At 44.8% G+C, this 901,431-nt stretch overlaps 2 protein-coding genes across 10 annotated transcripts; one reads left to right on the top strand and one right to left on the bottom strand.

The window, feature by feature from the left end:
• Nucleotides 1-1,287: 1,287 nt before the first annotated feature.
• Slit3 (slit guidance ligand 3) lies at nucleotides 1,288-580,785 on the bottom strand. 3 transcript variants are annotated; one of them, XR_007109040.1, is made up of 37 exons: nucleotides 580,155-580,785; nucleotides 534,396-534,467; nucleotides 528,700-528,771; nucleotides 470,353-470,424; nucleotides 192,083-192,154; nucleotides 156,971-157,042; nucleotides 137,562-137,633; nucleotides 131,903-132,066; nucleotides 122,851-122,992; nucleotides 113,245-113,316; nucleotides 108,155-108,226; nucleotides 104,737-104,808; nucleotides 93,564-93,707; nucleotides 92,182-92,345; nucleotides 82,641-82,791; nucleotides 81,461-81,535; nucleotides 74,898-75,041; nucleotides 74,170-74,313; nucleotides 72,454-72,617; nucleotides 71,346-71,478; nucleotides 62,655-62,723; nucleotides 61,858-61,929; nucleotides 60,862-60,933; nucleotides 52,230-52,301; nucleotides 50,511-50,674; nucleotides 47,857-47,981; nucleotides 40,445-40,542; nucleotides 37,036-37,175; nucleotides 34,071-34,164; nucleotides 29,610-29,747; nucleotides 28,017-28,257; nucleotides 26,418-26,548; nucleotides 17,416-17,570; nucleotides 15,912-16,197; nucleotides 14,115-14,323; nucleotides 5,251-5,718; nucleotides 1,288-5,153 (listed from the first exon to the last, which is right to left on the bottom strand). XR_007109040.1 is itself a non-coding variant. In XM_047554975.1 (36 exons), exons 1-36 carry the CDS (start codon nucleotides 580,775-580,777, stop codon nucleotides 5,149-5,151), a joined length of 4,767 nt encoding a protein of 1,588 aa, XP_047410931.1. In that variant the 5' UTR covers nucleotides 580,778-580,785; the 3' UTR covers nucleotides 1,288-5,148. The 3 variants fall into 3 exon arrangements, 2 of the variants coding, with proteins under 2 accessions (XP_047410931.1, XP_047410929.1); XM_047554975.1 differs by lacking the exon at nucleotides 5,251-5,718; XM_047554973.1 differs by lacking the exon at nucleotides 1,288-5,153 and having other exon boundaries at nucleotides 5,169-5,718.
• A 282,093-nt stretch (nucleotides 580,786-862,878) lies between these two features.
• Nucleotides 862,879-889,853, top strand: Spdl1 (spindle apparatus coiled-coil protein 1). Of its 7 annotated transcripts, XM_047554824.1 has the most exons (14): nucleotides 863,263-863,510; nucleotides 867,637-867,707; nucleotides 867,843-868,021; nucleotides 870,729-870,905; nucleotides 872,742-872,936; nucleotides 873,511-873,660; nucleotides 873,754-873,852; nucleotides 873,939-874,049; nucleotides 875,320-875,460; nucleotides 878,418-878,521; nucleotides 879,044-879,231; nucleotides 886,253-886,408; nucleotides 886,495-886,589; nucleotides 888,947-889,084. In XM_047554824.1, the coding sequence occupies exons 3-13, from the start codon at nucleotides 867,866-867,868 to the stop codon at nucleotides 886,539-886,541; spliced, it is 1,524 nt and encodes a 507-aa protein (XP_047410780.1). In that variant the 5' UTR covers nucleotides 863,263-863,510; nucleotides 867,637-867,707; nucleotides 867,843-867,865; the 3' UTR covers nucleotides 886,542-886,589; nucleotides 888,947-889,084. The 7 variants fall into 7 exon arrangements, with proteins under 7 accessions (XP_047410776.1, XP_047410780.1, XP_047410779.1 ...); XM_047554823.1 differs by having other exon boundaries at nucleotides 886,253-886,589; nucleotides 888,947-889,853; XM_047554820.1 differs by lacking the exon at nucleotides 863,263-863,510 and adding an exon at nucleotides 862,879-863,008 and having other exon boundaries at nucleotides 886,253-889,081.
• Nucleotides 889,854-901,431: the final 11,578 nt, after the last annotated feature.

A 901,431-nucleotide genomic window follows, 5' to 3' on the forward strand; every position in this document is an offset into this window, starting at 1 on the left:
ACACATGCGAGGCAAGTGCTCTGCCGCTGAGCTACCCCAGCCCTGAGGGTAATTTTATACACTGTTTTAAAGTTGGCGGATTTTCCACGCGGGCACCATGCCAGTGCTCACAGTGCTTCAGATTTTGAAGCATTCCAGATTTTGGATTTTCAGATTAGGGAATCTCAACCTGTACCTTTAGATCCAGGCCTGGGAGGAGGGGCTCCTGGCCTGAACATGGAAAATGGAGGCTGTGGGTTCCTGGGCCACAGTGTCCCTGCAAGGACACCCAGGTGTCTGAAAGAGTCTGTTCAATCTCTACCCCATCCCGGGTCAGATTTGCTCGCATTGGAAAATGTGAAACTAATGTCAAGTGGTCCTTGATGGCTGCTCAGGTCCCCTGGGCAATGTGACCCTGTCTAGGTCAGGGAGCACCAAGAAAAGGAGGAGCCACAGGCCTGGGGCCACCATGCGTGGCCCCCTTGCCCATGCTCAGCGCACCTGCTGCCTGCCAGTGTCGGTCCTCCTGGGGTCTCCACAGAGGGAGGTGAGCTTCGGCAGCCTCCACACCCAGGACCAGCCTCACCCTGCGCGTGCACAGCCTTTCGAGGGGCCCCAGGCTGAGGGGCTGAGAGCTGAGCTCCCGGCCCATGTCACCATCCTTGACCTCCCTGGGAACATGCCCACATGGCGGTGTGGGCCAGCACTGCGTGGTCAGCCTTCCTCCTTTCACTTCTTATACTTTCCCTCACCCCACATCCCGTTCTCCAGGGGCCCTGACCTGGGTGGGTGAAGCAGCCACCCCGCCGTCGTGCGCGTCTTCTCTACTCTGGTCTCAGGGAACTCGACCGCTGCTGTTGTCCCTGTCATTCATTTGTTGATTGGCCCACGCCCGCTCAGGAGAAGGAGGACTTGGTCTTGATCACCCAGGAGTCCTCAGTACCTGCAGCGACACCTGGGCCCACTTTTGCTCAGTAACTGTTTGTTGAGAGAGTAACTCGGGCAGGGGGCGAACCCCAGGTCAAAGCCTCCCTCACTCTGACACTCTCTCCCCTCTGACCTGGGGTGGCCTCCTCCTGTGCCCCTGGGACCTGGTCTGTGGCTATACACACCATCCCCTGCGGACCCCAAGCTGGATGTTGGGTCTCCATGTCTCTGGGGAACTCTGGATCCACTTTTCTCACTTTGTGGTCCATGAAATGGACTGTCAGCTAATCCCGCGTGAGGCTGGCCCGACCTCCAGGAACCAGTAATCCTGGGCCCCTGGGCACGGACGGGGCAAAAAGAAGGCACACATCGTGGAGCAGGCTGAGTTGGGGGTTCACGAGAGCATCTGGTAGCTTCTCTGTGACTCATCCATTTATTTCAATGACATCAGAAAATGACAGTCTGTGGGGAAAAGGAAAGCATGTTATTTACCCCACACAGGGGAACCACGCTGTGACATCATTTTTTAAAAGTGTTAAAACTTTTTCTATTAGAACCCGTGGCGAGCTGGAGAAATCTGCTTGGCCAAACGCCCACTTTTCCTGCTCCTGCTAGACCTTCTGGGGTGCTGCCTTTGGCACTGTTTAAGCCACACTAGAAGACGTGCCACCAAAGCGGACTGTGCCCAGCTTCCTGACCATCTGGGAGTGCACCAGGAGGTGGCATCAGGGAAGGCGCCGGACGCCGCTGTGCTACCGGATCTGTCCTAGGCTTCCCTCTGCCTGGACCTCCACTCTGCTGTGACAGAGAGAACCGTGCCCGGGTGACACCTGGCTCTCTTTCTGACTCTGGTGTTCATTAGTCATATGACCTTGGTCTGCCCTGCGGTCTCTACTCCTTTCATTTCTCTGATCCTTAGTCTTCCCTCTCCCAGCAAACCCAAGGGTCCAGCTCTGGTACTGGGGTCCCGTGAGTCTTTAGGGGGGCAGGTCACTTGCTGCCATGGGCTTCTGCTTCCTGCAGAGGCAGTGGCTGACTGCTTGGCCTTAGGTTCAGTCTGGTGAGAGTTTCATCTCAGGTGAAGGGCCAGTTTGGCTCCATGCCAGTCCTGACCATTCCTGGGTTCTGGGTGTCACCTGAAGGCTCCTGCCCTCTCTTTCTCTGGTTCTGGGAAATCTCCTTTCTTTTTCGCCCCTCTCTTCCTCTTTCTGAAACACCACGCTCCCTCCAGAGCTGAGCTTCTGAGCTACCATACGGATTTCTGGGCTCCATCTTGAAATTAGTGCTTTCTAGTCACAAAGTGAGGTTGAAAGGCCACGTTATCTTCTACAAAGGCCTTTTGGCACGTCAGTAACAACAACAACAGTAATAATAACAACATCTTACATTTAAGGTTTTAAGTTTATATTTTACAGAGCTTTCAAATACATCATTTCATCAGCCATTTCAGGGCCCCTTGGGTAAGTCCAGAAGGACCCTCTCCTCCCCTTTCCTGAGCTGAGTGGTCCCTTCTGTGCACGTGTGGCCCCACACAAACATTAGAGAGCACTTTCAGGTGCAAATTAACTGACCAAACTCTCCCTGTCTCATGCGACTTTCTGCTCCTAGAATTTGGCTGTTCAAGGGGAGAGTGAGTTTTAAATTTCATTTGTTAGAGAAACTTCATTTAAGAAGGATTTTTTTTCAGTCCTTGCATTTGGTATTTCTTAAAGTCAGGGCTTCCAAAACTAAGGGGGAGGATCAAAACTCCACCCCTTCCCACCAACACCACCCTGAGAGACGGACCTGGCTCTTTTGTTGAGCGGAGGGGCTGATAGGAAGAGGGAGGCCTGGAATCCTTGGGGAAGCAGAGGGAAAGCCAGTAGCCTGGTGAGTCCTTCCAGAAGACCAGGGGCCCTGGGTGGGGCTCTTGAGTGGCAGGCTGAGTGGACTTCCTGCTGGGTGGGGAGAGGCTAGCTAGGGGTGTCCTGGAGTGAAGGACGGGTCCACCTGCAGGTTGGGGGTGTCCAGAGGGGCTTGGGGGATGGGATAGTGTGGGCAGATCCCAGGACACCTCTTCTAGGACTGAGCTTCTGTGCTACCTAAAGACTTCTGGGCTCCTTTTTGAAATTAATGTTTTCTACCTTGAAGTGAACAACTAGGTCCCCTGAGGCCATTTTGGTGATAGAGGCCTTTCTCTGCTTTGCCACCAGCTCTGTCCCTAAGTCAGACCTTGTTTCGCCGTTCCCTTGCCCAGGCAACCCTCTAGCTCTCTGTGGCCTGGCACATGCGCTCCTTGTGGTTGAACCCCTGACTACCTCCAGCCGTCTCTCTGCTCCCCTCTGCTCCCGAATGCGCCAGGACTTCCCACATTCCCCTGCTGTTGGATAAACCATTGCCAGGCAAGTTTAACTCCCTTTCCTGACCCTGGTTCCTCCAAGACCCAGGATTGGAAATTCCCTGTCCTGGACAGCCACCTCTCTTCTTTATACTGCCATTAGGGAACCGTTACATATAATAAGGGAATTGCTTCTGTCCCCGACCAGAGGCTCCTTAAGGGTAGAACACACTCTTTCCCACAAGAAGTGTCATGCTTAGGTGGGTGTGTTCTGCGGTCTAACAACCTGGGTTCAAATCCTGGCTGTGCAATTCATTAACCATCTTCTCTTGGACAAGTTCCTTAACTTCTCTGTCTCAGTTTATTCAACTGGTAGGTGGGTTAATAACATTTTTATTAAAGGGTCGTTTAGAGAATTAGATGAATATATGTATAAATATATAGCAACTAGAATGATATCTGGTGTATAACACTGTGAGCACTAAGTAAATCTAACTGTGAGCTATGAGCATGGGAAGCAAGCCCAGCCCGAGGCAGCACCCGGGACACAGTGCCTGTGCACACTTTGAGAAAGTGCCTCCATCTCTCCCTGGCTCATCCTGTCTTCCACATGCCTCGTCCCTCCATCTTCCTTGCCTCCCTCCCTTCTTATTCCTTCAGTCTCTGACTGACCACGCATCCTCACAGAGCCACGTGGCTCCACTGGGGACCTCGAGCTGGAAGGTCCCAAGTTCTGCTTCCTGAAGCTCCAGCAGTGGAGGCTCCTAGGCCAGGAGCCAGGGGTTGGTGGGAACAGTGGGGATCCAGGGGATGTGCACTGGATGCGGGGCAGGGGAGGGCGGGTGCGGGAAGGCCCTGTAGGAACAGTCAGGCCCAACGAGCTCCCTTTGCTCATGTTTCCTGAATACACAAGACTCTGTCTCTACAGTTCTTCTGGATAAAAGGAAAACAGACTCAGGAATGAACAAGGCAGAACAAGGGCCGGAAAGAAAAAGCAGGGAAAAGCATTCACTTTCCTTTCCGGATGAACTCTGCCTGAATCTCCTATTTACCTGCTCCGGAGAAGAGTCTAGAGCTTCCAGGCTGCACTCCAGCTCTGGATCCCCACTTGCCAGATGGTTGACTGACGGCAACTTACAGAGCCTGGGTGGGACGAGGGTCCCGTCTACGAAATGTGCTCACTGCTCTTCCCGCCCTGGAGAGCGGGGTTGGTAGATGAAGTTGTTTGGATATGCTCTGGAAAGTGCAGCAGCTAGACAGTGAGTCTTTGTCACCATGACAGGACCAGGAGGACCAGGCATCAGAGGCCTGTCGGCTGGACATCTGTGGGCTCTGGGCAGCCTGGCTGTGGCCTTCCTTGTGCCAGAAGCCCTCACTCTCTCCTCTCCTGGGTGGAACTGGCTGGGGTGGAGGATGGGCGCTCTCTGAGTGCCTGGTACCTGGGAGACTGCCAGGCCCTCTTCCCTGGCCTCACCCCGGAGGACCCAGGAGGGGCAGGAGAAGAGCAGCTGTTTCAAAATTTGGAAAACAGACCCAGATTAAGTGCTGGGCAAAGTTCAGAGGGCCAGTCCCCTCAGGGAAACCAGGGCCATCCAGGAAGGAGAAAAGAGGTCTCCTGTGGGCTCAGACCCTGCAGGGCCCCAGGGCAGATGGGCAGCAATGGTTTTGAGCTTCAGCAAGCCTCGAGAAGCTTTCTCTGGAAGAGATGGGCATCCTGGGCAGAGACAGCTGGGGCCCTTAAAAGCTGCGTGCGTTTAGGGAAGAGAGAAGAAGGAGTTAAAAACAAGAGACAAAGAACAAGCGGTCTCCCTCTCTTCCTCTGGCAGTTCCTGAGCACCGAAGCAGGGCCGGTTCTGCGGGCAGGGGCGCTTGGCAAACAAGGGCTTCCTCCTCTTCCTCGCTGGGCAGGTTCTCCGTCTTTATTCTTATCCTTTAGTTTGAAACATTTTTATTAGCCTTTTTTTTTTGTCTTAAAATTTTAAACAGATGTTTATAAAAACACAACAAATACACAACACAAAACAAACCTCGGTGAAAATAACTCACGACGATATAGTCCATGGACTCAGACGGTGCGATATATTTATATAATAAAAGATGAAAATAGTCACTTTCCATAATAAAAATAAGTTCTATTTTTTTTTGTTTATTTTACAATATACTTAATACTCTCTTCTTCTTTTGCTTCCTTCCTGTCCTCCGTTCCCATCTCGGCCCGGCGGTCCCCACCCCGCGGAGCTGGAGTCCCAGGCGGCGGGCTCAGGAGCACGCGTGGCAGCCGCACTCCAGGTGTCTCTCCACCTCCTCCACGAACGAGGAGCCGTCCGCGCACTGGAAGACGTATTTCCGCCGCTTGCTGCGCGTGGGCCGGCAGCACTGCGCCCCGCAGCCCCCGCGACACTCCATGACCGGCACCTTGGAGGCCGTGGCACAGGACGCGTAGCCTTTCTGGCGGCGGATGGCCTCTCGCACCACCTCCCCCCGGCATGGGCTCTCTGCAGGGGCAGAAGAGGAGGGTCAGGACGCAGGTGGCTGGCAGGACCCGGAGTTCCCAGCCGGGCAGTTCTGGAACACTGGGGCCTGAAGACCACGTGTGCTTTCTCTTTCACTTGTCCATCTGCTGTGGCGGCCGCCTGTCCACCCACCCACCCACTCCCCAGCCTCCATCCGCCCGGCTACTCCACACATAGTAAGGGCCCTCACTGGGCCAGGCTCCATGGGAGGCCAGCAAGGAAGCCTCCAGCCTAGGACGGTGGCCAGCAGCTTGGTCTCTTCCTTCAAGGAACTTCAAGTCCAAACCAGATGAGGGAAACTGGTGGACTGTGGCCTAATCCTGTCCCCAACCCATTTCATGGGCCCGACACATGCTTGCCCACTAAACTAAATCCACATTCAAAGAGCCAGGAGATTCCGCTTAAGACTTGGAATTTCTGGCTTGTTTGGAAACCAGAAAGTGGTGAGGCGGGCTGCCTCCCTGTCCCGTAGTGATGGGTTGGGGCTGAGTCTCCAGGGGGCCAGGAGAGAGAGCTCCAGGTTGCCCTGCCCTTGGTCTGGAGTCCAGAGCTATTTATAGGACCACTTGAGTGGCTGTATTTGTAATGAGAATCTGAGGTGGGACATGTTTATATGAGAGCAAAGGGCAAAGGACCCTGCCCTGACCTGGGGGCTTCTCTGGGAAGTGACCATAGAGTTGAGATCTGAACATGAGGAGCAAGAATTAAAAAGGAAGCAACTTCCCCAAAGCCCTGGGACTGATGGGAGGGCGGGGCAGGGGACCCCGGGCCTGGCTGAATCTTCAGCCCTGAACCGGCTCTTCATCTTCAGCCCTCTCCTGTCCTCAGGACACTGGGCAGCGTCTGGAGCAGGTGCTGAGGAAGGAGGTAATGGACTTGGAACCTGGTCCCTCGCCCCTACAGCCTGGTCATCCCTGAGCCAGGTTCCTGGTCTGGAAGATGGTGACATGTTTGCTGGTCCTTCCTGCTAACTCACAGCTCTTGTGAGCATCGGAGGAGACTGAAGGAGAAAGGGCCCTCTGCCTTTTAAAGCTTGAATAGGGTAACGGGATCTGCATTAAGTACATATAATTCTTTAAAATTATGAGGTGGTTAAAAGACTCAGAAAGAGTCAGTGACAGTGTGTGTGTGTGTGTGTGTGTGTGTGTGTGTGTGAGAGCAGCCTGGGCGGAGGAGGGAGAGACGTGTGTCAACATGCTGACGGCTGGGCTGAGGGACCATGGCCGCTGTGTACACACCCCTGATGACTTTTCTGTGAGTATTTGAAAATAGTTAAAAAGTTTCTTAAATGAGCAGTTTGCTAAAGAATAGCTTTCATCTGAGTTTGACACGTGAGTGTCCTCTAGTGACAGGGTGGCCTGCCTGGGATGCTGGTGGCAGGGAAGAGGACTTCTCAGTGTCCATGTGGGAGGAGGACTTCCAAGGGGCGACAGCCACTTCAATTTTAACAGAAGCTGTGTGATTTAATTGGCCTTGTGGAGCTCACCAGAGCCGGGGCCACTAACTGGCATGACTAACGGGTGTTCATGGGGACAGTCAGACCCAGCCACAGCACCGGGACTGGACGAGCCCACAGAGGCATGGCGAGGCCTCGCAAGGACCAACACTTGGAAAAGAAAAGGGAGACAAGACCCAGGACAAGGGAAAGGGCTTCCCACCCTGGGAGAAGTCCAGCGTGAGCCCCATCTACTGTGCTTGTCCCGGTTTTATCCTTCACTGAATAAGTCACTTATCACTCACTATGATAGGTCAGCAGTTCACACTTTAAGAATCTTGCATGAATTTTTTTTAACTTTTAAAAAAGTGTTGGTGTGTAACACTTGTGTATATTTACAGCGCACCACGTGAGGAATGGATCTATGTGTACGTCAAGTGTGATGAGCCAGTCAGGGTGATTAGCATATCCATCACCACAAGCATTCATTTTTTTGTGGTAAGAACATTCAAAATCTTCTGTTTTTTGAAATATACGCTATTGTTAACTAGTTACAGTCACCCCCCTGTGTGACAGATTACTGGGACTCAGATCTCCTATCTATGTTCCATTTTGTGTGTGTTGACCAGTCTCTCCCTTCTCCTCCCTTCCCTAGCACTGGTAAACTCTGTTCTACCTTCTAGTTCTAGGAGATCAACTCTTCTAAATTCCACATATGGGTGAGATGGGGTGGTACTGGCCTTTTGTGTCCAGATTACTTCATTTAACATAGTGTCCTTTAGGTTCAGCCACATTGTCACAAAAGGCAGAATTTCATCCTTTGTATGGCTGAGTACTATTCCATGTGTGTGCATATCACGTTTTCTGTATTTATTCATCTGTGGATGGGCACGGGCTGATTCTGTATGGGAGTACAGATGTCTCTTCAACATGCTGATTCATTTCCTTTGGGCAAATACATAGTAGTGAGGTTGGATCAGATGGTAGTTCTACTTTTAATTATTTGAGGACTCTCCTTATTGATTTCCAAAATGGCTGTACTCATTCACATTCTCATCAACATTGTGTGAGGGTTCCCTTTTCTCTACGTCCTTCCCAGTACTTTTTATCTTTTGTCTTTTCAGGAATAGCCATTTTTACTGGAGGGAGGCGATACCTCATTTGGTTGTGATTTGCATTTCCTCATGAGTAGAGGATATTGAGCAATTTTCCACATGCCCATTGGCCACATGTGTGAATTTGAGAAATCTTTATTCAGGTCTTTTTCCCATTTTCAAATGTGATTTTTTGTTGTCGTTGGGTTGTTTGAGTTCCTTATACATTCTGGATATTGCATCATTCCAGACCCCCAGTGTGCAAATATCATCTTTCATTCTGTAGACTGTCTCTCTACTTTGTTGATAGATTGCAGTACAGAAGATTTTGGGTTGGTGTTAATTCCATTTTTCCTTTTCTTCCTTCATGTTTTTGCTGTCTATGCTTTTGAGGCTTATCCAACAAAAGAAAAAATTCTTGCTCTGTACAGTATCATGAAGTGTTTCTGTGATATTTTCTTCTATTAGTTTCATAGCTTCAAGGTCTGATATTTGAGCTTTTGATCCATATGCTCTAGTTTGATTTTGCTGTGTGTGGATGTTCAGCTTTTCAACATGATGTAAGACTGTCTTCTCTCTAATGTGTGTTCTTGGCTCCTCTGCCCATCAGTTGGCTGTAGATTCATGGATTAGTTTTTGGGCTCCTAATCTGTTTCACTGGTTTGTGTATCTGTTTTTAGTGGCACCATGCTGTTTGTTACTATTGCTTTGTACTATGTTTTGAAGTCCACCCAGCTATACCTAATTTTTTGAAAGTTTATATAATAAAGGTCGTTGAATTTTGTCATGCTTTTTTCCTGCATCTATTAACATGAGTGTGTACTTTATCCTTCTTTCTGTTAATATCATATATCACATTTTTTGGATTTGCCTATGTTGAACCATCCTTGTATACCTGCCATGAATCCCACTTGATCATATTGAATGATCTTTTTCATCTGCTGTTGAATTTGGTCTGCTGTTATTCTGTTGGTGTTTTTGCAATTGTGTTCATCAGGAATGCTGGCCTCAAGCTTCCTTTTGTTATTGTTGTGGTGGTTGTCCCTTGTCTGGATCTCAGGGTAGTGCTGTTCTGGTGGAATGAGTGGGAAGAATTCTGATCTCCTGAATTTTCTGGAACAGTTTGAGAATAACTGTAATTAGTTCTTCTTTAATGTTTTATAGAATATAGCAGTGAAGTCATGAGGTTTTCCTTTGATGGAATGGGTTTTCATTACTGGCTCAATTTCCTTACTTGTTTTGGTCTGTTTGGGTGATCTGTTTTTTTCATAATTCAATCTTGGTGGGTTGTATGTATCCAGAAATGTATCCATTTCTTCTAGGTTGTCTATGTGTAGTCATTCATAATAGTCTCTTATGACCCTTAGTGGTTCTGTAGTATCAGTTGTAATGCCTCTTATTTCATCTCTGATTTTGAATTTTCTTTTTTTCTTAGTCTAGCTGAAGGCTTGTCAATTGTGGTAATATTTTCAAAGAACCAGTTTTTCATTTTGTTGGTCTCTGTATTTGCTTGTGTAGTCTCTATTTCTATCCTACTAGCTTTGAGTTTAGTTTGTTCTTGTTTTTCTAACTCCTTGAGGTATAATTTTCATTTATTTGAGGACTTTCTTATTTTGGGATGTAAACACTTATTGCTATACACTTCCCTTTTAGAAAAGCTTTTCCTGTGTCCCTTAGGTTTGGGTGTAATGTGTTTCCATTTTCATTTGTCTCAAGGAAATTTAAAGTTTCCCTTTTAATTTCTTCATTGACCAATTGGTTGCTCAGGACCATGTTGTTTAATTTCCATGTATTTATACAGTTTCCAGGGTTGATGTAGTTATTTTAGTTTTGTACTATTATGGTCTGGAAAGATACTTGATATCATATCTGTCTTCTTGAACTTGTTAAGACTTGTTATGTGACATTACATGCTCTGCTGTGGATAATGTCCATGTACAGATGAGAATGCATATTCTACTGCTGTTGGATAAAATGCCCTGTGAGTATCTGTTGGTTTCACTTGGTCTGTACTATAATTTAATTCTAGTCTGCCCTTGTTGATTTTCTGTCTGGAAGATTGGTCTGCTGATGAGAGTGATGTCCCCTACTACCCTGTATTACAGTTTATTGCTCCATTTCATCTATTAATATTTGCTTTATATATGCTCTGGTGTTGAGTGCATATATATTTACAGTTATTATAGCCTCTTGCTTAATTGACTCTTTTGTCATTGTGTAATGGCCTTGTCTCATTTAATAACTATTGATTTAAAGTTTTTTCCCATTGGATATAAATATAGCTACTCCTGCTTGCTTCTGGCTTCCTTTTGCATGGAATGTCTTCCCCATTCCTTGACAATCTGTCCTTACAGGGAAGTGAGCCTCTGGTAGGCAGCATATAGTGGGGTCTTGTGTTTTAAATCTATTCAGCCACTCTGCCCCTTTTGTTTTTATTTTTGCAATGCTTGGGATCAAACCCACAACCTCATGCATGCTAGGCAAGTGCTCTGCCACTGAGCTGAAGGCTTGTCAATTGTGGTAATATTTTCAAAGAACCAGTTTTTCATTTTGTTGGTCTCTGTATTTGCTCCAACCCATCTGTATGTTCTAATTGGTAAATTTAATGCATTTACCTTCAAGATTATTGATAGGTAAGGGCTTACTTTCGCCTTTTGTTAATTGCTTTCTGGTCATTTGTAGATCTTTTCTTATTTTTGTCCTTCTTTTGGTTTACTTTTGTAGTTTTCTGTATTGCTAAGTTTTGCTTCCTTTCATTTTTTTGTTTGTGTATCAATTATAATTTGTGTATGTGTGTGTGTGGGGGGGTTACCATGATGTAAACATAAAGACTCTTGTAGTAATAGTAGTGGAAGTTGATAAGAACTCTGATTACATATAAATACTCTATTCTTTTACCTTGCTCCCTCAAAATTTATGTCTTTTTTTTAAATCTACATTTATATATTGTGTCTTCCATAACAACTTATTTTAGCGACAGTTATCTTTGACCATTTTGACTCTAAACCTTTATACTAGGAATTTGAAAGATTTATATACTACCATTACAATAATGGATGATTTTGAATTTGATAATAAATTTATCTCTACCACTAAATTTTATACTTTCATATTTCATGATAGTAATTACTGCCCTTCCACTTCCAGTGTAAGCACTCCCTTAAAGCATTTATTATGTGATGAGGTAAGGAATGACCTCAGTTTTGCTTGTCTGGGAATGACTTACTTCTTTTTCATTTCTGAAGGATAGGTTTGCTGGGTATAGTATTCTTGGCTGGCAGATTTTTCTTTCAGCACTTGAACATATCCTCCCATTTTTCCCCTGAACCCAAAGTCTTCTGCTGATAAATCTGCTGATAGTCTAAGGGAGAATCTTTTACATGACTTGACACATTTCTCTTGCTGCTTCTAGAATTCTCTCTTTGATTTGTAACTACATAATTACAATGTGGTTGGAGAGGAAATTTTGGGGTTGAATCTGTTTGTGGATCTTGAGCTTCCCGAATCAGTATATCCAAGTCTCTTCCAAGACTTGGGAAATCTTCAGCTATTATTTCATCAAATAAGTGTTTTGTGCCTTTCTCTGTCTTTCCTCCCTCTTTTACTACCATAAATGTGGTAATTTGTTACTTAATGATGTCCCATAAGTTGAGGATGCTTTCTTCCTCTTCTTCTCCTCCTTGTCTTCCTCCTTCTCTCTGATTTGTTTCAAAGTATGCATCTTTAAATTTAGAATTTTTCTTCCACTTGATCTAGTATATTGTTGAAACTCTACACTGTATTTTTAATTTCATTCAATTGTTCAGTTCTAAGATTTCTGTTTGATTTTTTATTTCCATATCTTTTTATATCTATTTTTATATCAAAGCATGAATTGTTTTTCTGGTTACATTATCCCTCTGTATTACCCTATATCTCACCAAATTTCCTTAGGCTCATTATTTCATATTCTTTCTCATACATTCCATGTTTTATTTTCTTTGTGGTCGGTTATGGAAGAATTATTCTGCTCCTTTTGTGGTGTCATGTTTCCTTGCTTTTTCATGTTTCTTGTGTTCCTATGCTGATATCTGTGTGTTAGCTAGAATAGTCACCTCTTCCAATTTCGTGGAGTAGAGGAAGACTTTCCCCCATGGATGAGCCCTGGGGTGTAAATTGGGCGGGTGTCTTGACTTTGGTTCTAGACTGGTGTCACAGTCTGGTCTTTATGCAGTTTCTTCTATGTCAGTGTTGGTGATGCCTGAGAGTGCTTCTGGACCCACTGCAGGAATTTGTGATGGCAAACGTGTGATTTCACTGAGTGAACGATGGGCTGCATCTCCAGCTGAGGAGCCGTGTGTGGCAAGGCATCACGATCAGGCCCAGCCTCCCTGCCATGAAGAGTGCATTGTGGACTCAGGTGCTATGTTCACCACTGCCACACCGTTCGTGGATCTGAGCAGCTGGTGTCCTAGTGCTGCCATCATTCATGTGAGTGTGGAGAAATGATGAAGGATGAAGATGTGATGCCTAACCATCCTGGATAGTGGTGGCTCAGGTTGTAGGTGTCAGTGGGGGCCTCCTGGTTCTCTGCTAGTAGGAGTCGTGTCTCTGAGCCAACCTGGAAAGTGGGGTGGCTGAGACAGGGTGCTGCACCCCACTCTGTGTGCTGCTGGAGTTTCTCTGGTCACCAGGCCCTCCCCAACTCCCTCACTGTGCTCCAGAACTCTCCATTAGACATTCTAGTCAACACGTAGTTGTTTTTTCATTCATCATTTAGGTTCTTTTATGTGTTGGAAGAGACATCTGTTAGATAGCTCCAGCCAGTCAGCTTGCTGATGTCACTCAGAAGTCTTAACTTTTGATCCTTCATGCACTGTGTTCTCACTTAATCCTCACAGTAAACCTAGGCAGTGGGCACTGAGTTATCTGTGCTTTTAAATGAGGAATTAAGACCCAGTGAGTTAAAGCTCAAAGTGCTAAGTGCTCAAAGTTCTGCTCAAAGTTCTAAGTGACAGAGCTTGGCCATCTTCCTCATGACAACAATGGTGCTTCCAACTGTTAAGACTCTTAACCTAGACTTTTCATGTAACTGGTTTATGTAGTTCAGCTTCCAAATTCTTAGCACTGTGCTGGGTACCACACACTTTATCTCATGTATTCCAACAACCACACAAGGTCGTATGGTAACCAACCCCTAAAATGGTTCCCAATGACCAGCACATCCTGGTATCCACGTTCTCTATGTTGTTCCCTTCCTCAGTGGATGCCCTTGACCCATGTCACCAATATGATATAGAAATGATAGTGTGAGTTACTTCCAAGGTGAGATATGAGTCACTGTGGCTTTGTGGCTTACTTCTGGTGCTCCTAAGTTTTCCCTCTGCAAGAAGCCAGCTTCCCTGTTGTGAGAACCCCCAGATATACCAGGTAGAGAAGTCACATAGGGAGAAACTGAGGCCTCCTGCCAATGACCAGCACAATGGGACTGCACCAAAGTGGAAGCAGATCTGGCCTCCTTGGGTTAGCCTCTGGAAAACCAGGCCCTTGGCTGTGCTAAATTCAGCCTTGGCCGATTCCAGTTAAACTGTTTTTGAGTTTCTGATCCACCCAAACTATATGGGATAAAAACAAATACTTTGATTATAGCTGCTGTTTTGGGGCCAATTTGTTATGTGGCAGTAGGTATATGATACAGGAAGCTATCGTATTGCCCCCATTTTCAAGCTGAGGGACTTGCGGCTTAGAATGTGACTGATCCAAGGGCACATGTTACCTCTGTGGCACAGCCTGAGGTGTTCTGGATGTGGAGTGGCACTCTGACCCTGCATCCCTGCCTGTGCTCCCTCCCATGAGCACGGCAGACTCACCTTGCTCACAGTGCTCCCCACTGAAGCCCGGCTGGCACAGGCAGCGGGGCTGCCCTTGGTCTGAGATGTGGCACTGCCCGTGGTGGCACTTGAAGGCTGAGCAGGCATTGGCGGAGTCGTTCTTGTGGTCACACAGAGCCCCTCCATAGCCCTCGGCACACTTGCACACGTACGAGCTTCCAGTCGCCACACATTTTCCATGGTTGCAGCTGGAAGCAGAGAGGAGGAGGAGGAGGGAACCAGAGTTGGTACTGCCAGATGCTTCTCTGTCCTGCCCAGCCAGAAACCAGGGGACCCAGCACTGTGGGACCTCAAGCTGATTGCAGCCTGAGAGCTTTGGCCCTGGGGTCTGCCTCTTTCAGCCCAGTGGCTGAGCATCTCTCTTTTCTTAAACACTCTGTCTCAGTGGCCAATCAGCTGCAAGCTCCTCCAATGTCCATTACCAGCTGTGATGACAGAGGCTCACAGGCTAACAGTTTTACACACACACACACACACACACACACACACACTGTGCCTGGAAGAAAGTCAGCTTTCTGCAAACATTTCAATGGCTCTATTATCTTAAATGATAATGCTATTACTACTACTATACAAGTTGAGCATACTTAATTTGAAAATCTGAAATCCCACATGCTTCAAAGTCCAAAATTTTTTAGCACCATCATGGTAGCACAAGAGGAAAACTGCACATCTGGCCTCATGTGGTGGGTCACAGTTAAAATGCAGGTGTTCTAAAAATACTGACTAAAGTTACCTTAGGGTTGTGTGGATGAGCTTCATAGGAAAAAATGAATTTCTTCTCCAGACTCAGGTCCCATCCCAAGATCTCTGCCCCACCTTGTATACATGCATAAATATTCCAAAGTCTGAGAACATCCAAAATCCAAAACACCTCTGGGCCCAGGCTTTTCGGCCAAGAGACATATTAACCTGAGCAGGTTCCTCTTGCTATGTGGCAGGTTCCATGGGAAACTCTTTTTTTACCCAGCATCACCTATTGTCACAACTGCCACACCTCTGCATCCACCTCTCCTAGGTGGGAAGACTGGTGGGGAGGCCTCTATTTTTAACCACAATGTCTCATTGTCCCTAATGGGATGACATTCAGAGCCAGGATTCATGCTAATTTCAGAGTCATATATACACACTCAAGAGTAACACAGGGAGCTGAAACCCTTTACAGCTGTCTGCCCTTTCTGACCCAAAATATTGTTTCCCAACTTGTTTAGCCAAACAAATGACCAGTCTTGGCTCTGGAGGTGTTTTTGGCTGAGTCAGATTCCACAACACTGGGAACACCAGGTCTCTTGTATTCAGCATACGGTCTGGCACATAGTAGGCCTTCCATAAGTATTTGCTGGAGGAGTAACGGAAGATGAACCCATCACGTTACTCTGCCGAGTGTGGTCCAGCAGACCTGGCGCCCTGCCCGGGGCACTGGCTGAGGGGCAGCCACACGGGGCTGATTCTCCCTTGTTCTGCCTGCCGGCTCCATTGCCCGAGGCTGTTCTCCCCGACAGGGGTGCCTTTTCTAGCACAGGAGGCAACATGGAAGCTGGGGGCAGCTCTGGGCAGGTCAAAGGCGGCTTGCAGAGGCAGGTGTTTGGGCGAGGCTCTCCTGCGGATGTCTCTGAGCCAGACCTGCAGCTTGGATGCCCAAGCTCAGCCTCTTGACTCTGGGCAGTCACGGGCACTACCCGCCGCATGACCACTGCTCCTCCGTCAGTGCCCCCTTCTTGGGTGGGCACAGGGCCAGCGTGCATACTGGGAGCCTGGAGCTGTTAAGACACTGACCTGTGGCCGAGGCAGGGGTCCCGGGCTTCCTGGTCGCACAGCGGGCCGGTCCAGCCCGGGTGGCACTCACACACCATGCTGTCCTTCTCCACGGAGCGGCACAGGCCGTGCCGGCACACGGTGCAGGACTTGCAGCCTGGCGAGACCCCTGGGGACTGTGGCGGGAGGGCCTTGAAGTCCTGCAGCTCGTTGTTGATGCGCACCTCGTGGATGCAGCCGTGGAAGCCACCCAGCGGTCGGTCTGCGCCCTGGCGCAAGGCCGAGAGGCCGCTGGAGGTGGGGATGCCTGTGGGAGGGAGCGGGCAGCCTGAAGCGCCTCCCTCCCGCCCAGCTCGCCGGGGCCGGTCTGAACGAGAAGGTGTTCTTCACCGTTCTTAGTTAAGGGCTCTGGGCCTCCGCTCTTCAAACTGATGGTGGCCTAAACCTGGGCTGCATCCCAGGAAGGACCTGAGTTCTTGGTCCTGCACTTGAATTTAGGGGGCACAGTGGTGCCTACACATCCCAGGGGCTCGGGAGGCTGAGGCAGGAGGATCACAAGTTCAAAGTCAGCCTCAGCAACTTAGTGAGCCCCTAGGCAACTTAGGGAGACCCTAAAAGAAACAAGGAGTGGGATGCGGCTCAGTGGTTAAGTGCCCCTTATTTGGGGTTCAATCCCCAATTACCACCCCCCAAAAAAAAACCCAGGGGGGAAAAAAACACAAAAAACACTTGAATTCATTGTCAATGCTTAAATATAGAAAATATCCCACAAAAATCCTGTATTTTGAGCTTCCTTAGAAAAACTGAGGGGAACAGATCACCATTGTCACGTGGCACTGCCAGCTTAAACAGGGAGGGTGGTGCCGAGTCACCCGAGGACCGCCAGACCCTGCAGGAGAACCCAGGGCAGACCGGCTGGCGTGTGGGAAGGGAGCCTGGAGGAGCAACCTATCCAGGGGAGCGCTGGGCTCCGCGTTTTCTGACCTCACACCCTGTGGATTGTTCCCCTCTTGTCAGGGTCCAGAGACACTGTGGGTAAAGGCCTGGCTTGCCTCTCACCAGGTCTGCTTTGTGTCCCCTTTCCTGTCCCATGCCACTGCCTGCCCACCCCTGCACTGGGGGCCGAGCCAGCCTGGAGCTTAAGTGCTGCTGTGGCTACAGCTGGAGCAGGTGAGGGGCAGGAGCGGCTGCCTTCCTCTGGGGAAGCTGTGTCCCTGTGTCCCTTCTGGGCTGGCTCTGGGTCAAGTGCACTCCCTGGACCCCTGCGTCTGGCTGGCTTGTTCTCAGTGAACACTGTGGACCTGGCCAGCCCTCTGAGGTGTCTTGGGTGGAGTCTCGGGGATCTCTGTGTTGAACAAGCTGCTCTAGTGGCTTTTTTAATCTTAGCCGCCATTGCCTCCTTCAGGAAGTCCCCCCGGATTGGCTTTGTAGTGGGTGCTGAGATGGGAGCAGGGGAGCCCCTGCCGGTAGGTCTGGGTCTAGGTGCTGAAGCAGAGGGCCAAGGCGGGTGGGGAGGGAGCGTTACCTCCAAGGTAGAGGGGGCTGTTGATGCCCACGGCGGGCTGCTTCTGGAGCTTCCCCAGGCTCTTCGGGGCTCCTTTGTCTACCACCAGGTTCAAGGTCTGGTTTAGCATCACCAGCTCCACGCTGTGAAACTGCCCATCATTCACAGTCTCCACACTGGGCAGGGGGAGAGGGAGAGAGAGAAGGTTCACTGAGGGTCTTCCTGCGCCGGCCCTGGCTGCACACTTGACCGGCAGGACTTGCATCTTGCTCTACTTTTTATCTGGAAATAGCTTCAAGATTACATAAGTCCAAAGTAAAAACTGCACAGAAAATACGGATTACCCCGGTTCTCCTGTTATCCCCGTTTGCGGAACCATTTCTCCCTCTCCACACACAGGCACAGCTCTTGCGCATCATTGAAAGGGAAGACACACACGACACAGCCCCTTAACCCCAGACGGCTCAGTTTGCACTTCCTAGGGACAGGAATGTTTTCTTACGTGAGCAAGCACGGCATAGTCGCCAACTGCACACCACCCTCAAGGTCTCTCCTAGTGTAATTTTCCTCTGTGGCATTTTCCCTTGCAGTACAAGATCTGGTGTAGGGGCAGGAAGTACATCTGGTGATCACCCATGTTTTCTCTGTCATTCACTGAGTTAGGCAGCTCCGTCCTCAGGCCGCCTGCATACCACCTGGGAATTATTTCCTTAACAAATTTTGTTTCCAATGGCCCCATCTCCCCCTCAAATACCAGTAAGCCTGTCATGTTTGCACTGTTCTAAGAAATGTCCGAGAAAAGAAAGCTTGGGTGTGATTTAAACTTTTTCCCAGTATATGAAACGCATTCTCTTACAGTTAACATTTCACCTAAATTCACCTCATGGGCCACCAGGGGTATGCATCGCACAGTTGGGGAAGTAAAGTGTCCCAACACCCCTGCCAACTAATTTTTTTTTTTTTTTTTTTTGTCCCCAGTACAGAGAGGAGAAGATGGAAGCGCATGGAAATTAGTTAACTGAAGACCCTACACTTAGCAGGGTTCAGCAGGGACTTGGACGAAAGTACCCCTGCTCCTATGCTGTCTCTGCTGGTGCCCCCGGGCACTCACAGAGGGCTGACGGGCATGGCCAGGCCTGATCCTAAGTGGCTCACTCCCATTTTGTGAACGTTGGGACAAGACTATGAAGTGGACACTAGATATCCTCTTGCACAGAAAAAGACACTGAAGCCCAGAGGGGTGAGGTGATTTGTCAGAGGTCACCCAGCTGATACAGACCAGAATCCGTATTCGGAGGCAAGTTTCTGACTCGAGTTTTGCTGGGAGTTCCAGGGGCTGGGGAGGAGCAGGGATGGCAGGAGGCAAGACTCTGGAGATGTGCCACCTCCTTGTTCCCTGAAGAAAAGGACTCTCCGGGGTTACACTCTCCTGCTCGCTCAGGGGTGGGGTATAGGCAGACTTCCTCTCTCCTTGAAATCTCCTAGGGGCATCCTGCTGGCTCCAATGAGAGGGTCCAAGCAGCGGGTGGCACTGATTTCTCAGGAGGGCAGCTTCAGTGACTGACCCAGGGTTAGGAATTTCAGCTGAAGAGTGTGCGAGGGGGAGGGGGATGTGCTCAGGGGAAGACAGGCTGGGCTGGGTTGGTCCCTACTGCTGGACGGGACCACGGCCAGTCAAGCAGTCATGGAAACAGACCACCCTGATCTCAGTTCCCTCATCTGCAAACCTCTGGAAATTCTTGTGATGATCAAGTCTGAGGAGTACGCCCAAGTGCTCTGCAGTCTGTAAGTTCCTGGGACGATGTGAGCGGTTATTAGTGTTGTTTAGAATATTTATACCAAGAACCTATTGTTGCCTGCAAACATAGGGATCCGATTTCAGGGCTGACCCTTGGAAGGGAGCGGTGGCAGAGGAACAGGCAGGACCCCAGGACCCACCCAGTCCAGTGGGCAGTCCCTTCTCGCATCTATTCTTCCTCCCCCCGTTTACCTGCCCATGCTGCCCCCCTCCATCCGCCTCCCTTTTCCCCCTGGTTCTCCCATCTGCTGGGTCACATCCACCCTCCATCTATCCATCCGACACCCACCCCAGTGAGCAGTGGCCATGCTATCCTAGGTGCAGGACCAACGGGGACACCTGCTCCACCTGCCTCAGCCTTTCCTCTTAATCAAGTGGCCAGCTTCTCTGTGGACAGCCGAGACACAGGGGAGCAGCGGGAAGAGTGGCGACCCAGAGACCAGTAGGTTTCTGCCTGGTTCCGACAGGGAGCTGGGCAGTTGCCTGGAGGTGGAGATGCCTGATTCCAGAAGCCTCTCTAGCTGCTCCAAGCTGTGAGCCCAGGACAAGGCCGTGATCCTGCAGAGGAGTCAGTGGAGGTGTGTGTGGGGGGCTGGTGTGCAGGGACCACAACCCTCACAGTCTGTAGCCACATGTGCCAAAATATGCAGATACACACTGAGCCGACATCTCAGTGACATTGTCCTGAACGCACGCCGGCTCCTGTGTGAGCCTTCAGTCACTGTGACGAACACCTGAGACAATCAGTGGGTGAAGGGAAGGAGAGGTGCATTTTGGCTCACGTTTCCACAGGTTTCAGTCCGTGGCCGGTCGGTTGGCCCTGCTGCCGTAGACCTCTGCACGGTACATCATGGCGGGAGTGTGTGGCAAAGGAGGCCTGCTCACTGCACTGCTCAGGAAACCAAGAGCAAGAAAGGACAGCCGTGCGTGTCCCAGTGTCCCCTTCAAGGACACGCCCCCAGTGATCTCACGTCCTCCCACTAGGCCCCGCCTCCTAGAGTTCTGCCCCTCCCCATAGTGCCACAGACTGGGGACAGAGTCATTAACAGGTGGAGGTGTCTGAGTAGATGCCTGGCAGTCACCTGTCATGGGGGCTCTGGGCGGGTGGTCTTGGCATTTCCGTCCAGCGTCGAAGTCCAGGGAGGGGCAGTTCTTTTCCTGTTCTGGACACGCACAGGCATGCTGAGCACACACCGGCTCCTTCCTGGCTGCTGGCTCCAAGCCTTCTCCCTTCTCCGCTTTCGGAGGTCCCCAGCCAGCCCAGGCCCTGGTGCATGGCCTCGAGGCCACCATCCTGGAGACAGTGGCTTGGCAGTTGCTGCAGCAGCGAGAGCGGTGGCTGCCAGCTCCTGCCCCAGACAAAGCGCTGGGCTCTGCAGTGCCCAGGAGCCTGGCTCTCCAGAGGAGTTGCCGACAGCCCTTCCTCCAGGTGAACCTCCTGCCAGTTCGTGCTTGGCGTGAGGATCTATCACGCTGGGTCCTCCCACTTCTGTAAGCCCAGTTTCTGCTTGATTATAATGAGGGTTGTACTCGTTTTATGCTGGGCTTTAGAGGGTAGTGCATGACCCCTAGCAAGCTCTCAGGAACAGGTGGAGATGGTGACTTCCTCCTCTGTGATTCTGGGCTTGGAGGAGCTGGGCGTGGCAGAGACTGGAGATGCAGGTTACTAGTCTGCTGGTTTCTCAACTTCACGACCTTGGTGGCTTTGAGGATCTGTGTCATTCTGCTGGCTTATGGCCACTTCTGAGGAGGGTACTCTTGTGGGCTCCTTATTACCTAGGGAAGGAACCTAAAGACTGAAGCCACAATGCTTGGAAGTGATGGAACTGAGGTTCAAGGTCAGGACTGATTCCAAGCCCAAAACTCTCAAGGCCTTGTTCCTGTGAATCAATGCTTGTGGGTTGATGGGTCTCCTTCTTCTGGTACATCTGAACCAGGGGTTCTGGAATCATGCCCAAAGCCAGTGCTTTTCAAGCTGTGGGGTCCCAGAGGCCTGGAAGCTCCGATTCTTTACCACCACCCCCAAACAGGATGGTTCCATTTTTACCTGTCTTTTTTAAAAACATGTAATTCTTGGCCTTTAAGATAAAATATCAATGGGAAGAAAGGCTTTGCTGCTATCAAAGAAAAGAAAATGAAAAAACAATAAAAACCTGGTGTTTGGTCTAAAAGAAATGGTTACACTGGGTTGCCAAGCCCCGGTAATCAGTCTCCTAGAGACACATGTAGGGACTTCAGAAGAAGACAGGGCCCTGAGAGTCTTCCTCATCATCTACTGGGAGATGGAGAGGCCCGGAGGTGGCAGAGGTGGCTGGAAGGCTTTTGCGGGGGCAGGCGTGAGCACACCCGTTGGCCAGAGTGGCCTGGAGTTCTCTTCTGCCTTGACAACAGTGGTGGGCGGGCCCGTGTGGCGTGCTTGGTCAGGTCAGGGTGGCGGGGCCAGCAGCTGTGCGCTCTGCAAAACCAGGACTTAATTCTCTCACTTAGCACTCTCAGAAGGTGGGGCCACGCTTCTTTCTCCATCTGGAAACGGGAGACTTCAGGCCCAGAGAGACATACGGTGCTCCGGTGCTCTGCTCTCACAGTGGAAAAGCAGAGGCTGTACTTAAATCTGCTGTGTGAGGGAGGGGCTTATGAGGGTGGTCAGTCCTCCAGGTGCTGGTGGCGCTTACCTGTGTGCTGACTGTGGCCAGTAGGTGGCGACAGAGCCACACAAGAAAAGAGTCCCTGGGAATTAGGACTGAGACCCTAGGCCCCACTGCAGCAAGCCCCATGCTGTACCCTAGGGACATGCCACACTTTCTTCTGGCCCTGGGCCCAGCACAGTAGGAGAGCAGGTTTGGGTGGACACCTGTCCTGGGTTTAACCCCAACTCTGCCGCTTACTGGCCTCATCTGACCAGTTGGCTTCTCATCCCTCAGACAGGAGTGATGCCAAGTGCCTGAGGCCTGTGCCGAGGACCACGGAGACAGCGGCCTTGAGAGTGGATGGACTGTGGTAATCAAGACTCCAGGAGCATGTGCGGCACGGACAGAGCTTCCCTGTGTAGACTGTTTTCAAAAGTTGAACATTTAAAGATGAGGTATTTCACACAAATCTCGAATTTCCAGCCCCTCCTGATAATCGGACTCCCTGAGGTAGCTCATGCTGGAGCCGAGGTCATCGGCCCTCTCGTGAGGCTTGTCCCTTCCAGGCTGCTGCAGGTCCCCCAGCACCCTAGCCTGCTCCCCTCTACGTTCCCACAGCGGCTCCCTGTTGGGCCCCCTGGCCTCGCAGGCAGGTGCGCTTGCTTCTGACTGGTCTGACCCCGAGTGTCAGAGAAGTCTGTCCCCTTCTGTGGCAGGGAGGGGCTTGAGCAGCCTTTCCTGTGTCTGTCCTGGGGTCTTGTGCCTTCACCACCTCCTGTGACCACAGCTGAGCAGGGGAACAGACCAGGCGTGGGCAGGAAGGAGGCCCTGGAAGCCAGCTGCTCCAGGCCTGTGAATCCTGCGGCACCCTGGCCGCTCACCCTGGCCCTGAGCTGGTCCATGGGCGTCTCTGTGGGTAGAAATCTGCAGCTGCCAACTCGCCCTGGCGGATGAGCTTGGCATGGCTCCCTGGCTCTCACCCCAAGGCTGACGTGGCCTCCTGGTGCCACAAGATCACTGTAGTCACTCTGAGGAGGTCCATTTTTATTGGTTGGAATGGACTCCTGAGCTCCTCCACAGCTGTCACCTCAGCCCGTGCCCTTGGTCCCTGATGGCATCCCCTTCCCAGGGCTCCTCCTCCCGGTCTGTGGAAATGCTCCTCAGCGTGGAGGAGCCTCTGGGACACACCTCCTCCCCAGGGACCCTCCTGTCCAGGCGCAGTATCTGCTCCTTCTCCACAAGTGTCCCCACCAATGCCGCTGTGTCTCCAGGGACACCTGTTGACGCTCCCAGGGAACTAGTGCTCGTTTAACCCCTCACGTCCCTCGTCTGCAACACCTAAACAATTTAAACTGAGCAACAAGTACACAACTTACGGCACCTTTGAAACAAATATTTGTGTTTGTAGAGTTCTAATATTTTGAGAAGAGTAATAGGTAAATGATTTGTGATGATATTCATAAAAATTATTGATATCACTAATATTAGTAATGATATTATCCCAATAAACTCTAGAGTATTACTTCCAATGTACATTAATGCACCTTTGTGGATTCCGTTGAAATAGTCACAGACCTGAAGACTTGGGGATGCAATGGGATAAGCTGTGTCTTTCTCTCTGGCTGATGTGTGCCTACTCCCACGTCTCTGATACCAGGCCCACGTCTGGCCCGAACAGGGTACCTGGTTGTGTTTTCTAAGTCAATGTATAAGCGGAGGAGAATATTGTAGGTTGAGCTTCCCTAATCCCAAAATCCAGAACTCAAAAATCCTCCAAAACCTGAAAATTTGTGAGCACCAACGGATGTCACAAATGACAAATTCCACACCTGACCTTATTTGAGGCGCCACAGTCAAAATACAGGTACAATAAAAAGATCATATAAAATCACCTTTGGTTAGCAAGGGCCTAAGCAACTTAGCAAGACCCTGTCTCAAAATAAAAAATAAAAAGGGTCAGGATGTGGCTCAGCGGTTAAGTGCTCCTGGGTTCAACTCCCAGTACCAGAAAACAAACAAACAAACAAAAACAATTGCCTTTGGGCTACATTGTTTATGAAATATAAGTGAGTTTGGGGTTTAGACTTGAGACCCACGCCCAAGATATCTCATAAAGTATATAAGCCAATATTTCACAACGGAAAAAAAAATCCAAAATCTGAAACATCTGTTCTAACCACTTGGATAAGGGATATTTAATCTGGACTGGGACAAAAACAGGGATGGATGCCTCAGAGAAAAGGATTTGGAAACAAAACCACATTTAAGGTGGGATTTCTGGAGTCTGGGCCCAGGCTGCTGAAGAGCAGTAATGAGGGTCCCCAGGCTTGGCACGGCTCCAGCCAGGATCGCCTGGATGTGCGTCGCTGGGACCTTCCCACGGAGAGGCCAGGCATTTCCCCAGTGCCACTGTGAACTCCTCTGGCTCTCTGGTAGCAGCTAGCTGCACTGCCACAGGCCACCTATGAGCCGGCCCTTCTCTAAGCCATCGCCACCGTCGGCCAGCGTCAGCAAGGGGAAGGGGCTCCACTCAGGAGCCCAGGCTCCGCACGGGCCTGGCTGCCCCGGAAGCTGGCCTGCCTCCTCAACAGGTCAGTGCCCAGGCTCAGTATGCCAAGCACCCTCCCGACTCTCAGCAACACCCAGGAGGGGCTCCTGTGGTGTCACAGTGCAGAGTCACTTGCCCACACCCAGGTCTGTGTGGACCCAAATGCCTTTGGCCAGGCACACGGTTGTTGGCTGCCTGAGGCCCTGCCTCCCTGGTTTTCTGTCCTCCCGCTTGGTCCAGGGCCACTGGTTCCAGGAACAGGCGTTAGGAGACCCAGGCTCCAGGGAGCACTGAGGCCACTGGGCGATTGTTCCTCCATGTCCACTGAACCCGGTTTTCCCTAAGCAGGCTGGCTTTGGTGCGTCCACCCTCCACTGTGAGTCTTCTGGTCTGGCTGATGCCCCTGCCCCTTCTCTCGTCTTCGCTGCTGTCCTAGCCTGCTTGCTGCCTTTTCTCTGCTCACACTAGTTCCTCACCTGCATCAAGATGGAACTCAATGGGCTGCTTCTCCAGGGAGTTCCCGTGTGAACTGGTGGTCCTCGGACCTACGCATCGGAATCACTTGGAAGGGTCCTTAAAACATGGATATGCTGGGGCAAGCCCCGCCACCCCCAGCCCAGGTGTTGGATTCAGAAGTGCAGGACTGGACTCTCTGTGTGCATTTCTACGGCTTCCCGTGTGGCTGGTGCTGCTGGCCCATGCTCAGAACCACTGTTCTGTCGTTGTTGTTAGTTTTGTTTTGGGTGCTGGGATGCAACCCAGGGTCCTGTGCTTGCTAGGCAAATACTCCACCACCAAGCCATGTCCCCAGCCTGAACCACTGGCTTTAACCAGTGGTTTTCAAACTAGGTTGGTTGGGGGAGAGCTGGGGGCCTCCATGTGCAGAGGGGGAACATGGCTTCTCCCCGCAGGGAGGATGCATTTAGTGCTCTTGAGTTCAGTATGAAGTTTCAGCTGAAGAAAAGATGCAGTTGTGGGGGAAGAAAAAGTCCACACGTTTCTTCCTTTCACCAACCCCAGTGAAATATGCCCTTGTTTCCCGGGGAGGAGGCTGGCCTCTATTCTGTACTGTGCCTTCCCCAAGGTCTGTTCCTCTTTGGTTAGTGGTTTTCATGATATGGGGGTAACAGACAGACATCTAAAAATTCTAGTGGTTATTTTTAAAAAGTATTATAAAAATGTTTAATCATTTTATATTTTGATAATTACTTAGTACCGGTTTCAGATTTGGTACTTTTTTACATTTGGGACTATTTGCAGACTTTACCTGTTGAGCATCACTTATCCAAAATGCTCTGAACATTTTTTGAGTGGCATGTTGGAGATCAGGAAGTTTCAGGTTTTGGAGAATTTCAGATTTTGGATTTTCCCATCATGGGGGACGTGCCCTTGAAGGGGATATTGGGACCCCAGCCCCTTCCTCTCATTCTCCCTCTGCTTCCTGGCCACCAGGAGGCCCGCTGCTTGCTCCACATGCTTCCTGCCTGGTGTGTGGCTCATTCATAGGCCCAAAGTGACGCAGCCAAGTAAACAGGGACTGAAACCTCTACAACTGTCAGCTAAAATAAACCGTTCCTCTTTATAAGTTGATTTTCTCAGGTAATTTGTTGCAGCAGGGGAAAGCTGACTAGCACACAGGGTGACTGTCCTGAAGTTGTCCTTCAGGGCAGTTTGGAAGTCACTGGAGCAGTCGTCCTGCTGCCCAGTGCTCTTGAATGTCTTTCCTTGGCATTGCATGCTAATTGCCCCGTGTTCTTTCTTAAACTAATAAAAGATTAGGATGACATTTTGAAAAGGGCGTCTCATTAAGCAGCCCCGTTCCCATTGGAGCACCTGGCTCCATGCACAGTAGCCAGCTGGCCATTCATCTTGTGGTAATGAGGTGTCATCTTCCCGCACGTCCTGGCCTGCCTCTGCCTCGGGTGCTGCCTTGCACCCTCCCCGCTGCCACTCTGTGCAGGAAGTGTCTGTGTATGGGGTGGGGCACCAGCACCACCCTGGCTTCTTTACCCGTGGAGGTGCGTGCGGCGGCTGGGGGTGTGGTCCTCACCTGTACACCGTGGTGGGCGGGGAGCTCAGGCTGTCATACACCAGCCTCACGTGGCCCTGGTACAGCTCCAGCGCCAGGGGATCGTTGTCTCCCTTGTAGAGAAGGATGCCGTTGTCCTTGTCCGTGGCCACCTGGAGAGAGTGCCAGGGCACACGGGTCAGGGGTTACCTGAGGTTGGCCTCTCCCGCTCCTCTTCCAGGTGGCTGCTGCTGGTGGGAATTTTAAGACACACCAGCACCTGGGCTTCACCAGAGTGAGCTCCCACGAACCTCTCAGAAGTGGGGCATAGGCAGATAATTTAAAAGTTCTCTGGGGATTCTGAGATATTGCCAAGGCTGAGAGCCACAGGCTTCAGACGCTGCCACCCAGAGTGTGTCACCTGCCTGCCACCTGCACTCATTGCCCGGCTCCTGTCTGGCTGTGGATGGGATGTGCGGCAGGTAAGTCTGACAGGACACCTGCATGTCTGGCTGGGTGGGACCCGACAGTGGGGTCTCTGGGTGGAACTAGGGTCCAGGGGCGATGGCAAGTGAGCTTCCTTCCCGTCTGAGCACCAGTTCTGTCAGGGGCCCGTCACGAGGCTGCCAGCTCCGCAGGTGTGAACGTTCTGTGCGTCTCTGCGACCCCTGCACCTGGAGTAGTGCCGGGATGGACGGCACTAGGTGGATCTTTGTTGAGCAGAATTTCCCAGAAACTCCAGATTTAACCTGGGCTAATTTGGCCATCACCAGAAGGGGGCAGAGCCCCGGTTAGTGCCCCCAGCACCCAACCCCAGTGGCAGGGTGATCACCATCCCGGTGTCTCTGGGTCTCCTCCTCCGTGACCGGCCTACAGGCAGGGGCCTGTTCTTTGCCTATCACCCACCTGCCCTGCTCACACCCACCCCTAGAACAGCACTTAGGTGGGTCAAAAATCCAGTCTGGAATAAACGGGCTCAGGCACCTGAACGAAGCCACTGGGAAAAGAACTTGTTCACACGGAGTGGGTTTCCACTCCCTAGCATGTTCCGTGTGTTTGTCCTCTGGGCCTCTGCCCTTGCTGAGCTTTCTGCTGATCCTCTCCAGCCTCCGTTAACCCTGTTCTCTCGTTCCCCCACTCTTCTACCTTTTGTCAGGAAACCCCCACTCATCCTTCGCCTCTCAGCCTGGTGTCACCGCCTCTGAGAAGCCCTCCCTGACTTCTCCCCACAGAATGGGGTTGCTGCCCCTCCTGCACGTTCGGGCCCCAACCTGTGGGCCGCCACCTCTCTCCTCACCCTCATGGATGGACAAGGTGCTTTTTCTGTCTTGTGTACCATCAAAATCCCACTTCCCAACACGGTACCTGTCACATAATGATTGAACAAATATTTTCTAGAGGAATGCGTGCATAAGACTAGAAATGGGAGCTGCTGTTTGCAGTGAGGGCTGGTCAGGAGCATCCATAGAGCTCTCTGGACACAGCTGGCCCGGCTTCCCCAAAGCTGAATATTCTCCTTGATAATTTTTTTTGGGAAGAAGCAGGACTGCTATGATATAGGGCATCCCTGAGGTTCTCTGAACATTCAGGGTTTGGGGACAAACTGGGGTCCTTCCAAGGGCAGGGTGGGGCAAGGCGCACCTGCAGGGAGATGTTGGCCTGGGGCCGGACCTTGGCGGAGGCCAGTTCCACATAGGAGTCTTTGCCCACGAAGTTCACGGTGATGAGCTTCTCGCATCTGGGGCCAGCAAAGCCTGGGGGACAGCGGCAGGTGGGCTCCTGCTGCACCACAATGCACTGGGCTCCGTTCTGGCACTCGTACTGGTCACAGGGGCTGGTCTGCAGCAGAACCATGGGCGGGGGGTGCTCGCAGAAGAGCCCACTGGTAGGAGGGAGAAAAGCAAGGGGGATGGGCACAGGGTAGAGGGTGAAGAGGAGACAGTCAGTTACTTACAAGGAGCCTCTAACAGAGAGCCTGGGATGGAGAAGGAGATGAGTTCCAGGGTCGAGTTCCAACCCTGCCACTAACTGGGGCAAGTCCTTTTTTTCTTTAAGTCCAAGTTTCCCCATTTTGAAAATAACTGAGTCAGACAGGTCCCCAAATTTCAGTGTCATCAGAACGCCCAGGGTGAAGTTGTTAAAGTACAGCTTCCCATCCATGGATGGATGAATGAATAAACAAAATACACGCAGCCCGCAGTGAGATGCTGCTCGGCCTTCGGGAACAAGGAAATCCTGACACAAGCTCCAGCGTGGATGGGCCTTGAGAAGAGGATGCTGAGGGAAATAGCCAATCGTGAAGGGTAACAGGGTCCTATGCAAATGAGCTCCCCGGAGTGGTCCAATCCAGAGACAGAAGGTAGAACAGAAGTTACCAGGGGCGACAGGGAGGAACGCAGGGCTGTTATTTAATGGAACAGAGTTTCGGTTTTGCAAGATGCAAAAGTTCTGGAGATGGATGCTGGTGATGGTCACATGATGGGGTGAATGTGCTTAATACCACTGAACTCTATCCTTCAAAATATGTAAGATGGTAAATTTTGTTATGTATGTTTTATCATGGTTTTTAAAAAAGTGCAGACTCTCCAGCCCCTTTTTTTCCATCCCTAAATTTTAATTCTGTAGCTCTGTTGTGGGGCAAGGAATCAATATTTTCATGAGCCTCTCAGGTAGAGGGTCTCAATCCAGCTTTAACAAACTGACCGAGAACGCCATGGCTCCTTCCAGGCTCAGGATCTGGGAGTCTACGTGCAAAGCTTATTTGCATATTTTACATTTATGTCACCTGGTGAGAATTGATATGAATGAACTGTCCCCAGTCTGACCCCCACTTGACCCTTGCCTCCCCTGCCCTGTTAGTCAGTGTAGGACCTAGACCTGGAACCCAGGCTTCTCCTTCCACATCCCCCACCGACATCCAACCACCTACCCAGTGCCTCTCACATCCCCTTTCTTCTGGCTTCCATCGATTCCAGAGATTGTTCCAAGCACTTCCACTGACCTCCATTTTTCTGCCATTGTGATACTATAATGTTTTTGCTCTCCAGCCATGTGGGCAGGTGGCTACACCACCCTGCACTCTGGGCTCCAAGATGGCGGTCTGACATGGGCTGGGACCTAAGTCCATTCTACAAGAAGTTGCTTTGGGTAGCTGCAGGGTTGCCTGGGTTTGGGACTCCAGCTCCTGCAAGCTGACCCAGGGTATCACCTTCCTGAGGAGCCTTTTTGCCATACCTGAAGCCCTGGGGGCAGATGCAGGTGTAGCCATTGACTGCATCCACACACTGGGCCCCGTGGCGGCACTTGTGAGCTGCGCAGTCGTCATTGTCTGTCTCACAGAGCTTCCCGCTGTAGCCAGGGACGCATTCGCATCTGGAACACAGGCAGAGTGAAGCTGCTCCTTAGGCCTGGGCAGCTTCCAGGTCTGGCTCCTGCACCTCCCTCTCTAGGTGGCCTCTCCCTCCCTATCTACTCAAGGTCCTTAAAGTTCTGCCTGCCCTGGCTCTACTCTGGTATCCCTGTGGTCACAGCCTCTGTTCCATGAAGTTGAGGTCTGCCTGCTCATGCAGGGAGTGAGTGTGTCCAGGAGCAAGGCTGAGGGGCACAGGGTGGAACCACACAGCTGTTGGCTTGGATCTTCCCCCTTCTACCTAGAATTGACATTCAGTTGTGTCAGGAACTATGCTAAGCACCTTTCAGAGTGTCTCCCTGAGTCTCCCAGGACACTGCAAAGGCAGATCTACATCAGGAAGAAAGCAGGGCTCAGAGAGCTGAAGTCACTTCCATGCCTCGCGTGGCGTGATGGTGTACACTGTGACAGATGCTGTGCTACACACATCAGCCATTCATGCCTGTGTTTTAGTTTCTTCATCTTTAAATACAGTTGATGATAAATAACTGCCTCTTATGGCTGTTTTAAAAATTAGACGGTACTCTGTAGAGTGCACCAAACGCTGAATTGATAAGTGTCTGAGGAAGTAATGAAGGAGGAAACGATGCTGTTTGCACCACCCTTGATTTTGCTTTATTGCTTGTTCATTCCCTCCCCCCGTCCAAGATTTGAACTAAGAAGGGAAAAGTCTCTTATCCCTTAATAAAATGGCTCATTCTTATTTCCCAGGAGAGAGGATAGGAGCCGCTGCCCCATGCCAGGCTCCACACATGGACCCAGCCCTTCCCTAAAGAGCAACGTGTCAGTAGCTCCATTCCCAACTCTGCCTCCCCAGGTGTAGAACCCAGCTGCTCAGAGAAAGCCACTCTGGCTGGAACCTGGCCTCCCTGAGTGGGAGACGTGCATCTGCAGGCTCCTCCATCCGGGGCAACCCTGAATCAAAATCCCAGCATAGAAACAGGCCTAGGGCTCCGAGGGGTCTCACCCATGGGGACTCAGGTGTACCCCAGGCATGAGTGAGCACAGTGCTTCCTGGCTCTTCTGTCTCCTGCAAAGCCTGTGCACCTCTCTGGGCCTACCAGCTGAATTCCACGGGGGAGAGTGAAAATATGAACCACTGCCAGTCCACGTCAGAGGAGCAGCTGGCAGGAGCAAGCTGGGGAAGAGAGGAGGCAAGGGCTGGGCCTCCCCTCCTCCCCTCAGTCCTCCCCCTGAGTGCACGGCGGGGGATGGAACCCACAAATGCATCTTGGCATTGCCGCGGGTGGCAGAGCATGGTACAGGCTGCGGATCCGTGGCTGGTAAGACACTGAGGGGTGGGGTGTCCCTGAGGGGAACAGCTCCCCCAAGCTGAGGGTTGACTGGGCCTGTGTTCGGGGGCAGTGAAATCTGCCAGGATCTGATCACCTTTTTGTGCTTGGCTGGCAGATTTGACGTACGTAAGGTACTGCTGCTCTAGAAGTTGCAAACCCACACATCACAGACCACCTTCAGCCGGCAGCTTTTAACAGAACAAACTGGAAATGCCTTTGAGGGGGGCAGGTACTCAACACTCTGGGCCCGCACTCTGCTACCATGGGAAACCTGGCCCTGGAGACTTTGTATTCATGTCTCCTGAATTCAAAAGAGGCCTGGAGGGAAGCGCAAGCCCTCTGACCATGTCCAAGACTGGGGCAGCTGCCCAGCGCTTAACAGGACCAAACCCAGCCTTTTAAGTGCTATTGATGAGGTCTTTATCAGCCATCAGGGAAGTTACTCACACTTCCAAACTAAGCAGTGGGGTTCGGAGGCCAATGTGTTTACATTCTCCTCCACCTCCTCCTCTTCCTTCCCTTCCTCCTCCTCCTCCTCCTCCTCCTCCTTCTTTAAATGCTACAGCCCTCTCCACACTAGCGCTGTCAAGGTTTTAATTTATTTTTTACTACTGGGGACCGAATCCAGGGGTGCTCTACCACTGGGCTACACTCTCAGCACTTCTTTTTATTTTTTGTTTTGAGACAGGGTCTCATTAAGTTGGCCAGGCTGGCCTCAGATTTGTCATTCTCCTGCCTCAGCCTCCCAGGTTGCTGAGATTACAGGTGACACAATGCCTGGCCACATCTCAAACTTTATCAAACTTATAAAATAGTAGGGATCTTGCTAAAGTGCAGTTTCCGATTCAGGGAGTCTGGGCGGGATTGGGGAATTGGGATTCCCAACAAGCTTCCGTGTGTGGCTGCTGCTGCTGGTTTGTGGACTTCACTCCCAGCAGCCAGGATTGAAACAACATTTCTTTGTCACCTAAAAGAAGCAGCTGGTGACATCCCTGCATTTCCTACTGCTTTCAAATGTTTTGCCTTTATCTTTCTTTGAGTTGAAGTGTAAGGTTTATGTGGCTTTAACATGTGTTGGATCTATTGGTGGTGGACCAGGGGGAGAAACCAGTGACCTTCTTGTTTACAGGACATCTGGATTCTGGATTTAACTGAGAAATTGGCCAGGCCTGGGTGGGCCTGCAGTCCACACCTTTCTATGCCTATTTGCAGGAGGCTTGCTTTACCCGGCTGTGCCTCTTGGAAGGTGGGCAATGGTTCTACATTCTAAGGTTGTGGGTGTTCCATGAGAACGTACCCTGCCTGGCTCAGAGCAAGTTCTCAGTGTGTGCCAATCATTGTGAGCTTTGTGTGTTTGAGGTTTTCAGTGTTTATGGACAGGTAGGTCCTGTCTGCCCTCTGCCAAGACCTCATTAGAAGAGCATACAAGGAGATCTCCAAGGATAAACCTCTTCACACTTAGGCAAAGGTTGCGCTGACCGCATCTCTCTTGCTAACACCCCTTTAGGCCGCCATGGAAGGTGAGTTGTTTGCTGATGGGAGGGGAGGGCAGGGGGACAAGAAGATACAATGCTGTACTGGAGAAAGGGTTATTGATCTAAATGCATCTGAATAAAAAATTAACATTATCGAGCTGGCGTAGACCTTCTCAAGATAGTGTCTCCTAGGAGACATTGTGTATAAAATATCCAAGATATGAAAGCTTGACTGGTTTTCTTCATTTCCACATTGTCCTAGAACTCAAGGATTCTTGGTTACAATACAGAGTGAGATTTCGAGAAACAAGTCCAGAGGACCATGATAACCCCTAACTCCCGAGTATTTCCTACCCTAAGCCAAAGACATAGGGTCTGGGAACTCGCTGCCTGTAACTGAGAGCTCGACAGGCTCAGGGTAAGGGTAGTTCCTACCCCGTCCAGACCTGCAGGGTGAACTTCCACCCCGCAGGCTGGAGACAACACTGGACAGAAGACTGGCCAGCATCCTCCTTAGAGGCTGGGCAGCACAGCCCTGAGTTCCAGAGTCAGCTTCCTCGTCCTAGGGGAGTTCAATGTAAATGCTTCTGCTGTCAGCTGAGGGCGCATCCTGGGATTCCCAACTGCCCTGGTCTCTGCCTGCTCCCCTGCACCATGACCCTGGGTGATAGAGCTTCCTTCGGCTCTCGGACAGAGTCTGCTGGGGAGGAGAGGGAGTAACTGCGTGTGGAAAGCAGCTCCGGGGACAGGGAGAGCATTCATGGCTGCAGGATTCTGCCATCCTATCGATGTCAGAGCATCCCAGGTGTCGAGGTCTTAGGATCTTCTCCAGAAGAAGCAGTGGCACCAGTTTTCATGGTGGAGGGTGGAGGGAGAAGGTGGGAAGAGAGCCTAGGAGGAATTCCCAGGAGTGCTGTTGGATTCTCAGACTCGGGAACTCTCCCGAGTCAGCCTCTCCATCCGTGAGCTCCGCTGACACCTATTGGCTCTGCTGCTCCCTATGGAGACACCTCCACCAATGGCTGTGGCTGCTGAACCCAGTGGAGCTCCTGGTCCCCCACAACCCTCCCACAGATGTGCAAGCTGGCAGACCTTCTGTAGCCACAGGTAAGATGGCTGGGAAGCCTGTGCCCTGGGAAGGTCACCAAACACCCTTTGCACTCTGTGTCCTCTGAGCAACTTTCTTTTAAAGCTCTGGAAGGGACAGGTGTGCTAAGAGAGAGAGAAGGAGAGGCAAGAGAAGAGAGGAGAAAGGGGAAGGAAGGGAAAGAGAATATATCTCTCTACCTCTCTACTGGCAGAGACTTAGAGAAAGAGAGATAAGAGACATAAGAGACAGAGGCACACACATAGGGAAACAGATTGAGAGAACTGGATACCATGGCTGAGTCAGAGAGAGAGAGAGAGAGAGAGAGAGAGAGAGAGAGAGACCCCACCCACCTGCCACACAGTGACCCAGAGCCTCAAACCCAGACAGTTGGAGGCCAAGTGCTGGCGGGCAGGACTGCAGTCCTACCTGAATCCTTTGTCCAGGGAGACGCACTTGGCCTCGTGCTGACAGAGGTTCATCTCAGGCACACAATGGTCAATCACCTCATCACACAGCTCACCTGGTGGGAGAGGGACAAGAACTCAGGAATCAGGACACCCAGGTTGGAAGGTCAGACATCCCACGTTTGTCAGAAGGTCACAGGAGCCAGGTCCTCGCGCTCTCCTCTTGGTGTATTGTTTTTCCTGACCCCTGCCTCAGTTTCCTTCCCAGGGGAAGACCCCAGCAGCCCTCGTGGGTGTAGCACCCCCACTTGGGTGTTTCCCACAGTCACTCAGGGGTGGCTGCATCTGAAACCGCAGGCCGGGCCCCATCTCGGGCTGTGCTGTTCACCCGCTGTTTTCATTCCACACCTCTTCACGGAGCTGCTCCTGTGCGGGAGGTACCATGCCAGGTGCTGGGGCACAACAGTGACCCGCTCCTGTCCTCTTCCGTGGTTTAGTGGTGGGGGATCTACAGACAGGCAGGCCATTGCAATCCAGGCATGAGGCCGCCATCGAGGTAAGCTGCAGAGCCTCACCGGGAGGCCGGAGGGAGCTTCTTGGAACGGCCGAAAGGCTTAGCTGCATAGTTGTCCCGCTGCAGATCGAGAAGCCTCTTGGGAGTTTCAAGGGGAGGAAATATGAGAGGAGTTTGAAGTTCTGTTCTCTGGATAACTAACCTGGATGTCTATAGTGCTGCCAAATGCCTAGTGGGTCATAAATACCCGGGATGCCCTTGCACATGGGCTCAGATAAGCTCAACCACCTCAAAGAGTGCTTCAGGAATGCAGGGAGGGCATCTCCCAAGCAGGGTGGGTTTTAGGGTCTGACTTCTGGATTTTCTCAAAGTCACCCCATCAAACCAGGTGGAGATCTAAGGGAGGGAAACTTCTAACCACAGAAGTTCTCCTTGGGGCCGGGGATGGGAGAGCTGTGGCCGGAGCAGGCTGCCTGGGCTGCTGCCCCCAGGGGCCAGGGCAGGAGGTCCTGAGGGTGAACGAGATGTCCGGAGCCTGTTCTCTTCTGGGGTGGGGATGAGCCTATCTTTGCCATTCCAGAGGGGGAGCTTTTCAAGGCCACAGCAGCCACTGTGTTCCTTATAGGTCTCCTCCTCTCCCTCGTCCTCTGAGGAGGCCCAGAGAAGCAGCCAAGTGCCTGTGTAAGACTTGGATATTTTGGGGGACAGAGGAGCCACAATGCTCTGCCCTCAGGAACAGAGTGCAACAAATCTGGAACCAATCTGGTCCTTGCAGACAGGGGCAGGGTTCCACTGAGGCGGGAGACAGGTCTCCTTGGTGCCCTGCCACTGCCGGTCTGTTGAGTGAGGACTCCGGGACAGCCCCTCCTCTGCCACAGAACTGCCACTGACTGTGGCTTTGAGCACCTTGGCCCTCTCCCGAGCTGCTGGGATTTTGAGGAGCAGCGTCTTCTGGGCCAACGATTCAACTCTCTCGTGCTGCTTCTCGTCCGGGGAGCCCCTGTGGGCTGGGCATGCCTTGGGCTTCTGATGTCTCCAGTGCCCAATTCGCTGCTCTGCATGAGAAGAGTCACCTGCCGCTAATGCAGCTCTTGGTTACAGCCCTGCCCTCGGGAGACGGGAGCGAGGGAATGCGCCTGCAGGTTCTCTCCACACAAGGGCTCGTCTGGGCCCAGGAGGCAGGTGGTTTCTCAGCTGCCTTGGTGCCTTCCAGCGGCCCACGGCCAGGCTGGGCGTCCTGGAGAGTGGGCTGCAGGCTGCGCAGGACACAGGGGCTGCTCCACTTCCTCCTCTGCCATCCCTAGGGCTGCTTCTCTCGGCACCACCCCCTGCTTCACTGCTGACAGAAGAGCCCCTTCGGGTGGGCTCCGGCCCATTTCCTCCGGCCTTAGGCCTGCAGGTCCAGAATCGTAAACTGACAACACAATACCTCGGGTTGGCAGTAGTGTCTCGGGGTGGGATAAGAGGGAAGCCCAAATATGTTTGGAAAACTGCTGGGTTAAACAAACACAGCTTTCTCTAGGGCAGGATTTTCAGAACCTCTGCTAATTTGTGTCAGCAGCTCCGATAAAAAGGTCGTAACTGCAAGCAGGACTCCCCAGTCGCTTCTCTGTCTGGGCTGTGCCGCTTCAGGTCACTCTCATATCAGTCAGTTGTGTTTGTACCAAGTGGTATTGTTTTCCTTCAAAATCTAATAGTATATTTGGTGGTTAATGTGGGCGATACAGGTGTTGGGTCTTGGGCTGGTGGGTGGAAAGCCATCCCCAGGAGCGATCCCTCTGTGGGGCCTTCCTGCATTCTCCAGCAGAGCAGGTTCCCCGGTGGTCCTGTGACCTCCCGGGCTTACATGGCTGTGTTCTCATTCTGTGGACCCCCACCCTCCAGCCCCCACCACTGGGTCTCTCTCTCCTTGACCAGGAGCTTCTGTGAGAAGCTTTGCTCATTTTTGCATCCTCAGCTCCTAGCAGAGTGTCTGGAGAAACAGATTTCCAGAGACAGCTGACCACGCCTGAGCAAAGCTGTCCACAGCTCCGGGGCCTCTGCCAGCCTCACACACGCTGGTCACCAAGCTTCCCAAAGGAGGGCACGGCCATCAGTTCAATCAGTGGACAGCCAGGAGAGCCCTGGCGACCTGCTTCTTAGTGGGAAGGAGTGAGTGACTTGCTGGGGTGGGACTGGAGGGGATGGACACGCCAGTGGACAGGGTGCTGGGCAGCCCTTCCTGGCAGGGCAAGGCCTTGGATCTTGGTCTCTGTCCACAGGGAGATAGGAGGTGGGGTCCCTCTGCCTTTAAGAATGTCATTAAGGAGACACTGTCCACTCCGTGCCATGGACCCTGCAGGGGGGTCTGGGCCCTCACCTGTGAAGCTGGGGGGTCCTGGCCCTCACCTGTGAAGTTGGGGGGGGTCCTGGCCTTCACCTGTGAAGTTGGGGGGGTCTGGGCCTCACCTGTGAAGTTGGGGGGTCCGCTCACCTGTGAAGTTGGGGGGGCACACGCAGGCGTAGTTGTTGACCCCGTCCACGCAGGTGGCGTTGTTCTCGCAGTCGTTGTCCTCGCAGTCGTCGGGGTTGACCTCGCAGCGCTGCCCCTCGAAGCCCAGAGGGCAGGAGCAGCTTTGGGGACGTGAGTGGGCGGAGAGACAGGGGCCAGGAGCGGGGCGGGTTGGAGGGGAGAAGGAAGGTGGAGACACAGTCAGGTCCCTCCTCTGGACGGGGTCCAGGGCAGCACCTGGGACCCGGGCGGTCTCGGGCCTGGGCAGGAAGACCCCTGGGAACCTGCAGGATGGTGGTGACTGGCTCCCTGGCCCTTGCCGGCCTTCCTACCAGCACTGCCCCCACCGTCCCTAGCTGGGGGTGGTCTCCTGGGCGGCTTCAGTTCCTGTGCCGTCCTCTAAAACACCCGCCCTTTCCTCCGTGGCACAGACCAAGGAGGCAGAACACCCCATCCAAGTGACGGTTCAGTGTGTGGAGGGGGAGCTGGGCCTCCCAGCTGAGGCCACGGCTCTGCAGCCAGGGTTCCTGGGTGTGAGTTCCGGTCTGCCACCTCCTGGCTGGCTGACCTCGGTGCTCGTGGAATTAAATGAGATAACACAAGTGAGACACTGGGAGGGGACACGGTGCCCAGGACGCTCTGAGCATGTGACCTGGCATTAGTTCTCGGGAGCCACGACGCCTCCTCAACCTTCCCCAGGGAGGCCCTCTCTCTGTGCCGTGTACTCCTGCCACTTCTGAGCCCCTAGCTTCTGGGAGGTGGGAAGACCCCTCTCCTGCCAAGGCCTCCCGGTGAGCTCGGCTTGAACACAATGAACCACAGGACACATTTCCTTTGTCTGTCCCTGGGGCATTAAATCTTTTAGAGAAAATCCTCAAAGCCCTGTCCTCTGCCTGACCTTGGTCACACCCCGGGAATGGGCAGAAGCAAAGAGGCAAGGGGCTGGGAGGTGCCTGTGGGTGGGTAGGAAGTGAGCCTCTGATTAAACCAGTGCTGCAGGGAACCTTCCCCTTCCATGGCCAAGTTCATAACCAGGGATTTATGCTGCAGAAATGTCCAGCTTCAGACCCTGGAAGTCTAGGCCTCTGTTTCAGAGACTGCTCTGATTTGGGGTCTCACTGAAAAGGTAAACTAAACTAGTAGGGAGTGAATTCTGTGGTCCTAGAATCAATCCTACCTCACCTGATTCTCTGCAAACTGAAAACCATACCACATTTCCCACAAAAGGCTAAGGACTGAGCTCTCGGGGTAGTAGAGAAAAATGACTCACTTTTTTTTGTGTGTGTTAGGAACCCTGGGCATTCGCAAAAAGGACTACTTCTTCAGGATCAGAGCGGGTAGGAGTTCACGGATCTTAAACCAAGTGTGACTGCAGGTTTTCTTGAAGCTCTACATCCTGGGTTTGCCCCAGAATGTTAGGATCGCGCAGCAGCGGGCAATGATATGGTGGCTCAGAGGTGGGGAGGGGCCCACGTCTTCCCTGTCCTCACTGGGAAACCTTGGAGGAGTTGTCAAGAGGCTCCAGGAGCAGTTAGTCAGCCTTGGGGATGCTGAGGGCAGGTCATGTCCCTTCCTGGTCTCCTGGTGGCCTTTGCTCCCTGTGAGCTCACAGTGCGGCAAGATTAGAGAAGCCTCTGCATGAAGGGGAAAGATGCTTCTGGAATTCCGACTCCTAAGAGGAGCTGTGGGTTGGACTGTGTTCTCCAGAAAAGACAGGTGAGGTCCTCGCCCAGGACCTCGGATGTGACTCTATTAGTGTCCTTGCAGAGCAATAAGATAAGGACACACTGGCTGGGTGGATTCCTAACCCATCATGGTTCCTCATAAGAAGACAAAGGTGTGAGGACAGAGGCGAGAGGAGAAGGTCCTGAGACAGGGAAGGTGGAGACCAGAGAGCTGGGCTGACAGTCAAGGAAGGCAGCAGACTCGGGAAGCTAGGAAGAGGCGAGGAGGACCTTGCCTGCTGGTGTAGACAGAGCCTTTCCCTGTAGACACTTGGATTTGGGGCTTCCCGGTCCAAATGCGTTTCTGTTGTCATGAGCCATACAGTCTGGCAGCCCTAGGAAATGACTCCGGGAGGGAAGGGGCAGCACTTCCTGACCAGGGCCTGCCCGTAGCGGTTGGCCCTGTGGGGACCTGTTGTGGAAGCACCCACATCCCAGAGTTTGCCTCACCCCCCTCCTCCTGTGGATCGGGGTCTTTTTCCTTTCAAATTTAGCTTTAGAGACATTTCCAGCTCCTCTGAAACCCCTCAGGACGGAAGATGGCAGGGGAGACACAGGAGACACAGAGTCGCCTGCGGGGGCCGCCCCTCTCCCCGGGCCCGGTTCTCTCCTTCTGGCCGGGGCAGAGCACCCTCTGGGCCTGCAGGTGAGCTTCTTGGCCACCTCTGGGAGATTCCGTGTGTGTCTCTCCTTTTGCTCTGAGAGAGCTGGTGGCAGTGGGGGGTTTGGGCCATTCCAGGCAGGAACAGGAACTCAGCCTGGAGTTTCACTGGTCAAGAGTCAGGCAGGGTTGGAGGGGGCTGGCCTGGCAGGACACGTGGGTGGGTTGGGCTCCCTGGGGAGGAGCAGGAGCCCAGAACTCCATTTCTTCCACAGACCACGAAGTAGCCCCTGACCAGAGTGCTTTTGGACACTGCAGCCCAAGCTCTTAGATGTCCGTTAGAACTTGGCACCGTTAGAGCTTGGCACCAGGGTCTCGCCTTTATGCCCAGAGGCTGCTGCCTGGTCCACTGTGCCAGGAGCTGCAGCCTGAAAGCTGCTGGTTAGGCAGGAAGCATTAGGGGCCTGATATCTGGGCAGAGGCCAAATCTCACACCTCACGGCATCTGTGCCTCTTTCTTCCTGAGACCTTACCACCAGCAGGGAAAGAGGACTGAGGTGGGGATGAGAGAGCCAGAGAGACACGTATCCCAGTGTCGGGATACGTGACCCAGAGCAAATCGACCCCTGTGCCTCAGTTTCCTCATCTGTTCAATGGGGTTAGTACCTGCTTCCTGGATAGAGTCGTGAGAAGATCTAAGTGGGACGATTCCTGACTAGTCAGGCTGGCTCACAGGGAGCATGTCATTGCTATCAATTATTCACAACCCAGAAAAGAGCGGTGGGGTTGCCAGGCTGCCTCTGCCCTTCTCTGACTTAGTTGGCAACTGCGGCTCCTTTGCAGACTTCCTAGCTTGGCAGCAGAGGTTGGCACCTGGGTCCAAATCCAAGACCCAGGGCTTCCTATGTAACTCCAGGCAAAGGGCTTGTCCCTTGGATGCCTCCGCTCCTTATCTGTACAGTAGGGATAATCGTGTTCCCTGGGGGTGGGAAGAGTCTTGACACCATTCTCACAGAGGAATCTGCCCTTGAACCCCGAGGGCAGGGGGGCCTGTGGTGAGCTGTACCTGAATCCCTCCTTGTGGCTCTCGCTCAGGTGGCAGGTGCCTCCGTGCTGGCAGGGGTTCTGGATGCAGGTGTTGATGGGCACCGTGCAGTCCTTGCCCTGAGGAGAAGAGAGAGAGGCGCCGTGAGGGAGGCTCGGATGGCTGTGGTGACCTGGAGGCCCTGGGAGTTCCCAGCCTCCCTGGGTACAGCTGAGGAGGCCCTGGACAGGCTTGCCCTGTGACTCAGAGCAAGCCGAAGGACACCCTCGCCTCTGGTCACACTGCAGTGACGAGGAAGAAACCCAGAGAACCCAGGAGCCTGGGCTCCAGCTCCTTCCCTTCTGGAATTCGCAGCATCCTGTCCTCGACGACAGGGCTCAGTATGGGCTCTGGACACCACCAACCCGATCCACATCCCAGCCCCACGTCTTCCTGGCTGGCCGCCCTGGAACTTGCAAAAGCCTCGAAGCTCTGATAGGGCTGTTCTGAGAATGAAGCCAGAGCTTCCGTGTGAGGAAGTGCTGCCTGTCAGGTGGCGCCTGCACACAGTAGGCCTACTTCACAACTTGACCCAGGTGGACTGAGGCTGATGTGTGGCCAATAGACTGTGTCTCCTGTGAGATGCCACCCCCGGGTTTCATCCTCGATGGGTCTGGATGTTTGCTCGGAGTTCAGCAGGGGAGCCCGGCGTTAGGCGAGGCTGAAACCCCGCCCTAGGTTGGAGTGAGGGGGTTCCTCTGGACCAGGCTCCTCCCGCTTCCAGGCTCCTCTGAAGGGGATGTTCAAGCTGTCAGGGGCCAACCAGGCGGCAGGTGGGGAGGACCATGCCAGGAGAAGGAGCAGTCAGGACAAAGGTGCTGAGGAGGGCGGCCTCAGGGCGGAAGCTGGAATTAGACCCACCATCCCGGGATGCAGCCGGCTCTTCTCAGGCCTCTGGCTCCTGCTTCTCCCTTGAGACTAGGGGACTGAGTTGTACCAAGTATTGGCAGCAGTGCTGTACAGGACCCGGTAGCATGGGCCAGGGGTCTGTTGCCTCTGGTTCTGGGTCCCGGTTCCGCGGCCTGGGCATATGCCAGGTGGGGGCGATCACGGGGGCCCTCCCACCGCCGTGCCACCTGCTCGCCATCTGCCAGAGAAAACCCTCTTTCCTTGCTGCTGCTGCCAGTGCCTGTCATGGAATGGGACTGGGGCTTCCTGGTGTGTGGTCACTGCCAGCCGAGCCTGCCCAGTGCAGCTTCCGTGTGGACGCTCAGCATCGTCTTATTCTCTCCACGCTGCTGCCAATTCAGAGGCTGGGGCATGGCCACCGCTGTCTGGTTCTTAGAGCAAGTTCGTGCCCTGTCACAACGAGAGGGCTGGCCACTCTCTGAGGGGAAGGCCAGTGCAGCCTGGGGGTGATCTGGGTCGATCCGACACTGAGCAGCACAGGCCCCTCAGTCAGTGTGGGGACGGAAACTGTAACGCCGATTCTCACATTATTGAGCACACTTTCCATTCCAGGCCTCATGCTAAGTGTTTTATATTCATGATCGCACAAAGTGTCCCCAAGAACCCTACAAGATCGGCATCATGGTTATTACACTCATCTTCAGACAGGGAAGGCAGATTTGGGACGTGAGGTAATAGGTTCAAGACTGCACAGCAGGAAGAAGAACTGCAACTGCACCGACAGCTGAGTCCAAAGCCAGCGCTGGGCCTCTGTGCTTGACCACGGATCCTGGCCCTCTTCAAACCCAGGTTCTGGATGCAGTGGATCAGAGCAGAGTTCAGGTTGGCTGCCGTGCGCCCAGAGGAAATGATAGTTCTCCCCAAGACTTGTTTCATTTTCCGTGAAATGGGAATAATAGTACTGTTAAGTATCCTGCATCCAAACATCCCAAATCCAAAATGATCCAAAATCTGAAACTTTTAAGGACTGACATGATACCGCAAGTGAAAATTTCCACACCTGATCTCACAAGAGGGGTCACAGTCAAAATGCAGGCACAGGAAAAAAACTGAATAAAATGACGCTGCGTGTGTAAGGTGAGTGTGAAACACAAACGGACCTCACCTTGGACCCAGGATGGCTCATCACGGAGATGCAGATACTCCAAGACTGGAACAAGTCTGAAATCTGAGGCACTTTGGTCCTACGCATGTCAGAAGGGACACAGCCTCTCCCTACCCAAGGGGAGTAACTTATGGTAAGAAATCACGTACCCGTGAGGGACGAGCATGTGACAGCAGCTCATAGTAATGGTGGCGATGACAAAGACTGGGTTTTGGGTGATAAAATACCTTCTTGGGTCTCTGACTGGTGCTAAAGAGCTCAGGGGTGTGTGCAGGAGTGGCAGTGGGTAGATGGACTGCAGGGCAGGGCAGGAGAACCTTGAGACGCTTTGGGCAGGGCCTCCTGAGCCCCTGCCTGGGCCACCATGCAAGTAGCATCTACTCCAGGTCAAATATTCCCCTGCTGTGGGGTGGGGTGAGGGTTGGAATGCCAGTCTTCTGCAGCCCTCGATGCCGAGCATGGAAATCTAGGAGGCAGATCCTAGTTCTCAACAACATGGTAATTGGGCCTGGAGGTGGGATTTTAGTCACTTGTGTGTCCTTGAGGAATAATCACCATTGCCAAGGTCTGGCTAATTAGCCTGATTTAATTCTCCTCAGCTGCATTTTGCTCATATCTTCCAGATAGTGAAGCTCCTTGGTTCTCCTCCGATTTCTACTCTCCACCGTGTGTGTGTGTGTGTGTGTGTGTGTGTGTGAAGGGCATGACTCAGGACGCTGGCTTCCTTTTGAAGAGATTGGAAACAGCTATCCTTACTGGAAACCTCTTTCTGAGATGGGGCTGGGAGGGCTGCTGAAACCTTGCTACTCAAAGTGTGGTCCTCGGACTAGTAGCACTGGCATTCCAAGGAGCTTGGTGAAAATGCAGTCTCAGGCCCAACTTTATGTCTCCTGAAGCAAAGCCTGCAGTTTAACAAAATCTCCAGGTGATTCTTGAGCGTAATGAAGTTTGAGAAGCACCACTCTGAGACACCGAATGAAGCTGAATGACTGAGAAAGACATTTTATTTTCCAAACCCTAAAATAATGGCAAGATGGTTACCCTTTGGGAAAAGTCTCCTGAATGCTCTCACTGAGGTAGGCATGTGCAAACATGACCCTTTTCTACCCTGACAACAGCTGGTGAGCATGGTTATTCCCATTTACAGGTGGGAAAGTGAGGCTTGGTGAGAATCAGTGGCTGGTGATGTGGTCAAAGATGTAGACTTTCTTGCAAGAGGTAGCTGGTCCTGGTTTTAGCTTATGTGCTTCCCAGGGGTGGGGGCTTGGATAAGTTCCGAGGTCTTTACAAACCATAGTTTCTACACCTATCAAAAGAGGATAATAAACTTATTTCACAGGCCGATTAAGAGCAGTACGTGAGGTAACATGCCGTGACCACTTCACAAAGGCCTGGTGTTCTTTTAGGTTAGCACAGCTGCCAGCAGATGTTAAACAGTGCCTGCTATGCTTTTAAAATTATTTTTAAAGTACTGGGGATTGAATCCATGGGTGCTCCATCACTGGGCTACATCCCCAGCCCTTATTATTTTTAAATTTTTGAGACGGGGTCTTGCTGGTTGCTGAGGCTGCCCTAAAACTTGGGATCCTCTTGCCTCAGCCTCCTAAGCCACTGGATTATAGGCATATGCTACTGCACTGGGCTTGCTGTGCTTTTTTTGTCATATTGTGGCTTCCCAAAGTCATGCAGCTAGTCAAATGAAAAACTGAGATGTCAGGAAATCCCTTGGTAAAGGTCTTGGCCTTGACCTTGATTTTGTGGGTGACAGGGACTATGGTCAGCTTGGTGACTTATCCAGAACTACTCTCTCAGTTGCTCCCCTTGAGTGGGCTCCGACCCCAGCAAAGCAGGTAAGACGAACTCAGCCAGGGAGTCAGATGCAATACCTAATTAAATGGCTTCTTTGGTTCAAATGGCTCCACTTTACATTCGAGGAAACTGAGGTGAGCACAGCAGGAGTGCCCAAGGTCCTGTAGCCAGAGGACACGGGCTCAGGGGTTCCCTCCACATGGGGTTCTTTCCATTGCCACATCCCGTGTTCTGTTCCTCTTACCCTGGAGAGTCAGACAGGTCCTACGTGACCAGGGACTGTCACCCTAGCCTTGCAATTGCTGAACCTACTGGTGGGCAGTGAATGGAGTGGCCTGGAGCACGGGTCCTAGAATCACCTGGCTCTGAGCTTGAATCCCAAGTCCCTCACCTACTGCGCTCAGTTTCGTCAACTGTAAGGGTTATTTTAGGAACGGTGTCCTAAGGCTTTGAGGAAAGGTACGCAAGGTGGTATAGCTTGCTTAGGGCACTGTCAGTACGAAGTAGACCCGCCATAGTGGTGGCTGCTGAGTGTCATAGCTGGTGGCTGTTGTTGTCATAGCCATCGTTTTTGTCACCCCCATGTACATCACCATGATCATCCCTATCATCATCGCTATCACCATTATGATCAGCATTACTGTCTTCACTCTCACCAACTCCTTTATCACTACCACCATCACCACCATCATCCGCATCTTATCACCTTCACCATCAAACCATCACCATCACCATCAACATCATAATTATTACCATCATTGTGACTGTCATTATTATCCCCATCATTATTGTCACCATCACATTATCATCACCATCACCATCACTATAACCATTACCATTACCACATTATCACCTTCGCCATGATAATCTTCGTCATCACTATCAGCATAACCAACACCATCATGATCATCACCACCATCATCAACATCATCCCATCTTATCACCTTCACCATCACCATCACCACCATCACTATTACCATTATTTTCACCATTGCCATTACCATCACCATCATAACCATCACCATCACATCACCATCATAATCATCACTATCACCATTATTGTGATCGTCAATATTATCCCCATCATTATTGTCACATCACCGTTATCATCACCATCACCATCACCATAACCATTACCATAACTATCACCTTCACCATGATAATCTTCATCATCACTATCAGCATATCCAACACCATCATCAAGATCATCATGACCATCATCAACATCATCACTATCAATTATCATCAGCACCATCATCACCACCACCACCATTACCATCGCTACCACCATTACCCACAGCATCAAACCATCCCACCATGTACCTCAGACCTGCCTGAGCTGTAAGGTTCCTAAAGGTCAAAATTCCTGTTCAAATTGTTTTGAAATCTCTAAGGTGGCCAGAGTCTTGTGAACAAAGTTAAAACAATTGGCATTATCCTGATGTGGCCCTGAAGGTGAACTCTTTTCTCTGATGTGAATGGTCAGACTATGGTCAGGGGTAAAGTGGTCAAGTATAGTCTGGACTTTCAGACTCAGGCCAAGTTCAAAGAGAAGGAAGCAAGCTCAGCATGTGTGTTTAAAATAGGGATGATAACATCCAACAGTGAAGGTGATTATAGAAATTAGAGGAGGGGATAAATGCTTAAAGTCTAGTTGTGTGCCTGGTCTTTAGTCAATAATGAGAGAACTGCCCAGGGACTGGGAATGTAGCTCAGTACTAGAGTGCTCCCTAGCAGGTCTGAGGCCCTGGGTTCCATACCCAGCATCACAACAGCAAACAAAGGGACAACTAGACATGCATAGACCTGGGAAGATCATCAGTGCACGTCTCCATTCTAGGAGAACCATCACCATCATCATGAATAGTCCTTGACTATTCAGGGCCACAGACTGATCATCTGATGAACCAGCAACCTACCACCTGTTACAAATGGCCCATCTCGCCTAGCAGGGTTAGGGTTAGGGTTAGGGTTAGGGTTAGGAGGAACCTGTGTGCAAGAGTAGAAGTGAAAGGCAGTGCTGACTGAAGGCCAGGTCCCGTCAGGGGTTCACTGCACACCTTATTGTGCATTTCACTCTCACGTGGTGAGCTGGTCCTAGTGGACAGATGGGAAGGCTGAGGCGAAGTCACTGGCCATTACTGCATAGCTAGTAAATGACAGAATCTGGAACCCACACATGCTCTGCAGTGTAATTCCACAGCTTGGGTTTTCTCCACTGAACCCATACGAGGAAGGTCGGAGAAGCATGGCTCCTGCGTACGCCGCCTCTCCATCTCTGTTCTCCCCTGCTGGGAACTGTGTGGGTGTAGGATGGACAGGCCTGGGACTCTGGGGCCTTTGAGGCCTTGGGGACCTATGGCTTCAAAGAGAATCTTGGGCTCTCTGGTGCCAGCCCCATAGGTGGCACTCTGACACTGTCTGCTGGAAGCATGGCTTCAGCCGAGAAAGCGACCAGGCAGTTCTGTTCCCTAGCTGCAGTCTGCCTCTGAGACTGTCACTACACATGCACAATCCCTCTGGTGATGGAGACGCAGCTATGTCAGTCACCCATCACTCCGCCTATGCCAGACGGACTGCGGGTCTGTCTTGGACTCTTGGTGTGTCCAGAGCATTTGGATGGGGCCTTGAAGGCTGGAATCTGGGAAGGTCTGCAGAGGAGGCTGGAGCCACAGCTCTGCTGACCCCTCTGAGACATGGCGAAGGACTCAGCTCTCAGGACACCCTCTTGGGGAGAAGATTTTGACTTCAGAACCATGAAGACCTGGGTCTTAATCCCATCACTTCCAAGTTTTGGGAAGTTGGGTCAATCCCTGTCTACAGTCTGAGGCCTAGTTTCCACATCTAGAAAATGGGAATTAGTGAGAATTTTTCATAGGTTCACTGCGAGTGTTTAAAAAGAAAAGAAGAGGGTAAAATGCCAAGCAGAGAGCTTGGCACAGTCTGTACTCTACAGATGTTAGTAGGTGGGCAGGGTAACTTCTCCTGGGGGTACTAGGTGAGAAGGAGGGAGGAAAGGACTGTCTTGGAATTAGCCTAGATTTCTGGGGAGGACAGAAGGGAGAACCGAGGGTCACTCTTGTCAACCACCCAGGGCCTGCCAGCAGTGTGGGTAGACTTGGCAGCCCCCAGCCTTTTAACCCCTATCTCTGTATCCTCGTCAAACTGAAATCAGCACTTTCAGGGCAGGACGTAGGGTTGGTGAGAAGGTTCTGGAAATCCCTTGGAAAGGGAGTTGGTGGGTTTCAGGGAGGCCTGTACTGGGAAGCACTTGAACTCTCTGAGCTGTCATTTCCCCATGTTTCACAAAGAAAATTCCAACACAACAGCTCCCCATGTCTGAGTCTCCCTCTCGAGACTACAGGGGTCCTCTTTGATTGGCATGGGTGTGACAAGACCAGGCAGCTTCTGCCAGCTCTGAGAAGAGGAATGTCCCTGGAAAGGCCACTTTGGGGTGACCTGTGAAGGCTCTCCTGGATAGGGTCAGCAGGCAGGTGTACCACCCTGGCTCCAGGAAGGAGGAGGAGCCTGGGGTGTGGGTGATGGACGGGGGCGGGGGCACCTGCCATACCTTGTAGCTGTAGGGGCAGGTGCAGCGGTACTGCTCCACAGGGTCCTGACTGCACGTGCCATTGTTCTTGCACGGGCTGGAGAGGCAGGCGTTGCACTTGGCCGCGATGTTGATATCCACTGGACCTGGGCAGCAAAACCAGGGTTGGTGGCAGCTCTCTGAGTGGGCTTTCCCTGGGCTCCTGCTCCTCCCCGTCTCCATGCCGGGGGGGCAGCTGGCTCTCTGTAGCCCGCACATCCATCCTGGCTAGAGTCCCGTTAATTTAACCATTGTCCAGTGAGTAAAAATCACAGCGGGGCATGATACAGAAGCATTTCTGCAGTCAAGTCAATTACCGTAATTAGCTGGATCCGATTTGGGTGCTAATCTGCAAACAATGCACTGTAATTAGAAGTCCCCTGTGTATCTTCATATTCCAGAAGCCCTGGACCCAGGCTCTGTTTGGACTTCCCACTTCTTCACCCTCAAACACTCTTCCCACAGAACAGTCCATGCAGGCTCAGGAGGGAGGCCTACACCAAGGCACACATAGGAAGTCCTCCTGGCAAAACCCTAGAGGTAAGAAACAGATGGCCCCACAGGGCACAGCCATGTGCTGGCACTGTGCTCAGGGACACTTTGCATCCGTGACAGTTTCAACAATCTCCTGCTTTCTTTAGCCATAGAGGCTGGAAAGAGGGCACAGTCCTCATACGGAGCTTTGCAAAGGGGATAGTGTCTTGCTGCTGCAGCTGACTTTGGACATGAGCCCTGGGTACATAGGACCTACTACGATAGCACTGTGAATGATCCCAGAGCCAACAGTCCTCAACCTGGACATGGCTGGAGACTGGCTTCAGGAAGCGGCCCTTTGTGGTGGATGAACAGAAGGGGTCTGACTGAGAACCTTCTGTTCTTAAAGTTCCTCAGGTGATTCCGACCTGGGCAGCCAAGATGGAGAAGGCTATTTTAGGGCTATTTGGGTCTTTTGTATCAGATCAGATGTCTGGGAAGCTGGAGGTGGAGAATTAAAATTAGCTTTAAGTCAACATTTTTTTTCTGCTTTTATCATAAGTTTGGGACACAGTGAAATTTTAGAGGGCAATGAAGTATAACTGTAAATAAAAATAAACATTACGATTCTAAGAGATGAGCAAAGGACATGAACAGACAAATGTGGAATGTAAATGGAAAGTAAATTTTTGAGACAAAATGCAGAATCTGCAGTAACTAAAATAAAAGGAGATATGATTGTTTTTTAATTTTATATTAGCTCTGACTACAAAATTAGATAAAATAATGAGAGCATCTAATGCAACAGGCCCTCAGAGAGTGCTGTTGGGAGTATAAGTTGGTTATAACCCTTTCTGGAATTAATTGGGCAATATGTGTGAAGATCATGTACTTTGACTCAGTAATTTCCATTCTGTGAATGTCACCTAAGAACGTAATTTCATGGAGAGAAAGACTTTTATGCATCCATGGTAAGGAAAACAAAACAAAACAAAACAAAACTGGAAACACTCTAAAGATTTCAAACTAAGTAGTAGTGGAATTATATACCACATGGTCATCAAAGCATGCATTCTGGAAACAGAAGGACCTAGAATCCTGTGTGTTCTTTAGAGATCATTGGGGCTGGGATGCAGCTCAGTGGTGGAGCACTTGCCTAGTATGCCTGAGGCCCTGGGTTCAGTCAAAGCAATGTATTTGAGTCTTAGTTTTCTCATTTTTTTTAAAATGAGGGTAATATTAATATTTGCCTCAAGAAGTTTTGCAGAATTACTTAACTTGATACATGAAAAATGAGAATTAGGATAATATGCTAAAAGTGCTTAACATAGCATTAGTCACAGAATAAGAACTCAGTAGTTTGTTAGGATAATGATACAATCAGTAAAAATCACATGTGCACAAAGTTTGCCGCAGTAAAGTGGGAAATGCTAATAATGGTGGGTGAGCAAGGCAGGAGATACTTGGGATAAAGATGTTCTCAGCTTTGGAAAAATATGTGCAGGAAGAAGTCAGTGAGAACAGTGCGGGGAGTCGGCACTCCGTGTCCATACCTCACATCCTGCGTCCCTATTAAACCACCACAGATAGAAAACGTTCAGAAAAGAACTGTGTCTATACTAAGCACGTATAGACTTTTGGGGGGGTCATTATTCCCTAAACAATGTAGTGGAGCTGCTTTCTACATAGCATTTTTGTGTAGTGGGTATCCTAAGAAACCTAGGGAGGATTTGAAGAACACGGCATGTGTGTGTATAGGCAGAGAGGACACTGTTTTGACAAGAGACTCCAGCGTCCTTGCATTTTGGTATCTGTGGGGGACCTGGAACCAAGCCCCAGGAATGCTGAGGGCTGAGGGCTGTAAACATGGCAGCAGAGGCTGGGAGCAGGGGTGACAGTGGGTGCTGAGCGTACCTGATGCCCTGGGTTCCCTCGCCCACATGGGCGGGGTGGTGGGAAGGTAGCAGAAGGCTTCGGGGGAGAGTGACAAAATGAGATGAAGTTCCACATTAATGTTAGCATCTGAGTCTCTGTTTGGCACATGGGAGTGAGAGGGTAATGATTTTAGAAGTCCCATCGGTTGAGATGCCCAGCTCTGCCGGGCTGTTGGAGGAGACAGCCCACCTCACAGAGGGTAGTGTGGGCAGGTGGGCAGCACCTACCTTTGCACTGGAACCGGTGGGTGGGGGTGGTGAGCAAGAGTCTGTCAGCCATGGACTCGGGGCTGCTGCAGCGGGCGATGCCGGGTTCCTTGTACCCGGCCTTCACCCACTCTGACAACCAACGGAGATTGCAGTCACAGTGCAGCGGGTTGGTTCCCAGTGCCCTGGGAGGCAGAACAGGAAGTTAGGGCCCCTGTCCAGCCTGGTCCATAGGTTCCATATCCTTGGCTGCCTGGAAAAGCAGGATTTTCTGACTTTGGTAGATGGGGGGTATCTGACATGGAGACAGGTGGAGAGTGATCTCTATGGGAGCAAAGTCGGTATCTTGAGTGTATTTCCAATCCTGCACGTGAGCCAATCCCCAACCTACTCCCCTCCCACTTTCAAGGCGTGGCTCTCACCACCCTGGCAAAATGCTATCCTCAACTCAACTCCGACCCTGGCTCCCCTAGAAGCTTTCTGGAACTCTGGCCATGTCATTATCTGGCTCCCGTCCCGTCCACTGCTTGGAGATGTAGTCTTCAGAGAAGGTCTGAGACCCAGAACTTTGGAAGCAGCTTGAAGATGTAGGAAGGAGGGCATAGTTCAGTGTGGACATCTCCAAAGTGGTTCCCAGAAGAAAATACTAGAACTTAAAAAAAATCCCACCCTTCACCATTTCTATTTCAAATGTTTTAAAATATGCATGCATAATACATCAGTATTGCAGTGTATGCACACGAGATATGAAAATGATTGCATACACATATAGAAGGACTACAAACTCAAACATTTTCATGGACAGAGGAATGTAGTAAGAAAACAAACACCAACGAAACAGGAGGTCCCTGATCTAAGAAAGAGAGGTCTGGCCTGGAATTTAGGGAACTTGAATTCTAGTCCAAAGTCTCACTGAATTGCTAGGTGACTCTCAGCGAGCCACTTTGTGTTTATGGACCTGTTTTCTTGAGTAAAACAAGACAGGAAAACCTGATTCAGAATGTGGGATGGTTGCAGTCAAAGTAATCCTTGAGCTGAGTTGAGCCTCTGCTGCTTATTGGCCATGTCGCTCTTGGACAAATTCTTTAAACCCTCTAAGTTTCAATTTTATCATGTATCAAGGGACAAAATTGCCTCAATACTGTAAGAAATAAGTTAGATAATTCATCTAAAGTGTTTAGCATATAGTAAACATTTTCTGGCAGTTCTTCTTACATTGTTTACAGAATTGATGATGCCTTTTTGAAGGCACTGGCAGCAGAGAACAAGACAACGTAGACGTATGGATACACTGCTGTAAAATAACCTAGTCAGCCTTTGATTCCTCAGTTCCACATCTGCAGATTCAACCAAGTGTGGATCAAAAATAATTGAAAGCAAACACATCCTGCTTTCCTGTCATTATTCCCTCACCAATACAGAACAACAAGCAGTCACATAGCATTTATATTGTATTAGGGATTATAAGCAATCCAGAGACGTGTTAAAATGTGCAGGAGGATGTGAGTGGGTTCTTTGCAAATGCTATGCCATTTCCTATAAGGGACCTGAGCATCTTCAGATTTTGGTCTCTGCAGTGGCTCCTGAAAATAGTCCTTTGCAGATATGGATGGATGACTGTTGGTGTGTATGGAACGGATGTGTTCCAGAATGCTAACCCAGGTGACATTGCGATGACGTGGCACCATTATGAACTTGCATTTTGAGGGAATGCACGCTGGGGAGAAAGAGGTTACTTACAGGTGGGAAAGGGATGTCAGGTCATTGAAGGAGCCTTCGGGAACAGTGGAGATGTCGTTGCCATGGAGGGTTCTGAGAAGGAAGGGACAGGTGAGAAGGTTAGACTCAGGGACAGTCTGAACCCAGCCACCCTTCAGTAGTTCCCAGAGCACCACTGCTGGCAGCGGCAGCTGGTGCTCTGGCTGCAGGTGCGTGGTTGCTCCTCTGCCCAGCTCAGCAGCGGGGCTGGAGGGCAGAGTATTTGAGGAGGAAGAGTATGCACTTCAATTGGAGGGAATCAGAAATCAGTCCCTTTCGGAGGTGGAACACTGAGTCAATGACTTCTCTGGGTCTCCGTTTTCAGCCCTGAACAGTGGAGAGGCATGTCTTCCCCCCGGAGTCCCCGGGATTTCACAGATGATGTTCTTAACTGTGCTTAAGACCATAAGTTCTGGAGCTAGGTTGCTTGCCTTCAGAACCCGACTCTACCGCTTTCCAGCTGGGTGACTGTGGGCAAAGCAGTCACCTTCTCTGAGTCTCCCTTTCCTATTGTAAAACGGGAATGAAGAGAGTGAGATTTGCCATGGAGGTTGCCATGCAGGTGTTAGTCCACCTAGAGAAAGCCTAGCACTCCAGAGGCATAGCCGAGAGCATCCTCCAACAGCTAGTCCAGGGGGCTGGCAACCCGCTGGGTATCCTCAGTCACTCTCTTGGGTGTGGGCAGCTGTGGGCTATTCTCCTTTGCAAAGTGGAGGATACTGAGCCTCTGCCAGTGCCTGAAGGACAGGTTCGTGAAAACATGGATTGAAACTGTTCTGTGCTCCAGGTAAAAGGGCCGATCTACAATCCAGGGACTGTACGCTCCACTGAAGGATTTGCCATCAACAGCATAAAAACAAACAAACAAACAAAAACCCTATTTTTAAAAAACACACACCCTAACTGGATGACTCACTTTGGGTCTGGTCTGTGAAATGCAAGGTGGGTAAGTCCTAGAGACTCAGAGGCTTCTTCAGTGACTGATGGGCCCCATCGAGTGTGCTGGTGATAAAGCACCATTAAGGGTAAGGACTAACAACTTTAGCGCAGGCCGGAGTCCTAGCGAAAGAGACAGGGTTAGCATAGGCAGCGCAGTGTAAGCAGAATGGTAACTAATGAACCTCTTTTGTTTTGCTTTCCACTGAAGTTAGCCTGCTCTGTGTCTTCAGCTGAAACAAAGATGGGTGCTTATTTGTGTTTAATATAGAACAGGGGTTCTCATATTGAGTGAGCATGGACCTTATACCGCATGAGCATTAATGCTAGAAAACACACAGATCTCTGAGTCTCATTGCCAGAATACAGATTCTGTGGGTCTGGGTGGACCTGAGATTCTACATTTCCGACAAATTCCCTGGTGTGCAGATGCTGCTGGTCCAGGGACCCTTTCGGGGACAAAGGTTCAGAGAGCTTCTCCCTTTTGTATCCAGGCAAGGGCTGCATTTCCCGCCTCTTCCTCCCACATCTCCTCTCATTTTCTTTTGGCCCTGGAAATCGAACCCAGGCCGTGCACACACTAAGCACGAGCTGGAGCCACGTCCCCAGCCCCTGCTCCCCTCTTCCTCATGGTCAAGCTGGATTGCCATCCTCCTCACCACCAGCTCCTTCTCCCCGCCGCAGTCCCCGGGTCACATGCTTTGGGGTGGGATGGAGTGGGTGGGGAAGTAGTCCCAGACTCTTGGGAGCAGGACAGTCAGAAGAGGGCTCCTGCGGCCTCCATGGGTGAGAAGAAGCCCGGCACTTCCTAACACACCCATGGCGTCATTTCCTCTCTAATCTGTAAGCTTATTTATGAAGCCCAGCCCCCACCAGCATCGTTAGTGCAACGAGAGGATTTAAGCACCCCGGTAAGCGCTGGGCTGCTGGACCCTTGCTCTCCGGATGCCTGGATGCTCACAGTTTGTCTGATGGTGGCAGGGACTGTCCTAGTCCTAAATGTGGGCTGGAGTCAGTGGGTTCTCTTCTGGGCAGGTGAGGCCGCTTCCAGGAGACCTGGGGTGAAGAGCTAAGGCTCCGAATCCTGGGTTTGAGGCCGCCTCTCATTCTCTCCGGCTTCACAAGTTGAGACTTCATCTTTTGGGGCTGTTTTCTCATCTCTAAAATCTCTGGGCAGTCTTGGAATCTACCTGTAATGGTGGACGTCCTTGCAGGGTGTGGGGTGCTCAGCACCGACCCCATCTTTTCTGAAGAAGTTCCTCTCCTGTCCATCGGGAATGTCCCTCCTCATTTCAAGAGCTTGGTGCTCCTGGGGGAGCCAGCACTGGGTCTGGTCAGTCAGCGTCGCAGTGAGTAAGTTGAGCAAGACCTCAGCGGGACGCAGGGGCCCAGAAAAGGACACCCCAAAGTATGGTGCTCTGTCACACTGCACTAGAGGAGCAGCCTCAAGCTCTCCCTGAACTCCCGCTGGTCACCACCCCACTTTCTTGTGATCCTTTCTTTCCTGAAGCACAGGAAGGGATTTTCCCTGAGATTCCTTTGTTGATCTAAAGACGACCTCCAGCAAACAGAAGCAAAATCATCTTCGTATTCTGACGTTTCATCTGCGCTGAAAGACCAAAGTTACATCACAGAGAGGGGACTGAAAATCTATCACCATTCCAAAGTTATGGGCCAAACTACACGTGCCTTCACCAGATGAACCCATCTTACCCTGAGACTCCACTTCATATAAGAAATGTTTCTCCCTGTGAAAACCCGCCTCTGTAACCCATCTCCTGCTTAGCACACCCTGCTTAGGAATGGAAAATGTCTCTGTTATTCTTATACAATGTACTATTATGTTCTCTTTCTCTCTCTCTTTTAGGAAGCTGGGCTTTATTCTGCAACACAGAGGGAACACGCTTTGCCACCTACCCCAGACATAAATTGTTATGACTCAGGTACTGACCAGCAATGTGCGTGTGGACCCCGTGCAGGGTTCTAAAGACAAACCAGAGCCCCCAAATTCTGAGCTTTCTTCTCATAAACATACCCATATCATTATTTACAGATTTCAATTTTGTTCTGGTATCAAAAATAATACTAAAAATCTATCACTAAACTAACTTTATTGTATTTTTTCCCTCTTAAATTTCTTTGCTAAATATTAGTTTCCATTTTTCTTGGGTAGTCTAGTGGACCCTGAACTGGGTCATTCTGACCCACTTACTATGTTGTTATGGTGTGGACTTACTGGCAGCTTTTGGGTTCTGGCTATAGAAGAGATACCCTACCTTCTGCAAGTCTGTTGAGGTGTCCAGAGACAACTTGGTTGATGCTCCTTGACCCACTGGCAAATAAAACTTCTGTCATATCTTGCTTCAAGACTGCCCCGGGGATTTATTTCAAAGGCACCACAATACCAAGACCTGGGAGGAACTTTGCCCCAAGCCATTGTCTATTCTCTGGCTCTCTCTCTCCCTTAAAAATCACTTACTGTCCCCCCAAAACTGAGCACATCCCCCACTTCCTCTCCCCTAGGAGGAGGGCATTCACGCCTGGCCCATCTGTCCTCCTGGATCCTATACACGCACGTGTGGTAACACACTTGTGCCTTTTCTCCTGTTCATCTGTCTTCTCTTGGTTCAGTTCAGATTTAAATGGACCCTTCAGAGAGAAACTGACACCACCCTGGAGGGCCAAGGACAGAGACTGCCGGGCCGTCCCTGGACCTGAAGAGTCAGCCCAGGTCCTTCTGTGGGTCTGCTAAGCTGCTGGCTGGTAAACAGCCCTTCAGTACACCTGCCTCAAAAGGAGAAAGGCCCCCTGCGTGCGACATCGACTCAGGAAAGGGGAAAGAGGCTGCGAGGTGGACAGCCACAGCTGAGAGCCAGCTGGGAGCCCAGTACCCACAACTGAATTTTCCAGGTACCTGCGGCGGTAAATTCTCTTTCTACCCCTCAGGTGGTCTGAGCTGACCTCCTTCCGGTCAGATGGGGCCAAACAGCCCACCTCCTTATCCAGGAGGAGGAGCCAGAGATGGGACGCTGGAGCTTCCGCCAGCAGGACGCCTGCCTGAGAAGCAAGCGCTCGGTCCCGTGGGTGTGGCTGCTGCCGCCAAGGTCGAGGCCTCTCCTCCCGGTTCTCAGATGGATGGATTTTGGGAGCCGGTCCTCTCAGTTATCCACATGGAGAAGGAGCCTGAAACTGTGCATCCTGCTCCTGCGGAAGGCAGTGGTGTGTCCCGTGACTTGGTTCTGCACTGGGAGGGAACCCCACATTTGGCAGAGTGGCCCTGGGCCTATACCACGTTTTGCATACCTCTCTGATGTTCAAGAAAGGTCTGAAATGGCAGGGATAAGGACAGACAGATGTAGTTCAGCGCTGGAGTGCTTGCCCAGCACGTGAGAGGCCCAAGTGCTGCCCCAGAGCTGCCAAAAAATCAAAAAATCAAAATAGATAAATAACCCATGTGTGGTGGGGACGGAGGTGGCTTGTGGTGGCTGGGAGCAGAGACAAGCAGCATGACGTCCAGACAGGCTCTGCCCTGACCCCATGAGGACAGGCAGCTCCCGTCCAAGGCACTTGCCCTTCTTGGCTGTGGGGCCTCTGTCCAGGGCATCACACTCCCCTGCGTAGGGTGCGCTTCACCCCGTCCCTCCGTAGGTGACCCTCTCTGGCTTCTTGGTCTCAACCTTGGAAGTGGAGAGACGCTGAGAGCAGTCTTCTTGGGCTGGAAGCCCAGCTCTAGCATCTACAGGCTTGTCACTGTAGAGAAGGTGCTCAGTTGCACTTGGCCTTGGTTTATTGATCTGTGAAGTGGGGGGAGGAGTGGGAAGTCCTTCCTGGGGTGGAGAGTCATGCTTTACAGAATGTCAGTGACACTCACCAAGGTTTTTACTTTCACAAAGCCTTTCTGATGACCACCGTTGGGTCATGCGTCAATGTGACTCTGCTCCTGTCCCCTGGGCTCCTCTCTCAGATGTCACCTTGTACTGCAGATGCTGGCTGACTTGGCTGCTTCTCCTCCTGGACCAAGAGCTCTCCATGGTCAGCAATTGTGTCTCCTCCTCCTCCTCCTCTTCCTCCTCCACCTCCTCTTCCTCCTCTACCTCCTTCTTCTTCTTCGTCTTCATCTCCTCCCCCTCTTTCCTTCTTCTACTTCTTCTTTGTCTCCATCTCTTCCTCCACCTCCTTCTTCTTCTTCGTCTTCATCTCCTCCTCCTCCTCCTCCTCCTCCTCCTCCTTCTTTCCCACCAGTGTTCAGTGCAGCAGTAATTCACAGTGGCATTGAGAACGGCATGAGGAAGAGGATGGCCTGGAGCGTGTCCTTTCTAAAGGGGTCTCTTCATCTGATAAATGATAGGATTGGACAGTGAAATTTCTAAGACTTCCTCTTCATTTCCAAGATTCTGTAGTTAAATGTGTATTTATTTTTAGTTTGGAAGTATCCTGGACCATGATTTGAACATCACAGGGGTCACTTTTGGCTCACCAGAATTTCCTGATGCTCCACAGCTGGTCAAAAGTGAAATGTGGTTGCCTGGTAAGGGGGTGAGCACTTTGTCGGAAGGCAATCAAGCAAAAAGCCAGTGGAGCCCTTTCCAGGGCTGCTGTGGGGGTCCTGCAGTCCACAGAGCGGCATGGGTGTGAATAGCACGGTCCCCCTCGAGGGACCAGGAGATAAATCTGGGCTGATGGATGACTCCCACGGGTGCCCTCCTGAGCGTGCGCTGTAGCAGCCTCTGTGTGCTGATTGACTCCAGGTGGCTCTGCTGCAGCTGAGGCTGGGGACCAACACTAGGGACCACACACAAGGCATGTGACTCAGCGAGGGGCAAAGATCCCCCAAGAAGAACCAGGACGTCCACAACCAGAAGAATGAGAAGTCACGCTCCATATATGCATAAGTGTCAAAATACATCCTATTGTCATGTGTAACTAGTAGGAACAACAACAACAGCAGAATGTCCTCTTCTAGCTATCTTCAGCTTCGGAGTGAAGTGGAAGAGGCGTGTTTCTTACTTAGGGCTCCTGCCGCCTTCCTGGTGCGCTCTCTGAAGCGCGTTCGCCCTGCAGCCCACCCAGGCATCTAACTGCTCTCTTGGCCTTTGATGTTTATCCTCTGCCAGACACCAAGCAACCCTGGGACTCTATTAACTTTTGACAGTTTAATCAAAATAATGAGAGTCCTCAAAAATACGAAGAGAATATGAGGTGCTTCAGCGTAGTTGTAGATAATGCGATTCCAGACTTTGAAAACCCTCTTTTCCCAAACTCCCTAAATTGTAACTATGTTACTGACTTCATTCATTTTTAACTTTGCCTCACTTCTTACAGAAATGACTTTATACTACCACCTAGTAATCAGTCTTTAAAAAATGGTTTCCCTTCAGTCTTTCTTCACAGACATCAATGTTTACAAGTTAAAATTAGGTCAGGGTTATTTTTCCGTGTACGTGCCATGCTAAACCCTTTCACACTGCAAGCTGATCTCCTTTCTACCTCTTTAATTAACTGTACTTCACTGGCTGGTTGTATCACGGTTTCTTTAAACGTTTCCCCACTGTGGCCCCTATGGGTAATATTTAAAATTTAGTTTAAAAATAACAGTGCAACCAAGATCATAATGCATAGAACTTTTCCCTCATGTTGGATTATTCTTTAACATAAATTCCTATGTGTGCCATTACAGGGGAAAAGGATACCAATAGAAAAAAATATCGCCTGTAAACAGTTTTATTTTCCCTGAATTGGTCCTTATGCAGAAAATGGTTGCTCCCCACTGAGGTAGATGGTTGGATTGAGGGGCTCTCAGATCCCTTTTTATTCCTGAGATCTCACAATTCTAAAATGATGATGCTAAACACCTACTAAATCTTAATTCAAGATGCAAGCACCGCGTGGGGCGTGTTGAAGGGATTTCTGATGAACTAATGAGAGTAGCCCTGCTGGGTAGGAGGGAAGACCCTGGGCAGGCTGGCATGCTCACTGCTCCCCCCTGACAGACAGATGGACAGGCAAATGCTGTGTTTCCTCCCGCTCTTACGCTGAGTTGTCCCAACCAGAACTATCCCTTTAAAACAGGCAGATCTCACCCGCTGGCAGCAAAGCCAAGCACAGAACTGTTGGATGGGCATGGCAGACGATGGGCTGGGATGGCAGGGGACCAGAGAGGTGGCCGGTGGAGCTTCAGTCCTGGTCAGGGGGACACTCAAGTCCTGTCCTGTCCAGCCGGGAGGAGGGAAAGGGCTTGCTCCGCGGATGTTTCCATTCCCCAGCTCCCCAGAGGTGGCAGGTGATGAGTAAGTGACAATAACAGATTGTGCACTGTCAGAGCTGGTGCTTCCTTGTCCCCGGGGAATTGACTCTTAATAACAGTGCAGATGACACGTGGAGGGGGTTGTCGCTGACATGGGTGTTTTGTGGGCCTCGATAAATCACATCGGCCTGAGCCACTGGGATGGGCCAGCTTGTTAGGTGCTGTTCATGGGCCCCATGGAGAGGCCGGGGACTCCCAGTGAGGAGGCTGGACTCTGCAAACTCCTCAGTGCTGGGCTTTGGCCAGTGACCTCCCTGATCAGGGCCTCAGTTTCCCCATCTATGATATGGGCACCATCTTCTCAAGCTCAGCCCTCGTGAGGACACAATTCAAGGGGGACACTCAAAGGATCGATTTGCAGCGAGCATCTGCCTTTCCCAGTAAACAAGTGCAGGATGGAAAGAGGCACAAACCAGGTGGCAGTGGGCCTCCGTTGTGGGTAGCACAAGGTGCCGCCTGCCTCCTCCAGCCAGCAGCTCTGGGGGAACAGTGGTAACAAATGAATATTTATGAGGCGTTTCCAGAGGCCAGGGCTGTGCGAAGTGCATGCGGTATCCCATTTAACCCCACAAGACCCCGGAGCAGGTCCCACAATCATCTCATTCCATAGAATAGAAAACACAGCAATGGCTGGAGAGCCGAGCCTGGGACGCAGGTGGGCTCGGGGGCCGCCCAGCCTTTGTGGGGAGCTCATCTGCCTGGGGGGGGGCAGCCCTCTCCCTGCAGGGCCAGGCGGGTGGCAGGCGAGGAGCGGGCGTGGAGGCTGCGGACTGCCCAGCCCTGTCCAAAGCGGGAGGGCTGCTGGGCCAGGCAGGAAAGCAGAGGCCGGCCCCGGAATGACCAGGACTCTTAATTTTACAAGAGAATGTGGAAGTTAGAGTTCGTGTGAGGAAACCTGTATTGAAAATTTGGTAGTTTTTCCAAACTTTGTTTTAGGAAAAAAGACACTGGGAGAGCCAGCTGTCTGCAGGGAAGCAGGCCCCTGGTGTGGGCTTTGTTTCCTGCAGAGGGAGACGGTTCTGAAGGCAGAAGAGCACCTGCAACAGGCTGGGCGTCACAGTGGGGCTCAGGTCAACGCCCTGCTCCGGGCAGGAGGGCGGGGTTCAGCGGCACAGCAGAGTTCTGCCACGCGGGTCATTGATCCCATTTTACATGCGAGGAGGTGGAGACTCAAAGAGGTCACGTGATCTGCTCAAGGTCCACACGTGCCAGTGGGCTTGGGCCCCAGGAATGGGCGACTCTCGCTTTCTCTACCCCACTCAGCGAACAGGGGTCCTGGGTGGGCTGTGGCCTTGGAGCAGGGAGACGGGGGCAGGGAGTGGGGTGTGCCTCCCGCAGTTCCCAGCACGAAGTCAGCGCCAGACCCGCACTCACAGCACGCGGAGAGATCTCAGCCCGACGAAGGCATGGACAGGGATGCACCTCAGCCGGTTGTAACTCAGGATCCTGCGGGAAGGGAGACAGGGGCTGTGGCCGGTCCTACTCTCCGCTACGGGCAAGGGAATGTTACACTGCGCATCAGTCAAAGCAAACGGTTGCTCCAATTTCTCAGTTTGGATATATTGACAAAAACATCCTAACAGAAAAGAGTAGGGAAGCCCCTCCTGCTGCCCCAGGAAGCATCTTGGTTTTGGCTTTCCAGTCTCCTGCCAATGACTTCTTCAGAACCCTAACCCTAACTATAGCCCTCACCCTCACCCTCACCCTCACCCTCATCCTAACCCTCACCCTAATCCTAACCCTCACCCTAACCCTAACCCTCACCCTAACCATAACCCTAACCCTCACCCTCACCCTCACCCTCACCCTCATCCTAACCCTCACCCTAATCCTAACCCTCACCCTAACCCTCACCCTAACCCTAACCCTCACCCTAACCATAACCCTCACCCTTATCCTCACCCTCACCCTCACCCTCACCCTCACCCTCACCCTCATCCTAACCCTCACCCTCATCCTAACCCTCACCCTAATCCTAACCCTCACCCTAACCCTAACCCTCACCCTAACCATAACCCTAACCCTCACCCTCACCCTCACCCTCACCCTCATCCTAACCCTCACCCTAACCCTCACCCTCACCCTAACCTTCACCCTCACCCTCACCCTCACCCTCACCCTCACCCTCATCCTCACCGTAACCCTAGCCCAACTTCTTCGGGAGTCATTAGGCTGCAGTTCCTCTGCCTGCCCAGACAGAAGGTTCCAACCTACATTAATTTCCTGTCATTGACTAAGGTCCACCTTTCACGGGGCTGCAGGAGCCCTGAGGATCAGAAGAGCAGAGAGCCTGGGCCCCCGAGGAGAGGAGAAAGGTGGCCACTCACTGCAGGGCCGGGAGCTGGTGAGCGCGGGGGTGACGGTACTCACAGAGTAGAGAGGTGGGACATGTTACTGAAGGTGAAATTGGTCAGCATGCCGATGCTGTTGTTGCTCAGGTCACTAGGAAGAGTCGAACGGAAGGGTCATGTCTTACTGCTGGTTGCTCCTGACGGAGGCCGTCCCAAGTGTCACGCATGCATTCCACCCATCCATCCATCATCCACCCATCCCTCCACCTACCCTCCACGCACTCACTCACCGGTCATCTACCCATTAGTTATCCACCTACCTGCTCGCCTACCCACTTACCATGCACCTCTCCATGCACCCGCCCACCCTCACTCACCCACCATTCACTCCTCCCTCCCTCCCGCCCTCCACCCACCCATCCATCCTCCCTCCACCTCATTCATTCACTCACCTCTATCCACCTACCCACTTCCTATTTACCACTCACCCACCATCCATCCCGTCATTCATCTCACAAAGGTTCATTTTCTAGTCAAGTAGTTGTCCTCCCTCCCTCCTTCCCTCCCTCTCTTCTTTCTTCCTTTCCTTTCCTTTCTTTTCTTCCCTCCCTCCCTCCCTCCCTCCCTCCCTCCAGCTATTCAATCATTCAATTACTCATCCATTTCGTTCTACCAACAAAACCCAACACACTTGGTCACTTCTCATCTGGAACAGTTTTTCTGAATGTCTCTGCCACACCTCCCTGGGCTGGTCTTGGTGCCTCAGGCTGCTCCCCGCAGGGAGGAAGGCTGGGAAATGCTGTCAACCTGCCACGCCCTTCTCCCACCCTCCCTGTCAGCTCCCGGCCACCCGAGCCCCCCAAGGTGGCTCCTTACATGAGCGTCAGGTGTCGGAGGGCAGACAGCTCCCTGGGCACAGCTGTCAAGTGGTTTCCTTCCAGGTACCTGAAAGAGAGGTACAGAGTGACAGTCCCTGGGAAGGGACACCCCACGAGTGTCACTCTCTCAGAGACGCCTCCCGGACTTCCCAGGCTGTGCCGAGTTGCTTTTCTCTCTCTTCACTCCTCCCACCCCCTCGAGCACACACTACACTTGTCCTTTGATGTCCACTTGTGAGACTGGTCAGTCAATGATGTTTTCCTTCACTACTGGCAGGCTTCATGAAGGCAGAGGTCCTGGCCCACACTGCCCAGCACTGGCTCCCGCAAGGCTCTTTACACGATGGATACGTAATAGGCTCAGCCCTCACAGTATCCTGCTTGGCAGGAATTCACAGTTGAGAAAGAAGTCCAGAGATGTTAAAATACTTGTTCAAGGTCACAGAGCAAGCAAGCAGTTGAGGTAGGATTTGAACCCAGGTTTCTCTGACTATACAGTCTTACCACAATTCTGCAGCCTTCTGGAGTGTGGAGGGAGAACTGAGCCATGATTTGTCTTAAACATTCTCATTTGAGGTTGAGTATTTGTTTGGAAACTGAGGAGTCGGGGGTGGGGCACATGCTGGTGTGGCTCCCAGCAGGCGGACCACATGGCAGGAGGAGGATGCACCCAACATCTGGGATGTCCCCAGATAAGCAAAGGCTGTGCCTTGCCCCACCGGGACTCCAGGGCCCTGCACCGACTTGCTCCATCAGGACAAGGCCACCTCTGGGGGCTTGCACACAGCATAAGACGAAATTTGCAACGATGTGGATGTGATTGTGAATACAAAGGCGACTGCTACCCGCTGAGGTTATTCCTACCCTCAAGAGGGCGCGGACCAGATCATTCACTGTTGCTCCTACTTCCCAGACTTCAGACGACATCACAAAGCCACTGCGAGGGCCTACCAGACCTGCTCTGATCTCATGGGTGGATTTCCCAGGATCCCCTTCGCAATTGCCAACCCGCAGTCACTCTGTCCGTCTGCTCAGCACCTGCCCTGAGCTCCAGGAGGGCAGACCCAAGCGGTCTTTTGCAAGCCCAGCACGTCTCACAGTTTAACGCTGCGATGTCAGTCACCTGGGATCTTGCTGGGAAAGCCGATTCTGATGCAGCAGGTCTGGGGTAAGTTTGGAAAATCCTCATTTCTAACAAGCTCCCTGGTAGTAGGGGAACTGCAGACCCCGATTTGGGTGATAAGGTGCTACCGTTGCCTGGTGTCCAGTAGATCCACCATGGAATGATCAACTGGGGTAGGAATGGGTAACTCAGGATATGGGCAAGTTTGTCAATGGCCATCCAGGCCGGGGTTTTGGACAAGCTGGGACTTGTATATCCACGGTTAAGACCAAGCGCCTCTTCGTAAAGCTGGCCCTAGCGACCTGATAAGGTCTTAGGTTGCCACGGATATTGGATGATGACCCTCTGTCCTTGGTCTTTTGCTGGGTACCTGTTATGTGCCGAGGGTTACGAGATGCGGGGAGACAGCCTTCCCTCTTGTGCCGTGGGGGAGCCGGGCAGCCACCTGCACTCAGGTGGAGCCCCTCGGCAGCAGAGCAGAGGGAAGTGCGGTCGCGCGTGCTCATTTATCAGGCCCATGTACCTGCCGAGCAACCGCAGGGTGCCAGGTGCCGTGTACACAGGTGAACGAGACAGCCAGGACCGCTGCTCGCGGGCTGTTAAACCCAGCGGCAGGGCGGAAGGAGCGCGGGGCGGGGCTCAGGCACGCAGAGACGTGTGACATCACCTGTGATTTGTGTGCTGGAGGAGGGGCAAGGGGCCCTGGTGGAGAATCCACAGGGCTCCAGCAGGAAGGCGGCCGGCCGTGAGGAGGGATTGGAGGTGAGAAGTGACAGGGGAGGAAAGAGCAGGGAAGGAGGGGTCAGCCAGTGTGGCTTGAGGCAGCCCAAGTTCCAGTGTGGAGGCAGGAAAAGGAGGCGGGGCCGAGGACTCCTGGGAGGGTGGGGGGTTGAGGCAGATCACCCCTCGAAGGTCATTTCCATTTGCAACACAGGTACGGTGCTGGTGTGGCCGGTCACCTGTGCTGCACCTTCTGTGCACGCCTGAATGGGACAGGGCCAGGGGCTGGGCTGCGGGTGGGGCAGCAGTTGGGAATCCCCGGTGTTCTCCTTTGGGCAGGAGGCTCTTGGGGTGGCAGGACTGCAGGGTCCATGAAGATGAAGCAGGAGCATCAGGCCGGCGGCCACCTCGCACACCCACAGGGAGTGGGACTTGGAGGCAGGAGCCAGCTGGATTAGTAGGACTGCAGCGGCGCCGTCCAGGGAGTCTCTCTCTCTTAAAGGACCATTCAAATCTTTATTAAGATGGATTGATGCCACAGAGATGATTTTCAAAGTAACAGAAAAGACTTTATCTCTTCCAAATAGTCCGTGTGCGGGTACCTATCCTCCTCAAAGCTCCACCTGATCTCTGATAGAGCAGGCGCTGTGGCGTGGCGTCTTCTCTGATCACTAGCAGGCTTTGTTGTTGCTATTACTCTTGTGGCCATCGATCCTGCTTTTGTTAGAATGTCTCCCAAGGCCACTCACGTTATCTGCCTGAGACATCTCCCACTCCGTTGTTTTGACTCTACACTTAGTGTCTCGAATTTGTCCTAAGGTGCACTATTTGGGGATGGATGTGGAGATGGAGGAGGGAGTAACCGGTCCCAGTTCCCGTCACTTGCCAGGATGCAGGTCCTGGAGTTTGGATCAGGTTATTCATTTTGATTTCAGCTATGCTGTGATAGCTCAAGCTCGAACTGTGGGGCAGAATTACCTAGACTGCTGAGAGTTGCCCTCGATGGCTACATGACTTTGGGCTAGTTACTTACCCTCTCTACACATCAGGTTCCTCAGCACTATTGTGGGGAATAATAAAGAGCTCTCAGTGTAACTGTGAGGATTAAAATAAGTTTATATTGAAAGGATTGAGAGTAGGGCCAGGACATAGGAAGTGCAATGTCCAAATCAGGGAGTCTCTCTTTGAGGGAGACTAATGAACCCCAGGGAGCTGTGTGGGAGTCCGGCAGACAGAGGGCTCTGGCTGGCCACCCTGTCCTGCGCTCCTGACTCTGCTCACTGTCTGTGCCCCCTGGTTTGCTACGACCACTGCGTACAACCTGGAGGCTTAACATAGAAATCCGGATAAAATGCCCAGACTGAGCTCTGGGTATTTACGGAAGGCCCATGACAAGCACATCTGAAGGTGGCCCTCAGGTGGCCTGCCGTGTCCCTCGAGGCAGGCAGCTTCACCTCACAGACACGGGGCTAAGGAAACCCACAGCCCAGACCAAACTCACCAGTGGTCCCCAAGGTAGCGACAGACTCCTCCATCGCCTCAGTGAACCCTCTGGGCTGGGGTGGAGGGTGTTTTGCTGACTCAGAAGAAAACAGCACTCCAGGGGAAGACCCCCTGCTGGCCGGTGCCTGAGACGTCACCCTCGGCAGTGGCACCACTCGCTCTGAGCCCCTTGTTTTCACCTTTACCCATCACAGTTTTGAGAGGGGATGGAGTCATCCCTCCAAATCCACGGGCATCAGTTCCAGGATCCTGCTGATGGCCAACTGAGATGTCCCAGCCCCCCGTGTAAAATGGCCTCGTGTCTGCGTGGAACTGAGGCAATCCTCCTGTGTACTTTATGTCCTCTCTGCAGGCAACGTAAATGCCGTGTAGACAGTCATTATTCTGTATTGTTCCGGGGACAATGACTAGAAAAAGACCCATACCTGCTCAGCACAGATGCAACTTCTTTTGTTGAAATATTTTTAATCAGCAGGAGGTGGAATCCGAGGACGCAGAGCCCAGGGCTGTGGGGGATGACGACTCTGCTACCTTGTCTCTCAGCCCTGCTGGGCGGTAAGCTCCGTGCCGTGGAGAGTGTCCTCCAGCGGGGCGGTTTTGTCTCTTGCTGTATCCTCTAGTGCACAGTGTACTGCTCAGCTCATAAAAGGGGCTCACCCACTTGCTGAATCCACACATGTGTAGAAGGGTGTTTGGATTAAAAAACAAAACCCATCATGGTCTCAAGGGAAGCCTTGGGCCCGGCCCGGATACACGTGCAGGATGGGCCATGCTCTGCTGGTGCTTCCATTTTCTGAAGAGCTGAATGAACGGGCACGTGGCCCAAGGGATTCTGGGAGGTTGACATCATCTTTTAGGAAACGAGGAGGTTCAGGACTCTGGAGGCCAGTAAGGAGACAGAGCTGCCTCTGGAGCCGTGGGGGCCTCTCTCTGGTGCCGTGCCAGTGTAGCCTCCTTCCCTGCCTGGAACCCTTGGAGGTTCCTGCTGTGTGTTAGACAAGGGCCGGCCGACTCCTGTCCAAATCTGACTGGAAAGACCTTTGTGGTCTTTCCAGTATTAGTCAGGGTTCTCCAGATAAATGGAGCCACATGGAGAGCTCTATGTTTAAGCTCATGGTTTTGGACTGGGCTCTGGTGCGAGACTCCAACACGCAGACCAAGAACCAAAGTGGAATCACCTGTGCTAAAGTGCCCCAGCACCAAACCCAAACCAAGCTGTCTATCTGCCCTTCTAAGACACCAGGACAAGTGAGAGGTAGCGGCCAACCTTCCCCAACAGGCCACTTTGAACAGGCACAATCCGGAAGGTCCCTCTGCTCTAATCCCCATGCAAAAGCAGTGACCTGAGGTAACCTGATGTCAACCCACGTGCAGTTACTTTTCTATTCTTCTGTCTCCCTGTCCCCGCCTTATAAGGAAAATAACTTTGACACCTCAATCCTTTATTTTTTCTTTGAAATTTTTTGAGGTGGGTCAGGGGTCTCACTAAGGTTACCCAGGCTGGTCTTGAACTCTGGCTCCTGTGATCCTCCCACCCCAGCCTCCAAGTGCTGGGGTTTCCGGCCATGACCAGAGCTCATCTAGTTCTTAGTTTCTGTATTTTTCAGCCCTTCTCTGTCTATAAAACCAACCTTTCCACACAACCTACTGGGACACGCATTCTATTTTATGGACTGAAGTGTGGCCCAGTTTAGGACCACAAAGTAAAGCCAATTAAGATCTTCACACTAAATTTGTTGTGACTGTCCTTTGACTATTTCCTATCTATGGGGGTGGGGAGAATGTGAGGGTATTTGAAGGAATTGGTTCATGATACTGTGGGCTAGCAGGCTGCTGGTAGACTGGACACTCAAACAGGGTTTCTGTGGTTCTTAGAAATTCTGAAGCAAAATTCCTTTTCTCCGGGAGACCTCAGGGATTTTGTTGCTAACATCCTCAACTGGTTAGGCGAGACCCACCCTCACATTTGGGACTCTAATCCCCACTACCGAAGAAGCCTACTGATCGTGGGTGTTAACTGCATCTGCAGAAAACATTCATGGCAACACCTAGACTAAGCGCTTGACTACAGCCTTGCTAAGTCCACACAAGAAATAACCATCAGGGCCAGCTTATCTCAGGTTCCTCTCCGTTAAACTCTCCCCTGCCTTCTGGTTCCAATCCGCGGTCTTGCCCTTCCTGGACACGGGAGCCCCTTTGGTGGGGGTCACGTCATGCCTACGTCAGCCCCTCCTCTCCCTCTTTGCCCCTCCTCCTACGACGCTGGGCTCTCAGCTCCCCCTGTGGTGACAGTCCAGGGCCCAAAGCTTTGGGTGTGTTTTCTTCACGGCGCTTAACCCCACGGTGACACCTCCCGTGTGATTCTGTGCCCAGCGTTGGCAGAACGCGTCCGTGTTGCCCCGCCCCGCATCCCACACACTGCCTGGCGACAGGAGGACGTGGAGACCCCCGAGTTCCCGGTGGAGCTGAGCAGGGGCTGCTCTCAGCAGAGTCCCCGGCGGGCCTGGCCCTGGTGTCCTGGCTCAGAAGAATCAAAGGCTCCGCTCAGAAGCACAGATGCCGCGTGTCTGTCGCCCGCTCTCTTTGTAGGCGGCGCTGGGTGGCGACTGGAACTCCAGCCCAGGCCCCAGGGTTCAGAGCAGTGCCCCCCCAGCCTTAGAACTGTGAGTGTTTCTGGAGGGTCAAGCTGTGCACTGACCTGCATTTAAATGCTCGGTCTCAGCCCCCGAGCAAGCCCAAGAGGCATCTGCCTCCCCTGAAAACCCACGCGGGTCTGTGCAGGAACGCTGCCCCGCTGTGCCCAGCTTGCCAGGCATGCAGGAAGGACGCAGGACCAGGGTGGTGGCAGGGACCAGGGACACCTCCTTCCCGGAGACCCCACTGCAGGCCTGATTTCCACCAGACGCCCAGGGCCGTGCAGAGCAGCTTGGGAGTCAGGCACCTGGCTCTGTAAGAGCTGTGTGGCCTTGGGCAAGGTGCTTGACCTCCCTGAACTTGCACTTCCCAGCTGTAAAATGGGGCTTATATCATCACTAACTTGATGTGATTATAAAGATTAAGTGGACAGATCTTAGAGCAGCCTGAGAGTTGAAACTGGGACCATACATGCGTACACGTACACACGCACGCGCGCACACACACACACACCCAACAATAGGATGATCAGGAGGACCCGACCCCTGGCTGTGCGTCCTCTGCTTTTCCCAGTCCTGCTCAGCACCCTTCCCTGACCCCTGCGTTTCCCTGGGGCTGCATGGCTGGCCTTCACCGTGGCTCCAGCGTCCCGCACACCGGGTCTCTTTCCTCCTGCAGTGGCCGCAGTGCGTGGCCCTCGGGTTTCTGGAGGGTAAGATCTTTGCCCCCTGAGGGTCTTCCCAGGCACTTCCTCCCCCTTCCCCCTTCTATTTTCCTGGGGCTGCTACTCCACTGCCCTTCCCAGACCCCTAGTCTCTGGCGAGCTGCCGCCTTCGTGGACACCAGGACACTCCCTGACGTGGTCACAAAGCCACCGCAGCTCAGCCCCCGCACTCCCTGCCCCTCCTGCTCTCCTCCCCGCCCCCCACTGATCCCTTTTTATTTTTTAAATCAGTGTCCTGTGGACACTCCTGATGCCAAGACCACCAGGCCACGTCCTGCAGGCGCTTAGGGATGTTTGGTTGGGACCTTTCCACTGTCCCTCCCTTCTCCTGCCCCTCCTTCCTCCCCAATCCCCTTCATCCACTCTGCTGATCTTTCCTCTGCTTTGGTGAAATCCCCCTCCCTTCCCTCTTCCTCCCTCCCTCTCTCCCTCCTTCTCTCCTTCCTCCCTCCCTCCTTCCTCCCTCCCTCTCTCCCTCCCTCTCTCCCTCCTTCTCTCCTTCCTTCCTCCCTCCCTCCTTCCTCCCTCCCTCTCTCCCTCCTTCTCTCCTTCCTTCCTCCCTCCTTCCTCCCTCCCTCTTTCCCTCCCTCTCTCCCTCCTTCTCTCCTTCCTCCCTCTCTTCCTCCCTCCCTTGTAACTGGTTAGCCTTCTTATTGCCACCCCCCACTCTGGTTTCTGAGGTGGGGACTCCTGTCACTCAGTGGCTGAGCCCCAGCTCCCAGGCGTGATAAGCCCCTAAGCACTTGAATGGGTGGGTGGGTGGGGGACTCTCAGCTCCCAGCCTGTGCTCGGCCTCCCACAGCCCCTCCTGAGGTCCGGTGTCACGGAGGAGCGTCCTCTACTGATGCCATCTGCTGAGGTCCCCTCTGTAGCAGGGCCTGTGCCAGGGCTCCTCAGCGCTGCTGTGCCCGGAGCTGGTCCCCTCTCCAAAGATGGGGTCAAGCCATCCAGCTGGCTTGAGGCACAGTCTCTCTCCCGGGCCAGAGAAGGGCAAGGACACCGTGCGGGGTGGGTGACTCTCTTCAGAGCTCCGGGGAGCTGCAGACCCTGGGCACGGCAGACCCTTTTTGGAGAGGAGCTGGCACGGCTGGAGAAGGCCCAGCTGTTGGAGAGGACACAGCCAGGACCCAATGGCACCTTCGCCATGGTGCCAAGCATCCCAGGCTGGGCCCTCTCTGCTTCGTGGCAGGCAGCCGTTCAGAGAGGATGCATAGTGTCACCTGCAATCCCCAACAGGCCAGGGCTCCAGGTAGCCCTCAAAGCACCTGGGCCTTGCCCCGGAGGCGGTGGGGTAGTGACTGGTGTCGGTCCGACAGACCCGGGCTGCAGTCTGCGCCCTGCTGCTCAGAGCTGGTGTGATCTTAAGTGACTCGACCAGCACAGAAGCACAAATACTGCGTGTCTCCTGATGTGGACCCTGGAGGGCACAGCCCTGCCCAAGGCCAGGACTGACCTGGGCTCTGCCCGTCACGCCCCTTCCTCCGCTTGGGCTGGCAGCCTGGTTCCAGCCTGCCCGAGCACCAGGGAACGCCACGAGCCAGGATCTGTTGCTCCCCCAGGGGCCTGGTGCGCTCAGGTCCCACGCAGGAACCCGCGAGGCAGAGGGACGCTCCCTGGAGGAGCCGGCTGGTACAGGCTAAGCTGCCCGGGAGGGGCATCAGAGTGCCAGACCGCGTGGCTGCGGGGCGCTCCGGGGCTCCACATCCCCGCCCTGTTTCTACGTCCCCCAACACAGGCTCTTATGACCCCCCCTTTGTGTCGGGGCATCTCTGGGGAGAGTGGGGTCCCATACTCCTCTCCGGCCAGGCAGACACCGGGGCAGCCGGCTTCCTGTTCCCCGGCAAAGCCCGCACCTGCCACCTTGGCCCGGCTTCTGCCACCTTGCTGGGATGCGTTCAAGAGGGCCCGGCTGGCGTCGGGCCGGAGATGCTGGGGTGCAGTGTGGAAGGTGCCGGTGTGGGCCCCGGGGCGCGGCGGGTACTCACAGCTCAGTCGTGTCCTTGGGCACGCCTTTGGGGAGGGCGCGGAGGCCCTTGTTGCTGCACCGCACCACCGTCTCCAGGCAGGTGCACTGCTCTGGGCAGCGCGGGCTCAGCAGGCAGCTGCTCTCTTCGTTGCCTGTGGAGAGCCCCAGGGTGAGCGTGGCAGACGTGGAGCCCACCAGGGGGCGCAGGTGAGCAAGGCTGGGGCGGGGGTCACCCTGCTGTTGGCAAAGGCCAGCAACTGAGCCAGAGCCAGGCTGGAGGGAGCTGCGGGTCTGGCCACGGTTGGAGGGGAAGGGCACACACCAGGGCACGGAGGGGTCCTGCCTTTGGCTGAATGTGGCTTAAAGATTATCAAGGAGGCTCAGGGAGATGACCGTGAGGGGAACAGAAAGAGGCCCCTGTGAGCCGATCAGGAGTCAGCCAAGCGGCCGATGGGGTGGGCAGGGCGGTGGGCAGAGCCCGGTCTCCTCCTCCCTCTCTGCTTTCTCCCCTCCCCACTACACAATCCCTCTGGGGTGGCGAGTGTGTCCCCAGTCCCCTTCGTTCTTTAACCTTAGTCGATCTGCAATCCAGTTAATCTGTCCTTTGATAATTGGTCAAGCAAAGGACAGGGCTGGCTTGAATTTATGCAAACAAACATGCCCTCTGGGATCCTGAGACCCAGAGCCTGAATCTTTCTGTGCCCCCTTGTCAGCGACAGGACTTTTCTTGAAATCTGTTTCTCCTGAGCACATACCCTGCGCCTCACCATGACACAGACAGGAAAAGCAAGGCCCAAGGCCGCCCTGTACAGTTGTGTAGGTTCTGTACAGCACAAGGGGTCACAGCATCCAAGGGCCCGCCCTTGCTGCGGACAGGGCAGATGAGTGTGTTTTGAACACCAGTGCTGCAGTGACCGGGGCTCATGCCTGATGGATTTCTGACGATGGAAGGACATGACTTCAGAGAGGGGCACCTCATAGTTTGCAGGGGGAGCCACTGGGTTAGCTGCAGAGCCCCTCAGAGCTCCAGCCATGCCCAGGGGCGGAGTGGCAGCAGGTCCCGGGGATGCTGCCCTGCACTGCCAGCTGCACCTGTGCTGTCCTGTCCCCCTGCTCAGCCCTCTCACCGTCACAGGTGAAGTCCTGGATGGCCACGTCCTGGATGGGGATCTCCTTGAGGAAGAAGGGCTTCTGGCACCTGGGGTTCCCGCTGACCACCCGCCTCTTCCTCAGCCACCTGCCGAGCCAGGCCAGGTGGCAGTTGCAGTTGAAGGGGTTGGACAGGAGGTTTCTGAGGAGAGAGGGCGCGCTGAGGCCAGCCCCGCCCGCTGCCCCCGCGCAGCCCTGGGACCCCGCGCACAGCTCTGCATGTGGCCGGAGAGGCCAGGCAAGGGCTCCCAGCTGTCCCGCGGTGGGGCTGCTCCTGTGGTGAGGGGACGGGCCGCGGGGACTTCTCCCAGCCCGTCTGAAGCCAGCTTCTGCCTGGTCCTGATCCTCTGCCCTGTTTCACGTCTGCCTGACCCTGGGACCCCAGGGTCCTGAGGGTGGGGCCCAGCCTTGTGGCCTCTGTGTCCAGAAACGAGCCCCACATCCTTCAGGCACCTCATCCACCTGTGTGGGTGACGGGCTGGACTGCAGGAGGGACAGGGACAGCAGCCTGTGTCCCCGAGTCTGCTGCGGGAGGGGGCCACCCAAGCACGTCACAGGTCTGCGTCTCACGCTGGCCACAGTGGCTCTGGGAAGGAGGGGCCTTCATTCTCATCTCACGGACGAGGGAAGGATGGCCCAGGGAGGCCCCTGAGGAGGGCCAGGGAGCCCTGGAGTGGCTGCCGGGGGTCACAGTCACCCAGAGCCTGGGCGTCAGCTGTCCGGGGCAGCCCTTCTCTGAGCGCGGCAGCTGTGGGAAGTTGGGCCAGTTCCTCCACGTGGGGCTGGTGCCCTGGGGTCTGGACTCGGCCCTCTTAGCATTTTAGTCCCTGGGAGGGGCGGGACATGGGCTGCAGTGGACCAGTCCACCGTGTTAGGTCCCGGCCGGCCACCTCTCCTGTGGACGTCCCTTGTTCGTCCCCTTTGCTCCCGTGTTCAGCACTGTGGACTGGGCATCTGTGTGATCACAGGCTGGCATCTACTCAGGCTGCCCACAGGTCCAAGCCTCGAGCACACAGCAGGGAGGGGACAGCGTGTGTCCCGTCCTTCCAGAACTTATGTGACAGGAAGCAGGTGGCACGCAACTGACAGGTGGAGCAACATGGGGCACATCTTAGGAGATGGTCAGCGTTAGGAGAGGGTTGGGAGAGCAGGGCTCGAGGGACAGATGACAGCAGAGGGGCACCGGGCAGGGCAGGTGGCACCCGGCAGAGAACGAGGCGGAGGCAGGAGGAGGGGCGCCGGGTGGAGCCAAGGCCAGCGGAACGCCAGGGAGGGAGTGGGCTGGGTGGGGCAGGACGGAGGAGGTCAGCAGAGCCTTGCCTCCTACCAAGCCTCTCAGCTCAGTGCTACAGCCATGCTGGGCTTTGCTCAGCTCCATGTACTGTCTATGCTCCAACGGACCACAGGGCCTTTGCACATTTCTTCCTGCTGAAGGATATGCACTTCCCACTCTCTTTAACAAGCCCACGTTTCAGAACACAGCACCAGTATTTCTCAACAAAGCCTGTGTGGGGTTTCCACAGCACTGTGGACCTCCCTCCTGCTGTGAGCTCCTGTAGGGGTGCTGGTCCATATTTCCTCAGTACCTTCATGGTGCCCCAAGCGCACCAAGTGTTTATTAAGTAGACAGATGGCCAACGCCAGCAGGCGGCTGGGGCATGGCACCCGCAGAGGAGGAGCCCAGGCAGACTTACATGGTGGACAGGGAGACCAGTGTGGTGAAGGCCCCGGGGGTGATGGTGGTGATCCGGTTGTCATAGAGGGACAGCAGCCGCACAGAACTCAGGCCTGCGAAGGTGTCGTTGCCCACGCAGCTGATCAGGTTGCTCCTCAGCATCCTGCGGGGCGGGTGGGAAGCGCGGGCACAGGCGTCATGCCCTCCTCCTGCGCAGGCACCTGGCCGGGCTGTGACTGGTGGGACCATAGGACACCCGCAAGCCGGGCCGCCGGGTGCCACCTGCGAGAAGCCGGCCTGGACCCCCGCGGCCAAGTGTAAACGCGTGTGCCGTTGCTGGTGCGCACCCCTCACTGTGGCGGCGCCAGGCACGCGCGAGTCCGTGTGCACGGCCCGGGGTTCCGGGAGGAGGCGGGAGAGCCGAGCGGGCACCGTGCGCCGCCTCTTGTGCGCACCTGCGTGTCCCTGCGCGGCTGCGGGGCTGGCGGCCCGGGCAGTCTGCCACGCTGGCTGCACAAACTCGTGGCCGTGCGCGTGCCCCTAGGGAAGCGCGTGCCCTGGGCCTGCCTCGGGGTTTGGCCGGACGTGCTTGTGGGGGGCAGCAGGGAGCGACTTGGGGGCGGTCGGGTGCCCCTGCGCCTCTTCCCCTCACAGACGGGAGGTGTCCCTGGCTCTGGCTCCAGGGGAAGGGGTCCCACCGGCCGGAGGTGCCCGGGCCTCCCCCCGGCCTCCCGGCCCGGCACTCACAGGGTCTTGAGGCCGCTGAGGCCGCGGAACATGCGCCCGTGCGCGGCCTCCAGCTGGTTCCCCGTCAGCATCAGCTCCTGCACGCCGGCCGCCCCATCGAAGGCGCCCTCTCGAACCTCCTTGATCTTGTTGTTGCTCAGGTTTCTAGAGGAGGAGACAGATGGGGGACCAGGGGACAGAAGGTCAGGATGCCAGGGAGTCACGGCCCTGCAGGCCTGCAGCCGGGGAGACTGGGGTGTGGGAGCTGCCCTGGGCCCCCTGACATGGGGTCCTCAGTCCAAGACACGGGAGCGAGGACCCGGAGGCACCCAGCGGACTGGCTGGGAGTGAGGTGTGTCAGAGTAATCCTCTTTCCAAAGCCCTGGGGGACTGGCGGACTTAAAATAGGGTTCTCAGCTTCCTTTGGGCCCCAGCTTTTCTCACGAAGCAGTGGTCCTCTAGAGAAGAGGGTGGGAAAAAACAAAATGTCTCCTCGCAGCGGTTCTCACCAGAACCGACACTAACAGACACTTCTGGTTGTATTCACTGAGTACTTGTCATGTTCCACGGCAGGAGAGAACCAGCCTTCACAACCACACCACGCCTGAACCACCACCAGACACTGCCTGAGTCCCATTTACAGACGAGGAGACCAAGGTTCAGAGAGGTTAAGTAGCTTGCCCACAGCCACGCAGTGGAGAGAGCTGGGATTTGAAGCGGGGTCTTCCTGCAGGTAAAACGAGCTGCACTGAACTGTCGCTTTCACAAGGGCCTCACTCCCTGATGTCACTTGCCTGCAGAATCAGGTTGGGGATGAGGTGTCATCTTAAAGCGTGCCTGGGTCCTCTGAGCCCTCGGTGTTGCCATTTCTGGTTCTGCCCCAAACTCTCTGAGTGCAGGTCCCTCCCTCCCCTTGCCCACACCCTGCGCAGGCCACAGAAGAGGTGGAACAGCAGGCAGATCCCGGGGGCCATGACACAGGCCTCCTGAGTTCCCCTTGGCAGGCAGGAGGAGGGGCCTCCAAGGACCACCCAGATGTCCAGGCCTGAGGCACCCCTGGCTAGTGGACGGACCCAGCTGGGGGAAGGGGCCGTGTTCAGGGACATCTGCAAACAGGAACCCCCACAGCCGAGACCGCCTGCCAGCTCACCGAGCACAGGGAGGCCCCTGAGCTGGTGGGCTCGCAGAGGAACACAGGTGGCCTGGTTGTGGCTGGGACTGAGGCCTGGAGGGGAGGGCCTGATCCAGGTCCCAGAGGGCACCCAGAAGGGAACACCCCAGTCCCTCTCCAAGAAGAGCTCTGGGCAGCAACCTCAGGGGTGGAGCCTCCCCTGGGGACGGACGTGGAGCTAGTGGTGGATCCAGGGTGCCCCAGGCGCCGCGCAAGCCACCCTCCCTTTCCCCGAGAGGCTAGCAGGTCACTAGAGAGTCACGGTGCGTGCCTGTGGGCTGGTGTGGAGGCGCCAGTCCCTCTTTGGGATCGTCTGCTCCTTGCCACGACTTCGGTCTCCTCCTCCCCTTCCTGACAGCAGGAGGCCACGCTCCCAGGCCCCTCCCCAGGCCTGAGAGTTGGGGTGGGGTCACTCCCTGGGATCACCTGAAGCACAACTGCTTTTCCCATCAATCCTGGTCACCTGTCCCCGGATGACCCAGGAATGGAGGTAATGTGAGGGGGGCCTGCAGATCACCCCCAGATGGGACGTGGGAGGAGAGATGAAGGTCCTCCCGGCAGCCATCACTCAGCGGGCTGCAGGAGAGGTTGGCTGGAGCGCCTGCCTGCCGTGGGGACTGGGGGAAGCCGGGAAGTGCAGACGAGCCAGGGCGGCTCTGACGTGGAGGCCGCTTCCTCGCGTCTGTTCTTTAAACCAGCAGCATTAACATCACACTGCTGGAAGGTTTGTGGATTTCCTCCGGTGGGAGAGTGAACAGAAGGGAGGCAAAAGGAGGGACAGAATCCTCCCGAAGCTGTGGCTCTCTCCATCCGTCAAAGCCCCGCTCACCGCTGCAGGCTGTGGAGGGCTGAGGACAGGGCGTGAGGTTTGGGCCAGCGCTCCAGAAACGGCTCGGGGACATCCAGGGTAGCGAGAGCCCTGACAGTCCCACGGCAGGGTCTTCCCGAAGGGGCTCCCTTCCAGGTAACCCCACAGTGCACATCCAGGGCCACCCACGGGCCCCTCTGTCTCTGTAACCTCCGTGAAGGAAAACTGCTTCCTCGGGCTTTGCTTGAGGAGGACGGGCACTCACACCCGAGAGGGCCCAGCCTTGGCAACCCACCCTGGGGACGGTGACACAGAGGGTCTCAGCCCCACTGCCTTGGCACTCTGCTGCCAGTACCCTTCAGACCCCATTCTCTTTCTCCCCCAGACACACAGAGGTCTTGGAGCTGGAGGATTCGTCGGGCTGCTTTGGAAAGCCAGGACCTAATGGGGCAAGGCTTCAGGGTTGTAGCCAGCCCCTAAATTCTGACTACAGCACCCGTTTAAAGCCTGGTCCCACTTGGAAATGCCATGGGAAAGTTACCTGGAACTTTCTGTAAAAGGTGAACTCTTGGTCATGATATAACACATGCTCTGTTATGCTGTCAGGACAAGTGGTCCCCTTCACCCCTTATGAGTCCACCCCTTGCTCCGAGGTGGAAATTCTCTTTTAAGCCAGGGCTGCAAGCTCGAGTGTCCACAGGGTCCAGGCAGGTACCTTAATGGGGACTGGGAGCAGGCCCAGGAGGGGTGGGTGCAGGTGGTCAGGAGCCACATGCCCCAGTTAAGGGGGCAGCTGCTTCTCAGTTCACCTCAACTGGGGATGTGGATGCTCCAAAAGGTGCCAGAAATCCGTACTTTTTGGTTTCTGTGAAAACCCCTGGTTTTTAAGTTGAGCTTATTATGCTAATGTGTTTTAAATAGCCAGGTAACATTCATTAACTTTTTATTACAGTTTGTCCAGAAGTTATTGTGAGTGGTGTATCTAAGATGTGTACCAGTCACTGTGGTGTTCTGGAATGTTGGATTTCTCTAGAAGTAATAGCGCTCCCGTGCCAAAATAAAACAACACAAAACAGAAAAGAAAGTGAGCAGCAAATTCTGCCACCACTGGCTGATCCCACCATGTGCTCCTGACTCTGGCTGGAGGACCAGCAGCCTCTGGTTGAGAAGCTCCTTCAGCAGTGGAAATGCACCAGTTCCCACGGCAGCGAGGCCCTGCGCCACCCACCCAGTAAGGGACGCTCTCATCTGCATCCTGGGCACAGGTGATACTCAAGAGCAGCCCGAGGAGGAGGGCTAGCTTCAGGATCCCACATGGCGGGTAGGGGCCAGAGGCTCAGCAAACACACTCAGGAGTGAGTCTGACCACCTGGCTCCGTGCTCACTCTCCTTTGCCCGAGTGCCCTGTAAGGCAGACTCAGGAAAGGGAAGTAGAGGACCCTGCTCCCAGAGTCCTGGCAGGCCTGGCTAGCACTAGCTACACTGCTGGGCAGAAATCCAGACGGACCTACCACCTCCATGGAGGGGCAGGGCTGGGGATGTGTCTCTCTCTCTTTTTCTTATGTCAGTGGTGGCAGCTGGTGGCCTTTGGGATCAGCCTTGCCCCTTGGGTCACTGGCTGGCTGGCTGATACTCAAATACATGCAGGGATTTACGCATACCAAGCCGCACGCTGTCTGCCGCCCTCAAGGGACACAGCTCCCCGCTAACCTGCACTGTTACCACTTTCAGCTCCTGGCTCTGCCACTTGCTTTTTGACCTTGGACGAATTGCTTCCTGTTCTGTTTCAGCTTCTTCATTTGTGGAATGAGGTGCTATTCAGGCTGTTCTCGGGAGAGGTAAATGAGGTAGGATCAGCAGCGTCTAGCATGAGCAAAGCGCCCAGGAAGAGCTGGCTGCTAGCCGCCATTATCACGCTGATCATCACCATGGCCTTGGGTCCAGCTGTGGCCCCTGAAAGTGTCTGGGTGTCAGGTTTTAGTTTGTAAATTAATTTATTTTTATTTTTTAAATGAGTGCATTATGATTATATGTAGCAGTGGGGTCTGCTGTCACAGATTTGTACATATTTGTTCACACACACAATACGCCAATGTGACTTGGTCAGCATCATTCCCCAGTATCTCTCTGTTTTGAATGTCTGCCCAGCCACCTGGGGTCCCTCAGCCCAGGTGCCGTGCCTCATCTTCTGCGCCCTGTCTCACTGTCCCGCTGAGCTGCACACCCAGCCCCATACCCACTTCTGATCCTCCTCATAACTTACAAGGAGGCAAACTTATTTCTACTGTAGCAAAGATAAAACTAAGGCCTACACAGGCCAAGGACACTCTTGTGGTCACACAGCTGGAGAAGGTCCAGGCTGAAGCTGAAGTGAAGGCTGGTCCACCTGCCAGTTCTCCCCAGTGTCTGAATTTCTGGATGCTCTCGAGAAGTGGGGACACTGGGCAGGCCTGACCTTTCCAGTGAGGCAAATATGGCATCACCCCTTTGGCTGAGACCTGGGCCTACGTTTTGCCAGTCCCCACTGCTCCCTTTCACTGCTTGGTCGCTGAGGCTGGAGTCCGCAGCCCCTCCTGGGTTTGTGTGGCTGTTTCCTGTGGTGTAAAAGCCAGTTCTCTACGCTCTGTCCCTAGCATCTGGAAGACAGGCACAAAGAAGGTGCGTTACCCCTAAACTGGGAGAGTGCGTGTTTCTCTGCAGAAGCGAAGGCTGTGCTGCCATTCACTGGGCACTGGGCCATCCTGACTCTCCTAACAGCAGCTTCAAATCCATACCCGGGGAAGCTTCTGCCTTGAGGTCAAAAACAAAGCACGCATTTCCCTGGTACGTTGGAAAGGACATCTCCTGGCAGGTGATGGGTGGTATGTGTGCTTGGTCCCTGAAATTAGTGGAGTGCTGGACCAGTCCTCTCCAGCTGTCCCCTCAGAGTGCTCTGCACTGCCTACAGGTGCAGGCCAGTCCCTGGTGCTGTGGTCAAGGTGGTACTGTGGGCAGGGAGGGCAGGGGCCAGAACAGCACCACTGAGGCGTGATGCCAGCCAGGGCCTATCCTCCCTGGCTGCAGGGTGCCGACGGGTGGGGTACGGAGAAGAGGAAAACAAGTAGGAGTTATAGCTAATTCCCACTGTGCTTGGCAGTTATAGTCTGCAGAGTCACCAGGTACCCTGCGTTAGCCAGCACGGCCGCGACTCCTAGGGAAACACAGGTCAGTCTCTCATGGACTCGTCCATAGGGAACTGGCTTCAGGAGTGTTTCTGCTTAAAGACACCTTGTTTAATACGTTGTTGATGCATTCACATTGAACTTGCAGCCTGCAGCTCCGGAACTCCTGCCCGAATGAAAGACGCCCCCCGCCAACACACATTTCCTCTACAGACAGGGCTCAGCCTTCTCAGGCTGACACAGACTCACAGTCTGTGGCCCTGAATAACCACAAAGGACACTTGTTTACCACAGGAGGGCTGAATCCCAGCTGGAGCATAGCGGGAACGTGTGTGGGTGACTGTCTTCTCTTGCACCCTGTGCATGTCCCAGAGTGGCCTTGAAAGCAGAAACAGTCTTGATTTGGGAGCTACACAAATTCTAGCCAGTGGGTGAATTTCCAAATATATAATCTGTCAATAATGAGGACTGATGATGTTTCCCTGGCTTAAGAAGCAGACCCAAATTCTGGGGCCAGGGGAGATGGAGCAGGGGATAGGGGAAGGGGGTCAAAGAGAAGAGAGCCCTGGGAAGGGGACGGCAGAACCTGTCTCTGTGCTGGTCACCTCTACTGAGGCACCGGGGAAGGGAAGAGGAGGGAAGGAAGCCCAAACTCGCACTAGTGTGACTGCAGGTGGATCCACATTTAAGCACCAGGCCTGATATTTATTTGCTGGGTGGTCTTAGAGAAGTCACTGAACCTCTCTGAACTCCAGTTCCATGACTTATATAAAGGGGACTGTGAAGCCCGTACAAGATGGATGAGTAAGAACCAAATGAACCAATGCATGTCAGAAAGGGGACATGGCCCCTGGCTCAGGACAGGTACCTTAACAGCACAGCAGTATTACTTTTGTTACCTTATGACTTGGCCTCAACTGGGCAGGGAGAGGCTGAGGACAGTGAACAGTCCCGTGGCCGAGAAGCCAGTAAGACATGTGTCCTCTGGCTGAGCCCAGGCTCTGGCCAGACCCAGGGGCTCCGGATGGAAAGCCAATGTGGGAACAGCTGACACCCTCACCACCACATGTAGGGACGCAGACACCTCGGCTCCGCCTGGGAGCAGGAGCCACAGTGGACTCATCAGAATGGCCGAGAGATGGGTGCCGGACGCCACTGCTGGTCCTTACCTGAGTCCCCGCTTGGGTAGTGGTGTGGGGTGGGCCAGGGCTGAGCGCAGGGGCGGGGTGGGGCAGGAGTGCTGTGGGCAGGCTCACCACAGTGACCATCGGGCACAGTCTCGTTTCCTTTTGGCTGTCTCTGTGTCCGCAGCCCAGCGCTGGGCTCAGCAGGAGGCCGGGAGGGGCCCAGCCGGGCGAGGGGCAGCAGCGCCCTGGCTTCAGCCGTCTGAACCCAGAGCCCGCCCGGGAGCACAAGCGGCCGCCCTGCCCTGAAGTCCACTCACATTTTCCGCAGGTTGGGCAGCTTCTTGAAGATCCCCGTGGCCTCCAGCACCGAAATCTCATTGTCGTTCAGTCGCCTATGCGGGAAGCAAGAAGGCCAGGGTGGGTGAGGGGTGAGGCGCCTCCTTCGTGCCCTCTGCTCGGCTCCCTGCCTGGCTTTACTGAGTGACCCGACCGCACAATCGGCGAGGTGCCCAGAGCCACGGGAGGTGGAGGCGGCTGCCGGGGCAGCCTGAGCGCAGGGCGGAAAGGGAGCCCGTCAGCCGGGGAGGGCCTTCTGGAAAACTCTCACGGGCATCCACATTTTCGTGCCCAGTCAACTGCCAAGTCCCTGCCCTCATTTTGTGGGCACCGAGGGCAAGCTCGAACCCTCAGAGGCTCTTACGGCCTCCGCGTCCTCCAGGCCACCCAGCTCCTGCCTGAGCTCTCCCTGAACCGGGCGGCTCAGCAGCGCCATGTCCCCCATTCCTCCCGACTCAGGAAAGTGGGTGAGCGGCAAGGCCCGACCTTCCACGCCCGGTGGGGATTCGAGAAGTCAGAGAATGACATGAGCCAATCTCCGCCCCATCCGTCCGGGGCCTGCCCTGTCTGCGCTCGTCTCAATCTTCCACGCCCTCGTCTACGGCTGGGGAACGGCCTTGGACCTGAGGGGCAGTGTGGCCAGTTTCAGGAGCAGGAGGGAGCAGGTGTCAGGCCAGGTCTCAACCCCAAGCGAGGCGCCGTGTCCCCAGTAAGCTGTGCACTTTGAGCTCTTTTTTGGATAATTCGACACATTCCCTTAGTAGCATGGCCAATAGGAAGGTCGGATATACTTAATAACCTGGTTGTCTTCTTGGTTTGTCACGATTTTCAATCTGATCCCCACCTTCCTGGTGAACTCTCAGCTCCACAGGGCCAGCCAGGCCTGCGGCGTTCGCATCTACAGATGGGCCGACTCATCGGAGATGAGCCAACTCGGTGCCAGGCTCCCGAAGGTGCTCAGATACACTTATAGGATGAATGAACGGATCTTCCTTAGGGCAAGCCCCCTGTCCCTGCCCGGGGCCAGGGGTCTGCCTCGGCCTCCTGCGCAGAGGACGCCGAGGAGCCGCCCTGAGCGGAAGGGGGCCACCCTCAGGGGACTGCCCTGGCTGGCGTGGGTGGCGGGGTGCTGGGGGGCGGTGCTGGCCCAGGTGGACTTACAGGTCGGTGGTGTGCTCGGGCAGGTGGCTCGGGATGCGGGCCAGCTTCTGGCTGGAACAGTCCACGATGGTCCCCTCACAGCGGCACCTCTCCGGGCACGCGAGGTCCATGAAGCACTCGCTGCTCAACCTGCTGCGGTAATCCTCGGAGCCTGGGCGGGCCAGAGAGGGCATCGTGTCACCGGGCTCCTGCAGAGCGCCCCTGGTCGCCCGCAGGGGGAGGGGGCCCCGGCCCGCAGGGTGCCTGTAAGGGTCACTTGGTAGACGCACATGGCCACCCCTGGTGGTGTTCACAGGGCGCCTGAGCTCGCAGGCCCCTCCCTGCTTTTCACATGATCTCTGTCCCTCATCCTTTTTCCTCAGGGAAACCAGCTCACACTCTGGGGTTCCTACGCTTTTGTGGGTCAGAGCTGGAGGACACTGTGGACGTCCTGCTCAGACACACTGCAGTGCCGGGGCACAGAGGCCAGCCTCCAGATCCAGGGAGCTCCCTGCTCCACGAAGCCCCCCCTCCATGGAGCCTCTAACCATTCATGATGACCCCAGCAGAAGAGTGTCCCATGGGCTTCTGCGGGGCTCTTCCAGGGATAGGAATGAGCGTGGGGACAGGTGCAAACTGTTGTCTTTTGGGTCTCGCTGGTAATGCAACGAACTAAGGAAGAGAAACCTGGGGTCAGAAGTGACCACTGACATAGGGCCTCCGTCTAGGCAAGATAGTGACGAGGACTGGGCAGGTGGGGATTTGGAGCCCACGACGCTCATGATTGGGAATTTGGCTCTGAGTTGCTGATATTTCTTTTCCTTTATTTTTTTTTTTCTCAAGAGAAGCTGGGTATTTAAGGGATATTGATATTGGATTCGGGTGTGAAAGACTGTGAAGGTGCACAGCACGAGCTGAGGGCCGGATCTGACCTCCATCTTAGAGAGGAAGTTCTATTTAACTACGGGGCAAGGGCAGTCCCCGTGAGTTGAAAGTGGGAGCTAAGATTTATTTTTTCCAAATTGCATTTCTCTCAAGGTCACAGCAGCGCGAGAGACGGACAGTGTGACGTGTTTGAGGTGCCCTGGGGAGCAGCTGGCAGGCCTCTCTCCGTGAGCACATGAATCGTGCTGGCGGTCAGGGGCGAACCCGTTCTCTTGTCAGGCCTGAGTCCCTTGCTGGGCCAGGTCTTTTTCATTCTCTCACCCCACAAGCTACCTGAGCACAAAGCTAGGCAAAGCAGGAGCTCCGTCCACGTTGGGCTACGCACGTGGGATGCCTTTGGTACTCGAGCGTCCTGTGTGCATTTCTGAAGTGGCTCAGAGTGCTGCACGTGGCTCGGTGGGGGAGCCAGCTGGGTGATACTTGGGATCTTATCTGGGGTCTTATGGGGTGCTAGTAGTCTACAGGCTTCAGCAGCGGTGGGCAGTGGCTTGGCCAGGCCTTGCTATGAGTTAGCCTGAGTCTCTCGACAGGGGAAGTGCTCCTGCCTCGCCTGGGTTGGTATGAAGCTGAGCGCAAGGTCCGGGAAGTGGGGTCTCTCCAGGAAGGGCAGGTGGGGGTGGGTGCTTGTGATTCTACTTCAGCTCCCTCCTCTGCCACCCGCACGTCGGAGGCTACTAAAACATGGGTGGAGCTGATGGCACTAGCTGCCCCTTGACAAAAGCCAGGCAGTCTCCTTAGAGCTTGGGCGATTCCCTGGAAGCCCTGCAATGCCCTGAGGGCATCCATTTTATGGGCAAGGAGACTGAGGCCTACCGGGCGCTATGTGCATGGCAAAGGGGTGATACCAGGGAGGCAGCTGCCAGGGGCACGTAACTAGCACAGTGCGTTACCAGAGAAGTGTTTAGACCCAGACTTCATCCTGGGCCTCTGGGAACGATCACGCGGTCCGACGCGGCGGAGGGATTTCTCCGGCGGGCTACCGTCAGGCAGAAAGCAGCGGTCTCCCTCCCTCGGGGTTCCCGCCCTGTGCTAACTGCTGATGGGGAATGGGCGTGGGGGGTCTGCTTCTGAAGTGGCACTACCTCCCAAGCCAGGGAGTCGGGAAGCTGGCCACGTCCTCCTTTCCCTCTCCGCTTTCTCCCCACCCCGGGCTCCTGTGAATAGAATCCAGGCACGCAGCCTTACTGTTTGGGTGGCTTCCTGGCCCCATGTCTCACCCACATCTCCTGCCCCGGGCTTGCTGGCATTGGCCCCCTGAACACCCCCACCTGGACCATTTTCACCCCGACACATTGGTGTGCTGGGTTGGGTGAGTTCCATTTTGCAAACCCTGCCAGGTGACTTCCCGCTCTTGTTCCCTGCCGGTGGATCCGTGTGGCAATGGTGTGCAGGGGCGTTCTGCACACGTGCGTCTGTTTTCCCATCACAACGTGTCTGCAATGGGATCCTAGCAGAGCAGAGGATCCCTGCCTGCTGATCACAGGCAGAAAGACAGGAGGGGACGCAGTTTGCTCCTCAACACAGAGAGCCTGAAGACATGAATGGCTGGGGACAGCCGCCCGTTAAGTGCATTTTCGTTTTAATCAAGGTGCGAGCCGGCCGTGGTTAGCAGGAATCGCTCTCAGCGGTACAGTTAGATTATAACTGGCGGACCTCTGCAATGGAGCCGCTGACCCATTTTAATGAAATGATTTTGCAATTAGATTCGATGGACTAATGTGTTCTTTCCAGCATCCCCCCTGCTGTTTTTGTTATTGCCCTGGTTTGCAATAAGGAGGGGGTCAGAGAGCCATATTTTATGGGGGTGGGAGCCAGAAATGCTCATAAGGGCGTATGTAGATAACCGGGAAAGTTGGTTCCCCAGTCAGAGCCAGTCCGAAAGGCCACCTCCGTCCCTTCGTATTTCATCACCGAAACTACCCAGGGTTTCTCAGAGCCATTTGTTATGCCTAATGCTCATAACTACCCAAAAGTATTTTTAACTTTTCCAGAGCTTTAAAAGTCAATTTCAATCTCAATGCATATTTTTCACTGCCAGAAATACTTCGTAGGAGGGAACCAACGGAATCAGGCGGCTGCTTCTCATCTTTGGGGCGAGTTCAGGCAGGAGGGATCTCGGAGGACTGGGGCAGGGCCACACAACCCAACCCTGGCTGAAGTGCGCCTGGGGATGGCTGATGTCCCCTGCATTCTCCTGCTCCTGCTCCTCCCCTTAGGTGGGCAGCTCAAGACAAGACACTTGGTGGTGATCACAGAGAAGCTTTAATAGACGGGGTGGGGGGAGGCGGACGTTCACAGCAGGAGACTTTACTAGGAACCCCCGCCCGGCCACCTCCTGGGAGGAACCCATGTGACAGGTGAAGGGCCTGAGGACTGAGCAGTGACAGCTCCTGTGCTTTGGATGGGTTGGGCTGGGAGGGGGTCAGGGGCCAACACCAGACCCAGGTGGCTCTGCCATCAGCAGGCTACACCCTGTGTCGACCTTCAGGTTTGCTGATGGGAAGTCACCAGTACATCATTATCTGATCAGCAGGGATCTGCCAACTCCCGTGGCCAGAGCTCTCCTCTGTCTCCAGTGGCCCTAAGATCAGGGGGATGAGGAAAAGGGCAGGAAGAGGAAGTGGGCAGAGTGGACAGCCTGTCGGTAGCTGGGAGAGAAAGTGGCATGGACAGTGAAGGGCTGCGAGTGCCAATGGAGTGGGAGGAGCATCGCCAGGCACGCAGACGTCCACGCACAGCAGGGTCAGGGGACCCGACGCCCGTGGCCGGAAGACGCCACCTGGCTTAGCAGGAGTGTGGCCTGCAGCTGGGCAGTGAGTGTCCTAGCTGTCCCCGGGGGAGTCTAACAGGAGTGTACCCATGGGTGGAAGCAGAGAGAGATGCCATCGTGGGGAGCTCGGTGAGGGCACCATACGGACCCACCACAGAAGCCTGGCTCCTGGCATGGTGGGGCAGTGGCGGGGGACTCAGAATGGCCCCTCTGTAAGGGGGACAGGTGTCCCAGGCTTGAGGGTTTGCTGCATGCCCAGGGAGATCCCGGCGTGCTCCTGCGGGAAAGGGAGGGCCGTTCGATCCCTCCTTACTCAAGTGAGCGCTGAGAGCAGACGCGAGCTGGGCAGGGAAGTCTGCGAGGTCTCGACTCCCTAGAGTGGAGCCAGGGTCGCAGACGTTTTCCGATTCAAGGGAACGGGGATGTGCTCAGCCGGGAAGGCTGAGTGGCAAGGGGTAGAGCCCGGCCAGAGGGAGGCAGGTGCCCAGGGCCAGGCAGCCAGCTTCTCTGAGCAGCCTCACCTGAACAATGGACGTGAGGATGTAAACATTACAGGGCCTGGCCTACAGCAAGCTCTCGGTAGGTGTTAAGAATTCAGAGAGCTGGGCAGGACACCCCACTCCTCATCCACGGTTGGAACTGCTCTGGAGGGCAACCCGAGGGAGAGTAGAGGAGAGTGGCAGACCCTGAGGGGAGCTCAGAGCCCAGCTCCCGAACCTCAGCCAGGGTGAGGGTCCCCCCTTCGCTCCCTCTCATGGGAGCCAACACGGACTTGTGCAGGAACCAGCAACACACTCTTGTGTCACACGGGGTCAAGCGTGTGTCACGAAGACCCTGCTCTTCAGGCTCAGATTCAGCAGGTATCTGCACAGCTCACCTGGCCCCGAGGGAGTAGCAGGCGAGGACCCCAACATATGGGCATTAACTGTGCTTGAAGCTCAAGGAAACAGACAGGACTTGAGGTCTAATGGGGATCAGGGCCAAATTATTCATTAGGAGCCGAGTTAGGTTTAGAAAGAGCCATGGTGAAGTTCAAGGTCTCAGACTCATGCCAGCTGCACCCACTCAAAAGCTCACACTCATCTCATAGGAAGAAGATTCCAAGGGAGGTGGTGGTGAGGGTCACGGCAGGATGGCCTCCCCTTTGGGTCAGCTGCCACATGGGGAAATGACCCTGGGCTGGGACTCTCCCATGAACTACAGCTCAAACCTAGCTACTCCTCCTCAGCTGGCATCCACACTAGATTTGGGGGATGGTGACTTCATTGGGTAGAGGTATGGATGCAGATTGTGGTTTGGCCCTGTGGGCTTCTCCAGAACCATTTCACCCTGCATCCAAATCCTTGGGGTCTCCCACCCCCTCCCTTTTGAGTCAAGATGGGGACAGAGGGGTCTGGCAGGTGGTGGGCTGTGGAGTCCAGAGCAGAGGAGTGTCCGGCGGCGGTGGTGGCGGGCCATGCTGCAGGAGAGCGCGGTGCTTTCCGCGGTGCTTGACAGAACCATGTTCCGTTTCCATCGTTCCACCACATGGTTAGATCAAGCACAAAGGAAAGCCCCACGGCCACTGGTCAGAGTCAAGGTCAGGAAGCAGCACCAGAGAGAGACAGGAGCGCTCAGAGGAAGCAGCGTGGAGAAGCGGAAGCCAGAGCAGGCCCCCACCATGGTTAGTACCAGGAGCGGAGTTGACCGGAGCGCTTCCGAAGGCCCACTGCCCTCGCGCCCGCCCCAGGGGACACGCAGCCGGAAGGAGTCAACAGGTGGGAAGCCATCAGACACCTACTCAGAGGCATCGGGGCAGAAGGGACCTCTCCCCAGGGGCCTGGAGAACATCCGGATGGCTGTGGTCACACTGTGGGCCTGAGCGGAGCCCCTGGACTTGATTCCGCATCTCACTGTTTGATCCGATAAGAATCAAACTTCGGAGAGCTTGGCAACTCAGGGCCAATCCCGCCGGCTGAGCGGTTGCCATCCGCCTGTCTATCCCCTTAAACAGGGAGACATCCACAGGTCCTGAGGGCCTAGCAAAGGGGATGCTCTTCTGTAGGAAGAAGCTCCATGGCATTCCAAAACTCAGGAGTCTCCTCAACATTCCTCAGGGTCCCCAGAAGCCCTGGGGCTGACAGCTGTCCATTCCACACCACCGGAGGTTTGGCAGGGGAGGTACATGCTATCAAAGCAGACACATCCTCCTACCCAGAGAGGAAGGCGGGGAAGCCGAGGGGGCCTTGGATTTGGGACCAAGAAAACTACAATCACCATCGTCTCAGGCGCCAACTGTCACAGAGAGAGTGGCTGGTAAGTGGAGGGTGGCTCCCGACAAAGGGGCGTCTCAGGAAGGACGGGGAACCAGTCACCCAGCTGGAGGGCGAGGCACCTTATTCTAGGGTCCTGTTAGACTCCCTGATCTCCTCCTTGGCTAGGAGTCATGGGGGTGCTGAGGAGGACTCACTGCAATGATCCTGGATGCCAAGGATCCGGGCCAGGGTGCCCAGTCTACATATCCCCACCTGTGACAGATCAGGGGACCTTCTCATAAGCCTGCTGACTCGGGACTTCCCCACTGGACTGGAGGTGTGTGAACACGGGTGAGACAGTGCCCCACCCTGCCTGACCTCGGGCAGGAGGAAGAGGTCACTGTGCCTCCACAGTGTTTCTGGGACTGGGTTTATCGGCAGGCTATTCTCAGCACCTTGATGGTGCATAGGTTGTCTGCGACGGCGGGCCAGTTAGAAAGAGGCCACCCAGTCGCAGCCAGCCCCCGCCTTCTGAGCCCTTGCGTCTGTGGTCTGGACTCACTCCACGCTGACACCCACAGCGTAGGCTTCATGGACACTCTGCTTCCCAGGTTTTGTCTTGGAGTTTGTTCAGCACCCAACCAGGGAAATCCTTCCCTTTCATGCAACCCAGCCCTAAGATCTCCCTTTCTTTGTCTTTTACTTCCTCCTCCAAAAGGATACAAAGGGACCTGGATACGAAGGGACCTGGATACGAAGGGACCTGGAAGTCCACTATCAAGAGTCTCCATAGCATATTAGAGTCCTGGGTTTCAGACCTTGCCCTGAAGATAATACCCTTGACAGGGCTTTTATGCTGTGTGGGCCCCAATTTCTTCACCTTTAGAACAGACTGGATGTTCCCTGAGGTCTCTAAGATGTCTTGCTCTTTACCTCTCTGGGACACAAACCCCACGCTCTGTGCTTTCTCTCTCTGCCTCTCGGAGCTGGAGATGGAACCCAGGGCCTCACATCAAGGCAAGCACTCCGCGGGAGCCACACCCCTGCCTGCACTTTCCATCCCGAGAGCCTCTTCTCACACAAGGTGGGAGGAAGACAGACAGCTCCTTCAGTGAGCGAGCGCTCCCAGGATGGGCCGGGGTCCTGCCGCCAGATGGTGCCTGTGCCGGAGGACTTAATCTGACAGTCCCATCGTCCCAGCGCCAGCACCCACCCCTCAGCTGATCTACTGCCCAGGGCGAAGGATGCAGCTGATAGAGAGGCAGAGCCAAGCAGCTGGGAAACCAGACGCCCTGCTAAGGAGGGCTTCACGTGCAGCAGGAGCAGCCCTCAAATTGGCTGCTAATCACATCAGCTGTCTTTCCAAGGGGGTGCTTTTAGGGAAAAGTAAAATGCAGAGTTATTATCTGTCAACTCCACTATGTGTCACCTGCCCCCCTTCCTTCTGCTGGAGCTTCCTGGAAACACAGAGCTTTAGGTCCATGGTTTCTGCATCCCCCAGGGCCAGGCAGGTCTGGGTCCTGGTGTTTCTCAAAGCCAAGGCCCTTGGAGCTCAGTAGCAGCTCTCGCTACCTCCTCTCTGCAGCTACATAACATGAAAGCACACAGAATGCCAGACATCTAGCTCATGACAGCTACAAACATCTCTACCTGCATAGTATTGTTTGTTTTTTAAAATAATAATATATTAGTCAAGATCAACCAAGAACCCTGCCCCTTCTCCCTGTCTGTGTCTGCTTTGTTTAGCCACCCCCACCCCACACAGGAAAGGAGCCAGGACCCTGCAAAGCATAGGCAGGAAGGCAGAAGGTGGGTGGACACAGAGCTGGGGTGAGCCTCATTGTGTCTACGTCTCCTTTCTTCCTCCCTGGTTCTTTCTGTACCTGCCACCCCTACCCGACCATCCCTGATCCCAGCCCACAGCCACTCCCGGGCCATTCTCAAGGTTGTGGAAGGGACCATCCTCAGACCCTGGGCTGACTCAGCCCTGCCACCCAGGGCTTGACGTCAGTCTGAGGGCTCTGACATGGACAGGACCCTCATGAGACCGAGGTTGGCAGGTGGTACCCTGCCTGCTCCTGACTCTTCAGGTCTCTTTTCTTGGCTACTAATAATTGGCCAAGCCAGTTAACTAGGCCCTGGGAAGGTGGGGACAGGAATAGAAGGAGGAAGTATGGCAAAGGTCATGGGAAGGGACCAGCTGACCGCTCTGTGCTCAGAAGTTTCCTTCCCAGGGATGCTGCTGGGCCCAGAAAAGAACCTAAGAATAGTGTTCAGAACCTAAGAACCTAAGAATGTTCCTTCTGTCTCAGACGCTGCAGGCCAAGGAAGAGCCAGCAGATCTTGGGTACATACACTGCTACCTCCATGGTGGCCGACTGTGACTTGCCCTGGGGTCCCTTCACTCTGAGCCCTTGATACCTCTTGTCCTGGAACAGGGCGCTGCCTGCTGCTTGGCAGAGGCAAATCCAACATGGCGTTCCTCAGCGATGGAAGGTCCATCTAGTAGCTTACGCCATTATTCTGAGGAAGGCACACTGGCCAACGCTTCACACTGCCACCCAGTCCCTGTGGTCTCCAGACCCTCTCGAGGCATTTACTTCTAAGAAAAGTAAAATCAAAAAGCTCAAGTTCACTACCCTGCAGACTGGGATTATGGAATTTGACTCTAAGAACCAGAGCGTGGCGCAGGAAGCAGCTGGCCTGCCGGTCGTCTCCGCTGATGGTTCCCACACAGGCACCTCCCTGGGAAAACTCACACGCAGAAGGTGCTGGGCAGGGGGAGAAGCAGGGCTCTTGCCGAGGCCCCGCGTGCGCACCAGCCTGACTCAGCACCTCGAGCTGTCAGTCTCTCACCCCGGGAGCACAAGGCCGGGCGGCGATGTTTTCTCGTTGAAAAGAACATCAGCGCTAGGCATTGTTAACCGCCTGCCCACTTAATTCTCAAGGAGAGCTACATCTCTTTCCAAGATGGGCTAAGGAGGCCCTGTCATTGGTCCCTGTCCTTCCTGGGTGCAGAGGGGAGGAGATTTCGAGAATGCTTGGCCTGAGGGAGCAGGCGGTGCTTCTTCCCAGACTCTGCTGTCCTTTCCATCAGCAGGGCCAGCTGTCTGGTTGCAATAGACAGCAAAACTGGTTCTGAAACCTGAAATGTGCTGCGGTCGAAGGGCTGTACCCAAGCCCGTCTTCCAGGGGACTTGGATCACGAGACAGCCTGCGGCCTGGCCTGGGCTACATCCATTTTGCCGTCTGCCATTTGGGGAGCACGCTTTGGGGACTGAAAACGAACGTTAGCCTCCTTTCAAGGACACATGTGCCAAGGCCATCCTGTCCCCTGGCTTTGCCTAGCTCTGAGGCTGTGAGGTGGCCTGGGTTCTGTCTCCCCTGAAGCTGCCTCTCCCTCCCCGTGCTTCGATTGTGTGTGTGTGTTTTATTTTAAATCCATAAGGTAATTGGTTTTCAGCAGGCTAACTGAATTTCCCCAATTTAATTTGCAAAGATGCTCCCCAGGAGCCATTACCGCGCTCGCTGTCCTCCAGATTGGATTACTGGCCTCTCAGGGGCTGCTGCATTCGGAGTCAGAAAGCGGGGCCCAGCCCCGTAACCTGATTACCTGAGCAGCGGAACTTCTTGCTCTTGGTCTGGCCGATGCGCTTGTTGGCCAGCCGGCGCGGGCTGCTGCAGCGGGCCCCGCTCGTCTCGATGGGGTTGTCCTGGAGGTACTCGGCCAGCCACTTCAAGTGGCAGTCGCACACAAACGGGTTTTGGGCTAAGTGGCTGCAACAGGGACGGGGCTGTTAATCGAGAGTGGCCTGTGGCGCCTCTCTGCCCCACCACCCTGCCTGGCACTGGGCTCTGGCAACCCGTGCGGGCCCGTCCGTCATGGCCCCAGGAGGCCTGGGGTGCTGCTTTCAGACAGACTCAGAGAGCGGACCTGAGGCCGGCTGTCTGCCAAAGCCAGGCGCAGATGCAGCTGGCATCTGGTCTGGGGACTCAACCCCCAGCTCTCCCCGCTTGGGGGCAGGACCTGCCACCGCGCCTCTCGGCTCTCGCCCACGCCGATTCAGGCGGGAAGCAAGTCGCAAGCTTTAGACTTTACGCCTGGGCAGAATGCGTTTTATTTCTCCAAGCTTGGTGATACCAGGCTCGTAAAGCAGCTGGCGTGGCGACTGGCATATGGTGGTTGTTCCAGATATAGCAGCGGGTATTGTTATTATCCTTATCATCACGGGAGTACCGGGGGCCTTGCCTCCCTGGCTCAGGGGGAGAAACTCTGCAGAGTGCTGAACAGAGCTTGGCACCTGGTTGGTATTCAGCAGACAGCAGCTGCTTTGCCCTAGATGGGTTCTGTCTCTAACTATGGGGTAAAGTGTGCCAGGAAACTTACAGGGTCTTCAGGAGCCCCGGGCTGGAGCTGGGGTCCAAGCCCGAAGCTGCAGCCCTTAAAAACATGGACTGAGATCTGGACTCCGTGTGATCTCACTTGCAATATTTATATATGTCTGTGTGCTTAGGAATGAGGATGTACTTCCCAGTGGGGGAGAAGTGTTCCCAGAGTCTGTATGAGACACTTGGCTTGGTAGGTTTTTGTTGGTGGGCGGAAATGAGTCATCAGCAGGGATGACACCTGCTCAGAACACAGCAGCTGTGCTCAGGAGCTTCTCTGCCTGGATTCAAATTCTGCCTCCAAACTAGCTGTGTGACCTTGAGCAAATTACTTAACATCTCTGTGCCTTCATTTTCTCACAGATAAACGGAGGATAATAAAAGCTTCCGCACCCCAGGGTTGCTGTGAGGCAGGAATGTCTTTAAACAGGGCAGGTGTCAGGGTGGTGATGAGCCCTGCCTAAGTGCTCAGCATGGCAGCTCCTTGTTCTCATGGGTCCACTCTCACTGCGAGGGTTGGCGATCCCCCTGCACGTGCTGCTTGCCTTCGCTTGGGTGTTCTCTGCCACTGGGCGTCTGGGTGGCCAGCTGCCTGGGCAGCATACTCACAGTGTCTGGATGGACTGCAGAGGCGCGAAGAGCCCCTTGCTGATGGTCTGCAGCTTGTTGTCGTAGAGGGAGAGCAGGTTTAGGTTCTGCAGGTCCTGGAAGGTGTTCACCCGCAGGCAGTTGATCTTGTTGGCATTGAGGAGGCTGCAAGCAGGAGAGGCTGGTGAGTCGCCAACCTGTGATTATCAGCAGCGCACAGCTGCGCCTGCAGGGGATGGGCTGCAGAGTGGCCGCCGCTCACCCTGCAGCCTTGGGCTCCCGCCGCGGCGCAGGGCCAGTGGGGAAGGGCTGCACCCCGGCCACCCTCCTCTGAGCACGGCTGGGCACTTGCACAGCCCCCCCGGAACCTGTGTCACACACTGCTGCCACCTGGCACCGTCCCTTTACTGCAGCGTTGCAGGGAGATCTGAAACACACCCCTGCCTTGAACTTCCTGCTTTACAATCCAAAGCTTCCAGGAATTGGACAAGAAGAAAAAAACCATAACCATTTGGCATTCCTGCTTGAAAACCTGAGCTGCCAGAGAACTCCTCGGAGTTCTTTTGGAGCATTGATCCACTGGAAATCTGATGAGAGTCACGGGTCATCCCACCAGAAAACTGCAGCCACGTGCAGCCACAGGCACACCCACGCTTCTCTCTCGCACACGGAGGACGGGCGGAAGCAGCCTGCCTGGTTGGACCCCCACCCTCACAGCACACCCTCCCGCTCACCTCCCCTCGGTTCCACTGCCTGCTTCCTTCCTGTTCCTGGGACACCATGAGGGTCCTTCCACCCTCTTCCAGCGAGCCTGACTTCTCTTCCGCCTTTTGCATCTCAGTTCAAATGTCCCCTCCTCAGAGAGGCTGGGCCGACCGTCTCATCCTCACGGGCCCGGGACCCCGGGGGCTGCCTCTCATAGCCCCTTGGCACACGTCTCGACTTGTGATTTTAGGATAATTTGTTTTCTTGCTTATTATTTGCCTCCAGCATAAGACCGTCTGCCCCACCATGGCAGTGAACATCTATTTTAATTTTCCCTTTATTATTAGTGTTTATTCTTTACTAAGGACACACCCAACTCCAGTGCAACTTTGGGGGGTGTCCCTCCTCTATAGTGGCACCGGTTCCCCTGGGACCAGCTTTCCCTGCACTGGGGACCCACGGTGCTTTCAGCTCTTCAGATCCTTCCCTCCATGCCCCCAAGTCTCATGGGAAGCCTCCTTCTGGGTGAGACCCTGGTCCTGCAGGTGCCATAGGGGAGATCCAGGTGCACCTGGTGAGCCAAATGAATTGGAGTGCTAAACGTCCCTCCGATCCTAGACTGCCTGCGCTGCCCTTGAAGCCAGTGTCGGATCGTCTCTCTCTCCCTTCTGAATGACAGTGGCATGGAGGGAGAAGGAAGCCAACCCAAGAGCAAAAGCGGTGAATTTTTAAAATTTCGATGTTCAGGGTTGGCTCAGAGCCTTCCTAGTGGGGAGGGACCCTGTGATTCCTAATGGGCCAGCTTGCCTCAGGAGTCCCTGGCCACCAGAACCCAGGGGACGTGCCCTGGCAAGGGTGGGGCTGCCCTGGGAGCTAAGCCATCCGTGCCACGGCTCCCAGGGGCTCCTGTGCAGGAAGCAGGCAGCTGCCATGGGGACAAGTGGAAGAACTGCCTGTTTAATCTGGCTAATAATGGGCAAAGTCCCTGGGGTCCGCACAGATGTCCTCCTGCCTTGCAGGGGAAAAAGCTCACATTTCCAGAACAGTCTGTCGTCCCCTTACCCTAACGTTCTCCCAGTAACCTGGGCAGATGGGTAGAACTACCCTGGCAAGTTCCAGGTGAGGAAACTGGAGCTGAGAGGCTGCCCGGGTCGTTCAAGGTCGCGGTGCTTCGGACAGCCTGCTGGCGGCGGTGATGATAACGCAGGTCTCCGGAGGGTTCTCTCTTTTTCCTACAATGCCTCATCCACCCGGCCCATCTGTCTCCCCCTTTGCAGCATCTTCCCCAAGAATGTGCTGTGCTTTGTGTATTGAATTGTAGTCAAGGTCATTCCATCTTGGGGGCGTTTGAAGGAGGATGCTGGGGAGCAGAGACACAGGGAAGGAGGCAGAAGACCCACCGGGCCCAGCGCCCGTCAGGAGAGTGCCCTTCACACACACAATTTTTGGTTTCGTTTGTTTAGGGAAAAAAAAGTAGGTGGTAAACGATTTGTTCCAAATCTGAACACTAAGGGCCTTCCTTCTACGTGCAGCACCTTGCCAGGAGGTGTTGAACCGCTGAGTAAGGAGACCAGGCTAGCTCCTCCGGTGGCCTGGGATAGCCCTCCTTGCACCATATGCAACATATGCAAATCTATTTAGAACTTGGCCTTTCCTGGGTTTTAAAAGTTGGAAAATTTCATGCAAAACACACTCACAGACACACACCCCAGATTTCTATTTTCTCTTGAAAACATTTTCCAGAAGCTCCTGCAATGTGTCCACTGGGGCAGGTGTGCATGGCCGCCCCCGTGGAAGGGACACAGGCCCTGCCTGCCCAGTCCACACTACTGCCTGCCGAGACCCTCACTAGTTTACTTCACCTTCTGGCCTGAATAGGCATCAAGATTTGCGCCTCAGTACAGATTCATGAGCCCACGGCAGTACCTGGTCCCAGGGGGTGTTGAACCACAGGGCAGAGAAGTGACAAGGCTGGACTGCCCTGAATGTCTGTCCAAACTGAATTCTGCCCTGCAAGCTCCTCAGCCCTCAGGTCTGTCCAGGCTTCCCAATCTCGTCCCTGTGCTGCTTCGTTCCCTTCCGCTCCCAGGTCTCCAGCCATGGGACGTTACTTCAAAGATGCAAGACATCAAAAGAACCCGGGCTGGAAGAATTTCTAGGCAAAGAAAGGACAAGGTGCAGAGCTCACAAAGCAGAGAGCAAACGAAGACAGAAAAGGGCACCGTCTCCTGGTCACTCATTCTCTCCCAGGCTGCCTGGCTCCCTCGGGTGAGACGCGTGGGTGTAGGCAGAGATAAAATTAAGCTGCTTATCGGGAATTAGATGCTGAGGACAGCCTCGCTGATCCCCAGCATCAGCAAGATCTAACAGCCTGTCCCTCTGCCCTCTCTGGTGTGAGAAAGCTGGCAGCCACTCAACTCGGGCCACCCTCCGTGCAGGCTGAGCTATGGTACATGGACGAGAGCCGGGGTGGGGGCATTTATGAAGCTCTGAGCTATGGAGCAAATAGAAGCACACAGACTGTGTAGCCCTTGTCCAGAATGCTTGGGGCCAGAAGTGTTCAGAGTCTGAGAGGTTTTTCTCCAGATTTTGGAATATTTGCATAAATCATAAGAGAGATCTTGGGGTCTAAAGTCGAGCACAAAACTCACTGACGTTTCACGGGTGCCCTTTGCAGAGAGCCTGAAGGTAACTTTGTGTGGTATTTTTAGTGCTCCACTGGATCGACTTGAGGTCTGGTGTGGAATTTTCCACTTGTGGTGTCATGTCAGGGATCCAAAGGTTCTGATTTTGGAGCATTTTGGCTTTTGGAATTGGGACGTTCAATCTGCATTTGGAACGTGTATTCCCTTGGCAGGAAATGTCGAACCGTTCGGCAGTTCTTCAGGTCCTCCCTCTTTGTCTGGGGGATGGGTTCTTCTTTGGAACAGGATGCTTGGGACACTCAGGATGCCCTGGGATGCTCTATCTGTCCTGGCTCTCCCCTGTGCGGAGCAGAGCTGGAATGTGGAATGATGATAATGATGCAGAGTAATCTCTAGAGTCCACATCCAGTCCACAGTCCTGCATTTTCCAAAGCACTCTCTGTGAACCATTTTATTGAACCCTCATGACAGCACTATGATTATCTTCATTTTTCTGATGAGGATGCTGGGGGTCAGAGTGGCGACAGACTCCATCAAGGTCACCCCGCAGTAAGTGAAGCTCCAGCCTGGTGCACGTGGAAGCTCATCTCTAATCCACCACCTGACAGTCCCATGTTCTCCTTTCCATGTTCTCTGTCCCTGGGGGCGTCTGCTTTGCTGGTCTTGAGATGCACCTGGCATGATTCAGGAGGATGAAGGTCTGTCAGGTCTGGAAGATTCTGCCTCTTGGGAATACAAAGGCATCAGAAGTCTGGCTGACTCTCAGGAAGGAGTCTCAGCTTGGGCTGGTCACCAAGCTGCCATTGACACAAGGAGCAGGTTCTTTGTCGAGTGTCTTACATTCTTGAGGCAGGGCTTCTACTTTCGGGATCGCTAAGTGCCATCGTGGGAACAGGTCTGCTCGGCTCTGTCTCCCCATACCCTGGATTTTTACTGTACTCTGGGCAAGCCAGGAGACCAGAATGAGGCACAGACAGCAGCACCCTTCACCCAGGAGGGCACAGTCCCGCTGGCCTCGTCCCAGAGGCTGCCTGGTGTCCAAATGGGGAACATCAACACCCGTAGGTATCAGCCTGATCTGCCGGAGTCCATTGAGTTTCTGTGGGGTGTATCGTGCTTACAGACAACTCTCTAGAAGCAGAGTTAACTGTCTTTTGGGGCCATCTGTTCCCAGACCTATCTCCCAAAGGAACCTTAGAGGTCATATAAATAAAAAGAGGGAGAGGCTGAGATGATCAGGCGGGGTGAACAGCAGAGGCACCTGACCTGAAAGCTAACACGGTTAAGCACTTGGAAGGTCAGGCACTGCCCTGTATGAATCCCGTGAAGCCCCCACAGCCCTAGGTGGTGAATGCTACCTCCATTTGACAGATGACACTTCTAGGACTCAGAGAGCCTAAATAAGTGCAGGGTCCCATATCTGCACGTGGTGAGTTAACACCCACGCTGTTTCACGCCAACCACTGTGAAACCCTATCCCAGCCCCTCCCTCTCAGGACGGGACTGTGGGAGCCACCTCATGTTATGGGTGGAGGTGAGGCAACGTCTTTGTGGCTCCTCCCATCAACTCAGAGAACAAGAAGGGCCAAGCTCGCAACAGGAAGTGAAGGAGGGCGGTGTTGAGAGTCGGAGGAGGATGCCTCCCTTCTGGGTGCATTTCTGGGTCAGCTCTGAGCCCGTGGCCACCCCTCTTCCCAGAGCACTTTCGGCTTCCACGTAAATGCTCCGTGTCAGGAGCTGTCGGCACATGGCCCCTTGACCAGCCACCCAGCCGAGCTGCGAGAGCACGGCCTTAGCAGGGAAGAGCAGGGCAGGGCAGCCCCGGAGATGCGCAAAGCGGGAGATGGAGAGGGCCGAGGAAATGCCCGGAGGCTGGGCTGGGCAGGGCGCTGGTGACTCCAGTCCTGCTCGGGGAGTGACTGAGCTGGTCAGAAAAAGCTGATTACTAGTCACAGCCTTCAGCTTCCCACTCAGGGCCCAGGAGGAGATGGACGGTAGGGGGAAGGAGCCATTCGGATCTGTAAAACGTGTGCGTTGGGACCGGGCTCTTCTCAGAGACTGAAGGGCAGAGTGTGGCTCGCTCCCAGCCCAGCCTCAGTAAAGACGCCTCTGTGCTCACAGGCCTTCGCTGCAGGGTTTGAAAAGTACAACATCTGGAGTCAGGTCGAATGAGGGGTGGCGTTAAGTCACCCGGCAGCTACAGCCATCCACGTGTGGAATGGTGGCCCAAAGCTATCGTTCCGGGCGGTGTTCACATTCTCCACACCTGCTGTGGGTCTGTGGCACTCGCTGCTGATGTTACTCTCCCTCTTCATACAGCGTTTGTCTGAAGATGCCAAGAGCTTATTCCAAACTCTGCAGTGCAAGGTCTTCTCAGGAAATCGGTGCCAAGAAAGAGTGCATAGACCCCTTCCAGGGAGGGGCTGAGGCTATTCCAGCAGAGCTCCTGGAAGGCAGGCCCGGGCTCCTGCCAAGGGAAAGCTTTGTGGACCTACTTGTCTGAAACGAGGCTGGGCGTGGGGTTCCGTTTCTTAGACGCTGGGATGCAGGTATGTGGGGAACGTGGAGCACACCGCCTTCTGGCCTCTGCCTTTCTCTGGCTCCTCCGGTGGGAGAGTCATGTTTAAAGACTAGGTTAAGTCTTTCCTTATTAAGAAAAAAGTTCTCTGGGTGTCTCTTACACCAGCTCACGTGGTGTGAAGTATCGGTGCTGACGCTGGCTCCTCTGGCCTCCTGACCATGTGGCAGGGGTGGAGCCGGCCCTTCTTAGGGATGAGCTGTCCCTCCTGCGTTTTCTCTAGAACTAGCCCTCTGCCATCCCACATTTCTTTATCCTTTAAATGTACTAAGGACCACCGGCTGACCTTAGAACATTGTTCTTGTCCTTCTACGAAATATGGGGATTTGTTTCCACCTTCAGCGACTCACTGGGCATGGGGAGGGACTCGGTGATGCCCGGAGTTCTCATGTCTACTGCTCTGACCCTGACCAGAACCTTCTCTTGCTGTGAAGGGGTGGGTGCTCTGGACCACTCATGAGAGGCAACAGGAGGAGCTCTCCAAATCCCGATAAGGGGTTGACATGACTCCTCCCTTCTGTCTTGATGATGACTGCACTCTATTATGGGCTGTGGGTTGTCATGGTGATTCCTGATGCGATGGAGACAGCAAAGCCATTGGATGGCCTGTCTGAAGAACAGGACTTCCTTCTATTTCAGGGACAGAGGAGGGCACTAGGAGCAGGGACCCAGCAATGGAGTTTTCCTGAGGGAAACAGGAGGGCTGGGATTCCAAGAGCTCAGAAAGGGAGAGCTGCCAACTAACCATCTGGAGCCCAAGTGGCCTTGCCCGTTGTGGCTGGGTTGGTTCCCCTGATCCACAATAGCCATGAGGGTGGTCACCTCCCTGATTGCCACTTGCTTCCTAATGAGTCCTTTAAGGGGGCAAGCCATTCACTCGATGACCACGCATGGAACCATAACAGAAGTTAGGTCTTCCTGGGCATTTCCTCAGAAAACACCAGGCTCACAAGAGAGGAGAAGCCCTTTCTCAGGGACACGTCACCAGTGGGTCTGTTTCCACTGCAGGAGGAACCCTCAGTTTCCCCATCTGTAAAATGGGGCTTTTGTTAATGCCTTCCTCTTAGCATTGTTGTAAAGATTAAATAAGGTAATGGGTTTGAAATTGTTTAGCACAGGTCCTGGAGCATACCAGGAATTCAATGACTGCTTGCTCCTACGATTGGGAGCAGGAGTAAGTAGTTCATGTGAAACAGCTGGTGAGGAAAAATGAGCTATATGGAGTGAAGTTGTGCTCACTGCTCTGGAATTGGCACGTTGCTTGGCAAACTCCAAGAGCCTCAAACAGTTTTGTTTTGTCTGCCTTCCAAGAAAATTGAACAACAGGTGCCTGGTTGCCTTAACTTATTCCAGCCTAAAGACAGCCTGGCTCAGTTTAAAACCTCCTGGGGAGGTGGGAAGCTTCCACCTCAGTGGCTGCCCTCCCTACTTGGTCACTGCCCTGTGCACACCGTGCAATCAGTGAGCACTAAACGAACACTCTGTATTCCCTGGGGGAAGCCGTGACAGCACATAGGAGGAAATGATGGCTCAGTGACGTGCTGACCACTTTTCCTGCTTTGGGCCTGGTTCTGGCCTCTGACCTGTGAGGTCAGGGACCTGAGGACATGCCAGCTTGCCGCCCACCCAAGGTCACCATCTCCACAGATGTCCCAGGAGCCCAGGGGCCTGGGTGGGAAGGGAACAGAGGGGATGGGGTTGGGAGTGACTGCCCCTTGAGTCATTCTGTTCTAAACATGGGTTAACATATTCATGTGGGACGTTTCTGTTCTAAACATTCTTCCTATTGTCCAAATGGACACCTAACTCACTTCTAGCAGCCTGTTTCAGGGAGGAAGATGATAAATTATCTTGCACCCCCCAAAATCAATGAATGTTGCTAGTAATAAACAACAGATATTTGTTTATACAGTGAATAGCTGCAGGAACCAAACATGTTTAGGATTAACTACAGGGAGACATCAGAGCTGTTTCCAAACATCTGAAGCCAATGGCGACAGACAGAATTTCTGAGTTTCCCAGGAGCTAGGACAAAGGTTTAGTGTACGAAAGCACTTTCTAACTTCTAAATATGCAGTGAGCACTTATCACAGAAACCATCTGCACAGGAGTGACAGGAGGATTTGTCAGAGGAGGCAGGCGGGGGGACTCTGTACCAGCCAGCAGGGAGGCTGTGCTTGGAGTCCTGAGGTTGCTCTGAACTCTAAGACCTTGGGACTAAACCAAAGGAGGCAACCCTGAGTCTCCAGACAGGGTATCATGTTTAGAGGGCATCTATCTCCTGGGTCTCCTGGATGGCAGAAGCTTGTCTGCATAGACGCTTTGCTTCAGCCACTGAGAAAGTCTGGGATATTCTACTATTAGTGTTGGCCCTGCACACGAGAACAGGCCAAGAAAACCACCCAAGGGGGCTGCCTGGGTACATAACAGACTGGGCACGTTTGGAGGAATGGCTGAAAGTCCTGCAAAACGGGCAAGGAAGGAGGGGCAGGATAACCAGTTCCAAAGTACCTACTTGTTACTGTTAGCGTCACAATGGGGGCCAGAAAGGAAACATTCAGGACCACTTCCGTGGCAGAGACAGCTCAGCTTTGTGATGCACCAACCATTTGAGAGATTGGGGGGGGGGGAGGGGAGCAAAAGGACAAACCTCTGACAAAAAGCCTTCAAGTCAAAGGAGAGGGAATTATTGAGCCTTATCAGAGCATCTCTGCTCCACCAGAGAGAAATCCAATCACAGCCGCCTGAACGCTAAGTTAGATCTAATCAGGACCTGCTCTCCAGCTGCTCAACAGCAGGTCAAAGCCAACGGCTGCTGGTTCTTTCTGGAAAGAAAGCCCACCTGAGTTGTGTCAACTCTTGGTCTCCTTGGAGGGGGACGCTTCATTCTTACCCCCAGCTAGTTAATTGCATCTGCTCAAAATGGTGCCACACAGCTGGAGCCAAACGCCCGGCCCAGGTGAAGTCCTGCTGGTTCTAGAAACCTACTGACTATTAGCTTGGAGTAGAGACACATTTACTTTCTTTTAAAACGTGCCTCCAGGGAATCCGTGACTCATGTCATTCACTGTGCTGCCATTCCACGCCTCCTAGTGGGTGCAGGGCAGTGTCCTTCCACACACAAATGCACTCCTGGCTAAAGGGATCACAGCAGCCCGGGATACAACAGCCCACGGCCACCCCAGGAGGATGCTGTTCTCGCTCCTCTTCCGGGGGATCGGTAGCTGCAGTTAGCCAGCCTTGTGGTGGCAGTTTGAACTCATAGTTTCTTTGCTGTGAGCAGAGAACACCATCTGTGGGACACCCAGCCCCCTGCAGAGCCCCAGCCTGCCCTTCTAAAAGATAGCCTTGAAGACCCACTGCAGGCGGGGACCTTGGAATGAGAACATGCCCACACAGAGACACAAGGAATGAGAGGGAGATGCAGGCAGGGGGCGAGACTTTCCTCTCTGGCTTTCAGCTTTGCCAAACAAGCTGACTGCCGCTCTGATGGATCTGCTGCCCACAGACTGGCAGGGCATCTCATCCCAACAGGACTCACATCATTGTGTTGTCCTAGGAGAATCTGTTCAGGGCTGAGTCTTGAAGGACATGGGAAGGGTAAGTAGGACAGTAGGGGACGGGAAAGGCTGGAGGAAAAGCCTCATTTTCTCTTTTTAGAGGAAAAACCACATGGGCTGAGTGTCCACCTCCCTCCTGGTCTTTGCTCCTTTGCCTCTGGCCTATCCAGAGGTCCAGCTTGACTCCTGGCCTGCAAACACAAACTGTAGCCCCTCTTAATTGCACATGGGAGGCAGAGAAGGCTTGAACCTCTTCCTCACTACCTGCAACTTGGAGGTGATTATAAAAAGGAAGACATATTTACACACACCTAACTATCCACACCCCTTGCAAACACGTCATGTGCTATTAGGAGGGCTGAGTGCCTTCTGAGCCAGGTGGCTGTGCAGAGTCTATTTTACTTTTCCATGTCTATTTTGCTGTGTGACTGAAGGTGAGCCATTTCCTCTCTGAGACTTGGTATTCTCCATTGCTCACAGCATACTCGAGATCAGTTCCTAACACCAGTAGGAATTATGACGGTCACAGAGCACACACGCGCGTATGCACACCCCATATGGTCCCATACCCATAGTACTACATGTAAAGGCAATGGCTACCTAATTACAAGCCAGAAGTAACTCTCCCTTTTCATAAAATCTTAAAATATAAGCTGGATTCCTTTCCTTCCTTCCCATATCAGAGTTCAATTATTTTCTTCAAACACTTAAGCTCAGCTGACCGGCATGAAATAAATGCAAATAAATAATCCCTCAAAGCTTAACGTTCAAGGCAACAAATCTTCCTTTAAATTAAATAAACACTTCCCCCTCCGCCACAGCTGACTCAGACAGTCACACCGGTGACTGAATATGCTCTTCTCTCGTTATTTCAGCCCACACCCATCCTCCTCCAAGGCTACAAGTCTACAGCAGCTTTGCTTTGGCTTCCATATTAGAAATTGGCCTGTGACTGTCTTAGTTCTCTAGAGTCTCAGCCTGCCTCTTCAAGATACTTCCTCTGCTTGGACCCAACTCTTTTACTTTCTAGCTCCAAACTTGTGGTTTGGGACTTGTGCCTGAGCCAGTCTTGTGCACATTGACCTTGGTATCCTTCCGTCAACTCCCTGACTCTATTCACAAAAGGGAGGCAATGGAGGTGAGGGATGGGCAGCTCAGGAGTCTTTTCCCTTATGGTGCACAAAGGCAAAGGAAGTCCCCAGAGTGTGTGTTATAGTTTGGATGTGAAATGTCCCCCAAAAGATCACGTGTGAGACAATGTAAGAGGTTTAGAGGAGAAATGATTGGATTTCGAGAGTCTTAACCCAATCAGTGAATTAATCCCTGATGGGATTAACTGAGTGGTAACCAGGTAGGGTGTGGCTGGAGGGGGTGGGAATGAGGGCGTGATTTTGGGGTATATATTTGTATCTGGTGAGTGGAGTCTCTCTCTCCTTCCTGATCACCGAGATGTGAGCTGCTTCCTTCCACCATACTCTCCTGCCATGATGTTCAGCTTCACCTCGAGCCCTGAGGAATGGAGCTGACCTTCTGTGGACTAAGACCTCTGAAACTGTGAGCCCTCAAACAAACCTTTCCTCCTCTACAGTTGTGCTGGTCAGATCATTTAGTCACAGCAGTGAAAAAGCTGACTAAAACAGCGTGGCTCACCATTTTTAGGCAAGGGCCTACAAACAGATGCAAACAGTGACAGAGTTCCTACTCACAGCAGCTGTAAGGACACCAGTCCATCGAACAGTCCCTTGGCAATCTCAGTGATCTTGTTCCCGTATAGTACCCTGCAAGAGAGCAGATGGCAGCTGTCACCATGATGTGAGGCCACCAGAACCCACTCTGTGGCCCTGTCATTGGCGGGGCCGATTCTGGTCACCCCCTTCCCTGGCCCATGGCATCTCTTCTCTGCTTCAGCTGGACAGAAGCAGGTAAGCCCAGCCCAGGAGGCCAGGAGAGATGGGATCCATCCTACTTCACTCCTGGGCAGCAACAGGAGAAGCAGCCCATTGATGTGCCTCCCCGAGCTGCAGACAGAACCCCCACCCCCGGCAGTGGACAAGCAGCGAGGAGGTGGCCAGACCTGCCTCCGGGAGTGCTGTCAGGCTGAGCCCAGCCTACAGACTGCTCCCTCGGGATCTTCCACTGCATCCTGGGAATTCCTGAGCAGAGTCCTTTCCTCATCCTTCCAGACAGGGCTTTGGGAATTTGGGGGCATCTCCAGATGGTACATGGACTGCTGGGCCCAGGACTGGCCAGCAGGAAAAGCTGAGGAACTGGGTCGTCTCAGAGAGATGGCAGCTTCTTCCATGCCTAACCCAGTCTGTGAGGTCCAGGAACCTGGGAGCTCAGAACTTTTTGCTTCTCTCTCTGACAGGCCCACGATGCCTTGTGAGACTTCGGGAAGGAACCTGCCCAACCCAGTGGGGGTCTGGGCCGGGACCATGCTGCTCCCCAGCACAGGTGCCTGGGAGACCCTCCTGGTTCCCTACCTCCCTCATCACAGACTTTGCTGTCTCCTGGTCCAGACTGCTCTCTGTCACTCTCCAAGCAACTCAGCTGGGAATGTTTGGTTTGTTTGCTTTGAAAAAGGCCCCCTCTGGGGCCCCGAGAGCACAGAATGGAGGAAGCACTCGATTCCCACTCCAATCACAAATCCAGGCCCTGATACTCATTGAGGAGGCAAAATATTAGGGCGAGGAAATGGTAAATGGAAGTGATAAAGCAACCCCCCCATTTCTAGCCGCCACCGGGAGTGAAGAGTGAGCGTCCCCAGCAGCCTGCGGGTGTGTTTCATTAATGTTTCAACAAATTAATGACTAAATAGAAGTCAGCATGATGGCTCAGACTCACATTTGTAATTCATATTAATGTCCCACCGCTCACTGTGCCAAATGTAGTAATGTCACTCTCTGCTCGTCTCGGCGGATGTCAGAACTTCTAATGGAGCAAAAGCTGGTGGGTGGTGTGTCTGGGGGCTTGCGGGTGGGGGTCCTCCTGCTGCCCCTCGTGCCTCAGGATGGAACACCTGGCCAGCCTGAGTGCCCACCTCAGGGGCACCTGTGTGCACACCTGTCTGGCTTCCCAGGTCTGAGCTCAAACCTCTCTATCTGGGGCCTTCTAAATATTTCATTTTTTTTTTTTTAACACAACCTGTTGCCCTATTTTATTTCTTCACAGCACTTATCTTTATGCCATGCTATATTATTTAAATATCTATCTTTATTTTTTTTATTTTTTTACCTCCCTCAACTGTTTCCCATGAACGTAAGATTCATGGGTGCAGTGGCATTACAGGGCTTGCTCATGGTGGGTCCCTAGGGCTGAGACTAGGACAGGGAGTGGCTTTAGTAATGCCTGCTGAAGGAATGGGTGAGCAGGATGGGATGGAAGCCCCCTGGCCCTTTGCAGTGGCCGTTCCTGAGCTGGGCACGGACATGTTTATGTTCAACTATCAGCTCCACGAGGCCAGGGTCTTATCTTTCCAGGTCTGTGCCTTAGTCTCAGGGCCTGCACCACTGCTCAGTGCTCGGCGGGCACGTGCTGGATGAATGAGTGGATAAATTGGAGGTGAGATCCCCTTGGCTTCAACCACGCCCAGGACAGACTGTCACACTGGCTTAGTGGTGTGCCATTTCATGTCCGGCAACCAGATTTCGAATTTTGTTTTTCCTGCAAGACAGGCAGCATCTCTGCTTTCAGATGGTTCCCAAGTCGCGGCTGAGGAAACCAGACAAGGGAACGGGAGGTGGAGGCAGAAGTGGGAGCTTGGTGGCAGGCCCCTCTCCCCCTTCTCCTCTGTGATCTTCGGCACGATAAGGAGGCTCTACTCCCAACACAGTCCTGCTCTGAAATCCCAGACAGATGTTCTGTTCTACAAATGAAGCTAATTTACTCTGCAGGCAGCAACAGTCACATCCGAGATGACCCTGTCCTCAGCCCACACTAAGGATGGGGCCGGGGGGCAATGTGAGCTGGTCACCTGCCCACTCATAAATCAGGCAAACAGCTGCCTGCAGAGCCAGAACAGGGCTGGCTCACTTCTGAGGGTCCTCCTGTGGCCCTGGGCTTGGGGAGGCAGGGGAACAGGCACCAGATGATATAAACAGGTCCCTGAGGAAGCCACTGTCCTATCATGTTAAACTCTCCCCCTTATGTCCAGGGTCTCCAAGCATGGACATCCAGGCTCCAGGCCCACTGGTCGCTGTGGACTTTGGAGAAATTACAGTCATTTATTCCACAAGATGATGATGATGATGAATACGTAAGACCCTGGTACAGTCTGAGGGGCCAGGAGACACCCCCTCACCAGGCAGACAAGAGCTGAGTTACTCAACTTCCTTAGCCAGCCACGGGAGAACGGGGTCCTACACTGCATGCTGCCGTGAGGACTGACCCACAGACTCCAGGAACAGCACCTGGTACACGGCGGTTGCTCAGTAAGAGCTGCCAGTTCCTGTAATACTGTCAGCATGACCATCAGGGAGCGTGTTAGGGGGAGGTGTCCCTGTCCCCATCTGCCTGTGAGGACACGTGCCTGGAAAGCCCAAGTGCTGTCTCTGTGCCACGGGGTGGGACACCCCTGAGGGAACCACCTGGCTGCGCCCGTGGGTCTCGAGGCCCTGCTGGTGAGGCTCTGGCTCCAAAATCAGACAGAGCAAGGGCAATGGGGTAGCGTGGACACCATCTCAGGACAGTGGCCATCAGGTTGGTTCAGAGAAGAAGCCCCAAATTAGCAGAAGGAGACAAGTCTGTCCTTCAGCAGGGCCACAGGATGGGGAGCGGCCGGGAGGCCAGGGTCTCTTGGTAACAGACACCAACCCATCCTCTCCTGCTGTCCCCAGAGACAGCGCTCTGCAGCGTGTCGGTGGGCGGGGGAGCGAGGACAGGGGCGAAGATGCATTCGAATTAGAAGCCAATAACTGGGAAAGCCGCCGGGCACTTAATCAATAAAAATAATGCATTTGAGTTGTAGAAATATTCCCCAAGATCAATTTCTCTCAAAGAAATATTTGTTTCTTTTGCCAGGCTGCCACAAGTGTGTAGGGGAACAGAAAGCCTTGGAAATCACCTCCTGGAAAAGACCACCCTCCGCCCCCACCCGGCCCCTGCCCCTGCCTCTGCCCCACTTACAGCGATGTGAGCGACTTCAGGCCCTGGAAGGCGTCTGGAGCGATGTCTGATATCTGATTCTTGCTGATGTCTCTGAAAACGTTAATGGGAAAGTCTGAGAACAGGCTCGCAGGTGTGAGAACGGCCGCCCCAAGAGCAGACTGAGCAGCTCGGGCATTCAAAAGGTAAGGATTAATCGGTCCATCAAGCGCTCCGTTCATTCACAGTGCGGGGAACGTTTGTCCCCCTGCCTCGGGGAGGGCACTGCCCTTGTACCACTGTCCCTTTTCAGAGAACACCTCGGCATCACTGCGGCAACTCGTGACTGGGCACCATGGGGCCTCACATTGTCGATGCAAAACCACATCGAGTAGCTTTGGCTTAGGTCCTTTTATGAAGCAATTAATGACAAATGAAAGAGGAACCCACCTCGCCCAACCACAGACACCCCCTTCCTGCCTCACACCTGGGCATGTGCTCCCTGATTTCCCAGTGACTTTTCCTCCCTGACCGAGGGAGGCTTTGCACAGGGACCTAAGCCTCTTCCACACGTCCTCCAGGCCCTGAGATGTAAGCACACCCTGGGATCCTCACTGGAAGCCTTTGAGAAGGGGTTTGTCGCTGGTTGGCAGTGCTCGGGAGAAAACCCGAGGAGGTGATCCAGTCCAGAGCTGGTGGGTGGCTGTACTGGAAGCCGTCTCCAAACACTGGGCCACCAAGGCTATGCTGGCCTCTCAGGTACAGGGGAACCTCCCTGCCCTCCGGCCCCCACCTCCTCCTCACCGACCCCGAGCTGCCTGCTTTAAGTAGCCCAGGGACTTCTGAGCTCCTGGTCACTGGTCCTTGCTAATGGCCCTTCACCGAGGGGAATTCTCTCCCTCAGAGTCATTAGCTCAGGGCTGGCCTTTGGACTCCTGTCACTGAAGGAGAGATGCTCCAATTTCCTGCGACAACAAACCTCTCTGGTTCTTTTTCTTTAACAAAATAAATCAATGGCACCTTGCTTTTGTGCAGGAGAGGGAGAGCTGGGGTCCTGGCGGGTCAACAAGGCGGAGACAAGTGGATATGCGGAAGATAGCGCACCCGAGCAGATTCTAAGCGATTGCCCCCGGCAAGGCCAGCCTCTGGCCTCTGAGGCACAGGCTGGGAGCTTCCTCAGCTGTTCCCCTCCTTGGTGGAACAGCCTTGGAAAGGCCTGCGGGACACCTCTGCCTAGACCTCTGCTCCCTGCCTCCCCACTGCCAAAGCTGTAAGTTGGAAGGTGCTCCACAGGTCACGGCTCTGGCAGAGCCCAGTTTATCCCTTTAGCCGGGAGATCGTCTCTAACAAATCCGCAGATCGTGCCGGACGCCTCAGCTTACGCTGGGCTTTTCTTCAGCGCTCCGTTTTGCTATAAGGGTCTTAAGCAAATTCCCTAGATTATCCTAATCTTGCTCGCCCTCAGTGTGGCTGCCTAGCAAAGCATTTCAAGCAGGGTTTGTTCACACCAGACAAGGAACAGGGCCTGTTCCGACTCTTTTCCTGACCATGGATGTCCCTTCAAGGCACTCAGACCTTCCACAGGCAAGAGGAAGTCCCGTGGCCCGTGGGGAGCCTCTGCTTTAGCTCTGTGATGGCAAATTGTTTTCAGCCCATAATTAGACTTTTGGCCCCAGGCCTTTGGCAGCATGGCTCAGATGCCCTGTGGAGATGCTAGAGAATGGGAATGGAAAATGGAAATGGAAATGGATACAGTTTAGTTGGGAACCGACTCTAGTGGTCACTTTGTCATTTTCCCCTCAATTTTAAAAATTAAAAAAAAAAGTGTGTATTTACATGTAGAACATGTTTTGAAAGATGTATTCACTGTGGCATGGCTAAATCGAGCTATCGCACTATGCATCACCTTACGCACCCCTTACTTGTGATAAAATCTCCCAGTAATTCTCCAGTACATGGTTATTAACTATCATCTCCCTGTTTTACAACAGAGCTCTTGAACTTCCTCCTCCTGACTCAAATTGTGCATCCTCTGAACAATATTTTCCCTGCACCCCCACCGCATCTCTACCAAGGCCTCTGGTACGCAACCAGCCTACTCTCTGTTCCTGTGAGTTGGATTTAGGATTCCATGTGTCAGAGCACTGTACCCTACACTGTCTTAACTCTTCATTCTGCAGGAAGGAAACGGCAGCCCCGAGAGGTCAAGGGCCTGGAGCCACAAGTGACTTGACGGTCATTAGGGTATGGAGGGGGCCCCTCCTGATATCTCCCTATGATCGAAGCAGAATGCATGGTTGGGGACAGGAAGGCAGACTGAGGAAGGCTCCAGCCGCCCGCTGACTGCCAGCCTTGGTCTCTCCCAGTCCACAGTGAGGTGCCTTAGAACTGATTGTGCACTGTGGTCACTTTTGCCCAGTGGTTCTCAGACCCCACTAGGATGTTAGTCAAAGGCACCAACAGAGAGTCTGATGTGGCAGGCTGAGGCTGGGGGATGGGAGTTTGCTTATCCAACAAATCTCTGCAGACAGCTGTGCAAGTGGTCCCCCAGTCATATTTTAGGGCACCGTGTTTTAGAATCTGGTCAGTCTCAGACCCACCTTAATCCCCAGGGGCTTATAAACTGGATGGCCAAGAGGGACCAGACTGTTTGGAACAGAGAGGGTAAATTCAAGTGCATGAAAGGTGGAAGCCAGGAACTGACCTGTGGACACTAGAAGTTCTGAAGCCCACGGAGGACCCCAGAGCATGTAGCCGAGAACTCGCAACATAGCAGTCAGGCTACACAGCACAGGCTGGGTCCCAGGTGGCGGGGCTCACGGGGCACTGGCTCTAGAAACCTCCATTGCCTTCTTCTCTGCCTACAGATGGCTTCTCTACCTTGATACTATTTTTCCTGGAAGTGTTTTTTAATACCCAGGTGACCATCGCAAATAGGTAGGAACACAGTCATTTGTGGTTAATCTGTTGTTAGCAGATAAGAGCTGGACTCAGTTCATTGAAAGTTGAGGAGGAAGCTTCTCTCTGGTAAATGTTGGGGGTAAATTGGTTGTGGACACGTAGGGGGAATGCACACTTAGGGACTTGAAATTCATTGTCACCTGGGACCTGGCTTCTCCTAAGACATTGAACTTCAGTCTGGATTTCTAAAGTTCTATTAGTCAAAAATGTTTTAGTGGGCTCTGTCCCTACCGCCATTCCCTTGGGGGGCAGGGAGGGCATCATAATAAATATCAGCAGTACCAGAAGTGATCAAAAATTAAAATCACTTTCCAGGTCATGACTGAGAAGGTCTCATGAATTTTGAATGCACTGATCATGGCAACTCCAATAGGACAGAGAAAGGACGGTAAAACACAGCCAAGCTCTAAATTACCTGGACTTCACAAAAAATTAGAGCAGTGACTTAAATCATGCAAGAGATATAGGTTGGGGCAGTGATGAACTTGTCATTTTTCACTGAAATTACTATCTGGCTGCATAATCAAGCTTGGCTTTAAAAATGGATTGGGGAGTGCAGGGAGAGTGTGCCGGGGTGCAGGGATACCAAGAGATTAATGGCCACGGGTTTTAAATATTAAGGCTGATATTTATCCAGCTCTTCCCGCAGGAATGCTACCCTGAGGGAGAAGCCGCCCTCAGATCCGGCTCATTCTGCCGGTTTCCACTCTTGGAGCTGAACCAGGAGAAAATCTTGTTTGCTTTGGATTTCCAGGGAGATGGGAAGTTGGCTTCCTGAGATCCGGGGGTAAAGCTACTAATGCCACTATTCCACGGGGATGTTTATTTTTAACGTAAAAGGAATCAGCAGAGATCCTTCATGTGTACACTCCCACTCCAGGGAAACCAGTGAATTAGTCTGGCATGGAAGGAAAATCAGGGTCGAGTCTGTGTGCAGGCCTACCTGCCCCCTCCCGTCCTGAGTGTGTGGGGGGCGGGGCAGAGAGAGCAGGAGGTGGAATGGAAGCCCCACTGTGATTGGGCCGGAGGAAATGATTTCTCAGCCTGCAAAATGGAACGGGCCTCCCTCCAGGATCTTAATATCTATGATGGCGATGGTTGGCCATTTCTGAATCCCACCACCTCCCTTCAGAGTGTCCAGTGCTGAGCAACTCACAGAGCTGTGTCCAGGTGGGTGCATGAGGGGAAGAATGACAACATTGTCACTTTGGTGGGGACGAGGATGGTGACACAATGGTGCTGCCAGGCTGCTGTGGTGAGGAGGGCACAGTCGTGCTGGGGTCTCTGGGGCTGGTGCAACGCAGCCGGGAGGTGAGATTGGCCAGTGTTGTGGGTGTTGGGTTTGACTTTGGTCAAGTCCTATGGCCGTGCATTGGCCACATCACTGAGGCTTCTGATTTCACTCACAGTCCTGTCTGTGGCCTGCTGGGCTCACATGATGGAGCCCTTACCTGCTGCTCCACCAGTCCCCGACTCAGCTGGCGTGCCTTTCCCTGGCCTGCACTACCGTAGGAGGGTCCCCCTGAAAGCCACCGCTCACCTCCACAGAGGCCTCTGCCATCAACCTTGCTCTCCTGTTTCTCTTCGTTCCTTTCTAGAACCTCTCGGTTTCTGATTTTGCTTATTTTCTGTGCTCTCCACTTAAGCGGAGGCTCCCTGTGGACAGACTTAGCGCTGTCCGCAGCTCTCTCCAGGCCGGGAGTGCAGGAGACCTTCTTCGAGTGCTGGTGATGTGAATGCATGTGTGTGGGGATGTTGGTGACAGTGGGACAGTCAGCTGCAGGCCATTCTCATGTCTCATCGAAACCCCTACTTTAAGAGCTGGGGATATAGCTCAGTGGTTGAATGCTTGCTTAGCAAGCTTGAGGCCCTGGGTTCCACGTCACCAAACCAAGGACATTAGAGATGGCAGTATGGATTTTAGGGAATCCTTCTCCCACACAGATAATATTCTACTTTGCTCTGCTGGGAGAGGCTCTGAGCGGTACTTGTCCAAGCTCCTGTGCCTCCCAATCTGCATGTGACACTTTCCAGTCTCACCTTCCTCCCTTAGGAGAGCAGCCAGGTCTGAAGCTGACTGCCCAACAGGGAGTGACCGGTTCCGGCAGGTTGCCTTCTACACAGTGCAAATTACCCCATGACTGGGCCCGATGCTCCCCAGGGACACTCACATTCGCTTCAGCTTCTTGTACTGGGTGAAGGCTCCTGCAGGGATGGATCTGATGGAATTCTGTTCTAGACGTCTGGAAAAAAGAGCAGAGGAGTCCATTAACCACGCTCCTGCCAGCAAGGGGTCCCTGAGGGTCAGTGTGTTCTCCGGCCTTGAGGACCGGGTGGTGTCTCTCACCACAGGCTGGTTGTGGGAGACAGGCCAACACTGTGGTGGGCAGAGAGCTGTGTCCGGCAGACGGAGCAACATTCAGGGCCTAGGGGTCTTCTGGGAAGCTGGAGAGCATGGCTGTCCTTGAGGAGTTTTGACTAGTATGAGAAGCTGCTTTGGGGGCAGCTGTCTTCAGAGAGAGCTGGAGGAAGTAACCAAGCAGAGTGCTGAGGAAGTCACAGGGAGAGAGGGGGAAGATGAAAAGGAGACGGAGCGTGAGGCAGCATGGCTTTCTGACGTTCTGGGGGTAGCAGGCCGGCCCTCGCCTCTGGGCTGCTGCTGGAATCTGTGTGGACTTCCTGACGTGCTTCTGCTCCTTTTACTCTGGGAAGAATGAGATGGTGCAGGCCCATGGCCCAGAACTTCCTGGGAAGAGAAGGGCCGTGGGAGCAAGGGAGTCTTCCCATTCTTTATTCTTTCATTTCTCAACTGAATTTCCATCACCAAGAACAGGTGTGGTGGGAAGAGTCCTGAGCGGGAGGCGGGCGCTCTATTATGGATGATGAATGACAGCTGGCCCAGGCTGAGGAGTCAGCATCTCACCCCCATCCATCTCCCTTCTCCCCAAGGTTCAGATCTTTTCATCACCTCCTAATTTAGCACGGATGCTCCCCAAGCCCTCAGCTGGGACGACACAGAAAAAGGTGTGTGTGAGGGGACGTGTCGGGAGCGCCAGGGAGACGGGAGGAACTGCTCCCTCGGAGGCTACCTCCATGGATGTGCATTTCTGGCTGGGCCAAACCCATTCATCTTGAAGAGTAATCCCTGCTGCAGAGTGGGGAGACAGTCGTATTAATTTGTGCCTCTGCGATCTCATCTTCATTGGGGAACAGAGTATTTGTTACTGGAACTGCTAATGGAGCAGTTTGCCAGCAATTTTCCCATTTCAAACAACATCTCAGCTGCTAATGTGGAATGTTTGTCAGGCCTCCCCATAACACAGACAAATCGCTCTCCAGGCAAAGGGAAGGGGGCCGGTGGGGGCAGAAAGCGAGGGGCGGGCGAGGGGAGAGCACGGGCGTCAGGACAGATCGTTCTTGGCTCCAGATGAATAGAGTCTACAAATGAGACCACCACGCTCTGTCAACGTGCCTTTGTGCCCTGCTGGAGGGGGCGGGGCCATGCCTGCTGGGAACGCAGTCACAGGCCGGCTGGACAGGGGCCTGGCTGGCTGACTTGTGGCGGCCAAGGCTGGCCATGTGGCCTCAGGGAGTGTGGCCTATGGCTACTGCCTTGACGGAAGTGCCAAGAACACGCCCATTTCCAGCTGAGCAAAGGGTTCAGCAAGGGTTTCTCAGTCAAAGCAGCAGCTCCTGGGGTCCCTGGGGACGCCAGTCAGGCGGCACCTTCCCTCAAGGAGACCTGGAATTCACCTGCCACTTTGGCAAGGGGTTTCAGCTGGATGGTGCCTCTGGAGAGAAGCACCTGGGTAACAATGGTAACCCCTCTGCTCTTGCAGGTGGATCCACAGCTCCCTGTGGGTGGGTGTGACGGCTGCTGGTTCTCCCTGTGGGTCGCCCACTTATTTCCATTACAGCGACCAGAAGCACTAAGGGGAGGGAGGAAGGAGAGAAGGAGCAGGATGTGACACTGGCCCCGAGGTTCTTAGTAATCTGTGGGTGCAGACTAGCCCATAATGGTCCACCTCAGAACCAAATTTTATTGTTACCGTGGCAAATAATAAGAGGTGCCATTTATGGAATCTAGTTGATTCAGGTCTGTTCTTTCTTTTAATCTGTACAAGTATGAGACCAACAGTATTGGCCGCATTTTGGGGATGAGGAAAAGAAAACTTAGAGTCAAATCATTTGTCCAAAGTCACAGAGCTAGAATCGATGTCTTTCTTTGGGCATCCATCGGTGCCTCTTCATATTTGTGAACTGGGAAAGCCGAGATTAAAGGGCTTCCTCAGTCACAGACAGGGGTGGGGAATTAAGGCCTCAGTGCCCACGCTGTGGAAGTAGGCACCCAGCGAAAAACCTGGAGGAGCTCGGGAAAGGGCTATACCACCGAGCGCAGGGTCGGCCCTCTGCACCGGTCCCTATCTGCAGATCAACCACTGTCCAAAGATATTCAGACAAACACTGCCTTTGTGCATGTTCATGTGTGAACATGGTCAGACTTTTTTCCTTGTCATTACTTCCTGAACAATGGAGTCTTACAACTACCTACATAGTATTTACACTGCATTAGATATTGTAAGTCACCCGGAGATGACTGGAAGTATATGGGAAGATGTACATAGGTCAGATGCAAATACTATGTCGCTTTGTTGAAGGCACTTGAGCATCTGAGGTTTTGGGTGTTTGATGGGGTCCTGGAAGCAATCCCCCAAGGACATGGAGGGATACCTATATACATAAAATAAGCACAGACAGTACAAAAGTGTGGTTTTGGACAAAAAAAAAAAAAAAAAGAACGCCAAGACTATCCTTTTCACCCCAGCAAAGACATGGCCCTGTGTCCTTCACTTCACACCCCGGACTTCCTAGGGGTGGCTTTGTTCTGGTCTCCCAGCTTCTCAAGCTGCTTTGGTACTGACTAAACCTCTGACCCTTACGGATTGCCAAAGCCATGACACCATGTGGATCGGCTTTGCCCCAAGTGGCGTGGGGGCTGGTCTGGGTGGTTAGTTGTAACAGTCTGGGCACCTTAAACATACAGACAAGAGGAGGGACACAGCAATCTGAAGAGTCAGTGCGCACAAGCTGCTGAGATGCAGGGATGTGGCAGTTCACTGGGCCAAGTTTCTCAGGGCATGTCTGACTTATATTTACACCCTGAGAGGCAGATGTTTTCAGTTACTATTACCTCCATGTGATGCATGAGAAAACTGAGGCTCAGAGAGGTAAAGTCACTCGTCCAACTTCACAAAGCCAGGAAGAGCTAGAGTTGGGACTCCAACCCAAGTTCTTCCCTTTCCAAAGTCCATCTCTTTTCTGATCCATCACTGTTTCTGTCCTTGCCAGCTTATCTGTGGGGAAAAGGGCCCCTCTGCCAAGGGAGCGAGGCAGGAGCAAGCTCCAACCCTTTACTGTGGAGAGACCCTGGCAGGGTTCCCTCATGCCCACTCTTGCAGGCCAGAACAAGCAGACAGCGATCTAGACTCCCGGTGAAAAAACTTCAAAAAGAACTCAGCATTAGCAAAAACTGTCACATTTTGGGATGTGTCTGAAGCCAACAGCTGTTTGAGGACTCTCTTAACTGGCACACGTGTCTGTCTTTGTTTGGTGAACATTCTTCAGGCTGCAAACTCACTTAATAGAACTAGCATAAAAACAAACACACACACTAAACATCTGAGCCTTTCCTGCACCAGCAAAAAGCAACGGGAACATCTGACGGGGACCTCAGCCATTTGCACTCTGTGTTGATTTGGCCTAATTCCTCGGGTGCCTCTGTAATGATCTGTCATTTGTGGACATGCCACCCAACACCATGTATTTCTCACAATCCGTAAATCAACATGGTGCCAGAGAGACTGGCAGGGGCACGCCTAGTATGGGGCACATCTGCAAATCACCTGATAAAGAGGAGCTGTGTTGAGAAGGTCGTGGTGCTGGCAGGGACCATGATGTGATGCACATCTACCATTACTGAGACTTTTTTGTGTCACATACTGGCTCACATCATTCCTTTCAACAGTACTGTAAAGCAAGTAGTGGCTATATGCCCATTTCATGGATGACCAGATCAATGTGCCCAAGGTCAGCTAGTGCAGGGCACAGCCTGGACTTGAACCCAGGCTGACTCGAGTGCCTGACTCTCAACCCCTAGGCTGTACTGCTCCTCCCCAGAGGCACCTTCATGGTTTCTTAAATCTTTCCCATCCCTCCTAGTTTTCTCTCAACTTGGGATCTCACAGTAGATCCTGCTGAAAGAAGGAAATCTGTTATCCTCCCACCAAGTCCTCTTGGACCACACGGTTGGAGACCAGATGAACAGCTCAGAGCCCACAGGCTTGGTCCCTGCTGCTTCACTATGCCTGGAACAGAGTTAAGGAAGAAGGTCTCTTTCCAGGTTGTTCTCTGCGCCCGATTTCTGCAGCCTTTCCTAGACCCTCTGTTCTCTGCTACTGCTTCTTGTATTGAGCCCTAGACTCTCCCACTGAGCTTCTGTTTTTGGTCTGCAGCAAAGAGGAGGGTTGAGGGCAGATCTGGCACAAGCCATCCCCAACTGCTGTCTGCAGGACACCTGGCATCACCTACAGGAAACAGGTGCAGAAAGAACCAGACTTGCCCTCCTTATTATGTCATGTGCCCAGATGTCTGCAGAGGAACTTTCTGTGTGTTTGTGTGTGAGGGGCTGGGGATGGAACCCAGGGCCCCACACAGGCTCGGCAAGCTCTCCAATCCTGGAAAAATAAATCTAATCTTAGTAAAAAACGAAAGTACAAGAACTTGAGACTAAATCATTCTAGTCTCATGCGTAGTTTTTGCTTTTTCGATTCCGTTTTTCAGTAGCTTCCAAACCTTATGCTAACTTTCCGCATATTATGCTATTTAAACCCTATGAAAAATCTCTCGATAGGCATGATGACCCCTATTTTGCAAAGGGAAAAACTAAGTGAAGCAGAAGATATTAAGAAATGTGTCTGAAATCAGACGTAGCACCAGGATTTGAATGCAGGACTTTGGGCCCTGGGGCTCTGCTGGGAACCATTCCGCCACCTGATTGGCTCCTCCTTTTAAGCACCTGCACCCAGATCCCCAGATTCCTGCCTTCCCTGGGTGTCACTCAGAAACCTGGCACTCTCTGGACACTTGGGTCATGGAGGTCTGTGGCTTGCAGAGCGTCCAACTCTGGTTCTGTTGGATATGTGCAGCTGTCCTCAGTCCCTCTGGTGACCAGTGTAATGGGGGGATTTTGCTATTGCTAAGTTGCTGTCTCCTCATCTGCAGATTAACAGTGGAGACCTGGCCTAGCTGCTCCTAGCTGCTTCAGCTTGCAACTTGACGCTGAAACCTACCTACAGCCTTTCTCCATCAAATAAATTTACCTTCCACAACAGAAGATATGAGCCTGGAGGACACCATGTGGGGATTCAGAGCAGACATGGAAGAAGATGCAGCAGAGATTAGGATGAGGCTGTAAGTACAGATGGGCCCTCCTGAGCTTTCGAAAGCCCCAGAGGGCGTCCAAAGACCGCAGAACGCAGGCACGTGCGGTCTCTGGCTCTTCCCCGAATTGCTCCTGGCTGGAGGCTGGAGCCAGGGCAGAGAAGCATCAGGGAGCAGCGTGAACGGTGCCCTTGAGGAGACATGAGCTTTCGAGGAAAATCTGCAGCGAAGCGTCTCGCTGTGGCTTCTCTGGAAGAAAGCTATTTTTAGAGGAATTGGCTCTGGTACGCGAGGACACCAGCACACGCTCCTCTGAGCTGCTTTGGCTTTGGAAAAAATCGAAGAGAGTCTGCCAGGTTGCTTTGCATGAGAGACACCCCTTCCAAAGTTGTGCAGGGCAGGACCTCTCCAAGCAAAGGGACTTGAAAAGGATCTTGAATAGTTAAGGATTGAGAAGCGGAGAGGAGAGCCTGCCAGGTGCCTAGCCTCCTGAAGGGAGAACACATCTGGAGTCTATAGATGGACAAGGGCAAGAGCTGGAGTTCTTGACAGTAAACAGAAAGGTCAAGTTCGGCTGTGTTTGGGTCAGGGATGACGAACCAGATGCTTCCTATTCCTCCTGGGCTGCATCCTGCTGTCTGCGCTCCCTTCTCTCTCATCTCTCCAACCACCCGCTGGTGCCTTGCTGCTAAGAGGATGCATACTAGCTTCTTCAGAGACTTCCAGGCTGACAGAGTCCCCAGGCCAGGCTCTGTGGCCGTTAGGAGCAGGCGGGTCCCTTCCCTCCCTCAGGTTCTCTCTAGGGTGTCACCACTGCCTGTGCCCTCCCCAACCATAGAGACGCTCCTCGTCTGCTTGAACTTCTCAGCCTCGCTTCATCACAGAGGAGACGGAGGCAGGCGCAGCAAAGGGAGCCGCGCACCATCTGCCTGGTGGACCGTGGGTGCTGAGCAGGGCAGCCTCACGCCAGTCTGCCTTCCTCTGCACGCAGAGGCCACTGCTCCCAGGTCACACGCGTGCAGCTGGCCTCTGTCTGGAGCCTGGCCTCCCAACCACACCTTTAAAGGTCTGGCCTGTGTTTATGGGGGATGCCCTGCGGTAGGCAGCTCCAGCTCCTCCCGCGTGGCTTCTAACCTGGCGCCACCCCATAAAGGAGGGCACTCGGGGAGTCGCTGTGGTCGCAGCGTGGCAGCAGTCACGGCTACCGGAGTGCGCTGCCGGCAGGACACAGTGCTGCTAGGCCTCTGCCAGCCGTGTCCACGAAACTTGCAGACGGACCATTAAAGGCACCACTAGCCTCTGGGTTCTTCGGGTGAGGAAACCAAGGCTTGGAAGTGACTTGGCCCTGGCTACAGGACAGGGCCAGAGCTGGACGGCAGGTCTGCCAGAGTCCGTGTCTACACTCCTCACCACTGGTTGTTGCTTTATCCTCAGAAACACTCTAGCTACGTTGCTGAGGACCAGACTTCTCATTTTATGGGCTATGTGCTTAGGGGTCCTTTTTATTTGGCCAATTAAGGCATTCCCTTTATCTCTCTGTTTTTTAATACATATTTATGTAATATATGCACATTTATAATTATATCATGATTACATGCACGCATACTCTGTTTTCAAGAGTAATCATTTTGTAAAATGAAGTAATTTTTAAGAGCAATGAGAGTGGAATGGAAGTCCAGGAACATAAACAAGGACGCCTTCAATCGGAGTGCTTGTCATCAGTGGAAGACATCACATTGTCACTTTCTCACTACCTCAGGTTGGGACAAGCAGTAATAATCAAGCAGCCTTTCAGCAATTACTACTCCAGCTTGTCAATGTCTCTTGAAATTCAACACCCAGATGTGGGCCCGACGCGCCAGGTGTGGCCTGACCTGCACTCCTAGGGTGCAAATCTGCCATTTCTCTCTCCTGGAGACCTGAGCTGTGTACACGAGGTCCACGTGGGCACAGAGACAAGAAGCAGGACAGAGGGTGGGCATGTCCAGGGGTGGGATGGGTGTCATGGCCACGGCCTGATGACCTAGGCTGGCCTCTTTCAACAGACTGTGGTTTTGGAACTGGCCAAGGGAAGGTCCGTGGCAGCCAAAGACAAAGAGGAAACCTGGTGACAGCAGGAGAAAGGAGCAGGGTGGGAAGAGAAGGGGACCCGCCCGCCGGGATCGTTCCTGGGCTCGGGCTGGCAGGAAGCCAGGGTCCCTGCTGGTTGATGGAGAGGGAAAGGGGAGGGTCCTCCAAGGGAGGCCCTGGGCCAACAGGCAGGGGGGTGGGATGGCAGTGGAAAGATGGTGACCGAAAGGGAGAGAAAGGGAAAGTGGATCACTGGATGGAGAAAATGGTGGAGGGAAGTTGGTGCAGGAAGAGAAGACAGCAGGAACCGGAAAAGGAGAAATGACGGAAGCAGAAGGCAAGCGATGAGCAGGAGAGTCAGCAGAGAGCTTGGAGTCTTCCAGGGAGAGGGGCTCCTGAGCCAGAGCGACACTGAGGACTGAGGGGGGCCCCGTGAGCAGCGAGGGGAGCGATGGGGAAGGGAGCCTAGGGGCTGAGAGAAGACCGTGAAGGACACAGCTGCTGTACATGGCAGCCAGAAGGACTCTCGCCCAGGGGGAAAGGTGCGGAGCCATAACTGTGCCCTTGGAGATACGGAAGACGGCTTTGAAGGGAGCCAGAAAGAGCTGGTGAAGAAGAGGAAGAAAGAAGGAGGACTCCACTGCTGTAGGCCCTGTGTTTCTTCCCCTCTCATTCACAGTAAAACCAAAGTCCTTAAAATGCTGTAGGATCTGACCCCTCATCACCCTTCTGAACCCAATCCCTGCCAACGTGAATTTCTGTTACTCTGCCTCAGTCACACTGACCTCTGGCCTGCCTCAGGGCCTTTGCACATGCTATTCTCTCTACCTAATTACACTCTTCCTCCAGAAATCTACTTGTTTTATCTCTCACTTATTTGAAGTCCTTTCCTTGCTTCATTTTCTCCATAGGACCTGCCTCCTCCTAACAATGTGTCATTTACTTTACTTTGTTTCTTGTATATTGCCCCCCACCCCAATGCAAGCATCATTAGGGCCGAGATTTTGTCTACTTTGTTCATTGCTGTCTCTCCGAGCACAGAACAAAGACTGGAGCACAGAACAAAGACTGGAGCACAGAACAAAGACTGGAGCACAGAACAAAGACGACTGGAGCACAGAACAAAGACTGGAGCACAGAACAAAGACTGGAGCACAGAACAAAGACTGTAACACAGTGAGCTCACAGCGGAGATTTGCCGAATGAATACGCGAGCGAAGGGAAGAGTCAAGGAGCCATCGCCATTGGGCTGGAACAGAAGGGCATGCCTGGGCGGGGGAGAAAAGGAGGAGGAGGGGAGAGGGAGAGCAGGAGGTGGTGAAGGGGCAGCCAGGTGAGGGAAGTGCATCTCTTATTTGGAAGGATTTTATCTAATGAGTTTTCAGCAGAAGGGTTCCAGGTAATGATGTTTTCAATGAAGCCATCCAAGGTGAAGACAGAAAATGAAAACAACTGCTGTCATTTAAAGAGGGATCTTGAGGTCACTGTTGACCGACACTCCACTCATTCCAGAATGAGACGCAGGCTGTTCCCTAACCTGGAGGGTGAACCAATCTGTGCTCTGTGGACAAATTCTCTGAAAATTTTGATGTCTGTACACCCACACATGTGCAAAGTCTTGTCTCTTTACAGGAAGATCTAATCCAGGGGACAAAAACCTGATTGGAAGTGATTCAGAGCCAGTCCCCTCTTAGCACCCTGGCAGTCAGCTCGTGGGGTACCTTCCTCCATCGCACACCATGCTATAAAGCAGCGGCCGGAGCATTAAGTGCATCGCCTGCAGAATTTCAATTCATTTTCACGATGACCCATTGGGGTTTAATACTGTAATTATCACATTATTATAGGTGAGAAAACTAAAGATGGAAGGGCAATTGTTTTACCTCAAGTCACACAGATAGTAAATGGGAAAGCTGGGACATAAAAACACAGCGTGATTCTGGGCAGAGATGGATGACTTAATGCGAAGGACCAGACAGCATGTGTTGCAGGCTTTGTGGGCCACGTGGTCCTCTGTCACGACACTGCGGCGTGAGAACAGCCACATAAACACATGGGCATGCATGTGTTCCAATAAAGCTTTATTTGCAGTAATGGGTGGTAGAGAGGGTTGGCCCGGGGGTTCTGAAGTCTATGTCCTTAACCACTGAGCTAGCGTGCCGGGAAGGCCTGGAGGGCCTGGAAGATGGCGGAGGGTTTTAACAGTCAGCCCTAACAGCGACCTGGAGAGGGGCCGACTGGGCCAGAGGGAGGCAACGGGCACTTACATCTCCACGATGCCCTCGGGCAGGTTGGCGGGGATCTCCGTCAGGCCTTTCCCCCGGCAGTCCACGATGTTGTTGCTGCAGGTGCAGGAGGGAGGGCAGGAGAGGGAGTTGGCAGTGCAGGAGGGCGCCTCCGAGTGGGAACCTGTTGGCCAGGAACACAGGTCAACTCCTGTCCGTGGATGTCCGAGTCCCTTCACCAGCTTCCCAAGGATGTGGCCTAACCTCAAAGCTATCTGACAAATCAGGGCCAAGTGACAGGGGAGACCCAGCAGAGAGTTCGACCTTGACCTCACTGTTTCTGGGTTGTTCTGCCTGCTTACCCCACCATCCTGGTCTCTCATGGAAGGAGAAGCCAAGCCCTAGAATCAGTCACTCCTGAAGATATGCACTGATCCCAGGGCAGCCGCTGGGACCACTTTGCAGGGTGCCCAACATCTGCATGGCACCCTGGGGTTTTATCTCTATCTGATGATTGAATGCTGAGTGTAGACAAAACTTTAGTCCTTTCTCTAGTGGCTGGAAGTCACTGGAGGTATCAAACCCAAGTGGGAGGAGGAGGTGGAAGTATGGGAAAGATGGTGGACTGAGACAGACCTCATTACTCTATGTACATGTATGATCACACGAATGGTGTGAATCTTTATCATGCACAACCATAGAAACGAAAAGATGTACCCCATTTGGGTACAGTGAATCAAAATGCAGTCTGTAAAAAAAAAATTTAAAAAAAGAGCATATTGCTCCAAAGATAGGATTTCAGCATGGGTGCCCTGGCTTGGCTGCTGCCAAGCTGGGAGGGCTGAGTCTTCTTGAGTCCCGGTCCCTGTGTCTGGTCAGTCCCTCAGATCTCCAGCCACCAGCTCTCCCCTAGTTCTCACTCCCAAATGAACTTCCAATTAAATATGAAAAAAACAAAAACAAAAACACAACAGGTGGGAGGGAAAAGGGGGCAGAATTTCCTCATTTGGGGTAATGATGTTGTTAAAATATCAATACATTCATCAGCAGTGACAGCCAAGTATGACTCTTAGGTCCAAGGAAAATGCAAATAAAACTCACCTTGCTAGAAAAGAGGTCAATAAGTTGCTACATATTTTGAAATATTAGCCCTTCACTTTGTATGAGGTGAGAACCATAGTGAATTTAAAATCAAGTGGTAAGAACCCCAAGAAAATGGCACCCCAGGAACTTATTTAGAAAGCCAAATGGACAGGAAAACCCATTATTGACTCAGGATTCTGAGTCACTGAGATTATTAATGACATTCTCTGGTGTTCATATCAAATCCCAAATACAAAAAAAATATGAATATTTCAAAGATGTTATAAACATTCCTGTCCTTTGGTTGCAACCTCACAGTGAGGTCAGAATCTCAGACATATGCTGCATTTTTCAAATGCAGATGTTATGGTCCAAAAGAAAAACCCCATGCAGGGGCCTCCCAGGACCTCCCAGCCAGCAGAGGTCATCTCAGTGTCTTCCCAGATCTCTCTCGGAGCAAAGAGCCCCGCTGTACCAAGCTCAGAACAACTGCACAGTTCTCCTTACCTCTGGCTGGGGGTCCTGGATGCAGATTGAACATGAAAGACAGAAAATGACTTTTGTTTTGGCCCCCATTCAGAGGAGAAATGAAACCCAAAGGGAGACATTCAAGATGGTGGACTCAGGCCAACAACCGGGTCCCAGGCAAGTCCTCATCTGGAAGCCGAGGCTCCAGGGGGAGGGTCCCCCTCTCCATAACCCAAAGGCTGATCTTTCTGTCAGAGCTCAAGTTGATGCCTTGAGCTTAATTTGAAATGTTTCTGTCCTCAGAAAGTGCCAACCGAAGGACCAGAGATTCTTACTGTCCACCTCAGAAGTACACACGAAATAAATATTTAAAAACATTCTCTCAGCTGGGATGTTTGAGAGAATATTCCTGATACCCGTCCAGTATACAAGGACTTCAAAGTCACCAGTGCCGCATGAGGGATCCAATGAAGACCACGGAAAGTGCCCAAGGACTGATGGCTTACACTAACACCCACACCAGAATATTCTCCCAGAGACAGGGGTACGCTGGCTTTGTTCCAACCTGGGAGCTTTGACATATCTGAGAACGTGGCAACAGAGAGAGCCAGCTGTAGGAGCCTCAAACCAGAAACAAGAATGTCCTGGCTGAGCGTGGGGACTCTGGAGTCCCACAACTTCAGCTTCAGTCTTAGTTCTATCCTGTGATTCTTACTACCCGGTGCCTCAGTTTCCCCCATCTGTAAAATGGGGAAATCACAATACTTATTTGATAGCTGGTTTAGTTGGGAAGGTGAAGGAAGTTGACATAGTTCTTAGAAGAATGACTGGCACAGAGTAAGACTTGGTAAGTAATATCAGCTATTATTGTCATTGAGTATTGCTCTGCCACTGACTGAAGACCTCTTTGAGTGTTTTTGTTGCCAACTCAGTGAGTCAGGCATTTGGGTGGCAGTTTTGACACTCCTTCCTGGGTCTTAGATGGACTGCTCCTGTTCTCTGGAAGGGTGGGACAGCGGGCAGCTCCTCCCCTCTGCGCCTCCCTGCAGGCATCCAGAGGAGCCACAGTGTGAAGGACTCCGGTCCTTTCAGTCGTGTGTGAGGGAGGCTGGGAGCGGGTGGCTTCAGATGGCAGGGTTTCTGAAGTACAGATGGTATTCCCCAAAGACAGCGGCCATGTCTGCCCTTCCACATCAAGGGTCAGGGGGACGTGCCTGGCCACACCAGGGAGAAGGGCCACACCCGGGACCCTTCCTGATGGGAAGTGTGGGGGGCTGGACTCTGAGTCCCTGCACTTCCATCCATCCAGGCAGGGGACTGGGTGGTAGTCCTTCTTTGAATCTGTTGAAATATATGGATGGTGTGTGTTGCGAAGGGGAAGAACTGTACTCAGGGCTCCTCTTGGTGACAGGAAGTTCTAGCCTGGAGTGATTTTCAAAGGTTCCCCCCACCCCGATTTCTACGCAGAAATCAGTCCTGTTCTAAACCAGACCCAGGTGGCATCCTGAGTCCCCAGGGAGTTATGGGTCTTTGAGACAGTGGCTCTGATTCTGTTGCAGTGTGCACTACATTTCAAGGGATGTTGTCACAGCCAAAAAGCCTTTGAAAAAGATTCCTTAACCAGGTCACTAACAACACCTTTAATTACAGAGTGAGAAACAACGGTAATTACAGCCTCGTCAGCACCCGGCTGGCAGCACCCCAGGAAGACAGGCATTCCCGCAGGTGAGGACGGACCTTCTTATTTAAACTACACGCTCCAGGTTTCAAATGAGGGTGAAAGACAGGGTCCCTTTCTCTGGAAGCGTTTCTCCATGTCCCTGTAGGTCTCCGAGTAGTGAGTGATGGCCCACGTCCCTCCCCCAGCTTCTGGAAAGACCGAGACTGGAATGCAAGTTCTATAAGGAGAGCGACTGTTTTTGTCTTGATCACTGTTGTACTTTCGGTGCCTAAGACGGGGCTGGACCCAGAACACGTGTTCAGTTTTCACACGTGGAGGGGTGGGACGGTGAACACGCGAAGCCGGGCAAGACTACTGTCCTGCAGAAGGTCATCAGGTAGCGGGGTGAACGCTCCTAGAAGGGGTCCGAGGGGAGACTCCTGCAAGACAGGACCAGCCACCGAGGGGGGGGATGGAAAACCGCGCCTGAAGTTCCCTCCTCCCACCACGGCTCCCAGTGCTGGCCAAGTCCCCTGGGGCTCTGTGGGCCTCGGTGGGCCTCGGTGGGCCTCTCCCGCGGCAGGGCTGAGGTGTCCAGGCACTCCGCTGTGCAATGTCACGTCACCAAGTCCTCGCCGGGGGAGCCGGCACAGAGTGTTTCCAAGTAGGCCAGTCAGGAAACCCACCTCTCCACCCAGCACACTGTCATGATAAGCTGGCATGTGTAGAGGGATGGGATGGGGACAGTGTCTTTTGGGATAGAAGGAATATCTAGACAAGCCCTCTCTGTGGGCACCTTGGGCTCCTCACGTGAAACGTGTTCTTATGGGGACCCCAGGAATCCACGTCGTCCTGAGTGAGCCTGTCCACCGGCAGAGAAAGCGGCCTTAAATCAAGCATATTAACAGACCAGCCCACAACACCCGAGCCCCCTTTCTAAGATGGTCTCCTACTGATTAAGAAGTGCTTGGGGGCTTGTTCTTCACTGCTTCCATTTTAAGTAAGGCCCAAGCCACCTGTTCTCGAGGTCTTCCAGTGGGACCCGAAGGCTGCCCCAAGAGGCGGGAGGGCATTCTCAACCAGGAGAGGGAGGTGGGGATGTGGACCCAGTGTGTGTCCCTTCCAGGCCCGTCTTTATCACCACATTAGTTCTGGAATTCCAATCCAAAGCCACAGCCACCTCTGCTGAACAAGGTGCCCTGTCTTTGATGTCCCCTCAGACTCCGGGACCATGCCTGCTACTGACACCAAGAGCTTTGGGGAATGGAGGCGCTAGCTCTTCCCGCTGACACTCAGCAAGGCCTGGGAGACTCGGGGCACTTAGGGAGTGGCAGGAATGAGCTCCAGCTAAGCCTCTTCCAGGGAAGGTGCCGGCAGCCGCAGGCATGGACCCTGGGAGCTATCCTAACCTGCTGACTTCTCCCTGACGAGAAAGATGCATCTACGCCCGTAGCTGGCTCCCGCCCAGCCTCCAGCTCACCCCTGCTCTTCGCCTAATGGGTAAAATGAGGGCGATCATCATGCTGAAAGTACAAGGCCCTGCCCTGTCTGTCCAGATGACAGGACAAAGGTCACCAAACTTCAGACCTCGACGGGTCCACAGAGACCACAAGGAAACAGAGCCAGAGACAGGGGTTACTCGCCAAGGACACTGTCTTGGCCAAACAAGAACCACCACATTCTCGTAGTGGCTAGCGTTCACTGAGTGTTCACTGCATGCCAGATGCGGCACTAAAGGCCCTATCGTGTTGTCTCACTCGATCCTCCAGAACCCATGTCCAAATTCCAGAATTATCACTCCCCTCACACTGAGGAGGAGACTAAGAACAGGAAGGTTAAGTCAGCTGCCCAAGATCATAGAGCCTGAACAACAAAGTTCCAACATTCAGTCTAGCTCTCCTGCCCCCTCAGCCAAAGGACACCCCAAATGCCTCTCATGAAATTGAAACCCACAGTGCCTCAGAGTCTTGGGAGGGTGGAAGCGCGGGCTCAGGGGCCGAGGCTGGCTCTTGTAAGCTACACTACAAGATGCTTGGAGGCTCTTCTGTTTATTTCCTTCTGTCTTTTAAAAAAAAACACCCAGTAGAGAGCACAGAATAAAATAATCCAGTGGCCTTGTGAGTATGTAGAAATAAATTAATTCCAGTATTCAAATTAAGCCTCCCTCCTGGCCTCTGGCCTTTCAAAAGCCAACACCAGACTACAACGACATTGCAGCTGGAGCAGTCATAATGGGAATGGAAATGAACGTGATTTAAATACCAGAGGCATGAGGATTTTGGAAATGGCTAAATAAACCTAATAATCTCATTCCTGCAATGTTCAATTATGGTGTTTTAATTAAAAGCTCCTAAGGAGATGGGTGGCTGGTCATGGCTTACCTTAATTATCTTTGTACTTAGTAACTAGTCCCAAATTAAAAAAACAAAAAGAGAAAAAAAGACAAAGAAGAAGAAGGGGAAATTTTCCAGTTTGCAGGGAGATAAGTGTACTTCATTTTGAATAATAAATGAGGAAGTGCTTATGGAGAGGCCAGGGGGTCAAACGTTGTTCTAGGCACACGGCACCCCAAGGAATATGAGATGTGGGTCCTTCTGACCACAAGACGAGACTAATGTCCTTATGAGAAGATATCATATATTCAAGGCCCTGGGCAGATGAATGGGAAGTGGGCAGACAAACCGGTGGGCTTGAAAACATTCGAAGGAAAGAGGTAATAGATTTGGGAGGGCAAATATTTAATGACTGTAGATTATAAATTAGTACAGGTAGAAACTCTCTCAGATTAAGGAAGCATATGGAAAGTAAATCCTAGAATTTCAAACCCAAAATAAACTCTCAAGATGAAAAAGAAAGCAACAACAAACAAACAAACCCCAAACCTTGCAACTATCATACACGATCTTTTCCTCGGGTCTACGTATGTGAACTTCGGTAAGGGTCCAGCCTGAAAGCAACAGAAGGAAGCGTGGTCCATGGACTCTTCCAGCCCTTGGCCCGGCCTTCCCCTCAAAACCAGAGCGGTTAACAGAGAGGCTTTTGTAGCAGAGACTGAAGGAAGACAGGTGGTCAAATTGCATAATATAGAAAATACGTTAATAAAAACTAAACTAAACACATATCCCCGACCCTGTTGAAAAATTCCCAGCTGTCTCCCCAGAGGAAAAAAAATGAATGTCTCTGGGAGGGAACGGCTGACAGGGAGATGAATTTTGCCCAAGTGAGCTGTAGCAAATTTCTGGGTAAGCTGGAGTGATAAGGAGCCCATTTCCAGGGCTTCTGGGGAGAAGGGCCGGGCTGAGACGGCTGGATTTAATTCAAGGGAGATATCAGGGACTTGGGCAGGCAGGGCCCTCCCAGGCTGAGTGAGATAAAGCTCCTTCCGTCTCTGGAGCCATGCGTTTGGTGAATTTTCCAATACCACTTAAAAGGCCTAGGAAGCTCTTCTTCTGCTGCTTGACAGAGACAGCTGAGAGGAAGCCACATGCAGGATGGCTTAATTGGAGCTCATGCCTCTCCTTCTCCCCAGAGGATGACCTCTATTTTTAAAGAGAAGTTCTTGTCCCTCCATTTTGACTGAAATCCCCCTCTGGTGAGTTGTTAGGGGGGGACCTGGAATGGGGAGCATTTTGCATCTTAAAACCTGTCGTCAGGTCCACACCAAACACCTCATTCAGAGGCCCAGCTGGTGCTGGCACTGGGGTGCTCGGTGCAAGACTGCAGCCCTTCTCCCCAGCCTCTAGGGCCTTAGCTGCACACCACGGACGGAGCCTTGATCACAGTCTCACAGTTACCTCGGTAAGTGTGACGGAGGCAGCTCTTTGGGGATATGCTCCTCCTGCACCTCGCTGTTGATGGGGGATTCATTCATCACTTCCCCAAGACCATTGCGACCGACTCTGACCTCTTTAAAAGTAACCCCTACAGTCTTCTAGCTTTTTAACCCACAAGTGCCTGTTCAAGCATTTAGAGAACCTTTCATGCGTACGGGTCCCATGAGTCACTCCTCTAAAGTCATACTCCAGGTGAGAAGGTGGAGAGTCAGAGCATATTGACGTCTGAAATCTGGTCTAGGTTCTCATGTCCTCGAGAAGCAATTTGCTTCATGTTAGAAGCTCCAGAGACCATCATAAGTGATGAACTTGACCACTATCAGCGAAGGTGGTGAGGAAGGTGGTGAGGAAGCTGCTCGATTGAACCCTCTTGGAGTAGGGAGATCAGGGCATTGGGATATCTGGGACCTAGGAGGGCTTGCCTTACTCCCATGGGTCCTGGATCCTGGCTGTTATCTGGTAAGCAAGCCCTGCCAGTCTTGGCGGGAAGGTGCTTTCATGACAAAGTGGCATTCATGGCCGTGCACTGCATTAAACTTGGCCCCCACCTGTAATGATGTGTTTTAACATTCTCTCTAATTAGTTTTCCTCACCAGCTCTTGGGTGACTCCTGCACTCTATAATTATTTCTTTCACTGGCACTTATGCCAATATTGCACCTTTTGCCTAATAATTACTGTAATTATAGTCACTATATTTGAATTTGGTGCCTGTGTGATAAACGGTTTTATTATACGTGTTTCATGGGAAGTGATTTCTAAGTGGGCGTCCATAGGAAGTTATTGAGTTATTGCTCAGAGACAAGTGTTTTTAGAGAATAAATAACACAATGAAGAAATAACGTGACGGGAGGAAGCAGCAGAGAGGGAGAGGAAGTGGAATCAGGGGAATTCTTGCATGGTGCCAATGCAGTGGAGGAGCAGGGGACCTGCACCACTGGCCATCCTGGGGCCTGGTGGCACAAACTGGGCTCAGTAAGCCATAGGTCCTGGAAGGGAGCGAGAGTTTGGAAAGGTGGGGAGAGATATCAGCTCAGTTCCCTGGGGGCCTTGCTCCCTCCTGTGCCTACTTCCTGAGCTCAGCCTCTCCAGGCCTCAGGGTTCCAGTTCCTGATCTACGCTTCTGGAAATCCATACACCTCTTGGGGAAACCCTTCCACTGAATATTTTCTTTTATCCTTTTCTTTAAAGAAAATCAAGGGATTGGCTCTACTTCTTTGCCACCAGGAAAAGAGAAAGTTAGTGGAAGCAGAGAATGTCAAGAAAAAGTAAAAGCACACAAGCTAAACTTAGGACCTGGTTTAAGAACCACATCCTTGGGGTAGATCTCATGTCACTCGCCACCACCCATCCCAGAGATCTGAGCCCCTCAGCCACGTGCCGGCGCGCTCCACTCTTGTGAGCTGAGATGGCAATCTGTGCTCCATTTTCACTTCGGTTACTCACAGATCAAACTCTTCTGTTTGCTCAGCACATTTTGTGGGCCCACTAAACTATCATAATTAAGCTCCACTTACAGGCTCTTACCAAGTGCCGCGCATTACACTAAGCGTTTGATCTGCATTATTTCACTTAATCCTCCTATCACACTCTGAGTTATGTGCTATTATTATTTTCATTTTGTAGTCGAGAGGTAACTTTCCAAAGTCACATACTAGCAAGGGGCAGAGCTAGGATTTCCAGCCAGGCAGGGAGAGTCCATGGCCTACACTATCCTGTTTCCAAATTCCTGCAAGCATTTGGAAGACAGCAATGTGTGCAGCGAGTGCTAATACACCTCCATCACACCTACGTCTGTGTCACGCCCATATGACATGTGGCTCAACAGATGTTAGGTTTCCTAGCATCACCCGACTATGGGCCTTGGTAGAAAGTGATTCGTGAGTTCCCTCAGCTTTTTCCGTTACCAGGTGTCAAGCGCTTCTCTCTTTGAACTCCAGAGCTCTTGGCGTCACTACTGCGTATGTGGAGCAACCCATGGGACTCCTTCCATGCTGTGCTCTGGGCTGTGGTGCGTGCTCAAGGCCACGGTCAGGGTGGGAAGAGCTCACCTGAACACACGTACTCCTTTTTCTGCACGTCTGCCACGTTGAAGCCCCTCAGGTGCACAGGAGCCATGCAGAGGGTGAACTGGCCAATTGTCCGCCGCTGGCGCAGCCAATCCGAGAGCCAGGCCAGGTGGCAGTCGCAGTACAGGTGGTTGGAGTGAAGACGCCTGGGAGAAGGAGAGACAGAGGGAAGGTGCCGTCACACAGTGCTGAGCAGAGTGGACCAGACCTCTGCTGCCCCTTTCCCCAGGGGGCCGCTTTCCTGTGGGGAAGCCTTTTCCCCTGTGCTTTTGAAAAGCAGAAGCCTCAGCCCTTTTATGGCTAAACCACAAATTATCCTCACGGGTAGGGCACATCCAATGAGTGTCTTCAGGGTTCTGGGCAATTTCCATTTCTTAATAGTAATTTCACCCTTTTCTTTCTCACACAAGGCAATCCTTAGCTCATAGAAGAGGGAGTGTGACATTATTATGGTGACAATACTGATTCATGTCAAACTTACAAAGGGGTGACTCTGGCAAATTTCAGTACTCGAGCCAGCAGGGGTACAGCTGGCTTAACGTGCTTCTCTATCTCAATGCCCATCTGAGGTGCCACTGTGGCTGAGACTGGTCATTGCCTCTACCTGGCTGTCCTTCATCTCCTCCCTAAGTAGCCTTCAGCAGTCTGTAACACCAAGACCTGTGCACATCTGACAGGGAGAGCAGGGTACAGAGACAAGGTACTTTCTGAAGGGTAGAACGTCTCTGCTTCCTATTCAAACGAAGTGTTCATGCCCCATAGCAGCGAGCCACAGTGATCTCCGAGTTCCCTCCCTCTCTTGCCAAGTTCCATTCCAGCTGGTATATTTGCTATACTGACTGATTTAGGTGCCTCTGAAAAGATTTCTTAACCAGTTTCAGGACTCTGGCTTTTCTCCTCTGGGAGTTGGGAGTCCAGATCAATTTCTTGCCCTTGAGTAAGATTCCCTGGAGGGATCTGCCTGTTGCACTGCCAGGGAATCCCAGCTGGTTGAACGGGTTGACGTTCCTGTGCACAGGTTGAGAGGCAAACTCAGGACCTCCAGGGGCTTCTGAAGGTTCTTCTTCAAGGTCTCTCTATCAGGGGTCTCCAACTTCCATATTTCCTAAGCCCCTCAGTCATTAGAAATAATGGTGGGTGAGTTTAGCAGCATTAGACTTGGATTTCTGATACAAATGTCAAATGCCTGATCCTGGACATGCTAATCAGCCAGCAGTTATCTTGACTTTCAAGTGCTCTGTGTCAAGTCTGTTAATACTGAGTGGCAGCCCAAAGGAGTGGCGCATGCCATCACTATGCCTACCGTGGGAGGGCTGAAGGGCTCTTGACCACGTTCCACTCAGTGTAAGGCCGATGTTGCCAAACACTGGCCAACTAACAGGCTGATGCTGGCAGGCCTCCTGCCACTGCATGGCCACAAGTCCCTGGCAGGCTGGAACCACGGGGTGGGGCCTCATTTCAGACTAAATGAACCCAGATCCCACTGGAAATGCAATTATTTTTCTGCTAAAATCTATGTGAAGCTTTTTATGATTTTTTAAAAATGATTAATTGTGATATTATTATCTTTTGTAAGTTGAGCGCACTGTCAGAAGCTTCCAGGTCCTAGATCTGGTGAATTTTTGGGATCTCAGCCACTTTCCCCTTTGAGTTTCAAAGTCAGATCCCCTGAACTAAAGTAAGCATGGCTCCCTCTTAGCCTGGACTCTGGACACAGGTGTAGCAGTCAGGAAGTAGGTGGGAGACCAAGTTCTAAGCTGACGGGAGGACCTCAGCACCAGGAGGAAAAACAGACCTCTGTCTAACTGTGAGCGTGATTCTCTGTGCCAAGAGCGAGGGAAGGTGTGGTGGGGCACTTGCAGCTGGCAACTACTTCCTCAAAGGCAGGACAGAGAGGGGGGATCCCAAGGCTAGTAAGCTCCCCACAGGTATCAGTGCTGCTCAGGGAATTGGTAGCCATGGGACAAGGTGGGACACAGGGCAGGCTGCGGCGTACCTGTTGACTCAGAACCATTTCATTAGCTTGGTAATCGTGTGGAAAGGCAGTTGCCCTATTTGGCAGCGAGGTATGGATGCTAGGGCTGCGAGATTCACTGTGAGGCGGTGAGCACGGGGCCCTGAGGTGGATCAATGTGAACAAGTTCCCGTCAAGTCCAATTGAGGATAAGAGATCAACAGAACAACAAAAATGAGGTTTGGGCAAGTCAGCTCCGTACTTAGCTGATTAACTTCTGCAACAACCAAAATGTCAGTGTTTCCCTTTTGACAGTTTATACTGGGTTGTTTTTTCTCAATCCTGGCTGACCAGAAGTAAGCTTCCCCTCTCCTTGACCTTGCTACAGGTGTTCCAAGCCCTTTGTCCATCTCCCTAGGAATTTGCCCCTCCCAATCTCATCTCTAGGGAATTCTGTACTGAAGTCTCTGAGCTGATGTGGAGGCTGTGCAAAGCCTCTTGTCAAAGGCCAGGGCAGGGGACAGGCTCAGTCCCCTCCCAGGGGAATGGTGCCCACTGGAAATGCCAGAAGAGTCAAGCTGATGGATCCCTCCAGCCACCTTCATGTCATGTTTGGGAGATCAAACTGAGCAATACCACCCAAATACTACTATGAAAAGAAAGATGGTTATGACAGTCATGACACTTGAGCTTGGACATGGCCAGGAGTAGTTCTAGTCCTCTTAAGTGAGAAGGGGAATCATTTCAATTATTCCAACAGTTCGGGTGGGTTGTGATGGTGATGGCCTGGGGGATGGTGGCCTCCATGCGCCTGGGGCCCTGTGGATGCTCTGGTCTCCTCCTCTGCTCGCCTGTTCTGCTTTTGTTCCTGCTGACTGGTAAGAGCTCAGGCTCTGAGGTCAGATTGCCCAAGTCAGATATTTGCTCTGTGCCTTCAAACTCTGGGCAGTGATTTAACTTTGGACCTCAGTGATATCATCTATAAGGTGGTGGAGTTAATGGTGCCTCCTTCCTAGGGTACCTGTGAGGATGGAAATGGGAAGGGCTTAGAACCGGGCCAGCACACAGTTAACCACCAGGGGATGGTTGCTATTATTGAGATTCCAGGGGGACTAGCTCTAGACTTCAGACCCTTCCCAGCCTGTGGCCCTAGAGTTTCTTCTCTAGATGCCAAGGCATCAAGGTGGTTAGGTGCTTCCTGCACACGATTCTGCAGTTTTTTTTTTTTTACCAATGGACACGTCATATTCCCTGTTGATGAGACCACCTTTGCAGAACATAAGGTGAATGAATACAAATGCCAATTTACAAAAGGTGCCTTTTAGCCACAGACACTAAATTAAATTTCCAGCAAATCCTTTTAGAGAGGGTCAGTGTTCTTTTTCTATAAAATGTGGCTTTCTGAATTCAATATAAAAGCTTTCCTTTGGAAATCCCATTTATGACTTCCTTCCTCTCTCCTCCTCCCTGCTCCTCCACCACCAGTGCCCCCCCAACACTTTAATTACAGTGAAGGGGGATTAGTCAGCTCATCTCCAGGGAGTTCTATACAGAGCCATCTCTGAAATTAAACTAAAGAGAAAATGGCAGCCGGCAGGAAGCAAAGAGAACAGACAAGATTGATTGATTGATCTGAACTTAGAGATGAATGTCCAGGACCCTGGAGAAGAATGGCAACAGAAACACGGAGATAAAGCCATTCCTCCTCTATCTCCTCCCTAGTGCACCCCAAACAAAGTACCCAAGGTCCAGGTCTAGCCACCTGCCCCAACTCCCATGGAACCAGCAAGCTCCATTATTGCAGCTCCTCAACTGAAAGTAACAGAGAAGGAAAGTATAAATCACAGAGGGAAGACTCCCCAGGAGCGGGGCTGCTGCTTTCTGCAGGTGAGAGTCATTTTTCTTCCATGCGCCCACTTGTCTGAGGTGACACAGGCCCAGCATCCTGAGACTTGCTTTTGGCTTCTTGCCTGGGAGCCCTGGGCTACACATTTCCCCAGCTCAATTGTGGTTTGCTGGGGACTTTGAAAAGACCTTTGAAGACCAACTGGCTTCTCCTTAAAATTCTACGAATGCAGCATCCCACTCTAAGGGGTTGGGAAAAGGACAAATTTTCCTGGCTGAGTTATGCTATTGTGTAAGTGATCACAGGAAGAATATGGAGAGAAAAGATGGAAGCTGACCTCAAATTGTTGTTGCTCTTTACAATAACTGTATTTGTTGTGTGCACACGAGGCACTTCATATGTTCAAGTGCTTTTCATTTTCATAATGACAATGAGGTAAGCATTTATTAACCCATTTCCTTGAAGCACAGAGAGGAAGAAATGTGCTCAAAGTGGCAGAGCTTGATTTCCACCCAGGTCAGCCTGACTGCAAGTATGCTCCCCTCCTGAGAGGGCTCTGCACGCTTCCTTGTGAGGTGCCCACTGGCCTTTGCTTCACCCTCACCTGAGAAAAGATCACGTTCTCTCATGCAATGAGCTCTCATCTCTCGTGCAATGGCTCTCACAATACAGGAGCATTAAAATCTCTTGGGGGGCTTGCTAAAAACACACTGCTGGATCTTTCCCCAGGTCTGGGGTGGGGCCCGGAGGTCTGCTTCTGTAACAAGCTCCAGGTTGCCGATGCTGCTAGTCCAAGGGACCCCACTCTATGGATTTTGGAATCTCACGTATTCTATGGTGGTTGGGGTCACAGGTAAGCTGGTTGTTCGGGATGTTTGGTCTAGGTTTCTGGATAAACAGTGTGATGCTAATGCTATCATTTATATCGTTTACTCTCTAGCATGTGCCAGGTGTGGTACATATGTAACTTCATCCAGCCTCATGTTGCCGCCGTTTGTAGAAGAGGAATGCCAGCTCTTTGCCTTGGCCCCAGATGCACTGGCTGGAAGCTCCCAGGAGCTGGCTGTTCCCTGCTGCTGCCATGCAAGCGCCATTGAGGCTCCACCAACACCGAGCTGGCGTCAAGCATGAAGCTCGTTGGAAAGGGCAACAGAGTCCATCTGCAGGGAAACCTGCAAAGGCATTCTGGCTGAGAGCTGAGGGGAGCTTCCACATAACTCGGGCTCTAGAACTGCTCTCGGCTCTGGGCATCGTGGAGGAGACCTGCCTTGCACACACACCCAGAAGTCTTGACCCTGTCCAAGGTCTTAAAGAATCGTCAGTGCATTCTAATAGCAGATTATCATCCAGGGAGCAGGTGAGCAGGGGGATGCGGTGGGTGGGGTCTTTGGTGGGGCAGAGAGAAGGGACAAAGACCCCTTCCCTTCCACCATTCCCAGAGGAAAGCAATCACAGCCACTGGCGATACAACAGAACTGTCCATGGCACATGACATTAACCAAGCCATGTGAATCATTACGTCACTGTTCTGCGTGTTCTATGACAACGTCTGATTGACAACTTTTTCTATCAAGGTGAGAAAACTCAACAAGCACAGTACAGGGAGAATCCCAGAGGCTCAGGGTCACAGAAATGAGTGTGCAGAACCGTGGTTCAGAGTCAAGCGGTGACACTGTGATCCGTCTCTGTATCCGCGCTCGCACTCCAACTCACCCATGAGTTAATAGCAGGAGATTTGGAATCCAGGGACCGTCTGCCCAGGCGAGCTGGTAGGTTTTATCAGCATACTTTGGGCAGTAGGTAGGGAATGGGCAGGGGAAGAAGCAGGGACCTGTACTCACAGAGTCCGGATCTTCGGCATGTGGTTGAAGCTCGTGACCAGGATGCGGCTGATGTTGTTGTTATTGAGGGTGCTGTGGAGACAGAGGGAAAGGACAAGGTCAGTGAGGTGCAAGGCGGGAGCACTGAGATGTTTCCAGAAGGTGGGGGCAGGGAGGGTCGTGGCTGCCAAAGGGACAGAGAGCCAACAGCCACGGACCCATCAGCAGAGCAGCTGGAGGCAAGAGACAGGTCTCTGGCTGATGAGACTCAGACCAACTTCTTTATTCACAAGGGTCCTCCTCCTGGTTCCGCCCTCTCATATGGGCTTATCCATCCTGAGTAATTTCCTGATCCTACTATGTGCTGAGCGCTTCATTAGAACAACCCTAATTCTTCTAAGGACCCAGCCAGTTACAGTTACCGTCCTCTTTTAGACAGAAGGAAACAGATGCATGGCATTTTGCCTTGTAACGCACAGACCCACAAAGCTGGTGCCATAGGCAGAGGCACCGCGAGCCACGGTCACTCCGGCAACTTTACCAGAGCGGCTAGGCACTGCAGACGGTGGAGCCCCCCCTTCTCCTGCTTTCCTTTGCCTGGTACACATTCTATCTGCCTCACACATGATGCCACGTGAACGGGCTTTCCTTATTTTCCAGGCCCCCACGAGCACATCTTATCTCAAGTGAGTCGGTGGGTTCCACAAGGAAATCCATCTTGCTCACGTCCATGACCACAGGCGGGCTCCTACAGCGACCAGTACTTTTGCACAAGGGAAGGTGTGAGAAGGGACAGAAGGAAGACTGCAGAAGAATGGATTTAGGGGACAGGCGATGAGTACTGCCAGGCTCACCCTCCTGGAGGGACCCGTGATGGAAGCTGGAGGGAAGCAGGCAGCCAAGGGGGCCATGCAGAGGCCTGCGGTGCTTGGCAGCAGGGGCCGTTTCAGGTCAGTGAACTCAGGGACTCCTTAATAGGGAGGCAACAGTCCGTGGACCCACACCTGCCTCACTGCACCCCAGAGAACAAAAGCTGGCCATAGCCCTTGCTACCAGCATGGTGGCCCCTTGCTCCTGTGGCCTCCCTTTCTCTTCCTCTTCAGGGTCACATCAGACTTCTTTTCTCATCAGCCCAACTCCTCTCATCCTCTCTTGGCCTTGCACTGGTCCCCGCTGGTCCAGGAAGGAGCCTTCCTTTGGAAGCTTGGCTGGTTATGTGCACTTCTGCACTGGTCACTTAGTGGACATAACATCTTCCTCCTAAGTGCCTGCTACACCATAAGCTCTCCAAAGATGGCACATTTTCTATGTTGTGTGTGACTACAGCCCCAAGGCTTAGTCCAGACCTGGTTCAAGTTGAGTCTGACTGCTCCTTAGTAGTGCAGTCCTGGGCAAGTTAGCAACATCACTTATCCTAGATTATTTGTCTGTAGAAGACAGCAGGTACTTATAGACTGGGAAAGGTTTGGCATATAGTATGTGCTCAGTAAACAGGTCACTGTTACTAACAGTGGTGGGAAGAACCCAGTCCTGTCCTGGTCATTGCTATCCCCTACCCCCACCTCTACAGAAGTAGAAACAGCGACACTGAGCACATAGTAGCTCCTGGGCTCACCCCAGCCACCAGGGGGCCCTGCACAGAGTCCTTCTTTAGCCCCTTGTGACTCTGGTCTAGAGTGGGATTCTAGTTCTCATACCCCCCACCCCAGATGGTTCCTCTAACCACCCTGGTCTACTTGTCATTTGCTTGGCCAATAAGACCTGGAGGGGCTATTTACCCAGAGCCACAGCACCTGATTCCTGTCCCTCCCTCAGTGTTCACTGTGCACCTATCATATCTGTCCCTGTGTTGGGATGCAGGATGGTAAGAAGAACACACAGACCTAGTTTACGTGGCTTGCTTCTGCCCACTCTGTGACTGTGCTACTCTGTCTCTGAAGAGAGTTGGCTTTTTATGAAGTTGAACTTACTTAGCTGTTTCGTGTGTGTGTGTCGGGGGTGTCTCTCCTGTCTCTGTGCACCCAGGAAGCCTTATCTCATCAGACAGAACAGAGATATGTATCACTCTGCTCAGACCAGACTCCTGCGTAGGATTAGGAAAGCCTCCAGGACAGAACTGAGGCTTTCTTTTCTTCTAGCCTCCACGCCTGGGGGCATTTAGGTAGGTTTGTCGACTGACTACCAGACAAACATCGGAGCATCTCCTTGTCTCTCAAAGACAAAGAGCCAGAAGCCTTTGCTGAGGAGGGACTTTTTTTGGACCACGCTGCTCACCATCAGGGGGAGTTCGCGGCCCAGCCCTAATTAGCTGAATATACGGTACAGTTATCCACGGGCTTCAACTGGAACTGCGTCTGGCAGTCGTTGGGCAGTGATGACTTATTAATGTATTACTACACTGATATTTAAATGTGAGCCATAATGAGAGCTATAAAACATTTACGATAATAGCAATTATTCCAGAACCAAAATGACTAAACACAGTATTCAGACTTTCATGATTTGCGGCTCGGGGCTGGCCAACCCAGAGGTGTCAGAGGGTGGCTAACCTCATAGACACCGGTCTCTCTTGCAGCTACAGCTTCTGTTTCCCTAAGAAATGGATTTATTTTCTTTCTAGCCCTGGAAGATTTGCCATAAAGAGAGCATTGTGCTCTCTCTGGTTTGGGGCCTAAGCGGCTGGCATTCAGCAGAAGAACTGCCATGTCCCCGGTGCAGAGCTGCTGAGCATGGGTCCTGGTTTAGAGTCCAACTCGGCCCCTGTCAGCCTGTGTCATCATGGGTCACTCTTCACCTACGTTTCTTCCTCTGTAACAGGAGATGCTAGTAACCCTGACCCCATAGAGATTCAGTGGAGATGAAATGAGATGAGATGATACTAATAGTTACCAACATTAACTGAGAGCTTCCTGTGTGACAGTCTCTGGCTAAAAGGGCTCCATGTCCCATCTCATTCGATTCCTCTGGTCACCTCGCCAGGAGGAACTTCTGTTGTCCCCATTCCAAGGATGAAGCAAGTCATGGGGTTGAGATTTGAATTCAAGCCAGCCTGACTGCAGGACGGAGACCTGTGCCTGTCCCCTCTTGCTGCTGCCATAGAGGACCATGAACTTAGTTGCTTAAGTTTGCTCTCTTACAGCCTGGAGGTCATAAGTCCCAAGTGGGTCCCTGGGGCGTCAGAAGGAAGACTTTGTTTCCTTGCCTTCTGCAGCTTGTAGAGGTCACTCACATCCTGGTCCATGGCCCTTCCTGGGTCACTCCATCTCCTGTGAGCTCATTGTGATCTCCTGCCTCATCTTACGAAGACCCTGCTAATTGCATTTAGAGCCTCCCAGATAATCTACCCTCTCGGGATCCTTGATTTAGTCACATCTACAAGGTCCCTTTCACCATTGAACATAACATTCACAGGTCTCAGGAAGGAGAACATGAACATCTTTGGGACCCATTACCCACCGACCACCAAACCCTTGAAAAAGACACATAAAGCACTTATGTGCAGCAGTGCTCGCGGACAACGCGCCACGACCATGAACTAGGGTTCTGGAGGCTCCTGCTGGTTCAGGCTGTGGTTTACATAGCCTCACCTTGGTCTATTGGTACTTGGAGCAGGCTGATGTAGGGTGACCTTCCCCATTTAAAGATGAGCGATTTGCGGCTAAGATTCCTGCCCAGGGTGGAGCCTGAGCTCCTGGTTACTCTTTCTCTACACATTCCCCCTGATGTACCCACTGTCTCCTGCTTCCAGAGCTTTCCTGTCGTAGCCGCCCGGGCACACAGGGCTAGCAACGCCTGCACAAGCCTCTGTTGCCTCTTGTTCTGTAAACCTCGCTGGGAATTTACCAATGTTTGTTCCCACAGTGAGACCATTCCCGCCACCCCATCGGATCGCTGGTCCACGCGAAGCTCCGGTCACTTCATCAACCTCATCTAATTTACCTCCATCCTCCGGAGCAGCTTTTCCAGTCTCAGTGTCTATAAAAAAAAATATGCTCCCCTCCCAAATTATCCAGGCAGTAGTCAGAAGGTTTTCCCTAAGAAAATACCCTTCCTTCAGCATTTTCCACCAGCTTTCAAGCTCAAGTTCAGGATCAGATTAATTCTGTAAATTTCAGGACTGTCCAGCCTCCTTTTTGTCTCTTTGAAAGGTATTGAATGGGCATTTCAGCATTAACTAGAAATAAAGTTAATTCTCCTCCCTGTGCGCTTCGAAAGAGAGCATACCTACCTCCCGCTTCTCTCTTATAAATTTCTTGCTGTTTAGAAATACTGTACTTATATTGAGGCTAAATTTGACCTGTGTATTTTCTAGTTGCCCTTTGCTTTATCATGATTGCAACATAAATGCCTAAGGAAGTGATTGTTTCCCATGTTAAAATGATCCATTAGGACAATGCCACTCCTACCAATGGATCCATTCTTTCTTGATGGTAGGACTAGGGAGGGTGGGCCAACTTTTTTCCAGGCCCCTAAGGATTAGTGTACTTATCATGGCTCCCGTAGTGCACAAGTTGAACCCTTGTTCAACCCTTGTCCTGGAAGAGCTGGCACTTGTTCAGGCTGCTCCGCTGCACACCTGGGTGCCATGGCAGGACAGGGGATTGCAGGCATGGTGAGTGCATGAGGAAGTGGTGCAGATAACGGTCAGCTCCGGGGACTGGCCAAGTGCTGCCCACAGGCTAGACCCCAGTCCATATAGCCTGTTCTTGTCAATAAAGTTTCACCCATTCATTTCCATACTCTGTCTTAGCTCCTCTGAGCAGTTATTACAGAGACCATACAGCCAGCAAAGCCTAACACATTTACTATTTGACTTTTTATAGAAAATGTTGGTCAGCCTCGGCTGCTCTAGAACTGGGCTATTCAAGTTCTGCCTTTGCCAGGGAGTAAGCGTAACATGCTGGCCAGTTGTAACTGTTCTGAGAGATAAGTGGACGCCATCAGAGTCTTTCAGAACTTAAAAATAACAAGCAAAAAACCCCCTGAAACCATTTTTAGGCAAGTAGCAAAGCTGGGTTTCAAATACAAACTGTCAGACTCTAAAATCCACAGCTGGGCCACCACACCAGGCTCCCACCTTGGGAGACAGGTCCCACTGTGTCCACAACCTGCAAGACCAGGACAGAATCAGACTGGTACAGGAGCTAGGGCCTGTGAATCATGCTGGGTCTGGTGTGGAGTGGACTTGGGCAGTGGGCCTCCAAGCAGGGTCCCCAGACCTGCAGCTTCACCTGGAAATTAGAGCTGCATGTGTTCAGCCCCCACCCCCACCAGACCCCTGTGCCAGAGCACCCCAACCTGTGTGTTTTAATGGCCACCCAGAGGACACTCATGCAAGCTCAGGTTTAAAAACCATGGAACTAGGAAAAAGCTGAGAAAAGAATCTCTGCACAAGTGTGGAAGAGATCAAGAGGATGCCCCTCTGCATGTGGAACCCATATGTTGTGGGTGGCAGGCACAGTGTCTTCCTGCTCAGGAGGGGTGTCAAGCTCTGAGGTGGCAGGCAGTTCTCAAAGGAGGAGGCTGAACCACCCCTGCAGAGCTCCAACATGGCTTCTGCCCCGTCTCCTCTGCTCCCGCTGAGTGCCAAGGTGTGGTTCTCTCTTGCATCTCTCAAGACAGCCATCTTTGATCTGGAGGGGCTACGACCAGCTACAGCCACGCCACCCTGGCAACCTTAATGAGGCTGACATTTCCCTCTGTCTCCTCCGATTAGGCCATTGCTTTATCACTGTGCTTTCTTGGCTCTGGGTGTAATCTGCGTGTTGTGTGTCCATAACACCATGTAATTGGCTCTAATGCAACAATATTATCTGTGAGCATGTATCATATAATTGCAAAAGCGGGCATCTGCAATGGGTGCCATGGCAGCCTGCCAGTGTGCCAACCCTCCCAGGTACTCTTGGGACCCTGCCTCTTCCCCCACACAGGTGAGGACCCAGACTCCTCAGGTGAGATAGACTCTTTTGGCAGGCGAGCCCATTCATTCTCTGTCTCAGGCAGGATGAGTTCTCCCTACGGATAGAAAGGCAAGATGGCTACCTCCTTGATGGTCCCCAGGAAGACTCTCAGTGAGTCATCGGTGGCAGTGGCAATAGGATATTTTTCTGAAGTGAGCCTGGACATGTTCTGACTTGTCATTACGCCTGTGAGTGTCCAAGACCAACCCTCAACCCCGAAAGACAGAATCACCTCCAAGAACTCCTATGTTGGATTCCGAGGACAGGACACAACTCAAGTAGGCAGAGTCATTCCCGAAGAGCAGCTGAGGGTAAACGGGCCAGCCTGGTGGCAGTATCCAACTGCTGGCATGGGGGATGAAAGCACAGGGGACCAGCAGTGTAGGAACCTAAACGGGAGGAGGGGGCTCCCTGCTGCCCCTAAGCTTGGCCCAACAGGGCAAGAGAAATGAAATTGAGGACATTTTTGATCCTCGTGGCCATCCTTAGGTGCCAGCACAGCTGGGCACTTTCCACATATTATCTCATTTAATTCTCCCTACAACCTTGAGATTCTATCATAATTTCCTTTTGGAAGCCCAGCAAGATCAATAAACTCTGCTCGGCTTACTTACACTGCTATGGAGGTGTGAGATGCTATTCAAACCAGGGAGGTGAGATAACAGGACTTACATTTGTAAGCATTACACAAAACTGCCTCATCCAGCCAGGCACCGGGGCACATACCTGTAATCCCAGTGACTCAGGGGACCAAGGCCGGAGCATTATGAGTTCAAAGCCAGCCTCAGCAACTTAGGGAGGCCCTAAGCAACTCAGTGAGACCCTGTCTCTACATAAAACATAAAAAAGGCCTGGGGATATGCCTCAGTGGTTAAGTGGCCCTGGCTTCAATCCCTAGCACCAAAAAACAACAACAAAAACAAACAAAACCCCCCAAAAAGAAAACCAAAAAACCCCCAAAACAGCAACAACAAAAACGACCTCTTATGGAACTGCCTTCAGCCAGACCTCGCCACCCAGTCTCAGGTCTTCCCAAGATGGAGTGAACCTCGTGGGAGTGTGGGGGATGCAGCCTCCACTGTCCCTGATGCTCAGAGGCAATGGCATCACACAGGCCCACCCTGCGCCAGGAGCAGGAAGCCTCAGCTCAGGCCGCGAGGATGGCGGTAGAGGTCATCCAGAAGAAAGGACAACTGTGTTGCAAAGCCTTCCACGGTCGGGGTTTGCCCATCGGGTCAGTGTTTCTGAAGCCCTCACGGCCCTGGCTGTTGGATGGGTTGTTGGGATTTTTAAGAACATGCTGAGGAACCTAGAGTACTTGGCAGAGTCTGTCTTTGGCTGTTTGGAGTGGGCAAAATGGGCCTCCGGGGACAGGCGGGCAGGAGGAACGGGAGAGAGGCAGGAGAAATGAGTGTGGCAAGCCGCCTCTCCTCTGTCCGTCGCCTGCTCCCCACAAGGGTCCGGGTGCTGCGCGTTGCTGAGTTCCTTGATCTCCCCGTGGGCCATTTAAATTAAAGCTCTTAACCACTGTGCGCGCCCATAATGAAAACAACCAATGCCGCACTGATAGCCCATCACTCTCCACCGCTAGGAAAGAGAGCGAACCCACGAGGGGCCTTATCACTGACGGATAGCAGTCGGGCTCTTGTGTGACACCTCAAATTAGCAGCCAAAGCAATAACAGCTGGGGTTTTTGTCTCAATATTTGTTCCCGACTCTAAAGTGATTTGGCACCGGGTGAGCGTTATTTTTAAACACACAGCTCTCACGGCCAAGTAACGTTTAAAACGGCCTCCAGGTGTCATGTAAAATCTACAGAAATAAATAAAAACAATCAGCTGCTGATGTGGGCCTTTGATGATACGGATTCCTTAACAAAAGGACTTGTCTTCCACTCTTCCTTCATTCTGCATTCACATTATGAGAGGCCAGATCTGTCTCCACCCACTGAGCATAGCCTTGGTGTTTAGAGAGAGAGAGGATGCTTCTAAAAAGTGTATCAAGTGGAAGATCAAAAGAGGAAGATGAGCCCTCAAATCCCACCATGGCTCAGACCTCTGCATAAACGTTCACCACGAGCTGGTGTCTCTGGTGCCCCGACAGGGAGAAGTCCTTATCCACTGAGATGGTCACACAGAGTGCCTAGTGGTGACTCCGAGGTTCAAGTGCCATCCAGGGGCTAATGCTCCTTAAGTGCCATCTGAACAAGAGGGTCTCCATCCTCTGATTCTCTTTTGCTGTCTACGGGATGGGACTCTGGGCAAGCTCGTCTACTACGCTATTAGAAACTAGGTGGCTGCCAGGGCGCCAAGGTACCTGCAGTGGGCCAAGGAGGAAAAGGCGGCCTCCCGCTGTGTAACTGGACAGGCGCGTTTGCAGATACGAAGGGAAGAAATGGACAGGCTCCCCTCACTCCACGGAGGCCTTGCCTGGCACGAGAGGAAGGAGGCCGATGCGTTTGAACTCTCTGACGTGCATGCCAAGGGCCCACCAGTGTAGTGCCGTCTGGAGGGCAGAAAGTCTGATTTGTGCTTTCTTTAGGCACAGCCTAGCTCAATGTCTGCCAGGTAGGAAGACTTGATAAATATTTACTGAATTGGTTTGGTGAGTTTCAAAATATGAAGGGTCATGTTTTTGGCATCTTTTGAGAAAAATAAATTTCCACTCAGTACAGCCTTCTGGGCTGATCCAGGGGCATGGACTCAATTGCCTATGAAGCGAGTCTTGTCCCATAAGTGGACTGTGCAGGGACCTAGTAAACAGCCTTCCGAAACGGGCTAGTCATTTCTCATTCCCAGAAATTGTGCTAAGCTGGAACATGGGTGCAGAGTGGCCAGCTCTTCCTTTTATTTCCCCCTAAGGAGAAAGTGAGACATCTAGAATTTTCATAGGCAGTCTCCCAGTTTTTTAATATTGGAAACTAAATCACCTTACGAAACAAAAACCACAGATGAAACACCTGGAGGCTGGGTTTGGCTTGGCCATACATTTCTGGGGTCTGAACCAAAAGAATTAACAATTTGAATCAGAAAGTTAAATATACTAAGACAATCAAGGCATTTTAGCAGCGTTCTGATAACATGTGGTTAGAACCTGCCTTTGGCACTGCCTGTCCTGAAGGGCAGCTGCCAGCAGAGGTGGGCTGCAGGAACCTACTACTCAAAGCAGCTGTGTTTAAGCAATGAAAAACCATTCCACAGCTTTCCCCTGTACCATCATTCCTTGGTGACAAAGGGCTCTGAGGAAGTGTCGGTGTGGGAGAGAAGACTGTCCCTCTGGGCAGTGTGCTTGTCCAGCTTCTGCATGCCGCTCATCAGTGCTGCGACCACACCTTTAAGTGCATGGTTTGGACCAGAGCCCCCTCAGAACTGCTAGCAGAAAACCTGCACGGGGCACCTGCTTCTGCTGCTCTTGGGCTGAGATGCCAGAAAGGTCTTGCTTTTACCCTCTGACATTTGCAAGGGAGGGAAACTCACAGGGAGCTGGGTGCAATCTGAACCTTGGCCTAGCGGGGCTCATCAACAGGCGGGGGCCCTCAGGGCTTACTAACTGGGTCTCTAGGATTCCAAGCCAAACACTGGTGGCTTGGAATCAATGGTGTGGTATTCCTTCTCTGAGTTCATCCTCTGACAGGAGTAACCTGTTAGGGCACTGGGTGGTCATCTCCCAAGTAGGGCCATGTGCCTGGAAGGCCATATAAATGGAGGGTGTTGTCCTCAGTTTGAAGCAAAATGTTCCCTTTGGCAAAACACTGGGGATTAAAGGCTGATGGCACAGACAGGACATAAAGGCTGGCCTCACTAATTTTTGTTTCCCGTCTGCTAATACAGAGGAAAGTCAGGGGGCAGTAAATAGTATTAGATAAAGAACCAAAAGACCTGATTTCTGGGCTGGTTCTTCCGTGAAATTTTCCTATAGTTACAGGCATGTCACAACCTTTCTGGAGAGTGTCTTTGTTTTAAAATGAAGTGGTGGAATCACCTGGCCTCCAGGTCTTTCCAGTTCACAGTTCCACTCTCCGACCCCAGCAGGGTTGGTGCTGACTACAACGGCATTGCTGGATTGGGAGCAGTTTTCCAAAGGCCAGTGAAAGTGGTCATGGATGCCCGGATTCACCCAGCTCTGCACAAAGGAAGGACAGCTGGCCAAACTCTCCAAGTCGCCACCAGTCCCCACTGCACAGCACGTGAAAGTAGTTCTGCATGGGCGGCACCTTTTCTCTCTCTCTGTGCGGCTACCTGGCTCCGCTTGCGGGCGTCAGAGGGCTGGCTTCCTTGACTGTCAGCCAGATGAGTCCAGCCACCGAGCCACGCTCCCACCCAGTTGACTTTGTGGAAGTCATTTGCAAGGCTGAGTGGAGTGAATCATGGAGATCAGGAAACTAACTCATGTAGAAAGGACTTGGCTTCGGTGGGAATGGTTTTAATAATCACAATCTGGGTTTTATTAAAAATGAGCCTTTTGTGGGTAAATCTAGATGTATAAATTAACATAGAGGAAGGCACAGAGAGGAGGATGAGTAGAGTGGCAGATATTTCAATGCATTTACTTTTAGAAAGTGTTCTGTTTAAACTTCCTGCTTCTTACTAGATGCCTAATGGCTGGAGAGGCGTGGAGCAGGGCGCATGGAGAAGCGGGCTTGGAGAGAGCTGTGGAGATTTGCAGAGCGCATGCCCTGTCCAAAGGGTACACTGGCCGCTACTCAGTCCTAAGCCTGTATTGTCCAGTGAGGTAGCTGTGAGCTAAACGGGGCAATTTAAATTTAGGTGAATTAAAATTAGATGAGATTTAAAAATTCAATCTCTCAGTTGCTTGTGCCCCACCTCAAGTGCTCCAGTCATGTGTGGCTGGCAGCTACCATACTAGACAGCACAGGTACACAGCTCCTCATCACAGAAAGTTCTGCTGGACAGTCCTGCTGGACAGACAGGCCAGGGTTGTCACAGCTTCTAGATATTCAATGGAAGTTGAACTTCTGCTTTTGTATAAAATCACCTGTGTTTTTAATGTTGACAACAGTTTCAATATTTTTAAAACATGTAGGACCAAAAAATGAAGGTAAAACCCGGTATCTGCAGGTTTTATTCACTCAAACATGGGTTGGGGATCTTCTGATTTAATTACAAGTCAAAAGAAAATGGACTCTAGAGCTTTTCTATGATAAGTGTGAAGAGTTCAAATACGACCAAGGAGAAGTGGCTCGCTTCCCTTTGTCCTGTCTCCTCCCCTCCTGTACTCCTACCTCACTTCAAAGTTAGGAAATGGAAAATCAGGAAAAAGTAGGAATGCCGCTCCAATTCTCCCCAGCTCCAGATCTCCACCATTTGTCTCCCGCCATCCTTCCTTCCATAAAGCCAATTGAAAGAAGGAAGCCAAGATCCTGCTTGAGTTCCAAGACCTTGCCTTTCAGGACCCACGTCTACAGAGGAAGGGATTCTTGGCCACAGGGAGGTTGAGCCCTCTGATCTTGAGCTTCCTGGGTGGAGATGGCAGTAGCCACAGTGAGCAGGTTTGGCTGTTCAAGGGAACATGGCTCCCAGGCTTGGAGAACGCTCAGAGTCAAGAGATGAGAGCTGAGCCTGGCGAGGCACTCAGTGAACACGCGCAGACTCTAGTCTCCAGAGCCACTGCTGGTCACTGAGGGCACGGAGAAAGAGCAGAGGCTGACACGGGGCAGAGCCCTTTCCTGACGGTCTAGTGGCACCTCTCCCAGGGAACGGGCATCTCCCCACTGCCTTCTCAGCTCAACCCTGACAGAAAACTCTTGGGAATCTTTTTTCAAAGATATAGAGCAATTTTTCCAGTTTTAAACCAAAATGCTGCTCCCAAACCAAGTTTGTCAAGTCAGAATTTCAGTCCAGAGACGGGGACCTGAGGTCTACAGTCCCTGGGGACAGCAAGACCCCCACAACCCGACTCTTCTAAGTACCACACAAAGGAGAAATCAGCTGATTCTAGACCCTTCATTGCTGAAGAACAATTCAGTGATCTTTGCCACACCCTCTCTCCCAGGAAAATGTACCCCAGTACATTTTCAACCTCAGAGACTAAACCAGCTTTTGGTTAACAGGGGCGTGAAATCACAAGGTAACCTTGGATTGCAGGTACTTTAGAGGTTACAGTTCTGCTTCTTTAAATGGAAAAAATGGTTTTAGATTTCAGAGTAACTTTTACTTTTTCCTTAAGCTGCTCTTCTCAAAACTCAGCTAGTCATTTTAGGAGCATAACCATTACCAAACCCAGGAGTGGGTGACTTAGGTGTGCAGTGTAGCATGAGCTAGGACAGGAACTACTAGCTCTCTGGGGCTGAATGGAAGGTGTTTTCCACAAGGTGCAATTTAATCCCGATTGTTTGAACAAATCACAATTTGCAGCGAAGTATCACCACCAACAAAAAAAAATTGTATTCAGGGATATTTAAGACTTTCATTAAGCAATGACAGTTCTAAATTCAAAACTATTTCATGACTAAACACCCTGATTCTGAAGACTGTTGAAACCAATAAAATGTTTGCAGCTCCCAGAGAAAACCAGGTGAATGAAACATTTGGTAAATAAATGAAAATGAATCTGGTCTGTTAGAATACACTAATTTTCACTGTCTCTCTGATTTCATTCATTATTAAAAGGAAAAGAAAACATGTAGCCGGAGAAATACAAAATGAAAGATAATGTGAAGGATTCTCTGTGGCAGGGCCACACTGCATTGTTCAACACTTAGCCCTGGGAGGACCATCACCTTAATTTTGTTCAGGACCGAGACTTGACAGAAGCTCTAGAGGGATTGGGGCAGGCAGACTTCCATGTGGTCAATTACTTTCATCTTGAGCTGGTGCTGAGTGCTTTAACTGATCACCCTACTATGTGCCAGGCTTTGTGAGATGCTGGAGATGGAAGCAACACAGTGCAGTGTATTTACCAACTTTAAACCCCATGGGTGCCCTGAGTGGGCATTGGCTGTGGGCGTGGGCCAATGGCATCTCCTTTAATCCATACACCTGACCTGAGGGTGGGGGTGTCTCCATGTTTCAATAAGGAAATGAGCCCTGAACACCAAGTCTGCTGGTGTTGGATTGGCTGCCACTTTTGTGGGCGCACCCTAACATCCCAAGTTCAACTTGGTTGTACCTCTGCCTGCCAGTGGGGCAGGTTTGTGGAACGGCCTATAATGCTAGTAAGCTGAATTTTGAGCTTAGATTCCAGCAGCCTATTGATTACTTTCCAACAAGAAGAACCAGGGGCCCTGAATTATTCAGGGTGTTCACTACAGCCAGCGACCTCACAAATACATACACTTACTGGGACGGCCTGCGTGTTCTGGTGTATCTACTTCATTTTTTTGGAGCAGCGTAGTTAAGTGTAAGAGCTCAGATTTCAGGTAGAACTGAATTTGAGTACCTGAAGAAGAGTCCCTACAACCTGCAAGTGTCACTCTGGGCAAGCTATTCAACTTCTCTACGCTTCAGTCTCCTCACTGGTAAAGTGAGATTAATAGAATCTCCCTTGTGACATTATGATGAGGCTTGAGATAAGATGCTGCCCTCTAAAGTCTTATCACAGTGTCTGGAGGATGCTCAGACATGGAGGTAGGTGCTCAAAAGTAGAGGAGGCTCGTCCGTGGAGGTGGGAATGCTATCGATAACTATACCAGCAGTGACTGCGTCACTTCATTGTGATGTATTATCATCATGTCACCATTATTTTTTGTTAATCAGAGGATCTGGTTCCACACCCAGAAGGTGGTTGGCTGAAGTAGAAGACAGATCACCATTTGCATTACACCCTGGACTGACAGAGCCCCTGAATGTCCTAACACCTGGTGCCTAGCATGGCTCATCCAGGACACCCCCTCCATACCACTGAGCCCCCTTGTCTGGGCAGAAGTACTGCTGTCCATTTATTTTTACTGCCATTTTCTCATATCAGAAAAGGGCTTTCTTCTCTACTCGCTCTTCCGTGTCTCCCTGTGGTGCTCAGGGTTGGGCAGCGTCATGCACCCACCTGGGCATGGTTGAATTACAACTATCCTTCAAGTCTGGTTAATTCCACCACTGCTTTAACTAGGGGAGGTCTCCTCTTAGGTGGGCTGAGCGGGTAATGCTCACTGTACCCAGCAATGCAGGGGTCTGTTGCAGAGCAAAGGGACAGTTCTTGTGATAAAGATTTGGAATAGGTTCATTTCCTACATGTTGTCTTCCTGTGCATAAACCTAATTGCAATCATTTTAAAATCAAAGGGAATCTGGAGGCTACTTTAGCTTTTGAGAAGAACTTTCCAGAAGATGAGACAAGACACATTCCTTTTTGCCTCTGGGGTATCCTCCCTCAGTTCTGGGAGTCTTGGACTCGGTTGCTCAGCTCTCTGTGAGCAGTCACTCAACAATTCTGGAAAGTGCTGGCCCAGAAGCTTCATTGACCACTCTGCTCTATGCACAGCATGTCCTTGCTTCTTGGATGGGTTCAAGCAGGGTTCCCTGGACTGGCAGTGAATTTCAATGAGAAGGGGTCGGAGGCAAAGAGTAGTCACACACCCCACCTCAGGAGGGCAGGTGTTCCCCAGCCATGGCTGACTGCTTCAATGTGGAACTGGGGTCCCAGGGTTGCCAGTGCTCTGGGGTTTTAGAGAGAAACTGGGAATCTGAATTTTTATGTAAGTGATCCCAAGTTTTAAATATAAAATGCTAATTTCAATTTTTAAAAAACACTCTATAGGACAAGAAAAAAACATCTCATCTGTGGGCACAGTATAGTCTGTGGTCTGGTTTGCAGCCTCTGGTGTTGAGAGAAGACAGCTGGATCGACCCCTGATCCTGTCATGCACAAATGTTTGCTCTCCCTCAACCTGCTGAACAATATCAAAAACTTAACCATGGGTGGGTTCTGAAAGGACAAACTACGCTTGGGATCCCCAGTCTCACAGCAAGTCCCTTCTGGACCGCAGGATTGCATGGAGACACCCTCCATGGGCAAAGACACGAATCAGGAATCTGGTGTCCCAGATTCTTGTCTCTGCTGCAATCAACTTGCTGTTGACCTTGGGCAAGTCTAACCAGGGCCAGTCAGACTGGGTGAGCCCAGTGAGGCACTCAGGGTACAGAACGTTAGGAAGGATGTGTCTCCCTCCAGTCCTGGCCCTTCTCTCTGTGCCTTATCTGAACAATAAAACAGGTCATTCTGGAGACACCAAAGGCCCTTCCAGAATCAAGCTATTATGATGTCTGAATTTCCAAAATTGGTAAGTGACATAAATGGGGGCGAAACCTTCCAAAGAGTGGTCATCAAGAGACCTGTTGTGTCTACATGCAATTTAGCTGGTCCCAGTGATTTGCTAAGGGCAGGAGCTGGGAGCATTTTTAGGAGGTGCTCCTGACATCCTGGGTCTGGCATTTTTGACAACCTATCTTCTGAAGTTCGATTTTCTACATTTAGTTGGGAGACAATGTCTGAAAATACTTTTTCTTCTCCTGCAATGCTATTGAAAAAATTAATTACATATTTCATTAACTAGGGTTTCTCATTTTTGTTTCATTTGTCCAGTGCTTGCTTTCTCTCTTTTTTTTTTCCATGTATTTTTTTCCCTCCATGCTGGTGGACTGGACCTGGTGTAACTGTCAGAATACCTGGCTATTCCTAGCCTAGTGGGCAGGGGCTAGAAACCCCCAGCTCAGAGCACCAGCATTGTGATTCCTGACCATGCGAAGCTGGGAAGAAAGTCTTGGCATATGCAATGGAGCATAAGCATGATTTGGAGAAAACCTAGCATGTGAATCACAAAGTGCATAGAACAGGTGGAAACGAAAGGGCAATAATTTGGGTGACATAAGGTAGTCTGACTCAGAAGCCTGGGTCCCTCAATTAAGAATCATAAATGCTGCAATATCAAGGCTGTATTTTGGGGATTCTGAAAAGCAGAATTCCCCCACTATTAAGTGTCAAAACCAAATGGCAATGACAAGAAGTGACTAAATCATCTCTGCAACCATCATGTAGAACAGTGACAAAGCAGGATTCTCTCCTTTCCCTGAAAGTCTGGTTTACCTTCCGTGTTGTGGGGACCTGCTTGCTATGTAAAGGGAACAGTAAAGGCAATTTTGCAGGCTCGTGGGAGGTCCCAACACAGGGCACGGACAGCTTGCCTAGCTCAGTTCTTGGAGGCCAGTTCACATCATCATCCTGTATCCAGCACACTCTGACCACGATGGCTTTGGCAAAATGGACCAAAGAGGCATCTTGCTACCGTGGTTAACCACACAGGCTGTGCCGCCTAGTAGGTGAGCAATTGCTGCTTCTCTTAGATGAGCTCCTTCTGTACGAGGACGGGTGGCACAGCAGCTCCATGGGGTTGTGAGGCTGCAGAGCGGTGGCGCATGCGCGAGCTCTGGCCATGGAGCTGGGCGCTAGCAGCCGCTCACTGTTCGTTTTCCTTGTCCTTTCTCTCTTGCAAAGGCATGGAAGCCTTGTGCTTTCCTCTTTTTCCTTTCCTGGTTGCCTGGGAAGGGAGGTGGTAGCTCTGACACTGTCCTCTACGCTCTGAGCTGAGCGCTAGCACTGGGTGAGATATGCAACCTACGGTCCTCCCAACCTTGCACCAGTTCATTCCACTTCCGGTCCTTCCCAGGGAGCGGTTCCCTCCCAGACTCACTACCTAAGTTCTAGCTCAACTTAACCGGTGAAACCGACCTCAGCTGTAATGGAAGCATGTTTTCTGATTTCCAGCCACAGGAAGGACAAAATAATGGGGTTATCATGTGAGGAATAATTTCCAATAGTAGTTAACATCTGCAAACTTTCCTTTAGTTAATTTTGAGAGCATTCCATGTCTAACCATGAGTAAGCACACCTGAACCGTTACAGTTTGTCTTCTTAATTTGCCAACTTTTCAACTTCAGATACTTAAAAACGACCTTTCTGTGAATAGGGTAATTTGAATATCTTCTGTCTCTGAAAAATTTAAGCTAATGTGTGATGCCCTCCCTTAGTTCCTATTTATTATTTCATTGCTACGACTCTTTACGGTGCCTAAATTGTGATTACAGAGAAGCATTATAAAATGTCGATGTGCAGATGAGACTCGGAAGGTCTGGGGCCGGCAGAGCAGGGGGAGCTCTTTAAATAGAGATGTCAGCCCCAGCCGATTTCAGAATGGCTCGCCATTAAGACGGATGGTTTCAAAGCAGTGTGTCTCTGCTGGAAATTAAAAACCCATGGAATAACTGATTATGATTAATTTTAAGTACTTAGCCATGAGAAGCCAAATGCGAGCGTCTTTAAAACAAAGCTATTGATCTGGCTTTGTTTGGAATTGAAAAGATAAACCAATCAGATCCTGTGGGCTGTTTTGCAATGATGGGGAATGAGAACTTTTATGATTATTTTGGTCATGGGTTTCTAAGCTTTAGCCTGGAAACACCTGGTGTATCTGGGTACAATTTTTTTTTTTTCTTCTGGCAAATATCTGAGTAGAGAGGAAGTATTCAGTTTTGTCCTGGGCAGGGGTTTGTGCGGGTGAGGGCAGGATAGGGAGAAAGTTCGGGAAGCAGGAGGGACATTTAGGGAGTCCCTTCTATGAAGTGCTTAAGTCATTGCTCCTCAAAGTTGAGGAATAAGAGTCAGAGAGGTTAAGAAGCTTGACCCAAGTTACACGGTTTCCGGGATTCCCCACCCAGCGGGGCCTGCGTGAAGCCCTCCTTATCATCCCCCCACAGCTGTCCTCCGGGCAACACCTCCAACCGCAGAGAACCCTCCTGGGGCTGACAGGTCCTCACAGCTGTTTGTGGAAGCTGGTAACTTCCATTTCCTGGTCTTGTCCCAAGGAATTTTCTCATCTTTCTCATTCTCTCTGGCAAGGGAGGGGAAAGGTGATATGTTCCTAGTGGCCCTTTGGACAAAGGCTTTCTTTTTTTTTTTTTTTTTTTTTTTGCAGGCAGGGAAAATCACGCCTACCCTTCTCAGCCTCCACCTCCTGAGAAGTCCAAGGTTACTAAATTTGGGCTGGCACACACTCCCTCGCAGACATGCATTTGTTGCTGGTTCCAGGGTCAGAGTTTGGGTGAGGAGAGACCATCCATCTTAGGAATGACAACCGACTCCCCCGGCTGTGGGTCCTGCCTGTTCTGAACCAGGAATTCTCGGCTCTCCTCCGGTTTCCCGTAGCTTGCAGCATCAGCATGCCCCTTCCCCGTGATTCCTCTTGGAATCACCTTCCTCTCAGGCAGGGTGGAGGGGCTCTTTCTAACCCATTGCTAGCGTCTTCTAGGCCAGGTGAATGGGAAGGTGAAGGGAGCACCTATACGCTTTCCTTTATGTACAAAGGGACATTTAAATATATTCATTCATGTACTGATTCAGCTTTCATTCATTTTGCTGGAATCAGACACAGGTAACCTGTGACTATGTAATTTTTTTTTTTTTATTTTCAAAGGAGGCTCAACAAATCCTCATCTCTTATCATTCACTGGCTGGAATTGCAGCATTGCAATTATTTTTGCAGAATTTGGAAAGGGAAGTCACTCCAAGATGGAGCAACCAACCGCTGCATTGTACAAATGAGAAAACTGAGGATCCAAGAGCCAAAGAGACTTGCCCAAGGTCACACGGCTAATTAGTGGCAGAACTGGGACTGAATCACACGTCTCCTGACACAAGTTCTACTCTGCTTTATTGCTCCTCTCCAGGCTCCCAAGTCAGGGACAGCTGGAAGTGTAGACATGGGCGAGAACAATCAAAATGTTTTCTTACACAATCCAACTTTAGTTTGAATGACCGGGAGATGACTCCTTGCTGACTTTCCCCCCAGAAATCAGATTTCCTTAGTTGAACCACTTGAAAATCCAGTTCAGAAAGACAGCTATACATTTTTCTAGATAAGAAGCCTAGGGAGGGGTGGTTGGGGACACTCTTCTCATCTTTTCCCCTACTGCTTTAAGGTTACTGATTAAAGTTTGAATTTGAACCCAAGATGAGATCCCAGGAGTGATGGACTTTACCAGGTGTTTGGTGTCCCCCTGTCCTGTGCTACGGTCCCTTTCTGATTCTGGGCAATTCCAGCTGACCCTCTGGTGCTAACCCCTCTCTCATTGGCCCCAGAGCTGTAACCTGTCTCCTCGTATGCCCACACTCAGACAGACTCTCCCTGAACGCGCTGGTAGGTGCTGGGGGGTGACTCCATCCAGCCCATCGGTCTCACCCAGCCACGAGTACTGTGGGAGCATCGGGGGTGCAACGACTCAATTGAGACTTAATTAGCAGGAACCCCAGTTTGTGGGAGGTGAGAAATCACACTCTGCTGCCTGCAAACACTTTGGCCAAGGTGAGCCGGAGGGATCTCCCGGTTCCCAATTTTAATAGCACTGCAGCAGAAGATCCAGACAAGCCTCCGCACGGAGCCCCCTGCACACGCTCCCCCTCTCCTCCCCGCACCGGCACACACCACACGCACGCACACAAGGCAGCGATCGCAGAATCGACTCACAGGATCTCCAGGTCGCGCAGCGCTCGGAAGGCTCCATCTTCAATGCAGCTGATGCGATTGTTATCCAGTTGCCTGTGGGAAAGCAAGGGAGAGCGTGAAGGCTGAGCGGGGGCAGCGCAAGGGCCACCGAGCGCCTGTCCCTCCACCCCCTTGCAGGCTCTGCTCGTCCCCGCCAGGAGCTCGTGCAGAGCCAGCCTGTCTGCCACGCTGCTCCGTCTCTCCTCTCTGACTGTCTGAGAGAACTACACAGACGAGCGCACCAAAGGCTGTCAGGTCTCAGTAAATATTAATTGCGCATTTTTTTTTTTTAGGCAGAAGGGAGTAATTTCATTACATTAGGGCATCCAATCCATTACGAGCTCTTACCGTCATGTCACTGAAACAATTTCATTAAGCTAAAGGCCTGTAAATCATTGGAGGTCACTGCTCTGCCCTCCGCGACCTCCCAGAATGCTTTTTCCCCTCTCCCTCGTCTCCCTTTTACTGGAAGTTGCAGTCTTTCTGCTCTGACACAGCGCTAAATCTCAAGGCTTTATCTGCCCAAGAGCGGCAAGGGTGCATGGGGAATATACCAATTCCAAATTAGACTCAACTAATCTAATTTTATAGTCTTTTTATTATTCTAAGCACCAAATGTCTGTGGTGGTTTGATGTCTCCGTGCATTGTTATAGGGCCCATCTGGTAGGTCATTCTATTGAAGCATTTTCTGACTAAATACAGATTCCCTCAAACTGCATCACCCATCATCAACATTAAAGAAATTCATTGATGGAAACATTCATGATGGGAGAAGAAAAGGAATATGGTTATTGCCTTAAAGATGTACTGCTTGCGTTTAAATTGGGGAGAATTAAATGCACCTCTTCCAGGATTCCTTTCTTTATTTCCCTTTCCATCCTATGTGCATGAAAATAATGTGTTTTTAAAAGATGTCTTGACTAATATGCATTCTAGTTGGGGACTGAGGGATTTTTAGTGGAAGGGTAACAAATAGATGACATTTTCTCTAAATCAAAAAATGTATATCTGATGATAAAGTCAGGATATTTTCCATGACCACACCCAATTTCAATATCATATGTATATCTCTAACTCATTTAATTCCCTTCCCAAGCAACAAATAGATGTTATATGGAAAATGATTATTAATACCAGATTATCTATTATTCTTTGCAGAGTACACCATGGTGTTCAGGTGGGAGAGGCTGACAAAACTACCACTATGCTAAAAAACTCTTGATGGACGTTCATTTTTTTCTTTTGTCTCAGAAAAAGTGAGCCCTTCTCAAGTGAAGGGTTTTCCTGCGGCTAGTGTTTTCATCTGTAATTTGCACTCCCAAGACAACTCTCGCAGAAGATATCTCAAAGCTACATTTGATAACCCTCAAGGAGGGCCTTATGTTTTACTGGAGGAAGAAAGAATTAAAACTAAACTCTTATCATTGAAAAAGTACACAGATGTACAGTTGTGCAAATGCACACTCGTGAAACACACCCCATCAGAATGACGTCGCATGTTTTAGATAGGTTCTGCCACAATATCGTGGAAGACTCAGGCGTTTAGAATTAAAAAATGCACAGGAGACAGGTCTCCAGGAAGCAGAAGCAGGCTTCTGGTCGACCAGTTCTCTACCTAGTGTTCCAGGTTCTCGCTGATGCCCACGCACGCGGAATCTGAGAGCTCCCTGCTTCTGATTCTTCCTGAGTCGTTCTCCGAATGGATTTGCGGAGTGTCCTTTCCGTGGATTTCCCGTGGCAACAGAGGGGCCGATTCCCTGCAGAGGTTCTACTAGGGCAGCGCAGTGCTGCGGCCCAGCTTCTACATCTATCATCAGTTTAAAGGCGATGAATCAACACCCCCATCCCGCGCCAAGGCCACCAAACCTTACCAAGCAGAAATGCAGTGAAGTTGGCTTTTGGATCCCAGAAATTGTTCAATGAACATGCTGAATTCGGCAAAAATGGCACCGTCCGCCTAAGTGGAAAAGCATCTAAATCATCACATTGGGAAGCCTGGGGTGTGGGGAGGTGGCAATTTGAGGTGCATCTGTTTTTGTGCTAATATTTCAGAGAGGTCCTTGCTATCAGTACATTATTTATTTGCTGGATATGGGATATGTTTTCCATTCTTTTTCTTGAGAGCATCGGAAACCCAACATGAAAAATATACAGAATTTTTCATGGAAAAAAATGAAATCTCTGGGAGAAAAGAGAAAGCCAGGGAATGAAGAGAAAAAACAAAGTGGTAGAAAGAGAATGAGCAGGGAAAGAGGAACAGAGTTCTAAAAATCCGCTAGTCAATGTGCCATCAATCCTGCTGCCCGGGGGGTGTGGACGAAGAGTCTGAGACAGGACCTGATCATTTAAGGCTGAGAACAGAGATGTCGAATACACTATTAAATATGCAATGTTTAAATATTTTCAGCAACACACCTGGTTGTTTATTGGTAATGGGGAAAACTGAGCTGTAATGTAACCAACTCTGTGGGTGTATTTCATAGTTAGTTTTAATACATATGAGATGTATTAAAATTTAAAATCTTTGAGCTGAAGTGTGCTTTATTGGAGATGTTTATTTTAACTGAGGTTGTCTTTTTTCATTCTTAATCAGACAAAGATAAATCGGATAGGAACTGTGTTCCAGTCTCAAGAGTCAAAAAGCTACCCTCGAGATACACCGTTTGTTATGAGAACCCAGAGGGACGCACTGCCGTGGGGCTCGTCAAACAAATGAATGCCACACGGTCCCACCAGTCCCCATGACTGAATCTCTGTAGCATCGAACATTGGAGTATTCACCAAAAGCCCAACTGATAGCCTATAATCATGCCCGATATTTCACACAGATAAATTAAGTCCCTAAAACAGTAAATGCACACTTGCTCAGATGGGTTTCTTTTTCTTTCATAAATGACAGCTCAGAGACATGAAAGTCCTAAAGCATAGGAGAGGGGAGGCGAAATAAAGGCAAGTCTAGCATTTCTTTGAGGGTGATGCAGTGGAGTGCTCCTGAACCCAGAGAACCTTCTGGAGCTGAGGCCGGAGCATCTGACTTAGTATTTTGCTTCTGTATTCTAAGCTCTTGGGTCAAAGTCCACGCCATGCCTTCGAAAGGACTCGTGCAAAGGACCCTCTCAGAAAGAAATCAAAAAGCCCCGGCACACCTGGCACCAAGCACAGAGTCACTCAGGAGGTGTGGGCAAAAAAGGATTCTGCAAAAGTGAGCAGAAAGAACTCAGCATGCTGAGGGTGCCCGGCACCAGGTCTTCTGTTTTCCCTCAGCAACAACACGTATATTTCTCACTGCTGTTGAACTTCTCCTTACTACATGAATAGGTACCCCCGCGCCTAGCACAGCACTGGGCGGTTCACAGATGGCCACGAAGGGTTGTGCAGTGAGTCCTGCTACTGAAGATATGTCAGGGTTGCAACGCAGCTATGCAGAAGCAAGCCCCAGGCCATGAACTACGCAGCCCCGCACAGCCGTGGGGCCCTCTAACCCCATGAGGATGATGGAGGATCCCCTCTGAGCCCATGCTGGGCTCCACACCCTCCAGGCTCCTGCCTGCCTGAGGCACAGACCTTGGAAGAGCCCGAGAAGTTCTCCTGGAATCGAGTGAGATTTCCAGAGTCCCAGGTTGAAGCCGAGGGGCAGGAAGGCCGGGTGGAGAAGGCAAAGCAGGTTCTATTTTGGAGGCCACTTTCACTGTCCTCCACTTTACACAGGATCCTCAATTTGATTTATACCCCTGTTTCTCTGAATAAGCCAAGAAGCCCCGAAACGTTTCATGATATTAAATTAACCGCTCTAATGTCCCGGGGAAGCTCAGGTTTCAGGGAACAATAGGAGTGCTAAGATGACACCCGAGCCCCTTTAGGAGGGAACCCTCAGACCAGAACTGAACACAGACTCCCCGAGAGCAGCGTTCTGACTGCTGCATTTTTATATTCAGAGAATATAAATAAGTCAGAAAGGAAAGCCAGCGTGAGTGAGGACTTAAAATAATCTCCACAGATGACAAACAGGGAGACGGCACTTTTGTAAAAATCCCTGCTCCTCAGCACAGTGTTCTCCTGTCTTCACAGTTCATCTCCTTTGGTTACGATTTCCTATTTCATAATTGAAGTGGATTAGAAATATTTTTGTGGTCCAAAAATTTAAAGAAACACATCTAAATCTTTTTTTCCAAAAAGGGTTAAAAAACCTGACTACAATATTAAGAGCAATTTATCTCCCAACAACCACCGAGATAGATAAACAGAGAGGGGGAGGGAGGAAGACAGGGAGACAGAGGAAGAGTAAGAAAATTTCAGAATCTCGATGCCTCTAAAACCCCATGAGAAATACCTGGAAAATAGAAATCTCCAGAAACAGGCTCTGGATATCAGGAAGGATTGAGTTCCCTACCAGCACTGCATGCACGGCCTCTGCATTGGGGCACACCCACCCAGTTGTTCCTGTTTCATCCAGATGTTGGGGGGTACCTCCTGGGTGAAGGGTTAAACTTAGCTTGGGGGCACTGTCATGGGGGTGGCACTGCAGAGTCACTGCAGTCCTTGTGCTAAACGGGAGAAGCTGAGGCTCAGCACCCTCTGGAGTTAAACCGTTTGCTAATTTGCACACAGTACAACTATCTACACAAAATGGGAGAAACCTGTATGAAATTCACAGGGGAAACCTGAGCAGAAATCCCACACAAGTCTGTCTACGGTTATGGACAACAATGATTAATTAATCTGGAGGAATAACAGAGTAGTACTTGAAATTGGCACTGTACTAGGTACCCAGGACATAGAATGCAGTGTAAGTCGTCCTTTGAAAACATTTGGAAGCAGCTCGCCCAATCTGTGGTTTTACATGTGAATAGTCTTTAAGGTATAAGAGAATGCTAAAAACTGAACTAATTTGAACTTGTCATTGAGGAGATCTGTATGTTGGCACACATGTATATTCTAGGTGTATCTTTTGTAGACTGGGGAGAAATAGACTCTTGCAACTCTAGAGAAAACCAGGGGAAACCTGCTTTCATAGGACATGGCAGAGGAGAAGACCCGAGGGAGCCTGGCATGCTCTCGCTTCTGCCCTGTTATCTAGTTGTCCTCTGAGCCAAAAACAAAAAATCTGGTAGTGCTTCTGAAGGTTGTTTTTTTATGACATTTTAACACTCTAAAAAAGTCATTATTGGAGAACAAATCGTAGATGCTCTGTCTGAGGCTGGCTAGGGTCTTTCACAAAATAATAAAGCTCAAGGTTATTTTTACTGGCAGAAGGAAAAAAAATATGTTCAAAAGAAATGCATACACTTTATATAATTGAGTACCGGTCACACTTTGTAGGCAAATCAACACTTGATCTAAGAGACAATCTGCTAATGAATTGTCACGACTTCTCATCATTAAGGAGCTACTGTAATTCCATATTAAAACAACATCTCAAATGAGCAAAAGGAGGTGAATCTATTATTTTGCACATTTAGTTCATTTGTCCACCAGACCCAAGAACAGATGCATATAGAAATGTTTACTGATCCATGAATTATTTAAGTATCTGCAAAGATCTCTGTCTACAGAACTGACAACTTTATGCCTGCTTTTCCTACATACGTGTAAGCTCCTCCCATTGCATGCTTGTAAATACAAATGCGTCTTCTAAAACAGGCAAAGCAATTGCAGACCTCTGACATTCAATATGAACATATATACAGAGATAGATAATAGATTGTTAGCATTCCAAAGATTTCGATGAAGCAAACCTGCTTTGTAAAGGACAGAGTCCTAGCTTTATTAAGCTCTCTGAACAGAATAGCCTGCATAGAACTTATTTGAAAATTGAACAGAAGTCTGTTTTAACAAGTGTCATTATGTGTACTTTGCCACACAGCTAGTGTAATACCTCTTATTTAGTATATAACGCATTGCCATTCGACATATACAAATTCCCACCAGGACAGTAAATGCATCCGCTACAGCAGATGCTCCTGGAAGCCAGCTCTACCATAATGCAAGCACTGATGATGGATTAGCAACAAAGAGACGCACCAGGCCTTGGAGAATAAAGGGGTTTCACACGTCGCTGGGAAATATCAATAACTCCACTTCTGTGTTTACATACTTTCCTCTACATCGGGCATTTGGCAAATGAATTTGTGCTGCCAAATGCAAGTGGAGAATCCCTGTGAATTGATTTTGCGTTAAGGATCTGCATGGGGAAGAAGTGGAGTTTCCATTTAATTTGGGCAAGCTTAAATTTGAAACTTTCTGGCACTTCTTGATAAATAAAAAACAACTACAACAAAACAGAAAGTGACTCTAACTAAAACACCCCCTATTCACTATGAGAGAACTTCATCTGATTTCCAGCAACTAGTAGGCCCGGGGACCAAGAAAAACATGGTTACTATTCACAAATGCATGTTCAGGTTTTAAGACTGACTCCAATCCTGTGGTCACCTCCCATCAGGTTTAATGGGTTTCACACCTAGGTTGACCAACCTGCCTGGAACTTTGCCTGTGTTAGCACTGAAACTTGGATGTCCCATCCCCTGATTTCCTTGGGGCTGAGTCAGTTGGAAACACCTGCAGTGAGGCTGGTAGGAACCCTAGAAGTAGCAATTGTTCTGTGTACTCTCGACCTTCCTTGCTGGGAATTGGAATGTCTTTGTAAGAAGTATCTGTGGTTCATTTGCTGGACTTGCTGATGTCATGAATAGTCAGTGGCTGGACAAATCAATGGCTGTCTCCATAGCAATCGGGGCAGGTCTAGGTTTCCCTAGCTACGCTGTGGAGTGATAACCATCTGTAGCTCCTCCTCAGCACAGGCACAGGAGGGAGGGGAGAGTGAGAAACCAGGAAGGTGAAATGTGCTCTTGTTAAGGGGCATGGGAAGTCATCTCCTGCATCTCTGCTTTTCACTCCTTTTTCTAAATCAACCAGTAGAAACAGGAGTGAGACAGTGAGAGATTTTTATTTCACCTCCATGGAGGTTTTGGAAGTTTTCCCATTGTAGATGAACTAGTCCAACTGTGAATATGACCAGTAAGCAGAAGCCAGAGCAGAGGTTTTTCTTGCTAGATACCAGGTGGCACCCAGGTGGGATGCTGGTTTTTGTTTGCATACAGGATTGTCAGCATCATGACTGTGCGGTGAAGTCACCGATCAACCCAGCCAGGGATGGTTCCCTGACTGCACTGAGGCTGCACAGCCCCACTTAGACCTCCGCAGACAGATCTTTGTTTCTCTTTAAGAGAATCACACTGATCTCTCATCTAGAAGTGTGGCTATTACTTCCCTGAATTTATTCACACTTCCAACCCAGACTAATGAATCCTTTGGAGGCTTTCAGTATTTGTTACCCATGTTTTATAAAACAGAAGGCTGGGGATTATAGAATTTCAAGTGAGCCAAGTAAGTCATTTCCACCCATTCACCGTCTCAGTTTCTTCATCTGTAAAATGGAGATAGTAGTACTCAGCACCAAAGACAGTCTTAAATATGAATGAGGTGCATGTACTTTGAAAACGTATTTCTGGCATTAATTTATTTGCTTTAAAACTAATAACACTAAATAAAGGAATGCATTGTTACACAATCTCTAAAGTGTCTTTCAGCTCTGAAGTTATTTGACCTGAGATTGATTTCTTATGAGATTTTTTTTTCTTATGAGATTCTTAAGGAAAAGTTCCTGTTCATTTTTCTCCAAACCCTTCCATGATTTGAGCTTATCCCCTACCCCTTCTTTTTCTATTCTAGACCAAAGAATCTATTGTTTGAGATATTCAATATATTCGAGGACAGCGGCTCAGGCCCACATGCCTTTCTTGCTTCTCCAGCTGCTGGAAAATTGAAATATGAGAAGCCACTGAAAATCTACAGCAAAGGAAACACAGATTTTTTTTTTTTTGCTTACCAGAAGAATGATGCCAATACAGTGGCATGTTCACCATCCCCACAGGGAAGAACCACAAGAGAGAAACTGCAAAGTTTAACCTCATTGCTTGATGGTTGTTTCCAATTAATTGCCATCAAGTAACCGAGTGAGCGCCTAAAACAGTCAAATGCCACACCACCTCCCGTGTTTAACTTCCTCAGTCTGGCACAAACCTGCAGTGACTCCCTGTGGCTGCACTATAAGTCATAACAACAACGCCACTACTATTCCCACAACGTTATGGCACGTAGCTTGTATTTGCCATTTATTGAGTTGAACATCTTTTAAATATCATATGTTGGTCTGGTCTCTTAACATCTCTACAGAAGAGGAAAGTGGCCATTGGGGTGACATCTTTGAAACTGGTCTTGAATTCAGGTCTGCTCCTAATGGCTCTAAGTGCTGTCACCAGCTTGGCACCATCCCCAGCATGCACTTTCGACTTTCCTTGCCTAACTTACGCTGGCCCTTGCCTCCTCCTCTTTGGGGAAGTCCCCCCATCCTTCAAGGCCCCCCTCAAAGGACACACCCTCTACGAAAACTTCTCGTGTAAACTAGGCAAAATGAACCCCTCTCTCCTGACTCCATGAACCTTTGGTTGTCCCTCCACTCAAACATTTATTCCACAGCAGTTGAACTGTGTGGGAACACACAGGGAAACTGAGGCTCAGAGAGGTTATGCAGCATCCTCCAGGGAGTTCACCCTGCCTTCCTGACCCAGGAAGCTCGGGCTCACCCACGACACCATTCCGCCTCTCTCTGGCTTCCCAAGGGCAAAACACAGGGAGGTTCTAATGTGGCTACATGGGTTTAACTCAAGTTACTACAGACTGAAAGAGGGTGGCGAGGAAAGCAGGGATCTGCTCTTGGCATCTGTCACTTCCATTGGCCTGCAAGCCTCTTTTCCAGAGATGGTAAGGAGAAGGCATCACCCTCAACAGTGTCCCCTTGTGTCCTTCAGTTAGATGCCCCAGGTGTCCAGGTCCATTTGACTTTCAGGTTCACTGAGGGGAGCAGAATGGGTTTGGTAACCACGGACAGGTGCCTGTACCCTGAGGAGATGCTGCAGTTCCAGGTCACCTGTTGGGACCCTTGGGCAGCAGCTTTCCCCAGACTAGGACAGCTTAGTGCTTCCCTGATTGGGAGTACACCACACCCAGAGAAGTGGTCCTCTGTGCTCCCGACAAGTTGTCAATGGCAGACTTTAATCATGCGATCACACTTTGGGGCATACCCTCCCCCACAGGCGAGACAGGTTTGTCTTCCAAAGGTACACAAGCTGCAGGTGTGGAAATAACTGGGCAGCTCTAACCGCATCGTGTAGTGGGATGTTGGGGGTCAGTGGCCATTAGCGAGGCATCACTCAAAGGTATCTTTGTGGCAGCAGAAGCCAATTAAAGTGTGTCTTGTAAGCTCAGTGTAAGGGGGATATCAAGGCTCCTGTAATTAACTGCTGAAAAAAAGGGCGTTGAAACTCAGCAACATGGACAGTGCTGATAACTACATTCAATCGAGCTAATGTGCAGAATTGAAATGCCCTAGGAAAGGCCAGCTTGGTTTTTTTTTTTCTTTACTATTACTTTTAAGGAATAATGAATGCCCAGACTCACCAGCAACAGGAGAGCAGCTGCCTTATCCTTCTCATCTGCCTCACAGTGCCTGGCACACCGGTGGTGCTTGGTACAAAATCCTGGGGGTCACAGAGATACTGCTTCCCACCCAGTAGGCTGTCACCAAAGCATGGGAAGCCGTGGGAACTTGGTGAGGATGGGGGCCATTGGAACCCTCCTGCTCTGCTGGTGGGAATGGAAAATGGTGCAGCTGCTGTGGAGAGCTCTTGGGGGCTCCCCAAAAAGTTAAACACAGATTTACCATATGACCCAGCAATTTCCTCCCTCGCCAGAAGAATGGAAACAGGTGTTTGGATAAAAACTTGTGCACAAATACTCATGGTGGCACTATTCTCAAAGGCCAAAGGGCAGAACAAACCAAATGTCCATCAGCGAATGAATGGATAAACAAGTTGCACACACGCACAGCAGGGAGTATCAATCAGCCATTTCTAAAAGAAGAAATGGAGTGCTGATACATGCTGCAACGTTATAGGAAATGCATAAAAGGGACAAAACCCCCCATTTTATATAACTCCATTAACATGAAATGTTTAAAATAGGTAAATGCAAAGACACAGAGAGCAGATGAGCAATTACCAGAGGGGATGTGGAGGGAGGGCTTGATGGTACTGAGTTCCTTTTGGAGTGATGAAAATATTTTGGAAGTAAAAGGAGTAAAGTTCGCATACTGTGGATGTACCAAGTGACAATGAATCATAAATTTAAAATGCTTAATTCAGAGTCTAATTCTCCCATGCCTTAGCCATGTAAGAAATTTTGTGTGTCCTTTTTTAAAAGTGGGTTAATTGTATGTTATATGAATTTTGCTCCCAGGGTGGGAGTAAAGAATGGAAGAGAGAAAGAGAGTTTCTGTATCAGGGAGGAGGCTTGTGAGGACACCACATTGTGAGGGTAATTTCCCTGCCAAACGTCACAGGGAAAAGAAGGGAAGCCTGGAACAGGTTACTCTGGACAGGATGAGAGGGCGGACCTGATTCTGTCCGGATGCGAAAAGGAATATCTTGGCATCCACAGAGCAAAGAGAATGAAGGACAGAGCCTCGGGTAATTTAATCTACCTACTTTGGGGGTTATTTATAGCAAATATAAAAAATACATTCTTCCTAGCTTGCTTTGGGGACACTGCCAGTCACTCTGTCTGCAAGAAAAAACAGTGTCAGTTTACACAAAGAGAATGGGAAGAGTGAGCTGGGTGGGAGGGAAATCCCAAGTCAAGTATAAATATGGCGGATCAGCCATAGTGGACACAGATAGTTCAGCAGAGGATATCTCCATTTCAGAAGTGAAGTTCCTGATTTTCTCTTTGCCCTCACTCAGGCTGGTTCTTTGCCTTCCTTCTCAGGGAAGGTTACCCCCGAGGCCTGGCTGTGGTGCTGGGCAGAGAGAGAAGCATATTTGACTAGAAATCCCGCACCAGGCTCCGGAGGCCTGTGTGGGAAACAGAGGAGAAAGGCCTGCAGGCCAGAGCAGCCCCATGAATGCTTCCCATGGGCGCCAGACCTGCCTGAGTGCAGGCCAGTTCTCCAGCTTTCGTGACCAGGGTGTCCATCGCACCAGCTGCGCTTCAATCAGCCACATCAGCCTGAAGAAGGGTCTACTTCTCCTGATTCCAGAAGAGGGAACTAAGGCCTTGTGGCCCTCAGTGAGGCCCGCTGCTCCAGAGGGTGCCATGCCAGCAGGAGGGGTTTTATCCAAGATGACACGCTTTAGGGGGGAAGCAGACCCACAGCAGTGAGCTTGAGAACCAGAGGGCAAGGGTCTTTGATCTTGCAGGTTGGGGCCTAACTTTTCTGGGCTAAAATGTCCTTCTCAGTGAAACGGCACTGACACCAAGGGCCCTGGGCCTCCAGAGCTGATGTTCAGGGCTGCTCGGCTTTTGCCCAGGCCCTGCGTGCGCACGTCTCAACCTCTCCATTTTGCTGTAACAGATTCTCTCTGAGGAGATTGTTTTTAATGCTGTGTTGAGAATGTAAGTGAGACTTCCCTTCTGTTTGGAACAGCTAAGTGGAGGGCGCTCTGGTGGACTGGAGGTCTGCACCGTAGGTTGGAAGAGAACACAGAGTGAACGGACGTGGTATGAATGTCTGCCACAGAAAAGTACCTGGCTCGGCGCCCTCCACGGTGCTCAGGTGGAGATTCCCACGGGAGCCCTGAGAGAGGATGCTGCCCGCTCCCACACGTCTGCATGGCCAGGGGATTCCAAATGTGGGCCAGGCGCACGGCTTCTTCAGCCCCCTTCCTTGAAGTCTCCCCTTCCTGCTCGGCTCCCCCAAGTCTTAGATGTAGCATATTTCTCTCTCCCACGAGTCACAAGACAACTTTTAAAGAGCATCCCATAATGTTTATAGCATTCAATACTTTTTCACCTTTAAGAAAGTCCAGTTGAACTCTCACATCCAACAGGATACTGGGAAAATGAGATCTAGAAATGAGGGACGTAGGCTCTGATGGCAGAAGGAGAGGGAGCCACCCCTGGGTGACACGCTCAATCTATGTGATGCAGAGGCCTTTCTGAGATGCCCGGGGGGACTTCCCCTGAGATTCCCACCACGGTGCAAGGGAAATGGGTTCTCCCCACTCAGGAAGGGATCTTTGGACCCACACTGCTTTTCCTGGCAAGTTCGTCCTATGTTTACGTCCTCATTAAGGGCTAGCTCTCTAACTGTGGCTTTGATGTGATAAGAGCCAGGTCCTTTCAAATAGGACCTGAGGTGGAAAAAAAAAAATCCTCATTTCAGGAACAAAAGTGCTGTTTCTCCACTGCACAGACTCTGCTTGTTCAGTGTCCTGGGCTTTGTCCTGCTGGGCCCCTGAACCAGCTTCCTTAGTTGATGGGCACCCAGCTGCTTCTTAGCACCCTTAGCTGTTCCTGGCCTTGGACTCCGGGGCAGATGGTGACCTGTAGATGAGCCTTCTTCTTATACTTCCTCAAGCTCCCAAAGTCTATTGGATTTTTTGGTAACAACTTCTTTTCAAGTTTGTCACCCAAGGTTTCCATTTCCATCCCAGGTCACTCGCTTGCTGTCCTGGGCATGCACATCCCGGGACTAGTCTCAGCACAGGTCACACCCATCTCCATCCCCTGGAATGCGGTTCCCGCACCCCAGTTGAGAGTCGGATGTGAGATGTGGAAGGGTTGATTGCTGATGTGAATCTTCTATAGACGGAGAGTACACAAGGCTCAGGGTGGTGAGCTCAGTAGCCCTGCTCCAGCAAGGGATGCCTTCTCCGGAACTTCCAGACTGAAAGTTCTGAGTGCATCCAACGCAAGGAAAGGGTTGAATAATCAGAGCTAACATTTCCTTTGCCAATGATGGATGGCCACATTGGAGATGTTTCCCATCTGCTTTTTCCTTGGGTCAGCACTGTGGTGGAAGCAGGGGGTGGAGGGACGGGGTCTATTTCAGTCACGATGTTCTATACTAACCCCTCCAAGAAGAGAGCGGCCCCAGAATTGTCTCTGTACAAAAGGTTTGCATTAACTGTAATGAAGCAAATGACAAAATCAATAAAGCAGGAATTGCGCGGCTGTCATAAAGATGATGTAAATCCAGGGTTCGCGATGGTTATGAAGCTATTTAGAATTGTAATTAAAACCAGCACCATTTTTTTCAAGATAAAAGCCCCTTTGACAACCATAAATGCAAGCTACAGGAAATTTTCAACAAATATATTCAAAATTAATGTATGGCACCAAAGTGGCATAAATTAACGGAGGATAATCCATAAGCCCAGTCTTCAGAATGTAAGAGCACCGGGTAAAGAGATTTCGATTTCACGTTTGGTTTTCAAGCAATGTGGTTTTCAATTTTAATCAAGTTAAAGCTTGACAGAGCACTTAGAGCCCCTGAGTGAATGGCAGGTTTCTGACAACCCCTCTTCAGTGGGGCTGAAAATGCTGTCTCTGTATTTGCCAACTAGAGATCTGAAGGGACTGGTTATTTTATGCATCTCATATATTCCAGAGAAGAACCCAGGGTTGTGTGTGTGTAAGAGAAGACAATCTCTTTGTTTTATTTGGGAGATGGTGTAGGAAGGGAAGGAGGGATGTAACTCGAAGTCTTCTTCTGTGGACTTATTTTCTGAGCCCAGATTCCAACTGAAACACCGAGAGCTCTTGGGAAACGACCACCCACCTACCCACCTACCCACCCGCTTAAATCAGAGCACCCCCATCTACCTTTATGTCATTAACAATGCTGTGATTGGGATGTAGAATATCTCCCAAGGGTCTGTGCTTTAAAGGCTTGGTCCCCAGAGTGTCACTGCTGGAAGTTGGTGGAACCTTTAGGAGACAGACTAGGTCCTTAGAACACAGGGGGCATGTCCTTAAAGGGGACTGTGGCACCCCAATCTCTTCTATAGCTGCTTCACTTCCCTGAACATAAGGAAAGCAGTCGGCTCTGCCATATGTTCTCAGCATGATGTGTTGCTCTCCCCAGAGGCCCAAAGCAATGGGTCATTAGATCTTGGATCAGAACCCCTAGAATTGTGAGCCAAAGTAAACCTGTTCTCTTCAGAAGTTAATTGCCTCAGGTATTTCATTATAGTGATGGAAAGCTAACTGGCATAAACAATTTATCTTCAGCTTGTATGGACTGTAACTTTTCTGAAGAAGATTCCAGGCCTCTGGGATGATTGTAACTATAAACTCAGAATATTGGTGTTGAAAGTGATTTTAGAGATTGTTGGGTCCAAGTTCATTATTTCCAGCAGAAGAGGATTAGAGAGAGGATGAATTAGTTAGAATCATAAGATAGCATTTGACAAAGAAGTCAAAGCTTGATTATTGACACCACATTGTTTGGGGGAGCAAGAATGACACATGAAACAACGGTGGAAAAAGTAGGACCATAAATGATGATTGAATTGTGTCTTCAGGCCTGAAATGCTATAGAATTCAGGGATGCTTGCTCTCTCAATCTGATTTGGGCTTCAATGTGGCGAGGAGGTGGGTGCTCAATGGATAGGAATTGAGGAGTTCCAGGGATTTACAGGTATATTCATGTTTTTTGTTTTCTGTATTTTATGGTGGTTTGACTTCATGCAATGGGGAGGCTGCACGGGGGGAAGAACTTGCCCCTTCCAGAGCTAGCTAATTCCTAGGGATATTGAACAACTGTCAGTGAGTCCACATTGCACACATAAAACCAACCCGACCTGGGCCCAAGACCTGAACCATCTCCTTCATCTCACACAAGCCAATATTTTCCCTGCCCTAAATCAACCAGAAGCCAGGTACTGAACAATTAGGGGCAGCTTCCATTCCTCAAGACCCGCTGGAACTATTCTAACTAGCTAGACCTAAGTTGTTTCCCCTGCCTGCATTTCCACAGAAACCCCAGCAAAGGCCAAGGTTCCGATTTCCCCTGGCACCTGCTTCTGCCTGTTGACCCATTCTGGTGGCTCCCTGCAACCCTGCATGGCATGCCACATCTGTCATTTCTGAGGGAACTGTGAGTAGCATAAACTTTCCTTTCAATGGCATTGACTTCTCTGTGTCATTCAGTGCCCCAACATGGACAAAGGACCCCAGGTTCTACAGACAGTTCTTACCGACTTCTCAAGTGATCCTGGGCAAATTTAGTCTACAGTTTTTAAAAGGAGTATAGATTGTGCGATTTATTTCTTAAAACCCTTTCTAGCTTGTAGAACGAAGTGAACCCCAAGTCCCCCATTCAGCAGGCAGAGAGCCAGCTGCTGTGGAGAAACTGTGTGCTCGCCAAACCACTTCTCACAAAAGCACCTCTCAGACCTGCTGCCGAAGCAAAATGGGTAAAGGAAGAAAATCATTTTTGGAAATCTAATTGCATCAAGTAGTGATTCCAGAAAAAGCTCTTGGACTGATAGTTTACCAAGAACATTCATCTTCTGTGACAACGAATGACCAGCCAAGAAAGTCTGCACATCCACATCTCAATTGTACTGGTTGACAGCCGGCTCCCCAAAACTGTACAGGGCCCTCTTAACTGCTGGCAAGATGCTAACATTGCGAGACATGTTCACGGGGACCCAAATGAAGTTCAGAGCCATCCCTTGATTTAGGGTGACCTGAGATATATAAAGAGGGTCTGAGAATGTTTGATAGAAGCCTTTTGATCTCTAAGGGGCACAATGAAGCAGCCCTTCAGGTGCCTGGCTTGGAAACCTTGGTATTTCAGGGGGCAGGGCAAAGATGAACCCTTTTTAACATCAGCAGCAGAGCATCATTAAAGGGCTGTGGGAGATGGAACTGGAGAGACCAGCATTCCCTTTAGAGAGAAGCAGAACCATTTCCCTTTAGAGCAAAGCAGAGCTTCAGTTGTGAATCTTGATCTGGGGTCTATTCATTTTTCACAGATCTAGAAGACATGTCTCAAGCTGACACAGGGTCAAAGGAACACTTTGGGACATTTAAAATAGGGTGGGGGTGGGGGGTGCAAGAAGAACGGAGGAACTTTAGATTTTGTAGAGGGAAATGAGAGGGAGGAGGGGGTGGGGGTATGAAAGATGGTGGAATGAGACCGACATCATCACCCTATGTACGTGTATGATTATACGAATGGTATGAACCTATATCGTGTTCAACCATAGAAATGAAAAGTTGTACCCCAATTGTGTACAATGAATCAAAATGCAGTCTGTAAAAATAAAACAATATATATAATAAAAAATAAAATAAAGCATAGAAGAGAAAAGTCACATAAGGGAAAGGGGACAGGAACATTTGGGTAAGGAGAATTTTGGAAAATTACTTTAGTTTCAACTCTGTGGCATGTCTTAAATCTTGAGTATAGAAAACTCCAAAACTGACGACACCTAATCAAAGCTTAGCCCGGTACTGTCTTCCTTACTTCTAGTGCTTTGGGCTAAAGCCCATCACTCAGCCATCCCCTCTCCCTACCCATTTCTCTTGTCTTTGACTCCTAAAGAGCACCTAAGGGAAAGCTGGGTCTCATCTTCTTGGTGGTCTGGACGTCTTAACAGCGTGGGCTGGGAGTGAAGAGAAGAGATACTGTGAGCCCAGCCGCCGGAAGACCCACATCAACAACGGCTGCTCACAGCGCCACCAAGGTGAATTGCCCCAGGACTCAATATTTGTAGTTTCCCAATGAATCTGGATTTTTTCAGTGACCACACACAACCAGGATTCCACATGGAACTTGGGTGTGGTGGTGTCTTTTTTAGAAAAAAGCAAGCAAGCGTTTACGGGTTTGTGAACTGATTATGCTTAAGTAGACAAAAGCGATATTCAACCAGTGATCTAATTGACATTTTACTTGGGCAAGAGAACGGGGACGGCCCTTCAGCGGGCAAATTCATTTTCCAAAGGTCATGGGGTTGACTGCTGGTGATTTGTTGTTGAAAGATATTTCAGGGCTGGTCAAGGCCACAATCAGAGACGTCCATGGAATACAAATAACTCCCCTCACTTGAACCTGGCCGCCACAGCCGTGGGTCAGCATGGTTGTACTTTCCCAAGCGGCAGTGATGGTAGTTTCCAGTTACAGAAGGTCAACTGGGCCAGGGACAGAGGGGGCACAGGTCTGGCCAGCTCAGAGTCCTTCTAGCTCTTGCTGGGGAAAGTACCTTCTTGGCATGAAACCAGAGAAGTGAGAGAAACAAGAGTGCACCCATTCTCTGTGCTGAGGTCAGATGGTCTTGAACACAAATAATTTTTAATACATAAATACATATGCATGATAAAATGAAGTTCAAAGAGTACAGGAGAGGGGAAAGCAACCTCACTCTGGCCTTGTTCTGGAGTTTGCCTTCCCAGAAGCAAATGCAGTCAGTTTTCCAGGAATGTGTCTCTAAGTATCTCACATTTACGAAAGCATCTAGGAACACACGGAAGTACAGCTGTCCCTCGGTATATGTGGGGGACTGGTTCCAGGACCTCCTCAGGACACCGAACCTGCAGACGCCACGACCTTACGTGCCATGGGTTGGTGATGGCACGGAGCCGGTGCCTGTGCTCTTGCACACTTTAGATCATCTCAGATTCCTCACAATACCTAGTGTGGCACAAGAGCTGCACAGATCGTCCTTAGACTTCATTGTTTAGGGAATAATGACAAGAAAAAAGCCTGCCTGGCTTTAGTACAGACACAGGCTTTCCCCAATATTTTTGATCTGTGATTATGGAATTGGTGGATGCAGAACCTGGATACAGAGGCTGAGAGTACATTGTTTTAAAAACACAAATGTTAAAAAAGTGTCCAGACCACTCTGCACCTTGTTTCTCATGCACAAATTCCTGTTTTGTATCACATGCAAAGATCAATCTCATTCCTCCTAACTTCGCTATAAGACCATACCAGGGTCTTCTACCTAGTGTCCCACTGATGGGCATTTGGGTGGCTCCTCTGACATGTTGTACAAATGACATTTACCTATATATCTTTGGGACCTTGAAGGAGTTTATCTCTTCCTAAAAGTTGAATGGATAGACTGAAGAGCACGTGTGTTTCAGTCTGTGCTATTGTCAGGTCACCTGTGAAGGCGTCACACCAACTGTTGATCCCACTGTCAAGGTCAGAGGCTGCCCAGCCCTTGCCAAATCTGTGTCCTGTGAATTCTAACCAGGCGCTCAAAAACAGTCACCTCTTTAATCACATCTGAATTTCCTGGGAAGGAGCTGGATGAGCTTTGTGGAATCAAGACGGCCGAGACCAACAGGCACTGGTGAAGCCTTTCTGGGCTAACTTACCTTCTTAGCTCCTACCACACTGGACATGGCATGGGCACCCTCCCCACTCTTTGCTATCATCATTGCTAAGTAGTATATATTTTTATAGAAATATTAAAAAGCAGATAAAGTGAAAAGTAAAATAAAATCCCTCTTTATTTACCCTAGAGACATGAAAACACAGCACACAAACCTTTGTATAATTGAACAGTTGGAACCCAGAAGCCCATCAGTGAGGGCAGGGGTGAGGGTTGGAGTACACCCATTAGAGTGGCTTTCCACTCCAACCACACGACATGAGTGCAAGAACCTGTCCACGCAAGGCGACTTCCTCCGTGATTTATTCACGTGAAGTAGTTCTAAGGCAAAACCGTCATGACAGAAAGCAGATTGGCGGTTGGCAGGGTCCATGCGTGGCAGTGTGTGTGTGTACTGTACGGAGGTGTGGAGGACCTTTTGGGTGAGGTGTCATGAGTATTCACTTGTCAAAATCCGTTGAACACTATGGTTGGGAGCATTTTATAATAGGTAGATTATACAGCAAAGATAAAATCAGATAAATTTCTATCACGTATAGGTAACTTTTGCTAGCATTTCAGTGTATGTCCTTCAGACTTTTTTTCATGTAGATATACACACATGTTAAACTATATTCAAACTCAATGTACCTTTCATTTTATTTTATTGTTTTCATTAAATGGGAACATGTGTTTTGGTAATTGCTTTTTTTAACTAAAATATTTAAAATGTATTGGTTACCTTGTTCGTGGTTTAATTCCTGCCTCGAGCTGTTTTCTTGCTCCGAATGGAAGCTGTCAGCAGCTTCACCTTCCCACCCATCCCGATCTTGGAGAGCATCCTCCCAGGAGAGGGGGGCTTGGGAAAGCTCTGTGCGTCTTCCTTGGCATCTCTTTCCCATGCCCCTCTCCGTCTCTCTACAAGGTGTGGGGATGAGATGGCCGCAGCAGAGGCAGCAGCTCACAGCCTAGCCAGGGCTATTTATCTGAGGTGCAGTTGGGCCAGACTCCAGCCACCACTTGTGGGGCGCTCACAGGGAGAAACCCCAAAAGGCTGTCAGGAAACCACAGCTCCTCCACCCTGCACTGTTTTGGGAAAGCAAACCTTCCAAGTCACTGAAAGGGAGGCTTTGTTCTGGCTTTGCTCCTCTGAGACCCTCCCAAGTCCTGAATCCATTGTCATCATGTGGGACCTCCTCCTTGACAACATTCCAAGGGACTGACAAATTAACAGCCACAAAGGCTAGGGTCTGAGGCACAGAGGAGTCAGTGTGGGCCACCTCCACTGTCCCTCTCTTCCCCAGTCCTGGGCAGGTGCCAAACAGCCCACCCGGAAAGTCCGCCTGCTCAGCAGAGACTGCCCCGTCTGCCTGGAGTGCTCCCTTTCCGTCCTCCAGGCCGCTGCACTGTTTTAACCCTCGATCGACCCCCCACTGTTTCAAGAATCTCTAATAACCCGAGTCAGAGTAACGCAGGTTCGTATTTTGACTCTTCTGAGTGACTTGGACAAAACACCCCTCTGGCAGATTTTAAGTTCTTTCATCTTTAAGAAGGGTGCCATCCCACCATTCTAACTGGACTGTTAAAGTACTTACACGAGATAATCATAATGAACATTCAAAATGCTTACGATGGAACACTGCTAACTGCCTTCTAAACAGTGTCTGATTTAGGTACAACTGTTCGTCTCCATGAAGAAATTAGGGGGAGAGGAGTCAGCAAGTTGCTCAAGACCCAGGGAGAGGCTGGACCTCAAACCACTTCTCTCCCCATTTCTGGGCCAGGTCCTAGTTCAGCGTGCGGGCTGTGCTCCACCATTAGAGTCAGCAGAGGAGATGAAAAGGGCAGACTGCTGGCCTTGACCAGGAATTAGGATTTAGAGCTCAAGAATCTGCATTCTTAGTAAGGTGCAGGAGATTGTGGACCAAGCCGTTCTCAAAGTACTGCACATGACTATAACGAAACAACGCAATGATTACAATTATTACAGTTTGTGCAACCCTAGTCCAGAATCCTAAATTCTCCAAAATCTAGCTTTTTAAAATGCCAACATGACACTGCAAGTAGAAAATTCCACACCATGAAACTGTTTCATCCTCAGAATTATTAAAAATACTGGTGAGAATAATTTTCAGGCTATGTATATAAGGTGTATCTGAAACATAAATCAATATTCTGTTTAGGTTTGGGTCCTGTCCCCAGGATATCTCACGATGCGTATGCAAGTATTCCAAAATCTGAAAACATCTGAACTCTAGTTGCAAGCATTTCAGATAAAGGATGTTAAATCTGTTCTTAAAAATGCAAATGCTGAGAAATTCTAGGGTAGGCCAGGAATAAAGGAAGGAAGTTATAGGAATTTCTGAGTCCTCAACTCTGCTCTGTTTGCAAAGAACAGGCAGTCAGTGATAGATTGAGATGACGCTGGTGACAGGAGAGTCACACAGATGTGCATGTATTGGGCAAAAATCTGTCTAAATAAATAATGATGAAGCAAAGTAAAGAAAGCATCAATTCCTCAGGGGTTGGAGGGTGTGGGATGCTTCAGTGAAAATAACCACTGGTATTCAACTTAGAAAATAGCAGGTTCCCATGAATGTATGAGTTTTTCAGGATGAACCCAACTACTGCATAAAACTATAAAGCTCTAATAATATATAAATAAATAAAAATAGTGCAGAGTCACTCACATCAGGAGTGGGCTAGGTTCATCCCCGGATGTTGCTAACCCCATTCCTGGCAGAGTGTTTGACCTCGAACATTCTAAGTCAGAGGTCCAAGGTCAAATCTGCCCCCCTGGGTGATTTGATTTGACCGGCATGGTGTGGACACTCCCTATTTAGATGTTCTTTTCTTTTTTCTTTTCCTTTCCTTCCCTTTCCCTCTCTGCACTGCTAAGATCAGACCCAGGGATTTGTGCATGCCAGGCTCTACCACTGATCTGTCTATGTTGCCAGCCCAATGCTCAGTACGTAAAAAGATTTTGTATTAAGTGCCAATATCTCAAAATCAAATGTTTGCGTATAGTAGCTTAATGTTTTTGGTTCTTTCAGAAAAATATAAGTTGTTAAGACTGGGCCCTAAAGCACCTGCTAGAACAGACTGGAGTGATGGTTAGACAGAGCACACTTCACAGTTACTCCTGAAACAGCACCCAGGCTGCATCCAACTGTCACTTGTCAGCTTGCGATATCTGAGTTTATAATCCCTCGTTGAAGGGTTCAACTTTGACACATCAGATCAGAGACAATTCCCAAGACCACCAATCCAAACTCTCCCTTTCCTCCAGTCCCAATATCTCCACGGTGAGGTAGCCCCTCTTTGCATCAATGAAAGTGGAAGGATATGTGAGTGTGGGGTGCAGAAGGGTAATATTTATTGAACATCTACTTTGTGCCAAGCTCTGTGCTATGTTCTTCCCACATGTCATCTCATTTAACTTTTACTTTTAAAATTATGGCTCAGGTAAGGGTTAACCCAGAACTGGGTCTGGTACCTTGTCAGGGCTTTATAAGTACTGATTCTCTGGTTTTTCCAGGAAGGAAAAACAAGGGAGAGAAAGCAGAGAGCCCAAGATTCACCAATTAGTGAAGCACAAAGAGGAAACCCCCAATTATTCCATCAAAGACTGGAGTCTTTCTAAGGTGAATTGTGGGCTGGTAACTCCTCCTTTAAATAAGTGTACCTGATAATGAGACTCTCTAGAAGCTTGTAGGACAAGAGAAACAGCACTGCATGGGACAGAAAATACCTTATGTCAAAGAGCGAAGCTGCAACTCAGTCTTGACCTGCTGTTTCCATGCTGGGCAAGGGATCCGGTGCTAACACACTGGATTTTTCCAGAGAGACTGGAAGTCCATATTCTGGGCAAAATTCACTTCTTTCCCCTCCTTTCCCTTCCCTCTTTACCTATCTTTCTTTCTCTTGTGAATTTAAACTGTTCTCTCAAATGGTGCGTAGCACAATGGTTCAGGTGACAGATTCTAGACTTTGGCTCTCTGAGTTCAAATCCCAGCTCTGCCACTTCTGAGCTTTCTGTGGAAATCACTTCACTTTTATGTGTCTCTGTTTTATCACCTGTGAACTATTAATAATCACAATGTTTTTGTGAGGAGATAATAGAAATTTCTAAGAATTGAGTCTGGTACCTAGTCAGGGCTCTGTTAAGGACTTACACCTAGTAGCAGAGTGCTTCTGTTTGGGGAAGCTACTCATTTCTTGAGGCAGCCTCTGTTCATTCTGAGTGGGGGTCTGGGAGGACATATGGGCACTCAAATTATGGGCTTTCATAGAAATCCCAGACATATACATTATCCCGAGGTTAACAAATGCCTCTACAAGCCGAGAAAGGAGTGCCACTCTCATGACAGAATGCTAAATAGCTGCAAAATCTTGGGCCTGCTGCTAGACCCTGCATGGGTATACCGAACCTCAGCCACTGGTTACTTATTTGTCTGCCTAGCTAGTTTTCCTGACAGTTCAGTATCCGAGAACTGATCACCGGCATTTAGAAGTGATTCAATTTTGTGCACTTGTGCCTGGGACTGGTTATAGAGACAGTCTTTAAAAAAAATGTTACAACAGCAAATAATAGCTGCAGGTGCAAATGGACACATTGTAACACACCCATTTATAGAGCTGAGCACTTGTGGCAGTCAGGGAAACACTTTGCTCTGGCTATGGCCTGGGCGGTGCAGGTGGATGTCACTTCTGATACAACCAGGCTGCTCTGAAATACTGGCTCTGTAAAATACCTGCACGCACCCGGGCATTGTCAGGGCCCAGAACGTGGGCTCTGAGCACAGCTCACGCCCTGTACAAACAGCTTCTTTATTCACCCGACAAATATTTTCTGATCCCTGGGTGAGCAAGCTTTGTGCACCCCGGCCTTGGAAACTCTCCTTCCAGTCATTTCCTTCAGAGGCAGAGCAGTTTAGCCAGGGCTAAAGCAGGAAGAGGGGGTGAGTAGGAACACTGGAGCAGAATCCTGAACCAATCCCCAGGAGGCTGAAGCCCTCAGCCTGTTCCAGAAGATCACCTCTCAGGTAACATCTGACTTTGCCCTGCTCCTTTCCACCAAGGGTGGAGCGAGCCCAGCCCAGCCCAGTCCCTCAACCTGCTACAAGTCCAGCTTGGCTTCCTGTTTGGCATTATCCCGATACTCTGTTCTGCAGCCCCTGCCTGCTGCCGGCTTTGTGATGCTGCCGTTGAGTTTATCTCACTGACCAGGCCTAGCTCCTCTCTGTTCCTGCCTCCTGGAAGACAGTCTCAAAGAATCATCAAACTTTACCATCTGAACAGACCGGGAAGATTATCTATCTAGTCTAGTGATTTTCAAGCCTTTTATTTTTTTCCTCACTAAGCTCTTTGTCGCACAAAATCTCATGTTGAACGCTAATGTCTAAAGAGATGATTTAAATTTGTATCATTATTGAAAAGTGACTTCTTATTTGTAGATTCTTGAAATGGCAGAGTTTCTCAGAGTGCAATTTGAAATCTGCTGATCATATGCCAATGATTTATTTTAATAGATGAGGAAACTGAGACCCAGAGGTTAAGTAACAGCTGAGGCGGCACTAGTATTGGTTTCCTACGGTGCTATAACCAATTACCAGAAACGTAGTGGCTTAAAGCAACATGAATTTATTTTCTTAGAGACCTGGAGGATGGACGTCCTGGATGGGTTTCCGTGGGCTAATGTCAAGGTGTGGGCTAGATCTTGTTCCTTCTGGAAGCCCCAGGGAAGAATCTGTCTCTTTGCAGATTAGGGGCCATCCAGGTTGGGCTGTTATGCCCTGTATCACATGATCTTCTCTCTGCTTGCAGAACATGGTTTTTTTTTTTTTTTTTTTCCTTATAAAGACCCTTCTTATTACACTGTGTTCATCTGAATAGCCCAGGATGATCTAGCCATTTCAAGATCCTTAATCTAATTATATCTGCAAAGTCCCTTTTGCTGCAGAGGATACAGAATCAAAGATCCCAGGGATTAGGATGTGGACATCCTAGGATGTGGGGGTGATTATTCAGCCTACCACAGGAAGGTAGCAGTTAATGGCAGAGCTGTCTCTGAACAGCACTCCTGGGCTTTTTATTAGTACATTCTATGTCTTGGAGGGGACAGGGCGAGGGGACCGAGTGGGTGGAAGATATACCTCCACTTTTCCTCTGATTTACTGTATGCTTGGTTCCTTATAACCCATAAGCCAGAACGGGCTGTCCTCACTGAAGGACGTAAGAGAAGGATAGATGACACCCCCACACACACATTTTAAAATTAGGGTTATCTTAGAGCAGGACCCTGTTAACATAAGCTTTTCTTTGTATCTGTCAAGGAAGCGAAAATTTAGTCTGTTAGATGGGACAACCTGAGCTGATTTAATGCTCTGATGGAATAAAAGTTGCGATGATAAAGAGTATTCTTAATGGCATCAGGAGAAGGGTAATAGTATTTCTACTTAACATATGGGGAAACAGAGGCCAGGAGAGCTGCGACTCTGCTTAAGGTCACATAGCGGGAGGGGCAGGATTTGACTCTGGAGGCTGGTGCTCAGTCCTGATCCAGCTGCCTCCCCACCGCACGGAGAGCAGGACCAGGCCTGGGCAGGCCCTCTGGACTACAAGTCTGCAAGACAGAGGCTAATGCTCGCACCTCACACAGGGCTGGGCACCTGGGGCTGGTCCTGCTGACTCGCTCGCTCTACGGCCCTTACACTTGGGGTGTTGTTTATCATCTCCCAAAGAAGTAAAAAGAAAACTTTGTTTTGTTGGAACCCAGGGTCTACACAAGTTGGGGGTCATACCCCCAACCCCTAAGACTAGGTGCTTAACCGCTGGGCTACCCTTATTATTAATTTTTATTTTGAGCCAGGGTCTCACTAACCAGGTTTTTTTTTTTTTTTTTTTTTTTTTTTTTTTTGGTACTGGGGATTTGGGAATTGAACTCAGGGCTCTCAACCGCTGAGCCACATTGCCAGCCCTATTTTGTATTTTATTTAGAAACAGGGTCTCACTGAGTTGCTGGCTTTGAACGTGTGATCCTCCTGCCTCAGCCTCCTGAGCTGCTGGAATTACAAGCATGTGCCACCATGCCTGGCCCTCACTAGTTTTTATTTTTTAATATGTTTTTGTTGTAGGTGGACACAATATCTTCACATTTTTTATTTATTTTTATGTGGTGCTGAGAATCGGACCCAGGGCCTGACGTGTTAGGCAAGTGCTCTAGCCCTGAGCCACAACCCCAGCCCCCTCACTAGTTTTTAATATTCTGAAAAACTGAATAAATGTGAGCTCTTGTGGAAAGATGAAGAGCTTTTTCTGTACATTTGAAAGCTCATAGTTTTGGGCTCAAAAATGGAGGAAGCATAAATAGGAGGGCAGGGGAGTTTCCGGGCAGTAAGACTGCTCTGTAACGTGTCATTGTACCTTTACCAAAGCCCACAGAACATGCGACACGAAGAGTAAGCCTTAATGGGCGCCAGTTAATGACCCCATCGTGACACCACACTCACACGAGGGGCTCCTAGTGGGAGAGGATGTGTGGGCCCCGTGCTGTGGGGGGTGCGGGCTCTGGGGACGCCCTGTTCTCTCCTCTGTTCTTGTGTGAAGCTGAAGAAGCTCTAGAGAAGAGTCTGCTAATTAGAAGCTGAACAAGGAGGCTCACTTTTGGACAATCTCTATGGTCTCAGAAATCCTCTTGGGTTGTGACCGCCACAGCCCGCCTGCTCTTGCCTGGGGTCTTAGCTGGAGCTGGAAGGCAAGACAGCTTTCCAACGTTCCCCACTGAGCTGGGTCTGCTGCTTCCTTCAAACTGTGCTCCGGCTTCCCGAATCTCAGGGACTTCCTGGCTAATCACTAAGAAAAGCACCAACTGAGAGTCAGGACGGAGGGATCCTGAGAGTGTCCCACTCCCTCTTTTTGAGACAGTTCCTGAATTTCCTTGGACCTCAATTTCCCCCTTTACGTCTAGAAGAAAATAAGCTTCTCCCTAATGATCTGGCAAAGCTGCTGTGGTAATTAAATATGTATGAAGGCTTTTTGAAAATCATAGAGCATTGTTCAAATGTAGATAGAGCTCATGGTTTCTCTGAGTCCTTCCAAGTATTTCCCCATCTTATTGATTAAGAGGCTCAGAGTAGTTAGGAAACTTGCCCAAAGTCACACAGGTAGTCAGAAGCAAAGCTTGAATTAAAAAACAAAAACCCAGGCCTGATATAAAACTCCTACTTTAAATCTTTATCCTCAGTTGACCCCAATAAGATAAAGAATGAGGACATCGGCAGTTACTGGAGTCTCCCGGTGTGAGCTGCACAGTAACACTCATTTCCTTTCTTCTAAAGCCACTTTCATTTCTCTTTGGAGCTGAAAATCTCAGATAAAATCCCAGACAATTGCAAATATCCCATAATCTCCCTGTGTCCTAATCTAAGGGTCCCAGAGCCACTGTGCCTTCCGCCTGAGATACTTGCCTTAACAACATTACTTGCAATGGATTTTGTGCTCAGAGGGGTTAAATACCTGTGATGAGTTTTTAAAAAATTGGTCCACAAATAAAATTGTCCCAGATAATAAATTTTAATGCTGGATCAAGAATAACAGCCTCCATTATCCTGGAAAACACAAAGCCTTCCCTGGGCTTATTCTTGCTGCCTTGATTTCATTCTTGGTTCCTGTGATATAATCATCCTCCTCATTCAGGGCTTTGGTGTCCTCTAAATGTGGGTGCCTCTTTCTTGGGAAAGGTGTTTGTTCATCCATTTGTCACTTGTTATTCTTGAGTACCTACCATCCGCCAGGCACAGGCCTGCCTCCCCCTATGCAGGTAACTGAAGAGACAGCTCTGACATAGGATGGGGTGTTGGAGGAAGTACGCGAAGCCCAACGGAGGACCATCAGTACCGTCTATGAAACCGTGTAATCGTGACCTGGAAGGAATTCTTGTCACCCAGGCAATTTCCAAACCCAGGCACAGTTTCTGGGATGCGGCAGGTACCACAGCCTCTCCTGGCCTTTGGACAATGCTGTGCCTCATCTCTGACAGACTGATGGAGTCTAATTTACCTGTTGATTCTCTTTTTCTCATTTCAGGGGACATCAACAGTTACTAGAGTCTCCGAGTGTGATCTCCACAGTGAGACTCATCTCCTCTCATCTTAAGCCCTTTTCATTTCTCTTTGGAGCTAAAAATCTCAGACAAAAACCCAGTCAATGGCAAATATCTCATAAGCCTCCTGTGTCCAGATCTTTACAAATCAACTGGTATTTATTGAGCACTTAGACCACTGGCCACAGGGCAGACAGAGAAGAGCCCTCTAGGGGCGTGCAGATCGAGTGCTCCTCTGCATCTATCTGTTCCTTTCCCTCTTAGACACGCGCGTGCGTGCACACACACACACACACACACACACACACAATCTCAAGAGCATGGGCTGTATCTTAATCATTTATTTTATTTCCAGGACTAGCTTTGGGCCTGGCCGGGGTAAGAGTTCAAGAGTTTTGTGGAAGAAAGAAGGAAAAAAAGGAAGAATGGAAGGAAGGAAGGTGGGAGGGAGGGAGAGAGGAAGAAAGGCATCTGGATCTCGTCCTTTAGATGGCTTCTCAGCCAACTGGAGTCCAGTCCAGCTTCCTCTAGCAACAGTTCTGAACTGAAGGCTCAGCCAGGATTGCAGAGCAGAAAGGCCGGAGCAACCCGCAGCGCTGGGAAGGTGGGAGGTCAGCGTTCGCCCTGTCCTCCAGACGGAGGCCCATCCCCCTTTAAGCTGCAGCCTCCTTTCGTGAGGAGAGCCAGGCACTGATCCCGTGCCACTCAGTCCACAGAGGTGACTTGCACAGCAGTCCCCCTCTGCCTCTGCCTGATGAGCCTGGCCACAGGCATGCAGTTCACCCACCGGTTAGCCTCGTGCCTCTGCATTTGGACGCTGCCTCTTAGGTCTGCTTTCTCTGCCTGATCCAGGCCCCCAGGATTCCTGAGCTGCTGAGCAGTCCCCTCACCCCGGCCCTGACTTCACTCCCTCCCCGGGCAATACCCCTCCCCGCTGTTGCTGGAGCCCTCTGTCTTAGATGGTGATCCAATCGTGTCCCAGATCCTCCGCGCTCTCTAGATCGCGGTCTTCAAGGTCCTCTCCTGAGCTCCCGCCCCAAGCCTTGTCTCTCTTTCCTGTCTCTTGCTGGGTGTGCTTCCGCACCAAGCTCTGAGAAACATCAACTCTTCTACACACCTCTGTCCCTTTGCAAATACTGGTGAATTTTCGCAAGCTTTTCTTCTGCTGGGAATGCCCTTTGCCTACATGAACTCCTACTCATCCTGAAAAACCCATTTTCATTTTCTACGTGAAGCCAGAATCAAATGTGTCTCCCTGGGCTTCTCCACGTCCTTGTCCTAACCTCCAGTGGAGCCCTGGTGCATGTCCTGCAACTGCTGGTTTATCAGTCTGCCTTCTCGCCAGACTATAGGGGCTTACCCTTCCCAGAATATCACTGTCATATGAGACGTGTTAACAACTACACTTGCAGTTGTGTAACAGGCTACACTTGTACACTTGTGTAACAGGCCTTCAGCAAGCGCTGCTGGAGTGCAGGAACAGATGCACTTCCTTGATGTGGCTTCAGTCAACCTTCCTCTCGGCCATGAACAGTTTGGGCATTGCAGACATCACCCAGGGCCCAGACAGGCAAAATCTCGGTAAGTACATGTTTGTTATGTGTGGCATACGGAGATGAGTTGATAAATAAAGGAACAAGGAAATTTCAGAGAATGATGAGTGCTCTGAAGAAGTATAACTAGGTAAGGGGGTAGGGAAGGGCAGTGGAGGTGGAGCTGCTTTAGATGTGGCAGGGAAGGCGACTCTGAGCTGAGGCCCAAAGGATCAGAAAGAGCCAGCTGTGCGGAGGACTGAAATTGTGTAGCATCCTGGGCAAAGTGACCCACAAGTGCAAAGGTCCTGAGGCAGGAGGAGTTTGGGGCATTCAGGGAATGAAAGTGTACCTAGGAAGCCTGAGATGAGCCAGGCAGGACGCAGATCATGTAGCACTGGTGGGGCCCCAGGAGGTGTGGACACCATGCCAGACTGAGGACTGCTGAGATTAGCAGACGGAGATGCGACCAGTGAATGGGTGCTTGGGTTCCTCCCCTCACACAAGATGACCGCCTGCTCACTGGGGCGGAGACAGCCCTCATTAATCTCAGGAAGCGGGAGGGCAGACGCGGGCAGTGCGCAGCCCAGGCTAACCAGAGAACACAAAGGCCGCCCGCCTGGCTTTGTTTGCAACCGTCAATTCCAAATTCTGCTAGCTGGCAGAGACAGGGGTTATTGATTTTCCCTTCTGGAATGCATGTCCTACAGAGTCCTCGCAAATAGAAACTGAAAAACAGAGGGAAACATAACTGCTCAGGAAGACAGGACAAGGGGACTTTTTTTTTTTTTTTAAAAACAATTTATACTGGTTTTTGTCTTTTTCTTATTATGCTCTGTTGGATGGTGGCTTGTCCTCTCTCCACCCACCCCCAATTCCTTTCTTTCTGTCCTATCTCTGTGTCTTTCTGGTTGTGGTTTCTCTTTTTCCTGTGTCTCTCAGTACTAGCAAGGCATTTGCATATAGTAGGCACTTAATACCGGCATTGTGCATGCGGGTCCGCAGGTCAGTCCCTCTGTGGGTCTTCCTCCAGATCAATTTGTTCATATAACTGCCTGTCTCTTTTTAAATATAGCACCTCTTGTCCTTCCAGACAGGCAGCAGAGAATGGGACCAGCCCATAAATCCAGCTCTCAGTAAATGCGTGGAGTGGTATCCCCAGCTAATTACTCTTTCTTCTCTCTGGAGAAGCAGGAAGCAATTAGGGGCTTCCTTCCACCGCCTGGGAGGGGGGCAGGGCGCCAAGTCCCTTGAGCAGCAGCAGCAGCAACTGATGGTTCCCACATCTGTGGGGTTCAGGCACCCTGGTAAGTCGCAGGCCTGGCCGCTTGCTCGGGTGAGTGGCCCCCACTCTCCAGCAGCATTCCTGGTGTGCCTGCGTGGGGAGCAGTCTGAGTAGACAGAAGTACCTGGCTAGAGTCCAAAAGATGCCAGATGTGTTACCAATGGCTGGCTGGGTGGGAAGCTGAGGAACCTCGATTTTATCATCTGGAAAATGGGGGTATTACAGTCCCTTTCTTCTTAAAGGGAAATGTCAGGGTAAGCAAAGACAATTCATGTCAACATTACATTTTGAAGTATTTTTCAAAAATAGACAATCCTTAATTTTCTCCTTATCATAAAGCATATGGTGTCGTGAATAGGCCTAATCAGCTGTCATTTCACATATCATTTAGTTTGACGCCTGATAATGTACTCCAGTGATTTATCTTCCGCTCCAACTTTACTTAAGGTAATAGAAGAGCAGTGTTTTAGTCCCTGAGCTCACACAATGTGGTGGAGAAGGCTGGGGCTGGGTTTCCAGATAAGGACAAGGATGTGCACCCCTGAGAGTTAAAGCTTGCTGTTCACTACTCGCAAGGTAGACACCCTCCACGTGGGTGACTGACACCTGTTTCTTTAACAGGTTTTATGCTAACTTAATTTCTACAAAGCACCTCCTATTTTGCATAAGCGAGGTGCTGGGAGTGGAACCCAGGACCTTGGGCATGCTGATCACAACTCTCTACCACTGAGCTTTGCCCCCAGCCCCCAGGTACATTTAAATGTAGAATTCATCATCACTTCTGCTGGGTGCTAATCCTCCACGGATTTACTTTCGGCTCCCATCCTACATCTCCAATCACCCTCATGACATTTTCTCTTAGGGCAATAGGGTCACTTAGTCTAACTCCCTCATGTTTAATAAAACCAGGAAAACTGAGGCACAGAGTCATAGGGTGGCTAGCATGTTCCTTCAACTAGCAAGAACAACAGAGGACAGGCAGATTCACCAATGTCCTAAGGCACAGAAGGTGCTCTGTCCACACGGCCCTGAAGATTGGACATCACTCACACCCAGCACCATTACCACCTGACTCCTGATCCTCCACACCTGGCCCTCCCCCAGGCTTTCAGCCTCCATGAAGTGGCGGCTCCAAGAAGACAGGGCTCAGACATCTACATGGTCACCCTCTGCCATTTTCCCGACAAATGGCACTCGGCAGGTGCCCCAACAATCTTTTGATGGGTGTGTGGTCGAATATCTCTGAGACTTGCCATCATGCCCTGATTCTCGGAGCTTGGAACTCTTGTATGACACTTCTTTTGCCCCTGCTACTAAAAACCCTTTTGTCACCAAGGGTTCTTGGTGGCTTGGTCCCCACAGGCAGCTTACTGTGGACGCCTCCTTTCTTGACTTCTGGCTGCTCCCTCCTAGCTCTCCACAGCCGGTCCTCCTGCCCCTGCTCTTCTTTCCCCAGCTCCTCCTGTCCATGGTTCCTCTTTCAGGTTGGTCTCCATCATGACCTGTCCTGGGTTGGAAGCCAGCCATTTTTGGTAACTGCACTCCTTGCAGGCAAAGTGCCACTGTCTGGCCACCACCCCTCATCACCTACTCTTCTGCCTCACAATCCCCCAAAGCCATGAGGTGCCCCCGTGTGTGCCCCGTGACACACACACCTCTTGAGACCTACATGCACCATCTGCCTCACTTGCTCAGCATTCTAATATTGTTCAGGCCCAGCTAAAATCTTTACTGTTAGGACAGCAACAAAGGAAGACAGCAGCAATAATAGCTAGAACTTTCTAAATACCTTCATGATTTGTTCTTATTTCATTAACCTTCACAAAAATCTCGGGAGGTGGGTCCAATTCTTGTCCTTCTGTTATAGTGGTTGAAACATATGCTCAGAATGTCGAGTCATGTGCACCCAAAATAGGCATAATTCATACAGAAGCCAAAACCACGTTCCCCACCTCGAGGCCACGGTGCTGAAAGCTAGTTTTCCTCTCTGGCCGCCCCTGGCTGTGGCAGGTATTCATTGGCAGCTTTCACGTTGACTGGTATTTGACTGAACATTCTCTTGGATGGACGTGTTTCTTGTCCCCAGTGACCCTTTTTGCCCTTGAAGAACAGGAATTATGCTTCGGGGGCCTGGTAGGTTCTGCCCCACAAGCGCATTGCTGGCTGACTGATTAGGACAGTGCTCAGCAGCCCTTAGTAGGTGCAGTGGATTCTTCCTCCGGGGCCTCAGGTTTACTATGCTCCTTCTTCCCCAGGACCACATGCTGGTTCTGGGTATGAACAAAACAGAAGCCAACTCCTGCTGAGCTTGGGCTCCTCAGAAACAAATGCAGGTTGAGCAGTCCTAAGTCAAAAACGCAACTTTTTGAGCACCAAGTAGGCACCACAAAGGAAAAGTCCCCACCAGGAAACTGTTTCATGCTCAGAATTATTAAAAACATGGTATAAAAACACCTTCAGGCTATGTGTATGAAACAAAAAAGAATTTTGTGTTAGAACTTGGGTCCCATCCCCCCAATATCTCATTATGTATATGCAAATACTCTACATTTCTGGTCCAGGCATTTCAGATAAGGGGTACTCAAACTGCATTTGCATGCACTTTTTCTAGAAGGTGGGCCTGACAGCTACTTGCTAGAGTAACTTAGGCATTTTGAACCTTTCACTTCTAAGGCCTTTGCCTATCTCTTTGTTAGAGATACTACAAGTTAAAGCAACTTGTAATCTACCCGTGAGCAAACAACAATAACAAGAACACAAAGCCCAAGAAACATGAACAACTATTAATAACCACTGTGGGATTTAATCATTTTCTTGAGAATAAAAAATGCAATTGGTAATTACACATCCACATTTCTACATCATTACATCATGTCTGTTTGTTAACCGATCCATTTAAAACTAGTGCCGCAGACTGGCGATGTAGCTCGGGGGCAGAATACTGGCCTGGTGGGTACCAGGCCCTGGGCTCCATCTCCAGCCTGGGAGCTTAGCCTTACGAGAGCTGACAGACTCATCTCTTTATATACATAATACACTCATTTGGGGCCCAATCATGAGGAAGCTGGGTGACGGTTGACCTTGATTTAGTCACTGGCCCTCCTTGGGCTCTCTGTTTTCTCTTGCCCTGTCGTTCTGGGATGCTAATTAACACAATCTTTATTGATTTTGATTCATGTGTACAGTCTTAAATTCCTAAAATCCAGAGACTGAAATGCTGGAAAAGTGCTTTGAAATGTGCTTTCTTGCCTCTGGCTGAGAAAGTGTCCATCATTATTTATCTAATAGGTTTGGTTTGTACTTCTTTCCATGAGGAGGTGTGAGGAAGTTAAGAAGTTCCTTCCTCCCTTCCCTTCTTTCTCCCCTTGTTTTGCAGTGCCCAGGATTGAGTCCAGGGCCTCAAGCATGGCAGGCAAGCCCTCTACACGGAGCCACACCTGTAGCCCAGAAGTTATTTCTGAATGAGGTCTACACCTGTCCTGCAGAGGGGCTCATAGCAGAGTGGCTATGCCTACTCCACCCTCTCCTGCTCTTGAGCAAACACTTCCAGTGGACACAGTAGGCAGCCTTCTGTCCCAGAGTCCCCTGCAAAGTCCTCGCTGCCTCCCTGCCCCTCCGCTCCCACACATGCCTCTGCCCTATATGTGCTTTGCACGGTAAACACCAAAAGCTTTCCGCTAAAGCCCCAGTCACGGGGGAGGCAGATAACATGCGTCTGGAAGCCATCGTCAACTTCCCTGGGGTGTGCCAGGAAGCCTGAGTCCTCCATTTGTTATAGGGAAAAGTGACAGTTAAAGTAGGTTCTTTCTTTCCTTCCTTCCTTCCTTCCTTCCTTCCTTCCTTCCCTCCATCCCTCCCTCCCTCCTTCCAAATCTCCTTCAAGCCTTCTCAAATTGAATTTGAGGCTGTGGAGGAGGTTGGTGGCCAGACATACTTGCTCAGCCAAAGCAGACTGTCTTCTGTGGCCCATTCCAAAAACATGTCCCCATCCCGTGGGCAGAACTGTGTGCAGAGTTCAGAAAGCACAAACCATATGAAGGTAAGGGCCTGGGAGTTGCTGATTAGGAGCAAAGCCTGGGGTCAGGTAGAAAGGATCAGGATTATGTGGTGAATTCAGAGATGAACAGTCCCGCCTCTTGACCTTGGTGACGGCAGCACGACTCCACCTGCGGTCAAAAACGGCACAGAGCGAACCACACTCACGCTCACACATGTGCACATAGATAAGCACGCGTGTGAGCTTCAGTGTGGGTGCCTGGGAAGTCTGACGGTGAGTCTGTGGATGGCACCAATGCCAATTTCTGGTGTTGCTGTTGGTCCCTGGTTATACAAGGTGTCACCACTGGGGAACTAGCACATGGACCTGGGTCCTATTTTTTTTTTTTAAAGTCCTGTCAATCAATGATGATTTTAAAATAAAAAGTCTAAAGCAAGCAAAAATCTAGTGTGATGAAAATGGATTTGGCTACATCTCCCCAAGGTCCTGGATGAAAGTCCCAGGGCTCTCTTGAGGCTGATGATGAGACTATTAATAAGAGAGCTTCATCGTCATCATCATCACCATCAAAGCTCCAGTTTACTCAATACTTACTGGGAATGAGGCATTCACTTTTTTTTTTTTTAATTTTAACATTTACTTAGTGCGTACAACATCCCCACCACGCTATGGTCCCCATTTATAGAAGATGATGATGACATTCGGAAAGAGCTGACTTGCATCTAACTTGGGTGACATGAGGCTCTGACCCAGGTGTGGGATTCCAATGCTTGTGGAATGGCCAGGAAGAGCAGGGCTTTGCGGAGCTGTCCTGGCAAACACTTACACAGGGCCCTCAGTCTCTGAAGGTGTCCAGATCACCCTCCTGTCCCTTCCCTCTCACCCATCCTGACCAGGGAGCCCGCGTGAGCCACATCTACAGCAAAGCAACAAAAATAGCACTTACAGATTCTTCACGTCGGCGATGCCGCGGAACGCCTTCCTCGGGACCCCCTGGATCTGGTTTTCACTCAGATCTCTAAACAAGAAGAGAAGAGGCAAACCCGTTAGAGCGCCAGGCTGGCTTTCTCTGCATCTCATTACGATAACAAAAACTCTCAGAGGCTGCCTCTGGGGTCACCAGAAGTGTTTGGGGGACTGTGTAGTCTCAGGCCCAGGGCTGCTACAAGCATTCGCATTGTGTGCGAGCGATGGCCTTTGCTGAAATGGTTACCAGGCGGAGACGCTCGCCTCCAGGGCGGGCGCTGTGGGTGGTCTCGCACCTCCAGGCCACGAGCCAAGATTCTGGGCTATTTGTTGCCTGCTCCACACCCAATGCTCTGTTTTGCCACCTCCCAGAGAAGACCCCTTTGCCCCCCTTCCCCCAAAGCATCCCACCCCCTCTGCGGGGTCAGCACTACTCAATCTCCCGTCTCTCAGGCTGTCCTTTGATGCCCAGGCTCTGCTTTTGTCATCTGGGATGGGAACAGAGTCCGGCCATCTGATTTTCTGATGGGAATGACCACTTCAGCTTATTCTAGAGTCCCAGAGATCCCCAGAGTCCTCTTGGCTCCTCTTAGTGATAAGTGTGATGAACTAAAATTCATTTCTACAAACCCATCCAAAATAGGGGTCCCACCAGCCCCTCGATGAGCATTAAGCAGCACCAACATACTGCTTTGAGGAAGGCAAGGGATAGGGTGAGGGTCCTGCAGCTGGCTCAAAGCCAAGTCTTGTCTGGGGGTTTACGCAACCCCAAAGTCTGAGGTTCCTTTCCAAACAACAGATGCTGTGGGCTGTTTGGTTTTGCTTTCCGGTTTTATTATTTTGCTCGACCAAACACGTGCACTTGCTTTCATTCAGATCTCAAGCCCACTTGGATCTCAGCAAGTAATCAATCTGTAAAGACCCATCGGGCCTCCAGGGTGCACGAGCGACTGCAGAACACTTGAGCTGTGCGTCAAGCCAGGCTCTTCTGCACCACCATGGCTGCAGAAGCATCTCCAAAGAGACGGTGTGGAAGGGGGCATGCGTGGAGACCGTGCTGAGGACGCGATCAGCTCTGTGTGTGCTCTCCAGACAAAAAGGTGTGTGTGTGTGTGTGTGTGTGTGTGTGTGCGCGCGCGCGAGCACACATCTGAATACGTATACATAGCTTTAGTTTGAAAAGAACACACAGAAAACCCCTCGAATATTATTAAGGCCAAAAAATTAACCACTCAGACATAACCACTGCTACCAATTAGGAGTAATATGGATGAATTTCACCTCATAGTATACAGCCTATTACAAACTATTTTTTACTTACTATATTGAGACCATCTGTCTCAATACATCAATGCCAACATTTTTAAAGTTTATATAACATCCGATTGTATGGATGGCTATATGATCCCAAATTGTTGGGCTGGCATTGATTGATTTACTTGCCATTTAGAGGAACACTGGGATAAATTTCTCTGCCCATACACTTGGGGACACTGTGTCCAGCCATCCCTTGGCGCACAGGGTACAGACATCCTTGTCTGAATTGCCCAGTAGACAGATTGTACAGACAGATGCTCACACACTGATTTTTTAAGGGTGCCCAGTCAAAAGCTGTGAACTGCTCCCTATATATTTGGAAGGAGAGGTCAGACAACCAACCTCCACTAAAACATGGGCTGTCTGTCTGAACAGTGTGCAAGAGGGAGGAGGGAAAACAGAAAGGAGAAGACAGGCTTCCACTTACTGCTCTCGCCTGCTGAGAAAGCTGACCAACAGCTACAACTCAGGATGCTAGGGACTGGGACTGTCTGGCACTCCCCTCAAAGCAAGGCTCAGAGCTGGGGCAGCTGCAGGTGTCAGGTTGCAGCGTGAGTCCTACAGGCTTCCAGGGCTGCATAACAGGCTTCCAGGGCTGCATAAGGTGCCCCACATCCCAAATCCAGTTTCCTCTGTCTGTCACTGATGTAAGTAAATTTAGATGCACAAGGAGCCCCCTCGCTGGCTCCCCCAGCCAGGCCTGATTCAATGAGCAGGGCTCCAGCCTGGAGTCAGGGCACTGAACAAAGCCCATGATGACAGTGGAGGTCAGGCAGTGTCACCCAGGCCACTCGGCTGCTCTCCATCAGCTTCTGGAGAAGGGGCCCAGGTCCCGTCATCGGGCTAATGCAATTTCTACCAGGCATCTGGGCTGCATGGGAGGCTCCAGCAGCCACAAAGGGCCCAGTCTTTCCTGCCAAGGAAAGGCTGGTTTACAGGCCACTAAGCCCCTGCCTGCCACCCTCCCATGCTTGGCTGCTGTCTTTGGTGTTTCTGGGAGATGAGCTCTGCCTACACATCTGATAAATGGCTGATGAGGGACATCAGGGGCAAGGGAAGCCAACGGGAGGAAGGTTTAGAACTGTCAGCCTTGACCGAGGCTGGCAGCTGCAATAAGGGGCATGTATCCCAGGAAGGCATTAAACCGTTTTGAGTAGACTGCATCCCATCTTGAAACACACTGGAAGGAGGGGCAGCTGTACAAAGTTCTGGTTTGCAATATGGCAGGATGAAGACAGGAGAGTCATATTTAATCAGAAAAATGTGGCGCATTCATGGGAGAGATCCTACACAGTCATTCAGGCAAAATCCTGTGCTTGGGTGGGGCAGCTGCTTTCGTTTTTGGTCGCTGTGTTCTTTCTGCAAATGTCCCCAGCCTTGCTCTGACTTAAGGAGCCTGGTGTAAGGCATGGTTTGCTTTCTTTCTCTTTACTGTTGCTTTTCTCCTGCCCTGACTGAGTAAAACAGTATATTGTAGGGAATTTATCTGTTCCTCATGACAATCTGCTTGTAAATTTCATTAAGTTTATTTTCCATTGAGTTTCTCTTCTCCAGCTAACAATCCTGCTGCCATGCATCTGCAGGGTTGTATATTGATTTCATAAATACCTCCAGTGGGCTGACAAACTGACAACTTTAATGGTGTTACTGATGGGGCGTGGAGGAGGGTTCAGGGCTGGGTGCTTCATTTTCGGGTAACTATCCCTTCACAATTATCGCAGGGCCTTTGTGAGGGTTCCTAATAGCGTGTTTATCTCAGCATGATGCCACAGCTTAGAGCTTTTGTTAAGTACGATCCTTGAGAGACACGAGAACCACCATTCTCGGCTGACACTTAAATAAAAACAACTAAATCTATCCATAATGCCTAAGAGCCTACTTCCGGCTTGATTGTTTGGAAGCACCCTTCACCTCAGAAGCAACTCGCAGAGATGCTTGGAAGTGACGGGGGGGGGGGATTTTTTTTTAATCTTTATTTTTTTTTACATTGGAAGAAAGGTACAAGGTTGGAATAGGGCAGGGGGAGGGAGGCAAAGTGTGCTGGGTTTTTCTGGGGACATAAAGAAAGATGGCAGTTGGGGAAAGCTTTCTTGGTTGGTAAGTGGCACCACGAACCCAGATGCCTTTTTAAATAATTAGGGCTGTGAAAGGAAAGGACTGCATTAGCTAAAGTGCATTTCCCAGCTTCCGGAAAATGATTAACCGACTGATTATTCCATCCAAAAACACAAGACCAAAGAGGACTTATTAAGGAGACAGGAAGTCAAACCGGAGTTGGCAAGGACTGATACATCCCGCTTCCAGGCAGCCCTCCCTCCCCCCACCTTTTTAATTTACTAAAATGCTTTGGACACAGATTAACTTTCTTCACAAATTTATTATTGCTTCATCTACCTTGAAATGGGAAGTGCAGACACTTTGATAAATGGATTGAAAGGTCGTAGAGTTCCAGTGGCGCTTTTGCAAGGCTTCTTGGGCCTCCCTGCAATGTCAGGGCAGAACCCCTAGCCCTGCAGGATGAGAAGCAGGAAATGCTCTCTTCTTTGCTCCAATCCCCATAAAGTACCAGCTCTGGTCACACTCATACCACCAGGAAGGCTCATGTGCATTAAATGGCAGTTTACGTGGGGGTTTTGCTCTTCAGCGTTGATCCCAAATTGTTTACCAAGCTACAAAATAGGACTGGAAGCTCCCAGAAATTTGGGGGGATTCTTGTTGCTGAAGTGTACGGAGTTACTTATGAGTTGCATGCTCACACAACTTGCTCGAATACTGCATGACTCAGTTTCCCCATATTTACAAGGGGATATTAATTTTACCAGCTTCATCAATTAATTGTCAGAACCAAATGCATCCACAGGTGTAAAGCACATAGCACGGCACCTGGAACACAGAAAGCATTCCAGGAAATGGCTGTGTGCACTTCTCAGAATTTCCCCCGTGAGCCCTGGGTTTACATTGCTGGAAATGTCCTTTTTCAACCACCCCGGGGCATACGTTACTAAACAGTAAGGCACATAAATGTTGTCAGTACTATTTCCATAAAATCTCAGGGAGGGAGTAAAGCTTCCCTCATGTACCATCCAGAAAGCAGTAACCACATTCGATTCTAGATTCTTTACAATGAAATAAGAGAGATGGATTCAGTAAAAAGGTGGTCTTATGCTGGGCTCTCTCAGAAGCACACTGAGCCTAAGACTCATTAAATGACTGATTAATGAAGGCCTCTCAGGAGAGACCAGGCTAAAGAAAGGGAGTAAAACACAACAGGTGAGTTCTCAGACTTAGTCTGAGGTTTAGAGTTCTGTCTATGAGCAAGGAAGCTGGGCCACTGAGCCCTGCTCAGTCAGTGTGTGACTGGGGACTCCCCAAAAGAAATGCATGCCACTATAATGCTGAGCGAGGTAATGTCAACAACCCAGGAACAGATTGAAGGGGTCCCCAGCTATGAGACTTTAGCAGTGAAACCCACAGATGCAGGAGATAGAAGCCAGTACCAGCAGAGGACCAAAGCATCCTATCCAGAACATTCAGAAGATGGCTCCAAGGAAGTTCTCCTGAAGTAGGAAGCTGTCAGCAGATTAAAGCACTACTCTCAAAAGATGGTCCATCCAAAGACAAGGGACAGAGGCCACACAGGAGCTAACCTTCCAAAGAAATTGGAACAACTCTATGGGGTTTTGATGAGTTCTATACCCCCTCCTTCTCTCCCTGAACCCTTTGCACTGAGACAAATCAATGGTGCCTTTTTTGTAACATTAGAAAAATCCACCAACTCTTGATTAGCCAAACAAAAATAGGGGATGATAAACAAAGCTTTGATATTTGGAAGCATTTTGGATTGGGGATGAGGGTGGTGAATTACCATTGTGATTCTCTTAGGCCTGAGTATACTTTCAAATTTTCTGTCTAGTCAGAGGAAATCTGCCCACCGTGCACTCATAATAACCAAAACTCACTTAGAAATTTTAAAATCTCTGACAGTAATCCCCACATCTAAAATTTCTTGTGATCTCAACACTATCCCCTACATAAAGCTGAATCCTTTGCACCTCAACTCCTGAACCCCAACTCCTAATGTATCATCCCCTGTGACACATCACTCCGCTTTAAGAATTAAAGGCAAAAATACTGTTTTACCTACATGATTTTATACAGCAGAAGGGACAGACACAGAAGCAAGATTATTCCCTAGGGATTTTACAATACGGACTTCAGGGAGGATTTATCTTACTAGGTAAACCTTGTCTACAGGCAATTTATCTTAATAAGCAAGATGATATGTTTGCAGTTGGGTTACTGTCAAAATCAAATGAGCTGCAAGTATATGTCCCAGCAATGAAGCCCTGGTCCTTCCAGCTGGGTGTCTAGTCAATGGCATCCTTTTGTCCAAGGGAGATGACAATGGCGTAAATGGGATCATTTCTGAAAGAACTGCAACCTATGTCAGGGAGTCAGAGAATTGAAGTATCAATGGGGACACAAACAAAAAGCAAAACCCAATGATTTCGCACCGTTCCGGTTGCTTCTGAATCTTTCATTGCAGCAGCTTCCACTGAAGTTACTGAACGGAAGCCATCAACAAGAGCTCTTCTATTCTGTCTCCTCTGGAAAGCTCATTAGAAATGTCCTTGCTGTAGATTGGCATGTTTGGTGGATCAGCTCTTAGTTCACATTCTTACTTTTCTCAACAGAGATGATCTGAGTACCTACTATGTGTCGTGCTGCATTATGCATTAAGATAGAGAAGTGAGTAGAACCAAGTATCCGTCCTCCTGTGGCTCACCCTTGGTGACTCCAGTTGCAGAGAAACAGTCTACCCCACACTGACAGAAACAAAATAACACCAGGCACCTCTGGAAGCAGCAGCAACATTTTCACTGCTTTTTGTCTTTTCAACAAGAAGAAAGCCTGTAGCTGAATACACATGGCTTCTTCAGTTTTGTTCTACAGGACCCCAAGTCTTTCTTGTTTTTCTAGAGAGAAAGGGAAAGATGTCCATCTGAATCACTAGGACTGGAGGGTACATGTTTATTTTGTTGAGTACTTTGTATTTGTCTTTCCAGGAGGACAGTTTGAGAAAATCAGGGTGGCATGAAGATATATTAAGAACTGGGTCAGAAGCAGTGGTACACACTTGTAATCCCAGTAACTTGGGAGGCTGAGGCAGGAGGATTGCAAGTTCAAGGCCAGCCTCAGCAACTTAGTGAGACCCTGTCTCAAAATAAAACAACAAAAAGGGTAGCTAAGTGGTTCAATTCCCAGTACCAAATTAAAAAAAAAGAACTGGTATGGTTCAGGGAGGTCCTTCCCACAATAAGTTCACGGCCCATCTGACCCACCTGATTGGAATTTATAGATGGTGCTTCAAAAACATATAGGTTCCTGTTACTTTTTTAACTTAGGTATGAGAACGGCATTGTGGTTATGCTTCCACTCTCTTCTATCTATCTTTGAGAAAGAAATACTGAGATAATTAAGGGTAAAATGATGATGTCTAGGTTTTGCTTCAAAATAGAGTAGAAGAGGGGAAGTGGGTAAAGGTCTAGAGAAAATGAAACGGTCATGGGTTGATACTTTTTGGAGCTGAGTGTTGGTTAAATGAAGGTTCCTTTATCATCTGTGCCTTACTTTAAATATATGTGAAATTTTATATTAAAGCACTGTCACAGATTCCTGGGACCCATCCCAGACCCATGGACTCTGATCCCTGAGGATGTGCTCTGGAGTATAAAATCTGAACAAGTTTGAGAACTGTGGGTAGAATGGTTAGTGTCTTGGGTAGTGCTAAGTTAACACCCCGACACTGCTATTTAACAGGTTGGGTGCCTTTGAGACTATCAGTTCAGTTCTCTGAACTGCAACTTATATTTCTTAGACAGGCATCACAGAGAAGGCACAAGCAAGTGCTTTCTAGAACCTAATGCATGTGCAGGCCATATGGCGTACCTCGTAGAACCTAATGCAATCTATAAATGCAAATCACTAACTACATGTGAGTAGCATGAAGTTAACAAATGCATACCTTATTGCCTTAAATGTTTAGGTTGGATTTTCCGGAAAACCTTAGGTTCAAGGTGCAAAGGCCTCCCATGTCTGGGTGAGGCTGCTGGTGCTGGATAAGAGGACTACAAGATGGGTAGAGTCTCAGTGGAGGTCTGAAGTGAAGAGCCACATTGAACCTGTATTTTACAAAGTCACTCAGGGACCCAGTCTGAAGACTGAGCTAGAAGGGGTGAGATGTCATGGATGGCTGCAGCCTCCCCTGGGGTCCCAGAGGCATAGCTGAAGAAAGCCAAGTCCCGCAGGGAGTGATTCCAGTTTTCCTGGAGGGGCTATTCTGGGGAACAGGTGAGAGCAGGACTGAGCAGCCAGACTGAGAGACAGATCAGGAGCTGGGATATGAGATGCACACCAGAGCTAAGGGGCTTGCGCCCAGGAAGCTTTCTGGTCAAAGGGAAGAAGGCAAGAGCCAGACAGGCAGCAAGCAGGGGCAGAAAGCTGTGCATGGAATTAGGGTAATTGGTTTGCTCTCATTATTACCAGCATGAGTGCCCTTTGTATCTTGATGGGAAGATATTCTAAAGTTCTCAAATCCTTCAGAGGCACACAGAAAAAGTAAATGAGTAAACTGGGCTGCGTGTGGGCAATCAGGAGTAGTCAGGGCAGAGCTGGCCCTAACCACTGGCCAGCTATCTATATGGTAATATTTTGGATATAATGATTATATCTACATCTATATTTATTTATAACCATATCATATTCATATCTATATTTATTTCCAAAATACTGAAATCAAATAATTCCTTATCTGGTTAACAGGACATGTCAGCCCTAGGTTGAAATTAATCTGTAAACTCAGATTTGTGCCCAGTAAGGGGATGGAGGCTGTTACCCCTCTGGGGGAGATCTGCTCATTCTAAGACTGTACAGTCCCATAGAGAGATGACATGGGCCACAAATGCAATATACAATTTTCCACTAGCCATCTTACAAACAGCAAAAAGAAACAGTTGAAATTAATTTTAATGTTTTTAAATCATTATATCCCAAATATTACCATTTTGATATATAATCAATATACATTTATTGAGACATATTACATTTTTTTGTCATATTGAGACTCTGAAATCTGATGTGCATTTTACATACATCTCAGTTAGGACTGGGCTGTAGGCTGCTCAATTTGGTCTACAGCCACATGTGGCCAGTGCATGCTAGAGCCATAGTTCAGTACTAGAATACAGGCCAGCTCTGTGGCCTCTCAATGGCAAGGGAAGGGAAGGTCTCTGGGTGTTGCGGCTAATCTATGGGAGCCAAAGTAGCTTGGGGTTCTAGATGTACCAAGAGGTAGAGGAGATCCAGACAGGGTTGAAGGCTTCGACTTCAGGGAAACAAGCCATAGCTTGGACTAGTCCAGTCAGTTAGCCATCCTTCCTCCCTTGAGCAGAGAATCTCCCTCCAACCACAGGATTTAATCTTTCCAAACCACCACTGTGCCAGGGCTGGCAGGGTTAACCAATGCTTCCAGGCCAAACGGAAACTTTCTTCATTTAATTATCCCACATAACTCCAACTAATGCTCTTTGTGTTCATGAGATAGCATTATAATTGACTGATCATCTCCAGCAAAGGGTACAGAGGCTGAGCTTCTCCACAGCTCACTAATCCCTGGGATTATCACAATTTAGCGACAAGGCAGCTGCATTAGATGGGATTGGGGAGCTGTCATTAGCAGCCCAATTATGCCTTCTGTTCTGGTCCAGGCTTCCCTGTGTCACCCAGTGGTTCAGGAAACATGAGAAAGATTCCAACGACAGCATCTGCTTCCAGAGTTCACTCTGTGCCTGTGACTGCATACCTATCTATCAAGGACGCAACCATGATTTTGGTGTCTTTATACTGCGTGGAGAAATCTGATGCTGAAAAATCTGATCATGAGGCTACAATTATGTGTCTGAGATAGTGCCATGCTAAATTTTAGGCCCGATGGGATCTTTTGGTTTACTGTATCAACCTTGGAGGTAGAGAGGCAGTTAAACTGGTTCCAAAGAATGCAGACCCATGTTTTGTTTTTGTTCTTTGTTCCAAGTGATGTGTCTGCCCAATGGCACTGGGGAGAGGGAGCTCCAGCCCACTCTCCCCTCCTCCTTTTCTCTTGCAGCCATCTGAGGCTTTCATCCTAATTTGATTGTCGTAGCTGACACTGTCAATCTGAAATCCAGTAGCATATCTAATGCTGGCTGGACAAGGGGAAGGCAGGGGAGGAGGGGGAGGAGAGGGGGCTGCAAATTCATCTGGAGAAGTAGCTTTATGTAAATCGATCCTTTGGCCTGAAAGCTGGAGCCGGGCATTTGCTGATTAATTGGAGAAGCGTCCTTGTTCCCGTGTCTTCTTTGGAGAGATGGCCCAAATTGAGTCCTCTCTTCTTCCCAGAGACATTCCCATGCCAAAAAGCTTTTGCAATTAGGAGATGAAACCTTGTGAGCGAGGGGGAGGTAGCGGGGGTGAGGGAGCATTTATGGAATTGCTCTCAAGTGAAGTGTGTGCCTTTGGCCTGCTTTCTGACTAATGGCTCCCTGGGCCCCCTGGTCTGCCTCTATCTGTGGACCCACAGCCTAGGTTCAGAGGCACAGTATCCCAGAGGGGAAGGTCTACTCTGGCAATAATTAGCAAAAAATGAGAAGATGGGGACTGTGTTTCTAATTTTTTTTTTTTTTTTTTGGTAAATTTATAGTTCCAGTTACCATGTGGGCCCATTTCTGTAAGCAGCACGGAGCGGAGTTGAGAAAGAACCTTTAAGTAAAATGAGATAAAATGTGGTCCTTTTAATTCAATAATAGGGCCAAGTTTGTTGAATTTGACGTCACCTAAGAGCTAAAGGCCAGCTCAACACCGAGCACTGGACACGTGAGTCTGGAGCTGGGGAGGTTGCTCTGGTTGAGCTGTGTGCTCGCTGGAGGTCAGCCTTGGAGTTGGGTGGTCTTTTCTGCTGGCTTTCTCATTAAACAGTGACTTCATGTGGGTAAGGGGTTCTGCTGAGCGTGAGTCTTGACATATGGCTTAAAATATATATCCCGAATAGATAAAAAAATAAGTGAACATGATTTCATGCCCTTGCCTAGTTCGCAGATGATCGAGAGTGACTCTCAAGCTCTGGAATCATTTCTCTTCCTCATGTCCAGTTTGTCCCTTGGGATCATAGGACTCTTCCTGTCCTCCTTTACCTTCCATCTCTGCCTGGGGTGCCATACTTGAGAAGTGATGCCACTAGAACAGGCTTGCATTCTAAGGAGACACAGAAAACACTTCCACTGAGAGGGGTAGTTATCCAAGCCGAAGTGGTAATGAGCAGGCGCACTGGGAAGGTAGGTTAGGAGACAGGTGGTCAGGACTTCCTGAAGGCGGTGGAGGCCTGGTGGAAACCTGGTCTGAAGGGTGCAGCAGATTTGGAAAATGAATTCAATGCAGAAAAGGGACATGAGCCTGGCAATGTTTCACTTGCAAGAATGAGTCCCCCTCGCCCCTTTCTGAGTCCTGGCGCCTGTGAGATCAAGGGGCTATGGATAAGGAAACTCCAGGCACGGAAGAGATGCTTCCACCGTGGACCCTGGGGGAGGCTAGAGGGGATGATAGGTGCGTAGAACATTCTGATCATCTTTGGGATAATCGACACCAATCTGACTTCTTCCTGCCAAGTTGTCTAAAAGACCTGGAGCCTTCCCAAGGATGGGCAGAAATAAAACTGGAGAGAAGTGGGAGGCGGAGAGCAGGTCAGGAGGGAGAAGCTGGAGACACTTCCTCTGTTCCAGCAGCCTCACAGGTTCCCGTCTGATCAAGAGGAAAGGTTTCCTTGAACACTCTTTGGGTCCCCTGCGTGCCTTGCCCTAAACCCAGTCATGCTGAGGGCTTGGTGACCCCTCCCTCCCCCTCAGGGAGAGAGCACTAGGCCACTGAACTGTGGTCTCTTCTGTTTTACTGGAGACAAGCACACCCGCTGGGACTGGGTGGGGAGGGCTACACCTCCAGCTGTCGCTGCCCAGAGGCCAGGATTTGGAATGCAGGGCCGTAGCTCCAGAAGGGTGGCCTGTACATGCCTGTTCTTTCTTGTAACTTTTCAGAACCCCATTAAACAAGCGAAACCTCAGTGGTGAAGGTGAGATGCTATCCTGGGGCCATCTGCCGATAAAATCAATGCAGCTTTAGAAAGGCTCAAAATTATCTTCTACCTAAACAGGAAAGCAATTCAGCAAGAGCTCAGCACCCTGAGTGACAAGGCTGCTTCCCAAAGCCCAGCGTGGGATGAAGTATCTGGTGGCTTAACCCATGAAGCTACGCTAACACTATGGAAGGACATTTCTCATCATGACCTCTTGTTCTATTTATTGTTCCATTCAAAGCAATTACAGTTATTGCTAATAACTCACCCCTGTGGAGGTCCTGTATCGACGGAAGGAGAATAGATGCTGTTCTCTGGTTTATTTATGTAAAAGCAGATGCAGTTCAATAGATTTACACCAAGTTTGAAGTTAACACTAATATTTAATCTCAGACCCACTGCTGGTCACTTAGCTGGAAAGGCACTAGAGAAGGGACGGGAGAGTTAGGAGAACCCAGCGAACTGCAAAGATGAAATTAATTAGTAAAGGACGGGAGACGGCTGCCACTGGTCTCGTGCCAAATACAGCATACTCCCTTGTCCCCGGCAAAGAGAAAATGACCTCCCTCATGGGAGGCAGAGGAACAGAGAGAGGGATGAAAGGGGCACTTTCTCAGAAATGCCTCCCTGAGACTGTTCGCTGACCACGCCTGACCCACATTCCCTGATAACTCCCTCCCTGGCTCCAGAAGTCCTACACCTGGCCAAGACCTTGGGAAGCAGGGAGGCACCAGCTCAGTAGCTGGAAGATCCTGGGGAGAACCCCAGCTCTGTCATTTGCCACCTGTGTGACTTTTTATAAGTAGATGACAGTGTTCATACCTTAGCGTCCTCATCTATAAAATGGGGACTGTGAAGTTACTTACATCAGGGAATGACTATGAAATTGCTAAGGTACCTGGCTCATAACAAGCACTTAATAAACACTAGTTATGAGTACTTGTACATGTCTGAGTTAGCACTTAAACACTAAGTGGAAGACAAGAAAATTCCTGTCTCCTTCCTCAGAGAATATTCCACAGTGCTATGACGTGGATCATAACCCAAGGCCATGGGTTAAAGGCTTGGTCTCCAGGGTGGTGCTCTTGGGAGGTGGTGGAACCTTTGAGAGATACCGTCAAATGAGAAGTCTTTAGGTCACTCGGGATGTGCCATTGAAGGATATAGTAGGACCCAGCCCCTTCCTCTTCCTCTTTTTTCTTCCTGGCCAGGAGTTGAATGTCTTGGCTCCACCATGTCTTCCTGCCATGATGTGCTCCCTCACCCCAGGCCCAAACACATCGGGCCAACAGCTCATACACTGGGACTTCCCAAACGGTGATCAAAAAGAAATCCTTTCTCTTTATGAGCGGACCCTCTCATGAATTTTGCTGTAGTGAGGGACAGATAACTAATGTACATGGGAACTCTAAAACTGGAAAGCAGCCAGCCCAGGCCAATTTCAGTTTGGAAGAAAGCAACGATTGGGTTCCACTCAGTATGTTGTACCTCAAAGCTTCTCTGGGTCCGGCGGGGAGACTCTTCCTTATGGAGCTGACCAATGTCCCTGGGATAGAAGGGGACACAGGTTAAAGCTGCTCTGTTCCTAGTCATCCCTGGGAAACGAGTGACTCTGCAGAGATTGCTCTGCAGAGAAGCTGGTGGGAGACTCCACAAGGAGAAGGGAAAGGACAGGGAGCCTGGGGCAGCTGGAAGGACAGCGCTGAGACCACAGTTGGGCAGGGAAGACCAGGAAGTAGCCTTGATCCAAACACATATACTAGGCTGAAAGCAAAATATGAGTTCAGCCACCTCTGTGTGACTCAGGGCGAGTCAAGGCATCCGTCAAGGGGCCCAGAGTCACGCAGGAAACAACCCAGAGCGGAAGGGCGAGACCATGGAGGCAGGAAGGCACGGGGAGTCCGTCGCTACTAACAGACTCCTTGACTGCCATTCCTCTCTCTGGAGAAGGGAATCCTCACAACCCCATTAAAACTGTCTGTGCTTATATTTCAATGAACGACCATCATTTCTGGGGAGACCGCAGTGGACCTAGGGAATTAGGCACTGTGGGTCAAAGCTACACAGGTGAGGAGACACAGTGCAAGAGGGGACAAAGGACAGCAGGTATGATGTCACCTCTGCAAACAGGTCGTGTGTTAGAGGCAGACACAGTGCTCTCTGTCCTCTTTCCTTCTCCAAACCCAGAGGGGGAAGCAGCTCCAGGAGTGAGGGGAGGGGCCTCTCAGTTCTGGCGTAGAGGCCAAGTCTGGGGACAAGTGGTCCCTTTAAGCCTCGATAGACAAAGATGCATCTAACGTGACAGAACTTAGGATGCAGCCACATCATAATAATACTACATTTTTTCATTGGATTAAACTAGAATTAAAAAAAAAAAGATGAGAGAAGAAGAGAGGGACAGGGAGAGACGGAAAGGCAGAGACAAAGACAGATGAAGAAGGAGAGAGACTGACATTGAGACCGAGACAATAAAACCAGAGGAAACCAAGGGTGGGGAGTCAAGGACCGAAACACAGACACAGAGGAAGTCATTTCAGAGAAGAGACCCTGAAAGGCAGCGATAGGAGAGAAAGGATGGGGACAGGTACAGTCACCTGGAAGACACACACGGGCACCCAGAGTTTCTTCCCAAAGAGCCCAGTGTCCGGGCTTTCTCAGGAGGAGGGGTCCCAAAACTGGAGGGGAGTCCACAGATCTTTATGCTCTGGGGACAAGGGAATGCTGTCCTCCTGTATGAACCCTGCACTGGGCGCAGGCCTCTGTCCCCCAGCCAGGCCTTGTCCTCCAAGATGAAGCCCTGCCCTAGGAGGGGAGCTTCCCAGGGCAGAGAAGCCTTGCTGGGGCTTCCCACACGCCTGTCTCCCGCAACTCCATCCTTTCTGTCTCCTTCAGCTCCCGAAGCCAGAGACAAGGTTTTGGCTGAGGTAACTTGTGCAGGCTTCAAACTTTTCACATTACAAAGCGAGTTTTTAAAAGCTCCATAAAATTTCAAGGCACATACTTAATGTTCAAATGGTTGACTCTATCGATTCCTGCCCATCGTCTAGTATCTTAAGTTTACCCAGAGGACCGTTTTATTTAATTAACTCAGTGCTTTATTAATATAAATATTCTCCTATTGATCATAAGAGCGCCTGACAGGCACTCAGGCTGGGTGTACATCACCTTCCCTCTGTGCAGCGCCACTTAGAGGAGTAGCTGGCTGGGAGTCAGGAGAGTGGCAGGAAGTGGTCCCTTGGGATGGCAGGCGCAGATGAATCTATAGCATTTTTATGGAGGGAGAGTTTTTTCTTTTTAAGATCCAGCTTCTTGTGTCTCTTAAAGCCGAAAGCATATGGAAATGAGACCCGAAAATGGTCTTGGCTTACACGTATCAATTAAGCATGTCAATACCTTAATTAAATTGCTCGACTAATGAGATTTATCTCAATGAATATGTTTTATAGTTATAATAGCTTTTTTGGCCACTGTTCAAAATGTCAAATAAATTGTGAAAAGGGAATTAAAACGAGACAAATTGACGTTCTGAACTGCAGCCAGTGTCCCCCTTCCTTTCTTTCCCTGCATTCATGTGATTTTGGAGAATGTATATGAAGTAATGGGCCCTATAATGCCTTGGCTTCTCAAGAGTCTTTTAATCCTTCAATTCTAATCCTTCTTATCACTTTTCTAAGACTCACACCATTGAACCTGCAAATGCCCTCACTTTCTTCTGGTCCCTGGAGCTTGCTCTTTGATAATCTGAACCCGAAATCCCAGTTGCACCCACAGAAGGAAAAGCAGACCCTTTGCCCTGGTCAACGCAACCCCAAACAAAACAAGGCCTGAGGCTAAAAGGCAGCTTGCGAGAGAACTATTAGCACGACTTGGAAGTACCTGGGTAGGTCTGTGGCACGGTGCGTGGCAGAGCACCTGCCTGGCACTCAAAGGCCCTGGGTTTGATCCTCAGCACCACAGGTAAAAGAAAAATCTTCTGGGTAGAAGTATTCTTAATCTCTTAGTAAATGCCTGGCTAAGAGCTACTTTTTTCTAACTAAATGATGTGCAATAAAGTAAAGATCCTTGCTTCTCTTTCTACTCTTTTTCTGAGCCTGTTTCTTAGTTTATTTCTGTAGGCAATCATAGTCTATCTCTCTAAGGACAAAACAAAACAGGGAGAACCTTAGACAGGTCTGAACTTAAAAATGCGAAAAGTGAAGATGAAGTCGTTAAGTGACGCTGGGCGTTTGCACCACATGAGTTAGAGACAGGATGAGCGAAGCGAGGGCAGCTCCACGGGTCCAGGGCTGTGATCGGAAACAGATGCAAAAGAGAAAAGAGGGAGAAGAGTACACACTCCCCCAGGGCGCTCATGCAAAACAGCTGCATTTCAAGACGTGGGCCCTCTCCAGGTGGCAGCTCAGCCAGGCCACTGGGTGGAATGCTGCCCCACAGCAGGTGACCAGAGCAAGAAGGAGGGCACACCTCTTGGACGTCTGTGCTCCGTGACGCTCTCTGAGAATCTGAGTCCAGCCCATGCTGTGGCCTCTCACCCTCCCCAGTCAGCCCCATCCTGGTTCCTGAGGAAGCCTGGCTACCAACAGAGGCCCCAGAGAGGAGCAGCACCTCCAGCCCCAGCCCCGGAGCTCTGCTACTCCTCCCTTGCTCACAGGATCTGGCCAAGATCAGGGGACAGGATGAAGCACCCAGTCAGTACTGGACCTATTTAAAATCACACATCTTCACTCAGAACCCTTGATGCTCAACAAACTTGAGAATTAAAAGATGGGAAAACAGACCCCAAAAGAGAAAGAACATGCTGGGTCTCACAGCTTGGGGTAAGAGCACAGGTCCCTGACTCTGTGAAGTCTCCCATCTCCCGGTGTGTGAAGGAATGTGAGGTGGCCAGGGTGCACCTGGCTGATCTGGTTAACTGGACAGGTGCCCTCCCTCCTTGGCTCTTTTTGTAATATGCCCTGCGCCAGGTGAATGGACAGTCCTTCTGAATCTCCACCCACATTTAAAATGGATCATTATTTCTTCTCCTCTTCTCCACCTTAATTATCTCTTAAGTTGACACATAATAATTGTTCCTATTTATGGAATATAATGTAATATTTTGATACATGTATATGCTGTGTAATGATCAAATCCAGGCAATTGGAAAATTCACCACCTCAAACATTTATCATTTCTTTGTGTTAGGAACATTTAGAATCCATTCTTCTAGCTATTTTGAAACACCCAAGAAATTACTGTCAAACTTAGTCACCTAAATGTTTTCAGGATGAATGAATGGATCTAACACAAATTTCTTAAACACCTAGTCTACGCCAGACATGTGGTAGGCACAGAGGACAGGAGGGGAACGTTATAGCTCTTTGTTCACAGAGTTCATACACTTGTGGGGAAGTTGGACACAAGCAAATAGTTGTGCAAATGAGCATTTATATTTTTGTTAGGTGCTATAAAGAAGCTCAAGATGAGAAATGATAGGAACATATATCAATGGAAAAGCTCAATCCCTGCTCTGCAGCCAAAGTGGAAGTCTAATGGAGACAAAGGAGGAGCAGGAATGTGCCAGGGAATTTCATGCAAGTGGGGGAACATTGTCCCAGTGGTTCTCCAAGTATGGTCTCTGCGGCAGCAGCATGAGGGTCATATGAGAACTTGAAAAACCAGGAAAGCTCAGATCTAATCCCAGACCTTCTGCATTAGAAGCTCTAGGGTTCACTGTTGGTTGGTCACCCCACCTCCCCAGGTGCTGGGAATTGAACCCAGGACCTCGCACATGCTAGGCAAGTACTCTGCCACTGAGCTACAGCCCCAGCACCCAGATTAGGAGCTCTGGGGGTGGGGGAACAGCCACCTGAGTTTTAAATACAACCTTCCAGTGCTGTTTACGCACATTGAAGTTTGAGATGGTGTAGCACAGGTGGCGCAGAGGAGACGGAGTGAGGAGGACTCTGCATGACTGACAAGGTGGCACGTGTCCATCTGAGAAGCAGACGAAGGCCAGTGTGGTTAGCTTGGGGCAAGGGGAGGCTGAGGGCAGAGCCAGGGTGGGGCTGAGCTGCCACAGGCCGGGAAGAAGGGGTGCTGGGAGGACGCCGTTAGTCTGGGTACGATCCAAGGACAACGAGGAGCCATGGGAGGGTTCGGGCAGGAGAGAGTGCATCCTTCATTGGATGTTGATGACAATCACTTCACTAAACCAGCAGACCAACAGGCACAGGTCTTCCTCATGCTGATTTGGAAAGCCAATTAAAGACTAACTGATGCTTTAATGCACATTTGCATGTAAATTTTCATTTAAAAAGCCACAGACCATCACCCTCTCGCCATATGCCTCTTCCTCATTCCGCTCTCGGCAGTGAGGCATAAGCCCCGGGTCTCCGCACACATGTAGGGCAGGAGCCGCACAGACATGCATTCAGAAGCAGCTGGGGTTCCTGGCAGGTGCAAAGCTGGTGCCCCTGGAACTCTGAAGTTCCTGCTTCAGCACATCTCCCTGTCTGGGTCCCCCCAATTCGGGCTTCTGATGGCTTACACACCTGTCAGTGCCTCAGTGCTTCATAGGAGGAGGCAGCTGGGTCCCATTCTCCAGATCAGAAGGTAAAGCTTTGCCCTAATCCCAAGACCCCAGAAAGCCAGGGCAGGATCCTAGAATTCTGTGCTCTTTGTTCCAGCTGCCGAGGCAAAAAGAGGGCACTGTGGGTGTGTGGAGTGAATGATGGGGGCAGCAGGCTATTTGGGAAGGGTCCCTCTGCCCGCGTGGATGGCAGGAGCCTGCTGCTTCCCTCAGTCCCCACCCATCTTGGTCTTCTCTTCTGCTGTCACTGCACCGATCCAGCTGTCCTTAACTCCCCTTATTCTCCACAATCATCAGAGAATCCTGGCGGGTCCTTCCTGCATGTGGCTCAGAGGTCCTTGTACTAGTAGATGCAGCGTTGTTTGGTTGCGTTCCGTTTTCAGGGACCCCTGATGTACAGGGCAGATTGAAGTGGGCATACCAGTGGGGCGGTAGTGGAGCCTAGTTTGACGAAACCCCCAATAACCTGGGCAACGGACACATTTGAACATACCAATCCCTTCCACTTACTAAGCAGGCTGCACATGTCCTGTCTGCAGCCCTAGCCCAGCAGCACCTGGAACCATAGGGAGGCCCACTCTCGTGCTCCCTCCATGCCCTGGAGTTTAGCAAGGCTCGGAGCAGGGGAGACCCTACTCCATGAAGACCCCAGTTCTGCGTCATTGGTACTTGCTCACAGCAGTCACTTGGGGACAAGAAGAAACACATTCTGTTTCCCTCCTGGTCTTTCTGACTAAGATATTTGGAGTAGAAGATGACTGAGAAAGAGAATAGTATGGAAAAAGACCCCAAAAGACCACTTCTCCACTCCTGATAATCAGTCTTTGGCTATTTACAGGAGAGATCAGGGTCCCTCCAAGAGGAAGTTATGAGATTCCAAAGGTTTGTCTCTGAGGTCCTCTGTGGGGCTAATCGGGTAAACCTCACTTCAGGAGTAATGATAATGACCCTGGTACATCCTTAACCAGCCCTGCTCACGTGCTCACGTGCTTCTAAGCATCTGGCCTTGGCTTCAATCGCTCTTTCCTGAAACAAAAAGAACGTACCACAAACTGTCAATTCCAGCTCTGGGAGCAGGAAGAGTGGCCCACAACGGAAGGGACCAGACCACGGGTATCTGAGACGGGGCAGTTACTCAGTGCACAGCTCTGGCTGCACAAGGGTGCCCTCGGGTGGCACTCAGGTTCTGAACTGTCCTGGGCCCCTCAAGGTTGCAGTCTCACTGCTTACTTAAAAGTGGGGATTTCCAAACACTGCTCACCCGCAGGGGCCTATCCACGAAACACCTGGCCGTACCAAGAGCTCGAGTGTGGCCTGCACTTGGAGATGAACCCTGGGTGGGCACCTGTGCTATGCTGGGTGTTGTGTGTCCCCTGACAGGCTGTGTTAAAGGCTTGTCCCCAGGGTGGTGCTCCCAGAGGTAGAACCTTTGGTGGGTGGGACGTACTGGGAAGTCCTTAGGCCAGTGGAGTGCTCTGGAAGGTGATGGCGGGATCCCAGCCCCTTCCTTTCTCTCTCTTGCTTCCTGGCTCACGATGTAATTGGTGTTGCTCCGTATTCCCTGCCTATGCCATCTGGCTTCCCCACCAGAGGCCCAAAGCATGGGGGGTGGGCGGGGACTCCAGCATGGACTGCAACCTCTAAAATTGTGAACCAAAAATAAACCTTTTCTCTTTATAAGTTAATTATCTCAGGTATGTCATTATAGTGATGGAAGGCTGACACACCTACTACCTACCCATTTCAACTTCAGAACATTATAAGGTGGCACAAATTCTGATTTCACATATGAAGATGCTACAGTTTAAATGCTAGGGAGCATGCCCACAAGATGGCACAGAAGCTTGGACTGAACATGCCTTTCTGCCTCCAGGACCTTGTCCTCCCCTTGCTACACCATGTTCACAGAGGAGCCTGCTTTTCCATGCCCATCCTGCATCCCAATCCTCTCCACCATGACCCAGTTAGAAAGAAGGAAGATTCCTGAGGATGCAGAAAGTAGAGGATGGAAAGAAAAGATGGTGTCTGCCTGGTTTAATCAAATACCATTTTATTAAATGGTATTTTATAATAAATGAAATTTTATTTCATTTATTGGGGTCATATTAAAGCTTTAGCAGTAGTGAGATTCGAGGGGTTCCAAAGAAGGGGAAGAGGTGGTACCTTTGGAGAGATTTTACCTGCTGTCTCATGGTAACAGCACAAGCGTGGGCAGGGAAGTTCGTTTCTTACACCTCATATTCTTTACACGCTGCAGAAAAGGGTTGCCGGTAGTTTTCTCATAAGGAAAATATGATACCTGCCCCTACCATCCCCCCGTGTCTTAATGTTCAAGAAAGGAAAGGAAATGGAAAAAAATACATAATGTGGCATGCCAGGCTATTACACTTAAACATGAAGGAAAAATGAAAGCCAATGACGTGTTTAGTATGACCCTCCATTGCTTTGGCATTGCCCATTGTCTCCAGCAATAAGGAAACATCAGAGGCAATTTATTGGGAGTTATTCTCAAATGAATTGCATTTGCTGAGAAGAGCACATTTAGCATTTGGTGATTCATATACAGTAAACATCATTGCTCTGGAAAAGAGTTTAGAATAAGTGAGATTTAGAGCCCAGGGGATGAAAAACATGAGAGTTTAAGTTTAATTAAAAAAAAAAGGATCCATTCATTATATGTTTGTACAAAGTTATGGATTTGGATGCAAGTGCTTCAGAAAAGTTCTGTCTCGATCCCGGATGGCTACGGTATTACGTCTCCATGGAGGAGGGGGCTTGAGAGAAGAGGGTTTGGGGGAATCTTCTACATTATTATTTTTAAATAGAGGGAAATACATAACCCTCAAACATATACTTTATAACTCTAGATAGTCTGTATTTTAAATCATTTTATGATAAAATATTCATAGGTTATTTGTGCATACTTGATGCTAAAATCGCAGGGGTCACTGTTGGATCCCTTCATCCCTGGGAACAGAGGCTGATGGCAGGCTTCCTGCTGGACCACGCCCTGTGCCTGTGGAGAACTGCAGCTGAGTCCCCTGGGAGCGGTGGCCCCTGGGATCCTGAGACCCTGAGAGCACCATTCCCCTTTACTCTTCCCTCTGCTGTGTTATTGGTTGGTCAGGAGCAGAGCAGATGCACCTACCATCCGTTTCCGACTTCCTTTAACTCTTGCCTGCTTGCTAATGCAAGTTTCTGCCTTTGAAAGTTCTTTTTCCATGATAAAGCTGTCCTTCAGTTTTTGTTAATCGGAAGGCCCGTGTTCAAGGGTTGTGAGAGTCTGGTCATGCACAAAGCAGGCACAAATCTTAAGTCCCACTAGGGCTGAACTCTGGGTTTGGGAGAAAATGAGGGACTTTTCTTGTCTTCCTTTTGCCTTAGTGACTTCAATTATGGTGTTTTATTTGTACAATAAATTTATTATTATTTCCTGAAAGCAGTACAAGTATTATAAAGACATTTCACAAAACATAGAAAGGTAAAAGAATCACTCATAAATTTTCAATTTAAAATAACCTCTGTAAACATTGTACTTATTTCTTTCAGTCTTAACTCCATGGATAAGTTGTGGGCCCAGATATGTGTTAACACGTGAGGAGGAGGGTTGTTTTACATTCTTTGTTTTTCACCTAACATCACATCACAAACTGGGTGGCTGCACAGGAGTCGCAAGGAGGATTTTCACTGTATGACCTCTTGTACCTTTTGAATCTTGAATCATTTCAATATATTGCCTATTTTAAAAATAGACTAAAACATAAAACCCCATTAGAGTAAGCATTTCCCATGCTACTGCATTTTGATGGCACTCGTCTTTTTAAACGGCTGTATTATATTCCCTGTAAACATTCCGCAAGTGACATTGACCTCGTCAGAGTCATGCCAGAGGTAAACAGGTCACCCAGGGCATCCTGACCTTCTCACTCCCTTGCCCAATCATTCCTAATCTGTCCAGATTGCATGCCGTCCACGGTGCAGTCTGCAGAGGACTGAGGGCAAGTTTCCAGCCGAGATGATGTCACCCTATGGGACGAATCTTGATGTCAAGAAGGATGAGCAGAGGAGGAGGACACAGGGCTCTAAAGAGACTAAATTAATAGTGTCTCCAATTCCCAGACCTTTCACAGACTGCACTGCTGAAGTGAGAAGGGACACTCTTCTGGATTGATTGCTGCTAAGGTGGCTCCAGGGACTTTTCCTTGCTCTTATAACAAGGGACTTTGAAACACCTATAATCAAGGTAACTGTGCAAGGAAACACAGCGAGAAAGGAATTCTAAGGAGCAGTAAACATAGCCTTTTACAGATCTTTCTCGTCTTAAAATAAAAAAGCAAACGAGATAATAAAGTACACTGCAATTTCTCCAGCCTTGATTACTTGCATCACGGGTTAAGAAGGATAAAGATGTTCTACCTCTATTTCCACTGGAAATGCTCCCCACGTGAGACCTGCAGAGAAATGGCAGACATTTCTCTTCAAAGATGCTGGAAACACTATCCATCTTACTCTGACCTGTGACCTCCCTTCGGTTGTGATGGTGACATGTAAGTTACATCGGGGGTGCACCCAGGCCACTTGCATCTTCTCCCCAAACAGCAAGGGTTTTTCTATGCAAGTCCACGTCAGACACATGAGCATGTGTCCTGTGGTCAGAAGTCTACTCATCATGCCTGTGTGGACCTGTGAATCCACAGCAGGTAAGACGGCCGGGGCTCTGCCCTGAGCCTCTTCAATAGACCATCAAGATTTTGGATGGAGCCTTGCTTCTTGTGGATTCTCCCTTCATCTACAGCACGGTAGCAGACGGGCATTTAATTTGCCTTCCTCAATCTTTAAAAAAAAATCTGAGCTAATATTTTAGAGTCAGGACCTTGGGCCTCTCTTGAAGATTCAGAATATGCATCAACGTAGGCTCTCTCTTCCAAGCCATGTGGCTCAGTGGCAGCCCTCTGCAGAAGACGCAGGCAATTTTGTTTTGAGCTCGGCATCATCCCCGGAAGTCCCTGTTGCCTCCTAACACTAAGGCTGTGTCCACTGCCATCTGTCATTCAGCTCGCATTGCCATTTTTTGTCTTATAGAAAAGTAATTTTATTATGCCTGCCCACTTCACCCAATTACTTTACTTGAAGGCATTTGAGTTGTAATCCCCAGCCTAGAGTTTCGAGAAGCTAGCCTGAAGATTTATTTAGGTGCTGTAAGAAGTAAAAGACACAAAGAACAAAACGCTGCCTCCTACTTTCCGCTATGCAGATTCCCCACACTCAGCTCCTTCTCCCAGCAGAGCTGGGTTTCTGGTCTGGGTTTGAGCAGGGCGAAGGGTCCAGAGAGCTGAGATCTCTCGCCCTGTCTACTTACACTGAGCTATGCTTCCAGCCGTCTCCCCAGAGAAACTCCCCTTCCTTTTTGCATGATCTGCTTTAAGCCCATTAAACAAATCTGTTACAAATGTGCATTGTTCCGCTTCTTGTTAAACATGGACAGATAGGTACATGATTTCAAAACCAAAAGAAGTGCATAATCATGTTTGTGTGCAGAACCAAACCATCTGGGCTCAAGGAATCCTCGTCTCCCCTTGGTGATGACTGTGAGAGAGTATACAGCTCTAGCTGTGCAGGCAAGGACTGCTTATTGCCATGATAAGGCAGCTGAAAGCTCACTGCCACTTACCTGCTTGTCACAGGGCAATCATCCTCAAGGCTCAAGTATCTGAATGAGCACAGTTTCCACTACACAAGCTAGCTCCCGGTGTGGAGAGAAATATTTTTAGCTATAAACATACATTCATTTGTATAATTGTGCACAACTGTATGTTTACACAGTCACACACACACGTACATCTATTATAGACACCTACACTCATCTGTATACACTCACACATTGGCACACACTTGGCCAGGCATCAGTGATGGACTCAACAACCACACAACACTTGCCGAGTTGGAGGGTCAAGACAAGCATGACCTCTGCACACTGACCACTTTTCAAACATGGTTTATACCTAAGGAGCATACCTGGAGCCGTCCCTACAGACTGGGAAGGAAGTCGCAGTCCCTGCCCTTCCTTATTAATGAAAACACCAACGAAACTCCTAGACCCTGGAAACGGGGAGTGGAGCCCGATGCATGATGCCAGGCACAGAAACAGAAGCAGAGAAATCTGTGTTTAAAATGACACAGCCTCGTTTCACTAGCCCAGACTCATCTCAGTCAGTGTACTCTCGACTTCAGGGACAAATGGTAGTTAAATACCAAGTAATGACCCAAAACTCTTGCGAACCCATCATTACTGGGTAGGTAACGGATATATGTATGGTAGGCCATAGTGAGCACGTTTTGCATAATTTGTGGGTCCTGGGTGCTGTAGTACCTGTACTATTAGTGTTCCCCTTTTTTGTGCAGTCTCCGAGGCCTTCTTGGGACACATGGGAGAGCAGCAGTATTGTAGATTTAAACTGATTTCCTCTGACTTATCATTAGCTGCTAGTGAGTATGTTTTAATGAGGAATCTCTGATTAAAACCAGGGTTTTGCAGAATCTAAATGAAATGCATAGCTCAGGACAGATTTTCTTGAAGCCGTCTCACTGCTGGTGAGTCCCGTTGCCTGTTGAAAGTGTGCTCTTACTCTACTGCATTAAGAAGTGGGCACCATTTAACCAGCCTCCAGGTATTGTTCTGGATTTCAGCCTCTGATTTCAGAGGAAAGGAGGAAAAGATGGCATATTAGGTGTCAGGGTTAGAGCAAGGAAAGCCAGCAGTTCAGAGCAGGCGGATGAGGTTTGAGTCGGAGTTACAGCACTCTCTAGGGGAGCCTTTCCTCACCGTGTCTTCTCTGGCCTGTCTGACTTAGTCTTGGATTTGATAGATGCGTGTTTTAAAACTGCCTGACACCTTCACTGCAGAGATATGTTGGCTGTGCTGGATCATCTTCAACTTCTTAATTTTAATTTTTTTACTGATATATAGTATTTGTACTTATTTCTGAGGCAGCATATTGTAATTTGGTACATGTATACAACGTGTAATGAACAAATCAGGGCAATCAGCATTTCCAGCCCCTTAAATATTGTCATTTCTGTGTGTTGGAAACCTTCAAACTCCTCTCTACTTATTTCGAGATGCATGATTATTGGATGCAGATGGTAGCTGCCGATGACAGCTGTCCTACTTTTTGAATTGACTTTCCCTTGTACAAGAACTCAGGCCATGTATGAAATACTTAGTCTGTGCCAATTTTTTTTTCACCTTCTCCCCACTTAAAATAAAACCAAGGATTTAAGGGGTCAGGAAAGCCTTGTGTCACACGGCTGGGAAGCGGAGGATCAAGAGTTAGACTAACTTGGAAGACAGGGCTGTTGGCCACAGATGCGGACACAGGTCCTCTCTCCTCTTCCTTGGAGCCAGCAGGGTGGGGTGTGTGTTACAAACACCCCCTTTTCATCCTCATAATGTCTGTATGATGTTTTAACCATTTTACAGAAGAGGAAACTAGACTTTGCCCCGTGTCTGCAGCCAGTGGCCAACCTGTGCGATAGCCCCATCTCCTCCCTGGAACTTTCCGCACGTTCCTCTTACACCAGGCTCTTCTTCAGGCTCACTCTGGTCCTGCCGGTCCCTTGTGCCCCAGCTGTTCTCCCTTCCCTTTATGTCTACCCAGCCTGGATTCTTCACTTCAGTTCATTTGGCTTAGGTATCCCACTCCTACCTGACCAGTCTCTTGATAGGGACTCTCTTTTGTATTCCAAAGCATGCAGTGTCCAGAAGCCAGGATCGGCATGCAATTCCAGACTGCCTGCTGTTGTTCTGAGTCATTTCAGGTGTATTGCTTTTTTCTCCATAACTTGACTGCAAGTTCCTTATTGCCTGCCTGCATCTTGCACTGCACTCGGCTAAGAGTTTGGGAGATATCCAGAGTAACACACTGGCAATACTAGTTTGAGAAGCACTGTTAATGCTGTGTTGTCCGGTAAACAGAAGAGATTTTTTAAAATGCATAATTCATTCTCCTAATCCAACGGCTTTATTTGAACACTCAAATTTTTTACAAATTTATTAACAAAATTAACAGATATCCATGATTTTATTTTTTTAAGGAACGCTTAAAGATAGATACAAAATGAAGAGTAAAACCAGGAGCCAGTAACTTTCTCTTCACTCTGATCTCTGCTCTCTTCCTCTAAAGATCTCAATATTTCCTTAAAAATGTTTATATATATGTGTCTATATATGTGTATGTGTGTGTGTGTGTGTATAACATATAATTTAAAATAGGCAGATAAAATAATATACACAGTGCTCTGGATTATCTTTTGTAACTTAACTGTACATCTTCTAAATCAGATCTTCCATGTCTGCACATATAGCGCTACCCAACTCTTTTGAAGCTCTTTTTGTACCCTATTGAAGATTGCATCCAGCTTTCTGTGAGAGCAATGAATTTCAAGATACACAGATCTTGGAATGTTCTGTGCATATATATATATATTAGAAAAACTCCCAAGAGTGGAGTTGCTACTCAAAAGGGTAAATGTACTTAATTTTTTGATAAATGTTTCCCTAGGGGTCTCAAAGTGGTTGCACTAATCCTATTAATCTGGAGTAGTTGACATTACTCTGTTGACCATAGTCCCAAAGGAGGGCCTGGGAGTAGAGCTAATGTTGTGGGCAGCATCTGCTCAGGGTTTGGGAAAGCCTAACAGTGGCCAGAGACAGTGACAGTGACCGCGGCATTAAACTTTCATCTGCACATGGAAAGTGCAGCTCATAAGCAAGATGGCGCCTTCCGGGAGCTGCTGCTGCCACCTGGGCTTTCTGGGAACAACCCTTGTGACTCAGGATGAGAACACTGGTCTCCCTGAGAGGAGGAAACCTGGATTCCAGTCCCTACTCTGCCACTCATTTTGCTATTCCACCCTCAGTTCCTTTTCTGTCTGCACTTTCAATCCCTGTTTATGACACAAGTGGCTAGACTTGGGGTCACAAACCTCAATACTCACAGGCACTCAGTGACTGGGTGGGGACAGCCACAAGAGGAGGGCACCTGCCTTAAGGATGGAGCCAAAGCTCCACTCCACAGAGTTCTGGGGTTAAAAACGTGGGCCCACTTCTGTGAGAGCTCCAGTTTTCTGTGGGAATCCAGAAATATGGGTTTTAAGCAAAAGTCTTAGCTTCTTTTTTTTTCTGGATTTTTAAATACTATATTAAAAATGTTTATTTGATATTTAATATATACAAATTTCTGAGTTCCTAATACTCAAAAAGAAAGAAAAACTTCATTTGTTAAAGAGAGCTGTTATTACAACCTGTTATTCTAAAATTTGACAACTGAAGGGAATACATCAAGGAATTATCTAATCTTTCCTGTAGAAACAATATTCAGGGTAACTAAATAGTCCAATGTTCTGAGTTTTTCTTTACATATGAAATCTAACTAATACATCTAAGTAGAATAATACAAAAAAGTCATTTTACAAACTCCAGTTAAATAACTGATTCAGATGACGACAACAGTCAAAACCACTGAAGTTAAGGGCTGGTTCTTGGATTGTCAAATTATTAGTCACAGATTATGGCTGATTTTGAGGGTAGAAAGTCAGTTGCACAACAGAGGAAGTGGTCAGGCTTAGCGCAAGGACACAGAACCAACTGTGTTAGGTGCATTCTGAGACAGTTCCCTCTAAATACGGAGCATTTGAGCATTCTCGTTAAAACATTAGAACCTGAATCTAAGCAAGCCTTTATCTAAATGACCAGCTGATGAAAATAAGGGGGACCAAGGAACACAGCACTAAACTATGTCATGGAGATGTCATCTGAAAAATCCAGAATGGGGTAATACTTCAGGCAGCTGATCTGGCATGGGAAAAAAAAGAGAGGAAGAAGCTGTTTGAGATCAAAAAGAGGAGAGCAAAGTTTCAGACCAGCACTATTCAACAGAAATATAGCATGAGCCCCCTATAGAAATTTAAGTTTTCTGGAACCCACATTAAAAAAGTAATAATGCATTTTATTATACCTAACGTGTTCAAAATATTGGAATTTCAACCTAAAATCGATGTAAAATAATCAACAAGCTATCATACCTTTCTTTTTTAATGTTGTTATTCAAGTCCAGCATCATGCATTTTACAGTTACAGTGTGTTTTAATTTGGAAATGCCACCTGCAATGCTGCTGCATTGCTCTAGACTAACAGAGGCATGACCAGTAAAATGCAAAGCGTGAGCCATGCTTAAATTGCAATCTGAACAAGTCAATTGTCGAAACAGAATTTTAGGACAATTGGGGGGTTTGTAATAGGGACTGGATATTGCATGATACTCAGGAATTATTATTCATTGTGTTAGGTGTGACGATCATGTCATAGTTCTGTAGAACAGAACTATGTTCTACTATGTTCTGTACAACAGGTTTTTACTTTTAAGCAAGGCATATTGAAATATTTAGGGGTGAATGACACAGTGTGTGTCATTTAAAATACTCATACAACACAACTACCACCCCCCACACAGCAAAATATTCATAATTGCTAAATCTAAGTAAGTGATGGGTCTATGGGGAATGCCGATTTAAGTGATTTTTAAGGTCCCTTCCAGATGATATTTTGCTTGTGAACTTCATTGCTCTGGGAAGGGAAATGCACACTTAGCTGGCGATGACTCTCACTCCTTCAGGCTCATCTCCTCGGGAGAGCCCATGGCTATGGTAGCTCTTTGCCTTGCAAGATTGAGCTGGGCCGGCCAAAGCATCAGGACCCAGGGAAGGCAGGTCCCAGCTTAGTGGGGGACAGAGGGATGGCGCCCTCACTACGCCAAGTGCATCACTTACAGGACTTCAGGCTGGGCCCATCCTGCACTGTCCTTCGTTAGCACTAATGGAATTTCAAGGTCAATGACCAGTCTTCAACATTAGCCTTAAATTAAGTGTATCTGAGGCTCCTTGCCTAGAGGATTGTTTTCTTTTTTCTTAAAAGCCAAGTTGCTTGGGAGATAGGAGAGTGTCAAAAATACAGTTAACCTTTCAAGATGGAAACGCTATCAATTCTATTGATTTAGATCATAACTTGCTTCCATTTAACTCAACAAAAAGGATTGCCAATTTTAACCATAATGGGCTTCTCAATCTCATAGCGTCTTTTCATTTATTTATTTCCTCCCTCCTGCTTTCTTTCCCTCCCTTCCTTTCTCCTTTTCTCCCCTTCTCTTTCCCCAGGAAGCTCCGCTCAGCTCCACTGGGGACACCTCCCACGGGACACGGCTGGGGTCTGGCTAGATTGCTGACAACAACCAAACTGCTGTGCGCGCCTCACCCGTGGCGCTTTGTATTATTGATAGCGGCTTCTCTGCCTGTCATTTCACCCCTCTCCTGCTGAACAGCTGGGAATATCCCTGCAATCCTTGTCATACAACATGACTAATATGTTCAGCTTCAGAGGTACAAAGCAGACGGAAATAAATGAAGGGATCGCTAAATAGGAATTTTTCTATTCCTTCGCTGGGATGATGAATAACTAGGAACAGATAGCCATGAGCATCATTGCATAATAATCATCCAGTTTAGGGTCTGAGAGACTCAAAAAGGATCTGAAACTAACACCATACTGAAGGTCAAGGAGACAGAGAGATTAGATTCCAGGGCCAAGGTCAACAGCAATTCTCAGCTCAGCCCCAGTCTGATCATACCTTGAGGAACTTGGAGAACGGATCATAAGCTCTCTGTCCCTCCTGCTGTGCTTGCCTTGGGCTCCATGCTCTGACCCCACTGTTCTCCTTGCCTGCTACCAGATCTGGGTGGCACTGCAGGAAAGAGCTAATGCCCTGACATAAACCCCAGTCAAAGTCCCATATTTGTTTTTTATTGATACTTTGTACTAAAGAATCCAAACCAGAACTCCAAACAAGGCACATCTTCTTGGTGCAGACAGTTAATGACAATTTTTTACGAGACTGTCTGTATTGAAGGTGACCACAGCCCTCCCTCCACTCCTGGGGCTCGCCTGGGATCTGTCGTAACGTTTTCTGTTTCCCATCAGAAAAGAAAAAAAATCAGTATTGCTTTTATGTTTGTATTATCTCTGGAAGCATAGCCTACAATCTGGAAGGTTTTGGCATGTTCAAGCCGAATTCCTCTTTGGAGAAGCCAAGGAAACCTTGTGTAATTCTTTTTCCCTCCAGGCTGAAAGGGTTAGCTTTATCAAGCTAATACAATCTTCTCTCCCAGGACAGACCAATACTGACTTTAAACAATCTGTGAATAAATAGCTCAGCCTTCCCCCAAGTCTTTTTCCCTTCATCTCCACCAAAGAATGAGGGAATATGGATTATCATTTTGATTACAAATATATTTCTATCTAGAGAAAGATCTACAAAGGGCTAAAGTCACCTCTATAAATTTAAACAGTCTCCAGTCGCCCTGGAGAGTTAAATCCCCTCTCTTTCTGTTTTTTTAAAACATCCTGGTGCTTCAAAGATGTTATATTAGACAGATGTCAAGTTGATATAATAAACAGCAATGCCAAATCTAATGAATTAAGGGAAAAGAGAAGCACATGCTGAGATTTTCAGATGAAATCAGGTAATGACAGGGAAGAAAAATGAAGCTGCACTTAAAAATGGCTCAAGAGTCCCAAATTCAAGGTGTGGAGAGATTCGTAGCAGGAGAAATTTCAACTGAGTTCTGCATTCATGCATATGTATTCTGCCTGATGTTCTGAAAAATTAAGAGAAATTTAAAGGGTCCCTGGGGCTGGTAATGCTTTGGTTGGGAAAGTTGGCATAAGGGTCGTCACTGAGGACCCCAGTCCCACGGTCAGTGACCTCACAGGGGAGGGTGTAGGTATGTCAGGAGAGGCCTAGAATCCATCTGTGTTTCCAAACCTCCCTTGTCCTTACTGTGACTGAGCTCAGGAGGAAGAAAACAGCTCTCAGAGCTGTGGATCCCTGGACAGACATGGGCTGCAGCCACCCTAAGCAGCAGTGTGACAGATGGCACTCAGAGCCTGGACAGGGATGGCTCTTCTTTAGAAAAGGAGTTGTGACAACTTTAGGTCACACAATGATAAAGTTCTACTTTTTGTCTAGCTCAAGAAACTCTAGCTTGAATTTGTGCCTGTTTCATTTTTTCTTAACAAAATCTTCTGCAGACATATCAACATCTTACTTAAGACAAAAGTGACCCTCACTAGGACCACTTAGCAACACCAAACCAAACATAAGACCTTCATACTCTTTGCCCCAGGTACACTTCTTCTGGGGATTTTCAACCATGGAAATACTCACGGTAATGTGCAAAGGCATATACTTAAAGATATTTATTGCAGTCTTGTTTTTGGAATATGAGAAATGATTTTAATCTTTATTAATGATTACCTGGTTAATATTAAGCTAAATTCTAGTATATTTAGATACTATGCAGTGTAGTACAAAAGAATCATATGCTGACATGGAAATGAAGCTGTGTTAAGTAAAACAGGAAACTTTAAAATGGGTGCACTTGATTATGCCTGGGAAGTTCCCGGAAAAGAGACTGAATTACCTCTATATGGAGCTATGGGGAAGAGATAAGGACTTCTAATATGGCAAAATTAGGTAAAGTGTGAGTTTTAAAAAATATGATAAATTTTACAGCTAAAAACTAAAAACAATTCCCCTTGCTTACAGAGAGGAAATTGCACTTTTAGACTTTTCTTTCCAGATCAAACACCACCGAGGTTGTTACCTTTTCTCCCTTATTCTAGTAGTAGTAGTAGTAGTAGTAGTAAAGAATGCTTTCAGGTTAACACATCCATCATTTAAAATCACTGCATAGATTAAAAAGAAGGAACATACAAGAAGAGATCGTTCTTCCATGCCAAATTTGGTGTTTTTCACTCAATTTGATGTTATTCAATGTCTCCTTGCACTCAAGAACTTTGCAGTGAGAAGAGTGAATGCCCGTATTTCGGTACATATGAGATATTTAGAGAGGTTCAAATGGGAATCTTGGTTCCTACTCCATAGAAGGGCTATTTATTTGTTTACTTATTATTCTTATTTTATTTTTATTTTTAAGCAGGGCTCTCTGGGACCTGAGCTGCCTGGATTCCGACTCTCTGCAGCAATGACCTTGATTCTGGAGACACAGGTTTTGTGGCTGGCTATCTGGTTTCCACGTGGGCAGAATCCTAGCACAGGACAGTGAAAGACTGCGAGGTAAGGCCACCAGTCCTGCCTCTGGGTAGAGCTGCAAGTGGCCCAAGCCACGTGGTTTTTCCTCTTCTGTGCGGCCCTTTAGGCTCTCTGCACAGCCCCCCATCTGGATTCTCAAGTCTCTGGCTTCACCAGGCGGCTACCCCCCAACCAGGATGCCTCACACAAGCAATCGCCACAGCCTCGCCAACGCAGGCGGATTTTGCAGGGAGGGCAGGAACAACGACTTAACTAGAGGCAGGGAGGAGAATCTCAGGATGTTAGTCACCAGCCAGACAAGGCAGGGGGCTGGGGGAACACAGTTTCCAGGCATCCTCCAGCTCCCCAATCTAGGGGCTCCCGCTGTCATTCCCAAACTGCCTCCTTGGCTCCATCTTCTAGTTGAAGTTACCTTCTCTGAGTCTGGGAGAATGTCTCATTCCACCTCTCTTTTCATTTTCTTTTTAAACTGGCTTAAACTAAGAATTCCCTTCCCAATGTTTTTAAAAAGAAGAAACAGAAATTCCATCCACTAACCCTTCTGTGCTGTACACACTGGTGTATGAGATATAAACCACTGAGTAGACACCCACAATGCATTGCTCATTCATTCATTCACATCTTACCAAATAACTATATGCAACTGCACCATCAAGACAGGTTGCTTGTGGGGTGCGGTGGTGCAGCCTGCAATCCCAGCTACTTGGAAGGCTAAAGCAGAAGGAAAGAGGATTGCATTTGAGGACAGTTTGTGGACAATTTAGCACGACACTGTGTCATAAGATAATAAAATCAAAAGGGCTAGGGATGAAGTCCGATGCCTGCCTATCATGGTCAAAGCCCTGGGTTCAATCCCCAGTATTGGGGAGAAAAGAAAAATCTTCTTTAGTGGGGTAGTAGCTCAGCATCATGGCTAAAAGCAGAGGCTCTGGAGTTAGATTGCTTGAGTTTAAATCCCATGTTCCTGATTTAAAACTCTGATATTTTTCCTTTAAAAAATCAGTATATTTAGACATCATTTGTCCCCTGACATGTGATGGAAGGAAAAGTGAGAGAGGATGTGTATCCAGGATGCTGTTTCTCTGCACGTAATCACAGACAGAACACAGCGCTCCTTTTCTTTGCTCCACTCTCCCCAACCTTCTCGAAGACGCTCACAGTCTCATACTCTTGACATTCCCAAAAATCCTGCTTCCTCCAGGGCTTCCTTCAGAGACGTGTACCGGGACTCATCCATTCACCTCACGTGCAAGATGAAGAGGGCAATTTTATGTAGTAAAGATATATGGGACAAGTCAACCTCAAGTTCACATCCGTTAAAGCATTTCTCTGTTGGCAACATTTTTACAAGCCTCTCACAGCTATATGCTTAATTAAAATAAAAGGGTGATATACATCATTGCGCCAAGTCCTTGCTGATGTAGAGGAAGGAAGGGGGGAGAATGAGCGCATTTGTTCTCCTTTATTAAAAGAGTTATTTCAGTTATGACATCTCAAATAAAGACTAGCCATTAGCAAAATTAAAAATGAGATGAAGTTGATTTTGGGAAATGCAGTTAGTGTCCTCTGCCTCTGGCTGTGTCTCCCCCTGTCCCAGGTCCAAGAGGCCTACCTCCCTGGTAGCGTTCTTGATCTTCAAGCTCCCAAACCCAATGATCACAATGAAGGAGAAGCAGAGGGAGAACAGTTTGTTCATAAGTTCTTTCTGATAGCTCTTCAAATTGATAAGAAAAGACGGTAACCTTAACTGAGCATGTACTATCTATCACATGTCAGGCCCGGCTCTAAGCACCTTACACATAAGAGGTAGTTTAATATTTAAATCCCCTTTAGGGAGAGTGGGTAAGGGAAGCAATAGTTATAGAACATCTGCACATTCTAGATGCATTATGGGAGTTTCTCTGCTAATCCTCATACCAACCCTGTAAGGTTGTGTTTTACACAATGAGCAGACGGGTGTTCCAGAAAGTTAAGAAATCGGCCCCGTGCTGCAGGGTTAGGAAGGTAAGAAGCAAGGTTTCAAACTGAGGTCTCTCTCTTTGCAAACAAGGTCAATTCTGTACAGAACACAATTAATGGAGAGTGGAAACTGATGTGAATAAATACCTGCAGAGGTGGGTGAATGGACCAATTGAAGGAAAGAGACTGGTGGAGATCAACGGGTCCTGAAAGGGGATCTAGAGGGGTTGGGCAGGAGAGAAGAGAGAGAAGGGTCATGGGGAGAGGGTGGGTGCAACCGCAGATGCTGGGGTGGTGGCACAGACCATGAGCTTCAGTTTGGGGCAGTGGCCATCACCAGAGGTTTGTCGGCAGGCCCACAAGAACAGCGTTTGTGAAGTCTGGTCAGGAAGTGATGCATAAGCCAATTACATAAGGGAGGTCAGAACACTGGCCAGGGGCCTGAGCCTGAGATGAAGAGGCCTGGCTAGGCAGGGGACGGGATGGAACCGTGGGACCTGTTCGCTAAGGGGACTCTCTGTCATGCTCAGGATCTTCACCTGAACACACGCAGCCAAAGTCTCTGGGAGCTGCATCGACGTGGACGCAAGGACACTGGTATCGAGGGATGCCGAGTCGCACAGTCACCTGGTCTGGTGCTCAGCCAGGTGGGAGTGTGGACTCACAGGTGAAGAGGGATTCGGGATGACTCCAGCTGGAGCCTTTATGGCTGGGACAATGACTGTGAACCCAGACAGGAAAGAGAGATGCCTCCGTGGGAAGGCCCTGGGTGATGGTTCACTTTAAAGTCATTGAATGGAACAAAACCAAGGCGACCCAGCCGGCCCCAGAGCCCTCACAAGCCAGGTCCTGGGTCAGTCTTGAGGCTCCCTTTTCTTCAACCTTACGCAAGACCAATCACCACGTTCTAGGTTTTTGACTCCCAAATATCCGCCAAATCCACTTCTCTCCAGCTCCCTGGGCTACAGCCTCACCCCAGACACCCCTGCCTCTTCTGGGTTGCTCAGATCCCTCTGTCCCCTTTCATCAACCTCCACCTGAAGTCAGAGGGCTCTTTTGCAAACATAAATATGATTAGGTGGCCTTCCTAAATGTTTTTTGAAGGCTTCTCAGTCTCCTTAGACCAGGCCAGGCTTTGGCCAGCGAGGGCCTGTGGGCCCATCCAGCCCGCTGGCCGCCTGAAAGGAAGTTTACTGGAACGCAGCCATCCTTGCTCATTTATGTGCTGTCTCTGGCTACTTTTGCACTGCAATAGCAAAATAGGGCAATTGCAAGATGCTGTCTGGCCTGTAAAGCCTAAAATATTTATCTGGCTCTTTATAAAGCTTTCCAGTCACCAGACCAGACAAAAGTCCTTGCCATGGTACATAAGGCCCTGCAAGATCTGATCCCTGCCTACTTCTCCCATCTCTCTCCAAGCCACTGACCTCCTTACCCTCGTCACCTCAGTCATATTAACCAACTGCTGGCTGCCCTCCGGGGCCATGGAAATGGGGCCAAGTATCACGGGTTGGCAGAGACCAAACATCCCAATTCCATGTGCTTCTGTGGTACAGACTTAGCTCCAGGGCACTCTGGCCTCCAGTCACTGCCTGCCTTCCCTTCCAGTGTCTATTGCTCTCTCTCCTGTAAGCTGGGGTTCAGCATCCTCCTTCTGTCTTACTCACGTCCCCCTCAAATCCTCCTTTCAGGAAAGTGACCCATGCCAACCTCTTGCCCCTCAGTCCAACTCAAGTTGGCATAATGAATAAGGATCATTTGAGCCTTAAGCCTTATTTGTAATTAAGAAAGTTTTCAACACTTTTGAAACCTTCCAGAGATCAAGGAGCATGGGGGAAGGCCTTGCAGGATGGAAGAAGAAAGCCATGAGGTCCCAGCATGGAGGTAAGCAGTAGCCTCCTTCAGCAAGGTGAAGTTCAGACTCACAATCAACCAGTACTTATGCAGCACCTTCTCGCACCAGGAACTGTGCTAAAAAATGTTGGCTGGGTGTGTTGTATTGGCTTCCTAAACCCTATAAACCAGGCTGGATTGGGTTTCTGGTAACAGGAGCCATTTTAGATAGTTCAAACAGAAAGTCCAACAGTTTGGTAAGCATCCATCAGTTTTGCAGCAAAAGGAACTAAAAGTTTACCAACTTGTTGGAGGAGCTGCAGGGGTATTTTCCAGAGCATGCCTCTGGAGTAACTGGCAGGAGCCATACTGCAGAACTGACCCACCAAGGGGCGCCGACGGCACACAAGCTGGGGAAACAGGAAGCCGGGGGAACCGTTGCTGCCTCCAGAATCAGACCATCCGAGCTGCCACGTGCAGATTCAAACGCCACACGCGGAACTGCTGGTTGCAGAACCACACCACGTCTACGTGTTCTGCAGCAGCAAGTCGGTCCCTGGCACCTCACCCTGTTCTGGATTCCAGTGTTGAACAAGAGCACCCGAGGGCAGGACTAAATCCCACTCTGAGCCCTGGTGGCAGGGGGCCTGGGGTTGGTCAGTTTTTAGCTTTTCTGTCTCTGCAGGGCAGGAAGGTAGATGAGGAAGATGCTAGAGCAGATGTCGAATGGGGCAATCTATAGCTTTGTTAAAAACAAACAACCAACCAAACAAACTTAGGAGCCATTTCCTTGATTTTACAGAAGTGGAAGCACACGTCTCAGGGTAAAGTGCTCAATCCCAAAGTCAAGTCCAGGTTTGCTCACGCTAAGCTCCATTGCCTTTTCAAATAGAAGGACAGGGAGACTGTCATTCGTTACATCCAGAGGCAGTAACAAGTTAGGTGTTGGTCTCTTTACTGCTAAAATGATACATTTCCCAGGCCAGCCTGCGGCTAGGAACTGGTTAAGAATCAGTTGGCTTGGGTCAGCCCGTGAGCTCTGCTGGGCAGAACCCTGGGATCTCCACTAGGCTTTCCAGAATCTCAGCATTCAGAAGGTCATCCACAGAGGACAGGTTTTCATCCAACACGGTCCTCAGTGACATCAGTGTTTTTCGCTGGGGAGCCGGGACTCAGAAATCAGGACACCCATAAAACTTCAAGCAGAAGTTCCCCTGAAGCAGGAAGTCTGAGTCTATTCACCCAGCTGTGGGGGAGGTTTGGATATGAGATCCTTTCAAGGAGGCCCTTCCTCTGGGGAGAACATGCATCTCTGATTACAGGGACTGCAGATTGCAGGAGTGAACAGAGAGTAGTCATTAACCCCTCAATCCTCGCCCCTGTCTTGGCCCCAGCCTTTGACATTTTTCAGCTGGACCACTGCAAGGCCAGCTCCTAGGGACTCTGCTGGGTGTTTCCTTCACTGGCTTCATCTTTCCTACTGCCAGATCTCTATTTCTATAGTCTGGATCTAACTTGTTAAGGTCCCCCTTAAAAATCATTCAGCTTGTCATTAGTTAAAAGATAATGCCCAGCTGATGTGGTGGCACACATCTGTGAGCCCAGCTACACAGGAGGCTGAGGCAGGAGGATCATAAGTTCAAACTCAGCCTCAGCAACTTCAGCAAAACCCTGTCTTAAAATAAAAAAGATTGGGGACCTAAGGATGTCTTTCAGTGGTAAAGTATCCCTGGGTTCAGTTCCCAGTACCCCCAATTTTTTTTTTAATTAAGAAAAAGACAAAGTCCACCCAACAATCACAGTAACAACAAAACCTACTAAGAGCTGGGCAAAGGATTTGAACAAATTTTTCTCCAAAGATGATATACGAAGGTAAAAAAGCATATGAGAGATGCTCAATCACTAATCACGAGAGAAATAACAAGTCAAAACCACAATGAGATATCATTTCATACCCCACAAGATGGCTATTACGGGAAAAAAATGGGAAATATGTATGGCAAGGATTGGAGAAATCAGAACATTTGTATAACACTGGAGGAAGGAAAGATGGTGAGCTGCTACTGAAGATGGTGGAGAGGTTCCTCCAAAACTAAAAATAGAATTAACATATGATCCAGTCATTCCACTGCTGGGTACACACCTCAAAGAATTTAAAGCTGGGTATTGAAGAGATATTTATACACCCATAGCAGTATTATTTAACAGCAGCCAAAAGGTGAAAGCAACCTAAACGCTCATTGATGGGTAAATACATAAACAAAATGTGGGACACACCCAGTGGAATATTATTCAACCTTGAAAAGGAAGGAAATTGTGATACATGCTGCAACACACATAGCACCTTAAGGACATGATGGTAGAGAAATAAGACATCACAAAAGGAAAAATCCTGCACACTTCCACTTATCTAAGCTCCCTAGAATAGTCAAATTCACAGAATCAGAACAAAGAATGATGTCCACCAGGGTATGAGGGTGAGAGGGATAGGGAGCTGTTTAATGGTCACAGTGTTTCAGTTTTGCGAGATGAAAAGAATTCTGGCGACTGCCTGTGCGACAGTGGGAGGATTTGTGCTACTACTCAACTGTGCACTTGAAGACGATTCAAATGCTAAATTTTAGGTTATGTATTTTTTGCCAGAGTTTAAAAAAATAAAATCCATGGTACCTGGTGTGGCATTCAATGCCGTGGGCACTTTACTGCCTCCTTTCTCTGTGATGATCTATGCCAGCCATTCCTGAAGCTCATGGGCCCTTTTGAGCCTCAGGGCCTATCCCTTAGGCTACCCTGCCAAGGCAGGTCCCATCCTTACTCCATGGCTCGTTCCATCCATGATGCTTTCCACCACTTGCAGCTGCATCACGTATTTCTGTGACCAGTAAGGCTTTGCCGACCTTGCCTGCAAGAATGCAAGCTTCATGATGCAGAGACCCAGAAAGTCATTGAATCCTGCAGGACCGAGGGCCCACTCTTAACTAGATGGCTGAGGCTGTCCAGGACTCTGTGCAAACGTCATCTCTCTCCCAAGCCTGTCTCCGCTGCCCTAGCAGAAATGATCCCTCCTCGCACAGCCTTTTGAAGGGCCAGCATGTCGCCTACCCTGCTGCATCACGTTTAGTGTGGACATGGCTGTTTCTCACGCCCCCATGGAGACCTCCATACCAGGAACTGCACATTCTCAGTTGCAATCTCCCTGCCTCCAGCAGAGTGCTTGGCAAATGGCAGGTGCTCAGTAGAAGTTCGTTTATTGTGGCATTTACCAAACTTTTGGCATTTCCCCACCTTTAAGATTTTTGTCCTAGTTACTTAATAGATTTCCCTTTAAAAGGGCTCACATTCAGAAAATGATTTAAAGAACAAAGATAATATCAGTAAAATCAAGTTTAATGTGTCAATCATATTTTCTCTATTACATACTAAAATTAATGAATGATAATTAAATGTTAAAGGTTCTTCCATATACCCCTGAAATTATGACAATCATTCTTCAGAAAGCATTGGTTTAAAAAATGACCACCTTGATCCCAGGCTTCTTGGAGTCCCCCAAGAATCTCAGGCAAGGACTAGACTTGGGACCAAGCTCCCAATCAGGCAATGAAGGCTGCTGTGTCCACAGGTTGAAATGTGTCCCTTATCTGAAATGCTTTCTAAGTATTTCAGGGTTTGGATATTTTTCTGATTATGAATATTTGCAAAAGCATAATGATCTTGGGGATGGGATCCAAGTCTAAACCAAAATTCATTAATGTTTCATATGTACCTTATGCACATAGCCTGAAGGTAGTTTTATACAATATTTTAAATACTTTTGTGTATAAAACAAAGCTGCACAATTTGTAATTTTCCACCTGTGGTCTTATGTTGCCACTCAGGAAGTTTGGGATTTTGAAGCATTTTGGGTTAGGGATACTCAGCCCATCTTTCCTCCTTCTGCTTGGAAAACTGCTTCAGTGGCCACTGCTTGCACGCTTAAGGAAGCTCAAGTCTTTCTAGAAGGAAGAAATGCCAAACACATTTTTAATGTTTCCAGTGCTTGATATTCTATATTCTTCTCCTTTGGAGGATTTTTAAAATATTTTTTCAAGGCATTTAAAAAGCCAGGAAAGTCTCTAATTAATGTTGTAGGTTGCTATTTTACTTAACATTGTGCTTTTAGAGCCAAAGCATTTTGCACCTGTCCTCCCGTTTCCTCTTTATGGTGTCTCTGGAAGGAAGCTGGGAACTGGGCAGAATTCTATAGACGAGAAAGCAGCCCAAGGAGAGAGATCACGTAAGCACCGCTGCCCAGGCCCTGGGCTCGTAGTGGGCACACGCTGCCACCTGAACACAGGTCTCTTTCTGTTGGGTTGTACATGATGGGTCCAGGTCTAATCATCAATAACAGGTTATGCATTAAAGTATTAAGTAATAATGATGTGACCCAGTAGCCAATACTTGGGAGCACTTACTCCTAGGCTGATCTAAGATCTTATTTAACCTTCCTGGGTTAGGTACTCAGCCTATTTCGTGGATGAGGAATCCGGTAAAGGTGGGATCGCCTGGTCAAGGTCACACCAGCAAGCGCTCTCCAACCCACCCGACGTTCTGCAGTAAGAATATTAAAGACTGTACTCTCGCTGCTCTTACAATGGCAACTGTGAATATTTACCGAGGGCATAGTACATGCCAACGTGGAGTTAAATGTTTTATTTTATGTGATTGAAATCCTCTAATTATCAAGGCAATTCCATGAGTGAGCACTTCCATGGCCGTCATTTTACATATGAGGAAACTGAGAAGCAGAGGGTTTCACCAAACTGTTCAAAGCTCTGTTGTCAAGTACACACAGGCAGAGGCAGGAATGCTCTGGAATCTGGGTCAGCATGGGCCAGAGGAGAGCAGGAGAGGGTAAATTTGGCACAACTGTAAATGAGACTTCATGGGATTAAATCTTTCCCCAGTTAATCTGGAGGGATGGCTGTCTATCTTGACTGGCAGGTTATTTATCTGAAGCCTACCTGAGAAGTCCATTTGTACTGAACAGACAAATAAAACCTAGCATCCGTGGGGAAACTGGACAGGAAGTTCATCCAAAAAGTTCATCCTGGCTCTTGGGCAGTAGCTGAGACAAGTTGCTGTAGCACATACAGACACACGCAGACACCCCCCCCCCCCCCACACACTCACACACACACACACACTCACACACACACTCACACACGCACACACGCACACGCTCACACTCACACACGCACACACTCACACTCACACACACACGCACACACACTCACATGCACACACACCCCCACTCGCACACACTCACACGCGCACACATGCACACACACACTCACACACACACACACTCTCACACACACACTCTCACACACATACACACTCACAAACTGGGAGGTGGCCTGGTTTGACCTCACTGCAGGGGAGGCAGATGCTTTTCAAAGTCAGGTTTTGGCCTGGCTTATTTAACGAGGTGTCCTTCCTCCAGGGCCACATTCCCCTTTGGCCTTGCCAACACTGAAGGCAAGAAGGCTCGGAGCAGCCTCGGTGAGCCAGGGTCCTGCGGTACTCGTCTCTCCTTGAGACAGAAACGAAGCCCCAGGCAGCGTGCTATACAAGCAGGGAGGGACACTGCCTGCTATGTTAGGGAGAAGGGAAAGTCAGACTCTTGGGCCTCGTCCCAGGCCAACAGCGCTCTGGGAAGGAGAACTGGGAATTTCATGCCCTCAGATGATTCTGATCGCTTCAAGTAGTTTGAGAATACATGACCTAAAGAAAAGATGGCTGGAAAGTGGGGCGACCCTGCCAATGGAGGTCCCAGCATGGAGGGCCACCAGTGTGGAGGAGATCAAACCCTTATGCTCTCTGCACAGGCATGCCAGGGGAAATGTGCACATTTAAGCACACAGTAAAACAGTCCTGGAGGCCAGATGGTCTATTGTTTGAAGCTCTGAGGTCACACACCCTGGTTTCCAGTCTAGACTCTGCCACTCCCAGTTGTGTGACTTTGAACACTTATCCAAAGTTCTCCGAGCCTGTTCCCACTGTGCCAGAGGTGAGGAGTCTCGGGAGATGCAGCACCGTGAGGACCGAGCCTCACATCTGACACATAGCAGGTCCCAATAAGCATAAACCCTGAGTACTGTAGTGCTGCTACTACGATCAGTGAGGAAGTTGGGCACTGTGCTCTTCCCCTGATACCTAGACTCAGAAACTTGGAGACTGATCCCTGCAGCTCAGTCCTCAGAAGAACCTAAGCTCCAGTTCTGGGAGTTCTCCGCCAGGTGTCCCCAGAGGCCTTACCCACCCAGGATACAGCCTCTGAAGTCTTGTTTCATGGGGTCACATGCCAAGAGTTGTATGCCTCCTGGACAATAACTGTGGGTTCTTGGGCACTTCCAAGATGAGGCATCCTATTTCAGAGAATAAATGCTGTAAATCCAGAGAGCTTGCCAGTTCCCTGGAATCTCACGGGTCTGACCATGCCCCTGCATCCCTTGCCAAATATTTTCCCCTGCCCTGACTGCTGACAACCTGCCAGGCCTGAGGCCCTCCATGCTTCTGTCAGGGAAACCCTCTCTGATTGCCTTACAGGTATTGCCTATGATCTGGTAGGAAGGATATAAAGGTCTAGATGGGACTCCTCAGGAAAAGGCAGGGTTGCCACCACTAAGGCACCCCCAACACCTAAGGAGAGAGATACTTTTAATTCCATTTTCCCCTTTCTCTTATGTTAGAATCCTCTGATGGCCTCTATCCTGGCAATGATTTAGGAAAAAAATCTACAGGATGGAGTAGAAATAAAAGATGATTAATTGGTTGGTTGATCATCCGTTCATCCACTTATTTACGTATCCATCCATCCATCCACTCATTTATCCATCCATCCATCCATCCATTCACTCATCCATCCATTTATCCATCCATCCACCTATTCATCCATCCATCCTCCACCCATCCATCCATCCATCCATCCATCCACTTATTCATCCATCCATCCATCCACTTATCCATCCATCCATCCATTCATCCAATGTTATTGTACACCTTTCTGTGACATAGACATTGTATCAGGATCTGGGGACACGAGGTAAACAAAATGAAGGCGCAGGCCCTGGCATCACTGAGCCTAAATGGGAGAGAGATCTTTGTTCCACTTGCCCCTCCACAAAATCCCAAGTCATGAGTTGAGAGTCCTGATAAAAGTTCTCTCAGAGAAGAAAAAGCACGTCTCAAAAGCACACCAGGGCAGGTGACCTGGCTGGGAGCGATGGGTGCCACTGGGTGTCAGCCACCTCATGGCGGCAGTCCCAGCCTGCTGTAGCTCTGTCCCCATGCTGCACAAAGCAGTGATTTATGGCAGGTGGGTTTAAAACAAGGGTGTTGGTCAGCTTTCACAGGGGAGTGTGGAGGCCTCCCTAGCCTGAGATGACCCCTGGAGTCCCTGCGTCACCTGCTTTCGTAGGTCTCAAGATGCTTTCGCCACGTACCCCAGAGCTGAGTGGGACTTTAGAGATGTGCCTGGACACGTCCACTCCGAGCTATGGAAGTGCCGGGAGGGAACACAGTCCTCGCCATGGCGTCTCCTGCACCACCGCCGTGTTCCGGAGGGATGGTAGCTCACACGTGGTAGGATCAGGACCATGCACCCCACTAACTGCAGGCTCTTGAGGGAGGGGGCTGCCTGCTGCAGGCAGCATGGCTGCCGTTGCCCGGAGCTCTCTGAGAGTGGCAGGGCTGATCTGGACCGTTTCTCCCATTGCAGCCCCAACGCCCTACTCCAGGGCTGACACTGTTCTTTCTGGTAAAGGGCACTGTATATTTCCAAGTCATTCTTTTAGACAAGGAGGACTAAAGCAGGGAGAGGAAAAGAGAGCAAACGAGCGAGAGAAAACACTTACCCATGAGTTTCTTCTCTAAGTTCTCTCTTCCTGGCCCCTACCTTGTAAGGAGGCAGGAGGAGCAGGGGAACAGTGGTCCCTGGTTCCTTGGTTGGTAAAACTTCTCACACATAGTCAGGCCCCAGTGAACGCATCCCTGTTGAGTTGATGCATCAACTCAACGTGTGCCAGGTAGATAAGAATCTGTGCAGGGACACCCCTGGGGGTAGCTTAGTGAGTGGCCTATGAATCTGGAGGGAGCACATGAAGTGAGAAGCCAGCACCTCCACATCCCAGCTGTGTGACAAGGGGTTCATTCATTCATCGGTACCAGGGATTGAACCCAGGGGTGCTTAACCACTGAGCCACATCCCCAATCCTTTTTATTTTGAGACTGGGTCTGGGACCTCACTACATTTCTGAGACTGGCTTTGAACTTGCAATCCTCCTGCCTCAGTCTCCCGAGTCACTGGGATTACAGGTGTGCCACCACACCCAACTACTGTGGGTCAGTTCTTACCCTCTCGCATTTTATAGGTTCCCTCAGCTACAAAATGGGATGCACACCCCGAAGGGCCGTTCTGAGAACTCAGTGCGGGCGTGCTGATCTAAATTGCCCCTGCATGCCGAGACTCAGCAACAAGGCTATCTTGCAGTGGAGCCCCGGAGAGCTGAGCGCTGCGCGTCATGCGTCATGCAGTGTACTGAGTTCGTGCAGTCACGCCATTGTTGTAAGATGCAGTCCTTGTCTCTGGAAGCGCACACTGAAATGCAGCCTCCCACCTGAACACTACCAACAGGAAAGCTGGCAAAGAGAGGGAACTGCCAGCTGATGGAGGTGAACACTATTCACTACAAATGGATAACAAGAACCTGGAGGGACAGGAGAGAACCCAGTGTAAACAAAAGTGCAAGGTACAGATGTGTGAGGAGCGCTTGGGGAGGAGCCCAGGCTCAGGCATCCGATGATCACAAGCATATCAGAGAGGACTGGCCAGCCTGCGAGGGGTCCTCACCAGCGTCTCTGCTAAGTCTTGACATCTAGAGGAGGTTAAGTATCATGATCATCTTTTTAGGGAAGACGAAATTGAGGATCCCAAGAGCTGAGTACCTTTCCTGAAAGGCATCGGAAGTGCTGGCACTGGAGCTGACGTCCAGGGTCTCCTGTTTCAGAGCATCACAGAGAGGAAACAACAATGATAATCTGGGGCCGGACCTTGACATCATCATAGGCCAAACTGTAGAGTTAGAATTTTCTTGAAGGAGCTATAGTGGGAAGGAAGACCTTTCAGCAGAAGAGTGACATGCAAACAGGTGAATTCAGAGGAGCCTGGTGAGGGTGGCTGAATGGCACGTGGCATGGGGTTGGGCTACAGGGCTGCTCCTTCACTGCTCATTCTCCAGTATCGTGGGGCAGGGCTCCAGGCTGGGGCTGCTGGCACAGCCCTTCTCTGCCTAGGAGCACACGAGCGCTCTGGAGCCCCAACAGGTACGCAGACTGCAACGCTCCTCGGGGGATGGCTTGATTTGACTTCTGGACTTCAGCCCACCAGGACTTCAGCTTCATTGCCCTCTGAAGAGATGCATTGGTCAAAGTGGCCAAGCTCTCCTGGCAGATGGGACAGCTACATCCACACAGCCAACCTACTGGAAACTTCTACTCGAGTGAAGAGCCTGGAAAGCTGAATAGACTGATGATTTTGAGCCACCCAACCCTGTGGCCCCTTCCTATGGGTTGGGAGTCCAGCCAGTTGTTAAGTGACCCTCCCCATGATTCACATTCTCCCTGCAGGGAGTGTAAGTAGAGGAGAGAAATGGCTCATTCATTCATTCATTCATTCATTCATTCAGTGGATAATGATTGGCCTTATTGTGGGAAGCAAGGAGGTCAACCCTCCAGCATCTGCCTCCCAGAGATGACAGGCTGCAGGACAGGCGGATCCCCGTGGAGATGACAGGGAGGCGGCGTGAGTCCTGGGAGCAGGGGCAGCTTCCTCCTGGGAGTGATATTCAAGTTCAGTCCTGGAAGAAGAACGGGCCAGTCTTTGAGAGGGGGAAGTGCTTAGGCGGGCAGAGAGCCTGTGCGGAGGTCCTCAGACGGGCTGGGAGGGAGCTAAAACAGTCACAGTGACAAATAATCACTGACTGCTGTGAGCATATTCCATGGGCAGGCTCTGTCTCCAGGGCTGTGTGTCCTCTCTCTCTCTCTCTCTCTCTCTCATATCTTTAAGAGCAAAGCCACCAAAAGGCATAGGCTGAGTAAGTAGGCTTTACCCTTGTTTTGCAAACGAGAGGTTGAGATTCAGAGAGGGTAACTAACTCTTCCCAGGTCACACGCACAGCTGGGATTCATCCTTTAGGCCATCACCCTGCTGGTCCTGGAATCTCCACACTGGGTGTGGACAGCCTCTCTGGACACACTGCCTCTAGGATCCTCACTGAGTCCACCAAGTGGTCAGGAAGATCAGCTTCCTCCCTGGTTCGCTCCGGGTTTCGCGTTATCTCTACAACTTGAGGTCTCCTTCTTCCAGGTCGGGGGACTGCACGCACACACCGTGGTTTCAACGTGCTTGCTGGTTCCCTCGTTTGAATTCTCCTGCGGCACCTCAACTAGTGTTTGTTGGTTGACTCTTCTTATGTCACAGTGTCATGCTGATGAAAAGATCATTTTAAGTGGAAAAGACTGTTGGGTCTGCCCTTGCCTTCAACGCCTGGCCAAGGAGGAAGTGGGGCTGACTTCCAGCCTCCATGTGTCTTCACAGGGAGGGACACAGGACTGCAAAGAGCAGGAGAGGCGCTTCCATCTGGGCTCCCAGGCCCCCGGAGGAACACACAGTCCACCCCAGCACACGGAGAACCGGAGAACCGTGGCGCAGCTTCTTGGAGGAGCATCCTTTGTGTTTGTGTCTGATTTTTGTTTAAAGAATGTTCTTTCCAAGATGGCAAACTCTAAAGCAGCAAATCTGTTTGTGTTTATCTGGCAACTAAAAAGTGCATCCCCCTGGAAGCAAACTCCAGACGATGAAATGATCCTGGCCCACAAATAAAGGCTCCGGAATCCCACAGCTCTTGTTAGTGTTCTCTACACAATTAGGGATGCTTGCCTGGGGGAGCGCAGGGAGGCAAAGTCAGCAAAACGGAGCAAAAGGATTCTTACCAAAGCTGTCTCCTGGGTCTAAGTAACCCTGGGTGAGAAATCAGCAACCATTAGGCCAGCACCAAACACCAACACAGGCCTACCTGGGCCACTCCAAGCAAGGGATCACTGAAAGACCTCCCAAGCCACCAGGTCCCCTTAGAAAGAATGTCCCCAGAAGGGATGAAATTAACTCTAGGAGTAGCTAACCCAGTAGCTTTCCATATCCTGTGACTTCCTGGAATGCTGGGTGACATGCTGACATGATCCTCAATGGACACAGGGAAGTGTTCAGCGAAGAGAGGTGGCATTGGAATTCCTGTGTCATTTGATCAATCAGTGTCTATTGAGTAGTTATGAGGTGCTAGTCCTGTGCTAGGAACTGGGGCTACAATGGTAAAAGCTGAAATTTAATCCTGCTCTCCTGCAGCTCCCAGTACCTGGAGATTAACTACCTACATAGGTGTTGAAACTACTGGCCTTAGTGGGAGGGAAGCAAGTTTATCACACCTGTGGGTGCATGTGGGGTTACGAGTGCAATCAGGAAGGCTTCTTGGAAGAAGTGATGCCCAAGATGGGGTTTGAAGAATGAACAGAACTCAACCAGAGAGAGGGGCTCAGATGAGGCCGTGGGGCGCAAGGGGATCTGGCATCCTGGTGCAGAGGTTGTCAGTGTGTCCAGAGTGCAGGCCAAGGGGCAAGTGAGTGAGGACACGGGGTCAGGTGATAGAGGCTCTGTGGGTGGATTTTCATTTCTACCCGAAGAGAAAGGAAACCCCATCAGGGTGCTTCAGGCAGGAGAGAGACAACCACCCGGTGGAGGGGAAGTTGGACCAGGTGAAGCTGCTTGAACAGGGGCCGATGAGCAGCCCAGCAGAAGGTGTTGCAGCCAGGCCTCGGAGGACGGCAGAGGGAAGACCAAGTGCGCCCCGCATGCATTAGGAGGAAAGTCGATGGATAGCTCAGATATGCGTCGGGAAGGGGGAGCTGGGCTCCAGACGGCCTGGGCCTCCTAAAGCTGAAGGGCAGGTGTGGTGTTCCCTGAGCCTGGGACCCTGTGGGCCACTGGCACTGGGGAAGAAGAGCCCAGACCTGGGTGAGGGTCCTACACCAGCCGCACGCGGCTGCCCGACCCTGGAGGAAAGAGGTAGCACAGCGCTTGAGTGTGACTGGAATGTAGCAGCAGCGGCAGCAGCAGCATTAATTTGCAAACCAAACCCTCAGATTCACACTAAAGCTTCTGAGCAGAAATTCCACCCTAAGAATTTCTGTATATTCAAGTGTACAATGAAGTTATAAATCTAGAGGCCTCCATCCACGTGGCCCATACTCTGTATATGTATTATATTCTCCCCCACAATATAGCAATAAATTCTTATTCTAACATATTAATAATTCAGAACAATTTTCTGACAGGTGGGAGTAGATTCCTTAGAGGAAAGGTGAACTTCTAGTACATAAAATTTACAGTCATCTGTCCATGATGAGCAAACAAAAGGTGAGGAATGCTTTCTGCCTAAACACAGGCTGAGCATTCTTAATCTGAAAATACAAAATTTGAAATACTCCCAAATCTGAAGCCTTTTGAGAAACCACATGACATCACAAGTGCAAAGTTCCATGCCTGACCTCGTGTGACAGGTCTTAGTCCTAACGCAGGTGCACTAAGAATACTGTATAAAAGTGCCTTCAGGCTACGTGAGTAAGGTAAATACGAAACATACATGAATTTGTGTTCCGGCTTGGGTCCTATCCCCAAGATACCTAATTATATATGCATGCGAATACTCCAAAATCTGAACTCCAAAATCCAAAACACTCCTGGCCCCAAGCATTTCAGACAGGAAACGCTCAGCCTGTCCTACGCAAGAAGTACTCACTCCTCCCCTAAAAAACATCCCGTCAGTATTTAACTGCTAGTAGGAATAGATCTTAACAGTATGGATAGATCTCTAACTTTCATAGTAAGTGTTTGATGCTAGTACTGAATGTTAGTGTTTGAGAGAAAGGCACATTTAATAGGAACTAGTTGAGAAATGATATGAACTGCTTAGCACAGGGCCTGGTAAGTGACAAACACATGGTTGAATGATTGCTGCTGTTGACAATGATATTGCTGTGTTCTAGAATACACCCCGCAGCATGGCTACTGCATTTTGTCAGAACACTCAGGGCCTTTAGCCACTGTGATTTGACTATGAATCCCCCTTCTGCTTTATTCCTTTCACTTTACAATAATTGTAGCAGAAATCAACCTGACTCAATTTGGAGGATGGGGCACCTGTTCAAAATAGAAGACATCACATGCACAACAGATCCATGGAAAGACAATGACATGGATGACATATTAAGTCCTGTGGTTTACACAGGAATGGGCGGGAGGGAGGAAGTGTGCCAGGAACCTGGAGTACAAAACCAAGGAGGACCCCAGGCAGACCAAGCGAGAGCAGGCCAGGTCTAGCCACCAGGACGGCAAACCCAGCAGGTGAGGGCTGTGATTGACAGAGAGGCTTCAGGTACTGCTACTGTGCTTGGGCACATTTCACCATGAGAAGCCAGCATCAGCTGGCTCCTAACTTACAAGATTAAAACAGGTAACAACTTTAAAGAAGAATGAAATTATGGCATTTGCAGGTAAATGGATGGAGCTGAGAATATCATGCTTAGCAAAATAAGCCAAACCCAAAAAACCAAAGCCAAATGTTTTCTCTGATAAGCAGATGCTGATCCATAGTGGTGGTGGGGGCGGGGGGGTTGAAAGGACTTTGGATTGTGCAGAGAGGGGTGAGGGCAGGGGTTGGGACGTGGGGATGGGAAGGACGATGGAATGAGACGAACATCATCACCCTATATACATGTATGAATATACTACTGTGTGACTCTGCACCATGTTCAGCCAGAGGAAGGAGAAATTGTGCTCCCTTTGTGTACAATGTGTCAAAATGCATTCTACTCTCAGGTATAACTAATTAGAACAGATTTTAAGAATTTAAAGAAATAGGTAACAGGGTGGAGTACAAAAGTGGACCTGGAACACAAATTCCAGCTAGATTCACTGCGGTGAGTAAACTACAGCCCAAGAACACGGTAAGACATGAGGATTCTCACACTGGGGAAATTCAGAACCTTCACTAATCCAGAAATGTTTAAACTGCTGTCCACCCCTTCCAGGAAGGAAGTCTCTCAGTTTAACAACTGACTCATTCAGACGAGATGGAGGAGACGGGTTGCTAGAAAAACCACGCCTAGAAGCACACCCGACTTTCAGGGTTCTTTTATCAAATAGGCTTCCTTAAGTATCTCATTGCTTTCAGACATATATAATTTAAAAATGCAATTAAATGGACCTTTTTCCATAAATGCTCTATAATCAAGACTTCTCACAGATGCATGTCATCTACTTTTATGGAAGGCACTTTGGTATACAAAATGGAAAATAACATTAATGACCATGGTTTACACCACCTGTATCATTATCCTTGTCTTAATCACAGAAAACAGCTACCATTTATTGACCACTTTCCCTGTGCTTGGCACTGCGTTAAAGATTTTTCATACATTACTTAATTTAAACCTTTTATTCCTATTTTTATCCCTGTCTTCGAAATGAGCTGAGAGGTTAATTTATACAGCTGTGGTCACCAAGGCAGGAAGTGGCAGGGATGGGATTTGAACTAGACTGGGACAACCGTAGGGTTGGCTCTCAGCAGATGGTGATCCAATGGGGAGGATAAAATAGAAGATAAATAAAACTGTCAGGCAATAAATGATAAGTGTCAAATGAGATGCGGGTGATAAAATGCTAACAGAGTAATAGCCCTCGGTAAGTGCCATAGGCTGGTTGGGTAATAACAGGTTTTCTCTGTTCAAGTCTTCATATTGAAGAAGTATGATAGCAGCTTAGGGCTTAGGAACAAGATGGCTTAAATGATGGACTGCTCCTGGCTGGTGCCTCTACAGGTTTGTCATAGTGAGTGCCAGATGTCACCAGTTCTTGGTGCAGAGTAGTGATTCCAGAGAAAGCAGGTGATTTCTCACTGCTACAAATCAACAGTTAAGAAGGGTCACACTTTAAATATATTTCTATGCGAACAACATCACTGAGACTGATGAAAGAAAAAAGAAGGAAAAACCTAGAATCTCCTAGACACATAAAGTTATAAAGTATTTTTTATCATCTCTGTTTAAAAAAAAAAAAAAAATTGGAAGCGACTAGAGTCTTCAGATTCTTTTATAGCCTGGCCTATTTTGCAAACACCAACCATCGTATTAAGAGTATCAACTAGACGCGGGTGATTTAGTCCCAACTTGGAGATGTGAAATAAACTACCAGGCAGGTTGCATTAAATCAATCCTGAAATGAATCTTCCAGATATCAAATCTGGGCTCTTCAGGACAGTTTTATTTGCTAATAAGCCTAATAAATTGAAAGCTGCCAGTGTTGTCATGAGATGTGTACCTTGCAAAGCATAAACGATGTGAAAATGCCAATCTGCAGCAACCGGACGTGGCAGAGGATGGGGCTGCGAGAGGGAGGGTGTGTGGAGAGGAAGTGATCTCAGGCCGGCCACCATCCCACCTGGAACCACTCAGGATCCCCCAGGGCTGTTGTCATTCCTGAGTGAGTTACAGGAGCCAGTGAGAGGCAAGGTCCTCATATGAAGGCAAGCTAGTCCACAGGGCTTGGACAATTAAATCCTAGTCAATTTTAACATTTGGGGATTCTGGAAAGGTGATATTCTGCTTTACCCTTAGTTGGCTTGCTCACTTGTTTCTTATTACTTTGGTGTCAGTTCCCTTGAATCACCAGGAATTTGTCTAAAATCTAATTTTCTTCCACTTCTGGGTTTCCCCAGAGTTCGGGATTGATGCCTTTCTTGTCTCCCCTCTCTACCCAGTTTGCTGATGAAATGTCATGTCAGTGGCTGGCATGAGGCTCATGCATCTCTCGGTAGGCAGAATAGCTGAGTGGCAATCAGAGCTGGCATCAAACTCTGACTCCACATGCTCTCTGGAGTAGATCATTTCATCCTCCCTAGACATTTTTGCTCAGTGATCTAATAGGGATGAGCTATTTCATAGGCTGCTTTTAGTATTCAATGGGACATTCTTTGTTTAGTGCTTACCAAAGTACCTGGCACATAATAAGTGTTCAACAAACTATAGCTGGTATTATTTCTAAGCTGTACTGAGGAACAGTACAGCAAATGGTTTGATGACTTGTTTCTAAAGGAGAAACTGGCTTATTTCTGATAATTAAGTAAGGAACTTAAATTTTCATGTTAACATCCACACCAATCCTAAAAAATGCTCATGGAAGGATTCAAAATTTAGTCAGACAAATCAAAGGTCAAGAGGCAGGTCTATTTCAGTGAATTACAGAGGCCCCCCCCGAACATAAAGTTTGTATGTTGAGAGTAAAAATACCTACCTTTGGCATTTGTCAGGGTCAAATAAGATTAGTAACACAAAAGGAGTCTGCAAATTATTAAGATCTGAGCCCAGTTGTAAAGTCTCCTTTTGGCGTCTAGTGCTGGGTTGGGGACATAGCAAGCAGGCAACTGAGAGGCCGTCACCTTCCCTTCAGGCCACATTACCCGTATCATTTGTAGTGTAAGTGGTTTGGGGGTAGGAAGGGGATGGTGGGGTGGGGTCAGGATTGTCCCAGGGAAATCATATGACCCAGGCCTGGCCAATCTCAATAGCGCATGCCCAGTAGCAGTTATTGGTTCATGCGTGGGCACACGGTCAAGGTGAACCCAATGAGAATAAATTCCTTATCTTTTATAGAAATTATTAGGAAAATAAACTCTTTTTTCCTGCCATACATACCCTATGCTGAAGAGATAAGTTTGGAAATACTGGGACCAGAATGCAGAAAAAGTCCCAATGATATTATTGAGCCACTAGATCCAGCCCAATCTAAAGACCTTAACATTTTAGCTTCATGAGCCAATAAATTTCCTTTCTTTTTGTTTAAAAAGGTCATTTTGAGAAGGGATATCTCATTTGCAAATGAGCATCCTGACTGTACTTCAGGAGTCTGATTTGGTTTTAAACTTGGTCTATAAACTAGGTGTGCTTTAGGGAGTAACCGTGTGTATAAAGGGGTGTATCCATATGTGGTTCATTTTAGGGAGTTGCAGGTAGATAGGATCACTGGTCCCCAGAGATCTAGATTCTTGCTAACTACAAGCCTCCTTTCTTTTCGGGCTGTTTGACTTCTGCCCTAATCTTTCCTTTAATTGTACTTCGAATATTTTCGTACTCAACCAAATGCCGTTTTTGTCATTCCACATTCCCCTTGACCGTCACTAAATGGGAACCGTAAAATGGCTTTCGACAAAATGCCACAAGCTGGTTGGCTTCTGCAGGCCTCTAGAGTTCGTCGGGTCACCAGGGTCTGGGATCAGGATAGAGGTACATAGGTGGCAGCTTACTAGCCAATGCCTGACTCCCGGGAGAGGGCTTGGAGGTCAGTCTTGAGGTTTTGGGAAGTTGAAGTCCAGACTGCGTAGAATAGGGTGTGCTGATCCTGCAGCAAGGCAGCAGCAGTTTTGGAGGAGGAAGCAGTTTCGTTGCTGGTTCTAACTGACACCGAGGGCTCAGATTTATCTACTTTGAGTTTTAGATCTTACTTGTCCACCCAGGGGGAGTTTGGGACCCAAGAAATGAAGTCAATCTAAGTGAAATAAGTGATTGATCAGTAATTTACATCTTCCCACGACCCTGATATCTACATCCCTCATTCCAGGATATCAAGAGGAGCTCAGCATTTATTCTAGAAAGCTGGAATGATCATCTATTTCCCTATAGCAGGACAAACTCTAGTGTAGATACGGAAGGAGGGTTTTTAGAGAAGGACCACACAGCTTTATGACTTTTCTTACTTGAAAAAAATCTTTCTGAGCTCAAGAAGCTAAAGAGAGAAGTCTTTAGCAGCTAAATTAGTTGTTCAGAACAGTATCTGATGAAATCCTCATGGCAAATCCAGGAGTAAAATGGATCTTAACCACTGCGGGCAATCCACAGTCAAAGGCCAGGAGTTGAACACATTCTGAGTTTGTGTGTCTGAGGATGCAAGGCTGTGAAGAGCAGATCTGAGTAGTCACTCAGTGCAGGGACTGTCTAGCTGGGTGACCATGGATTAACCTCCCAGAATCTCAGTTTCATTTTCTATAAAATCATTTTAACAATGTCTATTTATCTCAGAGCATTGCCACGTGGGGCGAACGAGAATGTGAAAGTGCTTTGTGAAGCTAGGCGGCATTATGCAAATGCGAGGTGTCCAATGGGTGCTGCTCTCTGTGTGCCCACACACCGCTTATGAATAATGGATGAACTCTGTGTGTCTCCGATTCATTTTGATCAATAATCTCACCTCCACGCTCACAAAGAACATTAGGGACAAGCATCTTGGATTAGCGCTTTGACAATAACTACAATGGCATTGAAGAACAGTGTTGAAAAAAAGGCAAACAAACAGGAAACTGCTGACAGTCGCTGTAAGCCACAAACTCTATCTGAACAAAACTCCTTGGCGAATCCCTTAGCAGTCATTCAATAAACAAAGCCATTCATTTTGCTCCCCCCAAAGTCCTTGGTGGCCCGGCAGTGCACAATCTGAAGGTTCACTTTGTTATGCACAGTCCCCATGCTAGGACTAATCTTTTTATAATGAACTTAATCCAGTTAGAACTCCCTAGAACGGCCACATGTCAAGGTAACTGGATAATGGCCTGAGATTTTGTAATTATTTCTACTCCTCAAGCAGAGCTGGTTAGAATCCGCCCACCCCCTCCCGTCACTGACAACCCTTCCCAGTGACGAAGCAGATGCCTAGGGGAGAGAGTCAGGTGAGCTCTGTCTTGTGGGGCAGGGATGTTAGCAGAGAGAACTGAGCCATGGAAGGGAAGAGGGCTGGGCGGGAGCCGGCGGCTCCTGGTGGACAATCTGTCTCTCTTAATAGGCTGCTCCTTGCAATAAAGAGATGGAGGCTTCTGATGGCGTAGGTGTCTCTGCGCCATGGGGAAGGACAATTAACCCAGTTGAGAAAATGGTTTTGAACAATTCTGCAGCTGCTCGGCACTGCTTCCCTCCTCATTTTCCAATTTACCTCTCCCCCATTGAAGCGTGGCACGCGCGCCCCTGTTCTCCCTGTCCCCCTGAAGCCCGCAAAGCACAAGGTCCCACACGCACTCCAGAAGAGGTACAGGGAGACTCAGTGGATACTGAATTATGAAGCCCAAGTTGTTCCCTAAAAACCCGAAATTCAAATGCACAAGGAAACCCAAAGGGCGCCTGTCACCTCCCAGTTTATTGATCATTGTCAGCAAATCTGGGCTTCATTCACCAAGCTGTTTTGTAAGGGGACTTAATGGCTAAGTCATAATGGGCCTCTCACCCGAACCCCTAGCTTACTCTGAGCTGAGAGTGGTGACCTCACTGGATAAAGTCATTTCAACATTGAGAAAGCCTGCACCGCCCAGTCACCTGCAGGCTGTTAACGAAACAGAGATGGAGCATCAGAGTCACAACTGGACTGACCTGTGAGACTAGAGGGGAGGAGGAGCGGGGAGAAGGGAGGCCCCAGCAGCACCTCTCCAGGTAGGCAATGGAACCCTGGAAAAACTAACTCAGGCCACCCAAAGTCACACCACATTGATTCTGAGGGAGTTGTTTGAATAGACAATGCGAAATCTCATTCCAGGGAAGAAAACCAAAGGAAGGAGAAAGTTCCTGGGCTGGAAAGGCTGAGGAGAGGCTGACACATCCTGGGTTGGCTCACTTCAGACGGCCTGTGCTTCTCGGTCACCAACCCTGCGTGACCCGCGCACTCCCCCTGCGCTTTAAGTCTGTTTTGAGTTATTCCACTTGTATCAACACAGACAGAAAAATCCCTCACTGCTTTAGGCGAAGTTTGAGTGCTTCCACCAACATACGGATCCAACACACGCATGTGTGGTTCTGAAGAGGCAGCCAGCGTCTCAGGGAAATCCCAAACCACATTAAAGGGAACGAGGGCACTGGTTCCACTGGCCTGGGCCCAGTGTCTCTTGATTCGTTCTAATCTCTGGACTTGAGCTTGTTTTCATGATTGGGTTAGAAATAAGATTTTTCTCCCAGGCTCTGAACCTGGAAGCTTCTCTGCATACGGTTTTTCTAACTACCTTATTAAAATAAAGCTGTCCGTAGTGTTAGGTTTTGCACGCAGCTTTCTCACTGAATTCTTGCAACAGTGCTAGAGGGAGTCACATGCAGTGTAGGTGGCGAACCAGTGCTCCAGGATGAGAAACAATTTCTCGTGTACGTGAGCCTGGGATTTGGATTTGTGACGACATTCAACACCATATACATTTTGGTCTTTTAACTTTCTCCCGCTGCCAACTGTCCAAGGGTCTGGGAGCCAGTAGGGAGGGGACTCCAGCTTCTTTGTACTAGAGAACCAGGCCTGCCCTAGGACCAGCAGGAGCAGAGACTTGGTGTCTGTCACCTGCTGACGCAATCACCCGTCAGCTCTGTTTTGCTGGGACATCGAGTCCCACACACCTGCAGAAAGGCCTGCCCCTGCCTTCTCCTACTGGTCCTTCTCCATTCCTAAGGGGCGGCCACTTCTAGGGAGGGTTTGTCATGGTCCCAGAAGTCCTCCCCAGCACTGCTCACACAGCACAACAGTGACATCCAGGGGAGAGGCTGGGCGATGGCAGGGACTGCCTGGCTCCAGCATCTCCCACGGCTCTCGGGGCCGATTTATAAAGCACACGGACCCTGACTCACCAGGGGGTGGGCATCTGGGGGCTTGCTGGCCTGGGTCTGTCTACACTGGTCACTTGCTCACCCTGCGGCCCAGCCCTCACCCCCACCCTCCGGCTCAGTCCCTCAGGGCTGAGGGTGGTGTCTCCTACTGAACGACCCTCCCGATACCTCCGTTCATGGAACCTTTGGCCAGCACCACCTGATGATGAAGAACACATTCCTGAATCCCAAGTTAACTTTTCAAAGAGAAAAGGTGTCACAAGCAATGGCAAAAGTCTGGGGAGGGAGATTGTTCTCGTTGCTATTCTGTGTTTCTGGCATTTTATAACCTACAGGCACTGCGCTCTTCCATTTGGCTTGATCTGCACTGTGAAGAGTTAGGGTTGTCCACGAAAGCAAAGGACATCTGCCACACATAGCTAATTAGACCCCAAACACACACGTGTGTGCACACACAGAGAAATACGAAACAAGGGGCAAGATAAATTGAAAGGTTAAGAGAAATACAAGAGAGAAAACAGATCCTTGCCTCTGCCGGAGCCATTTTCTGGGGAAGCATTCGGGCCAATGCTGCCCGTTAGGTATCTGTCCAGGTCTTTGGTGTTGTCTCCGCAGACTGTGCTCCAGGGTGCTCTGTGGGTCCCTCAGGAGCGGTGGGCAGAGCTGCTGCCAGCAGCTTGGGTGCCGGGACTCCACTCCCAGAGGCCCTTGCTTGCTACTCTTTCTGGCCAGTGGGTGGCAGTGCAGAGATGCTGCAGAAGACCGGCCCAAAGAGGACGGAAAGGAAACTTGGCTGGGTCCCTGGTGATGCCTGCCCTGCAGCCCTGCCCAGGTCAGGAGTGGGCCTCCTCTGTCCTAGTGGACAGAAGCTCCAGGGCTTCCCGCATTCCCAGCCAGGGTCCAGTTCCTCTGCACACTTTGAGCTGGTTGGTGGAATCTTCTCATCGGAGGCTTGTGACTGGATGAGGATCTGGAGGGCTGGGCGTCGGGAAGGAGCCCACATGGTAGATCCTGTCTCCTGGGAGAGAAGCAGGAGGCAAAATGTTCTGAAAGCCACTGCCCACAGAAAGGGTGGGGAGAGACCCCATGTCTCCCTTTCTCTTCTCTTCCAGTCTGGAAGTGTCACCTGCACATCACACCTGCCTTGGTCAGGGCCTGATTCTGTGTCTGGCACACTGCGGGTGTCAACCAGTATTTGATTCGTAGCCATGACGACAGGAGTTCATTGGAGTAGTGGAAATGAGCTCTGGTTCTCTGGGTCTTAGGAGAGTGAGAGAAGGAAGGGGCTCAATGTGGAATAGGCACCCCGAGGTGAAATGGAATTCAGGTGCAAATGGAGTCAGCAGGGGTCACAGAGGGATGTAAGGCTATGTCACAGGGTCCTTCACCTGAAGCCCGGGTCAGAGCACTTTGCAGGTGCTTCTGAGGGAGGGTTAGAAGTTGGAATCCTCCCTCTTTGTAGATTTTTAAGCAAAGAAGAGTCTGGTGGAAAAGGTTTGGTGGGCTGATTTACTGCAAGATGCAGCAGGCTGAGAATTTCAATTTTTCCCCTATTAGCAGATTTTTCTCTCAGAGTTCTTGAACTAAGAAAATGTCTAACACAAGCCTAACACATCAAATGAACCCCAGGACGTACTCTGGTGGAATATGGAGAAGGCCTGAGCTCTGTGATTCAGGTCTCTCCCAGGCTGTCATTCTGTCCCCAGGGGAGACTCAAAGGTATCTTCAAACACCCCAGGGCTCTGCCAAAGTGGGTTTGAAAACCCCTGGAGGGACTGACTGTGAAGACCTGGGATGTGGTTCTGCTGGGTCAGTTCTGGATTCATCTCTGGGGCTGGCTGTCAAGGGAGATGTGTGGACTGGATCAGCAGTTCCCTGGCTACTCTCCGGATTCCTCTGTGGAGCCTCTTGAAAATGCAGACACCTATACCCCTCTGCACTCCAGGGTTAGAATCACCCAGGCTAGTACCGGAGCATCTGTATTTCTAATTAGCATTTTTGAGGACTCTGATGGACAGGGTCGGGAGCCTCTGAAGGGCCGACCTGTGGAAATGCTCCAGGGTGCAGCGTCCTGCTCGTTTTACCCCTGGGCCAACCTAACTGGGCAGCTAATCTAAGGTTCTCTCCCAATAATGTGTCCCCAGAAGGCAGGCTACAAAGTCCTGTCCCAGGGACTGTCAGCATCCATGGATCTGTCAAGAGGAAGATCAGAAACTAAGAAATGAGGGTCTCCATGCCGTTTTGCACCTGTGGTATGTCAGACACGTGGCTCCGTGTACCCCAGTTTCTGGGACACATTGCAGAGAGGTTCTCACTCTTGCTAGAGCCAGTCCACAGTCTGGAGGAAGATTCTTTCAGAGTCTTTCAAAAACACATGCCGTGCTGTCTTTACGTTAGGCCAAAAGTGACTGACCAGATTGGGTGAAAAGTGAAAAACACAAGACAATCCAGTGTGCGCAGTGGGGTGAGGCTTGGTCAGCTAGACTTAGGTTCAGAAGTTGGCGGGTAAGGCAAAGTCACAGCTGGTTAAAATTATCCTTGAAAGTCCCTCAAGCCACTGGCAAAATACAGCCTAGGACGGCTCTGAGTGCACAGTTCTGTGGTGGCCTGGCCCTCTGCGTGCTCCCAAGTCCATGTGTGGAGACCCTAACCCCAAGGTGATGGCAGGAAGAGCCGGGCCTCTGGGAGGTGACTGGGTCATGGGGCTGGGGCCCTTGTGAGTATGATGAGTGCCCTTATAAAAGGGACCTCAGGGAGCTCCTTGTAAGAACATAGCTAGCAGGGGTCATCTATGAACCAGGAAATGGGACCTCACCAGACATCAAATCTGCCAGAGCACTGGTCTCAGACTTGCCAGCCTCTACAGGGAGCTGTAGGAAATGAATTTCTGTTGTTGTAAGTCACACCGTCTGTGACTTTTTGTTATAGTAGCCCCAGTGCACTAGGACAAGCTCTATACGGCCATGTGTGCATGTTCATAAAGCAGAGGTACAACTTTTCCTTAAAAGACCAGATGGCAGTGTTTTACTTTGTGGGCTCCACAGTCTGTTGCTATCACTCCATTCTGCTATTGAAGCATGCTCATGAATGAGCATGACTGCATTCTAATAAAACTTTATTTACAAAGACAAGCAGTGGGCCAGACTGACCTAGCAGGGCCTGTTTTCCAGGTCATAGTTTGCTGATCTCTGTTATAAAACATAATAAAGAGGGAAAGCCTCACTTTACAAAAAATACCTGTCTCAAAACATTTCCAGATGAGGATGGGGTGTCAGGTGAGTAACAGGTTCACATTTTTCATCTCAGGCATACTGGTTGACAGAATGGCAGGTGAAACTGCCTGATACATTAATGATTTACCTGCCTCTTGCTGCTTGGCACACAGAGTTCAATTCCATACATTGATTATCACCCTTCCAATCCAGTGTACAAATATAAAAACAGAACCCAAATTAGGTTGCTTATTTTTTCTGATGTCAATGACTTATGATATGTCATATCTAAATCATAGGTGGCCAAAGGGGACATGTGGCAACAAATTAGGTCCCGTTGTTTTAGAAGATAACAGTCACAAAGAAAACTGGGCCCCAGGGTAGAGGATTAGGTCAGGACAGCCAGCAGGGAGGGAAGAGTTCAGGATATTTCACCACCCACCACCACATTCTGCAAGAGAATAGCACCACTGTTTTCTTTATCATGGTCAAAGCACAGAAGTTCTTGTGAAATCTTTACAAATACTTGGCCTCATATTTAAGGCCAAGTCAACTCTGGTTAAAGGAACAACCAATTGCCAGCTGTTACTTCTTGTTAGTAATAAAAATATGTGGGGCTGGATTGTAGCTCCATGGTAGAGCATTGCCTCACATGCATGAGGCACGGGTTCGATCCTCAGCACCACATAAATAAATAGAAGAAAGGTATTGTGTCATCTACAACTAAAAACAAAAATTAAAAAAAAAAAGAATTTTTCTTTAAAAAATGAAAAGAAAAGAGAAATATGCTTCAGGTCACCACACAGGAAGGAGCTGTAGCACCTGTCAGGAAAATCCTGAAGTGGGCTCTGGCCTACTCCCTACAGAGGAGAGTCTTGTGTATGAGAAGGTGGTTCCCACTGTCCCAGGGGTGACCCAGGCCTAGCCTGATCTGCCGCTCTGCCTACTCTTACGGAGGTGTCTCTGGAATTGAGTCCTCGGCCAAAGATGAAAGCATATCCGTGAGAAAGGACCCACATCTTCAGATCTTCCCTGCACAGGGCTGTCAGCAGACCACGCAGGTCTCCCTCACCTCCAGCACCCAGGCTAACACCCAGAAGATGCACCTTGTCCTCTGTGCAAACCCATCTTGAATCTTCTGGCATCTCTTGGAGAAGTAGGAAGCAGCTCCAAAGAGTTGAGAAATAGATATAATGGGAAATATTCCCCCAAAGTTCCCACGTGCTGTGGGTTATAAATGAAGCCATGAATCATGGGGCTGCTTGTAATATTTTATAAGTGGTCTTAGAAAACAGCCTCTAATAAACTTGAGGGAAGATGGATCACCTTTCTGAAACAGCAGAAAAGGATGTTGGAGGCATAAAAACTCGCAGAGACCAGATCTGGATCCGCTGCTGGTGGAGAAGCCAAGCCGTCCCCTCCTCCAGCTCGCCCCAGGCACCAGCTGTAAGCGCTTTGTCACCCAGCTCGGGGTTTCCATTCCCCGCTCACTGTTGGCATCACCACATCTGGTACTACTTCCCCCGAGCTGCTGCATTCCACGCCCAACTCCATCACCCCAGAAGTTCCCTCCGACATTTCCCCTACAGTCTCACACGCCTGGTGTCTGTCTTTGTGGGAGAAGAGGAAATGCTTAAAAGGGGAGGGGAGAAAGGAATGGACAAAATCAAAACCAGGGAACTAAAGGAAAAGGGAAAGACTATGAAGAAGGACGGAAGGCAAGGGAAAGGGGAGCAAGAAAAATGAGGGAAGCAAAGAGAAAATCCACAGAGGGCTTTCCCACTGGAGGACTGATGAGCTCTGCTTCCTTCTCCTGAGATGTTGGTAGTGTGGCAGTGAGCAGTGGTCACGGTGCTGCTGAGGAACAGCAGGGCAGATTCTGTTGAGCGCCATTCTGGTGGGTATAGGGACTGCTACACTGGGGTTTCACAGCAGGGGAGAGCGACCGGGCTCAATCTGGATATCAAGAAAAAGTTGACTATAAACATATAGTTAACTAGGAGCAGGGTAGGATGAAACATCAGAGTAAAGAAGACTCTGGCTAAACTGACCTAGTGGGATTATTGCTGAAGTTAGGCTAGGGTGATCAGACCTCACTTAAGGGATGGTGAGGACAAAGAACATTAAGGATGATCAGATGCTGTGGGCAGGAGATTCTGGACAATCCAGCTTAGCAAACTGGCTGCTACTGGGCAAGGCAGAGACAAACATGGAAGTCTGAACGCTGAGACCTGGTGGGAAGAGGATTCCGAGGAATCTGATTAAAGTTTGTGCAAGGGGAGAGACTCTCGGTCAGGTCAGTGAAACCCAAAGAGGATGTTCCTCCTCTCTCCCCTGTGGTGGTCTCTCATTCACTTAGCAGGTGTTTGCAAGGAATCCATCCTGCCCTGGTCGTGGGGGTCTTTGTGACGATCCAAAGGAACAGCAAGGAAGTGCTTAGCAAAGAGCGTTCCCTAGGAAGTCCCCCAGAACCTCTTAGCAACCATTAACATCCAGCGACTGCTCCATGTGCCCACAGTTTAGTGAGGGAAGAGGGAAAGTGAGGATATTAGAAAAATCAAGAATATTATCTTTTCTTTCTTGGTCTGTGTCTACACACAGCAGGCCAGCCAGGACAGGAACTCAACTGGTTCTCATCAGTAAAAAAATAAAACTAATGACGACTATTTCACGGGGCTGTGGCAATTAAGTGAGATAATTAGTGCAAAGCACTGGGGTCTCAGGCGCACGGAAGCACTTCACAGGCCAGCACTGATGCAGCGCTCAGGCCCTGGCGCATACGTAGTAGGTGCTCCATGCAGCCTGCTGGGTGAACACAGGTGCTCGGTGCTCAGTGTACGTTCCCACCCTCACTCTTTTGGGCTCCATAATTTACTCTCAGCCCAGGGAATTGGGGCAACAGAATCAAACATTTACTGTGCATAAAGAGCCCTCATACATAAATATTTATTTGCCCTTCAAAATGTTTTCCTTGCTGCTGGCGGCTAAGAACTGAAGAAATACTATATTTAAGCATCAGGAGCTGATGGTTTCTAGAATACAGCCATAATGGGCCCCCAAATAGGTTTTTCCTGCAGAGCTAGGAGCTGAGAAAATTTTACTTCAAAGGTGTTATTTCTGCTCCAGGGAAACAGGTGTTACTCCAAAGTCCAACAATTCACTGAAAATTGTTTTATTTGCTTCAATCAAGTGCAGGAAGGAAGGAGGTGATGAAAGGCAGAAGAATGTTCTAGAATGTTCTGTTGCTGGTTTCTCCAAAGGAATTAATCTGGGGCAGGTAATTAATTTAACCTCCTGAGACCTAACTGCTCATCAATAAACTGGAAATAACCCCAACTTTGTCAGGCTGGGAGGAGAGGAACACAGATAATGGGACAAAGTTGGGGAAGCATATCTGGCCCATACAAGGCTCTTTGAAAATGTTAGTCAATATTATCCTTAGTCATTTATTTAAAATATGGGCTTAGTTTTGCAGGGAATTGGGGAGTAAACCCACCAGCAATCTCTGAGAGTAAAGGAAGAAGAATTTATTTTTAGCATCTGTAAGATTCCTGGCTCATAGCAATATGCTAGTCAGGACTCTGTAAAGAAGGTTCCTGGAGATAATTAGTGTACCAGGTAGCCACCATTGTACTTCAAGGTGGCATCACCACCTCCATTTTACAGACAAGCAAACCAGTGCTTGAAGACAGGATGAAACCTGTCCAAGGTCATTTAAAGCCAGGTTCTTGTCAAAGTTTCAGACCTCAGTCCAGACTCACACAGCCACCGGGGCCAGGCAGGTGGAGTGGAGGAGAGAAAAGATCAGGAGTGGAGCATGGGTTGGATGCACTAGAGAGCTGTCAGTCACTAGGGACAGCTGTGACTGACAGCCGACATGGAAGCATGCAGGTCATGGTGGCCAGATCTTTTTTTTTTTAACTTTTATTTTTTTAATTTTTTAACAGACTGCATTTTGATTCATTAAACACAAAGGGGCACAACTTTTTGTTTCTATGGTTGTGCACAATGTAGATTCACACCATTCATTTAATCTACATGTACATACGATAATGATCTTTTGATTTTATAAGCAAAACAAACATTCTGGGTTTTTAATGGTGACAACTTTTTAAAAAAAGTCCCTGTGTGAGATTTGAGGTAAAGTCCAAAGCCATCCAGGTCTGGTCTCTTCCCCTGCCCTTTTCTTCCAAAGGCTTCCAAATGTCTTTGGGTGATCTGGAGGAAGGCCTGTTCCCCAGCGACCCACCTCAGGCCCCCTCTGCCCAGGTGGGAGGCCAGCTTACCAGGTGTTTCCTATTTAATTTTGATGTGCAGATTTTAACAAGAGCAATTTATAGGTTTGACATTGACAATGGTGGTCTGATGGCTTCTCAGACTAATACAGAGGCTGCCAGAACCCATTAGCAAATCAATTGGGTAGTGTGGTATTTCTGAAAAGAAAATTATTTTTCTATTTTTGCAGGTTAGACAGCAATGCTTCCTGGAGGCTCTCCCCTGGGGAACTCTGTGTGGCAGTTTTCTCTAAGTGGCAAACAGGTTTGACTAAACTGCTCCCCCTCCCTCCCTGTCTCTCCCCTTCCCCTCCTCAACCATGCGGGCTCATGCCTATTCACTCATTCAAGTGGCTCGTGTTCACTGAGCTCCTTCTTTGGGTCAGGCCTGTCCAAACCTGAGGCCTAAGCCATGGGGGAGGCCGGAACTTTAACGCCATGTGCCCTGACTGCACCCTGGTGGCCAAGCTCCGCCACCCAGCACAAGGGCAGGGAACTGGTATCTGCAAGGGTCGGGCTTGGGAAACGTGTCACCAGTGGGTCAATTTCCAGACTTCTCTTGGGTCCAGAAACATCCAAGCTTTTCAAACAAATTTCAAACTTCTCTTGGGCCCATTGACTTGGGGCCACTGCTGTGTGGTTCACAGTAAGAGCTAAGGTTTGAAAGACGTGTGCTGAGGTGAGGAGGAGAGAAGAGGCCTCTAAAAGTGAGTCTCTTTCAGTTTTGCTTGGTGACATGTGACTGAACCTACCTTCCTGCCTTCTCTAACCTTCCTGATAAGTCTCAGCAGAATGTCTGTGTTGTTGCTGTGGTCTCAGGTGTGGTCTCAGGTGTGGTCTCAGGTAGGGGCTTGAACCTGGTCTCACGGTGCTCCAGGATCAAAAGCAGAGGTGAGTCCACATCCCTTTGGGGTCTATCCATGCCAGTAAAACCAAGGGCAGGGATCTGCTGCCTGGCACGAAGTAAACTCTGGTGCAGCCACACCAGGCATAGGGAAACACATCTTAGGTTTTAAAGGTGGAAAAAAAAAAAATAGACAAATGGTAGCCGTGAAACTAGAAAAGGAACAGTAAACTTTTCTGGAGAGAAATCAAGTTCCTTACACTCCAAATGTGAGGGTTGTTTGTTACTCACTCCACATACATTGGAACAAAACTCTCTTTCAAAAGCAATTCATTTTTCTAAACAGCACTCAAAGTCATTCAGGTCTCTGGGAAAACAGTTCAAGAAAGGTTAAGGAAAGATGGTCTCTGGATGCGAGACAGGACGACCTGGGAAGACCTGTCCATGCTCACGTAGGTAAGACAGAGGGAAAGTGCGTTCAAAGAAATGCTAAGGTTCATTTTAAAAAAAATCAAATCACCTTTGCTTACAATGACAAGACTCAATCAGCTGCTCCATGAAGCGTCACGAGGGTCGTGTCTTTAGGTGACTGGTTGCTGAGCTACCCCCAGGTCAAAGGTCTAATTTTACTTCATCCAGGTTCTGCATATTCTTCAGCTTCAGGCCTCTGTTCTGGTTGACGTTGGTCCTTTGTGGAGTGACTGATGTTGGAATTGGCTGTGAAGGACTTTGTCCATGTCTTGGAAATCCAAGCACATGGGACTTTAACAGCATGCATGTTGCCCAGGGATCTTGTGATCAAGCAGATCCTATAAAGAGGTCTGGGGAGGAACCAGGAGCTGTATTTCTAATAAGCTCCAGGTGATACCTGTGCTTTTGGCCCCCAGGTCCATTTCCAGTGGCCAAACCTAGCTGTGCATCAGCCTGTGGAGCTGGCTGTGGCACACAGGTTCCCAGAGTCCTAACTACAAGGTACTAAGGTGTGTGGCTTCAACAAGCTCCTTCCGTGACAGCATAGCAGTGGAGAGGGCCAAGGGGCCTTGGCTCCTAGCCCGGTTTGCTACTTAGTTCCTATGGGACCTTATCAAATGGCTTAACCACTCTGCGTCTCAAGTCGTTCAACTCAGGCGTGGGGTGGGGAGCCACAGAAGTAGCCTAGTTTGGTTAACTGAACACTGTTGCTTTAATAAACATGTGAAACAGGAATGGTCACCAAGCCCCGCTCCTGACAGCCTTTGTCACACCTTTTCAAGGGGCTGCTGAGAAGAGCCGCCTTTGGACCAGTCACTTGGACAACTCTGGGATGTTGAGACCGCGTGTTCTGACAAAGGAAGCCTTCGATGAACACGGCCAGTCAGCCCACGTGCCGCTCATTCATCACGTGTTTCAAGGAAGCAGCGTGTAATAAAATTCATTTAGCACAAAAGGGTATTTTTAAAAAACTGTTGATTTAGAAGACCTTCTAGTAGAGTCAGGCTCTGAGGTTCATTATGCACGAACATCAGTTATCCATGAAGATAACTGGAAGAATGATGGCTTACCGGTTCAAGTTCGAGGGAAATTGCCTGGCACTTTACTATGTCTGGCTGCCTGTTTATTTATTTATTTATTTTGTGGGGGGGATGTTTTTTATATGTCATGTCCGTCCTTGGGGCTTCACATGCATTGTCTTTTTAAATTTTATTTATTCATTTTTGGGATGCTGGGGATTGAACTCAGGCTTCATGCATGCTAGGCAAGTGCCCTGCCACTGAGCCACATCCCCAACTCTGCATTGCTATTTTTTTTCCCCTCAGAATACTTTTTTAAATTTTTTATTTGTTTTAATTAGTTATACATGACAGTAGAATGCACTTTGATATGTCATATATAATGGAGTATAATTTCTCATTCTTCTGGTTATACATGATGTAGAATCCCACTGGTCGTATAGTTATATATGTACATGGGGTAATAATGTCTGATTCATTCTACTATCCTTCCTCTCTCCAAACCCCCACCTTCCCTTCAATCCCCCCTGCCTAATCTAAAGTAACTCTATTCTTTGCTACCTGCCACCCCACCCCCTCACATTGTGAATTAGCATATCAGAGAAAACATTTGACTTTTGGTTTTTTGGGATTGGTTTATTTCTCTTAGCATGATATTATCCAGTTCCATCCATTTACCAGTAAATGCCATAATTTCATTCTTCAAGGTTAATATTCCATTGTATGTATATATATATATATATATATATATACACACATACACACACAATGTATATATCCCACATTTTTTTAATCCACTCATCTATTGAAGGGTACCTGGGTCAGTTCCAGAGTTTATCTATTGTGAATTGAGCTGCTATAAACATTGATGTGACTGCATCACTGTAATATACTGATTTTAAGTCCTTTGGGTATCTGCATTGTCTTTTTAATCACCTCAAAACCCTGTGAGAAGGTATTATCATCCCCACTTTACAGATGAGGAAACTGAGCACTAAAGAAACTAAACAATTTGTTCAACCTAAGTTGATGTATCAAGTGAAGCCTGGGATCCGAACCCAAAACTCCATGTGCTTAGCCATGTGCTACAATCCCCCCTTTCTCATCTACCACCCAGGACAACTCCTGACCAAGATGGGAAAAACTTTATCCCACGAGGGAGGAAAGGAGGGGCTGGGAGCAGGGAGACCAGAAGGCTGCCCACAAGGGCGATTTGATGATGGTGGAGCAGCAGCGTGCCCTGGCATCCTCTCCCCTGGAAACACACCCTCCCCAGTACACCCTGACACCTGAGCACCGTGAGCTCCTTCTCTTCCAAGGCTTATGATGGCGTCCCCTGAGCCCTGCCTCTCTAGACCAACACAAAGCCTGGATAACGGGTTCGTGAGAGCCCCGAACCCACTCCCTGTGCCGTGGTGCGCAGTGCTGATCAGCCACAGCTGTCTCCTCGTGAGGCTGTACGGGCCTCACCCGTTCAGTTTATAGCAGTTGAGCTGCTATAAACACTGATGTGACTGCATCACTGTAATATACTGATTTTAAGTCCTTTGGGCATCTGCATTGTCTTTTTAATCACCTCAAAACCCTGTGAGAAGGTATTATCATCCCCACTTTACAGATGAGGAAACTGAGCACTAAAGAAACTAAATAATTTGTTCAACCTAAGTTGATGTATCAAGTGAAGCACTCCAACTGCCGGGTGGACTCCAGGCAGGCGCAGCCCAGGGACTGGGGTGAGACTTACAGGAAAGTGGCTGCCTTTCCGTTTCCCACCCATGGGCCCGTGGCCAGGGACAAACAGCATGCGTCTGGGATTCAGGAAACACGGGTTTTAACCCCGGCTCTGGCACCTAGTGCTTGTGACCTCACACAAGGTAAGTCTTGCCCCAGCCTCAGTTTGCCCCTCTTGTAAATGAGGGGTTGGCCTGTGCCCTAGAGAACGAAGCAGTTCTCCCAGACAAACGCCCAGGTTCTAACAGGTATCTGGAGCTAGGGGAAGCTTCTCAAGGGGAAGAAAGGCCCTGCCTGGTGCCAGCAGGACTGTGTGGCCCTATGTGGGTAAGAAAATGCCCCCTACCCATGAGGAAACCGCCCGCGGAGCCACTACCGGACAGAGCCTTTACAGGACAGAGAAGTGGAAGGGAAAGCCAATGGGGTATTGTTTGTTCAATTAAGAGACGACACAGCAGAGGCCCCAGCTCCTGGCTGTGTGCAGCCAGAGGTCTGCCTGGATCAGACCCAGTGAGGGGCCAAGATGCTGTCCTGGGTGGTGTGGGCAGGGGTTGGAGCCTGTGGGCATGGCCTCCAGGCCCTCAGCTCTTCGTCTTCTCTGTGCTTGGGGTCAGCTTGGAGCTGCGTGTTGCGCTCAGCTAGGCAGGACCCTGGCTGCTACCAGGTGACATCCTTGTAGCGCAGAGTCAGAATTTAATCCCAGGAACTCAGACTCCAGAACCATTGATTTTAGGCATATGTTAGGTAGTTTCCCAACATGGCTGGTGGTTCCAGAGACTCTCGGGGACTGCGCTGTAGACTTTCTACGGGTTGTTTCAATGCCTGCCTTCCCTGCTGGATCGTAACCTCCGGGAGGGCAGGGGCCAGGTCTGCCCTGTTCACCACTGTCCTACAGCAACAGGCACGTGGCACGAGAGCCAGAGCAGGTGCCCGGTGGGTCTCTGACTGACGTAAGCACTAACCGTGAGAGTAAAGGGCCAACATTCCCTCTCAGATTACAAACTTTCTGAAAGTTTTAGGTTTGGAAGAAATAGGTTAAACACGAAGGCATGCATCACATAACAAAGTTGTTTTGGTCAACCATGAAGCACAGAAAGGACAGGTGTGCCAGCTGATGACAGGGCCTAGCAAAGGCTGCAGGTCTCATTGTGAGAGCACATTCCTTGACGTTCTCACAGGGATAACAGCATCTCCCTGAGGGCGACCCTGTGGCTGAGGGAGACTTACTGAATCCCCACCCTAAGTCAGGTATCATGCCAAGTGTTTTACATGATTGGGTTCTTTAATCTTCCCAATAACCAAATGAGAAACACATTCAAACACATTACGTATGGAGGAAACGTAAGCTCTGGGAATGTAAATAAATTGCCCACGACCTCAGAGGTTTAAGTGGCGGAGCTAATTCAAAGGAAGGCCAATCTGACTTCAGAGCACCATGATCAACTCATGATCTTACTAGTGTGAGAAACCAGTCCTGCTCAAAGAGACCTTCTGGTCTTGGATAGTATGTTTTGGGAGAAAATAGAAAGCACAAGATAGCAAAGAGCAGACTGTTGTTTTAGTCCGCTTTTTTGCTACTGTGACCAAAAGACTGATCACAACAATGTAGAGGAGGAAAAGTTCATTTGGCACTCACAGATTCAGAGGTCTCAGTCTATAGATGGCTGACTCTGTTGCTCTGGGCCCAACGTGATGCAGAACATCATGACGGAAGGGTATGGTGGATGAAAGCAGTTCAGGGCATGGCAGTCAGAAAGCAGAGAGAGACTCAGATGGGCTCCCCAGGACAAATCATATACCCTAGAGGCAGGTCCCCAGTGACTGACCTCCTCTAGCCACACCCTACCTGCCTACAGGTACCACCCAGCTAATCCATTCAACTGGATCCGTGCACTGATTAGATTAATGCTCTCATAAACTAGTCATTTCACCTTTAACTTTCTTGCACTGTCTCACACATGTGTTTTGGGGGGCACCTCACATCTACACCACAACAATAATACGTTCCAGACTTCACACCTGTGCTCCATACTGAGATGAAACCAGGCTTTTTGTGTGTCCGAATTTCAGCAAAGATTCTGAGCTTTGAGATGAGTGGGTTACCTTGAACCTGGTCACCCTACTTGGCTTTGATGGAATCCCAGTGTGTGGACTGTCCTAAACCTGGACTATCCAAAACAATTGTGTTGGCCATATGTATAGAATTCTCCTGATTAGTTAGACCAGTTTGAGGAGGGACATGTGGCTGGGGATGGGTCCCATCCTACACACATGGCTGCTGGTCCATGGGAGAGGGTGGAACTGATGTTGGAGGCACTGCCTCATTGTCCTCCGGTGGGCACATGCTTTTCAACTCACTGTGGCCCTCACCATTCCTCGCTATTTGCCACCTGGCTGATTTTAGCCATGGTTGCTAGTGTGAGACAATGAATCTAATTCAAACCTCCCCCCATTAAATGAAAAAAACATGTAGGCACCTAGCAACACACAGAAGCCACCTGGAAAGTCAAGATCATTTTGCAGGTGGGAAGTTTACACCAAGAGACCCAGGACATGTTCAAGGTCACAGGAGAGCCAAGGAGAGTTAGCTCCTTGAGCCAATGAAGGGCCCAGGGAATCTCAACTGGCCCACAAGCTGGGTGTGGACCTCATGGACTTAGGATACACTTGGATGGGATAAATCCAACTCCAGGTTTAACTCTTAGTTTATGCACTGATGGAAAGTGAGGAAGAAATTAAGCCAGTTCCGTTCTGATAAGCAGAGGCAGCCGTGAACACATGCAGGGCTGGGGTAATCCCTGCTTTAAAAGTAAAATCTAGTCCTTTTTCTGCCAAGAACTGACTGAATGCATACACCTTGGGAAGAAAGTTCCCACAAAGGTTTGCCAAGACCTACTGCTAAGCAGCTCCGAGTCCAGCCAGGAGGTGGTTGTTAGCTGTACTGTGTACAAAGCCATGAACACAACCAGGTGTCGGTCTGTTTGCCAGCGGAGTCTGCAAGATCACAAATAGTGTGTCATGGACCTAGGACGAGGGGTTCTGAGGACCAAAATAGATCAGGAAAGGTGAGTATGAGGGATGTCCCCCAGAGATGCTGGGCACCGCTGGGGTAGACAGGGACTCTGGACCTGGTCAGGGGTGATCAGTGAGGGTGGAGAAGTATCCAGTGCAAGACGGGGAAGGGGCTGGGGCCGCATTAGTTTGCTGAGGGCTTACCTTGCTTTCAGAAAGCATGTACTCAGGAAAGATCCCGAACTGACACTAGAGACCAGGCAGAGAGCTGTATGGAAAGAACCTGTACCCTAAGGACTGAACTTGTACTGTAAAGACCAACGGTGACCTCGCAGGCCAGGGACCCTGAAAAACTTCATCGCCTCACCTGTGCAATGACGTGTGCATGGGTGCTCAACCACCAAGCCACGTCCCCAGCCCTTTATTTTTTATTTTGAAACGGTGTCTCACTAAGTTGCTTAGGGCCTCTCTAGTTGCTGGGACTGGTCTACAACGCGCAGTCCTCCTGCCTCAGCCTTCTCAGTCGCTGGGACTACAAGCGTGCACCACCACGCCGGCTCCGACTAGCATTGTTTACTCCCCGTTGTCCTTCACTGTCAGGGGAGCGCGCCTCTTAGATGGCATAAAAGCCCTGATTGAACAGCCAACTTCATTCCGAACGCTCAGGCAAGTGGACATAGCCAGCGAACTCACTCATTCATTATAAAAAGCAAAACGTGTGTACTTAGTTTAAACCATGGACCACAACTTTGCAGTGCGACAATGAAAAACCACAAGAAAAACAAAATTACCAAAACCAAAAGCTACACCCAGATCTTCCTCTGTTTCTCGCTCCCAGACAAAGGAGGTGGTGGGAGGGAGAACCAATGCTAATCAAAGTTTAATCAACATTAATCAAACTGTACCAGCACATAAAAAGTTACAATAGCAATAAGTTCTTTTGAAAGAGAAATACAGAGTGTGACGGGAGTTTAGAGAAACTTGACTTAATGAGGAGGCCAGATGTTCAGGCTGAGAGGAAGGTGAAGAGGTACTAGGGAATGGAGTTTTCCATGCAGAGGGAATAGCAGTTCAAAGGCACTGTGGCCAGAGAAAGCAGGATGGGTTGGTGGGATTGGTAACAAGTTCAGCGTGTTTGGAGTAAAGTGTAAGATGAGTTTAGAGATGAAAGGACCAAGGGGCTCACTAGGTGTTATGTACCCTGCTAGGAACTTGGCTCTTCAGAGCAGTAGTGGACCACTGAAAGCACACGCATGTGCAAGTGTAAATGTGAGGAAAGATAGACAGGCAGAGGCAGAGCTGGCCAGAGCTGTGCTGTGGAAGGGCCACTCAGACTGTGTGGAGAACAGACAGGGGCAGCTCAGGGACACCCGGTGTTCAGGACTGCGTTGTTCAGATTCCTGCTGGGCAGAGTGGTGGTGGGTGCAACGTCCCCAGGCCTCAGGGCACCTCTCCCACAGCTGGTCACACTGGATGTGCAGCTTCCAGATGTAGAGAGCAGTCTTCTGCTCTCTATACAGGACCAGACAGGGAAGTTCCCGAAATCAAACAACACATGCACACACGCATGATGCACACGTGTGTACAACGGTACCCACATAGCTGCTGAGACCTTTTCCCAGAACACACGGTGATTTATGGAAGGCTATGGCTTCCCGCCTCTCTCTCGCTCTATTTTGGGAGAATACACCCAGTCCATGTGTTTTGGCTCAGCCTAATACATTCCAAACAAGCTTTCCATACTCCATGTGCAGGGGAAAGGTCTTTGCTTAAGGAAGCAGAAGGAATGTGAGCTCAAGCCCACCTCCTCTGTTCCCAAGAGTCCTCCCGCACAGCCAGAGCAGCCACTTGCATGGCAGATCTGGTGGATGCTGACAGCCTGGCCGCGATTCACAGGAGCACCCCACTTCATGCACAAAGAGAGCTGGGAGGGATGACAGGTGGCCCCAGCGTTTTCACTGAGCTCCTTACATTCATCAAATACTTGCCCTCCTTGGGGCCTCTGACCTTCAGTTCTCAGTGCCTGAAACCCATCTTTGCATGGCTGATGGCTCACCTCCTTCAGGACCCAGCTTCAGTCACATCTCTACACAGCCTTTCCCTCCCAGATCACCAAGCAAGCCTCCCTTGAGCCTGTCTCTGCCCTCCAGGTGTTTCTTCCATGGCTATGATCACTGTTGCATTTAGTGCCTCATCTATGTCTGATTCTTTCTTTCATTTGTCGAGAGGTCAGCAAACTAGGACTCACAAGGGCAAATCTGACTCACTGCTTGTTTTTACAAATAAAGTTTTATTGGCACACCATAACTCACGCTCATTTCTTTATAGGCCATCTACAGATAACTTGCAGATACCTCACCATGCAGGGCTAACTGAATTGTTGAGACTGAGATCTTATGGCTTTCCAATCATAAAATATTTAGTCTCTGGTCAATTGTGGGAAAAAAAGAAGTTTAGTGACCCCTGAGTTAGACTGTCAGTTCCACAAGGACAGAGACTGTTTGTCTTGTTCGTCTGCAGAATGCTGGTGCCTAACCCAGAGTCTGGTCATAATGAGCCCTTGATAAGCATCTTGAAAGACAGATCCTTGCAAACGCTCTGTCAGGATTGCAGAGTCAATGACTGAGAGGATGAGCTTCACCTTCACTCTTCAGCCTGTGTTCTTTGCTTACAGCTTGCCTCATAGTTTGGAGTTAAAAAACAAGAGAAGAAATTTTACTTTCATAACATGATGCCTTATAAAAAATGGTAACAAAAGGCAAAGTTTTAAGTGGGGGCCTCAAACTGGATTTTAAAAGGCCAACAAAGCAATAAATAGCAGTGATTGTGATTTATGGGGCCGCGTGGAGTTGTCTGTAGTTCTAATAGTGAGCTGGCTGCAAGCAGGCAGCCCAAATGGAGAGAATGCAGGGGGCTGTTCAGATGCAGTAAGTAAATAAATAAATAAAATTCATTAGCTTGATTTTCCTCCAAGTGGGCAGACCCTTCCCTGCTGATAAATGGTGAGCATTTGTGCAAATCTTAATAAAGCATTTGGGAAAACACTTTTGTAGCACAATCAAAAATTTCAAAGTCACGGGAAAAGATTAGGAACAATTTAACTGGACTCAGTGATGGAATACTTTGGAAATTATAATTTGATCAGAGACATACAATGTGGATTTATGTGAGGGAGAGTTTAATACCTAACCTGTTGGAAATAAGTTTCCTAGATAAATGACTACCGTGGGAGATAAGAGAGAGGCAGATATTTACATGCACTTCTAGAAAGCCTGGGGCACACTTTTACATATTATTGGCCAACAAGATGTATGAGGGGAGATTAGGAGCCAGATGAATACACAGTGCCAAAGACAAACTCATTTCATTTCTCAAGCTGGACAAAAGGTAAGAAGCCTGGTGGATCAAGTGAACTCTACTGTATATAAATAAAACACAAACTGAGAAAATGTAAAATAATCCAGTTGAACACAGCCAACCTTTGAGCCTTCTGGCCACTTCATGGTTTGTTTCACATCTTTTGGCCCAAATATTTTAAAGAAGACAAAGATAAAATATAAAGTGAGAAAGACAGAAAGAAATAGCAGTCACTCTGTGTTGGTAGTAGTCAAGCACCAGAGGTCGGCAAAGAGAGACCCTTTACCATGAGGCTGGTCTGCTCTAATCACCTGCACACACTGCAAAGTACATTTCCCTCATAAGTTTCCAGTGGAGACGGCTGGAAAAGCTCTTGTTGATGTGCCTAAGACAACAGAAGGAACACAGGAGAGGACAAGCAGGACCAGGGCCCTGGTCAGACCTGGCAGGCACCTGGGTGCACCCTCTAGGGAGGCATACATTCACAGGTGCCCAGCCTGTGCTTCCCCATCCCCAAGAGTGAGCGCCTCCTTAAATGAACACCCATCTCTCCCTTGCCTGGGTTCTATCTGGAGCATTTTGTTCTTCTCAGAACAACTGAGCTTCCTGGGTCTTGCTCAAAGGGGAGATGTGATTTCCTTCATTTGCAGTATGGTGAAGGAGAAAACGTGTAAGATTAGAACTGTCTATTGGAAGACAAACTAGTGAGAGCAAAATGAAGGCATACGTCTATGCAGGTAGCATTTAGCAGATAAATAAATGAGCAGGTTAATTAGGTGTGAGGATCTGCTTGCTTTCACCAGGAAAGGTACTAAACCATTTTAAGTGGTGCTAAAACAGCAAGCTCAATTTTGAGATCATAATAGCTAAGAAGTAAAGTTACAGGCATAGATGGGAGGTTTTTTTCTCTTATTTTCCTCTAATAGGAACTTGAGATAGCTCTAAAATATTAAATTACTTTGCCTATAGGGTCCCCAAATACATAATTGTGACTTTCATTGCAGTTTGACCAACTTAGTTCAGGAAAATAAGATGAGTTCTGCCTAATTGAAATATGGATCCCTTAAGATGTATCTCTTGGTGGCCATTCAAAATGAACTTCCAGCCAGGAGCGCTTTGACACTCTGGTGTTGCAAACTGATATGACATGCTATTTCAGTACAGATGGAATTCTTCTCTCTCACTTATCAGCAATGACACCTTGGAGTTCACCATCTCTCTGAGGGCCAACTTCCATGGATTCTGAGTGGAGATCTGGGTTCCTAGGTAAGCAGCTCAGGAATGCCAGCTGGAACACACAGTTCCCACCTCCCCAGTGTGAACTCTGCCCAAGCCTCTCCCTCCACCTCACCCTACCCTGTTTAGTTGGGGAAACAAGAGCTGCTTTCTAAGTCACCCCAAGGCAAGAGCTCACAGCTGAGCATCTCCAGGAGCGAAGCTAACAATAGCATCTGGTTCCCTCATCTGAGGCAGGCAGGAGCTTAGGTACTCCTCATGTGCAAAAATGCCTGAAGAGATGCTATATTGATTATGAGATACAATTGTGAATTTTATTACCTTCTGGGAAAAAATAGGAAACATAAAAGCAAGAGGTTTGTGCCAGATGTAAGAACTAAACAGCTCTGGTTATCTGATTAGCATCACAGACATGTGCTTTGAATGTGAAAGGCATGTAAGTCTCCCCAGGTGAGCTCTCCATCTTATCTGTGCCATTTATGTCAGACGTTTATGTGCCTGCTATTCTCAAATGGGACCCAGACCAAGTGCAATCTTTTGCTTAGAGGAGTCTGAGGAGTTCACTGGATTTCTTTATTTAGAAGCCAGGGTGATTTTTCTAAATGAAAGGCAGAACTTTGGGACCTGGCCTGGAGTCAGAGGGGCAGTCTGGGTTAGGTGCCAGGCATGATGAGACCCAAGAGGAGCGCAGGAGCCACACGGGGCTTCCTGTTGTGCTCCACATGGGATGCTCGGCTTGTCTCCCCCGCTCCCAGTGGCCACTCCTCTTGTCAGTTCTGATGGCAGCTTTCCCTTAGAACCTCCACTCACTACCCTCACATTTAAATGTTTTCCCCTATATGTTGCTCGATTCCACAAACCCTGTCTCTGGGGCCCTGATAGCCCAGTGCCAAGCCTTTTCTGCCTGAAGGAAGCTGTGGAGGTCAGGTGGAGGTGCTCCCTCCAGACTCCCGAACCTGAACAGAACTAACAATTTTTAAAGGATGGTACCCTGTGAAGGGGAGCAGGGGAGAGAAAGCTGCTCTCACATGTTTCTGGAAGGAGTTACACGGGCAATGCCTTTCAGTAGGGCCATTTGGCACTGACGCTCAAAAACTCAGTGAGTACTTTGCCTTGGATTTGGCAACTTGCGTGTGAGGAAATAGACGGACAAAGGCGCAGAAGATACGTGTACCAGGATGTTCCCTGGAGCACTCTGGATGATGGGAAAACACTGGAAACCCCCTAAACTTCCCAAGTGCAGGAGCTGGTCGTCACGGCCCACCACCGCCCAGGAAGAGCAGCAGCAGCTCGGAAGCTGCTGCCCACAAACCCAGCCCAGCATTCTGCGCGCTCTGGGGAGGAAAGGGTAGGTTTCCCAAGGGCCTGCGTAGCGTAGTGGAGCCAGCGCTGTCAACGTACGGCGTGTGGGCGGGTGTGAGCCAGACTGTCCCGGGAAACCCGCACCAAAATATCACCATGGCTATTTCTAGGTGAAGGGTTGTAAGTGAACCAGAATAATCATTCTTGTGTCTTAGCTTCTTGTTTTCTAGTGACTATGTGACGTATGACAACCTTAAAAACGACGCTCCCATTCCTCCAGCTCCCTCGTTTCCCGTCTGCGAGGGGCTGTGGCGACCTTCACAGCGCCCGTCCCTTCCATGACTCTACAAGGACCACATGTGGTGTGGTCAGCCTTGCCGGCAGGATGAAGAAGGCTTGTTGGCAAGGCTGGCTGGAAAGAGGAGGCCGGTACCCGGAGGGCGGGGCAGACTCTGGTGCCTCCTGCCCGTGCCAGGCCTCTTCCCAGCTTTGCTCGCCCGCTCTGGCTGGCACGCAGATTCCTCCCCCTGCGCCCCGGGCCTTGGAAGACAGAGCGGGTTTTTAAGATTCCTTTCCACCTTCCTCCCTGCACATAAAGATAAGGCATTATTTATCTCTCCCCTCCCATTAAATACGTCTGCCCTTCACACAGAGTCTGTCTCCTGTGCTTCCAAGGTGGCAGAGCAAGGAATGCTGCCCAGCAGCATCCTGGTCAGCAGGACTCCTGGCCCTTGCCCTGGCTGACCCCTGGCCCTTCCTGCCTCTACCAACACAACACATGAGTCATTTTATTTGCCTCTCCCTGGTCTCCTGGAATTTCAAGTTCACTCTCTTCCCAAATGTGGCAGGGAAGGGAGCTCTGGGGTCCACACGTGGACAGCAGAGAGAGGATCCTGGCGTGCCACCACCTGGGTAGGTGCCATCCTGCACGGCCATCCTTGTCAACAGCCTGGCTGCCAATGCTGGAAGGCGTCTTTGTAGTCTGCCCTGTTGTGTGCACCGCGTGGATCTTTCGCAAGCACCTGTCTTCAGGGAGCATGAGCTGTCCCTGGAGATGGACACCAAACAGCTTGCTCCTCTAGGAGAGACCTGCTTCCATCTCTCCAGCAACAGCACTCTTCTGCCTGACTATCCTTGCTCACTAAATCTACATCCTACATCAGAGGCTTGCTGCACACCTCTGTAGGTTTCTACCCCATTGACTATCAGCTGCTCCATTAAACTTAAAGGCTTTGACTCAGGCTGACTCAGATGAGTCCTAGCTCCAGTTCTTCCTAGAGCTGTGTGACCCTGGGCAAGTCACTCTACTTCTCTGATCTTCATCTGTAAGATGATGATAATGACTACTGTGTACTAATGCTTTCGGAAGCAGAAGAAAACCCAGGTAGAGTCTATGACAGGGGCTGTGTTGCTCTGGTCTGGAGGACTTTTCCTTTTTTTTTTTTTCTTTTCTCTAAGAGACACCAAACTTGAAATAATAATGATAATTAATCATTCTGCAGAGTCATTCCCGCCTTAGCCAGCAGAGAGGAACAAAGTCATCTGAATGAGAGCCATTGGAGTTGCTGCGTTTGGGTTTATCTTACCCCCAGCCGCTCCCCCACTTTCCCTTTAAAGAGACACAGTGGAGGCAGTTAAATGAGCCGCAACCTGAATGCAGACAGGCAGGGAGTCAATTTTAGGTTGTGATGAATAAATTGCACAGAGGGTTTTGGCTTTAATTTGGTCCCTCCAGCTTCTCCAGCCAGGAGTTGCATTCAACCGGGTGAACACAGACAACGCAGGCCCCGGAGATCCTGGCCGGCCATGGGTGGTCCTGTGGCTGCCCCTCTGTGACTGGAAGCTGCAGGCCTTGGTTTGATTTTGCGTTTCTCCCGCTCAGGAAAAGAGCAGCAGGAAGAGAAGCTCTCTCCCTCGCAGGTCATCCCGAGCACAGCCATAAAGCCACCAGCAAAATAAGCTGATGGGCTGCTCTGCTCGATCTGGCTGATAAACTCAAACATGTCTCGTGGTTTCTGACAGGTTAGGAGCTGACAGCTTGATAAATGGGAACGAGACACCCTGAATTTGTCTGTGACAGGTGCAGTTTCCATGAACTTGCTCTCTTCCCCTGTAGCAGCCGCAGCTCCTGGAGGGGGGAAGGGAATGCTTAGCTCAGGTTCCCTTTAGGGCCCGAGCCCAGCGTTTCTCATAGTGATGTTGGAGTAATTAACACCTCAATTCTTCCGCAGCATCCTTTCCTTAGAACAACAACAACAAATAACAAACAAGAAACAAAAAACTCTTCAGAGTTGAGACAGTACCAGAAAACCCCAAAGCAGAATCCTGAAGGAAGTCAGGCACCGGGCTGCTTTCTGTTCACAAGTTACATGGCTTAAAGCTGTCACAGCAAGTCCCAGCATTTGGGGTGGCTCGTCTCAAAGGCACCGCTGCCCCCACACTTACTCTGTTCTAGGCAGTCTCTTATTCCCACCCTTAACTCAGAAGGATCTTCTTTTCTGAAAATCATTAAGAGCCTGAAATGTTACCACTTCCTTGCAATGTGACCTTCGGTGGAGTGTATGACCTCTCTGGACCCCAGTTTCATCATCTGTGAGATGGGGAGTCCTTTCCTCAACGAATATTTATTGGGAGCTCATTTTAGGCCCAGCATTTTCTAGGCCCGAGGTCACTGGGGTGAACCAGTCCAGCGAGCCCATGCATAAAGGGCTGCATGACCGTGGGTGTTGCAGGACCCGAGGCCACTGTCCCGGTGTAGAGAGTATCCCAGGGTTTTCATGCCCAGGCCTGCATGGGCTTTGGAAGGAGGTGGAGAAGCTAGGCTGAGGGTAACCTGGCCAGGGGATGCAGGGGCCTGGAGTCTCCCTTAAGCCCTCTGCAGAAGCCAGAGAACCATTGCCTCCATTTCCCTTCTTCCTGCATGGCTGCACCTAGTGTCAGCAGGTTAGGTCTGCTTTTCCTTGACAGTCTGTCCCTTCCTGCCTTCGACTCAGGAACGTAGACTTCCTAACCACGCCTCGTGCTCAGATTTAAACTTTGGCATTCATATTTCCTGGTTCCCAGGATATCTGTTTTCATTCACTGATAGATTTTATTTCTAATAAAAAGTGGTCAATAAGTGTGGGCAGAAAAGAATGAGTAGGAGAGGTTTTCAGAAGCTCACAGCAAGCAAGTAGGAAAGCAGGGTGGCCCAGGCCTCGGCTCTCCAGCAAGGTCTGCTCTGGAGTGCTCTTCTCTGTTGGGACATCTCCTCCACCTCCCTTCCACCCTGCCTCCTGCGAGCAACTTCCACGAGCAAGCCCCATGTCGTGGGCCACCTTGGGGAATGAGAGCGGTCAGTCCCTGGCCTCCTCCAGGATTATGTTACGGTTAGGAAGACACAGAATTCATGGTAAGACTACGTGTAATGGACGTCACTATGGAGATTCCTCAAAAGACTAGGCGTGGAACCACCATGTGACCCAGCTCTGCCACTCCTCGGTATTTATCCTAAGGAATTAAAGTCAGTATACTGTGGCGATATAGGCACACTGGTGTTTATGGTGGCCCGATTCACAACAGCCTCAGGAGGGAACCAGTCTAGGTGTCCACAGCAGGTGAATGATAAAGAAAATGTACCAAAACACAAGAGAGTTTTATTCAGTCATAAAGAAAAATGAAATTGTGTCATGCACAGGAAAATGGATGGAACTTGAGAGTATTAGGTTAAGCAAAATAGGCCAAACTCAGAAAGTTAAAGGTCACATGCCTTCTCACAGGTAGAAGTTGGCAATGAAAAAGGAAAAAAAAAAAAAAAAAAAGGCGGGGCAGTCCTCATGAAAATAGAAGGGAAACCAGAGGAGCAGAAGGAGACGGGGAAGGGAGGGGACAGAAAGGAAAGGCGCTGGGAATGAGATGACCCAGTTGTTACGTGCATGTACGAATATGTCATAATGCATTTCACTATTATGTAGGTTTATAAGGTACCAATTAAAATCGATTTTAAAAAGACTACATGTGAATTATATGCAAAAAAAATTCCAAAAAGCTAAGTTACGTAGGAAATAGCCATGGTGACTGGATGCACATAGCCAGAGGAGGCCATCTTGGAAGGGCTGCGGGAAGGACCCGGCAGTGAGGAGACCTGGCCAGGCACTGCAGGAGGAAGGCTCGGCCAACACAGTTAGCCTTCCAGTGGACTGGGAGAAGAGGGGGCACTGGGCAGAGAACGGCGCCGCGTGGGGTTGGACATGGCCAGGCTATGCCTGGCGTGGAGGGTCCAGCTGTCCAACCTGGCCTGCTGATGGACTGGATGGGAAGCGAGATGAGTGTGAGTTGGTGGTAGGAGGAGGAATCAGGGAAGGAAGGAGTTCCAGGATTTGGGCTGGATGGAATATCTGGATCACGTGGACCCTTTTCTCAGATTTGCTTTAGGGCCACAGTACTGAGGATGCCCTAGACCTTTTACCTGTCTCAGGTCCCTCTCTTGCCACTGAGTACCTTGTGCAAAGCTGCATCATGTCTCTGAGCCTGGGTTCCCTGATCTGTGAAAGTGGTACGGTACCTTCAGGGACATTGCAGGGATCACAGGAGAGGGCCTGTGGGAAGCCCCAGGGCCCTGTGAAACTCCTGATGAGGGACCCAGGCCTGCTGCTCCCTCTGCCTCTCCCAGGCTGTCTTCTGTAGACTCATGCTGACTGCCTGTTTGAACTCGGGTTGTCTGTGCCCCACGTAGGGTGTGAGCAGCATGTGACATCTCATCCACACTTCAGGACGGCTGTTGTCACTCTGCTCTCACCTCCCATCCCGGGGTCAAATGCATTCTTTTCTAAGTCCTTCCTTCCCCTCATGCCGTGCCACAAATAGCCCCCACATGGATGTTTAGGCGCCCTTCTCCTCTCTAGGTGTAATTTCCTGGTAAAAGCAGAGATTAAGAAGTGTTTGGCTCAGCTGAAATGCGGAGTGAGACCGGGGCACGCTTTCCTTGGGTGACCTTTGGAATTCTTTCCAACTTCAGGATGCCCAGCTTGAGCTTCGCATTGATCGATACTGTCCTTGCAGAGCCCCAGGGCAATGACAGGACACACACAGGCCCCTGCTGTCTTGTTTTCATAACTTTCATGAATCTACCTGCATTTTTTCACTGTTGACTTCACTTTTGCTCAGAACCAAAATCATCTAGAAATTATTTTTCCCTCCTTTTCATTGAAATTTTAAAAACAGCTCATTGAGATGTAATTCACACACCTTACAATTCATCATCTCAAGTGTACAATTCAGTGGTTTCAGTATATTCACAGAAGTGCCTGACCCTCACGTGTCTGGAGTTCCCAGGAGAACCGTGGAGTATGTGGTCTGTGGTATTTGGAACTGGCTTCTTTCACTCAGCCTGATGTTTTCGAGGTCTACCCATGTGGTAGCCAATACTTCTTTCCTTTTTAGGCTGAATTCCACTGTACGGACAAATCTTTTTGTGTTTATCTGTTCCTATATTGGTAGACTTCGGGGTTGTTTCCATCTTCTGGCTGTTGTAGGATTGCTATCGACATTGGTGCACACACTTAGTGTGGGCATGTGCTTTCGTTTCTCTTTAGAAATAGCTTTTAAACATTGATGTGGCTTTATCACTGTAGGGTGTCAATTTTAAGACCTTTGGGTATAAATCAAGGAGCGGGATAACTGGATCAAATGGTGGTACTCCCAACAGCTAAACTATGGAACCAACTAGATTCCCTTCAACAGATGAAGGAATAAAGAATATATATATGATGGAATATAACTCAACTTTAAAGAAGAATAAAATTATGGCATTTGCTGGTAAATGGATGGAGTTAGAGATTATCATGCTTAGTGAAATAAGCCAAACCCAAAAAACCACAGGGCAAATGTTTTCTCTGATATGTGGAAGTTGATTCATAATAAGGGAAGGGGGGGATAAGGAAGAACAGAGTTACTTTATATTAGGCAGAGGGGAGTGCAGGGAGGGGAGGGGATGTGATGGAAGCATGGATGGCAGAGTGAAACAGACATTACCTCATGTACATATGTGACTGCATGACTGATGTGATCTTACAATATGTATAATCAGAAAAATCAGGGATTACATTCCATTCATATATGATCTATCAAAATGTATAAGGCATTCTAGTGTCACATACAACTAGTTAGAACAAATTAAAAAATCAGTGCTTAAAAAAAGAAATAGCCTTTAAACATTTCTCTTGAGTAAGTTTCCCACTGATAGGATGGTAATACATCCATTATCATAACAACTAATCTATATCTGTCACTTGGCCTGGGGAATCAGGCTAAATCTGTCTCAGTGAATGCTCCTAACCCTGGCCTGAGAAGGCTACTGCTGCTACCCCTCCTTTACAGGGCTTATGGAATCTAAGTAAAGTAAGGAGAAGGAGATTATTTAGGTTCATTTCTTAGAATAACCAAATAAGAAAGGCATAAAGTTACAGTCCCTGCTTTCAAGGAGTCACATCCCCTGTGACATGGATACCTTTGCCAAATTTTATATTCATTCATTTAATTAAAAGAAGTGATGTTCACCTTCATAGTTTGCATCCCCAAACACCTCCCTGTCCCCTAATGACCTGCCTTCAATACAGAAAACAATGCACTAAGAGATAGAGACTTTACAATTTGTCCCATTACTGGTAAAACCAAGGTCCCTGTGACCCAGTGCCTGCTTGGAGTTACAGGTAAAGAAGCAACCACATATGGTTAGAAAGAACCTCCATCTGTACTTGAGTCTTCTGAGTGACACCTGTCTAGAGGAAGCCTTTGTCTGACCTGACCATGTGATGGACCTCTGTGCCTTCCTCCTGGTCAGCACAGCCCAGCTCCAAGCAACCCTGCTTCTTCCTACATCTCGGTCCTTCTCTCTACCTGTTCACAGATTTTATATCACAAGGCGTGCACGTTGGCAAACTAGGCTGGAAAGGCAGAATTTCCTTTGGCGGGATGGAGCCAGGGCGGCAACAGGGAACAGCGGAGCAGTGGAAAGCGGGATGGGAGGCCACTCTATCACAGCTCAGCCTCGCCTAGAACGCGGATGCCTTCTGAGAATGTGTCCTTAGGTGACGTTTTCATTGTCAACCGTTATAGCGCGCACTCACACAAACCTAGAAGGTATACGCGCACGCGCGCACACACGTATGTATGTATACCCTCTAGACTGTTCTCCTAGGGCCATGATGAGCAAAACAGCAGGAGATGAAATCAAGCACAAGAAAAGGGATGGGTTCAAGAGATGCCATAGGAGATGCCAGAGGCTGCTGCCAAGCAAACTTGGCACTCCACTTTATACTTACCATTATTTTTTTTTTGCAAGTAAAAGGAATACACTCTAAAACAATGACAAAAAGCATAGTACAGTAAATATATAAAACAATGACATCATTCATTTCCATTATCAATGATTGCACACTGTTACAGAATTGCACTGGTGTGCTTTTACACGACTGGCCTTGTGGTAGGTTTGTTTACACCAGCCTCACAAGCACGAAAGTGAAATGATATGCTATGGTGCAATGACAGCTCCCTCGTCACTAAGAGAGAGGAATTTGCCAGCTCATTATAATCTTATGGGACCACCATCCTATATGTAGTCCATCATTGACCAAAATAGGGTTACACAGCACCTGGCTGTAATAACATTTCCTTCTTACAACATATTTATATTTCACTTTTTCTTAATAGCAATAGGAAAATTCTGACTTGTTCAAGAGGTCCCACTGGATCATCTGACCAATAGATTACCAGGAAAGGCAAACAGATACGTAAGTCTGGGCACAAGAAGAGCAGAATGGTAGTGTGAATGAGTTCCCTAGTTAGGATTAGAAGGCAAGTGACTGGAATTGCAGATAGAGTGGTCCCTCATTATTCCCAGACTTCAAGTTTGCAAATTCACCTACTGGCTAATATTTTCCAGTAATACTCCCAGCACTTACTGATAATTGACAGACAAGCACAGGTTAGCAAAAAATTTGAGAGACCAGACAGAGCTGGTCCCCGCTAAGGTCAAACATGGTAATGCACTCTGTTGTCATTGCAGATTTGACAAAGGTGACCAGAGAGAGGGGAGGACGGGGACAGTGAGCAAAGTGCAAGAAGCTCTGGCTCTGTGGCCACAGATGAGCTCTGGATCCCTCCCTGGCTCCTGGGGGTGGGCAGCCTCAGGCAAGCCACTCCCCAGTTCTGAACCTCACTTTCTTGTGAAATAAAGTAAGCAGACTCCAGCAGGACATCGCCCTCAGGACTGATGATAATCTATGTGAGATACGTGCCTTTCTGTCCCTGTGTCCACATTTCCACCAAGCAGCAATGATTCAGAGGGCACTAATTCAGTGTTCATGTGACTTTATAGGATGCAATTGTGTGAATGTGAATTAACGCTATTGATCTTCTGGTCCAGGTGATAGAAGGAATGGTCATCTACTTCTGAAAACTAGCAGAGAGCAGGGGAATCTGTTTAGGACTCATCTGCCCGTTTCTATGCTCAGACTTCTGCTTATTCTCTGAGTTTCACAAAGACTTAGACATGGTAGACCTTAGACTTTAAAGATCACCCGTCTCTTTTCTTTCTGTTCCCCCACCCCATCATGGACTTTTTCTTTAAATGAAATCTGACATGAAAATCTTAATATATAAATCAGATAAAAGAAGAGCCGTATCCTTGACAGAAGGGGCCCAGGGGAACCTGGAGTCTTGACAGCTGGGATTTTCCTTAGTTCTTTCCACCCCCACCCTGAAAGGGCCCCTTGGGTGCTTGAGAGAACTTGAAAGAATTTGAAGACTACTGATTTAGCCCAGCATCCTCATGGGCCATGAACTGCAGACTCGGAGAGGTAAATTCCCTCAGGATGAAATTAACAAAGTCCTAAATACAGAAACCCCCAATTCCTGGGAGATAACTGGTCCCCATCAAGTTGCCTACATGAGGTACCTAATGGCCAACCATAGCTTGCCTCAAATCTACCTTCTTTATTCCCAACACACAGCATCTCAGACAGAGTAAGGAAGGAATCTTCTTCTTTGTTGACAAGGAAGACATCACAAATATTTGCTGATTTCAATCCTAAAATAGGAAACATTTAATGCTTTACTTTGTATAGCAATTCTGGCCATTTGTAATCCAATTCCACAATATCAAGGGGGAACTCTTGGATTTCAAGCTCATAGATCTCTCATGAAAAACAAAGATAACTATAAAGCTGTGTTATAAAGCATCCCATTCTCCCCTTGTTTTGAAATTTTAAATTATAGCTCTTTTTGTCTGTGTGTGCAACTCAGTGGTACAGTGTGTGCTTAGCACAAGCAAGGCCCTGGGGTCTATCCCCAGCACCAAAGATAAATACAGCCCCTCTGTCTTTCTCTCTCTATGCCTGGCTATTATCCATCCATCCATCCATTCATCTATATATCTATCTATCTTTATCACCATCATCATCATCATGTATCTTCAGAGTGTACCCTAAAGCTTGGAAAATTGGTGTCCAGAAAGGGAGGTGTCTTGTGGAGGTCACACGGTGACTGTGCAGTGGAGCTGGACTGCCAGCTGGGATCTTTTGCCTCTTGGTTTTCTGTCTTGTCCACTCTTCACACTATTTACCAAGGTCCCTTCACTGGGGGCATCTTGTCGACCCCTCATCTGTCCAGTTCAAACCCATCTTGGCCTCTGCCACTCCAGGGACCGCAGGATCCCCAAAGAAAACAGACAATGACAAAGTCAGTTCCTGTTTGGCTTCTGAGTTTCAAAGAGTCCAGGTTCTGGAGATTTAAGGCATTTTGAAGGGCACATCTGATAGTACAGATTTCTGCATCGCTGTTGGCTGTGGAGTCAAAGGCTGCATGACACAACGTTGTCTCCCTCCAAAACACCTGACTGAGAAGAGCCTGTGGGCTCTGGAGTCATCTCCACAAGGAGGGCAGGGTCACCTCCGTCCTTAGGGAGGGGCTCCCGCCCACCTCCTCCCTGCCCTGGCGCCCTGCCCACAGGCTGTGGCTCAGATAGGCCATCTCTCCTCCTCCTCCTCCAGTGCACTCCAGCGTCCATCCTCTGCCCCCCGCAGCTCCTGTGAGGGGCTCAGGAAAGCCCCAGAGGAGACACACACACACAAACGCAAGGGGACACGCAGACACACACTGGGACACACTATACACGCACATAAACACACTAACCCACATAAGGAGACACATGTGGACTTATCCACACATAAACAGATACACACTGACACACACAGGTACACAGACACACACAGAAACACGAGGAGACACACATAGACACACACCCACATGCTGACACTCACAGACATACATACGCACCCACAGACACACCTTCAGACACACTCCCATATGTATATATAGACACACATAGATCGAGACAGGCACACAGACTCCCCACAGACAGACAGCATTTGTGCAGGATGCAGACTAATGTGAAGGTTATGAAGAAGGAGGGAGGTTTAAGAATGAAGGCTAAGCATCTCTGTTCTTAAGACAGTCACCATTCATTGGTGGTGCACATCTGTGATCACAGGCACCTGGGAGGCTGAGGCAGGAGGATGGCAAGTTTGAGGCCAGCCTGGGCAACTTAGGGAGGCCCTCTCTCAAAATTAGTTTTTACAAAGGGGCTGCTGCCGATGTAGAGTCCTTGAATAGCACAAGGGGCCCTGGGTTCAGCCATGGGTTCAATCCCCAGTACCAAAGGATGAAACAAAACCCAGCCACAGGCTCCACCTGTTGCATTCCTTCTTGATTCCTCCTTGCTTCCCTCCTGAGAAGTCCTCTAGAAATATGTTCCTCACCCACGGTCTTCCATTTTTATTAGGCAGAACAATTTAACTCTGCATAATGCCACCTCCAGACTTCCTGCTTTTATGATGTGTCCAGATCTCCGGTGGGCACCTGCTCGGGCCTCATTCATTCCCTCCCACCCGTCCTCTGCGAGCAGGAGGGAACAGTATAGAGATTAAGTTCTACAACTGATTCTACCCCCTTAAGAGCCAAAGCAGCTAGGGTGAATTTTAATTTTTAACCGCCATCAATACCGCTCCATAAACCACAGCTTCAGCCTCAGCCTGGCCCCATATCTCCAGGACACCTGGGAGAACAAAGTCCGATGCTGCTGGACAGCAGGTGCCCATCTGACCCTCGGCATGCTCATTTATCATGGTGCTCATCCTCAAGTGCCCCCCAGGCAGGTGCTGCGATGGCCTGCTCTCCTTCGGGGAGGTAACCGAGGCTCAGAGACCAGCCAACTTGCTCCAGGCCCTGCCGCAGGGGCTCTCCCTCACTTTGGCTTCTGGCCTCCTCTGTGATGCTCTGCTGGTAACTCCAGGTCACTGATTCATCGCCCTCAACGTGGCTGCAGAACCATCCTTGGAAACTGAGCACCTCAATTTTCAGGTGGGTGGGGAGGAGGTAATGGGGCACAAACACTGTGCATGCCATGGCCTCGTCACCACTAGAGAGCCCTTCCAGCCTCAGAGACTGTGGCATTCCATGCTAACCAATCATCTGAAATTCCTGCAATAAATGAAAAAATAAACACAGAGCCGGGGATATAATTCAGCTTAACCTCGCTCCCAAATGAGGCCGATTCCAGATAGAAAGCAGATTTTCATATTTACTGTATGTGACAGCTGTAGGAATTAAATGAATCATCTGTCTCTCTCTATCGCCTTGTTCCTCCTGTGCTGAATGTATCTATCCCTGGGGTTGTCTGTCTTCCCATTCCAGGAAGACAGATCAGCGTAATTTCAATTATTAATTCCATGTTTGGATCACAGTAACACCAGTTCCAGTTCAGTGACCTGCAGTTCCTATTGATTTAAGTGATGAATTATCTACACTGCAATGTATTATTAACTTTATTTTGTCTCTTATTTCTTCCGCATTCATGCATCAAAATAATAAAGCACCATTCATGGTCTAAAAGACCCATTCCCTCCTCACATTTCCCATAAGAGCGGAGCCAACACACGCTGGGGAGGTAATTATGTAGAGCTGGGTGGGGGCTGGGTATTTATTTTACCTATGAATTCTTCATCTCAGTTGTGAATTGGGGGGAGGGGTTGAGATGGATCTGAGTGGGGAACAAAGGGACCCGAGGGAAGTTTGTGAAGATGAGTGAGGATTTGAACTTGGGAGACTCAACAGAAACGAAATCGCTTCAGTCTCAAAGTTCAACTTCCAGGAGTCAGTCTGTCCATTTGCCCATTCTGAAAGCCACAGACGAATGAGCCTGGCACAGAGTGAAGGGAAGGAGGTGGGAGGAGAGCAGCACAGGCCTCTCCTGAGATCTCTTTTGCAATCTTTCGCTTGCTGCCACAGCAAGAGCCACCCAGCAAGGTCAGATTCTAGAGAGGCTCAGATTCATGGCGGCCTGGCAGAAATGTGCTGGCCTTTGGCTGGCTGCCCACATCACCTCCTTCTTCGGACATCAGCCTTCCGTTATCTCTCGAGGAGCTGCCTTTCCCTGGATACAGTCTGGCAGGACCATTTGTCAAGATGCCCTACATTGCCCTGGCCAAACTCATGACCCATGTTCGCCAATGTGACTCTGCCACTGTGGCATCTGAACTAAAGCAAAGGGAGGAAAAGACTCAGCAGAGCTGACATCTATTCTTTCGCATTGGTGCCTGGGTAGGGTTTTTGAATGATCACTGCTTTCTCAGTACCCTCTGAAGATGATTGGCATCTACCTTAGTGAGTCTTGCTTTTGACCTTCCCTTGGACTCCAGATGCCCCACCCCCTGTTCTTTCAGTTAACAAGACTTGGACGTGTTTTGTCGCTTTCAACTTGATAACTCTGTCCAAGTAGTCAAAGCACATGGCTTTATCCTAAGTTTCACCTATGCACTGGGAGATGAAGAGAGGGAAGGAGATAGTGCAGACCTGCCCACACCTCTTGTACCAATCAAGCAACGCTGGCCTAAGCAGAGGGATGGAAGAGGGATGATTCTGTGTTCACTTGCTCCCATTTCTAGTTAGAACTGAACCCACCCACCCAGCATTCAGGATTCCTGTTGGGGCAACTCTCAAAGTCAGAGGGCCCAAAGTGACACCGCTACACAAAAGGAAGACCTCAGAGCAAGTCAGCTGGGGTCAGACATCCCATCTGTGATAGAGGAAGGAGAAGTGCCCAGAGACCTCCCAGCTTGGCAGCAAAGGGGAGGGCGCTGAATGTGTGGAAGTTTCCATGTGTGGACAAGTGAGGACCACCTGGTCTTCCCAGCCCTCTTAGCCTCAGAGGCTGCCTCGCCTAAGATGGCTCTCATTTGGTGACTCAGCTCGCTCTGCCACCTCGGTATGAAGCAGGTATCACAGTGGCTTATTATAGTTCCTACGGGCCACCCTCCATTCACCTGACTCAGACCAAAGGGCCTTTTGCCTCGCTCTTCCTTCTTTCTCTTTCGCCTGCTACCGGCCTGATTTTCAGGGCCTAGACCTGAGCATCTAACAGGTAGACAGAGTCTGCCCCTTACAAGAAATGGAGAATGGCCCAGCAATGGTGGAGAAAGGGATTCTTTTTGTTTCTCGAACTTCACCAAATAAGGAGAGGAGGACCAGAAAGCCACTGTGATTAGATTATATGGAAGAGGGTCAAAGATTAAAAATCCACTGCCGCTCATTATTAGAAGAGGGATGACAGATTCAGACCAGAGCACAAAAGAAAATACATTATTTCAAAACAGGATATGAAACCCAGTCCCAGGCGATTAGTCTCTGTTAAGTAAATTTACTATCTAATCTTTTAACTGTCTCCCGAAATTGCCAGTCCAAGATTCCCTCCCTCGGTTGGAAGCTTAACCTCGGGGGTGCTCTCATCTGCCCTGAGCTCCACCAGCCCATTAATGGAACCAGGACTCATCCATCTCATGGGGGGCTGGGGTGGCTGGAGTGATGGGGTCTGCAAGCAAAATGCACCTCGTAATAAAAACAGGATGTGTGCACCACAGAGCAACGCAACGGGAAGAAGGGCAGGCCTGGGGACGGGGGAACTCCTGGCTTTGGTTTCAGAGCCAGGCCATCAACAAGAGGAAACACTCTTCCACATCACTCTGGGCTCATCGTAGGGAAGCTGGACTCTCCTCTTTCTGCTGGGCCTCAAGGGGCTCACATGCCAAGAATCCCAAGTTCTGGGTTTGTTCTCAGAACCTTTGGTGCTTTGATTTTAAATGAACGCTGCTTTGCAAGCCAAATACCACAGGCCTGCGCTGGGGCCCCAAGAAGACAAGATGTGCACTTGGAGGCAAGACAAGCCCCCAGCACCACCCAAACGGCAGGGACACAACAATGCAGAGCAAACAGGGAAGAAGGGGAATGGGTCAGGGTCTTCCTTGGCTGGGGCAGCACTGCCAAGAACCAAGTGGCAGAGGGAACCAAACCCACACCAATGACTCCTTGCCTTGTCCACGAAGCAGAGAGAACTCTTTTTTTTTTTTTTTTCTCCTTCACTATTTTCTCTTTGTCTGTTTAGTCTAAACGGCTGAACTGTTGCACAAAGAAAGTTCTCTCCAAGAATGAGTTTTCCAGAGAAAGCATTTTAGACAAGGGGAGCGTGAGCCACGCTCCTGCAACCTGCAGAATGGGCCGTGTGTTTAACCGAGGGGCTGGGGCGCACCCGACTCCCTGAAGGAGGCCCAAGGTGCTCTGTTTGTGTGATTTATCCCTTCTGGAAAATCCAAACATACAAATGTGCTTGCGGCAAAAGCACGGGTAGACTTGGGCACTCAGCTCTCACGCGGGGCTCAACATATACCTCGTCTCCCCTGAAGATTTGCTCAATTTTAACCCTTTTAGGTTTCAGCCAAACAGATCATACCAGGTGTAAGCAGTTCTCCTGGGGTTTGGGAGGACGCATGTCTCTCCTCAGCTCTCTGCCTGCTTCACAAAGAGCTCTGGGGGAGAGGGAAGAGGGTGCAAAGAGGTTTCTCCAGCTTCGGGGATTTCAGAACTGGGCATCACCATCAGAAAAACACAACTCTGAGGCCCCACAAAATCGACACAACCCTCAGAAGACTCAAATCCCACATGCTTTTGATCTAGGAACCATTTGTTAATGGAGGTTTTATTCCCAGATCCAGCACCAAAAATCTAGGCCAGTTCTGCATGCCTTGGAAATTCCAGCCCCTACGCTCTCTCCCTGCCTGAAATGTGCTGTGGAGCTGCGCCCGCTCCGAGGCTTGGGTCAGAGCCGATGGTGGCAGACAGTGAAATGAGTTAAATGCCCATGCACATTCCAAAATAGCCGAGGGGAAGTCTGCTCCCTAGGCCAAGTGAGGTGCTAAGGGCCTGACTTTACTTCACCCCAAAACAGTCCTGCAAGTGAAAGCTTTTGCTTGCAAGGCTGTGATATCAAGGAAACAGACTCGGAGCGGCAGGGCTTGGTAAACCTGTCTCCCTCCGCAGCCCAAGCTCCTCCCACCTCCCCACACCACTTTTTGACTTGGGCAATGGGGCAAGTTTCAGGAAGACTCCAGAAAATCCCATGGCTTTTGATCCAGTACAAGTATGGACTTAGCCTAAGAAAATAATCACCCAGGTGGACAGAGGGATGTTGGTGAGGATGTACAGTAACACTATTGAGCATGGCAGACATTTCAGAAAAAAAAAATTCATTATACAGTACTGATAAAATGTAGTATCATGTCCATACAAGAGACTACCATGCAGTCATTAAAAACGCTAGGGTAGGAGGATATTTAAAGACATGGGAAAATACATACAATGTTATGTTAAGTGAAAAAATGAATATGTAACCAAATATCCACTAAAAGTAAAGGTTACATTCGCTTGGGCATATCTGCACAATGGGATCTGATGGAGCTATGGAAAATAATGATTTAGTTCTATATGAATACCAACTTAGAAGGACTTTTTCTAGCTACTTTGTGTTTTTCCTAAAATGATATATTTTTCTAAATAAAAAAAAGATCAAAAAGAAATTTTCAACAATTGTGTATAGGGTACTCACTATTTACGAACCGTCTAGTATGCAATCTTGTCAATATGTGAATGATGCTGATGAGCCAAGTTGCTAAAGCTCATCAATATACATGCGATCTGAACCACACTCTGGTTTGTTTGTTCATGTGCTGTTCGTTCACTGTGCAGAGATCTGACTACACAACAGGTCAGATTTTGGTAACCTGGGAGGTCCAAGGGAAGCAAGGATAAGATTCAAATAGAGACAGGTGGTGGAGAAAACAGATTTTCTAGACTGTACTGAGGTTTGCGGGCCTCAGGAAGAGCAAGAGGTTTGTTCCTTCCTCATAAACAGCAATGCCAATGCATGTGACCGGAGATGCACACATAGATCCTTCCTCCCATCAAAATAAAATCAAACCGATAACTCCTCAGCCAGAGGAGCTGAGAGCAGACCTGAGCAGCAGGCACTGCTATCGCCAACATCCCTGGCTTTAATTATTATAGATCAAGTTGAACTGGTTACCCAGGACCCCAGGCACTGCGGCCCCCACCCCTCCTGCCCTTCACTATAATAAGTCTTAATTTCTCTTTCGATCAATAACTCCATGCCTGAATTCTAAAATACATCATCTGCTCTCCAATTCCTTTGATAAATGGCTTGAATCAATGTCAGACACATTATTCTTATAGCTCTGGCTTATTGTATCAAAGACATCTGGTTTTCCAAGAAGTTTCTAGAACACTGGCTATTTAAGGACTCTGAAGGCTGAAGCTAAGACAGTTTTGTTAACTCCTAGGTGGTCACTGCTAGTCCATGAACTATAGGTTACTGGTTGCTGAAGACATAAATACCGAAGTTGAGAATAAGTGATCTAGAAACTTCCATTGTAATTTGACATCGCTACATTCCTGTACGTGGTATTAATCACCCAAACACATTTTTCTATGATGCACATGCATGGTTTTATAATTCATTTCCTTTTTTTCTCATGATGTGCATTCCAATTATATTCTTTGAAATATAATTGTATTTGTGTTTAATATAATAATTAAATATTTGAGTTTCTATTATTCATGTCTTTCATTTTTCTAAGAAGTCATTTTTACTATATTTTACAAATGTGATTTTAGGGTGACTATAGATGATGATAATGTACTGTATATTAAAAAAAAAAGCCAGAATAAACAGATTTGAATGTTTTCACCATGAAGAAATGATAAATGTTTGAGGAGACGATATATTTAGCTTGAATTTGAATATCACACAATGCACGCGTGTATTGATACATCACATTACCCCATTCACATGTACAATTTTTACATGTGAAAAAATTCCTTCTGCATGGATGCTCCGAGAAGCACTAGGAAGGCTGAGCCATGGGCTTAGTTCTCTCTTTTTTTATTACTGGACATAATTAAGAGTTGAATAGAGCTGGCCTTGGGCACAGCTCTGTCCTTGAGCCAAAGCCCCAGCTGAGTGGTGCTTCGAAGGATCATCAGGGCCTTCTAAGAAAGCCTCTGGACTATGCTGATGGAAGGTCAATGGATTGAGAGAATTCTGGGGCATAATCTCATTATTTTGTGCTGAGGGACTCCTGGTTATTCTACTGGCTTTAATATCCTCATTTCAAACACAATTACTATCCTGTGTACCCCACACTACCTTGTAATTCCACACAAACTTTTTGGTCTACATTACTGTGCCCAATAACATTAAGATTTTATTTCAAACAACCTCATCTATAAGAAAATTTATAGAAAAATGGGTGAGGGGCAGAGAGTAAGATATTGCTGTCCATGGCTTTAGTTTCTTTTGAGAAAAGACAATCATGCATTTTAAGCCATGCCCTCTAAGTCACAGAATAAAAAGAACTGAAAGGCAAGAAGTTGCTAGAGACCTGGGCCAATGAATGCTCCTGTCCCCAGCCACGGTGGCTGTCATTTGCATTGGAGATAGATCTGAACATCAAAAGGCCAAGTCGGCCCTCCTGATATCTCCTGGCTCCAGAGAACTTAGTGATCAGAACATTGCTCTCTGTCCAATAAAATGCTCCTTACTTTGCAGAGATTGCACAGCCTTATCCTCCGGTAAACTCTCCAAGATTACCCAAAGCCAGGGATTTCCCTGTCTGGTGCCAATTTATCTTTTCCCATAAATCAATAGCAGGTTAGCGCTACAGTTTTCTTCACCTAAGCCCTGCAATCTCTTCCCCTGAGGATGGGAGAAAATATCTTCTTCGACGGAAATATGGCAAATCCTAAATGAGACTTTGATGCCATCCTTTTTCGCTTCAGCTAAGATCCTTTTTGGGAGGGGCACCGGGTGGTGGAGAAGTCAGAGGCTGAGGCCCACTCCCTGCCAGACCACCTTTTTGCTGTGGCTGAGCAAACTCATTGAGACCCTGTACCTCGGTTTCCCTATCTGCAAGTTGGAGGAACCTAACTTCCAACATTATGGTAAAAATAGAATTATAAAGTGCTTAAATGCTGGGCACATAATAAATATCAGTTGCTATAATATTTTACTTATTTAAAGGGATATAAGCTATTTCCAAAAGTTTTTTTTTTTTTAATGTACATTTTTTGATGTGGGCAGAAGAACCATAGCAAATTTTTCCTTTCTCAAAAGAACCAACAGCCCCAAATTTGAGACTTGGGTTGAAACTACATTAGGATATCATTACTACATTAAAAGGGGGCCAAGAAAGAAAGGAAAAGGAAAGTCAAGAATGAGAAATGAAGAATCTGATTGGAAAAATAATGGCTTCGAGAAGGACAAGCATTGTAATATGTGCTTGTAATGAACCAGAGTATCACTTGACTTTGAAACGAAGTATCATAAAATTGAAAACCACAATAACAGAACTTTAAAAAAAAGTCCCAAAGGAGAAGGGAAATTGGTGACTCTCAAGTGAACGGAGAGTGCCAGGGAACAGGAGCAGGAGGAAGGCAGAGCTGGACTGGTGTGTGGGCCGCAGTGCTGAGCTCCTCAAATTGCATGGCTCTCCTTAACGAGGAATCCGGTTATTCAATCTGCATTTCCTAAATGAGGACCAGCTACACCTCTGAATTGCCCCGATTCCATTAAGTCACCTGGCACACTTCCTGTGGATGCTCAGGCTGGCTTGTCTTTCAACCATTATTGCACTGGTCATCAGGGAGTTTGGGGTGGCTGAGCTGGCTGTAACAGGCCAACAGCAGCGGAAAGCTTTTCCCAGCCCCACAAGACACCGAGATGGGACTGTAGGGGACCTAATTCCTTCTGTAGCAGTGGTCTGAGCAGAGCCACAAACATACCATGCTGGCTTCTGTGGCTACTCTACCCATTTCCCTGGACTTTGTTAGGCTTTTGGTGGTAAAAAAAAAGATTGACTTTCAGCAATCTCTGAATTCACTGTGTTCATCAGAAAGTCCTCAGGGGCTTTGTTTATGGCAGGGGCAGTCTGTGTCCTGGTGATCAGAAGCACGAGAAGAGTGCTTTTGGTGGGCACGATTGGCTACTGGTGGATTCTTGGCCTCTTCAGTGTTTCTTCCCCTGGTTTTTATTGAAATCGGAGACTATCATGCTAAGTGAGATAAGCCAATCTCGAAAAACCAAAGGACAAATGATCTCGCTGATAAGTGGATGATGACACATAATGGGGGTGGGAGGTAGGCAAGAATGGAGGAAGGAGGGACTGTATAAAGGGAAAAGAGGGGTGGGAGGGGTGGGGGGAAGGAAAAAATAACAGAATGAATCAAACACAATTACCCTATGTAAATGTATGATTACACAAATGGTATGCCTCTACTTCATGTACAAACAGAGAAACAAGATGTACCCCATTTGTTTACAATAAAAAAAAAAGCATCCCCTCTCCCATCTTTGTTTGCAGACTCCATCCTCCTCAATTTCAGCTCTGTGCTCGGGTGGGCAGAGCACATGGTCCTGGGCTCAGTCAATCAGAGCTTCCTACCCTCCGTCCCATGACTCTGCAGGAGCCAGTGGGAAGGAGGTTGTTTGCAAGATGTTGGAACAAAGCCAGTCAACTGGTACTCGGAGGGTGTGAGGCCTGGGTCATCATGCCAGGGAGGGGAGAGCCCGTGAGCACAGGGAGCCAGCACAGAGAAAGCTAAGGAGTAGGGAAAGGGAGAGAAAGTGGGGTGCCGTGATTGTTTTTGACCTCTTATGAACCATGCTTACAATCTCCCTCACTCCTGGGCTTTTCAGTCCTCTGAGTCCATTGTCTCTTTTCAAAGCCCAGTTGGGTTTGTTCTTTTCTAAACCTTTGTAACTGAAAGACACCTGACCATGCACAGCAGTTCCCCCTCATTCATGGGGGATCTGTTCCAAGACCCCCAGTGGATGACCAAAACCAGGGATAGTACTGAGCCTCCCAGAGGTTTTGTCCTATACATACATACATACTTATGATGGGTTCATTTGTAAGTTAGGCACAGTAATAGATGAACAACAAGTAACAATAAGAACATTTTAAACAATATATCGTAATGAAAGTTTCGTGATTGTGTTTGTTCTCTCTCAGAATACTCATTGTATGTGTTCAGCTTTGCCTCCTCATTGACAGCGGGTACTGAAGCCCTGTGAGGCAAACCATGGATAGGGGAGGACAGTGTGACGAGGAGGGAGAGAGGGAGAACCACTGGGTGAGGCATTCAGAGAAAACAGCAAGCCTCACAAAGAACACTGCTTTCCCAGTTCTCTTATAAGATGTGGCCACGGAGTCCTCTCAAAAGGCGTGTGCATTCAGCTGAGGACCTCAGAACCCGTGAGAAACCCCGGCCTTGTCACGGTTCCCCTGTGTCTCCTCTTACTTTGGTTCTCCCAAGTTACCCCCTGACAATGCTCGATGCTAAGCTGCTAAATTCCGTGGCAGAGGACAAAATGATGGAGCCCGTGTGACGGATGGGGAAACGGAGGCACACCGAGGGCATCGGCCTGCCTGAGGCGGCTCCACCAGTGAAGGGCATAAGGAAACGCAGCTGGCCGCCTGTGGCCTTCTCTTGGGCTCACTGCCCTCCTCTCTCTTTGGCAGCAGGAAAGCAGCTCTCAACCGTATGGGAGCTGGAGGGAATGACCTTCCACACGGTCATCAACCAGGCCCTGGTCTCAAGTCCTAGATCCTCCACACGGCCCAGTGGTCAAGCCAGCCACTCCAGCTCCCACATCCTAGCTCTTCCTTGTGTCGCCTTCATAAAGTAACTTCATCTCTCAGTCTCGGTTTTCTCTTCTGTAAAATGTTGACAGTATTAATATCGACCTCTCAGGGCCGTTGGCAACATGTCAGGAGCAGTTAAAGGTGCTAAGTAGTCTGTTAATCAGCTCCACAGAGCAAAGCCCTACCCTTCCTGATGTAATTAGTCTTAGCTGCGCAGCTCAGCTCCCGTGGGCACCTTTGGAGGTGAATTGATTGAACCCGGAGGCATTTTCCCCTCTGGGGTTTCCTGCACTTTCCCACATTCCCGCCCATCGCCACAAGGTGGCAGTCTTTCCATTACAGAGGAAGCTTCTACTTCCAGACAAGGAGACTGAAATGATTTTTTATGGCATCTGTAGATGGCTTAGTTTTGATTTTCCCTTTTGGTGGTGGTGGGGTGAGGGGCTAAAAGTTCTCTCAGGCTCCTGACTCCGTTTCTGTGAGTTCACCGTCTGCACACATTTTGCTAAAGCAGATTAAACAAGCCAACTGAACTTCAGGGTGTCTTTTGAGATCTGCCAGGGAGTGCGGCTGCCGCTTCTCGCCTCCCCGCCTGGTCAGTCAGTCAGACCCTGCTAGAAAGCCCACTGTCTCTAGCACCCCCTTTGGCACTTATGCTGTGGTGTCTAGGAGGCCCGTGTACCTACGGTGACCATTTTGCCTGAGACTTTCCAGTTCTTAGGATGTGAGGCCCTGGAGGGGCTTCAGTCTTAGCATGTAGCGCGGCGGCCAGCTGAGGGCATCTCTGCCACACTCCTACTGCAACTCAGCAGGCGTGGCTCTCCTGTCCTTCCCAGTGACACTGGCACACAATTGGTCAAACCCCCCGGAGTTCTATAATTTCATATTTGAAAAGAACCTAGACCACACTCAGGTTCCCCAGGGTGAGAAGGACAGAATGGGCTTGCCCAGGCCATAGGCTGGGCTGGCAGAGAAAGACCCAGAATTTTGGGTTTTGTCCTTAGCATTTTCTAAGGGCTCCCTCTCCACTTGGAGCCTCAGGGTCCAGGAGAGGTTTATCCAGCATTCTGGACATTCCCTCAAAACAGTTTCCAGAACACAGCATCCCAGGGCAGGGCAGGGGATAAGAAGGTCTCTTAAAGCAAATTTCCAAACAAACACTAGGGACACAATTAAAATGCTTCACATCGTGCACATGTTACGTATGGGGCTAGGGGTGGGATTAAATAAAACCTTGATGAAAACCTTCACAGGTGTCATTTTGGCAAGCTGGAAGAGGATCAACTGGGAGGTTCCCCCAGGGCCAGCCAGGCCAGAACTGCGCCCGAGTCTTCGCGGAGTTTGCCTCCGAGGAAAGAATGCAGCAGCTTTCCCCAGGAATCTTCTTGGCAAGCTCTGCGTCTCGGCCGTGCCAGCTGTTCACCCTCACTGTTCGCTTCAGAAAGCAGAGTTTTCTGGATTTATTTTCATTAACAAATCTTGCTCTCAATGCTATTGGACATTTACGTCTGCCCGGCAATGGCTGGGTTTGCCACAGAGACACGCCACTGCATTCATGTGTTTCTTTAGAGAGCTGGGCCGAGTGCCGGAGGCTTTGCAAATAGAGAGGAGGCATCTTTCACAAAGCCAGGAAAGCAGGCAAACCCATTCATGACTGAATGTGCTATCAAGACATCGTTAAGATGTGATGTTTTCTGTTTATTTTTAATTAAAAATTCTCACAAAACAGCATTCTTATTGGTAGAAAAAAACCTTTAAATTTTGAGTTTCCAAAACAAACTCTACAAGGGCTCCACATCTAATGTCTGCATGAGGAGCAAACCCAAGTGATTCTTCTGAAAGAGAGGATGGAGTGCAAACTCAAAAGTGGCCAACTAAAAGGAATCTTCTAGAAACCCAGTGGCAAATCTCTAGCAAGAGATTAATTTGACTCCCTCCTCAGGGGCAGTAAGAAGAGACCAACCAAGGAAAGGGTGTGGGGTGGCAGGTGACCTCTGTGTGTCTAAGGCAATTATGAAAGTTCCATGACTGAGCTGGCTGCAGTCTGAAAGAGCCGGGCAAATCCAAGTTGCAACTGTCACACCCACAGGAACAGAAAAAGCAGATTCCAACTTCAGGTCGAGTATCCCTAAACTCCAAACCCCAAATCTAAAATTCTCCACAACTGGAAACTTTCTGAGCACTGACATGACAAGTGGAATATTCCACACCTGTGCTCATGTGACAGGTTGCCATCAAAATGCAGATACTCCACAAATACCATATAAAATCACCTTCAGCCTATGTGTGTAGGTGGAGCAAAAACATAAATGAACTACATGTTCAGATATGAATCCTGCCCTAAGATATCTCACATGCATGCAAATGATTCAAAGTGTAAACATCCAAATCTGAAACACTTCTGATCCCAAGCATTTCAGATAAGGGATATTCAGCCTCAGTGCAAAATGGTGTGAGCAAAAGGTCCAGAAAGGTCAGCAACAGCCACTGTCCCTATACTACAGTGAAATCAGAGAACCAGAGAGAATGAACTAAGAAACAAAGATAATCAGCAAGGAGATGTGGACTCTCCTCCCAAGGATGCCAGAAGCCAGAAGGGACTTTGAACAAGTCATTCCCCAGCCTCAGGTTCAAGTTTCTTTTTTCTTATGAACTGATGGGATCTGGTTGAATGTCCTCTAAGGTCCCTTTTATCTCTAACAGTTCTGCGAAAAAATATGTAGCTGATGTGTTATAGTCAAGAGGTTAAGCTGAGCAGACAGGAAAGCCCAGGTCCACACCATAAAAAGCCCAAAGCCACCTCTCCCACTGTTAATGGAGACCCAGACCCAGCCTGCAGATCCGTAGCTCCTTTCCATGAAAATGGGAGCGGGAACGGGGCTGGCTACAGTCTGAGTTGGGGTTTCTCTTTAGGGACCGTCAGGAGTCCACCTTGTGCCCTTGGCAGCTGCAGTCTTGGCATACATCTCAGTCCCAGTCCCCACCCTGCCACCCCCACTCAGAGAGCAAAGGGGTGGGGTGGGTGGGAAACTCCAGCCCCAGCTCCAAAAGGTTTATAGAGTCTTTGGTTTAATGCTGGACACTTTCTGAGTTGCTTCAAATGACCCAACTCATCCAAAACCCTCTCCATACTCTGTTCAAACGGGGTCTTCATCCTTCGCCCACCTGCCTCCGCCTGCAGCCTTCGAGGCAGAGCTTTATTGCATGGGATGAGAACTGAAACTTTACAAGCCAATGTCCCTGCCCCAGCGGAGAGTCTCAACAGCATCACCCAAAAAGACCGCCAAGGGGACTCTCTGTAGAGTTGGTCAGCACTGAGGTCCATCCGCCAACCGCTGAGCTGGTCTAGTGCACACACTCTCTAAAGGGGCTTTAGAGAAGAACAAACCCCAATGACCCAAGTTTTCCCTGGAGAATGCCCAGGAGTGCCGCCATTAATGATGTCTGCTGTTAACGGCTGTTTGCTAAGCACGGATTTGGATTATCTCCTTCCATTTGTCACTGTTGCCTTGTGAGATGAAATCACCGTCATTTGTATTCTGTGAAAGGGGAAATGAAGGGTGGGGAGGTGACTTTGTCCGACAACACAGTTAGTGACTGGCACAGACAAGATGTGCTTTTACCAGACTCCTTTGGAGGGCGTCTTTCCAACAAAAATATCTACTAAACTAATACTTTTGTGAGGGGTTACTGTGTGCCCAGGACAGAGCCAGGGGTTCATAAAGACTGCTGTTGGTCTGGATCTGCAATGTTCCCCAAAGGCTCACGTGTTAACGTCTGGTCCCAGAACAGCCATGTTCAGAGGCAGGCTCTTAGCAAGTGATTGACTCATGGGTGGAGTCATGGGCTTCAATGGGCAGTTGGACCAAGTGGGTTATGGGGTGTGCCCCAGAAGGGTACGTCTCGTCCCTGAACCCGTCCTTGCTCTCTCTCTGCTTCCTGACCACCACAAGGTGAGCAGTTTTCCTCACCATACCCTTCCATGACGATGCTGTGCCTCACCTAGGACCTGGAAGCCGTGAAGCCAGCTGACCATGGACTGAAACCTCTGAAACCATGAATTGAAATAAATCTTTCCTTTTTAAGTTGATTTCTGTCACGTATTTTGTCACAGCAAGGAAAAGTTGACTCACACAACTATCTTCTCTTGTCCCTCCAAAGCCCTATGAACCGATTCTATTCATATTCCCACTTCAGAGCTAGGACGCAGAGGCTCTGAGGGCTCAAAGGGGCAGGACCAGGGTTCACTGGACTCCTTCTGAGGCTCCTGCTCTCACCAGCATGTGCAGAGTCCCAGGTGTGCACTGTGCTGCTCCGAGCCCTTGAGCAGCCATGGCTGGGACACGGCCTTCTTGGCCAGGCTTCAACCTTCCTTTCCCAGCAGCGAAGCTGTAGCCAGGCCTGCAGAAGTGCTGGCCCAGGAAAACACAGTTGTGGCCTGTGAGGAAGAACCAGGAAGAGGCCTGCTCTCCTCACAGGGTTTGCTGGGTGCTCCTCTGGAAATCCTTTCCAGTTTTTTCTGGAATTGTTTTCAAGGGCCTGCCCCAGAGACCTACAGGAGAAAGCGCCACCCTTGCTTGCTCCTTACCAGAGGAAAATAGCTCCCCTATATCCCCCACCCCCCGACTGCCAAGTTGCAATTCCCATCCCTGCTGACCTGGAGTCTGGGGGTGGAGTGGGGGTGACCCCCTGCACATGCTTCAGGGCCTGAGAGGCACCCTGGCTAGCAGGCACTCATTTTTTTTGAAAGCAAAGCAAACAGCAATATAAGAGGGCCCATGTAAGAACTCAGTGTGTGAGTAGGGCCTGCCTCAGGCAAATTTTTGTAATTTTCCTGAAAACATGCATTTTTACCCTTTGACCCAAAGTCATTGCCTTTGCCATTGGACCGTCCCCTGCCCCACCCCCTCTCCTGGGCCACTGCTCCCGGGTTAAGAAGTTGTTCTTGCAGAAAAGAGAATGCCCCCTCGATGCTATCCTGACACTTCCCAGGGCTGGTGAAAGCTTTCTGTGTCTCCTCATGCCCCCACCAATGAGTCTGTGGGTTACTGGCACACAGGTAAGGTGACATTAAGGATCAGGAGTGGAGGATCTGGTGACGGATGCAAAGACCCTCAAGTAATCCAAAGGGGGAAAATTATTATGAGGGGATCCTGTGGAATTCTCCTGAGGTTTATTTTTACTTAATGCAAGTGCTCATTAGCTGGATGGGTAAATGTGTTTTTATTTTTTTTCCTGTAAATATAATTACAGCCTGACTCCTGTGGATAAAGTCTCTAAATCAGTCAGTGGCTTTTGACCTCTTTTTGAAAGCTATGGGGACTTCTGTTAAGTGGAGTAGTATGCAGAACCCCAACACAGAGCAGAAAGCAAGAGCAGAGGGACATGGGAAAGGAAGAGGGTTGCCCTCCCGCTGGGTCCTGTGTCCCCACGGCATCTAGCTCCCCTGTCCCCTGCTCAGCCCCGGTGTGCTCTGCAGAACCTTGGATTCTAAGGGACTTGGTTTAGAAAATGCTGCTCTCAGTGAATGAGCACTAGGAGCCGATCTTCTACTGAACACAGCAGGGGCTCTGTGCTCTCATATTCCAGGGGCAGGAGCACGTCCATTGCCAGGGTGGGGATTGGAGGACTCAGTGGTATCAGCCAGGGCCCTTTACATGCAGAACAAGGACTCCCGAGCTAGGAAGGAGCTTCAAAGCACTCTCTATTGAAAGGGTGACACAGTGCAGGACTGACCCTGAACCTCTCCAGGAGGACCAGCTTTGGGGCTGAGTAGGTGGGTGTCGGGGAGCTTGGGTCAGCTCTTTCAGCCTCTGGATGAAAACAGTCCTTGTGTGCTCATTCCAAGCCTGGGTCTGGCAGAGATTTCTCTTGCTCCTCAAAGTGAAAATTCACGTTTCCTCTCCATCTCCTGTGGGGCTGAGGAAACCCGAGATACCAGCCAAGTGTAGAGTGGCCAGGTTTTTGGGGAGACACTGACAGTTGACATGTCAGAGCTGAAACCAGGGCTCTTCCCAGGGTCCTGAGCTGGGGAAAGGAGCGCTATAAGTTCACCCTAATGAACACTGGCCCTGGGCAGGGTGCCCATCCATGAGGATCTCACCCTGGCTTTGCAGAGCCTCCTCCCATGACGCAAACCCACTCCACAGATGTGGAGACCAAGGCCGGCCCATGAAGTCCCCGCTGGCCAGACTCTCCCCTCCAGCTCCGTGTGCTCCAATTTCCACTCAGGAGGTGCCTTAGCCTTTGAGGATTTTCCATCTTATGTGACCACAGCTGTTTCTACAGCCTCATCAGGATTTATGGAAAAGCTTTTGTTTTCCCAGATACTTTCTAAGAAGCCAGTTTAAAAATTCCTAAATGATGAAAGGCAGAAAATAATAAACGAAACAACAACAACAACAAAAGAGAGTAAGGACTGGCATAGAAATCTACCACGTTCCTCTGGGCAGGGGTCACTTTCTTTCCTGAGTGAAGAACAGGGCCACAGGAGCAAATTAACCTCCTTTTCTCCCAACTTTGGCCAAGACCTTGACCTTCCCTTGTTGTTGTAACATTGATAAATCACAGAACACAAAAAGAGTATAGAATGTCAGTTTCCAGCACAGCTGACCCATGGCTCTTAGAGCCAGGGGAATTCTGGGATACGGAGGCAGGCTGGGGAGGGTGCAGAGGAGAGACTGGGAGTCAGGGTTCTAGCCATGACTCGCCCCTGCCAGCCTAGCTGTGCAGCTGTAGGAAACACAGTGGAAAGGCCCTTACCAGGACACCCGCAGACACCCTTGTCCCAGAGGCCCTGGAGTGGGAAGGCTGGGTGACTTCATGGAAGACTCAGGAAGTCCAGGGCTTGTGAGACTCAGGACCCAGAAGAGCCAACAGGGTAAATGCGACCCTGGTGCTGGAACCCTACGACTGCGATAGCTGATAGACTCTCTCTAAGTGCTTTCTGGACTATCCTCAGACCCAAAGGCATCCTCGAGAGTCCTACAGAAAAAGAACCTATGTCTTACATGGTCCTACCTTTAATTTTCTACACTTTTCCACCAGGAACTTGCTTATATCCCAATAAGGATAAAAGGCACCATCCTAGGATTCAGTTTTCTGTATATCTAAATCCCCTCCCAATTTGAGTAACTTGTTTAATTAAATACCCACCAAGGCCATGGCCCCTCCATGCCCTAGTCAAATGAAGAACAGAATTCGGTCATCCCTCTGTATCAGTGGTTCTGCATCAGTGGATTCAACTAACTGCGGTTAGAAACTACTTGAAAAAAAATTGTACCTGAATTTGCTTGGACTTTCCCCCCTTGTCATTAGTTCCTTAAAACATACAGTATAGCAGCGACTTACTTAACATTTACATTGTATTAGGTATTTTAAATCATCTAGAGATGATTAAAGGATAAGAAGAGTATTGACAGGACCCATGCAGACACCATGCCATTTCATAGAAGGGACTTACACCTGTGGATTTTGGTATCCATGAGGGGTCCCGAAACCCAACCCAGTCACCAAAGGGTGACTACGATGATGCCTAGAACTATTTAAGCCCCAAAATATAGGGTGTTCCACTTTCCATTTTCAGTAGCCCCTCCTTACCCAAGGTGTCACTTTCCAAAGTATCAGTTACCTATACTCAGTCATCATTTGAAAATATTAAATGGAAAATTCAAGAAATAAACAATTAAAATAAGTCTAAAATCTCAGGCTGTTCTGACTAGTAAAATGAAATCACAAGCCCTCCTGCTCTGTCCCGCCCAGCTGTGAATCACCCTTCTGTCCAGTGTATCCACACTGTATATGCTGCCCAGGGGTCACTTAGTGACCTGCTGGGTCATCAGATTCACAGTCACAGTGCTGTGTTTAAGTAGTCTTACATTCAGGTTAATGTTGGCCCTGCTTCATTTCTCTCACTTCATCTCATTTTGCAGGCACTGTGCCATCTCCCATCAGTTTAAGAAGAAAGGTGGGTACAATAAGATCTTGAGAGACAGAGATAGAGAGAGATCATATTGATGGTTGATGTGACTTTTATTATAATATATTGTTACAATTATTCTATTTTGTTAGTATAGTTGTTAATCTCTTACTGTGCCTGATTTATAATATCTTTTTTATTTTAATTTTTTATTTGTTCTAATTAGTTATACATGACAATAGGATGCATTTATGCATTTTGATAAATCATTCATAAATGGAGAATAATTTTTCATTTTTTTGATTATACATGTTGTAGGATCACATGGGTAATGAAGTCATATAATATCTTGATTTTAATTTTTTTTTCATGATTCTGGGAATTGAACCCAGGACCTCTAGACTGCTGAGCTACACCCCCAGCCCTGTGCCTAATTTATAAATTCATAGGTATGTACATTTAGGAAAAAATAGCTCAGTGCCATCTGCCAATCCAGGCACCCATCCATCCATCCATCTTGAAACACCCTCTGCAGGGGAGGGGAGACCACGGTGTTGTTTTACTTAATGTTTATAACAAGCCGGTGAGGTTAGGAGCTGTTGGTGTGCTCATATCACCCCCGTGCACACAGCACGTACGCTATGCCTCTGGGTCTTCACAGTGCACCAGGCCATGGACACAGGGAGAGAGCAAACAGACTCCTACAGTAACAACAGAAACAAGCTTACAAAGCCAGCTACAAAGAGTGTGTGTGTATGAGAGAGAGAGGGGTGGGTGGGGAGGGACTGACTCCAAGCAAAAATCAGCCTCTTAGATCATCTAACAAAACAGACACTCTAGAAATCACTGGGATTCTGCCATTAAATTAATTACATGATTTTAACATACATTTACATTTCCTATCTATTTCTAATTGTGATACCTTAGCCATGGATTGCACAAGTGAATACTGAGCCTACTTTGTCTTCCCTAGGTACTCCATGATTAAATGATGAAAGAAAATAATTTGAACTGTGTTAGTTGATAGTGGGGAAAAAAATGTGGCTAATCTACTGTCAGAAAATTGAGAGTCATCACTGTCAAGAAGGCTCTTCTCCTGAGAGGCTCCATTTGACACATTTGCAAAATAAATGATGCTCATTAGTCAGATGAAAGTGGTCCCAGCGGCACGGGAACTTGTGGTCTCCAGGGGTGGCATCCCTTGCTCCCTTCTCCAATCCCTTTGGTGGTATGATTGCTCACTTGGCTAACCGTCCCCAAGCTGGTACCTCACCTCTGCTCCAGGGCAGCAAGGCCCACAGCTCACTGGTATCTATGCCTCCGTTCTCACCCAGGCTTGAGAACCATGGCAATTCTCGGGGTAAGTTGCTACTGAAGTCAGTTTCTGCAATACTGGTAGTTTTTCTGGCTCCTCTTGATTGACCTTGAGTCACCCCATCACTCTCTTGTCCCCAAAGTTTAGCTAATGACTGTCAATAGACATTCAACACTGACACGATTAATGTACACAGCAACAGGCTTAGCAAGACTCCACAAACCCCCAGAGTCCCAGTGTGGCTGGTGGCAGCTGGGGTAGAGGAAGGTGTGACTAGGGCAGTCTCCACCCTGGAAGGAAGGTCTTTGCACTTTCAGAGGGAGGAAGGACAAACACGGAGGCAGTAGGTCTTTCAGCACAGCCCTTCCAGAGCGCGACCTGAGGACCGGAGCTCCTCTCCTGAGAGACACGTGATGTCGCTGGGCTGAAGTCAACAAGGTGACAGTTGAGCTACAAATATCCTTTCCCATTCCACACCAGGGTGACACAAAACAGTCCAGTTTTCAGTGGATGGGGGAAGAGAAGAGAGACAAAGAGAGATCAAGTTTCATTTTAAATGAACATCAGTAAAATACCTAAAGCTATGCAAGAGAAATGCTCTTTGAATCCCAGTGACCTCAGTCTTGCTTAGATATTTGGGGTCTTGGCTACACAATATGGCTACACCACCACGGTTTGACTCTTTCTCTAAAATGCAGAGTTCTGAAACCATAAGGAGCTCAGTCCATTCTGACCCTAGCAACTCTTATATTGTAGGAATTTTCCAGATAAATGTTACAGCAGCAGGTTTCCTAATGCCCATGATATGGACGTGCCCCTCTGGAATGGCCTAATGCCCCCAGGGGGTGATAGGGATGGGAGCCTGATGATGAGGGCCCAGCTACCATTATTTTATTGACTCTGTCCTGCCTCACGAGGTGGGCGCCCTGAGCCGAGAGGAAGTGATGTACTGGAGACTCTGGCTCCTGGTCTGCCGGGGTTTAGAGCCCTTTGAGTTTCTGCAGGACCATGGGGGCTGCGGTGGCTTTGTCCTATGAGGAGGCATTCTTACAGTTGCCAAGGGGGTACAGGACCCTCAGGGAATCTTGGTGGAAGGAGGAACTACCTGCCCACCTCATGACAAAGAGTGCTGTGTCTGTGCCTGCGTTTCCTAGCTCTGTCCCAGTGGCTCACAGCGTTATGCCCACTGTCCTAGGAAGATGTGATAGGTTGCCAGTCCCTTCCCTAGGAGTGACCCCTGCACTCTCCCAGACATGGTGCCCGGAGGGCCTGTTCCTCTGAGACTTCACACCATGCTCTGGGAAGAGCTGGGCTTGGAGGCCCCCTGGGGTGAGGGGCTGGGGAGGGGAGCACCCAGCCTCCACAACCCTGCTCTCATCTACGGTGAGCCACACAGTTTCAGTGTCATATTTCAGTTCTGTTGTTTTTCTCACCCTCCCCCAACTTCAGAAGAATAGAGTACATTTATTTTTCTCTCTCTGGAAAGAGAGTTTGGGGCTCTGCGTCTAGTGGACACCAGGTCCTATTGTGAAAGAATAGGACTTGAAGGAGGCAAAGAATAGCCTGGAAATTGGTTGGGAGGGATTTCTTTCCCCCAACTAGAAGGCAGTGGGGGAAGGGGATCCTCATGGGGCCTAAGATCTGGGAGAGGCTCTGCCCGCTGCTGTGCTCAAGGGAGGGGGAAAGACCCCAACAGTTCACATCTCTGTGGCTTTCTAGAAGACTTCCCCAGATTCCCTTTCCCAGAAAAGCTCAGAAAAAGTCGAGTTCCCAGAGGCCTCAGGGAGCCTGGGCGAGGAGTGACCAGCGGGGCCATCCCTTGTTTCTGGGCACCATCCTAATCTGCAGGAAGGAATGCCAGAAGGCAAAGGAGAAGACCCTGGGAACGAGTGGCTTGGAATCTGCGACCAGCCTGTGAGATGGGGTCAAAACCAGGTTCATGGGACTGGTATTTCTGGCACATTGGAATTTATCTTCAGAACCTCACACCTTCTTTGGCCTCCTCTCTAGTATCTGTAAGGAGACCAGAGGCTCTATTCTTAACACACTAACCTTACCCAGAGTGAGGCTGATCTCACCGCCCCCTTCATATTTAAAAGCAGATTTGAGCTCTCGTTAATAATCTATGAAAACCATTCAGGACACATGGGTGGCTTCTGGTCTCACAAAGGTATAAGAAGGAAAGTCATCCAGAGTGGCTCTAAACTAAGGAAGTGTTCAAAGAATAAAAGTCTTTGTCGTGGCTTCAAGTGACACATCATTTGACCTCTCTCTAATTCTTGTCAGCCTTAGGAAGGACAGCAACACCTCGTACCTTCAAAATTCTTGCAAAAGGATCTCTTGCATGCAAGGTTTTAAGTGTTTTAGTTAAAACTTCGAACATGCTTACTTTAAGCTAGTTTGAATGTTTTGCATCAAAATTGGAGAGCACTCTTACATAATAGCAAACACTGTGGGTTGGGACTAAGAAGTGGCTGCGGGACAGGATGAGGTCAGGTGCAGAGCTGTGTTCTCAAAATGTGGTCCCTGGGCCGGCAGAGTCAGCATCACCCAGGAACCTTTAGAAATGCATATTCTCCGGTCCCCTCCAGACAATCGGAATCAGACCCTCTGGGAGGGAGCGCAGGAATCTGTATTTTAATGCTCCCTCCAGATGATCCTGGGTGAACTTTCAAATACAGTGAGGCAGGGAAGCCCCCTGGCTCTGGGGTCAGGCACACCTGGGTGTGTATCCTGATCTGCATCCTGACGCTCTTCACCTTGTGCGACCTTTTCTTAGGCTATCTTTCTGACCTGATGAGTAATAATAACCCCATTTCAAAATGTTGGTGGATCAAATAGGGCAACACGGCCACAGAGAACTGGTGAGGGTCCTTTGGGGGCTGCTGTGTGATAACTAATGATATACCCATCCACACCGTTCCAGGCACAGGTGAGTCAGGCGGATGGGGAACAGTGTTGGCCAGCCAGAACTTGATGGTGCTGCCTCCCAAGACTTTGGACAAGGTCCCAGATGGATATGTGAGGCTATGTAGAGGAAGCACAGAACCCGAGTCCCTGCCAAAAAGTGTGAAAGCCCAGGAGTGTGGACAGAGGGTGCATGTTTACCAGTGGCTCTCCACCTGGGAACCAGCTGATCCTGAGCTGGATGTCCCCGTAGCTCACGGCCTCAAGTAGGGAGAAGTGAGTTAAGGGGTGTGCAGGACAGCCCAAGGGTCCCTCGTGATTTTTCCTGGGGCCTGGGTATCCCCACCCCTTTATCACAGTAGTGTTAAGCCATTTCCCATCACTTGAAAAAAAAAACAGTGCTCAGTTAATCAGTCAGCAGTAAAAGCTGTGATCACTGAGTTATAAGATACGTATGATTACACAAATGGTATGCCTTGACTCTATGTACAAATAGAGAAACAACATGTATCCCATTTGTATACAATAAAAAAATATATATATATACAATGAAAACATAAAAAAAAAAAAGATACTTCTAAATTGTTCAATAGAAAAAATAAAAGGTAGCACTGAGTGCCTCCCAGCAGGTAGGACTAGCAACAGCTTAATGTTTTAGATGTCAGGGCACGAGATTAATGAGAGGACCTGGAGTTGACAGGCCTGGCGTGCACCAAGCTCGCTAGAGACTGACCAGAAATTACCTGACCACAAACAACCACCGGAAGAAGACACACACGTGCCAGCTGAACAACAGGAGCACGCAGCAAGCATCTGGGAAATACCGATGGGCAGCTGCTCAGCAGTCAGGTCCTAAGAAGTTGCTCTTGAAGTAGTTCCTGATTTTATCCTAGATGCTCTTTATTGGAGTATTTGGTTCTCAAACCACTCCTGAATGACTTTTCCTGCCCATCCATCATTCGGGTTGTTTCAGAAAACTTTTGAGTGAGTGACAGACCAAGGGTGCCCAGAAAGAGGTTTATTACTTTCTCATCTTATCTGTTGGGAAGGTTGTCACCTATCAGAGGGATGTGAAGAATCCCATTCAGTTGAAAGAACGCTTTTCTGCAAGAACTTAGAAATTTTCACGTTTGAAAATACTTCCACGTTCATCTAAACGCTTTGCTGGTTTCTGCAGGAATGTCTGATGAGGGTGAAATGAAAAACCATCTCCGGTGGCCTTCTCAAAAGGAACCTCACACCCACGTCCCTCCACCGTATGCCTGTTGAACCCGGATCCCCTTTGCTTTAACCCGAGAGAATATAACGTTCTCAAACCACCCCACTTATTAATCTGTGTTCACCTTCCCCTACAAGGTTACTTCAAATTCACTTTTTTGCTTGAAATGAAAAGAGAATTCTCCATCGTTCAAGTTTGAACTTAATAGGAAGACTTGGATAAAAATGTCAAATACTGACAAGAGGCACACACACTCTGCTCTCGTTTCAGTTTTCTTTTCTCCTTATAAGTTTACAATGGAGCATTTCAACTTGTTTTAAGAGTGGGAATGCAAAAGTGGAACAGACTAGACAGGCCAATTTGGTGTTTCTGTCAGCATCTCGTGACAGGCCAGAGATAAACCTCATAAACTGTGAAAAATGAACAATTCTTGGTTTTGATAACCTACATTGGGGCGAAGACTGAGTTAATATCTCTGGAGCCCAGGAATTTATCTCACTTGCTTTTCAATGATTAATCCCAAACTTATCTTATTTTGTCAACAATTTCAAAAAGCCAAAAGGGAAGTTGCAGACTGAGGCCTTGGCTTACTGGTGCCAAATGACCTGGCAATTACCCAAAAGTCCCTGCTCCTCCATTTCTTCCCCTAACATGCAGAATTGTAAGAATGCAGACATAGGTGGGAACTGCAAACAGTGACTTTCAGGCTGGTGGGGGATGGGTGTTCAGGAGAGGAATAGGGAACGCAAGGTGTGGAGATGATTACTTGGCAAAGCAACGGGGCAGAAATGAATATGGAATCCAGGGAGTTAGGGAGACTGTTGTAAGGAATGGCCTTGCAAGAGAAGAGTTTCAGAGTTAGGAAGTAGTTAAGGTAATATCAGGTGGAAGGATGGGCTTGAAAACCCAGGTAGGAGTGTGGATATGGTATGGTGGCCACAGGGAGCTACTGTGTGTTCCAGAGCAGGAGAGGCCCCTGATCTGAGTGGGCATTAAGAAAGGTGAGAGTGTACAGTCAGTTGGTGGAAGAGACTAGAATCAAGTGATATAATTTAGAAACATCTCAATAATCGGGATGAGAGGTTGATGAGGCTTGATGCTGTCTTTCTTGCCATTAGCAGATTTTGCCATAGATATGGCGAACTTGTACGACTACCTGTTCTATCCTTACCCACAAATAAGTTGACTCAGGTTTCCTTAGGTGTCTGTGCCAGCCTGGCCTCTATCTGCAGTATCTGTGAAATCAGAGACTCAACTTATTAGTTATATGTTCCAACCACATGGAAACAAGTGCAGCATTAGTAAGTAAGACATTTGCGGAGTCTCCCTTAAAGGCCCTCAGATCACCAGTCCGGGGGAGGGATGTGCGTTGGGGGAGAAGGCCCTGTTCACAGTCTCTGCAGCTCATAGGCGTCAAAGACCCCATTGCTCACCTACTAAAACCTACAGACCCCTTTTCCAGAAAGTTCAGCCTGTGCCTGTGCACGTACACAACTTCGCATGTCATTTTAAGTTGTCAGAGTCCCTCGGATTAAAACCTTCTTGACTGATCTGAAGGTGGTAGAAGATATGCCCTACCTTCTAGGCAGGCAGGCAGGGTCACTTGGCAAATCTCTCTGAATCTCCCTATGGCTTTATAGAAATCCTAATGGGAACCTGCAATGCCCTTAGGGGACGTCTGACCCACTCAGCTTCTGGAATGCTCTGTGGTGAGAGCCATTCCTAATGGCTCCCAGACACCCTTGCTATTTTTGAAGTCTCCTGCCCGAGTGGCCTTCAGAAAACTTTCTACAGGGCTGGTGTGCACAGACTCCAGTGGGGGAGGCAGGTGCCAGGCAGGCTCAGGGCAGGCCTGGAACAGGGAGCTGTGTGGACCCCTCTGCTGTCCCTGCCTGCTGCTGAAAGAAGAGTTTGGTCTCCCCACAGCCTGTGACTGCTCTGTCAAATCAATTCAAGGGACTATAAAGATATAAGGGCTGAACAGCACCATCACGGGACTTTTTATTTATTTTTTTTTAAATTTGAAGGCTCCTTGCCAGATAAAACAAGAATAAATATGAAATGGGCTCATATTCCAAGCATGAACTAATGTTGGGGCTGGGGCTGATAAGTAAAGAACAGCTAAACAGGCTTTGACACAGTGGCTCTGGAGAGGGTTGCGTTCTCACTGGAAGTGGGGTGTGGGGATTTATGGGGGCTGTTGTGGATGGAACTGTCTGGAAGAGGTTCCTCCCTCATAAAAAACCTGGGCCCCTGCTGACTGATTCTCACGTTAGGAAAACATTGGTAAATCATCAGCGCAACCCAGGATTCGTCCCCTCCCCTGCTCCAAGCACTGGGCCCATCTTTTCTTCTCTGTTTCTAATTTTCTTCATGGGTGCTGTTCCTAGTCCATTAATTGAAAGGATTTTTGGCTAGAATCCCATGACCCGCCTGGAAAAAAAACAAACCCCCAAGGGCTGAGAGTCCTCATGGCAGAGAAGTAAAAGTGGAAGGCATAGCTCCTGCCTGGATCGCTGCAGGGGTCTATGGGCCCTGCCCTGAGGCACAAGTAGGGAGAACTGGCTGCCTGGACATCCCCCCCTCCCCCAGGGAGCCAGCCAGGGTGACTCCCCTTCAGAGTGTCCTCTAGAGAAAAGGAGGTCATGACAAGGCCTTTGAGATCAACCATAATAGACTCCCTGCAATTTGTTTTTCTTTAGCTGCTATTAGCAACCCCTCTGGGCCTCTCTTCAACCCTGGATCTGATGTGCTCTGCAGGATGTAGGTAAGAGAGGGACCCTGACTGCGGTTCAGTGGGTCTGAGTCCAGTGCCACCTTCCTAGCTACATAGCCTTGGACATGCAGGTTAGCTGCTATGGACTTAATGTTTGTGTCTGCAGAAATCATAAGTGGAAACACTAACCTCCAACAGGGTGGTGTTTACAGAAGTGCCCTTAGCAATCAGGTTGTGAGGGGGGGTCCACAGGATGGACTGATGACCTTATAAGGAGAACAGAGTGCTTACTTTCTCTCTTGGTCATGTGGACATAGCAAGAGAACAGCCACCTACAAGCCAGGAGGAGGGCCCTCGCCAGGACCTGACCATGTTGGCACCCTGATCTCAGACTTCCCAGGCACTAGGCCTGTAAGAAGCAAGGGTCTGCTACTGACAACGCCCAGTCTTTGGTAGTCTGTAAGGGCACCCTGAGCCAAGAGAGCTTCTGAGCTTCTTTTTCTATGTGACAGAATGCTCTGAGGGTCAGTGGGGTGACACATGGAAGATGTGTGGGAGAGCTCCTAGCACGTGGTAAGCATTAAGGGTGGGCACTGAAACCAGGGTTGCCACCACCAGGGTTGCCACCACCATCACCGCCACCACCATCACCGCCATCACCATCACCGCCATCACCATCACCGCCATCACTGATACCATCATCGTTACTTCCCCCAGTGACCTGAACCAGAGTGGAATGAGACAGAGACATCACTTCCAACTCAACTCAATGCCACTTATAATGGACTTTCAAATAACACCCAGGATGTCACCTGGGATATACCCTAGTCCCTTTTTCAGCTAGACAATTAGACAGAAGAAAAGACAGCTGTAACATTCATTCATTTCTTCAAAAATATTTACTATCTACTAAGTTTTAGGCATTTATCTACAACTGTAGATCAGCTGCCAGGCGGGCAGGCCTGATCCTTGTCACAGCCACCTTTGCCATTAGGGCTACTGGGGCGGGCTAAAACACAGTTGGCACAGTGCAAAATTGCCTTGCAGGCAGCCTGAGCTTGAGTTTAATGTTGTGACCAAATGGCAAGCCACAGAAGTCGTCATGGCCACAGGAACTCATGGACCCAACTGCGCTGAAATGCCCACAGAAAACCCCACAGATGATTACTGATGTCTCCTTAGTCTCAGGCACTGTGCTAGGCCCAGGAATGCCATGGTAGACAAGGAGACCCAGTCCCTGCCTCCCAAGGACTCATAGTGGACATGGAGTGGGAAGACTGTCAATCAATTGTCCTTCCAGGGGATGGTGCCTGATCCCCATGGCTTCTCCTGTATCTCTGTATTTCAGGGTCTTACTCTACCATCAACCATCAGCCAAGTCATCTGTTAAAACTGCGCATGGAGTAAACCTTAATACAAACTGGCAGTTCTCTTCTATTGCATTTATAAGATAATTGTAAAACTAAGAAAAGCAGATTCACTTCTCCATTGAGGAGATAGACAACTAGAAACTTAGACCTGAATCGTACTTGGCCGCTCATGTGGCTGCTTCCTGACAATGTGACTCTCCAGGGAACCATTAGGAAGCCGCCTCTCCCCGCCTCCTTTCTTCACTGTCCCCCAACCTCCCACATTAGCAAATAAGTTGTGGTCTGGGACTGAGAGCGCTGTGTTTTTTAAACAGTTAAATCTTTCATTGTAGGCCAATTAAAATTTAAAGTCTTCTCTCTCTCTTTCTTTCGTCCCCCCTTTCTCTCTCTCTCACACACACACACACACTCGCACACACACACACACTCTCACACACACACACATTCCTGCCTCTCTAAGCACAAAGAGCGGATGACAGCTGGTGTTTATTGTTAGGAACAGGAAAACCTCCTTCCTCACCTCCACTTGGTTTTTCTTCCCCGAAGTTCCCTCCACAAGAGCTTTCTCCCCCAGAACCCTGGGTGCCACACACCTGAGCAGTTCTGTTGCTGGAGGCTAGAGTCAGTCCCTCGGCCTCAGTGCCGTTCCCTGGTAGAGTGTGTGGACATGTGTGGTGTGTCATGCCACTCCTGCCACCCAGCTCTGCCCACCCCACCCCCAACTGCCACCTGTTTACCCACCAGGTCTTAGAACTTTAGACTTTCCCTGTTCTGTCCTCAAGGCTGGTAGGCAATTCTGAGGCTCTGCCTTGATCATGAAAGATGCAGGTGTGGGATAGCAGAATACCAGTCTTTGGCCCCCAAATCATAGACTTTAAAATGACATTGGGGAGCGCCTAGGAGACTCTGGATGGGTGTGTAACAGTGCTTACATGATGCCCACGTGCAAGTGTGAATTTTGGAGTGTCTGTCCTGTGCATGCTGGCCTGCATACACTGCAGCCTGTTGGCTTAGCTGGATGTTCACTGACCTGCTTTGCTACAATTTTAAGGACCTTTCTCAAAGTCCAAAGCTCCTCTTCCCGAGATCTGTCAGAACTGAAGGCAGCCCCTCCCAACATGGTTATGTTGTACACACATGAACAGGCATGTATGTGCACGTGCGCACACACATTTGCACACCTCTTGCCTTTAGAAATGCTATGAGGAGGAGGAGCACGTATAGTGGGGCCTCATTCCATGGGCCACACAGAGGAAGGAGCCTGGGAAACCCACAGTGCACCTGGGCAGGTGGGCCAGGGACTGGACCGTGTTCTGACCAGGGCTCCCTCCCCATTAGAAGAGGCTCTCAGCAAAGCTACCATTGTGCCTCACAAAGCTGGACAAGCCACTTAGTCTTTCTGTGTCTCGCCATCCTCTTTCTCAAGAGGGAAATATGCTACCCTTCTTTGGCCAGACGGGTGTACTCTTCCAAACATCATATCAGCAAACACTCACCACATCCTAATGACACGCAGGCCTTGCATGGACACAGGAGTCCAGTTTGACCTGTAACTCCCAGGGCCACTGTGGGAACAGATGACCGCTGTTACTGTTTGCATGGAACTGAGGAGGAGACTGGTGGGAGGTCATGCAGCTGGTGAGGGTTTGGACAGTGGCAGTTGACCTTTCTGCACCCAAGGAAGTGTGGCAAGGTGAACACACGACTGCCCTTTCTGAGACAACCCAGGAAAGGTTAATTAGAAGCGATCCCCCGGCACCGCAGCAGGTGCGAGGGCGCCTGGAAAGGCAGTGAGCCAGAAGATGCTGGCCTCCTCTCACAGCTATCCTCCGGCCAGGCTCTCCCGCACCTTCGGAGACCAACAACCTGCTAACTCACTTTCCAGATCCCACGTAGCCGTGTCTCTGGGTGATCGTAACTTGGTTGAGTCAGCAGACAAGCTCCGCAAGGCTCTCGGAAAGATGTTAGCTGGAAATGATGCCAAATGTCAGGGGGGAGTCTGTTGACAAACCCTCTTTCCTGCTGGCCAAAGAGCAAGCGCTCCGGGTAGCCACCAGAGCCTCTCCAGGTGGCCTTTCGCTGCAGAGTTCTGGAGCCCTCCCCGCTCTCTACACCTATGGAATGCAGGCTCGGAGTGAAGCTGGGAGGAAGGATTGGTTTGCTGTTGTCACTGAGGGCAGACACATTTCCTGAGAGATGTTAGGATACAGAGAGTGGCAATCTTGCAGGCAACTGATGCGCCATCCCAACATCAAACTAAAGTAGCTCCAAGTCACTAACACGAGTTCAACAAACATGTATGGAGCACTTACTTCAGGTATGATATCAGGCATGATAAAGAATGTATTTCTCCCAAATTTATCAAAATAGGGCAGAAAAAGACCAAAAAAGAAATATTGCCATGTAGAATGTAATTAAATACTTGCTAAATGAGCATGATTTTAGTAATGGTGGGAATATATTTTGAACTATTAATTTGTATCTATTTTTATCATTTTTAATCTGTTTTTCCTTCCTGTTCTCTTTCCTTAAGCAAGTAGCCGATCAACCTTGCCTGTACCTTGCCTCAGGGCAAGAAAGAAGTCTGCAAGACACCTTGGCTTTGGGAATCCAAAAGCTAATGACGGAGTTGAACCAATAGGGTTTATGGAAAAGGAAGAAGGCAACGGGTTTGTGGGAAGACGCAAAGTGCAGTGGGGAAAGCCAGTGGAGAGAGGCCCTCTCCCAGCAGGGCAGGAAACACCTCTGCACCAGAGCAGGTAAGGGAGGGATAGGGAGGGGGCCAGCCTTTGCAATGGAGACCTAACCTCACGATGCTTACCCAAGCAAGACCCCCAAAGAATGGCTGTGTGGTATGTCTGGGCAAACACAGAACAGGAGGTGATTTTCAAAAACTTCTTATGTCCCCAGTGGGACCACAGAAAGCTGCCGGCCTTACGAACACTGTATAGACAGGGCAAAGAGCATGCTCCAGGTAATTGACGGTGGCTGCTTTACCTTGATGCTTCCTGAGTCTAGAACAGGGGTGCAGACTGAGGGTAGAATCCAAACTATTTCTATTCTATCCTATCCCTGGACGGATAGGATAAAGTTGCCAGATATGACACAGGATGCCCCTGGCTAAATCTGGCAGCCCTAGCTAGGGTTTGAAATAGAAATTAAGTTGACACTATGATGTGGATGGAAATTCATACCTGAGTCTGTAACACTGAATTTGTGAACCGAGATTCATCTTCATTACAAAATAATGCCTTTTATTTTTAGAGCACCTTGCAATGTAGGAAGTGCCTTCCCATAGACCGTGTCATTTGATTCTCCCAATAACCTGCTAAGATGAGGAATGAGAGTCTAATTATTTCCAGAGAAAGAAGCAGGCTCAGTCCCTGTGGGTCAAAGCTGTAAGCAAAGCCATGTAGGCCTCCAGTGTGGCTCTGCTCTGGGACCCTGACTTGCTTCTGAGTTCCAGCCTGGCCTCGGCTCCAGATTCCCAGAATGACATCACCCAGTGCAGTTCAAAATGCTTCTAACAAACTTTTGGGAATCATGAAGTTTTAAGTGTGTCTGATTCCAGATTGCCTCTCTCGGCTCTGCTGAGGAGTTGATCTACGAAATGATTTTGTTGGGTCAGGTGACTACAGTAAAGTCTCCATTACTTGTGACTTCTAGGGAGCCTTGGAATGGGTCTAGCTACTACTTCCTTGGTTCATTGTTCTCCAGGACAGGTGACACCCTCCTACAAACAGAAGGGAAGCTTGATTCCTCTGGATCTCAGCCAGGACAGTGAGGAAGGCAATTTCTGGAGAGGAGAGTCATGCAAAGCACAGGATCAGACCTGGGGATCCCCTGGAGACCCCTGAGGCAGCCGGGCTGTGGAATGCACTGTCCGGCATATTCAAGACTCTGCCTGGGGACCAGGGTCCACTCTGCAAGATCTCAAGGTTTTACACATCCTAAAATCTTTACTTATGGACATGGGGTCAAAGGCATGGAAAACCCCAAGCACACTTGCAAAGTTACCTGGACTGGTTGTCAGCAAACAAGCTGCAGCTGTTTCTGCCATTACAGAGAGGTTGCTTTGCTTTTTTTTTTTTTTTTTTTTTTCTTTCTTTTTTCTTTTTCTTTTCTTTTTTTTTTTTTGTAGGTTGTAGGAAATAAAGAGCAAGCCCCATGGATACTGCTGCCCATTTTGATAAAAGTTTCGTTTGTTTCACTCTACATAGGGGTTTCAAAGGCAGAGTAATATCTTTCCTTTTTTTAAAACTAGGTGTTGGAAGATAGAAACCAGTTTTATTGTCATTTTGTATTTTTAATACCTTGATATGTTCTAAATGTTATTTATCATCTACTGAGTGTCCGACACCCAGTAGAAGAACTCCTCACTGCTGCCAGAAGGCAGCCCCATCCACTGTGTGCAAGAAGGCATCTGCTCAGTGGAAATGAGGCAGGATTCTGAGGATCACCAAGAGGACTTCATTTTGCGTGATCCTGAAGCCAAATGACAGGAAGCTCTGTTGATTATGTGTCTTGAGTACTTCCTGCCAGGACCTCATTGACTGGAGGCCACCAACCTCAGGCCTGTCCTGGGAAGGATGGTATCTCTAGGGAGAAGGGGCTGACCTCGGGCTGGTATCAGGATTCTCGGCTGCTTTGTCTGGGCTGGAGGGTCCTACTCAGAGTGACGGGCTCATCCTCCAAGCCTGGCTCCTCTGAACTGGATGAAATGTTGGCAGCACTAAGATCAGCACCAGGATTCCAAGATCCTTCCTCTGGCCCAGGTCCAGGGAGTTGTAAATGAGGAGGCTGTGCTGAACACTGTGACTTCACCAAGGGGCTTGGTAGTATTTACAGGAGTCAAGTAAAAGGAGACCCAGGCTGGGGAATCACTCCACCCATCTCTCCCTCTTGCTGCGTCTCACCCCCATGCCTACCACGCATTCCTCCACGAAACTGCCAATAACGGCTGACCCTAGAAAGTTGCCTATATCTGATGACTTCAGAAATCACTGGGTCATATCCTCAACAGTGTATGTTCCTCTTTTACTTGTCTTAACGTGGCAGGTTAGGAGCAATGAAGCCCAGTTGCAAGGGACACAGACTCTGACACCAGAACTGGGGTGAATCCTGGCCATTGCCTGTTAACCAGACTTTTCCAAGTCTCTGTTTCCATAAGTGGTGATAATAATACTGGCTTAGCATCCCTAATCTGAAAATCTGAAATCTTAAATACTCCAATACCTGAGCCATTTTGACCACCCACATGAAAGCTACAAGTAGAAAATTCCACATCTGATGCTATGTGATAGGTCACAGTCAAAACACAGGTGCACTAAAAATATTGTTCAAAATTACCTTCTGGCTATGTGTAGACAGTACGTATGGAACAAGAATGAATTTTGGGTTTAGGCCTGGGTCTTGTCCTTAAGACATCTCATTATGGATATGCAAATGCTCCAAAATTTGAACAAATTTCAAACCTGAAACACTTCTAGACCCAAACACTTCATATAAGGGACATTCAACCTGTACTGCCCATTGAATGAACTGCTGAATTAAGGAAATAATGCACGCCAACAGCTTACGCAAGTGTCTAGCGCACAGTGAGTATCAAAAATGTGAGCTGTTAGAAGAGGGTCCTCTGTTGGTACTGTCCACACGCTCATTGTATGGCTCTATGTTATGTGTGACAGAGCTTTGGCCAGATAATGCGGGAATGAGGGAGAGGAAAGACCTGCCTCCAAAGGCTCCTGGCCTTGAAAGGTGTCCCATACTTCTGTGATGTCATAATTGGAGCTGCAGCCCACAGATATGAACTCCAGTGACCCCTGGACCAGGCCCGGCCCGCCACACACTTGGTCGCCCACTGCACACTAACTCCATCTGGGGCGTCTGCTTCCATCTGACCACTTCCGGGCCTGTCCAACTGAAGCTCCATGCTCAGCACTGACTCCAGGCAGTTAGGACCTGCGTGAGGTAAGCACATCCTGCCTCCAAGATTTTGGTAAAATGGGATCCAGGCAGGGACACCTCTTTGGTTCATAATTAAAACTGAAACCTGAGACTCTTGTGCTCCCAGGGAGCCCACCACAGGTTTCGGTTTTCAAAGGGTCACCTGGATCCTTATTGAAGGCTGACTTGTGGCCACGATTGGGTTACTGCACTCTCAGCAGCTGCTTGACCTCTGCCTCTTAGGCCCATTCCGAGGCAAAGACTCACACGGAATCCAACTCCACTAATAGGCGGCTAGGGCAGCCAGGGCCCCAGGCGGTTCCTCGATGGACAAATTCATTTTGAGTAAGGCTGCTTTTTCCTTTGTTCAGGACTCTGCCCGAGTGATCACCCTCAGAAAGCCCTTCCTGGATTCCTACACTGACATGGCTTTTCCTCACTGCTCACCTCCTTTTCTGTTTTCTCACGCTGCTATCTCAAAGCATCTCCTGTACATATTTGTTTACGTGCTTCTGCTTGCTGCCTCCTGGACCTCCAGGTCGCTGAGGAGAGTGGCTCTGTATTATTGGAGCTGTAGCCTGGGCCTGTAACAGCTGGCACACCCCGTCAGTGAGGGAAAAGAAGGAAAGATTCATAGAACGCCACACGAAGCAGCTGCCCGCTAGCCGGGCTTCGGTGACAGAGAGCATTCTGCCCAGGAAGGCAGACAGGGAGAAGGGAGGGCAGGCAGGGAAAGAGGGAAGGAAGCGGGAGGAAGGGGAAGGAGAGAGGATGGAAGGGACACAGTCATGCTTTTCTTCTTGATATCCAGGCTTTATGGCACATTCGTGGAGTGGCCATGTCTTTATGACATGATATGCAAGGACTGGGTGACTCAAGAAGATAATAACTTCATCTGACGTTTTTACCTCCGTTATACAATGTACATATATATTCATTTTCTTCCTGCTTGCTTGTGCGCGCTCTCTCTCCTGCTAGATCCAGCAAATTTTATGAACCAAAATTGACCAGAGCCTGGACCAAGGTTCATGGAGTGGAAAGTCAGTATAAATTTGATGAGCGTCAAGAAACCCAAAACCTTGGTTGGTGGTGGGGGTGGGGGCAGGGGGGGCAGGAATCAAAGAGGAAAAGCAATGGCAAGAGTCCAAGCCTTCCTTTGACTGAATCTCCTCTGGACTAAGAGGTGACAGGTCAGAATGCATGGGAAGCAGCGACCTGGACAGACCTTCAGGCTTTCCTTTGCTCCTCTGACCTGCAACATAGTGTTGTCCACCCACAGAGCTGAGGGAAGGAAAAGCAGCAGGGCAGAGAGGGTGGGGACCCTGCCTGCAGGTGCACGAAGAGGCAGCCTCCAAGGTTGCAAGGGCTTTGCTGGCTACCGGACCTAAGTTCCCCAGGGAGCGAGAAGAAAACCCGGTGGTGAATGAGCTGCCCTGCTCCCTGCCCCCATCCGTACAGGGAGGAATTACAAAGCAACTGACTGAGCAGAGAGCAGAGCATCTAGGAGTAGACGCATTTGGCCCAGTGAGGTTTCCGTTTTTAGGAATAAACAAAGCAAGAGCAGGCCTGGCCTGCAGAACTATTGTCCCCACCCCCACCCCCAACTGCTGGAGCTGTTTTTATGCTCAGGACACAAAAATTCCTGGAGGGCAGGTTCAGGGCCATCTTCCTGGGGCCTGCATCCTGCAGGAGCTCCTGCAGGTGCGTGTGGATGGCTGCAGCGCCTCTGCCCAGGGAGGCTGGAATTCAGAGTTCCTGGGGTCAGTCGGCAATGGAGTTTCACAAACCAGAGTGTGTGCCAGTGTGCATGGGTTCAGGCGCAGTCGGAGGAAAGCTCCTGCTCCGCTGGCCCCAAAGGGAAACCTAACGCAGGGCTGTGTCACTTAGTCCAACAAACTTCTCTGGAACTTTCTAACCTGTCCATAAAATGAAGACATTGGTAACAATACTCTCCAAGGATCTTAACATTTCAAGATTCGATATTTCCATGAAAAAAACAACCCTCCTTCCTTGCATCCTCTCCCCTGCTCTCTCTGCCTCCCCTCTGCCTTGCTTCCATCCTCTATCTTTGCCAAGTCTCCTTTGTTGGCCTCACAAGGACCAGAGAGGCTGCTTCAGACCAGGGAAGACTGCTGCCAGGAGACGTCCTCAGGGTGTGCGGTAGCGGTAGTGATATCCCACAGTTATCCCTCCTTATGAAGCTCTAAAGACAAATCCCCGAGTCTCCCATTGAGTGCTGAATAAGAAAAGCCAGGATGTCAGCAAGCAGGGCTGTCCTGGTCAAGCCCTGGGGAACAGCAATAAATATAGCCCCTGTGCTAAGAAGGGGGTTAATATGGAGGCACACATGCACCACTTTGCTACAGAAGCCAAGAAGAAGCTAATAGGTGGAATGGCTAGCACCTAAGGTACCAGGTTGATTACTGGGGAAGTAGATATTATAGATCTAGAAAATCTTTTTAGGAGAAGGGGATATGATGTGCAAGCTGAGCAAAACTGGTAATTGGTACCATCGTTCTTCATTGTGTCTGTTCCTATGAATTGAGAAGTCACTCCATTTGGGATAGGCCTGACCATTACACACACACACACACACACACACACACACACACACACACATACACATATATATATATGGTACCTGTACTTATAACTGAGCACTATACTAAGTTCCTCCTAGACATATCTCATTTAATCCTTACCAAAAAACAAGTGATTGATGTTAGCAGTGTTGTGGGCCTGGTAACGGTCACACACATTCTGCCTTCTCTGTGCTCCAGTTCCTTCATCTGTGAAATGGAACACATCAAAGTACATACCTCATAGGCTTGGTGTGATTTTTTTCTTTTTTTGTACCAAGATTGAACCCAGGGGTGAGCCACATCCCCAATCCTTTCTCTACTTTATTTAGAGACAGGGTCTTGCTAAGTTGCTTAGTGCCTCACTAAGTTGTAATTTTTTTTTTCTCAGTTAAAAATCATGCAAAGCACTTAATACAATATTAAGAACATAATGCTCCATGAATATTATTTATTTGTGTATCATTTTCTGCCCAGCACTACTTTAAAGCCTAGAGAGTGGTAGCTGACTGGTCCAAGGTAATAAATCTAGTGTGGGGTTTGACTCCAGCCCCATCCTCTAAGCTCCACACTGTGCTGTATCTTATGATGTGAATTACCACTGCAGAACCCAAGAAGTCTTGATGGCAACTCTTTAAATATTCAAATAAGGCTGGGGGTGAAGCTCTGCGGTAGAGGACTTGCCCAGCGGGTGTGAGATCTTGGGTTCCATCCCCAGCATTACAAAATAATCATAATTCAAGTGAACTTAGCTTCTTCTGTGTGACTTGCTCCTTCTGTGTGACTTGTCTACTTTTAAAAGTCATTGTGGATCTGTGGTTTGAATCATCTTTCCCTGGAGAGCTGTCAGGCAGATTTATGGCTCAGACAGGTTGACCTTAGTTAGAGACTCTACAGTTGTTACTCTGAGATAGGTAGATCAGACTGTTTGCTCTATTATCTGTGATTCCAGAAACTTGACCTTCTCATCTAACCCCTCTTCTGGACTTTCCCAGAACATTCCCTTCCTTCTGTTCCTCCCAAATGACTCAGCTGACATTCAGCACTGGGGGAATAGCCAAAGCAATGAATAGCATGGAATTGGGAAGGAAAGACACAGGTCTGAGATGCTGTCTGCTCTCACCAAAGGAAGCATTTCAGGCAAGGAAACAGCCACGCTGGCAGCTTGGGGAAAATTCATAGCACCCATGCCAGCCATCACTTGCAGCGGGGTTAGAAAGAGCAAGACAAATCGCAGACCATCTGCAGAGGTACCTAAGGTCATGGGACACAAGTCCCTTGCTCCTCTGTGTGGCAACAGGACCAATGTACTCCAGGAATAGATGGCCCTAATGCTGTGTGCCATAGGGAGAACCGGGGAAAGGCGGCAAGAGCGGCATGAATAAGTGGACCTAGGAGGAAGTTTGTCTCCAAGTGTAGCAGTAAGATAATTTTGTCTACAAGAAAAAATAAAAGCCTACAGAATGCATTCAGGCATCTCTGAAGTTTTATTTTGTTTGTTTGCTTTTATGAAGAAGAGTCAAAGAAGTCATCCTGAGCTGCTGATTCTCAAAGAAAGGGAAATGGGCTTTTGTAGGAGGAAAATTTCAGTCAGACAAAGAAAGTACTTTATGAACACAGGCTAAGACTGCTGGATTCCACTGCAGCTTGAGGTTATGGCTATACCCATAAATCTTCAAGAAGCAATTTCAAAACAAAACCCATCTCCCCCTGCCCCCTGAATCCTGTGTGCTTCCTATTCACACTGCGGCTCTGGAGTTACATGCATCATTTATACTGTCTGCATCAGAAGCAGCTGGAAGCTTATGGAAATGCAAGTTCTCAGGTCCCACCTGACTACCAAGTCAGAACCTCTGGGAGAGAGGGTGACCATAATCCACATTTCTAACAGGCTTACATGATTGTTAGATCACTGAAGTCATTGAGCAGCCTCCATCTGCATCTGGGAGTGAGCCCAAGCCTAGCCAAGCCCCTTTCAGCTCTGGTTTGCTGACTGTATACATCTTCCCGAATGCACAGAGGGCTTCTAGAAACAACACTAAAATAAAACCAAAGCTGCCTTTTGCAGGGAGATGAGTTGCTCCGCTGCCAAGCACCACACTGGGCACTGCCCAGCCACAGAGCTGCACAGAAGGTTCAGCTCTCACAGTTCCTTTCCACGGGCAGAGGTGGGGAAGAGGGTGCTGCAATGCCGCAGCACAGAGATGCACTTGAGAAGGGACAGGTCTGTTCTGGTGGGGGCACTTTCCATGCCCAGAAACCGCCCTGAGCACAGGACTCGCAGCCTCCCAGCAGAAGGAAGCTTTAGGTCAGGTCCTCCGCTCCTGCTTATCTGAGCAGGGTGGTGAACTGTGGAAACAAACTTATTGATTGGTCTTCACTCTTCAGGGCTTTGCAATCTCCTTGCTCAGGGAATTTCAAAATATCACCCCAATTCTGACAGAGGAGATTGGCTATTTCTAGGAGCAAGCAGGGGTCTTGAAGTGGATTTCTTTTTCCTTCTGTTTCTACTTCGTCTTTGGATCACGAACACACGGGCTGGCATATGGGACTGCCTTACCCAGGCACCCCTGCAGGGACTTTCTCAAGGTCACTCGGAGTGTGTTTGCTTCTCCCTGATGGGGTGCCCTCAGCACCCCGCATTGGCAGCTAGCCATTCCCTCCCTCCTTGGCCAACTGGCCTCCTCTCAGGCAGGGTTGCTGGGCAACACGAGGGGACCTGGTGGACAGGGCTGAATGTTCCAGACTGCAAAGGGGGAACTGTTAGCTGACTCCTGAGGAGGGGAGGCAAGGTGATATAGCGCTGGGAATCAGACTCTCCAGCTGTGTCAACTCATTCCATAGACTGTGAATCTCTCTTGCTGGCACAAACACTGTCCCTTCTCAGACCTGGTGTCAACATTTCTCGGAGGAGGGAAGTAGGTGTTGGAATGCCTGAAAGAAGCCCAAGTACCTGCTGGGACAAGCTTGGTTTGCTGTTTTAACTCTCTAACATTGATTCACACTAGTTGTGAGTGAGGCCACAGCACAATTCACTACTCAATGAGTTCCGAGTTAATTTCTTTTGAAAAAAATACCCATAAGATCGCTCCTACCCCTGAGACTTTTAATAGCTTCCTGGGAAGAGAAAGAAAAGTTGGCTTACCTACTTCGTGGCTCTGTGCACACTGTGTCTTATTTCCTATGTACTCCATAGCCTCATGGCTAGGCACACTCACAGGAACCAGGAATACTCTTGTCCTAGCTGTGTTTAGCAAACAGATACTCACTACCACTACCACTTGCTTACATCTAGCTAAGCAAGATTTAAGTGGATAATGCAGATTCATGGGCCCTGATCCAAAGGTACTGAGGGTAGAATCCCCAAATCTACATGTTTCATAAATGTCCTTCTTGTAGCTATTGTTCCTTTCCTTGGAAGCATAGCTGAAAACATTTTTCTTCTATAAAGGATAAATTAAATGTGCTCCCTGGCCCCTTGTATGGTCCCTTAACCCATTGTCTTTCACTGCCTTCAGCACCAGAGAAGAAAACATTCTCTTTTCAGTTCTATGCAAATAGTCAGAAATATTCTTGTTCTGTGTTTTTCTTGGAACTAAGTGTCTTACCTGGGCTGGAACAGAGCCTACTAAATCAGGCCACTGTCTGCTTTTGTAATAAAGTTTTATTGTCACAGTCCTGAAATTTTGTTAACATACAGTTTATGGCTATACTGCTAGTATAGTAGTAGAGGGGAGTGATTGAGACAGAGACCGTGTGTCCTGCAAAGCTTAAAATATTTATTTTACTATCTTTACTCTTATAGAAAATGTCTGCCAAATGTTGGTTTGGAAGGGTGGTAGAGTCTGGCTAACTGTTCTACAAAGTCATGTCCTCTTCCTGGTTCCATCTTTAGACTACATTTCCCAGCCTCCTTTGGGATAAGGCATGATTATGTAGCTGTTTTCCAACCAAGAAGATGTGAGAGGAAATTACGAAAGTCTATCCTGGCCTGTAAAACCTCCCTCAACTATTCTCTGGGCTGCAGACAGGCCCAGCCTTGAACCTTGGAGCCTCCTGCAGAGGTGGCAGAGCTCTTAATCATCATTGGGAAAAGGAGTTTGGTCTTTTACTTGTTAACTTGGAGGTAAACCACGCACCCATTAGGAAAGCCATTTTGATGTATATATGAGAGAGAAATAAGCCTCACTTTGAGTCATGCATTCTTATTATATTCATTTGTTACAGCAGCCTGAATTCATTTAACTTCAACAAGAGGCTCCTCCCTCAGGCAAGAAGTTAGAGTTGGGAGTGAGGTCTTTTCCTTATTCAGAACTCTCTTAGCATCTCCAAAAGCAGCAACCAGGAATGCAGGGACTGTGGCTTTAGTACAGGAGAAAGAGGAGGATGGAGAAGACCCAGAGAGGGTAGTGGTTATGGAAACTATTTTTTCCGGAGGACACTACTCACATCCTATCAAGGCCAGCAGAATATTTGTCCTCCCCCTTGCTAAAGGGCTTCACTGCCACACACGTGGCTAGAACAGGAGGTGAGTGGCTTACTCCAGGAACTAATTATTTTCAGGGGAGATGTAAAAGTCTAGCGTCAGGGTTAGAACTCCAGGGAAGATGATAAAGTAGAGGAGAAGGAGTTCTGGACAGACCCACCTCGAAGTTGCCCTGCAGCAGAGTGTGTAGTTTAGCCAGGGGACACACCTCTGAAGTCGTATTTCCTCACCAACAGAAGTCTGCATCTTAGCATGTCAGAACCAGACTGGTTTCTAGGTAGAACTAGTTCAGTAGTTTCCAAAGAAGTTCCAGGATACCTGTGATTCTTCAGAGGTGCCTCAGTAGCTTCTGCAAAGTTCATGGAAGAGGCGACAGAATGGGTGGGTTCTGGGCTGCTCACTGGTTCAACTGGCAAGCGGCACTTTCTGTGTCCTTATGGTGGGTACTGGTTCAAAGTAACGACTGATATGTTCACGATGCCCCCTCCAAAACAGGCACCCAGGATGTATTCCGTCATTGCCTCAGGGATGTATTATCCTAGCTCAGCATAGAGAACAAAGACACTAAGTCTTGGTTTTTCACTTTCAAAACCCCGGATCTGTATTGTCCAACAAGGCAGCCTCTGGGGCATGTTACTTTTTAAGTTTAGGTGAATTAAAATGAAACATTTCCCAGCATCTTGATCACACCAGACATATGTGGCTGGGTTACCATGAGGGAAAGTGACACAGGGACCATGTCCACTGGTGCAGAAAAGTTCTATTGGCCAGTGCTGTTCTAGACCCTGTGCTGGATTCATCAGAATTAGAAGGCCCCATCATTCCCAAGATTTTTCCATTTGGGGAAAATATTAATGGGGGGAGTAAAGGAACCTGAGACACAATGGACACCTGAGAAGAGACCCTTTCCTTGACCTCCCCGTACCAAGCCCAAGGATGAGTCAGACTCAGAGAAATGACAGAAACTGGATCTGAGCTATGTCCAACCATGTCCATCTCCAGGAGGAGTCAACTGAGGCAGCAAAGCGCCTCAGGAGCTCAGTTCTCTCCACTGGAGGGAGATGGAGTCAGGGTGGCAGTCAGCAGCCTGGCTTGAACAACAAACAGCTTACTAGAGTTTCCTGGCACCTCTGAGAAGCAAGGAAGTAAGAAGAAGATTGATCGTGCCCTCAAATCATGGGCAAGAAGCTCACTCAGTGAGAAGGCCTGCAGACCCAGGCAAACCGCGAACTAGATGCTGTGAGTCGGGAACCGCGAACTAGATGCCCATTGCTCCTCCCTTATTCTGGGCACCTCTTAAGCACCCTGAAGCACCCTGAAGCACAGTCCTGGGAAGGAGGCAGAGGGACCTGGAAGTGCCTGTGATTTCGTTTTTGTGGAAAGTGGACATGAGGGAGAAGTTTTGATGAACAAAGTGACTTTTCTTAGGTACTGATTCTTGCAGACTGAATTTATACCCACTCTATCTTTCTTCTGTGTACCTTGTACAGAAATGATTCTGTTGCTGAAAACAATGAAAGGATGAAAACCCAATGAAACGCAATCCCTATTTCTTCCATCTACAATCGTCTTATTGGATTTAATGGGCTTGGGTCACCGGCTCATGTGGGAAGAGGCTTCAGGTCCTCTGAACTTTTAGAAGAAACTCTGGGTGTGGAGAGGTGGCAGAACTCTCCAGCATGTGCCTGTCCTGTTTGTGCTTCTAGGGTGGCCCACTCTAGTGCAAGTTCCATGTGTTTATGAAGGTGCTCAAGGAAAAGAGAGCTCTGGCTTCCTCTACCCAAGCATGCTTGCTTTCTGTGTGTCCCCGCACAATCTCATATTATTCAAGTACTTTATTGTTACACCAGCCACACTTCATCATGGGACGCCATTTTTCTGGTGAAAGGTGTGGACACCCACTGAAGACCTGAGCCCCTGGGGCTTTGGGGCAAGCTGCTCTGGAGCCCCAAGTGCTGGTGTGCGGGGAGAGAGCTCCATCGCAGGGGTGGGTACAGGGGCTCGTTTCTTTCATTGCTATGAAAAGTAGTTGGTTGGTAAAAAATGGCTTGTGTTCCTTTAGGGCTCTATTCACAGAAAGGAGGGCTGCAATTTTCCTTTAAAGAAGAATGGCTGTGCCCTCGTCATCAGCTTTAGGGACAGGTCTAGGCTTTTGGGATGGAGCTGTGGACACTGAGAAGGGACCTACAGAACGCTTTCCTGGGCTTCTCTGAACCTAGGAGACCCCTAGGCTCACGGGGCGGCCCTCCTTTCTCTCCTCCTCCCCTCATTTCTACCCCCTATTCTCCTTCCTTCTCATCCTCAGTTACCTTCTCTCATTCTTCTCTGCTCCTCACCCTGCCTCCTTATTTGACCTAAATTCTTCTGCCAGCTCTACCCCCATGAGATGAAGGGCCTAATTGTGAGGTGCAAGCAGAAGTGTCCATCTGGGGTGGGGTGAATGAGGGTGTTCTAACTGTCCAGTTCTCAGGAGGGTGAGCTGGTAACAAGGTCAGATGCCTTTTTGGAGGAGGCTGAGGGATTGGGTCAAGGGGGAAGGGCAAGAACTGTTTTCCCTTCCCAGTAGAAACATCTGCATCCTACAGTTGGAGACTGTGATTCTGCCAGCAGGTCATGGGGGGTGTCCTGAGCTATGGCCCTCGTGGATGCTATTTTAGTTATCCTCTAAAACCAACTTTGAGGTAGGCACAAGAGCTCTTCTTTCATGGATAGCCAATAGGAGGATCAGAAAGGTGAAGAACACACAGTCACCCAGCTGGAAAGTCTCTGAGTCAGGAAAGTAGCCCCAGCATTAGCATAAATGGGAACAGAGCACAGGGGTTTAGCAATGGGGAGATGTCAGGATGACCAGTCTACCCAGGAGGAAGTGGAGTGGGATCTGGAAGGAACATGGTAACTGCTCGTACTCCTGAGCACCATGCGTGACTAATCTAGTGAGCCATGGAGCTGGATTTGGCTGAGATTTGAGTCTCCATCTAATATGCTGTGCAGCGCCCACCTTAGCTGTGGGCACATACAAATCCTCTACCGTCAGGAGCAATCCACTGGAGAGAGAGCTGCCTGCCACCGACCTCTCACCTGGCAGTGAGAGTGGATGTACTTTTTCTTGCCCGAAGTTGCCAAACAGCTGTGAGATGTTCAGGGTTGATGCGGCCATGGTCCTCTTCCAGATCCTGCTGCCTCCTTGGTTTCCAGAGCAACAGTGCAGGACTGGGAGAACAGACGCGTTATCAGATTTGGACAGGGAGGCGAGCAGCAGTGTTTGTCGGCAGGAACAGAGTGTGACACAAACAGCCTGGGCTCCGTGCCTTGCCCAAGCTGTCGCAGGCACCACATCCTCCAGAAGCAAACTGAGAACAACCAGACTCAACCAACCTCTTGCTTGTCTTTAAAGAAGAGTAGCAGAGTGATGGGGGAGCAAGTCAGAGTACTTGGAGATGAGACCGGGTCTCCCTCGATGCAGCTCCTACCAGGTGTTTGAAATCCACACAGGGCTGCAGGATCAGAGAAGGCCTGCGATTCCACAAGTCTCCAGGCACGTCCAAGCCTCCCAATTCAGAAAATGATTTCTAAAACTAAGGTAGTACTCATCAAACACCCTGCATTATTTTGAGGTCTGAATGGAAGTGTGGGTCAGGGTAAAATGTTGGCAGTTTCAGGAAGCAGTCTATTCTCTTTTGCTATTAAGGTGGACCAGAATCAGAGAGGGATGCTTGGAAGGAATTCTTCTGGATGTGGTTCAGGAATCAGTTGCAGAGTTAAGAGAGGAACTTTTAAAAAAAAATCTTGACTCTGTCTATAATCTTAAAAAACTATTACTCAAAAGAGGGAAGAGAGGACCGGGGCCGTGGTGCATACCTATAATCCCAGCAGTTTGGGAGGCTGAGGCAGGAGGATCTTGAGTTCAAAGACAGCCTCAGCAATTTAGTAAGACCCTATGCAACTCAGCAAGACCCTCTCTCTAAATAAAATATTAGAAAGCATTGGGGATGTAGCTCAGTGGGTTAAGTGCCCCTGGGTTCAGTCCCTGGTACCAAAAAAAATAAAAAAGAGGGAACAGAGGGTTGGGGATGTGACTGTGGCCCAGTGGTAGAGTGCTTGCTTCACACATGAGCGAGGTCCTGTGTTCCATCCTAAGTACTGAAAAAAAAGGAGGTGGGAGGGGCGAATTCAGAAGTGATTCCTCCCGTCCCATAATAGCCATAACAAAAAGCAACATGGACTCCTGAGTTCCTGGCTCCTTCCAGAAGGTCATATTTAGTGAAAGCCTCTTTCCAATATCTCCATCCTGTGGGGGATTTTGGAGATGTGATGTGTAAGAGACCAAATCAATTGGGTCCAGAGAAAAGGGAGAGAAGCTCAAAACCATTTCCCTGGAACAGATGGTAAATTCTTTGTACTCTTTCTTTTCTTTGGTCTCAGTCTCTCATGAGTTCCTCTTGTGGGGTGGACTGTGGGAACTTCAGGAGCCTCATTCCAGATCTGGTGGAGACCAGGCATATAGGGAACCTGGGCAGTTCTGTTGTGAGAAATCCCAGAGGGGACCGGGATCAACTCTTTTCTTGACAGAGGGAGAAGCACACAGCTCAGGGACCTCCTAGAGTCACAGTATGCAAATAATTAAACAAATGGTTCAACAGCAATGTTGTCAGAAAAAGAATTTCCAATTCCATCACCATGGTGATAGCTCATCAAAAAAAAAAAAAAAAAAACAAACAAAAAAAAAAACAACTAATCTACACCTAAAAATTGCCTTCATTTGGCTGATGGAAAATAATAAGTAGGGATCCTGGGGCCTATGCTTTGTATTATCCATCATAACCAGCCTGGACGCTCCCCCAGTTCCACCTGTATACCTGGCATGCTACTAGCCGAGCTGTAGCCATCTGTGACTCCCCAGGATACGCTTGAGTCCATGAGCTAAAAAGGAGAGTGGGTTTCCTCCATCCCCCAAACCACCAGCCTGCCTCTTCTCCCCAGGCCCTTGCTGGCGTTCATTAACCTCTGACCCCAGGCTTACTAGCTGTCCATAGCAATTTCATAGTCAGGGAATTTATGGAAATGACTCTGAACTCCTGGAGTGGTGACTCCCTGGGAGAGTGTGTGAACAGGGAGGAGACAAGACTATTCTGATGAGCTGAATCAGAAATGAGCATGTGTGACTCCCTTCTGTTCTAAGGCAGAGGCCACAGCCTAATTTTTACATTAAAACTGAAATACATAAATCTCCAAGGCATCCCAAAATAAGTCAAGAATGTGTTTTGCCACTTCTAGGAGCATTGCCATCTGACCAAATGTTGTGGGTGTGAAGTTTCCAAGAAGTTGGGTCAAGAACAGGGACTGAAAGACAAGCATCAAGTTGTAAGTATAGAAATATTTGCTGCATCTTTGTAGCAACAAGAAAATATCAGGGACCACCCAAGTCTGTCAACTGGGGATTAAGAGAATGACGAGACAACATACAGTGGACACTCCCCAGGAGTACCATGCGCACATTGCTGCAGAATAACAGTCACCGACCCAGACAGGTGCCCCCTCTATACTACCAGGAAAAGTTAGGCTACAAAACAATAGCTAGAGCACAGAGTAGGTCTGCGTGTGTGTGCCTGTGAGGAACAGAAAGAAGGTCAGATACTTCGATGTTAATAATTCTTGCCTCTGGTGATTTCTTCTTCCTACCTGCATATGATTTTGGTGCATAAACCTGTATTTCGTACAATGAGCTGCTATGGACGCTGTGACTGGAAAAAAAAAAATCACACTCTAATGCTACTTTTAGATCTGAGGCCCTGGTTTCAGTGCCCAGTGCCCCCAAAACAAAAGCAAAAGAACAAAGACTAGAGATCAAGCCTGGCGTGTACAGGATGCAGTGGTGTGAAGCAAGATGAGAGGACCCGTGTTCCCTGCTTCAAGGGGCTTGAAGTAGAGACAGGGGAAGCCTGTGTGCACCAAATGACCAAGTCCCAGACCTTTAGGAGTCAATGAGCTAAACTTTAGATGGCAGTGGATCACGTCCACATGGGTGGACAGACAGGACGGTGGTTAAGAGGAGGAAATAACTGAGGTTCCCATTTCACACTGGTGTGACATCCACCAAGCTCCCATCTGCCCTGAGCTTCATTCTCCCATCGGACAGTCAGGTTCATAAGGATAGGAGAGGTAAAGTCACAGCACTGCGCGCACACGGGGACATTCAGGAAATGCCCGCTATTCTTATTCCTTCACTATCACTCCCACCTGGAGCTCCATGAGAGCAGGCGTGAACAGTTTTAGACAGAAAAAAGGCTGGCTCTTGGTGTGACTTTCTGGATGCTCACGGTCATCTGCTTTCTGCAAAGACCCTTCCTAATTTAGCTTACATATTTACGTAAGTATTTAAATTAAATGGCACTCATTTTCCGGGGGCCATGCAGAGTCAGGCCTGCTCTTCCCAGCACAGTGCGGTTGTCACTGAGGTGCGCGATCTGTTCGTGAAGCCCGTCAAGCCTTCCCCTCTCAGCAGTGACTTTGCTCCGACCCCGGGCACCTCTAATCTGATTCCTTCTCACTCTGCTCCCCACCATGACCCCCGTGCCGTTCCACTCCTCCTTCCCCCTCTGACTGTAATCAGCCTGGTCCAATTTGCTTATATAAACAGGAGGCCAGGGCAGGCCTCCTCGCTGGGCCAGGGCGGTCCTGCTTTTTATACATTGCCTCTGCCTTGTTTCCTGAGACCTTTCAGTAGAGCCAGACTTGGAGGAGAGTTATATTAAACAGTTTGACTCCAAACCTAAACAGCCCCTGAAGCATTAGTGGTTCAAAGATCTCCCGGTACATTTATGCAAAGCCATCGGTCTGGGGAGAGGTGTTGGAGGACTTGCGATGCGCCGAGAAGCTCCTCTGCTGGCAGGAGGCAGAGTGGTTTTCATTAAGGAGCTGCCCTTGATCTGGTCGCAATACTGACCTGCCAAGGCCCAGTTGGGCTACTGCCCCTTGCCTTCAAGGGAAGCTGTCTCTGGTCAGAAACTATGATAGGAGAGGGTTCATTTGAAGACACAACAAGGAGAAGGGTGGCTCTGTGGTGGCGTGATTTTCTCAGTTTGATCCTCCTGAATACTTTAAATTCTAAATTTTGTGGCCACCTCTGAGACAGACAAGCTTTGAGAACACATGGGTTATTTCTCCAATGTTGGGTTGTTAGTAGTTGAGGGAAAAGTAATCTGTGAATTCTAGACTTCAGGGGAACTTGAACCAGAACATGGTCCACTCATAACTCAGGGTCACGTGTGCCCGAGAGATAATTCATCTGCTTCAGGACTGTGCAGGCTGCTTCCAATTCTACTGACCAGCTGGGTGGACTGAGATGAGTTCTTTCCTCTGTCTCTGTCATGGCTTTCCCATCTTGAAACTGGGAATTTCAATCTGATAACTCTAACAGAGCTGTTGCAAGCATTAACTAGGGTAACATACCTAACGTGCTTTCTGCAGTGCCTGGCATGTGGTTGGCACTTGATAAATGCCAGCTATTGTTATTGCTCATTATGACGACATTATTATCTATGCAGTCTAAAAGTTGTAAGCAACATTTTGCATTCAGGGCACATGTGCATTTTTCTGGGAATGAACACATACCTTTTATTTGCATTTTTCCCAAAAGGGGAATAACCACTAAGCTAGCTGGACTCTCTTCTTTAATTGATGAGTAAAATCCTACCCAGAGGTGGAAGTATTTTGTTGTTGTTGCTGTTATTTTCAGAATTATATGGTAAGTCAGAGGCAAGGCTGGAACTAAAAGCCAAAATCTCTTTACTCATTGTCCAGTGCTTTGCAAAGTTTGGAAACATTAGCAAAATCAGTCCAGGCCTTACCCAGCCTTGCACAGAGGTGATTTGTAAATGAAAGTGGAGCAGTTTTAGATACCTACTGGTAGACTCAAGACAAAGAAAACTGTCAGACGTCTGGAGGTTTGATGGTTGTGAAGTTATGCAAATTACTTGATGATAATAATCAATAGACAATGAAAGGGGTACAAACCAGAAAGAAGAAGGAATGTGAGATCTTCCAGTAAAATCCACCCCAGTTCCAAACTCCTTTGCATTTCCTATGCTATAGCAAAGTCTGTTGATCCCATAAGCCATCTGCATGCTTTATAAAATCCAAGATAATATATGCATAGTTGACTTAGGAAATAAATAATTTTTCAGTTCTGAGTGATTAAACCTCATTCTCCAAGGAGAACAGCCATAGGACATTGAGGTTTTCTCTCTCTTTCCTATAACTAGCTTCTTTAAAATACTCGAATATTTTCCTAGTTCAGTGCTTCTCAAAGTGGGCCCTGTGGCTGGCCCTGGGACCCTAAGCATCGACTTTACTGTTGCTCATTAGACATGCAAATTTGGGGACCCCCTCCTGAGACCCACACTGAGGAGACTCTGGGGTGGGCCCAGCAATCTGACTTAACAGGGTCTCCTGGTGATTCTGACCCACAATCAACTCTGAGAACCACTAATTTAAGTCACTGGTGTGGTAGAGAAACCAAGCAAGGAATGAGGGTTTAGAAAAGTCTTTCAGAAACCTGAATCCCTAGAATACATTTTTTTTTTTAATAAGCTGAAATTAGATTAGTAACCTAGATCCTCCTGTATTTTGCAAACAAGAGATCTTGGAAGGAAGTGGAAAATAAATTTCAAAGCCTTTCATCTCAGTTACAATGACACATTCATTTTAGCATTGTGTGGGAAGGAAGGGAGGGAGTGAAGGAGGGCGGTGGTTGGGTTCGTGGAGGAGAATACATAATTCCAATGGAATCCACTGTAATTTAGGGACAATTAGTGTCTGCGCATTCTCCATCCACCAGGCTCCATCAATCCAGTTAATCTTTATATTTTAATCAAAAGTCAATATCCTTGTAACACATTCTGCCCACCTGGATGCTGCTTTCTACTCTGTAACCCAGAGCTTTGAGGAACTCCTGGAAGAGGCGGAACAACCCACCTCCAACTTGGCTGGTTCTGGCAGCCCCTTTGGAAACCGGCTTGTACCTGGGCTTCACCCTGGTCTGCAGCTGCAGGTCTCTGACTAGACATGCCCTTGCCCACCATCATTCCAGTCCTTCTCCATACTTCCTGGCTATTCTGGGCAGCCTTCCCTGACACGGGCCCTTGGTTGGATAGCCCAGGGCTTGAATAAGACAAATGCCTTGCATAGCTAAGTCGCTTTCCTCTTTCCAAAGGCCTTTCATAGCCCACTTTTCACTTGATCTTCCAAACTATCATTACCATTTCTTCACTTGCCACCTCCTCCCACCTCCTGCAATTTACAAACAGGACCACGGAGACAAGGAGGGGTCCCAGGACCTACCAAAGTGCACCGATAGTACATGGCTGCCAAGGTGGATCCAAATCCGTCTCTGATCCACAGGTGGAGATCTCTTAAGAAACCCTGTTCCTGATCACCCTCCTAAATCCCGAGCGCCAATGAATAATACATTTATTCCTTCATATGTCTTTGGAACATCTTTGTATCTATGGAAATCAGGACACTATCTCTCACTTAAATGTCCTTAAGGAGAAGAAATCACATCGGTGTAAGGCAGACTCAAATAATAATGTGAAGTGTTTCTACCTATTCAAAATATTTTCATTTTTATCTTACTTTATCTACAAAACAATCCAATGAGTTTAGTATGACATGGAATATTACACCCATTCTAAAATGGTGAGGGAATGCATTTGGCCAATAAAAACAACTTAATGGCTCAGAAGTAGAAAGCAGCATTGCTGGAAACAGAACACAGATTTTTAATACCTGGTGCTGTATTTATCTACCAGATATGTGGTTTTAAAATTGCAAACCCAGGGTTCCTGTACACCACCTCAGAAACTTTTGGGGAGCCAGTTAAACATCTGGTTTAACTAGATGTGCCACCCTCTTAAAGAGCAGTGGAAGCCATTGACAGGTTCACGTTTGCTTTCTTCAGCATCCAGCCTAGTAGTGATATTAACAGCACTGGTCAGATGGAGGCCCTGAGTTCAGGATAACAGAGCTACAGGAGGCTCTGGTAGACCTTGAAGTTCTGGGCAGCACTTGACACCTCCTCACTTGCAATCAGTGTAGCAGTAAAAACTGCACCCTGTCTTCAGGGAGAATAAGCCACCACTCCACCTATTCATACTCTGATCATTAATTCCACAAGTACTTGTTGAGCAATTACTATGTGCTAAGCTCTGTGCTAGGGTCTGGGACTAGAATGTCAGAAAAAAAATATGAAGGTGCTTCCACCTCTGCGCTCATACAGCATACTTTCTGGTAGCCCTGCAACAGATTATCGCAGCAATAAAAATTCCACATCAAAGCAAGAGCTATGAAGGAAAGATCTGCCAGTTACATGAAAGAGTAATGAGGAGGGTCTCATCCAATGAGGTGGCCAGGGAACTGCACTCTGTAGAGGAAACATTGAAGCCAGGTTTTCTTGGCAGAAAAGAGAGGAAGCACACTTTGGTTGCAGGGAACAGATTCTCAGAGGTATGAAGCGACAAGGCTGGCCTGGCTGTGAAAAGTGGAGGAGATGCAGCTGGTTGGAGCAAGGACAGAGCAGCAGGGATGGAGACAGCTAGGCAGGGCAGGGTTGTGGATTTACCTGAAGCAAGATGTGCAGCCATTGCAAGGGGTTAGGTAAGGAGTGTCAGGATTGATTGACATGCAAAGTGACCTGGGATGCTGCCTGCAGGAAAAATTGGTCAAAAAAAAAAAAAAAGTTGGTCAAAAATGTAAAGGAAGAGACCTGTGAGGAGGTTATTAGGTGATTTTCCTTTGTCACACAGTTACAGGTGCCCTTGAGGGATTTCATAATTTAATGTGGAAGAGAAAGCAGGCAGCATGGACAACTTTGCAAGTGTGGGAGAAAATAGAACGTGCCACCATGACACAGGCATGTCTCATGGGACAGGTCACTTAACTGGCCCCTCTGGGTCTCAGTTTCCCCATTTGTGACAAGGGGCTAATAATCCAGGCCCAGTGGAAGCCCAATTAAAGAAGGTAAGTGAAAGCACTTTGCCAATGGCTCAAGCGCCACAGAAGTGCTGCCGTCATTAACCACGTCAACAGACGCACGGCAACTGTCGTCACAGTGCTGAGTGCACATGCAGTGACGTTTTTATCTCTGCTGAAAAAGTTACTGGAGACCCAGGTTCTCATGTTTCTAGATCCCTTAGAATTTTCATTGCACTTCGTAAATCTACCTTTGTTTTTTTAAAATGCTGAAACTTTTACAATTGGTGACTGAAACTTATTCTCTAAAATGATCATGAATTCTCAGAACATTTATAGACATTTTTGATTCATACCACATTTTTCAAGCCTCAGTCAGTTATGTGCCTACCATAAATGTGGAAATATTAACTTGACATTTTATTTACATTTAATTTAAATACACTCCCTTCCTTGGCTATTTTAAAAGAAATTTCCACCTTAATAATATCACCTGTGAAATCAGAGCTGATATGCTGGTTATATCGTTTTCTAATAAACATTAAAATAGTTGCAAGATTATTAACATATAAATAATCTAAGCTGTGTAATATGATCTCCCACAACAGCAGTGGTAAACACTGTAGCTGGGAAACAATAGCTTATCACATTCATATTTTAGGCCTTTTTTCAATATCAAAATTAAAGGGCCTTCAACCAGCCTGGTGGCTCTTAATGTTGAAATCACCTGGCGAACTTTTAAAACTCTAGATTCCTGGCTGGATTCTGTATAAAATTAAATCAAAATCTCTGTCCGTGGGGCCCGAGCAACAGTATTATATAAATTTCCTTGAGATGATTTTTTTTTTTTTTCTTTTTAGTGCTGAGGATTGAACCCAGGGCCACTTTACCACTGAGCCACATCCCCAGTCCTTCTTATTGTTTATTTTGAGGCAGATTCTTGCTAAGTTGCGTAGCGCCTTGCTAAGTTGCTGAGGTTGGCCTCAAACTTGTGATCCTCCTACTTCAGCCTCCCGAGATGCTGGAAGTACATGAATGCACCCGTGCACCTGACCTGAGATGAGTCTTATGTGAATCAAGTTTGAAACACTGACTGAGATCCTTGGGTGCTTTCTAGAACTGTGGAGGACTTTTAGGAACCTGAGAGTAGTGGAGTCAATCACTGTTTTTGTCTTATTCAGAAGGGGACAGCCATCTTGATGAGTAACAGCAACAATAACAATAGTAGTACTATAACTAACAAACAACATTAGTTGAAGGCTAACCTTGTATCAATTATTCTGCTAAGTGCTTTATAAGAATTATGTCATTTAATTTTCACAGCAACCCTACAAAATGAGTGCCACAATTATGTATTTCCAAGATGAGATTTCAGAGGCCCAGAGAGGTGTAGTAATTTGCCCATGATCACACAGTACTAAGTGATAGAGAAAGAATAGGAGGCTCCTTGAAAGGAACCCTCAATTTTTCTCTTTTCTCTCTCCATTTTGAGATAAGGGTCACTACATTGCCCAGACTGGTCTTGAACTCCCAAGCACAAGCTGTCCTCCTGCCTCGATTGACCTCTCTAGCAGCTGGTACTACAGGCGATGACGCCAGGCTTTATTCAACCCTTTTTGATGACTTTCTAGTTTTTTCTACTTAAAACATACCTTAGGGTCTCAACTCCTGTTATATAAACTCTGGGATCTCTTTTCTCTGTGCCTTTTTTTTTTTTTTTTTTTTTTGGGTCTTTTTTCACCATGCCCAGTTTTACAGAGAAGCAGATTTTTTCAATGTGAGAATGGAAAATGAAGACCTATAGCGGCTGTGCTATCCCAGGTCCTAAACGGACTCCATGTGTGGTCCCGTGAAAGTGCCCTAACTTTTCTTGGATATGGTTTTTCTCATTTGAGTTGCAAAAATAAACCCATCTGCCTTGAGCTATTAACGCTGGAAGAAGAGGCATCCAGAGGGTTGGGTCCCCATTGCTCTTGCCCTGGAGAAAGGGAGGGAAGGGGCTTCCAGCAGCCCAGAAGTCTCTCCTCCTTTGTAGGATCCAGTTACTCCCCACACTCTCCAGTCTGAATAAACAAGAGTAGATGAGCACACCTAGGGGACCTCTGGCCAGCCGGGTTTCAGCACACAGTTCCAGGGAGGGGAGACCAACTTCAGGCCTGTTTTCTAAGAGAGATGCAAAACCCACCCTCTGATGATGCAGTGGATTCTGCTTCACAGTTGGATAAGGGGCGTGAAATCGGATGTTTTCCAAGCTCAAAATAAAGCCATGGAAAACCTCCCTCCTTTCCCCTTCCATACAGAACATCGAAACACAGAGCGTTTCATTTCCGAACGGGGCAATGTTCTTTTTAAGGGAAATGTTAAGCAGGGATTAGGGACACGATGGGCTGTAACTCTATCCTCAGCCCTTTCATTGTTAATAGTGTTGTTTTTGGCAGTGTCTGTGCAGAGATGTGGGAAAAACCAAAGTCTTATGTAAATGAGAATCGACACTCACTGATAAACCAAGCGCCAGACCTGAGGTCTTAATTACACAGGAGTCTAGATGTCAAAATGAATGCGGCTTATTGACGCGCGAGATTTCACTCAGTATTAAGTTGGACGCCCTTCTTCCGGGAGCAGAGAGCAGAGCACAGGTTTCTCATTTCTCGAGCCACGCTCATAAATGTCAGAGGGCTTCGGTCATGCCTAGACGCTTTTCCGGGTGGAATGTATCTTTGAGCCCCAATGCTCATGCCTTCTCATGGGAGGCCAAGCAAAACAAGGTGTGCGGCCAACTGCCGAAATGGACCAAGGGCTCTGACAGCAGAGCTCTCCCAGTGCACCATCTCCCCACCCGCTCCTGTTCTGCCCATCTCTGCAGCATCAGTCACTGCAACAGAACCAGGTCCCGGGTACATCCCATCTGAGCAGCCCATAACCTTGTGAGACACCTAAAACCATTAATAACACTTTTCTAATGCTGAGTGATCTGCGAAGATGACAGTGAAGACACATTTACCTTGCTGAAGATGAGGGCACTCAGGGCTTGGCCAGCTCAGGCAAGTTGTTCCCTGGGGATTAGAGTTTAATAGGGCTTTGTACCTCCTGGCCCAGGGCTCCTTTCATTAGTCAACACTGCAGCCATTATCCTAGGGGGTGCAGGCTGGGTTTTTAAAAGCAGAGAAGGCTACTTTCAGGTTTGGGTATAACCAAACAGTTCTCAGTGGGAGTTAGAGCCTTTGCCTTGAAATAGAAAAATAATATACCCTTTCCCTCCACCCCCACTAATTAAAGTGTCAGGAGGGAGCCCCAACACTGATTTGACACATGACATGACGTCCCGTGTAATCTGACATGTTTTACGCTAACATCAAAGCCCGGCGAGGATAACGGAGCGGGATATTTAGTGCCCGCCTGTTGCAGTCTGACATGTAACTCCATCCAGCTTCATTCACAGGCCCTCGCTCACCAGGAGATTAACCCGTCAGGCTGCCGCATGAGAAGGGACAGAGCAGGCCCTGACAAGAGGCCCAAGATGCAGGGGAAATCAAAACAAATCCACCTGCTTAAGGAAGACTCTGCGGAGGACTGCAGCATGGTGACCCCCTCCTCCTGGGGGCATCTGTGGCAAGTGCTGTCGCGGCCACTGATCAGACACTGGGCCGTCTATGACTGCCTGATGACAATATTTTTCACGATTGTGTTTGCACTGTTGTTCAGCAACTTTGTGTAACCATCTTGTCTTTCTCTGAATAAAGCTTAGCACCTGGAAGCTCAGGAGTGGCTCCGATGTGTGTCTGTCCTGGCGGGCTTCCCAGATCATCTGTGCAGGGCCGGGTTGCAGTCTTCTGGGGTTCTGATCTTCAGTTCCAATCTATCATACCTCAATATGTGGAGTGGAATATAATAAAGATGAAGTGTTGGAAATACGAACGTGGTCTTATCATGTCAAATTATTCTCTGTGTCTGAATGCTTACTCTCAACAGCTGTACCTATCACAGAACAGTGATGTAATGAACAGTGTGCCAACAGGCGGCTGTCTGTGGACTGCAGTTAGAGTAGCCCTGGGCCAGAACTCGACCTGGAAAAACATGGAACACAGGGTATCTCCTCTGTTACCACTGACAGAATATGCGTGTGCATGTGTATCTGACATGCAGTACGCATCCATATGCAGGTGATCTGTTCATACCAAACACAGCTATGGACACATATGTTCAAACTAAACTTTACTTTATACTGTACGTGTAAATAAAAGGGTGGGGGTTAAAAGTTTCTTTCCTAGGCATGGCGTTTCCTCTACCTCGGGAAGAACAGCACTCTAATTAGCAGGCTGGCGCCAAGACTCGCTATGTGAAAGAGCCCACGTGGAAAGGGAGCAGGAGTTGGGGTGCCCACAGGGGGCTCCACGCCGTAACCCATAGCTTCTGTGGGGTCAGATTCCATCCTCTTTTTCCCCCCATGGGCAGTGAAGCTCCCTGAGGTTCATGGCCACGGTTAGGGCCCTGGGATTCAAATCCAGGGTTGTTTGACTTCACAGTCGGCGATCTTTCTACTGCTACATGTGAGTTCAATGGCATTCCACCTTGTCATACTACAGGGTCACAGAGGGGATGGATATGTCCCTACCACGGCCTCCAAGCAAGGGTGGCTGCAGAGTCTTCCCACAGGCTGTGTTGGGAGATGACATCTTGGATGTCAGGCCCCGCAGGAGGATGGTGTCAGTGCACAGAGAGGGCAGGGCACTGGGAGACCCCACAGCAGTAGAACAGTACCCCCGACATCTTGCCCCTGGCATTTCCCTACCTAGACCCTGACCTCGTGACAGTGCTGAAACTCGTAAACTAGTGCCGATGGGGGTGCTGTGCTACTTGCAGTCAAAGGCACCCACCTCCCCTAACACACTGCCGCAATGTGCCACTGACCTCCCTGTGCCTTTGAACAAAAGCCAACGTTGGGTGGCACTACTGGGCCAGAACCCCCAAGAAGGCTATCATCCAAGGAGTGGCAGCAACAGACATTTTTCAAGTCACCCTTTAAAATAAAACTTACATGCTAGGGGCCATTCAGAGGGGACCATAAACAGCTTAACATGGAAATTTTTAAAAAAGAAAAGGTAAGAGAAGCCACATGTCATGTGATTCCTGCTGACTACACTCAACTTCTGGGATGCAGCCCATCAAGGTAAGTGGGATCAGAGCTCCAGCAGCTCTGCCTAGGAATTCCCCAGCTCCTTCCCACCGGTTTACACAGCTCAATTCTCTTCTGCATTGCTTTAACAAAGCATGCTTCTACTGGGATGGCCTTGCTCATCTGTACTTATCCCACAGTGAGGAGGCTCAGTGATCTTAACAGTCCATGTTGGTAACTGTAAGGCTGATAAATTGTATATAAACAGCTTAAGTATTTCTCAGGAAATAATACTGGAAAGAAGCAGCTTTGGCTGCAACCATCCACAATGGCCCTGTGTATTCTGAGATTAAGGCTAAGGTGAGGGTTTCTTCTTCCATCTAAACCCTCATCCCCCTGTCCTTGACAACTTAATTTCCTGTCCTCTTCGGGAGACGGACGAATGGATATTTAGTGTAGAATAGGATTGTGATTAAGCTTCCAAACGTGTCTTCATCTGGCTTCCAGCTGGTGTGGCATCGCAAGCCCCCTCCGCCCCCTGTGGAGCCTCTTAGGGATGGAGCGAGTTTTTCATGGCAGCCCTGGATTAAAATCTCCCGGGACACTCTGATCTTCTAACCTCAACCAATTATCCCTTAATGAAGGGAAAGATGGTCTGTGCATCCATATCATGACCTAAAGAATCCCGCCAAGAGACATCAGGCCCCTAGAGCATAATGAGCTCATACAGAACATCCTCAAAGAAGCGTTGGAGGGGCAGTTACCAAGCTATACCTAACCAGTTTAAGATGACAGTTTAAGTATGCTCATGTATTCCATTTCCTTTATACATTAGCATTATGGATTTATAATTTTTCTACCATTAAATAAAGTCCTGAAGAATCTCCAGCAAACAGTGGAGTCACTAACTCATCAGATATAGTCATGATCTGTGGATATTTTGTAGTTCAAAGTTTTCTAACAATTTAAATTGTTATGTGTCTCAGCCAGCCCTGATTAATGAGGCTTCAGAGTATGGCCGTCCAGTTCGATTTCTAAGAACAGTGGAGTGTAAATCATACTGGACTTGGACTTGGAATTCCAGCTTTGCACTGCTTGTACAACCTCCAGCAAGTCAGTTTTTGCCTGGTATAAATGAGATTCTGGTATGTAGGTTACAGGGCTGTTGAGAGAAGTAAGTGAGATTACTTATGTAAAGTGTCAGTGCAGGGACAATCCCATGAATAGCAGGCATTCAACAGAGGGAAATCATTAGGAGGGACCACTTGATGTATCATTCTTGAAATAATAATCTTATTCCAGAAATGTTGCAAGTAAATACCTTTTATTTTCACTTTGTGGATAATGAAACATTTTAACTAGATTAGGGAACCGATTTTCCTGGAACCCTGTGATGAATCCTTTTTTGCAAAGGGATCAATCCCTTCTATTTTTATCTGGTTCTTGCATATCTTTTTTTTGAATAGCAAGATTTCTTGAAATGGGACACACCTGTTTATGCTCTGGAGTGCCCCCTGCTTCCCTCTGTTGAAAATGGCACAGTTTGATTTTCTGATTGGCAAATGATATACTAGCCAACAATCAACAACAATTAAACCCCTCTTGGGGAACCTGGGGCCCCTGAGTCAAGAAGATACTAATTCCTAGAGAAAAGACTGATTTCACTAATCTTTGTTCTTCATTGGCCTTGGAAGGGAAATTTCACACAAAAAATTTAAGTTAAAATAAAAGCAAAGTGCTCAAGCCATAACAAGGATCTCAATTATAACCCTGGGAGAGCAGATGGGCACCAGAGTTGATAGGGAGACCCTTTAGCACATCTGTCTTTGATAACTTCTAATGCAAAGAGTGGAGCCTTTGAAATTAATTGGCCGGTGCAAAGCACTGTTTTTAATAATGCAAAGGAGAACTTTTTGTCATGTAGAATAGTCCTTGCTGGTGCTGACTTTGAGGATTGAATTAATTTTTCATGAGATCCTGGTGCTCTAAGCTTACCATGCCAGCCTCTTCCAGTTTCTTAGGGTTCTTTCTTTTTCTTTCTCTTTCTTTCTTTCTTTCTTTCTTTCTTTCTTTCTTTCTTTCTTTCTTTCTTTCTTTCTTTCTTTCTTTTTTAACAAATGGGGTAATTTGTTTGAGTTCTTCTGTATGAAGAAGGTATTGAGGGACTCTATTTTGTCCTTGGTCACAAACTAGAGGAGGAAGTCTGGGGACTTTGAGAATTCTCCAGAAGGCCCTGATGAGTAGACTCTCCTAAGTTGCTTGAATATTCCTTCCTACCTCCCATTCCCTGGCATGAATCTGCCCTGTGTAGCAGCAGCAGCAATACACACACACACACACACACACACACACACACACAAACACACACTCATCAAACCAGGACCGCAGGTCTTGGGGCACTCTGCTGCTCACTTGGGCTCCCAGGAGGATCTACCTTCATGAGTCTGCTGGGGACAAGTGTCTTGTCTAAGAGAAGCAAGAGGACTGATTTCGCTGTGAGCGGAGCGGGCCTTCTCATCTTCTGGACATCACCCCACTACTCCACACCACAGACTGCTTCCATCCTCCACACTCCTGACTCAGCATCAGCAAGAAAAAGGCAGAAGACAGATTTAAGCTGCCTTTCCTTCCCAACATCTCACTATGTGTTAGGTGCAAGAAGTAAAGAATGCCTGGCATTTACTTCTATGACCACATTAGGAAAGGATGAAGGGGAGGGAGAGAGGGAGGGAGGGAAAGGAAGGAAGAGGCTGTGACTGCTCTGTAGCTCAGAAGACTTGGACTAAGAGACCACTGCTCTGAAAAGCCTTCCCTGTGCCTCCCCTGAGTCTAAGGTAAATGCTCCTCCTGGTGCCCACGTGGCATCTGGAACTTGGCTCCATTGAGTAATGATCACACCCAGTTATGATTGCCTGTATGTGCGTCTGTCACCCTGCTAGACTGAGTTTCATAAGAATGAGAATTGGTCTGTCTTGCTGGTAAATTTATTTCCAGTGCTAATCATATAGCCCGAGTGTCCGGGAAACATCTGTTGAATGAATGATTGAGCGAATGAATGAAAGAGTCATTTACATCAGTTGGGGCATCTTCTCAAAATAAATGATACTGAAATATAATAGGAGACTATCCCAACTATTCATCACTCATCTGGAGAATGAAACTACTTCGATGACTTACTAGAGTTTGAGCTCATAACACCAAGAATTGTGGGAAGGTTGTCACGTAGGGAATACGGATCCAGTAAAGAAATCACGACCAAACCAACATCTCTGCAGCCTCCTGCATGTTGCAGACAGCGTGCTTACCTGTCACCTCCTCCACTGGAGTATGTCAGCCTCACATTAATGCATGGATCCGTCTCTGCAGAGGTGAGGGGCAGAAAGGAGCCAGGTATGAGGAAGATTTCAGTTCTTTGGGGCAGCTTGAACCATAGGCCTCCATGTAACTGTGTGCTGATTTAAATTTCTTCCAAGCTAGAGGACTTTGTATATTCATCGACTCCTTGGATTAGACACAAAGAAGCAAGGGACGGCATAGACTTCTACTCTCCTGGCTGCCTGGACAGGTAGGGCGGTTGGTCTAAGAGGGAGCAGTTGTCAATGATCTGCCAAATTGAGGCCCTGCAGTTAGCACACACAGCTTAACAAATCTCAGCCAGGAGCTTCAGGTTGGGATGGCAGCCATTCCAGTCAAGTCAGCATTAAGAAGGATGTACTGTGTAGGCACAGAGTACTAGAACTTTCTCCATCCCAGGAAAACTCAGATCGATGTCCCCTATCGTAAAAGGGGTGGGAAGGCCTTTGAGGCCAGATCAATGATAGATAAGAAAGGCACACTCTCCCCCACCGGGAGGACTCCTCCAAAAATAAGACTGGGGAAACTGGAACCCTCAGGAGTCCGTGGTGTGACAACAAAGGAGGTAGCCACTGCGGCAAATAGTCTGTCCTTCAAAAAGTTAAAATTATGACGTGATTCAGTCACCCCTTTCCCAGGTGTATCCCCAAGACACTGGAAACACATATCCACACAAAAACTGATCCACAAAGGTGCATAGAAACATTCCTGACAGCCCAAAGGGAGAAGTAGCCCAGGGACCATCAACTGATGAATAGGCTCATAAAATATGGCCCATACGATGGAATAAAAAGGACTGAAGTACTGTACCTGCTGGAGCAGAGGAACCTTGACAACTTTTCACTTGCGCATGTGAAAGAAGTTAAGACACAAAAGGCCACAGACTGCATGGTGCCATTTATATGAAATGCCCAGAACAGGGAGCAAAAAGTAGATTACTTTTTTGTCCCCAGGACTGGGGAAAGGGGAGAAACTGCTAATGAAGAGCAGGTTTCTTCTTGGGATGATGGAACATTCTGGAATTAGACAGTGGTGATGGTTGCACATCATGGTGACTACATAAAAATGTGATGAATTAATGTTATTTGAATTATATCTCAAAGGAAAAAAAAAAAAAAAAAAAAAACCACAGGAAAGGGCAACGGGTTTGCTGGGAGGAGAACAGCACCACACCGGCGCGCTTTCCCATCTTCTACTCCAACCTGGCCAGGAATGCAGCTCCACGTTCTGGTCCTAGACACAGATGCTGCCCACTGCTGCCCAATGAGTTCCTCTCTACTCCAGCTAGGGTGGAGGCCTTCTGTCCATCACAGGATGGAGACAGCTCTGCTCCTTGGGGACAAGGCAGCCCCAGAGATGCAGGGTCATGCAGTTTTCAGTGGCGGCTGTGGCCTAGTCTCCTTCTCCCTCTGTGGCTTTGTGTGATGGGTCAGAAACAGCTGCAGCTGGACGGGTGAAGGAGAGGGCCAGGGTCTCCGAGGAAGAGATGTGGGATTAGTGAATTTCACTTATAAGAACTTGGAGCAGCCCTGGTGGTGGTTCAATTGATGGCAATACATTCCCTGTGCCTCGCCATGCCAAGAAAGCCTTAATTTGAGATGATGGGGGTGCAGGGCACCCGGGTGTAGGGGGAGGGTGACCCCTGGAACCTGAGATGAGAGCCTGAACCTCAGCTGGGTCCAGCTTCCCTCACACCTTCCTCTGTGCCTGGGTTTCCCTTCACCCTGGAAAGTCCTCTTACCTGCTGCTTCCCCAGGCAGCAAAATAGATATCTTAACATGCGGACGCCCTCTTGGTATAGTCCAGGCAGAAGAGAAGGAGTTGAGAGGAATATAATTAACTTCCTAGAAATACGGATCATTCAAGATTTGTGTGCACCTTGCCACAACTTCAAGAGAATTACTAAGTCCTTCATTGAGATTTACTGAAAAAAGGAGTGAATGCTTATTGAGCATTTACTATGTGCTGGGTACCTCACTAAGTTTTAAGTTCACTATCATGTTTTGAAGACACATAGTTGTAGACTGCCTTGTCCAAAGTAGTACACGTTACAAATAGCAGATCCAGGACCCCAACCCTAGGAAGCTCTTACATCCTACAGGAAGCATTCTCTGTCAACCAGAGTGAGTTAGGGCCTCTACTCTTGTCCCATAATACCTCAAACTTGCCCTGTCTTAGCATCCACCATACCAAATTGTTACATTTTATGCTCAGTTTTTATTCCTTTCACCTACCATGCTTAGCAACCCCCTGGATGCAACAGCTGGCTGCTTTCTGTTCACTGTTGTATCCCCAGGGATACAACACAGCACAAACACAGTGTCCCTCAGTACAAACGTATTGAATTAATGGCCAAGTGGAAGACTTGTTGAGTAGGGAGTAGGTGGATGGAATGGAGAAGGCAGTTTGAGGGGCAAACCTGCAGAGGAGCAAGAGGTGTGTTTGGAGGGCTCCCCTTCTCTAGCCCCCCAAGGCCTCTATTTGAGTGTTTAGTTACAGGTAAAGGGGTGGTATTGCCGGGAGGGACAAAACTAGGCAGGGATGGCAAAGCAAATTAGGGGCCACCAGGGTCTGGGGTGGAACATCTGTACAGCACATTTTGAGTGGCAGATGAAAGGCACGCAGAGGAAAGCAAAGATCACAGCACCGATTCTGCAGAATGAAACATTCCTAAATTAATACAAGGAGGGAGGTGAGCTCCCAGGATCGGACATGCCAGGGAAGGTCCCGGCTCCCTTTGTCACCACTTTAAAAGCAAGTCAGTAGGTAAGTCAGTAAAAATAAAGCCCCTGCGAAATCAACCACCTCCTCTGTGTCTTTGAAACTTCTTCAGATTCACCATCTCAATCCTACTCCCTGAGCAGATCAGAATAGAGAGGTGGATCGTACATTTAGGAAGGAAGAAAGTCTCGCGAGAGCAGGAATCACTTTCTCCTGGTCCTTCCCCATTAATAGTCTACGCAACACCAGAATCGGTTGGGTAGAAAACAGCGCCCCTCACTTCCCGCAGAGGAAGGCTCGCTCTTATCTCGCCGTCTCTCTCCATTGCTGAGCCCTGTTCTTGCAAGGATGATGAGCCCCATGTGTGTAAAATTAAAAACAAAAGTGATTTCTTCTTAGAGATAATTCTCTTGCCCTCCCCCTTTCCTTCACCCTCCCCAGCACCTTCTGCTCTGGGGCCCTCTCTCCAGGCGTCAGCTCCTACTGAGCAGCTGGGTGCTGTTCCAGACTGCCAAGAACACCATTTGTTTTCCATATTCTGGGTTCTTGCCATAGGGGATCTACTCTGGCCACAGTTAAGACACACAAATGCTGATATTTTTACTGGCAACTTCGCTTCTTTAAGGAGGATTCAAGTTCTATTCGCAGAAAGGAGAAACAGAAAAACAAAAATTACAACAGTGCAAAGTTGAAAAAATAGACTTCCCCACCTGGACACCCGCAGGCTCCTCCTGCGCCACACGTCCAGCTGACGCCTGCCTGACCAGCTTCTCAAAGCCACCTCTTCATCCTCCTGAACCCACTCTTCTGCTGGCAAGCGACTCGTCCCATCCACCTTGTGACTTTAGCTGAAAATCTCAGATTCATTTCCCTCCCTTGCTCACCACCCCCCGCCTCAAATCTGCCTCCGAGTCCTGGTTTTACAATCCATGTGTCTTCAGAATTCAGTGTTTTCCCTTCTGCTAACCAGCATCCCAACACGGGTCCCTAGCCCCATCTCTATCGGGCTCTCTGCCCACAGTGGCTCCCAAAGGTCTTCCCAGCATGACTTGATTACCTTGCCATTTAGTCTACGTCCATCACCTCCCATGATGACTCCTTAGGCCCAGTTGGACTGATGAGACACCCCTTGATTATGTCATCCCTCCCTAAACAGGCTATGTGCTCTCCCTGTGGGGGCCAATATACACCGCGCTGTCTTTTTCCTGGGGTACTTGCTACCCCCTCTTCCCCATCAGCTCTCTCTCTCTCCTCTGTGCTCCTGCAGCCAGGACAGTGCCCTATGGGGCACTCAGCCTGCAAGGGTGCACTGCCACACCCTCTTCTTGGTGATGGGCAAATGGAGAGCAGGGACCAGGTGATAGTCCTCCCTCCCTCACAGCAGCCTAGCTTGGGGCCTGATAAATGTTTGCAGAAGGAAGAGAGTAGGAGAGAGGAGGAAAGGAGGAAACGAAATGGAAGAAAGGACGTCCAATGACTCCATCCATGCTCTCAAGGTCCACTTCTTACCCCCAAGCCTCATTTAGTTTGTTTCTGATGCCCATGGAATGAAATTCAAGCTTCAGAGGAGAAACTGATGAAGCTCCAAGCAGACTCAGCAGCAGACAAGCAAGGTTTGAATGCTCGATCTGTCCACGGGTGTTGGTGGATGGCTGACCTCCTCTCTCCGAGCCTCATTTTCCCCATCCTTACACAGAAAATCCTAAGCTCATCTTTACAGGGCCACCTTAATGTCTGACCAATGGGACAAAATGTAGACATTCCACAACAAAACCAGGCATTCAGTATGCATTCCACAAGTATTAACTTGGGTCATTTTGCTGAACGGAGTCCTCAAACTCTGAGTCAATTTCTGCCCTGGTGAAACTGGTAACTAGTTAGGGTGACAGGTGTGACAGTTATCTGGTGTGACAATGAGGACAGCGATTCTCCTAAACACACCAGAATTTAGGCATCACCATTGCCATGTTTGTTCACATGGTCGTTACTGGTTGGCCTACAGGTTCCTCCAGCATTGCTGCAAAGTGCTTGAAACAGTTTGGACACCTCCTCTCTGAATACAGAAAGCAACTTCAGACACCTGCTCCAGTACGGTCACCATGGAATGCCAGTGTTTTTGCCTCCGATAATAAATGTAAAGTTGTTATAGAGGCTGCCTGAACCTGACGGCTGGAGGTGACCTGAGAGGACACTGGATGAAATCACAATTTGTAAAGGGAACCCAGTTCCCTTGCCCCGCTGGGTCAGGTGTTCAGAAAAACTCCCAGTTACTCAGGCATTCTTCTTAAAACATGGAGTGTCAGCTTCGGTCTGGCGAGAAGAGGCCGGAGCCTGGGAGGGCCCTGGGAGGCTCGTGGCTCCATGACTAGAACAGTGCTGGACACCGAGGGCAAGACTGAAGATTCCCACTGCTGGCTGAATAGAGGACACAGTCGATGTTCTCAGGAAAGCCAACAGCCCATGAGGGGCCATTTCCTGTGTTAGTCCAGGCCTACAGGTCACATGAGCACTTTGAAGGCACCCAGAAATGTTGGGAAAAATAGGTCGGCCTCAATGTACAAAAGTATCAAGGCCCAATGCCAAAAGCAAAACTATAAAAACTTTCAATTTTTTCATAAGTTTATTATATCTAAAATGTGTCCTTTGTATAGTTTCCTATTTGATATGGCGAGGGATAGGATGACTCCAAAAGTAAGAGTACTTAAAACTTTTATAGATCCTACGATGACCAGAGCAGGTGGACAGGCGTCAACCTACATATTACCTAGAATCAAATATTACTCCACTTAACTTTTATTCTCCTCAGTTATTAACTCCTCCCTTGCCCAGCCCCCAGCTCCAGCCCAGGAAAGTGATAGAATCCAGAAAAACCAATTGGCAACAGAAGCAGAGAAGGGAGAGGATAATCCAAAGAGCAGAGAGCCCTGCCGTGTTTCCAGGGCCAGGAATGGCAGCGTTACAGCTTCTCTAGTTTCTTTCCACAGAGTCCAGTCCAGGGCCCCAGACTCCCTGCAGGATGCTGGGAGCTTTCTAATTGTCTGAAGATTTATTGTAGTGGTAAGAGGAAGTGACACTGAGACATATAAACTGGCATTTGGGGTTGACAAATGATAGGTAACACACTTGAATCTGTTAGACATAAACCTAAATTCGGAAATGGTGAAAGAGAAACACAATAAACGTGTTGTGTAGCTCCCAGGGTGGGTTTGTGGTATTGTTCTTTTCTGTTGTTGTTGGCTCTACTTTGGCCAAGAAATGCAGCCACAAGTATTTGCTCTCTACCAGGGAGGGGCTGCCCTACAACGTCAGGCGTGGACACTGCTCCCTAGTCTAGTTGGGCTATTTCTTCCTGGCGGTTCCTCTCCTCCCCTACTCAAGATGGCTTCACAAAGAGATGACAAAGAGCAGTGTGGGGGGCAACTTCTACAGTGGTGAGGAAGTGGCATTCACCCCTCAGCAGGCCTGTGTCTGTGGGGCAACTGCTCAATGTCAAGGTCCTCTCACAAGTCCTCTCACCTTCAGCCCAACCCCACTTCATGGAGAGTCATGCGACAGTTAAGAACTCAGGCTGACCACCTCTCTTGTGTTCCAATACCCCAAATCTATAAGCTCTTTCTTGAGAGCGAAATCTGAGCTTTATTTGCCCATTATCTGTTTTGTCTTTCTAAAACAAAATCTCATCTCTCTTCCCCTTATTTTATCTTATCCACTCCACTCACCCACCCACCCATTCGTCCATCTATCCATCCATCCATCTCACAGTTAATCTGACCAGATCATCAAACAAAGTTGCCTCATGTTTCTTCACCATTAGGGGATCTGTGTCTACAGAGTTGGTCTATTCAACAAACGCTGGCTCAGAATCCGTGACATGCCAAGCACTGTGCTAGGCTATCGGAATGTGGCAATCAGCAAAGCCAACGTTGAGTCTGCCCTCATGAAATTTATAGTCAAATAAATGCCAATTAATGTTAGGATTTGTCTAACCACTGCCCCCTTTGAACTGGATACTACATAGCCTATAATAGTGCCTTTTCCCCTTTGGCAACCACACAACACTGTTTATATCCAGCTTGCTGCCAATTGTAACACTGGATTTCCTCTCTAACTAGGAGCGATATGGAAGGGGGGAAGAGGATGCCATAGGTGTCACAGTCAGATCACGTCCATCCCTTCTGGAAGCTTCCACATACCTGGCACACTCCAGGCATAGAGCCGGAGGAGTCTGGCTTTGTTTCTTTATGTCTCACGTTCACGTTCAGCATCAGTCCAGCTCTCTGCTGTTTAGGAATTGGGTTTGGCATCTGACAGAACTTCTCTCAACTTGCTTTGTTTTATCTGAAAGTACCCCTAGCAAACCATCTAGGTGTACATTTAAACCATAAAAAAAGAATAAGAAGAAAATTGAAGGTTGACTATACCCAGAAGTTCTTGTCCACTTCTCAGCTTGTCAGAAGTAATAAAAAGTAGACCTGTGGTCCTTTCAGAACCAGAAAGGGAAAGGAAAGGAAATCAAACATTCAAGGGATCAACTTAGATTCACAAAATATCAAAAAGAAGAAAAACGGAAGTCAACAGAATTAACACTTGTTTGGTTAAAAAATAAATGGCCACTTTTTAAGTTTCTAGTGTTTCCCTGCATCAGACACTGAGGGACTGTGTATAAGAGCAAAGCAGCGCTCTGGGGGCTGAATCACCATCCTCTGTTTAAGTTTCCTCCTGCCCAGGAGTGACTCCAAGAAGGGAATGAATTCTCAGTGGGGGACCCTGAAGTTGATTAGCTTTTACCTTCCAGAGGGGTGTCAATCATGTTAATTGGAATCAATAGACAGCTGTTCAGGGACCCAGGATAATTAAGCAAGTCATAAAGGGTAGAATTAGAGCTCCCTTTAAAAATTAAAAGGGATCCCACTGTTTGCTGACTTTTTAAGCCACTTTGGCTACCTAAGACCTATTCTGATCCAAACTCACTGATCAAAGAGCAGCAAACTATTGTGCCAGGGAAGGCAATCTCTGCTTATCCCCTGGGAAAGTCGGAAAGCCACCCTTGAGAGAGGAACTGCCATGCATTCCAAAGAGACTCTAAATATAGGGGTACCAGAGGTAGGAGCCAAGTTGTTCTACAGAACTTGGGAGAGACGAGAGAGAGCGAGAGAGAGTGAGACAGAGAGAGAGAGAGAGAGAGAGAGAGAGAGAGAGAGAGAGAGGTGAAGGAGCAGGGGTGAACTCCAGGCTCTGATCCATTTCAAACCTGCAAACCCAGGTTTCTCCTAAACCTGTAGAATCCACAATCTGTGACCCCAGTGTTCCCAGAGGGAGCCCAGAGAAGACTTCACAGGATTGGAGGAAAGAAGACACACTGACGGCCAGTTACAATAACCGGATCTCCCAGGCCCCCTTCAAGAAGATGCCCCCCACCAGCCACTTCACAGAAATGCATGTGCATTTTTATGTCCCCTTTAAAACTTGAAAGGGAGCCCATGCACCCCGCCCTCTGCTTGCCTCCAGACTGAGAAGTCTCCTTCACCCACATGGCAACATGAAAAGAAAATGAAATTCTGTCCCAAGGCTCCTGATTTTTTTTTTTCCTTCCTTTTCCTGAGTCAATGAATGCCAGATGTTTTCACAAAACGTCTTCATATCTTGAGGACAGGCTGCGAGAATACTATTTATTATTTCTCGGAGGTCAAGAGGCCACAACAGATTTATAAGGCGGCTGTGGTCCCTCTTCGCGTCTCCTGTACTTGGGAAATATATGTGGCCCGAGTCAGAGGCGGCTCTTCTCTGCAGAATCTCCTTCCCTGGGGTCAATTAGCTAGGTCAGTGAAAAGCAGAGGTGGTTCCCCTCGGGCCTCGCAAGGCCTGACTAGGCCACCAAAGGTACACCCGACTTTTCCAACCATCAGAAGGACGGAGGGAGGGAAAATGGCAAAAGGAATAAGAGCGTGATTGCCCATAAGCTGTCAGTCAACCACCACTTGGAGGCCACCTCCTGGGCCTTGTCCTGCTGGGTGCCCCGCCCCGCCAAGTCATCCACTGCTGGGCGCTACGGAGGCCGAGCTGGTTCCCGGTGGAAGGGAGCTGGGCTCCACCCGCGCCCCAGACTCCCTCTCCCCACGGCTGAGCGTGTCATCCGCCTGTCGGGTGCCGGCACATTCAGCCACCTTTTCATGGGCTGTGGCCCCCGCCTTCTCTGTTTCAAAGGACAGGCAGAAGCAGGGAGCACTGCCACCTCCAGGTACTCACGCTGGAAGGCGGGGCCCGCGTTTGGTGGGGACATCACAGCGGCTCAGCAACAAGCAGGGAGGAGCTGCGTCAGAACAAGACCCCAGAAGAGGGGGTGGTCCCCCAACCTGTTTCCTGTGCATGTCAGTCACCTTCTGAAATGAGCTGCGCTGCAGAGTCGGCTGCCCAGTTCCAAAGGTCTCCGACCAAACAGGACACTATTTATTTCAACCCGGGTCCTGGATGGATACAGGGTCAGTAGATAGACTGGGGAGCAGGTCTCCCCGCTGGCCCCTGAATGGATGCAGGGTCAGTAGATAGACTGGGGAACAGGTCTCCCCCACTTCCTCCACGTGGGAAAACCAGCTGAGTCTGAGCCCCTCGCTCCTCCAAGATCCATTGAATTCAGTCTCTTGATTTTCACTTTGGCTTCCCGCCTGAATTTCGAGGAACCTAGGGTTCCCTCCTATTTCAGTTCTCAAGAAGTAACCCTCCTCTGCCATTTCTCCCTCCCCAGAGAGCCCTGGGCTCCGCCATAGCTGTGGGTGATGTGCTGAACGTAGAAAACGGTGCCTGAGAGCAGGGACCCCTTATTTTAATGAGTGACCCCGACCTTCACCCCTCCCTCCTTCAGACTTTCACATCTGCTTAGCTTCTAAGAGTTTAAAACTTCACTTCTAGTCAACTCTGGAATTTCCCCCTATTTTCCATTCACTGAATTGCCTCTCCCCAAAAGAAGTGTTGAAGGTCCCCATCTGCAAACCCATCCTATGTTGAAAAGGGACCTTTGCAGATGTGATCACATGGAGGTTATCAGTGTGGCCTTAATCTAACAGGGCCCTTGTCTACTCAGAGGAGGAGAACAATGCCACACAAAGACAGATACCAAGGAGAAGAGGAAATGAGAAGACGGAGGCAGGGACTCAAGGTGTGCAGGCCACAAGTCCGGGAATGCTGAGGGCCACCAGGCTGGAAGAGGCAGGAAGGATCCTGCCCTAGAGGAATTGGAGGGAGCAGAGCCCTGCCCACACCTGGCTTTGGGACTTCTGTCCTCCAGAACTGTGAGAGACTATGCATCTGTTGTTTTAAATCACCCCGTTTGTGGTAATTTGTTATTGTAGCCCTAGAAAATTATTACATGTCTCTAGTCCTGACCAACAGGGTCTCTTTCTCAAGACCAGCATTACTCCTAGATAGTCTCCATCTCTTTTCTTTTCTCCTCTGATATGTGCTCTCCACAACAGCCAGAGTGATCTCCCTCAAACGCAAGCCAAAGTCGTTTGCAGTACCGCTCTGCTTTATATTGCTGTGACCCAATACCTGAGATAAACAACTTAAGAGGAGAAAAGATTTATTTTGGCCCTCAGTGGCAGAAGGTTCAGTCCCTGTTGCTTGACCCTGTTGCTTTGGGCCTGTGGAGAGGCAGGACATCGTGGCAGGGAGCAAAGATGTTCACCTCACAGCAGCCAGAGAGACACAAAGGGGCTGGGTCCCAGTACCCGCTTCAAGGTCAAGCCCCCGTGACCTACTTCCTCCCACCAGGCACCACCTCCTACAGGTTCCATCACCTCCCAGTGGTGCCACAGACTGGTGACGAAACCTTCAACAGCCTTGGGGGACGTTCCAGATTCAAACTCTGGTACTGCCCTTCTTAAGAGTTTATACTTGATTTATTATAAGGTCTAAGCTCCTTCAGATGATGACGATCCTTCCCAATCTAGCCCCTCTCTGCCTCTCTGGTTCCTACTTCTTTCCCGGGATCATTTACTGTAGCCTTGTGGGATAATGTCCACCAGGCACTTGGGTTTCTTGATAGGTGCTTCTCTTGGGTTTAGAATGCTTTTTGTTCAGCTCCTTGTTTGCCTAACTCCCAAACATCCTCCAAGACTCGGCTTAGTGTTTATCTCCTCTTCAAAGTCTTCCCTGACCTACAGTCCCATTTTCTGTGGATGTGATGCACACCTTTGTTATATGTCTTCCCATGGCTAACAGGTATCATGGAACTTTCCAGATCTTGAATTCCAAGCCTTGAGATTCAAGGCTGTTCTCTGGTCCCTTTCCCTGACATGAGGGCTGGAAAATAGTAGGAAATTAGTGACTGCTCATTGAACAAATATGGATGGTTGGATCTCTGATAAATTTCAGTACGTTTGTTGCTGTGTTTGTCAACTTTCCATCACACTAACAAAACACCTGAGATAATAAACTTATAAAGAGGAAAATTTTATTTAAACCCCACTTCAGAAGGATTCAGTCCATGATTTAATGACCCCATTGTGTGGGACAGTGGCAAGGCACTGGTTCGAACTCTCCTCATCGGGGGAGTGTGTGATGGAGAAAAGCTGCTCAACTCATGGCTGGGAAGTCCTAAAGACCTGTCACTTAGGCCCTGCTCTAAAGTTTCACCTCCCAATACTACCACAGGTTGGGGACCAAGATTTTAACACATGATCCTTTGGGAGAGATTTAAGACTCAAACCATAGCACTGCTCAATTGGTAAAAGAAATAGTCAATTATGGAAAAAGAATCAGTCCAGTCAATCAACAAGTTTCACAAGGATGCCAATCAGGAGCCAAGAAGCACTCTAGGTACTGTGGATACAACTGTGAGTAAGAGAAATTACCTGCCTTCCAGAACCTTCCATCATAAATAGGAGGGATGGATAAATCCAGTAAATAAGACCTTTCAGGTAGAGATAAACAAAGGGAAATAGAGTGACAGGAAAGGCCCCTCCTCGGAGGTAACCTTGAGAGTCGACTTGAATGACTGCAAAGTCAAAAGAAGGATCTATGGTACAGAATAGAGGACACGGACACAAACCCAAATAAATACAATTTTCTCATACTAGACAAAGGGGCCAAAAATATGCAATGGAGAAAAGATAGCCTCTTCAACAAATGGTGCTGGGAGAATTGGAAATCCATATGCAACAGAATGAAACTAAACCCATATCTCTCACCATGCACGAAACTAAACTCAAAATGGATTAAGGATCTCGGAATCAGACCAGAGACCTTGCATCTTATAGAAGAAAAAGTAGGTCCAGAGCTTCAACATGTCGGCTTAGGACCAGACTTCCTCAACAGGACTCCCATAGCACAAGAAATAAAAGCAAGAATTAATAACTGGGATAGATTCAAACTAAAAAGCTTTCTCTCAGCAAAGGAAACTATCAGCAATGCAAAGAAAGAGCCTACAGAGTGGGAGAAAATCTTTGCCAATCATACTTCAGATAGAGCGCTAATCTCCAGAATCTATAAAGAACTCAAAAAACTCTACACCAAGAATGCAAGTAATCCAACTGACAAATGGGCTAAGGAAATGAATAGACACTTCACAGAAGAAGATATACAAGCAATCAACAAACATATGGAAAAATGTTCAACATCTCTAGTAATAAGAGAAATGCAAATCAAAACCACCCTAAGATTCCATCTCACCCCAATTAGAATGGCAATTATCAAGAATACAAGCAACAACAGGTGTTGGCGAGGATGTGGGAGGAAAGGTACACTCTTACATTGCTGGTGGGGCTGCAAATTAGTGCAGCCACTCTGGAAAGCAGTGTGGAGATTCCTTAGAAAACTTGGAATGGAAACACCATTTGACCCAGCTATCCCACTCCTTGGCCTATACCCAAAGGACTTAAAATCAGCATATTACAGAGATACAGCCACATCAATGTTCATAGCTGCTCAGTTCACAATAGCCAGATTGTGGAACCAACCTAGATGTCCTTCAATTGATGAATGGATAAAGAAAATGTGGTATATATATACAATGGAATATTACTCAGCCATAAAGAATGATAAAATTATGGCATTTGCAGGTAAATGGAGGAAACTGGAGAATATCATGCTAAGTGAGATAAGCCAATCTCAAAAAACCAAAGGAAGAATGATATCGCTAATAAGTGGATGATGACACATAATGGGGGGTGGGAAGGGTTAGTGTTGGGGTTTGAGTTGGGTTTAGGGAGGGGGGCAGGAATGGAGGAAGGAAGGACTGTATAGATGGAGGGGAAGGGTGGGAGGGGAGGGGGGGAAGGGAAAAAATGGCAGAATGAATCAAACAACATTACCCTATGTAAATTTATGATTACACAAATGGTATGCCTTTACGCCATGTACAGACAGAGAAAAAACATGTATCCCATTTGTTTACAATAAAAAAAAAATGCTAGAAATGAGAAAAAAAAAAAAAAAAGAAGGACATTCAGGCAGAGACTGAGTAAGGGACTTCTGGACTACTTCAAGTGAGACCAAGCCAGCCACGAGAGGAGGCTGCAGCCTAGGGAGAGAACTGGACAAAGGTAAGAGAGGAAGTCAGAGTAGTATGCAGTGACCATGTGTGTCGGCTCGGTACCAAGCGCGGGTTTTAGTCTAGGCACCATGGAAACCGGTGGGGCCAGGCTTGAGCAGAGAGGCCTGGCATGGTCTGGCCGATCCTTGGAAATGGTAGGCAGCCTTCATGGAAGTCCAGGTAGGAGCAGCCGGGCCTTGGAGAGGGGATGGCGTGGGATGCACAGTCTTTCTTCCCAGGTAAATAGCATTATGCAGAAGGCAGTCTGAGTAACTTCCAGAGCCCTCGCCATGAGCCACAGGGGTCTAGCTTTTTCATATGCTCAGTGGATGGGGGCTCAGACTCCATTCAGGGTCTTTGTGGATTCTTGGCTGGGCAGGTTTCCCAGCAAAGCAAAGGGCAGAGTCTAAAAGATTCTTCAGTTATGGTGCTAGCTTCTGCTCCTTCTGTACTCCATTAAATATATGTGTTTATACATACTTACATCTCCATGTGCTGCCTTCCCCACCCACCGGGAGGGGCCCAAACAGAACTGATTTGTCTTTTCGACGTGTGTTGTTGAATTGAGTGATTTTGACATCATATGGTCATCAATAGAGAGGTTTAACTTGCAAATTATTTAGTGCTTACAATGGATCATTGGCCACCTCCCAGACATTCAGAGCTGGCAATCTCTTAAAAAAAAAAAAAGATTAAATGAGACTCACAGTGACTTCAGCACTAACTGCTGGCTTCCAGGATCTGTGCCTATTTGAGGCAGAATTCCTGCCGTTCCTGCAGCTGCAGATTTCATGGTTTCTACTTTATAATCACTTTAAGAGACAAGGGAGCAGATTGGCAGAGCTGATGGTGCCCCGCGGCTGACTTCACACTCCTGGGGAGAAGAGGGTGCCCTAGCAGGGGAGGTGGCCCAGTGCCACAGTAGGAGTGTGCTACCTGGAGTCAGCACACTCACGTGCCCTTCCTGGCTGTGCCTCCCCCACAAGCTGTGTGACCTTGGCAAGTCTCCTAACCTCTCTGAGCCTCCTTCACTCAGCTTGTAAAATAAGAAAATGCACTCTGCCTTACCTGTTGAGTTTAAGTGTGTTGTAAGTAAAATGGTGTCAATATTTTAAAAATATTTTCTGATATGGAATTTCCCTCTCCTCTAGTTTACATGTTATTTTAACATGCTTGACAATTAGAAAAAATTAAATTTGTATTTACAAAGCAAAAAAAAAAAAAAAAAATTCCGATATATTTCCTTTGTTCTGATAAGCAAGATGGTCTCTCCATATCCTGTCTTCCATGAAGACCACATCAGGGTTTGGGGTTCCAGGAAAGAGAAGAACAGCTGCCACACGCAGCTCAGGGAAGGCGAGGAACAGGGATGCGTGGTGGAGGGTTCCTTCAACCAGGAAAGGGCAGGCAGGTTTTCTGGACAATAGCAGAGACATTAGGGGCGTCAGGCCTTGGGAAGGGGAGGGGAAGACGGCCAGTCTTCCCTGGTCCTGGGCTGAGGTCTGAGGGCTGGGTGCACTAGGAAGAGGTAGGCAAGTCAGGGCCTCTCCCCTCCCCGCTTTCCCTTCCCGAGGAGGAGACCACTTTGCCAACTACCCTGGCACCCACGTGGGGCAGCTAGAGAGCAGACATGCTGGCAGGATGGCTTAGGTAGTGAGAATCCGGAAATAGAGCTTCCAGAGATGAAAGGCAGCCTGTGAAATTGCTGGTGAGTTTCCAGCGGGGGACGTGGAGAGTGCTGAGTCGGGGTCAGAGGCCCACCGTGGGTCTCCAGGCAAGGGTGAGAAGACCCTTAGCGGAGCAGAGGGAGGGATGTGCCAGGGCCAGGAGGAAAATGTTTCAGACCTGGAACCTGCAGAAGGTAGGTGCAGCCGGCGGGGGAGGGAGAGTGGGGAGGGCCATGGGGGCTCCCACGGAACCAAGAGCAGAGCTGTGACTCGCCCAGGGGATGCCACGTGACGAGAAGGGCGGGGGCCAGCACGGGAGCTGGGGCCTGTCTCTCCAACCTGGCCACGGGGGCTGGATGCGTTTCCCTCTGTAGGAAAACAAGGAGTTACACGGGATACTGAGCATTTACTCCAAAGAGACTATTTAATCATAAACAGATTAAAGAAAAAGAGATGACTCCTTTTCACTGGGAAGATTCGAAGGTTCTCTCCTTCGTTTTCATCAGTGAGAGACTGAAGATCCAGATGAGATCGGCTATAGAAAATGCCATGTGACCCTGGTGGCTCACCTGGGAGTGCAGAGAATTGAATGATGGGTCCAGTTTCCAAGTAGAAAGCACAGAACTTCCTACAGCGGCCAGCGAGACAAGCTCCATGGCCGATGCAGGGACGGCTGTGCTCCTCACACTACTTCTCAAATACCCTGCCTGTCAAAAGAGCTTCCCATCAAATGGCATCTCCCTGTGCCTTGTGACACCCAGTGTATTAATGTGACGGGCCGAATTCCTGGTGCACATGTGTGCAGCCTGGTCAGCACTGCGACACAGACTGTGCTGCCCGCTGGCTGTCCTGGTGCTGCTTGGGCGTCTGGGAGAGGCACGAGCCGGGATAATCAGGAAGACGAGCATGATTCCAACTGGAAAGATGGAGTTAGGAAGAAACCAGCTCTGAAAGGTAAGGATGCGCGTCAAAGAGGAAGAAGCAGCTTGGGATACACCCGGAGGGATATTTGGGAGAAGCAGAGGAGCAGGCGAGGGCTACCTGACACTGGAAATAAGGAGAGAACTCGGAGACATTAGTTGTGTTATAAATGAAATCCTGCACTGCGAGTTTCGAGACACTGTGTGAAAGTCAGAGCAGGCCTGGCGTATGGTTCTGTCTGAATGCTTTGCGGTGCTGGAATAGGCTGCAGAGTGGTTTGGCTTTCTTTGAACTGAGTTAGTTTCTAACTCTGCTTCCTTTCTAGATATGCAACACCTCCGTGAGAGCCCCTGCTGGCTCTTGCTCTTTTTATGGGATTCAGACAATAGGCTGGACCAAAGGAGAAGTGAGATGTCTCAGGGTTGGAGAATACACCTCCCTAGGGAAAAGACTTTCTACTGCTCCAGAAGGTAGGAAAGAAGAGCTGCCAGAATCGTCCAGGTCATGAAATCACTGTCTCGGACCAGACACAGTGAGGATGTCACAATGTTGAAAGCAAGGGACATGACTGGAGAGGGCACCGAGGGAGCGGAGGAGTACCCAGGAGTAAGGGGGTTTAGAGTGAAGCCTGCATTCCCAGAACCAAGTTGTCACCTGTGAGCTGGTGCTGAAGGAGCTGAAGCTCCTGGTACCCCTGACCTTCTTGGTAGGGAATCACTGTCAGAATCTTCCTGGCAAATACGAAGTTACACTTTCTCCAATACCAGAGATTCTATGGAGGAGAACATTTGATAAAGGATCCCTCCCTCTTACAGGAGCAAAGCCAGGGGGCAGGCAGCTCAGGCCTCTCATGTGCTTGAGAACAGGGGACACGCAGAGTCACGGTCTTTACCCATGTAACACTTGCCCTAAGCTCTGTGGGCAGCATCCTGCATTCCACCCGACAGCGAGCCTGCAAAGTGCATTGGGCTCCCTATGTCATTGAGATGCCAAGCACGTACCTAAAGTGTACAGTCAAGAAGTTCAAAAGCAGGGATTCGAATCCAGGGCAGCCTATGCCAAAGCCCTTGCTTCAGCAACACTAGACTGCAGAAGTCTGCGATGTGCTTCCTTGAGTCTGCAGATGTAATTAGTATGCCCAGCCCATAAAACAAACATTTTTAAAAGAATTTGTTGCCAACATTCTAAAGATATGAGACTCTCAAAACTCTAACTTTCTGGCTTGACTTAAAACAAGCTGAAGAGAATGTGCCAGCCCCACGTCACCATGGGCTTGTCACACTGACACTGAGGAGCAGCTGTCCTTGGGGAGGGGCAGACTCTCCATTTGGCAAGTACTGTGGTCTGCACATCTGTGTCGCCCTCCCCCATATCCATAGATTGAAATTCTCATGCCCAAGATGGTGGCATTAGGAGGTGGGGTCTTGGGGTGACTAGATCATGAGGGTAGAGTCCTCAGTAATGGGAATAGAACCCCTGTAAAAAGCCCTGGAGCGCCCACCCTCCTTCCACCAAGGGAGGACAAATGACAAGTCCACAGTCTGCCACCTGGAAGAGTGGTCCTCACCAGAACCTGACCACACTGGCACACAGGTCTGGGACTTCCAGTCTCCAGAACCATGAGAAATACAGTTCTGCTGTGGATGAACCACCCAGCCCGTGGCATTTTGTTAGGGTGGCCTGAGCAGACTAAGACCTCTGGCTTGGGTCACTCAAATAGCCTGCTGGGCCTCCCAGGAGGTGAGTCCTCTAGTTCTCTGTGTGGTGTAGGTGCCTCTTCCCTGGAGAGATGCTACAGTACAGAGTGGACATCGTCAGCTGGGGGTCTGTATCAGGACTCCATGTGTCTCTTCTCTATTGCAGACAAAGCCTTGGTCCCTGCTTCTCAGTGAGAGTCCGTCCCAAGTCTGCCCAGGAGCACAGATAGAGGCAGAGAAGGGCTACACACAACAGGCTAAGGGCAGTGCCCACCGGGCTGGGCAAGGCAGTGACCACACTGAGTCAGAGTCCACTCAGAGTTGGGATTTGAAAAATGAACACATATCTGAGTGCCCCTTAACAGGAACAAATCTCAGCCCCTTTAACTGTTGGCTTATGTTGAATCTCCCACCCATCCTACATGGGAACTGCAGTGCTCACAGGGACTCTGTGTCACAAACATTGGGGCTCAAGTCGCTTCCTAAGGGATGTTGACCTGGGGAAGCCTTGGTCAAGAGTCCAGGTCTCTTACCCCTCTGGTCTGAATTCTTCATAATTCTCCCCTTACCCATAATTATAAATGCCACTGTTCTTAGAGGCTCCCCGGCCTGCAAATCTGCCCCTTCCTAACCACCCGGTAGTTCTGATGGCAGAGAGCATTCTGTTAACCAAACAGGTGAGGACAGTGGGCAGACACTCCTAACTGCATTTCCCTGTTCTGTCTCTAGCTGACCTTATTCCACCCAGGATGCTGAGGAGGCCAAGGCTGGATTTGTTTCTTCCAGTAAGCTATTCACATGCACCCAAGGATCCATGAGTAATTAGACTAGGAAGACTCTGAGGCTGGCATCAGTGAGACACTTCTGGTCCTTTCTGGGAAAATGCTCCCTCTTCAGTCATTAAAGGTCATGATGTCTGCTCTAAGAACCACCCCTCATCCCCTTGAGTCGAGCAGCGTGAGTTCCGTGGTGAGATAAGGATCAAGAGGAGTCATTCCCCCCTACCCTGCACCTTCTGGGGCCAGAGGCGCCCAGACAGATGGAGTCTGTCCCTCTGCTTTGGGTGGTTTGACTGCATCCTGCCAGAAGAACTCCATGGAGCTAACCCGACACGCGTCCACCAGTCGCCCTGCCGTGCACAATCTTGGCTGGTGTGAGAGGAGCTCATGTGTGTACAGTGCTCAGAAGGCTCACATGACAGGTAGGACCAGACCTGGTAATAAGCGCTGGGTCCTCACGACCTTCGTGGGGTAGTCAAGGACTCACCATCTTTCGAGTTCCTGCCCTGATCCCAAAAGATAGGCCTCTGCCTCCCTCTTTTTGATTTTATCTGCCTCTCCATTATCTGCCTGCACCTTATCTGATACCGCCCCCCCACTGTCCTCTAGCACTCTGACCTCCTTTCTGACCCTTGGACTAGCCAATCCTGTCCCTGTCTTCTCACCCCAGCCACCCATCACTAGTATATCATTCTCCTGCATTCTCCCTCATCTCGCTTTTTGAAAGGGTTTCATTACTCATGGTTTTGATTTGTGTGGTCTCTCTTCGCAAGATACTGTCAGTCCCTTAAGAGCAGAGACTGAGGCTTCTTCCCCCATGACTCTCCCTGGAACACAGAGGGACCCTATACGTTGCCACTGGTTTGTCCCATGAGTGTTCCCTGCCTACCTTTTCCCATACAGGGAACTTCTCAGTGAGGCCAGGGAGGAGAAAGGCCTTTGCCCTCCCATGAAAGACACCACAGGACAGTCAGTGCCCACCCAGGAGGCTGTGGGGGGCGGTGTACGTGCACACATGCGTCTCCGCAGATGTGTGTAGAAACTTGTTCAAATTAAAGCCTCCTCTAAGCTGTTTCTTAGATTCTGGAATAGAAATGTGTTTGACTGTTTTAAAAATGTACCTGTTGAGCATTTGGTACAGTTGTTGGCCTGCCAAGCTTAAATGTGAAACTTGGACAAATTAGTACTTTGGCTGCTGCCAATACCCAGAGGGAACGTAATAATCCTAAATGTCAGCCCAGTCCCAGCACCAGCTGTGAGTGCAGCTAGGACTAGCCACAGCTCCAGAGGTGGGACCTGACAGTCACTTCCGTGTTCTCCAAGGTGATTTGATTTGATCATCTTACAGGCTTGCTCTTCTGCATCCCACTGAGTTCTTCTCTGGAAGGAGGAATGCAGATTTCTTTCCCACTGGGAGCCGATGATCTCTTTCAGCAATTCCTGCCTTAGATGGCTTTGCTTCTTCAATCCTTCCCATGTTCCCTTGATTCTTTCATGGCTGACGGAAAGGACAGGGACAGATTTCTTGGAAATGAGGTGTCCAAACACTGCCACATTCCAAAGGGCTTTGTGGATGGATGCTCTCCTCTGCTCTTTATGCCCCACAGGGGACCCCTTGCTCCACAATCCATTCCACCTGCGGCCACAACTGACTTCCTCCCCTGAGTGCAGGCGTGTATGGGAAATGGAGAGCCAGGTGAAAGTTCTATGTGTACAATGTGAACATCATAAATCAGGACCCTGGCAGTACTTAAATCTGTGAAATGCGAAGGGAATTTAAATAACAAGTCAGCCTCACAGGCAGGTGGCCCCTGAAGCTTCAGAATGTGCATCTCACCCTAACAGCTTGCACATTTATATTATGGTACTAGAAGCCGTGAGCAGAAGGAGTGGAAGGTGTTAACAACTACTGAAAATATTTCTTTAAGGATACATTTCCTCCATTTCCTTTCAACATAAATTCTGACAACACAAATGCAGTATTTATCCATGAAATCATGTATCTGGGAGGACTGCTTTTAATTTATGGAATAATTTGGAAAAGCAGTCCTTTAATCTATACCGGAAGTAGTTGGTTAATGTGATGTAATTAGCAGAGTAAATTATTTTCATAAGGAAAGGACTCAAGGAACGAAACTGGCCCGTTACAAAAGACACATTTTCATTCTGTCTGGTGTCAGGAAATTGTGTATTCTTTAAACAGATAAACACATACACCTTGGATTATTCAAAGTCAAGCCCAACCCTGCGACTCACCTTTGGCCTCCTGGAAGGACGCTAACTGAAGTGGGAATAGAAGCTGGGACAACGGAATGAGTAACCTTTGCCTGCATGAATATTTCTCAATTCTGGAGCTCTGTCCCTTGCTCTCTGGGGGACTGAGATGGAAGCTTATGTTCTGCAAGTTAGTCCAATGAAAGCAGTGGCAGTACCATTGGTGAGTGCCCACCATGCATGGGGCCCTAGGGTTGGCAGGTATTTTTAGACATAGGACCTTATATTCTATTCACCAGACCCAGTGCATTATTATTATTATTATTTTACAGAGATGGAAACTGAGTCCAGGGAGGTAAAAGAACTTCATTCAAGTTAAGAAAGTGACTGAGCCAAAATTTGAGTCTATGTCTTTTACTGCCAAATTTAATGTATTTTGATGTGATGGCCACCTGCACGCTTAGCATGACTGCTTCTCATGCCCGACCACAGCCACAAGAAAGGCCAAGCCATGCTTCTGTGCACATCCACCCACCCTGTGGACCCTGGTTTCTTTCAAAATTCATTCAATTCTAGGAGCACTGTCTATTTTCTAGAGATGTGATGAATCCTTTTGAACGTCTCACATAGACTTCCGGAGTGTGATAGCTATAGGGATGGAAGAGATTTTCCAGTCAAACCTCTTCATTTCAACAAAAGGGAAATAGGAGCTTTAGAGGGCTTTTCCCTGGCAGTTTTGAAGCCAGAAGCCAGCCTAACTGCTGACTTTGACATGATGAGCATTCACCTTTTATTCCTATTACTTAATTTTATCCTCAACACTTTTGCTTTGAGGGAGGTGTGGAAACTATTACTATGATCCCTGAAGAAACAGAAGCCCAGAGGAGCAAAGTTCACATTGTTAAACAGTTGTATGTAATTCTTTTTTTTTTTTTTTTTTTTTTTTTTTTTTTTTTGGTACCAGGGATTTAACTCAGGGGTGCTTAACCACTGAGCCGTATCCCCAATCCTTTTCTTTTTTAATTTTTAAATTTTGATACCTGGTCTTGCTATGTTGCTTAGGGCTTCAAGAAGTTGCTGAGGCTGGCCTTGAACTTGCCATCCTCCTGCCTCAGCCTCCAGAGCTGCTGGGATTACATGTGTGTGCCACAACGCCTGGCAGTCATATGTGCTGGGAAGGTTCAACGCCAGGCCTGTAGTTGTGTCTAGAATGCTCAAGGAGGATTTCTCACAGAGTCTTCAAAGTTTCTAAGAAGTAAGATGAATGCCTATCTCAAGCACACGCCACACAGGGCCACATCCCCTCTTCAACAGCCAGGCCAGCTCTGAGCATCCACCCTCCCAGCAGCTGCTCTCTAGTTCCCAGGGTGCCCGGTCAAATGCAATAGAAGACACGCTTCCTCCTCGATGCCCAGCAAATAAAGTGGGAGCCGTCCCCAGAGCAGGGTCAACGTACACGTGAGAGTCCTGTAAATCCATTGCCCTCCTCCCAGGAAGCCCCTCTGAAGCATTTAGCGCTCAACCAGCATCCTGGTGTCCCCAGAAGTTCTAAGTCTGGGTCTCCTAGGAACGAATGGGAGGGGTCTGACCACTAGAATGACCCTCTTTTTAATGTAACCCTTGTCTTAGCCTTCACCTTGACCCCTCAGGCTCCCTGTCCACTGCTGGGGAATACAGAGGCCAGGCCATCTCCCCAGCATCCTCAGACCCTGGGAGTCATCCTACTTCCATGGCCATGGGCCAGGATGAAAGGGAACTCTCTGGATCCCCTGAGGGTCCACTCCACAGGGCTGGAAGACTTCTTCCTAACACACCATGCACCTCTTCCCCTACCCTGTCAGCCAAGAGAGAGGGACGAAGGGTAAGAAAGACTCCAATGCCTACATCGAGTCTACTAAAAAATGATATGACTGAGAAGAAACCTAGGCATACTCTGCACAGTCTCTTAAGGGATGATAATGGCGCCCTTCAGTGACTTTCATCTTTGTGCAAGGCACTGTGTTTTATAAGCTTTCCAACACTTGTCACTAGAGAAGACTGTGAGATGGTGGTTATTATGCCATTTGACAGATGAGGAAACTGAAGCTCGGAGAGGCGTGTTAGTAAATGGCAGACCCAGGGCTCAAACATGCTCCAGCAACACAAATAAAACCAGAGCTGATTATAATGTGCCATGGTATCCCCCAATCTCACACCCAGACCCTGTCTTTCTCTTTAGCTTAAAGTGACATAGTCATGGGGAAAAATAATTTCTGGTAAGGCAAGGGCTATCTCAGCACTTCAAAAGATAATCACACCAACATTAACATCATAAAATATGGAAACATCAAGTAAAGGCAATTTGTGAAATAAGAAATTTGAATGACCAACGTGTGCATGAAGCAATGTTCAACCAGACTCATATGACCACACACACAAAAAAAAGTACAAATTGAATCACCTGCCATTACCTGTGCCTCGAAACCTAACCCTAACCCTAACCCTAAACAAAAATGGTAATTCCCAGTGCTGGGAAAGAGTAATCAACCCTCATATACTCAAAACTGTCAGTGGAAATAATTTGACAGGACACAGCAAAGCATTAGCTCCCACACCCTTTGACCAGCGTCTAACATTTTCACCCACAGAGATAATCATGGCATGCTGCAATATTTTTTGAATAGGAAATTAATTGAAGTGTTGCTTATAGTAAAAGTTTTAACATCATCTAAATGTCTAGTGGAAGGCAAAGATTAATAAATTATGGTGTATTTATGTAATGACATCGTTGGCAGACCTTAAAAATGTTTCTGTAGAAGATGATTTAATGACATGGGTAAATGTTCATGATACATTGCTATGGCGACAACACGATGCCACTTCTGAAAAAAAAAGAAAAAGAGAACGTGCCCAGAAAAGGACAAGAACAACAAAAATGAGATGTCGATAGCAAAGCTAATGTGGCTGTTATTCTTTTCCTTTTTGGACATTTTCAAAAATGTACTTCTTCCCCTGTATCCATTCAGCAAACACAAACACGCAAACACACACACGATAAAGAACAAAGAGTAATTGCCCCACGTTAGTCAGCACTGGGCTCTTGGGCCAGTCCTGCCCCTTCTGCTCCTCTATGCCTCTAAGGCAAAAGACCTGGGAGGTAGACAGGAGGATGCTGCAAATTTTAATTCTCAGTCCGGTGGCCGAAGGCAAAGCTGCTGTGCCTTTGATTTGTCCATTCGCCAGCTCAAACCTCTAGTTAGTCGGGCTTCCCAACTTACATCCCAACTGGTGACTGAATATACTTAGGGAAATATTGTAATAGGTTGAAGCTTTCCAGAAACCTCTGACATCAGAGAGATGAAGTGGAGGGTGATTTGAGCAGCACCATAGGGGATCCGACACCATGCGCTCTGAGCGCTGTGGGCTCCCGGCCTCCGGCGCAAACCAGCGGCTCTGCTGTGCACTGTGGAGAAGAGGCGGCTCGGGCCAGTGCTCAGGGCAACACACTGAGCTGCAGCACTGGAGGGAATTATTTAGTTATGATCATTATTAGCTGCTTTTAATCACAATAATGAACTAATACAGCAGTACTTATGCTTGGGAAAGTCAAAGAGTATCCATTAAAAATCTAATTAAAAGCCAGTCCTTAAGAAGAATCATGGCTTATTTATCTCTCTATTAGGTAATATAAACTAGTGAACTGTGCAGCTTGGACATTTTCCACCAGTCAAGCTGGTAAGCAGTATTCCCTTCTTGGTTGTAAAAGTACAATAAATCCTGCTTTAAGGGAACTCTCACTATGTTTTAAGCAGACAGACAATGAGGGAGGAGAAAATGGGAAGAGAAAGGGAAAAAGAAACGTGAAGAATAACATTTACATACCGCCATTTTGTAAGGAAGTTACATCAATGGATTTCTACCAAAAAGAAGATGAGTAGTAGTCTGTTGGTAATATCTGTTGCCTCCCTATAATGAGGGGGGAGGAGTGACCTGTGTTTGGTGAAAAATGTGGAGGAGGAGTTCCCAGGGCCCAGGTGGACTTCCACAGAGGCCACGAGATGCTCAGTCAGATCCACTGCTTTCAGCAGAAAGCATTGAAGCCACAAGGTGCACTCAGGCCCAGTGTTCTGGGCTGGGAGCACTACCATATGCCAGGCACTGGAGAGAGTGTCTCCGGCCTCGGTGCCTTGGAGAGGGTCTCCTGGAGGCAGGCCCTGGGAGCCTGGAAGGAAGAAGGCTGACTCCTGTTGAGAGAGTAGCATAGCCACTGTGCCACAAGGTTGCTACAGACAGAGGCACAGACTGTGCAAGACCACAGGGCCTAGTACACCAAGGCGTTGTTGGTAAGAGTCGGGGAGACTGGCAGTCAGACAGAGGACAGAGTGAAGATGAAATATGTAGAGTGTGGGGAGCCCCAGGGATCAGCCAGACTGCAGAGAAGGTGAGAGTTTGGGCTTTCATGGGAAGGTATGGGGAACCCACAGAAAGATTTCACACAGGGTTAAGACAAGGTTGGATGAAGGTTCTGGAAGGGCTGCTCCCTCTGCAGTGTGGAGGACACATAGAAAGGTGAGACACAGACACAAAGACCCTAACAGTTCAGGAAATGGGAGGGGAAGTGATTGAGGGGACTGGACAGAGCAGAAAAGAAAGGGGAAAGAAGATATTGGCAAAGGAGGATTCTGATTAGATTCTGGCCAGGATGGAGGCTACTGGATGGTGATGGGTACGGAAGGAGGGGCTGGGGGATCAGCAGCCCAACACTGTGGGCTTTGCAGTATATTCAGGAAGAACTTCCTGGACCTGTGCTCCAACTGTGGGTATCTGACCAGTTCCCGCAGAGGCGAAGAGCAACTTTTTGATCTCGGCCCACCCTGTACCAGATATGATCTCAAGTTGTCTCCTGTCACTGAACATATGCTGTAAAGAGGATAAAAATTGGCGGTTTCGGCTAAAACGCTCGCCAGGGAAAGCAAAAGGCAAACTTGAACTAATTGCTCTGCCAGCTGAGATGACCTTTAGAAACAAGCTTGAACTTTTGTCAGCGAGCTATCGGTATTTCCATCAGGAAGTATTTCAACCAGCTAATGTTTGCCAACTGGGAGGACTAAGTGCTCCGTCCAGCATCAGGGTTTCTGTGCTAATCTGACCTTCCAAGGTATTTAAAGATGCAAAGGCCAGGCTCATCACTTGAGTTCCCAAATCCACCGGTTGAATGCCACAGTCCTGTCTACCAACGTTGGCCTCGACTTCCTCACCACGTCTTCCTCCCCACAAAGAAGCCCAAAGCCTAACTTTTAGACTGACCTTAAAACTTCTTAGATTCACATGTTGTTTTAACCATCATGAACTTTTATCCTTAAGAGGACTCCTCTCCAGCAGCGGACACTTGGCCTTGGTAGATGAAGCACTGGATGTGAATTTGGCTTCCCTTTTGCCTACCCAGGTGACTTTGGGCAAGGTCCTCAGACCTCTGCATGCCTCAGTTTTCGCATCTGTAGCAATCTGTGAGAGGCCCTATCTCCCAGGTGGCATCACTGAGACCAGCTGCCATGGGTCCTGGAGCTGCTCCTGGCAGGCTGGCCCAGGGCTGACTGGGCTCCCTGGTTGGTTTGAGGAGAGCCTTCACTATACTGAATCCCACGTGAGGTGCTGTGAACTTCAGAATCGAGCGCGGCCTGTGTGCAACAGTCCCAAGGCCAAGGGCCCAAGGGCTGTGCTTGATATTCTTTATAAACAGAAACAACAGATAAAGTCATTTCTACACAACGCAATACCTCCAAAGACATTTCACTGCTCTAAAAAGCAGCAGCGGGAAAAAATCTATAGTTTAATTAAATTCTTATTTTGGTAAAATAAAGGAGAAGAAAAAGGCTTTGGGAAAGGTAGTTCAGAAAACAAGGATCACCGCAGTCAAGGGCACACAGAGTGACGCACGGCGACTATAGGAAAAGCATGTCGCGGAAGGCTTTTTCTCACCCTCGATCCTCTTCCTCGGTCATAGCCCCTCTAATGAAGCCACGTGCTTCAGCGTCCTCTGTGCTCTGCAATCCCCGCCCCCAACACCAGCCTCCACTTTGGGAACTTTTCTTCTGGTAGCCCTTTAGCATGGGTGTGGGTAAGCCCAGAATCTAGGGTCACCGATGGAACTGAACTGCCTCCTGGTCTCTCTCCACCATGAGGCCTGGTGTTCCGAGTCACCCACGACTCACCTGGCTTCCTGTTTGGGAAATTGCTACTCTTGCCTGCTCAACCCTTCATGTGAGTAAGGACCGGGGCCATCACGGCTAAATAGGAAGGGGAGAAACGCCAGGCGCCAGGCCCTCCGAGGAGCAGAGCGAGACCCTAGAAGGCTACAGAAGCCCTGTTAGATGCTGCTTGGCTCCCAGTTGACTTGAGTGGTACTAGAACAATAGGTCAGTTTTGATACTCCAACAGCCAGAGACCAGAAACCACATCCAGAGTCCAGAAACCAGGCAGGTGGCAAGGAAGATGCCCCCAAGGGAAGCATTGTGCCAAGACAGAGGGGGCCAGCTCCTGTAGTGAGGGTGGCATGGTGGGAGTGGGGGACGTCCGGGAGCCCGCCTGGAGAAGCAGAGAGTAACGACGGCCTGAAATGGGGTAACACGGAGAGATGTCACACACCCTGCCCGGAGCCAAGCATTCCGGGCTCACGTGGACCCTCCTGGCAGTGGTCCAGCCTCAGACCGTCCAGCTCTGTGCTCTCCGGCCTCCCTCTCTGATGAGTCTCCAGTGTGGAGGCAAAGTCCCAGCAGCGACAACTGCAGTGCACTGCACTGGGGGCAGGAGGCCTGACACGAGCCTTCTACCTACTCCCGCGTGACCTTGGGGAAGCCACACAAGCTTCTTGAATCCCAGACGCCTCATCTATCAAATGAGGTCGGGGGGGGTATCTGCTGGCCCTTCCCCACAGGGTTAAGAGGAGGGAGGACTTCAGGCCTGTGTGACTCTGTACAAAGTCACCCCGTCATTATTCACGGCGGCCCCCTCCAGCTCCAAAGCCACTGTGATGAAAGGTGAGTGCAGATGGAGATGTAACTTATTATTCAAGGCCGAGGAGTCTCAGATGGATCAAGCAGCGCCCGGGCAAGCGCCCGTCTCGCCTGTCTGGAGAGTTATCATCTTGGCATAACCTCCCACCGAGAGGGTTAGGGATGTTGCTAGACTCCAGCTGGGCAGGGGTCAGCTGGGAGCAGTGGGGGCCTGGCCATGGAGGATAAAACTCATGCCAGATCATCCACTCACACGGCTGGGTCACGGGCAGGAGGAATCCCTGGGCACCTGATGCCGGATCCTGGTCTGAGCATCGGGATGTTCTTCCTACTGCCTCCAGCTGTCCTCAGATTCCAGCGCGCTCCCTTTACTAAGTTGCATTTCCCTCTGCAGGAGCCCACACTGTCTCAGTAAAGGTTGCCTGTCACTTGCTTAAATGCTGCCAGCCTCCACAGCAGATCCCAGGCTGCCTCAAACCTACAGGTAGCTTGGAGTGCCCGGAGGGCTGGCCCGGCCATTACTGCACGTTCAATTAGTGCCGTTGGTAAATACTCATACGGTGTGGGGAGCGTGGAAATCATGGAAGACGCATCCCTCAGAACTGCCCTTGACATCTTTCCATCCTCCTTTCCCTCACTGCCGCCTCTTCCTAGCTTCTCCTGGGGTGCGTGGGGGACCTCCCTCCCCTTATCCCCTGTCCTTGCAGCAGCATCAAAACATTAGAAGAGGGCTCTCCCAAGCCCAGGAGAATGAGCAACTGATGTCCCACCAGTCTCCAGCAGTGCTACAGGCCAGCTTGAGCCTTGGACACATAATTGCCACCACACACACCTCGCACATACATCCAGCCCCACCACAGAATCCGCTTTTCCTTGTCATTCCTTCTCACTTTTGGACATTACACCTCCTTCTGCCAATGTTTGGAGAAGAGAATTGTAGAACCAGGCAATACCAGATAACCACTTTCTCAGACTCCTACGGTAACGATAAGAACACACCGTGGCCCTGCCAATCAGGGCAGTTCCACAGGTGAATGAAGAGTGAATTCCTCAGAGAAATGGGAATTTGGAAGAATCCTCTCTAGAGGTGGCAGCTGCGGGAGCAGGGGTGATGCAGCCCCAGGCTGGTGATGTCTAACGCACCCCGTAATCTCTGGAACTGGCTGAGGGTGGCCGTGCCGCCCCTACAGGACAAGTCCTCTGGGTGATTCTGGCTGCTGTTGCTAGCTGGGTGGTCCCCGGGTTTCATTTTCTGGCTCTCTGAGCAATTCTGTGAGACACAGTATCATTTTTAATGCACTTCTTTTCTGCTTAAATCAGCTGCATCTGATTCTGTGGCTGGAAACTAGGAATCCAGAGTGATGCACCTCAGGTATAAATGACACTAGTAACAGTAACAGCAGCTGACATCTCTTGAGAGCTTCCATGTTCCAGGCAGTCCCCCAATGTTTCATACAATAACTCATGTGCTTCTGAAACGCACCCCATGAAGTAAGTACTGTCAGCAATTTTACAGAGGAGAACACAGGAGTGCCCAGGCCCTTTCTGGGGGTCTCTCATGTTTCCCCCACTGCCTCTACCAACGCCTAAGAAGTAGGCTTAATGGAATTGAAAAATCAAAGCCACACCAGAGGCTCCTTCCTCTGTGTTTGTACCTGGGGTGGTTTTCTCTAAGGGAGAACGTTTATGCTGTTCCAGTATTTTCTGTTGTGGGGCTGAAATTTATCCCAGTGAAACCAAATGCTAGCTTTTTTTCTTGATCAACCTCACCATAAACAAGAGGAACAAGAACCCAAAGTGGGAAGAGATCACCGCTGACCTCTTCAATTCCAGGGCCACCACAGGGTTGTGCAGCCTTGGGACACAGCTGCCGGGAAGACAGAAGGTGCTCTTTGGAAATGTTGCCGTTGACCTCTTAATTGCCATTCTGTGATTGAATTAATTAGACTGTGAGCTGCTCTCACATCTGGAGAAGTTTTATAAAGCAGGAAACTCATTGCAGAAGGCCAACTGTCAAGGAGGAGAGGCAGATATAAACAAAATTCATCACTGAGAGGCTCCGCTCGCGGCTGGGTCAGGATTTGAACCTGGGCGTGATTGATGCTCTTCTCCTTGTTCTCATTTGGGACCAGACACTTTGGGATGGTGGCTGGGTTTGTCGTTTTAGTCCCCTTTTCTCATTCCACAAGGAAGTGTGAAGCAATTGTGACTATGGTTGGAGGGGGTTATTTCTCTTGACCCAATGACAGTGAAGCATGGATTTGGACTGATCAGTCTGTCCGCACCAGGGGTGAGTGAGAAGCCAGAACTTTCCCTGTGGGCATGTTATGGAGCTGCTGGTGCGTGTACATCCCAGTGCTAGGAAGTAATAAAAGCTGTGTCCTAACATATTGTGAAGTTGAAGGCATTTTAAGAAACACTGCCTTCCAAACCCCCAGCATCTGTATTTTAGTTCTACCAGAGCAGGCTGTACAAAAGGATTCCCTGCAGAAAATCTGCAAGGGGTTGACTGAGGCTGGTTCATTGAAGGCACAAGCACAGGGGAGACTCAGCTTCTTACATGCAAACAGAAGAATAGAATAAACATGACAAATGTCAGCGCTGTCTTCAGAGAGTCACTGCCAATCATGCAGATCTCTAGGTGGTGGCAGTGGGAGGACAGGAGGCTCCTCTGCATGGTCACAAAGGGCCAGGGCCAGGACCCGTCAGCCAGGTGCCTGACACTTACAGGAAAACAATTTTCTGGAGTTGAACCCTGCCTCTTGCTGAGGGTCCCCCTAGACGGGGCAATGACTTTCTCTTTCATTAAATGGGGGTAGGGGGTACACAGCAGGCAGGAAGGAGCGGTGGGGGGGAAAGGAAGAGCGTTTTGTGCAGTGTAGGCAGGGGGCTCGTTGGGCAATTGAACCAGAGAGACTTCGGGTTCATAACTCATCCTAATGAAGGGCTTCAGTAAACCGCCATGCCCTGGGGTGTCAGCAAGAAGCTCCCAGCCATTTTTCCAACAAGGGTCCCTAAATGTGCAGGTGCTAATGGGGCTCTTTCCTCCTGGGGCTTTTTATGGCGTGTTCTGCATCAGCTGGAAGCTCAGGACCTTCTTCATCAGGAGAAGGAGACGCTGATCTACGGACTTGACCTGGGAAGGCCCCAGAGGCCACTCAAAGCTCTTGCAGACACAGCACCCATGGCTTCAGCAGAGAGACGAGAAAGTAGGACTAGAGTCTTGGTGGTGGTAGAATACAGGATGGAACAACCGAAGTCAAAGCAGGCAAACCCCACATTCGTTTAAAAAAGAAGAAGAAGAAAGAAAGAAAAATTCTGGGCCAGATTCTGTGCTTTGCTTTTTTATAAACACTGTCTCACTCCCTCCAATAACACTCAGATGCTATTATCAACCCAGGTTTTCATTTGAGAAAACCAAAGCTCAGAGGGCCTCCGCGATCTGCCCAGGGTCACACAGCAGGACAGCTTGCTGAGCCAGCAATTGAACGCAGGTCAGTCTGACTCCAGAGCCCCTGATGCCAGAAAGTCTAGTGAGTCCTGTACAAGGAAGTATATCCTCATTATCCCTTTTAACCTAAACTACACTCTGAAGTCCTTATTAACACATTCTGTAGATGAGCAAAGCAGAGTTCAGAGTCATGTAGATATGCACAGGGTGACCTGGTGAGTGACCTGTCACCAGGTCAGCAAAACGATTCCAGGCAAAGGTCAGGCCGAGCAACCACTGCTTTTTAGTTAGTTAAAGTCTTCCATTTTCCTAGTTTTTCCTTATCTCCCTCATGCTTCTGTGAGGAAGCTCACAGAAGATGCCGAGTTCCTACTACATACTCGACTTTTTAAAAACCTACAACTTCCAGCTTAAATTTTTGGTGGATGACCCAGCTAAGATGATACTGGAGTGCTTATTATTTTGAATATTATAGGCCTCACCTACTTCCAGAAGAAGACTGAGACAGTTCATTAAAAAGTAACATACACCCCTCCTCCGCTGACTGACCTGATCTCTGGCTTGGCTTGGTCTCTTTACTCTCTGAACCTGCTCTTCCTGCCCCAGCGTCCAGGGTTTTGGAAAAGTGTCTGTCTGTCCCTCTGTCTGTCTGCACATCTATCATCTGCTTATGTAAAATGCAGTAGGGTGAGAGGCAAGGCAGCACCGGTAAGGAAAGTCTGAGAGTCACTACTACCTGCCCTTCAACTGGTTCCACATACGCTGGCCACCATCACAAAACCTGGGAAGATGACAGAGCGAGGCTGGGAGTGGTGGCACACACCGTAATCCCAGCTGCTCAGACGGAGGCAGGAAGAGCACAAGTTCAGAGTCAGTCTGGACAACGTAGTGAGACCCTGTCTCAAAGTAAAAAAGAACAAAAGGCTGGGGCTCAGCTCAGTGGTAGAGCACCCCTGGGTTCCATCCCACTACCCCCCATACACAAAGGGTATGGTGGTGTTTAGTGCTTTTGTGTGATAGCCACTGTTTCTCTTTTGGCCATGACTGGTACCTTACATCAACAACTGTGTGCAACGTGTACTCCTTTTGGTTAAATCCACCTCTGCTTGCTCCCTGCCTTGATCCATCCAGTCATGTGATCGTTGACAAACACATTCCCGCAGTTCAATAGAGGGCCAATCCACAATTTGAACTTCTAAATTTTCCTTACAGCTCTGAAGCAAACAAAATCAGATATGTTGATCTTTATTAATTTCTTCCCATCTGAAACAAATAATCAAAATAAGAGTGTGGTCCCCGGGGTTGCTGGTGAGCAGAAGCATTGTCTTAGTACAATTTGGGAGCTAGCCGGTCACCCCATTAGAGGCACACAAAGGTTCTAAACAGAACAACCTCACTCTTGGCTCTTTGTCAATACGTAAATACAGTCCTTTCTTGGAATCCATGGGGGATTGGTTCCAGAACCCTGATGGATACCAAAAGTTTAGGATGCCCAAGTCTCTCATATAAAATGGTGTAGCATTGGCGTCTAACCTATTCGCATCCTCCTGTGTACTTTAATCCACTTCCAGATCACTTATGCTGCCTAACACAATATAAATACTATGCAAATAGTTGTCATACTGTGTTGTCGAAGCAATGATGATAAGGAAAAATCTGTACATGTTCAGTACGGATGTGAGTTTTTTCCAGATATTTTTGATCTGTGGTTGGCTGAACCCAAGGGTAGGAAAGGCCAGCTATGTGTAATTTGCTGTCCCCTGTCAAACACATCTGGTAATCTGGATACAGATGTAAACATATATCTGGGCAGAAGAATGTACACCTCTTCTCTTTATAGAATAGAGCCATACAAACAGACTCTGGGGTCATGGGGACTGAGAGTCTTCCTGGCCCAACAACCCCTCCCCCTCCAAAGCACACACACCTGAAACCACAGAGGAAGGAAAGGAGAGCACCTCCAATTTAGGCTGAGAGCTTTAGCAAAAGGCTGTGGGTGTTGAGTGCCATCAACAAGTCTTAGTTAAACTTAACACGATCCCAGAGGGAAGAGATCTGGGGCTGCAAACTGGCAAACAGGAAATTGTCCCTGTGATCTCCTGCTCTTCAAAGGGACCCTCTGCAGCCTGTGTGTTTGTGGTGAGGAGTTTAATTAGCCATCTACATGCACTCCACTGGGCTCAGCAGGGAAGCCCCAGGACTGCAGGCTGAGAGCTGTCACCCAGGGAGGGGACTCCCCAGTCACCCTCTGACTAACACCCTAAGGGGAGACTGACCTAAAATTCTTCCTCTCTGGCGATTAGCCAGAGGGAAAGCCCACTGGGGGCTGTTTGGAGCAAGTGACCCTCCTGGTTAGTTCTGCTTTCTTCCCTCTTTTTTCTTGCAGGGGGAGTGGTTACAGGGGATTGAACTCAGGGTCACTCAACCACTGAGCCACATCCCCAGCCTATTTTGTATTTTATTTAGAGATAGGGTCTCACTGAATTTCGCTGAGTTGCTTAGTACCTCACTGTTGCTGAGGCTGGCTTTGAACCCACAATCCTCCTGCCTCAGCCTCCCCAGCTACTGGGATTACAGGTGTGCACCACCGCGCCTGGCTGCTTGCTTCCCTCTTAAACCACCCTCCTGAGAGCCCCAGGGCTCCCTTCCCGGGGATTTTACTCTCTTTAGCAGTCTCCACCTTAGCAATCTGAATAAGATTCTGCTTGAATATGCTCTTCTCTGAAAGCAAGCTCACTTGATTCTTAAAAATCAAAGAATCCCAGAACCTGCAGCTCCTTTGTTTCAATAGCGCGTGCGTGTGTGCATGTGTGCTGGGTAGGGGCTGGGGTGGGATTTCAGTAACTTCTTTGCAATAGAGCACCGGAGTCTGCAAGCTTGCAGCCCAAACCATCCCTCACAGATCCCTCATGGGCTGACTCTGACAATATTTAGGGGAGACAAAAAATTGAAACTTGGTTTCTATTTTTAAAGGGGAATATTTCTCTGTCTCTCTGTCTCCGTCTGTCTCTGTCTCTCCTCTCTCTCTCTCTCTCTCTCTCTCTCTCTCTCTCTCTCTCTCTCTTTTCTCTCTCTCTCACACACACACACACACACACACACTTTTTGTTTCTTTTAAAACAGACAGCAGAAGTTGTGGCTTGCTGGGTCCACACCCCTGCCCACCGCTTTATCCTGAGCTGCACAGGACCCCCTCTTAGGTGGTGGGACATGTTGGCGTCCACTGGGGGAAAGGGGACTCTTCCCTAATCCACACACAGCTCCCTATGGGCCCGCAGATCCTGGATTCCTCCACTGGCCCCGACCAACCTCGCCCATTTGTGTGACCTGCCTCTCCTACTACCGACAAGGACCTCCAGCTATAAATCTTACAAGTCCCCAGCACCAAATCAGATGAGATTCCCTCCAGGCTTTAAAGACTGTTCTGGCTGGGTCGCCAGTCACAACCAACTCTCCCTGGATCCCAGGTTCCTCAGTTTCTTAAACTCAGTCCTCCAACTTTGGCTTAGGCTTGCTAGCTTCCTGGGGTCCTGGGAAAACCCCAGCTCTCACTCTGGGAGCCAGAGGGGGTTGGCTGGAAACACACGTGGCTTCTTACACACCAAGTGATAAGGAATGGGAGCGGCTGGAAAGGCTGGCACTGTTTCTTTGTGGAGCAGCCCACTGTCTCTGAGACTGTTGGCGACCTTGGGCTTCTGCTTTATGACATCTTCTGACTCAAGGAGCAGACTTGGGCCATAAAATGCAAATTCCAGCAGTCGATTAATCCCACTGAAATCTGCTTCAATTAACACAGCAATAAAAGAGGGGGGAAAATGGTTGCTCTCTCTGGTCTTGGTCTGCTCAAAGATAACCTGCAAAACTGAAAGAACTTTTAATTGTCCAGATCTACCCCAGCTGCCCAAATCGATGCCACATGCATGGTCGTTTAAGCCTAAATGAAAATTAATGAAATAAAAATAAGAAGGAGGTTTCTGTTGGGACTCAGAGTTGCCTAGTGTCAATAAGCAAACCCAACACAGCCTTCCCCTGCTCAGCAAGACATATCACAGTCTCAGGGACCAGAAAGTGGTAGGTAACCCCAGCCTCTATTGGTAATACCAATATGGAACTGCCCTCTCCTTGGTTTCTGTAGTAATGAATGGTCTGTGAATTCATGAAAATTCCTCCTCCAATTTTCATGGCTAGGCAGAAACAGCGTGGGTATTGCCAGGCAGCTGTGTCTTGTCCTCTCTCAAAGCTGGTCCAAGGCCGGCATCTTGACTTCTAGTCCACTCGGCCAGAGGGCACCAGCCTGAAGCCCCAAGAATCAGCACCACCTTGACTTCATAGCCTTCCTTGCTCAAAGGACTTCATTCCCTATAGGTGGCCTCCTCAACACAAGTGCCATCCCTCCTCCAAAGCCAAGGGCTTTGGAGGGCTGTTTCCTCACAGCCAGGAGGCATCCTTCATAAGTTCCAGCTTCCTATGCAATCAGTTTTTATCCTCCAATGAAAATGGTCAAGGTCATGAAGCACAAAGCTTAGAGGTTACACAGACCAACCACCCGTTTCACACCTGAACAACATAAATGAGCTGCGGGAGAGCAGGCAGCGAGGATCGGGCCCAGGAATCAGCAGTCACTATTTTCAGTTTTCAAAGTACATTGGGGAATCCATTTTTTGGATCTTAGAATAACTTTTAGGAAAGTTTCCAACAAGTATTAGCCAGACTCCCAGCTCACAGGTACCTGCCTAGCTAAGGCCTGTGTTCTGGAATATAACACAAATGGGACACATTTTCTTCTGTACCTAATTGTTGGTTGAACCATTGAGCTTGAAATTTCATTTGCAAAATAAAGATATGAAAAATATTCAGCCTGATTAGAAACCAAAGAAATGAAAATTAGGACCATACAGAGATAGTTTTTTGTTTGTTTGTTTTTGTGTTTTTTGGTTTTTGCTACCCATAGAGCAAGAATGAGAAAAAAAATCAAAACTGATATTGATACTAGTAAAGGTTCAGTAAAGTTGGACCTCTTAATTTCTGCTGGTGAGAATAAAAATTGGTATACAGAAAAGAAGGTGGTAATCTGCATCAAGAATGTCCATGCCATTGGACCTTAATTTGTCCCCTCAAAATCTGTCTTGATCAGAAATATGGACAATGATTAAGGCCCAAATGTTCATTTTACCACTACTAGTAAGGTTTAGCCCCCTTACCTGAAATGCTGGGGCCCAGAGTGAGACAGATCTTGTAGGTTTTGTTTATTTTATTTTATTTTTTTTCATTTTGGAGTATTTGAAAAGACTTTATTAACCACATGAGCATCCTCCATCTGCAAATCTGGAAATGTTCCCAAATTCAAAACTTTCTGTGCATTGTGTTGTTGCTCAAAAAATTTCAGATTTTGGAGCATTTCAGATTTGAGATTTTTTTTGAGATTAGGGGTGCTCAACCTGTAAAGCACCCCTCACTGCCTTCAAATGATGGAATGTCCGTGGGAGAAGTCTGTTGGACAGGATGGTGGTGTAAGAATGCAAGTTTGGAGAAGATGAGAGAGGGAGGGACTGCTGAGCATAGGGGGACATGCTGTTCTCAGCACTATTCAAATGTGCTCTGTGGGCTAGTGAGGATCTCGGAATTCCTTGTTTCCAGGCAACAATGAAAGTTCGCAGTAGAGAAATTAAGTTATGTGTAGAAGTTTGACATTTTTGTGCCCTCTAAGCACGTTATTTTGCCTTTTGCAAAACAAAATGCCTTGGCCTTCCTCCCATAGAGAGACACGCTGTTAGGAAGGAGACCTAGGCAGGCTGGCACAGGGGAAGGGAGGATGTTATGGTTTGGATGTGAAGTGACCCCAAAAGTTCATGTGTGAGACAATGTAAGGTTTAGAGGAGAAATGATTGGGTTAAGAGAGCCTCTTTCCAATCAGCGAATTAATCCCCTGATGGGACTAACTGAGTGGAAACTGAAGGCGGGTAGGGTGTGACTGGAGGAGGTGGGTCATTGGGGGTCTGCCTTTGGGGTATATAGTTTGTATCTGGAGAGTGGAGTCTTTCTCTTTCTCTCTCTCTGCTGCCTGATCATCACATGGACTGCTTCCCTCCATCGCATTCTTCCTCCATGATGTTCTGCCTCACCTGGAGCCCTGACAAATGGAGTCTGCTGCCTATGGACTGAGACCTCCGAAACTTCAACCCCTAAATACACTTTCCTCCTCTACAATTGTTCTGGTCAGGTCTTTTAGTCACAGCAGCAAAAAAGCTAACTAAAACAGAGGATCAGAGTCAGAAGGAGGTGATCTGGCGGACCAACACAACTGAGAAAGAGAGGGCAGGGATGCTTAGGGGAGACTTTTCAGCATGTCATGAGCTTCGTCATTTGGCCAGTACTGCAGCCGTCTCCACAACAGGTGGGCCCAGGGATTCCTAGGGAAATATCTATTGCATGCCCTAAATTTCTGGAACTGGGCTCAACTGTGATGGATGTGAGGCAAAGAAGTAAGGTCAGGACCGGGCCTCCTCCCAGGGCCTCTGAGCTTCTGGGGAACTTTTATTTTAATGTACAATTAGGTGCTTGGAGCCTGCCCAGCAGGATGGATGGGACAGTTAGGTGAACCTGCCCTGGGGAATATTACCTGATTATCTAAAATATTTCCAAAAAGCTTTTAATACCATGATACAGTGTGCCTGGTATAATTTTTGTTAAACAAAATCAGAAAACCAGCAAAGGTACAATTATAACCAATGACTGAAAGGAAATAGGCCAAAATGCTGATAGTGATTGATGACATTGATTTTTTTCCAACTTTTTACCCTCTCTGTATTTTCTATGGCTTTCACAGGGAGGAATGTGTGCCTCTGACAATCAATCAGAAATCAATCTTGATGAAAGTAAAGGAACTGCCTCTCTAGACCAGCACGCTGCGTTCTCTCTGACTTGGCATCCCACCCTCCTTCCCGTTCTCTTTCTCCAATGTTCTGTTCTTCCTGGACCACCTGGATCCCAGGCCTTCCCTTGCTTCTGGAGGCAGTAGGGCTGGGTGCACCTATATCCCAATATCTCATGTCTCTGCACTTGGAGAAGTTCCCTATTGCTATTTAGATTCTCTAAAGTCAGAAGACAGGAGAAAGTGGGAACCAAGTCGCTCTACCTCCCAGCTGTGTGGGGCTGGCACCCATGAGTAAGAAGAGCCCACTCTCCTCCTAGGTAGTTCTGAGCCAGTGCACATGGGCTGTAGGAGTTTCAGAAGACACATGTGTGTGACAAAGAACCCACCAGGGCATTTATAAAAACCTGAGATCCGTATTGCCCTCTCTGCCCTGGGCAGTTTTTTCTTAGAAGAAGCAATTCTTTGCCACAACAACTACAATAAAAACAAAAAGCAAAGCCAGAGGAAAAACACAGAATAGAACTCTTGCATGTCAACAGCATTTCTGAACCAGGGATTTGCAGCTAGCCCAGGAGTGAGCTAGCCCTGGCAGAGGAAAGCAGTAGGAGGGACCAATAATCACACCCAAAATAAGAGCTGGGAGAGTGCCTTTCAAAGAACTGGGCTGTCAGCACCAGCTGCTTCGCCAGGCAGTGCTTCAAAATCTCCAGATACCACTAAGAAACACAGGTTCAGAAAGGCTGCCCGCGTCTCCGGGGCGGGGCCAGGAAATCTGTTTGGAACTCATGTGTCCAGGGTCTGATGTGGCTGGTCCTCAACTCCTGACTTGATCACAAGGGTTAAGGTATGTAGGACCCTTTCCCAGTCAGAATCTTCATCTTACACTCTGGCTGTTCATCACTGGGTTCAAGGGACCCTTTGGGGGAGTGGGGCTGAAAGATCCTCTGTGCTGGGAACTTCCAGAGACTTCTTTCTGGCATCTGAGTCCTGAGGTTCTCACGCAGCCTCTGTGCCCGCTATGTGCTGCCTCGTGACTTGAGAAGAACACGGGCAGCCCACACCACAGAGGGCTGTGGGTTAGTACTCTCTGTCCCTGATCCCCTGTGGTCCAGTTAAGGCCTGCCTCAGGCAAGCACCTGCTCACCCACTATATTCCCTACCACCCGGGAACATGATACCACTCGACCCAAGTCCCACACTGCCTGCCTACACTTCCTGTCTGCTGGTGAGTGTGTCACTCTGCTATGGGTGCTCCAGGGACACTGAACTCCAGACTTGAGAGACCCAGTCTGAGTCAGGACTTCTGCAGATGCTGCACCACCTCTGGAATGCCCGAGTGGGACAGCCTACCTCTCAAGCTCTCTCCTCAAACGTGACACCCTCAGGGTGTTCTAGCGATACTCCATCCTGGACTGGATAGCCATCACTGCCTTTTTCTAAAGCCACCCTTTCCCCTCACGTGCTCACCATCGCTTGTCATCCTCCTTCACCTAAGTGAGGAGTTGTTCAGTGTCTGTCTTTTCCATTCTGCTGAGGTTCCAAGGCAGGTCTGTCTGTCTGTGCTTCACCCTCCAACCGCTGGTACAATCTCTTCAAGACTATTCACCCTTCCAATCTGAGCTTGAACTAGGCATCATCCAGGTTCCTGCCAGCAAATTCTATCCACTTCAAGTATTTCGGGAATTTAAGGCAGGAGAATTGGCTATGCTGCTGATGGAGATCCTGGGAGCCCGACAGGATGCTGACATAGCCCATTGACTTGCAGCGGCAGGACACTGTTTCTACTCCAGGCTGGAGGGACAAAGGGAATGGGTGATGCTGGAGAGCCCAAAGACCTAACTGGCAGGAGGTGGAACTTCAAAGAAGCGGAGAGACCACCAGAGAGAACACTGGGGTGAAGAAGGAAGAGAAGAAACACACAGGCCGTTCCCTCCTAGTGACCAGCCTTGCAATCTCGCGTGACTGGCGCCCCTGGCGGCACTCACAGCAGCCTACTGACAGGGGAGGCTGGGAACAGAGGCCTGCAGGGCTCCCCACCGCAGATGAGCAGGCGATGATGAAATCATGGGTCTGAAGGGAGCAGGGTCCAGGATCAGTAGTCAGTTCCTCCAGGAAGTCTTTCTGCCCCTTCTGCAGGCTAGATTAGGGCCTTGATAGGCTGAAAATGGTCCTCCAAAGATACAGTCACTTCCTGATCCCCAGAACCCCTGAACATTACTCTCTGCGACCAAAGAGCAAAGATGATTTCATGTCCTAACAGATGTGGTTAGGTTAAGGAGCTTGAGAGGAAGGGCCTCTCCTGGGTTTTCTGGGTGGGCTCTAAATGCCTCACATGTGTCCTTGCAGGAGAGAGACAGAGGGAGACAGACACACAGAAGAAAATACAGGGGGAAGGCAAGGTGGGGACAGGGGCTGAAGCTGAGCAGCTGCAAGCTCAGGGAGGCCAAGGCCACCAGACCCTGGAGAGGCAAGGGGGAGAGGTGGGGGAAGAGGGGAGGGGAGTTCTCTCCAGAGCTGCAGAGGCAGTGAGGCCCCGCCCACACCTGAGGACAGCCTCCTGGCCTCCAGAGCATGGACACGTCTGCCACTTCAAGCTTAGAGCATGTGGGAAGCTCATGGCAGCCCCTGCCTGGGTCCCACCACAGCACCCCTGCTCACCCTGGGTCACTTGCTATCAAAGGAGACCACGGCACCGTCTGACTTGTCCCCTGGGCAGGGTCCCCATCTCTCAGCAGTGGGACTGGCACATAAAGAATAACAAATATTATTAAGTTGAATTTAGGTTTTAAGCCACACTTGATCTGATCTCTTATTTCAGATGATATTGCCCCAGTGAAGAAGTTAGGGAGTTCTAAGATTTCTAGTCACTTAGCCAGACGCTGCATCGCAGTTCTCTCTCCCTGCAAAGCAGCCCCTACCGCCGGAGGCCCTGTGAAGGGGACACACACACTCTGCTTTAGGAGGTAGAAAATGGAGTCTCCCACTCCTCCTATTCATTTAATCAACAACCCCCAAGAGTGAGGTTGAGCCAAGGAAAAGGAAAGGGCCTCTTCCATCCAGCTTGTCTCTTGAGTCAGGCGATTCCCAGCCAAGGGTCAGGTCAGAGTTCCTCTGGAATCCCCTGTGTTAACAAGCTGGAAGCTGAACAGCCTAGTGTCCTACTGCATTTTTCTGAGCAGTTAATTAGCAAGGGGACAAGCTACCTTGACAATCACCAAGCAGCAGCCTTGCTGTGCAGTCGTCAAGAGGGATGGGACTAGTTTCCAGGGAGACCACAGGGAGATGGAGAAGAGGGCGGACCCCATGGTCCCATGGCTCCCTCAGTGCTGTGCCTTGCCCAGTTCTCCTGTCCCCACAGCGCAGAGCAGAGGTGTGCAGAGCCCGCGGCAAGGCTGATAGTTATCACTCAGTCCTCGGGTTGCACTTAAAGGCTGCTCACAGATGGCATGGGCCTTCTGGAAATCACACTGCCCAAGGCTGACAGCCTGGGTTGGTAACGTGTTCCAACAAAATCACTGTGGTCCAGAAGGGTGACTCAGAGCTGGGCGGGGCTGGTCAAGTCACAGAGCTATGGCAGTTGAGTAAAATGGCAGCATCTCTGGCAAAGATCAGATGGACCACAGTGGATGTGTGTCACGCCAAGCTTTCTGTCCTCTTCTATTTTTATCTTTTGCTATCAAGGTTCGGTAAGAGTTACAGACTTTCCCTCTACTCTAGAAGCCAAGGCCAGACCCTCACGTTCCCAGCCTCCTTTGCAGCTAGGGTAGTCATGTGACCCAGGCTCAGCCAATCAGACATATGAGCCTTAGTATACTATCATTGGGCATGGGGAGTTCTTGCAGAGTTGGTGGCATACTCCATTTCTGGGACAGCAGTACCAGGGAGGTTTTCCATGTCTAGGGTCTATGTTCATTGCTGGTAGTGGCCTCTCTACCCTGACCTTTTGAGGTTCTATTATGCCAACTCCCCTTATTCCTATCCCTGCCTTTGAGTCCAAACCTTCAGAACTCTACCCATTTTTACGAATCAATTTGCCACCTACATCAGTCAGAATGGGCTCATATGCCTTGGAACTATTCACTTGACCTGATCCTGGGTGTGTGCTGGCTTATTTCTAAGTGTATGGAGGAATGGGGAAAAGTTTGCTTTGTTTTATCTGGAGAAGACTTCTGGAAATGCCAGAGGAAGAATTTTAGTCTGGTATATTTGTGTCCTGTATTCCTTTTGTTAATCTAATTTAATCTCATATTTGAAAGAGCTCAATAAGGTAAGTATAAGTCCTCATTTACAGGAGAAGGTGCTGAAGTTTGTCAAGTTGAATCATTTATCCAAGGTCACAGAGCTGGTAAGGACGTTAGGCCAGAGTTCAAACCCAAACTGGTTTACAGGGTGAGTGTCCTGAACACTATACCATCTCCGAACAAACTGCAAGTTCCTAGAACAGAAAAGACTACTGACATACCAAAGTGTGCAGAATCTTTGCTTAAGGACAGAGATTGGCACACTATGGCCTATGGCCCAAAGTCAGACTGCCAGTGCTTTGTAAATATAGTTTTAACAGAACACAGTCATTGTCATTCAGGTACACAGGGCTGTCTAGGAAACCGGTCTGTAGACTCTCAAGTCCCCGATATAAAATGGTGTAGCACTTTCATCTAACCCCACACCCAAACCCACACTTTAAATCACTTCTGGATGACTTTTTGTCACAGATGATGCATTGTAAATGCTGTGCAAATAGTGATCATACTGTGTTGTTTAGCAAATAATGGTCAGAAAACGTCTGCAGTTCAATATGGACGCAGCCATGGTTGGCCTCACCACACAGTTCCTGCAGGAGATGTTAGGTGAACAACACTTACCAGAAGCACTGGAGAGAGGCAGAGGGTCTGAGACATGGGGGAGGGCTCTAGCAGAGCAGCCTATTGTGGCTTCATTCATGCAAATTTAGCATGGTGCTCAGCACACAAGTTCACGTATTGCATTTTGAAACACTGGGCAATTTCTTAACATATTCAGTCCACAGTTGGGTGAACCAGGGAAGTAAAACCCAGGGACATGGAGGGCTGACAGTCCTGCCCTCAGCTGTGTCTGCATCACAACAGCAGAACGGAAAAGTTGTGTTCTGCAAATCCTTAAGTATTTACTAGCTGTCCCTTTTGAGAAGCAGCTTGGTGGCAGACCCCTGCCTGGGTGGGAGGGAGACGGGGATGGCTCACTGGTGTCACAGGGCCACCCTGAGGCAGAGCAGAAGAGCAAAGAATGACTATTTCCTCCATTCCTAATCACAGAGACAAAGTGTGACAAAAATAATCTGTGTAGCCTTGGAATTTCCTTTCTCTGCCCAACTCCTGTTTCTGCCAAGCGTCCAGCCCCAGGGCACACAGATTCCAAGGGCCCACGGTCTGGCATGTGCATTTTCCTCATGTCATTGTGTAACTACCAATCATCCTGGGAGGCACATTTTACTTCTCCTTCCAACCGGGTTGATTTCCTAATATTAAAATTATGAGTGTAAAGTAATTTTACTCCAATCCACAGCTGACTGGCACTTTTGCATGTTAATGGCAACAATTTGAGAAACAGGCATTTTTTTTTGACTCTAATGCTAGAAAACCAAATCCAATTGTCCACTTTGTTCTGGAAGGCCTGAGAAGCACAGATCTTCTGGTGCCCTTCTACTAGGACATCATCCAAAGAAATTAAAAAATTAAAGGGTCAGGTAAGAATGAGACCCTGCCTCCCCACACCAAGCCTGGAAGGCCAGATGGACTCCAGGGCCCTACCCAGCCTCCTCCTAAGTATCCATGGACTTCCTAACCTGCTGCCTCTCTTGGAAAGGGCCCATTTGGTGTAGATGTAAAACTGAGTTCCTCATCGTGCCCTCCACTCTGAAGAATGGCTTCCCCCCACCCCCTCTGCCTTCTTGGGGCCACATCGGTCAGTGTCCTCACTGTCCACATCACTTCCTTCCAGCCCCGTCATCTTGCTTGCTGCTTCCCCTGACTGGTAGTATGTTCCTTCCCTGTCATTCCACCTGTTTCCTGTCTCTGAATGACACCCATCCTTCAAGGCTCTGCTCAAGTGCCTTACATTCTGTATACAATTCTAATGACACAAAAAATATATGAGTGCATTCTGTGAAAGCTTCACAGATAGGACTGAAGTCCCTATGGTGAAAACCTCTAAGCTTCGCTCCTCCAAGGCAAGCACTATTATTTGCTTGTTGAATACTTTCTTCCCGAGTCCTTGCCATGCACGCACATATTGACATATGACCTGGAAGAATATACAATACATCGTGCATGGTTTACATGAATGGAGACATCCTTGTTCGTCCCCCTCAACAATGCCCAGGGGAGACTTTTCCACGTTGCTCACATGCCCCTTGCTACACGCTCCCCTGCATCATCCTGTTTAGTCCATTCAGCACTCCAATGAAGTAGAATTGATATGTCTATGTGTCAATTGAAGCTCAGTGATACCAAATACATTAAGGTTACACAACGGGTGATGGGTGGAGCTGGGATTCTCATCCAGGTGGCAGGACTCTAAGCTGGTGCTCTTAACTACTGTCCTGCAGAGCGCTCCCTCTACTATGGGGAGAAGGGGAGAGTTCAAATGGTTGCAAACAGAGCTAGTCCATCAATTACATCCCTACAGTGCTAAGAACTAAGAACCCTAGGCTTCCGGTGGACTTCTCCCTAGGGACATGCAAAGATAGAGGGTGCCTACAGCTTCAGGGTCACAGGGCTCCTGAGTGCCACACTGAACCTCAGGACATGAGACTGTCAAAGAGGACTCAAGGTGGCTGGGGACTACCTAGTGTTGAAACACCACCACCACTGACTTTCTCTGTCCAAAGCCCACACTGGGTCTCGTCCACCAGGCTGAGAAACCCCACCCTGTCTCAAGAGCTTCACTTTTGTCCCCCATCACATTGAGATAAGGTGTTAAAGTTCCCTCGTTTCACCCACTGAAGGATGAGAGGATGGGTGGATGGAGAGAGGATTGACAGAGGGTGGGCAAAGGCAGGAGAAGGAGCAGAGGGGAAGAGGGAGGCATGGAGGGGGAAGGAAGGAGGGAAGGAAGAAGGGAAGGAAGAGAGAAAGGGCAGAGGAAAAAATCCCCTCATTGTTGAATGCGTGTGCACTTTTTAAATCGCATTTATTCAAAGCACTTTCACTTTCAGGGGGGCAGTATGGAGACCTGTTGAGATGTAGAGGGCAGAATACCAGAACCATGTTTATTCTGCAAGAAAGGCAGTTGGGCTTAATGGGTAACGTGAGCTCAGCTGCTGTGGACATTTGGCCATAGGGGGTGATAGGGCATGTGGCAGTAGTGTATGGGGGGGCTATCAGTTTGACACTGGCATTTTATACCTTGCACTGGGCTCCCAACGTCTCCACGTTGGGACTCCTCCCCCGCCCTTGGTTAAGTCCAGCCCTGCTCCCCTGGCCCAGCCTGGACGCCCAGTGCATTTCCTCTCTGCTTCATGCCAGTCTGAAAGCAGAGGCCTGCCAAGGCCCAAGCTTTTAAAAATATAAGTGTGGAGCCCCGAGGGGCCTGAACCAGAGGCCATTCAAAATGCTCTTTAAAAATTTAAAAAAAATATATATACTTGATAAGTACTTTCTCCTCATTTGGGAAAACGCTGTCAGAAGGGATGCCCAGAGCGAAAGGAAGCTGCCTCTGGCAGCTGCCCATGCCTTCCTGATGGCTGTCTCAGGGCCTGGCTTGGTTTTATTTGTCTTGGAGACCCAGTTCCTTCTCACACATGGTGTCTCCTGCCATGGGGTTCATTACTCCGTCGCCAATTACTCTAGGAAGAACTTCTCTTTCTGTGGAGCCAAGTGATCCGTGATCTTTCTTTCTACAAAAAACCCTTACCTTTTTAAACATGGGCACCCCTGTCCAGACCATGCACAAGTGTGTGCACACTGTAGACACTGGGCAGACACTAAGCACCATCTTGGGCATATTTTGGCCTACCATGAATCCATCCCTAGTAGATGCAGAAGGCTTATGTTCCATGTAGATGCCTAGAGTTTTCATTCCAATCAGATGTAGGTTTTTGTTCCCAAGTCTACAGGCTCAGAGGAGAATTTTTAAATGTTTTATGGCATTAAACAGGAATCTGAATAAATGCCGGTTTGCACAGAGGACTCTGTTTCATCACTGGGTTCTCTACTATTCCGTACATCACATCACCCTCGTTGGCTATTTACAGACCTGACAGTTCTGGAAAGGGAGATGTCGGCATAGTTTGGTAGCTGTGACATAGCTCAGCAAATGCGTATAATAGCAACAGTGATGAAGTGGGTGACGTTGACATGCCACCTACAAATGTGCCAAGGGTAGAAGGGCCAGGCATGGATGGCTTCTGACAGGCCTGTTATTTGATCACTCCTCTCCTTTGCTGGACATGCTCATTACAAAGGGACGATTGTCCAGGCACAAGCAGCCGGATTCACATTTTTACAACTTGTTTGTACTTAGCTGTCCATAGGGGCATTTCTCCAAAAGCCAGAGGAATTTGCTGATTGTATCTCCAGCGCAGCCACATTCCAGGGGGCGGGAGGGTCCCACACCTGGGCAGGCAGGGAAGGCCGAAGCGCTGAGCTCTAAGGTCAGATCTCAGATACTGCCCGGTTCTGGCAGCACGGAAGCTCAGCGCCAGCTCCTGGTTCCCTGGTGAACGATTCACAAATCCACCCCCTCTGCTTGACCTTCTAGAGAGTGCCTTGAGAATTTAAGTAAGCATCTTCCCCACCTAACATCTTCTCCCCAGTTTTTCTGCCATTTCATTTTCTTCTGACCTACCATCCTTGTTTAGGGAGGGACAGAACAATCCCAGGAAATTCTCATTCAGCATGGACTACCGCTCTCAGGTGATGGTTCGAGCGTGTGCAAAACAGGTGACTTACAGGCACGGCAGTCCCCAGAGACAGTGGCCTCGTGATACCAACTTCTGGGAAGGACTCCGGATTTGACTGGGGGCTGTTCTTGGTCTCAAGGTCATCCATCCGCTCGCTCACCTTTCCTCTGGGTTCTGCCCTCCCTCCGTCACCCCTTCTCATGGGCACTGACCTGTGCTGGGCACCCACTCTGTGCCCTCTACAGTGCCGAATGTCTTCCAGATTCTGTGCTTCCAGCCTCATGATAACCTTTGGATTAGAGATGATCGTGGCCCTATTTTACAGATGGGGACACTGAGCCTCCAGATGCTCACATAGCTCTTCCTTGCTGAAGCTTGGGTTTATTTATTTATTTTATTTTGGGGGGCACTGGGGATTGAAACATTCTGCCACTGAGCTACAGTTCAATTTTAACTTTTAATTTTTTATTTTGAAAAACCATGAACCAAATGTGCCAACCTCCTGCCTCAGCCTCTTGTGTAGCTGGGACTACAGGTGTGTGCCACAGTGCCAGGTTGGAACTAGTGTTTAACCCCAGGCATTGTGACTTCACAGCCCATCCTCATCTCAACCACGACTGTGCCCTGCCATGAAACGTGGGTTCTGACTCCAGTGAGCCCCTGTGTAGTGGAAAGGTGGCCAGTGAGGGGCTTGAGACACAGTGTGGCAACCATACCAGAGGCAAGGAAGTGGGGAATGTTGCAAGGAGGAGGTGACATCCAAGGTGAGTCCTGAAGACAAGCAAGGATTTGGGCCAGCTGGGAGAGGAAGGTCCAGACCTGCTTTCTGGGCTTTTTACAAGCAGTTCCTTCTTGGGGAGCAAATGCCAGACAGAGGACTGGCCTTCAGTTTGGAACCCCTTGCTCTGCCCCAGGTATCTTATCAGCCTGCCAAGCCCTCCTCCGGCCCCAGGATGCTCAGGATTCAGGGACAGAACAGCAGAGCATGCTGGCCACACCAACAGACAGGCCCAAGCTAGAGCAGACCCAGGCAGAATACTGGGCACAGTGGAAAGAAAGAATGGCGAGCGTGGCTCCCCTGGGCCCGAGGAGATGGTGATCCAATGCCATGAGTGCACAGGGAGGGAGGGAAGCAGGAAGTCTTGAACTTCATAATTGGGCTTCATCCTGGCACAGGATTAGTTAACTTAGTTCAGGTTCTTCAAACTAGATGCCATGGTTTGAAAGGGTCCCCTGAAAGTTCAGGCACTGGAAAGTTAATAAACAGATCCATATGTTAATATTTTGAGGTGAGGTCATGGGAGTAAATTAGGGTTAGACAAAGGCATGGGGATAGGGCCCCCATGATGGCGTTGGTGGCTTTTATAGGGAGAGGAAGACAGGCCCAAGCTAGTCTGCTTGCCTGTCTCCTGGGTGCTTCCTCTGCCATGTTTTAATGCAGCAGGAGGTCCCACCCAATGCCAGAGCCATGCTTTCCAGAACCATGAACCAAATGAACCTCTGTTCTTCGTAAGTACCATCTGTGGTGCTCAGTTATGACAACAGAAAACAGATGAAGACTCTAGACCAAACTCAGTGTACCTATTAATCACACGGGGAAATGATGCCCTTGTCCCTAGGTTGTCACAGGCGCAGAGGGAAGTGGTGAGCAGGGGCTCTGCAACAACAGCAGCAAGGAACTGTAGGAAGAGGAGAGCTGGGAATGAAGTCCACCTCTGACCTTGGCATAGAAGAAGGATTGGTGGCTCAGCAAGTGAAAATGGTGTGTGTGGCCCCTTCCTGTGTGAAGTCCTCCCTGCAGACCCCGGACACACGATCCACCACCTGCATCAGGACCATGTGCCCCGGAGCCTCCATCACCAAGCCTGTGGCGGTGGGTGCAGGGTGGGGGGATGCTGAGTAGACACTGAGTCATTCCTCCCATCCTCCAGTGCTCCCGTGACAATTCCAGAAATCTCCATCCTCACCACAGACCAGGGATGCTGGAAGAAGAGGATCACTGGTCAGGGTCTCCATGCTCAGCGGGAGACCATGAGCTGACAGGGGAATCCCATCGTCATCAAATCCTGCTGGCAAGAAAATGCCAATTGCTGCCTCTTCAAATGCACCCTTGTGTTCTCAAGTAGCCCAGCTTGGAAGCCGGGCGGAAGTCATCCACAGGACTCCTCCTCTCTGGGGCTCGTCACAGCTAACTCATTTTGAGCTTCACTGGTTTTGACAAAGGAAAAGTTAATATTGAGAATTCAGTCTCATCCTGAGTCCCAAGGATGTCTGAAATTAGTGCTTTCACTTTGATGGTTTTGGGAATAAAGAAAAATGGGTGGCCAGCTTCCAGGAAGAAGGCCATAGATATGGGTGTGAGGGGCCTTTGGCTTGCTGCACAATGGTTAATCCAGAAGAAGGGCCTACGAATGTCACAACCCCAGTCATTACTGACCCTGGAATGGTCTCTCTTCACAGGATGAATCTCAGGCAAAGTCATGAGGTAGGTGAGGTAAGGTTTCAATATCCAGGTACCCTACATCTCCCACCATGGACACCTGCTCTTGGGAAGGTCCCCAGACCTGCTGACATAGACATTAAATTCTTACCCAACCCACAGTGAACTGGGGTCCTAGCTCTAACTACTTAGGGTGGAAACAGGAGACTTCCTGGCACCCACTGGCTAGCCACCTCAGCCTCCCTTCCTGTACCTGCCCTCTCAGTTCATTCTCTGTAATGCAGCCAGAGAGCATCCTAAAGTGCAAATATACTGGTCACTTCTCTGCCAAAACTCCCTCAATTATCTTGAATCATTGTTTTAAAAATAATTCTTGCTGACCCTGCCATCCCTACCTGCCTGGCTCTAACACCAGACTGCCACCAGGGGCTCTGGCCATGGTGAACGGTTCTCTGAACCCTCTCTACATGCTATTCCTTGGCTTTTTTCTTCTCCCCTCTCTATCCTGTTCTGTAACCTTTAGGACTCAGCTCAAGGGTTCCCCACTTTTCAGTAGTGCTCTGAACACCCCCTGGACTCTGGACTGGCCAGCCTCAGAGAGCCTCCCTTTCCTCTGTCCCAGCACTGACCACTCAGTTATATGTTTTTTCTCTTCCTCGTTTGTCTTCCCCAACAGACTGCGAACTTCTCGGGCCTCACTCACTTCCTTCTGTCACTGCCTTCTGTCAGTGGATAGTAACTAGGTGGATAAAGCAACTTACCCAGGACTCTTCCAAAAGGTTCACCACAGCCTATGTGGAGCTGGGAACCACATGCCCTGCCTACAGGGGCAGGTGAAATCACTGCTGGCCAACTGGAGGCCACCAACATTAGATGTGATTTTCAAAGAATTTGGACATTTTGATTATCTATATATCTATATTCACACACACACACACACACACAGAGCAAGCACTTTATCATATAAAATTGGTTTACATGATTTTGGAGACTAGAAAAATTCCAAATCTGCAGATGTGCTGTCTCAGTTCCCACCTGAAGCCCGGGGAATGCTTCCGAACCAAGAAGAGCTGATGCCACAGTTCAGTGACCACTAGGCAGGAGTATGTGCCCTTCCTTGGGTTGTATTTGGGTCTTCAACTGATTGGATCCCACCCACCCACATTAGGGACAGGGATCTGCTTTACTCAGTCATTTATTTTTAATGTTAATCTCAGTCCAAAACACCTTGTCAGATGTATTTGGAATAATATTTGATCAACTATCTGGGCACCCTTTGTTCCAGGCAAGCTGACACATGACTCCATTCCAAATCAATGGATTTTAAACTTCTTTGGTCCTTCAGGAGCACATCCCCCACCTTTCCCTTCAAACTGATCTTCCCCCCTATCTAATGATAACACTAACAAACAATGGTCACACTCCGGGTCGTGATGATGTCCAGGCCCCACTCACAGCCTTTTATATGCATCGACTCATTTAATCTGCGTAGTATCATAGGAGATACAGACTATTCTTATTTCTACTTTACCAAGGTGGGAATGGGCACTGAGAAGGGTTAGACAATATATTCAGAATGAAACAGCTTGGGAACAATGTAGGCTGCATTTTAACCAGAGGGTGGGGTTTTTATTAACCTCCATGCTGTGTTAACCAGACAATCCAGCCTGTTATTACTCTGGGGGTGGAGCTTCAGGCCCCTTCCTTCAAACAGTGGCTGAAATTATAGCCTCTGAGAGCAGATTTCTGAAGCCCAGGCCTAAAGGATCCTCAGAGTCTATGCGAAATACAAGATGAGGATACCAAGTCTGGTAGTCTCCAGGGCAATGCAGTCAACTCTGCGTGGCAAGTGGCCCTCAGGACCAGGAGTCATCTCCGGGACCAGGGCCTTCTCCTCTCTAGGCAGTTCCTTTTCCCTTTACAAAATGCAGGGATCAAATGACATATCTCCAAGCTCTTCCCTTAGGTGGGCAGGCTGTGACTGGGGGATGTGAGGGCAGGCTCCATTTTCAAGCACAGAATGGTGTCACTGTGACCAGCAGATAGGTGCTATCTCCAAGTATGACCTGGCACCCTCTTCCACCCATGCCCATCCCTCCAACAGGGGCCTGGCCCAGAGGTTCCAGCACCCAGCTTCGTCTCACCCCTGGGAAAGGCAGAGAGACCAGGAATGAAAGGAGTCCCTACTGACCCTGGATTCCACCCCTGCCATCAGAGGGGACCTGTGCTTTTTTTCTCTGTGCTGGTTTCCTCAAGACAGGTCTGTGAACTCTGGAGACATTCATTACCTGGGCTGGCTGCAACTGTCAGGGATCCTGTTACTCCTGAATCCAGTTCCAAAAACAATACCAGGTTTGATATATTAGCCCTGATTAAATTGGCCCACAACATGCTTCTCACTTAATTCACCTATTTTTCTTCTTGCCTCCCCTGAAAGCTCAATGGAAATGCGCCCGCATTTGATCTGAATGTGGGTCCCCTACCAAGAGGCGCACCCAGGAAGCTGAGCCAGCAAGGACCCAGCACCTATGAATTCACCTCTTGGATTCAAACCCTTGTGCACTTGCACCTTGAAGGCTGAGCGAGGGGCAAACAGAGAGAGCGAGCAGGCCCTTGTGGAACTCAGGGCGGGGGAGGCCCTCGCTTGGCTCAATCATATTTTCCAATTTCCTTTGGTATATTTTTCCTGACATCTCTGCATAGGGTAATTCTGATGAGGTTTTCACCTGTCAAAATGAAAAGGCTTTGAAAACGAACAGCCGATTTCACACAGGGGCCTATTTAATCTCAACTCAAAGAACCATTGAGGGCGCTGATGAACTTCAGATCCACAAATGGAGTGGTGGCTGGCCCTGTCCTCGGGAACTGAGTGAGCGCATTCATCCCACTTGGGCCGGGCCTCCAGCCTTATCGCCTTCGCCTGGTCACGAGCTTTGCGGAGGTTTTCTCCTATTTTGGAGGGGGGCACTTTGTGGATCCATCCATCCCTCCCTCATCTGGTCTCCTGGCAACCAAAGAGCCATCTGGAAGGCAGACAAGATTGTCATACCCCAGTCAAAAATCAGCTGCTCGAAAGAAAACTCACAGGAGGTGAAAAGGAAGAAAACCACAGAGGCTTCTCGGTTTTGAGGAGCTGGGGTAACCTCCTCTGCATTCTGCGCCTGCCTTTTTAATCATGTGCCCTTCCTTACAGGGTGCGACATTTTGAAAGAAACGTGTACAACATTTGAATGTCAAGAGAAGAATTAGTGTCTCAGAAAAACCTCAAGTATGATCACATGTAATTGTTTTATGGATGCTGGCACAGTTTCAGGGGAGAATGGGTTTTTAATACCAAATCTTTCCATTTCTCTTTGTTTTCCTGTGATTTGTGGGCTCCGTGAATGGCAGGTTTCTGGCAGATCCGCAATTCTGATTTCCCCTTTGTTTTCTCACGCTTGTGGAGTTCAGGGTTTCTTTTATTTTTTTCCATGAGTCACAAATACTGTTTAATGGGAGTGGGAGACGGCAGCCCCAGCCCCCACCCCCAGAGACACATCGTTTGGTTAAACCACACATAAATTTAACCTCTCTCCAAAGAACCATTAATGATTCTAATGCACAGATATGTGTGTGCTCGTGCTGATTGGGAAGGTTTTTTCTTTTCCTTCAAGCCAAGGAAATACCCAAGGTACCACTTCTTGCCCCATCTTCATGGGAAAGGCAGTTTTCAGGCACAGGAAGTCATATGGACCATTCTAGATTGTGTTGAGAACACATTGGTCCAAAGCATGAAGAATGTTTCAGTACGGGGGTGCCTGCTGAATAGAGGGAAGCTTCTGGTGGTGATAAGGTTCGGGTATGGTTCAAGTGTGTCCCCCAAAGGTTCATGTGTTGGCAGCCTGGGCCCCAGTGTGACAGTGTGGCACTGCTGGGAACTTGTGAGAGAGGGAACCCAGCGGGAGAGCCTTAAGTCAATGGTGCAGGCCCATCTTAAGACCCCAGTGCTTCTCTGTGATCTCTTCCTCCCACACATGCTCCATCCATTACCATCGCCCTGAGGTCACCCAGCCAACAGGATCCTTGTCAGCATCTGCAAAATGCTGTTTGGACTTTCAGCCTCCAAAACTATGAGCTAAGTCAACATTTTCTTTATAAAGCTAGGCTGCCTCGAGTATTTCATGATAGTAATGAAACAGTAACACAGGGGCATCAGGCCGGTGGCGATGAAACTCACCCACCAGATAATGTCCTCCAAGGTCAATCTTGGATAAGCCAAAAAGAAAGTAGAAGGATTTAGAGATCAGGGTTAGCAGCCTTGGTTTTGTATCAGAATGCAGAAGCCAAGAGTCTTCTTTTGAATGGGTTTGTTATACAAAAATCCCTCAGGCTACAGTACGGAGGGCAGACCACAGGAAGAGAAATGATGGACTTCATAGAATTCTGCCCAACTGATCCTTAGTTGCAAAATGGGTTATTTTGATGCAGTCGCCTTGACACGGTCATTGCAATGTTGACATGCAACGTAGGCCAACATGCAAAATGTTGTTTTACAAAGGACCAGTGTTGAGTCTAACCATCATCTTACACCAGACCCTTTAACATCTCTGACCTTCTCCTCATTCTGTCTCTGGTCCTGAGCTTCCCCCATCCCTGATGCTACTGTACATCCTGCCACCGTCTTGACCCCCTGCAGCATGCTAAGGTACCCCCTCCTGCTGGGCATCACATGGGCATGGCCATGGCCTCTTTCTTTCTTTTTTTCATTTCTTTCTTTCTTTCTTTCTTTCTTTCTTTCTTTCTTTCTTTCTTTCTTTCTTTCTTTCTTTCTTTCTTTCCTTCCTTCCTTCCTTCCTTCCTTCTTTCCTTCCTTTCTTCCCTCCCTCCCTCCCTCCCTTCCTTCCTTCCTTCCTTTCTTCCTTCCTTCCTTCCTTTCTTTCTTCCCTCCCTTCCTTCCTTCCTTCCTCCCTCCCTCCCTTCCTTCCTTCCTCCCTTCCTTCCTTCCTTCCTTCCTTTCTTCCTTACTTTCTTTTCAGTACTAGGGATGGAACCCAGGGGTCCTCATTTACTGAGCTATATCCCCAGCAGCCCCCCACCTTTTTATTTTGAGACAAGTCTCCCTAAGTGGCTGAGACTGGGCCTGAACTTTGGATTTTCCTGCACCAGTCTCCTGAGTCACTGGGATTATAGGCAAACGCCACTGTGCCCAAATAACGCTGGCAATGTACTGATCTCATTTCTCGGTCATGTCAAACCAGTTAGGCCAAAACATCACCAATCCCCGTGCTGAACTTCAAAGGTAGTGAATGGCCTTTGCTGTCGCGGATGAACCAGAGAACTGGGGAGACAGGCATTCCCTGTAGAATCTTCAGCCAAACCAATGTCCCTGAACATTTCCAAGGTCACCTGTATCTAGGGACAAGCCACAGGAGCAGGCGAGGTGCTGCCAAAAGTGTCAGAGGAGGCAGCACCTGTCAGCTCCTAATCCAGGGCTGCCAGCCCTGTGCAGGAAGTGGTCCCTGCTGAGCGTCCCTGCAGCCACTTCAGCCGGCCTTCATTGGCTTCTAATTAGTGCGGAGCAAGCTCCACAGTCCCTGCCTCCTCACGGCTGCCCATATGGCCGCACCCTGCTCCTCACGGCTAGCAGGAAGATGAGTGAGCCTGTCTTCTCCCTTCTCTTCCTCACAGATCAACCGTGCCGCTCACACTCCTCCTACTCGGGCCTGCGCAGCCGGTCCTCGGCATCGGTGGTTCTGCACATAGCTGTAACGAAGCCCGGATTGGAAATACTCAGAGAAAAACACATGTCGACCGAACATACCGAGATTCCTAAACAATATCCCCTGAATGATGCAGCGTGGCTGTTTACGTGGCAGTTACATTGCATGAGCTTTTAAAAGTCCTCTAGAGATGATTTAAAGTATATGGGGGAGATGATGCGGAGGTTATCTGCAAATACTGTGCCATTTTATATAAGGGGCCTGAGTGTCCTTGGACTTTGACATCCACCAGGGGTCCTGGAACCAGTCTTCCATGGATACTAAGCCATGGTTACTCCCAAACCCAAATGGGTTGGGGGAGGATGGGTAGAGAACCCAGCTTCCCCTCACACTCTGCAGACCTAAATGCACTTCTTGCTTTATTTAGTTTCCTAAAAGCTGTGTCCTGCATATTTCCCTGTTGCTAAGGGCTGGAACACTGGGCTTTCATTCCAAGTAGATGCGGGTTTGACATTTCTGAAGGTTTGGGAAAAGTTGTTATTATTTTAAGCTGTTGGCCTTGAACATGGTGGGGGCACTGGTGGGATTGCTGTGTGGTGATAACCTCTCCCATGGGGTGAAGCCCCGGGAGGAGCATGGCAGGGCTCTTCAGAATGATAAATGGGAGGCCCGGCCAAGGCGGGACCACAGAGAGCCTGGGAACGCAGCAGGCTCAGGGCCTTTCTCTCCCCCCATTTGGGTCTGGTTGCCCGATGCAGATTCCCTAAGAACAACCACCTGGCTGGCTCTCAACTCCAGCCCAGGAGCTTTCTTCAGTTCCTTCCCATTTCATGGCCTTTGTTCATGCAGGGCCCTCTGCTTGGAACCTGTTCTCCCTGCCTCCCCACATGCTGACTTTCCTTTTCTTCCTGATGTCAGCTCAAGAGCTCCTGCTTCAGGGAAGCCTCCCGGACCACAATGACCAGCTCAAATGGAGCCCCTGGGTTCCTCGGTCATCATGTGTAGCTCATTCTTAATGTGTGTTCAGCTATAGTCTCCATTTATCCTGTGGTACCTTGCCTCATACCTGTCCCCCACCAGCTTGCAAAGGATGGGAACTCAGCTTCTTTCCACCCCAGTATACCTGATATGGAGTCTAGTACCAAGAAAACCCTCAGTCAACACTTGTAGCATAAGTGCAAAATCCAAAGTTCTCCAGAGGGTGGCAAGGAACAGAGACCCTCAGTTAAAAGCACAAGGGTGAGTGAAGAAAAGAGCCTTCAGAGACAGGTCCCAGCTCTGACATTTGGATGCTGAAGTCACCACATTTGAGAACAGATTTTTGGCACACTGAGACAGCTGGCTTATCATGCTCCAAGGGTCGAACACACCACAGAACAAGGGAAGGAATCCTACTACTGGTGTGAAGTCTAAAGAACTTTATCAGAGATGTTCCTTCCCAGCTATGGAAGTAGCTTCAACTGTGAGAGATGATTGAAGGCATCTATAACCCTGAGGTCTCTGAGGGATGGCAAATTATTACGTTTTTCTTTACTGTAATGAAACACTTGGGGCAGGCTAATTTTATAAAGAAAAAAGGTTTATCTTGGTTCACAGTTCTAGAGGTGCAAAGCCTACGGGTTCATCTAGTGATCTCTGTCTTGCTGGTAGAGTGCCAGGAAACACAGGACATGGCAAGACACATGGAGTCTGCATCTACATGTCTGGTCCCTGTTCCTGTTCTTGTAAAGTCAGCAGGATTCAATGATGGTGCTTCACCCTGGTGACACTGTCATAATCACTTCCTGAAGGACTATGTGAAACACATAGTCAGATCAGGTTTTCTGCCCTCTTAATACCATTTACATATGGCTCTGGGATTGAGCTTCTACATGACTTCAGGGGTGCAGACCATACTGAAATGACAGTAAGCGTCTAAGGCAATGGCTTGGTCGAAGACCCTCCTAATGCTCTGTGAGGTGGGCAGGCCTCTGCCCTTCAGGCTCTTGGAGGGAAGAGATCCCAAGGCCACCTGTAAAAGAGGACTCCCCTCTCTCCACACACTCTAGCTGCTCTGGAAGGGGGATGCTCTGTGAGGCTAATGCTCTTCCACCTTGCTCTCCCTCTGTTCCCAGCACTAAGCACCTGGGCCCAGAGTGGGAGCTCCGAAAGTCCTCGCCATGCAGAGGAAGAAGCGGTCAGTACCCTGAGGCACAGGTTTCTCAGGAGGCCCCTGACAATCTGCCTCCTTGCACCCACAGCTTGCTGTGATCCTCTCCCCTTGAGCCAGGGCAGGACTGCGACTTCCCGAATGTGGCAAAGGTGTGAGATGCAGCTCCCTAGATGAGGTTGGGTTATAGCTAAAGGTGGCATCTTGTCAACCCTGAGAGTGTTACAGGGCAGAATGATGGAATGTCACCTAGGTTGTATAATATTAACCTTTAGTGGACTGAAGGGTGTCCTTCTGTAGTGATGAAACAAGGCATATTGAAAAAGGCCACCTGGCAAGGAACACAAGAGGCCACCGGGACACAAGGGTGGTGTCTAGGCAACAGTCAGTAAAAAGTGGAACTCAGTCGAGCAGCCACAGAGCAAGAAGGGGGTCCTCCCCGGTGGAGCCTCCAGAGGAGAATACAGTCCAGCCAATACCTTGGGGGCAGCCTGGTGGGATCCCAAGCAGAGAATCCCTCTTGCACTAAAAGTCTTCAGGCCTCAAATGGTGCTGTTCCCTGTAAGGGACTCTCCTGAGACTAAGATAAGGTGCCACTTCCTCCAAGAAGCCTTCCTCACACTTCACTCTGTTCCCAGCTTAGGACTCCTCACCTGTGCTCCTGAAAAGCACTCTGTTATGGTTTGGATGTGAGGTGTCCCCCAAAAGCTCATGGGTGAGACAATGCAGGAAGGTTCCAAGGAGAAATGATGGGCTTGTAAGAGTCTCAACCCCATCAGTGATTTAATCCCCTGCTAGGGATTAACTGGGTGGTAACTGAAGCGCTGGGGTGTGGCTGGAGGAGGTGGCCATTGAGTGTGGCTCTGGGCATGTATTTGGATCTGGCAAGTGGACTCGCCCCTCTGCTTCCTGATCACCACGTAAGCCGATTCCCTGGTCACACTCTTCCTCCACGATGTCCTGCCTCACCTCGAGCCCCTAGGAATGGAGCCGGCCTTCTGTGGACTAGGACCTCTGAAACCGTGAGCCCTCAAATAAACCCTTCTTCCTTACAGTTGTTCTGGTCGGATCTTTTTAGTCACAGTAGCAAAAAGCTGATGAAAACACGCCCTGCTCGCCTGCCAGCACTCTTGACACCAGGGTTCTTTTCTGTTTCCTCTCTGATGTCACCTTTGGCCCTGAGCTCTTCAAGGACAGGGGTCCTGACGGCCTGTCTGTTTTCGTTCCTCGTGGTGCCCTCCCATTGGCAGGTGGTTCTGAGGGCTTGGGCTGTGCCAGGCTGAGTGCTAGGTGCCGGGACATGAAGCAGAATAAAGATCCTGCTCTAATCCGTGCGGAACAGCTGATCTGATGACAGCAATCCCAGCGCACATCTGGAGCATTATGGCTGTGGAGAAATGCCAGGAAGGTACAGGAAGCTCCCTGAGAAAGGAACACATAATGGCATTTTAAGGAGGAGGCGGGCTTTAACGGGCAGGGCCAGGTAAGGACTCTCTAGGCAGAGGGGCCGCCTCCGGGAAGGCACAGAGCGTCTGGGGAAGGACCTGCAGCCAGTTTGAAGAACTGAAAGGGTGGTGGTGTTTCAGTCAGTTTTGCATCACTGTGAGCAAAATATCTGACAAGAACAACTTAGAGGAGGAAAAGTTTGTTTTGGTTCATGGTATCAGGGGTCTCGGTCCATAGACGGCCAAGGCCTTGCTCTGGTGAGGAAGAACATCGTGGGGGAAGGGCCCAGAGGAGGAAGGCTGCTCAGCTCATAACAGGGTCAGGAAACAGGGGGAGAGGAAGGGGCCTCAGGAGGAACAACCCTTCCAGGCCCACCCCCAGGGCCCCTTCCCTGGCCTCCTGTACTTACTACCAAGTCATTCAAATAGATAGACTGATCAGGTTACAGCTCTCACAGCCCAATCACCAAACGGCTGAACATTTCTGAATGAATACAGGAGTTCTGGGGACACCTCGTATCCAAACCATAACAGATGCTGAGACTGCAATGGAGAGACAGCAGAGGCATGTGGGGGAAGAGGAGGTCGTAAGGCCGGTAGGGACAGTTCAGCGGGCACTGTTAAGAGTCTGGCCTCACCCACCGGATATGCATTGGATGGTTGCAAACAGGACAGTGACACAATCCAACATGAACTCTGAAATGATCATTCTGCGAGGAGGCCAGTGGGTTGCAGAATAAGGACTTTAAGGTGGGGGAGGGGTGTTGTTCCAAAATGGGAGAGCGGCCAGGAAGCTGCTGCAGCAGGTGGGAAGTGATATAGCTCGGGGTTACAGGTGGAATTGTGTCTCCCCCAAAGACGCTGCGTTCCTGACCCCCACCACCTGTGAATGTGCAGGCAGTCTTTGATCAAGTTAAGATGGGGTCATTACGAGGGTCCCTAATTCAATGACCATGTCCTTATAAGAAGGGGAGATCTGGACACAATGGCAGACACACACAAGGACATGTTGCAGGCACAGAGGGAGCACCTTCGATAAGCCAACGGACCCTGAGGCCACTGGGGACAGCCTAGAACCAATTTTCCCTGCAAACCCTCAACAGGAACAAACCCCGCCTGGACCCTGACTTTGAACTTGTAGCTCCAGAACCGATTCTGTTGTATAATGACACCCAGTTTGTGGAACTCTGTGACAGAAGCCTTAGCAAATGAATACACTTGGCTTAGGTCAGGGTCTGCAGATTTTTTTCTGCAAAGGGCCAGAGAGTAAATATTTTTGCCTCAGGGGCTCCCCTGTTCTGGTTGCCACTACTCAACAAAGCTGTTGCCATGGAAGCAGTGAGAGCCGTGCTGACCAGGAGCCATTCAGACCATTACTATTTGCAGGCTGAGGCTGGTCTGCCCCCGGGTCTGGGTGGTCGCAGTGCAGATGGGCAGAGGTGATGGCACGTGCAGTATCCAGGGAGACTCTGCGCCTGTCTGGTCAGAGCCGGTGCTAGCCAGGCCTAGGAGGTCGGCCCTCTTTGGCGGAACTCACCCTGGCCTCGCAGGTCATGTTGGCCTAGGCAAAGTGAGGGGTGCGAGAGATGGGTTCACGTCCCTTTCTCTAAAGTCTGGTGACTGCTGACAGGGGTGGATGGACAGTGTTTTGTGCCCATGTTTTTGGGACTTTTTCCGAAAAGGTGCCCCAGTCTGGAGGCTCAGTGGGGTGGGGGAGGTGCTGGCCTGTGCACAGGAGATCTCTTTGTCCCAACACAGCACAAAGCGGCCCTTGCTCCGTGACCGCCTCCGATGCTGGTGATAGTGGTGGTGACAGTGGGGACTTTCAGCCTGGAGGTCACGCAGTTGGTGGAGAGAGCACGGCTTTGGCGTCTGAGATCCTGGATCCGCCGCCTTCAGCTGCCCAACCTTGGCAAGTGGCTTCATCACACTCTCTGGGTCTCTTTCCTCGTTCACCAGGGGAAGGAAGAAGCACAGTGCCAGGCATATTGTGGTCCTCGGGATATTTCAGTTTCTCCCTTTTCCCTCCAGAGGCTGTGGGGTTAGCCATCGCATGCTCAAAGCCATCCCAGGTCACTGTGTGACCTTGGGTGGGTTACTGTACCTTGTTTCCCCTCAGGTTCCTGGTCTGTAGTGGGGAGAAGGCAGCTATTTGCTGGACATCTCCCTGGCCTGCTCTCCGCCCTGTCCTTCCCTGAGAAGGAGGCTGACTTGCAGAGACTACATCGCCAGCCTCCTGGGACCTCTAGTTTCCTGCTGGTTATGGCCACTCGGGGTCAAGGGCAGGAGGTCAGATGCCAGGTTGCTCCTCCCATGGTCTCCTCTCTGCTGAGCTGTGGGTAGGAAGTGCTGAGTTCCTGCACCCAAAGCCACACCTCCTGCTGAGTGGCCCTTCTCCATGGCCGCCACTCACACCACGTTCTGCCAAGCTCTCCTTCTACTCACCCTTCAGGCCCGGGGTGGATGCAGCTTCCCATGGCCACCCCTTCCTGTGCTTAACCGTGACTCATGGGCACCTATAACCTGTCTATTCCTTTGTACATATGCCTTCCTTAAGTCCTTTCTTAAAGCACTTTAAATTGTGGTAACACACACAGAGTGCTTAATTACCATTTTAACCACTTCTAAGCCTTCAGTCTAGTGGCCTTCAGGGCATTCATGTGGTTGGGCAACTGTCTCCCCCGTCACCATCTCCAGAACACTTTTCATCTCACAAGACTAAAACTCTACACCCATGAGCCAAGAATCCCTCACTCCTCCTTCCCCAGCCTCTGGCAGCCACTGTTCCACGTTCCACCTCTGTGCATTTTCTTCTTCAAGTACCTCACAGAAGTGGAATCATACAGCATTTCCCTCCCTGTGATTGGCTTATTTCATGTAGCACCATGATCCCTCAAGATCCCACCCACGTTGTAGCCTGCGTCAGAACTCACTTCTGTCTTAAGATTGAATAGGCATCTTCTGTGCCTATGCCACATCTGGCTTATCCATTTGTCCATCCATCAACACTTAGGTTTCTTGTACCTGCTATGAACATGGCTGACCAATACCCTAAGCCCTCTTGTATGTTTCCATGAGTGTTCCACTGTGGTTCCTACCAGGGCCCTCACCGATGGGTTAAGTATCCCCAGCATCACTGTCATTTTGAGTAACTGAGTTAATGGACTTGTGTGGCAGAGCCTGACACTTGCTGAGTGCAACATACATGGGAGCTGTCATTTTTATTAGGAAGCTTTCTGTGTGACAGAGACTGAGTAGCAATCCCTCTTTATCTTAAGCACCTGCTAAACTACCTTCCTCATCCACTTATTCTGGGACCAACTGACCACATTCTCAAGTGTGAACTGCAGAGGAAGTGGGTTACACCCTATTCAACCTGAGCAGATAACTGGTCCACACTTTCCTTTATGCCTTCTCCTGCACTGTGAATACCTGGCAGGAAGATTCTGGATGTCATGGCTGAAGACAGCAGGGCCTTCGTCAGCCCAGATCCTTCCGTGTGGAGCAGAGGTAGGTGCTAGTGCATCATCCCATTTTACAGATGATGAAATTAGGACAGTTGCTAACTTGACCTGCAGGACACAGAACCTATATCTGAACCCTAGCAAGCAGACTGGCCCAAAAGTCTGTCTCCTAAACACTACTCTTTCTGTCTCTCAGATTTAGGAATAAGCCACGCAGTTCAATGTTCTTTCTGAAAAAAAAAATCCTGCAGGCCCTGTCCAAGTTCAGGATCGCTGCAGTGCCCGTTCATGGAGTAACCACTGTGCCGTAGAGACAAGCTGTCATCGGCGACATTCCAAACCACTGCACCTCATTCCCCAGTGGCACAGGGGAGAGGAAGCAGTCCCTCTGGTGCTCTCCGCAGTTCCCTGGCCACCTCCATCCTGCTCTGTGAGCTCTTTCCTCTTAAGCTGATGGCCTGCTCCAGTCCCCTGGGTAGGAGACTGGAGAGAGACGGGTGCTCCCTGGCTCCATGGCAGCAGGGCTGGGATCACCCACTGACATTGCAGCTGGCAGCCCCTGGCTGCTGGCACCCTTTAAAAGAACTTGATGGCAATTTTCCAGCTAAATTCTCCCAATTAGGCAGTTAGAGAAACATTATCCACCCTGGGATTAGGCTGATGAAATGGAGGGGTGGCGCATGGGGAGGAGGCTGATCTGTCGGCATTGTGTCCCTCTGCCAAGGGAACATATGCATTTCCAAGGGGCTCCATGTTCAAGGAGCAGCATCTACAGGGGTCTGATGAGCTACCTGGGGACAAACAAGTGATCCAGTTCACCTTGCTCGACCACTTGAAAGGATCTGTTGTTGTAAGCTGGAAAGATGAACCAACCATTCTCTGAAACCCCAAAGCTTTACCATCTCTGGTCTGCACTGAGTGGGTCAAGGGAGGCATATAGGCAGAATTACATCAAGTTAGAGACACAAGGAAGTTTCTCTTTCCCACCCCAACTAGACCCAACATGGGGATTGGTGAAATCAAGGCTGCCAAGAAAATTTCTGACCTTAAGCCCACAGTAATTCCCAAAATTCCATAGATTTCCCCTTTATTGAGCCATGATTCCAAAGTGTGGGCATTTTACATTCATCATCACATTTAAATTTATAATACTGGGAAGTAGATATTGCTGGTCTCCCCAGATTTCACAAGAGAAAACTGAGACTGAGTCAAATTTATGAAAGCCAGACCAGGGAGAGATTCCACAGAGAGACCATGCCAAATGTCCAGTCCCTCAGAAAAGCCCTGGATCCTATTACCAGAATTCCTACTCTTCAACACACATCTATTTAATGACAGTGATAATGATAATAATACACTAAGCACTATGCCAATTGCCTAACCCAGAATACCTATTTTAATCCTTACAACGATTTCTGCAAAATAAAAGCCATCACTCCTCATGTTGCCAATAAGGGAACTTTGGACCAGAGAGAGGAAGGGACTTGCTATGGATGTACACTGCAGTGGGATTCAATCCCTCCTCCTGGGCCAGTGCTCCTGACCACCAGGGAAGGCTACTTCTGCTTTGAACAAGGTCCGCCCAGCAGGCCAGGCCCAGTGGGCCCTGCAAAGAGGTTGAGGACAGTCTTGCCCTTAGAGAATATATTCTATAAAGCACACAAGCCAGTCAGATATTCAAATGCAATAGCAAAGAAGAAGTTTCCAGCCTGTGCATGCTAAAAAGCTGAGAGAGAGAGAGAGAGAGAGATTCCCTAACGGTTTACCCAAGGGGGTCAGGATATGAATGGATCATCATCGCAGGGCCATCCAGTCAAGGGTGGACACTGTGACAGAGATAGGTATGGGAGGGTGGGTATCTGAGGGACTAAGGGCTCTCTCTCTGGATCCCCCAGATGAAGAAGAGGCCGTAAGGCCATAAACAAGGGTGGAATTCGCCACTTGTATGGATTTGGTTGCCAGTATACAAACTTATGACTTTACTATCGGAAAATAGGGAGCTTTTGAATATTTCGGGTCAAGGTGACAAGATATACCTCCGAGAAGAGTGATCTGGTTACCCTGTTCAGGATGGATTTGAGTTTGTTGTTCACAGAATGAAGGGAACATTCTGAAGGCCATGCTGGCTGAACCTGGTGGCTGTCTAGAGAAAGGAGGGCAGCAGGTCTCTTATCAGCATGAGAACATGAGAGAGCGCCTGCGCAGATCTTTCTGCTAATTACATTTCCCTAGGCCACAGCAGGGTGAGGCCGAGGGGAGCCAGGCCCAGCAAAGCGGCATCACGCGAGCAGCCACCCCATCTGCTCGGCACCAGCACTGGGGCAAAGTCCTCAAGCGCAAAGCGGCCTCCAGTCCATTCCCTCTGCAGTCGTGGCCTGGCGAACGGGGCGTCTAATGAAAAGCAAGGGCCAGCTGAGTTGTTGAGGTTTGCAGGGCCAGCCTCCAGGTCCAGGGAGACTTCAGATCTGCTTAGCCCTTGAGGGAGGGCTTCGTTCCCGCTCCTCATTCATTCCACAACATTCCACAACATCTGGGAAGGGTTGGGGGCCTGGAGGGGCTGGCTCAACCAGGGGCACGCAGCAAATCAGAGGTTGTGCTGTTCAGAAGGAACATGGTTCCTAGGAAAGGGTAGGGGCTGGGACGGGGCAGCAGTCCTCAATTAATCACAAGCACCATGGAAGAGGAAGGCACCAACAAACCTGTGTGTGCTTGCACTGTCCTTGGGCACCAATAAAAGTAAAGAAAACACTACTTTACAAACTGCCAGGATACATAACTCCACAATGGACTTACAGTCTATAAAAAGCACGGCTCTGTGCCCAGCCTGTGGGAGCTGGGAGAGCAGAACCGGAAGTAGGGGAGCAGAGATCGTGTGAAATGACTTCCTCAGTGCAGGTCCACATCACTGGGCCTCACCCGCGATTACTGTGGACCTTTCTCCCTAGTCCCCCCTCCCACCTCCAAGTACACCTCTTGCCAGCCCAAATTTCTCTGTTATTTTGAAAAACCCTGGATAGATTTCATTGGGAATTGGCTCAGGTCTGCCAGGAAAAGCAAATTCAGGACAGAAATAGTGGAATTTGGACATGATGGCAGAATCAGGCTGCTGCCAACCGCAACGTCACCCCAAGTTCAATGTGAGGAGGAGGAATGGAGGATTTCTGAGGAGTGATGGAAGGCGTTGGACAGAATTTTGTTTGTTTAAAAAGTTTTACCAACCTGCAGCCCAGGGTTCCCATTCCATGGAGAGACCTTGACAAATTCTCTTCCCTGCCCCCAGGGATCTCTATTCTCACAGGAAGAGAACTCTCTTGTTCTCCACGTAAGGTGAGCTCTGAATTTTGCCAGTGAAGTCAGAAGTAGATTGACTAGTTTGAGTTGAAGCTCTGAGTTCTCTCCGTGGCCTTCTCTGGGACACTTGAGGACACTCCCCAGGGCTTCCCAGGCATGAGCTGGCACGGAAAAGAAAAGAAGCCCTCACGTGGAACGCACGCAGGGCAGAGCAGTGGGCCTTGGACTCTAGGTGTCTGCTTCCCCCTTCAGTATTTTTGCACTTATACATTTTCAGTGTGCATTGTGAGAGCGTCTTTACGTCCTCACATTTTGTGTTAGACAGGTTTGTGTTACATTCAGTGAAGGTTTCAATGGAGGATGCATGTGTGCTGGGTGCTAAACCCTTGCATTGGTGCTCCTCTTGAACTTGTCTCTTCTGTGACAGTGGCTGGAGGTACCTTTTTAGTCATTGAGGGCTCTTTGACTTTTGGAAGGCTTGTGAGACCAAGAGGGGGAAGGAAAAGTTATTGGTTTCAGCTTGCTGCTCTTGAGGTCCTAAGTAGGCATAGGTAATGACCAGGTGTGACTCAGCCAAGTGGGATCAAGGAGCAGAACTAAGTCCAGGCCTCATGCAAAAGGGCAAGATCATTCCTCAGGAGGTGTGCTGTTCCCTGGACAAGAGATGGCCCAGGCATTTGGACTTCGTGCACAGACAGGGATTTAGGACTTCAGCCATCACTTGGGATGAAACTATAACTGTTGTTGAATGGGGTGGTATGTCATTTGGAATTTGCAGGAACCTGATATGTGTAAACCTGTCACTCGGTCAATGACTCACTTTGAGAGCAGAAACTTTCTAGCCATCTTTTCTCCCAGAATGGCATTGATGGCATTCTTCAGTTTGTTTTTTCTTTGGGGTTACACCCTTCCTGCTAAAGCCCCAGAAAATAGTCTGGAGTCACATGAAATTTAAAAAAAAAAAAAAAAAAAAAAAAAAAAAAAAAACACTTTCAGTGGTGTTCTCATTTTTCAAATGACCATTTAAGACCACTTCCTGGCACAATGTACCAGGAACTGTGCTAACATGCTCTATATAGGTTATTGAATCTATTCCTAGAAGGGTTAAATTTGTCCCTAGGTCCCATGAGCAGTCTAGAAACTTATTCTTAAACCCAAGTCTTCCTGGATCCAAAACCTAATATTTGGGCCATCTCCACTCCACAGCTCTGAGAAGCATCAAAGCTGGTACAAATGGAAGTCAAGATACCAGCTGCTTCTGAGCAGAGGTCTGAGAGTCCACCAAAGCAGATGTCTTAGACCTGCCCTTGCATATGATCCCTGGAACTCCTCCAAAACTAAGTGACCCAGAGGAACCCTCCCCCAGAATGGGCACTGTGGCTGTCCAGGGAAACAGCACCCACTGTAGAACAAGGCTCAGATCTTCATGTAGGTCTGATAAAGGAACCTATATAGGCACAAAAACTATTCTGTTGCAAATAACCAGAAACTGTTATCATCCTGATTAAAGCTGTCATTGGACAAGATTAACCCAGCGGAACCCACCAAATGCAATGAAATCATGAATACTCATTCTGGAAGGAATCCAGTTCATTTCACAAGAACTGGAGGGAACCAAAGACACCGAGTTTTCTTTACCCTTTCTGTCTACCAGGCAGTAGAAAATTTCATCCGTATCTGATTTCAGGTGTCCAGTCAGGAAATACTCACACAGGGGCAGGAGAAAAGGGACAGGGAAATTGTCTTGGGCTGAGTACCCAACTGCTCTGCCACCTCTGGGGTCTCCTGCCTTTCCTCCCATCTTAATATCCTTCTCAAGAGCAAGTGCTCACCTGAGTTACTAATTTCCTTGTTCCTCTGACTTGGATGGTTTCCCCACAGCACTGCCAAGTGGAAATGTCTCTTAATTATGTCAGTTCATGAAACCACACCAAAGACAATCATATCAGAACACACATTTGTCATATTATTTAAAGAAGGAAAAAAAAAGTCAACCAAACAACAGGAGACCAATAAAAGCCCCATTTGTTCTGAACCTCTCAGAGCCTGCTCCTCAGCCTTCAAAGCCAGCCTGGGATCTGGCCACTTAAATCCCTGCTCTGAGGGCAGGAAGGGAACAGAACCAAGAAGGACAGCTTCTTAAGCAGGAAGGTAAGGATAGTTCTGCCTCTCTTCCCATGTGAAACTAGACTTATTTTGATCTTTCAAAAAGCACAGTTGATCTTCATAAAGTCAGAGTGCTCGGTTTTGGGTTAGTGGCACAAACTAGAGAAGCAACAGGGACCTGATGTTCTAGCCATTTCCATCTCCTTATAAAGCACCTGCTTTGGAGAAATCCGAGAGCAGGGATGGGAGTTTTGTCCGGTGCTGCTCACTAGAGCTCATCTCGGCCCAGGAGGAAAGAGGAGATGTTAGGACACAAGCAGAGAAGGAACTTGAAGGTGCTGCCTGGCACTCAGAAGGTGTTGGGAACCAAGGAATGCAGCAGCCTCTATAGCTGGAAGAGGCCAGGAAACAGATCCCGCTGGAGTCTTTATGGGGGGCTTGGCCCTGCCAACAGATTGGTTTCAGCCACTGAACTCCCTTTCAGACTGCCAACACCAAAACTGCCACATTAGGAGTCTGCATTGCCACTGAATCTGACTTGTCAGAGCAGCAGTAAGAAACCAACAGAGCACGTGATCCTGGACGCCCACCTGGTGCACATACCTGCTCTGAGCCCACCTCAGAGCTGCCCCTGTCTGTGCTCAGCCTCCCTAGAGGAGGTCTTCTCTTCTCTGGTTTGGCTATGGCTGGCCACCTCTGGGACCCCTGCTCCGCCTGTTCCCTGGCTTTGTGCTGCTAGGTCTGAGCCAGTGCTTTGTGCTCGAGGCTTGTGTAGGCCCTCTGCCATAACTCTAGTCCCATTTCTTAGGAATTTCCCATGGGATCTCTTTTACTTCCCAGAACTACTCATTGTATAGAATACATCACATTCCCTCATTGAGCAATAAGTACGTTAAAGATGGCGAGGCATTAAGATGCCCAGGCTGATACGGCTGTACAGAAGTGCAGTCTGATGACGTTCCTGCTCTGAAAACTCCCAGGTCATGTTCATCATGTCATCTTGAAAGACCCCTGGAGACCCCGGGGGCTGTGACCCAGAGCCTAACCACCTAACCCCAGCGATTCATAATGAACATTAGGAGCTCCACAGCCTGAAACCTTTCTGATGAGAGTTGGAACCAACTTAGTCTTTACTCGATTTCATTCAAGAGAGAGCAGATGAAAGCCAAGTTCGGGAGGGGCATACGCCACACGACTTTAGGCTCATCAACCACGGTGAGGGAAACAACAGGGGACAGCTGGACTCTCGCACAGGAAGATTCTCCCCTGGCCTTGATGGCCCGTCCTCCCCAGCCACTGCCTGTTGCTGAAGCCACCCTGTCCATGTCGGAGCACAAAGGTTTCGCTTCGTGTCACGGGATCCTGGTCTCCACATTCCTTGTCACTCTGAGCTTACTTTGGAATAAAAAACCCAATAGGCACTTCTTTCTGCTTTGAAAACTTCTCCCTGGGAATGAAATTTTGCAAGGCAGCTGCTAGTGGCTCTGCTCATGAGGCCATAGGGTGTAAGGCAGGAAGGGCTCCGTCCCTGGCCGTGAACTGGAGGACATGGCATCCAACTCCACGAGCCCACCCAGGAGCTGCCTGGTTCCCAGTGTTGGTCCTTTCTAATTCACACAGTGACACTGGATTTGCTCATAGCAGTCCCGTGTGTGTGTGTGTGTGTGTGTGTGTGTGTGTGTGAGTGTGTGTGTGTGGGTGTGGGTGTGGGTATGGGTGTGGGTATGGGTGCGCGCACGCACATGCGCACGTGTGTTGCCACTGACACTTTGGCTGGACTGAGTTCTGGAGCTGCCCTATGACCCTTGGATACTAGCTCTACTTACCTGATGATGGCCTCCTCCACTGTCCCCCAAATGTGAGGGGCTTTCCACTGAACAGAGAGTGGGAGTTGACCAGCTTGGCCCCAGACTGCCCTGCAGCCAACTGAGCTTCTGATTCCACCTCCCCAGGCCCTGGGGAGGTGCTTCCACAGAAGAGGGCGTTCTGAAACAGAGTTCAAGGTGAGGCTGTCTCGGGACCACAGGGAGCACAATCAGATGTCAGTACACGAGCCAAGGTCTCGGACCACACTCTCAAGAGGAGAACCCAGAATAACTGGTTGTTCATAAAATTGTCATTATTCAAACCCTGGAATTCAAACAAGGCCACCTCTGTCTCTGGGGTCAGGGAGGCTATTTCAGGACCATGCCTGCCTTTCACATGAGCATCAAAGCCTGGCTCAGACCTGGCATCCTCCTGGCTCATCACAACTTTTCTCTGACTTGAGGAAAGAACTCTGGGATCCACTCGGTGGGTGGCTGGCCATTTGGTTCCAGGCATCTCATGCTTCTGGTATATTCAATTTTCCCCAAAGAACAAAGGGATACAGATTCAAAAAATGATGAAAGAATTTGACCCTCTTGCTTCTCTGAAAATAGCCAAGTGGTACCTTTATTCTAGAACTGTGGTGACACTAACTCCATTTCCTGGAACAGGGAAAACTACCTGCATCCCACTGACACCAGGGGTTTACCTGGGTTTCTCAAGTCAGTGTCTATACTGATATTTCAGTTGGGTATCCTTACTTTGCCTAAAACCTATTCCCATTTCTAGGAAATATGGTCTTGAGTAGGGTCATGGGAAGACCCAAAGAAGTTTTGCCTTTTGAGCAATCTCTGAACTTTACCTTGTCCTACAGAAGGCCATTTCAAAAACATATGAACCTAAATGTAAAGAATCTTGACACATTTATACTGATAAATAATTCCTCTTTGTAATATAAGATGAGTTATATGAGATGGCTAACACATGTGCATGAGCGTACGCGTTCCCACACACACACACACACGCGCGCGCACACACACACACACACACACACACACACACACACACACACGGGGCTGCTATGAGCAAATCCAGTGTCACTGTGCGAATTAGAAAAAGATATCCCTTCTGGGAAAATGGAAAAAAAATAGTCTCCCATTCTTTTGAGAAGATAAGGCCCCATAGCAGGGACAACCTAACAAGTGATCAAGAGATGCACTTCAGATCCCCACTCTAAAGTAGGAGATAGTGCAGTGCACAACCCATGCCACTGCACAGAGTTACCCTGGAGAGAAATAATAGCTGTATTTATAGCTATTATGTATTGCTAGAACTAGAGTGATTTTAAGTAACCCAGAAAAAAGTTAAATCTTTCCTTATTTTTTTTAAGAAAAAAAAAATTGGAAAACAGAAAACCTGCAAACCTCAAACAAAATACAATCACCAGTAATATAAACCTGAGAAATGATCACTGTTTAAATCTTGGTTGTCCTGCTTTCCATTCTTCTTTTTAAAATGCACACACACACGGGAGAGAGAGAACACCAATACAGCTGTTCTAAACCTACTGTTTCAGGTACTTTCCTTTGACCTATCACATCCTGCCCTCTGAGCACGTGAGGACACATACGTCCCCAGCCTCAGCTGCCTCAGCACCTGCCCATCCCGAGGTTGGACTGACCCAACTGCTTGCCATGAAAAGCCTGCTGGCTGGAAACAGAAGCAAAGGCATCTTCCAGCCTCGAAGTTAGGAGAGAGCGCCCCAAGGGACAGCTCCTCGGAGCCCCCACCCGTGGAGCTGCTCCTGACGAGCAGCGAAGTTCCCGTATCCCACTGCTCACTCTGCCTTCACCCCGAGGTGCACCCCTGGCTCCCAGATGCCACTGCTGGAATCTGCTGAAGAGTGGCAGTGGGCACAAGCTCAGAGGGCTTGCTCTGCACCCCTCCCCACAGAACATCCCCCACCTACCACATTCCCTCAAAGCAGAGGGGGCTGGGGAGAACAGGACTTCCATTTGTGCCTGGGCACTATCTAATTCCTGCCAGCAGATGCATTCCTTCCATACCTGTCCATCAGCGTGCGAGGAGCGGGGCCTGGGATCGGGGCTCACATTTCCTGAGCAAAGTCCTTTATCTTTCCTCAGGTAGAGAGGAAACCAGCTGCCAAGAGATGGAACATGCTCCACATGTTGGCAGGAAGAGCCTTCCACGGACATCCCAGGGCTCGCGCTCCATGGGGACTTCGCTTTGGGAAACTGCTTTTTCAGCTCATCTCATGATGACACATTTGCGTTGGGAACCACAGAGAGAAGGGGCCCCGTGCAACTATAGCAAGAGACAGTCCCTGTGCCTTAGCAGTCTGGCCTTGTCGGCTTCCAGCCCTCCAGGGCCATACTCTTTGACCTTCAGGGACCTCTGATAAACTTCTACTTTAAAAGTCACACACTTTGGACATTTATGCTCTGAAGTGACAAGCACTCTGAAAATTTTGAAAAGGAAATACATACAGATAGAGAAGAGAGAGAGAGAGAAAGGAGGAGAGGGAAGAGGGAGAAGAGGGAAGAGGGAGGAGAGGGAAGAGGGAGGAGAGGGAAGAGGGAGGAGGGGTGGGAGGAGGGAGAGAGGTGGAGGACGGCGAGACCTCGCCAGGGAATACCACAGCGTTGTTAAAGGGGAACTGTTCTGTCATCCTCGGAGCCTCTTCACTCTCTTTCTATAGCTCAACACAAACAGCACAAGAGACACATCTCTGACTCAGAGCCAAGCAACTTCGGTGGTGACATCATGAAAGGCACAGCAAGGGTGGCTGACCTCTCAAGTGACATCATGGTTGACACAGAGCACCAGCTTTCATGAGCACTCCATCATCAGCTCTGCTCACAGACGTAGGCTCTGCCCCCTGACATGACACTGTCAACCCACTCGAGGCGACAGGGTGCAAGGGGCAAGGCTGGAGAGGTGTGAGCCCGCCAGACTGTCTGGAGCTTTCTTCTGGTCAGGCTGGAGAGGCAGACCCTGATGAGTCACCGCCCCTAGAGACAGGAGCAGACAGCATCTGCCAGAGCTTGGCCACAGATGGGGCTCATCCCACATCTTGTCCTCGGTGACCGAGATTCCCCCCAGTTTAACCAAACAGCTCCACGCCGCATTAGTCACTCCTGACTGAGGTCTGTTGGGACTCATCAGGTCCTGCTGAACCACAGAGCTACAGTGAGGAGCCTGTACTGACTTCAGGACTTCAAGTGAGGTAGACACTTAGAAAATCATGGCTAAATCATCTGTGAGCTAGTCTGAGATTAACTCGTGTCAACCTCAGTAACAGCTGGTTCAGAAGCAGGCAATGTGCTCCTCCTGACCTGGTAGGAAGCCATTCCACCACTCATACCCATGCTCCATCACGGAAAGGAAAAGCAAAATGGAAACCCTTTCTATGAGGTGAGGAGGACCAGCAAGGATGATCAGAAGGGAGGAGTTATAAAACCAAGGACTTCACCCTCCACTGCAGAGAAGAATTGCATCAGTCTGGTTTCCACTATTGAAACAAAATACCTGAGGATGGGTACTTCATAAAGAAATGAGGCTTATTTTGCTCACGGTTGTAGAGGCTGAAAGTTCAACATTGGGCAGTCCCATTGATTCAGCCTGTAGGGAGGACCTCTGTGGCTGGGTTATGTCACAGCTATAGCTGTGGTACAAGTAAGAGGGAGAGATCACGTGATGAGGCAGAAAGTCAGAGAGAGACACCAGGAACCAACTGGGGTCCCAGGAGAGCTATACGGTCCCTTCTAAGGACACACCTGCAATGACTTAAGGAGCTCCCACTATCCCACCACTTAGAGGTCCTATCCCTCTTATCATCACCACACTGGAAACTGAGCTTCAACACCTGAACCTTGGGGACAACATATCCAAACCACACAACAGTTAAACAGGGCAGTGCCACTGAGGAAGCCTCTGGACAGCACTTCCAATCGTTATCAGAAATCCTAGTGCTTTTCAACTATTTCGTGGAGGCAGAAGCAACAAGGCCCTCAGCATCAGCATGGTTTCCCTGTGCACAGAAAAAATGCTCTCATCTTGTCTCCTGGATTCCCAGTGAATGACCCTCAAATGGAATGTGGAGTAGCCATCTCTCTTTAAAATCAGAACAAGTTACTTAGAAAAACATAACTGGAAGGAGTCAGGCCACACTGAACATCAGGCCTCAGGTAAAAACGCAGATGCTTTCACAGAGGTTCACTGGCTCTCTCCGAGGAAATCAAGGTTGTCCTAAGTCCGATGCTACTTGGACTTGAGAGCAGGGCTCTGGTGCTCAGCATCTTATCCTCAGCATCTGGCAGAGGGCCCGACACCCAGGCAATGTGAATGGATGGATGCACAAATGAATGAATGAAGGCAGGAGAGGCCCAAAACCCAGACCATATGAATGGATGAATGGATGGATGGATGAATGGATGGATAGATGGATGGATGGATGGATGGATAGATGGATGGATGAATGGATGGATAGATGGATGGATGGATGGATGGATAGATGGATGGATGGATGGATGGATGGACAAATGATTGAAGAAAGGAAGGAGAGGTCATATGAATGGATGGATGGCTGAATGGCTGAATGAACGAAGGAATGAAATAGAGCTTTAGTTACTGCAGTCAAGTCAAAGTTCATTTAAATTTGGAAAATAAGCAGTAATACAGGAGAAATCAGAAAATTTAAATTATTTATAATAAGATAGGTTTTCCTTTGAACCCAAGATGCATCAAAATCCTTAACAGTGTTTATAATCTTTGGCCCAATAATCCATTTTAGGACTGTATCTTACTGAAAAAAAAATGTAATAATATTGAGGGAAGCATTCCATTTTTTTTTTCCATTTTTAAAAATATTTCTTACACCACCAAAAATTTACCTAAACTACCATAGAATGAATGAAGTTAACTAAAAATTATTTAAACAAAAACTATTGCATACTTGTTCAAATTTTTTCAAAGGAAATTGGAAAGAGGCTTTTGTTGGTATTGGATGAAAGGATATTAAAAGGGATGTTTTATAACAGGTTCAAAAAGTATATATATATATATATAATAGAAAAAAGCAAGCTATCAACAATAATTGCCTTTGGGAAGTGGGTCAGGAATATTTATTTTTATATGCTATTTTCTGAAAGTTCTGCAGTGAGGTTTTATTGAGGAATGGAGGGTGGAAGTGTATGTGTGTGTCAAAGCAGGTGACTGGTTAGTAGGCTCTAAGAATGAATCCTTCCTGGGTTCTTCTACGCCATCTTGGATATAATACGTCTTTTAAGTGATCTGGATATTGTTCCAAAGATTTCTCAAGCCCCTCCATTTTGCAAGCCAAAATGGACAGTGGGGTTCACAAATGCCATTATTAAGCTCTCTCTGGTGACAGCAACACAGGAACCAGGAGGCAGTGGCTTACTCTGATCTATGAGTTAAGGGTGGCTTGAATGTAGAATCATCAGAATTAAGAACTAACTTTTAAAAGATACACATCTCCATAAAATCAAACTGTGGCTCCAAGGGACTTAGATTTGGAAGTTCCTGGGGAGGGGTTATAAATAGTTCCTTGATAAGCAACACCCACAGTGTACCATATTCAGCAAGCACCTGGCCACTTTGCCTCACTCCCGTGCGTCCTCCGCTGCGTACCTGTGACTTTACACCAAGCAAGCATCCGAGCAGCAGTACTAACAAGATGCCCCCTTCCAATGGACAAAAATGGCAACCAAATCCTAACTCTCCAATGCAATGGTCATATCTCTAAATTCTTGACACTCTCTCACTGGACATTTGGAATACACTAACTAAATCAGTACCACTTGAGAGTCAAGGTCAAGGTCAAGAGAGAGAGAGACTGGAAATTCACAGAGCAGAGGAGACTGAGGAGACATGGCAGTTAAATGCAATATGGTACCCTGGACTAGAACCTGGAACAGAGAGGACATGAATGGAAAAACAGGTGACAAGGAAATAACATCTGGAATTTAATAAATACTAATATACAGATGTGAGTATCTTAGTTTTGATAAGTGCACCAGAGCAATAAAAGAGGTAAATGAAGGGGAAAACTGATCTAAAGGTACATGTGTACTCTTTACTAACTTCAAAACATTTCTGTAATTCTAAAATTGCTCCAAAGTAAAAAGGGTATTAAAGTCAAGTTTCCCCAAGAGAATGAAGAAGCTGAGGAATGGTAATCATCATCAGACTCACGAGAAATCCTGGTGCAATGGCAGAAAGCAAGAAGGAGTCAGAGTGAGATGACTTGATTCAAAGCCTTGGGAAACCCCCAGTTAAGTCACTTAAATTCACAGAATTTCAGTTCACTCATCTGTAAAATGTGGTTTGCTATCCCAAACCATTCTACCTTCTGGGGAGAAACATTACAAGTATCATAGACAGGCATGGTGAGGGTAGGGAGGTTCCTGGCTCAATGCCATGTCCCCCATACCTAAAACACGCCTGGCTCCAAGTAGGTGGCAAATGTTCCATGAGTGGACACATGAAGAGAGTTCAATAGGGCACACATTTCAATGTGTTGCTGCTACTAACAACAACAGGAAAACCTTACTCATTCTATTGAAGGTAACTTGAACACGGAGTGGGGTGATAAACGCATTATGGCACACAAATACAGAATATCACCAAGCATGTGAACAAACTAGCCTGACATGCATTGGTGTGATTAGAGCTCAACACGATCTCCAATGAAAAATGCAAGTTGTATAAGGATATGAGCATCTGATACCACCAGTGTAAAACGTTTACCAGTATACAAAGCTTTGCCATGTATTCTTTACAGAAACTAATTTATGTGGTGAAAATAACCGAGAAACAGGATTCACTAAATGCACAGTACAGGTTTATTATCCTATCTGAAATGGGTGGACCCATTGCATTTTGGATTTCAAATTTTGTTTTTATTTTGGAATATCTGCATATGCACAATGAGATGTCTTGGGGATAGGACCCAACTAAGTCTCAACATGAAATTCATTTATTTTTTATTTATTTATTTATTTTTGGAGTACCAGGGATTGAAATCAGAAGCACTCAACCACTGAGCCACATTCCCAGCCCATTTTGTATTTTATTTAGAAACAGGGTCTTACTGAGTTGTTTAGCACCTCGCCATTGCTGAGGAACTTGCAGTCTTCCTGACTCAGCCTCCTAAACCACTGAGATTATAGGCATGTGCCACCCGACCTGGTTCATTTATGTTTTAGATGCAACCTATGAACATAGCCTGAAGGTAAGCATATGATGTTTTAAATAATTTTGTGCATGGAACGAAGTTATATGGTGTAGCATTTTTCACTTGGGATGTCATGTCTGTGATCAAGAAGTTTCAGATCTGGATCATTCAGGAACTCTGACTTTTGGATTAGGGATGCAGAACTGGTGGTAATCTAATCAGGGGAAGGGTCCAGCAGTTGAGGACACAACACGGTCCATCTCTTTTGAGACATGGCCAGGTTCTAGGAATAAAGAGCCCCTTGGTCTCCAAACAACTGGTCATGGACAATTCTAAGACTGATTTTAGCTCACCCATTCACTGCATTAATTATCTGCTACTATATTATTTAGGTGTTAAAGAACACAAAGAAACACAAAATTTAAATGGCATAATTTAGGAAAATCCATTATGAGATTACCAGTTGTAAATTGCAAGTTTGAAACTGATTAGCATGGTGGTTCTCCAAGGGGCAGACTCTGGACCAATAACATCAATATCATCTCAGGCCCAAATGCACATTCTCAGGCCCCAGCCCAGACCTGTTGAACTGAGGGACCCAAGCATGGGTATTCTATTCTGCAAGTGACCCTTCCACTTACTCCAGATGAGAACCACAGGGTTAGCCAAACAGAATTCTTCTTACTAAGATCTAACTCAATCTGTTTTGTCTCTGAGTTCGTTTTCCTCATCTCTTAAAATATGGATCTTGTCCAGATTCTTTCCCAATTCTGCAAGTTTATGACCACTCACTGACTTAGAAAGTTGTTAATTTTTCATACACACTTTTTCAACTTGGAGAAAGTAAGGCCAGAGATCATTATCTGTACCTCTTACTATGCCTCTCCTTGGCTGACACTGAGGCTTAGCTAACCCAAACCATTCTTAACTTGGGTCTCCCTCACCTTCCTCTGCTATTGAGGCTGTAAATCTAAAATATGCTCTCTCTCCACTTCCTGGTAGCTAGGCACACACATGGGAAACAATTCTAGGCAAGCTGAGTGAAAGGATTCAGCTGCCTAAATATACAACACAGTCTAGAAAGAGGGCTTTCCCTCACAGCATCATTTCTGCGTAGCAGTCTTCCTGCAAACATGAAGGTGAGAGCCACTTGGTAAGGAGGGGCTCAGGAAGACAGACCCAGGTTAGACTTCACTATCATCCTGGAAGAACTGCATCAGCTGTATCATGCCTCTTTGCAGACTCACCAGCCCTGTGTCTGTAGCCCCTGCAGTTAGCTTTTCTGCTACCACAGCTAAGCACATTCCTGTTGGATGCAGCCCTAATGCTAGCCCAAATTAGGCAATATGCGATGCCTGAGGATGCTTTCCAGGAGATGGAAGAGGAGGAAGAGGAGGAAGCCGCAGAGAAGTGGTACAACCAGGGTTAAAATAGAACTAAATAAGATTCCTGAGGGTGCCTAAAAGTTGTAAGTTGTGAACAAGTTTGTAAAGGGAGCAGAGTCCTGGAAGAGAGGGAAAGCAGGCCTGCCAAGCCTGTATTTACACAAGACACTTTGATATATCCACTGAAACACAGGTTTGAGGCACTGGTTAGACATATTTAATGCATGTTAAAATAAATATGTGATGATTAATTTTTTAATGGTCCGTTAAATGCCACCAAAAAATCATCTTGTGAACAAACAGAGGCTTTACTGCTCCTCGTGAGGAATGCCGACAGATGCAAATTCCTGGCCAGAGGGTTCGCAGCTTTGGTAGGTCTGAAACAGCAAAACTTACTGCAAGATTCAAATCTAAGGTTTCTTGAACCAACCAAGCAGGAACCTGAACTTCTCAAAGAGCACATTGTGGACCAAGCTTAAGGTTCTTGTGTCTCTTTTCTTTATTTCCCTAAGGTGCACCGAATTTCTTGGCTAACCTCAAATACACCAGGAGGTATAAAGAACACGAAGGAGGGAGGATGGCTCTTGCTCTAGCCAGGAAGGCTTTCTCCATTGCTAATCCCTCAGGACCTTTATTTTGCATTCATAGTGGGCAGTGTGGTATTTCTGCGCATTTGCTCTGCTTTGTGATGCCTATCTTCCTGTAGCAGGCACTCGTTTGACAAAATGTGTTTTGGTGTTCTGGTAGCTTTCATTGACTTTCCAACCATTTCCTCTGCTCCTGTTCTACTTTCAGAACTTTCTCTTTTCAATGACCTCCCTCCAGCACATGACATAGACAAGCCTTTCCTTTTTGTGAAGCGCCTGTTACAGATGTTCCGTCAAGGGGCAGGGCTAGCTCAGGTGACTGAGCTTCAGGATCTGCTCTTTACCCTCTTAGGCCAGAGTTGGTAAGAGTTCAGCTGAGGCAGGAGCTGGGTGTCTCTCCCACCCACTTCTCCCACCCCTCTCCCTGAGGCCCGTCTCTGTGGCATGACCCAGGCACCCAACCTTGTGGCATTATAGTGTTTGCCAGTGTGCCTTGTGAAGGGCACACCACAGCCTTTGTACAACTTTTTGGAATCTTGAGCAGTGAGGCCACCTCTCTATGAAGGCAAAGCCTGGAGCCTGCCAGCCTGTCACCCGCAGATGCTGTTCTATGCCGGTTATGCACAAAGCCTGGGAGCCAGCTTGCCAACAGTCTCCATGGAGAAGGGCAGAGGTCACAGGAGAAGCCACCAAGAGACATGTGTGGATCAGAGAATGGAGAAAGAGTCACTTTTCTCCTCAAAGTGGGAGAAAAATAGTACTTTTATAGTAGGAGCCAGATAGAGGGAGAGGGAGAGGTGTGATGGGGGGGGCCAGGATGACATCCACATCAACTGTTTATTTTGGTGATTGTCTGGGATTTGCAGGTAACATGGCTGAGCAAAGCTGTCATGGAAACACGACTCTGTCGCAGATGACAAGTTGGCATTAAGACAATGTAGGTGAAGAGAAGGTACGGGAAACAAAACTACCTGTCAGCAGGCGCAGGGAGGAAGAAAACCTACCCTCACATACTCTCCTGTAATTAAATGTCAGATGTACACAATGCTGTAAAATAATTAGCATGGCATAATTACTGTCCTGATGGAGTCCTGAGTATATGCCAAACAAATTGCTCTACTAGAGCACAAGCTGTTAAAACAAATTGAGTTACTTAATTTTTACATGTAACAGCCTGTTTTATCATTTCCTAAGATGCAAATGTTTCATTAATAATGCAGTCGTTCTGAATGTGCGAAGCTCCGGGCCATGGCCAAGACAGATCCAGCAGCCTCCCTCTGGACACTGAGGACCAAAATCTATTGACCTCCCCCACCCTGGACTTGGCCCTTCCCATCTTTTCTCCACACAGTAGCCCAGGGCATGTTTTAATTTTTAAGCTTATCTTAAGATTATTTTAAGTTTATTTTGATTGTTCACAATGAAGATTATTTCGTACCTCCTTTTGTTCTTTTTTCCAATGTTTTGCCTATTTCATTCAGTTTTTTTAAAATGTTATTGCTATTTTTAAAAAATTGACATGGAAAATTTTACATATTTATGGGGTACCACATGATGTTTCAATATATGCATGAACTGTCTAATGGTCTAATCAGGGTGAGCATATCTATTTCCTACAACATTTATCATTTATGGAGAAAATATCAAAATCATTCTCCCTAGCATTTTGGAGTACACAGTGCATTATTACCATCCACCATCAGCCTACTTTGCAACAGTGTGCCAGAACTCAGAACTTGCTTTGGCGAGGTACAACTTAGTACCCTTTGACCAACACCACCCTCCCAGGCTCTGGCCACCCCATCCTACGCTCCACATGTGTGAGGTCAGCTTGGATTCCACATATGAGTGAGATCATGTGGCATTTGTCTTTCTGTGACCACAGGAATATTTTTAAGGCCATAAATTAGATCACATGACATGCTTGCTTTGAGACTTCTCAATGGTGACACTCTGACCACAATACAGTCCAACAAACCCTAAAAGGAGAGGGCTTCTATGTCTCTGCAACCATCTAGTGACTCCCCAGCCCTAGGACATGCTGGCTGCCTGGCTTTCTCTGTTCAAGTTCAGTTTTCTTTGACCTGAGGTCTTCATACCTGGCCTACCCCTTACTGAAGACACTCCTCCCCACCCTGTGCCTCCTGCCCTCCCTGTCACCTCCCCCCTGCAGTTGCCTCATTCTCTCCATAGCACCTGGCCTCACCCTGGCATCCCGGAGACCTCTCTCCTGACCGCTTTCTGAGGAGCAGCCCACTGCCCTGCCCAGCTGGTGCTACTAGAGCTCTCAGCTGGCTTCCTCTGTTCCTCCGTAACCATGGTGGCCTTTTGTACGGAAACTGTATATGTAAGTTGACTTGTTGAATATCCGCCCCCAAACACCTTAGAGAAAGAGAGCACACCTTCTTGCTTATAGCTATATATCATGTGTCCGGGCAATTGCTGGCATATAGTAGATATGAAATAAATATATATGGATTCTGTGTTGTGCCCCTAAGAAAGCAATTTCTCTTCACTGTACATCTGGTTTCTCCTCTATGAAATGAGATCATAGACTCCATCAGTGTTTTATAACCTGTGGGTTGTTTCCTATTCCTGGGTTCATGAGACTCATTTGGTGATTGTCAAGACTTTAAGACATGAAATAGCATAGGAACTACCCACAACATAAAATGGTATTTACTCTCCTAATTGGTAAGAGATTTATCACTGGTGGCAAGGGTAAATAATATTTCATGACACTGTTCACTACTTATTTACATGCATCTGCTTATTTGGTCATCATGTAAAGAATATATATAAAGATAGATAGATACACACACTTATTCTTTATATCTGTATGTACATGCACACATATATGTGTGTATATAAGTCTATACAGATATACTTATACAAATGTATATACAAATGTCAGAGAGCTTTAAAACTACTGGAATCAGAAATGAGTGGAACAGGCAACCTCTGAGGCCGCAGCGTGCGCCAGCCCTGGCCCTCTGGGGCTCCTCTCCCCTCACTCCTTCAGCATCCAGGTGATTGGAGGGTTGCTCTGCATGAACGCTCCCTGCTGCCTGGAATAAGAGGCTCAGGAGAAGCTCTCGTCCACAGGAAGGGGTCAGTGTTCTGTCCTGCCTTGAGCACTGTACTTAACACAGCAGTGTTCTGGGTCCCAAACAGGAAAAGACAACCCTCCTCCCTCCAGGGACCGTCCTCTGAACCTCAGGAAATGGGTCAGAACACCAGAGGGGAGAACTAGAAATAAAGTTGCCCCTCGCTTGTCCCATCACATGGGACAGTAAGGCTGGACATCACAGTCAGAGCCAGTCCCAGGTTGGGGAGCCACTTCCCCAGAGTGGGCCTTTGGTCACAGACTCAGTGGCTCGCAGTGATTAGGAAACACGGGAAATGCAGGATGAAACATGGGGCAGTGCTGAACCCAGCGCCTCCAACAGCAGGGAGTCGGAGGCCATGGCCTTCTGTAAGTCTGGCCCGCTATTCACGGAAGAGAGAGCAGGGTTTGCCCCATCAAGCTTAGACTAGGCCATTCCTGCCACCAGATGTGGCTCGCTGCCTGCTGCCCCGACCCTGCCATCTGCCCTGCTTGCTCACTTTCCTGAAGCTTTCCTCTTAGAGCACTTCTTCATCAGGTCACCTGCACAAGAATTCTTGGCCTGGGCTCTGCTTCCCGGGAGAGCGACCCAGGTCACCTGTCTCGCAGAACTGCCGAGAAATGAGCTAAGATAATGCAGGGGCAGCGCTCCCTCAGAGGCTGGTGGCAGGCTCCCGGTGTGACTGCTCTGGCTCCCTACGAGGAGAGGGAGCGTGCCCAGGTGCACAGCTGGCCAGCAAGAGCAGGGTCCATTCCAGGCTGGCTGATCCTCGTTCCACCTTCTCAGATACTAAGCTCTATTCCTAGCACTAGCCCAACCCCAGGGGCTTCCAGCCGTGTTGGTGAAACAAACATGGGAGTAAGGAACAGAATTTTAGGAGGACTGGAATAAGTAAAATACTCTAGGAAATAGTGACGGGGACAATGTGAGGCACTGACAACATCAAACAGTGTCAAAATGTGAGACTGAGGCTCTTCTGGGAAAAATAGGGGCTCCTTTTCCATGCCTCCTTTCGGCAGCTCGTAACCTTCCATTCCTGCCAGAATAATGAGGAATTCGAAAGAGAAGGCACTCTATCTGCCAGTGTCCCAGGGACCTGCTTGGTGGCAGAGACCCTCCCGAGCAAATGTGATGTATTAACCGCAGCTCAACACTGTGAGTGCGGCAGACGTGCCTCAGCTGGGACGTGCTGGCTGGCCCCCTGCCACCTCTCCCCAGTCAGAAATGGGCTGTGCTTCCTGGTGGAGGAAACTCCACAGGGCCCTTGCACCAAGGCTGGCTGGGGGCCCTGAGTCCAAGAGACACTGAAAAAAACTCCCCATGATGGTCAAGTGGCATGGGTGGGCGGGGATGGAGTCAGGATCTGTTTGTAAGGGCTGCAGACTTCATGCTGTGCAGACTGGGCCAGCAGGAGGGGCCTGGGGAACGAGGAACTCAGGGGACACGATAATGACGCTGTTGGTCTGAACGGAGCCCGGCATTGTATTCTGCTCAGTTAGAGATGATGGGGTCCTTGTTTACATTTATAGAAAAATAAAAATCAGAATCCTGCTTCACCTCCGTCCTCATTATTTCCTCTACCACTAAGGTACAGAGTCTCATTCAGTCAGCAGATGCCAGAGCCAGAAGGGGCCCACGACCATTTCATTCAACCCCCCATTTTAATGATGAGGAGCCCAAAGCTCAGGGCGGTGAACTCACTGATCTGAGGTCCCACTTCACACCTGACAAGCCCAGCGGAGGACCCTGGCTTCCTTCCCCTGCAGTGTTGACCTCGCCCCTGCACCTCGCCCTGCCCTCCAATTCCACAGCCAGCTTCGGGCAGCTTTGAGCGGTAGGGACAGGGAGATAAGGAAGAGGGCCGGCAGCTCCGGTGGGCATGCCGGGGCCTCTGACCTGCTGGGCAGCCTAGTGTGAACAGTCAGGCTCGCCCAGCTGGCCAGAGGACTGCTGTCAGACAGGTGACAGTCAGAGGAGCCCACTGAGACCGACAGTTGCTGCCTGCAGCACGGCGTCAAAAGATGATTCCAGGACATCTCTGGCTCTGTGGAACAGCATTCTGAGGTTGATCCGTGATGCCGGCCATGGCACAAGGAGAGGAGTCAACAAACCTGCCTATTCCTCGCAGCGATGGTGTCGAGGCTGTTCATCTTTCTGACCCAGGTAGCCTTTCTAGGTCCCTCCAAGGAGCAAATGGCACATTGTGTGCATAATGTCAAACCCATAACATGGGTTAATAAATACATTTATTGGAAGAAAGAAATGAAGAAAGGAGGGATACAGGCAGTATTCCTGGCAGAGTCTCACTGCCTTAAGACTTCACCCTCAGTCTTAAAGTTCCCTTCTCAGCAAGGCTGCTACAGAAAGACTCTAAGAACTGCTCATCTGCTAGGGGTCAAAGTTTACTTAGAAGCCACCAGAACGAGTGGTGGGCCTTGGGTGAGAAGTTCAGAGCATTCTTACCTTGACCTTGACCTTGACCCAGCAGAAATTGCACTTAGGCCTCCTACCACCCTGCCCCAGGGTTTCAGCAACCACAAAGACCCGGAGGACGAGGAAAGAAGGCCAGGGGAGGGCCAGACAGGAGAGTGGAGGGGAGTGTTTCTCCAGGGACAGGGGAGATGCCGGTCAGAGGAGGGAAGAGTCATTTCTGGGGGTCAGCACAGCTGGATGAAGGTATCAAGGATTCCAATAGTCACAGGTAAGTTGAAGTTCAATTCAAAACATCGCCACTGTCCCCACTGTTCCCCACTGTCCCCTAGATCAGTGTAAGACCCTTCGGATCTGACTACCACCTGGCCCTCCCCTGAATCCCACCGCCTGTGCCACCTCTGCTTCCTGAGCAAACTGGTCCTCTTGCAGTACTGGAAACAGCTTGCCCTCCTTCTTGGATCTGACTGCTGTTTTCTCCTTCCCTTTGCTTCTGTGTGGGTCGGAATCTGCCCCATCCTTCAAGCCTCCACCCACGAAGCCTCACTGTTCCCTTGACTTAGGACCTCTCTCTCATTCAAATAGAAGTAGACCTAGGGCCACTGCAATTTCACCTCAGAAACATGGAACGAACACAAGGACAGACTCACTGCTATACTGCTTCCATAAAAACAAATAGGAACAGCAGTTAAAAGAAAAAATCACTGCATTGGAGCTGATTTTAGGATGTTATTTAGGCCTCTCCCTTACCACCCTCTTTGGAAAAGTTTGGAGGCCTCAGAGACCACTAAGAATTTCTTTTCTCTTAATAAAGTCAGGACACAAGTGTGCATGATTCTGGGGTAAGTTCCCACCCACTGCATATTCACTATGAATACAAACTAAAATTTAACCAGTTAACTTTATTTATACCCTGCATGGAGCCTTCTCCTCTAATAAAACAGAATCCGTTAAGGATTATAAACAAACAGTGTTTTATGAACTAAAACTGCAGCGCACTAGTCACTCAAGGGCAAAAACTGGGCTCTGGGAGGCTCAGCCGGCTATAAATAAAGATAAGGCCCTGCCAGGCAGGGGCTCGGGCAGAGTGATCGCTGACTCCATAATCAGTTTCTCCCCTCCTCCTGCGGGCCCACAAATCACTGGAGCCTTGGGTCACTGCCCACTGGATTCAGCCCAGAGACAGAGAAAGAGAAAAGCAGTTCATTAGCTCCAAGACTGAGTGTGAGCTGGGATTCCTGGAACGGGCAGGCTCCAAGTCAAGCTCTGGCATGCACCAAGCCCACGGTGTGTGTCTCCTGATAGGGGATGTCGGGTCCCCACACCGGCAGCCTGGGCCCAGGCTGCACCCGAGACATGAGCCCTAGTGAGGAAAGCTGCCTACTGGCCACATCTTTGCTGCCCTTCCATCTCATGGAGAGCCGGTTCCTACCCCCAACACCACCTCAAGGCCTACAGTGCAGTGGGGTTGACTGGTCCTTTTGACACAAATCCCAGGGCCACAGTAATTGGTCTACATTACTGTGCCCCAAGCAGAGTCACTGAGAGGGCACAGTGGAGGCCAGTTACATTGGAGCTGGAGAACGTCCCTTTCCAGGTCATCAGAGGATGGGACCACAAGTCTTTGGAGCTGCCCTGGCACCTTTCGTGCTATGTGAAGCAAGTCCATTTGCCCCAGCAAGGGTTTGGCCAGATACAGAGCATAGCGGGGAGCGGGGAGGAAGGGCCCTAACAGCCAGTATGTTCTTGTTTGGGGGTAACTGTGCCTCTGCCCCTTTACCCCCCAAAGTCCTTACTCATACCAACAGGAGCTGCAGAGCAGATCACAAAATGTCTAGTAGCACCAATCCCACTCACTGAGCACCGACTACAGGCCAGGTGTGACGCTCTACCATGAGGGGTAATAATGTGATCCTTAAGATGGCACTTCGTGGTGGATTCGCTGCTTGCTAGGGGTTCTCTAGGGCTCTGCTTGTCTAATCCTGATGATGCCAACAAGGTCAGGGAGCCCACCTTCCTTTTGGCGTCGAAACCGAGGCTCAGAGGTGTAGCAAGATTATGTGGGGAGTGACCGTATAGGCAGGACGTGAACCCAGCCTCGTGCCGAAGCCCGGGGAAGCCCACGCCGGGGGCGGGATCCCACGGTTGTGCAGACGCCACGTGTGCGGGTGTTCTGCGTGTGTGAGAGCTCATGACAGGGAAGCTCACGTGGCATAAAACAGGGAAAGGAGACAGAAACGGCGAAGCCGAAGGTCCTACTGTCTCACACTGCCAGCCTGAAGTCGTGTCCCTGGCCGAGGACGGTGACCCGCCTTGTGCCGCCGCATGAGGAATGCCAGGAACGTGGAGACGCGGGCCACGTGCGCACGGAAAACGGCGGCACAGCCGCGCTCACGTCTGACCTCGCCCTCCCTTCTGGTGTGAGCGGGAGGAGGAATTAGCACTTTTATGCTCCCGATGGTAAAATGAGGCCTAACGATGCTCCGCTCAGGACTGCTACCTTTAGCCCGCGGCGCTGCCCCTCCGCTCTGTGACCTGCTTTTCCTGCTCTTTGAAGGTGCCACTCCTGCCTTTGTACATGTTCTTCCTGAGACTGGAGCACTTCTTCCCTCCCACACTGACCTGCTAACTGAGCTCCGATTCCTCTGATCTCAGCTCAAAGGCCCCTCTTGGGACCATCTTCCTTGACCACTTTGATGGCCCCATTTTATGGTCCCGTGTCCCTTCAGCTTTTTCTTCTGGCATGTTTTGCCAATTCCAATGATGCTTTGGGTCCTTGGTCCATGAGCATCCAGCTCTCCCACCTGACTGTAAACTCCTAAAAGTGCAGAACATGGTGTTTCCTTCAGTTTCCTTGCCAAGAGTCCAGCACAGAGTCCAGAACATTCTCACCAAACATCTAGGAGATGACCAGTGACTAGAAGAAGAATGATGAACAGAAAGCTTCCCTACGTGTGGGCTGCTGAGGAGGGGTCTGGGGTCTCTGGGGAGCCATGTCTACCACCTAGGTCCCAGGCCACTGAGCTTGAGCCTGGCCCCCCAACCAAGACCTCAGGACCAAGGGACTAAAATGATGCAAAGTCCCACAACCTGGGAAGAAAAGGTGGGCTTTCCCCACACCCTAGCCTGCAATAGCAGAGACAGATGTAAATTAAGACAAGCACCAGAAGGAAACCGTTGCCTGCCTGGGACATGAGCCCTTCTCCCCTCCGTGCATCCCCACGGAGCCCCTTCTGCAGCCCTTCTCCCCTCCGTGCATCCCCACGGAGCCCCTTCTGCAGTCAGCTGCCTGTTTAACCACAGGTTTTTGTCCTCACCTTACAATTACTACCTTTTAAAACCAAGCACAAAATTAATTGTCCCTTAATGAATCAGGGTAGCAATTAAGGGCAGTGAACCCCACGAGGATGGAGAAACACACCTTTGTCTGGGATGCATCGTCAGGAGCCTGGCTTTGGAGGCATTGTTCCTCTCGGTTATAATTATTTTCCAGAGCTGTGTGACACCTCTTTAGACCCGTTTGGAACTGCCAGGCTCTGGAGAAACCCATTGCTTCCTAAGAGTTAATTGGAGTCCAATTTGGAGCTTCCTGTCTCCTGGACTAGAGAGGAAACACAATTTATTGTTATTGCTCTGTGCCCACCAGGTCTGCTAAGGACAAGGGGTATTTCCAGTCAAGCCATGGCAAGGCACGCCAGCTTCTCCCTGGGTCAAAACTCTTCCTTACGGTACAGATGTGCAGATGTGAGAGAAGCCCAAGCCTGCAAGCATGGCCCCAGGGCCCCCGCTTAATGAGGTTCCTTGTGTTAAAGGAAGCACACCTAGGTTATGAGCCTTCTAGTAAAACAGTTGCAATTTAGTTCCTCACAGCCAAGTGGCCTGGCCATATTCATTTACCACATTGTCACTCTTTAGCTGAGCTAATGACCCCAGAAGACTGGAACACAAAGGAAGACATGCTGTGTGGCTGAACCTGCATACTCTTGGATAACCTATTCTTGCCAGCTTCTGGGTTCTGGAATAATGCTCCCATCTCAAAGCCTAAAATGACAACAGAACAACAATAATGATAGCGATCACATGGGAGGACTTCATACTTACAAAAACCTCACAAAGAATACCTTGCTCCATTTTATATCACAGAAGAAACTGAGGCACGGAGAAGGAGAATCGTTACTCCAGGGACACACAGATATCAAGTGGCAGAATCAGAACAAAAGTACGAGCAGTCTGGCTGTGTGGTGTCTGCTCCTGAGCACAGCATACGTTCTGTCTCAAGCCTATGCAGGTGTCGCAACACGCCAAGGACTCACTGGTCAGGCCACAATCCTACTGACTAGTGACCGTTTTCCCCTGTAGAACAGGGGCTCTGCTGCCCCAGTGGAGCCTGATGTCCTTCAGGATTCTGCCACTGGCAGGGCTTCACTCTTCCTTTCCCTGATCTTGGCATAATGACAATGGCTTGACGTTCGAGCTCCTTCCCCAGCCAGCTGGTCCCAGCCATCCCTCCTCCCTCCAGATACCCTCTCTGGCTGTCCACCTTCCTGGATCACCTGGTTGCTCAGCTTCACTGCCACCTGGTGCACATCTTTCACCACCTGGGATGCTGTCCCTGCCTCTCTCCACGTTCTCCAGTTCTTCCGGACCAGATGGCACAACCCTGTCTTGTGATACCATTACCAACATTCAGTTCAGAGACCCTTCCTCCTCGAAACCTCTATAATGCTTAGTTTTGTCAAGGCTTCTGTGGCACAGAATTTTGCCAAGTTGGAATTTACATACATATTTTAATGCACAGTACTGGAACATTATCTTTTTATATAACAGAACCCTAGAGCTGTGTGACCTTGGGCAAGTTACTCACTTCTTTGTGCCTTACTTTCATTATCTGTAAAGTGGAGATAGTGATTGTGTCTACCTTATGGAGCCATTTGCAGTTGACATAGGAAAACTACTTAGTCTAGTACCTAGTTCATAGAATGTGCTCAGAAAATGTCAGCTGATGTCATTTCTGGCACACTGGATGACAGCTCCTTGGAGCAGCCTCATCTGATACTTCTGTACAGCTCCACACCAGGCCTAGCACCTGAGGGTAGGTGTGCCTTCCACTGAGTTTGTTTCTGCCACCAATCACAAAAGAACAGCAGAGAACCTGACACTTTGCAGGTTTCTGAAAAACATTTACATAAATGGTATTTTGTACCTTACGCAGTCGGATAGTTTCTTAATTTTTAGCATTATTAACATCAGCTTACAAGTATGTATTTTGTGGTGGCCTGGTCTGAGTGTACCTAGCTTCCATACCTTTCTTCTCACCTGGCATTGGAGGTACCAACTCATGGAGAGGCCGTGAGCCTCCTGCATTTCAGAAGAGGGTGTTTGGTCCTGCCTGCCCTGAGAGTCCGATTTCTAGAGTCTTCCTGATGTAAATCACAACACCACCTACAGCTATGCAAGCAGAGAGCAGTGTCTCTTTCCCTCTTCTCCATCTCCCCACTGCCCTGCACGAGGCCAGTGCCCTGCATTCATGAAGCCCCTGTGCTTCTTGAAGACAGATGCTAAGCCAATACATTCCTGCCTATATTTGCAGGGCAGGGGAATACTGGAAGAGGTTTGCAGTAGTAGCTCTGGAAACTACCATGTCTCCTTGCACCCAGGTTCCAGTCTACCTCTCTTCTTCCCCATAGTGCCAAGCAACAGGACCTTCCAGAATCACCCAGGCCTTGTTCACTACAAGATCTGCTTACATTCAGGGTCAGAACTGTTCAGATTTGTTTGGATGCTGCTGTAAAACCCCAGTGGATTGTGAAAGATGGAGACTGTCCCAGCAGCCAGTGGTCTCGGCCCGTATTTAACCAATTTAACTTTGCAAAATGCTCCAACTGCACACATGCTTGGGCTGCTGCTCAGCGCCTCTTTTTAACAGGCCAGAGAGGAAATAAAAATGAATGATGACAAAATGTCCACATGGGTAGAAAAACAGAATAGCCTGAGAGCTCCGGGGCAGGAACTGACACAATTTAATTAACTATTTGGAATAAACATGTTAAGTGCCGCCAGCAGGACTGCTTATTTGCTTTCACAAAATAATACCCTTAATAAGTCTGAGATTAAGCCTTCTAGAGATTAATTAAATGCAACACCTTGATTTGAAATGGTAGGAATGGCCAAGCAAGCAAACGATTTTCTCTGTGCATTGTTCAGTGGCTGTTGTCTCACAGATACTTCTTGACCTCAGAAAATTGTTACTAATTGTGATTTGACATTGGTAACCTCTTTAAAACACATATATCTCAAATAGTCTAATAAATGTTTAATAAGGAATTGGGGTGGATAAAATTTAGTTCGTGACAGTAGTAGAAATGATGTATTTATTTATAAGTTGGATGCTGGAAGTGCCAGGACCAATGTTTGTGACCCGTGTCATTTTAAAAAATCATAATAATCCAAAACCTGACATTTATTGAACTATTCTATTCCAGACTTGATGCTCACTATCATCTACTGTTCACAGAAGTTCTTTAAAGGAGTATCAGTGTCCCCGTATTATAGAGGAAAAGCTGAGGGTCAGCAAGGTGACCTGCCAAAAGCTGTAGGGCTGGTAAGTGGAAGGAGCTGTGATTTGAAGCCAGAGCTCTGTCACTCTAAAGTTCATGACCACCAGCTGCCCAGTCTCCTCCAACAGAAGAGATCCAGCCTGGGAATTAGAATCCCCCACTAATTGCATGACAAATTAAGAGGAAATGATACTAACAGATTTTATTTGATGGCTTATAGAAAGGCATTTTGTAGTCAGTGATTAGGGAAAAATAATTGTAAATGGTCTTGTTAGAAAAAAACCATACAGCCTAACCTTACAGGAGAATACAACATGGGCATTTTTCATCCTGTGACAAGTCTCCCTGATTAATTCCAGCTCGAAAATTCTGTTCTTGTCATCTGCACTGCAGTGGGGCTGTCCACCTCTGAGGGTTTGTAATTACTGACTTTGGACTGCTTAAATCTGTCAGCAAGAGATCCAGACCCCAGAGACCCTGGTGCACCCTCTAGTGGCTACCAGCACAATTCATGGGATCAAATGGGGCACTGAAAGGGGTCACCACCTAACTTCTCTGTGTGCCAGTGAAAGCCAAGAGAGGGGAACTGTCTGATGTACAATGAAGGCTCCAGGGCAGGCGTAGTGTAAAACAATTTCTTCAACCTGGTTATTCAGTGGTGTCTTGAATAGGAAGCTCTTGAGGTCTACCCTTAACAATCAAATTCCAACCAATTCTCTCTGGAGTGAGGAGTGACCGGTATTATGTGGCTCAACTTCAACAGAAATCAGCTGTGAACAATAACGGGCACAACTGGGCATTAGACTGCCACAGCAGGACACAGAGGAGAACCCTGCTTGTCGATCCCCCATCTGTACACCAGAGACTGTGCCAAGCACCTGGCCATGCGCGTTATGTTATCCCTCCTATTTCACTGAGGAAGAAACTGAGGTTTCAGCACATAGAGTGCCTGAGGTCATGCAGCCCATGTGTGAGATTCCAATATGGACAGTCAGATGCCCAAATCAGACTCTTCACTATTGCATTTTGTTGTGCAATTGGATGTTATAAATATTCCTATAGGAGCAACAAATAAACAAATTATTGGTTTCTGTTTCATGAAAACTTCTGCAAATTAGCCAGGGCTTTTCTGATTCTCATCCCCGCCCCACCCCATATCCTGTTGTGTTCAAGACCTCCAAGCTAATTACCGTACCAGACACTCCAGCGGAGATAAACATCAGTCCCAGGCTTGTGGACCTGCATTATGATCCAGCCCAGGCGAGGCCCACAATGGCTAATGAGGTTAAATATAAAATAAGATAAAGATAAAGCTGTGAGGCTGTGCAGGTTCCCTGGGACAAGCAGATGACACTTGGGTCTAAACAAAGGTCTAAATAAGGAAAAGAAAATGGTCTCTGACCCAGAATGGGATCAAGGAAAAATTTTTCATCTTGCCTCTCTCTCTCTCTCTCTTTCACGCACACACACACACACACACACAACTCTCACATACACATGCCTTCCCTGTCTCTTTCTCTCACACGTACGCACACAAACACACCTATCGCACACAGGGATGTAAGGACTTCCAGCTCAGTGGGATGTCTTCACAGATCGCTCAGAAGCCCTTTTGCCTTATTGAGCCACCAGGATACAAAGAGTAAAAGGCCTGTCATAGAAATCAGGCAACCTGGCTCCTGTTCTGAGTCAACACTAAAGCTCTGTGACCTTGAACATGATCTTGAATGAGCTTCCATTTATCTGTCTCCAAAGGATTTGGGGATAAGGACAGTATCTACTTATTGCCAGGAAACGCCTACCTGCCATTCTTATAGGACCACCTTGCCCATGGCTTTGGAAATCATGAATTAAACTTACGCCACTTATGCCACTTATGCCAGGGGTGCTGGACACATCCACTGAAGTTAATTCCTTGGTAATTTGGATAGAGCAAAACTCAACCATTTTCTGTCCCCAAGAGAGGGTCCTAGGCTCTCTGCAGCTGGACTTTCAGAGGAGAGAGCTCCAGAAGGAGGAAAACAAAACAAAACAAAAAAGCCTCTAACACTACAACACAGGCCTGGGGAGCCAGGTGGCAGGTCTGGAAGAGGGGCTAAGAGCAAGGGAGAGAAGGATAAAGGATGCCAGATCAACATTTCATATGGAAGTGGCGATCGCCCCTGCTTCCCACTGAGCAGGTGACTCCTTGCTCCAGCTTGCCATCGCTCTCAGAGCAGGGAGTTTAGGACCCCGTGTCATTTGCATTACTGCCTGGGGGTGCACTTCCCTCCAACCTGTGTGGTCCTGCCTCCTCTTTTGTTGGGATCAAATTTCCTACTCTCACTTCTGAGCCTTTGCTGAGCTCCATCCACAGCACCATTGGGACCAGGTTCTAATGGCCCATCACGCAACAGGTGTGGTTCTCTAAAGGGCTGACTCACTAACAGCCAGCTTGGAATAACAGCTTTGGTGGGAGGAAACTCAATCCTGGGATTACTCTCCTGTCAAGGACCCAAAGCCACTTTGAGAATGGTGTGTAGAGTCTGAGCGCCTGCCAGTGCTGGCCGCGTGTACCCTGGGCCTCGGTACCATCTGTCCTGGGAAGTTCATTTAGTTAAGGGCATGGTCACGCAATACTGGCTTCCCAGGCTCACCATCAGAGCAGCAGGGGAGCTGAGGGCAAGTCCCTAGGTCCACTCCTCGTCCCCACGGGGCTCCGCTTCCCCACAGGGTGAGTGGGCACATGGCTAAGAGGTCAGGGGACGTCTGAGGTGAGGAAAGTGGGAAGGGCGGACACCGGAGAAGCCTGTCCGGCTTCAGTCCTGCCATGGGCTCTTACAGGCTGAGTGACGTGCTCAACTTTTCTGTGCCTTGGTTTCTACATGAAACAGGGTTCGTCTGAGGACCTGCCTCAGGTGTTCTTGAAGATCAAGGGACACAAAACATGTGCCACACTTAGCACAAAAGGGTCCCCACCCTTGCCACTGTCATCAACTTTACCACTGTTAGTAGTGGTATTACTCAAAGATGGTGGCTCCCTTGGCTGGGCGACATTGGGCCATGTGATTAAGGAGTAAAGAGGCCCAGGTTCGAAGTCGGGGCCTTGGACCAAGTGCCTGCTCTGTAACTCACAGTGTGATCACAGTGTGATCACAGCGCACGCACAGTTGAGTTGGGTGGAGTCAATGACATGCATTTGTCACAAAGAAGAACAAAACTTCACAGCTGAGTAATGAGCTGCCATAGGACTCAGAGGGCGAATGCACCCGAGTGTGGAAGGGACGAGCACACCTCGCTTCCTCCCTGCACGGTGGGTGTCCTAGCATTGGTTCCACAGAGCGGGTGGCGTGAGGAGAGCCTCTGCCTGCACATCCTGTTGCCTGGCACAGAGGGGCACTTCGCCCAGGCCCAGCTCAGAAGCCGAGGGGTCCTCCTCCCACCTAGGTATCTACCTGGTGATCTCAGCCCCGCCCGGCCTCCTGGCCCCTGGGAGAGTGGTGCTTTGCCTTTCGTAGGTAGAAAGTGTTCTAAAAGTGCCTCCAGAGCCACACCGTCCCTGCTGGCTCCAATCCCACTGCCTTGGACAAGAGTATGTCTTCACTCTCGCTGATGGGGGCCAGGTTCAAAACTCACAGTGAAGATGGCAAATTACTATCAATCAAGTTCTGTCGCCCACCCTCACTTCATTTGGGCCAGGAGAAGGGCAGAGGAGCCCTCTACACCCTCCCTTACTGCTTTGACTCAGAACACGTTTCTAGTATTTGACGAATGGACCAAGATTTTCTATCCCAGAACAATCCCTGATGTCCCAAACCCACACATCCAACGTTCAGATTTTACAAAGCAGAAGAAATTATATTGGGCAGTTTACAGGGTCTTTGTAGAATTCCCATTCTCTGGACACATATTACATCCTGTAATTTGGCAAGAGACAGTGTTTTATTTGAGTGAGTGGCTAGGTGGTACTACAAAACCCACGCCTGCTGTTTTTCTACCTTCAGTAACAGACTGTCAAACACTATTCAGATACTTGGCATTTGGGGGTTATTTTTTTAAATACCCAGGCCTCGATTTTCTCTTTGGCCCCAGGACAGGCTGGGTGTCAGGCACAGGGCACCTGCAATTTACCTGGGAGCTCGTTCATCAGCACTTGGGCTGAGAGGATCTTGGGGTTTCTGCCTTACTGTCAGACCCCCATCATCCATGTTGATGCTGGTTCCAATCCCCTCCTTTTATCTCAACTGCTGCCTTCAGCACCCATCTCCCCTGAAGGCCGTTTCTGAGTCCTTTTGCCCAGCTCCATCAAGCTGAACTCCTTGGTGCCTTATCCCTTATGCACGGGGATCTGGCTCTGGGCTCTGTCTACCCAGCTGCAACCTCAGAGGGTCCCCGCATTTGCCAGCCTTCCTAGATCTCAGGGCAGTACAAACGCTGACCTTCCCATTACTTCCTGCTGCTTCTGTTACTCCTAATTATACTTCCCTCTGCTGACAGCTCCTGAGTTCTGCCTGTTGCCAACCTGCACACGATTCAGCCCCTTCTGCCTGTTCCCAGGGCACAGGGTTCAGCTTCTGCCAACTGACTCCTCTCATTGCTGGGAATGGGGCCATGCCCAGATGTGTCAGAAAAAAAGAGACCACTGAGTTACAAACGTAGTCTCTGGATCAGACTGCTGGTTTCAAATCCCAAACCTGGAGCTTCGCTGGCTGTGCAATCTTGAACATGTCCCTCAGTCACTCTGTGCTTCATTGGCAAAGTAAAGAGAGCCTCAGGGAGTTGCCGAGGGGATGAATCTGGCTGTGATCGCAAAGGATAGCACAATTGTCAGTATCTTAAGTGCATAATAAATGTTGGCTATTGTAGTGATTGTGTGGTACGGCTCTCTGGGAATCCTAAAGTCTAGTTTAAAATCTGTAGTAAATGGAACCAGAGCAGAGAACGTAAGCCTGCCTGATCAGAACGTTCTTCTTAAACATTCTATGCTCACCAAGACGTCTCCAAATCAACCTTCAAAGCAGTCTCAGATCAAGCCACCTCTTGAGCACATCTCATGGTAAAAAGAGTATCTTCCTTAGGAACAGCCAAAGAGGAAAGCCTCTAAAGATTAGTTCTAAGAATCAAGTGAGATGACAACATTAAATGCAGTCACTTTGTCCCACCAGAGTCACCAAGACCTGGTTGAAGTAATGACAGTGTGCACAAGCATTGCAGTTTTGAGTGAACTAGCATCAGCAGCTAGTATTTGAGCTGATCATCACTGTGTCTTTGAGTCAGATAACAGCCAATTTGCCAACTGCAGCCACATATTTGCTTTGACAAAAGCATAATGCACTGAAGTCTTCCCTGTCAGCACAGTTAGCTTTCAGAGGTGGCATTCCTTCGCAGACACAGCAAGGTCGATCCAACCACTGTCAACACCATGGTGTCTGCAACTGATAGGGATCAGCCTTCCTCCCAGCCCAAGTCACGTTTACACAATGCAATGTTGCCAACAATTTGGATCTGAAATTAATTGAATGAAAAACCTGATACCCCCTCAAGCTGCTACATGTACAGCCTTTCTGTCCTAGGTAAAATCAAATGCGTGAAGCAAATGGTCCCCAACTGAGACGAGATCACACATCTACACGTGGGGCTGGGACCCAGAGAAAGGAGTGAGTCTTCCATCGCTGGAATGAGTCTGGGCCTCTGGTAAGTAGGGCAATTTGGCTTTTTTGAGGAAAACCAAGGCAGTATCTTGGGGTTTTCCCTTCCCTTTACATTTGGGCTTGTAGGACATGAATGACTAATGGCTGTCTATTCTCCAAGAGACAGATGGAAATAGACTCTGCCTTTTTGGAAGGCACAGGAGTAGATACAGATGGGAACGGAACTTGTCCGGCCACCTTGGTGACATGGACCCTCAGTACTCCTTCTCTTCAGTTATGAAATGTTCCTCCTCATCTGCAGCAGTGTTTCCACCCTGATGTCTCTTCAGTACATCAGACAAGAGCAACAATACTACCTACAAAAATGGGCCCTTGCCCAGGTGAATGTGAGAGGAACATTGCCGATTTACATGGCTGACAATACATTGAAGGTTCTTAGGAGCTCCCACAATCAAGTTGTTTGATTCATTTAAAGGTAGTGCTTTTTAAATGTTTTTAACCACTGAGCCTTATTAATATATTAGCCTATGGCAGGAAACTCTGGGGAATGTCAGGCTCACTATCCTAAGCTGCCCCATTCATTCTCCTGACTGCTAAAGGGAAAAACCAATGGCTCTCCTTCCATCTCATTCCCTCTGGCAAAGACTAAGAAATCAATATAGCCATAAAGGGAAGCTCCTGGAAACATGTTTCCCTCGGAGGCATCTCACAGTGGGTGTGAGCACACACATACACACAGGGCTAGGCCACGCCCTTCAAGGCCCTTATGACTCCAACTGAGGATTCCCTGATTGATCCCCACCCCAATGGCCAAGAATCCAAAAGGTGACCTCTCAGTCTGTCAACAGTCTCTGCTCCAGCACTGTGGTCCTGGAGCTGCAGGAAGAGGGAACACCCTGGCCAGGGAGGTACACAGGACACCCATGCCTACTTCTCATCCTGGACCATCTGCCCCCCTTGGGAACAACTTTCCTCAGGGTTGGTGGAGGGCATAGTGCTGATGGGTACAACCCATCACTAAAACACTAAGGGATTTGCAGGTAAATTTCTACATAAGCATGTACCTGATGCCATGCTTAAAAAGCAACCTTGGAGGACTTCTATTTCTTGATATATGGTATATTCTTCCCCCTACATTCTATTTAAAGTCCTAGACATCATAATAATCAGAGGACTCTAAATGTGAGCGAGAAAACAGGCTGATAAGGGACTTAGAACTGAGGAATGATCTGGTTGATGGTGAGTTCCCTGGGTTTGCTTTTTGTCTTACATATCTCAGACCTGGTGTTATAAAGCCAGCAATCCCAAAATGTCAATGGGCACAGATAAAATAAAAGCCAGTCCAAGAAACTCTAATATTTCTAGTCAAAGACTCAGAAAAATAGTAGCCCAGTAAAGAAAAACCTTTTAGACAATAGACACTCAACTCCAACTCAAAGCATCTCCATTCCCAATTTCACCAGCACTGGTTGATTCGAAGTCAGACTTCAACCCCCACCAACTTGCAACATGACAACCCCAAATTCTCACTAGGGTGATATCAGGGAAGGCCAAGCAAGGAGTTGGGACTCAGTCCTGCTGAGCAGTAATGAAATCCCTCCAGAGTCAGAGAAACCATGTGGGCAGCTCAGCTTCCTACACCCAACTGGTAGAAGAAAAGAAAGTGTCCTCTCTGATGTCATCACTTCTGGGTTGGTGTCAGAGGAGTCCTGGGAACATCAGGACTTCACCAGCACTAAGTGGTAAGAAGGCCAGCCTTCACCATGGTGTTGGTGAGACCATCTGGGGAGCAGTATAAGGCATCCTTGAGCTTCCAGTCAGGCAGTAACCAGTGACACACAATGGAGAGCTAAACTCCTCACTGTTACTCAGCAGTGACAAGGAGTCCCTCTCCCCAGCTGTCAAAGGACACTGAATGGAGAACCTAGACTCCTGCCACTACCTAGCATAACAAGGTGGTAACTCTCCCTCCCCATGCCAGAGCAGAGTAAGAAGCCAGCAAGACCAGGAGATATAAATAATATCCAGTCTCATAATACCCCAAATGTCAAGTTTTAATAGAAAAATAAGTCATCAAACTCTGAACAAAGAAAATCACAATAAAAATGAGGAGAGACTCAAAAGGTGCCAACACATTGATTTAAAGCAGGTTTCTCAAAAAGGCTTCCATAAACAATGAAGAAAGTATCTAATGCAAATTGAAACATAGAGGTCCCCAGCAAAGAAACAGAAGAAAAAAGAAAAAACAAATGGAAATTTCAGAACTGGAAAATACCATAATGAAAATTAAAAATCCAATCAATGGGCTCTACAATGGAATTGAAATAGAAATCAGTGAACCTAAACGACAAAGAGAAAGTAGAATGAAAAGAAAGAAACAGAGCCTCAGGAATCTAACGAACACCTATGTCATCAGATAACAAGAAGAGGAGCAGAAAGAAGATGGGACTGAAAAAGCACTTCAAAAGAATACTTGAAAATTTCTCAAATTTGAAAAAAAAAAAAAACATAAAACTACAGATTCAAAAAGATAGCAGATCTCTAATCAGATGAATCCAAAGAAATCCAGGTCAAGACACAGCATCATCAAACTTCAGAAAACTAAAAACTAAAAACAAAACAAAAAATAAAAAAAAAAAAAAACAACTTGAAAGCAATGAGAGAAACAATACCTTACCTACTTACCTACAGAGAGAAAATAATTCGAATGACTGCAGATTTCTCATCAGAAACTATGAAAGAAATGACACCATTTTTTTTCAAAGGCTGAGAGAAAATAACTGTCAACTTGGAACATCCAGCCAAAAATATCCCTTAGAATAAAGGGGATCAAGAAATTCTCAGGTGAAAGTACACTAAGATAATTTGTCATAAGTAGGTATACCCTAAAGGAAAGACTAAAAGAAGTTCTCTAAACAGAGAACATCAGAACATTAGAATATTGGAGGAAATAAAAATGAATAAAAAGATGAATAAACCTATTTCCTTATTATATTTTCTAAAATATGTTTGGTGCTTAAAGTAAAAATTATGACATTGTGTGTGGTTCTCAGTGTATGTAGAGGAAATATTTAAGAAAATTATACTACAAATGGGGGAGGGTAAAAGGGAAGTTGGGTTTCAACCTTTTTTTTTAACTGGCCAATTATTAATACCAATAGAATAATGTATATAAAATGTGATAACTACAGGAACCACTAATAATGCTGTGCAAAAAGAAATATTCAAAAATAGTATAAATGAATTTAAATGGAATTCTAAAAAATGTTTATGTAACCTATAAGAGGACAAGAAAAGAATGATGAGAAAAAAAAGAGAAAAAATGACATATCAATAATACATTAAATGTAAATGATCTAAATATACCAATTAAATGACAGAGATTAGTGGATAAAAAAAGAAGCACAAAGTATATGCTGATGTGAAGTAGGCACAGAAGTGTTGTGTTTAAGGCTAACTCAAAAGGCAATTGGCACAGGACCATTCCCCTTCTTGATTTTTCTTGAATTCTATCTTTTGGAAAATGTATGTCACTGTTGCTGCTCCAACTTGGAGAAAAGACCATAATAGCAAAGCAACATTAGAACAAAAAGCAAAGTTGACTTGGGTTTCTGAGCAGTTGATAGAGCAGTACTACCACATTAACTCTGGAATTCCTGTCTGAAGACCCTTAGTTCACAGAAAGTAACTCTGTGGTTTTCCATTCTTTGCAGTTGAACCTAATCCTCACTGATCCCAAAGGATGCCTCTTCCTGAGCATTAACATGTGTCTATCAATGTGTCAAGCCCTTTGCAGGAATTATTTTAATGATTTGATGCAAAAAATATTACTATTACCCTCGTGATATAATTACAGAAAAATCACTGCTCAGAGAAGTTAAGTGACTTGTCCAAGGTCACACATCTCCTCTGCCCAGTGCATGCCAGATTCATCTAACTCTAAGACCTAGGCTGTTAACCTCAGAGTGGACTGTGAAATCAGTAAAATGAAGAAGACCTGTCCCATTCCTGGTGGTCTGACTGAAGATTTCCTTACTCAGTCATGTGGAACCATGATGAACTTGGAGAGATACTTATTTATCAGGTATTTCTAAAGGTTAGTTGAGATTCCTTTTTTAATGTCTCATCATATAATTAACGAATAGTCTATCATTCTGTTATTCATTTTACAAATATTTATAAAGACTTCATGGTGCTGGGCCTTGACATAAAGTGGAGGAATGAATCAAACGACACTACCCTGTACCTCCGGAGGTCCTAGTAGGGCTGGGAACCAGCACTATATGCTCATTTACTTTCAGTATTGGTATTTTCCACATTCATTACTCAGTTACAAGCCCAAGATACCAGACAAGTAAACCATAGGGACCCACAGGTGACATCCGTCTCCCAGGAGCCCCACTGCTTCGGCCACCTACACTTTGAGGAATCCAGGTCAATATTCCCCTCTGGGTCTTTTACATGGCAACGGGAGACTCTGATGTCTCACCTCGCAGAGAGAAGAAAGGGCCGAAATGCTCCTGAGATAGTGGTCATAAAGCCTTGAGATCACGCCAAACCTCCCAGTGTGGGTTGGTTTTTCCTCTACATTTGCTGGAACACAAAGTGGATTTTCTAGCTCCCCTCTGACTCCCACGTCCCCACCCAGCCCTCGGCTCCTGGCAGTACCAGCACTCACGTCCAGGGATCGCAGTCAAAATCGCCTCCTACTTCTCTGACAGTAGAATAAGGCAAACCATTTGGCATCCGGGCGGCGCCCCAGTCTCCTGACCCCTGGCAGGATCCCAGGGGATTTGTGGTCGGCAGCTAATCAGAGCCCTGGCCATAGCCATTTCCCATGACATAGCTGGAATTCTCCCACTGCCTGCCCTCTCGGCTTCAGTTACTCGGCCAGGCTGAAACTATTTGCTCCCCTCCCACCCTGTCCATCAGTGTCCTTCCTCCACTGAGCCTCTGCCCCCGCCCACCAGGCAGACTCCTGAGGCCCTGCGCAGGGGAGCTGCAAACTCTCTCCACTTTCATTACTGACCCGCAGCCCGCCTCCTCCACCCTCTCAGCCCGCAGGTCTCTTTCAAGCACCCTCCTCTTAAGCAATGATGAACCTCAGTGCCAGAGGAGTGGAAAGAGAAACAGCTACTCCCCACCAGACCAACCATATTGGTATCAGAAGGGAGGCCAAGCGTGGGATCTGCAAGCAGCGGTCGCAAAGCAGTCATGTCTGTCATTTATGTTTAATCTGCTTGTGAACTAGAAAAAGAGTCTCTTCGCCCCCTAGTAGGACCCATTCTTAACTTACCTGGGAATGAGAAGATTTGCTAATGACAACCAGGCAGTGAGCACTGAGCAACAGTTGGAGTTGGAAACAGACTCGGGAGCCAGGTTGCCTAAGCCATTGTCCCCTGAATGCACTTACTGGCAGGTGACCTCGGGCAAATCAGGGAACCCACAGGAGCTTTGCTTTCCTTCTGTACAATGAGGAATACAGAAGAACTACCACAAAACTTGTTATGGGAATTAAAAGCATTCATATTCATATAGGGTGCCTGAAATGCCTGGTGGACAGAGGCACCGGGTCTCTGTGTGGCGAAGAACCTTGCGAGTGTGTGTGTGTGATGCTCGGCACGTGTGTGTAAACGTGACATCTGGTTGGTTTTTGCACCTTGATGGCGCCATTCTGCTTCCTTTACTGAGTCCTTGAGAGTTCCAGGAGGAACTTGACGGGTGGTCAGATGGGTAGCTGCAGAGAGGGATTTGGAAGTGGGGTTGTTTCTCAAAGCAGAGCCCCAGAACAATTGGGAACTTGATAGAAATGCAAATTTTGCGGCCCCACCCAGGCCTCCTGACTCAGGAATTCTGGGGGTGGGTCCAGCCATTGCTTGGACAAGCCCTGCAGGCGAGGCTGCTATCATGGGCCCCCCCTCCCAGGAGAGGCCCTTCCTTTCCTTGCCATGTCAAGTCTTTACAGAAAGGGAGCAAGGCTGCAGACAGCACTGGGTCGGTCGGGCAGGAGGCCAAGCGCTGAGCAGGGTGCCATGGGTGAGCTTCTGCCTGCAGAGCTTCTTCCCTCATCATCCAGGGGAGACGAGCCTGGGCACACAGTTCTCCAAGAGCACATTAGGAGTCGAAGCTTCAGCGTGCAGAGTTCTGGGGTCGAACGGGTCCCAGAGCAAAGGGGAACTATGGCAGCATCAGAACCCCAGTTGTCCTCAGTTGCTTTTCCCAGCTAGAGTTACATTTTAGATGTCCCTGTGTCTGGGGCAAAGATGGGTCTTGAAAAGAAATTGACAACGATTGACGTTCTCATGCTCCCATAGTCCCCTTTGTTCTGGAACCTCATCAGATTGACTAAACGTCACATTGATTATCAGCCCAGAACTAGGGCAAAAAACCTGGATACCTCACTTTACCTGTGCCCAGGGCACATCAGGAAATACTATCTGGGCCTCATCCTCCTGGACCTCCGGAGGAAGGGTGGGTGCCAGGACGGCTCCTCCCTCCTTCCATCTTTCCACTTCAAGCCTAGCTTTCCTGTGAAATTCACAGAGGCCGATTTCTCAGACACTGGCCCCTGTTGGTTCCTTCTGGGCCTGGCAGAGGTGATGCTTTGTGCCCAGCTGAGGGCAGGCGGGAGGGCAGAGAACCAGGGCCCATCTCACAGTGAGCTCTGACAGCGCCAGCCCCACCCTCAACCCCATGATTTATGTTCGGGAAGAATTTTAGCAAATCAAGATGTTTTGGCTGCTTCTTTTCAAAGCCCGGGAAGAGCGACCTAACACATCTAAACACCACTGCATATTTGAAAGTCTAGCCTATTGTTTTATAATTTCCGTTAGGCTCCTTAAGTACCACCCTCAGACTCCCCACCAAGACCAGTAACTATAAGTCCATGGGAGGGAAAATGGGATCTTAAATATTTCTGGGGAATTGAATTCCCTGGGAGGACACTTCCCTCCCAGAGATCCCCTCCAGGAGGTGCCTGGGGGCAGCCAGCTCTGTGCAGCATCTTCTGAAGGAGCAGCAGAGTCTAGCTCCATTTTACTGGATCATTCGAAGGGGAAATTACCCTTTGCGACCTCAGGGTGCACTTCCACCCTGGGTGGGATGGGCGAGGGAGCCATGTGTCCACCACATTCCTCAGCCCCAAAGTATACACAGCCACCAGGCGAATGAACTTGGCTTTGGTGCTTTCCCATCCTCTCTGGGCTGGGCTGTCACCCCTGTGACTCAGCCATGTCCCAGCCCTCCTGCCATCCCAGCCAGCCCTCCAGGCCCTGGCTGTGCAGGATGAAGGACAGTTGTTTGGGTTGAGGGCAACGACAGGGTCTTTCCTGTGGAATGCGAGTCTATTGTTCTCTGGGTCCTTCACTGCTTTTATCTCCACCATTCCTACCATCAGGATTAACAGATCAGCCCTGTCTCCAGGGGTTGTTTTCCACTTCACTTCAGATCAACCTCAAGCCAACCTCGGGCTCTGGCCCCAGGCTTCCTGTGTGGAGCTAGCTGTCCCCTGGAAGCAGCAGCCCAACATGGGGACGAAGACGGAGCAGGCTCTCTGTGCAGCCAGAGAAGACAGGGTGCCACGGGATGCCTGGTGTTCAGTACAGCAGGCCGAGTCACATGTTGGCTTTCCCATCTTCCAAAAGGCAATGATGATGGATCGTGCGTGTCCTTCTAGACTGGGAGGGTCAGCGAGGCGACCTGTGTAACACAACCAGCAGAGTGCCTGCCATGTAGCGGTCGCTGAGGAAATGCTCCACTCTTTTGCTCTCCTAGCGGAGGCAGGTAGCTGGGAGGCCTCTGGGGTGCCTACCCCTGGGGGCTATTGGGAGGACTAGACAATGCTCAACACCAGAGCACTGACGGCCTCTGCAGGGATGAGCGTACAAGGGAACGTCACAGCACCCTCATCTGTGTGACGAGTCCTAACCCATGCCACAGCCTCGAGAGAAGTCCTATCATATGTTCTACGCCACGGACATCCAAGAGGTTTCTATGTCATGCCTTCTGTGTATCAGGAAAATGTCTTTTCAGAAAGCCAGAAGTAGAGGGTGTCAGCAGTTCATGACTTCACCTACCAAATATAAGAAGAGCTGAACTGGCTGAGCATGTGCTGTGTGCCGAGCAGTCTTTTAAGCGCTTTACGTTTACTGATCACATTCCGTTCTTTCATTGACTCATTCATTCACCATGGCGCTTTCCCTTGATATCCCCATGGATGCTTTTCTGGCCTTCAAGTCATTGCTCAATGCCATCCCCTTAGGCAGCCTTCCACGGCTGCCATATCTGAAATTCACCCTTCACTCCCCAACCCCAACAACCCTCCGCCCTGTGCTGTTTCTCTCCTTAGCACCTTTCACTATTCAACACGTGAAAACAGCTTTATTTGTTTACTTTGTCAATCCCACGCATTCCGCATTAGGGGACAAGCCCTACAAGAACATGAGCTCTGTTTCCTTCTCAGACATGGCCTCCGAACCTAACGTGGACTACGTCTGTGCATTGGTGCCAGCTGAGAGTTGGTGTTCCACAGACACTTTAAGCCACAGAAGCCTATGATGCACTGTCAATATCATCAGCCTGCCTTACCCATCTGCACCTGAGGCCGGTACAAAGCGCTTCCACAACTTGCTCAAAAGCACACAGCAAGGGTCACAGCTAAGATTTGGCTTCATCCGCCAAGCCCTCTATTTTGCAGCCTTTGGAGTTAGGATTTGTGTCTGCACTCGCGTGACTGTCTCCTCCTTTTGGTCCTCCTCCTCCTCCTCCTTCTCTTTTGGGGTCAATGCTTTTGCTTCCTAGCATTCTTTGCCATGGAGACTAAGGACTCCCCCAAAGGACTCACTCATGCCAAGACAGAGGATCTTTTGCCGACACACGTCCTTGTTGGGGAAACTGCTGCCTGGAGAATAATTCACTCGGTGTGGCCACGCTCAACGCCTCACCTAGCAGCGGACACATCAAGGCGAAGGAGAGCTGGGCTTTGGCCACAGGGTGGAGGAAATCATCTGGAGCCACAGGGCGGTGGTGTGAGGTGGTGGGAAGAGCATGGGTCCCAGAGCCACACGCGTGATCTAAGTCCTAGTGAGTCCTGTCTTGTACATGAGACTTGCTGGCCATGTCGGTTCACCTTTCCTGGCAACCGTCACAGAGACAGCTTATTGAGTTGTGTTAGCCTAGTCCAGCAGGTTCTTCACAGACAGCCGGGAGCACGGCTGCTGTCCCAGAGGTGCTATTTCCATGCCTTCCTCTGCCTCCCCCCAACACATGACCCACCCAACACTAGTACCTCCTTCTCAGTTTCTGGTTTATTTCAGTAAGTGCACTGAAAGTACACATGAAGGATCCCAGGAATGGAAGAAATGAGAAGACAATGCTTCTTATCCAGAAAGGTCTGCGCATGCTCCCATATCACTTAGAAAGTCTGAGATAGTCTCCAGTGGGACTTTCCCATGTCCCCTCCCCCATCCCTGTGTTGAGAAGCAGGGTACTGGCCAACATGACTGGAATGTTCTCTTGGTTCCAGGACCCCTCTAAGCACTGATATGCAATATCCTATCATCTTTGCGGAATCATGTGTTAGATATCAGACCCATTTCACCGATGACATCTAGACCCTGAGAAGTTAAGAAATCAGCCCTGGTTAGCACCTAAGGATTCAAACCCAGTCAGACTAGCTTCTGATAGTGCCCTTCTTCCCATCCCTCTTGCCTCCAAGCACTGGCTTATGATCCTGCAGGCAACCTAGCCTTCCTGCTCCGTGACCTTCTTGCTACACAACCTGAGACAAGTGGTGCTACACAACCTGAGAATTCACTCACCTTTCCCCACCAAGGAACTGAAATCTAATGTTCTCTTGAGGTTTCTGGCAACAAAGACAGACATTAACAAGGGAATTTCCTGTGGGAGAGTCTTTCCTCTTCAAGCATTTCTCCTAAGCTGCAGGAGAACCCAAATTCCTCACATCCTCCTGGGCTATTCTTTCTGAGTACCGGTCAGCCCTTTACTACGAGCTCATAGTAATGAACAGTTTCCAGAAACAGGCTACATGCCTTACAAAATGGTGATTTAGTACTTATTTCCAAAACTGCACACTCAAATCATTTTTAATAAGGTGAAAAATAACATCTTAGAAAATAATAAATATTCTACAATCTTATTTTCTATTGTTCCTAGGCTGCAGAGTACCAGCACACAGGAGCTGCTCAATTTGGCTTTAAATTTCTCTGCCTTGGAGCCTTCTGACAGGGGAAAATGTTCTCCACCAACCAGATGATAAAAATAGCAAACATTTACCAAGACAGTGTTAATTAAATGCTGTGCACTGTGCTAGGAGCTTTACGTGCATCATCTCATTTAATTTTTACAACAGCTCAGTGAGGTAGGTGTTATCATTACTATTTCAAAACAAAACAAAACACATAAAATCAAGTATCCGAGAAATCATGCATCTTAAGCAAGGACCCCAAGGGCAAGGTCAGTATTTAAACCCGTCTGTCTGGTTTTCATGCTTGCTATGGTTTGAAAGTGTCACCTCGAAGTTCCTAGGCTAAAACTTAATCCCCAAATTCATGCACGGGTGATATTTGAAGGTGGAACCTTTGAGGAGGTAATCAGGATTAGAAGAGGTCATTGGGGTGAGGCCCCATGATGTTATTAGTGGCTTTATAAGAGGAAGAGAGGCCCAAGCTAGCACACTTGTTCTGTCTCCTATGTGATGCCCTCTGCCCTTTTGGGATGCAGGAAGATGGCCCCATCAGATGCTGATGCCATGGTCTTGGACTTCCCAGCCTCCACAACGTGAGCTAAATCCCTTTGTTCCTTACAAAGTACTTGATCTCTGGTATTTTGTTATAGCAACAGAAAACTAATGAAGAGAATACTCCCAAACCATGCAGCTATACATTATCCCCTTCAAGTCTTTATCTTTAAGGAATGCTCCTAACAACTGATGGGGGAGACCTGGCCTACCTGCATCCTTCAGGAGGAACGATGAGAAATGGTGGCTGGAGGCAAACTGCCAAGAAGCTCCTTGATCCCTGGTGTGAGGCCACTGGTCAGAGACCCTTCTGGAACACAGCGTCAAAGCCACTGGCTCTCTGCCTCCCTTCCTTCCACCATGGCGGTGGGGAACCTGCTTAGGAGTCATTCCCTCGAGATTCATCCCAAACTCTGTGACCCCAGAGCAGTGTCATCGCAGAGGGGAGGACTTTTCCTGACTCACTGCAAGATGGAGGTGCAATAAAGGCTAATAGCACCCACATTGCCACAAATCTCTGGATGGGGCCTCCTAATCTGTAAAATGAAGAGCACGAATTTCACCAGGGGTGACAGTACCTAGCAAATGTGTTGCTGCTTCCCATCCTGGGTCCATGGCAACCAGTCGTAATGTCCCCAGCTTGCAGTGACCTTGGAATCCTTTTCAGCATTATTACCCTGAACACCATTTATCCAGTCCAAATTGGCATTCAAGATGTGACCTATTCACCATGCATAAACTAGAAGATCTCAAAGGACTCCTTCAAATTAGCATATCATTTTATGGTATGTCTATATATTAAGTGTATGAAAACACACATTTTTCTGAAATAAATAATGGAAATGAGCTTTTGATGATATAACTCAAGAAAATAAATTAGTGGGTTTCTCTGAACCTTTCCATGAGAAAAGGTCCTGAGCCCAGGGGCCCTTGAGATGTCAAATTAAAGAGAGTTGTAGAAGTTTTCACGGTTCAGAAAATTAGAGAGGGGATCCCTGGCAAGGGAAGTCTCCTTACCACAAATTGGTCCCTATCAGAGAATTGCTTCTTGGTTCAGATAGCAATTAGCACACCCCAAATCACTTGCCAGCAACAATATAACTAAGAGTGGAGACAGAGGAGCCCAAACTTGAGAGAAGCTGCATCACCACAAAAACAGGCCCTTGACCAAGGAGATGAAATGAAGTAACTGTTTCAATTAAAAACAGACCTACTCACTTCTCAAAACCTCCTATTTGCAAAGCCCCACCAGACCGAGGACTGCAAGGCCCGATCTTGACTGAGTAATGCCTGAGGCTGCAGGACTAGCCACAGGGCCGGTCCAGCCCTCTTCTCAGCTGGAAGGCCTGTGCTGTGGGGCAATGCCCTTCCTCAGAGAGCAGAAGATCCATGCAGGCGAAGGGCTTCCTGGAGGCAGGACAGCAGGGAAACATCTCCAAGTTCACTGGACTGTACCCAGAAGAGGGGTCTGGCCTTGCTGAACTATACACAGCAAAAGGTTGTGAAGGTTCACATATCACCTGAACACCCACATCTGGATGGCTTCTGTCACCTCCCCATCCACTGGCTTCCAGAGTCCTGATAAAAACATCTGAGCATCTTGACATTGCTGGGCACCCGACTCTATGGAAGGGAGACGTTGGTGTCTGTTCTGCCTACTTCTCAGGTAAAAGGACTACAGAAACTGTCCTATCGGCCAATCAGTCAATAACACTAAAAGTTCCAGTAGATTCTTAAGCAATGCCTAAAGCCAGCAAAAGAAAGGGCAGCCCTGCCAGGGTCTTGCTCTTCACCTGACCAGCCAGGGCCCAGCCCCAGGGCCTCAACATCTTCCATGAAGTGCTGCTGGGATGAATAAAGAACTACCCAAGCTGTGGAAGTAAAAGTGCAGGGGCCGTGTGGGGCAGTGAGCATGACAGGAATTGAAGCCATGGAGAGAAAGCAGACCCCTATCAAAGGGAACCCTGGCCTTAGCTCTGTGGATGGCCACTGTGAGGGACTCAAAGCCCCACGTTTGCCTCCAGAGCTCACAGTGTGGAGGAGGAGCAGTAAGTCTGGATTTTTATATGAAATTGCTCAATTTTTAAACATAGTTATCTCACTTTTTAAAAACTGTGCAGGGCATGCACAATATATCAGTAGGCAGGATTCTACCCACAGGACTGCCAACTATCTCTTTAAAAGAAAGGACAACGGAGAAGAGGAAGAACAAATGTGGTTGTTCAAATCCTTGACTCCACCTAATCGGGCAGCTCAATTAAACAGAGAAGTCAATTAACCAGCTCTTCTGTGCAAAAGCTGCTATCCTGGACATCATGGTGACCAACCATATTGCCGGAGAGAAAAGGCGGGAATGGACGGACCATCTTGTTTAAAAACACCAAAGATGGACAGCTTGTCCACTGAAGCAGTGCTCAACTCATCATGCGAGGTGTGGTCACTGCGGTTCTGAGGACCACATGGGAATTCCAGGAAGGATAGATAAGTGGAAAGACCTTGGGGAGGTGGATGGCTGCGTGGTCCTCATCCCTGGGGAGGGTTCAGACCTTGAGGTAGAGAAGAGCAGGTAATGTGTATTGAACCCCAGGCACTGTGCTGAAAGTTCTACAAGGATTTTTTCATTTCATATTTGCTAGACGCTCTAACTTAGAACACAAGCACTGTCCTGGAGTTGGCAGGGCTTTGGAGAGAAGGCAGGCCATCCCAGGCAGGGAGAATGGTCTGGAGCAGATACATGGGCCGAATACGTGTCCAACACCAGGATTCCAGAGGACACAGCAGCCAGGCTAGGAGAGCACTCCCTTGATCTGAAGTTATGGGAAGGCCATGCCAGCTAGCAAAAGGGCCTCCCTCAGGGCACCAGAACAGCTCCCAGCCCCCAGAGACGGACAGCCTAGCAGGAAAGGGACCCATCCAGGATGGAAGGCAGCCCTCCCTGTGAGCACATGGGGAGTTGCAGCTATGGGGACACAGCTGAACTTCTGAAGACACCTATCCACGGGAGTCACCTGGGAAGAACTCCCTCCACCCCTGAAGGGAAGCAGGCGGGGGGGCACTGAGTTCAGATGGGAGTCTGGGTTCTGACAACCCACCCAGGATGCCTAAGGTGGCTGGGACTACTCTCTGCCTTTGGGGCAAGAGGACTGCCCTGGAGATGGAGACCAAGGAGAAGTGATAAGGGTGGACAGGGAGAGGAAGAGAAAAAACCCATGAGCACAGAGGGGAAATGCCACTTTTGAAAAAAGGGTAACATGCTAAGAAAGCCTCTGAAACCTTCCCAAGACAAGCAGAAAAGGACAGTACAGCACCACATAAGGTCCAAGAATAAGAAGGCTCGTGAGGGCCAACTTGAGACTGCAATTAAATAAATGGGCCTCAGAATCCCCAACCTTTGGACCACTCTGCTCACTGCTGGGTGTCCAGGGGACATACTGGATTGTCCTCAGGTATTTATTTCAGGGTCTTTTTATGGCCCTTTTACCTATGAGTTAACCTTATTTCAAAAGGTTCTAACTTCCCCTTTTCTAATACCAGTCCTATAAAACTCAAGTCCCAACAACTCAAGTTCTACCATGAACACAGATTTCACTGCAAAAAAAGTGTGTAAGAGCTAACTGCATATTTACTCTAATCTTTTGGAGATTCACACTGCATAATAAGATGGTAAAGGCACTGAGAAGTCCTACAAGTAAGAAAACTTGCATACTTCCTTCAGTACAATATTTTCCAAATGTATTTAACCAGGATACATTTTTGCTGAACACTTAATAGGATGGGACACATTTGGAAAATACACATCTCCACATTTGGGAAGCTGGTGTTTGTATCCTCCATTTTGAATGCCTCTAAGTCAGGTAATGAATTCCATAAGATCAACATCTGCTCTTATAGCACTACTTCCCATTCATTTATTTAGGGCTGGAGTTGTTCTTCAGTGGCAGAGCACTTGCCTGGCATGTGTGAGGCCCTGGGTTCGATACTCAGCACCACATATAAATAAATAAAATCAAAAAACAAAAGATCCACTAACAACTATTTTTTTTCTTTTAAAACTATTTTAGCATTGTACTCAGTCCTGCTAATTAAAAATCAAAATGCAATTCTGATCATAAGTCGTGCCTTGTCTGTTGGGAAAGACAGGCAAAGCAGCAGGCTCAGAGCTGGTGTGAGACTGATGCTCAGATAATAGCCACCCCGGAGGCTGGAGCTGGAGGAACTCTTTCCAGTAGATAGGCCAGCGTGGCCAGGGAGGGAGGGCTTCCCGGAGGAAGAGGGATGAGTTGTAAAGAGTTAGTTGGATGAAAGATGCAGAGGAAATAAAACCTGCTGAGCCCACACTGCTGCAGCAGGACAGAAAGGAGTGCGGAGCATAAGCTGGAGGAGGCAGAGGGGGAGCCAGACCCTGTCAAGCCTCCAATCTCCAAAACCCCACCAGGCCCCAAGGACGCTGTCCCGCAGACCTGGGAGCAAGGCGCACCCTTCCTTGGTCCGCACCCCGCTCCACATCCGTTGCCAGGCTTACACCTTGGCGTGTCCTGTGTTGCCCAGTTCCCCCCGGGGCAGCTTGCTGTCTTCTCCAGGGTGTCCACTGCCCCTGTCTCTCTTGCTCAGGTCATGCTGAGAACAGCTGCAGGTGGGAGGACTCCGGGAGGAAGTTGTAAGGCGCTCTAAGCATGCTTTGGGCGTAAAGAAGCCCAGGGTTCCAGGAACAGGCTGACTGTGACCTCGAGCACAGATCCCCGTCAGAGCCCTCCTGCCTGAGGCATGTTCCTCCAGTCTGGGTGCCCACAGCACCGTCTCCTTCCTCTGGTAACTAAAGGTGGCAGGTGGCACAGACTGGGCTCATGGTAGGCCCCAGACTCTGGTTGCAATGCCAGGTGCAGAGAAGAGCACACAGCTCAAGGTGGGTCCCACAGGAGTCCTGCTCTGAGGATTTACCAGTATGAACGGTCGAAGGCCCCCTCTCTGATCACAAAGCTATAAGGATACGGTGAGTCTGCAAAGTTTCATCACAAGGGGACGCGTGAGAGAGTGGATACTGCAGAGACAAGATCTGGAGAGAGACCGAGCAGGCCCTGAATCTGGGTCCTGTGGTCTCGTGGGCATCCCACAGCCTGGCTTTGCATGGTCCTGTTGTTTCCTGTAGGGTCATTCTTCCTTTGTCATTGGCCATCTTCAGGGACCCACCAAGCCCAGTTCCTCTGGACTGGAAGAAGTCGGACCCAGCGAGGCCACGCATGGCCCCTGGGGTGACTTCCAGCTTCTAAACAGGCAGCAGGGCTGTGGTCAGAAAGGTGGAAGAGGCGAAGGGACACTGCTCCTTGCAGGGTGATGACGCAGGGTCTGAGATGCATGATGAGGCTCTGGTTTGCCTGCTTCTTCCCTCTACGACCAGAAGTTCTTTAAGCACTTCCCCTGAGGTCAAGTGGGAGAGGAGACGAGTACGTCCCCACATAAGATTGGGAGAAGAAATTGAGGCTGCTGTAGAAAAAATGTGCCCTGCACATAGTACAACACAAAACTATTAATTTTCTTATATTTTAAGTTCTTTTATCGAAGACCAACTCATCAGCACATCAATCCACACAAGCTCCAGGAGAGAAGTTTAAACCAAGAGCCTCCCAGTTTGATCAAAAGAAATGACAGCCCCCCCACACACACCCCCACCGTCCCACCTGCCAATTTCCAAATCTCTCTCTGTGGTTTATCCCATAGACCTGAAGTGCCACCAAAATAAATGAATTTAAAAATTTCCTTTGAAAAAGCAGCTCCCTTGAAACCCATGTTGTGCAAATGCCACTGGCTCCATTCGTGCTTGGCTGGGTGCCCCCTGCCCCTGGCTGCATGGTCCATAAACCTGCATGGAGACAGTAAATGCCTAATGGGCAGGGGTGCGGGGGTGTGTCCCACGTCCTGCAAGCTCAGCCAAGTACCAGGACAAAGAGGGCAGCAAGGGAAAGGCTTGGCTCCGTCCTGCTGGTAGTAGCAAGAAGGAAGAGAGCAGAGGGGAGCCTTCAGGGCTCCTACTGTGAACCGGCCCACAGACCTGCTTCGTGTGCCACGGCCTTTGATCGCCTCCCCAGCTCAGGCTGCTGCATACCCATTACGTGAAGGATTCAGAGGCTCAGGAAGGCCAAACAGTGAGCCCACATATCCCGGCTGGGACAGGACACTTGGGCTGCATGTCCGCAGCTCTCGCCAGCTCCCACCTCCACTGCATGGGATGGCAGAGATGAGGTCCTCAGCCCCATGCACCATTTCCACGTTAGCATGAGCCAACTAATGATCATCTCAGGGCCTCCTTTCCTTTACGATGAAGTAAAACAGCAATAGGCACCACCCAGGATGGTTCTGAAGATTGAAGGAGGTTCTGAAGATTATGGAATAAAGAGTAATTCTAGTGCTTTGTAAGCAATCAGCAAGGGAAGGTTCTGCCCCACGGTTGTTTGTTTTGGTTATTTCCATGACATCCTCTTGTCCTCCTGGGCTCTGAGCCCAATGACTCTTCTGCAAGAGGCACCTCTGAGTCCTGTCCTTAGCCCAAGATGCCCACAGGCCCATAGAGTTGCCACCAGTCCCACACCATGTGGGAAGTTCAGGAATCTGCTTTGGCTCCCATCTACTTCAAAGCCTGAGAGCTGCTTCTACAGAACCCAAGAGCCAAGGCTGTCTTTCTCCACTGGTTATGCAGAGTTGGTGCTTTGCCCCCCGAGAAGGAACCCAGCTGGGCAGTGCTCTCTCTCCACCAAAGGCCCTGCACAGGCGACAGGCCATGGGACAATCCTTTACCACCCAGGCCTTCTCCTTTCTGTCTTTCTCTTGTTGCGTGACTGACATTCATGAAGGTTCCCTCCACGATCAAGTACTCTTAGGACTGTTCCACTCTCTACCCCACACGTGGGGACCAAGTAAATCGGGACCCCTTTTTTGTCCCTCTGCTCTGTTGCTCATGGGCCCCCTTCAGCAGCTCTTCTGCAGAGGCAGGCAAGACCTGGTTAAGTCCTCCTCTCTGGGGACTACCTCCTTCTTTTCCCAGGAAGCAGTGAGCTTTGACTAAAAACAGACAGATTCTGGAGCCAGATGGGCAAGGTGGGAATCCTGGTTCTGAATGAGTCTCCTCACTGAATGAGCTTGGGCAAAGCACTTCACTTTCCAGAGTCTCAGTTTTTTCTTCTATCAAGTGGGTTTGTAATAACTACTAAGCCACCAGATGGCAGGGACAGGTCAGGAGTAGACAGAGTGAGTGAGAACTACCCTACTTCCCTATCCACTTCCTCACCACTGGATGGAACTGTCTGAAAAAAACATTACAGAAGTGACCCCAATGAATCCCTCCATCTCCATGGAGGATATCTATTGCCAGTTTTTTGACTAGTAGAGCAAAGACGGGTAAGTTTTTCCTGTAAAGGGCTAGATTGTGAACCTTCTCATTTTTGGTCTTAGGGCCCACACGATCTCTGTCACAACAACGCTACCTTTACAGCACAGACAGGGCCTTAGCTAACATGTCAATGATGGATCTTGCAGTCTTTCAATAAAACTTTATTTATAATAGCAGGTGGCAGAGGGCTGCCAGGCCCACAAACTGTAGTTTACTAACCCTGGCTTTGGGAGGGTACAAAGCTACTATAGGGCACGTTCCTTTTGCCAAGCAAAGCAGGGGGTTATTTCTCTCTTGAAAATCCAACCCTCTAGAGAGTCAGAGTCTATGCAAGCTGCCCAAATTCCCTCTCAGCCTTTGAGAACCAGAGATTTAGATTTATGGGCATGACAATTTGTTTCACATAATTCTGTCAGTAATTACACCGACTTCTACCAGCAGCCATTAGGTAAATGATTTGGCCCTTTCCCCTGAGTAATCTTTCCCCCACTGAAATAAATGGAGGGTGCCTTTCTCTCCCATAAGTTAAGCATATTATTTGCCTCATCACACAAAGCAAATGCGGTAGCTCTCAGCTATTAGTGTATCACTGCAGCAATCAGATGGCCAGGAGCCAGAAGTAATTTACAACAGGGAAGTAAACAGGACCCCAGATAAATAAATAAGAGGCCAGGGCTGGTCTGGGGCCTGAAAAGATTAAGTAATGAGAGTATCTAGCAAGAGATTTAGTGCTAAGTGAGCTAGGACCGAAGCAGCCTCCCATGGAGGAATCAAATTATATCATTGGAAAGAGATATTATTGAAGTCCCTCATGCTGAGCCTGGAAATCACACTTCTTGGGGAGGGAGGGCTACACATTAGCATAGCAATTTGGGACTCCACTGAAGTCGGGCTAATTAGTTTCAGGTAAATGGGTTATATACGGCAGGTAAGCAGGGTGCAGTGGCCCTGCCCACCCTGGGAGCCCGGTCAGTACCTCAGTGGCTGTGGGCTTATGAATACTACACTGGGCTCTTTTTTTCTTAAATGCACAGATTCCTTGTAAAAGTGACTGGCTGGATAGGAAAGAAACTGTTGCCTCTGCTGATTCAAAGCTGACTCTAGCTTTAGGACCTCGGAAATCCCCAGGGGTCGAAACTGACACGTAAGAACATGTCATCCCCTGAAGGTGGCATTCCTGGGCAGCAGTCTCTGCCACCCCACCCCAGGAGGACTTTGCCTCCTGCCGCTTCCTTCAGTGGGCACCAGCACTCTGCCAGCACCGAGACGGGAGCCTTACAGAGCCAGCATCTCCTTGCTTTTGGTGTCTGCTCTCAGAATTTCTTCCTTGGAATGGCTCTCCTGTGAAGCTTATCCTTCCAGTTCCCTTTTTCAGGTGCACCGTGACAGTGACCACGTGGAGGTGGCCACGGTGCTCTAGCAGAACCACCGCCAGCCCTTTTCTAGGTAAGAATGGCTGTTCCTTAGCTTCCCCAGCAAACTCTTTCAAACTCAGATTGAGTGATTTATAAAGAACACAAACATTTCTCACAGGTATGGAGGCTGAGCCGTACAACGTTAAGGTGCTGGAAGATTCAGTGTCTCGGTCCACATCTTCCTTCCTTCCTTCTGTCCTTCTTTTCTTTCTTCTTTGTTTTTGTGATGCTGGGGATTGCACCCAGGGCTGCCCTACCCCTAAGTGGCACTCCCAGCCATTTTTATTTCATTTTCAGATAGGGTCCTGCTCAGGTGGCCAGGCTGGTCCTAAATGTACAATCCTCCTGCCTCAGTTTCCAGGGTCACTGGGATTACAGGTGTGTGCCACTATACCAGCCCCCGATCTCTTTTCTTGTAAGACAACTGCCATCCCAGCCACCCCACCAGGCAAGCAACAGTTGCCAGCTCATCTGCAAATGGCTTCCTGATCACTTAATGAAAACTCCTGGCCACCAAGGGCAGGCATCTTTGGGCTATGCCTACAGCTTCGGGCCAGTAATCTGGGGGCTGAAGATGAGGGGTCTCCTACTGCTCTGTGCCTCACTTTCTCCCCCTGTAAAATGAGAGCATTGGCTTAGACATTCCAGAAGGTGTCATTGAGCTTCCGTCTTCTATGAAGATGGCTTCTTATCCCCTCAGGGGCTGTGGTGAAGATGAGAGGTTGGCACAGAATGGAGAGCCATGTGCCTGATCAGGTCTTTAACTGGTCTTGGGAGGAGCCAGCAAAGACAAAGCCACACAGAGGTGTATCCCCCAAGAGACCTGTTTTCTCTCCTGCCTCTTCCTCCTCTTTTGCTCTGTCTCTGGCTTAGACTCCTGCTCGATGCTCACGTCTTTGTTACTATGCGTCCTTCCTTCCTTCCTTCCTCCCCCTTTTCGTACTCCAGGTTTTCTTTTTTCCATTCTGTCACCATTTATTTTCCCATTCCTTTAATGAATATATTTTCAATGAAAAGATGCCTCCTCTCTTCCTCATGGCATGGATTAGGATGGTGAGGGGGTTGGGTGGTTTATAACAGCAGCATCTTATGAACATGGGATCAATTAGGAGGGTCTCAAGAGCACTCGTTCCACAGTCCAGCATGGGCCCAGGCCATTGCGAACACTGTAGGTTTCTAGGAAAAAGAAATAACAGATGTGGAGGGCAGGGGCAAAGAGTAGGTTGGTGCTGCAGCGTTTTGAAGCACCAAGCCAGAGACTCCAAGCAAGTTCATTTGGAAAACATTAATATTTTGATGACCCAGTGTGGTTCTGGTTCCTTTCAGGTTTGGACTAATTCACCAGATGTCTTTCAAACAACCTCTGGTTTAGATCTCAGATCAGGAAAAAAATAATTTGGAGGTTTAAGTCGATGTTAAGTAAATTAATGTAATCTACCTCTTTTTTCTTTTTTCAGAATAAGATTTGGTTTTAGTTTGAGTCCCTACTGGTCTTTTTTGTTTGTTTTGTTTTTATAAAACCTTCACTGAGCTGAGGCTTTCAAGAGCTAGACAATTCCTTTCAATGCCCATTAGAAGTCAAAAATCAATGAGGCCTGGAAATGAAGCCAACACAGTTTATCTTTTTATTTCATTGTATCACAGAATATTATTCCCAGATCTTTGAAATAAGCATCAAAAACAACACTCCTCTTCTCTGAGTTTTCAGTGCTGGACACATCTCACATCTGATGGAAGAGGATTCTAGCAGGGTGCTTCCCTCTCTGTGGAGACCCTCAATGGGCGTGTGACACCCTGCCCTGCTGTGTGAGCTTTATTTTATCCTTTCTTGTGCATGTGCTCGTGTGAGTGTGCACGGGTGTGCGTGTGTGTGTGTGCATGTGTGTGTGTATAATATGCGTGCACACCATTAACGAGTCATTTGAGGCTTTTGCAGGCAATGAGGAGAGAGCTCGGGCTTGCAACAGAAGGTGCCTTTGACCACACAGTGAGAGGAAAAGGCAGATTTTAGAGAGAGCAGATTTCTTCTCTCATTCACTCATTTCCAGAGCATTCATCGAGGACCCACCACATGCTGGACGCAGAGGCAGCTGACTGCAGTCAACAAGCCAGCAGCCACCATGACTATTTTAAGAAGGATCGGGCCATGCTGACAGCTGGCATCAGCATGTTCTGGGCAGAAGGAACAGCAAGGCCAAGTAGAGACTGGAGTTGTTGGAGCAACAGGAAGAAGGCCCCTGAGGGGGCATGTGGTGGAGAGTGTCCTGGGATGGCACCAGGAAGAGGCCAGGGCCAGATGATGTAATGCAGAGCTTGGGGTTTCTTCTTAGGACTATGCAAAATCACCAGAAGGCGCCGGACAAATTGATGAAGGCAGTGATGACAAAGTCCACCCATCCCTATACCACTCATGTTGCTGACCATCCACTCCGGAGAAAAAGGGAAAGGAGCACTCCCTGGCAACTCCCTGACTCTCCCTGCCGCGGCTTTTCCAGGCTCATTAGACCTAATGATCCCCATCCTTCCCTCTCATTTAGATAAAGGAAGTGCCTCACACAGGGAAGGGGGTCTGCAGTGAACGCCATCAGCCAAGTAAGCCATAATGATCATTTCCTGAGGTAATTTTGTTCAGTGGTTGAGCCCTTAGGATCTGGTGGTAGATGACACTCTGTCCTGAGTTCTAAAATAGAATGAAAGTCCCTGAAGGTCTTGGGTAGAAGCCTGACCCATGTGCATCTCCTCCAGGGAAGAGGCTCTCTTCAGAGACTAGAAAACATTTGCAGTAACAATTTACTCTCTGACACAAATCTGCCACTACCATCTATATGTACCAAAAACACCAATTATGAGCCAAAGGAAAAAAGGCTCCCCAGCACCCCCACTCCACTGCCTTCCAAACCCCAACGACTCGTGGTCACATGGCTCAATAACTGAGCTAATGTAACAGTAGGCATCCTACACTAAAGTGTAACTATATCTGTGCTTCAGCTCAGAGCCTGGGGGAACTTCACTTTATTTGTCTGCAATTCTCCAATAGAGACAAGGTTTCTTGTGTGTGGATGTGCTACAGTATGAGATGTGGATGCAAATGGTATGGGAGGTTGTGTGCATGATATAGTATAATGCATATATGTGCATGGTGTAGCATGCTGTGTATATAGGTGTGGCGTGCTATGTTGTATGTGTGTGGTCTGGTATGTTGTGGGTATGTGCATGGTGTGTGTATGTGTGTGGTATGGTATGGTATATGCATGCGTGTGTGTGGTTAAAGGGAGGAGCAGGAGACATAGAGACACAGGAAGATGATCGCCCAGTAGCAACAATGAAATCCATAAGCCAGCATTTCTTTCTAATTGGGTAACACTGATCTTCATCTTAAAAAAAAAAAAAAAAAAAAATTTGAAGTTAGGTTTCTCTGAGCACCTGGATCCACAGCCTTCAGTTTCAAAAATGCCTGATTAAATGGGATTGAGGTGGAGGGAGCAGTCCTAGGTTGTCCTTCTCCCAGTTTTCTCCCTCAGCAGCTACACAGTCCTCACAAAGTCAAGATGCTCCCTCTGCTTGGAGAAGTGCTGGTGTGATTCTGTGCCTATTTCAATCAAAAGCTGACTCACTGATGGAAAATTCATGTCCGGGGCTGTAGACACACTAGAGAGGCCAAGACATCAGCTCAATGGCAGGATAGTCCACTTAGCCAACATTGGGAAAGTTTTGGGCTATGCAATGGGCACTGCCAACCAAGAGGAGGCCACACTGCCAAGCTGGCTTCCTCACTCTGAGCAGGTGAGGAGGACTAGGAAAGAACTGATGGGAAGAGATACAGCATGAAGAAAACACTAGAATGTTATTCTAAACCATGAATCAAAAACTCTGGTCCAGCAGACTCAATTCAGGCAAGAAGCACGAGATTTGCTTAAGTTTCTCTATTTCTGTTTGGTGTGGACAGTCCCATGTTGTCATAGTTTTGCTGTTGTTAATGTTGTGTTGACACTTCCATTACGGGCCTCGATTTCCAGAACTTGTAAATGAACTGTAACCCTTACCAACAGAATTCAGTGTTCAAATCCAGGATACAGCACCTACAGGAAAGACACAGTTACGGACTTTTTGTGTGTGTTTAATTTGAAATCATGCTAGAATTTGGCACATCTTATTAAAACTCTGTTTGTTCCCTGGAGAGTTTCCCAAATGTTGGTTGAAAATGGGAGATGATTAGGCTCTTTACAAATGTTTCTGTTGATGCTAAATGTAGTTCAAGAACAAATATTTCAAGATTATTAGATGTGGGTACATTTGCATCATTCAGATAATTAAAGAACGTGTGTTTGGAGTCTGCCCACCTCAAAGACTATTTTTCTATACACGATGTGGTGTTTCCCTGGTGCTTAATTCCCTGGGCAGCTTCTACCTCCACGTACGGGAATGAGGATGCCAAGGTGTGTGAAGGTTGGCTCCTGGTCCCCCTACTTAAAACGCAGCACACCCCTTATCTGAGTGCCCTTGGTGCTGCCACAAAACCCCGCCCAGGTTGGCTGCCTCTGCCACACGCCGTGGGGTGCTGAGAGCAGCCTGGTATTGTGCAGAAAGGGTTCTGCTGTCGAGGAGCCAACTCCCCAGGTGGGGCCCAGCCAAGGAAGTCTGAGAAGGAGCCAGGTGGCAGGAAGCCCACACTCACACCCTCTGGGCTCTGATTAGACATTTCTGGGTTCCATGCTCAGCATCCCAATAGCCAGCACATTGGAGTGACATGCACACACAGTAGGTGTCCAACAGTATTTCAGTTGTCCCTGGTCACGCAGTTCTCTTATGGGCAACTGGGAAGGAAAGTCACCAACAGGGGACTGAGAGAGTTCCAGGTGTCAGCTGACGTTTGTTCTGTTTCTGTGTTTTCCCAGGCACTGATGTACGAAGGCTTCTGTGGTATGTGCGAGGGCGTGAGCTCACCTTCCACCATCACCAGCTGAGGTTCAGGAGGTCTTCTGAAGCCCTACACACATTACCCTTTTTGCCCAATTCTTCCCTTTTCTACAGCAATTCACTTGGTTCCAGGGTTTCCTGATCACAGGTATGACCACTGATCCAGTGGTACTGTGATACTCTTCAAAGATCGGTCAGGTTTCTCTGGAGGGCGGCTTTTCTCACCCTGGCTTGTGGTACAACTTGAGAATGGCACACACATCTTCAGAAAACCATCTTGGAACCCCCACCAAGTAAACTAGCAAAAACCCTTACCTTCAAACCAAAGAAAATACTAAATCCATGAAATCACTTAAGCTACCCTTCCAAAGAGAGGGAGACTCAAAATGTTTTATGCAGCAACCTATAAGAAACTCATTTTGTGGGATGTTTCACATTCCAACCCATGGTTTATTCCCCCATATATCCCCGTCAGTAATATCAACCAGATGTGGCAAAGAAGTCTGTGCAGAATTGTAAAAATTACAAGCATATTCTGTAATTCCAAAGCATTGTAAAGTCACAGCTTGGTTTTCTTTCCTTCTTAAAAAAAAAAAAAGATTCAAACAATTTCCAAGTTGGCAGAATGTTCTCAGTGTGCCTGATAACTTTAGAAAACTCTTCTGTTGGCCCAAAGGGCTAAAGAGATTAAAAATGTAAAACACAACTCTACCTGTGATAAACTGTAGGGAATTCAGCAAGGTCTACTTGCTATCATGCATTTGAGTCTATAAATTTTTCTCTTTCAATGTTTCAAGTCTTAATATCTGAAATCTCAGATAGCTTGTGCTCATGGTTCATATGAGTGTCTAGGTCCAAAATAGGGAGTCAGGAAATCTTCATAAATCTATGGATTGTTCTCTATCTTCTCTCTCTGTCTTCTATCTTTAAGGTGGGTTTCAGCACAGGAGGCACATGGTAAAGTAGAGAAATAGAATATAGAGTTGGGGGTTGGGGTGACCTAGGTTTCTTCCTGGTGCCTGAGCTCCTCAAACTTTAGTTTCACCATCTGTGTGGTGGGTTCAGAAATATTTACATTGCAACATTCTCAGGAGGACAGAAGAAGCTGGCATATGAATAAGATATCCAGCACATAGTAGGTTCTCAACAGATACTTGGTTCCTCTCTCCTCCAAAACCCATATAATAATAGGGGCTACACTAGATTGGTGTTCCTTATGTATGCCCTATGGGTGACAGACACCAAAGTCACTTGGAATGCCTATTTGCAAATTCATATCCCCAGTCCACTCCAGATCTAGAGAGCCAGACTTCCTGTGCAGGTGGCCTGGAGATCAGCATTAAAGTGCGATTTTTCCCTATACACTAAGCTTGAGAGTCAACTGTCTCCTGGACCCTGGCTTTGCACAGTGTGGTCCCAGGCTGGCAACATCACTTGGTGGTTTGTTAGAAATGCAGATTCTTAGACCCCACTCAGGATTGATGCAACCAGAAGTTGCATTTAAACAAGATCCCCAAGTGTTCAGAGCCCAGTAAAGTTTGAAAATCACTGGTGTAGATAACTTTTATCCAACTCTAAAACTGCATGGCATATAGGTTATAAGACTATTCGAAACATTAACTTTGTAATCAATGCAATAGGTAAGTCCACAACTGGGTCTATCCTTGGGGAGGAGAAAAGAGAGGACATTTTCCATGCCTTTTCTTACGGCTTGGGCTCAGGGTACTACAGAGTGCAGCTCTCCCAAAACAGAATTGGCAAGAGTGACAGGGCATAACTGCAATCCATGTGCTGTCCACACACAGATTAAAATGAAACCTGTCCCCCAGCACTTGAAGACTTGGAGTTGATGAGCAAACCATGAAGCGGGTAGAGAGCTACTTTACTGCAGCATCCAGGGCTTGGAGGACAGAGAGAAAGGGGAGGAAACAGAGATGTGGTTTGCAGAGACATTTTCTATGAGCTGTGAGGGGCTATGCACCTGGAAAAAATGACCCCATGCCTTAATGGTGAGGTTGGCCTTGTCTGTCACCAGCCTCAATGGCCTTTGGTCATGTAACAGACCAACTTCCATCTTGTCCTCCTTAGATTAGATGAGATGACTGAAGCCCAGCAAGGCAAAGAAGCATGTCCAGGACCACACAGGCTTCTGGGATCCAGCTCCAGGCTGGCCTTCTTGGAGGCCCCAGCATCCTATGGACTGGTTTTCCCATCAGCCTATTATCATTTCACCACATCAGATAACAACTCCGCTGGAAAATTGGCTAGTATGGTTTTTGTTTTCTCCACTGGTTTTTCACATTTATAGCACTGTTTCACATCAGTGCAGAGTTTTATAGAGACACATATTGCATGTAGTTATGTTTTAAAGTTGAGTGCAAAACTGGAAGACTGAGGCAGCTGTAAGGGACCTCTGCCTGGCAGCCCGCACTGGCCAGAAGAGCGAGGCTCCAGTCACTCAGCAAAGCTGTGCCCAGTTAGGGCTTCAGAGGCACACGGAGACCAGCACTCCTACCAGGCACCTGGCACTTTAATACCTTCTCATGACTGTGATGTACAAATTGAAGTTAGGACGTGCACTGAGTCAGGCAAGTTTGGGTTTGAACTTTGGCTTGGCCAGTTACTGACTCTGGAACTCTGGGCAAACTATCTAAATCTCTAGGACACTGTTTCTGTATCACTAAAGTGGAGATAACAGCGTATCTACCTCCTAAAAGATACAATGAGACAGTAGATGTGAAACACTTTGCCAAATACCTGACCCAAAGTAAATATGTAATACTCCCTGGAACTGATAAGAACTGAATGTGGCCCCACACCCAAGTTCATACATTGAAGCCCCGAGCCTCAGGACCTCAGGATATAAGTGTATTTGAGAATGTAAGCGTATTTGGACATTAAGTCTTAAACTAAAATGAGACCATTAGGGTGAAGCCATAATCCAGTATGTCTGGTGTCATTATGAGAACAGGAAGACACACCAGGGGCATGCATATCCCGTGAAGGGCAGCAAGACAGTCATCCACGAATAAGGACAGAGACACCAGAAGAAGCCAAGCAGGCCAGTACCTTGATTATGGCCTTCTAACCTCCAGTCCTGTGAAAAAAGACACCCAGCCTCTGGATATGTTATGGCAGCCCTGGGAAACGAACATGGCAGCTATAATTACTGCCCCTGTGCTAAAGCTAGCATCAGATGGAGAAAGTTGAGGTCATTTGCTCAGGGTGATCAGAAAGAGGCATCCAAACCCATATCTGGGGGGGCTCTAAAGCCCTTGTTCTCATATTGAGCTACCTAAAGAGAAGGTACTTTCCTAAACGCAGCTTCTCATTTGTTAGGGGGTCCAAGCAGGCAGGCACAACCCTGGTTGTGGAGAGCAGGCGCTGCCCTGCTCTGAGTTACTCTTCAAGGTGGAGAACAGCAGGTTTCGGCTGTGCCAGAACCTGAGTCCAGTTTGTGAGCAGTCATTTGCCATGAGCTACTCCTTGCTGAGTGTGGTGCCGAGAGGGGCTGAGTCTACACCTTAATTGTGCAAGTAAACCACCACCGTCTGCCCAGTGCCACCACCAGGCACAGACTGAGGAAGAACTTTCACATGATAACTTACCAAACTAAATCAAGGAGCACTTGGAAGCAGGGACATCCCAGATCACGTCAGGAACCCCAGACACAGGAGCTCATCAACCCCACGAGCCCCATGAGAAGAGGATCCCCCAACCCCTAGTCAGACCACAGTGGCACCTTGACCCGTCACCTGGTCACTCATCACAGGCCTTGCCCGGGAAATTGGCCACAGCAACAAGCCTCTGATTTCCTGTCCCCACAGGGCTTTGACCACGTGTGGCTTCTCCTGCCTGTGATGACCAGGCGCGGCCTGCTGCAGGCGGACACCTGGGCTGACTCTGTCACTGACGCTGCCATCCTCTGTCCGGCGCCTCTGCTGTGACGACTCTGCAGAACTGGTCTGTTAAAATCCTATCTGACCCTCCAGTGACCCTGACTCTGTGTCTCCCTGTGTCTGTGCCCCTGGCACAGCATCCTGTGACCCCGAGGCGGCTGCAACCCTTCCTTAGTCTCTCGGTGACCTGTTTAAACGTCACTGTGTGAAGTACGTGCAACTGGAGCGTTACAGGCATCAGACATTAAGATTGGAATGAGGAGCCTGTGTTTGCCCAGCGTCTGACCACTAGGTGACCCACACGTATTCAGTGACCTGCCCTGAGGGCGGTGGGGCAGCCTGTGAATCGATTATTTAATAAATTCTGACATTGTAAAAAGACACAAACGTGCTTGGTCTACGTCAGTGACACAGCACACTCATGATGCTGGCGGTAAAAGGAAACATTAAACACACAGGCAAGGTACCAAAGAGCAGTAATGAGCATTCAGAGGAGGGCTCGTTGGTGGGAAGCAAGTCTCTGGGAAGCTGAAGTCTGGTGGCCTCTTCTGCTCCGGGCCAGGGATGCTGTTCCACCATGATAACGGCCAGTGACTTGGAGCTGAATTTGTTGGCCGAATTTCATATTGTTTTCTGCTGCTGGGGGATTAACTTCCCAAGTCTCTCACAACTCTACTGCCCCAAGGGAGTGACAGCAGGTTTAACCCCAGCAGCATGTTTTTGAAGCTGTCAAATACCTCATGGAACCAAGTGAAGAGTAATTAGAGACTTGGTCCAGCCGCTAGCATAACTGCCTCTGCGGCTAGAGATTTTAAACCGTTACCAAATACTGAACAGACGCTTTGGACCTGAATCTGGGACAGGTGGGCCAACAGGACCCCAGTGGTCTGTACATCCTTCTATGGCAAGGTCAAATTCAAATGCAGTTGTATCCCTCAGCCCCTCCAAAGCTTCTAATCCAGGCAACAGCAGAGGGTTTTTAATCGCTGTTTTTAACTTCCCTTCTGCTCCTTCTAAAGAATTTCTGGCAACATTATCGCTAGGATTTAATAACCAGAAATCCTTCACTGCCTCTCCCACGTGTAGGTGAAAGAAAAAGCTGGAAGTGCATGCAAAAAGGAGAGATTAGCAGTCTCTAGGTCATGTAACAGACCCGCTCGCCATCCTTTCCTTTCTAGATGAGACCACTGAAGCCCAGGGACAAGGTAAAGGTCTAGCACCACACAGCTTGTGAGCAGCAGAGCCAGGGTGAGGAGCTGGTCTCCCCACCAGCTCACAATGCTCATCCAACTCTCATCAACTCTGGGGCCTGGACTCTTTCCCGGGTGCTGAAATGTTTGCGCCACAGACCCCACGGCCCCAGCACATGCGCGGCTCCCATCAGTCAGTCGACAAACTTAACGGCAGCCATCTTTCATCGGGCACTGATTTTGTGAGGTACTCAGTACTGCACCATGTCTGGATGGTTTCCAGTTGTTCTCACGACACCGTAGATGTAAGCTGTGTTGTTTTACTGATGATGAACCTGAGACCTAGAGGGGTTAAGTAGCTTGCCCTAGGGCTCATGGCACATGACTGGCAGCCCTTTGCCTCTTCCCTTCCTCAGCTCGGGGTGAGATTCCAGGGAGGATGGAAAGAGCAGAAGCAATTCCCTACGCTTTTTGACAAACGTCTGTGAGGATGGGGGTGAGCTCATATTTATTGAGTGTTCCAGACATGATAGAGGTCTTGTTGACATCTGTGGATCGTTGTGATATTTAAAGCTCAGAGTGCGTCCTAGTTCTAGGATCTCATGGTCTACGCTCTATGTGCCTGAGAGCAGAGCAAGAGGACAGAGGTGCCACCAATGCACCCGTGAATCAGGTGGTGCTGGATCTGAGGGGGTGGAGTGGGGCATCCAGTAAAGGCCTGGGAGAAGCAGTGGCATGTCAGCAGACCACTGTCAGTCCTTCAGGGAGGCCTTCAGCTCTCTGCTAAGTTCACACAGCAGTGTGGGACAGGAGGAAGTGTAAGGACTTCACAGAGACGCAAATGTGCACTGAGGCCCAGCTGCACTGTCTCCTGGCTACACAACTATGGATAAGTTAGACAATGCTTCTGCTATAGACTGGATCTTGAATGCCCCAAACGAGAGTGGAAGGCGCTCAATCAGTTGGAGGACCCCATCCTATTGGCAACAGCAACTTGCTTGGACACGAGCAGGTGACTCAGCTGCATAATCAGAGCCTACCCTCAGGTCTCTTCCACTGGATGATGACAAAGGCACTCTCCTCTGGGCTTGTAAAATTAGCATGTGGTAAGTCCATTTTGTCTTGCTTCACATCCTCTGCTCCAAGGAATGGAGGGAGATCATCAAACCCCTGGATTCAGTTGTTCCAGAGGCCATAACTACCCCTAGACTTCTCAGTTACATGCAGTGATAGACTTTCTCTCTGGGTAAATTTACTTTATTCCTGGCACTTGCTGGTTAGTAGAGTTACTACCATACACAGGTTCTCAATAAATATTGCTTCTCTTTCCCATCACTATTCCAAACATGTCGTCTTATACCACTATCACCTTTCCAAAAGGCATTCTTTGAATAAATGTTGAAAATTAAGCAGCTTTTGTCTGTAAGTCTAAGAATAAGAGAAAAGTAGTGCTCATAATGGCTGCTTGCACCACACAGCACTCTACAGAAGAGTCAGCTGCACAGAAGCCACGTGGAGGTTTCCTGGGGAATGCTCGCTGCGTCTGCTGAGATGCAGTGCTCTTTTAAAACAGAGCCAGTGGCATATGTACACACACTCATGATTGCACATTTATTGATTTCTAATTTGTACCCTGCTTACTTCCAAAAAGGCCCTGGAGTGGCTGACAAAATAAGACAAAGACATAATGGGGCCATTAAGAAAAATCAAAGATCAAGCCCAAAGAGAAAAAGCAATTGCTGATTATAGCTCAAACCTGGGTTAATATAGTTGCTTCAATAAAAAAAAAAAAATTATATTTAGCTCTTGGCTTTTTGGCAGCCATACAGAATGTGTCATGACAGGGCACATGGAGAGCTAGACAGCCTTCGTGTACACAGCTCTGTACCCAGCACAGAAGCTGGGCTGTAACAGGCACCCAGGGAAATGCGTACTGAACACAGAAATGAATGAGTGAACGACCGAATGAACGAATGATGGGTAAAAGAATGAAAGCTCTCTGAGACACTTATCCATGGACTTAGGTCACTCATATATTCACCTACCATCCACTTATCATTGCCTGAGTGCCTTATGTGTGTCAGTCTCTGTGCCAGGCCAGGAACAGTTACAAAAATGTGTTAAATGTCCTTCCTGTCTTCCCAGCTGCAGGTCTCTGGCTGGAAACAAAAGATCAGAGTAATTTATCTCAATGATCATTGCAACTCCTAGTTTCTTCATGCCTCCCAGGGAAAAGAGACAGGAAACAGGCTGCAAAGACAGGAACTGAAGAGTAACAGCAGTTATCTTGGCTCTCCACTTCACGACGCTTTAAGCCCTAGAAAACAAGCAGGCACCACCACCTCCCTTACAGCTCCTCTGCAAGGTAGGGAGAAAGGAGGTGGTATCTCTCTTTTACTAATGGAGAGATTTAGGCACAGAAGGGAAAGTGACTCTCCCAAGCTCTCTCAGTTAGAAAGTGCAATTCAGATAGAGCCCTGGGTTTCTGTGCTTGGTCTCAGCACCCCAGACCTGTTATCACCCCCTCCTCTGTCTGAATCAAGACTAGCCCTGTGGAAACTGGGTGTTGCCTGATGGCCACAGGGAGACTTGGCCTCAGGTGGCAGTTGAAAGACTTAGCCCCCACCCCCTCACAGCCTTAGAGCAGCCCTAGCGCCCCACTCCCACCCCCAGGCACTTTTCCTCTTTCCAGAACTGGTGTTGAGATTCCAGATGAACAGGAGATAGCCTGCGGCACTTGGTAAGTGCAAGTTTAAAAGGCCACCAGGCAATGCTGGGTGGAGAGCTGGCTGTTTCATGAGCATTTAGGGAAGAGCTGCATTGTGGGTCCTCTGTGTTTGCAGGTTCTGCATCCACGGATTCAGCCACCCACGAATTGGGAATATTCAGAAAAACAGTAACTGTTCTGAACGTGGCCAGACTTTTTTCTCTCCATTATCCTTAATCAACACAGTCTAACACCTATTCACACAGCCCTGCATTATATTAGGTAGGATAAGCCAGTTAGAGCTGATCGGAAGAAGGATGTGCATAGGTTATATGCAAATACCACATCATTTCATAACTTAAACATCTGGGAATTCTGGTGTCCATGGGGGTCTGGGTATCAAACCCCTGTGGATAAAAACAGATGACCTTACAGGGAAGGAGAAGTTAACTCAGGATGGCTTCTGGTACATACGCTAGGCATGCTTACCCAGCTCTGCTAGACACTCAGGCTGCTGGACTGTGCTCGCTCCAGGGGGAAGCACCAGAGGGCTGGAAAGGGGTCAGGCCCTTTCCTATTTTTAGCAAACTCAGCAAGGTGGGCCCTGACAGAGAAACAGTGTGCACAGCAAGAAGACCTTGACAAAGTGCAGGTGTGTCCTAGAGAAGGCAGGACACTGCTCCACCAGAACACCCACCAGCCCCCGCCTGTTCTCCTTCCAAAGAAGTTTCCTTTGAAAATACATTTATGCGCATAGTCTGTGTATAGACATCTAAATACATACTTCTAATTCAGAGCTCGCTCCTTAGTGTACACATTGACATGTGTTTCCTATTTTCCAGCTTATCCCAGAGCCTTATGCGCTTTGTGTGACTGCATAAGTAGGCATTGCACGCAGCCATCAGGAAAGAGAATGGTGGTCACAACACTAGAGCCCCCATCCCAGCCAGGCTGCCACTCTCCGCGCCTGAGTGCTAAGCAAGCAGACAGAGTCATTACTCCTTGCCCACAGTTGGGCCTGGGGCTACCCAGTTCACCCCAGCATCTACACTGGTCACAGTCATGGAGTTGTTCAGTGTCACTGGATACCCATAACACACAACTCGTAGGCTCTGCCACACCATGCATCTCCAGCTCCCAAGCTTCCAAACCCTCAAAATGAATAAATGCACAGGACATCTCCAACCCTTCCCCCTACATTGTATTCTGGACCATTCTAAAAGATAAAACAACATTTAAGGTGTTTCTTTCTTTTCCCACCAAACCATAGATCTCAAGACCCCTCAAGTTCCAGGACTGGAAATGCTACGTAGCAAGCAATGGGCAGGAGCTCCTCTAGCCAGTAAGGCAGGGAGGTTGAAAAGCTTAGCCTAACCAGTTTTGTCTGAGACCACCGGCAACCTCAGGTGAATCAACTCACCCAAAACCCCCCTCAGAATTTCCCTACAGTAAGTTCAGACCCATGTGAAATGGAAGGTTCCCCCCTCCTTGCAATGGGAGGGTCCACTACCACTCATCACTAGACCTCACTGGCCACACAAACCACTGAGCTCTAAAAGCAAGACAAGAAGCCAGGCCTGGAGGCGTGGGGGTGGGGCCCCCATTCCAAGCCCTGCTCCAGTCTCCACACCAGGGCGGAGTCACCAGACCCCCACGGCAGGGGGAGCCACACATGAAGGTACACAACCTGCCCACCACTAAAGCCAGGGAAGGCGCACATGGAAAACACAAGTCAACGCTACTCACAGTCTGGTGAGCTTCGGTGTGCTCTGGAAAAGCAATTCTGGAAGGACCTGGAGCTTATTCTTATTGAGACGCCTACAGGGGAAAAGAAGAATGAAAAGATGTCAAGGGCATATTAAATCGGATCAAGAGTATTTGCAGATACTGCTTCAATCAATCTATCCATCCATCAACAGGTATTAAGGGCCCCTGTAGATCTTTCAATATGGGATGTTCAACATGTGTAAGGCATACGCCATGCTGACCAGGCTTATAGTCCACCAAGATGCAAGGCCAAGGTCAGTAGTAAGCATAAACTCAGCACACATGTTGTGCTCCCCTCATTCGTCATGAGTCTGGGACAGATACCATTAATTGATCACACCACTCTTTCCCAGGGACATTTGGTCTTTTCTCACCATGAGCTCTGGGTAGTTATTGCCAAGTGATAGAACTGACATGTGAAATGGACTCCAGAGACATAAATTAAATGCCAGAGAAAGCTTTCCAAGTTCTAAGTGGGTGGCAGTTGCTATAAGAACACAGGAGAGGTCAAGGCAGATCACTCTGGGTTGAGAGACCAAGTAGAATTCCTGCCAGGCTGGCTCATTGGACTATCGCAGGGTGGCACAATGAATCTCCTGGCTCTTGGCCCTTCTGCATTTGAAGGATGCTTTCTTCATAAGAAACTTTTACATATTATATTTTACAACTGTGTTGGTATAAAAACAAATATATTTATGTTTCGTAATATTTATTTCAATCTGAAAGCTCACTTCTATTTGAATTTTAAAAGAAAATAAAACATTTTCATGGACCTTTCCAGCATTGTGGGTCCTTGGCACTGCCCCCAACAAGCCTAATGCAGAAATCAGCCTGGGCCAGGGACAACATTGGAGCATGAGGTGTGGCTTGATATAAAACTCAGCCTGTGGAGATGGCAGTGTTGGATGATGGCCAACAGAACCAGGGCAGGTTTCTGCTGAGCATGACCAACGCTAACTAGTCACAGAAAAGAAGGCCACCAGAGCTTCCAGGGAACACAGCCTTCATGTAATCTCTGTGAAAGTTGTTTTCATGGGGGAGTTAGGCCAAGAGGGAGACCCTGTTCCTTGCTTGTTCCATGTTCTTCTGCCCTAGCATTTGTTCAAACCTTATTCAGGGGAAGCAGTTCTCTCTTTACAGATGAACTCCAAACCACTTCTTAAGCATATACTTCACAGTCCCCATTAACTTCCCAGGTCCAAGAACAGTTCAGAACCAAGAACTTTTCCAGCTGGAGTGAATGAACCATGTCTGGTTAGCTGAGATAACTATCTTACCCTCACCTTAGAACTAAACAAACTGAGGTTGAAGGAAAGGTGAATGTTACCACGTCTTCTGGCCCCAAAGCCCACACTCCCTCCTTCTCCCACACGATTCCCATTTGGGATTTTGCTCCCATTTCCCCTTCTCGCAGGCTGTGGCAATCCATGCTCTGCTTTCTATCTCTGTGAATTTACTTTCTGTTCTTCCCACCACCCCTGGTATCCTCTCTTGGTGTGTTCCTACCACAAAAGTGAAAGGATGAGGTATGTTCCAGTTCTTTGTTTAGAACAGTTCCCAGAGAGTCCAGGCTGATTCCCTCTAGAACAGGTGGAGGTCAGCAGCCCTGGAGAAGGCATGGTGTTAGGACTTTGGAGTTCACCAGGGCCTGGTTTTATCATGTTCTCACTGTAGAACTGGGTCAAGTCACTTAGCCACTGAAGCCTCAGTTTCTGTCTGTAAAATAAACCTACTTCTTTGGCTTACAGTGAGTCTTAAATGACCCTGTGCATGTGTCAGTGCTTAGCATTGCCATGAGGTGGCAAAAATCATCAAAGTAGTGTTGATTGAGTCCTACCTGTGTGTCACAGACTGTGCTACGTGCTGCACCACCTGGACCCCAACTGCAGCAAAGCTTGGGGCAGGCCTTGTTGGTATCTCTATCTCTTACATAAGAATTCAGAACCTGGAGAGGCCCAGTACCATCCGGAGGCCACAGGGGCAGAGCTTGGGTGTAGTCAGCCTGACTCCAGAGTCCTGGTTCTGAACCACCATGTTACTCAAAGTCTTCAATAAATGACAGCTTCCCGCCCCTTTTGCTTTCATTTTTCTCTGCTTTTCATCTGGGTTACTAGCTCCTCCACCCCAACCCAGACAATGATCCACTCTGGGCACAACACCCTCCCTGGAAAGGACTTTCTTGGAGGTCCCCAAGGCAAAAAATGGGTCTCTATGTGGATCCGTCTGGAACCACCCTCTATTGTCAGAGTGTACAAAGCCTGGTAAGAGTTACATTTAGACACCCAAGACTCCAGTCTAGGCAAAAATCCTAAACTCTGGTGGCCACTGCCTGAAGTGGGTAGGGTGTTTAGTGTGCTCAAAGCCCTAAACCAGAATTGGAACTAAAAATAAAACCAGCTTGGCTCTGAGGCTCCCGGAAGGGAAGGAATCATTTTTATTCTTTGCCAGTATTTGTGGCTGGACAAAAATAAAAATGCAACCAAATTTAGCCAATGGAGTTCTGCCTGCTGCTTCCTAAGCCCTGCATGGGGATCCTGGGGCAGCCAGGCTGGGCTCGGGTCCCAAACCAGGGGCCATTCCACTTCAGCTTGGGCAGGTCACATGCTGAGTCTTCCTATCAGGAGCTTGATTCTATATTTCCAGGTTATTCCAGAACTTACTCATGCTCCCTAGAGAACAGGCTGACCTGAAAGGTCTTCCTTGAAGAGCCAACAAAGGCTCCAAGCTGCATACAGGGCACTTCTCATGTGCTGCTAGGAAAGCAGGCCATGAGCAGGAAAATAAGTGGGATGACATGTGCTGTTTTTAGGAAGAAACGGATAGATGCTGGGTTGCAGACAGAGGCTATTGGGCACAGTGCACCTCTGCCATCTGCTGCTGTTACTCTTGGTCCCCAGAGGTGGGTATGTCCAACCTGAACTGAAAGTGAATCTGTGACTCCCAGAGGCTGAGCAGAATTGAATGGAACTCATATGAGGATGGAACTATGGTCAGCAAACAGCACGTGGGTCAGGTTCATGACAAGAGAAAGCCCATCCAGGTGTCCTCTTTCTCTAAGACCAAGAATACTTCCCTACTGGGAAAATGGGGAACATCCAGATTAAAGCCCCACTGGCTGCTGGGTTACAAAGTCATATTTCCTTTCAACCTGAGCCACAAAGCTCATAGCCTTGACTCTGTGGAGTCACTGAAGGCCTTCCTGAATATATCTAGGTATGTAAAGCACATTTAGACATTCTTGCCACTTTGTGAATTCATCCATTTATCCAACCATCTACCATCCATCCATTACACCAGTTATTCATTTATACATCCATTTATACAAATACCATCCTTCTACCCTTCAATTCTTCCTTCCTTCCATCTTTCCAGTTCTTTTTGAATATGAATCTGCAAGAAGGAGTAGGATGCAATCCCTTCCTTTAAGAATGTCACATGCTAGTGGAGGCGACAGATGTGAAACAAAAGTTGAACCATGGCCTTATATACAAAGGTGTTGTGGGAACACAGAGGAGGAGTAGCGGACCCAGTCTATTTACAGGAAGGCTTCCCTGCAAAGAGAGGATGAATGTGACTCTTCAGAAAACATGGACAGAAAGTTGAAGACTGGAGTATGTACATTTATGTGGAGACTCAGGAGACTAAAGGACATTTGGGGAGCAGGCTTACATAGTGAAGCATGGGGTGACTTGAGAACATGAGCAATGGCATTGTATAAGTAGGCAGAGGTTGTATCACGAGGGGCCTTATGGATCGTGGTAAAGGATTTGGGCCTGGCTTTTTATGAAGAGTAATAAGGAGCTATAGAAAGGGCTTGAGCAAGAGAGGAACCATCTGGTTTGGATTTTAGAAAGCTCTTTCCAGTAACAGTAAACTTGGTTTGGAAAAGGGTGAAACCAGAAGCAAGAAGACCAGTTAACAGGGCTCCTGAGCATCCAATAGGGCTCTGTAAGACCCAGTTAAGGCTGACTCTGGTGATGGACGAAGAAGATAGCTGGGAGGTATAGTCAGTAGGGTCTGTGACTGAATGCATGCGAGAGAGACAGGAACAGAGGTATTAAAATTGCCCCCCCCCACCAGGATTCAGCTTGGGAAATTGATCAGTCAAAATAACCAATCACCTATGAAAAAAATAAAGAAGGGAGGAAAACCATGCAGAAGGTGATATTTTAGATTCAAAATTTCTGAACCACTGAGATCTTTCAATTATGTTTTGACAAACAATACCCAGGAATGACACTACAGCCATGAGCCAAAGCATTGAACAAAGCATTTTGCAGGCACTATCTTACTGAAACCCCACAGAAATGCCTGGAGCCAGTCCAATTAGTATCCTGATTTAAGGATACAGAGATCTGAGAAGAATAAAGCACTTGCCCAAAATCAAGTCCACCAAAACATGAGGGTGATGGGATTTGAAGCCAGATGCCTGTGTTCTTAACGACTGTATAAAATGATGATGTTTAACTTAGCTCTTCTTTATAAAGACTGTCTTGATTCATCACCTAAAGTCTACTGCTCGTCTTCCCCTTAATCTCCAAGGCTCCTTCAGAGTGGAAACTACATCTTACACATCCTTTGTTTCCCAGTGGCAGCCAACACAGTGCCAGGTTCACAGGAACCTTCAGAAAGCGCTCATGTTCAAGTTCATGAATAAATCAGAAGGCAGGAATGGCCAACTTAGGGAGCCTAAGGGGTCAACTATACCCTGGGCTAGATGAAGGAAGCCACCCTCTGTGGAGGAAGACAGGATGCCCAGAGACTTGGCTTCCAAATTCATCTGCTTCAAGACCAGCAAGGTAAGAAGATGGGCTCACTGCTTCCTCTGGATATGGAAAGGACAGGGCGAGGGGTTCTATGGCCATGCTTAGCATGGCACATACCTCCCTTTTCTAGAGGTGTGGAATGTCCAGCTGCTGGGCCAGGGCCTGAGGGAGGGAGAATTTCAAAGGGTTCTTATCCCCCAAGGTCACCAACACTGCTTGCTTTGGTACTAAACCCAGTTACTTCCCTCCCCTAGGCCCATTTACTGGTACTTCCAGAAACACCCACATTTACACAGCAAGGACCAAAGAGGCTTTGTTACTCAGAGCAGAAGCTTCAAGCCACCTGCAGTAGAGAGATGATGGAGAGGCTCCTGGCCAGGAAGTCACAGGGATGACAGCAAGTTCCAGGGCAAAGGGAGTATCAAACTACAAAGGTCTTGAACTTCAGCTCAGAGTTGGCACCATCATCCACAAAGACGCACAGATATCACTGTAAATTAGAGGCCAAAATCTTTAACTTTAGGGAGCCCTGATCTGGGCTGTGTCCATTAGCCATTTGCCAATGGCTTCACACTTGCTTTGTTTCCTCGCCTGTCAAACAAAACAAATTTTTTCTGCTATGCAAATTTTCACAGCATAAACGGAATGTGATCTGACGGATTCAGAAAGCAACCCAATCTGTGGTGGCTGTTGGTTGATACCCCTCATCATCAGGAACAACTCCCACACGTGTGGTAAGAAAGCCTACTGGCCAACAACCCAACACCCCAGCCATGTTGGTCAAGTGATTGCTGTTCTTGCCTTGGGGCTTCCTTTTCCTGGTAGGGGGAGGGGTAACACAGGACAACTTTACTGATAGATAATGGGGCTTCCTTTTAACATTAGTTACAGACCAATCCCAAATTTACTTCCATGTTCAGAAGCAAGTGGACTGAGTTTTGGCTTTGCAGCATTGGGCATGTGCTCAATGACATCTAGGTTGGCTTATGCATTTTGAAAACTGATTCTTTTTAGTTTGTAACTTCTAAGCGTCCCGATAGCAATTTGACATTTCCGAGGGAAACTAACTTTGTTTGTCATAGTCTAAAATTCTTGCCCCAAAGCAGTCTTTTTTTCTTTGAAGTTGTTTATGAGAACCCCTTTTAAAAGTAACTTATGGCTTATTTTAGGAACAAAATTATTATATAATAGCAAAAAATGTTCCTTACAGAATACCTGGGAGGGCTGAATGGCTTAACATCTGCAAAGAGCTTGGCAGGGCTTCTCAAGGGCTCAATAAATGTAGTGGTGGCAGCTACTGTTAACATTGTCATTCTCCGGAGGTGCCCCAGGAGTTCAGAAATACAGGTATCTCTCCTTTACAGAAGACTATATTGGTCAGCAAGGCAGTAAAAAGTGAACTCCAAAGCTCACTGGTTAACACAGAGTAAACGCTTCCTCTGCACTCACAGGAAGGCTTGTTCCATCTTACGTGATGCTGTGGAGAACGTGCCCTCCCAGGGTTCAGTGCCAGAGGAGGAGAGAAGGATGCACCACGGCTCTTAACCCCTTTGGTCCAGGAATGAGGCAGATCACTCGTGTTCTCAGCCTGTTGGCCCGAACAAGTCACATGGCACAAACTTAATTGCAAAGGGCCCTGGGAAATCTACAGGCACCCTTGAATATCTGGTGAAGGCTATTACAACATCCAGTGTGTCTGAGGCACTGAGCACCAGCAATGGTCTCTCTGTCCTTGTCCTTGCTCCCGCCCTTCCTCTTTTCTGCTAATGTTGGTACTTACTATGTACAAAGGGCTGTTAAGTGTTTTATACGCATTGTCTCCTTTCACCGTTAAAGTCACTTTTCTTTCTTACAGTACTGGGGATTGAACCCAGAGGTGCTCTACCACTGTGCTACATCCCCGGTCCTTTCTATTTATTTTCTTTAATATTTTGAGACAGTCTCTCCAAGTTGCCAAGGTTGTCCTTGAACTTGTAATCCTCCTGTCTCAGCTTCCCAAGTAGCTGGGATTATAAGCATGCACCATCATGCCCAGCTTAAAGCAATTCTTAAAGTATAAATTGTTATGCTTATTATTTTAAAGGAGTAAACTGAGACACAGAGAGGTTCCAAAATTTATCAAAAGTCACACAGCATATAAGGCTTGAACACTGAAACCTGTGATTTGAGTCCCTCTATCCTTCTGCTTTCTTAAATCTTTGGTACTTGGTTGACCAGGAAGCTGCTCAACAATCCCAGAATGGAGACCAAAAACAAGGACTATTTTTATCTATGCTAGAGTTGGGAAAACTGTGCCCAAGCAGACTAGAATCCTGTATCCGCTTGGCCTTACCATCTAAGACCTGCTCCTTGGCTCTCACCCACTGGTTTCAGAAGGTAGCTCTAAGGGCCCCAGAAAAACCACTGCCTTGGGCTGGTGTGGAACCCTGAGCCATCAATCAGAGCACCTCTCTGCTTCTCTCAGACCTAACAGACCTGTCCGTTCAAACCTCCCTGGAAGTGTTCTCGGCCTGTGTACTCTTGTGGGTGGTTCCAGGTGCCCCACATAGGTGGCCTATACATGCACTTCTAGAGAATGCTGGGGCTGTCCCAGAATCTCGCCTTACTGAGACCAGTTCAGGATCTCAGCTGGAAAGAAAATAAGCACAAAGCCCCCCAAGCCCCCTTTTGAACTCTCCCACTCCTCACATTGGACCGATTTCCCTCCAATTACACAGCTGTTAGGGAAATGCTGCGCACAGCGACACTGGAGCCTGCCTCGCCCCAGCTGCTGCCATATGCCCAGATACCCCTGCATCCAGAAGCTGGGGACCCAGGAGGAGAGGAGAAGGGAAGAAAGGAAGGGCATGCGACTGCAGGGGGAACTACTGGCTCTGTGAGGAGCAGCTGAAGGCTCACACATCCTCTGCTCTGGTTCCAGGGTTGCTAATCCACAAGGCCTAAGTCTTTTCTGCCTAGAACAATACAGAGTAACCCCAGAGACTGTGGCCAACAGCTGCTTTACATGGGACCAAAGTCAAGAGCATGGGTCTCTAAGATCCCCTAGGGGACTGAACAGGGAACTATGTCAATGTACTAAGGGGTCACACTCCAGAAAAACACTTGTAAGTTGAGAGAAAGCACACAGTTATGCATGCTTGGGAATGCGCACACATGAGCACACAATGCAGACATAATGCACAAGTGACTTAACAGGGTCACACACAGCCTTGGAGCTGGCCAGATCCATACTAGGCAGTCAGATCACCTGGCCACAGAGAAAGTCCATATCCCCATAGTGACCTCTTCACCCCACAGCTTATAAAAGGCCCAACAGGCAAGCAGTTCCCCAGCTAAAAATCATGCTTGGATTCCTCCTGAGGTACTTGAGTCTTGCCTCAGGGTTTCTGCACATGCTGTTCCCTTCTCTGGGAGAGTTCTTAACCCTGCTCCTAGAGTGGCAGCTGTGAAGGTAGTAAGACGTACTCAAATTCTGGAAATCATCTGCAGGAACAGGAGACAGGATCTGCTGATGGATTAGAAGTGAGGCATGAGAGAAGAGGCGTCAAGGATAAAGCTGAGGCTTTGGCCACAGCATAGAAAACTTTGGAACTTCTATCACGCATGATGGGGAAAGAGTAGGGTTGGGGGACAGGAACATATTTGGAGGTAAAATTTTATATGCACATATATATCAAAGTACAGATGCCTAGAAGACCATTGGATATATAAATCCGGGCTTTGGGAATAAGACCAATAAGATGCAGATGGTTTTTAAAGACTTGAATCTGATATGGTCATCATGGGAGACAAAGTCAAAGGCAAGAGGGGTGAAGACGGAGTCCTAGACTACCCTTGTCCTTGTCCATTCACTATGGAGAGAAGAAACCACCATCACATTAGGAGGAGATGCCTGAGAATCAAGCTGTGGAGGTCACATGAAGAAAAGGTTCCAAAGAGGGAGGACAGCCAAGGAGGGAGGGATATGGCTATCATTTGCTGTTGAAAAGATAAGGAGGACATTGGATTTAGTGTATCAGGAGTTATTTACTGAAGTGGTTCAAGAAAGAACAGGAGGAGCAAACAAGGAAAAGCAATGATTTTGAAATATTTGGCTGTGAAAGGAGGATGGAAAATGAACTGGTAGACAGGAGGGCACATGGGCACAAGGGAGGTTTTACTGCTTGTATTTTTTTGAGACAGAGAAAATCGTGACATGTTTATATGCTAATGAGAATGATGCAGAAGAGAGGTCAAGCTGACGTTACAGGGGTAGGAGACACTTTAAGAGTGAGGCTTCTTAATAGATCACTGGGGCCAGATTCCAGGGCATGAGGGATGGAATGGCCACTGACAGGGCCCAGGGCAGGTTACCTGTGGCCAGAACAATAGGGTATGGCAGAGCTGGTAGAGGGAGCCTGTGGAGGTCGACTCCGACAATTCTAGTTCTCAGTGAGTAAAGGAAGCCAGACTCTGCAGAGCCCTGAGCACGGGAGGAGGCACTTGATGACGGGGATGTAATGAGCGGCTGCCTCAGGAAGGACTGGCATGTCAGCCAGCACCCTCTGGAGGTTAGTGATCCTGAGACTGAGCAAGGGTAGTCCAAGCGTGTGGTTCTTTTCAGTCACATGCAGTTTCCCTGGGAGGGAGGGGACATAAAATCGCAGGCTGACTCTAGCAAGGTTTGGGTTTTCCCAGGTAACTATGATGGAGGAAGAGGGGAGGGGTGAAGGAATGTGCTCACAGCAATCATGGGCCATGAAACGCATGCAGGGTGAGGAAGAAGGGAAGGTCCTTAGGCAGTGAGGCACAATGACAAGGAAACAGAGTGTGAATGGTAGGTCCCTGCAGGGTCAGAGAACTCTTAAACAGAGCGCAAGGTTGGGAGTTAAGAAAGCTGTAGCATATCATCCTACCTGTGCCACACAGCTGTGTGACTGTGTAAACCACAGCACCTCTCTGAGCCTTGGTTTCCTCCATCAACAGAATTGGTGATCTGGATGACATAATTTCTAAGATTGCCTATTCTTATTCTGAGAGCTGGGCAGGACCCCTACTTTGGATTCTAAGCCCCACTCTCAGTGAGCTGTTTTTAGGATTTTACCTCCCTATGTCTTAGTTCATTCATGTGAAAAATGGAAATCACAGCCTGGTGTGATGTCACACGCCTGTAATCCAGTGGCTTGGGAGGCTGAGGCAGGAGGATCGCAAATTCAAAGCCACTCTCGGCAACTTAGTAGGGACCTAAGCAACTTAAGGAGACCTTGTCTCTAGATAAAATATAAAAAAAGGTTGGGGATATGGCTCAGTGGCCAAGCATTACTGGGTTCAATAAAAAAAAATTCATAATACCTACCTAGACTGTCCATTTAAATGTAGTGCCATGAAAGGAATTGTGGTCCATTTTGTTCAGTGTAGCAGAAAGCTTAAAACAGTTTCTAACAACTAGCAGGCACTCAACAAATATTTGCTGGTTGGTTGATTGAATGAATGAATGAATGAGTGAGTGAGTGAACGCCTACTTCACCTATCTCACGGAATTACTAAGGGCAAATGAGATGTGGACGCGAGCTCTGTGAACAGCTCAGAGTGCTATAGGCCACGTGTAGCTGCCAAGCTCCCCTGTGCTGCCTTTTTCACATCTGGCTGTGAAAATCAGAGCACTTCATTAGGAACCTTTGGGACCACTGTAACCAAGTTGCCAGAGGGTCACAATGACAAGAAGACAGATGAAGCACTTGCCCACATGCTTGCAAGGGCATCCTGAGAGTTCAGGCCCAAGGCCCACACCATCTGACTTGCAGAGAGGGGTGAGGTGGAAGATGGGCAGGATGGGGGGACTGTGGAACAGAGAGATGCCAGAGCCAGGGTGAGGATTCCTGCAACAGGTGGGGCATCAGGAAAGGTTCTATTCCAGCAGAGCAAGAGTGCTGGAGGAAAATACAGAAGACCCCGAAGGTTAACTCCTGCTTCTCTGTGCTGCCTAGGAATAAATACAGAACAGCACTGTTGAGGGCTGGGAAGGGAGATGGAGAATTCCTTGGACCTGAGCTTCACTCTGTAAAAGCACACTCCATCAAGACATTAAATATACATGTATAGCCTATGGTTAACGTTGAGTCATTTCCACTAGAAATTAAGAGAAAAATACTTTAAGCAGCTATTAGGATATTTTTAAACACTTCAAATCCCCAAAACAATGCAGCAAAGCTGGTTCAAAATAGGACGCATGAGTACAGCCCGTCAGACTCGCCACGTCTTCTCTGGGTTATTCCAGGCCCCTCATCAGGGTCTCCAAACCCTTCGACCCGCACAGGTAGGAAACTGACAGATGCAAATTGAAAGAGAAATACTCTAGCTAGTGAATGTCAGGGAGGGCAGGTGCGACTCAGCACAAATTTTCTGGAAGGTACTGTTTAAAATGATCCTGCCTGAACCCATCGACCTTTTTCTTTGTTCTGAATAAGTTTAAAGTGAGAAGGGGAAAAAAAAATGTCCTGACAGCCGAAGATACAAACATTCCTGGCTTGTGAATGACAAATTTCTCTTTCATTTTGTTTTAAACACTCGTATCCCTCAAGATTTGTTAACGGTGGTGTGCTTCTCTGTGTTTATCTAGGCATTTAGATATATATCTACATATCTAGCAAGAAAAAAAGAAAAAGATCTTTTAAGCCCTCTCAGGCATGAGCCAAGGAATGTAGAGTAATTATCTGTGACCAATTCTCATCTATAACTAATTAGGATTTTACTTTCTGATAGCATTTCCTTCCTGGTTCAAGTCCAAGGAGCTTTTTTTTTCCCTTAGAAGAGGAAAATACCTGGATATTATTAGAACTCTAGGATGGAAAGGGAACAGGGGAAAAGGGGGAAAGGGGGACTTTCCAGCATGCATTACTGCTTTGATCTGATTGAACCTTCCTTAGCTGGGTCCCTCTTTGTGAATGCTTTTCCAGCATGAGAAGGAGCACTCAGCCCTCTGGCTATTGCATGGGAGCTGAAGTCTGCAGAACAGTTTAAGAGCCTGCTCACCTCGCTCAGCCCCACCTCAGGCGAGCAGTTCCACATCCCAACCACAGCTTCGAGATCCCATCCAAACTTGTTGGCGTCTCAAACTGAATCCCAGATGTTCACTTAGTGAGAAATAAATGAATGACCCAAGCTGTGGACTGAACCAGTGATCCCCACAAATAGTTCCAGGTGTGCTGGCCTCTGGACCACTGTCTCTCCCTATTTCTTTATGTTACACACACACACACACACACACACACACACACACAATACCAGTTCTACCCTGAAAAGAATTTGACACCACCGCCAAATGTAAAACTAGTGTAGAGTGGGCAGAGCTGGCAGGAGCTTCATCTTTTCTCTTTTGGCTCAAGGCGAAGGGCTGCAAGTACACACTCCTTCACCTTCAAAGATCAAACTATGATGCTTTTGGTGTTCAAAATTACTTAGATCTGAAAGAGCTAAAAACAAGCCTGAAATTGCTAGCCCATCTGAATTTGCAGCATTTATTGTTGGTCTTATTTGTCTCCTGTGTTTTCTATGTGCTAGGATCTGAATGTTTGCATCCCCCTAAAATCATATATTGAAATTCTAACTTCCAAGGGGGAGAGTAGAAGGTGAGATCTTTCAGAAGTGATAGATGATAGGTACTCATGAATGGGACAAGTACCCTAATGAAAAAGATCACAGAAAGTGACCCTGTGCTTCCACCATGTTTCAACCAGCTAGAAGTCACCATCAAAAAACCAGAAAGCAGGTCCTCACCAGACACCCAATGTGCTGGTTCCCTGATCTTGAACTTCCCAGACATTACAAATGTGAGAACTAAATTTGTTAATAAGCCACCCAGTCTATGGGATTCTGTCACAGTAGTCCAAGGGATTAAAACATTATGCAACTCATCTTACTGCAAATTTGTCAAGCACCTGCTCTTTACTGATCTGGGAGCAAACACTGTAGGGAAGAAGAAAGAGACGATCTCAAAGAATACACATAGTCTCAATGAAACAACAAAATTCCAGCCACTCAACTACATATTAATTAAAGAACTCAGTGTTTACTAAGTACCTAGTCTGTATCATGCTCTGAGACCCAAAACTCAACAAGACCTCCCCTAAATGGAATTCACAATCTACTGGAAGAAGGTAAATCCCCCTAATGGCCACCGGAACATGTGTCAGAAAAGAAGGAAGTCTTTGTGCCTCATGGAAGAGGGAATATTTAATTAACATGTTGAAATAGAAGGATGAATGAGCCAAGAATTGGAAACTGGAGAAAGGACAGAGAATTCCTAACCAAGGGCCGAGATGGAATGCCACCCAAACGACACAGGTCTCAACTAGCAGAGCAAAGGGTGAAGAACACTAGGGCTTGACCGTAAGGAGCTTAGTGGCGCTGGTCATGTGAGGCTTGGAGCATTTGTGACCCAAGCTGGTAAGATCCACATATGTGAAATGAGTCCAGGTTGGAGGATCAGGTGAGGGCATGGGCCAAGCAGAAAGACGGTCAATGAGGGGTCAAGAGACTTTGGAAGGAGGAAGTCTTTTTTTTTTTTTCTTTTTAAAACTGTATTTTTTAAAAAATTTATTTATTTATTTATTTATTGTTATTTTTACAGACTGCATTTTGATTCATTATACACAAATGGGGTACAACTTTTCATTTCTATGGTTGTACACAATGCAGATTCACACCATAGGGTAATGTAATAATGTCTGTCTCAGTCCACTGTCATTTCTTCTCCTACATTTCCTGCCCCATTTCCCTCTACACAATCCAAAGTTCCAAGGAGAAGGTCTTGAAGGACATGCGGAGAGAAAAGGGTGGGGTCTTCCAGGGCAAAATTATGATTCCCCACAAGTGCATGTACAGGGGCCTATCATGATCCAGGCGATGGAGAAAGATGGAGATGAGAGGGACAGAGATGAGGGGCACAGACAGGTGGGAGGAAGGTAAGAGCCTGCCGGAGGACAGGAGGACCCAAAATGCTGTTGTCACACGTCAAGATTTTAGAAGGCAAAAAGCAATGTGTAAGTCCTTTCACTTGAATCATGTTTCTCATGTTCTTATAAATGTACAACTTCCTCATGGTCAATGTTACTGAAGGAAAGGCTAAGAAAGGACGTTCACTTCAAGTCAAACTAAAGAAAATAAGTGAAAACAGTACAGTTGTCACACAGATCGACAAAGCCCATGAAAAGGGTTCGGAAAGTACTGGCATTTAGAAACACTGTTGTTCCTGAAGTTTCCTGAGCAAGGCTGGCATGAAGAAAGCCATACAGCAGGAATAGAACTCAGCAATCTAGATGTGTGGGGGGGGGGCGGTGAGAAAAAGGAATTGATGGGGGTCAAAAAGGAAGCAGACCATTGTGTGAGTCAGTGTGCGAGTCAAGGTGGACCAGAATTGGAAATGGATGGAAGAAAAAACTTGAGGAAGATAACTAGAACAAAGGGAGCCGGGGGTATTTGGTTTCCAGTTCCCAAACCTTCCCTACACCCCTGATACAAAACCATATGCCTGGGGTTCTGGCCATGCATCTCTGCGGTATCTCTTATTAAGTTGGGCCGTGTATACTCACAAGCCCCAGTGACGTTGACTTGGCCATGTACCTTGATTTAGCCAATAGATTAGTGGATGTGATGTGAGCAGAGGTTTTCAAAGTGTTTGTATGACTTGGCTTGATCTCATCTCTTCTTCCATTTGCCATCAGAAAAATATACCTTGGACAACCCTGATCCCAAGGAGAACTCCATGAGTCACAAGGAAGATCCCAAACCCAATGTACAGCCTGAATCCAAGTGCATCTGAGTGAAGCTGAAATCAGCCAAACCCAGCCAACCCATGACCCAAATGGGAGGAATACATATAATTTTCTAAACCACTGAGATTTGGAGGTTGTTTGGCAAGAAGGGAAAACTGACTCACTAATAGAGGAGAGGAACTGCGGAGGATTTGCAGGTGTCGTCACTGGCCTCCCTGCTTCCACTCTTACCCCTTACATCTTATTTTTTACTAGAGGCTGGAGTGACTGTTCCCTGCCATGTGAATCACCAAGCTACTCGGTAGCTTGAAACCCTCCGCTGACTGACTCCTGGCTCACTCAGAATGAGAGTCAAAGTCCTTACAATGTGCCACACATCCCTACTTGATCCATCCACATCCCTGTCCCCAGACCCTTAAAATCCACCCCCTAAACTCCCATTTTCTCACTCTGCTCCAGCCCTGGCTGCTCTGCTTCTCCTGAAACATACTGGGCTGCACTCTCACTTGGTTCTCTTTCTTGCCTTCCTCTTCTAAGAAAATACATCCCTCAGTGCTAGCTAACATTTTCACCTTTTTCATTCATTGCCTTAAATATCACCCCTGATCCATTCCAGGGTATTTTCCTTGACAGCCCTACCAAAATTGCAGTTCCATTCCTATCCCCCCATTTATTATTTTTTCAAAGCATTGATTTCACCTACTATGCATTTAATAGGTCACTTAATTTTTTTGTTTACTTTCTATCTTCTGCTCCTAGAATATGAGTTTAAAGGATGTGAAGATTTGTTCCATACTTATAAATGTCTGCACCAAGAACAATGCCTGGCACACTGACAATCATTTCTGTCAAATAAATGAATCAAAGATACATCACGGTCTCTATCTGGGGACACTGGGTATAATAAGAAGTTACCAAGATGGCACATACTTGGGAAAGATCTAGGACACAGGGCATTACCCCCTTGGCATTTAGAACAAAATCACCAACACTGAGAGTCTCAGGCTTCTCATTTGTTAAATGGGAATAATACAGACCCCACCCTCCTGAGAGAGTTAGAAGGATTAATGGAGATAACGTAGAGTGTCCGGTGCCCTATCTGGATACAAAATAAGTGTCTATACATGACGCCAAGTAAGATAGCCATCCCCCACCTCAAAGTGAACATCAAGGGCAGAAGATGCTGTAAGTGAGTTTTGCCCTCAGCATGAGACAGCAGGCAGTAGGTGCCCAGTGACCTGTCTCAGGGCAGATACCCTGGGAGGTAGTGGTACACAAGGCTTCCACAAGCCCTGAGAGGGGATTTGAGGCTGGAAAGCACTGAAGAAGTGGAACAATCCACGGGAAGGAGGCCAGTGTTCCTGGAGGAGTCCTGTGCAGAGTCATGATGAAGGTCAATTTGTGTGTGGATGGGGTGAAGGAGGGTGGGAGGACCAGAGAGTGGACTCCTTTCACCAGTGTCCTAAGGCTGGGAATCACCTTACATTTAACAGGAAATCCCCATCATCTCAGAGCAGTGAAATGAATGGTCGGTATAGGTCTAAAAAGAATCTAACCTGACACCCCTTGTAGATGACTCCTTAGCAAGTCCACCATGGACAGATCTGCTCTTCTCCAGTGGTCCCCACTTCAGGGAATGGCTCCCCTTTTGTGCTCCACTCATTTCTAATTGACATTCCCCTTGTGCCATCTATCACCATGTGCTGGGAGCTTTGTCCCTTCACAAGTCTCCGAAGCAGTCCCTTCTCAAACCCCACTGCCACTCCCCTCATTTGGCTACCATGGTCTCCCTCTGCATTACTGAACTGGGCTCTCCCTGGTCTCCTGGACTCCTCACCCTGTCTCTCAACTCTTAGTTCCATCCTTTGGATAGCACGTGGAAGAATCTCTCTATAAAACAAACCTGTGTTTCCCTGCTGAAAATCCTTCCGGAGCTCCCCACTGCTCTCAAAAAACTCTCAGAACTTCTTAAAACAACTTGCAAAGCCAGTGTCATCTGTCTTTTGCCCTCCAGTCAGGACAAATTTCAACTCTTGAACGTACTTTTTACTCCCTTGCTCCTGGACCTTCGCAAGTGTTGCCCCATGTATCTGGACTATTTCTCCCTTCTCCCTTATTTCATTAAGTGCTCAGGTCTCAGCTGAGATGATGTCTCTTCTAGGAAAGCTATCGGACCCTCCTCTACTCTGAGGAAATTGCAGCATTGTAAAATAATGACAGAGGACACTATTTATTTGTGTCTTTTATCAGAAAGTGCAGGGCATCAAACGTTTTCTGTAAAGAGCACAACAGTAATTACTTTAGGCTTTGTAGTCCCTATGTGGTCTGTCAAAACTATTCAATGTTCTGCTGATGTAGCACAAAAGCAGCCATGAACAGTACATAAATGGATGAGTATGGCTGAGTTCCAATAAAACTTTATTCACAATAACAGGCAGTGGGTGTATTTGTCCCTCAGGCTGCAGTTTACTAGCTCCTACTTTAGATTGCCACTGGTCCTCAGGCCTAGACAAGTGACTTGCACATCAGAGGGACTCAGTAAAGACTTCTTGAATAAAGAAAGACAAATTGAAAGAATATATGAATAAGTGAATGGTACACTTCAAGGCCAAACTACTCTTGTTCAACAACTTCTTTCTTAGAATCAAATTCATGTTTTAGGAACTGTCTTTTCTTGTTTCCTTGTGTCTAATAGCAATAATAGTATTCATTAAGTATTGCCCTTTTAAAATTTTTTTTAAATTTTATTTGTTCTAATTAGTCATACGTGACAGTAGAATGCATTTATACATTTTGATAGGTCATACATAGAGTGTAATCTCTCATTTTTCTGATTATACATATTACCCTTTTAAATGCTTCATGATGATACTCTATTTCATCCTTACAATAATCTTATGAGTTATGAATTATTATTATCCCCAATTGTTGTGGTTTGGGTCTGGAATGTACCACAAAGGCCCTCAAGTTAAAGGTTTGGTCCCCAATGCAACAAATGTAGAATGCGGGGCTCTTGGGAAATAACTGGATGATCAGGGCTCTGACTTCATCAGTGGATCGATCCATCCATGGACTTACAATGTGACGGCATTATTGGGAGGTGATGGAAACTACCGAAGGTGGGGCCTAGTTTTAGGAAGTAAACCACTGGGGAATGTGCCCTGGAAGGGTGTCTTGTCTCAGCCCAGCCTCTTCCTCCCATTCTCATCTCTCTCTCCTTCCCAGCCGCCATGAGGCAAGCAGCTTGGCCCACCATGCTTCCACCACGTGTTTGTGCCATGGACTCAGTCAGCCATGGACTGAAACCTCTGAAACCAAGAGCCAAAATAAACCTTTCCTTCTCCAAGTTGATTTTCTCAGGTATTTGAAAGCTAACACACCAACTTACATAGGGGAAACCTCAGAGAACTCTCTTGAAGACAGGTCTCTTGCCAAGAGACCCTGTTGGTTCCTGGAATCCAGTCCCTTGGTTGGCTTGTTCCCCAGAATATCTGTGGTCAGGCTGAGCCCACACCTCTCCTTGGCCTACTCATCCCACCTGCCCAGGCCACCTATAGGACTGGGCACCTATTGCAGATCTTCTGCTTGCCCAACCCTCTAACTCCCTCATCCATAATCTCCAGGTCTGAGCTGTGTTTCTCTGTTCAACGGGTTTATTTCTGCTCTGGGCCCCACTAACCCTTTGAGCTCCAAACACTTTCCTTCTCTCACCTTTTTTCTGCCATCCAAGGGAAGTTCTGATGCCAGCATGCCATGTTTCAAAGTCCAATGTACAATGGATCACATCCAGAATTTGAAAAGTGTGAAAAAAAAATCCAAAAGATGAGAAATGCTCTGATGGAAGCAGTAGCAAACTCCGCGGTCTTCCTACGGAGATTCAGCCAATTACCGAAAACACTTCCTTTGGCTGTAAAGCTCACCATTGAATCTGACTTGGGGAAGAGCATGCTGTAATGTTAAACCCCCAAGGGCCGCTCTTTGCTCTGAGGCCCTGATTTCATCTGTAATTCTTCGATGGTTATCTGAAGTACACTACCCGGGGCATGGAAGGGCTCCCAACAAAAGCAGCGCCCTCGCTGCAGAGCTGGAGGCGGCACCTTCAGTCTGACTTGCCTTTCCCCGTTTCCAGACAAGGGTCTTTGCCTCTCACCCTGAACTCTGGCCCATGCAGCCCGCAGCCCTGGTTTGAATCTGACTTATGAGCCGATCGGTATCGACTTGGCGTTTGCGTGGCTTGGATGCTAATTGCTCATTAGCCATCTGTGCCTGTTACGCTTCAGTTAAAAGACAAGACAAAGAATGTGAGCCGCCTCTTACCTGGGAGTCTGGCTACCGACACACGTGGAAACCATCCGAGGAGACCTCAGGTTCAATCCGCAGTTTGGCCACATATTTATTTCTCACTAAAATAACATCTGGCTTTCATTTTTTGGTGACAACTCGTTTGGACAAGACCTTGAGTAGGTTAAAAAAAGAAAAAAATAGACTTCCCACCCTTCCCCCAGCCTTGGGGATCTAAACTTTGTTTAAGCTCCTTTGTGAGCCATGGGTGTGAATAAGGGATCAGTGTGGGGGCCACAAGCTGGGTATAAACAAGGAGTTATTTGTTTCTTCTTATTAAAAGACATGACTCTCTGAGGAATTCACACACTCCCCACTTGTAAGCAGGACAGAGTTCCTGGAGAGAATGCACAGCAAATGATGTGTAGGTCCCAGGAGCTCCGCAGCAGCAGCCCTTGGCAATCCCGAAGCTAACTCCGTGGCAGAGCGATTGGGAGCTCAGCGTAGGATGCTTGGGTGGAGGAGCTTGTCTGAATTCTGCAGTGATCCAGGAGAACTGGACACCATTGCCACCAACACTGAGCAGGTCTGAGAAAGAGCCAGTGGCCCTGGCTGCTGCAGCCTGCAGCATGGGGAACCCACCCACAGGTTCCAGGAAGTCAGGGCATTTCTTCTTTTGCTCTCCACTGTGGCCTCAACCATGCAGGCTGTCGGCATGCAGGGGGTACTCACAGGTTTGATAGGCACAGGAGTACACAAATGCAATGCACTGGCTGTACTGGGTCTAGCACCTCCAGGTGGTCCCATCTTTCCCAAAGCACACTCAGAATGTTCCCTGGGATGGGGAATGTAAGCAACCATGTATCAAAAAAGGGTCCTTAAGACAAAAAGACAAGACTCCTTACTGGCTGGAACAGAGCAGAGATGGAACTGGATGCGTTTGGCTCTCCCAATGGGACATTTCTGAGGAAGAAATGGGCAAAGTTGCCAGGAAGTGAGACCTTTATGTGGTGTCTCACAGCCAAACTTGAAATTTAATTCAGCACCAGACAGGTGCAGAGCAAGGTGCAAAATTTTTTGGAAATGTCAAAGACTAGGAAAGGGAAGTGAAGGAAGTGGGGCTTGCTCTCAGGTTTTCTTGGAATCTCAAAGGTCATGCTCCTTCTACCACAGACCTTTTGCACGTGCCGCTTGCTCTCCATATGCCCTTCACCCTTCCTCACTTCTTTCTAATAGCCCCAGATCTTTGCTCCACCGTTACTGCCTCAAGCAAGCTTTCTCTGACAGTGCTCCTACCAGATTAGGTCAAATGGCTCCAGATGACTTTACATGACCATGCACATCTACACGGTACTTACTACGACTATAATTTTCCATTAACTTTTTGTGATTCTTTAACAATGGTCTTCCACTACCTGCAAGGTCCACCAGCATTTCCACTAGCCACGTGTAGCTATCTCAATTTAAATGGATTGAAACGAAATGAGATTTAAAGTCCAGTCCTTTAATCTACATGAAGCTCCATTTTACACACTCAGTAGCCACATGTGGCTAGTGGCTGCTCCTCCTGGACGCGGCTGTACTCTGAAGACAGGCAGCATGACAGATATTGCCTCCAGTATGTGCCCACCACATGGCGCATGCTCATGAAATAGTTGCCAAAAGCACAATTAGGAACCTTATCACTGAGTGATGGAGACAGAATTGTAAACTAGAACAACTAAGCAAAGTGATTCAGTTTTACATGGGAGCCCAGAGGACAGAAGTATCCGGTCAAGTCATAATGGAAAAGGCAACAGTTAGGTTGTAGGTTTTTTTGTTTTGTTTTAATTTTTATCTGTTCTTTTTAGTTATACATGATAGTAGAACCTATTTTGATAGATTTATACCATCATAGGATGTCTTATTCTAATTTGGATCCAGTCTTGTGATGCACATGACTTTGAGATTCACTGTGGTGTATTCATGTATGCACATAGGAAAGTTATGTCAGATTCACCCCACTGTCTTTCCTATGGATAGGAGTTTGATGGTAGACAAATAGGGTATCATAAATAGTGTCAGAAAAGAGCACTTGAGTAGTGCTATGGAATCCGGCAAGAGTATGTCATACATGAAAAACAACAATAATTCATTCTGAGTGGCACATGAGTGTTTGGAATGAGGCCCTTAAATGGCATGCTAAGAAATCTCCTTTACTTCACATGCAGTTCCAAGTAAGATCCATCAGTGCTCAGTGCTATAATCTTTTGATATTTGCAGTAGGTCCTACAGTAATCCCCACTAATAGATGAGAAAACTGAGGTGTATATGTGTATTAGTCAGCTGCTTCTCTGCCGTGACTAAAAGATCTGACCAGAACAATTATAGAGGAGGAAAAGTTTATTTGCAAGCTCAGGGTTTCAGAGGTATTAATCCATAGACAGCCGCCTCCATTCCTCAGGGTTCGAGGTAAGGCTGAACATCATGGCGGAAGAGTGTGGCAGAGGGAAGCAGTTGACATCATCAAGAAGCAGAGAGAGACAGTCCACTCAGCAGATTCAAATATATACCCCAAAGCCATGCCTCAATCCCCACCCCCTCCAGCCACACCCTAACACTTCAGTTATCACTCAGTTAATCCCTACTAGGGGATTAACTGACTGATGAGGTTAGGACTCTTACAACACAATAATTTCTCCTCTGAACCTTCTCTCATTGTCTCACATGTAAGCTTCTGGGGGATACCTCACATGCAAACCATAATAGTGTGGGTATGTGGTGTTAGGTAAGTTAAAGAGGCTGATAAAGTCACATGTCAAGGGGATCTAGGCTGGGCCACAATCTAGCTATTGTGAATTGAGCTGCTATAAACATTGATGTGACTGTGTTACTATAGTATGCTAATTTTAAGTCCTTTGGGTATAAACCAAGGAGTCAGATAACTGTGTCAAAAGGTGGGTCCATTTCAAGTTTTCTGAGGATTCTCCACATTGCTTTCCAGAGTGGCTGCACCAATTTGCAACTCCCTCAGCAATGTAAAAATGTGACTTTTTCCCCACATCCACACCAACATCTATTATTATTTGTGTTCTTGATAATAGCCATTCTAAATGGAGTAACTTGCAATCTTAGAGTTGTTTTAATTTGTATTTCTCTAATTACTAGAGATGTTGAACATTTTTCATATATTTATTAATCACCTGTATATCTTCTTCTGTAAAGTGTCTGTCCAGTTCCTTGACCCATTTATTGATTGGGTTCTTTGTATTTTTGGTGTAAATCCCAAAAAACCAAAGGCCAAATGTTTTCCTGATAAGTAAATGATGATATGTAATGGGGTGGGGGGGTAGCGGTGAGAGAAGAATGGAGGAACTTTAGATTACATACAGGGAAATGAGGGGGGTATGAAAAATGGTGGAATGAGACAGACACCATTACCCTATGTACACGCATGATTACATGAATGGTGTGAATCTACATTGTGCACAACCATAGAAACGAAATGATGTACCTCATTTGTGTATGATGAATCAAAATGCAGTCTGTAAAAAATAAAATTTTATAAGTCACATGTCAGAGAAGTAGTGATAATGTGAGTTACATTATCACTAAATAAATGAAATGCCATGAAGGTATAGCATGAATATTCACCAGATCACCAACACCTACCATGGTACTGAAATAAACTAGAAGCTATTGATAGCTATCGAGTGAATAGTGACTCCACATTTGCTTCATGGAGATGCTTATGGAGGGAGTGAAAGATGGAGAGAGGAAAGAGGGAGTATCCCAGAGGGGTAGGCTCTGGGTTCTGATGTGGAGCCAGCACTTACTTTCTGGTAAGTGTTAAGCAAGTCTTTTGATCCTGTGTGCACCATGTGAACAATAGCAAGAATAAGTGCACCTTTGCTGGAGAAGGGTAAGAGCTCAATGAAGTAGGTAATTCATGTATCAGATATCAAGTAATAATAGTCTATGCTATTAAGAAGTGATCAGCGCCTGTCCCTTTCCCTGGGTTTTGGAGGGAAGAGAGGAAATAGATGTTATGCAAGGCTGAATCCATTTGAGACTTGACAGAAAAAGGAAAACTAGGGCTAAGTGTCTTGGAAAGACTGGAGCCTCCGGGGAATGGAAGGGTAAAGAATACCATGGTCAGAGGTGGGGAACGCAGAAGAGGTTCGGGCACCCAGTTAAAGTCAAGGTGACTTCTCTTAGATCGCAAAGGCAGAAGCCCAGCTGAGACCAGAAAGACCAAGAAAAGAGACCCAGTCACAACTGCAGAAAATTCCTCCCAAATGAATAAGATGAAACACAGAATGGAGGGGGCTACTCCACCTAAATTCCCAAAGTAGAGCCGCCGCCTCATAAAGCCTTTTGGCCATGCTCCCCACTTGCAGAGAGCCCCATGTGACATCATCTCTGTCATGAGTTGGCAAGTAGATGCTAGGCAACTGTGTATGAGATCACACCTTTGACCCACAAAACAGGCAAACAGATAACAAACCCAGCCAGACCTATTCGGCTTCCTGGTTTACAGCCTTGTCACTCAATGTGTGGTCCAAGGGCCAGCAGCAGGGACAAGCTGGAAGCTTGTGAGAAGTGCAGCGTCCCAGGCCCTTTCCCACATGTGCTGAACCTCGGTGTGACCGTGAGTCACCTCTCTGGGTGATCACGTGAGCATTAAGGTTGGAGAGTTTAGGAGCACTGCAGACAGATGGCCTGAGTTCTGGTTCTGAACTTACTAGCTCTCTGACCTTGGGCAGGTGATTTATCACCCCTGAACCTCCATTTCTTCATCTACACAAATGGGAAAGCCATCGAGCTAACTCATCGGTTAGTTCTGAGCTCACCTACGCATATGGAAGTGGTTAACAGAGAGCTTGCGGCTGGTAAGGGCTGAATCAATGCTAGCCGTGTTATTAAACACTCAGCGTCGCAGGCAGCAGGCAGAGTGATGGTCCAGTGGCCCACTCTAGGTAACAAGCTGTTCGTGAGGGGGTGAAATGGGCAAAACTCAGAGGAGGATACCTCCAACCCGGGCGCCTCCCCATGCAGAGATTTATCACTCCAAATGCTTGGGAGAATCCAACCCTGCAGAGTACTTGAACCAGATCTGGCCCATCCTCTCGGACTTACAGTTCAAGACAGACAAGATTAGGCCCAGAGCCAATGTAAATAGTGAAATCGGTCCCGAATCACTCTCCTGATTAAATCAGCAAACATACCCAGGCTGCAGCCTTAGGACACGTTCCCCAAGGACAGAGGCAGACAGGAAGCAGGCCAACCTCAAGTCCTGCTGAGCAGTGGTTTATAACCAGGAGGAACAGAGAAGACCACCCGAGAGGACGGACGCTCCTGCGGCAATGATCAGCTCTGGCTGACATCAGAGGTAAGGTAAGTTTCTAGAATGATGGCAGCAGCAGTTCCTAGCCTGTCCCTGCTGTGTCCTAGGAGCTTAATAGTTTTTAACCACTTAATCCTCCCAACAACGCTTCGGCACACAGACCATTATTAATCTCATCATTTGGCAGATAAGAAAACTGTGAGACCTGAGTTTGTTTCGTGCACAGGTTCCTCCTGCTTGCCACACAACGGAAGCCAACTAGTGAAGGGACAAAGTGGTGGTAGAGAAAGACCGTTATTACAAGAAGTTAGCTAATCACAGGAGGGCAGCCTGAAAGGCCACCTTCCCTGGAGATGGAGATCACAGACTGGTGGGCACCTTCACACAGGTGGAGGTTTGTGACTGACATCTCTCATTCCAATCACTTAGTCTCAAAATGTTTCCGAGTTCTGCAAATCTCAAGAATAAAGGTCATTATTTCCTTGGGCTGTTCTTGTCACTGATCAGTGTGCCCCTGCTCAGTGTCTGACATATCACACAATGAATAGGCTAGATGGAGTAGCTGCCCCAAGGCCCCCTTGATGATCACCAAACTCAAGGTAGTAAAAGGAAACACACTTCACCCAAGACTTGTGGAAGAAAAGGGTCAGGTGAAGTTCAATAAGCCGTTGGGTTTGGGATCTGGTCTCAAAGTTCAGCTTCCAAGTTACGTGCCATGAAGTCATCACCCCACTAGTAAGTGGTCTAACTGGGACTTCTGTCAAGAGCTGAGAGTACCTCTCACCTCATCTGTGCCTTACTGACTGTGGCTGTCCTATTGTCTGCCCACTCTGCATGTGTGGTGGGCTATCTAAACTGTCCAGAGGAGGTAGGTAGGGGCTTGGCTGGGGCATGTAGCAAGGAGCCTGCCCACCATGGGAGGGGAGCAGCGGCCTGAGGGAGGGCTTCTCACTCGGCCACAGCTAGAAGCCAGAGGAGACACTTTCTGGGATGCCTATTCCTGCTGAGACACAGCAAATGGGAATTCACAATATGAAATCAAAGAAGCAGCTTATCACCATAAATACAAAGACAGGCATCTGTCAACAAAGGCACACCATTATAGCTGTGGGGCTTTTCCTTCATCATTCTTAAAGCTTCTGAGATCTCAAGAAGTCTCTAACCACAAAGCATTAATGTTCTGTGTGTGTTGACAGAGATGCAGAATCAAACATGTACACCAGGACTGCTCCAGCCTGAACCTTCAACCCATCCACTCACACATTTGCTGGCCAGTACTAAGGAGGTGGGGGCCTGATACGGACCCCAAGTGTCCAGTAGTGCCTCCTCGCAGGCCTCCGCAGACATAGCCATTCAGCCCCTGGCCTGTCCTCAGAACCCCACATTGCTGTGGATACTACAATGCCCTACGTGGTCAATGGCCCCAGGGGAGCTCTCCCCACCGCAGGCAGCACTAAGATACTAAAATTTACCCACTTGCAAACAAGCCCTCTTTATTGCAAACTGGCAGATGGATCCTAAACAAATGCAAGAAAAGTCTTAATTTGGAGGTTTAAAAAAATCCATGTAAAGAATAATTCTCAAATTGTTAAGAAAAAAAAAAATTCTGGATCCATAGCAAGCATTGGAGATATGTGGCTTTTGGCCACATATCTTTCTTCAACCCCAGCAAATGAAGGGTTATCTTCTGCACCTATGGATACAGCCAGTTCTGGCTGGTGATGATCTCCCCTGCCCCCATAAGTTTGTATAAGAATAATTGCTGGAAGTATACAAGAGAAAGGAGACAATTACTACATTTGGGAAGGGGACCCAGGACTCAGGTAAGGCAGGGGTAAGTACACACATTTTGCTTACTTTTAATGCTTGCTAGGTTTGTGGCATGAATATATAGAACCTTCTCCTTTCAATTTCAAAAGGAGTCAATAGAGGAAATTAAAAATATGTGTACTTGGTAAGAGAAAGACGATCACATCACATGCCCACTCCAAATTGGTTCATCAGTGGACCTACTCCCTAGAGCATGGTCTACGGGCCAACCTGTAAGTCACATGCTTTCAGGACAAACACAGAGTGCTTGCCCCAGTCCTGCTACCCCAACCTCACCCCTCTCTCGCAGCCCCTTCTGGCACCTGACCCTTCCCTTGGTTCCTATTTGCTGCTCCTGTCTTTGATTAATCATTCTGGGTCTGGGGGACAGTACACTTTGCCCCCTCATGCACACTCGGGCTTTTCTCAGAGTGGGACACTCTGAGATCCCAAGTCACAGGTGCCACCCCAGTCACTCAAAGGGGCTGGGATTCCACTTTTGCTGCCAGGCAAAGGTCCCCGTGCTCATTGCTGACTTCTTTGTGTAATCAAACTGAAGCTCTTATAAAACTCCAAGCGCAAAAGCGCATCGGGGCTCAAGATCCTGGCTCACGCTGACCAGAGAAAATCTCCTGACTCAGAGCAAATATGGCTCAGAAAATGAGTGTTTCCCCTCCAGCTCGGCTGTTTTGTTTACGCACTACTTCTTCCCATTCAACAGGCTGTCATTATGTGAGCACCAATAAACCGGGCAGGACCGTGGACACAATATATCACTGTTCAGCGCTGCCAGAAATGGAACATAAAGACCACTTAACGCAGAACAAAATCAGGGAGCCCACAAATTAGTCACCACAGAGATGCCAAGACGAGGTCCGTCTATTCACTGCACTCAACAGTATTACACATCTGAATGGGTTTAAGGCTCCTTGGAGGGTGCGTGCTGGGATTTTTTCAGGCTTCTGTTCCAAGGGTGGGGCAGTCACCAGCAGAGCTCCTCTCGGCTGTGGCACATCAGACCAGAAGCCCCCTTTTCGGCTCCATCCTTCTCTTGACCTCTAACCCGGGACTCCTGGTGCTGTCTGCCTCTTGCCACATTTCTGGTGTCCCCTTTTGAATGCTGGTGCACAGAGTGACATGTGCTGAGTTTCACAGGAAGCTATTTCTCCCCACCATGTCTCCTCTGCATCCAGAATCAAGGTTGCAGGGAGTGCTTTACATCTTAATGTGACTGTTGTGTGGACAACAAGAAGTACACAGGGACACATGTGAGAGCAATTTCATTAAAAGTCCATTATGGCGTGGCTGTGTGGTGAGCCATGCAAGCTGATGACTGGGTATTGTCAACTGCTCAAAGGCCCCTGGGCTTCCTCCCTGAATAATCAACTCGCTCGCTGCTGGGGAATGCATGTTTAAGCACTCTTGGGATGGCAGAGATGTTTACTTGTCAATGTACTACTTCGTTATCATTTCTAGGTATCACCTATACCATTATTTAGTATAGTTCTATAAATTCACTTCCATTTTTTATTTTGACTTAAACATCTGCTCTATTCTTATCCTAAACAAAAAGATCTTTCAGGTCATGCTTCTGAAGAGCTGTTTGCTGACACACATTACCAGAAAATCCATGAAAATGAAAATACTATGCCTGCCACACCTTGGAGAACTTGGAAGGAAAGTAATCGCTCAAAGTCAATAGACCACTGTGTCTTTTCCTTTCCCACCTTTGCTAGCGAGGAATTTCACACCAAGTAAATGCTCAATATCAATTTACTGATTATTGATTTGATCTTGGATGCCAGTTCCAGGTGATAATTACTTGCCAGGATTGTGATGAAAGAAAAAAGATGCTCCAGGATGCAAGCCAATGATTTTCCTGGTTTCTAGGATTAGAGACATGGAAGTTACCATTTTAACTCTGAACTTCTTGATTCCAGTACAAGGGTGTAGGAAACAAAATTATCTCATAACTTATTATTATCACAAGAAAGCTCAGGAAAGCAGAGCTTGCAAAGAGTGGTGAAGAATCTTTGTTTCATGGGTCTGTAGGTGGAGTTGCCATACCCAGACCTTCCAAGCAGAGCTGGAATATGCATGGCAATGCATATGGAGGCCTTAGCTCTTCAACCACTGTCATGCAGAGAGAAGCACCGAGAGCCATGGGGAGATCACCCAGTATACCCTGATCAAAGTGGCTGCTTAACCAAAGTGGCCAGAGCATGGAAGTTCACTCAAGGAAGAGATGAACAAATCAAATGGGAAAGTCTGTTTCTCACAAGGAAACTACACAGTACATGGAAAATTCCATGCCACAGTTCAAAGGGGCATTGTGACCTAATAAATTTATCTGCATGGGTTATTAAAGGCAACTGTAAATTCAGCCTGTGCAATTCTCATAGCTGAAACACATGTTAAATCAGAGAGAGTTCCCAGGAAAGCCCAGTGCCTGTTTTGATTGCATCCAACAGGACAAATGCCAAAATGAAGGATGCCTTTGTAAGTGAATTTTTGCCAAAGTTGAGACCCCAGGAACAGAAGCGTGGAATCTTCTGCAGAAAGCCTTGGAATGGGGCTTCTTCACTCTCCACGTAAAGAGGACCAACAGTAATTGATTCTGCAGCCAGTAGAAGTTAGGGATGGTTCCTTTCATTGGCTGGATCTAACACCTAATCTCACCAAAAAGCCCTGTTAGTGAATAATTCCTGTGCTCTTGCTCTCTGGGGCTTAGCAGGATGGGTGTCCTGACAAGTCAAACAAAAGTGATAGAGATGTGGCATTAGGGATTAGTGCAAATCGGACTCCTACGTAATGGGATTTAGCTCTGTTCAGGCCACAGTTCTGCAACCTGTGTGATCTCAGGGTTGGGAAATAAAGTGAAAAGGCAGAGCTCAGGGGTTAGAAAGCCTCACATTAGTAGTCACACACATAGGCTTTCTTTTATTTCTCCTTGGGTTTTTAAAGAGAGACCTTTGGAGATAAAAAGGGTTTTGAAATTCCAAAAATGATGTACAAAATGGGTCCTTGTCAAATAAATCAACCAAGAAAAACAAAACCAGCGAAGAGGTTGCTTTTTTCCCCAAGGGCTGACTCAGAGATCTGTTTTTGTAGAAAGCCTGCAAATCTGTCTTCTGGTCCATCTGCAGGGATGTCATGGGGAGAAGGAGGAGGTGAGGAGAATGGGAGGGCGGAGAAATGGAACCTGCATCTTGGGATCTGCCTTCAGAGCCTGTCCACAAGGCACATGGGACAGCACGTTTTTGGCTTTGTAATCATGCCTCATCGGTTACCAATTATGTCCTAAGAAGATGCATAGGATTAGGAAAGGGCAAGATCATTGCTTTGGAGGTAAGGAGAGCTGCTTTCCCTTCTTGCCTTCACTTTTCCCAGCAATAAAACTTGGGTCTCATTTAACCTCTTTGGACTTGTTTCCTTACTGGTACAATGGGAAGATATTAATATGCACCCCACAGAGTTACAGCAAGGATTAAAAAAGGAAATGCATGCATGCCAGGCCCATCATGGGACATTACTGCAGAGATTAGATGGTATAAACAAAGCTACTGTGACAGGAGAGGGCCCAGCCTACCAACACACTATATTTACCACCTGCCTCCAAATAGTTTACTCCTTAAAATAAATGCTTACTCTTAAAAGTAATATAACACTTGAAATCTATATATTTGGCATACATTACACCTCACTAAAATATTTTTTGTTACAAATAAGAATGTCCAAAGTAATATGCAGCAAATGTCCTCAGATACCTACTAGTGACAGGTCTTAAATCACAGCCTGGGAGAGGTTCCTCACGGGGATAGGGCAATGGTCTCACAGGCAACCACTCAAGGAATTCTAGGTGCTTGTCTCTCTTTCTAGGGTGGGTGGGAAGGGAAAGGTCTGAAGAATCACCCAGTAAAACTGATCTAACGCAGATGAGAGAGCAATGGTGTGGAGTAACAGCAGGGCTTGGGAGGTCTGACCAGCACTGCCAATGACCTCACTGGGACTGCAGAGCAGGACACAGTTCATGCCCAGCCTCCAGGCAGCACAGTGTTGGAGCAAATGTGGATTTCCTCCTAGAGTCTGATGGGGGGATATATACCCCTTCAACATCATTAACAAAGGCACGGATATCAACTGAGCAGGACCAAGGATCACAGTCCTATATGAATGTGGGAGACAGCATTACCCAGAGAGGAGGGAAAGCAGAGAGAGAGGAAGAGTGATTCTGGAAAGGAAGGCAAGCGCCAGACCCCACAAGGGAAGCCGAGGTTGGGTTTCAAGCACCATCTGTTTTTGAGCTGCTCTCTCTTGTTGCTCTGGTATGGACAATATTGTCCATGGTCCAGAGTGGGAGCAGAGAGGTAGGGAAGATGTCTGCTGTCCTTTGAGCAAAAAAAGATGACAGCACAGACAAGCAGCAGAGGGGACAAAGACAAGGAGGTGCAGGAGAGTCCACAGTGAGAAGGCAGCCCCCACCCATCGCCCTGTCCAGTCTCTGCTACCTCCTGAGCACAGCCACATGGAGCCCCCACACTCGTGCTGTGCACAGGGGCCACAGGAGCACCAGAGTGTGGAGCTGTGTAAAGCAGAGCTCTCGGGGCCCGGGGAGAGCAGAGCTAAATGGCTCAACTTCTGTACGGGAGGGTCCTGCTCAGAATGCCAGCATAAGGGAGGCAGCATGGACCCTCTCTCAGCTTCTTTCCTTCCCCCCATGCATTCCCACTTTGGGAATGGAACAGGAAATGCCCTTAAAACTAGTCCTCCCAAAAGGTACACTCATACATTGCTGGTAGGATTGCAAACTGGTGCAACTACTATGGAAAACAGTATGGAGATTCCTCAGAAAACTTGGAATGGAACCACCGTTTAAACTGCTCCTTGGTATATACCCAAAGAACTTAAAATCAGCATATTATAGTGACATAGCCACAGCAAAATTTATAGCAGCTCAATTCACAATAGCTAAGCTATGGAACCAATCTAGGTGCTCTTCAACAGATGAATGGAGAAAGAAACTGCGGTATATGTACACAATGGAATATTACTCAACCATTAAAATGAAGGACTTTATGACTTTTGTCAGTAAATGGATGGATCTAGAGATTATCATACTAAGTGAAATAAGTCAGTCCCCAAAAACCAAAGGTTGAATGTTCTCTCAGATATGCAGATGCTAGAACACAACAAGTGGGGGAGGGAAGAATAGAAGTTCAGTGGAGTAGACAAAGGGCAATGAAGGGAAGGGAGGTGGGATGGGAATAAGAAAGACAGTGGAATGAACTGGACAAAACTATGTCATATGTTCATATATGAATACTGGACCAGTGTAACTCCACATCATGTACAACCACAAGAATCCTAATTAGAATACGTTATGGTCCATGTATGTATGATATGTCAAAATACACTCTGCTGTCATGTATATCCAAAAGGACAAATAAAAAAGAAAACAGTACCCCCTACTGAGGTCACTCCTAGGACCAGGCTGCTACTAATCCCTGCCTTGGGCATGGCTCAGAGAATGAACAGGCAGTACACACTCTGCACAGGCAGAGTCTGACAGAGGAGGCACCTTATAATGCTAGTGGTATTCGATCTATCTGAGGGGAAGGGGAAGGTCAAAATTAGAAATACCATCCTGTGTTACCCTCAGTCCATTCTCCAGCATTGTCACCATCTGTAGAGGTATAATGGTGAATCATGTGAATCACCTTTATTTTTTTGCTAAGATTTAGGCCTAGATTCTCTTGGCATAAAGTGTGGAAGGCTGGGGGGGGGGCCTTTTGACATTCAGATATGGGCGCTAACTTCATTAAATGCATGGACAACTCCCTGCAGCCAAAGGTAACACATCTGCAGATTCAACCAAATTCAAAAGATTTGAGAAAAAGTTGTGTCTGTATTAAACATGTACAGACTTTTTTTGGTCATTATTCTATAAACAAGACAGAATGAAAATTATTTACAGATCATTAGCATTTCATTAGGTATTAAAAGTAATCCAGGAGATCCAAGATGGCAAACTAGAGGGAGGCTGCGTTCCTTGTCGCTCCGTAACTCCGGTTTCAAGCAGAGGATATCTGTTTCTTGATTGCTCACTGTCAGGCGCCTACCATCCGCCATTTGCCTGCCTCTCGCCTGTCCATCGCCTGCCTTACACGTATCCATCACCCAACGCACGAGGTTCACCTCCTGATCATCCGACAACAGTCAGCAAACTGATCACCGACCACCAGTGGAGCACCGGCTGCCTGCTCTTGCCTGGAAGTTCACTGTCACAGTACCTGTAGGTTTGATTACACGTGGTTGCCGCCATTTTGAGACAACACCCAGGCCCCATAGGACCCCTGGCCGCCCTGACTGAGCCCCATCTCCAGGATCCTTCAGCCCGACCAATCACTCCCTGCCTCTGGGACCTTCACATCGACTGACTGCTCCCTGCCGCCAGGACCCCCAGACCACCTGACTGCGCCCTATCACCAGGACCCCAGACCGACTGATTGCAACCAGCCTCCAGGATCCCACAACCACACCAAACACACCCGACCTCCAGGACCCCTGCCTGACCAATCGCATCCTGCCTCCAGGACCTCCTGCTGACCATGGCCACACCCTGAGCTGCAGCTCCCCATTTGCCAACACATTTCGAAGCCAGAGCGGCCATCTTGGATAATCCTGGAAGCCAGAGCTCAGATCTTTAGGTGGGGCAAATCCCATCCTGAGACGCCTGCTGGGGCTAGAAGTTCATTGTCAGGTACCTCTCATGCATCAGGCTACTGAACTCTGGGAGGTTTCATTACTATATGACTGTTATACTGTAGATTTTCTTTTTTCTCCTTATTGAAAAAGTTTAAGTTTTTATTTCTTTACTTTTCTTGTTCTCTTTTCCTTTTGTTTACCTGTTCCCTTAGAGTCTCTTTCTCCCTTTTTTGCATGCTAACATCCAATTTCTTTTGATTACACTCTCACCCTTTCTATTATCTAGAACTTCTGTATATTCTTTTCTTATCCCATTAACAGCCACATTCTACATCCCTCTGCATCCTCTTTGTCCTCCATTTGAAACTGCAGACCTTATTGCAAATCTGCTCATTTTACTGAAGATAATATTTGAACACATTCTGTTTATTATGACAGTTTTGTTATTGTCCTCATAGGGGCCATTTGGTCTAGTGTCTGAATTGGGCACTGCTAACACTGATCTCTCCTTAAAGAAAGGGTTTTGGAAACCTATAGGGCCACTATAAGCCTATAGGGGGAAATCTGAAATACCCCAGATCTGCACTGCTAGAGGGGAAGATACATGAACAACATGAAAAAACAAGGGAAGAAATGATCCAAACAAATCTAGATTCTATATTGACAGAATCCAATGACAGTGTGGTAGAAGGAATGTCAGAAAAGGACTTCAGATTATACATGATTAAGATGATTCGCGAAGCAAAGGATGAGATAAGAGAGCAAATGCAGGCAATGAATGATAATACCAATAAGCTGAAAGAGCAAGTGCAGGAAGCAAAAGATCATTTCAACAAAGAGAGTTTCTCAAAAAAAAAAAAAAAAAAAAAAAAAAAACGGAAATCCTTGAAATGAAGGAAACAATAAACCAAATAAAAAACTCAGTGGAAAGCATCACCAAAAGACTAGACCACTTAGAAGACAGAACCTCAGATAATGAAGACAAAATATTTAATCTTGAAAATAAAGTTGCCCAAACAGAGAAGATGGTAAGAAATCATGAACAGAATCTCCAAGAACTATGGGACATCATGAAAAGACCAAATTTAAGAATTATTGGGATTGAGGAAAGCACAGAGATACAAACCAAAGGAACGAACAACCTATTTAATGAAATAATATCAGAAAATTTCCCAAACCTGAAGAATGAAATGGAAAATCAAATACAAGAGGCTTACAAAACACCAAATGCACAAAATCACAACAGGTCCACACCAAGGCACATTATAATGAAAATGCCTAAGATTCAAAATAAAGATAGGATTTTGAAGGCCGCGAGAGAAAAGCATCAGATTACATATAGGGGAAGTTGGATAGCAGCCAACTTCCAAACCCAGACTCTAAAAGCTAGAAGGGCCTGGAACAACGTATTTCAAACTCTGAAGGAACATGCTTGCCAACCAAGAATCCTAAATCCAGAAAAACTTACCTTCAGATTTGAAGATGAAACAAAATCCTTCCATGATAAACAAAAGTTAAAAGAATTTACAAATAGAAAGCCTGCGCTACAGAATGTTCTCAACAAAATATTCCATGAGGAGGAAATGAAAAAGAACAATGGAGGTCAGCAAAGGGAGGAACTACCTTAGAGAAAAACCACTCAAAGGAGAAACCAAGCCAACTTAAAAACCAAAAATAAGCCAAATGACTGGGAATACAAATCGTACCTCAATAATAACCCTGAACATTAATGGCCTAAACTCATCAATCAAAAGACATAGACTGGCAGAATGGATTAAAAAGAAAGACCCAGCAATATGCTGCCTGCAAGAGACTCATCTCATAGAAAAAGACATCCACAGACTAAAGGTGAAAGGATGGGAAAAAAAAAAAAACTACCATGCACATGGACTGAGTAAAAGAGTGGGGTTTCCATCCTTATATCAGATAAAGTGGACTTCAAGCCAAAGTTAATCAGAAGGGATAAAGAAGAACATTTCATACAGCTTAAGGGTACCATAAATCAGGAAGACATAACGATAGTAAATATTTATGCCCCAAACAATGGTGCATCCCTGTACATCAAACAAATTCTTCTCAATTTCAGAAATCACATAGACCACAACACAATAATTCTGGGTGACTTTAACGCACCGCTGTCACCACTAGATAGATCTTCCAAACAAAAACCATCCAAAGAAACCATAGAACTCAATAACACAATCAATAACCTAGACTTAATAGACATATATAGAATATTCCATCCATCAACGAGCGGATTCACTTTCTTCTCAGCAGCACATGGAACTTTCTCGAAAATAGACCATATGTTATGCCACAAAGCAGCCCTTAGGAAATGCAAAAAAATAGAGATACTGCTTTGTGTTCTATCAGATCGTAATGGACTGAGAATAGAATCAATGACAAAATAAAAAACAGAAATTACTCCAACACCTGAAGACTAAATAATATGCTATTGAATGAAGCATGGATAACAAAAAACATCAGGGAGGAGATAAAAAAATTCTTAGAGGTCAATGAGAACAACAATACAACATATCAAAATCTCTGGGACACTATGAAAGCGGTACTAAGAGGAAAATTCATTGCATGGAGCACATTCCAGAAAAGAATGAAAAGTCAATAACTAAATGACCTAACATTACAGCTCAAAGCCCTTGAAAAAGAAGAACAGAATAACAGCAAAAGTAGTAGAAGACACGAAATAATTAAAATTAGAGCTGAAATCAATGAAATTGAAACAAAAGAAACAATTCAAAAAATTGACAAAACAAAAAGTTGGTTCTTTGAGAAAGTAAAGAAAATAGACAAACCCTTAGCCACACTAACAAAGAGAAGGAGAGAGAAAACTCAAATTACTAAAATTTGTGGTGAAAAAGGAAATATCATGACAGACACCACAGAGATACAGAACATAATGAGAAGCTACTTTGAAAATCTGTATTCCAACAAAATAGAAACTACCGAGGACATTGACAAATTTCTAGAGACATATGCTCCTCCCAAACTGAAACAGGAGGACATACACAATATAAACAGATCAATATCAAGCAATGAAATAGAAGAAGCCATTAAAAAGCTACCATCCAAGAAAAGCCCAGGACCAGATGGATTCTTAGTCGAGTTCTACAAGACCTTCAAAGAAGAAAATATTCCAATACTTCTCAAAGTATTCCAGGAATTAGAAAAGGAGGGTACCCTACCAAACTCATTCTATGAAGCTAATATCACCCTCATACCCAAACCAGGAAAAGACACATCAAGGAAAGAAAATTTTAGACCAATATCCTTGATGAATATAGATGCAAAAATCCTTAACAAAATATTGGCAAACCGTATCCAAAAACATATTAAGAAAATCGTGCACCAGGATCAAGTGGGGTTCATCCCTGGAATGCAAGGATGGTTTAACATCCGTAAATCAATAAACGTAATCCATCATGTCAATAGACTTAAGGATAAGAATCATATGGTTATTTCAATTGACGCAGAAAAAGCGTTCAACAAAATACAACACCATTTCATGCTCAAAACACTAGAAAAAATAGGGATAGTAGGAACATACCTGAACAATGTAAAGGCTATTTATGCTAAGCCCATGGCCAACATCATTCTTAATGGAGAAAAACTGAAACCATTCCCTTTAAAAACAGGAACAAGACAGGGATGTCCTCTTTCACCACTTCTATTCAACATTGTGCTCGAAACTCTAGCCAGAGCAATTAGGCAGACCAAAGAAATTAAAGGGATATGAATAGGAAAAGAGGAACTTAAGCTGTCACTATTTGCTGATGACATGATTCTATATTTAGAGAATCCAAAAACCTCCTCCAGAAAACTTCTAGACCTCATCAATGAATTCAGCAAAATAGCAGGCTATAAAATCAACACGCATAAATCTAAAGCATTTTTATACGCAAGCGACAAAACAGCTGAAAGGGAAATGAGGAAAACAACTCCATTTGCAATAGCCTCAAAAAAATAAAATACTTGGGAATCAATCTAACCAAAGAGGTAAAAGATCTCTACAATGAAAACTACGAAACATTGAAGAAAGAAATTAAGGAAGACCTTAGAAGATGGAAAGATCTCCCACATTCTTGGATACACAGAATTAATATTGTCAAAATGGCCATACTACCAAAAGTGCTATATAGATTCAATGCAATTCCAATTAAAATTCCAATGGCATACTTTACAGAAATAGAGCACACAATCATGAAATTCATCTGGAAGAATAAGAAACCCAGAATAGCTAAAGCAATCATTAGCAGGAAGAATGAAACAGGGGGTATCGCAATACCAGACCTTCAACTATACTACAAAGCAATAATAACAAAAACAGCATGGTATTGGCACCAAAATAGACAGGTAGATCAATGGTACAGAATAGAGGACACAGACACAAACCCTAATAAATACAATTTTCTCATACTAGACAAAAGTGCCAAAAATATACAATGGAGAAAAGATAGCCTCTTCAACAAATGGTGCTTGGAAAACTGGAAATCCATATGCAACAGAATGAAACTAAACCCCTATCTCTCACCCAGCACAAAAATCAACTCACAATGGATCAAGATCCTTGAAATCAGACCAGAGACCCTGAATCTTATAGAAGAAAAAGTAGGTCCAAATCTTCAACTTGTTGGCTTGGGATTAGACTTCCTTAACAGGACTCCCATAGCACAAGAAATAAAAGCAAGAATCAATAACTGGGATAGATTCAAACTAAATAGCTTTCTCTCAGCAAAGGAAACTATCAGCAATGTAAGAGAGAGCCTACAGAGTAGGATAAAATCTTTGCCACTCATACTTCAGATAGAGCACTAATTTCCAGAATATATAAAGAACTCAAAAAAACTCTACACCAAGAATACAAATAACCCAATCAACAAATGGGCTAAGGATATGAACAGACGCTTCACAGAAGAAGATCTACAAGCAATCAACAAACATATGAAAAAATGTTCACCATCTTTAGTAATAAGAGAAATGCAAATCAAAACTACCCTAAGATTCCATCTCACCCCAATTAGAATGGCGATTATCAAGAATACAAGCAACGATACATGTTGGAGAGGATGTGGGGAAAAAGGTACACTCATACATTGCTGGTGGGGCTGCAAATTAGTGCAGTCACTCTGGAAAGCAGTGTGGAGATTCCTTAGAAAACTTGGAATGGACCCACCATTTGACCCAGCTATCCCACTCCTCGGCCTATACCCAAAGGACTTAAAATCAGCATACTGCAGAGATACAGCCACATCAATGTTCATAGTTGCTCAGTTCACAATAGCCAGATTGTGGAACCAACCTAGATGTCCTTCAATTGATGAATGGATAAAGAAACTGTGGTATATATATACAATGGAATATTACTCAGACATAAAGAATAATAAAATTATGGCATGTGCACGTAAATGGATGAAATTGGAGAACATCATGCTAAGTGAGATAAGCCAATCTCAAAAATCCAAAGGACGAATGATCTCACTGATAAGCGAATGATGACACATAATGGGGGGGTGGGAGGGGTGCAAAAATGGAGGAAGGAGGGACTGTATAGTGGGAAAAGAGGGGTGGGAGGGTTGGGGGAAAGGAAAAATAACAGAATGAATCAAACATCATTACCCTATGTAAATGTATGATTAAGCAAATGGTATGCCGTTACTCCATGTACAAACAGAAACATGTATCCCATTTGTTTACAATAGAAATAAATTTAATAAAAAGTAATGCAGAGATAACTTAAAATACACAGGAAGATGTATGCAAACCTATGAACGAACTACTACACCAATCCATACCTCGGACCCGAGCATCTGCAGGTTGGAGCATATGTGGGGAAGACCCTAGAGTCAATCGTCCACAGATACCCAGGAACAACCAAGACCGACTGGCAGGGACTTTTTCTGAACTCCCCACGTCCCTCAGCTATGCAACTTTAGTCCTGTCACTGAAGTCCCTACCCTGCAGGAGGAGGGAACTAGCTTGGGAAAGGTGTGGCCCAGGCAACAGCTTGTCTGCAGGATCGAGAGCAAGCAGGAGACAAAGTGGCCACAGGGGAGAAGGGTTCTGGCCCAAGGGACCAGGGTGACTGTCCCTGGAAGCACACTGGCACATATCTGAGCACTCATGACCTCGAGGATAACTGAGAAGTTTATTCTCAAAGTCATACTTGTTTACATTTTGGAAAAAAAATTTATATATTCAATTATGTCACTTAAATCTCATAATTAGAATAATGATATAATTAACAATTGATGCCTATTACGAGCACCAACTTTATGTGCATTATCTCATTGGACTCCCTCCTGTACTCTGGAGCAGGTGAGTCTATTGCCACCCACCAACCTTTGCAGATGAGCAGATGAAGGGTTGGAGGCACTTGCCTAAGGCTGCCCAGCTGGCCAGTGGAGGAGCGGAGATTCAGTCACAAGTTGCCTGAGGTCTCAGCCAGTGTGCCAAGTCACCAAACTCATCTCCAACAAAAATCAGCATTTTGGCAATACAAGTGGGTAGCACTCTAGGATATTCTACAGAGGGTGTCAGTTCCAACTTTGTCTTGTTCTACCCGACAGAGACACTTCTGAGTAAGTGCCCAAGTTCCCAGTGGAGGGCCTGACAGCACGTTTTCTCTAGCAATGACCACAGTTGCCCTACTTAATCAATTATAAATGGTACATTTGTACACTGAGCAGTATAAAGTTCTCTAGTGTGTACATATATCAAATAAATAGAGCAGTACAAGGACCAATCACATCAGTTTAATTACATTTTATTTATCTAGGATCTCCTGGGAGACAATCCTGGCAGTGCTGGGAGAGGTTGAGGAACTCTGAGGAAATTGCTAGAAGAATCTAGCACAGGGAGTCTGAGGCTAAGAGTCAGGAAGACCTCCCCCAGAGAGGGGCCTCGATATTTAAGAGAGATTTCTAAAATCCCACAGGCAGGAGCACACATTCTCAAAACAGGAACACTGCCAGGGAGTGGGGCTACAGGGAGCCAAGAGGACACCGCAGAGGACACCATGGGGCTGGTGTGTGGCTCAGAGGCAGAGCACGGCGTAGCAGGTGGGAGGCACTGGGCCTGATCCCCAGCACAGAAAGAAGAGGGAGAAGAGGGTGGGGCGAGGGAGGGAGGGAGGCCGGAGGGAGGAGACGGACTCTCCTCTCTGAAGACCGCAAAGCGAGAGCCCAGAGCCGTCCTGGGCTCACTTTAAGGCATTTCTTTGACTGTCAATCTTCCTGCAGCGCTCACATGTCAGGCACAAATTGTTTGACAACATACATTCATGTGTGCTTGGTTTGTGCTGTGTGGTCTCTGGGCCCAAAAGCAAAGTAGAACACTTAAAACATAAATGGAATTTTAAAAAGAAAATTAAAGCATTCTGGAATAAGACTTGCTTCATTTTCCTGCTCTGCAAGCTTCTAGGTACTTCCTAATTAGAGCCTCAATTATGGAAATTCTCATTTGTATTATGTGATTTATTTAAAGCTCTGTCTTTCCAAGAGAATGGAATCCAGGTTTTGAAGCACCTCTCAAAACAATTTATTCTTCTCCACTGACTAACTGCTTTGGCCAGCAATTGTAATTTACTGTACATTATGCCAAAGCAAAACACTCTAATAACTTAATCAAACATTTAAAATCCAGCTCACAGCCATATAATATACAGAAGCGGTTCTCTCAGTTCTCTTGTTAAAGGTCAATTACCATTTTTATTTTAAGCCCTCACATCTTAGAGAACACACACACACACACACACACACACAAGCTTTTGTGGATATAAACCTTGACTGACACATACCAAAGCCTAGAACAATCCCTGTTACACTTTGAAATATGAAGATTGGTCTTTCAGCTATTTTTACAAATTCTAGCAAAAGAAAAATAGGATATAAAGAAAATAATAGAATCAGTGGCACTAAAAATTATTACAATATTTTATCGAAGGTCTTTTGGGGAAAGAGCTGGGCCCAACTCTACACAGGCCACGTGGCCTTGCCCGCCAGGAACAATAATAGAGAAATAACATGGAGGATGTGCATCGTTGTGTGTTTGCTTTTTAGAGTACTTTAACAGACGCATACTTTCTGACCACACCCTCACTCTCGTCAGACAGAAAGAACTATTAAACTTGTTTTTCAGATGAGAAGAACATGCTTCAGCGACTTCGATGGGAAAATAAGGAAATGATGCCAACTTCGAGTGCATTTGGCATGGGGTGTTTGGCCAAGAGAGGGAAAAATATCAGTGAGTAAAATGGAGTCATTTGGTTCTCTTAGTCAAATAAATTCCTCTCTCTCCCTATTCGTCACTCTTGGCTGTGATGAGGATGGGGAGGGGGCTAAATTCCAGTCATGGTTGTGCCAATCTGTGGGCACCTCACACGGATAATCTCACAAGAGCCTCAGGAAGTGGTTAATGAAGTCACAACATGTGCTCGTTTAACTGGTAAGTGAAACCAAGTATCGGAACTCAGCAAAGATTATAGGCAGCGGGGAGCAAGAGGCAAAAAATCAAAGGTAGTGAAGGTGCTATAGCCATTCTCTTCCATGAACCGGTGCCCAGAAATGACCCTGAGACCCTGAGATGAGGGACTGCATCTTTGTTCCCTCTTTGGTCCTCATGGCTGCTCACACAGTGAGCATTTTATCAAATGGTTTTCCGATGGTCGGTGGTACTTTTCAGTGTAAAATGGTCCCTGCATGTCTTGTCTATGGAAGATGTAACTGTCAATCATTTTCAATATTTTCCATATTTATCTTCCACGTTCACTTTAGAAACAAGGCTCTGTTTAAATGGCGATTCCATTCAACAATGACTACCCCATCCAACAAGTAATACTCGGGGCTATAAAGAACCTTGCCTGAGCTCTCATGGCTGGAAAATGAAAGTGAGATTTATCCTGGTCCAAATCTCGGTGTCTTTTAAAGCCCATACTCTTCATTTATAAATAGTGAGGTAGTGCCCACCACTCACTCACTTTAACTAAATTAGCCTATATAAGGCTGATAGAAACCCTTGGAGAACAGCACTTGCTGTTCTTGCCCCTCCCTTTTCTGAAGGACCCCAGATGCATCATTCTTTGCCAAAGTGGCAGTTGTGTTGTGTACTCCCATTTGACCTTGAAGACTCAGTTCCATGATTCCTCCAAGGTAAAGCCTTCCCTATCCTCCTGGTGGTGGAAGGCAATCAGCTCCTCTGCTCTCTCAGGGGCTGAGTGCCTGCCATGTTTAAAGGCACATGCTTGCACACTTGCCATCCTAGCAGACCGTAAACTTCCTTAGGGCAATGTTCCAATAGAATTCTTCTAAAAATCTCCATTACTAACACAGCACCTAGCACACCACAGATGCTCAATTAGTAAAATGAAATTGAACTTTCTAATACAATGGAAAGTTTCTGAAGTCCCTCTCTGGAGGTATAGGTGCTGCTGTGGGTTTGAGGTGGGAGAGAAAGTTGTTGGGAATAATGTTTGAAGAAGACTGTCTTAAAGATTTCCCAGGAACTTAGAATCAGTTATTCTCTTCCAGTCCTGCCTTAGAGGCTTAGTGAAATGCTTGTAAGCATTGCTTATTGGCCAGACACCATCCTAAATGCTTTTCATAGGTGCTATCAAGATCTTGTAGCAACTCTATGATGTACATATATGGAGGTTTTATAGATATGCAACCGAGGCTCAGAAAGATTCATTAATTTGCCTAAGGTCAAACAGCTAGTAAGTGTGCACCAGGACTCCAGAACCCATGCTTTTTATTGCCCTGCTGTTCATACTTTCTCCTCATCTGCTGAAACTCTTGGTACTTCTAAGTCCTCATCTCTGTAGCACTCCAGGGAGCCAGCTTCTAGGTGACACCTGAAGGTCTCAGGCTTAGGTTTTCCATTAGCCTCCTCATCTGCCTCTGCCCTCTCCATGCACCCAGGGCAGGAAGAAGGCACTCCATGGGAGGAAACCAGCAGACTGGCCCAAGCCAGAGACCTCCCACCTGCCAGGACCAAGGGCTTTGAGCATCCTCTCCAGCTTTTGTGTATTTTGAGTGTCCATATACCTATTACTTAGATTCAGAAATTGTTCTCGTTTTGCTGTATTCATTTTCTCTTCTTCATTGCAACATTTCAAAGAAAATTAGAGGCATCAAGACACTTGATCCCTAATTACTGCAGCCTCCCTCTACAAACACTAGGGAAATTCTCCCACAAAACAATAGTACCATTATCATCTTAAAATTAATATTTATGTTCATATTTCCCCAGTTTTATGGTTTCCCTTCAGTCTGAGTTACAATTTTTAGGGGACCAAGGGCGAATACATTCCAAAATAGATTTTTAAAAAAATAAGAAATATTAAAATAAACCAATTGAAAATCCTCTGTCAACAGTCGTGTGTCTGGTGTTGACAGTTTCTACCTACACGCTAACTGGATTGTTTTCCATGGACTTAGGGTCATTTAAGGGTAGACACCACAGGCATTAAATCTGACAAGGAAAAGTCTATCTAATTCTGAATCAATAACAATGGTCAGACTCTGACGTTGATAATGAAGGAGACCAAAGGAAGAAAAGGCCATATTCATGGGCTGTTGGGGACCGGGCCTCTACATGATCAGTGTGGGGAACAGCACACACCAGCTTAGTTGGCCCGCAGGGATGGCTGCGCTGGGGAGAAAAGAGCCCCCACAGTCGTGTAAAAGAATGAGTTTGCCACAAACGTGCATTTAACACATCATCTAACCATCTGTTTCACACCTAACTAAAGAGTAAACTTGAACTCTGCGCTGGGGAAAAGAGCACCGTGGCTGTTCTGCTCTTTGGAAAAACAGCAGATGCCAAGGCAGCTCAAGCACCATGCACGCCCAAAGCTTCAAGCGAGTCGAACTCCTCTCCAGCCCATTTCTCTTGCTGTAAAATGAAGGCCCTGGACAGCACAAGGTCCCAGTCTCCTTCCAGCTCCCAAGGGCTGATTTCTTATCCCAGGCCCTGGATTCAGAATAGGCCTGGATTCAAATCTCGGCAAGGCAAGTTACTTTAGCTTTCTGAATTCCATGTTTGTTTCCTCTGTGAAAAGAACATTACAGTTTTAGCAACATTTAAAACATGACTTTAAAATTTTTTTCGTGAAAATTTGAAACATACAGAAAAGGTAAAATGTGTTTTGAATATTTATATATCTGCCACTGAGATTCAACATAATTATTTTGCTACATTTGTTGTGTTGTTTTTTTCTTCTTTTTTCTTTTTTTTTTTTTCTTTTACTGAACCATTTTAACACAAATTATAGACTTCAGGACAGTTGATCCCTAAATACTATAGCATTCATCTCAAAAAATTAAGGAGGCTCTCCAACCTATCTAGAATACTGTTAGCACACTTAAAATTAATCCTAATTCCCTGACATTATCTGATACCCAGACCACATTTGAATTTCTCCATTTGTCCCAAAATTGTTTTTTATACATTCTTTTCCTCAAACACTAGGTTCCAATTAAGAACTGTGCATTGAATTTCATCGTTCAATCCATCTCTTAAGTATCTTTTCAAAATAAACATTTTTTTAAAAAAAAACACATAGTCAGGAAAATGCACCAATTAAAATTGTATAGCTTGAAGTATTTTCACCTAGTGACAGATCCACAAAACCTCCAGCTCTGTGAACAGATGATGATACACCCCGGAAACCTCTAATGCCCGCTTCCACTCTCTACCCTCGGAACAACCCTGGCTTTCAACACTGTAGGTTAGTTTTGCTTGTTTTTGAAGCTCATGTAAGTGAAATCAGGTTCTATATAAACTTCCATGCCTGGCTTTTGTCAGTCATTGTGTTTCTGAGGGGAGTCACGTGATTACAGTCCATTCCACTGGATACGTGTACCACAACCTATTTACTCATTCTGCAGTTGATGAGTGTTTGGCTTGTTTCCAGTTTGGGAATATTCCAAATAGTGCTGATATGAACATCCTGGTGTGTCTTTTTGTGGGGAGCATACCTAGGAGTGGAATTTCTGGGTCTTGCAGTAGGTGACTATTCAAACCTTATTGGCACTGCCAGTGTTCCAGAGCAATCCTGTCAACGACTCCCACAGAAGTATAAAATAAACACCATTATTTAATATCCTCACCACCCCCTGATACTGCAAGTTTAGGCATTCTGATGGGTGTGTGATGTATGACAGTGGTTTTATTCCACATTTCCCTAAAGACTAATGACACACCAAGGAAGTTTTCTTATGATCACTGGAGAGCCTCACGTGAAGTGTCTGTTCAAAATTCCTAACCATTTTCCTACTGGGTCGCTTGTCTCTTTATTATTGATTTGTAGGAGTTCTTATACATTCTCACTAGAAGTCCTCAGTTGGTTGTATCCTTGCCAATATCTTCCCCCATTCTGTGATGTGGTTTTTCTTGACTGACTTTATAATTTATTTTGATGGACAAAACTAATTTATTTTTGTGTAGTCCAAATTATCTATTTTTTCCATTAAGTTTAGTGACATACCCTGCTTAGCAAATATCAACTTCCCAAGGCCATGAAGATATTCTACTTTATTTTCTAGAAGTGTTATTATTTTATCTTTCATACTTAAATCTACAGTCCACTTATAACTAATTTTGTGAATGGCATGAGGTAGGGGTCAAGATAATAAGTTTCCCATACGGATATCTAATTACTGTAACACAATTTATTAAATAGTCCATTCCAAGGTCCTTCACAGAGTCACCTTTGTTGCAGATCAAGTGTCCTTCTACAGCTGGGTCTTCAAGACTGTCTTAACTTTTTTTGGTTGTTTGCATTTCCATATAAATTTTAGAAAAATTTTGTAAAGTTCCTGCAATAACCTGCAGTTTAATTATGACTGCAGTAAATGCATGTATCAGTTTAAAGAGAGTTGTCATCTTCTCCACTGAGGTTTCCAACCCGTGAGCATAAAGTACCTCTCCATATGTTGGAGTCCTCCTTAATTTCTCTCAGTAATGTGTTCAGGTATTGCCACGTCTTTCATTAGATTTATTCCTGAGCAGTTAATATTTTGGGTGTTCCTGCAAACATCATTAAAAAATGACTAATTTTTTCTGGCATACAGACTTTTGATATATTGGCTTTGTGTTTAATGACCTTAGGAATTCATTCAGAAATTCTGATACTTTATTTGTCATACTTTATTTTATATTGTCCATGTCTCAATCATATTATTCTCAAATAATGCTATTTATACGCCTTCTATTTCAGTTCTGTATCTATTCTTTCCCCTTCCTTCCTCCCTCCTTTCTTCTCTTCCTCCTTCTCCTCCTACTTCTTTTAATCACTGCCAACAGCAGGATTTCCAACACAATGTAGACCTGCAGTCATGTTCATGTCTGGTTCTCTTAGGAGGAAAGTTTTTCATATTTTACCATTAACTATTGTGTTTGTTGTAGATTTTTGTTGTTAAAAAATTCCATTTATTTTCAATATGTCAAATGCTTTTAAGTCATGAATTAGTGTTGACTTTTATTGAGATTGTTTTCTGAGTCTATTGAGATGAAATGACTTTTCTCATTTATTCTGTTAATGTGATGAATCGCACTGTTATTTTTGAAACAAAGTTTGTTTGTTTCTTGTTCATGTCACAGCCAGATGTGTATTAGCAGGAACCCAGACTTTTCCCATTTTGTGTTTCTGCATCCTTTAGGATCCTAAAGTGCTGTTAATTTTGCCAATGTTATAGTTTGGATATTGAATGTCCCCTAAAGGCTTGGTCCCTACTATTGGGAGGTGGTGGAATCTTTTAGAGATGGGGCCTAGTAGGAGGTGTTCAGGTAACTGGGGGTGTACCCTTGAAGGGCTTGGTGAGACCCTGCTGTTCTCATCTCTTCCCTTGTATTTCCCTGGCTATCAGGGGAAAGCTCACCTACTAATCTGCCGTGAAGTGCTGCCTAACCACAGGCCCAAAAGCAACAAGGTCAACCAGTCATGGACTGAAACCTCCAAAATTGTGAGCCAAACTAAAACTTTTCTCAGTTCTTTATCTCAGGAATTTTGTTACAGTGAAAGCTGACTAACACAGCCAGCACAGAAAACGATTGCAAGCGCAGAGGGTCATGGAGATCCACTCTCATTCCACGGAATTCCAAACCCACCATGTGACCCCAAGTCATTTCCAGAGAATGTTTACATGTAGACTATCCCTGTCCTCACGCACATGTCTCTCCAGGGCTTTGGTTATAAGAAACATTTTCCTCTGGAAGGGTCTTTAGGAAGACCACCATGGAAACCATGATGCCTGAGTTCCTGAACATTCACCATAGTCTGCTGTCATTGTTCTTGAATGTCAGTATGGCTGAATGTGCAATCTGTGCTTCACATTTTATTTTCTTACAGAGTTATTCAATTGTATTCTGGCAAAAAGTTCTGGCATCAAAGAGTATGCTGGAAATTTAATTTTCTTTCCGTTATGAGTCATTAATTGATTGAACGTTTAAGAATTATTTTTTCCTTGAAAATTCAATAGCTTTATTAAAATATGTTTGGTTTTGACCTTTCAGGTTCTGTTTTTCCAGGCATTCAGTGTCCTTTCAAGATAAACTTTCAATTGGGCATGGTGGAGCACACCTATAATCCCAGTTACTGAGGAGTCTGAAGCAGGAGGATCGCAAGTTCAAGGCCAGCTTGGGCAACTTAGCAAGAGCCTGTCTTAAAATAAAATTTAAAAAGGGCTGGGGTATAACACTTGCCTAGCATGTGCAAGGCCTTTAGTTCCATCCCCAATATCACAAGTAAAAGAAATGTATTTTCAAATCATCTTTCATGAAAGGAAAATTTCTTGGACAAGAGTAATTATCCATATTGTTAAGTTTTGCTTTGTCTAACTGCTTTAGTTTTCTTCCTCAGAGTTTCTCAGAAGTGTGTTAGAACTTCTTTGCTTGCCTTGCACACCTATCACTTTTTAAAAATCCTATTTTATTACTTGTATAGTGATTTGTTATTTGATTTTTTAAAAAATACTCCTTTCCATTTTCCATTGCTCTTAAAGATTATTCAGTGCAATTACTCATTCTTGAATTCCATCTAGATTAGTGTGTGTGCTATATATATACACACATATATATATGTTATATATATATGTTTTATATATATATGTACTTTTCATGTTCAAAACAGTTATTTTTCTCATAAATCTGTAATTTGAAGTTGGGTAGGCTCAGTTTTGTAAAATAAACTTTTCATATTAGAATGAATGTAGATTAGCATAAAAGTTGGGAAGATGGCACAGATAGTTCCCATATATCCCACACCAAATTTTCCCTCTTATTAACATCTTTCATTATCATAGTCCATTTATCATAGTAGATAAAGCACTATTGATACACAAGTAACTAAAGTCAAACTGATTTTACTTATGTCCTTTTATTTGTTTTAGGATCCTATCCAAGCTGCCACATTAAAGTGTCATGTCTCTATAGATTACTGTAGGCTATGACAGTTTCTCTGACTTCCTTTCCTTTTGATGATTTTAAGAGTTTTGAGGAAAAATGTATTAATCAGCTATCATCACAACAAAATACCTGAGATGATTGATTTATGAAGAGAAAAGGGTTATTTTGGCTCATGGGTCTGGAGTTTACAGTTTAAAATCTAGTGGCCCCATTGCTATGGGCCTCTGACAAGGGCTAAATGTCCTGGTGGATAAAACCATGTACCTCTTAAAACAAGAATAAGGAGAAAAAGGAAGAGCACTGGGTTCAATTATGGCCTTGATGGGCTCGCCCTCAGGGACCTGGGAACCTCCCAAAAGTTACGCCACCTCCCAACAGTGCCACCCTGCAGACCATGCTTTTAGCACCTGGGCCTTTGGGGGACACAGGCAAACTGTAGCGAGGTCTATTCAGGTGTGTTTTTAGAATGCCTCTATTGGCATTTGTTTGATATTTTTCTCATTATTAGCCTGGGATTATCAGTTTTTAGGAGAAAGGTCACAGAAATAAAGTGTCATTTGCATGACATCTTATTGAAAGGCCATACCATCAAGGTGATTTATCATTTTTGATGTGAGTCTTCATCATGTGGCTGAGGAAGGGTGACCAGATTTCCTCTGTGTAAGGTTATTGTCCCCACCACCTTTCATATACTGCTTTTTTACAGGAAGTGTCCACATGGAGTCCACATTTAAGAATGAAGAGTTGTATGTGACCTCCTAGCGGGTAGTGAATATACACAACAAATTATTCAGACTTCTTCTCCATGGGAGATTTCTCTTCCACCATTTATTGAGTCAGTCATTTATTTATGTCTGATAGACTCATGGAATTTTTGCTTTACACTTGCATTATTATTCAGCACTAATTTCTTTGTTTTGTTGCTTCAATTGTTCCAGTTCTGACCATCCAGAGCTCTTTCAGCTTGCTCCTATGCCCTTTTGACATACTCCCCAAATTGTAGGGTTTCCTTTTTTAAAAAGATATATTTTGTTTTTAATTGGCATATAGGAATTACTCATACTTATGGGAGTACTGTGTGATATTTCAATACTTGTATACAATGAATAAGGATCAGAAGAGGATAATAGGCCCATCACCTCGAACATTTATCACTCCTTTGTATTGGGAACAATGTCCTCTCTACTTGATATTTTGAAATCTTCAACCAATCATCCTCCACAGTTTTGTTCTGGTCACTTCCTTTGGTGCAAACATATTTCATGCTCCAGTCCTAGAATCAAACCTTTCTCCAAGATGTGTTGACTCCTTCTTATTAGAGAATAGCATGAGAAACCAAGATCAGTAGCTGGGGGTATTCGTTGCTACCACGGTGCTGCCTCTAGGCTCTCTTGTTGACAGAGCAAGGACATGTAATATATTAATCTACGCACATACACATACTGATGAATATCTCTACATGTATATCCATCTGTGTGAAACGGAGTATCTACGTTAGGTTAAACATGCTCACACTGATATCTGTGACTGATCCATTAGCACGCGGATCACTCTCGCCTTCTCCCCTGCTTGTTTCTAACTGCCCGTTTCAACAGGGGAAGGCTGTCTGTCCCCAGTGTCCTCCATCCATCCTTCAGTTCCAGTATGCACCTGTGGTGGTTTGTGAACGGTTAGCCCGGATTCCTGTGAGAAACACATTTATCAGCTGAAGCACAGTTCTGCGTGGCTCCTCTTGCCTTTACTCTTACAGATGTCATTCATTCGCAGAGCCACCAAGGTCACCATCTTCCCCAACATCTTCAGTGTAGTTGACTCATACCTTCCTCACAGTCTGCGTTCCCTTGATTTCTTCAATGATTTTAAAAAATTCACACACATTAAGTTTCACGCATGGTGTAAAATCCTACGGATCTTGATAAAGGCCTAGTGTCCCTTTTTCCTACTGCAGGATCACACAGCAATGTCACCACCCTCCCCCACACCCTCACTGTGCTTCACCTAAGAAACCTCCACCCCCTCTTCTTCCTCGAGCCCCTAGCAACTGCTGATCTAGAGTGCATAAGAGGATGTTCATCTCTGGAAGGAAATGCTGAACTGTTTTTCAAACTACGGTGTATTGCTACAGCGACGAACATGAGATCCGATTGCTCACCCCACAGCAATCAGTATCGTCAACTTTCTGTATTTTGTTCATTCTAGTAGGTGCAGTGACGATTCGTTGTTGTTTAATTTGCATTTCCCTAATGAAAGAATGATACTTGGTATGTTTTTTATTCATCTTCTTTAACGAAGTACTTATTAATATCCTTTGCCTGCTTCTTTCTGTTTTGGTAGGGAAAGAAGACAGTTGTCTTCTTACTGTTGGGTATTTTAAATTCTTTTTGTATTTTGTATACAGATCTTTAACAGATATGTTCTGAAATTATTTTGTCCCTGTCTGTGGATTATCTTTTTATTTTCTTAATGGTGCCCTTTATTAAATTTTAATAAAGTCCAATTCATCAAATTATTTTTTCCTTTCATGGATCATGCTTTAGGGTTATGACAATAATGTTCATCTCCAAATCCAAGGTCATGTATACTCATCACTATTTTATCCTCTAGATACATCTCACACGTGGCCTGTGATCCATTTGGGTTTAATTCTGCATAAGACATTAAGTTGGAGTCCAGGCTCATTTTTCTGCACACACTTAACTGTCCCAGTACCATTTGTTCAAAAGACTATATTCTTTGTCTACTGACTTCTCCTTGCATGTTCATCAAAATTCAGTTGCTTCTATTTGCCTGGGTCTATTCTGGCCCATTCCATGCTATTGATTTCTGTGTATATTATTTCACCAAAACCATGTTGTCCTGATTACTGTAGCTTTACAGTAAATCTTGAAACTGGATAGCATAATTCCTAAGTCTGTTCTTCTTCAGTATTGTATTGGCAATATTTATTTTGAAATGACTTCTTTAATTTCAAAATGCCTGCTTGGGTTCTTTGCCCCTCTTTCAAATTCTATTTTTCTCTAATCATCTAATTTCTGATTATTTAAAAATTCAGATTTATGTTGTTCCTTTATAATTTATAAGAATCTGATTCTTACAGCTAGTTTTGAATAGCAAAGCTATTATAGCTGTCATCTGTTTTTGTGGGGATCTAGTTCTGCATGTTTTCCTTGTTTCTAGGGGGTTATTATGTTTCATTTTCTTTTTTATTTTTCTAATAACAACTTTGCATGAGCTTCATATAATCTTGGTTACTTATTACTGAAGTGACATAACTTTCCCTGTAGTTCAAAAGGAACAGGAGAGAAAGGATACATTTTATCTTCGAGACTTCAAGCCCACTCTGGTTTGTTTTTGCAAAACAATGAAAAACTTGACCTGTATTTTCTTTTTTTTTTTTTTTTTTTTTTTTTTTTTTTGGGTGCTGAGGATCGAACCCAGGGCCTTGTGCTTACAAGGCAAGCACTCTACCAACTGAGCTATCTCCCCAGCCCCTGACCTGTATTTTCTAAGGTCTGATTCTTCTGGTGACTTCGCACACTATGAATCCTGTTCTAATCGATCACTTCAAGCAGTTTTGTATCAGTGCTGGGGCTTTCTTTGAAATGCAGCCTTGATTTTGACAGTTTGAAAAGTTGGTAGGAACCGGAACTACCAAATCCTATGCATCGTCATGTAGTGGCTCCTTTGTACCTGTGAATTGGATCTAGCAGAACTTCCATTTCAGGCAACTTTTCTTAGATTTGCCATCACTACCCATGAGTGCAGAGTAGTCATTAAAGGGCCCTCTGACCTCAGGCCATTAGAAGTTTGTTACCCTCTCTCTGCTCTGTCTGGCTTCAATAGCCCTGTTCCTATTGTTTGGTTGTCCCCACCTGCTCATATTAAAAGTTACTGAAACACTTTGTCAACTAGTTTTATTTTTTAAGTTCTGTCTTGAAGTGCTGGGGATGGGACTCAGGGCCGCGGGCATGAGAGGCAAAGGCCCTGCCACCGCGCCACCCCTCAGCCTGTCAACTGGTTTATTGCCGTTGTTGTCTATGTGACTTTGGTTTTGCTGTCCTAATCATTCAGCACTTTTTATTTGGTTGGGAGGAGAGATTTTCAAATATCAAACCAACCTCAACTTCCTCAAATAAGCCAAACTTGGTTGTAGTATACTATTCTCTTCACATATCACTGAATTTGTTTTGCTAATATTTTGTCAGGAAATTGGTATAAATTTTCATAAAATATGTTGGTTTATTTATTTTTTCATGAAATACCCATGTTGAGTTTTGTTATCAAGTTTATACTGGGCAAATGCCAAAAGTTCATTGTTTTTATAAAATGAGTTTATGTTAAATTGATTTTATTTATTCCTTAAAGATTTGGTAGAATTCACCAGTGAAGCCATCTGAGCCTTTCCATAGATGAAATATTGCAATTAAAGATTTTATTTCTTAAGAATATAGAGAGCAGATTTTTCTACCCCTTCATTTAATCTTTAAATCATTGTCATTTAATCTTTAAAATCATTGGAATACAGCTGTTCAAAATCTGTTCTTATGATTTTAATGTTCAAAATTGCCATGCTATGTCTCCGTTTTCATTCTTCATATTGGCAATCCAGTCATCTTTCTTTTTTGTGTGTTGATATGTTTTGCCAGTTTATGATTTTATTGTTTTAAGAATGAAATGTTGGTCTTTTATAGTTTTTCTATTACATATTCATTTCTACTTCACATACTTCTGCTCTCAGTGATTTACTTCCTTCTATTTTGTTGTTCTTCCCTTATCATCTTACAATGATTGCTGTTATAAAGATGGACTTCTTTAAAAATAAATACTGTACATTATAAAACCCATAAATTGAATAATATAGCTTAAACGCTATTCATTTTCCTCTGAGCATGGCTTTGGCTATAGTCCATGCACTGTGATATATTGTATGTTTGGTAACGTCCAAGAAAATAAATGTTCCAATTTTCGCTGGGATATGTTCTTTGACTCAGAGGTTATTTATATTACTCAATTTCCAAATATTTTGAAGTGTTCTACTTACCATTTTCTTATTTGCATCTCAATGATTTCTGCTGTCAAAGAACCTTCATATGATTGCAATCCTTTGGTAACTGTTGAAGATTTCCTTTCTAAACCAGTGTAATAGTTTCATGCTCACTTGAAAAGAATGTTTATTCAATGGTGTTGTCTGCAGCATTCTCTCCATGTCCATTCAGCCAGGTTTATAGTGTTGTTAAACTGTTCTACCTGTCACTAATAATTGTTGGCCTGATCAATCAATTACTGAGAAAGATAACTGTGGTCACGAGTTTGTGTATTTATTGTTTCAGTTCTGTCGATATTTGCCCTATATATTTTCAGGCAATGTTTTAGACCTCTCAAACACAGATCTGCTCTATCTTTCTGATACATTGTCATGATGAAAGGTCCCCCTTAATATTCAATAATGTTTCTCTTTTCAAAGACTGTTTTACCCACTATTAATAGAGCTGCATCAACCTTTTGTTTAGTGTTTTCATGATATCATTATCTATTCTTTAATTTTCAACTCTATCTTCATATTTAACATTTGTTTTTATAAGAAGCATGTAACAATGCTATTTTAAAGTCCACTCTGAAACTCTGTTTTTTAATTGAAGGATTAGTTCGCTTACAAATAAACTAATTATATTTGTATATATGTATTGTTTTACTATGTTTTCTATTTGTCTCATTTACTCTGTATTATTTTCTTTCCTTTTATCCCTCATGTGAATTAACCACATATTTTGAACCATACGTGTCCCTTCTTCCTCTATTTGGGTTTTATAATTTTATTTTTTTTTACTATTCTTTTTACAAGCTATCACATTGATCAGAACATGCAACCTTGATTTAATAAGGTAATAATTATTTAGCACTGTTATCACTTCTTAGATAATTCAAGGCTCTTTGAATACTTTAATTCCAGTGACTTTCCTAATTTTTGTGTGGCTATGCCTATCCTAAGCTTTGTTCAATCTGTAAGTCAACTTCCACTCCCTCATGGCACTAACATTTTAGTGGTCAGGGTGCTGTAACCCAGGGCCTCACATAGGCCAGGCAAGTCTACTATGGAGCTACACTCCCACCCTGCTCTTGACTTTTTAAGACCAGGGTGGTTACCTCACAGAATGACCTGCCTCTTTGATTTGTTTGCTCTTGGTTTTAACTTTGTCTTCTTTCTCATTCACTTTCTGGAAACCAGTAGTGAAAACTAGCTGAAGTAGATTTAGGGTAAATACCTTTGGATTTTATATTTTGTCACATCAGGCACATGATAAATCAAACCTCATAATAAAGTGTCCAGCACATTCTCTAATACTTAAAAGATAAACAGCAGAGTTTCTCAACTTTGAAATTAGTGACATTTTGAGGTGGATAATTCTGGTTTTTTTTTTTTTTTTTTTTTTTTTTTTTTTTTTGCGGTGCTGGGTTTTGAGGTGGATAATTCTGTTTTTTTTTTTTGCGGTGCTGGGGATTGAACCCAGGGCCTTGTGCTTATGAGGCAAGCACGCTACCAACTGAGCTGTATCCCCAGCCCGATCATTCTGTTTTTGTGGGGCTGTCCTGGGCATTTTAGGGTACTTAGAGATAGGGTACTTAGGCCTCCACCGATTTGATTGTCATGAACAATCAAAAACGTCTCCAGACATTGCCAAGTGTTCCTCGGGGGGCAAAATGTGTCCCAGCTCAGAACCACTGGTATGGAACAAAAACTCAAGTATTTTTTGATAAATAAATATTCCCCTAAGCACTTACTAGCAGGACTTATTCAAAGATTTTAGAATAACAGCTAAATAGGACATGATCCCTGACTTTAACATCTCAGTTTTGAGAAAAAACAATCTGAAAAATAGGAAATTGAAATATGGCATCAAAAGTTTTGTGACAGGAATAATCATGTTATTATGAGAGGAAGACACATTGGTTTGGATGTGGCTTGGCTGTGCTGCGTCTCTCAGAGAATCACATGTTGAAAGCCTACTCCTCAACGTAGTGGTATTTAGAGGTGGAGCCTGGTAGGAAGTGACTGGGTCATTGGAGCATCACAATCCTAAGGGACTGAGACCTGTCTCGCAGAGTGGGTTAGTTGTTCTCCTGAGAGCAAGTTGTTATAAAACAGCATGACTGGACCCCCTGCTCTCTGGCTTCCTATCTCCCTATGAGGTCCTTCTGTCTCACATGTATTCCCACCAGAATGCCATCACCATGATGTGACATAGCCAGAGGAGCCCTCACTAGCAGCCAAATTGATGGGTCCACCTGATCTTTGGCTACCAGGCTGCACAACTGTTCATTAAGCAAGTCTCTTTTCTTTATAAAGTAAGAAGCTTCAGGTATTTTGGTATAGCAACAGGAAATGGACTAATGCAGAGAAATGCTTAACTCAGTCTGGAGCAAATGTTCTTTCATGGAGGAACAGCGAATTCTTGGTTGAAACCAGGAGGACAGACTTTTCTTCCCTTTCCCAGAAAGTTCCAAAAGTACAAACTACTAATATACAGATTGGAAATAAACCTTCCATAAATGAATTATCAAAACACACATAATTTCTAGGCTGTGTTTCAGGATATGATCAATGAAAATAATCAACTAAAATACAGGAATATAAGTAAGATGACCCAGGGGTGAGAACTAGAGATGGCACTTCTTCAGTAGTTAATAGCAAATAGATAGTATTTGCCCGTTCTACGTATCACTTAGTCTGATTGGGGAAGACTACATGATGGAAAGCAAGTTCACACCAGTCAGGACTCATGCCACACACATCCCCTTCTTGTTGACACTGAAAGGCTTTGCCCTAAATGAGAGTACCCAGCTGTGCACACTGGTCCAGCAACCTACACTTCCAAACTTCTTCCTGACCAAGTGTTTCTCCAGCTCACTTGCAACCGAAGTCAGAGGCTGGCCGATCATTGCACTGGGCCTGTTTCCTCTACCTGCTGGGCACGCAGCTCTATGAGCCTTCCCAACTCCTCTGAATTTTGCTCTGGTCACGTGATTAAGTTCTAGCTCAGAGTATGCCGGAGTGGAAACACTTCTTCCAGCTCTGGGCCCTGGAAAGTTCCATGGGTAGTTCCTTGCACTGTGTTCCCTCCTGCTGGCTTGATGAAGACAAACTTTGGGACATTGGAAGCCACCATTTAAAAATGGTAGTCAAGGAGTGGAAGGAGCCAGTGCCTCTGAGTCACCACTGGGAGAGGAGAAGCCTTATCAGGAATGCCCACACTGGGTTTCACATGAACAGGAGGTAAACTTCCACTGTGCTAAGTCACTAGGCCTCATGGCTCATCTAGGAGAGCAGGCAGCCTTTCCCACCTAACACACCAAAGCAGAGAAAAAGCCAGGTTCTGCTGTGGCCGTCACCTCAGTTGCTCAGACGTGCATGGTATGTCAGCACGATTCAGCAAACCAAAGAACAGAGCCTTCTGCCAGAACAGTTCACTGATATTCCCTGGAGTCAATGGGTACGTGGGAGGCTATTTGCAAGGCCACTGCTAAAGATCACACTTCATTGAGTGTCTGCAGCACAGGAATATGAAAGAGTGCAGGCTTTGATGTCAGGCAGATGTGGCTTTGTATGTTGACACCCCACCCTGATAATTCCTTGTCTTACTTTCCCTGGGCCTTTGTTTCTTCATCTACAAAATGAGAGCAATAACACCTCACAGGAAGTTTGTGGGGATCAAAGAACTGATAGTATATAATACACTGGCATAGCTCCTGGAGTGTCCAAAGTACTCAATTAATTCTTCCCAACAACCATGAAATTAACAAATTAGGAATGTATTTACCCTTCTAATTAGAAGACTAAGCAAGAGGTGGCCTTTCCACTAGGGATGTGTACTTATCTTTCTGTGCAAATGTTGATTATTTCATAGAAAGGAACCAGCTTCAACAAACACTTTTATGTTTTCTTTGGTCTAAATAAGGAGGAGAATTTAAGTTTTCAGAAAGTTCAAAATCAAAGTGTAAACAAAGGTAGCATTCATTAATTTTATAACTTTTCCCTTATGTGAAATAAATGTCATATTTTCAAAGCAATAACAGCAGAACATATGCTGGGATTTGACCCAGAAGGAGAACAATAAATGAGACAGTCCACACAACAGAGGGTAGTGAAGTGTTTTTCTGAGTAAGATTAATTGACAGGAGAGGAGGTCCTTCCCTATTCCCATGTGGCCTCAGATGGAATGACTTCATGGACAAAAGGTGACCCATCACCAAGGTAATAAGGTGGCAGCAGGCAGTTCCCTTCACCCAAGCCTCTCTCTGTAAACAAGCTTTGGCCACAGACAGGTAAACAGAATTCTTCCAGGTATGCTGGTGGAGCTGGGAGCTGTCGCAGCCATAGTCTCCCATCTGCAGGAGAGGGAGGCTGAAATGTCAGGGCGACCAGCGTGCAGAGGAAAGCATGATGAGAGCCGCCCACCACCATGACTAAGTGCTCTTGGGGACAATCCCTGCTCAGAGGGCAGAAAGCAAATATCCAGATGTTATGAGCTGCCAGATGTGATTAACTGAGGGAAGGTGAAGCTGCCCACTTAACCATCTGAGCAGCCCTCCTCATCAAAGTGACCCCAGAGTTTTCTGCAAAAGCATTCATCAACGAAATAAATGGAGGCTCCATCCGTCTCCCATCCCCATCTCTTTTCTCCCTCCCTCTGATCAAGTCAGAACAGTGGCCTATTTTTAAACCACTGGCAATGTGTTCTCTCGTGGAAATGTGTGGGCTTCCTGAGACAGGCTGATGCTCCCTCCGAGGAGAAACAGGCACGCTGAAGGCTGCGCCCACTCTCCCATCCTTCCTCTCCCCGGGGAGTGTGGCCGAGGAGTCGGGAAGAGCAGGCTTGAGGAGGGAGCTTGCTCCCCATGCAGAGGAGTAGGGAGGATCTGACGTTGACTTCCATGACAGGGGACGCTGCAGGCTGCTCTCCTCCATGGAAGGAAGGGAAGGTCAGGGCTTAGGTATAAACCCACCCCATGTAAAGAAACGGAGAGAGGGAGATCAAGCCGGGGAAGAAGCAAACAGACCCCAGATGCAGATTCCAACGTCTTTTCAAGAAAGGGAGTTTAAGCAGATCTCAGTGTCTCTGTAACATGCATCTAAGGGGCTTTTGATACAATAGAAACATTTCATTCAACATCGGAGACTTGTTTTAAACAAGGTCACAAGACCGATTTACAAAAACAAAACAAAACAGCTCCAAAACACTCTTAAGCCAGGAGGCTGTCCTTCACTTACAATCGCTCCAGCTGCTTCAGATCCTGGAAGGCGCCTCTCTCGATGATGCTGACCTGGTTGTCTTCCAGATGCCTAGAACCAAAGAGGCAATGAGGGTCAAGGACAAAGCTGGGCTGGGGGTCCTCATGTGAAGCCTCGGGCCATGTGACCAAGGCTGCTCGGGACCCTTTGGGCCCCTCCACTGGGATCAGTCTGGTGGGACAAGATAACACATTCCAGTTTGGTGTCAGGGCAACCAGGGTGTCACCGCCTGTACACTTCTACCTGACAGATTGGTTTCCATGCCTCTATTTTAAGAATGTTCTCAGCAAATGTCCCCCCAAGCATTGCAGGATGTTGCACAGAACAGAAAGAGGTAGAAGGTGCTGCTTATAGAAACCACACATCTCTCTCTCAGAGCTCCCTCCTCCAAGGATTCAAAAATACTTCATTGAAAAGGGCCTTCCCGGCTTACCCTAGGAGAAGAGGTGAAGCTACTGTGAGAAGCTGGCTGTGACTAAGAAAATCAGCCTGGTCCCAGGAACTTCTCCAGCCCAGGGTCTGGCTGAGCTCAAGCTCAGGATGATGATCACAAAGTGCTGTCTTCCTCCACCCAGCCCCGGACCTTGCTCGCCCCTTAAGTCTCCCAGGTGATTAAAAATCCTGAACACCCTACTTAAGTGAGTTTGATTTGTGCATGTGGCACATCCTAAGAACTGAGCACACAATGAAACATTTGTTTCTCTACCTTAAAAAAAAAAAAAAAAAGTAGCAGCTTAAAATGGATTAGCTGAACAGTAGGGAAGGGAAGCCTGAAGCTGCACGTGGGTGGGGCCGACCCTGGGCAGGAAAGGACGCAGATGCACTGGGTGGCTGAATGGGATCAGGGGAGCCGCTGTGGCTGCAGGATGTTCTTGGAGAGCAGAGTCTAGGAAGGGCCCTGGATTCCTCTAGATTGGGCAGAAGGAGTGGTGCCTGGAGACCGGAGGAATAGCAGGAGAGGAAACCCAGCCTCAGAAGAGCGCCCCTTCAGTGCAGATGAACCTCCCGGGACGTCCCCACTCTGAGATGCGTCATGACCTTGGAGCGTCTCAGGGTTAACACTTGAGCCTTTGTGTTTAATTTCAGTCTCTTTCCCCTACTGTGACTAAGGAAAAGAAGGCAGAACTCCTCTGTCATCTGACTCCCAGTCTAACACAGGGAGCTACCTAGCCCAGCAGTCACCTCGGAACTGCTATGGAAGGAATGAAGAACTAAAGATGACCCTGCGCCCCAGCAGAGCCTGCCTTGATATCAAGGAGAAGGACAGTCTGGGACTCGTGAGGTGCCTGGCAGGGCAGGCAGAGGCACTTCGTTAGGCTCAACGGTATTTTACATTCGTGTTTCCAGCTCTGAATGGGCCAGAATTGACGCTTGGTCAGGCAGGTCACCCAGTATGCTGCAGTCCTCGTCCACTCTGACCTCACACTTTTTCACCTCTGGTCCCTTACAGGTCCCTCACCTCACAGATACAGTACTGTTTGAACGGAGAGGCTGAGAGCCAAGGAGAAATGGCGTGCCCATGGTCTCACAGCTGGCGAGGCTGGGAGCCTTGACTCCTGAGCTTCCCCGTCCAGCTTGGAAGCCCTGGCTACTTCGTATCTGCTGGTGCTGCTCTATTAAGTTAGCTAGTCGAACTCTCTGAGACTCAGTCTCCTACTTTGTAAAAGAGAAAATAAAACATCACACAAGTTCTTAGAATAAAAATGGAATAAATAAACCATCAAGTCCAGGATCAGAAGTAAAATTAAAGGCTTAGTAAATGTTCCTTCCTGTCTCTCTTCTTTTCTTTTCCCCTCTGTCATATGACAAGGAACTTAGAAAGCTAACAGGCTCACATTAGCACGTCTTCAAAATGGGGAGCCAGTTCAGGACTAGGGCTTGCTCACTAGGCTTTACTCCCCATCAACCACAGAGCTTGCTGAATTATTTCTTAATTAGAATAAGAACTAACTCCAGGGAGCCTGAGTGTCACATTCCACCTGCGTTTGGGAAGGAGCCTCCCAGAGTGCATCTCTTAGTTCTGTATTCATTAATCGGACACTCTTGGCTTCTTTCAGAAAGAGAAGTACCCAGACGCAAGTGAGATTTTTGCCCCTTCTCCGTCTTTTTCAGGTCTGGGGAGGTGGACCTTTAGTTGCTTCCTCAAGAGGTTTCGTGACCTCTGGCTTCCTGTTGGCTTTGCCCTGTGGGAGTTTCCCCCGCGGGAGACACAGTGGGTGAACAGTGAAGTGGGGGACATATTCCCTTCCCTCCTGTCATAACTTCAGGTTGACTGTGACCCTGTCCCCAAGACCACAGTGCTGTCAGACAGTCCCACCTTGGCTGGGCCCTGGAGACCACCCTTCCCACTGCTCCTCGAAGCTCAGGGCCGCAGCAGCTCCCTGGTGCCACCAGTCTGGGGAACTGCGCCTCCTCTTCTTGGATTCTCACACCTTTGCAAATGATACTTTATTTAGCTCTCTGCATTTACCCTACACCAGTGGCACCTGTTGAAAGTTATCTGCGCCCCTTTGAGACCTACTTCCTAAATCTATCAGAGTCCAGCTAGTGTCTGGCACTTAAAGCCTCCATAAACTGTCAGCATTTGATGAATAAAACTATTGATGAATGAATAAGCCACGAAACTCCCATGGAGACCTCTGAGCTGAGAACGGAGAAAAGCAGGCATGAAAGCCGCTCCGATAACCCTGTTCCCCTGGTCCCACGCAGGAGGACAGGGGCTCCAGGAGGAGCTGGGTTCCCAGAAGGGCTGCCCGTGACTGGAGTCTGGTCTGAGTTAGAGGGATACAGACTGTGTTCATTTTCAGCCTTTTGGCATTGTTATTTTTTCAGTTTTAGCACTGGATCAGAATTGGATATGGCCCTCATGTGATGATGGTTAGGGTGGAGTTTAACTCTTTTATTAACCCCATTTGGGATAGATAAAGCTGGCTCCCATACTGTGAGCACAGAGAGCCCTTACATAGAGCACTAAGAAAGGGATATAATTGATACCACCAGAAGAGACCTTTTCCTACTCCCGCCCCATGGGAGAAATAACTGTCACTGGCAACTCTTACATCTCTTCCTTGAATACCTTTCACTTAGGGAAGATTACCCTGGAATGAGACGAAAATTTGCCAATCTCTGTTTTATCTGTTTTCACCCATTCATCTGCACTGAATTAATAGTTCAGGATGGAAATGGGTGGCAAACTCAAATTATTCAAGACCATTGAGTCTTTTCTGGCTTCACTATAAATTGTAAATAAGGAACAGATATGGGAAATGTGCCAAGACGTGATGAAAGCTTTAAAGAAAAAAAAGAGAGAGTTATCTAGGTTACTCAGCTAAAAAGAAGATTGAGGGGGAATATATTAAAAAGTTTAGATATTTTATTGGTGTTAGAAAGCATTTCAGCTATTCTACCTAACAGATTCCTTTGCAGTAATAAAGTACCACTTGAATGGGATTGTCTTTGAATTGATAAGGAAGATAATGAAACAGAGTATATTAATAGTATCTATAAAGTAGGGGTAAAAGGTTTTTTGGCATTGCTTATCAAAATAAGAGGGATGTACCAATTAACTGTAAAGATAAACTGTAGTCAAAGGAATGTTGTAGACCCATCCAGAGGATATTAATATGATCTTTGTGATTATTTTAAACTTTCTATTTGCAGAGCGCAGATATGAAAATTGGAATTTTTATTAGTCTTTCTGATGTAACAGTAAGAAATATCAAAGGGTTATTTTTGACTTAGAAAATGAAGCATTGTAATTTCCAATTTGTATGAAGGGAAATCTCTGACAGATGCAGAGGGAAGAAAAGGAAAATATAGGCTAAAAAATGTGTTTTTTAACCAGGCGAATCACCTTGAATCAGGAGACTCCTGCTTATCCCTCACTCAGCTGTGGGATCCCCTCATCCTTATCTCAACTTCAATTCTGATCCAGGCACACCTTGTCAGAGCTGCCAGTCAATTAACAGAAACATAGCTGCTCAGGGCAAAAGAAAGGCTTGGCACAGGGTGGATCCTCCCTCTGAGGATGATGACAGTAGAATGTTCAAGACCAAAGACAGGCAAAGATGTCAGTGCCAGGAAGGGTCTGGTAGCATCTGGTAGCTGGAGACCCAGCAGTCAGATCCTGCATCCCTATACACTGGTGCTCAGGGAAACTCAGGTAAGCCCCTGCACATCAGAGCTGCATTTCCTTTCTTTTTCTTTCCCCTTCCCCACCCCACCTCCCTCCCTTCTTCCTTCCTTCCTTTCTTCCTGCTGGAATTGAACCCAGGGCCTCGTGCATGCTCGGCATGTGCTCTAGCCCTGTTGCATTTTCAAAATGGGTAGACTGTTACTGCCTTGGTTTCCTGAGCTTTCTAGAATGTAAATACACAGCAACATGGAATTCAGGTTCAAAGACACAAAGTTGGGCTCCAATCCCAACTTTCAGTCACCTGCTATGCAAAGCTGGGATGATTTAATCTACCTGTGCTGTTTCCTCTGCATAATGATGCTGACCTCACATGTTAGCACTACTTAAACCCATGTTTGATCTATGGAAAGTTTCACGTACTTGTTGGTTACCATCATCATTGTTATTACTAATACATCTTAATTGGGAAAACAATGCTGTAAGAGTGATAATGAGAATAATCTTCAACTGTTCGTGAAAATGTTAAAGCCATAAAGCATTCTATGTGTAATTGTGAAGGGTAAGGACATGTAATTATTCATTTCCTATATTTCAGATGAGAAAACCAAGGCCCAAAAATGTACAGAGATTTGCCCAAGTTACAAGGGCAATTAATTCTAAGTCCATGAGTTCTGTGTACAAATTCACCCTGTTATACAGGTTATTAGGGAAAAGGAGATGGCTTTCAGTTACTAACACTTAAGCCATCACTTCTAGTGGAAAGCAAATTGCCAGCTGAGATTCTGTGGCATCAATAACAGCAAGGTTGTGGCCACATTGCCCAGATTGCACCTCAGGTGTAGAGCCAGACTGACAGACCAAAATCAACCACTGAGTAGAGAGGGGAAAAGGATCCAATTGCTCCTAGGGAGGCGAATTCCTTTGCACCTCTGGATGTCTTAGACTTTTCAGTGAACAAGCATTTGGGAAGCTCCTTGCCACTTGTGGACTTCAGGATGTGTAAAAGTGTTCAATATGCAGTTATGAAACTGAATATTCCTCGCTCCCCATTCCATCAATGCCCATCTCAAATTTTGCTACCTATCTGCACAGCTGTGAACATTCAGCAAGGGCTCTGACCCTGTCTGACCCTCTCCCTCCTTCCTCTCCATTAAGTAACAAGATAAATAACATTTTTCCTGATTGCTATTTTAATGCACAGACTGGAGAAAAAATTATAATCTCTGTGGAGGGAAGCATGGTTAGTCAACCTGACACTGCTGTCATTCTGGAGGCTGGGCATGTTGATTTATTCATTTATAGCTCTGTTTTCCCTGTCCCTGGAACTGAGTCCTTCCATCTATCTTGTCCAGCCAGCAGCATCCAGACATGGAAGGAGATATCAGTGAGCACTTGGGTACAGTAATGAAGGGTTTTCTGTTGCAGGATGGTGGATTCCTATTGCCCAGTTCTTGGGAGTGTGAGGTCATGGCAGAGGAACATTTTCACAAGGTTAGAAAGCTGAAAATGAAAATGCACTGGAGAACCATCTGCTACTTACAATACTCGGAGGTTCTTTAGCCCAGCAAAGTCCATCTTGGTGATCCTGGTGATATTATTTCTGTCCAGGTCACTGCAATGAAAAGCAAACTCAGGTCAGAATTTTGCTCGTTACTTCTGTTCTCTTCACCCCAGACTGGCTTGGACAGGGAGGCTGCTGTCTGTCAAGGATAAGGCATTTCCAATGATTAATGATATCCCTTGAGCATGCCCAACTAGCCTGATGGATGCTGTTTGGAATAAGCCATTCAATATTATGTAGAAGAGCTCTGTTATACTTAACTGCCTGGTTTCTGTCCCTTCTTTAACTAACAAACTTTTCTTTGGATATCCCTCCTTTCCTGGCTTTCAGGACGTGTCATACAAGAGGGACTGACTCCTCATCCAGATTCTAGGGATCCCAGAAATGGGCACCTGATCCAGAACAGGCATATAAGTATCTTCAGTTCATCTGATCAGAACAATTGGTTGAGAAATGCATACATGACTCGCACTAACAATAATACTCTATCCACTGGGATTACTGAACTTCAGGGTTGCCAGAAATCATCTTTGTCACCATTAAAAGACAGCGTCCCAGAACCAGATAATGAAAAAGAGACATTCTTTGTTCAATTGTGTGAGTGTCTGGACCTACTCATACCATCAGTCACATGCCTCTGTATTCTGACATGACATGAGTCCATCAATACCATCACCTTCATATTTTGGCTTAAACCAGTTTGAACTGAATATTCCATCACTTGAAACCAAAAGAGATACAATGGAATATTACTCAGTTTTAAAGAAGAATGAAATTTTGGCATTTGCTGGTAAATGGATGGAGTTAAAGAATATCATGCTAAGAGAAATAAGTCGAACCCCAAAAAACGAAGGCCAAATGAATGTTTTCTCTGATATGTGGATACAATTCACAATAAGGGGGTGGGGGATAGGGAAGAATAGAGTTACTTTATATTAGGTAGAGGGGAGTGAAGGAAGGGGAAGAGGTATGGGGGTAGGAATGATAGTAGAGTGAAACAGACATTATGACCTCATGTACATATGTGATCCTACAACATGTACAATCAAAAAAATGAGAGATTACACTCCATTTATGTATTATATCAAAATGTATAAATGCATGCTACTATCATGTTCAACTAATTAGAACAAATAAAAAAAATTTTTAAAAAGAATCTTTACTGACTTTGGTACATAACTAGATATCAATAGACAAGTGTGTCCAACAGACAAACAAACAAACACAACATCTATTTTCCAACTACTTTGCATCCTCCCTGAAGGGAAAGACCATCTCTCACTTAATGTCACAGCCCAACATATAGGGTATGCCCCTGGCACATGGTAGAGTATGCCCCTGGCAAGAATACTCCTGCCTCCACTTGTAAGCTTATGGGCCTAAAAATGGCCCTGAAGAGGACAACTCTCCATCAAAGCACTGAAAGCCTTCTGGTGATAATATGGGAGTCAAGGATGAAGGGGGCAACATGAGTGGGAAAACCAGGAAGAAGGGAAAACTTAACAGCAAGAATGAAATTGCCATATAAATATAAATGTCCTGTGTTCACTAACTTCATCTAAGACTATGGATGCTAGAGAAAAAAAACCAAGAATAAAATGTTACAATTCTTAATAATGGATGATGAACTTAACCCCTACACATTATGCCTTCCACATGAGAAATGTTTCAGCGATTTGTTAACCCTTGGATCTGTAAATTGGCTTTCTCTCCTCCAGAACATGTATATTCTGTTGAACATCACTTAATGATCAGACCTATGGAGAGCAGCGACAGAGGATGGATGAGTAGTGACTGAGATCGGGGGTCTCTGATGACCTCATGGCTGTGGCATGCTGGGTGCCTGGGAATGTTTCTGTGCAAGGGCACAGGATGCTTAGCTGCTGTGGCAATGCCCTGCATGCTCTGTGTATAAGTTCTATCAGCTCTGACCTTCAGGCACACAGCTCCCGGGAAGGAAGGAATTCTTATGCTAGACAACCACAATGTTTCACCAGCTCCATGGCTGCCTGCTTACAGTAACTTTTAACAAAGGACTTTCTTGAGAGCTACACAAATCTCCTAACATTGCACTTTGCAACTGCAGATTGCAAGTATGGAAAAGCTACATAGGATGTCCTAGTTTCTGTAACCTTCCTGAATACAAAGAATAATGGTTGCATAGTCTTTAACCTGATAATGAGACATATATAAAAAAAGATTGCTGTGATAACTCTTTAGATCTGCATCTCCATCGGAGAGCAGAGCTCCACCTGATCCCAGCTTAATCTTCGAGATCTGTGTCTGTGAATCTTTATTTTCCAATCCCCCTGCGCCCCCCCTGGCCAGACCTGAGAATTTGATTGTGCTGGTCATGGCACAGACCTGTCTGAAAAAATGTGTCACTGAGTGATTTCTTCACTGTGCAAACATTGTAGAGTGTACTTACACAAACAAGAAAGCTGCGACGCCCGAGACAATATCATCTTAAGGGAGCACTGTGGGACATGTGGTCTGTTGTTAGCACATGGGCCCCATGAGGCATCTTACCAGTGAAGAACTGCTCTTAGGTCACTGCTCTTAGGGAAGAGATTCTAACTCAGGACTGCTTGGCTGTGGAGCTCAGGCTCCCAAACGCTGACTCTGCCAGGAGAGCCCATAGCACATCCGGGGAGTCATCATTTCTCTGGTTTTCCTGGTTGGGTTCTAAAGTTCCCATCATGCAACAATGCCCCAGAGAGACTTAGGAATAATATATTGACATAAACGTTTTTGGATTCCAGCAGTTTGTCTGAAAAATAATCAGGCTTGAGGAGGGATTAGCCTCCTAAAATCAGAAATAAAAGTCAAGTGAGTCCTTGTGTCACCTCACCTGGGTACCACCTCCCTTCCTCATCCAGTGTCCCATCATCTACAGCTGCCATCCAAGGTGCTTCCTAGCTAGCCTGGAGTGGGGAAGCAGCATGAGCCTTCTCAGACCACAGAGCGTGCTGCCAAGAAAGTGCAAGAGGTGCAGAGGGAAGAGAAGGACCATGGACGGAGGGGCCACAACCACAGCCAGGTATTCATGTGATCCCCCAGCCATTGCGCACCTTCTCCTCACCTCCTGACTTCACTGGGATGGCTGCTGGGGACCCCAACTGCAAATATGACATTGCAACCAAGGGTTTAATTATCAAGATGCAGCATGGAAAGCAGCAGCTTGTGCTGGTGGCTGTGGCACCGATATTTTCAATTAATATGATTATGCAAAGGGGCACAGAGTGTGCTGCTGAAATGTGGAGGACAGGCAGGTGGGTGTGCGGTGGGCTCTCCTGGCAGAGTCAGTGTTTGCTCCAGAGCGGAGCGGTCCCGAGTTTGAGTCCCTGCCCAGCCACCTGGGTGAACCAAGAGCACTTCACCTTACTTCGAGGCTCTGTTCTCCACCGGCAACACAAGGATGGTGGCCTTTGCCTCAAGAGCTTCTAGGAGGGTTAAATGAGATGATGAATACACTGGGTTTATCCACACTACATCCTGGCCACTAGGATTATTGCGCTTAGTGGACGTGCAAGCTCGCAGCTCTACTCTGGGATTTCAGTTCACCCAGAGAAGCTGACCACCCTATACCGCAAACTCTGTGACTACAAATATATCTCCCCAAGAGTCCCTTGTTGGCCATCTTCCCATGGGTGACCCGGATGTATTTCTTGACTGATAGAGTGCCAGCACCACAAGGCTGCCTCAACATCGCAGCATTCCTGACACCCTTTCCATGGCTCCTGGATGCAGAGTGGTGCAGGGGGCCAGAGAGGAGGAGGGCTCTCCCCCCGGCTGAGCTCTGTCCACCTCACCGGAGAGAAGCCAGGGAGCACGTGGGCTTTGATGGGAAACAGGTTAAAGGTTCAAATCTCTGTCCCACCCTCTGCCCCCAGCCCCAGCTTTGAGTTTGACTAACTCACCTAATTTCTCTGAGTTTCCATGGTTACTGTTACCATCTCCTACCTGTAGACCATAGGATGGTAAAGAACCAAGCCTGGCCTTCAAACAAGCTTGGCTCGAGACGCAAATTAATTAAATGACACTAAGGAGGGGCTGTCCATCCCACCCCAGGCCCCATTGCCCAGTCTGGGCCTCTCTAGATGTTCAGCAAAACTTCTTGATCCTTGCTGGCCTCTGAGGGAATCAGTATGTGTCGGTCTAGGGTGAGCAGTGGTCTCACGAGGGGCAACCCCAGATGGGGGCGTGAGGATGGCGTAGACGTGGGGCAGGGAAGCATGCTGGCTGTAAACTGTGTCTATAACGTTTTGCCTGACACTCATAGGTAGAGCCTATGCACATTTTCCTTGAACCCAAGCAGGCCCGTGAAGACTTATGGGACAAACAAGATTGCAGCAGAAGGGATTCTGCTGGATTCTGAGGCTAGAAGGGGCAACAGGTGGCCGCCTGGTGCTGTGGGACACTCGCTCTCTCTTGGCACCTGCATCGGAGCCTGGAGCTGCCAAGAAAGAGCAGAAGGTCTGGAGTCCCCAGTTACGGAGTCCAGGAGAGGGAATCAGAGGAACAGGAGCTCAAGGAGCCGGCCTGGCTGTTGGAGTCTTTCCAGTCAAGAGGGCAGGCAGGCAGGTGAGCACAGCTTCGAGGTTCCAGTCAGTCACCAGCCACTACAACTTATGAGAAACTCAGAGCCCAAACCATCGAGCTGAACCCCTCTTGGTTTCCTGACCCACAGAAATGGTGGGTAAAGCAAATGCTGTGTTTTAAGTCATTAAGATTTGGGGTGATTCATTTTGTAACAAGAGAGGTAGAACAGAAAGGAAGAGAAGGCCACCTTCTGAGCATTTAGAAGCTCCATTCACATAACTCTCCATGCAAAGTCAAGACCCACCTGCTGACTTTGTGGTCCTTAGTCCACTGCAGTCAAGGATGGGTCACAGGGTTGACGGCACACACGTCACTCTGAGGATGAGAAGTGGCCCTCTCTTGGGCTCAGGGAAGTAAAGACTGCATAATTAGGGATGCCATCCCTCCAAGTGAAGCAGAGGATATCACGAGGAATCACTACAATGTTCCATTACTCATCATGATAATAATTATCATGACCAAATACTGTGGCAGACTGCAGAGCTGTCCACCAAACCATTTGGTGTACACATATAGACTACATTTCCCAGCTTCCCTTGCACATATCCCATGACTGAGCTCTCAGCACTAGTATGTAGGCTAAGTACCATATGCTGCTTTCAGGCTTAAAGCCATGAAACTTCCTGCCATACTTTCTCTTTCCACATACTGTGCTGGGTTCATTAGGAACAGCAGAGGACTCCCAAGATGGCAGAACCATGGATGAGTTCATGAACAGAGACTTCTCCTCCTTGGCCTCCCCATGTACACACCTTAGACTCAGGCATGCTTGGAAAGAACTGCTAAGGCCCTGAAATGCGAGAACCATCTGTAATAGCATTCAACACTGGTAAAGACAATACCTTACATTTCCATCCTTGCTTCCGTCTTGTCTTTGCAACAGTTCTATTTCCCTTCAACAGATTAAAACCACCATGGATCAGCCTTCCTAAGGGCTGGCATGTGCTGAGCCTGCACTATGCACCTAGCACTGTGCTAAACACCTCGGGTCCACTTCTCTAATTCAGACAGCAATCATCTGTGGTAGGTACAATGATCTCATTTTCACACAAGGAGGCTAAAGTTTAGTTTCTCCTAACCCTGATCCTTAGAAAAGTTACCCACAAGATCAGATAACAGTAAGTAGCAAGACTGAGATTTGAACCTGGACTCTGAATACAGAAGCCAAGTTTTTAGCCATCACATCACATGTCCATCTACCACTAGAGTCTGAGGATTTTCTATGTTTCAAGTTATCTACTGAATGAACAGAGAAAGAGGATGCATAAATAAACAGAATAAGACAGAACGGAATTTCTCACCCCTGTGCATTGAAAGAAACAAAGGCATGCTCCTAGTGGACGGCTCCAGTCAGACAGCATGTTTCCAAACCCGTCTCAGTGAAGCTGGGGCCAGTGGGAATGCTGAGTCCCTCTGCAAAGCCGCAAAGGAAGAGCTTCCCTGTGGCCTCTGCTGGCATTTGGTGTCTGCCATGTTGCTCATCATCTGCCATGTTGCTCCATAAACAGGCATCACCATGGTGACCTCCACATTATTTTTCCCCATCCCCGTAAGAGAATCATAAACCAACGCTGAGCCTTAGAACTCTGTGGTATTTTCACATCTGTTTGACACCTTGAGTGAATGGGAAGAAAAAGGAATTCAGAGCAACGTTGAAAAAAATGAAACAAAATATGAAACAGAAATTACATTTTTAGGGCTTGCACTATCCCTGTCTTGGCACAAGTGTATTCATACCTTTCTTTTTCTTCATTCTGCAACATTCCTGCAGAACTTTCTTTATGCCATGGCACATCTGCAAAGAGGGAGGAGGAGGAAAATTGTACCCTCAGAGAAACAATGCAGTGCAGAGAAAGAGGCTTCAGTGGAGAACCCAGGAGCTGTGGATTTGAATCCAACTTCCTCACTTCTTAGCTGTGTGGCCTTGGGAAGGACTCAACTTCACTGAGTCTCAGAAATTACTATTGCTGTTGTGAGTTTTATAAATTATGACCCCAAATATCAGCTCTGCAGGATAATCCTGAGATGCAAAAGACCATGAGCAAGGAAGCAGATTCTAGACAGTGCTCAGAGCAGTGCATTTGCACCCACAGCCAACAGCTGGTCAGGAGAGGATGGAGGCCAAGGCACAGGTCAAGATGGGCTTCAAAAAGAACATTTGTCTGTGACGATGGAACATATAGATGCTGACTTATGATGACTCAACTTGAGTTTTCTAACTTAACAATGTTGCACAAGCATTCTCAATCATTGTTTTTTAATACATTGTATGAAATATTCAACACTTTGTTTAAAACTAGGGTTGCGTTAGATGATTTTGCCAACTCCAGGCTAACCTAAGTGTCCTGAGCATGTTTACAGCAACTTAGGCTAAGCTATGACAAGCAGCAGGTGAGGCTTATTACATGCATTTTGACTTAGGATATTTTCAAGTTACAATGGATTTATTGGGTTATAACACTACCATAAATAAAGGGCACCTGTACAGAGAACATCTTTGGTCCAGATCAGACTTTTAAAACCAGACCCTCATCCCCTGCAACATTTGAATACAGAATGTCACCTTCCTGGTGGAAGGAAAGATAACAGGCTGTCATCAAAAGGTGAATGTGCATGGTTGCCGCATACTGTCACTGTACCCATTTTAAGTGTGCACCAGTAGAGATTATAGGGAACCCACGCAGGGTGTGATGTCTATAGTTTACTTGCAATGCCTAGGAGGCTGGACAACATGACTTATGAAGGCCTGTCAATTTAAAGGTCTGTCATTCTCATGTCTTAGGAACTGTAACCAAGTTGATTTTAAAAAAACTAAAAGAATATAGCTTGATCCTTACCCTCAGGGATCTTGGAGTCTAGTTGAGCAGATGGATAAAGACTCATGAGATACTTAAAGAATAATGTAAGAATTTGCAAAACTAATTGCTAAGAGATGTGGTCTAAATTCCATGGAGAGTGGATGACCAGACATGAGAGGATGCTAACAGCAGGAACTTGGAAGAAGACCTCCTAGAGGAGTCAGGGAGACAGACACTGCGGTAGGATGGTGGGAATCACACAGAAACCAAGGAACTGAGGACATGGCAGGAAGCTCTGAGGAAGGCTTCAGATGTGGTACTGATGTCCCACCATCAAGACCCCGGAGCATGATTCAGAGACTCATGCTCAGGAAAAGGTCAAGAGGGCCCAGAACCAAGACACCCCAGAGCTCTAATGTCCCACCAGCAAAGAGAGGGGATCCTGTCAAACCAGAACAAACTGGCAAGGGGGCTTCAGCCTCAGTGTCAGTTATCTGATCTCCACCCTGGGAGGCTGAATGGACCCAAGGCAGGGCTGGCTCCTGGGCCCTTTCACCTCCCTGTGAGGTGGGCAGGTGACAGGAAGGAGAAACAGGGTGAGGACAAGGAATGCAGTCTCCTGGTTCCTTCCTGAGAGCCCATCCAGGTTAGCTGGTTTTGCCAGCAGAGGTCACAACTCCTCTTCAGGATTCTACCAGTTTTCTGGTTCACGAACACTTTTCATCTCTTCTGGCTTAGTGGTGGGAGCTACTCCCCTTCTTTAATCCCGTGGTTCCCCAAACCACACCCACACCTCTGAAATAGTCCCTATGCAAACCAAACTTCCTTGGGCAATTCTGATTCAAGTTTTCCACCTACTTTTTGTTTCTTCTGATCTATCATGTACTTAACAAATGTGCCTTGGCCATTAACTCTCAGGGGTTATAATAAATGCTAGGACACAGATGTAAATAATACTGGCATGGTTCCTGCCCAAGGAACTAAGAGTTTAATGAGGAAAAAATAAATAAAGGAGCAATTAGCAAGGACGGTGAAAAAGTCTATATCACAAGTTGACAAATGTTCTTAAAAAGTCCATGCAGTAAATAATTTGGATTCTGTGAGCCATGTTTTCTATCACAACATTCAACTTTCTCTGTAGTGTGAGTGTAGCCATAGACTGTATGTAACAAATGGGAATGGCTTTACTCCCAATAAAACTTTATTCATAAAAATAGACTGGAGAAGGTTGGATTTGGACCAAGGACTGCAGTACACTCCTGCTCCATGCTATGCCACAGGCAAAACCAAAAACTTATAGAGAATATAAAGGAATGAGCAGGGAATTATAAGGGTCAGGGAGGCTTCTAGAAAAAGGTGGCCTTTTCACTAAGACCTGAGAATGAGCATAGCTAGGTCAACCTGAAAACACACAATTGTCACCAGGGGAAAGGGGGTAGATTGCTTTTCCCCAAACCAGTGACCATACTCTTTTCCCATAAGAGGGCTTCCAATCAAAAATGCTTACCCAAACTGTCTATAAGGGAGACTTACATAAGACACTAGCCATGCTCTCTGTTTCCTAGAAGTAAGGAAGTTTCCCAGCTGCCTATTAAGCCCCTGGGAATAGCCCAGATCAAACCAGACCAGGCCAGCTGCAGTAGCAATGGAGCCATGCTCACCTGTCATTTGCCTTTAGGCTCATTATCATAGCATCCTACTGCGTTTCCCTGGTAAAATTCCTGCCCTTTTGTGCCATAATAGCTGACAATTACCATAATGATGACCATAAGAGGCCATAAAAGGAGCAAAAAAGGCAGTACCTGAATTCTTAGAAAATCTCCACCCTCCCCAGAAACCTCATAAATACCCGTGTTGGCAGTACCTTCCCTCCCTATAGCCTCAACGCTCAGCCTCCTGTGGAGGACTGATCTGAGAGCCATACCTCCCTGCTTCTCCTATTTTTTTGACCAAGGACAAAATTTTCATTGTTGCTTACCCAGTACGTTGTTCATTTATTGGAGAGGATCAGCTCAGGTGGAAATTGGTAACAAGAGGGAAAGAAATCATTTGGATAAAAGAAACCACAAGTATAAAAGACCAGAGGCATTGCCTTAGGATAACTGCAAGCTGACCTGTTCAGTTATTCAAGCACGTTGCAAGGAAAAGGGGGCCCTTCCTCCCTTCATTCCTGTCTTTCCTGTCCCTTCCTCCCTTCCATCCTTTTTTTCTTCCCAAGACAAATTTTCATTATGCACCTGCTCTGAGCATGGCCTTACCTTATGCTCATGACCAAAAAGAAGTGGAACAACAAAGAATCTCCCTTCAAGGAACTCTTGTTCTCTTGGTGAGTGTGGCAGAGAGGTTTCAAGGTGGTCCCTAAGGCCACCACTATCCCTTCTAGAGTCTGGGAAGAGAAACAGGAGGAGGGCCTCTTTGGGTCAGTTTCATGTGATTTTAATGCTCATCTCTCTAGGGGACTCTTCCCTTCCTAACTGTGTGCTGAGGACAGCCTGTAGGAAGGTGAAGCCCTCTGTCCACAAGGCCCTGAATTCTGCCAACAACCTGGACAGCTCCAAAGCTGATCCTCCCTAGTCTAACCTTGGGATAAGACACCATCTCAGCCAAGTGCCCGGTGCAGCCTGCTGAGACCTGAAGCAGAGGCCCTGCAGACCATGGGGAAGGAATGTGTGTTGTTTTAAGCTGCTGGGCTTGTGGTCAGATTGTTAGGCAGCAAGAGAAAAGGACCATGTGGGAGTCAGGCAACCACCAACAAACAGTGGACCACAGATCACAAAAAGGAAATCAGGAGAGGTGAAGAGAATGCAGACGGGCCAGGGGAGGGGAGGCCCGCCTTGCTGGCAGTCAGGACCCCTCTCTTGGAGAGGGATCCCGAGTCTGAGGGGGGAAGAAAAGGAGCCACCTGAGGCGAGAGGCTAAAGGAGAAGGTTCCAGGTGGAGGAACAGAAACAAAAGGCCTGAGGGCAGAAGGCATTTGAATTGCTGTAACCACAAAAAGAAACCCCAGGTCACCGCCCTGGAAGACTCCAGATAGGCTCACAGAGGCAAGGGGCAAACGGGCTGCTGCACCCCTGGGGTTCACAACATGACTCCAGCAATAGGCACCAGAGAAGGGGTCCAGCAGGGAAATAACTGGCAACAGGCTTAGCCTCTTTCCCCTGGAACTGACTAATTCCCTTCAATGCCAGCTCCATTCCACAGCTCAGCAGCCCTGAGGCCAGGTGTGCCCCATTTAATTCTTCCTGCTACAGCCATGGTCATTCATGGAGCACCTAAAAGATCCAGGACCAGTACTAGGCACTTTGTCAATGCATATGCTTCTATATTTGCCGACTTTGAAGGCCTTCTGTGTCCTCTCTCCACCCAACCTATTGCTATTATCCTTTGAATTGGGTCCCCAAAGGATGTTAAAGTCCTTGCCCTTATTAATGTGAATGATGCCTTATTTGGAAATAAGGTCTTTACAGATGTAATTCGGTTAAAATGAGGTCATTAGGGTGAACCCTAATCCAATATGATTAGTGTTCCTAAAGGAAAAAGAGACAGAGACACAAGGAGATTAAGGCACCTGTAAGTCAAAGAGCACCAAGATTGCTGGCCATCCCCAGGAGCTGGACAGAAGTAAGAAAGGATTGTCATGCACAGACCCAGGAAACAGAAACGTCCCATTTTTAGGCTTTGTCACAGCCCAGTGTATCCCTGCAGCCTTGCCCAGCTGGTCTGTCCCACACAGGGGTCTCCCTTCCAGGAGCTCCTGGATCCTGGGCCTCTGCACCATTCCCTTGATCTCCTGTCACTTTCCACCTCATATGTTGTACCTGCTTCATGTGTTTGTGACTCATCCCCCAGAGAACTATTGCCACTCCCATACTTCTCCCAGACCCGGTGGTGGCACTTGGAAAATCATATATTTGCTGGTCATGTCAGGGAGGTGAGGCAAGAGGGGTTTGTTGTTGTTTTGGTTTTGGTGATGGTGGTTGTTTTTTTAACATTCAGATTTTGCTAACCAATATAGTCCATGTTTCCTAAGGTAAATATGTACTATTCACATACTTCTTACCCCACCACCATCACCACATATGTGGTGATGTAGATGGAAGTGTAGACTGAAGTAGTTCAGGTGACCTGAGACTCTCCCCATCGCTGCAGTGACAAGGGAGAGTAAAGTCATTTGAGATTCTGGAGATTCGGCCAGCCAGTTAAAGATGATCCCTGTGGGCCCATAATAGGTGTCTTTCTGTCTGTCTCTCTTCTTCCCAGTCCAAAGGATCTAATGCCACCCTCTTCTGACCCTAATGGAAGAGAGAGCAGCATGTGTTCCAGAACCATGCAATTCTAGTGCCACTGGTCACAGGCAGCTGGGTGTCCCTGCAGATCACCCTCACAGGGCTCCATCTCACCCACCAGGAGGGATTATTCAAGTATTCTCTGATGTTTGCACTGCAGTCTCATCAGTTACATAACCACATACAAGTTTAAAAACATATATACGCATTCGAGAAAGAAACGACTGAATTTGATTTTAAAAACTGGCTTCGCACTACCACAGTTGTTTGGGAATTAAGCCTCCCTGGGCTAAGTTTTTGGCTTGGCAATGGTCTTGCATATGTAATTTTACACCTGCACATGTTTGCAGCCAGCCCTGTGCAGACAGTTACCTGCAGGGAGAAGAAGGGTCAGGCAGAGGGGCAGCCTGGATGGATGGCTGAGGCCATGGTAAAGGCTCTGCCAGGAGGGATGGGCGTGGTGGCTCTGTTTTCTTCCCTTGCAGCAGAAGGGATCCCTGTCACTGTCTTGCTCAGGTCAACTTCAAGCTCCAACACAAAAGGACCCATGTGGAACAGGACAAGCCCTTTGCTGCAGAGTAGAACCTGCAAACTGGTAGCCCCTGGGTGAATTCTGGTCCAGAGATATGTTTAGTCTGGTTCTCACTGTGATTTTCACATGTGCAAATTAATTGCTGATTTTGGTGTATTTCATTTACAAATCTGGAATTCTAGCCTGAATCCAAAAATCAGATGATCAGATAACTCTAGGCCTTCGTGACCACCAATATGCTGGGGCCAAGAGGCAACTGCACACACTGGATGAGGCATGTGCCCTGTAATTCACCAGTCGTTGATCTGCTGCCATCTCTCAGGTTATGTGCTTAGTTCTTATAAGCATTTGAATTTGAGATCCCTGCTGTACAGGGCGTTAGCAGGTGGGCCCTGTGATCAGATCAGAGAGTGGTGTGGTTCCAGGCAAGTTAATTAGCTACCCCTAAGATTCTGTTTCCTCGTCTTTAAAATGGGCATAGTAACAATACCTTTAGGCTATCATGAAGATTAAATGAGTTGATATATAGAGTGATTCAAGCTTTTGCCCAGTTGCAGAGCAAGTACTCATATACTATTACCACCAGTTTGCAGATTGTTTGGGCAAAATGTGAGCACAGGTAAGAAGAAGAAGGTATTGCCCCATTAACATTGAGGGGCCGCTTGGTCCAATCCACAGCCCTCCCTTCTGAGCTCTCTCATCCCTCCAGGCACGTCCTGCAGAGAGTTCTCCCTTATAACATTCCCAGGACATCCCAGTCCTCACTCTCAGAAAAGCTAAATAAATGGGTAAAAAGTCCCCCCTAAAGTCTTCATGTGATGACATAAGACAACGTTTTTTTCTAAGTCATAGCCCCCAGGTGATGGCCATCAATCCAAAGGGTTCACCCTTGATGGCCCTCTTTACCATGTCCAGCAACCTCAAACCCTTCCAGAGTCTTCTCAGAAGACCTTTTTGCCAAACCTATTCCCACACTGCCTAGGAGAGCACATGATGAAGTGGCTCCTCAAATAATGTGAGTCACAAACAGAAATCTAAGAAGAGACTGGGGTCAACCTTCGGAAAAGGGCAAGAAACGTAGGGAGGGTGGTAGCACAGGACGACACTAAGTGTTCACCAAAATGTTTCATTCTCCTCTGGGACAAACAACAAAATTAAATTTCTCACATTTGCCTATAAGTAGGACCATGTCACTGATTTCTGATTAAAATAATGTAGATGGAAACAACAGAAGCCATCTCCAGGCAACACCATAAAACACCCTGCACAGCACTGTCCTCTCTCCTGGCATGTGGAAGTCATGTGTCAAAAATGGTGGTGATCCAAAGGGGAAGGAGCCTGGGTTTCTGAGTGGTGTGTGGAGTATGAGCTGCCTCCAAAACCCAGACCAACCGGACTGGACTTCAGTATCAGGAAGAAGACACAGTACGTTCAGTTGTGTTTTGCCATTGACATATCTGAGTTTATTTTCTCTTGCAGCACAGCCTTATCTACACTGACCATGACACCTGGCAAAATACCATAGTGGGAAAGATTGTCCCAGAAATAAGGCATTTGTGATCTTTCTCCCTGCTCTCTAATTCAGAGCACAACTTTGGAAAGTTACTTCCCCCTCTTTAAGGAGGACAATATACTAGTTGACCCCTTAGGGTCAAATCTATAATTCTCATTGACTTTGGACTCCACCAACACACATTATCTTAAACAAGATTTTTTTTTTAAAGTAGGTCTCTGAACACTAGTCACTAGAGGTATAAATGCTGCAGCCAGCTCCATTAGGGCTTACGTAAGTTTCTGCTGAATGAGACAGAACTTTGCAGGAGCCTGTGTGTACTGTCTGTCTCACACATGCCAAGCACTGTGCTAAGTGCTTCACATTCAGAGCTTCCTTTAATCCTCGTCTCCAGTTTATGAGGTCAATGCTATCAGTTATCCCATTTTATGAATGAACAATGGTGGTACAGGGAGATTAAGGCACTTGTCTAGGGCCACAAGCTGGTGAATGTCAAATGAGCACCTATTTCCAGGTGGTCAGGTGTCAGTGTCAGGAAGCTTAGCAACCAGAAATGAACCCAGTCCTGAAGGAGAAAAGACAAATTGAAATGACTGGGTCAGAGAATTTTAGTAATTTACCAAAAATTTGGCCAAACTAGTAAACTCCAACTTTGTGGGACCCAAAGCTGTATCTTATTTGTTTGCATCCCCAAGAGCACAGAACAATGCCTGGCACATAAAAGGCTGCATGACTGCATGATCTGAACCTGTGCTCTTTGTCAACTGCTATAACTGAGTTACATGAGTTACATTTGCCTTTCACTGATAATGATTTGAGATCCAAAGCCAATGTGGGTATTTTATTTATACCAGTAAGTCTGGGTATCAGAACTAGAGTGACCATACGATTTGTTATCCAAACTTGAATACTTTGGGAAACAAAGATGACGCTAATAATTATATCAGGAAAACAAGGTAGAAATTGGGATTGTCTAGGTAAATCAATACCAATGGTCATCTTAGCCAGAGCCACAGAATACCATGACAGAATTACTGATACAGGAATTCCCAGAAAGCCTGGTGACCCACCATGTCTTTGTTCTTAAGAAGCCCTCCTTCCTGTCTACTGAGGCTTCCAGCCATTTCCACATCTACAGCTATTTGCAGGACACATCATGGTTGCACCTCTAAACGGTGCATACCTCCAGGTCCAGCCTTAGAGCACACATGCTATCAACTTGTAATGTAGGTGCTGTAATTGCTTGAAGGAAACAGGAAGGAGCAGCCAGAGGAATGCAATGATTGCTGCAGGAATATAAACATGGATCGCACTGGAACCAACTACATGCTTTGTATAAACACTAATAAAGTGAGTTCAGGCTGAGCTGTGACTTTAAAGGAAATTCTTCCCCCATAAACATGTCCTGCCATGCCCTAATAACTCTTTAATTTGATGCACATTTGGGAAGGATGATGCAAAGTAATCACAGAATAATGTGAAGGTCTGCGAAGGAGTGGGGAGGGGGGGATGTGATGCAACTTGGAGCTAACACCATCCACTAGCGAGTTGGCCTCACTGCTCATTTCACACATGGAGGGAATTTGCTGAGGGACATGCAGGAAGTCAGAGACAGGTCTTTGCAGGTTCCGCATGAGGAAATTCTGGGTGTCATCTGATGGTGCCACGTAAGACTTCTGGTGGGTCCATTTCTAGGCCACCTTCCCTTGTTGGGGATGGCGGAAGTGGTTCCCATTGCATGCGCTTTCTCCACTTCGAGGACCAAGGCTCTTCCTGCTTCTGTGATCCCCTAAGCTTGTTGAGAGCAGAGAACGCTTGCTACATATCTAGGCATCATCTATGGGGCTGATGCAGCCCTGGGCCCTGCGAGAAGGCAGGCTGGCACAGAGTCCATGATAACTGGGTAGGGGCTGTAGCACCAGGGCTCACGTCCCAGTGTCATAACTTGCTAAGTGTGTGGTTTGGGCAAGCCACCCTTCTCATCTGCAATATGGCTCAATGGTCCTGGCTGAAACTCAGAGGACTTCGAGACAATCAGATGAGATAATGTAAGAGAAAGGATTTTATAAATTTGAAAAGAGTTGTACAAATATGAAAATCAGTACTGCTGAGAAAGAATACAAATAATGATGAACAATAGTTCTGCCATGTGCTGAGTTCTTTCAACTCAAGAGTTCAGGCACTACTCATCTCCTCTGAGTCCTCCCAGCAGTCCTCTGCAGAGGAGATACCATGGTTACCATGTATGGGGAACTAAGGTCCAGGAAGGCTAAGTAACTTGCCCCAGGGCACATCTCCTAAGTATGAGCCACAGGGCAGTGATCCTCAGGGAAGATCTGGATGATCTGGACCCCCACTCTTTGCTCCTAGGTTCTTGAGAAATTAAAGGCACCGGTTTTCTCTTTGCTCAGCTTGTGAGCAATGAAGGCAAGGGCTGAGTGAGCAGCATCCCTTCCAAGTCTCCAGGACCCGGTGAAGGATTAGAGAGCTAAACATGTTGACTCCCACGTCTGCAGTCCCTCCATCCCTAATCACTTTTACTTGTGGACCAACTCCTGTCATCCACGCACAGCGGCACTTGGCCGAACCCAGCTGGTGCTGACTTCCATCCAAGTGCACAGCACTGGGCTCCTCCAGTCTCCGTGGCTCTCCACCTTCGCCAAGAGGAGCGGCGTCAGGCCAGTGCTCAGGCTGCCTGGAAATGAGGCCTCACGGTTCATCCGCAGGCAGGTCCTCGGCACCCACCAGGTTCCTTTCAAAGCCCAGGCCTTTGCCCAGGCAAGCCTCCCATTCACAATGCCCTCTCCCGCGGATCAAAATGAACTGCAGCTGTCAGGAAGCCTGGCCGAGGAATCAGGACCTACTTCAGTAAAGAACTGGAAAGGATAGGAATGTCCTTACAGTGCCACAGTGGGACTGGGTAGGCCCACAGACCCTGTTCAGGCGGGAGCCACTCTCCACCATCTGGCACTGATAAAATGCCAAGGGATGGGAATCAGGTTGGGAGGGAGAAGGGCCCACGATTCTCCAACCCAGGCTTCATGTCCAGCCCCGATGAAGGCCAGTCTCCTTTCATCATCCCTGAAACCATATCTTGCTTATTATGACAATTTTAAAAACTTCTCTGATTATTCCTTAGAGAATCCAATTTGTTTCCTTTGTAAAGAGGAAACAATTCTCTCCTCAGTTTGGGAGGTGGGGACATTCCATTTATCTTGAGGGGGGAAATCTGTTTCCCATTATGAATCACGTTCTATCCGTAGGTCTATTTGTAAAAAATAAATCTCTACACTTGACGTAGGAAAAAAAGTCCTCCCTTCACTCTCCCGCAAACATCAGAAAGGCTCACAAGAGGGAGGCTCCTGCTCTTTTCTCAGCCATTGTGACGGGACTGGATTTCCATCTCTTGCTTTGAAGAGGGAAACTCATTCTCTAAAAATCAGCATTCCCCTGACATACCTGACAGAACCTACCATGTAGTAAACTATCCAGTCAGGGCTTTGGGTTGGGGACCTAGTACCAGCATACAGACAGATTGAAATACACACACAACCCTCCAGACCCGGGTCCCAGGGGTAGGGGCCAGCAAATTACAACCACAGATCACAAATTGAGCCCACTGCCTGTTTCTGCATGGACTGTTAGCTCAGAACAGTTTTTATATTTTTAAATGGTTAGAAAAAAATCAAAGGATAATATTTCGTGACACATAAAAATTACATGAAATTCAAATTTCAGTATCTATAAATACAGTTTTCTTGGAATACAGTCACACTGGTTCATTTCTATAGTGCCTATGGTGTGTTTTACTCTATGTGGACATAGTGGAGTAGTTGCTACTGATGTTGTTTGGTCACCAGAGTCTAAATCATTATGTGTGGACCTTTACACAAAATGTTGCTGACCGCTGATCTAGGAGCTTTGATAGTAAGAGCAGGGTCAAACACAAGGGAATGGCAGTCACCACAATGGCAAGAGGAGGGGCTGCCACCACCTCAGCACGGGAGGCTAAACAGAATGGCTGCAAGTGTGGGCACCAGGTACAGACTACTTCATTCTGCCCTTGGTGGACGAAGTAGCCAAATGACTCAGGAAGTTATTTAACCTCTGTGCCTCCCATTTCCTTATCTGAAAAATGGGGATAATCTGTAATGCAGGCCTCTTCCCCCTGGGTTTGTGTGGAGAATGAAGCAAGCTCATGCCTGTCAGGTGGCTAGGACAATACCTCATTCACCTGTGCTCACTCTTTGTCCTCATCACTGATAGCACAACCGCAGGAGTGCAGTTCAATAGTACACATGATGGAGAACATCATGCTAAGTGCAATAAGCCAATCCCAAAACCAAAGGCCGAATGTTCTCTCTAATATGCAGATGCTGACGTACATTGGGGGGGGGTTGGGAAGAAGAGAAGTTCATTGGATTAGACAGAGGGGCATGAAGGGAAGGGAGGGGGCTGGGAACAGGAAAGACAGCAGAATGAATTGGACACCAATTTCCTATGCTAAAGTGTGAATACACGACCAGGGAAACTCCACATCCTGTACAAACACAAGAATGGAAAGTCATACTCCAGGTATGCGTGATGTCAAAATACATCTGTCAGGTATAACTAAAACGAACAAATAAAAAAATTTTAAAAATAGTACATGTGAGAAATAGCAGCTCTGGCAGGGGCATGTTGTATGCAGGTGACCCAGGAGCTCAACAGCATAGTGGCCCTGCATGGAGTTTTGAAGAAACACGGGAAGTGGACAGGCACTCCAGACACGCAGCGCGCGCCGGGGGTGGGGGGGCTTGTATATTTTGATCATTATACCTTTCACTCTTCCATTATGAAAGAGATTCCAGAGGACAATTTCAAAGGAGCTACTGGAGGGGGATGGTCCAGCTTGGACCCCCAATCCCTACCCCTGCCTTTCTCCCAGATCATGGTGCCAGCTTGGCCTTTCTGGGACAGGTCTCCAGCTCCTGCGATTGCACCTTGCTCTTGGTCCCTTAAGCCCTTAGACTGTGAGCTATTTTAAGCCCAAATTAAAGACTTCTGTCCCCAGAATGGCTGCAGTTCCAGTCTGCGGTTTGTTTACTTTGGCGTGGCCTGGGGCCAGGGTGCTGGTGTGGGGGGCACTGCATGGGATGAGATTGTCCTAGGAAGGAGGCGAGGAGCTCTGTAAGAACCATTTCACAGCGGCACACTCTCTGTGGAAAACATAAGCACATGGATACACAGAGAGACAAATAAAACAGCAGGAGAGTCCTAGATATCTGGAGATGGATGCCAAAAACAGCATCACATCAGAAACAAGGAAGCCCTGGGAGCTATGCAGGACTTCAAAGCCACTGTTCTCCATGCACCCACATCTGCTGTGCTGCCTCTTCTGCCTCTTGGAGCAAGGAGCCTTGGCTGACCCAGGCTTCTGGAAGCCAGGATCCATGCCATTGGTCCTGCCATCACAGGCAGAGCTCAGGGGCTGAGACCACAGGCAAGGACTGCAGTGTCTCCCGCCTTCTGGGAAGAACTGGGCCCATGGGTGGGTGATGGAGCACAGCACTGGTGACAGCAGGCAGGTGAGAACAGAGGGAGACTGAGGAAACTGGGTGGGCGCAGGGTAGAAGCCCGCCAGGCTCTGAGCATCAATGCTCTCTGCCTGGGCAGTGCCTGAACTACAGGAAGTGAGGGCAGGGAGGCCCAGGGTCCCTCTGGCCCTTCTCTCTGACCCTCTCTTCTCTTGTTCCCAAATGGGATAAAAAGGGAGAGGTGAGGCTTCAGGTCATATATGAATGTCAGTTACTGCAATTTCTTCCCTTTCATTTGCACCCAGACCACATATCTCCACCCTGACCCTGCAGCCCAGGTTAATTCCCACACTACCTAGTTCATTCTGCAGACTTTCTCAGTTGCTTGCTTAGTGTCAGCTCCTTAGGCAGCCATTGTGGGGAGCTGGCTCCAGAAGAGAAAATCTCCAAGATCATGAGTCCATTCGGAAGGTTGTATTTGCAGACCCCCACATAGACTTGAAGGAACCTGTGGCCCCACAATTGCAAATTCACCGCCCAGAACTGAGCTTTAGGTTGGCTCTCCATTGTTCAGTCCCACCATATGGACTCTTGTTGCTTGGTTGGCAATTTTTTTAATGCCTCTATTAGTCCATTTTCTATTGCTGTAATAAAATGCCTGCGGCTCGGAACTTTATTTTAAAAAGGTTTATGTAGCTCATAGTTTGGAGGCTGAAATTTTAAGATGGGAGGTTCCATCTGGTCTGCCTCTGGTGAGTTCCTTGTGGTAGATGGTATCATGGTGGGAGCACAGGAACAGAGCTCACATGACCAGGGAGAGGCAGATTCAGAGCTCAAACTTGCTCTTTTATAACAACCCACTCTCATGGAAACTAACCAGGGTCCTGCAAGAACTACATTAATCTCTTCTGAGGGTGGTGCCCCCATGACTTAATTACCTTGTGCCTCCACCTCTTAAAGGTTCTACCACCAGCATACCAATGAGCCAGGCCTCCAGCACAGGGACCTCTGGGGGACTTCATAGCAATGCCTTTGGCTGGGCATAGGTTGCCCAGTTCCCTATAGACTTATCCCTCCTATGACTTAACAGGTAGCCCAAGTCACTCATTTATATCAACCTCTATGGCACAAGTAGGTAATTGGTTTGATGCCAGGCTTTATAATTATGGGATGTCTCCCCAGTTAGCTGAAAGTTCTGTTAGGAAGAAAGCTAAGTCTAAGAATCAGCCCTTGCTCTGGTACTCAGCACAGGGCCTTACTTGGGGCTGCTGCTTGAACAACAGTGGGTGAATTGACTGTAATGACCAGATTGTGTTTCTCACCACCAGCTCCCAATGTGACAAGAGAAGAGAGACAAGAAGGTAGGGAGTGAGTACTACTCACCCAATCATCTCTCTGGGAGACTCGATCCTGCAGGCTACTGAAGTAGAGCCAGCTCCCAGGGACCCAGTGATGGAAATGGCCATAGGTAAGCCAAACCTTGGCTCCAGTAAAATTGAGAGCAGCTGGCACTTCTGAATACCCCAGGCCCCCGGGACCTGAGCTGAGTGCACACGGGTGAGCACAGTCCTTTCCCCTTGTTCTTCTTGTCATGCTTAATTACACCAGGATTGTGCTGAGTCAAGCAACCTGCTGGGGTGGAGGCCCAGACTCGACCTTTCCCACTGCTCTCAGTCAGCTCATGGGTCTCAAGTAGCCGTTTGTGTTTCCACCGAGAAACCCAAGAATAAACTCAGCGCCAGTGCACATGGTGCCAAATGCTAGGCCCCTTGCCCTGGTCCCTGGGAGAACCCTGGGCCCCTTCTGAACTGAGAGAACAAAAAGGCCTTGCAACAGCCAGACCACCTGCATGTGGCCCCACCTCCTGCCTTCTGCCTGAACAGAGCTCCTCACCATGAGATGTGACAATTAGCAGTGAGCCAAAGGTGGCCACAGGAGAGGGCAGGCATCCTTGCTCTCAAGTACCAGCTGGCTTTGCCAAGTTTTCACCTGACGCTTGACTTCCAAACCCTGATCCCTCATCTCAGGGTCTGAGAGAGACACTTGCTCTATACTTCTCAAGAGAAGTGCATAGCACCCTGCGTCTCTGCACATGTGCATGCACACTCACATAAGTGCACAGTTCCATATAAATGCACACAAGAAAATCACTCAGGCCAATGCTATGGGACCAGTGGCTCCCAATCGTGCTGCCCTGCCTGCAGGTTAGAATCACCCAGGGAGCTTTAGAAATCTTGCTGCCTGGGTCACACTACACACTAAGTACGCCAGAATTCCTGGGGAGAGAGAGCAGGCATCAGATTATTTTCAAGTCCCTATGGGATTTTGATGTGCAAAATCATTGCTGGAGGTGAACTCAAGTCTGGAAAATTCCATCTGCTAACCTGTGCTTTGAGGCTGAGCTCCCAAGCTGGAATCATGCTGTTGGCCATGAAGCTGCAGTGCTGTTTGTCACTCAATGAACACTACTGAGCAGCCAGTGGACACCAGGACCTCTTCTAGAAAATTCAGAGATTGTCTTGAGAGCCATGCCCCTCCTACATTTCATCCAGCTAGCGTTTGGGGTCTTAGTGTTCAGATTAGTTCAGCTTAGTCTCTGAATCAGCCAACCAACCTGCTAATATTTATAAAACACCCTGCGTGTGCAAGGCTTGCACAAGGTGCTAAGAAGTGTAGTGTGACCCCATGGTGCGTAAGCCCTAAATGGCAAAGCCCAAGAATTAACACACTGAGATAAGAAATGCAATATGGTCCATAAGGATAAACGAATGTGCAGCTGAATGATTCAAAATAACTAATGTATAGTTATTATAGCAAGCAAACACTTTGTTATCAGGTATTCTGTAATTCTAGGGGAACGACAAAACAGGATTCTATCTTCAATGAACTCAGACTAGAGCAGTAATCCCCAAAGTGGGGTCCCCAGAACAGCGGCATCTGCATCACCTGAAAACCTGACAAAAGTGCACAACACTGTCAGGCCTCATCCCAACCCCCCAAATCAGAACCTCGGGGTGGACCCACCAATCTGGGTCTTAACAAACCCTCCAGGTGGTTCTAGCGCATGCTCAAGCTGGAACCAGGGGTCTGAGACCAGTGCTTCTGGAAGAGTAAAGAGGAAGGCATCCCCTTGGGCTGATGAAATCCTTGACACCTACATTTTGAGGGGAGCTAACTAAGGCAACTACTTTAACCTCCTTATGCATCTACTTATTCAAGTGAAAAATAGTAACAAGCAGTGAGAGGCAAGGAGGCCTGCCACACAGAGCACTTAGGAAAATGTGTGAATTCCCTTGTGAACTGCTGGGCCCAGTCAGCACTGGATAACCATCCCAGCACCCGCAGAACTGGTGCACGGGAGGTGCTCAGCAAGTTAACGTGCACAGGACAGTGAAGGAAAGCAGGAACCATCAGTGCAGGTTCCACCGGACACTTGACGCAGCAAGCCTGGAAGCACCACCTCCTGGAGGTCCCTGGATTCCCGGGAAGATGTTCACCACAGGACAAGGGCTCTGAGGATCCACAGGTCTGAACACAGATCTCCGATCTCAAGCCTGCCATCTTCTTGGCCCTGTGTTCAAGTTGACCCGAGAACAGTGGTTATGCACCTGGGCTCTGGAGTCAGACTGTCTGGGTTCAAATACTTCCCATCAATTGACCTTAGATGAGCCATTTAATCCCACTAAGCCTCAGTTTTTATTTTCTCCTGGAAAATGGGCACAGTAACATCAACGTCATAGGGTTTTTGTGAAAATTAAACATGATAATGTATGCAAACCACTTAGCTTGAAGTTATAAATTAAGGGGGTGCTCTATAAATGCCACCTCCGCGTATTATGGCACGCAGCTGAGTGCTGCCTCTATCTGTGCTAAATTATGCCTGGCTGGGATTTTTCAAGCTGCCCAGTGCCAGTGCACTTGAATGCCAGATCCAATTAACACAGAATGGTTGTTCGGTGTCTTCCTAAGAGCAGTGAGTCGGGAGCACTGGGCAACAGCTTCGTGCAGCTGGCTGTCAGCACTTCCCCTGTACAGGTGTACACACAGGCCCTGGAACGCAGGCATCATCATCCCCATTCGACAGATGAGGCAACTGAGGTTTAGCAGCTCTCCTGCTATACAACTCCCAGGTGTCAAAAGCAGACTCAAATGCAGTCCTAATTCTAAAGTCCATAGTCTTTATACTGCCATAAAATGGCACAGCCTTCCCTCAGAGGATGCCCAAAGACTTTTCCAAAAGGGGGACACCCAGCCACATGCACCAGGGCCAGGTTCCTCCACAGTGTCACTGTGTCACATTGAGCACTGGAAGGGGAAGTAGCTCAGAATTAAGTCTGGGAGAGGGTGGGGATGGGACGGGAGGCCCTGAAGGTTCTTGGATTCTAAAACTGCCCCCCTTGCCAACAAGGGAGGGTGTCTCTGTGCACTCCTGAGGGTGCCCATGTCAGGGACCAGGTGGGCAAAGTCTTTTCTTCCCAACCCAAAAGGGCGGCCGGAGCCTAAGCACAGAGAGGGGACTATCAAAGGCAGCACAAAATTCACAGCAGTTTTTAGAAACCATTTTCTTCTAAAAGACACGTTCTGCCTATGAAACAGCACAGCAAGACGAGGCCCTTCCATCTCCTCCCGGGTCTATTTCCTTAAAGGCCAGATTGTGGTCTTCCTCTCCCTCCCAGAGGCCAGCTATGACTCTGGGAATGGCCCAGGAGATCTGCAGACCCACGATGCTCTTCCTGAGGATCGGCACTGTGTTGAGAGGTCAGAAGTGTGGTTGGCCTCCCGGCTTTCCTTGAGGGTTTTTAACAAAGGTGCGTGGAGTCCATTACCAACTTGGACTTCATCTCCTACTCCCTTTGGTTCAATTGGTCCAAAGAGCTGCCTGGATGACCTCAACTGGGACAAAGAGGGACACATGGGAGCTGGAATTCTGAGTTTCTGTGAGAACTGTTAACATTCCGTCTCCTTCCCATCCTGCATTTACCTGCAAAGAGACGTGTTACCTCCAGCTGACCCCTGCCTGCCAAAAATACTCCTGCATCTTCATTTTTATCATCTTTGTGTTCCACAGTTGCCATGGTAGTAAGATTTACACTCAACAGCCTCGCTGCCATTTTCAACTACAAATAGAATTATTGTGTTCCCAGTTTGGCTCAGCAAAAAAAAGAAATGTGCATCTACTATAGGCCAAGCCCCATTTAGGCAGAAGGCCTGAGTGCTGGGCTAAAAGAAAGGGATTTCTACAGAGTTTTCCTCCTTCACAAAGCAGACCTTTGTTTCTCTTATAATGGGATTTTTTGAAATTATGGTAAAGTATATAGAACATAAAAATTGCCATTTTAACTATTTTAAGTGTACCATTCAGTGGCATTAAGCACATTCACAAGGCTGTGCAGCCGGTCCTGCCATTCAGCCCCAAATCTTTCTCATCCACCAAATGGAAACTCTGTACCCATTAAGCACTAACTTCCCTGGTTCCTACACCCTCTAACCTACTTGTAGGAATTTATTATGAATGTTTCATAATGATATGTGGAATAATGTAACATTTTTTTTGTTTGACCCTTTTCACTTTATATAATGCTTTCAATGTTCATCTATGTTGTAACATATGGCAAACCTCTGCTCCTTTTGAAGGTTGAATAATATTCCATTGTATGGACATACCACATCCTGTTTATCATTTGTCTGTTGAGGATACTTGGGTTGTTTCCACCTTTGACTATTGTAAGTAATAATGTTGCAATGAACAACTGGCATACAACTGTCTGTCTGAGTCCCTACTTTCAATTCTTTGGAGCACATGCTTGAGAGTGGACTCAAGGGATCATGTGGTAATTCTGTTCACCTTCTGGAGGCTCTGCCACACCGCTTCCCACAGCAGCTGCACTCTTTTCCAATCCTACCAGCAATGCACATGAGTTCCAATGTCTCCACATCCTCACACAACACTTATCATTTTCTAGGGTTTGTTTTGTTTTTGTTTGTTTTGCTTTGATTTTTATTATAGTCAGCATATCAGGTGAGATGAGGTTATTTTTCCTAAGAGCAAACTGGTAAGGACACAGGGGTGCCTAGGTGCATTGAATACAGCTTCATCCAATGAATGACCGGGTGGACGGGCTCTCCTCTTTATGATATTACATTACTTCCTTGATTTGATGTCCAGCCCAGCATTTCCCTGACTCTCTTGCTGATGGAATTTGGAACTTGCACAAGGAAGCTCAGCTCCACAAGGGACCCAGGTGGCAACTGAGATCACTAATCTCAAGGGAGGAGGGCTTTCACTCAGGAAGCATTGGCACCATCTGTCCGCGTTGCTTGCACACTTGGAAATCAGCAAGACCTGCTGCTGTAGCATCCAGAGAGCTTACTTGGTAGCACCTCAAAACTGTAGAGGGTCAGGGTTAAAAGACCAAGGCGGTGGATTAAGCAGACGGGCTTGGGTTTCAACTTGAAGCCTCGCCATGTATGTGTCCTATTTATCTCTCTGTGCCTCTACTTGGAACTAATCCTATTCTTGCAAGCATTCAAATGGAACAATAAAAACACTTAGCATGGTGCCTGGCACAATGTAAGGTCTCAATAAAAGTTAGCTCTGATTGTTACTAGGGAGGTTCAGTGTTAACACACAGACCCAAACAAAACCACTCCTTCAGCTAATTCTCCTGACCTCAGGACCCCTGGAAATGGAAGGGTTCCAGGATAAGGGCAGGATCATTGTTTAGCTTTGCTAATTATCCTACAGGAGGAATTGGGAACAACCATCCAGATGCACAGCCAGCATTTGTGATGAGAGACACTTAGCCTGTTTCTTCTCCTTTCGAGCAGCCAATCTGCTGAGCTCATTCTGGCCTGGGATCGGGGAGAGAGCAGAACTAACCCCACAGGGCCGACTTGCAAAGCCCCAGAACCCACCCTCCAAGTGGTCAGAGAGAACTTTCATTGCACCAAAACCCACAGATGGGACTGCAGTTGGACAGAGTTTGCAAAGAGAAGACTGGTGAATAGTCCAAGATCCCAGTAAGAACAGCAGAGCCCTGCCCCCTGAGGACCCAGAGAAAATGCACCAGGAAGGAACTCTGAAGTGGGGCAGGTGGCATCCCACGCCGGCAGCCCTGCTGTTCTCATGTATGTGGAAGGCAGCAGCCTTCACCTTGGTCTGTCAGGATGCTTTGGATTAGACTGAAGCATATTGAAAATATCAAAGTCTCCTGGAATAAAAAATAGCTCCCGGGCCCAAGACTACACCTGGATGTAACTGGAAAGTTTTATTGGAGTTGGAGAGTCTCAAACCAAAAGCCAAGCTGGGGCATTAAATGAAGGAGTATCACGCAGCTGGCCTCTGCAGGTGTGTGGGGCGCTGGGCTGTGACTGAGTAAGACAGCCTCTTTCCTGAGCCCTGAGCCAGGTGCCTTGCCCACATGCTGTCTCATTGGTGTGGCATGGCAGCAGGCACGTCGGGCAGTGTTTGCCCCAGTTGACAGAGGAGGAAACTGAGGTTCAGAGTTAGAAATGGGCTGAGTTTTATATATATGTAAAGGTAAGAGAAAGAAATTTCTGTGGTTCATGTAGCGTGCACAGGTTGAGTATCCCTTATCCAAAATGGTTGGGACCCAGAATAGGTAGACTTTCATAACTTTTTCAAATGTTGTACTAGTTGTATGTACATCATGAGATATCCTGGGGATGGGACCCAAGTCCAAACACGAAATTCATATAAGTTTCATATGCACTTATGCACAGGGCCTGAAGATAATTTTACATGAGACTTTCTGTGCACCTGTATTTTGACTGTGACCTTGACAATGAGGTCTGGTGTGGAATTTTCCACTTGGGGCATCATGTCAGTGCTCAAAACATTTCAGATTTTGAAACATTCTGGGTTTTGGATTTTCAACTCAGGGAGCCTAAACTGCACTATGATGAACTCCACGAAAATCACTACTGCTCAACCTGATCTACTGACAAAAATACTAATTTCTTAGGGTTCAACCTAATAGAACACATTATATAAATTACCTCATACTGAATAAATTACACATAAATTGGAACACATAAGTGCCATATTTTATGCATCGATTATATAATGTTATCTGTAAATTATGTAACACAAATAAGAGCCAGAACACCTCGAGGTCGAGAACATGGACTCTCGAGTCAGGCTGCATGGACCAAGTGGTGCTGCCACTTAGGAGCTCTGGAATACTGAATTAATAATGCCTGCTCTCAGTGCTTTTGCTCCTCATCTGTAAAATTAGCTAATAATAGTACCACCCTCCTAGGACGGTTGTAAGAATTAAGAAAGTACAAATGAGGTTCTAGAAGAGTGGCTGACGAGTATTACTTATTAGCAGTCATCAGGCACGCTTTTGTTCAGCAACTCCTTCCAGCCATCCCCGGCAGCCGGCAGCGCTACCTTCCTTCCACAGGGAGAAGCCCAGGAGAGACTCAGAGATCTGCCCAGGGTATTCATCTAGCCACACATCGACACTCGATACTCAGTCTTTCTCAATCCTAAATCCTCCTGTTCCTCCCCCCAGAGGTCTCACTGGGTCTTCCTTTGTCATTCAACAAAAGAGGCTGGTTCAGAAGGTTTCATGGGTCCTTCCAGCATTATTGTGCGAGAGGATGCTGGACCAAGGGAATGGCATCAGAAATACCAGGATGGAATGTTTTCTGTCCCATGGAGCAGTCTCCTCAGCCACGTGGCCAGAAGCATTCTGTATTTAGGGTTCCAATGTTTTTCATTTCTGCTATTTCTTTCCAGAGTCCTCAGTACATTTCCTAATTAATCACTCCCACTTAATTTCCTAAAGCAATCACATCCTCCCGACAGGCAAGCGGACTCATCTTAGGCAGAAGCACACACACCAGCTGGCCCCTCGGCTACGTGGGAGTGTGTGAGCAGCCCTTGGATGCAGCCCAAAAGCAGCACAGACACAGAAAATGCGGAGTGGGGAGCTACGCTCAGAAGATACTCTTCCCATCCTGGTGACATGTGGGTTTCCTGGTGAGCAAAAGGGACACTGTGATTTGATTCTCCAAGGAAACCCTAGGATGCTAGGGATCCAGCTAAAGCATCTCCTGATGCAGAAAGACGACCTTCCCACCAGCAACTCTGCTGCCAGGCAGGCTGGAGGTCAAGGTAGGAAGCTGGGTTCCACTCCCAACTTTGCCCATGATTTGCTGTGTGACTTTGGCCTGGGTTTTCCTTTTCATAAGCCTTAGGTTTCTCATCTTTAAAATGAGAACAGTACCATATGCTACACAGTGTGTTGTAAGGCCAAAGCCACAAATACAACAGCTTATAGGAGTCAGACGGAGGATATAAATGAGTAAAGCTGGGCTGAACAACAAAAAAAATCACAGTGTCAAATGGAAGCCCACACAGTCTAGAGTTGGAAGTACCGCAGGGAACAGTGGGGACTGTGGTAAAATGCAGCCATGCCTCACATAAAATTCAGTCAATTATTGCCATGGAGCCAAGTGACCTCCTGTAGCCACACTTTCCAACTTAAAAAAAAAAAAAAGCTAGAAATAGATTTACATATGTATTCACCCGATCTTAAAATGTGGGCATGAAATTAACATTTTTTAAAAAAAAGTATGTGAGCCTATGCCATGTGAGCCAAGCACAACACTTCACAGGGCTGGATTTGGCCAACTGGCCACTGATTTTCTAACTCTGTCAATGTAAGTATCACCTGAGACAATGTAATATATAAAGCACTTAGCTGTGTGCATAACACATAATAAACACTCAATAAATGGTAGCTGTGGTTGTTCTTATTATTATTACCATCAACTTCTCTGTAATTCAGAAACCCCTGCTCTAACAATGAATGGAAGGGTAATCAATAGCTGTTTGGTTTGTGGATCTCCGTGGAAATCTCTGAGGGCACTGCAGAGAGTAACCACTGTGCACACACAAGGTTATGGTGCTCTCTTAATGCCAACACCCCTCACTGAGATTGAGGAAGAGAGTGGTTTCCAACTGAAGGCGATTTTGTCCCCCAGGGGAGATATGGCAACATCTAGAAACATTAGATAGTTGTCACAAAGTAGGGGTTCTACTGGAATCTACCGGGTAGAGGTTAGAGATGCTAAGTAATTTATGAAAAGGATACTCCCCAACAACAACACATCCAACCCCAAATGACTATGACACCAAGGCAGAGAAACCCCAGGCTTGTGTCCTCTATGGAAAGGACTTGATGGAGATGGAGGACTGGTTAGGCTTCCCAGCATTGGGAGAAGCCACAGGTGGAAGAACCGGTATCTTAGTTCTCTCCTCTGTGAGGCTCTGCTTCCATCCTGCCTCCTGAGCAGCTTTTCATGATTGTCTCAACAACTGCCACATCAATATACTTCCTTAAAGAACCCATTAGGTGTCCACAGATTAGAAAATGGGCTCTGGGGAAACCATGAACTTGAGAGATAAACTGCTGGAGCCACGGTCACTACGCAAGCTGCAGGCAGACGAGGGAGAGAATCTTCCTGGGTCCTGGTCCTTGTCCCTTCCATTTTGCTGTTGCCATGGTAATTATAAATCAATTTTGTCTATCCATTACAGCAGTTACTCCATAGAATGTTCTCAACAGGCATTGTTGAACTCGCCCTAGTTATTCCATGGATGTGAAAGTAATCACATTTTTGTATGTTCTATAATTCCGTCTACATTTGTGATTGGCCTTCACCTCAAATAGGATAAATAAGCAAGGGTGTATTGTACAGTGGTTTTCATGCATTGCTATGACTACTCCAAACAAAGAAAACTGTGCTAGCAGCAAAAGCAAGTGATTGTTGTTTACCTTAAGGAAGGAAAAAAAGTGATATTTATCAATTCTTATGTTTGGCTATTTTACATATCTTTTCTCATTTATTCCTCCCTATAATTTGAAGAATTTCTTTAGGTCAATTTTCCCAAACAATGCACATGCCAGAAATATCCGTGAACTTTATAAAATCCTAATGTGCAAAAAAGCACCCCAGAATTGTTACATCAGCATCCCTTGGCATTGGTGATTTTATTTCTCCCTAGGTGATTCCAATGTGCAGGCAAGTCTAAGAACCAGAGTTCAAGGACTCATCACTCTTACGACATTGACATCCAACGGGAAGATGAACCCCCTAGGGCAGCCAGCTGGAGAATGGCAAACCTACGACTCAAGCCGGGTCTGTTTCCTCCAGTACCATCCGTCATCTCTCAGTGTGCCACTCTCCCCTAGTAGCATGTTACCCATGGCTTTCTCACATAGGGTCATTTGGTTACATTCTTGTGAACCTGAGTCAAAAGAAATTATCTTGAAGGCTGTCAGAGATGTTTGGACTTCATGGAAACCTTTAGAATGAGTCTGGGGAACAGGAAAGCAGGCCCCATCTGGTGCTTGTGCGAGTGCACAGGTGAAATGGAAAGCCACTGTGTCCCATCCCTTTGTTCTGCTGGTCGAGATTCCAGCTTAGAATGGAAGCATCCGATTGACCTGATATGGGTCATGAGCTAACCTGTAATTAGGAAGGAGTAAGACTTCAGATCACAGATCGTACAGAATGCATCCCACGGGCACAGAAGACGGCATTCCCATCCTAGAAGGACAGCAGCTAGGAAGAGAGAAGGAAAGAATCCTGGGCAGCACGTTTCTTCTACAGGGAAAGACAGAGGAACTTAAAAGGCAAGAAGACTGAGAGAAGTTTCACAGGCATGTGATGACCCCAAGAAGAATTCACAAAACCCAGAAGCCCATGCAATCAAATCACTGAGACAGATAGGGTCACTCAGTGGAAATACGTCACCTGGGGAGGTGGCCACGAATGGCCTCAAAGTCACTTGCAAAGTAATGTGCTTGTGCATTTTTCTAAAGACAAGGTCAAAATCTTTTATCAGATTACCTAGATTCAAGAAAAAGCAAAGAAGGTTCAGACAAGCTGGGACAGTTTGCCAGATGTGAGGCAAGGAAATAATGCAAAAAAAAAAAAAAAAAAAAAAGTCACCATCAAAAACAGACCCAAAGTAGGAGCTGCCACGCTTTCCCTCATGAGGACAGGACACGTTTAGAAAAGAGATGTGTGCATCTCTGACCAAGATGGGCAGGTAATACCAGCAGAAGCCAGGGGATCTCTGGGGTCAAGAGTCAACAAGAACAATTAAAATTCATTTGCAAGTGTGTTAAAATACAGCACTGTCCCTCATAACTTGGGACTCTGCCCTCCCTTACAAGGCGCTATTCTCTGCCCCACAAGAGGTCTTCCTGATCTGGACATCCACAGTTCCCGTCCTGAGCAATGGGACCACTGTGAGTTATTAGCTTTAAATGAATATTTTTTCAAAGCATAAATCCATGGACAAATCAAAATACAAACTAAAGAACAACTATTAACTGTAGCTACTCAATTTACAGGTAGTAAGTTCCTCTAAGTCAAGTTCTGAGCTAGGAGACTTACATGACGGATTCCTCATGTTCACAATAACCCTGAGAGGTACTTACTTTGATATCCATTTTATAGTTGAGGATGTCAAAACTCAAAGATAGGAGGGGACCTATCCAGTGCCACACTGGAAGCAATGGCAGATGAGATCAGATTTTTCTGACTTAAGCATCTGCACTTGCTACAACGCCACAGGCTTCCAGTATCCCAAATTTAGTTAAAGCATCAACTGTGTATTGAGTATTTTGCATATATTATCCTTAATTCTTTTACTAGGTATTACTGTCTCCAGAAACATTTTTTTTTAGATGAGAAAAACAAGTGATTTGCTGAATGACACGTTTTTCAATTCAGATTTTTGAATCCAGATCTCTTTGGTGCTAAAAGTTAGGGTCTTTCCATCAAACCTGTTGCCTGAGAGACACAGTTTTTTTTTTTTTTTTTTTTTAAATGTACTGACTTCATCTTAGGTTCACCATCATTGTGCAAAGCTAGAAATACACAGCTCATGCTCTCAAGAAACTTTTAATCTAGTTAAGAGATTAGATTCTAAGACATAGAAAATAACACTGACAACTGTGTGCTTTAGTTTTAAAACACATGGCTGGGCTCCTCTTGAATCTATCTTCTCAGGCTGGTTTATAAAAAGCCAGGAAAACCATGAGTTGTCCTGAGTCATCACGGCACGTGGGTTAGGGTCCGGAGCCTCCATGTGAGCAGTGAGACTGCTTGGAACCGCCAAGCTGTGAGGAAGCTCAAGCCTCCCAGACGGGTCACCTGCACGGGTACTCTGGTCAACGCCCCCATCCGTCTTAGCCTTCCAGCCACTGCAGCTCGAAGTCATCCATGTTGTATGAATGACAGAACCCAGGCTTCAGGTCTCCCGGGTCACTTCAGAACCTCAGCTGATACCTCAGCTATCATGAAGCAGAGATGAGCCAGCCCTACAGAGCCACAGCCACCACCCCAACTCAGAGAATCACTGAGTGTAACGAAATGGGCATTGCTTTCCAACACTAAATTTTGAGGTGATTTGTAAGCAGCACAAGGTGAATTAATGGCTTTGAAGGGTTATCTCATGCCAGGCCTGGTCCTCTCAGCCAGACATTAGTGTCTCATCTGATCCTCCAGCAATCTCAGGAGCAGGTCGCTGTGGAGCTGCACATCAGGATTAGTTGGCTACCAGCAGCACCCAAACCAGGCCACTCCAACTCCAAGCCAACACTCTCCCCTGTGCTACAGAGGAAAGGAAATTATGCCTTTGTGTAAAATCTACAAACCCCAAACCAATCAGTTTCAAGAAACACTGACTGCTATTTTTGAAACTAAACATCTTTTTCTTTCTTAATTTCAGAAGGCTTACTGTGGAGCTGAGCTAATTATTTGAGCCTTAATCAAGGACCAGCCACTCCCTGAAGCAGCTGTCCTGGCCTCTCTCTTGCCTCTAGGAAGTCCCTTGGGTTGACTGGATGTTGGCTCAGGTCTAAACCCCAAACCCCAGTCCCCAGAAGCGAAGATGCATAGGGCTGAAAGGGTCCTTGGACATCATCCAGCTGACTCCCATCGTCACTTTTAAAAGATGAGGAAACTGAGGCCCAGAGAGGTCAAGTGACTTACCCAAGGTCACCCAGTGTGTCAGAGGCACAGGCAGGTCTCCAAACTTCCAGGCAAGCATTCTTTCCACTCCACTATGCTGCAGTTGCTAAAAATTCCCAGAGCCACCTCCCTCAGCCCTCCTCTTGACAAAGCTGCTTCCCCCCACACAACCACACACACTCACATCTGGCAAGAGGTGCTATCAGCCCCGTTCTGCTTGTGAAAGGCTGTTTTGCAATGGAGGACTCTTTGTTCATTAGCAACACACAAAGAAAACCGTAGCTAGGTCCTCTTGGAAGATGTTTCTTGTTTAAAGATGGGAGGAAAGCTTCCTGGCTGAATGTGACTCCATCAGCATGCAGCTTGAGTCAGGAAAAACCCAGAGATTTAGGTCTCTGCAGCGTTTCTAGAATGTACAAGGAGGGCACATGGCAGGGGGAGCTTATGGGAAACGTTTCAGAAAGTATTAAAATGTACGCCTCAACCAAGTAAACAGAGCAGATTGGCTACCATCTTGTGGTATGAAGTAATTAGGAGGGGGTGGAATGGGGAGCTAGGATCCATAAAAGCTCCCATGAAGCAACTGGCCTCCTGTCTGGATTCCTGCTCCAGTCCTGGTCCCCACTGCTTCTCACTTTGTTCCTCATCAGGGATCATCCTTCTCTGGACCCTAAAGGAGATATAGCTTTGGTGCTGAGAGCCCTCAGGACATGATCTGAGGCCCCAAATCACCCATCTGATGCTTCTCCCCCTGTTTCTGCATTACTACCTCTTTTCGGTACTAGACTTGGTCCTTCTTCTGTCTCCCTGGCTTCCCAAATGAGTTGAGGCCAGGAAGCCAGAAAGCTTCTCATGAAAGCAGATCTCAGGAGATAGGGGAGCTGAGGATCCTCCTATCACATCCCCAGGACATGTCTCCTTCAAGGTGGGCTAAGGTTAGTAGGCAGGGGTTGACCAGATGATCGCAGGGTTACCCAAAGACCTGGAAATATTTTGGTGAGGGAAGGAGACAAGACAGGGAGGAGCAGACCCAGTTCCGTAGCAGAAATTTAGAACTCGTAAACTGGCAACAGATGGCAAGGGAGGTGCCAGCTTTAGCAGGAAGAGATGGAGTGGACATGTTTACCATGGCTATTATAAGCCACCAGTCTTCCGCCTTCCAGGACCAGGTGCCTAAGAACCACCATCTGACCGGCTCACATGCTAGGTCTCTGGGCACAAGTTGAGATCTCCTAAAAGAAATTCCCTGGGCCTGTGAAGGTTCTCCAACCCTCATGCTGGAGCCAACTCTTCCCTGGCCTCCCAGGCTCTTAGGCAAAACTGCCCAAAGAACAAATTTCATCCCAAAGCCCATTTCCTCATTTCCTCAGGGAAAATTCCTTCCTGCTTAATTCAACCCAAGAGAGGAGCCTAAGGGAATCAGCAGGCCCAGAAAACGAGGTCCAGCTCTGGCCCAGGAGGGGAGGGCAGGCTGATTCCCAAAGGAGGCCCGTGTCTCCTTGTGGCCTCAGATGGGGCTGCGCCCTGTGTCAGTGTTTATGAAATGCCTCTCAAATAAGGTCAGTGTTCTACGCAGTTAGGACTCTAATAAAATGCAGAACGCGCGCTGTTTGCCAGCAAGCTGCGGAGGCATTCCTGAGAGCTTTCTTGGATACAATTGTTCTCGGATTAATATTTTCCCCATGAGTTTTTTCTAATTCCACTTGTGCTGTTTTTTATGATGTGTGACTTTTTCTACATATTTGTCCACACCAAGAGGGATGCGTGCAGCTTGCATTCGCCAGCGACTCCTGAGGACTCAGAGCTCATCCTTCAGGGTCCCAGCACCTCCCCGTCCCATCAGCCTCCCCACCCAGCCTAGCCTGGAAGCTTGCTCTGGCAGCCGTTGGATGGAAAGGGACAGTTCAGACTGACTTGGGTATTATTTTGAGCTCTTCTAGTCATGAGGACACTTCATGGGCTGTTCATCGTGGTAGACCATCAGAGGCTACATAAATGGCTTCATTCTTTGTGTACCCCCTGTTTGATCCTTTAAGCTTGTCCACTTTATTAATCACCCAGTAAGGCAAACAGTCCTCTGTGTCCTACCTGCTTGGATGGCTAGATGGCTGCTAAGAGGCTTCAGTTGCATTTGTAAAAGAGACATTTGGTGAAGTGAAAAAAGTCAACCGAGATAGGAGTTGAAAGACATGGGTAATAAGAGGAAGGTTTTTAAACTCCCTAAGTTCCTTCCTCTGTAAATGAAAGACTCTAAAATATACCTTGATCATCCTCTAGGCACAGGATTCAGTGGTTCAGATGAGATACAGTGGGTGTGCATATTCACATAGCACTGAATTTAAGAGATGCTCGAGGATATCTGATCTCAGTTCGACCTTGCATCGACCTCATGAGATAAGTGTTATTCCTCCCATTCCAAAGGTTACAGATACAAAAAGGTACATATGGGTCCTGCAGCTAGAAAATGATGGACACCAAGATTCAGCCTGGGCGTTTCCACTCATTTAATGCTGCATCTTCAATTGTACTCCCCACAGGCTTCTCACTAATGTTGCCTGGAAAAACCACAGGATGGAAAGGAGAAAAAAGAATGTTAGAAACTTATGCAACAAATTTCTGAGTAGGACCGCTCTTCAGTGAAACACTCATTGCTATGCTTTTCTGTAACAGAATGATCTGCTCTATTCTTGGTTCGATAAAGAGTTGAGGAGAATGTCTAAGGAATTCATCATTTAGAGATTCAAATGCTGCAGCACCCCAATATACCTTCTGAACATGATCAAAGGTTTTGGGTGGCCACGAAGATGAAGTCTAAGGGAGTTTTCAGGACAGATTCATGAGTTAGTTGTATGTCATCAGTTTCTAGTGAAGGTCCAAGCCATGAAGATCCTCCTGGAATCTGATCTCAGGACCTGGAGCTCCGATGTCAATAGTTCATATTTGGTACCCGTTCCAGGGGGAACTAGATGGAGACAGGAGAGGGCAGAAGCCAGGACAGAAGGGCTAAGGAAGGAAGCAGGAGCTGTTCAGATTTAGAGAGAAGTGCACACATATACAAATCCATGGGCAAGTCAAAAACTTCAGATGGGCAGAGGACCATGGACTCTAGACTATGCAGAAAGGACTGGGTTAGAGAATGCAGTCATTCTAAAGGGCAAGGGAGCCAAGAGCAGGGACACATGGAAGCAGACTAGAACTGGGGGCGAGCAAAACAACTCAAGAGGAGACAAGGTGGGTGGTGAAACATGCTGACAGACTTTAAGGAACCACAACACACACTGCTGCCAAAGTGGAGAATGAATCCGGGGTCAGGAACCCAGTCTGGTATTTCAGGCAAGAGAAGAGACTGAGCCCACACAAGCAGTGATAAGGCCACAAGTGAGGTCACACTCTGCTCCTGCCAGGACACATCTTATATTCATTCTGTTCTAACAGGACCTGACACCAGACTGGAGAAACCAGAGATCATGGCTAAGAGAAAGTAAGTGGTATGTTTATCTAGAAAGGAAGACTATGTCCGTCAAAACCTGAGGAGATGCTTGAAGGGGAAAATACCAGTCAAAAAGGTCCATCAGAATCTTTGATTTGGGGGGGTAGCCCTTGCTATGGATTGGATATGGTTTGAGTGTGTCCCCCAATGGAAGCCTGTTCCCCAACATAGCAATGCTGGGTGGGAGGAGAACTTTTAGGAGTTGGGGTTTAGTGCAAGGAGGTCCTTGGATACTGCCCTCGGAAGGCATGAATCGAGTACTCAGGAGGCCCAGGTAGTGCCTATGAGAGTAAGTTATTATGAAAGAGCAAGACAGCCCTCCACTCTACCAAGGGTTCTGTTCCCTCTTACGTGTGCTCTGCCCCCATGATGTCAACCACCAGGATGTGATGCAGCCAACTGGACCCTGACCAGAGCCATGAGCCAAATGAACCTCTCTTTTTCTTATATTACCAGCCTCAGGTATTTGTTATAGCACTGGAAAACAGGCTACTTACTCTTTGGATCCAATACAACAAAATAATGATAACAATATAATAATAATAACATACCTTCTTCCCCACTCACTGTGGTCTTTATAGTTGTGGTAGTGCATACCAAGGTGATATTTTTCCTAAGACTTGACCTAGTGGATTCTGTTCTTAAAACCCTTATTAGAGAAAATTTCCAGATGTAGCTCCTATCATTCTAAACTGGGCTCAGGTCTATCTAACCATGAACTTCTGTAAACCTGTACCACTTTCCCATCTGTTCTACCTATGGACACCCAATTAATCTTTCAAGTTCCAACTCAAATGCCACCAACTCCCACAAACTGAAGGCTCTGGCTCTTTTTCACCATGTTCCAGATCACACATTGACGTCATCTCATGATCTCGTGATGCCATGCATCAAACTGGTTCTTAGATACTCACGTTGGACTTAATTTTTTCTTCTTATAGTTATTCTTTGTGAACTAAGGATGGAAGACAGACAAGGGGTCAACTCAAAAGATCTGGAGACGAGTGACATGGAGTGGTTGCCGTGCAGCTACTCTCACTTCTACCTGGGGACATCACTTCACCTCTCTGATGAAGTCTTACAGAGGACAATGACAATCCCTACCTGTAATAATTGTTGGAATATCAAGAAGGCCTTGAATGTGAATTGTGAGAGCCCTGCTATTGGGAGAAGGGGCTGGTTCCTCATGCTGGCCAGAAGAGGTGAGCGCACACAGCTACACACATGCCCTCCACATCCCAGGCCTGGGACTTCTAGGACCAGTCATGGACCACGATGAAGCCAATGTCGTGATGGAATGTTCCATAAGAAACCAAGAGTTTAGAGAAAATTCACCAAATTGCAGAATGAAGCATTAATTGGAAAATACTCCAAAGAAAATGTGAACAGCAGAACTCCAGGGAAAGAAAATGCTAATAAGTCCTCAAGATTCTTACCCACCCCAGTCAGAAGGGGTGGGACAAGATATGTATGTAATCCAATATCCTGAACCTAAGAAAGTCTTTGAAAAAAAAAAAAAAAAAAACACAGAGAGGACTCTGTTAATTATACTGGCAACTTGAAGAAAGACCCATAGAGCAAGCTCACTAAAATGGCAGAGGAAATAAATAGTGGAAAACAGGGAAAGAAGTGGATCATTTGCTAAAGGAAGAAATTGAAATAGGAAATGTCCCTGAAAAACTGATGAAATGAAATGATTTTCCAGAGTTAAGTAGGATAAATACAAAGTGTTACACTTAGCTTCAAAAAGTTAACTGCACAGGTGTAGGGGGCAGGAAGATAAGAGCAGGGCAGACTGGGGAGATGCTGAGGAGGCAGGAAATGGGCCTGGTCAGAATGAGCCAGCCCAGGACCAGGGCTGTCCAGAGTGAAAAGGCCACTCAATGCACTAAGAGGAGTCAAATAAGATGTTCAGGGTACAGAAGGTCTCCTGTAACTAATTAATCCCGAGCATCCATAATCTGAAAATTCAAAATCTGAAATGCTTCACAATCTGAAACATGTTGAGCAGGACATGATGCCACAAGTGGAAAATCCCACACAGTGAAACTTTGTTTCATGCACAGATACACTGCATAAAATTACCTCAGGCCATGTGTATAAGGTGAATGTGAAACATGAATGGATTCTATGTTTAGACTTGGGGCCCATTCCCAAGATATTTCACTGTGTTATGCAAATATCCCCAAATCCAAAAATCATCTGAAATCAGAAATACTTCTGCTTCTGGGTATTTTGGATAAAGGACACTCAACTTGCATAATCAAAGAAGACTGGAGAACTGGAAATATAGCTCAGTGGCAAAGTACTTGCCTAGCATGAGCAAGGCCCTGAGTTCCACACCCAGCACCACAAAAAAAACAAAACAAAAACGGAACCTGTTTCGAGGAAAAGAACTAGGATTCTGGGGGACAGGGTCTGTCCCCAAAAACTCTAACATATATGAAATAGCTGAAGTAATTATAAAAGTTGATGGAAGAAGAGAAAAGACTCAAGTGGGTGGAGAGAAACACACCAGCAGCAATAAGAATTCTGAAAACCTGTCATTTGGAAAATGATGATATTTGCTCTGTGTAGCAACAATCAATGGGAGAGAAATTCAGCCCCACACCAAGAAAATTTTCTTACAAGGACTATTTTTACAAATGAAATAAATTGCTATTGGAAGAACTGAGTTCTTCATCACTAGGCATAATTGAGCAAGGAACTCTGGCCAGTTTCCCCTTTAATGCGCTGATGGAAAACCAATCTTTACGTGGTTGGAACTTGGACAGAAGGACCCCTTGTGAATCTGGCAATCAATATTTTTCCAAATCAGGCTTCACACTGAGCATGTTCTGGAAGGAGAAGTACAGTCCGTGAGAATTATGATAATGATAGGAAAATTCATGGCAGATGCACCCTACCCCAGGAAGTCTACAGGAGTCAATCCAATACAGCATCTTATGAAGGGGTTATTATTATTATTCCCACTTTACAAATTAGGAAGCTGAAGTTACCCAGCTTGCAGGTGGCAGAATGAGGATTTGAGCCTTGTTCACTTTCATCCCCATAGATCATTCCTCTTTCCACCGCCTGTCTGGTTGATATTAAGGACCTATGATTATACTTCTTGGCCAGTTTTTCCTAGGGATCACTGTACCAAACATGGTACTTCTGACACTGAAGTCCTCATGAGCAGGGGCAATACTGTGACCTGATGGTAACCCAGCAGTAACTAAGCACGGTCCAGGTCTGCAGAACAGCACAGGGTTCCTACTACACGCTTCCCACCTGGGCAGAGCTGATTTAAACTTAAGGATGGGGTGCAATGAGCGAGGGAGAGTCCTGGAAGACCAGCATCGTGTGCCACGGCAGGGGCACCCTCTGCATCCATCCATTCAGGGTCACCGGTGGTCCGGGAGTGCTCTCTGGAACTGCCTCTGGCCCCCACCTTTTGTTTTTCTTTCTTTTCAGCAGTTCTAAAAAGGGTTAAGACCACTTACATAATAAGGGTGGAGCATGCTAGTAAATACAGCTGTTTCAAGTAAAAGCAGTAAGGGAGGCAGACATAGGAAATCAGTAAAAGGAGGTATTTTGGGAAAGATAGAAGGAATGAGCATTGAAAGAAAAGTCGGGGCCAAAAATTCCCCATGAAAATTCACCACCCCAAAATAAGTAAATAAAATGCATTCCTTATTTAAATAGACCACAAAGCAGCACACCCATGGAAAAGATATAAACCACTTCGACCGTAATCCCCTTTTTATGGAACAGAGGCCAACCTGGGCTTAGCTGCAGAGCAGGCCTGAGAGGAGAGAGGGAGAGGGAGAAGGAGACCGGGCAAGAGGGTGCCCGGAACAGCCGACATGCAGGCGAGGAACCGGCCTCCACAGGATTTGGAGCAAAATTTAGAGTGGACATCTCAAACCATCCTGCTGGACAGGGCCTGAGAGAAACAAACAGAAAGAATGGCCATGGTGACTACTGCTAGTAGTTTGTGCATGCTGCTATGGGCCAGGCACTGTGTTAGGTGCTCCCTACACACAATTCCATTTAGTGCTCCCAAACAGAGGTGTTCGTGGTACACACTTCAGAGATGGATAAGCAATCACAGTGACCATGACGGGGGACAGTGTGGGAGGCCTCGTGCAGAGGGCACTGCTTGGATTGCCTCAGGCTCCATCCACAACATCCCTGCACTGATCTGCCCTGCATTACAGGTGTGGAGCTGAGGCACTAAGGGATTAAATGGCCTGCAATCCAGAGCAATGCGGTAACACACCCGCACTGTGCCAACAGAGCTGGAATTCAAACCCAAAGCAGGCTGCCTCCGGAGACCCGGCCCAGACTACAAACACAGGGCTTTGAAAGCTGGCCCTTCTGAGACTCCAGGCAAAAGATTCCACAGACCTGAGTCTCCTTCATTTTCACTTTCCAGGGGGAAGAGAACTCAGTGACAATAAACAGAACTGGAGAAAAACAAAATAACAATGGAAATGAAATGGAAAAAAAAAAAAAAAGCAGTAATAGAAAACCCAGATGATCTGCAAAAGCAAAACTCAATAATGATCCTACAAATACACATCAATTCATACAAAAGCATCAATAGAAACCCAAGGAGAGCATAGGGCGATGCTAATGGAACCCTGATTAGAAAGTCCCCCGGTTTCAGTGTTCAGGATGGCCTACACTTTTCATGGGCATGTACACAGTAGGAGTTTTGCAAGGTTGCTAAGCAATGCCTGGCAACCAGACTGCAGAGTGCATCACTCAGTAGAAGTCTTTGGTCATGCTAGTAAAGCAATGATTTTAGTTCATGAAATCCAAATTTTAGGTATCCTTACTATCTCATGTAAGAGGTTACTAGTAAGTTACCCTTAACCATTCATCAAAATGCAAATCTGTAACTACCCACTTCTCCCTTGAAAACCTATAAAAATATTTTTATTTTTGAGGCTTATAAGCCTTTTATTCAACACATATTTGTTAAAAACTTACTAAATGCCAGATCCTGTCCTAGGCACTGAGGAAGAAGATTCTGACAGCTCACTGGTGAACTGTGGATTACATATAAAAAATAGCTATGATTAAGAATTCTACTTTCAGGAAAATGAAGCCCAGAGAGGTGCAGCAATCTGTTCAGAGTCGCACAGCACCATGGGGACAGGTGCATGCTGCTGCTCAGTAAGCCATCCAGGAGAACACTGTGCTTCCCTGAAAGTCCACATCACAGTTGGCCCAGAGAGGCCCCATGTCTCACCAGCTTGTCCCTGGTCCCCTTAGCTGGCCCTGAGGCTGTAACTATCAGAACACAGGGTTTGGCTGTTGAGCATCTTGGAAAGTCTCCCACTTGACCTTGGGACCTCTGTGGTCAAGTGAGGGAAAGCCTATGACACGGTGTCGGTTTTTATTGGACCCAACCACCAGCAAAGTTCCCCGTCATCTGGAGTGATGGAGAAAATTAAGTTACCACATTCTCACGTTTCAGCCTCTCGCCCGTTCTCCTTCGCAAACAGGAAATGTTTATTTAAATACAGCAGTCTCCAGCATGTTCTGGAGCCAAGTGAAAAACCAAAGATGTCCACTCTTGCCCCCGCTCCACTGCTGAGGCCACCACCTCGCTGTGGGTGAGAAGCGGGCCTCTGCCCAGAGGCAGGACGGAGGGAAGAGCCCGCATGAGAGCTGAGAGCTCATTTTCATGTGCGGCCTCCTTTCCAGCTGACGCTGTGGCTGGAGAAGGATTACATCTGTAGGCTCCGTTTGTACTCAGAAGGGTGAACGCAACATCTGTTTGCTCTGTGCTCCATGGTAAATGTTTTGTTTCAGGCACCACCATGGACTCTCCCTCTCCTCTCAGAGCCTCTGTCTTTGCTGCACAGATAACAAATGACACTGAATTCTCCACTCCATTTACTTAGGTGTTTTGTGGATGTCACCTCCTCACTGAGGAGGAAAAGTAAAATCATCAGTAGTCTCTAAGGAATCAGTTCCTTTTTCCATGGGATCTGCTAACATTATGGGGAGAACTTGGAACACAGATCCCCAACACAGATACCAGCTGAACTGGGAACCATTCAGGCGCCCTTCCAGGCAGAAGCTAAGCCCAAGTGGAGACCACATTATCCCCGCTCAGGTTTTCCCGAATGCCATGCCACCAGGTTTCTGAAGTCAAAAGAATCCAGGGAAACAACCACACACATACCCCTTCATAAGAAGCTCTCTGGGAGGCAGGAGAGCAGGAATGGAGAAAGAGAAAATGCCTCTTCTTTGTTTGAAAGCACAATTTCAACATTCGCGATCAGAAGGCTGGATTTTTAGAAAGTCTAGAGCATCCAGGGGCTGTGCGGTTGGTACCCCTGACAAAATGAGCCCTGGGAAATGTAAAGGCTCATCTGAGGAAGTTTCCTTCCTCCACCCATGGCTTACATTCTTTAAGCTGCAGGGCTGGCTTCCTTCTGTATCTGCAGTGGTTTCCTATAGTTACTGGAATGCAGGAGAAGCTCAAGTCAGGCTTGGTGAATGAATGAAGGGAAGAATGAATGAGAAATTCCTCTCTGAAGAAGTCCTCAGCACAGCACAGAAATGTCAGACAGCCCTCAAGAGCGTGCAGAATGGAAACGCTGAGTCTGAGCTCACTGAGAGAGGGTTGGGGGCGAAGGGCTGTGGATGGCTGACCCTGAGTCAGCTTGATCCTAAAGGCTGCCTCCCAATTCCAAGAAGGAAAAAGACCAGATGACAGGCCAGCCTTGGCAGCCCCATTACCCCCTTGTACAGTAGCCAGTGTCACCAGTGACCAGAACTGAGCCAGATGAGATGCAGATATCTCAAAGCAAATCCTTTCGGCCAGTGCCTGTCAATGACCAACCGTGGCAGCAGCCCCTGGAAATGCCCAGATTCTGTCTCCACCCAGTTTCTCCAGTTGTGCAGCAGATGGGCTGCTCTGAGCTGCCTGTGTCTCCTGGCAAAGGTGGCTGGGTGGCACTCTAGCTGTGGTGCTGCGCCTGCAGCTTCTGAAAACCTCCTACACACCAGAAGGAGAGGGGCCCACTCTCCTCAGTTTGCCAAACACGCCTCATGATTGTGAAGATGGGGGAGGAGCAGTCTCAAGAACCCAAGTGGGAGAGCCAGTGTCAGGATGAGCTGAGAGTTTTCAGGGTACACCTGAAGCAGCAGCCACAGCAGCCTCTTCTCAGCTGCAAGCCCAGCCGAGACCCTCCCAGGACTGTGTGTGTACAGATAGATCTTGGCCCAAAGTGAGCAGGGTTCGGAGGAGTCAGCGGACTGGTAAGGGCTGTGGGCTCAGGAGCCAGACGGGCCTGGACTCAAACACTTTATCTACGTGACCTGGAATAACTGACAAGATGGCTTAACCGTAAAATGGAGTAGCAAGCACTACCTCTGTAACTAAGAAGACTGTCAGGAATTCAAGGACATAACGCACATACACAAACAGGCAGAAGTGCTCGCTGAACGTGAACTACAGTTACTACTTCACTAACTCATGACATAAAAATACCACTATAATGAGTTTTTCGTTGATAAGGTCTATTACAACATCTGAAAGAAGGGGCAGAGACTTGGTTTCTGGCCCTCTATGGCCACCAACTTGCTGCGTTTCCTTGGACAAGTTGTTTCACATTTCCAGGCCTGATTTTGTGCATGTTAATGAAAAACCAGCTCTAGCCCTCTAGGATTGAATGTTCCAACCCAACAGAACAATCCTTGCACTTGAAAGATAATATTTCAAGCCAAAGGAAAGCACTAGGAATAAAAAAGTCATTTCTATCGAGTTTCTGCCCAGAGTGACACAAAGAGTAAGTGGAAGAGAGGAGGAGGTGGGGCAGTAGGGGGTGACCAACAGGAGCAAACGTCCTGGGGCGTTCATCCCATCTCCAGTCTCTTCCAGCCAAGTCAAGAGGCAGAAGGGAAGATCCACAGGCCCATCCCGAAAACGTGGGGCAGAGGAGAGGAAGAGCAAGACATCCAGGGAGTCCACCATTGGAGGGCAAACCCTCACCACTCATCCCGCTGGGTTCCCGGGCAGACTCCCACTCCCTCCACCATTTCTCCCTCCTTCCCCACCCCACCCCCCAACTTGGACTAAGAGGAGCCCACCCTGGAGTCCAAGTTTTGAATTTGGTCTGAGGATCAAAATGATAAATGTTTCCAAAACGTTGACATATGAAAAGTAAATATTTGGTTGCACAATTGGGGTTAAAACGAGGGTCAATCCACCCCCCTCTCCAAGCGCCTCTCCACTCGCTGCCAAGCCCAGGATCCGAAGCTGAGTGCGGTTTGTAAGATTATAGCGCTCGGTCTCATTTAAAGGGCTGTCAGCATTTCCACTCTCCGGCCCGTTTGGGGAGGCATTTATAACCCAGCCATAAAAAATTCACCCGGGCTGCAACTTGGCATCTCTGAGGCTGCGCTCCAACAGGGCGGGTTTTGCGATCACCCACTCTGAATCCGTCCAGTTCTTCAGAAGTTAGACCTTCATACACACTCTCAACTTTCCTTGCAAGGGCAGCCAGAGAGCAGCTGGCCCAATGTGGTCTCCAAGCCGGTCACAGTCTTGGGGCCCTCTCCACCGTCTCGGCGTCCTGACACCCCATCATTCTACAGCTTTCGCCTTCGCCCTGCTCTGTAAGGAGCGGCGGAGCTCTCACCCCACCCCAAGATCTCCAGACTGCAGGGTTCTCTCCTTCCCTCGCCTTGTGCCAGTGTCCTTCTCGCAAGCTGTCAGCGGGCCCTGCCTCTGGGGCCTCACCCCCAGAGATGCACTGCTCTCTGCCCATCTCGAGGGCTTTGAGACTTATCTCTCCACACCTGCCCAGAGTCACAGCCCCCCAACTATGAGAACGAGGCATCTGATTGAGGAGTCAGGGAGAACAGACTTGCATACAGCGCGGCAGAGGGGAAAAGGAAGGACGGGGCGCCCAAGGGCCCCTCTGTGCAACCCAGGTGGGTGGCCCGCGCGGGGCGGGGCGGGGTACTCACAGGCGCTCGGCGTTGCGGGGGATGCCCCGGGGAACCGCTCGTAGGCCCAGACCGTGGCAGTCCACGCTGGCGGCGGAGCAGGTACACTTGGTGGGGCAGGCGACGGCAGGGGGCCAGCTCAGGACGCTCGCCAGCGCCAAGGCCAGCGCCAGGCGGGCGCGCACAGCGGCGCCGGCCCCTGAGCGCCCGGGGGCCATGGTGCGCAGGGGCCCGCGCCCAAAGGAGGCTGCCTCGGCGGGGCAGGACGCGGGGAGCGCGAGCAGGCGCGCGGGGAGCGCGGGCGGCCTGGGAGCGGGCGGCGGAGTTGGCGCGGAGGAGGGGCGAGCGCGGCGCTCAGGCGCACGGGGCGCGGGCGGAGCAGGGCGCGCCGGGCGGCGGCGGCAGCAGCTCCATCGGCGGGGCCAGCGGTGCCCCGCCGCGCATCGCTCCAAGTGCCCAGGTGCCGGGCGTCCCTTGGCCCGCGTGCGGGCCGCTCGGGCTGCGCGCCGGGTCGGGGAGCTGGGGCGAGCGCGGTGGGGCACGGCGCCCGGGGAGGTCGGGCTCCGGGCTGGGCTCTGGCGTGCGGCGGCGGCGGCCGGGGTACGGGGCGGCCAGGCGAGCTGGCCGGCGTTCGCTCTCTCCATTCACTGAGCAGGGCAGACACCGGAGACGCGGGGCCCACCCTCCCGCCCCCCCAAAAACGCCAGCTCCGCCTCCCATTGGCTGCGCCGCGCGTCATGTCGACTAAGTTGGGAACTTTGCTGGAGCGACCGAGAGCCAGGAGGGAGGAGGCAGCAGAGGAGCCTGAGAGAAGGAACCCGGGAAGGAAAGGGGCTCGGCCCCGGGAAAGAAACAGTGAAACTCATTCCTTTTTAGAGCCAAGGACTGATAAGGCTTGTGGCACTTTTTTGTTGTTGTTGTTCAGGCACCGAGCTGGACACTAAATCCCAACACAGTCTCGAAAGGGGGCGTCTTAGTACCCTTGTCTTACCAATAAAAATTCAAAGCTCAGAGAAGTGTTTTCCCTGAGGTCACACCGCTAGAGTAGCCAAAATCCTGGCACCTCACCCACGAAAGCTTCCTCCCTACCTCATCCAGTACTCTTGGCAAAGATTCAACTGCTACCTATAGGATTTATTGACACTCATGCACTCCACAATCACATGAATTACTAAAAATGGTGGTCCATGTTGTCGAGGTCGCTGCTGGAAAATCCCACGCCGAAGAGGCCTGTTCTGCCTTGCCCAGACCCAACTGATCCCTGGCATGCTGCTGAGAGTTGTGAGGGCGGGGACTTGGACCCCTGAAGTGACAATAGCAGGTTCAGAGTCCTTGTAGCATCCGCCTCCTTTTGGGTGACTCTGGGCCAATCCTGTCACCTGTGACCCTTTGTTTCCTCAAATCTGGTGACCAAACGCAGTCTGGACCCAGCTCCGCGTTGCCTAGAGCATCAAAGAAGGGAAAGTGTTTTTGCAAAACAGTCGTTTGCATGCTGGACATCCATCTCGGCTCCCCTCATGCCTTGCCTTCATTCTTCCTGTGCCCGCTCTAAATTGGCGCGGTCTGAGCTTTTCCAGATGCCGCTGGGGAGGGGCGCGTCAGAGGCTCCATAAATACTTGCAGGAATGATTTTGTTTGTTTGTTTGAAGGGAAAGGGCAGGAACTTGAGGAAGTATTGCCCAGACTTCCTTGAGGTCCACTCACACTGGAAAAGTCTAAATGAGCCCTGAGTACACAGTCACACACACACACAGTCACCCTGTCAAACTACCCACCCACATTCACAACACATATACACATGTGCACTTGTGTGTTCACACATACACTCACACACACAAGGACAGCAACTGTGCTCCTGAGAGCCCCTCCTTTTCTTTCCTATGAACGCTATTCTGATTCTTTCTTCCTCATTTTCCTTTAAGGAAACTTTCAACTACTTGACTACATCCTGTAAATATAGAGTAGAGGTGCAGATTTTATTTTATTATACTTAGCAGATTTTCAGAGTCTTAGCTCCAGGCACCCAAATGTACATACACACATGTGCACACACTCATATAGGGGCTCCAGTCCCTGCGTTATTCATTAACATATTAGGTACAGTTTAACTGCTATTATTCTTGGGAACAGTTTCTTTCTGCCCACATGCTGTTGTCATCGCCCTCTGGTGGCCAGAGAGGGTCCAGGCTCTGGTCCTGGGGTGACTTCAGCCTTCAGGAACTCTAAACATCCTTTTCCCCTTTCCTCTGAAGCTTTCCTCCAAACCTTGAACCAATTTAGTACCAGGACTGAGGCAGATGAGAGATCCGGGCAAGGGCCCAAGGGCACAAAAGCATCTCAGACTGTCTGGAGCAGAAAAGGGTAGGGTTTTCTTTGTTTTCACAAATGCATGCAGGCTAGAACATGTTTGTCAACCCCCTTCAGGCTGGGCCTGGGTCTCTGCTCCCAGCACAGTGGGGGGCTGTTTTCTATTTAAGCTGCTGGAGGGTTTCATGAGCCTGACTAGATCTTTAAGTGATTTCATAGGCATTCGAATGTGCTGTTTCCTGGGAGCAGCTCAGAACAAATCACAGGGGTCCTTCAGAGTCAGTCATCTTTAAAGAAGGGCCAAGTGGGAAAGACAGGAGATGCACAGAGCACCTGGCTACACAGAATCATGGATTATTTGGGCTGAAATGGCCACCCAGCATCATGGGGGCCGGGGTGGGTGGAGTTTCCCTGGGCAAAGATAAAAGTCCCTCTCTTGGAGATTTGCATCACAGATGAGTATGTTTAAGACCCTGAGAAGTCCTGAAGTAAGGTTGTTAAGGCCAATTTTTCAATATATCTACCCCCGTTTCATGTTAATGTAAAATTCTCTTGGAATATACTTTAAGAATCCCAAATATAATTCAACCATCAGAAAACCGAATTTCAGGGAGAGGTGGGCATTTTTGAAAGGACACCCAGCTAAGTAACAAGAGAGCTATAGCCAGGACTCAGGGTTCCCAGTGCTGAGAATGGGGCTCTGTCAACTCCCCAGCCTAATTCTCCTCCTAGTGGAGGAGTTGGCTTTCCTGGAGAAGTTTGAGTAAATGCTAAAGAGGTCAGGCTCTTGGGCAGAACGTTCTATGTCCAACTGCCAAAGATAACTTCATACTTTGTGGTGTGATTTTCAGAGTCCCATGAAGGGCTTCTCAGCCAACTTTTGGATTTTCCCTTTTATTTTCCACAGGCTGCTGAACAGCAAACTATCCACCCATTTCCCCAAGAAAATCCATCCCCCCATTCTCTCCTCCACCTGTTTTCTGTCTGTGTAAGATACCACCATGCACATGGCCACCATTAGCAATTGAGGTTTTCTGGTTTCAAGCAATAGAAGAGAACTGCAGCTCATTGAAGCCACACACACACACACACACACACACACACAAAAGGACTTTTGAATAAGGCCTTAGGTTGCATACAGAATCTAAGGTAAAAACTGAAGGAGACTTCAAATGACTAGACTTAAAGAAGGATTGAGATGTGAGTCACAGATTTCCAAATGCCCAGGAAGAAGCTACCTACCCACTGGCCTGGCTTGGGTCACACCATCAGTTTTGGCCAGACAAGACAAGAATTGGTGGGTGACATTTCTGTGGACACTGCATTCAGTTGTGCAGGTAGGGGTACTGCTGTCAAAGAAAAATGGGGTTCTGTTACCTGAAAAAACGGGTGGGGTGTGGAGAAGGCAGACAGCTAGAGAGCTTCCCCCTCTCTACAGTCATTCAGGTCCAGCGCCCTGTGGTTCCTTCCCCTGGGCCCTCTCTTGAATAGGGCCCCTCTTTGTCTTTGGTCCTCCTGCTGTCATGCAGATCCCCACTTTAGGCATGGCTCTTGCTCATCTTGGCCTCCACATGTATTTCTCTGACTTCATTTCTGAATGTTTTAGCTCTGTCAAGCTAACATTTGCCCTGATGATCCAGGAATCTTTCTAGAATGCAGATCTGACAATGCAACCTTGAACTTTAGATTCCTGCCTCTTCCAGTTCATCTCTCTGTGCTCTTACACCCACTCAACACCTCTCCTAGAAGGTGCTTTTCCACTCTCCAACCTTCTGACTCTTACCCATGTTCATTTCTGCAGTCAATTCCTCCAGAAATCCTTACTGGTCCAGACAATTAGATTCTTAAGGACAGTGACCCTGTATGATCCATTTCCCCAACATCTTATTACAAAAACTTTCAAATGTCTAGAATCCATTTTTTTTCATGCTTGATGCCTAGAGGTGCAAATAAACCTTTGATGATTGAGGAATGCATAAATGTACAAATGATCTTCCCAGTCAGCTAGCTTGACATTCTCCTGTTGCAGGTTTATTTACTGTGATTAGTGCTACTTAATCTTTGGGGGCAGAGGGGAGAGCTATATTCTTCCCAAATGTTCGTGCAAACTCTACACATCCTCCTCATCCTCCATTTCTGATACATCTTCTTCTACCTCATCGAGACTAGTCATTTGTGCTTCTCATTCTCTGAACGCTTCTCCAGATCCACCCTCTACCCACTGTCAGATGCAGTTCTATTCCCCAGGAAGCTGACCTCATACAGACCAGGTATCTGGCAAGTGGATTCTGCTTTCTGATGATCATGTGAGTCGCTTCCCTCTATCACACTCTTCTGTTCTAATTTTCTACCTCACCTTGAGCCCCAAGGAATGGAACCAGCTATCTATGGACTGAGACCTCTGAAACTATGAGCCCCCAAATAAACTTTTCCTCCTTTAAAATTGTTCTTGTCAGGTCTTTTAGGCACAGCAGTGAAAAAGCTGACTACAACAAGGCAGGAGTGGCCATGTTTTCAGTGATGTAGCCCAAGGTGGTATAAGAAATTGCACTGGACCCATTTTCCTGAGGTCTGAGTGGCAGTCAGCTTAATAGAGCAATGAAACAAGCATTCATTGAGAATTGCACAGAGTCCCAGGAGAGACACAGACACAGCTGCCAAAAACTCACTGGGAAGACAAAGCAAGATACATGCAAGAAGAGGAAAGATGTGTATATAATCAAATGCTAATTGATGTAGGTCATATAAGTAAGTGCTACAGACACCTGGAGAGAAACCACTTGGAGCTGGATTGAAAGGGCTGAGGAGTGCAGTCTGGCTTTTGAAGATGCTGGGGTTTGATTAAGTCAGAGAGAGAGAGAGAGAGAGAGAGAGAGAGAGAGAGAGAGAGAGAGAGAGAGAGAGAGAGAGAAAGAGAAGGGTCTTGGCATCCAGGGAAACAAAGGCAAGGATATAGGAACAGAAGCATGTATGAGGTGAGAGAGGGCTTTGGGGAAGAAGGGACAGAAGAGAGTTTGGGGTTCATTTCTGTTGGCCTCATCAGTCAATCTGAAAAACACGGTTTCACCCCCTGATTTGTCATTGATTTGTCATTGTGGCTTGGCCACCTTGCTTTAGAAACTGGAGGCTGTGTGCAAAGCCTGACCTTGCGAGGTCATACAGGTTGGAATTATCAGAAGGAACTAGAAGTGTGTTCCCAGATCAACTTTGCCCTGGTCTGAGAGGGGGCTGCATGATCTAGGGAGCTCTTATTTTCCTAAACTGGCAGCAAAAAGCAACTCAGCCAGGTCTGGGGTCAGATTCCAGGTCCTCAGGGTTATTGTGCTGACTTGAGAGGTTTGGCAGACAGATGAGCATCGTCACAGACCTCTCCAAACTGTACCATGTAGATTTGTCTTATACCTGGACAAAGCAAAAACTGTCACTGGGGAAATGGCTCTCCAATTTGAGGAGTATTAATCACCTAATTAACCAGAACACCTGCTCATAAAACTTCTCCCACCCAGGGAACCAAATTAAACAAAGCATGAGGGTGTGCCACACAGACTCGGCAGTGACATCTGCATCCTTGGGTAGCCTCCTTGGGTGCTGGGGCTCACAATACTCTCCAGCCAGCTGTTGGGCTTGACAGAGGCTGCAGAACACCCGCTTTGTTCAGCAAACAGCCATTGGGGCAAATGCAGAGAAACGCCTCTTGCAGCTCACCTGGAAAGGCAGATGCACCTGAATGTGCTAGGCGTGGTTCTGAGTTTTGCATACATTAACTCTCTTATCCTCACAACAACCAAATGAGATCCCCTGTTGTGGCTGAGCCTTACTTGATGCTCACGGATTCAGTTTCTTCTTAGGATACACAGGAAAACTACATTTCCCATCCCCCTTTGCAGTTAGTTTGGGCCACATCCCTCATTCTGACCAATGGGGTGTTGCCGAAGTTATGTATACCACAGTTGGTCTTGAAATCTCTTCTGTAATCACCAAGCCTTCTCTCTGCCTACTGACTGGACACAGTGAAAGGACTGGATTCCTGATATCTTGAGAGGATGGGTGGAGACATGGAATCCCTGAATCACTGTGCAGAAGCCAAGTGACTGAAAGTCTGTAATATGAGAAAAAAACTGAACCTCCCACTGAGATTTTGGGGTTGTTTATTATACACCAATTATCATGATTACCCAGGTCAATACACCGATGAAATCTTGGCAGTTATGATCCTCCACATCACATGGGACAAACCTTTGTTTTATTTTGCTTTTGTGTTTTTGTTTTGTTTTGTGTTTGTTTGTTTATTTGAGGTGGGCCTGGCTGTGTTGCCCAGGCTTGTCTCAAACTCCTAAGCTCAAGTGATCCTCTGCCTCAACATCCTGAGGACCAGGATTATAGACCTGCCCCACTGCACCTGGCTTGGGACCAGTCTTAAGGAAAACTGCTAACTATGTAGTATTTTTTAAAACAACAGGAAATTCCCTCACTTCAAAATAACACCTCCTATTGATTACTCATGAAAAAAAAAATATTTGGTACCATGGATTAAACACAGGGATGCTTAACCACTGAGCAACATCCTCAGCCCATTTTATTTTTATTTTTTTTTTTTTATAAGTTCTTGCTAAGTTACTCAGGGCCTTGCTAAGGTGCTTAGGTTGGCTTTGAACTCATGATCCTCCTACTTCAGCCTCCTGAGTAGCTGAGATTACAGACATGTGCCACCATGCCTGACAGTCTTGAAATACTTTTAAGTAGTAACCTTCATCTGCCCTTTACTTACCTCTTATCCATTCAGCATCTATTTATTGAGTACCTTCTAGGCTCAAGTAGTACTATAAGTGTTATGGTGAAGACAAAGTAACTGTGATTGCTATTCTCTCGAACTCTTGTGTGGGTAACTTAAAAAAATCAATCAGGAAAATCAACACATAAGTTATAAAATGTTGGGAAGGTATGCTAGTCAGATTTCCATTGCTGTAACAAGTACCTGAGACAATCAGCTGATAAAGAGAAAAGATTTATTTGTGGTCATGCTTTTGGAGTTTCCAGTCCATGATTGGTTGACCTCATTGTCTGGGCCTATGATCATGCATTATGGCAGGGAGCTCGTGGTGAAGCAAATCTGTTTACCAACTAGAGTCTGGGAAGTAAAGAAAGGCAAAAAAAGACTGGGCCCCCATAGTCCCCGTCAGGGTCATACTTCCAATGGGCTTAAAACTTACCACTAGGCCCCACCTGTTATAGGTTCCACCAGCTCCCAATAGCATCAAGCTAGGGCCCAATCCTATGGACACACGGGTTTATTGGGGAATGTTTCAGATCTAGATTTTAGCATAAGGGGATAGAGTAATGTGATAAAAACAAAAAGAGACTGGCAAAGATGTTAGAAAGTAGTTAGGGAAGCTGATCCAAAGAAAGAAAGGAGCATAACTATGATATCATAAGGTATAGAGTAAACTAGGTCACGATTCTAGAGAGAAAACAGCCCATGGAAAGACCTTACGGTCAAACTGCGATAGTTGGGGGAAAGTGAAAAAAAAAGATAAGACACTGTGGCCAACTCCTAAGAGAGGCAAGGAGACCTGCTTTGGGAATGTCAGAGTAATTTATGCCTCCCTGTTGCGATGAGCCTGATATAGGAGAAGTCCAACCATGAGTGACATCCCTCTTCCATTCATGTGTGGGAGGAGAAGCCAACCTTCTTGCTTCACTCTGACTGGACATGGAGCCTACTGTAGTTCCAGGAGTATTTGATTACAGGAGGCTGATAAAAGGAATAAGGTTGGGGCTTTGTATCATAGCTATCATGTATAGGCAACAGCGTATGTCTTTCTACTGCTTTTGTTTTCCGATGTAGCTAGGGATAGGGAGTGGAGTTGATAAAGACTATGAGGGTAGGAGGCTAAAGAACCTGTAGTCTAGCCCCTGGAGCCATGCCCTCTTGAAAGCATGCAGATTTCTAGAATGTATTTTATTATATAAATTTCTATTCTTCCATCATCTACTGAGAAGGCCAGGTCAGAAACCTGAATGTCATTTTTAGCTACTCCCTTTGGTTCCTCTTAACCCACCTCATCCATCAATTCACCAAGACCTTTTGATTCCTTTGACTTAAAACTTTGTAGGAACCCCCTCCACACACACACCACACACACACACACACACACACACACACACACACACTCAACTCCTCAGCCTCCACCTTATCAGCCTCTACCATTTAACTAGCTTTTCTGCCCAACCCCTATCCAGAGTCTAAGGGGTGTTTCCATTACTTAAAGGATAAAATCTGAAGAGCATACATGGAAGGAAGGGTATGTTCCAACTGTTTTGTCCCTGTCTTTCTCTCCTGCATGGTTTCTTCACTAATTCCCATGCTCACCTTGGTCAGAGCTATGAAGACTTATTTACAGCTTCCTGAAAGTGCTGAGGGTTTGCATCTGTGTGTGAACTCATTCATTCTCTTTCTGCAAACCCCTTGCCCACCTCCTCCTCCAGTACCTCCCTAGTCCTTCACCCTGCAGCTCCAGCCTTGCTGCCTCTGTGAAGCATTTCGTGTTTCCCCCGTACTAGAGAGTTCTCCACTGGACCTGTAACTATAGAAACCTCTGTTACTGCACTCCTTGTGCCAAGGTAATTATCTACTTATACATCTCCGTCTTTCCCCAGCTGCCTCGGGAGTCCCTTGAGAAATGAAATGCCATTTGCTGAACTCCTTGAGGGAGTTGTCCGTTCTCTTTCCAGTTTCTCTCTTATTCTTTCTTGAACCCTGCCTCCCACAATTTCTCCCTAATGCACTGGAAAATATTTTTTCTCAATGACCTCCCATCCTTTTAGTTACTTGGGCCAAAATTCTTAGTCATCCTTTATCCTCCCTTCTTTTCTTACTCAACATCCAAACATTCAGCAAATCCCATTTATCTTCCCCTCAAGTCCAGAGTCCCATCATTTCCCTTCATGTCTATCATCACCACAGGTGATCCTGTCTTGAATCATAGTGGTTGGCTCCTAACTCCTTGCCTCCATCAACGCTCACCTCCTAGTCAACTTTCAGCCCAGCAGTCAGGGCTTGTCATTCTTCTCAGCCAGAGCTTCCAGTGGAGACTGCTGTTTCTGGCTGTAATGGAGTAACAGGAACTGGATTCACTCTCCCATCATAAACAAGTAGTAAAATTGAACAAACTTTATGAAAAAAAAGTGATTTTCAAACATTGAAAAATTGGAAGTACATTGCTGTGCCCCTTCCACAACAAATGAATGAGGCGAGCGGTGTGATTATGCCAGGTAACTGCCCGTAAAACATTTCCAGGATGTGGCACAGGGAGGAGCTTTAGTGTCCTCCCTTAGCTGACAGAGACCAGAGAAGCTAGTGTGTCTAGAACTGCACTACTACACACCTGAGAAGTGGAAGCTGAACAATCAGTTCCCGAGATCTACAGAGAGGTTCCCATGTGTCTGTACTGAGTTTGTGAGAGAAAACGATTCAAGGATGGAGACAGACCACCTAAGCTCAGTCGGATAATAATCCCCAGTACTCCCAAGACTGAACATAGTGTTGTCCCCAGCCACAGTGAAAAGCACTCATAATACATAAGGCATTGGGTAGAGACCTCAGAAGAATATTGCCCTTTAGTGGAGCTAAGAATATCTTGGACTCATGCTAAAGAGCTTAAAAATAAGACTTGAAAGGATCAACTGTTTCCATATAACTTAACTATGCCCCGTGCTCTTTAAAGAAATATTGCAAGATCGCTTACCAGTGTAATTTTCACCATGACTGACATAAAAAATTATCAGTACTACAAAGAAGCCTAAAAACATGATTTATGAAAACCAGAAACAGTACAGATAACATCATTTACAGACAAGGATGTTACAGCAGCTATTATAATACATTTCACATTTAGGAGGTAAGAAAGATGTGGAAGATATTTAAAAAAAAGAACCAAATAAATCCTATCTTGTACTACAACATGGATGACCCTGGAGGACACTGTGCTTCGTGAAATAAGTCAGACACAGAAGGACAAATGCTGCTTGACTGCATTCATACAGGAACCTAAAGTAGTCAAGCTCGTGGAGCCAGAGAGTAGAATGGCGGCTGTCAGGGTGAGTGATAGGGGAACCCGGGCACAGCATTTCTGTCCTGCAAGGTGAGGAAGTCCTAGAGATCTACTGTGCAGCATCAGGCATACAGTTAACAATACTATACTGCACACTTAAAATTTTGAGGGTAGATTTCATGCCATGGGTTTTTATACAACAATTAAAAAAATAACCAAATAGAACTTCTAGAGATATATAATATAATATATAAATTAAAATTATACTGGATAGGATTAACAACAGGTAAAGGTAAGATCCAGAAAAAGGTTTTGTGTTCAGGATTTATTTTAAAAAGAAAAAAAAAACTCTTACAACTCAATTGTAGAAAAACCCACAGTCAAATTAAGGATTGGTAAAAGCCTTTAAGAGATATCTTATTAAGAAGATTTATGAAGAGATACAAGTAACAACTGAACACAGGGAAAGATACTAAAAAGTATTACTCATGATGGAAATACAAATTAAAAATCACAATGAGAGATACTATCACTCAGTCCTTAGAATGGGCAACATCAAAAAGAGTGAATTTATCAAGTTTTGGTAAAGATATAGAGAACCTGGACCACCACCCTTCACTGATAATAGGAATGAAAATGTACAACCACTTTAGGAAAAACAACTTGGCAAGGTATACATATATATACCATAGGACTCAGCAATCTCTAAAATGCCTTACCAAGACAAACTGGGAAACACATATCTACCCTAAGATTTGTCTGTGAATAAATATAAGAGCATTATTCATAGTAGCCAAGAAATGTCTGTTTACTAAAACTCATCAGACTAGACTTAAAATGGGTGATTTTTTGTTGTATGTAAATTTTATCTCAATAAAGCTGCTTAAAAAGATAATTGTTTAAAGTAAAATAATAATGTTCCAAGCATTTATAACAGAAATCAAGTAAATGAAAACAATAGCACAAGGCATAGAAGGAAGTTAGTGAAAGTATTCTCTGTAAGGTAAAGTGGCTGATATTGTTTGAAAGTAGGCTATGATAAATTAAAGGCACACTTTATAAGTCCCAGGTTAGCCACCAAAAAGTAAAACAAAGACATATAACCAAAAGTCAATCACAATAATAAAATTAAATAATTAAAAATGTGATGGGCTGACTGATTTGTCTCTGTGGGAATGTTATAGGCCAGACTATGGGGGAAATGACTGGACAGACTCCATTTTGCTTTGAGACTCAATGTTATGTAGGAAATAAGTTTCTCCCGTGGGAACACCCTACCTCTGTGCCCATCGTCAGTTGCTTAGTGTGACATGTTTAGCAATACAAAATGACAATTCTCATGTAATGACAAATTACTCTCTTTTGATTCCTATTGCTCCTAAACAATGTATCATTATGAACAGTGATTGTGTGGATGTTAGTAACCATTCTTTAGTTTGTATCTAGAGGTAAGCATCATTTTGACCCACTTCCCCTCTGTTGATGATCTCATGACATTAGTTTGTAATTTTGAATCATAGCAACACATGATTGATGTGATTCTTGGTATAAGAACCCCATAACCCTATGGTTAGGGCTGTTCTCCCAATGGCTATTTTTGGAGCATTGTGTGAGACAGTCGGCTAGCCAGCTTAATAAAGACTCTCAAATTTGGACTTCTCAGTGGTGATTGGTCTGTTCTTAAGTTGTGCCCCATAACAAAAACAACTCAATACATCTAAGGCAAGAAAATAGGGAAACAGTAGAAAAAGAACAGTTGGTACAAATAAAAAACAAATAGCCTGACCGTAGATTTAAACCTATTCAACAATAATTACATTAAAGATAAAGAGTCTGAACAATCCAATCTTTAGCCAGCGATTTGGCATTTTGTATAAAGAAGCAAGAATAAACTGGAGGTTATCTATATGAAATCCACTTGAAAAATAAAAACACATGTAGGTTAAAAGCAAAAAGATAGAAACTAGTACAACATGCAAATAGTAGTAAAAAAAAAAAAACAGAGTAGCTATATTAATATTAGATGAAGCAGATTTTAAAATAAGCTTTACCTCCAAAAATCAAGTGGCACATTTCATGGCAAAGGGATCAGTTCACCAAGACAATATAACAACCTTCAATGGATATGCACCCAATAACAGAGCTTCAAAATACAGAAAACAAAAACGATTAAAAGTAAAAGCAGAAATAGATGAACCCACTATTATAGTGGGAGGTATTAACACTTCTACCTATCTCAGTAATTGCTGAAATGAGTAGATAAGAAGTAAGAATCTTTATGAGACACTTGAAAAACATCAGCAATCAAGTAAGCCAATTGACATTTAGAGAACTTTCTACCCAACAATAGCAGAATATACTTTATTTTCAAATCAACCTGGAACATTCACAGAGATAAATAATAGTTGTACCCACAAGGCAAGTTTCAATACTTTAAATTAATTTAATGGTATAAAAACATTCTCTGACCACAACAGAATTAAACTAGAAATCAAAATCACAGAGATTATGTGGAAAATCACACAAAAATTTGAAAATGAAATCGAGTTCTTATATATAAACCATTGTCAAAGAAGAAATCATAAGAGAAATGTGAAAATATTTTAATGGAATAAGAAAACATAATATATGAACTTTATGGAACCAAGCTAAAGCAGTGTCTACAGGGAAATTTAAGGCAATAAATGCTTTTATTAGAAAAGATTAAAAGGTTTAAAATTGATAAGCTAAACTTCTACCTTAAGAAGCCAGATAAAGAATAGCATGTTAAATCCAAAGCAGACAAAGGAAAGAAATACTAAGGAGCAGATCACTAAAACTGAAACAGAAAAACAATGAAGATGCGCTGTGGCATCCCAGTGGCTCTGGAGGCTGAAGCAGAGGATTCCAAGTTCAAAGCCAGCCTCAGCAACAGTGAGGTACTAAGCAACTCAGTGACCCTGTCTCTAAATAAAATACAAAATAGGACTGGGGATGTGGCTCAGTGGTTGAGTGCCCCTGAATTCATTCTCCAGTATCCCCCAACCAAAAAAAAGTAATGAAATCAAAGTTGATTTTTTTTGAAAAAATGAATAAAAATTTTAAAACTCTATCCAGAATAATCATGAAAAAAGGAGAGAATTATCAATATCAGAAATGATTATACATATCACATGCAGGATCACATCGGTCATGCAGTCCTACATGTACATGAGGTAATAATGTCCGTTTCACTCTAATATCATTCCTTCCATAAAGAATGTTTCTATAAGGTCAATCAACCTAAAAGGAATAAGGGAATATGATGAAAGTCTTTATGACAAACATTTGATGATTTAGATGGTGCAGAAAAAATCCTTGGAAGACACAAACTACAAAAACTCAAGAAAAGATAAGTAGCCTAAACTAATCCCACATCCACTAAAGTAACTTCAGTCAGTTTAACAGTCTTCCCACAAAGACAGTAACACACTAGGTGGCTCCATTAGCAAAGAGGATCAACAAACTCCTCCAGAGAACAGAAGAGGAGAGAACACTTTCCATTTTATTTGCCCTGATGACCAAACCAGACAGGGACATAGGAGAAAATAAAAATGTCAATGTCCCTCATAAAAATTAACTCAATAATATTAATGAAATATTAGAAAGTGGAATTCAGTAATAAATAAAAAGCATCCTATAAGAAGACCAAGTGCAGTTGACCTAAGATATGAAACGTTAGTTCAGCACTGGAAAATTATTCTATCATTCACTATATTAATTGCAAAAGAAAAACATGATCATCTCTTTAGCAGCAGAAAGAGTAATTGACAAAATTCCATAGCTATTCATGGTTAAAATTCTCAGAAAGTGAGAGGAAAAAGGAAACATCCTTAACCTGCACAAAGGATATCTACAAAAAACTGTACAGCTGGTATACATAAGAATGAGAGAATGAATGTTTCTCTCCTAAAATCAGGGAAAAGGTAAGGTGTCTGATCTTGCCACTCACTCTTAACACCACACAGAAGGCCCTATCTAGTGAGATAATGTGAGAAGTATAGAAGCATGCAGATTTGAAAGGAAAATACAAATCTCAGTCTACAGACAATGTTATTATCTACATAGAAAAGTCAAAAGAATCTACCAATAAATGAGTTTGGTAAAGTTGCAAGATTTAAGACTATAGAGTCAATGTGTAAAAATAAATTTTCTTCTGAGATATCATCAACTGGAAATTGAAATTACAAAATAGCTCCATTTATAATAGCATAAAAATTTTAAAAAGCTTAGGGACAAAAACTAAGCAAATATATGCAAAAGTCAAATGCTAAATATGACAAAATTTTGATGAGAGACACCAACTTGTAAGGGACAGATATAACTCTGCTTATGGATTGGAAGATTCAAGATTATTGATGTCCATTTTCCTAAAACTGATCTGTATAGTAGATGCAAACACAATCAAAATCTCAGACAATTTTTTTTAAGAAGTAACAGGATAATCTAAAATTTGTAGAGGAAAACTAAGGGCCTAAAGAAGCTGTAATAGGTAACTTTGAACAATAATGAAGTTTGAGAATTCAATTATCTGGATTTAGGACTTACACACTAGGATCTAAACTAACTACCACAATTTTGAATAAGAAAAAACAAAGCTGAAAGATTCACATTCCCCAAGTTAAATACCTACCAAAGGTTATAAGAATCAAGGTAGTGTGGGATTGGCTAAAAGAAGGATTGCATAGATCACGAAAATAGAATCAAGGAAACAGCAACCTACAGATTGGGAAAAATGTTTTCAATCTATGTATCCGATAGGAGCTTAATATAAAAAATGTGTAATGAACACATATAGTTTAATAGTAGAAAACCAAATAACCCATTTAAAAATGGGTAAAGGACCTGACTAGATGTTTTTCTAGAGATGATATAAAAATGGACAAAAGGTACATGAAAAAATGCTCAACATTTTAAATCATGCAAATCAAAGAAAAATGCAAATCAAAACTACTATGGGATGCAACCTCACACCCACTCAGATGACTATTATGAAAATCGAAAGATAAATACTGATGAGGGTGTGGGGAAAAGGGAACTTGTACCCTCATGGGAATGTAAACTGCTGCAACCATTATGGGAAACAGTAAGGAGGTTACTAAAGAAGTTGAAAATACAGCTAGCATCTGACAAAGCACACCTCCTCTGGACATACCCCCAAAGGAAAATCACCGTCTGATGAAGGAAGATGTCTGCCCTCCCCTGTGTACTGCACTGTACTCCTATAGCCAGGACGCCAAAATAATCTAAGTGTCTAATGATGGACTAGTGGATGAAGAAGCCCGTGTGTGTGTGTGTGTGTGTGTGTGTGTGTGTGTGTGTATACATATATAGTGTGGAATATTAGTTGGTCTGAAAAAGGAGATCCTGCCATTTACTATAGGACGGATGGACTTGAAAGACATGCTAAGAGAAATCAGAAGACACAGAAAGAAACCTACTCCATGATTCCTAATTAATTAATTTTATGTGTGATCTTTTTAGAAAAGTCAACTATAAAGAGAGTATAAAATAGTGGGCATATATACATACATATTGAATAACATTTATCATTTTGTCAGCAATAGGTGCTGGAACAATTGACTACCTACAGGCTAAAGACATAAATAACCTTGACCTCTTTGCCCTGTAGCACATAAAAATTCCCCCTGAAATGCCCTATATATAAGTATAAGGGCTAACTGTATAAAAATTCTAGAAGAAGATATAGGAAAAAAATGTTTTAAAGCCTGAGTTAGGCAAAGATTTCTTAGATGAGATACAGAGTGCACAGATTATAACAGCCAAGAAATGACAAATTGAATTTAATCAAAACTGAAAACATCTGCACATTAAGACTAGCAAACCCCTTTTTAAAATGTATGAAAGCTTGAATAGACATTTTATCATAGAAGAGATATAGATGGAAAATAAACACATGAAAAGAAACTAAATAAAGTCATTAGGGAAATGCAAATTAAAACCACATACATTACAGTCACTAATATCCATTAGAATGTCAAAAATTAAAAAGTCTGTTTAGGGTGGAGGGCAGCTGGGAGCCTTTTACAGATCACCTATGGGAATGCAAAATGGCAGCATCTTTGGCACTTCCCAGCAGTTAGGCTTTCACTGATTAGTGACCCAGAAGCCCCTCCTATATTTTAAGCAAGAAAAGTGAAATCCAATGTCCACAGAAGATCTTCATACAGATGTGTATAGAAGTTTTATAATTAGCAGATTGCAGAAATGGATATCCATCAAATGGTAAATGAACAGTTTGTGGTATATTAATGCAACGTAATACAACTTAGCAATTAAGACAATGAAGCATTGATTCAGGCAACACAGTGGATGGGTCTCACAAGCACTATGCTAGTGCAAAATGACAGGAAACTTACACCCTCTGATGACATTCACATGACACTCTGAAAGACTGCCAGCTGATCAGAAACCATAGCACTGAGTGCCAGGGATTGGAGGGGAAAGGAGCTAAGTGACTAGGGAAAGAAAAAAACAGGAAGAAACGTCGTGCAGGAATGAAAATGTCCCACAGCTTAGCAGTGAATTTAGTCACACGACTTAGTACATTTGTCAAAACTGACCATGGTATAGTCTTCAAAAGGATAGATTTTGCCATTTGTAAATACTTCAAAATTTTTGAGTAAACAAACCAAACCCCACCTCACCTAAGCCTCAGTTTTCTTATCTTTAAAATCATAGTTATTATGAACTCCTTTTTCCATTGAAATATTATCCTGGCCGTGATTCCTCGGTCATTGTTTTGATTATCATTTCCCTTCGTATATCATTGATAAAGAGAGATAAAACACATTATGACAAGCGTTCATTATTATGCTCTGTACATTCTGGCAACTTGCACGGCACTTAAACGAGTATGACACTTAATAAAAGAGGCACGGAAAGAGTCAATAATCTTTTCAGAATCCAAGCAGTCGCCAGACTCCAGACCATGGTGAGCACAATTACCTCTCTGAATTCATGCCCTGCCCTCTTTTCTTAGTTTGCAATGGGATGTTTGTTGACTGGGTTGAAAGAAGAACTCCCAAACATGTTTCTATTTCTTCCTCACAGTTTAGAAACTATCAGGGTCCTGACATATTGCAGTGTGCCTTGCAAGCACATATTCAGAGTTGGCATGAGTACACTGAGTATGGAGTCTGTTTTGTGATCACTTCCTTTCTATTTTCCTCTGGAGGTGGGGTTACTCCCTCATTTGGCCTCAGAAGCCAACCTGTCTTTACCTCCTATTTCAATTCTAACAGTAATTCTCACTGCCTACCCTCAGCATCTAAAACCCTCACAAATTTCATCCTGTGTACCCAAATTTCCAGTCATTTATTTCAATTGGAGACAAATTCCTTAAACCTACCCAAATGTGAATCTGAATCAGATATATTTGCAAACTCTTCCACTAAGATGATCAAAATGCTTTTTTAATAGTAATTATGATAATAACAAAAATAATGATGATAATATAGCAGCCCTACCATTAATTGACAGCTTGGCTCAGGGCAATGCTAAATTCAACTATCCCTTGTGATGACCATGTGATATGGGTTCAATCTCCATTTTCACAACAAGGACTTGAGACAGTGTCTCAGTGGCTTTGCCCACACCATAGATCCTGTGAAGGGCAGGCCTGGGTTCCAGCTCATGTTCTTTCCCTGGCTGAGAAAAATCAAGAGTTCACCCTGCCTATCAGCAAGGACATATTGACCCAGAAATTAATATAGGAAAAGCTTTGGGAAAGAGATAAAGAAATGAGACTTAAAATTCCTTTTTGCAAAACTTTATTCTCAAGCAAGCCACTGACGAACTGTCTATCTCCTCTTCAATTACAAGTTCCACTCTCCAGACAACTGCTTTTTCTTGATGATTGGGGGTGGGGCAAATCTGGCCAGTGAGGATTATACAACTGTGTGACCCTGATCCATATACAATCACGGCAGACACGAGAAACCAATCACTGCCATCTCCGCCACAGGGTTCCTTGATGGCTTCCCAGTCACTCCCAACGTGTGTCCAGTAATTGATTACCACTGAAAGATCTGAAAAACTCACTTAGCATCCCGTCCTAGCTGCCATGTTTGGCTTGTATTTTGATTCTTCCCTTCTCAAGGCAGAAGGAAAGACAAAAGTGATGGGTGTGGTGGAGGGGTGTCATCCAGTGACTACTCTGAAATTTCTCTTCTGGAAGACCCCATCATAGCTGCTCTCAGGGTCTGTCAGTCCCTAGAACACTGAGGTAGTATCCTCCACAACCTGGTTTTTATATATCTATTTTCACATCTGCAAGAACTCAACCATATCCCAAAGGTAAACTCTAGAATTGTAGTTTTCATCCCTGGTTACAGACCACAATTCCTAGGGGAAGGCTTTAAATTGTACAGACTCCTAAATGCCATGCTAGACAAATGACACATACTAAGGAACTAGGCAAGCTCCCATACGCACACGTGGGCACAAAGGTACCCGTGGAAAGGTGCTGACTGTACCAGTGCTTACAAAGGCAGACTGCTGGGAAGCCCAAATGTCCATCAAAACACCACATAAATGAATTGTACTGTTTAAAGTAATAGGCACATCATGTCATCAACATAAGTATACTTTAAAAACACAAAGTGAAGAATGAAGTCAAAAACTCTGTACAGTCCTATGTCATTTATATAAATCTGGAAACAAGCAGATTGAGTAACTTTTGTTCTTTATTAACACATTCATACGAAGAAAATAATTAGAAACTTGATAGAAATGTGAATTCTAAGTTCTGGATTGTAGTCACCTATTGGGACGAGGGAAGGCAATGGGGCAAGGCGCTTCAATTTCATCAACAAAGTTTTATTTCTCAAAGAAGTTCTCAAACAAATAGGACTAAATTTTAAAACTTAACAAAACGATCAGTCAACTCATGAGTGTTTCATAGTCTTAAAATTCTACATGTTCCAGATACTGCAACATAAAAATTACTTTTTGTGCCATTAAGAACATTAAATGAGATGTACAAAAGATCATTAGCTCATTGCTCCATACGGGTAGTCAATAATTGGCCATTAAATGGTAGATAGCTTTGCTATGAGCTCATCAATTATGCTTAAATATGCTCAAAGACAATCATCATCATGTAGTTTATAAAGCATATTTGGAGAAATGTAAATGTCTAATAATAAACTGTTGTGCAGAATATAGTACATTTATTCATGTGAATGGACACATGAAAAAATTATGAAAAGATGATTTTGAAGAATAGCATTTTGGAAAGTGCTTAATATATAACATTAAAGAAAAGAAACAATATTTAATATTGGATGCATGTGTGATATCTGATTATGAGGAAACAGACAAAAAAACAAACAAACCTCAAAACACTAGGAAAGGTAATAGAATTATAGACAATTTGTCTTCTCTTCTCTTCTTGCAATTTTTGTTCTAATTTATTATGACTTAAAAATTTAAGGAATCTAATGGAATTTATATTTTTCTAGGTAGCATCCAAATAAAACAATACTATGTGAGAACCAAGAACCCGAGAGACAGAAGATAGACATATGAGTTTCCAGGAGGAGAATGGTCACATAAGAACCTGCACATTGGATTCGGTGATGCCAACCCTTACAAAATCTGTACAGTTATGAATTCCTGACCCTAATATAACTGCGGCTCAAAGGATGTATGTGACTTACACTTTCTTTTTCTCCTCAAATGCCCAAAAGAGCCCTTCTTCCTCCCCTCCTCCATCTCTAAACTTGATTCCTACATCACTGAGAAAACTGAAGCAATCACAGGAAACTTCTACTGCCAGAGGCTCCCACCAGCACTTTGAGCTACTTTCTAGGATTTCCACCCCCAGACTGTGGCTTCTCGCTCTGTGCGAGCTAGCTTTGTTCCCATCGCAAGCTACGCGGGTTCTATCTCCTCCTTTCCATTATCACTCTGGCAAGTCTCTGCTCACTCACAGTACATTTTGTTGCACCACATCCTAGGGGTTTTCATTCTTCTTTGCTTAATGCCCTTGCTTCAGTGTCTCTTTCTGGTGCTTCTTCCTAATTTCTTATTCTTTGAGTGCTTTGGGGTGCAGTCCTTGAACCTCTTCTTGTCTTTACCTTTACTAATTCCTCCAGTGATCTCATCAGGTCTTGAGACTTTGAATACCATCTATGTAGACTCTCAAATTTATGTCTTTATCTCAAACTTCTGCCCCAGATGCCAGAATTCTATATCCAACTGTTTACTTGACATTTCCACTTGGATATCTAATAGAAATTTCAGATTGAGCAAATTTAAAACTAACTTCTTGTACTCCCCTCTAAAACTTCTTGTAGACTCAACTGATGGCAACTCTATCCTTCCTGTTTTTCAACTCCAAAACTTCAGAATCATCCCTGATTTTACCTTTCTCTCTCCTTACCTCCGCCTCTAATATATCAGGAAGTCCTGTCAGTTCCATTTAAAAATGCATTCAAATTCTGGCCACTTGTCACCACTTCCATGACCCTTCTCCAGGCCACAGTCACATTTTGCTTTGGTTTCTATAGTAGTCCCCTGGATGGCCTGCTTCTGTTCTTGCTGCCCATGGTGCATGTACATGCATTCACATTTTCTTATGGTACTCAGATGGAACCCAGGGCCTTGGGCATACTGAGCTAGTACTTTGCCATTGAGCTAGCTACATCCCCTCCTGTTGCTACCAACAGTGAATCCCAAGACTCCTATCTCACTCAAAGCCCAAGGCCTCACCCTGTCTGTCTTAATCCACTTGGGCTTTCTTAACGAAATAGCATATTGAAAGATTTAGCATGAATTTATTTTCTCATAGTCCCAGAGACTAAAAGTTGAGATCAAGGTGCCTGCGTGGCAGGTTTCTGGGGACACCACTTTTCCTGGCCCGTAGGTGGCTGCCATCTCACTAATGCCTGTGTGACCTTTTCTTTGCGCATGTACAGTGAGAGAGGTCTCTTCAGAGTCTCTTCTTATAAGGACACTAACACTATTGAATCACAACCTCACACTTATGACTTGATTTAACTAAAATCACTTCCTTTGAGGCTGCATCTCCAAATATAATCATTCTGAGAATTATAGCTTCCGGTGTGGGGTGGGATGACCCAGGTTGTTCTGTCCATAACACACCCTTTTACATCTGTGACCTTCTTCCTTTTTCTTACCCTCATTCACTCCACTCCAGCCCCACAGGCCTCTATCTGTTCACTGACTATACCAGGCACCCTCCTGCTCTGTCTGCTCCAGATTTTCCCCAGAGAAAACGTTCCCTTGACATCCAGTTGTCCCACCTTCTCACTGCCTTCAGGTATTTGCTCATATTTGACTATTCAATGACTGTTCAAAAGTCATCAGTGACTACTAGCTGATCACATTACATCGCATAACCATTTCTGCCTCCTCTTTTACCTATTTCTCCTAACTCCTCCTTACCCTGATTTACTTTTTCTTTTTGACAGTCCTTAGTATTTTTGCACTACATATGACCTTTATTTTTCATGTTTATTATTTATTGACTACCTCTTCTGTTAATAAAGAAGCTTCCATATGTGCCCTTGCTTTTGACTAGTGATGTAGTGCCTGATAGACACTAAGTATTCAAACCAGTGTCACTGAGTAATTGAATAATAAGCAGATTGCCTAAGTTCACATGGTAGGTGACAGAGGTGGGTCTACCTGACTCCAGAACTCAAGCTTTTCCACTAAGCCCACAATAAGGCAAGTTATTCATATGCTCAGAGGACATCACCCACTGAAATACATTTTAAAGAAAGTATAATAGGCATTTTATATTTCAAAGGACCATTGGAAACCTCCGTTCTCTTTTCAAATGTGTCTTAGAAAATTCTCTTCATGCCTTTGTCTCTGGATTTAGGCATCATAATTCTGAAGTAGGTGTTTGCAACTATACCATGTATGTAGAGTAACATATAATGTCACTCTTGCCCACTACCCTTTGATCATAGGTATCTGAGCATAGTTGACCATGAAATAGGATTTAAGCCAAAAGATGTTTCATGGTGACCAGAATGACAGAAATGAGAGGAGCTGAAAGAATCTATTTTAAAGATTAAATAGACATGCTGAGATGATGAAGTGACAGACACAATATTCTAAAGATGTCAGTTCTTCCCAAAGTTGACATAGAAATTTAACATAATCTCAATCAATACTCTGGTACCAATGAAAAATGTGTATTTTATATGTGAAGGCAAAGGAATTAGAATAGTCAAAATAGGAAAAGCAAGAATAAAGTTTCAGAATAATTCACAAAGATTCTACCTGATTTTAAGACTTGAGACCAGATGGTATTGTTAAAAAAGAAGGCACATAGACCAGTGACATATAATTGAGAGTCCAGACAAACACACATATGGTTGAGTGATTTCAACAAAGATGTAAAGTTAATTAAATAGAGAAGGATAATCTTTTCAATTTTGTGGTGGAACAATTTTATATTCATATGAAAGAAAAAAATCAAAAGCCAAAACCCTTCACCTAAACCCTGCTCCACAGATAACCATGAACTCAAGGTGACAAACTCTTAGATATAAGTCCTAAAGCCTTAAAATTGCTAGAAGAAAACATAGCAGACAATCTTCATGGTCTCAGATTAGGCAAAAATTCCTTAGCTACAAAACCAAGAGCATCATACATAAAAAAATGATAAATTAGGTTTTGTCTAAATTAAAAAACTTCTTCAAAATATGGTCGAAACAATCAAAAGAGAAACAGCTCAACTAAAATAGGAAAAGATTTGAATAATACTTAACCAATGAAGTATTCCAATGGCAAACAAGCACATAAATATGCAAATTACAACTGCAATGAACTATCACCACACACATACTGGGTTGGAAGGAGCAGAGGATGATACTAAGTGCTGGCAAAGGTGTGGAAGGACTAGAATCTTCACGTTACTAGTAAGAATACAAAGTGGTATAGACACTTTAGAAAAAAATTAGCTTCCCATAAAGCTAAATATATACAATCTTGTACCATTTAATAGTGTTTTGATCCACAACAGGCTGCATATACATTAATGGTTTCATGAAATTATATCACAGAATCTATCCCCTTCATTAAGTAACACATGACCGAATTTGCCGTAAGACCCAGCAATCCCATTCCTCTGTTATTTACCCAAAAGAAATGAAAATATGTTCACACAAAACCCTGTGGCAGATGTTTATAGCAACTCTTCACAAATACCCAATACTGGAAACAATTCAAATGCTTTCTCACTGGTGAATAGCTATAAAAATTGTATTATACCTATTCAAAGGAATATTAGTCAGCAATAAAAATTAACTACAAATATACACCATAGCATAGATAATCTCCAATGCATTATTTTAAACAAACCCGTCTGAAAAGGCTATATTCTGTATGATTCCATTTCTGTGATGTTATGGGAAATGAAAATTACAGGGACAGAAAACAGATTAGTGGTTGTCATGAACTAGGGTGGGAGGAAGAGCTGACTGACCACAATGTGGCCTGAGGAAATACTTTGTGTGTAATGGAATTATTCTATTTATTTATGTATTTATTTATTTTGGTACTGGGAATTGAATCCATAGAAGCTTTCACACTGGGTTACATACATCCAGGCCTTTTTATTTGTACTTTTTTGAGGCAGGGTATCAGTAAGTTGCAGAGAATCTCATCAATTGCCCAGGCAAACCTCCAACTTGTGATCTTCCTGCCTAAGCCTCCTGAGTTGCTGGGATTACATGCATGTGCCAACGTGCCCAGTGGAACTATTCTATATCTTGACTTTAGAAGAGATTGCACAGCTGTATCCATTTGTTAAACCTCATAAAACCATACACTAAAGAGAGCATTTTACCCTACCTTATGGAAAGTACACCTCAACACATCTGAGTAAAATTTAAATTCTGCCTAGGTTGTTGACTGCTTGCTACGTTTCTTCCTTAACACTTAGAAAATACTATTCCACTGCCTTACATCTACTCTTGTCAATGATTATGGTTTAACTACAATATAGTAAGGTATTGATTTATTTTTATTTTTATTTGTTCTGCTTTGTAAATCGGAGGAGTCATTTTTAATTAGGACAGGAAAATTTTCAGCCTGTTGTCTGTGTATTAGTTTCCCATCACTACTTTTAAATACTGGAGGTGATTAACTTGTAAAGAGAAAAGTTCATTGTGAATCATGGCTCTGGAGGCTCCACTCCAAGGTCAGGTTGGCCCATTGCTTTGGGCCTCTACTGTGGGGGGAGAGGTGGAGCAAGCCACTTCGATCATGAGCCAGAAAACAAGAGATGAAGGACAGGACAGGCTCCCTTGATGCCCTTGGCAGGCTTGCTCCCAGGGTGTAAGGACCGCTCATAAGGCCCAACCTCTGGACAGCACCACCCTGGGGACCAAGCCTTTAACACATGGACCTCTGTGGACATTCAACATCCAAACATAGCATTTTGAATGTTTTGTCTCATGTTCTTTCAATTCTCTGTTTATGGAGCATCTATTATAGGTGAAATTGGTCCTTCTTATTTTAAAATTCCTTTCATATTTTCTATCTTTTTATCTTCTAGTTGTAGTCTGGAGAATTTCTTCAGATCCATTTCTCAGTTTTCAATTTGCACCTCAGTTGTGTCTGATCTGTTTTTAAACCAATCCATTGCCTTTTCTAAGTTAAAGTTATATTCACATACAGCGTACGCACAATATACATGAATCATGAATGTCAACTCAAATAATTCTCACAAACCACACTGTGACCAGGACCTAGATCATAAAACTGAATATTGCTGGCACCCTGTAGATCCCCTTTGCACCTGTCAGTAACTAGACCCCCTGCCAAGGCAACAATTCTGATTCTAACACCACAGATTAGTTTTACTGTCTTTGAATGTAATGTAAATGGAATTTTCAATCTGGACTCTTGCTGCCTTCTACTCTACCTTATATTTGTGAGAGCCATCAAATTGTGTATAACATCCATCTCTCATTGTGGTTTAATAATCCATTATATTAAGATGCTACAAATTACCTATTGTACATGTATGGAATCTGGTAGGTTCCAAATTGAGGCAATTATGAATAAGACTGTATGCACATTCTTGTCTTAGTGCATCTATCTCTTGCCTTTCTGCTGAACATGTATCTGAGAGTTGAATGCCTGGGTCATAGGATAGAATAGTTTATCATTACTGCTGTTCATCCACAAAGTTCAGCCACAAATTCAGTGACTTCAAACACAAATTTAACATCTTAAAGTTGTGTGCACCAGAAGTCCAAGATGACTCTCATGGACTAAGATCAGGACTGTATTCCTCTCTGGAGACTGAAGCCTCCTTCCCTCCTGCAGCTTGTAATTACACTGGGTCCACCCAGATCTTTCCAGGACAATCTCCCTAGTTGATGGTCAGGTGATTGGCAACCTTTATTCCATCTGCAACCTTTCTTTGTCTTTGCCCTGTCACCTAACACACAATTGCTGATTCTGGCATTAGGACAACCTTCAGGAGCCTTTATTCCTCTACCACTTGGGGTATCACCTGTTCGACTTTATTGGCTTTATTGCATTGCACAATAGTTTTCCAATTGATGGTACTTACACTCCTGCACCAGAACAGGAGAGTTCCAATTGCTGAGGTCTCTGCTAACTCTTGTTTACCTTTTCTTATTCATTTTGGTGACATCATACTGGTATTTTATCAAAGTTTTAATTCCTATCTCCCTAATGACTAATGATGTTGAACATCTTTTTAAATGCTTACTGTGTTTGAAAATCTTATTTTGTGAAGTGCCTGTGTGAGTCTTTTGCCCATTTTTTCTATTAGGTCTTACATCTTTGTTATTAATCTATATGAGTTACTTAGGGTGTACAGATACTAATCCTTTGTCAAATTCAACTATTGTAAATATCTTCTCCCGCTCTATGACTTGTCTTTTCATTCTTGTAGTGTCTTTTGACAAATAGAAATTCTTATTTTTTTTAGAAATTCTTAATTTTAATACAGTCCAACTTTTGTTTATTTTTAGTTTTTATGATTATTACATCTGAGAAGTCTTTACTTAAAGATATTCTTACATGTTTTACTTTAGAAACTTTATATAAGGCCTATTAAGTTGTATTTTTTGTATAATTTTAAGTACAAATCAAAATTCAGTTTCTTTATATGGGTAAACAATGAATGAAAAATTAATTTTTTGAAAATATCTTTTAACCACTAGATTCCATTTTTACCTTTTTCGTAAAAGGTAAAACATGCATGTGTGTGTTTCACTAACTTTTCAATTTGAAATGTAATATTTTCATTTTAAGTGATCTATTAATTTGTTTTTTAAATAGTATTTTTGTAATAGTACCCTGTGTTTCTGCAAATGGTACCTTAAATATGGAAAATGTACTTTAAAATATAGTCTCTGCCGTAAAGTTCTACTTTTTCATGCTCCTGAGCCACTAATTCTCAGCTTACTGCTGCCCTTATGGTGGATTTACACCCCGTGTGGTTTTACTTCTTTTATGTATGCATATTTCCAATGAGCAGTATGTGTGTGTGTGCGTGTGTGTGTGTGTGTGTGTGTGTGTTTGTGTCTAGGAGTCACACACAACATACATTTTGGTTTAACACATGGAAGTTTATTTTTCTCTTGTGCACAGTCTGCAGCTTTCTTCCAAGCAATGATTCAAAAATCCAGATGTTTCCATCTAGTGGTTAAACTATCTCAAGATACAACTGCCAACTGTCACTGATGAATGAAAAGGGAAAGTAGGAGATTTCATGCCATCATTGTCAGCCTAGAAGTGACTATTTCTGGGCAATGACCTTGTGTCCCTCTCAGTCATTGCCCAGATAGTCACATGATCCTAGCTAATTGCACATGACCAGATATGTGGGGAAACACATGGATATTTGGTGAGAAGGAAGCATCCCTGCTCTTCTAGTTACCAAGTATTCTTTTGTCTCTTTCTTCCCAGTTGTAGACCATATTCAAGCCTCCCCTTCTCTCAAGGAAAGCAACCTGAAAGCCCCATCTGTCATTTTGCCCAATTCAAATTCCATCAGATCTAGACATGGCTCCTCTTTGCCTTGAGGCCTATGAACCAAAAAGACAATATATTTGCCCCTCCATGCAAACACAGATGTCCTCCCCTCTCCTCAACAGGGTGGCAAAACTGATATGCATGATCATATCAGTGCACACATTCCTTCAGAAGAGGGAAAAGGAAGACATACCACCATTGTTGGTCCTTAGCAATTCTGAAGTGACACTGGACAGGGAGAACTCCTACAATGGAATTATATAGTTTATTTAATAATGTTCTACAATATTAAGTTCTTGGAAAGTCAATTCCCCAGTTAGTGGTGTGTACTGACTCTCATTCATGATGGATTACTTTCTCATGTGCTCCATAAGTTTTGTTTGTGAGCTAATCATCACTAGGGATTTACTGTGCAAGTGTGCCAGTTAGTCACATGTACCCCAAGTAGTGAAAGTGTTTCTGTTAAGTGCTTCAGGGGGTTCATCAGCCCAGGACTGTTTGCTTTTAAAATGTCAATTTCTCAATTGGAGCGCTCTATACCATGTTAAGTGATATAAGACTTACACCAACCTAAGCTTGAGTTGGAGCTTTGATTTCTCATTAAAATCTTCTGACTTCTCTGAGCCACAGGGAATTCAGTTAAAAACTCTTTTGTGTTCTTAACGATCTTATTTCTGAAACTTCTTCTCTGGAATTAACAGATTCTGAAGACGGCCTGTATCCCTGTGATATGTATAGGGAAGTAAAATACTTTTACTATTTATTTATCCATCTTCAAAAATCAAATGTAATAGTTATCTATAGTTTAAAATTTATATCAATGGCAAAATGTTATGGTTACTTTCTATAACATTTTTCCCTTGTAAACATAGTTTCAAGATTAAATATACTAATATGTATAAACGCAGCTCATTCATTTTAATTGCTATATAATATTCCCCTTAAAAAACTTTACTTTTTTCCATTTCCTATTAAGGAAAATTCAAATTGCTTCCATTTTCATAATCACACATACTGCTGCATGGAGATTCTTTGCACACATTTGTGGAAGTATAGTTGAACTGCATTTTTCATTATGCAATTACTGTATCATAGGATATGGGCATTTCTACTAAGTATTGACAAATTGTTGTCCTAAATGGTTGTAACAATTTATAGGTGTAAGTGATTTGATAGAGAATGTGATGCTGTCTCTTTAATATTCATACCACGACTTTGTCTTATTAGACTTTCCAATTTTTTGACAGTTAAGATAGTTATAAATATTATTTCATTATTATTTTAATTTTCAGTTATAAGGTTAAGCTTTTTTCATGATTATTGGATTTTCATGTTTCTTCAGTACATTACCCATTTTCCTGGTCTTTGCATTATTGATTTATAAGGAAGTTTAGTATCTATCTGAATGTAGTCTGTAGACAGTTCTGTGTATTTTGAGTAATTTTCCCCCAAATTTTCTCTTGAATCACATCTTTGGGGGCCTAGGAACACCTTACTTGGTTAAGATATTTTAAGTCTGTTTGCTAATAAATTAAATGCTCATTGTTTTTCCACTTCGTTACAGTGTGGTACAGATGCCATAGGACTAAGTGCCGCTTCCATGTTCTTCTGGGACCTGTGCAGATCATGCACTTGTAGCTGGATGGTGCTCCTCATTAACTTGTGTCTCTGGGACTCCCATTTGCTAGCAGGATCCATCATGCACTAGCCCCCTAGATTTTCTGGAGCCACTTCACTTGATGCCTCAGAGTAAGAGCTAAAACTGCTGGAGGCCTAACAAATCACAGTATGAACAACAGCTCTCTGACATCCTGGAGAGAGACTTCCTGTAATCTGTCTTATACCAGAAATGGTGTAGGGAGCACTGGAGAAAATGTATTTTATATAACTTACCAACCATAAAAACCATCGTGCTAGGTTTCTATCACAAGTGTATAAGATTAAATTCTGGGCTGGGGATACAGCTCAATTGGTAGAATGCTTGCCTCACAAGCATAAGGCCCTGGGTTCAAATCCCCAGCACAGCAAAAAGAAAAAAAAAAAAAAGATTAAATTCTGAGGGAATGTCATGGAAACAATTTCTATTAGAGCTACTGAGCATGTGAGCTATCTCTTGGTCTCCTGATGGTTACTTAACGGGCACTGGAGAGTCACAGGAAAGCACTCTCGCATCCACAGGCCAGGGCCCTTTTCTCTTACAACCTCATTCTCTCTATAGACAAAATCAGGGGACAGGCTTTGAAATCTAATATTTAACCATTCTCTTATCTTCTGATACCAAATTAGTCTCTGTTGGTCCCACAATTTCTACTGCTAGGAACGCTTCTCTGGTTTATCTGTAGCTTCAAACTTAGATCCGTGAGTACCACAATGGAAGGTTTCCATCACACCTGGAGGCAGAACTCTAAACATCCTACAGAAATGCAAAATATTTGTTAATTCTCCTCCTTTATCTTAAATTTTCAGGTGAACTTTACAGTCTACTCCATGTTGTATCTAGATTGATTTTCATGAAAGAATGACATACTTGAACTTTAATTTTCAAGTAAGTTGAAGAGGTAGCACATGCACCTGTGACTTTGAGGAGCTTCTAGTTTGTGTGTAGTAGCAGCCACAGGGCTATGTTTCTGGAGCAACGACTTCTTTCAGCTGTCATGGAGCATTATGATCCTAACACAGGCGCAACACTTCAGTCATATGGTCTACTTGGTGTCCTTTGAACTTGCTATGCCATTGCACACCTAAAGAGCTTTCTCGATGCCATTTTCAAATCTGGAATACTTATCCGCCCCTCTTAATTTGCCTGAGACCTTGAAGAAGACCTTGCTTTTCTGCTAAGATTCTCAAGCTTATGGAGTTCATTCCTTCTCTGCTCCCAGAATTCTGTGCTCCTTTGGCTGGGGTTCTGGAACTTACTGACTCAGAGTGCTGGTTCCTGTGTCGTACACTTTGATCACTCACTGGAACATGAGCTCCCCAAGGTCATGCTCATGCCTCTTCGTCTCTGTTGGACTTAATTAGGACCATTTTTTTTTTAGTAGAAAGCATCTACTTTTTCAGTACTCTGTATTTGTGTACAAGTGAAAATACCCATAGTAAGAAAGAAAAGAGTAAGAAAAAAGCTGACATGGATGGAGTACAAACTTTGTGTAGGGCACTGTGCAAACAGCAGTAATACACTACACACGTCACACTGGTCTTCATGACAGACCTAAGAAGTCAGTATTGCTGTTGTTCATGTTTTATCTGCAGGAGCACTGAGGCCCTGAGTGGTTAAGTAACTACCTCACTGATTACATTCTGTGACAGCTATAACAACAGCTTTTTATTCCCTGATTCAGGGTCTGGGTTTTGTTTTGGTTTTTGTAATTTCTTTCTTTCTTTTTTTTTTTGACACCAGGTATTGAACCCAGGAGTGTTTTACCACTGAGTCATATCCAAACCCTTTTTATTTTTTATTTTGAGACAGGGTCTTGCTAAGTTGCTGAGGCTGGCCTTAAACGTGTGATCCTCCTGCCTCAGCCTCCTGAGTTACTGGGATTCCAGGTGTGCACCACCAGGCCCAGCTGCAGTCCTAAGTTCTTAACAATGAAGGAGAAAGAGAGATGGCAGAATACCACAGGCCAGTTTAAACCAGGTGAGAGGCTTGGTGGAAGCAGCCGCACAGGTACTGTCAGTGGAAAGGGATGGGAGAGTGTTCTTTCTAGTAGAAAGAACTTTTACTTTCTATTTTAAAAGTAGGTACTTTGTCCAGGAAAAGATTGTCCTAATTAGTCATGAGAGACAAAGAGGTCTGAGACATGATCCTGATTTGAGGGGCATGTGGTTCAGTGAGTGATGTGGTACAATACCCAAACCAGCACTATAAGGCTTGGTTCCAGGCTGCAGTGGTCATCACTGAGTAGCAGGAAAGCCCAGGGCCTGGGGAGAGGGCAGAGGAAAGGGCACTGTGCTCTGATGTGCCATTTATCATTTGGCCTCTGTCCATTTTGAGTATGTGAGTTTTCTTTCTCATGCGACTCTTCCACAGAGAACATGAATATTTCCCCATAACCCACTTTTTTCTTGCAACTGACCTCTTAAGAACCCAAACCCTCTCCCAGCCTGTCAGTCTTATAACACTCCTGGCCGCAGCAATTGAGCGCCCTCAGCATTCCCACAGATGGGTATCATTTTCCAGAATGGAGTGCAGAAAATAATATTTTTCTTCTGCCATGATAACATCCCCAAAATTAGGAGGGAGAAAGAGCTAGAAACTGCTATTTTACAAGGTCATGCTTCATTTCCTCCAGCTTGATGCAGACCAGGGCTGAAGGTTTGTTTTCTAAGAAGGCAGTGGGATGCTGGGAGCTGAGTGTCTGGTGGGGTCTCTGTCGTGGGAGTCTGGCTACTCTTGCAGAGTCTCCCTAAGTGGGAGAAAATAAAGTTGTGCAAGAAGTGGTATAACATCCTGCTGGTCAGTGAGGATTTGTCAGATCACCAAAGGACAATTCCGAGTGTTCCCTGCTGGCTTTCTGATGCTCTGAGACATTCAGCTGAATTACCTGCTAAGAATATTTCCCTTCATCATTTGTGTTAGATTATCGGCCACAAACTACTTATTGTTGCCTGTCCACCACAAATATAAATTGATCATTTTCAATGCAGCAGCTGTTGGTCTGGCTTCTTCAAGATGCTCTGCCCAGGGTCTTAGGTTCTACTGTTTTTTTCCTTCAACAAGTGCATTTCTGATTGTTTTTCTGCTCCACTGCATACCACACACATGGTCATGGTGGTGGTAGGAGTATAAATTTTCCTTGCAGAGCTTTGTTTGGATACAGGATTTCTAAAAATATCCAAAAGGAATGGAAAGTACAGGGGGCAAATGAAGTTGTATGACAGCTGAAGACTTGAGCCCTCATCACAGGCTCTGTGTTTTTAAGAAAACCTTGGAAACACCACTCCATTTCCTGACCTCCAGCAATAAAATATGGGATTGTGAATTATATTTATTGAAAATATATTCATATATTTTATTAAGATGCATGTATATATCTTCACAGATTTATTGAAAATATATGGTTGTAGATTATATGTATTGAAAATTTTAGATTATATTTATTACTCAAAAATTCTTTGTTGAGGGCCTACAGGGTATTAGGGCAGCAGCTAGATATAGGGGTTAAAAAAGTGAAACTGAACTGACTTGGTATGCGCTCCTGTCTCCAGAGACAGACTGATCAGTACAGATGGTCCCCAACTTATGATGGTTCAACTTACAATTTTTCAACTTTACCATGGTACAAAAATGATACCTATTGAATTAAATTGTACTTCTGATTTATTCTTTTATTTATTTTTAAATTTTTACAGACTGCATTTTGATTCTTTTGTACACAAATGGGGTACATCATTTCATTTCTATGGTTGTGCATGACATAGATTCATACCATTTGTGTAATCATACATGTACATAGGGTAATGATGTCTGTCTCATTCCACCATTTTTCATACCCTCCTCCCTCTCATTTCCTTTTACATAATCCAAAGTTCCTCCATTCTTCTCTCACTCCCGACAACCCCCACCCCATTTTATATCATTCTCCACTTGTCAGGGAAAACATTCAGCCTTTGGTTTTTTGAGATTGGCTTATTTCACTTAGCATGATATTCTATCCATTTATTTGCAAATGCCATAATATTATTCTTCTTTATGGCTGTACTTCTGATTTTGAACTTCAATTTTTTCTTGGGCTAGTGATATAGGACAAACATTCTGTTTTTCACTTTTAATATGGTATTGAATAAATTCCATGAGGTCATCGACACTTTATTATAAAATAGACTTTGTTGGGTGAGGTTGCCCAACTATAGGCTCATGTAGGTGTTCTGAGCATATTTAAGATAGATTAGGCTAAGCAATAATTTTGAGTAGTCCAGGTGGATTAAATGCACTTTTGACAACAAAATTTTCAACTTACAATGATTTACCTCTGAATAAACCCATGTCAACATGTGTTAAGAAGCATCTGTAATTACATAAATTGTGATATGGGATATGAAGGAAAATTTAAGGAATGAATACAATGCCCAATTTAATAATACATGGTGATTTTCCCAAGAAAAATTTGGGGTAAGACACCAAGGGTCAATGGCGCTTTTCCCCCAAGGGAGTAAGGGGGAATGAGGAGGAAGTTTCCAGGAAGGCATGAAGGCGCACACCAAGGCCTGGGGATAGGATGAGCGTGGTGCACTGTGAGAGTGGACGAAAGGCCAGGCTGCCTGATGCAGAAACAGAGACAGAAACAGCACAGGGGAAGCTGGGAGGTGGGCAGCCTCTAGATCTGGCAGGACTTTGGGGGTCATGTGAAGAGGAGATTGGGCTCCACCCTGAGAACGATTGGAAGCCACTGAGGCTGTAGCAGTGAAGACCTCAGAGGGAAATGGCTGGTTTCCTTGAACTGGACTTGAGTGAAATGTTTCGGATAATCTAAAGAAGGAATTCTTTTCATGAGAGTGGGAGGAGCTGAAGGAAAAAGGAAGGCTGCTGAGGCACCCAAGCAAAGCAACAGCGTGAAGCCATTACCACTTCTAGGTCTGAAGAAGCAAGGGGGCAGGCTGGGGACAGAAAGATCTGGAGTAATACAGTGGGGGCCCTGGAGGAGCTGTGGTCATGGAGAGTCAAGCTGATGACAGAACTGCAGGATTCAAGTGAGAATCAATAGTCCATACTCTTTTGACTTTTGCCCTCCACTTTCCTGCAGGATCTTTTGATTGAATAAATCCAAACAGAAGCCAGAAAGTCAGAGGCATCCATTGAGATCATCAAGTTCTCCTCAACCAAGGAATGAAGCAGTGAAGAGCAGGATGGAGAGTGGCACTGGAGAGGCAGATGGAGAAGCAGCAGTAGAGAAGGTTTCTTAGGTGAGCACCATGATCAGATTTGTGTTACAGAGCAGATCACTCTCAGAGCTCCACAGAGAGCTAATGAGCGAAGATAAGAGCAGGGGCATTTGTGAAGTCACGTACAGTGGCTACCGGAGCAATAATGAATGGTAACCTACGCCATGGTGGTGACCAAATGGATGGGGTAAAAGAGGACTGATTTAGGGATTTCTAATATGGTGCAGTTTGGCCAAGATGGAAAGGAACTTGATAGCCTTAAAATCACACCCAACTAATGCTGTGATATAACCAAGGTTCAGAGAAGATAAGGGACTTGCACCAGAAGCAGAGTTCTTCCACCTTATCTGCCTCTGCCAACATGTTCTTCCTGAATTAGATCCTGCTCCTTTGTCTCTATTCACCAGGACAGATTTCTTCCTTCTCTGAGCCCTGTGTCATCCTGGCAATCACCACTCTGAGAACCTTGGCTTACCTTCTTGACTGTAGTTTTTGGACTTCATGGTCTCCTTTTTGGTAGACCTAAATATTAACTGTCTTGTGAGCTTACCTCAACAGTGGCTCAGGATAAACAAAAGCTGCTGGAGAAGCAATGTACAGCCTCTTTCCATCTTTATTTCTATGAGTAAATAATTATTGAGTGCTTATTTTTCTCCAGGCAGTGTTTAAATTCTACAACCATGCATGGAGGTGTGTGTGTGTGTGTGTGTGTGTGTGTGTATGTGTGTGTGTGTATTACCATCCTTTTATAAAGGAATAAACTTAGGCTAAGATAAGTTAAGCAACTTGCCCAAGGTTCACAGCAGGAAAGTGGAAAAGTCCAGACAAAGTCAAATCTTTCTGCCTCCAAATGTTCATTTTTTTTATTGTTTGTTCTATTGATTTTGGGGTATTGGCTTATTTCACTTAGTATGATATTCTTAACCAGAGCACTAAACTGTCTCCCAGCTACTTAGGAAAGCACTGTGCTAGGCTTTCTTGTTCAGAGTAGTGAGGTTAGAAACAGAGGACATCCAAAAGCAGGAAGTGGCGGTAGTCAAAAATGGCAGCCATTGGTTTCTGCTCTCTCTGTATGTCCATATTGCTCCTTGTGTCAAGAGGACGGATAATTTTCTTGCCCTTGAGTCTGGATTGGCTTCATGAATTTTGTTTTACCCAATCACAATCTGGGATTCTTTCCTTTCTTCCCCACAGTACTAGGGAGTGAGCCCAGGTGTGCTCTCCCCCTGAGCTACATCCCTACATTTTTTAAAAACTTTTTGTTTTAAGACAGGGTCTTGCTAAATTGCCCAAGCTGGACTCAAATTTGCAATCTTCCTGCCTCAGCCTCCTAAACTTTATTATAGGATATATCACTGGGCCTAACTGGAATTTTTCTACAGGTTTTTTTTTTTGGTTTTTTTTTTTGTTGTTGTTGTTTTGTGTGATTGTGGGGATTAAACCCAGGGCCTCACATATGCTCGACAAATACTCTACCACTGAGCTACAACCCTACCCCAAAGTCTGGGATTTCTGAGGCTGTGCTACAAAAAGCTCCTCTATCTTGCTATAAAAAGCCCAAGCCAAGTGGAGAGGCCACATGCAGATGTTCTGGATGAGAGCTTCAGCTGAGCCCCATGCTAGCAGGCAATAACAACTGCAACCCATTGTGGTATCCAGGCCACGGAGCCAGAGGTACCAGCAGCCCTGGCCACTATCTGAGAACAACCACAGTAAGAGGTCCAAGTAAGCACCCCCAGATGAGCCCACCCAACTCAAGAACTAACAATTTTGTTTTAAGACCTTTAATCTGTGTGGGGTTTTACACATTAATGTAGAATTTAGAACATAGAGGAGGGTCTCTAACCACCTGGAAGCAATATTTAGACAAATGGAGCATAACCATACCACATACATTCCGACTCCCAAGCAAATGTTAATAAGGAACTGCTTTCCTGGAAACTTTTTTGCATAAATCTGTCTTCTACCTATTCTTTTTAATTTTGGGAGGTCGGGTACCAGGGATTGAACTCAGGGATACTCAAACACTGAGCCACATCCCCAGCCCTATTTTGTATTTTATTTAGAGACAGAGTCTCACTGAGTGAGACCTCACTGTTGCTGAGGCTGGTTTTGAATCTGCAATCCTCCTGCCTCAGCCTCCTGAGCTGCTAGGATTCCAGGTGTGTGCCACCACACCCAGCTCCTACCTATTCTTGAGCCCAATTTTTTAATTTAATCTTCAGGGGTTTTCCTTCCTTTGAAGGCCTCATTGTGTAATTCAGAGACACAGCCAGGGAAAATGGGAGCTTCCTGGTCCACATCTGCTCTGCTTCCCTTCCTTCTCAACAGGTGTGGATTTCAACTACAGCTCTTTTTGGTCTTCCCTGGTGCAAGGATCCATACAGGGCCCCTCATCAGTCAGACTCCTATTCCCAACCTTCCTTTAGCATTTGAGTCCTTTGGAGGCATTTTCTGGATATCTTCTGATGTTGTAAACTGTGTCCATTGCAAACCCAGGCTAAGGGTAACACAGACTAGATTAATGGGTAAGCCAATAGGCAGCTGTCTAGAGCACCAAGCTATAGAGGTAACTAAAATGTCACTGGAATGAAACTAGAGCAGGGAGACAGTTAACTCAGGTCTAGGCATGCTAAAAAAAAAAACTGGTGAAACCTAAATTGGTTTGATTGCAATCAAACACTCTCTACTGCTGCCAGCCTATCTCTGATGGTATTTCTGTGTTAAGTTCATGCAATTCACATGGTGCCTTATGAGGCCTCCCTACTAACTTGCCGACTGACCCTCTGAGAGTTCTTTGTAACCGTCCAGCTTGTTGAAATTCTGAAACTGAAAAATTCATGATGCTGTCTGTGCTCTTTACTGGGAATGATTTATTAGAATGTCTGCATTCAAATAGTTTAATATGCCTCTCAAGAAATTGTCTCGTTCAGAAAATCACATGTAGTATGTACATGGAAAATAAATCTTTATTCTACACATAAAATATACTTTTATTATTTTTTTCCATTCCTACTAAATGTTGAGCAGACATGTAAAGAGTAATAGTGTAAAAATGTCCCCGGTTTATCACTTGACAGGTATGTGTCTCTGTCTGGCCTGGGTGCATGGGGAGTTTTGATGGGGGACAGAGGGCAGAAACTCAGAAATTTCACTGGAGATCTTTTCTTTCTACTCCTATTTATTCCCATGTAAAATCAGATCAAAGTGAATCTTTAATTCACTTAATGTGGAAATGAAGTAAAACAACACAAGAAACAGTCTGAAATATAAGTCAGGAAGTGCGAGCCAGCAGATCACCTATTTGGCCTTGGGGTTTGGAGAGACTAGGTGTTAATGGCATGTGTAAGAACCTCAGATTCATTTCAGCTCCATTAGAAAGATCCAGTTCCTCTTGCTCCAATTAATGCCTTCTTGATTCACTGGCCAACCACACTCTCCCTCCACACTATAGAGGGAGCCCTTGATGATTGTTGGAGTTGGAGACGTCTCACTCCTGCATGTTCCCTACATGCAATTTCAAATGTTACTCCTGGTACCCCAAGAAGCAGAGACCAAAATAGGGTCAGGCAAACAAGAGAGGTATGGAACAAATGCCTGTCCAGGGAGCTGGAGGAGGAATTGGAGGGGACAGGGAGAGCTGTCAGACTGCAATGCGGGGTCTGACTCTGGGAAGCAGAGAGGGGAGGGGGGCATTGGATAGGCAGAGACTTAGACTTCAGCACAGTGCCAAGTCAGTTTTAGTCAGGTTGATGGAAGGTTCTAGGGCCGACTTATTAAGCACCTTGCAAGAATGGGTCTGCCTTAGCATCCCTCATGGTTGAAGAAGAGCACAAGGGAGGCAAGCCTTCAGCAGGAATGCCACAAAGGACTTGGAGCATGACAGCTGGCGCACTCTGTCAGCTACAGTCTCTATAGTGCAGCAGGGAATCCAGGTGGTGCATTTTCATGACCACCATAGCTATAAAAGCCTCAGTGTCACAGAAACCCATGGATGAACAGGACTGGGGAAGAGGGAAGAGAGAGATCGGCAGGGAAAGGGTAACCAAGGACCTATTTGACACAATGTTGTCCAGGGCCCAAATTGCATTTTGAATGAAGAATGCAGCTATTTTCTAACTTCTGACTTCTGCGTATGCCTACATCCCAGAGCAGCACTGGTATTTGCTTGATCAACTATTGCAGCTAGCCTGGAAAGTGAGCATCGTGTATGACCTAAAAGAAAATGCAATGCTGGTTCCAAACAGCAGGTTTTCAACTGGGCATCGGGGTGCAGGCATGGGAACACAGGAAATCGACAAGAGCGAGGTACTTGAGCTCTCGCGGTACAGTCATCAACAGAGAAAACCAGAGAGTGGGATAAGTTGTCTTCCTCTACACAACTGATACCTGGACGTGGTGGGTAAGATGCAATTAATTCTTTTCAGAAATGCCTGTTGTGTGGCTTATGTGTTGTGGGGAATTATCCAGGATGCAAAAACAATGGGTAGATTTATTTGGGGCTATTCGAGAATGAAGAACTAAGAATGTGTGGGGAAGAGTCATAGAAAGATAGACTTTGATTTGAAATAAAGAATTTCTTAAACATTTTTAAGGATTCTGTCCTCAGACTGAGCACATCACCTTCTGTTTTGTTTCTCAGTCCTTTCCAAATAATTGTTGTTCCTGAATCACACTGTATTTCAATTAGTTATTTAAGGATTTATTTCCCTTGATAGTTTGCAAAATTCCCCAAGCACTAGGAACATATGTATTAATTAACTAAATAATTAATTCATCACTCATATATTTATTCAATGAAAGCTTTCCAAGTGTTTTGTCTTTGCACACTGTCGATATCTGGGGAGACCAAGATAAATAAGATACAAAACCTGTCCTCCAAGAGCTCCCAGTAAATTGGGGAGAAAGACAAGCAGACATCAGTACAATCCTAAATTGTGTGCTTATCTACTGGGGAAAACAAGAACATGAAGGAGGGAATAACAAGCATTGCTCAGGAGATGACAATGAAGGGATTCGAGGAAGGGATGGCCCTGAGCTGTGCTGTAAAGAAGAGGATTCTGTCCCTGGTTTCTAGTGCAAAGTTTATCCTCAATTCACCTCTACCAAATGGATGAAGGAGTGAAAATGAATAAATAGAGCAAAACCGAGAGTAGTTTTCCTGATCAGCATTTATTTCTAGTAACAGCACCTCACCCCTGGCTGCAGAATTGGACCCATGATCCAGGTCTTGTGAGACAGACACCTGAACAGTCCTGGACAGATGTGAAGGCATTCATCCAGGGACTTTGTTGAGAGGCAGTCTCATATCCAACTGGACCTGGAGCTATAAGGAGGTAGCGTCGGGTATATGGAAGCCATAGGACCTGGACCTGGAGAAAATCTGCCTTGGGACAGAGTGACACAGAAGAAGTGAGACTGAGAACTGAAGAGGAAAATAAATTGGGTCCTAATGACATTGTATGTGATCATTAAATTACCTGTGGGGGAAGGAGCAGTGTTTAAGCCATTTGGAGGTGGTTTTTCTATTATTTGCAACCAAAAGTGTCTTGACTATAAGATGAGATGCTTCACAAAATATTAAGTTCTCCATTTCCAGAATGAGTCACACAGCATCACAAGTCCATCAGGGAAGAAAAAGCTGTCTTAATGGGGAACCCGAAGTTCTTTTAGCCTTACTGATTGAGGCTGGACATATGGCTTATTACCTGCAGCAGAGTGTGCACATGAAGAAAGAAGAAAGGTGGGCCTGAGGGAGGGCCTCTGAACTGTAACATCCTACAGTCTGCCCCACGGGCTTTACTAAGCTTGAGATGTTCAGCCTGCAGTACCACTTTAGAATGCATTTAGCTGAGAAAAGATTGGCCCAAACCAGAGATATCTCTGTCTCAGTCTCTGTCTCTCTGTCTTTCTCTGTCTCTCTCTCTCACACACACACATACACAGACACACAGTATTAAAGAGAATCAACAAGTGTACAGGTTTGTTGAGAGAAATGCAGCTGCCAAGATGTAGCAGCTGAGAAAGCTATTTTCCCCTTTCCTCCTTTTCTTAAGCACACCATTTAGGGAGGAGTGACTGCCAAAATTCAAAGTCCTCCCAACTTCTTGATAAGCATTCAAACATCCTTCCCACAGTGCCAACCTTGGCAGGGATCGGAGGAGAAAGTGCCCAATGTCCCCACCCTTAAGATTTGAGTCAGGAGGCCAGGAAATGTGTACAATATATCTGAGGTGGACAAACCCCAAACTGGGGAAGATGCATCACATGAAATGGAGACACAAATAGATAACTCTTGCCAGAAGACACAGTGTCTTCAGGCTGTTTAGAAACCACTGGACTCTGGTTCTATTTATAAAGACAACATGTCCTGCAAAATCAGTGTTCCCTGTTCCTAATGGAGGCCAAATCACCAAGATATTCCAGCACATATGGAGAGGGATTGAGACGTTAGTCCAAGGCTCTGGCCTCTCTAGTGAATTCATTCTGGCTGTGGGTTGGCATGCACAGGGCATGTACGCAGTGCTTTTGTTTTTAACTGGAGGAGACATGGATGCTCAGCCTTTCTTTGGGTTTCTAGTCTTTCTCACCTTCCTGTCTGTGTCTTCTTCCTTCTGCCTGCCTGCCTCCTACCCCTTTTTTCATCCCCTCTTAGCAGAAAGAACTATTAAAATATTTTTCTTTTTGATTAACATGTATCCATGCTACATACCTCTGGGATTCAGTGTGATATTTCCACATATGCATACAGCATGTGCTGACCAAATCCAAACTCTCTTCATCCACCCCACCTCCCCCACCTTTTCCAACCTCTGTTAACTATTCTATATTCAGATCAACTTTAGACTCTTGGCTAGTCAAGACAGATTCTGGTTCAAGCTTTACCAATAACTTATTGTTCAACATTAGGCAGGTTATTTCATCTCTCTGGACCTCAATTTCTTTTTTGTTAAAAATGGATTTTGATAATGTTATTTGCTCAATTTATGTTCCCAAAATCAGAACTGGAGCACATATATAGATATGAAAGACCTTAAAGACATTGCAGTGAAGAAGCATATATAACTTTGCTTTATTAAGCATGGCTCAAATTCATTTGAGAACAATAATTCTTTTTTTAAAAACATGACATCTAGTCCTATCTCACTATTCCACAGTACACAGGCTGAGAAATGCTGTTTGTGGCAGATATTGAATTGGTTCAGAGAGGTTGGAGGGAAAACTTCATTTTCAGATATTCTTATAGCCAGGGTTCTCCATTTGGATTACATTCCACCAGTTAGAAGTAATCAGGTGAGATGGGGGAAAGGTTTTTATTTCCTGCTCAATCCTGATGGATACACTGGTCTCAATCTCTCAAGCCTAGTTCAACTCTATAGGACAACTAGGTTTTCTCTGTTGGTCACATCTTCTCTTAGGAAACACATTAATTACACAAATTGTCATAAATCCCAAGAAATAGATAAATCAGGAAAGAGCTAGTTGGTATTCATCTTTCTCTGAAGCCCTCATTGTCTTTTAAAGTTCATTTTTGATTCAGTAGGACATGGTTCATCTTCCTGGAATCTTACAACAATTGCAAAGAGAGACTTACAAAGGAATTGAAACTGACCATTACACCCCGTATTCCTTTCTGGCAGCCATTATGGGACTAAATTGAGCTGGGCATGCAGCTGGGCATGCAGAAATTCCCTCCTCAGAATCCCCATCATTAATTTTAGAGGGGTGATTGTAGTTCTCATCACATGCCAAGGTCATCTTAAGTGGTACTGCAGTTAGAGAGGATGGCTTTTCAAGGGGAGGGACCTACTTCTGAGTTCCCAGCGACTCAGCAAGCAACTTTGGTCAGAACCAAAAACCACTCTGTCCCTCCTACTCACTGGGTTTAAAACAGACAAAGCCCATTTTCCTAAGCCAACATATAGGATACTCACAGTGATATGAGTTTTAAATGAAGCTCCTAAAGTGTGTTCCAGATATTACCATGGAAAATCTGTACTTTGACTACACAATAACATTAGAAGTTCAACTCTCCAAAACGTCAGATGAAGGGAACCTCTGGATGATCTATTCCTTTGGCAAAATTTTAAGGTAGATAATATTTTTATTTCCTTTGTGATGGGAAAAACTTTATTTTCCAGTTTTCAGCACCAAAAACCTTTCCTCATTCTCCGCCTGATCCCTGGTATTGTGCAGTTTTCAGCTCTGTTCTCTGTGGCTCATTTGTCCGGAGGCTGTGCTTTCTATACTGGCTGCTCATCAGCCCTGGAGAACTGTAGAGAGCACAGATGCCAGGGCCTCACACCTAGAAACCCTACTCATTTGGTCTTGGACAGGAGCCAGGTAGACAAACTATTTAAAAGTTCCCACAGATTGAGAACCACCAGAGTACTGTTACCTACAAATACCTTTTCAAATAAGACCATGGAAGGGGTTCCAAGGATGAACTCATCTTGCCCCACTCCTACTCAAGATTTCTATAAAACAGGTTACTGCCTTTCACTTTCAAGGTAGCCAAGCGTCAAGGTAGCCAAATTCAGAGTGCAGCTCTTACCGTAAACAAGAAGCTTATAAAAATCTGTAATAATGCCAACGTTAATTCAATATGGTGCTTCTGTCTCTTCTCTGGAGCCCTGTTCCTGACATTGCATGCCCATTCTGACTCCTTGCTTAATCCTGTTCAGTTATCTCACATTTGAAAACCCCCAGAATCTGGTTTTCATCCCCTGCCTAATGTTCTGTTCCTCATCTAACCCTTAGTACTAACCTGAAAGCACTGGATAATGACAAACACATGGCCTTTCAGTTAGACCTTATTCAAGTATTGACCCCATCATTCAGAGTTTTGATTTCTTTATCTGTAGGGTAGGAACTCTAACACCTTTTCCATTCTGTTTGGGGATTTATCCATGGTAAATACTCAATGAATGTTAGGTTCCCCTCCCCCAACCTCATTGTTGACCTTGTACTTATTTCCACCTACTGTCTATGTCTCCGAGACATCAAGAATTTGATGAGTGACCCAAAGATTTTTAACATAGGTTTTGGGGTGTCAGTAGGAAGATATTCTGGGGACAGCAAGACCCTTTTGTTGCAACTGAAGTTATACCCTTTGATTTGCACTAACTCCATCTCAATTCCTACCATAAGAAATCTGACTATGGCATTTAGGACACTGATGGGATGGGGTGGGGAAGTGGAAAAATGGGAGTGGTAGGAGGACTGAATGAAAGAAACCCTCAAATAGTCACTTGGAAGACCTGGAAAAGATAGGCCACCAAATGTCTAACCAGGAAGCAAAAATCCTAGCTGGATTCCGCTACAAACCACAAGATCTGAATTTTTGGAAGAAAACATAAAACAAACAAACAAACAAACAAAAAAAACCAATAAACTACCCCAAATGACAAATTTAGGATTTAACAATCTCTAACTGTAACAACTTGGGCACTTGTAAAAAAGAAATATTCCAGATGGCAAAGAAGAGGGATGAATTGTAGAGGAGGAAGTGGCCAAAATACTTTGCAAGACTTTGAAGAGATGCAAAGAAAGATCTTGGCCTGAAAAAGAGGTTGGGAAGCCTGTTTCTAAGAGAGAGAAATGGGGAGTCATTTGATCAGGATTAGCTAGCCCTCTGGGCCAGCCTCAGGTGCTTGGGGATAGGGCAGATTTTAAGTTGCTTTCTGTCTTCCAAGAGTTTCTGGAGGAAACAGCTAAGGTGGCTGGTTTCAGGAAGAATCTGAAGTGATTGCTTCGAACTTCCAGGACTGGTCTGAGGTTATCTAGTTGGCCTCACTGCTTTGTTCAGAATTCCATGGTCTATGTATGATTTCTACTGGTTCCTGATCCCTTTCATCCTCTACCTCAGTTCATATAAGTTCACTATAGCCCTGGAATCAGAGGAACTGGATCTGGACGGATAAAACCCAGGCAGTACCAGGATATTGGCAGCATCCTGATCAAAAGGGATTTGATTTCTGGCATCTCAAAATAAGGTCCTCAGACTAATAGCCTCATAAGCATCTGGGAGATGACTAAAAGCACAGCACCCGTTTTTTTAGATTAGAATCTTCATTTTCACATGAGGGTGTTCTGTATGTGTGTTTGAGAAGGTTTGAGAAGCAATGTTCTAGCAGATTTTATAGGCAAAAAAGGGATATAGGCTCACAGAGATCCCTGTATCCATTAGGAAGTTCATTGACCACTGAAGTTATCTAAGCTTTCAACAATTCTGCACCCCAAGGAGTCTACAAGTGTTCTAATAGCATTGCCATGATTTTGACAATAGTACTACTAAGAAATGCCTTTCAACCTGAAGTTCAGTCCATAAACAAAAGGTGACTCAGTATCAATCTCAGCCTCATTTACTCCGCTTTAGGGTTTCCCCTTCTCTTATGGGGCCATCTGTTCCAACTGAAGGAAAGCTATGGGATGAACAAAAGTTGCACAATGTGGCCAGAAAGTCATTCATGATCTGGCACCCAAGTGCACCCTACATTCTATTTCTTGCCTTATCTCATTTCATCATGGCCACTGTGACCTTCTTACTTCCTTGAACACACCAAGTGATGAATGTTCTAAGTCCAGAGAATTTCTAGTCATTGTTTCCTGCATGAATGGCTCTTTCTTTCCTCATATTTTATTGAAGACTCCTTATCATGAAGGTTTCATTCCACCTCATCCATTGGTACCACATCATCCTCTGATCTCATTGCAGTTAACATTACTTGGTATCCTGTATTTTACACTTACTGATTTATTTTCTCCTCCCCTGCTATGTAAGACAGAAGTTTTATAAAACTTAAAAGTTTTATAAAACTTTTAAGCAGAACTTAAAAGCAGAAAATTTTTCTCTTACTGATTGCTTATCCCAAGTCCCTGAAATAGTGCTTGATGGAGTAGTTATTCAATGAATGTTTACAGAATTTGAATGAATGACAAGTTGGGGTGAAACTATTGATGTTTGAAATATCTGTGCATCCCTCTGTCATCTGCTACAGAAGGGCTTCCATGGCAGAGCCTGAGTTAAAGATGCCTTAGGTCAGACTTACAAGACTGGGATAGACCACAATGTAGTTACCTTTGTTCAGGATATCTCTGTAAACTCTAATTGACTGACTGTCCATATATAAGATTCTGTGAAATAGAGGGAAGAATGCTACAAGCTCCTGACCTACCGGGCAGTCAGGCAGATAGCTCCATCATTGCTCCTCACTGTGAAAAGAAGTTCAAGCTGTAGATGTAGAAAGGAAGGGCACAAGCTTAACTCCAAATGGAGAAGACCACAGATACTTTCCCCACAGTAGTGTAGTCTGTTCTGGGTTTTAAAGCACAAATAGAAGTTGACCAGAGGCACATAAAGGTTTATCAGGGAGATTAAAATCATGTACAAAGTACAGAAGCAAGAAAGAGCCAGAGGGAACTGTAAATAGTTTAGTAATGTCAGAATGCAAAATGCCACAGTTTGGGCTGGCAGAAGGAAAAACCTGGAGAAGGAACTAAGGGGCGTGTAATAATACATCTCCTTGAAGTCTAGACCCACTTTGTATTTGAGGTGAGATGCGAATATCTCAAATTCTTTTCAGTGCAAAAAAGCCAGCAGTGAGGTTAGCTGAGAGCATGTTGCAATCTCCAACCCTCCCCTGTGTTCCCCTTGGGCGTCATGAGCACCAGGCCCAGATATCTCAGAAGCCCCCACATGCTGTACCCATTAGGCATTGCATGCTCCACTGTCTGAGTCATCCCCCACCCCCTACCCTGCACCAGTGGTGCCTGAAACAGAGGAGCTCTCAACTAATTGAATCCTAGATGACTCATTGTTAACCAGATACTTGAATTTTGAAAGCCTTAGCAAGGACACTTTTGCTGTAAGATTCCAGGTTCAAATTGTCCAGTTCGTTGTCTGGGGAGACAGTAGCAGGTGAGAGGATGGAATGAGCACTGTCTGTGGGGGAGGGAGTTTAGAGGCAAGGACTTTGGGTTTTCCCAGAGTGTAAGAAAGAGTAACAACAGCCACTGCATGGCATCGCTTGCTTGGGCTCCAGCTGGTAGCCAAGAGCCAAAAAGTGGGACAATTAAACATGTTTTGCTTGGTTCACCCAGTTTTGTTTTATAATACTTGATGCAATATTTAAAACATAAGGTACTTTTGCATTAAATTCTAGATCTGTGGATTCTGGTAGAGATTGTAAAGACCTGGTAATAACCCCTCACAAGTGCCCCTAATGCAGGCTGTGCTGCCAAGGTTCCCAAAGTCCTCACCCCAAATTTAACATTCTGTTGTCTCCGATATCTAGAATGTTTTACTGGCTTACTGAGCCTTCTTGGTCCCTGTAGGCATTTGAGTTTACAATATGTATTCTGGAACCATCACTGAGGGGACAAGTTCTGATTGCATTTTCAGTAACAGAAGGATGGACCTCAAAATATTACCTCTCGTGGATTTCATCTGTTTGATGCTCAGGGATTCTTTACAAAATAATGTAATAAAAGGGCATGAAGATCACCAATCTCTACCCTCTTCACACACACACACACACACACACACACACACACACAATTTTGTTTTATTTTTTCCTCCTGGTAAAGTGGTAGAGTTAGTTGAGGCTGGAGTTATAGTTATTGTTTTATCTTTTATTTCCCATGGTATAATTGCATCATGATGTCTATTTAACAGATAATGAATGCATAAGAAGGGTAAGGCAGTAGGATCATTGAGCCAGCCTGAGCAACATAGCAACACTCTACCTCTAAAAGAAAAAAATAAGGTCTTTGTATATGATCAAGTTAAGATGAGAATATTAGGGTAGGGTCTACTGCATAAGACTTATGCTATTATAGAAAGGGAAACTTTGGGCTCAGACAGATTTATGCAGAGGGAATAGATATAAAGATGCAGGAGATGCCTGCTACAAGCCAGGAAGACCTGAGGCCACCAGCAAGTGGAAAAGAGCATGAAACACACTTCCTCAGAAGAATCCAGCCCTGCTGACACCTGGTTCTTGGATTTCCAGCCTCCAGAAGTGTGAGACAATGGATTTCTGTTGTTTAAGCCACCCAGTTTGTGGTACCTTGTTTTGGCAACCCTGGGAAACTAACATAGGCTGTTACCTGAAAAAACTTGTGTCAATAGTAGACTTTCTTTATCCAAAATCTGCCCTTCTCTTTTATCTGCAGTTCTTTTTCATCAAAATCACTAATAGTTTATTTGTATGTGGAATCCTTCTGGGGGGGCCCAGCACCAGTCACTTCCACTCGGAGCTTCCACTCCATTCATTAATGTTTCATAAATTGTTGCTCCCCAAGGTCAATACTCTGCCCCAAAGTTGTCCCTTCTTCCTCAGCTCTTCAGGGATAGGTGATTGTTCTAGAAGGGATTTAATGTCCCCACCAGCTATAAGACATAATGATCCTAGGATCACATTCTTGTTATTCAATCTCTGCTCATGGCCCCCATTTCCTCTACAGTCCCTTTCTTTTCTATCTTCCAAGATTTTCTCATTTTATACCTGCCTTTGAGGAGTTCCTAGATATGGGAGCAAGATTGAAATTCAAATTTCATGCAGTGTCCAATGCGGAAGAATAGAATATAGTCATGCATTGGTAAGTGACAGGGATATATTCTAAGAAATACATCCTCAGGCAATTTCATCATTGTGTGAAAATCATAGAGTGTACTGGCACAATCTAAGATAGCTACCAAGAAAATATAATCCATGGGACCACCATTGTACATGCAACCTGTCATTGACAGAAATGTTATGTGGTATGAGACTGTACTAATAATTATGATTAGAATCTTCATTTAGTGAGAGTTCAGTGTGTACCTGAATTAATGTTATTTTATAAGCACTTTGTCTTCATCCTGCACTACAAGCCTATCAAGCAGGTATGAATGAATATGAGCCCACATTTACAATTAAGGCTGAGACTCACTTTGATTAAGAAGCCTTGAAGACTGAGACCCATGTAGATTAAGACACTTTCTTAAAGGCAAATAGGAAGAAGGCAAACTGGGAATCAAAGCTAGATAGAGGTGAGGAGCTAGAGTCTGAATCACTCTGCTATACTGACTTCCTGGGTTTGCTAATAGTTTCAGGGCAATCTTCTACCTGAACCTTGAATCATTTCTGAAAATTAGGGGGAATTTATGCAGTTTTAACACTGGATGTCACCTGAGAGGTTTTCTTATCTTTGTTCCACTTTGATAAATAAAATATCTTGAGGACTTTGGGGAAAAAAACAACCTAAGGATATTCACCTACAGACAAAGCTTTTCGCTACATTCAGATCTCTAGGTTCCTAAGCCATGGAGCAAGGAAGAATAGAAACATGTTCCATTCCTTGTGTCCCCGGTTCTCAAATGGGAGTAAGCATTAGAATTGCAGTGGAAGGCTGCTAACACCCAGATGACTAGGCCCCATCCCAGGGTTTCAGAAGGACCAAAGGTTTGTTTTGAGGCCTGAGAACTTTCATTTTTTAAGTTCTCATGCTATGCTTCTGAGGACCAACTTCTGAAAGGCATTGTCTTTACCTGTCACACAGCAAGTGCTGCAATACCAGGTGAGCAGATTCCTGATGCTGCTCACTGAGAACTGACTGCACTTTAATACAATGGCTCTTATCTGTGGCTGCACATTGCAGACACCCAGGGAGAGTTAAAAATGTACCACTGAGTCTGATTTAATTGGTCTGAGGGACAGGCTGCACATAGTGTTTCTCACAGGCTCCAGAAGTGATCTTAACATGCTATCAGAGTTGGAAACCACTTTCTCCACATTCCTGACTCTCTATGTGTACATTATGTAAACATGGTCTTCAGTTTTCTCCTCTATATAATAAGACAATCATGATGATTATGGTTTGGGAGAGTATCAAGTTAATAAATGTAAAAACATTTAGCAATGTGCCAAGCATCTAGTAAATGTTGTTGGCTGTGTGGTCATGATTGCCATTGTAGTTAGTGTCTTTCCTCTTTCCATTTTTTTCTGTGTGTTCTCACATCATTGACTCTTAAATATAGACAAGATTTTAGGTCTTTTCTACAATGGACTATATTAAAACTTCCCTGATCGAATAGTGCCATCTGTCCCCTTCAGCCCCATCTATCACATATTCCTCTCCCTGCGACCCAAAAGAGGCTGCTGTCTTCCTTAGTCAATGCTTTGTGTAAAGAGCACTGTCCTGGAGTCAGAGATGTGGAATCTTCTTTAGAATCTAAATTCTAAAGCACCCTTGTTAAAAATCAATTGACCATAAATGTGACGGTTTTATTTTGGGACTCTCAATCCTATTCCTTTAAGTTATATATCTATTCTTATGTTGGTGCCACACTTTCTTGAGTAATGTAGGCTTAGAGTAAGTTACAAAATAAAAAGTGTGAGTCCTCCAACATTCTTTTTCAAGATTGTTTTGGCTAGTCTAGTTCCTTTATACTTCCATATAATTTTTAGAATCAGCGTGTCAAGTGCTGGAAAGATGCATCCTTGGATTTTGACAGTGATTGCAGTGAATCTGTGGATCAGTTTGGGAAATTGGTAAATATACTTCCCTAATCATCTCATGGTTTTCATGAAGAGCTGTCTCAAAGACTATCAGGGAGTATGGAATTTCTCTTTTTCATCTTTCTCCCCAGTCCTGCCCCCATCCTCTTAACTTAGCTTTTTCATAGCCAATTTTGGTTGCCCCACACTACCTAACTTTGTATTTTCACAGTGGAAAAAGTTATATATTCTGCAAGGATGTTTCAATCTCAAAGTACTTGGATATTATCTGATTGGTTCAGTGTGGTCCAATTAACTATGTCCATTAAGAGAATATGGTGGGTCACACAGCACCAACATGTCCACCTCTGGATCAAATAAAGAGAGTTCTTAGAGAACTGGGTTGGTTAGATAGATGCAACAAAATATTAGCTATAGTATCTGAACCATCATGCCAATCATGGTTTTAAACTCTCATTTTTATGCAGTGAAGAATTAACTCCCCCACCTCTCAAATGAGTTTTACACTCATATAAGACTGCCAATTGGTGCCTTTAGAAGTCCTAGATTTCAGCACATCAAAGGCTGAACTCATCATCTTACCTCCCAAACCCATCCTCCCTTTTTATGCCCTACCACAGTGAAAGTAAACTTAATCATGCAGTGAACCGAATGAAAAATGTGAGAATTGCCTTAGACTCCTCCCTCCACCGAAATTGCTTTCTTCCCATCACATCCCTTTTGTCACGAAGACCACTTATTTGACCACCTTTAGTATTGTTTGCCTTTGTCCCCTCTGCTCCATTTCCACTAACGACCACTACTTTGGACAGTATCCACCCCTTCCAGACTTCAACTGCCACAGCCTCCTAACTGCTCTCTCTAGGTTTCAGAATGCTTTTGTAATTTATCCTCCGCACCTCTCATAAGAGCCCTCTTTCTAAAATACTGTTATAATCATTTCACTTGGTTGATTAAAATCTTTCAATGGGTCACTGTAGCTTTCAGGATAGGAGTTCAGACTCCCTATCCTAGTAACTGTGGTTCTTCGCCATCTGGCTGCTGCCCACCTCTCCAGCTTAGCCCCATCTCTCTCTCACAGTCAGCAAATTATCTGGTCATCCAGTAGCACTTGCAGTTTCCAAAATTTGACAAGTTATTTCATGCTTCTCTGCCTCCTTTCCCTCTGCTCTTTCCACTATCTGGCATGCTTTATTTCCCCTTGCCAGTCTTTTTCTTCCAACCAATATCTAGTGCTATTTCAAAACTCTACTCAACACCACCTTCTGTAAAACATTTCCTAGGAACATGTTGAGCTTCCCTTTGTAGCTCCAGAGCCTGGTGTTCAATACATTCTTGTAACACACATAAATTGAAGAACCAGTTAAGTCTTGGGGCCAAAGTGACTGGGCTTATTGCAGCTGAAATTTGTAGACATACTAGGCAATGCAACCCATCTGCTCCTCAGTCATTGAAGGACTCCTCACAGTCTTCCCTGAGGGTTTCTCTTAGCTCATTGTGTGTCAGTGCACTGGCCACAAGCTGGGAAGAGTCAACAGATAGCCCAAGGGTCACCTCGGCTATTGGGCACCATTGCAGACAGGGGAGAGTGGGCAGGCATGGGAGAGGGAAGATGGACCCCCAGGAGCATGGTGCCTCCTTGCTAGAGTATGGAAATTTCACAGTCAGAAACTTGATCTCCTGGGGTTTGGAGTTAACAGTCCTTATCTTGGGAACTTCACACACTGACCACATTTGTGTCTGCCATTCATTTTAATACCTGACTATACTTTATATAGTTGTCTAGTTATTGTCTACTTTCTCTTAGTCTCATGAAAGCATTTTATAGATTAAAAAAAAAATGCCACCTTTCTTGATGGAGGAAGTGCCAGAAACCCAGGAAAGGATAATACTCTTTTTTCTAAGAAAAATAAAAGACGCTTCCAGATACAAACTTATCATGCTTAAAGTTTAAAACTAGCCAACAGATTGAAAGGTGACTTGTTAAATGTATGAAAAAAAGGTGAATTTGTAGTTACTAAGAGGCCAGTGGGTTCACTGAGGACAAATCACACACATAATGAACCTAATTTCCTTTTTCAGTAGAACTTCTAAGGGTAAACTAAATCATAATAACAGTTCATATCAATCCAAGTTTCTATGATACAAAGCGATTTTCACATACATTATCTCAGCAAGGTAATCTGTGCTTCAGTCTAGTTGCTGAAATACAACAATGTCTGTATCTATTATAATTATTATCATTCTTAATCTTCTCAGTGAATGAGGAGAAATGTACTAGAGTTGTCTTTTTTGAACTCGAGTAGTTTTCCACAAAGCATATAGCAAGTTCGTTGAAGAATAGAGGTTTGAATCCCTGTTCTTTGCTATATTCTTTCGCCTGAGTTGTGGCAGAATGAGATCACCTCCTCATTTCCTGGTTGTTCAAGCGGTGAGTATGTGAGATTGTAAAGACCGTGAGCTGGATGGTATTTCAGTGTGGAGTTTGCAGCCATATGACCAGACCCCCATAATATTGGTCAAAATCCACCTGGATTTCACCCCATGAAGCTCTGCATGGTCCATTTTCTTCAATAAGTTATTTAATGTGAATTAATAAGTTAATCTCTGTGAGCACAGATAGTAACAGGTAGATCATATGCTGGATATCAAAATATAAATTTAGTTTTAAAGGAAACAGACAAAAATGGGTCAAAATTAATAAGAATGATTTTCATCAGAGGAAAAGAAAAAAAATATAATGTACAACACAGTGACTGTAGTTAACAACAGCGTACTACCAACTTCATGTTTGTGAAAGCAGTGCACCTTAAGTATTCTTAGTGCGCACACACAGGCAAAGGCAACCATGTAAGATGATAGATGTTAATTAGCTTGATTGTGATGATCAGTCCATAATGTGTGTGCATATCAAAACACCATGTTGTATATTTTGAATGTATACAATTTTATTTGTCATTTATACTTCAATAAAGCTGCAAGTTTTAAAAAAGGGAAAAAAAAGTCCTATGCACATGATTAAAAACAAATCTCATGAGTCTGGAGTCGGGGAGACATGGCTTAACAGCAGTAAATGTGGAAACCACTGCAGGATTTGAGGTGATTACAGGCGCGATATGAATGAACAACATGGCAACAGCTTGATCTTTGGCTGCTTTCAAAAGGGCTCAGTGTCACATACAATGAGGGTGATAGTCTCAAAGCACTCTGCAGATCAATTTTCACATGGAGTTGCAAATTTAAATATGATCACCATGTTTTGAAAGGAACATTGAGAACCTGAAGACCAGTGAGGGAGCATTCCCAGTATGGGAAAATGTCTTCAAAGCCTCACGTGAGAAATGCCTTGGATATAGGGGCAGGTCCACACCAAAGGAGGGAAGACCTACAGGAGATGTTGCAATGAAGGATCTACCTGAAAGAAAGGTTTGACTTTGTAGATCTAAAAGTACACAAAATTCTTTGCAAGGGAGGCATCCAACAAAGTCTACCATTTACCCAGCTCAGGCATAGAGCCCAGCTCTGAGCTCATATGTATCTTATATATTTTATTCTTGCAACAACCTTTTAAGGAGCAACCACCACCCACTCAATAATGTAGGCATTATTTCATTTCCAAAATAGCCTGAAGCTACCAAATTTGCTAAAGGTGAAAGGAGACTCCATGGTAGAATTGACTTAATAAGCACTAAGTTTGTGCTAGTACATGGACAATACATTTCAAAAGCATACATGTCTTTTAATACAGTAATTATTTGTGATGGGTTTAATTATTCCTTTCATATGAATTAAAAAAAAACTGAGACAGAGCTAGATAAAGCAACAAACTCAAGATCATACATATAGTAAGTGACTGAGGTAAGACTAAAACCCAGGACTGTGTGGCTTAACCACTGTGCTATGCTATCTGTTTCAGAGAAGTGGAAAGAATTTTGTACCAACAAAAGTTCTTTAAAAGTGCCTCAGGAGGTGTCAACTCTTCCTCACTGTAGTGATCCAAGCAGAGGCTGGAAGTTCTTACATGAGGATACAATTGTAAACTGAGATGCTTGAAAATTCTAAGCCTTTATGATTTTGTCAATTATCTTTTCAGAATTCATTCAACACAGGTGTGCTAAGCACCAAGTAGATGCTTAGGGAGTAGCTGTTGACTGAATGGAGAAGTCCACGTTCTAGAAGGAGATCAACTCTGTGCCCTGCTGTGGGAGTGTGGGCTTTGCAAGTGAGCTTTCTAGCTATTTGTGTCGAAGCTGAATTAGAGGGAGGAGAGCAGCTCAGCAAAACTAGCAATTAAAGTCCAACCCACAAATTCACACACCAGTCTGGCTTCTGGTGTGGGAAGGACAGAGAAGGAGGTGCCCTCAAGGGGCAGTGAAATAAAGTAAGGCCAGCCATGGGCAGCAGCGGTGGGAGCAGTGTCCACAAGAACAGCCTCAGTCTTGATTTGGATTATGATGTTTATTCTGCTCTGCCTCCCAGGCCTCTCCCTTCCTGCCCTAAGGGCTATCCACTCAAGTGACTGGGAAGGTGATTAACTGGATACAGACTCTCAAACTCAGCCCACGAATAATTTTTGGGCTGAGATTCATACTGGGGGTTAGAGGTGCCCTCCCCGCTGTGCTATATAGAGATTCCCCCCTGCAAGTGCCCATTTCTATAGTTCAAAGTTCACGATGCATGAAATCATCTGACTCAAATGCACACGGCACTGAGCTGATGCCTGAGCACAGAATGAACGGAGGCAGGGAAAATGGTGACACAGAGAGGCTACATAACTCAATTCTTGACTGCGGCTTCCTGGAAGCAAATGTGCTCAGAGAAGCAGGCATAGGTTGTTCATTCACATTTTGGAGGGAGCATATAAAGTCCTCTTGGTCAATCCCACCCTACTGGTTTATAAAAAACACCCAAATAATCACCTCCTCCAATCAAGGCAGTGGTTTCAAACATTTGGGCCTCAAATCCCCTTTATAATTTTAAGAATAATCAAAGACCCCAAAGAGCCTTTGTGTATGTAACTTACATCTCTCAATATTTGCCATCTTTAAAATTAAGACTGAAAACATTTAAATATAATAATTTACTAATTCCTTTAAATAATTCACCATTATATGGAAACATAGGTTTTTTTTTTTTTTCAGAAAAATAAACATTTTCAAAAAATATTTGGTGAGAAGACTGGCATTGTTTTACATCTTTGAAAAGCTCTTTAATGTCTGTTTTAATAAAAAGCAGCTGGATTCTAGCATCTGCCTCTGCTTTCAATCTGTTGAGATATGTTGTTTGGGTTGAAGGTGATGAAGAAAATCCAGCCTCACACAGGATGTAATTGGAAGAGAGAGGAGAGCTCCACTAGCCTTTTAAGATAACTGGGGAGGCTCTTTTATATTTTTCCTTTTTAACAACACTGAAGCAGATTAGGTGAGCTGTGGAATCTGCACCCACATCTGTGAACTTTTCATACTCTATTTCTTTAAAATCCATTTAATAGTCTTGAATTTTGAATGGATCTTTTTATCCATGCATGATTTTCTGACATCACTTGATCATTTGGAAAATATGATTTATGCAGATCTTCTGAATGTTGACATAATTTATCATACAAAATAAAAATTATTACATCCATTGATATTACCACGGATCCTATCAGAAAATATCTTCAAGTATTGGAAACCTACCAAGCTTACAGTGGCAGATACAAATTTTTCAATATTCTAATTTTTAGTCTAATGTTCAGATTTTATCATTGACATCAAGTTCTGTCAGTTGTTTTCCTTGAAGTGACAGGCTCACTTTGTTCATTTTTTTTTTAAGAAAATGTCTGCCAAGTCTGAATAACCGGTTTGTCTGTCAGTCACTTTTTTCAAGAGAAAAAAAATGTGTTCCATGACAAAAGTAGTTGGTTCAACTACAGCTCAAGCAATTTCACAAATGCCTTTCCTGGGAGAAATCAATATGCTGCTGAAGTGTTTTATGTGTGCTTCCCATTTCTTTACCAAAAATATTTTAAAAGTCTGTGCACTCAGGGGTCAAAATTCAAAAAAATTAAACACTACTTACTGCTTTTTCACAAATAATCTGAAGAAAACCTCCCCATGAGTGCAGTGTTGAAGTATGTAGTCACAGTGGAGTACCATTGCCTTAATTTATTCTAAAGTGCCAGCAGTTAGATCCACCTTTGCTTTCGCAGCATCAGTGCAAATGCTAACTTAGTGAAAATGGCAAATTATATCCTAGTATTATTATGACGATAGTTTTGACTTTGAAGACCTTCTGAAAGGTTCCTAGGGCCCCAGAGATCCATGGACTACACTTGGAGAACCATTGAGCTAAAGTGTTGAAGGATCTTATTAAAATGCAAATGTCATCTGGGAGGGATGAGTAAAAAAATATAAGTTCCTGGCAGTCGTCATTGGCGTTTTGAGAAGCAGGAGGGCTCAGCACTGTGACCCTCACCATTAGAAATAAGATAAATCTGGGATGAAATTCCAGATTCTGCACTGAACTAGCTCTGTCAGTCATGTTATTCTTTAGGTCTTGTTTCTTTTCAGCTGTAAATGAAAACTTTAAATTTTCTACAAGGATTTAATATAAGTAAGTACCTAATGGATCATATATACTAAAAAATTAACTGGTTTTATAATATAGTAAGAGCGAAATGAAAGTTGGCTAAATTTGTATGGGTTTGGGACCTTAAAAGTTACCTGGAGGCCACAGAGTAGGTGAGTTATTTCCTGAGTATCAACCAATACTAGTCATCTTGGGGGTATATAAAAAAGCAGATTAAAAAGGGACTAGAGATAGCTTTCACTTTTTCAATCATTCATTCAAAAACCATTTGATTATCACCTATTGCCTGTCAGACCCCAACTTTGTACTAAGAAAGCCACAAGGCAATGACAGTATCTGGTACCACAGACAGGATGTGGGATTCTAATTAGGGCATCTAGATTTTGGTTCCAATTTTGTTTTGACTGTGTCACCTGGGACATACCCTTTAAATTTTCTGAAGTTTGGTTTCCTTGTTTGCAAAATGGGAAAGATAGTAAATACTTTACTGTGATATTTCAAAAACAAAATGTAAAAATTTGGTTGAAGTAGTATTTAATTATTTTGGTACCTGTGGTCCTTGAAATGACTCCTTTCTAATGTCTTAGAAAGTGACATTACATGGCGGAAGGAATTCCTTCTGACCCTTGGTCTCTTGGACTCTAAATTAGAATTATACCTGCCTTTGGAGTTTCAGGATGTTTTGTATCACTAAAGTTAGTAATCAACACAGTAGGTGTTCAGCAAAGACAGCTATGCTTTTGGATTTTGTTGTGGAGTGGATACTTCCCACGACAGCTGGATGAACTCCACGTCATGTGCTGGGGAAGTGAAAGGGAGGGAAGGTCTTTCAGCACGCCAGAAGCTCACAGCTACACCCCAGGCCTGCTGGAGGAGCCACAGCTGGTGAGCAAGCAGAGAGGGCCTCTACACTCTGCTCAGGGCAGAAGAGGGAGAAGATGGAAATGCTACCAGACTTGAAGAGTCGACACCTCCTGGCTTCCTCATGGGAGCATGATGGACTGGCACATGATTCATTTAGTTGTCGACTTTATTTAATGACATTTTAAAACAAATATTCATACAGTATTTGTTAAATTTCAGGAGATACTTAATTCCCTTATACATTAATGCCCTTAATCCCCTAACAACTCTATGACATGAAAGGTGTACCCATTTAATAGATAGAAAAACTAACCCAAATAACTGATCAAAGTCATTTCATTCATAAGGGGTAGAGATTTTCTGGAGCCAGGAAATCAATCTCCTGCATTCAAATGCCAGATCATATGGTTCTACCATCATAAAAGGACAAATTACTTTGATGCTGGTAACTGTGATTGGTGATGACGTGTTGATGCTAAGAGGAGGATGGTGCCATTGTCAAGGCACTCTCACAAGGTAGGACTTATAGACTGGAAACACGACTGCTGTTCCCAGTCTTCAAATTGAAAGGAGTGCATTTCAACTCTGTTTCATGTGCTGAGGGACAAGGGGCCACTCATGAAGTAAGAAAGTAAGAGCGCTTCTCCTATTCAGTTCTTATCCTTAACTCCTCATTCCCCCCGAAATCCCTGTAGGACTTAATGAGGCTTACAAAGTTGCTGCCAAATAAGCCTCTAGGACTGGATGAGGTCTCAACCCTCAGGAACCTATAATGTCCTATTAAAGAAGAAATTACTGAGGATTGGAGAATGAGATCTGTGGGCTGTGTTTACCTGGGAGCTGCTCAGCACAAAATGAATTCTTGGAATAGATCTGAAACTATCATTCACATGATCCAGTGCAATCCAATAGCCTCCAGAAAATCTTCCTTAGTGTGCCTGCCTCTCAAAATAGTCTCTCATCCAAGTGACCACTTAGATTCCAGTCAGCCAGCATTGAAACTTTTGCTCACATGACCTGGGGCTTAAGGAGAGAGAAAAAGCCCAAGAGAATCCCCTATACCTGAGCCAGCACATCTTTCCAATCCTGGGAAAAGAGAATCACTTGGAACATATGTTTAAAAAAATACACACCAATACAACTAGAGCTGATTTTACCACAGTCCAATTCAATGAGACTCCCTAGTGGTAGGGTCTCACAAGAATTCTTTTCTAAAAATTCTCCATGTGATTATTTTTTGATGCCCCAGTCAAGAGTCACTGCTACACAAGTTCAAAAATTCTCCTACATGGCCAGGATATTCTTGTAGTTTTCAGATTCCTGAAAGCTTCCCAGTGGAAGAGGATATGTCACCTCATAGTAGCATGAAAAAAGCCAGGCTTTGGAGTTCTGAATTCAAGTTATCATTCAAATAGTTCCTGACAATGTGTTATTTAAGGTAGTATGTTTGTCAGATACTGAGAAACAGGCAGCCATAAATCCAACATGGAGTCTGCCTTGAAGTGAAGGAGGTTGTGGTGAAGCCCAGGTTCCATCAGTCACTAGTTGAGTGATCTCACATCTGTATCTTTGCATCTGCAGAATGGATATATTACTGCCTCCTGCACAGGAGGGTGTGGTTTGAAATGATAAAGCCTATCATTAAACCACATAGAACAGGGTTGGGCACATTATTACTATAAGAACCTTAGGATCTCTTACATATTCTCCCCACCACAGCCTGATTATACCAATAGCAAGCCAAACCACCTGTGAGGGCTGCAGTTTTGTAGAGGTTGGGCAAGGCAAGGGTTAGATGTGAGATAGATTGAGTAGATCACTGGAATTACTGTGAACACAATGCTAATTTATGCAAATGGATAATAGTCCAATTCATCCTTCAGAAAGACCACTGAGGCAGCTGTGTGAAGAGCAGGCTGGAGATGAAAAGGGTGGGAGCCAGGAGCCTTTTCAGAAAGCCATCATACTAGTGCTGATGAAAGATGACAAGGATAAGAGGACAGCAGGGGCAGGACTGGAGAGTGACCCAGAAAACAAAACTTAGATTCTCCTACTATGCTCTGCAACACAGACACTTCTGTGACCCCAAACTTTGTGGGGATTTCTTGCCTCCAACAAATAAGTAATGTATTCTGCATGGCACTCCAGGTGGGCATTCTTTAATAGAGTCAATTCTGATACCTATCTGGAAATAATATCAGATTCCACTGGTTGAGGGCTCAGTCCCATAAGGATGAGCCTCAGGGTTGATGCCACTCACAAGCCACAGGTTGTTTTACCTGTGCTTTTGATTGACAGGCTATGAAATCAGGGTTCTTCACCCCCTTCCTCAGGTTGAATTAATTTGTTGGAGTGGTTCACAGAACTCAGAGGAATATTTACTGATTGTTTTTCTGGTTTATTATAAAAGACATTAATAAAGATATGGATGAAGATCAGGTGAAAAACTGCACAGGGCAATGTATGGGGAATGATGTGGAACTTCTATGCCTACTCTAGGTGAGTCATCCTCCAGGAGCCTCCATGTGAATCGTTATCTAGAAATTCTCAGACTCCTCTTAATTTACTTTTCTTGATGGACACTTCATTACATAGACATGGTGGAGTAAATTATTGGCCTCTGTGATCAGCTGAAACTTCAGACCCTTTCCCCTTCCTGGGAGTTGGAGGATTGGGTTACAAGTCCCAACCTTAAAGTCCTATCTTGGACTTTCCAGCAATCAACCCTCAACCTAAAGCTACCTGGGAACTGCCAGATATCAGTCAACTCATTTCTTACACAAAGATACTTATTGCTTTAAAGATTTCAAGGATTTTAGGAGTAGTAGTATAGGAAATGGGGGTGGGGCTGAAGGGGTTGGGGTCAAGGTCAAATACATATTTCAAAATATCACAGAGACATAATTCAATGAAATTATCTCTGAAAGTAGCTTGGGGAGAGCTTGTGGATTCATTGTAGATGAGAAGGAAAAAGGAGTTCAGTATCCCAGGTTTCTGATTTGGATTCCCAGGTAAATGGAATATGGGCCCATTTACTAAGATTGGAGAAAGATTTGAGAGAACAATTGAGAGTTGAAGTTTGGACATGGGAACATGGTGATTCATGTGAATCATTTAAATTGAGAAAACATTATAGACAGTTAGGCATATAGGTGTGAAACTCTGAAGAGAGGGACTGGACAGGTGATAGATATTTGCGAATCATATTCATAGAAGTAGTGTGAATCCATGAGAGTAGCCAGGTTCACATATGTGAGAATGTGAATGGAAAGTAGAAGGAGAGTATCTGGAAAGTAGAAGGGATGTATCTGTGCACAACGCTAAAGGATGTTCCCTACCAGCATGTCATTTTCCCATGGGCAAGGACTATGTCTTACTTACTCCAGGGTTCTTCATGCCTGACACACAGTAGGCATTTGCTAGATGTTGAATGAATTAATCAGTTAATGTAGCAATGAAGCAGGTGGAACTCCCAAGTATCTCTGATTCAGATAACCTATGCTATGAGTGTGTATGTGTGTGTTTGTGCTTTAGGTGACATGGGAGTAGAGTGTTGGTAGGAAGACTCAGCCCTTGGGGAAATATGAGGACTCTCAGTCAGTCAGAGAATTCTATGACTGTAGCTCCCCTGCTCTTGCTATCTTTTGCCTAAGGAAGTTATTTGATGGTCAGACCTCTGCACAAATAGGTATTTAAGGCACTAAGAAGAACAAAAATGGTTTAGCTTAATTATATGCTTTCAACCATTGGTTCTATTTCATGAGGTTCATCTCCTAAGATGCTTTAATCAAGATGCAAAATTATCCTGTTTGAAAAGGACTGACATTTCTACACAGACCAAGATGGAAGCCAGTTCATTTAACTGTGACCTCCTATATCTCCCTGGTAACCTCTACATGTCCTCTCTAAGCCATGGCCTCTCTCCTCTTTAAAATTCAGTGAACTCTGCCATTACTTCTTATACAGCCCTGGCTCCCACAAGGGAAAAACGAAGAAGCAATTCCCCTCCCATATGCTCTTTAAAAATTGACCAGCCACCTGGTTTTGATTTGCCAATAATGGTATGTTAGAGACCCCAAAGGAGGCTGTCAGGCACCCTGCAAAAAATAAAAATTATAAGGAAGAATGTTCCAGCTGGTTTCTTTTCTCATGCCTCTCTGGGTGGGATGGGTGGAAGGATATTGCAGTGATTAAGCCACTGTCTTCCAAATCAGACTGGGTTGACTCTATGATCTCTTGTTTCTTAGATATGGTACCTTGAGCACATTGCTTCATCTTCCTATATCCCAGTTTCTTCATCTATAAAATGAGGAGAATAAGGTGACCTCTAACTTTAGGCTTTAGGGAAGAGGAAATGAGATAATGCACATAATGTATTTAATATAGTACTTGGCCTTAAATGAGTACTTAGAAAATATACACTAAAGTGACTGAAAGTATCTCAGGTTCCTTCATCCTTTAAGCCATCAGTTTTGAATACAAAATCAACTTAGCATTCTAGGTATCTCCAAAGTTGTTTATAGACGTGGTGACCAGAGGACCCATACTAGGCTTTGACCAACTGGTTAGTATCACTCTAGATCTCTCTGATTGCTTTCCTATGCTTTTAAAAGTCCAACACACATTTGATATCCATAAGCAATCAAGCATATATTAAAAAGAATGCATTTGACATTAATAGAACTCACCTCAGCTACATGCAGATTAAAAAAAAAAAAACACGTTCATCACTCAGAATGGGAATCATGCACCCAAGGTGTCTGCATCCTGTCCCTGTTGCAGAATATTTGTAACAACTAAGATGTATCCTGTTGCATACATATTAAATTAAACCTCTAGCTGCCTGAAACACCTTGAGGAAGAAGAAATTCCAGACACCACATTACTAATGTCTGGCATTTGTATTACATGCAGGCTTCTATTTGGGCACCATTTTGAAACTCTATTAGGTACATTTTACATTACTAAAGTTGTTTTCTCAGCTCTCACTATATTCCTTCTGGGAGATCTAAGCCAAGAGAGATATTAGCAACAATTAAAAAATGACATATTTAATAAGGATATCCAGAGGAAAGAAGAGTTGAAATCACATTATAAGTATGTGGCAGGGGGCCTGTTAGAAAGATAATTTTGTTGTTTAGGAAAATATTTTGATAAATAGTTTTTCCATGGAAGAAAAGACCCTGTGAGCATGGCTTTGCAGAAAAGAAATCTGTGCCAAGGTATTTGAATGTCATTAGAGAAAAAGAGTAGGAAGTAGGTAGATCAATGAAGAGAGAGAACATGTTAGAAGACATCATCTAAAGAGAAAGATGACAACGAATTCCTGGTTGCAGAATGGATAAGGGATTTGATGAACTGTAGAGTTAAGTATTTTATTTTCAAATTGTTTATAAATGGCAGGAGAAATTGCCTCTGTTACCACCATTGTTAAATTCTGCCATGTACCCAAATGTTATGTGCATGTGGTTTAGAGGATTTGAGGCAATGAGTACTACATCAAGACAGTCATGTGAAGAGTCAAGAAGATCCAAGGCAAAAAAGCATGTGTGCAGCAGAGTTCTGCAGAATTAGGAACCCAAAGCCAAAGGTTACCTTAAAACATAAATCCCCAGGAATTCACAGAAACCTTGGGTTGGGCTTTGGATTTCCCACAGGATGTGGGATAAGAGGCTCTAGCCAATTTTATTTAAATCTCAAAGAGCAGAGTGTCCTCAGCTGACATCTGGTTTATATGAGGAATAATACAAGTTGCTGAGCATATCTGGCCTGAAAAGGAAGGTGCTAAGTGGAGCTTTGAGTTGTAGTGCAATATCTGAAGGACAATTCAGGAAGGAAGGAAAGAAGGAAAGAAAAGGAAAAAAGGAAGGAAGGAAGGATGGAAGGAAGGAAGGAAGGAAGGAAGGAAGGAAGGAAGGAAGGAAGTTTATTTTATATACTTCCAGCAGACAAAATCAGAGGTAATACCCTCAACTTAACAGATCATTTGCATGAATATAAAGGATGATTTTTCTAAGATTAGAATTCTTTTTTTGGAGGGAGTAGTGGGAGTTAAACTCAGGGGCACTCAACCACTGAGCCACATCCCCAGCCCTATTTTGTATTTTATTTAGAGACAGGGTCTCACTGAGTTTCTTAGCTGAGGCTGGCTTTGAACTCAAAATCCTCCTGCCTCAGCCTCTCCAGCTGCTGGGGTTACAGACATGTGCCACTGCGCCCAGCTAAGATTAGAATTCTTTATCCATAGAATGGGTTGCTGCTATGGTGTGGATCTGCAATGTTCCCCAAAGGCTCATGTGTTGAAAGCATGGTCCCCAATGCAGCAAGATACAGAGTTGGGGCTTTTAGACAAAGATTAATGAGTGATCTTCATCAGTGGATTACTCCCAATGGACTCCCAGTGGAGGTGGGACCTGGTTGAAAGAAGTTCGTCACCGGAAGTTTACTTCTCCCCAGTTCTTTCTTGCCCCACTCTGCTTCCCGGCTGCCATGTACTGAACAACTTTCCTCTGCCATGTGAAGCCTTCCACCATTATGTTTCTGCTTTAGAGCCAGCCAACCTGGACTGAGTCCTCTGAAACCATGAACCAAAATAATTCATTCCTCCGATAAGTCATTCTTGTCAGGGATTTTGGTCACAGTGACGGAAAATTGACTAACATAATAGCTTTATGAAAATGATGTACTAGTTGTCCTCCCTCTTCAGAGATTCTCTGAAAGAGGATTCCTTCACTAAATCAGTTTGCGTTTGGGCTCTTCTAAGGTCCTTATTTTACTCTAAGATTTAGATGATTATATTTTGTCAACAATTTATTGGGCACCAATACTTTATCTAGCATTGTGCTAGGCACTGAGATACTACAATCATCAAGATAACCCACTTAAAGAAGAAACATTCTAGTGGACTCTACAATTCTGTGACATGTCTGATGCTGTAGGCAACCCAAAATACTGAATGCCAATTACATGCCAGGCATATTATATAATTACCTTATCCAATCATCTCATCAAAGCTAATCACTATTTACCATTTTACAGGTGGAAAATATAAATTTAGAATGGTTAGTGAGAACTTACTAAATGTGTGAATTTGGATAATTGATTAAAATTTTGTTGCATTCATTTCTTCATGGGTATAATCATAATTATCAAAGTCTAGATCTTTAAAATGATGATCACATTGAGTTAAAATATGCAATGTGCTTAGTCACTGATGCCAGTGATTATAATAATGATTTTATTACTTTCATTATTGCACAGCTTTCAGTATAGGATCTGTAAGTGGAAAACAAGTCTGCTCCTTTCATAATGTCTTGGCTCACTCTTTATGTGGCAGAATTACACTGAAGAGAGCATGGTGCCCTTTATTTCTCTTGAACAGGAAAGCAAAAACCATTAGAGATATTGGTTATGGGAGGAGAGGTATCTAAATCTCCAAACTGATATAGTCTCATTTCAAGTGTCACTAAACTTGGCAGTCACTCCTGCCAGTAGGGAACTCTCAACAGAAAGACAGAAGAGGAAATTAAAGTACTCCATGGACTACATGACCTTTTGTTCATTCCATATTTTAGGAAATTAATGCACTACGTTGCCTCTCCTATAGGCCATATAATCTGGGAAAATGTTAAGTAGATGGAGATTAGAAAGGACAATGGTATTTATTTTCCAGCAAGACATAGAAGTTAAAATACAAACATGATTTAAAAAAATAGATATCCATCCATCCCTTTCATAATTAATGAATAATTGGCTGAATCTTCTAAGAAGAGTTCTAACCATTCTTTGTGCACCCATCCCTTTCCGATTGTTTTAGTCACAGAAGTAAAAATGTTTTCTTTCCACTTATATACCTTGAAGTTCTCAATGAGGTGCTAATTATATAATTAGCCAGAGAGATTTAATAGTTCCTGCACAGATAATTGGTAAGACATAGTCCTTCCTAATAAAATAATAATAATAACAATTGCTCTTTTTAGTTCAGAGTTCACTATGCACTATGCACTTTTGTTTATATATTTGGGTCTCACAACAAACAAGATAATTTTTTATGGATGCTATTTTACCAGTGAAGAAAGCAAGACTTGGATGATAGATTAGGTGATCTTCCTGTTGAGAATCAAAGGTAGAAAAACTATCCTGATTCATTCTCCTTTCCCAAAGTTCAGTTAATGGGTATGATGGTGTACACATGTAATCCTAGTAGCTTGGGAGTCTAAGGCAGGAGTATCACAAGTTCAAGGCCAGCATCAGCAACTTAGCAAGACCCTAACCAGCTTAGCAAGACCCTGTCTCAAAATAAGAAATAAAAAGGGCTGGGGATGTGACTCAATGGTTCAGTGCCCCTGGGTTCAATCCCTGGTACCAAATGATACCCCCCACCCCCCCCAAAAAAAAGGAAAAAGAAAAAAGTGAGAAAGTTCAATTATACTTATTTAACAATTCTGGAAGAACTATGTAAAGCATTACCATCTGAAAGCATCAAAGAGCAATCAAGTTAAAATGGAGTTATTAGGCAAATAACTAAGAGAAAAGTGACATCCAGAAAAGTGAGTATACATATGGATATATGGATATTTACTAATGCAATAGAATGGGCCAAGAAGTTGAGCAGAACTTTATACATCAAATAGGTTTGGAAAGACAAGGTTAAAGTCTAAGACTTGCCTAAGTTAGGGTTCTAATAAAATATACTACACTGGTGTTGGGGTGGAGGCTCAGTCTCAGGAAACAGATTCAGAATCCCAGCCACTAAAGAAAGATGCAAAACACAGTTGAGATAATAGACATTCTTTATTAAGAGGCAGCAGCATCCCTTACCCTCCAGTTCCAACCCCATCTTTACCCCAGTCAGTTCCATGTAGCCCACAACCAGTTTCATTTAGCCCTTGAGTCATTTTAATAAGCTTTTTTTATGTGCAGGCCAGACAAAGAAGGCACAGTGCCAACAGGTTGCATAAGTGGGCACATACTCACTCACAAATGTTTATGACCTTGAGTACACATGCTGAATCAGAGTGTTCATGATCTCGGTTACATACTGAAAATAACCTGCCAGAAACTGCAATGAGAGAGCCTAAATACAGCCATCTTGGGCCTGCTCTACAACTAGACATTGGCACCTGGAAAGACTAGATCCTAGAATTCACATGCTAAAATCAGGTGCAGAAGGAATGAAGTTTGGCTTTAAGTCCACTGAATGACCTCGAAAATCTCCAGTCCTAAAGTTAGATTCAGACAATCTTACATTGCTAGTACCCCTAGACACCTGAAAAGGGCAATTGAGAATCTTTTCGGGATAAAAATAAAAGCATGATAGTCATTCAATTATTTTTACAAATTAATTCCCACATACAAAACCAACACACAATCACTAATAACTAAATGAAGGTGAGATTTAAGACAACATAAGAGAAAACCAGGACACAAAACAGATCACAAATACTTTGAATAGTGCAATTTCCAGGCAAAGAACTAAGAATTAAAAGTGCTGGCTTCGCAGATTTGGAAAATAATTAGAAATCATGGAATTTTCAATAAGTATGAATTAGTTGGATTCAATGGTTCATTAAGTACAGCTGGAGAGAGAAAAGTAAAAAGGAAAGGGATTTGAAGAAACTATTCAGAAAATAGCACAAGGACAAAGACATATAAGTGAAAGAAAAGTAGGTAGGATCCCAGAGGATACAGTAAGGAGGTCCAATATACTGAAACTGAAGACCCAGAGGGATTTCAAAGGAGAAAAGAGAGAAAATGGGAGGAAGAGAGCATGGCTGAGCATAGTCCAAAAGGGATGATTTACAGGCTTTAGATATCCCAACAGATTTTAAGTATAATATAATAATCAGTTAACACCAAATCACATCATATTAAACTTTTTAAAAAGGAAATGTTCTTTGAAGTGGCCAAAAGAATATGCAGATAATCTTAAAGAATAGCAATAAGAATGACAGGTAATTTTCATCAGTGATAATGGTAGGTAGCAATGAGTAGAATGACAGGCCATTATTTGCTTTAAGAAAACAATTCTTCAAAGAATAAATATCCAGCACAAATATTTTTCAAGAATAAAGATCAGAGAGGAATTCTGGAAAGACAGCTGTAGTGGTGGCAATGGGTGCTTTTGTCTTTGAATCATCTTGTACAAAAACACAAAGCAAGACTGCAAAATTAACAGACCAAGAACAATACCTAAAACATAAATTAAGAATAAGATATCTCCATCTACCCAAACCATAATTGCTTTCAATAAGTGGTTCCTAGACCTATAAAGTGCCGCACACGTGTGAGAAAAAGCAGAGGGAAAGCAACAGGGTATTGGGTAGTCCCTAAAAGATAGACACGGGCTGCACAGACTCCACACTGGGATCCTCGTCTAGGAACACAGCTGTCCACCATCACTGAGCTGCCTGAAGCACTGCTCAGCAGTTGCCTCCATCTTGGGACTCTGTAGCTGCTGCCATAGCGATCTTGACCAGGCAGCTCCGTCTTGGAGCACTGTCCAGGGCCTAGAAGCCCAACATCAAGATTACTCACTGATTACTGCCCAACTGCCTGCCCATTGCCTGCGGATGTTCACCTGCCTATTGTAGGCTGACCACCCCTTGCCCACTGCCGCTTGGAAGTCCTATGTCAGGGTACCCACAGGTGTGGTTACATGTGGCCACTGCCATCTTGGGACACCAGGGCCAAGGGGCATGAAGGTTTGCCACCACTACCATCACCATCTCTGGATGCAACCATCTCAGTCTGGGGACACCTGCCAGACCCTGGAGATCTATCGTTGGTGTATCTGCAGGTCTGGTGGCACTTGAGGTCTTCCTGCTGGGTGTACTAGTGGCTGTCACCTGGCTGCCTCTGCAGGGTTCATCCTTTTTTTTTAAATTTTAATTTATTTTTATTGTAAACAAATGGGATACATGTTGTTTCTGTTTCTACATGGAGCATACCATTTGTGTAACTATACATTCACATAGGGTAATGAGGTTTGATTCATTCTGTTATTTTTTCCTTCCCCCACCCCTCCCACCCCTCTTTTCCCTCTATACAGTCTCTCCTTCCTCCATTCTTGCACCCCTCCCACCCCCCATTATGTGTCATCATCCACTTATCAGCGAGATCATTTGTCCTTTGGTTTTTAGAGACTGGCTTATCTCACTTAGCATGATATTCTCCAGTTTCCTCCATTTGCCTGCAAATGCCATAATGTTATTATTCTTTATAGCTGAGTAATATTCCATTGTATATATATACCACAGTTTCTTTATCCATTCATCAATTGAAGGACATCTAGGTTGGTTCCACAATCTGGCTATTGTGAATTGAGCAGCTATGAACATTGATGTGGTTGTATCTCTGAAGTATGCTGATTTTAAGTCCTTTGGGTATAGGCCGAGGAATGGGATAGCTGGGTCAAATGGTGGGTCCATTCCAAGTTTTCTAAGGAATCTCCACACTGCTTTCCAGAGTGGCTGCACTAATTTGCAGCCCCATCAGCAATGTATGAGTGTACCTTTTTCCCCACATCCTCTCCAACACCTACTGTTGCTTGTATTCTTGATAATCACCATTCTAATTGGGGTGAGATGGAATCTTAGTGTAGTTTTGATTTGTATTTCTTTTATTACTAAAGATGGTGAACATTTTTTCATGTTTGTTGATTGCTTGTAGATCTTCTTCTGTGACGTATCCGTTCATATCCTTAGCCCATTTGTTGATTGGGTTATTTGTATTCTTCATGTAGAGTTTTTTGAGTTCTTCATATATTCTGGAAATTAGTGCTCTATCTGAAGTATGAGTGGCAAAGATTTTATCCCACTCTGTAGGCTCTCTCTTCACATTGCTGATAGTTTCCTTTGCTGAGAGAAAGCTATTTAGTTTGAATCTATCCCAGTAATTGATTCTTGCTTTTATTTCTTGTGCTATGGGAGTCCTGTTAAGGAAGTCTGATCCCAAGCCACCAAGTTGAAGATTTGGACCTACTTTTTCTTCTATAAGATGCAGGGTCTCTGGTCTGATATCAAGGTCCTTGATCCATTGTGAGTTGATTTTTGTGCTGGGTGAGAGATAGGGGTTTAGTTTCATTCTGTTGCATATGGATTTCCAGTTTTCCCAGCACCATTTGTTGAAGAGGCTATCTTTTCTCCATTGCATATATTTGGTACCTTTGTCTAGTATGAGAAAATTGTATTTATTAGGGTTTGTGTCTGTGTCCTCTATTCTGTATCATTGGTCTACCTGTCTATTTTGGTGCCAATACCATGCCATATTTGTTACTATTGCTTTGTAGTATAGTTGAAGTTCTGGTATTGTGGTACCCCCTGTTTCATTCTTCCTGCTAAGGATTGCTTTAGCTATTCTGGGTTTCTTATTCTTCCAGATGAATTTCATGATTACTTGCTCTATTTCTGTAAGGTACGTCATTGGGATTTTAATTGGAATTGCATTGAATCTGTATAACACTTTTGGTAATATGGCCATTTTGACAATATTAATTCTGCCTATCCAAGAACGTGGGTGATCTTTCCATCTTCTAAGGTCTTCCTCAATTTCTTTCTTCAATGTTTTGTAGTTTTCATTGTAGAAATCTTTTACCTCTTTGGTTAGATTGATTCCCAAGTATTTTATTTTTTTGAGTCTATTGCAAATGTAATTGTTTTCCTCATTTCCCTTTCAGCTGTTTTGTCGCTTGCATATAAAAATGCTTTCGATTTATGCGTGTTGATTTTATAGCCTTCTATTTTGCTGAATTCATTGATGAGGTCTAGAGTTTTCTGGAGGAGGTTTTTGGATCCTCTAAATATAGAATCATGTCATCAGCAAATAGTGACAGGTTAAGTTCCTCTTTTCCTATTTGTATCCCTTTAATTTCTTTAGACTGCCTAATTGCATCCCTGTCTTGTTTCCGTTTTTAAAGGGAATGGTTTCAGTTTTTCTCCATTAAGAATGATGTTGGCCATGGACTTAGCATAAATAGCCTTTACAATGTTAAAGGTATGTTCCTACTATCCCTATTTTTTCTAGTGTTTTGAGCATGAAATGGTATTGTATTTTGTCGAATGCTTTTTCTGTGTCAATTGAAATAATATATGATTCTTATCCTTAAGTCTATTGACATGATGGATTATGTTTATTGATTTACGGATGTTAAACCATCCTTGAATTCCAAGGATGAACCCCACTTGATCGTGGTACACGATTTTCTTAATATGTTATTGGATATGGTTTGCCGATATTTTGTTAAGGATCTTTGCCTGTATATTCATCAAGGATATGGGTCTAAAATTTTCTTTCCTTGATGTGTCTTTTCCTGGTTTGGGTATAAGGGTGATATTAGCTTCATAGAATGAGTTCGGTAGGGTACCCTCCTTTTCTATTTCCTGGAATACTTTGAGAAGTATTGGAATGAGTTCTTCTTTGAAGGTCTTGTAGAACTCGGCTGAGAATCCATCTGGTCCTGGGCTTTTCCTGGTTGGTAGGTTTTTAATGGCTTCTTCTATTTCATTGCTTGATATTGATCTGTTTAAATCATATATGTCCTCCTGTTTCAGTTTGGGAGGAGCATATGTCTCTAGAAATTTGTCAATGTCTTCAGTAGTTTCTATTTTGTTGGAATACAGATTTTCAAAGTAGCTTCTCTTTATGTTCTCAGTGGTGTCTGTAATGATATTTCCTTTTTCATCATGAATTTTAGTAATTTGAGTTTTCTCTCTCCTTCTCTTTGTTAGTGTGGCTAAGGGTTTGTCTATTTTCTTTACTTTCTCAAAGAACCGACTTTTTGTTTTGCCAATTTTTTGAATTGTTTCTTTTGTTTCATTTTCATTGATTTCAGCTCTGATTTTAATTATTTCCTGTCTTCTACTACTTTTGCTGTTATTCTGTTCTTCTTTTCTAGGGCTTTGAGCTGTAATGTTAGGTCATTTAGTTGTTGACTTTTCATTCTTTTCTGGAATGCGTTCCATGCAATGAATTTTCCTCTTAGTACCGCTTTCATAGTGTCCCAGAGATTTTGATATGTTGTATCGTCATTCTCATTGACCTCTAAGAATTTTTTTTATCTCCTCCCTGATGTTTTTTGTTATCATGTTTCATTCAGTAGCATATTATTTAGTCTCCAGGTATTGGAGTTATTTCTGTTTTTTATTTTGTCATTGATTTCTACTCTCAGTCCATTATGATCTGATAGAACACAAGGCAGTATCTCTATTTTTTGCATTTCCTAAGGGCTGCTTTGTGGCATAACATATGGTCTATTTTTGAGAAGGTTCCACATGCTGCTGAGAAGAAAGTGAATCCACTCGTTGATGGATGGAATATTCTATACATGTCTATTAAGTCTAGGTTATTGATTGTGTTATTGAGTTCTATGGTTTCTTTGTTTGGTTTTTGTTTGGAAGATCTATCTAGTGGTGACAGCGGTGCGTTAAAGTCACCCAGAATTATTGTGTTGTGGTCTATTTGATTCCTGAAATTGAGAAGAATTTGTTTGATGCACAGGGATGCACCATTGTTTGGGGCATAAATATTTACTATTGTTATGTCTTCCTGATTTATGGTTCCCTTAAGCAGTATGAAATGTCCTTCTTTATCCCTTCTGACTAACTTTGGCTTGAAGTCCACTTTATCTGATATAAGAATGGAAACCCCCGCTTTTTTACTGAGTCCATGTGCGTTGTAGGTTTTTCCCATCCTTTCACCTTTAGTCTGTGGATGTCTTTTTCTATGAGATGAGTCTCTTGCAGGCAGCATATTGTTGGGTCTTTCTTTTTAATCCATTCTGCCAGTCTATGTCTTTTAATTGATGAGTTTAGGCCATTCACATTCAGGGTTATTATTGAGATATGATTTGTATTCCCAGTCAGTTGGCTTATTTTTGGTTTTTAATTTGGCTTGGTTTCTCCTTGGAGTAGTTTTTCTCTAAAGTAGTTCCTCCCTTTGCTGACCTACATTGTTGTTTTTCATTTCCTCCTCATGGAATATTTTGTTGAGAACATTCTGTAGTGCAGGCTTTCTATTTGTAAATTCTTTTAACTTTTGTTTATCATGGAAGGATTTTATTTCATCTTCCAATCTGAAGGTTAGTTTTGCTGGGTATAGGATTCTTGGTTGGCAACCATGTTCTTTCAGAGCTTGAAATATATTGTTCCAGGCCCTTCTATCTTTTAGAGTCTGGGTTGAGAAGTCGACTGCTATCCATATTGGTCTCCCCCTATATGTAATCTGATGCTTTTCTCTTGCAGCCTTCAAAATCCTATCTTTATTTTGAATCTTAGGCATTTTCATTATAATGTGCCTTGGTGTGGATCTGTTGTGATTTTGTGCATTTGGTGTTCTGTAAACATCTTGTATTTGATTTTCCATTTCATTCTTCAGGTTTGGGAAATTTTCTGATATTATTTCATTGAATAGGTTGCTCATTCCTTTGGTTTGTAACTCTGTGCCTTCCTCAATCCCAATAATTCTTAAATTTGGTCTTTTCATGATGTCCCATAGTTCTTGGAGATTCTGTTCATGCTTTCTTACCATCTTCTCTGTTTGGGCAACTTTATTTTCAAGATTAAATATTTTGTCTTCATGTCTGAGGTTCTGTCTTCCAAGTGGTCTAGTCTTTTGGTGATGCTTTCCATTGAGTTTTTTATTTGGTTTATTGTTTCCTTCATTTCAAGGATTTCCATTTGGTTTTTTTTTTTTTTTTTTTTTTTGAGAATCTCTATCTCTTTGTTGAAATCATCTTTTGCTTCCTGCAGGTGCTCTTTCAGTTTATTGGTATTATCATTTATTGCCTGCATTTGCTCTCTTATCTCAACCTTAGCTTCGCAAATCATCTTAATCATGTATAATCTGAAGTCCTTTTCTGACATTTCTTCTACCATACTGTCATTGGATTCTGGCAATATAGAATCTAGATTTGTTTGGATCATTTTCTTCCCTTGTTTTCTCATGTTGTTCATGTATCTTCCCCTCTAGCAGTGCAGATCTGGGGTATTTCAGATTTCCCCCTATAGGCTTATAGTGGCCCTATAGGTTTCCAAAACCTTTTCTTTAAGGGGAGATCAATATTAGCAGTGCCCAAATCAGACACTATGCAATCCTAGACCAAAAGCCCCTTATGGGGACAATAACTATATTGTCATAATAAACAGAATGAGTTCAAATATTATCTTCAGTAAAACAAAATGATTTGCAATAAGGTCTGCAGTTTCTAATGGAGGACAAAGAGGATGCAGAGGGATGTAGAATGTAGCTGTTAATGGGATAAGAAATGAATGTACAGAAGTTCTATGTAATAGAAAGGGTGAGAGTATAATCAAAAGAAATTGGATGTTAGCATGTAAAAAAGGGAGAAAGAGACTCTGAGGGAACAGGTAAACAAAGGAAAAGAGAGCAAGAAAAGTAAAGAAATAAAAACTTAAATTTTTTCAATAAGGAGAAAAAAGAAAATCTACAGTACAACAGTCATATAGTAATGAAACCCCCCAGTGTTCAGTAGTGTGATGCATGAGAGGTACCTGACAATGAGCTTCAAGTCTCCAGCAGGCATCTCAGGATGGGATTTGCCCCACCTAATGATCAGAGCTGTGGCTTCCAGGATTATCCAAGATGGCCGCTCTGGCTTTGAAATGTGTTGGCAAATGGGGAGCTGCAGCTCAGGGTGTGGATGTGGTCAGCTGGAAGTCCTGGAAGTCGGGTGTGTTTGGTGTGGTTGTGGGATCCTGGAGGTCTAGTGCCATCAGTCAATCTGGGGTCCCCGTGATAGGTTGCAGTCAGTTGGTCTGGGGTCCTGGTGGCAGGGAGCAGTCAGTCAATGTGAGGGCCCCAGAGGCAGGGAGTAATCGGTCAGGCTGAGGGATCCTGGAGATGGGGCTCAGTCAATCTGGCAAGGGGTCCTATAGGGCCTGGCTATTGTCTCAAAATGGCAGCAGCCACGTGTAACCAAACCTGCAGGTACTGTAACAGAGAACTTCCAGGTAACAGCAGGCTCTGGCGCTCCACTGGCGGTCAGCGATCAGTTTGCTGACTGTTGTCATACAATCAGGAGGTGAACCTCGTGTGTTGGGTGATGGATAGGTGTAAGGCAGGCGATGGACAGGCGAGAGGCAGGCAAATGGCGGATGATAGGCGCCTGACAGTAAGCAATGTGCACTCAAAAAAGGCATCGATATGCTGGCAGACTGCAGGTGATCACAGCAGACAAATGGGGTAAACAGCAGGGGATCGATAAGCAGCAAAAACTGCCTCACCAAGAAACAGATGTCCTCTGCTTGAAACCGGAGTTATGGAGCAACAAGGAACACAGCCTCCCTCTAGTCCATCATCTTGGATCTGATCGGGTTGTTCCTTTGTGTGAGGTACATTCCTGGTGGTCTCTTTGCAACTGAATCAGCATTGATATCTTGGGACTGCAGTAAGTAAGGCAGATCCTGGGGAATTTGAAGCCGGATCTGTCAGATTGCAGCTGGGTCTGCATGGGCCAGACTGAGCCTGGCAGGCCTTTGGAAAGCCAGAGACTGGGGGCATTTCCCCAGAGAGGGAACAGGTTGGAGAAACTGGAAAGAACCAGGCTATTTCCAGTACAGTGAGTCCTGAAGTGCTTGGGAATGGAAAGGACTAGCTACAACAGGTAGGAAGACTGGAAGTGGGTGTGAGGACATCTTACTGTTAGTTTGCCCAGCTAACAGGTCCAGCACCTACCAAACTGTAGCTACCATCAAATAAAAATTCTGAAAAGTAAAGAAAACAACTGAATTTTCTATTGAGACTTTCCTTTTTTTTTTTTTTTGCCCCCTCTCTCACTCACATCTCTATCATCTTTGCATCCAAATATTTTTTCATGCATCAATTTATTGAAGAATGGGATGTCTGAATAATATATTAATTTTGTGGTATATTCTTATGTTTTTACTTTTTTAAAAAAAATCTGTATATATTGTTTCTCTCACTTATCTGTCTCCCTGGATTCTCTTTCTCACTTCTCTCATGCTAATAGTCAACCTCTATTAATTCCTCCTTCACTCTTACTAGAAATTTTTACCTCTATCTTTTCTCCATCTCCCTCATAAACAGCACATCCTACATACTTCTGTTCCCTTTTTGTCCATCATTTGAAATGGTAAATCTTTTTAGAAAACTTAATGTTTATGCTGTGGACAATAATTGAACACATCATTTCTGTTTATTGTAACAAAACTGTAGACACCTTAATAGGAGTTATTTAGTTTGATGCTGTATATTGTTTATATTGGGTGCTGTTAATGTTGGTGTCCCCCTTAAAGGTGAGGTACTGGAAGCCATCAGGGATACTACAAGACGACAGGGTAGAATCTGTACTATATTGATAGATGGGAAGACACACAAACAACATGAAAAAACAAGAGAACAAAGCACCTCAAACAAACCAAGATGTTTCAACAAAAGAATCCATAGAAAACACACTCGAAGAAATGTCAAGGAAGGAGTTTAGAAGGTACATAGTTAGACTGATCACTGAAATAAAGGATGATATCAGAGAGAAAATGAAGGAAGTGAAAGATCACTTCAATAAAGAGGCAGAGATTATAAAAAGGAATCAAGCAGAAATTCTCAAAATGAAGGAAACAATAAACCAAATTAAAAATTCAATGGAAAGTATCACTAACAGACTAGACCACTTGGAAGACAGAACCTCAGGTAATGAAGACAAAATGTATATACTCTTGAAAATAAAGTTGACTGTACAGAGAAAATAGTAAGAAACCATGAACAGAACTTCCATGAATTATGGGATAACATGAAAACCAAATTTAAAATTTATTAGGATAAATGAAGGTGTGGAGATACAAACCAAAGGAATGCACAATCTTTTCAATGAAATAATATCAGAAGATTTCCCAAATTTAAAGACTGAAATGTAAAATCAACTACAAGAGGCTTACAGGACCCCAAATGTACAAAATTACAGCAGACCCACACAAAGGCACATTATAATGAGAAGGACAAACATACAGAATAAGAATAAAATTTTAAAGACTTCAAGGGAATACATCAAATTGCATATAGGGGGAAACCAATTCAAATCTCAGCTAATTTCACAACCCAGACCCTCAACAGCAGGTGATCCTGGAATAATATATACCAAACTCTGAAAGAAAATACATGCCAACAAAGAATTTTATATTCTTTGTAAAATGAAGCTTCAGATTTGAAAACAAAATAAAAACTTCCATGATAAACAAAAGTTAAAAGAATTCACAATTTGAAAGGCTGCACTACAGATCATTCTCAACAAAATATTCCATCAGGAGGAAATTAAAAAAAAAAAAAAAAGAAAAGAAAACCAGTAAAGGGAGGAACTACACACTAAAGGAAAAGTCAATCAAAAGAAACTAAGTGAACTTAAAAATCAAAAATAAACCAAAATGATGGGGAATACAAATCATATCTCAATAATAACCCTGAATTTTAATGGCCTAAATTCATCAAGCAAAAGACATACTGGCATATTGAATTTTTAAAAAGATCCAACAATATGCTGTCTTTAAGAGACTCGCCTCCTAGAAAAAGACATCCAGAGACTGAAGGTTAGGAAAAAGCATGTCACTCACATAGACTGTATACATAAGCAGGGGTTTCCATCCTCATATCTGATAAAGAGGACTTCAAGCCAAAGTTAGTCATAAGGGATAAAGAAGGACACTTCCTACTGCTTAAGGGAATCATACACGAACAAGACATAATAATTGCATATATATATATATATTTTATACATATATATCTCAAACAATGGAGCATCTACATTCGTCAAACAAACATTCTCAATTTTAAGAAGCAAGTAGACCACAACACAATAATACTGGGTGACTTTAACACACCTCTCTCACAACTGGATAGATCTTTCAAACAAAAACTACACAAAGAAATTAGAGAACTAAATAATACAATCATTAATTTAGACTTAACAGACATGTATAGAGTATTTCATACATCAATGAGCAAACTACTGTCTTCTCAGCAGCACATGGATCTTTCTCTAAAATAGACCATATGTTATGCCACATAGCAAAGCTTAGCAAATACAAAAAAATAGAAATACTACCTTGCATTCTATCAGATTATAAAGGAATGAAACTAGAAATCAAGGATAAAATAAAAAATAGAAGATACTCCACCACCTGGAAACTAAATATCATGCTATTGAATGACAAATGGATAGTAGAATAAATCAGGGAGGAAATAAGAAAATACTTAGAGGTAAATGAGAACACTAATACAACATATCAAAATCTCTGGGAGACAATGAAGGCAGTGCTAAGAGGGAAGTTCATTGCATTGAGCTCATTCACTAAAAGAATAAAAAGTCAACAAATGAATTACCTAAAATTACATATCAAAGCCCTAGAAAAAGAAGAACAAACCAACACCAAAAGCAGAAGACAAAAAATAATTAAAATCAGAGCTGAAACCCACTTGATCATGGTGCACTATCTTTTTAATATGTTTTTGTATGCGATTTGCTAAAATTTTGTTCAGAATGTTTGCGTCGATGTTCATTAAGGATATTGGTCTGAAATTTTCTTTCCTCAATGTGTCTCTGTCTGGTTTAGGTATCAGGGTAATATTGGCTTCATAGAATGAGTTTGGGAGGGTTCCCTCCTCTTCTATTTTATGGAATACTTTGAGAAGTATTGGAATGAGCTCTTCTTTAAAGGTTTTGTAGAACTCGGCTGAGAACCCATCTGGTCCTGGACTTTTCTTTGTTGGTAGGCTTTTGATGACTTCTTCTATTTCATTACTTGAAATTGGTCTATTTAAATTGTGTATGTCCTCCTCGTTCAGTTTAGGCAATTCATATGTCTCTAGAAACCTGTTGATGTCTTCAAAATTTTCTATTTTGTTGGAGTATAGATTTTCAAAATAGCTTCTAATTATGTTTTGTATTTCAGTCGTGTCTGTTGTGATATTTCCTTGTTCATTCCGAATTTTGGTGATTTGGGTTTTCTCTCGTCTTCTCTTTGTTAGTGTGGCTAGAGGTTTATCAATTTTATTTATTTTTTCGAAGAACCAACTATTTATTTTGTCAATGTTTTATATTGTTTCTTTTGTTTCAATTTCGTTGATTTCAGCTCTGAGTTTAACTATTTCCTGTCTTCTACTACTTTTGGTGTTGGTCTGTTCTTCTTTTTCTAGGGCTTTGAGCTGTAGTGTTAGGTCGTTTATTTTTTGAGTTTTACTTCTTTTATTAAATGCGCTCCATGAAATAAATTTTCCTCTAAGTACTGCTTTCATAGTGTCCCAGAGATTTTGATATGATGTTTCTTTGTTCTCATTTATCTCTAAGAATTTTAAAATTTCCTTCCTAATATCTTCTGTTATCCATTCATCATATAATAGCATATTGTTTAATCTCCAGGTGTTGGAGTAGTTTCTGTTTTTTACTCTTTCATTTATTTCTAACTTCAATCCATTATGATCTGATAGAATACAGGGTAGTGTCTCTATCTTCTTGTATTTGCTGACATTAGCTTTGTGGCATAATATATGGTCTATTTTAGAGAAGGATCCATGTGCTGCTGAGAAGAAAGTGTATTCGCTCTTGGTTGGATGGTATATTCTATAAATGTCTGTTAAGTCTAACCATGATCAAGTGGGTTTCATCCCAGGGATGCAAGGTTGGTTCAACATCAGGAAATCAATAAATGTAATTCACCATATCAATAGACTTAAAGTCAAGAATCACATGATTATTTCAATAGATGCAGAGAAAGCATTTGATAAAATACAGCACCCCTTCATGCACAAAACACTAGAAAAAATAGGGATAGTGGGAACATTCCTTAACATTGTAAAGGCCATCTACGCTAAGCCCATGGCTAATATCATTCTAAATGGTGAAAAACTGAAAGCATCCCCCTAAAAACTGGAACAAGGCGGGGATGCCCTCTTTCACCACTTCTTTTCAATATCGTCCTTGAAACTCTAGCCAGAGCAATTAGACAGACCAAAGAAATTAAAGGGATATGAATAGGAAAAGAAGAACTCAAACTATCCCTATTTGCTGATGATATGATTGCATACTTAGAGGAACCAGGAAATTCCACCAGAAAACTTTTAGATCTCATTAGTGAATTCAGTAAAGTAGCGGGATATAAGATCAATGCACATAAATCTAAGGCCTTTTTATACATAAGCGTTGAATCTTCAGAAAGAGAAATTAGGAAAACTACCCCATTCACAATAGCTTCGAAAAAAATAAAATACTTGGGAATCAATCTCACAAAAGTGGTGAAAGACCTCTACAATGAGAACTACAGAACACTAAAGAAAGAAATTAAAGAAAACCTTAGAAGATGGAAAGATCTCCCATGTTCTTAGATAGGAAGAATTAATATTGTCAAAATGGCCATACTACCAAAAGTGCTATACAGATTCAATGCAATTCCAATTAAAATCCCAATGATGTACCTTACAGAAATAGAGCGAGAAATTATGAAATTCATCTGGAAGAATAAAAAACCCAGAATAGCTAAAGCAATCCTTGGCAGAAAGAGTGAAGCAGGGTGTATCGCAATACCAGATCTTCAACTCTACTACAAAGCAATAGTAACAAAAACGGCATGGTATTGGTACCAAAATAGAAAGGTGGATCAATGGTACAGAATAGAGGACACGGATACAAACCCAAATAAATACAATTTTCTCATACTAGACAAAGGGGCCAAAAATATGCAATGGAGAAAAGATAGCCTCTTCAACAAATGGTGCTGGGAGAATTGGAAATCCATATGCAACAGAATGAAACTAAACCCATATCTCTCACCATGCACGAAACTAAACTCAAAATGGATTAAGGATCTCGGAATCAGACCAGAGACCCTGCATCTTATAGAAGAAAAAGTAGGTCCAGAGCTTCAACATGTTGGCTTAGGACCAGACTTCCTCAACAGAACTCCCATAGCACAAGAAATAAAAGCAAGAATTAATAACTGGGATAGATTCAAACTAAAAAGCTTTCTCTCAGCAAAGGAAACTATCAGCAATGGGAAGAAAGAGCCTACAGAGTGGGAGAAAATCTTTGCCAATCATACTTCAGATAGAGCAATAATCTCCAGAATCTATAAAGAACTCAAAAAACTCTATACCAAGAATGCAAATAATCCAATCGACAAATGGGCTAAGGAAATGAACAGACACTTTACAGAAGAAAATCTACAAGCAATCAACAAACATATGGAAAAATGTTCAACATCTCTAGTAATAAGAGAAATGCAAATCAAAACCACCCTAAGATTCCATCTCACCCCAATTAGAATGGTGATTATCAAGAATACAAGCAACAACAGGTGTTGGCGAGGATGTGGGGAGAAAGGTACACTCATACATTGCTGGTGGGGCTGCAAATTAGTGCAGCCACTCTGGAAAGCAGTGTGGAGACTCCTTAGAAAACTTGGAATGGAACCACCATTTGACCCAGCTATCCCACTCCTTGGCCTATACCCAAAGGACTTAAAATCAGCATATTACAGAGATACAGCCACATCAATGTTCATAGCTGCTCAGTTCACAATAGCCAGATTGTGGAACCAACCTAGATGTCCTTCAATTGATGAATGGATAAAGAAACTGTGGTATATATATATACAATGGAATATTACTCAGCCATAAAGAATGATAAAATTATGGCATTTGCAGGCAAACAGATGAAACTGGAGAATATCATGCTAAGTGAGATAAGCCAATCTCAAAAAACCAAAGGACGAATGATATCGCTAATAAGTGGATGATAACACATAATGGGGGGTGGGAGGGGTTAGTATTAGGGTTAGAGTTAGGGTTAGGGAGGGGGGTAAGAATGGAGGAAGGAAGGACTGTATAGAGGGAAAAGAGGGGTGGGAGGTGTGGGGGGGAGGGAAAAATAACAAAATGAATCAAACAACATTACCCTATGTAAATTTGATTACACAAATGGTATGCCTTTACGCCATGTACAAACAGAGAAACAACATGTATCCCATTTGTTTACAATAATAAAAAAAAAATCAGAGCTGAAGTCAATGAAATTGAAGCAAAAGAAACAATTCAAAAAATTGACAAAACAAAAAACTGATTCTTTGAAAAAAGTAAAATCAATAAACCCTTAGCTACATTAACAAGGAGAAAGAGAGAGAAAACTTAAATTACTAAAATTTGTGAGGAAAAAGGAAGTATCACAATGGACACAACTGAAATACAGAGGATAATTAGAAAGTATTTTGAACACTTATATCCAATAAAATAGCAAATCTCAAAGACATCAACTAATTTCTAGAGACCACCCAAACTGAATCAGGAGGACATACACAATTTAACAAATCAATTTCAAGGAATCAGAATGCATAATTGCATTCTACTCTCATGTATAACTAATTAGAAAAAATTTTCAAAATTTTAAAAAATTGAAAATGCTTCTATAATGGAGAAAAAATAAATCCAAAAACACAAAAAATAATAGTGTACCACAATCAAATTGGGTTCATCCCAGGGATGCAAAGTTTGTTCAACATACAGAAATCAATAAATGTAATTTATTATATCAATAGACATGAAAACAAGAATCATATGATCATTTCAAGAGAGCCAGAAAAAGCATTTGGCAAAATATAGCACCTCCTCATGTTCAAAACACCACAAAAACTAGGGATAGGAGGAACATACCTCAACATTCTAAAAGTGATCTATGCTAAACTCAAGGACAACATCATTCTAAACAGAGACAAATTGAAAGTATTCCATCTAAAAACTGGAACAAGACAGGAATGCCCTCTTAAATCACTTCTATTCAACATATTCCTTGAAACTCTAGCCAGAGCAGTTAGATAGGGGAAAGAAATTAAAGGGATACAAACGAGAAAAGAAGAACTCAAACTATCATTATTTGCCAACAGCATGATTCTATATTTAGAAGACTCATAAAACTCCACTAGAAAATTCTAGAACTCATAAATGAATTCAGCAAAATAGCAGGATATAAAATTAACATCCATAAATCAAATACATTTTTATACATCAGTGATGAATCCACTGCAAGAGAAATTAGGAAAAATATTCCATCCACAATAGTTTTAAAACAATAAAATAAAATACTTTGGAATCAATCTAACAAAAGAAATGAAAGACCCCTTTGGATATAAATGAGGAGTGGGATAAATAGGTCAACTGGTGGTTCCATTTCAAGTTTTTGTAGGAATCTCATACTGCTTTCCAGAGTGGTTGCACCAATTTGCAGTCCCACCAGCAATGTATGAATGTACCTTTTTCCCAACATCCTCGCCAACACTTATTGTTGTTTGTATTCTTGAAGATTGCCATTCTGACTGGAGATAAAATCTTAGAGTAGTTCTGATTTGCATTCCTCTAATTGCTACAGATGATGAACATTTTTTCATACATTTGTTGATTGATTGTATTTCTTCTTCTGTGAAGGGTCTGTTCAGTTCCTTAGACCATTTATTAATATGTTTATCACCTTTAGCAATTAGTGAAATGCAAGAGATGAAAACTAAAGAAAGAAATTGAAGAAACCTTAGAAAATGGAACGATCTCCCATGCTCCTGGATAGGCAGAATTAATTTTGTCAGAATGTTCATACGACAAAAAGTATTATACAGACTTAATGCAATTCCAATTAAAATCCTAATGACATTCTTCAGAGAAGTAGAAAAAGCAATCATGAAATTCATTTGGAAAATTAAGAGACTCAGAATAGCCAAAGCAATCCTTAGCAAGAAGAGTGAAGCGGGAGGCATCACAATACCAGAACTTAAACTATATTACACAGCAATGGTAACAAAAATGGCATGGTATTGGTACAAAAACAGAAATGTAGACCAATGGTGCAGAATAGAAGATGCAAAGACACACCCACATAAATACAGTTATCTCATACTAGACAAAGGCACCAAAAACATACACTGGAGAAAAGAGTCTATTCAACAAACAGTGCTGGGAAAACTGGAAATTCATATGTAGCAAAATGAAATTAAACCTCTATCTCTCACCCTGCACAAAAATGAACTCAAAGTGGATTGAATACTTGGGCATTAAAACAAGAGACTTTCTTTCTAATAGAAAAAAAGTAGACCCAAATATGCATCATGTTGGCTTAGGACCTGACTTCCTTAACAAGACTCCTGAAGTACAAGAAGTAAAATCAAGAATCAATAAATGGAATGGATTCAAACTAAAAAGCTTCCTCTCAACAAAGGAAACAATAATGTGAAGAGAGAGCCAATGGAATGGGAGAAAATCTTTAATACATGCACCTCAGATAAAGAACTAATCTCCAGAATATATAAATGACTCCAAAGAAACAAAGAACACAATCAATACAAGGGCTAAGGAACTGAACAGATACTTCACAGAAGAAACACAATCAATCAACAAACATGAAAAAATGTTCATCATCTGTAGCAATTAGAGAAATGCAAGTCAAAACTCCTCTAATATTTCATCTCACTCCAGTCAGAATGGCAATCATCAAGAATATAAGCAACAATAAATATTGGCGAAGATGTGGGGAAACAGGTACGCACATTCATACATTGCTGGTGGAACTGCGGATTGGTGCAACCACTCTGGAAAGCAGTATGGAGATTCCTACAAAAACTTGGAATGTAAATACCATTTGATCCAGTTATTCCACTCCTCACTTTGTACCCAAAGGACATAAAAACAGCATACTACAGTGATACAGTCACATCAATGTTTAGCAACTCAATTTGCATTAGGTAAAGTATGGAACTAAACTAGATGTCATTCAGCAAATGAATGGATAATGAAACTGTGGTGTATATACACAATGGAATATTATTCAGCATTAAAGAAAAATGAAATTATGGCAATTTCAGATAAATGGATGGAGCTGGAGAATATCATGCTAAATGAAATAAGCCAGTCCCCAAAAAACCAAAGATCAAATGTTTTCTCTGATAAGTGGATGCTGATCCATAATGGGGGGAATAGGGAAGAAAGAAGGAACTTTGGATTGGGCAGAGGGGAGTGAGGGGAGGGGAGAGGATGTAGTAGTGGGAAGGATGGTGAATGAGACAGACATTATTACCCCATATACATGTATGACTACAATACTGGAGTGACTCTGCATCATGTACAGCCAGAGGAATGTTGTTCTCCATTTGTATACAATGTGTCAAAATGCACTCTACTGTCCTGTATAACTAATTCAAACAAATTTTAAAATTTTTAAAAAGATAGACACAAAATCTCCAATAGTTAATCTCTGAAAAATATTAAAGTCTAATTTGAAAATTAGGACCTTCACCTAGGCGGGATTTCTCACAAGATTATTAACTGTTGAGGGCAAAGAATCTGTGGTAAGATTTGATTGGCTGGAGGAGTATGGGCCCGGAGAGCTTGAGCCCTACAGATTCTCAGAACTAAGCAACTCAACTTTCCTTCCAGGATGAAACTCCACAGTGGAGAGGAACTGCTACAAATATAATTCAAATTGAGTAGAACGGGGTCCATAGGGGTAGAGGAAAGAGAAGAACCAGATACAAGTGGGGAAGAGAGGAAGTCCTATAAGTTCTCAGAAAAATGAAGCAATATTTTTTAATGCTTTACAAAAACAGAAGGAGGAGTGCATGAGAAGCAAAGGTAGAAAAACTAGACTGATTGACTCTTTTTAAAAGTTTAATCAACTGCTATAAACATTGATGTGGCTGTGTTACTGTAGTATGCTAATTTTAAGTCCTTTGGGTATAAACCAAGGAGTGGGATAGCTGGGTCAAAAGGTGGGTCCATTCCAGTGTTCTGAGGATTCTCCACACTGCTTTCCAGAGTGACTGCACCCATTTGGAACTCCACCAGCAATGTAAAAGTGTGCCTTTTTCCCTACATCCACGCCAACATCTATTATTGTTTGTGTTCTTGATAATAGTCATTCTTTGGAGTAAGATGCAATCTTAGAGTTGTTTTAATTTGCATTTCTCTAATTACTAGAGAGGTTGAACACTTTTTCATATATTTATTAATTGCCTGTATATCTTCTGTAAAGTGTCTAGTTCCTTGGTCCTTTCATTGATTGGGTTATTTGTATTTTTGTTGTAAAGTTTTATAAGTTATTTATACATTTTGGAGATTAGTACTCTATCTAAGGTGCATGTGGAAAAGATTTTCTCCCCTCTGTAGGCTCTTTTCACATTATTGATTGTATCCTTTGCTGCTCAATTCACCATACCTAGATTGTGGAACTAACCTAGATGCCCTTCAACAGATAAATGGATAAAGAAACTGTAGTATACATACACAATGGAATATTATTCAGCCATAAAAAAGAATAATACTATAGCATTTGCAGATAAATGGATGGAATTGGAGAATATCATGCTAACTGAAATAAGCCAATCCCAAAAAACCAAAGGCCGAATGTTTTCCCTGCTAATTGGAGGATGATATATAATGGGGGTGGGACTGAGAGAAGAATGGAGGAACATTAGGTTACTCAGAGGGAAATGAGAGGGAGCAAGGGGGGTATGAAAAATTATGGAATGAGACAGACATCATTACCCTACGTACATATATGATTGCATTAATGGTATGAATCTACATCGTGCACAACCATAGAAACAAAAAGTTGTACCCCATTTGTGTACAATGAATCAAAATGCAGTTCAAAAAATTTTAAAAAATACTTTAAAAAAGTTTAATCAGATTAATTTAATAAAAAAAGAAAAGAGACCTTGACCACTATCCATATAAGGTTATAACTTATCAAAAAGAAACAAAGGACAGAGAGCATTCCTCCATATACTGAAGTTTTACCAGAAAGATATGGTCACACACAGAGATTATAACCTAATATATCAAAACAAACTAAAAGGTCTTTCTTGAAAAGACATAAAAGAATAGCTTACATAAGACACTGAAAAATTCAGAAATAAGTGATATAGTTCAAAAAAGAAAATAAAAACATAAGTATTTCAGAAATTAAAATTAAACTAAGAAGAATGGAAGAGTAGGGGTTGGGGTTGGGGCTCAATGGTAGAGCACTTGCCTAGCACATGGGAGACACTAGGTTCACTTCTCAGTATTACATATAAAAAATATTTAAATAAAAGTCCATCAACAAGTAAAAAAAAAATAAAAAGATAAAGGTATGTGTCCATCTACAACTAAAAAAAGTAAAAAGAAGAATGAAAGAGTAAACAAAATAGATAAAGCCTTATAAAAGCTAGAATGAGAAGAGGAAAAAAAATAGAAATCAAACTGAGATGAAAAGACTAAAATATTTGAGAGAAAATGAAAGATAGAAAAGGTAGGTAAGGAACCATGAATGTATATTAAGAGTCTCTAAAAAAATGGAAATCCAAGAAATGGACAAAACAAATATTAAACAATACTTAGCTGGAATAATCAACCTGGAACAACCAATAACAAACATACTCTAGAGAAACAATAGAAATTTATAAGTAGCAAAATTCCTTTGAACATCCAGAAAAAATTACCAAGTCACTTATAAAGAAAAAATTATATAGTTACCTGGCTTTTAAATAACTGTGCTTTATGCCAGAAGATAATGATGTAACATATCAAATATTTCCAGGGAGGAAAATATGAGCTGATTACTTATTCAGTCAAACTATCTTTCAAGGATAAAGGCTGGAAACAAATCATAAACGTGTAAGACTATTATTTTTCTCATCACTTCTTGAAGAAAGTACTAGATGAAAAGCTTCAGACAACCAAATTGAATAGAGAGCAATTTATATGAAAAGGATAAAGTTGATTATCAATAACTGTTATCATAGGAAAAAAGAGGCAGTCAGATATTATGTGCCTTCTTATGGGAGAACTCAGTATCACATCCGAATCCTTTTACCAAATAAATGAATCTCCATCCAATAAATCCTTCAACTACCAATTAGTGGAAAATACAGAGAAGAGAGAAACACTTTAAAGGATGCTGTAGAGATGACATCAGCAAAACTAATATATATATATATATATATATATATAATTAAGAAAAAGAAGAAACGAGGAGAAAGTTATAGGTTAAGAAAGTTAAAAGTCTTATCAAGAATTTGCTATGGGTAGACTTTATCAGGATCCTGATTCAATCAAATGAATTGGAAAAAGTGAAGACAAAACACAGACATTGTCATACCAACAAAAGCCAAGAGAATTGCTGCCATTGGAGTCATACTAAATGAAATGCAAAATGAAAAGACAAACAATAAAAATGGTTAATATGTAAGATTGCCTAAATGTAATAACTAAACAAAATAAAAGTAAAAAATGTCAATATTGGAGACTGCGACTGCCCCCCCCCACCCTTGCTGCAGGTGAACCTCAGCACTGGAACTCTATTGCCTGCCTCGGTTTGGACTCAGCGTGCTTACTCTGTGGCTCCCCAGCTTCTTTGGAGGTTGGTGCAGGCATTTTAATTACTCCTGAGGGTGTGGCCACCATCATTGGAGGGACAGCTCCCTTCCTGAGACCCTACAGGAGACTGGGGGCCCTTTGACAGGTTCCACACTCGCGTGGAGATACTGAGGACTGGGAGGTTTGAGTGGTGGATGACTGTGAACCATAGATTTATTTTGTTTTTAATTTTTAATTTTTAATTTCTTCTTTATTTATTCCTCTCACTCTATTTTCCTTTTATTTACCTATTCCCTTGGAGTCTCTTTCTCCCTTTTCTCATGCTATAAACCAACTTCTTTTGATCCTGCTCTCACACTTCCCTTGATCACTACCTCTATTTACTAACTTCTTTTCCCATTAACAGTTACATCCTACACACCTCCCCATCCTCTTTGTCCACCACTAGGAATACTGTAGATAATAATCAAACTTATCTTGTTTATTAAAATACTGTTGAAGTCTTTACAGGGGCTCTCTGGTTTAGGGCTGCATATTGTTTGTATTGGGTACGGCTAATATTGATCTCCCCCTCAAAGGAGAGGTACTGGAAACCTGCAAGGTCAAATTAAGACTGCAGGGGGGAAACTGCAGTACCTCAGATCTTCACTGCTAAAGGGAATATACAGAAACAATATGAAAAAACAGGGGAAGAAAGTGTCCCTAACAAACCAAGATGGTATTTTGATGGAATCCAATGACAGCATGGCAGTAGAAATGACATAGAAAAAAAGTTTAGAATCTGCATAATTAAAATGATCTGTGAAGCAAAAAATGAGATAAGAGAGCAAACATAGGCAATGCATGATCATTCCAATAAAGAGTTAAAAGAGCAAATGCAGGAAGCAAAAGAGCCCTTCAATAAAGAAATAGCAATTCTGAAAAAAAAAAAAAAAAACAGGAATACTTAAAATGAAAGAAACAATAAACCAAATTAAAAACTCAATAGAAAGCATCACCAACAGAACAGACCTCATGGAAGGCAGAATCTCAGACAATGAAGACAAAATATTTAATATTGAAAATAAAGTTGACCAAACTGAGAAGGTGGTAAGTGGTAAGAAATCATAAATGGATTATGGGATATCATGAAAAGCCCAAATTTAAGAATTATTGGGATTGAGGAAGGCAAACCAAAGGAATGAACAACCTGTTCAATAAAATAATATCAGAAAATTTCCCAAACCTGAAAAATGAAACGGAAAATCAAATACAAGAGACTTACAGAACACCAAATGCACAAGATTACAACAGACCCACACCAAGTCACATTATAATAAAAATACCTCACATACAAAATAAAGATAGGATTTTAAAGGTTGTGAGAGAAAAGTGTCAGATTACTTAAAAGGGGAAACCAATATAGATATCAGTAGATTTCTCAGCCCAGATCCTAAAAGCAAGAAGGGCCTGGAACAATATATTTCAAGCTCTGAAAGAATATGAATGCCAACCAAGAATCCCATCCCAGCAAAACTAAACTTCAGATTTGAAGATGAAATAAAATCTTTCCATGATAAACAAAAGTTAAAAGAATTTACAAATAGAAAGCCTGCACTACAGAACATTCTCAGCAAAATATTCCATGAGAAGGAAGTGAAAAACAAGTCAGCAAAGGGAGGAACTACCCTAAAGGAAAAGCCAATCAAAGGTGAAACTAAGCCAAATTAAAAACCAAAAATAAGCCAAAACGACCAGAAGTACAAATCATATTACAATAATAACCCTGAAGGTTAATGGCCTAAACTCATTAATCAAAAGACATAAACTGGCAGATTGGATTATAAAGAAAGACCCAACAATATGTTGCCTTCAAGAGACTCATCTCACAGGAAAAGACGTCCACAGACTAAAGGTGAAAGGATGGGGAAAACATACCACGCACATGAACTCAGTAATAAACAGGGGTCTACATCCTCATATCAGATAAAGTGGACTTCAAACCTAAGTTAGTCATAAAGGATAAAGAAGGACATTTCATAGTGATCCAAGGAACCATAAGCAGCAAGACATAACAATTTTAAATATTTATGCCCCAAACAATGGGGCATCTATGTACATCAAACAAACCCTTCTCAATTTTAAGAATCGAATAAAACAAAACACAATAATAGTGGGGGACTTTAACACACCACTCTTACCACTGGATAGATCCTCCAAACAAAAACTAAACAAAGAAGCTATGGAACTAAATAATACAATCAATGATATAGACTTAACAGACATATACAAAGTATTTCATCCATCATCAAACAAATATACTTTCTTGACCGTTCTCCAAAATAGACCATATGCTATGCCACAAAAAGTAATTAGTAAAAACAAAAGAATAGAGATAGTACCTTGTATTCTCTCAGACCATAATGGAATGCAATTAGAAATCAATGATAAAATAAAAACAGAAACTACTCCTACACCTGAAGACTAAATAATATGCAGATGAATGATGCAATGATAACAGAAGACATCAAAGAGGAAATAAAAAAAATTTCTTAGAGGTAAATGAGAACAATGACACAACATGTCAAAATTCTGGGACACTCTGAAAGCAGTACTAAGAGGAAAGTTCATTGCACTGAGCTCATACATTAAAAAAATAAAAAGTCAGCAACTAAATGACTTAACATTACATCTCAAAGCCCTAGAAAATGAAGAAGAGATCAACACCAAAATAGTAGAAGTCAGGAAATAATTAAAATCAGAGCTGAAATCAATGAAATTGAAACAAGAGAAACAATTCAAATTGACAAAACAAAAAGTTGGTTCTTTGAAAAAGTAAACAAAAGTGATAAATCCTTAGCCATACTACCAAAGAGAAGGAGAAAGAAAACTCAAATTACTAGAATTCATGAAGAAAAAGGAAGGACCATGACAAACACCACTGAAATACATAAAATAATTAGAAGCTACTTTAAAAATCTATACTCCAACAAATAGAAAATATTGAAGACATTGACAAATTTTTAGAGACATACGATCCTCCCAAACTGAATCAGGAAGACATACACAATTTAAACATCAATTTCAAGCACTGAAATAGAAGATGCCATCAAAAGCTTGCCAATCAAGAAAAGCCTAGGACCAGATGGATTCTCGGCTGAATTCTACAAGACCTTTAAAGAAGAACTAATACCAATACTCCTCAAAGTATTCCAGGAAATAGAAAAGGAAGAAACCCTTCCAAACTCATTCTAAGAAGCTAGTATCACTCTGACACCAAAACTAGGCAAAGATGCATCAAGGAAAGAAAACTTTAGACTAATATCCCTGATGAACATAGATACAAAAATCCTTAACAAAATTCTGGCAAATTGCATACAAAAACATATTAAAAAGATAGTGCACCATGATCAAGTGGGGTTTATCCCAGGGATGCAAGGTTGGTTCAACATCCAGAAATCAATAAATGTAATTCATCACATCAATAAACTTAAAAGTTAAGAATCAAATGATTATTTCAATAGATACTAAGAAAGTATTTGATAAAATACACACCCTTTCATGCTTAAAACTCTATAAAAAATAGGGATGTAGGAACATACCTCAACATTGTAAAGGTTATCTATGCTAAGCCCATGGCCAACATCACTCTAAATGGAGAAAAACTGAAAGCATTTCCTCTGCAAACTGGAATAAGACAGGGATGCCCTCTTTCACCACTTCTATTCAACATCGTCCTTGAAACACTCGCCAGAGTCTAGTGTTAGACACTAGCCACTGTCTAATTACACAGACAACAAAATTAAAGGTATACAAATAGGAAAAGAATTCAAGCTGTCACTATTTGCCAATGATATGATTCTATATTTAGAGGATCCAAAAAACTCCACTAAAAAACTTCTAGGACTAATAAATGAATTCAGCAAAGTAGCAGGATATAAAATCAATACACATAAAAGTAATGCATTTCTATTCATAAGTGATGAATCCTCTGAAAGAGAAATTAGGAAAACCACTCCATTCACAGTAGCCTCAAAAATATATAATACTTGGGAATCAATCTAACAAAAGAGGTGAAAGCACTCTACAATGAAAACTACAGAAACTAAAGAAAGAAATTAAAGAAAACCTTAGAAGATGGAAAGATCTCCCGTGTTCTTGGATAGACAGAATTAATATTGTCAAAATGGTCATTCTACCAAAGGCACTATACAGATTCAATGCAATTCCAATTAAAATTCCAATGACATTCCTCATAGAAATAGAGAAAGCAATCATGAACTTCATCTGGAAGAATAAGAGACCTTGAATAGCCAAAGTAATCCTGAGCATAAAGAGTGAAGCAGGAGGTAACATAAAACCAGACCTTAAACTATACTACAGAGCAATAGTAACAAAAATGGCACAGTATTGGCACCAAAATAGACAGCCAGACCAATGGTACAAAATAGAAGACACAGAGAAAAACCCACATAAATACAGTTACCTCATACTAGACAAAGGTGCCAAAAACATACAATGGGGAAAAGAGAGACTGTTCAACAAATGGAGCTGGGAAAACTGGAAACCATCTGCAGTAAAATGAAATTAAACCTCTATCTCTCACCCTGAACAAAACTCAACTCAAAATGGATCAAGGACTTAGGAATTAGACCAGAGATCCTGCACCAAATAGAAGACAAAGTAGGCCCAAATATTCATCATGTGGGTTTAGGAACAGACTTCCTTAACAAGACTCCCAAAGCACAAGAAATCAAAGCAAGAATCAATAAATGGGTTGGATTCAAACTAAAAAGCTTTTTCTCAGCAAAGGATACAATCAATAATGGGAAAAGAGAGCCTACAGAGTGTGAGAAAATCTTTTCCACACACACTTCAGATAAAGCACTAATCTTCAAAATGTATAAAGAACTTATAAAACTTTACAACAAAAATACAAAGAACCCAATCAATGAAAGGACCAAGGAACTGGACACTTTACAGAAGATATACAGGCAATTAATAAATATATGAAAAAGTGTTCAACCTCTCTAGTAATTAGAGAAATGCAAATTAAAACAACTCTAAGATTGCATCTTACTCCAAAGAATGGCTATTATCAAGAACACAAGCAATAATAGATGTTGGCGTGGGCGTGGGGAAAAAGGCACACTTTTACATTGCTGGTGGAGTTGCAAATGGGTGCAGCCACTCTGGAAAGCAGTGTGGGGAATCCTCAGAAAACTGGAATGGACCCACCTTCTGACCCAGTTATCCCACTCCTTGGTTCATACCCAAAGGACTTAAAATTAGCATACTACAGTAACACAACCACATCAATGTTTATAGCAGCTCAATTCACAATAGCTAGATTGTGGAACCAGCCTAGATGCCCTTGAACAGATGAATGGATAAAGAAACTGTGGTATATATACACAATGGAATATTATTCATCCATAAAGAAGAATATTATGGCATTTGCAGATAAGTGGATGGAATTGGAGAATATCATGCTAAATGAAATAAATAAATCCCCAAAAACCAAAGGTCAAATGTTTTTCCTGGTAAGTGGAGGATGATATATAATGGGGATGGGGAGTGAGAGAAGAATGGAGGAACTTTAGATTAGTAGAGGGAAATGAGAGAGGGAAGGGGGTGGGGGTGTGAAAAATGATGGAAGGAGACAGACATCATTACCCTATGTACATGCATGATTACATGAATGGTATGAATCTACATACGCAACCATACAAACAAAAAGATGTACCCCATTTGTACAATGAATCAAAATGCAGTCTGTAAAAATAAAAAAATAAAAAAATAAATCAATTGCATTTCTAATTAAAGTGGCATTTTGAAAATGAATTTTATAATAGGATACCATTCACAATAGATTAAAAAATATCAAGTTTCCAAAAATGAATCTAACAAAACCTGTGCAAAACCCACTCACACAAAATTTTAAAATATAATGAGAGAAAATTTTAAAGTTCTAAATAAAGGTATATGCCTTGGTAATAAATTAGAAGACTCATTACTGCAAAAGTAGTTAATTCTTCCCATATTGATTTTGCTTTAAAATAAATCCCCAAAATGTTTTCTGTAGGAATTTTCAATGTGACTTTAAATCAAAAATAGATATTCAAAGAGATATGAAAAACAAATACCACTTAAAGAAAAAACAAGGTGAGCACACTTTTTATTGGACATCAAAATTTATTTAAAGGCATGGTTATTAAAATGAAATTTTATTAGCACTAGTTTAGACAAATAGACCAATGACTCATAACAGAAATAGATCTACACAATGTAGGGACATTTGATTCATGCTCAGTATTGTTACAGAGCAGTCGGTAAAGGATGGCCTCTTCATTAAGTAGTGTTGTTATAATCAGCACATCTGATTATAACAAAAATGAATTTGACTCCTATCTTAACTCTGTAAACACACACACACACACACACACACACACACACACACACAATTCTAGGTGGATCATGTACCTAAATATGAAAAGAAAGTAATAACATTTCAGAACAAAATAGAAGAGATAATGACTTTGGCTTAAGACAAAATTTTGTAAACATGACAATAAAAAGCACTAGGCTGATAAATCTGACCACATTAAGAACTTCATTTCCTCAATATGTACCATTAAGCAAATGAAAAGGCATGCAACAGAGTGTGAATAGATATTAACAAAAACATAACTCACGAAGGGCTCATATCCAGAACATATAAAGAATTCTCACAAATCAATACAAATAAGACAGATAATTCAGCAGAAAAAGAGACATGGAAACAAAACTAAATTAGAAAAGAAAAATGCAGAAGAGACTTTAACAGTTTCTCTGCAAAAGGAAGGCCCAAGTAATATGTAAACATATGAAAAGACATACAACCTACCAGGAATCAAGGTAAGGCAAATTAAAATCCACCAACCAGAATGTCTTAAAGTCAAAAGGTAGACAATATGAAGGGTCATGAGAATGGAAATGATTAGGAATTCTTAGATACTGTGGTAGAATTAAAAACTGGACACTTTGGGAACACTTTTGCACTTTCTATACATTTGAAGATAATTCATGCCTTTGGCTAAACAGTTACATGCTTAGGAGGAAATCTGTACCCCAGGAGAAAATCCATGACCTCAAATTGGGAACAACACCAATAACCATCATAAGTAGGCTGGCTATATAAATTATGGTATATTCATGCAATGAAATACTATACAATAATGAAAGTGAATAAATTACAATCTAGATACAACAAAGTGTCCAAATCACACAAACATAAAATTGAGGAAAAGAACCTATGCAAAAAAGAATGCATTGTACAGAAGAGGATTGTAACAACATTCTAAAAAGGCAAACTACAATATTGAAGGATATTTAGGTGAGAAAACAAACAAAAAAATGTTTTAAAATAATTGCCATATAATTCAAAATTATAGCTGTATCCAGGTAAGAGGGAAGGAATGTCATGACAAAGGGCAGAAGAAGGTCTCCTTAGGTCCTGGTAAAGTTGAGTGTCATGCCCTGGTAGGTAGTGATCTAGGCACTTTCACTCATCAGGACTCACCAAACTGTATGTGTATGTCTTATGCATTTTCTTTTTTGTGTCTATTAAACATGATTTAATTTTAAAAGGGCTTTTAAATGAAGATAGAAAAACTATGTTCAGAGATTTAATTGAGATTTTCAAAGTGAAAGACTCATTATCTGAAGTCAGCTCTAATCTCCCCGACCCCAAAGCCTATGTCCTCAAGTCCTATCAACAAGTTAGTCATGGAATAATAGCTTTATCTATAATGCAAAAATGAAATAAGCAAAGATATGAAAAAAAGGAAGAAACTCAAACCAAGGAGGAGATCATGCCCATCCTGATTGCAGGAGCAGGCTTTATGGAAATGATAGAACCTGAATTAAGTCCAAAAGACCATGGCTTTGGGATTATCAAACTCCCAGGCTTAAGTGATGTGGTCCTCTTGACCTAGAAGGACCAATAAGGTGCAGTATCGAATCTGGTACCTGGAGACACAGTCAACCAGACCTCCCTGAGAGGGAGACAACCTCAGTTCTGAAACAAAACGCCTAAAGAACAATTCATCTTGGACCTGAGTGCCCAAGTTCTGCACAAACAGGAAATGGGGGCTGCCAGGAGTGAACTCTGGAGGAATTGTAGCCACAAAGTTGTTCTTCTTAAACAACAGCCTAATTAGTTTAATGAATGAGCCCATACGGATTTCATTTCTCCTCCAAATCTATAGATGGGCTCACAGAGCTAGGAGGGAAAGCATGAGAATAACCATCTCTGGAGAACTGGCCGAACCTTGTGGGACTAGAGAGAGGAGACTGAAAGCTTGATTCTATTTAAAAACTAATATAGATGTCCCCAGTTGGGCTTTCCTCTCCTCCCCACTCCCAGCCGATGCCCCACCCAGCCTCACGTTTCTTCACAGGCAGCCAGGAGCCTCTGCATCTTCCATCTGGCACACAGAGAAGTGACTCAGAGCAATAAATACCAAGAAGAAAGGAGCCCTTCATAAATAAAAGGGAAGGAACAAGACTGGCATAAAGCACTCAATTCTTCTTTCAATAAAGCAAATAAATAAAGCAATGCCAGCAACTTAAAAGATGTGTGCCTTCCTTCCATGCTCCTTGTCACATGCCCAAGTGTCTTCACTGCATCTGACAACATAACAAGGCAGGGAAACTCCTGAGTTCCTGTCATTCTGGGCAGGCAGAGACGTGGTATAATTTGCAGAAATCTCCTTTAGTGCCCTAAACCCAGCATAGTTGGCCCAACTTCTATGAAAAGAAACACTGTCAATAACCAGTACAGTGAAGCTGGATCGGAGGTTTCCATCTTGATTTTCTTCTAGTAATTAGACCTCTGGGTCCTTCCAGTTTCCGTTTGTCTGGTAGGTGGCCTTTGCAGTTCTTTTCAAATTGTAGAGCATTTAAAAGGACAAATTCTGTCAGCTTGTCTGATATGTGGTGGGGAAAAGAGGTAGACTCTGTGCTCACTCTCAGTAAGCTCAGTGGAGCAGGACAGATGGGCACTTTTGCATATGAGTGCCACTTAGAGGGACTACTTTTACAAAAGAAAAAGATTTAAAAGGTACTGGGAGTATGGATACATTCTTTTTGGGAGAATAGTGGAGGTATCCTGGAAGAAATGTAATTTGAAGTGGGTGTTGAAGGATGATTTAGCGTCAACCAAATATACAAGAGGAAGGATCAGTACAGATGTTGACATAGAATGTGTAAGGCATGAGTATCAGTATTGATATTCATCCTAATTTTAATCCCAGTTCCAACAGGCAATGCTCATGCTAATATGAATAATCCATTTTTTGAGGATTATTGTGAGTTAGGTGATCTACCAAGCTCTTTACACTACTTGCTCTATCTAATCCCATAAAGACCTCTCAATATAGAGAATGTTATTGTCTTCCCCTTTTGGAGAAGTCATACTGCTGTAGTTGAGGGAAACTGAACAGGGAGACATTGACGCACACATTTGTGCCTGAGGTTATACTATCCCTGGGGATGTAGGCAGCCCCACTAAGATTCAGTAAGGAAGACAATCTAATGTGAAGAGAATTTCTACTTCTCAGAGGGCACTGAAAAGATTAGAAAGAGAGGGAATGTGTGAGTCTCTTTAAACAAACATTCATAGTTGTGAAGAAATTCTTCCATGTCAGAGGAGAAAACAAAACAAAACAAAACAAAGACCAGTGTATAAAATCATGCTGGCATGGATAGATTGAACAGAGAAAAACTCATACAGTCCTAGAGAAGGGGGCCTCCAGAACAGCAGCAATTGAAATGCTACCGTACAAAGCAGGCAGGAACCTTCCTAGATTAATTTTTTTTTTTCTGAAAATAGATATCACTGTAGAAATGATTTAAGAAAACTCCTGGATGAAAATCAGTATGTTTGGGATCCAGAGTTAAAAGCACTAACATCCATTTCTATTTGGACTCCAGGTAGCCTGGTTCCTGCCAGCCTGTCCTACAGCCATGAAGAAATGAGAGACTTGGCAAGGCAGGCTCTGGAGAATTTCAAAGGATGAAATTGTGTCTTTGATTTAGGATATTTATAAACACCACTTGTTAACACTTTATGACCATAACAACATAATAATGCTAGCAATTGCTTATTGGGAGCTGACAACATACTAAGTCCAGCCCTTAACCTCAGTGCTCACTGAACCTCAGCAATTTTAAGGGGTTTCTGCACAAGGGTTTGCTGCCAATGTAAGTGGAGGAAAGGGAGGTCAAGCCCCTGAGTCCAAGCCCCACTTTCTCAATCTGGGTGTTAAGGGAAAGTGTGAGAACATAAAGTGGGTCCTGGAGATAATCAACTGTGTTGGCCTGCTTGGATTCCAGGAAGCAGAGTTGGGTGATGGAGGCCTTCCACAGATGCAGGCCATGTCTGTCACTTTGCAGGCATCAGAACAGAGAACATTTTTTTCAGTATACAGTCCATGGGGAGAGTTGAATGAAATTCCTCAGAGCAGTCCCACCCCTTCTCCAAAGCATCTCAAAACAAGGGGAGATGCTCCAGAGTGCTCTGCAGGCCTGAGTTCTACCAGGGGTATGGAGCTGATCGACGGCTTGGAGCCTGATTCATTAGTCAGGGAGCAGCCAGAATCACTCATGAGACTCTGCTTTTTGTAACCAAGGCTGGCAAAAGGAGATCTAGTTTTGGATAATTAACAAAGGGACATTGAATTACACCCAGGAGTGTTTTGAAGAAAGACGTGCACTGTTCTCTGTCCCTGTCACTTGGTCATTCTCAAAAGAATAAGGGGAGTGAGAATAAGGCTGGGGGTCTTAGAGGACACCCAGAATCCCCTGGATCTTGTGGCAGGATGAAGGAAAGACTATTCTCCATGTTGACCAGCTCCTGCTGCTCCTAAACAGAAGCTTAGGGAGGTTGTGACCACTGGGTTCCTCTGAAAGGATCTCCTGAATGCTTGTGGTCTGTACACCCAGGATCTCTATATTGATCAGCAGTTAGTCCACTAGTCAGACTGCTAGTATCACTAGTCAGACTGTGATACCTTGGAGAAATTGTTTAGTCATGCTGTGCCTCATGTTCCTCATCTGTAAAATGGAGACACTAAAAGCATGCATCTTTGAAGGGCTGCTGAAAGAACTAAATCTGAGAATACATGTAAAGTGCTTTTACCAGCATGTGGCACATCAATGCTCAGTGAACATCCACTGCTGATATTTCTCATCACTTGATACTCTAGGTTTAGTTTCCTCTCTTTCCTACTAGTCTTTGATCATCTCAGAACAGAGTCTCTCTCTTCTAGTCTTGTGCTACCATCTAGCATAGCATTTTGCCTATGAAAGACATTCAGGAAGTTTTGTTGAATTGAGGAAGCCTTCATGTGTGTCTGTTTCTATGCATGCAAGGATGTATTCATTCATTCTTAGTGAAATATCATGATACCAAATGTATTCAGGAGATGTCCAATATATGGGACCTCAATTGTATGGCCCCCAAGACAGCAACCCAGGGCACAATACATTCCCCTTCTCTCTCCCTCCATAGGAGAATTGGAATGAAGAGAAACTATTGCACTTGACAACATCAAAAATATTATACGATTGCCAACTTGGGATCAACCCAGATGCAGGTTTTGAATCTAGAAGATTTTTTCTATGCAAAAGACATCCTCTTTGTAGAACTATCCTATTCCTAGTATTCTTACACTACTCCATACATTAGAAATCTCTCCCTTTTACAAATTATTCAGAAGACAACTTCCTGACGTCTCATATCCACTGTGCCAAAAAGACTCTGATTTTTGCAATGAAAAACCAGATCAGAACATGCAGCCTGGACCCATCAGGTTTACCCTCTGGGACTTGCCCACAAAATGAGTATTCTTTCTCTACTCCTCTTTTAGACATGTGGAAGGCAAACTCACCTAGGCAGGGCTTCTCCATCTTGCATACAGGTAGGCACATTACTCTAATTTTAGATGGAAATGGGAAACCCATTCTCCAATACCCAATAAGGTTGAAACCTTGGTGTGTCCCTGCTCTATGAATCTATTTCCCAACTGGTTCCAGACTTAATGGGGGGAACTTCAGACCAACTTTTCCAAAATGCTAACATTCTCCCTTGGGGAGACCTCATGTCCACCACTCAGTAATCTAAAGATGATGACTGGGGAAAGACAAGGACTACTGGAGCTTCTTAGTGCCAGAAAAGCACAATTTCAAGATACATCTTCTTTGAAAAGTAAATAGTAATGATGCACAAAAATAAGCCTTCTACTAACAACAATTTCCCCCCAACTGACCCTGGAGCACACTAAAAGGAGTTTAATTTAAGAAGGCCTTATTGACAAATTATAATCTCCCATCACTCAGAGGTGGAATATATTCACAGTAGAATGTCATTAGGTCATTTCTTCATTGTGTGAGCATTGTGGAGTGCACATTCACAAATCAAGATGGTGCAGCCCAGTCGTGCCTTGTGGCCTCTTGATGTCATCAAGAGACACAGCAAACACAAGACGAAGAGGTTGCAGCTGGTGCAACACCACATACTAGTTAACCATGAGTTTTTCATTTGTATAAGTAGAAGGAGAATGCTCTAAAATAACAATAAAAAGTAAAGTGTAGTAAAAACACAAGCCAGTAACAGTCATTCATTATCATTATCAAGTATCATGTACTCTACAAAATCATATGTGCTGCATTTTTATGTGACTGGCAGCACGGTGAGTTTGTTTACACCAGTGAGTGTCACCACAAACACATGAGAAATGCATTGGGCTATGATGTCACTAGTTGATAGGAATTTTTCAGCTCCTTTCTAATCTCATGGGACCTTGGTTGTATATTCATCTCATCCTTGACTGAAACATCTTGTGTGAGTGTAAATCTGTGGTTGGAGGGTAGGGGAGTCACCCTATGCCATCTCCATCTCATCTTTTACTCCCTTTCTCTCCCACAATCTGGGACGAATCTGGTAAATAGTACTAGAAGATGCATCATAGGCAGCTTGTCCCTTTAACAGAGAAGTTTAGATCTTGAAAGCAGACCCCGAGTCCATTTACCTTGACTTCATAATCTGTATAGCCAAGGGCATCGAGTCCGTCCTCAAAAAGCCTGATTCTCTGTGAGGAGCACAAGGAAGCCAACTGAAGGAAGACAGATCCTGGAGCCTGATGCAGGTAACTGGCCACCAGCACCAGGTGGCCAATAAATGCTCATCCCTTTGAGTTATCAGCACGTCCCTGAGGGAATGCACAGTGCAGTAGGAGTGGAAGTACAGGATTTTTTTCCCTCTGGACTTTGGTAGAATTTGGGGAAGAAAGGAATGAAATTTCTCTTCTCTGAACAGAGGTCTTTTCTTGGATTAGGAGGTCCCAAACAAGCATTCTCCATCTGAGAATGACCTGATCTAAAAATGATCTTCACCCAAATGAAGACTGAGCCTAGGCCCTGTGTAGATGAGGGAGTGTTTATCCATAGGCACACCTGCACCTACACGGCTGGAAAGGATCCTGGCAGGGAGAGCCTGGTCTTCACTCCCTGTACTCACCGAAGCATGTGGTGGCACTGTGAAGGAAGAGAGAAAATTCAAACCCAGTCACTACAATGTACAGCTCAGCAATTCCCTCCTGCCCCTGAGCAAAGAACTAGAACTTGCCTCCCCATCTCAGCCAAGTATCCCTTCATCTGAATCTCTGGGGGAAATGACATCACAGCATTTTTACAAACTCCCTTCAACATCCTGAGAGGAATTTACTCCAGTTCTCCTGCAAATGGGAACCATTTATTTTCCATAGGTCTTTGCTAGAAAGAGTGGGCAGGCTTTATTAAGTCATTCTTCAGCTTTGACTTTGTTCACTAGGTAATCAAAATCAGTCAGAATTTCTTCACATCTTGCCAGTCAATAATTAATCCACCCCTCTTGAGGGCTCTGAGAACTTCAATTAGCTTAAGTGACACTATGCACAGTATATCCCATCTGATGGTCAAGTGTGAGGCTGGTCTAGATTCCTCTGCATCTTGAGAAGTTGCCCCTATGGAAGTATACAGACATAAACTAGTCTTTCACACTAAAAATATAAAGAAACCCATGTTTTAGACTGATTATTCACTCTGCTACCCTGGCTCTGACTTCCTAACTTGTAGAACCATTTGTGACTGGGGACAAGTTGGGTCCTTCCATTTGACCACATAGAGAAATGTTCAGACCACTTAAGTAGAGCCTTGTGGCAATGTGACTTTTACAAACAAAAGTCTGACTCACTGCCAGACTCATATACTCATATACTCATATACTCAGGCATCATATCACAATTTGAAAATGGCATAGTGCATTTGATGTAGGACATAGACTCCTATAAAACTCGGGATGTACAGAATTTTAGAAACCAGAATTGGCTTCCCATATGGATTGACAACCACATTTTAGAGATCCTTAATTTCTGAGTCATTGTTGTACATTTTGGGTTTATTCCCAAATTCCTACCTTATCCTATCCCTGGATGAATAGCTAATTTTATGGAAAACAGCAATGAAAATCCACATTATAGAACTGACAGTAACCTCTATTAAAGGCAGATTATTTTCAGAAAAGAGACTTTAGGTATAAGAGATGAAAATAGGTATCTCCTATTACAGCAGTATCCACACGTTCAGATTTTACAAGTAGTAAAATGGCCCAAAGTATTTTAGGCAGAGAATTGTCAACATTTTATCTAACCAAGTTAGGGAATTATTTTTTAAATGTGTAAATAAATAAACAAATACCATTTGCAATCATCACTATTTCAAAATAGAAGGGCTATTTCAGCACCAAAATGCAAGAAGGCTATAATCTCACAATGAATTAAGAAATGACAGTTGGCATTAATGTACTACTTTTAAATAGAGATTCAAGAACTTTTTAAATGTTAAAAAAAATGCAAGACATGTTTTAATTTGTTGTCTTATTTTTTATGTAGCTTATTCTTTTGGTATAGGCTTGATAAAGTTAGGGATACACATTCATTAGAAGTACACAAGTAGAAACTCAAATCTTCAATATTTGTTCTTATCTTGTACTTTATTTTGAATACAAGTTTTTATAGGTTTATGGACCTAAATGGAAGCAATATATCTAATAATATTGCTACTTTCAATAAAGTTGAGGGTTGAATGGTATCTGCCAAAGAGACATGTTTAAGTCCCTTCCCCAAGTACCTGCAAATGTGACCTTGTTTGGAAGTAGAGTCCTTGTGGTTGTAATTGGGTCAAGATGAGACCAGACTGGATTAGGGTATGCCCTGGTGTGCTTCTAAGAGAAAGGAGTAGGACACAGGGACAAATGCAGGCAGAGGAGAGCATGTGCAGATGGAGGCAGGCAGGGGATGGACCCTATGAGCCTAGGAATGCCAGCCTTTCCAGGCAACCCCCAGAAGCTAAGAGGCAAGGGAGGATGTTTCCATGGAGGCTTCAGAGGTGACTTGGCCCTATCTACATTTTGATTTTAGATGTTTGCTCTCCAGAAACAAGATAAGAAAATGCTGTTTTAGCCACTTAGTTTACTATACTCTTTCCCACTTATCTGAAAAGAATTTTTTTTTTCCAAGAATCCTGGTGAATGCTGGAAACTGCACATGAAACCCTATTTATACTCTGTCTTTTCCTATACATACACACATGTGATAAAGTTTAATTTATAAATTAGGCAGGGTAAGAGATTAGCAATGGTAAATGATAATAAAATAAAACAATTATAACAATATAGTGTAATAAAAGCCTGAGTTCACTTGCGCTTTCTCTCTCTCTCTCTCTCTCTCTCTCTCTTTCTGGAATTTTCCACTTAATATTTTCATACCTTGACTGACCACGAGTGCCTGGAACCACAAAAAGTGAAACCTTTGATAAAGAAAATTCTGTGCTTTATCACAGCAGCCCTAGGAAATGAAGGCTGAGCAGGGTAAACTGAGTGAAGTCAAGACCATTCGCCTCTGTGCTGTGTCCCTTGCTCTCTGACTAAGGAAAGAACGGGGCAGGCAAACTAGGGCTGTCAACATTGGAGGTTGAGGGAAATGGAGAATGTACCCCATTTGGCAGTGGCAGGGGTTCTCAGGGTCCTGGTCACTCACAATACATAGAAATTTACATAAAAGAATTCCCACAAATTTTGTTCCAGGTCAGCTTTGATCATCAGGGTTTTCCTAATTGACAAAAAAAAAAAAAAAAAAATTAACAAGCACCCATGACAAAACAGCAAGAACGTTGGGAACTTGTAAGTTCTCATTTTCACATACTACCTTCTTTCTCCACGAGCAAGGGGCCTTTGAACTCAAACATCCTGTTGAGTAGAAAGCCTTCTTTGGAAATGACCAAACCGAGGAGAGCACTCTGGGACCTGTGGCCTGAGTGAAGGACGCTCCTCCTCGGCCTTAGCGCTAAGGCAGTCTCTAAGGCCATTAGCCCAGAGCTCTCTGCAGGCTCCGCCATCCTGGGGGCCCGTGGGGCAGTGTCTCTGGGGGAGGACTGCTCAGTTCACCTGGCGCGCCTGGACCGTCAGAGAGGCTCCTAACCCAAGTACAGTTTCCATCCGTGTTCGCACTCCTGCTCCCCGAGGCCCAGCGGGGAGGGTGGCATCTTTCCAATGGCTCTTGGGCTACGGAACGTATTTAAATGCCTGGTTCAGAACCCTCCTCCACCCTCTCCATTTGACAATTGTTTAAGCGTTATTGCTTGAATGGATGCAGATGTGCAGCTCATCGCTCACTGGGAGGAGCGCTTCTTTAGAAGAAGGAGAAAAACTGGCTTTCTTCTTCTTTTTTTTTTGTAGACACATATTTTATCTTTATATTTGTATCAAGAGCTGCCAAGAGATGCATCTGGTCCCCAAATCAAGAATCTCACACTCCTCCTCCCAACTCACAGCTTTCCAAGCGCCTCTCTTTGTGATCTCTGCCCAAACAAGCTGTCAGCAGAGCTCAACGGACAGATGACCAACACCTCGTGGAGATAAAGGGTCCTTTTCTCATGGATGCCAAGAAGAATGGCCCAATGGCATTTTTAATGTCATCTGCTGCCTTTTCCTTTTTTCCACACAGCTCATTTTCTGATTAATATTTTCAGCAGCTAGAGCAAATGCCAGTTTAATTAAATTTCCACACCATCCCCCCTTTATCCAATTAGCGGGTTCACTGGCTCCTCAACAACCTCCAGCGTCTGCATTTGCAGTGAATGCTCAGTTGCTTCTGGCTTTGCCAAAAAAAATCTGTTACATATTAAGTTATAATAAGATATAGGCAATTATAGTAGCAGCAGGACAAATAGATTTGTATGGTTCATTACAACGAATTTCTGGAACATACATAGTGTAAATAACCAGTTTCTAGGGCACAGTGTATTTTGAAGAAATGTCTTTTAAAGTGGGGGGCGGGTGGGAAGAGGCCATGATCAGGAAGGAAACCTTACCACCTCATAGTTCCCTGTTATTTAGATGAGCAACATTTCAACACATAAACCACAAATAGAAGTGAAAGATGAAGGGACATTCCATGGAAAATGGGTGGTGACCTGTTTTTCATTTTTAGAATGAGAGTAATACTAGTGTCATTATATTTGGAAAAACTGGGTAAGTGAGAAGGAACAAACCATAGGAAAGTCTCTGATATGTGGCCAGTCATGTCCATGCCCTCTGCACACTGTCCTAATATCTCATTTAAACCTCATGATACTGGACTGAGATACTAAAGTGACAATGTCACAGAGTTCACCCTAATAGCTACTATTTCCCAAGGGAGATGAGGGAGGCTCAAGAAGTTGATAACTGTTTCAAGGTCATCCAGCTAGGGAGTGCTGCAGTCAGAAACAGTGTGGGTCTTTCTGACTCTGAAACTGTACTTTCCATGACACTATTCTAGACAAAGAGGACTAGGGTCAATGCATAAATAGAGTGGAAGAAAGCCTTCCCTCCTGTAGGAGTTTCAGAAATGTCAGAGGAGTTTTTTCTCTTAATTAATATGTTAATTAGCTCAAGACACATCAGGCTAGTTGGGCGCCAGTAGGTTTTGATAGTGGAGTGAAGGAAAGGAATCCCACCTGAGCAGGATAAAGGGCTTCCATGATGGGAATGAATGTGGAGAAAGGGAAACAAGATGGTGGATTTATGACACCTAAAAGTAGATCTTATGACACAGCTCTACTTCAAGGGCTTAAAAAAATCCCAAATTGGGAAATATAGTATCATCTTCCTCACTATATTTAAGAAAAATATTACAATATCCTGAGAACTGCACCTGGATAGAGCCCTCAGAAATCCTGTGCCTCCTGCCACCCAACTTACCCCTAAGTCACAAGCTTTGTTGCTTTTATCTTAAAAATCTTCCAGGAAGGTGGTTCTCCAGCACTCTTCTATGTTCCATATGGAGAACTATTTTTTAACCAATACCACTCTGCAGAATCCATTTTATGACTCCCAGGATAAATTCAAGGCATTTTGCCTAATTCTTCAGCCCAGATTGGAAGTAGAGTTGAAAAATTCCATATAAGTAAATACTCTATGAGTTTACACAGGCTGAAGTTACTGAGCCCAGAATATTATCAAGTTCCCCAGAGAACCTACAGCAGCATGTGAAAATGACTTTAAAGAGATGTGCCAAGATGCTAACCTCTCCCCCTTTGAGAAACAAGGGTAGGAAGGGAGATTTTGAGCCAACGCTACTCCTTGGGATGGGTGCAGAGTTGAGAGAGCATATCCTGCATTTGAGCAGAGTGAAGGTCCCATGCAGAAACTAGCAGCCAACCAAGGAAGAGACACCTAATTGCTAAACTGGGAGAATATGAGCAGCATTTCTGTTTAATAGGGTTTGGTGGTGTCCACAGTTCCTATCTGCTGCCTTTGTTTCTGTGTATCCACTTTTTTTTTTTAATTATTTTTTTATTTTTACAGACTGCATTTTGATTCATTGTGTGGATCTACTTTTGTTGGCCCCAAGTAACCCAAGTTAAGTGGAAAGTGTAGGATTTGAAGTCCTGGGAAATGAGTTTGGTCTGTTTCTGTCTTTATGTACTCACAGAATTTTTAATTAATCCAATTCTAATGTCTCTGTTTCCTTATATCTGAAATGAGGGATCTGAAATTCATGACCCATGCTCTTTTCAAGTACTAAGACACAGGAGTCTTGAACAACAAAGATCAAGGTTGAATTAACTGGCTCTCTCCTAGTGAAATATGCAGCAGAATTTAAAACCTACGATGAAATATCAAACATGAAAAGACCAAGGGGTTGAAATTGACCTCCCTGGACTCTTGGTCCCTTTATAGCTAAAGTTTATTATCAAATCCCGCAAACAAGAACAAAGTCAAAATAATTTATATCAGACATGTCTTCCAGAGGGATGGCCCCACCCATGATCCTAATGACAGTGGTCAGAACACCCAGCCTACTCTTAGGTAGGTCCCACCCAAATCTGGCAGCAACTGAGAGAACAAGGATGAATAAGCAGTGTCCAGAGGAACTTTGAACCAAGCAGAGTCCTCTATGGAGATCCTAAACTTTGTGAATTGAATGATGTAGCCTTTATGAGGGGACAGCCTTTATAAAAGGGTATTATGGAGTTGTCTAGAGAGGCCAAGTACAGCAGTCAGGGTGAACCACATGTAAACTAAAGCTACAAGAAGCCACATCAAGAAACCAAGGGTGAATGAAGAATGATCTTATGTGCATGTTCTCTAGAAAAGGTCCTCCCTACCCACCTATCCACCTGGTACACATACCTTTAGTAGTCCTCTCCGCCTAAATCAGAACTGATACTGTAACCAGTTAAATATGGTCGAAATGGTCGAAATATGGCTAGTGTGGCTTTGAAGGATAGGCCATGAGGAGTTTTGCAGCTTCCACTGGGCCTCGTGGCATGTTTTTCTTACACCTGAGCTGCCATGCCAAGAAAAATCATGGAGAGGACACATAATGACTCCAGTCCAAACCTACACTGAGGTCCCTGTCCACAGCGAAGGTCAAATGCTGACCCTGGGAGTGATCCATTTTGGAAGTCCAGTCCAGGTGAGCCTCGAGATGGCTTCAGCTCTAGCCGCTATCTCCCTGTACCTCTGTGAAACACCTTGAGTAGGTGTGGAGTGTGGTCAACCCACAGAACCATAAGAGTTAGTGATCATTTATATTTCAGGGCACCATGTTGTGGAGTAGTTTGATGTGTACTAATAGATAACCAGATCAGGTCCATAGAGAAGGGAGCAGATGGACAGAGAGAATCATCATCTACAAGACAGATATTGGTTCCTGAGAAAGAGTGAACTCAACAGAACTTCATCTATCTTCATAATATCATTCTTTCATTTGGATAAACTTAAGGAAGTCTCTTTTCCTTACAATATAAAAAATAAACTAAAATCCAAATAGAAAAAGAGTGAAATAGACAGATACCTGGGGTAGACCAGGACAGTAGGTTTCCAGAAGCTATCTCAGAAAAATACTTGTACTAACAAGGTTTTCACACCTCTATCTTGTAATGAGAAACACAAACTATTTAGAATTTTTGTTCATGAATCCAAATTTATTTAAGCTGATGAAGGCATCTTGTGAAATTATCTACTCCCAGAATTTCAAATGTGAAGCAGAATAGTATCGAATCCCTACTACCCAATTGTTAGTCATTAAACTCAAGGTCATAAGGAGATGGGGCATTCACGTGTCCCCTACCTCTGCTCTCCTCCCTTTTTCTCTCAGAAGCTCCAGGGCTGAAATGGTTGGCAATTACTTTTTCTGCCCCTTCCTGGTTAGCCTGTCTTTCCTATATGGAAGAACTCCCACTTTCTCTGTGTCCTATTCTTTTTCTTCTTTACCCTGAAATCAGGGCTAAGCCTCCATGGCAGATAGCATAAAGGGGGCTATAGGAAGTAAAAATATTTGGAAAGTGGGTGAGGGGGTATAGCTTTCTTCAGATTCAATAAAAGAAGACCCTACAACATTATTTCTCAATGCTTTGACCTTGCTCTAAACTTAGCTACTTAACCTACGTTTGAGCAAAACCAAGTAAATAAAATCTTTCAAGAAAGATGACCTTTCCTCCATAGCCCTCCAGTGCTCCCATGGTGTAAATTATCAGCTCTTAGATATTTAATGACTACTGCTACAAGTTGAAGAAAAGGAAAACCCTCTTCCAGACTCCTTGCCCAAGGTCGCAGAGAATCAGTGGGTGAGCAGGGACCAGGGTCCACAACATTCCCTACCAGCCTTCTTTTGAGTCAGGAGATCAAAGCCTGTAAAGAGAGCCTGCTGGCCCTGATTTGCATTGTGAAAGTCACCTGTCTAGCTCTGCCCCTGAGGCAAAGAGATCAAAGCTGGGAGGGTAGCCTGGAGCAGGGAGGAAGTAAAATATAGATGCAGTGAGATGCACAGTAATGCTCCCCCATCCACCTTTCCAATAATGAAGTGATCCTGGGAAGCGTCCAGTAACCATCTCCTTCCATGAGCTCACATTACGATTCCCACTCGCCCTGCCAGATAAGCCTCATGCCATTTTGCCCAGAAAGGAAAAGCAGGAGGGAAAGGCAGATACATCCAGCAATGTTGCCAGCTCAGAGGGGTTCTCAGGCTTTTCTTCCACCTCTGTGGAAGTACTCTGTGAGGAGATGGGTTTGAAACTCTTTCAGTCACAGTGCAGGGATAATTAATTATATGCAGACACTCAAAATCAAAAACAGTTAAGAGTATCTATAGTCTTTAAAAAGAGGTGGGGATAAATGGGATGGATCAAGCTAAAAAGCTTCTTAACAGCAAAGGAAACCGTCAATAATGTGAAGAGAGAGCCTACAGAGTGGGAAAAAAATCTTTACCACATGCACCTTAGATAGAGCACTAATCTTCAGGATATACAAAGAACTCAAAAACTTACCACCACAAAACCAAAAAACCCAATCAATAAATGAGCAAAGGAACTGAACAGACACTTCACAGAAGAAGAAATATAATTGGTCAACAAATGTATGAAAAAATGTTCAATATCTCTAGCAATTAGAGAAATGCAAATCAAAACTACACTGAGATTCCATCTCACTTCAGTCAGAATGGCAATCATCAAGAATATAAGCAATAATAAATATTGGTGAAGATGTGGGTAAACACATAAACACACTCATACATTCCTGGTGGGACTACAAATTGGTGCAACCACTCTGGAAAGCAGTACGTAGATTCCTTAGAAAACTTGAAATGGAACCACTATTTGACCCAGTTATCCCACTCCTAGTTTTATACTCAAAGGACTTAAAACCAGCATACTACTGTGACACAGCCACATCAATATTTATAGCAGCTCAATTCACAATAGCTAAATTATGGAACCAACCTAGGTGTCCTTCAACAGATGGATGGGTAAAAAAACTGTGGTATATATACACAATTGAATATATCTCAGCCTTAAAGAAGAATGAAATTATGGTATTTGTCAGTAATTGAATGGAACTGGAGGATATTATGCTAAGTGAAATAAGCCAATCCCCAAAAACCAAAGGCCAAATGTTTTCTCTGATATATGGATGCTAATTCACAATTGGTGCAGGGATTAGAGGTATTTTGGACTAGACAGAGGGGAATTAAGGGAGGAGAGCATGGGGATAGGAAAGATAGTAGAATGAATTGGACAGTATTACTTTATGTGTAGATATGATCACATGACCTGTGTAACTCTACATCACGTACAACCAGACAAATGAGAAATTGTATTCCATTTATGTATGGTATGTCAACATGCATTCTACTGTTATGTGTAAAAATTAGAACAAATAAAAATATATATTAAAAAAAGTGGGGAACAGTTAGAATGGCTGTTATTGAAAAAGCAAAAAATAGCAAATGCTGGTGAGGATGTGGAGAAAGGGAACTCATTCATTGCTAGTGGGAGAATAAATTAGTATACCCATTATGGAGAAGAGTACAGTGGTTCCATCAAATACCAAAAATAGATCTACCACGTAATCCAGCTACCCCACTTCTGACAATGTATCTCCAAACAAAATCAAATCAGCATATTAAACACAAACCTGCACACCAATGTTCATTATGGAACTATTCTTAATACCAAAGATATGGCATCAGCCTAGGTACCCAGCAACAGATGAATGGAAATATAGTGTACATGCACAATGGAATAATATTCAGCCATAAAGAAGAATAAAATTGTGTCATCTGTAGCAAAATAGATGAAACTGAAGGATATTATGATAAGTAAAATAAGTCAGACAGAGAAGACAAATACCACAAGTTCTCTCTCACACATGGAAACTTAAGAAGAGTCAAGCTGAATGTGGAATACTGATTTGTAGAGATTGGGAAGGGTGTAGGGGCAGAAAATGAGAGGTTGGATTTGATCTGTACATGCTATATGCAAGTATGGAAATATCACACTGAACTCCACTAATATGGACAATTAATATGTACTAATTAAAAATAAGACTAGGAGAGATCTAGAACCCTTGGTCCCTCTTCCCTGGTATTTGAGGAATCCACAGAGGATAGAAAGAAAGTAACATCTCACTTTGGGGATGTCTGTTCTGGAATGCCCTGATGATTACCATGCTGAGCTGAGCTTCCATGAAAAGGGGAGGAGGCTGTGAGGGAGGTAAGAAGAGGTGGGAATGTCAAGTTTGGTGGCAAAATGAGCTATCAGAGCCACACATAGACCCCAAGGAATGGATATATTTCACATTAGGGAAGACAACAGGGGTAAGGACACATTGACTTTGAGGTCCTTGGCGATTTCTCTGTCTGAAACTCCTGCTGAAAATGACATCACTAACCCTCATCAGAGGCCAGGCTCCTGGGAGCCGAGGCTCACCACAGAAGCAGCTAGAGTTTCTGTGTAAGAGGAGCCCAGGCCCCTATGGCCCTGGCTGCCCAGTATGGGCAGTGAACAGAAATTTAAGGATTAAATAGTGAAAATACTAAGTGAACGTGAGTTCCTTATTTGTGATCTGGATATTAAAAATTTTCTGCTTCCACATTCCAAATATTCAAGAAGAATCATTTATGTTTTTATTCCTAATATTTCTAAAAATATAACAAAAGTTGGTTATTTTTTTTAAGCTGGCCTCTCTCCCGCTGGTAAGCACTCATGGGTGATATTTGCAACCTAGTTAATCTGGTTTCCAGTTGAATCCTTCCATTTGCCTCAGCTACAGTGAGCTTCTACCTCTTCCCCAGCCATGCCCTGTCCTTCACATCTTGGTCCTGAGCACGCACATTGCTTCTCTTCCCAGAAAGCAACTTTCTACTGTTTCTACAGATAAGTCCTAAGCATGAAAGTTTAGGATTCTGGGTTCAAATTCTGACTCTCCTACTTACTACTTACGTGAATTTGAGTGAATCATTGAAACTATCTGAGCCTTGCTTTCACATTGCCAAACAAGGCAAAGATGAAAAGAAATAACAGATACACAGTGCACTCTCTGCCTGGCATAGAGCAGGTGCTCCTGGAGAGCTGCTATCTACCTGACAACTGCACCTCCACTTCTCCATAGGTCCCTCCGGGAGGCAAGATTGACTAGGAGCAGACTTCTGGCCGTCAAGCCTGTGTATTACACACAGGTTTCCACTGTGTTGCAGCAAAACTTACTTCTACCAGAAAACATTGAGGAATGAGCAATTTCCACTTGAGGTCAAGGAAAATGTTCTGTGCCCCTCACTGTGTATTGTCAAGGGAAAGAAACCACTGCCTCAATGTGCCTGACTCCCTCCCTAGGGGTCACAGGAGAGCCAGAAGAATGAAATGTGCTTTTTTCTGGGTTCTATGTGAATCCAAGGAGAGGAAGAGAAAGTCTCCAAAGATCTTCTTTGTCCCTGTCTCTGAATTCAACTTGCTCACCTCCATTAACGCATCAGCCCAATGATTTTCAAGTCCACTTATATTTCTAACATCTTTAACATAGGCCCAAATGTCCTTCCTTTGCCAACAACCTGCCCCAAAGCCTCAGAATCTCTAGATGTAAATAAGATATATCAGAGGGTAGAATCTTAATTAAAAGGGTGGGGAAAATAGCCCTAAGATACACTGAAGATGAACTGTGATGCACTCTTGAAGAGCTATAATTGTGGGGTTTCAGGTGATGGTGTAGAAAGTTCCAGAGTCCAGAAAATGGACAGATGGAGAGGTGGGATCTGCAACACTGAAGCCATCTGTCCACAAACCCAAATTTGATACAAGGGGAAGAGCTGGAATCTCCATGGTATGAGGCCACACAAGGAAAGAGACACAGTGTGAGATGGCTCTGCAACTACTCCTCAGCACAAGGAATTTTCGTGGCTACTGCTGCTATTGAGAGCCCCCTACTGGATTGAAGGCTCACTCAGCATTTTCAGCAAGGCATCAGCCTGAAGACACCTGGACCACAGAGAGACATCATTCTTTCATTTACAAGGACATATGGCAGGTAGAGTACTTTCCACACTGTTCTGAGTGCTGCAGATACAGCTAGGAAGAAAACTAACTGCCTCCTTTATGGAGCTTATATGGTAGTGATGCATTCTTGTCTGGTTAACACACAATATAACATGGACCCTCAAACCAGGATTCACACCCCCAATATGTCCATGGGCCAGACATAACAGCCATGAGCAGGGTGATTCAGTTGCAAAACAGTAGGGAGTGGTGGGGATTGTGGAGACTAGAAAGCTCATGCCACACCCAAGGAAGGAAGTCTCTTTTTGGTTCCAGACAATTGTTTCCACAGAAGACTGTAATTTCATTATTTCCAGATCTTCTGGTTTGTCAGTAAAAGCCAAAAATATGGATTTTTATGAAACTATTCAATTTTTTAAACCTGAAAACACTCAAACTAAACTCACCTGATGTCTAGGTCCTATCTGAGACATGTCTCTTTGTGACTCCTGCTTCTGATGTTCAGTGGGGACTGACGGAAATTGAGGGGACAAGTAGATCAGCAGTTTTAATGTTTTAGCACAGTAGGGTAACTACTGCTCACCACAGTGAGCTATGTATTTTAAAATAGCTAGTAGGAAGGATTTTGATTGTTTCTAACACAAAGAAATGATAAATATTTGAGGTGATCGACCTACCAATTACCCCAATATGATCATTACACATTGAATATATATGTTGAAATATCTCATCATACCCCATAAATATGACCAATTATATGTTAAATTATATATGTATATGTATATGTGTATGTATTTTTAAACTCAGAATCAGAGACATAGTCTCAAACTGGCTTTATCAGTTGCTAACAGTACAGTAAGGTCACTTTTTAAAGGCAGATTACATCTGCAAAACAGAAACAAAATCATAGAACACTGACATTAATAAATAAATGATAGATATGTAGAACCCCCACCTGACGTGTGGATAAAGAATGTGTGTGTGTGTGTGTGTGTGTGTGTGTGTGGGTGGGTGGGTGGGTATGTGCACACACACAAACATATACAAGTCAATTGTTCTAAGTGTTGGGTGTTGGAATCCTGGCAGGCAGGAAACATGCACAAAGGTTTTAACTGAAGGAGTTCAGTTGTTCTGCTTACAAAGGTTTGCACAGGGGAAAGGGGTTGTAAGGAATGCATAACAGAGGATTGAGGCACCAGGAACTAGAAATATCAGGGAGTCTTTACCATCCCCAGTCTGAAGAAGCAAAGGAGGAAAAGAGTTCTGAGATTCTGAGGGGGATGGAGCTGTGGATGAAGGACATTTGGCAGGTGTGATGGTCCCAAAGGAAAACTGACCCAACAGATTGAAAGAATAATGCTTCTACATCACAGGCTCTCCTAATCTCCTGCTGTTGCCTCCCATTTCCCAAACCAGTCTAGAAGTCAGATGGCAAGACAGCCTGGTGGTAAAATCTGCAAAGATCTGTCTCACAGGGCAAGGCAAGGGTGGAAAAGAACACAGTGTCTGTCAATGGACCTGGAAGAAGGCACAGCTGTCCTGCTCTTCTCTTGTCCATTGAGTATGCACCAGCCCCCTTTCTTACTCTGCACCCTAAGGGTAAATATGCTTGAGGAGTCCTCTCCATGCCACCTCAAAATGCTCTTAACTTTGAACTTCTCAAGCCAACCAAGAAGTACTCAAAAAGTGATTTTACTGGAAAAGGCTCAGGCATCTCATAGAGTTTTACGTGGAAGAAACAGTGGGGCTGTGTGAGGCTCAGCAACTCTGTGGATAGAGCTAAAATCAGGGTTGGTCTGAACTCTTCACGATCAGGTCTCCTCTTCATTACAGGTTACTGGAATGAGAGGTTTGCTGAAAGAGAAAGGAGTGAAGGGAAGAGCAAAGTCCAGGCGAGAAGGAAAAGGCAGGGGGCTAGCAGGAAGCAGGGTGAACAGTTCTGTTATTGCCCCCTTGGGCTAGCAGTGTGTGTGTTGTCAGGGTGTGGGGGTGAGTAGGAAAAGGGCTGATCTGGAAAAGTTGAATCTCAAGCAGTGATTTTAAATTGATCAGCTAGTACATGTTAGGCTACAAGTAACAGAAAACCAACTCGTGTTATGATTCGGCTATGAGATGTCCCTCCAGAAGCTCTTGTGTTAATTCAGGAGTATTTAGAGGTGAAATGATTAGAGTATGAGGAATGAATTACTGTGTGGTAACTATAGGCAGGATGGGCATGCTTGGAGGAAGTAGGTCCCTGGGGTTATGCCCATGGGGAACTGTCTTGTGTTCCTGCCTCCTTGCACAGTCATATATTCATATTCATTCTCTCTCTCTCTCCTTCCTGGCTGTCATGAGTAGCAGCTCTCCTCTACCATGCTCTTCTGCCTGATGTTCTACCTCACCTTAAGCCTCTAGCAATGGAGTTAGTCAACCATGGACTGAACCTCTGAAATTGTGAGCCCAAAATAAACTTCCCCCGCCTTAAATTGTCCTTGTCAGGCATCCTGCTCAGAGTGATGAAAAACTGACTAACACAATCATGTAACCAAACAAGTTTCTAGGTTAGAGCAATGATCAGCACAGCTTGAGCAAATCTGTAGAACAATGGCTCTGGATCCTGGCTGCTTCTACTCAGTGGTTTCCTTCTCTGGTCAGGGATGGCAAGGCTGCCTTAGCTTCAAAACTCAGTTCCAGGCATGACAACATCTGGCTTCTGGCAGCTCAGTCAGAAAACAATATTCATTTCTCTTTTTCAGATGCATTCAATAAACTTCTCATCACACTTCATGAACCTCAACTGAGTCACACGCTCATCCTTGAATGAATTCCCATGTACAAAGAAATAGCTGCTGGTGTAAGACTGGCTCTCCAAAATCAACCTCTATAGCAACGGGATTGAGCAGGATTACTCTGATCAAGTAATGATGATTTCAATTCTCCCTTGGCTGGTACTTAACTAATTCCATTTAGATGTTTATGAGAGGAGATAGCTCGTGACAATGAATGTCTTAGGGCATCATATAATGGGTATTTTAGGGCATTAGGTTTAGTTTTCCTGACGAACTCCTGAAAAAACAATCCTCACATTTCAATGTCTTTTACAAACAAAGGTGTATTTCACATTTATGTGAAGTGTACAATGAAGGGTTGTCTTGGAGCTTTCTTTGTTCCATGTCTCCTTTCTCAGAGACCCAGGCAAATAGAACTTCCACCACCAAGAATGCCCATGACAGGGGAAAAACTAATTTTCACCCTGCTTTGTCACCTGGAAGTGACCTATCAATTCCACTTGCATTTCAATGTCCGAAGCAAGTCACACAGCAGCTTCCACCTAGAGAAGTGTATGTGTGCAGAGGTGAATGAAACCACCCATGAGCCTATAAGATGGACACTCTAGGCATTGCTGGTGGCACTGCAAGTGGGGACACATTCTCTACAAGCACACTGGTGATGCATGAGAAGGATTTAAAGGATTATTTTAAAAATAGTTTTATTATAACTATGAGTGCATATTAATTGTACAAAATAATGAGCTTTACAGTTACACTTTCACAACCTTTTAACCTTCCATAACCTATTATCATTACCTGCCTCCCCTCCCCAGCAAGTTCCCCACCCCCAAGGATCCCCTAAGGGTATGTTTATACTTTTCTTCATATAACCCCTTAAGAAGTAGGAGCTCAGACAATCTACCTGTATGAATAGTTGTGTATAAATACATGTTGAAGGGCTACAAATGTGACAAACTAATAAATGAAAAAAAAAAAAAAAACTCAGAAAAAACAGAATATCCACAGCAGGGTAGTGGTTCAAAACACCAAAGTATGATGGCTAATTCTGCGACATTTTATTTTGTTTTTTAACTGGTGCCTAATAATTATACATAACAATGGGATTTGTCATGCCTTATTTGTACAGGCACATAACATAATTTGATCAATCTCATTCCCCAGTGCCTTCCCTTTCCCTCCCCTCCCCCCATGATCTGCTTGCTTTAATTTACTGATATGCTTTATTATTATTCATTTAACTGGTAAACTGTATATATATATATATATATATATATATATATATATATATATATATATATATGGGGTTCACTGTGGTATATTCGCACATGGACATAGCATAACTTGGTAGGACCTTCCCATCCTCCCTCTCAATCCTCTTCCTCTGCTCTATCTCTAGCATTTTAAAACATTGCTTTGAAGCATGTTTAATGATGTGGAAAAATTCTCATCATAAACAACAATAAGTGAAGAATAAAGAATTATACTGTATTATTAATATAAAATTCACCCTTAAGAAAGAAGACAGTGAAGACAAAGGAAATATTGATGAAGGCTATCTCTAGGTGAATATTACTATCTTCTTTGTGTTTTTCTATATTTCTGTAGTTTTTTTTTAATAGATGAATAAATCTTAGGAAATAATAAGGTGAAAAGATAATTTAAAAATAGGAATATAAGGATATTTATTATGGCAATTTTTGTAGCAGAAAATTGAAAACATCTAAACTATATAATAAGGGGTTGGTTAAATGAATTGTACTTTGTAACAGGTTACAATGAAATATTAAGATCCATTTGATCTGCTCTGGAATATTTTCTAAGATATAGTAAGTAAAAAAAGTTATAAGCAGTGGGTATTATACACTGCCATTTGTTTAAACTCATACACACGTGCACACATACATAAATTTTATAAAAAAGAATGCACAAAATCCTGTAACAGGGTTTGCCACTAGGTAGGGAAATCTAGGAGACCATAGTGCAGATTTATAGCTATAGATAGGGACTTTCAACTTTATGTTCTTTATATTATTTGATTTTTTTAACCCTGTATGTGCATTATTTATTTGGAGTCATATTTTAAAAACAAATAATAAAAATAAATAAGTCAGATCCTGGCTCTGGCAGACACATTGTAATTACCAGTTCCCTTCGCTGCCCTTCTTTTGGCTTCAGGCCATTACTCAATGCCTCAGACCCAGCTTGGGCTCTAGCCACAGCTTAACAAGGCTTAGGGGTTGAACATGGATTTCATTGATGTGTGTGCCATTGTAAGCACAAATAACAGAGAGTCCCCCAAGGCTGCTGGACTCAGACTTGGGGAATACAAGTCATCTTTTCACCTGAGCTACAGATATCTGGCACCCTTCCCAGAGACCTGTCTGCTCAATACAAAAAGTCCTCCACTTGGCTGATTTTGAGAATTTCCTGCAAATAGTTGACATCTTGACCTTATGCCTTTGTGTCTGCCCAGGACCATTTCATTCTTGGGAGTTACTTATATTCATACTGAGCAGGACCAATTATTGTAGACAATCTCAGGGTCAAACTTTCTGAAGAAAAAGAGATCAAATGCACAGGCTAAAAATTTAGCACTCAGTCCCTCAAAGTAAGGTGATAGATTATGACTTCTTGTAGTTTTATGTCCCAGGACAAACTTGGTGAGAATATAGTTGAGAGTAGAAGAGATTTTGCTCTTTAATGTTATTCTGAATTTGGTCTCTAAGGTTCTCTAAGCTTTGGTCTCTCAGACCTTCTCCTAGTATCTCCAACAGTGTATGTCCACCTACTCCCAGGTCTGCAGGGAACAGCCTGTGATAAATGTTACTTATTCATGCATCGCAGTGGTAAAGGAAACCCGAAAAAGGACAATTGCTGCTCTCATGCAGTTTATTCTCAAGTAGATAGGCAGAAATTCTAAAATTTAAAAAGTAAGATATATAGTATGGTGTAAGTAATAGGGAGAAAAAAAGAAAAGCCCAGGTGTGGATAGAAAGTGCCAGAGAGAGGACTCACACCAAAGGCAAGCTGGAGTGAAAGCAACAGAGCAGGGGCCATGTGCCTATTGAGGGAAGTGTACTTTGTGAGAAGCAGCCAAGTTTACCCCTAGTTCAGCAGAAAGCAGAAGTAGAGTCCACTGACATTTAGGAATGATGTTTTAAAATTTCTGCAGTAAAATGTTTTAAATTTTATTTCTAAGATCCGAGCAGTTATAAGAAATAAAACAAATGTCCAACATTGGTTATATCATGATATAACCATAAAGAGAACTATAGTCCTTATCAACCATGGATTTGGAATGCTATTTAATAAGGTGGGAAAAACTCATGCAAAATAAAATGTGAAGTGTGAAAAGTAGAATGCAAAATTATAATCTAGTTTGTCTCCTTCATGATGTTAACTAGGTTTAACACTCAGAACAGTGCTTAGTATATGGTAGACATATAGTCATTAATATTCAGTATCTATTGATTAAATTGTCTAAGCATGGTAGGAAAATGACTAGGAGAAAATACATCAGATCCTTAATGGGGTTGACCTTGGGTGATGGAATGCTTGATAATTTCAGCAGTGTATTTCAAAGCTTCCCAGATGACTGCAACACACAACTAGGACTAAAAATGTCTGTTTTATATTTGTTTGATTTTATTCATCATTGGGAATTTGAAGGACCATTTTGCCCAAGGACATAAGTAGGATCACAGTTGGTTTAACTCCCAGCCTGATGGAAGTTACTTGGTCTTGAATCAGGCTAATACCCCAAGAAGGAACCAGAAGCAGTAACCCCAAGACACAGGCTGGTTACTTGTAAGTCAGTACTCAACCTGAGGTTTCTGCACCCTGCATGGAACTCTTTCTAGCTACCTCAGCCTGCTGAGAAGGAGGTTAACATATGACACCCCCATATATACAACTGCCAGTGAGTTCCACCTCTGACTCAGGTTTTTTAAGAATCCCAGGTTGTTTCTGTACAGTCTGACCTTGGGGAGAAGGCAGGGATCTTGTCATGTGCCAGCACCTTCCTGGTTCATGAGAATCTTGTTAGTCCACTAAATGAGGGTTATCTGCACAGGGTCATTGTATGGGGGTGTCATAAGCCCAATCATTATAGGACTATTGGGAACCATCTGGCTAATAATGAATCCTCCTCACTGGGTGGCAGTGAGAAAGGTGAATGGGTGCTACCTTAGCCACCAGGTGGCTCTGATGATGGATGGCTTCTGCTGTGTTGGAAGCCCCTGGTTCATCTACCTTTCATTGTTGGGTCTCTCTCCTTTTCCCTCTATTCAACTGCTTTATTTGTAGTCATAAGGTGGGAAAACAGATCTTCAGGTATCCACTAGCATCTCCTCTTAGTTCACCTTGTGGAAATGGGTAGTATGGGTTTTGTGGTCTTTTCTGTTTCTGCAGTGGGTAACTCATGCCTAGTGCAGGGAATGGGTTGGAGGAGGGAGGTGTCTTTGGGTTATACTCATCCTATGGGTTCAAGGTACAGACCAAAAGTCATGCTTTTCTGTGACACGGATGATAGGCCATGAAGTTCAGTGTAGCCCCTGGGTGAACAGATGTGAAAATGAACTGGGTGCTATTATTATTACTGCAACTGTTATCTCAGTTTTATTTTACCTACAATAAAGCTTAAAAGAAATCTTTTGGCTGTATGCCTTCCCCTCTGACAATTATTTCCTTTTCAGGCAGGCCAAAGAATTCCCTTGGAAGGCTGCATAAACCTCCAAGTTCTCTGGGCCAGATGGAACACACTGGCACAAATGTAATGGGTCACCTTTGACCTTGACCAAGCTGGTGAATGCTAATGAACTCCCTGAAACCTCAGCTGATGCAAATTGGGTGACAGACTTCACCACCAAGCCCAGGCCTCACATCTCTGCAACCAACACTGACCCATGTAGAAAGGGTTTGCCTCACTGGGAGGCCCCTCCACAACTGTTCTCCCTGGAACCTGTCTATCCAGGGTTCTCCACACAACACTAGGACTGGGCAGGCCCTTTTGTAAACTTACTTTCCCCTGCATGTAACCATTTACAGATTGTGGGCTTCCCTCCCTGACATGAGGAAAAACAATACCAGGGAGACTGGTGAAATTGCAGAATCATGGAATCATGGCTCTCTGTGCCGCTTCTAGAGGAACATCCTCTCAACTCCTAGTAGGAGCCAAATTCCTCACTGTTCTCAGGGATTTTTGCCCAGAAGTGAACTTCAAAGAAAGAAGATCCATGTGTTGGCAGGTCCAAAGAGCACTCTGAGAATCTCATTGGAGTGAGAGGCCCAACACACCCGAGACAGTCACTTCACCTCATTCCTAATGCATTGACCCTATCAGTTGAGAATTTGAGCTTCATCTAAAATGCCCCCTTCCTGGGGAAGGTTCTGCACTGGCTCAGAATTTGCATTGCTTTGGGCATCTGTAGTGTGGAAAGATTGCCTGCATTCAAATTCAGTTTCCAGCACTTGCTTATTGGATAAACTTAAACACCTAACTTATTTCAGTCTAACAGTAAACTGAAAGTTTGTTTGTTATAATATCATCTCATAGAGTGTTTTGTAGATCAATATATGAGCAAAGTGCTTAGAATAGTGCCTGGCACATAATTAGTGCTCAGTAAATGTACCAAATTATTTCCTAAAAGAAGACTTTGGGAGGAGAGGCACTTGGAAAGAACAAGATCCCTCAAGAGAAAAGCAATAAGAAAGGGACATGCACAAAATTGAATTGCCATCTTGAACTGTGCCCATGGTATTTCCAGCAGAAGGTGCATAGGCCTAGGTAGAGACAGGACAGGGCACCAACAGGAGGGGAATGGAGCTCTGTTAGTGTGCTAAGGGAAGCGTGAGTGGCATAAACAACGCTCTTCAGTTGCGGGGGACAAGGGTAAAAATGTATATTAAAATTAGTGATATAATGAATACTTCTATAAAAATTTTGGAAGCATACAAAAATTTTTAAATCAATAGTTCTACTATCCTCTGACCATTTTGATGCATTTCATTCCAGCCTGTTTTGACATGCATAACTTATAGACATAATGTTTATTTTGTTCCACTTTATATCCAATTTTAACCATATTGAGGTCACATTTTAAATTACTTTTACCCACTTAATTCAGTTTGAGCACTTTCCACTCATTAAGGATGGTTTTTAAGGACTACATTATATTCTGTCATATGGATTCATTTATCCAATTCACTATACACTTTTAGACTGTTTCTAATTTTTTATTATTATAAATCATGCAGCAATGGACATCCGTATCCATAAATCTTTATGTGCATGTCTGGTAACTTCCTCAGAATAAATTCCTAGAAGTGGAATTATTGGATCAAGAGTTAGGCTCATTTTGAAGGACTTAGATACATATTGCTCTTTTTCTTTCTATGAAAGCACATACAGAGAAGGGAAACAGCCATAATTCAAGCAGCCTTTCTTCCTTCCTCTACTGTCTTGGCTAAATACTTTTCATTCTTCCACACTTGGCCTGAGCATCACCTTCCCCAAGAAGCCCTCTTCAGTTTTCTACCCTTGTCTCAGTGCCTCTCATCTATACAGTTGTTCTCTGCTCTCCATGGGCAATTGGATTCAGGATCATTGTGGGTACCAGAATACACAGATGCTCAAGCCCCTTATTATATAGGATGATATAGTATTTATAACCTACCCATACTCTCATATAGTTCAGATCATCTCTACATTATTTATAAGCATAGTCTAAGTGTTTCATGAATAGTTGTTTTGCTGTATCATTTAGGGAATAATGACAAGAACAAAGGTCTTTACATGTTTAATACAGATGCCATTTTTTCTGAATATTTTTAATGCACAATTAGCTGAATGCACAGATGCAGAACCCATGGATGCAGAGACCAATGATACTCCTACAGTCTTTGCCTTTCTCTTACACAGTCCTTGGTATGCTAAATTGCATTTAATAATTTACACATCTATCTAGTTGGACTAGGAATTCCATAGAGGCAGAATAATCTCCAGGTCCTGGCATGTGCACCTAATAAATGCTCAATAGATTGATGGAGTAAAAACAGAGCAAGTATGTGGGTTGGCTCATGCCATGCAGCAGCAGCAGCACATACAGTGTCTTCTTTGCTCACACTGGCCCCCCACACCATATCCCCTCCAGGGAGTATCACCCACTCTTCCACTGTCCTCTGAGCTGGTGAAATGCTGGCCCAGAGACAATTACTTCTTGTGTGACTTACACACAAGTTCAGGGGATAACAACCTACAACCTATTTAGTGGAAGCCAAGACTCAATACCAAGGTCTAGGGAAGCACAGATAATAACACATATCCCATCCTGTTGCTCTAGAGCTCCACAGAACAGCATATGTTAAGTCACTGTAAATATCTACTTTATCAAATTTGCTCAACCAATGGTATTCATTCATTCATGTGATTAACTGTTCAGTTAATACGTACTGAGTGCCTCATTCATACCATGGTCTAATGGCTAATGTGTAAAAGTTCTCCCCTTCAGTGTAACTTGCATTGAAAAATTATTTTTGAAAAAGATACCTAGGATGAAATGGAAAAACATCTTTTTCAAAAGTGTAGGGTTTCTATAACCTCATTACTTAAGGATGCTTCCCTGCTTTCTGCTCATACAGTCTATGAGTGTTCACTTACTCAACATTATCACCCAGTTCTATAATTGCACCAGAAAGAACAAGCACTTCTGAGTCACACAGACCTGAGTCTGAATCTTAGATCCATCACTTACTAGCACCATGATTGTGAGAAAGTTGCTTTTCCTCTCTCAGTCCTGATTTCCTCATCTACACAATGGGACTGCTTGTGTCTACTTTTGTGGCAAACAGAATAATATCCCCAAATATGTCCCCAGCTCTATGTCTAGAGCTGATGAATATGGCACCCTACATGGCAAAAGGGATTTTGAAGATGCTGTTAAGGTTGAAGAGCTTGAGATGAAGAGATTATCCTGCAGTGTCCAGGTGAAACTATCTGATGATAGGAATCCTTAAGAACTGAGAATCTTTGCTGGCTGTGGTCCAAAGTGAGGCAATGGAACCATGCTCAGTGAGAGGGCAGCAGGAAGACCTGATCCATCATATATGGCTTTGAAACTAGAAGAAGAGCTGTCCTAAAGTGTGCATACCATCTCCAGGAGCTGGAGAAGACAGGAAGCCACATTCTCCCCAAGTCCTCCAGAAAGCAGCATGTCCTTGTTGGCATGTTAATTTACCCAGAGACCTTGGTGTACTTCTGATTACTTTACTTCAGAAGATAAAGTCACTGCATTTTTGGTTATTTGTTACAGCAACTGTTACATACAACTTTATGCTCTTACTGTAAGTTTCAAAAGAGAATGTGGGCTTCTCACCTAAGAGGCCCACATGCATGTTCATTTATGGTTAACTTATGTGTCAATGAGGATCAAAGCCAATCATGAAATAACCAGACAACTTCTGAAGATGGTCATTACCTCTCTGCTCCTTGTCCACTCTGTCCAGAAGGGTTTCTTGAAGCAGGAAAGAAGATCATTATTGAAAAGAAATACTATTTACATGCAAATGTCTCATAAAGGAAGCAAAGGAGTGGGTAAACCAGAGTTTCTAGTTATAAATGATGGAATTGTGCTTGTCATTCTCTCTACACCTTCCTTTTCTCCCATGGACCTGGATCAGTAACTGCCAGTCAGCATGAAGACCTGTCCCAAAGACCAACTAAAGGCCTGCCTGACAGCTCTGGTCTTCATCCCTCTCTGGGAACTCACCCAATCCATAACAAGGCAGAATTTCTCATACTTCAGCATATATGTGGCCCAGTCACCTAGCCCTGGATTCAAACTCTGATACTACCATTTTCCTGGCTGTGTAACTGTGGGCAATCATTGCACCAAGTCTGGTTTTCTCTTTAGAGAATTAAGTGTCATCCCTACTATATATGGTTGGTAGTATATGAAAACTGGCAAGTTTGATAATGGCTTCACATAGTACCTGTCACACAGACGGCACCAATAAGTGGATGCATTCTTCAAAACTATAACAAGAGCACTAAACAAATAAACACATGTGTAAACACACATGCAAGAAGTGGATATTACTTATAATATGTATGAAACATAAAATATACATATATGTAAACCGTATATATATGTGAGAATTACATACATGTATACACACACACACATGAAATAAGACCTTGGGTTTATCTTTAATTTTTCACAGTGCAATGAGAATAAGACAGGCAATATATGAAATCATAATATAATGTAATAAGTGCTAAAACAGAAGAAAATGCCTAGGATGACAAACTCAGAAAAGAGAAACAATCTGGTTTAAGCAGTCAATGTTAGTGAAGTTGCTTTCTTTTTTTTTTTTTTTTAATTTTTGTAATGCTGGGGTTTGACCCCAGATCCTCTCACATGCTAGGCAGGACCTCTACTACTCTACCACTAAGTCACACCCCTAGCCATTAAGTCACTTCTAAATTGAATTTTTAGGATTAATGAGACTTTATTGGATTAAAAAAACACCATAAATAAACAACATATGTAAAGGAAATAGCAAGTGGAAAGGCCTAAAGTAAGGAAGAAAATAATATAAAACCAAAAATCCTAAATCAAGAAATGAACATAATTTAATACTGCAGAGTTGATAAGGGAAAGAAGTATGGAGATTATTGATGTAATTATTGTATATGGGTATGACTATTATTGTTATTGTTAGATGCAGTAGGTAAAACATATCTTTGCATTAATGCATAGTACACTTCCCTCCCCTACCTACTGTTATGGTTTTGATATGAGATGTCCCCCAAAAGCTCAGGTGTGAGACAATGCAAGAAGGTTTAGAGGTGAAATTATCAGACTATGAGAGCCTTAACCTAATAAACACATTGATCCACTGATAGGGATTAACTGGTGATAATTGTAAGCAGGTAGGTTGTGGCTATAGGAGGTGTGTCATTGGGGGTGTGCCTTTGGGGTATATATTTTTCCCTGGAGAGTGGAGTTAGTTCTCTTCTGCTTCCTGGTGCCATGTCCTGAGCCACTTTCCTCCACCACACAATTCTGCCATGGTAGTCTCCCTAACCTCAGGCCCTGAGGAATGGAGTCAACCATCTATGGACTGAGACCTCTGATACCATTAGCTCCCAAATGAACTTTTCCTCCTCTGTGTTATTCTTGACAGGTCTTTTGGTCACTGCAGTGAAAAAACTGACTGAAGTACCTGCTAAGGAAAATTCTGGTTTCCACCCAACCCTGTAGCTTTTCTTCACTTACTGAATCTTAATGGAAAGATTGCAGTTTTTGGTAAACTAGAGACATGCTGAGAAAGGTAGACAATTATCCCCCGGAAGGCAAGAGAACCTGAGAGGAAGATCGGTGATGGGGATAAAAGGTCTCTAGCATTTGTATTTTGTTAAGAAACTGTCATAAGGATTCAAATTAATTTCAATTTTTCCAACTATTAGTTCTTTAAATTTGATTTCATGCCAAGAGTGGACTTTCAGGGGCCTGGTTTTAAATGTCTTTCACATCTATACATAAATCCAAGCTTTCTCTAGCCAGACTATTTTATTACTGTTTTATTTATTGTTTCTTCCAAGTTCCTAACTCTATCCCTTTACTTATGCAGTATGTCCTGCTTGGAATGCTTTCCCTACTTATCTAAATCCCTTCCATTCTTCAAGGCCCAGCATATGCTCCATGTGTTCCATCAAACCTGCTGCTTTGATGCATTTTATTCATTTGTCTGTATTATAGTCTTGGTACTTATCTTCCAGAAAAATCTTCACAATATAAAAGGAAAATTCAGAGGAAAACTTATCACCCTTTAAGACTATTGCTATAAAAGAACAATTACTTAAAACAATCCCTTCCAATCCTTAACTATGGGATATGCCTAATCCATAACATTGTAACCACAGTAGGGATTTTTATTTCAACTCCTAAACTTCTGCCTTACAATGTTAGTGACCTTTTTTATGTCTACAGTGTATGTCCATACTATTTTTTTTGTTTTTATATAGTGTGGGGTCTTACAAAGTTATAATCTTAAATCCTGAGTAGAGAGCAGTGTCTCAAATAGAGAAGATGCTCAATAAATGTTCATTACTCCCGTGAGTAGCTTAAAGCTCCCTGAAGAATGTCTAGGTTTTTTCCCTTTAATCTCCCTAACAACTTTACAAAGATCACCAGCTAAAACACCCATAGGAATGAAGAAATTTTGTACATGAATAAAACAGGCTAGGTGTCAGACAATATGGACAGGCTTAGTAATGTGCCGAAGTCACTGTTCCCAGCTCATGAGAGTCAACTGTTGTATGCTAAGATTTTGTGAATCAATTTAAACAAAGCCTATATTAATTATCATTAAATAGATTACATCAAATAAAGGTAATAAATACTAAAAAATTATTACTTTCTAATTATTTTACAAAATGCTTTCCTTGTTATGCCCTTGAAGCTAGAGTTATTTATTATATTTGAATGGTGGAGATACTATACAATGCTAGATAATTAATACCTCATTCAGTGATGTCAACTTAATAGACTGAAGTTATTTATAGTAAGAGTACATACATTATGAAAATTAGCAAATGCTTCAAATCAAGGTTTATAGTTTTATTGATTTTCTGTACTTAAGAAAGTGATGTTGTGAGTGAAGATGAAACTTAAGATTGCCTTATGTGTGTAGTCATTACATTCTGAACAACACAAAAAATAAGAGAATATTCTAGTATTCAAAACCTATCATGATTCATCATAGAAGTCATATCAGGGAAGTATTTCAATGCTAGGTAAAATATAATATAAGATATCTAGTTAAATTCAAATTTTGAATACAGTATTCTTCCCCTTGGCCAAGGTTTTACTTTCCATGGTTTCAATTACTTGTGGTCAACTATAGACTGAAAATATTACATGGAAAATTCCAGAAATAAACTATTCATGAGTTTGAAAGTGGGTGTTACTCTGAGTAGTTTGATGAAATCTTACACTATGCTGGGCACGAATTGTCCCTAAGCTCAGTGTAGCATGCTATATATGCTACCCTCCCATTAGTCATTTAACCTTTTTGATTATCAGATCCACTGTTGTGATATTGCAGTATTTGTGTTCAAGGAACCCTTATTTAACTTAATGATGACCCAAAAGCACAAGAGTAGTGGTGCTGGCACTTTGTATATGCCAAAGAAAAGCCATAAATTGTTTCTTTTAAGTATAATCTTACATCATTTCAAGAAGATGGGTAAGTACAGAAGAAAAAGATATTTTGAAAGGAGTTGGAAAGGGAGAAGGAGAGAGACTAAGAGAGCCCACATTTGCAAAACTTTATTACAGTACATTTTTATAATTTAAAAAAATTTTTCCATTAGTTATTGTTATTAATTTCTTATGTGCCTAATTTACAAAGTAAACTTCATTATAGGTGTGCATATACCTACAATGTGGCACATATGGGGGCTGGTAGTATATGCAGTTTCTGGCACCCGCTGGAGGTTTTGGAGCACTTCCACCTCAGATAAGGAGGAAATTCTAAAACCAAATATTGTTTGAGCACAATTATATGCCAAATCTATACAGATCACATGTATATAAAACTTTATGTGCTGTTCTTTTGTAATTCAAATTTAACAGAGCTTCTTGTATTTTTGTTTGCTAAAGCCGGTAACCCTAAACATACATCTTCATTGTTTCATTTTCACCTTGTTTGCTTACATAAACAAAAACGTTAATAAACAGTCACGCTGGAAATACACTTGCTTGTCAGTTGTGACCAGAGGTTGGCTATGGATGTAGGAGTTTGATTTAAAAACAAAAACAAAAAGTCAGAACTGGACATGGAAAGCACAACTGTGATCCCAGCTACTGGGGAGGCTCAAGCAGGAGGATCACAGTGGCACCTGGGTCACTTAGGAGACCCTGTCTCAAAATGGGGCTATAGCTCAGTGGTAGAGCACTTGCCTGTCATATGGGAGGCCCTAGATTCAATTCCTAGTACCTCAAAAAAAAAAAAAAATCAACAGAATAGTCCCATGAGGATCAATTGTCTATACAAAATTTATAATATTTCTGTGTATTTTATTATTATCGTGTATAAATTTATGCTGTGTATACATTCTTATATAAGTCAAATGTCTAATAAATACAAACTTTATTAATTTTTGGAGAGCTGGCTGTTAAATATTCACCAGGCCCTGGAGACCTTGAGAGAGGAGTGGACCACCCATGGAGAACATATTCTAGTTCACTTCTTAAGGAAGCCCCTTCACCATCCCTCCTTCAGCTGTCATTCTGCAGTGTCAGAAGCCAGGTTGAAGCCAGGGCCCCGCTGAGCAGTAACAACAGAGCTCGACCAGTCTTCTGTAGCACCTAAACACAAGCAACTAAAGTTACGTTCTCTCCCTGCTTTAAGGCGAAGATTAAAAAATACTTAAAGGAGGAGAATCATTCTTCCCTAACCCTGCCCACCTGCTCAGTGAACCCCAGTCCAACCATCTAGGCTCCCGCCCATTCACTGCCATCTCCACCCAATCTCTACCCAGGCCAAGAGGCATCTTTGGAGCCATCAGGCTCTGCCATATGGAACTACAAGCAGATGGCTTCCCTGCCTGGCCAGAGTGTTAATGTCGCAGAAAGACTGATGCAGCTGGCAAGCTGGGACTCAGGTTTCCATCACTATTCTTTCTTATCAGGGAGGCCACATGGACCACGCTCAGGGCAGCCTTGGGCAAAAGAGGTCCTGGAATGAGAGTCCTTCCAAATCAACACCATTAAACACAGGAAGAGCAGGGAGCACATCAGTAAGGAGACACCTCTAGACTGCCCCATCCCCAAAGGAGCAGATTGGCAAGAACAGAACTGAAGACAAGCTGAGCCTCTGATCCAGATGCCTGCAAAGAGCCAGAGGCTCCAGGCAGACCGGGTTTCCACATTCCAGGATGTAACTCTGCTGCACTTGGTTCTCAAGCCACACACTTGCTTTGTTTTAGTAAGTAACAAGAGAGAATCAAGAAACTTTAGAGCAATAAAGACTGGTTCTTATTTTATGTTCTCTCTTCCCCTCCCTTCAGAATGAGCAGACATAATAGAAAAAATAATAAGAAAAAAATCTAAATTTTATATAGGGGAAATAAATCAGTAGAAGCTTGGCCCCAAATGCAGAATATTTACACTCAGTAATTAACACCCTGTGAATATATTCCCAGCTCTAGAACTGTGCCCCAGATCAGCATTTCCCAAGCATGTTCAGATAGCTGTTTTGGCATATTTATGGAAAAAATAGGAGGAAGGGAGTTCAATGGTTAAATAAGTTTGAGATATTTCAGGTTTAGTAATTTAATTTTTTTTAACTGCAAGACTTCTCAGAAACTTTAATAGGCACAGTATTTTGGGATTCTATTCACTGGAGTAAAGTTCACCATGTTTTCCAAATTTATTTGAGTCCAGAACCCATTCTTTTTTTTCATGGAATATCTTGCAGAACTAGTGCTTTGTAGAAGAGATGTTGCAAAATTCTCTCTCAGGCTCCATCTTCTTTAATTTCTCATTAATCGACAACAGATGGCATGTATATTTCCCTGTCTTCGTTCAGCTCTCTCTCCCTCACCTTTACTCTCCTTCCTCATGACCCTCTGGGTGCTCTCCCCTTTCTTGACTCACAGACTTTCTTGGTACCATATCATTGCCAGGGTCACAAGCTTCTGGAGGAAGGTAGAGGAGCTTGGAGGAGAAGTGCCTGGACAAGAAGCCACATGGCCTGAAGCCAAAGTCCAGCCCCAGGTGCACTTCAGGTTCTTCCCTGAAGAACCTGAACACAAGAGTATTTATGTCACAGACTGTGAGGACCCATGAACAGGTTTCATGAAAGTGCTTTGTCATCCTAAATTGAAACTTAAAAATGATCACTAGCCCCATTTTCCCTAAATTCTTCTTATCATAAGAATCATCTGGGACACATTAAAAGTGGACTTCTCTGAGAAGTCTGTTTCAGTTGGTGGGACCTGGAATCTGTCATTTTAACAAGCATTCCAGTTGAATTTTACCATCAAGAGAATTTAGGAGATACCAAATTTTCTGTGAGAAATTAGGAAAAGATGATGAATTTAACAGAAAAAGCTACAGACAAATGGGAATACTTGCCTGGAGACTGGGAGGCAAGAGAAGCCAAACAGTGCAGGTCTCCCTGTGTGACACCAAGAGGGCTGGGATTATCCTCACTGAGCAGAGCCGGGCTGAGTACTGGACCTTTGCACAGTAATTCTCAAAGTATATGCTCCTAAAACTATATTGTTAAGTACCCCACTGATCATGATTTATCCAAATTGGCCCTGATTATGTCTTTATTTGAATCTTGTGTCTTTTAAAAAAATTAATTACAGCCTTGTGTATCACTGTTAGTAGAGCTCTTCATTCGCCAAGCAAGGATTTTTAGAGCCCATGAGAAAGACAAAGAAAACAAAATAGAATACCTCTGCACCTTTTGGTGTCACATTTGGCATTTATAACTTTTTATGTGATTGCTGAGGGGTATATAAATGACAAAGAAAATGTGAATCCATCTCCAAAATGACCTGTTTGAGAATAATCCTTATGCTGCCTTCATATAGGAGCTGGGTTTACTTGGGGGTTTTATTTCTTCAATGGAGAAGCAAGGGGATAAAACTGATATTTACTTTATTATAAATAAAATAAATACCCCAAACAAAAACTCATTATTTCTAGAAAAACTTCTTACAGATTCAACCTCCAAGGAAGCCTTTTCTGCAACTGATTTCTTGAAAAAGTCCAAATCAAAGCTGGGAAAATCTTGTAGCCATTAGACTCTAATCTCTGTGAATCATCCATTTATTTGTCATGACTTCTGCATTCCTTCTCTATTTAGTAGTTTATTTTGTTCTATGTTTTCAGCAACAGTTTTGCCAAGCCCCAGCATCTAGAAGTCATCCAAGCAGTGTGTGTCCCACTTCGCAAGCAGCTTGCCCAAGGAATGAGGTGAACATCTGCCTTCCCATCCACCCCATTCGTCTTCTGTCTGGTGCACGAACAGGCGGAAGACAACCAGGCCTGAAATAAGCACTTTAACAGGCAAGGATGTCACAGGCAGATTCTAAGCACCAGGACCCTGCCATTCCCAGTTACTCCAGTGCATCTTAAGAGACTGAGGCCTTGAAGAAGACAAAGGAAAAAAAAAAACAAAACTGCAGTGTGATGTTGGCAGCAGCCATATTGTGGCTTAGTTCCTGCAATAAATAGTTTACTTTAACTTAGCTTACCAAGTGGCTCCTTTCCTACTCCTATACACAAACAATCCACTTCTTATTTGCAAATATTACACATCTGCTTGTGAAACCACACTCTCTTGTTAAATAGATATTTGTTTCTCTTTCTCCACAACATGGGGAATTGATTTCAAAGTCAGTTAACCAGATCAGCCTACTATGCTTCACTAAGTGGATTGGTGTTTGTGGATTTATCCTGGTGGTGACAGCAGAATGGGTATCTAATCTATTCATTCAATCATCCTTTATTAATCCATTCATTCACTTATTTATTAAGTATTATTAGGTATCTATTCTGTGGGGCACAGGCTTTGGGGCACTGGGAATGTGATGAGAATTAAATAAATAGAATATCTGACTTGGTGGGACTAAATGATCTAATAGAAGAGACACACATTACGCAAGGGATTACATATTTAAAAATTTTAATTCTAATAAGACCATAAGAAGCAGCAAAGTGATCTGTGAACAATAATAAAAAAGGAACTAAGAACCACATACTGTAAGATTCCTTTATAAGAAGTATCCAGGCAGGACTCTGGGTGCACTCCTGTAATCCTAGCAGCTTGGGAGGCTAAGGCAAGAAGATCTCAAGTTCAAAGCCAGCCTCAGCAATGGCAAGGTGCTAAGCAACTCGGTGAGACCCTGTCTCTAAATAAAATACAAAATAGGGCTGGAAATGTGGCTCAGTGGTTGAGTGATTCTGAGTTCAGTCCCCCCCCCTCCAAAAAAAAAAAAGTGTCCAGAATAAGAATTTGGACAGAAAAACAAAGTAGATTAGCATTGCCTAGGGCCATGGGAGGGGCTGGGGCTTTGGTGTCCAAGGCTAAGAGAAGCATTGATTATTAGATAAAAATACGCGGGATGGCAAAACCACTTCTGCCCACCCAGGTCCCACTGGTTACCATGTGCGATCTTGAAATTGAGGTTTTGTCTTGAGCGACCATGACCCTTCAGGACACAGCCTCACTGTATTTCAGCCTGAGTATACAGCCTATAACTGCTGAAACATTCAAAGTGTCAGAGAGAGACTCTTTGAAATACACAACTCTTGATGGATTCCATTACTTGAATACAAAAGCAACAATAACAACAAAAAAAGTTTGCAAAAGTTAATAAGTTGGCTTATATAAACATATTTACTTCATAATAATATCTCTAATTGCAGTGTGGGTTTGAGGGGTGATTTTTGAAGGGGGATAGAGGGTGGGATATTTGGTTTGCTTTGCTTTCTATCTGTACACATTAGCTTCTGGGAATCCTAAAGTTTCAAGTGATTTGTATGTAATAAAATATAGTCAAGTAACTGACATCTTGGGGTAGTTCCACTAACAAACATACAGAAATTCAGATGACATACTTATCTGCTAATTACTGTCATGAAATTTGCTTTTCTGGCAGGAAAATGTAATCACACAATAATGGCCAACTCATGGCAGGCAGGTCTAACTCTCTTCCCACATGCAAACATCATGACTTGATCATGGAGCTCCTTCCATTGTTATCTGATGTGACCTCAGAATTCTCAACACAGTGCTGTGGGGACCCACCACCAATCACGTGGAGCTGGAGGCCAGGATAGGCTGTGTGTGTTTGCATTTACTTAATCTGGCAAACCTTAGTTTACTTTCTTGTACTTGTAAAATGTATTTGTGCTTGATAGAGGTAGTTTTAATTAAAATCTGTATTATTTTCATTACTATCTTTCAATTCTATTCAAATGGATTTCCCTAGGCAGTTTCTCTCCATGGGTTAGCAATGAGGAGAGCAGCACAAGTGATTCTGCTTTTGGGTTATTTCGGATCCTTTTGGTGCCTGGAAAAGAGGGTTCCTTGTTACTAGAAAGTATGCGCTCTCCTCAAGTGTTGAGATGAGAACATCAGATGGAAACTGCATTGTTGGGTAAGACACCATGGAAAGAGATGTGCCCATTCTGTCCCTGAGTGTCCTTTAACAATGACTCATGTGATAAATGCCTAAGTTTGGTTCCAGGAAAAAGTTTGTCTCTACAGAAAAATGTCTATATTTTCCATTGTCAGAAAACCAAAATTAAGTAAACCAACTTGTTTCCACTTTGCCTTTGTTGCCAGGAAACTTCTGCCAAACATGTATTACCAAGTGTTGTAATTAGTCCACATCAGGTGCCCGAAGCCATGGGCTCCTCGCTTGTCCTTCCGACATTCCCAGTTTCCTTTGATGGTTGAGTAGTTTATTTTATACTGATTGAATCTGTGAGTTTTTTTTTCAATCTCTTGGCAAGTTGGAGCACCTGACCTTTTAAGGTCTTTTTTTTAATTTAAATTTTAATTTTTTCTTTTTATTTTTACAGACCGCATTTTGATTCATTGTACACCAATGGGGTACAACTTTTCATTTCTATGGTTGTGCACGATGTAGATTCATACCATTCATGTAATCATACATGTACACAGGGTAATGATGTCTGTCTCATTCCACCATCTTCATGCCTCCTTCCCTCCTCCCTCTCATTTCCCTCTACATAATCTAAAGTTCCTCCATTCTTTAAAATAGTCTTAAACTTAAAAGTTCCATGAAATCTTCAATAAACTCAATCATTGAAGAAAAAGTATTAGTTTTAAAACAAGACCTAGATCCTCAGGCATACCAACAAATGGAAGAAAGATTAAAGGGTTTAAATGCACTAAGAATCTACTATAAACTGGGTGTGGTGGCACATGCTTAATCCCAGCTACTCTGGAGGTTGAAGCAGGAAGATTTCAAGTTCAGGATCAACCTGGACAACTCCACAAGACCCTGTCTCAAAAAAAAAAAAAAATAATGGCTGGAGATGGAGCTCACTGGAAGAGTACCCCTGGGTTCAATCCCTAGTACCACAAAGAAAAAAGAAAAAGGAAAAGCCTTTTGCCTCTGTCATTTAGCCAAGCATGTCCTCATCCAGTCTCTCCCTGCTGTTCCTCTACTAGGCTCTGACCTACCTGGAGTGGTGTCTTCTAGAAAAGTTCAAACCTGAACACCACAGAGGCACCCATGTGACACTATACTCTTCCTTGCCCTGTGTCAGATCCCGTGAAGTAATGGGGAAAACCATCTCCCTCTAATTCTCCTGGAATAGAAAGGGGCCTAGCAGGCTGGGATCATCCAGGGAAAGGATCAAGGGTACAGTCATTATTTGAAGGTCTACATCTGGCACAAAGGAGACTGGAGAGAAGGGGCCAGAAAGGCAAGAATAAAATGCAAGAGAGGAAGGTGTTGAAAACCCCAGGAGAAAAAATCGCTTCATGGGTCATCAACCTTCACAGACTCACGAGGAAGGCTTTATTGTTCCAGTTACAGATAAAGGCTGTAGACTCAGGCAAATGGATGTGTTGTGCCCAGACATGCAAAGCCAGTTACCATGGTGGCACAGGGACTTGAAGCAAGTCTGCTGGGCTCTTTCCATGACACACCTGTGTGAAATGGATGCTGAACACATTTTTCCCATTCCTCTTATTTGTCAATACTCATTTCCTGAAATTACAATAGGCTATGTTTCCATTATAATGCTTCCAAAGTCAACTTCCTCCTCCGACAGATGCCAGAACAGCAACTGAATGGCTTAAAAAAAGTCAAACTCCTACCCTCTTATCTGGGCCACAGCAACGAGGAGGGCAGCCTTCAAAGGGCTAATTTGAAACTGAGATTGTGTTTTCACGTTATTTCCTATCAATATTCAAATAGATGAAAGCATGCTTCACAAAAATTAGAAAGCACTTGTGTGTGTTTACATGTACGGGATTATCAGCCATGTTGGAGAAGGGGAAGATCTCCGGGAATTCAGTTTGCTTATGCCAGCTCCAGGCCTACATCCATATGCAACACAAGATGGACACTTCCTCTTTACCGAGTGAAGTCTTCCATCGGTGTTACCTGTGTGATTGACATTTTAGCAGTGGAATGGACTAAAGAGGCTAGAAGTATCCTGAGATTATGAGATAAAATATTCCTTATGGGGAAAGATGTTACCTGAATATTGTGCCAGGTTCAGGCCATCTGGTACCACAGCCTCCTTGACTTTATTTTTTAACGTTTTTATTATTGCATTATAGTTATAATAGTTCTGTTCATTTTGACACAGTCATACAAGCTTGAAATATAATTTGCTCCATTTCAGCCCCCAGGGCTTTCACTCTTCCTCCCTTCTTCCCTCCCCTTGTTCCTCTTCCTCTGCTGGCCTTCCATCTATTTATTTCTTCTTGTTTTAATTAGCGCTTTATGCATACACATAAAGGTGAAATTCACTGTGGTGTGTACATAGCATGATTTTAGAACAGGGCCAACAGTATGGTCAAACTGCTGGGAGCAAGCTGGAGAGCAGGGTGGACGCCCATGTGCACTCCCTTGGCCCCATATATAGTCTTTCCTTTCCTGTTCTCTGACCAGTGTTTGAAAAAAACAGCAAGTCACCAATAGTTAAAACTAAGGGAGTTTGCATTTTATATGTCAGGATTTCTTGCTTATCTTGAAAATCCAGGAACCCGTGCTGTCTTTTGGCAGGACAACACTCCACCAGAGGTGGGGCTCAGATTCTCCTTTGCAGGGGGAGTGGAATTTTGAGAGTGATACAGGCCCAAACCTGCCTATCACATTCATTAACTGTCATGCTTGACTGGATGGGAAGTTTGAAGTCCTTGATATACCAAAGATTTAGTGTCAACCCAGACATCTAGTCTCAACCTAAACCTCTGACTTCCCTGTTCAGAGCTGTATCATAGAAGTCAGATTCCAGAACCCAAGTTTTTCTTACTAAAGTATTTTAATGCCTACTGCAGTGCTTGGAACATCAAAGGAACTCAATCTTTGTCATAGGTCATGGATAGGTGAAGGGATGTACAACAGCATGTAGTGGCAAATGGGAAGGAGGCAGAGCTCCATCTCTTCCTACCACCACCATATCACCAAAGAGCTTCACAGAAAGGGCAGGAGTCCTGTAGACTTCTCTTCAGAGAGAGTCTGCCCAATTCAACTGTTTTATCAAGACTTGAAGTTGTCTATAGGGGGAAGAAGTGCCCCACCTCTCCTTTTATGAATCTACCAGTACCAAGGTCACACTGCTCAGATTCTGGACCTGAAGAGCACAAGCCAACCCATGCCAAAAGTAGATGTGTGGGCAACTCAGAGGGTCTTCGAAACATGGGATGGAACCCAAGAAGAAAGCTCCAAGAGATCGATGGGGCCATCGTCATGAAACCCAGATCCCAAGACAACTCTGTGCAGATCGCTGTAGGCTGGGGGGTTGCATTTTAAGCCTTAATTATTTTTCATCTCTACTTGCAGTCTCAGAGCCTTGTTACTAAAGTGCTTTCAAATGTTTGGGAAGTCAGTCGTGTTTAAGTTTATCCTCTTACTGTTTGGATGACAGGAACTATTTGTAAACGGAGCACCCTGCCAGTTACCAGCATTTATTTGCAGTTATATCACAAATGTTTTTGAAACTTGTGTTTATCTATAATTTGACACATCAAGAGGACTTTTGCTCTTGGCCCAAGATCCTGCCAAAGCAAATGACTGTGTGTTAAAGTTGCTTTCATCAGACCTTCATAGACCTCATGGCTGACTCTCTCATCTCCCGCGCATCAGGGTTACCCAAACTGATGTTAAGAAAGCAATTGAACACACATGTGACAGGCTGGAGAACCCAAGTAAGAGGGGGCAGGGAGGGAGGGCAAGCTCCACTCAAAGTCATGTTCTAAACATAGGATTCTTTGCAGAGAAGCTGACTCTTACATTCACAAAGGCAACTTGGCAGAAGACCTAGCTGCTCTCTCACCCACCTCTGCACTGATTACCATGATTGCTCTTTGCTCTGCTGCTAAACTCAGAGGAAGATGTGTCAGCACCCGAAGGCATCTGTTTCACTCTGCTTGCTTACCCACCTTTTCAGTTAAGCCCTGGGAAATCCTATCTTGGTGGAGATGTGGAGAAAAGCTCTCAGTTGGAAAGACAAATGCTTTTTATGATGGATTTTGAAAGTCATAGTACTTCATAGCTGGAAGGAGACCCTCAGAGGTGATCTAGTCCAAACCCCAGCTTATCTAATTCATGTATTCATTCAACAAATATTTGCCAAACTCCTTCCACATGCCAGGCACCATTCAACATGATTGGGAAATATTGGGAACAGAACAGACAAGGAACCTCTTTCATGGAGCAAATAAACAAATAGCATGGAGTGCTAGCCTCTGTGAGGAAGAGCAAAGAGGATAAGGTGCTAACAAGTGACTGGTAAAGCGCTTCTTCAGACAGAGACCCTGAAGGAAGGCAATGTTTGACCCGAGACAAAAGGATAAGAAACCAGCCAAGCAGAGGTCTTTGGGGAAGCAGACTGAGAAAGCAGCAAGTGCTTCTGAGATAGGACACGCTTGGAAGGCTGGAAAACAGAAGACTGGCCGTGAACCTGGGACCAATAAGGAGAAGCTGGAGAGGAGCAGAGCCGTGATGTAGGGGCCTGAGGATGGGGATGAAGGATCTTGCCCTAGTCCAATGGAAGCGAGAACAGAAACACTACATAGTTAGTGGCTGCCATTCAGCACGGGCAAGCGCAGGTCTCCCCCGCCCTAAGCAGGATTTTTCAGCAGCCAGGTTGTCTCAAAAACAGAAGCCATCATCCTTTCTCTCCTATTTTCCTACACAGTCTGTACTCCAGGAGGCACAAGACACAGGAAAACATGCCTTGGCACAACAGAGAGAAATCAATCCTGGAATATGTTGCTTTCACAATGGAAACGACTCTTGATTAAAATGACCTCACAGCCTGCATTGCTTCCTGGGTCTCTCTCCATGTGCTTTCCAACATCTCCATCCCTCCTGATCCAGGGTAGCATGGGAAGAGCCCCAAATCCAGTAGCTCCCAAACTTCACTATATGTGGGTCACTTTCAGGGCTATTACCATACCCATAGTCCACCTCTACTAATTTTTATTTAGTATTTTTATTTGAACCAACATTATTTTAAAGTTCTTTTTATCTGTCCCAATTGTTAACAACCACAAAATTATGATGATTTTGATGTGCTGGCTACATTATCTTTAACTTATTGTAGGAAAAATATATATAATATTAAAGATAAAATTTTTCAACCATTGTATCACCTCAAACCATATTCTAGGGGCATATTTTTAGGGGAAAAACCCAACTTCCTATATCAAAGAGAACATGCTATCTTGGAAGGTTAGGGATAGAAACATTCCCTTTATATATTTTTTTTTTTTACTTTTGCTCCCAACATAAACATTCATGCCAACTTGTAATTGCTGTTTTTATTTCAAGGACAGAGTAAACAGAATTGCCAGCGTATTTTTTCTTCTTTCCTTCTTTCCCTCATTCCTTCCTTCCTTCCTTCTTCACTCCCTCTCTATATTTTTAATTGACACATAATGATTGTGTGTGTGTGTGTGTGTGTGTGTGTGTGTGTGTATGGTACAGTGTAACATCCCAACACATATATTCAACATGCAATGATCAGATCAGAAAAACTGGCATATCTATCACTTTAGATATTCATCATTTATTTGGGGAGGAACATTTAAAAGCCTCCCTTTAGCTTTTTTTGAAATATGCAATAAATTTTTGTCAACCATACTTGCCCTACTGTGCTGAAGGATACTGTGATCTATTCCCCTGTCTCGGTGCACCGTGTACCTGGGAACTGACCTCCCTCCCTCTCTTCCTTCCCAGACTCTGGTAACCACCACTCTGCAGAAGATCTTATCTCTGAAAGGCTCAGGATCCCTAAATGGAAATAAGTAAGACAACCACCAACTTCTGTCCTTTGGAAAGGGGCACCTGTAGGTGATCACTGTAGGAAAACTTGGGGAAAAGTAGACATTTCCCTCTGGAGAACCACTGTCACATGGCAGAGCCACCTATATGTGCCACTGACAAGGATAGCAAGATGCACCAACAGCCAGTATTTGTCAAGCAAAGCACATTTTAAAAGCCACTAGTGTAAAAATTCAAACATTCACACAACCAATGAGAATAGTGTAATGAAGACCCAAATACCACCACCCACATTACAAATTATCGGTCATCTTGTGGCCATCTTGTGTCATCTATACCCACCGCTATTTCACCACGCCCGTGAATAATGAAGACTACTCCCAAACATGGTCTCATTTTATCTGTAAATATTTCAGCATGTGTCTTTAGAAGGAGTTTGACTTTAATCACAAACCAATATCATCCAATTAAATTAATAATTTTATATTAAAAACATAATTTTTACAATTGTTTTGTACAGATTAAGACCCAACAAGAGCCCAAATCCATTTGTTTAGTATACATCATAAAACATTTTTAATTCATAGCTCCTCTCCCCACCTTTTTCTTGCAACTGATGTGAAAGAAACCAGGTCATTGTCCTGAAGTCATGTAATTGATGTTTACTGATTGTATCTTTCTATTGTGTGTGAAATAGATTCCTTTGTTCTTTAAGCATTTAATGCTATAGCTGTTTTGGCCAATATAGGGCCATTGGACCATGTGCTTATCAAGTTTGTGAACTGTGACTAGTCTGTACTGAGATGTGCTGAAGTGTAAAATACATACCAGATTCCAAAGATATGGTAAAAAGGTTCTTAAAAACCCTCAATCATGTTTATAGTGACTGTAGGTTGAAGTAACATTTTGCTTATATTGGGTTGAATAAAATGCATTTGTATTAGTCCACATTTTTCATTTGTTTACTTTATTCTTTTTTAGATATACATGACAAATTGTATTTTGACATGTTATATATATATGTGGAGTATAACTTATTCTAATTAGGATCCCATTCTTAGGACTGTACATGATGTGGCATTACACTGATTGTGTATTCATATATGAACATAAGAAAGTTATACCTGTTTCATTCTATTGTCTTTCCTATTCTCCTTCCCCCTTAGTCTGCTTTTCACTACTACAGTAAAATACCTGAGGCCTATTACTTATAAAGAAAAAAGAAAAGAGGTTTATTTATAGTTCTGGAAGTTCAAGGGCATAGTGCCTGCATCAGTTCAGTTCTGGCAAGGGCCTTCTTGACTGTCACATCATCATGAAACACATATGGAAAGAGTGTGTGCAAGAGGGAGAGATCATGTATAACAGGAAGAATGAGAAATTATACTCCATTATATATGATGTATCAAAGTGCATCCTACTGTCATGTATAACTAATTAAAACAAATTAATTAAAAAAAATTTAAAAAGAGGGAGAGATCACAATGCCCAGCAGAAAGCCAGAGAGAGAGAACAAGCCAGGCTCACTCTCTTTATAACCGTCTTTTCAAAGAACTAGCCAGGATCTCAGGAGAAAGATCTCAGTCCATTGCAGGGACAACGCCCCCAGTGCCTCCCACTTCTTCAAGGTCCCACTACCTCTCACACTACCTCACTAAGCCCAAACTACTAACAGGGATCCCTTGGAGGACAAACCATATCCAAACCATAGCAACACTAAAACAAAATTCTATCTGCATCCTTTTATTTTTTAATGTGGTTAGGAGAGAATTTATGATAACATATGTGGCTCACATATTTCTTTTGACCAGCACTGCACTACAGCTATGATCAGGTTCAGATCTGATGTTTTTTGTGAAATATTTTATATGTATTCCCTACTGTACTACACTACAGACACAGAACTGGGTATCCTCTTTGTGTGTGTGCTGTGTATGTGTGTGTGCGTGTTGTTAAAGTTGAGTATGGTTTTGGATGTTGTTAGCCTGACAGATTCATTTAAGGTGAACTATCAATGTCTCATCTAGCAGTATGGGGACTATTAATGACTAATTGTCCCAGCCAGGTTCCTCAGCTTCAGCACTATTGACATGGGGGACAAGACGACTGACTCTCTGTGGTAGGACTTTCCTGAGCACTGCAAGACATTCAGCAGTTCCTCTCACCTCTACTCACTGATGCAGTAGCACTTCTCTCGCCTCTAGTTTGAAAAATTAAAAAATGTCCCTAGACATTGCCAAATATGCCCTGTGGGGCAAGCTCAGCCCCCTCCCCAGCTTCCTCCCCAGTCTGAGAATAGCTAGTTAAGAGCCCTTTCTTGGGAGGATCTATCAAAAATTTAACCTCTTCAGTAAAATCGCCATGAAGCCACCACCTGCAACCACGTTCAATGTGGGGTTTCCCTTGCACTTTGTTGCTCTCAGCATTTATTGCATATGTCACAAATCTTTGGGTCTGCTCCCCTCACTGGGATATGAGTTCCTCCAGGGCACCCTCCACATCTTCAGGCTGCACGGTGCCTGAACGGGGCTCAATGTCTGAAGCACCAAATACGGAAAAGAGGCAAGATCTCTAAGCGTTCCCTGGTCCCACCAGTGGAAAATCTTGATGGCCCATCTTGTTGCTCAATACCCATTTCTACAACTTGCCCATAGAGGGCCCTTATTTATGATGTCCTGCCTGTGAGAAGAGAACTCGAGTCAGGTGTATCACTGGACTTGAGGATGTGCTCATTATTCCAGAACAGGTACTGAGCACCATGATTAGATGAACATTTCCCGTGTTGTATTCCAGAACAGGTACTGAGCACCATGATTAGACGAACACTTCCCGTGTTGAGCAACACTTGTCAACACTAGACACACCGTGGAGAGTAAGCAAGAGGAGTCTCTCCCCTAAGGACGATGTGTGTCTAATAGCAGGTAGATGGACCTAGAAGGTCGAAGAGCAAACGTACAAAAAATATTACATGAATATGCAAGATAATTTCAACTTGGATACAAGTGCACAAAGAAACAAACAACATGACATGGCAAACGGTGTGGGAAGGGGAGCAACTACTGTGGACAGAAAGGATGAAGTGGAGAAACCACAGACAAATCTAGCAGGGGACGTTCCTGGCTGAGAAAAGAAAAATGCCCAGACTCTGCTGTTGAGAAGAACCAGACGCATTCAAAGCGTAGATGGCAGGTCAGGGTGACTAGAGCACACCAAGGAAGAGAGTGCCGAGCAAGACATGGCAGCGTGGCCACGGTCAAGCCTTGGATTTTAAGAGCAAGGAGAACCTATAGAACAGTTTAAAGTACAGATGTGGGAGGATATGATTTTTATTTTCTAAGTAACAGTTTTATCTATTTATATCCACTTACCATAAATTTATCCTTGTAAAATATACAGTTTGGTGGGTTTAGCATGTCCACAGAGTTGTACCAGCATTACCCCTATCAACTCTGGAACATTTTCATCCCCTTAAATAGATACCCCATGCCCACTAGCAACTCTGACTCTTCTTTCCTAACCCATAACCCAGGAAACTACTAACACTATTCCTTTCTCTATGGATTTTCCAATTCTGAATACTTTGTTATAAAGGGAATCATACAATACCTGTCTTCTTGTGTCTGGTTTCTTTCATTTAGCAGAAAGTTTTCAGGTTTCATCTATGTTATAGCATGTATCCAGACTTCTCTCTTAATGGCTGAATATTAATGTATTATACAGATACACCACTTTATCCATTTATCTGTTGATGGGCATTTGTGTTGTTTCCTTTTTGGGCTATTATGGAAAGGAGTGCAATAAACATATGTATACAAGTTTTTGGTGAACGTCTGTTTTCATTTCTCTTGGGCATAAGTCTAGGAATGAAGTTGTTGACTTGTGTGGTAACTCTTCAATAATTCGCAAAACCATTTTCCAAAATAGCTGTATAATTTTACAGTCCTACCAGCAATACAGTATGATTCTAATTTCTCTGCACCCTCACTGACACCAGTTATCATCTGTCTTTTTTTAAATTATTGTATTGAAGACTTCTGAGTAGGTATGAAGTACTCATCTCACTGAAATTCATTTGAATTTCCATACTGATTACAATGTTGAACGTCTTTCTACACTTTTCTTGGTGATTTCTACATTTTCTTAGAAAAAAATGCCCATTCAAATTATTTGTCCATTTTTTTATTGGACTATTTGTCTTTGCATTTTTGAAATAGAAGAGTTCTTTATAGTCTTTGGATAAAGTCCTTTATCTGATAAACAATTTGCAAATTTCCCTCCTATTCTTGAGATTGTCTTTCACTTATTTGATAGCATCATTTGAGGCACAGTTTTTAATCTTGGTGAAATCCAATTCATCTATTTTTCTTTTGTCTTTGTGCTTTTGATGTAATATGTAAACAGTTTGCCTAAACCAAGATTTCAAAGATAATCTCCTGTGTTTTCCACCAAGAGCATTGTAATTTTAGTCCTCATGTTTAGATCTATGATCTATTTGAATTAATTTTTGTATGTGGTATGAGAAAGAGGTCCAACCTCATCATTTGCATATAGATATCTAGTCGCAGCTCCATTTGTTGAAAAAGATTATTATTTATCCATGAATATTCTTGGCAACCATACAGAAATCAATTGACCATAAATGTTAGAATGTATTGATGGGGTCACAATTCTAACTACATTTCTTAGGTCTGTTACATACTGCTACCAAACAATCTGGATACTGTAGATTTGAAGTAAATGTTGAGAAGTATGAGATTCCCAAATCTTTTCTTTTTCAAAATTGTTTGATTATTTTGGTTACTTTATACTTCCACAAAAATTTGAGATTCAATTTGTCAATTTATGAAAAAAAAAGCCACCTTAGGATTTGTTGGAAATTGTGCTGAGCGTGTAGATCAATTGGGAAGCATTGCCATCTTAAATCTTCCAAACCACAAAAATATACATTTCCATCTTCTTGTGTCTTCTTTAACTTTTTCCAATGTTTTTTATACTTTTCATTATGCACATCTTGTACTTTTTAAAGATTATTCCTAAATATTCTTTTTTATTTTTTTATTTTATTCGTTCTATTTTTTCAATATTGTTGCAAGTGAAATTTTAAATTTCATTTTGGATTATTTATTTGCCTTGTACAGATATGATTACTTTTGTATATTGCATAACCTGCAACCTTGATGCTCTCATTTAATAGATCTAATAGTGTGTATGTACTCATGTATGTATGTGTGTATGTATTCCTTTCAATTTTATGAATAAAGATCATGACATCTGTAAATAGAGATAGTTTTACTTTAAAAAAAAATTCTACCTACCTATTATGTCTTTATTTTCTTAATTTTTAAATTTGTTTTAATGAATTATACATGACAGTAGTAGTAGTAGTAGTAGTAGCATTTATGTATTTTGATAAATCATACATAAATGGAGTATAATTTCTCATTTTTCTGATTATACATATTGTAGGATCACATCAGTCATGTAGTCATACATGTATGTGAGGTAATAATGTCTGTTTCACTCTACTATTCTTCCTACTCCATAGCCCTTCCCTTCTTTTCACTCCCCTCTACCTAATGTAAATATTCTTTCCTAGTACTCCCCCACTTTATTGTGAATTAGCATCTGCATATCAGAGAAAAAATTTGACCTTTGGTTTTTTTTTGAGTTTGGTTCATTTCACCTAGCATGATATTATACGGCTCCACTCATTAACCATAATTTCATTCTTCTTTAAAGCTGAGTAATATTCCATTGTGTGTGTGTGTGTATATATATATATCACATTTTCTTTATCCATTCATCTGTTGAAGGATACCTAGTTTGGTTCCATAGGGTAGCTATTATGAGTTGAGCTGCTTTAAACACTGATATGACTGCATCTCTGTAATATGCTGATTTTAAGTTCTTTGAGTATAAACCAAAGAGTGGGATAGCTGGGTCAAATGGTGGTTCCATTCCAAGTTTTTTGAGGATTCTCCACACTGCTTTTCATAAGGGTTGCACCAATTTGCAATCCCACCAGCAATGTATGAGTGTACCATTTTCCCCACATCCTTGCCATCATTTATTGTTACTTGTAGTCTTGATAATTGCTATTCTGATTGGAGCGAGATGAAATCTTAGTTTTGATTTGCATTTCTCTAATTGCTAGAGTATTGAACATTTTTTCATATCTTTGTTGACTAATTGTATATCTTCTGTGAAGTGCTCCTTAGCCCATGTATTGATTAGGTTATTTGTTTTTTTGGTATCATTTTAATGCCCCATCCCAGGTATTACCATAGTTGTTAACAAAATCAAATTTATTCTGGGTATCTTCTTTTGGCGTTAAGTTTTTGAGTTCCTTATATATCCTAGAGATTATTGCTTTATCTGAAGTGCATGTGGTAAAGATTTTCCCCAATCTGAGAAAAGAAGAGAGAGTCTCTCTTCACATTATTGATTGTTTCTTTTGCTGAGAAGGAGGTTTTTAGTTTGAATCCATCCCATTTATTGATTCTTGATTTAACTTCTTGAACTTTAGAGGTCTCGTTAAGGAAGTCAGATCCTAGGCCAACATGGTGGAGATCTGGACCTACTTTTTCTCCTAGTAGGTGCAAAGTCTCTGTTCTAGTGCCTAAACTAAGTCTTTGATCCACTTTGAGTTTCATTCAGGGTGAGAGCTAAAGGTTTAATTTCATTTTGTTACATGTGGCTTTTCATTTTTCCCAGTACCATTTGTAATAGGCTATCTTTTCTCCGGTGAATGTTTTTGGCACCTTTGTCTACTATGAGATAACTGTGTTTATGTGGATTTGTCTCTGTGTCTTCTATTCTGCACCACTGGTCTACATGTCTGTTTTGGTGCCAATACCATGCTGTTTTTATTACTATAGCTCTGTAGTATAGTTTAAGGTCTGGTATTGTGATACCTCCTGCTTCACTCTTTTTGCTAAGGATTGCTTTGGCTATTCTGGGCCTCTTAGTTTTCCAAGTGAATTTCACAATTGCTTTTTCTAGTCCTATGAAGAATATCCTTGGGATTTTAATAGGAATTGCATTAAATTTGTATAATGCTTTTGGTAGTATGGTCATTCTGACAATATTAATTCTGCCTGTCCGTGAGCATGGGAGTTCTTTCCATCTTCTAAGATCTTCTTCACTTTCTTTCTTTAGTGTTCTGTAGTTTTCATCGTAGAGTTCTTTCACCTCCTTTGTTAGATTGATCCCCAAGTTTTTTTTTTTTTTGAGGCTACTCTGAGGGGGTAGTTTTCTTAATTTTTCTTTCAGTGGATTCATTACTAATACATAGGAACACATTTCATTTATGGGTATTGATTTTATATACTGTTACTTTGCTGAATTCATTAGTTCTAGAAGGTGGAATTTTTTGGATCTTCTAAATATAGAATCATGTCATCAGCAAATAGTGATAGTTTGAGTTCTTCCTCACCTATTTTTATACATTGAATTTCTTTCTTCTGTCTAATTGCTCCCCTTAGAGTTTCAAGGACAATGTTGAATGAAAGTGGTGAAAGGTTGCATCCTTGTCTTGTTCCAGTTTTCAGAATGAATGCTTTCAATTTTTCTCCACTTAGAATGATGTTGGCCTTTGGTTTAGCATATATGGTTCTTACCATGTTGAAGTATGTTCCTACTATCCTTAGTTTTTCTAGTGTTTTGAACATGAAGGAGTGCTGTATTTTGTCAAATGCTTTTTCTGTATCTATTGAGATGATCGTACGATTCTTGTATTTAAGTCTATTGATATGTTGAATTACATTTATTGATTTCCATATGTTGAACCAACCCTGCACCCCTGGGATGAATGCCACTTGATCATGGCGCACTATCTTTTAAATATGTTTTTATATGCGATTTGCCAGAATTTTGTTGAGAATTTTTGCATTTATGTTCATCAGGGATATTGGTCTGAATTTTTCTTTCCTTGGTGTGTCTTTGTCTGGTTTTGGTATCAGGGTGATATTAGCCTTATAGAAGGAGTTTGGAAGGGTTCCCTCCTTTTCTATTTCATGGAATAATTTGAGGAGTGTTGGTGTAAATTCTTTTTTGAAAATCTTGTAGAACTCAGTTGAGAATCTGTCTGGTCTTGGGTGTTTCCTAATTGGTAGATTTTGATGGCATTTTCTATTTAATTACTTGAAATGTTTCTGTTTAAATCATGTATGACCTCCTGATTCAGTTCAGGTAGGTGATATGTCTCTGGAAATTTGTTGATGTCTTCAATATTTTCTATTTTATTGGAGTATAATTTTTCAAAATAGGTTCTAATTATCTTCTGTATTTCAATTTTGTCCATTGTTGTTTCACTTCTCATCACATATTTTAGTATTTTGGATCTTCTCTTTTTTCTCTTCATTAGTGTAGCTAGGGGTTTATCAATTTTATTGATTTTTTTCAAAGAACCAACTTTGTTTTGTCAATTTTTCAATTGTCTCTTTTGTTTCAATTTCATTGATTTCACCTCTGATTTTATTATTTCCTTTCTTATGCTGTTTTTGGTGTTAATTTGTTCTTCCTTTTCTATGGTTTTGAGATGTAATGTTAGGTCATTTATTTGTTGACCTTTAATTCTTTTAATAAATGAGCTCAATGCAATGAACTTTCCTCTTAGTACTGCCTTTATAGTGTCCCATAGATTTTGGTATGTTGTATCAGTATTCTCATTTACCTCTAAAGTATTTTTTTATTTCATCCTTCAGCTCTTCTACTATACATTCTTCATTAAATTGTGTATTATTTAGTCTCCCTGTGTTAGAATAGTTTCTATTTTTTATTTTGTCATTGATTTCTAATTTCAATCTTTCATGCTCCGATAGAATGCAGGGTATTATCTCCATTTTTCTCTATTTACTAAGAGTTGCTTTGTGGCATAAGATATGGTCTATTTTAGAGAAGGATCCCTGTACTACCAAGAAAAAAGTGTATTTGCTCATTGATGGATGAAATATTCTATGTATGTCTGTTAAGTTAAATTACTGATTATATTATTTAATTCTATAGTTTCTTTAGTTTTTGTTTGGAAGCTCTATCCAGTAGTAAGAGAGTTGTTGTTAAAGTTACCCAGTATTATTGTGTTACGATGTATTTGATTTTTGAAATTGAGAAGGGTTGGTTTGATGTACATACATGCTACAATGTTTGGGGCATAGATATTTACAATTATTAGGTCTTGCTGATGTATGATTCCCTTTGGTAGAATTAGATGTCCTTCTTTTTCCCTTCTGATTAACTTTGGTTTTAAGTCCACTTTCTCTGATATGAGGATGGAAACCCCTTCTTGTTTACAAAATCATTATGACTGGCATGTTTTTTCCCATCCTTTCACCTTCAGTCTGTGGATATCTTTGCCTATGAGTTGAGTCTCTTGGAGACAGCATATTGTTTGATCTTTTTCTTAATCCAATCTGCCAATCTGCATATTTTGATTGATGAGTTTAGGTCATTAATATTCTAGGTTATTATTGAGATATGATTTGTATTCCTGGTCCTTTTGGTTTATTTCTGGTTTTTACTTTGATTTAGTTTCTCCATTGATTGACTATTCCTTTAGTGTAGTTCCTCCCTTTGCTTGTTTCCATTTCATCCTCATGTAATATTTTGTTGAGAATGTTTTATATTGCAGGCTTTCTAATTGTGAATTCTTTTAACTTTTGTTTATCATGGAAGTATTTTATTTCATTTTCAAATCTGAAACTTAATGTTGCTGGATATAAAATTCTTGATTGGCATCCATTTTCTTTGAGAGCTTGAAATATATTGTTCCTTGACTTCCTAGATTTGAGGGTGTGGGTTGAGAAATCAGTTGAGATCCAAATTGGTTTCCCCCTATACATAATTTTCTTTTTCCCCCTCATAGCCTTTAAGATCTTATCCTTATTCTGTATTTTAGTCATTCTTGTTATAATGTGTCTTGGTGTGGGTCTGCTGTAATTTTGTACATTTGGGTTACTGTAAGCCTCTTGTATTTGATTTTCTATTTCATTCTTTAGATACAGGAAATTTTCTGATTTTATGTTATTGAAAATATTGTGCATTCCTTTGGTTTGTATCTCTGCTCTTTCATCTGTTCCGATAACTCTTAAATTTGGTCTTTTCAAGTTATCCCATAATTCTTGAAAGTTCTTCTCATGAATTCTTACCATCTTCTCAGTTTTATTTTCAATATTAAATATTTTCTCTTCATTGCCTGAGGTTCACCATGCATATATCACTGTCCTTAACAAAGTGATGCATGAAAGATACCTTGCTCTAAATATGGTGGGGAGAGCTGTTAGAAAAGAAAAAGGCAGTTGCGGAGGAGTGGGCAGGTGAGTCAGGCCGCCTACATTGCGGAGGTAGGCGGTGGGCAGCTATCCCGCCCAGCCAGCAGGCCAAGGACAGACATCATAACTGAGCGACCCCGCCTGACCCCTGCACCTAGGTCGGTGCCATCACTGGCTGGTAGCAGTTGTGGAGCGAGCTGGTGGGCGAGTTAGGCTGCTTGCATCATGGAGGGAGCAGGCGGGCACCCAACCTGCCTGCCTTGCGGAGATGAGCAGCGGGTAGCCAACCTGCCCAAACACCAGGCCAAAGACAGACGCCATCACTGAACAACACGTCCGACCACCACAGCAAGGTTTGTCGCCATCACGGAGTTAGCCAGAGGCTTCTTTATAGGCTGGTGCAGGCATTTTGAATTACTCCTGAGGGCGTGGCCGTCATCATTGGAAGGGCAACTCCCTTCCTGAGACACCTACGGGAGGCTAGAGGACCTTTGACAAGACCCAGGAGTCAAGAAGTAGAGGTATTGAGAGACTCAGGACCAACTCAGAGCCACTGGGGAATATACCCCACCTGAAGGCCACCACCCCTAGAAGGCCAACTTCCTAGTGGAGCATGGCATTATCAAGTTCCTCCAAGACTTCAGGCTACTGAAGGCTAAGAGGTGAGTTATCGGAAATCTACAGAGACAATATTAGTCAATAGAGGAAATCTTCAATATCCCAGAGTTTCACTATTAGAGGGGTAGATACCTGAACAATATGAGAAAACAAGGGAAGAAAATGTCCCAACAAACCTAGATGGTATAGCAATAAAACCAAATGACAGCATGGCAGAAGAAATGTTAGAAAGGGAGTTCAGAATGTACATAATCAAAACGATCAGGGAAGCAAATGAAGAGATGAAAGAGCAAATGCAGGCATTGAAGGATGAGATGAAAGGGCAAATGCAGGCATTGAATGATCGCACCAATTGACAGTTAAAGAGCAAATACAGGAAGCAAAAGATCATTTCAGTAAAGAGTTAGAGATATTGAAAAAAAAAGAAATCCTTGAAATGAAGGAAACAATAAACCAAATTAAAATCTCCATAGAAAGCATAACCAATAGGATAGAACACCTGAAAGACAGAACCTCAGATATCGAAGACAAAATATTTAATCTTCAAAAACAAAGTTGACCAAACAGAGAAGACGGTAAGAAATAATGAACAGAATCTCCAAGAACTATGGGATATCATGAAAAGGACAAATTTAAGAATTATCAGGATTGAGGAAGGCTTAGAGAAACAAACCAAAGGAATGAACAATCTATTCAATGAAATAATAGCAGAAAATTTCCCAAATCTGAAGAATGAAATGGAAAATCAAGTACAAGAGGCTTATAGGACTCCAAATACACAAAATTACAATAGACCCACACCAAGGCACATTATAATGAAAATACCTAACATACAAAATAAAGACAGAATTTTAAAGACTGCGAGAGAAAAGAATCAAATTACATTCAGGGGGAAACCAATATGGATATCAGCAAATTTTTCAATCCAGACCCTAAAAGCTAGAAGGACCTAGAACAACATTTTTCAAGCCCTGAAAGAAAATGAATGCCAAACAAGAATCTTATACTCAGCAAAACTTACCTTCAGATTTGACAATGAAATAAAATCCTTCCATGATAAACAAAAGCTAAAAGAATTTACAAAAAGAAAGCTGGCATTACAGAACATTCTCAGCAAAATATTCCATGAGGAAGAGATGAAAAACAATGATGTAAATCAGCAAAGGGAGGAACTACCCTAAAGGAATAACCAAATAAAGGAGAAATCAAGTTGTGTCAAAAAAAAAAAAAATGAGCCAAATGACTGGAAATAAAAATCTTATCTCAATAATAACCCTGAATGTTAATGGCCTGAACTCATCAATCAAGACATAGACTGGCAGATTGGATTAAAAAGAAAGATCCAACTATTTGCTGCCTACAAGAAACTCATCTCATAGAAAGAGATACCCACAGAGTAAAGGTGAAAGAATGGGGGAAAACATACCATGCACATGGACACAGCAAAAACGCCAGAGTATCCATCCTCATATCAGATAATGTGGACTTCAAACTAAAGTTAGTCAGAAGGGATAAAGAAGGACATTTCATACTGTTTAAGGAAAGCATAAATCAGCAAGACATAACAATCATAAATATCTATGCCCCAAACAGTGGCTCATCCATATACGTCAAACAAATCCTTCTCAATGCCAGAAATCAAATAGATCACAACACAACTATAGACCACAACTATAGGGACTCTATAGAGGGATAAGAGGGGTGAGAGGGGTAGCGGGGAGAAAAAAATAACAGAATGAATCAAAAAGTATTACCCTAGGTAAATGTATGATTACACAAGTGGTATGCCTCTACTTCATATACAATAATACTAGGTGATTTTAACACACCTCTCTCACCACTGGACAGATCCTCCAAACAAAAATTGAACAAAGAAACCATAGATGTCAAAAACACAATCAATAATTTAGACTTAACGGACATCTTTAGAATATGCCATCCAACAAAGAGTGAATACACTTTCTTCTCAGCAGCACATGGATCCTTCTCTAAAATAGACCATATATTATGCCACAAAGCTACTGTTAGCAAACACAAGAAGATAGAGATAATACCTTGTATTCTATCAGATCATAATAGATTGAAATTAGAAATAAATGAAAGAGTAAAAAACAGAAACTACTCCAACACCTGAAGATTAAATAATATGCTATTGTATGATGAATGGATAACAGAAGATATTTGGAAGGAAATTAAAAAATTCTTAGAGGTAAATGAGAACAAAGAAACAACATATCAAAATCTCTGGGACACTATGAAAGCAGTTCTTAGAGGAAAATTTATTTCATGGAGCGCATTCAATAAAAGAAGAAAAAAATCAACAAATAAATGACCTAACACTATGACTCAAAAGCCCTAGAAAAAGAAGAACAGAGCAACACCAAAAGTAGTAGAAGACAGGAAATAGTTAAAATCAGAGCTGAAATCAATGAAATTGAAACAAAAGAAACAATTGAAAAAATTGACAAAATAAATAGTTGGTTCTTTGAAAAAATAAACAAAATTGATAAACCTTTAGCCACACTAACAAAGAGAAGACGAGAGAAAACCCAAATTACTAAAATTTGGAATGAACAAGGAAATATCACAACAGACACGAGAGAAATACAAAACATAATTAGAAGTTATTTTGAAAATCTATACTCCAACAAAACAGAAAGTCTCGAAGACATCAACAGGTTTCTAGAGACATAAGAATTACCTAAACTGAACCAGGAGGACATACACAATTTAAATATATCAATTTCAAGTAATGAAATAGAAGAAGTCATCAAAAGCCTACCAACAAAGAAAAGTCGGGAACCAGATGGGTTCTCAGTCGAGTTCCACAAAACCTTTAAAGAAGAACTAATTCCAATACTTCTCAAAGTATTTCATGAAATTCATCTGGAAGAATAAAAAACCCAGAATAGCTAAAGCAATCCTTGGCAGAAAGAGTGAAGCAGGGGGTATCGCAATACCAGATCTTCAACTCTACTACAAAGCAATAGTAACAAAAACGGCATGGTATTGGTACCAAAATAGAAAGGTGGATCAATGGTACAGAATAGAGGACACGGATACAAACCCAAATAAATACAATTTTCTCATACTAGACAAAGGGGCCAAAAATATGCAATGGAGAAAAGATAGCCTCTTCAACAAATGGTGCTGGGAGAATTGGAAATCCATATGCAACAGAATGAAACTAAACCCATATCTCTCACCATGCAGGAAACTAAACTCAAAATGGATTAAGGATCTCGGAATCAGACCAGAGACCTTGCATCTTATAGAAGAAAAAGTAGGTCCAGAGCTTCAACATGTTGGCTTAGGACCAGACTTCCTCAACAGGTCTCCCGTAGCACAAGAAATAAAAGCAAGAATTAATAACTGGGATAGATTCAAACTAAAAAGCTTTCTCTCAGCAAAGGAAACTATCAGCAATGGGAAGAAAGAGCCTACAGAGTGGGAGAAAATCTTTGCCGATCATACTTCAGATAGAGCACTAATTTCCAGAATACATAAAGAACTCAAAAAACTCTACACCAAGAATGCAAATAATCCAATCGACAAATGGGCTAAGGAAATGAATAGACACTTCACAGAAGAAGATCTACAAGCAATCAACAAACATATGGAAAAATGTTCAACATCTCTAGTACTAAGAGAAATGCAAATCAAAACCACACTAAGATTCCATCTCACCCCAATTAGAATGGTGATTATCAAGAATACAAGCAACAACAGGTGTTGGTGAGGATGTGGGGAGAAAGGTACCCTCATACATTGCTGGTGGGGCTGCAAATTAGTGCAGTCACTCTGAAAGCAGTGTGGAGACTCCTTAGAAAACTTGGAATGGAACCACCATTTGACCCAGCTATCCCACTCCTTGGCCTATACCCAAAGGATTTACAATCAGCATACTACAGAGATACAGCCACATCAATGTTCATAGCTGCTCAGTTCACAATAGCCAGATTGTGGAACCAACCTAGATGTCCTTCAATTGATGAATGGATAAAGAAACTGTGGTATATATATATATATATATATACAATGGAATATTACTCAGCCATAAACAATGATAAAATTATGGCATTTACAGGCAAATGGATGAAACTGGAGAATATCATGCTAAGTGAGATAAGCCAATCTCAAAAAACCAAAGGACAAATGATATCGCTAATAAGTTGATGATGCCACATAATAGGGGGTGGGAGGGGTTAGTGTTAGGGTTAGAGTTAGGGTTAGGGAGGGGGGTAAGAATGGAGGAAGGAAGGACTGTATAGAGGGAAAAGAGGGGTGGGAGGGGTGGGGGGAAGGGAAAAAAATAGCAGAATGAATCAAACAACATTACTCTATGTAAATTTATGATTACACAAATGGTATGCCTTTACACCATGTACAAACAGAGAGACAACATGTATCCCATTTGTTTACAATAAAAAAAAAAAAGTATTTCTTGAAATAGAAGAGGCGGGAACCCTCCCAAACTCACCCTGAAGCCAATATCACCATGATACCTAAACCAGACAGAGACACATCAAGGAAAGAAAATTTCAGATCAATATCCTTAATGAACTTTGATGCAAAAATTCTCAACAAAATCTTAGCAAATCACATACAAAAATATATTAAAAAGATAGTGCACCACGATCAAGTGGGTTTTAACCCAGAGATGCAAGGTTGGTTCAACATCCGGAAATCAGTAAATGTAATTCACCATATCAATAGACTTAAAGTCAAGAATCACATGATTATTTTGATAGATGCAGAAAAAGCATTTGATAAAATACAGCATCCCTTCAAGCTCAAAACATTGGAAAAAATAGGGATAGTGGAAACATTCCTTAACATTGTAAAGGCCATCTATGCTAAGTCCATGGCCAATATCATTCTAAATTGTGAAAAACTGAAAACATTCTCCCTAAAAACTGGAACAAGGCAGGGATGCCCTCTGTCACCACTTCTATTCAACACTGTCCTCAAAACTCTAACCAGAGCAATTAGACAGACCAAGGAAATTAAAGGGATACGAATAGAAAAAGAAGAATTCAAACTATCCCTATTTGCTGATGACATGATTATATATTTACAGGAAACAAATAATTCCACCAGAAAACTTTTAAAACTCGTAAGTGAATTCAGTAGTATCGCGTTCCCTCTGCCCGCAGAGAGAGACACAACAAACTGGTTGTTCATCAGAGCTCTTTATTGTTCTCCCTAACAAGGAAGTCACGGTCATTATATATGAATCATGAGCCAATCAGGTTACAGAGCATGTGGGGAGAGCATGATTACTATATATAATACACTAGGGGCATGAAGAGAGCACGCAGCGAGCACGAGTCACCTCGTCCAATCAGGTCAACTTCCTTAAGCAGTGTCAGCTGTTTGTTGCAAACCAGGCCATTCTGGCTCAGTGCCAGGCGCCATATTGAAGTCCCTGAAAACCAGGCTAGGGTGGGGTCCGCGGTACCCCGACAGCTCCCCCTTTCTTTTATTAAAAGAAAAGGCTTGAGACCGTGTCTGTCTTAGGTTGAGGGGTCCAGCACATGTCCTTACCCGTCATCAAAGACTGTAGAGCATGCTACAGCTTCTGTCTTAGGTTGGTACATGGCCACCTCCTACATTACCCGTTGTTGACTACCGGCCTAGCATATTTGCCATATATGGGGGGAAGTCTCTAGCCTCAATGGCAGTCAGGACCAGGAAGGATGATTCGATCTCTCTGTTGGGTGGCTCGTAATTGATAAATTAAGCGAATGAGATATAAAACACCTAAAATATTAGTCCTAGGGAGCCAAGGCCTGCCCATTGTTTTACAAAACCTAGAGCAGTAGAGAACCATTTGACCATTTCAGATACAGGTGCCACATTTACCCTGGTGGTATTGACTCTCATAATTTCAGCTCTTAGTTGAGAGGTTAAATTGTCAAACCCATATGACCAAGTACAAGTAAGATAGTGAGAAAGATTTCTAGACAACATAGCTGCATGGCTATCATTATAAAAAGTGATAGGGGCAACACAAACTGCTCTTAAAGAAAGAACACATCCCAGACCCATAAGTTCTTGTAACAAGTCCACTTGTTCTTGTACTAAGTCCACTCTTTGATTTACTAGGAGGATGCCTGTTCTTAAATGTTGGTTTAAGGTCTCTTGAGTCTGTAAGGCAGTGGTAGTGTTTTCTGCCAAATGATTAACTGTAGTTGTTGTCTGTATTGTAGTTGTCAACGCGGCTGCTGCGGTTGTGGCTGCTGCTGCAGAGGCTGCAATGGCAGTGATCACAGCTGTTGTGATGCCAAAATCTCTTTTGTTTCTTGATAATAGTACTGGTAGTTCTTTATCTGTAACAGAGACTGGGACTGGTAGGAAGGTAGGAATAGGCATTAAGACTGCTCGTGAGAACCTAGAAGCATTCCAACATTGAGAGAGAAGTTTGGAGAATAGCAGCTTGATAAATACCCTGCTTTAAAACTTGTATACTTGGAAAATATGAATACATTTAATATACAAGGAGTAACCATTTCACAATTACCTTGACACTTTAATCTTACTAAATTTAGTTTTTAAAGAAAAATTTAGACTCTGTAACATAGTACAATACTCTTAACAGTTGTTTAACCATAATTGTATAAACCCCAATTTTTAAGACTAATTGTTTTAAAGAATAAAACTAATAGACACAAAGTTAAGAGTAAATTAGTGTTCCAAGAAATCCTTGTTATTTTACCATGTCATTTTACCATATAGATTAAACTTTGGCTTATATCAGAACATTAGTATTTCACCTTAGGAAAAAACTTAAATAGCTTTAGCTGTTTCACATACACACAACCAACTTAGTTACACACAGACTTGTTGAAACTTGCCCTTTACTTACACACAGACTTTCTTAGCACTTACTTAGACCCTCATGTATTCCATCACATAGGCACTTTCTTACCCAGAAACATTTTCTTTTCCTTTTTATTAAATATGTTTCCAAACCTAGAACCTTTTATTCTCTCTTTCCTATCTGTTGACCCCTTTTTGTTCACATTTTGAAACAACTTTTATGAAATTTTTGAATTTAGATAAATTATACCATTTTAACAAGATAAAATACTTTGTTGTTTATAGTACTCTAACTGAAACACAGTTGAAACCTTTAGAACCCTTTGTATATAGAATTGTACTTGTTAAGACATAACTTTTAGTAACCTTGTTTTTAGTCAAGATATTAGACAAGTGTCCTGAACAGTATTTGCTGTCTCTTTCCTGTTGAAGAAAAGTCCTAGAAACAATTGATATTAGACATTGTTTAACATCAACATTCCATTAGTTTGACCACCTAGAGACTTGCAAGTTATTTTTAAAGACATTTCACTTTTATTAGTTTACTCAATTTAAATTGAACCTTTTTAAATCACGTGAATAAAAGTATTTGGATCCATTTTTAAATTTTAATTTTAGGAGCGCTCAGTTTTGATACAGACAAAACATGACATTAGACAGCACAACATACACATAACACAAAATCAAAGGCCTTGCAACTTTATAGGTGAATCTCCATTGCAATGTAACAGATGTTCAAAAACTCTAGTTGAATAAAAAATAGAACTGATCAAAAAGAAAAAAAAATCATTAATCTAGGTATGCAGGATGAAAATTATGAGCTCAAAAATACAGCATTAAAGAAAAACAAAACAAAACAAGAATCCTGGAAAATGAGTTAGTTCTGTGTAGCAGCCCAGGAGTTTAAAACAGACACCTTTTTTTTTTTTTTTTCTTATCTTCAGGTTACCCCCCTTTCCCGCTGAGACTGTTGCAGTTTACATTCCAATGCAGGCTTCAGCAAGGCCAGGCAGGGGGGAGGGAGGATCACCCAGGACTTTTTAACCCTTTTTCTTCCTGGTTGAGAAATCAGGTTAGGTTTGAATGCAGAAATCACAAAACATTATTTCTTACTACTTTTGAGGAATGGAGCTGCTGAGCTCTCTGCCTAGGGGGAGGACTGCTTCAAGGACACAGGTGTTCCCTCCCTAGGTGGCCATGGAGCTGCGTGGAAGGGATCAGGAGGGGGGCCTTTTTCTGTCTCTTGTGATAGTTTCTCTTGATCCAACAAGCCCTTATCTAAAAACCAAGGGGCTTTGTCTTCTACAGTTTTTAAAAACTTCCTAGCTGAGGAAACCTTTAAAGGTGCTCCATTAGCCTTTAATAAAGCCTTTAATAGTCCTTCCATGCGAACTCTAGACACCTCAGAACCCATGATTAATTTGCCCCCTTTCGAGTGCCACTTTCACTTTAATACTTTTAATGTGGACCGCTTTTCGCTTAGTCCAGGGTGTAGCCGCCTTTCGCGTGCTACTTTCACTTTAATACTTTTAAGGTGGACCGCTTTCCGCTTAGTCCACCCCGAGCCGCGTTTCGCTTAGCTCTGTCTCCGGACTGCCTTTCGCTAGTCCACTCCGAGCTGCGTTCCGCTTGGCTCTGTCTCCGGACCACTTTCCGTGTGTCCCTACTTTCACTTTAATCGGACCGCATTCCGTGTGTCCCTGGACCACCTTCCGTGTGTCCTTACTTTCACTTTAATCGGACCGCATTCCGCATGTCCCTGGACCACCTTCCGTGTGTCCTGATAGTCGCTTTACCGCGAACGTCAAGGCTGCCTTCATCACTCCTTTTTTATTATTTATAACATTAATCTCTAAAACTTACCTAGGTAGTTGCTGCTGGTTTGTTGTGTCCCGGGTTTCGGCACCACTTATCGCATTCCCTCTGCCCGCAGAGAGAGACACAACAAACTGGTTGTTCGTCAGAGCTCTTTATTGTTCTCCTTAACAAGGAAGTCACGGTCATTATATATGAATCATGAGCCAATCAGGTTACAGAGCATGTGGGGAGAGCATGATTACTATATATAATACACTAGGGGCATGAAGAGAGCACGCAGCGAGCACGAGTCACCTCGTCCAATCAGGTCAACTTCCTTAAGCAGTGTCAGCTGTTTGTTGCAAACCAGGCCATTCTGGCTCAGTGCCAGGCGCCATATTGAAGTCCCTGAAAACCAGGCTAGGGTGGGGTCCGCGGTACCCCGACACAGTAGAGTAGCAGGATATAAGATTAATGCTCATAAATCCAATGCATTTTTATACATAAGTGATGAATCTTCAGAAAGAGAAGTTAGGAAAACTACCCCACTCACAATAGCCTCGAAAAAAATAAAATACTTGGGAATTAATCTAACAAAAGAGGTGAAAGACCTCTACAATGAGAACTACAGAACATTAAAGAAAGAAATTAAAGAAAACCTTAGAAGATGGAAAGATCTCCCATGTTCTTGGATGGGCAGAACTAATATTGTCAAAATGGCCATACTATCAAAAGTGCTATACAGATTCAATGCAATTCCAATTAAAATCCCAATGATGTACCTTATAGAAATAGAGCAAGCAATCATGAAATTCATCTGGAAGAATAAGAAATCCAGAATAGCTAAAGCAATCCTTCGCAGGAAGAGTGAAGCAGGGGGTATCACAATACCAGACCTTCAACTATACTACAAAGCAATATTAACAAAAACGGCATGGTATTGGTACCAAAATAGACAGGTAGACCAATGGTACAGAATAGAGCACACGGACACAAACCCTAATAAATACAATTTTCTCATACTAGACAAAGGTGCCAAATATATGCAATGGAGAAAAGATAGCCTCTTCAACAAATGGTGCTGGGAAAACTGGAAATCCATACGCAACAGAATGAAACTAAACCCCTATCTTCTGCCCTGCACAAAAATCAACTCACGTTGGATCAAGGACCTTGAAATCAGACCAGAGACCTTGCATCTTATAGAAGAAAAAGTAGATCCAAATCTTCAACTTGTTAGCTTAGGATCAGACTTCCTTAATAGGACTCCCATAGCACAAGAAATAAAAGCAAGAATCAATAACTGGGACAGATTCAAACTAAATAGCTTTCTCTCAGCAAAGGAAACAATCAGCAATGCGAAGAGAGAACCTACAGAGTGGGATAAAATCTTTGCCACTCATACTTCAGATAGAGCACTAATTTCCAGAATACATAAAGAACTCAAAAAACTCTACACAAAGAATACAAATAACCCAGTCAACAAATGGGCTAAGGATATGAACAGACACTTCACAGAAGAAGATCTACAAACAATCAACAAACATATGAAAAAATGTTCACCATCTTTAGTAATAAGAGAAATGCAAATCAAAACTACCCTAAGATTCCATCTCACCCCAATTAGAATGGCAATTATCAAGAATACAAGCAACAATAGGTGTTGGAGAAGATGTGGGGGAAAAGGTACACTCATACATTGCTGGTGGGGATGCAAATTAGTGCAGCCACTCTGGAAAGCAGTATGGAGATTCCTTAGAAAACTTGGAATGGATCCACCATTTGACCCAGCTATCCCACTCCTTGGCCTATACCCAAAGGACTTAAAATCAGCATACTACAGAGATACAGCCACATCAATGTTCATAGCTGCTCAATTCACAATAGCCAGATTGTGAACCAACCTAGATGCCCCTCAGTTGATGAATGGGTAAAGAAACTGTGGTATATATATATATATACCACACACACACCATGGAATATTACTCAGCCATAAAGAATAATAAAATTATGGCATTTGCAGGCAAATGGATACAGTTGGAGAATATCATGCTAAGTGAGATAAGCCAATCTCAAAAACCAAAAGATGAATGATCTCACTGATAAGCGGATGATGACACATATAGGGGGTGGGAAGGGGGCAAGAATGGAGGAAGGAAGGACTCTATAGAGGAATAAGAGGGGTGGGAGGGGTGGGGGGAAGAAAAAACTAACAGAATGAATCAAAAACTATTACCCTAGGTAAATGTATGATTACACAAATGGTATGCCTCTACTTTATGTGCAAACAGAGAAACAAGATGTATCCCATTTGTTTACAATAAAAATGAAACAGAAAAAAAAGAAAAGAAAAAAATAGAAATAAAATAAATCTCAATGGAAAATTAAACAGCTGTCTCTGTTGATGTTTGAAAGTTCTCAGCCCTGTCTGTGACTTCTCACAAGATTGCCTGGCCCAGATCAGCTCTGGAAGACCCAGTCACTATCCCACCAATCTGGCCTTCAGATATGCTGGGTTCCATCATGTTCCAGCCCAAGATCTCAGTGTTGGCTGGAATTTGGAAAGAGACTACCAGGGATGAGCAATCCTGAGAAACAGCAAGCTATGTGGTGACAACCCACACTCTCATGAAGAAGACCCTAGGTGCAGTCAAACCCACAGTCACCCTGCCACTAAACCTCCAGGTCCTGGCTGGCATCCCCAGGCAGGGGCAGCTGTGCCCCAGGATGGCAATGGCAGCAAACCTTCTGGCACCACAACATCGTAGCAAGATGAATGTGGCCGAGGGCAACCAAACCTGGAGTCTCCCAGGATACAGACCTCTGGTCAGTGGTGGAAGCAGTAGTGGCAGAGGACACTGGTCAGCAGCGGCTGCGGTGGGTCCATGGTGTTGGCAGCAGGTAGTGGGGTCAGCGGCAGCAGTGTTGTAGTGGTGGCAGTGGCACCCAGAGAGGAGACAGCCAGGTGACCTGCAGGGGACAGCAGCAGTGTTGGTGGCAGCAGCCCCCATCATGTCTCTGTAATTGCCCTTTCTTAGGACCCCTAGAACAGTGTTGGACAGACAGGGTAGGAGTGGACTGGACTGTCTCATGTCTAGCCTTAGGAATAGGGTTTTAGTCTTTCAAGATTAAGTGCTGTTAGAAGGATATATCTTTATAGATGTTCTATAACATCAGATTGAGAAAGTTCCAATCTTCCTAGTTTTCCTGGTATTTTTAACACGATAGGATTAAGCATTTTGTCAATGCCTTCTCTTAATCAATGGAATGAATTACCACGTGTTTTTATTCTATTAATATAGTATATTTCATTGATTGGTTTTCATAGAATAAGCCAACTTTACATTCTTGGGATAAATTCCAGTCACTTATGGTTTGCAATCATGCAAATATGTTACTGGATTCAGTTTATTAGTATTTGCAAATTTTTTTGTATTAATATTTATAAAGGACATCATTCTGTAAATTTCTCATGATATTTCTGTCTAGTTTGGCTATCAGGATAACAATGACTTCAAAGAATATGTCAGGAAGTGTTCCCTCATCATTAACATTAATTCATTTTGGAAATCAAGTAGTGTCAAACAGTGAAGATAGGTAGGCCTGGGGTTTTCTTTGTGGAAAGATTTTTTTTAAAATTACTATTAGTAATTTTTTCACTTATTTCATATAGGTATATTCAGTTTATCTATTTCTTTTTGAGTCAGTTTTAGTGGCTTGTGTTTTTCAGAATATTTTTCAAGTTCATCTGTGTTATCCGATTTGTTGACATACCATTATTCATGATATTATTTTATGATACTTTGTTTCTTTAATTTCAATAGTGATATTCTTTTTTTTTTTATAAAAGAAAAGAAAGCCTTCTCCCTCCTTTTTTTTTTCTTGGTCTGAATAAAAATTTTTCAATTTTATTAGTCTTTCCAAAGAAGCAATTTTTTGTTTCAATGAGTTTTCTTTGTGTTTTTATAATTCTGTTGTTTTATTCATTAATTCCTACTCTCTGTTATTTTCTTTCTTCTGCTAACTTTGAATTCAGTCTGCTCTTTTGCTAGTTTCTATGTTTTTAGTGCATTATAGTTATACGTAAGAGTGAGGTTCATTTGGACAGATTCATAAATGCATTTAATACAGTTTTCTCTGTTTTGATTCCCAGTGCTACCCTCTTTCTCCCCTCCTCCCTTCCCTATCTTCTTCCTCTATTTTACTGGTTTTTCTTCTATTTATTTTTTAATTGGTACATTATAGTTTTATACAAAATTGGCATATATTAATACATGCATAAAGCATAATTTGGTTAATTGTTTAGTTTCTCAAAGTGAGTTGAGACCTTTATTTTAATATATGCTTTTACACGTAAAATTTCCCTTTGGGTAATGCTTCACTAAGTCACATGGTGTGTTTTAATTCTCATTTAGCTCACAGCACTTTCTAATTCCCTTTGTGATTTATCTTTGCCCTATTAACAACATGCTTATTTAGGAATGTGTTGTCTAATTTCCATATATTTGGGCATTTTCTAAATTTCTCTCCATTATTGACTTCTAATTTCATTTAGTTATAGTCAGAGAACAGATTGTGTATGATCTCAATCTTAAATTTGGGGGGTTTGTTGTATGTCCTAAAGCATTATTTCTTTTGGAGAAGGATTCATGCGTACTTTAGAAGAACATCTATTTTTTGAAGTCAGATATTGAAATATCTCTAGTATTGCTCTTCTTGCTCAGTATTCCTTTGGTTACTCTGGGTCTTTTATTTTTCACATGAATTTTAGGACTTTTTTTCTAATTCTATGAAAAATGTCATCAGCATACTGATGGGTATTGCATCAAATCTGTATAATGTATTTGATAATATGGTCATTTTGACAATATTAATTCTTCCTGTCAAGGAACACAGGGCATCTTTCTATCTTCTAAGTTCTTCTTCAATTTCATTTTTTAGTATTCTATAGTTTTGATTGTTGAGATCCTTCAACTCCTTGGTTAGATTTATTCCCAAGTATTTGAGGAGGGGATTGAAGTCATTGTGAATGGGATAGTTTTCCTGATTTCTTTCTCAGCAGATTTATTATTGGAGTATAGAAAAACTATTGATTTACACTTGATCTTAAATTATAGTGTAGAGTTATAGAAACAAAAAAGCATGATATGATGGAACTGGGGATATAACTCAGGGTTAGAGTATCTGTCTTGCATGCATGAGGCCCTGGGTTCAATTCATAGTACCAAAACAAAACAAAACAGCATGGTATTGACATCAAAACAAACATGAAGACCAGTGGCATAGAATAGAAGAGACAACTGACATAGTTTCAGTCATTTGATATTGGACAAAGATGCCAAAAATCTATGTTGGAGAAAAGGTAGCTTTGTTAACAAATGGTGCTGTGGAAACTAGAAATCCATATGTAGAAGAATGAAACTAGATCCCTATCTCTAACCCCAAACAAAAGGCAACTTAGTGTGTATCAAAAACCTGAAAATTAGATCAGAAACTTTGCAACTCCTTAAAGAAACAGGATCAACACATGCAGGCATTGACTTCCTTAATAAGACCCTTAAAGCTCAAGAAATAAAACCAAGAATCTATACATGGGACAGCATGAAATTAAAAAGCTTTTACAGAGCAAAGGAAACAAGAGTTTGAAGAACAAGACTACAGAATGGGAGGTTTTTGCCACCTACTCCTCGGACAGGGAAGTAATATTCAGAATATATAAAGAACTCAGAAGACTGAAGATCAAAAAACCAAAAAGCCAAATCAATAAGTGGGCAAAATAATTAAACATATTTCTCAAAAGAGGAATATAAATGGCCAACAAATACATAAAAAATTGTCAAAATCTCTATCAACCAGGGAAATGCAAATCAAGACCAAGTTGAAATGTCATCTTACACTAGTTGGTTTGCAATCATCAAAAATACAAATAATAATAAATGCTGGTGAGGATGCAGGGAAATAGGTATACTCATGCATTGTTGGTGGGACTCAAATTAGTACAACTACTTTGAAAGGCAGTATGGATATTCTTCAAAAGATCAGAAATGTAATCACCAAGACCCAGTTATCCTACTCCTTGGCATTTATCCAAAAGAACAAAAATCAGCATACTATAGTAATATAGGCACATCAATGTTTATAGCAGCATGATTCACAATAGTCGAATTATGGAACCAGCCCAGGTACTGGTCAATAAACAAATGGATAAAGAAAATGTGGTATATATAGCCAATGGAATTTTATTCAGTCATAAAGAAGAATAAAATTATGGAATTTGTTGGTAAATGAATGGAACTATAGAACATTATGCTAAGTGAAATAAGCCACAAAGTCAAGGTTTGAATGTTTTCTCATATGTAGAAGCTAGAGCAAAGTAAGGATAAACAGATCAGCTGAGTAGAGGAAGGGGACTGAGGAAGGAGGAGGAGGGACAGGAAAAGAGAAACTGCAGAATGAATTTTACAAAATTATGCTATGTACATATGTAAATATATCATGTATATATATATATATATCCATAAAGTACCAATTTAAAAATATGATAAATAAATAAAAGGAAGACCAATAGCATATAAGAAGGGGAATGGTGGGGAGGAGGATAGGAGGGAAAAAGAAAACATTGGGGTCTGAAAGATGGCAAATTATAATCCATGTGTATATGATTATGTCAAAATGAATCTTACAATTTTGTGAAACTATGAAACACTGATAAAAATATTTTTTTTAAAAAGAAATTTTACAAAATGGAAAAAAAGAACATTCTACTGCTATTGGGTTGAATGCTCTATAGATATATATTAGGTCTAGTTTATTTATAGTGCTGTTCAATACTTCCATTTCCTTTTGATTGTCATACAGTTGTTCTATAATTACTGACAGGGTACTGAAATCTCCAAATGCTATTGTTATCTATTTCTTCTTCCAATTCTGTTAGTTTTTGCTTCATTTACTTTGTGCTTTCATGTTCGCTGCATTTATGTTTATAATTATAATATCTTCCTTACAGATTGACACATATATCACTACAAAATCTCCTTCTTTTGTTCTAATAACTCTTTTATCTGATTTTTAGTATAGCCCTCCCTCCCCCATAATTTTCTTTGGTGTTTGTTTGCACTTTATATATTTTATTTTCCACCTATTCATGTGTTTGTGTCTAAAGTTTATCATTTTTGGGTCACATATAGTTGAACATTTTTAAAATTTATTTTGCCAGTCTCTGATTCTTGACTAAAGTGTCTAGTTCATTTAATTCTGGTAAGTAGGATTACATCTGCCATTTTGCTTTTTGCTTTCAGTGTTTTATGCCTTGTTTGTTCCTCCATTCTTCCATTACTGCCTTCTTTAGTGATTAACAGATATCTGCAAGTATACGATTTTAATTCCCTTGTTGTTTATTTTGCTATTTATAACTTTAAGTTAGTCTTACTGATTGCCCTGCTCTCTTAAACAAGTTAGTTCAGATTAATACCAAATTACTTTCAATAGAGTTTTTTATAAGTTCTTTCTCCAATAAAATTCTATTCCTTTTTCCTTCTTCATGCTATTTTTGTTACATAAATTACATAATTTATACAGTGTAAGTCCATCAACTCAGCTTATAATTATTGCTTCATGCACTTTTTTAAAGCAGAAGAAAAAAAGAGTTACAAACAAATATTTATACCTTCTTTTATATTTACCTATCTAAATGATAACTACACAGTTCTCATTACTGGTGCACTGTATATCTTCACGTGAATTTAAGTAATTGTTTAGTGTCCTTTTCTTTTCAACCTAAAAGACTTTAATATATTTTAAGAAAGTTCTAACAGTGATGATTTCTGTTTTCATTTCTCTGAGAATGTCTTTTTTGTCCTTTGTTTCTGAAGGATAATCTTTTGGTTATGGAAATCTTTGTTTGTAGTCTTTTTCTCTCAGCACTTTAAAACTGTCAACTCTCTGCTTTCTGGTGTCCATAAGTTCTGGAGAAATCAACTTTAATTATCTTTAAGGATCCCTTATACATTATGAGTTGCTTTTCTACAGCTTCTCTCAAAATTTATCAGTCTTTCAACAGTTTAACTGTTGTATGTCTAGGTATGAACTCTTTGAGAGTTTTATTTAGATTTGTTCAGCATTTGGATGTGCGGATTAATGATTTTTACTGAAGTTGAGAAGTATTGGTTATTATTTTTTCAAATATTCTTCTCCTTTCTCTTCCTCCTGTCTTTCTGGGATTTCTACTATGTGTACATTGGTAGTCTTGATGATTCCCACAGGTTTCTGAGACCCTGTTTGTTTTAAAATTTTTTTCTCCTTTCTCTTCATCAAATAGTTAATCTCAAAAGACTCATCTTAAAATTAACCAATTATTTCTCTTGACAGCTTGAATATGCTTTTGTGCTTCTCAGTGAATTTTTCATTTCAATGATTACAATTTTTAACTCCAGAATATCTATTGTTTTAAAATACTTTCTGTCTCTTTACTGATATTCTCTACCAGGATACATAATTTTCATACTTTACTTTTTACATTGCTTCCTTTTTTGAATCTAGTTACAATATTTGTTTAAAATCTTTAGTCAGTCCAATTCTGAGATTCCTCAGCGAAAGTTTGTATTGACTACTTTTCTCCTTGTGTATAAGCCATAAGTTCCTGTTTCTTTGCATATATCATTACTTTTTATTGAAAACAGGGCATTTTCAATAACATTGCATAATAACTCTGGGACCAGATCCCACTCCTTCCAGAGTTTGTCATTGTTGCTCTTTGTTCAGTGACTTTCTGGAACTAATTCTATAACATCTGCATTATTTATTATGTGCAGATGCTGAAGTCTCTGCTCAGTTACCTTAATATTCAACTAATGATTGGGTAGAGATTTCCTCAAATGCTTTGAATCAATTCTGTCTTCCTTCACCAAGAGGTTCTATAGTGTGTTGGAGCATGTTTTCAACACTCAAGCTGAAAGGTAGCTTATAAGCCCTGCCTTAGCCTTCACTTTCAGATTGGGTAGATTATCAAGATGAGCCAGAGGTGTGAGATTAGGGCCCTTTCATGCCTTTCCTCAGCATGTGCATTGTCCTTCACATATCTATGGCCCTCTAAGTTCCTGGAGTATGTCCCAATGCTCAAAATTCCCCTACAGATCTCTCATTCTATTTTTCCTTTCAAGGTTTTTAACAGCAGTAATTTAGTAGCTACAATTGGTATAACTAACCAGGGATGTTAATCAATTGCCATTGATTGTTTTTGACAAATTCCCCAAGGATAGGGCTGTCCACACACAGTAGAGGCTGCAGTAGACAAGCAAAGACAAGTCCTAAAAATAGACCTTTTTATATTTCTTAAGTGATTTTCATTGTGGCACATTATATACATGAAATTTACTGTTTTTAAGAGTACAAATTGATGAGTTTTTACAATATATATGTATATATATATATATATATATATATATATATATACACACTCATTTATAACCAATTGGACAATCAGGATACTGAGCACTTTCATTGCCCCCCCCCCAACCCCCGCTGCAAAGGTTCCCTTTCACCTTGACAGTTAACTACTTGTCCAAGACCCAAGTTCTGTAAAACACTATTTTCTTCTAGTTTTGCCTTTTCTATATATATGGATTCATATAGTAAGTAACCCTTTCAGGGATGGTCATTTTTAAAAGCAGTAAGTACAGTGAGAAAGCTTAGTTTACATGCAAGCTGGTGGGAGCTGATGGCAGTGGTAATAGTGGTTGGTTGTGGCCTTTACTGAGATGAGGAGAGGGGGAAATGAGTTCTAATTTAATCACACTGGAAAAATTTTAACTTATGAAAAACATCATGCTTCCTGTAGTGAGATCAAAACTGACAATGACACACGTTCATCCTGTCTCATGGGCATTCACAATTCCCCACACAAATACCCATTTCTACAGGCACTCAAAAAATGCCCATGAGACAGCTGCCCCACAGACTGAATGTTTGTGGGAAGAGTTCTCATATAGCTCTTGTTTTCTTCCCCACTACTGACAACTTACATAGGAGATGCTCTGTTTTGCCAATCTTCCACTTACGGTGCAATCTAATTAGGATCATCTTCTGTCTTTGATCAGAGAGGGTCTTTGGAAAGTTTATGGGTGGAATGGACTTGATTGCCAGACAGAAACCTGTGTGCCAAAAATAAAGCATCAGCCAAAGCCAAGAAAAAACAGTGCTGGCTGAGGCACAGTGTGGTATGGGGATCTAGGTATTTCAAACAGGGTGTTTGATGGAAGCAATTAGGAACAGCAGTAATTGCCTGTCAGGCAACATTGCCATTTGCTAAGGACAGAGCTGATACATTTAGACACACAGCCTGCTGGTCCCACCATTGCAGCCTTTCCCTTTTGGAGATCCTCTTCTGGTTTCTATTACGGCTCAAACTGCCCACCCCATTAAAATGTCAAGGCAGGAGGGAGAAGAAGGTCTTGAAATAAGGTTTTCAAGGTTAATGCTATGGTTGGTTTTATTAACCGAGCAGGGTTTCTGTGCACATTTATTTCACCTTTTCTTTTCTTTAAGTGATGAAAACACCAAGTCCCACAGCCCCATCAACAGGGCTGAGGAGCCAAATTTTATTCTCTGTACAGGGAAACAGGGGTGGATGTAGTCAAGTTCCTCTGCTCCTTTCTGCTGTTCCCCATACCTGGAAGAGCGAGTTCAGGTGGTCCACAGGGATATTTCTGCACAAATTCCTCAACAAGTGACTCTCAACCCTTCACAAGGCTTTAAAATACTTACTCCACAACTAGAAATCTGGTCACAATCTGGAATTTCCTTCTCCCTTCCTCCATAGGTTCACTACCAGCAACTGCTCTTGCATCAGATTCTTTTAACTCAACTTCAAGGTCAAGGAAAAATGAGAAAGGGTGTTCAAAGGCCATGATGACATATGTCAAGTACCTGTCAGGAAAAATAAGTTCCCTAGCGAGGCATTTGCTGAGAGGTTGAGGCTGAAATGTGTTCACAGGCAGCGTGAGCACTCCATACGGAGAGGAGAGATGGCTGAAATAACCAATTCAGAAATGCTGGCCTGGAGACGAGTTTCCTATTGCTTGTCACTAACAAGTTATGTTCTCCCAGTATGATTTGAACTTTACTTTTACTTAGAGTGGTCTAACCAGGGCCTAACAGGCTACCCTGCATGTAGTAGGTTCTCATCAATTCAAATTTTCCTATTAAAGTTTTTGAACCACAGTGTGTGGGTCAGAATTATGCTAATTGTATGCGTTCCCAAAGTCTTTGAGAATGAATTACCACAAAATAGATGACTTACAATAGAAATCTGTCCCCTCACTGTTCTTGGGGATAGAAGTTCAAATTCAAGGTGTGAAGAGTGCCTCTAAAGTCTGTAGGGAGGTTGCTCAACTGACCTTCCCTCGCTTCCAGTGCTGGCCCTGAACTCCTGGTGTGCCTTGGTGTGCAGCTGCATTGTCCCAGTCTCTGTCTCTGTCGCCACATGGCTTCTCCCTGTGTGTCTCTTTCTCCTCTCGTCTCCTTGAAAGAACACTAGTTGTACTGAATTAAGAATTCATGCTGCTCCAGTATGACCGTATCTTATGTAATTACGTCTGCAACAACCCTATTTCCAAATCAGGTCACTTTATGAGGCAGTAGAGGATAGAACTTCAGCATAAGTTGCTTTTTGAGGGGGGTCACAATTTGACCCACAACAAGGGTGACTTCAGTCATGCAATCTATCTCGTCAATTGTTATGGGGATCTGCAGGGGCAATGTATGAAAAACTCTTTAGAAATGACAGATATTATTCACATGATTAGAAGACTTTCTCCTGACCATTTAGTGTGAGGTTATAGTAATCTTTCATAAAATTTAAATCATCAACTTGGGTACTTAATAGGAATTTGGAACTTATTGATTGCATTAATATACAGTCATGCACCACATAATAATGATAGGTTGTATATACAATGATGGTCCCATCAGATTCAATAGAGTTAAAAAGTTCCTATAGACTAGTGATATTGTAGCTGTCAAAATGTAGCCCACAGCATTGCTAGTGTGTCTAAAGTATGGTAATACTGGTGTAAACAAACCTACTGTGTTGTTTAGTCACACAGAAGCATGGCACAGATGATGTCCAGCATTAATACCTGGTGATAGTAAATAACCATGCTGCCAGTTTATGTATTAAAATGCTCCATGTTTTATCATTATCGCAGAGTGTACCCCTCTTACTTATGGAGAAAGTTTACTGTAAGACTGTGCAGGGAGCAACCTCACCTCTCTTGTGTTTGCCATATCTCTTGATGGTATGATTGACCTAGACTACCTAGGTTTGTGTAAGCGCATGCCGTGATGTTCACACAAAGACAAAATTACCTACTGATGCACTTATCAGAATGTATTCCTAAGTATGTAACAACAGATCCCATCATTATGTACAACTATAATGCACCAATAAAAAATTGGGGAAAAAAGTATGTATCCCTAGTGTTAAACAACGCACAATTGCACATTATCCTTCTTTAGTCTTCAAGGTGGGCAGGGCAAGAGCTATTATTCCCATTTTCAAGGTGAAAAAAATAGAGAGATTAAATGGCACAATCTAATGCATATAGAATAATAAAAGAAGCTCTGATAGTGAATTTCCGGTGTCACCTTCCAACTCATGACACATCTGAGCCACAATGATTCTGAGATGGTGATTTCTCCCCAAAGCCTCCTTTGTTCATTAGATGGCTTGTTGTAGAGATCCAGAAGTTCATCCCTGAGCCACAGAGATTTGCCATTGCTGAGAGACTTCTGATCAATTGACTCTAACTTCCCTGTGTGGTACCAAAGACACAAGGCGGGACAAGAGAAGAGGTGGTGAAAGGGGGTGAGAGTCAGGAATAATTTCGATTAGTAAGTGAACTCACAATTTGGCCAACAAGGTATGAATTGAGTGTGACATACAGGATAATTAGCAGTCATTTAGTACAGAAAATTACTACCAGTTTTCAAAGCCCAAGAGTTAAGGGCTGACCAGTAAATGGTTATCTGAACAACTAGGGAGACAGCTCTAAAATAAAGCCATGTTCCAGGGTCTAAAGGCTATGTTTTATTGTCCAGAGACAGCCATGCTCTGGAATGAATCCATTACACTTAATAATTGCTGTTACTCAAGTTTCTTGGCCTGGTTAACAGCCCCTAGAAACATTGGGTCAAGGGTCTGCATGGTCTGACCAACAAAGGGGCAAATAGGACTGGGAGAGGCCCAAACACTGGGATTACTCCTTACCGTGTACCTCCCTTTTTCTTTCTTGTACCCTGGTTACAAACACAATCTTTCCTTTGTCAGTGCTCATTTTCTCAATGAATCCTCCTGCCTGCTCCTCAGAAGATTAACAAAAGCATTATCCCAAACAATCTGGCATTGCTCTTCAATTTAACACCCCAGTGCAACTGCTGCATTGAGGCACCTGGGAATCTGCAGGACAACAACAAAGATAACAGGCAAAAAAATGTATGCAATGACCCCAGCAAGTCCTGTCACCCTGAGAGAAAGGGTACTGTCAAAAGAGATGAGACTCATGTCAGAAAGTCAAGAATCAATTCAAAGAGGTTTTCACTGACTACAGTGGGGACAATTTGAGTGTTGATAAGAATAACATCTTGCCAAGGAGTTAAAAGCTCTAATGTATTAAAAATCCATGAGTTCATGAATACTTTGGAAATATGACATCTTGGGAGATTGCTGGAGAAACTAATACATTTCTTTGGAAACTGGTAAATAAAAGGAAGAATCAAGAATTAGTTTGCTTTCCTGTAGGAACAATACCTGTTAAGGTTTGGATGTGAGGTATCCCCCAAAGGTTCATAGGTGAGATAGTGCAAGAAAGTTCAGGGGAGAAATGATCAGGTTGTAAGAGTCTTAACCCAATCAGTGATTTAATCCCCTGAAGGGATTAACTGGGTGGTAACTGGAGTGGTAGGGTGTAGCTGGAGGAGGGGGGAATTGGGGCGTGACTTTGGATATATATTTTGTATCTGGAGAGAGGAGTCTCTCTGTTTCTGCTTACCACATGTGAGCCATTTCCCTCTGCCGCACTCTTCTGCCATGATGTTGTGCATCACCTCAAGCCCTGAGAAATGCAGCCGGCTGTATATGGATGGAGACATCTGACGCCATAAACCCTCAAATAAACTTTTCTTCCCCAAAATTGTTCTGGCCAGATCCTTTAGTCACAGCAGCAAAAAAGCTGACTAAAACAATACCTCAGATAAAAACAGTTACTGGGGAATTTATTTCTCTTCATAGAGGGGTTCTGAGTAATAAGTGAAGAAGAAATGATATTATCCTTTTGCAAATCCCTAAACAAATAATGGTCAATGATCTATCAATGATCAGTTACGGCCACTAACACCAAACAGAGACAATGGGACATTATGTTCCTCTTGGTAAAAGTACAAATCACTATCTTTAAGGATCCCATAAAGGATGCTTGTCACACCAGATCAAGCCTCAAGATGCAAATACCAACTTATAGGAAATACAAAAAAAACAAACAAACCAGAAACCGTCCAATGACACTGTGTAATGCAATCAAAAGAAATACAGAATGTCAGAAATTCCACAGGAGAAACAAAGGGGTTCTTTAACAAATGATGACAAAGAACAGGAGAGACTGTGATCAGTTGAACTACTGGTCTTCGTTCCTCATTCCTCCCTACATCCACACCCATATCCTTAACTCTGGCAATGAGACATGAGTAACTAACAGAAGAGATGGGAAGTGACAGTGCCTACTCTGAGTGGAAGCCCCCTTGCACACCTGCCCTTTTCTTGAGATGCACTTCAGCGTGGGCAGTGAGCATCTCAGTGGCAGAAATACAGGTTGAAGACAGTGAGCCACAGCCCAATATTCTGGACAACACATATGTTTTAGACTGAATATGTCCTCCCAATTCGCCTATGTTAGAATCCTAGACCCTATGGTGTTAATAGCTGGGTTCTGTGGAAGGCACTTAATTGATAGGGTGGAGCCCTCGTGAATGGGATTAATGTCCTTATATGAAAAGGCAGGAGAGAGGTGGTTGTTTTGTCCTCTGCTGTCTGCTAGAGAAGATACACTAAGACAGCTGTTTGTGAACCACGAAAAGAGCCCTCACCAGATGCTGGATCTGCTAGCACCATGATCTTGAATTTCCCAGTCTCTCGACTGTGAAAAATAAATTTTTGCATATTATGCTACCTCGTATATAATTTGGTCAGCAGCCTGAACTGATTATGAAAATACACCAAAAAAGGAGTCTCCTCCCGATCTGAGCTCACTACCACTCATCAACACTACCATCAAGACTACAATTGACCCTTGAACAACATGGGCTTGAACCGTGTGGGTCCACATGTATGTGTACTTTTTAAGATGGTGGCAATTTGAAAAAAACATGCAGATGCATAGTGTAACCTAGAAATTAAAAAAAAAACTAAGAAAAAGGTGTGTTGCATAAAATATATGTAGATGATATAAATAAAATATATGCAAATATATTATAAAAAGTTAAAATTTATCAAAACTCATACACAAATAATTATAGACTATGCATGGTGCCATTTGTGGTGTACAGAAATAAAAACAAACAGTATTAAATCAGAGCTGCATAAATTAACTGTAGTACATACTGTACTACTGTGATAATTTTGTAGCCATCTCCTGTTGCTATTGAGGTGAGCTCAGGTGTTGCGAGTATCCACTTAAAACTCTGTGTGATGTTAATCATGGCAGGGTGAACAGTTCATCTCTCCAGTAAATTGGTATTGCAGTAAAAAGTGATCTCTCATAGTTCTTCTTTTTTCATCATATAATGAAGATAACATAAAACTACATGTTAATAGACTTTTTATGTTATTGTAAGGCTTCTGGTTAACAGTAAGCTATTAGTAGTTAAGTTTTGGGGGAGTCAAAAATCATACTCAGATTTTGACTGTGTGTGTGGTGTTTCCAGCATCCCCAACTCCCACATTGTTCAAGGGTCAACTGTACATTGAAATTTCCTGACTTTCCTATAGATAGGGTGAGACAAAATGAAGTCAATTTAAAAACAAGAAAGAGCAAAGTATACCATTTGACTCCACTATAAGTTAATTTTAGCTCCCAATCTTCAGTGGCTTGAGAATAAGAGAGTAAGACATATCAACTGGTCCCTAGAACGGAACACTCCATGCTCATGGCAGAGAAAAATAGTTTACTTTCAGCATCGCCAGCTTAAAATCTTTATGTAGGAGGTTTCTGGACAAAGATGGACATTGCTCTTCTTCAGGAGGAAGGCTCCTTTTTAAAATTGGAGTACTTATCCAGGTTCCCAGTCTGAACTCCTTCCCTGAATCAATTACTGAGGATGCATATGGGTCCACATCATCAATATGGTAGGACCAGAGGATCCAAATGTTGTAATGTGGGGATCACATGCACATTCATCAAAAATGCAGAATATGCACTCAGTTGATCTTTTAACTGTTAAGGAAAGAAATTTATTTTGGAAGGTTTACAGCCTGGAGCAAGGAAGGCAGCATGTGAAAAGATTCTCTGCTGTAGGTCTTCACTTTCTTGCCAGAGAAAAATAATTGGGAGAAATCCAAACAGCCAGGGCCACACTCAGCCCTCAGCATAGATCATAAACGAAAGCCATCAACCCAAAAAGACCCCGAGTCACCTCAATCAGCAGTCAGTTCAGAAGTTGCAAGCATGTGATGATCCCTCCCATCCCAGGAACTTCAGAGTCTTGAGACTTAGGTTATACTTTTCAAAAATGGTTTTAGCAATATTTCTGGTCCCATGTGCTCTTCCAGCACCTTGTTAGTCCCCATCAAGAGGTGGAATCAATTTCTCCCCTGCTTGAAACTGGCAAGACTGTGGCTAATATGATGTACACAATGCAGTGGAAGCAACTGAATGACCTCTGAGGCTAATTCATCAAAGGATATCTCTCTTTAGATACTGTGCTTGGAGCCTGGTCACCATGCTGTGAGGAAGCCCAATCAAGTGCAGACCGCTTATAAGGTCCATGTGGACAGGAAAGGAGGCCTCTGACTCACAACCAGTATGAACAAAAAGGCACAAGGGAATAAGCCTTCGAGCTTAAACCCCAGGAAGCCAGGACCAGAACAATCTACCCTTTGGGGTGTCTTGTCCAAATTCCCAATCAAATCTACAAGAAAGTAGAGAGTTAATACGCAAACTCATCCTCTGAATTTCAAGGATCTCAAGAGCCTAGAACTCCAGGATTCTGATACCACTCTGCTAGTTTCCTATCTCAGTCATAATGGCCTCAGCAATGTGTGAATAAATGGCCAGAATAATATTCTGAATGAGCAATGAATTCCACTGTTACATATAATTATAATGCATCAATAAAAAGGAAAAAGTAAAATAAAATGACCAAAGGAATTAGCCCAGGTTGGAAGAGTATTATGGTTGATTTTTTTCAAGACTTGGAGGCAAGGCTTTGATAGGTAAGATGTGACTTCTTTAGAAGAAAATATTTAAGAGGCACAAACTAAGAGACACTACAGTGGAAGCAGGAAACAAGGTCACCTGGTATAGGGCACATGACAGTGGAATGGCAGAAGGCAGAGAGAATTGGATGACCACTTGAGCTGGGTCCATAGTTATCTAACAGATTGTTTAAAATTCTAACCAGGGTAGGTTTGTATCCTCAAGAAGTTTTTTTTAAAAAACCTGAAAATTAAATCAGCAGTCAGTCCAGAAGTTGCAAGCATGTGATGATCCCTCCCATCCCAGGAACTTCAGAATCTTGAGACTTAGGTTATACTTTTCAAAAATGGTTTTAGCAATATTTCTGGTCCCATGTGCTCTTCCAGCACCTTGTTAGTCCCCATCAAGAGGTGGAATCAATTTCTCCCCTCTTTGAAACTGGCAAGACTGTGGCTAATGTGATGTACACAATGCAGTGGAAGCAACTGAATGACCTCTGAGGCTAATTTATCCAGGACTAAAAAGTGCCTCAATTTTTCACAAATATCATCTCAATTTTATAACAATTCTGTGAGGTATTTATCATTTTCATCATTATTTTCTCTTTTATTATAAAAAAGATAAAGTGTCATTGTGGAAAAATAGAAGAATTAGAGTAAAAGTAAAACCTCCCTTTTATTTTCTTTTTCAGTTATTCTCCCCATCTCAAAATTATCTACTAGAACATCTCAAAGTACCAATTTGTATACTACTTCTTTGTAAGTAAGCTGCTAGTGTTCTTTGTTTTCTTAGAGCTTTCTTTTTTGTGGTAGTATACCTCTGTTACTTCCATAGTTATGCGTATAAAGCTGTTTTAAGAACATAAATGGAATTGTTCTATTTTTATCATGCATTTTACTATTGCATTTGATAATCTATTATAGATAGTTCTCCCCACATTGGCACACAGGGTGTAGCTCATTCCTTTTTTAAAAGTTTCAGGCATTCTAAAATCTGGATGCACCATGTATTATTTAGCTTTCCTCTCATTGATGGACCTGATTTTAGACCATTACACACAATACTGCAACAAGTTTCTTTTTACATATATTGTTGGGCACATGGGAATACTTCTATACGATGAATTCCTAAAAGTATAATTCATGGCAAAGGGCAAGTGAACTTTATATTTTGTATTATCCTAACTTTTAATATGAGGAAACATTAAGAGGTTAAGAAATTTTTCCAAGGTTACACAATTAGAGAGTGACAGAGCCAAGATCCATACTCAAGTTATCTGATTCCAAGTCCCATGTGTTTGCTAATGTGTCAGACTGTTTAGGGAGAGCCAGAGTCAAATCCTAGCCAATGCCTATTAAATGGATCCCTGTATTTTCTTAAAGCTGTTGTCCATTCTTTGGGAAACAAAAAGGAATACCAAAGACCTAGTCACTTCTTACATGACTTTTAAACAAACACTTTGTATCAGGGTATAATAACTGCTATAACAAACAAGCCCCCAAATCTCAGCAAAAAACAAAACAGAGCTTTATTTCTTGCTTGTGTCACAGTTCAGAAGAGAATGGCAGTGGAGAGAGGGGCTCTGTTCCACACAGACGTTCAGTGGTCTAGCCCCTTCCTCAAAGTGCCCAAGGTTTGGAATCACTGAGAAGGACAAAGTCCCCTCTCTTTACCACCTCAGTCTTCAGGGGTCACGCCACTTCTGCTCATATTTCATGGACAGAACTCTGTCATGTGTCTGGACTAAACTACAAGGAAGGTTGGATATTAAGTCTAGCTGCGTGCCCAAGGGAAGAAGAAAGCATGGTGTCAATGAACATATAGCATTGTCTCCACCCCAGGGAGAAATTAAAACACATCGAAATAGAGTGGAAGTCATGTGATGCCTACATGCCAAGGAGAACCCTGAGCGCTCTATTGTGAGATCTCTTTGAATCCCCATGCCAAGTCTGAGTAGGGACTCTTTCCTCTTTAACATTTTACAGATGAGAAAACTGAGGAAGTTTACTTGCCCAAGTTCACAGAGCCAGTAAGTGATGGAGCAGGGACTCAGATGACTGGCCCCAGGATTTTCTTCTCTAGAGTTTCTTTTCATGGCCTTTTAGATCTCAGGGCAGTTTTTCTCATTTTGAAAACACCCCAGCAGCACTGTTTATGTTACAAAACTGCTTTGCATTCAACTTTTTTTTTTTCATGTAAATGTATTTGTATTTTTTCTACCAATGTTCTTTATTGCATCCTGGCCTTGACCCAGGAACTAATTAATCATTTCTTTAGGTCCCCATTATTCTCTGTGGCAGCAGCGAATCCCTCTCCAGAAAGAAACCTTAGAGCCTTGCCCTAGGAAGAAGTCTGGGGGGGAAAAGCAAGGGTCATATTCCTGTTTGAGTCCATTGTTTGTTCAACCCAGTGGTTGAATGATAAACGGGCCTTTTCTTTCATTTTGTATTAAGGCTAAAAGAGAATTAAATTGTTTTAATATAATGACTAAGGAGAGAAAGAATGGGAGTTTGACCAGGACTCTGAGCATGTGTGGAAAAAATATAATATATGCCCTTTTCCTAGCAAGTAAGAGGAAGAGGAGGTTAAAGGCTAGAAGAGGAAAAGGGGATACAGATCCAGGAGAGGAGCCAGAAGGAGGAGCTTCAGGTATTTGCCCACTCTTTGAAGAGAAGATTAATGCTTGTTATGCTTGGAAACTAGCAAACTGGATGCTCATCTGATAGTCTCAGCTAAATTAGCACTGAAATACTCATAAACTGAAAATATTGAATTATTTGCAAACTGGTTAGTTAATGTCCATTACTAACAGTCCCAAGGACCCCACCATCACACTAAGTGCTTTGTCTGTCCCTTGATATCAAGATCTCTACTCTAGACTATCACCTGAAACGCAGAAGCTTTCTGGGTACCAAGAAGGTGCTGGCTGGTCCTCCAGTCCTCCAGATTGTTAAACATTTTGACTATGACCCCTGCGCAGAAATCCCTACTCTGGAGCCTGGGAGTTAGACTGCCACAAATCTAAGCATTCCTTGCTTCGTTCACTCCTAATTGACCCTGGCTAAGGATCTGATGCTCTGAGAATATGAGCCGCTAGGTCAGTCTGGATGTCACCAGTTAACGTGCCTTTGGCTACCCACTTGACAGTTGTAGCTAGAGCTCTCATGTGCCATGTCTGAACTGGTGATGAATATGGACAACGGGAGTGGGGCAGGATCACGACAGTTTTCAGGGTGTGAAGAAAAGCTAGAGGCTTTCTTGTTCACATAAAATATTCATACAATGACTGCCTATTTTGGGTGTTATACAGTTTACATAATGGTGCACAGTTTTTAAAATTCTTCAACAAGCACCTGATCCTCATGTTAAATCTTTTCGTGGGCAGAGCACAGGTTATGTTCCAGTTACACAGAGAAGGAAACATAAGTTGAGAGATGTGAGTTGCTGAGGTCCTCGAGCTAAGGTTTGACCTGTGGCTGCAGATGCTAAATCTAGCCCTGTGGTATCTTGTGAGTAACAAGCCCTTGTTATGAAGTACCACATTTCTCTTTTCCCCATCTCCTTTTCCTGGTGATTTTGAACTACCTAACCAGCTGCAAAGGGTCTTTGCTGCTTCTATTTCACTCCAGCGCTCACAACTCCTCTCTGCACTAGGGACTAGAGGAGGGCTTCCAGATGGTAGTGGCCCAAGCCCTTGTGGATCTCCAAATATCCTGGTCTTTACAGCCCACCTGCCAGGCACAATTATAATGTCCTGAAGAGGAAAGTAAGGATTGTCTGAAGTTCATAAGAAGAGTGATAAACTTGGGCCTGACATCAATCAAAATTCCTGGGTTTGTATAGCATATTACTCATTTTGATTTTATTTCAGCCTTATTCTTTCATGTGTCTTTCATAATAACCATATGAAAGCATCAGAGAGCACATTGTTCCCTACATTTTATAAGAAAATGGGATCTGAATGCCTTTCAGTGACTGACAAGGTCATACACACGGTGGGTGATGGCAGGACCAGGCTGGGGCTCCCGTGTTCTGGTTTTCTGTCCAATAGTCATCACTGCTCCATACCACCTACTGCTGCACACGTGTCTTATGTCCTTCCAGGGAGGTAAAGAGCCTGTTTGGATAAGAAAACACTGACTCATCAGTGCTGATTTTCCATCACCACAAGGAGAGTGGGAATGCAGATAGGTAGCATCAAACAACCCAAGGACTTATTAATGATTTGAGAACATATTCTCAGGTAAGAAATCTACTACTTTAATCACATTTTGCTTTATTTTGAATAAAAAGTAGGAAAGGAGCCTGAAAGTAATGAATATTTACCACTTCCACTACTTCATCTCATTTGTGCATCATGACAACTGTTATGTAAGAGCTATATTATTATCCACTGCACATAGGTGAGAAGATGGGGTTTGAGGGGTTACATAATTTGCTCAGTCTTGCAGCTAGGAATTTGCCTTCCCGAATGCCCATGAACACAGCTCTGTCACTGTAGCTTTGTCACATGGAGGAAGAATATGGATCTGGCTCCATTCTTTGGATCAGCTACTATTTTGGCCCCTATAACAAATTTATTCTTGATTCTAAAATTCAGATAATAAACCTCATTTTTGATAAGGATACAAGGATTCATACTAATAACTAATATTTGTTTCTGGGAACCGTGGAACATGCCTATATTCCAGCTACTCAGCAAGTTGAGGTCAGCCTGGACAACTTAGTGAGATCCTGTCTCAAAGTAAAAAAATAAAAAGGACTGAGGATGTGGTTCAGTGGCAGAGTGCTCCTGGGTTCAATCCCCACTACTGAAACTAAAACTAAAACTAAAACTCAAAACTAATGTTTGTTGAGCATTTGTTTCATGCTCAGTACTGTTCTAAGCCCTTCCACCTATTATCTCCAAACATTTCTACTTTCTTAGCCTCATTTTCCAGGTGAAAAATGGGAAACATAGAACATTTGAAAGACACATCCGAGTAAAGAGCTAGAAGAGCCAATATCTGAAGTCCATACCCTTCGTCCTTCGACTGCACCTCTGATTTAAAATGGCCAGCACATGCCAGTAACACAATGAACAAAGTTACTTTATTATCATGGCTGGTAGACTGATAACTGAAGTCAATCAAAGTAAACCTGAACTGGGGAATTCCCCCAAACCAAACACCAAACTGCTTCAATTGCCTACATGAGGGACATAAATGAAGGAAAGGTTCCCCACAGACAGAGGGTTTGCAGGCATTGATAGGTTCAAAGGCCACAGAGAAGGAGAACCTCAAAGTCATTTGTTTCTTCTCCAGCTTAGATGGGACTTAAGGAAGACAGTATAACTCCTGATATGTATGAAACATGCAGAAGACAGAACAGTCTGTCATAAAGAGCAAAGTATTTGTAATAAATAAGGTGAATGTTATAAGAACATACCCAGGCTACACACACACAGGCACACTTTTTATCCTCTCTCTCACATACTTTGCAAACACTCTCCTCGGCAGCTGGTGAGCTGTTCCTTTTCCTCCCACTCAGCTGAATGCCAGTTGTCCCACCATCCCAACCCAGCCTCTCATGGTTTCTGCTTCCAAGAGACAGCTTGACTCAAAATGCCATCCAGCCCTGCTGCCAGAGGGAGGACTAGGCCTTGCCCAGCAGGGAGGGACAGAAAACAACAGCCAGAGCCATTCTCCCAGGACAGCTCTGCAAAAATGAACATCTGGGAAGTGTTTCTGTCTTCAGGTGGGGCTGCAACCTCTGGAAATTGCTAACCTATTACAGAGTGTTTCGCAGGATCAGAGGGGTCTTCGGTATCAGCCTATGGCCTCAGTTTTCCTTTCCAGGAGTTAAATGTCTATAACAAATTATGCTTTTTAAATTACTTGTCTGCAGCTGGTTATTCTCAGTTATTGATGCATCATGAATATAGCATCCCCCCTCTATCCTTAGGGGATTGGTGCCAGGACCTCACCTCCACCCTTGGGCACACCAAAATCTACAGATGCTCAAGTCCTTTATATAAAATGGTACAGTATTTGCATATAACCTATGTACATTCTCCCATATACTTAAAATCATGTCTAGATTACTTCTTATACTTAAATCAATGTAAGTGCTATGTAGATACTTGTTATACCCTTTCGTTGAGAGAATAATGATGAGAGGTAAAGTCTGTCTGTGTTCAGTATGGACTTAATTTCTTTTTAAATATTTTTGATCTTCAGGGGTTAAATTCATAGAGGCAGAACCTGCAGATGCAGAGGGCTGACTGTACCTCATTTTGTCCCAAATTTCATTCATATTTAGCAAGAAAATTCAGAGACCCAAAGGACAGAATCTGATACTCTTAGAGTTCTCTGGCTTACTCTTTTTCAATCACCTCTTATCTGCCAATTTCCTGTAGCGTGCTCATGTCAGTCTTTGGTGGAAATGTCTATTCTGCCTCCTTTATCTGTGAAGAGATGGATCGTATCCATAGCTGCGGGGATGTGTCCATGACCTACACTGGACCAATCAGAGCTCAGCATTATCTGTCCATGGGGTTAAGTCCAAGGGCGAGCATATCACCCACACCAGTCAACCAGAACCCTTTCGCTGCCATTTTTCAAACCAAAGTTGGAATTGAGAAGGCTCCATATTCATTGCAACTGTTGTCAAGCACTGCCTCTGGCCCCAGCTCCAGTCTGCTGAAGAGGGCTGGTCAGAGAAAACGGAAAGAGAACAAGCTGAGTGGACTTCTGTGGATTCCTGGTTTCTACTTCCTGGTGGCATGAGCTAATAAGTCTTTCCCTCCCACAATACATGTTGCTTGAACTGAGAGCTTTTTTGACTAAAATAATGACTAGGGTTCAAAGTGCAGTGATGTAGGGGAAGGAACTTTTAAACCATCTAATCCTTGAAACCTTATAATAGTATAATAGTACAGTCACCAAAGAGAAACAGACTTTTAGAATTTACATTTTTGTCAGGACAATATATTAGCAAGTTGTAAAAAATAATTACAATTCTAAATGACCAAAAAAATAAAGGGCATGCATTGTGATTCATGCAACTGAACAGTCCTGAAGTGGGTCTCACATACAGACATCAAAGCTGAACCCCACAGCTCAAATACTGCCATCCAAATTGTGGGCCTTATTTTCCCCCTCATTTTTGGCAATGATTTCAATTTCATCCTGAGTTTTGTTCAGACCACAGGAAAAAATACTGTAAGGCACACAGACCCACTCAATTGTCACCTGCAGCCTTATTTAGTTGTAAAAAAAAGCAATCTGAAAAAGTCAACTATGGTAAAAATGAGAATTATGCTTCCATTTCCATATAACAATTAAAATGATCTGTCTGTACAAATATATGTGTATTTGTGTGTATCTGCATGTATTTATGACTGTGAAGCATGAAAATACATGAAAGGAGACATATCAGGTTGATAAAATTGTTTATGTGGGTGGGAAGTGGAAGCAAGGAAAGGAGCTCGGGGAGATGCTTTTGATGGTAGCAGTCTACCGAGTGCATTTCTTTTTCATGGCTTCCAGCCTTTAGAGGTTGCCCACATTCCTTGTTGCATGGCTACTGTTTGTTTTCGAAGCCAGCAGTGGCCATTTGACTCTTCTTTATATTGCATCACACTGACACTGACACATCATCCTCCCTCTTCCACATTTAAGGATGATTGTGACTATATGGATGACCAAGGATGACTTCCCTACTTTAGGGTCAGCTTTTCAGCAGCCCTAGCTCCACTGGCCACCTTAATGTCCCTTTTCCATGTGATGGAACATAACCACAGGTTCTGGGGATTTGAAAGTAGACATCTTTGAGAGTCCACTATTGTGTCTTCCACACATCAGTAAAAATTGTCAGTGTTAGTGGAATGTGTGACCTGAGCTACCTCAGTATCTGAAGTACTGGACCTGAAAGGTCTCTGAGAAGTGGGGAGTAACAGTCTCAGAGTAGCTGTACCAGTGGGATCTCCCTCCCACCAAACACCCTTCTTCTGTACACAACAGGAGAACTTGAGCCAAGGCGATAGAAAAGCTCCCATCTGCTAATAATCCAATTAGAGAGATTCAAAGCCAAGTAGAATGTGCATACTGATGGATGTGCAGAAGCCTGCTTTGCAGTAGCTCCACATGGAGCTGGGGGAGTTAGGAAATAAAAGCCCACTCTGAAGATCTCAGAATATACATCCCAGAGGAAATCACTTGCCCTCACTCCTTTCCCTATAGCTGACTCCAAAATATTTACTCATTTCTATCACCCTTCAGCTGTCCCTCTCCACATCTCTGGTCACTCTTACGCACATTCCTTTCAACCTCTTCATTTTCTGCTGCCAGAGTCAGAATGCCAGCAGCCCTCCAAGAGCACCCTCCTCCCATTAATTCCTGCTCTTTAGAAGACAACCTGTGACATCAGCATTCCCCCAATCATGAGAAGTTTATTGGGTGTTCAGTGAAACATAGGACTCTGTGGTCAAAACTTGGGAAGACAGCACTAATGAAATTAAATCCATTGTTTCTCTGCAGGGCATCTCAGAGCCTGTGACGTGCACCGCAATACCCGGGGAGGTGGCTGTCATAAGCAGTGAACCCTCCTAACTATGGGGCATGTCATTGAAGGAGAACTGGTGACATCATTGCTCCATATGCTGGAAGTGGTATTAAAGGCCTGTGGATGATAGTGGGGCACGTTTAGCACTTTATCTTGGAACCTGAAAGAACTTCTATTTTAAATATGAAGAAGGGATGGGAAGAGACTTACCTGAAGTCATATAGCTTGTTAGTAGCAAAGATATGAATCCCTTTCCAGTTCCTTGCTCACAATTTCATGCCATCTCAAGTTATGTCTCCTATACACTGAAAGGAGATACATGGGAGACATATGGCAGATACATGGGAGACACAAATTATCCCTGGGTGCTAAGAGCCTTATTCAGCTGGAATTCTGGCCCTGTTGTCTTCTGAAGGCACATCAGACATCACAGTCAAAGGGCTGGGTTGTTTTGGTTTGTAATGGTTGTTAAACAGTGAGACATAAAATGCAATGCACCCTAAAGACCTCTTCATCCAACATTCCACCTGGGCCTTTTAAATGTTGCTTAGAAAAGCAACTAAGATTTTTAAGATTTGATATATAATAAACTATGCATTATTAATAAAGTACAAATTTAATAAGTTCAATATGTGTATAATTCATGAAACTACTCCAATAATTAAAATAATAAACTTATCCGTCTCCCCCACATACTTCTTCATGCCCAATTGTCAGTCTTCTTGCCCCCTAACTTCCCCTCCTCCCAGGCAAATACCAATCTGCTTCCTATCACTATGGATTAGTTTGCATTTCAGCTTTACATAAGTAGAAACAAAGTAGTTTTCTGGTCTGGCTTCTTTCATTTAATCTAATTATTCTGAAATCCATCAATATCATTGCCTGTGTCAACAGTTTATTCACATTTATTGTTAAGTACTCCATTGTATGTACCACAAATTGTTTATCCATTCAACTCTTGAACTTAGGGTTGTTTCTAGTTCAGGAACATGACAAATAAAGCTTCTATGAATGTTCATCCCCAAACCTGTATGTTGATATATATTATCTTTTCTCTTGGGTAAAAGGAATGGAATGGCAAGTGTTTCAGTTAGCTTTGCATTGCTGTGACCAAACAAGAACAACTTAAAAGAGGAAAATTTTATTTTGGCTTACAATTTCAGAGGTCTCAGTCCATAAATGGCTAATTGCATACCTCTGAGCCCTGAGGTGAGGCCAAATATCATGGTGGAAGAATGTGGCAGGAAAGCAGCTCAGGACATGGCAACTAGGAGAGGGAGGGCGGGGGGTGGAGAGATAGAGAGAGAGAGAGAGAGACAGAACTTTGTTCACTAAGGACAAAATATAAACCCCAAAGCCATGCCCCATGAACTACTTTCCTCCAGCACACCTAGTTTAATCCATGTAAGTGATTAGTTCACTGATTAGGCTACAACTCTCATAATTTAGTCATTTCATCTCTGAAAATTCTCTCATTGTCTCACACATGAGATTTTGGGGGACACCTCATAGTTAAACCACAACAGCTGGATAATATTTTATGCTTATATTTAATTTTTAAAGAATATGTCAAATGGTTTACTAAAGCAATTGTACCATCCTGCATTCTCAGTAGGAGTGTGTAAGAGTTCCATTTCTTCCCTGTCCTTGCCAACATAGAACTAGGAAAAAACAGTCCTGAAATGCATTAGAAAAAATAAAAGACCCAGAATAACCAAAGCTAAAAAGCTAAAAGGCAGTGCTAAAGGCATCATAATACATGACTTCAAATTATACTACAGAGCTATAGTAACAAAAACTGCATGGTACTATCATAAAAATAGACATATAGACCAATGGTACAGAATAGAAGACACAGAAACAAACCCACACAGCTACAGTCATCTGACAGTCAAGGGAAAAATGTGCCAAAAACATACATTCGTGAAAAGACAACCTGTTTAACAAATGGTGTTGGGAAGACTGGTATCCATATGTAGAAGAATGAAACTAGATTAGCTTATTGATTACCCTGCACAAAAATCAACTCAAAATGAATCAAAGATCCAGGAATTAGACCAGAAACTGCAATTCCTAGATGAAAACATGGAGTCAACGGCCCAGCATTTAGGCACAGGAAAAGACTTTCTCAGTTAGATTCCTAAATCTCAGGAAATGATGCCAAGAGTTAATAAATAGGAGGGCATCAAATTAAAGAGCTTCTGCACAACAAAGGAAACAATTAAGAATGTGAAGAAAGAACCTAAAGAATGGGAGAAAATTTTTGCTAGCCAATCTTCTCATAAAGGATTAATGTCTATGTGATTTGCTAAAATTTTGTTTAGAATGTTTGTGTCGATGTTCATTAAGGATATTGGTCTGAAATTTTCTTTCCTTGATGTGTCTCTGTCTGGTTTAGGTATCAGGGTAATATTGGCTTCATAGAATGAGTTTGGGAGGGTTCCCTCCTCTTCTATTTTCTGGAATACTTTGAGAAGTATTGGAATGAGCTCTTCTTTAAAAGTTTTGTAGAACTCGGTTGAGAACCCATCTGGTCCTGGACTTTTCTTTGTTGGTAGGCTTTTGATGACTTCTTCTATTTCATTACTTGAAATTGGTCTATTTAAATTGTGTATGTCCTCCTCGTTCAGTTTAGGCAATTCATATGTCTCTAGAAACCTGTTGATGTCTTCGAAATTTTCTATTTTGTTGGAGTATAGATTTTCAAAATAGCTTCTAATTATGTTTTGTATTTCAGTCGTGTCTGTTGTGATATTTCCTTGTTCATTCCGAATTTTAGTGATTTGGGTTTTCTCTCGTCTTCTCTTTGTTAGTGTGGCTAAAGGTTTATCAATTTTGTTTATTTTTTCAAAGAACCAACTATTTATTTTGTCAATTTTTTGTATTGTTTCTTTCGATTCAATTTCGTTGATTTCAGCTCTGAGTTTAACTATTTCCTGTCTTCTACTACTTTTGGTGTTGGTCTGTTCTTCTTTTTCTAGGGCTTTAAGCTGTAGTGTTAGGTCATTTATTTTTTGAGTTCTACTTCTTTTATTAAATGCGCTCCATGAAATAAATCTTCCTCTAAGTACTGCTTTCATAGTGTCCCAGAGATTTTGATATGATGTTTCTTTGTTCTCGTTTACCTCTAAGAATTTTTTAATTTCCTTCCTAATATCTTCTGTTATCCATTCATCATATAGTAGCATATTGTTTAATCTCCAGGTGTTGGAGTAGTTTCTCTTTTTTACTCTTTCATTTATTTCTAACTTCAATCCATTATGATCTGATAGAATACAAGGTAGTGTCTCTATCTTCTTGTATTTGCTGACATTAGCTTTGTGGCATAATATATGGTCTATTTTAGAGAAGGATCCATGTGCTGCTGAGAAGAAAGTGTATTCGCTCTTGGTTGGATGGTATATTCTATAAATGTCTGTTAAGTCTAAATTATTGATTGTATTATTGAGATCTATGGTTTCTTTGTTCAATTTTTGTTTGGAAGATCTGTCCAGTGGTGAAAGAGGCGTGTTAAAATCACCTTTCTCAACAAAATTTTAGCAAATCGCATACAAAAACATATTAAAAAGATAGTGCACCATGATCAAGTGGGTTTCATCCCAGGGATGCAAGGTTGGTTCAACATCAGGAAATCAATAAATGTCATTCACCATATCAATAGACTTAAAGTCAAGAATCACATGATTATTTCGATAGATGCAGAAAAAGCATTTGATAAAATACAGCACCCCTTCATGCTCAAAACACTAGAAAAAATAGGGATAGTGGGAACATTCCTTAACACTGTAAAGGCCATCTATGCTAAACCCATGGCTAATATCATTATAAATGGTGAAGAACTGAAAGCATTCCCTCTAAAAACTGGAACAAGGCAGGGATGCCCTCTTTCACCACTTCTATTCAATATCGTCCTTGAAACTCTAGCCAGAGCAATTAGACAGACCAAAGAAATTAAAGGGATACGAATAGGAAAAGAAGAACTCAAACTATCCCTATTTGCTGATGATATGATTGTATACTTAGAGGAACCAGGAAATTCCACCAGAAAACTTTTAGAACTCATAAGTGAATTCAGTAAAGTAGTGGGATATAAGATCAATGCACATAAATCTAAGGCCTTTTTATACATAAGCGTTGAATCTTCAGAAAGAGAAATTAGGAAAACTACCCCATTCACAATAGCTTCGAAAAAAATAAAATATTTGGGAATCAATCTCACAAAAGAGGTGAAAGATCTCTACAATGAGAACTACAGAACACTAAAGAAAGAAATTCAAGAAAACCTTAGAAGATGGAAAGATCTCCCATGTTCTTGGATAGGAAGAATTAATATTGTCAAAATGGTCATACTACCAAAAGTGCTATACAGATTCAATGCAATTCCAATTAAAATCCCAATGATGTACCTTACAGAAATAGAACAAGAAATTATGAAATTCATCTGGAAGAATAAAAAACCCAGAATAGCTAAAGCAATCCTTGGCAGAAAGAGTGAAGCAGGGGGTATCGCAATACCAGATCTTCAACTCTACTACAAAGCAATAGTAACAAAAATGGCATGGTATTGGTACCAAAATAGAAAGGTGGATCAATGGTACAGAATAGAGGACACGGATACAAACCCAAATAAATACAATTTTCTCATACTAGACAAAGGGGCCAAAAATATGCAATGGAGAAAAGATAGCCTCTTCAACAAATGGTGCTGGGAGAATTGGAAATCCATATGCAACAGAATGAAACTAAACCCATATCTCTCACCATGCAGGAAACTAAACTCAAAATGGATTAAGGATCTCGGAATTAGACCAGAGACCCTGCATCTTATAGAAGAAAAAGTAGGTCCAGATCTTCAACATGTCGGCTTAGGACCAGACTTCCTCAACAGGACTCCCATAGCACAAGAAATAAAAGCAAGAATTAATAACTGGCATAGATTCAAACTAAAAAGTTTTCTCTCAGCAAAGGAAACTATCAGCAATGAGAAGAAAGAGCCTACAGAGTGGGAGAAAATCTTTGCCGATCATACTTCAGATAGAGTACTAATCTCCAGAATCTATAAAGAACTCAAAAAACTCCACACCAAGAATGCAAATAATCCAATCGACAAATGGGCTAAGGAAATGAATAGAAGATCTACTTCAATCAATAAACAGAAGAAGATCTACAAGCAATCAATAAACATATGGAAAAATGTTCAACGTCTCTAGTAATAAGAGAAATGCAAATCAAAACCACCCTAAGATTCCATCTCACCCCAATTAGAATGGCGATTATCAAGAATACAAGCAACAACAGGTGTTGGCGAGGATGTGGGGAGAAAGGTACCCTCATACATTGCTGGTGGGGCTGCGAATTAGTGCAGCCACTCTGGAAAGCAGTGTGGAGATTCCTTAGAAAACTTGGAATGGAACCACCATTTGACCCAGCTATCCCACTCCTTGGCCTATACCCAAAGGACTTAAAATCAGCATATTACAGAGATACAGCCACATCAATGTTCATAGCTGCTCAGTTCACAATAGCCAGATTGTGGAACCAACCTAGATGTCCTTCAATTGATGAATGGATAAAGAAATGTGGTATATATATACAATGGAATATTACTCAGCCATAAAGAATGATAAAATTATGGCATTTGCAGGCAAATGGATGAAATTGGAGAATATCATGCTAAGTGAGATAAGCCAATCTCATAAAACCAAAGGAAGAATGATATCACTAATAAGTGGATGATGACACATAATGGGGGGTGGGAGGGGTTAGTGTTGGGGTTGGAGTTGGGTTTAGGGAGGGGGGCAGGAATGGAGGAAGGAAGGACTGTATAGATGGAGGGGAGGGGTTGGAGGGGTGGGGGGGAAGGGAAAAAATGGCAGAATGAATCAAACAACATTACCCTATGTAAATTTATGATTACACAAATGGTATGCCTTTACGCCATGTACAGACAGAGAAACAACATGTATCCCATTTGTTTACAATAAAAAAAAAAAGTATATGCTGAACCAAAAAAAAAAAAAAAAGGATTAATGTCTAGAATATACAAAGGACTCAAAAAACTCAACACCAAAAAAAAACCCCACAAATAATAAATGGCAAATGAATTAAACAGATCCTTCTCAAAAGAAGAGATACACATGACAAGTAAATATACAAAAAATGTTCAACATCATTAGCAGTTAGGGAAATACAAGTCAAAACTACACTATTTCATCTCACATCGGTCAGAATGATAGTTATCAAGAATATAAATAATAAATGTTGGAGAGTATATAGAGAAAAAGGAACACTTTTACACCGTTGGTAGGATTGTAAATTAGTACAACCACTATGGAAATCAGTATGGCGCTTCCTTAAAAGAACCACCATATGACTCAGCTATACTACTCCTCGGTATTTATCCTAAAGAATTAAAGTCATCATACTACAGTGAATCATGCATACCCATGTTTATAGCTGCACAACTCACAATAGCCAAACTATGGAACCAGCCTAGGTGTTTATCAACAGAGGAAAGAATAAAAAAAATCTGGTAAATATACACAATGGAGTTTCATTTATCCATAAATAGAAATGAAATCATGCCATTTGTAGGAAAATGGATGAAACTCAAGGCCATTATGTTAAGTAAAATAAACCAACTCAAAAGGTTAAGGGTTATATGTTTTAATTCATATGTGGAAGCTAGAGATAAAAAAGGAAAAGGAAGTTGGCAGGGGGATTTCATGAAAATCAAAGGGGAATTGGCAAAACAGAGCAAAGGGACCAGGGATGGGAAGAGGAAAGGGAGACGGGAGTTCTGAGGAGTGATACTAGCCAAGTTATATTGTTATATTATATGCATGTATGAATGTGTAACAACAAATCTCATCAATATGTATAACTATAATGCACCAATTAAAAAAATGTGGAAAAGAAGAAGTATGTACAGGCCCTGGGTTTGTTCTCTAGCAACACACATACAGTAAAATATGCTTAAGAGTCCTACATTTAGAAGCAAAAGAAAGATAAACATCATATGTAATATGAAAACATGAAAGTACAAAGCCCACTGTTAAAGGAGACATATGAAAGAAAAATAGAGAAGAATCAAAACTTATTAATATAATTACCAAACAGTAAAGATAAACAATGAGAGGAAGAATAGAACAAATGATATTAAAACAAATAGAACAAATTTATCAAACTGATAAGAACCAGTCCTTATATGTCCATACTAACCTTAAATATAAGTGGACTAAATTCCTAATTAAAAGATACAGACTGGCTGAATAGATATAAAAATTAGATCCAATGATGTTACCTAAAAGTAACTCACTTCAGTAGTAAAGACACATGGACCAAAAGTGAAAAAATGTTTATATATATGTATATATATAAATTTTCTATATTTATAATATATAATATATGTATAAAATTTTATATATATATATATATATATATATATATATATATATACCACACAAATGGAAACAAATCAAGCAAGAGTAGCTACTGTTATATCAGACAAAACAGAATTATAGAAGTAGCATTAAAAGAGACAAAGAACATAGCTATGTTAATAGTCAGAATCAATTCAATCAGAAGATAATAACAATTGCAAATATATATGCACCTAATACCAGAGTACTCAACTTTATAAAAAAAAATTATTAGATGAAGGGGGGGCCTCCAATGCAATTATAGTGGGAGATTTCAACACCCCACTTTAATAAGTAGAAAAGTCATCCAGACCCAAACCAACGAATAAACATCAGAGTTATACTACATTGTGGATCAAATGGACTCAACAGACATTTCCAGAAAAATTCATCCAACAGCTAAAGAACACACATTCTTTTCTTTAGCACATAGAAATTTCTCTAGAATAAACCATATAGAGTAGGGTCATGAAACAAGTCTCAACAAACTAAAAAAAATCAAAATCATACCATGTGTCTTCTCTGATCACAGAGAAATAAAACTAGAAAGTAACAACAGAAGAAACTTCAGAAAGCATACAAATTCATGGAGGTTAACAACATTCTGCTGAATGGACCATGGGTCATTGAAGATATCAAAAGAGAAATTTTAAAAACTCTTGAAAGAAATGAAAATGGAAACACAACATACCAAACTTATGGGAAACCATACGGGCAGTAGCAAGAGGAAAGCTTATAGTTCAGTGTGATATTATATTTATTGATTTGCTTCTGAGTACTTACCCTCACATCCACTTAATTATGAGGTTTTGCACTCTGTCTGTTGGTCCTGATATTAATCCTGCCCCTAGATAGATGAGCCCCAGGGAGTGTCTCCTTTATTAATTTCAGATGATTCCTTGCTTAGGATTGGTTTAGGACTTTTCCTCACATACACACATGGACTAGCACTCCTTTGACTACTCAAGGGGTACCTCCTTTGATCTACACAGTTCTTTCTGAACAGTCCTTCCCACTGGTGTTCTGTTCTGTGCACACTTTCTTAACTGCCTCGTCTCCCAGACCTTCCACTTCATCCATGCAGCACATGAAGATCAGAGAGCGCTGCTAGGGCTCCTTCCTCTGGGCTGCAGCCTAGAAACTTTCTCAAGAATTACCTCATTTGTTTCACTGTCCTTTGTTGATGGTTATGCAATATCTTAAAAAAGTTTCAATATTCTGCTTTGCTGTTTTTATTTCAATGTTGTTGTTTAAGGTGGAAGAGATAATTTGTTCACTTTTATTCTATGTAAGTGAACATGGAAGTTCCTGATTGTAGAATTTTTATAAGCCTGAGCCTCATCAGTTTTTCACAGGTGTTGTTTCTTCTTTTTATTCTTTTTTCTTTTCTTTCCTTTCTTGTTTCTTTTTTTTTTTCTTTCTTTCTTTCTTTTTTTTTTTTTTTGGCGTTAGGGATCAAACCCACAGCCTTGTGCATGCTAGGCAAGTGCTCTACCACTGAGCTACACCCCTAGTTCACTGGTGTTCCTTCTGTTCACTCTTTAAAACATTCATTTATTCTTCACCCATCCATCTCTTCCTGAGAAATGTCATTCTAAAGCTTCAAGCAAACCCATATGTTAAATCTCAAATTTCCATCATCATCTCAGTCTGTCCTTCTAATTCCTAGACTATTTATCCAATGATTTGCTAGCAATCTTTATACAAGATGTCCCACTAACTTCTTAAACTCAACGTGTAGAAAATGAATAGCCCCCTCCTACATATCCCTATCACCTCTTTATTTAAATCTCCCTACAGCATTCATTGCACTATTTATAGCTAGATTTTTTTGTTTCTTTCTCTTCATAGATTGTTAGCAGAGATTACATTTCTGTCATTGCTGAGTTTTTTTTTTTAGCACTTAGTACAGTCCCAGAGATAAAAAGATTCTCAATAAATATGGTGAGTTGTATTACATCACAGATACAAGAGGAACTGTCAGAGAGAGGGGAGAGAGACAGTCCAAACTAAGAGCTCTCAAACTGAACAGGATCTGCTTTCTCCCTGAAAGGGTGAGTTGGGAAGAAGAACCAGACTGGGGTACCAGCCAACTGCCTACCTCTGGCCACTGTAACAGAGATACCCAGGGATAAGCAAGAAGAGGAAATGAAGTGGAAATCATGGAAGAAAGCCAGTTTTCTGAGCTCCCAAATGCTAAACATTGACTCTTAGAACTGTGTCTAAATTAACCACTCCTATTGCCTCCTTCTGTGCTGAATGTGCTTATACCAAATGCATTATACATTGCTTTTTGAAGTGTTTGAGTCATTTTATGCAAAGATGTTTCTCTCATCAATCATATTATAAATTCCAACTAGATATAACAGCATTCATTTTATCAGTAGTTTGGGGATGCTAGGAGCAAGGACCCATATCTCTCCTATATGACTGGTATTCTTCCTTCCAGGGAAAGTGGTACAGAAAAATGTTAACCACTGTTATGCTTTGGATGTGAGGAGTCCCCCAAAAACTCATGTGTGAGACAATGCAAGAAGGTTCAAAGAAGAAATGACTGGGTTGTGAGAGCCTTAACTCAATCAGTGAATTAATCTTCTAATAGGGATTAACTAACTGAATGGTAACTGAAGGCTGGTAGGGTGTAGCTGTAGGAGGTGGGACATTGGAGGCATGGCTTTGGGGTATATATTTTTTATCTGGGGAGTGGAGTCTCTTTCTCCGCTTTCTGATCATCATGTGAGTTGCTTCCCTCTGCTACACTCTCCCACCATGATGTTCTGCCTCACCTCAAAACACAAGGAATGGAGCCAGCCATCTATGAATTGAGACCTCTAAATCTGTTAGCCCCTAGATAAACCCTTCCTCCTCTATAGTTGTTTTGGTTGGGTCCTTTCATCACAGCAGTGAAAAAACTGACTAAAACAATTACCTATGCTGGAAGTGGAGATGCAGGGCAGCCTGGGGTCTGCAGCCATATCTGGTCATAAGCCTTATTTCTGCCGTGCTCCCCAGGACATGAATAACCTGCTCCATTACACTGGGGAGCTGTGATGCTTCACACTGGTAAGCCTCTTTGGCTCTGCCCAAAGCTGTCCCCAGGAACATCCTGGCCCAGGTGCTCTGGATGCAAACACCCTGGAAGAGGCTATCTGTCTTTGGGGAAAGTACTCCACATGCTCTCCTTCTGTTCAAATCAGCTGGAGGAGCTGGAGTCCACACTGGACTTGGAAGAGTAGCCTAGCAGACGTCAGGGCTTCTTCTAGCAACCAAATACTAAAAAGCCTTTCCATCATCTTTTCTGGTACCCAGGTCTGGTTCTGCTCAGGGAGCTTCTGGGAAGGCTCAGCCTTCCATCTTCTAAGACCCAGAGTTGAAGAGAGTGTGAAGTAATTAGACCTGGCTCCAAGACCAGTAGTTCTAAAGAAAGTCTAACTGAGCAATTTTATGGACTCACGTCCTGAACTAATACAGTGTAATACAATTTTCCAAATTAGAGGTACAAGATCAAAAGAGTTAAGATTTACAAAGTGATTATTTATGAATTTAAAAAGCCATGAGATATTATTATTTGCTCAAACTGACAATTGCTTAAAACTGATAATATCTAGTGTTAAAAAGGTATGAAAAAACAGCAATTCTCTTATACTCTTGGTAGAAAGATAAGCTGGGACATCATTTTAAAGGGTACATTAGAAGTATCTGTCAAAACTTATTGTGAGTATGCCTTTCAATCTAACAATTCCAATTCCAGTTATTTGTTGTTTACAATTCCATTCACATGTGCACAAAGATGTATACTCAAAGATGCTCAATTCAGCATTGTTTTCAATGTCAAAATGTTACAAGTAATGTAAATCCCTATTAGCAAGGTTTAGGGAAAATTTTTTCTAGTACTTCCACCTTATGAAATACTGAGTGACAACTCAAAAGAATAAAGAAGCCCTTTGTATTATGACATTGTCTGAGAGATGCGGTTAAATGACAAGTCATAACAAGACAATATGGACAGATGATCATGCCTATGAAAAAATGAAAGAACCATGGGACTCAATTTCTACATATAAAATGCATTTCTGTAAGGTGGCTCATCGCACTGCTTAGGGTACTTAACTCTGGGAGTCTGAGTAAGGGCATGGGTAGGAAGTAAAGAGAAAAGGGAATTACAAGGAATTCTAAATTTTACTATCTGTTTTGAAAATAGATGACAGGAAGTGACAGTAGGGAAAACAGATTATTTCAATATGGTGTTCCAAAAGGATGGGAATTCAGGTCCTTTTGTGAAGTGATGCTTCTCAATTCTGGTTTTATCATAGAACTACTTGAGAACTTTTTTTTTTTTAATGTGGCTTAGCTCAGGTTCTGTAGGAAGCAGAGGCTGAGACAAGGATTAAAATGCCAAAACATGATTCGTGTTTTTTAAGCAGGAAAGTGACAAGAAAAGATACAAAGTCATATAGTCGTATCTTGCTGGCCAGCACTTTATGAAAGTTATTAGGGACAAGGCAAGTGTTCCATGGGGTTGATCAAGATGTGTAAGGAGAAGACACACTTGGAGCAGTTCACAGAAAAGAGAATGGGGAAATCTATCTGAGTAGTTCCCTCCTGCCTCCTACTTCTCCTTAGACAAGGTTCTTATGATGCTCTGCAACTATGCACCATCCAGCCCATGACTGTTCTTAGGAAGAAAGACCTTGAGAATTGTCATTTTATCAAAATCTACACAAAAGGAGATGGCTTGGAGTAGCCAGAATTCAGCATGTGGCTATGACAGCCAGGCTCCTTCCAGTTTTACCTTGAGGTCTGATCAGCTCACAGAGGTGGAGTCTGGAGAGGTGGAGAGGGGGTCAGCAAGGGTCTTACAAAGACAGAAGCAGCAGAATATGGTCAGACAGACATAAAGAACTTTCAGAAAGATGAAGGAGATCCAAGGAAGCTAAGAAGGTATATAAACTGTGTCCATTATAGTTCTGACCCCACCTTACCCCTGACCAATTAAATCATCATGTTAGGGAAATGGTATTATTTTAAAGGTTCCCTAGATTATTTGGATGTTGAACCTGCATTGAGAACCATTGCTCTAAAATACCTATCAAAATAAACCTCCCAGTGCAAATTTCATATCATGGTTCCCCATTTTCCCTCTTTCAACTGAAAAAATGGCAAAATCACTTGTGAGGACATTTAGGAAGCTGCCATGCCTCAGAGACTTAAGTTTTTTCAGTGCTTTGCAAGTATTTCATGATCTTGATGTCCTGTTAGACAAAGGTCACAGAAATTTTTGATGAAAAACAATGAACTTTTCCATTAGGTTACATTTAAACAGCAAGTTTACAAAAGTTAGAGAGAAACATCAGGTTCTTCAGTCAGACTAAATAAGTTTTGTTAGAAAAAGTAATAATCAGTTCACTCTCTTGGATTTAGAGGGCACATTCATCCTCAGAACCAACACTGTCACATTTTATTTTCTCCACATAAATTGTGTTCCAATCATGTGTATCCAGAGGAAACCAAAACATGAATAAAGTGATTTCTTGAGCTTTTCCTAGAAATGTTTTTCCTGGTACAACCTTCCATTTTTACATTTTGTACTCAATCTATTGCATGCTGATCTGGACAAAGGGCAAAGGACCACCTGGGAAAAAAATTAGATTTTGCAAGGCAGTGAAAGGCCTCTCACTCCACTTTTCCACTTAAAGTTTCATGTTAGTCAGTTCAGCAATATGGATAAAAATTATCACAGGTCGGTGGTACGTCTGCAGTCCTGCAAGAATGAGATAGAGAAGCAGGACTCCAAAGGTACCTGATCTAGAGCAAATCAATTCTCCTATCTGGTCACAATTTCCCATTTACAAATGAAGGAGTAGGTCTTGATAATTTTTTTCAGTCTTTCCAACTCTTGAGACTTTGCATTTCCAAATTCTTGGAAATTTTCCCATATGTCTCTGTCAATATATACTTTTGGCTGTGAATTCTGCCCCACAAGGGTTCCAAAGACACCATAAGTCAAGAAAAAATTACGTTAAAATAAAGTGATCAAAATGCCAATTTGAAACAGGCTCACATACTGGGTGTACAATATGCTATAAAGTGATGGAGTAGTAGCCCTCCTCTGGGAACTTATCATTCATTCTGTTATCAGCAGAGAAAGGAAAACAATGGTAACAACGACAACCCAGGTACTGAGAAAATGTAAATTTTTTCAGCCTATATATTATGGTTTGGGGGATTTTGAAGAGTATGTTTATTGGTGGTGCTCATGAACTAAATATAGATGAAAAAAAAGCCAAATAATGAGTGAAGCATCTTCAGACTGTCGCCACACACTAGCCAAGGAGCTTCCTAATGTCTGCAACTCAGAGGCAGAGAGCTAGAGGCCTTGTTTCAGAACACATGCAAGGACCATGTGTGCACTTGGGAGTTCGCGTTCTCATGTGCCTTCTGCTTCTCCTTCCTAAATTCAAAAAAATTTATTTTAAAATTATTTAATATCTCTCATTCCTGATGGTTTAAGAAAATCATGGGAATGGAGGCAAAGGGTCTTACCTCTGATTTCTCTATAAATACCACCTTGACTAGTACACAATGTATCTCCATAAATATTTGTTGGGTGGCTGGGTAAATGAATCAATGAACAAATAATATCTCCTTTCAGAAGATTTGTGGTGGCTTACTATAAAGTACATACTGACCATTTATTTTAAGAAGGTCATTCAATCAGGAATCATGTAATGATGGAGAGGGAATATAATCTGATCAGAATTCTTGCCTAGAGCTGCTTATCACTATTAAACACAGAATGTCACTCTGGGTTTTCTGGCATAAGGCATAAGGAAACTTCATTATGTGGATAGAAGCATACTGTTCTGCCTAAATGGAAGAACATTACCTCAGTGCTCCTTTTTAAGTACTCCAAGGAGTACTGGCCAACATAATGGAAGCAACCTCATTCACTCACCTCAACTCACAATGCAGCAGGTACTTGGGGATCTGACAGTCAGCCAGTTTGGACACACATCTAGCAAAGGTGATTTGAGTTTGGCCAGCATTCCTTCATCCTGTTTAGGGCTCTGTTCAGACCAATTGTTCTGACTCACAGCTTTTTAGTTGGCTATCTTCTTAAGAACATTGAAATAAAATACCTAAGTATCTGATGTAATGAAAACATAGAGACCATTTTAAGACTTTGTGTCAAATGAGGGGGAAATTCTTCATTTCTCAGCACATCATTGAAAACCAAATATCTCTTTCCAAATATTTCACAAATTACAATGTCTTCAAGCATACTGATCCTAGAACACGTTTTACTGGCCTGTCTGTAACTGGTGTCACTCCATTGTTCAAAAGTCCTAATACCAGGATCTTCATTCTGGCAGTTTAAACATCTTTAGGCATAAATGGCACCCTGCCTTGAGGAAGTATCTAACACAGGCTAGGTAGAGCAACAATTAGGGGAAAAAAAAAAAAAAGCATGTGTTTTAGTACAGCAACTGGTGGCATGCAGGAAAATCCCAACATTATTACATGTATAATTTTATTTAATTCTCTCATAAACTTTGGGATCTGAAGATTATTTCCATTTTACAGATAAAGAAATAAAGATACATACAAACAAAGTAAATAGCTCAGGGTTACACACCAGTAAAGTGGCATGTTAGGTTCTAGAGTTCAATTGTTTAGACTACAAACTCCTTCCCCTTTTTACTACTGTATTGTAGCATCTGATAAATAGGAAGTCCACTGCTGCTTTTTAAATCCAAGAGTGCCTGGCATGATTAACTTGGAAGACTAAAACCACTACCCTTGGCTGTGAGGCACTGTCAACCCTCTAACAAATGGTTAATTTCCCAAGCACACTTAGTAGCACTAGAAGCCATGGAAGTTTCTGGAGATGTGTGCCATGCCTCTACTCAAAAGGGTCTACAAATAAGTAACAGTTAGGATGGTTTTTGTTGCATATAATGTCAGTTCCACTTAAGTATCCTCAGCAATAAGGAGAGTATATATTATCTCACAAAGCAAGATGCTCAGTGGGAGGTAGCTGCAGGGTCAAGGTTTGGGTTAATTCAGTGCCTCAGTAATATCATCATGGCATGTATCTTCTGTCATTCAACCCTGCCATCTTCATCCTGGTAAAACTGTCACTCACATTCACAATAACAATACTGCTAAGTGCCTATGTTTGAAACAGCTCTAAATGTTTTATAAGGATTAATTTAGTTGATCCTCTCAAAATTCCTATTATATAGATACTACTATATTGAATTATGTTGAAATGCCTCATTGTCACAAGAAAGCTGCAATAGTGCCAACTTTCAAACACAAATCAAAGGACAAACAGCAATAAAGAAAAGGGGCATTCACTCCCATGTACCTCCCCTTCCCAGAAGCTACCGGGAAAACTTTTCTAAGGTTTTGTGCTCAAACTAATCACTAGCAAGAAATATGTAAGTTATCACAGTTATTTTAAGCAAATCATGATTTACACAGGCTCTCCCAGAGAAGGGTCCCTTGTTCTTCTATATATATGGCCACAAATGTAAGCATCCCAACAAAACGTGTACTCTGAGAGAAAGTCTACCAATCATAGCTAACATCTTCATTCTCCTCTGTAGATGGAGTGTTCTCAGGAAAGGTCAAGGTTGGTAGGTTCTCAAAAAAGCAAGATGGTCAGTCTGAAGATTTAAAGGACTTGCTGATACTGTCAGTAGATACTGGAATAAGTGCCCTGTGCAAGCAATTGTAGAACACTAAGGAAATTTGGGATCTGGGTTGAAATAAACAAACAAAGCAAGCATCGGCTCTTGCAAGAGACCAAGCCAAGATCTGAGTTTCATGAAAACAGCAAGTGTTATTTAAGAGTAATACATTCAGAGTTTACAGACATGGGAAAAGAAGCCCCAGTGTGACTGTAAAGAGCTGCAGGGCAGGAGACATTCCTGGTGGGCTGCATCATGCTGTGTGAGGTAGAATTCACAGCACGTTCCCCCACCACCACCTTGCCTCCAGCATGGCAGACTGTCCTCAAGCTTCACTAAGATGCAGGTGTGCCTTTTGTTTAGCCGCTAAAAACGTGTGTCTTTCGCTGTGGAGTGTGGGTGTTTATATGTGTTCACGTGTACCACGATTTGCCCACATTGCAAGTGCCTTAGGATATGGATTCAATCGTGTCCCTGTTCCCCAGTTCACCTTTGTCTTGATGCCCGTACTCAGGATGTGACTCTCTTTAGACACAGGACCTTTAAAGGTGTTATTAAGGTCAAATGCGGTCAAATATCGGACCCTGATCCAGGACTGATGATATCCATATAAGAAGAGACCACCACACAGAGAAAACACATGAGGAAAGACTAAGTGAACAAAAGAGAGACGTGTCAGCCAAGGAGATAGGTCTCAGAATGAAACCTTGGTTTTAGACTTCTCTCCAGAGCTGTGATAAAATTAATTTCTGTTGTTTTAGCCATTTAGTTTGTGGTATTTGTAATGGCAGCTCTAGCAAACTACAGGTTCAGCATCCCTGATTTGAAAATCTGCAATCCAAAATGCTCCCAAATCCAATGAATAGGAAAAGAAGAACTCAAACTATCCATATTTGCTGATGATATGATTATATACTTAGAGGAACCAGGAAATTCCACCAGAAACTTTTAGAACTCATAAGTGAATTCAGTAAAGTAGTGGAATATAAGATCAATGCTCATAAATCTAATGTATTTTTATACTTAAGTGATGAATCTTCAGAAAGAGAAGTTAGGAAAACTACCCCATTCACAATAGCTTCAAAAAAAATAAAATACTTGGGAATCAATCTAACAAAAGAGAACTACAGAACACTAAAGAAAGAAATTAAAGAAAACCTTAGAAGATGGAAAGATCTCCCATGTTCTTGGATAGGAAGAATTAATATTGTCAAAATGGCCATACTACCAAAAGTGCTATACAGATTCAATGCAATTCCAATTAAAATCCCAATGATGTACCTTACAGAAATAGAACAAGCAATCATGAAATTCATCTGGAAGAATAAAAAACCCAGAATAGCTAAAGCAATCCTTCACAGGAAAAATGAAGCTGGGGGTATCGCAATACCAGAACTTCAACTATACTACAAAGCAATAGTAACAAAAACGGCATGGTATTGGTACCAAAATAGACAGGTAGATCAGTGGTACAGAATAGAGGACATGGACACAAACCCAAATAAATACAATTTTCTCATACTAGACAAAGGTGCCAAAAACGTGCAATGGAGAAAAGATAGCCTCTTCAACAAATGGTGCTGGGAAAACTGGAAATCCATATGCAACAGAATGAAACTAAACCCCTATCTTTCACCCTGCATGAAACTAAACTCAAAATGGATTAAGGACCTCGGAATCAGACCAGAGACCCTGCAGATTATAGAAGAAAAAGTAGGTCCAGATCTTCAACATGTCGGCTTAGGACAGACTTCCTCAACAGGACTCCCATAGCACAAGAAATAAAAGCAAGAATTAATAACTGGCATAGATTCAAACTAAAAAGCTTTCTCTCAGCAAAGGAAACTATCAGCAATGCGAAGAAAGAGCCTACAGAGTGGGAGAAAATCTTTGCCAATCATACTTCAGATAGAGCACTAATCTCCAGAATCTATAAAGAACTCAAAAAACTCAACACCAAGAATACAAATAATCCAATCGACAAATGGGCTAAGGAAATGAATAGACACTTCACAGAAGAAGACCTACAAGCAATCAACAAACATATGGAAAAATGTTCAACATCTCTAGTAATAAGAGAAGTGCAGATCAAAACCACCCTAAGATTCCATCTCACCCCAATTAGAATGGCTATTATCAAGAATACAAGCAACAACAGGTGCTGGCGAGGATGTGGGGAGAAAGGTACACTCATACATTGCTGGTGGGGCTGCAAATTAGTGCAGCCACTCTGGAAAGCAGTATGGAGATTCCTTAGAAAACTTGGAATGGAACCACCATTTGACCCAGCTATCCCACTCCTTGGCCTATACCCAAAGGACTTAAAATCAGCATATTACAGAGATACAGCCACATCAATGTTCATAGCTGCTCAGTTCACAATAGCCAGATTGTGGAACCAACCTAGATGTCCTTCAATTGATGAATGGATAAAGAAAATGTGGTATATATATACAATGGAATATTACTCAGCCATAAAGAACGAAAAAATTATGGCATTTGCAGGCAAATGGAGGAAACTGGAGATATCATGCTAAGTGAGATAAGCCAATCTCAAAAAAACAAAGGAAGAATGATATCGCTAATAAGTGGATGATGACACATAATGGGGGGTGGGAAGGGTTAGTGTTGGGGTTGGAGTTGGGTTTAGGGAGGGGGGCAGGAATGGAGGAAGGAAGGACTGTTTAGATGGAGGGGAAGGGTGGGAGGGGAGGGGGGAAGGGAAAAAAATGGCAGAATGAATCAAACAACATTACCCTATGTAAATTTATGATTACACAAATGGTATGCCTTTACGCCATGTACAGACAGAGAAAAAACATGTATCCCATTTGTTTACAATAAAAAAAAAAAAGTAAAAAAAAAAAAAAAAAAAAAGAAAACTTGGAATGGAACCACCATTTGACCCAGCTATCCCACTCCTTGGCCTATACCCAAAGGACTTACAATCAGCATACTACAGAGATACAGCCACATCAATGTTCATAGCTGCTCAGTTCACAATAGCCAGATTGTGGAACCAACCTAGATGCCCTTCAGTTGATGAATGGATGAAGAAACTGTGGTATATATATACAATGGAATATTACTCAGCCATAAAGAATGATAAAATTATGGCATTTGCAGGCAAATGGATGAAATTGGGGAATATCATGCTAAGTGAGATAAGCCAATCTCAAAAAACCAAAGGAAGAATGATCTCACTGATAAGTGGATGATGACACATAATGGGGTGTGGGAGGGGTTAGTTTTAGGGTTAGAGTTAGGGTTAGGGAGGGGGGCAAGAATGGAGGAAGGAAGGACTGTATAGAGGGAAAAGAGGGGTGAGAGGGGTGGGGGGAAGGGAAAAAATAACAGAATGAATCAACCAACATTACCCTATGTAAATTTATGATTACACAAATGGTATGCCTTTACTCCATGTACAAACAGAGAAACAACATGTATCCCATTTGTTTATAATAAAAAAAAATGCTCCCAAATCTAAAACATTTTGAATACAAACATGTTACCACAGTGCAAAATTTCACATGTGACCTCATAAGTCAAGTGGAAGTCAAAATGTACAAATTTAAAATATTACATGAAATAATCTTTAGGCTATGTGCTGTATAAGGTATATGTGAAACATAAACAAATCTCTTGTTTAGACTTGAGTCCTATCTTCAAGATATCTCATTATGTATGTGCAAATATTTCGAATTCCAAAAAAACTGAAATCTGAAGCACATCTGGTTCCAAGCATTTCAGATAAGGGATCATCAACCTGTAGTAATACACTTACTAATTTGTACAGGCAAAACTACATACAAAGTATTTATACATGCTTCCCAAATGACTGGTTCTCTTACTTCCTCCTCCTGAATGTGTTGCAGAATGAAAGAGCCATCTGAACTGAATCAGATTAATGTTGAGGCTATTGGGTACACTGTGCAAAAATAAGTCATTTAAATTAGTCCTTCGGTGTGACCCAAGCAGCTGCTTCTCTCCTGCCCCGGTTCTTGTGTTAGTAAAAGCTTTTTTTTTTTTTTTTGCATCACTGTGGACATTATACTAACCTCCTCTCTTCCCTCCCACAGTAGAAGATTTCACAGGAGAGAAATAGAGGAAGTAATTCACACAAATCCTGCAGAGAGCATCTTAAAACTCAACTTTGCCCTTTATTATTGTCCCTCAAATTGTTTTCATAAAAAATAAATCAATAATGGGAAGAGAGAGCCTACAGAGTGGGAGAAAATCTTTACCACACACACTTCATATAGAGCACTAATCTCCAGAATTTATAAAGAACTCAAAAAACTTAACACCAAAAATGTGAATAACCCAATCAATAAATGGGTTAAGGAGCTGAGCAGACACTTCACAGAAGAAGATATACAACCAGTCAACAAATATATGAAAAAATGTTTGACATCTCTAGCAATTACAGAAATGCAACTCAAAACTATCTCACTCCAGTCAGAATGGCAATCATCAGGAATACAAGCAACAATAAGTGTTGGTGAGGATTTGGGGGAAAAGGTACACTCATACATTGCTGGTGGGATTGCAAATTGGTACAACCATTCTGGAAAGCAGTATGGAGAGTTCTCAGAAAACTTGAAATGGAACCACCATTTGACCCAGTTATCCTACTCCTCGGTTTATACCCAAAGGACTTAAAAACAGCATACTAAAGTGACACAACCATATCAATGTTTATAGCAGCTCAATTCACAATAGTTAAACTGTGGAACCAACCTAGATGCCCTTCAATAGGTAAATGGATAAAGAAACTGTGGTATTGTGGAATACACAATGGAATATTACTCAGCCATAAAGAAAAATGAAATTATGGCATTTGTAGGTAAATGGATGGAACTGGAGAATATCATGCTAAGTGAAATAAGCCAATCCCAAAAAACCAAAGGCCAAATGTTTTCTCTGATAAGGGGATGCTGATACATAATGGTGGGTGGGAGTAAGGGAATAAAGGAGGAACACTGGATTGTGTAGAGGGAAATGAGGGGAGAGGAGAAGCGGAGGGAAGGAAAGATGGTGTAATGAGACAAACATCATTACTAGGGTACATAGGTGCACATGTAATTACAGGAATGATGTGACTGTACATCATGTATAACCACAGAAATGAAAAGTTGCACTCCCTTTGTGTGCAGTAAATCAAAATGCATTCTGTTGTTATGTATAACTAAATAGAACAAACAATAAAAAATTAAAAAATAAAAAAAATTGGTGACTTTGGAAGTCACTTCTCCTTCCAAAAAACATGCACCCAAAGGCTCATCTGCTTTTTTCAGTGGAAGAGGCTCTTCTACTCTTCCTGAACTGGAGGCCAGATGGCAACAGTGAGACCCTCAAACCTTAAAGGGAATTTATCAGAACATTTTCTTGACAAAAGTCAATGTTCACCTATAAGTAATTTTAGTAGCATGTGTTGAGAGAATAAAATTCTTTTCCTATATTTATGAAAGAAAGAAAATAAAAGGAAAACAATGAAAGAAAACAAAAGTGATTGCTTAGAAGAATCTTAGATCCTTCAATTTCCTCTTGTTAGAGAAGAGAGATCCGTGCTTTGCACCCGAAATAACTGGACAAGTTTCCCAGCCTAGAAAGACCAGACTCTGCAAAATCCCACAACTCTGTCTGGCTGACGGTCGGCTGATTCCATTCCCAGAGAGAGAGAAAAACACATTGCTGTTTTCCTTTTGAATTAACATTAACTTGCATTAAACACACACACAGAGTAAAATTATATTTAGGAATGTTTAGCTCTGGTTTCTCAGCAGGGGTAAGTGCCTCAATTTCCTGCAAATCATTGTCAAGTGTCTAGACAGGAGAAGTGGAAGCAAAGATAAGAGATTCTGAATTTCAACAGAGGGGCCATCAAGCTAAACCCAGTTCAGCTGTGCTTTTTCACTTGGCAACAAGTGATAACCTCTGATAGTCACATATCTTACTCACATGTTGCTTTTGACTCCTGATAAGAAAAAGGAAAGTGGGGAAACCATGATGAGCGGCTGATAAACACCCTGGCTTTGCATTTGCTTCCCACTTTTAAGTTAACTGAGCCCCAGAGGAATCCTAACCCCTACAGGCCTATCTAGTATCTGGAGAGGTTTATGAGCATTTGAAGCTACAGATTAAGATGAACAATACTTTAAAAGGTTCAAGAATTGTTTAGCGCCTCGATTTTTAATACAGCTGTAAATCAATCAAACACTCATTGTAGGAATTCCTAGTCTCAATACCCTTTCTGAAAAAGTGTTTTATGATCTCTTCATTTCTAAGAGTTCATCTGGTCCTCAGAGGTCAGCAGCGACCACACACCACACTGGATTCGCTGTGGGAATCCCCGGAATGAGTAGCCAAGTGTCTTGCCTTGCAAACATTCACAGAATACTCAAGAGCCTCATCTCCCACTGTGCCATGAGACATGTCACTTTACTCCCTTGTTCAGTCTTCATTCTCTCAGACATCCATCAGCCCCTCTTCCTGTCCTTTATCAGACAGGTGGGGATTAAGTAAATGGGTGGGTCCTGAAGTCAAGTTGCCTCCTTTGTGGCAACTCTCTTATTAAGAGAGTCAGATTATTTAATTATCCCTTATCTGTGAAATGGGAATAATGGTAGAGTCACCCCTTAGGATTGCTGTGAGGGTTAGAGAGTCATAGTTGCAAGACACTGTGTCTTCTGGGTCAAACACGAGTCTTAGACAAGACAGATGAGAAGAAGACCTATTTAGGATGAAGAAGAGAACCCCTTTAACTGCTTAAGAATTGAGAGCCATCAGCAAAAAGGTACCTCCATGGTTCTCATGCGTGTCATGGTATAATGAGCTTCTATGGGAACTCCTAAGCAGTGCTGGCTTACACTTTGCACAAGTCATTGAACAGTTTGGCTTGAAGGACTGTAGAGTTCAAAGAAGACAGAAGTCATGTCCACAGAAGGGGCCAAAAGACATTTCATGGAGGAGCCTGGCTTGTCCTGGACAGGAAAGGTGTGGATGAGCAGATGGAGGAGCAGCTTACCAGGGGACCATCATCGGAGACTGAGGGGGACTATGTGACAGGCTGCACTGAACATTTGGACCTGTTTTTAGTGGTTGGCCTAGGAAGCTGGCTCACCACCACCCTTCTCTGCCCTGAGAGTCAAGGATGCCTGTGGGTTCATCCCTCCAGGAGATCCCACGCACCCTCCCCCAGGTCAGCCTCCCTTCCATACTGCTGCTCTGGGCCTCTGCCCCACACCTACTGCTTTAAAGGCAAAACAAGTCCCTTGGTCCTGTACTCAATGATTTTCAGAGTCTGCAACCAAAGTGACTTCAGTGACATCTTCCAGTGTACTTCTCTTGTTTCCTATCATTCTTTAATGTAAGCCTCTCATTTTCGCTTCCATCTGCCCAAAGTCTGAAGTGAAATTACCTCTATCATTCTTCCTCTGGTCATTCAGTTCATTATATCTGTGAACAATTTATTGGTGAACTGTCTGGCTCTTTGCCAATTTTCTAATTCTTTATTTTGTATTTACTTATTTTGCTAATGTCCCAGTCTCTTTGCTCACTTACTGCATTTTGCTAACATACTGCATTTTCAGTTTTTGAGCTCACAGAACATGTTTGCTCCACTCATCAAGTAGATGAATTTGTAATATTCCTTCTGGTAGAATTTGATAGTATTATTTCACTTGAAGGGTGTGCATGAGGGTATGTGTGTATGTGTGTGTGTGTGTGTTGTTTTGTTTTTGAGATCTTGGTTCAAACTGGACTGCAAGTTCTTCCAGATCAGGACTTATATCCGAATCTTCCTGCAAGCACAGTAGTTGATTAATTACTAGGGTGATGGAAACCAGGAATGTAAATTTACAAGACCCCTTAAACTATCCAACTGGGGATAAGTAAAATATAAGAGAAAGTTGGATTTCAACATTGGTAATGACTGTGGATCAAGTTTCCTGGAAAATAGACCCTGATACTGAGAGACTGCTGCTGCTGCTGTTTGTGTTTTGAGACTCTGTGATTGCATTCAGGAGGTACTGCTCTTGGGACCAATACCTCTGGAGATGAAGGACAAGGGATGAGGACAAAGGAAGAAAGAAGTTGAATTGTTAGTCAGTCCCATGGGAAGCTCTGGAGCTGCAGAAGCCATTATATTGTCTTAATTTAAGCAAAAGAGCCAGGTCTTTTCATGTCCACTTAGACCACTGCTTGGATATATGGTTGTACCTGGGGAAAGAGAATAATTTGGGGCAAGACAATTGCTTTAAGCAATTCCGAGGGAGGGATGCAGCTGTGAGTTGTCAGGAGCCAGCATTCCTAGCAGCTGGGGGAAGAAATGCCTTGGTCCCGAAGGCAGAGTTTGGTGGCATGCCATTATCCATTACACTTGGGGTGTGTGGAAACATGAGCTATTGTCTTTCTTATCTTAATCTCTGCTTGACCCTCATCTATTCTCTGGCTATTATGTCCACCATGCTTGATTTGACATGAAGAATATTCATAAGCAGATCAAAAGTCTAGTCCTTCATAAACATTTTTTTTGCAGTTTTTTCTTCTGTTTACCAAAAAGAAAATCAAAAGCTGCTCATTTGCTAAGCCAGCAACTAGTCAGTGTCCAAATCATCAACACTTGCTCTAGAATCAGATAAGTAGCAGACCCATCAAGTGATTTCCACAAATTAAAGCGAAGGGTCGCCCAGAAGATTCAGCCTCCATGGGATCCACCTGAGGCAAGACTGAAAGAATAGTCTTGGGATTTCAGCACTTTTCAGAAACACCATCTGACCAAACACTTGGAAAGTCAAGAAGCCAACAGTAGGCTAGAGCTAATTTAATGTGGGAAAGAAAACTGTCCTAGGGAAACAGTAGTAAGAATATCCTCTGCACTTATCTGCCAATTTGCAGTGGTCCTGAGGAGATGCTACTTCCTTTGGGAGGTCCTTCTTTCCTATCTATTGCTTCTGAGTCCCTCTGCTAAAATTTAGGTGTTTTTTTTGTGAATGTTGAGAATTTAAGAGATTTTTTAAAAAGTCGAGAATAATAAAACAAACATTTAGGTTTCCCCTTCCCAGAATTCAGTGCTGTTAACCTTTTATCACATTTGTTTCTCGGGTTTGTTTGTTTTTTTTTTTTCCAAATAAAAAATATTACAGGAAAATTCAAATCTCCTCTACCTTCCATAGGCAAAGAGGATCATGATTTTCCCCCTTTGGTACTGGGGATTGAGTCCAGGTATGCTTTACCATTGAACTATATCCCCAGCTCTTTTTATTTTTTGTTTTTTTAATTTTATCTTGAGACAGGGTCTTGCCAAGTTGCTAAGGGTTTCACTAAATTAATGAGGCTGGCCTCAAACGGGATCCACCAACTTCAGCCTCCCACGTTTCTGAGGTTACAGGTACGTACTGCCACACCCAGCAGGATCATGATTTGGCTGTGCATTTCCTAGTACATTTTTAATATTTCAGGTGCATGTGTTGGGACTATGGATAGAAATTGTATGACATATATCTCAAAAAGCAGTGAGAAAGAATTTTGGGTATTTTTACCACGAAGTAGAGAGAAATGTTTAAGATAGATATGTTTAATCTGCTACACATGTATACATATACTGAAACATCACATGGTACCCTAGTAATATGTACAATATTAATGTTTTATGTGTCAACCCAAATAGTTCAATTTTAAAATAAATAAATTCATGTGTTTATATACATGAAAAAAAAACAAAAACAAAATATTGGGACTTGAGTTGTGGCTCAGTGGTAGAGTGCTTGCCTGGCATGTATGAGGCCCTGGGTTTGATCTTCAGCACCATATATAAATAAATAAATAAAATAAAAGATTGACAACTAAAAATACTTTAAAAAATACAAAATATTGTTGTATGTGGTCTTTAAGTTTGCATAAATGGGTAATAGAACTTGTAGTATATTGTAACTTGATATTTTTCATTAGCTCTTCTTAGGAGTTTTTCATACTGCTACTTGTAGACTTGCTTTATTTTTAGCTGTGGACGGAGGTCTGTCAAAGAGCCATACTATATTTTATTTATTCATATTCCATTGACAGGCATTTTGTGACTTTGTCTTTTTTGTGTGCACTTTTTTCCCTGACTTCCTTGACAGCACTACATGAATTAAATGTCTTTTAGTTGTTTTTTAAATTTCCTGCTGAGATTGACCAGGCCTCCAAAGAAGAATTCCTGCTCTATCTTTGTTCTCTGCCCTCTACCTCAGCAGTGACAAGCACCAGGTGCTGATTTCCAAGATTCCTATTGTTTTCTGAGTCGATTTGTTAATGGATTTAATTCATAGCTAGACCTAAAAAACAGATTATAGAACTGACAAACATGGGCAAAATAAATATAGTTCATTGGGCCTCAAAATAAAATTGAAGTGATTTCTAGAAATTTATCCTGAGAAAATAATTTAAAGAAAGAAAATTATCTTTCATGGACATCTTTTAAAGGGGAAAAATGAGAAATAAACACACTGGCCAACAATACAGGGTCTTACATAAATCATGGAGCATCAAGTCAAAAGAATTTTATTCATCTTTTTACATGATGATTCTGAAAACTAAGAATTAGATGGAATCACATGGAATTGATCTTTCTAGCAATTTTACATCATCCATTTTAAGAGTAACAAAGGAAAACAGATGGTGGTATAATGTTAGATGAGAAATGCAGTGAGCAAAATTACATCCACAGTATGTAAAAGTGTCTTTGCACAATTGGACAAGAACTTGAAGAGAGAACAACAAAATTAAAAACAGCTATATTTAGGAAGAAGAGTGGGAGAAAACTAACATCTATCAAACTTCCATCTCCAGGACCTTATCTGTACACATTAGTTCCTTAATTTCTCTCTTCTACATGAAACCAGCAAGTTTTTATTATACCCTTCTACACTTGTAGATGAATAAACTATTTCAGAGATAAATACAGTAGTTCCCCCTTATCTGTGGTTTACCATTCCATGGTTTCAGTTACCCCTGGTCAACTGTGATCCAAATATATTAAAAGGAAAATTTGAGAAATAAACAATCCACAACTTTAAAATAATTTCTATTACATTATATTGCTACAATTGTTGCTTTATTATTAGTCATTGTGGTTAATCTCTTACAGTGTCTTAAAGTTAAATTAAACTTTATTATAGATATGTACATATAGGAAAAAACATAGCCCATAGAATGTTGAGTATTATCTGTGGCCTCAGGCATGCTCTGGGGTCTTGGGACTTACTCCCATCCCACGGATGAGGTGGTTTATTGAAAACTGCTCAGTGTCCTAAGTCAAATAGCCAAGATAGGATCAGTATCCTGGTCTCTTGATTCCTAAGCATCTCCTAGAGGGGTGATGTGAAACATCTTTTATTTGTAGTTCTCATAGTATTATTTGTGCAATAAATAGAAACTTTAATTAGAACTTCCTAAGGAGGGATGGGTAAGTAAGAAGAGTAATGAGGCCTCTCTCTATTCCCTTCTGGTCTGGAATGACAGGGCACCTACAAGGAGGGCTCTTTGCTTTTCCAGCTATGGCCCGAGGGCTCCTGGTGTAGAACAGAAGGCTGGGGGAAGAGGATGACAATCAACAGACAACCCAACGAATTGAGAATGGGATAAGCCTTGTACTGCCTCAGGCCACTTGATCAAAGCTCTTGAACAAAGACCTCAGCTGTTATAAGATGCAATGGAGAGCACACGGAAGCCCTGAGACCACGTGGAGGTGTGAGGATGTCCACAGGGACAGTCTTCTGCATTCCATCCCAAATTAGTGCAGAGAGGAGTATGGTGCTGGGAGTCAGGGCTTCTAGGTCCCTTGGTACAGTTCCTATGCAGTTGTGTGACCTTGGAGTTTTGTTTTCTCAACTGCAACATGAGGAAGTTTGACTCTCCCAGGTTAAGTGTTTCTGTTTCCTTTTCCTACCCAGAAAGGAGAGTTCCAATTTGGGCACTTGGAGAAATCAGTGTTAGATGTTTAAGTGTTGAGGGGCATGCTCATTTCTCTCACCTTCACTCATGTAGAAGAGAGAGGACTTTCGCCATTTCTACTCTCCTCCCCAACCACTAAGATGATCCCTCTCTCCCTCCCTCCCAGGAATTATCAGAAAGGCCATGCCCTGGATTCAGGGAGAGGAGATACTCTACCACAAAGGTAGAGAATGTCCTCTGTCTATGCAACCTCATACCCTCCAGCCAGCAAAGTGCCCAAGCTGCACTCTGCTCCCCTCTGAGGCAGGAAGTGTGCCAGGTAACCAGAATATCTGCTGCCACAGTAAGATCTGGAGGTTCAGCCTCCTCCTCTGCTTTCTACCCCATGAGTTACTGGGTGATGCAGGAAGCAGCCTTCTAGAAAACTGGCTAGTTAATAGTGGCCATGCAAGCCACAAAGAGGGCAGCAAGAGTTTGAACTTGCTGAGAAGCTACTTTAGACTACAGGTCAATCCATATTCTCTAGCACAGATTTGGGGGTTAATAAAGCTGATTCTGGAATATGATATTTCCCAAGCTCTATTTACTGCTAGTTAAGAGTTCAGAATAGAAAAATGAATAGATAATTGGCACACAGACATGCCTAAACCTCAAATACAGAGCCAAAAGTAAAGGAAGTATAGCCCACGATCAAATATAACCTCTATAACAAAGTATTCCTAGAGAGTGAAAGAATGAAGCCATCAGTGGAGAGAAGGCAGAAAGTGGATAGCAAAACTGAAACTAAATTTCCCCAACTGACCTATTCAGGAGACAGAGAAAAGTTAAAATAAGAGCTCTGAGTTCTGAACCCCAGGATCCAAGAGGTAAGTGGAAGTGTGGAAAAGTAAGCCAGAGCCCATCTAGGAGTGCTTCCCAGTTCCCTGGGCACTGTCACACATGAAAGCAGTACAGAGACAAAATATATAACTCTTCGGGGAGGTTTCATGGAGGTGGGAGGTGGAGGAGCAGGATGGATAGGTGGACTGTGTACCCCTAAAATCAAATGCCACACCATCATTACCACCTCCAGATATGTGAACATAGGTAAAACCAAATAATTCCTACCCTCAATTTTTTTTAATTGCAAGACAGGGATATGACACCCCTCAACAGGGAGGTTGGGAGCATTAAGTAAGATAATCCATGCAAAGTAAGAGCATCTCCCTACAAACATTTGTCTGGAGCACTCAGATCACAAGTTGTGAAAGGACAGGGACCACTGTGGCACCTGCTCATTGGTGATCTCCATGTCTAATATGGTGTCATAGGTAATGCTGACTACTGTTATTGGCATTGTGGTATAGGGGAAGAAAACATTTGTACCCTTTTAACCTTACCAGACCACCTTACCCCCTGTTTGAAGTCAGATAAATATATTACTGGGATCAGCTTACCTCTTTCCCATCTAAAAAGTCTGTTTTTCCATCCTGCTTCAGGAACCATCACTATATAGGTAGATGGGAACTAATCTCAGCCAACCAAGCTACAATTTTAGATTCTTGTGCCCAAGACAGGACCAGCAAGGCAGTGTGCTACACACTTGCCCTGATTTGATTGATGTGATGTGATTTGATTAATTTAATTTCATTTGATTTTCTACTACCTTTCTTATTTTCACCAAAATTCAAGGGAGTGAAAACAACCAGGTTACGGGGGATCATTTCATGTGTCAGAATAAGTTGGGAGTAGCTGGGGAGGAAGGAGACAGAGTAAGGACTAAAGGAAGAGATGATTTTTCTAATTTAAATGACTTACTTTTGGAGAATAAAATTTACCTCTTTCTTATATCCAGACTAAACAGTTAGCAATGAGGGTTTAGGGTCCTGGAATCTTGCCAATTAGAAGGAAAACTGAGTTCCATTCATGGTAGAGCAGAGCGAGTTGCTTAACCAAGTTCCTAGTTTTCCTCTAGGATCAAATTCTTGGTAGACAAACTTTGCCATTAACCATCTTGTAGCCTCTGAGTTGCCGCCATCACACATCTTTGGTGGCCAGCCCCCAGGTGGCCATCTGTAGGCTGGCGTAGAATCAGGAGCATCTTGGATGATTAACAGATGTGCAGTCAAGTTTAAACACTGAGACTGTCTGTCTAGACAGCTAGTCAAACCTCTTCAATCTCCCATGAGCCCTGCTCTGATTCTCCCTCCCACCAGCTGTGGAGATGACTGACATTTTGAAATCTGTAGAGACCTATTACTATCTAAACACAGAGTCTTAAAGTAAGAGAAGGAGGAGAACTGAATGGTGACCATAGGACCTTCACCAATGGAGGGTTCATCAGTGAGAAATCTTGTTCAAGGACCCTTAGTCTGTGACAGAATGAGAACTTGAGCCTAGATTTTAAGGTTCTGATGTCATTAATACTTCCACTATCTGGCTTGGCTACTGAGGAGTATTTTGCTGTTTTCCAATTGCTTCCAAGCATATAAGGTAAATTCCATATTACCTTGAAGCAACAATTATACCAAAGTACCAAAAACTGGGTGGCTTAAATAATAGGAATGGATTATCTCACAATTCTGTAGATTAGAAGTTCTAAATCAAATCATTAGCAGGGTAGAATCTTCTTGAAGGCTGTAAGAGGAAGTTCTGTTCTAGGCCTCTCTCTTTAGCTTGTGAATGGCCATCTTCTCTCTTTGCATGCCTTCCTGTGTGATCAGATTTCCATATTTTATAAGTACAAAGGTAATATGGGATTAGATACCACCCTAATGACCTCATTTTAACTTGATTACCTCGGTGAAGACCCAATCTCAAAGTAAGGTCACATTTGGAAGTACTGGGGGTTAGGATTTCCACAAATGAATTTTTTGAGGAGTTGGAAAAGGAGCACAATTCAATCCATACCAAACTTTAAGTTAATATTTCCCAACTTTTAACCATGTTTTAATCATTATCACACCTTTCCTATATTTACATATCATTACAAAATTACCCCTTAATATTTACAAAGCAACTTGTTTTACTGAAATAGATTTATTTTAGAAAGTCACTCGGTGTACTGTGTGAATAGTAAAACAATACTTTTTTCAAATGATTTGTGAATATGCATGTTTGCACATTTCCAAGTGGGACGGGGTCTTAATGGGTATTTAGTGAATAAGGCAAACTTCATTTGAGAAGTTGCAGTTCCTACAATTCACAGGGTTCCAAAGCATTCTTTGCATCACTCTGGGCTTTGTAGAATCACCCCACCTAATTTTCCCTAAGGCAGAGTCACAAGAAGTTCTAAACATGGAGAAAGTTTTAGTCAACTTTTTCGCTGCTGTGACTAAAAGACCTGATAAGAACAACTTTAGAGGAGAAAGAGTTTATTTGCAGGCTCACAGTTTCAGAGGTCTCAGTCCATAGACAGCCAGCTCCATTCCTCAGGGATTGAAGTAAGGCAAAACATCATGCTGGAAAAGTGTGGTGGAGGAAAGTGTCTCAGGACATGGTCAGGAAGGAGAGAGACTCCACTTGCCAAATACAAAATATATACCCAGAAGGCACACCCCTAATGCCCACCTTCTCCAGTCACACCCTACCTGCCCTCAGTTACTACTCAGTGAATCCCAATAAGGGGATTAATTCACTGATTGGGTGAAGACTCTCATACCCCAATCATTTCACTTCTAAGCCTCCTTGCATCATCTCACACAGGAGCTTTTGAGGGACAACTCATATCCAAACCATAACAGGAAGGTAGGATGAGGAAGGATCCATTCCTCAGTTCTCTGTTCTCCATGAACTTGTTCATTTGCTTCAAGTGGCACAGGAGAGTTAAGGGACAGTCTTGAAGAGACAAATGAAGGTGGGGTCAGGTATAGTCAACCCTGCAGCCCATCGGGTACAGGGTTTGCAAATAAGTGATAGAGCCTGCTGCTGGGATGGCATGGAGTGGGTAGCAGCGGGATAGTACATCACTACCATCATTCTCTTGCTCACACCCTGATCATCAGGCTGATGGACAAATGATCAGGAAGAGTAAAGACGGCCCTGGAGCTCTGACATGACTGATTTTTCATAGACTTCTTTACTACCGAGCCTTTAAGGAATCTGAATTCTTTTTACCTAAACAGTCTGCAAATCCACCACCCCTTTATCAGCTTTGAGTAGAGAGGAAACCACCAAGCCAGCTCCTATCTGGTAGTTCAAGCTGCCCTTTTGGAGGGCCAATCCTATAAGGAGCTTCGAAAAAGTTCTCCTCCTTCCTCTCCACTCCCTTCTCACCTCTGTCTTAAGACTGAGCCTACAGGCAGGCACTTCTGTAAGAAGAAGACCTTCCTGCAGAGCCCTTGGCTATCTAAATCAATGCCTAAATGCCTCTACTCAGGTTTTATGTGATTCATTTTATGTATCATGGTTTATTATTTATTTACCTGGGCAACATTTTTTCCCACTGGAACATCATTCCTTAAACAGTCTTTAGCCATCTTGTTCACCATCCTATCACCAGCACACAATAGGAACTCAGTGAGTAATTGTTGAAAGAATAATAGATAATAGGAAGAGGACTGGGGTTGTGCTTCACTGGTAGAGCACTTGCCTAGCATGTGTGAGGCACTGGGTTCAATTCTCAGCACTGCATATAAATAAATAAATTAAATAAAGGTCCATCAACAACATATATATATATATACATGATAATAGAAAGAAAAAAGAGTCCAGAGGAAAGGAGAAGAAAAGGAAACAGAGGAGGAGAAGGGAGGGTAATAGAGGGGAGAAGAAGAGAGGAATTTTTCCCTAAGCCACCCACAACTGGTTGTATTACAGAATACATAGAGATTGCTTAGCAGTTTATCTGGAAACTACATATGATACTTTGGAGCTATACTTTCTCTCTGCCAAAAATTTTGCCCCCAAAATAGGAATGTCCCCTTCCTTGGGGGTAGGGAAGAGTGAGAGACTCTACTGCCCTCATCTCTGCCTCTAATCTGTTCGCCAGAAGAAGTGATTCACCAGCTTGGCAAAGACCTACTCTGTTCAATTGATCTGCCACTCTCTATTGGATAGGGTAATTTTAAAGTTAATGTCTACATGGAGCCCAGTCTTTTGCCTCTTTTATACGCCTCTGACCTCAGCACAGTGTGGGTCTAGCTAGTGGTTATCTGCTGGTTAGATCCACTTCCTCCATGTTCCTCCCATACCCAGACTTGCAGGTGGAGAAGAGTACACTCACTGGGTTCCAGTCAGGTCACATTCTTTCACCAGCTTTGCTAGTTAGGATACAGACATTTATTATCCCCATGAGAAACCTGAGAGTTAAAGAGAAAGATATTGTCTGACAACAGTTCTACCTTGCAGCCCAACAATGCCATTGGTAGACCACGTAGGCCCTTTTGGCAGGTCGACAACTATCCTGAGACCACCCTTTTGGTATCATGCTTTCACTTTTCCTGAGTTTACCATGAAAGCCCTCCAAACCTCATAGGTCAGAAATATCAAGAAGATGCAGAAAGCAAAGGCCCGTAGAGCTGATGAGGTCATTCCAGTGGGGGCCTGGCTCATGAGAACTGCTTTATGGATGAGTACCTGAAAACGGACACCAGGCTCTCGAGGCAGACGTCCTGTCAGATACTGAGAACATTAGCAGGAATGTGGAATATTCCCAGAGTGGCCTGCTGCAGCACTGGATGTGATGTAGGAATACCGTCTATGGTTGTTAGGAATCTAGAATTTGGGAAAGCTTTTCAGTATGGAAGCTGCCAGTGTCTCCAAGGGTACACAGAGCTGCTCATGCTTTTATCATTCCAGATGCGAAAGACTTTTTCTTGATACATACGTGAGAGAGATTGAGGATGTTTCATAGGAAGCAGAAAATGATTTGCAAAATCTGAGAGGCAGAGTGCCCCATGTCGCCCCTCAGCTCTCCCTGACCTCACAGAAAACAGGTCTTCCCCGATCTTGCACCCCCACCCCCCAGTTCTTCCTGCCTTGCATTCACAGTGCTTTCTGCTGCTGTGCAGGTGGCAGCCTCTTCCGTTCTCTGCAGGGGGAGTGTGTTTTCATCATACTTATCTTAGTTGCACCTGGTCATTTGGTATTTCATCCTAGAGACATTAGAAGCAGTTTAAATAGTTTGATAATAAGTACACTCCGCATATTGAGAAGGGGCATTCATGAGATTCCTGCCAAGTATGCCCACTGTGACAAGAGCTCTCCTGAGATTGAAAGCCACCACCATAAGGATGTGATGAGGATAACACTAACAGAACTCAAATTAGCCATGGCCATGAAAACTATCAGCACTGGGTGCCTCTGTGCCAGCTGCCAAGCTGAGCATTGCACACAAGTAGCTTGTTTAACCCTTCTAACAGCCCTACGAGGTAGTTATGGGTAGTAGGCCCATTTTCAAAAAGGAATATTGAGGCACAGAAAGAATAACTGCAATGTCAGCCCTGACTTCTAGCAGTTCCCTTCCAGGTAGGCAGTCAGAAGGTAAAATGGAGGTGATGATGATAGTCATAGCATTAATAATAATTGAAAATAGTTTTCAGTGAAAAATGAGAAGACACCACATAAAACCAAAGAAGGTGGGCAGCGATGTGAGAGGGTTGTGTATGGAAAAGAGAAAAGGTAGAATTTAGTTGTAGTAAGGCATCTCAATCAGATGAACAAGTGCTTCTTTTCTGCATAAATTTAACGGGATCCAGTGGTGTTGACAAACGTTTAGCAACAAGATTTCCAGGTGGAGTTCCTGATGAATGTGGGTGATATTTTCATGTGCATTAATGAGTAAAATGAAATCAAAATAAATTATGAAAACATACGTCAAGACTTCATTTGGTTGTGAAGGATGTAACTTCTTTGCTGAATTGGGCAACAGTTTTCAAACCTTGGAAGAAAATGTGCCTCATATTTTCTTGCTATTCACAACATAAAGAACATATACACCGTTCACTAATTTAAAACCAAAAAAAGGTAAACTCTAAATGAACTGAAGAAGGACAGTGGAGTGAAGGGAGGGGAGCTGGGCATGGCGGGGAAGGTGGGAGTGCTAGGCACTGAATTGGAGCAGGTTATGTTCCATACTTTTCTGATTATGTCAGGGTGTATCCTAATGTTATATAGAACTAAAAAGAACAATTTAAAAAGAATACATACACAAACAATCCTTGAGTTACTTTTTAATGTCCAGATAGGAGTTAGCTAACTATAGCCCACAGGTCCCTATTTCTGTAAAGTATAACAGCTGATTGGCTTTTTCTTCCTCATTCAGAAAGGACTATAAAATAAGGGGTAGAGGAAACAAAGACTATGCCTGGTAAAACCTAAAACATTTACTGTAGGTTTGTTGACCCTGGGTCTTTTCAATCAACAAAACAATAGATCAAATCTTGATTTTGAAGACTTGCTGACTTCTATGGGGCAAATACTTCCTCTGTGGCTAAAAATATAATGCAGAGCTGGGAAGATATGTAGAATTCAATACTATTTCAATAGTATTTTCACTTTACAGACACAATGGCTATACATAATTGCAAGAGTGCAGTTAGTAGTAAACTATGACAATCAGGAAATGATGAGTTTTGAGTATGTATTACCTTTAACAATATAATTTATTCTTTATTAATTTCTAGAATTTTATTTTTAATACCAGGCTCACATGATTCTGGAAATCATAACAGTTATAGCTAACAGATCAGCACAGCACATGCCCCAGCACAGCACAGCATGATTACAGAAGCAGCAGCTGGTTGTTCTAATTGATGTTGATGGTAAAGTAGTCCAGGCATTTCTATAAAGTAGGCAGGTCTTTAAAGAGGATGTTCATTATAGTTTTGTTTATAATTGTGAATATATTTAAAAATATTTCCAACTATCTATTGGCAGAAGGGCAGATAAATAAAATATTGTATATTTGAATTATGGACTATTTTGTATTATGCCATAATGATGTGTTATGTAACTCTATATGAATCTACATGGATAGATTTCAAAAACAGAACGTATGAAAAAGGAAGTTGTAGAAAAATACATATGGATGATAAATTTAATGTTGATTTGAAAGTGAAGGATGCAAACCTACTTGTTGTTTATGGACACATCAATGTGAGGTAAAAATATGAAGAGGGAGGCTGGGTCCCAGGCTATGGTATCAGTTGCCTCGTGGGCTAGAGAGCACAGGTGAGAGGTAGGATGGAATAGGCAAGCAAAGGGAACTCAACCTCATCTGTTTACAGCATTTTGTTCCATTTTTAAAAAATTAAGCAAGAATTACAAATGTTGACAGTATCATACAGTGGGAATAAGGGTATTTGTTATATTAATGTATGATTTTTAAATTATACAAACATAATTTTTAAAAACCTCTGAAGGCAATTTAGAAGACTAACCTATCACTTTGGATCCTGAGTTATCTGATATGCATCCATAAAAGAATTTCTCTCCCATCCTATAAGATCTAAGCAAACAAGAGTGCAAATATATTCCCTGATGGAGAAGCACCATGCAGAAGAGTTTTCAAGCCATGGAAGCCAGCATAATGCAGACACTTTATAGACATGCCATCTAATTTGATCAGTGAGAGCACATTTTCATTAGAGTATCTGGATTTACAGGTTGGGTTGTGGGTGGTCCTCAGTCTTCACCCACTCATACCCAGAGCACAGCAATTGCTCAGCCCTCCCTGAGCCAAACTTGGTGGGGAATACCTGTGTTTCACCTACATAGGGCTCCCCTCCTCTGTTATTTCCAAAAGATACAAACTGAGTGGAGTTTACTCTTTATGCTACAAGATTCAGACCTGCTTGCTGTCACCTTAGAACTCAAATTGGGGTTTGGCTCTCCCAATCACTGCCAAAAACAATTCCTGTTGGTCACAGATGTCTCAGTTGAACCCATCACAGTTCTGTTTGTTCCAGAAAAATGCTCTTCTATGGTTTGAATGCATCATGTGTTGGAAACTTAACCCCCAAATTCACATAATGATATTTGGAGGTGGGACATTTGGGATACAACTAGGATTAGATGAGGTCATGAGGGTGGGGTCCTTATGATAGCACCAGAGACTTTGTAAAAAGAGGAAGAGAGACCCAGTCGAGCACGTTTGCTCTGTCTTGCCATATTATGATGCAATAAGAAAACCCTCAACCGATGCCAGCACCATCTTGGGTTTCCTAAACTCTACACCTGTGAGCTAGGTAAACTTCTCTTATTTGTAAATGACCTAGTCTCAGATATTTTGCTATTGCAACAGAAAATGAACTGAGAAAGCATTCAAACAAGTTCACAAGTACTTGCACCATTTTCACTGGTTACTGCTCAGGTCAAAAATTCAAGGAATTCCAGAGTGGGAAGAAATGAGGTAGGGCTGAGTTTCCTGTTCATGTTGTTCACTCTGCTCCTGTTGCAAATCATTACCACTGTGTGAGAGTGGTGGTCTCATTCTGGCCTGTCTAGATTGATGTCCACCATCTTTTTTCCAGGACTAGATTGCAATACATGGGTAAGAACAAGTTCCAGTGCATCTGAATTCTTCTTCAAAACAAACAATAAATATTAAAAGGTGCCAATTCTAGAATAAGAACTTTACTTGCATCTTCTCATTGAACCTTTAAAGCCACCTTAAGAAATGCATGCTCTTCCTTTTCTTCCCTATACACAGAGGACAAATGGAATCCAAAGAGGTAAAGTAACTTTCCCCAAACCACATTCTTAACAACTGATGGATCAAGACTCAAATTCTGAAGTGTAAATTGCCTTATTTCTGACCAATTGGAGCTCCTTACACATTCTTTCAGTGCCATGTCTCTGATCCTTCATTCTCTGCCTCTATGATTTTTGTCAGTTGCATTTAAATTAAGTTAAACTTCTAGTTCATTTCTAAGACTCCAACTCCAATTGGAGGGAAAATCTTTTTTATTTTTTAATAATATTGTTGATGCATATTAATTATATATAATGCCAAGTTTTGTTGTGGCAACATTCAAACATACACAAAAATATGCATAATTTGATGAATTTCAACCTTTAAGACCTCTCCCACCATCCCCTCCTCTCTGCCTCTGATCACTTTTCTCCACTCTGCTGATCTCCCTTTTAATTGCATGGAATCCTTTTACCCCCTATTTTTTCCTTCTAACTTCCACATGTAAAATATACAATGCTTTTCTGAGTGTGACTTACTTCACTCAAAATTATGGTCTCCAGTTCCATCCATTTTCCTGCAAATAATATAATTTTTCTTCCCCATGGTTGAATAAAACTCCATTGTATATACAGACCACATTTTCTTTATCTATTCCTCTGTTGGCAGATACCTAGGCTGATTCCATAATTTGGTTATTGTGAATTGCACCGCAATAAACTTAGGTGTGTACGTATCTCTAAAATATGGGACTTAGTTTGTTGGGATAAGTATCAAGGAGTGGTATGGCTATATCATATGGTGGATCTATTTTTAGCTTTTTAAGGAATATTCATACTGATTTCCATAGGGGCTGTATTAATTTGCATTCCACAAACAGTATGTGAGAGTTCCTTCTTCTCCGCACCCTTACCAGCATTTATTGTTATTTGTTTTCTTAATGATTGACATTTTAACTGCAGTGAGATGGAATCTCAGTGTAGTTTGGCTTTTCCCTGATGGGTAAAGATATTGAACATTTTTTTGTGGGCCATTCATATTTCTTCTTTTGAGAAATATCTGTTTGGTTCACTTTCCCTATTTATTGATTGGGTTATTTGGTTTTTTTATTTAATGTTGAGTTTTTTGAGTTCTTTATATATTCTGAAATTAGTTCTCTAAGGAGAACTGGCAAAGATTTTCTCCCATTCTGTGGTTGCCTCTTCACTTCGTTAATTGCTTCCTTTGCTATATAGAACCTTTTTAATTTGGCTTTATTCCATTATTGATTTTTTCTCTTATTTCCTGAGCTATAGGGTCTTATTCAGGAAGTATTTGCCTGTGCCTATATGTTGAAGTATTTCCCCTATTTTTTCTTCTAACAGTTGCAAAGTTTCTGGTGATATAATTAGGTATTTGATCCATTTTGAGTTTACTTTTCTACAAGGAGAGAAAGAAGGATCTAGTTTCATTCTTCTACACATGGATATTCAGTTTTCCTAGTACATCTTGTTAAGGAGGCTGTCATTTCTCCAATGTATGCTTTTGGCGCCTTTGTCAAGGATCAGATGGCTGTAGTTGTGTAGGTTTGCCTCTGTATCTTCTATTCTGTTCCACTGGTCTATAGTTTGCTTCTGTGTCAGTATTTTAAAAATATTATGAAATAGTGACACAAAAGAATATATGTAACATATGGAACATAATAGTTGTATTAACCAGGGTCCTCCAGAGAAACAGAACTAATAGGACACGCATGCATGCGCACACACACACACACACACACACACACAAAGATTGATTATAGGAATTGGCTCACGTAGTTATGGGGGCCAAGAAATACTAGGATCTTTAGTCTGCAGATTGCAAAACCAGGAAAGCTGATACTGTTATTCAGTCTGAGTGCAAAGACCTGAGAAGTAGGAAGGGGCATAAATCTGTAAGTCCAAGTCCAAGTCCCAAAGCCCAAGAATCAGAGGCACCCATGTCTTAAGAGAGAAGAACATGGATGTCCCAGCCCAAACAGAGCCAATTCCCTTGCTTTGTCTTTTGTTCTATTCAAGTTCTCAATAAGGTCCAATTTTATTTGTGTGATTGATCTGTTCCCAGATGCTAATCTCTTCCAAAACACCCTCATAGATACAACTGAAAATAAAATTTCACCAGTTTCCTGGGCACCCCTCAGCCAATCAAGCTGTAATTAGCCATCACAATAGTAAAGCTAGAATGCTACCACCACCATTATGCTCCCATCCAATCTAGTCTCCCTACACTTTCCATGTAATTTTAGACTTATCCTACCCTTTTAAAAATGTTTTATGAGTATGTTTCTAAATAATGTTATTTAATTTTTATCTTTTACAAACTTTATAAAAATAATATACCCTATGTCATCTTTTTTAATTTAATTTTTTTAATTTTCTTTTTGTGACTTTTTCACTATGTGTTTGGTTCTACACGTAGATGGATAGTTGGTGAAGATTAATAGTCCTAATGCTACCAAGCATCAGTGACCATTTAGAGTAACTGAACTGCTGGTCATAATATAAATTAGTGTACACACTTTGGAAAACAATAGAACATTATTTTGTGAGGCTTAATAATACATTTACTTCCTCCCAGCATTTCACTTCTATGATAGTTTGGGTCTAAGTGACCCCAGGAGGTACATGTGTTAAAGGCCTGGTCCCCAGCATGGTGTTATTGGTTGATGGTGGAACCTCTAAGGGTTGGTGCCTGATGGAGGTCTTTTGGTCACTGGAGATGTGCCCTTAAAGTGGGTAGTGGGACCTAGCCCTTTCCTTTCTCTTTCCATCCTGGTCATGAGGCGAGCAGCTTTGCTTCACCATGCACTCCCCACAATAACACACTGTTTCACCACAGGCCCCAAAGCAAGGAGGTCAGCTGATCAAGGACTTAAACCTCCAAAACTGTGAGACAAAAAAAAATCTTTGTTCCTTCTTAGTTGATGACCTAATTTGTTCCTTACAGTGTCAGAAAGCTGGCTATCTCATACTCCTAAGCCCCCATGCCAGGTCTACTCTCTCATATGTGCACCTGAAGACATTAGCAAGAATCTCCACTGTGCCCTTGCTCATGTCCACCAATACCGGAGAAAGGTGTTTGAATCCTGAGGATGATATTCCTATGTTCTATCTCTGAATAAACTGCTCCTGAACTAGATAACATATTATTTGCTTTAGGATGACTTCTGAAAAGATGGTTTTATTTATTTTATTAACAGTAAAGCAATAAGTACAAGTGCTAGACTGGAACATGACATTTATCATTGCATCATGTCTTTAGGCTAAGTATTTTTTAAATACTAATTTCAAACTCTTGGGAAACCAACCTGCTTACTATCATCACAATTAAGTGGCATGGTCTCTGAATTTACTCATCAGTGTGTGGAGTCTGTGGGGAGGAACAGCAAAGGCAGATGAAGGAGGAATGACACCTCATTGATTTAAGACCTGTGAACACCTCTCTCTCCCTGTCTTACCATCCAATGAGTACCAAGCTCTGCCTCAAGTGCAGAAAACCATGTTTGTTAAGTCTTGGTATTAGATTAATATTTGGCCCTTGTAACCTATTTTGAAATACAGAAATTATGACTTTATGTTTAACATTGAAGGACCTCTTACATGGAAGGAGTGAGAGAAGCTTGAAGTTTAGTCTTTTCCTTTCCCAAACCATTTTTTGTAAAATGAATAATTCTTTTCAGATTGTTTGCAAACTAGTCATGTAAGTCCAGAATCTCAAAATCTACTGCTTCCTTGGAGTGACTAGTCTGTGGTTAAAATGCGACACAGAGATAAACAATATACAAGCATACCAAGAGTTAGAGTAGATTAGTGTGGGTTTGTCCCTGTGTTGTCTATTCTGTACCATTGGTCTATATGTCTCTTTTTGTGCCAGTACCATGCCATTTTTTTACTATAGCTCTGTAGTATAATTTAAAGTCTGGTATTATAATGCCTCCTGCTTCACTCTTCTTGCTAAAGTTTGCTTTGGCTATTCTGGGTCTCTTATTTTTCTAAATGAATTTCATGACTGCTTTTTCTTTTTCTATGAAGAATATCATTGGTATTTTAAAAGGAATTGCATTAAATCTATATATGCTTTTGGCAATATGATCATCTTGACAATGTTAATTCTACCTCTCCAAGAGCATGGGAGATTTTTCAATCTTCTAAGGCCATCTTCAATTACTTTCTTTAGTGTTCTTTAGTTTTCATTATGGAGTTCTTCCACTTCTTTTGTTAGATTGATTCCCAAATAATTTTTGAGGTTATTGATAATGGGGTAGTTTTTTTTTTTTTTTTTTACTTTTGAGTTTCTTTTTTTTTTCTTGTAAACAAATGGGATACATGTTGTTTCTCTGTTTGTACATGGCGTAAAGGCATACCATTTGTGTAATCATAAATTTACATAGGGTAATGTTGTTTGATTCATTCTGTTATTTTTTCCCTTCCCCCCCCACCCCTCCCAACCCTCTTTTCCCTCTATACAGTCCTTCCTTCCTCCATTCTCACCCCGCTCCCTAACCCTAACTCTAACCCTAACACTAACCCCTCCCACCCCCCATTATGTGTCATCATCCACTTATTAGCGCTATCATTCGTCCTTTGGTTTTTTGAGATTGGCTTATCTCACTTAGCATGGTATTCTCCAATTTCATCCATTTGCTTGCAAATGCCATGATTTTATCATTGTTTATGGCTGAGTAATATTCCATTGTATATATTATACCACATTTTCTTTATCCATTCATCAATTGAAGGGCATCTAGGTTGGTTCCACAATCTGGCTATTGTGAACTGAGCAGCTATGAACATTGATGTGGCTGTATCTCTGTAGTATGCTGATTTTAAGTCCTTTGGGTATAGGCCAAGGAGTGGGATAGCTGGGTTAAATGGTGTTTCCATTCCAAGTTTTCTAAGGAGTCTCCACACTGCTTTCCAGAGTAGCTGCACTAATTTGCAGCCCCACCAGCAATGTATGAGTGTACCTTTTTCCCCACATCCTCTCCAACACCTGTTGTTGCTTGTATTCTTGATAATCACCATTCTAATTGGGGTGAGATGGAATCTTAGGGTGGTTTTGATTTGCATTTCTCTTATAACTAGAGATGTTGAACATTTTCCCATATGTTTGTTGATTGCTTGTAGATCTTCTTCTGTGAAGTGTCTATTCATTTCCTTAGCCTATTTGTTGATTGGGTTATTTGTAGTCTTGGTGTTGAGTTTTTGAGTTCTTTATAGATTCTGGAGATTAGTGCTCTATCTGAAGTATGATTGGCAAAGATTTTCTCCCACTGTGTAGGCTCTTTCTTTGTATTGCTGATAGTTTCCTTTGCTGAGAGAAAGCTATTTAGTTTGAATCTATCCCAGTTATTAATTCTTGTTTTTATTTCTTGTGCTATGGGAGTCCTGTTGAGGAAGTCTGGTCCTAAGCTGACATGTTGAAGCTCTGGACCTACTTTTTCTTCTATAAGATGCAAGGTCTCTGGTCTGATTCTGAGGTCCTTAATCCATTTTGAGTTTAGTTTCGTGCATGGTGAGAGATATGGGTTTAGTTTCATTCTGTTGCATATGGATTTCCAATTCTCCCAGCACCATTTGTTGAAGAGGCTATCTTTTCTCCATTGCATGTTTTTGGCCCCTTTGTCTAGTATGAGAAAATTGTATTTATTTGGGTTTGTGTCCATGTCCTCTATTCTGTACCATTGATCCACCTTTCTATTTTGGTACCAATACCATGCCATTTTTGTTACTATTGCTTTGTAGTAGAGTTGAAGATCTGGTATTGCGATACCCCCTGCTTCACTCTTTCTGCCAAGGATTGCTTTAGCTATTCTGGGTTTTTTATTCTTCCAGATGAATTTCATAATTTCTTGCTCTATTTCTGTAAGGTACATCATTGGGATTTTAATTGGAATTGCATTGAATCTGTATAGCACTTTTGGTAGTATAGCCATTTTGACAATATTAATTCTTCCTATCCAAGAACATGGGAGATCTTTCCATGTTCTAAGGTTTTCTTTAATTTCTTTCTTTAGTGTTCTGTAGTTCTCATTGTAGAGGGCTTTCACCTCTTTTGTGAGATTGATTCCCAAGTATTTTATTTTTTTCGAAGCTATTGTGATTGGGGTAGTTTTCCTAACTTCTCTTTCTGAAGATTCATCACTTATGTATAAAAATGCATTAGATTTATGTGATTGATCTTATATCCCGCTACTTTACTGAATTCACTTATGAGTTCTAAAAGTTTTCTGGTGGAATTTCATGGTTCCTCTAAGTATATAATCATATCATCAGCAAATAGGGATAGTTTGAGTTCTTCTTTTCCTATTCGTATCCCTTTAATTTCTTTGGTCTGTCTAATTGCTCTGGCTAGAGTTTCAAGGATGATATTGAATAGAAGTGGTGAAAGAGGGCATCCCTGCCTTGTTCCAGTTTTTAGGGGGAATGCTTTCAGTTTTTCACCATTTATAATGATATTAGCCATGGGTTTAGCATAGATGGCCTTTACAATGTTAAGGAATGTTCCCACTATCCCTATTTTTTCTAGTGTTTTGAGCATGAAGGGGTGCTGTATTTTATCAAATGCTTTTTCTGCATCTATTGAAATAATCATGTGATTCTTGACTTTAAGTCTATTGATATGGTGAATTATATTTATTGATTTCCTGATGTTGAACCAACCTTGCATCCCTGGGATGAAACCCACTTGATCATGGTGCACTATCTTTTTAATATGTTTTTGTATGCGATTTGCTAGAATTTTGTTTAGAATTTTTGTGTCGATGTTCATTAAGGATATTGGTCTGAAATTTTCTTTCCTCGATGTGTCTCTGTCTGGTTTAGGTATCAGGGAAATATTGGCTTCATAGAATGAGTTTGGGAGGGTTCCCTCCTCTTCTATTTTATGGAATACTTTGAGAAGTATTGGAATGAGCTCTTCTTTAAAGGTTTTGTAGAACTCGGTTGAGAACCCATCTGGTCCTGGACTTTTCTTTCTTGGTAGGTTTTTGATGACTTCTTCTATTTCATTACTTGAAATTGGTCTATTTGAATTGTGTATGTCCTCCTGGTTCAGTTTAGGTAATTCATATGTCTCTAGAAACCTGTTGATGTCTTCGAAATTTTCTATTTTGTTGGAGTATAGATTTTCAAAATAGCTTCTAATTATGTTTTGTATTTCACTCATGCCTGTTGTGATATTTCCTTGTTCATTCCGAATTTTAGTGATTTGGGTCTTCTCTTTGTTAGCGTGACTAAAGGTTTATCAATTTTGTTTATTTTTTCGAAGAACCAACTATTTATTTTGTCAATATTTTGTACTGTTTCTTTTGTTTCAATTTCATTGATTTCAGCTCTGAGTTTAACTATTTCCTGTCTTCTAGTACTTTTGGTGTTGGTCTGTTCTTCTTTTTCTAGGGCTTTGAGCTGTAGTGTTAGGTCGCTTATTTGTTGAGTTTTACTTCTTTTATTAATGCACTCCATGAAATAAATGTTCCTCTAAGTACTGCTTTCATAGTGTCCCAGAGATTTTGATATGATGTTTCTTTGTTCTCGTTTACCTCTAAGAATTTTTTAATTTCCTTCCTAATATCTTGTTATCCATTCATCATATAATAGCACATTGTTCAATCTCCAAGTGTTGGAGTAGTTTCTGTTTTTCACTCTTTCATTTATTTCTAACTTCAATCCATTATGATCTGATAGAACACAAGGTAGTGTCTCTATCTTCTTGTATTTGCTAACATTAGCTTTGTGGCATAATATATGGTTTATTTTAGAGAAGGATCCATGTGCTGCTAAGAAGAAAGTGTATTCGCTACTGGTTGGATGGTATATTTTATAAATGTCTGTTAAGTCTAAATTATTGATTGTGTTATTGAGATCTATGGTTTCTTTGTTCAATTTTTGTTTGGAAGATCTGTCCAGTGGTGAGAGAGGCGTGTTAAAATCACCTAGTATTATTGTGTTATGGTCTATTTGGTTTCTAAAATTGAGAAGGATTTGTTTGACATACATGGATGAGCCACTGTTTGGGGCATAGATGTTTATGATTGTTATATCTTGCTGATTTATGCTTCCCTTAAGCAGTATGAAATGTCCTTCTTTATCCCTTCTGACTAACTTTGGCTTGAAGTCCACATTATCTGAAATGAGGATGGATACTCCAGCTTTTTGCTGAGTCCATGTGCATGGTATGTTTTTCCCCATCCTTTCACCTTTAATCTATGGGTATCTCTTTCTATGAGGTGTGTCTCTTGCAGGCAACATATTGTTGGATCTTTCTTTTAAATCCACTTTGCCAGTCTATGTCTTTTGATTGATGAATTCAGGCCATTAACATTCAGGGTTATTATTGAGATATGATTTGTATTCCCGGTCATTTGGTTCATTTTTTAAATTTTATTTATTTATTTATTTTTTTGACACAACTTGGTTCCTCCTTTATTTGACAGTTCCTTTAGGATAATTCCTCCCTTTGCTGATTTGCTTCTTTGTTTTTTATCTCCTCCTCATGGAATATTTTGCTGAGAATGTTCTGTAATGCTGGCTTTCTTTTTGTAAATTCTTTTAGCTTTTGTTTATCATGGAATGATTTTATTTCATCGTCAAATTTGAAGGTAAGTTTTGCTGGGTATAAGATTCTTGTTTGGCATCCATTTTCTTTCAGAGCTTGAAAAATGTTGTTCCAGGCCCTTCTAGCTTTTAGGGTCTGGATTGGAAAATCTGTTGATATCCGTATTGGTTTCCCCCTGAATGTAATTTGGTTCTTTTCTCTCACAGCCTTTAAAATTCTGTCTTTATTTTGTATGTTAGGTATTTTCATTATAATGTGCCTTGGTGTGGGTCTGTTGTGATTTTGTGTATTTGGAGTCCTATAAGCCTCTTGAACTTGATTTTCCATTTCATTCTTCAGATTTGGGAAGTTTTCTGATATTATTTCATTGAATAGATTGTTCATTCCTTTGGTTTGTTTCTCTAAGCCCTCCTCAATCCCAATAATTCTCAAATTTGGCCTTTTCATGATATCCCATAGTTCTTGGAGATTCTGTTCATGATTTCTTGCCATCTTCTCTGTTTGTTCAACTTTGTTTTCAAGGTTAAATATTTTGTCTTCAATATCTGAGGTTCTGTCTTCCAGGTGTTCTATCCTATTGGTTATGCTTTCTATGGAGTTCTTAATTTGGTTTATTGTTTCCTTCATTTCAAGGATTTCTGTTTGTTTTTTTTTCAATATCTCTAACTCTTTATTGAAATGATCTTTTGCTTCCTGTATTTGCTCTTTTAATTGTTGATTGGTGCGATCATTCAATGCCTGCATTTGCTCTTTCATCTCATTGTTCAATGCCTGCATTTGCTCCTTCATCTCATTGTTTGCTTCCCTAATCATTTTAATTATGTACATTCTGAACTCCCTTTCTGTCATTTCTTCTGCCATGCTGTCGTTGGATTTTATTGATGTAACATCTAGATTTGTTTGGGGCATTTTCTTCCCTTGTTTTCTCATATTGTTCAGGAATCAGTGGGTCATTAAGATATTGCAGATTTCCTCTATCGACTTATAATGTCCCTGAAGATTGCTAGTATATCCCCTCTTATCCTTCAGTAGCCTGAAGTCTTGGAGGAAGTTGATAATGCGGTGCTCCACAAGGAAGCTGCCTCTCTAGGGTTGGTGACCCTCAGGTGGGGTATATTCCCTGATAGTGGGCAGAGGTGCCTCCACTTGCTGACCTGGTCATCCAAAGGGGAACTAGGCTGCGGGCTGAGGCAAGGCCTGTTTGTGCCTGTGTCTCTGGTTTTACCGTCCTTGTTGGAAAACCTCACCTGGCAGGGAAGACTCACATGGTGGGGAGGTCTCGCTGGTCAGTTCCCCTCCTAGAGGGTCCCCTCAATCTACAACTACCACCTGGGCTGGGCTGCCTTCCTCTGCAACGTTCCCAGGTGCCCGGACCTACCTCCTGGGCCTGGGAGCCTCACCCTTCACAGACGAGTCTCCTTAGGCTGCCTCTCCTCAGAGAATCTGCCCGCAGTCCTGGAATCTTCACTCCGCCCCTAAGCGTGTCTCTGTGCGGCTCTTCCACCAAGAAGCCGCCTAGGTCCTGAGACCCTGCTCTGCACCTAATTGCCTGGTTATGTGGCCCCTCCTCTGAGCCACCACCTGGAGCCCCATACAATAGCTCTGAGTCCCAGAGACCCGCCACACGCCTCTTCCTCCGGACAGCCACCCGGTGTTCAGAAGCGGTCGCTCTGAGTCTAAACAGCTCACTGCGCAGCTCCTCCTCTGGCAACCGCCTGTAGCTCTGATGCAGTCACTCCTAACCAAGTGACCCGCCCCGCTCCTCCTCTTCCTCTGGGCAGCCCCCCGGTGTTCAGAAGTGATCGCTCTGAGTCCAAACAGCTCGCCACGCAGCTCCTCCTCAGGCAGCCACCCGGAGCCCCAGTGGTTGCTCCGAGTCCAAGCGCTTTGCTGAGCAGCCACCTCTACAATACTCCCAGTTGTCTGTGTTTACCGCTCAAGTGGGGGGAGGGGCCGTGAATGGGGTAGTTTTAATTTCTCTTTCAGTAGATTTATTACTGACATACAGGAACACAACTGATTTATGTGTGTTAATTTGTATCCTACTATGCTAGCACTTCTGGAAGCTTCTGTAAGTGCTGATGGGGAGCCAAGTTACAGAACAGACAAGAAGCTTCTTGCAGACCCAAGGAGGAGCTCTGTACAAATTTGGACCCCTTCTACCTCTTTCCCTCTCAGCTCCCTTCTAAGTACAGCTAGAGACTTAGCAACAGTCTTTTAAGTACTAACCAGAGTATGGGGTGGCAAGTCCATGAATATGCAAGAGGGTACTGCCGTCACTCTAAGGACCTTGTCTTCTTTCTGTGGAGTATTCAAGGGAATGTCATTGTCCTAGAGAAGAAGGCAACCTCCCAAGCACTGTACACACATGAATGACTACAATGCCAGCTTGCTCACACATGCACATGCATATGCATGCATGCACATGCACACATGCGTGCACACACACACACACACACACACACACACACACACATACACACACCAGACCACATCTGACCTGTTCTTCAAGAAGCGAAGTGTTACAATGTGGTAGGATTTTAGCGCCTCTGCCTTGCAACAGAGTCTATATTATTTAAAAGGAAAAATGTTTCTCCAAGGGCAAGGTGACAGCATCATGAGGAAGGCAGGGGTCAGGGACCTTGTACCCTAAGGAATTCCTAGAAAATTCAGAAGGATGCTTTGAAGTCAAGACAAGTTGGTAGTTTACCTCTAACTTAAACTACTTGAATATGTATTTTTTGCATCTTGATATACTGTGATAAAGAAGTTTATGCATAGAATAGTCTATGCCAGAAGATAGACAGATATATATAGCATGAAGATGCCCTAATGTCCCTGGAAACATGCTAGAGGGCCTCTGTCCCGGAGGTTGCTCTGGGACAACATATAAGACTTCTCTGCATTGCCCAGAATGCATTGTCCCAGATCCAATGACCTTGTGTCCTTGATGCTGCCAATATGCCTGTGCTTTAAGCATAAGTAGATGGGATTCAAAAACAGTCCTTTGTGTGACTGAACAAGACTGAGAAGTTGGATGTCAAAGTTAACATGCAAAGATACAAATAATGATGCTCTCAGGCTGCAGATGAATGCATTTGAAGCTGTGTGAAGAAATATTTTTCCCAGGAATCCTTTGGAAAAGTATACTGGCTCAGCCTTGAGCAGGGCACCCTGCTGCCACAGACAGGTGTTTACATTATTCCTGGCAAAATCTCTGTGGATGCACAGATTCATTCTAAAAGGAGGAACAGTTCCTGCAGCTCTGGACTTAAGAAAACCTAGTTTGGTAAACAGTTGGAAACAGAGATTCCAACAGTTTTCTTCTCAGTGTTTCAATTTCCATATTTGGAAGAATGTGATAATAGCTTCCTCAAAGGTTTTATAATTAAAGGGTATACCAAAGGTGACAATACCCATAAAAAGACAAGGTGCCACATTACTGGAACGTCTATGGGCTAGAGTAAGTTTTGAACCCATACTATGTTTTCCAGATACAACCCAGAGAAGCTTCCTGGGCAGTTGCTATGGACAAGTTTTTTGTCTGCTTTGTAAAACTTGATGCCCAGCCAGCACCTTGAGAAGCTTCTAGAAGTGCTATCCAGAAGGAGGTTCTTGACAAGTAGGGTGATGCAGAATAGACACAGCTGTGAATAAAACAGGAGGGCAGGTCCACTTTTATTGAATGTGCACTAAGTGCCAAACATCGTGTTGGGGACATTTTACCCACCTAATCATTTAGTTCTTGCAAATTCCCTACATGAATGCTTATTATCATCCCTAATCAACAGATGAGGAAACTGAGGCTCAAGTTGGAGAAGGGCTTGTCAGGAAAGCAACTGGTAGCAACCACACTTCATATATGAGATTACAAATGCCAGGCACTCAGGTACTCGGTCTCATCACCTCTTCCAGGTGGAGTGTGGGTACACACCCCAATTTTTGCCAGTAAGACCTGGATGGGACCTCTTGGGGGCTTCTATGAAGATTTTATTCCCTAGTAAAAGGCATGCAGGAGGAAGCATCTCACTTTTCTTCATTACACATCCTCAATCCCTCCAAATGACATCTGAAGCTGTTGCCATCATCCCTCTGCCGTGATGGAACCAGCTGCTGATGGTTGGGTGTTGACCTAGACAGGAAGAGGGCAAACAGGGAGAAGCATGTCCCATTACTCTGCCCTCCACAGCAGCTTGCTTCTTGCACCTGTGTTGGCAAAGCCTCAGAGGGAGCTACTACGCAGCAGAAATGTGGTCCCAGAGTCCCAGCTGCAGAGCACAATATAGAAGGAAGTACTTGAAGCTTTGAGACACTACCAGCACAATGGATATTTTAGTTTCCTAGAGCTGTTGTAGCAAATTACCACAAACAGTGTGGCTTAAAACACCAGGAATGTATTCTCTCACAGCTCTGGAACCTGGAAGCATGATATGGAGATATTTCCAGGGCTATAATCCCTTGGAAGGCTCCAGGGAAGAAATGCCCTTGCCTTTCCTAGCTTGTGATGATTACAGGTGATCTGTCACATTACTTGACCTGTAACTGCATCAGTCCAATCTCTGCCTTTGTCTTCATGTGGCATCTTCCCATGGCCACATAAGGACACGTGATCACCTCATTTTAACTAATGAGCATATGTAAAGACAGTATTTCAAAACAAAGTCAAATTCCAAGATTCTGGGTGGACATGAATGGTGGTACTTTTCAACTAGTACAAAGGATTTGGTCTTTAATAGCAGGGTTGGAGGTTGGGGGACCCCAAAGCTATAGAGCAACTTTACTTTCTGGGTTATCTGTCTGAGTAAATAGTCAGTGGTATAGCAGTTTCAGAGAGGAAAGGCATTTCTATTTCTATAAGACTACAAAGCTGCTCCAGACTCTGTTTAAAACTCAGGGTATTGGCTCTTTCAAATGAAATACAATCATCTATTCATTTTCCAAGACTAAAGCTAAGGAATAAATAGTAGCCAAGTAGGTATTTGTTGGAAAAAATAAGAGTAGAGGTAGAAGAAATGAATCCACATTGAAAGTCCACAATGCATCCAATTCTTTGCATAGCATCTCTGAGGTCTGGGTGGTTCAAGAACAAAGCCAACCCTGCTATGTGTATTAGGTGAACAGATGGATCATGAAGCACTGGAGAGCACAGGGCATGTGTTGGTAACTCTAAAGTGCAGTCAAGCAAGGGACATGAGGAAACTAATGAAGTAACTTTAATAACAGAGTCAATGAGCAGGAAATAGTGTATTTAATATGCTTAAGTTCCAAGGAAACTTTTTCAGACTCTGGATTCAAATCCTGGCTCTGACTTCTACCACCTATATACAAGTACCTTAACCCCTCTGAACCCCAGTTTTCCAATGTATAAAATGGAACTGACAACAATTAGTTAATATTTATAAGATACTTAAAACAGTGCCTGTCACCTATTTTGTTAGATACAATAGTGTTTGTGAAATTCCTAAGGTAAGAGGCATCAAGCAATCTACCGTAGAGTTACAATAAGACTCTGCACAACTGTAATGTTGGCTGTACCATACCCATCGATTTTTATCACACAAGGCTGTCTTTCAGAATATTTTAGCCAGGACTACAGCACAACTTTTGTGTACTGGGTTTGGGCAGGGTAGGTTAGAGAAAAGAGGACTATAGAGGTGACAGAGATAGGTTAGTCCAGCAAATTTTTGCATTTCCTTCCTCTGATACTTTTTGGAAACCCAATAGTCCACATGGCTATGTTGGGATTATCAATCACAGAGTCACAGAACTCCTTGAAGTTTGGTAAAATATACCAAGAACAAGGAAGGCCCCCTTTCCCTTTGGATTCTGTTATTAAGGTGAAAATAGGAGGTTGCCAGAGGCTGTCTTTCTTACTTTGTGTAAAGGTCTAACTGAAAATATCTAGTGGGAAGTAAAGGCAAGAGATTAAAGAAAGAGCACCTTAATAGCATTTGCTCTCCTAAATCAGATGGTACCTGAAGTCCCTCTGTAGGTATCCCATTAACACTAACCAATAAGTTTTCTTTTGCATCTATGTCAATTTGAGCTGGGTTTCTGTCTTGTCCTACTAAAAGAATACCATCTACTTTACCAGAATCATCAAATAGAGATATTTTAAATTTCTGAATGGAGGTTTAGATAAATAAAAGCTATGGCATTCCTAAGAGATAACAGAAGCCCCACCCAAGAATCTAGGATTCAAGTTTTCCCCCAATCTCAATACAAGTTCAGAATTTGGCTTCTTCACAGGGGACCTTCTCAGATACTCCATTTCTCTCTATTTTGCACTCAACTCTGGGTCATTGGGGTGACCATCTTGCCCACTCAAACCATGTCCCCAGGTCCCAGTGCCAATATCAGCCCACTTAAAAGCCCAAGGGTAGTTAGTAGAGCAATCCGAGTCCCAACTGGCAGACTCAGGCAACCCCTCCTACTCCAAACCCCACCAGTCTTCATAGCACACTGAGTTGATTTATGAGAAGAAGTTATTAAAGCATGTGAGATTTCCTGCTGGAGAGAAAATTATCTGTATAAACAGAGTGTTATTATGGGAATTAGTGGGACTGCAATCGGGAAAGGTCATTAAAGTGAGAAAAAACCCGGGCATATCAGTCTTTCCTAAATGATGAAGTTCATAAGAGAAGATTATATCTTTATATATCACAGGTTTCCTTTTGATCCTTAGTCCTTCCTTCTCAGGAGGAGACATCTTCAGATACTAAACTGTTGAGTATTTAAATTTGAGGGAATTTTTAAGACATAGTTTGTGAAGTTGAATTTTTGAAGACGAACTCAATTAGAGAATGCCTAGTAATACAGAGCAGGCGTTTGAGTCCCTGGGGTGTTATTTTCTCTTCTATAAATGAAAGACTAATTTTTTTTCTTTTGCTTCATTTAACAAAATTTGATATTTTCCACTCTTTCTCCTAATGAGGGGAATGCACGACACTTACACTATATACAGTGGAATATTTCACAAAAATAGTTTTCAGGCTTTGGGTTAAGAAAATAAATCCCCTTAGATCAGTTTGTATTCAGAAATGTTTTGAGCTAAAGCCAGATTCCTCCCATGGAAATCATATTAGTAAACAGTTGGTTTCATTAAGATGTGTTCTTTTTTTTCTTTTTAATCAAGTTTGATTCTCTGAGCCAGATTCCTTTGTTCTTAACAAGGGGTTTTGACAGTCCAGTTCAGACTACTGATCTCTATTCTTCCAGTGCATGAGGAATGTATTGTAATTTTGATTTCCTCTTTGTTCTTTGGACCTTTAATTCTGGTATGTAAAGACAATGTATGTATATCTTGTATCTAAAGACAAACTAAATGTTCTCAAAAGTTGTGTTTGAAATATATAACTAGGTACAATTAAGTGTTGGTATGAATATGCTATAGTGCAATTTTAGCACTATAGGAATTCTTGCCTTGGCTACACAACTACTTCTTTTATAAAGTCTCCAAGGAAGATATTAGACAAAGGAAGCAAATTCCAGGGGCTTTGACCCCGAATGCCAAGGTGAAATTCAAGCAAGCTGGGCCAGAATCTTTAGAGGACTCCTGTAGCCAAGGAGGTAGGTTTGAATGACCTAGAAGCAAAAGGAAAGACTACTCTCTCAGCAAAGCCCAGTTAGTTTGACTGCTTATCTCAGCAGAGCTTTCAGTGTCCAAAGCTGATCTGGACATTCTTAGGATCTAATGGAAAAGAAGCATTCAAGGAGACATGACTGGAACTTTTCCTAGTACCACAAGACCAGGCCAGTGGATCACCTGAAAGGTTCAGTGACTCCATCCAAACATCCTACCCACAGTTCTCCTCTCTGCAGAGAAGAGGGTGTTGGAATGAAGAAGAAGAGAGCTGATAAATGTTCTTCTGTTCCTAGAAACTAATGGAACACTCTTTAATGCTCCAGCATTGCATATGTTAATATGTCTCTTTGGCTCACTTAGGAGACTCACAACCTCGATTATATTTGTGTTTTCTTTATATAAGGCTAGGCATAATTCATAACCAACCTACAGGTTTGGGCACACAATAGTACCGAACAGTAATGTGTGCTAGTGGCCCAGCAGTCACATTCCAAAACTCCCTTAAATCTATTTAAAAGCCATTCATGCTGTGAACATTTATGATTTTACTGTCTGGAATCCCTTGACCTCTGTTCTAACAGTTATAGTTCTATTTTTCCCTCTTTCAAACCATGTATTTTACCCCAAACTCAGATGTGAGGTAGTAGACCCAGACCTGGCCAAAGTCCCGAATCCCTATGGCATCAATTAAATCAAAGATGAGTAAGGGACTAACCTAGTCCAATCTCAGTGGATTTTAAAACTTTTTATTTTTCTGGAAATGCTAGGAAAAAGATCCTCAGTCTTTATTATTGGATTTCAACTTAGAACCATTCAGTTCAAGAGTTGATAGCAACTGTCATTCAACCATGAGAAGGGAACAACCAAGAATGGAGATAACAATAAGGTAGTAGGGCTGAGAAATAGAAAAAACTGGAGTTCTGTGGACATCATTTGGGCACTATATATGAAGTTGTATCTACAGCTGTTATGTCCTGGGGTGCTGGATTTATAACAGCCAATAAATTCCTTTCCATATTTAAGCCAGTTTGAATTGAATTTTTAACTTTTGTAGACAAATACATGACATAAATATACATTTCATTAAAATTTCCCAGGATAAACTAGTAGTAAAGAATAAAATAAAGACAATTCTATAAACTCCAGTCTAATAAAAATTAGAGCTAAAATTTATTGAGTTCTAACTCTGGACCAGACACTGTTTTAACCCCATTATTTGTTTTAACTCATTTAACCCTAACAAATCCATTGGATAGGTGATATTAATTTTTCTTTTACAGATGAGGAAAATGTGACATACAGAGTTTAAGAAAACTATCCAGGTTCACTCAAGAACAAGGCAGCACCTGAATAATAAACTAGGCAATCTGATCCCTGAAGGTGTGTAGCTTACTGCAATATTCTACTGCTAGGACCATCACAAAAATACTGTTCAGTACTCAGCATCTATAAAGGTATCTGCCTGAAAGATTGCTCTAATGCTGTAAAATCAAAATGCAGCCTTCAGGTAAAAACAAAGAGCCTGAAACAAAGACATATCATTTAATCTGAAAAATAACCAGGGTGCATGGAACAATTCCCACATTAAGAGAACATTAGAATGGCCTTGAGCATTGATCTTTTTAGTCATGGGCACAAAGGCAGGTGTTCTGAGGTCTGTGGGATAGTCAGTGAGGAAGAAGTACATCTTAGTGTGTTCATGCTGCTGTAACAAAACACCTTAGACTAGGCAAGAAATAAACAATAGAAAGTTATTGTTCACAGTTCTGGAGGTTTGGAAGCACAAGATCAAGATATATCACAGACTCTGTATCTGGTGAGTACCTATTCCTCATGGATGGTACCTTCCCTGTGTGATTATGTGATAAAAGGGACAAGGGAGTTTACTCAAGCCCTTCATAAGGGCACAGATCTTGTTCATGAAGTTGGAGTCTTTAGGACTTAATCACATCCCAAAGGCCTCATCTTTCAAACCAGCTCATTGGATTTTAGGTTTCAACATGTGAATGGTGGGAAACAGTCAAATCGTGGCAAAGTGGGTGTCAGGATATGGGGCATAAATACTCATGCTTAAATTTCTTTTTTCTTCTTTGTGGTGCTAAGGAACCAAACCCAGGGTCTTGTGCATGCTAGGCAATCATCTATATTTCCAGCCCAAATTTCTATCTGGAATTACCTTCAAAGGGTAATTCAGGATAGAAGTACATTCTAGCAGGGCCAGAAGTGATAGCTAAATGTAGTCAGATATATTACTGAAGACTTGAATAATCAATTCATTGGTAGCAAGTTTTCAATTCCTGTTATAGACTGAATTGTGTCCCCAATATTTATATACTGAAGCTCTACCACCCAGTATCTTGGAATATCAATGCATTTGGACATAGAACCTTTTTTTAAAGAGGCGATTAAGTTAAAATGAAACCATTAGGGTGGGCCCTAATTCAATCTTACTACTGTCCTTTTAAGAAGAGATTAGGACACATGAAGCCATCAGGGACATGTGCCAAAAATAAAACGTCATAAGAGGGCACAGTGGAAAGGTGACAAACTGCAAACCAAGGAGAATGGCCTAAGAAGAAATCAAACCTGTTAACCTCAATCGTAGCCTTCACCCTTCAGAACTACAAGAAAATAAATTTCTGTTGTTTGAGTCACCTAGTTTGTAGTATTTTGCTGTGACAACCATAGCAAGTGAAGACTGTCCCTAATGAAGTATTCAGGGTAAAAGATACAGTCTACAACAGAAATGGCAGCTCTGAATCCACTTGGGTAGTGTTCATTGAAATCTGGGCAGAAACGGGATATAGCTCAATGGCAGAGAACTTGCCTAGCATGCATGAGACCCTGGGTTCAATGCCAGATGCCACCAAACCACCAAAAATAAATAAATAAATAAATAAATAAATAAATAAATAAATAAATAGAAAAAGAAAAAAGAATAAAATCCAGGCAAGTTACCATGGTTCCCAGCCAAATGGGGAACTATAATACTAGATTACTAACCTGAATGCCTAGGTACAAGCAAAATTTTAGGAATAGGCTAGTAGACAGTGCTTGACAAACATTGACTGAGATATCTAGAATAAAACCCTAGCCCTGCTGCTGAGAAGTTAAGTGACTTTGGATATGTCTTTCATGTTTCTGAGCCTGAAACATTTGTGAGGTTCCCTACCTCACATTTAGCAGTTTGAAAACCATGGCAGGTAGTCAACAAATGGAAGCTATTGGTGAATTTGGATGCATGGGGCATGCCTAGGGATCAGCCCTCAACTTCCCGCCTCATTCTGCAGGGTCCTGGCTGTGGGGTCTGGCCTTTTCTGGTCTTTGCCTGCCTCGAGAGAGATTAAGTTCCCTATGGGCTGTGCCAGTGGGGGCAGCAGCTCAAGGCCTCTAGCTGAGCAGGCTGAGGAAGACTGAGCTATTTTCCCTGTACCACATACACAGAAAGTAAATCTATCCAGTAAGGTCATCTTTGAACAAAAAAAGGACACCACCAGGCATAAATTCTAGTATCCTGTTTAGTGCCCTCTTTAAAGCACCCTGACCCTCTAGTGCTCCTTTGAATGTTGATGGGAGAAAAGTCCTAGATGAGGAAATGCCAGGGATAATATGCAAAGAAAAGGTCATCATTTTGATATGAGGGTGTCATTTCCCCAAAAAAATAAAAATAAAAAAGTTTTTGAATATTTACAAACAAACATAAGAACAGCAAATTAAGGCTGTTCATCAAAAATGTCCCAAGCCACTACTATGAAATTTAAAGGGTGTTTTTAGTTGATTATGATTCTAGAAAAAGAGATATTTTAAAATGGAAGCTAGATTTTAAAAGACTTTTGAGATTCAGTCACATGAGGAAGGGGGATCTTAAGATTCTTACATCAAAAATGACTTTGTTTGCTCTCTCTGCTAAATAAGAAACTGATTTATAATATCCAGCCATGAGAACAGGACCTACTTTGCTATGACAAATATTGCCTCAGCCAAAGTTCCCCTCATTGCAAACTATTTGATAATAAGCATTTCCAGAACCATCAAGAATTGAAAAATTATGAATGCCATTTCCTGCTTGAGGGGCTAGAGCAAGCTGAATGATGGGCAAATCACAGCATGCATGTTGGAGTGTGGGAGAGGTCTCTGCTGTTGAATTTGGTTGAGTGTTTACTCAGCACATAAAGAGAGGATGGCTGGGCATGGGCAGGAGAAAAGAAGCCAGGATCATGAAGAAATCAAAATCATCAACAGGAAAGCAACAGCAGATGTTAAAATAGAAGGGTGAGACAAGGAAACTTGGAAGGTAGCAGACTTAACAGATGTGAAACTAAACCTAGGTGGGAGAGAAACATGAAGTCATAACTGGGGCTGGGACTGGTGCACTATGGTTTTCTTAATGAGAACAGGTAAATAAAGTGTATGGGGTTGAGTATCAACTGAAACCTATTTTCCAACATACATTGTCAGGAAAGCCTATCCTATGGAGAGAGATGAAATTTTTCAACTATTGTACTTGTTTGTCATAGCAAAGTAGGTCCTGTTCTCATGGCTGGATATTATAAATCAGTTTCTTATTTAGCAGAGAGAGCAAACAAAGTCATTTTTGATGCAAGAATCTTAAGCTCCCCCTCCCTCGTGTGACTGAATCTCAAAAGTCTTTTAAAATCTAGCTTCCATTTAAAAAAATCTTTTTCTAGAATCATAATCAACTAAAAACACCCTTTAAATTTCATAAAACCATTAACAAGTATTCTAAGTGAAATGCTTAATTTCCATAGAAGTAAAGAAATTTTCAATTTTACCATTTGTGCCTATAACAGTATTACTGCCATATTTAGGTGCTTAAAAAAATTAGGACTAAAAAAATTTCAATTATAAATTATATATTTAAATTATAAATGTAGTGTCTTTGGGCTGGGTCTAGATGTGCTTGGCCTACACAGCATTTTTTAAAAAACAAACTAATTGCTATTAGTGTGGAACTTCCATTCCCTGGGCCTTCTGCCTTACATTTTCATGAGTAAGGTGGCAGTTGGCAGATCCTCCCTGAAAACTCTCTGATCTTTCCCTGATGGGTAGGAGGTTACTTCTGACATTCATGGGTCCTCATTTCATAATTGGGGAACGTTATTCTATTAAAAACCTGAGAGCACCATGATTTCTCTCCTTTTCACCTTTTCTCCCCTTAGAAGGCAGTTCTGCAGACCTGTGATTTCTTCTGAGAGTGGTAATTAGAAAATACATTTGGCAGTACATTCCAACCTTGTTCTCCAATCAGCTTTATCAGTAATAATGTTGACATCTTGATCTCCATCTGTCTAACTCCTATGTCACAACTCAATTGATAATGAATACAAGAGGAAAAGAGAAAGGGTGCTATTAATTGACTCCCTCAAACTCCAAAAGGTTGCCAACATGCCAACATTTAAAGATTGGGAAATTTTATATATAGATCTAGATTTCTGACTCTTGTTGAGAAAAGGAAGGTCTGGCAACACCGGGATATTTTTACACATATTTTCCAAATATGCATAATGGATGATGCCTTTAGATAGGGCATGAATGTTCCAATTTGCCATAGTCCCTACCACTCTACATTATCTTACACCTTACACCCAGTAATTTGATTTAATCATCTTTTCCTGGCATTTAAGTTTGACATTTATACTATAATCATATAAATATCCTTCTTTAGAAAACTGACCTTTTTCCAAGTTAGTGAAATCCTCATTATTGAATAGAATCATTAGCAAAAAATTTGAAAACCATTGGTGTGGAAGATCCTGGTACTGGTCTGATTGCAGAGCTAATGTGTGGTGGCATTCTGACTCCTGATTTAGCAGCACTACAGAGCTCTCTAGTTTTGTACCACTGTACTTCTAATGCCATATGGACTGAGATAAGAACAACAATATTTTCTCTACTTTTAAGTGAGACTGTACCTGCCAGCTGAGAAAAAGCCTACTTAAGCCTTGTCTCAAAGAAAAAAAAAGAAAAGAAAAGAAAGAAAGAAAAAGAAAATCTTTCATTTGTAGTTCATGTTTGGGGTCCAGATATTGTGTAGTTTGTATCTTTCTGGCAAAAGCAAAATAGAGAATTGAAAAAAATTATTGAACCAGTTCAAGCAAAACACATGTCAAATGACCCAGGTAATTTCCAGAAAAGCCACTGTTTTCTCTGAATTAGACTACTTGGAGAATTGCCCCAACCACCTGTATTACTTAGGTCATAGAGACTGAAACTGTGTTTTTGCAACAAAAACAACCATAGTTGTACTGGTGAGGAAGGCTCATCTCAAAAATAGAATTTTGCTGCATCACTATGGATCACAATTACCTTTAATACAATCAGTTGTGAAGATAATGAAACTTATTAATTTCATTGTCACAAAGCAATTTAATCACATTACATAAATATGATTAACGTTAAACATTTTCCCAGGTTCATATTTTAAGACAGCAAAATGACTAGTTCATCAACCAATTGTCTGACCCAAATGACAACAGCTGGTTTCACATTTTAATTGACTGCAAGTTTGAAATTTTTAGATCTTCCTATAATCTAGAGGTCTTAGAAGCTGAGATTTAACTTCCTTAACTATTTTTTTCTCTCTCTCTTTTTTTTTCTTTTGGAATGTAGCATTTGCTTTCACATATCCTAGTGGGATGACTTCTAAATAAAGGCTTTCTCTCTGTGGGCTCTTTTCTGTTTGGAGAAGAAAGTATCTTTTGGCTTCGCTTCTGAACATTTCTGATGTGGCTCTCTCTTGAAAGGTGAAGCTTCCCCCAACTATACCCAGAATCCTGACCACCATTATATCATTGATTTCAGAAAATAAACACAAAGTAAATATGACTCCAGATGTAAATCTAGGAACTCGAGCAAGTACTACAGACTAAAGCCCTTGGCTTCTTTTCTTGCTGTGAGTCAGAGCCAGGAGGTTCCCATTAAGGTGTATATGAATTGTATTACTCCACACTGAAGTTTGTCTATAACGTAATGTTGTAAGGCAGCCAAGTTCTTCTAGCAATCTCATGGACCAATATTCAAAACGTATCAGTGTCTCATTAGATCCTTCATTTGTAAAAAGCTTTCTATTCTATTCAACAAGCTATGGTTACACAGATATTTTGTTTTAGGGCAAAGTGAAACCAGTTTTAAATAAGTTTATTACTCCCATTGTATTAGTACCTATCAAGTTGTCACATTCATCTGGAATGAGTTGCCATAAAAAGAGAAAATAAATGCACAGAATTATGTGTGGAACAAGCTTTGATATAGTTCAAAGTAACAGGAGGGGCACTTACAGGAAAAATTTGTTCTACACCCCCCCATTACTATTCAAAATCAGGGGGGAAAACTCCTCAAGCTAAGTCATTTGGCAGGACAAAAACTGTTCAAGTTAGCTCAAATCATGAAGAAAAAAGGCAACAGATATTCTCTCTGCAACTTCAAATCCCACTCTTTCCCTCTAGCGCCTCTCTTTTAAATCAATCCCTGAAGGATTTTAAGCAAATACATTTTTTAAAAGTGCTGAATCCCAAAAGATTTAATAGTTGAAGAAAAGAGTTGACTACTAATCCACCTCACACATTTCCTCCTTATTCTTCGAAAACCACTTCATCAAATGTTAACTTGTGAAGACGTCCCTCATCATTAGGTCATCTCTCACCCTGGCATTGTCACCACTTTCAAAGACGAATGACCTGGTAAGGGGATGAAACATACTGAGGTTCAAAAGCTCCCATGGACTCATGGTCCCAGCACTGTAGCTGGAAGGTTTGCTTTCTTTCCTTTCCAATCCTGAGGTTCTGTACTGAAAGGACAATGACTGTTTCATCAGCTCCAGAAGTGAGACATGAATGACCAGGGCCGATAGAAATTGGAAACAGGGCATACTATCCACCACATGTTTCCCAGTGAGGGAAAAGGCAGACCACAAGCCACTGAGAAAGAAATTCATTACACATAATGAAGAATTAACTCTGGTCTATTAAGCCTTTGAATAGGTATTGTTGAGAGGCCTTGTGGAAGTAATCAGGTATTCTCCATGGTCACTAAGAAAAAGAAAATTAAATGGCATTGGCATATCAGAATATAAGGTTGTATACTAAGCAAAACTCACTGGGCAAACATCTTCTTCCAAACAGGTCTCTAAGATGGAAATACAGGCTAAGAATTCCTAATTCAAAAACCTTGAATATGAAATGTTCTAAAACCTTTTGGATGCAAATGGGACACTCAAAAATTTTGAAGCATTTCATAGTTCAGATTAGTGATGCTCAATAAATTAAGTCCATGCAAATAGCCCCAAATCTGAAAAATCTCTGACATGTAAAATACTTCTGGTCCCAAATCTTTTAGGTAAGAGATACTCGGTCTATAGTAATATTAATCATTTCCTTCTCTAAGTAAGCAAATGAATTAAATCTCTAGAAGAACCTGTGTATCACATTCCCTGTTGTCTTTCCACTCTTCCAATTTATTTCATGAAGTCTGACTGTAAACAGGTGACAAATGGCTTTGTCCCTGGGTGTGTTGCTCTGATCAAACATTGCCACACATTGTCTCACTGTTTATGTATGCCTTCTTTCTTCTAGATTGAAAGCTTCTGAATGCAAGAATTACTGGCTTACTCAGCTTTACAAGATTATACTATGGAGACATGATATGAGAAGTTAGCTTCTGTAGCTGACATGCAAGGCAAAAATCTGCTACGGCCAAATCATCCTTGGAAATCTCTCAGAATGGGGACATGGGGAGACACCCATTCATTAAGTCCAGCATGACCATGCTTCCTCCAGTGGTGGTGCAGGCCAGTGTATCGCTAGATCCTTTATTTATATGAAGCTTTATATTCTAATATTTTGGTTGACCATCATTCAGCTTGTAATTCGATTTTTATTGTTTGAAAAATAGGAACGAAAACATTAGAATTCTCATCCAATGTTGCAAGATGTTTCAATCATGAGAATTACACAAAACCTGACACAGATTGAGTAAAGAAAACATTCACATCTCTTACCTCGTGCTTACTGCACTGGATTCCTTCAGGAAAACAGAATCCACGCCAGTTATTTCCAACAGATTTAATACAGGGGACTGCTTACACTGTGATTGGAAGACTGAAAGAGCAAAAAGTACTGCTCAGATAGCCCTGCTTTTGGTAACCTGGCAAGCAGCAACACTTGTAAGGCTGGGAAATAAAAGAGAAGACCTGGTATCATCAGAACCTAGAAGCCTGGGAGAAGGGTCACCATAGAGCAGATGCTTAGCTCACCAAGGAAGGAACCTCTGCACAGTTGGCTCAGAGCCTCCAAGGAGGACATCACACAATGGCCACTTGGGCTCTGGTGGTGAATCTAAGAGGAAGTGTGGCAGGCACTACAGAACTGACACATAAAACTGAAGTAAGCTGGAATCCAGCTTGCGTACTACTGCTGAAGGGAACTGATTAGAACTAGAAACAGAGGGAAACTTCTTTGCCTTTCGATCATCTTTCAATTTCCCTCAAGTCAATAGAACTAGAAGCCATATGGCAAAAATGTCTGGGGAATGCAGTTTGCAGACCTCCACCTCTGGTGTGACAGAGCAGAATATTAAAGCCTCAGCTTGTAACTGAGAGACAGAAAGTAAAATTACCCTGAGGCATAAATTCTTTGAGTGGATGACAGGCAGAACTTCCTACCTTAGTTCCTTGTCTGCTGCTATAACAAAATACCATCAACTGGGTTATTTATAAAGAAAAGAAACCTATCACACAATTTTGGAGGCTGGAAAGTTCAAGAGCATGGCACCGGCATCTGGCAAGAGACTCCGTGTTGGGTCATGACATGGTAAAGTGTGTCATGTGGTGAGAGAGTGAGAGTGAGAGAGCCACTGGTACAATAATGCACTAAACATCATGAAGGTCGAACCCCCAGGCTTAATCACCTCTTAAAGATCCTACCCTTTAATATTGTTACAATTCAATTTCAGTGTGAGTTTTAGAGGGGACATCCAAATGACGGCACTATTCTATTTATATTATTTTTCTTTCATTTTCTTTTGCCATAGTTGAATTCTAGTAATTTGAACATATGCATGATGTAAACTCACTTTTTCTTTTATTAACCTCATAGTTCATTAGCCAATACTTTGCGTATAGCATGTGACTAATGGAGATACTGAATGGATAAATGAGTTCTCCTTGGTTTTTTGATGCTGGGGGAATTTTCTCTGATTATTAGTATTATTTAACTGCCATTGTGAAATGAGTTTAAAGAAAATATACGGGAACCTAAGGGCAAACTCTGCCATAGTTCACTGACACTACAAATGTACCTATTCAAATAGTTCAAATGGCTTCCATCCCTGACTGTATCTCCTTCTCTACTTCCAATTCAGTATGGAAAATCTCTGCTGCAACTAGCTACAGTTGCATAGCTTAAGAGTGACATCCAGTGGCTTATAACTTAATCACTTTTGTAATACGTCTGGAAAACTAATCAGCTCTCAATTATCAACATAAGTAGAAAGAAGCATAATATATGAAACCCTAAACAGAGGTTAAAATTAAAACTATTAGATATACTTTCAGAGATTATTGAAGTAGATTTGCCTTCCTCATTGTCTGAGACCTTATATTCACGTTCATTTGTCCTTTTTCCTTTCCTGAACACATGCCTGCTGAGGAAATAGGACAGGTAGAGACTGGAGAATTAACCAGCTCTACACCTGGACCCCAAGACCAGAAGCTCAATATCCAGGGCCCAAGAGAGTATAGAAAATTTAGCCTGGCTCCAATTTAAACTAATATCTAAAAGTGTCCAGTGTGAGGACAGCTACTTCACAGGGTTCCATGCAGAGACAATATTAGAGTTGGGTGGGCTCTCACTCACAGTCCAGGGCATCGGGCTACTCAAGAAGGATTTCTAGACAGCAGCTGGGACAAGGGGGTCTGGGTCAGACTAAGGTCAGAACAGCAACTATACTGTCAAATTCAGGATGGTACTGCATTTCATGACATGCAGCAGGAAGTTGTAGGTGATTTTTATATGTGGCTTGGGAAGTTGATCTCATTCCAGTATGGACACAGTATCAAAAATAAATAAATAAACCAACTCCATGTGTGTTTTAAGTTCCCTCTGCAGTAATTCCATGACATTTCAGAGTTGAATGAAGAAATTTTCTCATTTCTATTTAGATAGATCTTAGCCTAAATCCAGTGACTTGAATATGTTCTTCTGCACAAAGAAGTTCATCCCAGACAAACTCCTCCCATTTAATAATATTTTCCAGAGCAACTCAGCTAAAATGTATTTATTTGTAAATAGGCAGAAGCAGTGATTTCAAAGGAAAATTCATGGTAGTTGTAGTTAGAAATATTCAGATGTTGAATATGGCATAATGAATCCCACTACTGTGTGTAATTATAATGCACCAATTAAAATGTTTTAAAAAAGAACTATTCTGACACTTCTTTGATTTTGCTTAATTTCAGAGCAGGATACTAAGGGTATCCTGAGTGGTGAATATGACCAGTATAGTTCATGCTCTCAATATATGGTATGAGGTTTCTTGTGGCTTCTTTCTAACCAAATCCCACAGGGCAGTGGGATCTGATCTTTTTCTGACTATGGAGTCTGTAACAAAACAGTTCCCACAAAGTTTGCTTGCTTATTACATCAAAGTTATGGGCAGAGTTAGCCTCTACTGTGGAAATTTCCATTCATTTCTTAAAACATATGGAAACTGCAAGACAGGGCAGTAAAAATTCACAGATGCTTAGAACATCAAAAGGTTCCTTCTTTAGTGAGAATATGCCATCGTAATGACAGTGAAGTCAAGGTTGATGGTGGTCTTACCCTTTGCCAAGACATTTGCTTGTTTTTGTGGAAAAGGGAGCTCTTAGCAATCAAGGGAAATAATTTCAAAGTTCAGATTCTTAATAATAATGTTTTAATTATCAATGAAATGGGTGATGACACTTAAATAGATACTAGATGATATATAACTTTCATCTTTATCCATTAATCTGACCTAGCAAAGGCTGTTTGGCCAACAGAACCTAAGTAAATATTTCAACTCAGATAGAAACTTCTTTATTAGTATTTTGTCTAGTGATTTTTTTTCCAAAAATGCTTTTGCTAGGATATCATAGTTTTAAAGGAAAGAGACTGTGTCTCAAGTTTAATCAATAAATGCAAAAACTTTCACTTGCCTCTCTTGCTTCTTGTCCATCAGCAGCCTGCCTGTGTTTTCTGCTTGCTTGCTTCAACCTGGGCATTCTCCTACCAAACAAGAGACTTCCATAGATGGGATGAATCTGGGGAATACTCCAGAAATTGAAATGCCTGCATGATGGCAGATTTGGTGGTAACAGAAGATAGTACTTTCAGGAGACCCCTCTTCCCATTAGCTCCATCTCCACTGACGGCTCACACCTGATTCCAGCTCACTTCACAGTGAAGTTTGTGGGTCAACCCCACTTCAAGAGGGAGAACTGACCTTAGGATCCCCTTGTCTCAGACAAGGAGGGAAGAATTTCAAGGGAGAGACAAGAATCTGCAAAGAGGTCAAAGTTATCTTTCAGGAATTGACTTCAAGCAGTGATAAGACTTTTGAATTAATTTCTGCCTTTGTGGAGAGTGAGAAAGGTCATGACTTAAACAGGCAATGGAGAGTTAAAGTGGAGAAAAATATATTTGGCTGAGGAAGTAGTACGGTATATGTAAAAATGAAAAGATGCTTGAAATTGAATTTTTCTTAAACCCCTGATTTAGACTTTCTACCATCAGTTTACCTAAGGGAAAAAGAACAAAATGCCATATAAAGTATTTATTAAAGACCCAATGGGGCATAGATTTTATTGAGGTAAAAGAAGAATATTTGCCAGGAAAGCAGAATACAATTCTACCAACAAATATAGCCTATAAGCTCAACTTTTCTGAAAATTATCACAAGGTCAGGCCCTTATAACAATGTTCTCATTTGCATATCCAAAGGAGGACTTTTTTGTAGCTCCTGAGAGAGAAGCATTTATATTAAGTATTATTTCATACTCTCTGTAACATATTCCCTGTTCACTCTCTGCCTGGGGCACTCAGAAGTGAATCCCTTCTTGTATCTCTAGTAAATCAAACCACAATTATTTGACTACTCAGAAATTTCAGCTTGTTGTATCCAGTTAAGGCACCCATCTAAAGGAGAGAGGTAAGATAGACATGTGACCTGGAACAAATGGCATTCACACTGAGTGTTCAATATTGTTTAAAAGGTGACTACATTATAGTGAAAGAAATGTGTTAAAACTAGTAAGAGTGAAATGAGTTAAATTAAAAAATTTAAGAAAAAAGAATATAGGCTGATGAGACCTTTGAATAAACAAATAAGACAGAGGAGATGAGTTTACATTCTTGTGACTGCAAGAATAAGAATAATCAATAACTCTGTTCAAATCTAACCAAACAAAAAGATGATAGGACATCGCAGCAAGATGGAACTCTGTCCCACTCACGGTCTTATGGACTACAGAACCTCCTCTATATGTTAATTGTATCATTATAAGACAGGTTGGATGCAAATTAAATAAACAGAAACACAGAGCAGAGCAGTCTATGGGTTAGCCAGCTCCTCCCTGGAGACGATCAGGGGAGGACAGTGGGAGGGCGAAATGGAGGATGAGAACATGGTATGAAGGATAAACTGGGCTTGAGGGCTCAGACATTTCTCAAGTCCAGCAGATGAAATTGTCATAGTGTGCTCTAAATTTTTGAAAATATGATAAATAGACAAATAAGTAAAGAAGAAACAAGAATAGTAAAAACATGTTTGAACAAGTGAATGCTTGCATTGTTTCAGTAGTGTTTCCAGGGAAAAGGGAAGCAGGGGTCGTCAGTCCATGGTCAAAGTCTAACACAGAGGTGCCTAGCACAGAATACTTAAAGAGGCACTCACTTTTAGGGCCATGACTTGCAGACTATTAGACCTGACAATGGTCTAACATTACATTGAAAATATGCCCAAAGTCAAAGGACCATCTTTTTTAGCAAAGTTTGATGCAAAACCAATATCTGAAATGTATAATGGTAGATTTCTTTCTCTCTCCATGCACAAAAAATAACTGAGTTTAACATATTCCATGTGCAGTTTCCTAGAATGCATACTGAATAAAAGTCTCACCCTCTTCTTACTTATTCTCTTTTCCTTTGGGAATGTCATCCTGAGAAAGGAAAGGAGATTGTTTGGGTGTATGAAGAGTTTCCCTGAGTCTTTTTAAATGTCTGAGTGTTAGTTAATCTTTGGACTCTCAAATGGTTCAACAGGGAATTTATCCTCTTCCTTTGATTACAGTGATTTCAACATAATCATTTGTAAAATTAGCTTCACAGGCAATGTGAAATGCAGTATGACACTGGCTCAGAGTGAGAAGAATTGACTCAAACTAGATGCTCTTTATCCAAAATGCTCCAGAATGGCCCTACCATTTGCTTAAGGGACTCACCCATTCTTACTGGTCAGCTCCTTGTTGTTTGTAAGTAATTTTGAATATCATCTCTGAGAAAATGTAAGACTGTGGAAAATACTTCTATGCTCAACCCATGCAGCTGAGTTCATACCTACAGATATGTATAGATGTCAACTTTGTAAATGTAGTCCTCATAACTGGGTGGCCTCTTTGAAAGATAGGTAACCACTAGATGGCAAAACTTCCTGAATACAATGCACTAAGCTGAATCATCGCCCCAAACTTCATGCATTTTTCAAATTCAGGCTACTATTTCCCAGTGGAAATTGATCACAGATAAAAACCACATGAAGCAACTTAAGGGGATCAAAATTTTAAAAATGTGGCGAGGGAGTAATTGGGATTTTATCTTACAAGACAAAATTTTTAAAATAAAATTACATTTTTACACTTTCTAAATTTATCATACTTATTTTCTTAATACTAAGACAAATGCTGAATCAACTTTTGATTGTATCAAGATAAAATTTCGTAATAAACTTTATGGGAGCTAATACAATGCCCTTTGTTTCATGACTGAGTTTCTAAGCACTTTTTAAAATAAAAATATGGCAATTATTTTTTTTTCTCCAAAGCTATGTCTTAATTATTTGATAACCAAATCTTTCCTTTTTGAAATGCTATTGTTTTTGTCTGTTTTGTTTTCATTGCTAACTGGACTATTTGTCAGTGCATGAGAATAGGAACCAAGCAGTTCTCCAAAGATGGTTTGCCCAGATGACATTAAATCTTGTTGCAGAAGGCAGCCCCAAGATTCCTGCCCCCTGCTATACATAAACTGTATAATCCCCTCTCCTGGAATGAAGGAGAGGACTGTGAATATGACAAGATGGTGACTCCTATAATTACGTCTTATTATACAAGACTGCTGTAGTTGACTGGAAAGAGAAACAGGTTGGCTTGGAAGAAGCAGTCAAGTGCCTATGAATGGGGCTATGTGGCAAGGGCCCCAGGGCACACTCTAGGAGATAAGAGCTATCCTGCTAAATGTCAGCAAGAAAATGGAAACTTTTGTCTTACAGCCATCAGAACTAAATCCTACCAACAACTAGTGAATTTGAAAAATGACCCCTATCTCAGAGGAGATCACAGTCCTACTTAACATTGTAATTTTCACATTCATGAGACCCTGAGCAAAAGATCCAGTTGCCCCACAGAAACTAAGATAGTTAATGTGTGTTGTTTTAAGCTACTAAGTTTGTGGTAAAGTCTTGGAGCAACAGAAAAAAAATACGTTTGAAATTTTTCAGGAATGTATATCATTTGACTGAATGTTTACAGAATCTCTAAATTAAAAAAAAATGGAAGAGTTGTTAGCAAGTTAGATTAGGATAGACAGTTTCCACAGTCAAGAGGAATGGGTTCTGAGTGAGGGGTTCTGTGTGGTCAACTCTGCTGAATATTTTAGTTCCATGATGACTTTTGCTTCCCTAAGCTTCCCCAAGCAACCCTGTAACTCCAAGGCAAAGGACTCTTTCTTCACATTTAAGACAAAATCCCTAGCCTAAAAAGTGTTTGGTCCTTTCTTCTTCCTACTCCCTTTTCCCTTCTTCAAAGGTCTTGATCCTAAGGAACCCACTAGTAAACATTCTGTGTAAGGGACTCCTTCCAAGAGTTCTCCAGATCAAATCCCAGGAAACCCAACCAAAACTAAAATCCTACAACAATGTCATCTGCCTTTTGTTCCAAAAGATTCACAACACACACAGTAGGCAAATGTGAACAGTGTTAATAACTGGTGTATATTGGTAAGCACACATTTTTATTGCATTGTATTTTCAAAATTTTCATAACTTTCAATTTTTTTCAAAATAAAAAGAAAAATATGCAAAGAGGAAATACACATGACTAACAAAGAAGCCCCCCAAAAATACCTGCTTCTCAACATAAGTAATGGAATTTAAAAGATGATGGGTTTTCCAGTTAATTAAACCCCTATCTCTCACCCTACACAAAACTCAACTCAAAATGGATCAAGGACCTCGGAATCAGACCAGAGACCCTGCATCTTATAGAAGAAAAAGTAGGTCCAAATCTTCAACTTGTTGGCTTAGGATCAGACTTCCTTAACAGGACTCCCATAGCACAAGAAATAAAAGCAAGAATCAACAACTGGGATAGATTCAAACTAAAAAGCTTTCTCTCAGCAAAGGAAACTATCAACAATGTGAAGAGAGAGCCTACAGAGTGGGAGAATATCTTTGCCAACCATACTTCAGATAGAGCACTAATTTCCAGAATCTATAAAGAACTCAAAAAACTCTACACGAAGAATACAAATAATCCAATCAACAAATGGGCTAAGGAAATGAACAGACACTTCACAGAAGAAGATGTACAAGTAATCACCAGATATATGAAAAAATGTTCAACATCCCTAGTAATAAGGGAAATGCAAATCAAAACTACCCAAAGATTTCATCTCACCCCAACTAGAATGGCAATTATCAAGAACACAAGCAACAATAGGTGTTGGCGAGGATGTGGTGAAAAAGGAACACTCATACATTGCTGGTGGGGTTGCAAATTAGTGCAGCCACTCTGGAAAGCAGTGTGGAGATTCCTCAGAAAGCTTGGAATGGAAACACCATTTGACCCAGCTATCCCACTCCTTGGCCTATACCCAAAGGACTTAAAATCAGCATACTACAGAGATACAGCCACATCAATGTTCATTGCTGCTCAATTCACCATAGCCAGATTGTGGAACCAACCTAGATGCCCTTCAGTTGATGAATGGATAAAGAAACTGTGGCATATATATACAATGGAATATTACTCCGCAATGAAGAATGACAAAATTATGGCATTTGCAGGCAAATGGATGAAATTGGAGAATATCATGCTAAGTGAGATAAGCCAATCTCAAAAAACTAAAGGACGAATGATCTCGCTGATAAGCGGATGAGGACATATAATGGGGGGTAGGAGGGGTTAGCATTAGGTTTAGGGTTAGGTTTAGGGTTAGGGATAAGGAGAGTGGTAAGAATGAAGGAAAGAAGGACTGTATAGAGGGAAAAGAGGGGTGGGAGGGGTGGGAGGGGTGGGGGGGAAGGGAAAAAAAATCAAACATCATTGCCCTATGTAAACGTATGATTACACAAATGGTATGCCTTGACTCTAGGTACAAATAGAGAAACAACATGTATCCCATTTGTATACAATAATAAAAAAAAAAAACAATAAATGAAAAATTCTGGAATGAAAAAAAAAAAAAAAAGACGATGGGACCATATCCGGAAAATAGGGAATGAAAATTATTGTCAATTTTTAATTGAATGCTCAACAAAAATTTTAGAAGTAGGCAAAATAAAGATATTTTCATATAAATAAGTGCTAAAAATGTTTGTTAGAAGCAGGCTCACAGAAAAGGAAATAAGTTACTCAAACGGAAGGGAGCTAATTGCAGACTGAAGCAGAGATCCAAAAGTAATGCAGAGCAATAGAAATTATGTGAAAATATCTATATATGTCTATAACTCTTAACTTTACAAAACAATAATGATAATTAATTATGTGTCTAAATATTCAAACTTAGAATCCCTCCCCTGTTCTTGTTTCTTTTTCTCTCTGTATACCTTTTTCTAGGTTATGTATTTTTATTATTACATATCCTTTCTCTACAAGCTTATTAGTCATTTGTTCTTACACATAGTGGTCAAGTGCTCTGCTACTGAGCCACATCGCCAGCCTTAATTTTTATCTTGAATTTGAATCTAACATAAATGTTTACTTTTGCAACTTCCCAAGAAAGTCAAGGATATGAGAACACTCACTTCACTTACTTCCCTTCTGCCATTTTACTTCTGTGCATTTGTAATCACGTATACATCCCATTAGGGATATTTGCCCATTTTCTGCCACTTTTCCTTATTGATTTGTATGCTTTTTCAATATTTGCAATAGTCTAGATACTTATCCTTTGTAAAGTATTGCAAATATTTCCCACTCCATGATTTTCTATTAAAAAAAAAAAAGCTCGAGGTATCAATGACGTAGAGTGAGATATATATATGCACATGTGAAAAAAACACCATAATCAAGATACAGAATATATATCACACACAAAATTTTTTCTCGTGTCTATGCAACCCCTCCTTTCCTCTCTCTCCTCCTCACCCCTGCTGGTATGCTTTCAATCACTGTAGGGAACTGATTTCCTGTAGTTTTATATGAAAGAAATCATATAATATGTGCTCATTTTTGCTTGGTTTTTCACTGAATGTATTTGGGGATTTATCTATGCTATTTTTTCACTCCTTCTACTACTACTGAGTGGGATACCTTTGTGTGGACATACTGAAATTTATCAATTCAAATATTGTTGGACAACTGGGTCACTAAAATTTGAGAGTAATATTTTTTTCTTAACTTGAGTCATTCTAGTGAGTCTGAAACAGTATCTTGTTGTAGTTGACATGTCCTCACAGCTTATGATATTGAGCTACTTTTTGTGTGCTTATTAACCAAAGTTGTCTGTATCTTTTGCTCATTTGAATTGGGTTATTTGCATTTTCTTATTATCAAACCATAATAGTTCTTTGTATATTCTTGATACAAGTCCTTTGTCATATAGATGCATAGAGAATATTTTTCTGAGTCTATAACTTGTCTTTCAAAGAAAGAGTTTTTTTTTTCTTTTTTTGTACATCTCAGCAGGGACATATACTCTGAGAGTAAGTTGAGTAAGTCTCAGAATCTGAGCTCAATTGTTTACGCTATTATTGGAACAAGAATAATTACTCTTCTGTGTTTCTACCAGTGAAATATTTATATAACATCTCCCTGATGTCAAATAAAATACTGTGTAGAACAGCACAAAGAACCCTTAGTTCACTGTCATAAAGTTGTTGACTATATAATGTAAGCCTTTCAGAAGTAATGAGGTTGTCATGCTGAAAATCTGCAACTAATTTAAAGTTTAGACATTATCAGCTCTAATTAATAAATGAAGTTCATCCTCTAAAAATCCATTTCAGAGACCATCACAAAGATAAGACACTCCTAACTTGCTACACACAACTTGAGAATGCTACTGATGCTTTCAGCTATGTAAGGCTTGTGGGAAAGCATTTCACTTCTTCACCAGGGACCTAAAAATCTTCATCTGCAACATCACTGATTTCATACCTGCTTTATATAACTGTTCAAGAAGTTTTTCCCAAAGTCAATCTAAAGTGTTTGTTCTCTAGCCTTAGTTATAATAATAAACCCACAGGAAGGGACTCAGAAAAGAGAGTGTAAAAAAAGTAAAAACAGAGAACATTGTCCTCCCAGGGACTGAATTCTACAAAACAGAACAATGTGACACTAGGGAACTATCAAAACCTCCCCAAGGAGAAAAATCCACTTAAATGGAAGATGCAAATCCATTTTTACCCAACAACTTTGGGATATGCAGGATAATAATTGAAAGTGTAATATTTACTGGTGTGGCTTCAAAAACAAAGACTTCTAATAATCCTTTGCTGGAATTCACTGCTCATGAGGTAGACATCTATGTGCAAAATAATGCAAACAGTGACAAAAGAATCAATTTCTTAGCTTCCAAGTTTAAAAATCCAAGAACTAGGCCTAAGGAATAAAATAAGTATTGCCCTGTCCAGTTTCACTTCTTCTCCCTCCCTGTACTCTGATGCTTTTCTGAACTAATAGTCTCAATTAAAAGACAGTAAAGGTTCATGACAACTAAATGCAATGAATGATCCCAGGTTGGATCTTTGATTAGGAAGAACAAATTTTGAAAAGGAGACTTCTGGAAAAACTGAAAAATCTTTAATATGTGTGTATATTAGTGTCTTTTCATTGTATGTTACTATAACAAGATACCTGATGCTGGGTAATGAGAAAAGAGGTGGCAAGATGTGGATGGGCATACTTGTAGTTCTAGCTACTCCAGAGAATGAGACAGGAAGATTACTTGAACTCAAGAGTTTGAGGCCAGAGTGGGAGAAATAGCAAGAGCCCATATCAAAAAGAAAAAAGGGCTGGGAGTGGTGGCACATGTCTGTAATCCCAGTGGCTTGGGAGGCTCTAGCAAGAGGATTGCAAGTTCAAAACCAGTCTCAACAATTTAGTGAGGCCCTAAGCAACTTAGCAAGACCCTATATCAAAATAAAAATAAAAATAGTTGGGGATGTTGCTCAGTGTTCTGAGCTCTGCGTTCAATTCCTAGTATCATAAAAAAAAAAAAGAAAAGACTTCTTTGGCTCACAATTCTGGTGACTGGAAAGTCTAAATAACATGATGCATGTCTCTGACGAGGGCATCTGCCTGCATTATAACATGTTGAAGAAGTAGAAGGGAAGTAGACATGTAAATAAGACCAACACAGAGTGGCTTCAATTTAACAACCCATGCTCATAGTAACTAGCTAATCCTATGAGGCAGGCATCAATCGCTTCCAAGAACAGTGTCTTCATGTCCCAAAACACCTCCTAAAGTCCCCATTACCTCTTAACACTGTTACATTGGGGACCAGACTTCCACATGAGTTTTGGTGAGAACAAATAATATTTAAACCATAGATGTTAGTAATAGCATTGTGTTAGTATTAAATTTCCAGATTTGAGAAGGCAGAAGAATGCCTTGTTCCTGGGAGATAAATGGCAAAGAATTTCAGGGGAAGAAGTCATGAGTGTGTGCATGTGGACACAGAGAGAGAGAAATCAAGCAAATGAGACTACAAGTTAGCCACTGCTATATCTAGATAAAGGCTTACATATATTCATTATTAGTCTTAAAACTTTTCTGCAAATTGAGTTTTTCAAATTTAAATACACTTTTGTAGACAGGAAAAAATGGAATCAGAGAGAAAGACAAAATAGTGATATTTTAATCAGGGAGTCAGAAAGGGGGCAGGTGTTAGCTGTGAAAGGGGAGTGATAACAGGATAGGAGAGAGGACTTGTCCCACACACTACCCACCTGGATCTGAGGGAGGCAAGCAGTCTTGCATGGAGGGACAGGTGGGAAGGGCTGCATGGATTTTGGGGGTCAAGAAGACCCAAATCAGCCAGTCACATCACCTAAGGCAGAGCAGGGCAATGAGCTGTGCATTGTTTCCTTGGCTGCGGAGAGAGAAGTTTCTGGCAGATGACTCACCTCCCTGATGCCATGGTGCTACCTGCCATTCAGGAAGAGTGGAGGGAAGGAATGCTCAACCTGTTGAGTTTAAATCAGGAAAGAGTGAGTTTACCATAAGGGACTAACTTTATGTTTCATTCTACTTAACAGAATGGGGGTTGAATATTGATGTGAGGTTTGGTGCTTGAGAAAAAAAAAAATGACGTTTTACATTCCTTGTATACCTGTGTTTCTGTAGCATGAGAATCTATAGCCACAATAACAATGTGTGGTAACAAGCAGATGTTGCTTAGATGTTAGCAATTTATTCTGTACCTTGGGCATTGGTCATTTAATCTGTATTTTGTTCCAAGGATCCCCTGTGACCAGGATTAATAGACTGAGGCAAGAAGGGAGGAGGTGACTTCACATTTATGAATGTCAAAGATGAAGACTCAGCGTTTTGTCTTACAGCAGTAAAATTCCTCTTCTGGGAAGTGCTTCTCTGGTAAAATGACAAACACTTTTAAAGTGACCAATACTTTTAAAAAATAGAGCATGGAAAGTCTTCCTAAAACGAAAATCTAATCTTGATTACATAGTTGTTTCTTTAAGTCAGGCAAGGCACCTTGTATATACACTTGCAGAATTTTAGAAGACTTTATAGTTACAATTATCAGCTTAAATTGTGTTTTAAACGTCAGCCCTCAAAAAAAAAAAAAACACAGAAATATTCCTTGTAGTTTGTGTCGTTAGGCTGGATTTTTACTTGGCAGTACTCAAGGTGGGGATTCTTGTAACATTAAGATAACAATCTCTTCTCTGTAGATGTTTAGTACCTCAGGGATTCAAAGATCAAGTTGCTTAGAGACCCCATGGAATTTGCAGAAAAAGCAAACTCTAATCTTGACATCTGTAATTAATGTTTTATCTGACTCTGAAAATTTAGTTTGCTGGCAGCTTAGCTTAGCTGCTCTTCCGAGCTGAGTGATGATCTTGCTACACCACATCCCACATGACTGAGGGTGGAGTGGGGTGCTGTGGGGCTCACCAGGGACTCTTCTCTCTTGGGCACAGGGTCAAGCTCTTGCTCTTATTATTAATGGATGCCTAAATTTCCTTTCAATCCCTCTCCCTGTGGGTTTCCTAAGCTAAGCTAACACATCCCTGCCTTTTATGTTGGTGTCAGAGCCCAATGTATATGTATGCGTGGAGCACAGGATCAACTGAAGGCTGTGAAAATATCTGTATAATGTATTTTTCCATGAACTGTAAAAATATTATCATTTTGATACAGTTAAAAGTTATATCTTTACCTCAGTAACCCAGACCATTGATCACTCAGGCAAAAGCAGTTTAAATATACCTGACCTAGAAATGTATACATAAATATGAATTTGATTGTGACAAAGGCCCATGCAGTTCTTATTGCCCATGCAGTTCTTATCACCCATGCAGTTCTTATCACCCAGCATCTTCTCCATGCATGTATGTTTTAACTCTGTGGACTGAGGTGCAAAGTGCTTGACTGACATATTAATCGGTACCAGTACCAAAATGAAGAGAGAATCCATCTTCCATCTGGCCCTTAAGAGATAATTTCCTGACTTGACTAAGTGGCTGAGTTGTTAGAGCATTGTAGTCATTTTCATGCATTCAACAAATATTTCTTGAACTCCTTCTCTGTGGTCTGGTCTGCCAGCTTCACTGAGGATGCCACAGTGAACAAGACGGAATGGGTCCCACTGCCTCTAACATGCCCGTCAGGGGACAGAAGCAATGAACAGGGAATAAAAGAAATACAAATAACAGATGGTGATATGAGCCAAGAAGGAAGAAACATGGAGCAAAGTTGTAGACTGGCTAACTGCACCAGACCGAGGGGCAAAGAGACATTCCAGAGGAGGTCACTTCTGAGCTGAGACTTGAATCATAGGGTTCAGGTTACCGCATTATGCTCTTGTTTTGGGAGTCATTTTATGACTTGGCCATGAGAAAAAGACCTCCTTCACACACATTTAAATAAAGTTACTAGAACATATATCTTGAGGATGTGGTGCTACAGTCTACACTTAGTTTATCTTCTTTTTAATCTTCGCTCTCAATATGCTCAGCTTCTACCTACCTCTTTTTAAAGCTTTTTAATATGCTCAGCTTCTATCTACTTCCTTTTTAAGCTTCCCTCTCAAAAGCTATCATATCACTGGAATTCATTTTGGAAATGTAAGTGGCAAATCTAGATCCATTAGTTATAAGTGATATAAAAATCCACAAAAGATATTCCAGTGGGGACAGAGCTGGCTTTGTAGACAAAAATAATGAATTCATTGCTGCACCAGCTGCCCTAGGCACACACATCTCCACTTCTATCACTGACCATAATCATCCAACAAAATGAATCCTTAAGTGCTTATGATGAAGAGCAGTTACCAACACACCCAGGCAAGCTTTCTTACATTCATATCGTATGTGAATTCATCAGCCAGCCATTCCCATGCACAGGGCAAGGAGCAGACAGATTTCTTTCCTTAATCTATTGAGATGCTGTAAGATGCTGCTCATCTATCATTTTGGACTTTATATACCATAAGTCATATCGCTTATGATTTGTAGTAAACACAGAGAACCTTCTGAAGGTGTCCCCATGGAAAGTTACAAGAGAAAAAAACACTAGACATAACCTTGTGCCTATCAATTACTCTCCCTAATATCAATTTTTATATGTAAAAAGAAGATGTTTGATCAGATAAATACTAAGTTCTAATTTTAAAGCAATAATATCTGAAGATTTTGAGTACTGTGCTCATTGAGAATATGCTTGGTTATAATCAATGAAAAAGTCAACAGTAGCCTAAACAAATAGTTTGGGTTTTCCCACATAACAAGAAGCCTTGAGGTGAACTGCAGCAGGCTTTGGTTCCGCAACACCAAAATGTTAGGGTCCAACTATCTCATGGTCTTTCCCCATCTTGCAGCCTCCATTTCACAAATTGGCTACTTTAATTGTAAAAAAAATCACATTTTCATAACAAACTAAATAACTGGTAGACTGGGAGAGAGGGGAACAATGCCCACCAGAATTGATGGTTCTATTTGGAAAACAAAGTGTTTTATAGAAGCCCCTGCAGCAGCCAGCTCCTCTGGTTTTATGTGTCACCCAGGCAACTGTAAACCCAAGAGTGGCTGCAGAGCTGGGTATCTTGTATCTCCAGCCTGAAGAGTGAGATCCCTCTCTCTTCAGTGTGTCTACTGCAATGATTTCAGTATGAGATCTTCATATCCATTTCCATCTCCTTAATTATAACTCCCAGGATATCCCACAACAATATAGGTATGGAACCAACTTTAAATGATGGGAGAATTGAAATATGTGAAGGCACTGGCTATAGGAAACATGAGCGGGGGAAGCCAAGACAAAGGGAGTCAAATGGGAAGGCCTCAACATTGTCAAAACAAATCAAGCCTAAGGCTAATGGTTGACTGGTTTTCAAAAAAATTTTTTTCTAGCTCTTAAAAACAGTACAAGTTGAATGAATAAAAATCTTAACTATAAAGAATTATAAAGAAAGCAAAAGTGACCCCAAGTAACCCCTGATATAATAATTTGCTCTTTACAACATTTTTTCCAAGCAGTCTACATATCTTCCTTCTTCCTCTGCTGCATTCTTTCTGTAAGTATAGTAGGTCCTTCTGAAACCTGCTCTCCTCTATTGAATTTATCCTTACCCTGTCTGCAAAGTTGTTGTGTTTTATTATTATGAAGTGTTGGTGGTAAGAGCAGAGACTCAAGCCAGGCTGTCAGATGTCAATCCCAACACAACACTCACCTGCTGATACCTCAAGTAAGTCACTCAACCTCCTTGGGGCTCAATTTCTCCATCTTTCAAATGAGATAATACCATCTACTGGAGGACTGCTGCGAAAGTTAAATAAGTTCATTCTTATAATGCACTTAGTACAATGACAACCAAATAGCAGTGTTCAATAAATGTCAGCTATTTTTATTATATGAATATGTCAACCAAATTTATTAATCATGAATTGATGACTATTAACATTTTTAAAAATGTTTGATTTTTATAAATGGTCCATCCAATAATATGCTTGAAGGCATACTGTTGTCTAATAATTTCGTAAGAATACAGTTCCTTAAGAGTGAGATCCCTCTCTCTTCAGTGTGTCTACTGCAATGATTTCAGTATGAGATCTTCATATCCATTTATATCTCCTTAATTATAACTCCCAGGATATCCCACCACAATATAAGTATGGAACCATTTAAAATTCTTATTTAACGAGACTTATTTCTGAGTATCTCATTTTAAATTCTTATTTAATGAGACTTATTTCTGAGTTTCTCATTAGAAAACTTGTTTCAGGACATGTAAAGAGTTCTAGTTTTTGTGTACAAGAATGCCTGTTTTCCCACACCTTTTCTAACACTACATATTAATTTTCCAAACAGTGAAAAAAATCTCATTAATCTTTAAATTTAAATTTATTTGATTAGTAAAAAGGAATATAACTTTTAAAATATTTTTAACCATTTATATTTTTTGAAATGCAAAACTACACTGAGATTCCATCTCACTTCAGTCAGAATGGCAATTATCAAGAATACAAGCAACAATAAATGTTGGCAAGGAAGTGGGGAAAAAGATATACTCATACATTGCTGGTGGGTCTGCAAATTGGTACAACCACTCTGAAAAGCAGTATAGAACCACGATTCAACTGAGTTATCCCATTCCTCAGTACACATCCAGAGGATTTAAAATCAGCACACTACAGTGATACAGTCACATCAATGTTTATAGCAGCTCAATTTATAATAGCTAAACTATGGAACCAACCTAGGTACCTTTCAACAGATGAATGGATAAAGAAAATGTGGTATATATGTACAGTGGAATATTACTCAGCCATAAAGAAGAATGCCTTTGTGCCATTTGCTAGTAAATGGATGAATATGGAGACTATCCCGCTAAGTGAAATAACCCAATCCCCAAAAAACTAAAGATCAAATGTTTTCTCTGATATGTAGAAGCTAACCCACAATAAGGGGTGCTAGTGAGGGGAAGAATAGAAGTTCAGTAGTTTAGACAATGGGAAATGGAGGAAAGGGAGTGGGGATAGGAAGAGGAAAGACAGTGGAATGACTCTGACATAATTTTCCCATGTACATATATGAAAACAACCCAGTGAATCCCACCATCATGTACATCCATAAGCATAGGATCCTAACTAGAATAAGACATATTCCATGCTTGCATAATTATATGAAAATGGATTCTGCTGTCATTTATAACTAAAAAGAACCAATAAAATTTATATTTTAATGAATTATTTTGATTATTCCCCTCAGGGATTAACTGAATTTTTGTTGTAGGTGTTAAATGACCTATATGCCCTTTAAATAAAAAAATTCCAATGACAAAAGTGAGTCTTCCCATTTCCAAACATTTTCTTTTGCATTCTTAATGACTACTACTAAATTAGTCTTAGTTTGAAAGAAATATCTAGTAAAGGGAAATTTTCTACATTTGTGAGACATATCTCTCCAGCAGAACCTATGAAAATGGACAAAATGAAAAGCTAGTGGGGGCAGGAAGAAAACTGTTTTTAAAGAGAATGAGGTATTGAATTATCTATTTTATTTTGATTATATTTTGATTTGATTTACTATTATTCTCATCTGTCCCAAATTGCCAGAATGAGCCTCAACTCATTTGCTAAGTATTCTTGGAGTCCATATTTAGAGGGAGTATAAATCACATAGAGCAGTTTTTTAAAAAAACTACCGTTTGCCTTAGCATCACTTGGAGTTCAATTACACACATATCAGATTCTGGAGCTTAACCCTCACCCTAAGGATTAGAGTCTCTAATGACATAGACTGGACAACCACATCTTTAAAGACCCTTCCCAGGAGATTCTTACATATACCAATGTTAATCCATTCAACTCTTCATCTATTTGTTCAAAAATAATGGAAATCATTACTAACCACCTACTATGTGCCAGCCATTGTTCAGGAAACGAAAAACTGAACTTAAAAAAGTCCATGTTCTAATGGAGCTTTCCTTACAATAAAGGAAGTCAAACAACAGACAAGTAAATGTATATTATTACCCACAGTGGTAAGTGCTATTACAATGAATAAAGCAAAGAAAGAGGAAGGAGGTATGTGGTGGGTTCTTCTTTATATTCTTTATATATTTATTAATAATCACACTTTCATTTGTCTCTTTTGTAGACAATAAAGTCACGCTAATTTCAATCTGGGTGGTATTCCAGTTTCTGAATTCACTTGAGTTGGGGCTGTTCTGTCATCAACATATGCTTGCTTCCTTCTGTCCTCACCTACTGGTGAAGTAGTCCTGCAGACTACCAGCCCTATGGAGTGTTAGAAAGAGATGGACTCAGTGTCCAAAGGGCCGGCCGCCTCCATAACAAGATCATTAATAAATTAAGAGTGGTACACAGTGTAAACAACAGTAAAGCAGTGGTGAAATATGAACCAAGGCAACACTGATAGTTCACCCAAGCTTAATAAGTTATTGCCAGAATTTTCAAGAACTGTAAAGGCCATGGCACTTGGAAGCCTCCAGCACACTGGGCAGCACCAGCAGCTACTGAGGCTCTGCTGGGCAGATGCCAAATTCCTAAGCATTCTCTCTCATGCTCGGAGTAAAGGGAGGTCTGGGGTGGGAGCTAGAGGGATGAATAAAAAGCTCTGAAAGACCTTGAAACAAATCTGGTTAAGCCAAGCACTGGGAAAGAAGTTTTAAGACCCTAAACCTGAAATTCAGTCAGAAACCCCTATCAACAGATCCACCTCTGTCAGAAGTAGCTGGAAACACATACCAGGCAAAACAGTCATAAACATATTCCTTGGCAGTTAAAGTTGTCTAAGCAGCCCTGAGGATTCAAGTAAGGGTCTGTTCAACCAAGGTCGGAGATTCTTAACTGGTAAAACGTGCATTGACTGGTCCACAACTCCCTGATGTAAGCACACCTTCTGTGTATGTGTTTGCAGGGGGGCAGGGGAGCAAAGAGCACTATGTGTTTTTTTCTAAGAGGATATTACATACATTTCATCAAAGTGGACTATAACCCACCAAAGCTCAGAACCAAAAAACAGCATCCTGTAGACCTTAAGGTGGAATATATAATTCAGCCTCAGAAAGCTTCTAGTCAGGATGAATGTCATGAAATGTTTTTTCTGCATGGACCCTAGAACACTGACATCCTCCCTCAGAATTATAAAATGCCTTAGGCCTTATGAATTTTGTCCTTTGGACAGGAAGATAAAATCTTCATGTTCATTATTGAAGACTTGCTTTAGGCACGTTAAGAAAACATCACTGTGCTAGTTCTCTATCAATCAACAGTAAACCACTCCAAAGGTAGTGGAGGTGTTTACTCACAATTCTGTAAGGTCAGCACTAAGGGCTGGGTTCAGCTCGACGATTCTTCTGCCTAGAAATCACAAAACCTAGGTTTAGAATCTCACAACATCACTTTTGTCACATCTTGACATGTCCAGACATGTCAGAAGGGCAGCCTAGATTGGAGGGGGTTCAAAAACAGACCCCATCCCCTGATGAGAGAAGCCAAAGTCAGACTGCAAAGAGGCTGTACACAGAAGCATCATTGTGGACATCTTTCAAATAATAGTGCACCTGCATCCTGAGAATTCTGTGGGTAAAATGGTATGTCATATGATGTGATTGCAAACATCCCAGAAAAAAATTAATGGGAAAATTGTTAAAAAAAAACTCAAAAAATTATTGTTGAATTCTGACAATGAATACATAGGGATTATTCATGTTAATCTCTTTATTTTCATGTGTGTTTATAATTTTTGAGTAAAAAAGGTTAAAAATAAGTTAATAAAACACACCCTTTCAATTAATCCTTACAATATTTTTCTTCTCCCCTTTTACTTATGGGGACACTGAGATGCAGGCAGTCTAGTGACTGGTCTTTGCTAAGGCCACTTATATAATAATAGCAGCTAATAACAAATGAAGCACCAGCACCTTTCAAAACACATTGAATATCACATCCTATACAATCTTCACAATAGTCACAAGGTGGTATTATTATATCCATTTCTCAGTTAAGAAAACCTATCCAAGTTCACAGAATGAGTAGCAAATGTATGATTTAGATCCAAGAAATGTGGGTGCAAAGCCCCTAGTATGTGAAGAAGTGAAGCTGAGACTTGATTCAAATTTTGTAGGACTCCCATTCCACAGTGCCAACCTGGGACATCTCAAGCTGGGTGCTTCTCCCATCATGTTCTCCCAAGGCCTGTCTCTGCCTCCCCTCCCAAACGTGTTCATCACAAGACTGGATGGATTTACTTGTCAGGAGTATTCTCCTAAATATCCCAACCCCCCTCACTCAATCAGGAATCTAAATTGCCCAACACATTTCCCACAGGGGGAACACCCTTGTTTTCTTCCTATAAATAATGTCATGTGTCTGTTAGTACTTTCTGTACTGTGAGGTTCACTGAAAGGTTCACTCATCCCCCAACTTGCATAACGTTCTAAACCAAAATCATTTGAAATGTATTTTGAAGGCTTTCTTAAGAAACCAAATCTTATGGTAAAATTCCCTTTTGAAATTTTCCTTTCTAACACTTATAACTATCAAGGTATAAAAACATTTTATTTTAGTGTGAGGATTGTAGGGTTTTGGAGGCATTATTGTACAGTGAGAAGCAAGAATAACCATGAATGAAGCTTCTTTCCAGGAATAACTTGAAAACATCGGGATGGAGCAGTCTGGAAATGTTTCCGTTCTCCTATTCTAAGTGGAGGTGCTCTGTGTCACTTCTGAGTACCCTCCTGTGAGTCAGAGCCTCAGCCACCCAGCTGAAGCCATGGCTCATCATTCTCAACCCTAGGGAAGTGAGCAAGCCAGATGGAGGGATTCACTCCTGTGTCATGTGAACTGTCACTAGGTTCTGCCTTAAGGGCTTCATTCCACTCCAACAGCAGAAGTGCTCCAGCCTAACTGCAAGAGTGGTGTGTAAATGTAGAGCAGGGCTAGGTGTGCGTGTGCGTGTGCATGTGCATGTGAGAGAGAGAGAGATAGAGAGAGAAAGAGAGAGAGAGAGAGAGAGAGAGAGAGAGAGAGAGAGAAATGGATGAGGTCATGACATCTAGACACATGCAAAAAGTTTTTAAAGCTGAAGTACTCCATCTAAGCATTAACTGCTGATAGAAAAAAAAAAAAACTGCCATGATACTTTGTTGAAATTCATCATATTTCTCCAGGGTCCTCAAATACCCTTTGGTAAGATGGGCTTGTGTCCCTTCCCTGGCTGAGAAGAAATAAGTAAAATGGTGCCTTCTTCAGAGAAGCAAAACATTGGATTTGCTTATCAAGAGATTCTCTCAAGCAGCCCAGCTTTTCAGGGAGGATATCAGAGGACTGAAGATATTGATCCATTGATTGCTATTGAGCTATTAATGTTTTCTGAGGCTTCACCTTCTTAAGAAATAAAAGAAGCCTGAGAACAGGTGTCAACTAATTACAAAACTTAGTACAGGCATATGTAAAGGTATATATGCTATATAGGTGTGAGTATATATATGCATAGGTATTTATGAGTGTGTGTGTTTGCACAAGTAGAGAGAAAGAAGGAGAGAGAGAGAGAGAGGCAAATTCCTTACAAACTTCTTAATCACCCAGGTCTCAAACACAGTCCAAAAACACATAAAACAGTCAAATATTTAATAAAAACACAGTTGGAACTTGACCTCCAATATGTGTAGGTGCATTGCATATATCAGGTTTCCCAGAAACTGAAGTCATAAAAACACATTATTTATCAAGAAGTGTTTTCTCTTCCCCTCCAAGTAAACTCTTCCCCTGGCAACCATGCAGCTGTTGCCTTCTGGAGAGAAGTTGGGTGTGAGTACCAACCCTATGCCTTTTGGTTCCCTAGAACTAGACAAAAGTAAACCAAATTTTGAATTCTCCTTAGCTTTCAGAATTTCAGAAAAAAATGAAACTCCATACTAAAATATTGGGCAAGTTGATTAACTAACCAACTACCATGAGGGGATCATCCATAAGAGTTGGGGATTTTAACATTAAAGGCAGTACCCCTCAGCCTGGGATGCATGTTGAGGTCACAGCTCTCAAAACAGGTCCTTTGCAGTCATGGCCTCTGGACATTTTTCTTTAACTGTGGGAAAGTGTCAAATCTTTTCTATGTGTGTTTGCGTATTTGAGTCATAGGAAATGGTCTTCACATCTCATTCACAGGAATGAATGAAGTATGAGAAGATTTTAATTTCAAATAATGCTTCATGTCTTTATCACATTGGATTTGCTTTTGTTTCTTGCATATAACTGCTTAAAAATTCTAACAATTATAAAAATGATATAAATTTATTATGAAAAACACACAGATAAGGAAAAAGAACTGTGGAAGAAGCCATCTAAAGTCATGAAAAGACAATTATTGCTAGCTTTTTTTGTTGTTTGGCAGTCCTTTTTCTTAAAAGATGAATTACAAATTTTTCATTATTGAGGTCATCTTCATGTTTTCGTGAAATGATTTCTAATTTTATCACAAATAATTCTGATATTTATAAAATATAGTTATGACAATGTTATAATTTTATTATAAATAATGCTTCCTGCACAAACAGTAAACAACAATGAAAACTGAGAAATAAGCCTGAAACTGTTTCTATTATCTAATTGAAGGCCAGTAAGAGTAATGGAAATAATATCAGCCTTGGTTAAATTCAAAAGAGATGGGTTTGTGTGCCAGCTTTGACACCAACCCATAGTGTGATCAAGAATAAATCACTTTACTTCTATTAAGGGTAGTTTTATTTGTAAAATGATGGGGCCAGATATTATCCCAGAGGCCCCTTCTAGTGCTAAAGTTGTCTGGTGCTAGGTCGAGAAGATTCAACACTTGAGCACTTCTTCACTGTGTTTTACCTGCAATGGTAGCCACCTGCTAACACTCACATTGCTAATTCCATTTTCCATTTATAGATGAGCTTATCCAAATGATCACTTCAATTCTCCATCAATGAAAATACAGCCAAAGAAGAAAATCAAAGTAAGAGTTATTCTGTTGGTCACAAATTCATTCATTGAAACAGACTAATTGAAATATGACAGGAATGATGGAACTTCAGAGCTACAATATAGCTGATTTCTTTCCCTAGTAGCACTGAGAATTCCATCTGTATAAAGGAGAATTACAGAATCAGCTTGGAAGACAATGGAGCCATACCATAACTCTAAATCTTTCTGGCAAATTCAAATGCATATAGGAATTATGCACAAAAGTAATATAATTGTCTCCTTATATCTGACTCACCTCACTGAATGAGCAAACCCAATGATAAAATGACAAGAGGCAGTGGTGAACTGGAAAAAGCACAGCTAGACCAACATAAAGATCAGTGAATTACTGAGATGAAAATGTGGGTATAGGACAAAGAAATCTTTTGATTTTCCAAAGGCAGCTGGCAATCCAGATGTGTGTGTGTGCACATGAGCATGTATGTGCACATGTGCAAGCACATATGTATTCAATTTTTAATCTTGGCTCAAAGATAGTGTTTTCAAATGCACTGTATATGGTCCAAAGAGTCCAATGTTGGGCTACTAATTTGTACATGAATTTACATGGAAAAACCAACTTGCTCCATTTTCTGTAACAATTGTTGCATGGAGATAGTACTGAAACATTCAAGCAGAACTGGAAGACAGGGCCAATCTGGGAAAATAAGGATTAATCCTGCACTGTGCTAAAACAACTTCAATATTTAGACCTAAGAAGATAGATTTTTGGAAGCATTTTCTTTGAAATAGCTTTGAATTTGTTCATCTATGAATAAAATAATGATTGTTTTATTCATAGGTGAATAAATATGTAGCTCTTTGCTTTTCAGAGTTTGCATCTTAAAGTAATCCCTTTTACATGAACTTGGCAAAAGGTTTGTTCTCAATATATATGATGACCTTGAATTCAGGTTTGACAAAGCCTGTAATGTCCACAACCCTTTTCCAGCCACATGAGAAAGGAGGAGCATGGTGAAGAGATATTCCACCAGTTTGCTAATATGTGAGTGTTACAACACCTGCCCTTCCCTCTTGATCCTATAAAAACATCTGTGCAAAGTGGGCCCAGCTAGTTTGCAAGTGTGTTCCATGATTCAGGCCAGCTTCATCCTTTCCTAAGGCCCCTTTGTCTTGTCTCCTTGCTGCCAGTATACATTTCTCTTTTAAACATCTAATGCTTACTGAAAAAAATCACTGTTAACAGGTTAAAAGTTAATGTGCTTCACCTGTTTCACCTCCTTCCATTAGTAAACTTGGACTAGCACTGAGGGATTTGACACTTTACCCATTTGCCCATCTTCTACTTGGAAGAAAAGAAAGGGGGTGCTCAAGAGTTGTTCATCAAAATGTCAGGCACCAATTTGTAATGATTTGTAAAATCATTACAACTTTTGCCTTCTAGAAATTGTTGTGAAATCTCACTCCTTTTCCCTTGGTGCAGAGCCTGCTGTTGCCCAAGAAATACACTATGACTTTTAGGCCGACTTGGGATGATGCGGGGGTGGGGAAGGAAATTTCGGGAATGAGCTAGTGGTGAACAGTTCTTTGAGCTTCACGCCAAAAGGCATCCAGACTGCTTGAGAAGCCTCCTGAGATTAGGGTTCTTCCAAGATTGTCAGGGACTTTGGAAGTTTCCATTAGTTTGGATTCACTAGGCTGTAAGAACGGTTCCAGCTGGGAACTATCTTAACTCCAGTCAGTGCAGCAGGCACCTGACGTTCAGGTAGATTAAGAAGCAATTATAATGTGCAAAAAAGACTAAGGAAAAGCAAGTCTGAAACCATAGAAAAGACTCAAAATGACAAAAAGCAGTCCCGGTGCTACTGCAGCTAGGGTTGCTGAAAGCAAAACCTTGACTCCAGAATCAGGTCTACACCTCCTCTCTAACCTCTCTATTTGCATAGTGGTACCCCTCCTCTTCTGCACTGCTCCACTGCTGATCTCACAGCAACACCCTTAGCAAAGGGAAAATGTATATCTTCTTGACTCACTGGGGGGTTTTAAGCAGTCTTTAATTCTCAATATGCTGATGATGTTTTGGGCAGGGGTCCAGGGTACTGGGGATTGAATCCAATGCCTCATACATGCTAAATACACACTCTACCACTGACATACACCTCCGACCCCTGCATTTTTATCTACCACTGTTGCAGCTACAAGGGGTAAGAGCTAAAGCACAAGTCCCCAAACCTGAGGATTAATGGGATGGTGCTCTCTCCAATCTAAATTTGACTGATGACTTTCCCAAGGATAAGCCATGTTCTCCTACCAGTGAGTATTGCCAGATAGAGCAATTAAAAACACAATGTGGTAGTTCAATTTAAATTTCAGATAAACAGTAAATAATTTTTATTATTTTTGGAAACATTGCCTGGGCATACTTAAAATTTTTAAAAAGCTCCATTTGACTGAAATCAAATTTAACTGGGTACCCTGTATTTTACCAGGCAACACTACTATTGCACAGAGATTCAGGAAAGTGTTTGGACTTTAAGGCCTAGTGAACTGAACAAGAAAATTCATTCCACAAAGCTATCGAATAGGAATTTTAACAATGCATAAAGCTCTTAACAGCCAGAAAAAAAGCTCAGGGACCCACTTTATCCTACCTCTTTATATGATCAGCTGGTCCAGTGATTCTCCATCATGGTTGCACATTAGAGTCACTCAGAGAGCAGCTAAATGTTTCTGATACTTACATTTTGTCCAATGCTGCATGATTCCAATGAGCAGTGAAGCTGAGAACCATTGAACTAACGAGGCACTGCAGAAGAACTGAAGGATGGTAGAGAGTATATGATTGTTTGAACTCAGGTGCCCAAACTTTGCTGCCCATTGAATTCACATGGGGATTTTAAAAAATTGCTGATGCCTGGCACCCACCCCCAGACCTTCTGATTTAATTAGTACTGGGTGCAGCATGGCCATCAGAATTTGTAAAACCCTCTAGTATTCAAATGTAGAATGGTGCTTGGAAATCACTCTCAGGATGAGAGCAGGACTAGTTACTTTTGTGGGAGCGGCAATGAAATCTGAACTTCCAAAAGTATTGTAAAATAAATGTTAATTTTTAAACCTATTTTTCCAATTTGTTTTCAAAAACTTTATTCTGGTTCTGTTTATAAGACTCATATTGATTCCTTTTCCAAGAATTTTGTGGATGGGAGAATGAGTCACACAAGGTCCTTCCATCATGCCTACCTTTAATCATACATTGTCATGTGTCATATAACAAGGCTTTGGTCAGCGATGTAGTGCACATACAGCAGTGGTCCCATAAGATTATAAGGGAGCTGAAAAGTTTCAGTCACCTAGTGATGTCATAGCCATCATAAGGTCATAGTGCAATATATCACTGGTGTGTTTGTGGTGACACTGGTATAAATAAACCTGCTGAGATGCCAGTTATCAAAGTATAATATATATAATTATGTACAGTAAATGATACTTGATGATAATAATGACCATGTCACTGGCTTATGTCTTTACAATACCATGCTTTCTCTCCTTAGAGTGTACTCCTATCTATAAAAATAAACAACCTCATCCATCTCATTTTTACCACAACTTTGAATACATCAAGAGTCCACATCAAATGACTGACCTACATCATCTAGTTTATGCACTTCTACTCTATGGTATGTACGTAACCACAAAAATCACCTAAAGATGCAATTCTCAGAATGTGGCCCTGTTGTTAAGCATACAAGACTAGATAATAAAATGATGGTGATTACAAACTGATTCAACTCAGAAGTCATACTTCATTCCTATGTAGATTACTCAATGCATAAACTGACATGAGGGGAAGATGGTGATGCCAACAAGAAAGCAAAACAAAATCTGGACTTAAATGTGGTTATAAGGAACTCTGAACTTTCTTAAAAATTGCTAAATGCACACTGATCCCTGGAACTGTTCATCCTCCAACATTTAAAAAGTTACTCAACACCAAGAGATTATTCCTGATCTAACACAGAATGAAAGAGCATTACTTTAGTGCCAAAAGTGCATAGATCTGAATTTCCAAGGAAGCATGCTTTGTGGGAGGATGTGGGCTTTGGCCCAGCTGCGTGGATAAGCCAAAAGCCAGAGAAAGATCTGACTATCAGAGAAGACACCTGATAAGTTCCAGGACTTCATTTCAGGGAAGTATTTCACCAGACTGACCAATTTATCAAAGTGGCCAAGTGCTGCCAGCAGCATGTAGTATACTGTGGGCAAGTTGATGGGATGCATTTGTGAAAAAGCCAGAGTCCCAGCTTCCTACCAGGTGGTGGAAAATTAAGCACAATGATTAGTACAAAGAAAGGAAACAGTTATTTTAGAGCTGACTGAAGTCTCATCACCCTGGTAGGAAGAAACAGAGATCTGATTGTCTGGGCTATGTCAAGCCCCTGAAACACTTTCTCTTTCTCTCATATTTTGAGATAACATTGGAGACATAAAGTTATATTTTAGAAAAAAAAAAACTAACATTTCTCTAGCATTTCTCATGACTGTCCTTTTGGGCCTTTTATTTGATCATTTCATGTCTAAGGGGTTTTAAGGATTACTGAAATCATACACTCAACTATTTTCTGTGTGTGAAAATGAATAGGTCGTGTACCACATTGTTTTACCAGAACATAAATAAACCTGCCCATGACCTGATGAAATATTAGAAAAGCACAAGCTGTAAAACTTTAAGTTCATCAAGCATAGCTCTTATGCTTAAGAGAACTTAATATGTAAAACTCTGTATTAGACACAATGAACATTTACTTCTGCCAAGGTTTCTTTGCTTTATTGTCCTTTCCAAAACAGTTATTTGCATGCCAAGTTCACTAGTACATTTAAAATGCTTGATAGGGGTCTAGCACTTGACTAGCATGTGCAAGGCCCTGGGTTTGTTCCCTAGCACTGAAAAAAAAAAAAGATCAACAACAAAAAGCTTGAATTGCAGTTATAAGATTAATACACGGATTCTCAGTGAGGAAATACTGGTAGAAACAATGAAGACCTATATTGCCATAGGTGAATGAAGCAACTGAAATTGCAGAGGATATCAAGTACCCCAAACACTTATTTAGCATATATCCCAGGGAGATCTGTTTTGTGAAAACTGATTAACGAATGTTCAGCATTTCCACTCAGAATAAATAATCGTAATTCTTTTACATGTTACTCTGATCTCTCAAGGAGATACAAAGGTATATAAATTCCTTATTTATATCAATGAATTGCATTTAATATTAGTGCTTTGAGTATGTATTTTTTATTGACTCATCAAACTTAATCCTTGGGATGTCCTGGGCACTATGGCACTTGCTGGTAGAAACTATAGTGAGCATCTTCCAAGAGCTTTCAGTTTAGTGAAGAAGGCAGACAAAAACTACCCAAATTACTACAAACTATCTTAAGTGTTTTGAAGAATAAGCATAGAGTTTTGTGAATTCTACGTAGGGGACGAGCCCTAGGCTAGAAATTCAGAAAAGGGGTCCCCACAGGAGTGACATTTGAGTCAAGACAATGCTCTCAATAATAAGAACTAATATTTATTGACAATATGCTAAGTACTTTAAGAGAGTTAGCTCATTTAAGCCTCACATGTACTAAATTAGGTACATTGATTACCCCATTTTGTACATAGGCAAATGGAGGCTCTGAAAGACCAACTAGCTGGTTAAAGATAACCACAACTAGGAAGTAACAGAGCCTGCAGTTGAACACAGAACCTGACTCCTGAATGTATGTTATATGCATATGACTTAAACATTAGTTATAGGTCTCTCCAGAGGAAAGAATGAGAAGAGTGAATTAAGTAGGGGGAGGGAAAGAGTATTCTAGATGAGGGGTAACTATGATTTTGAAGAACTTCAAGTCTCAGAACTTAAAAAAAATGTGCATTTGGCTAAGCTAACTGAAATGAGCAAGTAACCAACTCTTCCAACAGAATCTAATTTCTGTGCCGGGAAGATGTTTGTTCGGAAAAAATGTTTGCAAACACTGTCACCTAGTGGCAACAGGCAGGAGGCAGTGTATGTGCTGAACTGTTGAACAGGTGCATCCAGCTGCTTACTGGAGGATGCTGACTCATCGATTTCTCTGTCTATTATGTATATTCCAAGTTGCTTTTCCTAGAAATATGGTTAAATATTACAATGTCAAGATAGTCACCATCTATTTAAACTGAATTTACAAAGAAAAAGAGGAAGGACAAGGAGAAGAGAGGGAAGAAGAAGGGAAGGATTTGGGGAGGAAGTAATGTGGTAGTTTCAAGTCCTCAGAGAGAGTTAAGATTTAAGACCCTAAGTTTTATCCCACCCCTCTATGACTTTAAATAAATTTAAGCCAACAGAATAGGGAATAATATAATTCATAACTAGTGAATATGTTTTATTCAGCAGTGAAGATTTGGGTCATTCTACTGGATAAAGACAACCAATTAGTTGCAAAACTGTCAGAAAGAAAAGGAATATGTAATGGGTACTGGAAAGTAGGAGGTCATAAGTAGCAACTACAATCTTGCGAATAGTTGCAAAAATTGGGACTCTGTAGCTATATACAAATCTTTAATAAGAGTGAATACTGTTCTTGGCAAGTAAAAATCATATCTAATATAAACATGCAATCTTAATTCAAACTGGCTTAGGTGCTAAAATCTTCTTTAAAAGTCAATTTAAATTTGCCAGGGGGGTAATGTGAAGTGGAACCAAGAGGGATTACACCCAACCTGAATCCTTATTTTCCTCCACTATTCACCCACACCCCTTAATTTAGAATAAACCTTCCTTTTCATTCAGCCAACACATTTTTCTCAAAGAAGTCATCCTATCTCTGAAAGTAGGCAACTTTCAGTTTTAGTCTCTTAAATTCGTCATAAAAACATCAGAATGGGAACTTCTGATGTTTAGTCCACTTAAGCTCATACACTAGTATTATTGACTGTATTGATTAGAACTCCTCTGCTGCAGGCCCAGCCCTAGCATCTTGAGACGCTTGACACTGGACAAAGATGGCAGGAGCGGGATGCTTTCCTCACTCTCCATTTGTCAGCTTTGCTTTTGATTCTATTCCCAAGCTAACCTGTCCTTCATGAACCTAAGAAGGTGGCTAGAAGCTGTAGACTAAAGCAATTAACTATAGAAGGTGGCGTGCCTAGCTTGTGGGAGGGTGGGTGAGTCTGCTCAATCATAATGAAATACCACAGACTGAGTGGTTAAATACATCTGTTTTCTCACAGTTCCGGAGACTGGAAGGTCAAGATCAAGTATCAGCAGTGTTGGTTTCTGGTGATACCCTCTCCTTGGGTTGTAGAAAGCTGCCTTCTCCCTGTGACCTTTCCTTTGTGTGTACACAGAGAGAGAGACAGAGAGAGATATCTGGTGTGTTTTCCTCTTCTTAAAGGACATCAGTCCTATTATTTAGGGTCCCACTCTTACGACCTTGTTTAACCTTAAAGATTCTATCTCCATTTACATTGGAAATTAGAGCTTTGGCATATGAATTTGGGGGTACAAATAAGTCCGTAACAGAGGGTATTAATAAAATCCATTTTTACTGCAGTTGCAGTGAAAAATCTCATTGACTTGGATTCAGTCACATACCCATCTTTTAAACAACTACTAGAACCAAGGTGATGGGTATCCCAGAGCTGAAGGGTAGAAGCAATTGTAAACCAGTATGCCAAAAATGGAAGGAAAGATGAATTACTCAATGAACAAATGCAGGGCTTTTGGCTGGAGTAAGAGAAAGAAATTGATGCTAGGAAGTTAACCAACAAGTGCTCACCATATTGGGATGGCACGCACTTGCTTTGAGTGAAGACTTCATCTATGAAAAGCAATAAGTAATAGAGCTCATTAAGAGCTGAAGGTGGTGCTACATACTGCAGCTCCCAGAGAGACTGAAGACTGGGTTTCATTACCATTGTTACTATTAAGCAGTCAAATCTGCCCGCTGGAACAATTATTCATTTTGATATCTAATTATCACAGTGGGAGTTGTGACAATTCAATTTCCTGGTCTCAGATGGCTCTTCTGTCTCTCTGGTTGAATCCTATCCTCCTCCTATTGCATAAATTAGAACAATCCCCAGGTCCTGCACTCAGCCCTCTTTTCTAAGTCTCTCTTCTTCATCTCACACATTGAGGCTTCAACGACCACAGCAATGAGTGTAACTTTCAGAACATCACCTCCCAGCCCATCCTATGAACCATGGAACTTTACTAAATAATCTAATTCTTATTTTAAGATTCTTTGTTGCAGAGTCCTGAGCTAGTTTTTTGCTTGATCCCAACAAAAATTGGCTTATGGTTCTCACAATGTGAAGGAACAAGAAACTCTGCATCCCTTAAGTAAGAATTCATTGTTTGGGAATGCCTCATCACTAAAGCCTAAGCTCCTTGAGTGTGAAAACTTCATCTGTAGTACCAAAAACAACTATTAAATAAGTTTGTGTCAAAATAAACACAGTTTTCCAACACAATGCAACACTTCCTTCTACACCATTTCTGCTAACTAAAGGATGTAGAGCAGTCACAATGAAGGAAAGATAACAAGTGTGTCCCAGTAGTCTGTCCATATTTTGAACAGCTATAATATTAGGAGTTATAATGGGAAGTAGGTCAGATTTTTTTTGTTGTTTCCCAGTATCTAGAGTCCCCGCCTATGCTGGGTATTCACTACTGTGAGGAGAGAATGACCTCTCAATATATAAACTGAAAATGATGGATAAAAGGTTATGTTTTTCTTTTTCTGGACTTTGGCATTTAAGAAATGGTATGGCCCTTGTCTGGGGATAGGAATCTGCATCTTACATTATTAATCAGGAGTATAAGCTAACAAAAAAGCAGAGACTCTTTAGAATTCATTTCACTTGTGACATCTAGTGTCTAGTGGTGGTATTGGCAGCACTCTCATTAGACAATTCCTCAAGAATGATCTTAAAGTTAAAAAGACAAATTGCAACAAATTAAAAGATCAAAATTGGCTTTAACAATTCCAAAATTGGGTAGCCCCACCCACAAGAGGTTCAAAGAACTCTGCCAGCAACATGTTCAGTCAGTATTTATGGACAGTAAACAACAGTAAGGCATATTGATAGCTTAAAGGGTTACAGCTCAGCATTTTGCATAGTTTGAATCAGGTAGCTAATTAGGATAGCCTGAAGCTCAACTGCAGAAATCGACTGAAGAAGACCAGCTATTCATTAACCATTTAGCAAGAGTGCTTCCATAGTGGTTTGATTTACTGATCCAAACTATACTGGAGCCTACTCCAAATTGATGTCCTCCTACAAATTTTATTTAACAATTTTTTTGAGGAACAGTTTTTTAAAATTGCATATTATTAAACACTAAATTCCCTATAGATATGTTATAGAACTACATTTTGTCACATGGAAGAATGTTTGCCAGGTGTGTTTAAGACAGAAGGGGATGATAGGTCTGTATACACTACAATAAAACTTTGATTATACACATATTTTCCTGTTGGTTTTTCTCCCTTCCTGTATATTTTCTAATTCTTTACAAATTTTGCGTATAATCTACTTAATTATTTTTATATGAGTAGCTTCTACGACTTTGATAATGCTGTCTCCTCTTCCTGAATTCACTCCTTCTTAGCTCTGCTATCCTTCAAGACTCTTCTTAAAATGTCCCTTACACAGTGAAGTTTTAAGTGATCAAACAAAACATACCTCTCTACATAATCTTCTGCACAGGGCTTATACCACACAAGTGTCATTCACATACAGCCCTGTAGGTGCTTTTATATTTTTTTTAATTAACTCCACTAACTTGTGAGTATCTCCCAGAAAGCAGTTCACCACATCTCTGAATTCCTTCCACTATGCCTAGCTCACTGTGGCCACTCAATCCTTTACATGAATGAACAAGAGGGAAAAAAAAGTTCAGAAAGACTTTAGATTACTTAATTCATTTCATTACTTGTTCAGACTAGAATAGTGTCTTCCTGATTTCTGAGTTAAGGAATCTTTGTTAAGGGAAATGGTATTTGCTTCATTTATCAAAGAACTCAGAGTTGATTAAAAATCAATGAGCATTTGGCTTATTCAGGCCCCAGATGCATCTGCTATCATTGTTGCTTATCTTAAAACCCAGATTAACCTTTTCTAATTTGGTCTACTGGGTCAGAAATAGAAGTCCCCAAAAAAGAAAGTGAAAAGAGAAAAATAAAGGACCAGTGTGGCACCCCAAGACAGAAAACAAAAATTCAATGAAAGCAATCAATTCTGACAAATGTCAGCAGAAAGGAAAACTAAGTATCCACTACTGAATGTTGCAAGATACAAATCACTGATGGACTGGAGGTGTAGCTCAGTGGTAGAGCATATGCTTAGCACACACAAGGCGGGTGGTTCAATTCCTAGTACGGGAAAAAAAAAAAAAAATCACTGGTGATCTTGATGAGCCATTTCAGTGTACTGATTGGGAACGAACCCCAGTTGAAGTTGGAGCAGGTAGGGATAAAAGGTAAGAAAATGGAGTAAGTATAAACTTTTTCCAGGTATTTTGTTACAAAGAGAAGCAAACAAATGGAGTTGCACCTGATTGGAATCAGGGAAATTATTTTGTTTTTTCAATGGCAGTTTTTACAACATTTTATCTGCGGACAGGGAAGGTCCAACAGAAATGAAAAACGCTGATGAGGGAAGAGAGAGGAGTCAAACCCAAGTCCTTAAAATAGGCAAGAAAAGGTGAGCTCAAAAATATGACCCACAGAACAGTTACTAGAACTCTGCAGCGCTCACTGAATGCTTGATATTATTCTTTATGAATGCTTAAATTTGTAAACAACGAACAGGCACCAGGTTAACAAAACGCGACGGTTTAAACACACATGCTCTCAAGAGGCTGGGTTCTGGAACCGGACGCGCTGGTTCCTACTGAGGCAAGGGCTTTTCCTCGCTGGGCTCCGCCTCCCTCTGGAAGGTGAGCGGCGCACGCGCACAGGGCACGCGCACACCTCGGCGCCCTCCCGTACGAGCTGGGGCACGAAGCCGTCCGGTAGACCTGCCCTGTGAGGTACCGGCAAGCCTCCAGGCGCGGCCACGCTGACTCGGGGGCCTGGGGCCATAGGAGACTCAGAGGGCGGGTCTTCGGGAGCTCGCTGGTCAGTATGCTGGTGGGTGGACAACGCTGACCACGGGACCCAAGGCCAGTCCCACCCACCCCCGGCCAAGCGACACTGTCCCTCTAGACCCTGTCACAAACAACAAGTCCCACAAACACAGGAACTTTAAGCAGACACCTAGACGACAGCCAGGAAAACCACCTGTTGACACTCCACGAGACCTGGTCCACGCCTGCGCCAAGCCCAGGGTGCGCCACTCGCACCTGCGCAGTCGCTGTCTGGGGGAGGGGGGCGGCGCGCTCTGCAGAACGCTCCTCGCCGGTAGCTTTTCTCGCGCCTTGGGTGGAACGTCTCGTGAGAACTGCGAGTTATCGCGGGAACTGTATTCAAACAGCCCTGGCGCTGACTGGAGAACTAAGTAAATGAATGGGAGGATGACTCTGGGGTAAGGCGAAGTTAGCGTCACGGATCAGGACACCGGGACCTCTCAGTTCTTGCCACGAGACGCAGCAGGTGGGAGACAGGAGTGAGGAAGATAGAGGTAAAGTCTGGTGGGAGTGGAAACGAGTGGTTGGCGCTGAGAGGAAGGGCTTGAGGAAGCCTGGAGCCTGGCCCTTGGCGGAGGCCTTTGGCCGGAACGTCTTCGCTCCCGGAACCCTAAATTCTTATAAACCGACTTCCAGTCGGGCCCCAGTCGTCGGTTGGACGGTCTGGTTGCCATGGCTTCAGTCGTCGGTTGGTCGGTCTGGTTGCCATGGTCCCAGTCGTCGGTTGGTCGGTCTGGTTGCCATGGCCCCAGTCGTCGGTTGGTCGGTCCCGCTGCCCTCGGGGACTCTGGGTAAGTGTGGAAAGCCGGGCGCTGCTGGGGCCTCAGACTGATGGCCACTGGAGGTGCGTTATCCAGTACGATGATGGCCACTAGACGCTGTGGCAACCCGAATTAAATACAAATGTAAATTATACCCTGGATTTTAAAGGTAGTGTCCCAGATCAGTATTTCTAACAGTTATTTTGATTACAAAATAATTAGATGCATTGGGTTAAGTAAAACATTAATTTTATCCTTTGTTTACTTGAAAACGTGGCTCCTCGGAATTTTTAAATCACGCGTGTCTCCCATTGTATTTCCGCCCCTGCCCTCCGTGTGGCGGACTCTGCCCTAGTTGTATTCCATCCACCATCCACTTTAATGTTCTCAATAAGCCCGTAAGGTGGTTATTACCCTCCCGAATGAAACAGGCATTAAGTAACTTGTCCAAGTTCATGCCGCCAGTAAATGATGGAGGTGGAAGAACTCAGGCAGCTTGATTTCCAGACCTTCTTGTGTTTCAATATTTTTTGTTTGCTGTTTTGAGAGGCAGGACAGAAATGTGGCGTTGGACCCAGACTCTGGTTCCCATCTCATTTAGCCTTTGAATAGCTGATAACCCTGGGAAAGTTACTTAATCTTTCAGTGCCTCATTAAGATTGCCTGTTTAAAATGGAAGTTCTTCTGTTTTGTGGGATCTTTGAGAACATTGCATAAAAAATGTCTATAGAGTATGAAGCAAAACGTATGACACGTATTAGTTTTAACTCATCCTTGGCTACCTCTCTTTGCAGGTTGATGGGTTATCTCTTTTTAATTCATTAGAGCTCTGCTGAAAAGTCACTTCATCGGGGAAGTCTTTCTTGTCCATGTTCTTTCCTACCCCATCTCACCCTTTAGCCTCAGTACCCAGATTAGGACAGTTCCCTCTTGTTAGAGGCTAAGGTAGCACCTTATTTAGGCTCTCCCTTTTGCAGTTATCACACTTGTAACTTTGTAGTTCAGTTATTTGATTTGATGCCTTTCTACTAATAGACTGTAAAATTCAAGAAGTCTGTTTGGATTATCATTTTTTCTATTATGTGTTTTGACACGTAATAGAATTCTAGCATATCTTTTGAATGAATGAAAACTAATGTTTTGGCTTTCTTGCATGTTCCTGGATGGGATGCCTTGAGGTTAACCTTATTTTTATTTTGATAGATGGAGATGACATTAATGCTCATCAAGAGCATTACATGAAATGGTGTATTTAAAGCCCTTGTTTCTGCAAATGGTAAATCCCCAACAAATATAAGTTGTCGTTAACAGAGCGACAGTTAGCTGGCTGGCTTCATTGTATATAGGTTTTGAAAAGGTCTTGCATTTTAAAGGCAAAAGATGGGAATTAGGTATGCACCACTTCACTTTAAAATAAAGTGAAGGCAAAACCCAGTTTCAGTCTCACTTAAGGGGCTGGGGCCAAATAGGAAGGGATGATAAGTAAGGTTGAGTTAAAAGTATAGTTATTCTATATATAAAGTTTTAAGTTTTTAGCTTGGAAACTGCTCTGAAAATAGTTTCTATTTTACATACTCTCAAGAATAAGAAAATCCTATGAATCTGTTTTCAATGAAACAAATATAATATATTCAGGAAGGTAAAACTGTTGTGAAAAATAAGACAGGATATTCTTTGGTTTATCTTGTGAGTCTTTTGCATTTTAAAGTAGCCAGCACTGGATAATCTATGGTATCTTACCCCATTATAAAACCGTATATCTCCTCCCCGCTGCTGATTCTCAGTTAAAAACCTTGTTACCTAATTCAATGATAAAAGGTATTTAAAAGGTTACAATAGGGCTGAGGATGTAGCTTAGTGGTAGAGCACTTGCCTAACATGGGTCAGGCCCTGGTTCAACCCCTAGTAGCTCTGCTGCCAAAGGGGAGGGAAAAAAAAAAGTAGACTTACTTAAACATACTCCCACTACTATATCTGCTACTTAATCAGCATCTGTACTGTATGCTTTACTTTCATTTTAGAGAAAATATCTGTGCTCCATTCTCTACCATCCTCTAATCAAGGACATCACTATGGCAGTTCTCAGTGTCTCCTATATCATCTTCTCTCCTGAATTTATCCCAGGGTATACCAAGACACTGTTTGTTTTGTTTCATCTTTAAAATAATAAAGAAACTTATTCCTGCTTCCTCTCCAGCTACTGATCTGTTTATCTGCTGTTTGAAGCAAAACTATTTTCTGTCACTTTTTCATCTGCCATTCTCTATCATACTTATTCCAAGGGGGCTTTCACCCCATCTCTTCACCAAAACTACTCTTGAGGGCACTCGTGACCTCTATAAATTCAAAATCCAGTGGCCAGTTTGACTTAGCAGCAGCATTTGGCATGATCACCTACCTCCTTAATACACTTTGTTTATTGGCTTCCAATATTGTTATTGATTTCTCCTTTACCTCTTTGTTCACTCCTGAATATACTTTGCTGTCTTCTTCCCCACCTGCTCATAGGGTTCAGTCCTCAGTCCTCTTCTTTGTTATGTTCATGCTTTGTTGATACTCTGAAGGACTTATGCTGATAACTTCCAAATTTATATCTCCAGCCTAGACCTGTCTCTACACATATATTCATTCAACTGCCTGCTTGATGTCGTTCATGCAAAACTTGGATGCCTGATCACCCTGCCCCCAAAAAACCTTTGCATCAGTGTCTCCACTGAGGGCAACTGCATTTTGCTAGTTGCTCAGGACAGAGCGTTGGAGGCATTCTTTACTGTTTATTTAATTTTGCTATATTCCATACATGAAAAAATCATGTTGGCTTTATCTTCAAAATATATGCAGAATCTGGGCATTTCTCACCTGTGCCACCACCTTAGCATGTGGCATTATATCATGTGGTCTCTCTGTTTCCAGGTTAGTTCCATCCTAACTATTCAACACAGCATTGAAATGATTCTTTTAAATTTTATCAGATTGACTTCCCATTTCACACATGGTAGAATCCAAACTCCTTATAATGACCTGATCCACCCACTCCTCTTGGACTCTTTTTTTCATATTAGGGCTTCCCATCTACCTGGAACATTCTTCCCCACAGTGGTACATACCTAATTCCCATCTTTTGCCTCCTAATTTACACCACTTTTCTCTTTTGAGCTATTTTTTTTTCCAATTGTTTTCTAATGTATTTAATTATTATGCTTGTTACTTATTCCTGGAATGAAAGTTTCATGAATGAGTAACTTTGCCAGTTTTATGCTATAATGATATGAAGTGCCCAGAATGGAGCCTAACTAAGGTATTCAATAAATGCTTGTCAAGTGTATGACTATTAACATAGGGAAACATCTGGCGCTCTGTGAAGGCAAAACCCAGTTTCAGTCTCACTTAAGGTGCTGGGGCCAAATAGGAAGGGATGATAAGTAAGGTTGAGTTAAAAGTATAGTTATTCTATATATAAAGTTTTAAGTTTTTAGCTTTGAAATTGCTCTGAAAATAGTTTCTATTTTACATACTCTCAAGAATAAGAAAATCCTATGAATCTGTTTTCAATGAAACAAATATAATATATTCAGGAAGGTAAAACTGTTGTGAAAAATAAGACAGGATATTCTTTGGTTTATCTTGTGAGTCTTTTCAAAGCTGCCTTTTTATACTCTCAGTAGCAGTCATGCATGCTTACCTTAAAGTTTCTTGATTTCTGTCATTGTTCTCTTCTTACTTTGATTTTGTGGACAGTAACACAGTTATGAGACTAATCCTACCTTAGCAATTATGGACATTTAACATATAATAACTGAACAGTTTCCTGATGATTTCTTAGAAACACCATTAAATGTATTCTTTTCTGTTCTTTTAGGTTTGATCTCAAGTAACAAAATTATCAGAACAATTCTCGCTCTTAGAACAAAAATGCAAATTTGACCCCATGTAAGTCAGGAAGAAAATCTTAATACTATGTTTGTATATAGTACTAGCATTGAGTATTCATGATTCTTTTATTACTGATATCATTGTGGGGAGATTTTTGTTTAAACTCAAATAATTATATTTTTCTATTTGTAGTAGGCTAAAAACAGGAAAAGAACATGGAGGCAGATATTGCAGATCTTCGAAGCAAGCTCAAAGAGGTTGAAAAAGAGCGACTAAAAGCTGCACAGTATGGTTTACAACTACTGGAGAGCCAAAATGAATTGCAAAATCAATTAGATAAATGTCGTAATGAAATGATGACCATGACTGAGGTAGGACTCTGGACTCCTCTGATTATAAAGATGTACTTAGTTTTTTTTTTTTTTGTCTAGCAGTTATTATTTTTTTTTTCTGAAGATCTAATTTCCTATCTATGCCATTCTCATTAAAAATGAAGGAATTAATGAATTCCTAATATTCTTTCCAAAGCAGTGTGTTCTGAGTTTCCATTATGATTACTCTTTACCACAATTTACCATATTTATCACCAGGTTTGGTTTGTCCACAGTGTACGTAAGTGCCACACTTATTTTGGAGCTCTAAATATCCAAATGCCCCATGGTATTTCAGCAATCTCTTAGTCCTCCCTTGAACTCTTAGTTAATATATTCAATTACCCACTTAAGAGTATCTCAGACTTGATATAAACTAACAGAATAGTTAAATCCCTGTCCACTAACCAAACATTCTTTGTCTTTAGCTTATTTATTTAGTAAATTGAATGGCATTCATTCAGTTGCTTGATCCGAAAATCTAGTAGTCTCATGTTTAGTCCATTAACATATTCTAAGGACTCGATTTACAAAACATCTATCTGGGCTAATACTACTATGATCCATACCACTGTCTTCTCTCTATCAGCCTTTTAACCAGGTTGCCTGCTCCATCATTGACATTCAGATCGTGGAAAATACATAAGAGATTGTGTCACCTCCCTTCTGAATCTGCACAAGGCTTTCAACTGTATTTACAAAAGACAATCTGAGCTCCTTACTTGAATTTGTAGATTCCTATATGATTTGACTTCTGGTGGACTTTTGCAGACATTGAAAACCACTTTTCATAACTCTTGGCTATGTTAGTCTTGCTTTATGGGTTTTATACAAGCTCTTTCCTCCTGCTGAGTTGTTCCTCACCCACTCTTATGGATTGAATCCTCAACCTTCAGATTTCAGTTAAATGTCACTTAGGCCAGCCCTAACTGTAATGTAAAGTCAGCATTACCACTCTTAATTCTTTGCAATGCTAATCATCTCCAGGATTGTAGGCTCTTCCAGTATTTTGTCTTGTTCACTGCTGTATCCCTGGTACCTGGCACACAAACGTTTATTGAAAGAATGAATAAATCAGTTTAATTTAGCAAATGCTCAGTAATGTAAACTATCGAATCAAAAGTTGTAAATATAGCTAGTAAAAGTAATAAAAAGGGTCTTGTTTTTCCATATGGTACTATTCTTGACCAAGAACTGAGTACCTAATTATAATAGCAAAATGAAGATTACAAATTTAATAATAGAAAATAAAACCAAGTTATGTGTAATTTTTTTGAGAAATAACATCAAAATTACCATATCTCTGTCATGGACTTTAGCATACAGTAGTCCCACTCCTTATTTCTAGTTTCACTTTCCAGAGTGTCAGTTACTTCTGCACAACTGTAGTCTAAAAGTATTACGTAGAAAGTTTCATAAGTAAATAATAAACTTTAAATTGTATACCATTCTGAGGAGTTTGATGAAATCTGGTGCCATCCTTCTCTGCCTCACTTCCTCACACAGGCATAGTACAATGAGATATTTTGAGAGAGATTACATTCACATGCTTTTATTACAGTATATTATTGTAATTGTTGTTACTAGTTATGTTGTTAATCTCTTACTATGCCTAATTTAAAATTAAAACTCAACAAGTTATCTATGTACTATGTGTATATAGAGTTTGGTACGACTTTTTTTTCAGGCATCCACCCAGGGTCTTGGAATATCCCTTGAAGATAAAATGCAAATGACATTTGTTCCTGTGCTGGAGCTCAGGCACCTGAACAGTCTGACCAGTTAAACATTTATTCACTCTTTGATATTCTCTGTATCAGAACGTGGCATCTAGGAATATGTCCTAATTCTTTAAAAACCAATAAACATTACTTCCTTCAGGAAGTGTATTCTGAGCTTGCACTTAGCAGTTACTGTGACTTTCTGAATTGTTTGTTGTTCCCCTAGACTCTAATCTGATGCAGAATGGCATCAGATTTCTGATGCCTTGAGATCAGGCATAATTTTTATTTGTAACTGATTTCACTGTCACCTGGCATATTTGCTGGGTTCTTAGTGAGTATGTATGAAATAGATGGAAGGTGAATATCTATTAGAAGTTTATGCCTAAGACAGTTTTCCTGGTCTTTTGTTACCAAAAGTCCCTTTACCATTTCTTGTTCTCTCTTAGATGAACTCCAAATTTGAAGATTATGCTATCAAACTGTACTAAATAAAAAGTAGCTTATTTTCCTAATATTCAGTCAAATGCCTAGTTTTTGAGCAGCATGCAATAAGGCATGCTACTATGACAGTTGATGTTCCAGCCAAGAGCAGGGACCTTTTAAGGTAGCCTTATGATACTCACCAATGTTTTATTCAGATTTTGGAATCCAGAGAATGTGTTCTCCATTACTGCTTTGCATTGCTGGGTATTATGGCACCAGAGACCCCAGATTGGAAAGTGGTAACCTTGTGTCTTTTCCTGTTTTACCTCTGTACTAATTACAGCTTGAGTGTTTTAGTCCTACTATTCTTTCAAAATATACCTTAGGGATTCATTAAGACTGATGAGTTACAAAGTTATTTCAGATTTAACTTGTGGTTGTTCCTCAGAAAGCAGCAAATGTATGAAACAGGAATGAGCCAGTTGAAGGTGAGAACAGATTATATATAATGGCTTTAAGTGATTTTTATGTAATTGAATTGTAATTGAATCTATTTTCAGAATTATGAACAAGAAAAATATACTCTTCAGAGAGAAGTTGAACTCAAGAGTCGCATGTTAGACAGTTTGAGTTGTGAATGTGAAGCTATTAAACAACAACAAAAAATGCAGCTAGAACAATTAAAAGAGCAGCTAAGCAGAAGCCATGGACAGGAAGTGAACGAACTCAAAAACAAGGTTTGGATATATGTATGTTTTCAGAGCAAAAATACCCTATGTTTATGCAGCCATCTGTAAACGTACAATGAAGATTTCCTCAAGTACCACTGTGTAAATAGCCAAGATCAAATTTTCTATCATGTTAATGTTGAGGGTGGAAACATTGAGAAACAAAAACTTCCTTATGAGATTTATATCAATCATAGTATTCTAATTATATACAGTTTTCTAATTTTGGTGACAGGATTTTTTTGTTTGTTTGTTTGGTTAGTAACTGCCGAGGCTTCCTTGCTTATAGTGCATAGTCCAGCAGTCTCCTTGCAGAAACACTAGTTCCTTAGCATTTACTAAAGCTAGTGGTGTGCTTTCTAATTCTGTAGAACCACTCAGTAGTCCTTATAAATTATTGTACATTAGAATTGATACCTTAATTGTGTACCCCATTTGTGTACAATGAATCAAAATGCAGTCTGTAAAAAATAAAAAAAAAAATTAAAAAAATAAAAACTGCTGAAATTCAAAAATAAATAAATAAATGCAAAACCTCAGCCAGAAAAAAAAAGAATTTCTACCTTATCATTTGTATATTGAGGAAAAATGTGATCCAATTCTCATAATAGGTTTTTAAGGGAGATCCCATTGTTATCTCCATATTACAGATGAAAAGACCAATATTTAGATAGATTGAGCAAACTGGACAAGGTAAGAACTAGAAATAGTCAGGTGAGTTGAACCAAAGCTGTCTCACACCAAGTCTGTGTCACAGAGTGTGTACTTAATGTAATGACACATTATATACTGGCTTCACTTCATACATAAATACAGAACAGACACAGCTGCTCATGAATGTCCATTCCCTTCTGGCACCCCAACCTTCAGATTGCTTCTTAGGAATCCAGAACTTCACCATGGTTTCCCTTTATGTGCAGTCCAGACTTTTACAGACTGTCTCTTCCAAAACTTGCTTGACTTTATTCCTGTCTTCTCAGAAGTTTTTTCCAATTTTTAGTTTTTTTATATAACATCTAAAATTTTTTTTCCATGTCTGTGTACCACCTATGCTGATGCCTAAATTCTTTGTTAAATTAGCTCTAAGTGTTTTTCTATTTTAAGTATCACATATTTGATTTGGTTTACTTTTTCCTAATAGGCAGTAAAGCAAACAACTAAATAATGCTTTTGTGAAATACATAGTCACCTTGTACACTACTTACTGACAAATAGTCTAGCTTGTCTGGAACTAGTCTGGTTTGAGACAGTAATGACTTGTATTGGTTTTTTTCCCTAGTGGGTGTTTTTTTCATTTTATATGTAGCTTTCATTACATAAACAAATGTGGCAGTATAGAGGACATTCAGGGACTAAAGCAAGGACCATCTGTAGAGATGACTTAGGTAGTGGAGCAAAGAGTAAATCAATACAAAATTTTCAGTCTTACTGATGTTCTTAAACCACTTTTGCCAAAAGTTTGGAGTTTTATTCAATATCTTTTTCTTCTCATATTAAATTTGTCAGTCAATTGTGGAGATTTGACTGACAGGACTTTAGGCTACTGTAGTTCTAGTCCCCACCATCACCTCTCCCCTAGACTGCTGTGGTAGCCTTCCAATGAGGCACAGCATTTGTTCACACAGCAGCACAGTGCTTCTGATTGCTTTAAGGCATCCAGATCTACTCGAATGGCTAGTATGGATTGTTCGTTAAAAAAAAAAAAAAAAAGGTGGGTCACTATTGGGGTTTCCTTGGAAGCTCCAATAGTCTCTTGTACAAGTTTAGATCACCCAGTGATGATTTAAAGAAAGCAAACATCTTTGGATTTATAAGATTGTGATTAATTTTTTTTCAATACTTTAGATAGAAAAATTGAAAGCAGAGTTAGATGAAGCACGGCTTAGTGAAAAGCAACTGAAGCACAAAGTAGACCACCAGAAGGAACTCCTCTCTCATAAATCAGAGGAACTACGGATGATGTCTGAGCGTGTGCATGAAAGTATGTCTTCAGAGATGCTGGCTCTTCAGGTTGAGCTGACTGAAATGGAAAGTGTGAAGGTAATTTTTATGGCATGTTTTCTTAGGTTTTTAAATTTTTCTTTCGCATACTTTTTATGTGTTTTTACAGTAATTCTTATGAACAAGTTTGGAGGAAGAAATACATTTTGACCTAAGTTTGATCTAACTAACCAAAATATGTTTTATGGAGTTTTAGGTGAATTACTTCATTCATAAAATAGTGTTAGGTAACATGATTACATAAGGCAGATGGTACCTTTAATGAAACCTCTGAAAGGACGTGGAGACATTTACTCTGATCCTAGTTTGTGTCGTAATATAAAATGTTAGCACAGTGGAAATTGAAATTTGCATGAATGTAGATTTTTCATTTCAGGCTGTGGTTATTAAAAATTAAAGCCCTGAATTCACAGGCAAAAAGAGCAATCTCTAGAGACTTTTATTTGGTTCCCTGCTGAAAAATTAAGTAACTTTAAAAATTTTAACAGGTACCTGACAGCCTTTGACAGGTTCTTTAGTTTAAGTGTGAACCACCATTGATAAGTTAACTGAGCAACTGCTAAATGAAAACATTTTCAAGGGAATTTTCTCTTTTTCGATTTCTGTTGAATAGACTGCCCTCAAAGAAGAAGTGAATGAACTTCAGTACAGGCAGGAACAACTAGAACGTCTTAGTGCTAACTTAATGCACCAGGTAGACCGACTTAAAGAAGAAAAAGAAGAGCGGGAGAAAGAAGCAGTTTCTTACTATAATGCTTTAGAGGTATTATGATTGTAGTAGTATTGTTTCCAGTTTGTGAATTGCTTTCTTGCTAATTTAATCTCTATTAACTAAATTGTTTTCTTTTGAATTTAGAAAGTTCGTGTAGCAAATCAAGATCTCCAGGAACAGTTGGGCCAGGCCCTACAGCAAGCCTTGGATCCCAATAGTAAGGGCAACTCTTTGTTTGCAGAGGTACTTACAAGTATTGTAATGATTGCATTGAGTAAATTCTCATTTCATTTACTACAGGAACAATTTAACATGTCAGTGTCTTCCAGGTAGAAGATCGAAGGGCGGCAATGGAACGCCAGCTTATCAGTATGAAAGTCAAGTATCAGTCACTAAAGAAGCAAAATGCATTTAATAGAGAGCAGATGCAAAGAATGAAGGTATAGAATTACCACTCTTATATGTTTGTTAAATCTACTTCATATTAGCATTATGTAGATAAATATATCACAGAAGCCATATTTTCCTTCAAGGGGTATACTTATAATTTTTTCTAGAACTGCATGATTTTTTAAAAATCAAAAATTACATGTAGATCATAAAATAACTTTTATGTTTTCAAAAAGTTAACCCAACTATTGATTGTTTATTTTAATCATTATTCACTAGTATTGCTGGGGAGGTTTAAGTCTTCATAGTATAGGGAAAAAAGAATTTAAAAGTGTTTGTTTCTCACTCTTATCCTGGCTTTCTGAACCCAGCTCTAGGGTTCCTGCTTCAACTAACACTAGCTCTTGCCGTTTCTTACTTCTCTCATGAAGACTTGTTTTAGACTGAAATTTGAACCATTCAGGCTCCCTTTTTTGTAGCTCCTCAAATCAAGCATGTAATTAACCCCTTTTAAGGGTTTTGTTGGTCATCACTTCACTCAAATAAGAAGTAACAGAAAACTTTGTGGCAATTAGAAAGATTCCGGAATTATATCAGTCCTTAGAATTCCAATGTATGGTCTGTTCTGTCTAATGTTCCTAAGGTGATACATGGAGGAACACCTTGATTTTATTCAGGATGCCAGTTTTACCAGAGAAGTGGGAAAGATCACTGATTGAACTTGGAATTAGATGAGCTTGATTGAAGCATAGTTGTCACTTGTTAGTTGTGTTACTGGGACATATATTCTGAGATTATCTAAAAAGCAGCTACCTCATTTATAAAGTACAGGTGATAGAACTTGTCTCTCAGAATGTCCTTGGGTTAAGTGTAGAAAAATACTCACATGGTCCTTCCCATTCTTATCATTGTGAGTAACATATTTGTGACTGTGAGCCAATTAACAATTTCCCCTACTTAAGTAAAGCTAATTAAAAATTTTGAGAAATTGCTAAAAGTTAGTACAGGTAATAAATAGCAGGCAAAATTTGTCCAGACTTATTTACCAATTAAATGACACCCTCTGGACCACAGTCATACAGGATGTGTGTCAAAAAACTATGGAAAACTGTATTAAAGACTTCAGATATTAAAAAGTAGATGTACTCCAAAGTTATGTTCATTATTATACCCTAGTTACTGATACATATTTTCAAATTATTAAACTAGAAATAACTAATAGTTTTCAAAACAAGTTTCAAATAATATTAGTACAAAATACAAATTGTTGCAGATATATGCTTATCAGAATATCTCAATTTTGTTGCGGGGGGGTTCTAGTTACAGATTGCCACATTGCTACAGATGAAAGGCTCTCAAACTGAATTTGAGCAGCAGGAACGGTTGTTTGCCATGTTGGAGCAGAAGAATGGTGAAATAAAACATCTTTTAGGTGAAATTAGAAATCTGGAGAAATTTAAGGTACGTGTAATACCATGAAAAGATGTGACCAGATTTTGATTTGAATATCTTAATATTTTCAATTTAAATAGGTTTCTTATTATATAATTAACTTTGGGTACAGATTGACCCAATATTTAAATTATCTTTTTCTTGTCTCTTTGCTTTTCAGTATTATTGACTATTGCTTCTTTTAGTAAAGCAAATACAAACCAACCTACTTTATTTTTGTTGTTATTATCGCATTATTGTTTGTAAGTACCTGTATCTTTAGTGTAGAACTCGATGAGTTTTGAACACGTTTATATGCACCTATATTTGTAGTGTACAACTCAGTGAGTTTTTAACATGTTTATATGTATGTTTATATATATTATTAGAATATATACTTAGGATTACTATCAGACGATATAAATTACTTTTAGCATTCGGGAAAGGCCCCATTTAAATGACTGCTCCCACCTTGAACTTTGTATTAATATTATGTGAACAAATTCTGTTGAACTTCATGTTAATGGAATCATTTAGTGTATATAGATATATATATATACTAAATATATATATACTCTTGTTTCTATCTTCTACCAGTGTTATGTCAGTGAGATTTCTTGCCTGTGTTTCATCAGGAATTGATTATTTTTTAGTGCTGTCTACTTCCATTTTTTTTTTTAATGAAGTTTTGTCAGTTCAGCATCATATGTGTACTGGAATTTATAGATGTCTTTAATTAATTCTAAGTTCATTTTATTTTGCAATTAGTGCAGCCTTCCAGAAAAGTTGTGAAAGTGCTCCTATATACCTTTGACTTAGAGCTCCCTATTTCTCAGTGGTACACTTACTACTTTTTCTGTTTCCATGTGTTTTTTTCTTAAACTTTTGATAGTGAGTTTTAAACCAGATGTCCTTTTACCCCTAACCACCACTATGTTATTGAAGACATAAGCAGATGGTCAAAATTAGAAATTAACATTGTATGTTTGCTTATTTACTTGATCTCAAAATACATATAATTCCACAAACCTGCTAACTAGAATTCAGGATTTGTTTGCAACTTTTTGTTTGAGCCTGAGGGCATTTAATCAATGGTGTGTTAAAAAATTACTTAGGTTGTTGGTACTTCCCCCCACCCCCCTTCTTTCCCCCTTGGATATGTATATATTATCTATCTGAAACAGGTAAGTTACTTAGTTTGTTTCTATTCCATTTTGTTGACCTCCCTCCATCCTTTTTTAATTTCTTTCTTTTTTTTTTTAGTATTTGAAACACTGACATGGTTCTGAAACTCAGAACTGTAGCAGGTGTACTCAGAGAGGTATCCCTCTTCCCCATCCCTTGACTTCACTGTCATTTCTACCATTCTTTGTGCCCTGTCTCTACTCCTTCCCCCACCGTGGTAGGTACCAAGATTCTTTTGATTCAGGTTTCCTTATTCTTTGCTTCTTTTCAGAAAAATTATCAGCTTTCTGTATATCTTAATGTCTTCTGGTTGTTTGACCAAAGTATAACACATACTACGGTCTTTAGTACTTTCTTTTTCATTTAACAATATCTATTGGAAATCACTTTTGTTTATACAGATCTTCATTCTTACTTATGGTTACAAAGAATTCCATTATGTGGCAGTGTCCAGGCTTATTCTCCCACTTCTGTTTCTGGGCATTTAGATGATTTCCACTATTTGGCAACTACAGACTCTGCTGCAAAGCACATTTTGAGTACGTTTTCTTTTTATTGCCAATATATTTCAGGGTTAATCTCTACAGTGGGATTGCTGAGTCAGAAAGTAAATGTGAGTGTAGTTTCATCAGGTATCCCCAGACCTCTCCAAATGACTTTTAAGAGTTTGCATTCCCACTATCAAGGTATCAGAGTTCTCGTTTCTCCATAGCTTCACCAAGGGAGTGTGTTATCTCTTTAAATGTATAGCAGTCTGCTAGATGAGAAATAGTATCTCAGTGTAGTTTTATTTTAATTTGTATTTCTCTTAACAGTGAGTGAGGTTGAACATGTTTTCATTTATGTAAATATTTCTTGGATTGTGTATAGAAGAATTCACTCATGTTTTCCACAAGTACTTGTATGATTTCAGTTTTTACATTTTGAGTTCTGATCACATTGAAGAAAATTCTTGTGTGTAAGCAGTTAGCTGGTTGTCCCAGCATCATTTATTAACTTGGCCCTGGTAATCCGAGATGCCAAACTTATCATGTCAGGTTTCCAGTGTACTTGGGTCTATTTCTACATTTTCTGTTCTATTGGTTTGAGAGATTTTGTAGTACATTCTGTCCCCCACCATAGCTTTACTTTTTCATTGATTTCTGGCTCCTCATACTCATACATGTTCTGTTTTTTTCTCTGTGAACTCTTGTCTAGTACCAAGAAGTGTGTTAGTATTTTTATTAGGATGGCATTACATTTATAAACTTTTTAATTACCTTAGGTAGCATTGATATCTTTTCATTAACCTTTTGGTGAAAAGTTTGTTTACAAATGATAGATTTTTATAAGCATTAATGACCTCTTAGGCATTGTGAATCGTACCCATTAGTGCTTCATAAAATTTGTTCATATAAAAGTGTGGATATCAAAAATAACTTCAAGAATCTCCTTTTTCATTTTTTTCCATTGTGTGGCTTTGTCATACCAGAATTCAACTGAGCAAGCATTCGCTTCTTCCATCCTAAAAGCTAGGAGAGTGAAATCCTACAACAGGTGTCGTTGGACACAGAGGTCTGAGTGTGAGTTAGACCTGAGTTCACATTCTAGCTTCTTGATTTACTTGCCTGTAGCACCTTGAACCACTTTTCATATCAGAGGAAGGACTGGTGGTTCTAGTACCTGCTGCACTCAACTGAGTGGGTGGATCTTTGCAGAGTGCTTGCCAAAGAATGAGAGAGTAACGTGGCTGCTGCTACTGTTAATAAGCAAACGGTAACCTAATTTGCTATTTATGTAGTAAGAACTTTTGCTTTCTTTAGAATTTATATCAAAGTATGGATTCAAAGCCTTCAGCCAACTCTGGTGCTCTGGAAGATAACACCTATTATACAGATTTACTTCAGCTAAAGCTTGAGAACTTAAAGTAAGTGTCTGGATTGGAAGATGGAAGATGAAGACTTTTCACTTATTATAATAGATGGTATTAGTAACAACAAATTTTTCATTTCAAATTGCCAAGAGAAGTTTCCACAGAAGAGAAAATCAGTAAAATATCTTTGTGTAATGCAAGAGCTTTATGCAAAATTTAATAATTACTGATTATTGAAGAAGAAATACTGTCAGTAAATAGTTTTATTTGTGTTTAGCTTTTAGATTGGTAAGTAAAAAGGACTTTAATGTAGAAACATTCTTATAATCCAAATTTTTCAAGAATAAGTATCACATAACTTCAAAAGAATTTATGCATGAATCACTTTGGAATAATGCATGAATTTTTTTGAGGGGGTACTGTTAAACTTCAATCATTTGTTGTTTCTTTGTTACTAAAAATCTCAAAGAAATGTATTTTTAAGTAAGTGTTCAAATATAAAGTAAAAGATTTATCCTACTGTGTTATTCACATTGTATATTGACATTCCTTGGTTCTCCTTTTCTGTTACTGTAGCAAAGAAAATGAAAGCAGCAAGGGCGAATTGTCCATACAGCGAATGAAAGCATTGTTTGAGAGCCAGCGGACCCTGGATATTGAGCGAAAACTTTTTGCAAGTGAAAGACGCCTTCAGCTTTCAGAAAGTGAAAATATGAAACTGAGAGCTAAGCTGGATGAATTGAAGCTAAAGTATGAACCTGAAGGTATGTATGGTTCCTATATTTTTGTCTTTTAAGTCCTAAGTAACTCTGAGAAAGTGTATTAGCTTTTTTTTTTTAAACTATAGCTTTTAATAAATCTTATTACAAACTAATTTTGTGGTTATCAGTCTGTAGTTAACAAAAAATGTACAGCTGGAAAATTCAAAGAGAACTGGATATGCATGAACATGATACGTATTCTTTTTGGATGTCTAACTTCATCATATTGACACTTGAGGCTTTTCCACTTAAAAATTGTACCATATTGTCATACTGAAAAGTTAAATTTTGTTGAAGCAGCTATGTTGGAAGCTATGCTAATTCAGATTGTTTACAGAAGATCTAAGCATGGTTTAGGTTTAAGTGCTTATTCTACCCCCTGATGAAAATCTGAGGAGGCATTGTAGGACTCAGGCGCCTTCCGTGTTGGTCTGCCACCATCCCATTGAGCAGAATTCATTCATGTGGCCTTACCTATCACAGGAAGACCAAGAAAATTCAGTCTTGATTCTCAGGGGCCATGTTTCCAACTAAATATTGGGAATTCTATATTTTTATTGATACATAATAAATATAATACATAATAAATATATGGAGTATAGTATGATGTTTCCATTTATATGTATTTTGCATAATGATCAATTGCAGGTAATTAGCATGTCATCACCTTAAACATTCATTGTTTCTTCATTGAGAACATTCTCAGCTTCTACAAAAATCAACCTTTTTTAGATTCCACAGATGAATAGGATGGTTTGTGTTTGTCTTTTTGTGCCTGACTTATTTCACTTAACATAGGTTTCTCCAGTTCATCCTTGTTGTCACAAATGACAGGATTTCATACCTTTTTATAACTGCATAGTATTCCATTACTTATATATATACCACATTTTCTTCATTTATCCATCAGTGGACATCATATTGTGACTGTTTCATATAGTGCTGCAGTAAAGATGGGAGTTCAGATATCTCTTCAACTTATTGATTACATTTCCTTTGAATATATACCTAGTACTGGGATTGCTGGGTCATATGTTAATTGTATTTTAATTTTTTGAGCAACTTCCGTATTATTTCATATGGGAGTTCCCTTTTCTACATATCCTCACCAGAATTTCTTATTTTTTTGGTTTTTGGATAATGGTTATTCTAACTAGGGTGAAATAGTATCTCATTGTGATTTTATTTTGCATTTCCCTGTTGTTTAGTGATTTAGTGATGTTGAACAGTCTTTCATAAATCTCTGTCTTCTTTAGAGAAGTGTCCATTCAGGTCTTTTGCCCATTTTTAAAATTAGATTGTTTGAAGTGTTTTTGCTATTAAATTCTTTTAATTCCTTACAGATATTACATATTGACATTTTGTTGGATGCATAATTTGCAAGCATTTTCTTCCATTCTGTAGCTTTTCTTCACTTTGTTCATCGTTTTCTTTGCTATAGAAGCTTTTTAGTTTGATATCCTGTGTGCTTATTTTTGCTTTTGTCGCTTCTGCTTTTGAGGGGTTATCTAAAACAAAATCTTTTCCCACACCAAGGTCATGTAGCATTTTCCTTTATTTTCTTCAAGTAGTTTTATAGTTTTGAGTTGATTTTTGTATATGATAAGAGATAGGGGTATAATTTTACAGTTCTACATGTGGATATCCAGTTTTCTCAGCACCATTTATTAAAGAGACTGCCCTTTCGCCACTATGTGTTCATGACACCCATGTCAAAATCAGGCAAACATGCTGATTTATTTCTGGGCTCCATTGCTTTCTTGACCGTTTTCGTGCCCATACCATGCTGTTTAGTAAATTTAGCTTTGTAGTATATGTTGAAGTCAGATACTATGATATCTTCCAGTTTTGTTCTTTTTGCTGTTTGGCTATTTGGGATTTTATGGTTTTAGACAGTTTAGGATTATTTTTTCTTTTTCTATAGAGAAAATCATGGAATTTTGATTAGGATTACATTGAATTTATAGATTGCTTTTGGTAGAATGAACATTTTAACAGTATTAATTCTTCTAGTTCATGAATATGAAATATCTTTCTATGTTTTTCTGTCTTTTCAGTTTTCATCAGTGCCTTACAGTTTTCATTGTAGAGATCATTCATCTCATTGGTTGAATTTTTTCCTAAGTATTTTGTTTCATTTCTTTTTTATTTTACTGTGGCTATTGTGAATGGGATTACTTTCCTGATTTTTTTTTTCAGGTAGTTTGTTATGTTGAATGGAAACACTACTGACTTTTGTATGTTGGTTTTGTATCGTACAACCTTACTGTATTTATTAGTTATAATAGTTTTTAGGTAGAGTATTCAGAATTATAAGATCATGTCATCCACAAACAGGGACAGGGACAGTTTGACTTCTTTCCAGTTCAGCCGCCTTTTATTTCTTCCTCTTATCTAATTGCTCTAACTAGGACTTTGAGTTCTGTGTTGAGTAATAATGGTTAGAGTTGGCATCCTTGTCTTGTTTCCAATCCTAAAGGAAACACTTTTTTTTTTTTTTTTTGCCTGCAACAAGTATGAAGTTGTCTGCAGGTTTATCATCTATGACCTTTATTATACTGAGGTAGGTTCTTTCTATGCCTAATTTATTTAGAGTTTTTATCATAAAAAGATGATAAATTTTGTCAGCTCTTTTTCTGTTGAAATGATCATATGGTTTTTGCCCTTCTATCTGTAATGCGATATATCATGATTGTTGATTTGTGTGTGTTAAGCCATTCTTGGATCCTAGGGTGAATTCCACTTGATTATGGTGTATAATCATTTTGATATGCTGTTGGATCCTGCTCTCCAGAAATTTTTTTTTCAGGTTTTCCAATTTGCTCGTGTATACTTACTCTTACTAGTTTTTTAAGATCTTTTATGTTTCTGTAGGATCAGTTTGTTTCCTTTTTCTGTTTTTCCTTCTGATTTTTTAAATTTGAGGTTTTTTTTGTTTTCTTTGACTAAAGGTTTATTCATTTTGTTTATCTTTTCAAAAACCAACTCTTCATTTCATTGGTCTTTCATATTCTTTTTATTCTTTTTTGGTTATTTGTGCTCTGATCCTTATCATTTCTTTCCTTTTAGTAATTTTAGTTTGTTTTTTTTTTTTTTTCCTTATTTTTCTAGTTTTTTGAGATGAAACATTGAGGTCTTCCATCTTTTTTTAATTTTTTTTTATTTTTAGTTGGCGATGTACTTTTATTTTATTTATATGCAGTGCTGAGAATCGAACCCAGTGCCTCACACTTGCTAGGAAGTGCGCTACCTCTGAGCTACAGCCCCAGCCCTCTTCCTTCTTTTTTTGGTATAGAAGTTTATTGCTATGAACTTCCTTCTTAAAACTACTTTTGCTTATAGCATAAAGTTTTGGTATATTTTCATTTTTACTTATGAAAAGAAATTTTTAAATTTGTCTTTTAATTTCCTCATTGACTCATTGGTTGCTTCTCAGCATGTTTAATTTTTATGTGTTTGTACAGTTTCTGATAATCTTTTTTGTGACCTAACCATGTGATTTATCCTGGAAAACGTTCCATATACAATTGAGAGGACTGTGAATTCTGCAGCTGTTGCATGGAATGGTCTGTGATTTCTGTTAGCTTCATTTGGTCTAGAGTGCAGTTTAAATCTGATGTTAACTGGTTTTCTGGCTAGATGCTCTTCCACTGCTGGAAGTGGGCTGTTGAAGTACCTTACTACTGCATTGCTGCCTGTCTCTCTAGATTTAAAAATGCTTGCTTTATGTGTTTAGACACTGATGGGTGCGTATATCTACAATTGTTATATACTGCCTTTTGTTCCTTAATGACAAATTTTTTACTTGAAGCATCTTTTATTTAAGTATAGCTACTCCAATTTTCTTTGGTTTCCATTTTTTCATTTGTTCACTCTCCATTGATGTATCTTTACAACTGAAGTGAGTCTCTTCTAGGCAGTACAGAGTCGGATTTGGTACTGCCATGTAATGACTTGTTTTCTGGTTGTTTTGTACATCTTTGTTCCTGTCTTCCTGTCTTCCTTTGTTAAGTGATTTTTTCTATCAGCATGTTTTGATCCCATGCTTTTTATTTTCAGTGTATCTATTTAAGGTTTTTGCTCTGTGATTACCATGAGACTTTCACAGAACATCCTATAATTACAACAGGTTATTTTGAGCTGCAATGACTTAATTTCAGATGCACAAAAGAAAAAAAAGGCATTCTACTTTTTAACTTCATTTCTCTCCCATATTTTGAATTTTTGATATTAAAATTTATATGTTTCTATATTGTGTATCCTTTAGTGAATTACTATAGTTGTTGTTTGTATTAGTTTTGTCCTTTAAGCTTCCTACTAAGGATGTAAGTGGTCCTTATCATTCCCATGCTATTTTGGATTTATGTGAATGCTCACTTTTACCTGTGAGTTTTTAGATGTTTTCATCTTACACATTCTCATCTGTTTTTTTCTTTTTGCACTTGAAAAACTCTCTTCAGCCTTTCTTGTAAGACAGGTCTGGTTGCCATGAATGCAATCAGGTTTTGTTTGGAAAGGTCTGTCTTCCCTTTTCTTCTGAAGAATAGCTCTGGTGGGTATAGTTTTCTTGGTTGGCAACTGTTTTTCCTTCAGCAGTTTGAATATCATCTCATTTCTTCTGTCCTATGGGTTTTTGCTGAGAAGTCCTTCAGGCATATTGGAATTCCCTAATGTGTTGCTTGCTTCTTTCCTCCTGCAACTTTCAGAATCCTCTTTGTGACCTTTGAGAGTTATTTGTGTTGAATCTGATTGGCAACCTTTGATCGTCCCATAGCTGGGTTTGTATCTTTCTCAGGTGTGGAGAGTTTTCTGTTATTTCTTTGAATAAACTTAATTCTAACCTTTTGTCATTCTCTAGTTCCTCTTGGACACCAATGACACATAGATTTGCTGTTTTAATGTTGTCCCAGAGATCTCATGAATTTTCTTCATTTCTTCTCATTCTTTTTTCTCCTCTGTTTTCAAATAGTCTGTCATCAAGTTCACCAATTCTTTCCTCTACTTGAACAGTTCTGCTTTTTTATGTTATTTATTATATTTATCAACTCCAGAGTTTGATTTTTTTTTAATTATTTCAATCTGTTAAATTTCTCCTGATAAATTTTCTGAACTGGTTCTCTGTTTTCTTGAAGTTTATTGAGTTTTCTTAAACCAGGTATTTTAAATTCTTTGCCAAATTGTCTATATGAATGTCTTTTAGGTCTGTCTTTGGTGGCATGTTTTGTCCATTTGATAAGGACATCTTTCCTTAGCTTTCCATGATCCTTGTAACATGCATCTCTGTCTATCATTGATGAATTAGGTACCTATTCCATTCTTCGCAGTCTGGATTTGTTTGTGACTATTCTTTTTCAGTAGGCTTGTTTAGAAATTCTTAGCAGACTGACTATGGTATTCCGTTTCAGCATTAGAGGGCACCCTGAGCTCAGGTTGGATGCAAGTTTTTTTGACAACTCTGCTGCTGGTGTAGTATCCAACCTGGTTGGACCCAAGGGAGAGTCATGGAGCATACCCAGGGCATATGGGAGAACTGGCCAGGCTCTTGAGTCCAAAGGATCTATGGACCTCACTTCCAGCAGTAGAGTACTCCTAAACATTCTGTCTGGTAGCATGTCTCCTCTGGCAGGGATGGAGAACCACTGCCAAGTCCTGCTTGCTAGTTGCTATGAGCCCTACTTCTGTTCTAGCTGCTCTCAGGTGGAAAATCCCACTGGGTATTCTCAATGCTCGCTGTGAGCCAGTGCAGTGAGACTCCCACGAAGGGACTTCGGTGATGAGGGAGTCAGATGTCTAATTCCTGCTTACTTTTTTCAGTGTAGAAGTTGAGTTCTGGGGGACTTTCTGCAGGGGGTCCATGGCAGCTTGGGGACAGGGGGTTGCAGGAACAGGGAACCTTTCCCCTGGTGGTTTAAAGGAGCTTCACAATCTAGCTTACCTGTTCTGGATTTTTGAGTTGTTGGGAAGATATTTTTGTGTTCATATAGTTACTCGAATTGATCTCACTGGAGATTTCTCTTCCACCCCTTCTCTTAAAATTCTAGTCTTTAAGGAAAAATGTTTGGACAGATATTAGAGCAAGTCAGATCACTGAGAGAAAATAGCCCACCATACACCCTCTGCCTCTTGTATACTACAAAAAGTGCACTTTACCATATATAAATTTTAAAACAAAAGGCCAAATATAAAGAAGTCTATGAATATGATGATTCTTATTCTCTCCCCTCCCCATAAGGTATTGTCAGCATGTTTGAGGTTAAGGATTCTCAACCAGTTTCTGCCCCACACTGTTGACAGACTGAGCTCTCTTCATTGTGGTCAGTAGTAGGGAGGTGGTCAACACTGGGAAGGTTTTTATATAATTTTAAAAGACTTCTTTCTTCTCTCCCTTTTTTCTTCCCTGATTCTAGTAGGCCCCCCTGAGAAGGAATTATTCAGTAGGAATTTCAAGGGTGTGCCAAACTGAACACAGCAAAGGGACAGAAGGATGTTAGTGAATCCAGATGATGAGCATTTCACAGGAATAGCAAGGGATAGTCATTATTCAGAGTTTGACCTGTTCTTTTCATTTAATTCTTGTAACAGACAAAACTAAGTGAAATTCCCATTTTGCAGATTAAAAACATTAAAATGCAGGAAGGTTAAATACTTCCCCAAAGTCATCCAGCTCCTAAGTGCCAGACTCGAACCTGGACTCCCTGACTCTTTGCCACTGCATCTTTATCTCCATAGGTGCCAGGGTCTCCCTTGTGAACCACCTCCCCTTAGAATTTTTTACCAAAATATCACAAGAGAACATTCTGTTCATTCCTAGAATTCCTGTATTGAGTTCCCAAGAAAAAATTTAGTCAAATAACCTTTAAAAGCTTTAGTTAATGGAGTCTATGTAAAAGAAAGAAACAGTAGATTTCAGTGAGGAGACGAGTGAATCTTGAAAGAATAGAAAAAGGAAAAGACTTTATTTAACTGTTCTCTTGGGCTATCTTTTGTTCATTGATTGGAATTTTCTACTGGTTTTCATTCTCAGAGACAATTGAAGTGCCTGTACTCAAAAAGAGGCGGGAGGTGCTACCTCTGGATATAACCACCCCTGAAAACGAATGTGCCAGCAGTGCTGTTGGGGAAGGAACTTCTAGATTCCCACCTCAGAAGGAGACACAGTCCTGTCCTAACCATGTAGAAGGTGACTTCAAATTAGAAAAATCAGTATCTGAAAACATTCCCCTGGCCCCTCTCTCTCCTCACAAAAATGTGCCCATGGATGTGCAGCCAAAGGAGGAGAAGAAACGTGTGAAGCTCGCAGCAGGGCCAGCTGATGCTGAAGCCTTAAGTGAAAGAAGCGGGAACACGCCCAGCTCTCTCAGGTCAGTGTCCTCTTTCCAAGGCAGCCAGCAGCCCTCCCCCTGGCTCCCCTCTCGCTGCATGAGCTATGCTCTCTGTCTCTTTATCTGTCTTCTCAACATTGCATGCAGTGTGATTCCCCAGCTTCATCTGCCTACCTTCAACTTCTCTAAAGCTTTGAGAAAGACAAAAATGATTGCAAGGGGAAAGGACTCCTGAATAAGGGAGTCATATTAGAAAGTCACACATCTCTCTTTTGTCAGTTAGAACAAATGTGCTATTACTAATAAAGGTGCTATTTTCTCCTGGTTCAGGGCCATGAAGGAACAATTAACTTGCCTTCCCAAAGACTTTCTAATAGTCTTAAGGCAATTTAGTTTAGGAAGTAGGTGAAGTTTTTTGTGGCTTTTGATGTTCTTTATACCAAACCTTCAGATAGTATTTTGAATTATTTTCACATTTTTAAATATCCAAGCTAATTTGTTTCCATTTTTTTCTAAAACTTCAAAGCCTCCAATTTCTGCATAATTGAATTTGTGACTAAAAGAGAAAGTGTCAGACATGTGTATCTGAAGGAATAGTCGAAGGGCCTTGTCCTTTAAAAAGAATAGAAGTAAGAAGGTAAGAGCAAGTGAAAGGAGGGAAGAGGATGTAACTGGCTGCAGCTAGAGTTCTGGTGTGCACAGCAGGATCCAGGTGGGATAAACAGAAGGGACTGAGGGAAATGGAGGAAAAATAAAGATGAAGGATGTTGCAATGGAGTGTCAGGTATATTAAAAACAAACACCTTTAGACATGTAAAAAATCAAACATTGTGTGACAGTAGCCAGCTCGGATTGTCTCCAAGGAAGTGAGATTTTTAAGGTGCTACTAGGGCTACCTTGTTCTTAGAAAGAAGGGAACAGAATCAGGCATTTTACTTTGTGCATTTGATTGAAAAAATAAGACAGCCCACCATATGTAAAAGAACTTCCTTGTTTGTTTTATCTGATTTCTCTTTAAATTTTCAGTGCTACTACATGTACTCAACAATGAAAAAACTACTAGCTGCTGTTGTTATTATAAGGAAGACTAATTATTCCCTTCCTTGAGTTTTTGTATAATATTGTAAGTCACATAAAATAAGAGCTTGATATTCTTGAGGAAACTGCAAATGGATGCTACCTGACAGGTACCCATAGTGCAAACAGTTCTGAGGCGAGTTCTGCAGGCTGTGCCTGTTTGTGTGTGGCTCGTGTGGGCGCATGCACGTGGCCAGGATGGGCTTATGTGGTTCATGGTGTGAGTGTGTATGGCCTTATAGATTTGTGTGGTTGTGTGGTTCACGGTGTGGGTGTGTGTGACCTGTTTGGGCTTCCTAAGCTGGATTTCCAGAACCAATCAGTGCATACCTTGTATCTGTGTTGCCTCCATTTCTTATTCTGCCCCTTTTTGCTTGAAAAAAAAATTTACTTCAGTGTATGTAGTTAAGTTGTTTGACTCAAATTGCATGTTGGAAATCCTTGCCTTGCTAGTTAAACAAAAACAAAATACCACAAAACATTTAATTTTTTGTTGTTTGTCTGCTTGTGAGTCCATCTGCTCACTCCAGACATTTCCAGCCTTGTGTCTTTTGCATACTTAACTTAGATACACAATCTGAAGATAATTTTGTATCAAAAGTGGCTTTTATTGGAAACTTGACTGTCTCATGCTTTATAAATTTAATTGATGCTCTTCTTTAAAGTGTTTTCAGGCCTATTTTAGCATCCCCCACTGTTTATATTTTTCTTTAACTATTCTACTAGTTGAAACTCAGTTTGAGTTTGTTTTCATTGTATGAAACAGACATCTGTGCAGCCCAGGATCGCATGGTGTTTTCTTCTTGTTGTTAACCTTTCGTGTGTCATGTTTAAAATATTGCTCCAGCATTTCAATTTTTGTGTTATGTGTACTTATCATTTTAGATATCTCTTTAGATTTAGTTTTTTAATCTAAGCCTTAATAGACTTTTTAAATCAATCTTAACATATTTGGTCAACCTTTAAAAACATTGTCTATTGATACAATCCATTCCTTTCAGAGAGTCATTTAGTATTTTTTTAACTTGTTCTAATTTGTTGTACATGACAGTAGAATGCATTTATACATTTTGATAGATCATACATAAATGGAGTGTAATCCCTCAATTTTCTGATTATACATATTGTAGGCTCATATCAGTCATGCAGTCATCTATGTACATGAGGTAATGGTATTGGAGTCAGCTATAATTTTTTTCCTTATTATTTAAAAAAAATATATTACCTTGGCTCCTTGGAGGCTCAGTTTATTAGTGGTTTGTTTCTCTACTTTTCCTTAACTACATTTGAATTCAGAGTGGATGCTTTAATGCCTGTAGGTTAGCTGCTGAGTCAAGGCTTCAAACAGACCTTAATGAAAGAAAAGAACCTGCAAGCAAATTGGAAAAGGAACCTTGTAAGAAATCCCACCCTATTGTTTTCGTGTCCTCCAAATCTACTCCGGAGACCCAGTGCCCTCAGCAGTAAGGATTTCTCTCTGATCAGAGGGAGGCAGTACTTGCCCTGAGGTCACTGAGGAGCTCAGTTAAGAGTAGGAGTATGGTGCCACCCTGCGGAACACTTGCATCTGCGCCTTGTGTCAAGACCCGGCATTCCCTGCTGCTTTGACCAGGCTTTCAAATTTTGGTTGAGATTCTAACCTGGAGATTTTCTTAAGAGACGACCCTTCATGGACCTCTATGAGTCACACTGAATAAACTGTTACCAGAAGGAAGACGATACTTAATTTAAATCTATATGCTGTGTAATATCTGGATTTTTCAAGTCAACATTTAACCTACCTTCAGAGCCATCTATTTGAAAAAAGAGAAAACTGAAGTCATTTACTATTATTATATTTTTGTATGTGATCTTTTTATGAACTTAGTTTTTCACTGTATTGTAAAAACAGGAAATTGGATTTTGAATTACAGATTTTTGTTAGTTTTTAAAGTACCTCTGTTCATCTTTGTATTCATATTCATGTTTAGGATTTTATGACTAAAGCATATGATTTTAAGTTGTAAAATAAAATTGCAATAACTTCTCCCCTTTGTGTTTTCTTACTCTGTATGGATAATAGGATGCTATCAAAAAAGAATAAAGGAGGGGCAAAAAAGAAACTTCAGGGATTCTTAATTCCTTGATATCTATGATCTTATGTATATTTATATGTATTTTATGTATAACTATATTTTCTGTATATATACATATGTATTAAAATATTTAATTTTTAAACTTTCTAAATAAAATTAAATTTTAAATGATTATAGATTGGTTCATAGCAATTTCATGTATATTTTCTATTGGCGAATTAAGGTTTTTTTCATACACATATACATGTATGTATTCACATTCATTCATAATCACAGACATTTCTGAATCCAGTTTGCTGAATTAGAAATGTTTCATTTAGTAAAATTAAATCTGAATAGCGATTTAGGAGCAACACCACAAAGGGCTGAGTTTGGGAAATGCTTTTTACATTAGAAACTTGCACAAATATTTAAACAAATTAAGCAACCCATTGAAAGCTGAAGAACCTTATATACATCTATTTTCTGCCTTAACACCCCAGAGACTGAAGCAGTTCTGCTGATCTTGAATCTTCTAGGAGTGTATTTTGAAAAATCACTACTGTGTATGATGGGAAACAGCTAAATAATGGATATAAGCAAAACAGTGCCCTCACTCAATTTATTTTAGTAAAAGCATTGCAAAGTAATAGTGGAAAATGAATTTAGAAAAAACTAAGAATTGAGGCCAGAAATGGTGGTTGGCCATTGGATAGTCCAGTTAGATACACATTCAGAATATAAAGTGGTAGTTGGATTTGAGGTTCAGTTTTAAAGAAGCAGAGTGATCAGTAAGTGTTGAAAATAAAATGTGGCTCTGATTAGTAGGTCAGTGGTGGTGGTAATAGCAAACAGGAGTTGAGGGAGTCAGTTCTGATGAGCACTTTTATTCAAGTACACGAAGGGAGCTGTGCACAGTGGCACACACCTGTAATCCAAGCTATGTGGGACGCTAAGGCAGTAGGATTGCAAGTTTAAGGCCCCAGCCTCAGCAACTTAACAGGACACCATCTCAAACAATAAAAAGGGCTGGGGTGTAGCACAGTGGTAGAGCACCCACAGACTCAGTCCCCACTACCTAAAAAAATAAAGTACGTATGATTTGCAAAGTTAATAAGTTTGTTTATTAAAACTTCATTTGTGTAAGGAAAATGTAAACTAACATATAGCCCTGTTCTAATTGGCACATTTCTCCCTCATCAAAAAAGTGGCCTTGGTTTATTCACTATTAGAATGCAGATGGCTGAACTATTTTGTCTGCTTGAGTAAGGTGATGGTGGCAGGGAGCTTATATTTGGCTTGCTAGATATTTTCTGTTATGCTTCTCAGTGTTACACAGTTTAGCATAATAATATGGCATATTTTAATTTTTTATAAAATATGTAGATTCATAATCTATAAAATTAGCTATGTTTATTAAAAATGCAGCTTCTACCTTCTTTCTCCACAGGAAAACATTTTTGTTTTAATTTTATGATTTCTTTTTCTTCCCCTGACCTTTACATAGAGTATAGGTAAGTAGGTAGGTAGGTAGACTTTTCATCCTCTTTCTTAGATAAAAATAAAATACTGAGAGATGTCAGAGAAAAGTGATGGATACGGAGCTTCAATATCCCTCTACAATATCAGCCAGTTAACTGACAAGGACCTGTAGAAAGTAGACTGGACTTTATAGGAACTCGGGAAACTGATCAAGAAGTGAGGGAACAGTCAAAACATTGCCTGAGTGTTGGCCTTGAAGGAGATCACTACCTGACCACCTCGTACTCTATGTAGCAATTAGACAACACACACTTAAACCACCAGTGGGTTGGAGAATCACAAGGGAAATACCGTAAAGATGAATTTTAAATACTGTAAGATGAATGAAAAGCAATGTGATAGAACTTAGGAGGCATAGCAAAGGCTGAAGTATTCAGCAGGAAGTTTATGGCTATAAATGCCTGTGTTTAAAAAAGATCTCAGACCAATAACTTAACCGTGAGGGAGTAGAAAAAAGATTGAACTCAATGCTAGAAAAAGGAAAGAGAAGATCAGATAAATAGAGAATATAAAAACAATAGAATGTATGAAACCAAATGTTCATTCTTTGAAAAAAAAATAAAATTGACAGACTTAGGCTGACCAAAGGAAAAGAAGAAAAGACTGAAATTACTAAAATTAGGAATGAAATTGTGGACAATACTATCCATTTTATAGATATATAAAGATCATAAGAGAATACTATGAACAATTATTAATTAGATATATCAATGAAGTCCTCAAACTCCTAGAACAAAAGTACCAAAATCTAAGAAGAAATTGAAAATTATTATATAGCATAACAAAAATGATTGCAACAGTAATAATAATTAAAATAATTTTTTTTAAAAAAGAAAAAAACTTCCAGAATAAGATCCTGGGACCTGCTGGCTTTACTAGCAAACATTTAAAGTAGTGTTAACACCAGTATTTTCCAAGCTTTCTCAAAAAGTAGAAGAGAGATCATTTCCTAACTCATTCAGAATATTATCCTTATACCAAGGTCAAACAAAAACTTCAGAAGAAAACTATAGACCAATATCCAAGATGAGTGTGGTTGCAAAAATCTACAAGATAAAGGGATATATACCATGACTAGATAGGTCTCATGGGTTGAAGATTGTCCCCAGTGCAAATGTGACCTTTGAAGAAATGATTGGATCATGAGAATTCTGACCACCTCAGTGGATTAATCCATAAATTCATAGCTGAATGGGTTATTGGGAAGTGATAGGGCCTAGATGGAAGGAGTGGGTCCTTAAGGACTGATTCTTGTCCTGGGCCTCTTCCTTCCTCTCTTGCTTCCCAGCTGCTGTGAAGTGAGCTAGCTGCTTGGCTCTATCATACTCTTCTGCCGTGATACCCTGCCTCACCACAGGCCCAAAAACAATGGATCAAGCTGACCTTGCACTAAAACCTCTGAAACTCTAAGCCCAAATGACCCTCTTCCCCCAAGTTCCATTTTGTCAGACGAAAAACTGACACAATGACCAAGTAGGATTTGTTCCAGGAATGCAGATTGGATCAGGTGAAAAATCAATGTAAGATAAATGGAAAGATATGCCATGTTCAGGAATTTAGAAGTTCGATATTGTTAAGATCATAGTACTCACTGTCTTAGTTTGGGCTACTGTGACAAATTACTGTATCCTGGGTGGTTCAAGCAACTAACATTTATCACTGTTTTGAATGCTTGGAAGTTCAAGACCAGGGTACCAGTGGATGCAGTTTCATGAGAGTTCACTTTCTGGTGTGCAGAGCAATCTTTGTGTATTCTCATATGGTGAAGAACAGAGAGAAAGTGCATGTCTGCTTGTAAGGTCACTGGTCCTGTTCATGAGGACTCCACCCTCATGACCTGATTACCTCCAGAAGACCATGCCTCCTAATACCATTGCATTGGGGTGTTAGCATTTCAACAGGATTGCAGAGGGAGCACATTCAGTCCATAAGATGACCCAAGTGATCTGCAGAATCAACTCAATTCCTATCAAAATTCAGTGACCCTTTTTGCAGAACAACTGATTCTAAAATGTAAGTGGAATTGCAAGGCACCCCAGTAGCCAAATCAAACTTGGAAAAGAATGAAGTTGGAGGTCTTTCACATTTCCATTTCAAAACTTAGAGTTGCAGGAAACGAAACAAGATAGATACATGCTGCAATGTGGGTGAAACTTGAGAAGTGGCACAAAAGACCATTTGTTTTATAATTCCATTTAGGTGAAGTACCCAGATAGGCTCACCCATAGAGAGAGAACAATTTCCTAGTTAGTAGGGGCCAAGAGGAAAAGGGAAAGGGGAGGAACTATTTAGCGGACACAGAATTTCAATTAGAAATGAAGAAAACATTTTAGCTACATGGCGATGGTTACACAGCATTGAATGTACTTAATTCCACTGAACTGGACAACATGAAACAGTTAAAATGACTATTATGCTAAGTCTGTTTTGTTACATAGAAAAATTCATATAATCTTGTAGAAAGCAGCTTTCAGAATGTTTAGTGTGCAAAAAGAATGGCCTCAAATCAGCAGTTTAAACTTTCATCTCAAGAAAGTGAAAAAAACTAGCAATTAAACCTATGAGAAAGGAAGTATATTAATAAAAGAAGAAATCAATGAAATAGTATACAAGTATGTAGTAGAGAATTCACAAATTCAAAAATTGAGTATCTAAAAAGATTAATTAGATTGATAAACTCCAGATTTATGAAGTCAAAAAGAAAATACAAATTAACAATATAGGGCAAATTGCTGCAACCATTATGGAAAACAGTGTGGAGACGTCTCAGAAAACTTGGAATAGAACCACCATTTGACCCAGTTATCCCACTCCTTAGCTTATACCCAAAGGACTTAACATCAACATACTACAGTGATGCAGCCACATCAATGTTTATGGCAGCTCAATTCACAATACCTAAACTATGGAACTAAGCTAGATGTCCTCCGACAGATGAATGGATAAAGAAAATGTGATATATATAAATATGTGTGTGCATATATATACATATATACACATACACATATACACATACATACAATGGAATATATTCAGCTTTAAAGAAGAATGAAATTTGCTGGTAAATGGATGGAGTTAGAGAGTATCATGCTAAATGAAATAAACCAAACCCAAAAAACCACAGACCAAATGTTTCCTCTGATATGTGGAAGCTAATTCACAATAAACAGGGTAGGGGATAGGGAAGAATAGAGTTACTTTATATTAGGTAGAGGGGAGTGAAGGGAGGGGAAGGGGTATAGAGGAAGGAATGATAGAGTGAAGCAGACATTATTACCTCATGGACATATATGACTGTATGACTGATGTGATCCTGCAATGTGTATAATCAGAAAAATGAGAATTACACTCTTTATGTATGATCTATCAAAGTGTATAAATGCATTCTACCGTCATGTACAAATAATTAAAACAAAATTTAAAATTTTTAAAAATTAAAATTTAAAATAACTATCAGGAATGAAGAAAAGAACACATTATAGAATTTACCAATTTTTAAAAGATATTAGTTAATCAGGTTAACAACAAATTTGACAACTTAGATGAACTGATTAAATTCCTTGAAAAACACTACTTTTAAAAAATCATAAATAAAATTTAAATTACATTAAATTGACATTTTTTTTCCACAAAGAAAACTAAGCCCCAAACTCTGATGCATTCATTATAAGAATAGCACCAATCTTAAAATTGTTTGATTTTTTTTTGTTTGTTTGTTATTGGTAGGTACCAGAGATCGAACCCAGGGGTGCTGAACCACTGAACTACATCCCCCGTCCTTTTTATTTTTTATTTTGAGACAGAGTCTTGCTAAGTTGCCAAACTGGGCTTGAATTTCTAATCCTCTGGTCTCAGTCTCCTGAGCCACTGGTATTACAAGTGTATACCACCATACCTGGCTTAAAATAGTTTTTGCCTTGTATATTGCTAAATGAAAAAAGGCAAGAAAAAGAAAATCAGAATATACAGCTTTGAAAGGAAGAAGTAAGAATTTTTACAGGTGGCATCATTGACTAGGTAGACAATTCCAAATAATCAACAGAAAGATACATGCTAAGCAGGGCACCATGGTGCACACCTAAATCCTAGTGAATCAGGAGGCTGAGGCAGGAGGATTGCAGGTTCAAGCCCAACCTTAGCAATTTATTGAGACCCTGTCTCAAAGCAAAAAGAATAAAAAGGCTGGGGAATACAGTTCAGTGGTAGAGTGTCCCTGGGTTCAATCCCCAGTACCCCCAAACAAATAAAACAAAATCTGCTGAAACTAATAAGCAGTTATACCAAGTCTGTGGGATACTTTGAGTTTTGTAATGGCCTTTTAGATACAACACCAAGCATGAAAGAAAAAAAAATTGTTTTAATTAAAAATGGGCAAAAGATCTAAAACACAAAAACTACAGATGATAAATAATAAATAAACATATGAAAAGATACTCAACATTTATGTCATTAGACAACTGCAAATTAAAGCAATGAGATCCCATTAAATTCCTATCAGAATGGTTAAAACCCAACACACTGAAAATAGCAAATGTTGGTGACAATTGGGAGCAATAGGAACTCTTATCCATTGCTGATAGAAGTACACAGTGATAGAACTATGTTGGAAGGCAGTTTGGCAGTTTTTTATGAAAATAAATACAACATTACCACATAATCTAGCAATTGCGTTCCTTTCTTGGTATTTTCCCAACTGAAGAAAAATACCACAGAAATTTTCAAAAAATGTTGTTGTACATATACACTTACATTCAGTGCATCTACTCACAAGTATTCACAGTAAATTCATAATTGGCAAAACTTGGAAGCAACCAAGGTATCCTTCAGAAGGTGAATGGATAATCAAATGATGTGCCCATACCATCCAGTATTATTCGGTGGTAAAAAGAAATGTTATCAAGCTACAAAGACATGGAGGAAACTTCAAGCTAAGGTTTCCTAAGGGAAGGAAGCGAGTCTGAAATTGCTACTGACTATTTCCAAATGCATGGCATTCTGGGGAAGGCAAAACTATAGAGAGATCAGTGGTTGCCAGGAGTGGAGGTGGGAAGTGGGATGGCAAGGTGGAGGTGGGGTTTTGAGGGCAGTGGGACTACAATGTGATACTGTAGGGGTGGACCCGTGTCTGTCATTTGTTAAAACTCATGGAACTGTACAACATGAAGCCGAATCCCTAAGGTCAACTATTGCCTTGATGATAACGTATCAGTATGGGCACGTTAATTGTAACACGTTTCACTCTAGTGCAGCATTTTAGAGGGAAAACTGCCTGTGGGGGAGAGCATGTACCTGGGAACTTTGTGTTTTCTGCTCAATTTTTGTGTAAACTCAAAAGTGCTACAAAAGACTATTTGCTATTATTTAGAAAAAATAGAAATAGTTTCCATCCTAATAAAACAAGAGGGGTTTTCTTTTAGATTAGAAAGTGAAGGGAAAAGAAAAGTGGTAGAGCACTGCCCCATCAAGTGAAAGGCTGGGGATTTGATCTCCGGCACTGTAAAAAAAATAAAAATAAAATAAAATAAAAAGTTATTCTTTCATTATCAAGGCCATAAGAAAGCCGTTTTAAACATGCAAGAATTCAGGAAATTTTGTAGCCATAAAACTCCTTGAGAGATTTCCTAGAGGGTAATCATCTCCTTAACAAAAGGTGACTAGAATAGAATGGAAAAATTGAAAAAATAACTATCCATGTTATGGATATCTGCAGCAAGGTTTCTCACTGTTGCGGATAAAATGTGCAAAGGAGGAAGGCTAAATCAAACTGAGGTACGTGGACTCCTGGGTCTGCTGACTGAGAGGTCCTAGCAGCAGTGTGGTCTGAGCAGCAGTCAGCTCATCTGGCACACTTGGCACCAGGTCTTAGTTTCTCAATACCATTCTCCACCAAAAGGAACCAGGATTCTTCAAAAGCTGGTGGACAGCAGGACGACTGCTGGGAATGAATAAGATGAGCCTTGAGCATCCTGTGTGAAAAAGTAAGAATGTGTTCAGAGAATGGTGGGTCACATGGAAATGACCTTGTCAACCTTGAAGGGGCTCCCATTGGCCAAATCTGAGGACAATTTGAGCATCTAAGGCAGTACAGAATTGCATTTAATGAAGACAGAAGAAATAATAGATTTCAAAAACTTGTGATACTTATACTAAGTGGTTCAGGCAAAAATTACCAATAAATGCTAAAACCCACTAGTGGGATAAAAGTATAATAAATTAGAGAATATTTACTTTGTCTCATAGGATATTTAGTCTCAGCATCTTTCAACAGATATGTATTAATTAAAAAGGGAAACTCGTTAACCCTCATATGGAGAAAACTGGTAGACATTAACTGACTCAGTAATCAAAATTAGCATAATCCATAACAGAATGGTTGTAATGTCACCTGAGAAACATTGCTTACATGACATTCCTGCCATAAATTGCAAAACTAGGATCTACTCATAAGGAGACATAAGATCCTCACTCAAGTATTCTAATTGGTCCTGACCTGGATGCTTCAAAATGCAGACAGCATGAGTAATAAGTGAAGGTGCAACACCTGATTCTGATTAGAGACATACATGCAATGAGTACAATTTGTGATAGGATTTTCTTTTGTTATAAAAGTTGTTAATGGAGTACTGGAAAAATTTGAGGACTTTGACAGTATTGTGTGGATATTAATTCCCTAATTTGAGCCTTGAACTGCCCTTGTTTTTAAGACATGCACAGTGAATTATTTAGGAGTAAACATTTCTTATTCTCAATGTCTGCATTTTATTCTCAAATGGTTCAGAAAAAAAGTAGTTTGAAAGGCCATGAAAGCAACTGTATGAAATATTAACCTTTGGAAAATGGAGGTAAAGAGTATACAGACTATTTATTGTTCTTGCAACTTTTCTGTAAGTCTGAAACTGTATTAAAATTAGAAGTTTTTCAAGTGTTACAATTTACAGATACTTTGACTATAGAAAGTCTAAAATACTTTGTAGATAATCTATTAAAACTAACAACTGAATTTACTAAAGTCACCTATCAAACAGAGGTTGAATTTTTAACAATCAGGTATAGCAGCTGTAAACACATAGAGAAGAACATTTTATTCAGTTTTATAAATTCTTTTTAGTTATGCATTACATTAGGATTCATTTTGACATAATTATAAAAGTATGAAATAAAATTTGCTTGAATCTAATCCCCTTTCCCTATTCCACTGCTCTTTCTTCTATTTTGAGGAACTTCTTTCCTTTTCTTATCTTTCTACTTCCTCCTTATTTTGAACTAGCTTCTAAATATTCAACATTTGGCTTTCTGGGTCTGGATTATTTCACTTAGCACATTAGTCTCCATTTACATCCATTTATTGGCAAATGCCACATTCCATTCTTCTTTATGATGGAGTAATACTCTGTTGTGCATATATGCCACATTTTCTTCATCTATTCATCTGTTGCTAGGCACTTAAGTTGCCCCATAGCTTGACTATTGTGAATTGTGGTCTTAAAACATGGATGTGACTGCATGTCTGTAGTATGCTGATTTTAGATGTTTTGGATACATACTAAGCACTGAGAAATCTGGGTCATATGGGGGTCCATTATGAATTTTTCAGAAAACTGCATACAACTTTTGAGAGTGGTTGTACTAATTTGCAGCCTCACCTAGGCTGTAAGAATGTACATTTCCCCCCATATACTTAACAAAGATTATTATTTGCATTTTTAATTATTGCCATTCGGACAGGAGTGAGATGAAATTTTAATGTCATTTTAAATTTGCAATTACATGATTGGTAAAGATATTGAACATTTTTTCACATATTTGTGGGGAATTTGTATACTTTCGAGAAGTGTCTGTTTAGTTCTTTGTGAGAAATGTCTGTATGATACTTTTGCAAATTCCTGGGGATAGGAAAGGGAAGGAGGACGAGATTGAGGAAGGGAGGATGGCAGGGAAGGAAGAGAGGAGGAGGGTGGATGGAGGGGGAAAGGAGGAAGTCAGGGAGAGAGGAAAAGAGAGAGGGATGGAATGAGATGCATGCAAGGCTGAAGGAGGGTGGAGGGTGCATGCAAGATGGAGGGAGGACTCATGGGAGGAGGGGTGGGAAGGGAGGGATGGGAGGGTGGAGGGTGCATGCAGGGTAGAGAGGGACACGTGGGAGGAGGGATGAGAAGGGAGGGAGGGGAGGGTGGAGGGTGCATGCGGGGTGGAGGGAGGACTCATGGGAGGAGGGGTGGAAAGGGAGGGAGGGGAGGTTGGAGGGTGCATGCGTGGTGGAGGGGGACACATGGGAGGAGGGGTGCGAAGGGAGGGAGGGGAGGTTGGAGGGTGCATGCGTGGTGGAGGGGGACACATGGGAGGAGGGGTGCGAAGGGAGGGAGGGGAGGTTGGAGGGTGCATGCGTGGTGGAGGGAGGACTCATGGGAGGAGAGTGGGAAGGGAGGGAGGAGGGAGGAGGGTGCAATCGGGTGGAGGGAGGACTCATGGGAGGAGGGGTGGGAAGGGAGGGAGGGGAAGGTGGAGGGTGCAGGCAGGGGTGGAGGGGGACACATGGAAGGAAGGGAGGGAAGGGAGGTAGGGGAGTTTGGAGGGTGCATAAAGGGGTGGAGGGGACTCATGGGAGGAGAGGTGGGAAAGGAGGGAGGGGAGGGTGGAGGGTGCATGTGGAATGGAGGGAGGACTCGTGGGAGAGTAGGTGGGAAGGGAGGGAGGGAGGGTGGAGGGTGCAAGCGAGGTGTAAGGGGACACATTGGAGGTAGGATGGGAAGCGAGGGATGGGAGGGTGGAGGGTGCTACAGGGGTGGAGGGAGACATTTGGGAGGACGGGTGGAAAGGGAGGGAGGAGAGGGTGGAAGGTGCAGGGTGGAGGGGGATGCATGGGAGGAGGGGTGGTAAGGGAGGGAGAGGAGGGTGGAGGAAGCATGCGGGTTTGAGGGAGGACTCATGGGAGAGTGGATGGGAAGGAGGGAGGGGAGGGTGGAGGGTGCACGCAGGGGTGGAGGGGGACACATGGGAGGAGAGGTGGGAAGGGTGGGTGCCTGCAGGGTGTATGCAGAGTGGAGGGAGGACTCAAGGGAGGAGGGGTGGGAATGAAGGGATGGCAGGGTGGAGGGTGCATGCAGGGTGGAGCGGGACACGTGGGAGAAGGGGTGGGAAGAGGGGGGGTGGGTGGAGGTGCATTAGGGGTGGAGGGAGGACTCATTGGAGGAGGGGTGGAAGGGGGGGGAGGGGAGGGGGAAGGGTGCATGCAGGGGTGGAAGGGAACACGATGGAGGAGGGATGGTAGGGAGGGAGGGGAGGGTGGAGGGTGCACGTGGGGTGGAGGGAGGACTCAGGGGAGGAGGGTGGGAAGGGAGGGAGGGTAGGGTAGTGGGTGCATGCAGGGTGGTGGGAGGACTCATGGGAGTGTAGGTGGGAAGGAGGGAGGGGAGGGTGGAGGGTGCATGCAGGATGGAGGGGGACTCCAGGGTGGAGGGGTGGGAAGAGAGGGAGGGGAGGGAGGAGGGTGCATGAGGGGTGGAGGGAGGACTCATGGGATTGAGGGTGGGAAGGAGGGAGGGGAGGGTGGAGAGTGCATGTGGATTATAGGGGAAAATGGGAAGAGGGGTGGGGAGGGAGGGGTGGGTGGAGGGTGCATTCAGGGTGGAGGGAGGAATCAAGGGAGGAGGGGTGGCAATGGAGGAAGGGGAGGGTGGAGGGTGCATGCAGGGTGGAAGGGACACGTGGGAGAAGGGGTGGGAAAGGAGGGAGGGGAGGGTGGAGGGTGCATGCGGGGTGGAGGGAGGACTCATGGGCGGAGGTGTGAAAAGGGAGGGAGGGGAGCGTGGTGGGTGCATGCAGTGGTGGAGGGGACATGTGGGAGAGAGGTGGAAAGGGAGGGAGAGAGGGTGCAGGGTGCATGCGGGGTGTAGGGAGGACTCAAGGGAGAGTGGGAGGGAAGGAGGGAGGGAGGGGGGAGGTGCATGCAGGAGTGGAGGGGGACATATGGGAAGAGGGGAGGGAAGGGAGGTAGGGGAGTTTGGAGGGTGCATGCAGGGTAGAGGGGGATGCCTGGCAGGAGAGGTGGGAAGGGAGGGAGGGGAGGGTGGAAGGTGCATGCAGGGGTGGAAGGGAACACGCTGGAGGAGGGATGGGAGGGAGGGAGAGGAGGGTGGAGGGTGCATGCGCGGTGGAGGGAGGACTCATTGGAGCAGGGTTGGAAAGGGAGGGAGGGGAGGGGGAAGGGT

The sequence above is a fragment of the Sciurus carolinensis genome, chromosome 6 (genome assembly GCF_902686445.1).
Source record: "Sciurus carolinensis chromosome 6, mSciCar1.2, whole genome shotgun sequence".
Lineage (NCBI taxonomy): Eukaryota > Metazoa > Chordata > Mammalia > Rodentia > Sciuridae > Sciurus > Sciurus carolinensis.

Bases quoted from the DNA above. Each gene is read 5' to 3' on its own strand.
- Slit3 (XM_047554973.1), bottom strand. From the start codon at position 580,777: ATGGAGAGAGCGAACGCCGGCCAGCTCGCCTGGCCGCCCCGTACCCCG. The intron at 113,317-122,850 runs GTAAGTGCCCGT...TCTTTTTTCCAG, and splicing joins CCCGAGGGCATCGTGGAGAT to ACGTCTAGAACAGAATTCCA. The intron at 81,536-82,640 runs GTAAGTCCACCT...CTTCCCGCATAG, and splicing joins CCCGAGCACACCACCGACCT to GCGACTGAACGACAATGAGA.
- Spdl1 (XM_047554820.1), top strand. From the start codon at position 867,866: ATGGAGGCAGATATTGCAGATCTTCGAAGCAAGCTCAAAGAGGTTGAA. The intron at 874,050-875,319 runs GTATAGAATTAC...GGGGGGTTCTAG, and splicing joins AGCAGATGCAAAGAATGAAG to TTACAGATTGCCACATTGCT. The intron at 879,232-886,252 runs GTATGTATGGTT...TTTCATTCTCAG, and splicing joins GCTAAAGTATGAACCTGAAG to AGACAATTGAAGTGCCTGTA.